General features: G+C 42.9%; 7 protein-coding genes and 1 pseudogene across 27 annotated transcripts; 5 read left to right on the top strand and 3 right to left on the bottom strand.

Moving 5' to 3' along the window:
• The first annotated feature begins 48,353 nt into the window (after positions 1–48,353).
• On the top strand, positions 48,354–75,464 carry AFG2B (AAA ATPase AFG2B). Of its 2 annotated transcripts, XM_089670308.1 has the most exons (10): positions 48,354–48,396; positions 49,770–49,835; positions 51,763–52,827; positions 53,157–53,342; positions 57,062–57,220; positions 61,466–61,675; positions 61,805–62,026; positions 66,628–66,762; positions 71,407–71,532; positions 75,268–75,464. In XM_089670308.1, exons 2-10 carry the CDS (start codon positions 49,827–49,829, stop codon positions 75,430–75,432), a joined length of 2,277 nt encoding a protein of 758 aa, XP_089526434.1. In that variant the 5' UTR covers positions 48,354–48,396; positions 49,770–49,826; the 3' UTR covers positions 75,433–75,464. The 2 variants fall into 2 exon arrangements, with proteins under 2 accessions (XP_089526434.1, XP_089526435.1); XM_089670309.1 differs by lacking the exon at positions 48,354–48,396 and having other exon boundaries at positions 48,431–49,835.
• Positions 75,465–79,120: 3,656 nt separating this feature from the next.
• SLC30A4 (solute carrier family 30 member 4) lies at positions 79,121–131,324 on the bottom strand. The gene is made up of 7 exons (XM_089670307.1): positions 130,837–131,324; positions 122,082–122,228; positions 115,174–115,327; positions 110,334–110,529; positions 99,792–99,897; positions 99,391–99,525; positions 79,121–85,901 (listed from the first exon to the last, which is right to left on the bottom strand). Exons 1-7 carry the CDS (start codon positions 131,216–131,218, stop codon positions 85,753–85,755), a joined length of 1,269 nt encoding a protein of 422 aa, XP_089526433.1. The 5' UTR covers positions 131,219–131,324; the 3' UTR covers positions 79,121–85,752.
• Positions 131,325–131,482: 158 nt separating this feature from the next.
• On the top strand, positions 131,483–217,620 carry BLOC1S6 (biogenesis of lysosomal organelles complex 1 subunit 6). 4 transcript variants are annotated; one of them, XM_089670287.1, is made up of 6 exons: positions 131,529–131,679; positions 137,088–137,169; positions 138,813–138,957; positions 142,807–142,894; positions 154,104–154,190; positions 162,495–166,466. In XM_089670287.1, exons 2-6 carry the CDS (start codon positions 137,139–137,141, stop codon positions 162,612–162,614), a joined length of 471 nt encoding a protein of 156 aa, XP_089526413.1. In that variant the 5' UTR covers positions 131,529–131,679; positions 137,088–137,138; the 3' UTR covers positions 162,615–166,466. The 4 variants fall into 4 exon arrangements, with proteins under 4 accessions (XP_089526414.1, XP_089526415.1, XP_089526412.1 ...); XM_089670288.1 differs by lacking the exons at positions 137,088–137,169; positions 162,495–166,466 and adding an exon at positions 217,500–217,620 and having other exon boundaries at positions 131,483–131,679; XM_089670289.1 differs by lacking the exons at positions 137,088–137,169; positions 162,495–166,466 and adding an exon at positions 161,810–161,949 and having other exon boundaries at positions 131,483–131,679.
• LOC149468331 (uncharacterized) lies at positions 175,774–830,705 on the bottom strand. 17 transcript variants are annotated; one of them, XM_089670290.1, is made up of 33 exons: positions 830,611–830,705; positions 824,982–825,230; positions 814,019–814,140; positions 806,676–806,727; positions 783,945–784,086; positions 754,059–754,180; positions 748,426–748,477; positions 727,639–727,780; positions 693,017–693,158; positions 672,162–672,283; positions 661,050–661,101; positions 590,471–590,612; positions 561,535–561,656; positions 545,693–545,744; positions 526,136–526,274; positions 471,687–471,808; positions 443,895–444,036; positions 421,923–422,044; positions 416,258–416,309; positions 394,864–395,005; positions 363,559–363,680; positions 337,384–337,525; positions 315,380–315,501; positions 309,729–309,780; positions 288,005–288,146; positions 263,418–263,539; positions 257,225–257,276; positions 237,290–237,431; positions 209,383–209,500; positions 205,990–206,041; positions 188,218–188,359; positions 181,276–181,384; positions 175,774–181,064 (listed from the first exon to the last, which is right to left on the bottom strand). In XM_089670290.1, the coding sequence occupies exons 31-33, from the start codon at positions 188,277–188,279 to the stop codon at positions 180,777–180,779; spliced, it is 459 nt and encodes a 152-aa protein (XP_089526416.1). In that variant the 5' UTR covers positions 188,280–188,359; positions 205,990–206,041; positions 209,383–209,500; positions 237,290–237,431; positions 257,225–257,276; positions 263,418–263,539; positions 288,005–288,146; positions 309,729–309,780; positions 315,380–315,501; positions 337,384–337,525; positions 363,559–363,680; positions 394,864–395,005; positions 416,258–416,309; positions 421,923–422,044; positions 443,895–444,036; positions 471,687–471,808; positions 526,136–526,274; positions 545,693–545,744; positions 561,535–561,656; positions 590,471–590,612; positions 661,050–661,101; positions 672,162–672,283; positions 693,017–693,158; positions 727,639–727,780; positions 748,426–748,477; positions 754,059–754,180; positions 783,945–784,086; positions 806,676–806,727; positions 814,019–814,140; positions 824,982–825,230; positions 830,611–830,705; the 3' UTR covers positions 175,774–180,776. The 17 variants fall into 17 exon arrangements, 15 of the variants coding, with proteins under 15 accessions (XP_089526416.1, XP_089526417.1, XP_089526419.1 ...); XM_089670291.1 differs by lacking the exons at positions 526,136–526,274; positions 545,693–545,744; positions 561,535–561,656; ... (2 more) ...; positions 824,982–825,230; positions 830,611–830,705 and adding an exon at positions 788,684–788,770; XM_089670293.1 differs by lacking the exons at positions 416,258–416,309; positions 421,923–422,044; positions 443,895–444,036; ... (14 more) ...; positions 824,982–825,230; positions 830,611–830,705 and adding an exon at positions 399,667–399,779.
• An 18-nt stretch (positions 830,706–830,723) lies between these two features.
• SQOR (sulfide quinone oxidoreductase) lies at positions 830,724–908,137 on the top strand. Its single transcript, XM_089670284.1, has 10 exons — positions 830,724–830,853; positions 864,023–864,275; positions 866,485–866,655; positions 876,685–876,738; positions 884,940–885,134; positions 889,130–889,339; positions 893,047–893,230; positions 899,587–899,654; positions 902,919–903,097; positions 907,792–908,137. Exons 2-10 carry the CDS (start codon positions 864,042–864,044, stop codon positions 907,847–907,849), a joined length of 1,353 nt encoding a protein of 450 aa, XP_089526410.1. The 5' UTR covers positions 830,724–830,853; positions 864,023–864,041; the 3' UTR covers positions 907,850–908,137.
• An 8,295-nt stretch (positions 908,138–916,432) lies between these two features.
• LOC149468329 (nicotinamide riboside kinase 2-like) lies at positions 916,433–938,111 on the bottom strand. The gene is made up of 8 exons (XM_089670285.1): positions 937,863–938,111; positions 926,625–926,715; positions 926,067–926,112; positions 925,746–925,929; positions 923,604–923,675; positions 917,954–918,060; positions 917,785–917,864; positions 916,433–916,599 (listed from the first exon to the last, which is right to left on the bottom strand). The coding sequence occupies exons 1-8, from the start codon at positions 937,886–937,888 to the stop codon at positions 916,594–916,596; spliced, it is 612 nt and encodes a 203-aa protein (XP_089526411.1). The 5' UTR covers positions 937,889–938,111; the 3' UTR covers positions 916,433–916,593.
• Positions 938,112–955,303: 17,192 nt separating this feature from the next.
• LOC149468328 (CDC42 small effector protein 2-B) lies at positions 955,304–980,082 on the top strand. Its single transcript, XM_089670283.1, has 5 exons — positions 955,304–955,436; positions 960,819–961,043; positions 965,314–965,412; positions 976,841–976,917; positions 978,547–980,082. Exons 2-4 carry the CDS (start codon positions 960,990–960,992, stop codon positions 976,910–976,912), a joined length of 225 nt encoding a protein of 74 aa, XP_089526409.1. The 5' UTR covers positions 955,304–955,436; positions 960,819–960,989; the 3' UTR covers positions 976,913–976,917; positions 978,547–980,082.
• A 4,214-nt stretch (positions 980,083–984,296) lies between these two features.
• Positions 984,297–985,610, top strand: LOC149468327 (uncharacterized; annotated as a pseudogene).
• Positions 985,611–993,435: the final 7,825 nt, after the last annotated feature.

Genomic DNA, 993,435 nt, shown 5'->3' with positions numbered 1-993,435 from the left:
GGATCTCTATATACAATACACCGAGATCTCTATATACAACACACAGGGATCTCTATATACAACACACCCAGATCTATATATATATATATATACAGGGATCTCTATATACAACACACCCAGATCTATATATATATATATATATATATATATATATATATATATATATATATATACACAGGGATCTCTATATACAATACACCCAGATCTCTATATATACAGGGATCTCTATATACAATACACCCAGATCTCTATACAGTATATATATATATATATACACAGGGATCTCTATATACAATACACCCAGATCTCTATATATACAGGGATCTCTATATACAATACACCCAGATCTATATATATACAGGGATCTCTATATACAATACACCCAGATCTATATATATATATACACAGGGATCTCTATATACAATACACCAAGATCTATATATATACAGGGATCTCTATATACAATACACCCAGATCTATATATAAATACAGGGATCTCTATATACAATACACACTGAGATATCTATATATACAGGGATCTCTATATACAATACACACTGAGATCTCTATATATACAGGGATCTCTATATACAATACACACTGAGATCTCTATATATACAGGGATCTCTATATACAATACACCCAGATCTATATATATATACAGGGATCTCTATATACAATACACCCAGATCTATATATATATATACACAGGGATCTCTATATACAATACACCCAGATCTATATATATATATATATATATATACAGGGATCTCTATATACAATACACACTGAGATCTCTATATATACAGGGATCTCTATATACAATACACCCAGATCTATATATATATACAGGGATCTCTATATACAATACACCCAGATCTATATATATATATACAGGGATCTCTATATACAATACACCCAGATCTATATATATATATACAGGGATCTCTATATACAATACACCCAGATCTATATATATACAGGGATCTCTATATACAATACACAGATCTATATATATACAATACACTGAGATCTATATATATACACAACACACAGGGATCTCTATATACAATACACCGAGATCTCTATATACAACACACAGGGATCTCTATATACAATACACCGAGATCTCTATATACAACACACAGGGATCTCTATATACAACACACCCAGATCTATATATATATATACAGGGATCTCTATATACAACACACCCAGATCTATATATATATATATATATATATATATATATATACACACAGGGATCTCTATATACAATACACCCAGATCTCTATATATACAGGGATCTCTATATACAATACACCCAGATCTCTATATATATATATATATATATATATATATATATATATATATATATATATATATACACAGGGATCTCTATATACAATACACCCAGATCTCTATATATACAGGGATCTCTATATACAATACACCCAGATCTATATATATACAGGGATCTCTATATACAATACACCCAGATCTATATATATATACACAGGGATCTCTATATACAATACACCAAGATCTATATATATACAGGGATCTCTATATACAATACACCCACATCTATATATATATACAGGGATCTCTATATACAATACACCCAGATCTATATATATATATACTGGGATCTCTATATACAATACACCCAGATCTCTATATATATACAGGGATCTCTATATACAATACACCCAGATCTCTCTCTCTATATATATATATATATACACAGGGATCTCTATATACAATACACCCAGATCTATATATATACACATGGATCTCTATATACACAACACACTGAGATCTCTATATACAACACACCCAGATCTATATATATACAGGGATCTCTATATACAATACACCCAGATCTATATATATACAGGGATCTCTATATACAATACACCCAGATCTCTCTCTCTCTATATATATATATATATATATACACAGGGATCTCTATATATACAGGGATCTCTATATACAATACACCCAGATCTCTATATACAATACACCCAGATCTATATATATACACAGGGATCTCTATATACAATACACCCAGATCTATATATATATATACACACAGGGATCTCTATATACAATACACTCAGATCTCTATATATACAGGGATCTCTATATACAATACACCCAGATCTATATATATATACACACAGGGATCTCTATATACAATACACTCAGATCTCTATATATACAGGGATCTCTATATACAACACACTGAGATCCATATACAATACACCCAGATCTATATACAGTCAGGTCCATAAATATTGGGACATCGACACAATTCTAACATTTTTGGCTCTATACACCACCACAATGGATTTGAAATGAAACGAACAAGATGTGCTTTAACTGCAGACTGTCAGCTTTAATTTGAGGGTATTTACATCCAAATCAGGTGAACAGTGTTGGAATTACAACACTTTGCATATGTGCCTCCCACTTCTTAAGGGACCAAAAGTAATGGAACAGAATAATAATCATAAATCAAACTTTCACTTTTTAATGCTTGGTTGCAAATCCTTTGCAGTCAATTACAGCCTGAAGTCTGGAACGCATAGACATCACCAGACGCTGGGTTTCATCCCTGGTGATGCTCTGCCAGGCATCTACTGCAACTGTCTTCAGTTCCTGCTTGTTCTTGGGGCATTTTCCCTTCAGTTTTGTCTTCAGCAAGTGAAATGCATGCTCAATCGGATTCAGGTCAGGTGATTGACTTGGCCATTGCATAACATTCCACTTCTTTCCCTTAAAAAACTCTTTGGTTGCCTTTGCAGTATGCTTTGGGTCATTGTCCATCTGCACTGTGAAGTGGTGTCCAATGAGTTCTGAAGCATTTGGCTGAATATGAGCAGATAATATTGCCCGGAACACTTCAGAATTCATCCTGCTGCTTTTGTCAGCAGTCACATCATCAATAAATACAAGAGAACCAGTTCCATTGGCAGCCATACATGCCCATGCCATGACACTACCACCACCATGCTTCACTGATGAGGTGGTATGCTTAGGATCATGAGCAGTTCCTTTCCTTCTCCATACTCTTCTCTTCCCATCACTCTGGTACAAGTTGATCTCGGTCTCATCTGTCCATAGGATGTTGTTCCAGAACTGTGAAGGCTTTTTTAGATGTCGTTTGGCAAACTCTAATCTGGCCTTCCTGTTTTTGAGGCTCACCAATGGTTTCCATCTTGTGGTGAACCCTCTGTATTCACTCTGGTGAAGTCTTCTCTTGATTGTTGACTTTGACACACATACACCTACCTCCTGGAGAGTGTTCTTGATCTGGCCAACTGTTGTGAAGGGTGTTTTCTTCACCAGGGAAAGAATTCTTCGGTCATCCACCACAGTTGTTTTGCGTGGTCTTCCGGGTCTTTTGGTGTTGCTGAGCTCACTGGTGCGTTCCTTCTTTTTAAGAATGTTCCAAACAGTTGTTTTGGCCACGCCTAATGTTTTTGCTATCTCTCTGATGGGTTTGTTTTGTTTTTTCAGCCTAATGATGGCTTGCTTCACTGATGGTGACAGCACTTTGGATCTCATCTTGAGATTTGACAGCAACAGATTCCAAATGCAAATAGCACACTTGAAATGAACTCTGGACCTTTTATCTGCTCATTGTAATTGGGATAATGAGGGAATAACACACACCTGGCCATGGAACAGCTAAGAAGCCAATTGTCCCATTACTTTTGGTCCCTTAAAAAGTGGGAGGCACATATGCAAACTGTTGTAATTCCTACACCGTTCACCTGATTTGGATGTAAATACCCTCAAATTAAAGCTGACAGTCTGCAGTTAAATTACATCTTGTTTGTTTCATTTCAAATCCATTGTGGTGGTGTATAGAGCCAAAAATGTTAGAATTGTGTCGATGTCCCAATATTTATGGACCTGACTGTATATACAGGGATCTCTATATACAACACACCGAGATCTACATATATATATATTTACAGGGATCTCTATATACAATACACCCAGATCTCTATATATACAGGGATCTCTATATACAATACACCCAGATCTATATATATATACAGGGATCTCTATATACAATACATCCAGATCTCTATATATACAGGGATCTCTATATACAACACACCCAGATCTATATATATATACAATACATCCAGATCTCTATATATACAGGGATCTCTATATGCAATACACCCAGATCTCTATATATACAGGGATCTCTATATACAATACACCCAGATCTCTATATATACAGGGATCTCTATATGCAATACACCCAGATCTCTATATATACAGGGATCTCTATATACAATACACACTGAGATATCTATATATACAGGGATCTCTATATACAATACACCCAGATCTATATATATACAGGGATTTCTATATATAACACACCGAGAGCCATATACAATACACCCAGATATATATATATATATACACAGGGATCTCTATATACAATACTCCCAGATCTCTATATATACAGGGATCTTTATATACAATACACCCAGCTCTATATACAGTCAGGTCCATAAATATTGGGACATCGACACAATTCTAACATTTTTGGCTCTATACACCACCACAATGGATTTGAAATGAAACAAACAAGATGTGCTTTAACTGCAGACTGGCAGCTTTAATTTGAGGGTATTTACATCCAAATCAGGGGAACAGTGTAGGAATTACAACAGTTTGCATAGGTGCCTCCCACTTGTTAAGGGGCCAAAAGTAATGGGACAGAATAATAATCATAAATCAAACTTTCACTTTCTAATACTTGGTTGCAAATCCTTTGCAGTCAATTACAGCCTGAAGTCTGGAACGCATAGACATCACCAGACGCTGGGTTTCATCCCTGGTGATGCTCTGCCAGGCCTCTACTGCAACTGTCTTCAGTTCCTGCTTGTTCTTGGGGCATTTTCCCTTCAGTTTTGTCTTCAGCAAGTGAAATGCATGCTCAATCGGATTCAGGTCAGGTGATTGACTTGGCCATTGCATAACATTCCACTTCTTTCCCTTAAAAAACTCTGGTTGCTTTTGCAGTATGATTTGGGTCATTGTCCATCTGCACTGTGAAGCGGCGTCCAATGAGTTCTGAAGCATTTGGCTGAATATGAGCAGATAATATTGCCCGAAACACTTCAGAATTCATCCTGCTGCTTTTGTCAGCAGTCACATCATCAATAAATACAAGAGAACCAGTTCCATTGGCAGCCATACATGCCCACGCCATGACACTACCACCACCATGCTTCACTGATGAGGTGGTATGCTTAGGATCATGAGCAGTTCCTTTCCTTCTCCATACTCTTCTCTTCCCATCACTCTGGTACAAGTTGATCTCGGTCTCACCTGTCCATAGGATGTTGTTCCAGAACTGTGAAGGATTTTTTAGATGTCGTTTGGCTAACTCTAATCTGGCCTTCCTGTTTTTGAGGCTCACCAATGGTTTACATCTTGTGGTGAACCCTCTGTATTCACTCTGGTGAAGTCTTCTCTTAATTGTTGACTTTGACACACATACACCTACCTCCTGGAGAGTGTTCTTGATCTGTTGTGAAGGGTGTTTTCTTCACCAGGGAAAGAATTCTTCGGTCATCCACCACAGTTGTTTTCCGTGGTCTTTTGGTATTGCTGAGCTCACCGATACGTTCCTTCTTTTTAAGAATGTTGCAAACAGTTGTTTTGGCCACGCCTAATGTTTTTGTTATCTGTCTGATGGGTTTGTTTTGTTTTTTCAGCCTAATGATGGCTTGCTTCACTGATAGTGACAGCTCTTTGGATCTCATCTTGAGAGTTGACAGCAACAGATTTTCAAATGCAAATAGCAGACTTGAAATGAACTCTGGACCTTTTATCTGCTCATTGTAATTGGGATAATGAGGGAATAACACACACCTGGCCGTGGAACAGCTGAGAAGCCAATTGTCCCATTACTTTTGGTCCCTTAACCAGTGGGAGGCACATATGCAAACTGTTGTAATTCCTACACCGTTCACCTGATTTGGATGTAAATACCCTCAAATTAAAGCTGACAGTTTGGAGTTAAATCACATCTTGTTCGTTTCATTTCAAATCCATTGTGGTGGTGTATAGAGCCAAAAATGTTAGAATTGTGTTGATGTCCCAATATTTATGGACCTGACTGTATATACACAGGGATCTCTATATACAATACACCCAGATCTATATATATATATACATACAGGGATCTCTATATACAATACACCCAGATCTCTATATATACAGGGATCTCTATATACAATACACCCAGATCTATATATATACAGGGATCTCTATATACAATACACAGATCTATATATATACAATACACTGAGATCTATATATATACACAACACACAGGGATCTCTATATACAATACACCGAGATCTCTATATACAACACACAGGGATCTCTATATACAATACACCGAGATCTCTATATACAACACACAGGGATCTCTATATACAATACACTGAGATCTCTATATATACAGTACACCGAGATCTCTATATATACAATACACAGGGATCTCTATATACAGTACACCGAGATCTATATATATATATATATATATATATACAGTACACAGGGATCTCTATATACAATACACTGAGATCTCCATATGTACAGTACACTGAGATCTCTACATACAATACACCGAGATCTCTATATATACAGTATACAGGGATCTCTATGTACAATACATGGAGATCTCTATATACAATACACTGAGCTCTCTATATATACAGTACACAGGGATCTATATATATATATATATATATATATATATATACAGTACACCAAAATCTCTATATACAGTACACTGAGAGCTCTATATACAATACACGGAGATCTCTATATATACACAATACACAAGATTTCTATATATACATAATACACAAGATCTCTATCTATACAATACATGGGGATCTCTATATATACAATACACAGGGATCTCTATATATACAGTAAACCAAGATTTCTATATACAATACACCGAGATCTCTATATATACAGTACACAGGGATCTCTATATACAATACGCTGGAATCTCTATATATACACAATACACCACTTCCTTTCTTCAACCCCCCCCCTTCCTTCCACCCACCCCTCCCTTCCTTCCTTCCATCTCTCTCTTCCTTCCATCTCTCCCTTTGTTCCTTCCTTCTACCCACCCCTCCCTTCCTTCCTTCCATCTCTCCCTTTGTTCCTTCCTTCCACCCACCCCTCCCCTTTCTTTCACTCCTCCTGTCCTTCCTTCCACCCCTCCCTTCCTTCCATTTCCTTTCTTTCTTCCTTCCCTCCCTTCATACTGCATAACACATTTACCATTGTCATTTCATTACATAATTTACGAGGGCATGTTTAGGGGCGGAATTAGGGGTGGAGCAGGTTAGGGGTTGGTTGGGGCAACTGATGGCCAGTAACTCTTAAGTCCTGGCTAGTAACTCAGGACTTGAAATTTTGAGCCCTGCAGTACACTAAAATCTCTATACACAACACACTTGGATCTCTATACACAACGCACTGGGATCTCTATACACAACGCACTGGGATCTCTATACACAACGCACTGGGATCTCTATGCACAACGCACTGGGATCTCTATGCACAACACACTGGGATCTCTATGCACAACGCACTGGGATCTCTATGCACAACGCACTGGGATCTCTATACACAGTAGAAGGCTGCACTTTTAAGGGGCCCTAGGCAATCCCCAACAAGAGTTTGGAAGGGGCTTTAAACCCTTTAAAAGTGTTGGAGCCTGCTCAGTGGCAGGAGTGTGGGAGAGGAGTCGGGAGGATGATAGGAGACTGAGAGAAGGAGACCTAATGAGATGGGGCCTGCCTATGAGCCTGGAGCTGGAAAGGCGGGAAGCTTGGGATTCACTGGTCCCCTTTGCGAGGACCACCTGTATGGCAGGGAAGGAGCAGCCCAGCTGATGGGCTTGGTAGCAGCAGCCAACCCACAAGCGGTACAGGAGAGGATGTGAGTGAGTACACCTACACCCCCTGGGCGGATAGGGGAAGGAGCACTCTGGTGGGAAACCAAATTAGCCCCCAACTAGTAACTGTTCACCCTGCTCAGGAAAACCTCCAGATTACTGGGTGAAGAGCAGAATTACATCTAGGGTTTGGGGTGGTACACTAAGGAGATGCTGGCTAGCTCTCTAATAGAGACTGCTACAAAAGTGAAGCTTGTGAGTAGTTGCAGGAAGTTTGTCCTCTGTTGTCGGTTCCCTTGGGCATCCTATACCACCATTACCCTATCCCTGTTCTAAATCCCCTTAATAAACAACAAAACAAAAGCTCAAGGACTGATTTCTGACTTTGAATGCAAGCTTGTGTGAAGAATGTGGATTGCCTGATTGTGCAGGACTATAGGGGGACCCAAATCAATAGCAACCCCCAAGGGGGCAGTGCTACATCTATAATACAATACAATGGGATCTATATAATATAATACACTGGGATCTCTATATTACAATACACTGGGATCTCTATATACAGTTGCAAGAAAAAGTATGTGAACCCCTTTGGATTATGTGGAGTTTTGCATGAATTGGGCATAAAATGTGCTCTGAACGTCATCTAAGTCACAACAATAGAAGAACACAGTCTGTTGAACATAATACTACACAAACATTCGATGTTGCCATGGTTTAATTGCACATAACATGTAAACATTCACAGTGCAGGGAGGAAAACGTATGTGAGGCTCTAGCTTAATGACTTCTCCCAGAGCTAATTGGAGCCAGGAGTGAGCCAACCTTGACTCCAATCAGTGTGATGATATTGGATGTGTTGCTGACGGCTGTCCTGCCCTTAAAAAACACACACCTGTTGTGGGTTTACAGGTGTCAAGAAGCACTGTCTGATGTGAACCATGCCTCGCAGAAAAGAGCTCTCAGAAGACCTACGATCAAGAATTGTTGACTTGCATGAAGCTGGAAAGGGTTACAAAAGTATCTCCAAAAGCCTTGATGTTCATGTGTCCACGGTAAGACAGACTGTCTACAAATGGAGAAAGTTTAGCACTGTTGCTACTCTCCCTAGGCATGGTCGTCCTGTAAAAATGACTGCAAGAGCACAGCGTAGAATGCTGCATGAGGTAAAGAAGAATCCCAGAGTGTCAGCTAAAGACCTACAGAAATCTCTGGCACATGCTAACATTTTTGTTGACACATCTACAATAAGGAAAACATTAAACAAGAATGGAGTACATGGGAGGACACCACGGAGGAAGCCATTGCTGTCCAAAAAGAATATTGCAGCACGTTTGAAGTTTGCAAAAGAGCACCTGGATGTTCCACAGCACTACTGGCAAAATATACTGTGGACAGATGAAACCAAGATTGAGTTGTTTGGGAAGAACACACAACACTATGTGTGGAGAAAAAAAAGGCACAGCACACCAACATCAAAACTTCATCCCCACTGTAAAACATGGCGGAGGGAGCATCATGGTTCGGGGCTGCTTTGCTGCCTCAGGGCCTGGACAGATTGTTGTCATTGATGGGAAAATGAATTCCAGAGTTTATCAAGACATTTTGCAGGAAAACGTACGAGGTTATTGCTGCCAAAGGAGGGTCAACCAGTTATTAAGTCCAAAGGTTCACATACTTTTTCCTCCCTGCACTGTGAATGTTTACATGTTATGTGCAATTAAACCATGGCAACATCTAATGTTTGTGTAGTATTATGTTTAGTAAACTGTGTTCTTCTATTGTGACTTAGATGACGTTCAGAGCACATTTTATGCCCAATTCATGCAAAACTTTTTCTTGCAACTGTACAATACAGTGTGATCTCTATAATACACTGGTATCTCTACAATACAGTGTGATCTCTATAATACACTGGGATCTCTGCAATACAGTGTGATCTCTATAATACACTGGGATCTCTATATACAATACAGTGTGGGCTCTATAGGAGACTAGACTGAAGCACACAGCTGTAACCCTTCCTCTGCTAAAGACATTTTTTTTTATTTTGGCTCACAAACTAAAATAATTAACAGTGAGGGCATGTTCTTACCTTCACAACACATTCACATTTTTGTCAAACTTTTTTTTTGGCATAGGGCAGCCCATTCACTTAAACAGGCCACAGATGATATGATTTTATTTCTGAGAACCATGGGAAATCCCTCCCTCTGAGCTATTGTGTTTTCTCGGTGGCGGGGGGCATGAGGGGCAGCCGTCCCTGCCAGGGGAACACAGTGATTATTGCCAATGGCTTCTGTAAAATCCAAAATGCTGGTTGTACCCAGGGGCGGACTGACAACTCATGGGGCCCCCGGGCAATAGGGGATCATGGGGCCCCTGTGTCCTTGCCCAAACTCAAAAGAGCCTATGAAAAAGGTACCAGAGGCATCTCATGGGGCCCCCTACTGACCTCGGGCAGTGCCCGAGATTCCAAATGGTCAGTCCGCCCCTGGCTGTACCCAAGTCATACGACATTCGAATTGGGTGCAATCAGCCTGCCCATAGATCTTTCGAATCTCAGCCCAGTCCCTGGTGAATCGACAGAAATTCGAACCAGCTATGGCCAGTTTTAGTGCCCTTTCAGGCCAGAATGCAGTGCGAAGCACATACGTTCAATGCACAATTCCCTTTAGCATACCACAAAAAAGAAGTCAAGGGGGTTAAGGTCTGAGCTTATATAGTGATATTTTCTATGTTTCCAGAATTTAGAGACACCCTGTATATAACTGGAAGCCATGGTCATTCTTGGCCACCACTGCTGACTGCACCATAGGAGATCTGATAGATCCCACCACTCCAAAGGTTCTACTCGCCCCCTCCACTGCAAGCAAGAGCTGACCAAACTCCTTTCGGATCCAACATGAAACAGCTGGATTAATTAACATAATTAGTAAGAAGCAACTTTACTAAGTCAAGCAATATATGCCACAGATCCCTGGAGACCCTACCTGTTTGACACATTTCACCTATACAGGATTGATCATACAGTGGGTGAAAAGCACTGGAGAGGGAGCAGTCTCCAGGCAGGAATCTGCGGCATGTACCGCTTGACTTAATAAATTTGGTTTTAATGAGTGATGTCATTGGTGTGCAATGACCTTAAATTATTCAGAATGACCGAGATTAAGGTTATCCTGGGCCCCCATTGCTGCATGAATGATTCCTTCACAGCAAGATGGCAATATCAACAATGTGTAGGCAACAACACATGGACAGAATGAGTTTACAAAGTGCATCTCAGCTCATATGAACATAAGTGCCTATAAGTTTGTACGCGTTGAAACGCAGTACAAACCAGTTTTTTGCTACCAGCAAGATTCAGCATGAACTTTAGGCAAGGGAAATCCAAATCAGTGCAGCAGGTGGAGGAAATAACTGAAACCGATCTTTTGTGGCTCTCGCTGGAGCAGGAGATGTCAGCTTTCAGGTGCTGCAGGGTGAGCCACAAAAGATTGGTTTTAGTTATTTCGCCCACCTGCTGCACTGATCACCTGCTCCACATGCAGGCTGCAGGAGAACTGCCCAGGGGTGTCCGTGCAACAAGATGACCCTGTCAAGAAGCTGTGGAATACTCCAGCAAGACTGTACAGCAGCCTTTCTCAACCTTTTTAGCACAGAGGAACCCTTGATATAATTTTCTGGCCTCAGGGAACCCCTGCTAAAATGAATTATATCTACAACTCATGACACATTGGTGTGATCCTCAGTGGGAACAATGCTCCTTACACTTGTGGTCATTGGAAAGAATTACCCCATTACAGATGGCTAAAAAGATCAGTGGTGTCAATGGAATCGTGTCTTAGAGGCAGAAATTGCTCAAGGAATCTCTAGCAGCCTATGGAGGAACCCTGGTTGAGAAACCCTGCTGTACAGGATCAAGAGGACATTATTCACTTTTTCAATGCTTTTTAGTTGAGCTCCTTTAGTAGCAGCTAAGGGAATGTGCCATAAGAAAAGCCCCAATTCATGCAAGCTCTTGCGCTGGTGCACAAAGGATAGTAGCAGACAGTCAATGGGATCTCATACACAGGTCTGTACTCACAATGTCCCTGGATATTTGCATGTCTACTTCCAATATGAGGCAGACATTGCTCTTGTGAACTCTCCAGACCAGATCCTCAGTGAAATCCATTAATCAGTTCTTCAGCAAGACAGCCCCCCCCCGCTCTAGCATAGCTGGGACCTCAATACGCATGTGTAGAACTACAGCTGGGCTGGCCAGAAAGCCAGCAGCCCTTCAGGCTGGGATCTTCTCCTGGACAAGAACAGAGCTGGCCCTAGCTATTTATGTACTCCCCAGCAACCTACCAGGTACCGCCCAAGGATTGGCTGTGACAGCATAAATATTCAGACTGTTGATTTGCCTTTTCCAACCCACTACATTCTAGAGCAGGGGTCTCCAAACTATGGCCCTCCAGCTGTTGAAGTACTACAAGTCCCATCATGCCTCTGGGAGTCTTGCCTGTGGTTGTCAGAATCTTGCGAGGCCTCATGGGACTTGCAGTTCCTCAACACCTGGAGGGCCATAGTTTGGAGACCGCTGTTCTAGAGTCCTCCAGAAGGCAGGGGAAGCAGTCAAACTCACAGCCTATGAAGCCTAGAGTAGCCCAAAGCAATCACAAACTGCTCCACTGATTACAGGGAAGCCAAAATAACTACATTTACCTAACCAACCTACCAACCTACCTAGGAGAGTGCTACACTAATGCCAGGCGAGCAGCGACACAGGCCTTCACACACATCCTGGGTTTGATGCACAGATCTTAATGTAGACATACTTCATTCTGATCTGTAGATGGGACCCACATGAATGTACAGCGTGGGATGTACATGGAGGTTCGTGGAGCTGCCCACCTGTCATTAATTTCAACAGGCTGCCTGCATGCCCCTACATGGAACACATGTGCATCCTGGGCAGTTGAAGATGCGCCTTTACACAGACATACAGTTCAGTATGCCATTGAAAATAAGACCCAATATGGCCATGTGCTTGGGGCCTAAACCCCAAAACATACCGGGAGCAATTCAGTAATGTACTTGCAATGCATCTCTGGTAGTGTGTGTGTTGTCAGAAGCCTTGCACCAAATTCATGAAAACTTTGCAACATTTTTATTGTAATTACTGACGTATGCAAATAATTCAAGTAGTTCTTATTTTTATTTACATTTACTGTGAAGTGCTAATGTTATGAAATTAGTATTCAGTAGTTTGTATGGCCCCCACGTGCTTGTATGCATGCTTGATAACATTGGGCATGCTCCTAATGAGACGAAGGATGGTATCCTGGGGTATTTCCTCGCAGATCAGGACCAGGGCATCACTGAGCTCCTGGACAGTGTGAGGTGCAACCTGACAACGTTGGATGGACCGAAACATGATATCCCAGAGGTGTTCTATTGGATTTAGGTCAGGTGAGCGTGGGGGACATTCAATGATGTCAATTCCTTCATCCACCAGAAACTGCCTGCATATTCTCGCCACATGAGGCCGGGCATTGTCGTGTACCAGTAGGAACCCAGAACCCATTGCACCAGCATAGAGTCTGAAAATGGGTCCAAGGATTTCATCCCCATACCTAATGGCAGTCAGGGTGCCATTGTCCAGCCTGTAGAGATCTGTGCATCCCTCCATGGATATGCCTGCCCAGACCATCACTGACTTACCACCAAAACGGTCATGCTGAATGACGTTACCGGCAGCATAACATTCTCCACGGTTTCTCCAGACCCTTTCACATCTATTACATGTGCCCAGGGTGAACCTGCTCTCATCTGTGAAAAGCACAGGGCACCAGTGACTGACCTGTTAATTCTGGTGTTCAATGGCAAATGCCAATTGAGCTCTATGTTGCTGTACAGTGAACACAGGGCCCACTAGAGGAAGTTGGGCCCTCAGGCCACCCTCATGAAGTCTGTTTCTGATTGTTTGGTCAGAGACATTCACAGCAGTGGCCTGCTGGAGGACATTTTGTGGGGCTCTGGCAGTGCTCATCCTGTTCCTTCTTACACAAAAGGAGCAGATACTGGTCCTCCTGATGGGTTAAGGACCTTCTACGGCCCTGTCCAGCTCTCCTGGAATCTCCCCCATGCTCTTGAGACTGTGCTGTGGGACACAGCAAACCTTCTGACAATGGCACGTATTGATGTGCCATCCTGAAGCCGTTGGACTGCCTGTGCAACCTCTGTAGGGTCCAAGTATCACCTCATGCTACCAGTAGTGACACTGACCCCAGCTAAATGCAAAACTAGTGAAAAACAGAAAACATGAGTAGGGAAAAAATGTCAGTGGCCTCCACCTGTAAAACCTTTCCTGTTTTGGGGACTGTCTCATTGTTGCCCATCTAGTGCACCTGTTGTTAATTTTATTAACACCAAAGCAGCTGAAACTGATTAACAACTCCCTCTGCTACTTAACTGACCAGATCAATATCCCAGGAGTTTCATTCACTTGATGCTGTACTCTGATTAAAAAGTGTTCCTTTAATTTTTTGAGCAGTGTATATGTGGGGCTAGGTGGCTTTACATTTTTTATTTTGTAATTTAATATATTTTATGTGTTTAAACACTTTTTCACCTAAGGTGGTATCTGCTGCATTCTTTTTTTTTAACTTCCTTTATTTTCACCCGGTAATTTGGCAAGGAACACATTTTCTGTCTTAAGGTGTCTCCACTCTAAATGGAAGAGCATTGAAGTCCAACATCCATCTGCAACCTGACACATCACAGGTCCCAGGAGGCAGGAGTCCATTCACAGGGTGCAGCACGACTTGTATATGCACAGTGGGAATCTGGCTTTGAAGCCATAAGAAGTTATTGCTGGCTTCCCACAGCATGCTGGCGCCTGGGACCCAAACACTGGGGAAGAACCAGCTCGGGGTGAGGACGGCGCTGGATCCCTGGACAAGTGAGTGTCTTTTAGTAAAAGTCAGACGCTACAGTTTTTGTAGCTGATGCCTGTTACTCTTTGGAAACCTGGCTGAAGCTCCTCTTTAGATTGGCCATACATGGCTCAGTGTTTTTTGTTCAGCCAAGCAGATGAACAAAAAACGAAACCGTTTACCTCTATTAGCATTCAATGTGGGTGCAGGAATCCTCTGAGACGGATCAGAGCCATTCTGATTAGTCAGCACTAGAGCACAGCATTGCTCTGATCATTTGAATGGGCTGAAATCGCACCGCACCATGCTAAAAGTAGTGCATGCACTACTTCTTTTAAATGCATGGCAACCACATGACATGGTACTCTGTGCCATGTGGTTTGGTGTGGGCCGGTGTTGGCAAACACATTATGTTTCCCACCTGCATTCGGGGTGTCTTTAACTTTAACTGACCCCCACAGCAGATCACAAGGGAATTGTTATTGGAATGCAGCGCGAGAAGCCTCACAGGAACACAGTTTTCCAACACCGCATTCTAGTGTGAATGAGCCCTCAGTCCAAATTATCATCCAAAATTACCCACGCAATGTATACCCACTGTGTGCAGTCACCTTATGTATGGTCACTTTTGCCCTCCTTAGACAGCAGTAGTTACAAAGGTGCTTGTGCTCCCTTAACAAACTGTAAAAACTATTCTCACCGCACTATCTATACATATATCATATCAAAATATATTAAATTAGAGAGTCTCTACATTCATGATGTAAAGTGAAATCAAATAAATACAAATAAATATCACAGTCTCTCCATGCCAAACATAAAGTGCTGCTTGCAGAGTTCCACCTGAAAAAAAAAATACAGACACTTACCTGTCCCTCGGACCAGCGGTGTCCTCAACACGGCTAGTTTCACCGGCCGTCTTCTTTCCCTGGCGCCGGCATCTTCAGTGTGCGCACCCGGCTGTGACAGCTTTCGGGTTCACAGCCAGATGCCCACTGAGCAGGCGCGTGACGTTCTGCGCTTCCTGAATGGCCCCGTTGTCTTCTGGGACCTGTCAAGTGTCCCAGAAGACTACGGGGAAGGAGGGGGGAGGACAACGTTCGCTTCCGATCACCCAGGCGATCGCAGTGGAAGTGGAAGCGGGTACCTGTCAAATTCGGGTACCCGCTCCCCAAAGGTGCCAATCCTTAATGGGGAGTGGGAGACAAAGGCTTAAAGTGGAACTTCCCCTTTTGAGTGGAGCTCCACTTTAAGTCTATATAACGTGTGCAGATCCACCACTTCTTCTTTTCACCTACAGGTGTGACATTCCATCCTCAAGTGCTCCCGCACTCACCAGAGAGATTTAACTCTCTGCCATGTAACTAGAAGAGTCTAACAGGCTTGTAAATAGATCACATGGACAGAAGAGGTGTTTCCCATCTTAGGTTGCTCCTAGAGGGGTTTACTGTTTTGCCAGTAGAAGCAACTAATGTTATACTATGTGCCCATGCAATTAGGCAGTCTATAGGCATTTTTTAAGCTTTTTTTAGAGGCAAGAAAAAACCCTTCTGCTTTGCATTTTTAAGAATGTTTTTCTAGCAGAAAAAAACTCTAAACACTGCTAATTGCTCCTAACGCTAGTACAAAAAAACGCTCAAAGTTTGCATTTTTTTTCTGCCAAGAGCACTTTTTTAAGCCAGTGTGCATGGAGCCTTAGGCTCTCCTCTAGTCTCCTCTGCTTCTCACTTCATTAATTTTGCACTTGCATATTCCTTCAGTCAAACTGTACCACTATGCATGGGATTCAAAGCACAGAGCATGAGAGCATGTATGGACAAAGAAGGAGATTCAGTTATAGTGTAACATTATTATTATTATAAACAATATGCAGGTTTGCTTGTACAGATCTGCAGCATGTGCTCCACGGGCCAGATGTGACGTTGCTGAAAGCAACTCCGCCCAACGTGTTTCGCCCCTCCTCTGGACTTCCTGCAGCATGGAGTCCCTCAGCATCAAGCTCAGTGCCTCGTTCTTTAGTTTCTCCCTTGCCTTCTGCTCGCCCAGCTAAAGCGAAGGCAAGGGAGACACTGAAGTACAAAGCAAATCTCTCTGTGTGGGAGCAATTGAGGGGGGCGCGTCACACCTGAAGGTGAAAAGTGGAAGTGGTGGCGTTGCACAAGTTAAATAGACTTTAGCACGCAGCACTTTATCTTTGGCGTGTGACTGTGATTTTTATTTGTATTTATTTGATTTCAGCGCTGAACATTTTATATCATGGGGGTAGAAACTCTCTAATTTCATATATTTGTAATGATTTATGTATAGATGGTGCTGTAAGAATATTTTTTATTATAGACTTTGAAAGGCTACCTGCAGCTGGACTGAACCCTGCACCAGTCCCTCTCGGGCACAATAAAGTTCTGGGTGGGATGTGCTGCTGCTGAGTGCCCCATTGTACAAAGGTCTTAACTGTCAGTGGCTGACCATCTCCTCCTATGACTGACAACCCACCTCTCCCAGCCAGCCATGGTGACTCCAAAACTTACACATTTCCCAGCTCATCTGCTTGCAATGCTTACTAGAAATGTTGTATTAGTGGTAGCTTGCACATCGGGGAACGACTTGCAAGCACAGCAGAATCCCTCGCCTTCACTGTGTAATTGTCACCAGGTTGGAGATAAGTATTCCAGATGATGTTTTAAATTAACAAAAGCAAAACCACTCAGAAAATGAACACAGAGGTTTACCTTGGACATGGTTAGTAATTATTCTGAATAGAAAAAAACGGCAGGGTTTAGATGGACCTCCAGCTGTCACTTTAACAACGAAATAAAAATGTTTGTAAAAGTTTGCCGTACACACTGCTCTGATAATAGTTGAAGCCTTTGTGTACAAGGTCTAACAGCACAGCCAAGCGGCTCTGAGCCTACCGCCACTGGAGGAATTGTTCCGTTTTACAGCACAATGCAGTCTGGCCTTGAAAATTGTTTTTCAATACGAGCTGTGCTGAACATATGTAGCTAACCTCATAGACTCATCAATAAGCAATGGGCTTCCAAGGACAGTCTGAATTATGCCAAAGAAAACCAAGCTTATCTAAGCTGTGGTAGCTCTCAGCAGCATGCTACACCTTCTCAGTGAGAAATTAGCCTTGTACTAGGATGTTCATATAATTAAAGAAAAACATAAAGTAACGTGTGGACAAAAAAGTAACTTGTGGACAGATATTGTAATTAAAAATAAAGCAAATACCTTTGTTTAAAGCAGGGGTGCTCAACCCTTCGAAGAGTGTGGGCCACGTAAGTGATTTGGTAACCGGTTGTGGGACACATTGAAATAAAATGGTTCAGAATTGTATTTATTTTGAATAGTATAGCATTTTGTCTCCTGCGACTGCTGAATACTGGCGGGAGGGAGAGGAGGAGAAGCCGGGTTTCAGCAGTTGCAGGAGGAAAATGGAGAGGAACAGTTGCTGTATCCGCCGCCTCTCCTGTCCAAGTATAAAACAATGTGACCAGGAGGTCACATGGGCCAGGACTGTGGTTGACATTTGGTAGTTTCTGCTGTGATTAATGAGGAGTAATTAATCTAAGATAGCCTAATTTTAGGATCATGTGTGACCCATTTTGTATATTGATCTATATAGTAAAGTCTGTGTTTTTTTTTTTTAATTTTAACCTGGGTCTCTTCTGCACCAGTAAAGTCTAGTTTGAATGGAAAACACGTCAAGAAAAAATGCAGAACTGTGAATCAAGATACAGCTAGACAACTACCAATTTCCTTATTTTTTCAAAGGTGTTTATTTTTAAGTTGCATAAAGTTTACATTGAGGGAGCAAACAGGCTCCACTAAACCAGGACAGACATTTACAAAAGGAAAATTGAAAATGGTCAGGGTCATGCAGTACCCGATATCAAGGGAATAGTAGGTAAATTTACCACTTGCAGTACATACTTATTCAACCATCAATTACACTTGCACTCTCCCTCCAACACCTATAACATATATCAGTTATAGGAAGCCATGTAGACCAAGGACGCCATATTTAAGATAGACAAATTTTTAATCTTGCTCTGCAGGGTACTCCCTCACAAATTCCAAATCTTAGGAAATGTATTAACAACTATCACTTTTAAAGAAGACAAGCAATGGCAATCCACACATTTCTTTCATGACAATGTACTTTAATGTAATTCACAATGTTTTTCCATAATCTGCGTTCGCGGCTGTCTGTTTAACCCTTCAGCACATACTAAAACCAACTGAGAGATGGATCACACCTTGGTAAATTTTGATACAGAGCAATGGGAGGACATAATGAAAAATATAGTAGTTGATTTTCCTGTCTGTCTTCTCACTGCAAAACCAATAAAATTCTTGTGAAAAACAAAATGGTATACTAAATGTATCCCTAAATGACACATCTATGAGGCTGTTGTCTAGGTTTCATGTAATGTCTGGCAATTTACATTAGATGCCTCTACAGCACCCTAGGTCCAAATTTGTATTGATACTGGCAACCCCCAGTGCTCCTTGTTTTGGGTTGATGAGTTCTGTTTGATAATTATGACTTTCAAGCTATGGTATCCATTTTGCAATAGTACATATAGTACATAGGCTGTTCATCAATTCATACTGTATATACTTCTGTGTGTTCTTTATTATTTAATCACATATACTGTTGTGAACATCCACATTTTCTACTGTAATCACTTATGTGTACCAGACGAAAGCTGGTATATTACACACGTATTGATTTCAGTAGGTGTAGTAGTTAATGCTGCAAAATTATTTTTTTGGGACTGGTATATTAGAAAACTAACACTACTCTATGGGGGAGATTTACTAAAACTGGAGCACTTGGAACCTGGTGCAGTTGTGCATGGTAGCCAATCAGCTTCTAACTTTAGATTACTGACTTATGTTTTGACAATAAAACGTGAAAGATGATTTCTGTATCTGTTTCTGCACACAGCTGCACCTAAATTTTGCAAGCTCCAGTTTAAATAAATCTCCCCCTAGATATATATATATATATATTTCTTTTTTTTTTCTTTTTTTTTAGTTTGGGCAAGGACACAGGGGCCCCATGATCCCCTATTGCCCTGGGGCCCCATGAGTTGTCAGTCCGCCCCTGCCCACTCATCTCCGATCTTCTCCCGCACATCTCTGATCTTCTCCCGCACACAGGGGCGGACTGACTATTTTGGAACTCGGGCACTGCCTGAGGGCCTGGAGTCAGTAGGGGGCCCCATGAGATGCCCCTGGTACCTTTAATAGGCTTTTTTGGGTGTGTTTTGAGTGTGGGCAAGGGGCCCCGTGATCCCCTATTGCCCGGGGGCCCCATGAGTTGTCAGTCCACCCCTGCATCTGGCTAACCAACATTTTTCTTTTGTTGCACCTTGCAACTGTCAGACAGGCAGAAGTGGCACTGTAGTGTTAGTATCATAGATCCCAGCTATAGAAGAAGATCAGGGGCACCTACATCAAGAGGAAAGGGGTACAGTTTGGCATCTTTGCTGGAGGACCTTATCCTCGTATTGGGTATAGGTCACACTTCAGCTAAGGTTGGAGTTATGGGTGGATGCCACAATTTCTGGAACCATTTTCTTGCTCCTCTGCTCATGTTTAACCAGTTCCCGCCTGGCCTATAGACAAATCACGGCCTAGTGGGACATGTGACTCGCGCACACCCCATGGGCCTCTTACTAAATACCTTGGACAGTCTACTTTCCCAAAAGTCATTTGGGTGATATGTGTACTGTTCTGGCATTTTGGAGCCTAAAAAAATGAAATAGGCTGTCAGTACTTCAAAATTGATCAATTTTAATATATGTATATACATATCATAGTTTGTGGACTCTATAATGTTCCTACAGACTAAATAAACATTGATTTGGGTTATTTTGTGAATGTAGAAGAAATGTAGCAGAATACATTCTGGGCTAAATTTCTGAAGAAAGATTATTTATTTTTCAAAATGTTCGGTCTCTTTTTGTTTATTTAGCAAAATATTAAAAACCCAGTGTAGATGAGGATGGACTCCACTCAAACCGAACCTCAGGAGTCAGAGAAGAACGGGATGTAATTGGATGACCTCAGCCATCACTCTGGCCATGCCCACTGATGCGTTTCACCCTGCCCATAGGGGGCTTGGTCACAGAGGCCTTTGTGACCAAGCCCCCTGTGGGTGGGGCAAAACACGTGAGAGGGTGTGGCCAGAGTGATGACTGAAGCCATCCTACTACATCCCGTTCTCTGACTTTTGGGGTTCAGTTTGAGCAGCGTCCATCCTCATCTATATCGCTAAGTGTCTGGAGTTACTTGGAACATTGCTCCCATCTTTTCTTCTTTGCCAGTGGGGTGACCTTCGTTTTCCTTTGTTTTCTTGAGCGGTGCCAGAAGCACATTCATGATTACTATTAAAAACCCAGCGGTGATTAAATGCCACCAAAAGAAAGCTCTATTTGTGTGAAAAAAATGATACAAATTTAATATCTGTACAGTGTTGCATGACCACGCAATTGTCATTCAAAGTGCGACAGCTAAAAGCTGAAAATTGGCCTGGGCAGAAAGGGGGTGAAAGTGTCTACTATTGAAGTAGTTAAATGGTGAAGAAAGCTTTCAGGTACTGTGAGTAAGAGTGAGTAGTTATAGACATACACCTGAAATTTATGATGGCTGTAAAGGTTATTTTAATGTAAACACGCTAAAGTGAACCATCATAGGAAGTAAAAATGTTTCTCAGTTTGATCAGTCTCAGAAATGCCTGATAACTGCTGTTTTTAACATTTAATGAATAAAAAAAAGCTATTTTAGAACTGTAAAGCACAGTTTGATATAAATGCCTGGTTGGATCTGCAGTCTAAAGTAACTACAAACAGGAAAAACACATCATTAGGATAAGAATAAGGATACTTTTATTGTCACTCCAAAAGTTTGTTATACTGTACATGAAAGGAACAAAATAAGGTACTCGCATCAGGCTGGGTTCACACATGTGATGCTGTACATTGCATGTGATTCGCACAGGAACCGCACCGCATTCCTGTGCAAATCACATGCGATTTGCGTGCAGTGCGATTGGAGCCATACATTTTGTATGGCTCCAATCGCACCGCACCCTCACCAAAAAGGTGCAGGACCCTTTTTTGGGTCGGCACTAGAATCGGATCACATGGGTATTCAAAGCTGTATAGGTAAAAGACACACAGTGAGCGCTCTCAAAGAAACAGCAGCTGAACATCCAGGATAAACGCATATAAAAATCCTCAATAAAACATATACATATAAAATGCAGCGCTATAAAATGATCAAATCATGCAAATCAACACAATAATAGTCCTGAAAAGGTGCTCATTAATTCCCAGTGTCAATGGAAAGAATGCAAACTAACCAGAAGCGCATTTAAAGTACGCATGTGTGTAAGAAATCCTGGAGATTCCCCTCTCTCCCTCTGGTCAGAAAATGGATATGTGCTGAAATGGATGATGATAACGCCCTCTTGTGGAAAAGTGAAATCCTGCAGGCCAGGAAGCTCCCAGGATAGGATATTCCTCTTCAATGGAACCAGGGATTGAAATCACTCTGTGGCCTCTTAAAATTAAAGGTGGCCGCCGGGCCTCCACATGGCACCGGCGGCGTAGTGTCAACGATGTCCACAGGCTTCTCTGACGTGTTTCGTGCGCACGCACTTCTTCTGAGGTAGAGCAAGGACCATGGGTATTCACACCTATGCGATCCAATTCTGCACATCGCACCGCGTTTTGTGGACCGATTTCAGGGTGTTGTTAACTTAACATACACACCCACAGCAGTTCGCATGAACGGGGTGCGATTCTGATGTGGTGCGGAATTCGCACAGAAAACGCTACAAATTCTGCACCACACCACGAAATTCACACACAAAAAGCTACGAATTCCGCACCGCATCAGTGTGAACCCAGCCTCAAGGTGAACAATAAGAAAATCAAGACAGAAAAATAAATACATACTTTATGTAAACATACGTATAAGGCCTCATTCACATGAGTGCTGGGGCCGGTAGTACATGAATGGGATATGTGTTGATGCTGCTTGAACCGTCAAGTGCTACATGATGGCAGCCCAGCTAGGTGTATGGAGACACAGTGGCTACAGGGACCTATCCGTACGTCCTAATTCAGCAGGTACAAGGGTGCACAGCCCCCCGAAAACTCAATGTCTGCATTCAGTGCCTTTCACCCGTATGCCTGTCAAACTGGAATGAGCAGCTAGGTCTGTGCAGATGGATGGTCCGTTCACGGACTATGGGCCCATGTCAATGAACCCTATAGATACATTCTGAAGATAAATAATAATAATATACTGTAGTAATTCCTATTTTTTCCATGTGAGCAATAACTACACATAAAAGCATCAGGATGCCCAATTAGATTTGAATGTTATCGAAGGTAAAGTGCAGTATTAGCTATCTTAGGCTAGGTTCACACTGTAGCCGCTCAGTGAGGTGCGTTTTGAATGGGCTGCCGTGCCCCCTGAAAATCACAGCCCATATAGAGCCTGCAAATTGAGTGTGGTTCCCAGTGCCTGAAGCGGCTGCTGCGATTTCGAGGGTGTGTGGGTGCCCTTAGCATTAAGGGCACCCATGCGCATCTCCTGAGGGGAGCTGTGTTTTTCTGTGGGGTGGTTGTGGCAGCGGGGACAGGTGCGGTCCCGCGGGGGGCAATAGCCTATCCTTAAAGTGAAACTTCACCTAAAAAGGGCAGTTTCTCCTCCTGTCTTTAATTGGAATTCCCTCATATCCTATTACTTGAGTGCTGATTGGAATGATCTTACTGCTATAGTTACATGATCAGTCGTAGTGTTGTAATAAATTATTACTTTAACAGTAAGTTAAACATGTGGGCAGTAAATGTTATTTCTGGGAAGTTCTGTATGTCAATAGTTTACAAAATACCCCCCATACAATGGAGCTATTTTGTAACTTTCTGGCAGCTTTAGAAAAACAACTGTCTTGTAACATTTTTGAATGGACAGTCTATTTTGCCATGGTTATAGATATCATGTTTGTAGATAAATTCATCATTGGGTAGAATATTAGTGACAGAAGATTTTTTTTATTTAGTTTACGCAGTGCTTTACATATTTATATTGTACATTCACATCAGAATGTGAGTTAGGGAACTTAGATTGTACACCTTAAGGGGTGTACAATCTACGTTCCCTAACTCACATTCATACATACACATACTAGGGACAGGATCCAATTAACGTACCAGCATGTCTTTGGAGTGTAGGAGGAAACCACAGTACCCAGAGGAAACCCACGCAGGCACAGGGAGAACATGCAAACTCCAGGCAGGTGGCGCCATGGTTGGGATTCGAACCACCGACCCTAGTACTGCCAAGTGGAAGTGCTAACCATTTAGCCACTGTGCATCTGACACATGTTCTACAGTAACCATGTCTTCTTTAACAAGGTTAATTATTTCTTCCAAATTCAACTGCCAATGTGTCACCTTTTTGCTACTGACAGGCTTTCCTCCTCCAACATACAGTGAAGGAAATAAGTATTTGATCCCCTGCTGATTTTGAATGTTTGCCCACTCACAAAGAAATAATCAGTCTAAAAATCGAATGGTAGGTGTACTGTAACACTGAGAGACAGAATAGCAACAAAAAAAATTCAAAAGAATGCATGTCTAACAAATTATGCACTGATTTGCATGTTCATGAGGGAAATATGTATTTGATCCCCTATCATTCAGCAGGATTTCTGGCTACCAGGTGTCTTTCATACAGGTAATAAGCTGAGATTAGAAGCAGTCTCTTAAAGGGAGTGCTGCTAATCTCATTTTGTTACCTGTATAAAAAGACACCTGTCCACAGGAGCAATCAAACAATCAGATTCCAAACTCTCCACCATGGCAAAGACCAAAGAGCTGTCCAAGGATGTCAGGGACAAGATTTCAGACCTACACAAGGCTGGACTGGGCTGCCAAACTATCACCAAGCAGCTTGGTGAGAAGGTGAAAACAGTTGGTGCAATCATTCTGTCAGGGCTCCGGGTATGACCAGAGGTGTGTGGACCAACACAGGGAAACACAGACTTCAGGTATAGCGTGTAAAACAATATAATTTATTAAGGCAACACAGACATAAACACAGTGCAACAAACCAAACCCAAAACTAACACAAATACGTACAACAAGGTGCAACAAACCCAAACCTTAACTGATATATATATATAAATATGGAGCACAATGTAGTCAGGTGGGCTGGGTCGGTAGCAAACGGGCAGACAAGGTACAAGGAGTAGGCAGAAGATTGGTCAGGAGTAGCCAAGGTCGGTGCAGGCAGAGTTCAAGCAGAGTCAGGATCAAGCAGAGTCAGGATCAGGCAGGAAGCAGACAGGATGCAGGTACAGGGGCTCATGGGAACAATACACCAAGGCCCTGATTGCAGGCCTGGCCATTCCTTAAATACACTTCCTGCAATCAGCCTCAGGTGATGGCTTGATTGCAGGAGTGAGCTTCTGGCTGCCGAGAGCACCCGCTGGCCAGCCCTGGTACTGCAGCCCACAAGGCAGGTGAGGCCCACCACCATTGGCAAGTCCATTCCTGACACATTCGCAAATGGAAGAAACACAAAAGAACTGTCAGTCTCCCTAGGTCTGGTGCACCGTGCAAGATCTCACCTCGTGGAGTATCAATGATCATAAGAACAGTGAGTAATCAGCCCAGAACTACACGTGAGGATCTTTTCAATGATCTCCAGGCAGCTGGGACCACAGTCACCAACAAAACAATTGGTAACAGACTACGCCCACAAGGACTGAAATCCTGCAGTGCCTGCAAGGTCCCTCTGCTCAAGAAAGCACATGTCCAGGCCCGTCTGAAGTTTGCCACTGAACATCTGAATGATGCAGAGGAGGACTGGTTGTGGTCAGCTGAGACCAAAATCGAGCTCTTTGGTATCAACTCAGCTCGCCATGTTAGGAGGAGCAGGAATGCTGCCTATGACCCCAAGAACACCATCCCAACTGTCAAACATGGTGGTAGAAACATTCTGCTTTGGGGGGGTTTGTCTGTTAAGGGGACAGGACAACTGCACCGCATCAAAGGGACGATGGATGGGGCAATGTACCATCAAATCTTGGGTGAGAACCTTCTTCACTCAGCCAGGGCATTGAAAATGGGTCATGGATGGGTGTTCCAGCATGACAATGACCCAAAACACAAGGCCAAAGCAACAAAGGAGTAGCTGAAGAAGAAGCACATCAAGGTCCTGGAGTGGCCTAGCCAGTCTCCAGACCTTAATCTGATTTGAAAATCTGTGGTGGGAGCTGAAAGTTCGAGTTGCCAAACATCAGCCACCAAACCTTGATGACTTCGGAGAGGATCTGCCAAGAGGAGTAGACTAAAATGTCTCCTGAGATGTGTGCAAACCTGGTGGCCAACTACAGGAAATGTCTGACCTCTGTGATTGCCAACAAGGGATTTGCCACCAAGTACTAAGTCATGTTTTGTGAAGGGGATCAAATACTTATTTCCCTCATGAACATGCAAATCAGTGCATAATTTGTTAGACATGCATTTCTTTTGAATTGTTTGTTGCTATTCTGCCTCTCAGTGTTACAATACACCTACCATTCGTTTTTAAGACTGATCATTTCTTTGTGAGTGGGCAAACATTCAAATACTTATTTCCCTCACTGTATGTCCAGGAAGCTACAGGAGGATGGTTCACCTACTCACAACATTCTTCTGAGTTTGCTATGTCATTCCTGCCAGATGTATAGTAGGTTAATTATCTTCCTCCCCAAATGGCCCTAGTGTGTGCGTACTTGAATATGTTAAAATGTACAGTATATCTTGTAAAGGTCTGTGAGATTTGTCAGCACTAAACAAATAATAAAATGTAATCTTGCAATGGTTTAAAATACATATAGTGCTTTAGAGCCACTGTATGAAACATAAAAAATAACTATTAGAGGCGCTGTATGCAAGATGGATTACATAATAATATGATGAGCTGTAATTTTCATGCATTGTTTTTTATCAGAAATGTATGGTTTTGTAAAATGTTTGAAAGAGCATTTTTTTTGGAATCTCCTGGTGCAGCACTGGCTTTGCATATCCAAGTGTTCAATTCCCAGTGTAGTGTGTGAAAAAGCTCTGTACTTGGAAATATTCATTACAAGTGCACACTGTGTATCCTGGACCCTGCCACCTGCTATCCTGAGCAGAACGAGTGGATCTGTGAGCTTGTGTTGTTGTGAATGATTGCAAGTGAAAGGGAGTGCTTTCATTCACACAACACAAGCTAACAACAGCATAAGCAAGCTACTACACTTGTTCAAGAGAGACTAATGCAGTGTGTCCTGCTGTCACCTTGAATCCAGCTGCAATAACTCGAAATAACACAAGCTGATCATTTCCAGTAACTCTGAGCCCTGAATAACCTCTGGCAGGTGGCCGGTTTGCTTCACATATAATTTACAATTATAGGAAAACAATACAAGACTGGCAGATATACATACAGCAAATGCTACCTATTTCCTAGTGAATAAGCATGAACTATGGTCTGTATACAATAGGAATACACTAAAAGTTACTTAGCTCAGGTATAGCAGTTCCACAATCTCCATAGGCAACCGGGACCCCAGGCACTACTGTGCTAGCACTGGAAGGAAAAAGAATTTGGGTGAAAGCATTATCAGGCAATGTTTCTTCTGGCACAAACCTTCCTTGGTGTTATGTCATTATAGAGTCCTCCTGTCAGCTTAGGCATCTGGCCTTTTATTTGGAAAGTTTAGGTAGACAATCTTACATGGGTGTATCACTTCTCACTACTTTCTCTGGGTATAACATTTACCAATTCAACCTCTAGATGGCATTGTTTTATCATACATGCCATTGACCAGGGGTGTCAAACTTGCGGCCCTCCAGCTGTTTCAAAACTATAAGTCCCATCATGTCTCTGCCTTTGGGAGTCATGCTTGTAACTGTCAATCTTGCAATGCCTCATGGGGCAGTTTGGCAACAGCTGGAGGGCCGCCAGTTTGACACCTGTGCCATAGACCATATATGTCAAAAGGCCAGGCTATTGTTGACCATTGGTTACCTGAATTGTTGACTTTGGTTACACAATGACAGTAGAACAATAGAAGCATCTAACTGTCAATAACATTAGCCCAACATACAACAATAGTTACCGTTACCATTCTTTTAGAGGACAGCTTGTGCAAATGTTTCCAAGGCATTTGTTTGAGAAGCCTCCACTCAAACATTAAGGCCACGTTCACACCATACATGCAGAAAAACTGATGGAAACTGATGCGCAGATTTCACTTGCAGAGACATCAGTTTTCCTGCGCTCTTCAATTAGTTTTATACATGTTGTAGATTCCTGTGCAGAAACAATCTGCATGTGATACTAGTGTTGTGAAGTGAACAGGGCACATAGAGAACAACTGATTTCATTGTGCCCTTGCAGAACGTGTGTAGAAAAACTGACATGTCTTCACCGTGGTGTGAACGAGACATAAATGAAACCTGATGTCTGCTTCTAAAGCAAACATATTTCCTATGTAAGAGGAAATCAGAAAACACACATACATACATACATACATACAGAATATACATATCCACTTCTCTCCGGGTGGATGTTATATGACACTCTGGGAAGGAAGTGGCTATACTGGGATGATTCCTATACCTGCAGACATCATCATAGTATCAACATTTACAGCTGAGGGTGGGCTTTTAAGCGGGAGTAATTCCAGTGACTGAACAGCCACTCAATCCTTTCTGTGAGTGGTTAAATGGGGTGCCTTACGTTGTTTCATCCTCTCTGTGGCACCAGAAACTAGAAGCAGCAAGGATTTTTTCACCTTTTTTTGGTTTTGGCTCTTTGTTTACCTGGTCATTAGCAGCCAATGTGTCTCTCATTTGAGGCCAAAGGAGAGATTTGGGCACTAATAGACCCCAGATCTCTTCATAAAGAGGGCCTGTCATGCTGTCACAAGGGATGTTGTTCATCCCTTGTGATAGTAATAAAGTTCATTTAAAAAGATTAAAGAGAGTGTAAAAAAATGCAAATGCATATGTAAGTCACACACCAGGGCTGTCTTAATGAAGGAGAACACCTGGACACTGCCCAGGGGCCCCTGGTACATGGGGGCCCATGATCAGGGCCAGGACAAGGGGGGGTTCACTGATGATTTGACCGCTCCTGCTACTCCTCTTTAACAGGAGTAACTGCAATGTCAAAGTTAATTGCAACGGCAAAGGAGCAGCGCCTGGCTTCTGCTGCGGAGAAGATTCAGCTTTCTTCTCCCTCCAGTAGAAGGCAGAAGAAAGCGAGCACTGAGATTGAGAACTCACCTCAGTCTCAGCGCTGGAGAGGAAGGAGAAGTTGCCTTCATCGCAAATGGGAACAACATTTGTGATGGGTGAATTGGGATGGGTGAAACTAATGTATGGGGACACTGATGGGGTCACCTGATGTAAGGGGACACTGTGATGTGGACACCTCATTCGGGCTGGTAAGGGCCCCAGTGCATTACTTTGCCCCAGGGGCCCATGATGCTATTAAGATGGCACTGCCGCACACATATGTAAAGGGTGATCACACCACACTTGTGAGGTGTCATCCCAAACGTCAGCGCTAGAGCAATAATTCTAGCACCAGACCTCCTGTGTAACTCTAAACCTGCAACCTGTAAAGGAGTTTAATGTATCACCTATGGAGATTTTTAAGTATTGTAGTCTGGTGCCGTTCCACAGTCATAAGCAATTTTAAAACGTGACATGTTAGGTATCAATTTACTCAGCGTAGCACCATCTTTTATATTTTAGCAAAAAAATGGGGTGTTATATTGTGTTTGTGTGCAATAAAATCAATTAAAGTGCATTTTTCCCAAAAAATTGCGTCTGATAAATTGCTGCATGAATACTGTGTGACATAAAAATTTGTAACACCCATCATTTTATTCTCTAGGGCCGCTGCTAAAAAATATATAATGTTTGGAGGTTCAAATAATTTTCTAGCAAAAAAAAACACTTGACGCTTAGGCATGTTTAGGCACATCAAGCACTTGCGTGTTATTTTTTTTCTGCCTCTAAATTCCTCTAAATGTGTGGGTGTATGGGCAGATAGGATAACATGCAGGGGTGTTTAGAACCCTTAGTGTGAACAGTCCCTGTAAGTGATGAGGATGCAGAGGGCTTCACAGCAGAGCTGCATGTTCTGTTTGGCAGCTTAGGGTTCCTTGGGGGATTTAAGAAGCTTTTTTTTATATTCTGGTGATACTTCTCAAGGAGAATTCCATTGTTGAATTTTCATTCTGCAGATGCAAGTTACCTAGCCTCATTCTAGCCATCTTTCTTTGGCACTGTGTGTCACTGACCTAGAACAACTATGGAAATACGTATTTCTGACTTTTGTCTGACATCCCCAATATGCAGCTAGCTCCAGATATTTGACTTAGAAAGTACTGAACTCATATTTTCTGATGGAAGCAAGCAATGGCAGCCCCCATATTGCTCTCAGGAAAGGTGTACTTTAATCCACCATTGCACTGAATGTATATGAGAAGACTTTTTTAGAACATTTTAGCCATAAGACTGTCTTAACATTTTAGAACATTTTGAGAACATCTTAACAGAAAATTTTCGCTGTGTAGCTGTTTTTTTTTATAGTGAGCAGAAGAACTACTGCAGCCAGTATGTAACTTTAACCATAAGTATATAGATGAACAACTGTATAGAAATAATACAAGCTTTATATAAGAAGAGATTAATAACAGTACATACATCCAATGTACAAACACATATTATCAGCAAAGGGCCCTACAGGAGTCCTGGTGGAACTTTGCACATATACTCAGGTATATTTCATTAATAATAGAGATACCTGTGTGGGCCTAAAGGTGGGAATACACAATTAGAAAATCGACCGATCGGTCATCCAACGACCGGGAGGCGTTCACTCGTTGGTCGAAATCATGGCCCACATTAACCAATCTAAAAAAATCGTTCATCAGGCAATACGTAGTGTTGACGTCTTCCGTACAAGTGGAAGTGATGCAGTGTGCATGTGACCTGGTAGCCACACCAGAACGAGCGATATATACAACAATTACCAGCAATGAGTATAATATAGTTTATTACATTATATACATAAATAGTGATACATGAAAATATAGTCTGCAGAATTCTGCTTTCATTACCTCATTAGGCCAATCTACTTTTAACATTTGGATTTTTCGTTCGTGTTTACAAAGATTCCTTGGACATAAATATCAGGGTCATCTTCTGTTTCCGCTCATGCGTGATAGCGCTTGCTAGATTTTTTTCGTATGACCGTCATACCACCACATAGAAAATCGGTCGTTTGCATGCAAAACGACAACATTTTTCACTGTTATTCAACCGGATTTTTTCGTTCACAGTATCGTTATCGGTTAAAACATCCTGCTCATCAACGAAGAGAAAATCGTTTGATCAGTGGTTCCGCTTTTTTATTAGGAAAGTATAGGGACTGGCAGGAACACCAGGGATTTCACACAACACAAGCAGTACGAAGGGAACAGGATATTTTTTCCATACAAGTACATGGTACAGCAGGCACATATAGGAATATGAAATGTTGTGTTTACATATTCATGTAAATTCATACAGTAGAGGGTAGCAGATCCTTATAACTGTCATAATCTGTGTATATTTGTCTTCAGGGAGCATGTAATGAACTAATCAACTCCTAGACATTAATGGGGAATTTGCTGGATATGCAGTATAGGCGGGTAAACCGGGAATCACTTTAAAATCTAATCATTTCCAAGTAATCCAAATTTTCTGTGTTTGCATAATTAAAAAGGAATCTTCTACCAAATATCCACTTTTGACAGAAGAAGACCTGTTTAGATTCTCTCTTGCACTGTTGACTTTTGTTTTCTTGGTCCATTACCAATTTGTAAGCAGGTTGAAAGTAGTTAGTTAGGTGCTGCCCCGGACAGGAGGGTAGGAATTAATGTCTTTCCCGGTCATTTGGGTTTTTAGCGGGCTCCTTGGGTTCAACCCACTTCACCTGTGATATAAAAGTGGACAGTGGGCCGAGTCAGGAGAGTTCATCAGTGTAATTGCCTGGGCTTGCTTCTTCTGGTCTTCTGTGGTCTTGCCCGTTTTTCCGGTTCCCTGAGGAGAGCTGCACCTGAGAGGAGTGAAAGGATGTCACATTCTACCACAAAGATGTAAAGTTGTCACAGCTTGGGTTTGCCCGGAAGACAACAGCTGCTGGAGAATGCCTGGGATTACATGAACTCTACCAGTGCAGGTACGCCGGGGCAGCACATAGCCCGGTTAGGAGTAGGGTTTAGGGGCTTACGAATGTTGGCTGTTTATTAAAGTTCTGCTGAACTGTTTTATCTGTTTTGAACTTTTTAGTAATGCTGCACTTTAACTCAGTAAAGCGTTGTAATTTTGCCTTTTGCCTGGTCTGAAGTCCTTGAAATGGATGCAATGCAAATAAACGGCACTATCACGCGCTTAGTCTACAGCTTGGGTCACTGTCATGTGGGATACAAAGAGTTAACATGCTAAGAGTCACCTTAATGCAAGTTATACCTGTGGTTGGTATGAACAATGGAGCATGTGCCTGTTATAGGTGGAATCGCCTCTAACCGCGAGGGAGATGTCGGTACTCCCTATGCCGCATTGTCTTCCATAGCATAGGAACTGCACTGCAGGGGTCCCCATCCTGTTCAGAGGTATGGAAGTTTAAGGGTTCAAGTCAAGTGCACATTGCACATTGGAGCTATGCACACTATGTGCACGTCAGGGTTCCATGCTGCTACCAGGACTGGCAGTGGGAAATACTGGACAGGTGGCTGTGGTCAGTGTTCGGCATGGCCCTCCTAATTGAAATCTACAATGGGAAGATGAACATTTACATGAGGACCCAAGAGTACGTGGAGAAGAGTTATTGTGCAAGTGTGTATGGTGTACACCTCTAAGAGTAGAGGCTTGCCTTATGGTCAAATATTCCCTGACATCAATCTCAGTCTTGTCTGAGGGCAGAGGTGAAAATGGCAGAGAGTAAAGGTACCCCATGTGTATGAAGTAGAGTGGCCCTACAAGGTGCCTAGAAAAACCCAGAAGGACCCACCCCAGAGGTAAGCCTCTCATGTTTCCCAGACTTGCTGCTCAGCTAGGTAATTGGAAAAAATGGAGGACATAACAACCACCACCCTACTACCCCCTGCTACAAATTTACCTTTAATGCAAGTCATATAGATTTGAAAGCTAGTGCTGAATATTTCCAAATGCTTCTGGAATTATGTAACCAATCCATTTAGCTCAGTACACATATTAGTATCCAGGGGCAGTACAGCTATCCACACATTCGGGGGAATTAACTATGCTTCCTGTGCCATCAGAAGTGGCATGCGCCACATTAACAGGTTTCAGGTCTATCTGCACCACCCATGCCATTTTGTGTTTCAGAATGAAACAGAAACTAGTGTAGGTCGGTACCTAATTAACAGAGCAAATATGGCAGTTTTCCCAATAGAAAAATGCCACAGATTCTTATATTTCAATGATTGTATGGCGGCAGCAAGATAAGGATCAGGAGATGGTGGGCTGTAGCCAAGGGTAGAAAACATTGATGGAAGCTCTTGTAGCAAGTCATGACTGCCGAGGAGTTGGCACTGGTGATAATGGTCAAATTGGTGTAAACAATATAGAATCTGAATTATTGGTAATTATTTCACATATTTCTATATTAGAACATTATGGATAGTTCACATAGCCTAATTGCAGCATTTAAAGCAAATTAATAACCCCAACTGTCCCTGTTTTGTACTCCTTTGGTGAGGGCAAGGACAGTACTGGATCCCTGGATATGCATGTTTATTAAAAGTCAGCAGCTACAATTTTTGTAGCTGCTGACTTTTATTTTTTTTAGACCAAGGAACATCTTTAAGATACAACAAGATGGGTGCAGGAATAAAGATCGAGGGGGTAAGTTGGGCGGGGGGTGTAAGCAGGGTGTAGGTTCCCTTTTAGGGTGACCCCCACACTGTTTCCTAGTTGGGTTGCACTGGGCTCCTTTCTCTTAGGTAAGGTATAAAAGTGGAAGGAAGAGTTTGGGATTAGGAAAGGAGGGGTGGAAGGGGTTGATGAGAAGACAAAGCCTTGCAGTTCTTCAACATGTGGTAATATGGTGCCCAGGGGCGGACTGACCATTTGGAAACTCGGGCACTGCCCTAGGGCCCGGGGTCAGTAGGGAGCCCCATGAGATGCCCCTGGTACCTTTTTCATAGGCTTTTTTGAGTCTGGGCAAGGACACAGGGGCCCCATGAGTTGTCAGTCTGCCCCCGATGGTGCCCAAAGAGTTTTCCCCTTGGCATGCCCTGCCTGGCTCATTATTACATTTAAGGGACAACTGAGAGTCCTACAGGTGCTTTTTTTGCAAACGCCAAGCGGGCTTTCATGTGTTGTGAGCTGAGGAGCTCCTTCTGTCTAGCCACTCTGCCACAAAGACCAGATTTCTGGAGGGCTACAGTGATGGGTCTCCTTTTGGAGTTTTGTCCCATCTCCACACAGAATCTCTGGAGCTCAGAGTGACCATCAGATTCTTGATCACCTTTCTTAATAAGGCCCTTCTGCCCCAATTGTTCAGTTTGGTCAGACATTCAGCTCTTGGAAGAGTTCTAGTTGTGCCAAACTTCTTCCATTTGAGAAACATGGGGGCCACTGTGCTCTTGGGAATGTTCAGTGCAACAGATTTTTTTTTTGTAGCCTTCCCCAGATCTGTGCCTTGCAATAATCCTGTCTCTGAGCTCTGCAGGCAGATCCTTTGACCTCATGGCTTTTGTTCTCATGCACAGGGCCAGTGCTTGCACTGGCCACTATGCAAACTAGGCAGCCACCTAGGGGCACCTGGCTGCAGCACAGGCCGGCACTCTCTCTGTGTGGGATGCCGCCAAGTCATGAATGATCCTTCAGCTGAGGGGAGGGGAACCAGAGAGGAGGAAGAAAGGACAGAGGAAGATGGGGCCAGTTTAGCAGCTGAGCTGCTGCTCCTTCCAGTGTTCCTCTCAGACTCAGTCCCTTACTGCAACTGGCTGGCGGCTGCTGATCACTGTGGCATTCCAGCCCTTCTCTTGCCATTCATCTGCAGAGGTGGAGCTGCACCTGTGGAGGAAGGTAATGTCTGACTCTGATGTCTTGTGCCTGTGTGAGTGTGACCCATCCATCATATGTACAATGTGTCAGTGAGTGATGACATCATCATGATCCCACAACCTGCTCTTCTAGTGCCTGCTGATCTGTGTCAGTGTTGTTGTTGGTGTGTTGTGTCCAATCTGTCACTGTGTGGGATTGCTCAGTTCAGTTGGTGTGTGTGTGTTGGGCTGCCTGCTGTCACAGAGATTTATCTCCCCCCATTGCCTGGGGAATTCCAGCCTGGGATCTGTAAGAGTGTGGATCCATTATCCTCCACTCACTGCAACTGTCACCCTGCCACTGCCAGACACTGACACAGTCCGTCCTTGACAATGATTTTGTCTTTAATACTGGTGCTGGTGGCATCTTATGAGCTTGTGGCACTTATTTTTGCAAATTAAAAGAAATTTTGCAGTTTTATGTTTTGCTGATTTAATATTTTCTAGGGTTTTTTTTACAACTTTTATTTATTTATTCATTCGGGGGGGGGGGGGGGGGGGGCACAAGTAGCTGGTCTTGCCTAGGATGCAAAATAGTCTAGCACTGACCCTGCTGATACAGTATGCATTGTCATTTGCGAGGCATTTTATAGAGAAGTGTGCCTTTCCAAATCATGTCCAATCAACTTAATTTACCACAGGTGGACTCCAATCAAGGTGTAGAAACATCTCAGAAATGAGAGGCACCTGAGCTAAATTTCAAGCGTTGTTGCAAAGGGTCTGACTACTTAAGTACATGTGATATTTCAGTTTTTCCTTTTTAATATATTCACAGACATTTCTAAAATCATCTTTGTCATTATGGAGTACTGAGTGTAGATTAATGAGGGAAGAAATTAATTTAAAGAACTGCAGAATCAGGCTGCAACATAAAATTGAAAAAAAAATTCAGAGGGACTAAATACTTTATAAATGCACTGTATATATACAAACCTATATTTTTAATAATATAATATTATAAAGTACAACATTTAAAACAGAGCCCAGTTTTTTTTCGTATGATTAATTGAATCAAGACTATCACAACAACACACATAGTATTTCCAAGTTGAGTAGGTTTTCTGTATAAATGTTCTGCTCCAAGTGAAATCATCACTAATCCAGGCTCATCTAAACAATATTAATAGCATTCTAGAAAACACAGTGTTTATATCGATGGATAGGCTGACCTGGAATGATCTTTTCCAAGCATTTATAGCAGCAATCTGAACTGTTCCTATGCTGAAACAGGATAGGAATATCATGTAGAACAGCTATCTTCTGCAGAAAGCAGAAAACTTAAATAATTAATATATTTTTCAAATTATTTTTCTTCTCACCTTGGGCTTGTCATCCTGTACCTGGCAAGTGTTGTACATTGTTTTGGTTTTATTTTACAGTAATACGTCCCATTTACTCCTGGCCAGCTTTAGATAACTGGGTTAAGCTTTGCAAACAAAGGATCACTATTCCATTTTTAATCCAACAAGAATGTGTTTCTGAATTTAAATTTGCATATGAAATGTGAGATTGGATTAACTGTGTATTTAATTACCTAACAGATCTGATACCATATTTCAGACTAGCAAAAGTGTGCCCTTCCAGACCAGTCAATGTTGCGGATATTACAAACAATGCTCAAGAAATGTCTGTGTGGAGGGTATGACAGCAGGCAATATGTGCAGGAGAACAGTGTGAATGAGATGGCAGTATGTGCAGGAGGGGAGTGCAGAAGGTATGACGGTGAGCTGTATGTGCAGTACAAAAGTTCAGGGGGTATGACGGAAAGCAATATATACAGCAGAGGAGTGAAAAGGGTATGACAGCGAGCAGTATGTGCATTAGAGGAGGGCAGGGGAGGAATGTGGAGAGTATGATAGTGAGCATTATGGGCAGGGGAGGAATGTGGAGAGCAGGGGCGGACTTACAACTCATAGGGCCCCCGGGCAATAGGGGATCATGGGGCCCTGTGTCCTTGCCCAAACTCAAAAAAGCCTATGAAAAAGGTACCAGGGGAATCTCATGGGGCCCCCTACTGACCCCGGGCCCTCGGGCAGCGCCCGAGTTTCCAAATGGCCAATCCACCCCTGGTGGAGAGTATGACGGAGAGCAGTATGTGCATTAGGAGTGCAGGGGAGGAATGTCGAGAGTATGACGGAGAGCAGTATGTGCATTAGAGGAGTGAAGGGGAGGAATGTGGAAAGTATGACGGCGAGCAGTATGTGCATTAGGAGTGCAGGGGAGGAATGCGGAGAGTATGACGGCAAGCAGTTTGTGCATTAGGAGTGCAGGGGAGGAATGCGGAGAGTATGACGGCGAGCAGTTTGTGCATTAGGAGTGCAGGGGAGGAATGCGGAGAGTATGACAGCGAGCAGTATGTGCATTAGGAGTGCAGGGGAGGAATGCGGAGAGTATGACGGCGAGCAGTATGTGCATTAGGAGTGCAGGGGAGGAATGCGGAGAGTATGACGGCGAGCAGTATGTGCATTAGAAAGGTGAAGGGGAGGAATGTCGAGAGTATGATGGCAAGCAGTATGTGCAGAGGAGGAATGTGGGGAGTATGCAGCTTGTGCAGGGGAATAGTACAGAGGGTATGACAGAAGACAGTATGTGCATGAGAAGGTATGATGTCAAGTAGTATATAAAGTGAATAAATGTGAAGAGTATGATGGTGGGCAGTAAGTGCAGGTAGGGAATGCAGAGGGTATGACTGTGATCAGTATGTGCAGGGGATGAGTACAGAAGGTATGATGGCAGGGAATATATCTACAGGTGATCTCAATAAATTAGAATTTCAGCAAAACTTTTATTTATTTTAGTAATTCAATTCAAAAAGTGAAACTTACATATTATATAGCTTCATTACACACAGAGTGATATATTTCAAGCATTTCTTTATTTTAATTGAATGATTATTGCTTACAGCTAGTGAAAATCCAAAATTCAGTATCTCAAAAAATTAGAACATTACATAAGACCAATAAAAAAAAGGTTGGCTTACTGAAAAGTCTGTCCATGCACAGTATAGTATGTACTCAATACTTGGTCAGGGCTCCTTTTTTCATGAATTATTGCATCAATGCGGTGTGGCATGGAGGCAATCAGCCTGTGGCACTGCTGAGGTGTTATGGAAGTCCATGTTGCTTTGATAGTGTCCTTCAGCTCGTCTACATTGTTGGGTCTGGTGTCTCCCATCCTCCTCTTGACAATACCAAACAGATTCTCTATGGGGTTTAGGTCAGGAGAGTGTGGGCAAGTGCCAAGTCCTGCTGAAAAATTAAATCCATAAACGTTGGTCAGCAGAGGGAAGCATGAAGTCCTCTACAATTTCCTGGTAGACGGTTGCACTGACTTTGGACTTGATAAAACACAGTAAACAAACACCAGCAGATGACATGGCTCCCCAAATCATCACTGACTGTGGAAACTTCACACTGGACTTCATGCAACCTGGATTCTGTGCCTCTCCACTCTTCCTCCAGACTCCAGGACCTTGATTTCCAAATAAAATGTAAAATTTACTTTCATCTGAAAAGAAGACTTTGGACCACTGAGCAACAGTCCAGTCCTCTTTCTCCTTAGCCCAGGTAAGATGCTACTGACATTGTCTCTGGTTCAAGAGTGGATTGACACAAGGAATGTGACAGTTGTAGCCCATGTCCTGGATACATCTGTGTGTGGTGCTCTTGAAGCACTAACAGCAGCCGTAGTCCACTACTTGTGAATCTCCCCAAAATTCTTGAATGGCCTTTGCTTCACAATCCTCTCAAGCCTGTGGCTATCCCTGTTCCTTCTACACTTTTTTCTACCACACTTTTTCCTTCCACTCAACTTTCTATTAATATGCCTCGATACAGCACTCTGTGAACAGCCAGCTTCTTTAGCAATGACCTTTTGTGACTTACCTTCCTTGTGGAGGGTGTCAATGACTGTCTTCTGGACAATTGTCAAGTCAGCAGTCTTCCCCATGATTGTGTAACCTACTGAACCAAACTGAGTGACCATTTAACTACTTGCCCTTCAGAGGATTTACCCCCCTTCCTGACCAGGCCATTTTTTGTGATACGGCGCTGCGTTCCTTTAACTGAAAATTGCACGGTCCTGCAACACTGCACTCCAATGAAATTTACATCCTTTTTTTTCCCCACAAATAGATCTTTCTTTCAGTGTATTTGATTGCCTGTGCATTTTTTATTTGTTTGCACTATAAACAAAAAAAGACTGACAATTTTGAAAAAAAAAAAAAAACCTATATTTTTTACTTTTTGCTATTACACATGTCCAGTATAAAAATTTAAAAAATAAAATTTCATCATAAATTTATCCCAAAATGTATTCTGCTACATGTCTTTGCTAAAAAAAATTCCAATATGTGTAAATTAATTGGTTTACGTGAACGTTATAGCATTTACCAATGGTGGTATATATACTGGAATGTTTTTTTTTTTAACTAGTAATGGTGGTGATCAGTGACTTATAGCAGGACTGCGGCAGGCATTCTGACACTGGGGGGAACTGACTTGGTGTTTGAGAAATCTCCAGTGACACCAACACAGTGATCAATGCTAATAAAAAGCACTGACACTGTACTAACAGGAAGGGGTTAACATCTGGAGTGATCAAAGGGTTAACTGTGTTCTGTGTGCTGTTTTACTATGGGGGCTGTGCATGTGCTTCACCGTAAGCAAACTGCTTTGTATGGCACTGCTATGTAGAGCCATATAAAACAGTGTGCAGGAGCTGACAGGGGAGAGGTCTGTATTGTTTACATACAGGTATCTCCCCCATCGGAAATCCTCGGAGATCGCCAGGTGCCGGTGGGAAATCACCCTCCAGGACCCAGTGATTAACAGCCGAGCCCGCGAATGGCGCCGCCCCTACCCAGAACTGCAAAACACGTATATATACACGTGATTTTGCGCACCAGTGCCACCCTGTAGCAGTATTTCTGCTATAGGGTGGTGCGGGAGCGGTTAAAGGCTTAGGAAACCTTTATAGGTGTTTTGAGTTAATTAGCTGATTAGAGTGTGACACCATGAGACTACAATATTGAACATTTTTACAGTATTCTATTTTTCTGAGATACCGTATTTTTCGCCGTATAAGACGCACCTGCCCATAAGACGCACCTAGGTTTTAGAGGCAGAAAACAGGAAAAAAAAATTCTGAACTAATGGACTGCAGACACAGTACAGGAGATGACCAGAGACTGCGGACAGCACAGGGATGACCAGAGACTGCGGACAGCACAGGGATGACCAGAGACTGCGGACAGCACAGGGATGACCAGAGACTGCGGACAGCACAGGGATGACCAGAGACTGCGGACAGCACAGGGATGACCAGAGACTGCGGAAAGCACAGATGACTGCTGACCTTTGGGGAGGTGGGGAGCGGGTACCTGAATTTGACAGGTACCCGATCTTACCTGTTCCTCGATCCAGCCGCGCGCTGTCTTCCCGGCTTCTGTAATGGCGCTCGGCATGACAGCCGGGTGCCCAGTGCGCATGAGCGAGAAGCACTTGCGCTTTGTGATTGGTCCGGCGGCTTCTGGGATCTGTCATGTGTCCCAGGTACCGCCTTACCATTCACAAAGCGCACCGCTTCTCGCGCATGCGCACTTGGCACCCGGCTGTCATGCCCAGTGCCCACACTACAGAAGTCGGGAAGACAGCACGCCGCTGGATAGAGGAACAGGTAAGGTCCCGCTGCAGAGCTGAGCGGCCGGCCCGGTATTCTGACACGGCCACGGTGGAAATACTGGACTGGCCGCTCCATATTCGCCTTATAAGACGCACTGACATTTCCCCCCCAGTTTTGGGGAAGAAAAAGTGCGTCTTATACGGCAAAAAATACGGTACTGAATTTTCGACTTTCACTGTAAGCCGTAATCACCAAAATTAAAAGAAAGAAATGCTTGAAATATATCACTCTGTGTGTAATGAAACTATATAATATACAAGATTCACTTTTTGAATTTAATTACTGAAATAAATTAACTTTTTGATGATATTCCAATTTATTGAGATGCATCTGTAGAAGATGAGTGCAGAGGGTATGACAGTGGGCAGTATGTACAGTGGAGAAGTGTTAAGGATATGATAGAGCACCATGTGCAGCAGAATAGTACTGAGGGAATGACAACTAGCAGGAAGTGCAGTGGAGGAGTGTTAAGGGTATGATGGTGGGTAATATGTTCACAGGAGGAGTGTGGAGGGTATGACAGTGGGTAGTATGTTCAGGGGATGAGTGCTGAGGGTTTGACAGCAGGCAGTATATGCAAAGGAGGAATAAGGACAGTATGATGATGGGCAGTGTGTGCAGGGAAGGAATGCAAAGAGTATGTGCAGGGGATGAGGGCAGAAGCTATGATTACAGGGAATATGTGCAAAAGATGAGTGCATAGGGACAGGGTATGAAGGCAGTATGTGCAGAGGAGGAATATGAAAGATATGATAGAGCATTATGTGCAGAAGAGGACTGCTGAGACAGCAGGCAGTAAGTGCAAGGGAGGAATGTGAACGGTATGACAATGACAGTGGGTAGTATGTTCAAGGGAGAAGTGTGAACAGTATGACAGTGACAGTGGGTAGTATATTCAAGGGAGGAGTGTGAACGATATGACGATGGGTAGTATGTTCAAGGGAGCAAGGGTGGAGTGTGAAGGTTATGACGGTGGGTAGCAGGGGCGGACTGACAACTCATGGGGCCCCCGGGCAATAGGGGATCATGGGGCCCCTGTGTCCTTGCCCAAACTCATAAAAGCCTATGAAAAAGGTACCAGCGGCATCTCATTGGGCCCCCTACTGACCCCGGGCCCTCAGGCAGTGCCCGAGTTTCCAAATGGTCAAGGGAGGAGTGTGAAGGGTATGACAGTTTAAGTGGGTAGTATGTTCAAGGGAAGAGTGTGAAGAGTATGAGAGTGGGTAGTATGTTCAAGGGAGCAGTGTGGAGGGTATGACAGTGTGTAGTATGGGGGGGAGGTACAGAAGGTATGAAAATAGGCAGTACTGTATGTTCAGGAAAGGAGTGTGGAGCATATGACAGAAGTCAGTATGTGGAAGGGAGTAGTCCAGAGGGTATGATGATGAGGAGTATGGGCAAGACTGCATAGAATATGACAGTGGACAGAAGGTGCAGAAGAGGAGTGCAGTGGGTATGACAGAGGGCACTATGTGTACAGAGAATATGCCAGTGTGCCCAGTGCTTGTTGAAGGTGGTGGGAAGAGAAAAACACAATATACAAACAAGGTGTGCAAGACATAGGGGTGAAGGAGTGGAAAGTATGGGAAGACGGCACACTTTTGCTAGTTTTTAATATGCTGTGGTGACAGGTTCTGTTTATGGGTAACTCAAGACGTAACCTCCTGTGCTCATGCCTGGTGCTTAGGGGTAGGTCGGACTCTCCTCTTAGTTAATCTTTCATTTACATCAAACAAAAGATCTTGTCTTCTAAGGACTGTGAGTACCCTTTCACAAGCTACAAAACAATAAGAGAGAGGGTGCACCGACCTAGAGCATTACCAGGGGCGGACTGACAACTCAAGGGGCCCCTGGGCAATAGGGGATCATGGGGCCCCTGTGTCCTCACCCACACTCAAAACCACGCCCAAAAAATCCTATGAAAGGTACTAGGGGCATCTCATGGGGCCCCCTACTGACCCAGGGCCCTTGGGCAGTGCCCTAGTGCCTGAATGGTCAGTCCACCCCTGTGCATTACCATAACTCAATTTTTATTAAACTATATAAAAACAAGAGGGTACTCACAAACACATGTTGTACATGAGCATATCAGAAGATACAGACGAGATCACCTCCAAGTCCACCATACATGGCTGATGGCATGGGAAGACCTCTAATTGTCCATAGATAGCTAATGTGTTTCGAGGGACAGGCCCTCTTCTTCAGCGCCCAACTCATGAAGTCTAATAAACCTTTAATCATCATCTATGACTCTTAGATAAAGAACAAAAGTGTGCACTCTTCTCTTCCATCGCTGTGTGGTCTATCTACAGTGCATGAGTCTGTGTATGGGTGTGGATGTGTGTGGATGTGGGGATACGAAAAGAAATCCTGCACACAATTACAAGTTACAAGATGTTTGGAATTCAGTGCTTTAGGGCCTTAATCATAGCTGACTAGTTGTCACTGTCACACCAAACATACTGTATATACAGTATATATACCCTGCTCCTTCCAATCACCTTAGTTAACCATATACACCTGCAAGTAAAATATAAAAATAACATGCAAAATACAATGTATGTCACATACTACGTATATAGTTTTCTTTCCATAGTATTTGTTTTCCACACCAGTATGTAAGATCTGAATAGTGCAGCAGGAATTCTAATATTTATACACATACTATAAATACTTTATATATACTCATATTAGTGAAACAATGTAACATGTGGATCCAAAAAATATAACTTGTAGAAAATCTGTGAAACCAAATATTGCCAGACCTGTTACAATGTATTACTGTACAATTTATTACTTTATTTTAAAAACAGATTCACATCCCAGCTATGATTCTGTGCCTAGTTCCTATCTATAATCTCTTATGGAGGCCACACACTCTATCTGAATTAATTCTGTCTGTTCCTGAAAACACAACAGAGGATATATCACCCTTGTGTACCTCTAAAAAAAGTGCTTAGATACATTAGATCAGGGGTCTCCAAACTATGGGGCATGGGCCACATCTGGCTTGCTACAAGATTTTATCTGGCCCAAAGTTGGCGTTTTCTCAGTGTGCACTGATTGAGGATAAAGGTCGGGAGAGCATTCCTATGGTCTCTGCTTCTACAAATGGGCACCCTGATGTAAGGGGGAACTCTGGTGGGGACCCTGATGTAAGGGGGGGGCTCTAATGGGGATCCTGATGTCAGGGGGGATTCTAATGGGGACCTTGATGTAAGGGGGGACTCTGATGGGGACCCTGATGTAAGGGGGGACTCTGATGGGGATTCTGATGTACGGGGAGACTCTGATGGGAACCCTGATGTAACAGGGACTCTGATGGGGATCCTGATGTAAGGGGGGACTCTGATAGAGATCCTGATGTAAAGAGAGACTCTGATGGGAACCTTGATGTAAGGGGGACTCTGATGGGGACCTTGATGTAAGGGGGGACTCTGTTGAGGACCTTGATGTAAGGGGGGACTCTGATAGGGATCCTGATGTACAGGGGGACTCTGATGGGGATCCTGATGTAAGCGGGGACTGTGATAGGGATCCTGATGTAAAGAGGAACTCTGATGGGAACCTTAATGTGAAGGGGGACTCTGATGAGGACCCTGATGTAAGGGGGCACTCTGTTGGGGACCCTAATATAAGGGTGTAAATAATATATATTATAATTACTTGCCAGCCACTGAGGTATGAGATTGTAATTAAATATATAGGTCAGTAGGCATCTATTCACATCCTCACATAAATGTGTTTTGTAGTAATGTACAGTAAATTGATTGCTTATTGCCGCGCCCTAAATGTGAGATATGACTACTTCCATAAATAATGAACAATCCAAGTCAACTTATTACAACTTCAAAATAAATCAATAATAGAATGTGAAAAAAGCATGAAAAAAATATATCATAATATAAGTAATTTAAATAATAAAAATGAATAGTGTCCAAAAAAAGTCTATATAAATTTGATTAAAGTTGATTAGTCAAACAAGATTGCAGATGGATTCTTGCTGGAATATAGATACTTATATGCGCTCGCCTTCCATTAAGCCCACTGCTGGGCTAACACAGCTTTATGATGTTTATCCTTGATGGATATGTTTAGAGACTCCCTTGGATACTCCTGATGATTGATAATGGATGATTGTGGGTCTGTAGGTTAGCTTTTTCTCATGGCAATAAAAATTGCTCCATCTCCTTGTATTATTCCTCGTTAGTATAGTGGGAAAGAAAAAGGTACATATTGCCTTATCGTTTTGTAAAAGAACAATTTTATTCACAACTTCTTCTTATGCACTCACAAGTATTCAGTATAAAAAGAGCTGAGTTAAAATCAGTGAAACCGCTAAATGCGTTTGTGACAGGTCTCCTGCGTGGCTGCTCACACTAGCTCATAGAGACTATCACATCACATCCCCCGGACGAAGCCACGTGTCCCTGTGGCTCAACGCGTTGGGGAGGGGCTTTGACATCACCACAGCAACCCGACTTCACGGCGAGTATAGTCTATGTGAGCTAGTGTGAGCAGCCACGCAGGAGACCTGTCACAAACGCATTTAGCGGTTTCACTGATTTTAACTCAGCGCTTTTTATACTGAATACTTGTGAGTGCATAAGAAGAAGTTGTGAATAAAATTGTTCTTTTAAAAAACGATAAGGCACTATGTACCTTTTTCTTTCCCACTATACTAATGAGGAATAATACAAGGAGATGGAGCAATTTTTATTGCCATGAGAAAAAGCTAACCTACAGACCCACAATCATCCATTATCAACCATCAGGAGTATCCAAGGGAGTCTCTAAACATATCCATCAAGGATAAACATCATAAAGCTGTGTTAGCCCAGCAGTGGGCTTAATGGAAGGCGAGCGCATATAAGTATCTATATTCCAGCAAGAATCCATCTGCAATCTTGTTTGACTAATCAACTTTAATCAAATTTATATAGACTTTTTTTGGACACTATTCATTTTTATTATTTAAATTACTTATATTATGATATATTTTTTTCACGCTTTTTTCACATTCTATTATTGATTTTTTTTAAGTTGTAATAAGTTGACTTGGATTGGTCATTATTTCTGGAAGTATTCATATCTCACATTTAGGGCGCGGCAATATGCAATCAATTTACTGTACATTACTAATGTAAGGGTGTACTCTAATGAGGACCCTGATGAAAGAGGGACTTTTATGGGAAATCTGGTGTAAGGGACCTTGATAGTGATTTTTTCAACTGGAATTATTTGTAAAATATACAATGCGGCCCTCTTACTGAAAAGTTTGGAGACCCCTGCATTAGATGCTTCATGATTTTTGTTACAACCACAAAAGTAAATGTATTTTATTGGGATTTTATGTGATAGACCAGGGGTCTCCAAACTTTTTAAACAAAGGGCCAGTTTACAAAATATCCACACCCATGTGATCCAATTCTACACATCGCACCACGTTTTGCGAACTGATTTTGGGGTGTTGTTAACTGAACATACACACCCACAGCAGTTCACATGAACGGGGTGTGATTATGATGTGGTGCGGAAATCACAGAGAAACCGCTACAAATTCCACACCGCACCGCATCAGTGTGAGCCAGGGCTTAGGCTCTGTTTGCACTAGTGCGTTTTTTAGTGCTTTTTGTAGAAACGCACTACAGTCCATTGAACATGGTTTCCTATTATTATTATTATACAGTATTTATAAAGCGCTAATAGTTCGCTCAGCGCTGTACATTACAGAGGGGGACAGAACATGTGACAGAACAATACCAATACAATGCAAAACATGAGGGGATCGAGGGCCCTGCTCTTTCGAGCTTACAATCTAGGAGGGAGGGGATAGTGGCACAGGAGGAGATCGCTGTGGGGGATGGAGTGGTAGGAAGAGTGGAGGAGGTCGGCAAGTTAGCAGGGGGTGGGGTAGGCTTCCCTGAAGAGATGGGTTTTCAGGGTGCGCCTAAAGGAGAGGAGAGTAGGTGATAATCTGATGGGTTATGGCAGGGAGTTCCAGAGGATGGGTGACACCCTGGAGAAGTCCTGGAGGCGGGCATGGGAGGAGGAGACCAGGGAACTAGAGAGAAGGAGGTCTTGTGATGAGTGGCGTGTGCGTGCTGGGCGGTACTTGGATATTAGGTCAGTGATGTAGTTCGGGGCAGTATGGTGGACAGCTTTGTACGTCAGTGTTAGGATTTTTAATTTGATCCGCTGCGCAATCGGAAGCCAGTGGAGGGATTGGCAGAGGGGGTGGCTGAGATGGAGTGGTTGGAAAGGTGAATGAGTCTGGCAGCCGTATTCAGGATGGACTGAAGCGGGATAGCCAGCGGCGAGGCAGGCCAGTGAGGAGGGAGTTGCAGAAGTCAAGTCGTGATATGATGAGGGAGTGGATGAGCTGTTTAGTGGTTGCTGGGGTTAGGAACGTGCGGATTTTGGCGATGTTGCGGAGTCTGCATGAGTTAAAGATTGGACTTTTCCTATGGGACATGTTCACATCTATGCTTTTTTGAGCTCCTGCGTTTTTAGAAAGGGTCAGGGACTATTTTAATAGCAAAAAGCAGCTACAAAGAGAGCTGAACAAAACATGGTAAAAACGCACGTAGAAAACGCACAATTAACCGCGAAAAGCACTACAAAATGGACAAAAAGCAAACTGCATCGGTGTGAACGGAGCTCAGTGTTGGGGTTGTCCACACTGCACACAGCACTGATCTGTAGCAAAAATGCTGCGACAATGCATACGTTTTTGCTGCGTGTCGGTGTTTTTTACAGCATGCAAGTGTACAATCCAAACACACACGTTCCTGCATTAAAAATGGCTGTGTGTATAAGTGGGCACTGCAGAGACTGTCGGCTGGAACTGAACAAAATCAGCAAGGGAGAATGTCACCAGCACACCGAGGATCACCGATATGGGGCCAAATTGGACCCATATTGGTGATCCTCGGTGTGCTGGTGACATTTTCCCTTAGTGTTTTTTACAGGACATGTAACTGAAAAAATGTACCAAAAGTGCAACCTGGGAGCGATTTCGCTGCATTTTCCATTCACTTCTATTGGGAGCTGCATTTTTTTTAACAGAACCAAACCTGCACCAAAAATGCAGCAAACAGGATTTTAGTAAACTCAGCGCACCCACAACGGATCAGTGTGAAGAGTTCCAGAGGAGTACATGGTCACGTGCTATGCGTCTGCCTTTTTAAACGTAAAAGCAAAAGAAAAACGGATCAGTGTGAAAGGAGCAATGTCCCCGGATGTCTATTACACGTCACCGACACGCATGGCCCAGACCACAGGGCTGTATTGGACGCTGTCAGCATGCCCCCTGCTGGCCATATGGCAGCTTTACACTCATCTTTGGAAATTCAGAAAGAATAAGTCATAGCTCCGCCCACTTTACACCCAACATCGCCGTCCTGATTGTATCTATAGAAGGTTTATCCATCTACAAGGTGACCTGACAGAGAACCCGACACCACCGGGACTGGACATGGCGTCACACTACTAGCCCCGCCCAGACATCTCATCGCTATCCTCCATTGGATGAGAAGGACGGAACTACATCTCCCGGCATGCACTGCGGTAATGGCACTTGTCACGGAACCCGGAAGTTGATGGTGGAGGCACATGTGTGGAGCAGTGTATGGAATGGGATGAGATATGGGATTAAGGGTTGGGGTTGCCACCTCATCCCTTTAAACCCGACCACATATTCATTACACAGATTATGGGGCTGATTGCAGATAAAGTACTCGGTGAGTTTAGTGACTACCTTAATCAGCCCCAGAACCTGTGTAATGAATATGTGGTCGGGTTTAAAGGGATGAGGTGCAAACCCTGTATGGGATGCTGTACAGTACAGTATGGTTATGGAATAGAATATTGGATGATATAGTATGGGGTGGTGTATAGTAGATGCTACAATATAGTATATGGGATGGTATGATACGGTACAGTATATAGGATGGTGTATAGTCAGGGGCGGACTGACCATTTGGAAAGTCGGGCACTGCCCGAGGGCCGGGGTCAGTAGGGGGCCCCATGAAATGCCCCTGGTACCTTTTTCATAGGCTTTTTTGAGTTTGGGAAGGACACAGGGGCCCCTTGATCCCCTATTGCCCGGGGGCCCCATGAGTTGTCAGTCCGCCCCTGTGTATGGTATATGGGGTGGGATGGTATATATGATATTTGATGTTCTGGCATGTAAATAGGGTGGTGTATGGTATATAATTTATATTGGATGGTATAAAATATTGGATAGGATGTATTGGATGGTGTATAGTGGGTGGTATGGTATATGATATTGGATAGGGTGGTATGATATTTTACGGTATATAGGATGGTGTATAATATAAGGGGTGGTATGGTATATAATTTATATTGGATGGTATAGTATATGGGATGGTATAGTACTTGGGGTGGTATGGTGTAGTTTAGAATATTGGATGGTCTATGATGGGGTGGTATGATATAGTACAGTATATAGGATGGTGTATAGTATATGATATTGGATGTTCTGGTATGGTATATCGGGTGATGTAAAGTATATGGGAAGGTATAGAATGGTATGATATGTTATATGGAATGATACAGAATATTGGATAGTATAGTATACGGTATATAATTTATATTGGATGGTATAGTATGGTGTATAGTAGATGGTATAATATTGGATGGTATAGTACTTGGGGTAATATTGTAGAGTGGTATGGTGTGGCATAGAATATTTGATGGAATAGTACATGGTGGTATGATATAGTATACATTCTGGTATGGTATAGTGTATAGTCTGTTACTGGATGTTCTAGTATGGTATATAGGGTGGTGTCTAGTATATGAGGAGGTATGGGATGGTCTGTAGTAGATGGTATAGTATATGGGACAATATTAAATACTGACTATTATAGGGGATATATAGTATAGTGTAGTGGTATTGTATAGTATAGGGGAAGATTAATGGAATGTTGTATAGTATATGGTATGGTATGCTCATTCTGATTAAACTCTCCTCTAGGTGTTTTAAGGGTGGAATGCGTTTATCATCATTACATTGACCTCAGCCTGATGTCCTATGGATAAGGTTAGTATTTGTTGTGGTTATTATTACATTTATGGGTTCCTTATAGCTGCAGGATGCACACAGTGGTTAGAATAGAGGCACAGAGCTTCGCAACCAAAAGCAGACATGAACTGTCAGTAAAATGGCAAATTTTAACCCCCCCCCCTCCCCCCAGGTCTTTTTGCCATAATGTGCTAGTATGCACAGAATAATTGCTCATTGTGGCATATGTACCCTGCAAAGTGATCTGTTCCAGTGTTGTGATGTCTGCATTACTTGACATGACCAGCACTTGCAGTGGTGATCTTCCAGGCAACGTAAACACAGCAGACTCTACTCTTGCTCTGGGAATGGACTCCGAAAAGGCTATGGTAACAATTCAGATGTCCTGGAATATGCACTCCTTGCTCCCCTCAATGGACCGGGGTAATCCAAAGTCACTGGCTCTGAGGAAGAGGCTGAGTCCTTGAAACGCGTTAGCCAGTTGGAAGTCCAGGGTTCCATTTTTGGAATTCTATGCAGTGTGGATTGGACACCACTGTTTAGTGTGATGTGCCTTTGTCCTGTATGTCATTTGTGAGTACGATACTTACTTTTTATCCTTTTAATAAATATTTTTTACGATAATGCACTAGGCCGGTGCGCCCTCTGTTTGTTTGTTTTCTTTGTATCCAGATCTTCCAGGTTCAGAGTCATTGGCTAGGCCAGGATGATATAACTCCCGTGTTAAAAAAAACTCAAAATAAAACCTTTTGACTAGAATTCAGCTTGCAAGATTTGTCTGGATTTTTTTTCTTTTAGGCCCCATACCCAGTGAGCATTTATCTGCAGGCGGAGGGCACAGTTGCACCCTCCAACCCCACTACAAGATGCCTATCAAACTTTGAGAAGTTGAATGCTGCTGCAACTGGACGGTGCACTTAGTGGTATGTTCGCTTTGGGTAGTATGCACCCAGGGATGAATTTCCAAAATGCAGACTTCTTGCATTCCAGGCATTATTTCCTGGGCCCTCACTGCCGTAAACCTACACACCAGTAGGTGCACCAGCCAGCCACAGCAACTGTCAGCCTCTTAGGCTGCCTGCCATGAAACACCAGAGTTCCATGCAGCGGAGCTACACACCCAGTGTGCCAGATGAACACACCGGCTGAACCCTAAAAAAACTCTTGGCAAGTTAACCTTCTAAAAATAGTATGCAAAATGTATTGAATTTGCAAACCAATAAGATGATACCTAAATAGTGTGCATAATATGGGTGATATGATGCTAGATAATATTTAAAGTTTACGTATAGCCAAAACATGTTTGTTGTTAGTTTTGGATGGAGTATTGAAAGGTTAAAAGACCTTTCAGTTCATCTTTTGCTGTGAGATTTCCACTCACTTTCAGTCCTGGAGACTCAACAGGAAGTGAGAGGAAATCAGTCTAAAGTGATATATATTCCCCTTCTAGACAGTTGTCACAGGAACAAACATCCATATTGAAAGAAATCTCTCTCTTATTCGTGCTTCAGTGATAATTGTAACGTTTTGGATTTCACATCACTTCCTGTCTCAGTGACAATGATCCCCAGTAGAGACGGGCCTAGGTTTGGTTCAAAAACGGAAGTAAGTTGTAAGTGCCGGACCAATCAGCTACAGGCAAGGCTTTCCCTGTGGCCATGTCAGGTCAATGATGAATGCTTCTCTGCAGCTGATTGGTCCAGCACTGACCGTTTATTTCCAGGTTCAGCCAAACACAGGGTTCACTCATCCCCGTTCACCAGTGCAAATAAAGGGGGGGACTCTTCCCATAGACCGCAACAGAACATAGACAGCAATAAAAGTCAGAAAGATGTTCTAACCCTTTTACCACTGTATCCCAAAAAAAAAAAAAGGTTTGGCTATACATAAACTTTTATCTCATACTGTTGTCCATTTATATGACTGCTATGCTATTTTGTTACAGATGGACACAGAGCTTAAGCTATTGCCATTAGATTATGAAGACCATGGTTCACAAAGATGTAGATTGGGTCCAAAAGCTATGTCTCTTCTGGAAGTTAAAGTAGGTTTCCCGATCCTGATATCATTACCAAGAGGCAATTGTCTTTGTACAGCTTGGTCAAGGAAGGACCTTTCTGATGGCTTTCTGCAAGTTGACTCCATGTGCTCTACAATGCCAAAACCTACAATAGACCACACAGATTCAGTTTATTTAAGTTCTTTAAAAGTCTTAAATTCCATCAAGTTAAAAAGGGTGACCGTGAAAGTGGTACTGAGGACTTTGGAAGTGAAATTGGCTTTGTCTGAATCACTGCTTCATGAGGTGGTGAAGGACTTGCTAAGAAACCTGTATGTGTTACCTCAATATGTTGTAAAAACGACCGACAACTCACCAGTTGTGATTGTGGAGGTAATAGACATGGACTGTGTAACTGGTGGTGCTGGCTTGATAACGGCAAAGACAAGCTTGGACATTAAAGAAGTCATAACACTGGAGTGGTACAAGCACATAGCTGACAGTGCTCCTCAGTACAAGGTTGCTGGAATGGAGGAAGTATGTGCTTCTCTCCGTGAGATCATCAATTTACCTTTTCACTATCAAAAGACCTTAACTAAACTAGGTTTAACATGTCCAAGAGGCCTTCTTTTAGTTGGTCCTCCTGGAGTTGGAAAAACTCTTTTAGTGAAAGCTGTCGCAAGTCAAGTTGGAGCCTGTCTAATTAGCCTGTGTGGGCCAGCAATTCATGGATCAAGGCCTGGAGAGAGTGAGGAGAACTTGAGAAAGTATTTTGAGAGCGCCAGAGACATTTCTCAAGGAGGTCCTTGCATCCTGTTTATTGATGAGATTGAGTCCATGTGTCCTAAACGTGGAGGTTCAAGTAATGCCCCAGAAAACCGCATAGTTGCTCAGCTTTTGACACTCATGGATGGGATTCACAGTGATAACAAAATGGTTATTGTTGCGGCTTCTAACTGTCCTGATGCCATAGATTCAGCGCTGAGACGACCGGGGAGATTTGACAGGGAGGTAATTACCTATAGTAGTATTCTTTTAACATTCTATTTTAGAATGAATGTAATTTCCAAAACAAAAACATATGCATACAACTGCCCATAGACACTTTGTGGTTCAGTCTGGATCCCCCTGAAAAACAGACTGATCAAGACTGAACACTCATGTGCAAGATCAGAGAATTATGCAGTGATAAATGTCTTCATAGTAAATTGGCAGTATTTCATTACCTGGAGTTGACTTTGTTACAAGGTTCGGGTTTATTCTATATTACATTGCATTCAATGAATCCTTGTAGTCTAAATTAAAAGATTTGTAAAAATAAAACTGTTTCTCTACTGTAGGTTATCATTGGAACCCCCACACTTTGCCAGAGAAGAGCCATTCTAGAAGTACTCCTATCTAATATGCCTGTCAGCAGTGATGTGGATGTTGGAGTCTTGGCTGACATGACAGTGGGCTATGTGGGGGCTGATCTCACTGCGCTGTGCCGCGAAGCTGCTATGCAAGTTGTCCTCCAGGTGCACCAGGTAAAAGATGCGTCTACAAGGACTTTTGGCTAAATATGTGTTAAAGGATTACAAGTATTACAATAAATTCTTACATTAGCCATCATATTAGTATAATTTTTATATACTCCCTGAACAATATATTAGGCGCAACTGCTTGCTCTTGCAATTTTTTGATCATGCAAACATTGTTTTTTAACCCTTGGAGCTGGCGCCTCCCGGCCCTTTAAGAGTTTCAGAAGCCTGGAGGCGGGGCAGGGTTTTAGGGTCATGTGACCGCCGTGATTCGCCGTCACGGTGGTCAAATGCTCGGGAAAGGTCCTGATCGAAAGAGATCGGGACCTTTCCGTGAGTACTGGACATGTGTGCTGGGAGTGCGCAGGGCGCGCTCGCTCTCAGCACATATGTTTTTTCTTAATTACACGCAAATGTGCAGCCTCTCGGAGTCAAGGCCCAGACGTTGGGAGGCTGCACATTTGCGTGCGGCCGGCGCCAAGAGGTTAAATAACAAACATGTCATACTTACTCTGTGCATTGATTTTGCACAGAGCAGCTCCAGTCATCCATTCCCGGGTCCTCACTGGCGCTCCTGACTCTGCCACTCGTTCTGGGGGCACTTGTGTGTGCTTGCTTCTGAGCCTCGCTCTGTGTCCATAAAACACACAGAATGGGGCTTGGCCCTATCTCCACTCCCTCCCTCACTGGCTGTGATTAATAGCAGCGGGCGCCAATGGCTCTTTAAGCCAATGAGGAGTCGGACACCAGGGAGACCAGCAGCTCTCATGCACAACACTGGATTGCGTTCAGGCTTGGGTAAGTATTAGAAGGGGCTGCGGGGGAGCTGCATACTGAAGGTGTTTTACCTTCATGCATGGAATGCATCAAAGTAAAAAACTTTCAACCTGTAGAACCACTTTAGGGCTCACAGAAAACACCACAATAGGGGAGTAAATGTGAACTCATAAATTTTGACCATGTCATGACCGATTGTGCCAGACAAGCTGGTTTGGGTATTTTTTTAAGCCATTGACCTCCTAGGGCAGGGGCATCAAACTTGGTTTCATTGTGGGCCGCAGCATCATTATGTTTGCCCTCAAAGAGACAGTCATATCTGTAAGACTAGATGTCCAGAGCAACCCACACCCCTTACACCAGTTGCCAAGAGTTCCCCCATCATCAGAAGTCAAGTGTCCCCCACCCTCCTTTACATCACAATGAACCTCCTTACCTTGTTCTGCCACCAGGAAAAAGCTGAGGGTGGAGCTGGGAAACAGTGCGGGGTCTGGAGGAGAACCAGTGGAGGGATTGAATCATCTGCCGGAGTCTGCTGAATGCTGAGACAAGGGGGGGGGGGGGGCTGCAGCTGCACAGCAAGGCACAGGATCTGTAGGACTTCTGTGCTCTCTGCTGCTGACTGTTGAAATGGGGAAGGGCAGAGTCTGGCGGAGGAGTTCGGTCCCCTTCTCTGCTGCTGACTGCTGAGACAAGGTGGGGTGCTGCAGGAGAGGTGCAAGGGTCACATGAAATTACTTGGATGGTCAGATTTGGCCTGAGGGCTTATGCAGGCCATAGACGGGTCGAAAATCGGCCGATTTTCACACCGTTTGTGGGTTAATTGGTCGGCCGTTTTTAGGGGTTTTGGCACATTTTTTTTATCGGTAAAGTTGGAAAAAAATCGTCTGATTTTGGCGATCAGCCGATTTTTCCCGGCAATTATGGGCAAATCAGCCGATCGTTTTACCGATAAAAAATCTGCGCATGAGCCATGACCTGCAAGAAGAAGAAGAAAAAGAATAAGAATTCCAGTACGCTATTATATTTTATATGAAAAGTCTTGCGGTCGCAACAATGTATCTATTTGTATCCAAATAAAAACATCTGTATCCGAAATGGATACGTTGTTGCAACCACAATCATTTTTCATGTCAAATATAATAGCAAGGGACAGAAGTAATTAAATGGCGGGTTTTTTTTGTTTTTGTTTTTTTACCGTTGGTGGTAACGTCGGCCGATCGGCCGATTTTTCCTTTTTTTTTTTTTTTAAAAAAAAAAGGCCGGTTTTCGACCCCTCTATGGCCTGCATTAGTGTTTGACACGTGTCCTAGGATTTTCCCACACAACAGTCTGTGTCTTTAACTCAGAATGTTACAAAAAACATCCAGTGAACAATGGCTGTGCAACCAGAAACCACTCGGTACAACTATGCAGCACAAAAAAAAAACATCTTGGAATGCACAACACATCGAACGTTGAGGAAGATGAGGCTACATCCGCTTGGATGGAATGTTTTGTAACATGGACAAGAATCATAAAGGAGTGTTTGTTAACACAAATAATTTAGGCTGGGCTTTCTCAGCTAGGGTTCGGTGGATCCCTAGTTTTCCTCAATTTGCTCAAGTTTCCTTGAGCTGTGAGCAATGGTGGATCTTTATCATATCTCTGAGGAAAGGGATTAGTCTCTGAAACGCGTCAGGGGGCTGACTGCACCATCAGTCAGAGATACTGCCATTCGTGTGTGGCAATCTCCATGGTCTTACAGGCTTTACATACATGCTATGAGTATGTTTTTTTTTTTGTCCTTTTTTATATTCTAAATAAACCTTGGATAATGCTCTAGGTGTTTGTGCCACTTGTATGCTTTTTTTCTAGTTGTTGAATTCCCCATCTGAGGAGAGCTGCATCTCTGGAACGATATCCATAGGCTACTCATGTTCTTGTTCCCCTGGCCGTCCCCTGGCATTGATTCTCCTGAGTCGTTGGAGAGTATATACATTTGTCTGTTTTGATCTTAATCACCCGCCTACACTGACCATCAATTTCGGGGGGCAGTTTTCCACTGGCATCCAATGTAAGGGTCACATCCATACTGCCCAACAATGTAAGAGGGCACTTTTCAATAGACTGCTAATGTGTAGAAGGGAACTTCTCCACTGGCATCCTCTAGTCTAAGGGGACACTACAATTTTCAGTTTGTTTTTTTTCCTGGCAATTCCTAATATTCATTTCTTTATACGACTATTGTTGAAAATCAATTTGTCATGTAGAGCAAGGGGGTGTTGTAAAATGATCCGCCCTTGTAGACCTCAGTAGATGCAGGCACTGTGGCGTAATTTCTACTTAGGCCCGTTTCACACAGGCCATGTCTGGTCCAATCAGCAGGGGATCTGTGAACAAGTCTTGTGCTGAATCAGAGCATAATGAAGTGGATGACACTTTTGTGACATCCATGTCCCTTCATTTTTCTATTTATTTATTTTTTTTGCAAAAGTTTAAAAATTGAGCTCTCTGGATCCATATTAAATTGGATGTAAACGGACTTGTCTGTTGTTCGAGTCTGCTTCTCTCCAGCTTTGAGCACCTGCTCTGTGCTTACATTGGATGTTTACAAGACTACAAACACACTGCTTAGGTAGCTGGGAAGCAGGCTGGGACTGACTGCTAGGAACTTTGAGGATGTATTTCTCCACAGTGTCTGCAGCTGCAGAGGCCAGTGAATGTTTGTTTTAAAACCTATTTACTGCCTATTAAGAATATTATGATACTTTAAGGTCTTTAACTTGATCACAAGTTCACTTAACAGTGGTAAATGATAAGCCCCTTGCAGCAGTTTTGTTTATGCGATTAAATGTTAGAAGCTGAGATTTTAGTCTGTAAACATTGTTTCAAAAATGGTTGCGCTGAGCATAAACTACATGATGATGATGATAAAGAAGTCATATTAACTTATGGTTTTCTTACAGGACAGTCAGGAGAATCAAGTCACTAGAGCACATTTTTATGAAGCCTTTAAAAAGATTTGTCCTTCTACCGCTCGTAGTGCTATTGGACAGGTGGAGTTTAAGCCAGTCTACTGGGAGAAAATAGGGGGCCTTGAGAATGTTAAACTCTTACTGAAACAGGTAAAATACTGTCTGATCCCTAAGTGTGCAAGATGGTGTTATGGCAATTCATTGTGTCTGCAGAAATGCCATTCTGCATCTTAAAATTATTGCAAGAATTAAAATTCAGATTTGTCTATGGCTTAGAAACAGATTTCTTTTTGTACAGTTTTCGAATTAGATATTTTTTTACAAACTCTAAATTGATAGTGTTAAAAAATCCAGACATTAAAGCCGATAATCAGGCATAAAAATACCATACAGTTATAGAAATATGTGGAATACCTAGGTAAACTGTACACAATGAAGCAAATTAAAGTGTCACTAAACCATCATAAAAACCATAGAAATACTGTATTGCATGCTGTTCATACTCATTGGGATTCGTTTTTTGTATTCTTCAAAAAAAACCTGGTAGATCCTGCTGTTCTCTGTCTCCCCTTTCTGTCCATACCATATTCCCAATGCAGTTGGGGATTTTGCAGAGCAGTGTTGGCAGCTACATGCTTTAGTTTTTAGTGTGCTTCTATTCTGAGCATTTCCCCATTCACATGTTAGCAATTTATGTGACTACAGAGTCACACACATGGGCGTTTACACAGTAGTAAATGACAGCCCACTCCCTCCCTCCGCGCTCACTAATCAGCTAAACACCATGGGGATGGGATATTGCATCTTGATTGATGGAGGCTTCAACTCCCTGCCATTCTAAGACACAGGCTGGAGAGGCGTGATACAGCCTGTGACTGGTAGAAATCTGCCCACACCATGATATTGTCAAAAAATAATAGAGATTTGATTTCAAATATATATTTGTATGATAATTTAAAACCGTTTATTGATATTAATTATTTTTACTCTGTACCCCAATGGGTGTTTTGTTTTTTTCTTTAATTGAAAATGTGACCCACAGCAGAGGACTAGAAGCTCCTCCTGCTGGGTCATGTGACAGCTTTATATCGATTAGGGAAAAAAGGTACTTCGATGTTGCGGGTTTTTTTTGTTTTTTGTTTTGTTTGTTTCTTTTTTTTTTTAAATAAAATAAATACAGTGCCATCATCCATACACATAAAAAGAAGGGATAATGTATATTAAACAATGTGTGTTTAGTATCACTTTAGGTGAGATGTAGAATCCCTGCTTCTGCATTTGTAGATTATTTACAACCTTTTTTTTGTGAAAAAGTGACAGAAAAGGAAGGACTGGTAGACAAATTATGTAAGAGAGAAAGAATTAGAGCGACGGGTAAAGGAGAATTTTCCAGTCTTTTACACTGACAATCATTTATACCCATAAGAAATTCTAAGTTCTTTCGAGATATATATCTGGTTTATTCTGATTCTCAGGACTCATCCAGGATATTAATAGCAGACTGTGGCCAGATTACCAGGGAGGAGGAAGGGGGAGATGCTATTTTCATGTTCCAGACAATGAGGCCATTAGTTGTGCTAAAGTGACTTTGCAGAGAGGACTGCTTTTCAGGATCTAAAAATACCCACAAAGGAAGCAAATAATACTCGCATGTCCCCATGCCCTACACCTAATACCAGTGGGGTTTAGCATAATGCTTTATGCACGTGGCCACAAGAGGGCATACAGGGTACACGGAGTGGAAATAGCTGGCGTAGCCTAGCCAGGGGTGCAGCATTCAGCCTCTTCTATTGAATAGCTGCACATTGCTATACCACGGTGTACACCAGCAGTTGTATCATTTTCTGCTTGGGTGTACAACTGTGGATGCAGAATAAATACCTATTAAACACCTGCGCTCAGTTAGATAGATGCCTCCTGATGACCTCTATACGACAAAACGAACGCCAAGGCGGTGTTATAGGAAGGAACGTTGGACCGTTGGAGACACCTGGCAGGAGGTTCAAGTAATTGGAGACTCTAACAGGGCTTGGGCTTGTCACAGTGAAGCCAGTGTTGTATGATAAAAATGCTGCGTAACCCAGGTTCAGGGCGGAATGCACAGCCACAGCATGATAGCTTATGGATTTTAATTTTTATATGTCGGTCGCCTTACTTTTTTTACACTGTTGGAGCCGTTTATCTTCTCCATTTTATTAAATCCCTGATTGTGGTGAGAGGAAGGGATGGTGGTGCCTTGGATGATTAACCCCCTGGGGGGAAAGTGCTGACTGACCTGCTCTAGCAAGGGGTCAGTTCTGTCCGGTGAGTTTTCGCATGTGCTGGTGGCTCACTGCTGAAGACGAACGTTGAGGGATACGTTATAATTAGCAGCATTTGGTTTGCGCAGAGCACTTTTTTTGAACTGTATTGCACAAGATAAAGGATAGCTGCACTTGAAGGACGTTAATAATTAATGGATACTTTTATTTAAAGTTGCATTACATGGGATATTCTATATTTAATAATTTAGTATTTTGCACAATTGGTGGTTTAAAGTGCTATGATTAAAGACGACATTTCGTGGATGCAGAATGCGTCCATGGTTGAACATTCATGTATGTCACGGACTATGTATAATCACCATTATTGCTAAATAAGCACACATGTATCACTTGGCACTTCTGTGACCTGCAGTGCCACATACTATTGATATTCAGAATTCTAGAGGTTTTTATGATTCTATGTGATCTGAGACGTTTTATTTGATTTATTTCACTGGAATATTGTATGAACACTTGTATTCACATAAGCACTTTATGATTGTATTTGTCACTTATGCTTTAGCGCTGCACTTACATTTGAATTGAGATGCCAGTATAAACCCTCCTGTAGCAGCATACAGCTATTCATTGCAGTGGGAAGCTGTATGCTACACCCATAGCTCTCTTATACCGGCTATTTACTTTCCATGCATGCTGTACGCCAGGGGTGCTCAACTTTGTGAAGAGCGAGGGCCCCTATAACCACTTCCAGTCCGGACACTTTCACCCCCTTCCTGTCCAGGCCAGCTTTCAGCGCTATCACACTTTGAATGACAATTGCACGGTCATGCAACACTGTACCCATATGAATTTTTTAGCATTTTTTTGAGATGGATAAAGCTTTATTTTGGTGGTATTTATTCACCATTGGGATTTTTATTTTTTTTTGCTATGTAAATGAAAAGGTCCAAAGATTTTGAAAAAAAGTGTTTTTCTTATAAAATTTTGCAAATAATATTTCATCATAAATCTTGTCCAAAATTGATTCCGTTATCTTTTTAGTAAAAATTTAAATAACCCAAATTAGTTTATAACCAAAAATTATAACTTTTAAACATTTTTTTTTTTTTACATTTTTATTTAATTTTTTTTATATGATTTGTTTTTTTTGTATGTTTTTTTACATACTGTCACCCTAGCAGTACAGTGTCATGGTGACACTGCACTACTTGTGGGGGATGATGAAGATTTTTTTTTTTTACACTGATTGCTTTAACACCCATAAAGGCTGTAAAAGCAATCATTTATCCTTCTCTCTGGCTGCATTCTTGCAGCCATTGAGAACTACTGTGTGAGCTGTGCTTGGTCACAGCTTGTCACATGGTACAAGGCTCTTGTGAATAGCCTTGTACTATGTGACCTCTGTGATCATTCACAGATTTCACACATAGTAAGCAATGATGTCACAAGTGACATATTGCTTACTACTCTGCATGTAATCACTGATTTTTCAATCAGTGATCACATAATCGGGACCTCGCATAGAGGTCCTGTCCGACAATCGGTGTTCCACTGTGTTCGGAGGACACAGTGGGCACCAGGGAGCGTGCACAATCAGGGGACGGGGAGGCCGTTTTATAAACGGCCACCCGACCCTGCACTGCCACCGTCCGGCTGTTTATATACAGCGTCCAGATGGGAAGTGGTTAAGTAGTTTGATAACCGGTTGTGGACCACAATGAAATGGTTCAAAGTTTCGATTTATTTTTTTTTTAATTTTGAATAGCATAATGAACATTTTCCTCCTGCAGCTGAATGCCAGTGGGAAAGTAGGAGAAGCCAGCTTTCAGTGGTTGCAGGAGGACATTTTCCTGTATATACTGCCTCATCACCCCTCCTGTCCAAGTGTAAAACAGAATGTGACAGGGAAGCGGCCGCACGGGCCCCCTGGAGTATGGGATGGGGAATCCACTGCAAGTTTGGCCCTTGTAGAGCAGTTTATATGTGATCTTTAATTGAGCATAAAATGATAGTGTTTAGTTCTCTTTTCCACTTTATTCAGAAAGTTGAAATGTTGGACATAAAATATATATAAAACCAAGATCTTCAACTGCCCCCATCCTTTTTTTTTTTTTTGTTTATTTTTATCTAGAGCATTGAGTGGCCTATGAAGTATCCTGAAGCTTTCCTGAGAATGGGTCTGACACTGCCAAAAGGAGTTCTGCTCTATGGGCCACCGGGATGTGCTAAAACCACGCTGGTAAAAGCTTTAGCGACGAGCTGCCATTGCGCTTTCTTCTCTGTCAGTGGTGCTGATCTCTTTTCACCATATGTGGGTGACTCAGAGAAGACATTAGCACAGGTAAATATTAATATTTTAGTTCATGTTTCTGTTTCTTGATGAGAGTTAGAGAACGAAATCCAAAATCTGACTGGTTTTCCTGTAACAACCTTGATTCAAAGTTGATTTTCTTCTCTTTTATCTTTACAGCTTTTCAGACAGGCAAGAGCCAGCACACCAGCAATCGTGTTTCTGGATGAGATTGATGCTATAGTAGGGTGCCGATCAGAGGCCAGGACAGGTTCTGGTGTACAGGAGAGAATCCTTTCCGTTCTCCTGAATGAACTGGATGGCGTTGGACTAAAGACTACAGAACGGAGAGGCAGCCACAAATTGTTGGAAGGTGATTATGAGTACTGCCACGATGAACCTGTAAGTTTTTTTTTTTTTTTTTCTTCCAACTTGACTAATAGCATGGTAGAGGGATCTTAGAAAGTTTGATTAGAGTCAAAACTTATATTGTTTTAAAATGGTTTTTCATTATTTTAAGGTACTTCTTTCGTGGGGAGATGTGATTATAAAAACAGAAGTTGCATTTTACAGTCACAGCTGTAACATTGCTTATCAAATCAATTTGTAAAAGTGCTTTTCAGCAGGCCATAAAGTGATCTTTCATGCCACTGTTGCATTTGTGGTTAGAGAGAGATCAGCGAAGACATACTGTAACATCAATAAAAGAAAAGCATTACATTTATATGCAGTAATTGTGGAAACAAGCTTGTGGACTGAAATGTACTAGTGTTCCAAAAAGGACCTAAAATACCCATAAACCTGAAAGTGGGGACAGCGTTTCTGCAGTGTGTAGCTGGAAGATAAAGTAAACCTCCCCATTAAAAAAAAAAAAAAAAAAAAGCGGTTAAAGAAAAAAAACACTGATCCATCAAAGTCCATATGAATGCTTCTTATCTATGCTGATGCGACTTCAATGAGATAACATAGAAGTCTATGGGGCTGAAATCGCACTGAAGTCGGAATATAATGTGATTTCCTTTGTCATGCAATTCTGTGAACCCAGGCTTGAGAACTTCTAAAGTCGCATCAGTAGTCACTGGAAATTGCATGAAAATCACATTAGAATAGTGGGAAGTGATAAGGGAAAAACTTTTTTTTTTTTATACAATGCTGAAAAATTGCAGCAAAAATGCAGATGCATTTTTGATGCGTTTTTCATACAGAGCAGTGTGGATGTAGCCTTAATAAACAACAACACCGTCCCAATATATTTGGAGATATCTGTGCTGTAATTTATCCATAATTCACATATACCTGTATAATTTAATTTACCTTTTTAAAAAAGTATATAAAAAAATGATCAAAAAACACACTTATAAATTACAAATATATCTAAAACCATTTTGGAAACCTTTGGTAAGTAGCTATGGTAAGCATTTGAACCTTAAATCGTTGAAATAGAAATAAAAAGCCAAAGCTTTTTTCATTTTGGATAGAATAAGTGAGGCTTATAACCCCCTTTTTTGCCATCTGTGTCCCATTGGGGAGATTTTCCTTCACTTCCTGTCCCATAGCTAAAACTGGAAGTGAGAGGAACTCCATCCAAAGTGAGAGAATCCTTGGTTGTCACCAGAACTAGTGTCCCCATTAGAAGATTTCCCCTCCTACTGCTGTTCTGGTAGTAACCCAACATTTGGGATTTTCTCCCATTTTCACATTTTTACTCTTGATAGCTGTAAACAGGGCAAAAAGGTAAATTTCCCTAAGGGGACACAGACAGTAGTAAATCTCTGACAGGTGTTCTAATTCGTTTCCACTGTATCAAAAACTAAAATAAAGGTGCACATGTATATAATCCATTAACTACTTTAAGTCCAGACACTTTTACCCCCTTCCTGTCCAGGCCAATTTTCAGCTTTCAGCGCTATCACAATTTGAATGACAATTGCGCAATCATGCAACACTGTACCCATATGAATGTTTTAGCATTTTTTTGATGCAGATAAAACTTTATTTTGATGGTATTTATTCACCATTGTAATTTTTTTTTTTTTTTGCTATATAAATGAAAAAGTCCCAAAATTTTGAAAAAAAGTGTTTTTCTTATAAAATTTTGCAAATAATCTTTCTTCATAAATCTTGGCCAACATTTATTCAGTTATCTTTTTAGTAAAAAAAAAAATAATAACCCAAATTAGTTTATAACCAAAAATATAATTTTTCTAAAAAAAATTTTTTTTACATTTTTATTTTATTTTTTTATATTATTTGTTTTTTTTTTTTACATACTGTCACCCTAGCAGTACAGTGTCACCATAGTGACATTGTACTACTTGTGGGGGGTAATGATTTTTTTTTTTGTTTACACTGATTGCTTTTACACCCATAAAGGCTATAAAAGCAATAATTTCTCCTCTCTGGCTGCATTCTTGCAGCCATTGAGAAATACTGTGTGAGCTGTGATTGGTCACAGCTTTTCACATGGTACAAGGCTGTTGTGAATAGCCTTGTACTATGTGACCTCTGTGATCATTCACTGATTTCACACATAGTAAGCAATGATGTCAGAAGTGACATCTTGCTTACTACTCTTCATTTGATCACTGATTGGCCAATCAGTGATCACATGATCGGGACCGCACACAGAGGTCCCTTACAACGATCGGTGTTCCACTGTGTCCTCCGGTGTTGCACACTCCACGCACGCACAAGTGGGGAGGCCGTTTATAAATGTTCACCTGCTCCTGCACTGCCACCTTCCGGCCGTTTATATACATGGGCCGGACGGGAAGTGTTTAAATTATTCTACTCTTTGCCAACTCTGTATGGGTTCTATATCACAGGAGTTTGCCTCTAAGCGATCACTTTATAGTATGTGTATGTACACTATATTGCCAAAAGTATTGGGCTAGCCCTCCAAATCATTGGATTCAGGTGTTCCAATCACCTCCTTGGCCACAGGTGTATGAAATCCAGCACCTAGGCATGCAGACTGCTTCTACAAACATTTGTGAAAGAATGGGTCACTCTCAGGAGATCAGTGAAGTGTGGTACTGTGATAGGTTGCAACCTGTGCAATGAGTCCATCTATGAAATTTCCTGGCTACTAAATATTCCACAGCCAACTGTTAGTGGTATCTTAACAAAGTGGAAGCAACTGAGAACAACAGCAACTCAGCCATGAAGTGGTAGGCCACGTAAAATGACAGAGAAGGGTCAGCGCATGCTGAAGTGCACAGTGCGAAGAAGTCAGCAACTGTCTGCAGAGTCAATAGCTAAAGACCTCCAAACTTGGTGTGGCCTTCAGATTAGCACAACAACAATGCATAGATAACTTCATGGAATGGGTTTCCATGGCTGAGCAGCTGCATTCAAGCCTTGCATCACCAAGTGCAATGCAAAGCGTCGGATGCAGTGGTGTAAAGTATGCCACCACTGGACTCTAGAGCAGTGGAGACGTGTTTTCTGGAGTGACGATCCAATGGATGTGTCTGGGTTTGGCGTTTGCCAGGACAATGGTACTTGCCTGACTGCATTGTGCCAAGTGTAAAGTTTGGTGGAGGGGGGATTATGATGTGGGGTTGTTTTTCAGGGGTTGGGCTTGGTCCCTTCATTCCAGTGAAGGGAACTCTTAAGGCGTCAGCATACCAAGACATTTTGGACAATTTCATGCTCCCAACTTTGTGGGAAGAGTTTTGGGGTCGGTCTCTTCCTATTCCAACATGACTGCGCAACAGAGCACAAAGCAAGGTCCATAAAGACATGGATGAGTGAGTTTGGGGTGGAGCAACTTGACTGGCCTGCACAGAGTCCTGATCACAACCCCATAGAACACCTTTAGGATGAATTATAGTGGAGACTGCGAGCCAGACCTTCTCATCCGACATCAGTGCCTGACCTCACAAATGCGCTTCTGGAAGAATGTTCACACATTCCCATAGACACACTCCTAAACCTTGTGGACGGCCTTCCCGGAAGAGTTGGAGCTGTTATAGCTGCAAAGGGCGGGCCAACTCCATATTGAACCCTGTGGACTGGGATGCCATTAAAGTTTGTGTAAAGGCAGGCGTCCCAATACTTTTGGCAATATAGTGTATGTACGAGTGAATAAATATATATTGCGTTAATGTCCTACAGCCATCATTTGTTTGTTTTTTTAACTTTACACACTCATTTTCAGGCTACCATGCCTTCTTCCCTACATAATGAATAATATGTAATCACAGAGATTTTCCTCTATGCATTCATTCATTCTTGATGGTTTGACCATTATCCATTAGTAGTGATGCATACATTTTCATTGTTCTCCTTGTATGTTGTTTATTCTCCTTGTGCTAGAATTTGTTGCCCCAACCTTTCTACTCTTACCACCTTATTGATTCACTTGACATTTTCTTCCTATAGCCTGACAGATTTGATAATACACAGAAAGTAAAAATATTAAATAAAGGGCAGAGCTTTTTTTTAACTTTCCAAAAAAGAGATTTGCTAGGAAGCAATATTTGTTGGACAATAAGTTAAATAAATTATATCTATTCTCAAAAACAAAATGTAATATGTTGCACCTAGTCACCATTAGTTTTCCTTTCCCCCCCCCCCTAAATTTCACCTGGTAATCCTGGCCCTAGGTGGCTACAAGCTCACTTCTCCACTGTATCTATAGAGGGAGCACACTGGCTGGCCTTCAGCCATGTCTGCTTTTGTTCATCTCCATTGCATGGGAGAGGGGGCATTAGTAGTTTACAGAAAGAAGATGAGATTTTTTTAAGCTTTCAGGTCAACTCACAGGAAATGGTAAGGACACTCCATTTCTGTCAGGATCAACAGGTCTTTTCAGTACTTGCTATAAATGTCTTTTAACCTTAAAAAAGAAAACTAATGCAGTCACCTCATATAATGAATAGTAAGCTGCTCTCTATGAAGTAAGTGTTCTTGGGTTTAGTTATCCTTTAAAATTGCATAAAGATTTAATTCCATTAAAAGTTCTTTACATTAAATGTGATTATTTATACTACTCCCAGGACAAGTTTCAGGAGGTGGTTAACAAATCAGTAATGATCGTAGCTGCTACAAACAGGCCGGATGTTCTGGATGATGCTTTGCTGCGACCAGGCAGACTGGATAAACTACTCTATATTCCACCACCAGATGAAAAGGTAATTGTTGGTTTCTGCATTTTGTAGCTAAATCAATACAGCTCAGCTCTGGTCCTCCAGACCCATTAGTAGGGCACATTTTTCCAGCACTGGCTTGGCGCTCCGCTTCATAAATAAGTTGTGGAAGATACTTTGACTTTATACTAGATTTTTTTCTTTAAACTAATCTAATACTGGATATTGAATTAAATTTTTTGCTACCTGCCACATACACTCTATCCATCTGTGTATATCTTACTCCATATTTGATCCAAGAAATAAGGGGGGAAAATTATACTTTTCAAAATTCATTACCGTTTTGCTTGTTAGTAAGAAAAGAGCTCAGAATGTGGACAAATTCACACGAGGAGTCTTGAGTCTGGAGAGAGATGTCCTAACTACTTAGGATGCTAATCTAAACTGAGCACAATTGGTAGTGGTGGGCTTTCAAAAGCTCATCTGGGCTGGCCTGTTGATTTTTGCCTAGTGTCCTTTTTCCTGTATGTGACAGCATTAACCCATGGTATAGACCAGTGATGGCCAACTTGAAAATTTTAGATGGTCTCAAGTGCAGCCCCTGCCACTTCCAGAGGAACACACAATAGCAGCACATTTTCGTGCAGTGTCAGTTTTGGTCCTGCTGCATTTTTTTGCAGTGTATCACACTGCACACTGAAGAAGTTGAAGTACAGTAACCCCAGCATTGGTGGCAATAATAATAACCCCCTGCATCGGTGTCAGTGAGTCTAGTAATAATAATCCCCTGCATTGGCGCCAGTGGACATAATAACAGCCCTCAACATTGGTGTCAGTGGAGCAATAATAACCCCCAGTATTGGTGTAAGTGGAGGCAATAATAACCCCCAATCTTGGTGTCCATGCATGCAATAATAACCCTCAACATTAGTGTCACTGGACATAATAATAACCGTCAACATTGGTGTTGGTGGACGTAATAATAACCCTCAACATTAGTATCGCTGGACGTAGTAATAACCCTCAACATTAGTGTCGCTGGACGTAGTAATAACCCTCAACATTAGTGTCGCTGGACGTAGTAATAACCCTCAACATTAGTGTCCCTGGACATAATAATAACCGTCAACATTGGTGTTGGTGGACGTAATAATAACCCTCAACATTAGTATCGCTGGACGTAGTAATAACCCTCAACATTAGTGTCGCTGGACGTAGTAATAACCCTCAACATTAGTGTCGCTGGACATAATAATAACCCTCAACATTAGTGTCGCTGGACGTAGTAATAACCCTCAACATTAGTGTCCCTGGACATAATAATAACTCTTGTCATTACTGTCGGTGGACGTAATAATAACCCTCATCATTGATGTTGCTGGATGTAATAATAACCCTCAACATTGGTGACGCTGGACACCGTAATAACGTTCAAAATTGCTGTCCACAAACACAGTAACAACAACCAAAATTGGAGTCATTGAAGGCAATAATATCCCCCGGTAGTGGTGTCGATAGACATAATAACCCCTAACATTGGTGTCAGTAGAGGCAATAATAGCCCCCACTATTGGTTTCAATGGACGCAGCAATAACCCTCCATGTTGGTGTCAGTGGAGTAATAATAACGCCCAGTATTGGTGTATAATAATCATATAATAATAATAATTGTGCAATAATAATCCCCAATCTTGGTGTCCATGGATGCGATAGTAACCCCCAACATTGGTGTTGCTGGACGCAATAATAACCCTCAACATTGGTGTCGCTGGACGCAGTTATAACTCACAACATTGATGTCAGCAGACACAATAATATCAACCAAAATTGAAGTCATTGGAGTCAATAATAGCCCCTGGTATTGGTGTTGATGGATGCAGTAATAACTGTGGTGGTTTATGTAAGGATATATTCTACTTATAAAGGGCGTGTCCCTTTCCCTTAGATGAAATATTACAGTGCCTCCAGCCGTTAAAATACGGCAAATATTTAGTAAACCAATAATTTGGACACCTTGATAATTTGATCACCACTTATTATTATACCTTGAATTCTTTTAGCCAATATGATTTCGTACCATACACACAAAATTTGCCTTATAATAGATAAATATAAAAATGTATTTATGTACAAAAATTATATATATATTAACACAAAACGCAAAAGACTGGTGATAAATGAATATTAATACACACAATCAAAGATATACCCTACCAATGTAATACACAATAATAAGGTTTCTAACTAATTAAATCAATATAACAATTTTTTAAATGATCTGATTATTAAATAAATTTATTAATAATTAATAATTTCGAGTATCTCAAAGGTTATATTCTCACAAACCGTGGCCATAGGATTGAAAGAAGATATTCTCTGATAAAATATACTCTAATTATTAATATTTAATAAATTATGAAATATGAAAAATTATAATATGGCACCAAACAATTTTAACAGTAGAACAGGATCTCTCTACATATATATAACTACCCAATATAGTTGTAATACACTAAGGTAATTCTATGACTCTACACAACAGAAAAATAGGCAATGCAAAATTAAATTAATAGTCTCACCACACCCGGAATTCAGACTATGAAACTCTCCCGTGGATTTAGCTGGCAATGGAACGCCTTCAAAATGATGACCACAGGGGAAAGTGAGATAGAGTTCAATAGTGTGGGAGAATGTAGGAAGTTAGAAGTACAGAGATTTAGAAATTTAGTAAAGTTTTGGAAGTTTGAAAGGATGGAAGCGGGGTTATAGATAGGTCTCTTCAGATGTCTTCAGATTCTTCTAATGAGGTCTTTCTTCAGTCAGGGTTTTCTTTTGATGAGGTTTTTCTTTTGATGAGTTTTTTCTTTTTAAAGGTGCATGGGCTTTTATAGCCACTAATCCATTGTTCTAAGATACCTTCCCACCAGGCTTCTTGATTGGCTAGTTGAGAAATGTGTGTACATAAGCTATTTCTAACCTGCCCACCAGATGGCGGTCATGTATCATAGAACAATTTGAGTATTTGAGATGACTCATACCTCGGGTGGAATTTTAAGGTAATTTCAGGGATTAAATATACGTCTTTTTCCAGATATATAAGTGATCATACCTATAATATTCCAAATAGGGACCATGGAATATAGGTGTATATTCAGTTATTCCTTCTTGAAATACCATCCTGTCTGTTTCCTGATAAGACATATAACTAATGCTAGTTTATAATACATCTTACTTTCCATCATCTCAATACTCAAGTTAGTGATATATAGTTCCCATTGCTGAATATTTGGTGGTGTGTAAAACCTATCCTTTATAACATCTCATTTATAATATGTTTTTGGTATACCTCTGTGGATGGATATATTCAATTTTTTTTTAGCTTTAAATATCCTGAATTTAACTTATGTTTCAGAACCACATTTTCTATGGGTAGGGAAAAACTCTCTGTTTGCCTGGCTCTTGTATTGGAGTCACAGTAAACAACTATTAATACTTTCACCCTTGGTGGACAATAGCATATTGTGATAGTTTGAGAGGTCTGTTGGTTTATCACACTCTGCAAGGTTTGAGTAAGCTCTCAGACAATCCGTTTGGTTCCTCTATTGTCCTGTCCAGACCTTGTATATGTTTACCTGCTATAGAAGTCTGAATAATGGTGTTTGACCACCTGTAGAACTTCAAATAGTATATTTGTCTCTAGGAGGAAAAAAAAAAATCCCTTCACCCATCGTTTACATTTTTCTAGCTAGATGGTCATTCGACTTTCCAACCAAGACAAATTAACCCTTAACATCCGGCTATGCTGACTTGATGTTATATAGGATTATGTCTTGATAAATCATGTTTTTGAGACATAATTTCAAAAGGTCCACAACATAACCCTGAACATTGGTGTCAGTAGAGGCAATAATAGCCCTCCAAATTGGTGCCAATGGGCACAATAATAGCTCCCAGCACTGGTGTCGGTACCATTAACACTCTCCCCACATTGATGGACACTGGCAGTGAAATTTAACCCCCATTCCCCTTCATTGGTGGTCAGTGGCATTGACATTTCAGGGCCCTATCCCCAATGATTAGATGACAATTCTGTACATTTGTAGCAAGTCATGGGGCGAGAGCCAGCAGCAGGGACTGCTCTATGCTACATATGTGAATAAGCCAAAACTACACTGTAAATGCTTGTGGGTCATCATCTTGATTCAGGAAGTAGACTGTGACCATGAATCATGGCTAAGCAAAGGTGGCTTGGGGCTTCTGGAGAGAAATGTAGAAAAAGGAATTGTCATGGGGGTACTGTGATCTGTAATTGGGAATAAATACGTGGGAGTGTTACTCATGATCCAGTATGCATGCACTTTACATAAAATAGTTCCGCTGATTCTCGGTGTGCTTACCAGAACATTATGATCCACTCAAATATGATGGCCAGAAGCTGATGGTAATACAGAAATCCTCTTCTGTGTTCAGCCTGGAGATATGGGATACAATGTGGAGGTGGCTTCTGACATTGATCTGTGATTGTAACTGTCTTGGGGAAAGCCAGGTATTGAATGATGAAAATAGTGAATAGGGTGGAAGTAAAAAGATACTTAGTGCTCTTGTGTGTTTTTTTTATTATATTACTTTGTCTTAGCTGTGATTTAGATTCTGGCTTGTTCATTGTTTTGCTTTCTGCTATGTTGACAGGCACGGCTATGCATCCTGAAAATCTGCACTAACAAGGTGCCATTGCATTCTGATGTGTGCCTAGAAAGGCTGGCAGCGGATACTCCATTTTACTCTGGTGCTGATCTTCACAATCTGTGTAAAGAGGTGAGAATCAGTTCAGTATTGATCATTAGGTCAGTAAATGTGGAACCCTGTTTTATGAATTCTTTATCTCACTGTTGATTGTAAAATAAACCACCTTAATACCGGACACTTTCACCCCCTGCCTGCTCAGGCCAGTTTACGACATTTTTTTTTTTTACAAATTCTCTTTTATTGAAAAGTTTGGGTTAAAAAATATTACAAAACGAAGCCTATTGGGCATACCCAGGCTTAGAACTAAAACACAACAAAAAGAGAAAAAAAAAACAAAAATGGAAAACAGAAAATAACAACTCATACACAACAACAACCCACCAACAATAGGCAACTGCACCAAAAAATTCTCAGGACATACACCCAGCAGTGATGCATCTCATTCAATGGGAGAAGACATGAAGGTAAGATGACAAAGCTAGCTGGGGACCCCTTATGGGAAGAAGGAGCAACACTGATCAGCCCTAATCTGAGGTGGGGGGGACAGAATCACCACATTCAGTTCAGATGTGCCACACTTTGGTAAATTTTGCAGCAATTTTCAGCTTTTACCGCTGTCGCACTTTAAATGTCAATTACTAAGTCATGTAACAATGTACTCAAATAAATTTTTATCATTTTTTTTAGATAGAGCTTTCTTTTGGTGGTATTAAATCAGCACTAGGTTTTTTTTGGTAAACAAGAAAACAGAAAATTTTGAAAAAAAAACTATCATTCATTTCTGTTCGATTATTTTTTTGCAAAACTTTATTTCTTCTTAAATTTAGGCCAAAACATATTCTGTTACGTTTTCTTTTGTAGAAATATCTCAAATTAGTGTTCATTATTTAGTTTGTGTGAAATTTATAGATTCTACAAACTGGGATATATATTTTAAAATGGATTAATCCTGATGTACTGAAGGTCTCATTTCTTGAGGCCCTAAAATTGCAAGACAGTACAAATACCCCCCAAATTACCCCTTTTGGGAAAGTAGACAGTCCAAGGTATTCAGTAAGTAGCATGGCGAGTTTTTTTAAGTTGTAATTTTTTTTAACAATTTTTTTGGAAAATGAAGAAATTAAATATTTTATTTCTACAGTTTTTATACATAGTCACTGGTGCAGTTCAGTGTCACCATAGGACTGGTTTGGTGGTGATCAGGGATATGGATTGGTGACAGTATGTAAAAAAAAAAAGGTTTAATTGTTTACTTTTTTTTTTTTCATACTGTGACCAGAGCAGTGCAGTGTTACCATAGTGACACTGTACTACTCTGGGGAGATGATCAGGATATTTTATCACACTATGGTGGCTTATAACAGTGATGATCACTGTTATAAGCAAACATTTTTGTGAATGGTATTTATTTATAGCCAGTATGTACTTTTGTGAGAGCTGTGATTGGCCAGTACCTCATGGTACAGATAGGCTATGTTGACCCTGTCTGTGCCATGTGATCACTGTGACCAATCAGGCGCTGCCTCTAGGCAGAAGGGACACTACGAGCACTGGGTGCGCTGTGTCTCTATCACAGGATGTGGCTATGCTAGCCGAGGGACACTGCTGTCTGTGCTGCTGCTCCTCACTCCGCTCTCTGGGAGGTCCACCCACCACTTTTATTTAAATTATCTGCTTCTCGCAGAGTGACCTTGCTGACAGATCCCCTGTACATTCAGAAAGTCCCATCTCCCTGACAGACAAATCACTGATTCTCAGGGTAATGTATAAGAAGTTAAATATCGGTAAGACCTCAGACCAGAGCTGGTATGGAGAGATCACAACGTCCTGCAACTTCCTCCCAACAAACATCTGTGTACAACGGGAGACCTGAAATTACATTTGTACAGGGACAGGCCCCTCTCCAGCTGGGCCCCTGCCAGCCAAGTTCAGGTCCCCATACAGGGAAAAAGCAAGACAGAGTAGTACAAGTTGATGGAATATTATATGTATATGTAGATTATGTGTTGTATACCTGTATATACTGTATGTGAGATATGTGCATGCCGTGTAACCCTTAATGTGCTGCAGTGAATATATATGAATTTATTTTAAAGACCTTATATATCAGGTTTTCTGCAAGCTGCTGTTTTTCACTTGTTGATAATATATGCATAAGTAGTAGATGTAGTGTACAGTGTGTATGTAGTATGGGAGGGGGGTGCTGTGGTGGAACAGGTGCTCAGGAGGGGGGTGCAGTGGTGGAACAGGTGCTCAGGAGGGGGGTGCAGTGGTGGAACAGGTGCTCAGGAGGGGGTGCTGAGGTTGGCCAGGTGCTCAGGATCGGGGGTGCAGTGGTGGAACAGGTGCTCAGGAGGGGGGTGCAGTGGTGGAACAGGTGCTTAGGAGCGGGTGCTGAGGTTGGCCATGTGCTCAGGAAGGGGGGTGCAGTGGTGGAACAGGTGCTCAGGAGGGGGGTGCAGTGGTGGAACAGGTGCTCAGGAGGGGGTGCTGAGGTTGGCCAGGTGCTCAGGAAGGGTGGTGCAGTAGTGAAACATGAAGGGTTGGATCTTAAACAAAAAGGGGTGGGAAACATTTAAATAAGGGGGCACCCAATTTTAGTCTTGCCTAGGGCAGCACAAAACCAAACTACATCACTATTTGTGATAATTAGGCATAAATCAAAAAATGAACTCGTGCATACTCTAATAACAAGTATGCCATTCATTGTGTGCATTTCGCCCGGTACACTGATCTGTCATCCAGTATGTTTGGTGGACACAGCGGATGACAGATCGAGCCACAGCACGGTGAATAGAGTGCACCAGTTGCATGCCTGGGAGGATGTCAGGATGGGAGAGCACCCGCCCGACTGTCATTGGTTTATAGGCCAGGCAGAACTAGTTAAAGAAGAATTCCAGATATGTTGTGTATGTTTACATATATTGGACCAATGTAACTCTGTACTGTGTATACACTATACCTGACCAATGCCCCTGGAAGCTGGAAATCGCTGAAGTAGACACTGTTCAGTGATCTCCACTTGCTTCCAGCTTCGTTTTCTGAATGAATGCAAGGTGTTCTGACTGGATGAGATGGAGAGGCGGGGACTTCATGCTCTCCACCTCCAATCAGAGAATGTGGAGGAAACAAGTGGAGATCACTTGAATAGCGATGTCTAACTGCATTGATATCCATCTTGCAGAGGTTTATTGCTGAACCCATATAACTACAGTATGTAAAATATACTATGCCTGGAATTACGGTAATCTTTTAAAAAAAGGTTATTAGAGGTTTGTCCTAAATATTATTTAGTGTGTTCAATCCAGTACACATTTCACAGCTTACCTAGAGAACCTAACTGCAGCCAAACCCTCTTTTTATTTTTTTTTATTCAGGATGTTATTGCTGTCTGTAACCCATTTGGGGAGATTTACCCACTTTCTGTCCTGTAGACAGACGTGTGTGTGTGTGTGTGTGTGTGTGTGTATGTATATGTATGTATGTATGTATGTATCTATGTGTGTGTGTATGTATGTATATATATAAAAAATTTGTTTATGTATGTGTATATAAAATGTGTATATATAAAACAAGGACAGGAAGTGACAGGATCTCTCTGGCCTCATCAGTTTGATTACTACCACTTCATCCAAAAAAATAAAAACCTTTTGGCTGGAGATCAGCTTTACTATATAATCTGTTTGATTTCCCCCTTGATTCTTGTGCTTTAGTAGGATGTGGTTGTATGAGATGGACAAACAAAAGCATACAATTGTAAAAATGCAGCTGTATCATTCTGATATGTGTTATCTTTGCCTGCAGGCTGCCCTGGTTGCGTTGCAGGAAACTGAACTACAGGCTACCTGTGTGAAACAAGAGCATTTCCAAAAGGCTTTGGCATCTGTACCACCATCTTTGAATGCCGGAGATCTTTTAGCGTATAAGAAGTTACATGGACCTACGGACAATGAATATCTTTTTATATAATGAATAAATGTACTTTGATCAATTTGAAGCAATCCAAGGCACGTGATAATGAATGTTGAAACAGGTGCCTCAAGCTGATGTCAAACACAATCTGCAGTTGCCCATCAACATAGGACTTTTCTTGCAGATTTGCTGTCCTTCTCTGCTACTGGCAGCTGTAATTTGCCGACGGTTATGAGGTCTGCAGTATAAGGACAATGCTGTGGATATTTAGGAACACTTGGTGCCATCTACCCTCACAGTAACTTCAAGTAGAATTCCAGCCTAAACCTAACTAGTCTTAGAAATGTCCCCTCTGTCTCCTAACACCTATGCTTGCTAACCTGCCAAAAAAAGATGTACGGGTGAAACTCAAAAAATTAGAATATCGTGCAAAAGTTTATTTATTTCAGTAATGCAACTTAAAAGGTGAAACTAATAGATGAGATAGACTCATTACATGCAAAGAAAGATAGTTCAAGCCGTGCTTTGTCGTTATTGTGATGATTATGGCTTACAGCTCATGAAAACCCCAAATCCACAATCTCAGAAAATTAGAATATTACATGCAATCAATAAAACAAGGATTGTACATAAAACAATATCAGACCTCTAAAAAGTATAAGCATGCATATGTACTCAGTACTTGGTTTGGGCCCCTTTTGCAGCAATTACTGCCTCAATGCGGCGTGGCATGGAAGCTATCAGCCTGTGGCACTGCTGAGGAGACCAGGATGCTTCAATAGCGGCCTTCAGCTCTTCTGCATTGTTCGGTCTCATGTCTCTCATCTTTCTCTTGGCAATGCCCCATAGATTCTCTATGGGGTTCAGGTCAGGCAAGTTTGCTGGCCAATCAAGCACAGTAATCCCACGGTCATTGAACCAGGTTTTGGTGCTTTTGGCATTGTGGGCAGGTGCCAAGTCCTGCTGGAAAATGAAGTCAGCATCTCCATAAAGCTCGTCTGCGGAAGGAAGCATGAAGTGCTCCAAAATCTCCTGGTAGACGGCTGCGTTGACCCTGGACTTAATGAAGCACAGTGGGCCAACACCAGCAGATGACATGGCTCCCCAAATCAACACAGACTGTGGAAACTTCACACTGGACTTCAAGCATCTTGCAGTGTGTGCCTCTCCATTCTTCCTCCATATTCTGGGTCCTTGGTTTCCAAATGAGATGCAAAAGTTGCTCTCATCAGAAAAAGAGGACTTTGGACCACTGAGCAGCAGACAAGGTCTGTATTTCTTTAGCCCAGGTAAGACACTTCTGACGTTGTTTGTTGTTCAGGAGTGGCTTGACAAGAGGAATACGACATTTGAAGCCCACGTCCAGGATCCGTCTGTGTGTGGTGGCTCTGGATGCACTGACTCCAGCCTCAGTCCACTCCTTGTGAAAGTCCCCAACACTTTTGAATGGCCTTTTCCTGACAATCCTCTCCAGGCTGCGGTCATCCCTGCTGCTTGTGCACCTTTTTCTTCCACACTTTTCCCTTCCACATAACTTTCTATTAATGTGCTTTGATACAGCACTTTGGGAACATCCAACTTCTTTTGCAATTACCTTTTGAGGCTTTCCCTCCTTATGGAGGGTGTCAATGATGGTTTTCTACACAACTGTCAGGTCAGCAGTCTTTCCCATGATTGTGATTCCTACTGAACCAGACTGAGAGACCATTTAAAGGCTCAGGAACCCTTTGCAGGTGTTCTGGCTTAATTAGCTGATTAGAGTGGGACACTTTGAGCCTAGAATATTGCACCTTTTCACAATATTCTAATTTTCTGAGATTGTGGATTTGGGGTTTTCATGAGCTGTAAGCCATAATCATCACAATTATGACAAATCATGGCTTGAACTATCTTGTTTTGCATGTAATGAGTCTATCTCATATATTAGTTTCACCCTTTAAGTTGCATTACTGAAATAAATGAACTTTTGCACGATATTCTAATTTTTCGAGTTTCACCTTTATATTCTTACCTGGTTGCAGCCCACTCCAGGAACAGGATCTATATCAGCCAGTGGATGCTGGAGGGTAAAGGCGACAGTACATCACAACACTCCTCTCCCCTGCAGCCACCACTGTCTTTCACAGGGGAGCCTGATCACATGACCAGATCAGAGCAGGCTGAAAAAGGTAAGTATATACAGGTGTATCTCAATAAATTAGAATATCATCAAAAAGTTAATTTCTTTCAGTAATTCAATTAAAAAAAACTCATATAGATTCATTACACACAGAGTGATATATTTCAGGCATTTCTTTCCTTTAATTTTGAGGATTATAGTTTACAGCTAGTAAAAACCCAAAATTCAGAATAATCATAACACCAATAAAAAAAGGATTTTTAATACAGAAATGTTGGCTTGCTGAAAAGTCTGCCTATGTACAGTATAGTATGCACTCAATACTTGGTTGGGGCTCCTTTTGCATGAATTAATGCATGGACACGTGGCATGGAATTATCTTTTTGATAGTCTAATTTGAGATGGACCTGTACATTTTTTTTTTTTTTTTTTTGCAATGGGTTAGCCAGCATATAGGTGTTAGGCGTGGGGGAAGGGAGTATTTTTTTTAAACTAGTTAGGTTTAGGCTGGAATTCTACTTTAATGCTCTTCCTAGATCTGTTAATATGTACACTTACTGGCCATTTTATTATTTATTTATTATATAGTGCACATGCATTATAAGTCCATCTAGATCCCCATGACTTCAAAGATATCACCATTCTTCTTCTAAATACAAACAGATGTGTTTTCAAGGGTCTCTCTAAACAATAAACATAAAGTGAACTGATCCCACATTCCAGGTGCTGTAACTAGAAATTCTTCATACTGTGTGCACCATCAAGGAGATTATAGGTGTGTTCTCACCTTTGACCCATAAATCAATATAGGTCAAAAGAACTTTGCCATCCCTCCCCCTCCAGATAATAAAATTGCCCTCTCTGCCAGGTATCTCTCCAGCCCACTCAGATTTTTAGGGTCACTACAGCTTTAAATCCTCCTCTGTACCCCTCCGTGTCTCTGCAAGGTTAGCTTAGAGCAAACATACACTCACTGGCCACTTTATTAGGTACACCTTGCTAGTACCGGGTTGGACCCCTTTTTGCCTTCAGAACTGCCTTAATTCTTCGTGGCAGAGATTTAACAAGGTGTTAGAAACATTCCTCAGAGATTCTGGTCTATTTTGAGATGAGTCACTGTTACCTTTTCAATCATCTCAAACCAGTCTACCCATTCTCCTCTGACATCAACCAGGCATTTTCATCCACACAACTGCCACTCACTGGATAATTTTATTTTTTTTGGACTATTCTCTGTAAACAGTAGAGATGGTTGTGTGTCTGGCACCACTGACCATGGCCATATTCAAAGTCACTTAAATTTCCTTTCTTCCCCATTCTGATGCTGTTTGAATTTCAGCAAGTCATCTTCACCACATCTAGATGCCTAATTTCATTAAGTTGTTGCCCTGTGATTGGCTGATTAGCAGTTTGTGTTACCAAGCAATTGAACAGATGTACCTAAAAAAGTGGCCGGTAAGTGTATGTAACCTGCTTTTGTACAGCAAAAACACAAGTTTAGCTCACTATGAAAGATTGTGTATGATTTATAGTCTTGGTCTGTACATGGCTCTTGGATAGAAGGTGTGTGTATAGGTGTGGCATATTTGACAGTATTGAGTTCTATAACTGGAGTCACAATTTCAGTCTGTTGCTATTTGCAAGTTTTATTGCAGTAATAAATCACTCAGTTATAATTAGCAAATAAATATTTTATTACAACTGTATTGTGCAGATTCAGTACCATCCTCTTTGCTATAGAAGTAGTATGCTAGCGATGTGGTTATTACATTTTGGAATCATTATACATATTTGAAGGCAAAAAATTAAATGTATTTAAGAAAACAATTAGATAACACACCAAACCAATTTCAACAAATTTTTCCAGTTATGTTTCCGGTTTAGGTACACATGGACAGTGCAAAGAGGGATCTGTGCTTAATATGTATATTTACAACACTTAGCCACCCATACCAATAAACGTCAGTGATATGTCCCATGACAGCTGTGGTGATATTGTCATGGTAAATTTTTTTTTTTTTTTAAGTGGTTTCAAACTCAATAGATATAAAGTAAAAGGGGGAAAAAAAAAAGTCTTTCAGTGCCCCCCTCCCTCCTTAAATACGTACCTGAGTCCTGTATTGATTCAGCACTGTGCTAGTCTGCAGGACTGCTCTCTTACAGGCTCAGCTGAGAGCAGTGGGAGTCATTGGCTCTTGCTGCTGTCAGCCAAAACCAGTGAGCAGGGGGTGGGGCCAAGCCAGACTCAGGAGTAAGTCTGCATGTGTACCACCATAGGAAGCAGCTTCCTAACCCAGAAGAGGAACAGAAAGTTGTTCCAGTGGGAGACCCCAGAAGAGGAGGTTTTGGGCCGCTCTGTGCAATATCATTGCACACAACAGTTTAGTAGCACATTTTTTTTTTTTTTTGTTTTAGCGAGAAATATAAACTTTACAATCGCTTTAACCTTTGGCTTCATGATCATTTGGAGCCATCTAATCTAAAAAGAACAAATGTTAAGGCTTAAAGTATATGTCCAGCCAAAGTGAGATTGTGTGTGTTACCCTTACTTCCTCTCCTGATGACATTGTTCCACTAGCCAGGAAGTGAAGGGAACTCATCAACAACAACACAGATGGTAATACAATGCTTATCATTAGAGTAAGGGTAGGCTAAAATCCCTGTCCACTTTAAATGCTGCCTGTGCCCATGTTGCAGGTTTTCCGTCATTTCCTGTCTAATGAAACCATTATCAGCAGGGCAGGAAGTAAGGGAAAATCTCCCTAACAGAGTCACTCAACAGGAGTTCTAATCCTTCTCCACATTATACAAACCTAGGAAAAACAATTGGCTTGATAGATCTTAAAGTGAAACTTTATGCTATAAAAATAATACTCGGCAGACAGGCAGGATTTGTAATGCAGAAGAGACATGCTTTGTCTCTTCTACATTAAAAAAGGTAGTTACCTGGCCGTCCACCCCTGTACACACAGCTCCCTGCACCATTCGGCAATGCCGAAGCTGACGGAACTCCTGCACAGAAGTGATGAGATCGCAGTCTGGCTCACAACAGGGAATATGCATTGCTGAATTGAAGGCAAGTATAGTTCCACTTCAAGTTATTTTTTTCATTAAACTAAAAAACACAAAGATTAATCTAGAGGTGTCTTCATGCGGTGGGAACCCCATGTAGGAGGCAAAAGGATAAGATCACCTTTTGGCAAAATTATAAATGCATTTTTAGGCATTATTTTGTTTTGGGAGCCTGTAAAGCATTGCACCAGCAAATAGGCAGATCCTGCAAAGTCCTGTCTGTGTATCTGCTTCCTCGTACAGGGAAGACGATACTTACTAATAGGAAGACACACTGAACACTCAGTGCCATGGTAATCCAATGACAACTACAAGCCAACCGTAGTCAAGGCTGCCGGGTCTTGTATTTATCCCATTCACAGAACACAGTGAATGAGTAGTGCAGGCAGAGCCCCACATGGCCACAGCCTTTTCTAAAACTGTGACAGCTAGTGGGGAGAGAGGATCCCCCGCTAGCTTCCACAATGGGGGATCGAAGGGGTGTGGGGGCCAGTCTGGGTGACATGTTACACTCTGAATAAGGTGAATTTATCCTTTAATCTCCTTGCTAGTTACATTTCTTGGTAGAAAAAAGCCCATCCATTCAACTAGCATCATTATATCTGAATGGCAGAGCTGGACTCCAGTATCAGGAAACATATGCAGGTAGTGGAACCTATCTTTGTTAGTACTTGAGAGGTATCAGAATCATCTCTGGGTTTTAGAGGACAATTCCATATTTCAGACAACGCCAATACTTTGAACCAAGGCAACAATATCATGGACTCTGAATACAATTCATTATTTTTGTACAGGTTTAAATAACCCACAGCACCTTAAGAAGGAAAGTAAATACACTGAGCTTTCCTTCAGAGAGTTGCAACACTAGTTTGTTCATTTTGGCAATGATCTGAAGTTTATTGTTCTGTTCAGGCTTGTGCAGTTTCCCATGGAATACATGAGATTTATAATAGGAGAGTGTAAAACTAATACTGTGCCAGCTGATTTTAATTGGATGCAGGCTACTGCTGTTTTCTGTATGAATATGGGGGAAGCTGGCATTTTATGGCAGACTATATAAAGGGAACACGGTCTACCTCCTCAGGGCCTCTGCTGTATAATAAAAAGGGAAGCAAAAGTACAGACTCACTCACTGCTTATGCCTTGCTCTCTCACAGACAGAAAGCTTATCAGTCCTAAAAAGTTCCTCACAGAGGGTTTAGGACTTGGATATTCCCACTCTACATGGGAGATGTTCTGTAAAATCTAGCGTCAGTGGATTAATCTTAGATTAATGTAATTAGAGTTTTGGCTTTAGCACAGTTGCAATCCTTGTCGGATAATGGGGAACATGGTTTTATTTGTTGCGCAGAGACCAAATACTTCCAGCAATATGAGCTGGTAAAAGGGTTGTTTAGACCCCTGCAGTTTAGCTAGAATACTGGATAGGTTTAAAAAAACAAAAAATAAAAAACACAAATCCTGGGCTCCTCACTTCTTGGAAGCTATCATTTAAGAAACATGTCATTAAAGAGTGGAAATCTGCAACCCCTCTGTCAATCAAATGTATCCATTACCCATCAAGATACCCCTACCGGTGTATTAAAAAAAAACAAAAGAAAAAAAGTGTCCATTTTTTACTGCAGCAGAATAAACATTCAGGATCCTACATCCATGCAGTAAAACTGGTAGAGTAATAAATCAGTAAGGAGGTCCAAAAGACCATGTACCACTTTTGATTTGTGGAGGATTACTTCCTAAAACAAAAAGAATCTGTTGGATCGGCACATTTAACAACATTTCAATGGATGAGCATAAGGGAAAAATAAAAAAAAGAAAAAAAGCATTAGTGCACATAAAGTGTGTGAAAACAGATGTAATAACGTAGGGTATCAATGCTACAGAACGCATGTGGCTTTGGAAGGGCCTGTTGTGGACTGAACTCAGATTTCAAGTATCTATACAATAAAAATTGGGCAAAAGTTGTGTAGCATTTACAAATGTAACGTGCACCATCTTACTTTACAGCAATTGGATTTTTCAGAAATTTGGACTTAATACACTTGTAAAGATTTAATACCAACTTCAGTTGAACTTGTTAAAGTGATAGAAAAAGCTGTTTTTAACTTGTACCTATAAGGAGACATACCCGTAGGTAGTGAGTATCTCCTAAGCGTGCACAGATTAGGAGATATTCACACTGGATGCAGCCAGTGACATGACTGACAAATGCACTCTGAAGGGACGGCATACTCATGATGACCCTTCAGAGCTCTGTGCTGTAAACTATGACTCCCATGCTCACTATGACTCCGTGTGGGAGCTACATCACCTGGAAGCCCTGTCAGTGGTGACAGCGCACTGCTGGAGGGCTTCATTCTAAGCTACGTATCTCATAATGTGCTAGTATGCAATGCACATTATTCCACTGCCTTACGGGGGATTTTTTTTTTTTTTAATGAAAGGCAGTGGTTTACTACCACTTTAAAATACAGATGTTTTTCTAAATTTACTTCTCTCTCATCACAGCTAGTGTGGAATATCTTAATATAGGATATACATTGTTTGTGTGAAATCCAACAACTAAGCCAATATAAAAGCTTAAAAAAAACACAAAAGTCTGTTTAGCTTGGGAAAAGGGGCAGTATGTAAATCACCCACAGGAGTGGTGCAGGAAATTCCAACAGGAAAAATCTCACTGCAGGATTCTGAAGAAATAGAAGAAACGACTGGACAACAGCGCAGCTGTGTCTACCTAGAACTCAATAAATCAGTTTTATATCCGCTACGTATTATAGAGCTTTCACAGTGAAAGGCATGGAATAGAACCGTTGTCAAATATATACTGTTTATCCGGGTCTTCCGTTCCTAAATTAACACTGTTCAAATTCAGCCTGACCAAATCAAGGAGGCCGTCATCATATAAAAGGACATCAAAAGCTGACCATCCCTCTATGAAAATAGGATTCATGTTCTGAAAGTATGGCTGTTTTTACCTGATAAAGATATAAATACAGGCAGAAGCTGCCATATGGTTAAGTTTCAGAAGCACAAAAAAGATGATCTGCAGGCAGCTATAAAAAGAAAAAAAAAAAAAAAAAAAAAAAAGGATTTCCCAACAACAGTTATGTGTTAATTGGAAAAAAATTTAGATAGTGTGATTACCTAAATAAGTCGTATCAGCCTCCCATAATCCCCTGACCAGCAGATCGGGAAGTGGAGGGCCAGCACGAGCAGTCAGGCTCCCTAGTAGTGCTCATGTGCTGGCTATGAACATACTGGCAGAGAGCAGGATTAGGACCTCGTCAGAGTTCTGCTGCTCTTTCATTAGTCAATCAACAGGCCAGGTGTGTTTCGACTAATTTACTTGACCGTGCTATGCTGCTGTGTTTGTGAAGGTCAAGGAAATGTCTGTAGTGTCTGGATCACAAAACCAACTTCACAGAATAAATCATTTTGCAGGCATACAATCATATGTTTTTTTTTATCTATGTATTTAGTCGTATGCCTAAAATTTATCTTCAAATGTTTAACAATATTACGTGGCCACAGATTGGCAAAGAACTAACTGATCACTTCTCCGTTATGAAAATCCCAGTTTGTCAGCACAGCAAACTGTTTAAAATGTATTCTTCAAAATAAAAATAAAGTACAACACTGGCTGAGATATGCAGGAAGATAAAGAAATCTGTGGGTTATATTTTATATACAGCATTGTAACCTTAGACTTCATTCACATGTGCAGCTACGGCGTGGTAAAACCAGGTGGCTGAGCTGCGGTTTTACTGCTCCCTAAATGCCCACCTTAAGCCTGGATATGCAGCTGCTCAAGGCTGTACACATGCTGTGGCAAAAATGAAAATAGCATGTCACATTCAGTGGGAGTTACCACCGCAGAACGCGACTAATCCAAGTCTATAAGGCCACCCAGAAACCGCATTCAATGCACCGTGGTATTTACAGGGTTAAAACAGATGGTGAGGAGACATTACACCTTCTCTACACCTGCTAAATACCCCCTGAAGAGTGATCCAACAGGATTCACACTTCAGAGGGCACTGCACATGGGAACAAGCTCTTAAACACATGAACGGACCATGTGAAAGAGCCATTTGTTTATGTGGCTGAAGCCACATGCAAGCAGCCTGTTACTCTATGAGGACACAATGGCTGTACATACAAACGCATGCCTATCTGGATGGGCATGCAGGTTCAGGTGCGTGTCCCCAAAATCACCCGCTGTTCCAAACCACGCACCCACCCCTGCACACCTGTCAAATTAGGACATGTAACATATGCTGCCTGCAGGCAGTTCCTGCCACATATGCAAGCAGCTCGTCAAGCTGTACAAACAACAGCACCCCTGCGAATGAGGCCATACTGTTTGGAAGGCAGGGCTGTCAAGGTGAATTTTAACAGCACAAAAGTCTGAAAAAACACTGTTTAAGAATATCATGAAACTTCCTAAAATGGTTAATTATAGCACAAGAATCAGGTCACGGTGTAAACCTGAGCGAACGTTTCCTTATAAGAGATCAGCTAGACAGAGAAATCATTGCAGCACAAAAACCGTATGAAGAGAGGAAGAATCTAAAACATGAAGCGTGGTCAATTGTCCCCCTGAGGCTGCATTGTAAACCTGTAGTTTGATAATGATGGTTTATGGAGACTGTGCTTCATCAGGACTGAAATATAACAACTGCTCAACCTTTGGAACAGAAAGCCAATAAAACTGGCCTGGAAGGATTTGTTTTATGGAGTATTGTAACCATTTAGCTGGTAGGAATGTGAAAGAATTGCCAGGCAATAGGTCTCTTGTCGGCCAAATGATGAATGCTGATACACCTGTTTATTAGAAACGTGTTGTGTCCTATCAAGTAAAGATTCTAAAAGACACAGTCATTAGATATGATCACCAAAACAGTGTTCTTTGGATCCTCATATCAGGGCTTCATTTCTTCACCCTAGATCCGAGGTATGTGCAAACTTGCTTAGATCTGTAAACAGCATTTTAAAATTGGTCTCTATATATTACTTCACAAAGGTGCATTGCCTTTCCTTCTTGGTGGCATCACAGGCTCCGAAACAAAGTGCGCTTCCCTGGTGCTGCAGAAGGCACCACCTCCTCTTCAGAAAGTGTTCAAGGTGAATGATTATATTGCTGTATTCTGCTGGCTCTGTGGCAAGGCAGCAGCAGTCCACAGGACTTAGGCACTGGAACAGTTGGCGCAAGCCGTGCTCTCTTCTTGTCTGTAACTTTGCATCTGAATAAAGCACTTGTACATTCCATACGTGTTGAGTAGTATATGCCTGGCTTTCCTTTGTACATCCTCCCACTTTGATGTTGATCCAGGACCTGAAAGAAAAATACAAAAATAAAAATGGAGTAAAGAGTAGGTTTACATTTTCAGGAAAAAAAAATGAAAAGATGATCACCATAAACGTGCGCTTATGGTGATGAGTTGTCAGTGCCCTCACAGTTAATGTAGCGGTCCAGCTATTCGGCATCCCTACTCTTCTTTCTGCACGGCTTCTGGGGTGGTTAAGAGTGGTGTTATGCTTTGCCAGAACGGACCAGTTAGAATCACTCCAATCCATTCTGGAAGTGGTGCAGAAAGAAAGAATAGTGGGGATTTCAAATAGCCAGACCGCTACAGCGGCTGCATGGGCAGTGACAGGTACATACAGCTGGGATGGTGGGGGATTACTGTGTTAGTTCACATTTTTTATTTTTTTCTGAAAAGGTGAACGAACTCTTTACAGATATTTAAAGCGGAGTTCCACTCACCCTATCAAAAAATAAAAGTCAGCAGCTACAAAAACTGTAGCTGCTGACTTTTAAAAAACAGCCACTTACCTGTCCCTCGGTCCCGTGGTGTGTCCCCCGCAGCCCGTTTCACCGTCTGTCCTGTATTCCAGGAGGCCGGCATCTTCAGTGTGGGCTCCCGGCTATGACAGCTTGCGGCTTCACAGCTGGGTACCCACTGCGCATGCACAAGTAGTGCTGCGCTTCATGTCCGGTAGTCTTCTGGGACCTGTCACTTGTCCCAAAAGACTACAGGGAGGGAGGACACCTTCCGTTTCCGATTGCCTAGGCGATCGGACCGGAAGTGGGAGCGGGTACCTGTCAAATTCGGGTACCCACTCCCCCCACCCCCCCCCCGCGCTCCCCAAAGAAGGTGCCAATCCTTAATGGGGAGCAGGGGAACAGTCCTTAAAGCAGAACTTCCCCTTTTTGGGTGGAGCTCCGCTTTAAGGAGACCATCTGTAATCCACACAGAAATGCTCAATAATACAGAAAACAAACAATGCAGCTGCTACATCAAATACAATAGCTGTATTATGCAGAAGAAACTCTGAAAATATTAAATCTCAACTCCACGTCGCAGATAAAAAAAATACCAAAAGCATTAGACCCACAGCGGGGAAGACAGACAGGACAGACGACGCTGTTTGGGATTTTATTTACATATTGGCAGTGTTGTCGCCAAAGGATGCAAAGTTGACACAGAATTTCTGTCAGGGTCAAAAGGTATTTTCTCTACTTCAAGAGTTTTTTTGAAAAGACATTCAGTTTCAAAAGACTTTTTCATACAGTGCCTTAAAGTATTCATACCCCTTAAATGTTCCACATTTTGTCATGTTACAACCAAAAACGTATATGTATTTTATTGGGATTTTATGTGATAGACCAACACAAAGTGGCACAAAATTGTGAAGTGGAAGAAAAATGATAAATGGTTTTAAATATTTTTTACAAATAAATATCTGAAACATGTGGCGTACATTTGTATTCAGCCCCCTTTATTCTAATACCCCTAACTAAAATCTACTGGAACCAATTGCCTTCAGAAGTCACCTAATTAGTAAATAGAGTCCACCTGGGTGTAATTTAACCGCAGTATAAATCCAGCTGATCTGTGAAGCCCTCAGAGGTTTGTTAGAGAACATTAGTGAACAAACAGCATCATGAATGCCAAGGAACACACCAGACAGGTCAGGGATTAAGTTGAGGTTTAAAGCAGGGTTAGGTTATAAAAAAAAAAAAAACAAAAAAACACCTAAGCTTTTAACATCTCACAGAGCGCTGTTCAATGGAAAGAGTGGCACAACTGCAAACCTACCAACACATGGCCAACCACCTAAACTGACAAACTGGGCAAGGAGAGCATTAAATCAGAGATACAACCAAGAGGCCCATGATAATTTTGGAGAAGCTGCAGAAATGCACAGCTCAGGTGGGAGAATCTGTCCACAGGACAACTATTAGTCATGCACTCTACAAATCTGGCCTTTATGGAAGAGTGGCAAGAAGAAAGCCATATGAAGTCCTGTTTGCAGTTTGCGAGAAGCCATGTGGGAGACACAGCAAACATGTGGAAGAAGGTGCTCTGGTCAGATGAGACCAAAATGTAACTTTTTGGCCTAAAAGCAAAAATGCTAAGTATGGTGGAAAACGAACACTGCACATCACCTTTAAAACACCATCCCCACCGTGAAACATGGTGGTGGCAGCATCATGTTGTGGAGATGCTTTTCTTCAGCAGGGACAGGGAAGCTGGTCAGAGTTGATGGGAAGATGGATGAAGCCAAACACAGGGAAATCTTAGAAGAATCTTAGAAGAAAACCTTTTATACTGGGGAGGAGGTTCACCTTCCAGCAGGACAACGAGCCTAAACATCCAGCCGGAGCTACAATGGAATGATTTAGATCAAAGCATATTCATGTGTTAGAATGGCCCAGTCAAAGTCCAGACCTAAATTCAATTGAGAATCTATGGCAAGACTTGAAAATTGCTGTTCACAAATAGAGATGAGCGAAGAAATGAAAAATTCGATTCGACTGATTCGGCGAATTCGTGGACAATATTCGATTCGAGTCGAATAAATTCGCTGTGAATTTAACTTAAAAAAGGGTGTTTCTAGGCTTCAGAGAGACTTAATATTAGTGCAGAACACTGTACCTTTAATTTAAATGCCCTTGGAGTCTGCTGGGGAAGAGAAATAATACTGTCACTCAATATGACATGCAGATGAGTGCCGTCGATCTTAGAATCACCGCACACTTCACTCATTTGGCCAGTCACGGGGCCAAAACCAGTGTTTGGAGCCACAGTGTGGCGGTGGAGGCAGCAGCAATGGGAGGCCATACAGCAACCTATGACAAAATGGAAACCAGCAGGAGTGTGAGGAGACCTGAAAGTGGCACATGGCAGAGTGGGAGCAATGGGAGGCGGTACAGGGACCCATGTCACACTGTGGACCCAGCAGCAGCGTGACCAGGCGGTACGGGGGCCCATGGCAGATTACAGGCCTGGCAGCAGCAATGGGAGGCCCGTAATCTGCCAGCACCCTATGACAAAAAATGGAACACACCAGCAGTGTGTGAGGAGACCTGAAAGTGGCACATGGCAGAGTGTGGCGATGGAGACAGCAGCAATGGGAGGCTGTACAGGGACCCATGAGAGACTGTGGACCTGGCAGCAGCATGAGGAGGCAGTATAGGGGCCCATGGCAGATTAGGGGCCTGGTAGCAGCTATAGGAGGCCCGTAATCTGGCAGCACCCTATGACAAAAAATTGAACACACCAGCAGTGTGTGAGGAGACCTGAAAGTGGCACATGGCATGAGAGACTCTGGACCTGGCAGCAGCATGAGGAGGCGGTATATAGGGGCCCATGGCAGATTAGGGGCCTGGCAGCAGCTATGGGAGGCCCGTAATCTGCCAGCACCCTATGTCAAAAAATTGAAAACACAAGCAGTGTGTGAGGAGACCTGAAAGTGGCACATGTTTGGGGCATGATTCATGGCGGATTTAGTCAGTTGTGTCAGGAACTGGTGGTTTGAAATCCAGACTAATCCACGCCCGATTCATTTTCACAAACGTGAGTCTCTCCACACTTTGGGTGGACAGTCGTGTCCTCCGCGGAGTTGCAATACCTCCTGCCGCACTAAACACGCGCTCCGATGCCACGCTACTGGCCGGGCATGACAGCCTTTCAAGGGCAAATTCAGCTAGTTGGGGCCAAAGGTCAAGTTTCGTTGCCCAGTAGTCAAGGGGATTGTCTACCTCGGTTGGCAGGGTGCTGTCCAAGTAGGCCCAAGCCTGTTGTTTGAGCTCCTGCTCCAGGTCCACCTGATGCTGCTGCTGCGGCTGGTTAGTAGTTTCCTCACTGCGCTGGTGAAGAAAGCTACTCATCATCGACTGCAGACTGAGGCAGCCGCTGCTGGTGGAGCTGCCACTGCTCCTACCACCCCACCCCTCCCCTGCTGCCATGCCAGCGGAACGCGAGCGCACAGGGCCCACAGTGTCTGAGGATGGACGTTGGCGCACAAAGGCAGAGACCAACTGACTACATAGGTGGTTTTTATAGTACGTAATTTTGGCCTCCCTCTCAGCAGGTGTGAAAAAGGCCACCATTTTGGACCGGTAGCGAGGGTCCAACAAGGTGGACAGCCAAAAGTCATCCCTCTGTCTGATGGTTATTATTCGGCTGTCGCTACGCAAGCAAGCGAGCATGCTATGGGCCATTTGTGCCAAGGAATGCGAGGGACTCCCTGCCTCCATCTCCACAGCATACTGCCACGGTGCGTCTGGGTCCTCTGTCTCCTCCTCCTCCTCCTCTACCAGATGCTCCTGCTCCTCCACTCCTGTCCGCTGAGTGGAAAAACCACCCATTTCACTCAATAATTCCTGAGCACCAATGTCCTCCTCTACCTCCTCCTCTTCTTCCTGTCCTGCCCCCACAGGGGTCATGTGGCGTTGAGATCTGTGCGCCACGTCTACCGCACCCTGACCAGCCATTGTTAACAGCATTTGTTCCAGGACGTGCAACAGAGGAATGACGTCGTTCATCCCATGGTCCTGCCGACTCACGAATAGCGTGGCCTCCTCAAAGGGCCTGAGCAAGCGGCAGGTGTCACGCATGAGCTGCCAATGGCTGACATCTAAGTTACACAGGGAGTACCTTTATAAGCTTTTAACATCAGGAAATCTGTGATGGCCTTTCGCTGTTCGTAAAGGCGGTCTAACATATGTAGGGTTGAATTCCACCTTGTTGCAACGTCACAGCATGAGGAGTCGGTACGGGGGCCCATGGCAGATTACGTGCCTGGCAGCAGCAATGGGAGGCCCGTAATCTGCCAGCACCCTATGTCAAAAAATTGAACACACCAGCAGTGTGAGGAGACCTGAAAGTGGCACATGGCAGAGTGTGGCTATGGAGACAGCAGCAATGGGAGGCCGTACAGGGACCCATGACACACTCTGGACTTGGCAGCAGCATGAGGAGGCGGTATAGGGGCCCATGGCAGATTAGGGGCCTGGCAGCAGCTATGGGAGGCCCGTAATCTGCCAGCACCCTATGACAAAAAATGTAACACACCAGCAGTGTGAGGAGACCTGAAAGTGGCACATGGCAGAGTGTGGCGATGGAGACAGCAGCAATGGGAGGCCGTACAGGGACCCATGAGAGACTCTGGACCTAGCAGCAGCATGAGGAGGCGGTATATAGGGGCCTATGGCAGATTAGGGGCCTGGCAGCAGCTATAGGAGGCCCGTAATCTGCCAGCACCCTATGTCAAAAAATTCTACACACCAGCAGTGTGTGAGGAGACCTGAAAGTGGCACATGGCAGAGTGTGGCGATGGAGACAGCAGCAATGGGAGGCCGTACAGGGACCCATGAGAGACTCTGGAACTGGCAGCAGCATGAGGAGGCGGTATATAGGGGCCCATGGCAGATTAGGGGCCTGGCAGCAGCTATAGGGGGCCCATAATCTGGCAGCACCCTATGTCAAAAAATTCAACACACCAGCAGTGTGTGAGGAGACCTGAAAGTGGCACATGGCAGAGTGTGGCGATGGAGACAGCAGCAATGGGAGGCCGTATAGGGACCCATGAGAGACTCTGGACTTGGCAGCAGCATGAGGAGGCGGTATATAGGGGCCCATGGCAGATTAGGGGCCTGGCAGCAGCTATAGGGGGCCCGTAATCTGCCAGCACCCTATGCCAAAAAATTCAACACACCAGCAGTGTGTGAGGAGACCTGAAAGTAACACATGGCAGAGTGTGGCGATGGAGACAGCAGCAATGGGAGGCCGTACAGGGACCCATGAGAGACTCTGGAACTGGCAGCAGCATGAGGAGGAGGTATATAGGGGCCCATGGCAGATTAGGGGCCTGGCAGCAGCTATAGGGGGCCCGTAATCTGCCAGCACCCTATGTCAAAAAATTCAACACACCAGCAGTGTGAGGAGACCTGAAAGTGGCACATGGCAGAGTGTGGCGATGGAGACAGCAGCAATGGGAGGCCGTACAGGGACCCATGAGAGACTCTGGAACAGGCAGCAGCATGAGGAGGCGGTATATAGGGGCCCATGGCAGATTAGGGGCCTGGCAGCAGCTATAGGGGGCCCGTAATCTGGCAGCATCCTATGTCAAAAAATTCAACACACCAGCAGTGTGTGAGGAGACCTGAAAGTGGCACATGGCAGAGTGTGGCGATGGAGACAGCAGCAATGGGAGGCCGTATAGGGACCCATGAGAGACTCTGGACTTGGCAGCAGCATGAGGAGGCGGTATATAGGGGCCCATGGCAGATTAGGGGCCTGGCAGCAGCTATGGGAGGTCCGTAATCTGCCAGCACCCTATGTCAAAAAATTCAACACACCAGCAGTGTGTGAGGAGACCTGAAAGTGGCACATGGCAGAGTGTGGCGATGGAGACAGCAGCAATGGGAGGCCGTACAGGGACCCATGAGAGTCTCTGGACTTGGCAGCAGCATGAGGAGGCGGTATATAGGGGCCTATGGCAGATTAGGGGCCTGGCAGCAGCTATAGGGGGCCCGTAATCTGCCAGCACCCTATGTCAAAAAATTCTACACACCAGCAGTGTGTGAGGAGACCTGAAAGTGGCACATGGCAGAGTGTGGCGATGGAGACAGCAGCAATGGGAGGCCGTACAGGGACCCATGAGAGACTCTGGAACTGGCAGCAGCATGCGGAGGCGGTATATAGGGGCCCATGGCAGATTAGGGGCCTGGCAGCAGCTATAGGGGGCCCGTAATCTGGCAGCACCCTATGTCAAAAAATTCAACACACCAGCAGTGTGTGAGGAGACCTGAAAGTGGCACATGGCAGAGTGTGGCGATGGAGACAGCAGCAATGGGAGGCCGTATAGGGACCCATGAGAGACTCTGGACTTGGCAGCAGCATGAGGAGGCGGTATATAGGGGCCCATGGCAGATTAGGGGCCTGGCAGCAGCTATGAGAGGTCCGTAATCTGCCAGCACCCTATGTCAAAAAATTCTACACACCAGCAGTGTGTGAGGAGACCTGAAAGTGGCACATGGCAGAGTGTGGCGATGGAGACAGCAGCAATGGGAGGCCGTACAGGGACCCATGAGAGACTCTGGACCTGGCAGCAGCATGAGGAGGCGGTATATAGGGGCCTATGGCAGATTAGGGGCCTGGCAGCAGCTATAGGGGGCCCGTAATCTGCCAGCACCCTATGTCAAAAAATTCAACACACCAGCAGTGTGTGAGGAGACCTGAAAGTGGCACATGGCAGAGTGTGGCGATGGAGACAGCAGCAATGGGAGGCCGTACAGGGACCCATGAGAGACTCTGGAACTGGCAGCAGCATGAGGAGGCGGTATATAGGGGCCCATGGCAGATTAGGGGCCTGGCAGCAGCTATGGGAGGTCCGTAATCTGCCAGCACCCTATGTCAAAAAATTCAACACACCAGCAGTGTGTGAGGAGACCTGAAAGTGGCACATGGCAGAGTGTGGCGATGGAGACAGCAGCAATGGGAGGCCGTACAGGGACCCATGAGAGACTCTGGAACTGGCAGCAGCATGAGGAGGCGGTATATAGGGGCCCATGGCAGATTAGGGGCCTGGCAGCAGCTATGGGAGGTCCGTAATCTGCCAGCACCCTATGTCACTCTCCTCGCCAGTACTTCTTCGCCTGGCTGCTGAAAAGGCCGATGTCTCCCCCCGTTCCTGACCGCCCTCTGTTAGCTCTTCCTCACTGTACAGTGGGGCTGAGCCCACAGCATGCGATACTTCGCTTGGTGAGGGAACAGCAAAGGACAGGGGCAGGTAGAGGACATGTGATTTCAGTGGGCTTGCTCCCGGGCCATGCCAACTAACGGTTGTGTCTGACGTACCCACCGACCGTTGGCTGTAGGTGTCAGAGGTGACCTGGGAAGAGGAAGACGACCGAGCCAACCAATCAATGACGGCAGGGTTGTCGGTGGAGACACGACCGCTGGATGACACCGGGAGCACTGGCCTCTGGCTGCGAATAGTGCTGCCTCGACCCCTTCCTCTGCTGCCACGTCTGCTCGCTCCTAAAAAATTGCCTCCTCTGCCACTCCTCTGCATGTTGTCTGACATACTCTTTAATTCAACGATTATGTGTCCCTGAGTAACAATTCTCTGGCACTCAGTAACAATTCTGTCTGTCCCCGAGTAAAAATTCTGTGGCCCTAAGTAAAGTTTCTGTGGCCCTGAGTAACAATTCTCTGGCACTCCGTAACAATTCTGTCTGTCCCTGAGTAACAATTCTCTGGCACTCAGTAACAATTCTGTCTGTCCCTGAGTAAAAATTCTGTGGCCCTAATTAAAGTTTCTGTGGCCCTAAGTAACAATTCTCTGGCACTCAGTAACAATTCTGTCTGTCCCTGAGTAACAATTCTCTGGCACTCCGTAACAATTCTGTCTGTCCCTGAGTATGAATTCTGTGGCCCTAACTAGCGTTTCTTTGTCCCCAAGTAACAGTTCTGTGGCCCTGAGTAACAATTCTGTGTCTGTGCGAGTAACAATTCTGTGGCCCTAAGTAAAAGTTCTGTGGCCTTCAGTAACAATTCTGTGTCTGTGCGAGTAACAATTCTGTGTCTGTGCGAGTAACAATTCTGTGGCCCTAAGTAAAGTTTCTGTGGCCCTAAGTAACAATTCTCTGGCACTCAGTAACAATTCTGTCTGTCCCTGAGTAACAATTCTCTGGCACTCAGTAACAATTCTGTCTGTCCCTGAGTAAAAATTCTGTGGCCCTAAGTAAAGTTTCTGGGGCCCTGAGTAACAATTCTCTGGCACTCAGTAACAATTCTGTCTGTCCCTGAGTAAAAATTCTGTGGCCCTAAGTAACGTTTCTGTGGCCCTGAGTAACAATTCTGTGTCTGTGCGAGTAACAATTCTGTGGCCCTAAGTAACAGTTCTGTGGCCCTCAGTAACAGTTCTGTGGCCCTCAGTAACAGTTCTGTGGCCCTCAGTAACAGTTCTGTGGCCCTCAGTAACAGTTCTGTGTCTGTGCGAGTAACAATTCTGTGGCCCTAAGTAACAGTTCTGTGGCCTTCAGTAACAATTCTGTGTCTGTGCGAGTAACAATTCTGTGGCCCTAAGTAAAGTTTCTGTGGCCTTAAGTAACAATTCTCTGGCACTCAGTAACAATTCTGTCTGTCCCTGAGTAACAATTCTCTGGCACTCCGTAACAATTCTGTCTGTCCCTGAGTAACAATTCTCTGGCACTCCGTAACAATTCTGTCTGTCCCTGAGTAACAATTCTCTGGCACTCAGTAACAATTCTGTCTGTCCCTGAGTATGAATTCTGTGGCCCTAACTAGCGTTTCTTTGTCCCTAAGTAACAGTTCTGTGGCCCTGAGTAACAATTCTGTGTCTGTGCGAGTAACAATTCTGTGGCCCTAAGTAACAGTTCTGTGGCCCTCAGTAACAGTTCTGTGTCTGTGCGAGTAACAATTCTGTGTCTGTGCGAGTAACAATTCTGTGGCCCTAAGTAACAGTTCTGTGGCCCTCAGTAACAATTCTGTGTCTGTGCGAGTAACAATTCTGTGTCTGTGCGAGTAACAATTCTGTGTCTGTGCGAGTAACAATTCTGTGTCTGTGCGAGTAACAATTCTGTGGCCCTAAGTAAAGTTTCTGTGGCCCTAAGTAACAATTCTGTCTGTCCCTGAGTAACAATTCTCTGGCACTCAGTAACAATTCTGTCTGTCCCTGAGTAAAAATTCTGTGGCCCTAAGTAAAGTTTCTGTGGCCCTAAGTAACAATTCTCTGGCACTCAGTAACAATTCTGTCTGTCCCTGAATAACAATTCTCTGGCACTGAGTAACAATTCTGTCTGTCCCTGAGTATGAATTCTGTGGCCCTAACTAGCGTTTCTTTGTCCCTAAATAACGATTCTGTGGCCCTCATTAACAAGTCTGTGTCCCTGAGTAATGGTTCTCTGTCCCTAAGTAACTTTTCTCTGTCCCCAATTATCGTTTCTGTGGCCCTAACTCTGTCCCTGTCCCTAGTACAGAGCGGTCTGCCTCTGTTCAATGACTGCAGGCAAATGAAGAATTCCAAAATGGCCGCTATTTATAGCTCGACCATTACACAGTGCTGGCTGGCTGGCTGCTGATTGGCTGATGCGATCACATGTAGTTGAGGAATGCATTATGGGTCAGCGCGCCTTGTCTGCGCGCCTTCCCAGACATCCCCGCTCCGTCGCCGCACATGTCAGCCGCCATTTTCTGAAAAATTTCGATTCGCGCGTCCGAATTAGGCTATTTTTCGGATTCGGCACGAATCGAAATTTTTCCGATATTCGACTCGAATTCCACTTCGGATACTTCGATTCGCTCATCTCTATTCACAAACGCTCTCCATCCAATATGACAGAGCTTGAGCTATTTTGCAAAGAAGAATGGGCAAAACTTTTATTGTCTAGATGTACAAAGCTGGTAAAGACATCCCCAAAAAGACTTGCAGCTGTAATTGCAGCGAAAGGTGGATCTGTAAAGTATTGACTCAGATAGACTGAATACAAATGCACACCACACTTTCCAGATATTTATCATTTTCCATCTACTTCACAAATATGTGCCACTATATGTTGGTCTATCACATAAAATCCCAATAAAATGCATTTACATTTTTGGCTGTAACATGACAATATGTGGAAAATTTCAAGAGGTATGAATACTTTTTCAAGGCACTGGATATTGAAGTGATATACTGCATTTTAATACCCAGCTTAGTATAGGGAGAACCAGTAGCAAACCCAGAATTTAGTCTGTACAATTTATTTTCTACAGATCTTAAAACTCTGCATACATTGTAGTTGTGTTTACAGGATTTCATAACATGATTACGAATGGGCTACAACAGACAGACTGAATGCAAACCACTCTTAAATAGCTGACTGATCAGATCTGCAGATGCATGTGACATACTATATACTCCATCACTTTTACATTTGAAAATTTAAAGGTTTAGTTCACCTTTGCAATAAGATTTCCAATGTATTCTAGCATCGCCAGTACATTAAATACAATGCTTGGTTTTTGAAAAGATGATTATTTTCCCAAGCCCGTCTGAAAACCTCCCGCTTCAGTCCTGCCTAGATGGCAAATAAGGATCTTCACTAGGACACCTTGGTATTGTGATAACTTAATGCGAATAAAGGACAAAATTAACAATCATCACAGTCCAACCGTTCGGGACCTTGCAGGATCTCTTTTTTAAGGCAGAGTGAAAAGGGTCCTGAAACATCGGCCTGTGATGCCTGTTACTTTATGTGAATAAAGGACACAATTATCATCATACTAAGGTGTGCTGGTGAAAATCCACATTTTTCTGTGATTGCTTGGAGACATCACCCACCAATTCACTACACAAACTGTGGGCAGGCCTGCAAGGAGTGCCACACATACAGTCAGGTCCATAAATATTGGGACATCGACACAATTCTAACATTTTTGGCTCTATACACCACCACAATGGATTTGAAATGAAACGAACAAGATGTGCTTTAACTGCAGACTGTCAGCTTTAATTTGAGGGTATTTCCATCCAAATCAGGTGAACGGTGTAGGAATTACAACAGTTTGCATATGTGCCTCCCACTTGTTAAGGGATCAAAAGTAATGGGACAATTGGCTTCTCAGCTGTTCCATGGCCAGGTGTGTGTTATTCCCTCATTATCCCAATTACAATGAGCAGATAAAAGGTCCAGAGTTCATTTCAAGTGTGCTATTTGCAGTTGGAATCTGTTGCTGTCAACTCTCAAGATGAGATCCAAAGAGCTGTCACTATCAGTGAAGCAAGCCATCATTAGGCTGAAGAAACCAAATAAACCCATCAGAGAGATAGCAAAAACATTAGGCGTGGCCAAAACAACTGTTTGGAACATTCTTTAAAAGAAGGAACGCACCGGCGAGCTTAGCAACACCAACCCGGAAGACCACGGAAAACAAATGTGGTGGATGACCGAAGAATTCTTTCCCTGGTGAAGAAAACACCCTTCACAACAGTTGGCCAGATCAAGAACACTCTCCAGGAGGTAGGTGTATGTGTGTCAAAGTCAACAATCAAGAGAAGACTTCACCAGCGTGAATACAGAGGGTTCACCACAAGACGTAAACCATTGGTGAGCCTCAAAAACAGGAAGGCCAGATTAGAGTTTGCCAAACGACATCTAAAAAAGCCTTCACAGTTCTGGAACAACATCCTATGGACAGATGGGACCAAGATCAACTTGTACCAGAGTGATGGGAAGAGAAGAGTATGGAGAAGGAAAGGAACTGCTCATGATCCTAAGCATACCACCTCATCAGTGAAGCATGGTGGTGGTAGTGTCATGGCGTGGGCATGTATGGCTGCCAATGGAACTGCTTCTCTTGTATTTATTGATGATGCGACTGCTGACAAAAGCAGCAGGATGAATTCTGAAGTGTTTCGGGCAATATTATCTGTTCATATTCAGCCAAATGCTTCAGAACTCATTGGACGCCGCTTCACAGTGCAGATGGACAATGACCCAAAGCATACTGCAAAAGCAACCAAAGAGTTTTTTAAGGGAAAGAAGTGGAATGTTATGCAATGGCCAAGTCAATCACCTGACCTGAATCCGATTGAGCATGCATTTCACTTGCTGAAGACAAAACTGAAGGGAAAATGCCCCAAGAACAAGCAGGAACTGAAGACAGTTGCAGTAGAGGCCTGGCAGAGCATCACCAGGGATGAAACCCAGCGTCTGGTGATGTCTATGCGTTCCAGACTTCAGGCTGTAATTGACTGCAAAGGATTTGCAACCAAGTATTAAAAAGTGAAAGTTTGATTTATGATTATTATTCTGTCCCATTACTTTTGGTCCCTTAACAAGTGGGAGGCACATATGCAAACTGTTGTAATTCCTACACTGTTCACCTGATTTGGATGTAAATACCCTCAAATAAAAGCTGACAGTCTGCAGTTAAAGCACATCTTGTTCGTTTCATTTCAAATCCATTGTGGTGGTGTATAGAGCCAAAAATGATAGAATTGTATCGATGTCCCAATATTTATGGACCTGACTGTACAATATATCTACTGTCTAGAGAGCAAGATTCAACAGACATTGGTTATGGGTTCACAGAAACAGGCAATCTGGCTTGTTCAATGTTTGCATGTGCGGTGCAGTCTCTCCCCATCTGTCACACAATGCTGAGCTCAGCCTCTTCATGCGACAAAGGGACAGAGCACACTGTGCATGCACGGGTTTTATTTGAACAAACCAAAGCAGTTGTTTCTGTGAATCTGGGGGCACACACTCAGCATCCGGTACATCTTGGCAAGCTGGGAGAGGGGGTCACCTACCTAGAAGTTTATTCCTAACAGGTTTAGGAGAGGCCACACCAACCTACATGTGTGACATAGAAAAGAGTAGTCATTTCCAAAACCTGAGTAGCTTTTATTTTGTATTGGAAACGCTGGAGTACATGAGAAATTTTTTGAACTAGCCCTTTAATGCTGCATTATAGAGTCTATTTTAGAATTATATTCCCTATTCAGCACCAACTTACTGAGCTGTAAATTGATTATGGCAGCAGATTTCCCTGTGGTCAGTGACCAGACATTAAGATCTTCTACAGAGTATACATCTTCTATTTTCATCAGGTCATGTTTGATTTGATCCACATTCAGGTGTCTCGGAACTCCTGGAATAAAGTAAAGAATGATTTCATAAGTTGGGACATACTTGTGTAAACATGTTCTGTATATAATGCAGGTCTAAATTTTTTATAGTTTAATCATAAACTGACACTCCCCACAGAATAATTGCACAATAGCCTTCTTGTGTAAGAGGATTACTGCAATCAATGATCCTTTATTGTCAGAGAATGTCACAACAGTCTTAATAATGTAAAACTCTGAACATGTCATATTAAAAAGAGATTGTAACTGTTTATAGGAGTCTGCTCACCTTCAAGTATTATAAGTACGGTGTCTCGTATAAGCCTCAGGGTAGTAAAGATGACAAGTACAGAAAATACGTAGGTACAGATTGGATCGGCAATCTTGTATTCTGGCTGAAAAGATAAAATTATCCATTACATGCTCTGTGATTTTGCTTTTCAGAATACATAAAATATATAATAATAAATAATTTAAAATGATACAAGGTCAGATCTAGACAAGGCCTATTATTTTTGGTCACTTTCCTAGTAGAAGGGAAGTGGAAATTAATAGTTACCCTATTCTGTAAGTCTGCAAATCTTTAACACTTTCATGACTGCAACTCAGGCAAAGGGCAACTGACTAGCCACCTGTATTGCCTGTGCTCGCCATGCAGCTGACTTTCCCACCCCCCCTCCCATTACAAACTCACTGTGCTTTGTTATGCACTATATCTTTCTGTGCAGGTAGCTGTCTTGATAAAGTCAGGGTATTGCTTCCTCAAGCCAGGCTCTCCAGCAAGGAGAACAGTGAGAAGCACTTCTGACATTAGCAGTCAGAGGCAGTAGTGCCTAAGATCTCACGCTGCACAAATACAACTATGACACTGTTAAAGAAGGAAATGACATCTACTAAGTAAGCTTTAAATATTGCCTTCCCTCTTCCTTTACTAAAGCAGCACATTGGTTCTAATAATAGGCAGTTTAAATGCTTTAAAATATGTTTCCTGGTCGTCACATCACTACTGCAAAAGCAGGGCGGGGAATTCCCAGAACAGTGATGTCACCCCATCAGTGCCAATGTTCAGGGCGTTGTTGAGGCCTCCTACTGCTCTGGGAATTCTTCATCGTGTTACTGTTATGAGAATTCTTCACCATCAGGTATTGCAGCAGCCACAAAGGACCCAAAACTGTGCTGTCATGTAACTGCAAAGATACAGATTTAAAAAAAATGTATGTATACTGCTTGTTATTAAAAACATAATGCAGCATTAGTAAAGAAAGAGGGAAGGCAACATTGAAAACTAACTTGGTAGAAAACATTTACTTCTACTTTAACACAGAAGTGCCTGGGCACCCTAACATACAAGAAGTGCACTGCTATCTTTCAGAAAATTCAAGTCACTTGAGGGCACTGCATAGGCACATATCTAGATGTTCCTAATATATCGATCTTTATTTTTTGAGTTTGGTTTCACTTCAAGGGCCTATTCACACCAGGTGTGGTGGGTGTGCACTGGACAAGTACAGCATGCAGTGACAAAGCACAACGCAACCCACCACCTTGAACTGCATCCAACAGAAATGAAAGAAAAGTCACTTTGACATTTCAAAAAAATTCACCAAAAAAAAAACAACAGTGTCATGCACTGGGACTGGTACATTAGCAATGCCTTCACCCTACCACATATCAGCGGCTGCATGCTAGCGCAGAAGCTGCTGTGAATGGGTCCTAATAAAACCCCTACTCTGTTTTTCCCTATTAAAGGCTGACAATTATTCAAGGAAAGAAAAAGAACACAATCTCTGTGTTCAAAGCAGACCTTCACCCAAAAAGGGAGGTTCCACCTGTCTGCATCCTCCCACCTCCACTGTCACATCTGGCAGTTTTTGTTGTGGTTTCTTTTTGGGGGGGGGGGGGGGTGGTAACCTGGTTTTGACATCACCATCATTGCAGCACCACAGTGGTCTGAGCCAGAAGTTTGCTCTCCCCCCCTTCCAGGAAAATTTACAGGTCCCAGAAGACAGTGGGGCCATTCAAAAAGCACAGGGCTTCACTTCTGGTTTCCCTTACTGATGCCGACACCAGCACCCAAAGCAGATTGAAAAATCAGCTCAGGTGAGGACATCACTGTATCCCCGGACAGGTAAGTGTCCTTTTCTTAAAAGTCAGCAGCTACAGAATTTGTAGCTGCTGACTTAATTTTTTTTTTGTGCCAACCTGGAGCTCAGTTTTAACAAATGAATACTGTAACCTCAGGTTGTTGGCTTATTTTGTCAATGAAGCCTGCAACATGAATGTAGCCATTTTGTCACAGCTGACACAATGATCACATGATCGGGAATTATGATTGGTTTGCAATTACTAACTGACCCTGAAGCTGTGACAACCAGGACTGAGAACCACCAGCTGCACACAGGGCACACGGTTGGCTCTCCAAGGAAGGAGGTTTATCAACGTATTCCAAGCCTGAGGCAATCTATGTAGAACTTTTATGTAGAGATTGCAGATAGGAAGGAGTTAAAAGGAAAACTGTACTTTTAAAACACATTAGCTCTCTCAATAAGGACACCCAACAACTTTCCAAATATATCCTGTCATCGCTCCCTTTTCTTTTCCTGTGCTCTGAGAGCTGTGCACACAGGCAAATACAGCTAGAAACATTTGTCTCCATTCTGCCGGTGACTAATCAACAGTACAATGCTCAGCAAATTGGTTCAAAGTGATTGTCATCATTTGCTCCCAAGAGACATATATTAAATGTTACATACAGCACTCCAAGCAAGGTGACTAAACAAAGCAAAGCCTTGGCCTGTAACCAGAGCTCTCAAAAGCACAAGTAAATGAAAGGCAAAAGGTTGTATTTTCTAAGTTGTTTGATATCCCTTTGTATATTAAAGTAGCTAATGTGTTAAGTTATCCCCGAAGTGAAAACAATCCACACTAGACACTACTGTTAGGAGACAGGTGACCTTCCTTCTCCAGGCTGATTAATGCAGAAATAAACTCAAAACATTAGTTTGCAGCTTACCAATTCTTAGATGTGATAGCTGCATTCACCACCAATAGGGGACAGATAACCGCAGGCCATTCACCACCAATAGGGGACAGATAACCGCAGGCCATTCACCACCAATAGGGGACAGATAACCGCAGGCCATTCACCACCAATAGGGGACAGATAACCGCAGGCCATTCACCACCAATAGGGGACAGATAACCGCAGGCCATTCACCACCAATAGGGGACAGATAACCGCAGGCCATTCACCACCAATAGGGGACAGATAACCGCAGGCCATTCACCGCCAATAGGGGACAGATAACCGCAGGCCATTCACCGCCAATAGGGGACAGATAACCGCAGGCCATTCACCGCCAATAGGGGACAGATAACCGCAGGCCATTCACCGCCAATAGGGAACAGATAACCGCAGGCCATTCACTACCAATAGGGGAAAGATAACCGCAGGCCATTCACCGCCAATAGGGGACAGATAACCACAGGCTATTCACTACCAATAGGGGACAGATAACCGCAGGGCATTCACCAGCAATAGGGGACAGATAACCGCAGGCCATTCAGCTACCAATAGGGGACAGATAACCGCAGGCCATTCACCACCAATAGGGGACAGATAACCGCAGGCCATTCACCACCAATAGGGGACAGATAACCGCAGGCCATTCACCACCAATAGGGGACAGATAACCGCAGGCCATTCACCACCCATAGGGGACAGATAACCGCAGGCCATTCACCACCAATAGGGGACAGATAACCGCAGGCCATTCACCACCAATAGCGGATAGCTAATCGCAGGCCATTCACCACCAATAGGGGACAGATAACCGCAGGCCATTCACCACCAATAGGGGACAGATAACCGCAGGCCATTCACCACCAATAGGGGACAGATAACCGCAGGCCATTCAGCTACCAATAGGGGACAGATAACCGCAGGCCATTCAGCTACCAATAGGGGACAGATAACCGCAGGCCATTCACCACCAATAGGGGACAGATAACCGCAGGGCATTCACCAATAGGGGACAGATAACCGCAGGGCATTCACCAATAGGGGACAGATAACCGCAGGGCATTCACCAATAGGGGACAGATAACCGCAGGGCATTCACCACCAATAGGGGATAGATAACCGCAGGGCATTCACCACCAATAGGAGACAGATAACCGCAGGGCATTCACCACCAATAGGAGACAGATAACCGCAGGGCATTCACCACCAATAGGGGACAGATAACCGCAGGCCATTCAGCTACCAATAGGGGACAGATAACCGCAGGCCATTCACCGCCAATAGGGGACAGATAACCGCAGGCCATTCACCGCCAATAGGGGACAGATAACAGCAGGCCATTCACCGCCAATAGGGGAAAGATAACCGCAGGCCATTCACCGCCAATAGGGGACAGATAACCGCAGGCCATTCACCGCCAATAGGGGACAGATAACCGCAGGCCATTCACTACCAATAGGGAACAGATAACCGCAGGCCATTCACCACCAATAGCGGATAGATAACCGCAGGCCATTCACCACCAATAGGGGACAGATAACCGCAGGCCATTCACCACCAATAGGGGACAGATAACCGCAGGCCATTCAGCTACCAATAGGGGACAGATAACCGCAGGCCATTCACTACCAATAGGGGACAGATAACCGCAGGCCATTCACTACCAATAGGGGACAGATAACCGCAGGCCATTCACCACCAATAGGGGACAGATAACCGCAGGCCATTCACCAATAGGGGACAGATAACCGCAGGGCATTCACCACCAATAGGGGATAGATAACCGCAGGCCATTCACCACCAATAGGGGACAGATAACCGCAGGCCATTCACCACCCATAGGGGACAGATAACCGCAGGCCATTCACCACCAATAGGGGACAGATAACCGCAGGGCATTCACCACCAATAGGAGACAGATAACCGCAGGGCATTCACCACCAATAGGGGACAGATAACCGCAGGCCATTCAGCTACCAATAGGGGACAGATAACCGCAGGCCATTCACCACCAATAGGGGACAGATAACCGCAGGCCATTCACCACCAATAGGGGACAGATAACCGCAGGCCATTCACCGCCAATAGGGGAAAGATAACCGCAGGCCATTCACCGCCAATAGGGGACAGATAACCACAGGCCATTCACCACCAATAGGGAACAGATAACCGCAGGCCATTCACTACCAATAGGGGACAGATAACCACAGGGCATTCACCACCAATAGGGGACAGATAACCACAGGCCATTCACCACCAATAGGGAACAGATAACCGCAGGCCATTCACTACCAATAGGGGAAAGATAACCGCAGGCCATTCACCGCCAATAGGGGACAGATAACCGCAGGCCATTCACTACCAATAGGGGACAGATAACCACAGGGCATTCACCACCAATAGGGGACAGATAACCACAGGCCATTCACCACCAATAGGGAACAGATAACCGCAGGCCATTCACTACCAATAGGGGACAGATAACCGCAGGCCATTCACCACCAATAGGGAACAGATAACCGCAGGCCATTCACTACCAATAGGGGACAGATAACCGCAGGCCATTCACCACCAATAGGGGACAGATAACCGCAGGGCATTCAGCTACCAATAGGGGACAGATAACCGCAGGGCATTCACCAGCAATAGGGGACAGATAACCGCAGGCCATTCAGCTACCAATAGAGGACAGATAACCGCAGGCCATTCACCACCAATAGGGGACAGATAACCGCAGGCCATTCAGCTACCAATAGGGGACAGATAACCGCAGGCTTCAGAAATCAAAACACGTAAAGCTATGCAGAAAAACTAGATTCGCAACATGCTGTTATATCTGAAAAATCATCTAGTCAACCTCTGTTTAAAATCTATTATAACAAACTCCTGAAACAATTTTTTCTATTGAGCATATTATATAAAATCTCTAGGTGATTGCAATGCTGTTTTATGTAATTGCAACGCAAATTCACATTGAGCCAAAATGTCAGAATGTAGGTGAAAGGTTTCATTGCAGTTCTTCCGATGCATCCTGAAGGGAGGGCTGTGTGAATGTGATCAGGAACACAATGCAATGAAAAGATGCTGTTATATATATCATGGAACGGTTATCCATGACACACTCCCTCCTTGTCAACAAATTCATCTCAGCAAAACAGATCGCAGAGTGGATACAGACCTTATATTGTCTATGCTTAACCCCTTGACGCCGACGTAACACAAATATGCGGCCTCACAGAACTGGGCTTTTTTCCGTGGGGCCGCATATTTGTGTACCTGTCTTTGTGCTGGGAGCGCTCCGCACGGCGCGCTCCCAGCACAAAGACCGCCGTGTCACTGAGAGCACCGAGTCCCATTCTAACAATCGGGACCCGGAACTCCTGATTCCGGGTCACATGATTGCTGTGATAGCCTCTGATTGGCTATCACAGTGATCAGTCACTGTACAGCCCGGCCCCCTTGTTTGCTTCTCTATGAAAGGAGGAGAGAGATACATTGTATCTCTATAACTCCTGGCATAGAGAGAAAAAAAATTTTGTAAAAAAAGATAAATATATATAAAAAAATTAATAAAAATAAAGAAAAAAATACCTAGATGAAGGTGATCTAGTTCAGTGCCAGGGTAGGTGTTTGGGTCAAGGTCAAAAGGCCGGGTCAAAGGTCAGGTGGCAGTGTGTTTTCGGTAAAAAAAAACAAAAAAAAAAAAAAACGACAAAAACAAAATGTGCACTATTGTTTCTGGGCTGTACTACGGGTACAAACAAAAAATAACATACACATATATGGTATCGCTGTGATCGCCAAGAGCTGGAGAATTTATTTTGGGTTGTTCTGTGGTGGTAGGTTATGGTAGTAACAAGAAACACACCGCTAAATAAAAAAGGTTTTTGCTATTATTTTGGGCCAGTTTTCATTTGATAATAAAAAAATAAAATCAGGCGATATCCATTACCATTTACCACCAAATGAAAGCCCAAATTTGTCCTGCAAAAAACGCGGTATAATTCACCTGGATGTACAAAGTAGTTGTGATGATATGTCCGGTTTTACCAACACATGTCAACGTTTCAAAATTGTGCTTAGGCATTATGATTTGTTTTCCCCTTAGGTGTGAAGGGGCTAAGATAACAAGAGTTTTCTGCTTTTAATAATGCATGTTAGCTTCAAAGCTATAAAAAAATGGCATATCATGTTACATAATAGCCATTTCGCCAGTAGAAAGCAAACTGAGTAATACTCTGTAGTACTGTATAGTTAAAGCCTAAGTGCAGCCAAAATTGAACATATACAAATCAGCACAAGGGACACAAATTTACTGCGCTTAAAGTGTTACTAAACCCAGGACCCTGCATTCAGTATATCTGGTCTTCCACAGTACACACTACATGGAAATGCAATTATTTCAGTAAATATAAACCAATAAATACCCTTTCACAGCAGTATATACACTGCCTTGAAAAGGTATTCATACCCCTTACATTTTCCACATTTTATCATCTTTCAACCAAAACCGTAAATGTATTTTATTGGGATTTTATGTGCTAGACCAACACAAAGTGGCACAAAATTGTGAAGTGGAAAGCAAATGAAAAATGGTTTTCAATATTTTTTAAAAATAAATATCTGGAAAGTGTGGCGTGCATTTGTATTCAGCCCCCTTTACTCTGATACCCCTAATTAAAATCTAGTGGAACCAATTGCCTTCAGAAATCACCAAATTAGTAACTAGAGTCCACCTGTGTGTAATTTAATATCAGTATAAATCCAGCTGTTCTGTGAAGCCCTCAAAGGTTTGTTAGAGAACATTTGTGAACAAATAGCATCATGAAGGCTAAGGAACACACGAGCAAGGTCAGGGATAAAATTGTGGAGAGGTTTAATGCAGGGTTATGTTATAAAAAAATATCCCAAGTTTTGAACATCTCATGAAGCACTGTTCAATCCATCATCCAAAAATGGAAAGAAAAAAAACTGCAACTGAAAACCTACCGAGACATGGCCGTCCACCTAAACTGACAGGATGGGCAAGGAGAGCATTAATCACAGAAGCAGCCAAGAGCCCCATGGTAACTCTGGAGGAGCTTCAGAGATCCATAGCTCAGCTATGAGAATCTGTCCACAGGACAACTATTAGTCATGCACTCCACAAATCTGGCCTTTATGGAAGAGAGGGAAGGGGAAAGCCATTGTTCAAAGAAAGCCATAAGAAGTCCAGTTTGCAAGAAGCCATGTGGGGGACACAGCAAACATGTGGAGGAAGGTGCTCTGGTCAGATGAGACCAAAACTGAACTTTTTGCCCTAAAAGCAAAACGCTGTGTGGTGGAAAAATAACACTGTACATCACCCTGAACACACCATCCCCACTGTGAAACATGGTGGTGGCAGCATCAAGTTGTGGGGATGCTTTTCTTCAGAAGGAACAGGGAAGCTGGTCAGAGTTGATGGGAAGATGAATGGAGCCAAATACAGGGCAATTTTAGAAGAAAACCTGTTAAGAGTCTGCAAGAGACTTGAGACTGGGGCGGAGGTTCACCTTCCAGCAGGACAACCCTAAACATACAGCCAGAGCTACAATGGAATAGATTAGATCAAAGCATATCCATGTTAGAATAGCCCAGTCAAAGCCCAGACCTAAATCCAATTGAGAATCTGTGGCAAGACTTGAAAATTTCTGTTCACGGACACTCTCCTTCCAATCTGACCGATCTTGAGCTACTCTGCAAAGAATGGCAAAAATGTCCCTCTAGATGTGCAAAGCTGGTAGAGACATCCCCAAAAAGACTTGCAACTGTAATTGCAGCAAAAAGTGGTTCTACAAAGTATTGAATAAGGAGAGCTGAATACAAATGCACCCACACTTTATTTTTTTTTAATTTTGTAAACCATTTATCATTTTCCTTCCACTTCACAATTATGTGCCACTTCGTGTTGGTTTATCACATAAAAACCCAATAAAATACATTTTTGTTTTTGGTTGCAACATAACAAAATGTGGAAAATTTCAAGGGGTATGAATTCTTTTTCAAGGCACTGTAGCAGTCTTGTGACTATCAGTGTCCGGCCAAGCACTAGTTAATCTGGTAGGAGTTTTCATTCTCCTGTGACTGTCCTATGAGGCTGCATGACCCCTGACCCTCTGTCCGGACAGCCCTGATTGGCCCTGTGCTTATCATATGCACCCTTCCCCCAAAGCAACAAACAGGAGCATGTGCAGACTTGCCACTGCTGATCTAACTATGGCAGATGGATTGGGGACAGCAGAAGAAGGGGAGGATCAAAGAAGACAGGATCAAACAGCCTTTTTGTTTTTTACACAATGCACAGGATTAACTCTTAAGATCCACAGTGAGTATAACTAGAATGCTTTTAATGCATATACAGACTGATTTTACTTTTGTGGGCTTAGTAACATTTTAAATAAATGCAATAACTACCATATTACAATAAATAAGTGCAATAAAAGTCAATCAATATATAAAGTCTCTCATAAGTGAAGTGCAGCAAGATCAATACTCCATGTAAAAGTTAAAAAAATAAATCAGGACGTGCAATATAACAAAAATAAAAGTGCACAAAAACCCACAAATTCATGCAAGTCGTAAATTAGTGATCATAAAAGTGCAATATCCAAAATGAATCTTCTGTCATAATCTCCTTAGGACTTTTTGCATAAATGTTTGTTTTGTTTTGCACTTTTATTGTTGATATTTTGCAGGTCTTGATTATTATTTAATGTGGTATTTATATTTTATAATTTTTTATTGCATTTATTTAAGCACAGTCACACTATTATACAATTTTCTCTGATGACCAGCGCATCTTCTCATTCTTCAATAAACACTAAAGGATGGAATGACTCCAAGGGGCACTAGTAACATTAAGCAATTTAAATGTAGCACATACAACCTATTTAAATGCAGTGCTAAGACTTTCAGCACTACAGTATTCATGGTAGAATAATTTAGCACTCCTACATCAACATGTAGTTTTAAGTGGAGTTTTTCTACATGTTACCCTTTTTACACCTAACAAGTGGAATGTAGTTGGCTGCAATTGGATGCATTTTGGACTGCACTTCAACTGCATAAAAAGTCCAAAATCCAGGCTATCCTATGGGCCTAGTTCACACCAGTGCAATGCAGAAAAATACAGCATGCTGCTTTTGTCTGCACCGCAAATGCACAAAAACGCATGCAAATGCACTGCAACGCATCACTTCATTGGTCACATCCCTGATGAAGGGGTCCTGTGAGACTCCAAAACGTTGCCTTGCTGTAACTATGCGATCATTCATTAAAACTTTTGAACCCATACTGGTGATCCTCGGTGTGCTGGTGACATTCTGCCTTGCTGATTCTGTTCAGTTCCAGCCGACAGTCGCTGCAGCACCCACTTATACACACAGCCATTTTTAACGCAGGAACATGTGTGTTGGGATTGTACACTTGTATCACAGCGCACACAGAAGCACAAGGAAACAGACATGACCTCAGCTCAAATGCAGACAGAAAAACGTATGTCAACTGCATGCATAGGTACAAGGAAAAATAAGCAGTTATGTGCAGTTTCTGGTGTGAATGGGCCCTAAAAAATATTTTCACGTTGCTTCATTTTTAGAAGCAGGCTAGATATGACCCACATTTTCATTGTTTTTGGATAATCTCACATACTGATATGCACCATAGATGGCTGTTAGACAAGTGGAAATATGACCAAGCCCTGCTGCCAGTCACAAGTACAAAAAGCATGCACTGTCCACATTTACATGTATGCGTATATACTGAAAGTGTCCTCACAATGGCCAATACCTTGAAACGGATGATGTATGCAGCGATCAAAACACCAATGCTTTGAGCAAGATCTCCAAGCGCATGTACAAATGCTGCTCTCACCGCCAGGCTTCCATGGCTGTGCCCATGAGGGTTGGGAGAAGAACTTGTAGGAGCGCTATGAGAATGCGAGTGGGAATGAGGATGGCCTGCCTGGTTTAACAGAAACCCCATTCTGTAAACAAAAGAAAAAAAATGTCAGTAACTGAAAATGAAAATCCATACAAAAAAAGATACTCTACAGATTTTTGCAAGTGTCACCTTGATTTAACTATGAGCAGTCAATATTGGAGTTCATTCAAAGTAAACTATGTCATGCGTACAAAGTAAATGCCAACAGCCGATTAAACAAGAGAGAATAAAGGGTTCTTTCTGAGCACACCTACATGAAAGCAGTGAAGAAACAGAAAGCACCTTTATTGTAATAAATCAAATAGCAAAGCACTTGGTTCATTTATCTGTGTATATAGAATATTGTGGTGTCAGATTGTTCGGATTTCCTGCTAGTTTTACTACAAGCGTGTCTTCCTGACTCCTGGTACAGTTTGCCAAGTGGATGGGAGGCACAAGTATCACCCATTAAATTACTATTACAGCATCTGTTTTTTTAAGCACTTACAGATGCAGATTAAATCCCTTACTGTATATTATAGTTTCTTCATCTTTTAATCCTTCCCTATGTTCCAGTTTAAGCTGAAACTATGACCGCTGCCGAAGGCTTCCTGTTTCAGGGTGGCTACCTTCTCCTGCAGCATCCAATGGAGTCACCCTTTCATGAACGGATTACAGTTGTGTCTCCCTACACTGTGTGCATCAAGAGAAACACACATCCCAGCAGCCTAGGATGACAAGGCATTCCCTGCTCCTCCCCCACCTGTCTCCAACAGACTGGCTCCAGACTGCACTATCCACTATTAACTCTTTATTGTGAAGACCAGAAGTTCACAGCACAGAGAGCAGCGAACCAACCACACTGAGGGTTGGTTCACACCAGATGCAGTCCAGTGTGTTTTTAATCTACATCATAAATGCATGCACTGTGTTTTCTATGTATTCCAATGGCTCTTGTTTACACCAGTGAAGTCCAGAAAACTAGGACCTACTGTATTTTTTCTATATGGAACACCTCAGTAAAATGCATGTAAACAAACTGAAAGGCATGTAAAAGCACTGGAATGCACATTGTCCTGAGATTTTTCAAGTGCCAAAGAGCAAAAAAAATGCACTGGAATGCAGTGAACAAGCATCAAAATATGTGTAAATATGCACAATCATCTAAAACACAGAAATTATGGTGTGAACCAGTCATGAATGCTGTAAACTGCAAGTGCTGAGATAAGAATTTTAACAGTTAAAGAGGAATTCCAGGTATGGCAAGTTTTCCATAGTTGCATCAGTCCAGCTTGGATCACTGTAAGTACATTTGTGCCATACCTATGGGATCCCAATGGAAGCTGGAAATACTTGTAGTAGGCACCACTACTTCAGTGATCGCTGCTAGCTTCCGGGTTCTCAGTCAGGGAATTGTGAACACAGGAAGCTGCTTGCTGACCACAGGTGACATTCAGGGAACACTTTACATTTTCTCAATGAATGCAAAGGAATCCCACTTACATGGCACATACATACTAAGGCCTTGTTCTCACGGGTGTACTTAAAACATACACCCATGCAAGCCCACATGAAGATGCACAGGTGTTTCATACATCCCTATGTAGGCAGTGCCATTCATGTCAATTTGGACACAGTTGCTGTGTGGGTGTGTGTCCTCGAAAGCAGACAGTATGAGTTCAAGGACACACACCTGCACCCATACGGATGTCAAACTGAGAGCAGCGGCTGTGTCCACGCAGCTGCTGCGTCCCAATTGACATGGATTGAGACTGCCTGCATGGGTATGCATGGAACAGCTGAGCATTCCTGTGTGGGCAAACAGAGCTCTTGCATGGGTTTCTGCTTGTACATGTAACAATTGCCATACCTGGAAATCAGTTTTATAAAGGGAAATGTTTATTATATTATGTTCATTGTGTTAAAGTGGTTGTAAAGGCTGAAGGTTTTTTTTTTATCTTCATGCATTCTATGCATGGAGGTAAAAAAGCCTGTGTGCGGCTCCCTCCACAGCCCCTCCCTTATACTCACCTGAGCACCCTCTCGATCCAGAAATGTGCACTGGAGCCTTGGCTGTCCCGGGTCTCTCTCTGCTCTTTGGCTGAAACAGCAACGGGAGCCATTGGATCCCACTGCTGTCAATCACAGCCAGTGAGAAGAGACCACAGGGGGTTGGGGCGGAGCCGAGCAGGGGCTCTTTGTGCATTGTGGACGCATAGACTGGAGCTTTAGAGCGAGGACGCACCGGTGCTCCCATAGCAAGCGGTTTGCTACTGGGGGCCCTGGTCAATGGGGTGGAGCCAGGAGCACCAGCGGGGGCCCCAAGAAAAGCAGGATCAGGGCTGCTCTGTGCAAAACCATTACACAGAGCAGGTGAGTATAGCATTTTTTTTGTTTCCTTTATAAACAAACCTTTAGAATCACTTTAAGCTATAAAGCGCTAAGGGTTCAATACTACTTTAAAGGGTAACTCCTCTTTCATGGAAAAATATATAGCAAATACAAAAGTTATAATCTAGTATATACAATTGCGACACAAGCCATATTGTAATGTAAGGTTATTAAAAATTACCTCTCCTTTTCAAACTGCAGCATTGTAATTTTCTGTAAAAGTCAATGCAATATGGTAACCTTGAAGCATTCTGTCCACAGTTGGTGTACACAACACCCCCAGTAATGTCATTTTCTGCAGGTACAAGTCAGGTTTTGGCATGCTCTGCCACAAAAATGTCATTTTTGGTGAGATATGCCTTATGGGTTAATCCATTTTGAGTGTTTTGATGGAAAAAGTGCCTCCGCAATCACTTTAAAAGTGCACCAGCTTATTAAAATGTTGGACAGTCCTATTCAAGATCGGTATCCAAAAGACAAAAAAACATTTTTTTTTTGCTTTCTGTAACAGTTTGTTACAATCCTTGCAATGTACATTGATCACCCTGAAGAGATTTTGGGTTTTTTTTCCCCATTAGGCTCCATGCACACTGGGCATTTTAATAACTGGTAGCATTAGCTGTGTAAAGTCACATTAAAAACGTGAGTTTTTCAGCATTTTTGCATTAGTGTTCAGCCGTGTTTTTAGCAGAAAAATCATTTTAATTTTTTGCTCACAAAAAGTCCAAAAACTCCAGTTTGCTGCATTTATCAGCGTTCGAGCATTTTTAGAGCTAAAAAACTCCTCTAGAATCCCACTAGTTATGGGGTTTTTCCCAGCCAGAAAATCACTGATTAAAGCCTATGTGTGCCTGGACACATAGGATAACATGCTGGGGAGTTTACTGGCTGTAGAAAAAAACCACCAAAGGCCAAAAACAGCCGCTGTAAAAACGTCCAGTGTGCATGAGGACTAAAAGTGGAGTGATCCTTTAGTCATTTAATAGGACTGGCTGTAAGATGGAGAAAGCAAGGGTAATATGATCATACCCTTTGCTATCACAGCAACGTATGTCATTTTACCCTGAGCAAGTACAGTCACCCAAGAACTCTACAAACATTCTAGTAGTTGGTAACAAATTCTTAGTCTTATAGCATACATACATGTGTTTTAATTGGTAGTAACGGAGAACTATATGTATTCCTAAAAATTCTGCCTCCCCCTCCTAATACCTATACTGCATAGCCTGTATAAAGAAGACCTGTGTACTTACCTTTTTTCAATCCACTCCGATGCAGTCACCTGATCCAGCAGCTCTGGTTTCTGTGTTAGGGCTCCTTCACACTTGACTGTTTTTCCAACTCTTGCCAAACGCCCCTAAGGCGTTTGCCAAGCGTTGGTCCAGCGTTTGCGGAGCGTTTTTAACGCTCCGCAAACGCCACATGCGCGGTTTAGCGGCGGTTGCTAGGCGTTTGCCAAGCGTTAAAAACGCCACACAAATGCCTATAATGAAGCTTGAATGGTGTTAACGCTCTGCAAACACCACACAACCGCGTCGCAAGCGCACCGCAAACGCCGGCCAGGCGTTTGCGGAGCAGCACCACAGACTTGAATAGGAGGCTTCAACTCCTCCTGACTCGACAAAAGGTGTCCGTTTTGCCGCGACACTAACGCTCCTGTTTGAACAGCACCATGTGCTGCAATGTGCAGAATTTTCCCAGGCATTTGGGAAACGGTAAAAACGCTTCCCAAACGCCTGTCTGCCGCTTGCTAACAAGGCTAGTGTGAACGTAGCCTAAGGGAGCGCTCAACAATGGCTCTGAATTTCCAAAACCTTGACATCACTTTCCTGCTTCCAATGCTCGTGTGTTGGTGCTTCCTCCTTCCCCTTCAACAATTCCTCACTGACTGCTCCGAAGCAGATTAAAAAAGGTATCGATAGTATTTTTTTTTTTTTAATAGACTATGCAGAATAGGTAGAAGGAGGGGGGAGGAAGCGTATTTAGGAATACTTAGTTATTGTTAGCTTCCACTTTAAGGGAGGTTGTACTTTTTTTTTTTTTTTTTTAACTTTGGTCACCGAATGTACTATAGAGAACAATTATCCATATGTAAACCTTGTGTAAATGGTTTGTAGAGGCTGGCGAGCGCACCTACGTTCATGCAGTTAATGTATGAAATAATGGTTCCAAGTTTAGGCCTGTGCTCCATCCAATTATTATAAAGTTCAATACTGATCAGAAATGTCTGACAAAAAGCTGATTTTGTCCATTTGAATCCGACTCACTCAAATAATAAGTAAATGCACACATACAGATAGCCTTTGTTGTAACTTACATGAGGTTTACAGCAACGCCAACAGCTGCAGTTATCAACATTACATCTCCATTAATAGTATAATCCATATGGATAGTCCTCTGCACTGCTTCATAGAGCAGGAAGCCTGTGAGAATGTACACCAATAATACACTAATAATGGCAGACAGGACCTCTGCAATAGGAAAAAACAAACAATAAAACAATAGGAAAAAGTAGCAGGCTCAGTAATGCATTTATCAAGAGCTCGCTGCAATGCAATGGTGTTACACAGCTGCACACATTTTTTTTTAGAGCAGATTTAAACCCAATCACTTAAACCGCACAGGCTTCAAAGTGTACCCCCACCTTTGCTGTTACATTTACGAAACCTCCACTATATGTTTGATATGAAATTTATCTCAGCATACTTAAAAATAATTTAAATATATTTCTTACTTTTCTATTTTTTTTTTTTTCGAAGCAGGATTATACATAGAACTCGAAGGGCAGCTTCTATTGTCCAGAAAAGTTTGGGGTGTGCAATTAGGAGAGCGGTTTAGAGAACGATTTGTTTAAAAGTGCATGAACATACAATCTACCAGTCAAACCTTGAGATCATTAACCCTTTGTCACAGTGGACAGAGTGTACACAACCGATATTGAGAGGTCAGCACAGTACAGACAGGGTAAAGCAGGCCATACATTATGCAATTTCCTTTCCTTCAACAACGAGTTGAAGAAAAGAAAACGGTTTGTGTTGATGGGGGAAATCGCTCCTGTAGAGCTATTGTATTCTGCCATGCTGGCGGCTATAGCCACCGGCAGCAATTAGGCGGAAAAAAAATCCTGGCAGGCTGGTTGCACTGAAGTCAATCGAGAAATCGACTTCAGTACAAACAGCCTGCCCATACATGGATCAAAATTTGGTTAGTTCCTGTTGAACCAGCTGAATTTTGATCCATCTATGACTGGCTTTAATTATAGTAAACATAGCACTCTAGCCCCCTCCTTAACATCACATAGAAGTGGAAAGCTAGGTAGGATTTTCAGGCAGGTAAAAAGTGAGTAGAATTTTTTTAAATATTTGTATATGTGAATAGGAACAAGTAATACATATAAAGTAGGCGTTATCCCACAGTATTGTACACCGAGTGTGGCACATAAACAGCGAGAGGAAATATCACCATTGTGTTGGAGGGGATGTGGGGCAATTGGGACGATGGAGCATATTTGGTGGGAATGTCCAAAAATACAGGTATTTTGGAAAGAAATAATTCAAAATATACAGGAGATTTTGGGGACTTCAATCCAGAAGGACCCGTGGATGTGCCTTTTTTACAAAACAGAGTTGAAGTAAAACAATATAAAAAAGTATACTGTATTATCTACTTTGTGCGGCAAAGAACTTGATTCCTAAATCTTGGCAGGCCCAGGAATCTCCAACAATGAAGGACTGGATAGATAGAATTGAGTATATTAATAAGATGGAAGAGTTGTGTTATATTGAGGAAGATAAAGTGGAAGTGTATAGAGAAAAATGGAGAGAATGGTGTGATTTTAAAACATCAGGAAAATGTTAAAATGAGGGGCGATTTGGTTACGAAGTTGGAGAACTGAAATGATTAAATAGACAAATAGAAGTAGGTTGGTATACAGAAAGGGAAGAGAAGATAGGAATGGACATTGGTTTCTTTTTTAAGTGGGAGGGGAGAGAGAGGATTGGGGGGGAGGGTATAGGGGAAAAGGGGATGTATTAGATGTATTTGATGTGATATTAATGTTGATATTTGTATTGTCTTTTCTCTAAAGAAAATTAATAAAATATATAAACAAAACAAAGTAGGCGTTATCCCAAAATGCATACAAAAAGGGGGGATTTGTGAAAAGAGATTCACAGAAAAGCGGCTACATAGTGAACAGAACGTGACACTCAGAAAAATTTCCAAAAATTATGCTTTATTACACATATATAAATATGACATATGGGCATTCGCCCTGGTTTACCATCACCTCAGTATGAGACAATACACACAGACCTAAAACCATATAAAATGACACCAAAACCGGTCTGAATGCATGTGCAGCAGAAAAAATGACTACAAGAGTCTAATGTCCCTGTAGCACAGACACATAGGTGAACACTTCCCAAAGGAGGTGTATCCAAAAATTATACCATAGGCATACCATAATAAGATATAATAGATTAAGCTATTACCATGATGGTAAATCCCAATCAGGGAATCCAAAAATTATACTATGGATATGAATATCACATGTATGCAATGCAGCAAGCACAATATGCGTCAAACTTCCGGTCATGCGCACTAGGTGGAACGCACGCTGACCCATAAGGAGGAAGCCATCTTCACATGCCATGAGGCAAGCTTAAGCAGCACAAGCGCCAAGAAGGGGCTGGAACCCGCGGTATATCGGCGGATGTCAGCGGTGGTTCCTTGGCCTCTTTAGCCCTGTATGGCAGTATCTATGAAGGACTTCTCTTTCATTCCTAATATCCACAGCACAGGTGGTGAGTGGACTGTTACAGGACATTAGATATATGGTCCTCTGTGATCTATATGACCTATATATCCTATATAGAGTGTAAGCTCTGTCAGTGACTTCCCACATATTGTTTGTTTCACTACAGGATGGGGACATCATGGTGCTTTATATAGGAAACAAGATATACCACGTGTATTTCAACAGGCAGAAGATCTATTGGGATGTGTCTTGTTGTTCCTACGAAAAGTGGTGTGTAGTCCACATATAGTGGTGAAGAAACCATTTCAAGCAGAGTGCTGCTTTGTGCATCTTTTCTTCCATCCTGGGAATTAATGGGGCATATTCTCATTCAAGAGCTCTAGGAAACAGCTGTTTATATTACAGATGAATGGGCCCCAACCACTTGTGCCGGCACAGGAATGTACTGCATTATATTTTTGACATTTATGTCTTCCTTCATACAGGCCTGAGGCTTGATGTTCTCTTTTTGACGCATATTGTGCTTGCTGCATTGCATACATGTGATATTCATATCCATAGTATAATTTTTGGATTCCCTGATTGGGATTTACCATCATGGTAATAGCTTAATCTATTATATCTTATTATGGTATGCCTATGGTATAATTTTTGGATACACCTCCTTTGGGAAGTGTTCACCTATGTGTCTGTGCTACAGGGACATTAGACTCTTGTAGTCATTTTTTCTGCTGCACATGCATTCAGACCGGTTTTGGTGTCATTTTATATGGTTTTAGGTCTGTGTGTATTGTCTCATACTGAGGTGATGGTAAACCAGGGCGAATGCCCATATGTCATATTTATATATGTGTAATAAAGCATAATTTTTGGAAATTTTTCTGAGTGTCACGTTCTGTTCACTATGTAGCCGCTTTTCTGTGAATCTCTTTTCACAAATCCCCCCTTTTTGTATGCCTCTTTTGGCTACTGAATGGAGACCAAATATTGGGTGACACGATAATTTATTTAACAACCTCTTAATAACTATCTTTAGCATAGTTATCCCAAAATGCACCTAAACATGTTATGTTATTTCATGAATGATTGTAAATATTTTTATAGCCACCCATGCATCCTCCTTAGGCCCCTTTCACACGACCGTTCCGTTCAGGTCTGCCTGTCAGTTTTGCAGGAGGACTTGATCAGATGGTTCATTCACTCCTATGGACTGGAGGGTGTAAACGGACTGTGTCCATTTACAGCTGCAGTTTACACCTGACTGCAAGCATCACCCTGGTATAACCACTCAAAGTCCAGTGATGTACCAGTATGTCGCTTGTCCTTGTTGGGTGTATATGCTATGTTCTCTTATTTTCATTCAGCCCACAGGCTGCATAAAAAATAAAGAAGAAATCACTGCCAGAAAACGTGTGTGGTATGCCCATCGATAGAATATACTGCCCTGCAGGATACACTTCATCCAGTTGCTTTGTAAAATTACAAAAGCGTTTTTTATATATATATATATATATATATATATATATATATATATAGCCAATTGAAATAGACACCCTTTTTGCACCAGTGTCGACCTTTCCGGGAATCTAGGTAAGGATTCATCAGGTGATTGTTGAATTCCACCCCTGCCATGTTAAGGTTATAGTCGTGGACACAGGGGTTTCTCAACAATGCCAGATACCGTGTTAATTTGGACTGTCGCGTCTGCGTGATTGGAAGACAGGATGAAAACATTCTGTTTGTCCTTCCACTTCACTGCGAGCAATTCATCATTCCTCAAGAAGGCTTACTCCCCCTAAGTTGGGTATTTACAAGCCTTTGGGGGAAGCCCCGGCGATTAGGTCGCATGGTGCCACATGAGCCAATTCAAAGATTGTACAAATGTCTAAATAGTGGCAAGCTTGTACACAAATTCTCCACGTATAAATGGTACCCTTTACAGAACAAACACGACAAGAAATCCCAAACTATCTTGCCACTGCTCCCCATGTAATCTAGGCAGTCGGGGGGGGGCTCTACTTCGCTGTCTCTTCCCTCAAACCCTAAATTTGTACGTATAGCCTATGACCCTCTCACAGAGCTTATACAATTTGACCGCATATTTGGCACGCTTGCTAGGGATGTATTGTTGGAATGCAAGGCAGCCAGTAAAGTAAATGAGGACCTCATCTACGCAGATGTTTTGCTGGGGCATATACACATCTACAAATTGCTCAGTGAGGTGGTTTATGAGGGGCCGAATTTTGTAGAGCCTGTCATGTTTAGGATCACCCCAAGGATGACAGAATGTGTGATCACTGAAATGCATGAAGCACATTATCTCATATCTATGCCTGGCCATGGTAGCAGAGAACACAGACATATGATGAATCGGGTCTGTGGACCAATATGACCGAAACACATTCGTTTTAAATTTGGAAACCGTAATGAGTTTCCATGCTAATGGTCTGGCAAGGTTTGAATTTGGGTTTTGCGGCGATATATTGTTGAGCATATAAACTGCTTTGGCCCACAATCAAATTATACAATTCTTCTGTGAAAAACAGCTCCATAAAATCAAGGGGAGGTAAATTTGCTGTTTCCACCTGAATTCCAGATTGGGCAGTGAATGGGGGGGGGGGGGGGGGGGGGGGAGTACAGGTGCTGCAGAATCTTTGGGGCTGCCAATCAGGATTTGCAAGCATGCCCGGAAGGAAACTAGGGGCTCTACAGGCCTGTATGTGAATTTTTGGTGGCTGCAGGACACTACTTGTGCTCACCACTGCACCAGGCTGTACTGCACTTATGGGACTCGCCACGTCACCAAGTGATATTGCAGTGCTGGTATGAAAAAAACAAAAACAAAAAAAAAAACAGGATATACTAGGCCACGGTGCTCGCCAGTTCACCAAAAGGTAGTGCGGCACTAGTACTGGCACTCTGCTGCATATGAGACAAGTCATGCGATCCTAGCACTTCAGCTTCATGGGGTCGAGTATGCCTGATCTTAACAGGGACCTCTTCTCCATCGTCCAAGCTACCTATCAGGGTGCCGCTGCGGTCTACAGGTTCATATTCTAAGGCTGATTGTGTCAGGGAATCTTCCCCTTTGCTCTCACCTTACATGCTCAGAATCCTGTAGGCCTCTTCACCTAGTGTACCTTTCATTGGATATGTTAGACTCTAAATTTCCAGGTGGGGGGATCATTGGGGCTAAATGCTAGTGCTGGCAGCGAACGGGGATGATCCTGCTAACACGTTTTTGGGGACACCAATACGAAAGGGACACTGGTATAGTTTTGTTCGTGAATAATATATTGATCTGTACAAACACTATACTAGTAATGATGGTGATCAGCGACCTATAGTGTGAGTGCGATAGTGCGCGGGCAATCTAATGCTAGCTGACCTTAGCTGGGAGGGACGCTGACATCGTTAGTGGCACTAATACAGTGATCAGTGAACAATACTGTACACTGACACTGTACTAATGGCACTGGCAGGGGACAAAGGGTTAAATGTGGCAATCAGGGGGTTAAAACGTCTCTAACGTGTGTGGGTGCAGTGTGCTGCTTTCACTCACATGTGATGTCTTTCTTCTCTCTCTGGAACAAAATGGTTTCAGGGAACCAGATAGATCCTGTGCCTGTATTTACCAATACAGGCACAGCTCTACTTCTCCATTTGCTGTAGGAGATCGGCAGAGTCCTGGTCAAAATCACTGGCCGAGACCTGCTGACATACACCTCCTACAACGAATGACAGTAGGGGTTAGCGGGGGTGGGGGGTGTCACGCGCAAGCGTGCTCTAAACCCAGAAAAGCAAAGCGATGTATGGGTACGTCGCTTTGCCTGCAATTACTGCCCGTCCGCAATACATTGCAGGCGGGAAGTGGTTAAAGTGACCTTGTTGCGAAACTACCTGTGCTGTCACCCCACCCATCTTCACTCGCCTGGAGAACCCTCTTCATAGGAGGGTGGAATTTTTTAAACCTAGTTTAAAAAAATGACGACAGGCTGACAGCTGCTGTCGCTGTATGCGTGTAGCTGCACATCTAACAGCTGTGGTGTACGGCTACATGCGAACAGCGATGGTTCCCATCAGCCTGTTCTTACGTTTTATAGGTTGAGCACACAGCTATTCGCATGCACCGGTCATTAAAGTGGACAGAATCCGCTGATTCTTGCCAGTGTATGTGGGTGAATGCCTGTGTGAAGGAGTCCCCTAAGAGGAAACTTCTTTCCTAGTTTTTAGTTTTGCAACAGGACATTCTGAGCATGTTTCAAAGGAGATCACTATCAGATTAGTATCTTGAGTCAGTGTATTTCAAGCTTAAATTCTGTTTTTAGGAACAATTAATAAGATCATATTCTGCAGCTGACGTTAAAACTAAAAAGGATTTGGATTGCAAATCACAAAGTTCCAGTCTCTCAATATGCAACATGAAAGGTATTTGTTTTTCAAAACTCTAAAAGATAAGAACGTACCCAAGCGATGGAATCCAAAGGTGAAACGTTTGTTGGGAGACTTTTCAGAAAGCCACAGTGCGAGCAAGGTCAAAATAATACTGCTGAGATCAGTTAGCATGTGAAGTGCATCAGTCATAATTGCAAGGCTGTTAGCAAAGTATCCACCTGTAATAAAATCATTAGAGTCAAATAACCTGTAAGGAATTCTCCATTAAAGCCGTAAATTCATAAGTCGCCTTTGAATACAACGCTGGAGGGAATGAAAGACAGTACAGACCACAATGTGGGAAACAAGCTATGCATTATGCTATAATAAATTTACAAGATGTAAAGAGCTCTATCCTAATTTCACGAGGAGACACAGAGATCAGAATTTATGATTAATAAATGAAAACGTTGCAGGAATTTTCAACGGCATCCGATTGCATTCCAACTGCTAATGCTTACTTCAGAACATTAAAGCCATCACCAGTCATTTTTTCTACTGAATGTACATAAAACCAAGACACACATTCATCTAAATGTTGGATTTTTTTTTTTTAAGGGCTTGTCTACACTGCCTGTATGCTAAACGCTCCTTTTTAAAGTGTGGGGACAAATGTTAGTTTTGCCATGCAGTGAGGGGACGAAGCGATGTGCATTTTAGTGAATCACAGTGGCTAAATAGTTAGCACTTCCACCTGGCAGTACTAGGGTTGTTCGTTCGAATCACAACCACGGCACTAACTACCTGGAGTTTGCATGTTCTCGCTGTGCCTGCGTGGGTTTCCTCCAGGTACTCCTGTTTCCTCCCACACTCCAAAGGCATGCTGGTAGGTTAATTGGATCCTGTCTAAATTGGCCCTAGTCATTATGAAAGTTAGGGACCTTAGATTGTACGCCCCTTGAGGGTTAGGGACTGGTGTGAATGTCCAATATTTGTAAAGCGCTGCGTAAATTGACGGCGCTATACAAGTATCTGAAATAAATAAAAATCACATGGTTTTCTTGTTTTTCCTAACTTTACTTGAAGTCAGCAAAGTGACTGCACAGCAGTGCGCTGCGGAAAATGCTGCACATCACGCCAGTGTTACGGTGTGAGCAGGGAACATAGAAAACAACTGTTAGGCCTCATGCATACTAGAACGTTTTCCTGCTGGCAGCAGAAAAATGCTAAACGTGTCAAAAACACATGTATTTGCAGTACGGTGTTCAGCACGAAGACATTTATTCATTTCATTGGCCTGAGTACTTGCCATTGTAATGAATAAACGCCCAAGCACTAAATGTTAGCGCTTATGTGCACTTCGATACGATTACACGTGTTTTTGCCGCTTTTAGCGGCTTTTGGTCAAAACGTTCCTCTCCTGAACGCGATTCTTCTGCATTCAGATGAGGAACATTTCACTGGCCCTAAACGCTGCTGCTGTTAAACTCTGATAAATGAGTGTGAGTTGAGTTCAGAAGCTTTGGCAAAAACCTGAAGGCATCCTGGTTGAAAAAGGCTGCATTACAGAAAATAGGTTCTTTCCACAAGAGGTTGGTATAGTTGAGATCTGGTGACTGTGCCAGGCAGTTCATCGGCGGTTTGTTTTCTCTCCAGATTTCTTTTGCATGGCTTATAATTATTGTTTGGATCTGTTTCCCTGTTGCTTGAATAAATATGTACCCATCAAGATCTGGGCACAAGGTACAGCGTGACAACTGAGTTTTAGCTTTTCTGGCTCACTTTTCCTTACACTTTGTTTAAATCCCCCACCTTGCCAGCCCCATTGCAAAACATTTCTACTGCTGCTTGACAAAAGACATTCAGCACCCCTCCAGAAGTCTCTCTTTTTCCAATAATGTGCTTTTCCATTTACTTCCCAATCTCCATCTTTGGTTTCTCTTTATTTGCCAGGTTCAGATATACAGTGAAGGAATCAAAAGAGGGCTGAGATAAGTGCACACTGCTGTTCATGAATGTTTTTGGGAAACTTCTGGGAGATTCCAAACTTTTTTAGTGCTTTTGTTGAGAGTGTCAGAGAGAGACCTGTTCTCTGAAGTTGTGAGACAAGCAGACCTCACCATGTAACCGAGAAGAGTCCCTTTACCTGGGATAACATGGACCAGTGTGTCTTTTCCCTGCAGCATCTGAGCAATGATAGAAAGATGATGAGAGACCGAGTTATGAGGATGAAGATACAGGGTACCTGTTATCTCCAGCAGTCCGGAGAATCCACCAAGTGTACCTGGTGGATTCATTTTACACTGATAAAACGGCAGTGGCCTAAAAAAAAAGAAAAAGAAAAAAAAAAAAAAGTGCTTCTGTTGTTGCCTTCATCCGTAAAACCCGAATTGTGAAGTTGAAAGTCCCCAATGTCTGTGCCGTTGAAAAAAACGTTTCAGTAAACAAGTTTGTATTTGTGCAGGCTCTATTCATACCTTACCGGTAAAATAACAGAGGGGAAGGGGATGTCAAGGGCAACAAAGATGTCATGAATGCAGAGATGGCCGGGACTAGAGGAAAAGCAGCTGAGCCCAGAGAATCTGTGGAGGAGTAGAACAGGTCTGGCAGCCTTCACCATGAAAATTGGAGATTTGCCCCAGGGAAGGCCTGAACAGAGATGGGTGATATGTTGCTGTACTGGAATAGCACTAGTGGCAGTGCTGAAGGGTGACCAGCATTGAGGTTTACTTCACAGAAGGTTTGGGAGACCCATTTGGAAAACTGCATTGTGTGGTGCCTGCAAGGGGGCATCTGGATAAAGAATCCTGCCCTGCTATACCGTCACCCTACTTGAAGTGCTTGTAAGATTACATTTTTCCCCCTAAAATACCAAACATGTTATACTTACCTGCTCTGTCAAACAGTGCTGCAGAGAGCAATTCCAAACCTCCTTTTCTGAGGTCCCCCAATGGCACTCTAGGCTACTCCTCTCCTCATTGTACCATCATAGGAAGGCACTTCCTATGAGGGCGCACCTGTGGGCTCACTCCTGAGCCAGGCTGTGTGTATCTAGTAAGTATAAGGGGGGTGAGGGGGCAATACAACTACTGGGACATTTTTACCTTAATGCAGGGAATGCATTAAAGTGGTTCTGAAGTTTCAAGGTTTTACTACATTCATGCATTATATCCACGAAGGTATAAAAAACCTTGTGTGTGGCAGCCCCCGTCCCCCACTAACACTTATCTCAGCCCCCTTTTGATCCAGTGATGTCCACGAGAATCTCAGTTCTCTGGGAACTCTCACTCTTGATTGGCTGAGGCAGCAGCAGAAGCCATTAGCTCCCGCTGGTGTCAATCACAGCCAATGAGCCAATCAGGAGGGGAGAGGCCGAACAGTAGCTCTGTGTGTGAATCGACATGCAGAGGCACAGCTCAGGAGCGAGCCTGCTCGGGTGCCTCATAAAAGCTGTTTGCTATGAGGGCACCTGACAGGAGGAAGGAGCCAGGAGCGGGGGACCCCAGTAGGAGGATCCGGACTGCTCTTTGCAAAGCCACTCCACAGAACAAGTAAGTACAACATGTTTGTTATTTAAAAAAAAAAAAAAAAAAAATGACTGATGCCAGCCATATATGGGTCGAAATTCGACCAATTTTTCGTCCATAAGATTTTCGCTGTTAGTGGGTCAATGGTACTGGCAGATTTTCATGGTTCCGCCCCTTTTCGATTATCTGGCATGTTGGAAAATTAGCGAAAAACTACTGATTTTCAACTCAACAATGGCCAAATCATACGATCGTTTTTCCGAAAAGAATATGCGCATGAGCCGCGACCTGGAAGGAACAGAAGTTTCACCTGTTATATGGGGTGAACTTTATGGCCGATTTTCAAAATCATTGATGGCACCATCGGCTTACCGAGCGAACGACGTTTTCGATTTTCGGACGAAAAATCGTTCGGAATTCAACCCATGTATGGCCTGCATTAGTATCACTTTAAGGGAAAGAGTGTCCAGGCTTTAGAATCATTTTAATCAAAGCTCTACCTCTGATATAAGCCGTTCCCCTAACCACCAGGTAACATGCATGTTACACGCACACGCAGTAGCTGGTTCCAGGAAACAAAACTATTTTACTGACTGGACCTGGAGCACTATCTGTTGAATCGTACTGTAAACCTGGTTTAGTGAAACCTGTTAGATCAGTCTATTGCTAAACATAGTATTTTAGGGTGTTTCCAATTATATCACTTTACAAGATTTTAATGAAATGCTGGGTTAGCAAAACAGGCAGAGGTTGATTTTCTCATCCTGATTAACTTACAAATGCCAAATAACAAACAATACTTTCTCTCTTTCCTGCTTTATATTATATGTCTGGTTACACAGAATACCACTTCAAGGGAAATGTGTTATCTTTGAAAATACGACATCTGCATTTAAAAAATAGTTCCCCTGAAAAACTAGGCGTTTTTCTCGCTATGCTGTAAAACAACAAACACGGCCAATAATTTCAATATAATTAAAGTGATTGTAAAGGCTAGGTTTTTAAAAAAAATTAAAAAATTGTTATACTGTAACTGCTCTGTGCAAAGGACAGAGCAGCCCTGATCCTCCTCTTCTCAGGTCTCCCAATGGCACTCCTGGCTCCTCCCACCTGCCAAGTGCTCCCCATAGCAAGCTACTTGATATGGGGACACTCAAGCATGCTTACTCCTGAGCCCTGGTCTGTAAGTCCCTCTCCCTCACTGGCTGTGACAGACAGCAGCTGGAGGCAATGGCTCCCACCGCCATATCTAAGCCAATGTGGTGGGAGACAGCAGAGCGCCTTTGCTCTTGCACGCACTGCTCAGTTTAGATCGGGCTCAGATAAGTATTTGGGGGGGGGGGGGGGGGCAGTGCATGCAGAAGGTTTTGTTACCTTACTGCATAAGAATGCAGTAAGGTGAAATAGCTTCTGCCTTTAAAACCACTTTAAAATTTTTGCTGTCAATCAGTGTTATGGAGTGTAGCACTGCCTTTCATATCCAACACATTTGATATATTATCTATTATACCAGGACATCAGTACCTATTGTACCATACGGAACAGTTGTGGTTTGATTTTCTACTTGGGAAGATGAAGAAAATTTAAAGGAGCTTTCAAAGCAAACATTTTCCAGACCAGCCTTTTTTAAACTAGGCTGCCCTGGCACCATGAGGTGCCTTCTGGGTTATAAAGCCTACCCCACCCTCACCTAACGGCCATCCTCCCTCATTCCTCCCACCACTTCATCCCCCTCAGCCACTTCATTCCCCTCAGCCACTTCCTATTGTTCCACTACCCCCTCCCTCCTAGATTGTAAGCTTGAAAGAGTAGGGCCCTCTTACCCCTCGTACGCTGTCTGTCTTTGTTGTACTGTGCCATGTATTGTCCCCCCTATTGTACAGCGCTGAGCAAACCCTTTGGCGCTATATAAACTCGATGTAATAATAATAATAATTCATGGGTGCCTGAGCAAAATGTCCAAAAATAATGTACAAGCCAATGGGTAGATCAAGTCTGCCTTTTTGTTACCCAAAGCCACAGGTTTCAAGTGCAGCATTACAAACTTGGACACTGATTGATTCAGCCACCAGCATCCAAACGACTGATGATGTCATCGAATGATAAACAGCACAAGGTGTGCCTGCACAGCACCCTTGGCTGACCCTCCGTCAGCACTAGGGTCACTTTGGCTGAGTGGGATAGATAAACACTGGAGCACGAGTCAGTACAAAGGTGTATTTGCTTTGTAAAAAGCAATCAGCTCTGATGTTGGGTGTCCTGTGTGTGTGGATGTTACTGCATTATATAAAATGATTAGTTTAGTTTTTTTACATTTTCTAATGGGGTGCCTCGAGATTGTGCAGAATTTTTAAGGGTGCTTTGACAGAAACACTGCTCTAGGCCAGTGGTGTCCAACTCAAAACACTGTCTCGGGGCTACATTTGTATCCACAAGTCAAATAGAGGGCTGCATCTAAATCTAAAAAGACTAATCTTCCCAGAAGCATGAAAGAATTTGTTTTGCTACTTGAATGTTAATTTTAGTACTGTGAACTCAACCCTATAAATACAGTGTTCAGGGACGTTCAATTTGTATCGCCCAACGCCGGGGACATGTAGTTCCGAGCACCGGGCAGGTATTTTCTTTCAATCCTTAGCCCTGATGTGGGCAAGCAGCAGGGCTCACCTGTCAGGTGGAAGCATTCGGGCGGCAGTGCTGCTGCCGATTGCTTCCACACAGCGCCCTACAGTTCCAGCCTCCTTTGCTGTCCCATCGGTAAACCGCCATGACGTCACTTCCAAATCCCCATTGAAAGCTTTTCTGCCCATCGAGGCCAGGAATGAATGTAATGCGGTGCGATGTGCACTGCATTATGTCCAGTTGAGTACAGGGGAGACATCCAGACCCTGGATGTCTAAATAAAGAGAACCTGTCACCAAAAATCATCCCATAGGGGACTTTTTGTCTCCTGATGAAAAAGAAAAAGGTTGAGGTAAAACATGTTTTTTAAATTGTAAAAAATTAGTTACACCCAAGCATCTACCCCCCACCACATATACACAGGTACAAACGTAAAAGCACATGAAGGGGCGCCTACGCATGAAAATTTGATTGCGATACGGGTTACATATTGCAGCGCACGCCAAAATAAGAGCAATAATTCTAGCACCAGACCTTCTTCGTAATACTAAACTGATAACCTATAAGGGGCTTTAAAAGTATCACCTAGAGAACATATAGGGTACTAAAGGTTGTCACCATCTCACAAGGGCACGCAAATTTAAGGGTTGATGTGTTGGATATCTATTTACTCGGTGCTGCCTCATTGGTTAAAATGCGTAATTTATTGCTTTTTTGTGCGCTAAAATTAAGTGCATTTTTTACTGCACTTATGATAATATTGTGTGACATAAAAAATTGGAGCTACCACTATTTTGTTCTCTCTCCACAGCACCATGGTAATTTATTGAGGACTACAAGCTGAAAGCTGCTAAGGCTGTTGGGACTTGTAGTTCATTTATTCACAGAACACTGGAAATGTATGACGTGAGCCTGTGGGCAGAGCCCCACAAGGCTGCACTTTTTAAAAAAAAAAAAAGAAAAAGGACAGCTTGTATGAGAAATGTCTCCCCATACTGCCGTCACAGGAAGGTAGGGGATAAGGCAGCAGCTGCAGCATTGGAAATATGTTACATGTTCCACCCTAAAATAAGGTGAACTTATCCTTTTATTCCACTTTACAAAGCTGATTGTCACACTATCCTGCTTTATGATACCAAAGCACGTCTAAATCAAGGACAGTCAGCTGGAGTTGTCAGAATAGTATATTACTAAGGACAGATGTGATCAGGGAACAGGGGGTGGACCTTGCAGGCAATGATCTTTCACCTTCATTTTCCAGCTACTACTAGTAGTAGTTTCTTTAAACTCTTGTTTTTTTGCAGAACTACAAACAGCTGTTGTGTCAGTTTTTAGCAAAGAAGACAATCTGGTATTTTTATGGCCAGAGGAAACCTGCATTACTCATACAGAGATCATTTCAATGTTAGCCTGGATGGCCAGAAGCTCTGACATCCACCTTACAAAGACAGTTAGGGACCTGTATTGGGTTGCAATGTACAGTGTGGTGCCCCCGAGAGAGGGGGGGGGGGGGTGTTGGGTTGCAATGTACGGTGTGGTGCCCCTCAGAGGTGTATTGGGTCGCAGTGTACAGTGTGGTGCCCCCGAGAGGGGGGGTGTTGGGTTGCAGTGTACAGGGCCCTGAGAGGGGGGGTGTTGGGTTGCAATGTACAGTGTGATGCCCCTGGGGGGGGGGGGGGAGGGGAGGTGTATTGGGTCGCAGTGTATGGTGTGGTGACCCTGGGGGTAGGTGTATTGGGTTGCAGTTTACAGTGTGGTGCCCCCGAGAGAGGGTGGGGGGGTGTTGGGTTGCAATGTAAGGTGTGGTGCCCCCGAGAGAGGGGGTGTTGGGTTGAAGTGTACGGTGTGGTGCCCCCGGAGGGGGGTGTTGGGTTGAAGTGTACGGTGTGGTGCCCTCGGAGGGGGGTGTTGGGTTGAAGTGTACGGTGTGGTGCCCCCGGTGGGGGGTGTTGGGTTGAAGTGTACGGTGTGGTGCCCCCGGTGGGGGGTGTTGGGTTGAAGTGTACGGTGTGGTGCCCCCGGAGGGGGGTGTTGGGTTGAAGTGTACGGTGTGGTGCCCTCGGAGGGGGGTGTTGGGTTGAAGTGTACGGTGTGGTGCCCCCGGAGGGGGGTGTTGGGTTGAAGTGTACGGTGTGGTGCCCCCGGAGGGGGGTGTTGGGTTGAAGTGTACGGTGTGGTGCCCCCGGAGGGGGGTGTTGGGTTGAAGTGTACGGTGTGGTGCCCCCGGAGGGGGGTGTTGGGTTGAAGTGTACGGTGTGGTGCCCCCGGAGGGGGGTGTTGGGTTGAAGTGTACGGTGTGGTGCCCCCGGAGGGGGTGTTGGGTTGAAGTGTACGGTGTGGTGCCCCCGGAGGGGGTGTTGGGTTGAAGTGTACGGTGTGGTGCCCCCGGAGGGGGGTGTTGGGTTGAAATGTACGGTGTGGTGGCCCCGGAGGGGGGTGTTGGGTTGAAGTGTACGGTGTGGTGCCCCCGGAGGGGGGGTGTTGGGTTGAAGTGTACTGTGTGGTGCCCCCGGAGGGGGGGTGTTGGGTTGAAGTGTACGGTGTGGTGCCCCCGGAGGGGGGTGTTGGGTTGAAGTGTACGGTGTGGTGCCCCCGGAGGGGGGTGTTGGGTTGAAGTGTACGGTGTGGTGCCCCCAAAAGGGTGGGGGGTTGGGTTGCAGGGCTCATTGTCGCCCCCCCCCCAGTCCCCGAGTCTCACCTAGCAGCTCGGCCCCCATGAAGAGAAGGTATAGCAGGGCGGCCAGGCCCAGCCTCCTCTTCACCGTCCTCTCCTTCCTCATCTCCCCCCGGTGCCGGCAGCTCTCACACGGCTCAGTCCGAACAGGAGGCTCCGGGGGTTCCCTCTCCAACAACGAGTCATCATCGGAGGATAGGGCCAGGGTCCCCCCATTGATGGCCGGCCCGTCCTCGGACACCAGCACCCTCAGCTTATTAATGGTGGGGGGCCGCTCTCCGTCCGCCACCCCCTCCGCTCCGTCCGGGTAGTCGAAGCCGGTGTCATCGCTCAGGTAGGGCGGCTGCTCGTCCCGGCGAAGTTTCAGCCGCAGAGCGCTCCACCAGGCTGGAGGCCGCCGCCACATGGCAGCCCGCACAGCTCAGAGCTCTGACAGCCGACCCGTGTCACTCTCCGCCACTTCCGGGTTCCAGCCGCTAGGCTCTAAAAACAATCGGTCACATGACCCCACGGGGGCGTGCAAAGCAAACACCGAACCACGTGCTTGCCGCGGGCTAGCACCAAGTTGTCACATGACTCTTACCACCAAGTGGGGCGAACGAGCGACCTCCAGCGGTAAAAGCGCACGTTCCGCCCTATTAAAAACTTTCTTTCATCGAGCTTTATTGACATCAGAGTTAACGCGAGCAAGCCTGTCTCCAAACAAGTAAACCAGCTATTTCCGGGTTCTCCCAGCCGGGGATCACATGCCTGGGTCAGGCTGAAATCAGCTGAGGAGGGGGACGCTGGATTTCATGGAGGAAGAGGGCAGCGGCGATGGACAGACAGTAGACAGCAGGATACCCCCGGGGGGAGATGGTGCAGCAGGTAGGTGGACACATGCCTGTCATTGGATGTGTGGTATGGAAGGTAAGTGCACTCATCTGATTGGTCAGGAGAGGAATGGGACTGCTGGCCTCCTGCTTTGTATACTGCCTGCCTGTCATGGTGATCCTCCTTCATTCAGATGTACAGGAAGGGAAATGACATCCTGATCACTGGGATCAATCTGACCACACACTGTACAATCTGATTGTACCATCTCCCTCAGCTCTACCATAGACTGTACAGTACATGGTCTGCCTGACTGGCTATTACCTAGATGGATTGTTTAGGTCTGACCTCCTATTACACGATAAATCTAAAGATTGTAAAATCAGATTGTATAGTTTATGGGTGGCCTAAGAGCCGCTTCACTTGTGTGCGCTGCGTATTCATATGGGTATAGACACATTTACAGCCGCACTACCATTGAACTCTATGGGAACGCGCATTTTGATGACTGCAAAACAAAGTTGCAGCACGCAGGACTTCGACCTGCCTTCCCATGGAGTTCAATGGTGGCTTAAAAACACAAGTCACAAAAGAACGCATCATACACCCGTGAGCCAATCCTCAGCCTAGGTTCATGTGCGGGATGGGAACACATTACTAATTGTATGCGGTCCCAAGCTGCAGGCAAAATGCACTGCTCTTACACAGACACACAGGGGAGCCATTAAAGTGGTTGTAAATCTTAATGCTTTATACCTTAGTGTGCAGGTGTCAAATGCAAGGCCCGAGGGCCAAATCTGGCCCTAAAGGCCATTTCATGTGGCCCTCAGACCTCTCCTGCAGCTGTGGCACCCCCCTCATCGCCACCTTGTCTCAGCAGTTGGCAGAAGAGAGGAGGACAGAACTCCTCTGCTAAATCCTGCGCTTCTCCATGCACCCGCAGGAGGCTCATCTCTGCAACCCCCTATCTTAGCAGTTGGCAGCAGAGAGGAGGACAGAACTCCTCCTACAGATCCTGCAGCTCTCTGTGCAGTCTCAGCACCCCCTCATCTCTAATGCAGGCCATAGACGGGTTGAAAATCGGCCATTTTTTAAAAAAAAACGAAAAATCGGCCGTTCGATCGGGCCGATGTTACCACCAACGGTAAAAAAATAGGCCGATTTTTGTCCCGTCTATGGCCGGCATTTAACCCCATAATTACTTCTGTCCCTTGCAGAGACGGGAGCACACAGGGGAGCAATACATAAGAATACTAAGAAGAAGAAGAATTCCAGTCCGCTATTATATTTTATATGAAAAAGTCTTGCGGTTGCAACAATGTATGCATTTTGGATACAGATGTTTTTATTCGGATACAAATGGATACATTTGTTGCAACCGTAAGACTTTTTCATATAAAATATAATAGCGGACTGGAATTATTTTTCTTCTTTTCTTCTTCTTGCAGGTCACGGCTCATGCGCAGATTTTTTAATTGGTAAAAACGATCGGCCGATTTGCCCATCATTGCCGGGAAAATCGGCCAATCATCAAAATCGGCCACAAATTTTCCAACATGCCCGATAAAAAAAAATGTGCAAAAAAGCCTGAGAAACGGCCGACCAATTCGGCCGATTTTCAACCCGTCTATGGACGGCATAACTTCTCTGGTCTCAGCATTCAGCTCACTCCAGCCCTCCTCTGGTCCTCCTCCAGACCCTGCACTTTTCCCTTCCCAGCTCTGGCCACAGCAGGTAAGGGGGGTGCACTGTGATGTAAGGGAGGGTGGAGTGCTCTGGACATCTAGTCTTACAGATACAACCGACCCTTGGATCGCAACCATAATGCTAATGTGACCCGCCATGAATTGAGTTTGACACCCCTGCCTTAGTGCATTCTCTGCATTAAGATAAAAGAACCAATCCGATGATGTGGCCGGTTGCAGACAGAGGCGAGGAGAGACTCTATTGTCTCTGATTGCCTCTATGATCATGGAGGACCAGAGCGACATCATGACGTCACATCCGGTCTGCAGCAGATGAAAACTATTTTTTTTTTTTTCTCTTAAAGCAAAAGCTCTAACAAACCCTCTTTATTATTTAATCTTTTGCTTCAAAGGTAAAGGAGAGAGTTGGGGTCTTTGACCCCAGATCTCTCCTTAAAGAGGACCTGTCATGTTTATTTATTTTACAAGGGATGTTTACATTCCTTGTAATAGAAATAAAAGTGATTAAAAAATAAAGGACAAGGACGGGTTAATTCGGTGAAAATGACCATCTTGCCGAAATTGTTGTATTATTTTCGCACACTCCCAGTGCGGGTTCCCTCTCATTTTCTTCGGTTGCTTCAGGCGAAGTTAATGCGTTTTATCTGGGCTGATAAGCACCCCAGAGTATCCAAAAGTACGCTTTTTGCCCATAGACTTCAGGGTGGTCTTGGGGTGCCTAATGTGACTAAGTATTATCAAGCGAGCCAGATTGCCCCGCTGTCTATGTTGCACGCCTCTTCCGACGTCCCCCTCTGGGTCCTGTTGGAACTACCTAATTGTGCCCCTATCGCACTGTCGACGCTTCTATGGCTTCCTCCTGCCCTGCGCCCTATGGCACTGAGTCCGATGTTACTTCATGGTCTACAAGTTTGGGACTCGGTACGTTACTCTGGTGGTCTGATGTCACCTTTTCTGCCTTTGCTCCCAATTATTAACAACCCTCTTTTCCCGCCGGGTTTGGATCACCCAGGGGCGTTTTCTTGGTGGGTGACTAATGGTTTTTCGCAGGTGCGACACTTTTTGATTTTTCGGTCCTTTCCCACCTGGGACTCTCTTCGGGAATCCCGGAATATCCCCCCGGCGGAATTTTTTCGATATCTTCAATTGCGACACTGGCTGCTCTCGCTGCGGGGCACTTCTGCGTTCCCGTACCAGAAATCTGCCTTTGAACAGCTCTGCCAACAGCGTCTGGGCGCTCCGGGACTTATATCCCTTCTTTATGCAGCTCTGAACAGATGCTCGTCGCATACTTCTCTTTCATATGTTGTTCAGTGGGAGCGTGACCTGGGAGTGGCTGTGGATCCGGAGGACTGGAATAAGGCCTGGTCACTCATAGCTAAATGCTCATTTAATACGACCACACTGGAGGCAGCCTATAAGGTATTGTTTCGTTGGTACTGGGTTCCGGCTCGGTTGGCCCGGGCTAACCCTGCCTGTAGTGATCAATGTTTTCGGGGTTGTGGTCATCGTGGTGATGTATTACATATCTGGTGGTCATGCCCGAGACTGTTTCGTTTTTGGTCTCATGTATTTGGCCTCCTTTTCACCTTGTTCCATCTCTCCATCCGCCGGGATGCTCGGTATGCCTTGCTTCATTGCCCCATACCGGGCCTCTTGGCTCACCAGCAGAAGTTGGCTTCCTATCTGTTTTTATCCGCCACTAGAACAATTGCTCAGGCCTGGAGGAGTCCGTTTGTCCCTCTTCAGGGGGTGCGGGATCGTATGACCACTATGATGCTCAACGAACAGATGTCGAGTATCCGCAACGACTCCCAACGCAAATTTTTGAAAATATCGGAGCCGTGGTTGCAATATGCCCTTCCCTCACTCCCCCCGGCTAGTCTGGGGATGTAATGGCGTTCAGTATTGGCGCTCTTGAATCCCTGCTCTTTGCCCCCCCCCCTTTTTTTTTTTTTCTCTTTTCTTTTTTCTCTCTCTCTCTGTTTTTGGTGTGACTGGACAGCTGCATTTAGTTGTTATAATCAGTTACATTAATGTTTTGTAACTTATGTGCCATTGATAGCCCCTGCGTGGGCGTACCTTTTGCCCTGTTGGCATTAGAGCATTGTTTTTCCCTTTTTTTTTAGCCCCTACGTGGGCGTGTTTTATTGCCTCTGTTTATACTGTTTAAAAAATTTAATAAAAACCATTGAAATAGAAAAAATAAAGGACAGTGTAAAAATTAGAAAAAAAAGAAAAAAAAATTTAAAGCGCTCCATCCCTCCGTGTTCGCATATGTAAACGGTGTTTGCAGCACACGTGAGGTATCGCCGCGAACATTAGAGCAAGAGCAATAATTCTAGCACTAGACGATCTCTGTAACTCTATACAGGTAACCTGTAAAAATTTCTAAAGTGTCACCTATGGAGATTTTTAAGTATCATAGTTTATCTCCATTCCACCAGCGTGCACAATTTGAAATCATGACATGTTAGGTATCTATTTACTCACCGTAACATCCTCTTTTATATTTTCCAAAAAAGTTGTGGTCTAAATTGTGTTTTGTTTTTTTAATTCACTAAAGTGTACCATGCACAATACCATGTGACATAAAAGTTGCAACGATCGCTATTTCATTCTCTAGGGCAGGGGTGTCAAACTGGCGGCCCTCCAGCTGTTGCGAAACTACAAGTCCCATCATGCCTCTGCCTTCGGGAGTCATGCTTGTAACTGTCAATCTTGCAATGCCTCATGGGACTTGTAGTTTGGCAACAGCTGGAGAGCCGCCAGTTTGACACCCTTGCTCTAGGGTCTTTGCTAAAAGATATATAATATTTGGGTTTTATAAATAATTGTCTAGCAAAAAATACTGATTTAAACTTGAAAACAAAATGTGCCAGAAAATGCTTGGTCTTCAGGTAAAGAGTCATGGGACTATTTTCCCACATTTCTTGCAGGTACAGCAACTCATTCAAATGAATGGGCTGCTGTGCCCACACAAACATACCCAAACAGATTCACTTAGATGTGAACCTTGACATAGCTGTTAGTGATGTGCTTGGTGTGTTCGGACTAGGAACTAAACCCACATGTGTGAGTCTGCCACGGATCTGTTACCAGTACAAGTCAATCGTGTGACCAGTGCATTCCACTCCCCACAGGTGCCTGCATACATGACCCGGCCACAGATGATTGACTTGTACAGGTAACAGATTTCTGGCAGGCTCACGCATATGGGATCAAATCCATGTCCGTAGATGCCCTAGCTTATCACGAGTAGCCATGTACACTTCAATGAATGATCTATTTCCCTTCTGATCATTCTGTTCTGATACTCAATCTATAGTGTACAACCCATTCGACTGATATTACACACACGGAAAAGAGGATTTTGATTGATATCTGAAAGTTACAATCATAACTGATTGATTACACCTCTGTTTACACCCTACAATCTCATAACCTGATCAATGCAATAGAATCAGACTCATGAAAGAAGTATCTCAGTGCCACCAATCAATGCAAGATGATCAATCATTTTTCACCCTGGCCGTTCAACTTAGTTGGATCAAATCTGATTAAAATCGAGTCTAGCGGTGGCCACACATCCATTGATTTTATTATCCGATCGATTTTATTAAAATCATTGAATCTGCAAACAATCAATTTGTCATAATGTCCCTTCTAAACGATTTAGACTCCGTTTAGATCAGATTCACTCAATTTCAATCAGCCATGGCAGGGAATGATCAGTCGTGTTTCTTCTATTGGCAGTGCCAACTCACAGGGCTCATTGAATACGTGTCCTAGACTTCAAGGAAGTAAATGTGTCCGGATCTTCGCAAGATCATTCAGAGTAATGGAATTAGGCTAAAAATAATTGAAATACAATGTGGAAATGAATATGTGATTTCACATTGTTACCATAGATACAATTTAAAGGATAAGTTCACCTTTTTGACAAAAATAATAAATGCACATTTTTTTTGCAGGTAAAAAAATGTGCATTTATTATTTTTGTCCGCAGGAGCCTGGAAAGCATTGTACCAGAGATCAGTAGATGGCTGATGCCATGCAGGTCTCCTGCAGACCTGTCAGTATATCTGCTTGCCATACGGGATGTACAAGTAAGCATATATTTTGATATGAAGCTTCAATGAACTACCACGGAGCTCCACAGCACCTTAGTAGTTCATTGAAAACTACAAGCTGACAGCCGCTAAGGCTGCCGGGACTTGTAGGCACTCATTCACAGAATTCTGAGAATGAGTGACGCAGCCGTGTGGGCTGTTTTCAAATCTGACAGATAGTTGTTTCCCCGTACTATCTGTCAGAAGAAGGGGGCAGCGGGCACAGGCGTGATTGCAGGTATGGGAACATGTTACATGTTCCACCTTAACCACTTCCAGACCGGACACTTTTACCCCCTTCCCTCCCAGGGCAATTTTCAGCTTTCAGCGCTATCACACTTTGAATGACAATTGCGCGGTCATGCAACACTGTACACAAATTAATTTTTTACCATTTTTTCAAATCAGATAAACCTTTATTTTGGTGGTATTTATTCACCGCTGGGATTTTAATTTTTTTTGCTATGTAAATGAAAAAGTTCAAAAATTTTGAAAAAGTGGTTTTTTTTATAAAATTTTGCAAATAAATAATATTTCATCATAAATCTTGGCCAAAATTTATTCCGTTATCTCTTTAGTAAAAAAAAAAATCCAAATTTGTTTATAACCAAAAATTATAATTTTTAAACTTTTTTTTTTTTACATTTTTATTTTTTTATATATTTTTTTTTTTTTTACATACTGTCACCCTAGCAGTACAGTGTCACCATGGTGACACTGTACTACTTGTGGGGGGTAATGAAGATTTTTTTTTTTACACGGATTGCTTTTACACCCATATAGGATGTAAAAGCAATCATTTCTCTTTCTCTCTGTCTGCATTCTTGCACTCATTGAGAAGTACTGAGTGAGCTGTGATTGGTCACTGCTTGTCACATGGTACAAGGCTGTTGTGAATAGCCTTGTACCATGTGACCTCTGTGATCATTCACAGATTTCACACGCAGTAAGCAATGATGTCACAAGTGACATCTTGCTTACTACTTTGCATGTGATCACTGATTGGCCATTCAGTGATCACATGATCGGGACCTCGCAGAGAGGTCTCGTCTGACGATCAATGTTTCACTGTGTCCGGAGGACACATCGGGCACCGTATCACGGTGCTGCGCACTCCCAGGGAGCGCGCACAAGCAGGGTGCGGGGAGGCCGTTTATAAACTGCCACCTGACCCTGCACTGCCACCGTCCGGCCGTTTATATGCAATGGCCGGTCGGGAAGTGGTTAAAAATGGGTGGAGCATGTAACATGTTCCCAAAGGTGAACTTATCCTTTAATTGTAAGCAAAGTAATTACCTGAGTAAGCCTCTTATGATTGATATTCTGCAAGTTATATATTCTTTTCTTCTATTACTTAAATATCCTTTAGGACCAAGTAATGACACAATCGATGAAGGTTTGCCAGAAGACCAGTTTCCTGTTGACTTAAAGGCTGTGGAGCAGCTCAGTGAAGGACTCCTAGCGCATTACTTACCCAATCTTCAGAACTCAAAGCATGCCTTACAGGAACTCACGTATGTAGAATAAATGTGCTCCTTTTGGTAACAGAGGACACACTTCTGGCCTCTTTCACACTGGGCATTTGGTTCCGGTGCAAGAGGCTCCAGTGTCGAGATGTGAGTGGAAAGCACAAGCACACCATCCACTCCTATTGCTGGCAACCTTTAAAACTTGGAGAAGTTAATAGGTGCTGTGGCTGGACGGTGCACCAAGTGGTACTAACATTCAGGACAGTATACTCCTAGGGATGAATGGCCAGAATGTAAGCAGTCTGCGTTTTCAAGCTTTCATTTCTAGGCACATACTCCCCTAAACCCTTGTACCACTAAGTGCAGCATCTGCCTGCAGCAGATGTCAGCCTTTCGTAGAGTTTAGCAACCTGCCGGCAGTGAGGCTGGACGGTGCTCCTGGGTCCTCCACTGCATCTAAATGCTGGAGTCTCATGTACCAGGGCTAAATGCCCAGTGCACCCGAGACTTTAATATTTTATTACTTTATATATAAGACCTATCTTTTACCCTTATTATGGAAATTTACCATGCATTGACTGTGGGGTAATGTTCAACTATTGCGGTTCTTTGGTGCATCTTATAAATCCTTTGTGAGGTTTGCTGCAGCTGTTATTTCATCTTTGATGGGGCTATTCATTTTTTTTCTTGTTTTTGTTTGACTGAAGTTCTGCTTTAAGTATCTATGTATGAGTATGAAGGATGAAAGGTAATAAAATATGAAATGGTGATCATTATTTCCCCTTTTCCTCATCTGCAAAATTAGTGGTTGTCCTCAAGTTCTTCTGTAACTTATATTTTCCGTTCCCTGTAAAAAGAATTAGCAGTTAGGTATTTTAAAGATTGCACTGGGACTCAATGTCCTATGATAAATCACCCAAATGTCTAAGGAAGAACAGTGCAGTAAAGTTTTGGTGTAGCAAAAGATCAAATTGAACTAAAATGTTTAATTTTTGTTCACCAGAGAAGAAGGCCCCTTACACACAGGGAGTTTAGCCCCTGTGCATGAGACTCTGGAATTTAGCAGCGGGCAGAGGTGTACCATCCAGCCCCACGGCCAGCAGCCTGTCAAACTCCATGAGAGTCTGATCACTGTTCGACTGGACTGAGCTGGATGGTTCTCCCAGCTGTATGAACGTTTAGGGTAATATGCGCCTAGCTAAACGCCAAGGTCAAATGTTCTCAAACCTCTAATGACCAGATGTTCTGCAGGTGTATCAGTTTAGCATATTGAGACCAATCATTTACCACTGACAGGGGTGCTTACAATGATTGGCTTTTATTTTATTTATGTAAAATCTTTATCCCAAAAGGAAGGAAACTATTACTGTAGCTGATTAAAACATGTGAACTGGAGTTCAGCTTCAATTTATAAGTGTATCTAAATTTAATAGTACATATACCACTCCCCTCCCCCCAGACTAACAGTGCTGCTGTCCAAAGGTGCCCCCTGTGCTCTTTCATCCAGAGTGGTGGCACTCTAATACAGGAGGTGTGTTACTGGCCAGATCACCAGATGAAAACAGAGGGGAGAAAAAGCCTAAAAAGGAAAACTAATGCAGCCACCGCATCTAATAGTTGTTAAGTTTCAATATATTACATTTTTGGTTTTGGGTTTAATACGGTAATGGTTGTGCGCATTAGGCACATGGAAGCTGTAGGCGACAGCCATCTTGCTCAGGTCTCAGCCATTTTTGTCATGAGCCCAGTGATCTTACCTCCTTCCTCCTCCTGAAATTAATGGAATTCATAGCCTTTAACTTTAACACACGTCAGAAGAGCCTGTTACCTTAACTTAGGGACAGCAGACACCAGCACACAGGCCTTGGTCACAGCTGTAAATAGCTAATAGGAGTTTTTTTTGGCAAGATGTCTGTTAGTTTCTACTGACCATAAAAAAACTCTACAGATTAATACATCCCTCTGACCTATAGTAAAAGTATGACAAAATCCTTCAGTTCTGTCACACATGGTTTGTAAGGTAATTAAAGCACTAGGAATACATAGCTTGCCATAAAACATGTACACAGAAAACAGGTATGAGGGTGACCTCTCTGAGATCTGTGCCCAATTCACAACTTAACAAAATTCATAAAATCCAAAAGGAGCAAGACACATTAACAATAAGTATATATTTGAATGGGGAATGTCATACCGAATCCAATCGAGATCATACATCACTAAGCTAGGACATATGAAAGGGAAGACAGCAGTCTTCTACCTCCTGGGTGACAGGCTCATCCGAAGAAGTACTCTGTGTTTGGTATTCCTGGACACGAATTATAATGCTGAACAATAATCTAACAATTTCCAGAATGCAGCCTGGTATATAATATATTAAGATATTAATATTAGTATAAAACTGTGTGTAAGGGAGGGCTACAATACAGTCATAAATATGGTTGAACTCTCAGCCACCACCCATTTATCTGGATGATTGGTCAGATTGTCTCTGTCAACACCCCCTTGAGGGCTAGTTCACACTAGATGCAGTTCAGTGACCTTTTTTTCTGCATCAAAAATGCATGCACAGTGTTTTCCATGTATTCCAATGGCCCTGCTTAACACCAGTGCATTCAGTTTCCGGTGCAGAAAAAAAAGTAGAGCATGCTGCATTTTTTTCTGCACAGAACCATACTGGAACATAGCAAACTGCATCAAAACTGCACCGGAACTGCGTTTGGTGTGAACTGTAAGCAAATATGTATCCAAAATGCATCCGGAGTGCATTTTTGTAGTGTGAACTGGCCCTGATACCACAGAAAAAGAGAATGTCAGGAGCTTTTGACAGCTCTTCTTTTTAATATCAACTAAGGAGCCACTGTGCTGTTTTTGCTTAATCAATTGGACTCTGCCAAAACCAACAACATTGCAAGTATTCTTCATTTTCAAATACTTTTTAATTCTTGGTTGCTTTATTGTCTCTTTATTTCCTTGCAACACACATTTTTTTTTCTGTCAATATTTTATTTGCACTATTTTGACCACTTCATTAGTAAACCCTATTTTGAAGTGTTAAAATTGTTCCTAAGGCTTTTAATGAGCACTAAAGAATCCCTGTCTTTTGAAGAGTGCTACTGTATTACAAATCTCTGAACATACCTGTCTGTGGTGACAGTGCGTGTTACAGACCTTTATTCTAAATCATAGTTGTTATTGCGAAGATTGTGAGTTTCCTCCTTCTCGATAAAAAGGCAGTGCTGGCATTTAAAGGCTTAATTGCTTAACTTGACCCAGTGACAATCGCTCTCCGGCTGCTGGCACCTAGATTGTGGTCCTGCGAGCTGGAAAATCTTTGTGCAGGGTGCAGCTGAGAGTGGCGTTGTTACGTAAGTGACAGCACGATGTGAGATTTGCCAGTCCTTTGTCACGAGTGGGAGAGAAGGGCAGGAGTCGGGCACCACATTCATCACAAATACCACTTTAACCGTGAGTATTTTCTGCACCAAAACTTTATTGTACTATTCCTTCTTGGAATTATTTATGACTTATCGTAGAACATTGAATCGCAATGAATTTAATGTTAAACTGAAAATAGATCTCTGCAAAGTAATTTTAATTAATTACAATAGAAAAACATGAAATAACTGATTGCATAAGCATTCACCCTTTTTTATACGACACACGTAAGGCACAGGTACAGCCAATCACATAATTAGATAATTGAATAAATTATTGTGGAGGAGTAATTTCATACATATTTTGGTTCCAACCACATAATTAGTTGAATGAAGATATCCCGTGTCTAGTAAGTGATTGGAGTATAAATACAGTGTACTACTACTTGAGTAATCTTGAATTGGGTATTTTTATATTTGCTACTACAATGAAGGAAAAGTATATGTTTTCTTACAGGCAGAATCAAGTGGTATTACTGGACACACTAGATCAGGAAATCTCCAAATTCAAAGAGTGTGGTTCAGTTCTGGACATCAATGCCTTGGTGAGTTATATGTAAATGCTTCTTTTGTTTATTTGAAACCCAACTCCAACATTTTTTTATTTTTTTTATTTTTTAGTAAAATGGTCCCCTAGCAGTGATATGCTCAGGTGTGTTTGGATCCAAATCTAAACCCACCTGAGACAGTACGCCAGGTGAGAGCTTTCACTGTATTGAGCCTATGATCTGTGGCCAGGTCATTCCCCACCCTGTATACAATGGGCATGTATACTTGCATCTCTGGAGTGGGGAATACCTTGGCCAAATTTGATAGACCCAATACAATGACCGCTTCCTGGTGAACTCATTTTTGTGTCTTCAGACTTGGATCCAAACACACCTGAGCTCATCCCTATTCCTCAGAAACTGTTTAAGATAAAAAAAAAAAAAAGCAGCTCAGGCTGCAATACTAAACTTCAATCCAAGGGTTTCCCCTGTAGTACTTTCTTTTTTCCTGTAGGAGATCCTTAGGCAAGCCATATACCCATACATTTCCCTATTCAAGCCCACAGGCTGAAATGGAGAAAATCAATAGATTCCTCCAACCATACTAAACAGTGTGGATGAAAGTACCTGTGAAGCCTGATTTTTCTATCAAGGCCAAGAGTAAGAGAATGCAGCATTTCTAGTTACCAGCCTGAAGAGTTTAGTATAGTAAGCAAAATGAAAATCATACTGCCAGCGGACCTCCAATGGGAAGAGGCGTGATTGAGGGGGGCAGAAGGCAAACCTTGAGTTGGGCTGTAAAGGGGAATGAAAGTTTCCCTGTAAAGTCTACAGATAGATTGAGGATGCAGCAAAACACTGATTCCTAAATGTCTGCTTTTGAATGCAGCCCCTTCAACAATAGAAAAGTCTGTACCCTGGCAATGGGCCTCTTTCACATGGGCAAATACATGTCTAGTGCCACCCCTGAAAGAGCCACTTGGTAATTTTGGGCTCCCTGTTCGCCTTGACTCCAAGAACAACCTCAGCCCCTCTGACACACCTGGTTGAATAATATCATTGCGAACACAAGTAACAACACAAGTGTAAAATACCTTTCGCCTGGCAGTGAGGTATTGCCAATAAACACATCCCCGTTTAGTGGTAAACACGCTTAATCTATTGATATGAATTAGCATAGATGGCACTTTGGCAATATATTGTGAAAACTTTTCAAAGTGTGTGTGTGTGTGTGTGTGTGTGTTAGTGGTATATCACTATACAGAATCAATACACAAATTAGTGCATCAGCAGCAAACAATACAACTGAACTTTAAATGCATTTAGAATGATAGCAGCTCCATACTGGGTTTGAGTGCACTCAGATAATCAAATGGATGGACAAGAATATGGTACCACTTTAGCTAGCAAACGGGCTAGGGCCTTGGGGCAGTTACAATGAGGGGCAGTCTTTAGTCCTAAGTCTTCTAAAGCTAAACGTTGAAGCTTGTTGGTGCGCTTTGCGGCCGTCAATAAGGCCTGCAGGCAATATTAAATCTACAGAATAGCAGGTTAGGCAGTTCCTAATGGCTCCGTTGATAGCAGTGGTAGCAAGTAATGAGTTCAAGGCCCTCTCACCAGAGCCAGCGACACGGCAGTGATCCCTCTGGCTGAAATTCTGCTCACTCTGGGTTCCCTGGGCAACTTCGGTCTGTAGTGCAGCACATCTGTACCCCGGCAGTGGCTCGGTCTCTCTCTCTATCCACAGGTCACAGCTCTGCACGGACTGACAGAGCGAGGGATGCCCCAGTGGCTTTATCTCTCTCTGTGATGGCTTCTCCTGTGGCTTAGTCTCTCTCTCTATCTCTCTCCTAGACAGCGTCTCTCTCTATCTCTCTCTCTCTCGTGGACAGCATCTCTCTCTCTCTCGTGGACAGCCAGTCTCTCTCCTGGACAGTGTGTCTCTCTCTCTCTCTCCTGGACAGTGTGGCTCTCTCTCTCTCCTGGACAGTGTGACTCTCTCTCCTGGACAGTGTGACTCTCTCTCTCCTGGACAGTGTGGCTCTCTCTCTCCTGGACAGTGTGGCTCTCTCTCTCCTGGACAGTGTGGCTCTCTCTCTCCTGGACAGTGTGGCTCTCTCTCTCCTGGACAGTGTGGCTCTCTCTCTCCTGGACAGTGTGGCTCTCTCTCTCCTGGACAGTGTGACTCTCTCTCTCCTGGACAGTGTGACTCTCTCTCTCCTGGACAGTGTGACTCTCTCTCTCCTGGACAGTGTGACTCTCTCTCTCCTGGACAGTGTGACTCTCTCTCTCCTGGACAGTGTGACTCTCTCTCTCCTGGACAGTGTGACTCTCTCTCTCCTGGACAGTGTGACTCTCTCTCTCCTGGACAGTGTGACTCTCTCTCTCCTGGACAGTGTGACTCTCTCTCTCCTGGACAGTGTGACTCTCTCTCTCCTGGACAGTGTGACTCTCTCTCTCCTGGACAGTGTGACTCTCTCTCTCCTGGACAGTGTGACTCTCTCTCTCCTGGACAGTGTGACTCTCTCTCTCCTGGACAGTGTGACTCTCTCTCTCCTGGACAGCGTATCTTTCTCTCTCTCCCCTGGACATTGTATCTTTCTCTCTCTCTCTCCCCCCTGGACATTGTATCTTTCTCTCTCTCTCTCCCCCCTGGACATTGTATCTTTCTCTCTCTCTCTCCCCCCTGGACAGCGTATCTTTCTCTCTCTCTCCCCCCCCCCCTGGACAGCGTATCTTTCTCTCTCTCTCTCCCCCCTGGACAGCGTATCTTTCTCTCTCTCTCTCTCCCCCGGACAGCGTATCTTTCTTTCTCTCTCTCTCTCCCCCGGACAGCGTATCTTTCTCTCTCTCTCTCCCCCGGACAGCGTATCTTTCTCTCTCTCTCTCCCCCGGACAGCGTATCTTTCTCTCTCTCTCTCCCCCGGACAGCGTATCTTTCTCTCTCTCCCCTGGACAGCTTCTCTCTCTCTCATAGACAGCACATCTCTTTCTCCTCTCGCTCCTGGACAGCGTGGCTCTCGCTCCTGGACAGCGTGGCTCTCGCTCCTGGACAGCGTGGCTCTCGCTCCTGGACAGCGTGGCTCTCGCTCCTGGACAGCGTGGCTCTCGCTCCTGGACAGCGTGGCTCTCGCTCCTGGACAGCGTGGCTCTCTCTCTCTCATGCTTCTGGGCAGCGTGGCTCTCTCTCTCGCGCGCGCTCCCGGGCAGCGTGGCTCTCTCGCGCGCCCCCGGGCAGCGTGGCTCTCTCGCGCGCCCCCGGGCAGCGTGGCTCTCTCGCGCGCCCCCGGGCAGCGTGGCTCTCTCGCGCGCCCCCGGGCAGCGTGGCTCTCTCGCGCGCCCCCGGGCAGCGTGGCTCTCTCGCGCGCCCCCGGGCAGCGTGGCTCTCTCGCGCGCCCCCGGGCAGCGTGGCTCTCTCGCGCGCCCCCGGGCAGCGTGGCTCTCTCGCGCGCCCCCGGGCAGCGTGGCTCTCTCTCGCGCTCCCGGACAGCGTGGCTCTCGCTCCTGGACAGCGTGGCTCTCGCTCCTGGACAGCGTGGCTCTCGCTCCTGGACAGCGTGGCTCTCGCTCCTGGACAGCGTGGCTCTCGCTCCTGGACAGCGTGGCTCTCTCTCTCTCATGCTTCTGGGCAGCGTGGCTCTCTCTCTCGCGCGCGCCCCCGGGCAGCGTGGCTCTCTCGCGCGCCCCCGGGCAGCGTGGCTCTCTCGCGCGCCCCCGGGCAGCGTGGCTCTCTCGCGCGCCCCCGGGCAGCGTGGCTCTCTCGCGCGCCCCCGGGCAGCGTGGCTCTCTCGCGCGCCCCCGGGCAGCGTGGCTCTCTCGCGCGCCCCCGGGCAGCGTGGCTCTCTCGCGCGCCCCCGGGCAGCGTGGCTCTCTCGCGCGCCCCCGGGCAGCGTGGCTCTCTCGCGCGCCCCCGGGCAGCGTGGCTCTCTCTCGCGCTCCCGGGCAGCGTGGCTCTCTCTCGCGCTCCCGGGCAGCGTGGCTCTCTCTCGCGCTCCCGGGCAGCGTGGCTCTCTCTCGCGCTCCCGGGCAGCGTGGCTCTCTCTCGCGCTCCCGGGCAGCGTGGCTCTCTCTCGCGCTCCCGGGCAGCGTGGCTCTCTCTCGCGCTCCCGGGCAGCGTGGCTCTCGCTCTCCTGGGCAGCGTGGCTCTCGCTCTCGCTCTCTCTCTCCTGGGCAGCGTGGCTCTCGCTCTCTCTCTCGCGCTCCTGGGCAGCGTGGCTCTCGCTCTCTCTCTCGCGCTCCTGGGCAGCGTGGCTCTCGCTCTCTCTCTCGCGCTCCTGGGCAGCGTGGCTCTCGCTCTCTCTCTCGCGCTCCTGGGCAGCGTGGCTCTCGCTCTCTCTCTCGCGCTCCTGGGCAGCGTGGCTCTCGCTCTCTCTCTCGCGCTCCTGGGCAGCGTGGCTCTCGCTCTCTCTCGCGCTCCTGGGCAGCGTGGCTCTCGCTCTCTCTCTCGCGCTCCTGGGCAGCGTGGCTCTCGCTCTCTCTCTCGCGCTCCTGGGCAGCGTGGCTCTCGCTCTCTCTCGCGCGCCTGGGCAGCGTGGCTCTCGCTCTCTCTCTCGCGCTCCTGGGCAGCGTGGCTCTCTCTCTCTGTTGGCAACCTCCAGCACCCTTCTCGCCTCATTCCCTGTAACCACGCCTGTACTCAGAGACCTCTGGGAAATGCAGACCAACTCTAGGAAATACAGTGTCCTGATGCTGCTCCTGGACAGCGTGGCTCTCGCTCCTGGACAGCGTGGCCCTCGCTCTCGCTCCTGGACAACGTGGCTCTCTCTCGTGCTCCTGGACAACGTGGCTCTCTCTCGTGCTCCTGGACAACGTGGCTCTCTCTCGTGCTCCTGGACAGCGTGGCTCTCGCTCTCGTGCTCCTGGTCAGCGTGGCTCTCGCTCTCTCTCGTGCTCCTGGACAGCGTGGCTCTCGCTCTCTCTCTCTCGTGCTCCTGGACAGCGTGGCTCTCGCTCTCTCTCGTGCTCCTGGACAGCGTGGCTCTCTCTCTCGTGCTCCTGGGCAGCGTGGCTCTCGCTCTCTCTCTCTCTCGTGCTCCTGGACAGCGTGGCTCTCGCTCTCTCTCTCGTGCTCCTGGACAGCGTGGCTCTCGCTCTCTCTCTCTCGTGCTCCTGGACAGCGTCGCTCTCGCTCTCTCTCTCTCGTGCTCCTGGACAGCGTCGCTCTCTCTCGCGCTCCCGGACAGCGTGGCTCTCTCTCTCTCGCGCTCCCGGGCAGCGTGGCTCTCTCTCTCTCGCGCTCCCGGGCAGCGTGGCTCTCTCTCGCGCTCCCGGGCAGCGTGGCTCTCTCTCGCGCTCCCGGGCAGCGTGGCTCTCTCTCGCGCTCCCGGGCAGCGTGGCTCTCTCTCGCGCTCCCGGGCAGCGTGGCTCTCTCTCGCGCTCCCGGGCAGCGTGGCTCTCTCTCGCGCTCCCGGGCAGCGTGGCTCTCTCTCGCGCTCCCGGGCAGCGTGGCTCTCTCTCGCGCTCCCGGGCAGCGTGGCTCTCTCTCGCGCTCCCGGGCAGCGTGGCTCTCTCTCGCGCTCCCGGGCAGCGTGGCTCTCTCTCGCGCTCCCGGGCAGCGTGGCTCTCTCTCGCGCTCCCGGGCAGCGTGGCTCTCTCTCGCGCTCCCGGGCAGCGTGGCTCTCTCTCGCGCTCCCGGGCAGCGTGGCTCTCTCTCGCGCTCCCGGGCAGCGTGGCTCTCTCTCGCGCTCCCGGGCAGCGTGGCTCTCTCTCGCGCTCCCGGGCAGCGTGGCTCTCTCTCGCGCTCCCGGGCAGCGTGGCTCTCTCTCGCGCGCGCGCTCCCGGGCAGCGTGGCTCTCTCTCGCGCGCGCGCTCCCGGGCAGCGTGGCTCTCTCTCGCGCGCGCGCTCCCGGGCAGCGTGGCTCTCTCTCGCGCGCGCGCTCCCGGGCAGCGTGGCTCTCTCTCGCGCGCGCGCTCCCGGGCAGCGTGGCTCTCTCTCGCGCGCGCGCTCCCGGGCAGCGTGGCTCTCTCTCGCGCGCGCGCTCCCGGGCAGCGTGGCTCTCTCTCGCGCGCGCGCTCCCGGGCAGCGTGGCTCTCTCGCGCGCGCGCTCCCGGGCAGCGTGGCTCTCTCTCGCGCGCGCTCCCGGGCAGCGTGGCTCTCTCGCGCGCGCTCCCGGGCAGCGTGGCTCTCTCGCGCGCGCTCCCGGGCAGCGTGGCTCTCTCGCGCGCGCTCCCGGGCAGCGTGGCTCTCTCGCGCGCGCTCCCGGGCAGCGTGGCTCTCTCGCGCGCGCTCCCGGGCAGCGTGGCTCTCTCGCGCGCGCTCCCGGGCAGCGTGGCTCGCGCGCGCGCTCCCGGGCAGCGTGGCTCGCGCGCGCGCTCCCGGGCAGCGTGGCTCTCTCTCTCGAGCGCGCTCCCGGGCAGCGTGGCTCTCTCTCGCGCGCGCGCTCCCGGGCAGCGTGGCTCTCTCTCTCGAGCGCGCTCCCGGGCAGCGTGGCTCTCTCTCGCGCGCGCGCTCCCGGACAGCGTGGCTCTCTCTCGCGCGCGCGCTCCCGGACAGCGTGGCTCTCTCTCGCGCGCGCGCGCTCCCGGGCAGCGTGGCTCTCTCTCGCGCGCGCGCTCCCGGGCAGCGTGGCTCTCTCTCGCGCGCGCGCTCCCGGGCAGCGTGGCTCTCTCTCGCGCGCGCGCTCCCGGGCAGCGTGGCTCTCTCTCTCGAGCGCGCTCCCGGGCAGCGTGGCTCTCTCTCGCGCGCGCGCTCCCGGACAGCGTGGCTCTCTCTCGCGCGCGCTCCCGGACAGCGTGGCTCTCTCTCGCGCGCGCGCGCGCTCCCGGACAGCGTGGCTCTCGCTCCCGGACAGCGTGGCTCTCTCTCTCGCGCGCTCCCGGACAGCGTGGCTCTCTCTCGCGCGCGCTCCCGGACAGCGTGGCTCTCTCTCGCGCGCGCTCCCGGACAGCGTGGCTCTCTCTCTCGCGCGCGCTCCCGGACAGCGTGGCTCTCTCTCTCGCGCGCGCTCCCGGACAGCGTGGCTCTCTCTCTCGCGCGCGCTCCCGGACAGCGTGGCTCTCTCTCTCTCTCGCGCGCGCTCCCGGACAGCGTGGCTCTCTCTCTCTCGCGCGCGCGCTCCCGGACAGCGTGGCTCTCTCTCTCGCGCGCGCGCTCCCGGACAGCGTGGCTCTCTCTCTCTCTCTCGCGCGCGCGCTCCCGGACAGCGTGGCTCTCTCTCTCTCTCTCGCGCGCGCGCTCCCGGACAGCGTGGCTCTCTCTCTCTCTCTCGCGCGCGCGCTCCCGGACAGCGTGGCTCTCTCTCTCTCTCTCGCGCGCGCGCGCTCCCGGACAGCGTGGCTCTCTCTCTCTCTCTCTCTCGCGCGCGCGCTCCCGGACAGCGTGGCTCTCTCTCTCGCGCGCGCGCTCCCGGACAGCGTGGCTCTCTCTCTCGCGCGCGCGCTCCCGGACAGCGTGGCTCTCTCTCTCTCTCGCGCGCGCGCTCCCGGACAGCGTGGCTCTCTCTCTCTCTCGCGCGCGCGCGCTCCCGGACAGCGTGGCTCTCTCTCTCGCGCGCGCTCCCGGACAGCGTGGCTCTCTCTCTCGCGCGCGCTCCCGGACAGCGTGGCTCTCTCTCTCGCGCGCGCTCCCGGACAGCGTGGCTCTCTCTCTCGCGCGCGCTCCCGGACAGCGTGGCTCTCTCTCTCGCGCGCGCGCGCTCCCGGACAGCGTGGCTCTCTCTCGCGCGCGCGCGCTCCCGGACAGCGTGGCTCTCTCTCTCGCGCGCGCGCTCCCGGACAGCGTGGCTCTCTCTCGCGCGCGCTCCCGGACAGCGTGGCTCTCTCTCTCTCGCGCGCGCGCTCCCGGACAGCGTGGCTCTCTCTCTCTCTGTTGGCGACCTCCAGCACCCTTCTCGCCTCATTCCCTGTATCCACGCCTGTACTCAGAGACCTCTGGGAAATGCAGACCAACTCTAGGAAATACAGTGTCCTGATGCTGCTGACAAACTTCACTTCCCAGTGTGCTTTGTGACTCTGAGTGTTCAGGAAGGAAAGGTCGGCATCTCCATCTTGTGGCCAAAAGGAGAAATTGCATAACTAACACACATAATCTGTGGATGTCCTGCATGACTCAATGACAGCATGCCTGTTACACAAGCATGCACTGGATTTCAGCAATCAGCAGATTCTTGCAGCTGGGCTGACAGGTATATATAAATAACAGTGGCTGCTAAAGTATTGGCAGGCTGACAGCAGCTGCCACTGTTCACATGTGTCTGCACACCAAGTGGCTACCTGTGGCTAGGGACAGATGCCTGAGCCTCCATGCTTGGGAATTTGTTCCTAACTGCCATCCGTAGCCACCGTTATTCTCATACACCTGCATCCAAGCTGCAAGAATCTGCTGATTCTTGCCACTGGAATCCAGTGTATGTGGATATTCACCCTTGCGAAGATGCCAAACACCACTAAGCTTTGTGTTAAATCAGCAGTCCATTTGCTGTGGTCCAAGATGCCCCCTGAGATGGTCAAAACTACAGATCTGAAATCACCATTGCTTCCTGATTAGCAGCATGGATGATTGCAGGGTTGAAGGTCTGATTAAGAAGGCAGTCGAACTACTGCAGATAAATCGCTTGATTTTAAATCAAAGCCTGCAGCCCAATGCTGATGGGGCTGTATTAAAAAGAAAGTGCAAGACATTTAGGGCCCTTTCATACCGATTCGCCTTTATTGACTTGCAAAGGAAGGTGAATTTTTGCTGCACTTTTGAAAAACTGCACCAAAGATGCAGCATGCAGGACCATTCATAGCACAGCACACCCGCAGTGTGAACACATAGGCTTTAACGGGGAATAGTTTTCATGCACTTTTGTCACCCTGGAGAAGCACAGCAAAAGCATACCAGTATGATGGGGGCCTTAGAAATTTGTGATTTGCTGCACCCCTAGTTTTTCTATAGACTTTGCAGGGAACCTTCATTAGATAGGGCTAAAGCCTTTTTCTTTGTTTTCTCTCCCCACGGGTGAGATTTTATTGTACTTCCTGTTCCCTGGGACACAATGGAAAGAAAGTAGAAATCTCCCCAAATTGAGAATAAACCTTACCTCTGACAACTTCCACTTGAACAAGGAGCAGAAATCAATTGGAGCCAACAGGAGTCTCCTGTATTATCAATTATGGTCTAACCATCAGAAGCTATGCTTTTCATTCTAGTAGTCCAGTAGCCATTTGCAGGCAGTTCTGGTTGCAAGGGAGCCGGAGGGGTGTGCTATCCATATGGTACAATGTTCTGCAGTCAGAAAATGATGGCAAAATGCAAGTGATCATCTTGAAAAGAAGACGCTAGCCCCTCACCTTGGCATTACAGTGACCACTGTATTTGCTAGTAGATCATGCTGTGCCTTTTAGGTAGCTGAGGACATTAGTCATGCTACACATGTACGAAAAAGTCATCAAAGTACACAAGACGTGTAATATGTCAAATCCTCCTGCCCATCTACTGCACCCCCTCCCCCAACTTGCCAGCAATGCTCGGCTTGTAAAGTGAAGTTTACATTTGCTGTGTACATACAGCAGCTCTATCGGTTGTCAAAAGAAGAACCAACATAGTGGGGTTGATTTACTAAAAGTTGAGAGTGCACAATCTGGTGCAGCTCTTCATAGAAACAAATCGGCTTCCAGCTTTTTGTTGTGTTTTTTTTTTTTTTTTTGTCAAAGCTTAGTTGAACAAGCTAAAGTTAGCTGATTGGCTACCATACAGAGCTGTACTAGATTTTGCACTCTCCAGTTTTAGTAAATCAACCCCAGTGTTTGTATCTCTCTATTTCACTGTTGATTAAGTAATTTTTATACTATTTTATCTACTTTGTTTCATTCATCTGCAGACCAAAGGATGAATTTTGATCTTCAGATGCTATCAATTAAAAGAGAAGTAGAGTCAAAGCTTTTTTGTCATACTTCACTTGTGGGTAACAGGAGTGCACTTACATGTGGTCTTCTGTGACACAGAATTAGCTGACAGTGGGTTAAAGCCCACTGTGCCTTGATGTCACAGAGCTGCTTCAGGCTGTGGAAGGATCCAGGCCATTTTGTCAGGATCCACTCAGATACCTGATTGATAGTTTGCTCCAGCTCTCAGTGCACTGCTGAGAACTGGAGCCAGCTGCACCAGACCCCTCTCCAGCCTGGAGCTCCAGTGAGCTTTGGAGGGGCAGAGCAGAGAGTGGTGACTGACAGTCACCACTCTTTGCTCAGAGCAGACCGAGAACTGAGCGATCATGTGATTGCTCAGTTCTTGGGTGTAGAGCCAGTAGGGGACAGCTGCAGTATCACACCAATCCTTTAAGGCCTCAAGTACACAGGATATTTTAAAAACACTCCTCCTCTTGGCAGCAGCATTTTAACAGAAAAGTGTCTAACGCTTTTACAAGCGTTTAGGTGGTTTACATGTGTCAAGCTCCTGAGTGTTAGTTCATTTCATTGGCCAGAATGATTATTTATTCTGGCCATTGAAATGAATTAACGCTCAAGCGCTAAACGCACCTGCGTTAACACGTGTTTAGGTGTGTTTTAGACGCATCAAGCATCTTTTCTGCCAAAACGCTGCTGCTCTTGGATGCATTGGCAGTGGGTTTTTTTACAGCTGGACACATAGGACAATATGGAGGGGCGTTTTGGAAGCTGTAAAAAAAATATGCCTGAAACCCCTAAAAGTGGCTGCAAAAACACCCTGTGTGCATGAGACCTAAAGCAGCCTGACAAATGACGAAAAAAAAAAAAAAAGTATCCATGTAACAACTATTAATCAATAATTTACCCTAATAAGTCCTAACAAACTTCTTCCCATTCTCCCTTAAACATTCCTACTGATTTTTTTTTTTTTGCGTTAGTTTTGCTACTTTTTTTGTCTAAGGATTGTGTTGTGAGGAAAATATTTTTGCAAGCGAATATCATGAAAAAAGGCTTTGTTTGTCCTTAAAAGAATATACAGTATGTATTACTTTATGTTATCTTAATGTGGAACTTTAACATAAAAAAAATGGAGATCAGACAGGATTTTTATTTGTTATCAAGGAGGTGCCCAATATATTGTTACGTTTTTAATCATTTACTAATCCAATGATATGCCACGTCCTTCATTTGAACATTGTTGTGAACTTTATGGCAATCCGAAAAAGATTTACCTTCAGCTTTAGGTTGCCCATTTCCTATGGATATGTGGTTACATGTTTGTTTGTTTTTTACGTTTTCAGGATGCCTGGACTCTTTGTCATGTCTTTAGAAAATTAATCAATGGCAACTACGTGTTTTTTTTTTTTTTGTTTATTGTTCTATGTCTTATTTGTAGTTTTCCGAAGCCAAGTATTACCATAACAAGTTAGTGAATATTAGAAAGGAAATGATGCTACTTCATGAAAAGACCTCAAAATTAAAGGTGAGCATTTTTTTTCTTTACTATGAAACTGTATATGTCATCCCTCATAGTTATTACCCCAATCTTGCAAGGAGGCTCCACCAAGCTTCACTGTTGCAAGTGTAACTGTTGCTCTTTTGGCAAGGTTTGGTCACACCAAATATTGCTTTTGATTTGGATTTCTCTTCTGTTCATTTACTTTCCATTTTATTAACTGGTAAAATAAACAATGAACACTTCTATTTCTAAAACCATTCTTTATTTACATCATTTTTTCACACCTGCCAAAGACTTTTGCACAGTACTGTAAATTTTGTATAATAATAATTCTATCTTTATATTGATATTTGACATATTTCCCATCATGCCTGAAAAGGGGCACTTGTGTTTTGCCTTTGCAGTCTCACACTTGCCTATATGATGTTAGAATAGCTCCTATATGGTGAAGTGTAACACCAGAGATGGCTCTTAGAGCCAGCAAGATGTAGAAGTGGAGGGCAGTTTTTTTTTTGCACAAAAAGTCATGGTGGGATACAGCGTAAATTATCACAATCTCTGATCTCAGGTGTATAAGGGGTTTAGAGAGCTGGGGGAGGAGAAAACAGCAGGACACTGATTTTCCCACTGAATGATTGTTGGGGGGTGGGGAGGAGGGTTGAGTGTTAGCACAAATCTGATCATTGGAGGACAGGCAGAAAACTGACCATGCTGGCATGGATGTGCTTCCATGCTTGGTGAGGTCAGGTAGAAAATGGAAAGCAAGGAGACTGGCAGGAACAACAGGTATTTCACAAAGGAGGCAATACAAAGAACAAGATACTTTGTAATACAAGTCTATGGTACAGCAGGCATATATTAGGAATATGACATTTTAGAGTAGCGATTAGGAGAAGATCATCCATGGCCATTTCACATGACCAATCCTTACATTGCCGGGCTTTTCATCCTTTCAACGATTTTGAAAATCTTGCATGAGACTGTAGTTTTACTCCAATGTGGATAGTGACCACTTGGGGGATTCTGTTTTTTCCTTTTGCTTTTCAGTCTCTCTCAGTGGATAGTTGGTGGCACCTGCCTGTGTGACTGGATCTTCTATATCAGGGATACGTTCTACATCCTTGCCTTGAGACTTAAAACAGAGGGCACAGGTGTGTGCCGTCCAGCCCCACTGCAGGCAGCCTGTCAAAAGTGCCCAGTCATACCGATGCGATCTTCAAACTAAATCGCACCTGAAATCGCATCTAATGAATGTCAGTGTCCTAAAATGTGCGATTTGCTGCAGCGCGATTTCTAAAGTAGTACTTGCGTTACTTTTTCTGCAGTTTTGTTGCTATTTCACATGCAGAGAATAATGGCAATCGCACTGCAAATTACAAGAAATCGTTGAAAATCTTCACAAGTAGCAATAAGGTCTTCAGAAATTGCACCTGAAATTGCACACATTGCACATTTTTTTAATTGCAGCAGTGTTACCGGTGACTAAGGGGCTGACCGCTGCCGTGGCTGTTCGAGGCTTGATGCTGTGCCTAGTGGCATGAGATCCTAACTAAGCCTAGGTTCACATCTGTGTGGGTGGTGCCGCTGAGGATCCGCATGAAAATCCGTGCAGCCGCACCACCCGTACAGAGAAATGCGGACCCGCGGGCGAGTGCCATTAGTTCTAATGGCACGTCGCCCGCACTAGAAAATGCAACCGTACTGGGAACAGAGATTCCCGTGCGGGCTGCGTTTTCAGAATAAGTCGTCGCATGCCAAGTCGTACCCAGTGCAACCAGGGTCTTAGTCACACCACTGCGATTTAAAATCACGCGATTTGTGTGCAATTTCAGTACGATTTCAGGTGCGATTTCTGAAATGTGAAATTGCAACAAAACTGCAGTCTATAATTATATCAAACACCCACAATGCAATTATACATAGAACGATGCTGCTCCAGGTCAGTCCACTTCTACATAGCCTCATACACACTCCTTCAATCGAGGTGCCAGCCCAGCTCACAGAGCAGCTTATGAACTGAGAAAGGAAGATCCAGACAGCTGTATTCTGGTAATAAAGCCACCTTTACCCTTTGGTCACACCGATCCCAACTTGAAGTCGCACGATTTCAAAGTCTGCTTTCATTCCAACTTGCAAGGCATCTGCCTAAATGTCTATGCACCATAAGTAGTGCATGCACTACTTTAGAAATCGGTGCGGCTCCGACAAAATCAGAACCACACCAATATGACCACTCTAATTGCGGACAATAGAGTGTGACTTGCCATGCGATTTGCAAGTCGCATGTCAAGTCGCACCCAGTGCAATTGGGGTCTTAGTCACAGTACTGCGATTTAAAATTGCGCGATTTGTGTGCGATTTCTGAAATTGCAACAAAACTGCAGAAAAAGTAATGCAAGAACTACTTTAGAAATTGCGCTGCAGCAAATCGCAAATGTTAAGACACTGACATTCACATTCATTAGATACGATTTCAGGTGCGATTTCAATTTGCAAATCGCATCGGCACTTTTGACAGGCTGCCTGCAGTGGGGCTGGATGGCACACCTGTGCCCTCTCTTCTAAGTCTTAAGGCAAGGATGCAGAACGTATCCCTCATATAGGAGATCCAGTCACACAGGCAGGTGCCACCTACAATTCACTGACAGAGACTGAAAAGCAAAAGGAAAAAACAGAATCCCCCAGTGGTCACTATCCACATTGGCGTAAAACTGTACAGTCTCATGCAAGATTTTCATAATCGCTGAAAGGATGAAAAGCCCGGCAATGTAAGGATTGGTCATGTGAAAAGGCCATGGATGATCTTCTCCTAATCGCTACTCTAAAATTTCATATTCCTGATATGTGCCTGCTGTTATAACATGTACTTGTGTTTACAGAGTATCTTGTTCTCTTTGTATTGCCTCCTTTGTGAAATACCTGCTGTTCCTGCAATTCATTGGCAAAAAAAAAAAAAAAAGCATAAAGATCACAGTGGGGGGACTGAAGGCTGACACGTTTCCCTTCTGTCTAAGTTTAATTATAACCTGCTGGATCGATCTAATATGGGAAAGCAACACTCCATTCAGCTGTACACCATGAACTGCTGACCAATCAATCCCAGATAGGCAGGTCAGCTACTTTTGTGTATCCCATAGACAGTTGTAAAACCAAAGCAAAAAAGAAATAAAATTTAATTCCACTGCTCAGAAAGCAGAACAGAAGCATAATACATCAAAGATGACAAATGGGACTATGAAATATCCTCTATAACAACTGCCTTATTCAGCTATTCCTACAGGAATAAAAAACTAAAATATTCACTATCTACAAAGCTGGAACTATATCCTGTTCTTCATTAATAAAAGTGTGTGAGATCCCACTTAAAGCTGAGGCCGTCAGGGATATGTGTCTGTAAAGGCAAATTCACACATAGGACGGTGACAGGCGGTTTACTGAATTGAGAAAACCTCGTCACTGCAAAGACACACTGAAAACTATTTGTTTTCTGTGTGTCCCATTCACACTGCAATACAGGGCGGGGCTGCGCTGCAGCATGCTGCAATTTTTTACAGTATTTGCCCTGCTGAAGCAAAGACGGCATGCTGCAATAAAATTCAGACATACAATTTATCGCAGTACACTGTAAAATGCAATGCAGTGTAATTTTGTACACAACATTTGAAAAAAAAAAAAAAGTAGGCCATGTAAGGCACTGAAATGTAAATCACACTGCCCACTACTGCAGTCATGAATGGACAGCTGCTGGAGAGCTAAAGTGCTCTGGTGGGAACTGGCTTTCAGTGAAATATCCAGTAAACTTCATGTTTACATAATAACCTGAATGAGCCACTCTCTCTTTTGGGACTCGCCCCTTTTTCTATCCCTTGGATACGGAGGGCTGAGAAATCGCCATCATGATGTTTGTTGAAGTGTTTCACCACATTCGTGGAATGTGTCTTCTGTTCACTGTATATGTGGTCATGGAGGCGGTCTCTCAGCCTCCTCGTTGTCCTCCCCAAATACTGATTGAAACAAATATTACAGGTGATTAGGTAGATCACGTCTTGTGTTACAGTTAAAAGTCTTGATGTTAAACTTCCTAAACCTCGCATTACGCGATGAACCATATATGAATCGCACTGGATCCACATGTAATTCACTATGGTGCAATTTGAGCCCATTCATTTTGAAGGTGTTTGGAGGTGACATTAAGATTGCACTGACATCTGCTGCAGATTGCAAGGACAGTGCGATTTGAATGCGGTGTGGGAAAGCGCACGGACCATGGATTCGCTGCACCATATCTAATGTAAACCTAGGCTTACTGTACCCAACGCTTTGCATTGCACTTGGTGATGTAAGGCTTGGATGCAGCTGCTCGGCCATGGAAACCCATTTCATGAAGCTCTCTATGCACTGTTGTGCTAATCTGAAGGCCACAAGAAGTTTGGAGGTCTTTAGCTATTGACTCTGCAGACAGTTGGTGACTTCTGCGCACTGTATGCTTCAGCATGCGCTGACCCTTCTCTGTCATTTTACGTGGCCTACCACTTGGTGGCTGAGTTGCTGTTCCCAGTTGCTTCCAGTTTGTTATAATACCACTAACAGTTGACCGTGGAATATTTTACTAGCAAGGAATTTTCACAGATGGATTTATTGAACAGATGGCAACCTATCACGGGACCACGCTTGAATTCACTGAGATCCTGAGAGCGACCCATTCTTTCACAAATGTTTGTGGAAGCAGTCTGCATGCTTAGGTGCTTGTTTTATATATCTGTGGCCATGAAGGTGATTGGAACACCTGAATCCAATGATTTGGAGGGCTGGCCCAATACTTTTGTGTGTGTAAAAAATCTCCTGCTGGATATCTATACTGATATGGACGGGGTAATGTGTTAGGAATGTAAGGATGCCCCATCATTTGATGAAAATTATCAACCTACCGAAGACTGAATTCAAAGACACCTCAAAAATCAAAGTGAAAAAATGATGCAGCAGGCTAGTCCATTTTGCTGAAATTGCATTGCATCAACTGAAAATGGTATTCAGTAGTTTGTATGGCCCCCACGTGCAACAGATGGTGTCCTGGGGTATTTCCTCCCAGATCTGAACCAGGGCATCACTGAGCTCCTGGACAGTCGGAGGTTCAACCTGGCAGCATCGGATGGACTGAAACAAGATATCCTAGATGTGTTCTATTGGATTTAGGTCAGGCGATTGTGGGGGGCCATTCAATGAAATCAATTCCTTCACCCTCCAGGAACTGCCTGAATATTCTCTCCACATGAGGCTGGGCATTGTCATGCACCAGGAGGAACCCAGGACCCACTGTACCAGCGTAGGGTCTGACAATGGTTCCAAAATTTCATCCTGCTACCTGATGACAGTCAGTGCCATAGTCTAGCCCAGGGGTCCTCAAACTTTTTAAACGGGGCCAGTTCACTGTCCCTCAGACCGTTGGAGGGCCGGACTATAGTTTAAAAAAAAACTATGAACAAATGCGGACACAGTACAGGAGATGACCAGAGACTGCGGACACAGTGCAGGAGATGACCGGAGACTGCGGACACAGTGCAGGAGATGAACAGAGACTGCGGACACAGCACAGGAGATGACCAGCGACTGCGGACACAGCACAGGAGATGACCAGAGACTGCGGACACAGTACAGGAGGAGCGCAGAGGGACAGGTGAGGGGCAGTGGGACAGTATCACGGCAGCTGGACAGGAGGAGCACAGAGGGACAGGTGAGGGGCAAAGGGACAGGTGAGGGGCAGATGGACAGGAGGAGCACAGTGGGACAGGTGAGGGGCAGATGGACAGGAGGAGCGCAGAGGGACAGGTGAGGGGCAGATGGTCAGGAGGAGCGCAGAGGGACAGGTGAGGGGCAGATGGACAGGAGGAGCGCAGTGAGACAGGTGAGGGGCAGAGGGACGGGTGAGGGGCAGATGGTCAGGAGGAGCGCAGAGGGACAGGAGGAGCGCAATGGGACGGGTGAGGGGCAGATGGACAGGAGGAGCGCAGAGGGACGGGTGAGGGGCAGATGGACAGGAGGAGCGCAGTGGGACAGGTGAGGGGCAGATGGACAGGAGGAGCACAGAGGGACAGGTGGGGGGCAGTGGGGACAGATGGGAGGTAGTGGGACAATGTGGGGGAAGTGGAACAGATGTGGGGGCAGTGTGATGGATGGGGGGGCAATGGGACAGGGAGGGAAGTAGAACAGGTGGGGGGCAGTGTATTAGGGGACAGTGAGACAGGACCGAGGGAGCACCAGTCCTCCAAGCATTTACCTGTCCAGCAGTGGCTCCTCCAGATGGTGTCAGGATCATTCCAGGACGGGTGCCTGTGTCCCTTCTCCCCCTCGATCTCCGGCGTCATCTGCAAAGGAGCGGGCCAGCTCTGCCCCCCTGACCTCGTCCTCTTCTGCTTCCTCCTTCTGGCCTTCACCTGGATACCGGCACACTGACAGAGGGCCCCGCCCCCCACGCGCACTCCAGGGATCTGCCCACTACTCCGCTCTCCTCTGCAGCCGGTCCCTCAGCCATGGCAGCCCTGCCCCTGTATCTTTCCCACAGAAGTATCTCTTCCGTGGGAAAAGCCCCCCCTCCCCCCTCGGCGGGCCGCATGTGGCCCACGGCCCGTAGTTTGAGGACCCCTGGTCTAGCCTGTAGAGGTCTGTGCGTCCCTCCATGGATATGCCTCCTCCGACCATCACTGACCCACCACCAAAATGGTCATGCTGAATGATGTTACAGGCAGCATAACATTCTCCACGGCTTCTCCAGACCCTTTCACATCTGTCACATGTGCTCAGGGTGAACCTGCTCTCATCTGTGAAAAGCACAGGGTGTCAGTGGTGGACCTGCCAATTCTGGTGTTTAATGGCAAATGCCAATCGAGCTCTATGGTGCCGGGCAGTGAGCACAGGGCCCACTAGAGGACGTTGGGCCCTCAGGCCACCCTCATGAAGTCTGTTTTTGATTGTTTGGTCAGAGACATTCACACCAGTGGCCTGCTGGAGGTCATTTTGTAGGGCTCTGGCAGTACTCATCCTGTTCTTCCTTGCACAAAGGAGCAGATTCCAGTCCTACTGATGGGTTAAGGACCTTCTATGGCCCTGTCCAGCTCTCCTAGAGTAACTGCCTGTCTCCTGGAATCTCCTCCATGCTCTTGAGACTGTGCTGGGAGACACAGCAAACCTTCTAGCAATGGCATGTATTGATGTGCCATCCTGGAGGAGTTGGACTGCCTGTGCAACCTCTGTAGGGTCCAGATATTGCCTCATGCTACCAGTAGTGACATTGACCCTAGCCAAATGCAAAACTAGTGACAAACAGTCAGAAAAGATGAGTAGTAAAAAAAAAATCAGTGGCCTCCACCTGTAAAACCATTCCTGTTTTGGGGATTGCTTCATTGTTGCCCATCTAGTGCACCCATTCTTAATTTTATTAACACCAAAGCAGCTGAAACTGATTAACAACCCCCTCTGCTACTTAACTGACCAGATTAATTGACTTGATGTGCTATTCTATGATTAAAATGTGTTCCTTTAATTTTTTTTTGTGTGTGTAAGTAATGTATGTAGCTGACCTCATTTGGGATTGATTTTTCAGCAGCTAATTGTGTACAGCTGAATGGAGTCTTGTCTTCCTATATTAGGTGGCTGCCGGATCGATCCAGCAGGTTATGTATAAGAGCTGAGAGGCATGAAACTCGTCAACCTGGAGTCCCCCACTGTGATCTCCATGATTTTGAGTTCTGTTACAAAGATGTACTGCAATAAAGGCGGTGTTTTTACCGGAATAAAGCCGTCCTGATCTTTTGGATTCTAGAATTGTTTTTAATTTACAGCAAGAAAGAGGTACTTTTGCCTGAGATTGCACTTCCCAAAAAAGGTTTGTTGTATTGCTTTGGGCAGCCGTGATTCCGTACACCAGTGTTCACATATAATTGCAACATCCCTTTACCCCTTGTTCACATATATGCGGCCGTGCAGGCCGCGTTTTGCACGGGCACGAGAGCCCATTCATTTGAATGGACTCCCGTGCCCGTGACACGCAGGGAAGAAGTCCCTACATTTCTTTTGAAAACACAGCCCACACGGGAACCTTGGTTCCCAGTACGGTTGCGTTTTCCAGTGCAGGTGGCGTGCCATTACAACTAATGGCACCCGCACAGATGTGAACCTAGGGTTAGACCATGGGCCCTCAACTTGGGGCCCTCCAGCTGTTGTAAAACTACAAGTCTCATGAGGCATTTCAAGGATGACAATTACAAGCATGACTTTGCGCTAGCCTTTTGATTGATGGAACAGTTACTGATGGATTTCTTGTCTTGTTTTCAGAAGCGAGCACTAAAATTGCAGCAGAAAAAACAGGAGGAAAATCTTAAGCAAGAACAGCAACGTGAGCGTGCGCTGGAGAGAGAAAAACAATTGACAGCCAAGCCGGCTAAAAGAACATGAAATGAAGGGCATGTCTGGCCCGATCATAAACTCCGCGTCCATTTAATTAAGGAAAATCGGTGCTGATACTTTTCAAGCTGAAAGCGGTTATCAAAAATTCTAGTCTGCGTTTTTTATGCTTTTAAACATCCAGTCCAGTTTTCTGCTTGCACTGACTGAGCACAAATTTCAAAAGCCTTTCAAGATAAGTGTGGGTGCAATCGTTGTGTATGATAAAGCACATGAAGAAAGTCTAAGCAAACCGTGAAGAGAATGCAGTAGCTGGAGCATGAATTCTTTTGTGTATGAAAGCACAGACTACTTTTTGTCATTACTTAGTGAGCTTAGTATGAAATCTGAGATCATAAATCTGGTATATACTGTATAGGGCCCAATCCATAGAACCCTGGAATTCTGCTGCCATCTACTGGCTGACATCAGGAAGGCAGCTTACAGTATTTGTAATCATATGTCCATGGTATTCAAGATAGGCGCTAGTCCCGCTGTCATTTAAATGAGGCAAAGATCTGCTTGCACAGTATTAGACATTTTTTACATACCTTATAAAACTCCAGGACTGGAGTTGTCTGCATATTGCTTGCTGCTGAACTTATGCTGTATGATAATCCGTATTGGTCAGTGTGAGACCCATTGCACTATTTTTGCCTGTTACATGATTGTAGACTTATGAAACGTTTTAGAGTTGCAGAAACAAAGGAGAAAATTGAGATCAATTATACATCAGAACAACCCTTAGTTTTACCCTGAGATCAATGTTTGCAGGCTATAAAAATAAAAGTAATGCCCGTTTTTGTGGTCAACCGTTATGCACATGTGAAAGAATTTTAAAACATAGTATGTGTGTGTCTGCTCTTCCTCAGCATGTCATAACTGTAAATTCTGGGAGTGGGAATACACACCATACTACTCTCAAAGATTTCCAATAAGCAGCTGTCAGTTCTGAAAACCACCTAAAGGGCCACCAACTGGTCACCAATGTCCTACTCTAAGATATGTAGTGCCCCTCTAGTTGTCGCTTTCCTTTATGACTGTACAAGGGAGAGCTGCTGTTCATTAGTCCACAATCCACCCATCTCTGGGGCAGCCAGTTGGCAGCATAATAGAGCTCATCAGTGCTCCCTATATATGGTAAGCTCTTCTGGGTGAAATGCATCAAACTGAGGCTTGGTCTGGTTGAACGTTTGGTGATCTTGTCCAGAACAATACAGTCTGTTTAAATCCCATGTCATTGTAGTGTGGCCAGCTTCTTTGTTTACTTTAATGCAAAACTTTGAGCTTTTGAATGCTTCTAATATATAGAATGGATTTCCCATAACTTCCTGTCCTGATGGGAAATGAGGGGTACTCTCCCCAATAGGGACACAGGTGGCAATGCAGATCAATAGATCAGACAGAGGCTCTAATATAAATATATGTTTAGAAAATGGTACAGCTTCACTTTAGATGTTGCTTGACTTGGGTCTTAGGTTTTATTCATCTTCTAACTATTCACAAGCAATTAAATAGTTGCTATCAGTAAACATAAAAGGTTTTATATTTGTTTTTTGAAATAATTAAGGTGTATATCTCTGTGACAGATTTGTACCTGTACATATCTTCTGGATGCATTCTTTCTTTTTTAGCCTGGGTGACACCAATCTTAGATTATTGTGGCCACCTTGTGAATTCTGAACTGAAAAACCGCTAAATGCACAGATAAATGACATAGACCTCAGCTGTTTTACCTGCCAAATGATTTTATTACTGTCCCTGCAGTCCTTACATTTACACAGCTCTTCCATACTACACAGTCCTGTCTTCCATGCCAGAGACCTAGAAACCTGATTTTTTTTTTTTTCCTACTGCAGTTAAGTAATACTTACAGGTCTTTACCCTCAGCCTGTAACTGGACCATGCAAGGAGAAGCAACACACTGATAATCTCATCTCTATATCACTCTGCAGCACAACTGATTGGATCCTTGTGCTGCTTCTCTTTCCTTCAGTTTAAGCTCTGCTGTAAAGGAAATACAATGAAGCCAAATCAAAATTCAGGAGCTTACACTGTTTTCTTTGAAAAACATATTTTCAATTAACTAATAATGAATACAAAGCTGTGTTTAATTTCTATATTTTATTTATGCCGGCAGTTCAGCTTTAATAGTAATTGGTATGGAGAAAAATTGTTACACTTTCATTGTTGGTCTCTGAAGATGTTAATATCCTGGCTGTTTCTGGCTTCACTTCTTTATTAGTCACTGACCTAGAACAAGTAAGCAGTACTGTAAGTGGAGTCAGAAATCCTGATTTACATACTTGTTCTGGGTCAGTATTCAGAAACTATCGAAGCCAATAAATTACCATGAGAGCCAGGAAACAAGTATTTTCAAAAACTGGTCAGCAATGGAAGCTTTGTATTTCTTTTTTTAAATGTTTCCATTTAAATCTCTAATCTCTCTACAGCTTGATCTTCACCTGAGCTGAACACTACTTAGCTTCACTTAACAGAAGTCAACGTGTGGGCTTATATTTGTTCTTCTGGGTAGACTGGTGGAGAAAATAATGCTACAAGTCCCATAACTGTATATACTATCATTTAAAAAATAGACTCTAGGGCCAATTATACCAGACCTATCATACTAGACCTATTGCCTGGATTTGTTATGTCCTGAGAATGATACACAGGTACATACATATAACACTTCTTCTAACAAGACACTTCTGAGTTATAAATTGATAATATCTGTTAAAATTACTAAAGGTACTCAGGGCCTAGTGAGTTGTGTGAAAAAAAGAAAGCCCAATGTGTTATATTTGCTTAAATCACGCAGGAATAAAATGATAAGCACAGTGCCCTGTAGCATTGGCGTTCTCAGTTTGTATGTCCTGCATGGAGTTTGAATATTCTTCCGCTGTTTCCTCCCACACTCCAAAGACATGCTGGTAGGTTAATCGGCTCCTGTATAAATTGGCCCTAGTATGTGTATGTGAGGGGACTTTAGATTGTAAGCTCCTTGAGGGCAGGGACTGATGTGAATGTACAGTATGTAAACATCTGTGTAAACTCTTGGCTCATTCACATGAGCAACCAAGGGATTGAAAAAACAGGTGGTTGTTTTCACGCCCGCCTAAACAAAAACAGGACCCAGGGCTGTACACAAGCCACAGCAGCCATCATGCTTTACTTTGGGAAATACCACCACCAAACACAACCCATTAAATTTAATATGGCATGTTGCTACTGCCCTGCACCTGCATTAAGACATATCACCTCCTGGCCGCCTGTCCACCATCCTCTGAAAGGCGATCAGCTACAGATTCCTTTTCAGAGGGGCAGAAAGGGCTGCCACATATGGGAACAAGCTCTAAATACCTGTAATAAACAATATGCCATTGCTTACAATATAGCAAATTTCAATGAGTCTTGTGCAGGGGTGGACTGACAACTCATGGGGCCCCTGGGCAATATGGGATCATGGGGCCCCTGTGTCCTCACCCACACTCAAACCACACCTAAAAAATCCTCTGAAAGGTACCAGGGACATCTCAAGGGGCCCCCTACTGACCCCAGGCCCTCGGGCAGTGCCTGATTTCCCCAATGGTCAGTCCCTGGTCTTGTGTATAGAATGAAAAAAACTGTGAAACTGCAAACTGGAGGGGTTACCTTTACAAATCGATTCATGTTGTAAATTGCAGAACAGATGTGACCGCTAGAATCTAGTGTCTTTACTGTCCTTGTTTTTATACAGCAACTTTCATGTCCTATTTTGTTTATGTATATAACTATCTCCAGAGCAGAGCTGATTTGCTTTTTCCAGTTTGAAGTGACTATATCAAAGAAATATGATGTACAATAAATGCCTATTTTCAATCACTTTGACTTTTGTGGTTTCTGAATGTGTGAATTCCTTATGTATTCATTTGTATGCATTTGCTGTCAGAGAAAGAAAAAATGAAAACAATAGGTTGCTAAATGGGTTCCACACTGCATGTCACCAAAACATATATCCTTTATATATTTTAATGTATTCCGCCAACAAGACCCCCAGACGATTTGCATTGGGAGTCAGTGGCAGTGAGATGAGCTCATAAGTGTCTAGTCGTAGGCTGGGGACAGGTCTAGGATGACCTAGGCTCAGAGCAAGTGGTGCTGATTCAATACTGGCTATCAGACTGAGGACATCTAGTGGTGACACTGAAGTACTGCAGAATACTGCTTTGCATTCAAGGTGCTTCTTTTTTAATGTAAAGTGTAACTTAAATCAACACTTTTTTTTTGTTTCGGATAGAGGTGGGAGGGATTTGAATATACCCATCAAGTTTTTATTGTGGTCTGTGTCCCTCTTAGGGATATCCACCCTCTCTGTTTGACTATTTTGGTGTTGGTCCTGTTGACCGAAAATGAAAGTAAAAGAAAATCCCATATTTTGAGTTCTCACCAGAACAGGAATAGAGGGGGGATGTTTCAATGGGGACACTAGTTCTGGTGATAACCAGGGATTCCCTCACTTTGTATAAATTTCTTCTTGTTTCCTGCTTTTGGCTATTGGACAGGAAGTGAACGGAGATCTTTCTAATGGGACACAGATGGGGAAAAAAAAAAACCTGACAGAGGTTATATTCCCTCCTTACTCCATCTTTTAAAAATAAATTGGTTTGCCTTCAGTTCTGCTATCATCTTTATAGGGTATTAATTTGTATATAGTTTTTTTGCCTTTAGTTCTGCTTTAAAAGCCCGTGCACACCAGAACGCAATGCGGGAAACGTATGTTCTGTGCGCGTATCCCACCATGAGTTCAAAATTCACTATCCTTGTGATCTACAGCGGGTGCCAATGCAATGCTAATGACATCCCAAACCCAGGTCGCAAATGTAGTGCAATCCAAATCACAGCACCACCTGCCTGGAGTTTGCATGTACTCCCTGTGCCTGCGTGGGTTTCCTCTGGGTTCTCTGGTTTCCTCCCACACTCCAAAGACATGCTGGTAGGTTAATTGGCTCTTGTCTAAATTGGCCATAGTATGTGTATGAATGAATGTGAGTTAGGGAACTTAGATTGTATGCTCCCTGAGCGTCACAGACTGATGTGAATATAATAAATAAATATATATATATATATATACAGTGGGGCAAAAAAGTTCTCCCACTTAAAAAGACGAGAGAGGCCTGTAATTGGCATCATAGGTAGACCTCAACTATGAGAGACAAAATGAGAAAACAAATCCAGACAATCACATTGGCTGATTTGGAAAGAATTTATTTGCAAATTATGGTGGAAAATAAGTATTTGGTCACCTACAAACAAGCAAGATTTTTGGCTCTCACAGACCTGTACCTTCTTCTTTTAGAGGCTCCTCTGTCCTGCACTCCTTACCTGTATCAATGGCACCTGTTTGAACTTGTTATCAGTATAAAAGACACCTGTCCACAACCTCAAACAGTCACACTCCAAACTCCACTATGGTGAAGACCAAAGAGCTGTCGAAGGACACTAGAACCAAAATTGTAGACCTGCACCAGGCTGGGAAGACTGAATCTGCAATAGGCAAGCAGCTTGGTGTTAACAAATCAACTGTGGGAGCAATAAATAGAAAATGGAAGACATAAATGACCACTGATAATCTCCCTCGATCTGGGGCTCCACGCAAGATCTCACCCCGTGGGGTCAAAATGATCACAAGAACAGTGAGCAAAAATCCCAGGACCACACGGGGGGACCTAGTGAATGACCTGCAGAGAGCTGGGACCAACGTAACAAAGGCTACATCAGTAACACACTACGCCGCCAGGGACTCAGATCCTGCAGTGCCAGACGTGTCCCCCTGCTTAAGCCAGTACATGTCCGGGCCGTCTGAGGTTTCCTAGAGAGCATTTGGATGATCCAGAAGAGGATTGGGAGAATGTCATATGGTCAGATGAAACCAAAATAGAACTGTTTGGTAGAAACACAACTCGTTGTGTTTGGAGGAGAGAGAATGCTGAGTTGTGTCCAAAGAACACCATACCTACTGTGAAGCATGGGGGTGGCAACATCATGCTTTGGGGCTGTTTCTCCGCAAAGGGACCAGGACGACTGATCCATGTACAGGACAGAATGAATGGGGCCATGTATCGTGAGATTTTGAGTGCAAACCTCCTTCCATCAGCAAGGGCATTGAAGATGAAATGTTGCTGGGTCTTCCAACATGACAATGATCCCAAACATACCACCCAGGCAACGAAGGAGTGGCTTCGTAAGAAGCATTTCAAGGTCCTGGAGTGGCCTAGCTAGTCTCCAGATCTCAACCCCATAGAAAACCTATGGAGGGAGTTGAAAATCCGTGTTGCCCATCGACAGCCCCAAAACATCACTGCTCTAGAGGAGATCTGCATGGAGGATGGGCCAACATACCAGCAAGTGTGTGCCAACCTTGTGAAGACTTACAGGAAACGTTTGACCTCTGTCATTGCCAACAAAGGATATATAACAAAGTATTGAGATGAACTTTTGATATTGACCAAATACTTATTTTCCACCATAATATGCAAATAAATTCTTTCCAATCTGCCAATGTGATTGTCTGGATTTTTTTTTCTCATTTTGTCTCTCATAGTTGAGGTCTACCTATGATGCCAATTACAGGCCTCTCTCATCTTTTTAAGTGGGAGAACTTGCACAATTGGTGGCTGACTAAATACTTTTTTGCTCCACTGTGTGTGTGTGTGTATATATATATATATATATATATATATATATATATACACATATACATACATACACACACTGCTTAAAAATTTAAAGGAACACTCTGAAAACACATCAGATCTCAAAGGAGAAAAATATCACGCTAGATATCTATACTGATATGGACTGGGTAATGTTAGGAACGTAATGATGCCCCATCGTTTGAATTAATTCCTCTGTAGGTTGATAATTATCATTTCCATCAAAGACACCCCGAAAATCAAAGTGAGAAAATGATGCAGCGGGTTAGTCCATTTCGCTGAAATTTCATTGCAGCAACTCAAAATGGTCCTCAGTAGTTTGTATGGCCCCCACGTGCTTGTATGCATGCCTGACAACAGCAGACAGCGTGAACCCAGGCGAAGATGAAAGAACCAGGAGCGGAGACAGAGGAGGATACTGAAGGTCTCTGCTTGGCAGAGAAGTCTGCCAGGGGGTGATTTTTAAAATTTTGTTAGGGGAGTTTACTACACAAAAAAAAACCTAAAAACTTTGACTTGCTAGGTTAGGCATCATTTATACCAACTACTGATGGTTTTGGTCCAATTTTGCCAAAACAGAGATGCAATAACCCAAGAGAAGCAGAATGTAATTTTGAAAAACCAGGAAATGAGAAGCAAACCATAGCTGTCACTGGGATATATATGTGGTACACAATTTTGATCAAAGATATTCTATATGTTTCAAGGAATATTTCACGTTACATTTCAGTTAGAAGCTCTCTGATTTATTGTGTATTTTTAACAATATGGTCGTCTAGGGGGAGCATAGTGTCTTATTCTTCGAGTATTCCAACATAAGGCCAAGGAACAGGCAGATTATGTTATGTAGTTCACCCTGGGGTCCTTTGTGTCACAGCAGGTGGAATATTTGTCAATATATATACACTGCTCAAAAACAATAAAAGAACATTTTGAAAACACATCACATCTCAATGGGGAAAAATATCATGATGGATATCTATACTGATGTGGACTGGGTACTGTGTTAGGAACATAAGGATGCCCCATCATTTGATGGAAATTAAAATTCTCAACCTACAGAATACTTAATTCAAAGACACACCAAAAATCAAAGTGAAAAAATGATGCAGCGGGTTAGTCCATTTCGCTGAAATTTCATTGCAGCAACTCAAAATGGTCCTCAGTAGTTTGTGAGGCCCCCACGTGCTTGTATGCATGCCTGACAACGTCAGGGCATGCACCTAAGGAGACGACAGATGGTGTCCTCCCAGATCAGGACCAGGGCATCACTGAGCTCCTGGACAGTCTGAGGTACAACCTGGCGGCATCAGATAGACTGAAACATGATATCCTAAAGGTGTTCTGTTGGATTTAGGTCAGGCGAGCGTGGGGGTCATGCAATGGCATCAATTACTTCATCCTCCAGGAACTGCCTGCATACTCTCGCCAGATGAGACCGGGCATTGTCATGCACCAGGTGGAACCCAGGACCCACTGTACCAGCATAGGGTCTGACAATGGTTCCAAGGATTTCATCCCGATACCTAATGGCAGAGTGCCATTGTGTAGCCTGTAGAGGTCTGTGCATCCCTTCATGGTTATGCCTCCCAAGACCATCATTGACCCACCACCAAAATGGTCATGTTGAACGATGTTACAGGCAGCATAACCTACTCCATGGCTTCTCCAGACCCTTTCACGTCTGTCACGTGCTCAGGGTGAACTTGCTTTCATCTGTGAAAAGCACAGGGTGCCAGTGGTAAATCTGCAAATTCTGGTGTTTAATGGCAAATGCCAATCGAGCTCTATGGTGCTGGGCAGTGAGAACAGGGCCCACTAGAGGACATTGGGCCCTCAGGCCACCCTCATGAAGTCTATTTGTGATTGTTTGGTCAGAGACATTCACATCAGTGGCCTGCTGGAGGTCATTTTGTAGCGCTCTGGGAGTGCTCATTCTGTTCATCCTTGCACAAAAGGAGCAGATACTGGTCCTGCTGATGGGTTAAGGAACTTCCCAGCTCTCCTAGAATAACTGCCTGTCTCCTGGAATCTCCTCCATGCTCTTGAGACTGTGCTGGCAGACACAGCAAACCTGATGACAATGGCACATATTGATGTGCCATTCTGGAGGAGTTGGACTGCCTGTGCAACCTCTGTAGGGTCCAGGTATCGCCTCATGCTACCAGTAGTAATACTGACCCTAGACAAATGCAATACTAGTGACAGTTAGAAAAAATTAGTAGGGAAAAAAATGTCAGTGGCCTCCACCTGTAAAACCATTCCTGTTTTGGGGGTCACTTCATTGTTGCCCATCTAGTGCACCCGTTGTTAATTTCATTAACACCAAAGCAGCTGAAACTGATTAACAACCTCCTCTGCTACTTGACGAAGTCTGCGGTGATTGGCGGACAAAACGCGTCAACGTGATGACATCATTACGCTCGGCGTCTCCATAGGGCGCGGTGCCTACGAGGAAGGTAGAAGCGGTTTGCTTCAGCTCCACACTGGAAAGGAAGGAGACACTCTAATTACGATGAGGACATCATCTAAAGCAGCCCGCACATGGCAACCTTGAGTCACAGCCTACTTCCACCGGTGGCAAGTTTATAGCCGTTAGGCTAAGTTTGGCTTTAGTGCTATCAATATAAACGGGTCACATACCCTTATATTTTTGAGAACCCTGTGCCTATTTACCTCATTTGGGGGAATTTTTTGAACTCCTATTGGAGGAGTATCTGTATACTATGCTTTATATGTGCTGTGGCTTGCTTTTATAGTCTCATATATATTTTTAAGGAACCGCATTACTTTCTCACTACTGAGCAATTTTTGGAAACCCAGATTTGGGTTTATATATCCATATATACATAGACTGTATCAAATAGTCTGGATTTTACATATCTACTACCTGGCTGTCCACCCCCATATTCACTTTTTCATCCAGACCTGATCTTACTTCAAGTGAGGAGGAGTCCCCTTGATCCTTTTGTATGGTACTATTCTTTAGATTTTTACCCTTATTTAGTCCCATTCAGGTTTGATGATAGTTTCATATTTATGTCTTATATCTATACACTTCCAGAATCACTTATTATTGTGGATACATTTCCATTTGAGGTGGCTATCCAGGAAGGCCATTTATCCATCCTTTCATGATGGTCAAGCTTATGAGAAGGTAACGGAATAACATATATACCTGTTATGGGGTTGTTTTGTTATTGAATATGGTTAGTGCATATATCCTATTTTTTGTTCCGTCTACTATGATCTTTTTTTCTGGTTTTCCATTTTTAGGAGGTCATTCTATTCATTGTGGTGGTCACCAAAACACTTTTTGAAGAATGTTCCCCTCATGCAGACATTATATGGAAAATATGGAAATCCTTTGATCTAGTAGTTAGGAACTTCATTGCCTTATGTGGATTCCTGACTGCCGAATATTATTAGATCTGGAGACGCCAAATGTTTTTAATTCAGTGATTTTATAAAGACTTGTTTACCATGTATCTGTCTAACCTCAATATGATCCATGTGATCGAATAAAACTTGTTTGTTAATACTTATTATATTACTCCGCTTGGATTTTCTAATAACCACTCTGTGTGAGCAGTATTGCACTTGTCATACTGCTATGTTTTATGCTCCTCTGCTACTTAACTGACCAGATCAATATCCCAGGAGTTTCATTGACGTGATGCTATACTCTCATTAAAAAGCATTCCTTTATTTTTTTGAGCAGTGTATATAGCTGGGTAAATTGACGGCGCTATATAAGTACCTGTAATAAATATTAAATAAATTACGCCAGTACGCGTCTCTCTGAAGGCAGGTTTGGGACATTTTTTATGCCCCTAAGCCCTGCTCTAAAATATTATAAATGCCACAATGTGTGTGAACACATTAGAAAATACTGACCTGTGTTTAGAGGCATAAAAAAAAGAAAAAATGCATCTAAAAGTGGCATTTTTTCTACCCCCGTGCATGTAGTTTTAGGCTACCTTGACATGGCCCTAGAAATATTACTGATCTTATTACGCATGTTTTTTTTTTTCTAGAACAAACCATCCTGCATAATGATCAGTGAATACTTGTGCAAAACTGTCCTGGTTTTTTTTTTTCGTTAACACAAGCATCTGGCAGAGATGTATACAGCCCTGGCCAAAAGTTTTGTATGACACAAGAATGACACAAATATTAATTTTCACAAAGCCCACTGCTTCAGTGTTTTTAGATCTTTTTGTCAGATGTTACTATGGTATACTGAAGTATAATTACAAGCATTTCATAAATGTTAAAGGCTTTTATTGACAATTACATGGTTTATGCAGAGTCAATATTTGCAGTGTTGACCCATCTTTTTCAAGACTTCTGCAATTTGCCCTGGCATGCTGTCAATCAACTTCTGGGCCACATCCTGATGGCAGCCCATTCTTCCATAATCAATGCTTGGAGTTTGTTAGAATTTGTGGGTTTTTTGCTCACCCGCCTCTTAAGGATTGACCACAAGTTCTCAATGGGATTAAGGTCTGGGGAATTTCCTTGCCATGCACCCAAAATTTTGATGTTTTGTTCCCCAAACCACTTAGTTATCACTTTTGCCTTATGGTAAGGTGCTCCATCATGCTGGAAAAGGCATTGTTCCTCACCAAACTGTTCTTGGATGGTTGGGAGAAGTTGTTCTTGGAGGATATTTTTGTACCATTTTTTATTCATGGCTGTGTTCTTAGGCAAAATTGTAAGCGAGCCCACTCCCTTGGCTGAGAAGCAACCCCACACATGAATGGTCTCAGGATGCTTTACTGTTGGCATGACACAGGACTGATGGGGGCGCCCACCTTTTCTTCTCCAGACAAGGTTTTTTCCGAATGCCCCAAACAATCGTAAAGGAGATCCATCAGAGAAAATGACTTTACCCCAGTCCTCAGTAGTCCAATCCCTGTACCTTTTGCAAAATATCAGTCTGCATATCAATATCAATACACATTTATTGGGATTTTTTTTTTCAATCAAAGACATGTAGCAGAGTACATTTTGGCCAAAATGTATGAAGAAATTAGATTTTTTTAAATTCTTTTATTGGACGTTGCATAGCAGAAAGTAAAAATATTGTTTTTTTTTCAAAGTTTTCAGTATTTCTTCATTTATATTGCAAAAAAAAAAAACAGTGGTTATCAAATATCACCAAAAGAAATCTCTATTTGTGTGAAATAAATATATAAATTGTGTTTGGGCACAGTATTGCATGACCGCGCAATCGGCAATTAAATAACGCAGTGCCAAACTGCAAAAAAAAAAGGTCTGCTCATAAAGGGGGTAAAATCTTCTGGAGCTCAAGTAGTCAAAAACTATGGGCTGCATTTAGATCAGTAAAAATAAGTGGCATTATTTGCTATCTGTGTGCAAGAGCTCTTAGGCTTAGTTACACATGTAGTTGGGGGGGGGGGGGTAGTAAAAAATAGGCAGCTGAGAAGCGCCCCCTTCAATTTATTGGGTCCTGTTTACCATGGTACTACCTGCTGAACACAACCTGTGGCCGTGGTAACTTGCACCTGCCCGGTCTGGGGAGAGTAAAACTGTATTGGCCCATGAAAGCCAAGGCATAAGGCTACATTCACACACACACGGGCGACTAGCCCTGGTGCAATATACAGAGGCAGGATGTGGCTGTGTCCAGCAGCAATCATTGCAGGTAATTACTGGCTGTGTGGACAGCCATTGCTAATTGCAGCTGCTGGTGCCCTGTCATTAACCCCCCGGTCACATCAAAAACGATTTTGAAATCGTGTGACTTACAGTGAAGTCGCACGATTTCAAAATCGGCTGACCTGCTGATTTCAGCTGCGATTTGCAAGACATCTGGCGCAGATGTCTATGCAAATCGCAACAAAAGTAGTGCATGGACTAGATAAAGAATAAAGAGGTGGTGCACACACCTAGTGCATTATCCAAGGTTTATTGAAAGGTATGAAAGGTAAAAACATACTCACAGACCAAGCATGTATCTAAAGAGCATTTGCATAATGACGATGGCCACAACGGCAAGCAAGGTGTTCCAACTGTCAATGCGGTCAAATGGCGGACGCACTTCGTCTGTGAGTATGTTTTTACCTTTCATACCTTTCAATAAACCTTGGATAATGCACTAGGTGTGTGCGCCACCTCTTTATTCTTTATCTAGTGGCTGATCTCCCCGTCTGAGGAGGGCTGCACCCCTGAAGCATTTCCTTTGGTTGTCGCTGTCCTAGTTCCCTTGCCTTCCCTTTTGGCTGTGCATTTCCTGAGGCCCTGGACAGTACACGCAATATCCGATTTAGTGCATGAAATCAAAACTTTAGAAATCAGTGCGGTGCAATGTGCAGAATTGGATCGCATAGGTGTGAATACCCATGCGATCCGATTCTAGTTAGGACCCAAAAAATGGTCCTGTACCTTTTTGGTGTGGGTGTGGTGCGATTGGAGCCATGCATAATGTATGGCTCCAATCGCACCACACACAAATCGCATGTGATTTGCACAGGAATGCGGTGCGGTACCTGTACGAATCACATGCGATATACCGCACCGCATATATGTGAACCCAGGCTAAGTCATTGAACATTTATAACATGTTGCAGAGTTGCATGTTGCAGAAAAATCCACATCCCCCAGAGGAAGCTACGAGTCCCTGTAGCGTAACGCGTAGGGGAGGGGCGGTGACGCGGTTATCACGCATCCACAGAGGACCAGCGAGTATATTTACTGAAAACAAACACACCAGCCAGGCTGTCTGAAGCATGATCTGGATACATTGTATGCAAAGCAATATTTACATTTACACAATGTGAGTGGGAGATCAAAGAGCAATAAATCACTTATATCCCGGATAAGACACTATGTTTCTTTTCCCTTCTCTGCATGTTCCGTATATGGAGGAATAAACAAAGCAGCCAGTGAAGAAAGCACAATTGGGAAGGCTCTGCTAAGGAGAGAGGAGAGGAGACAGGAGGGAGAGATTCAAGCTGTGAACACAGACTCATCACATTAACTAAATTGAACAACAACACCATCTCAAATTCAAAGAAAATAATTGACATTCCCATTTTTTATTAATTTTATAAATTTTATTCACATATAATTGACATTCCAATTTTTCACTAATTTTTTATTATTTGTTATAATCACATATAATTTTCTATTCACATTTATAAGTTAATTGCATATTTAAGTACCATAGATGTAAGTAATGATTGGATTATAGGTGGTATATTAAGAAATTCACACAATCAAAAAAGGTCAATCACAAAAGGTTGATAATATTGGAGCGCGGTACAGTATTAGAATGCAGAGTATATATTCATACACCTAGAGAGGGTGTAATTAGTGCCTAGCGATCTAATATTTAATAAATATTCACTTAAGCACACAATTAACACTAATAATAGAGTAAGTTAACTCCTGGTGGCTCACAAAAAATTATTCTGTTAATAATGTTGCAGAGTCCCTCCTACCAATCTTAAATAATCTTAGTGGCATAGCCAATCAAAGTGCTCTGTTATGGGGCTCTCAGGGTTGGTCGTGGGTAATGGTCGGCATCTCCAGATCTTCATGCTGTAGAGGGGCAGATGGAAGGTCCTGACGGTGCAGTCACATATGACCGAAGCACTTCTGACCATCTTTGAGCTGTCAGATCTGGGACAAGAGCATACCATCTTTCCCTAGTTCTATGGCATTGTCTACGATCTATCAGAATCAGTGCGGAGTAATAGCTAGAGACCAATTTATTATGCTCCGGTCTCAGAAGGAGTGTCTCCAGTCGCACGTGCGTTTTTGCCGTTTTTGATGCGTTTTACGTTTTACATTTTTCTTTCTAACTTTTTGCTGGGCAGATTAAAATGCATCAAAAACGCAACAAAAACACACTACATGCTTTTCTGCAGTGTCTCCACTGAAGTCTATAAAACCAAAAATGCATTTTGTATTTAAAGAAGTCCCTGACCCTCTCCAAAAATCACACCGGGTGAAAACGTGAGATGTGAACCTGTCCCCTAGGAAATCATGTTAAAGCGGAGTTCCAGCTGACAAAAAAAGAAAAAGAAAAGTCAGCAGCTACAAAAACTGTAGCTGCTGACTTTTAAAATACAGTAACTTACCTGTCCCTCGGTCCAGCGGTGTCCTCACCACCGCGGGTCTCACCGGCCGGCTTCTCTCCCTGGCACATCTTCAGTGTGGGCACCCGGCTGTGGCTTGCGGCTTCACAGCCAGGTGCCCGCTGTGCATGCGTGAGTAGCGCTGCACTTTGTGAATGGTCCCGTAGTCTTCTGGGACCTGTCACGTGTCCCAGAAGAATATGGGGAGGGAGGACAACTTCCACTTCCCACTTCCGATTGCCTAGGCGATCACAGCGGTAGTGGGAGCGGGTACCTGACAAATTTGGGTACCCTCTCCCCCATGGTGCCAATTCTTAATGGGGAGTGGGGGGGAATGACAAAGCATAAAAGCGTAACTTCCCCTTTTGGGTGAAACTCCGCTTTAAATAGATGGCTGTGCATTTCTGCAAAATGCAGTAGAAAATGCATAGGTGTGAACTTAAGACTTACATAGTTTGGTCACTCAGGAGATTGTACAATTAGATTGTTTAGTGTATGGCCAACTTTAGGGTGTGGTGTGCAAACAATAAAAATTGTCATGTGCAAAGGAAAAATTCTGTCTGCGAAAATGTAGTCCATTTACCAACTGCACATTAAGGCTCCGTTCACACTAATGTGATCTTTAGCGCTTTTTGCAGAAACGCACTATAATCCATTTAACATGGTTTCTAGAGATGAGCGAATCGAACATGACGAAGTGGAATTCGTTCCGAAGATTTGGAAAAATTCTATTCGCGACGAAGCCGAAGATTAGCAAACTTCGGATGCACGAATCGAAGTTTCCCAAAAATGGCGGCGACATGTGTGGCGACGGAGAAAATGGACAGAGAAGATGGGGCGGGGATCTCTGGGAAGGCGCGCAGACAAGGCGCGCTGACCCATAATGCATTCATGACATGTGATCGCATTAGCCAATCAGCAGCCAGCCAGCACTGTGTAATGGTGGAGCTATAAATCGCGGCCATCTTAGAATTCTCCATTAGCTTCCAGACCTGTGTGTATTAAGGGACAGAGTTAGGGCCACAGAGACTTTAGGGCCACAGAATCGTTACTCAGGGCCACAGAATCGTTACTCAGGGACACAGAATCGTTACTTAGGGCCACAGCTATCAAAGAATCGAAAATTTAAAGTGACATACACCCTTTTTTTTTTTTGGTGGCTGTCGTGCACAATTGGTGCTGCAGTTTGCCGATTGTGCAAAATAAACTGACTTTCTGCTTCACAACCACTATTGTACGTTCAAAGAGTTAAATCCATTTACACGCCGGCTGGCGGTAATATTTTTTGGGTGATTAATGCATTCCAGTGACACAAACGTACAGTTTCCAGCCAACGGCAAGCTGCAATTGACCGATTGTGTACAATAAACTGACTTTCTGCTTCACAACCACTATTGTACGTTCAAAGAGTTAGATCCATTTACACGCCAGCTGGCGGTAATATTTTTTGGGTGATTAGTGCATTCCAGTGACATAAACGTACAGTTTCCAGCCAACGGCAAGCTGCAATTGACCGATTGTGCTAAATAAACTGACTTTCTGCTTCACAACCACTATTGTACGTTCAAAGAGTTAGATCCATTTACACGCCAGCTGGCGGTAATATTTTTTGGGTGATTAGTGCATTCCAGTGACATAAACGTACAGTTTCCAGCCAACGGCAAGCTGCAATTGACCGATTGTGTACAATAAACTGACTTTCTGCTTCACAACCACTATTGTACATTCAAAGAGTTAGATCCATTTACACGCCGGGTGGCGGTAATATTTTTTGGGTGATTAGTGCATTCCAGTGACATAAACGTACAGTTTCCAGCCAACGGCAAGCTGCAATTGACCGATTGTGCAAAATAAACTGACTTTCTGCCATGTGCCACTTTCAGGTCTCCTCACACTGCTGGTGGGTTCCATTTTGTCATAGGGTGCTGTATGGCCTCCCATTGCTGCTGCCTCCACCGCCACACTGTGGCTCCACACTCTGGTTTTGGCCCCGTGACTGCCCAAATGAGTGAAGTGTGCGGTGATTCTAAGATCGACGGCACTCATCTGCATGTCATACTGACTGACAGTATTATTTCTCTTCCCCAGCAGACTCCAAGGGCATTTAAATTAAAGGTACAGTGTTCTGCACTAATATAAAGGCTCTCTGAAGCCTAGAAACACCCTTTTTATAAGTTAAATTCGCAGCGAATATATTCGGCTCGAAGCGAATTTATTCGGCGAATTCGGCGAAGCAGACAAACCGAATTTTTGAATAATTCGCTCATCTCTAATGGTTTCCTATGGAACATGTTCACATCTATGCTTTTTTGAGCTGCTGCATTTCAGAAAGTGTCACAGACTTTTTCAAAGTAAAAAGCAGCATTTTTGCTACAATAGACTTCAATGGAGAAGCTGCTGAAGCGCACAGTAGTGCATTTTTGCCGCATTTTGCATGTTTATTCTGCCCAGCAACAACAAAAATTAACTTTACCAAAAAGCTGAACAAAATGCAAAATGCGTCAAACACGCGTTGAGAAAAACGCAAAGCAAAACTGCAAAAAGCACTGGAGAAAGCATCAAATGCCAATATATATGAGAACCAAGCCTAAGCAAACAGACTGTGACTGCTGTCAGAAGCTGGCCATACACTATTTGATTTTTCCTTTTTTTTTTTTTTTTAATCCAGACAACTTTTATTGTCAATATAATAGAGAAAATGGAACAGTACTTACAGAATCCAGAATGACATTACTGCAACAGTAGGATTACACATAAAAAGAACAATGTGGATATGCAGATCCCGTAATAAACAGAATAACAGAAATGGTAGTCAAACAAAACAGAGACCACAATGATCCAACACTGTCTTGACAATATCTTGCTTTTTCCTTTTTACGTCTTATTCCTTCCTGACCAGATGTAAACAGAAATGGGGGAAAGGAACAAAGCCCAAAACATGTCTTCAAACAATTAAAAAAACCCCACATCAACAACCTCTGGTTCACCCGAGAGGTCTCATCAAAAAGAATGGGAGATGCACATGAACTCCCCCAGGGGGAGGAGTGGAGCCACACACCTGGTATAAAATGTCACACCTGCAGAAGTCGGTCCAATATCAATTGAGGAGGGGGCCAGCCAATGTCACTATTAGATTATTGAACGAACGTACATATGAACAGTCATTCCAAATTTCTCAGTACATTTGATGGTTTGATGAATGTCGTTCGAAAATTGAATTTGATTTTAACATTTGATTTTGAAACAAATGTTATTTCCCAAATGAAAACCACATACACTGTTGCAAATTTGTTCATTTGGGAAAAACTTTCCATCCAGCTCCTTTGAATTTTCTTGCCACTGTGGTCAAAAATGAACATTAGTTTGATCCACTAATGACTGGAAAATTGAACAAACATTCTTAAAGTGAAAATATCTGAATTACATTTTACTACGTATGATAAGATTGAAATGGAGTTGATCTGCCAACCCCCCCTGGATGTGTATGTTGACCTGTAATGGATTCCTAAGGGGCTCCGATCACTTGAAACCAAGCAACAGAGCACGCCGGTTTTGCAGAAACGCATCAGGAGGAGTCTTGGTGAGACGTCATCGTGCACTGGCGTGTCGGCTGACATCGTGACCGGTTTGTGTATACGAAGAAGTTTATTCCCGTTTATCTGTAAGTGCATTACATTTAACATAAAAAGATTGTTGTACTTACTGCACTATGCAGCTTCTCCCTATTTGCACTTCACATATGCCTGCTTAACCTCCCTGGCGGTAATCCCGAGTGTGGCTCGGGGTTCATTTACAGTACCAAAAGCGGTAACCCCGAGCCACACTCGGGATTACATTGTAGTGTTTCTCCTGCGATCCCCCGATCCTTACCTTGTCCTGCGATCCCACAATGTCCTCCCACTGTGTCCTCTGGCCGATGCCGCCAGCATCAATCTTCCGGGTTCCGTTCCCCACGAGCATCGGTACGCAGGAAGCGGAACTGGCAGGAGATTAAAAAAAGTAAAAATATATCACACACACAATACATTATAATCTGTTAGTATTACATTACTGTATCAAACCATTTCACCTACATTTTGTCCCTAGTGCTTTGTCTTGCGCCCTGCCTGCACTTTTACCGTTCTTTCTGCCTGGAAACTTGAGAACGTCCATGGCATCCAAAAAGCGTCCCTTTAGGGCAAAAGCGGTTTTAGACCAGCTAGAGAACAGTTATAGTGAATTAGAGCCACTTGCAGAATTGAGCAATGATGATTCATTGGGAGATTCATCATCAGACACTGAAAACAATTCTCAGCTCAGTGATGTGCGAACTTGGTGTTCTATTTCAAATTTCAGTGTTTTTAGTTTGACTACATTATTGAATTAAATGTATTATTATTATATTATTATTTTTTATAATTATTTATATTATAATTTATGATTTCGGATTTCAAACTTTATCATACCCGGGATGTTTACTAGACTTTTGTTTGGACAGATTTTAGTGAGTTATTCCTAAGAATTACAAGCCTACAATAAAAAAAAACAAAATATTTCCATGCAAAACAATGTACCACTTTGACATTCAAAAATATTGATTAGTTTGACCGCCAGGGAGGGTAATGAGTGATCAGCTTATTCCATCTCTATCATTTGAGATCCACTTTATCTGGTAAGAGGCCATTCTCTTTCCCTTTGAGGAGCACTTTTCCAGCACTGGAGCACTTTTTTGAAGTGGAGGTTTATCAACACTGAGCACTTTCTTCACTACGTGGATTCCATATAGATCACATGAACCTTTTGAGTTGCTTTTAAATGCTACAAGTGCTTTTTTCAGTTTGTCAATTTCTACTATTATTTATAATTGGTGATTTGCATACGTTTCACACAACTTTAAACGGACAGCACACTTTTTTGATTATACAACAGAGAGAAAAAGATATTGGGGGATCCAGAAGACCCCCTAAAGAAAGAGGTTTTGAAAGAGAACCAACAGCTTTATTAAATTCACAAAAATATAATAGACCTATTAGGCCAACAGATCCTCCATTCATATTAAAATGAGGTATAACGTTATCACCTTAAAATGACCCGGGCCACACACAGTAACAAATTAATCGCTATACAACTACCCTCCATCTTAAAATGTGGAAAGTTGATGAGTCATTTCCATCCAGAGTCTCATATATCGGGAACACACGTATTCAGCCACATAGGCAGGGAACTGAGCTCTGGGAAATGGACTCACCAAACAAAAAAGTCTGAAAGTGAAAGGCTTCTTTGCCCTCAAGTTAGAGAGGTGATTTTATACTTCAATATTTTTACTGAAAGATTGGTATACAACAGTATACATAGAAATAGAGACAATATGCACCAACACGGTGAGATGGAGTATATAAACATATACTTAGAACATAACAGCACATGAGAAATATAGAAAAGATATCCCTAGTCAACCACATTGTATACAAAGGACACCATCACCACCAGATGGGAAATTTTACATCTATCAATGAACATAGGCACCAAAGTGCCATAGAGATTTACCAAAAGTATCAAAGACCCATTCAGAGAAAGAAAAGAAATAAGGATTAAGACTAGAAAAGTCAGAAAAAGGCGCTTGGGAACCAGAGACCAACGAAGTAGCGTTTAATCGAGATCTTTGATAAAGAATGGGCTACATCTCGCCAAGTATCCAAGTCTAATGAGCTATTCAAATCCTGTTCCCATTGAGTCATATAAGACAATTTAGTCAACAAGGGAAGCATAGACAATGGATAAACGACCCCTCATCATCCCAGTTGCTCCACAGGAGACCTCAAACGGACTGAGTGTGCAAGGTTCTGTGATTAATTTGAGTTTAATACCAATAAATGAGATAAGTTGATAATAATGAAATAATTCCCCAGGAGGCAATTGATATTTTGTCAAGAAACAGTGGAGAGAACGGGGGCAAAGCCCATCCAGGTACGCAGCAACCCCTTATTTATCCACCATTGAAACACAGACGGTGATAAGCCAGGTATAAACTTGGGATTGCAAAAAAATGGAGCTAGTGGAGTATGTGGGGAGAATAAATGTTTGCGAGCTCACCATCTATCCCACACTGTTAATGAATAGGACAAAGTAGGACACAGAACAGGAGGACGCAAGCGACTGGGAAGCCACATAAGAGCCCCAACAGCGTAAGGATAGCAAGATAAGGCCTCAATGCCAACCCACTGGGGGACATAACTCCTGGCCGTAGTACACGATAATCGTGCTATCTGAGCCGCCTGAAAATAGGCAAAAAGATTAGGAAGTCCCAAACCGCCATGCTTCTTTAGAGAGGTGACTTTAATATGGAGTTATTGAAGAAAGAAAAGACTTGGATTTTTAAAATAAAAACTTTGGCACCCCCCGGGTTAAATAATGAAATGAGTTTAAAGGTCTTTCTAGAGCCATGATGGTCCACTATTCCCTTTAATTGAAATTTTTCCCCCCTTTTAATGTTCTTTGAATTACCACTGTCTGTGCCATTGATAATTGGGTTCTGTTCTATGAATAACTATAGAAAAAGTGGACCCCGTTTAATATATTGAATTAACATGCAATTATAGTACCACCGTGGATGTTTAAAATTGCTTTATATTGATTTCCACCGATTACTTTTAAAAGTAATGGTTTCTCTGAGACATAGAGGTGCTGTCCTTTAAACTGGGACCACCCCTGGCCATTTTAAGTGGCTGAACGGGATATCTTTCCCTTTAAAAGGCCGGGAGCACGTATGTCCCGACGTCCTGACAAAGCTCACAGTCACGTGGGCGAAACGCGTTGACGTAGGTAGCGTCAGCTAGTCCCTGGGCCACACCTACACAGGTGGTCATGTGTGGATCCGCCTCACGCTGATTCAAGCATGGCGGTAAGGTATACGCCACCCCTGCTACACTACCTAAGACTACCGCTTTGAGCCTTTACAACCAGAGGGTCATCTATTGTAACCCGGCGGGGTTTTCGGAGGCTTTCACGGTCTGCTCAATGACATTAAAACCATCATCTTATCTGCCAACCATGTGAAGATCGTTACATTGTCACTAGATGCCCATATCGTTTAGAGTGGTGAGAGCCTGCGGGCACGTTTTATGCGGCAGCTGCCGTTTCAATGCAACTAGCTCTACACCTCTTGTATGCTTTAACCACTTCCCATCCGGCTCATGTATATAAATGGCCAGACAGAAGCAGTGCAGGGGCGGGTTCCCGTTCATAAACGGCGCCCGCCACTTTTAGCCTGGGTGCGCTCCCTGGGACACAGTGGAACACCAATTGCTGTACGGGACCTCTGTTTGAGGTTCCGATCATGTGAAAACTGATTGGCCAATCAGTGATCAAATGAATAGTAGTAAGCAAGATGTCACTTCTAACATCATTGCTTACTACGTGTGAAGTCTGTGAATGATCACAGAGAGCACATGGTACAAGGCTATTCACAAAAGCCTTATATCATGTGACAAGCTGTGACCAATCACAGCTCACACAGTATTTCTCAATGGGAGCAAGAATGCAGCCAGACAGAAGGAGAAATGATTGCTTTTACAGCCTTTATGGGCGTGAAAGCAATCAGTGTAAAAAAAAAAATCTTCATCGCCCCCCACAAGTAGTGACAGTGACATGGTGTCACTGTACTGCTAGGGTGACGGTATTTAAAAAAAAAACAAAAAAAACAAATAACAATAATATAAGAAAAAAAACTAAAAATTTAAAAAAACATTTTGAAAAATTATAATTCTAGGTTATAAACTAATTTGGATTATTTTTTCAAAATTTTTGGACTTCTTCATTTATATAGCAAAAAAAAATAAAAATCCCAGTGGTGAATAAATACCACCAAAATAAAGTTTTATCTGTCTCGAAAAAATGCTAAAAAATGTATATGGGTACAGTGTTGCATGACCGCTTGCTGGTGTTGGTGCCACTGGGAGCAACGGCGCCCCATCGGTCGTGCCACTGGGAGCAACGGCGCCCCATCGGTCGTGCCACTGGGAGCAACGGCGCCCCATCGGTCGTGCCACTGGGAGCAACGGCGCCCCATCGGTCGTGCCACTGGGAGCAACGGCGCCCCATCGGTCGTGCCACTGGGAGCAACGGCGCCCCATCGGTCGTGCCACTGGGAGCAACGGCGCCCCATCGGTCGTGCCACTGGGAGCAACGGCGCCCCATCGGTCGTGCCACTGGGAGCAACGGCGCCCCATCGGTCGTGCCACTGGGAGCAACGGCGCCCCATCGGTCGTGCCACTGGGAGCAACGGCGCCCCATCGGTCGTGCCACTGGGAGCAACGGCGCCCCATCGGTCGTGCCACTGGGAGCAACGGCGCCCCATCGGTTGTGCCACTGGGAGCAACGGCGCCCCATCGGTCGTGCCACTGGGAACAACTTACATGAAAGTAAGTTGGCAGCACTGCAACAATTTTGCAGATAAAGCATTTATTGGTATGCAATACAAACATGACAGCGCCCTGAATGGACAGAGAACAGTAAATGTGTTTTGATACAGACATTACTGACTAAGTGATGACTAAGCACATGCCTGTGTGAAACGCGTTTACTGCTCTCTGTGTATTGTGGGAGCCGTCATGTTTGTATTGCATTTTTCTTGAAGATTCCAATAAAAGTTTTATCTGCAACATCATTGACGTGCGCCCAACCTACTTTCCTGTTCTTTGAGTCCTTGGAAGGAATTGTGCCCCATCGTTGGTGTCATTGGGAGAGTGTAGGGTTAACTTCTTCATGTTCTATAGTTTGAATGCCATGCCATAGATATATTAATTATCTTTGTAAAAGAGCATATTCCACGCTCTACTTTTTTTCCAATTTTTCCAGGGAAAAAAAAAACTTTTTGCCAGGCCTTCCTATCTGTAGATGTGGCAACAATTCACTGCAATATTTATATTCTTCACCTTACTAGCTTACTAATTGCATCATGATCTGAAGCTGTAAATTGCAAAACACTAAAACAGATTCCCACCTCCACTTAATGACTGGAGGGACCTGTCATTGCAAAAATGATAACTACATTCACCATAAAGAACTGGCAACTGGATGCTGGGACATGTAGTCCCAAAGAGGGTCATCTTGTGATGTGCTCAGTTTGCACTTCCTGGTCAGAGAGTTGGGGAAGCACTGCTAAACATCTGCAGCCAGCAACGGTGATAACCTCAGTGCAATAAGTGTTTCCTCATATTTGTAAATTAAATGATTTACCGAGGAGTGTTTTATTTGTGGATTTTGATATATTAAAAAGGCGAAAAAATGGTGACTTTATTACCACTTTAAAAACCAGACAAGACGCAGAGACTGGCCAACAGATTGTAATTTCTATGGTCCTAAGACCTGATGCAAGCATATCAGCAAATGGAGACCATGCAGGTTTAGCTGTACCTATACAATGTGCTGAACCAACTTCCCAATTCTCTTTCTACTAGGAGAGAGTGACCCAAGTCTGTCTATGCACACCCATCAAAATGTTACATTTATAAAAAACCACTGACAACCAAAAAGTCTACATTTCTTGTATCAGTGTGCTGGATGGCATAATGTATGTCTACAAGTGGCATGAAATGGGCAGACTTTAGCCTTCCAGAGACCACAGTGAACTGGTTTCTGAAATTATCTGGCTGTATCATACAGTACATACACCTTATGGCTAAACTCTGCCAAATGATTGAGTCCAGGTGCACAAAGGCAGGTCCATGATGACACCGTTTATGGAGTTTGGTTTGAAATAACTCACGTGGCCAACACAGAATCCTGAATTCAACCCTACTGGCAGGATCACCGCTGGGCTGAACGGAAAAAACAAACAAACTTGTGGTGTGTACCAGGCAGAACTTTCAGTTGCTGGCCTCAAAACAAAAAAGTATACATCGTCTGTGTGTTTACTATAGTAAGCAGTCACAGTCTGAGAAGAAAAGCCTGTCCCCTGACAGCATCTTGCAGAGAAGGACCCTTGCTCTTTCTGTGGAAGCAGCGGTTGTTCTGCACAGGACAGACCTATAGCTTTGGGATCAGCGACACTCATGCACCTTGCAGATTGGAGAGTTCTGTCTCTGACTCAGCAGTGGGTGTATCAGGTCTCTGAAAGGCAACCGTTGCCTCCACACAGCGAGAAAGGGTCCTTCTCAGCAGCATTGCAGATAGTGGACAAAATGTTCTTTGTTTTGTTTTTGTTGCAATACTTTTGTTTTGATGCATCTTAAATGTATTTAGCGGATTTAAACTGAAAAATGTGTTGACTTTTACATTTTCAAAAGCAGAACAGATATTGCAATCCCCTGTAATTGTCTCAGAACAGCAACTTAAAGTGATTCTAAATCCATTTCATTTTCTTTAAAATAATAAACATGTCATACATACCTGCTCTGCGCTCCCCTCAGGTCCCCCGCTGGTGGTCATGGCTCCTCCCCCTTTGCCAAGTGTTCTCATAGCAAGCCACTGGCTATGGGAGCACTCGTGCAGGTTCACTGCCAAGCCAGCTCTGAGTGTCCATTGACTCACAAAGCACAGCCTGGCCCGGCTTCCTCCTCACTGGCTGCGATTGGCAGAAGCCAATGGCTCCCGCTGCTGTCTCTGAGCCAAAGAGGATGGAGAGAACAGAGAGATGGAATATTGATTTTTGCCAAAATGTCATCTATCCTTCTAGTGTATGATCTGAAATTACTAAGAATAAAAAGGTGCTCTGGATAGGCAGTGGATTGCTGCTGACACTGTATGCTGTGTTTTGGTTATAGAACTAAACTGCCCGAGTGATGCCTGCTGTAGTACTCTAGTGATAAAACATGAAAAGGAACCATGGCTTACCTTGCTCCTATGATCACCAGGTATTCCAGTAACCTGAGAAATGGCTTTTCCTTCTGCCCCATGGTCCCAACTTCCTACTGAATCATCTCACACACTGCTCAGCTCACTGGACCATCACTGATCAAGGAGAAACCAGCAGGAACTTTAAACCAAGAGAAAAATACACAAATAGAAACAACAAAATCTATAAATACATTTCACACATAAGAGCCTTTATATAATATTAACCTCAAACATATGGCTGAAATATTTATACAGGTCTTATATGACAGAGGATTTGTATTTCTATCCCTCCAGTCCTGAGATCTACACAGCTCTGCCACAGAGCACAGTCCTGTTTGGCAGGGCAGAAACCCCATTTTTCTCTGCTGCAGTTAACACTTACAGGTCTTGCCGTTCCCCCAGCCTATGACTGTTATTGATAATAAATCAAATTTCAGCTACTGCTTGCATTTAAAAAACATAATTTAGAGATATATTAAAGGGAGCTCCACCCAAAAAGTGCAGCTCTGCTTGTCTGCCTCCTACCCCCTCCACTGACACATTTCGCACTTTTTTGGGGGGAGCGGATCCCTGGTTCTGGCAAGCCCTCCTCCTTCCCCCCTCACAGTCTTCTAGGACACTTTACAGGTCCCAGAAGACTGCCGGACCATTCGGGAGGCGCAGTATAACTTGTGCATGCGCAGTGGGCACCAGGCTGTGAAGCCACAAGGTGTCACAGCTGGGTGCCCACAGTTGAGATGCTGGCGCCAGGGGGGGAGACAAGCGGGAGAAGGGACGGCATGGGCGAGAACATCACTGATCCTGCTACGGCAGAGTTCAATATTTTAAAAGGGGTATAAAGTAGAACTATAGGCAACATTTTTTTTTCATTTTGGATAGAGGAAGGGAGGGTTATAACACCCGTCAGTTTTATTTTTTGCCATCTGTGTCCCATTGGGGAGATTACCTTCACTTCCTGTCCCATAGCCAAAACAGGAAGTGAAGATCCCTGCAAATTAAGGGAATCCTTTGGGGTCCCCCATTGGAAGATTTTCCCTCTATTACTTTTCTTGGGACAACACAAAATGTGGGATTTTCTTTGACTTTTACCTTCGATGATAATGGCAAACAGGACAAACAGAGAGGGGGAATCTCCCAGGGACACAGACAGCAATAAGAACCTGACAGGTGTTCCAATCCCTCTCCACTCTACCCAAAAAAAAAAAGTTTATCCTTAGTTATACCTTAAGGCTTTCTAATCACAAGAATGAAAATACTCCATAATACTCGCTGCCGGTATTCTCACCTTCCAAAGCCTTTTAGTTCACGGATAAGTTCACCTTTTGAAATAAAAATTGCACATTTTATATGCAGGTAATAAAATGTGAATTATTTTTTGCTGCAGATGCCTGGAAAGCATTGCACCAGCGATAGGCAGATCACCGATGCCATGCAGGTCTCCTGCAGATCTGTCAGTACATCTGCTCGCCCCATACAGGATGTACAAGCAAGCAGATATACTGACAGGAAGACTGAATGAACTACCCCAGTGCTCCACAGTGCCGTGGTAGTTCATTGAGAACTGCAAGCTGACAGCCGCTAAGTCTGCTGGGACTAGTAGTTTCTCATTCACAGAGGAGTGACGCTGCCGGGCAAATGGAGCCCCGCACGGCCACATTTTTTAAAAATTTGACAGCTATCGGGGAGAAGATCCCTCACTAGCTGACAAAGCTGGGGATGTGCAGGGAGCGGGGGCCAGTGCTTTCATAACATGTTACACTCTGAATATGGGGGTAACATGTTACAAAAGGGGAATTAACCTTTAACCACTTGCCCTCCAGAGGATTTACCCCCCTTCCTGAGCAGGCCATTGTTTTTTTTGCATTACGGCTGGTCAATGGTACGATGGTATTTGATTGCCTATGCGTTTTTTATTTATTGCACAATAAAAAAAAAAAAAGACTGACAATTTTGAGAAAAAAAAACATTATTTTTTGACTTTTTGCTATTAGACATGTCCAGTAAAAAAATTTTAAAAATCACATTTCATCATAAATTTAGGCCAAAATGTGTTCTGCTCCATGTCTTTGCTATAAAAAATCCCAATATGTGTAAATTAATTGGCTTACGTGAAATTTATAGTGTTTACAAATGGCGGTATATATACTGGGTTTTTTTTTTTTTACTAGTAATGATGGCGATCGGCAACTTATAGCAGGACTGTAGTGGCCATTCTGACACTGGGGGGGAACTGACCTGTTGTCACTGACATCCCTAAGGACACCAATATAGTGATCAGTGCTAATAAAAACCACTGACACTGCACTAATGGCAGTGGGCAGGAAGGGGTTAACATGTGGGGCGATCAAAGGGTTAACCTGTGTGCTGTGTTACTATGGGGCTGTGTATTAGTGCTATGCACAGCCATGCAAAGCAGTGTGCAGGAGCTGACAGGGAAGAGAACTGTTTTGTTTACAAACCATTCTCCCCCCCCCCACCCCCCCATCGCAGATGTTTGGCCATAACCAGGTGTGGTGACTGATAGCCGCGGCCGCTAATGATGGCGCGGGTAGGGCACACATGCGCCCACTACCTGGCAATGTAAAATCAGGTATATACAAGTGATTTTGTGCACCCGTGCCGCCTTGTAGCAGTACTTCTATATAGGGTGGACGGGAAGCGGTTAATACATTACTGATGTTTACCTTCCTGGTGACACCTCTGGCACGTGTGCATTCTAATGAATATTCTCAGTATCCTGATATGCTGAGATGTGAAGACACCTTTGCTCTAATGACATGATCACAGATCTCCAGTATAGGTTCTCACTCTCACAAGCCTTCCTCTGTTTACTTCCCTGAAACACCATGTGACAAGCAACATCACAGGGGCTGTGTCATCACTTAGGCTACTTTCACGCTGACCTGCGGCAAAAACACATACGCATATTTCACACGTTTATACCGCGGTTGCTGTGCGTTTTGTGGTGTGTGTTAAATGTGTTGCATTGCAAAGCATATTGGTGAATAGCTGGTTGTTAAGGACGTCATCAGGTACTGGCTTCTTAACCACTTGACAACCAGCCTATAGCTGAATGAAGGCTACAGCGCGGTTGTCCAGTTCTGGGAGGGCGTCATACGACATCCTCCTAGAACGCGCCCTCCCGCGTGCCCCCAGCGGCGTGCATCTGGTGATCTCCGTGATTGCTGTGTCCTATATACACAGCTGATCACGTGATGTGGTAAAAGGGCAATCATAGCAGCCTTTTACCACATGATCAACTGTGTCCAATCACACAGATCACTGGGTAAATGCAGTTGCTGATCGTCGGCTTCACTTTCCTCACGCTGTCACAGTGTGAGGAAAGTCCTGCCTATAACCGGCAATTGTCTGAAAACAGATCGGCACTGATGATCAGTGCCACCCACATGTGCCCAGCAGTGCCACTCACGTGCCCAGCAGTGCTTCCCATCTGTGCTGCCCAGCAGTGGCGCCAGTCAGTGCCCAGCAGTGCTGCCCATTAGTGTAGCATCATCAGTGCCGACTCATCAGTGACGCCTCATCAAAGCACATCAGTGAAGGAGAACAATTACCTGTTTGCAAAATTTTATAATAGAAACAAAGAAACACTTTTTTATTTAGATTTTTTGCTATTTTATTGTTTATAGAGCAAAAAATAAAACACCCGGAGGCGATTAAATACCACCAAAAGAAAATCTGCGTGAAAAAAAATGATAAAAATGTCATATGGGTACAGTGTTGCACGACCGCGCAATTGTCATTAAAACTGCGCCAGCGCTGAAAACTGTCCTGGGCAGGAAGGGGGTATAAGTCCCCGGTAGGGAAGGGGTTAAAGGATAAGTTCACCTATCATAACATGTTACACCCATAATCAGGGTGTAGCATGTATTGAATGGACCGACCCCCCCAACCCCCCTGATCTCCGTTGGGACAGCAAGTGGGGGATTTTCTCCTCCATGACGACCGATGTGAATAGAGGAATCTGTTAGGTTTTTTTTTTCGTTCAGCCCATGGGCTGAACAAAAAAAGAAGAACGTTTCATATGTGCCCACCATTAGAAGTGGGTGGATGTAGGGAGGTATTCTAATGGTGGGCATACCACACACTTTTTCTGGCAGAGATTTCTTCTTTTTTAATTCAGTACACAGGCTGCATAGAAGAAAAAAAGAACATAGCATATATACCCAACGACGTACTGGTACATCACCGGACTTTGAGTGGTTATATCAGGATCCTAATTTTCTACTAAAACATCCAAATTTTTTTCAGCTGGCGATCGGTTTTCATGTAAAAGCAATCCTAGTGGCTAATTAGCTGCAGGATTGCTTTTACAAGAGAAGATGCCTCCCCCCCCCCCCCCCCCCCCACTGTTTCTCAGGCTTTCCCGTCGTTCCATCGGGGGAACCTGAGAATGCAGCCGGAGTTTCTGCCAGCTAACCATAGATTTGACTGGAGACCGGAATGGTGCCAATCATCTCCATAGTCTAAGAAATCAGAAGCTTACCAGCATTTCATCACTTCAGTTTTGCAGGATATAAACAGCGCCATTTGTAAATTGGGAAAGCATCTGATCACACCGATCTTGGTGAGATTAGATAATGTAAGAGCAGAAGAGATATCTAGAGTCAGACCCCAGATTTCTCAAAAATGAATGTATGACAATGTCCATCGCAGTTATAGGGGATATTTGCATTCCCTGAGATAGCAGTAAAAGTGATTAAAAAAAAAATGAAAGGGACAGTGTAAAAATAATGTAAAAAATAAAAAAAAACTTTAAACTCCATGACAAAAACATTTTTTTTTTTTTTAACACAAAGTTGTCACCTAAATGATATATTGCTCACACAAGCCATGGGTATATGTGGAATTACATATACAAAATACATTCTGCTACATCTCTTGAGTATGGGGGTACCACATGTGAGAGACTTTAGCAGTCTAGCCAAGTACAGGACCCCAAAATCCAATATGCTCCTTCAGGCGTTTAAAGGGCTTTATTTACTCATTACACTTCCTGACTACCTATCACAATTTAGGAGGCCCTGAAAGGCCAGGATAGCACCAATCCCCCCCCACCCAATACCCTAAGAAATTTGATAAGAAGCATGGTTAGTATTTTTCAGATCTCATTTGTTGCCACAAGTTTTTGGAAAATGAAGAAAGAAAGCAAAAACATTTTTTTTGTTTTTTTTATATTTCAAAACCTTGTGAGAAAAAATTAGATCGGCAAAATACTCACCATGCCTCTTTTTAAATTCCTTGGGGTGTATACTTTCCAAAAAGGGTTTATTAGGGGGGGGGGGGGGGGTTGGTGCTATCCTGGCATTTCAGGACCTCTGAAACTGTGATAGGTAGTGAGGAAGTGAAATGAGGAAGTTACGCACCGTCAAGCTTTCAAAGTGGTCATTGGATTTCAGGCTCCTGTATGTGGCTAGGCTCCCAAAAGTCTCTCACATGTGGTATCCCCACACTCGGAAGAAGAAGCAGAATGTTTTTTGGGGTGTAATTCCACATGTACCCATGGCTTGTGTGAGCAATATATCATTTAAGTGGCTAGTGACTGGTATTTTAGCAACTCAAGAAATGTGATGGGCAGTCAGAAAGTAAAAGCTGTGTGAATTCCATTCTCTATACCATAGTTTGAAGATCCTATAACTTTCACACAGAGCAATCAATATTCACTTACTGGGATTTGTTTTTACCAAAAACATGTAGCAGAAAAATAGCACAAAAAAATAAAAAGCGCACAGGTGATCAAATACCACTGAAAGAAAGCTCTATTTGTATGAAAAAAAGGAATGAAATTTCGTTTGGGTACAGCTATCTTCTTTCTGTTGTAGTTAATAATTTGAAAAAAAACCCCAAAAATTAAAAAACAAAAAAAATTATACCGTTATGGTTTCTATTATTAATATTATACACTTTTTTGCTTTGAATCTAGGAGCCAGCTAAAAAGAGTTATGAGACATTTTTTTTTAGCTTAGTGTGGGTTGCCAGCATCTGGGACTTCACGCAATGGGATCTGCCATGCGGCAATCATTGCAAAACAGCACCATGTTTTTAGGCGCCATTGAAAATGGAACCTGAACCTGCGTTTTGCGATCACAGTGATTCTACTGCAATCCCAAACACCCAGATGTGAATGGAGCCACCTTAATTCACATATGCAATTCTAGATTCATTTTGAAACTCACAGATTCGCATGAAAGGCTAGATATTTTGTGTTCCTATTGAGGTGGTCCACACAGATGTGATCCACACGCACTGTGTTTTGGGTGCCATTATGAAAAGGGTCCTGTGCAAGTTTGTAGCTGTGCGTTCCAGACTCGCAAGTGATAGAGCAGACTGGCATATGGAGATAAGTGTTCACATAGGATTGCTATTGACAGAAGTTTTCCCATTGATGTCCGTGGGAGGCGTTTTCCCATAGAAGTCCACGGGAGACGTTTTTCCATTGAAGTCCACGGGAGACTTTTTTCCATTGAAGTCCACGGGATGCGATTTCCCATTAAAGTGCACGGGACACGATTTCCCATTAAAATACACAGGGCACAATTTCCCATTAAGGTGCAAGGGGCACGATTTCCCATTAAACTGCATTAAATCCGGAGTGGGGGGGGGTGAAAGAGAAGTAGTGATGTGGTCTGCATCATCGAGCAGGTGCGGCCTAATTTTACAGCGGGCGTTAAAGAGACATTGTTGGACCAATGATCTCTGTATGCTATACTGTATGTATGCTGTCCCTGCCTACCACGTAAAAATCTTCCCCAGTGAAAACTTTACAACTTTTATTCCCTAAAAAACCAACACCCATCACTCACCTATGCATCTCCTATCCACTGCTCACCTCTCCCCCATGTCCAAAGCTCTCCTCTGTACCACTGTTCAAAGCTCACGCCTGTCCACAGCTCACCCCTGTATCCCTCTCCAAAGCTCACCTCTATATCTCTGTCCAAAGCTCACCCCTGTATCCCTCTCCAAAGCTCACCTCTATATCTCTGTCCAAAGCTCACTCCTGTAACCCAGCCCACAGCTCACTTCTGTACCCTTCTCCAAAGCTTACTTCTGTACCCCTGCCCACAGCTCACCCCTATACCATGACCACAGTTCACTTCTGTACTCCGTCTCCAAAGCTCACCTCTGTACCCCTGCCAAATCTCACCCCCATACCCTGTCCACAGTTCACCTCTGTACCCTACCCACAGCTCAACTCTGTACCCCTGTCTATGGCTCACCCATGTACCCTGCCCGCAGCTCACCCTTGTACCCCTGTCCACCTCTCACCCCAGTACCCTGCTCGCAGCTCACATCTTTACCCCTGTCCACCGCTCACCCCTGTACCCTGCCTGCAGCTCACCCCAATACCCTGGCTGCAGCTCACCTCTGTACTCCTCTCCAAAGTTAACCTCTGTACCCTGCCACAGCTCACCCCTGTACCCTACCCACAGTTCACCTCTGTACCCCTTTACATCGCTCACCCCTGTACCCTGCTCGCAGCTCACATCTTTACCCCTGTCCACCGCTCACCCCTGTACCCTGCCCGCAGCTCACCCCAGGACCCCTGTCCACCTGTCACCCCAATACCCTTCCCGCAGCTCACCCCAATACCCTGGCTGCAGCTCACCTCTGTACTCCTCTCCAAAGCTCACCTCTGTACCCCTGCCACAGCTCACCCGTGTACCCTGCCCACAGTTCACCTCTGTACCCCTTTCCATCACTCACCCCTCTACCCTGCTCGCAGCTCACATCTTTACCCCTGGCAACCACTCACCTTTGTACCCTGCCCGTAGCTCACTCCTGTACCCTGCCCGTAGATCACCCCTGTACCCTACTCGCAGCTCACCCCAGCACCTTGCCCAAAGTTCACACCCTGTACTCCTCTCCAAAGCTCATTTCTGAACCCACCAGCAACAGAAGAATTTACTTTTATGCTAAAATAAATATTAATGTTAAACTTTCACTAGTGCTCATCTCTGCCCTCCACTCTTTTCTCATCAATTCTTACTTCTGCACCCCTCACCTAATCTGCCCACACATTAAAAAGATCAGAGAGCCAGAATAGAATTGCCAGGCTTAGTAGCTGATAAGCTGGAGGGTGGTAGGGCGGGATGGCTTACTAGCTGATGAGCGGGAGGGAGGGCAGAAAGTGCCAGCGCCTCGTGTGTGGACACTGCACACTCCCCATTCAGAGGTGCAGAGATAAAGAGGCTAGTTAGAGCTGAAGCTGCAAGTGCTTAAGTCACTGGAATGAATGATGTGAGTGCCGTGCATTCTTTCTGCACTGTGTGCAAGGGCAGGGAGAACTGTAGAGAGCCGCCCGCTGGGTTAGCTCAGCTGTGCTGTCACAGGGGAGCCGGGCAGTAGATAGTGGTGAGCACAGGGCTGGTGTTGGAAGTAGCGGAATGCCATTCCGCCATGTTCCAGCTGCAAAAAAAAGCCCTGAATATCTCACTTTACTAGTTTCTTCCCCGGCCAGGAACACAAGGACCAGGAAATTACATTTTACATGCCACTTCTGGCTCATTAACAGAAAGGGAAGACCCATTTACTGATCTTCCTCCCATCTACCCAGCGGCACACAGCATGCTGGTTCTGGGTTCACCCATGGGTGTAGAATCTGGAAATCCAGTGAAAGGAGGAGCTAAGATTGCTGGTGGGTGGATATCAGAAGAGAAGGTTTAGGGCCACCTTTTAGGAATAGTTCACCTTTCCACCAAATCTGTCAATGCACATGTTCACCTTTCAGAAAAAAATTTTTTTTACTCTTTTTCTATTTAACATACAAAAAAAAAAAAAAAAAAAAAAAAGGATGGTGATTGGCCGGCTGTAAGGGGTGGAGGAGGCCGGATTTTTTTTTTTTTTTTTTTTAAGCATCTTGCAAAAAAGAGAAAGTAGCGTGATTGGCCGGCTATAAGGGGAGGATGAGGAGGCAGGATTCTGTTTTGTGACACTAAATGATATCTTTATTTTTCAAAACAATCCGTACACATCTATCACTTAATGTCTGTATAATCTATTTTTCTGCCTCCATCTAACATCCTCTGTGAGCTCCAAAACATCTCCTTTTCCCTCTCACTTCTGTTTTTGAAAATAACATGTGAGGTGAGACCGGCATTTTCCGAGATATGTGGAATCGATCTGGCAGAAGTGCTTGAGTGCAACTAGTTTTTTTGTTTTTTTTACACATTTTTTACTAAACTTTCTAAACTTTTTATTTTTCTATCACATAGGGACAAAAGATCCCTATGTGATGCATTTTTGGTGACAGGTTCTCTTTAATGAGACATTAGGGTCTAAAAAATCCCTGATATCTCACCTGCGCTTCAATGAAACTAATAGAGTGCAGGCTGCACTCCACTAGTTTCTTCACCAGCCATACTGGCTGGGGAAAGTGACATTTTATATGTCGCTTCAGTGTCATTAACAGGAATGGGAGATCAGCAAGCATTCTGTAAGGACTTGGGTCTGAGACTGTGACTTCTGTGATGCCCGGCTGTGGCTCTTCTCGCTGTGCTATCCTATAGACAACCTTGCCTTGCAGCTTGTTTCTGGGGAACCTTGAACTCCTTTCTCTACCCACGGACTTCCTGATTTAAGCCATGTCCCTACACTTTCTATTAGCCAGATTATTGTGTTCTTCTCCAGCCCGTATGTTGCTCCTTTCACTACTGTTGTCTTCTGTATCTTCACTAACACTCGTTACTGACCTTGGCTTGTATATCAACTTCACTTCTGTTCAGGGGCGGACTGACCATTTGGGAACTCAGGCAGTGCCGGAGGGCCCGGTGTCAGAAGGGGGCCCCATGAGATGCCACTGGTACCTTTCATAGGCTTTTTTGGGTGTGGTTTGAGTGTGGGCGAGTACACAGGGCCCCATGATACCCTATTGCCCGGGGGCCCCATGAGTTGTCAGTCCGCCCCTGCTTCTGTTTGATCCCAAACTGAAACCATTCATTATCGACCTTTGGCTTAATGCTCGACTTCGCTTCCACTTAATCCCAACCGTAAACCACTTCTTACTGACCATTGGCTTGCTTACTGACTAGCTTTCTGCTTGATCCCTACCTGCTACATCTGCTACCACACTCCGGCTTAATCACCTCCTGGTGGGGTGGTTCTGAGGAGCACGAGCTTGCACTAGCATGCAGCAAATACTATCTCCACAATCACACCTATATTAAGATTAAGGGAAACCCTACTGGCAAATTTAAAAAACAACTTCAGAATTTAGTTATGAAAGCAAAAGATGTGGGAATCCTAGATGAGAAGGAAGCAAAATATCTTATTCCTTCCAAATGTAAAATCCCAGTGTTCTATTATCTGCCAAAAATCCATAAGAGTTTAAATTTAGAGAAAAATTAAAATAGATTTATTTTTGCAGCCTATTGTAAAACAAATGCCTGCCTATTAGAAGGATGGACAGGATATCACTGAATTGATTGAGAATATAGAGGTCACACAGAATACCATACTAGTTACTATTGATGTAAATTCATTATATACTAGCATCAGACATGAAGAGGGCATTGGAGCAGTTAAATGGGCTCTAAAGAATACACTGAGATCCATAGGAGGCAGAGGAAATTCATCATTCAATTACTAGAGATCGGCATGCTTAACAATTATTTCTGGTATGAAGGAGATTTTTGTCCAGAAAAAAAGTGTGGCAATGGGCGCAAAATTTGCACCTAGCCTAGCAAATATTTTGATGGCAAGATGGGAACATGAAGAAATTTTTGGGAAGGTATAGAAAGGGTTAAGAACATGGAAGAGATTTACAGATGATATCCTGGTGATATGGAGTCACTACAGGTTTTTTTTAAAACACAGAAAATAATCCACACGGATTCGGTTTTTCCCAGACTATAAATGTTGAATCAGTAAATTTTCTAGATTTATGTATTTTTAAAGAAAATGAGAGATTATATACAAAAACATATACTTTAACCACTTGCCCTCCTGAGGATTTACCCCCCTTCCCGACCAGGCCTCTTTTTGCTACTCGACGCTACAATAATTCAACTTATAATTCGCGGTCATGCAATGCTGCACCCAAACGAAATTTCGGTGGTATTTGATCACCTGTGCGCTTTTTATTTTTCACGCTATAAACAAAAAAAGACCAAAAATTTTGAAAAACTATATTTTTTACTTTCAGCTATAAAAAATATATAGTAAACTCAAAGTTAGTTATAAATTTAGGCCAAAATATATTCTGCTACATGTTTTTGGTAAAAAAAATCCCAATAAGTGTACATTGACTGCTTTGTGTGAAAGTTATAGCGTCTACAAACTATGATATAGATACTGCAATTTACGCCATTTTTTTGCTATACAGCACTGCGCTAGTTTAACGGACAATTGCGCGGTCATGCAATACAGTACATAAATTAAATTTACATGCTTTATTTCCCACAAATTGAGCTTTCTTTCAGTGGTATTTGATCACCTTTTTTTTTTTGCGCTATAAAAAAAAAATTCTGACAATTTTGAGAAAAAAAAAACAATATTTTGGACTTTTTGCGTTATGGCGTATACAAATGGCGGGAAAGATACTGGGATTTTTTTTTTTATTATACTAATAATGGCGGAGATCTATGACTTATGGCGGTGATCAGTGATTTATGACAGTGATCAGCGACTTATGGCGGGACTGCGGCGGAGATTTTGACACGGGGGGGGGGGGGGGGGAACTGACTTGGGGTCATTGACATCCCCAGTGACACCAATACAGTGAGCGCAAAAAAAAAAAAACCACTGACACTGTACTAATGGCACTGGTGAGGAAGGAGTTAACTTTTTTATTCAATGAAAGGGTTAACTGTGTGAGGGGAGTGTTTTACTAGGGGACGGGGGTGTGTACTGCACAGGAACACGCTGATACGGAGAGATAAACTTTTCTCTCCGGATCAGCATGTCAGGAGCTGACAGGGAACTGAGAGAAAGCAGAGGTTCAGTGTAAACACTACTACTCTCTGTCAGTGATTGCCGCTAATCGCCGGGACAGGCAGGTACTGACACCCGCGGCTGCAATCGGCAGTGCAGGTATGTCGGTGGCGCGCCTCGCACGCTCCCCCTACCTGTTTTGCAAAACTACGATTTAAAACGTGGTTTTGCGCGGCCGTGCCGCCCTGCCACCGTATTTCTACAGTGGCTGGTCGGCAAGAAGTTAAGGAGACAGATAAGAATGAATACATTCCTACCTCCAATTGTCACCATCCACAATGGATTCAGGGGATACCGAAGGGGCAGTTTAGTCGCATAAGAAGACATTGTTCGAGGCTTACGGATTAGATTGATCAAACTGAACTGATTAAACAAAGGTTTGTTCAAAAAGGGTATGATCCAGGTAGATTGGAAAAACTGAGATTTGAAATCAGTAAAGAATACATGAGGGACAGGAAGATAAAAACACTAAAAGAAATGAGACCTAAAAAAGAAGATATTAAGCTGGAATTTGCTTTTATTTCCAACCTCAGTTGCCAATATGGAGATGGAGGAGATTATGTGTAAGTATTGGCCTATATTAAAAAGGGATAACATTTTGGGCCCATTGTTACTGTCAGGGATCGTACCCTCGCCGACGCACATCTATTCGCTGGAGCCGGATCCCTGTCAGCCGTGGCGATACGCATGCGCGGGAGTGTGTGGTTATGCGCATGCACACCGGCGTGCACGTCATCGCAAAGCAGGCTATTTAAATCCCAAACACACTTTAGCCTATGCCTTCTGGTCTACAACGTCCTGTACTCCATAACCTGATTCTGTTGCCTGTATCTGATCTGACCCTGACTAAGAAAGAACTCCGCCTGCACCGACCCGGCTTATCCATGACTATCCGCTTGCCTGCTCCCTTGTACCTGATCTACCCGATTGATCCTGACTTGGCTTGTCTGATGCTGCTGCACCTACGTTCCTGTATCCGTACCTGGCCTGTATCCTGGTTACCTCCAGACCTGCTGCTGAACCTAGGTTCCTGCATCCGCACCTGGCCTGTATCCTGGTCGCCGCCATACCTACCTGCTGCTGCACCTACGTTCCTGCATCCGCACCTGGCCTGTATCCTGGTCGCCGCCATACCAACCAGCTGCTGTACCTACGTTCCTGCATCTGCACCTGGCCTGTATCCTGGTTGCCGCCATACCTACCTGCTGCTGCACTTATGCTCCTGCACCCGCACCTGGCCTGCACCCGGATCTTCTGAGTCATCACCTGCCTACAGTCATCTCAAGACCCACCAGGCAGTCGTGCCACTCCTGGCTCGGTGCCCTCTGTCCCCACTATCAGGGGCTCCGAGCGGGAGTAATAAGAGGACGCCCTCCTCTCCACGTCAGGCTCCCCAACCAGGTACGTGACAGTTACCAAATAAACCTGGGTTTATATATAGAAAGGCATCGAATCTACAGACCAAGCTGGTTAAAAATATCATTTCCCCTCCAAGGAAAAATCCAATTAAGATGTTTGATCTCAAAGGGTTTTTCTCATATAAAAAGTGTCATTTTTGTAAAACAACAGGGATGAAAACTAGGAAAATAGAGAGCTTTATGTCACAGGTTATGAAGAAAGAATTTAAGATTGATTAGTTCATAACATGCACTACCCCTTATGTGACCTATTTATTGGAAAGTTCATGTAACTTCAATATGTAGGCAGAACGACTAGGCCACTGTATAAAAGACTCAGAGAACATGTCTAATATGAAGAAGGGGAAGAAGGACCATAATTTGTCCAGGCATTTTAGAGACGTCCACAAATGTGATCCAACACAATAACGATTTTGTGGAATAGATAAAGTGGAGGGACACTGGAGAGGAAGTAACACAATTACAGAAATCTCTAAAAATGAAATGTTTTGAATTTTCCAACTGGACACTTTGAAACCTAAAGGTCTGAATGTTAATCTGGACCTTAATTGTTTTATTTCAGACACAGAAATAGTTTTATTATATATTATATTAAATAGGGATTTAAGTCTAAATTTTATAGTTGTCCACGTCCCATCTCCTATACCCAGCTCTGGGATATTAGCATACTGGTGGAGTGTAATGGTAATTACTATTTATACTCTAGATGGGCTTTTAGCTCATTACAGAGATATCGTTTGGATGATGAGTTCTATTAGTTTCTAGTCTATTTTAGTTATTTTAGAATAGATATTTAGGGGATTAGTTGCCTTTCTGCTGGATTATAGGTATTTTAGATTAACTTTTGGTATTTTAATACATGGTAATTGGGTTTTATCACAACTGTGTCTAGGTGCCTTATTTGTATTTTTAAACTCATTAATGTTTAACCAAAATTGTATAGTTTTATATAGGGGTAAAATATTCCCATTTATTTGTCCACTAATAGATTTACGAGGTATAATATGCTATGGGGATTATTTATAGGATTCATTTGCATATAGTGTTATGGATATTGTATATTAATAACAATTAATTTATTCATATTTATTTATGAGATAGTCGGGGGATTTTTTTAAAAATTGTGTATTTATTATTATTTATTTATCGAATATTAATTTGAATAGTGGATGGATAGTGCATATACAATTGATACCACTAGATGGCGTTGGGTATACTATTATGCATTGCTGCTATTGTTATTGTATGTAAGTATATATGTGCGGGTATAGAGTGTTATGTCAGTTATGCCCCCCTGATATGTATATAGAGCATTATACATACTTGCATTTATATACTGGCCCATTTGAGTTGATGGTTTTCATTTAATCAGTGGGCTAATGCCCTATTTCAAGATGGCGCAATCGGTCTGTGTTAGGGGAGGAGTGAGAGTATATAAGTGGCCGCCGATCTGACGTACACCCTTTGTGAAGAAGTCGGAAGTGACGAAATGCGTCAAGGACGTGACGTCGGACATAGACGTATACCGGAAGTTGCGGAGTGGCCATCTTGATTGAAGTTTATTCACTGATTGACGTTTTTTCTGAGGATTCATGTTCCCCACAATGGAGGATAATGTGTTTTACTACTGTTTTAATTGTAAGCATAACTTTAATAAACTAGACCCTTTTTCTAAGACTTACTACACTCTAAGGATCTTGTTCTTTGACCCATGTCATGATGCCATATGGAGATTGAACAGGGCAGGGATTATCAGATGAGGAGAGCCATTTATACTTGTGGAAGTGTTTAGTCCGGTAAGGTGCATGGTGTGTAAGGTGACGGGGAGTGGATTCACATTACACTAATGCTGTGAACAATAAGGGGAGCACTTTTTGGTTTCCAAAAGGATATTGCACAATTATATGTTTTTTGTCGGAGGTAATACCGATCGGAGAAAAGGACGGCTTGGAGCACCAGTTTTTGTGGATTATTATGAGATTGAAAGTCGTTTACAAGTTTTGATAGGGTAAGGGTGTTTAATACAGCCGCTTAGAAGTGGACACTGAGTGGCTTGACACTTTATTAGCACCGGGTGGTTATTATATTCCCTAATGTTTTGTGGGGTAATGCACTATGTAGAATTTTCTTTTTGAGGAACACATGGATATAAAGAATGCCTTTATGAAGGTGAATTAATTTTAGGAGCACAAATTCACATTGATTTAAGGATATCACGGACGTCAAGAGACTGTTTTCCTAAATACTATCTCCACCATCAGGAGCTCTGGTGAAGACGGGTTGGTACTTAGACCCTGCACCTTGGGTAAGCCTGCATCATCCATTAGGATGACCTGCCAGTGTACTTATCCTGCTGGTCTGTGGGAACCTCTCTACTGCTATACCTACTGGTCTTCGGGCCTGACCCCAGGCCAAGACCTATTCACTGATCTACCTCCCCTCTACCCAGCAGCATCAATCATTCTGGTCCTGAGTTTCAGATGGGCACAAAAAGTCCGGAAAAAAGTACGGGTGCATGGGGTTAACAGGCATTCTTGGGGGCATGTGGAAGAAATCCAGCAGAAGTGCTTGGGTATAACTTTAATTTTTTACACAATTTTTTCTAAGTCTTTTTTTCCCCATCACATAGGGGACATAAAGTCCCTCATGTGATGCATTTTTGGTGACGGACTCTTGATGTCTCACCTGCTCTGCAATGAAACTAATAGAGTGCAGTTCTCGTGCTGGCTGGGAAAAGGGACACCGCCACCCAGAAGTAACTCTTATATGTCCCTTTTGAGTCATTAACGGGAAGGGGAGATCAACAAATGGACATTCACAGATCTCCCTAACATCTAGAGAAAGTTTGGGTCCACTATAATTTAATAAATAATCATAAAAAATAATAATATAATAATAATAGATTTAATTCAATAATATAATCAAACCAAAAACACTGAAATTTGAAGTACAGAGGCAAATTCGCACATCGCTGAGCCAAGTCGCAAAATCGTTTTCAGTGTCTGATGACGAATTTCCCCACGAATCATTATCACTCAATTCTGCAAGTGGTTCTGATTTACTATCGCTGTTCTAAAACCGCTTTTGACGTAAAGGGACGCTTCTTGGACGCCATGGACTTTTCTAAGTTTCCAGGCAGAAAGAACAGTCAAAATGCAGGCAGGGCACAGGACAAAGCAGTAGGGACAAAATATATGTGAAATGCATTGAAACAGCAATGACAGCAAAAATGAAATTTTTAAAAAATTTCAAATTTCCCGCCCGTACGTCCCGATGTCACAGGGACCGGAACACGGAACACGGATGCCGGCATCGGCCGGAGGAGATGGCCGGGGACGCTGCAGGGGACACATCGCGGGAGCGAAGGACAAGGTAAGTGCTGCAGGGACCCCCTTAGCAACTCCGCATGGTAAGCCCGAGAGTAGCTCAGGGTAACCGCTCTTGGTATTGAAATTTTACCCCGAGCTACACTCGGGAAAACCGCTAAGGAGGTTAAGCATCTTGCAAAAAAGAGAAAGGAGCGTGATTAGCTGGCTATCAGGGGAGGAGACCAGATTTTTTTTTTTTTAAGCATCTTGCAAAAAAGAGATTGACTGGATAGCTATAAGGGAAGGAGGAGGCCTGATTTTTTTTTTCTAAAACAGGTCTGGTTCTAAAATGCAATTCAACAGACATGTTATGAACAAGCCTTTATTTAGAATTACTGCTCCGGATGGTGCTAATGTGAGACCCCTTCTATATAATGTAATGACCACCCAGCCCAGAGAATGAGTATATGCAACTTTCTGAAAACAGAACTAAACTTCCATTGCCATAATCAGTGAGCAGGCAGGCTTTTTATTGCTAAAGAGACATGCAGTGTTTCTGCAGTAAAATACAGCTGCCCGCCTGCCTGCTGTCTTCTCTGGCTATGTAAACTGAGCTGCACATGCGTATGGTCACTGTGTGCTGGGATGATGACCTCCTGAGCATGTGCAGAAATGACTTCATCCTGCACCAGCCAACGAAGATGGCTGATAGCTAACACTGCCAGGGGAATCATATGCAGGGTCGTGTGTGAAGATATGCGCATGTGTATAATACCACTCTCAAAAACAAGAACTGGACGTGCCCTAACTCATGCACATGCGTAAGCACATTAACATGGTCAACACACTCACGCACATGAGCTTGAGCGAGCATGGGTGTTTGGCACCCACTTGGCTGGTTGCGGTGACATTCAGATGGTAGGGTTAGAATTTGGCGTAAAAAACATGAAAGCATGAATCCATCCTGCCTTGTATCCTACGGTTCAGGCGGGTGGTGGTGGTATAATACACACACATCAATTCAGGGAAGTCAAACCTCTTGCTCTATATGTTGAATTTATTCCAGATAACAACTGCACAACAATGGTTGAGCTTACCTGCACCTGGTGAAGAGAGGGGACACTTGAAACGGTCGTGCAACTGTTAAACCTGAAATGAATTAAACATATTGAGTGAGACATTTTGGAATGCAACGACTTTCCTGGATTGATAGGTCCCTGTGACAGTTTGGAGCCTCTGGCTGTATGTTTAGGGTCGTAGTCCTGCTGGAAGGTGAACCTCCACCCCAGTCTCAAGTCTTCTGAAGACTTTAACAGGTTTTCTTTTAACCACTTCAAGTCCGGACACTTTCACCCCCTTCCTGTCCAGGCCAATTTTCAGCTTTCAGCGCTATCACACTTTGAATGACAATTATGCAGTCATGCAAGACTGTACCCATATGAATTTTTTAGCATTTTTTTGAGACAGATAAAGCTTTATTTTGGTGGTATTTATTCACCATTGGGATTTTTATTTTTTTGCTATATAAATGAAAAAGTCCAAATATTTTGAAAAAAGTGTTTTTCTTTTAACATTTTGCAAATACATAATATTTCATCATAAATCTTGGCCAACACTTATTCAGTTATCTTTTTAGTAAAAAAAATAACCCAAATTAGTGTATAACCAAAAATTATAATTTAAAAAAATTTAAATTTTAATATTATTTATTTTACATACTGTCACCCTAGCAATACAGTGTCACCATGGTGACAATATACTACTTATACCCATAAAGGCTGTAAAAGCAATAATTTCTCCTTCTCTCTGGCTGCATTCTTGCAGCCATTGACAAATACTGTGTGAGCTGTGATTGGTCACAGCTTGTCAAATGGTACAAGTGTGTTGTGAATAGCCTTCTACCATGTGACCTCTGTGATCATTCACAGATGTCACACGTAGTAAGCAATGATGTCAGAAGTGACATCTTGCTTACTACTCTGCATGTGATCACTGATTGGCTAATCAGTGATCACATGATCGGGACCTCACACGACGATCGGTGTTCCACTGGGTCCGGAGGACACTCCTAGGGAGCGCGCACACCCAGGGAGAGGGCCACCCGCCCATGCGCTGCCACCGTCCGGCCCTTTATATACAACGGCCGGACGGCAGGTGGTTAAGATTGCCCTGTATTTGGCTCCATCCATCTTCCCATCAACTCTGACCAGCTTCCCTGTTCTTGCTGAAGAAAAGCATACCCACAACATGATGCTGCCACCACCATGTTTTACGGTGGGGATGGTGTGTTCAGGGTGATGTGATTTGCAATGTTAGTTTTCTACCACACATAGCGTTTTGCTTTTAGGACAAAAAGTTCAATTTTGGTCTCATCTGACCAGAGCAATTTCTTCCACGTGTTTGCGGTGTTCCCCACATGTCTTCTCTCAAACTGCAAACTGGACTTCTTATGGCTTTCTTTCAACAATGGCTTTCTTCTTGCCACTCTTTCATAAAGGCCAGATTTGTGGAGTGCACAACTAATAGTTCTCCTGTGGACAGATTCTCACACCTGAGCTATGGATCTCTGCAGCTCCTCCACAGTTGCCCCTTGGCTGCTTCTCTGATTAATGCTCTCCTTCCCCTGCCTGTCTGTTTAGGTGGACGGCCATGTCTCGGTAGGTTTGCAGCTGTGCCACTCTTTCCATTTTCGAATGATGGATTGAACAGTGCTCCGTAAGATGTTCAAAGCTTGGGATGCTTTTTTATAACATAACCCTGCATTAAAACTCTCCACAATTTTATCCCTGACCTGTCTCGTGTGTTCCATAGCCTTCATGATGCTGTTTGTTCACTAATGTTCTCTAACAAACCTTTGAGGGCTTCAAAGAACAGCTGTATTTATACTCATATTAAATTATACATAGATGGACTGATTAGATGATTTCTGAAGGCAGTTGGTTCCACTACATTTTACTTAGGGGTATCTGAATACAAATGCACGCCCCACTTTTTGAAAACCATTTCTCATTTTCCTTCCACTTCACAATTATGTGCCACTTTGCGTTGGTCTATCACATAAAATCCCAATAAAATATATTTACGTTTTTGGTTGTAACATGACAAAATGTAGACAATTTCAAGGGGTATGAATACTTTTTCAAGGCACTGTATATACCATAGTTTGTGGATTCTATAACTTTCCTACAGACTAAATAATAAACACTGATTTGAGTTATTTTCACCAAAGAAATGTAGCAGAATACATGTTGGCCTAAATTTAGGAAGAACAATTATTTGTTTGCAAAATTTTATAACAGAAACGAAGCAAAATGTGTTTCTTTTTTCAAAAATGTTTTTTTTTTTTAATTTAGCAAAAAATAAAAAACTGAGTGGTGATTGGTGGTATTTAACTGCTTCCCGTTTGCCCTATAGCAGAAATACTGCTATAGGTCGGCACGGGTGCGCAAAATCACATATATATATATATATATATATATACACATATACACATGCGAGTTTGCATTTATAGGTAGGGGGCGCGCGCTCCTTACCTGCGCCATCATTCGCGGCTGCGGCCATCAATCACCAAGTTCCAGCCGGTGATTACTTGCCGTGCTCGGTGATTGCCGACCATCTCCAAAAACAGTTCTCCTCCCTGTCAGCTCCTGCACACTGCTTTGCATGGCTGTGCAGCGAAGCACAAACACACAGCCACTAGTGAAACAGTACACAGCTAATCCTTTGATTGCCCCACATGTTAACCCCTTCCTGTCCAGTGCCATTAGTACAGTGTCAGTGGTTTTTACTAGGGATATCAGTGACACCAAGTCAGTTTACCCAGTGTTTGAATGCCCACTGCAGTCCTGCTAAAAGTCACTGATCGCCGACATTACTAGTAAAAAAAAAAAAAAGCCACTATATATACCGCCATTTGTAAACGCTATAATGTTTACATAAATCAATTAATTTACACGTATTGGGATTTTTTTTAGCAAAGACATGTCGCAGAATACATTTTGGCCTAAATTTATGACGAAATTAGATTTTTAAAATTCTTTTACTGGACATGTTTAATAGCAAAAAGTCAAAAATATTGTTTTTTTTCTCAAAATGGTCGATCTTATTTTTTTTTTTATAGCGCAAAAAATAAAAAACACACAGGTGATCAAATACCACTGAAATAAAGCTCAATTTGTGGGGAACAAAAGGACATAAATGGGTGCAGCATTGTGTGACCGCACAATTGTCAGTTAAAGTAACGCAGCACCGCAATGCCAACAAATGGCATGTTCAGGAAGGGGGGGTAAATCCTCAGGAGGGCAAGTGGTTAAAGTCAAGATCTTTCCTGGACCGGCTGAGTAATGTCAGCTGACAGGGGGTTTTAGAAAACGGGTCACAGGAGTGCTGGACGAACTGCACTACTGTGATTCCCAGAAGTAGAGCCAAACGAGCTTTGGCTTTACTCCTCCTTTAATGAACCCTTAAAAAGAAAAAACTATGGCACTCACCTCAGTGAGTAGACCAAATAGGGGAGAGCTTTGTTCACTTTGGCGTTCTGTCTCTTTCCATTTTCTCCTTCACTGATTGTACCTCAAGTGCGACTCACAAAACCTTGCTCTTCATCATCTGAAACGCAATCAAATAATTCATTACTTTGATAACTCAGTAAAACATGTCATCTGTACAACAGAAGACCCCATTTGTGTGCGGAAGAGGGATAAAAATTAAATTATATCTGCAGCCTATTGGTCCTTTCCCCCTTGCATTGGTGGTCAAAGTAGTGAAAGTTACCCCCCTGCATTGGGGATCACCTACCTGATTACAAGACTTTATTTACATCGTTACATAGTTAGTCTGGCTGAAAAAAAACAAAATTACATCCAGTTAACCATTAATAAAAAAAAAAAAAGTTAAAATCCTATACCCACAGCAAAGCATGATCCAATTTTCTCCTGCAGGGAAAAAAAATCCTTGCTGATCCCCCGAAAAGGAAGTCGGATATTCCCTGGATCAACTTTATCTATAAATGTTAGTATCCGGTTCTATTCTGTGTATCTAAGAAAGAATCCAGGACTTTTTGAGGGAGTCTATTCCACAACTCTTGAGGGAGTCTATTCCACATTTTCACAGCTCTCACTGTGAAGAAATCTTGCCATGTCTGGAGATTAAATTTCTTTTCCTCCAGACGTAAAGAGTGCCCCCTTGTCCTCTGTGATGACCTCAGGGTGAATAGCTCTACACCGAGTTCACTATATGAACCACTGATGTATTTATACATGTTGATCATATCCCCCCTTAATCTCCTCAAGAGAGAATAAATTCAGTTCCTATAATCTTTCCTCATAGCTGAGCTCCTCCATGCCTCATATCAATTTGGTTGCCCTTCTCTGTATTTTCTCCAGTTCCCCAATGTTCTTTTTGTGAATTGGTGCACAAAACTGAACTGCATATTCCAGATGAGGTCTTATTAATGATTTGTACAGCGGTAAAATGATATCTCTCTCTCTGGAGTCTATACCACTTTTAATACAAGAGAGGATTTTGCTCGCTTTATAAACCGCAGCCATTACTAAGCTTGTAATCTACCAGAACCCCCAGATCCTTCTCCACCATTGATTCCCCGAGTTGTACCCCCCCCCCAGTATGTATGATGCATGCATATTCTCAACCCCCAAGTGCATCAGCTTACATTTATCAACATTAAACCTCATTTGCCACATAGTTGCCCAAATAAACAGTGCATTGAGGTCGGCTTGTAAATTGAAGACATCCTGTAAGGACGTTATTCCACTGCACAGCTTGGTGTCATCTGCAAAGACTGAAATGGGATTTTTAATCCCAGAACCTATATTGTTTATAAATATATTAAAAAGTAAGGGTCTCAGCACTGAACCGTGGGGTACACCACTGATGACCTGATCAGCGGCTACATCCAACTGACTGAAGGGGCTGTTCACCTGATAGTTTTCCACCGAGCTCCTTTAACAAAAGTCAATTGAACATTCAATTTTTGTCAAGCTGGAAGATGTGGACAGGGGCAGCATGAATCAGCTGAAACTCAAGCCATACATAGCAGCAAAAAACACCAATTATCCTGATAGAGTAAGGAAGGCTAAAAAACTATATAAAAAACAACTTTTGGCTATACAAATACTTCAAATGGACGACTGTCTATTTCATAATTGTCTAAACTCCCTGCACCATAATTTTCTGATTTCCGAGTGATGAGTGAAAAGCAGCTGACAAAGACAATTAGAAAACACCAACAAAAATAGGGATCCTCACATATGTACAATAAAGACTGCCGTCAAGAGACAACTTGCAGGGGTTTCCTCGGCCTGCTCACACAGGGAAAAAAACAAAACAAAAAAAAGAATATTAGCAGCTAGTTAAAATAAACTACTAAATAAAAAACCTTTTGTTTCCCTTCACACGGGTGAGCCAATCAGGTCCCCCTGTCAGTTTTTCAGCTGGAATTAAACCAGAAATTCTATACAAGTCTATGGGCACTATGGTTGCCACCTCATCCCCTTAAACCTGAACACATTAGTTACACAGGTTCTGTGGCTGATTAAGGTGGTCATTAAACTCACCTAGTGCCTTATCTGTATTAACTCAGCCTCAGAACCTGGGTATATTAATATGTGTTCGGTTTTAAAGGGATGAGGTGGCAACCCTAATGGGCACATGAATGTAAATAGTCGGGTGTCCGTTTACATTCGCTTACTTCTGAGTCCAACCATTTCTGGGGGGAAAAAATCTAAAAGTCTGAGCCTTTTTCCATTTTTTCCAACAGGACGGAACAGAGGACATCTAAAGTATATGGCTGATAACAGATCTAATATGGATCCTGAAAACTCATTTTTTTTAATGGAGCTAAACACTGAACAAAAACGTAGCATCCATCCTGTTCTGCTCAATGCAGTGGGGGGTCTATTTAAGGTGCCCGTGTGAAAAGGGCCTTGGGCTGTATGTATATTGTACGGTGATTTTTTTTTAGGCTTTCCAAATGCCCTTATTACTCATTGAGCCTGGATTCACACCTACAGTTGTGGCCAAAATTATTCAACCCCCACTGAAATTGAGTGTTTTGGCCAGTTTGACATTGCTTTTGATCATTCAGTCATCTTGCTTACATTTACATTAAAGAGGCACTTGTAGGTCAGACAAATATAACATAACAGTTATAATGAAATAACCACAAATGTCTTTTCTGTGCTCACAGCATTATCAGTTTTATTCAACCCCCAAGTGACATTCAATCTTAGTACTTAGTACAGCATCCTTTTACAGTTATAACAGCTTTTAAACGTGAAGCATAGCTTGACACAAGTGTCTTGCAGCGATCTACGGGTATCTTCGCCCATTCTTCATGGGCAAAGGCCTCCAGTTCAGTCACATTCTTAGGCTTGCGCACTGCAACTGCTTTCTTTAAGTCCCACCAGAGGTTCTCAATCGGATTTAAGTCTGGTGACTGCGATGGCCACTCCAAAATGTTCCAGCCTTTCCTCTGCAACCATGCTCTAGTGGACTTGGAGGTATGCTTGGGATCATTGTCCTGTTGAAAGGTCCAACGTCTCCCAAGCCTCAGGTGTGTGACGGACTGCATCACGTTTCCATCCAATATCTCCTGGTACTGAAGAGAATTCATGGTACCTTGCACACGCTGAAGCTTCCCTGTACCTGCAGAAGCAAAACAGCCCCAAAGCATGATTGACCCTCCACCATGCTTCACAGTAGGCAAGGTGTTCTTTTCATCATAGGCCTTGTTCTTCCTCCTCCAAACATAGCGTTGATCCATGGGCCCAAACAGTTCTAATTTTGTTTCATCAGTCCACAGAACACTATCCCACAACTTTTGTGGTTTGTCCACATGGCTTTTGGCATACTGCAGTCGACTCTTCTTATTCTTTGGAGACAGCAAGGGGGTACGCCTGGGAGTTCTGGCACGGAGGCCTTCATTACGCAGTGTGCGTCTTATTGTCTGGGCTGAAACTTCTGTACCCACATCTGACAAATCTTTTCTCAGTTCCTCAGCAGTCACACGGGGACTTCTCTCCACTCTACGCTTCAGGTAGCGCACAGCAGTCGAAGTCAGCATCTTCTTTCTGCCACGACCAGGTAGCGTTTCAACAGTGCCCTTTGCCTTGAATTTGCGAATGATGCTTCCTAAGGTGTCTCTTGGTATGTTTAACATCTTTGCAATCTTCTTATAGCCATTGCCCTTCCTGTGAAGAGAAATCACCTCTTCTCTTGTCTTCCTGGACCATTCTCTTGCCTTCACCATGTTTGTAACCACACCAGTAAATGTCTAGAAGGAGCTGAGTATCACAGTCATTTTAAAGCTGCCTAATTGGTGCTTATTATGCTTGATTGCTGCTCGGTGACATCCACAGGTGTTTTCAATACCTGATGGAAAGCACCTGTATGAACCTCTGTTCTTCAGAGTGGTAGTCTTTAAGGGGTTGAATAATTGTGGCAATGAAGAAACCACATAAGAACCATTTACTACTGTATTACATAAACAATTGATGTCATTTTAGTTGCATTTGGGTAGTTACAACGTCCTTGTAGGATTTGATTCTGAATACAATTCCAAATGTACACTATAGTCCCTAAACCCCTTTACAGCATTGGGGGTTGAATAATTTTGGCCACAACTGTACATGATTTACCACACATGAATTTCCACTGAAATAGAAGATCAGCATAGAACTTCAGCTGCTATAACTCTGTATCGGCAAATCTTGACAAAGGTATCCTCTCTGCTTCTTTTTTTCCTCATCGCATGCTCAGAGTGAATTGTCCAGGTTTGTAAAAGTTTTCCATTAGCGCAACAAATTAGGCACAGAATTTCATTCAACTAAAGGGAAGTATGTGCAGTAACGTCTACTGATTACAAGACTGCTGTTTACACAGCCATCAGAGAAGAGGAACACATCAGACTGGAGAGAAGAGGGACATCCCAACACAGCCTGGGAAACGGTTTAAATGAGCAAAATAATATGTCAGAAAAGTGTATGTAAGAAAAAAAGAAAAATACATTTCTTCAGTATATATCGTCAATACATACACACCTCCCCGTGGTTTATCCCTATTGTTTTCCATGTGCCCTGGTCACAGCAGATCGCTGGTGTGATGTACACTGAGGAAATATACAGACATGCTGCATTTTCATACAGTGGAACAAATAGGAACTGCATGTCCCCACACAGCACTGCAGTGCAGAGATATGGATGAAGTGGGACTATGTGACACTTCACCAGGGGTGTTGACATTTTTGAAAAAACTACTTGTCCAGGGACTAAATTGGGGCCCCAATCTACTTGTCCCTCATGACAATCTACTTGTCCAGATAAAAAAACAAAAAACAAAACTTAACCAAAACCATATTTAAATCTGAGGTGATTTTAGGAATCTCTGGGGATTTTAAAATCAAGAGGCTTTATGGCGACTTAAACGTGTAATATTTTTAACATTGTGCTGTATATCTCCTCCTCCCCTCCCTGCCTGTCTTCAGCACCACACCCGGGGACTAGCAAGGAGGAGAGACACCTTGCAGTGTGATGGACAACGATTGGCTGCTCATCAGGAAGGGGGGGGGGGGGGAATCAGGGCTTATACTTTATCCCTTTCGCTGCCAGAGCCGTTTTTGAGTTTTTTGCACATTTCAAAAATCATTTTAGGCCGGAAGATTACATAAAACCACCAAACATTATATATTTTCTGAAAGCAGAGACCCTAGAGAATACAATAGTGGTAGTTCCAATTTTTTATGTTGCAGGATTTTACCGCAAAATTTTAGTACAAAAAACAAGTTAATTTTAGGGCACAAAAAAGCAATAAATTACCCTATTTTGTTTTGTAAAATATAAAAGATGATGATGAAGTGAGTAAATAAATATCCAACTTGTCAAACCTTTTGTGTGCGCTCGTGAAATGGCGATGAACTTCAGTACCCTATATTTTCTATAGGTCAACACTTTTAAAGCTCCTTATAAGTCATCAATTTAGCGTTACAAAGGAGGTCTGGTGCTAAAATTATTGCTCTCATTTTGGTTTTATTTTCAATCACATAGGGGACAAAGTGATGATTTTTGGTGACAGGTTCTCTTTGAGACATCCAAGACCCTGGATGTCTCCCCTCTGCCCCACTGAATGTAACGCAGTGCACATCGCACCGCATTACATTTTTTCTGGGGATTGCATTACAATCTCTCAGCAGGGACCCGGGTCAGCGCAAGAAGGGGAGGGGAGTGGACTCGTCTGCTATTCTACCTCCCCTCTAGCAAACGGCGAGCCGGGCCAGCAGATGGGTAAGCGGAGCCCAGGAGACCTCACACGGGAAGGGGGGGGATTGAAGGTGCGCAGAGAGGCTTTCACTATGTGGAAGCAATCGGCCCTAATGCTTCCACCTGATAGGTGAGCCGCGCAATTGTCATTCAAAGTGTGACAGTGTTGAAAGCTGAAAATTGGCCTGGGCAGGAAGGGGGTGAAAGTGTCCGGACTTGAAGTGGTTAAAGCTTTACTTCTACTCTAATGACATTCACAACTATTACACTGGCTCTGGATGCCATTACTCCCTATGCATCTGTGACTAAGCTGGGCCAGTCCTTTCTTGGCTGTATTGGCTAATCAGCCTCCAATCCTCATCACCATTAAGCTGTGAGCTTTTCATACAAACTGAACATTAATGACACTGACAACTATTGAACTGGCTTCGGATGCCATTATTCTCCATGTATCTGTGATTAAGAAGATCCCTTCTAGATTGTAAGCTTGAAAGAGCAGGGCCCTCGAACCCCTCATGTATTGTATTGTATTGGTATTGTTCTGTCACATGTTCTGTCCCCCTTTGTAATGTACAGCGCTGAGCAAACTACTGGCGCTTTATAAATACTGTATAATGATAATAAAATAATAATTAAGCTGGGCCAGTCCTTTCTTGGCTGTATTGGTTAATCAGCCTCCAATCCTTATCCCTATTAAGCTGCGTGCTTTTCAAAACCGCCTATATTGAAGTATCTTTATTGTGAATAACAGGGATTTATTTCCATATTGGCACCGATCTGGACGTGTATAGCCCTCTATTCATAATGGGGTTTCATTTGAGTTCCCTGTCATATATCTATGCCACTTAACCTCCCTAGTGGTCTGATTATGTCAGTATTTCTGTGCTCAAAGCGGTACATTTTTTTGCATGGAAATATGTTGTTTTTTTATTGTAGGCCTGTAATTCCAAGGAATAATTCACTGAAATCTGTCCAAACAAGAGTCTAGTAAATCCCAGAGCAACGCTTTAGGGTAATCCCGAGTGTAGCTCAGGGTTACCGCTTTTGGTACTGAAAGTTAACCCCGAGCTACACTCGGGAATACCACCAAGGAGGTTAATGTGCTGTTAGTTTTATGAAGGCCTTGGTCTGTTTGGTGAGTCCATTTCCCAGAGCTCAGTTACCTGCCTATGTGGCTGAATACGTGTGTTCCCGATATATGATTCTCTGGATAAATGACTCATCAACTTTGCTCATTTAAGACGGAGGGTAGTTGTTTAGCGATTAATTTGTTACTGTGTGTGGCCCGGGTCATTTTAAGGTGATAACGTTATCATACCTCATTTTAATGTGAATGGAGGATCTGTTGGCCTAATAGGTCTAATATATTTTTGTGAATTTAATAAAGCTGTTGGTTTTATTTATACCGCTGTTGGTTCTCTTTCAAAACTTCTTTCTTTAGGGGGTCTTCTGGATCCCCCAATATCTTTTTCTATCTGTTGTATAATCAAAAAAGTGCGCTGTCCCTTTAAAGTTGTGTGAAACGTATGCAAATCACCAAACGTGAATAATAGTATAAATTGACAAACTGAACAAATATAAAATTCCTATTAACGAGCAGGAAGCACAGGGCCCACTAAAGGACGTTGGGCCCTCAGGCCATCCTCATGAAGATTGTTTCTGATTGTTTGGTCAGAGACATTAACACCAGTGGCCTGCTGGAGGTCATTTTGTAGGGCTCTGGCAGTGCTCATCCTGTTCCTCCTTGTACAAAGGAGCAGATGCCGGTCCTGCTGATGGGTTAAGGACCTTCTACGGCCCTGTCCAGCTCTCCTAGAGTAACTGCCTGTCTCCTGGAATTTCCTCCATGCTCTTGAAACTGTGCTAGGAGACACAGCAAACCTGGCAATGGCACCTATTGATGTGCCATCCTGGAGGAGTTGGACTGCCTGTGCAACCTCTGTAAGGTCCAGGTATTGCCTCATGCTACCAGTAGTGACATTGACCCTAGCCAAATGCAAAACTAGTGACAGTCAGAAAAGATGAGTAGGGTAAATGTCAGTGGCCTCCACCTGTAAAACCATTCCTGTTTTGGGGTTCGTCTCATTGTTGCCCATCTAGTGCACCCGTTGTTAATTTTATTAACACCAAAGCAGCTGAAACTGATTAACAACCCCCTCTGCTACTTAACTGACCAGATTAATTGACTTGATGTGCTATTCTATGATTAAAATGTGTTTCTTAAAATTTTTTTTGTGTGTGTGTAAGTAATGTATGTAGCTGACCTCATCTGGGATTGATTTTTCAGCAGCTAATTGTGTACAGCTGAATGGAGTCTTGTCTTCCTATATTAGGTGGCTGCAGGATCGGTCCAGCAGGTTATGTATAAGAGCTGAGAGAGGCATGAAACTCGTCAACCTGGAGTCCCCCACTGTGATCTCTATGCTTTTGAGTTCTGTGTTACATAGATGTACTGCAATAAAGGCGGTGTTTTTACCGGAATAAAGCCATTCTGATCTTCTTTTGGATTCTAGAACTGTTTTTAATTTATAGCAAGAAAGAGGTACTTTTGCCTGAGAGTGCACTTCCCAAAAAAGGTTTGTTGTATTGCTTTGGGCAGCCTGTGATTCCGTACACCAGTGTTCACATATAATTGCAGCATCCCTTTACCCCTTGTTCACATATATGTGGCCGTGCAGGCACAGGCACGAGAGCCTATTCATTTGAATGGACTCCCGTGCCAAGCCGGGAAGAAGTCCCTACACTTCTTTGGAAAACACAGCCCGCACAGGAACCTAGGTTCCCAGTACGATTGCATTTTCCAGTGCAGGTGGTGTGACATTAGAACTAATGGCACCCGCCTGCAGGTCCGCATTTCTCTGTGCGGGTTCGCAGTGGCACCACCCGCACAGATGTGAACCTAGGGTTAGACCATGGGCCCTCAACTTGTGGCCCTACAGCTGTTGTAAAACTACATGTCTCAAGAGGCATTTCAAGGCTGACAATTACAAGCATGACTTTGTGCTAGCCTTTTCATTGATGGAACAGTTACTGATGGATTTCTTGTCTTGTTTTCAGAAGCGAGCACTTAAATTGCAGCAGAAAAAACAGGAGGAAAATTTTAAGCAAGAACAGCAACGTGAGCGTGCGCTGGGGAGAGAAAAACAATTAACAGCCAAGCCGGCTAAAAGAACATGAAATGAAGGGCATGTCTGGCCCGATCATAAACTCTGCATCCATTTAATTAAGGAAAATCGGTGCTGATACTGTTCAAGCTGAAAGCGGTTATCAAAAATTCTAGTCTGCGTTTTTTATGCTTTTAAACATCCAGTCCAGTTTTCTGCTTGCACTGACTGAGCACAAATTTCAAAAGCCTTTCAAGATAAGTGTGGGTGCAATCGTTGTGTATGATAAAGCACATGAAGAAAGTCTAAGCAAACCGTGAAGAGAATGTAGTAGCTGGAGCATGAATTCTTTTCTTTGTGTATGAAAGCACAGACTACTTTTTGTCATTACTTAGTGAGCTTAGTATGAAATCTGAGATCATAAATCTGGTATATACTGTATAGGGCCCAATCCATAAAACCCTGGAATTCTGCTGCCATCTACTGGCTGACATCAGGAAGGCAGCTTACAGTATTTGTAATCATATGTCCATGGTATTCAAGATAGGCGCTAGTCCCGCTGTCATTTAAATGAGGCAAAGATCTGCTTGCACAGTATTAGACATTTTTTACATACCTTATAAAACTCCAGGACTGGAGTTGTCTGCATATTGCTTGCTGCTGAACTTATGCTGTATGATAATCCGTATTGGTCAGTGTGAGACCCATTGCACTATTTTTGCCTGTTACATGATTGTAGACTTATGAAACGTTTTAGAGTTGCAGAAACAAAGGAGAAAATTGAGATCAATTATACATCAGAACAACCCTTAGTTTTACCCTGAGATCAATGTTTGCAGGCTATAAAAATAAAAGTAATGCCCGTTTCTGTGGTCAACAGTCATGCACATGTGAAAAAATTAAAAAAAAAATAGTGTGTGTGTGTGTGTCTGCTCTTCCTCAGCATGTCATAACTGTAAATTCTGGGAGTGGGAATACACACCATACTACTCTCAAAGATTTCCAATAAGCAGCTGTCAGTTCTAAAAACCACCTAAAGGACCACCAACTGGTCACCAATGTCCTACTCTAAGATATGTAGTGCCCCTCTAGTTGTCGCTTTCCTTTATGACTGTACAAGGGAGAGCTGCTGTTCATTAGTCCACAATCCAGCCATCTCTGGGGCAGCCAGTTGGCAGCATAATAGAGCTCATCAGTGCTCCCTATATATGGTAAGCTCTTCTGGGTGAAATGCATCAAACTGAGGCTTGGCCTGGTTGAACGTTTGGTGATCTTGTCCAGAACAATACAGTCTGTTTAAATCCCATGTCATTGTAGTGGGGCCAGCTTCTTTGTTTACTTTAATGCAAAAAGTTTAGCTTTTGAATCCTTCTAATATATAGAATGGATTTCCCATAACTTCCTGTCCTGATGGGAAATGAGGGGTACTCTCCCCAATAGGGACACAGGTGGCAATGCAGATCAATAGATCAGACAGAGGCTCTAATATAAATATATATTTAGAAAATGGTACAGCTTCACATTAGATGTTGCTTGACTTGGGTCTTAGGTTTTATTCATCTTCTAACTATTCACAAGCAATTAAATAGTTGCTATCAGTAAACATAAAAGGTTTTATATTTGTTTTTTGAAATAATTAAGGTGTATATCTCTGTGACAGATTTGTACCTGTACATATCTTCTGGATGCATTCTTTCTTTTTTAGCCTGGGTGACACCAATCTTAGATTATTGTGGCCACCTTGTGAATTCTGAACTGAAAAAACGCTAAATGCACAGATAAATGACATAGACCTCAGCTGTTTTACCTGCCAAATGATTTTATTACTGTCCCTGCAGTCCTTACATTTACACAGCTCTTCCATACCACACAGTCCTGTCTTTTTTTTTTCGTCAGATGGACCGAAACATGATATCCCAGAGGTGTTCTATTGGATTTAAGTCAGGCGAGCGTGGGGGTCATTCAATGGCATCAATTACTTCATCCTCCAGGAACTGCCTGCATACGCTCGCTACATGAGACTGGGCATTGTCATGCACCAGGAGGAACCCAGGACCCACTGTACCAGCATAGGGTCTGATAAAGGGTCCAAGGATTTCATCCCGATACCTAATGGCAGTCAGGGTGCCATTGTGTAGCCTGTAGAGGTCTGTGCGTCCCTCCATGGATATGCCTCCACAGACCATCACTGACCCACCAACAAAACGGTCATGCTGAATGATGTTACAGGCAGCATAACATTCTCCATGGCTTCTCCAGACCCTTTCACATCTATTACATGTGCTCAGGGTGAACCTGCTCTCATCTGTGAAAAGCACAGGGTGTCAGTGGTGGACCTGCCAATTCTGGTGTTCAATGGCAAATGCCAATCGAGCTCTATGGTGCCGGGCAGTGAGCACAGGGCCCACTAGAGGACGTTGGGCCCTCAGGCCACCCTCATGAAGTCTATTTCTGATTGTTTGGTCAGAGACATTCACATCAGTGGCCTGCTGGAGGTCATTTTGTAGGGCTCTGGCAGTGCACATCCTGTTCATCCTTGCACAAAGGAGCAGACACCAGTCCTGCTGAGGGGTTAAGGACCTTCTACGGCCCTGTCCAGCTCTCCTAGAGTAACTGCCTGTCTCCTGGAATCTCCTCCATGTTCTTGAGACTGTGCTGGGAGACACAGCAAACCTTCTGACAATGGCACGTATTGCTGTGCCATCCTGGAGGAGTTGGACTGCCTGTGCAAACTCTGTAGGGTCCAGGTATCGCCTCATGCTACCAGTAGTAACGCTGACCCTATCTAAAAGCAATACTAGTGACAAACAGTCAGAAAAAAGGAGTAGGGAAAAAAATGTCAGTGGCCTCCACCTGTAAAACAATTACTGTTTTGGGGGTCGCTTCATTGTTGCCCATCTAGTGCACCCGTTGTTAATTTCATTAACACCAAAACCCGTATCCCCACGTATGCCGTAGTGGGGAGAGGGCAGAAGTGAAGGGGCAATGTAGAGCTGTTTTGGGGGGGTGGGCGGGTAGAGGGAGGCGATTTTTGGGATGGAGGAGAGGAAAACGAGGAGGAGAAGTGCAGGTGGCATGCTGGGGTGAGTGCAGTGCTGTTCGGGACAGGGGAGGTGAAGGGATACGGGTCAGGGCGAGGTGATGTGGAGAGTCTATATCACCGTGGAGGAGTCCACTAGAGTCCTTCTGTAGGGGGAGAGTGGGAGTAGAGTCCAGCAGCTGGCTGGCTGCAATCTGTGGGTGCAGTATGCTGGCGTCCGAGGGGGCATCAGTGGGTCTGGTGGATCGGCGAGTGGAGGGGACTTGGGTGCGATGTTGGGGGGCGTTGGCAGGCAAGGTGTCTGGTGATGCTGGCGGCTCGGTGACTGGAGATTCGCTGGGTGGTCCGGGTCTGGGAGATTCGCTGGGCGACGTCTCGATTCGCTGGGCGACGTCTCGATTCGCTGGGCGACGTCTCGATTCGCTGGGTGGTCCGGGTGTTGGGTGACCAGAGGTGGTAGCTGGGTGCCCGGTAGCTGGGTGTCCAGGGGTGGTAGCTGGGTACCCGGTAGCTGGGTGCTGGGTGTCCAGGGGTGTTAGCTGGGAGCTTAGACTTCGAGTTGCCAAGCAAAGGCCAAGAGATGGGAAGTACGGGAGAATCCTCATCAACAATGCATTGCAATATCTGGAACGGCATTAAAGACCCATGGTTTTACGGAATCCCCTCGATGCAGGTAGCGGAGGTGCGGCGTTGTCCTGGAAAGGTTCCTGGTCTGGGGCTGGCTGGTGCAGGGTGGCCCGCAGGGTGCTGGGAGGCCTGAAGCAGTTCCCAGGCAGGGTCGCCGGGTGCGAGCAGCTGGGTGCCCCGAGGTGGCGGCTGGGTGCCGGGTGGTCTGGGGTGGTCCCAGAGCTAGGGAGGGCTCCAGGGAGACCGTGAGGCTGTGCCGGTTCCTGGTGGTCCAGGGTGATCAGCGAGGACCCAGGGCTGATGGGGAGGGCCCTGGGCAGGCAGGCAGGTCGGCGGGACCCGGTGGGCAGAGCGGTGACGGTCCGGGTAGATGTCCGGCGATCCGGTCCGATCGCGGCTCGGCTGCGGCCAAAATCGAGGCCGCGGCTTCGGGTGCGCGGGTAGGCCGCGATTTCCGGGGCTCCGGGAAAAGGTCCAGAAGTGGTCCCTGGTGGTCAGGCTGGGCCGGGAGTGTCTTAGGGGCCCCGCTGGGTTCCGCTGCGGCCCGGATGGCAGCGGATTGGGGCTAGGAGCGCAGGAGCTCCTAAAGCGTGTCTGCTCCCGCCGTCATCTTGTCTTTGCCCTGAGCGTCATTCTGGACTCAAACCTTTCCTTCCAACCTCATGTCAAATCACTCACAAATACATGCAGGCTCCACCTTCGCAACATCGCCAAAATACGCTCCTTCCTTACCCCAGACACCACTAAACTACTCGTTCACTCCCTGATTATCTCACGCCTTGACTACTGCAACTCCCTCCTCATCGGCCTACCCCAGTGCAAACTCTCCCCGCTTCAGACCATCCTGAACTCAGCTGCCAGACTCATCCACCTCACCAGCCGCTCCACCTCTGCCACCCCCCTCTGCCTCTCCCTCCACTGGCTCCCCATTGCCCAACGCATTAAATTCAAACTACTCACTCTGACCTATAAAGCCATTCACAACACTGCCCCTAACTACCTCACCGACCTGATTCCCAAGTACCACCCTACCCGTACCCTTCGCTCTTCACAGGACCTCCTTCTATCTTGCTCCCTGGTCTCCTCCTCCCACGCACGACTGCAAGACTTCTCCAGGTCCTCCCCCATCCTCTGGAACTCACTACCCCAATCCATCAGACTGTCACCTTCCCTCCTCACCTTCAGGCGCTCCCTGAAAACCCACCTCTTCAGGGAAGCCTACCCCACCCTCACCTAACAGCCGCTGCCCTTCCCTCCTCCTACTACTCCATCCCCCACAGCCGTTTCCTCCTGTACCTCTACCCCCTCCCTCCTAGATTGTAAGCTCGAAAGAGTAGGGCCCTCTTACCCCTTGTGTGCTGTTTGATGTTACTGTACTGTTTCATGTATTGTCCCCCCTCTATTGTACAGCGCTGAGCAAACCCTTTGGCGCTATATAAACTCGATAAATAAATAAATAAATAAATAAAACAGCTGAAACTGATTAACAACCCCCTCTGCTACTTAACTGACCAGATCAATATCCCAGGAGTTTCATTGACGTGATGCTATACTCTGATTAAAAAGCATTCCTTTATTTTTTTCAGCAGTGTATATAGCTGCGTAAATTGACGGCGCTATACAAGTACCTGTAATAAATATTAAATAAATTACGCCAGTACGCGTCTCTCTGAAGGCAGGTTTGGGACATTTTTTATGCCCCTAAACCCTGTTCTAAAATATTATAAATGCCACAATGTGTGTGAACACATTGGAAAATACTGACCTGTGTTTAGAGGCATAAAAAAAAAAGAAAAATGCATCTAAAAGTGGCATTTTTTCTACCCGCGTGCATGTAGTTTTAGGCTACCTTGACATGGCCCTAGAAATATTACTGATCTTATTACACATGTTTTTTTTTTCTACAACAAACCATCCTGCATAATGATCAGTGAATACTTGTGCAAAACTGTCCAGGTTTTTTTTTTTTTCGTTAACACAAGCATCTGGCAAAGGTGTATACAGCCCTATTCCTCACCAAACTGTTCTTGGATGGTTGGGAGAAGTTGTTCTTGGAGGATATTTTTGTACCTTTTTTTATACGTGGCTGTGTTTCTTAAGCATAATTGTAAGTGAGCCCACTCCCTTGGCTGAGAAGCAACCCCACACATGAATGGTCTCAGGATGCTTTACTGTTGGCATGACACAGGACTGATGGGGGCCCCCACCTTTTCTTCTCCAGACAAGGTTTTTTCCGAATGCCCCAAACAATCGTAAAGGGGATTCATCAGAGAAAATGACTTTACCCCAGTCCTCAGCAGTCCAATCCCTGTTCCTTTTGAAGAATATCAGTCTGCATATCAATATCAAGACACATTTATTGGGATTTTTTTTTAATCAAAGACATGTAGCAGAGTACATTTTGGCCAAAATGTATGAAGAAATTTGATTTTTTTTTTTTTTTATTCTTTTATTGGACATGTTTTATAGCAGAAAGTAAAAAAAAGTTTTGCTTTTTTTTTTTAATTTTCAGTCTTTTTTAATTTATATTGCAAAAAATAAAAAAACCCCAGTGGTTATCAAATACCACCAAAAGAAAGCTCTATTTGTGTGAAAAAAATATATTGCATGACAGCGCAATCACCAATTAATTAATGCAGTGCCGAACTGCAAAAAAAAAAATGGTATGGTCATGAAGGGGGTAAAATCTTCTGGCGCTCAAGTGGTCAAAAAATATGGGCTGCATTTAGATCAGTAAAAATAAGTGACAGTTTTTGCTATCTGTGAGAAAGAGCCCTAAGGCTTAGTTTACACAAGCAGTTGGGGGGGTAGTAAAAAATAGGAAGCCGAGGAGCGCCCCCTTCAATTTATTGGGTCCTGTTTACCATGGTACTACCTGCTGAACACAACCTGTGGCCGTGGTAACTTGCACCTGCCCGGTCTGGGGAGAGTAAAACTGAATTGGCCCATGAAAGCCAAGGCATAAGGCTACATTCACACGGGCGACTAGTCCTGGTGCAATATACAGAGGCAGGATGTGGCTGTGTCCAGCAGCAATCATTGCAGGTAATTACTGGCTGTGTGGGCAGCCATTGCTAATTGCAGCTGCTGGTGACCTGTCATTTACCCCACGGTCACGTCAAAGCAGATTTTGAAATTATGCAACTTACAGTGAAGCTGATTTCAGCAGCGATTTGCAAGACATCTGGCGCAGATATCTATGCAAATCGCAACAAAAGTAGTGCATGGACTAGATAAAGAATAAAGAGGTGGTGCACACACCTAGTGCATTATCCAAGGTTTATTGAAAGGTATGAAAGGTAAAAACATACTCACAGACCAAGCATGTATCTAAAGAGCATTTGCATAATGACGATGGCCACAACGGCAAGCAAGGTGATCCAACTGTCAGTGCGGTCAAATGGTTGACGCGTTTCGGGGACGAGACCCTTTCCTCAGAGCTACTGAGCAGCCTCTGGTGCAGATGTGTATGGATGATGGGAGCCTTGCTGGTGATGGGCATCACTTTAGAAATCAGTGCGGCTCCGACCAATTCGGAACTGCACACATATATCCGCTCTAATAGCAGACAATAGGGTGCAACTTGGCATACGATTTGCAAGTCGCCTGGCATCCAAATCGCAGCCAAATCGCACCCAATGTGATCGGAGTGTAAGGCTACTTTCACACTAATGCATAGCAAAAATGCATATGCATTTTTTGGTGTGTTTTTACTGCGTTTGCAGTGCATTTTTTACAGAACATATGACTCAAAAACAGCAACAAAAATGCAACGAGGGTACATTTTTGATGCATTTTTGCCACGTTTGCCAGTTATTTCAATGGGGAGGTGCATTATTGGTGAATTTTTTCCTGCACCAAACCTACAACACAAATGCAGCAGACCTGCAACAGATCAGTGTGAAGACTTCCATAAGATTAAGTTTACACGTATTTCTTCCACTTTTTTAAGGCAAAAGTGGAAGAAAAACGGATCAGTGTGAAAGAAGCCTTTACCCCAGGTTCACACCTAAGCATTTTCTGCAGCGTTTTGCATTTTGCAGAAATGCAGTACAGTCCATTTAACATGATTTCCTATTGGACATGTTCACATCTGTGCGTTTTCAGGGACTTTTTTTTAAAGCAAAAAGTTGTGCTTTTAGTTTTATAGACTTCAATGGAAACGCTGCAGAAAAGGATGCGCTGCGTTTTTGATGCGTTTTTGATACATTTTGCATTTTAAATCTGCCTAGCAACAATAATTTTTTATTTTTTTTTTAAAACAAGCAAAACGCATCAAAAACGTGGCAAAAACGCAACGCAAAAGACAATGCAAAAATGGCTCAAACACAACCTGCATAGGTGTGAAGCTAGCCTAAGTGTACAGGGCTTTGTGGCTGCAGCCAGCTGCTCACAGGTGGCAGAAACCGCTGCAGAAATTGGTGGATGTTGGCCTCTGTCATTTGTACCGTTGTTTTAGGAGTCTTAGGAGCTTCCTTTTCCACCAGCTGCGCCCCCTACTGTATGATATGGGAACTACAGGCCAGTGATAAGATGACACAAGGCTGGATTCCAGGCATTGATGAGTGGCCATCTGTGCTTTGCCACTCAATATGATCGTCAGGAAATGAGGACACAGGATAAAGGTTTCCTAATTGATGCAATACACATTGTGCAATAAAGGAAGTTAATCCCTATTAAAGTTCGGTGTTACACTCGAAATACGAGTTATAGGCCTGCACTGGGTCACATTCATTGTCCTAGGTCTGCCTTGGCTGCCTGTACTCCTCAGGATCCAGTTCAAACTACTGATACGATCACCTAAACCTGCTGGTTGCCATTTTAAGAATCTTTTGTATCAAATGTTTAATACAAAAAACACATAAAACAGTGAAACAGAGTCCTAAACTAACCATCCACCATGCAATCTGATTGTAGGCTTTCCTTTAGATCTACCATCAATTCTAGAGCAAGGACCTGATTAATTGATACTAATTAAATGGATTGTTTAGCTTTGTCCTCCTATCAGGCCTGGTTCACACCTATGCAGTTTCCCTTTGATCTGTTTCTGCAGTGCATTTTGCGATGCGTTTTGCATTTTTGTACATGTGTTTGTTTTTTTTTGGTTTTTTTCGATTGTTTTATTGCCATCTGCACAAATATATACAGCATAACAGGTCTGTATAAAAACAATTTCTGGTACAAAACCTTTGAAGAAACATACAGAAAAGAACAAAAGTGAGTCCGTAAATATTATGCAGTTCTTCCAAGACATTGCACAATGTAACACAACCAAATGGCTAATCAAATGTTGTCTGCAAAGCCAATACAGTAAATATAATAAGACGGCTACCACAAGTACATAGAGCAGTTTCACATGTATTATTCTGTGTGCAGCAGTAAGATGTTGCTTCTTAGTAATAGAGATAGTTAAGAAAAAGACAAATCGTCAGGAAAAGAAAAGGAACACAGAAAGATTGGAATCAGATTTGAAACCAAACTTTGTGGTGTGAACTCCCACACTTCCTCAACCTTTCAACATACTGGGAACACCACAGTGTCATGTACCAGTGCATCCAATAATCAAAGACAACAATGGATCATACTCTATACAGTAATTATACCCCTCCAGGACTGTTGTCTACTGTATCCGATGATTCTATCCATCTACACTAAATTCAAAGACATTTTTTAGGCCATCCTCTTGCTTCATATGTCATTTCATATAGTGGGACATTATAATTCACTCTTTTTTTCCAGGCTGCCAAACCGAGGACATCCGTTTGTGTCCAATGTAACACGATCAATTTACACACATCAAAAAATAATCATCTCAAGAAGGTTTGCGTGGCATTATTTATAATATCGTCCTCAATTACCCCCAGGAGGAAAATAAGTGGGATACAAATATTTGGTAAATCAAACACATCTGCTATAAATTGGGTGACGTGAGCACATTGGTCAGACCATAGCACACTCCCAGACCATATGCAGGAATGTTCCCTCAGCCCTGGTTCACACTGATGCAGTGCGGAATTCGCAGCATTTTCTGTGTGAATTCCGCACCGCATCAGAATCGCACCCCGTTCATGCGAACTGCTGCTGGTGTGTAGGTTACGTTAACAACACCCCAAAAGCGGTCCAAAAAACGCGGTGCAATGTGCAGAATTGGATCACATAGGTGTGAATACCCATCCGATTCTAGTGAGGACCCAAAAAATGGTCCTGTACCTTTTTGGTGCGGGTGTGGTGCGATTGGAGCCATGCATAATGTATGGCTCCAATCGCATCACACACAAATCGCATGTGATTTGCACAGGAATGCGGTGCGGTACCTGTACGAATCACATGCGATATACCGCACCACATATATGTGAACCCAGGCTAAGTCACTGAACATTTATAACATGTTGCAGAGTCCCTCCTACATATCTTAAATAATCTTAGTGGCATAGCCAATCAAAGTGCTCTGTTATGGGGCTCTCAGGGTTGGTCGTGGGTAATAGTCGGCATCTCCAGATCTTCATGCTGTAGAGGGGCAGATGGAAGGTCCTGACGGTACAGTCACATATGACCGAAGCACTTCTGACCATCTTTGAGCTGTCAGATCTGGGACAAGAGCATACCATCTTTCCCTAGTTCTATGGCATTGTCTACGATCTATCAGAATCAGTGCGGAGTAATAGCTAGAGACCAATTTATTATGCTCCGGTCTCAGAAAGAGTGTCTGCAGTCGCACGTGCGTTTTTGATACGCTTTACGTTTTTTATTTTTCTTTCTAACTTTTTGCTGGGCAGATTAAAATGCATCAAAAACGCAACAAAAACACACTACATGCTTTTCTGCAGTGTCTCCATTGAATTCTATAAAACCAAAAATGCATTTTGCATTTAAAAAAGTTCCTGACCCTCTCCAAAAATCACACCGGGTGAAAACGTGAGATGTGAACCTGTCTCCTAGGAAATCATGTTAAAGTGGAGGTCCAGCTGACAAAAAAAGAAAAAGAAAAGTCAGCAGCTACAAAAACTGTAGATGCTGACTTTTAAAATACAGTAACTTACCTGTCCCTCGGTCCAGCGGTGTCCTCACCACCGCTGGTCTCACCGGCCGCCTTCTCTCCCTGGCGCATCTTCAGTGTCCCAGAAGAATATGGGGAGGGAGGACAACTTCCACTTCCGATTGCCTAGGCGATCACGGCGGTAGTGGGAGCGGGTACCTGACAAATTTGGGTACCCTCTCCCCCATGGTGCCAATCCTTAATGCGGAGGAGCGGGGGGGGGGGGGGGGGAGGGGGTGGAACGACAAAGCATAAAAGCGTAACTTCCCCTTTTGGGTGACACTCCGCTTTAAATAGATGGCTGTGCATTTCTGCAAAATGCAGTAGAAAATGCATAGGTGTGAACTTAGACTTACATAGTTTTGGTCACTCAGGAGATTGTACAATTAGATTGTTTAGTGTATGGCCAAATTTAGGGTATGGTGTGCAAACAATAAAAATTGTCATGTGCAAAGGAAAAAATCTGTCTGGGAAAATGTAGTCCATTTACCAACTGCAGATTAAGGCTCCGTTCACTCTAATGTTTTCTTTAGCGCTTTTTGCAGAAACGCACTATAATCCATTTAACATGGTTTCCTATGGAACATGTTCACATTTATGCTTTTTTGCTGCTGCATTTCGGAAAGTGTCACGGACTTTTTCAAAGCAAAAAGCAGCATTTTTGCTACAATAGACTTCAATGGAGAAGCTGCTGAAGTGCACAGTAGTGCATTTTTGTCGCATTTTGCATGTTTATTCTGCCCAGCAACAACAAAAATTTACTTTAACAAAAAGCTGAACAAAATGCAAAATGCGTCAAACACGCGCTGAGAAAAACGCAAAGCAAGCTGCAAAAAGCACTGGAGAAAGCATCAAATGCCAATATATATGTGAACCAAGCCTAAGCAAACAGACTGTGACTGCTGTCAGAAGCTGGCCATACACTATTTGATTTGTTTTTTTCCTTTTTTTTTTTTAATCCAAACAACGTTTATTGTCAATATAATAGAGAAAATGGAACAGTACTTACAGAATCCAGAATGACATTACTGCAACAGTAGGATTACACACAAAAAGAACAATGTGGATATGCAGATCCCGTAATAAACAGAATAACAGAAATGGTAGTCAAACAAAACAGAAACCACAATGATCCAAAACTGTCTTGACAATATCTTGCTTTTTTCTTTTTACGTCTTATTCCTTCCTGACCAGATGTAAACAGAAATGGGGGAAAGGAACAAAGCCCAAAACGTGTCTTCAAACAATTAAAAAAAACCCGACATCAACAACCTCTGGTTCACCCGAGACGTCTCATCAAAAAGAATGGGAGATGCACATGAACTCCCCCAGGGGGAGGAGTGGAGCCACACACCTGGTATAAAATGTCACACCTGCAGAAGTCGGTCCAATATCAATTGAGGAGGGGGCCAGCCAATGTCACTATTAGATTTTTGAACGAATGTTCATATGAACAGTCATTCCAAATTTTTCAGTACATTTGATGGTTTGATGATTGTCGTTCGAAAATTGAATTTGATTTTAACATTTGATTTTGAAACAAATGTTATTTCCCAAATGAAAACCACATACACTGTTGCAAATTTGTTCATTTGGGAAAAACTTTCCATCCAGCTCCTTCGAATTTTCTTGCCACTGTGGTCAAAAATGAACATTAGTTTGATCCACTAATGACTGGAAAATTGAACAAACATTCTTAAAGTGAAAATGTCTGAATTACATTTTACTACGTATGATAAGATTGAAATGGAGTTGATCTGCCAACCCCCCTGGATGTGTATGTTGACCTGTAATGGATTCCTAAGGAGCTCTGATCACTTGAAACCAAGCAGCAGAGCAGGCCGGTTTTGCAGAAACGCATCAGGCGGAGTCTTGGTGAGACGTCATCGTGCACTGGCGTTTTTAGCGGTTTTAGACCAGCTAGAGAACAGTTATAGTGAATTAGAACCACTTGCAGAATTGAGCAATAATGATTCGTTGGGAGATTCATCATCAGACACTGAAAACAATTCTGCGACTGAGCTCAGTGATGTGCGAACTTGGTGTTCTATTGCAAATTTCAGTGTTTTTAGTTTGACTACATTATTGAATTAAATGTATTATTATTATTTTATTATTTTTTATAATTATTTATATTATAATTTATGATTTCGGGTTTCAAACTTTATCATACCCGGGAGGTTTACTAGACTTTTGTTTGGACAGATTTAAGTGAGTTGTTCCTAAGAATTACAGGCCTACAATAAAAAACCAAAATATTTCCATGCAAAACAATGTACCGTTTTGACATTCAAAAATATTGATTAGTTTGACCGCCAGGGAGGTTAATGAGTGATCAGCTTATTCCATCTCTATCATCTGAGATCCACTTTATCTGGTAAGAGGCCATTCTCTTTCCCTTTGAGGAGCACTTTTCCAGCACTGGAGCACTTTTTTGAAGTGGAGGTTTATCAACACTGAGCACTTTCTTCACTACGTGGATTCCATATGGATCACATGAACCTTTTGAGTTGCTTTTAAATGCTACAAATGTTACATTTTATATTTTTTCAGTTTGTCAATTTATACTATTATTCATAATTGGTGATTTGCATACGTTTCACACAACTTTAAAGGGACAGCACACTTTTTTGATTATACAACAGAGAGAAAAAGATATTGGGGGATCCAGAAGACCCCCTAAAGAAAGAGGTTTTGAAAGAGAACCAACAGCTTTATTAAATTCACAAAAATATAATAGACCTATTAGGCCAACAGATCCTCCATTCACATTAAAATGAGGTATGATAACGTTATCACCTTAAAATGACCCGGGCCACACACAGTAACAAATTAATCGCTATACAACTACCCTCCGTCTTAAATGAGTCAATTCTATCCAGAGTCTCATATATCGGGAACACACGTATTCAGCCACATAGGCAGGGAACTGAGCTCTGGAAAATGGAATCACCAAACAAAAAAGTCTGAAAGTGAAAGGCTTTTTTGCCCTCAAGTTAGAGAGGTGATTTTATACTTCAATATTTTTACTGAAAGATTGGTATACAACAGTATACATAGAACTAGAGACAATATGCACCAACACGGTGAGATGAAGTATATAAACATATACTTAGAACATAACAGCACATGAGAAATATAGAAAAGATATCCCTAGTCAACCACATTGTATACAAAGGACACAATCACCACCAGATGGGAAATGTTATATCTATCATTGAACATAGGCACCAAAGTGCCATAGAGATTTACCAAAAGTATCAAAGACCAATTCAGAGAAAGAAAAGAAATAAGGATTAAGACTAGAAAAGTCAGAAAAAGGCACTTGGGAACCAGAGACCAACAAAGTAGCGTTTAATCGAGATCTTTGATAAAGAATGGGCTACATCTCGCCAAGTATCCAAGTCTAATGAGCTATTCAAATCCCGTTCCCATTGAGTCATATAAGATAATTTAGTCAACAAGGGAAGCATAGACAATGGATAAACGACCCCTCATCATCCCAGTTGCTCCACAGGAGACCTCCAACGGACTGAGTGTGCAAGATTCTGTGATTAATTTGAGTTTAATACCGATAAATGAGATAAGTTGATAATAATGAAATAATTCCCCAGGAGGCAATTGATATTTTGTCAAGAAACAGTGGAGAGAACGGGGGCGAATCCCATCCATGTACGCAGCAACCCCTTATTTATCCACCATTGAAACACCGACGGTGATAAGCCAGGTATAAACTCGGGATTGCAAAAAAATGGAGCTAGTGGAGTATGTGGGGAGAATAAATGTTTGCGAGCTCACCATCTATCCCACACCGTTAATGAATAGGACAACATAGGACACAGAACAGGAGGACGCAAGCGACTGGGAAGCCACATAAGAGCCCCAACAGCTTAAGGATAGCAAGATAAGGTTCAATGCCAACCCACTGGGGGACATAACTCCTGGCCGTAGTACACGATAATTGTGCTATCTGAGCCGCCTGAAAATAGGCAAAAAGATTAGGAAGTCCCAAACCGCCATGCTTCTTTAGAGAGGTGACTTTAATATGGAGTTATTGAAGAAAGAAAAGACTTGGATTTTTAAAATAAAAACTTTGGCATCCCTCGGGTTAAATAATGAAATGAGTTTAAAGGTCTTTCTAGAGCCATGATGGTCACTATTCCCTTTAATTGAAATTTTTCCCCCCTTTTAATGTTCTTTGAATTACCACTGTCTGTGCCATTGATAATTGGGTTCTGTTCTATGAATAACTATAGAAAAAGTGGACCCCGTTTAATATATTGAATTAACATGCAATTATAGTACCACCGTGGATGTTTAAAATTGCTTTATATTGATTTCCTCCTATTACTTTTAAAAGTAATGGTTTGTCTGAGACATAGAGGTGCTGTCCTTTAAACTGGGACCACCCCTGGCCATTTTAAGTGGCTGAACGGGATGCTACACTACCTAAGACTACCACTTTGAGCCTTTACAACCAGAGGGTCATCTATTGTGACCCGGCGGGGTTTTCGGAGGCTGTCACGGTCTGCTCACTTGGATGACATTAAAACCATCATTTTATCTGCCAACCATGTGAAGATCGTTACATTGTCACTAGATGCCCATATCGTTTAGAGTGGTGAGAGCCTGCGGGCACGTTTTATGCGGCAGCTGCCGTTTCAATGCAACTAGCTCTACACCTCTTGTATGGTTTAACCACTTCGCATCCGGCTCATGTATATAAATGGCCAGACAGAAGCAGTGCAGGGGCGGGTTACCGTTCATAAACGGCGCCCGCCACTTTCAGCCTGGGTGCGCTCCCTGGGACACAGTGGAACACCGATTGCTGTACGGGACCTCTGTGTGAGGTTCTGATCATGTGATCACTGACTGGCCAATCAGTGATCAAATGAATAGTAGTAGGCAAGATGTTACTTCTAACATCATTGCATACTACGTGTGAAATCTGTGAATGATCACAGAGAGCGCAAAAGCCTTATATCATGTGACAAGCTGTGACCAATCACAGCTCACACAGTATTTCTCAATGGCAGCAAGAATGCAGCCAGAGAGAAGGAGAAATGATTGCTTTTACAGCCTTTATGGGTGTAAAAGCAATCAGTGTAAAAAAAAAAAATCTTCATCACCCCCCACAAGAAGTACAGTATCACTATGGTGACGGTATGTTTAAAAAAAAACCAAAACATAAATGATAATATAATTTACTAAAAAGATAACTGAATAAATTGTGGCCAAGATTATTTATTTGCAAACGGTTATAAGAAAAGCACATTTTTAAAAAATGTTGGGACTTTCATTTATATAGCAAAAAAAATAAAAATCCCAGTGGTACAGTGTTGCATGACCGCGCAATTGTCATTCAAAGTGTCATTGAAAAATGATTGCTTTTACAGCCTTTATGGGTGTAAAAGCAATCAGTGTAAAAAAAAAAATCTTCATCACCCCCCACAAGTAGTGACAGTGACATGGTGACACTGTACTGCTAGGGTGACGGTATGTTAAAAAAAACAAAAAAAAAACAAACAAATGATAATAATAATATAAAAAAATAAACAAAAAATGTAAAACATTTTGAAAAATTATAATTCTTGGTTATAAACTAATTTGGATTATTTTTTCAAAATTTTTCATCTTTCATTTTTATAGCAAAAAAAAAAATCCTCCCCATCGTTCCTGTCACTGGGAGCAACAGCGCCCCATCGTTCCTGTCACTGGGAGCAACGGCGCCCCATCGTTCCTGTCACTGGGAGCAACGGCGCCCCATCGTTCATGTCACTGGGAAGGAGGAAACGAAAATTGTAGAAAATGTGGAGGACCAATCTAGACGAGTGCATGAACACACAGCCCCTCCACACATCAATTGGTGCCGGCCCAATCCGTGATTGTAGCACTGGAGGAACATGAAAGTAAGTTGGCAGCACTTCAATGATTTTGCAGATAAAGCATTTATTGGTATGCAATACAAACATGACAGCGCCCTGAATGGACAGAGAACAGTAAATGTGTTTTGATACAGACATTACTGACTAAGTGATGACTAAGCACATGCCTGTGTGAAACGCGTTTACTGCTCTCTGTGTATTGTGGGAGCCGTCATGTTTGTATTGCATTTTTCTTGAAGATTCCAATAAACGTTTTATCTGCAACATCATTGACGTGCGCCCAACCTACTTTCCTGTTCTTAGAGTCCTTGGAAGGAATTGTGCCCCATCGTTGGTGTCATTGGGAGAGTGTAGGGTTAACTTCTTCATGTTCTATAGTTTGAATGTCATGCCATAGATATATTATCTTTGTAAAAGAGCATATTCCACGCTCATTTTTTTCCAATTTTTCCAGGAAAAAAAAAAACTTTTTGCCAGGCCTTCCCATCTCTAGATGTGGCAACAATTCACTGCAATATTTATATTCTTTACCTTACTAGCTTACTAATTGCATCATGATCAGAAGCTGTAAATTGCAAAACACTAAACAAGATTCCCTCCTCCACTTAATGACTGGAGGGACCTGTCATTGCAAAAATGATAACTACATTCACCATAAAGAACTGGCAACTGGATGCTGGGACATGTAGTCCCAAAGAGGGTGATCTTGTGATGTGCTCAGTTTGCACTTCCTGGTCAGAGAGTTGGGGAAGCACTGCTAAACATCTGCAGCCAGTAACAGTGATAACCTCAGTGCAATAAGTGTTTCCTCATATTTGTAAATAAAATGATTTACCGAGGAGTGTTTTATTTGTGGATTTTGATATATTAAAAAGGCAAAAAAAATGGAGACTTTATTACCACTTTAAAAACCAGACAAGACGCAGAGACTGGCCAACAGATTGGAATTTCTATGGTCCTAAGACCTGATGCAAGCATATCAGCAAATGGAGACCATGCAGGTTTAGCTGTACCTATACAATGTGCTGAACCAACTTCCCAATTCTCTTCTACTAGGAGAGAGTGACCCAAGTCTGTCTATGCACACCCATCAAAATGTTACATTTATAAAAAACCACTGACAACCAAAAAGTGAACATTTCTTGTATCAGTGTGCTGGATGGCATAATGTATGTCTACAAGTGGCATGAAATGGGCAGACTTTAGCCTTCCAGAGACCACAGTGAACTGGTTTCTGAAATTATCTGGCTGTATCATACAGTACATACACCTTATGGCTAAACTCTGCCAAATGATTGAGTCCAGGTGCACAAAGGCAGGTCCATGATGACACCGTTTATGGAGTTTGGTTTGAAATAACTCACGTGGCCAACACAGAATCCTGAATTCAACCCTACTGGCAGGATCACCGCTGGGCTGAACGGAAAAAACAAACAAACTTGTAGTGTGTACCAGGCACAACTTTCAGTTGCTGGCTTCAAAACAAAAAAGTATACATCGTCTGTGTGTTTACTATAGTAAGCAGTCACAGTCTGAGAAGAAAAGCCTGTCCCCTGACAGCATCTTGCAGAGAAGGACCCTTGCTCTTTCTGTGGAAGCAGCGGTTGTTCTGCACAGGACAGACCTATAGCTTTGGGATCAGCGACACTCATGCACCTTGCAGATTGGAGAGTTCTGTCTCTGACTCAGCAGTGGGTGTATCAGGTCTCTGAAAGGCAACCGTTGCCTCCACACAGCGAGAAAGGGTCCTTCTCAGCAGCATTGCAGATAGTGGACAAAATGTTCTTTGTTTTGTTTTTGTTACAATACTTTTGTTTTGATGCATCTTAAATGTATTTAGCGGATTTAAACTGAAAAATGTGTTGACTTTTACATTTTCAAAAGCAGAACAGATATTGCAATCCCCTGTAATTGTCTCAGAACTGCAACTTAAAGTGATTCTAAACCCATTTAATTTTCTTTAAAATAATAAACATGTCATACATACCTGCTCTGCACTCCCCTCAGGTCCCCCGATAGTGGTCCTGGCTCCTCCCCCTTTGCCAAGTGTCCTCATAGCAAGCCACTGGCTATGGGAGCACTCGTGCAGGTTCACTGCCAAGCCAGCTCTGAGTGTCCATTGACTCACAAAGCACAGCCTGGCCCAGCTTCCTCCTCACTGGCTGCGATTGGCAGAAGCCAATGGCTCCCGCTGCTGTCTCTGAGCCAAAGAGGAGGGAGAGAACAGAGAGATGGAATATTGATTTTTGCCAAAATGTCATCTATCCTTCTAGTGTATGATCTGAAATTACTAAGAATAAAAAGGTGCTCTGGATAGGCAGTGGATTGCTGCTGACAATGTATGCTGTGTTTTGGTTATAGAACTAAACTGCCCGAGTGATGCCTGCTGTAGTACTCCAGTGATAAAACATGAAAAGGAACCATGGCTTACCTTGCTCCTATGATCACCAGGTATTCCAGTAACCTGAGAAATGGCTTTTTCTTCTGCCCCATGGTCCCAACTTCCTACTGAATCATCTCACACACTGCTCAGCTCACTGGACCATCACTGATCAAGGAGAAACCAGCAGGAACTTTAAACCGAGAGAAAAATACACAAAAAGAAACAACAAAATCTATAAATACATTTCACACATACCAGCCTTTATATAATATTAACCTCAAACATATGGCTGAAATATTTATACAGGTCTTATATGACAGAGGATTTGTATTTCTATCCCTCCAGTCCTGAGATCTACACAGCTCTGCCACAGAGCACAGTCCTGTTTGGCAGGGCAGGAACCCCATTTTTCTCTGCTGCAGTTAACACTTACAGGTCTTGCCGTTCCCCCAGCCTATGACTGTCATTGATAATAAATCACATTTCAGCTACTGCTTGCATTTAAAAAACATAATTTATAGATATATTAAAGGGAGCTCCACCCAAAAGGGGCAGCTCTGCTTGTCTGCCTCCTACCCCCTCCACTGCCACATTTCGCACTTTTTTGGGGGGGAGCTGATTCCTGGTTCTGGCATTCCCTCCTCCTTCCCCCCCTCCCCCCTCACAGTCTTCTAGGAAACTTTACAGATCCCTGAAGACTGCCGGACAATTTGGGAGGCGCAGTATAAATCGTGCATGCGCAGTGGGCACCAGGCTGTGAAGCCACAAGGTGTCACAGCTGGGTGCCCACAGTTGAGATGCTGGCGCCAGGGGGGGAGACAAGCGGGAGAAGGGACGGCCTGGGCGAGAACATCACTGATCCTGCTACGGCAGAGTTCAATATTTTAAAAGGGGTATACAGTAGAACTATAGGCAACAATTTTTTTTCATTTTGGATAGAGGAAGGGAGGGTTATAACACCCGTCAGTTTTATTTTTTGCCATCTGTGTCCCATTGGGGAGATTTACCTTCACTTCCTGTCCCATAGCCAAAACAGGAAGTGAAGAAGATCCCTGCAAATTAAGGGAATCCTTTGGGGTCCCCCATTGGAAGATTTTCCCTCTATTACTTTTCTTGGGACAACATAAAATTTGGGATTTTCTTTGACCTTTACCTTCGATGATAATGGCAAACAGGACAAACAGAGAGGGGAAATCTCCCAGGGACACAGACAGCAATAAGAACCTGACAGGTGTTCCAATCCCTCTCCACTCTACCCAAAAAAAAAAGTTTTTTCTTTAGTTATACCTTAAGGCTTTCTAATCACAAGAATGAAAATACTTCATAATACTCGCTGCCGGTATTCTCACCTTCCAAAGCCTTTTAGTTCACGGATAAGTTCACCTTTTGATAAAAAAAAATTAAAAAATGCACATTTTATTTGCAGGTAAAAAAATGTACATTATTTTTTGCTGCAGAAGCCTGGAAAGCATTGCACCAGCGATAGGCAGATCACCGATGCCATGCAGGTCTCCTGCAGATCTGTCAGTACATCTGCTCGCCCCATACAGGATGTACAAGCAAGCAGATATACTGACAGGAAGACTGAATGAACTACCCCAGTGCTCCACAGTGCCGTGGTAGTTCATTGAGAACTACAAGCTGACAGCCGCTAAGTCTGTCGGGACTAGTAGTTTCTCATTCACAGAGGAGCCCCGCACGGCCACATTTTTAAAAAATTTGACAGCCATCGGGGAGAAGATCCCTCACTAGCTGAAAAAGCTGGGGATCTGCAGGGAGCGGGGGCCAGTGCTTTCATAACATGTTACACTCTGAATATGGGGGTAACATGTTACAAAAGGGGAATTAACCTTTAACCACTTGCCCTCCAGAGGATTTACCCCCCTTCCTGAGCAGGCCATTTTTTTGCATTACGGCTGGTCAATGGTACGATGGTATTTGATTGCCTATGCGTTTTTTATTTATTGCACAATAAAAAATAAAAAAAACTGACAATTTTGAAAAAAAAAACATTATCTTTTGACTTTTTGCTATTAGACATGTCCAGTAAAAAAATTTTAAAAATCACATTTCATCATAAATTTAAGCCAAAATGTGTTCTGCTCCATGTCTTTGCTATAAAAAATCCCAATATGTGTAAAATAATTGGCTTACGTGAAATTTATAGTGTTTACAAATGGCGGTATATATACTGGGTTTTTTTTTTTTACTAGTAATGACGGCGATCGGCAACTTATAGCAGGACTGTGGTGGCCATTCTGACACTGGGGGGAAACTGACCTGTTGTCACTGACATCCCTAGGGACACCAATATAGTGATCAGTGCTAATAAAAACCACTGACACTGCACTAATGGCAGCTGGGAGGAAGGGGTTAACATGTGGGGCGATCAAAGGGTTAACCTGTGTGCTGTGTTACTATGGGGCTGTGTGTTAGTACTATGCACAGCCATGCAAAGCAGTGTGCAGGAGCTGACAGGGAAGAGAACTGTTTTGTTTACAAACCATTCTGCCCCCCCACCCCCCCATCGCAGATGTTTGGCCATAACCAGGTGTGGTGACTGATAGCCGCGGCCGCTAATGATGGCGCGGGGGGTAGGGCACACATGCGCCCACTACCTGGCAATGTAAAATCAAGTATATACACGTGATTTTGTGCACCCGTGCCGCCTTGTAGCAGTACTTCTATATAGGGTGGACGGGAAGCGGTTAATACATTACTGATGTTTACCTTCCTGGTGACACCTCTGGCACGTGTGCATTCTAATGAATATTCTCAGTATCCTGATATGCTGAGATGTGAAGACACCTTTGCTCTAATGACATGATCACAGATCTCCAGTATAGGTTCTCACTCTCACAAGCCTTCCTCTGTTTACTTCCCTGAAACACCATGTGACAAGGAACATCACAGGGGCTGTGTCATCACTTAGGCTACTTTCACGCTGACCTGCGGCAAAAACACATATGCATATTTCACACGTTTATACCGCGGTTGCTGTGCGTTTTGTGGTGTGTGTTAAATGTGTTGCATTGCAAAGCATATTGGTGAATAGCTGGTTGTTAAGGACGTCATCAGGTACTGGCTTCTTAACCACTTGACAACCAGCCTATAGCTGAATGAAGGCTACAGCGCGGTTGTCCAGTTCTGGGAAGGCGTCATACGACATCCTCCTAGAACGCGCCCTCCCGCGTGCCCCCAGCGGCGCGCATCTGGTGATCTCCGTGATTGCTGTGTCCTATATACACAGCTGATCACGTGATGTGGTAAAAGGGCAATCATAGCAGCCTTTTACCACATGATCAGCTGTGTCCAATCACACAGATCACTGGGTAAATGCAGTTGCTGGTCGTCGGCTTCACTCTCCTCACGCTGTCACAGTGTGAGGAAAGTCCTGCCGATAACCGGCAATTGTCTGAAAACAGATTGGCACTGATGATCAGTGCCACCCACATGTGCCCAGCAGTGCTTCCCATCTGTGCTGCCCAGCAGTGGCGCCAGTCAGTGCCCAGCAGTGCTGCCCATTAGTGTAGCATCATCAGTGCCGACTCATCAGTGACGCCTCATCAAAGCACATCAGTGAAGGAGAACAATTACCTGTTTGCAAAATTTTATAATAGAAACAAAGAAACACTTTTTTATTTAGATTTTTTGCTATTTTTTTGTTTATAGAGCAAAAAATAAAACACCCAGAGGGGATTAAATACCACCAAAAGAAAATCTGTGTGAAAAAAAATGATAAAAATGTCATATGGGTACAGTGTTGCATGACCGCGCAATTGTCATTCAAACTGCGCCAGCGCTGAAAACTGTCCTGGGCAGGAAGGGGGTATAAGTCCCCGGTAGGGAAGGGGTTAAAGGCTAAGTTCACCTATCATAACATGTTACACCCATAATCAGGGTGTAGCATGTATTGAATGGACCGACCCCCCCAACCCCCCTGATCTCCGTTGGGACAGCAAGTGGGGGATTTTCTCCTCCATGACGCCGAAGGGGCGGGGGGGGGGGGAATGACGCCGAATGGGCGGGGTGGGGGGTGACGCTGAAGGGGCGGGGGGGGGCGGAATGACACCGAAATGGCGCGGGGGGGGGGGGCTGGCGCTGAAATGGCAGGGGGGGGGGAATGACGCTGAAATGGCAGGGGGGGGGGAGAATGACGCTGAAATGGCAGGGGGGGGGGATGACGCTGAAATGGCAGGGGGGGTGACGCTGAAATGGCAGGGGGGGGGATGACGCTGAAATGGCAGGGGGGGGGGGTTGCGCTGAAATGGCAGGGGGGGGGGGGGTGACGCTGAAATGGCAGGGGGGGGGGGGGGGTGACGCTGAAATGGCAGGGGGGGGGTTAAGACGCTGAAATGGCAGGGGGGGGGGAATGACGCTGAAATGGCAGGGGGGAATGATGCTGAAATGGCAGGGGGGGGGGAATGACGCTGAAATTGCAGGGGGTGGGGGAAATAACGCTGAGGGGGCAGGTGGAAAGGGGAGACGCTGAGAGGGCAGGTGGAGGGGAAACGATGTGGGGGCAGGTGGGGGGGGGCGCTGAGGGGGCAGATGGGAGGGGGACGTTGGGGGGGCACTGATGGGGCAGGTGGGGGGGGAACACTGGGGGGGGCCCTGAGGGGGCAGGTGAACGCTGAGGGGGCAGATGTGAGGGGGACATTGGGGGGGGGCACTGATGTGGGGGGGGGGCACTGGGGGGGCAGCCCCAGCTATGTGTGTCCCTATTACCCCCCCCCATCTCCAGACATGACCTCCTATCAGCCTTTCTATACAGACAATCCCCCCTACCTTCTCCACAAAGCCCCCCGACCTCCTCTATGCGCCCCCCGGCCTCCTCCATCCACCTCCCCGACTCTCCTGCCCTCTGTCCTCCTCACCTGCTCAGCTCCCCCCCCGGAGGCCATCATCCCCGCCCCGGCCGTTCCTTTCCTGTTCCCCTCTCAGCAGCTCCTCTCCTCCGCCTCCCATAGACTTTACATAGCTAAAGATGGCCGCCGTTTTCTCTGTATGGAGCCGACTGGGAAGGGAGACATCTATGGCGAGGAGCGGTATTACACCTGAGACTGCCATCTTCTGGCAGAACTCTATAATAACCATTAAATGGCCCCAATCCTGTGTAATTCTCTGTAAAATCTATAAAATGATAGAACATGGATTTGGTTGTAGTGTTACATGAGCGCCATATTGCCAGGCAGAGTGACAAGGCCGGAAAAGTGACAGTTGGTGACAGTTGGTGCTGAGTCAGCCTGAGGCCTGTGCTGGTAGCTGTGGCGATTGCATCCTCAGACTGTGCCTCCTGCGACTGACTGCGACTCTTCTCATATTTATTACAATACATTGCGATTTCCTTACTAGTGTTCTTCATATTAGATATATTTAAGCTGTTTTCAGGTACTCCGGCATCAATTACTACCAGGATGCCGCGATCTTCACGACGTCCATCTCGTGGAAGGCCATCACGTCTGGAGGGCGGAGACTCTCCCATAGCCCATCGGACGAGGTCCAGAGTGCAACAACGGCAGAGACGGGAGGACCCCGCCATCAGACGGAGCCGATCTCCAAGAGACCGCAACAGGGCTGCTGAGCACCACCCAGAGCCACAGGGAGCACCGGCCATGGAGCCACAGAGAGCACCGGCCATGGAGCCACAGGGAGCACCCGCCATGGAGCCACGCGGCGAGGACCAGGTAATCTGTACCATTTGTTTAGCAGATTGTGAAGATGGAGACGAAAATACTACCCTACCCTGCGCTCACCAATTCCACGATCGCTGCATCCAACAATGGGTTCAACAGAGTGCTACCTGTCCCATCTGCCGGGAGGACGTTCCTAACCCACCAGAGGACCAGGATTTCAACAATCTGAGAGAGCAACTAGATGACATGGGAATCGACTACGTCATCGATTATGAGAATGGCATTGTACACTATTATTTATAATATTATCAGCTTAGATGTATTTATGATATTATATATTTTAAGAGTTTTTCTGTCTTGTAGAAGTTATAGTATTTAATGCTTTGAAAAAAAAAACAAAAAAAAACAAAAAAATAAAAAAACAAAAAAAAACAAAAAAAATATATAGTTATTGAATATTATTATTAGTATTATATATTTTAAAATATGTTCTTTATTGTAGTAGTCTAATAGTTTATGCTTAAAAATTACTTGTATTATTATATTTTTATTGTTATTATTATTATTATATATTTTAAGATATTTTCTGCTCATAGTAGTTAATGATTAAAAAAAAAAAAAATCCAAAAAAATATTGTTATTGTATATTAATATTATTATGATGATATATTTTAAGATGTGTTCTGACTTGAAGTTGTTATAATAGTTTATGCTTTAAAAAAAATAATATTATATATATATAGTTATTGAATATTATTATTAGTATTATATATTTTAAAATATGTTCTTTATTGTAGTAGTCTACTAGTTTATGCTTAAAATTACTTTTATTGTTATATTTAATATTGTTATTATTAATATTACAAATTTTAAGATATTTTCTGCTCATAGTTAATGATTTACAAAAAATACAAAAAAAATTGTTATTGTATATTAATATTATTAGGATGATATATTTTAAGATGTGTGCTGGCTTGAAGTAGTTAGAATAGTTTATGCTTTAAAAAAAAAAAAAAAATTATATATATATATATATATAATATATAACATTTTTGGGGACATATTTGATTTAAAAATTGTTTTATTGAGTTACTGTTTTATTGTTAACCAATGCCGTTTTCTTTGCAGGAATGCCATTTAGCTGCAGCACTGACCTGTATATTCTGACAGCAACAGGAACTTGCTCTGAGAATATACATACGTCAGTGTGGGCAGCGCTGTTGGATGAGATTTTTCATTCGCAGTTAAAAAAGAGCATATATGCCGAAGCATAGGGGCCTGGGGTGGCCAGTGGGTGGATGGCCCCTATGCTTCGGTATATATTTTTAAAACAAATTGTTGGCAGAGATTCCTTCATCCACATCGACCGATGTGAATAGAGGAATCTGTTAGTTTTTTTTTTTTTTCGTTCAGCCCATGGGCTGAACAAAAAAAGAAGAACGTTTCATATGTGCCCACCATTAGAAGTGGGTGGATGTAGGGAGGTATTCTAATGGTGGGCATACCACACACTTTTTCTGGCAGAGATTTCTTCTTTTTTAATTCAGTACACAGGCTGCATAGAAGAAAAAAAGAACATAGCATATATACCCAACGACGTACTGGTACATCACCGGACTTTGAGTGGTTAGATCAGGATCCTAATTTTCTACTAAAAAATCCAAATTTTTTTCAGCTGGCGATCGGTTTTCATGTAAAAGCAATCCTAGTGGCTAATTAGCTGCAGGATTGTTTTTACAAGAGAAGATGCCTCCCCCCCTCCCCCACTGTTCTCAGGCTTTCCCGTCGTTCCATCGGGGGAACCTGAGAATGCAGCCGGAGTTTCTGCCAGCTAACCATAGATTTGACTGGAGACCGGAATGGTGCCAATCATCTCCATAGTCTAAGAAATCAGAAGCTTACCAGCATTTCATCACTTCAGTTTTGCAGGATATAAACAGCGCCATTTGTAAATTGGGGAAAGCATCTGATCACACCGATCTTGGTGAGATTAGATAATGTAAGAGCAGAAGAGATATCTAGAGTCAGACCCCAGATTTCTCAAAAATGAATGTATGACAATGTGCATCGCAGTTATAGGGGATATTTGCATTCCCTGAGATAGCAGTAAAAGTGATTAAAAAAAAAATGAAAGGGACAGTGTAAAAATAATGTAAAAAATAAAAAAAAACTTTAAACTCCATGACAAAAACATTTTTTTTTTTTTTTTTTACACAAAGTTGTCACCTAAATGATATATTGCTCACACAAGCCATGGGTATATGTGGAATTACATATACAAAATACATTCTGCTACATCTCTTGAGTATGGGGGTACCACATGTGAGAGACTTTAGCAGTCCAGCCAAGTATAGGACCCCAAAATCCAATATGCTCCTTCAGGCGTTTAAAGGGCTTTATTTACTCATTACACTTCCTGACTACCTATCACAATTTAGGAGGCCCTGAAATGCCAGGATAGCACCAATCCCCCCCCCAATGATCCCTTTATGGAAAGTAGATACCCTAAGAAATTTGATAAGAAGCATGGTAAGTATTTTTCAGATCTCATTTGTTGCCACAAGTTTTTGGAAAATGAAGAAAGAAAGCAAAAACATTTTTTTTTTTTTTCTTATATTTTAAAACCTTGTGAGAAAAAATTAGATTGGCAAAATACTCACCATGCCTCTTTTTAAATTCCTTGGGGTGTCTACTTTCCAAAAAGGGTTTATTGAGGGGGGAGGGGGGTTAGTGCTATCCTGGCATTTCAGGACCTCTGAAACTGTGATAGGTAGTGAGGAAGTGAAATGAGGAAGTTACGCACCGTCAAGCTTTCAAAGTGGTCATTGGATTTCAGGCTCCTGTATGTGGCTAGGCTCCCAAAAAGTCTCTCACATGTGGTACCCCCACACTCGGAAGAAGTAGCAGAATGTATTTTGGGGTGTAATTCCACATGTACCCATGGCTTGTGTGAGCAATATATCATTTAAATGACTAGTGACTGGTATTTTAGCAACTCAAGAAATGTGATGGGCAGTCAGAAAGTAAAAGCTGTGTGAATTCCATTCTCTATACCATAGTTTGAAGATCCTATAACTTTCACACAGAGCAATCAATATTCACTTACTGGGATTTGTTTTTACCAAAAACATGTAGCAGAAAAATAGCACAAAAAAATAAATCAAATACCACTGAAAGAAAGCTCTATTTGTGTGAAAAAAGGAATGAAATTTTGTTTGGGTACAGCTATTTTCTTTCTGTTGTAGTTAATAATTTGAAAAAAAAAAACAAAAATTAAAAAACAAAAACAATTATACCGTTATGGTTTCTATTATTGATATTATACACTTTTTTGCTTTGAATCTAGGAGCCAGCTAAAAAGAGTTATGAGACATTTTTTTTTAGCTTAGTGTAGGTTGACAGCATCTGGGACTTCACGCAATGGGATCTGCCATGCGGCAATCATTGCAAAACAGCACCATGTTTTTAGGCGCCATTGAAAATGGAACCTGAACCTGCGTTTTGCGATCACAGTGATTCTACTGCAATCCCAAACACCCAGATGTGAATGGAGCCACCTTAATTCACATATGCAATTCTAGATTCATTTTGAAACTCACAGATTCGCATGAAAGGCTAGATATTTTGTGTTCCTATTGAGGTGGTCCACACAGATGTGATCCACACACACTGTGTTTTGGGTGCCATTATGAAAAGGGTCCTGTGCACGTTTGTAGCTATGCGTTCCAGACTCGCAAGTGATAGAGCAGACTGGCATATGGAGATAAGTGTTCACATAGGATTGCTATTGACAGAAGTTTTCCCATTGATGTCCATGGGAGACGTTTTCCCATAGAAGTCCACGGGAGACGTTTTTCCATTGAAGTCCACGGGAGACTTTTTTCCATTGAAGTCCACGGGATGCGATTTCCCATTAAAGTGCACGGGACACGATTTACTATTAAAATGCACAGGGCACAATTTCCCATTAAATTGCAAAGGGCACAATTTCCCATTAAGGTGCAAGGGGCACGATTTCCCATTAAACTGCATTAAATCAGGAGTGGGGGGGTGAAAGAGAAGTAGTGATGTGGTCTGCATCATCGAGCAGGTGCGGCCTAATTTTACAGCGGGCGTTAAAGAGACATTGTTGCACCAATGATCTCTGTATGCTATACTGTATGTATGCTGTCCCTGCCTACCACGTAAAAATCTTCCCCAGTGAAAACTTTACAACTTTTATTCCCTAAAAAACCAACACCCATCACTCACCTATGCACCTCCTATCCACTGCTCACCTCTCCCCCATGTCCAAAGCTCTCCTCTGTACCACTGTTCAAAGCTCACGCCTGTCCACAGCTCACCCATGTATCCCTCTCCAAAGCTCACCTCTATATCTCTGTCCAAAGCTCACCCCTGTATCCCTCTCCAAAGCTCACCTCTATATCTCTGTCCAAAGCTCACTCCTGTACCCCAGCCCACAGCTCACTTCTGTACCCTTCTCCAAAGCTTACTTCTGTACCCCTGCCCACAGCTCACCCCTATACCATGACCACAGTTCACTTCTGTACTCCGTCTCCAAAGCTCACCTCTGTACCCCTGCCAAATCTCACCCCCATACCCTGTCCACAGTTCACCTCTGTACCCCTGTCTATGGCTCACCCATGTACCCTGCCCGCAGCTCACCCTTGTACCCCTGTCCACCTCTCACCCCAGTACCCTGCTCGCAGCTCACATCTTTACCCCTGTCCACCGCTCACCCCTGTACCCTGCCTGCAGCTCACCCCAATACCCTGGCTGCAGCTCACCTCTGTACTCCTCTCCAAAGTTAACCTCTGTACCCTGCCACAGCTCACCCCTGTACCCTACCCACAGTTCACCTCTGTACCCCTTTACACCGCTCACCCCTGTACCCTGCTTGCAGCTCACATCTTTACCCCTGTCAACCGCTCACCCCTGTACCCTGCCCGCAGCTCACCCCAGGACCTTGCCCGCAGCTCACCCCAGTACCCCTGTCCACCTGTCACCCCAATACCCGTCCCGCAGCTCAACCCAATACCCTGGCTGCAGCTCACCTCTGTACTCCTCTCTAAAGCTCACCTCTGTATCCCTGCCACAGCTCACCCGTGTACCCTGCCCACAGTTCACCTCTGTACCCCTTTCCATCACTCACCCCTCTACCCTGCTCGCAGCTCACATCTTTACCCCTGGCAACCGCTCACCTTTGTACCCTGCCCGCAGCTCACTCCTGTACCCTGCCCGTAGATCACCCCTGTACCCTACTCGCAGCTCACCCCAGCACCTTGCCCAAAGTTCACACCCTGTACTCCTCTCCAAAGCTCATTTCTGCACCCACCAGCAACAGAAGAATTTACTTTTATGCTAAAATAAATATTAACGTTAAACTTTCACCAGTGCTCATCTCTGCCCTCCACGCTTTTCTCATCAATTCTTACTTCTGCACCCCTCACCTAATCTGCCCACAGATTAAAAAGATCAGAGAGCCAGAATAGAATTGCCAGGCTTAGTAGCTGATAAGCTGGAGGGTGGTAGGGCGGGATGGCTTACTAGCTGATGAGCGGGAGGGAGGGCAGAAAGTGCCAGCGCCTCGTGTGTGGACACTGCACACTCCCCATTCAGAGGTGCAGAGATAAAGAGGCTAGTTAGAGCTGAAGCTGCAAGTGCTTAAGTCACTGGAATGAATGATGTGAGTGCCGTGCATTCTTTCTGCACTGTGTGCAAGGGCAGGGAGAGCTGTAGAGAGCCGCCCGCTGGGTTAGCTCAGCTGTGCTGTCACAGGGGAGCCGGGCAGTAGATAGTGCTGAGCACAGGGCTGGTGTTGGAAGTAGCGGAATGCCATTCCGCCATGTTCCAGATGCAAAAAAAAGCCCTGAATATCTCACTTTACTAGTTTCTTCCCCGGCCAGGAACACAAGGACCAGGAAATTACATTTTACATGCCACTTCTGGCTCATTAACAGAAAGGGAAGATCCATTTACTGATCTTCCTCCCATCTACCCAGCGGCACACAGCATGCTGGTTCTGGGTTCGCCCATGGGTGTAGAATCTGGAAATCCAGTGAAAGGAGGAGCTAAGATTGCTGGTGGGTGGATATCAGAAGAGAAGGTTTAGGGCCACCTTTTAGGAATAGTTCACCTTTCCACCAAATCTGTCAATGCACATGTTAACCTTTCAGAAAAAAATTTTTTTTATTCTTTTTCTATTTAACATACAAAAAAAAAAAAAAAAAAAAAAAAAAGGATGGTGATTGGCCGGCTGTAAGGGGTGGAGGAGGCCGGATTTTTTTTTTTTTTTTTTTTTAAGCATCTTGCAAAAAAGAAAAAGTAGCGTGATTGGCTGGCTATAAGGGGAGGATGAGGAGGCAGGATTCTGTTTTGTGACACTAAATGATATCTTTATTTTTCAAAACAATCCGTACACATCTATCACTTAATGTCTGTATAATCTATTTCTCTGCCTCCATCTAACATCCTCTGTGAGCTCCAAAACATCTCCTTTTCCCTCTCACTTCTGTTTTTGAAAATAACATGTGAGGTGAGATCGGCATTTTCCGAGATATGTGGAATCGATCTGGCAGAAGTGCTTGAGTGTAACTAGTTTTTTTTTTTTTTTACACATTTTTTACTAAACTTTCTAAACTTTTTATTTTTCTATCACATAGGGACAAAAGATCCCTATGTGATGCATTTTTGGTGACAGGTTCTCTTTAATGAGACATTAGGGTCTAAAAAATCCCTGATATCTCACCTGCGCTTCAATGAAACTAATAGAGTGCAGACTGCACTCCACTAGTTTCTTCACCAGCCATACTGGCTGGGGAAAGTGACATTTTATATGTCGCTTCCGTGTCATTAACAGAAATGGGAGATCAGCAAGCATTCTGTAAGGACTTGGGTCTGAGACTGTGACTTCTGTGATGCCCGGCTGTGGCTCTTCTCGCTGTGCTATCCTATGGACAACCTTGCCTTGCAGCTTGTTTCTGGGGAACCTTGAACTCCTTTCTCTACCCACGGACTTCCCGATTTAAGCCATGTCCCTACACTTTCTATTAGCCAGATTATTGTGTTCTTCTCCAGCCCGTATGTTGCTCCTTTCACTACTGTTGTCTTCTGTATCTTCACTAACGCTCGTTACTGACCTTGGCTTGTACTGTATATCAACTTCACTTCTGTTCAGGGGCGGACTGACCATTTGGGAACTCGGGCAGTGCCGGAGGGCCCGATGTCAGAAGAGGGCCCCATGAGATGCCACTGGTACCTTTCATAGGCTTTTTTGGGTGTGGTTTGAGTGTGGGCGAGTACACAGGGGCCCCATGATAACCTATTGCCCGGGGGCCCCATGAGTTGTCAGTCCGCCCCTGCTTCTGTTTGATCCCAAACTGAAACCATTCATTATCAACCTTTGGCTTAATGCTCGACTTCGCTTCCACTTAATCCCAACCGTAAACCACTTCTTACTGACCATTGGCTTGCTTACTGACTAGCTTTCTGCTTGATCCCTACCTGCTACATCTGCTACCACACTCCGGCTTAATCACCTCCTGGTGGGGTGATTCTGAGGAGCACGAGCTTGCACTAGCATGCAGCAAATACTATCTCCACAATCACACCTATATTAAGATTAAGGGAAACCCTACTGGCAAATTTAAAAAACAACTTCAGAATTTAGTTATGAACGCAAAAGATGTGGGAATCCTAGATGAGAAGGAAACAAAATATCTTATTCCTTCCAAATGTAAAATCCCAGTGTTCTATTATCTGCCAAAAATCCATAAGAGTTTAAATTTAGAGAAAAATTAAAATAGATTTATTTTTGCAGCCTATTGTAAAACAAATGCCTGCCTATTAGAAGGATGGACAGGATATCACTGAATTGATTGAGAATATAGAGGTCACACAGAATACCATACTAGTTACTATTGATGTAAATTCATTATATACTAGCATCAGACATGAAGAGGGTATTGGAGCAGTTAAATGGGCTCTAAAGAATACACTGAGATCCATCGGAGGCAGAGGAAATTCATCATTCAATTACTAGAGATCGGCATGCTTAACAATGATTTCTGGTATGAAGGAGATTTTTGTCCAGAAAAAAAGTGTGGCAATGGGTGCAAAATTTGCACCTAGCCTAGCAAATATGTTCATGGCGAGATGGGAACATGAAGAAAGTTTTGGGAAGGTATGGAAAGGGTTAAGAACATGGAAGAGATTTACAGATGATATCCTGGTGATATGGAGTCACTACAGGTTTTTTTTAAAACACAGAAAATAATCCACGGTTTTTCCCAGACTATAAATGTTGAATCAGTAAATTTTCTAGATTTATGTATTTTTAAAGATAATGAGAGATTATATACAAAAACATACTTTAACCACTTGCCCTCCTGAGGATTTACCCCCCTTCCCAACCAGGACTCTTTTTGCTACTCGGCGCTACACTAATTCAACTTATAATTGCGCGGTCATGCAATGCTGCACCCAAACGAAATTTCGGTGGTATTTGATCACCTGTGCGCTTTTTATTTTTCACGCTATAAAGAAAAAAAAATAAAAAAATTTTGAAAAACGATATTTTTTACTTTCAGCTATAAAAAATATATAGTAAACTCAAAGTTAGTTATAAATTTAGGCCAAAATATATTCTGCTACATGTTTTTGGTAAAAAAAAATCCCAATAAATGTATATTGATTGCTTTGTGTGCAAGTTATAGCGTCTAAAAACTATGATATAGATACTGCAATTTACGCCATTTTTTTGCTATACAGCACTGCGCTAGTTTAACGGACAATTGGCCGGTCATGCAATACAGTACATAAATGAAATTTACATCCTTTTTTTTTTTCACAAATTGAGCTTTTTTTTGCTATAAAACATGTCCACTAAAAAAAATTTGGACTTTTTGCTATAAGACATGTCCACTAAAAACATGTAAAAATCAAATTTAGTCATAAATTTCTACCAAAATGTATTCTGCGACATGTGTTTGCTTAAAAAAAATCCCAATACATGTAAATTAATTGGTTTACGTGAAAGTTATGGTGTCTACAAATGGCGGGAAAGATACTGGGATTTTTTTTTTATTATACTAATAATGGCGGCGATCTATGACTTATGGCGGTGATCAGTGATTTATGACAGTGATCAGCGACTTATGGTGGGACTGCGGCGGACATTTTGACACAGGGGGGGAACTGACTTGGGGTCATTGACATCCCCAGTGACACCAATACAGTGAGCGCAAAAAAAAAAACCACTGACACTGTACTAATGGCACTGGGGAGGAAGGATTTAACTTTTTTATTCAATGAAAGAGTGCGGGGGTGTGTACTGCACGGGAACACGCTGATCCGGAGAGATAAACTCTTCTCTCTACAACGTCCTGTACTCCATAACCTGATTCTGTTGCCTGTATCTGATCTGACCCTGACTAAGAAAGAACTCCGCCTGCACCAACCCGGCTTGTCCCTGACTATCCGCTTGCCTGCTCCCTTGTACCTGATCTACCCGATTGATCCTGACTCGGCTTGTCTGATGCTGCTGCACCTACGTTCCTGTATCCGCACCTGGCCTGTATCCTGGTTACCGCCATACCTGCTGCTGAAACTACGTTCCTGTATCGTACCTGGCCTGTATCCTGGTTGCCGCCATACCTGCTGCTGAAACTAGGTTCCTGCATCCGCACCTGGCCTGTATCCTGGTTGCCGCCATACCTACCTGCTGCTGCACCTATGTTCCTGCATCTGCACCTGGCCTGTATCCTGGTTGCCGCCATACCTACCTGCTGCTGCACTTACACTCCTGCACCCGCACCTGGCCTGCACCCGGATCTTCTGAGTCATCACCTGCCTACAGTCATCTCAAGACCCACCAGGCACTCGTGCCACTCCTGGCTCGGTGCCCTCTGACCCCACTATCAGGGGCTCCGAGCGGGAGTAGAAAGAGGACGCCCTCCTCTCCACGTCAGGCTCCCCAACCAGGTACGTGACAGTTACCAAATAAACCTGGGTTTATATATAGAAAGGCATCGAATCTATGGACCAAGCTGGTTCAAAATATAATTTCCCCTCCAAGGAAAAATCCAATTAAGATGTTTGATCTCAAAGGGTTTTTCCCATGTAAAAAGTGTCATATTTGTAAAACAACAGGGATGAAAACTAGGAAAATAGAGAGCTTTATGTCACAGGTTATGAAGAAAGAATTTAAGATTGATTAGTTCATAACATGCACTACCCCTTATGTGACCTATTTATTGGAAAGTTCATGTAAACTTCAATATGTAGGCAGAACGACTAGGCCACTGTATAAAAGACTCAGAGAACATGTCTAATATGAAGAAGGGGAAGAAGGACCATAATTTGTCCAGGCATTTTAGAGACGTCCACAAATGTGATCCAACACAATAACGATTTTGTGGAATAGATAAAGTGGAGGGACACTGGAGAGGAAGTAACAAAATTATAGAAATCTCTAAAAATGAAATGTTTTGAATTTTCCAACTGGACACTTTGAAACCTAAAGGTCTGAATGTTGATCTGGACATTAATTGTTTTATTTCAGACACAGAAATAGTTTTATTACAGTATATATTATATTAAATAGGGATTTAAGTCTAAATCTCCTATACCCAGCTCTGGGATATTAGCATACTGGTGGAGTGTAATGGTAATTACTATTTATATTCTAGCTGGGCTTTTAGCTCATTAAAGAGATATCGTTTGGATGACGAGTTCTATTAGTTTCTATTAGTTTCTAGTCTATTTTAGTTATTTTAGAATAGATATTTAGGGGATTAGGAGTAGTTGCCTTTCTGCTGGATTATAGGTATTTTAGATTAACTATTGGTATTTTAATACATGGTAATTGGGTTTTATCATAACTGTGTCTAGGTGCCTTATTTGTATTTTTAAACTCATAAATGTTTAACCAAAATTGTATAGTTTTATATATGGGTAAAATATTCCCATTTATTTGTCCACTAATAGATTTATGAGGTATAATATGCTATGGGGATTATTTATAGGATTCATTTGCATATAGTGTTATGGATATTGTATATTAATAACAATTAATTTATTCATATTTATTTATGAGATAGCCGGGGGATTTTTTTAAAAATTGTGTATTTATTATTATTATTTATTTATCTAATATTTATTTGAATAGTGGATGGATAGTGCATATACAATTGATACCACTAGATGGCGTTGGGTATACTATTATGCATTGCTGCTATTGTTATTGTATGTAAGTATATATGTGCGGGTATAGAGTGTTATGTCAGTTATGCCCCCCTGATATGTATATAGAGCATTATACATACTTGCATTTATATACTGGCCCATTTGAGTTGATGGTTTTCATTTATTTTATCAGTGGGCTAATGCCCTATTTCAAGATGGAGCAATCGGTCTGTGTTAAGGGGAGGAGTGAGAGTATATAAGTGGCCGCCGATCTGACGTACACACCCTTTGTAAAGAAGTCGGAAGTGACGAAACGCGTCAAGGACGTGACGTCGGACATAGACGTAGACCGGAAGTTGCGGAGTGGCCATCTTGATTGAAGTTTATTCACTGATTGACGTTTTTTCTGAGGATTCATGTTCCCCGCAATGGAGGATAATGTGTTTTACTACTGTTTTAATTGTAAGCATAACTTTAATAAACTAGACCCTTTTTCTAAGACTTACTACACTCTAAGGATCTTGTTCTTTGACCCATGTCATGATGCCATATGGAGACTGAGCAGGGCAGGGATTATCAGATGAGGAGAGCCATTTATACTTGTGGAAGTGTTTAGTCCGGTAAGGTGCATGGTGTGTAAGGTGACGGGGAGTGGATTCACATTACACTAATGCTGTGAAAAATAAGGGGAGCACTTTTTGGTATCCCAAAGGATATTGCACTATTGCATGTTTTTGTCGGAGGTAATACTGATGGGAGAAAAGGACGGCTTGGAGCACCAGTTTTTGTGTATTATTATGAGATTGAAAGTCATTTACAAGTTTTCATAGGGTAAGGGTGTTTAATACAGCCGCTTAGAAGTGGACACTGAGTGGCTTGACACTTTATTAGCACCGGGTGGTTATTATATTCCCTAATGTTTTGTGGGGTAATGCACTATGCAGAATTTTCTTTTTGAGGAACACATGGATATAAAGAAAGCCTTTTTTATTATTATTATTATTATTATTATTATACTGTATTTATAAAGCGCCAATAGTTCGCTCAGCGCTGTACATTACTTTATGAAGGTGAATTAATTTTAGGAGCACAAATTCACATTGATTTGAGGATATCACAGACGTCAAGAGACTGTTTTCCTAAATACTATCTCCACCATCAGGAGCTCTGGTGAAGACCGGTTGGTACTTAGACCCTGCACCTCGGGTAACCCTGCATCATCCATTAGGATGACCTGCCAATGTACTTATCCTGCTGGTCTGTGGGAACCTCTCTACTGCTACAGCTACTGGTCTTCGGGCCTGACCCCAGGCCAAGACCTATTCACTGATCTACCTCCCCTCTACCTAGCAGCATCAATCATTCTGGTCCTGAGTTTCAGATGGGGACAAAAAGTCCGGAAAAAATAATGAGGGTGCATGGGGTTAACAGGCATTCTTGGGGGCATGTGGAAGAAATCCAGCAGAAGTGCTTGGGTATAACTTAAATTTTTTACACAATTTTTTCTAAGTCTTTTTTTCCCCATCACATAGGGGACATAAAGTCCCTCATGTGATGCATTTTTGGTGATTGACTCTTGATGTCTCACCTGCTCTGGAATGAAACTAATAGAGTGCAGTTCTCGTACTGGCTGGGAAAAGGGACACCACCACCCAGAAGTAACTCTTATATGTCCCTTCTGAGTCATTAACGGGAAGGGGAGATCAGCAAATGGACATTTACAGATCTCCCTAACAACTACATGGTGGTATCTGCCATGCTCGTCCCAGGATAACTGGGATCAGGCACGGAGCCTGGAAATCTGGTGGAGGAGGAACCAAGATTGCCAGTGGGGGACACCAGAAGAGGACGTTTGGGTCCACTCTGTGCAATACCATTACACAGAGAAGGAAAGAATGACATGTTTGTTATTTTACTTTAAAAAAAAAAAAAAACCAGAATTTGCAACCGCTTTAACAGGAAAGGGAGAGCTCCCTCCCTTCTACCCGCTATGCTGGGGCTGGGTTTGCTAAGCGCAGTGCCTGGAAATACAGGTGTAATATGGTGGAAAAGGAACTTAGACTTTAGAGGGTCAGTTCACCTTTCCCTAACATTTGCCAATACATTTTAAGTGCCTTGCAAAGAAGAGAAAGGAGTGTGATTGGCCGGCTATAAGGGGAGGAGGCAGGATTTTTTTTTTTTTAAGCATCTTGCAAAAAAAAAAACAGAAAGGCGCATGATTGGTTGGCTATAAAGGGAGGAGGAGGCTGCAATTTTCTTTTTTTTAAGCATCTTGCAAAAAAGAGAAAGGACCGTGATTAGCTGGCTATCAGGGGAGGAGACCGGATTTTTTTTAAGCATCTTGCAAAAAAGAGATTGACTGGATAGCTATAAGGGAAGGAGGAGGCCTGATTTTTTTTTTCTAAAACAGGTCTGGTTCTAAAGTGCAATTCAACAGACATGTTATGAACAAGCCTTTATTTAGAATTACTGCTCCGGATGGTGCTAATGTGAGACCCCTTCAATATAATGTAATGACCACCCAGCCCAGAGAATGAGTATATGCAACTTTCTGAAAACAGAACTAAACTTCCATTGCCATAATCAGTGAGCAGGCAGGCTTTTTATTGCTAAAGAGACATGCAGTGTTTCTGCAGTAAAATACAGCTGCCCGCTGTCTTCTCTGGCTATGTAAACTGAGCTGCACATGCGTATGGTCACTGTGTGCTGGGATGATGACCTCCTGAGCATGTGCAGAAATGACTTCATCCTGCACCAGCCAACGAAGATGGCTGATAGCTAACACTGCCAGGGGAATCATATGCATGGTCGTGTGTGAAGATATGCGCATGTGTATAATACAACTCTCAAAAACAAGAACTGGACGTGCCCCAACTCATGCACATGTGTAAGCACATTAGCATGGTCAGCACACTCACGCACATGAGCTTGAGCGAGCATGGGTGTTTGGCACTCACTTGCCTGGTTGCGGTGATATTCAGATGGTAGGGTTAGAATTTGGCGTAAAAAACATGAAAGCATGAATCCATCCTGCCTTGTATCCTACGGTTCAGGCGGGTGGTGGTGGTATAATACACACACATCAATTCAGGGAAGTCAAACCTCTTGCTCTATATGTTGAATTTATTCCAGGTAACAACTGCACAACAATGGTTGAGCTTACCTGCACCTGGTGAAGAGTGGGGACACTTGAAACGGTTGTGCAACTGTTAAACCTGAAATGAATTAAACATATTGAGTGAGACATTTTGGAATGCAACGACTTTCCTGGATTGATAGGTCTCTGTGACAGTTTGGAGCCTGTCAGTTACCGGCTATATTTATATATACTGTATCTCTAATCTTACAAATGTATCGGGCTACATTGGATCCAATCAAGCTCTGTATATATATCTCCAAGGGCCAATTATACATGACAGAAGCAGAGCACACTGGAGAGTGCAGATAAAACCACTTTAATAAAGAAAACATTTACATTGTACCTGCATACAAGTGAGTTGATCAGTGCCTATCACCAGAATCTGCTCATCCAGAGGTATACCATATTCCAGTTAACTATGGAAACCATCCCCCAAATGTTTGGGATTTTTATAGGCAGAAATACTCAAACAGGTATAAAAGTAAACTTTTTTTGTAGATTCACAATAAATAAAACAATACTTATAAAATACAGTCATGGCAAAAATTACTAGCACCCCTACATTTCTGTCAGACAATGCACCACTTCGCCCCAGAAAATTGTTGCAATTATAAATGTTTAGGCATTCTCATATTTATTTCTTTTGTTTGTTTTGGTATGAGACATAAAAGTGGAGGAACAAAAAGCCAAATCTGACACATTCAATGCAAAATGCCAAAAATGGAATGGACAAAATTATTGGTACCTTCAACCCACCAGTTACAGTACATAGGGAAAACTTGAAATGTACAATTTGTCATGCAAGACCCCAAGCGTTTCAGAGTCATAATGCTCCTTCTTAAGTGATATTTCTGCATGAAAGATAGTGTGATCTATGGAACAGAAATTGCAATTTTTGAATACATACACTATCAATATACAGATATATGTAAGTATGCAATACTCACACTAGAGTGAATCAAAAGTTCAAACATCAGCCGTAGCATAAAAACAAACCACATGGCCACCACTTCCCCACTTGCGTCCCCTTATGGTTCCAGCTATCTGTGGCTCATCAAACAGTCACTGGGGCCGTCTAAGTGATAGGTACATAAGGTAGGCTGCATTGATGTCAGTCAATACAATCAAAAAAAGATGTAAAAAGGAAGTAACTGCCAAACACCCACCAACTGCTGTTTATGATAGATGTCTGCACAGATAAGGGCAAAAAGCATCCATCTAAGATGACAGTTAGTATTGGATGTTGGAACAGAAGACAGTTTTCTACAAGAGAAACAAAATGTATAAATATATATATATATATATCAAAACATTCATTTAGAAGTATATTAAAGTAGAGGCAAATATTTCAGTGGAGAAGCATTAAACAGAGGCTCCCAAGTCACCAAAACAAACATATCCACCAAGTCAATATACTCACCAAATTGTAATCGATCTTATTTATTTTGGTGATTTGGGTGCCTCTGTTTAATGCCCCCAGTGAAATATATGCCTCTACTTTAATATACTTTCAAAAGAAAATCTTTGATTGAGATATATATATATTATACATATTATATATACAGTATATATATATATATATATATACATACATACATACATACATACACACACACACACACACACATACATACATACAGTGCTCAGTATATATATATATATATATATATATATATATATATATACACACATATATATATACACATACATACAGGTATATAACTTGTATATAATTCTCTTCTGTTCCACCATCCCAATACTATTTATCATCTTATATGGATGCTTTTGAAATTATCTGTAGACATCTATCATGAATAGCAATTGGTGGGGTGTTTTGCAGTTTCTTCCCTTTTCACATCTTTTTTGATTGTATTGACTGATACTAATGCAGCCTTCTTTACTTACCATATCACTTAGGCAGCCCCAGTGGCTGTTTTTAACTTTTCACTCACTATAGTGTGAACAGGGGCAGACTGACCATTTGGAAACTCAGGCACTGCTCGAGGACCCGTGGTCAGTAGGGGGCCCCATGAGATGCCCCTGGTACCTTTTTCATCGGCTTTTTTGAGTTTGGGCAAGGACACAGGGGCCCCATGATCCCCTATTGCCCGGGGCCCCATGAGTTGTCAGTTCGCCCCTGAGTGTGAGTATTGCATTCTTATATAGATATATTGATTTTGATGCATCGTATATATAATGATATTCTATACATTCTAAAATTGCAATTTCAGTTCCATAGATTACCCCACTCTCTATTCAGAAATACCCCGAAGAAGGAGCTTTATGACTCTGAAACACTCGGGATCTTGTATGACAAATTCTACATTTCAAGTTTTCAAAGTGGCACATAATTGTGAAGTGGAAGGAATGAGAAATGGTTTTCAACATTTTTTATAAATAAATATGTGAAAAGTGTGCCGTGCATTTGTATCCAGCCCCCCGGAGTCAATACTTTGTAGAACCACCTTTCACTGCAAATACAGCTGCAAGTCTTTTTGGGGATGTCTCTACCAGCTTTGCACATCTAGAGAGTGAAATTTTTGCCCATTCATCTGTGCAAAATAGCTCAAGATCTGTCAGACTGGATGGAGAGTGTCTGTGAACAGCAATTTTCAAGTCTTGCCACACATTCTCAATTGGATTTAGGTCTGGGCTTTGACTGGGCCATTCTAACACATGAATATGCTTTGATCTAAACCATTCCATTGTAGCTCTGGCTGTATGTTTAGGGTCGTAGTCCTGCTGGAAGGTAAACCTCCACCCCGGTCTCAAGTCTTCTGAAGACTTTAACAGGGTTTCTTTTAACCACTTCAAGTCCGGACACTTTCACCCCCTTCCAGGCCAATTCAGCTTTCAGCGCTATCACACTTTGAATGACAATTGTGCAGTTATGCAAGACTGTACCCATATGAATTTTTTAGCATTTGTTTTGAGACAGATAAAGCTTTATTTTGGTGCTATTTATTCACCATTGTGATTTTTATTTTTTTGCTATATAAATGAAAAAGTCCAAAAATTTAGAAAAAAAAGTGTTTTTCTTATAACATTTTGCAAATACATAATATTTCAACATAAATCTTGACCAACATTTATTCAGTTATCTTTTTAGTAAAAACAAATAACCCGAATTAGTTTATAATCAAAAATTATAATAAAAAAATATATATATGTATTTTGATTTTATTTTTTTATATTATAATTTATTTTTTTTTTTTTTACATACTGTCACCCTAGCAGTACAGTGTCACCATGGTGACAATATACTACTTGTGGGGGTGATGAAGATTTTTTTTTTTTCTTTTACACTGATTGCCTTTACACCCATAAAGGCTGTAAAAGCAATAATTTCTCCTTCTCTCTGGCTGCATTCTTGCAGCCATTGAGAAATACTGTGTGAGCTGTGATTGGTCACAGCTTGTCAAATGGTACAAGGGTGTTATGAATAGCCTTGTACCATGTGACCTCTGTGATCATTCACAGATGTCACACGTAGTAAGCAATGATGTCAGAAAAGACATCTTGCTTACTACTCTGCAAGTGATCACTGATTGGCTAATCAGTGATCACATGAATGGGACCTCACACGACGATCGGTGTTCCACTGTGTCCGGAGGACACTCCCAGGGAGCGCGCACACGCAGGGAGAGGGCCACCCGCTCATGCACTGCCACCGTCCAGGCGTTTATATATAACAGCCAGATGGCAGGTGGTTAAGATTGCCCTGTATTTAGCTCCATCCATCTTCCCATGAACTCTGACCAGCTTCCCTGTTCTTGCTGAAGAAAAGCATACCCACAACATGATGCTGCCACCACCATGTTTTACGGTGGGGATGGTGTGTTCAGGGTGATGTGATTTGCAATGTTAGTTTTCTACCACACATATCGTTTTGCTTTTAATACAAAAAGTTCAATTTTGGTCTCATCTGACCAGAGCAATTTCTTCCACGTGTTTGCGGTGTTCCCCACATGTCTTCTCTCAAACTGCAAACTGGACTTCTTATGGCTTTCTTTCAACAATGGCTTTCTTCTTGCCACTCTTTCATAAAGGCCAGATTTGTGGAGTGCACAACTAATAGTTCTCCTGTGGACAGATTCTCACACCTGAGCTATGGATCACTGCAGCTCCTCCACAGTTACCATGAGCCCCTTGGCTGCTTCTCTGATTAATGCTCTCCTTCCCCTGCCTGTCAGTTTAGGTGGACGGCCATGTCTCGGTAGGTTTGCAGTTGTGCCACTCTTTCCATTTTCGAATGATGGATTGAACAGTGCTCCGTGAGATGTTCAAAGCTTGGGATGCTTTTTTATAACATAACCCTGCATTAAACCTCTCCACAATTTTATCCCTGACCTGTCTCGTGTGTTCCTTAGCCTTCATGATGCTGTTTGTTCACTAATGTTCTCTAACAAACCTCTGAGGGCTTCACAGAACAGCTGGATTTATACTGATATTAAATTATACATAGATGGACTGATTAGATGATTTCTGAAGGCAGTTGGTTCCACTAGATTTTACTTAGGGGTATCTGAATACAAATGCACGCCCCACTTTTTGAAAACCATTTCTCATTTTCCTTCCACTTCACAATTATGTGCCACTTTGTGTTGGTCTATCACATAAAATCCCAATAAAAATATATTTACGTTTTTGGTTGTAACATGACAAAATGTGGACAATTTCAAGGGGTATGAATACTTTTTCAAGGCACTGTATACACCATAGTTTGTGGTCTATAACTTTCCTACAGACTAAATAATAAACACTGATTTGAGTTATTTTCACCAAAGAAATGTAGCAGAATACATCTCGGCCTAAATTTAGGAAGAACAATTATTTATTTGCAAAATTTTATAACAGAAACAAAGAAAAATGTGTTTCTTTTTTCAAAAATGTTTTTTTTTTTAAATTTAGCAAAAAATAAAAAACTGAGTGGTGATTAACCCCTCACCTACAGGGCACTTTCACCCCCTTCCTGCCCAGGCCAATTTTCAGCTGTTAGTGCTGTCGCACTTTCAACAACAATTGCACAGTCATGCAGCACTGTACCCATATGAATTTTTTATACGTTTATTTCACACAAATACAGCTTTCTTTTGGTGGTATTTAACTGCTTCCCGTTTGCCCTAAAGCAAAAATACTGCTATAGATCGGCACGGGTGCACAAAATCACATATATATATATATATATACATGCGAGTTTGCATTTATAGGTAGGGGGCGCGCGCTCCCTACCTGCGCCGTCATTCGCGGCCATCAATCACCGAGTTCCAGCCGGTGATTACTCGTGATTACTTGCCGTGCCCGGTGATTGCCGACCATCTCCAAAAACAGTTCTCCTCCCTGTCAGCTCCTGCACACTGCTTTGCATGGCTGTGCAGCGAAGCACAAACACACAGCCCCTAGTGAAACAGCACACAGCTAATCCTTTGATTGCCCCACATGTTAACCCCTTCCTGTCCAGTGCCATTAGTACAGTGTCAGTGGTTTTTACTAGGGATATCAGTGACACCAAGTCAGTTTCCCCAGTGTCTGAATGCCCATTGCAGTCCCGCAGTCCTGCTAAAAGTCACTGATCGCCGACATTACTAGTAAAAAAAAAAAATCCACTATATATACCGCCATTTGTAAACGCTATAACTTTTACGTAAACCAATTAATTTACACGTATTGGGATTTTTTTTTAGCAAAGACATGTCGCAGAATATATTTTGGCCTAAATTTATGACAAAATTCGATTTTTAAAATTCTTTTACTGGACATGTTTAATATCAAAAAGTCAAAAATATTGTTTTTTTTTCTCAAAATTGTCGATCTTATTTTTTTTTTTATAGCACAAAAAATAAAAAACGCACAGGTGATCAAATACCACTGAAATAAAGCTCAATTCATGGGGAACAAAAGGACATAAATTCCATTCGGGTGCAGCGTTGTGTAACCGCGCAATTGTCAGTTAAAAAGTACCACAGCACCCGCAATGCCAAAAAATGGCATGGTCAGGAAGGGGCGGGGGGGGGGGGGGGGGATAAATTCTCAGGAGGGCAAGTGGTCTTTCCTGGACCGGCTGAGTGATGTAGGCTGACAGGGGGTTTTAGAAAACGGGTCACGTGAGTGCTGAATGAACTGCACTACGGTGATTCCCAGGAGAAGTAGAGCCAACGAGCTTTGGCTTTACTCCTCCTTTAACGAACCCTTAAAAAGAAAAAACTATGGCACTCACCTCAGTGACAATGTAGACCAAATAGGGGAGAGCTTTGTTCACTTTGGCATTCTGTCTCTTTCCATTTTCTCCTTCACTGATTATACCTCAAGCGCGACACACAAATAGTTGCTCTTCATCTTCTGAAACGCAATCAAATAATTCATTACTTGGATACCTCAGTAAAACATGTCATCTGTACAACAGAAGACCCCATTTCTGTGTGGAAGAGGGATAAAAATTAAATTATATCTGCAGCCTGTTGGTTCCTTTCCCCCCTGCATTGGTGGTCAAAGTAGTGAAAGTTACCCCCCTGCATTGGGGATCACCTACCTGATTACAAAACTTTATTTACATAGTTACATAGTTAGTCTGGCTGAAATAAGACAAAAGTCCATCCAGTTAACCATTAATAAAAAAAAAAAAAAGTTAAAGTCCTATACCCACAGTTGATCCAGAGGAAGGCAAAAAAAAACCAGCAAAGCATGATCCAATTTTCTCCTGCAGGGAAAAAAAATCCTTCCTTATCCCCCGAAAGGCAATCGGATATTTCCTGGATCAACTTTATCTATAAATGTTAGTATCCAGTTATATTCTGTGTATCCAAGAAAGAATACAGGCCTTTTTTTTAAAGCAATCCACTAAGCTGGCCAGAACCAACTCTTGAGGGAGTCTATTCCACATTTTCACAGCTCTCACTGTGAAGAAATCTTGCCATGTCGAGATTAAATTTCTTTTCCTCCAGACGTAAAGAGTGCCCCCTTGTCCTCTGTGATGACCTCAGGGTGAATAACTCTACACCGAGTTCACTACATGAACCACGGATGTATTTATACATGTTGATCATATCCCCCCTAAATCTCCTCTTCTCAAGAGAAAATAAATTCAGTTCTTATAATCTTTCCTCATAGCTGAGCTCCTCCATGCCTCGTATCAGTTTGGTTGCCCTTCTCTGTACTTTCTCCAGTTCCCCAATGTTCTTTTTGTGAATTGGTGCACAAAACTGAACTGCATATTCCAGATGAGGTCTTACTAATGATTTGTACAGGGGTAAAATGATATCTCTCTCTCTGGAGTCTATACCACTTTTAATACAAGAGAGGATTTTGCTCGCTTTAGAAACCGCAGCCATTATTAAGCTTGTGATCTACCAGAACCCCCAGATCCTTCTCCACCATTGATTCCCCCAGTTGTACCCCCCCCAGTATGTATGATGCATGCATATTCTCAACCCCCAAGTGCATCAGCTTACATTTATCAACATTAAACTTCATTTGCCACATAGTTGCCCAAATAAACAGTGCATTGAGCTCGGCTTGTAAATTGAAGACATCCTGTAAGGACGTTATTCCACTGCACAGCTTGGTGTCATCTGCAAAGACTGAAATGGGATTTTTAATTCCAGACCCTATATCACTTATAAATATATTAAAAAGTAAGGGTCCCAACACTGAACCTTGGGGTACACCACTGATGACCTCAGACCATTCAGAGTATGAATCATTAACAATTACTCAAACTTACATTAACAAAATGTAAACAATGTCTTGGTTACCATGGTAAGCAAATGTAAACAATGTCTTGGTTACCATGCTAACTAAATGTAAACAATGGCTTGCTTAAAGTGCATGTTATGGCAAAACTAGCTATTACTGATTTCTGATTGTTGTCTGTGTCTTCAATGGGGAGATTCAACATCTATCACCAAGACAAAATCAAACATTTATGAACAAATCGACTAAGGGGGCTGTTCAGCTGATAGTTTTCCACCGAGCTCCTTTAACAAAAGTCAATTGAACAATCAATTTTTGTCAAGCTGGAAGATGTGGACAGGGGCAGCATGAATCAACTGAAACTCAAGCCATGCATAGCAGCAAAAAAACACCAATTATCCTGATAGAGTAAGGAAGGCTAAAAAACTATATAAAAAACAACAACTTTTGGCTATACAAATACTTCAAATGAACGACTATCTACTTCATATTTGTCTAAACTCCCTTAAACATCATTTTCTGATTTCCGAGTGATGAGTGAAAAGCAGCTGACAAAAACAATTAGAAAACACCCACAAAAATAGGGATCCTCACATATGTACAATAAAGACTGCCGTCAAGAGACAACTTGCAGGGGTTTCCTCGGCCTGCTCACACAGGGAAAAAAACAAAAAAAATGATTAGGAGCTAGGTAAAATAAACTACTAAAAACCTTTTGTTTCCCTTCACACGGGTGAGCCAATCAGGTCCCCCTGTCAGTTTTTCAGCTGGAACTAAAACAGAAATTCTATACAAGTCTATGGGCACTAGGGTTGCACCTCATCCCCTTAAACCTGAACACATATTAATTACACAGGTTCTGTGGCTGATTAAGGTGGTCATTAAACTCACCTGGTGCCTTATCTGTATTAACTCAGCCTCAGAACCTGGGTATATAAATATGTGTTCGGTTTTAAAGGGATGAGGTGGCAACCCTAATGGGCACATGAATGTAAATAGTCGTGTGTCCATTTACATTCGCTTACTTCTGAGTCCAACCATTTCTGGGGGGAAAAAATGAAAAAGTCTGAGCCTTTTTCCATTTTTTCCAACAGGACGGAACAGAGGACATCTAAAGTATATGGCTGATAACAGATCTAATATGGATCCTGAAAACTCAGTTTTTTTAATGGAGCTAAACACTGAACAAAAACGTAGCATCCATCCTGTTCTGCTCAATTCAGTGGGGGATCTATTTAAGGTGCCCGTGTGAAAGGGGCCTTGGGCTGTATGTATATTGTACGGTGATTTTTTTTTCTTAGGCTTCTCAAATGCCCTTATTACTCATTAAGCCTGGATTCACACCTACATGATTTACCACACATGAATTTCCACTGAAATAGAAGATCAGCATAGAACTTCAGCTGCTATAACTCTGTATCGGCAAATCTTGCCAAAGGTATCCTCTCTGCTTATGCTTTTTTCCTCATCGCATGCTCAGATTGAATTGTCCAGGTTTGTAAAAGTTTTCCATTAGCGCAACAAATTAGGCATTGAACGCACTGTATTTTAGGAGCTGCACCTTAAAGTTGAGCTCAAGACCCATCAATTGGAGTAGTTTTCTATACATAAAGAAAAAAAATCATTACATTTACCAAGCTTAAGAACTAGAGTGTCAGGATAAAAAAAAATATCACCGAGAGCATCACTGACCTTCATAAAATATTTAAGTAAAACAGAATTTCATTCAGCTAAAGGGAAGTATGTGCAGTAACGTCTATTGATTACAAGACTGCTGTTTACACAGCCATCAGAGAAGAGGAACACATCAGACTGCAGAGAAGAGGGACATCCCAACACAGCCTGGGAAACGGTTTAAATGAGCAAAATAAGATGTCAGAAAAGTGTATGTAAGAAAACAAGAAAAATACATTTCTTCAGTATATATCGTCAATAAATACACACCTCCCCGTGGTTTATCCCTATTGTTTTCCATGTGCCCTGGTCACACCAGATCGCTGGTGTGATGTACAGTGAGGAAATATACAGACATGCTGCATTTTCATACAGTGGAACAAATAGGAACTGCATGTCCCCACACAGCACTGCAGTGCAGAGATATGGATGAAGTGGGACTATGTGACACTTCACCAGGGGTGTTGACATTTTTGAAAAAACTACTTTTCCAGGGACTAAATCGGGGCCCCAATCTACTTGTCCCTCATGACAATCTACTTGTCCAGATAAAAAAAAAAAACAACTTAACCAAAACCATATTTAAATCTGAGGTGATTTTAGGAATCTCTGGGGATTTTAAAATCAAGAGGCTTTATGGCGACTTAAACGTGTAATATTTTTAACATTGTGCTGTATATCTCCTCCTCCCCTCCCTGCCTGTCTTCAGCACCACACCCGGGGACTAGCAAGGAGGAGAGACACCTTGCAGTGTGATGAACAACGATTGGCTGCTCATCAGGAAGGGGGGGGGGGAATCAGGGCTTATACTTTATCCCTTTCGCTGCCAGAGCCGTTTTTGAGTTTTTTGCACATTTCAAAAATCATTTTAGGCCAGAAGATTACATAAAACCACCAAACATTATATATTTTCTGAAAGCAGAGACCCTAGAGAATACAATAGTGGTAGTTCCAATTTTTTATGTTGCATGATTTTACCGCAAAATTTTAGTACAAAAAACAAGTTAATTTTAGGGCACAAAAAAGCAATAAATTACCCTATTTTGTTTTGTAAAATATAAAAGATGATGTTGAAGTGAGTAAATAAATATCCAACTTGTCAAACCTTTTGTGTGCGCTCGTGAAATGGCGATGAACTTCAGTACCCTATATTTTCTATCGGTCAACACTTTTAAAGCTCCTTATAAGTCATCAATTTAGCGATACAAAGGAGGTCTGGTGCTAAAATTATTGCTCTCATTTTGGTTTTATTTTCAATCACATAGGGGACAAAGTGATGATTTTTGGTGACAGGTTCTGTTTGAGACATCCAAGACCCTGGATGTCTCCCCTCTGCCCCACTAAATGTAATGCATTACATTTTTTCTGGGGATTGCATTACAATCTCTCAGCAGGGACCCGGGTCAGCGCAAGAAGGGGAGGGGAGTGGACTCGTCTGCTATTCTCCCTCCCCTCTAGCAAACGGCGAGCCGGGCCAGCAGATGGGTAAGCGGAGCCCAGGAGACCTCACACGGGAAGGGGGGGGATTGAAGGTGCGCAGAGAGGCTGGCACTATGTGGAAGCAATCGGCCCTAATGATTCCACCTGATAGGTGAGCCGCGCAATTGTCATTCAAAGTGTGACAGTGTTGAAAGCTGAAAATTGGCCTGGGCAGGAAGGGGGTGAAAGTGTCCGGACTTGAAGTGGTTAAAGCTTTACTTCTACTCTAATGACATTCACAACTATTACACTGGCTCTGGATGCCATTACTCCCTATGCATCTGTGACTAAGCTGGGCCAGTCCTTTCTTGGCTGTATTGGCTAATCAGCCTCCAATCCTCATCACCATTAAGCTGTGAGCTTTTCATACAAACTGAACATTAATGACACTGACAACTATTGAACTGGCTTCGGATGCCTTTATTCTCCATGTATCTGTGATTAAGAAGATCCCTTCTAGATTGTAAGCTTGAAAGAGCAGGGCCCTCGAACCCCTCATGTATTGTATTGTATTGGTATTGTTCTGTCACATGTTCTGTCCCCCTTTGTAATGTACAGCGCTGAGCAAACTACTGGCGCTTTATAAATACTGTATAATGATAATAAAATAATAATTAAGCTGGGCCAGTCCTTTCTTGGCTGTATTGGTTAACCAGCCTCCAATCCTTATCCCTACTAAGCTGTGTGCTTTTCAAAACCGCCTATATTGAAGTATCTTTATTGTGAAAAACAGGGATTTATTTCCATATTGGCACCGATCTGGACGTGTATAGACCTCTATTCATAATGGGGTTTCATTCGAGTTCCCTGTCATATCTATGCCACTTAACCTCCCTAGTGGTCTGATTATGTCAGTATTTCTGTGCTCAAAGCGGTACATTTTTTTGCATGGAAATATGTTGTTTTTTTATTGTAGGCCTATAATTCCTAGGAATAATTCACTGAAATCTGTCCAAACAAGAGTCTAGTAAATCCCAGAGCAACGCTTCAGGATAATACCGAGTGTAGCTCAGGGTTACCGCTTTTGGTACTGAAAGTTAACTCCGAGCTACACTCGGGAATACCACCAAGGAGGTTAATGTGCTGTTAGTTTAATGAAGGCCTTGGTCTGTTTGGTGAGTCCATTTCCCAGAGCTCAGTTACCTGCCTATGTGGCTGAATACGTGTGTTCCCGATGTATGAGACTCTGGATGGAATTGACTCATCAACTTTGCTCATTTAAGACGGAGGGTAGTTGTTTAGCGATTAATTTGTTACTGTGTGTGGCCCGGGTCATTTTAAGGTGATAACGTTATCATACCTCATTTTAATGTGAATGGAGGATCTGTTGGCCTAATAGGTCTATTACCTTTTTGTGAATTTAATAAAGCTGTTGGTTTTATTTATACCGCTGTTGGTTCTCTTTCAAAACTTCTTTCTTTAGGGGGTCTTCTGGATCCCCCAATATCTTTTTCTATCTGTTGTATAATCAAAAAAGTGCGCTGTCCCTTTAAAGTTGTGTGAAACGTATGCAAATCACCAAACGTGAATAATAGTATAAATTGACAAACTGAACAAATATAAAATTCCTATTAACGAGCAGGGAGCACAGGGCCCACTAAAGGACGTTGGGCCCTCAGGCCATCCTCATGAAGATTGTTTCTGATTGTTTGGTCAGAGACATTAACACCAGTGGCCTGCTGGAGGTCATTTTGTAGGGCTCTGGCAGTGCTCATCCTGTTCCTCCTTGTACAAAGGAGCAGATACCGGTCCTGCTGATGAGTTAAGGACCTTCTACGGCCCTGTCCAGCTCTCCTAGAGTAACTGCCTGTCTCCTGGAATTTCCTCCATGCTCTTGAAACTGTGCTGGGAGACACAGCAAACCTGGCAATGGCACCTATTGATGTGCCATCCTGGAGGAGTTGGACTGCCTGTGCAACCTCTGTAAGGTCCAGGTATCGCCTCATGCTACCAGTAGTGACATTGACCCTAGCCAAATGCAAAACTAGTGACAAACAGTCAGAAAAGATGAGTAGGGTAAATGTCAGTGGCCTCCACCTGTAAAACCATTCCTGTTTTGGGGTTCGTCTCATTGTTGCCCATCTAGTGCACCCGTTGTTAATTTTATTAACACCAAAGCAGCTGAAACTGATTAACAACCTCCTTTGCTACTTAACTGACCAGATTAATTGACTTGATGTGCTATTCTATGATTAAAATGTGTTTCTTAAAAAAATTTTTGTGTGTGTGTAAGTAATGTATGTAGCTGACCTCATCTGGGATTGATTTTTCAGCAGCTAATTGTGTACAGCTGAATGGAGTCTTGTCTTCCTATATTAGGTGACTGCAGGATCGGTCCAGCAGGTTATGTATAAGAGCTGAGAGAGGCATGAAACTCGTCAACCTGGAGTCCCCCAATGTGATCTCTATGCTTTTGAATTCTGTGTTACAAAGATGTACTGCAATAAAGGCGGTGTTTTTACCGGAATAAAGCCGTCCTGATCTTCTTTTGGATTCTAGAACTGTTTTTAATTTATAGCAAGAAAGAGGTACTTTTGCCTGAGAGTGCACTTCCCAAAAAAGGTTTGTTGTATTGCTTTGGGCAGCCGTGATTCCGTACACCAGTGTTCACATATAATTGCAGCATCCCTTTACCCCTGGTTCACATATATGTGGCCGTGCAGGCCGCGTTTTGTACAGGCACGATAGCCCATTCATTTGAATGGACTCCCGTGCCAAGCCGGGAAGAAGTCCCTACACTTCTTTGGAAAACACAGCCCGCACAGGAACCTCGGTTCCCAGTACGGTTGCATTTTCCAGTAAAGGTGGCGTGCCATTAGAACTAATGGCACCTGCCTGCAGGTCCGCATTTCTCTGTGCGGGTTCGCAGTGGCACCACCCGCACAGATGTGAACCTAGGGTTAGACCATGGGCCCTCAACTTGTGGCCCTCCAGCTGTTGTAAAACTACAACTCTCAAGAGGCATTTCAAGGCTGACAATTACAAGCATAACTTTGTGCTAGCCTTTTCATTGATGGAACAGTTACTGATGGATTTCTTGTCTTGTTTTCAGAAGCGAGCACTTAAATTGCAGCAGAAAAAACAGGAGGAAAATTTTAAGCAAGAACAGCAACGTGAGCGTGCGCCGGGGAGAGAAAAACAATTGACAGCCAAGCCGGCTAAAAGAACATGAAATGAAGGGCATGTCTGGCCCGATCATAAACTCTGCGTCCATTTAATTAAGGAAAATCGGTGCTGATACTGTTCAAGCTGAAAGCGCTTATCAAAAATTCTAGTCTGCATTTTTTATGATTTTAAACATCCAGTCCAGTTTTCTGCTTGCACTGACTGAGCACAAATTTCAAAAGCCTTTCAAGATAAGTGTGGGTGCAATCGTTGTGTATGATAAAGCACATGAAGAAAGTCTAAGCACACCGTGAAGAGAATGCAGTAGCTGGAGCATGAATTCTTTTCTTTGTGTATGAAAGCACAGACTACTTTTTGTCATTACTTAGTGAGCTTAGTATGAAATCTGAGATCATAAATCTGGTATATACTGTATAGGGCCCAATCCATAGAACCCTGGAATTCTGCTGCCATCTACTGGCTGACATCAGGAAGGCAGCTTACAGTATTTGTAATCATATGTCCATGGTATTCAAGATAGGCGCTAGTCCCGCTGTCATGTAAATGAGGCAAAGATCTGCTTGCACAGTATTAGACATTTTTTACATACCTTATAAAACTCCAGGACTGGAGTTGTCTGCATATTGCTTGCTGCTGAACTTATGCTGTATGATAATCCGTATTGGTCAGTGTGAGACCCATTGCACTATTTTTGCCTGTTACATGATTGTAGACTTATGAAACGTTTTAGAGTTGCAGAAACAAAGGAGAAAATTCAGATCAATTATACATCAGAACAACCCTTAGTTTTACCCTGAGATCAATGTTTGCAGGCTATAAAAATAAAAGTAATGCCCGTTTTTGTGGTCAACAGTCATGCACATGTGAAAGAATTAAAAAAAAAAAATAGTATGTGTGTGTCTGCTCTTCCTCAGCATGTCATAACTGTAAATTTTGGGAGTGGGAATAGACACCATACTACTCTCAAAGATTTCCAATAAGCAGCTGTCAGTTCTAAAAACCGCCTAAAGGGCCACCAACTGGTCACCAATGTCCTACTCTAAGATATGTAGTGCCCCTCTAGTTGTCGCTTTCCTTTATGACTGTACAAGGGAGAGCTGCTGTTCATTAGTCCACAATCCACCCATCTCTGCGGCAGCCAGTTGGCAGCATAATAGAGCTCATCAGTGCTCCCTATATATGTTAAGCTCTTCTGGGTGAAATGCATCAAACTGAGGCTTGGTCTGGTTGAACGTTTGGTGATCTTGTCCAGAACAATACAGTCTGTTTAAATCCCATGTCATTGTAGTGGGGCCAGCTTCTTTGTTTACTTTAATGCAAAACGTTGAGCTTTTGAATCCTTCTAATATATAGAATGGATTTCCCATAACTTCCTGTCCTGATGGGAAATGAGGGGTACTCTCCCCAATAGGGACACAGGTGGCAATGCAGATCAATAGATCAGACAGAGGCTCTGATATAAATATATGTTTAGAAAATGGTACAGCTTCACTTTAGATGTTGCTTGACTTGGGTCTTAGGTTTTATTCATTTTCTAACTATTCACAAGCAATTAAATAGTTGCTATCAGTAAACATAAAAGGTTTTATATTTGTTTTTTGAAATAATTAAGGTGTATATCTCTGTGACAGATTTGTACCTGTACATATCTTCTGGATGCATTCTTTCTTTTTTAGCCTGGGTGACACCAATCTTAGATTATTGTGGCCAGCTTGTGAATTCTGAACTGAAAAACCGCTAAATGCACAGATAAATGACATAGACCTCAGCTGTTTTACCTGTCAAATGATTTTATTACTGTCCCTGCAGTCCTTACATTTACATTTACATTTAGCTCTTCCATACCACACAGTCCTGTCTTTTTTTTTCCGTCAGATGGACCAAAACATGATATCCCAGAGGTGTTCTATTGGATTTAGGTCAGGCGAGCGTGGGGGTCATTCAATGGCATCAATTACTTCATCCTCCAGGAACTGCCTGCAAACGCTCGCTAGATGAGACCGGGCATTGTCATGCACCAGGAGGAACCCAGGACCCACTGTACCAGCATAGGGTCTGATAATGGGTCCAAGGATTTCATCCCAATACCTAATGGCAGTCAGAGTGTCATTGTGTAGCCTGTAGAGGTCTGTGCGTCCCTCCATGGATATGCCTCCACAGACCATCAATGACCCACCAACAAAACGGTCATGCTGAATGATGTTACAGGCAGCATAACATTCTCCACGGCTTCTCCAGACCCTTTCACATCTATTACATGTGCTCAGGGTGAACCTGCTCTCATCTGTGAAAAGCACAGGGTGTCAGTGGTGGACCTGCCAATTCTGGTGTTCAATGGCAAATGCCAATCGAGCTCTATGGTGCCGGGCAGTGAGCACAGGGCCCACTAGAGGACGTTGGGCCCTCAGGCCACCCTCATGAAGTCTATTTCTGATTGTTTGGTTAGAGACATTCACACCAGTGGCCTGCTGGAGGTCATTTTGTAGGGCTCTGGCAGTGCTCATCCTGTTCCTCCTTGCACAAAGGAGCAGACACCGGTCCTGCTGATGGGTTAAGGACCTTCTACGGCCCTGTCCAGCTCTCCTAGAGTAACTGCCTGTCTCCTGGAATCTCCTCCATGTTCTTGAGACTGTGCTGGGAGACACAGCAAACCTTCTGACAATGGCATGTATTGCTGTGCCACCCAGGAGGAGTTGGACTGCCTATGCAAACTCTGTAGGGTCCAGGTATCGCCTCATGCTACCAGTAGTAACACTGACCCTATCTAAAAGCAATACTAGTGACAAACAGTCAGAAAAAAGGAGTAGGGAAAAAAATGTCAGTGGCCTCCACCTGTAAAACCATTCCTGTTTTGGGGGTCGCTTCATTGTTGCCCATCTAGTGCACCCGTCGTTAATTTCATTAACACCAAAACAGCTGAAACTGATTAACAACCCCCTCTGCTACTTAACTGACCAGATCAATATCCCAGGAGTTTCATTGACGTGATGCTATACTCTCATTAATAAGCATTCCTTTATTTTTTTGAGCAGTGTATATAGCTGCGTAAATTGACAGCGCTATATAAGTACCTGTAATAAATATTAAATAAATTACGCCAGTACGCTTCTCTCCGAAGGCAGGTTTGGGACATTTTTTATGCCCCTAAACCCTGTTCTAAAATATTATAAATGCCACAATGTGTGTGAACACATTGGAAAATAATGACCTGTGTTTAGAGGCATAAAAAAAAAAAGAAAAATGCATCTAAAAGTGGCATTTTTTCTACCCCCGTGCATGTAGTTTTAGGCTACCTTGACATGGCCCTAGAAATATTACTGATCTTATTACGCATGTTTTTTTTTTTCTAGAACAAACCATCCTGCATAATGATCAGTGAATACTTGTGCAAAACTGTCCAGGTTTTTTTTTTTTTCGTTAACACAAGCATCTGGCAAAGGTGTATACAGCCCTATTCCTCACCAAACTGTTCTTGGATGGTTGGTTGTTCTTGGAGGATATTTTTGTACCTTTTTTTATACATGGCTGTGTTTCTTAAGCAAAATTGTAAGTGAGCCCACTCCCTTGGCTGAGAAGCAACCCCACACATGAATGGTCTCAGGATGCTTTACTGTTGGCATGACACAGGACTGATGGGGGCCCCCACCTTTTCTTCTCCAGACAAGGTTTTTTCCGAATGCCCCAAACAATCGTAAAGGGGATGCATCAGAGAAAATGACTTTACCCCAGTCCTCAGCAGTCCAATCCCTGTACGTTTTGAAGAATATCAGTCTGCATATCAAGACGCATTTATTGGGATTTTTTTTTAAGCAAAGACATGTAGCAGAGTACATTTTGGCCAAAATGTATGAAGAAATTTGATTTTTTTTTTTTTTTATTCTTTTATTGGACATGTTTTATAGCAGAAAGTAAAAAAAAGTTTTGCTTTTTTTTTTAATTTTCAGTCTTTTTTAATTTATATTGCAAAAAATAAAAAAACCCCAGTGGTTATCAAATACCACCAAAAGAAAGCTCTATTTGTGTGAAAAAAATATATTGCATGACAGCGCAATCACCAATTAATTAACGCAGTGCCGAACTGCAAAAAAAAATGGTCTGGTCATGAAGGGGGTAAAATCTTCTGGCGCTCAAGTGGTCAAAAAATATGGGCTGCATTTAGATCAGTAAAAATAAGTGACAGTTTTTGCTATCTGTGTGCAAGAGCCCTAAGGCTTAGTTTACACAAGCAGTTGGGGGGGTAGTAAAAAATAGGCAGCTGAGGAGCGCCCCCTTCAATTTATTGGGTCCTGTTTACCATGGTACTACCTGCTGAACACAACCTGTGGCCGTGGTAACTTGCACCTGCCCGGTCTGGGGAGAGTAAAACTGAATTGGCCCATGAAAGCCAAGGCATAAGGCTACATTCACACGGGCGACTAGCCCTGGTGCAATATACAGAGGCAGGATGTGGCTGTGTCCAGCAGCAATCATTGCAGGTAATTACTGGCTGTGTGGGCAGCCATTGCTAATTGCAGCTGCTGGTGACCTGTCATTTACCCCCCGGTCACATCAAAGCAGATTTTGAAATTATGCAACTTACAGTGAAGCTGATTTCAGCTGCGATTTGCAAGACATCTGGCGCAGATATCTATGCAAATCGCAACAAAAGTAGTGCATGGACTAGATAAAGAATAAAGAGGTGGTGCACACACCTAGTGCATTATCCAAGGTTTATTGAAAGGTATGAAAGGTAAAAACATACTCACAGACCAAGCATGTATCTAAAGAGCATTTGCATAATGACGATGGCCACAACGGCAAGCAAGGTGATCCAACTGTCAGTGCGGTCAAATGGTTGACGCGTTTCGGGGACGAGACCCTTTCCTCAGAGCTACTGAGCAGCCTCTGGTGCAGATGTGTATGGATGATGGGAGCCTTGCTGGTGATGGGCATCACTTTAGAAATCAGTGCGGCTCCGACCAATTCGGAACTGCACACATATATCCGCTCTAATAGCAGACAATAGGGTGCAACTTGGCATACGATTTGCAAGTCGCCTGGCATCCAAATCGCAGCCAAATCGAACCCAATGTGATCGGAGTGTAAGGCTACTTTCACACTAATGCATAGCAAAAATGCATATGCATTTATTGGTGTGTTTTTACTGCGTTTGCAGTGCATTTTTTACAGAACATATGACTCAAAAACAGCAACAAAAATGCAACGAGGGTACATTTTTGATGCATTTTTGCCACGTTTGCCATTTATTTCAATGGAGAGGTGCATTATTGGTGAATTTTTTCCTGCACCAAACCTGCACCACAAATGCAGCAGACCTGCAACAGATCAGTGTGAAGACTTCCATAGGATTAAGTTTACACGTATTTCTTCCACTTTTTTAAGGCAAAAGTGGAAGAAAAACGGATCAGTGTGAAAGAAGCCTTTACCCCAGGTTCACACCTAAGCATTTTCTGCAGCGTTTTGCATTTTGCAGAAATGCAGTACAGTCCATTTAACATGATTTCCTATTGGACATGTTCACATCTGTGCGTTTTCAGGGACTTTTTTTTAACGCAAAAAGTTGTGCTTTTAGTTTTATAGACTTCAATGGAAACGCTGCAGAAAAGCATGCGCTGCGTTTTTGATGCGTTTTTGATACATTTTGCATTTTAAATCTGCCTAGCAACAATAATTTTTTATTTTTTTTAAAAACAAGCAAAACGCATCAAAAACGTGGCAAAAACGCAACGCAAAAGACAATGCAAAAATGGCTCAAACACAACCTGCATAGGTGTGAAGCTAGCCTAAGTGTACAGGGCTTTGTGGCTGCAGCCAGCTGCTCACAGGTGGCAGAAACCGCTGCAGAAATCGGTGGATGTTGGCCTCTGTCATTTGTACCGCTGTTTTAGGAGTCTTAGGAGCTTCCTTTTCCACCAGCTGCGCCCCCTACTGTATGATATGGGAACTACAGGCCAGTGATAAGATGACACAAGGCTGGATTCCAGGCATTGATGTGTGGCCATCTGTGCTTTGCCACTCAATATGATCGTCAGGAAATGAGGACACAGGATAAAGGTTTCCTAATTGATGCAATACACATTGTGCAATAAAGGAAGTTAATCCCTATTAAAGTTCGGTGTTACACTCGAAATACGAGTTATAGGCCTGCACTGGGTCACATTCATTGTCCTAGGTCTGCCTTGGCTGCCTGTACTCCTCAGGATCCAGTCCAAAGTACTGATACGATCACCTAAACCTGCTGGTTGCCATTTTAAGAATCTTTTGTATCAAATGTTTAATACAAAAAACACATAAAACAGTGAAACAGAGTCCTAAACTAACCATCCACCATGCAATCTGATTGTAGGCTTTCCTTTAGATCTACCATCAATTCTAGAGCAAGGACCTGATTAATTGATACTAATTAAATGGATTGTTTAGCTTTGTCCTCCTATCAGGCCTGGTTCACACCTATGCAGTTTCCCTTTGATCTGTTTCTGCAGTGCTTTTTGCGATGCGTTTTGCATTTTTGTACATGTGTTTGTTTTTTTTCGATTGTTTTATTGCCATCTGCACAAATATATACAGCATAACAGGTCTGTATAAAAACAATTTCTGGTACAAAACCTTTGAAGAAATATACAGAAAAGAACAAAAGTGAGTCCGTAAATATTATCCAGTTCTTCCAAGACATTGCACAATGTAACACAACCAAATGGCTAATCAAATGTTGTCTGCAAAGCCATACAGTAAATATAATAAGACGGATACCACAAGTACATAGAGCAGTTTCACATGTATTATTCTGTGTGCAGCAGTAAGATGTTGCTTCTTAGTAATAGAGATAGTTAAGAAAAATTGTCAGGAAAAGAAAAGGAACACAGAAAGATTGGAATCAGATTTGAAACCAAACTTTGTGGTGTGAACTCCCACACTTCCTCAACCTTTCAACATACTGGGAACACCACAGTGTCATGTACCAGTGCATCCAATAATCAAAGACAACAATGGATCATACTCTATACAGTAATTATACCCCTCCAGGACTGTTGTCTACTGTATCCGATGATTCTATCCATCTACACTAAATTCAAAGACATTTTTTAGGCCATCCTCTTGCTTCATATGTCATTTCATATAGTGGGACATTATAATTCACTCTTTTTTCCCAGGCTGCCAAACCGAGGACATCCGTTTGTGTCCAATGTAACACGATCAATTTACACACATAAAAAAATAATCATCTCAAGAAGGTTTGCGTGGCATTATCTATAATATCGTCCTCAATTACCCCCAGGAGGCAAGTAAGTGGGCTACAAATATTTGGTAAATCAAACACATCTGCTATAAATTGGGTGACGTGAGCACATTGGTCAGACCATAGCACACTCCCAGACCATATGCAGGAATGTTCCCTCAGCCCTGGTTCACACTAATGCAGTGCGGAATTCGCAGCATTTTCTGTGCAAATTCCGCACCGCATCAGAATCGCACCCCGTTCATGCGAACTGCTGCTGGTGTGTAGGTTACGTTAACAACACCCCAAAAGCGGTCCAAAAAACGCGGTGCAATGTGCAGAATTGGATCACATAGGTGTGAATACCCATCCAATTCTAGTGAGGACCCAAAAAAATGGTCCTGTACCTTTTTGGTGCGGGTGTGGTGCGATTGGAGCCATGCATAATGTATGGCTCCAATCGCACCACACACAAATCGCATGTGATTTGCACAGGAATGCGGTGCGGTACCTGTACGAATCACATGCGATATACCGCACCACATATATGTGAACCCAGGCTAAGTCACTGAACATTTATAACATGTTGCAGAGTCCCTCCTACCCATCTTAAATAATCTTAGTGGCATAGCCAATCAAAGTGCTCTGTTACGGGGCTCTCAGGGTTGGTCGTGGGTAATGGTCGGCATCTCCAGATCTTCATACTGTAGAGGGGCAGATGGAAGGTCCTGACGGTGCAGTCACATATGACCGAAGCACTTCTGACCATCTTTGAGCTGTCAGATCTGGGACAAGAGCATACCATCTTTCCCTAGTTGTATGGCATTGTCTACGATCTATCAGAATCAGTGCGGAGTAATAGCTAGAGACCAATTTATTATGCTCCGGTCTCAGAAAGAGTGTCTGCAGTCGCACGTGCGTTTTTGATGCGTTTTACGGTTTTTATTTTTCTTTCTAACTTTTTGCTGGGCAGATTAAAATGCATTAAGAACGCAACAAAAACACACTACATGCTTTTCTGCAGTGTCTCCATTGAAGTCTATAAAACCAAAAATGGACCAAAAGTGGACTTCCAGCTGACAAAAAAAAAAAAAAAGAAGAGTCAGCAGCTACAAAAACTGCAGCTGCTGACTTTTAAAATACAGTAACTTACCTGTCCCTCGGTCCAGCGGTGTCCTCACCACCGCTGGTCTCACCGGCCGCCTTCTCTCTCCCTGGCGCATCTGTGGCTCGAGGCTTCACAGCCAGGTGCCCACTGTGCATGTGTGAGTAGCGCTGCACTTTGTGAATGGTCCCGTAGTCTTCTGGCACCTGTCACGTGTCCCAGAAGAATATGGGGAGGGAGGACAACTTCCACTTCCCACTTCCGATTGCCTAGGCGATCACAGCGGTAGTGGGAGCGGGTACCTGACAAATTTGGGTACCCTCTCCCCCATGGTGCCAATCCTTAATGGGGAGCGGGGGGGGGGGGACGACAAAGCAAAAAAGCGTAACTTCCCCTTTTGGGTGAAACTCCGCTTTAAATAGATGGCTGTGCATTTCTGCAAAATGCAGTAGAAAATGCATAGGTGTGAACTTAGACTTACATAGTTTTGGTCACTCAGGAGATTGTACAATTAGATTGTTTAGTGTATGGCCAACTTTAGGGTGTGGTGTGCAAACAATACAAATTGTCATGTGCAAAGGAAAAATTCTGTCTGGGAAAATGTAGTCCATTTACCAACTGCAGATTAAGGCTCCGTTCACACTAATGTGTTCTTTAGCGCTTTTTGCAGAAACGCACTATAATCCATTTAACATGGTTTCCTAAGGAACATGTTCACATCTATGCTTTTTTGAGCTGCTGCATTTCGGAAAGGGTCAGGGACTTTTTTCAAAGCAAAAAGCAGCATTTTTGCTACAATAGACTTCAATGGAGAAGCTGCTGAAGTGCACAGTAGTGCATTTTTGCCGCATTTTCCATGTTTATTCTGCCCAGCAACAACAAAAATTAACTTTACCAAAAAGCTGAACAAAATGCAAAATGCGTCAAACACGCGTTGAGAAAAACGCAAAGCAAGCTGAAAAAAGCACTGGAGAAAGCATCAAATGCCAATATATATGTGAACCAAGCCTAAGCAAACAGACTGTGACTGCTGTCAGAAGCTGGCCATACACTATTTGATTTTTTTTTTCCCTTTTTTTTTTTTTTAATCCAAACAACTTTTATTGTCAATATAATAGAGAAAATGGAACAGTACTTAGAGAATCCAGAATGACATTACTGCAACAGTAGGATTACAAACAAAAAGAACAATGTGGATATGCAGATCCCGTAATAAACAGAATAACAGAAATGGTAATCAAACAAAACAGAGACCACAATGATCCAAAACTGTCTTGACAATATCTTGCTTTTTCCTTTTTACGTCTTATTCCTTCCTGACCAGATGTAAACAGAAATGGGGGAAAGGAACAAAGCCCAAAACGTGTCTTCAAACAATTAAAATAAACCCACATCAACAAACTCTGGTTCACCCGAGACGTCTCATCAAAAAGAATGGGAGATGCACATGAACTCCCCCAGGGGGAGGAGTGGAGCCACAAGTGGTATAAAATGTCACACCTGCAGAAGTCGGTCCAATATCAATTGAGGAGGGGGCCAGCCCATGTCACTATTAGATTTTTGAACGAATGTTCATATGAACAGTCATTCCAAATTTTTCAATACATTTGATGGTTTGATGAATGTCGTTCGAAAATTGAATTTGATTTTAACATTTGATTTTGAAACAAATGTTATTTCCCAAATGAAAACCACATACACTGTTGCAAATTTGTTCATTTGGGAAAAACTTTCCATCCAGCTCCTTCGAATTTTCTTGCCACTGTGGTCAAAAATGAACATTAGTTTGATCCACTAATGACTGGAATATTGAACAAACATTCTTAAAGTGAAAATGTCTGAATTACATTTTACTACGTATGATAAGATTGAAATGGAGTTGATCTGCCAACCCCCCTGGATGTGTATGTTGACCTGTAATGGATTCCTAAGGAGCTCTGATCACTTGAAACCAAGCAACAGAGCACGCCGGTTTTGCAGAAACGCATCAGGCGGAGTCTTGGTGAGACGTCATCGTGCACTGGCGTTTTTAGCGGTCTTAGGCAAGCTAGAGAACAGTTATAGTGAATTAGAACCACTTGCAGAATTGAGCAATAATGATTCGTTGGGAGATTCATCATCAGACACTGAAAACAATTCTGCGACTGAGCTCAGTGATGTGCAAACTTGGTGTTCTATTTCAAACTTCAGTGTTTTTAGTTTGACTACATTATTGAATTAAATGTATTATTATTATTATATTATTATTTTTTATAATTATTTATTATATTATAATTTATGATTTCGGGTTTCAAACTTTATCATACCCGGGATGTTTACTAGACTTTTGTTTGGACAGATTTAAGTGAGTTGTTCCTAAGAATTACAGGCCTACAATAAAAAACCAAAATATTTCCATGCAAACAATGTACCGCTTTGACATTCAAAAATATTGATTAGTTTGACCGCCAGGGAGGTTAATGAGTGATCAGCTTATTCCATCTCTATCATTTGAGATCCACTTTATCTGGTAAGAGGCCATTCTCTTTCCCTTTGAGGAGCACTTTTCCAGCACTGGAGCACTTTTGTGAAGTGGAGGTTTATCAACACTGAGCACTTTCTTCACTACGTGGATTCCATATGGATCACATGAACCTTTTGAGTTGCTTTTAAATGCTACAAATGTTACATTTTATATTTTTTCAGTTTGTCAATTTATACTATTATTTATAATTGGTGATTTGCATACGTTTCACATAACTTTAAAGGGACAGCACACTTTTTTGATTATACAACAGAGAGAAAAAGATATTGGGGGATCCAGAAGACCCCCTAAAGAAAGAGGTTTTGAAAGAGAACCAACAGCTTTATTAAATTCACAAAAATATAATAGACCTATTAGGCCAACAGATCCTCCATTCACATTAAAATGAGGTATGATAACGTTATCACCTTAAAATGACCCGGGCCACACACAGTAACAAATTAATCGCTATACAACTACCCTCCGTCTTAAAGGAGTCAATTCTATCCAGAGTCTCATATATCGGGAACACACGTATTCAGCCACATAGGCAGGGAACTGAGCTCTGGAAAATGGACTCACCAAACAAAAAAGTCTGAAAGTGAAAGGCTTCTTTGCCCTCAAGTTAGAGAGGTGATTTTATACTTCAATATTTTTACTGAAAGATTGGTATACAACAGTATACATAGAAATAGAGACAATATGCACCAACACGGTGAGATGAAGTATATAAACATATACTTAGAACATAACAGCACATGAGAAATATAGAAAAGATATCCCTAGTCAACCACATTGTATACAAAGGACACCATCACCACCAGATGGGAAATTTTACATCTATCAATGAACATAGGCACCAAAGTGCCATAGAGATTTACCAAAAGTATCAAAGACCAATTCAGAGAAAGAAAAGAAATAAGGATTAAGACTAGAAAAGTCAGAAAAAGGCGCTTGGGAACCAGAGACCAACGAAGTAGCGTTTAATCGGGATCTTTGATAAAGAATGGGCTACATCTCGCCAAGTATCCAAGTCTAATGAGCTATTCAAATCCCGTTCCCATTGAGTCATATAAAATAATTTAGTGAGTGGATCAACAAGGAAAGCACAGACAATGGATAAACGACCCCTCATCATCCCAGTTGCTCCACAGGAGACCTCCAACGGACTGAGTGTGCAAGGTTCTGTAATTAATTTGAGTTTAATACCGATAAATGAGATAAGTTGATAATAATGAAATAATTCCCCAGGAGGCAAATGATATTTTGTCAAGAAACAGTGGAGAGAACGGGGGCGAAGCCCATCCAGGTACGCAGCAACCCCTTATTTATCCACCATTGAAACACCGACGGTGATAAGCCAGGTATAAACTCGGGATTGCAAAAAAATGGAGCTAGTGGGGTATGTGGGGAGAATAAATGTTTGCGAGCTCACCATCTATCCCACACCGTTAATGAATAGGATAACATAGGACACAGAACAGGAGGACGCAAGCGACTGGGAAGCCACATAAGAGCCCCAACAGCGTAAGGATAGCAAGATAAGGCCTCAATGCCAACCCACTGGGGGACATAACTCCTGGCCGTAGTACACGATAATTGTGCTATCTGAGCCGCCTGAAAATAGGCAAAAAGATTAGGAAGTCCCAAACCGCCATGCTTCTTTAGAGAGGTGACTTTAATATGGAGTTATTGAAGAAAGAAAAGACTTGGATTTTTAAAATAAAAACTTTGGCACCCCTCGGGTTAAATAATGAAATGAGTTTAAAGGTCTTTCTAGAGCCATGATGGTCACTATTCCCTTTAATTGAAATTTTTCCCCCCTTTTAATGTTCTTTGAATTACCACTGTCTGTGCCATTGATAATTGGGTTCTGTTCTATGAATAACTATAGAAAAAGTGGGCCCCGTTTAATATATTGAATTAACATGCAATTATAGTACCACCGTGGATGTTTAAAATTGCTTTATATTGATTTTAACCTATTACTTTTAAAAGTAATGGTTTGTCTGAGACATAGAGGTGCTGTCCTTTAAACTGGGACCACCCCTGGCCATTTTAAGTGGCTGAACGGGATGTCTTTCTCATTAAAAGGCCAAGAGCACGTATGTCCCGACGTCCTGACAAAGCCCACGGTCACGTGGGCGAAACGCGTTGACGTAGGCAGCGTCAGCTAGTCCCTGGGCCACACCTACACAGGTGGTAATGTGTGGATCCGCCTCACACTGATTCAAGCATGGCAGTAATGTATACGCCACCCCTGCTACACTACCTAAGACTACAGCTTTGAGCCTTTACAACCAGATGGTCATCTATTGTAACCCGGCGGGGTTTTCGGAGGCTGTCACGGTCTGCTCACTTGGATGACATTAAAACCATCATCTTATCTGCCAACCATGTGAAGATCGTTACATTGTCACTAGATGCCCATATCGTTTAGAGTGGTGAGAGCCTGCGGGCACGTTTTATGTGGCAGCTGCCGTTTCAATGCAACTAGCTCTACACCTCTTGTATGGTTTAACCACTTCCCATCCGGCTCATGTATATAAATGGGCAGACAGAAGCAGTGCAGGGGCGGGTTGCCGTTCATAAACGGCGCCCGCCACTTTCAGCCTGGGTGCGCTCCCTGGGACACAGTGGAAAACCGATTGCTGTACGGGACCTCTGTGCGCGGTTCCGATCATGTGATCGCTGATTGGCCAATCAGTGATCAAATGAATAGTAGTAAGCAAGATGTCATTATAACATCATTGCTTACTACGTGTGAAATCTGTGAATGATCACAGAGAGCACATGGTACAAGGCTATTCACAAAAGCCTTATATCATGTGACAAGCTGTGACCAATCACAGCTCACACAGTATTTCTCAATGGCAGAAGGAGAAATGATTGCTTTTACAGCCTTTATGGGTGTAAAAGCAATCAGTGTAAAAAAAAAAAAAAAAAAAATCTTCATCACCCCCCACAAGTAGTGACAGTGACATGGTGACACTGTACTGCTAGGGTGACGGTATGTTAACAAAAAAAAACAAATGATAATATAAAAAAATTAACTAAAAATTTAAAAAAACATTTTGAAAAATAATAATTCTTGGTTATAAACTAATTTGGATTATTTTTTCAAAATTTTTGGACTTTTTCATTTATATAGCAAAAAAAATAAAAATCCCAGTGGTGAATAAATACCACCAAAATAAAGTTTTATCTGTCTCGAAAAAATGCTAAAAAATGTATATGGGTACAGTGTTGCATGACCGCCTGCTGGTGTTGGTGCCACTGGGAGCAATGGCGCCCCATCGTTCGTGCCACTGGGAGCAACGGCGCCCCATTGTTCATGCCACTGGGAGCAACGGCGCCCCATCGGTCGTGCCTCCGGGAGCAACGGCGCCCCATCGGTTGTGCCACCGGGAGCAACGGTGCCCCATCGTTCCTGTCACTGGGAGCAACGGCGCCCCATCGTTCCTGTCACTGGGAAGGAGGAAACCAAAATTGTAGAAAATGTGGAGGACCAATCTAGGCGAGTGCATGAACACACAGCCCCTCCACACATCAATTGGTGCTGGCCCAATCCGTGATTGTAGCACTGGAGGAACATGAAAGTAAGTTGGCAGCACTTCAACGATTTTGCAGATAAAGCATTTATTGGTATGCAATACAAACATGACAGCGCCCTGAATGGACAGAGAACAGTAAATGTGTATTGATACAGACATTACTGACTAAGTGATGACTAAGCACATGCCTGTGTGAAACGCGTTTACTGCTCTCTGTGTATTGTGGGAGCCGTCATGTTTGTATTGCATTTTTCTTGAAGATTCCAATAAAAGTTTTATCTGCAACATCATTGACGTGCGCCCAACCTACTTTCCTGTTCTTCGAGTCCTTGGAAGGAATTGTGCCCCATCGTTGGTGTCATTGGGAGAGTTTAGGGTTAACTTCTTCATGTTCTATAGTTTGAATGCCATGCCATAGATATATTAATTATCTTTGTAAAAGAGCATATTCCACGCTCTACTTTTTTTCAAATTTTTCCAGGAAAAAAAAAAACTTTTTGCCAGGCCTTCCCATCTCTAGATGTGGCAACAATTCACTGCAATATTTATATTCTTCACCTTACTAGCTTACTAATTGCATCATGATCAGAAGCTGTAAATTGCAAAACACTAAAACAGATTCCCTCCTCCACTTAATGACTGGAGGGACCTGTCATTGCAAAAATGATAACTACATTCACCATAAAGAACTGGCAACTGGATGCTGGGTCATGTAGTCCCAAAGAGGGTCATCTTGTGATGTGCTCAGTTTTAACTTCCTGGTCAGAGAGTTGGGGAAGCACTGCTAAACATCTGCAGCCAGTAACAGTGATAACCTCAGTGCAATAAGTGTTTCCTCATATTTGTAAATTAAATGATTTACCGAGGAGTGTTTTATTTGTGGATTTTGATATATTAAAAAGGAAAAAAAAATGGAGACTTTATTACCACTTTAAAAACCAGACAAGACGCAGAGACTGGCCAAAAGATTGGAATTTCTATGGTCCTAAGACCTGATGCAAGCATATCAGCAAATGGAGACCATGCAGGTTTAGCTGTACCTATACAATGTGCTGAACCAACTTCCCAAATCTCTACTACTAGGAGAGAGTGACCCAAGTCTGTCTATGCACACCCATCAAAATGTTACATTTATAAAAAACCACTGACAACCAAAAAGTGAACATTTCTTGTATCAGTGTGCTGGATGGCATAATGTATGTCTACAAGTGGCATGAAATGGGCAGACTTTAGCCTTCCAGAGACCACAGTGAACTGGTTTCTGAAATTAGCTGGCTGTATCATACAGTACATACACTTTATGGCTAAACTCTGCCAAATGATTGAGTCCAGGTGCACAAAGGCAGGTCCATGATGACACCGTTTATGGAGTTTGGTTTGAAATAACTCACGTGGCCAACACAGAATCCTGAATTCAACCCTACTGGCAGGATCACCGCTGGGCTGAACGGAAAAAACAAACAAACTTGTAGTGTGTACCAGGCACAACTTTCAGTTGCTGGCTTCAAAACAAAAAAGTATACATCGTCTGTGTGTTTACTATAGTAAGCAGTCACAGTCTGAGAAGAAAAGCCTGTCCCCTGACAGCATCTTGCAGAGAAGGACCCTTGCTCTTTCTGTGGAAGCAGCGGTTGTTCTGCACAGGACAGACCTATAGCTTTGGGATCAGCGACACTCATGCACCTTGCAGATTGGAGAGTTCTGTCTCTGACTCAGCAGTGGGTGTATCAGGTCTCTGAAAGGCAACCGTTGCCTCCACACAGCGAGAAAGGGTCCTTCTCAGCAGCATTGCAGATAGTGGACAAAATGTTCTTTGCTTTGTTTTTGTTACAATACTTTTGTTTTGATGCATCTTAAATGTATTTAGCGGATTTAAACTGAAAAATGTGTTGACTTTTACATTTTCAAAAGCAGAACAGATATTGCAATCCCCTGTAATTGTATCAGAACAGCAACTTAAAGTGATTCTAAACCCATTTCATTTTCTTTAAAATAATAAACATGTCATACATACCTGCACTGCGCTCCCCTCAGGTCCCCCGATAGTGGTCCTGGCTCCTCCCCCTTTGCCAAGTGTCCTCATAGCAAGCCACTGGCTATGGGAGCACTCGTGCAGGTTCACTGCCGAGCCAGCTCTGAGTGTCCATTGACTCACAAAGCACAGCCAGGCCCAGCTTCCTCCTCACTGGCTGCGATTGGCAGAAGCCAATGGCTCCCGCTGCTGTCTCTGAGCCAAAGAGGAGGGAGAGAACAGAGAGATGGAATATTGATTTTTGCCAAAATGTCATCTATCCTTCTAGTGTATGATCTGAAATTACTAAGAATAAAAAGGTGCTCTGGATAGGCAGTGGATTGCTGCTGACACTGTATGCTGTGTTTTGGTTATAGAACTAAACTGCCCGAGTGATGCCTGCTGTAGTACTCCAGTGATAAAACATGAAAAGGAACCATGGCTTACCTTGCTCCTATGATCACCAGGTATTCCAGTAACCTGAGAAATGGCTTTTTCTTCTGCCCCATGGTCCCAACTTCCTACTGAATCATCTCACACACTGCTCAGCTCACTGGACCATCACTGATCAAGGAGAAACCAGCAGGAACTTTAAACCAAGAGAAAAATACACAAAAAGAAACAACAAAATATATAAATACATTTCACACATACCAGCCTTTATATAATATTAACATCAAACATATGGCTGAAATATTTATACAGGTCTTATATGACAGAGGATTTGTATTTCTATCCCTCCAGTCCTGAGATCTACACAGCTCTGCCACAGAGCACAGTCCTGTTTGGCAGGGCAGGAACCCCATTTTTCTCTGCTGCAGTTAACACTTACAGGTCTTGCCGTTCCCCCAGCCTATGACTGTTATTGATAATAAATCACATTTCAGCTACTGCTTGCATTTAAAAAAACATAATTTAGAGATATATTAAAGGGAGCTCCACCCAAAAGGGGCAGCTCTGCTTGTCTGCCTCCTATCCCCTCCACTGCCACATTTCGCACTTTTTTGGGGGGAGGGGGGAGCGGATCCCTGGTTCTGGCAAGCCCTCCTCCTTCCCCCCCTCACAGTCTTCTAGGACACTTTACAGGTCCCAGAAGACTGCCGGACCATTCGGGAGGCGCAGTACAATGCGTCCATGCGCAGTGGGCACCAGGCTGTGAAGCCACAAGGTGTCACAGCAGGGTGCCCACTGTTGAGATGCTGGCGCCAGAGGGGGAGACAAGCGGGAGAAGGGACGGCATGGGCGAGAACATCACTGATCCTGCTACGGCAGAGTTCAATATTTTAAAAGGGGTATAAAGTAGAACTATAGGCAACATTTTTTTTTCATTTTGGATAGAGTAAGGGAGGGTTATAACACCCGTCAGTTTTATTTTTTGCCATCTGTGTCCCATTGGGGAGATTTACCTTCACTTCCTGTCCCATAGCCAAAACAGGAAGTGAAGAAGATCCCTGCAAATTAAGGGAATCCTTTGGGGTCCCCCATTGGAAGATTTTCCCTCTATTACTTTTCTTGGGACAACATAAAATTTGGGATTTTCTTTGACTTTTACCTTCGATGATAATGGCAAACAGGACAAACAGAGAGGGGGAATCTCCCAGGGACACAGACAGCAATAAGAACCTGACAGGTGTTCCAATCCCTCTCCACTCTACCCAAAAAAAAAAAAAGTTTATCCTTAGTTATACCTTAAGGCTTTCTAATCACAAGAATGAAAATACTCCATAATACTCGCTGCCGGTATTCTCACCTTCCAAAGCCTTTTAGTTCACGGATAAGTTCACCTTTTGAAATAAAAATTGCACATTTTATATGCAGGTAATAAAATGTGCATTATTTTTTGCTGCAGATGCCTGGAAAGCATTGCACCAGCGATAGGCAGATCACCGATGCCATGCAGGTCTCCTGCAGATCTGTCAGTACATCTGCTCACCCATACAGGATGTACAAGCAAGCAGATATACTGACAGGAAGACTGAATGAACTACCCCAGTGCTCCACAGTGCCGTGGTAGTTCATTGAGAACTACAAGCTGACAGCCGCTAAGTCTGTCGGGACTAGTAGTTTCTCATTCACAGAGGAGTGACGCTGCGGAGCAAATGGAGCCCCGCACGGCCACATTTTTTAAAAATTTGACAGCTATCGGGGAGAAGATCCCTCACTAGCTGACAAAGCTGGGGATCTGCAGGGAGCGGGGGCCAGTGCTTTCATAACATGTTACACTCTGAATATGGGGGTAACATGTTACAAAACGGGAATTAACCTTTAACCACTTGCCCTCCAGAGGATTTACCCCCCTTCCTGAGCAGGCCATTGTTTTGCATTACGGCTGGTCAATGGTACGATGGTATTTGATTGCCTATGCGTTTTTTATTTATTGCACAATAAAAATAAAAAAAAGACTGACAATTTTGAGAAAAAAAACATTATTTTTTGACTTTTTGCTATTAGACATGTCCAGTAAAAAAATTTTAAAAATCACATTTCATCATAAATTTAAGCCAAAATGTGTTCTGCTCCATGTCGTTGCTATAAAAAATCCCAATATGTGTAAATTAATTGGCTTACGTGAAATTTATAGTGTTTACAAATGGCGGTATATATACTGGGTTTTTTTTTTTTACTAGTAAGGACGGCGATCGGCAACTTATAGCAGGACTGTGGTGGCCATTCTGACACTGGGAGGGAACTGACCTGTTGTCACTGACATCCCTAAGGACACCAATATAGTGATCAGTGCTAATAAAAACCACTGACACTGCACTAATGGCAGCTGGGAGGAAGGGGTTAACATGTGGGGCGATCAAAGGGTTAACCTGTGTGCTGTGTTACTATGGGGCTGTGTGTTAGTACTATGCACAGCCATGCAAAGCAGTGTGCAGGAGCTGACAGGGAGGAGAACTGTTTTGTTTACAAACCATTCTCCCCCCCCCCACCCCCCCATCGCAGATGTTTGGCCATAACCAGGTGTGGTGACTGATAGCCGCGGCCGCTAATGATGGCGCGGGTAGGGCACACATGCGCCCACTACCTGGCAATGTAAAATCAGGTATATACAAGTGATTTTGTGCACCCGTGCCGCCTTGTAGCAGTACTTCTATATAGGGTGGACGGGAAGCGGTTAATACATTACTGATGTTTACCTTCCTGGTGACACCTCTGGCACGTGTGCATTCTAATGAACATTCTCAGTATCCTGATATGCTGCGATGTGAAGACACCTTTGCTCTAATGACATGATCACTGATCTCCAGTATAGGTTCTCACTCTCACAAGCCTTCCTCTGTTTACTTCCCTGAAACACCATGTGACAAGCAACATCACAGGGGCTGTGTCATCACTTAGGCTACTTTCACGCTGACCTGCGGCAAAAACACATATGCATATTTCACACGTTTATACCGCGGTTGCTGTGCGTTTTGTGGTGTGTGTTAAATGTGTTGCATTGCAAAGCATATTGGTGAATAGCTGGTTGTTAAGGACGTCATCAGGTACTGGCTTCTTAACCACTTGACAACCAGCCTATAGCTGAATGAAGGCTACAGCGCGGTTGTCCAGTTCTGGGAGGGCGTCATACGACATCCTCCTAGAACGCGCCCTCCCGCGTGCCCCCAGCGGCGCGCATCTGGTGATCTCCGTGATTGCTGTGTCCTATATACACAGCTGATCACGTGATGTGGTAAAAGGGCAATCATAGCAGCCTTTTACCACATGATCAGCTGTGTCCAATCACACAGATCACTGGGTAAATGCAGTTGATGGTCGTCGGCTTCACTTTCCTCACGCTGTCACAGTGTGAGGAAAGTCCTGCCTATAACCGGCAATTGTCTGAAAACAGATCGGCACTGATGATCAGTGCCACCCACATGTGCCCAGCAGTGCCACTCACGTGCCCAGCAGTGCTTCCCATCCGTGCTGCCCAGCAGTGGCGCCAGTCAGTGCCCAGCAGTGCTGCCCATTAGTGTAGCATCATCAGTGCCGACTCATCAGTGACGCCTCATCAAAGCACATCAGTGAAGGAGAACAATTACCTGTTTGCAAAATTTTATAATAGAAACAGAGAAACACTTTTTTATTTAGATTTTTTGCTATTTTTTTGTTTATAGAGCAAAAAATAAAACACCCAGAGGGGATTAAATACCACCAAAAGAAAATCTGTGTGGAAAAAAAATGATAAAAATGTCATATGGGTACAGTGTTGCATGACCGCGCAATTGTCATTCAAACTGCGCCAGCGCTGAAAACTGTCCTGGGCAGGAAGGGGGTATAAGTCCCCGGTAGGGAAGGGGTTAAAGGATAAGTTCACCTATCATAACATGTTACACCCATAATCAGGGTGTAGCATGTATTGAATGGACCGACCCCCCCAACCCCCCTGATCTCCGTTGGGACAGCAAGTGGGGGATTTTCTCCTCCATGACGCCGAAGGGGCGGGGAAGGGGGAATGACGCCGAAGGGGCGGGAATGACGCTGAAGGGGTGGGGGGGGGGGGGCGGAATGACACCGAAATGGCGGGGGTGCTGGCGCTGAAATGGCAGGGGGGGGGAAATGACGCTGAAATGGCGGGGGGGGGGGGGGGATGACGCTGAAATGGCAGGGGGGGGGTGACGCTGAAATGGCGGGGGGGGGAATGACGCTGAAATGGCAGGGGGGGGGAAGTGACGCTGAAATGGCAGGGGGGGGGATGACGCTGAAATGGCAGGGGGGGGGGGATGACGCTGAAATGGCAGGGGGGGGGGGGATGACGCTGAAATGGCAGGGGGGGGGGGAGAAAATAACGCTGAGGGGGCAGGTGGGGGAGACGCTGAGAGGGCAGGTGGAGGGGGGAGACGCTGAGGGGGCAGGTGGAGGGGAAACGCTGTGGGGGCAGGTGGGGGGGGGGCGCTGAGGGGGCAGGTGGGGGGGGGGCGCTGAGGGGGCAGATGGGAGGGGGACGTTGGGGGGGCAGATGGGGGGGCACTGATGGGGCAGGTGGGGGGGGGCCCTGAGGGGGCAGGTGAACGCTGAGGGGGCAGATGTGAGGGGGACATTGTGGGGGGGGGGGCGCTGATGTGGGGGGGGGCACTGGGGGGGCAGCCCCAGCTATGTGTGTCCCTATTACCCCCCCCCCCCATCTCCACACATGACCTCCTATCAGCCTTTCTATACAGACAATCCCCCCTACCTTCTCCACAAAGCCCCCCGACCTCCTCTATGCGCCCCCCGGCCTCCTCCATCCACCTCCCCGACTCTCCTGCCCTCTGTCCTCCTCACCTGCTCAGCTCAGCTCCCCCCCGGAGGCCATCATCCCCGCCCCGGCCGTTCCTTTCCTGTTCCCCTCTCAGCAGCTCCTCTCCTCCGCCTCCCATAGACTTTACATAGCTAAAGATGGCCGCCGTTTTCTCTGTATGGAGCCGACTGGGAAGGGAGACATCTATGGCGAGGAGCGGTATTACACCTGAGACTGCCATCTTCTGGCAGAACTCTATAATAACCATTAAATAGCCCCAATTCTGTGTAATTCTCTGTAAAATCTATAAAATGATAGAACATGGATTTGGTTGTAGTGTTACATGAGCGCCATATTGCCAGGCAGAGTGACAAGGCCGGAAAAGTGACAGTTGGTGACAGTTGGTGCTGAGTCAGCCTGAGGCCTGTGCTGGTAGCTGTGGCGATTGCATCCTCAGACTGTGCCTCCTGCGACTGACTGCGACTCTTCTCATCTTTATTACAATACATTGCGATTTGCTTACTAGTGTTCTTCATATTAGATATATTTAAGCTGTTTTCAGGTACTCCGGCATCAATTACTACCAGGATGCCGCGATCTTCACGCCGTCCATCTCGTGGAAGGCCATCACGTCAGGAGGGCGGAGAGTCTCCCATAGCCCATCGGACGAGGTCCAGAGTGCAACAACGGCAGAGACGGGAGGACCCCGCCATCAGACGGAGCCGATCTCCAAGAGACCGCAACAGGGCTGCTGAGCACCACCCAGAGCCACAGGGAGCACCGGCCATGGAGCCACAGAGAGCACCGGCCATGGAGCCACGCGGCGAGGACCAGGTAATTTGTACCATTTGTTTGGCAGATTGTGAAGATGGAGACGAAAATACTACCCTACCCTGCGCTCACCAATTCCACGATCGCTGCATCCAACAATGGGTTCAACAGAGTGCTACCTGTCCCATCTGCCGGGAGGACGTTCCTAACCCACCAGAGGACCAGGATTTCAACAATCTGAGAGAGCAACTAGATGACATGGGAATCGACTACGTCATCGATTATGAGAACGGCATTGTACACTATTATTTATAATATTATCAGCTTAGATGTATTTATGATATTATATATTTTAAGAGTTTTTCTGTCTTGTAGAAGGTATAGTATTTAATGCTTTGAAAAAAAAAAACAAAAAAAACAAAAAAATAAAAAAACCAAAAAAAACCAAAAAAAATATATAGTTATTGAATATTATTATTAGTATTATATATTTTAAAATATGTTCTTTATTGTAGTAGTCTAATAGTTTATGCTTAAAAATTACTTGTATTATTATATTTTTATTGTTATTATTATTATTATATATTTTAAGATATTTTCTGCTCATAGTAGTTAATGATTTAAAAAAAAAAAAATCCAAAAAAATATTGTTATTGTATATTAATATTATTATGATGATATATTTTAAGATGTGTTCTGACTTGAAGTTGTTATAATAGTTTATGCTTTAAAAAAATAAAATAAAATATATATATATATATATATAGTTATTGAATATTATTATTAGTATTATATATTTTAAAATATGTTCTTTATTGTAGTAGTCTACTAGTTTATGCTTAAAATTACTTTTATTGTTATTATATTTAATATTGTTATTATTATTATTAATATTACAAATTTTAAGATATTTTCTGCTCATAGTTAATGATTTACAAAAAATACAAAAAAAATTGTTATTGTATATTAATATTATTAGGATGATATATTTTAAGATGTGTGCTGGCTTGAAGTAGTTAGAATAGTTTATGCTTTAAAAAAAAAAAATATATATATATACATACATACATATATATATATATATATATATAATAACATTTTTGGGGACATATTTGATTTAAAAATTGTTTTATTGAGTTACTGTTTTATTGTTAACCAATGCCGTTTTCTTTGCAGGAATGCCATTTAGCTGCAGCACCGACCTGTTTATTCTGACAGCAACAGGAACTTGCTCTGAGAATATACATACGTCAATGTGGGCAGCGCTGTTGGATGAGATTTTTCATCCGCAGTTAAAAAAAGAGCATATATGCCGAAGCATAGGGGCCTGGGGTGGCCAGTGGGTGGATGGCCCCTATGCTTCGGTATATATTTTTAAAACAAATTGTTGGCAGAGATTCCTTCATCCACATCGACCGATGTGAATAGAGGAATCTGCTAGTTTTTTTTTTTCGTTCAGCCCATGGGCTGAACAAAAAAAGAAGAACGTTTCATATGTGCCCACCATTAGAAGTGGGTGGATGTAGGGAGGTATTCTAATGGTGGGCATACCACACACTTTTTCTGGCAGAGATTTCTTCTTTTTTAATTCAGTACACAGGCTGCATAGAAGAAAAAAAGAACATAGCATATATACCCAACGACGTACTGGTACATCACCGGACTTTGAGTGGTTATATCAGGATCCTGGTATAATTTTTTTCAGCTGGCGATCGGTTTTCATGTAAAAGCAATCCTAGTGGCTAATTAGCTGCAGGATTGCTTTTACAAGAGAAGATGCCCCCCCCCCCACTGTTTCTCAGGCTTTCCCGTCGTTCCATCGGGGGAACCTGAGAATGCAGCCGGAGTTTCTGCCAGCTAACCATAGATTTGACTGGAGACCGGAATGGTGCCAATCATCTCCATAGTCTAAGAAATCAGAAGCTTACCAGCATTTCATCACTTCAGTTTTGCAGGATATAAACAGCACCATTTGTAAATTGGGAAAGCATCTGATCACACCGATCTTGGTGAGGTTAGATAATGTAAGAGCAGTCAGAGTCAGACCCCAGATTTCTCAAAAATGAATGTATGACAATGTCCATCGCAGTTATAGGGGATATTTGCATTCCCTGAGATAGCAGTAAAAGTGATTAAAAAAAAATGAAAGGGACAGTGTAAAAATAATGTAAAAAATAAAAAAAAAACTTTAAACTCCATGACAAAAACATTTTTTTTTTTTTTTACACAAAGTTGTCCCCTAAATTATATATTGCTCACACAAGCCATGGGTATATGTGGAATTACATATACAAAATACATTCTGCTACATCTCTTGAGTATGAGGGTACCACATGTGAGAGACTTTAGCAGTCCAGCCAAGTACAGGACCCCAAAATCCAATATGCTCCTTCAGGCGTTTAAAGGGCTTTATTTACTCATTACACTTCCTGACTACCTATCACAATTTAGGAGGCCCTGAAATGCCAGGATAGCACCAATTCCCCCCCCCAATGATCCCTTTATGGAAAGTAGATACCCTAAGAAATTTGATAAGAAGCATGGTAAGTATTTTTCAGATCTCATTTGTTGCCACAAGTTTTTGGAAAATGAAGAAAGAAAGCAAAAACATATTTTTTTTGGTTTTTTTTATATTTCAAAACCTTGTGAGAAAAAATTAGATTGGCAAAATACTCACCATGCCTCTTTTTAAATTCCTTGGGGTGTCTACTTTCCAAAAAGGGTTTATTGAGGGGGGGAAGGGGGGTTAGTGCTATCCTGGCATTTCAGGACCTCTGAAACTGTGATAGGTAGTGAGGAAGTGAAATGAGGAAGTTACGCACCGTCAAGCTTTCAAAGTGGTCATTGGATTTCAGGCTCCTGTATGTGGCTAGGCTCCCAAAAAGTCTCACACATGTGGTACCCCCACACTCGGAAGAAGAAGCAGAATGTATTTTGGGGTGTAATTCCACATGTACCCATGGCTTGTGTGAGCAATATATCATTTAAGTGACTAGTGACTGGTATTTTAGCAACTCAAGAAATGTGATGGGCAGTCAGAAAGTAAAAGCTGTGTGAATTCCATTCTCTATACCATAGTTTGAAGATCCTATAACTTTCACACAGAGCAATCAATATTCACTTACTGGGATTTTTTTTTACCAAAAACATGTAGCAGAAAAATAGCACAAAAAAATAAAAAGCGCACAGGTGATCAAATACCACTGAAAGAAAGCTCTATTTGTGTGAAAAAAAGGAAGGAAATTTCGTTTGGGTACAGCTATTTTCTTTCTGTTGTAGTTAATAATTTGAAAAAAAAAACCAAAAATTAAAAAACAATAACAATTATACCGTTATGGTTTCTATTATTAATATTATACACTTTCTTGCTTTGAATCTAGGAGCCAGCTAAAAAGAGTTATGAGACATTTTTTTTTAGCTTAGTGTAGGTTGCCAGCATCTGGAACTTCACGCAATAGGATCTGCCATGCGGCAATCATTGCAAAACAGCACCATGTTTTTAGGCGCCATTGAAAATGGAACCTGAACCTGCGTTTTGCGATCACAGTGATTCTACTGCAATCCCAAACACCCAGATGTGAATGGAGCCACCTTAATTCACATATGCAATTCTAGATTCATTTTTAAACTCACAGATTCGCATGAAAGGCTAGATATTTTGTGTTCCTATTGAGGTGGTCCACACAGATGTGATCCACACGCACTGTGTTTTGGGTGCCATTATGAAAAGGGTCCTGTGCAAGTTTGTAGCTGTGCGTTCCAGACTCGCAAGTGATAGAGCAGACTGGCATATGGAGATAAGTGTTCACATAGGATTGCTATTGACAGAAGTTTTCCCATTGATGTCCGTGGGAGGCGTTTTCCCATAGAAGTCCACGGGAGACGTTTTTCCATTGAAGTCCACGGGAGACTTTTTTCCATTGAAGTCCACGGGATGCGATTTCCCATTAAAGTGCACGGGACACGATTTCCCATTAAAATGCACAGGGCACGATTTCCCATTAAATTGCAAAGGGCACAATTTCCCATTAAGCTGCAAGGGGCACGATTTCCCATTAAACTGCATTAAATCCGGAGTGGGGTGGGGTGAAAGAGAAGTAGTGATGTGGTCTGCATCATCGAGCAGGTGCGGCCTAATTTTACAGCGGGCGTTAAAGAGACATTGTTGCACCAATGATCTCTGTATGCTATACTGTATGTATGCTGTCCCTGCCTACCACGTAAAAATCTTCCCCAGTGAAAACTTTACAACTTTTATTCCCTAAAAAACCAACACCCATCACTCACCTATGCACCTCCTATCCACTGCTCACCTCTCCCCCATGTCCAAAGCTCTCCTCTGTACCACTGTTCAAAGCTCACGCCTGTCCACAGCTCACCCCTGTATCCCTCTCCAAAGATCACCTCCATATCTCTGTCCAAAGCTCACTCCTGTAACCCAGCCCACAGCTCACTTCTGTACCCTTCTCCAAAGCTTACTTCTGTACCCCTGCCCACAGCTCACCCCTATACCATGACCACAGTTCACTTCTGTACTCCCTCTCCAAAGCTCACCTCTGTACCCCTGCCAAATCTCACCCCCATACCCTGTCCACAGTTCACCTCTGTACCCTACCCACAGCTCAACTCTGTACCCCTGTCTATGGCTCACCCATGTACCCTGCCCGCAGCTCACCCTTGTACCCCTGTCCACCTCTCACCCCAGTACCCTGCTCGCAGCTCACATCTTTACCCCTGTCCACCGCTCACCCCTGTACCCTGCCTGCAGCTCACCCCAATACCCTGGCTGCAGCTCACCTCTGTACTCCTCTCCAAAGTTAACCTCTGTACCCTACCCACAGTTCACCTCTGTACCCCTTTACATCGCTCACCCCTGTACCCTGCTCGCAGCTCACATCTTTACCCCTGTCCACCTCTCACCCCTGTACCCTGCCCGCAGCTCACCCCAGGACCCTGCCCGCAGCTCAACCCAGGACCCCTGTCCACCTGTCACCCCAATACCCTTCCCGCAGCTCACCCCAATACCCTGGCTGCAGCTCACCTCTGTACTCCTCTCCAAAGCTCACCTCTGTACCCCTGCCACAGCTCACCCGTGTACCCTGCCCACAGTTCATCTCTGTACCCCTTTCCATCACTCACCCCTCTACCCTGCTCGCAGCTCACATCTTTACCCCTGGCAACCACTCACCTTTGTACCCTGCCCGCAGCTCACTCCTGTACCCTGCCCGCAGATCACTCCTGTACCCTACTCGCAGCTCACCCCAGCACCTTGCCCAAAGTTCACACCCTGTACTCCTCTCCAAAGCTCATTTCTGAACCCACCAGCAACAGAAGAATTTACTTTTATGCTAAAATAAATATTAATGTTAAACTTTCACCAGTGCTCATCTCTGTCCTCCACTCTTTTCTCATCAATTCTTACTTCTGCACCCCTCACCTTATCTGCCCACACATTAAAAAGATCAGAGAGCCAGAATAGAATTGCCAGGCTTAGTAGCTGATAAGCTGGAGGGTGGTAGGGCGGGATGGCTTACTAGCTGATGAGCGGGAGGGAGGGCAGAAAGTGCCAGCGCCTCGTGTGTGGACACTGCACACTCCCCATTCAGAGGTGCAGAGATAAAGAGGCTAGTTAGAGCTGAAGCTGCAAGTGCTTAAGTCACTGGAATGAATGATGTGAGTGCTGTGCATTATTTCTGCACTGTGTGCAAGGGCAGGGAGAGCTGTAGAGAGCCGCCCGCTGGGTTAGCTCAGCTGTGCTGTCACAGGGGAGCCGGGCAGTAGATAGTGGTGAGCACAGGGCTGGTGTTGGAAGTAGCAGAATGTCATTCCGCCATGTTCCAGCTGCAAAAAAACGCCCTGAATATCTCACTTTACTAGTTTCTTCCCCGGCCAGGAACACAAGGACCAGGAAATTACATTTTACATGCCACTTCTGGCTCATTAACAGAAAGGGAAGATCCATTTACTGATCTTCCTCCCATCTACCCAGCGGCACACAGCATGCTGGTTCTCGGTTCGCCCATGGGTGTAGAATCTGGAAATCCAGGGAAAGGAGGAGCTAAGATTGCTGGTGGGTGGATATCAGAAGAGAAGGTTTAGGGCCACCTTTTAGGAATAGTTCACCTTTCCACCAAATCTGTCAATGCACATGTTCACCTTTCAGAAAAAAATGTTTTTTTACTCTATTTCTATTTTACAAAAAAAAAAAAAAAAAAAAAAAAAAGGATGGTGATTGGCCGGCTGTAAGGGGTGGAGGAGGCCGGATTTTTTTTTTTTTTTTAAGCATCTTGCAAAAAAGAGAAAGTAGCGTGATTGGCCGGCTATAAGGGGAGGATGAGGAGGCAGGATTCTGTTTTGTGACACTAAATGATATCTTTATTTTTCAAAACAATCCGTACACATCTATCACTTAATGTCTGTATAATCTATTTTTCTGCCTCCATCTAACATCCTCTGTGAGCTCCAAAACATCTCCTTTTCCCTCTCACTTCTGTTTTTGAAAATAACATGCGAGGTGAGACCGGCATTTTCCGAGATATGTGGAATCAATCTGGCAGAAGTGCTTGAGTGCAACTAGTTGTTTTTTTTTTTTACACATTTTTTACTAAACTTTCTAAACTTTTTATTTTTCTATCACATAGGGACAAAAGATCCCTATGTGATGTATTTTTGGTGACAGGTTCTCTTTAATGAGACATTAGGGTCTAAAAAATCCCTGATATCTCACCTGCGCTTCAATGAAACTAATAGAGTGCAGACTGCACTCCACTAGTTTCTTCACCAGCCATACTGGCTGGGGAAAGTGACATTTTATATGTCGCTTCCGTGTCATTAACAGAAATGGGAGATCAGCAAGCATTCTGTAAGGACTTGGGTCTGAGACTGTGACTCTTCTCGCTGTGCTATCCTATGGACAACCTTGCCTTGCAGCTTGTTTCTGGGGAACCTTGAACTCCTTTCTCTACCCACGGACTTCCTGATTTAAGCCATGTCCCTACACTTTCTATTAGCCAGATTATTTTGTTCTTCTCCAGCCCGTATGTTGCTCCTTTCACTACTGTTGTCTTCTGTATCTTCACTAACGCTCGTTACTGACCTTGGCTTGTACTGTATATCAACTTCACTTCTGTTCAGGGGCGGACTGACCATTTGGGAACTCGGGCAGTGCCGGAGGGCCCAGTGTCAGAAGGGGGCCCCATGAGATGCCACTGGTACCTTTCATAGGCTTTTTTGGGTGTGGTTTGAGTGTGGGCGAGTACACAGGGGCCCCATGATCCCCTATTGCCCGGGGGCCCCATGAGTTGTCAGTCCGCCCCTGCTTCTGTTTGATCCCAAACTGAAACCATTCATTATCAACCTTTGGCTTAATGCTCGACTTCGCTTCCACTTAATCCCAACCGTAAACCACTTCTTACTGACCATTGGCTTGCTTACTGACTAGCTTTCTGCTTGATCCCTACCTGCTACATCTGCTACCACACTCCGGCTTAATCACCTCCTGGTGGGGTAATTCTGAGGAGCACGAGCTTGCACTAGCATGCAGCAAATACTATCTCCACAATCACACCTATATTAAGATTAAGGGAAACCCTACTGGCAAATTTAAAAAACAACTTCAGAATTTAGTTATGAAAGCAAAAGATGTGGGAATCCTAGATGAGAAGGAAGCAAAATATCTTATTCCTTTCCAAATGTAAAATCCCAGTGTTCTATTATCTGCCAAAAATCCATAAGAGTTTAAATTTAGAGAAAAATTAAAATAGATTTATTTTTGCAGCCTATTGTAAAACAAATGCCTGCCTATTAGAAGGATGGACAGGATATCACTGAATTGATTGAGAATATAGAGGTCACACAGAATACCATACTAGTTACTATTGATGTAAATTCATTATATACTAGCATCAGACATGAAGAGGGTATTGGAGCAGTTAAATGGGCTCTAAAGAATACACTGAGATCCATAGGAGGCAGAGGAAATTCATCATTCAATTACTAGAGATCGGCATGCTTAACAATGATTTCTGGTATGAAGGAGATTTTTGTCCAGAAAAAAAGCGTGGCAATGGGCGCAAAATTTGCACCTAGCCTAGCAAATATGTTCATGGCGAGATGGGAACATGAAGAAATTTTTGGGAAGGTATGGAAAGGGTTAAGAACATGGAAGATATTTACAGATGATATCCTGGTGATATGGAGTCAATACAGGTTTTTTTTAAAACACAGAAAATAATCCACACGGAATCGGTGTTTCCCAGACTATAATTGTTGAATCAGTAAATTTTCTAGATTTATGTATTTTTAAAGATAATGAGAGATTATATACAAAAACATATACTTTAACCACTTGCCCTCCTGAGGATTTACCCCCCTTCCCGACCAGGCCTCTTTTTGCTACTCGGCGCTACAATAATTCAACTTATAATTGCGCGGTCATGCAATGCTGCACCCAAACGAAATTTCGGTGGTATTTGATCACCTGTGCGCTTTTTATTTTTCACGCTATAAACAAAAAAAAACAAAAAATTTTGAAAAACGATATTTTTTACTTTCAGCTATAAAAAATATACAGTAAACTCAAAGTTAGTTATAAATTTAGGCCAAAATATATTCTGCTACATGTTTTTGGTAAAAAAAATCCCAATAAGTGTACATTGACTGCTTTGTGTGAAAGTTATAGCGTCTACAAACTATGATATAGATACTGCAATTTACGCCATTTTTTTGCTATACAGCGCTGCACTAGTTTAACGGACAATTGCGCGGTCATGCAATACAGTGCATAAATTAAATTTACATGCTTTATTTCCCACAAATTGAGCTTTCTTTCGGTGGTATTTGATCACCTTTTTTTTTTGCGCTATAAAAAAAAAAATTCTGACAATTTTGAGAAAAAAAAACAATATTTTGGACTTTTTGCGTTATGGCGTATACAAATGGCGGGAAAGATACTGGGATTTTTTTTTTTTATTATACTAATAATGGCGGAGATCTATGACTTATGGCGGTGATCAGTGATTTATGACAGTGATCAGCGACTTATGGCGGGACTGCGGCGGACATTTTGACACGGGGGGGGGAACTGACTTGGGGTCATTGACATCCCCAGTGACACCAATACAGTGAGCGCAAAAAAAAAAACCACGGAAACTGTACTAATGGCACTGGTGAGGAAGGAGTTAACTTTTTTTATTCAGTGAAAGGGTTAACTGTGTGAGGGGAGTGTTTTACTAGGGGACGGGGGTGTGTACTGCACAGGAACACGTTGATACGGAGAGATAAACTCTTCTCTCCGGATCAGCATGCCAGGAGCTGACAGGGAACTGACAGAAAGCAGAGGTTCAGTGTAAACACTACAGCCGTGCTCTCTGTCAGTGATTGCCGCTAATCGCCGGGAAAGGCAGGTACTGACACCCGCGGCTGCAATCGGTGGTGCAGGTATGTCGGTGGCGCGCCTCGCACGCACCCCCTACCTGCTTTGCAAAACCACGTTTTAAAAAGTGGTTTTGCGCAGCCGTGCCGCCCTGCCACCGTATTTCTACAGTGGCTGGTCGGCAAGAAGTTAAGGAGACAGATAAGAATGAATACATTCCTACCTCCAATTGTCACCATCCACAATGGATTCAGGGGATACCGAAGGGGCAGTTTAGTCGCATAAGAAGAAATTGTTCGAGGCTTACGGATTAGATTGATCAAACTGAACTGATTAAACAAAGGTTTGTTCAAAAAGGGTATGATCCAGGTAGATTGGAAAAACTGAGATTTGAAATCAGTAAAGAATACATGAGGGACAGGAAGATAAAAACACTAAAAGAAAGGAGACCTAAAAAAGAAGATATTAAGCTGGAATTTGCTTTTATTTCCAACTTCAGTTGCCAATATGGAGATGGAGGAGATTATGTGTAAGTATTGGCCTATATTAAAAAGGGATAACATTTTGGGCCCATTGTTACTGTCAGGGATCGTACCCTCGCCGACGCACATCTATTCGCTGGAGCCGGATCCCTGTCAGCCGTGGCGATACGCATGCGCGGGAGTGTGTGGTTATGCGCATGCACACCGGCGTGCACGTCATCGCAAAGCAGGCTATTTAAATCCCAAACACACTTTAGCCTATGCCTTCTGGTCTACAATGTGATGTACTCCATAACCTGATTCTGTTGCCTGTATCTGATCTGACCCTGACTAAGAAAGAACTCCGCCTGCACCGACCCGGCTTATCCATGACTATCCTCTTGCCTGCTCCCTTGTACCTGATCTACCCGATTGATCCTGACTTGGCTTGTCTGATGCTGCTGCACCTACGTTCCTGTATCCGTACCTGGCCTGTATCCTGGTTACCGCCATACCTACCTGCTACTGAAACTACGTTCCTGTATCGTACCTGGCCTGTATCCTGGTTACCGCCATACCTACCTGCTACTGAAACTACGTTCCTGTATCGTACCTGGCCTGTATCCTGGTTACCGCCAGACCTACCTGCTGCTGAAACTACGTTCCTGTATCGTACCTGGCCTGTATCCTGGTTACCGCCATACCTACCTGCTGCTGAAACTACGTTCCTGTATCGTACCTGGCCTGTATCCTGGTTACCGCCAGACCTACCTGCTGCTGAAACTACGTTCCTGTATCGTACCTGGCCTGTATCCTGGTTACCGCCAGACCTGCTGCTGAAGCTAGGTTCCTGCATCCGCACCTGGCCTGTATCCTGTTCGCCGCCATACCTACCTGCTGCTGCACCTACGTTCCTGCATCCGCACCTGGCCTGTATCCTGGTCGCCGCCATACCTACCTGCTGCTGCACCTACGTTCCTGCATCTGCACCTGGCCTGTATCCTGGTTGCCGCCATACCTACCTGCTGCTGCACTTACACTCCTGCACCCGCACCTGGCCTGCACCCGGATCTTCTGAGTCATCACCTGCCTACAGTCATTTCAAGACCCACCAGGCACTCGTGCCACTCCTGGCTTGGTGCCCTCTGACCCCACTATCAGGGGCTCCGAGCGGGAGTAGAAAGAGGACGCCCTCCTCTCCACGTCAGGCTCCCCAACCAGGTACATGACAGTTACCAAATAAACCTGGGTTTATATATAGAAAGGCATCGAATCTACAGACCAAGCTGGTTAAAAATATCATTTCCCCTCCAAGGAAAAATCCAATTAAGATGTTTGATCTCAAAGGGTTTTTCCCATATAAAAAGTGTCATTTTTGTAAAACAACAGGGATGAAAACTAGGAAAATAGAGAGCTTTATGTCACAGGTTATGAAGAAAGAATTTAAGATTGATTAGTTCATAACATGCACTACCCCTTATGTGACCTACTTATTGGAAAGTTCATGTAACTTCAATATGTAGGCAGAACGACTAGGCCACTGTATAAAAGACTCAGAGAACATGTCTAATATGAAGAAGGGGAAGAAGGACCATAATTTGTCCAGGCATTTTAGAGACGTTCACAAATGTGATCCAACACAATAACGATTTTGTGGAATAGATAAAGTGGAGGGACACTGGAGAGGAAGTAACACAATTACAGAAATCTCTAAAAATGAAATGTTTTGAATTTTCCAACTGGACACTTTGAAACCTAAAGGTCTGAATGTTGATCTGGACCTTAATTGTTTTATTTCAGACACAGAAATAGTTTTATTATATATTATATTAAATAGGGATTTAAGTCTAAATTTTATAGTTGTCCACGTCCCATCTCCTATACCCAGCTCTGGGATATTAGCATACTGGTGGAGTGTAATGGTAATTACTATTTATATTCTAGATGGGCTTTTAGCTCATTACAGAGATATCGTTTGGATGACGAGTTCTATTAGTTTCTAGTCTATTTTAGTTATTTTAGAATAGATATTTAGGGGATTAGGAGTAGTTGCCTTTCTGCTGGATTATAGGTATTTTAGATTAACTATTGGTATTTTAATACATGGTAATTGGGTTTTATCATAACTGTGTCTAGGTGCCTTATTTGTATTTTTAAACTCATTAATGTTTAACCAAAATTGTATAGTTTTATATAGGGGTTAAATATTCTCATTTATTTGTCCACTAATAGATTTACGAGGTAATATGCCATGGGGATTATTTATAGGATTCATTTGCATATAGTGTTATGGATATTGTATATTAATAACAATTAATTTATTCATATTTATTTATGAGATAGTCGGGGGATTTTTTTTAAAATTGTGTATTTATTATTATTTATTTATCTAATATTTATTTGAATAGTGGATGGATAGTGCATATACAATTGATACCACTAGATGGCGTTGGGTATACTATTATGCATTGCTGCTCTTGTAATTGTATGTAAGTATATATGTGCGGGTATAGAGTGTTATGTCAGTTATGCCCCCCTGATATGTATATAGAGCATTATACATACTTGCATTTATATACTGGCCCATTTGAGTTGATGGTTTTCATTTATTTTATCAGTGGGCTAATGCCCTATTTCAAGACGGCGCAATTGGTCTGTGTTAAGGGGAGGAGTGAGAGTATATAAGTGGCCGCCGATCTGACGTACACACCCTTTGTGAAGAAGTCGGAAGTGACGAAACGCGTCAAGGACGTAACGTCGGACATAGACGTAGACCGGAAGTTGCGGAGTGGCCATCTTGATTGAAGTTAATTCACTGATTGACGTTTTTTCTGAGGATTCATGTTCCCCGCAATGGAGGATAATGTGTTTTACTATTGTTTTAATTGTAAGCATAACTTTAATAAACTAGACCCTTTTTCTAAGACTTACTACACTCTAAGGATCTTGTTCTTTGACCCATGTCATGATGCCATATGGAGATTGAACAGGGCAGGGATTATCAGATGAGGAGAGCCATTTATACTTGTGGAAGTGTTTAGTCCGGTAAGGTGCATGGTGTGTAAGGTGACGGGGAGTGGATTCACATTACACTAATGCTGTGAAAAATAAGGGGAGCACTTTTTGGTTTCCCAAAGGATATTGCACAATTATATGTTTTTTGTCGGAGGTAATACCGATGGGAGAAAAGGACGGCTTGGAGCACCAGTTTTTGTGGATTATTATGAGAATAAAAGTAATTTACAAGTTTTGATAGGGTAAGGGTGTTTAATACAGCCGCTTAGATGTGGACACTGAGTGGCTTGACACTTTAATAGCACCGGGTGGTTATTATATTCCCTAATGTTTTGTGGGGTAATGCAGTATGTAGAATTTTCTTTTTGAGGAACACATGGATTGTCAGGGATCCCCTCGATCCCTGCCGCGATGGTCCCGGCGCAGGCGCACTGCTCCGCCCTGTACACGGGCACTAGGTCCGGGCCGGCTGCGGCGTTCGAGTTCGCGCATGCGCAGTAGAAGCCGCGGCCGCCCGCTGGGCACCAATGGCAGCGCAGGGCAGGATATTTAAATGTCCCTGAGCTGTCATTTCGTTGCCTTCTGGTCTTACCTGCTTCCTGTGATTCTGAACCTGTGCCTTGTAAGTTTATTGACCCGGATTGTTCTTGACCTGCTGATTTCTCCTGCCCAGACCCTTGCTTTGCCTGACCTCTCTCCCTGGATGCCCCTCATTAGATCTGACCTACTGTTGCTGACCTGGCGTGTGACCCGACGATTCTCTGCCTGCTCCCTTGTACCTTACCGTCCTCTACGTTACCAACTCGGCCTGTCTGACTTCGCACTTGCTCAGCCATCCATCCATCCATCCCATCGGGGTCACCCGACCTCCTCACATCTGGCTCTCCCTGGTTGGAGCCCCTGGCGAACACCCCTACCACTGACAGGTGTGCTCAGTAGTGGCGACCTGGTCTCGGGGTACTACAAGTCCATCCCCACCATCAGGGGCCCTGGTGAACAAGTACCCTGGGGCTTAGACTCCGCGCTCTGGGCACGCCTGACCAGTGGAGTGCTAGTGGTGCCTCTCGGCGGTCCCTCACATGGATATAAAGAATGCCTTTATGAAGGTGAATTAATTTTAGGAGCACAAATTCACATTGATTTAAGGATATCACGGACGTCAAGAGACTGTTTTCCTAAATACTATCTCCACCATCAGGAGCTCTGGTGAAGACCGGTTGGTACTTAGACCCTGCACCTCGGGTAAGCCTACATCATCCATTAGGATGACCTGCCAATGTAATTATCCTGCTGGTCTGTGGGAACCTCTCTACTGCTATACCTACTGGTCTTCGGGCCTGACCCCAGGCCAAGACCTATTCACTGATCTACCTCCCCTCTACCCAGCAGCATCAATCATTCTGGTCCTGAGTTTCAGATGGGCACAAAAAGTCCGGAAAAAAGTACGGGTGCATGGGGTTAACAGGCATTCTTGGGGGCATGTGGAAGAAATCCAGCAGAAGTGCTTGGGTATAACTTTAATTTTTTACACAATTTTTTCTAAGTCTTTTTTTCCCCATCACATAGGGGACATAAAGTCCCTCATGTGATGCATTTTTGGTGACGGACTCTTGATGTCTCACCTGCTCTGCAATGAAACTAATAGAGTGCAGTTCTCGTGCTGGCTGGGAAAAGGGACACCACCACCTAGAAGTAACTCTTATATGTCCCTTCTGAGTCATTAACGGGAAGGGGAGATCAACAAATGGACATTCACAGATCTCCCTAACATCTAGAGAAAGTTTGGGTCCACTATAATTTAATAAATAATCATAAAAAATAATAATATAATAATAATAAATTTAATTCAATAATATAATCAAACCAAAAACACTGAAATTTGAAGTACAGAGGCAAATTCGCACATCGCTGAGCCAAGTCGCAAAATCGTTTTCAGTGTCTGATGACGAATTTCCCCACGAATCATTATCACTCAATTCTGCAAGTGGTTCTGATTTACTATCGCTGTTCTAAAACCGCTTTTGACGTAAAGGGACGCTTCTTGGACGCCATGGACTTTTCTAAGTTTCAAGGCAGAAAGAACAGTCAAAATGCAGGCAGGGCGCAGGACAAAGCAGTAGGGACAAAATATATGTGAAATGCATTGAAACAGCAATGACAGCAAAAATGACATTTTTAAAAAATTTCAAATTTCCCGCCCGTACGTCCCGATGTCACAGGGACCGGAACACGGAAGACGGATGCCGGCATCGGCCGGAGGAGATGGCCGGGGACGCTGCAGGGGACACATCGCGGGAGCGAAGGACAAGGTAAGTGCTGCAGGGACCCCCTTAGCAACTCCGCATGGTAAGCCCGAGAGTAGCTTGGGGTAACCGCTCTTGGTATTGAAATTTTACCCCGAGCTACACTCGGGAAAACCGCTAAGGAGGTTATGCATCTTGCAAAAAAGAGAAAGGAGCGTGATTAGCTGGCTATCAGGGGAGGAGACCAGATTTTTTTTTTTTTAAGCATCTTGCAAAAAAGAGATTGACTGGATAGCTATAAGGGAAGGAGGAGGCCTGATTTTTTTTTTCTAAAACAGGTCTGGTTCTAAAATGCAACTCAACAGACATGTTATGAACAAGCCTTTATTTAGAATTACTGCTCTGGATGGTGCTAATGTGAGACCCCTTCAATATAATGTAATGACCACCCAGCCCAGAGAATGAGTATATGCAACTTTCTGAAAACAGAACTAAACTTCCATTGCCATAATCAGTGAGCAGGCAGGCTTTTTATTGCTAAAGAGACATGCAGTGTTTCTGCAGTAAAATATAGCTGCCCGCCTGCCCGCTGTCTTCTCTGGCTATGTAAACTGAGCTGCACATGCGTATGGTCACTGTGTGCTGGGATGATGACCTCCTGAGCATGTGCAGAAATGACTTCATCCTGCACCAGCCAACGAAGATGGCTGATAGCTAACACTGCCAGGGGAATCATATGCACGGTCGTGTGTGAAGATATGCGCATGTGTATAATACAACTCTCAAAAACAAGAACTGGACTTGCCCTAACTCATGCACATGCGTAAGCACATTAACATGGTCAGCACACTCACGCACATGAGCTTGAGCGAGCATGGGTGTTTGGCACCCACTTGCCTGGTTGCGGTGACATTCAGATGGTAGGGTTAGAATTTGGCGTAAAAAACATGAAAGCATGAATCCATCCTGCCTTGTATCCTACGGTTCAGGCGGGTGGTGGTGGTATAATACACACACATCAATTCAGGGAAGTCAAACCTCTTGCTCTATATGTTGAATTTATTCCAGGTAACAACTGCACAACAATGGTTGAGCTTACCTGCACCTGGTGAAGAGTGGGGACACTTGAAACGGTCGTGCAACTGTTAAACCTGAAATGAATTAAACATATTGAGTGAGACATTTTGGAATGCAACGACTTTCCTGGATTGATAGGTCTCTGTGACAGTTTGGAGCCTGTCAGTTACCGGCTATATTTATATATACTGTATCTCTAATCTTACAAATGTATCGGGCTACATTGGATCCAGTCAAGCTCTGTATATATATCTCCAAGGGCCAATTATACATGACAGAAGCAGAGCACACTGGAGAGTGCAGATAAAACCACTTTAATAAAGAAAACATTTACATTTTACCTGCATATAAGTGAGTTGATCAGTGCCTATCACCAGAATCTGCTCATCCTGAGGTATACCATATTCCAGTTAACTATGGAAACTTTCCCCCAATTGTTTGGGATTTTTACAGGCAGAAATACTCAAATATGAATAAAAGTAAAACAATTTTTTGTAGTTTCACAATAAATAAAACAATACTTATAAAATACAGTTATAGCAAAAATTACTAGCACCCCTACATTTCTGTCAGACAATGCACCACTTCGCCCCAGAACATTGTTGCAATTATAAATGTTTAGGCATTCTCATATTTATTTCTTTTGTTTGTATTGGTATGAGACATAAAAGTGCAGGAACAAAAAGCCAAATCTGACACATTAAATGCAAAATGCCAAAAATGGAATGGACAAAATTATTGGTACCTTCAACCCACCAGTTACAGTACATAGGGAAAACTTGAAATGTACAATTTGTCATGCAAGACCCCAAGCGTTTCAGAGTCATAATGCTCCTTCTTAAGTGATATTTCTGCATGAAAGATAGTGTGATCTATGGAACAGAAATTGCAATTGCTCTTTATGATAGATGTCTGCACAGATAAGGGCAAAAAGCATCCATCTAAGATGATAATTAGTATTGGATGTTGGAACAGAAGACAATTTTCTACAAGAGAAACAAAATGTATAAATATATATATCAAAACATTCCTTTAGAAGTATATTAAAGTAGAGGCAAATATTTCAGTGGGGGGGCATTAAACAGAGGCTCCCAAGTCACCAAAACAAACATATCCACCAAGTCAATATACTCACCAAAATGTAATCGATCTTATTTATTTTGGTGATTTGGGTGCCTCTATTTATTGCCCCCACTGAAATATATGCCTCTACTTCAATATACTTTCAAAAGAAAATCTTTGATTGAGATATATATATATTATACATATTATATATATATATACACAGTATATATATATATATATATATATATATATATATATATATACACACACACACACATACATACAGGTATATAACTTGTATAGAATTCTCTTCTGTTCCACCATCCCAATACTATTTATCATCTTATATGGATGCTTTTGCAATTATCTGTGTAGACATCTATCATGAATAGCAATTGGTGGGGTGTTTTGCAATTACGTCGCTTTTCACATTTTTTTTATTGTATTGACTGATACTAATGCAGCCTTCTTTACTTACCATATCACTTAGGCGGCCCCAGTGACTGTTTTTAACTTTTCACTCACTATAGTGTGAGCAGGAGCGGACTGACCATTTGGAAACTTGGGCACTGCTCGAGGGCCCGTGGTCAGTAGGGGGCCCCATGAGATGCCCCTGGTACCTTTTTCATCAGCTTTTTTGAGTTTGGGCAAGGACACAGGGGCCCCATGATCCCCTATTGCCCGGGGGCCCCATGAGTTGTCAGTCCGCCCCTGAGTGTGAGTATTGCATTCTTATATAGATATATTGATTTTGATGCATCGTATATATAATGATATTCTATACATTCTAAAATTGCAATTTCAGTTCCATAGATTACCCCACTCTCTATTCAGAAATACCCCGAAGAAGGAGCTTTATGACTCTGAAACACTCGGGATCTTGTATGACAAATTCTACATTTCAAGTTTTCAAAGTGGCACATAATTGTGAAGTGGAAGGAAAATGAGAAATGGTTTTCAAAATTTTTTATAAATAAATATGTGAAAAGTGTGGCGTGCATTTGTATCCAGCCCCCCGGAGTCAATACTTTGTAGAACCCCTTTAACTGCAACTACAGCTGCAAGTCTTTTTGGGGATGTCTCTACCAGCTTTGCACATCTAGAGAGTGAAATTTTTGCCCATTCTTCTGTGCAAAATAGCTCAAGATCTGTCAGACTGGATGGAGAGTGTCTGTGAACAGCAATTTTCAAGTCTTGCCACACATTCTCAATTGGATTTAGGTCTGGAATTTGACTGGGCCATTCGAACACGTGAATATGCTTTGATCTAAACCATTCCATTGTAGCTCTGGCTGTATGTTTAGGGTCGTAGTCCTGCTGGAAGGTGAACCTCCACCCCAGTCTCAATTCTTCTGAAGACTTTAACAGGGTTTCTTTTAACCACTTCAAGTCCGGACACTTTCACCCCCTTCCTGTCCAGGCCAATTTTCAGCTTTCAGCGCTATCACACTTTGAATGACAATTATGCAGTCATGCAAGACTGTACCCATATGAATTTTTTAGCATTTTTTTGAGACAGATAAAGCTTTATTTTGGTGGTATTTATTCACCATTGGGATTTTTATTTTTAAGCTATATAAATGAAAAAGTCCAAATATTTTGAAAAAAAGTGTTTTTCTTTTAACGTTTTGCAAATACATAATATTTCATCATAAATCTTGGCCAACACTTATTCAGTTATCTTTTTAGTAAAAACAAATAACCCGAATTAGTTTATAACCAAAAATTATAATTTAAAAAAAAATTATATTTTAATATTATTTATTTATTTTACATACTGTCACCCTAGCAGTACAGTGTCACCATGGTGACAATATACTACTTGTGGGGGTGATGAAGATTTTTTTTTTTTTTACACTGATTGCCTTTACACCCATAAAGGCTGTAAAAGCAATAATTTCTCCTTCTCTCTGGCTGCATTCTTGCAGCCATTGAGAAATACTGTGTGAGCTGTGATTGGTCACAGCTTGTCAAATGGTACAAGTGTGTTGTGAATAGCCTTCTACCATGTGACCTCTGTGATCATTCACAGATGTCACACGTAGTAAGCAATGATGTCAGAAGTAACATCTTGCTTACTACTCTGCATGTGATCACTGATTGGCTAATCAGTGATCACATGATCGGGACCTCACACGACGATCGGTGTTCCACTGGGTCCGGAGGACACTCCCAGGGAGCGCGCACACCCAGGGAGAGGGCCACCCGCCCATGGGCTGCCACCGTCCGGCCCTTTATATACAACGGCCGGACGGCAGGTGGTTAAGATTGCCCTGTATTTGGCTCCATCCATCTTCCCATCAACTCTGACCAGCTTCCCTGTTCTTGCTGAAGAAAAGCATACCCACAACATGATGCTGCTACCACCATGTTTCACGGTGGGGATGGTGTGTTCAGGGTGATGTGATTTGCAATGTTAGTTTTCTACCACACATAGCATTTTGCTTTTAGGACAAAAAGTTCAATTTTGGTCTCATCTGACCAGAGCAATTTCTTCCACGTGTTTGCGGTGTTCCCCACATGTCTTCTCTCAAACTGCAAACTGGACTTCTTATGGCTTTCTTTCAACAATGGCTTTCTTCTTGCCACTCTTTCATAAAGGCCAGATTTGTGGAGTGCACAACTAATAGTTCTCCTGTGGACAGATTCTCACACCTGAGCTATGGATCTCTGCAGCTCCTCCACAGTTACCATGAGCCCCTTGGCTGCTTCTCTGATTAATGCTCTCCTTCCCCTGCCTGTCAGTTTAGGTGGACGGCCATGTCTCGGTAGGTTTGCAGCTGTGCCACTCTTTCCATTTTCGAATGATGGATTGAACAGTGCTCCGTGAGATGTTCAAAGCTTGGGATGCTTTTTTATAACATAACCCTGCATTAAAACTCTCCACAATTTTATCCCTGACCTGTCTCGTGTGTTCCATAGCCTTCATGATGCTGTTTGTTCACTAATGTTCTCTAACAAACCTTTGAGGGCTTCAAAGAACAGCTGGATTTATACTGATATTAAATTATACATAGATGGACTGATTAGATGATTTCTGAAGGCAGTTGGTTCCACTAGATTTTACTTAGGGGTATCTGAATACAAATGCACGCCCCACTTTTTGAAAACCATTTCTCATTTTCCTTCCACTTCACAATTATGTGCCACTTTGTGTTGGTCTATCACATAAAATCCCAATAAAATATATTTACGTTTTTGGTTGTAACATGACAAAATGTGGACAATTTCAAGGGGTATGAATACTTTTTCTAGGCAGTGTATATACCATAGTTTGTGGATTCTATAACTTTCCTACAGACTAAATAATAAACACTGATTTGAGTTATTTTCACCAAAGAAATGTAGCAGAATACATGTTGGCCTAAATTTAGGAAGAACAATTATTTGTTTGCAAAATTTTATAACAGAAACGAAGAAAAATGTGTTTCTTTTTTCAAAAATGTTTTTTTTTTTTAATTTAGCAAAAAATAAAAAACTGAGTGGTGATTGGTGGTATTTAACTGCTTCCCGTTTGCCCTATAGCAGAAATACTGCTATAGGTCGGCACGGGTGCACAAAATCACATATATATATATATATATATATATATATACACATGCGAGTTTGCATTTATAGGTAGGGGGCGCGCACTCCTTACCTGCGCCATCATTCGCGGCTGCGGCCATCAATCACCAAGTTCCAGCCGGTGATTACTCGTGATTACTTGCCGTGCCCGGTGATTGCCGACCATCTCCAAAAACAGTTCTCCTCCCTGTCAGCTCCTGCACACTGCTTTGCATGGCTGTGCAGCGAAGCACAAACACACAGCCCCTAGTGAAACAGCACACAGCTAATCCTTTGATTGCCCCACATGTTAACCCCTTCCTGTCCAGTGCCATTAGTACAGTGTCAGTGGTTTTTACTAGGGATATCAGTGACACCAAGTCAGTTTCCCCAGTGTCTGAATGCCCACTGCAGTCCCGCAGTCCTGCTAAAAGTCACTGATCGCCGACATTACTAGTAAAAAAAAAAGCCACTATATATACCGCCATTTGTAAACGCTATAATGTTTACATAAATCAATTAATTTACACGTATTGGGATTTTTTTTAGCAAAGACATGTTGCAGAATACATTTTGGCCTAAATTTATGAAGAAATTAGATTTTTAAAATTCTTTTACTGGACATGTTTAATAGCAAAAAGTCAAAAATATTGTTTTTTTTCTCAAAATGGTCGATCTTATTTTTTTTTTATAGCGCAAAAAATAAAAAACACACAGGTGATCAAATACCACTGAAATAAAGCTTAATTCGTGGGGAACAAAAGGACATAAATGGGTGCAGCGTTGTGTGACCGCACAATTGTCAGTTAAAGTAACGCAGCACCGCAATGCCAACAAATGGCATGGTCAGGAAGGGGGGGTAAATCCTCAGGAGGGCAAGTGGTTAAAGTCAAGATCTTTCCTGGACCGGCTGAGTAATGTCAGCTGACGGGGTTTTAGAAAACGTGTCACAGGAGTGCTGGACGAACTGCACTACTGTGATTCCCAGAAGTAGAGCCAAACGAGCTTTGGCTTTACTCCTCCTTTAATGAACCCTTAAAAAAAAAAAACTATGGCACTCACCTCAGTGACAATGTAGACCAAATAGGGGAGAGCTTTGTTCACTTTGGCGTTCTGTCTCTTTCCATTTTCTCCTTCACTGATTGTACCTCAAGTGCGACTCACAAATCCTTGCTCTTCATCATCTGAAACGCAATCAAATAATTCATTACTTGGATAACTCAGTAAAACATGTCATCTGTACAACAGAAGACTCCATTTCTGTGTGGAAGAGGGATAAAAATTAAATTATATCTGCAGCCTATTGGTCCTTTCCCCCTTGCATTGGTGGTCAAAGTAGTGAAAGTTACCCCCCTGCATTGGGGATCACCTACCTGATTACAAGACTTTATTTACATAGTTACATAGTTAGTCTGGCTGAAAAAAAACAAAAGTACATCCAGATAACCATTAATAAAAAAAAAAAAAGTTAAAATCCTATACCCACAGCAAAGCATGATCCAATTTTCTCCTGCAGGAAAAAAAATCCTTGCTGATCCCCCTGAAAAGGAAATCAGATATTCCCTGGATCAACTTTATCTATAAATGTTAGTATCCGGTTATATTCTGTGTATCTAAGAAAGAATCCAGGACTTTTTTTTAAAGCAATCCACTGAGCTGGCCAGAACCAACTCTTGAGGGAGTCTATTCCACATTTTCACAGCTCTCACTGTGAAGAAATCTTGCCATGTCTGGAGATTACATTTCTTTTCCTCCAGACGTAAAGAGTGCCCCCTTGTCCTCTGTGATGACCTCAGGGTGAATAACTCTACACCGAGTTCACTATATGAACCACGGATGTATTTATACATGTTGATCATATCCCCCCTAATCTCCTCTTCTCAAGAGAGAATAAATTCAGTTCCTCTAACCTTTCCTCATAGCTGAGCTCCTCCATGCCTCGTATCAGTTTGGTTGCCCTTCTCTGTACTTTCTCCAGTTCCCCAATGTTCTTTTTGTGAATTGGTGCCCAATACTGAACTGCATATTCCAGATGAGGTGTTACTAATGATTTGTACCGGGGTAATATGATATCTCTCTCTCTGGAGTCTATACCACTTTTAATACAAGAGAGGATTTTGCTCGCTTTAGAAACCGCAGCCATTACTACGCTTGTGATCGACCAGAACCCCCAGATCCTTCTCCACCATTGATTCCCCCAGTTGTACCCCCCCTAGTATGTATAATGCATGCATATTCTCAACCCCCAAGTGCATCAGCTTACATTTATCAACATTAAACCTCATTTGCCACATAGTTGCCCAAATAAACAGTGCATTGAGGTCGGCTTGTAAATTGAAGACATCCTGTATGGACGTTATTCCACTGCACAGCTTGGTGTCATCTGCAAAGACTGAAATGGGATTTTTAATCCCAGAACCTATATCATTTATAAATATATTAAAAAGTAAGGGTCTCAGCACTGAACCTTGGGGTACACCACTGATGACCTCAGACCATTCAGAGTATGAATCATTAACAATTACTCAAAATTACATTAACAAAATGTAAACAATGTCTTGGTTACCATGGTAAGCAAATGTAAACAATGTCTTGGTTACCATGCTAACTAAATGTAAACAATGTCTTGGTTAAAATGCATGTTATGGCAAAACTAGCTATTATTGATTTCTTATTGTTGTCTGTGTCTTCAATGGGGAGATTCAACATCTATCACTGTCAGGGCAGGGGCCGAGGAACGGACAGGCAGGCCTAACAACGTAACGCACTGGCTGACGACAACCACCACCCACAGACCGAAGTCCCTCAGGGCGCGGAGTCTAGGTCCCAGGCTGCCCTTCACCAAGGCCCCTGATGGTGGGGATGGACTTGACGCAGCCAGGAACCAGGTCGCGGCCTCCGAGACACCTCAGCTGCGGTAATGGCCGCCGCCAATGGCGTGTAGCTGGTGGAAGAGACAAAAGAGTAGTCAGACAAGCTGGAGTCAACAACAACAGGACAAAACAGTACAGGACAGCAGACGAGAATCACAGGTCACAAGCCGGGTTCAGCAACAGAGGGTCAGATCAAAGGAGAATACAAAGAATAGTCAAGACAAGCCGAATCAGATACCAGGAGAGTCAAGAGAGTCAGAACAGAGTAATAGCAACACAAAGACACAAGACACAAGAGCAAAGAGCATGTGCGGGCCACAGGCTTATATGTCATCAGCCACGCCCCTCTGGGGGGTGGACCTCAGAGACCTGAAGGCATAAAAAGGACTCCCATCATGCACAGCAGAATCCAAGATGGACGCCAGCACATGGAGTAACACAACCTCAGTGAAAAGGTAGGACCTTGACAATCACCAAGACAAAATCAAACATTTATGAACAAATCTTCACTGCCAGCTATAGTATCCTGACAGCCAGCTCCAGCAACTGTCAGAATACCTTATCAGCGGCTACATCCAATTGACTAAGGGGATTGTTCAGCTGATAGTTTTCCACCGAGCTCCTTTAACAAAAGTCAATTGAACAATCAATTTTTGTCAAGCTGGAAGATGTGGACAGGAGCAGCATGAATCAGCTGAAACTCAAGCCATGCATAGCAGCAAAAAACACCAATTATCCTGATAGAGTAAGGAAGGCTAAAAAACTATATAAAAAACAACTTTTGGCTATACAAATACTTCAAATGGACGACTGTCTATTTCATAATTGTCTAAACTCCCTGCACCATAATTTTCTGATTTCCGAGTGATGAGTGAAAAGCAGCTGACAAAGACAATTAGAAAATACCAACAAAAATAGGGATCCTCACATATGTACAATAAAGACTGCCGTCAAGAGACAACTTGCAGGGGTTTCCTCGGCCTGCTCACACAGGGAAAAAAACAAAACAAAAAAAAGAATATTAGCAGCTAGTTAAAATAAACTACTAAATAAAAAACCTTTTGTTTCCCTTCACACGGGTGAGCCAATCAGGTCCCCCTGTCAGTTTTTCAGCTGGAACTAAACCAGAAATTCTATACAAGTCTATGGGCACTAGGGTTGCCACCTCATCCCCTTAAACCTGAACACATATTAATTACACAGGTTCTGTGGCTGATTAAGGTGGTCATTAAACTCACCTAGTGCCTTATCTGTATTAACTCAGCCTCAGAACCTGGGTATATTAATATGTGTTCGGTTATAAAGGGATGAAGTGGCAACCCTAATGGGCACATGAATGTAAATGATCGGGTGTCCGTTTACATTCGCTTACTTCTGAGTCCAACCATTTCTGGGGGGAAAAAATGGAAAAGTCTGAGCCTTTTTCCATTTTTTCCAACAGGACGGAACAGAGGACATCTAAAGTATATGGCTGATAACAGATCTAATATGGATCCTAAAAACTCATTTTTTTTAATGGAGCTAAACACTGAACAAAAACGTAGCATCCATCCTGTTCTGCTCAATTCAGTGGGGGATCTATTTAAGGTGCCCGTGTGAAAGGGGCCTTGGGCTGCACGTATATTGTACGGTGATTTTTTTTAGGCTTCCCAAATGCCCTTATTACTCATTAAGCCTGGATTCACACCTACATGATTTACCACACATGAATTTCCACTGAAATAGAAGCTCAGCAAAGAACTTCAGCTGCTATAACTCTGTATCGGCTAATCTTGACAAAGGTATCCTCTCTGCTTATGCTTTTTTTCCTCATCGCATGCTCAGATTGAATTGTCCAGGTTTGTAAAAGTTTTCCATTAGCGCAACAAATTAGGCATTGAACGCACTGTATTTTAGGAGCTGCACCTTAAAGTTGAGCTCAAGACCCATCAATTGGAGTAGTTTTCTATACATAAAGAAAAAAAATCATTACATTTACCAAGCTTAAGAACTAGAGTGTCAGGATAAAAAAAAAAAAAAACGAGAGCATCACCGACCTTCATAAAATATTTAAGTAAAACAGAATTTCATTCAGCTAAAGGGAAGTATGTGCAGTAACGTCTACTGATTACAAGACTGCTGTTTACACAGCCATCAGAGAAGAGGAACACATCAGACTGGAGAGAAGAGGGACATCCCAACACAGCCTGGGAAACGGTTTAAATGAGCAAAATAAGATGTCAGAAAAGTGTATGTAAGAAAACAAGAAAAATACATTTCTTCAGTATATATCGTCAATAAATACACACCTCCCCGTGGTTTATCCCTATTGTTTTCCATGTGCCCTGGTCACACCAGATCGCTGGTGTGATGTACAGTGAGGAAATATACAGACATGCTGCATTTTCATACAATGGAACAAATAGGAACTGCATGTCCCCACACAGCACTGCAGTGCAGAGATATGGATGAAGTGGGACTATGTGACACTTCACCAGGGGTGTTGACATTTTTGAAAAAACTACATTTCCAGGGACTAAATCGGGGCCCCAATCTACTTGTCCCTCATGACAATCTACTTGTCCAGATAAAAAAAAAAAAAAAACTTAACCAAAACCATATTTAAATCTGAGGTGATTTTAGGAATCTCTGGGGATTTTAAAATCAAGAGGCTTTATGGCGACTTAAACGTGTAATATTTTTAACATTGTGCTGTATATCTCCTCCTCCCCTCCCTGCCTGTCTTCAGCACCACACCCGGGGACTAGCAAGGAGGAGAGACACCTTGCAGTGTGATGGACAACGATTGGCTGCTCATCAGGAAGGGGGGGGGGGGGAATCAGGGCTTATACTTTATCCCTTTCGCTGCCAGAGCCGTTTTTGAGTTTTTTGCACATTTCAAAAATCATTTTAGGCCTGAAGATTACATAAAACCACCAAACATTATATATTTTCTGAAAGCAGAGACCCTAGAGAATACAATAGTGGTAGTTCCAATTTTTTATGTTGCATGATTTTACCGCAAAATTTTAGTACAAAAAACAAGTTAATTTTAGGGCACAAAAAAGCAATAAATTACCCTATTTTGTTTTGTAAAATATAAAAGATGATGTTGCAGCGAGTAAATAAATATCCAACTTGTCAAACCTTTTGTGTGCGCTCGTGAAATGGCGATGAACTTCAGTACCCTATATTTTCTATCGGTCAACACTTTTAAAGCTCCTTATAAGTCATCAATTTAGCGATACAAAGGAGGTCTGGTGCTAAAATTATTGCTCTCATTTTGGTTTTATTTTCAATCACATAGGGGACAAAGTGATGATTTTTGGTGACAGGTTCTCTTTGAGACATCCAAGACCCTGGATGTCTCCCCTCTGCCCCACTGAATGTAACGCAGTGCACATTGCACCACATTACATTTTTTCTTGGGATTGCATTACAATCTCTCAGCAGGGACCCGGGTCAGCGCAAGAAGGGGAGGGGAGTGGACTCATCTGCTATTCTCCCTCCCCTCTAGCAAACGGCAAGCCGGGCCAGCAGATGGGTAAGCGGAGCACAGGAGACCTCACACGGGAAGGGGGGGGATTGAAGGTGCGCAGAGAGGCTGGCACTATGTGGAAGCAATCGGCCCTAATGATTCCACCTGATAGGTGAGCCGCGCAATTGTCATTCAAAGTGTGACAGTGTTGAAAGCTGAAAATTGGCCTGGGCAGGAAGGGGGTGAAAGTGTCCGGACTTGAAGTGGTTAAAGCTTTACTTTTACTCTAATGACATTCACAACTATTACACTGGCTCTGGATGCCATTACTCCCTATGCATCTGTGACTAAGCTGGGACGGTCTTATTTTGCTGTATTGGCTAATCAGCCTCCAATCCTCATCACCATTAAGCTGTGAGCTTTTCATACAAACTGAACATTAATGACACTGACAACTATTGAACTGGCTTCGGATGCCATTATTCTCCATGTATCTGTGATTAAGAAGATCCCTTCTAGATTGTAAGCTTGAAAGAGCAGGGCCCTCGAACCCCTCATGTATTGTATTGTATTGGTATTGTTCTGTCACATGTTCTGTCCCCCTTTGTAATGTACAGCGCTGAGCAAACTACTGGCGCTTTATAAATACTGTATAATGATAATAAAATAATAATTAAGCTGGGCCAGTCCTTTCTTGGCTGTATTGGTTAATCAGCCTCCAATCCTTATCCCTATTAAGCTGCGTGCTTTTCAAAACCGCCTATATTGAAGTATCTTTATTGTGAATAACAGGGATTTATTTCCATATTGGCACCGATCTGGACGTGTATAGCCCTCTATTCATAATGGGGTTTCATTTGAGTTCCCTGTCATATATATATGCCACTTAACCTCCCTAGTGGTCTGATTATGTCAGTATTTCTGTGCCCAAAGCGGTACATTTTTTTGCATGGAAATATGTTGTTTTTTTATTGTAGGCCTGTAATTCCTAGGAATAATTCACTGAAATCTGTCCAAACAAGAGTCTAGTAAATCCCAGAGCAACGCTTTAGGGTAATCCCAAGTGTAGCTCAGGGTTACCGCTTTTGGTACTGAAAGTTAACCCCGAGCTACACTCGGGAATACCACCAAGGAGGTTAATGTGCTGTTAGTTTTATGAAGGCCTTGGTCTGTTTGGTGAGTCCATTTCCCAGAGCTCAGTTCCCTGCCTATGTGGCTGAATACGTGTGTTCCCGATATATGAGACTCTGGATAAATGACTCATCAACTTTGCTCATTTAAGATGGAAGGTAGTTGTTTAGCGATTAATTTGTTACTGTGTGTGGCCCGGGTCATTTTAAGGTGATAACGTTATCATACCTCATTTTAATGTGAATGGAGGATCTGTTGGCCTAATAGGTCTATTACCTTTTTGTGAATTTAATAAAGCTGTTGGTTTTATTTATACCGCTGTTGGTTCTCTTTCAAAACTTCTTTCTTTAGGGGGTCTTCTGGATCCCCCAATATCTTTTTCTATCTGTTGTATAATCAAAAAAGTGCGCTGTCCCTTTAAAGTTATGTGAAACGTATGCAAATCACCAAACGTGAATAATAGTATAAATTGACAAACTAAACAAATATAAAATTCCTATTAACGAGCAGGGAGCACAGGGCCCACTAAAGGACGTTGGGCCCTCAGGCCATCCTCATGAAGATTGTTTCTGATTGTTTGGTCAGAGACATTAACACCAGTGGCCTGCTGGAGGTCATTTTGTAGGGCTCTGGCAGTGCTCATCCTGTTCCTCCTTGTACAAAGGAGCAGATGCCGGTCCTGCTGATGGGTTAAGGACCTTCTACGGCCCTGTCCAGCTCTCCTAGAGTAACTGCTTGTCTCCTGGAATCTCCTCCATGTTCTTGAGACTGTGCTGGGAGACACAGCAAAACTTCTGACAATGGCACGTATTGATGTGCCATCCTGGAGGAGTTGGACTGCCTGTGCAAACTCTGTAGGGTCCAGGTATCGCCTCATGCTACCAGTAGTGACATTGACCCTATCTAAAAGCAATACTAGTGACAAACAGTCAGAAAAAAGGAGTAGGGAAAAAAATGTCAGTGGCCTTCACCTGTAAAACCATTACTGTTTTGGGGGTCGCTTCATTGTTGCCCATCTAGTGCACCCGTTGTTAATTTCATTAACACCAAAACAGCTGAAACTGATTAACAACCCCCTCTGCTACTTAACTGACCAGATCAATATCCCAGGAGTTTCAATGACGTGATGCTATACTCTCATTAAAAAGCATTCCTTTATTTTTTTGAGCAGTGTATATAGCTGCGTAAATTGACGGCGCTATATAAGTACCTGTAATAAATATTAAATAAATTACGCCAGTACGCTTCTCTCTGAAGGCAGGTTTGGGACATTTTTTATGCCCCTAAACCCTGTTCTAAAATATTATAAATGCCACAATGTGAGTGAACACATTAGAAAATACTGACCTGTGTTTAGAGGCATAAAAAAAAAGAAAAATGCACCTAAAAGTGGCATTTTTTCTACCCCCGTGCATGTAGTTTTAGGCTACCTTGACATGGCCCTAGAAATATTACTGATCTTATTACGCATGTTTTTTTTTTTCTAGAACAAACCATCCTGCATAATGATCAGAGAATACTTGTGCAAAACTGTCCTGGTTTTTTTTTTTTTCGTTAACACAAGCATCTGGCAGAGGTGTATACAGCCCTATTCCTCACCAAACTGTTCTTGGATGGTTGGTTGTTCTTGGAGGATATTTTTGTACCTTTTTTTATACGTGGCTGTGTTTCTTAAGCAAAATTGTAAGTGAGCCCACTCCCTTGGCTGAGAAGCAACCCCACACACGAGTGGTCTCAGGATGCTTTACTGTTGGCATGACACAGGACTGATGGGGGCCCCCACCTTTTCTTCTCCAGACAAGGTTTTTTCCGAATGCCCCAAACAATCGTAAAGGGGATTCATCAGAGAAAATGACTTTACCCCAGTCCTCAGCAGTCCAATCCCTGTACGTTTTGAAGAATATCAGTCTGCATATCAATATCAAGACACATTTATTGGGATTTTTTTTTAATCAAAGACATGTAGCAGAGTACATTGTGGCCAAAATGTATGAAGAAATTTGATTTTTTTTTTTTTATTCTTTTATTGGACATGTTTTATAGCAGAAAGTAAAAAAAAAGTTTTGCTTTTTTTTTTTTTAATTTTCAGTCTTTTTTAATTTATATTGCAAAAAATAAAAAAAACCCAGTGGTTATCAAATACCACCAAAAGAAAGCTCTATTTGTGTGAAAAAAATATATTGCATGACAGCGCAATCGCCAATTAATTAACACAGTGCCGAACTGCAAAAAAAAAATGGTCTGGTCATGAAGGGGGTAAAATCTTCTGGCGCTCAAGTGGTCAAAAACTATGGGCTGCATTTAGATCAGTAAAAATAAGTGGCATTTTTTGCTATCTGTGTGCAAGAGCCCTAAGGCTTAGTTTACACAAGCAGTTGGGGGGGGTAGTAAAAAATAGGCAGCTGAGGAGCGCCCCCTTCAATTTATTGGGTCCTGTTTACCATGGTACTACCTGCTGAACACAACCTGTGGCCGTGGTAACTTGCACCTGCCCAGTCTGGGGACAGTAAAACTGAATTGGCCCATGAAAGCCAAGGCATAAGGCTACATTCACACGGGCGACTAGCCCTGGTGCAATATACAGAGGCAGGATGTGGCTGTGTCCAGCAGCAATCATTGCAGGTAATTACTGGCTGTGTGGACAACCATTGCTAATTGCAGCTGCTGGTGACCTGTCATTAACCACCCCGGTCACATCAAAGCAGATTTTGAAATTATGCAACTTACAGTGAAGCTGATTTCAGCTGCGATTTGCAAGACATCTGGCGCAGATGTCTATGCAAATCGCAACAAAAGAAGTGCATGGACTAGATAAAGAATAAAGAGGTGACGCACACACCTAGTGCATTATCCAAGGTTTATTGAAAGGTATGAAAGGTAAAAACATACCCACAGACCAAGCATGTATCTAAAGAGCATTTGCATAATGACGATGGCCACAACGGCAAGCAAGGTGATCCAACTGTCAGTGCGGTCAAATGGTTGACGCGTTTCGGGGACGAGACCCTTTCCTCAGAGCTACTGAGCAGCCTCTGGTGCAGATGTGTATGGATGATGGGAGCCTTGCTGGTGATGGGCATCACTTTAGAAATCAGTGCGGCTCCGACCAATTCGGAACTGCACACATATATCTGCTCTAATAGCAGACAATAGGGTGCAACTTGGCATACGATTTGCAAGTCGCCTGGCATCCAAATCGCACCCAATGTGATCGGAGTGTAAGGCTACTTTCACACTAATGCATAGCAAAAATGCATATGCATTTTTTGGTGTGTTTTTACTGCGTTTGCAGTGCATTTTTTACAGAACATATGACTCAAAAACAGCAACAAAAATGCAACGAGGGTACATTTTTGATGCATTTTTGCCACGTTTGCCATTTATTTCAATGGAGAGGTGCATTATTGGTGAATTTTTTCCTGCACCAAACCTACACCACAAATGCAGCGGACCTGCAACAGATCAGTGTGAAGACTTCCATAGGATTATAAGTTTACACGTATTTCTTCCACTTTTTTAAGGCAAAAGTGGAAAAAAAACGGATCAGTGTGAAAGAAGCCTTTACCCCAGGTTCACACCTAAGCATTTTCTGCAGCGTTTTGCATTTTGCAGAAATGCAGTACAGTCCATTTAACATGATTTCCTATTGGACATGTTCACATCTGTGCGTTTTCAGGGACTTTTTTTTTAACGCAAAAAGTTGTGCTTTTAGTTTTATAGACTTCAATGGAAACGCTGCAGAAAAGCATGCGGTGCGTTTTTGATGCATTTTTGATACATTTTGCATTTTAAATCTGCCTAGCAACAATAATTTTTTATTTTTTTTAAAAACAAGCAAAACGCATCAAAAACGCAACGCAAAAGACAATGCAAAAATGGCTCAAACACAACCTGCATAGGTGTGAAGCTAGCCTAAGTGTACAGGGCTTTGTGGCTGCAGCCAGCTGCTCACAGGTGGCAGAAACCGCTGCAGAAATCGGTGGATGTTGGCCTCTGTCATTTGTACCGCTGTTTTAGGAGTCTTAGGAGCTTCCTTTTCCACCAGCTGCGCCCCCTACTGTATGATATGGGAACTACAGGCCAGTGATAAGATGACACAAGGCTGGATTCCAGGCATTGATGTGTGGCCATCTGTGCTTTGCCACTCAATATGATCGTCAGGAAATGAGGACACAGGATAAAGGTTTCCTAATTGATGCAATACACATTGTGCAATAAAGGAAGTTAATCCCTATTAAAGTTCGGTGTTACACTCGAAATACGAGTTATAGGCCTGCACTGGGTCACATTCATTGTCCTAGGTCTGCCTTGGCTGCCTGTACTCCTCAGGATCCAGTCCAAAGTACTGATACGATCACCTAAACCTGCTGGTTGCCATTTTAAGAATCTTTTGTATCAAATGTTTAATACAAAAAACACATAAAACAGTGAAACAGAGTCCTAAACTAACCATCCACCATGCAATCTGATTGTAGGCTTTCCTTTAGATCTACCATCAATTCTAGAGCAAGGACCTGATTAATTGATACTAATTAAATGGATTGTTTAGCTTTGTCCTCCTATCAGGCCTGGTTCACACCTATGCAGTTTGCCTTTGATCTGTTTCTGCAGTGCTTTTTGCGATGCGTTTTGCATTTTTGTACATGTGTTTGTTTTTTTTCTATTGTTTTATTGCCATCTGCACAAATATATACAGCATAACAGGTCTGTATAAAAACAATTTCTGGTACAAAACCTTTGAAGAAACATACAGAAAAGAACAAAAGTGAGTCCGTAAATATTATCCAGTTCTTCCAAGACATTGCACAATGTAACACAACCAAATGGCTAATCAAATGTTGTCTGCAAAGCCAATACAGTAAATATAATAAGACGGATACCACAAGTACATAGAGCAGTTTCACATGTATTATTCTGTGTGCAGCAGTAAGATGTTGCTTCTTAGTAATAGAGATAGTTAAGAAAAATTGTCAGGAAAAGAAAAGGAACACAGAAAGATTGGAATCAGATTTGAAACCAAACTTTGTGGTGTGAACTCCCACACTTCCTCAACCTTTCAACATACTAGGAACACCACAGTGTCATGTACCAGTGCATCCAATAATCAAAGACAACAATGGATCATACTCTATACAGTAATTATACCCCTCCAGGACTGTTGTCTACTGTATCCAATGATTCTATCCATCTACACTAAATTCAAAGACATTTTTTAGGCCATCCTCTTGCTTCATATGTCATTTCATATAGTGGGACATTATAATTCACTCTTTTTTCCCAGGCTGCCAAACCGAGGACATCCGTTTGTGTCCAATGTAACACGATCAATTTACACACAAAAAAATAATCATCTCAAGGAGGTTTGCGTGGCATTATTTATAATATCGTCCTCAATTACCCCCAGGAGGAAAATAAGTGGGCTACAAATATTTGGTAAATCAAACACATCTGCTATAAACTGGGTGACGTGAGCACATTGGTCAGACCATAGCACACTCCCAGACCATATGCAGGAATGTTCCCTCAGCCCTGGTTCACACTGATGCAGTGCGGAATTCGCAGCATTTTCTGTGCGAATTTCGCACCGCATCAGAATCGCACCCCGTTCATGCGAACTGCTGCTGGTGTGTAGGTTACGTTAACAACACCCCAAAAGCGGTCCAAAAAACGCGGTGCAATGTGCAGAATTGGATCACATAGGTGTGAATACCCATCCGATTCTAGTGAGGACCCAAAAAAATGGTCCTGTACCTTTTTGGTGCGGGTGTGGTGCGATTGGAGCCATGCATAATGTATGGCTCCAATCGCACCACACACAAATCGCATGTGATTTGCACAGGAATGCGGTGCGGTTCCTGTACGAATCACATGCGATATACCGCACCACATATATGTGAACCCAGGCTAAGTCACTGAACATTTATAACATGTTGCAGAGTCCCTCCTACCCACCTTAAATAATCTTAGTGGCATAACCAATCAAAGTGCTCTGTTATGGGGCTCTCAGGGTTGGTCGTGGGTAATGGTCGGCATCTCCAGATCTTCATGCTGTAGAGGGGCAGATGGAAGGTCCTGACGGTGCAGTCACATATGACCGAAGCACTTCTGACCATCTTTGAGCTGTCAGATCTGGGACAAGAGCATACCATCTTTCCCTAGTTCTATGGCATTGTCTACGATCTATCAGAATCAGTGCGGAGTAATAGCTAGAGACCAATTTACTATGCTCCGGTCTCAGAAGGAGTGTCTGCAGTCGCACGTGCGTTTTTGATGCGCTTTACGTTTTTAATTTTTCTTTCTAACTTTTTGCTGGGCAGATTAAAATGCATCAAAAACGCAACAAAAACACACTACATGCTTTTCTGCAGTGTCTCCATTGAAGTCTATAAAACCAAAAATGCATTTTGCATTGAAAAAAGTCCCTGACCCTCTCCAAAAATCACACCGGGTGAAAACGTGAGATGTGAACCTGTCCCCTAGGAAATCATGTTAAAGTGGAGGTCCAGCTGACAAAAAAAGAAAAAGAAAAGTCAGCAGCTACAAAAACTGTAGCTGCTGACTTTTAAAATACAGTAACTTACCTGTCCCTCGGTCCAGCGGTGTCCTCACCACCGCTGGTCTCACCGGCCGCCTTCTCTCCCTGGCGCATCTTCAGTGTGGGCACCCGGCTGTGGCTTGTGGCTTCACAGCCGAGTGCCCACTGTGCATGTGTGAGTAACGCTGCACTTTGTGAATGGTCCCGTAGTCTTCTGGGACCTGTCACGTGTCCCAGAAGAATATGGGGAGGGAGGACAACTTCCACTTCCCACTTCTGATTGCCTAGGCGATCACGGCAGTAGTGGGAGCGGGTACCTGACAAATTTGGGTACCCTCTCCACCCATGGTGCCAATCCTTAATGCGGCGCGGGGGGGGTAGGGGGTGGAACGACAAAGCATAAAAGCGTAACTTCCCCTTTTGGGTGAAACTCCGCTTTAAATAGATGGCTGTGCATTTCTGCAAAATGCAGTAGAAAACGCATAGGTGTGAACTTAGACTTACATAGTTTTGGTCACTCAGGAGATTGTACAATTAGATTGTTTAGTGTATGGCCAAATTTAGGGTATGGTGTGCAAACAATACAAATTGTCATGTGCAAAGGAAAAATTCTGTCTGGGAAAATGTAGTCCATTTACCAACTGCAGATTAAGGCTCCGTTCACACTAATGTGTTCTTTAGCGCTTTTTGCAGAAACGCATTATAATCCATTTAACATGGTTTCCTATGGAACATGTTCACATCTATGCTTTTTTGAGCTGCTGCATTTCGGAAAGTGTCACGGACTTTTTCAAAGCAAAAAGCAGCATTTTTGCTACAATAGACTTCAATGGAGAAGCTGCTGAAGTGCACAGTAGTGCATTTTTGTCGCATTTTCCATGTTTATTCTGCCCAGCAACAACAAAAATTTACTTTAACAAAAAGCTGAACAAAATGCAAAATGCGTCAAACACGCGCTGAGAAAAACGCAAAGCAAGCTGCAAAAAGCACTGGAGAAAGCATCAAATGCCAATATATATGTGAACCAAGCCTAAGCAAACAGACTGGCACTGCTGTCAGAAGCTGGCCATACACTATTTGATTTTTTTTTTCCTTTTTTTTTTTTTTAATCCAAACGTTTATTGTCAATATAATAGAGAAAATGGAACAGTACTTAGAGAATTCAGAATGACATTACTGCAACAGTAGGATTACACATAAAAAGAAGAATGTGGATATGCAGATCCCGTAATAAACAGAATAACAGAAATGGTAATCAAACAAAACAGAGACCACAATGATCCAAAACTGTCTTGACAATATCTTGCTTTTTCCTTTTAAGTCTTATTCCTTCCTGACCAGATGTAAACAGAAATGGGGGAAAGGAACAAAGCCCAAAACATGTCTTCAAACAATTAAAAAAAACCCGACATCAACAACCTCTGGTTCACCCGAGACGTCTCATCAAAAAGAATGGGAGATGCACATGAACTCCCCCAGGGGGAGGAGTGGAGCCACACACCTGGTATAAAATGTCACACCTGCAGAAGTCGGTCCAATATCAATTGAGGAGGGGGCCAGCCCATGTCACTATTAGATTTTTAAACGAATGTTCATATGAACAGTCATTCCAAATTTTTCAGTACATTTGATGGTTTGATGGTTGTCGTTCGAAAATTGAATTTGATTTTAACATTTGATTTTGAAACAAATGTTATTTCCCAAATGAAAACCACATACACTGTTGCAAATTTGTTCATTTGGAAAAAACTTTCCATCCAGCTCCTTCGAATTTTCTTGCCACTGTGGTCAAAAATGAACATTAGTTTGATCCACTAATGACTGGAAAATTGAACAAACATTCTTAAAGTGAAAATATCTGAATTACATTTTACTACGTATGATAAGATTGAAATGGAGTTGATCTGCCAACCCCCCTGGATGTGTATGTTGACCTGTAATGGATTCCTAAGGGGCTCTGATCACTTGAAACCAAGCAACAGAGCACGCCGGTTTTGCAGAAACGCATCAGGCGGAGTCTTGGTGAGACGTCATCGTGCACTGGCGTTTTTAGCGGTTTTAGACCAGCTAGAGAACAGTTATAGTGAATTAGAACCACTTGCAGAATTGAGCAATAATGATTCGTTGGGAGATTCATCATCAGACACTGAAAACAATTCTGCGACTGAGCTCAGTGATGTGCGAACTTGGTGCTCTATATCAAATATCAGTGTTTTTAGTTTGACTACATTATTGAATTAAATGTATTATTGTATTATTATTTTTTATAATTATTTATTATATTATAATTTATGATTTCGGGTTTCAAACTTTATCATACCCGGGATGTTTACTAGACTTTTGTTTGGACAGATTTCAGTGAGTTGTTCCTAAGAATTACAGGCCTACAATAAAAAAACAAAATATTTCCATGCAAACAATGTACCGCTTTGACATTCAAAAATATTGATTAGTTTGACCGCCAGGGAGGTTAATGAGTGATCAGCTTATTCCATCTCTATCATCTGAGATCCACTTTATCTGGTAAGAGTCCATTATCTTTCCCTTTGAGGAGCACTTTTCCAGCACTGGAGCACTTTTTTGAAGTGGAGGTTTATCAACACTGAGCACTTTCTTCACTACGTGGATTCCATATGGATCACATGAACCTTTTGAGTTGCTTTTAAATGCTACAAATGTTACATTTTATATTTTTTCAGTTTGTCAATTTATACTATTATTTATAATTGGTGATTTGCATACGTTTCACACAACTTTAAAGGGACAGCACACTTTTTTGATTATACAACAGAGAGAAAAAGATATTGGGGGATCCAGAAGACCCCCTAAAGAAAGAGGTTTTGAAAGAGAACCAACAGCTTTATTAAATTCACAAAAATATAATAGACCTATTAGGCCAACAGATCCTCCATTCACATTAAAATGAGGTATGATAACGTTATCACCTTAAAATGACCCGGGCCACACACAGTAACAAATTAATCGCTATACAACTACCCTCCGTCTTAAAGGAGTCAATTCTATCCAGAGTCTCATATATCGGGAACACACGTATTCAGCCACATAGGCAGGGAACTGAGCTCTGGAAAATGGACTCGCCAAACAAAAAAGTCTGAAAGTGAAAGGCTTCTTTGCCCTCAAGTTAGAGAGGTGATTTTATACTTCAATATTTTTACTGAAAGATTGGTATACAACAGTATACATAGAAATAGAGACAATATGCACCAACACGGTGAGATGAAGTATATAAACATATACTTAGAACATAACAGCACATGAGAAATATAGAAAAGATATCCCTAGTCAACCACATTGTATACAAAGGACACAATCACCACCAGATGGGAAATTTTACATCTATCATTGAACATAGGCACCAAAGTGCCATAGAGATTTACCAAAAGTATCAAAGACCAATTCAGAGAAAGAAAAGAAATAAGGATTAAGACTAGAAAAGTCAGAAAAAGGCGCTTGGGAACCAGAGACCAACAAAGTAGCGTTTAATCGAGATCTTTGATAAAGAATGGGCTACATCTCGCCAAGTATCCAAGTCTAATGAGCTATTCAAATCCCGTTCCCATTGAGTCATATAAGATAATTTAGTCAACAAGGGAAGCATAGACAATGGATAAACGACCCCTCATCATCCCAGTTGCTCCACAGGAGACCTCCAACGGACTGAGTGTGCAAGGTTCTGTGATTAATTTGAGTTTAATACCGATAAATGAGATAAGTTGATAATAATGAAATAATTCCCCAGGAGGAAAATTATATTTTGTCAAGAAACATTGGAGAGAAGGGGGGCGAAGCCCATCCAGGTACGCAGCAACCCCTTATTTATCCACCATTGAAACACCGACGGTGATAAGCCAGGTATAAACTCGGGATTGCAAAAAAATGGAGCTAGTGGAATATGTGGGGAGAATAAATGTTTGCGAGCTCACCATCTATCCCACACTGTTAATGAATAGGACAACGTAGGACACAGAACAGGAGGACGCAAGCGACTGGGAAGCCACATAAGAGCCCCAACAGCGTAAGGATAGCAAGATAAGGCCTCAATGCCAACCCACTGGGGGACATAACTCCTGGCCGTAGTACACGATAATTGTGCTATCTGAGCCGCCTGAAAATAGGCAAAAAGATTAGGAAGTCCCAAACCGCCATGCTTCTTTAGAGAGGTGACTTTAATATGGAGTTATTGAAGAAAGAAAAGACTTGGATTTTTAAAATAAAAACTTTGGCACCCCTCGGGTTAAATAATGAAATGAGTTTAAAGGTCTTTCTAGAGCCATGATGGTCACTATTCCCTTTAATTGAAATGTTTCCCCCATTTTAATGTTCTTTGAATTACCACTGTCTGTGCCATTGATAATTGGGTTCTGTTCTATGAATAACTATAGAAAAAGTGGACCCCGTTTAATATATTGAATTAACATGCAATTATAGTACCACCGTGGATGTTTAAAATTGCTTTATTGATTTCCACCTATTACTTTTAAAAGTAATGGTTTGTCTGAGACATAGAGGTGCTGTCCTTTAAACTGGGACCACCCCTGGCCATTTTAAGTGGCTGAACGGGATGTCTTTCCCTTTAAAAGGCCGGGAGCACATATGTCCCGACGTCCTGACAAAGCTCACGGTCACGTGGGCGAAACGCGTTGACGTAGGCAGCGTCAGCTAGTCCCTGGGCCACACCTACACAGGTGGTCATGTGTGGATCCGCCTCACGCTGATTCAAGCATGGCGGTAACGTATACGCCACCCCTGCTACACTAAGACTACCGCTTTGAGCCTTTACAACCAGAGGGTCATCTATTGTAACCCGGCGGGGTTTTCGGAGGCTGTCACGGTCTGCTCACTCGGATGACATTAAAACCATCATCTTAACTGCCAACCATGTGAAGATCGTTACATTGTCACTAGATGCCCATATCGTTTAGTGTGGTGAGAGCCTGCGGGCACGTTTTATGCGGCAGCTGCCGTTTCAATGCAACTAGCTCTACACCTCTTGTATGGTTTAACCACTTCCCATCCGGCTCATGTATATAAATGGCCAGACAGAAGCAGTGCAGGGGCGGGTTACCGTTCATAAACGGCGCCCGCCACTTTCAGCCTGGGTGCGCTCCCTGGGACACAGTGGAACACCGATTGCTGTACGGGACCTCTGTGTGAGGTTCCGATTATGTGATCACTGATTGGCCAATCAGTGATCAAATGAATAGTAGTAAGCAAGATGTCACTTCTAACATCATTGCTTACTACGTGTGAAATCTGTGAATGATCACAGAGAGCACATGGTACAAGGCTATTCACAAAAGCCTTATATCATGTGACAAGCTGTGACCAATCACAGCTCACACAGTATTTCTCAATGGCAGCAAGAATGCAGCCAGACAGAAGGAGAAATGATTGCTTTTACAGCCTTCATGGGTTTAAAAGCAATCAGTGTAAAAAAATAAATAAATAAAAAAAAAAAAATCTTCATCACCCCCCAAAAGAAGTACAGTATCACTATGGTGACGGTATGTTAAAAAAAAAACCCATAAATGATAATAATATAATTTACTAAAAAGATAACTGAATACATTTTGGCCAAGATTATTTATTTGAAACTGTTAGAAGAAAAAAACGCTTAAAAATTTTTGGACTTTTTCATTTATGTAGCAAAAAAATCCCAGTGGTAAAATAGCAATAAAAATCCCAGTGGTACAGTGTTGCATGACCGCGCAATTGTCATTCAAAGTGTCATTGAAAAATGATTGCTTTTACAGCCTTTATGGGTGTAAAAGCAATAGGTGTAAAAAAAAAAATCTTCATCACCCCCCACAAGTAGTGACAGTGACATGGTGACACTGTACTGCTAGGGTGACGGTATATTAAAAAAACCAAAAAAAACCCGATAATATAAAAAAAAACTAAAAATTTAAAAAAACATTTTGAAAAATTATTATTCTTGGTTATAAACTAATTTGGATTATTTTTTCAAAATTTTTGGACTTTTTCATTTATATAGCAAAAAAAAATAAAAATCCCAGTGGTGAATAAATACCACCAAAATAAAGTTTTATCTGTCTCGAAAAAATGCTAAAAAATGTATATGGGTACAGTGTTGCATGACCGCTTGCTGGTGTTGGTGCCACTGGGAGCAACGGCGCCCCATCGTTCGTGCCACTGGGAGCAACGGCGCCCCATCGGTCGTGCCACTGGGAGCAACGGCGCCCCATCGGTCGTGCCACTGGGAGCAACGGCGCCCCATCGGTCGTGCCACTGGGAGCAACGGCGCCCCATCGCTCGTGCCACTGGGAGCAACGGCGCCCCATCGCTCGTGCCACTGGGAGCAACGGCGCCCCATCGCTCGTGCCACTGGGAGCAACGGCGCCCCATCGCTCGTGCCACTGGGAGCAACGGCGCCCCATGGGTCGTGCCACTGGGAGCAACGGCGCCCAATCGGTCGTGTCACTGGGAGCAACGGTGCCCCATCGGTCGTGCCACTGGGAGCAACGGCGCCCCATCGTTCCTGTCACTGGGAAGGAGGAAACCAAAATTGTAGAAAATGTGGAGGACCAATCTAGGCGAGTGCATGAACGCACAGCCCCTCCACACATCAATTGGTGCCGGCCCAATCCGTGATTGTAGCACTGGAGGAACATGAAAGTAAGTTGGCAGCACTTCAACGATTTTGCAGATAAAGCATTTATTGGTATGCAATACAAACATGACAGCGCCCTGAATGGACAGAGAACAGTAAATGTGTTTTGATACAGACATTACTGACTAAGTGATGACTAAGCACATGCCTGTGTGAAACGCGTTTACTGCTCTCTGTGTATTGTGGGAGCCGTCATGTTTGTATTGCATTTTTCTTGAAGATTCCAATAAAAGTTTTATCTGCAACATCATTGACGTGCGCCCAACCTACTTTCCTGTTCTTCAAGTCCTTGGAAGGAATTGTGCCCCATCGTTGGTGTCATTGGGAGAGTGTAGGGTTAACTTCTTCATGTTCTATAGTTTGAATGCCATGCCATAGATATATTAATTATCTTTGTAAAAGAGCATATTCCACGCTCTCCTTTTTTTCCAATTTTTCCAGGAAAAAAAAAAAATTTTTGCCAGGCCTTCCCATCTCTAGATGTGGCAACAATTCAATGCAATATTTATATTCTTCACCTTACTAGCTTACTAATTGCATCATGATCAGAAGCTGTAAATTGCAAAACACTAAAACAGATTCCCTCCTCCACTTAATGACTGGAGGGACCTGTCATTGCAAAAATGATAACTACATTCACCATAAAGAACTGGCAACTGGATGCTGGGACATGTAGTCCCAAAGAGGGTCATCTTGTGATGTGCTCAGTTTGCACTTCCTGGTCAGAGAGTTGGGGAAGCACTGCTAAACATCTGCAGCCAGCAACGGTGATAACCTCAGTGCAATAAGTGTTTCCTCATATTTGTAAATAAAATGATTTACCGAGGAGTGTTTTATTTGTGGATTTTGATATATTAAAAAGGCAAAAAAAATGGAGACTTTATTACCACTTTAAAAACCAGACAAGACGCAGAGACTGGCCAACAGATTGGAATTTCTATGGTCCTAAGACCTGATGCAAGCATATCAGCAAATGGAGACCATGCAGGTTTAGCTGTACCTATACAATGTGCTGAACCAACTTCCCAATTCTCTTCTACTAGGAGAGAGTGACCCAAGTCTGTCTATGCACACCCATCAAAATGTTACATTTATAAAAAACCACTGACAACCAAAAAGTGAACATTTCTTGTATCAGTGTGCTGGATGGCATAATGTATGTCTACAAGTGGCATGAAATGGGCAGACTTTAGCCTTCAAGAGACCACAGTGAACTGGTTTCTGAAATTATCTGGCTGTATCATACAGTACATACACTTTATGGCTAAACTCTGCCAAATGATTGAGTCCAGGTGCACAAAGGCAGGTCCATGATGACACCGTTTATGGAGTTTGGTTTGAAATAACTCACGTGGCCAACACAGAATCCTGAATTCAACCCTACTGGCAGGATCACCGCTGGGCTGAACGGAAAAAACAAACAAACTTGTAGTGTGTACCAGGCACAACTTTCAGTTGCTGGCTTCAAAACAAAAAAGTATACATCGTCTGTGTGTTTACTATAGTAAGCAGTCACAGTCTGAGAAGAAAAGCCTGTCCCCTGACAGCAAATTGCAGAGAAGGACCCTTGCTCTTTCTGTGGAAGCAGCGGTTGTTCTGCAGAGGACAGACCTATAGCTTTGGGATCAGCGACACTCATGCACCTTGCAGATTGGAGAGTTCTGTCTCTGACTCAGCAGTGGGTGTATCAGGTCTCTGAAAGGCAACCGTTGCCTCCACACAGCGAGAAAGGGTCCTTCTCAGCAGCATTGCAGATAGTGGACAAAATGTTCTTTGGTTTGTTTTTGTTACAATACTTTTGTTTTGATGCATCTTAAATGTATTTAGTTGATTTAAACTGAAAAATGTGTTGACTTTTACATTTTCAAAAGCAGAACAGATATTGCAATCCCCTGTAATTGTCTCAGAACTGCAACTTAAAGTGATTCTAAACCCATTTCATTTTCTTTAAAATAATAAACATGTCATACATACCTGCTCTGCGCTCCCCTCAGGTCCCCCGATAGTGGTGCTGGCTCCTCCCACTTTGCCAAGTGTCCTCATAGCAAGCCACTGGCTATGGGAGCACTCGTGCAGGTTCACTGCCGAGCCAGCTCTGAGTGTCCATTGACTCACAAAGCACAGCCTGGCCCGGCTTCCTCCTCACTGGCTGCGATTGGCAGAAGCCAATGGCTCCCGCTGCTGTCTCTGAGCCAAAGAGGAGGGAGAGAACAGAGAGATGGAATATTGATTTTTGCCAAAATGTCATCTATCCTTCTAGTGTATGATCTGAAATTACTAAGAATAAAAAGGTGCTCTGGATAGGCAGTGGATTGCTGCTGACAATGTATGCTGTGTTTTGGTTATAGAACTAAACAGCCCGAGTGATGCCTGCTGTAGTACTCCAGTGATAAAACATGAAAAGGAACCATGGCTTACCTTGCTCCTATGATCACCAGGTATTCCAGTAACCTGAGAAATGGCTTTTTCTTCTGCCCCATGGTCCCAACTTCCTACTGAATCATCTCACACACTGCTCAGCTCACTGGACCATCACTGATAAGGAGAAACCAGCAGGAACCTTAAACCAGGAGAAAAATACACAAAAGAAACAACAAAATCTATAAATACATTTCACACATACCAGCCTTTATATAATATTAACCTCAAACATATGGCTGAAATATTTATACAGGTCTTATATGACAGAGGATTTGTATTTCTATCCCTCCAGTCCTGAGATCTACACAGCTCTGCCACAGAGCACAGTCCTGTTTGGCAGGGCAGGAACCCCATTTTTCTCTGCTGCAGTTAACACTTACAGGTCTTGCCGTTCCCCCAGCCTATGACTGTTATTGATAATAAATCACATTTCAGCTACTGCTTGCATTTAAAAAACATAATTTATAGATATATTAAAGGGAGCTCCACCCAAAAGGGGCAGCTCTGCTTGTCTGCCTCCTACCCCCTCCACTGCCACATTTCGCACTTTTTTGGGGGGGAGCTGATTCCTGGTTCTGGCATTCCCTCCTCCTTCCCCCCCCCCCCCCTCACAGTCTTCTAGGACACTTTACAGATCCCTGAAGACTGCCGGACAATTTGGGAGGCGCAGTATAAATCGTGCATGCGCAGTGGGCACCAGGCTGTGAAGCCACAAGGTGTCACAGCTGGGTGCCCACAGTTGAGATGCTGGCGCCAGGGGGGGAGACAAGCGGGAGAAGGGACGGCATGGGCGAGAACATCACTGATCCTGCTACGGCAGAGTTCAATATTTTAAAAGGGGTATACAGTAGAACTATAGGCAACATTTTTTTTTCATTTTGGATAGAGGAAGGGAGGGTTATAACACCCGTCAGTTTTATTTTTTGCCATCTGTGTCCCATTGGGGAGATTTACCTTCACTTCCTGTCCCATAGCCAAAACAGGATGTGAAGAAGATCCCTGCAAATTAAGGGAATCCTTTGGGGTCCCCCATTGGAAGATTTTCCCTCTATTACTTTTCTTGGGACAACATAAAATTTGGGATTTTCTTTGACCTTTACCTTCGATGATAATGGCAAACAGGACAAACAGAGAGGGGAAATCTCCCAGGGACACAGACAGCAATAAGAACCTGACAGGTGTTCCAATCCCTCTCCACTCTACCCAAAAAAAAAAGTTTTTTCTTTAGTTATACCTTAAGGCTTTCTAATCACAAGAATGAAAATACTTCATAATACTCGCTGCCGGTATTCTCACCTTCCAAAGCCTTTTAGTTCACGGATAAGTTCACCTTTTGATAAAAAAAAATTAAAAAATGCACATTTTATTTGCAGGTAAAAAAATGTACATTATTTTTTGCTGCAGAAGCCTGGAAAGCATTGCACCAGCGATAGGCAGATCACCGATGCCATGCAGGTCTCCTGCAGATCTGTCAGTACATCTGCTCGCCCCATACAGGATGTACAAGCAAGCAGATATACTGACAGGAAGACTGAATGAACTACCCCAGTGCTCCACAGTGCCGTGGTAGTTCATTGAGAACTACAAGCTGACAGCCGCTAAGTCTGTCGGGACTAGTAGTTTCTCATTCACAGAGGAGCCCCGCACGGCCACATTTTTAAAAAATTTGACAGCCATCGGGGAGAAGATCCCTCACTAGCTGAAAAAGCTGGGGATCTGCAGGGAGCGGGGGCCAGTGCTTTCATAACATGTTACACTCTGAATATGGGGGTAACATGTTACAAAAGGGGAATTAACCTTTAACCACTTGCCCTCCAGAGGATTTACCCCCCTTCCTGAGCAGGCCATTTTTTTGCATTACGGCTGGTCAATGGTACGATGGTATTTGATTGCCTATGCGTTTTTTATTTATTGCACAATAAAAAATAAAAAAAACTGACAATTTTGAAAAAAAAAACATTATCTTTTGACTTTTTGCTATTAGACATGTCCAGTAAAAAAATTTTAAAAATCACATTTCATCATAAATTTAAGCCAAAATGTGTTCTGCTCCATGTCTTTGCTATAAAAAATCCCAATATGTGTAAAATAATTGGCTTACGTGAAATTTATAGTGTTTACAAATGGCGGTATATATACTGGGTTTTTTTTTTTTTACTAGTAATGACGGCGATCGGCAACTTATAGCAGGACTGTGGTGGCCATTCTGACACTGGGGGGAAACTGACCTGTTGTCACTGACATCCCTAAGGACACCAATATAGTGATCAGTGCTAATAAAAACCACTGACACTGCACTAATGGCAGCTGGGAGGAAGGGGTTAACATGTGGGGCGATCAAAGGGTTAACCTGTGTGCTGTGTTACTATGGGGCTGTGTGTTAGTACTATGCACAGCCATGCAAAGCAGTGTGCAGGAGCTGACAGGGAAGAGAACTGTTTTGTTTACAAACCATTCTGCCCCCCCACCCCCCCATCGCAGATGTTTGGCCATAACCAGGTGTGGTGACTGATAGCCGCGGCCGCTAATGATGGCGCGGGGGGTAGGGCACACATGCGCCCACTACCTGGCAATGTAAAATCAGGTATATACACGTGATTTTGTGCACCCGTGCCGCCTTGTAGCAGTACTTCTATATAGGGTGGACGGGAAGCGGTTAATACATTACTGATGTTTACCTTCCTGGTGACACCTCTGGCACGTGTGCATTCTAATGAATATTCTCAGTATCCTGATATGCTGCGATGTGAAGACACCTTTGCTCTAATGACATGATCACAGATCTCCAGTATAGGTTCTCACTCTCACAAGCCTTCCTCTGTTTACTTCCCTGAAACACCATGTGACAAGCAACATCACAGGGGCTGTGTCATCACTTAGGCTACTTTCACGCTGACCTGCGGCAAAAACACATATGCATATTTCACACGTTTATACCGCGGTTGCTGTGCGTTTTGTGGTGTGTGTTAAATGTGTTGCATTGCAAAGCATATTGGTGAATAGCTGGTTGTTAAGGACGTCATCAGGTACTGGCTTCTTAACCACTTGACAACCAGCCTATAGCTGAATGAAGGCTACAGCGCGGTTGTCCAGTTCTGGGAAGGCGTCATACGACATCCTCCTAGAACGCGCCCTCCCGCGTGCCCCCAGCGGCGCGCATCTGGTGATCTCCGTGATTGCTGTGTCCTATATACACAGCTGATCACGTGATGTGGTAAAAGGGCAATCATAGCAGCCTTTTACCACATGATCAGCTGTGTCCAATCACACAGATCACTGGGTAAATGCAGTTGCTGGTCGTCGGCTTCACTCTCCTCACGCTGTCACAGTGTGAGGAAAGTCCTGCCGATAACCGGCAATTGTCTGAAAACAGATTGGCACTGATGATCAGTGCCACCCACATGTGCCCAGCAGTGCCACTCACGTGCCCAGCAGTGCTTCCCATCTGTGCTGCCCAGCAGTGGCGCCAGTCAGTGCCCAGCAGTGCTGCCCATTAGTGTAGCATCATCAGTGCCGACTCATCAGTGACGCCTCATCAAAGCACATCAGTGAAGGAGAACAATTACCTGTTTGCAAAATTTTATAATAGAAACAAAGAAACACTTTTTTATTTAGATTTTTTGCTATTTTTTTGTTTATAGAGCAAAAAATAAAACACCCAGAGGGGATTAAATACCACCAAAAGAAAATCTGTGTGAAAAAAAATGATAAAAATGTCATATGGGTACAGTGTTGCACGACCGCGCAATTGTCATTAAAACTGCGCCAGCGCTGAAAACTGTCCTGGGCAGGAAGGGGGTATAAGTCCCCGGTAGGGAAGGGGTTAAAGGCTAAGTTCACCTATCATAACATGTTACACCCATAATCAGGGTGTAGCATGTATTGAATGGACCGACCCCCCCAACCCCCCTGATCTCCGTTGGGACAGCAAGTGGGGGATTTTCTCCTCCATGACGCCGAAGGGGCGGGGGGGGGGAATGACGCCGAAGGGGCGGGGTGGGGGGTGACGCTAAAGGGGCGGGGGGGGGCGGAATGACACCGAAATGGCGCGGGGGGGGGGGCTGGCGCTGAAATGGCAGGGGGGGGGGAATGACGCTGAAATGGCAGGGGGGGGGGGGGGAGAGAGACGCTGAAATGGCAGGGGGGGGGGAGAATGACGCTGAAATGGCAGGGGGGGGGGATGACGCTGAAATGGCAGGGGGGGTGACGCTGAAATGGCAGGGGGGGGGATGACGCTGAAATGGCAGGGGGGGGGGGTTGCGCTGAAATGGCAGGGGGGGGGGGGTGACGCTGAAATGGCAGGGGGGGGTTAAGACGCTGAAATGGCAGGGGGGGGGGGAATGACGCTGAAATGGCAGGGGGGGAATGATGCTGAAATGGCAGGGGGGGGGAATGACGCTGAAATTGCAGGGGGTGGGGGAAATAACGCTGAGGGGGCAGGTGGAAAGGGGAGACGCTGAGAGGGCAGGTGGAGGGGAAACGATGTGGGGGCAGGTGGGGGGGGGGCGCTGAGGGGGCAGATGGGAGGGGGACGTTGGGGGGGCACTGATGGGGCAGGTGGGGGGGGAACACTGGGGGGGGCCCTGAGGGGGCAGGTGAACGCTGAGGGGGCAGATGTGAGGGGGACATTGGGGGGGGGCACTGATGTGGGGGGGGGGCACTGGGGGGGCAGCCCCAGCTATGTGTGTCCCTATTACCCCCACCCCATCTCCAGACATGACCTCCTATCAGCCTTTCTATACAGACAATCCCCCCTACCTTCTCCACAAAGCCCCCCGACCTCCTCTATGCGCCCCCCGGCCTCCTCCATCCACCTCCCCGACTCTCCTGCCCTCTGTCCTCCTCACCTGCTCAGCTCAGCTCCCCCCCCGGAGGCCATCATCCCCGCCCCGGCCGTTCCTTTCCTGTTCCCCTCTCAGCAGCTCCTCTCCTCCGCCTCCCATAGACTTTACATAGCTAAAGATGGCCGCCGTTTTCTCTGTATGGAGCCGACTGGGAAGGGAGACATCTATGGCGAGGAGCGGTATTACACCTGAGACTGCCATCTTCTGGCAGAACTCTATAATAACCATTAAATGGCCCCAATCCTGTGTAATTCTCTGTAAAATCTATAAAATGATAGAACATGGATTTGGTTGTAGTGTTACATGAGCGCCATATTGCCAGGCAGAGTGACAAGGCCGGAAAAGTGACAGTTGGTGACAGTTGGTGCTGAGTCAGCCTGAGGCCTGTGCTGGTAGCTGTGGCGATTGCATCCTCAGACTGTGCCTCCTGCGACTGACTGCGACTCTTCTCATATTTATTACAATACATTGCGATTTCCTTACTAGTGTTCTTCATATTAGATATATTTAAGCTGTTTTCAGGTACTCCGGCATCAATTACTACCAGGATGCCGCGATCTTCACGACGTCCATCTCGTGGAAGGCCATCACGTCTGGAGGGCGGAGACTCTCCCATAGCCCATCGGACGAGGTCCAGAGTGCAACAACGGCAGAGACGGGAGGACCCCGCCATCAGACGGAGCCGATCTCCAAGAGACCGCAACAGGGCTGCTGAGCACCACCCAGAGCCACAGGGAGCACCGGCCATGGAGCCACAGGGAGCACCGGCCATGGAGCCACAGGGAGCACCCGCCATGGAGCCACGCGGCGAGGACCAGGTAATCTGTACCATTTGTTTAGCAGATTGTGAAGATGGAGACGAAAATACTACCCTACCCTGCGCTCACCAATTCCACGATCGCTGCATCCAACAATGGGTTCAACAGAGTGCTACCTGTCCCATCTGCCGGGAGGACGTTCCTAACCCACCAGAGGACCAGGATTTCAACAATCTGAGAGAGCAACTAGATGACATGGGAATCGACTACGTCATCGATTATGAGAATGGCATTGTACACTATTATTTATAATATTATCAGCTTAGATGTATTTATGATATTATATATTTTAAGAGTTTTTCTGTCTTGTAGAAGTTATAGTATTTAATGCTTTGAAAAAAAAAACAAAAAAAAACAAAAAAATAAAAAAACAAAAAAAAACAAAAAAAATATATAGTTATTGAATATTATTATTAGTATTATATATTTTAAAATATGTTCTTTATTGTAGTAGTCTAATAGTTTATGCTTAAAAATTACTTGTATTATTATATTTTTATTGTTATTATTATTATTATATATTTTAAGATATTTTCTGCTCATAGTAGTTAATGATTAAAAAAAAAAAAATCCAAAAAAATATTGTTATTGTATATTAATATTATTATGATGATATATTTTAAGATGTGTTCTGACTTGAAGTTGTTATAATAGTTTATGCTTTAAAAAAAATAATATTATATATATATAGTTATTGAATATTATTATTAGTATTATATATTTTAAAATATGTTCTTTATTGTAGTAGTCTACTAGTTTATGCTTAAAATTACTTTTATTGTTATATTTAATATTGTTATTATTAATATTACAAATTTTAAGATATTTTCTGCTCATAGTTAATGATTTACAAAAAATACAAAAAAAATTGTTATTGTATATTAATATTATTAGGATGATATATTTTAAGATGTGTGCTGGCTTGAAGTAGTTAGAATAGTTTATGCTTTAAAAAAAAAAAAAAATTATATATATATATATATATATAATATATAACATTTTTGGGGACATATTTGATTTAAAAATTGTTTTATTGAGTTACTGTTTTATTGTTAACCAATGCCGTTTTCTTTGCAGGAATGCCATTTAGCTGCAGCACTGACCTGTATATTCTGACAGCAACAGGAACTTGCTCTGAGAATATACATACGTCAGTGTGGGCAGCGCTGTTGGATGAGATTTTTCATTCGCAGTTAAAAAAGAGCATATATGCCGAAGCATAGGGGCCTGGGGTGGCCAGTGGGTGGATGGCCCCTATGCTTCGGTATATATTTTTAAAACAAATTGTTGGCAGAGATTCCTTCATCCACATCGACCGATGTGAATAGAGGAATCTGTTAGTTTTTTTTTTTTCGTTCAGCCCATGGGCTGAACAAAAAAAGAAGAACGTTTCATATGTGCCCACCATTAGAAGTGGGTGGATGTAGGGAGGTATTCTAATGGTGGGCATACCACACACTTTTTCTGGCAGAGATTTCTTCTTTTTTAATTCAGTACACAGGCTGCATAGAAGAAAAAAAGAACATAGCATATATACCCAACGACGTACTGGTACATCACCGGACTTTGAGTGGTTAGATCAGGATCCTAATTTTCTACTAAAAAATCCAAATTTTTTTCAGCTGGCGATCGGTTTTCATGTAAAAGCAATCCTAGTGGCTAATTAGCTGCAGGATTGTTTTTACAAGAGAAGATGCCTCCCCCCCTCCCCCACTGTTCTCAGGCTTTCCCGTCGTTCCATCGGGGGAACCTGAGAATGCAGCCGGAGTTTCTGCCAGCTAACCATAGATTTGACTGGAGACCGGAATGGTGCCAATCATCTCCATAGTCTAAGAAATCAGAAGCTTACCAGCATTTCATCACTTCAGTTTTGCAGGATATAAACAGCGCCATTTGTAAATTGGGAAAGCATCTGATCACACCGATCTTGGTGAGATTAGATAATGTAAGAGCAGAAGAGATATCTAGAGTCAGACCCCAGATTTCTCAAAAATGAATGTATGACAATGTCCATCGCAGTTATAGGGGATATTTGCATTCCCTGAGATAGCAGTAAAAGTGATTAAAAAAAAAATGAAAGGGACAGTGTAAAAATAATGTAAAAAATAAAAAAAAACTTTAAACTCCATGACAAAAACATTTTTTTTTTTTTTTTTTACACAAAGTTGTCACCTAAATGATATATTGCTCACACAAGCCATGGGTATATGTGGAATTACATATACAAAATACATTCTGCTACATCTCTTGAGTATGGGGGTACCACATGTGAGAGACTTTAGCAGTCCAGCCAAGTATAGGACCCCAAAATCCAATATGCTCCTTCAGGCGTTTAAAGGGCTTTATTTACTCATTACACTTCCTGACTACCTATCACAATTTAGGAGGCCCTGAAATGCCAGGATAGCACCAATCCCCCCCCCCAATGATCCCTTTATGGAAAGTAGATACCCTAAGAAATTTGATAAGAAGCATGGTAAGTATTTTTCAGATCTCATTTGTTGCCACAAGTTTTTGGAAAATGAAGAAAGAAAGCAAAAACATTTTTTTTTTTTTTCTTATATTTTAAAACCTTGTGAGAAAAAATTAGATTGGCAAAATACTCACCATGCCTCTTTTTAAATTCCTTGGGGTGTCTACTTTCCAAAAAGGGTTTATTGAGGGGGGAGGGGGGTTAGTGCTATCCTGGCATTTCAGGACCTCTGAAACTGTGATAGGTAGTGAGGAAGTGAAATGAGGAAGTTACGCACCGTCAAGCTTTCAAAGTGGTCATTGGATTTCAGGCTCCTGTATGTGGCTAGGCTCCCAAAAAGTCTCTCACATGTGGTACCCCCACACTCGGAAGAAGTAGCAGAATGTATTTTGGGGTGTAATTCCACATGTACCCATGGCTTGTGTGAGCAATATATCATTTAAATGACTAGTGACTGGTATTTTAGCAACTCAAGAAATGTGATGGGCAGTCAGAAAGTAAAAGCTGTGTGAATTCCATTCTCTATACCATAGTTTGAAGATCCTATAACTTTCACACAGAGCAATCAATATTCACTTACTGGGATTTGTTTTTACCAAAAACATGTAGCAGAAAAATAGCACAAAAAAATAAATCAAATACCACTGAAAGAAAGCTCTATTTGTGTGAAAAAAGGAATGAAATTTTGTTTGGGTACAGCTATTTTCTTTCTGTTGTAGTTAATAATTTGAAAAAAAAAAACAAAAATTAAAAAACAAAAACAATTATACCGTTATGGTTTCTATTATTGATATTATACACTTTTTTGCTTTGAATCTAGGAGCCAGCTAAAAAGAGTTATGAGACATTTTTTTTTAGCTTAGTGTAGGTTGACAGCATCTGGGACTTCACGCAATGGGATCTGCCATGCGGCAATCATTGCAAAACAGCACCATGTTTTTAGGCGCCATTGAAAATGGAACCTGAACCTGCGTTTTGCGATCACAGTGATTCTACTGCAATCCCAAACACCCAGATGTGAATGGAGCCACCTTAATTCACATATGCAATTCTAGATTCATTTTGAAACTCACAGATTCGCATGAAAGGCTAGATATTTTGTGTTCCTATTGAGGTGGTCCACACAGATGTGATCCACACACACTGTGTTTTGGGTGCCATTATGAAAAGGGTCCTGTGCACGTTTGTAGCTATGCGTTCCAGACTCGCAAGTGATAGAGCAGACTGGCATATGGAGATAAGTGTTCACATAGGATTGCTATTGACAGAAGTTTTCCCATTGATGTCCATGGGAGACGTTTTCCCATAGAAGTCCACGGGAGACGTTTTTCCATTGAAGTCCACGGGAGACTTTTTTCCATTGAAGTCCACGGGATGCGATTTCCCATTAAAGTGCACGGGACACGATTTACTATTAAAATGCACAGGGCACAATTTCCCATTAAATTGCAAAGGGCACAATTTCCCATTAAGGTGCAAGGGGCACGATTTCCCATTAAACTGCATTAAATCAGGAGTGGGGGGGTGAAAGAGAAGTAGTGATGTGGTCTGCATCATCGAGCAGGTGCGGCCTAATTTTACAGCGGGCGTTAAAGAGACATTGTTGCACCAATGATCTCTGTATGCTATACTGTATGTATGCTGTCCCTGCCTACCACGTAAAAATCTTCCCCAGTGAAAACTTTACAACTTTTATTCCCTAAAAAACCAACACCCATCACTCACCTATGCACCTCCTATCCACTGCTCACCTCTCCCCCATGTCCAAAGCTCTCCTCTGTACCACTGTTCAAAGCTCACGCCTGTCCACAGCTCACCCATGTATCCCTCTCCAAAGCTCACCTCTATATCTCTGTCCAAAGCTCACCCCTGTATCCCTCTCCAAAGCTCACCTCTATATCTCTGTCCAAAGCTCACTCCTGTACCCCAGCCCACAGCTCACTTCTGTACCCTTCTCCAAAGCTTACTTCTGTACCCCTGCCCACAGCTCACCCCTATACCATGACCACAGTTCACTTCTGTACTCCGTCTCCAAAGCTCACCTCTGTACCCCTGCCAAATCTCACCCCCATACCCTGTCCACAGTTCACCTCTGTACCCCTGTCTATGGCTCACCCATGTACCCTGCCCGCAGCTCACCCTTGTACCCCTGTCCACCTCTCACCCCAGTACCCTGCTCGCAGCTCACATCTTTACCCCTGTCCACCGCTCACCCCTGTACCCTGCCTGCAGCTCACCCCAATACCCTGGCTGCAGCTCACCTCTGTACTCCTCTCCAAAGTTAACCTCTGTACCCTGCCACAGCTCACCCCTGTACCCTACCCACAGTTCACCTCTGTACCCCTTTACACCGCTCACCCCTGTACCCTGCTTGCAGCTCACATCTTTACCCCTGTCAACCGCTCACCCCTGTACCCTGCCCGCAGCTCACCCCAGGACCTTGCCCGCAGCTCACCCCAGTACCCCTGTCCACCTGTCACCCCAATACCCGTCCCGCAGCTCAACCCAATACCCTGGCTGCAGCTCACCTCTGTACTCCTCTCTAAAGCTCACCTCTGTATCCCTGCCACAGCTCACCCGTGTACCCTGCCCACAGTTCACCTCTGTACCCCTTTCCATCACTCACCCCTCTACCCTGCTCGCAGCTCACATCTTTACCCCTGGCAACCGCTCACCTTTGTACCCTGCCCGCAGCTCACTCCTGTACCCTGCCCGTAGATCACCCCTGTACCCTACTCGCAGCTCACCCCAGCACCTTGCCCAAAGTTCACACCCTGTACTCCTCTCCAAAGCTCATTTCTGCACCCACCAGCAACAGAAGAATTTACTTTTATGCTAAAATAAATATTAACGTTAAACTTTCACCAGTGCTCATCTCTGCCCTCCACGCTTTTCTCATCAATTCTTACTTCTGCACCCCTCACCCAATCTGCCCACAGATTAAAAAGATCAGAGAGCCAGAATAGAATTGCCAGGCTTAGTAGCTGATAAGCTGGAGGGTGGTAGGGCGGGATGGCTTACTAGCTGATGAGCGGGAGGGAGGGCAGAAAGTGCCAGCGCCTCGTGTGTGGACACTGCACACTCCCCATTCAGAGGTGCAGAGATAAAGAGGCTAGTTAGAGCTGAAGCTGCAAGTGCTTAAGTCACTGGAATGAATGATGTGAGTGCCGTGCATTCTTTCTGCACTGTGTGCAAGGGCAGGGAGAGCTGTAGAGAGCCGCCCGCTGGGTTAGCTCAGCTGTGCTGTCACAGGGGAGCCGGGCAGTAGATAGTGCTGAGCACAGGGCTGGTGTTGGAAGTAGCGGAATGCCATTCCGCCATGTTCCAGATGCAAAAAAAAGCCCTGAATATCTCACTTTACTAGTTTCTTCCCCGGCCAGGAACACAAGGACCAGGAAATTACATTTTACATGCCACTTCTGGCTCATTAACAGAAAGGGAAGATCCATTTACTGATCTTCCTCCCATCTACCCAGCGGCACACAGCATGCTGGTTCTGGGTTCGCCCATGGGTGTAGAATCTGGAAATCCAGTGAAAGGAGGAGCTAAGATTGCTGGTGGGTGGATATCAGAAGAGAAGGTTTAGGGCCACCTTTTAGGAATAGTTCACCTTTCCACCAAATCTGTCAATGCACATGTTAACCTTTCAGAAAAAAATTTTTTTTATTCTTTTTCTATTTAACATACAAAAAAAAAAAAAAAAAAAAAAAAAGGATGGTGATTGGCCGGCTGTAAGGGGTGGAGGAGGCCGGATTTTTTTTTTTTTTTTTTAAGCATCTTGCAAAAAAGAAAAAGTAGCGTGATTGGCTGGCTATAAGGGGAGGATGAGGAGGCAGGATTCTGTTTTGTGACACTAAATGATATCTTTATTTTTCAAAACAATCCGTACACATCTATTACTTAATGTCTGTATAATCTATTTCTCTGCCTCCATCTAACATCCTCTGTGAGCTCCAAAACATCTCCTTTTCCCTCTCACTTCTGTTTTTGAAAATAACATGTGAGGTGAGATCGGCATTTTCCGAGATATGTGGAATCGATCTGGCAGAAGTGCTTGAGTGTAACTAGTTTTTTTTTTTTTTTACACATTTTTTACTAAACTTTCTAAACTTTTTATTTTTCTATCACATAGGGACAAAAGATCCCTATGTGATGCATTTTTGGTGACAGGTTCTCTTTAATGAGACATTAGGGTCTAAAAAATCCCTGATATCTCACCTGCGCTTCAATGAAACTAATAGAGTGCAGACTGCACTCCACTAGTTTCTTCACCAGCCATACTGGCTGGGGAAAGTGACATTTTATATGTCGCTTCCGTGTCATTAACAGAAATGGGAGATCAGCAAGCATTCTGTAAGGACTTGGGTCTGAGACTGTGACTTCTGTGATGCCCGGCTGTGGCTCTTCTCGCTGTGCTATCCTATGGACAACCTTGCCTTGCAGCTTGTTTCTGGGGAACCTTGAACTCCTTTCTCTACCCACGGACTTCCCGATTTAAGCCATGTCCCTACACTTTCTATTAGCCAGATTATTGTGTTCTTCTCCAGCCCGTATGTTGCTCCTTTCACTACTGTTGTCTTCTGTATCTTCACTAACGCTCGTTACTGACCTTGGCTTGTACTGTATATCAACTTCACTTCTGTTCAGGGGCGGACTGACCATTTGGGAACTCGGTCAGTGCCGGAGGGCCCGATGTCAGAAGAGGGCCCCATGAGATGCCACTGGTACCTTTCATAGGCTTTTTTGGGTGTGGTTTGAGTGTGGGCGAGTACACAGGGGCCCCATGATAACCTATTGCCCGGGGGCCCCATGAGTTGTCAGTCCGCCCCTGCTTCTGTTTGATCCCAAACTGAAACCATTCATTATCAACCTTTGGCTTAATGCTCGACTTCGCTTCCACTTAATCCCAACCGTAAACCACTTCTTACTGACCATTGGCTTGCTTACTGACTAGCTTTCTGCTTGATCCCTACCTGCTACATCTGCTACCACACTCCGGCTTAATCACCTCCTGGTGGGGTGATTCTGAGGAGCACGAGCTTGCACTAGCATGCAGCAAATACTATCTCCACAATCACACCTATATTAAGATTAAGGGAAACCCTACTGGCAAATTTAAAAAACAACTTCAGAATTTAGTTATGAACGCAAAAGATGTGGGAATCCTAGATGAGAAGGAAACAAAATATCTTATTCCTTCCAAATGTAAAATCCCAGTGTTCTATTATCTGCCAAAAATCCATAAGAGTTTAAATTTAGAGAAAAATTAAAATAGATTTATTTTTGCAGCCTATTGTAAAACAAATGCCTGCCTATTAGAAGGATGGACAGGATATCACTGAATTGATTGAGAATATAGAGGTCACACAGAATACCATACTAGTTACTATTGATGTAAATTCATTATATACTAGCATCAGACATGAAGAGGGTATTGGAGCAGTTAAATGGGCTCTAAAGAATACACTGAGATCCATCGGAGGCAGAGGAAATTCATCATTCAATTACTAGAGATCGGCATGCTTAACAATGATTTCTGGTATGAAGGAGATTTTTGTCCAGAAAAAAAGTGTGGCAATGGGTGCAAAATTTGCACCTAGCCTAGCAAATATGTTCATGGCGAGATGGGAACATGAAGAAAGTTTTGGGAAGGTATGGAAAGGGTTAAGAACATGGAAGAGATTTACAGATGATATCCTGGTGATATGGAGTCACTACAGGTTTTTTTTAAAACACAGAAAATAATCCACGGTTTTTCCCAGACTATAAATGTTGAATCAGTAAATTTTCTAGATTTATGTATTTTTAAAGATAATGAGAGATTATATACAAAAACATACTTTAACCACTTGCCCTCCTGAGGATTTACCCCCCTTCCCAACCAGGACTCTTTTTGCTACTCGGCGCTACACTAATTCAACTTATAATTGCGCGGTCATGCAATGCTGCACCCAAACGAAATTTCGGTGGTATTTGATCACCTGTGCGCTTTTTATTTTTCACGCTATAAAGAAAAAAAAATAAAAAAATTTTGAAAAACGATATTTTTTACTTTCAGCTATAAAAAATATATAGTAAACTCAAAGTTAGTTATAAATTTAGGCCAAAATATATTCTGCTACATGTTTTTGGTAAAAAAAAATCCCAATAAATGTATATTGATTGCTTTGTGTGCAAGTTATAGCGTCTAAAAACTATGATATAGATACTGCAATTTACGCCATTTTTTTGCTATACAGCACTGCGCTAGTTTAACGGACAATTGGCCGGTCATGCAATACAGTACATAAATGAAATTTACATCCTTTTTTTTTTTCACAAATTGAGCTTTTTTTTGCTATAAAACATGTCCACTAAAAAAAATTTGGACTTTTTGCTATAAGACATGTCCACTAAAAACATGTAAAAATCAAATTTAGTCATAAATTTCTACCAAAATGTATTCTGCGACATGTGTTTGCTTAAAAAAAATCCCAATACATGTAAATTAATTGGTTTACGTGAAAGTTATGGTGTCTACAAATGGCGGGAAAGATACTGGGATTTTTTTTTTATTATACTAATAATGGCGGCGATCTATGACTTATGGCGGTGATCAGTGATTTATGACAGTGATCAGCGACTTATGGTGGGACTGCGGCGGACATTTTGACACAGGGGGGGAACTGACTTGGGGTCATTGACATCCCCAGTGACACCAATACAGTGAGCGCAAAAAAAAAAAACACTGACACTGTACTAATGGCACTGGGGAGGAAGGATTTAACTTTTTTATTCAATGAAAGAGTGCGGGGGTGTGTACTGCACGGGAACACGCTGATCCGGAGAGATAAACTCTTCTCTCTACAACGTCCTGTACTCCATAACCTGATTCTGTTGCCTGTATCTGATCTGACCCTGACTAAGAAAGAACTCCGCCTGCACCAACCCGGCTTGTCCCTGACTATCCGCTTGCCTGCTCCCTTGTACCTGATCTACCCGATTGATCCTGACTCGGCTTGTCTGATGCTGCTGCACCTACGTTCCTGTATCCGCACCTGGCCTGTATCCTGGTTACCGCCATACCTGCTGCTGAAACTACGTTCCTGTATCGTACCTGGCCTGTATCCTGGTTGCCGCCATACCTGCTGCTGAAACTAGGTTCCTGCATCCGCACCTGGCCTGTATCCTGGTTGCCGCCATACCTACCTGCTGCTGCACCTATGTTCCTGCATCTGCACCTGGCCTGTATCCTGGTTGCCGCCATACCTACCTGCTGCTGCACTTACACTCCTGCACCCGCACCTGGCCTGCACCCGGATCTTCTGAGTCATCACCTGCCTACAGTCATCTCAAGACCCACCAGGCACTCGTGCCACTCCTGGCTCGGTGCCCTCTGACCCCACTATCAGGGGCTCCGAGCGGGAGTAGAAAGAGGACGCCCTCCTCTCCACGTCAGGCTCCCCAACCAGGTACGTGACAGTTACCAAATAAACCTGGGTTTATATATAGAAAGGCATCGAATCTATGGACCAAGCTGGTTCAAAATATAATTTCCCCTCCAAGGAAAAATCCAATTAAGATGTTTGATCTCAAAGGGTTTTTCCCATGTAAAAAGTGTCATATTTGTAAAACAACAGGGATGAAAACTAGGAAAATAGAGAGCTTTATGTCACAGGTTATGAAGAAAGAATTTAAGATTGATTAGTTCATAACATGCACTACCCCTTATGTGACCTATTTATTGGAAAGTTCATGTAAACTTCAATATGTAGGCAGAACGACTAGGCCACTGTATAAAAGACTCAGAGAACATGTCCAATATGAAGAAGGGGAAGAAGGACCATAATTTGTCCAGGCATTTTAGAGACGTCCACAAATGTGATCCAACACAATAACGATTTTGTGGAATAGATAAAGTGGAGGGACACTGGAGAGGAAGTAACAAAATTATAGAAATCTCTAAAAATGAAATGTTTTGAATTTTCCAACTGGACACTTTGAAACCTAAAGGTCTGAATGTTGATCTGGACCTTAATTGTTTTATTTCAGACACAGAAATAGTTTTATTATATATTATATTAAATAGGGATTTAAGTCTAAATCTCCTATACCCAGCTCTGGGATATTAGCATACTGGTGGAGTGTAATGGTAATTACTATTTATATTCTAGCTGGGCTTTTAGCTCATTAAAGAGATATCGTTTGGATGACGAGTTCTATTAGTTTCTATTAGTTTCTAGTCTATTTTAGTTATTTTAGAATAGATATTTAGGGGATTAGGAGTAGTTGCCTTTCTGCTGGATTATAGGTATTTTAGATTAACTATTGGTATTTTAATACATGGTAATTGGGTTTTATCATAACTGTGTCTAGGTGCCTTATTTGTATTTTTAAACTCATAAATGTTTAACCAAAATTGTATAGTTTTATATAGGGTAAAATATTCCCATTTATTTGTCCACTAATAGATTTATGAGGTATAATATGCTATGGGGATTATTTATAGGATTCATTTGCATATAGTGTTATGGATATTGTATATTAATAACAATTAATTTATTCATATTTATTTATGAGATAGCCGGGGGATTTTTTTAAAAATTGTGTATTTATTATTATTATTTATTTATCTAATATTTATTTGAATAGTGGATGGATAGTGCATATACAATTGATACCACTAGATGGCGTTGGGTATACTATTATGCATTGCTGCTATTGTTATTGTATGTAAGTATATATGTGCGGGTATAGAGTGTTATGTCAGTTATGCCCCCCTGATATGTATATAGAGCATTATACATACTTGCATTTATATACTGGCCCATTTGAGTTGATGGTTTTCATTTATTTTATCAGTGGGCTAATGCCCTATTTCAAGATGGAGCAATCGGTCTGTGTTAAGGGGAGGAGTGAGAGTATATAAGTGGCCGCCGATCTGACGTACACACCCTTTGTGAAGAAGTCGGAAGTGACGAAACGCGTCAAGGACGTGACGTCGGACATAGACGTAGACCGGAAGTTGCGGAGTGGCCATCTTGATTGAAGTTTATTCACTGATTGACGTTTTTTCTGAGGATTCATGTTCCCCGCAATGGAGGATAATGTGTTTTACTACTGTTTTAATTGTAAGCATAACTTTAATAAACTAGACCCTTTTTCTAAGACTTACTACACTCTAAGGATCTTGTTCTTTGACCCATGTCATGATGCCATATGGAGACTGAGCAGGGCAGGGATTATCAGATGAGGAGAGCCATTTATACTTGTGGAAGTGTTTAGTCCGGTAAGGTGCATGGTGTGTAAGGTGACGGGGAGTGGATTCACATTACACTAATGCTGTGAAAAATAAGGGGAGCACTTTTTGGTATCCCAAAGGATATTGCACTATTGCATGTTTTTGTCGGAGGTAATACTGATGGGAGAAAAGGACGGCTTGGAGCACCAGTTTTTGTGTATTATTATGAGATTGAAAGTCATTTACAAGTTTTCATAGGGTAAGGGTGTTTAATACAGCCGCTTAGAAGTGGACACTGAGTGGCTTGACACTTTATTAGCACCGGGTGGTTATTATATTCCCTAATGTTTTGTGGGGTAATGCACTATGCAGAATTTTCTTTTTGAGGAACACATGGATATAAAGAAAGCCTTTTTTATTATTATTATTATTATTATTATTATTATACTGTATTTATAAAGCGCCAATAGTTCGCTCAGCGCTGTACATTACTTTATGAAGGTGAATTAATTTTAGGAGCACAAATTCACATTGATTTGAGGATATCACAGACGTCAAGAGACTGTTTTCCTAAATACTATCTCCACCATCAGGAGCTCTGGTGAAGACCGGTTGGTACTTAGACCCTGCACCTCGGGTAACCCTGCATCATCCATTAGGATGACCTGCCAATGTACTTATCCTGCTGGTCTGTGGGAACCTCTCTACTGCTACAGCTACTGGTCTTCGGGCCTGACCCCAGGCCAAGACCTATTCACTGATCTACCTCCCCTCTACCTAGCAGCATCAATCATTCTGGTCCTGAGTTTCAGATGGGGACAAAAAGTCCGGAAAAAATAATGAGGGTGCATGGGGTTAACAGGCATTCTTGGGGGCATGTGGAAGAAATCCAGCAGAAGTGCTTGGGTATAACTTAAATTTTTTACACAATTTTTTCTAAGTCTTTTTTTCCCCATCACATAGGGGACATAAAGTCCCTCATGTGATGCATTTTTGGTGATTGACTCTTGATGTCTCACCTGCTCTGGAATGAAACTAATAGAGTGCAGTTCTCGTACTGGCTGGGAAAAGGGACACCACCACCCAGAAGTAACTCTTATATGTCCCTTCTGAGTCATTAACGGGAAGGGGAGATCAGCAAATGGACATTTACAGATCTCCCTAACAACTACATGGTGGTATCTGCCATGCTCGTCCCAGGATAACTGGGATCAGGCACGGAGCCTGGAAATCTGGTGGAGGAGGAACCAAGATTGCCAGTGGGGGACACCAGAAGAGGACGTTTGGGTCCACTCTGTGCAATACCATTACACAGAGAAGGAAAGAATGACATGTTTGTTATTTTACTTTAAAAAAAAAAAAAAACAGAATTTGCAACCGCTTTAACAGGAAAGGGAGAGCTCCCTCCCTTCTACCCGCTATGCTGGGGCTGGGTTTGCTAAGCGCAGTGCCTGGAAATACAGGTGTAATATGGTGGAAAAGGAACTTAGACTTTAGAGGGTCAGTTCACCTTTCCCTAACATTTGCCAATACATTTTAAGTGCCTTGCAAAGAAGAGAAAGGAGTGTGATTGGCCGGCTATAAGGGGAGGAGGCAGGATTTTTTTTTTTTTAAGCATCTTGCAAAAAAAAAAACAGAAAGGCGCATGATTGGTTGGCTATAAAGGGAGGAGGAGGCTGCAATTTTCTTTTTTTTAAGCATCTTGCAAAAAAGAGAAAGGACCGTGATTAGCTGGCTATCAGGGGAGGAGACCGGATTTTTTTTAAGCATCTTGCAAAAAAGAGATTGACTGGATAGCTATAAGGGAAGGAGGAGGCCTGATTTTTTTTTTCTAAAACAGGTCTGGTTCTAAAGTGCAATTCAACAGACATGTTATGAACAAGCCTTTATTTAGAATTACTGCTCCGGATGGTGCTAATGTGAGACCCCTTCAATATAATGTAATGACCACCCAGCCCAGAGAATGAGTATATGCAACTTTCTGAAAACAGAACTAAACTTCCATTGCCATAATCAGTGAGCAGGCAGGCTTTTTATTGCTAAAGAGACATGCAGTGTTTCTGCAGTAAAATATAGCTGCCCGCCTGCCCGCTGTCTTCTCTGGCTATGTAAACTGAGCTGCACATGCGTATGGTCACTGTGTGCTGGGATGATGACCTCCTGAGCATGTGCAGAAATGACTTCATCCTGCACCAGCCAACGAAGATGGCTGATAGCTAACACTGCCAGGGGAATCATATGCACGGTCGTGTGTGAAGATATGCGCATGTGTATAATACAACTCTCAAAAACAAGAACTGGACGTGCCCCAACTCATGCACATGTGTAAGCACATTAGCATGGTCAGCACACTCACGCACATGAGCTTGAGCGAGCATGGGTGTTTGGCACTCACTTGCCTGGTTGCGGTGATATTCAGATGGTAGGGTTAGAATTTGGCGTAAAAAACATGAAAGCATGAATCCATCCTGCCTTGTATCCTACGGTTCAGGCGGGTGGTGGTGGTATAATACACACACACATCAATTCAGGGAAGTCAAACCTCTTGCTCTATATGTTGAATTTATTCCAGGTAACAACTGCACAACAATGGTTGAGCTTACCTGCACCTGGTGAAGAGTGGGGACACTTGAAACGGTTGTGCAACTGTTAAACCTGAAATGAATTAAACATATTGAGTGAGACATTTTGGAATGCAACGACTTTCCTGGATTGATAGGTCTCTGTGACAGTTTGGAGCCTGTCAGTTACCGGCTATATTTATATATACTGTATCTCTAATCTTACAAATGTATCGGGCTACATTGGATCCAGTCAAGCTCTGTATATATATCTCCAAGGGCCAATTATACATGACAGAAGCAGAGCACACTGGAGAGTGCAGATAAAACCACTTTAATAAAGAAAACATTTACATTGTACCTGCATACAAGTGAGTTGATCAGTGCCTATCACCAGAATCTGCTCATCCAGAGGTATACCATATTCCAGTTAACTATGGAAACCATCCCCCAAATGTTTGGGATTTTTATAGGCAGAAATACTCAAACAGGTATAAAAGTAAACTTTTTTTGTAGATTCACAATAAATAAAACAATACTTATAAAATACAGTCATGGCAAAAATTACTAGCACCCCTACATTTCTGTCAGACAATGCACCACTTCGCCCCAGAAAATTGTTGCAATTATAAATGTTTAGGCATTCTCATATTTATTTCTTTTGTTTGTTTTGGTATGAGACATAAAAGTGGAGGAACAAAAAGCCAAATCTGACACATTCAATGCAAAATGCCAAAAATGGAATGGACAAAATTATTGGTACCTTCAACCCACCAGTTACAGTACATAGGGAAAACTTGAAATGTACAATTTGTCATGCAAGACCCCAAGCGTTTCAGAGTCATAATGCTCCTTCTTAAGTGATATTTCTGCATGAAAGATAGTGTGATCTATGGAACAGAAATTGCAATTTTTGAATACATACACTATCAATATACAGATATATGTAAGTATGCAATACTCACACTAGAGTGAATCAAAAGTTCAAACATCAGCCGTAGCATAAAAACAAACCACATGGCCACCACTTCCCCACTTGCGTCCCCTTATGGTTCCAGCTATCTGTGGCTCATCAAACAGTCACTGGGGCCGTCTAAGTGATAGGTACATAAGGTAGGCTGCATTGATGTCAGTCAATACAATCAAAAAAAGATGTAAAAAGGAAGTAACTGCCAAACACCCACCAACTGCTGTTTATGATAGATGTCTGCACAGATAAGGGCAAAAAGCATCCATCTAAGATGACAGTTAGTATTGGATGTTGGAACAGAAGACAGTTTTCTACAAGAGAAACAAAATGTATAAATATATATATATATCAAAACATTCATTTAGAAGTATATTAAAGTAGAGGCAAATATTTCAGTGGAGAAGCATTAAACAGAGGCTCCCAAGTCACCAAAACAAACATATCCACCAAGTCAATATACTCACCAAATTGTAATCGATCTTATTTATTTTGGTGATTTGGGTGCCTCTGTTTAATGCCCCCAGTGAAATATATGCCTCTACTTTAATATACTTTCAAAAGAAAATCTTTGATTGAGATATATATATATTATACATATTATATATACAGTATATATATATATATATATATATACATACATACATACATACATACATACACACACACACACACACATACATACATACAGTGCTCAGTATATATATATATATATATATATATATATATATATATATATATATATATATATATATATATACACACATATATATATACACATACATACAGGTATATAACTTGTATATAATTCTCTTCTGTTCCACCATCCCAATACTATTTATCATCTTATATGGATGCTTTTGAAATTATCTGTAGACATCTATCATGAATAGCAATTGGTGGGGTGTTTTGCAGTTTCTTCCCTTTTCACATCTTTTTTGATTGTATTGACTGATACTAATGCAGCCTTCTTTACTTACCATATCACTTAGGCAGCCCCAGTGGCTGTTTTTAACTTTTCACTCACTATAGTGTGAACAGGGGCAGACTGACCATTTGGAAACTCAGGCACTGCTCGAGGACCCGTGGTCAGTAGGGGGCCCCATGAGATGCCCCTGGTACCTTTTTCATCGGCTTTTTTGAGTTTGGGCAAGGACACAGGGGCCCCATGATCCCCTATTGCCCGGGGCCCCATGAGTTGTCAGTTCGCCCCTGAGTGTGAGTATTGCATTCTTATATAGATATATTGATTTTGATGCATCGTATATATAATGATATTCTATACATTCTAAAATTGCAATTTCAGTTCCATAGATTACCCCACTCTCTATTCAGAAATACCCCGAAGAAGGAGCTTTATGACTCTGAAACACTCGGGATCTTGTATGACAAATTCTACATTTCAAGTTTTCAAAGTGGCACATAATTGTGAAGTGGAAGGAATGAGAAATGGTTTTCAACATTTTTTATAAATAAATATGTGAAAAGTGTGCCGTGCATTTGTATCCAGCCCCCCGGAGTCAATACTTTGTAGAACCACCTTTCACTGCAAATACAGCTGCAAGTCTTTTTGGGGATGTCTCTACCAGCTTTGCACATCTAGAGAGTGAAATTTTTGCCCATTCATCTGTGCAAAATAGCTCAAGATCTGTCAGACTGGATGGAGAGTGTCTGTGAACAGCAATTTTCAAGTCTTGCCACACATTCTCAATTGGATTTAGGTCTGGGCTTTGACTGGGCCATTCTAACACATGAATATGCTTTGATCTAAACCATTCCATTGTAGCTCTGGCTGTATGTTTAGGGTCGTAGTCCTGCTGGAAGGTAAACCTCCACCCCGGTCTCAAGTCTTCTGAAGACTTTAACAGGGTTTCTTTTAACCACTTCAAGTCCGGACACTTTCACCCCCTTCCAGGCCAATTCAGCTTTCAGCGCTATCACACTTTGAATGACAATTGTGCAGTTATGCAAGACTGTACCCATATGAATTTTTTAGCATTTGTTTTGAGACAGATAAAGCTTTATTTTGGTGCTATTTATTCACCATTGTGATTTTTATTTTTTTGCTATATAAATGAAAAAGTCCAAAAATTTAGAAAAAAAAGTGTTTTTCTTATAACATTTTGCAAATACATAATATTTCAACATAAATCTTGACCAACATTTATTCAGTTATCTTTTTAGTAAAAACAAATAACCCGAATTAGTTTATAATCAAAAATTATAATAAAAAAATATATATATGTATTTTGATTTTATTTTTTTATATTATAATTTATTTTTTTTTTTTTTACATACTGTCACCCTAGCAGTACAGTGTCACCATGGTGACAATATACTACTTGTGGGGGTGATGAAGATTTTTTTTTTTTCTTTTACACTGATTGCCTTTACACCCATAAAGGCTGTAAAAGCAATAATTTCTCCTTCTCTCTGGCTGCATTCTTGCAGCCATTGAGAAATACTGTGTGAGCTGTGATTGGTCACAGCTTGTCAAATGGTACAAGGGTGTTATGAATAGCCTTGTACCATGTGACCTCTGTGATCATTCACAGATGTCACACGTAGTAAGCAATGATGTCAGAAAAGACATCTTGCTTACTACTCTGCAAGTGATCACTGATTGGCTAATCAGTGATCACATGAATGGGACCTCACACGACGATCGGTGTTCCACTGTGTCCGGAGGACACTCCCAGGGAGCGCGCACACGCAGGGAGAGGGCCACCCGCTCATGCACTGCCACCGTCCAGGCGTTTATATATAACAGCCAGATGGCAGGTGGTTAAGATTGCCCTGTATTTAGCTCCATCCATCTTCCCATGAACTCTGACCAGCTTCCCTGTTCTTGCTGAAGAAAAGCATACCCACAACATGATGCTGCCACCACCATGTTTTACGGTGGGGATGGTGTGTTCAGGGTGATGTGATTTGCAATGTTAGTTTTCTACCACACATATCGTTTTGCTTTTAATACAAAAAGTTCAATTTTGGTCTCATCTGACCAGAGCAATTTCTTCCACGTGTTTGCGGTGTTCCCCACATGTCTTCTCTCAAACTGCAAACTGGACTTCTTATGGCTTTCTTTCAACAATGGCTTTCTTCTTGCCACTCTTTCATAAAGGCCAGATTTGTGGAGTGCACAACTAATAGTTCTCCTGTGGACAGATTCTCACACCTGAGCTATGGATCACTGCAGCTCCTCCACAGTTACCATGAGCCCCTTGGCTGCTTCTCTGATTAATGCTCTCCTTCCCCTGCCTGTCAGTTTAGGTGGACGGCCATGTCTCGGTAGGTTTGCAGTTGTGCCACTCTTTCCATTTTCGAATGATGGATTGAACAGTGCTCCGTGAGATGTTCAAAGCTTGGGATGCTTTTTTATAACATAACCCTGCATTAAACCTCTCCACAATTTTATCCCTGACCTGTCTCGTGTGTTCCTTAGCCTTCATGATGCTGTTTGTTCACTAATGTTCTCTAACAAACCTCTGAGGGCTTCACAGAACAGCTGGATTTATACTGATATTAAATTATACATAGATGGACTGATTAGATGATTTCTGAAGGCAGTTGGTTCCACTAGATTTTACTTAGGGGTATCTGAATACAAATGCACGCCCCACTTTTTGAAAACCATTTCTCATTTTCCTTCCACTTCACAATTATGTGCCACTTTGTGTTGGTCTATCACATAAAATCCCAATAAAAATATATTTACGTTTTTGGTTGTAACATGACAAAATGTGGACAATTTCAAGGGGTATGAATACTTTTTCAAGGCACTGTATACACCATAGTTTGTGGTCTATAACTTTCCTACAGACTAAATAATAAACACTGATTTGAGTTATTTTCACCAAAGAAATGTAGCAGAATACATCTCGGCCTAAATTTAGGAAGAACAATTATTTATTTGCAAAATTTTATAACAGAAACAAAGAAAAATGTGTTTCTTTTTTCAAAAATGTTTTTTTTTTTAAATTTAGCAAAAAATAAAAAACTGAGTGGTGATTAACCCCTCACCTACAGGGCACTTTCACCCCCTTCCTGCCCAGGCCAATTTTCAGCTGTTAGTGCTGTCGCACTTTCAACAACAATTGCACAGTCATGCAGCACTGTACCCATATGAATTTTTTATACGTTTATTTCACACAAATACAGCTTTCTTTTGGTGGTATTTAACTGCTTCCCGTTTGCCCTAAAGCAAAAATACTGCTATAGATCGGCACGGGTGCACAAAATCACATATATATATATATATATACATGCGAGTTTGCATTTATAGGTAGGGGGCGCGCGCTCCCTACCTGCGCCGTCATTCGCGGCCATCAATCACCGAGTTCCAGCCGGTGATTACTCGTGATTACTTGCCGTGCCCGGTGATTGCCGACCATCTCCAAAAACAGTTCTCCTCCCTGTCAGCTCCTGCACACTGCTTTGCATGGCTGTGCAGCGAAGCACAAACACACAGCCCCTAGTGAAACAGCACACAGCTAATCCTTTGATTGCCCCACATGTTAACCCCTTCCTGTCCAGTGCCATTAGTACAGTGTCAGTGGTTTTTACTAGGGATATCAGTGACACCAAGTCAGTTTCCCCAGTGTCTGAATGCCCATTGCAGTCCCGCAGTCCTGCTAAAAGTCACTGATCGCCGACATTACTAGTAAAAAAAAAAAATCCACTATATATACCGCCATTTGTAAACGCTATAACTTTTACGTAAACCAATTAATTTACACGTATTGGGATTTTTTTTTAGCAAAGACATGTCGCAGAATATATTTTGGCCTAAATTTATGACAAAATTCGATTTTTAAAATTCTTTTACTGGACATGTTTAATATCAAAAAGTCAAAAATATTGTTTTTTTTTCTCAAAATTGTCGATCTTATTTTTTTTTTTATAGCACAAAAAATAAAAAACGCACAGGTGATCAAATACCACTGAAATAAAGCTCAATTCATGGGGAACAAAAGGACATAAATTCCATTCGGGTGCAGCGTTGTGTAACCGCGCAATTGTCAGTTAAAAAGTACCACAGCACCCGCAATGCCAAAAAATGGCATGGTCAGGAAGGGGCGGGGGGGGGGGGGGGTAAATTCTCAGGAGGGCAAGTGGTCTTTCCTGGACCGGCTGAGTGATGTAGGCTGACAGGGGGTTTTAGAAAACGGGTCACGTGAGTGCTGAATGAACTGCACTACGGTGATTCCCAGGAGAAGTAGAGCCAACGAGCTTTGGCTTTACTCCTCCTTTAACGAACCCTTAAAAAGAAAAAACTATGGCACTCACCTCAGTGACAATGTAGACCAAATAGGGGAGAGCTTTGTTCACTTTGGCATTCTGTCTCTTTCCATTTTCTCCTTCACTGATTATACCTCAAGCGCGACACACAAATAGTTGCTCTTCATCTTCTGAAACGCAATCAAATAATTCATTACTTGGATACCTCAGTAAAACATGTCATCTGTACAACAGAAGACCCCATTTCTGTGTGGAAGAGGGATAAAAATTAAATTATATCTGCAGCCTGTTGGTTCCTTTCCCCCCTGCATTGGTGGTCAAAGTAGTGAAAGTTACCCCCCTGCATTGGGGATCACCTACCTGATTACAAAACTTTATTTACATAGTTACATAGTTAGTCTGGCTGAAATAAGACAAAAGTCCATCCAGTTAACCATTAATAAAAAAAAAAAAAAGTTAAAGTCCTATACCCACAGTTGATCCAGAGGAAGGCAAAAAAAAACCAGCAAAGCATGATCCAATTTTCTCCTGCAGGGAAAAAAAATCCTTCCTTATCCCCCGAAAGGCAATCGGATATTTCCTGGATCAACTTTATCTATAAATGTTAGTATCCAGTTATATTCTGTGTATCCAAGAAAGAATACAGGCCTTTTTTTTAAAGCAATCCACTAAGCTGGCCAGAACCAACTCTTGAGGGAGTCTATTCCACATTTTCACAGCTCTCACTGTGAAGAAATCTTGCCATGTCGAGATTAAATTTCTTTTCCTCCAGACGTAAAGAGTGCCCCCTTGTCCTCTGTGATGACCTCAGGGTGAATAACTCTACACCGAGTTCACTACATGAACCACGGATGTATTTATACATGTTGATCATATCCCCCCTAAATCTCCTCTTCTCAAGAGAAAATAAATTCAGTTCTTATAATCTTTCCTCATAGCTGAGCTCCTCCATGCCTCGTATCAGTTTGGTTGCCCTTCTCTGTACTTTCTCCAGTTCCCCAATGTTCTTTTTGTGAATTGGTGCACAAAACTGAACTGCATATTCCAGATGAGGTCTTACTAATGATTTGTACAGGGGTAAAATGATATCTCTCTCTCTGGAGTCTATACCACTTTTAATACAAGAGAGGATTTTGCTCGCTTTAGAAACCGCAGCCATTATTAAGCTTGTGATCTACCAGAACCCCCAGATCCTTCTCCACCATTGATTCCCCCAGTTGTACCCCCCCCAGTATGTATGATGCATGCATATTCTCAACCCCCAAGTGCATCAGCTTACATTTATCAACATTAAACTTCATTTGCCACATAGTTGCCCAAATAAACAGTGCATTGAGCTCGGCTTGTAAATTGAAGACATCCTGTAAGGACGTTATTCCACTGCACAGCTTGGTGTCATCTGCAAAGACTGAAATGGGATTTTTAATTCCAGACCCTATATCACTTATAAATATATTAAAAAGTAAGGGTCCCAACACTGAACCTTGGGGTACACCACTGATGACCTCAGGCCATTCAGAGTATGAATCATTAACAATTACTCAAACTTACATTAACAAAATGTAAACAATGTCTTGGTTACCATGGTAAGCAAATGTAAACAATGTCTTGGTTACCATGCTAACTAAATGTAAACAATGGCTTGCTTAAAGTGCATGTTATGGCAAAACTAGCTATTACTGATTTCTGATTGTTGTCTGTGTCTTCAATGGGGAGATTCAACATCTATCACCAAGACAAAATCAAACATTTATGAACAAATCGACTAAGGGGGCTGTTCAGCTGATAGTTTTCCACCGAGCTCCTTTAACAAAAGTCAATTGAACAATCAATTTTTGTCAAGCTGGAAGATGTGGACAGGGGCAGCATGAATCAACTGAAACTCAAGCCATGCATAGCAGCAAAAAAACACCAATTATCCTGATAGAGTAAGGAAGGCTAAAAAACTATATAAAAAACAACAACTTTTGGCTATACAAATACTTCAAATGAACGACTATCTACTTCATATTTGTCTAAACTCCCTTAAACATCATTTTCTGATTTCCGAGTGATGAGTGAAAAGCAGCTGACAAAAACAATTAGAAAACACCCACAAAAATAGGGATCCTCACATATGTACAATACAGACTGCCGTCAAGAGACAACTTGCAGGGGTTTCCTCGGCCTGCTCACACAGGGAAAAAAACAAAAAAAATGATTAGGAGCTAGGTAAAATAAACTACTAAAAACCTTTTGTTTCCCTTCACACGGGTGAGCCAATCAGGTCCCCCTGTCAGTTTTTCAGCTGGAACTAAAACAGAAATTCTATACAAGTCTATGGGCACTAGGGTTGCACCTCATCCCCTTAAACCTGAACACATATTAATTACACAGGTTCTGTGGCTGATTAAGGTGGTCATTAAACTCACCTGGTGCCTTATCTGTATTAACTCAGCCTCAGAACCTGGGTATTTAAATATGTGTTCGGTTTTAAAGGGATGAGGTGGCAACCCTAATGGGCACATGAATGTAAATAGTCGTGTGTCCATTTACATTCGCTTACTTCTGAGTCCAACCATTTCTGGGGGGAAAAAATGAAAAAGTCTGAGCCTTTTTCCATTTTTTCCAACAGGACGGAACAGAGGACATCTAAAGTATATGGCTGATAACAGATCTAATATGGATCCTGAAAACTCAGTTTTTTTAATGGAGCTAAACACTGAACAAAAACGTAGCATCCATCCTGTTCTGCTCAATTCAGTGGGGGATCTATTTAAGGTGCCCGTGTGAAAGGGGCCTTGGGCTGTATGTATATTGTACGGTGATTTTTTTTTCTTAGGCTTCTCAAATGCCCTTATTACTCATTAAGCCTGGATTCACACCTACATGATTTACCGCACATGAATTTCCACTGAAATAGAAGATCAGCATAGAACTTCAGCTGCTATAACTCTGTATCGGCAAATCTTGCCAAAGGTATCCTCTCTGCTTATGCTTTTTTCCTCATCGCATGCTCAGATTGAATTGTCCAGGTTTGTAAAAGTTTTCCATTAGCGCAACAAATTAGGCATTGAACGCACTGTATTTTAGGAGCTGCACCTTAAAGTTGAGCTCAAGACCCATCAATTGGAGTAGTTTTCTATACATAAAGAAAAAAAATCATTACATTTACCAAGCTTAAGAACTAGAGTGTCAGGATAAAAAAAAATATCACCGAGAGCATCACTGACCTTCATAAAATATTTAAGTAAAACAGAATTTCATTCAGCTAAAGGGAAGTATGTGCAGTAACGTCTACTGATTACAAGACTGCTGTTTACACAGCCATCAGAGAAGAGGAACACATCAGACTGCAGAGAAGAGGGACATCCCAACACAGCCTGGGAAACGGTTTAAATGAGCAAAATAAGATGTCAGAAAAGTGTATGTAAGAAAACAAGAAAAATACATTTCTTCAGTATATATCGTCAATAAATACACACCTCCCCGTGGTTTATCCCTATTGTTTTCCATGTGCCCTGGTCACACCAGATCGCTGGTGTGATGTACAGTGAGGAAATATACAGACATGCTGCATTTTCATACAGTGGAACAAATAGGAACTGCATGTCCCCACACAGCACTGCAGTGCAGAGATATGGATGAAGTGGGACTATGTGACACTTCACCAGGGGTGTTGACATTTTTGAAAAAACTACTTTTCCAGGGACTAAATCGGGGCCCCAATCTACTTGTCCCTCATGACAATCTACTTGTCCAGATAAAAAAAAAAAACAACTTAACCAAAACCATATTTAAATCTGAGGTGATTTTAGGAATCTATGGGGATTTTAAAATCAAGAGGCTTTATGGCGACTTAAACGTGTAATATTTTTAACATTGTGCTGTATATCTCCTCCTCCCCTCCCTGCCTGTCTTCAGCACCACACCCAGGGACTAGCAAGGAGGAGAGACACCTTGCAGTGTGATGAACAACGATTGGCTGCTCATCAGGAAGGGGGGGGGGGGGGAAATCAGGGCTTATACTTTATCCCTTTCGCTGCCAGAGCCGTTTTTGAGTTTTTTGCACATTTCAAAAATCATTTTAGGCCAGAAGATTACATAAAACCACCAAACATTATATATTTTCTGAAAGCAGAGACCCTAGAGAATACAATAGTGGTAGTTCCAATTTTTTATGTTGCATGATTTTACCGCAAAATTTTAGTACAAAAAACAAGTTAATTTTAGGGCACAAAAAAGCAATAAATTACCCTATTTTGTTTTGTAAAATATAAAAGATGATGTTGAAGTGAGTAAATAAATATCCAACTTGTCAAACCTTTTGTGTGCGCTCGTGAAATGGCGATGAACTTCAGTACCCTATATTTTCTATCGGTCAACACTTTTAAAGCTCCTTATAAGTCATCAATTTAGCGATACAAAGGAGGTCTGGTGCTAAAATTATTGCTCTCATTTTGGTTTTATTTTCAATCACATAGGGGACAAAGTGATGATTTTTGGTGACAGGTTCTGTTTGAGACATCCAAGACCCTGGATGTCTCCCCTCTGCCCCACTAAATGTAATGCATTACATTTTTTCTGGGGATTGCATTACAATCTCTCAGCAGGGACCCGGGTCAGCGCAAGAAGGGGAGGGGAGTGGACTCGTCTGCTATTCTCCCTCCCCTCTAGCAAACGGCGAGCCGGGCCAGCAGATGGGTAAGCGGAGCCCAGGAGACCTCACACGGGAAGGGGGGGGATTGAAGGTGCGCAGAGAGGCTGGCACTATGTGGAAGCAATCGGCCCTAATGATTCCACCTGATAGGTGAGCCGCGCAATTGTCATTCAAAGTGTGACAGTGTTGAAAGCTGAAAATTGGCCTGGGCAGGAAGGGGGTGAAAGTGTCCGGACTTGAAGTGGTTAAAGCTTTACTTCTACTCTAATGACATTCACAACTATTACACTGGCTCTGGATGCCATTACTCCCTATGCATCTGTGACTAAGCTGGGCCAGTCCTTTCTTGGCTGTATTGGCTAATCAGCCTCCAATCCTCATCACCATTAAGCTGTGAGCTTTTCATACAAACTGAACATTAATGACACTGACAACTATTGAACTGGCTTCGGATGCCATTATTCTCCATGTATCTGTGATTAAGAAGATCCCTTCTAGATTGTAAGCTTGAAAGAGCAGGGCCCTCGAACCCCTCATGTATTGTATTGTATTGGTATTGTTCTGTCACATGTTCTGTCCCCCTTTGTAATGTACAGCGCTGAGCAAACTACTGGCGCTTTATAAATACTGTATAATGATAATAAAATAATAATTAAGCTGGGCCAGTCCTTTCTTGGCTGTATTGGTTAACCAGCCTCCAATCCTTATCCCTACTAAGCTGCGTGCTTTTCAAAACCGCCTATATTGAAGTATCTTTATTGTGAAAAACAGGGATTTATTTCCATATTGGCACCGATCTGGACGTGTATAGACCTCTATTCATAATGGGGTTTCATTCGAGTTCCCTGTCATATCTATGCCACTTAACCTCCCTAGTGGTCTGATTATGTCAGTATTTCTGTGCTCAAAGCGGTACATTTTTTTGCATGGAAATATGTTGTTTTTTTATTGTAGGCCTATAATTCCTAGGAATAATTCACTGAAATCTGTCCAAACAAGAGTCTAGTAAATCCCAGAGCAACGCTTCAGGATAATACCGAGTGTAGCTCAGGGTTACCGCTTTTGGTACTGAAAGTTAACTCCGAGCTACACTCGGGAATACCACCAAGGAGGTTAATGTGCTGTTAGTTTTATGAAGGCCTTGGTCTGTTTGGTGAGTCCATTTCCCAGAGCTCAGTTACCTGCCTATGTGGCTGAATACGTGTGTTCCCGATGTATGAGACTCTGGATGGAATTGACTCATCAACTTTGCTCATTTAAGACGGAGGGTAGTTGTTTAGCGATTAATTTGTTACTGTGTGTGGCCCGGGTCATTTTAAGGTGATAACGTTATCATACCTCATTTTAATGTGAATGGAGGATCTGTTGGCCTAATAGGTCTATTACCTTTTTGTGAATTTAATAAAGCTGTTGGTTTTATTTATACCGCTGTTGGTTCTCTTTCAAAACTTCTTTCTTTAGGGGGTCTTCTGGATCCCCCAATATCTTTTTCTATCTGTTGTATAATCAAAAAAGTGCGCTGTCCCTTTAAAGTTGTGTGAAACGTATGCAAATCACCAAACGTGAATAATAGTATAAATTGACAAACTGAACAAATATAAAATTCCTATTAACGAGCAGGGAGCACAGGGCCCACTAAAGGACGTTGGGCCCTCAGGCCATCCTCATGAAGATTGTTTCTGATTGTTTGGTCAGAGACATTAACACCAGTGGCCTGCTGGAGGTCATTTTGTAGGGCTCTGGCAGTGCTCATCCTGTTCCTCCTTGTACAAAGGAGCAGATACCGGTCCTGCTGATGGGTTAAGGACCTTCTACGGCCCTGTCCAGCTCTCCTAGAGTAACTGCCTGTCTCCTGGAATTTCCTCCATGCTCTTGAAACTGTGCTGGGAGACACAGCAAACCTGGCAATGGCACCTATTGATGTGCCATCCTGGAGGAGTTGGACTGCCTGTGCAACCTCTGTAAGGTCCAGGTATCGCCTCATGCTACCAGTAGTGACATTGACCCTAGCCAAATGCAAAACTAGTGACAAACAGTCAGAAAAGATGAGTAGGGTAAATGTCAGTGGCCTCCACCTGTAAAACCATTCCTGTTTTGGGGTTCGTCTCATTGTTGCCCATCTAGTGCACCCGTTGTTAATTTTATTAACACCAAAGCAGCTGAAACTGATTAACAACCTCCTTTGCTACTTAACTGACCAGATTAATTGACTTGATGTGCTATTCTATGATTAAAATGTGTTTCTTAAAAAAATTTTTGTGTGTGTGTAAGTAATGTATGTAGCTGACCTCATCTGGGATTGATTTTTCAGCAGCTAATTGTGTACAGCTGAATGGAGTCTTGTCTTCCTATATTAGGTGACTGCAGGATCGGTCCAGCAGGTTATGTATAAGAGCTGAGAGAGGCATGAAACTCGTCAACCTGGAGTCCCCCAATGTGATCTCTATGCTTTTGAATTCTGTGTTACAAAGATGTACTGCAATAAAGGCGGTGTTTTTACCGGAATAAAGCCGTCCTGATCTTCTTTTGGATTCTAGAACTGTTTTTAATTTATAGCAAGAAAGAGGTACTTTTGCCTGAGAGTGCACTTCCCAAAAAAGGTTTGTTGTATTGCTTTGGGCAGCCGTGATTCCGTACACCAGTGTTCACATATAATTGCAGCATCCCTTTACCCCTGGTTCACATATATGTGGCCGTGCAGGCCGCGTTTTGTACAGGCACGATAGCCCATTCATTTGAATGGACTCCCGTGCCAAGCCGGGAAGAAGTCCCTACACTTCTTTGGAAAACACAGCCCGCACAGGAACCTCGGTTCCCAGTACGGTTGCATTTTCCAGTAAAGGTGGCGTGCCATTAGAACTAATGGCACCTGCCTGCAGGTCCGCATTTCTCTGTGCGGGTTCGCAGTGGCACCACCCGCACAGATGTGAACCTAGGGTTAGACCATGGGCCCTCAACTTGTGGCCCTCCAGCTGTTGTAAAACTACAACTCTCAAGAGGCATTTCAAGGCTGACAATTACAAGCATAACTTTGTGCTAGCCTTTTCATTGATGGAACAGTTACTGATGGATTTCTTGTCTTGTTTTCAGAAGCGAGCACTTAAATTGCAGCAGAAAAAACAGGAGGAAAATTTTAAGCAAGAACAGCAACGTGAGCGTGCGCCGGGGAGAGAAAAACAAATGACAGCCAAGCCGGCTAAAAGAACATGAAATGAAGGGCATGTCTGGCCCGATCATAAACTCTGCGTCCATTTAATTAAGGAAAATCGGTGCTGATACTGTTCAAGCTGAAAGCGCTTATCAAAAATTCTAGTCTGCATTTTTTATGATTTTAAACATCCAGTCCAGTTTTCTGCTTGCACTGACTGAGCACAAATTTCAAAAGCCTTTCAAGATAAGTGTGGGTGCAATCGTTGTGTATGATAAAGCACATGAAGAAAGTCTAAGCAAACCGTGAAGAGAATGTAGTAGCTGGAGCATGAATTCTTTTCTTTGTGTATGAAAGCACAGACTACTTTTTGTCATTACTTAGTGAGCTTAGTATGAAATCTGAGATCATAAATCTGGTATATACTGTATAGGGCCCAATCCATAGAACCCTGGAATTCTGCTGCCATCTACTGGCTGACATCAGGAAGGCAGCTTACAGTATTTGTAATCATATGTCCATGGTATTCAAGATAGGCGCTAGTCCCGCTGTCATGTAAATGAGGCAAAGATCTGCTTGCACAGTATTAGACATTTTTTACATACCTTATAAAACTCCAGGACTGGAGTTGTCTGCATATTGCTTGCTGCTGAACTTATGCTGTATGATAATCCGTATTGGTCAGTGTGAGACCCATTGCACTATTTTTGCCTGTTACATGATTGTAGACTTATGAAACGTTTTAGAGTTGCAGAAACAAAGGAGAAAATTCAGATCAATTATACATCAGAACAACCCTTAGTTTTACCCTGAGATCAATGTTTGCAGGCTATAAAAATAAAAGTAATGCCCGTTTTTGTGGTCAACAGTCATGCACATGTGAAAGAATTAAAAAAAAAAAATAGTATGTGTGTGTCTGCTCTTCCTCAGCATGTCATAACTGTAAATTTTGGGAGTGGGAATACACACCATACTACTCTCAAAGATTTCCAATAAGCAGCTGTCAGTTCTAAAAACCGCCTAAAGGGCCACCAACTGGTCACCAATGTCCTACTCTAAGATATGTAGTGCCCCTCTAGTTGTCGCTTTCCTTTATGACTGTACAAGGGAGAGCTGCTGTTCATTAGTCCACAATCCACCCATCTCTGCGGCAGCCAGTTGGCAGCATAATAGAGCTCATCAGTGCTCCCTATATATGGTAAGCTCTTCTGGGTGAAATGCATCAAACTGAGGCTTGGTCTGGTTGAACGTTTGGTGATCTTGTCCAGAACAATACAGTCTGTTTAAATACCATGTCATTGTAGTGGGGCCAGCTTCTTTGTTTACTTTAATGCAAAACGTTGAGCTTTTGAATCCTTCTAATATATAGAATGGATTTCCCATAACTTCCTGTCCTGATGGGAAATGAGGGGTACTCTCCCCAATAGGGACACAGGTGGCAATGCAGATCAATAGATCAGACAGAGGCTCTGATATAAATATATGTTTAGAAAATGGTACAGCTTTACTTTAGATGTTGCTTGACTTGGGTCTTAGGTTTTATTCATTTTCTAACTATTCACAAGCAATTAAATAGTTGCTATCAGTAAACATAAAAGGTTTTATATTTGTTTTTTGAAATAATTAAGGTGTATATCTCTGTGACAGATTTGTACCTGTACATATCTTCTGGATGCATTCTTTCTTTTTTAGCCTGGGTGACACCAATCTTAGATTATTGTGGCCAGCTTGTGAATTCTGAACTGAAAAACCGCTAAATGCACAGATAAATGACATAGACCTCAGCTGTTTTACCTGTCAAATGATTTTATTACTGTCCCTGCAGTCCTTACATTTACACAGCTCTTCCATACCACACAGTCCTGTCTTTTTTTTTCCGTCAGATGGACCAAAACATGATATCCCAGAGGTGTTCTATTGGATTTAGGTCAGGCGAGCGTGGGGGTCATTCAATGGCATCAATTACTTCATCCTCCAGGAACTGCCTGCAAACGCTCGCTAGATGAGACCGGGCATTGTCATGCACCAGGAGGAACCCAGGACCCACTGTACCAGCATAGGGTCTGATAATGGGTCCAAGGATTTCATCCCAATACCTAATGGCAGTCAGAGTGTCATTGTGTAGCCTGTAGAGGTCTGTGCGTCCCTCCATGGATATGCCTCCCCAGACCATCACTGACCCACCAACAAAACGGTCATGCTGAATGATGTTACAGGCAGCATAACATTCTCCACGGCTTCTCCAGACCCTTTCACATCTATTACATGTGCTCAGGGTGAACCTGCTCTCATCTGTGAAAAGCACAGGGTGTCAGTGGTGGACCTGCCAATTCTGGTGTTCAATGGCAAATGCCAATCGAGCTCTATGGTGCCGGGCAGTGAGCACAGGGCCCACTAGAGGACGTTGGGCCCTCAGGCCACCCTCATGAAGTCTATTTCTGATTGTTTGGTTAGAGACATTCACACCAGTGGCCTGCTGGAGGTCATTTTGTAGGGCTCTGGCAGTGCTCATCCTGTTCCTCCTTGCACAAAGGAGCAGACACCGGTCCTGCTGATGGGTTAAGGACCTTCTACGGCCCTGTCCAGCTCTCCTAGAGTAACTGCCTGTCTCCTGGAATCTCCTCCATGTTCTTGAGACTGTGCTGGGAGACACAGCAAACCTTCTGACAATGGCATGTATTGCTGTGCCACCCTGGAGGAGTTGGACTGCCTATGCAAACTCTGTAGGGTCCAGGTATCGCCTCATGCTACCAGTAGTAACACTGACCCTATCTAAAAGCAATACTAGTGACAAACAGTCAGAAAAAAGGAGTAGGGAAAAAAATGTCAGTGGCCTCCACCTGTAAAACCATTCCTGTTTTGGGGGTCGCTTCATTGTTGCCCATCTAGTGCACCCGTCGTTAATTTCATTAACACCAAAACAGCTGAAACTGATTAACAACCCCCTCTGCTACTTAACTGACCAGATCAATATCCCAGGAGTTTCATTGACGTGATGCTATACTCTCATTAATAAGCATTCCTTTATTTTTTTGAGCAGTGTATATAGCTGCGTAAATTGACAGCGCTATATAAGTACCTGTAATAAATATTAAATAAATTACGCCAGTACGCTTCTCTCCGAAGGCAGGTTTGGGACATTTTTTATGCCCCTAAACCCTGTTCTAAAATATTATAAATGCCACAATGTGTGTGAACACATTGGAAAATACTGACCTGTGTTTAGAGGCATAAAAAAAAAAAGAAAAATGCATCTAAAAGTGGCATTTTTTCTACCCCCGTGCATGTAGTTTTAGGCTACCTTGACATGGCCCTAGAAATATTACTGATCTTATTACGCATGTTTTTTTTTTTCTAGAACAAACCATCCTGCATAATGATCAGTGAATACTTGTGCAAAACTGTCCAGGTTTTTTTTTTTTTCGTTAACACAAGCATCTGGCAAAGGTGTATACAGCCCTATTCCTCACCAAACTGTTCTTGGATGGTTGGTTGTTCTTGGAGGATATTTTTGTACCTTTTTTTATACATGGCTGTGTTTCTTAAGCAAAATTGTAAGTGAGCCCACTCCCTTGGCTGAGAAGCAACCCCACACATGAATGGTCTCAGGATGCTTTACTGTTGGCATGACACAGGACTGATGGGGGCCCCCACCTTTTCTTCTCCAGACAAGGTTTTTTCCGAATGCCCCAAACAATCGTAAAGGGGATGCATCAGAGAAAATGACTTTACCCCAGTCCTCAGCAGTCCAATCCCTGTACGTTTTGAAGAATATCAGTCTGCATATCAAGACGCATTTATTGGGATTTTTTTTTAAGCAAAGACATGTAGCAGAGTACATTTTGGCCAAAATGTATGAAGAAATTTGATTTTTTTTTTTTTTTATTCTTTTATTGGACATGTTTTATAGCAGAAAGTAAAAAAAAGTTTTGCTTTTTTTTTTAATTTTCAGTCTTTTTTAATTTATATTGCAAAAAATAAAAAAACCCAGTGGTTATCAAATACCACCAAAAGAAAGCTCTATTTGTGTGAAAAAAATATATTGCATGACAGCGCAATCACCAATTAATTAACGCAGTGCCGAACTGCAAAAAAAAATGGTCTGGTCATGAAGGGGGTAAAATCTTCTGGCGCTCAAGTGGTCAAAAAATATGGGCTGCATTTAGATCAGTAAAAATAAGTGACAGTTTTTGCTATCTGTGTGCAAGAGCCCTAAGGCTTAGTTTACACAAGCAGTTGGGGGGGTAGTAAAAAATAGGCAGCTGAGGAGCGCCCCCTTCAATTTATTGGGTCCTGTTTACCATGGTACTACCTGCTGAACACAACCTGTGGCTGTGGTAACTTGCACCTGCCCGGTCTGGGGAGAGTAAAACTGAATTGGCCCATGAAAGCCAAGGCATAAGGCTACATTCACACGGGCGACTAGCCCTGGTGCAATATACAGAGGCAGGATGTGGCTGTGTCCAGCAGCAATCATTGCAGGTAATTACTGGCTGTGTGGGCAGCCATTGCTAATTGCAGCTGCTGGTGACCTGTCATTTACCCCCCGGTCACATCAAAGCAGATTTTGAAATTATGCAACTTACAGTGAAGCTGATTTCAGCTGCGATTTGCAAGACATCTGGCGCAGATATCTATGCAAATCGCAACAAAAGTAGTGCATTGACTAGATAAAGAATAAAGAGGTGGTGCACACACCTAGTGCATTATCCAAGGTTTATTGAAAGGTATGAAAGGTAAAATCATACTCACAGACCAAGCATGTATCTAAAGAGCATTTGCATAATGACGATGGCCACAACGGCAAGCAAGGTGATCCAACTGTCAGTGCGGTCAAATGGTTGACGCGTTTCGGGGACGAGACCCTTTCCTCAGAGCTACTGAGCAGCCTCTGGTGCAGATGTGTATGGATGATGGGAGCCTTGCTGGTGATGGGCATCACTTTAGAAATCAGTGCGGCTCCGACCAATTCGGAACTGCACACATATATCCGCTCTAATAGCAGACAATAGGGTGCAACTTGGCATACGATTTGCAAGTCGCCTGGCATCCAAATCGCAGCCAAATCGAACCCAATGTGATCGGAGTGTAAGGCTACTTTCACACTAATGCATAGCAAAAATGCATATGCATTTATTGGTGTGTTTTTACTGCGTTTGCAGTGCATTTTTTACAGAACATATGACTCAAAAACAGCAACAAAAATGCAACGAGGGTACATTTTTGATGCATTTTTGCCACGTTTGCCATTTATTTCAATGGAGAGGTGCATTATTGGTGAATTTTTTCCTGCACCAAACCTGCACCACAAATGCAGCAGACCTGCAACAGATCAGTGTGAAGACTTCCATAGGATTAAGTTTACACGTATTTCTTCCACTTTTTTAAGGCAAAAGTGGAAGAAAAACGGATCAGTGTGAAAGAAGCCTTTACCCCAGGTTCACACCTAAGCATTTTCTGCAGCGTTTTGCATTTTGCAGAAATGCAGTACAGTCCATTTAACATGATTTCCTATTGGACATGTTCACATCTGTGCGTTTTCAGGGACTTTTTTTTAACGCAAAAAGTTGTGCTTTTAGTTTTATAGACTTCAATGGAAACGCTGCAGAAAAGCATGCGATGCGTTTTTGATACATTTTGCATTTTAAATCTGCCTAGCAACAATAATTTTTTATTTTTTTTAAAAACAAGCAAAACGCATCAAAAACGTGGCAAAAACGCAACGCAAAAGACAATGCAAAAATGGCTCAAACACAACCTGCATAGGTGTGAAGCTAGCCTAAGTGTACAGGGCTTTGTGGCTGCAGCCAGCTGCTCACAGGTGGCAGAAACCGCTGCAGAAATCGGTGGATGTTGGCCTCTGTCATTTGTACCGCTGTTTTAGGAGTCTTAGGAGCTTCCTTTTCCACCAGCTGCGCCCCCTACTGTATGATATGGGAACTACAGGCCAGTGATAAGATGACACAAGGCTGGATTCCAGGCATTGATGTGTGGCCATCTGTGCTTTGCCACTCAATATGATCGTCAGGAAATGAGGACACAGTGTTCTGTCCCCACATGAAGGCGAATGAAGGTATAACTGATAATGGCTGTGTAACTTCCTACCTTCGTATCCAAGCAGTGGAGCAGACCGGACCGGCAGATGTTCAGGTTAGACAGATCCAAACGTATACACAGGAATGAAATCAGCGTGGGTTTATTTGGTCCAAAATACAGCGACAAACAGTGATACAATACTGTAAGGTAGTAGAGGTATTGATGCTGTCCTGTTATAATCTTTCCTGAGGCTAACTGCTGGTCAAAAACTGATGCCTTCACAAGCCCAGGGTATTGAATGTCCTGTCACACAGCTATACAGCAGATAAAATGGCTGCAGGAAGTGACCAGAACCAAGGCTTGCCTAAAACCACGCCCAGCAGAGAAAACACTTACTAGCTATAACAAAGGCATGCAGCATGCAAATTCTGGCCAGCAGATGGCAGCAACAGATCAAGACATAGAAACAAACATGGTGAAATAAGAATTGGTAATACAATGCACAGTTAAATAACAAATATGAGGAGAACAGCACACTCCCCGTCTGAAATTCCATAAGGGATTTCACTATGACGAATGTCCATAAAATATAAAACAACCTGTAACAAAGAACATGTTAGAATGCAATAAACATAACAATATAGTAGATTCCGAGTTGGAATAGAGAAGATCCACAAAGTTCAAGTTCAGGAGAGTTCACCCAGCAGGAATGTTCTCGATGGGTAGTATCAAAATGAGTTCGTTAATTGGCCTTGCAAACATTTTTAGCTCACCCTTTCTGAAGATCTTCAACTCCACTTTACGGACCTTGCCATCCTTGCTAGGAAGAACTTTTGTAATTAGTCCCATAGGCCAGTCAAACCGTACGGTATGTTGCTCCTTCATTAACACGAGGTCGCCTTCTTTTAGGTTTGGTTTGTGGTGTTGCCACTTTCTTCTTCCTTGAAGAATCTTGAGATACTCCTTTCGCCACCAGTTCCAGAAGTAATCAGCTAGGTATTGTACACGTTTCCAGTGTTTTTGGTAGATATTCGCATGAGTAAATTCTCCACTAGGTAATAGCGTAATCTCAGTTTTTTGGGTAAGTAGGATAGCTGGAGTCAGTACAGCTGGTGTTTCAGGATCCATAGATACTGGCACGAGGGGTCTAGAATTGATGATAGCTGAAACTTCAGCGAGAAGGGTGACTAGAGTCTCATGTGTGAGTCTTGAAGAGTTTACATCCATCAACATAGAATTCAAGATGTTGCGTGAGATGCCGATCATTCTCTCCCAGGAGCCCCCCATGTGGGAACTATGAGGAGGATTGAAAATCCAGGTGCAACCCTTTTCCGCCAAGTGATCTTGAATGGATTTGGTGTCTATGTTCAGTTCTCTACAGGCTCCAATGAAGTTGCTTCCACGGTCAGACCTCAACTGTTTCACTGGTCCTCTGATTGCGAAGAACCGTCTTAAGGCATTAATAAGGCTGGATGTGTCCATGGATTCTATGACCTCTAAGTGAACGGCTCGCACACTCATGCAAGTAAATAGTACAGCCCAACGCTTACTGTTTGCGTGACCGCCACGAGTCCTGCGTGCGGACACCATCCATGGCCCGAAGACGTCTAGGCCAACGTAGGTGAAAGGCGGCTCTGTACATAGTCTGTCCGCAGGCAAATCAGCCATTTGTTGGTGTAGTTGTTTTCCTCTAGCTTTGCGACAGTGAACACAGTCATGCAGTACTTGGGCCACACGTCTTTTCATACCTATAATCCAAAGGCCAGCAGACCGTAATTTGCCCTCAGTGATTTGCCTGCCCTGGTGTTCAGTCTTTTTGTGGTAGTGTCGGATCAGCAAGACGGTGATATGGTGTTTGCTGGGAATGATGAGAGGATTTTGTTCTGCAACTCTTAGGTGGGCTTGATTCAAACGACCACCAACTCTGAGCAAGCCAAAACTGTCAATAACTGGATTTAAGTTGGCAAGAGGGCTTTTTATTGGAATCTGCTGTTTGTTGTATAAGCACTTCCATTCTACATTGAATTCCTCTTGTTGGACGTGACGTATTATGAGGGACTCACTATGAGAGATGTTCTCCGCAGAGAAGGGTTTATGGCAGACGTGCCAACCATGACAATCCTTATCTTTGTGAGTATTGTGATAACATTTTGCAATGTGCACTAACCTTGCGATAGTCCTGACGAGTCTCATCCAACTGGAGAAATGTTCAAAGCGTTGGCTACCGAGGCTGGAGATTTGCTTTGTTCCAGTGACCAATACACTAACTTCAGCGCGGATTTCTGGATCATTATCCGGATCCTGGATGCTGAAAACTTCCTGTACACATTCGTCCGCCTGTCTTAGCAGAAACTCCTGACCTGTAAGCCAAGTAGAGTTAGTAAAGGAACCTACAGACATAGGTCTAGTGGCATGATATACTCCGAATGAAGGCAAGTAGCAGCACTTGTCGTTCTTCCTTAAGGATGGAGCTGGTTCTGCATGATTGTTACGGAATATTTTATCCATAAAGGCAACGATGTGTTCTCTCATTTCAGGCTTGCTGTTCATGGTACGCTGAAGAGAGTTAAATCTAGACAGAGCTTGTTCCCGGTTGTTCGGGAGTCTTACCCTGGTAGCTCGGAAGGGTAATGGAGAAACCCAGTGATTGGTTTCGTCTTTAAAGAACTCACTGTCCATTATCTTGACAAATTCTCTGTCCTCTACTGACAAGGCTACTTTATCGTCGTCCTTGGTTGTATGAAAGACTGATCTCCCCAAGTTGTCGGCAAAGAGGGGATTAATGACGTCAGGTAGATGTACGAGGCTTGGAGACTTCTCTCTCACCTCATAGTGATGAGGACACGGCTTAATGCAAGTTGTGCGTCCATCTGCACGCACGTACGTTTTGAAGGAGTTGATTTTTGGTTGATCTAAGCATACATTTCCTATGATTACCCATCCCAAGTCCAGTCTCTGGGCGTATGGTGCATAGTCAGGACCATTACACTGTTGACGCACTTTGTGTACCCTTAGATTGTCTCTGCCGAGCAGGAGTAGAATCTCGGCGTTGATGTCCATAGGTGGGATAACGTTGGCTAGGTGCCTTAGGTGAGGTTGGTGAAATGCAGCTTCTGGGGTAGGAATCTCATCCCTATGGTTGGGTATTTGATCGCATTCGATCAGCGTCGGTAAGGGTATTTCCATATCCCCACTGACAGGAGAGGCGATGAATCCTTGTGCCCTTCTGCCGCTAGTCTCTATGCGGCCTGAGCAGGTGTTTAAGGTATAGGGTTCAGATGGTCCCTTTATTCCAAAGGCTTCAAAGAATTTAGGACCTGCTAGGGACCGGTTGCTTTGGTCGTCAATGATGGCATACATTTTTACTGCCTTTTCTGGTAGTCCCTCTGGGTAGACCTTGATTAGGCATATTCGGGCACAACATTTCTCACACTGGCCCTCCCCACATACATCCAAGCATGAGCAGGAAACAGCGGTGGCTGCGTTAGCGTAATTCTGGGGCTCCCCGCCATGACTTGGAGCAGGAATGGTTGTGACGGCAGTGGGTGAATCTCCGGAGAGTGGGATTGGGTGCATAGCTGAGGCATGTCTTTCACTATGACACTCCTCACACTTGATGACAGATTTACAGTCCTTAGCCATGTGCTCCAATGAAGCGCAGCATCTGAAACATACCCCAAGCTCGGTGAGGATTTTCTTGCGCTCCTGTATGGTTTTGGATCTAAACCCTCTACATTTGTTCAGAGAGTGTGGTTTTTTATGAATGGGACATTCACGATTGAAAGTCTTATCTCCTGATGAGGTGGTGTACTGTTTACCCGTGGGTACTGCAGGAGATGGTAGGTTAGTCTTTCTAACACTCACGCTGCTCTTGAAGTCTCTGTGTTTATGCGTGATGCTTTCATACCTTGATGATGATGTTGCTGAAGCTGTAGTGTTGAACTCCAGGAAGTCGAGGCTGGGGTCATTCCTCATCTGGGACTGTTCATCGATAAACCTACAGAAGTGAATAAATGGGGGGAAGGTGATGTCATGCTCTCTTTTGTACCTTGAGACTGATGCCGCCCACTTTTCTTGCAGACTGTATGGTAGCTTCACGACAATTGGGTTCACTCCATGAGCTGTATCCAGGTAACAAAGCCCAGACAGACGAGGGTCACCCTTGGCAAGCTCCAGTTCCATGAGCAGATCACTTAAATCCTGAAGCTTCTGGACATCCTTGAGATTGATCCTTGGAACGTTCTGCAGTCTCTTGAATAGGGCCTTCTCTATTGCTTCTGCACTGCCGAAGGTACGTTCGAGTCTCTGCCAGGCGACAGCAAGACCTGCTTCTGCTTGTCCCACATAAACAGTTCTGAGGCTCTTGACACGATTTGTGGAGCCTGGGCCCAGCCATTTGATCAAGAGGTCAAACTCCTGCTCTGCGGTTAGGTTGAGGTTAGCGATGGCGGCCTTGAAGGTTGCCTTCCAAGCTCTGTAGCTCTCTGCACGGTCATCAAATTTTGAGAGACTGGTGTTGATTAGCTCTCTGCTCACCATAAACCTGGCAAACTCAGACATATCTGATTTCTCACTGCTTGTTGCCATGACGACTTGTGATGCCCCTGGGGCGTATTGGCTGCCTGGCGTGAAGGGGTGAGATGCTTCCGGGTAGAACGATGTAGCTGCAGGGTTAAGCTTTCGTTTAGCCTCTGTATATTGTGATGACTGCTGCTTGAGCTGTGGAGGTAGGCCAGAAAACGCCTGATAGCGATCTTTCTGTAACAACCGTCCTTGAGAGGGCACTTCCGGGTAACGGTTATTAGGTTGCTCGGGTGCTGTGGGTGGCAGTGGTACCGCAGGTAGAGCTGACTTGGAGGTTTCAGTGTTGTCGGCTTGGACGGTACTGCAAACTGGGGGTGGCGCAGATAACTGATTCAGTACATAGTCACTGGTGCGATCAACTGGATCATCTATCTCCTGTGGTAGCGAGCAGACTGGATCAAGACCTTGGCTCAATGCTTGCTCAAGTAGTCTTACTTTAGCTAATGCAATTTCCTCCTGCATCTCTGATTCGAAAATCTTTATTCGAGCCTCTGCTTCTGCCCTCTTGGCCTCTGCTTCTGCCTCTGCCCTCTTGGCCTCTGCTTCTGCTTCTGCCCTCTTGGCCTCTGCCCTTGCAAGAGCTTCTTTTTCAGTGAAGGAGCGTCTCGCTTTGGATTGCTCTGCGTTTATGCGGGCCTCTAGTAATCTGTCGCTCAAGGCTGAGCTTCTTGAGCACGATGATCTGTATGACCGAGAGGAATGTTTAGATGAATTTGATCTGTGTGATTTAGTTTCTTGCAAATGCGAGATACGGAGTTCCGCTTTACCTTTAACATCCAGCACCATGACGTCTCTTTGTCTGGCTATTGATTCTGCCTTGCTTAGTTCTGATAGGGCTTCATCGATATTAGAGTCTTTTAGAAAGGTTATATACCTTGTGGACAGTCTATTGTATCTTTCTTGAGCTGTGTCCAGCCGCCCGATGGCAACTTGTAAGCTTGTGGCATCACCTGAGGAGGATTTAAGTCCGGACATGAGGGAGGAAACTCGTTCCCATTGCTCCTCCAGGTTATCACATAGCTCATCTTTCGTGGTGTGATAATTTTCAATGACTTTTACTGTCGGTTTGAGAGAGCGTCTTGGTCGTATGACTTGTTCTGCTGGAAGTGTGGATTCTGTTCCCTGCCCTTCATAATGATCAGTATCAGGTTGTATTTGCTTTAGTTCATCACTGGGGAACTGTGCAAAGTCCTTTTCGGCCATTTTGACTTAAGGTGCGCTGTCCCTTTAAGAAAATGAAGTTTTGAATTGGGCGCTGAAAATCGCAGCACAGCTCCGATAGGGCACCTTGACAAAATTTCTAAGATATTTAGAATGAATTGCGGGGTTTTGCGGCGGCCACGGCAGTGTAAGGAACGTGCATAAACAGTACTTCTGTTATGCGAGGAAAAGTTAATATAGGACTTTAGGAATGGCTTGGCGAGTTGTGGAGGACTTCCAGGCGAGACTATAGATACTGCGTATGTGCAGTGCTTCCGCATAGGCTTGTGGAAACATGCACTGTAACCGGGCAGATTTGCTGCAAGTGGGCCTGTTGCTAGGGAGATTCCTGAGTGTGGTACTGGACTCTGAGGAAATCTGTAGCGGGGTATGGACTTTAAGGCAGTTTTTGACTGTTCTGTCCCCACATGAAGGCGAATGAAGGTATAACTGATAATGGCTGTGTAACTTCCTACCTTCGTATCCAAGCAGTGGAGCAGACCGGACCGGCAGATGTTCAGGTTAGACAGATCCAAACGTATACACAGGAATGAAATCAGCGTGGGTTTATTTGGTCCAAAATACAGCGACAAACAGTGATACAATACTGTAAGGTAGTAGAGGTATTGATGCTGTCCTGTTATAATCTTTCCTGAGGCTAACTGCTGGTCAAAAACTGATGCCTTCACAAGCCCAGGGTATTGAATGTCCTGTCACACAGCTATACAGCAGATAAAATGGCTGCAGGAAGTGACCAGAACCAAGGCTTGCCTAAAACCACGCCCAGCAGAGAAAACACTTACTAGCTATAACAAAGGCATGCAGCATGCAAATTCTGGCCAGCAGATGGCAGCAACAGATCAAGACATAGAAACAAACATGGTGAAATAAGAATTGGTAATACAATGCACAGTTAAATAACAAATATGAGGAGAACAGCACACACAGGATAAAGGTTTCCTAATTGATGCAATACACATTGTGCAATAAAGGAAGTTAATCCCTATTAAAGTTCGGTGTTACACTCGAAATACGAGTTATAGGCCTGCACTGGGTCACATTCATTGTCCTAGGTCTGCCTTGGCTGCCTGTACTCCTCAGAATCCAGTTCAAAGTACTGATACGATCACCTAAACCTGCTGGTTGCCATTTTAAGAATCTTTTGTATCAAATGTTTAATACAAAAAACACATAAAACAGTGAAACAGAGTCCTAAACTAACCATCCACCATGCAATCTGATTGTAGGCTTTCCTTTAGATCTACCATCAATTCTAGAGCAAGGACCTGATTAATTGATACTAATTAAATGGATTGTTTAGCTTTGTCCTCCTATCAGGCCTGGTTCACACCTATGCAGTTTCCCTTTGATCTGTTTCTGCAGTGCTTTTTGCGATGCGTTTTGCATTTTTGTACATGTGTTTGTTTTTTTTCGATTGTTTTATTGCCATCTGCACAAATATATACAGCATAACAGGTCTGTATAAAAACAATTTCTGGTACAAAACCTTTGAAGAAATATACAGAAAAGAACAAAAGTGAGTCCGTAAATATTATCCAGTTCTTCCAAGACATTGCACAATGTAACACAACCAAATGGCTAATCAAATGTTGTCTGCAAAGCCATACAGTAAATATAATAAGACGGATACCACAAGTACATAGAGCAGTTTCACATGTATTATTCTGTGTGCAGCAGTAAGATGTTGCTTCTTAGTAATAGAGATAGTTAAGAAAAATTGTCAGGAAAAGAAAAGGAACACAGAAAGATTGGAATCAGATTTGAAACCAAACTTTGTGGTGTGAACTCCCACACTTCCTCAACCTTTCAACATACTGGGAACACCACAGTGTCATGTACCAGTGCATCCAATAATCAAAGACAACAATGGATCATACTCTATACAGTAATTATACCCCTCCAGGACTGTTGTCTACTGTATCCGATGATTCTATCCATCTACACTAAATTCAAAGACATTTTTTAGGCCATCCTCTTGCTTCATATGTCATTTCATATAGTGGGACATTATAATTCACTCTTTTTTCCCAGGCTGCCAAACCGAGGACATCCGTTTGTGTCCAATGTAACACGATCAATTTACACACATAAAAAAATAATCATCTCAAGAAGGTTTGCGTGGCATTATCTATAATATCGTCCTCAATTACCCCCAGGAGGCAAGTAAGTGGGCTACAAATATTTGGTAAATCAAACACATCTGCTATAAATTGGGTGACGTGAGCACATTGGTCAGACCATAGCACACTCCCAGACCATATGCAGGAATGTTCCCTCAGCCCTGGTTCACACTAATGCAGTGCGGAATTCGCAGCATTTTCTGTGCGAATTCCGCACCGCATCAGAATCGCACCCCGTTCATGCGAACTGCTGCTGGTGTGTAGGTTACGTTAACAACACCCCAAAAGCGGTCCAAAAAACGCGGTGCAATGTGCAGAATTGGATCACATAGGTGTGAATACCCATCCAATTCTAGTGAGGACCCAAAAAAATGGTCCTGTACCTTTTTGGTGCGGGTGTGGTGCGATTGGAGCCATGCATAATGTATGGCTCCAATCGCACCACACACAAATCGCATGTGATTTGCACAGGAATGCGGTGCGGTACCTGTACGAATCACATGCGATATACCGCACCACATATATGTGAACCCAGGCTAAGTCACTGAACATTTATAACATGTTGCAGAGTCCCTCCTACCCATCTTAAATAATCTTAGTGGAATAGCCAATCAAAGTGCTCTGTTATGGGGCTCTCAGGGTTGGTCGTGGGTAATAGTCAGCATCTCCAGATCTTCATGCTGTAGAGGGGCAGATGGAAGGTCCTGACGGTGCAGTCACATATGACCGAAGCACTTCTGACCATCTTTGAGCTGTCAGATCTGGGACAAGAGCATACCATCTTTCCCTAGTTGTATGGCATTGTCTACGATCTATCAGAATCAGTGCGGAGTAATAGCTAGAGACCAATTTATTATGCTCCGGTCTCAGAAAGAGTGTCTGCAGTCGCACGTGCGTTTTTGATGCGTTTTACGGTTTTTATTTTTCTTTCTAACTTTTTGCTGGGCAGATTAAAATGCATTAAGAACGCAACAAAAACACACTACATGCTTTTCTGCAGTGTCTCCATTGAAGTCTATAAAACCAAAAATGGACCAAAAGTGGACTTCCAGCTGACAAAAAAAAAAAAAAAAGAAGAGTCAGCAGCTACAAAAACTGCAGCTGCTGACTTTTAAAATACAGTAACTTACCTGTCCCTCGGTCCAGCGGTGTCCTCACCACCGCTGGTCTCACCGGCCGCCTTCTCTCTCCCTGGCGCATCTGTGGCTCGAGGCTTCACAGCCAGGTGCCCACTGTGCATGTGTGAGTAGCGCTGCACTTTGTGAATGGTCCCGTAGTCTTCTGGCACCTGTCACGTGTCCCAGAAGAATATGGGGAGGGAGGACAACTTCCACTTCCCACTTCCGATTGCCTAGGCGATCACAGCGGTAGTGGGAGCGGGTACCTGACAAATTTGGGTACCCTCTCCCCCATGGTGCCAATCCTTAATGGGGAGCGGGGGGGGGGGGGGGGGACGACAAAGCAAAAAAGCGTAACTTCCCCTTTTGGGTGAAACTCCGCTTTAAATAGATGGCTGTGCATTTCTGCAAAATGCAGTAGAAAATGCATAGGTGTGAACTTAGACTTACATAGTTGTGGTCACTCAGGAGATTGTACAATTAGATTGTTTAGTGTATGGCCAACTTTAGGGTGTGGTGTGCAAACAATACAAATTGTCATGTGCAAAGGAAAAATTCTGTCTGGGAAAATGTAGTCCATTTACCAACTGCAGATTAAGGCTCCGTTCACACTAATGTGTTCTTTAGCGCTTTTTGCAGAAACGCACTATAATCCATTTAACATGGTTTCCTAAGGAACATGTTCACATCTATGCTTTTTTGAGCTGCTGCATTTCGGAAAGGGTCAGGGACTTTTTTCAAAGCAAAAAGCAGCATTTTTGCTACAATAGACTTCAATGGAGAAGCTGCTGAAGTGCACAGTAGTGCATTTTTGCCGCATTTTCCATGTTTATTCTGCCCAGCAACAACAAAAATTAACTTTACCAAAAAGCTGAACAAAATGCAAAATGCGTCAAACACGCGTTGAGAAAAACGCAAAGCAAGCTGAAAAAAGCACTGGAGAAAGCATCAAATGCCAATATATATGTGAACCAAGCCTAAGCAAACAGACTGTGACTGCTGTCAGAAGCTGGCCATACACTATTTGATTTTTTTTTTTCCCTTTTTTTTTTTTTTAATCCAAACAACTTTTATTGTCAATATAATAGAGAAAATGGAACAGTACTTAGAGAATCCAGAATGACATTACTGCAACAGTAGGATTACAAACAAAAAGAACAATGTGGATATGCAGATCCCGTAATAAACAGAATAACAGAAATGGTAATCAAACAAAACAGAGACCACAATGATCCAAAACTGTCTTGACAATATCTTGCTTTTTCCTTTTTACGTCTTATTCCTTCCTGACCAGATGTAAACAGAAATGGGGGAAAGGAACAAAGCCCAAAACATGTCTTCAAACAATTAAAATAAACCCACATCAACAAACTCTGGTTCACCCGAGACGTCTCATCAAAAAGAATGGGAGATGCACATGAACTCCCCCAGGGGGAGGAGTGGAGCCACAAGTGGTATAAAATGTCACACCTGCAGAAGTCGGTCCAATATCAATTGAGGAGGGGGCCAGCCCATGTCACTATTAGATTTTTGAACGAATGTTCATATGAACAGTCATTCCAAATTTTTCAATACATTTGATGGTTTGATGAATGTCGTTCGAAAATTGAATTTGATTTTAACATTTGATTTTGAAACAAATGTTATTTCCCAAATGAAAACCACATACACTGTTGCAAATTTGTTCATTTGGGAAAAACTTTCCATCCAGCTCCTTCGAATTTTCTTGCCACTGTGGTCAAAAATGAACATTAGTTTGATCCACTAATGACTGGAATATTGAACAAACATTCTTAAAGTGAAAATGTCTGAATTACATTTTACTACGTATGATAAGATTGAAATGGAGTTGATCTGCCAACCCCCCTGGATGTGTATGTTGACCTGTAATGGATTCCTAAGGAGCTCTGATCACTTGAAACCAAGCAACAGAGCACGCCGGTTTTGCAGAAACGCATCAGGCGGAGTCTTGGTGAGACGTCATCGTGCACTGGCGTTTTTAGCGGTCTTAGGCAAGCTAGAGAACAGTTATAGTGAATTAGAACCACTTGCAGAATTGAGCAATAATGATTCGTTGGGAGATTCATCATCAGACACTGAAAACAATTCTGCGACTGAGCTCAGTGATGTGCAAACTTGGTGTTCTATTTCAAACTTCAGTGTTTTTAGTTTGACTACATTATTGAATTAAATGTATTATTATTATTATATTATTATTTTTTATAATTATTTATTATATTATAATTTATGATTTCGGGTTTCAAACTTTATCATACCCGGGATGTTTACTAGACTTTTGTTTGGACAGATTTAAGTGAGTTGTTCCTAAGAATTACAGGCCTACAATAAAAAACCAAAATATTTCCATGCAAACAATGTACCGCTTTGACATTCAAAAATATTGATTAGTTTGACCGCCAGGGAGGTTAATGAGTGATCAGCTTATTCCATCTCTATCATTTGAGATCCACTTTATCTGGTAAGAGGCCATTCTCTTTCCCTTTGAGGAGCACTTTTCCAGCACTGGAGCACTTTTGTGAAGTGGAGGTTTATCAACACTGAGCACTTTCTTCACTACGTGGATTCCATATAGATCACATGAACCTTTTGAGTTGCTTTTAAATGCTACAAATGTTACATTTTATATTTTTTCAGTTTGTCAATTTATACTATTATTTATAATTGGTGATTTGCATACGTTTCACATAACTTTAAAGGGACAGCACACTTTTTTGATTATACAACAGAGAGAAAAAGATATTGGGGGATCCAGAAGACCCCCTAAAGAAAGAGGTTTTGAAAGAGAACCAACAGCTTTATTAAATTCACAAAAATATAATAGACCTATTAGGCCAACAGATCCTCCATTCACATTAAAATGAGGTATGATAACGTTATCACCTTAAAATGACCCGGGCCACACACAGTAACAAATTAATCGCTATACAACTACCCTCCGTCTTAAAGGAGTCAATTCTATCCAGAGTCTCATATATCGGGAACACACGTATTCAGCCACATAGGCAGGGAACTGAGCTCTGGAAAATGGACTCACCAAACAAAAAAGTCTGAAAGTGAAAGGCTTCTTTGCCCTCAAGTTAGAGAGGTGATTTTATACTTCAATATTTTTACTGAAAGATTGGTATACAACAGTATACATAGAAATAGAGACAATATGCACCGACACGGTGAGATGAAGTATATAAACATATACTTAGAACATAACAGCACATGAGAAATATAGAAAAGATATCCCTAGTCAACCACATTGTATACAAAGGACACCATCACCACCAGATGGGAAATTTTACATCTATCAATGAACATAGGCACCAAAGTGCCATAGAGATTTACCAAAAGTATCAAAGACCAATTCAGAGAAAGAAAAGAAATAAGGATTAAGACAAGAAAAGTCAGAAAAAGGCGCTTGGGAACCAGAGACCAACGAAGTAGCGTTTAATCGGGATCTTTGATAAAGAATGGGCTACATCTCGCCAAGTATCCAAGTCTAATGAGCTATTCAAATCCCGTTCCCATTGAGTCATATAAAATAATTTAGTGAGTGGATCAACAAGGAAAGCACAGACAATGGATAAACGACCCCTCATCATCCCAGTTGCTCCACAGGAGACCTCCAACGGACTGAGTGTGCAAGGTTCTGTAATTAATTTGAGTTTAATACCGATAAATGAGATAAGTTGATAATAATGAAATAATTCCCCAGGAGGCAAATGATATTTTGTCAAGAAACAGTGGAGAGAACGGGGGCGAAGCCCATCCAGGTACGCAGCAACCCCTTATTTATCCACCATTGAAACACCGACGGTGATAAGCCAGGTATAAACTCGGGATTGCAAAAAAATGGAGCTAGTGGGGTATGTGGGGAGAATAAATGTTTGCGAGCTCACCATCTATCCCACACCGTTAATGAATAGGATAACATAGGACACAGAACAGGAGGACGCAAGCGACTGGGAAGCCACATAAGAGCCCCAACAGCGTAAGGATAGCAAGATAAGGCCTCAATGCCAACCCACTGGGGGACATAACTCCTGGCCGTAGTACACGATAATTGTGCTATCTGAGCCGCCTGAAAATAGGCAAAAAGATTAGGAAGTCCCAAACCGCCATGCTTCTTTAGAGAGGTGACTTTAATATGGAGTTATTGAAGAAAGAAAAGACTTGGATTTTTAAAATAAAAACTTTGGCACCCCTCGGGTTAAATAATGAAATGAGTTTAAAGGTCTTTCTAGAGCCATGATGGTCACTATTCCCTTTAATTGAAATTTTTCCCCCCTTTTAATGTTCTTTGAATTACCACTGTCTGTGCCATTGATAATTGGGTTCTGTTCTATGAATAACTATAGAAAAAGTGGGCCCCGTTTAATATATTGAATTAACATGCAATTATAGTACCACCGTGGATGTTTAAAATTGCTTTATATTGATTTTAACCTATTACTTTTAAAAGTAATGGTTTGTCTGAGACATAGAGGTGCTGTCCTTTAAACTGGGACCACCCCTGGCCATTTTAAGTGGCTGAACGGGATGTCTTTCTCATTAAAAGGCCGGGAGCACGTATGTCTAGACGTCCTGACAAAGCCCACGGTCACGTGGGCGAAACGCGTTGACGTAGGCAGCGTCAGCTAGTCCCTGGGCCACACCTACACAGGTGGTAATGTGTGGATCCGCCTCACACTGATTCAAGCATGGCAGTAACGTATACGCCACCCCTGCTACACTACCTAAGACTACAGCTTTGAGCCTTTACAACCAGAGGGTCATCTATTGTAACCCGGCGGGGTTTTCGGAGGCTGTCACGGTCTGCTCACTTGGATGACATTAAAACCATCATCTTATCTGCCAACCATGTGAAGATCGTTACATTGTCACTAGATGCCCATATCGTTTAGAGTGGTGAGAGCCTGCGGGCACGTTTTATGTGGCAGCTGCCGTTTCAATGCAACTAGCTCTACACCTCTTGTATGGTTTAACCACTTCCCATCCGGCTCATGTATATAAATGGGCAGACAGAAGCAGTGCAGGGGCGGGTTGCCGTTCATAAACGGCGCCCGCCACTTTCAGCCTGGGTGCGCTCCCTGGGACACAGTGGAAAACCGATTGCTGTACGGGACCTCTGTGTGCGGTTCCGATCATGTGATCGCTGATTGGCCAATCAGTGATCAAATGAATAGTAGTAAGCAAGATGTCATTATAACATCATTGCTTACTACGTGTGAAATCTGTGAATGATCACAGAGAGCACATGGTACAAGGCTATTCACAAAAGCCTTATATCATGTGACAAGCTGTGACCAATCACAGCTCACACAGTATTTCTCAATGGCAGAAGGAGAAATGATTGCTTTTACAGCCTTTATGGGTGTAAAAGCAATCAGTGTAAAAAAAAAAAAAAAAAAAAAAATCTTCATCACCCCCCACAAGTAGTGACAGTGACATGGTGACACTGTACTGCTAGGGTGACGGTATGTTAACAAAAAAAAACAAATGATAATATAAAAAAATTAACTAAAAATTTAAAAAAACATTTTGAAAAATAATAATTCTTGGTTATAAACTAATTTGGATTATTTTTTCAAAATTTTTGGACTTTTTCATTTATATAGCAAAAAAAATAAAAATCCCAGTGGTGAATAAATACCACCAAAATAAAGTTTTATCTGTCTCGAAAAAATGCTAAAAAATGTATATGGGTACAGTGTTGCATGACCGCCTGCTGGTGTTGGTGCCACTGGGAGCAATGGCGCCCCATCGTTCGTGCCACTGGGAGCAACGGCGCCCCATTGTTCATGCCACTGGGAGCAACGGCGCCCCATCGGTCGTGCCTCCGGGAGCAACGGCGCCCCATCGGTTGTGCCACCGGGAGCAACGGTGCCCCATCGTTCCTGTCACTGGGAGCAACGGCGCCCCATCGTTCCTGTCACTGGGAAGGAGGAAACCAAAATTGTAGAAAATGTGGAGGACCAATCTAGGCGAGTGCATGAACACACAGCCCCTCCACACATCAATTGGTGCTGGCCCAATCCGTGATTGTAGCACTGGAGGAACATGAAAGTAAGTTGGCAGCACTTCAACGATTTTGCAGATAAAGCATTTATTGGTATGCAATACAAACATGACAGCGCCCTGAATGGACAGAGAACAGTAAATGTGTATTGATACAGACATTACTGACTAAGTGATGACTAAGCACATGCCTGTGTGAAACGCGTTTACTGCTCTCTGTGTATTGTGGGAGCCGTCATGTTTGTATTGCATTTTTCTTGAAGATTCCAATAAAAGTTTTATCTGCAACATCATTGACGTGCGCCCAACCTACTTTCCTGTTCTTCGAGTCCTTGGAAGGAATTGTGCCCCATCGTTGGTGTCATTGGGAGAGTTTAGGGTTAACTTCTTCATGTTCTATAGTTTGAATGCCATGCCATAGATATATTAATTATCTTTGTAAAAGAGCATATTCCACGCTCTACTTTTTTTCAAATTTTTCCAGGAAAAAAAAAACTTTTTGCCAGGCCTTCCCATCTCTAGATGTGGCAACAATTCACTGCAATATTTATATTCTTCACCTTACTAGCTTACTAATTGCATCATGATCAGAAGCTGTAAATTGCAAAACACTAAAACAGATTCCCTCCTCCACTTAATGACTGGAGGGACCTGTCATTGCAAAAATGATAACTACATTCACCATAAAGAACTGGCAACTGGATGCTGGGTCATGTAGTCCCAAAGAGGGTCATCTTGTGATGTGCTCAGTTTGCACTTCCTGGTCAGAGAGTTGGGGAAGCACTGCTAAACATCTGCAGCCAGTAACAGTGATAACCTCAGTGCAATAAGTGTTTCCTCATATTTGTAAATTAAATGATTTACCGAGGAGTGTTTTATTTGTGGATTTTGATATATTAAAAAGGAAAAAAAAATGGAGACTTTATTACCACTTTAAAAACCAGACAAGACGCAGAGACTGGCCAAAAGATTGGAATTTCTATGGTCCTAAGACCTGATGCAAGCATATCAGCAAATGGAGACCATGCAGGTTTAGCTGTACCTATACAATGTGCTGAACCAACTTCCCAAATCTCTACTACTAGGAGAGAGTGACCCAAGTCTGTCTATGCACACCCATCAAAATGTTACATTTATAAAAAACCACTGACAACCAAAAAGTGAACATTTCTTGTATCAGTGTGCTGGATGGCATAATGTATGTCTACAAGTGGCATGAAATGGGCAGACTTTAGCCTTCCAGAGACCACAGTGAACTGGTTTCTGAAATTAGCTGGCTGTATCATACAGTACATACACTTTATGGCTAAACTCTGCCAAATGATTGAGTCCAGGTGCACAAAGGCAGGTCCATGATGACACCGTTTATGGAGTTTGGTTTGAAATAACTCACGTGGCCAACACAGAATCCTGAATTCAACCCTACTGGCAGGATCACCGCTGGGCTGAACGGAAAAAACAAACAAACTTGTAGTGTGTACCAGGCACAACTTTCAGTTGCTGGCTTCAAAACAAAAAAGTATACATCGTCTGTGTGTTTACTATAGTAAGCAGTCACAGTCTGAGAAGAAAAGCCTGTCCCCTGACAGCATCTTGCAGAGAAGAACCCTTGCTCTTTCTGTGGAAGCAGCGGTTGTTCTGCACAGGACAGACCTATAGCTTTGGGATCAGCGACACTCATGCACCTTGCAGATTGGAGAGTTCTGTCTCTGACTCAGCAGTGGGTGTATCAGGTCTCTGAAAGGCAACCGTTGCCTCCACACAGCGAGAAAGGGTCCTTCTCAGCAGCATTGCAGATAGTGGACAAAATGTTCTTTGCTTTGTTTTTGTTACAATACTTTTGTTTTGATGCATCTTAAATGTATTTAGCGGATTTAAACTGAAAAATGTGTTGACTTTTACATTTTCAAAAGCAGAACAGATATTGCAATCCCCTGTAATTGTATCAGAACAGCAACTTAAAGTGATTCTAAACCCATTTCATTTTCTTTAAAATAATAAACATGTCATACATACCTGCACTGCGCTCCCCTCAGGTCCCCCGATAGTGGTCCTGGCTCCTCCCCCTTTGCCAAGTGTCCTCATAGCAAGCCACTGGCTATGGGAGCACTCGTGCAGGTTCACTGCCGAGCCAGCTCTGAGTGTCCATTGACTCACAAAGCACAGCCAGGCCCAGCTTCCTCCTCACTGGCTGCGATTGGCAGAAGCCAATGGCTCCCGCTGCTGTCTCTGAGCCAAAGAGGAGGGAGAGAACAGAGAGATGGAATATTGATTTTTGCCAAAATGTCATCTATCCTTCTAGTGTATGATCTGAAATTACTAAGAATAAAAAGGTGCTCTGGATAGGCAGTGGATTGCTGCTGACACTGTATGCTGTGTTTTGGTTATAGAACTAAACTGCCCGAGTGATGCCTGCTGTAGTACTCCAGTGATAAAACATGAAAAGGAACCATGGCTTACCTTGCTCCTATGATCACCAGGTATTCCAGTAACCTGAGAAATGGCTTTTTCTTCTGCCCCATGGTCCCAACTTCCTACTGAATCATCTCACACACTGCTCAGCTCACTGGACCATCACTGATCAAGGAGAAACCAGCAGGAACTTTAAACCAAGAGAAAAATACACAAAAAGAAACAACAAAATATATAAATACATTTCACACATACCAGCCTTTATATAATATTAACCTCAAACATATGGCTGAAATATTTATACAGGTCTTATATGACAGAGGATTTGTATTTCTATCCCTCCAGTCCTGAGATCTACACAGCTCTGCCACAGAGCACATTCCTGTTTGGCAGGGCAGGAACCCCATTTTTCTCTGCTGCAGTTAACACTTACAGGTCTTGCCGTTCCCCCAGCCTATGACTGTTATTGATAATAAATCACATTTCAGCTACTGCTTGCATTTAAAAAAAACATAATTTAGAGATATATTAAAGGGAGCTCCACCCAAAAGGGGCAGCTCTGCTTGTCTGCCTCCTACCCCCTCCACTGCCACATTTCGCACTTTTTTGGGGGGAGGGGGGAGCGGATCCCTGGTTCTGGCAAGCCCTCCTCCTTCCCCCCCCTCACAGTCTTCTAGGACACTTTACAGGTCCCAGAAGACTGCCGGACCATTCGGGAGGCGCAGTACAATGCGTCCATGCGCAGTGGGCACCAGGCTGTGAAGCCACAAGGTGTCACAGCTGGGTGCCCACTGTTGAGATGCTGGCGCCAGAGGGGGAGACAAGCGGGAGAAGGGACGGCATGGGCGAGAACATCACTGATCCTGCTACGGCAGAGTTCAATATTTTAAAAGGGGTATAAAGTAGAACTATAGGCAACATTTTTTTTTCATTTTGGATAGAGTAAGGGAGGGTTATAACACCCGTCAGTTTTATTTTTTGCCATCTGTGTCCCATTGGGGAGATTTACCTTCACTTCCTGTCCCATAGCCAAAACAGGAAGTGAAGAAGATCCCTGCAAATTAAGGGAATCCTTTGGGGTCCCCCATTGGAAGATTTTCCCTCTATTACTTTTCTTGGGACAACATAAAATTTGGGATTTTCTTTGACTTTTACCTTCGATGATAATGGCAAACAGGACAAACAGAGAGGGGGAATCTCCCAGGGACACAGACAGCAATAAGAACCTGACAGGTGTTCCAATCCCTCTCCACTCTACCCAAAAAAAAAAAAAGTTTATCCTTAGTTATACCTTAAGGCTTTCTAATCACAAGAATGAAAATACTCCATAATACTCGCTGCCGGTATTCTCACCTTCCAAAGCCTTTTAGTTCACGGATAAGTTCACCTTTTGAAATAAAAATTGCACATTTTATATGCAGGTAATAAAATGTGCATTATTTTTTGCTGCAGATGCCTGGAAAGCATTGCACCAGCGATAGGCAGATCACCGATGCCATGCAGGTCTCCTGCAGATCTGTCAGTACATCTGCTCACCCATACAGGATGTACAAGCAAGCAGATATACTGACAGGAAGACTGAATGAACTACCCCAGTGCTCCACAGTGCCGTGGTAGTTCATTGAGAACTACAAGCTGACAGCCGCTAAGTCTGTCGGGACTAGTAGTTTCTCATTCACAGAGGAGTGACGCTGCGGAGCAAATGGAGCCCCGCACGGCCACATTTTTTAAAAATTTGACAGCTATCGGGGAGAAGATCCCTCACTAGCTGACAAAGCTGGGGATCTGCAGGGAGCGGGGGCCAGTGCTTTCATAACATGTTACACTCTGAATATGGGGGTAACATGTTACAAAAGGGGAATTAACCTTTAACCACTTGCCCTCCAGAGGATTTACCCCCCTTCCTGAGCAGGCCATTGTTTTGCATTACGGCTGGTCAATGGTACGATGGTATTTGATTGCCTATGCGTTTTTTATTTATTGCACAATAAAAATAAAAAAAAGACTGACAATTTTGAGAAAAAAAACATTATTTTTTGACTTTTTGCTATTAGACATGTCCAGTAAAAAAATTTTAAAAATCACATTTCATCATAAATTTAAGCCAAAATGTGTTCTGCTCCATGTCTTTGCTATAAAAAATCCCAATATGTGTAAATTAATTGGCTGACGTGAAATTTATAGTGTTTACAAATGGCGGTATATATACTGGGTTTTTTTTTTTTACTAGTAAGGACGGCGATCGGCAACTTATAGCAGGACTGTGGTGGCCATTCTGACACTGGGAGGGAACTGACCTGTTGTCACTGACATCCCTAAGGACACCAATATAGTGATCAGTGCTAATAAAAACCACTGACACTGCACTAATGGCAGCTGGGAGGAAGGGGTTAACATGTGGGGCGATCAAAGGGTTAACCTGTGTGCTGTGTTACTATGGGGCTGTGTGTTAGTACTATGCACAGCCATGCAAAGCAGTGTGCAGGAGCTGACAGGGAGGAGAACTGTTTTGTTTACAAACCATTCTCCCCCCCCCACCCCCCCATCGCAGATGTTTGGCCATAACCAGGTGTGGTGACTGATAGCCGCGGCCGCTAATGATGGCGCGGGTAGGGCACACATGCGCCCACTACCTGGCAATGTAAAATCAGGTATATACAAGTGATTTTGTGCACCCGTGCCGCCTTGTAGCAGTACTTCTATATAGGGTGGACGGGAAGCGGTTAATACATTACTGATGTTTACCTTCCTGGTGACACCTCTGGCACGTGTGCATTCTAATGAATATTCTCAGTATCCTGATATGCTGCGATGTGAAGACACCTTTGCTCTAATGACATGATCACAGATCTCCAGTATAGGTTCTCACTCTCACAAGCCTTCCTCTGTTTACTTCCCTGAAACACCATGTGACAAGCAACATCACAGGGGCTGTGTCATCACTTAGGCTACTTTCACGCTGACCTGCGGCAAAAACACATATGCATATTTCACACGTTTATACCGCGGTTGCTGTGCGTTTTGTGGTGTGTGTTAAATGTGTTGCATTGCAAAGCATATTGGTGAATAGCTGGTTGTTAAGGACGTCATCAGGTACTGGCTTCTTAACCACTTGACAACCAGCCTATAGCTGAATGAAGGCTACAGCGCGGTTGTCCAGTTCTGGGAGGGCGTCATACGACATCCTCCTAGAACGCGCCCTCCCGCGTGCCCCCAGCGGCGCGCATCTGGTGATCTCCGTGATTGCTGTGTCCTATATACACAGCTGATCACGTGATGTGGTAAAAGGGCAATCATAGCAGCCTTTTACCACATGATCAGCTGTGTCCAATCACACAGATCACTGGGTAAATGCAGTTGATGGTCGTCGGCTTCACTTTCCTCACGCTGTCACAGTGTGAGGAAAGTCCTGCCTATAACCGGCAATTGTCTGAAAACAGATCGGCACTGATGATCAGTGCCACCCACATGTGCCCAGCAGTGCCACTCACGTGCCCAGCAGTGCTTCCCATCCGTGCTGCCCAGCAGTGGCGCCAGTCAGTGCCCAGCAGTGCTGCCCATTAGTGTAGCATCATCAGTGCCGACTCATCAGTGACGCCTCATCAAAGCACATCAGTGAAGGAGAACAATTACCTGTTTGCAAAATTTTATAATAGAAACAGAGAAACACTTTTTTATTTATATTTTTTGCTATTTTTTTGTTTATAGAGCAAAAAATAAAACACCCAGAGGGGATTAAATACCACCAAAAGAAAATCTGTGTGGAAAAAAAATGATAAAAATGTCATATGGGTACAGTGTTGCATGACCGCGCAATTGTCATTCAAACTGCGCCAGCGCTGAAAACTGTCCTGGGCAGGAAGGGGGTATAAGTCCCCGGTAGGGAAGGGGTTAAAGGATAAGTTCACCTATCATAACATGTTACACCCATAATCAGGGTGTAGCATGTATTGAATGGACCGACCCCCCCAACCCCCCTGATCTCCGTTGGGACAGCAAGTGGGGGATTTTCTCCTCCATGACGCCGAAGGGGCGGGGAAGGGGGAATGACGCCGAAGGGGCGGGAATGATGCTGAAGGGGTGGGGGGGGGGGGGCGGAATGACACCGAAATGGCGGGGGTGCTGGCGCTGAAATGGCAGGGGGGGGGAAATGACGCTGAAATGGCGGGGGGGGGGGGGGATGACGCTGAAATGGCAGGGGGGGGTGACGCTGAAATGGCGGGGGGGGGAATGACGCTGAAATGGCAGGGGGGGGGAAGTGACGCTGAAATGGCAGGGGGGGGGGAAGACGCTGAAATGGCAGGGGGGGGGGGATGACGCTGAAATGGCAGGGGGGGGGGGATGACGCTGAAATGGCAGGGGGGGGGGGAGAAAATAACGCTGAGGGGGCAGGTGGGGGAGACGCTGAGAGGGCAGGTGGAGGGGGGAGACGCTGAGGGGGCAGGTGGAGGGGAAACGCTGTGGGGGCAGGTGGGGGGGGGGGCGCTGAGGGGGCAGGTGGGGGGGGGGGGGCGCTGAGGGGGCAGATGGGAGGGGGACGTTGGGGGGGCAGATGGGGGGGCACTGATGGGGCAGGTGGGGGGGGGGCCCTGAGGGGGCAGGTGAACGCTGAGGGGGCAGATGTGAGGGGGACATTGTGGGGGGGGGGGGGGCGCTGATGTGGGGGGGGGGCAGCCCCAGCTATGTGTGTCCCTATTACCCCCCCCCCCCATCTCCACACATGACCTCCTATCAGCCTTTCTATACAGACAATCCCCCCTACCTTCTCCACAAAGCCCCCCGACCTCCTCTATGCGCCCCCCGGCCTCCTCCATCCACCTCCCCGACTCTCCTGCCCTCTGTCCTCCTCACCTGCTCAGCTCAGCTCCCCCCCCGGAGGCCATCATCCCCGCCCCGGCCGTTCCTTTCCTGTTCCCCTCTCAGCAGCTCCTCTCCTCCGCCTCCCATAGACTTTACATAGCTAAAGATGGCCGCCGTTTTCTCTGTATGGAGCCGACTGGGAAGGGAGACATCTATGGCGAGGAGCGGTATTACACCTGAGACTGCCATCTTCTGGCAGAACTCTATAATAACCATTAAATAGCCCCAATTCTGTGTAATTCTCTGTAAAATCTATAAAATGATAGAACATGGATTTGGTTGTAGTGTTACATGAGCGCCATATTGCCAGGCAGAGTGACAAGGCCGGAAAAGTGACAGTTGGTGACAGTTGGTGCTGAGTCAGCCTGAGGCCTGTGCTGGTAGCTGTGGCGATTGCATCCTCAGACTGTGCCTCCTGCGACTGACTGCGACTCTTCTCATCTTTATTACAATACATTGCGATTTCCTTACTAGTGTTCTTCATATTAGATATATTTAAGCTGTTTTCAGGTACTCCGGCATCAATTACTACCAGGATGCCGCGATCTTCACGCCGTCCATCTCGTGGAAGGCCATCACGTCAGGAGGGCGGAGAGTCTCCCATAGCCCATCGGACGAGGTCCAGAGTGCAACAACGGCAGAGACGGGAGGACCCCGCCATCAGACGGAGCCGATCTCCAAGAGACCGCAACAGGGCTGCTGAGCACCACCCAGAGCCACAGGGAGCACCGGCCATGGAGCCACAGAGAGCACCGGCCATGGAGCCACGCGGCGAGGACCAGGTAATTTGTACCATTTGTTTGGCAGATTGTGAAGATGGAGACGAAAATACTACCCTACCCTGCGCTCACCAATTCCACGATCGCTGCATCCAACAATGGGTTCAACAGAGTGCTACCTGTCCCATCTGCCGGGAGGACGTTCCTAACCCACCAGAGGACCAGGATTTCAACAATCTGAGAGAGCAACTAGATGACATGGGAATCGACTACGTCATCGATTATGAGAACGGCATTGTACACTATTATTTATAATATTATCAGCTTAGATGTATTTATGATATTATATATTTTAAGAGTTTTTCTGTCTTGTAGAAGGTATAGTATTTAATGCTTTGAAAAAAAAAAACAAAAAAAACAAAAAAATAAAAAAACAAAAAAAAACCAAAAAAAATATATAGTTATTGAATATTATTATTAGTATTATATATTTTAAAATATGTTCTTTATTGTAGTAGTCTAATAGTTTATGCTTAAAAATTACTTGTATTATTATATTTTTATTGTTATTATTATTATTATATATTTTAAGATATTTTCTGCTCATAGTAGTTAATGATTTAAAAAAAAAAATCCAAAAAAATATTGTTATTGTATATTAATATTATTATGATGATATATTTTAAGATGTGTTCTGACTTGAAGTTGTTATAATAGTTTATGCTTTAAAAAAATAAAATAAAATATATATATATATATATATAGTTATTGAATATTATTATTAGTATTATATATTTTAAAATATGTTCTTTATTGTAGTAGTCTACTAGTTTATGCTTAAAATTACTTTTATTGTTATTATATTTAATATTGTTATTATTATTATTAATATTACAAATTTTAAGATATTTTCTGCTCATAGTTAATGATTTACAAAAAATACAAAAAAAATTGTTATTGTATATTAATATTATTAGGATGATATATTTTAAGATGTGTGCTGGCTTGAAGTAGTTAGAATAGTTTATGCTTTAAAAAAAAAAAATATATATATATACATACATATATATATATATATATATATATATATATATAATAACATTTTTGGGGACATATTTGATTTAAAAATTGTTTTATTGAGTTACTGTTTTATTGTTAACCAATGCCGTTTTCTTTGCAGGAATGCCATTTAGCTGCAGCACCGACCTGTTTATTCTGACAGCAACAGGAACTTGCTCTGAGAATATACATACGTCAATGTGGGCAGCGCTGCTGGATGAGATTTTTCATCCGCAGTTAAAAAAAGAGCATATATGCCGAAGCATAGGGGCCTGGGGTGGCCAGTGGGTGGATGGCCCCTATGCTTCGGTATATATTTTTAAAACAAATTGTTGGCAGAGATTCCTTCATCCACATCGACCGATGTGAATAGAGGAATCTGCTAGTTTTTTTTTTTCGTTCAGCCCATGGGCTGAACAAAAAAAGAAGAACGTTTCATATGTGCCCACCATTAGAAGTGGGTGGATGTAGGGAGGTATTCTAATGGTGGGCATACCACACACTTTTTCTGGCAGAGATTTCTTCTTTTTTAATTCAGTACACAGGCTGCATAGAAGAAAAAAAGAACATAGCATATATACCCAACGACGTACTGGTACATCACCGGACTTTGAGTGGTTATATCAGGATCCTGGTATAATTTTTTTCAGCTGGCGATCGGTTTTCATGTAAAAGCAATCCTAGTGGCTAATTAGCTGCAGGATTGCTTTTACAAGAGAAGATGCCCCCCCCCCACTGTTTCTCAGGCTTTCCCGTCGTTCCATCGGGGGAACCTGAGAATGCAGCCGGAGTTTCTGCCAGCTAACCATAGATTTGACTGGAGACCGGAATGGTGCCAATCATCTCCATAGTCTAAGAAATCAGAAGCTTACCAGCATTTCATCACTTCAGTTTTGCAGGATATAAACAGCACCATTTGTAAATTGGGAAAGCATCTGATCACACCGATCTTGGTGAGGTTAGATAATGTAAGAGCAGTCAGAGTCAGACCCCAGATTTCTCAAAAATGAATGTATGACAATGTCCATCGCAGTTATAGGGGATATTTGCATTCCCTGAGATAGCAGTAAAAGTGATTAAAAAAAAATGAAAGGGACAGTGTAAAAATAATGTAAAAAATAAAAAAAAAACTTTAAACTCCATGACAAAAACATTTTTTTTTTTTTTTACACAAAGTTGTCACCTAAATTATATATTGCTCACACAAGCCATGGGTATATGTGGAATTACATATACAAAATACATTCTGCTACATCTCTTGAGTATGAGGGTACCACATGTGAGAGACTTTAGCAGTCCAGCCAAGTACAGGACCCCAAAATCCAATATGCTCCTTCAGGCGTTTAAAGGGCTTTATTTACTCATTACACTTCCTGACTACCTATCACAATTTAGGAGGCCCTGAAATGCCAGGATAGCACCAATTCCCCCCCCAATGATCCCTTTATGGAAAGTAGATACCCTAAGAAATTTGATAAGAAGCATGGTAAGTATTTTTCAGATCTCATTTGTTGCCACAAGTTTTTGGAAAATGAAGAAAGAAAGCAAAAACATATTTTTTTTGGTTTTTTTTATATTTCAAAACCTTGTGAGAAAAAAATTAGATTGGCAAAATACTCACCATGCCTCTTTTTAAATTCCTTGGGGTGTCTACTTTCCAAAAAGGGTTTATTGAGGGGGGGGGAGGGGGGTTAGTGCTATCCTGGCATTTCAGGACCTCTGAAACTGTGATAGGTAGTGAGGAAGTGAAATGAGGAAGTTACGCACCGTCAAGCTTTCAAAGTGGTCATTGGATTTCAGGCTCCTGTATGTGGCTAGGCTCCCAAAAAGTCTCACACATGTGGTACCCCCACACTCGGAAGAAGAAGCAGAATGTATTTTGGGGTGTAATTCCACATGTACCCATGGCTTGTGTGAGCAATATATCATTTAAGTGACTAGTGACTGGTATTTTAGCAACTCAAGAAATGTGATGGGCAGTCAGAAAGTAAAAGCTGTGTGAATTCCATTCTCTATACCATAGTTTGAAGATCCTATAACTTTCACACAGAGCAATCAATATTCACTTACTGGGATTTTTTTTTACCAAAAACATGTAGCAGAAAAATAGCACAAAAAAATAAAAAGCGCACAGGTGATCAAATACCACTGAAAGAAAGCTCTATTTGTGTGAAAAAAAGGAAGGAAATTTCGTTTGGGTACAGCTATTTTCTTTCTGTTGTAGTTAATAATTTGAAAAAAAAAACCAAAAATTAAAAAACAAAAACAATTATACCGTTATGGTTTCTATTATTAATATTATACACTTTCTTGCTTTGAATCTAGGAGCCAGCTAAAAAGAGTTATGAGACATTTTTTTTTAGCTTAGTGTAGGTTGCCAGCATCTGGAACTTCACGCAATAGGATCTGCCATGCGGCAATCATTGCAAAACAGCACCATGTTTTTAGGCGCCATTGAAAATGGAACCTGAACCTGCGTTTTGCGATCACAGTGATTCTACTGCAATCCCAAACACCCAGATGTGAATGGAGCCACCTTAATTCACATATGCAATTCTAGATTCATTTTTAAACTCACAGATTCGCATGAAAGGCTAGATATTTTGTGTTCCTATTGAGGTGGTCCACACAGATGTGATCCACACGCACTGTGTTTTGGGTGCCATTATGAAAAGGGTCCTGTGCAAGTTTGTAGCTGTGCGTTCCAGACTCGCAAGTGATAGAGCAGACTGGCATATGGAGATAAGTGTTCACATAGGATTGCTATTGACAGAAGTTTTCCCATTGATGTCCGTGGGAGGCGTTTTCCCATAGAAGTCCACGGGAGACGTTTTTCCATTGAAGTCCACGGGAGACTTTTTTCCATTGAAGTCCACGGGATGCGATTTCCCATTAAAGTGCACGGGACACGATTTCCCATTAAAATGCACAGGGCACGATTTCCCATTAAATTGCAAAGGGCACAATTTCCCATTAAGCTGCAAGGGGCACGATTTCCCATTAAACTGCATTAAATCAGGAGTGGGGGGGTGAAAGAGAAGTAGTGATGTGGTCTGCATCATCGAGCAGGTGCGGCCTAATTTTACAGCGGGCGTTAAAGAGACATTGTTGCACCAATGATCTCTGTATGCTATACTGTATGTATGCTGTCCCTGCCTACCACGTAAAAATCTTCCCCAGTGAAAACTTTACAACTTTTATTCCCTAAAAAACCAACACCCATCACTCACCTATGCACCTCCTATCCACTGCTCACCTCTCCCCCATGTCCAAAGCTCTCCTCTGTACCACTGTTCAAAGCTCACGCCTGTCCACAGCTCACCCCTGTATCCCTCTCCAAAGATCACCTCCATATCTCTGTCCAAAGCTCACTCCTGTAACCCAGCCCACAGCTCACTTCTGTACCCTTCTCCAAAGCTTACTTCTGTACCCCTGCCCACAGCTCACCCCTATACCATGACCACAGTTCACTTCTGTACTCCCTCTCCAAAGCTCACCTCTGTACCCCTGCCAAATCTCACCCCCATACCCTGTCCACAGTTCACCTCTGTACCCTACCCACAGCTCAACTCTGTACCCCTGTCTATGGCTCACCCATGTACCCTGCCCGCAGCTCACCCTTGTACCCCTGTCCACCTCTCACCCCAGTACCCTGCTCGCAGCTCACATCTTTACCCCTGTCCACCGCTCACCCCTGTACCCTGCCTGCAGCTCACCCCAATACCCTGGCTGCAGCTCACCTCTGTACTCCTCTCCAAAGTTAACCTCTGTACCCTACCCACAGTTCACCTCTGTACCCCTTTACATCGCTCACCCCTGTACCCTGCTCGCAGCTCACATCTTTACCCCTGTCCACCTCTCACCCCTGTACCCTGCCCGCAGCTCACCCCAGGACCCTGCCCGCAGCTCAACCCAGGACCCCTGTCCACCTGTCACCCCAATACCCTTCCCGCAGCTCACCCCAATACCCTGGCTGCAGCTCACCTCTGTACTCCTCTCCAAAGCTCACCTCTGTACCCCTGCCACAGCTCACCCGTGTACCCTGCCCACAGTTCATCTCTGTACCCCTTTCCATCACTCACCCCTCTACCCTGCTCGCAGCTCACATCTTTACCCCTGGCAACCACTCACCTTTGTACCCTGCCCGCAGCTCACTCCTGTACCCTGCCCGCAGATCACTCCTGTACCCTACTCGCAGCTCACCCCAGCACCTTGCCCAAAGTTCACACCCTGTACTCCTCTCCAAAGCTCATTTCTGAACCCACCAGCAACAGAAGAATTTACTTTTATGCTAAAATAAATATTAATGTTAAACTTTCACCAGTGCTCATCTCTGTCCTCCACTCTTTTCTCATCAATTCTTACTTCTGCACCCCTCACCTTATCTGCCCACACATTAAAAAGATCAGAGAGCCAGAATAGAATTGCCAGGCTTAGTAGCTGATAAGCTGGAGGGTGGTAGGGCGGGATGGCTTACTAGCTGATGAGCGGGAGGGAGGGCAGAAAGTGCCAGCGCCTCGTGTGTGGACACTGCACACTCCCCATTCAGAGGTGCAGAGATAAAGAGGCTAGTTAGAGCTGAAGCTGCAAGTGCTTAAGTCACTGGAATGAATGATGTGAGTGCCGTGCATTCTTTCTGCACTGTGTGCAAGGGCAGGGAGAGCTGTAGAGAGCCGCCCGCTGGGTTAGCTCAGCTGTGCTGTCACAGGGGAGCCGGGCAGTAGATAGTGGTGAGCACAGGGCTAGTGTTGGAAGTAGCAGAATGCCATTCCGCCATGTTCCAGCTGCAAAAAAAAGCCCTGAATATCTCACTTTACTAGTTTCTTCCCCGGCCAGGAACACAAGGACCAGGAAATTACATTTTACATGCCACTTCTGGCTCATTAACAGAAAGGGAAGATCCATTTACTGATCTTCCTCCCATCTACCCAGCGGCACACAGCATGCTGGTTCTCGGTTCGCCCATGGGTGTAGAATCTGGAAATCCAGGGAAAGGAGGAGCTAAGATTGCTGGTGGGTGGATATCAGAAGAGAAGGTTTAGGGCCACCTTTTAGGAATAGTTCACCTTTCCACCAAATCTGTCAATGCACATGTTCACCTTTCAGAAAAAAATGTTTTTTTACTCTATTTCTATTTTACAAAAAAAAAAAAAAAAAAAAAAAAAAAGGATGGTGATTGGCCGGCTGTAAGGGGTGGAGGAGGCCGGATTTTTTTTTTTTTTTTTTTTTTTTTAAGCATCTTGCAAAAAAGAGAAAGTAGCGTGATTGGCCGGCTATAAGGGGAGGATGAGGAGGCAGGATTCTGTTTTGTGACACTAAATGATATCTTTATTTTTCAAAACAATCCGTACACATCTATCACTTAATGTCTGTATAATCTATTTTTCTGCCTCCATCTAACATCCTCTGTGAGCTCCAAAACATCTCCTTTTCCCTCTCACTTCTGTTTTTGAAAATAACATGCGAGGTGAGACCGGCATTTTCCGAGATATGTGGAATCAATCTGGCAGAAGTGCTTGAGTGCAACTAGTTGTTTTTTTTTTTTACACATTTTTTACTAAACTTTCTAAACTTTTTATTTTTCTATCACATAGGGACAAAAGATCCCTATGTGATGTATTTTTGGTGACAGGTTCTCTTTAATGAGACATTAGGGTCTAAAAAATCCCTGATATCTCACCTGCGCTTCAATGAAACTAATAGAGTGCAGACTGCACTCCACTAGTTTCTTCACCAGCCATACTGGCTGGGGAAAGTGACATTTTATATGTCGCTTCCGTGTCATTAACAGAAATGGGAGATCAGCAAGCATTCTGTAAGGACTTGGGTCTGAGACTGTGACTTCTGTGATGCCCGGCTGTGGCTCTTCTCGCTGTGCTATCCTATGGACAACCTTGCCTTGCAGCTTGTTTCTGGGGAACCTTGAACTCCTTTCTCTACCCACGGACTTCCTGATTTAAGCCATGTCCCTACACTTTCTATTAGCCAGATTATTTTGTTCTTCTCCAGCCCGTATGTTGCTCCTTTCACTACTGTTGTCTTCTGTATCTTCACTAACGCTCGTTACTGACCTTGGCTTGTACTGTATATCAACTTCACTTCTGTTCAGGGGCGGACTGACCATTTGGGAACTCGGGCAGTGCCGGAGGGCCCAGTGTCAGAAGGGGGCCCCATGAGATGCCACTGGTACCTTTCATAGGCTTTTTTGGGTGTGGTTTGAGTGTGGGCGAGTACACAGGGGCCCCATGATCCCCTATTGCCCGGGGGCCCCATGAGTTGTCAGTCCGCCCCTGCTTCTGTTTGATCCCAAACTGAAACCATTCATTATCAACCTTTGGCTTAATGCTCGACTTCGCTTCCACTTAATCCCAACCGTAAACCACTTCTTACTGACCATTGGCTTGCTTACTGACTAGCTTTCTGCTTGATCCCTACCTGCTACATCTGCTACCACACTCCGGCTTAATCACCTCCTGGTGGGGTAATTCTGAGGAGCACGAGCTTGCACTAGCATGCAGCAAATACTATCTCCACAATCACACCTATATTAAGATTAAGGGAAACCCATAGGGAGATCCATAGGAGGCAGAGGAAATTCATCATTCAATTACTAGAGATCGGCATGCTTAACAATGATTTCTGGTATGAAGGAGATTTTTGTCCAGAAAAAAAGCGTGGCAATGGGCGCAAAATTTGCACCTAGCCTAGCAAATATGTTCATGGCGAGATGGGAACATGAAGAAATTTTTGGGAAGGTATGGAAAGGGTTAAGAACATGGAAGATATTTACAGATGATATCCTGGTGATATGGAGTCACTACAGGTTTTTTTTAAAACACAGAAAATAATCCACACGGAATCGGTGTTTCCCAGACTATAATTGTTGAATCAGTAAATTTTCTAGATTTATGTATTTTTAAAGATAATGAGAGATTATATACAAAAACATATACTTTAACCACTTGCCCTCCTGAGGATTTACCCCCCTTCCCGACCAGGCCTCTTTTTGCTACTCGGCGCTACAATAATTCAACTTATAATTGCGCGGTCATGCAATGCTGCACCCAAACGAAATTTCGGTGGTATTTGATCACCTGTGCGCTTTTTATTTTTCACGCTATAAACAAAAAAAAACAAAAAATTTTGAAAAACGATATTTTTTACTTTCAGCTATAAAAAATATACAGTAAACTCAAAGTTAGTTATAAATTTAGGCCAAAATATATTCTGCTACATGTTTTTGGTAAAAAAAATCCCAATAAGTGTACATTGACTGCTTTGTGTGAAAGTTATAGCGTCTACAAACTATGATATAGATACTGCAATTTACGCCATTTTTTTGCTATACAGCACTGCACTAGTTTAACGGACAATTGCGCGGTCATGCAATACAGTGCATAAATTAAATTTACATGCTTTATTTCCCACAAATTGAGCTTTCTTTCGGTGGTATTTGATCACCTTTTTTTTTGCGCTATAAAAAAAAAAATTCTGACAATTTTGAGAAAAAAAAACAATATTTTGGACTTTTTGCGTTATGGCGTATACAAATGGCGGGAAAGATACTGGGATTTTTTTTTTTTATTATACTAATAATGGCGGAGATCTATGACTTATGGCGGTGATCAGTGATTTATGACAGTGATCAGCGACTTATGGCGGGACTGCGGCGGACATTTTGACACGGGGGGGGGAACTGACTTGGGGTCATTGACATCCCCAGTGACACCAATACAGTGAGCGCAAAAAAAAAAACCACGGAAACTGTACTAATGGCACTGGTGAGGAAGGAGTTAACTTTTTTTATTCAGTGAAAGGGTTAACTGTGTGAGGGGAGTGTTTTACTAGGGGACGGGGGTGTGTACTGCACAGGAACACGTTGATACGGAGAGATAAACTCTTCTCTCCGGATCAGCATGCCAGGAGCTGACAGGGAACTGACAGAAAGCAGAGGTTCAGTGTAAACACTACAGCCGTGCTCTCTGTCAGTGATTGCCGCTAATCGCCGGGAAAGGCAGGTACTGACACCCGCGGCTGCAATCGGTGGTGCAGGTATGTCGGTGGCGCGCCTCGCACGCACCCCCTACCTGCTTTGCAAAACCACGTTTTAAAAAGTGGTTTTGCGCAGCCGTGCCGCCCTGCCACCGTATTTCTACAGTGGCTGGTCGGCAAGAAGTTAAGGAGACAGATAAGAATGAATACATTCCTACCTCCAATTGTCACCATCCACAATGGATTCAGGGGATACCGAAGGGGCAGTTTAGTCGCATAAGAAGAAATTGTTCGAGGCTTACGGATTAGATTGATCAAACTGAACTGATTAAACAAAGGTTTGTTCAAAAAGGGTATGATCCAGGTAGATTGGAAAAACTGAGATTTGAAATCAGTAAAGAATACATGAGGGACAGGAAGATAAAAACACTAAAAGAAAGGAGACCTAAAAAAGAAGATATTAAGCTGGAATTTGCTTTTATTTCCAACTTCAGTTGCCAATATGGAGATGGAGGAGATTATGTGCAAGTATTGGCCTATATTAAAAAGGGATAACATTTTGGGCCCATTGTTACTGTCAGGGATCGTACCCTCGCCGACGCACATCTATTCGCTGGAGCCGGATCCCTGTCAGCCGTGGCGATACGCATGCGCGGGAGTGTGTGGTTATGCGCATGCACACCGGCGTGCACGTCATCGCAAAGCAGGCTATTTAAATCCCAAACACACTTTAGCCTATGCCTTCTGGTCTACAATGTGATGTACTCCATAACCTGATTCTGTTGCCTGTATCTGATCTGACCCTGACTAAGAAAGAACTCCGCCTGCACCGACCCGGCTTATCCATGACTATCCTCTTGCCTGCTCCCTTGTACCTGATCTACCCGATTGATCCTGACTTGGCTTGTCTGATGCTGCTGCACCTACGTTCCTGTATCCGTACCTGGCCTGTATCCTGGTTACCGCCATACCTACCTGCTACTGAAACTACGTTCCTGTATCGTACCTGGCCTGTATCCTGGTTACCGCCATACCTACCTGCTACTGAAACTACGTTCCTGTATCGTACCTGGCCTGTATCCTGGTTACCGCCAGACCTACCTGCTGCTGAAACTACGTTCCTGTATCGTACCTGGCCTGTATCCTGGTTACCGCCATACCTACCTGCTGCTGAAACTACGTTCCTGTATCGTACCTGGCCTGTATCCTGGTTACCGCCAGACCTACCTGCTGCTGAAACTACGTTCCTGTATCGTACCTGGCCTGTATCCTGGTTACCGCCAGACCTGCTGCTGAAGCTAGGTTCCTGCATCCGCACCTGGCCTGTATCCTGTTCGCCGCCATACCTACCTGCTGCTGCACCTACGTTCCTGCATCCGCACCTGGCCTGTATCCTGGTCGCCGCCATACCTACCTGCTGCTGCACCTACGTTCCTGCATCTGCACCTGGCCTGTATCCTGGTTGCCGCCATACCTACCTGCTGCTGCACTTACACTCCTGCACCCGCACCTGGCCTGCACCCGGATCTTCTGAGTCATCACCTGCCTACAGTCATTTCAAGACCCACCAGGCACTCGTGCCACTCCTGGCTTGGTGCCCTCTGACCCCACTATCAGGGGCTCCGAGCGGGAGTAGAAAGAGGACGCCCTCCTCTCCACGTCAGGCTCCCCAACCAGGTACATGACAGTTACCAAATAAACCTGGGTTTATATATAGAAAGGCATCGAATCTACAGACCAAGCTGGTTAAAAATATCATTTCCCCTCCAAGGAAAAATCCAATTAAGATGTTTGATCTCAAAGGGTTTTTCCCATATAAAAAGTGTCATTTTTGTAAAACAACAGGGATGAAAACTAGGAAAATAGAGAGCTTTATTTCACAGGTTATGAAGAAAGAATTTAAGATTGATTAGTTCATAACATGCACTACCCCTTATGTGACCTACTTATTGGAAAGTTCATGTAACTTCAATATGTAGGCAGAACGACTAGGCCACTGTATAAAAGACTCAGAGAACATGTCTAATATGAAGAAGGGGAAGAAGGACCATAATTTGTCCAGGCATTTTAGAGACGTTCACAAATGTGATCCAACACAATAACGATTTTGTGGAATAGATAAAGTGGAGGGACACTGGAGAGGAAGTAACACAATTACAGAAATCTCTAAAAATGAAATGTTTTGAATTTTCCAACTGGACACTTTGAAACCTAAAGGTCTGAATGTTGATCTGGACCTTAATTGTTTTATTTCAGACACAGAAATAGTTTTATTATATATTATATTAAATAGGGATTTAAGTCTAAATTTTATAGTTGTCCACGTCCCATCTCCTATACCCAGCTCTGGGATATTAGCATACTGGTGGAGTGTAATGGTAATTACTATTTATATTCTAGATGGGCTTTTAGCTCATTACAGAGATATCGTTTGGATGACGAGTTCTATTAGTTTCTAGTCTATTTTAGTTATTTTAGAATAGATATTTAGGGGATTAGGAGTAGTTGCCTTTCTGCTGGATTATAGGTATTTTAGATTAACTATTGGTATTTTAATACATGGTAATTGGGTTTTATCATAACTGTGTCTAGGTGCCTTATTTGTATTTTTAAACTCATTAATGTTTAACCAAAATTGTATAGTTTTATATAGGGGTTAAATATTCTCATTTATTTGTCCACTAATAGATTTACGAGGTAATATGCCATGGGGATTATTTATAGGATTCATTTGCATATAGTGTTATGGATATTGTATATTAATAACAATTAATTTATTCATATTTATTTATGAGATAGTCGGGGGATTTTTTTTAAAATTGTGTATTTATTATTATTTATTTATCTAATATTTATTTGAATAGTGGATGGATAGTGCATATACAATTGATACCACTAGATGGCGTTGGGTATACTATTATGCATTGCTGCTCTTGTAATTGTATGTAAGTATATATGTGCGGGTATAGAGTGTTATGTCAGTTATGCCCCCCTGATATGTATATAGAGCATTATACATACTTGCATTTATATACTGGCCCATTTGAGTTGATGGTTTTCATTTATTTTATCAGTGGGCTAATGCCCTATTTCAAGACGGCGCAATTGGTCTGTGTTAAGGGGAGGAGTGAGAGTATATAAGTGGCCGCCGATCTGACGTACACACCCTTTGTGAAGAAGTCGGAAGTGACGAAACGCGTCAAGGACGTAACGTCGGACATAGACGTAGACCGGAAGTTGCGGAGTGGCCATCTTGATTGAAGTTAATTCACTGATTGACGTTTTTTCTGAGGATTCATGTTCCCCGCAATGGAGGATAATGTGTTTTACTATTGTTTTAATTGTAAGCATAACTTTAATAAACTAGACCCTTTTTCTAAGACTTACTACACTCTAAGGATCTTGTTCTTTGACCCATGTCATGATGCCATATGGAGATTGAACAGGGCAGGGATTATCAGATGAGGAGAGCCATTTATACTTGTGGAAGTGTTTAGTCCGGTAAGGTGCATGGTGTGTAAGGTGACGGGGAGTGGATTCACATTACACTAATGCTGTGAAAAATAAGGGGAGCACTTTTTGGTTTCCCAAAGGATATTGCACAATTATATGTTTTTTGTCGGAGGTAATACCGATGGGAGAAAAGGACGGCTTGGAGCACCAGTTTTTGTGGATTATTATGAGAATAAAAGTAATTTACAAGTTTTGATAGGGTAAGGGTGTTTAATACAGCCGCTTAGATGTGGACACTGAGTGGCTTGACACTTTAATAGCACCGGGTGGTTATTATATTCCCTAATGTTTTGTGGGGTAATGCAGTATGTAGAATTTTCTTTTTGAGGAACACATGGATTGTCAGGGATCCCCTCGATCCCTGCCGCGATGGTCCCGGCGCAGGCGCACTGCTCCGCCCTGTACACGGGCACTAGGTCCGGGCCGGCTGCGGCGTTCGAGTTCGCGCATGCGCAGTAGAAGCCGCGGCCGCCCGCTGGGCACCAATGGCAGCGCAGGGCAGGATATTTAAATGTCCCTGAGCTGTCATTTCGTTGCCTTCTGGTCTTACCTGCTTCCTGTGATTCTGAACCTGTGCCTTGTAAGTTTATTGACCCGGATTGTTCTTGACCTGCTGATTTCTCCTGCCCAGACCCTTGCTTTGCCTGACCTCTCTCCCTGGATGCCCCTCATTAGATCTGACCTACTGTTGCTGACCTGGCGTGTGACCCGACGATTCTCTGCCTGCTCCCTTGTACCTTACCGTCCTCTACGTTACCAACTCGGCCTGTCTGACTTCGCACTTGCTCAGCCATCCATCCATCCATCCCATCGGGGTCACCCGACCTCCTCACATCTGGCTCTCCCTGGTTGGAGCCCCTGGCGAACACCCCTACCACTGACAGGTGTGCTCAGTAGTGGCGACCTGGTCTCGGGGTACTACAAGTCCATCCCCACCATCAGGGGCCCTGGTGAACAAGTACCCTGGGGCTTAGACTCCGCGCTCTGGGCACGCCTGACCAGTGGAGTGCTAGTGGTGCCTCTCGGCGGTCCCTCACATGGATATAAAAATGCCTTTATGAAGGTGAATTAATTTTAGGAGCACAAATTCACATTGATTTAAGGATATCACGGACGTCAAGAGACTGTTTTCCTAAATACTATCTCCACCATCAGGAGCTCTGGTGAAGACCGGTTGGTACTTAGACCCTGCACCTCGGGTAAGCCTACATCATCCATTAGGATGACCTGCCAATGTAATTATCCTGCTGGTCTGTGGGAACCTCTCTACTGCTATACCTACTGGTCTTCGGGCCTGACCCCAGGCCAAGACCTATTCACTGATCTACCTCCCCTCTACCCAGCAGCATCAATCATTCTGGTCCTGAGTTTCAGATGGGCACAAAAAGTCCGGAAAAAAGTACGGGTGCATGGGGTTAACAGGCATTCTTGGGGGCATGTGGAAGAAATCCAGCAGAAGTGCTTAGGTATAACTTTAATTTTTTACACAATTTTTTCTAAGTCTTTTTTTCCCCATCACATAGGGGACATAAAGTCCCTCATGTGATGCATTTTTGGTGACGGACTCTTGATGTCTCACCTGCTCTGCAATGAAACTAATAGAGTGCAGTTCTCGTGCTGGCTGGGAAAAGGGACACCACCACCTAGAAGTAACTCTTATATGTCCCTTCTGAGTCATTAACGGGAAGGGGAGATCAACAAATGGACATTCACAGATCTCCCTAACATCTAGAGAAAGTTTGGGTCCACTATAATTTAATAAATAATCATAAAAAATAATAATATAATAATAATAAATTTAATTCAATAATATAATCAAACCAAAAACACTGAAATTTGAAGTACAGAGGCAAATTCGCACATCGCTGAGCCAAGTCGCAAAATCGTTTTCAGTGTCTGATGACGAATTTCCCCACGAATCATTATCACTCAATTCTGCAAGTGGTTCTGATTTACTATCGCTGTTCTAAAACCGCTTTTGACGTAAAGGGACGCTTCTTGGACGCCATGGACTTTTCTAAGTTTCAAGGCAGAAAGAACAGTCAAAATGCAGGCAGGGCGCAGGACAAAGCAGTAGGGACAAAATATATGTGAAATGCATTGAAACAGCAATGACAGCAAAAATGACATTTTTAAAAAATTTCAAATTTCCCGCCCGTACGTCCCGATGTCACAGGGACCGGAACACGGAAGACGGATGCCGGCATCGGCCGGAGGAGATGGCCGGGGACGCTGCAGGGGACACATCGCGGGAGCGAAGGACAAGGTAAGTGCTGCAGGGACCCCCTTAGCAACTCCGCATGGTAAGCCCGAGAGTAGCTTGGGGTAACCGCTCTTGGTATTGAAATTTTACCCCGAGCTACACTCGGGAAAACCGCTAAGGAGGTTATGCATCTTGCAAAAAAGAGAAAGGAGCGTGATTAGCTGGCTATCAGGGGAGGAGACCAGATTTTTTTTTTTTTAAGCATCTTGCAAAAAAGAGATTGACTGGATAGCTATAAGGGAAGGAGGAGGCCTGATTTTTTTTTTCTAAAACAGGTCTGGTTCTAAAATGCAACTCAACAGACATGTTATGAACAAGCCTTTATTTAGAATTACTGCTCTGGATGGTGCTAATGTGAGACCCCTTCAATATAATGTAATGACCACCCAGCCCAGAGAATGAGTATATGCAACTTTCTGAAAACAGAACTAAACTTCCATTGCCATAATCAGTGAGCAGGCAGGCTTTTTATTGCTAAAGAGACATGCAGTGTTTCTGCAGTAAAATATAGCTGCCCGCCTGCCCGCTGTCTTCTCTGGCTATGTAAACTGAGCTGCACATGCGTATGGTCACTGTGTGCTGGGATGATGACCTCCTGAGCATGTGCAGAAATGACTTCATCCTGCACCAGCCAACGAAGATGGCTGATAGCTAACACTGCCAGGGGAATCATATGCACGGTCGTGTGTGAAGATATGCGCATGTGTATAATACAACTCTCAAAAACAAGAACTGGACTTGCCCTAACTCATGCACATGCGTAAGCACATTAACATGGTCAGCACACTCACGCACATGAGCTTGAGCGAGCATGGGTGTTTGGCACCCACTTGCCTGGTTGCGGTGACATTCAGATGGTAGGGTTAGAATTTGGCGTAAAAAACATGAAAGCATGAATCCATCCTGCCTTGTATCCTACGGTTCAGGCGGGTGGTGGTGGTATAATACACACACATCAATTCAGGGAAGTCAAACCTCTTGCTCTATATGTTGAATTTATTCCAGGTAACAACTGCACAACAATGGTTGAGCTTACCTGCACCTGGTGAAGAGTGGGGACACTTGAAACGGTCGTGCAACTGTTAAACCTGAAATGAATTAAACATATTGAGTGAGACATTTTGGAATGCAACGACTTTCCTGGATTGATAGGTCTCTGTGACAGTTTGGAGCCTGTCAGTTACCGGCTATATTTATATATACTGTATCTCTAATCTTACAAATGTATCGGGCTACATTGGATCCAGTCAAGCTCTGTATATATATCTCCAAGGGCCAATTATACATGACAGAAGCAGAGCACACTGGAGAGTGCAGATAAAACCACTTTAATAAAGAAAACATTTACATTTTACCTGCATATAAGTGAGTTGATCAGTGCCTATCACCAGAATCTGCTCATCCTGAGGTATACCATATTCCAGTTAACTATGGAAACTTTCCCCCAATTGTTTGGGATTTTTACAGGCAGAAATACTCAAATATGAATAAAAGTAAAACAATTTTTTGTAGTTTCACAATAAATAAAACAATACTTATAAAATACAGTTATAGCAAAAATTACTAGCACCCCTACATTTCTGTCAGACAATGCACCACTTCGCCCCAGAACATTGTTGCAATTATAAATGTTTAGGCATTCTCATATTTATTTCTTTTGTTTGTATTGGTATGAGACATAAAAGTGCAGGAACAAAAAGCCAAATCTGACACATTAAATGCAAAATGCCAAAAATGGAATGGACAAAATTATTGGTACCTTCAACCCACCAGTTACAGTACATAGGGAAAACTTGAAATGTACAATTTGTCATGCAAGACCCCAAGCGTTTCAGAGTCATAATGCTCCTTCTTAAGTGATATTTCTGCATGAAAGATAGTGTGATCTATGGAACAGAAATTGCAATTGCTCTTTATGATAGATGTCTGCACAGATAAGGGCAAAAAGCATCCATCTAAGATGATAATTAGTATTGGATGTTGGAACAGAAGACAATTTTCTACAAGAGAAACAAAATGTATAAATATATATATCAAAACATTCCTTTAGAAGTATATTAAAGTAGAGGCAAATATTTCAGTGGGGGGGCATTAAACAGAGGCTCCCAAGTCACCAAAACAAACATATCCACCAAGTCAATATACTCACCAAAATGTAATCGATCTTATTTATTTTGGTGATTTGGGTGCCTCTATTTATTGCCCCCACTGAAATATATGCCTCTACTTCAATATACTTTCAAAAGAAAATCTTTGATTGAGATATATATATATTATACATATTATATATATATATACACAGTATATATATATATATATATATATATATATATATATATATATACACACACACACACATACATACAGGTATATAACTTGTATAGAATTCTCTTCTGTTCCACCATCCCAATACTATTTATCATCTTATATGGATGCTTTTGCAATTATCTGTGTAGACATCTATCATGAATAGCAATTGGTGGGGTGTTTTGCAATTACGTCGCTTTTCACATTTTTTTTATTGTATTGACTGATACTAATGCAGCCTTCTTTACTTACCATATCACTTAGGCGGCCCCAGTGACTGTTTTTAACTTTTCACTCACTATAGTGTGAGCAGGAGCGGACTGACCATTTGGAAACTTGGGCACTGCTCGAGGGCCCGTGGTCAGTAGGGGGCCCCATGAGATGCCCCTGGTACCTTTTTCATCAGCTTTTTTGAGTTTGGGCAAGGACACAGGGGCCCCATGATCCCCTATTGCCCGGGGGCCCCATGAGTTGTCAGTCCGCCCCTGAGTGTGAGTATTGCATTCTTATATAGATATATTGATTTTGATGCATCGTATATATAATGATATTCTATACATTCTAAAATTGCAATTTCAGTTCCATAGATTACCCCACTCTCTATTCAGAAATACCCCGAAGAAGGAGCTTTATGACTCTGAAACACTCGGGATCTTGTATGACAAATTCTACATTTCAAGTTTTCAAAGTGGCACATAATTGTGAAGTGGAAGGAAAATGAGAAATGGTTTTCAAAATTTTTTATAAATAAATATGTGAAAAGTGTGGCGTGCATTTGTATCCAGCCCCCCGGAGTCAATACTTTGTAGAACCCCTTTAACTGCAACTACAGCTGCAAGTCTTTTTGGGGATGTCTCTACCAGCTTTGCACATCTAGAGAGTGAAATTTTTGCCCATTCTTCTGTGCAAAATAGCTCAAGATCTGTCAGACTGGATGGAGAGTGTCTGTGAACAGCAATTTTCAAGTCTTGCCACACATTCTCAATTGGATTTAGGTCTGGAATTTGACTGGGCCATTCGAACACGTGAATATGCTTTGATCTAAACCATTCCATTGTAGCTCTGGCTGTATGTTTAGGGTCGTAGTCCTGCTGGAAGGTGAACCTCCACCCCAGTCTCAATTCTTCTGAAGACTTTAACAGGGTTTCTTTTAACCACTTCAAGTCCGGACACTTTCACCCCCTTCCTGTCCAGGCCAATTTTCAGCTTTCAGCGCTATCACACTTTGAATGACAATTATGCAGTCATGCAAGACTGTACCCATATGAATTTTTTAGCATTTTTTTGAGACAGATAAAGCTTTATTTTGGTGGTATTTATTCACCATTGGGATTTTTATTTTTAAGCTATATAAATGAAAAAGTCCAAATATTTTGAAAAAAAGTGTTTTTCTTTTAACGTTTTGCAAATACATAATATTTCATCATAAATCTTGGCCAACACTTATTCAGTTATCTTTTTAGTAAAAACAAATAACCCGAATTAGTTTATAACCAAAAATTATAATTTAAAAAAAAATTATATTTTAATATTATTTATTTATTTTACATACTGTCACCCTAGCAGTACAGTGTCACCATGGTGACAATATACTACTTGTGGGGGTGATGAAGATTTTTTTTTTTTTTACACTGATTGCCTTTACACCCATAAAGGCTGTAAAAGCAATAATTTCTCCTTCTCTCTGGCTGCATTCTTGCAGCCATTGAGAAATACTGTGTGAGCTGTGATTGGTCACAGCTTGTCAAATGGTACAAGTGTGTTGTGAATAGCCTTCTACCATGTGACCTCTGTGATCATTCACAGATGTCACACGTAGTAAGCAATGATGTCAGAAGTAACATCTTGCTTACTACTCTGCATGTGATCACTGATTGGCTAATCAGTGATCACATGATCGGGACCTCACACGACGATCGGTGTTCCACTGGGTCCGGAGGACACTCCCAGGGAGCGCGCACACCCAGGGAGAGGGCCACCCGCCCATGGGCTGCCACCGTCCGGCCCTTTATATACAACGGCCGGACGGCAGGTGGTTAAGATTGCCCTGTATTTGGCTCCATCCATCTTCCCATCAACTCTGACCAGCTTCCCTGTTCTTGCTGAAGAAAAGCATACCCACAACATGATGCTGCTACCACCATGTTTCACGGTGGGGATGGTGTGTTCAGGGTGATGTGATTTGCAATGTTAGTTTTCTACCACACATAGCATTTTGCTTTTAGGACAAAAAGTTCAATTTTGGTCTCATCTGACCAGAGCAATTTCTTCCACGTGTTTGCGGTGTTCCCCACATGTCTTCTCTCAAACTGCAAACTGGACTTCTTATGGCTTTCTTTCAACAATGGCTTTCTTCTTGCCACTCTTTCATAAAGGCCAGATTTGTGGAGTGCACAACTAATAGTTCTCCTGTGGACAGATTCTCACACCTGAGCTATGGATCTCTGCAGCTCCTCCACAGTTACCATGAGCCCCTTGGCTGCTTCTCTGATTAATGCTCTCCTTCCCCTGCCTGTCAGTTTAGGTGGACGGCCATGTCTCGGTAGGTTTGCAGCTGTGCCACTCTTTCCATTTTCGAATGATGGATTGAACAGTGCTCCGTGAGATGTTCAAAGCTTGGGATGCTTTTTTATAACATAACCCTGCATTAAAACTCTCCACAATTTTATCCCTGACCTGTCTCGTGTGTTCCATAGCCTTCATGATGCTGTTTGTTCACTAATGTTCTCTAACAAACCTTTGAGGGCTTCAAAGAACAGCTGGATTTATACTGATATTAAATTATACATAGATGGACTGATTAGATGATTTCTGAAGGCAGTTGGTTCCACTAGATTTTACTTAGGGGTATCTGAATACAAATGCACGCCCCACTTTTTGAAAACCATTTCTCATTTTCCTTCCACTTCACAATTATGTGCCACTTTGTGTTGGTCTATCACATAAAATCCCAATAAAATATATTTACGTTTTTGGTTGTAACATGACAAAATGTGGACAATTTCAAGGGGTATGAATACTTTTTCTAGGCAGTGTATATACCATAGTTTGTGGATTCTATAACTTTCCTACAGACTAAATAATAAACACTGATTTGAGTTATTTTCACCAAAGAAATGTAGCAGAATACATGTTGGCCTAAATTTAGGAAGAACAATTATTTGTTTGCAAAATTTTATAACAGAAACGAAGAAAAATGTGTTTCTTTTTTCAAAAATGTTTTTTTTTTTTAATTTAGCAAAAAATAAAAAACTGAGTGGTGATTGGTGGTATTTAACTGCTTCCCGTTTGCCCTATAGCAGAAATACTGCTATAGGTCGGCACGGGTGCACAAAATCACATATATATATATATATATATATATATATATATATACACATGCGAGTTTGCATTTATAGGTAGGGGGCGCGCACTCCTTACCTGCGCCATCATTCGCGGCTGCGGCCATCAATCACCAAGTTCCAGCCGGTGATTACTCGTGATTACTTGCCGTGCCCGGTGATTGCCGACCATCTCCAAAAACAGTTCTCCTCCCTGTCAGCTCCTGCACACTGCTTTGCATGGCTGTGCAGCGAAGCACAAACACACAGCCCCTAGTGAAACAGCACACAGCTAATCCTTTGATTGCCCCACATGTTAACCCCTTCCTGTCCAGTGCCATTAGTACAGTGTCAGTGGTTTTTACTAGGGATATCAGTGACACCAAGTCAGTTTCCCCAGTGTCTGAATGCCCACTGCAGTCCCGCAGTCCTGCTAAAAGTCACTGATCGCCGACATTACTAGTAAAAAAAAAAAAAAAAGCCACTATATATACCGCCATTTGTAAACGCTATAATGTTTACATAAATCAATTAATTTACACGTATTGGGATTTTTTTTAGCAAAGACATGTTGCAGAATACATTTTGGCCTAAATTTATGAAGAAATTAGATTTTTAAAATTCTTTTACTGGACATGTTTAATAGCAAAAAGTCAAAAATATTGTTTTTTTTCTCAAAATGGTCGATCTTATTTTTTTTTTATAGCGCAAAAAATAAAAAACACACAGGTGATCAAATACCACTGAAATAAAGCTTAATTCGTGGGGAACAAAAGGACATAAATGGGTGCAGCGTTGTGTGACCGCACAATTGTCAGTTAAAGTAACGCAGCACCGCAATGCCAACAAATGGCATGGTCAGGAAGGGGGGGTAAATCCTCAGGAGGGCAAGTGGTTAAAGTCAAGATCTTTCCTGGACCGGCTGAGTAATGTCAGCTGACGGGGTTTTAGAAAACGTGTCACAGGAGTGCTGGACGAACTGCACTACTGTGATTCCCAGAAGTAGAGCCAAACGAGCTTTGGCTTTACTCCTCCTTTAATGAACCCTTAAAAAAAAAAAACTATGGCACTCACCTCAGTGACAATGTAGACCAAATAGGGGAGAGCTTTGTTCACTTTGGCGTTCTGTCTCTTTCCATTTTCTCCTTCACTGATTGTACCTCAAGTGCGACTCACAAATCCTTGCTCTTCATCATCTGAAACGCAATCAAATAATTCATTACTTGGATAACTCAGTAAAACATGTCATCTGTACAACAGAAGACCCCATTTGTGTGTGGAAGAGGGATAAAAATTAAATTATATCTGCAGCCTATTGGTCCTTTCCCCCTTGCATTGGTGGTCAAAGTAGTGAAAGTTACCCCCCTGCATTGGGGATCACCTACCTGATTACAAGACTTTATTTACATAGTTACATAGTTAGTCTGGCTGAAAAAAAACAAAAGTACATCCAGATAACCATTAATAAAAAAAAAAAAAGTTAAAATCCTATACCCACAGCAAAGCATGATCCAATTTTCTCCTGCAGGAAAAAAAATCCTTGCTGATCCCCCTGAAAAGGAAATCAGATATTCCCTGGATCAACTTTATCTATAAATGTTAGTATCCGGTTATATTCTGTGTATCTAAGAAAGAATCCAGGACTTTTTTTTAAAGCAATCCACTGAGCTGGCCAGAACCAACTCTTGAGGGAGTCTATTCCACATTTTCACAGCTCTCACTGTGAAGAAATCTTGCCATGTCTGGAGATTACATTTCTTTTCCTCCAGACGTAAAGAGTGCCCCCTTGTCCTCTGTGATGACCTCAGGGTGAATAACTCTACACCGAGTTCACTATATGAACCACGGATGTATTTATACATGTTGATCATATCCCCCCTAATCTCCTCTTCTCAAGAGAGAATAAATTCAGTTCCTCTAACCTTTCCTCATAGCTGAGCTCCTCCATGCCTCGTATCAGTTTGGTTGCCCTTCTCTGTACTTTCTCCAGTTCCCCAATGTTCTTTTTGTGAATTGGTGCCCAATACTGAACTGCATATTCCAGATGAGGTGTTACTAATGATTTGTACCGGGGTAATATGATATCTCTCTCTCTGGAGTCTATACCACTTTTAATACAAGAGAGGATTTTGCTCGCTTTAGAAACCGCAGCCATTACTACGCTTGTGATCGACCAGAATCCCCAGATCCTTCTCCACCATTGATTCCCCCAGTTGTACCCCCCCTAGTATGTATAATGCATGCATATTCTCAACCCCCAAGTGCATCAGCTTACATTTATCAACATTAAACCTCATTTGCCACATAGTTGCCCAAATAAACAGTGCATTGAGGTCGGCTTGTAAATTGAAGACATCCTGTATGGACGTTATTCCACTGCACAGCTTGGTGTCATCTGCAAAGACTGAAATGGGATTTTTAATCCCAGAACCTATATCATTTATAAATATATTAAAAAGTAAGGGTCTCAGCACTGAACCTTGGGGTACACCACTGATGACCTCAGACCATTCAGAGTATGAATCATTAACAATTACTCAAAATTACATTAACAAAATGTAAACAATGTCTTGGTTACCATGGTAAGCAAATGTAAACAATGTCTTGGTTACCATGCTAACTAAATGTAAACAATGGCTTGGTTAAAATGCATGTTATGGCAAAACTAGCTATTATTGATTTCTTATTGTTGTCTGTGTCTTCAATGGGGAGATTCAACATCTATCACTGTCAGGGCAGGGGCCGAGGAACGGACAGGCAGGCCTAACAACGTAACGCACTGGCTGACGACAACCACCACCCACAGACCGAAGTCCCTCAGGGCGCGGAGTCTAGGTCCCAGGCTGCCCTTCACCAAGGCCCCTGATGGTGGGGATGGACTTGACGCAGCCAGGAACCAGGTCGCGGCCCCCGAGACACCTCAGCTGCGGTAATGGCCGCCGCCAATGGCGTGTAGCTGGTGGAAGAGACAAAAGAGTAGTCAGACAAGCCGGAGTCAACAACAACAGGACAAAACAGTACAGGACAGCAGACGAGAATCACAGGTCACAAGCCGGGTTCAGCAACAGAGGGTCAGATCAAAGGAGAATACAAAGAATAGTCAAGACAAGCCGAATCAGATACCAGGAGAGTCAAGAGAGTCAGAACAGAGTAATAGCAACACAAAGACACAAGACACAAGAGCAAAGAGCATGTGCGGGCCACAGGCTTATATGTCATCAGCCACGCCCCTCTGGGGGGTGGACCTCAGAGACCTGAAGGCATAAAAAGGACTCCCATCATGCACAGCAGAATCCAAGATGGACGCCAGCACATGGAGTAACACAACCTCAGGGAAAAGGTAGGACCTTGACAATCACCAAGACAAAATCAAACATTTATGAACAAATCTTCACTGCCAGCTATAGTATCCTGACAGCCAGCTCCAGCAACTGTCAGAATACCTTATCAGCGGCTACATCCAATTGACTAAGGGGATTGTTCAGCTGATAGTTTTCCACCGAGCTCCTTTAACAAAAGTCAATTGAACAATCAATTTTTGTCAAGCTGGAAGATGTGGACAGGAGCAGCATGAATCAGCTGAAACTCAAGCCATGCATAGCAGCAAAAAACACCAATTATCCTGATAGAGTAAGGAAGGCTAAAAAACTATATAAAAAACAACTTTTGGCTATACAAATACTTCAAATGGACGACTGTCTATTTCATAATTGTCTAAACTCCCTGCACCATAATTTTCTGATTTCCGAGTGATGAGTGAAAAGCAGCTGACAAAGACAATTAGAAAATACCAACAAAAATAGGGATCCTCACATATGTACAATAAAGACTGCCGTCAAGAGACAACTTGCAGGGGTTTCCTCGGCCTGCTCACACAGGGAAAAAAACAAAACAAAAAAAAGAATATTAGCAGCTAGTTAAAATAAACTACTAAATAAAAAACCTTTTGTTTCCCTTCACACGGGTGAGCCAATCAGGTCCCCCTGTCAGTTTTTCAGCTGGAACTAAACCAGAAATTCTATACAAGTCTATGGGCACTAGGGTTGCCACCTCATCCCCTTAAACCTGAACACATATTAATTACACAGGTTCTGTGGCTGATTAAGGTGGTCATTAAACTCACCTAGTGCCTTATCTGTATTAACTCAGCCTCAGAACCTGGGTATATTAATATGTGTTCGGTTATAAAGGGATGAAGTGGCAACCCTAATGGGCACATGAATGTAAATGATCGGGTGTCCGTTTACATTCGCTTACTTCTGAGTCCAACCATTTCTGGGGGGAAAAAATGGAAAAGTCTGAGCCTTTTTCCATTTTTTCCAACAGGACGGAACAGAGGACATCTAAAGTATATGGCTGATAACAGATCTAATATGGATCCTGAAAACTCATTTTTTTTAATGGAGCTAAACACTGAACAAAAACGTAGCATCCATCCTGTTCTGCTCAATTCAGTGGGGGATCTATTTAAGGTGCCCGTGTGAAAGGGGCCTTGGGCTGCACGTATATTGTACGGTGATTTTTTTTAGGCTTCCCAAATGCCCTTATTACTCATTAAACCTGGATTCACACCTACATGATTTACCACACATGAATTTCCACTGAAATAGAAGCTCAGCAAAGAACTTCAGCTGCTATAACTCTGTATTGGCTAATCTTGACAAAGGTATCCTCTCTGCTTATGCTTTTTTTCCTCATTGCATGCTCAGATTGAATTGTCCAGGTTTGTAAAAGTTTTCCATTAGCGCAACAAATTAGGCATTGAACGCACTGTATTTTAGGAGCTGCACCTTAAAGTTGAGCTCAAGACCCATCAATTGGAGTAGTTTTCTATACATAAAGAAAAAAAATCATTACATTTACCAAGCTTAAGAACTAGAGTGTCAGGATAAAAAAAAAAAAAACGAGAGCATCACCGACCTTCATAAAATATTTAAGTAAAACAGAATTTCATTCAGCTAAAGGGAAGTATGTGCAGTAACGTCTACTGATTACAAGACTGCTGTTTACACAGCCATCAGAGAAGAGGAACACATCAGACTGGAGAGAAGAGGGACATCCCAACACAGCCTGGGAAACGGTTTAAATGAGCAAAATAAGATGTCAGAAAAGTGTATGTAAGAAAACAAGAAAAATACATTTCTTCAGTATATATCGTCAATAAATACACACCTCCCCGTGGTTTATCCCTATTGTTTTCCATGTGCCCTGGTCACACCAGATCGCTGGTGTGATGTACAGTGAGGAAATATACAGACATGCTGCATTTTCATACAGTGGAACAAATAGGAACTGCATGTCCCCACACAGCACTGCAGTGCAGAGATATGGATGAAGTGGGACTATGTGACACTTCACCAGGGGTGTTGACATTTTTGAAAAAACTACATTTCCAGGGACTAAATCGGGGCCCCAATCTACTTGTCCCTCATGACAATCTACTTGTCCAGATAAAAAAAAAAAAAAAACTTAACCAAAACCATATTTAAATCTGAGGTGATTTTAGGAATCTATGGGGATTTTAAAATCAAGAGGCTTTATGGCGACTTAAACGTGTAATATTTTTAACATTGTGCTGTATATCTCCTCCTCCCCTCCCTGCCTGTCTTCAGCACCACACCCGGGGACTAGCAAGGAGGAGAGACACCTTGCAGTGTGATGGACAACGATTGGCTGCTCATCAGGAAGGGGGGGGGGGGGGAATCAGGGCTTATACTTTATCCCTTTCGCTGCCAGAGCCGTTTTTGAGTTTTTTGCACATTTCAAAAATCATTTTAGGCCGGAAGATTACATAAAACCACCAAACATTATATATTTTCTGAAAGCAGAGACCCTAGAGAATACAATAGTGGTAGTTCCAATTTTTTATGTTGCATGATTTTACCGCAAAATTTTAGTACAAAAAACAAGTTAATTTTAGGGCACAAAAAAGCAATAAATTACCCTATTTTGTTTTGTAAAATATAAAAGATGATGTTGCAGCGAGTAAATAAATATCCAACTTGTCAAACCTTTTGTGTGCGCTCGTGAAATGGCGATGAACTTCAGTACCCTATATTTTCTATCGGTCAACACTTTTAAAGCTCCTTATAAGTCATCAATTTAGCGATACAAAGGAGGTCTGGTGCTAAAATTATTGCTCTCATTTTGGTTTTATTTTCAATCACATAGGGGACAAAGTGATGATTTTTGGTGACAGGTTCTCTTTGAGACATCCAAGACCCTGGATGTCTCCCCTCTGCCCCACTGAATGTAACGCAGTGCACATTGCACCACATTACATTTTTTCTTGGGATTGCATTACAATCTCTCAGCAGGGACCCGGGTCAGCGCAAGAAGGGGAGGGGAGTGGACTCATCTGCTATTCTCCCTCCCCTCTAGCAAACGGCAAGCCGGGCCAGCAGATGGGTAAGCGGAGCACAGGAGACCTCACACGGGAAGGGGGGGGATTGAAGGTGCGCAGAGAGGCTGGCACTATGTGGAAGCAATCGGCCCTAATGATTCCACCTGATAGGTGAGCCGCGCAATTGTCATTCAAAGTGTGACAGTGTTGAAAGCTGAAAATTGGCCTGGGCAGGAAGGGGGTGAAAGTGTCCGGACTTGAAGTGGTTAAAGCTTTACTTTTACTCTAATGACATTCACAACTATTACACTGGCTCTGGATGCCATTACTCCCTATGCATCTGTGACTAAGCTGGGACGGTCTTATTTTGCTGTATTGGCTAATCAGCCTCCAATCCTCATCACCATTAAGCTGTGAGCTTTTCATACAAACTGAACATTAATGACACTGACAACTATTGAACTGGCTTCGGATGCCATTATTCTCCATGTATCTGTGATTAAGAAGATCCCTTCTAGATTGTAAGCTTGAAAGAGCAGGGCCCTCGAACCCCTCATGTATTGTATTGTATTGGTATTGTTCTGTCACATGTTCTGTCCCCCTTTGTAATGTACAGCGCTGAGCAAACTACTGGCGCTTTATAAATACTGTATAATGATAATAAAATAATAATTAAGCTGGGCCAGTCCTTTCTTGGCTGTATTGGTTAATCAGCCTCCAATCCTTATCCCTATTAAGCTGCGTGCTTTTCAAAACCGCCTATATTGAAGTATCTTTATTGTGAATAACAGGGATTTATTTCCATATTGGCACCGATCTGGACGTGTATAGCCCTCTATTCATAATGGGGTTTCATTCGAGTTCCCTGTCATATATATATGCCACTTAACCTCCCTAGTGGTCTGATTATGTCAGTATTTCTGTGCCCAAAGCGGTACATTTTTTTGCATGGAAATATGTTGTTTTTTTATTGTAGGCCTGTAATTCCTAGGAATAATTCACTGAAATCTGTCCAAACAAGAGTCTAGTAAATCCCAGAGCAACGCTTTAGGGTAATCCCAAGTGTAGCTCAGGGTTACCGCTTTTGGTACTGAAAGTTAACCCCGAGCTACACTCGGGAATACCACCAAGGAGGTTAATGTGCTGTTAGTTTTATGAAGGCCTTGGTCTGTTTGGTGAGTCCATTTCCCAGAGCTCAGTTACCTGCCTATGTGGCTGAATACGTGTGTTCCCGATATATGAGACTCTGGATAAATGACTCATCAACTTTGCTCATTTAAGATGGAAGGTAGTTGTTTAGCGATTAATTTGTTACTGTGTGTGGCCCGGGTCATTTTAAGGTGATAACGTTATCATACCTCATTTTAATGTGAATGGAGGATCTGTTGGCCTAATAGGTCTATTACCTTTTTGTGAATTTAATAAAGCTGTTGGTTTTATTTATACCGCTGTTGGTTCTCTTTCAAAACTTCTTTCTTTAGGGGGTCTTCTGGATCCCCCAATATCTTTTTCTATCTGTTGTATAATCAAAAAAGTGCGCTGTCCCTTTAAAGTTATGTGAAACGTATGCAAATCACCAAACGTGAATAATAGTATAAATTGACAAACTAAACAAATATAAAATTCCTATTAACGAGCAGGGAGCACAGGGCCCACTAAAGGACGTTGGGCCCTCAGGCCATCCTCATGAAGATTGTTTCTGATTGTTTGGTCAGAGACATTAACACCAGTGGCCTGCTGGAGGTCATTTTGTAGGGCTCTGGCAGTGCTCATCCTGTTCCTCCTTGTACAAAGGAGCAGATGCCGGTCCTGCTGATGGGTTAAGGACCTTCTACGGCCCTGTCCAGCTCTCCTAGAGTAACTGCTTGTCTCCTGGAATCTCCTCCATGTTCTTGAGACTGTGCTGGGAGACACAGCAAACCTTCTGACAATGGCACGTATTGATGTGCCATCCTGGAGGAGTTGGACTGCCTGTGCAAACTCTGTAGGGTCCAGGTATCGCCTCATGCTACCAGTAGTGACATTGACCCTATCTAAAAGCAATACTAGTGACAAACAGTCAGAAAAAAGGAGTAGGGAAAAAAATGTCAGTGGCCTTCACCTGTAAAACCATTACTGTTTTGGGGGTCGCTTCATTGTTGCCCATCTAGTGCACCCGTTGTTAATTTCATTAACACCAAAACAGCTGAAACTGATTAACAACCCCCTCTGCTACTTAACTGACCAGATCAATATCCCAGGAGTTTCAATGACGTGATGCTATACTCTCATTAATAAGCATTCCTTTATTTTTTTGAGCAGTGTATATAGCTGCGTAAATTGACAGCGCTATATAAGTACCTGTAATAAATATTAAATAAATTACGCCAGTACGCTTCTCTCTGAAGGCAGGTTTGGGACATTTTTTATGCCCCTAAACCCTGTTCTAAAATATTATAAATGCCACAATGTGAGTGAACACATTAGAAAATACTGACCTGTGTTTAGAGTCATAAAAAAAAAGAAAAATGCACCTAAAAGTGGCATTTTTTCTACCCCCGTGCATGTAGTTTTAGGCTACCTTGACATGGCCCTAGAAATATTACTGATCTTATTACGCATGTTTTTTTTTTTCTAGAACAAACCATCCTGCATAATGATCAGAGAATACTTGTGCAAAACTGTCCTGGTTTTTTTTTTTTTCGTTAACACAAGCATCTGGCAAAGGTGTATACAGCCCTATTACTCACCAAACTGTTCTTGGATGGTTGGTTGTTCTTGGAGGATATTTTTGTACCTTTTTTTATACGTGGCTGTGTTTCTTAAGCAAAATTGTAAGTGAGCCCACTCCCTTGGCTGAGAAGCAACCCCACACACGAGTGGTCTCAGGATGCTTTACTGTTGGCATGACACAGGACTGATGGGGGCCCCCACCTTTTCTTCTCCAGACAAGGTTTTTTCCGAATGCCCCAAACAATCGTAAAGGGGATTCATCAGAGAAAATGACTTTACCCCAGTCCTCAGCAGTCCAATCCCTGTACGTTTTGAAGAATATCAGTCTGCATATCAATATCAAGACACATTTATTGGGATTTTTTTTTAATCAAAGACATGTAGCAGAGTACATTGTGGCCAAAATGTATGAAGAAATTTGATTTTTTTTTTTTTATTCTTTTATTGGACATGTTTTATAGCAGAAAGTAAAAAAAAAGTTTTGCTTTTTTTTTTTTAATTTTCAGTCTTTTTTAATTTATATTGCAAAAAATAAAAAAAACCCAGTGGTTATCAAATACCACCAAAAGAAAGCTCTATTTGTGTGAAAAAAATATATTGCATGACAGCGCAATCGCCAATTAATTAACACAGTGCCGAACTGCAAAAAAAAAATGGTCTGGTCATGAAGGGGGTAAAATCTTCTGGCGCTCAAGTGGTCAAAAACTATGGGCTGCATTTAGATCAGTAAAAATAAGTGGCATTTTTTGCTATCTGTGTGCAAGAGCCCTAAGGCTTAGTTTACACAAGCAGTTGGGGGGGGTAGTAAAAAATAGGCAGCTGAGGAGCGCCCCCTTCAATTTATTGGGTCCTGTTTACCATGGTACTACCTGCTGAACACAACCTGTGGCCGTGGTAACTTGCACCTGCCCAGTCTGGGGACAGTAAAACTGAATTGGCCCATGAAAGCCAAGGCATAAGGCTACATTCACACGGGCGACTAGCCCTGGTGCAATATACAGAGGCAGGATGTGGCTGTGTCCAGCAGCAATCATTGCAGGTAATTACTGGCTGTGTGGACAACCATTGCTAATTGCAGCTGCTGGTGACCTGTCATTAACCCCCCCGGTCACATCAAAGCAGATTTTGAAATTATGCAACTTACAGTGAAGCTGATTTCAGCTGCGATTTGCAAGACATCTGGCGCAGATGTCTATGCAAATCGCAACAAAAGAAGTGCATGGACTAGATAAAGAATAAAGAGGTGACGCACACACCTAGTGCATTATCCAAGGTTTATTGAAAGGTATGAAAGGTAAAAACATACTCACAGACCAAGCATGTATCTAAAGAGCATTTGCATAATGACGATGGCCACAACGGCAAGCAAGGTGATCCAACTGTCAGTGCGGTCAAATGGTTGACGCGTTTCGGGGACGAGACCCTTTCCTCAGAGCTACTGAGCAGCCTCTGGTGCAGATGTGTATGGATGATGGGAGCCTTGCTGGTGATGGGCATCACTTTAGAAATCAGTGCGGCTCCGACCAATTCGGAACTGCACACATATATCTGCTCTAATAGCAGACAATAGGGTGCAACTTGGCATACGATTTGCAAGTCGCCTGGCATCCAAATCGCACCCAATGTGATCGGAGTGTAAGGCTACTTTCACACTAATGCATAGCAAAAATGCATATGCATTTTTTGGTGTGTTTTTACTGCGTTTGCAGTGCATTTTTTACAGAACATATGACTCAAAAACAGCAACAAAAATGCAACGAGGGTACATTTTTGATGCATTTTTGCCACGTTTGCCATTTATTTCAATGGAGAGGTGCATTATTGGTGAATTTTTTCCTGCACCAAACCTACACCACAAATGCAGCGGACCTGCAACAGATCAGTGTGAAGACTTCCATAGGATTATAAGTTTACACGTATTTCTTCCACTTTTTTAAGGCAAAAGTGGAAAAAAAACGGATCAGTGTGAAAGAAGCCTTTACCCCAGGTTCACACCTAAGCATTTTCTGCAGCGTTTTGCATTTTGCAGAAATGCAGTACAGTCCATTTAACATGATTTCCTATTGGACATGTTCACATCTGTGCGTTTTCAGGGACTTTTTTTTTAACGCAAAAAGTTGTGCTTTTAGTTTTATAGACTTCAATGGAAACGCTGCAGAAAAGCATGCGGTGCGTTTTTGATGCATTTTTGATACATTTTGCATTTTAAATCTGCCTAGCAACAATAATTTTTTATTTTTTTTAAAAACAAGCAAAACGCATCAAAAACGCAACGCAAAAGACAATGCAAAAATGGCTCAAACACAACCTGCATAGGTGTGAAGCTAGCCTAAGTGTACAGGGCTTTGTGGCTGCAGCCAGCTGCTCACAGGTGGCAGAAACCGCTGCAGAAATCGGTGGATGTTGGCCTCTGTCATTTGTACCGCTGTTTTAGGAGTCTTAGGAGCTTCCTTTTCCACCAGCTGCGCCCCCTACTGTATGATATGGGAACTACAGGCCAGTGATAAGATGACACAAGGCTGGATTCCAGGCATTGATGTGTGGCCATCTGTGCTTTGCCACTCAATATGATCGTCAGGAAATGAGGACACAGGATAAAGGTTTCCTAATTGATGCAATACACATTGTGCAATAAAGGAAGTTAATCCCTATTAAAGTTCGGTGTTACACTCGAAATACGAGTTATAGGCCTGCACTGGGTCACATTCATTGTCCTAGGTCTGCCTTGGCTGCCTGTACTCCTCAGGATCCAGTCCAAAGTACTGATACGATCACCTAAACCTGCTGGTTGCCATTTTAAGAATCTTTTGTATCAAATGTTTAATACAAAAAACACATAAAACAGTGAAACAGAGTCCTAAACTAACCATCCACCATGCAATCTGATTGTAGGCTTTCCTTTAGATCTACCATCAATTCTAGAGCAAGGACCTGATTAATTGATACTAATTAAATGGATTGTTTAGCTTTGTCCTCCTATCAGGCCTGGTTCACACCTATGCAGTTTGCCTTTGATCTGTTTCTGCAGTGCTTTTTGCGATGCGTTTTGCATTTTTGTACATGTGTTTGTTTTTTTTCTATTGTTTTATTGCCATCTGCACAAATATATACAGCATAACAGGTCTGTATAAAAACAATTTCTGGTACAAAACCTTTGAAGAAACATACAGAAAAGAACAAAAGTGAGTCCGTAAATATTATCCAGTTCTTCCAAGACATTGCACAATGTAACACAACCAAATGGCTAATCAAATGTTGTCTGCAAAGCCAATACAGTAAATATAATAAGACGGATACCACAAGTACATAGAGCAGTTTCACATGTATTATTCTGTGTGCAGCAGTAAGATGTTGCTTCTTAGTAATAGAGATAGTTAAGAAAAATTGTCAGGAAAAGAAAAGGAACACAGAAAGATTGGAATCAGATTTGAAACCAAACTTTGTGGTGTGAACTCCCACACTTCCTCAACCTTTCAACATACTAGGAACACCACAGTGTCATGTACCAGTGCAACCAATAATCAAAGACAACAATGGATCATACTCTATACAGTAATTATACCCCTCCAGGACTGTTGTCTACTGTATCCAATGATTCTATCCATCTACACTAAATTCAAAGACATTTTTTAGGCCATCCTCTTGCTTCATATGTCATTTCATATAGTGGGACATTATAATTCACTCTTTTTTCCCAGGCTGCCAAACCGAGGACATCCGTTTGTGTCCAATGTAACACGATCAATTTACACACAAAAAAATAATCATCTCAAGGAGGTTTGGGTGGCATTATCTATAATATCGTCCTCAATTACCCCCAGGAGGAAAATAAGTGGGCTACAAATATTTGGTAAATCAAACACATCTGCTATAAACTGGGTGACGTGAGCACATTGGTCAGACCATAGCACACTCCCAGACCATATGCAGGAATGTTCCCTCAGCCCTGGTTCACACTGATGCAGTGCGGAATTCGCAGCATTTTCTGTGCGAATTTCGCACCGCATCAGAATCGCACCCCGTTCATGCGAACTGCTGCTGGTGTGTAGGTTACGTTAACAACACCCCAAAAGCGGTCCAAAAAACGCGGTGCAATGTGCAGAATTGGATCACATAGGTGTGAATACCCATCCGATTCTAGTGAGGACCCAAAAAAATGGTCCTGTACCTTTTTGGTGCGGGTGTGGTGCGATTGGAGCCATGCATAATGTATGGCTCCAATCGCACCACACACAAATCGCATGTGATTTGCACAGGAATGCGGTGCGGTACCTGTACGAATCACATGCGATATACCGCACCACATATATGTGAACCCAGGCTAAGTCACTGAACATTTATAACATGTTGCAGAGTCCCTCCTACCCACCTTAAATAATCTTAGTGGCATAACCAATCAAAGTGCTCTGTTATGGGGCTCTCAGGGTTGGTCGTGGGTAATGGTCGGCATCTCCAGATCTTCATGCTGTAGAGGGGCAGATGGAAGGTCCTGACGGTGCAGTCACATATGACCGAAGCACTTCTGACCATCTTTGAGCTGTCAGATCTGGGACAAGAGCATACCATCTTTCCCTAGTTCTATGGCATTGTCTACGATCTATCAGAATCAGTGCGGAGTAATAGCTAGAGACCAATTTACTATGCTCCGGTCTCAGAAGGAGTGTCTGCAGTCGCACGTGCGTTTTTGATGCGCTTTACGTTTTTAATTTTTCTTTCTAACTTTTTGCTGGGCAGATTAAAATGCATCAAAAACGCAACAAAAACACACTACATGCTTTTCTGCAGTGTCTCCATTGAAGTCTATAAAACCAAAAATGCATTTTGCATTGAAAAAAGTCCCTGACCCTCTCCAAAAATCACACCGGGTGAAAACGTGAGATGTGAACCTGTCCCCTAGGAAATCATGTTAAAGTGGAGGTCCAGCTGACAAAAAAAGAAAAAGAAAAGTCAGCAGCTACAAAAACTGTAGCTGCTGACTTTTAAAATACAGTAACTTACCTGTCCCTCGGTCCAGCGGTGTCCTCACCACCGCTGGTCTCACCGGCCGCCTTCTCTCCCTGGCGCATCTTCAGTGTGGGCACCCGGCTGTGGCTTGTGGCTTCACAGCCGAGTGCCCACTGTGCATGTGTGAGTAACGCTGCACTTTGTGAATGGTCCCGTAGTCTTCTGGGACCTGTCACGTGTCCCAGAAGAATATGGGGAGGGAGGACAACTTCCACTTCCCACTTCTGATTGCCTAGGCGATCACGGCAGTAGTGGGAGCGGGTACCTGACAAATTTGGGTACCCTCTCCACCCATGGTGCCAATCCTTAATGCGGCGCGGGGGGGGTAGGGGGTGGAACGACAAAGCATAAAAGCGTAACTTCCCCTTTTGGGTGAAACTCCGCTTTAAATAGATGGCTGTGCATTTCTGCAAAATGCAGTAGAAAACGCATAGGTGTGAACTTAGACTTACATAGTTTTGGTCACTCAGGAGATTGTACAATTAGATTGTTTAGTGTATGGCCAAATTTAGGGTATGGTGTGCAAACAATACAAATTGTCATGTGCAAAGGAAAAATTCTGTCTGGGAAAATGTAGTCCATTTACCAACTGCAGATTAAGGCTCCGTTCACACTAATGTGTTCTTTAGCGCTTTTTGCAGAAACGCATTATAATCCATTTAACATGGTTTCCTATGGAACATGTTCACATCTATGCTTTTTTGAGCTGCTGCATTTCGGAAAGTGTCACGGACTTTTTCAAAGCAAAAAGCAGCATTTTTGCTACAATAGACTTCAATGGAGAAGCTGCTGAAGTGCACAGTAGTGCATTTTTGTCGCATTTTCCATGTTTATTCTGCCCAGCAACAACAAAAATTTACTTTAACAAAAAGCTGAACAAAATGCAAAATGCGTCAAACACGCGCTGAGAAAAACGCAAAGCAAGCTGCAAAAAGCACTGGAGAAAGCATCAAATGCCAATATATATGTGAACCAAGCCTAAGCAAACAGACTGGCACTGCTGTCAGAAGCTGGCCATACACTATTTGATTTGTTTTTTTCCTTTTTTTTTTTTTTAATCCAAACGTTTATTGTCAATATAATAGAGAAAATGGAACAGTACTTAGAGAATTCAGAATGACATTACTGCAACAGTAGGATTACACATAAAAAGAAGAATGTGGATATGCAGATCCCGTAATAAACAGAATAACAGAAATGGTAATCAAACAAAACAGAGACCACAATGATCCAAAACTGTCTTGACAATATCTTGCTTTTTCCTTTTAAGTCTTATTCCTTCCTGACCAGATGTAAACAGAAATGGGGGAAAGGAACAAAGCCCAAAACATGTCTTCAAACAATTAAAAAAAACCCGACATCAACAACCTCTGGTTCACCCGAGACGTCTCATCAAAAAGAATGGGAGATGCACATGAACTCCCCCAGGGGGAGGAGTGGAGCCACACACCTGGTATAAAATGTCACACCTGCAGAAGTCGGTCCAATATCAATTGAGGAGGGGGCCAGCCCATGTCACTATTAGATTTTTAAACGAATGTTCATATGAACAGTCATTCCAAATTTTTCAGTACATTTGATGGTTTGATGGTTGTCGTTCGAAAATTGAATTTGATTTTAACATTTGATTTTGAAACAAATGTTATTTCCCAAATGAAAACCACATACACTGTTGCAAATTTGTTCATTTGGAAAAAACTTTCCATCCAGCTCCTTCGAATTTTCTTGCCACTGTGGTCAAAAATGAACATTAGTTTGATCCACTAATGACTGGAAAATTGAACAAACATTCTTAAAGTGAAAATATCTGAATTACATTTTACTACGTATGATAAGATTGAAATGGAGTTGATCTGCCAACCCCCCTGGATGTGTATGTTGACCTGTAATGGATTCCTAAGGGGCTCTGATCACTTGAAACCAAGCAACAGAGCACGCCGGTTTTGCAGAAACGCATCAGGCGGAGTCTTGGTGAGACGTCATCGTGCACTGGCGTTTTTAGCGGTTTTAGACCAGCTAGAGAACAGTTATAGTGAATTAGAACCACTTGCAGAATTGAGCAATAATGATTCGTTGGGAGATTCATCATCAGACACTGAAAACAATTCTGCGACTGAGCTCAGTGATGTGCGAACTTGGTGCTCTATATCAAATATCAGTGTTTTTAGTTTGACTACATTATTGAATTAAATGTATTATTGTATTATTATTTTTTATAATTATTTATTATATTATAATTTATGATTTCGGGTTTCAAACTTTATCATACCCGGGATGTTTACTAGACTTTTGTTTGGACAGATTTCAGTGAGTTGTTCCTAAGAATTACAGGCCTACAATAAAAAAACAAAATATTTCCATGCAAACAATGTACCGCTTTGACATTCAAAAATATTGATTAGTTTGACCGCCAGGGAGGTTAATGAGTGATCAGCTTATTCCATCTCTATCATCTGAGATCCACTTTATCTGGTAAGAGTCCATTATCTTTCCCTTTGAGGAGCACTTTTCCAGCACTGGAGCACTTTTTTGAAGTGGAGGTTTATCAACACTGAGCACTTTCTTCACTACGTGGATTCCATATGGATCACATGAACCTTTTGAGTTGCTTTTAAATGCTACAAATGTTACATTTTATATTTTTTCAGTTTGTCAATTTATACTATTATTTATAATTGGTGATTTGCATACGTTTCACACAACTTTAAAGGGACAGCACACTTTTTTGATTATACAACAGAGAGAAAAAGATATTGGGGGATCCAGAAGACCCCCTAAAGAAAGAGGTTTTGAAAGAGAACCAACAGCTTTATTAAATTCACAAAAATATAATAGACCTATTAGGCCAACAGATCCTCCATTCACATTAAAATGAGGTATGATAACGTTATCACCTTAAAATGACCCGGGCCACACACAGTAACAAATTAATCGCTATACAACTACCCTCCGTCTTAAAGGAGTCAATTCTATCCAGAGTCTCATATATCGGGAACACACGTATTCAGCCACATAGGCAGGGAACTGAGCTCTGGAAAATGGACTCGCCAAACAAAAAAGTCTGAAAGTGAAAGGCTTCTTTGCCCTCAAGTTAGAGAGGTGATTTTATACTTCAATATTTTTACTGAAAGATTGGTATACAACAGTATACATAGAAATAGAGACAATATGCACCAACACGGTGAGATGAAGTATATAAACATATACTTAGAACATAACAGCACATGAGAAATATAGAAAAGATATCCCTAGTCAACCACATTGTATACAAAGGACACAATCACCACCAGATGGGAAATTTTACATCTATCATTGAACATAGGCACCAAAGTGCCATAGAGATTTACCAAAAGTATCAAAGACCAATTCAGAGAAAGAAAAGAAATAAGGATTAAGACTAGAAAAGTCAGAAAAAGGCGCTTGGGAACCAGAGACCAACAAAGTAGCGTTTAATCGAGATCTTTGATAAAGAATGGGCTACATCTCGCCAAGTATCCAAGTCTAATGAGCTATTCAAATCCCGTTCCCATTGAGTCATATAAGATAATTTAGTCAACAAGGGAAGCATAGACAATGGATAAACGACCCCTCATCATCCCAGTTGCTCCACAGGAGACCTCCAACGGACTGAGTGTGCAAGGTTCTGTGATTAATTTGAGTTTAATACCGATAAATGAGATAAGTTGATAATAATGAAATAATTCCCCAGGAGGAAAATTATATTTTGTCAAGAAACATTGGAGAGAAGGGGGGCGAAGCCCATCCAGGTACGCAGCAACCCCTTATTTATCCACCATTGAAACACCGACGGTGATAAGCCAGGTATAAACTCGGGATTGCAAAAAAATGGAGCTAGTGGAATATGTGGGGAGAATAAATGTTTGCGAGCTCACCATCTATCCCACACTGTTAATGAATAGGACAACGTAGGACACAGAACAGGAGGACGCAAGCGACTGGGAAGCCACATAAGAGCCCCAACAGCGTAAGGATAGCAAGATAAGGCCTCAATGCCAACCCACTGGGGGACATAACTCCTGGCCGTAGTACACGATAATTGTGCTATCTGAGCCGCCTGAAAATAGGCAAAAAGATTAGGAAGTCCCAAACCGCCATGCTTCTTTAGAGAGGTGACTTTAATATGGAGTTATTGAAGAAAGAAAAGACTTGGATTTTTAAAATAAAAACTTTGGCACCCCTCGGGTTAAATAATGAAATGAGTTTAAAGGTCTTTCTAGAGCCATGATGGTCACTATTCCCTTTAATTGAAATGTTTCCCCCATTTTAATGTTCTTTGAATTACCACTGTCTGTGCCATTGATAATTGGGTTCTGTTCTATGAATAACTATAGAAAAAGTGGACCCCGTTTAATATATTGAATTAACATGCAATTATAGTACCACCGTGGATGTTTAAAATTGCTTTATTGATTTCCACCTATTACTTTTAAAAGTAATGGTTTGTCTGAGACATAGAGGTGCTGTCCTTTAAACTGGGACCACCCCTGGCCATTTTAAGTGGCTGAACGGGATGTCTTTCCCTTTAAAAGGCCGGGAGCACATATGTCCCGACGTCCTGACAAAGCTCACGGTCACGTGGGCGAAACGCGTTGACGTAGGCAGCGTCAGCTAGTCCCTGGGCCACACCTACACAGGTGGTCATGTGTGGATCCGCCTCACGCTGATTCAAGCATGGCGGTAACGTATACGCCACCCCTGCTACACTAAGACTACCGCTTTGAGCCTTTACAACCAGAGGGTCATCTATTGTAACCCGGCGGGGTTTTCGGAGGCTGTCACGGTCTGCTCACTCGGATGACATTAAAACCATCATCTTAACTGCCAACCATGTGAAGATCGTTACATTGTCACTAGATGCCCATATCGTTTAGTGTGGTGAGAGCCTGCGGGCACGTTTTATGTGGCAGCTGCCGTTTCAATGCAACTAGCTCTACACCTCTTGTATGCTTTAACCACTTCCCATCCGGCTCATGTATATAAATGGCCAGACAGAAGCAGTGCAGGGGCGGGTTACCGTTCATAAACGGCGCCCGCCACTTTCAGCCTGGGTGCGCTCCCTGGGACACAGTGGAACACCGATTGCTGTACGGGACCTCTGTGTGAGGTTCCGATTATGTGATCACTGATTGGCCAATCAGTGATCAAATGAATAGTAGTAAGCAAGATGTCACTTCTAACATCATTGCTTACTACGTGTGAAATCTGTGAATGATCACAGAGAGCACATGGTACAAGGCTATTCACAAAAGCCTTATATCATGTGACAAGCTGTGACCAATCACAGCTCACACAGTATTTCTCAATGGCAGCAAGAATGCAGCCAGACAGAAGGAGAAATGATTGCTTTTACAGCCTTCATGGGTTTAAAAGCAATCAGTGTAAAAAAATAAATAAATAAAAAAAAAAAAATCTTCATCACCCCCCAAAAGAAGTACAGTATCACTATGGTGACGGTATGTTAAAAAAAAAACCCATAAATGATAATAATATAATTTACTAAAAAGATAACTGAATACATTTTGGCCAAGATTATTTATTTGAAACTGTTAGAAGAAAAAAACGCTTAAAAATTTTTGGACTTTTTCATTTATGTAGCAAAAAAATCCCAGTGGTAAAATAGCAATAAAAATCCCAGTGGTACAGTGTTGCATGACCGCGCAATTGTCATTCAAAGTGTCATTGAAAAATGATTGCTTTTACAGCCTTTATGGGTGTAAAAGCAATAGGTGTAAAAAAAAAAATCTTCATCACCCCCCACAAGTAGTGACAGTGACATGGTGACACTGTACTGCTAGGGTGACGGTATATTAAAAAAACCAAAAAAAACCCGATAATATAAAAAAAAACTAAAAATTTAAAAAAACATTTTGAAAAATTATTATTCTTGGTTATAAACTAATTTGGATTATTTTTTCAAAATTTTTGGACTTTTTCATTTATATAGCAAAAAAAAATAAAAATCCCAGTGGTGAATAAATACCACCAAAATAAAGTTTTATCTGTCTCGAAAAAATGCTAAAAAATGTATATGGGTACAGTGTTGCATGACCGCTTGCTGGTGTTGGTGCCACTGGGAGCAACGGCGCCCCATCGTTCGTGCCACTGGGAGCAACGGCGCCCCATCGGTCGTGCCACTGGGAGCAACGGCGCCCCATCGGTCGTGCCACTGGGAGCAACGGCGCCCCATCGGTCGTGCCACTGGGAGCAACGGCGCCCCATCGCTCGTGCCACTGGGAGCAACGGCGCCCCATCGCTTGTGCCACTGGGAGCAACGGCGCCCCATCGCTCGTGCCACTGGGAGCAACGGCGCCCCATGGGTCGTGCCACTGGGAGCAACGGCGCCCAATCGGTCGTGTCACTGGGAGCAACGGTGCCCCATCGGTCGTGCCACTGGGAGCAACGGCGCCCCATCGTTCCTGTCACTGGGAAGGAGGAAACCAAAATTGTAGAAAATGTGGAGGACCAATCTAGGCGAGTGCATGAACGCACAGCCCCTCCACACATCAATTGGTGCCGGCCCAATCCGTGATTGTAGCACTGGAGGAACATGAAAGTAAGTTGGCAGCACTTCAACGATTTTGCAGATAAAGCATTTATTGGTATGCAATACAAACATGACAGCGCCCTGAATGGACAGAGAACAGTAAATGTGTTTTGATACAGACATTACTGACTAAGTGATGACTAAGCACATGCCTGTGTGAAACGCGTTTACTGCTCTCTGTGTATTGTGGGAGCCGTCATGTTTGTATTGCATTTTTCTTGAAGATTCCAATAAAAGTTTTATCTGCAACATCATTGACGTGCGCCCAACCTACTTTCCTGTTCTTCAAGTCCTTGGAAGGAATTGTGCCCCATCGTTGGTGTCATTGGGAGAGTGTAGGGTTAACTTCTTCATGTTCTATAGTTTGAATGCCATGCCATAGATATATTAATTATCTTTGTAAAAGAGCATATTCCACGCTCTCCTTTTTTTCCAATTTTTCCAGGAAAAAAAAAAAATTTTTGCCAGGCCTTCCCATCTCTAGATGTGGCAACAATTCAATGCAATATTTATATTCTTCACCTTACTAGCTTACTAATTGCATCATGATCAGAAGCTGTAAACTGCAAAACACTAAAACAGATTCCCTCCTCCACTTAATGACTGGAGGGACCTGTCATTGCAAAAATGATAACTACATTCACCATAAAGAACTGGCAACTGGATGCTGGGACATGTAGTCCCAAAGAGGGTCATCTTGTGATGTGCTCAGTTTGCACTTCCTGGTCAGAGAGTTGGGGAAGCACTGCTAAACATCTGCAGCCAGCAACGGTGATAATCTCAGTGCAATAAGTGTTTCCTCATATTTGTAAATAAAATGATTTACCGAGGAGTGTTTTATTTGTGGATTTTGATATATTAAAAAGGCAAAAAAAATGGAGACTTTATTACCACTTTAAAAACCAGACAAGACGCAGAGACTGGCCAACAGATTGGAATTTCTATGGTCCTAAGACCTGATGCAAGCATATCAGCAAATGGAGACCATGCAGGTTTAGCTGTACCTATACAATGTGCTGAACCAACTTCCCAATTCTCTTCTACTAGGAGAGAGTGACCCAAGTCTGTCTATGCACACCCATCAAAATGTTACATTTATAAAAAACCACTGACAACCAAAAAGTGAACATTTCTTGTATCAGTGTGCTGGGTGGCATAATGTATGTCTACAAGTGGCATGAAATGGGCAGACTTTAGCCTTCAAGAGACCACAGTGAACTGGTTTCTGAAATTAGCTGGCTGTATCATACAGTACATACACTTTATGGCTAAACTCTGCCAAATGATGGAGTCCAGGTGCACAAAGGCAGGTCCATGATGACACCGTTTATGGAGTTTGGTTTGAAATAACTCACGTGGCCAACACAGAATCCTGAATTCAACCCTACTGGCAGGATCACCGCTGGGCTGAACGGAAAAAACAAACAAACTTGTAGTGTGTACCAGGCACAACTTTCAGTTGCTGGCTTCAAAACAAAAAAGTATACATCGTCTGTGTGTTTACTATAGTAAGCAGTCACAGTCTGAGAAGAAAAGCCTGTCCCCTGACAGCATCTTGCAGAGAAGGACCCTTGCTCTTTCTGTGGAAGCAGCGGTTGTTCTGCACAGGACAGACCTATAGCTTTGGGATCAGCGACACTCATGCACCTTGCAGATTGGAGAGTTCTGTCTCTGACTCAGCAGTGGGTGTATCAGGTCTCTGAAAGGCAACCGTTGCCTCCACACAGCGAGAAAGGGTCCTTCTCAGCAGCATTGCAGATAGTGGACAAAATGTTCTTTGGTTTGTTTTTGTTACAATACTTTTGTTTTGATGCATCTTAAATGTATTTAGTTGATTTAAACTGAAAAATGTGTTGACTTTTACATTTTCAAAAGCAGAACAGATATTGCAATCCCCTGTAATTGTCTCAGAACTGCAACTTAAAGTGATTCTAAACCCATTTCATTTTCTTTAAAATAATAAACATGTCATACATACCTGCTCTGCGCTCCCCTCAGGTCCCCCGATAGTGGTGCTGGCTCCTCCCACTTTGCCAAGTGTCCTCATAGCAAGCCACTGGCTATGGGAGCACTCGTGCAGGTTCACTGCCGAGCCAGCTCTGAGTGTCCATTGACTCACAAAGCACAGCCTGGCCCGGCTTCCTCCTCACTGGCTGCGATTGGCAGAAGCCAATGGCTCCCGCTGCTGTCTCTGAGCCAAAGAGGAGGGAGAGAACAGAGAGATGGAATATTGATTTTTGCCAAAATGTCATCTATCCTTCTAGTGTATGATCTGAAATTACTAAGAATAAAAAGGTGCTCTGGATAGGCAGTGGATTGCTGCTGACAATGTATGCTGTGTTTTGGTTATAGAACTAAACAGCCCGAGTGATGCCTGCTGTAGTACTCCAGTGATAAAACATGAAAAGGAACCATGGCTTACCTTGCTCCTATGATCACCAGGTATTCCAGTAACCTGAGAAATGGCTTTTTCTTCTGCCCCATGGTCCCAACTTCCTACTGAATCATCTCACACACTGCTCAGCTCACTGGACCATCACTGATAAGGAGAAACCAGCAGGAACCTTAAACCAGGAGAAAAATACACAAAAGAAACAACAAAATCTATAAATACATTTCACACATACCAGCCTTTATATAATATTAACCTCAAACATATGGCTGAAATATTTATACAGGTCTTATATGACAGAGGATTTGTATTTCTATCCCTCCAGTCCTGAGATCTACACAGCTCTGCCACAGAGCACAGTCCTGTTTGGCAGGGCAGGAACCCCATTTTTCTCTGCTGCAGTTAACACTTACAGGTCTTGCCGTTCCCCCAGCCTATGACTGTTATTGATAATAAATCACATTTCAGCTACTGCTTGCATTTAAAAAACATAATTTATAGATATATTAAAGGGAGCTCCACCCAAAAGGGGCAGCTCTGCTTGTCTGCCTCCTACCCCCTCCACTGCCACATTTCGCACTTTTTTGGGGGGGAGCTGATTCCTGGTTCTGGCATTCCCTCCTCCTTCCCCCCCCCCCCCCCCCCCTCACAGTCTTCTAGGACACTTTACAGATCCCTGAAGACTGCCGGACAATTTGGGAGGCGCAGTATAAATCGTGCATGCGCAGTGGGCACCAGGCTGTGAAGCCACAAGGTGTCACAGCTGGGTGCCCACAGTTGAGATGCTGGCGCCAGGGGGGGAGACAAGCGGGAGAAGGGACGGCATGGGCGAGAACATCACTGATCCTGCTACGGCAGAGTTCAATATTTTAAAAGGGGTATACAGTAGAACTATAGGCAACATTTTTTTTTCATTTTGGATAGAGGAAGGGAGGGTTATAACACCCGTCAGTTTTATTTTTTGCCATCTGTGTCCCATTGGGGAGATTTACCTTCACTTCCTGTCCCATAGCCAAAACAGGATGTGAAGAAGATCCCTGCAAATTAAGGGAATCCTTTGGGGTCCCCCATTGGAAGATTTTCCCTCTATTACTTTTCTTGGGACAACATAAAATTTGGGATTTTCTTTGACCTTTACCTTCGATGATAATGGCAAACAGGACAAACAGAGAGGGGAAATCTCCCAGGGACACAGACAGCAATAAGAACCTGACAGGTGTTCCAATCCCTCTCCACTCTACCCAAAAAAAAAAGTTTTTTCTTTAGTTATACCTTAAGGCTTTCTAATCACAAGAATGAAAATACTTCATAATACTCGCTGCCGGTATTCTCACCTTCCAAAGCCTTTTAGTTCACGGATAAGTTCACCTTTTGATAAAAAAAAATTAAAAAATGCACATTTTATTTGCAGGTAAAAAAATGTACATTATTTTTTGCTGCAGAAGCCTGGAAAGCATTGCACCAGCGATAGGCAGATCACCGATGCCATGCAGGTCTCCTGCAGATCTGTCAGTACATCTGCTCGCCCCATACAGGATGTACAAGCAAGCAGATATACTGACAGGAAGACTGAATGAACTACCCCAGTGCTCCACAGTGCCGTGGTAGTTCATTGAGAACTACAAGCTGACAGCCGCTAAGTCTGTCGGGACTAGTAGTTTCTCATTCACAGAGGAGCCCCGCACGGCCACATTTTTAAAAAATTTGACAGCCATCGGGGAGAAGATCCCTCACTAGCTGAAAAAGCTGGGGATCTGCAGGGAGCGGGGGCCAGTGCTTTCATAACATGTTACACTCTGAATATGGGGGTAACATGTTACAAAAGGGGAATTAACCTTTAACCACTTGCCCTCCAGAGGATTTACCCCCCTTCCTGAGCAGGCCATTTTTTTGCATTACGGCTGGTCAATGGTACGATGGTATTTGATTGCCTATGCGTTTTTTATTTATTGCACAATAAAAAATAAAAAAACTGACAATTTTGAAAAAAAAAACATTATCTTTTGACTTTTTGCTATTAGACATGTCCAGTAAAAAAATTTTAAAAATCACATTTCATCATAAATTTAAGCCAAAATGTGTTCTGCTCCATGTCTTTGCTATAAAAAATCCCAATATGTGTAAAATAATTGGCTTACGTGAAATTTATAGTGTTTACAAATGGCGGTATATATACTGGGTTTTTTTTTTTTACTAGTAATGACGGCGATCGGCAACTTATAGCAGGACTGTGGTGGCCATTCTGACACTGGGGGGAAACTGACCTGTTGTCACTGACATCCCTAAGGACACCAATATAGTGATCAGTGCTAATAAAAACCACTGACACTGCACTAATGGCAGCTGGGAGGAAGGGGTTAACATGTGGGGCGATCAAAGGGTTAACCTGTGTGCTGTGTTACTATGGGGCTGTGTGTTAGTACTATGCACAGCCATGCAAAGCAGTGTGCAGGAGCTGACAGGGAAGAGAACTGTTTTGTTTACAAACCATTCTGCCCCCCCACCCCCCCATCGCAGATGTTTGGCCATAACCAGGTGTGGTGACTGATAGCCGCGGCCGCTAATGATGGCGCGGGGGGTAGGGCACACATGCGCCCACTACCTGGCAATGTAAAATCAGGTATATACACGTGATTTTGTGCACCCGTGCCGCCTTGTAGCAGTACTTCTATATAGGGTGGACGGGAAGCGGTTAATACATTACTGATGTTTACCTTCCTGGTGACACCTCTGGCACGTGTGCATTCTAATGAATATTCTCAGTATCCTGATATGCTGAGATGTGAAGACACCTTTGCTCTAATGACATGATCACAGATCTCCAGTATAGGTTCTCACTCTCACAAGCCTTCCTCTGTTTACTTCCCTGAAACACCATGTGACAAGCAACATCACAGGGGCTGTGTCATCACTTAGGCTACTTTCACGCTGACCTGCGGCAAAAACACATATGCATATTTCACACGTTTATACCGCGGTTGCTGTGCGTTTTGTGGTGTGTGTTAAATGTGTTGCATTGCAAAGCATATTGGTGAATAGCTGGTTGTTAAGGACGTCATCAGGTACTGGCTTCTTAACCACTTGACAACCAGCCTATAGCTGAATGAAGGCTACAGCGCGGTTGTCCAGTTCTGGGAAGGCGTCATACGACATCCTCCTAGAACGCGCCCTCCCGCGTGCCCCCAGCGGCGCGCATCTGGTGATCTCCGTGATTGCTGTGTCCTATATACACAGCTGATCACGTGATGTGGTAAAAGGGCAATCATAGCAGCCTTTTACCACATGATCAGCTGTGTCCAATCACACAGATCACTGGGTAAATGCAGTTGCTGGTCGTCGGCTTCACTCTCCTCACGCTGTCACAGTGTGAGGAAAGTCCTGCCGATAACCGGCAATTGTCTGAAAACAGATTGGCACTGATGATCAGTGCCACCCACATGTGCCCAGCAGTGCCACTCACGTGCCCAGCAGTGCTTCCCATCTGTGCTGCCCAGCAGTGGCGCCAGTCAGTGCCCAGCAGTGCTGCCCATTAGTGTAGCATCATCAGTGCCGACTCATCAGTGACGCCTCATCAAAGCACATCAGTGAAGGAGAACAATTACCTGTTTGCAAAATTTTATAATAGAAACAAAGAAACACTTTTTTATTTAGATTTTTTGCTATTTTTTTGTTTATAGAGCAAAAAATAAAACACCCAGAGGGGATTAAATACCACCAAAAGAAAATCTGTGTGAAAAAAAATGATAAAAATGTCATATGGGTACAGTGTTGCATGACCGCGCAATTGTCATTCAAACTGCGCCAGCGCTGAAAACTGTCCTGGGCAGGAAGGGGGTATAAGTCCCCGGTAGGGAAGGGGTTAAAGGCTAAGTTCACCTATCATAACATGTTACACCCATAATCAGGGTGTAGCATGTATTGAATGGACCGACCCCCCCAACCCCCCTGATCTCCGTTGGGACAGCAAGTGGGGGATTTTCTCCTCCATGACGCCGAAGGGGCGGGGGGGGGGAATGACGCCGAAGGGGCGGGGTGGGGGGTGACGCTGAAGGGGCGGGGGGGGGCGGAATGACACCGAAATGGCGCGGGGGGGGGGGGGGCTGGCGCTGAAATGGCAGGGGGGGGGGAATGACGCTGAAATGGCAGGGGGGGGGGGGGGAGAGAGACGCTGAAATGGCAGGGGGGGGGGAGAATGACGCTGAAATGGCAGGGGGGGGGGATGACGCTGAAATGGCAGGGGGGGTGACGCTGAAATGGCAGGGGGGGGGATGACGCTGAAATGGCAGGGGGGGGGGGTTGCGCTGAAATGGCAGGGGGGGGGGGGTGACGCTGAAATGGCAGGGGGGGGGTTAAGACGCTGAAATGGCAGGGGGGGGGGGGAATGACGCTGAAATGGCAGGGGGGGAATGATGCTGAAATGGCAGGGGGGGGGAATGACGCTGAAATTGCAGGGGGTGGGGGAAATAACGCTGAGGGGGCAGGTGGAAAGGGGAGACGCTGAGAGGGCAGGTGGAGGGGAAACGATGTGGGGGCAGGTGGGGGGGGGCGCTGAGGGGGCAGATGGGAGGGGGACGTTGGGGGGGCACTGATGGGGCAGGTGGGGGGGGAACACTGGGGGGGGCCCTGAGGGGGCAGGTGAACGCTGAGGGGGCAGATGTGAGGGGGACATTGGGGGGGGGCACTGATGTGGGGGGGGGGCACTGGGGGGGCAGCCCCAGCTATGTGTGTCCCTATTACCCCCCCCCCATCTCCAGACATGACCTCCTATCAGCCTTTCTATACAGACAATCCCCCCTACCTTCTCCACAAAGCCCCCCGACCTCCTCTATGCGCCCCCCGGCCTCCTCCATCCACCTCCCCGACTCTCCTGCCCTCTGTCCTCCTCACCTGCTCAGCTCAGCTCCCCCCCCGGAGGCCATCATCCCCGCCCCGGCCGTTCCTTTCCTTTCCTGTTCCCCTCTCAGCAGCTCCTCTCCTCCGCCTCCCATAGACTTTACATAGCTAAAGATGGCCGCCGTTTTCTCTGTATGGAGCCGACTGGGAAGGGAGACATCTATGGCGAGGAGCGGTATTACACCTGAGACTGCCATCTTCTGGCAGAACTCTATAATAACCATTAAATGGCCCCAATCCTGTGTAATTCTCTGTAAAATCTATAAAATGATAGAACATGGATTTGGTTGTAGTGTTACATGAGCGCCATATTGCCAGGCAGAGTGACAAGGCCGGAAAAGTGACAGTTGGTGACAGTTGGTGCTGAGTCAGCCTGAGGCCTGTGCTGGTAGCTGTGGCGATTGCATCCTCAGACTGTGCCTCCTGCGACTGACTGCGACTCTTCTCATATTTATTACAATACATTGCGATTTCCTTACTAGTGTTCTTCATATTAGATATATTTAAGCTGTTTTCAGGTACTCCGGCATCAATTACTACCAGGATGCCGCGATCTTCACGACGTCCATCTCGTGGAAGGCCATCACGTCTGGAGGGCGGAGACTCTCCCATAGCCCATCGGACGAGGTCCAGAGTGCAACAACGGCAGAGACGGGAGGACCCCGCCATCAGACGGAGCCGATCTCCAAGAGACCGCAACAGGGCTGCTGAGCACCACCCAGAGCCACAGGGAGCACCGGCCATGGAGCCACAGAGAGCACCGGCCATGGAGCCACAGGGAGCACCCGCCATGGAGCCACGCGGCGAGGACCAGGTAATCTGTACCATTTGTTTAGCAGATTGTGAAGATGGAGACGAAAATACTACCCTACCCTGCGCTCACCAATTCCACGATCGCTGCATCCAACAATGGGTTCAACAGAGTGCTACCTGTCCCATCTGCCGGGAGGACGTTCCTAACCCACCAGAGGACCAGGATTTCAACAATCTGAGAGAGCAACTAGATGACATGGGAATCGACTACGTCATCGATTATGAGAATGGCATTGTACACTATTATTTATAATATTATCAGCTTAGATGTATTTATGATATTATATATTTTAAGAGTTTTTCTGTCTTGTAGAAGTTATAGTATTTAATGCTTTGAAAAAAAAAACAAAAAAAAACAAAAAAATAAAAAAACAAAAAAAAAACAAAAAAAATATATAGTTATTGAATATTATTATTAGTATTATATATTTTAAAATATGTTCTTTATTGTAGTAGTCTAATAGTTTATGCTTAAAAATTACTTGTATTATTATATTTTTATTGTTATTATTATTATTATATATTTTAAGATATTTTCTGCTCATAGTAGTTAATGATTAAAAAAAAAAAAATCCAAAAAAATACTGTTATTGTATATTAATATTATTATGATGATATATTTTAAGATGTGATCTGACTTGAAGTTGTTATAATAGTTTATGCTTTAAAAATAAAAAATAATATATATATATATATATATATATATATATATATATATAGTTATTGAATATTATTAGTATTATATATTTTAAAATATGTTCTTTATTGTAGTAGTCTACTAGTTTATGCTTAAAATTACTTTTATTGTTATTATATTTAATATTGTTATTATTATTATTATTATTATTATTATTATTATTAATATTAAAAATTTTAAGATATTTTCTGCTCATAGTTAATGATTTACAAAAAATACAAAAAAAAATTGTTATTGTATATTAATATTATTAGGATGATATATTTTAAGATGTGTGTTGGCTTGAAGTAGTTTGAATAGTTTATGCTTTAAAAAAAAAAAAAATTATATACACACATATATATATATATATATATATATATATATATTATAACATTTTTGGGGACATATTTGATTTAAAAATTGTTTTATTGAGTTACTGTTTTATTGTTAACCAATGCCGTTTTCTTTGCAGGAATGCCATTTAGCTGCAGCACTGACCTGTTTATTTTGACAGCAACAGGAACTTGCTCTGAGAATATACATACGTCAGTGTGGGCAGCACTGTTGGATGAGATTTTTCATCCGCAGTTAAAAAAAGAGCATATATGCCGAAGCATAGGGGCCTGGGGTGGCCAGTGGGTGGATGGCCCCTATGCTTCGGTATATATTTTTAAAACAAATTGTTGGCAGAGATTCCTTCATCCACATCGACCGATGTGAATAGAGGAATCTGTTAGTTTTTTTTTTTTTCGTTCAGCCCATGGGCTGAACAAAAAAAGAAGAACGTTTCATATGTGCCCACCATTAGAAGTGGGTGGATGTAGGGAGGTATTCTAATGGTGGGCATACCACACACTTTTTCTGGCAGAGATTTCTTCTTTTTTAATTCAGTACACAGGCTGCATAGAAGAAAAAAAGAACATAGCATATACAGTTGCAAGAAAAAGTATGTGAACCCCTTGGGATTACATGGAGTTTTGCATGAATTGGGCATAAAATGTGCTCTGAACATCATCTAAGTCACAACAATAGAAGAACACAGTCTGCTGAACATAATACTACACAAACATTAGATGTTGCCGTGGTTTAATTGCACATAACATGTAAACATTCACAGTGCAGGGAGGAAAAAGTATGTGAACCTTTGGACTTAATAACTGGTTGACCCTCCTTTGGCAGCAATAACCTCAACCAAACGTTTCCTGTAGTTGCAGATCAGACCTGCACAACGATCTGGAGTCATTTTGGACCACTCCTCTTCACAAAACTGTTTCAGTGTAGCAATATTCTTGGGATGTCTGGTGTGAATCGCTCTCTTAAGGTCATGCCACAGCATTTCAATCGGGTTGAGGTCGGGACTCTGACTGGGCCACTCCAGAAGGCGTATTCTGAGCTGTTGCAGCCATTGTTTTGTTGAATTACTTGTATGCTTTGGGTCATTGTCCTGTTGCATCACCCATCCTCTGCGGAGCTTCAGTTGGCGGACAGATGGTCGTACGTTTTCCTGCAAAATGTCTTGATAAACTCTGGAATTCATTTTCCCATCAATGACAGCAATCTGTCCAGGCCATGAGGCAGCAAAGCAGCCCCAAACCATGATGCTCCCTCCGCCATGTTTTACAGTGGGGATGAGGTTTTGATGTTGGTGTGCTGTGCCTTTTTTTCTCCACACATAGTGTTGTGTGTTCTTCCCAAACAACTCAATCTTGCTTTCATCTGTCCACAGTATATTTTGCCAGTAGTGCTGTGGAACATCCAGGTGCTCTTTTGCAAACTTCAAACGTGCTGCAATCTTCTTTTTGGACAGCAATGGCTTCCTCCGTGGTGTCCTCCCATGTACTCCATTCTTGTTTAATGTTTTCCTTATTGTAGATGTGTCAACAAAAATGTTAGCATGTGCCAGAGATTTCTGTAGGTCTTTAGCTGACACTCTGGGATTCTTCTTTACCTCATGCAGCATTCTGCGCTGTGCTCTTGCAGTCATTTTTACAGGACGACCACGCCTAGGGAGAGTAGCAACAGTGCTAAACTTTCTCCAGTCTGTCTTACCGTGGACACATGAACATCAAGGCTTTTGGAGATACTTTTGTAACCCTTTCCAGCTTCATGCAAGTCAACAATTCTTGATCGTAGGTCTTCTGAGAGCTCTTTTCTGCGAGGCATGGTTCACATCAGACAGTGCTTCTTGAAACCAGTAAACCCGAAACAGGTGTGTGTTTTTTAAGGGCAGGACAGCTGTCAGCAACACATCCAATATCATCACACTGATTGGAGTCAAGGTTGGCTGACTCCTGGCTCCAATTAGCTCTGGGAGAAGTCATTAAGCTAGGGCTTCACATACTTTTTCCTCCCTGCACTGTGAATGTTTACATGTTATGTGCAATTAAACCATGGCAACATCTAATGTTTGTGTAGTATTATGTTCAGCAGACTGTGTTCTTCTATTGTTGTGACTTAGATGACGTTCAGAGCACATTTTATGCCCAATTCATGCAAAACTCCACGTAATCCCAAGGGGTTCACATACTTTTTCTTGCAACTGTATACCCAACGACGTACTGGTACATCACCGGACTTTGAGTGGTTAGATCAGGATCCTGGTATAATTTTTTTCAGCTGGCGATCGGTTTTCATGTAAAAGCAATCCTAGTGGCTAATTAGCTGCAGGATTGCTTTTACAAGAGAAGATGCCCCCCCCCCCCCCCCACTGTTTCTCAGGCTTTCCCGTCGTTCCATCGGGGGAACCTGAGAATGCAGCCGGAGTTTCTGCCAGCTAACCATAGATTTGACTGGAGACCGGAATGGTGCCAATCATCTCCATAGTCTAAGAAATCAGAAGCTTACCAGCATTTCATCACTTCAGTTTTGCAGGATATAAACAGCACCATTTGTAAATTGGGAAAGCATCTGATCACACCAATCTTGGTGAGATTAGATAATGTAAGAGCAGAAGAGATATCTAGAGTCAGACCCCAGATTTCTCAAAAATGAATGTATGACAATGTCCATCGCAGTTATAGGGGATATTTGCATTTTCTGAGATAGCAGTAAAAGTGATTAAAAAAAAATGAAAGGGACAGTGTAAAAATAATGTAAAAAATAAAAAAAAACTTTAAACTCCATGACAAAAACATTTTTTTTTTTTTTACACAAAGTTGTCACCTAAATGATATATTGCTCACACAAGCCATGGGTATATGTGGAATTACATATACAAAATACATTCTGTTACATCTCTTGAGTATGGGGGTACCACATGTGAGAGACTTTAGCAGTCCAGCCAAGTACAGGACCCCAAAATCCAATATGCTCCTTCAGGCGTTTAAAGGGCTTTATTTACTCATTACACTTCCTGACTACCTATCACAATTTAGGAGGCCCTGAAAGGCCAGGATAGCACCAATTCCCCCCCACCCAATGATCCCTTTATGGAAAGTAGATACCCTAAGAAATTTGATAAGAAGCATGGTTAGTATTTTTCAGATCTCATTGGTTGCCACAAGTTTTTGGAAAATGAAGAAAGAAAGCAAAAACATTTTTTTTTTGTTTTTTTTTATATTTCAAAACCTTGTGAGAAAAAATTAGATTGGCAAAATACTCACCATGCCTCTTTTTAAATTCCTTGGGGTGTCTACTTTCCAAAAAGGGTTTATTGAGGGGGGGGGGGGGGGGGGTTAGTGCTATCCTGGCATTTCAGGACCTCTGAAACTGTGATAGGTAGTGAGGAAGTGAAATGAGGAAGTTACGCACCGTCAAGCTTTCAAAGTGGTCATTGGATTTCAGGCTCCTGTATGTGGCTAGGCTCCCAAAAAGTCTCTCACATGTGGTACCCCCACACTCGGAAGAAGTAGCAGAATGTATTTTGGGGTGTAATTCCACATGTACCCATGGCTTGTGTGAGCAATATATCATTTAAGTGACTAGTGACTGGTATTTTAGCAACTCAAGAAATGTGATGGGCAGTCAGAAAGTAAAAGCTGTGTGAATTCCATTCTCTATACCATAGTTTGAAGATCCTATAACTTTCACACAGAGCAATCAATATTCACTTACTGGGATTTTTTTTTACCAAAAACATGTAGCAGAAAAATAGCACAAAAAAATAAAAAGCGCACAGGTGATCAAATACCACTGAAAGAAAGCTCTATTTGTGTGAAAAAAAGGAAGGAAATTTCGTTTGGGTACAGCTATTTTCTTTCTGTTGTAGTTAATAATTTGAAAAAAAACCCCAAAAATTAAAAAACAAAAAAAATTATACCGTTATGGTTTCTATTATTAATATTATACACTTTTTTGCTTTGAATCTAGGAGCCAGCTAAAAAGAGTTATGAGACATTTTTTTTTAGCTTAGTGTGGGTTGCCAGCATCTGGGACTTCACGCAATGGGAATTGTCATGCGGCAATCATTGCAAAACAGCACCATGTTTTTAGGCGCCATTGAAAATGGAACCTGAACCTGCGTTTTGCGATCACAGTGATTCTACTGCAATCCCAAACACCCAGATGTGAATGGAGCCACCTTAATTCACATATGCAATTCTAGATTCATTTTGAAACTCACAGATTCGCATGAAAGGCTAGATATTTTGTGTTCCTATTGAGGTGGTCCACACAGATGTGATCCACACGCACTGTGTTTTGGGTGCCATTATGAAAAGGGTCCTGTGCAAGTTTGTAGCTGTGCGTTCCAGACTCGCAAGTGATAGAGCAGACTGGCATATGGAGATAAGTGTTCACATAGGATTGCTATTGACAGAAGTTTTCCCATTGATGTCCGTGGGAGGCGTTTTCCCATAGAAGTCCACGGGAGACGTTTTTCCATTGAAGTCCACGGGAGACTTTTTTCCATTGAAGTCCACGGGATGCGATTTCCCATTAAAGTGCACGGGACACGATTTCCCATTAAAATACACAGGGCACGATTTCACATTAAATTGCAAAGGGCACAATTTCCCATCTAGGTGCAAGGGGCACAATTTCCCATTAAACTGCATTAAATCCGGAGTGGGGGGGGTGAAAGAGGAGTAGTGATGTGGTCTGCATCATCGAGCAGGTGCGGCCTAATTTTACAGCGGGCGTTAAAGAGACATTGTTGGACCAATGATCTCTGTATGCTATACTGTATGTATGCTGTCCCTGCCTACCACGTAAAAATCTTCCCCAGTGAAAACTTTACAACTTTTATTCCCTAAAAAACCAACACCCATCACTCACCTATGCACCTCCTATCCACTGCTCACCTCTCCCCCATGTCCAAAGCTCTCCTCTGTACCACTGTTCAAAGCTCACGCCTGTCCACAGCTCACCCCTGTATCCCTCTCCAAAGCTCACCTCTATATCTCTGTCCAAAGCTCACCCCTGTATCCCTCTCCAAAGCTCACCTCTATATCTCTGTCCAAAGCTCACTCCTGTACCCCAGCCCACAGCTCACTTCTGTACCCTTCTCCAAAGCTTACTTCTGTACCCTACCCACAGCTCACCCCTATACCATGACCACAGTTCACTTCTGTACCCCCTCTCCAAAGCTCACCTCTGTACCCCTGCCAAATCTCACCCCCATACCCTGTCCACAGTTCACCTCTGTACCCTACCCACAGCTCAACTCTGTACCCCTGTCTATGGCTCACCCATGTACCCTGCCCGCAGCTCACCTCTGTACCCCTTTACATCGCTCACCCCTGTACCCTGCTCGCAGCTCACATCTTTACCCCTGTCCACCGCTCACCCCTGTACCCTGCCCGCAGCTCACCCCAGGACCCTGCCCGCAGCTCACCCCAGTACCCCTGTCCACCTGTCACCCCAATACCCTTCCCGCAGCTCACCCCAATACCCTGGCTGCAGCTCACCTCTGTACTCCTCTCCAAAGCTCACCTCTGTACCCCTGCCACAGCTCACCCGTGTACCCTGCCCACAGTTCACCTCTGTACCCCTTTCCATCACTCACCCCTCTACCCTGCTCGCAGCTCACATCTGTACCCCTGGCAACAACTCACCTTTGTACCCTGCCCGCAGCTCACTCCTGTACCCTGCCCGCAGATCACCCCTGTACCCTACTCGCAGCTCACCCCAGCACCTTGCCCAAAGTTCACACCCTGTACTCCTCTCCAAAGCTCATTTCTGAACCCACCAGCAACAGAAGAATTTACTTTTATGCTAAAATAAATATTAATGTTAAACTTTCACCAGTGCTCATCTCTACCCTCCACTCTTTTCTCATCAATTCTTACTTCTACACCCCTCACCTCATCTGCCCACACATTAAAAAGATGAGAGAGCCAGAATAGAATTGCCAGGCTTAGTAGCTGATAAGCTGGAGGGTGGTAGGGCGGGATGGCTTACTAGCTGATGAGCGGGAGGGAGGGCAGAAAGTGCCAGCGCCTCGTGTGTGGACACTGCACCCTCCCCATTCAGAGGTGCAGAGATAAAGAGGCTAGTTAGAGCTGAAGCTGCAAGTGCTTAAGTCACTGGAATGAATGATGTGAGTGCTGTGCATTCTTTCTGCACTGTGTGCAAGGGCAGGGAGAGCTGTAGAGAACCGCCCGCTGGGTTAGCTCAGCTGTGCTGTCACAGGGGAGCCGGGCAGTAGATAGTGGTGAGCACAGGGCTGGTGTTGGAAGTAGCGGAATGCCATTCCTCCATGTTCCAGCTGCAAAAAAAAGCCCTGAATATCTCACTTTACTAGTTTCTTCCCCAGCCAGGAACACAAGGACCAGGAAATTACATTTTACATACCACTTCTGGCTCATTAACAGAAAGGGAAGATCCATTTACTGATCTTCCTCGCATCTACCCAGCGGCACACAGCATGCTGGTTCTGGGTTCGCCCATGGGTGTAGAATCTGGAAATCCAGTGAAAGGAGGAGCTAAGATTGCTGGTGGGTGGATATCAGAAGAGAAGGTTTAGGGCCACCTTTTAGGAATAGTTCACCTTTCCACCAAATCTGTCAATGCACATGTTCACCTTTCACAAAAAATTTTTTTTTACTCTTTTTCTATTTAACATACAAAAAAAAAAAAAAAAAAGGATGGTGATTGGCTGGCTGTAAGGGGTGGAGGAGGCCGGATTTTTTTTTTTTTTTTTTAAGCATCTTGCAAAAAAAAGAAAGTAGCGTGATTGGCCGGCTATAAGGGGAGGATAAGGAGGCAGGATTCTGTTTTGTGACACTAAATGATATCTTTATTTTTCAAAACAATCCGTACACATCTATCACTTAATGTCTGTATAATCTATTTTTCTGCCTCCATCTAACATCCTCTGTGAGCTCCAAAACATCTCCTTTTCCCTCTCACTTCTGTTTTTGAAAATAATATGTGAGGTGAGACCGGCATTTTCCGAGATATGTGGAATCGATCTGGCAGAAGTGCTTGAGTGCAACTAGTTTTTTTTTTTTTTTAACACATTTTTTACTAAACTTTCTAAACTTTTTATTTTTCTATCACATAGGGACAAAAGATCCCTATGTGATGCATTTTTGGTGACAGGTTCTCTTTAATGAGACATTAGGGTCTAAAAAATCCCTGATATCTCACCTGCGCTTCAATGAAACTAATAGACTGCACTCTACTAGTTTCTTCACCAGCCATACTGGCTGGGGAAAGTGACATTTTATATGTCGCTTCCGTGTCATTAACAGGAATGGGAGATCAGCAAGCATTCTGTAAGGACTTGGGTCTGAGACTGTGACTTCTGTGATGCCCGGCTGTGGCTCTTCTCGCTGTGCTATCCTATGGACAACCTTGCCTTGCAGCTTGTTTCTGGGGAACCTTGAACTCCTTTCTCTACCCACGGACTTCCTGATTTAAGCCATGTCCCTACATTTTCTATTAGCCAGATTATTGTGTTCTTCTCCAGCCCGTATGTTGCTCCTTTCACTACTGTTGTCTTCTGCAGCTTCACTAACGCTCGTTACTGACCTTGGCTTGTACTGTATATCAACTTCACTTCTGTTCAGGGGCGGACTGACCATTTGGGAACTCGGGCAGTGCCGGAGGCCCGGTGTCAGAAGGGGGCCCCATGAGATGTCACTGGTACCTTTCATAGGCTTTTTTGGGTGTGGTTTGAGTGTGGGCGAGTACACAGGGGCCCCATGATCCCCTATTGCCCGGGAGCCCCATGAGTTGTCAGTCCGCCCCTGCTTCTGTTTGATCCCAAACTGAAACCATTCATTATCAACCTTTGGCTTAATGCTCGACTTCGCTTCCACTTAATCCCAACCGTAAACCACTTCTTACTGACCATTGGCTTGCTTACTGACTAGCTTTCTGCTTGATCCCTACCTGCTACATCTGCTACCACACTCCGGCTTAATCACCTCCTGGTGGGGTGATTCTGAGGAGCACGAGCTTGCACTAGCATGCAGCAAATACTATCTCCACAATCACACCTATATTAAGATTAAGGGAAACCCTACTGGCAAATTTAAAAAACAACTTCAGAATTTAGTTATGAAAGCAAAAGATGTGGGAATCCTAGATGAGAAGGAAGCAAAATATCTTATTCCTTTCCAAATGTAAAATCCCAGTGTTCTATTATCTGCCAAAAATCCATAAGAGTTTAAATTTAGAGAAAAATTAAAATAGATTTATTTTTGCAGCCTATTGTAAAACAAATGCCTGCCTATTAGAAGGATGGACAGGATATCACTGAATTGATTGAGAATATAGAGGTCACACAGAATACCATACTAGTTACTATTGATGTAAATTCATTATATACTAGCATCAGACATGAAGAGGGTATTGGAGCAGTTAAATGGGCTCTAAAGAATACACTGAGATCCATAGGAGGCAGAGGAAATTCATCATTCAATTACTAGAGATCGGCATGCTTAACAATGATTTCTGGTATGAAGGAGATTTTTGTCCAGAAAAAAAGTGTGGCAATGGGCGCAAAATTTGCACCTAGCCTAGCAAATATGTTCATGGTGAGATGGGAACATGAAGAAATTTTTGGGAAGGTATGGAAAGGGTTAAGAACATGGAAGAGATTTACAGATGATATCCTGGTGATATGGAGTCACTACAGGTTTTTTTTAAAACACAGAAAATAATCCACGGTTTTTCCCAGACTATAAATGTTGAATCAGTAAATTTTCTAGATTTATGTATTTTTAAAGATAATGAGAGATTATATACAAAAACATACTTTAACCACTTGCCCTCCTGAGGATTTACCCCCCTTCCCGACCAGGCCTCTTTTTGCTACTCAGCGCTACACTAATTCAACTTATAATTGCGCGGTCATGCAATGCTGCACGCAAACGAAATTTCGGTGGTATTTGATCACCTGTGCGCTTTTTATTTTTCACGCTATAAAGAAAAAAAAAAAAAAAAATTTTGAAAAACGATATTTTTTTACTTTCAGCTATAAAAAATATATAGTAAACTCAAAGTTAGTTATAAATTTACGCCAAAATATATTCTGCTACATGTTTTTGGTAAAAAAAAAATCCCAATAAGTGTATATTGATTGCTTTGTGTGCAAGTTATAGCGTCTAAAAACTATGATATAGATACTGCAATTTACGCCACTTTCTTGCTATACAGCACTGCGCTAGTTTAACGGACAATTGGCCGGTCACGCAATACAGTACATAAATGAAATTTACATCCTTTTTTTTTTCACAAATTGAGCTTTCTTTTGCTATAAAACATGTCCACTAAAAAAAATTTGGACTTTTTGCTATAAAACATGTCCACTAAAAAAAATGTAAAAATCAAATTTAGTCATAAATTTCTGCCAAAATGTATTCTGCGACGTGTTTGCTTAAAAAAAATCCCAATACATGTAAATTAATTGGTTTACGTGAAAGTTATGGTGTCTACAAATGGCGGGAAAGATACTGGGATTTTTTTTTTTTATTATACTAATAATGGTGGCGATCTATGACTTATGGCGGTGATCAGTGATTTATGACAGTGATCAGCGACTTATGGCGGGACTGCGGCGGACATTTTGACACGGGGGGGAACTGACTTGGGGTCATTGACATCCCCAGTGACACCAATACAGTGAGCGCAAAAAAAAAAAAAACACTGACACTGCACTAATGGCACTGGGGAGGAAGGAGTTAACTTTTTTATTCAATGAAAGGGTGTGAGGGGAGTGTTTTAATAGGGGGCGGGGGTGTGTACTGCACGGGAACACGCTGATCCGGAGAGATAAACTCTTCTCTCTACAACGTCCTGTACTCCATAACCTGATTCTCTTGCCTGTATCTGATCTGACCCTGACTAAGAAAGAACTCCGCCTGCACCAACCCGGCTTGTCCCTGACTATCCGCTTGCCTGCTCCCTTGTACCTGATCTACCTGATTGATCCTGACTCGGCTTGTCTGATGCTGCTGCACCTACGTTCCTGTATCCGTACCTGGCCTGTATCCTGGTGACCGCCATACCTACCTGCTGCTGAAACTACGTTCCTGTATCGTACCTGGCCTGTATCCTGGTTACCGCCATACCTGCTGCTGAAACTATGTTCCTGTATCGTACCTGGCCTGTATCCTGGTTACCGCCATACCTACCTGCTGCTGAAACTACATTCCTGTATCGTACCTGGCCTGTATCCTGGTTACCGCCATACCTGCTGCTGAAACTAGCTCCCTGCATCCGCACCTGGCCTGTATCCTGGTTGCCGCCATACCTACCTGCTGCTGCACCTACGTTCCTGCATCTGCACCTGGCCTGTATCCTGGTTGCCGCCATACCTACCTGCTGCTGCACTTACGCTCCTGCATCTGCACCTGGCCTGTATCCTGGTTGCCGCCATACCTACCTGCTGCTGCACTTACGCTCCTGCACCCGCACCTGGTCTGCACCCGGATCTTCTGAGTCATCATCTGCCTACAGTCATCTCAAGACCCACCAGGCACTCGTGCCACTCCTGGCTCGGTGCCCTCTGACCCCACTATCAGGGGCTCTGAGCGGGAGTAGAAAGAGGACGCCCTCCTCTCCACGTCAGGCTCCCCAACCAGGTACGTGACAGTTACCAAATAAACCTGGGTTTATATGTAGAAAGGCATCGAATCTATGGACCAAGCTGGTTAAAAATATAATTTCCCTTCCAAGGAAAAATCCAATTAAGATGTTTGATCTCAAAGGGTTTTTCCCATGTAAAAAGTGTCATATTTGTAAAACAACAGGGATGAAAACTAGGAAAATAGAGAGCTTTACGTCACAGGTTATGAAGAAAGAATTTAAGATTGATTAGTTCATAACATGCACTACCCCTTATGTGACCTATTTATTGGAAAGTTCATGTAAACTTCAATATGTAGGCAGAACGACTAGGCCACTGTATAAAAGACTCAGAGAACATGTCTAATATGAAGAAGGGGAAGAAGGACCATAATTTGTCCAGGCATTTTAGAGACGTCCACAAATGTGATCCAACACAATAACGATTTTGTGGAATAGATAAAGTGGAGGGATACTGGAGAGGAAGTAACAAAATTATAGAAATCTCTAAAAATGAAATGTTTTGAATTTTCCAACTGGACACTTTGAAACCTAAAGGTCTGAATGTTGATCTGGACCTTAATTGTTTTATTTCAGACACAGAAATAGTTTTATTATTTATTATATTAAATAGGGATTTAAGTCTAAATTTTATAGTTGTCCACGTCCCATCTCCTATACCCAGCTCTGGGATATTAGCATACTGGTGGAGTGTAATGGTAATTACTATTTATATTCTAGATGGGCTTTTAGCTCATTACAGAGATACCGTTTGGATGACGAGTTCTATTAGTTTCTAGTCTATTTTAGTTATTTTAGAATAGATATTTAGGGGATTAGGAGTAGTTGCCTTTCTGCTGGATTATAGGTATTTTAGATTAACTATTGGTATTTTAATACATGGTAATTGGGTTTTATCATAACTGTGTCTAGGTGCCTTATTTGTATTTTTAAAATCATTAATGTTTAACCAGAATTGTATAGTTTTATATAGGGGTAAAATATTCCCATTTATTTGTCCACTAATAGATTTACGAGGTATAATATGCTATGGGGATTATTTATAGGATTCATTTGCATATAGTGTTATGGATATTGTATATTAATAACAATTAATTTATTCATATTTATTCATGAGATAGTCTGGGGATTTTTTTAAAAATTGTGTATTTATTATTATTATTTATTTATCTAATATTTATTTGAATAGTGGATGGATAGTGCATATACAATTGATACCACTAGATGGCGTTGGGTATACTATTATGCATTGCTGCTATTGTAATTGTATGTAAGTATATATGTGCGGGTATAGAGTGTTATGCCAGTTATGCCCCCCTGATATATATATAGAGCATTATACATACTTGCATTTATATACTGGCCCATTTGAGTTGATGGTTTTCATTTATTTTATCAGTGGGCTAATGCCCTATTTCAAGATGGCACAATCGGTCTGTGTTAAGGGGAGGAGTGAGAGTATATAATTGGCCGCCGATCTGACGTACGCACCCTTTGTGAAGAAGTCGGAAGTGACGAAACGTGTCAAGGACGTGACGTCGGACATAGACGTAGAACGGAAGTTGCGGAGTGGCCATCTTGATTGAAGTTTATTCACTGATTGACGTTTTTCTGAGGATTCATGTTCCCAACAATGGAGGATAATGTGTTTTACTATTGTTTTAATTGTAAGCATAACTTTAATAAACTAGACCCTTTTTCTAAGACTTACTACACTCTAAGGATCTTGTTCTTTGACCCATGTCATGATGCCATATGGAGATTGAACAGGGCATGGATTATCAGATGAGGAGAGCCATTTATACTTGTGGAAGTGTTTAGTCCGGTAAGGTGCATGGTGTGTAAGGTGACGGGGAGTGGATTCACATTACACTAATGCTGTGAACAATAAGGGGAGCACTTTTTGGTATCCCAAAGGATATTGCACTATTATATGTTTTTTGTCGGAGGTAATACTGATGGGAGAAAAGGACGGCTTGGAGCACCAGTTTTTGTGGATTATTATGAGATTAAAAGTCATTTACAAGTTTTCATAGGGTAAGGGTGTTTAATACAGCCGCTTAGAAGTGGACACTGAGTGGCTTGACACTTTATTAGCACCGGGTGGTTATTATATTCCCTAATGTTTTGTGGGGTAATGCACTATGTAGAATTTTCTTTTTGAAAAACACATGGATATAAAGAAAGCCTTTATTATTATTATTATTATACAGTATTTATAAAGCGCCAAAAGTTCGCTCAGCGCTGTACATTACTTTATGAAGGTAAATTAATTTTAGGAGCACAAATTCACATTGATTTGAGGATATCACAGACGTCAAGAGACTGTTTTCCTAAATACTATCTCCACCATCAGGAGCTCTGGTGAAGACCGGTTGGTACTTAGACCCTGCACCTCGGGTAAGCCTGCATCATCCATTAGGATGACCTGCCAGTGTACTTATCTTGCTGGTCTGTGGGAACCTCTCTACTGCTACAGCTACTGGTCTTCGGGCCTGACCCCAGGCCAAGACCTATTCACTGATCTACCTCCCCTCTACTAGCAGCATCAATCATTCTGGTCCTGAGTTTCAGATGGGCACAAAAAGTCCGGAAAAAATATTGAGGGTGCATGGGGTTAACAGGCATTCTTCGAGGCATGTGGAAGAAATCCAGCAGAAGTGCTTGGGTATAACTTTAATTTTTTACACAATTTATTCTAAGTCTTATTTTCCCCATCACATAGGGGACATAAAGTGCCTCATGTGATGCATTTTTGGTGACTGACTCTTAATGTCTCACCTGCTCTGCAATGAAACTAATAGAGTGCAGTTCTCGTACTGGCTGGGAAAAGGGACACCACCACCCTGAAGTAACTCTTATATGTCCCTTCTGAGTCATTAACGGGAAGGGGAGATCAGCAAATGGACATTCACAGATCTCCCTAACATCTACATGGTGGCATCTGCCATGCTCGTCCCAGGATAACTGGCATCAGGCACGGAGCCTGGAAATCTGGTGGAGGAGGAACCAAGATTGCCAGTGGGGGACACCAGAAGAGGACGTTTGGGTCCACTCTGTGCAATATCATTACACAGAGAAGGAAAGAATGACATGTTTGTTATTTTAATTTAAAAAAAAAAAAAAAAAAAAACAGAATTTGCAACCGCTTTAACAGGAAAGGGAGAGCTCCCTCCCTTCTACCCGCTATGCTGGGGCTGGGTTTGCTAAGCGCAGTGCCTGGAAATACAGGTGTAATATGGTGGAAAAGGAACTTAGACTTTAGAGGGTCAGTTCACCTTTCCCTAACATTTGCCAATACATTTTAAGTGCCTTGCAAAGAAGAGAAAGGAGTGTGATTGGCCGGCTATAAGGGGAGGAGGCAGGATTTTTTTTTTTTTTTAAGCATCTTGCAAAAAAAAACCAGAAAGGCGCATGATTGGTTGGCTATAAAGGGAGGAGGAGGCTGCAATTTTCTTTTTTTTAAGCATCTTGCAAAAAAGAGAAAGGAGCGTGATTAGCTGGCTATAAGGGGAGGAGACCGGATTTTTTTTTTAAGCATCTTGCAAAAAAGAGATTGACTGGATAGCTATAAGGGAAGGAGGAGGCCTGATTTTTTTTTTCTAAAACAGGTCTGGTTCTAAAATGCAATTCAACAGACATGTTATGAACAAGCCTTTATTTAGAATTACTGCTCTGGATGGTGTTAATGTGAGACCCCTTCGATATAATGTAATGACCACCCAGCCCAAAGAATGAGTATATGCAACTTTCTGAAAACAGAACTAAACTTCCATTGCCATAATCAGTGAGCAGGCAGGCTTTTTATCGCTAAAGAGACATGCAGTGTTTCTGCAGTAAAATACAGCTGCCCGCCTGCCCGCTGTCTTCTCTGGCTATGTAAACTGAGCTGCACATGCGTATGGTCACTGTATGCTGGGATGATGACCTCCTGAGCATGTGCAGAAATGACTTCATCCTGCACCAGCCAACGAAAATGGCTGATAGCTAACACTGCCAGGGGAATCATATGCACGGTCGTGTGTGAAGATATGCGCATGTGTATAATACCACTCTCAAAAATAAGAACTGGACGTGCCCTAACTCATGCACATGCGTAAGCACATTAGCATGGTCAGCACACTCACGCACATGAGATTGAGCAAGCATCGGTGTTTGGCACCCACTTGCCTGGTTGCGGTGATATTCAGATGGTAGGGTTAGAATTTGGCGTAAAAAACATGAAAACATGAATCCATCCTGCCTTGTATCCTACGGTTCAGGCGGGTGGTGGTGGTATAATACACATACACACATCAATTCAGGGAAGTCAAACCTCTTGCTCTATATGTTGAATTTATTCCAGGTAACAACTGCACAACAATGGTTGAGCTTACCTGCACCTGGTGAAGAGTGGGGACACTTGAAACGGTTGTGCAACTGTTAAACCTGAAATGAATTAAACATATTGAGTGAGACATTTTGGAATGCAACGACTTTCCTGGATTGATAGGTCTCTGTGACAGTTTGGAGCCTGTCAGTTACCGGCTATATTTATATATACTGTATCTCTAATCTTACAAATGTATCGGGCTACATTGGATCCAGTCAAGCTCTGTATATAGATCTCCAAGGGCCAATTATACGTGACAGAAGCAGAGCACACTGGAGAGTGCAGATAAAACCACTTTAATAAAGAAAACATTTACATTGTACCTGCATACAAGTGAGTTGATCAGTGCCTATCACCAGAATCTGCTCATCCAGAGGTATACCATATTCCAGTTAACTATGGAAACCATCCCCCAATTGTTTGGGATTTTTATAGGCAGAAATACTCAAATAGGTATAAAAGTAAACTTTTTTTGTAGTTTCACAATAAATAAAACAATACTTATAAAATACAGTCATGGCAAAAATTACTAGCACCCCTACATTTCTGTCAGACAATGCACCACTTCGCCCCAGAAAATTGTTGCAATTATAAATGTTTAGGTATTCTCATATTTATTTCTTTTGTTTGTTTTGGTATGAGACATAAAAGTGGAGGAACAAAAAGCCAAATCTGACACATTCAATGCAAAATTCCAAAAATGGAATGGACAAAATTATTGGTACCTTCAACCCACCAGTTACAGTACATAGGGAAAACTTGAAATGTACAATTTGTCATGCAAGACCCCAAGCGTTTCAGAGTCATAATGCTCCTTCTTAAGTGATATTTCTGCATGAAAGATAGTGTGATCTATGGAACAGAAATTGCAATTTTTGAATACATACACTATCAATATACAGATATATTTAAGTATGCAATACTCACACTAGAGTGAATCAAAAGTTCAAACATCAGCCGTAGCATAAAAACAAACCACATGGCCACCACTTCCCCACTTGCGTCTCCTTAGGGTCCCAGCTACCTGTGGCTCATCAAACAGTCACTGGGGCCGTCTAAGTGATAGGTACGTAAGGTAGGCTGCATTGATGTCAGTCAATACAATCAAAAAAAGATGTAAAAAGGAAGTAACTGCCAAACACCCACCAATTGCTCTTTATGATAGATGTCTGCACAGATAAGGGCCAAAAGCATCCATCTAAGATGATAATTAGTATTGGATGTTGGAACAGAAGACAATTTTCTACAAGAGAAACAAAATGTATAAATATATATATGTATCAAAACATTCATTTAGAAGTATATTAAAGTAGAGGTAAATATTTCAGTGGGGGGGCATTAAACAGAGGCTCCCAAGTCACCAAAACAAACATATCCACCAAGTCAATATACTCACCAAATTGTAATCGATCTTATTTATTTTGGTGATTTGGGTGCCTCTATTTATTGCCCCCACTGAAATATATGCCTCTACTTTAATATACTTTCAAAAGAAAATCTTTGATTGAGATATATATATATTATAGATATTATATATATATATATATATATATATATATATATATATACACACACATACATACAAGTATATAACTTGTATAGAATTCTCTTCTGTTCCACCATCCCAATACTATTTATCATCTTATATGGATGCTTTTGAAATTATCTGCAGACATCTATCATGAATAGCAATTGGTGGGGTGTTTTGCAGTTCCTTCCCTTTTCACATCTTTTTTGATTGTATTGACTGATACTAATGCAGCCTTCTTTACTTACCATATCACTTAGGCAGCCCCAGTGGCTGTTTTTAACTTTTCACTCACTATAGTGTGAACAGGGGCAGACTGACCATTTGGAAACTCAGGCACTGCTCGAGGACCCGTGGTCAGTAGGGGGCCCCATTAGATGCCCCTGGTACCTTTTTCATCGTTTGTTTTGAGTTTGGGCAAGGACACAGGGGCCCCATGATCCCCTATTGCCCGGGGGCCCCATGAGTTGTCAGTCCGCCCCTGAGTGTGAGTATTGCATTCTTATATAGATATATTGATTTTGATGCATCGTATATATAATGATATAATATACATTCTAATATTGCAATTTCAGTTCCATAGATTACCCCACTCTCTATTCAGAAATACCCCGAAGAAGGAGCTTTATGACTCTGAAACACTCGGGATCTTGTATGACAAATTCTACATTTCAAGTTTTCAAAGTGGCACATAATTGTGAAATGGAAGGAAAATGAGAAATGGTTTTCAACATTTTTTATAAATAAATATGTGAAAAGTGTGGCATGCATTTGTATCCAGCCCCCCGGAGTCAATACTTTGTAGAACCCCTTTAACTGCAACTACAGCTGCAAGTCGTTTTGGGGATGCCTCTACCAGCTTTGCACATCTAGAGAGTGAAATTTTTGCCCATTCATCTGTGCAAAATAGCCCAAGATCTGTCAGATTGGATGGAGAGTGTCTGTGAACAGCAATTCTCAAGTCTTGCCACACATTCTCAATTGGATTTAGGTCTGGACTTTGACTGGGCTATTCTAACACATGAATATGCTTTGATCTAAACCATTCCATTGTAGCTCTGGCTGTATGTTTAGGGTCGTAGTCCTGCTGGAAGGTAAACCTCCACCCCAGTCTCAAGTCTTCTGAAGACTTTAACAGGGTTTCTTTTAACCACTTCAAGTCCGGACACTTTCACCCCCTTCCAGGCCAATTTTCAGCTTTCAGCGCTATCACACTTTGAATGACAATTGTGCAGTTATGCAAGACTGTACCCATATGAATTCTTTAGCATTTTTTTTGAGACAGATAAAGCTTTATTTTGGTGCTATTTATTCACCATTGTGATTTTTATTTTTTTGCTATATAAATGAAAAAGTCCAAAAATTTAGAAAAAAAGTGTTTTTCTTATAACATTTTGCAAATACATAATATTTCAACATAAATCTTGACCAACACTTATTCAGTTATCTTTTTAGTAAAAACAAATAACCCGAATTAGTTTATAACCAAAAATTATAATAAAAAAATATATATATGTATTTTGATTTTATTTTTTTATATTATTATTTATTTTATTTTTTTTTTTACATACTGTCACCCTAGCAGTACAGTGTCACCATGGTGACAATATACTACTTGTGGAGGTGATGAAGATTTTTTTTTTTTCTTTTACACTGATTGCCTTTACACCCATAAAGGCTGTAAAAGCAATAATTTCTCCTTCTTTCTGGCTGCATTCTTGCAGCCATTGAGAAATACTGTGTGAGCTGTGATTGGTCACAGCTTGTCAAATGGTACAAAGGTGTTATGAATAGCCTTGTACCATGTGACCTCTGTGATCATTCACAGATGTCACACGTAGTAAGCAATGATGTCAGAAAAGACATCTTGCTTACTACTCTGCATGTGATCACTGTTTGGCTAATCAGTGATCACATGATTGGGACCTCACACGACGATCGGTGTTCCACTGTGTCCGGAGGACACTCCCAGGGAGCGCGCACACCCAGGAGAGGGCCACCCGCCCATCCGCTGCCACCGTCCGGCTGTATATATAACGGCCGGACGGCAGGTGGGAAGATGGATGGAGCTAAATACAGGGCAATCTTAACCATCAACTCTGACCAGCTTCCCTGTTCTTGCTGAAAAAAAGCATACCCACAACATGATGCTGCCACCACCATGTTTTACGGTGGAGATGGTGTGTTCAGGGTTATGTGATTTGCAATGTTAGTTTTCTACCACACATAGCGTTTTGCTTTTAATACAAAAAGTTCAATTTTGGTCTCATCTGACCAGAGCAATTTCTTCCACGTGTTTGCGGTGTTCCCTACTTGTCTTCTCTCAAACTGCAAACTGGACTTCTTATGGCTTTCTTTCAACAATGGCTTTCTTCTTGCCACTCTTTCATAAAGGCCAGATTTGTGGAGTGCACAACTAATAGTTCTCCTGTGGACAGATTCTCACACCTGAGCTATGGATCACTGCAGCTCCTCCACAGTTACCATGAGCCCCTTGGCTGCTTCTCTGATTAATGCTCTCCTTCCCCTGCCTGTCAGTTTAGGTGGACGGCCATGTCTCGGTAGGTTTGCAGTTGTGCCACTCTTTTCATTTTCGAATGATGGATTGAACAGTGCTACATGAGATGGTCAGAGCTTGGGATGCTTTTTTATAACATAACCCTGCATTAAACCTCTCCACAATTTTATCCCTGACCTGTCTCGTGTGTTCCTTAGCCTTCATGATGCTGTTTGTTCACTAATGTTCTCTAACAAACCTTTGAGGGCTTCACAGAACAGCTGTATTTATACTGATATTAAATTATACATAGATGGACTGATTAGATGATTTCTGAAGGCAGTTGGTTCCATTAGATTTTACTTAGGGGTATCTGAATACAAATGCACGTCCCACTTTTTGAAAACCATTTCTCATTTTCCTTCCACTTCACAATTATGTGCCACTTTGTGTTGGTCTATCACATAAAATCCCAATAAAATATATTTACGTTTTTGGTTGTAACATGACAAAATGTGGACAATTTCAAGGGGTATGAATACTTTTTCAAGGCACTGTATACACCATAGTTTGTGGTCTATAACTTTCTTACAGACTAAATAATAAACACTGATTTGAGTTATTTTCACCAAAGAAATGTAGCAGAATAAATGTTGGCCTAAATTTAGTAAGAACAATTATTTATTTGCAAAATTTTATAATAGAAACGAAGAAAAATGTGTTTCTTTTTTTCAAAAATGTTTTTGTTTTTAAATTCAGCAAAAAATAAAAAACTGAGTGGTGATTAACCACTTGCCTACTGGGCACTTTCACCCCCTTCCTGCCCAGGCCAATTTTCAGCTGTTAGTGCTGTCGCACTTTCAACAACAATTGCACGGTCATGCAGCACTGTACCCATATGAAATTTTTATACGTTTATTTCACACAAATACAGCTTTCTTTTGGTGGTATTTAACTGCTTCCCGTTTGCCCTATAGCAGAAATACTGCTATAGATCGGCACGGGTGCACAAAATCACATATATATATATATATACATGCGAGTTTGCATTTATAGGTAGGGGGCACGCGCTCCCTACCTGCGCCGTCATTCGCGGCTGCGGCCATCAATCACCGAGTTCCAGCCAGTGATTACTCGTGATTACTTGCCGTGCCCGGTGATTGCCGACCATCTCCAAAAACAGTTCTCCTCCCTGTGAGCTCCTGCACACTGCTTTGCATGGCTGTGCAGCGAAGCACAAACACACAGCCCCTAGTGAAACAGCACACAGCTAATCCTTTGATTGCCCCACATGTTAACCCCTTCCTGTCCAGTGCCATTAGTACAGTGTCAGTGGTTTTTACTAGGGATATCAGTGACACCAAGTCAGTTTCCCCAGTGTCTGAATGCCCATTGCAGTCCCGCAGTCCTGCTAAAAGTCACTGATTGCCGACATTACTAGTAAAAAAAAAAATCCACTATATATACCGCCATTTGTAAACGCTATAACTTTTACGTAAACCAATTAATTTACACGTATTGGGATTTTTTTTTTAGCAAAGACATGTCGCAGAATACATTTTCGCCTAAATTTATGACAAAATTAGATTTTTAAAATTCTTTTACTGGACATGTTTAATATCAAAAAGTCAAAAATATTGTTTTTTTTCTCAAAATTGTCGATCTTATTTTTTTTTTTTATAGCGCAAAAAATAAAAAATGCACAGGTGATCAAATACGACTGAAATAAAGCTCAATTCATGGGGAACAAAAGGACATAAATTCCATTTGGGTGCAGCGTTGTGTAACCGCGCAATTGTTAGTTAAAAAGTACCACAGCACCGCAATGCCAAAAAATGGCATGGTCAGGAAGGGGCGGGGGGGGGGGGGTAAATCCTCAGGAGGGCAAGTGGTCTTTCCTGGACCGGCTGAGTGATGTCAGCTGACAGGGGGTTTTAGAAAACGGGTCACATGAGTGCTGAATGAACTGCACTACGGTGATTCCCAGGAGAAGTAGAGCCAACGAGCTTTGGCTTTACTCCTCCTTTAACGAACCCTTAAAAAGAAAAAACTATGGCACTCACCTCAGTGACAATGTAGACCAAATAGGGGAGAGCTTTGTTCACTTTGGCATTCTGTCTCTTTCCATTTTCTCCTTCACTGATTGTACCTCAAGTGCGACTCACAAATCGTTGCTCTTCATCTTCTGAAACGCAATCAAATAATTCATTACTTGGATACCTCAGTAAAACATGTCATCTGTACAACAGAAGACCCCATTTCTGTGTGGAAGAGGGATAAAAATTAAATTATATCTGCAGCCTATTGGTTCCTTTCCCCCCTGCATTGGTGGTCAAAGTAGTGAAAGTTACCCCCCTGCATTGGGGATCACCTACCTGATTACAAAACTTTATTTACATAGTTACATAGTTAGTCTGGCTGAAAAAAAGACAAAAGTCCATCCAGTTAACCATTAATAAAAAAAAAAAGTTAAAATCCTATACCCACAGTTGATCCAGAGGAAGGCAAAAAAAAAACAGCAAAGCATGATCCAATTTTCTCCTGCAGGGAAAAAAAATCCTTCCTGATCCCCCGAAAGGCAATCGGATATTTCCTGGATCAACTTTATCTATAAATGTTAGTATCCAGTTATATTCTGTGTATCTAGGAAAGAATCCAGGACTTTTTTTTAAAGCAATCCACTGAGCTGGCCAGAATCAACTCTTGAGGGAGTCTATTCCACATTTTCACAGCTCTCACTGTGAAGAAATCTTGCCATGTCTGGAGATTAAATTTCTTTTCCTCCAGACGTAAAGAGTGCCCCCTTGTCCTCTGTGATGACCTCAGGGTGAATAACTCTACACCGAGTTCACTACATGAACCACTGATGTATTTATACATGTTGATCATATCCCCCCTAAATCTCCTCTTCTCAAGAGAAAATAAATTCAGTTCTTATAATCTTTCCTCATAGCTGAGCTCCTCCATGCCTTGTATCAGTTTGGTTGCCCTTCTCTGTACTTTCTCCAGTTCCCCAATGTTCTTTTTGTGAATTGGTGCACAAAACTGAACTGCATATTCCAGATGAGGTCTTACTAATGATTTATACAGGGGTAAAATGATATCTCTCTCTCTGGAGTCTATACCACTTTTAATACAAGAGAGGATTTTGCTCGCTTTAGAAACCACAGCCATTACTAAGCTTGTGATCTACCAGAACCCCCAGATCCTTCTCCACCATTGATTCCCCCAGTTGTACCCCCCCCCCCCAGTATGTATGATGCATGCATATTCTCAACCCCCAAGTGCATCAGCTTACATTTATCAACATTAAACCTCATTTGCCACATAGTTGCCCAAATAAACAGTGCATTGAGCTCGGCTTGTAAATTGAAGACATCCTGTAAGGACGTTATTCCACTGCACAGCTTGGTGTCATCTGCAAAGACTGAAATGGGATTTTTAATCCCAGACCCTATATCGCTTATAAATATATTAAAAAGTAAGGGTCCCAACACTGAACCTTGGGGTACACCACTGATGACCTCAGACCATTCAGAGTATGAATCATTAACAATTACTCAAACTTACATTAACAAAATGTAAACAATGTCTTGGTTACCATGGTAAGCAAATGTAAACAATGTCTTGGTTACCATGCTAACCAAATGTAAACAATGGCTTGCTTAAAGTGCATGTTATGGCAAAACTAGCTATTACTGATTTCTGATTGTTGTCTGTGTCTTCAATGGGGAGATTCAACATCTATCACCAAGACAAAATCAAACATTTATGGACAAATCTTCACTGCCAGCTATTGTATCCTGACAGCCAACTCCAGCAACTGTCAGAATACCTGATCAGCGGCTACATCCAATTGACTAAGGGGGCTGTTCAGCTGATAGTTTTCAACCGAGCTCCTTTAACAAAAGTCAATTGAACAATCAATTTTTGTCAAGCTGGAAGATGTGGACAGGGGCAGCATGAATCAGCTGAAACTCAAGCCATGCATAGCAGCAAAAAAACACCAATTATCCTGATAGAGTAAGGAAGGCTAAAAAACTGTATAAAAAACAACAACTTTTGGCTATACAAATACTTCAAATGAACGACTATCTACTTCATATTTGTCTAAACTCCCTTAAACATCATTTTCTGATTTCCGAGTGATGAGTGAAAAGCAGCTGACAAAGACAATTAGAAAACACCAACAAAAATAGGGATCCTCACATATGTACAATAAAGACTGCCGTCAAGAGACAACTTGCAGGGGTTTCCTCGGCCTGCTCACACAGGGAAAAAAAAAAAAATGATTAGCAGCTAGTTAAAATAAACTACTAAATAAAAAACCTTTTGTTTCCCTTCACACGGGTGAGCCAATCCGGTCCCCCTGTCAGTTTTTCAGCTGGAACTAAACCAGAAATTCCATACAAGTCTATGGGCACTAGGGTTGCACCTCATCCCCTTAAACCTGAACACATTAAATACACAGGTTCTGTGGCTGATTAAGGTGGTCATTAAACTCACCTGGTGCCTTATCTGTATTAACTCAGCCTCAGAACCTGGGTATATTAATATGTGTTCGGTTTTAAAGGGATGAGGTGGCAACCCTAATGGGCACATGAATGTAAATAGTCGTGTGTTCATTTACATTCGCTTACTTCTGAGTCCAACCATTTCTGGGGGGAAAAAATGGAAAAGTCTGAGTCTTTTTCCATTTTTTCCAACAGGACGGAACAGAGGACATCTAAAGTATATGGCTGATAACAGATCTAATATCGATCCTGAAAACTCAGTTTTTTAAATGGAGCTAAACACTGAACAAAAATGTAGCATCCATCCTGTTCTGCTCAATTCAGTGGGGGGTCTATTTAAGGTGCCCGTGTGAAAGGGGCCTTGGGCTGTACGTATATTGTACGGTGATTTTTTTTAGGCTTCTCAAATGCCCTTATTACTCATTAAGCCTGGATTCACACCTACATGATTTACCACACATGAATTTCCACTGAAATAGAAGATCAGCAAAGAACTTCAGCTGCTATAACTCTGTATCGGCAAATCTTGACAAAGGTATCCTCTCTGCTTATGCTTTTTTTTCCTCATCGCATGCTCACATTGCATTGTCCAGGTTTGTAAAAGTTTTCCATTAGCGCAACAAATTAGGCATTGAACGCACTGTATTTTAGGAGCTGCACCTTAAAGTTGAGCTCAAGACCCATCAATTGGAGTAGTTTTCTATACATAAAGAAAAAAAATCATTACATTTACCAAGCTTAAGAACTAGAGTGTCAGGATAAAAAAAAATATCACCGAGAGCATCACTGACCTTCATAAAATATTTAAGTAAAACAGAATTTCATTCAGCTAAAGGGAAGTATGTGCAGTAACGTCTACTGATTACAAGACTGCTGTTTACACAGCCATCAGAGAAGAGGAACACATCAGACTGGAGAGAAGAGGGACATCCCAACACAGCCTGGGAAACGGTTTAAATGAGCAAAACAAGATGTCAGAAAAGCGTATGTAAGAAAACAAGAAAAATAAATTTCTTCAGTATATATCGTCAATACATACACACCTCCCCGTGGTTTATCCCTATTGTTTTCCATGTGCCCTGGTCACAGCAGATCGCTGGTGTGATGTACAGTGAGGAAATATACAGACATGCTGCATTTTCATACAATGGAACAAATAGGAACTGCATGTCCCCACACAGCACTGCAGTGCAGAGATATGGATGAAGTGGGACTATGTGACACTTCACCAGGGGTGTTGACATTTTTGAAAAAACTACTTGTCCAGGGACTAAATCGGGGCCCCAATCTACTTGTCCCTCATGACAATCTACTTGTCCAGATAAGAAAACAAAAAACAAAACTTAACCAAAACCATATTTAAATCTGAGGTGATTTTAGGAATCTCTGGGGATTTTAAATTCAAAAGAGGCTTTATGGCGACTTAAACGTGTAATATTTTTAACATTGTGCTGTATATCTCCTCCTCCCCTCCCTGCCTGTCTTCAGCACCACACTCGGGGACTACCAAGGAGGAGAGACACCTTGCAGTGTGATGAACAACGATTGGCTGTTCGTCAAGAAGGGGGGGGGGGGGAATCAGGGCTTATACTTTATCCCTTTCGCCGCCAGGGCCGTTTTTGAGTTTTATGCATATTTCAAAAATCATTTTAGGCCTGAAGATTACATAAAACCACCAAACATTATATATTTTCTGAAAGCAGAGACCCTAGAGAATACAATAGTGGTAGGTCCAATTTTTTATGTTGCATGATTTTACCGCAAAATTTTTGTACAAAAAACAAGTTAATTTTAGGGCACAAAAAAGCAATAAATTTCCCTATTGTTTTTTTTGTAAAATATAAAAGATGATGTTGCAGCGAGTAAATAAATATCCAACTTAAACCTTTTGTGTGCGCTCGTGAAATGGCGACGAACTTCAGTACCCTATATTTTCTATAAGTCAACACTTTTAAAGCTCCTTATAGGTCATCAATTTAGTGATACAAAGGAGGTCTGGTGCTAAAATTATTGCTCTCATTTTGGTTTTATTTTCAATCACATAGGGGACTAAGTGATGATTTTTGGTGACAGGTTCTCTTTGAGACATCCAAGACCCTGGATGTCTCCCCTCTGCCCCACAGAATGTAATGCAGTGCACATCGCACCGCATTACATTTTTTCTGGGGATTGCATTACAATCTCTCAGCAGGGACCTGGGTCAGCGCAAGAAGGGGAGGGGAGCGGACTCGTCCGCTCTTCTCCCTCCCCTCTAGCCAACGGCGAGCCGGGCCCGCAGATGGGCAAGCAGAGCCCAGGAGACCTCACACGGGAAGGGGGGGGATTGAAGGTGCGCAGAGAGGCTGGCACTATGTGGAAGCAATCGGCCCTAATGCTTCCACCTGATAGGTGAGCCGCGCAATTGTCATTCAAAGTGTGACAGTGTTGAAAGCTGAAAATTGACTTGAAGTGGTTAAAGCTTTACTTCTACTCTAATGACATTCACAACTATTACCCTGGCTCTGGATGCCATTACTCCCTATGCATCTGTGACTAAGCTGGGCCGGTCTTATTTGGCTGTATTGGCTAATCAGCCTCCAATCCTCATCACCATTAAGCTGTGAGCTTTTCATACAAACTGAACATTAATGACACTGACAACTATTGAACTGGCTTTGGATGCCATTATTCTCCATGTATCTGTGACTAAGCTGGGCCAGTCCTTTCTTGGCTGTATTGGTTAATCAGCCTCCAATCCAATCCTTATCCCTATTAAGCTGTGTGCTTTTCAAAACCACCTATATTGAAGTATCTTTATTGTGAATAACAGGGATTTATTTCCATAGTGGCACCGATCTGGACATGTATAGCCCTCTATTCATAATGGATTTTCATTTGAGTTCCCTGTCATATACAGTGGGGTAAAAAAGTATTTAGTCAGCCACCAATTGTGCAAGTTCTCCCACTTAAAAAGATGAGAGAGGCCTGTAATTGGCATCATAGGTAGACCTCAACTATGAGAGACAAAATGAGAAAAAAAATCCAGAAAATCACATTGGCTGATTTGGAAAGAATTTATTTGCAAGTAAGGGTGGAAAATAAGTATTTGGTCACCTACAAACAAGCAAGATTTCTGGCTCTCACAGACCTGTACCTTCTTCTTTAAGAGGCTCCTCTGTCCTGCACTCATTACCTGTATCAATGGCACCTGTTTGAACTTGTTATCAGTATAAAAGACACCTGTCCACAACCTCAAACAGTCACACTCCAAACTCGACTATGGTGAAGATCAAAGAGCTGTTGAAGGACAGCAGAAACAAAATTGTAGACCTGCACCAGGCTGGGAAGACTGAATCTGCAATAGGCAAGCAGCTTGGTGTGAACAAATCAACTATGGGAGCAATAATTAGAAAATGGAAGACATACAAGACCACTGATAATCTCCCTCGATCTGGGGCTCCACGCAAGATCTCACCCCGTGGGATCAAAATGATCACAAGAACGGTGAGCAAAAATCCCAGGACCACACGGGGGGACCTAGGGAATGACCTGCAGAGAGCTGGGACCAACGTAACAAAAGCTACAATCAGTAACACACTACGCCGCCAGGGGCTCAGATCCTGCAGTGCCAGACGTGTCCCCCTGCTTAAGCCAGTACATGTCCGGGCCCGTCTGAAGTTTGCTAGAGAGCATTTGGATGATCCAGAAGAGGATTGGGAGAATGTCATATGGTCAGATGAAACCAAAATAGAATTGTTTGATAGAAACACAACTCGTCGTGTTTGGAGGAGAGAGAATGCTGAGTTGCATCCAAAGAACACCATACCTACTGTGAAGCATGGGGGTGGCAACATCATGCTTTGGGGCTGTTTCTCCGCAAAGGGACCAGGACGACTGATCCATGTACAGGACAGAATGAATGGGGCCATGTATCGTGAGATTTTGAGTGCAAATCTCCTTCCATCAGCAAGGGCATTGTGGATGAAACGTGGCTGGGTCTTCAACATGACAATGATCCCAAACATACCGCCCGGGCAACGAAGGAGTGGCTTCGTAAGAAGCATTTCAAGGTCCTGGAGTGGCCTAGCCAGTCTCCAGATCTCAACCCCATAGAAAACCTTTGGAGGGAGTTGAAAGTCCGTGTTGCACAGCGACAGCCCCAAAACATCACTGCTCTAGAGGAGATCTGCATGGAGGAATGGGCCAACATACCAGCAACAGTGTATGGAAATATGTTGTTTTTTTTATTGTAGGCCTGCAATTCCTAGGAATAACTCACTGAAATCTGTCCGAACAAGAGTCTAGTAAATCCCAGAGCAACGCTTTAGGGTAATCCCAAGTGTAGCTCAGGATTACCGCTTTTGGTACTGAAAGTTAACCCCGAGCTACACTCGGGAATACCACCAAGGAGGTTAATGTGCTGTTAGTTTTATGAAGGCCTTGGTCTGTTTGGTGAGTCCATTTCCCAGAGCTCAGTTCCCTGCCTATGTGGCTGAATACGTGTGTTCCCGATATATGAGACTCTGGATAAATGACTCATCAACTTTGCTCATTTAAGATGGAAGGTAGTTGTTTAGCGATTAATTTGTTACTGTGTGTGGCCCGGGTCATTTTAAGGTGATAACGTTATCATACCTCAATTTAATGTGAATGGAGGATCTGTTGGCCTAATAGGTCTATTACCTTTTTGTGAATTTAATAAAGCTGTTGGTTTTATTTATACCGCTGTTGGTTCTCTTTCAAAACTTCTTTCTTTAGGGGGTCTTTTGGATCCCCCAATATCTTTTTCCGTCTGTTGTATAATCAAAAAAGTGTGCTGTCCCTTTAAATTTATGCAAATCACCAAATGTGAATAGTAGTATAAATGGACAAACTGAACCAATATAAAATTCCTATTTACGAGCAGGGAGCACAGGGCCCACTAAAGGACGTTGGACCCTCAGGCCATCCTCATGAAGATTGTTTGGTCAGAGACATTAACACCAGTGGCCTGCTGGAGGTCGTTTTGTAGGGCTCTGGCAGTGCTCATCCTGTTCCTCTTTGTACAAAGGAGCAGATGCCAGTCCTGCTGATGAGTTAAGGACCTTCTACGGCCCTGTCCAGCTCTCCTAGAGTAACTGCCTGTCTTCTGGAATCGCCTCCATGCTCTTGAAACTGTGCTGGGAGACACAGCAAACCTGGCAATGGCATGTATTGCTGTGCCATCCTGGAGGAGTTGGACTGCCTGTGCAACCTCTGTAAGGTCCAGGTATCGCCTCATGCTACCAGTAGTGACATTGACCCTAGCCAAATGCAAAACTAGCGACAAACAGTCAGAAAAGATGAGTAGGGAAAATGTCAGTGGCCTCCACCTGTAAAACCATTCCTGTTTTGGGGTTTGTCTCATTGTTGCCCATCTAGTGCACCCGTTGTTATATTTATTAACACCAAAGCAGCTGAAACTGATTAACAACCCCCTCTGCTACTTAACTGACCAGATTAATTGACTTGATGTGCTTTACTCTGATTAAAATGTGTTCCTTTAATTTTTTTTTGTGTGTGTGTAAGTAATGTATGTAGCTGACCTCATCTGGGATTTTTCAGCAGCTAATTGTGTACAGCTGAATGGAGTCTTGTCTTCCTATATTAGGTGGCTGCAGGATCGGTCCAGTAGGTTATGTATAAGAGCTGAGAGAGGCATGAAACTCGTCAACCTGGAGTCCCCCACTGTGATCTCTATGCTTTTGAGTTCTGTGTTACAAAGATGTACTGCAATAAAGGCCGTGTTTTTACCGGAATAAAGCCGTCCTGATCTTCTTTTGGATTTTAGAACTGTTTTTAATTTACAGCAAGAAAGAGGTACTTTTGCCTGAGATTGCACTTCCCAAAAAAGGTTTGTTGTATTGCTTTGGGCAGCCGTGATTCCGTACACCAGTGTTCACATATAATTGCAGCATCCCTTTACCCCTGGTTCACATATATGTGGCTGCGCAGGCCACGTTTTGCACGGGCATGAGACCCCATTCATTTGAATGGACTCCCGTGCCCGTGACACGCCGGGAAGAAGTCCCTACACTTCTTTGGAAAACACAGCCCACACGGGAACCTCGGTTCCCAGTACGGTTGCATTTTCCAGTGCAGGTGGCGTGCCATTAGAACTAATGGCACCCGCCTGCGGGTCCGCAGCACCACCCGCACAGATGTGAACCTAGGGTTAAGACCATAGGCCCTCAACTTGGGGCCCTCCAGCTGTTGTAAAAATACAAGTCTCATGAGGCATTTCAAGCCTGACAATTACAAGCATGACTTTGTGCTAGCCTTTTCATTGATGGAACAGTTAGGCTACGTTCACACTAGCGCTGTGTGCAGGCGGCAGAGAGGCGTTTGTGAAGCGTTTTTACCGCTTCCCAAACGCCTCTGCCAATTCTGCACATTACAGCACATGGTGCTGTTCTAACGGGAGTGTTTGCGTCGCGGCGCGGCAAAACGGATGCCTCCGGATGAGTCAGGAGGCGTTGAAGCCTCCTATTCTCATCTATGGTGCCGCTCCGCAAACGCCCGGCCGGCGTTTGCGACGCGGTTGCGGAGCGGTAACACCACTCAAACTGCATTATAGGCGTTTGTGGGGCATTATTAACGCTCGGCAAACGCCTAGCAACCGCCGCTAAACAGCGCATGCGGCGTTTGCCGAGCATTAAAAAACGCTCCGCAAACGCCAGATGAACGCTTGACAAATGTTATAGGGGCGTTTGGCAAGCGTTGGCAAAACAGCCAAGTGTGTACGAGCCCTAACTGATGGATTTCTTGTCTTGTTTTCAGAAGCAAGCACTAAAATTGCAACAGAAAAATTTTAAGCAAGAACAGCAACGTGAGCGTGCGCTGGAGAGAGAAAAACAATTAACAGCCAAGCCGGCTAAAAGAACATGAAATGAAGGGCATGTCTGGCCCGATCATAAACTCCGCGTCCATTTAATTAAGGAAAATCGGTGCTGATACTGTTCAAGCTGAAAGCGGTTATCAAAAATTCTAGTCTGCACTTTTTATGATTTTAAACATCCAGTCCAGTTTTCTGCTTGCACTGACTGAGCACAAATTTCAAAAGCCTTTCAAGATAAGTGTGGGTGCAACCGTTGTGTATGATAAAGCACATGAAGAAAGTCTAAGAAAACCGTGAAGAGAATGTAGTAGCTGGAGCATGAATTCTTCTCTTTGTGTATGAAAGCACAAACTACTTTTTGTCATTACTTAGTGAGCTTAGTATGAAATCTGAGATCATAAATCTGGTATATACTGTATAGGGCCCAATCCATAGAACCCTGGAATTCTGCTGCCATCTACTGGCTGACATCAGGAAGGCAGCTTACAGTATTTATAATCATATGTCCATGGTATTCAAGATAGGCGCTAGTCCCGCTGTCATTTAAATGAGGCAAAGATCTGCTTGCACAGTATTAGACATTTTTTACATACCTTATAAAACTCCAGGACTGGAGTTGTCTGCATATTGCTTGCTGCTGAACTTATGCTGTATGATAATGCGTATTGGTCAGTGTGAGACCCATTGCACTATTTTTGCCTGTTACATGATTGTAGACTTATGAAACGTTTTAGAGTTGCAGAAACAAAGGAGAAAATTGAGATCAATTATACATCAGAACAACCCTTAGTTTTACCCTGAGATCAATGTTTGCAGGCTATAAAAATAAAAGTAATGCCCGTTTCTGTGGTCAACAGTCATGCACATGTGAAAAAATTAAAAAAAAAAAATAGTATGTGTGTGTGTGTCTGCTCTTCCTCAGCATGTCATAACTGTAAATTCTGGGAGTGGGAATACACACCATACTACTCTCAAAGATTTCCAATAAGCAGCTGTCAGTTCTAAAAACCACCTAAAGGGCCACCAACTGGTCACCAATGTCCTACTCTAAGATATGTAGTGCCCCTCTAGTTGTCGCTTTCCTTTAGGACTGTACAAGGGAGAGCTGCTGTTCATTAGTCCACAATCCACCCATCTCTGGGGCAGCCAGTTGGCAGCATAATAGAGCTCATCAGTGCTCCCTATATATGGTAAGTGAAAGGATCTAGATAACTTCCATTTTGTATTATGTACGCCATTTTAAGTATTAAGTTAGTTTTTGTAGAGATATTAAAAGTTTAATGAAACTGTTTTTGGTTGTTCAAGGATGTATCAACAGAAGCTAACACGACCCTGACAATGTCTTTGTCTGGCTGTTTTCCCAGAAAGTTAGCCAAAATAATTTGTACCAAGAAATGTATATGTTATGTTTCATGTAGTTAGCTCATGATGGAAAGTTACAAGTTACAGTTTTGAAACTCGCTCCCCCCCCTCCCTTATTATTATCTGTAGTCGATATAATCTTATTAATGTCTAATAAACTTTGAACATCTCTGAACATAAGCTGTCGTGATTTCCGTGTTCAAGGGGTGTTCCCAGAATTCTGCTGATAAACCAGGAATCTCTCCACAGACCGGGGGTCTCTGAGGGGAAAAGAAAATCATTCCTTTCAGCTGGGGGCTCGTCCGGGATGACCACCCACCTCACTTGGTAAGTAAACCTTTTGTCTTTTTATGACTAAAAGCTCTTTCTTGCCCTGTGTTGAGGGAAGGTCTTGAATCATTCTGTATTGTCTATATAGACCCGTGATAACCTGTAGCTGCTTTTGGTAAAGCAGACTTAACTCTTTGGTAAGAGTTACAAAATAGTGCACTATAATATAAAAAAAGGTGTTTTGGTAAACACAGTTCTCTGGAAGAACACACTGTTTTTGGTAAAACAGTGAAGAGATAACTTTTGGGAAGTTATCAAGAGGTTAATAAGTCTGTGGAGCAGATTCTGGTTTATCTGTCTTTTGCTTTTTCTTTCTGTTGCGTAGAAGTACAAGATAATTTGTTGTGTAGAACAAAATAAGATTTTAAGCTAAAATTGTTTTATACACTGTCTAAATATGGGTCAAGGAGGTAGTTACCCACCAGGTCCCTCAGAAAAGGGAGAAAATTGTAAGGATTATGTTGCTAGAGTTTGTGGGACGGACTATTATTTAATAAATCCCTGGGTGGATTGTATGGCAGGCTGGACAGAAGCTATGGGGAGTACAGACCCATTCCCAAGAAAGGGGGAGAAAACTGGTTAAAATGGTCACCGTATTGGGTTGATAATAGCAAGGGAAAGTTCAATTTGATTTTCTCTTTAAAACAAAAGAGGAAGTTGAAATTGGATACATTAAAAATATGCCAGGAAAAGCATCAATCTGAAAAGACATGCAGACCCAAGATTGGACTGAAAACAGTTCAGACACCAACCCCACCCCCTCCGTATAATATATATCCTTCATTAAGTGGTTTTAAAAATGCTGCTGATGATGATTTTTTGATTAGTTTGGGGATGATTACTCCCCAGCCTAATGCCCCTCCAGCCCCTGCTCCTGTCTCTGCAGCTCCAGCTCCTGCCCCTCCAGTCCCTGCCCCTGTCCCTGCGCCACTTCCCGTCCCGGATCTACAACCAATACAGCCAGGCCCCTCCACTAGACCCAAACAGATTATTAGTATAAAATCACCAGAGGAGGGTAGCCAAGTTCAAGGCATCCTTACAGAGAATAATGACAACGAAGGAGAGTTGGAATACGAAGAACAGGGACAGGTAAATATAATAAAATTACAGAAAAAGGATGGTCAATGGAGAAGAAGTGACACCAGTCATAGAAAGGGCAGAGAGGTGGAGGAATTTAGAATGCAGCTTAGATCCATGGATAAGAAACTAGAGGGAAAAAGAGAAGATGAGGGGGCCGTAGGAGGAAAGGAGTTGGCTATATTGACACTACCTTTTCTCACAGCAGGAGAATTAATTCTAAAAAAAAACCAATAGAATTAGAAGATATTAATAGGATTGTTAAACATTGTCCCAAGCCTACAGTATCTCCTGGAGGTACACTTGCTTATTTAAAAAAGGCATGTTTAGGAAGAAATTACACGCAGGAAGATATGAGATTGATCATTGATGGTATTCTGGGAAATAATCCAGCTTGGGATTGGATAAATGTAAAAATCATTAGTCACATAGAACCAAGTAATACACAGGCTACTGCCTATAAACTGAACACCACAGAAGGTAGAAGAAACTGTTTCTCCTTACAACACACCTATCAATCCTGTTAAGAAGCCGGATGGCTCTTACAGGTTTGTACAAGATTTGAGGGCCATAAATAATTTGGTAGTTCCATTAGCCCCAATAGTGCCTGACGTGCCATCACTCCTCACCTCCATTCCGTCCGATGCAGAATACTTTACAGTGATTGATTTAACAAATGCATTTTTTTCGGTTCCTGTGGACCACCAGACAAGGGCACTATTTGTATTTATATTCTGAAAATTGCCAGATGACCTGGTGTAGAATGCCTAGGGCTATGTAGATTTGTTTGCAGTCTACTCACTTGCCCTCCAGACCACACTGAGGTCCTGGACCCCTCCCAATGGTTCGGTCCTCATTATATATGTGGATGACCTATTGATTTGTAGTTCAAGTCAGGAGGCCAGTCAGGAGGATAGTTGGTCTCTGTTAGAATGGTTGTCAGGGAATGGTCACAAAGCATCTAAAAAGAAATTGCAATGGTGTCAAAAACAGGTTGAATACCTTGGTTTTATTCTAAGTCATGGTGAGAGGAATGTCAGTCACAAAAGAGCTGCGGCTCTCGTGGGTCTGCCCCGCCCACAAACAAAAAAGGACATGCTAACTTTTCTTGGTATGATTGGTTACTGCCGCCAATGGATACCTGATTGTTCATTCTATGATCACACTCTGAGGTCTGCCACACTTTCAGAAACACCTGACATTCTCACATGGTCAAATGAAATGGTTGATGCCTTTGTGTACCTAAAGAATGCTATGGTAACGGCCCCTGGTCTTGGACTACCTGACTATAAGAAAATGTTTCATCTGTATGCTAGGGAAAATTGTACAACCATAGCGGGGGTCCTGGCTCAGGAACATGGAGGCAAGCTCCGCCCTGTAGCTTTTTTTTCCAAAGTAGTGCCAACTCAGGTTCAGGGCATGCCTGCTTGTCTGAGAGCTGTTGCATCGTGCGCAATTCTGGTGGAGATGGCTATTTCTTTCACATTGGGACATGAAACTACCCTACACACCACACACCAAGTGTCCTTACTACTGAAAAACATACACACTCAACACATGTCAGCACAAAGGTTGAGCGGATATGAAGTGATTCTTCTATCTGATCCCAACTTGATTATTAAATATTCTTCAGCAAATTCAGGTCCTGCTCCAATTTTGAATGCCCTACTGGGGCTAAAGGGGGAACAGGATGAAGTGGCACCAGAACACAATTGTATAACCCACATACAGCAAGACACTTCCCCTAGGTCCGACATGTCAGCTGTGGCTCTTGATGGGGCCCCAGATGTGTTTGTTGATGGCTCATGTTCTAGGCCAAATGATAGTATTTACCATGCAGGATACGGCATTGTGCAACTTCCTGACAAAATACTCGAGGCAAAGCCAATTCCATATCAGTCAGCCCAAGCAGCCGAACTGATTGCCCTTACAAGAGCATGTCAATTATTTGCAGGACAGGATGTCAACATTTACACAGACTCCAAGTACGCCCATGGTGCTGTACATGATTTTGGGGTCATTTGGGAGAGAAGAGGATTCATTGCTGCTGATGGCAAAACCATATCTCACTCTTCTTTGATATCTGATCTACTCAAAGCCATACAGTTACCAAAAACATTTGCCATTCTACATTGAAGGGCACATACAAATCGCAGAGATCATATTGCCAAAGGAAATGCATTAGCAGATAAGGTAGCAAAGGAAGCCGCATTACAACAGGTGGCCAGTGAGCAGATGCCTTTGCTCACTTCAGGCGCCACAACTACCCCACATGACCAGATGTATGCAGATTTACAAAAATTTGCTACGAAAATCGATTTAGCAGACTGGGATGGTTCTGGAGCACAACTAGATCCAGCTTCTGGTCTAGTGTGCTTAGAGGGGAAACCATGCATTCCCATGTCAAGTGCCCCATTGTTCATTGCACAGTACCACGGTCTAGGACATAGAGGATGGAAAACAACATGTGAAACATTATTGCAGGATTTTTACATTACAGGTTTATCTAGGTTGGTGAAAGAATATGTTTCTAGGTGCATTACATGTATAAGGAACAATCCACAGAACCCAAAGAAATCACAACACCAGCATCTAGTGTACCCAACTACACCTTTCACCCATTTACAAATAGATTTTACCCACATGCCAAAAACAGGACAGAGGCAAGAGTTTTTGTTGGTAATGGTGGATATGTTCAGCAGATGGGTGGAAGCATTTGTCACTAATAAAGAAGATGCACAGACTGTAGTCAGAATTCTCACACAGGAGATAATACCCAGATGGGGATGTCCGCTGCAGATAAATTCTGATAACGGACCAGCCTTTGTGGCCAAGGTATGTCAAGATTTGGTAAAAGTACTTAAGATAGATTGGAAGTTTCATATTCCCTATCATCCTCAAAGTTGGAGTATAGTAGAAAGGATGAACAGGACGATTAAGGATAAGTTGAGGAAGGCCACTGGAGGAACCTATACCCACTGGAAGAAGATGTTACCTGCAATTCTAGCAGAGGTAAGAATGACACCTAATAAGACTACAGGGTTATCTCCTTTTGAAATATTAATGGGAAGACCGTTCCCCACTCCTTGGGCTAGACAGCCACTTATGTTAGAAAGAGGGGACCTTGACCTGGTACAACAAGAACATGTGAGAAAATTGATTCAAACTTTAGATCAGATTGAAAGAAATGTTGCTCGCACCTCTCCTTTATCTTTTCAGGAACCAACCCACCTTTTCCAAGTGGGAGATGTCGTAGTGGTCCGCCAACTCGCTAAAGACAAGAAGCAAGGCTACCCCTTTGGACCACCTACTACGGTGATAGCGGTTACCAGAACGGCTGTTCTGGTGGAGAATTCCCAGTCCTGGATCCATGCTAGTCGAGTGAAGAAGGTGAACCAAACACCTGAGAAACATGAGATGGAAAAAGGAGGTGAAGTATGAGAGAAAAATCCTCGAAGAGTGGGTGAAGTAAGTGAAAAAGGCCCTGAAGATGAAATTTTTTACTGCCCCTCATGGTGCTTTGAAACTCTGGGTCCTATTGGGCACACTGACTGTGCTCTTTTTCCTGCCAGTATGGATCCTAACTAACTGTATTTATCACCCTGAGGACTTGGGCCTAATAAAAGGTATCTGTGGTCAAGGACTAGTTTTAAATGAGACCCAGATAACCAAAAGTGAAAGAAAGTCAAAAAGAAAGTTTTGAAGAGAACAATCCTTTTTCAGGAAAAATGTTGATGATGCAGTTTAAATCTGCTTATGCTCAAAAGTCAGGTTCTGATAAATGTTGGATATGTAGTAAGTTACATCCTAGCACATATGAAATTCCTCTTCTGGCCGCTCCAGTCAAAATATTTTTGTTAATAAAAGGGAATGTAAGTATTGGTTTGACCAATATTACTTCTAATGCCACCATATCTTTTCCAACTCTGGGAGTCACTCAACTCCCCGATTGGTGTTTTAGACTGGGGAATACTTCTCACAAGGGAAAGGGAATGTGCTCTCAGTCCATATTAAACATATCTGATCCTGGAAGGAGGGATGGAACTTCTTCTGTGAAACTCTGGCAAGTAAATGGTAAAACCCTGAATGAAAGTTTAGAAGGGATACAAGATAATGTGGGGAAAACTATGTTTGGAAAAGTTTTTATTTTACACTTGTTGTCACCCCTGAATTTCATTCTGCAATACAAAAATTGCCGATCTCCTTGGGAAACAATACCTATATCTGTTGTGGTAAGATCTGTTACCCTTGGATACCGAGTAATGTCCAGGGCTGGTGCTATGTAGCCCAATTAGTGCCAATTATGGCAGCTATAGACCAAAAGGAACACCAGGTAAAAGTCAGTACATACCCAAAATACCAACTAACTCTGAGACAGAGAAGGGAAACCAAACAAGAAAAGGTAGATCTATTCTCTACAGGGGATAAGGTTTGGTCATGGTTTCCTACTTACACTGGATGGGGAATAACACTCATGAACAAAATAAATAATTACACAAACATTATTGATGACATACTGGAGAGGAACTCTAAGGACATAGGGTTGCTAAATACTGAGACCAGAGCTATTAGAAAACAGCTGGAGATGCAAGAATTAGCTATTGAAAGTATGAGTGCTGCTCTAACAGGTTTGTGTGAGATGACAGAGGATTATGAATGTTGTACTTGGATATATAATACCACAATGACTGTTCCAGATTATTACGAAATAATAAAGCAACACAGGGAACAGGTAGATGGTTTGATGGAAGAAGCTAGAGCTATAGGAAAAGATGGATGGACTCCTTTTGATTGGTTAGGATCAGGATTTGGTTCCATCTTTTCATGGATGAAAGGTATCGCTGTAAGCATAGTCATGATATTGTTTTTTGTTTTATCTTTATATCTATGTTTTAAATGTTCATTATATTGCATTGCTAGAGCTACCAAGCCGCAGAATACAAATGAAGGTTATCTAGCTATGTACAAAAAGATGAAGTAAAGAATTGAGATCATGTTCATGATCTTAGAGGGGATTGAAAGGATCTAGATAACTTCCATTTTGTATTATGTACGCCATTTTAAGTATTAAGTTAGTTTTTGTAGAGATATTAAAAGTTTAATGAAACTGTTTTTGGTTGTTCAAGGATGTATCAACAGAAGCTAACACGACCCTGACAATGTCTTTGTCTGGCTGTTTTCCCAGAAAGTTAGCCAAAATAATTTGTACCAAGAAATGTATATGTTATGTTTCATGTAGTTAGCTCATGATGGAAAGTTACAAGTTACAGTTTTGAAACTCGCTCCCCCCCCTCCCTTATTATTATCTGTAGTCTATATAATCTTATTAATGTCTAATAAACTTTGAACATCTCTGAACATAAGCTGTCGTGATTTCCGTGTTCAAGGGGTGTTCCCAGAATTCTAATAATAAGAATAAACCAGGAATCTCTCCACAGACCGGGGGTCTCTGAGGGGAAAAGAAAATCATTCCTTTCAGTAAGCACTTCTGGGTGAAATGCATCAAACTGAGGCTTGGCCTGGTTGAACGTTTGGTGATCTTGTCCAGAAAAATACAGTCTGTTTAAATCCCATGTCGTAGTGTGGCCAGCTTCTTTGTTTACTTTAATGCAAAAAGTTTAGCTTTTGAATCCTTTTAATATATAGAATGGATTTCCCATAACTTCCTGTCCTGATGGGAAATGAGGGGTACTCTCCCCAATAGGGACACAGGTGGCAATGCAGATCAATAGATCAGACAGAGGCTCTAATATAAATATATGTTTAGAAAATGGTACAGCTTCACATTAGGTGTTGCTTGACTTGGGTCTTAGGTTTTATTCATCTTCTAACTATTCACAAGCAATTAAATAGTTGCTATCAGTAAACATAAAAGGTTTTATATTTGTTTTTTGAAATAATTAAGGTGTATATTTCTGTGACAGATTTGTACCTGTACATATCTTCTGGATGCATTCTTTCTTTTTTAGCCTGGGTGACACCAATCTTAGATTATTGTGGCCACCTTGTGAATTCTGAACTGAAAAACCGCTAAATGCACAGATAAATGACATAGACCTCAGCTGTTTTACCTGCCAAATGATTTTATTACTGTCCCTGCAGTCCTTACATTTACACAGCTCTTCCATACCACACAGTCCTGTCTTTTTTTTTTCGTCAGATGGACCGAAACATGATATCCCAGAGGTGTTCTATTGGATTTAGGTCAGGCGAGCGTGGGGGTCATTCAATGGCATCAATTACTTCATCCTCCAGGAACTGCCTGCATACGCTCGCTAGGTGAGACTGGGCATTGTCATGCACCAGGAGGAACCCAGGACCCACTGTACCAGCATAGGGTCTGACAATGGCTCCAAGGATTTCATCCCAATACCTAATGGCAGTCAGAGTGCCATTGTGTAGCCTGTAGAGGTTTGTGCGTCCCTCCGTGGATATGCCTCCACAGACCATCATTGACCCACCAACTAAACGGTCATGCTGAATGATGTTACAGGCAGCATAACATTCTCCACGGCTTCTCCAGACCCTTTCACATCTATTACATGTGCCCAGGGTGAACCTGCTCTCATCTGTGAAAAGCACAGGGTGTCAGTGGTGGACCTGCCAATTCTGGTGTTCAATGGCAAATGCCAATCGAGCTCTATGGTGCCAGGCAGTGAGCACAGGGCCCACTAGAGGACGTTGGGCCCTCAGGCCACCCTTATAAAGTCTATTTATTATTGTTTGGTCAGAGACATTCACACCAGTGGTCTGCTGGAGCTCATTTTGTAGGGCTCTGGCAGTGCTCATCCTGTTCATCCTTGCACAAAGGAGCAGACACCGGTCCTGCTGATGGGTTAAGGACCTTCTACGGCCCTGTCCAGCTCTCCTAGAGTAACTGCCTGTCTCCTAGAATCTCCTCCATGCTCTTGAGACTGTGCTGGGAGACACAGCAAACCTTCTGACAATGGCACGTATTGATGTGCCATCCTGGAGGAGTTGGACTGCCTGTGCAACCTCTGTAGGGTCCAAGTATCGCCTCATGCTACCAGTAGTAACACTGACCCTATCTAAAAGCAATACTAGTGACAAACAGTCAGAAAAAGAGGAGTAGGGAAAAAAATGTCAGTGGCCTCCACCTGTAGAACCATTACTGTTTTGGGGGTCGCTTCATTGTTGCCCATCTAGTGCAGCCGTTGTTAATTTCATTAACACCAAAACAGCTGAAACTGATTAACAACCCCCTCTGCTACTTAACTGACCAGATCAATATCCCAGGAGTTTCATTGACGTGATGCTATACTCTCATTAAAAAGCATTCCTTTATTTTTTTGAGCAGTGCATATAGCTGCGTAAATTGACGGCGCTATATAAGTACCTGTAATAAATATTCAATAAATTACGCCAGTACGCTTCTCTCTGAAGGCAGGTTTGGGACATTTTTTATGCCCCTAAACCCTGTTCTAAAATATTATAAATGCCACAATGTGTGTGAACACATTGGAAAATACTGACCTGTGTTTAGAGGCATAAAAAAAAAAAGAAAAATGCATCTAAAAGTGGCATTTTTTCTACCCGCGTGCATGTAGTTTTAGGCTACCTTGACATGGCCCTAGAAATATTACTGATCTCATTAAACATGTTTTTTTTTTCTAGAACAAAACATCCTGCATAATGATCAGTAAGTACTTGTGCAAAACTGTCCTGTTTTTTTTTTTTTTCGTTAACACAAGCATCTGGCAAAGGTGTATACAGCCCTGGCCAAAAGTTTTGAGAATGACACAAATATTAATTTTCACAAAGTCCACTGCTTCAGTGTTTTTAGATCTTTTTGTCACATGTTACTATGGTATACTGAAGTATAATTACAAGCATTTCATTAGTGTCAAAGGCTTTTATTGACAATTACATGAAGTTTATGCAGAGTCAATATTTGCAGTGTTGACCCATCTTTTTCAAGACTTCTGCAATTTGCCCTGGCATGCTGTCAATCAACTTCTGGGCCACACCCTGACTGATGGCAGCCCATTCTTCCATAATCAATGCTTGGAGTTGAAAGGATCTAGATAACTTCCATTTTGTATTATGTACGCCATTTTAAGTATTAAGTTAGCTTTTTGCAGAAATATTAAAAGTTTAATGAAACTGTTTTTGGTTGTTCAAGGATGTATCAACAGAAGCTAACATGACCCTGACAATGTCTTTGTCTGGCTGTTTTTCCAGAAAGTTAGCAAAAACAATTTGTACCAAGAAATGTATATGTCATGTTTCATGTAGTTAGCTCATGATGGAAAGTTACAAGTTACAGTTTTGAAACTCGCCCCCCCCCCTTATTATTATCTGCAGTCTATATAATCTTATTAATGTCTAATAAACTTTGAACATCTCTGAACATAAGCTGCCGTTATTTCCATGTTCAAGGGGTGTTCCCAGAATTCTGCTGATAAACCAGGAATCTCTCCACAGACCGGGGGTCTCTGAGGGGAAAAGAAAATCATTCCTTTCAGCTGGGGGCTCGTCCGGGATGACCACCCACCTCACTTGGTAAGTAAACCTTTTGTCTTTTTATGACTAAAAGCTCCTTCTTGCCCTGTGTTGAGGGAAGGTCTTGAATCATTCTGTATTGTCTATATAGACCCGTGATAACCTGTAGCTGCTTTTGGTAAAGCAGACTTAACTCTTTGGTAGCGTTACAAAATAGTGCATTATAAAAATATAAAAAAGGTGTTTTTGGTAAACACAGTTCTTTGGTAAAACAGTGAAGAGATAACTTTTGGGAAGTTATCAAGAGGTTAATAAGTCTGTGGAGCAGATTCTGGTTTATCTGTCTTTTGCTTTTTCTTTCTGTTGCGTAGAAGTATAAGATAATTTGTTGTGTACAACAAAATAAAATTTTAAGCCAAAATTGTTTTATACACTGTCTAAATATGGGTCAAGGAGGTAGTTACCCACCAGGTCCCCTAGAAAAGGGAGAGAATTGTAAGGATTATGTTGCTAGAGGTTGTGGAACGGACTATTATTTAATAAATCCCTGGGTGGATTGTATGGCAGGCTGGACAGAAGCTATGGGGAGTACAGACCCATTCCCAAGAAAGGGGGAGAAAACTGGTTAAAATGGTCACCGTATTGGGTTGATAATAGCAAGGGAAAGTTCAATTTGATTTTCTCTTTAAAACAAAAGAGGAAGTTGAAATTAGATACATTAAAAATATGCCAGGAAAAGCATCAATCTGAAAAGACATGCAGACCCAAGATTGGACTGAAAACAGTTCAGACACCAATCCCACCCCCTCCGTATAATATATATCCTTCATTAAGTTGTTTTAAAAATGCTGCTGATGATGATTTTTTGATTAGTTTGGGGATGATTACTCCCCAGCCTAATGCCCCTCCAGCCCCTGCTCCTGTCTCTGCAGCTCCAGCTCCTGCCCCTCCAGTCCCTGCCCCTGTCCCTGCGCCACTTCCCGTCCCGGATCTACAACCAATACAGCCAGGCCCCTCCACTAGACCCAAACAGATAATTAGTATAAAATCACCAGAGGAGGGTAGCCAAGTTCAAGGCATCCTTACAGAGAATAATGACAACGAAGGAGAGTTGGAATACGAAGAACAGGGACAGGTAAATATAATAAAATTACAGAAAAAGGATGGTCAATGGAGAAGAAGTGACACCAGTCATAGAAAGGGCAGAGAGGTGGAGGAATTTAGAATGCAGCTTAGATCCATGGATAAGAAACTAGAGGGAAAAAGAGAAGATGAGGGGGCCGTAGGAGGAAAGGAGTTGGCTATATTGACACTACCTTTTCTCACAGCAGGAGAACTAATTCTAAAAAAACCCATAGAATTAGAAGATATTAATAAGATTGTTAAACATTGTCCCAAGCCTACAGTATCTCCTGGAGGTACACTTGCTTATTTAAAAAAGGCATGTTTAGGAAGAAATTACACGCAGGAAGATATGAGATTGATCATTGATGGTATTCTGGGAAATAATCCAGCTTGGGATTGGATAAATGTAAAAAGCATTAGTCACATAGAACCAAGTAATACACAGGCTGCTGCCTATAAACTGAACACCACAGAAGGGAGAGAAACTATGTGGGGGGAGCTTGACACAGAATTAAAAAGGGTTTTCAAGAATAAGGCTTCCCTCCCTATTGCTACAGCATGTAAACAGAAGGTAGAAGAAACGGTTTCTCCTTACAACACACCTATCAATCCTGTTAAGAAGCCGGATGGCTCTTACAGGTTTGTACAAGATTTGAGGGCCATAAATAATTTGGTGGTTCCATTAGCCCCAATAGTGCCTGATGTGCCATCACTCCTCACCTCCATTCCGTCCAATGCAGAATATTTTACAGTGATTGATTTAACAAATGCATTTTTTTCGGTTCCTGTGGACCACCAGACAAGGGCGCTATTTGTATTTATATTCTGAAAATTGCCAGTTGACCTGGTGTAGAATTCCTAGGGCTATGTAGATTTGTTTGCAGTCTACTCACTTGCCCTCCAGACCACACTGAGGTCCTGGACCCCTCCCAATGGTTCGGTCCTCATTATATATGTGGATGACCTATTGATTTGTAGTTCAAGTCAGGAGGCCAGTCAGGAGGATAGTTGGTCTCTGTTAGAATGGTTGTCAGGGAATGGTCACAAAGCATCTAAAAAGAAATTGCAATGGTGCCAAAAACAGGTTGAATACCTTGGTTTTATTCTAAGTCATGGTGAGAGGAATGTCAGTCACAAAAGAGCTGCGGCTCTCGTGGGTCTGCCCCGCCCACAAACAAAAAAAGGACATGCTAACTTTTCTTGGTATGATTGGTTACTGCCGCCAATGGATACCTGATTGTTCATTCTATGATCACACTCTGAGGTCTGCCACACTTTCAGAATCACCTGACATTCTCACATGGTCAAATGAAATGGTTGATGCCTTTGTGTACCTGAAGAATGCTATGGTAACGGCCCCTGGTCTTGGACTACCTGACTATAAGAAAATGTTTCATCTGTATGCTAGGGAAAATTGTACAACCATGGCGGGGGTCCTGGCTCAGGAACATGGAGGCAAGCTCCGCCCCGTAGCTTTTTTTTCCAAAGTAGTGCCAACTCAGGTTCAGGGCATGCCTGCTTGTCTGAGAGATTTTGCATTCTGCGTAATGGTGGTGGGAATGGCTATTTCTTTCACATTGGGACATGAAACTACCCTACACACCACACACCAAGTGTCCTTACTACTGAAAAACATACACACTCAACACATTTCAGCACAAAGGTTGAGCGGATATGAAGTGATTCTTCTATCTGATCCCAACTTGATTATTAAATATTCTTCAGCAAATTCAGGTCCTACTCCAATTTTGAATGCCCTACTGGGGCTAAAGGGGGAACAGGATGAAGTGGCACCAGAACACAATTGTATAACCCACATACAGCAAGACACTTCCCCTAGGTCCGACATGTCAGCTGTGGCTCTTGATGGGGCCCCAGATGTGTTTGTAGATGGCACTTACCATGCAGGAGATGCCATTGTGCAACTTCCTGACAAAATACTCGAGGCAAAGCCAATCCCATATCAGTCAGCCCAAGCAGCCGAACTGATTGCCCTTACAAGAGCATGTCAATTATTTGCAGGACAGGATGTCAACATTTACACAGACTCCAAGTACGCCCATGGTGCTGTACATGATTTTGGGGTCATTTGGGAGAGAAGAGGATTCATTGCTGCTGATGGCAAAACCATATCTCACTCTTCCTTGATATCTGATCTACTCAAAGCCAGACAGTTACCAAAAACATTAGCCATTCTTCATTGCAGGGCACATACAAATCGCAGAGATCATATTGCCAAAGGAAATGCATTAGCAGATAAGGTAGCAAAGGAAGCCGCATTACAACAGGTGGCCAGTGAGCAGATGCCTATGTCCACTTCAGGCGTCACAACCACCCCACATGACCAGATGTATGCAGATTTACAAACATTTGCTACAAAAGTCGATTTAGCAGACTGGGATGGTTCTGGAGCACAACTAGATCCAGCTTCTGGTCTAGTGTGCTTAGAGGGGAAACCATGCATTCCCATGTCAAGTGCCCCATTGTTCATTGCACAGTACCACGGTCTAGGACATAGAGGATGGAAAACGACATGTGAAACATTATTGCAGGATTTTTACATTACAGGCTTATCTAGGTTGGTGAAAGAATATGTTTCCAGGTGCATTACATGTATAAGGAACAATCCACAGAACCCAAAGAAATCACAACACCAGCATCTAGTGTACCCAACTACACCTTTCACCCATTTACAAATAGATTTTACCCACATGCCAAAAACAGGACAATCAAGGATAAGTTGAGGAAGGCCACTGGAGGAACCTATACCCACTGGAAGAAGATGTTACCTGCAATTCTAGCAGAGGTAAGAATGACACCTAATAAGACTACAGGGTTATCTCCTTTTGAAATATTAATGGGAAGACCGTTCCCCACTCCTTGGGCTAGACAGCCACTTATGTTAGAAAGAGGGGACCTTGACCTGGTACAACAAGAATATGTGAGAAAATTGATTCAGAGTTTAGATAAGGTTGAAAGAAATGTTGCTCGCACCTCTCCTTTATCTTTTCAGGAACCAACACACCTTTTCCAAGTGGGAGATGTCGTAGTGGTCCGCCAACTCGCTAAAGACAAGAAGCAAGGCTACCCCTTTGGACCACCTACTACGGTGATAGCGGTTACCAGAACAGCTGTTCTGGTGGAGAATTCCCAGTCCTAGATCCATGCTAGTCGAGTGAAGAAGGTGAACCAAACACCTGAGAAACATGAGATGGAAAAAGGAGGTGAAGTATGAGAGAAAAATCCTCGAAGAGTGGGTGAAGTAAGTGAAAAAGGCCCTGAAGATGAAATTTTTTACTGCCCCTCATGGTGCTTTGAAACTCTGGGTCCTATTGGGCACACTGACAGCTCTTTTTCTGCCAGTATGGATCCTAACTAACTGTATTTATCACCCTGAGGACTTGGGCCTAATAAAAGGTATCTGTGGTCAAGGACTAGTTTTAAATGAGACCCAGATAACCAAAAGTGAAAGAAAGTCAAAAAGAAGTTTTGAAGAGAACAATCCTTTTTCAGGGAAAATGTTGATGATGCAGTTTAAATCTGCTTATGCTCAAAAGTCAGGTTCTGATAAATGTTGGATCTGTAGTAAGTTACATCCTAGCACATATGAAATTCCTCTTCTGGCCGCTCCAGTCAAAATATTTTTGTTAATAAAAGGGAATGTAAGTATTGGTTTGACCAATATTACTTCTAATGCCACCATATCTTTTCCAACTCTGGGAGTCACTCAACTCCCCGATTGGTGTTTTAGACTGGGGAATACTTCTCACAAGGGAAGGGGAATGTGCTCTCAGTCCATATTAAACATATCTGATCCTGGAAGGAGGGATGGAACTTCTTCTGTGAAACTCTGGCAAGTAAATGGTAAAACCCTGAATGAAAGTTTAGAAGGGATACAAGATAATGTGGGGAAAACTATGTTTGGAAAACTTCTTTTTTATTTTACACTTGTTGTCACCCCTGAATTTCATTCTGCAATACAAAAATTGCCGATCTCCTAGGGAAACAATACCTATATCTGTTGTGGTAAGCTCTGTTACCCTTGGATACCGAGTAATGTCCAGGGCTGGTGCTATGTAGCCCAATTAGTGCCAATTATGGCAGCTATAGACCAAAATGAACACCAGGTAAAAGCCAGTACATACCCAAAACACCAACTAACTCTGAGACAGAGAAGGGAAACCAAACAAGAAAAGGTAGATCTATTCTCTACAGGGGATAAGGTTTGGTCATGGTTCCCTACCTACACGGGATGGGGAATAACACTCATGAACAAAATAAATAATTACACAAACATTATTGATGATATACTGGAGAGGAACTCTAAGGACAAAGGGTTGCTAAATACTGAGACCAGAGCTATTAGAAAACAGCTGGAGATGCAAGAATTAGCTACTGAAAGCATGAGTGCTGCTCTGACAGGTCTGTGTGAGATGACAGAGGATTCTGAATGTTGTATTTGGATATATAATACCACAATGACTGTTCCAGATTATTATGAAATAATAAAGCAACACAGGGAACAGGTAGATGGTTTGATGGAAGAAGCTAGAGCTATAGCAAAAGATGGATGGACTCCTTTTGATTGGTTAGGATCAGGATTTGGTTCCATCTTTTCATGGATGAAAGGTATCGCTGTAAGCATAGTCATGATATTGCTTTTTGTTTTATCTTTATATCTATGTTTTAAATGCTCATTATATTGCATTGCTAGAGCTACCAAGCCGCAAAATACAAATGAAGGTTATCTGGCTATGTAAAGAATTGAGATCATGTTCATGATCTCAGAGGGGATTGAAAGGATCTAGATAACTTCCATTTTGTATTATGTACGCCATTTTAAGTATTAAGTTAGCTTTTTGCAGAAATATTAAAAGTTTAATGAAACTGTTTTTGGTTGTTCAAGGATGTATCAACAGAAGCTAACATGACCCTGACAATGTCTTTGTCTGGCTGTTTTTCCAGAAAGTTAGCCAAAACAATTTGTACCAAGAAATGTATATGTCATGTTTCATGTAGTTAGCTCATGATGGAAAGTTACAAGTTACAGTTTTGAAACTCGCTCCCCCCTCCCCCTTATTATTATCTGTAGTCTATATAATCTTATTAATGTCTAATAAACTTTGAACATCTCTGAACACAAGCTGCCGTTATTTCCATGTTCAAGGGGTGTTCCCAGAATTCTGCTGATAAACCAGGAATCTCTCCACAGACCGGGGGTCTCTGAGGGGAAAAGAAAACCATTCCTTTCAGGAGTTTGTCAGAATTTGTGGGTTTTTTGCTCACTCGCTTTTTGAAGATTGACCACAAGTTCTCCATGGGTGTCAGGGATCCCGACCACTCAGCGGTGCGCGCATGCGCAGATCGCTGACTCGTCCGAGCTGGCGAGCACAGAGTTCTCGGCGATCCCGGCGCCGGCCGCGCATGCGCACTAGCGATCGCAGCCACACCAATGAGAGCACGGGTCACCCTATTTAAACCTGCCCTGTGCATCTCAAAATTGCCTGATGGTCTTGTTCCCTGTACCTGTGTTCCTGCTGATCCTGTGTTCCTGGTTTCCTGTTGCTGACCCAGCCTGCTCCTGATACTGCTGTCTTCTCCTGCCCTGACCCCTGGCTCGTCCTGACTATTCTCTGTCTGATCCGGATTGCCTGACCTCCTGTTACTGAACCCGGCTTGCGACCCGTTATTCTTCTGCCTATTGCTCAGTAATGTTTGCTCCGCTGTTGCCAACCCGGCCTGTTTGACTACGCATACCTCTTCACATCTGGCTCTCACCTGCACCACGCCATTGGCACCTGCCTCTACCACAGCTGGTGTTTCTCAGGGGTCGCGACCTGGTCTCAGGCTGCTTCAAGTCCATCCCCACCATCAGGGGCTCTGGTGAAACAGCAGACTGAGGCTTATACTCCGCGCCCTGGGGAATCAAGGCCAGTGGGCCAATAGAGGCTTCAGCCAGTCGGCTACTGACAGAACCATCAGGCCATGACGGAGCCAGGAAGAGGCCCTTCACCTCTGGATGAAATATGCCAACACCTGGCGGCACTTACTCAGGCAGTGAAGACACTTCAAGAGGGGTACACGCACCTGGGGGGGCATATCCAGGCTCTAACCGCACCAGCAGCCATGCCATCCACCACGGCAGATGCACCCGCGGCCCAGGGCCCCGCGGAATCCTCGGCCAGAGCAGTATTGACCATCCCTCCACCTGAACCTCGAGTACCTGCGCCCGAGCGTTTCAATGGGGACCGGAAAAAATTCAGGGCTTTCCAGAACTCTTGCTTGCTTTACTTTAATCTCCAACCCCGAACCTTTGTCTCTGAATCAGTTAAGGTGGGGATTGTTATATCGCTGTTACAGGGGGAACCTCAAGGCTGGGCCCATCGGCTGATGGAGGATTGGCATTCCCACCTAGTTTCAGTGTCATCCTTTTTTAAAGCAATGTCACAATTGTATGACGAACCTCAGCGAGTCGCTTTGGCCGAAGCGACGCTACATACACTGCAACAAGGCCACCGAGCGGCGGAGGATTATGTGGCTGAATTCAGGCACTGGAGTGCGGACACAGAGTGGAACGACGCAGCTTTGCGCCATCAATTTCGGCTAGGCTTATCTGAACCACTTAAGGAGGAATTGGCCAGAGTTGGCATACCCGACACCCTGGAGGAGTTAATTCGAGTGGCCATTCAAATTGACCGCAGGCTGCGGGAACGTCGGCAAGAAAAGGCCACTTCACATCTCAGGCCAACATGGGTGTTACCCCGGGTTCCGCTCCAACCTGCTTCCCCAAGCAGGATTCAAGATCAGGAAATGGCTGAGGAAGCTGAACCAATGCAGATCGGAGTAATGCGGCCCTCACTTACATTTGAAGAGCGCCAGAGGCACAACTTATGCTTATATTGCGGAGCAGCTGGCCATATAGTCCGTTCCTGTCCAGAGAAGATGCGCAAGTGTGCTTCAGTTGTTTCTACGGTGTCTTCTCCCTGCCTCAACAACGCCACTCACTTAGCTATACACATCTCTTTCAAACTTCCCGGAAGGCTCGTACCGGTGACGGCCATCATTGATTCAGGAGCCTGTAGCTGCTTCGTTGACCTTGGCTTCGCAGCTCACCATCAAATTCCGTTGCAGACCAAGGAGCAGGGTCTGACACATATTTCTGGCAGACGGGTCCCAGATTAAGTCCGGAGTAGTAGATCGAGAAACCCCGCAGCTCCACACGACGATAGCCGGATGTCACCAGGAGTTCCTCTGATTGGACGCCATCGCATCCCCCGTTTCCAGTAATCCTGGGACTTCCTTGGCTATGAGCCCATGACCCTCACATTGACTGGAAAATGGGTACAATACAGTTTACGTCTCAGTATTGTCAGGAGCACTGTTGCCTCGAGACCCCCGGGGCCATGACATCTCTGCGCTGTGTAGCCACTGAGGAAGAATTAGCCCAGGCTATTCCTTCGGCCTACCACTCCTATCTGGATGTGTTCAGCCCACGGGGAGCAGACATCCTTCCCCCACATTGGGCATATGATTGCCCCATCGACCTCCTACCGGGTTCTGAAATTCCTTTTGGCCGAATATTTCCTCTTTCCGAACGGGAGTTAGGAGCCTTGAAAGAGTACATCGAGGAGAGCCTCAAAAAGGGATTTATCCGTCCATCCACATCTCCCGCAGGTGCAGGAATTTTCTTTGCTGAAAAGAAAGATCAGTCGCTGAGACCCTGTGTGGACTACCGAGATTTAAATAAAATTACGGTTAAAAACCGCTATCCGCTTCCCTTGGTCCCCGAATTATTCCAGAGACTGAAGACAGCCTCCATTTTTACGAAGCTAGATCTCAGGGGCGCCTATAATCTGGTCCGTAACCGGGAAGGGGACGAGTGGAAGACAGCTTTCCGCACCCGATTTGGGCACTATGAGTACCTAGTGATGCCTTTAGGGCTGTGCAATGCCCCAGCCACCATTCAACATTTTGGCAATGACATTTTCAGAGATTATCTGGACATCTTCATGATCGTCTACCTTGACGACATCCTAATCTTTTCATCATCCCTGGAAGCACATCGTGGTCACGTTAAGAATGTACTGGAGCAACTTCGCCAGCACAGACTATTTGCCAAAGCAGAGAAATGTTGTTTCGAGCAAGACAGTATTCAATTCTTGGGGCTAATCATCTCCACCTCAGGAATCGCAATGGATCCCCAGAAAGTTTCAGCAATCTTGGAATGGCCAGTCCCAGCAGATAAGAAAGGCGTGCAACGCTTTATCGGCTTTGCGAATTTTTATAGGAAATTCATTAAGAATTTCTCAGGCCTGGTCGCACCTATCACACAACTTACCAAAGCAGGGAAACGTTTTCAGTGGACACCGGAAGCACAGGCGGCCTTCGAGACCCTGAAAAAGTTATTCACAGCTGCACCCATCCTAAGTCACCCGGATGCATCCTGGCCCTACATCCTGGAGATGGATGCATCCGAAAATGCAGTGGGGGCGATTCTGTTGCAAAGGGGAGGCGTAAAAGACCTCATGCACCCAGTAGCTTTCTTCTCCAGAAGACTGACGCCGGCCGAGAGGAATTATGATATTGGGGATCGAGAGCTTCTGGCGATTAAAGTCGCACTGGAAGAGTGGAGGTACCTCCTGGAAGGAGCCCTGCATCCAGTCCTGGTCTACACCAACCACAAAAATTTAGAGTATCTCAGAACAGCTAAACGCCTTAGACCACGACAAGCTAGATGGGCGCTGTTTTTCTCGAGGTTTTCATTTCACATTACTTACCGGCCTGGCTCCAAGAACTCTAAACCCGACGCTCTGTCACGAATGTTTGAAGACCCCAAGGAGGTCCCTAAACCTGATACCATCCTATCAGCTGGTAACTTCCTGCTATTACAGTCAGAGCTCCTGTCCAAGCTACAAGCCGCTTCCATTGGGGCCCCTAACCCACCTGGAATCTCAGTGCAAAACAAGGAAGGGTTGTTATGGAAGGGGGAACAAATCGTGGTACCCGAAGAAGCTCGAACCTTGGTCTTAGGCTACTGTCACGACCACACTTTGGCCGGACACTTTGGAATAAGCAAGACATTAGAACTAACACAGCGCACATTCTGGTGGCCGAGTATGGCCAAGGACTGTGAGGTCTCCGTCAAAACCTGTGCCATATGCAACAGAAATAAGCCTACACGGAGCAAAGCTTGGGGCCTTCTACGACCTTTACCAGTGCCTGACAGGCCATGGAATATGGTGTCCATGGACTTTATTGTAGACCTGCCACCTTCTCAAAACCACACTGCCATATTTGTGGTGGTTGACCGCCTATCCAAGATGGCCCATTTTTTGCCACTCAAGGACACGCCCTCCGCTCCCGAGACCGCTCAGCTCTTCATCAAAGAAGTAGTGAGGCTCCATGGATTTCCTAGGAACATTGTATCAGACCGAGGAGTCCAATTTACGTCAAGGTTTTGGAGAGCCTTGTGCGAACTGCTAGAGATCAAGTTGTCATTCTCCTCAGCGTACCACCCACAGACGAATGGTCAGACGGAGCAAACCAACCAGACGTTGGAGCAGTACCTCAGGTGCTATACCTCTTTTCTGCAGGACAATTGGTTGGCTCTCTTACCGTTAGCGGAGTTTGCATATAATAACTCAAAACATTCCGCCACCAACCAATCACCATTTTTCGCCAACTATGGGTTCCACCCCACTTTCCTTCCGAATCTGATTCCAGAAAACCCAGTGCCAGCAGCTTGGGATGCGGTAAGCTTTTTCACGTTTAATAACAAATTACTGCAAGAAGCAATAACACGGGCTCAAGAAGATAACAAAAGAGCATTCGATAAAAGGAGAAGAGGGGAATTGACCTTACGCCCAGGAGATCAGGTATGGTTAGCAACAACAAACCTGAGAATGGCCTGTCCATCAAAGAAGCTGGCACCCAAATTCATAGGCCCGTTTCCGGTAAAACGGAAGATCAAAAAGGTAGCTTTCGAACTGGCACTACCTGAATCCTGCCGTATACACCCAGTTTTCCATGTATCTCTGTTAAAACCTGCAACTCCTGATCCATTCCCGGATCGCAGATCAAGCCCTCCAGTAGCCTTGGACATTGACGGGGAAGAAGAGTTCGAGGTAGAGGCAATCTTGGATTGCAGGAGGAGAGGAGGTCAGATTTAATACCTGATCAAATGGAAAGGCTACGGGCCAGACGAGAATTCATGGGAACCAGCTCAGAATGTCCACTCTCCCAGATTAATCCATGAGTTTCAGCGCAACCATCCACAAAGGAGATGTCGCTTGGGCATCCGGAGGCTGCCCGTAGGGGGGGGGGGGGGCAATGTCAGGGATCCCGGCCGCTCAGCGGTGCGCGCATGCGCAGATCGCTGACTCGTCCGAGCTGGCGAGCACAGAGTTCTCGGCGATCGCGGAGCCGGCCGCGCATGCGCACTAGCGATCGCAGCCGCACCAATGAGAGCACAGGGCGCCCTATATAAACCTGCCCTGTGCATCTCAAAATTGCCTGATGGGCTTGTTCCCTGTACCTGAGTTCCTGCTGATCCTGTGTTCCTGGTTTCCTTGTTGCTGACCCAGCCTGCTCCTGATACTGCTGTCTTCTCCTGCCCTGACCCCTGGCTCGTCCTGACTATTCTCTGTCTGACCCTGATTGCCTGACCTCCTGTTACTGAACCCGGCTCGTGACCAGTTATTCTTCTGCCTATTGCTCAGTACTGTTTGCTCTGCTGTTGCCAACCTGGCATGTTTGACTACGCATACCTCTTCACATCTGGCTCTCACCTGCACCACGCCATTTGCACCTGCCTCTACCACAGCTGGAGTTTCTCAGGGGTCGCGACCTGGTCTCAGGCTGCTTCAAGTCCATCCCCACCATCAGGGGCTCTGGTGAAACAGCAGACTGAGGCTTAGACTCCGCGCCCTGGGGAACCCCGGCCAGTGGGCCGCTAGAGGCTACAGCCAGTCGGCTACTGACAATGGGATTAAGGTCTGGGGAGTTTCTTTACCATGCACCCAAAATTTCGATGTTTTGCTCCCCAAGCCACTTAGTTATCACTTTTGCCTTATGGCAAGGTGCTCCATCATGCTGGAAAAGGCATTGTTCCTCACCAAACTGTTCTTTGATGGTTGGGAGAAGTTGTTCTTGGAGGATATTTTTGTACCTTTTTTTATACGTGGCTGTGTTTCTTAAGCAAAATTGTAAGTGAGCCCACTCCGTTGGCTGAGAAGCAACCCCACACATGAATGGTCTCAGGATGCTTTACTGTTGGCATGACACAGGACTGATGGGGGCCCCCACCTTTTCTTCTCCAGACAAGGTTTTTTCCGAATGCCCCAAACAATCGTAAAGGGGATTCATCAGAGAAAATGACTTTACCCCAGTCCTCAGCAGTCCAATCCCTGTTCCTTTTGAAGAATATCAGTCTGCATATCAATATCAAGACACATTTATTGCAATTTTTTTTAATCAAAGACATGTAGCAGAGTACATTTTGGCCAAAATGTATGAAGAAATTTGATTTTTTTTTTAATTCTTTTATTGGACATGTTTTATAGCAGAAAGTGAAAAAAAAGTTTTTGTTTTCTTTTTTAATTTTCAGTCTTTTTTAATTTATATTGCAAAAAAATAAAAAAAACTTAGTGGTTATCAAATACCACCAAAATAAAGCTCTATTTGTGTGAAAAAAATATATTGCATGATAGCGCAATCGCCAATTAATTAACGCAGTGCCGAACTGCAAAAAAAAAAAAATGGTCTGGTCATGAAGGGGGTAAAATCTTCAGGAGCTCAAGTGGTCAAAAACTATGGGCTGCATTTAGATCAGTAAAAATAAGTGACATTTTTTGCTAACTGTGTGCAAGAGCCCTAAGGCTTAGTTTACACATGCAGTTGGGGGGGTAGTAAAAAAATAGGCAGTTGAGTGAAAGGATCTAGATAACTTCCATTTTGTATTATGTACGCCATTTTAAGTGTTAAGTATTAAGTTAGTTTTTGTAGAGATATTAGAAGTTTAATGAAACTGTTTTTGGTTGTTCAAGGATGTATCAACAGAAGCTAACACGACCCTGACAATGTCTTTGTCTGTCTGTTTTCTCTAAAAGTTAGCAAAAACAATTTGTACCAAGAAATGTATATGTCATGTTTCATGTAGTTAGCTCATGATGGAAAGTTACAAGTTACAGTTTTGAAACTCGCTCCCCCCCCTCCCTTATTATTATCTGCAGTCTATATAATCTTATTAATGTCTAATAAACTTTGAACATCTCTGAACATAAGCTGTCGTGATTTCCGTGTTCAAGGGGTGTTCCCAGAATTCTGCTGATAAACCAGGAATCTCTCCACAGACCGGGGGTCTCTGAGGGGAAAAGAAAATCATTCCTTTCAGCTGGGGGCTCGTCCGGGATGACCACCCACCTCACTTGGTAAGTAAACCTTTTGTCTTTTTATGACTAAAAGCTCTTTCTTGCCCTGTGTTGAGGGAAGGTCTTGAATCATTCTGTATTGTCTATATAGACCCGTGATAACCTGTAGCTGCTTTTGGTAAAGCAGACTTAACTCTTTGGTAAGAGTTACAAAATAGTGCACTATAATATAAAAAAAGGTGTTTTGGTAAACACAGTTCTCTGAAAGAACACACAGTTTTTGGTAAAACAGTGAAGAGATAACTTTTGGGAAGTTATCAAGAGGTTAATAAGTCTGTGGAGCAGATTCTGGTTTATCTGTCTTTTGCTTTTTCTTTCTGTTGCGTAGAAGTATAAGATAATTTGTTGTGTGGAACAAAATAAGATTTTAAGCTAAAATTGTTTTATCCACTGTCTAAATATGGGTCAAGGAGGTAGTTACCCACCAGGTCACCAAGAAAAGGGAGAAAATTGTAAGGATTATGTTGCTAGAGTTTGTGGATCGGACTATTATTTAATAAATCCCTGGGTGGATTGTATGGCAGGCTGGACAGAAGCTATGGGGAGTACAGACCCATTCCCAAGAAAGGGGGCAAATGATCCTTTTCATACAGACATGATTAAGGGATTATGTTTGGGGGACAAACAAGCCTTTCCTTGGTATGAGGGGGACCCACAATGGGACCAAGCTTATATGAAGAAAGGGGGAGAAAACTGGTTAAAATGGTCACCGTATTGGGTTGATAATAGCAAGGGAAAGTTCAATTTGATTTTCTCTTTAAAACAAAAGAGGAAAATGAAATTGGATACATTAAAAATATGCCAGGAAAAGCATCAATCTGAAAAGACATGCAGACCCAAGATTGGACTGAAAACAGTTCAGACACCAACCCCACCCCCTCCGTATAATATATATCCTTCATTAAGTGGTTTTAAAAATGCTGCTGATGATGATTTTTTGATTAGTTTGGGGATGATTACTCCCCAGCCTAATGCCCCTCCAGCCCCTGCTCCTGTCTCTGCAGCTCCAGCTCCTGCCCCTGCCCCTGTCCCTGCGCCACTTCCCGTCCCGGATCTACAACCAATACAGCCAGGCCCCTCCACTAGACCCAAACAGATCATTAGTATAAAATCACCAGAGGAGGGTAGCCAAGTTCAAGGCATCCTTACAGAGAATAATGACAACGAAGGAGAGTTGGAATACGAAGAACAGGGACAGGTAAATATAATAAAATTACAGAAAAAGGATGGTCAATGGAGAAGAAGTGACACCAGTCATAGAAAGGGCAGAGAGGTGGAGGAATTTAGAATGCAGCTTAGATCCATGGATAAGAAACAAGAGGGAAAAAGAGAAGATGAGGGGGCCGTAGGAGGAAAGGAGTTGGCTATATTGACACTACCTTTTCTCACAGCAGGAGAACTAATTCTAAAAAAACCCATAGAATTAGAAGATATTAATAAGATTGTTAAACATTGTCCCAAGCCTACAGTATCTCCTGGAGGTACACTTGCTTATTTAAAAAAGGCATGTTTAGGAAGAAATTACACGCAGGAAGATATGAGATTGATCATTGATGGTATTCTGGGAAATAATCCAGCTTGGGATTGGATAAATGTAAAAAGCATTAGTCACATAGAACCAAGTAATACACAGGCTACTGCCTATAAACTGAAATACCACAGAAGACAGAGAAGTGGGAGGAGCTTGACACAGAATTAAAAAGGGTTTTCAAGAATAAGGCTTCCCTCCCTATTGCTACAGCATGTAAACAGAAGGTAGAAGAAACGGTTTCTCCTTACAACACACCTATCAATTCTGTTAAGAAGCCGGATGGCTCTTACAGGTTTGTACAAGATTTGAGGGCCATAAATAATTTGGTGGTTCCATTAGCCCCAATAGTGCCTGACGTGCCATCACTCCTCACCTCCATTCCGTCCAATGCAGAATACTTTACAGTGATTGATTTAACAAATGCATTTTTTTTGGTTCCTGTGGACCACCAGACAAGGGCACTATTTGTATTTATATTCTGAAAATTGCCAGATGAGCTGGTGTAGAATTCCTAGGGCTATGTAGATTTGTTTGCAGTCTACTCACTTGCCCTCCAGACCACACTGAGGTCCTGGACCCCTCCCAATGGTTCGGTCCTCATTATATATGTGGATGACCTATTGATTTGTAGTTCAAGTCAGGAGGCCAGTCAGGAGGATAGTTGGTCTTTGTTAGAATGGTTGTCAGGGAATTGTCACAAAGCATCTAAAAAGAAATTGCAATGGTGCCAAAAACAGGTTGAATACCTTGGTTTTATTCTAAGTCATGGTGAGAGGAATGTCAGTCACAAAAGAGCTGCGGCTCTCGTGGGTCTGCCCCGCCCACAAACAAAAAAGGACATGCTAACTTTTCTTGGTATGATTGGTTACTGCCGCCAATGGATACCTGATTGTTCATTCTATGATCACACTCTGAGGTCTGCCACACTTTCAGAATCACCTGACATTCTCACATGGTCAAATGACATGGTTGATGCCTTTGTGTACTTGAAGAATGCTATGGTAACGGCCCCTGGTCTTGGATTACCTGACTATAAGAAAATGTTTCATCTGTATGCTAGGGAAAATTGTACAACCATAGCGGGGGTCCTGGCTCAGGAACATGGAGGCAAGCTCCGCCCTGTAGTTTTTTTTTCCAAAGTAGTGCCAACTCAGGTTCAGGGCATGCCTGCTTGTCTGAGAGTTTTTGCATTCTGCGTAATGGTGGTAGAAATGGTTATTTCTTTCACATTGGGATATGAAACTACCCTACACACCACACACCAAGTGTCCTTACTACTGAAAAACATACACACTCAACACATGTCAGCACAAAGGTTGAGCGGATATGAAGTGATTCTTCTATCTGATCCCAACTTGATTATTAAATATTCTTCAGCAAATTCAGGTCCTACTCCAATTTTGAATGCCCTACTGGGGCTAAAGGGGGAACAGGATGAAGTGGCACCAGAACACAATTGTATAACCCACATACAGCAAGACACTTCCCCTAGGTCCGACATGTCAGCTGTGGCTTTTGATGGGGCCCCAAATGTGTTTGTTGATGGTTCATGTTCTAGGCCAAATGATAGTACTTACCATGCAGGATACGGCATTGTGCAACTTCCTGACAAAATACTCGAGGCAAAGCCAATTCCATATCAGTCAGCCCAAGCAGCCGAACTGATTGCCCTTACAAGAGCATGTCAATTATTTGCAGGACAGGATGTCAACATTTACACAGACTCCAAGTACGCCCATGGTGCTGTACATGATTTTGGGGTCATTTGGGAGAGAAGAGGATTCATTGCTGCTGATGGCAAAACCATATCTCACTCTTCTTTGATATCTGATCTACTCAAAGCCATACAGTTACCAAAAACATTAGCCATTCTACATTGCAGGGCACATACAAATCACAGAGATCATATTGCCAAAGGAAATGCATTAGCAGATAAGGTAGCAAAAGAAGCCGCATTACAACAGGTGGCCAGTGAGCAGATGCCTTTGCTCACTTCAGGCATCACAACCACCCCACATGACCAGATGTATGCAGATTTACAAAAATTTGCTACAAAAGTCGATTTAGCAGACTGGGATGGTTCTGGAGCACAACTAGATCCAGCTTCTGGTCTAGTGTGCTTAGAGGGGAAACCATGCATTCCCATGTCAAGTGCCCCATTGTTCATTGCACAGTACCACGGTCTAGGACATAGAGGATGGAAAACAACATGTGAAACATTATTGCAGGATTTTTACATTACAGGTTTATCTAGGTTGGTGAAAGAATATGTTTCTAGGTGCATTACATGTATAAGGAACAATCCACAGAACCCAAAGAAATCACAACACCAGCATCTAGTGTACCCAACTACACCTTTCACCCATTTACAAATAGATTTTACCCATATGCCAAAAACAGGACAGAGGCAAGAGTTTTTGTTGGTAATGGTGGATATGTTCAGCAGATGGGTGGAAGCATTTGTCACTAATAAAGAAGATGCGCAAACTGTAGTCAGAATTCTCACACAGGAGATAATACCCAGATGGGGATGTCCGCTGCAGATAAATTCTGATAACGGACCAGCCTTTGTGGCCAAGGTATGTCAAGATTTGGTAAAGGTACTTAAGATAGATTGGAAGTTTCATATTCCCTATCATCCTCAAAGTTCGGGTATAGTAGAAAGGATGAACAGGACGATTAAGGATAAGTTGAGGAAGGCCACTGGAGGAACCTATACCCACTGGAAGAAGATTTTACCTGCAATTCTAGCAGAGGTAAGAATGACACCTAATAAGACTACAGGGTTATCTCCTTTTGAAATATTAATGGGAAGACCGTTCCCCACTCCTTGGGCTAGACAGCCACTTATGTTAGAAAGAGGGGACCTTGACCTGGTACAACAAGAATATGTGAAAAAATTGATTCAAACTTTAGATCAGATTGAAAGAAATGTTGCTCGCACCTCTCCTTTATCTTTTCAGGAAGCAACACACCCTTTCCAAGTGGGAGATGTCGTAGTGGTCCGCCAACTCGCTAAAGACAAGAAGCAAGGCTACCCCTTTGGACCACCTACTACGGTGATAGCGGTTACCAGAACGGCTGTTCTGGTGGAGAATTCCCAGTCCTGGATCCATGCTAGTCGAGTGAAGAAGGTGAACCAAACACCTGAGAAATACGAAACGGAAAAAGGAGGTGAAGGACAAGTAGAAAATCTTCGAAGAGCGGGTGAAGTCGGTGAAAAAGACCCTGAAGATGACATTCCTTACTGCCCCTCATGGTGCTTTGAAACTCTGGGTCCTATTGGGCACACTGACTGTGCTCTTTTTCCTGCCAGTATGGATCCTAACTAACTGTATTTATCACCCTGAGGACTTGGGCCTAATAAAAGGTATCTGTGGTCAAGGACTAGTTTTAAATGAGACCCAGATAGCCAAAAGGGAAAGAAAGTCAAAAAGAAGTTTTGAAGAGAACAATCCTTTTTCAGGAAAAATGTTGATGATGCAGTTTAAATATGCTTATGCTCAAAAGTCAGGTTATGATAAATGTTGGATATGTAGTAAGTTACATCCTAGCACATATGAAATTCCTCTTCTGGCCGCTCCAGTCAAAATATTGGTTTGACCAATATTACTTCTAATGCCACCATATCTTTTCCAACTCTGGGAGTCACTCAACTCCCCGATTGGTGTTTTAGACTGGGGAATACTTCTCACAAGGGAAGGGGAATGTGCTCTCAGTCCATATTAAACATATCTGATCCTGGAAGGAGGGATGGAACTTCTTCGGTGAAACTCTGGCAAGTAAATGGTAAAACCCTGAATGAAAGTTTAGAAGGGATACAAGATAATGTGGGGAAAACTATGTTTGGAAAACTTCTTTTTTATTTCACACTTGTTGTCACCCCTGAATTTCATTCTGCAATACAAAAATTGCCGATCTCCTTGGGAAACAATACCTATATCTGTTGTGGTAAGATCTGTTACCCTTGGATACCGAGTAATGTCCAGGGCTGGTGCTATGTAGCCCAATTAGTGCCAATTATGGCAGCTATAGACCAAAAGGAACACCAGGTAAAAGCCAGTACATATCCAAAACACCAACTAACTCTGAGACAGAGAAGGGAAACCAAACAAGAAAAGGTAAATCTATTCTCTACAGGGGATAAGGTTTGGTCATGGTTTCCTACTTACACTGGATGGGGAATAACACTCATGAACAAAATAAATAATTACACAAACATTATTGATGACATACTGGAGAGGAACTCTAAGGACATAGGGTTGCTAAATACTGAGACCAGAGCTATTAGAAAACAGCTGGAGATGCAAGAATTAGCTATTGAAAGTATGAGTGCTGCTCTGACAGGTTTGTGTGAGATGACAGAGGATTATGAATGTTGTACTTGGATATATAATACCACAATGACTGTTCCAGATTATTATGAAATAATAAAGCAACACAGGGAACAGGTAGATGGTTTGATGGAAGAAGCTAGAGCTATAGGAAAAGATGGATGGACTCCTTTTGATTGGTTAGGATCAGGATTTGGTTCCATCTTTTCATGGATGAAAGGTATCGCTGTAAGCATAGTCATGATATTGTTTTTTGTTTTATCTTTATATCTATGTTTTAAATGCTCATTATATTGCATTGCTAGAGCTACCAAGCCGCAGAATACAAATGAAGGTTATCTAGCTATGTACAAAAAGATGAATGAAGTAAAGAATTGAGATCATGTTCATGATCTTAGAGGGGATTGAAAGGATCTAGATAACTTCCATTTTGTATTATGTACGCCATTTTAAGTGTTAAGTATTAAGTTAGTTTTTGTAGAGATATTAGAAGTTTAATGAAACTGTTTTTGGTTGTTCAAGGATGTATCAACAGAAGCTAACACGACCCTGACAATGTCTTTGTCTGTCTGTTTTCTCTAAAAGTTAGCCAAAACAATTTGTACCAAGAAATGTATATGTCATGTTTCATGTAGTTAGCTCATGATGGAAAGTTACAAGTTACAGTTTTGAAACTCGCTCCCCCCCCTCCCTTATTATTATCTGCAGTCTATATAATCTTATTAATGTCTAATAAACTTTGAACATCTCTGAACATAAGCTGTCGTGATTTCCGTGTTCAAGGGGTGTTCCCAGAATTCTGCTGATAAACCAGGAATCTCTCCACAGACCGGGGGTCTCTGAGGGGAAAAGAAAATCATTCCTTTCAGCGAGGAGCGCCCCCTTCAATTTATTGGGTCCTGTTTACCATGGTACTACCTGCTGAACACAACCTGTGGCTGTGGTAACTTGCACCTGCCCGGTCTGGGGAGAGTAAAACTGAATTGGCCCATGAAAGCCAAGGCATAAGGCTACATTCACACGGGCGACTAGCCCTGGTGCAATATACAGAGGCAGGATGTGGCTGTGTCCAGCAGCAATCATTGCAGGTAATTACTGGCTGTGTGGACAGCCATTGCTAATTGCAGCTGCTGGTGCCCTGTCATTAACCCCCCGGTCACATCAAAGCCGATTTTGAAATCGTGAGTCCCTTTCCTCAGAGCTACTGAGCAGCCTCTGGTGCAGATGTGTATGGATGATGGGAGCCTTGCTGGTGATGGGCTCAGTAGCTCTGAGGAGAGGGACTCGTCCCCGAAGCGCGTCAACCATTTGACCGCACTGACAGTTGGATCACCTTGCTTGCAGTTCTGGCCATCGTCATTATGCAAATGCTCTTTAGATACATGCTTGGTCTGTGGGTATGTTTTTACCTTTCATACCTTTCAATAAACCTTGGATAATGCACTAGGTGTGTGCGCCACCTCTTTATTCTTTATCTAGTGGCTGATCTCCCCGTCTGAGGAGGGCTGCACCCCTGAAGCATTTCCTTTGGTTGTCGCTGTACTGGTTCCCTTGGCTTCCCGTTAGGCTGTGCATTTCCTGAGGCCCTGGAGAGTACACGCGATATCCGATTTAGTGCATGGACTACTTTAGAAATCAGTGTGGCTCTGACCAATTCGGAACTGCACCGATATGACCGCTCTAACAGCAGACAATAGGGTGCAACTTGGCATATGATTTGCAAGTCGCCTGGCATCCAAATCGCACCCAATGTGATCGGGGTGTAAGGCTAATTTCACACTAATGCATAGCAAAAATGCATATGCATTTTTGGTGTGTTTTTACTGCATTTGCAGTGCATTTTTTACAGAACATATGACTCAAAAACAGCAACAAAAATACAACAAGGGTGCATTTTTGATGCGTTTTTGCAACGTTTGCCATTCATTTCAATGGGGAGGTGCATTATTGGTGCATTTTTTCCTGCACCAAACCTGCACCACAAATGCAGCGGACCTGCAACAGATCAGTGTGAAGACTTCCATAGGATTATAAGTTTACACGTTTTTCTTCCACTTTTTTAACGCAAAAGTGGAAGAAAAACGGATCAGTGTGAAAGAAGCCTTTACCCCAGGTTCACACCTAAGCATTTTCTGCAGCGTTTTGCAGAAATGCAGTACAGTACATTTAACATGATTTCCTATTGGACATGTTCACATCTGTGCGTTTTCAGGGACATTTTTTAACGCAAAAAGTTGTGTTTTTGGTTTTATAGACTTCAATGGAAATGCTGCAGAAAAGCATGCGCTGCGTTTTTGATACATTTTGCGTTTTAAATCTGCCTAGCAACAATAATTTTTTTTTTAAAAAAACAAGCAAAACACAACACAAAACACAATGCAAAAATGGCTCAAACACAACCTGCATAGGTGTGAAGCTAGCCTAAGTGTACAGGGCTTTGTGGCTGCAGCTAGCTGCTCACAGGTGGCAGAAATCGCTGCAGAAATCGGTGGATGTTGGCCTCTGTCAATTGTACCGCTGTTTTAGGAGTCTTAGGAGCTTCCTTTTCCACCAGCTGCGCCCCCTACTGTATGATATGGGAACTACAGGCCAGTGATAAGATGACACAAGGCTGGATTCCAGGCATTGATGTGTGGCCATCTGTGCTTTGCCACTCAATATGATCGTCAGGAAATGAGGACACAGGATAAAGGTTTCCTAATTGATGCAATACACATTGTGCAATAAAGGAAGTTAATCCCTATTAAAATTCGGTGTTACACTCGAAATACGAGTTATAGGCCTGCACTGGGTCACATTCATTGTCCTAGGTCTGCCTTGGCTGCCTGTACTCCTCAGAATCCAGTTCAAAGTACTGATACGATCACCTAAACCTGCTGGTTGCCATTTTAAGAATCTTTTGTATCAAATGTTTAATACAAAAAAACACATAACACTGTGAAACAGAGTCCTAAACTAACCATCCACCATGCAATCTGATTGTAGGCTTTCCTTTAGATCTACCATCAATTCTAGAGCAAGGACCTGATTAATTGATACTAATTAAATGGATTGTTTAGCTTTGTCCTCCTATCAGGCCTGGTTCACACCTATGCAGTTTCCCTTTGATCTGTTTCTGCAGTGCTTTTTGCAATGCGTTTTGCATTTTTGTACATGTGTTTGTATTTTTTTTCTATTCTTTTATTGCCATCTGCACGAATATATACAGCATAACAGGTCTGTATAAAAACAATTTCTGGTGCAAAACCTTTGAAGAAATATACAGAAAAGAACAAAAGTGAGTCCGTAAATATTATCCAGTTCTTCCAAGACATTGCACAATGTAACACAACCAAATGGCTAATCAAATGTTGTCTGCAAAGCCATACAGTAAATATAATAAGACGGCTACCACAAGTACATAGAGCAGTTTCACATGTATTATTCTGTGTGCAGCAGTAAGATGTTGCTTCTTAGTAATAGAGATAGTTAAGAAAAAGAAAAATCGTCAGGAAAAGAAAAGGAACACAGAAAGATTGGAATCAGATTTGAAACCAAACTTTGTGGTGTGAACTCCCACACTTCCTCAACCTTTCAACATACTAGGAACACCACAGTATCATGTACCAGTGCATCCAATAATCAAAGACAACAATGGATCATACTCTATACAGTAATTATACCCCTCCAGGACTGTTGTCTACTGTATCCGATGATTCTATCCATCTACACTAAATTCAAAGACATTTTTTAGGCCATCCTCTTGCTTCATATGTCATTTCATATAGTGGGACATTATAATTCACTCTTTTTTCCCAGGCTGCCAAACCGAGGACATCCGTTTGTGTCCAATGTAACACGATCAATTTACACACATCAAAAAATAATCATCTCAAGAAGGTTTGCGTGGCATTATCTATAATATCGTCCTCAATTACCCCCAGGAGGCAAGTAAGTGGGCTACAAATATTTGGTAAATCAAACACATCTGCTATAAATTGGGTGACGTGAGCACATTGGTCAGACCATAGCACACTCCCAGACCATATGCAGGAATGATCCCCCAGCCCTGGTTCACACTGATGCAGTGCGGAATTCGCAGCATTTTCTGTGCGAATTCCGCACCGCATCAGAATCGCACCCCGTTCATGCGAACTGCTGCTGGTGTGTATGTTACGTTAACAACACCCCAAAAGCGGTCCAAAAAACGCGGTGCAATGTGCAGAATTGGATCACATAGGTGTGATTACCCATCCGATTCTAGTGAGGACCCAAAAAAATGGTCCTGTACCTTTTTGGTGCGGGTGTGGTGCGATTGGAGCCATGCATAATGTATGGCTCCAATCGCACCACACACAAATCGCATGTGATTTGCACAGGAATGCGGTGCGGTACCTGTACGAATCACATGCGATATACACCACATATATGTGAACCCAGGCTAAGTCACTGAACATTTATAACATGTTGCAGAGTCCCTCCTACCCATCTTAAATAATCTTAGTGGCATAGCCAATCAAAGTGCTCTGTTATGGGGCTCTCAGGGTTGGTCGTGGGTAATGGTCGGCATCTCCAGATCTTCATGCTGTAGAGGGGCAGATGGAAGGTCCTGACGGTGCAGTCACATATGACCGAAGCACTTCTGACCATCTTTGAGCTGTCAGATCTGGGACAAGAGCATACCATCTTTCCCTAGTTCTATGGCATTGTCTACGATCTATCAGAATCAGTGCGGAGTAATAGCTAGAGACCAATTTATTATGCTCCGGTCTCAGAAGGAGTGTCTCCAGTCACATGTGCGTTTTTGATGCGTTTTACGGTTTTTATTTTTCTTTCTAACTTTTTGCTGGGCAGATTAAGATGCATCAAAAACGCAACAAAAACACACTACATGCTTTTCTGCAGTGTCTCCATTGAAGTCTATAAAACCAAAAATGCATTTTGCATTTAAAAAAGTCTCTGACCCTCTCCAAAAATCACACCGGGTGAAAACATGAGATGTGAACCTGTCCCCTAGGAAATCATGTTAAAGTGGAGGTCCAGCTGACAAAAAAAGAAAAGTCAGCAGCTACAAAAACTGTAGCTGCTGACTTTTAAAATACAGTAACTTACCTGTCCCTCGGTCCAGCGGTGTCCTCACCACCGCGGGTGTCACCGGCCGCCTTCTCTCCCTGGCGCATCTTCAGTGTGGGCACCCGGCTGTGGCTTGCGGCTTCACAGCCAGGTGCCCACTGTGCATGCGTGAGTAGCGCTGCACTTTGTGAATGGTCCCGTAGTCTTCTGGGACCTGTCACGTGTTCCAGAAGAATATGGGGAGGGAGGACAACTTCCACTTCCCACTTCTGATTGCCAAGGCGATCACGGCGGTAGTGGGAGCGGGTACCTGACAAATTTGGGTACCCGCTCCCCATGGTGCCAATCCTTAATGGGGAGCGGGGGGACGACGACAAAGCATTAAAGCGTAACTTCCCCTTTTGGGTGAAACTCCGCTTTAAATAGATGGCTGTGCATTTCTGCAAAATGCAGTAGAAAATGCATAGGTGTGAACTTAGACTTACATAGTTTTGGTCACTCAGGAGATTGTACAATTAGATTGTTTAGTGTATGGCCAACTTTAGGGTGTGGTGTGCAAACAATAAAAACTGTCATGTGCCAAGGAAAAATTCTGTCTGGGAAAATGTAGTCCATTTACCAACTGCAGATTAAGGCTCCGTTCACACTAATGTGTTCTTTAGCGCTTTTTGCAGAAACGCACTATAATCCATTTAACATGGTTTCCTATGGAACATGTTTACAGCTATGTTTTTTTGAGCTGCTGCATTTCGGAAAGCGTCACAGACTTTTTCAAAGCAAAAAGCAGCATTTTTGCTACAATAGACTTCAATGGAGAAGCTGCTGAAGTGCACAGTAGTGCATTTTTGCCGCATTTTCCATGTTTATTCTGCCCAGCAACAACAAAAATTAACTTTAACAAAAAGCTGAACAAAATGCAAAATGCGTCAAACACGCGTTGAGAAAAATGCAAACCAAAACTGCAAAAAGCACTGGAGAAAGCATCAAATGCCAATATATATGTGAACCAAGCCTAAGCAAACAGACTGTGACTGCTGTCAGAAGCTGGCCATACACTATTTGATTTTTCCTTTTTTTTTTTTTAATCCAGACAACTTTTATTGTCAATATAATAGAGAAAATGGAACAGTACTTACAGAATCCAGAATGACATTACTGCAACAGTAGGATTACACATAAAAAGAACAATGTGGATATGCAGATCCCGTAATAAACAGAATAACAGAAATGGTAGTCAAACAAAACAGAGACCACAATGATCCAAAACGGTCTTGACAATATCTTGCTTTTTTCTTTTTACGTCTTATTCCTTCCTGACCAGATGTAAACAGAAATTGGGAAAAAGAACAAAGCCCAAAACGTGTCTTCAAACAATTAAAAAAAACCCCACATCAACAACCTCTGGTTCACCCAAGACGTCTCATCAAAAAGAATGGGAGATGCACATGAATTCCCCCAGGGGGAGGAGTGGAGCCACACACCTGGTATAAAATGTCACACCTGCAGAAGTCGGTCCAATATCAATTGAGGAGGGGGCCAGCCCATGTCACTATTAGATTTTTGAAAGAATGTTCATATAAACAGTCATTCCAAATTTTTCAGTACATTTGATGGTTTGATGAATGTCGTTCGAAAATTGAATTTGATTTTAACATTTGATTTTGAAACATATGTTATTTCCCAAATGAAGACCACATACACTGTTGCAAATTTGTTCATTTGGGAAAAACTTTCCATCCAGCTCCTTCGAATTTTCTTGCCACTGTGGTCAAAAATGAACATTAGTTTGATCCACTAATGACTGGAAAATTGAACAAACATTCTTAAAGTGAAAATGTCTGAATTACATTTTACTACGTATGATAAGATTGAAATGGAGTTGATCTGCCAACCCCCCTGGATGTGTATGTTGACCTGTATTGGATTCCTAAGGGGCTCTGATCACTTGAAACCAAGCAACAGAGCACGCCGGTTTTGCAGAAACGCATCAGGCGGAGTCTTGGTGAGACGTCATCGTGCACTGGCGTGCCGGATGACATCGTGACCGGTTTGTGTACACAAAGAAGTTTATTCCCCTTTATCTGTAAGTGCATTACTTTTAACATAAAAAGATTGTTGTACTTACTGCACTATGAAGCTTCTCCCTATTTGCACTTCACATATGCCTGCTTAACCTCCCTGGCGGTAATCCCGAGTGTGGCTCGGGGTTAATTTACAGTAACCCCGAGCCAAACTCGGGATTAAACTGTAGTGCTTCTCCTGCGATCCCCCGATCCTTACCTTATCCTGCGATCCCACAATGTCCTCCCACTGTGTCCTTTGGCCGATGCCGCCAGCATCCATCTTCCGGGTTCCGTTCCCCGCAAGCGTCGATACGCAGGAAGCGGAACTGGCAGGAGATTAAAAAAAGTAAAAATATGTACACACAATACATTATAATCTGTTAGTATTACATTACTGTATCAAACCATTTCACCTACATTTTGTCCCTAGTGCTTTGTCCTGCGCCCTTCCTGCACTTTTACCGTTCTTTCTGCCTGGAAACTAGAGAACGTCCATGGCATCCAAAAAGCGTCCCTTTAGGGCAAAAGCGGTTTTAGACCAGCTAGAGAACAGCGATAGTGAATTAGAACCACTTGCAGAATTGAGCAATAATGATTCGTTGGGAGTTTCATCATCAGACACTGAAAACAATTCTGCGACTGAGCTCAGTGATGTGCGAACTTGGTGCTCTATATCAAATATCAGTGTTTTTAGTTTGACTACATTATTGAATTAAATGTATTATTATTATTATATTATTTTTTATAATTATTTATTATATTATAATTTATGATTTCGGGTTTCAAACTTTATCATACCCGGGATGTTTAGTAGACTTTTGTTTGGACAGATTTAAGTGAGTTATTCCTAAGAATTACAGGCCTACAATAAAAAAAAACAAGATATTTCCATGTAAAACAATGTACCGCTTTGACATTCAAAAATATTGATTAGTTTAACCGCCAGGGAGGTTAATGAGTGATCAGCTTATTCCATCTCTATCATTTGAGATCCACTTTATCTGGTAAGAGGCCATTCTCTTTCCCTTTGAGGAGCACTTTTCCAGCACTGGAGCACTTTTTTGAAGTGGAGGTTTATCAACACTGAGCACTTTCTTCACTACGTGGATTCCATATGGATCACATGAACCTTTTGAGTTGCTTTTAAATGCTACAAATGTTACATTTTATATTTTTTCAGTGTGTCAATTTATACTATTATTCATAATTGGTGATTTGCATACGTTTCACACAACTTTAAAGGGACAGCACACTTTTTTGATTATACAACAGAGAGAAAAAGATATTGGGGGATCCAGAAGACCCCCTAAAGAAAGAGGTTTTGAAAGAGAACCAACAGCTTTATTAAATTCACAAAAATATAATAGACCTATTAGGCCAACAGATCCTCCATTTACATTAAAATGAGGTATGATAACGTTATCACCTTAAAATGACCCGGGCCACACACAGTAACAAATTAATCGCTAAACAACTACCCTCCGTCTTAAATGAGCAAAGTTGATGAGTCAATTCTATCCAGAGTCTCATATATCGGGAACACACGTATTCAGCCACATAGGCAGGGAACTGAGCTCTGGGAAATGGACTCACCAAACAAAAAAGTCTGAAAGTGAAAGGCTTCTTTGCCCTCAAGTTAGAGAGGTGATTTTATACTTCAATATTTTTACTGAAAGATTGGTATACAACAGTATACATAGAACTAGAGACAATATGCACCGACACGGTGAGATGAAGTATATAAACATATACTTAGAACATAACAGCACATGAGAAATATAGAAAAGATATCCCTAGTCAACCACATTGTATACAAAGGACACCATCACCACCAGATGGGAAATTTTACATCTATCATTGAACATAGGCACCAAAGTGCCATAAAGATTTACCAAAAGTATCAAAGACCAATTCAGAGAAAGAAAAGAAATAAGGATTAAGACTAGAAAAGTCAGAAAAAGGCGCTTGGGAACCAGATACCAACGAAGTAGCATTTAATCGAGATCTTTGATAAAGAATGGGCTACATCTCGCCAAGTATCCAAGTCTAATGAGCTATTCAAATCCCGTTCCCATTGAGTCATATAAGATAATTTAGTCAACAAGGGAAGCACAGACAATGGATAAACGACCCCTCATCATCCCAGTTGCTCCACAGGAGACCTCCAACGGACTGAGTGTGCAAGGTTCTGTGATTAATTTGAGTTTAATACCGATAAATGAGATAAGTTGATAATAATGAAATAATTCCCCAGGAGGTAATTGATATTTTGTCAAGAAACATTGGAGAGAACGGGGGCGAAGCCCATCCAGGTACGCAGCAACCCCTTATTTATCCACCATTGAAACACCGACGGTGATAAGCCAGGTATAAACTCGGGATTTGAAAAAAATGGAGCTAGTGGAGTATGTTGGGAGAATAAATGTTTACGAGCTCACCATCTATCCCACACCGTTAATGAATAGGACAACGTAGGACACAGAACAGGAGGACGCAAGCGACTGGGAAGCCACATAAGAGCCCCAACAGCGTAAGGATAGCAAGATAAGGCCTCAATGCCAACCCACTGGGGGACATAACTCCTGGCCGTAGTACACGATAATTGTGCTATCTGAGCCGCCTGAAAATAGGCAAAAAGATTAGGAAGTCCCAAACCGCCATGCTTCTTTAGAGAGGTGACTTTAATATGGAGTTATTGAAGAAAGAAAAGACTTGGATTTTTAAAATAAAAACTTTGGCACCCCTCGGGTTAAATAATGAAATGAGTTTAAAGGTCTTTCTAGAGCCATGATGGTCACTATTCCCTTTAATTGAAATTTTTCCCCCCTTTTAATGTTCTTTGAATTACCACTGTCTGTGCCATTGATAATTGGGTTCTGTTCTATGAATAACTATAGAAAAAGTGGACCCCGTTTAATATATTGAATTAACATGCAATTATAGTACCACCGTGGATGTTTAAAATTGCTTTATATTGATTTCCACCTATTACTTTTAAAAGTAATGGTTTGTCTGAGACATAGAGGTGCTGTCCTTTAAACTGGGACCACCCCTGGCCATTTTAAGTGGCTGAACGGGATGTCTTTCCCTTTAAAAGGCCGGGAGCACGTTTGTCCCGACGTCCTGACAAAGCTCAGGGTCACGTGGGCGAAACGCGTTGACGTAGGCAGCGTCAGCTAGTCCCTGGGCCACACCTACACAGGTGGTCATGTGTGGATCCGCCTCATGCTGATTCAAGCATGGCGGTAACGTATACGCCACCTCCGCTACACTACCTAAGACTACAGCTTTGAGCCTTTACAACCAGAGGGTCATCTATTGTAACCCGGCGGGGTTTTCGGAGGCTGTCACGGTCTGCTCACTCGGATGACATTAAAACCATCATTTAATCTGCCAACCATGTGAAGATCGTTACATTGTCACTAGATGCCCATATCGTTTAGAGTGGTGAGAGCCTGCGGGCACGTTTTATGCGGCAGCTGCCGTTTCAATGCAACTAGCTCTACACCTCTTGTATGCTTTAACCACTTCCCATCCGGCTCATGTATATAAATGGCCAGACAGAAGCAGTGCAGGGGTGGGTTGCCGTTCATAAACGGAGCCCGCCACTTTCAGCCTGGGTGCGCTCCCTGGGACACAGTGAAACACCGATTGCTGTACAGGACCTCTGTGTGAGGTTCCGATCATGTGATCACTGATTGGCCAATCAGTGATCAAATGAATAGTAGTAAGCAAGATGTCACTTCTAACATCATTGCTTACTACGTGTGAAGTCTGTGAATGATCACAGAGATCACATGGTACAAGGCTATTCACAAAAGCCTTATATCATGTGACAAGCTGCGACCAATTACAGATCACACAGTATTTCTCAATGGCACAAGAAATGCAGCCAGACAGAAGGAGAAATGATTGCTTTTACAGCCTTTATGAGTGTAAAAGCAATCAGTGTAATGAAAAAGAAAAAAAAAAAAAAAAAAAAAATCTTCATCCCCCCCCAAAAGTACAGTATCACTATGGTGACGGTATGTTAAAAAAAAAAAAAACATAAATGATAATAATATAATTTACTAAAAAGATAACTGAATAAATTTTGCCCAAGATTATTTATTTGCAAAAGGTTATAACAAAAACACATTTAAAAAATTTTTGGGACTTTTTCATTTATATAGCAAAAAAAAAAAAAATCCCAGTGGTACAGTGTTGCATGACCGTGCAATTGTCATTCAAAGTGTTATTGAAAAATGATTGCTTTTACAGCCTTTATGGGTGTAAAAGCAATCAATGTAAAAAAAAAAATCTTCATCACCCCCCACAAGTAGTGACAGTGACATGGTGACACTGTACTGCTAGGGTGACCGTATGTTAAAAAAACAAAAAAAAAAACAAATGATAATATAAAAAAATAAACTAAAAATTTAAAAAACATTTTGAAAAATTATAATTCTTGGTTATAAACTAATTTGGATTATTTTTTCAAAATTTTTGGACTTTTTCATTTATATAGCAAAAAAAAATAAAAATCCCAGTGGTGAATAAATACCACCAAAATAAAGTTTTATCTGTCTCGAAAAAATGCTAAAAAATGTATATGGGTACAGTGTTGCACGACCGCTTGCTGGTGTTGGTACCACTGGGAGCAAAGGCGCTCCATCGTTCGTGCCATTGGGAGCAACGGCGCCCCATCGGTCGTGCCTCCGGGAGCAACGGTGCCCCATCGGTCGTGCCTCCAGGAGCAACGGTGCCCCATCGGTTATGTCACTGGGAGCAACGGCGCCCCATCGGTTGTGTCACTGGGAGCAACGGCGCCCCATTGTTCCTGTCACTGGGAGCAACGGCGCCCCATCGTTCCTGTCACTGGGAAGGAGGAAACCAAAATTGTAGAAAATGTGGAGGACCAATCTAGGCGAGTGCATGAACGCACAGTCCCTCCACACATCAATTGGTGCCGGCCACATTCCGTGATTGTAGCACTGGAGGAACATGAAAGTAAGTTGGCAGCACTTCAATGATTTTGCAGATAAAGCATTTATTGGTATGCAATACAAACATGACAGCGCCCTGAATGGACAGAGAACAGTAAATGTGTTTTGATACAGACATTACTGACTAAGTGATGACTAAGCACATGCCTGTGTGAAACGCGTTTACTGCTCTCTGTGTATTGTGGGAGCCGTCATGTTTGTATTGCATTTTTCTTGAAGATTCCAATAAAAGTTTTATCTGCAACATCATTGACGTGCGCCCAACCTACTTTCCTGTTCTTCAAGTCCTTGGAAGGAATTGTGCCCCATCGTTGGTGTCATTGGGAGAGTGTAGGGTTAACTTCTTCATGTTCTATAGTTTGAATGCCATGCCATAGATATATTAATTATCTTTGTAAAAGAGCATATTCCACGCTCTCCTTTTTTTCCAATTTTTCCAGGAAAAAAAAAAACTTTTTCCAGGCCTTCTCATCTCTAGATGTGGCAACAATTCACTGCAATATTTATATTCTTCACCTTACTAGCTTACTAATTGCATCATGATCAGAAGCTGTAAATTGCAAAACACTAAAACAGATTCCCTCCTCCACTTAATGACTGGAGGGACCTGTCATTGCAAAAATGATAACTACATTCACCATAAAGAACTGGCAACTGGATGCTGGGACATGTAGTCCCAAAGAGGGTCATCTTGTGATGTGCTCAGTTTGCACTTCCTGGTCAGAGAGTTGGGGAAGCACTGCTAAACATCTGCAGCCAGCAACGGTGATAACCTCAGTGCAATAAGTGTTTCCTCGTATTTGTAAATTAAATGATTTACCGAGGAGTGTTTTATTTGTGGATTTTAATATATTAAAAAGGCAAAAAAATGGAGACTTTATTACCACTTTAAAAACCAGACAAGACGCAGAGACTGGCCAACAGATTGGAATTTCTATGGTCCTAAGACCTAATGCAAGCATATCAGCAAATGGAGACCATGCAGGTTTAGCTGTACCTATACAATGTGCTGAACCAACTTCCCAATTCTCTTCTACTAGGAGAGAGTGACCCAAGTCTGTCTATGCACACCCATCAAAATGTTACATTTATAAAAAACCACTGACAACCAAAAAGTGAACATTTCTTGTATCAGTGTGCTGGATGGCATAATGTATGTCTACAAGTGGCATGAAATGGGGACTTTAGCCTTCCAGAGACCACAGTGAACTGGTTGCTGAAATTAGCTGGCTGTATCATACAGTACATACACTATATGGCTAAACTCTGCCAAATGATTGAGTCCAGGTGCACAAAGGCAGGTCCATGATGACACCGTTTATGGAGTTTGGTTTGAAATAACTCACGTGGCCAACACAGAATCCTGAATTCAACCCTACTGGCAGGATCACCGCTGGGCTGAACGGAAAAAACAAACAAACTTGTAGTGTGTACCAGGCAGAACTTTCAGTTGCTGGCTTCAAAACAAAAAAGTATACATCGTCTGGGTGTTTACTATAGTAAGCAGTCACAGTCTGAGAAGAAAATCCTGTCCCCTGCCCATATCTTGCAGAGAAGGACCCTTGCTCTTTCTGTGGAAGCAGCGGTTGTTCTGCAGAGGACAGACCTATAGCTTTGGGATTAGCGACACTCATGCACCTTGCAGATTGGAGAGTTCTGTCTCTGACTCAGCAGTGGGTGTATCAGGTCTCTGAAAGGCAACCGTTGCCTCCACACAGCGAGAAAGGGTCCTTCTCAGCAGCATTGCAGATAGTGGACAAAATGTTCTTTGTTTTGTTTTTGTTACAATACTTTTGTTTTGATGCATCTTAAATGTATTTAGCGGATTTAAACTGAAAAATGTGTTGACTTTTACATTTTCAAAAGCAGAACAGATATTGCAATCCCCTGTAATTGTCTCAGAACAGCAACTTAAAGTGATTCTAAATCCATTTCATTTTCTTTAAAATAATAAACATGTCATACATACCTGCTCTGCGCTCCCCTCAGGTCCCCCGCTGGTGGTCCTGGCTCCTCCCCCTTTGCCAAGTGTCCTAATAGCAAGCCACTGGCTATGGGAGCACTCGTGCAGGTTCACTGCCGAGCCAGCTCTGAGTGTCCATTGACTCACAAAGCACAGCCTGGCCCGGCTTCCTCCTCACTGGCTGCGATTGGCAGAAGCCAATGGCTCCCGCTGCTGTCTCTGAGCCAAAGAGGAGGGAGAGAACAGAGAGATGGAATATTGATTTTTGCCAAAATGTCATCTATCCTTCTAGTGTATGATCTGAAATTACTAAGAATAAAAAGGTGCTCTGGATAGGCAGTGGATTGCTGCTGACAATGTATGCTGTGTTTTGGTTATAGAACTAAACAGCCCGAGTGATGCCTGCTGTAGTACTCCAGTGATAAAACATGAAAAGGAACCATGGCTTACCTTGCTATGATCACCAGGTATTCAAGTAACCTGAGAAATGTCTTTTTCTTCTGCCCCATGGTCCCAACTTCCTACTGAATCATCTCACACACTGCTCAGCTCACTGGACCATCACTGATCAAGGAGAAACCAGCAGGAACTTTAAACCGAGAGAAAAATACACAAAAAGAAACAACAAAATCTATAAATACATTTCACACATACCAGCCTTTATATAATATTAACCTCAAACATATGGCTGAAATATTTATACAGGTCTTATATGACAGAGGATTTGTATTTCTATCCCTCCAGTCCTGAGATCTACACAGCTCTGCCACAGAGCACAGTCCTGTTTGGCAGGGCAGGAACCCCATTTTTCTCTGCTGCAGTTAACACTTACAGGTCTTGCCGTTCCCCCAGCCTATGACTGTTATTGATAATAAATCAAATTTCAACTACTGCTTGCATTTAAAAAAACATAATTTAGAGATATATTAAAGGGAGCTCCACCCAAAACGGGCAGCTCTGCTTGTCTGCCTCCTACCCCCTCCACTGCCACATTTCGCACTTTTTTGGGGGGGAGCGGATCCCTGGTTCTGGCAAGCCCTCCTCCTTCCCCCCTCACAGTCTTCTAGGACACTTTACAGAAGATTGACGGACCATTCGGGAGGTGCAGTACAACTCGTGCATGCGCAGTGGGCACAAGGCTCTGAAGCCACAAGGTGTCACAGCTGGGTGCCCACAGTTGAGATGCTGGCGCCAGGGGGGGAGACAAGCGGGAGAAGGGACGGCATGGGCGAGAACATCACTGATCCTGCTACGGCAGAGTTCAATATTTTAAAAGGGGTATAAAGTAGAACTATAGGCAACATTTTTTTTTCATTTTGGATAGAGGAAGGGAGGGTTATAACCCCCGTCAGTTTTATTTTTTGCCATCTGTGTCCCATTGGGGAGATTTACCTTCACTTCCTGTCCCATAGCCAAAACAGGAAGTGAAGAAGATCCCTGCAAATTAAGGGAATCCTTTGGGGTCCCCCATTGGAAGATTTTCCCTCTATTACTTTTCTGGGGACAACACAAAATTTGGGATTTTCTTTGACTTTTACCTTCGATGATAATGGCAAACAGGACAAACAGAGAGGGGGAATCTCCCAGGGACACAGACAGCAATAAAAACCTGACAGGTGTTCCAATCCCTCTCCACTCTACCCAAAAAAAAAAGTTTATCCTTAGTTATACCTTAAGGCTTTCTAATCACAAGAATGAAAATACTCCATAATACTCGCTGCCGGTATTCTCACCTTCCAAAGCCTTTTAGTTCACGGATAAGTTCACCTTTTGATATAAAAAATTAAAAATGCACATTTTATTTGCAGGTAAAAAAATGTGCATTATTTTTTGCTGCAGATGCCTGGAAAGCATTGCACCAGCGATAGGCAGATCACCGATGCCATGCAGGTCTCCTGCAGATCTGTCAGTACATCTGCTCACCCCATACAGGATGTACAAGCAAGCAGATATACTGACAGGAAGACTGAATGAACTACCCCAGTGCTCCACCGTGCCGTGGTAGTTCATTGACAACTACAAGCTGACAGCCGCTAAGTCTGTCGGGACTAGTAGTTTCTCATTCACAGAGGAGTGACGCGGCCGGGCAAATGGAGCCCCGCACGGCCACATTTTTAAAAAATTTGACAGCTATCGGGGAGAAGATCCCTCACTAGCTGACAAAGCTGGGGATCTGCAGGGAGCGGGGGCCAGTGCTTTCATAACATGTTACACTCTGAATATGGGGGTAACATGTTACAAAAGGTGAATTAACCTTTAACCACTTGCCCCCCAGAGGATTTACCCCCCTTCCTGAGCAGGCCATTTTTTTGCATTATGGCTGCTCAATGGTACGATGGTATTTGATTGCCTATGCGTTTTTTATTTATTGCACAATAAAAAAAAAAAAAAAAAGACTGACAATTTTGAGAAAAAAAACAATATTTTTGACCTTTTGCTATTAGACATGTCAAGTAAAAAATTTTTAAAAATCACATTTTCTCATAAATTTAAGCCAAAATGTAATCCGCTCCATGTCTTTGCTATAAAAAATCCCAATATGTGTATATTAATTGGCTTACGTGAAATTTATAGTGTTTACAAATGGCAGTATATATACTGGGTTTTATTTTTTATTTTTTTTTACTAGTAATGATGGCGATCGGCAACGTATAGCAGGACTGTGGTGGCCATTTTGACACTGGGAGGGAACTGACCTGTTATCACTGACATCCCTAGGGACACCAATATAGTGATCAGTGCTAATAAAAACCACTGACACTGCACTAATGGCAGCTGGGAGGAAGGGGTTAACATGTGGGGCGATCAAAGGGTTAACCTGTGTGCTGTGTTACTATGGGGCTGTGTGTTAGTGCTATGCACAGCCATGCAAAGCAGTGTGCAGGAGCTGACAGGGAAGAGAACTGTTTTGTTTACAAACCATTCTCCCCCCCCCACCCCCCTTTACAGATGTTTGGCCATAACCAGGTGTGGTGACTGATAGCCGCGGCCGCTAATGATGGCACGGGTAGGGCACACATGCGCCCACTACCTGGCAATGCAAAATCAAGTATATACAAGTGATTTTGTGCACCCGTGCCGCCTTGTAGCAGTACTTCTATATAATACATTACTGATGTTTACCTTCCTGGTGACACCTCTGGCACGTGTGCATTCTAACCAATATTCTCAGTATCCTGAAATGCTGCGATGTGAAGACACCTTTGCTCTAATGACATGATCACTGATCTCCAGTATAGGTTCTCACTCTCACAAGCCTTCCTCTGTTTACTTCCCTGAAACACCATGTGACAAGCAACATCACAGGGGCTGTGTCATCACTTAGGCTACTTTCACGCTGACCTGCGGCAAAAACACATATGCATATTTCACACGTTTATACCGCGGTTGCTGTGCGTTTTGTGGTGTGTGTTAAATGTGTTGCATTGCAAAGCATATTGGTGAATAGCTGGTTGTTAAGGACGTCATCAGGTACTGGCTTCTTAACCACTTGACAACCAGCCTATAGCTGAATGAAGGCTACAGCGCAGTTGTCCAGTTCTGGGAGGGCGTCATACGACATCCTCCTAGAACGCGCCCTCCCGCATGCCCCCAGCGGCGCACATCTGGTGATCTCCGTGATTGCTGTGTCCTATATACACAGCTGATCACGTGATGTGGTAAAAGGGCAATCATAATGGCCTTTTACCACATGATCAGCTGTGTCCAATCACACAGATCACTGGGTAAATGCAGTTGCTGGTCGTCGGCTTCACTTTCCTCACGCTGTCACAGTGTGAGGAAAGTCCTGCCTATAACCGGCAATTGTCTGAAAACAGATCGGCACTGATGATCAGTGCCACCCACATGTGCCCAGCAGTGCCACTCACGTGCCCAGCAGTGCTTCCCATCTGTGCTGCCCAGCAGTGGCGCCAGTCAGTGCCCAGCTGTGCTGCCCATTAGTGTAGCATCATCAGTGCCGACTCATCAGTGACGCCTCATCAAAGCACATCAGTGAAGGAGAACAATTACCTGTTTGCAAAATTTTATAATAGAAACAAAGAAACACTTTTTTATTTAGACTGTTTGCTATTTTTTTGTTTATAGCGTAAAAAATAAAACACCCAGAGGCGATTAAATACCACCAAAAGAATATCTGTGTGAAAAAAAATGATAAAAATGTCATATGGGTACAGTGTTGCACGACCGCGCAATTGTCATTAAAACTGCGCCAGCGCTGAAAACTGTCCTGGGCAGGAAGGGGTATAAGTCCCCGGTAGGGAAGGGGTTAAAGGATAAGTTCACCTATCATAACATGTTACACCCATAATCAGAGTGTAGCATGTATTGAATGGACCGACCCCCGCAACCCCCCTGATCTCCGTTGGGACAGCAAGTGGGGGATTTTCTCCTCCCTGCTGACACAATTTAAGAAAAAAAAGACGTGGCCGTGCAGGGGTTCCGCCCGCGTCACTCAATCACAGTGTTCTGTGAATGGGACAACTACAAGTTCCTGCAGCCTTTGTGGAGGTCAGCTTGGAGTTTTCAATGAATGACCGCGGCGCAACGCAGGGCTGTGGTAGTTCATCGAGCCTTCCTGTCAGTAGTATACTGACCGGTCAGTGGGCGGTGGGGGGGGGGGGAATAATGCTGAGGGGGTGGGGGGGAATAACGCTGAGGGGGCGGGGGGGGGGAATAACGCTGAGGGGGCGGGGGGGGGGAATAACGCTGAGGGGGCGGGGGGGGGGAAATAACGCTGAGGGGGCGGAGGGGGGGGAATAACGCTGAGGGGGCAGGGGGGGAATAATGCTGAGGGGGCAGGGGGGAGGGGGAATGACGCAGAAGGGGCGGGTGGGAATGACGCTGAAGGGGCGGCGGGGGGTTATGACGCTGAAGGGGCGGGGGGGCTATGACGCTGAAGGGGCGGGGGGGGTTATGACGCTGAATGGGCGGGGGGGGTTATGACGCTGAAGGGGCAGGGGGTTATGACGCTGAAGGGGCAGGGGGGGATGGCGCTGAAAGGGCAGGCGGGGAATGACGCTGAAAGTGAGGGGGGGGGGAATGACGCTGAAAGTGTGGGGGGGGGGGAGAGACGTTGAAGGGGCAGAGGGGGGGAATGATGCTGAAAGAGCAGGGGGGGAATAACGCTGCGGGGGTGGGGGTAAAGATAATGCTGAGGGGGCAGGTGGGGGGGACACTGTGGGGGCAGGTGGGGGGGGGCCCTGAGGGGGCAAGTGAACGCTGAGGGGGCAGATGTGAGGGGGACGTTGGGGGGGGTGCTGATGTGGGGGGGGGGAACACTGGGGGGGCAGGTGGGGGAGCCCTAGCTATGTCTGTCCCTATTAACCCCCCCCCCATCTCCAGACATGACCTCCTATCAGCCTTTCTATACAGACAACCCCCCCTACCTTCTCCACAAAGCTCCCCCACCTCCTCTATGCGCCCCCCGGCCTCCTCCATCCACCTCCCCGACTCTCCTGCCCTCTGTCCTCCTCACCTGCTCAGCTCAGCTCCCAAGGAGGCCATCATCCCCGCCCCGGCCGTTCCTTTCCTGTTCCCCTCTCAGCAGCTCCTCTCCTCCGCCGCTTGTACACTATTATTTATAATATTATCAGCTTAGATGTATTTATTGTATTATATATTTTAAAAGTTTTTCTGTCTTGTAGAAGTTATAGTATTTAATGCTTTGACAAAAAAACAAAAAAAACAAAAAAATAAAAAAACAAAAAATAACCAAAAAAATATATAGTTATTGAATATTATTATTAGTATTATATATTTTAAAATATGTTCTTTATTGTAGTAGTCTAATAGTTTATGCTTAAAAATTATTTGTATTATTATATTTTTATTGTTATTATTATTATTATTATTAATATTACAAATTTTAAAATATTTTCTGCTCATAGTTAATGATTTACAAAAAATACAAAAAAAATTGTTATTGTATATTAATATTATTATGATGATATATTTTAAGATGTGTGTTGGCTTGAAGTAGTTTTAATAGTTTATGCTTTAAAAAAAAAAAAAAAAATATATATATATATATATATATATATATATATACATATATAATAACATTTTTGGGGACATATTTCATTTAAAAATTGTTTTATTGAGTTACTGTTTTATTGTTAACCAATGTCGTTTTCTTTGCAGGAATGCCATTTAGCTGCAGCACTGACCTGTTTATTCTGACAGCAACAGGAACTTGCTCTGAGAATATACATACGTCAGTGTGGGCAGCGCTGTTGGATGAGATTTTTCATCCGCAGTTAAAAAAGAGCATATATGCCGAAGCATGGGGGCCTGGGGTGGCCAGTGGGTGGATGGCCCCTATGCTTCGGTATATATTTTAAAAAAAAATTGTTGGCAGAGATTCCTTCATCCACATCGACCGATGTGAATAGAGGAATCTGTTAGTTTTTTTTTTTCGTTCAGCCCATGGGCTAAAGAAAAAAAGAAGAACGTTTCATATGTGCCCACCATTAGAAGTGGGTGGATGTAGGGAGGTATTCTAATGGTGGGCATACCACACACTTTTTCTGGCAGAGATTTCTTCTTTTTTAATTCAGTACACAGGCTGCAAAGAAGAAAAAAAGAACATAGCATATATACCCAACGACGTACTGGTACATCACCGGACTTTGAGTGGTTATATCAGGATCTTGGTATAATTTTTTTCAGCTGGCGATCGGTTTTCATGTAAAAGCAATCCTAGTGGCTAATTAGCTGCAGGATTGCTTTTACAAGAGAAGATGCCTCCCCCACCCCCCCCCCCCCCCAACGGTTTCTCAGGCTTTCCCATCATTCCATCGGGGGAACCTGAGAATGCAGCCGGAGATTCTGCCAGCTAACCATAGATTTGACTGGAGACCGGAATGGTGCCAATCATCTCCATAGTCTAAGAAATCGGAAGCTTACCAGCATTTCATCACTTCAGTTTTGCAGGATATAAACCATTTGTAAATTGGGAAAGCATCTGATCACACCGATCTTGGTGAGATTAGATAATGTAAGAGCAGAAGAGATATCTAGAGTCAGACCCCAGATTTCTCAAAAATGAATGTATGACAATGTCCATCGCAGTTATAGGGGATATTTGCATTCCCTGAGATAGCAGTAAAAGTGATTAAAAAAAATGAAAGGGACAGTGTAAAAATAATGTAAAAATTAAAAAAAAACTTTAAACTCCATTAAAGATTTTTTTTTTCTCCACATATTTTTGGAAAAAGACAAAAACATTTTTTTTTTTTACACAAAGTTGTCACTTAAATGATATATTGCTCACACAAGCCATGGGTATATGTGGAATTACATATACAAAATACATTCTGCTACATCTCTTGAGTATGGGGGTACCACATGTGAGAGACTTTAGCAGTCCAGCCAAGTACAGGACCCCAAAATCCAATATGCTCCTTCAGGCGTTTAAAGGGCTTTATTTACTCATTACACTTCCTGACTACCTATCACAATTTAGGAGGCCCTGAAATGCCAGGATAGCACCAATTCCCCCCCCCAATGATCCCTTTTTGGAAAGTAGATACCCTAAGAAATTTGATAAGAAGCATGGTTAGTATTTTGCAGATCTCATTTGTTGCCACAAGTTTTTGGAAAATGAAGAAAGAAAGCAAAAACATTTTTTTTGTTTTTTTTATATTTCAAAACCTTGAGAGAAAAAATTATATCGGCAAAATACTCACCATGCCTCTTTTTAAATTCCTTGGGGTGTATACTTTCCAAAAAGGGTTTATTGGGGGGGGGGGGGTGCTATCCTGGCATTTCAGGACCTCTGAAACTGCGATAGGTAGTGAGGAAGTGAAATGAGGAAGTTACGCACCGTCAAGCTTTCAAAGTGGTCATTGGATTTCAGGCTCCTGTATGTGGCTAGGCTCCCAAAAAGTCTCTCACATGTGGTACCCCCACACTCGGAAGAAGTAGCAGAATGTATTTTGGGGTGTAATTCCACATGTACCCATGGCTTGTGTGAGCAATATATCATTTAAATGACTAGTGACTGGTATTTTAGCAACTCAAGAAATGTGATGGGCAGTCAGAAAGTAAAAGCTGTGTGAATTCCATTCTCTATACCATAGTTTGAAGATCCTATAACTTTCACACAGAGCAATCAATATTCACTTACTGGGATTTTTTTTACCAAAAACATGTAGCAGAAAAATAGCACAAAAAAATAAAAAGCGCACAGGTGATCAAATGCCACTGAAAGAAAGCACTATTTGTGTGAAAAAAAGGAAGGAAATTTTGTTTGGGTACAGCTATTTTCTTTCTGTTGTAGTTAATAATTTGAAAAAAACCCCCAAAAATTAAAAAACAAAAACAATTATACCGTTATGGTTTCTATTATTAATATTATAAACGTTCTTGCTTTGAATCTAGTAGCCAGCTAAAAAAAACTTATGAGACATTTTTTTTAGCTTAGTGTGGGTTGCCAGCATCTGGGACTTCACGCAATGGGATCTGCCATCCGGCAATCATTGCAAAACAGCACCATGTTTTTAGGAACCATTGAAAATGGAACCTGAACCTACGTTTTGCGATCACAGTGATTCTACTGCAATCCCAAACACCCAGATGTGAATGGAGCCACCTTAATTCACATATGCAATTCTAGATTCATTTTGAAACTCACAGATTCGCATGAAAGGCTAGATATTTTGAGTTCCTATTGAGGTGGTCCACACAGATGTGATCCACACGCACTGTGTTTTGGGTGCCATTATGAAAAGGGTCCTGTGCAAGTTTGAAGCTGTGCGTTCCAGACTCGCAAGTGATAGAGCAGACTGGCATATGGAGATAAGTGTTCACACATGATTGCTATTGACAGAAGTTTTCCCATTGATGTCCATGGGAGGCGTTTTTCCATAGAGGTCCACGGGAGACGTTTTTCCATTGAAGTCCACGGGAGGCTTTTGTCCATTAAAGTCCACGGGATGCGATTTCCCATTAAAGTGCACGGGACACGATTTCCCATTAAACTGCACGGGGTGTGATCTCCCATTGAAGTCATTGATTTACCACTGAAGTCTATGAGGTGCAATTTCCCATCGAAGTCTACGGGGTGTGATTTCCCTCTGAAGTCTACGAGACGGGATTTCCCATTGAAGTCAATGCAAAGCAGTGTGTGAACCCAGGTTCCAGGAAGCTATTTGGAATCCTGGGCCTGGGATTTGTTGAGCCCTGTGCAAATTTAAATCTTATATCTCCAGGGCTTTTTTTTCTCAGAGAATAGGTGCAGGAACTCAAATCCGGAGTGGGGGGGTGAAAGAGAAGTAGTGATGTGGTCTGCATCATCGAGCAGGTGCGGCCTAATTTTACAGCGGGCGTTAAAGAGACATTGTTGCACCAATGATCTCTGTATGCTATACTGTATGTATGCTGTCCCTGCCTACCACGTAAAAATCTTCCCCAGTGAAAACTTTACAACTTTTATTCCCTAAAAAACCAACACCCATCACTCACCTATGCACCTCCTATCCACTGCTCACCTCTCCCCCATGTCCAAAGCTCTCCTCTGTACCACTGTTCAAAGCTCACGCCTGTCCACAGCTCACCCCTGTATCCCTCTCCAAAGCTCACCTCTATATCTCTGTCCAAAGCTCACTCCTGTACCCCAGCCCACAGCTCACTTCTGTACCCTTCTCCAAAGCTTACTTCTGTACCCTACCCACAGCTCAACTCTGTACCCCTGTCTATGGCTCACCCATGTACCCTGCGCGCAGCTCACCCTTGTACCCCTGTCCACCTCTCACCCCAGTACCCTGCTCGCAGCTCACATCTTTACCCCTGTCCACCGCTCACCCCTGTACCCTGCCTGCAGCTCACCCCAGAACCCTGCCCGCAGCTCACCCCAATACCCCTGTCCACCTCCCACCCCAATACCCTTCCCGCAGCTCACCCCAATACCCTGGCTGCAGCTCACCTCTGTACTCCTCTCCAAAGCTCACCTCTGTACCCCTGCCACAGCTCACCCGTGTACCCTGCCCACAGTTCACCTCTGTACCCCTTTCCATCACTCACCCCTCTACCCTGCTCGCAGCTCACATCTTTACCCCTGGCAACCGCTTACCTTTGTACCCTACCCGCAGTTCACTCCTGTACCCTGCCCGCAGCTCACTCCTATACCCTGCCCGTAGATCACCCCTGTACCCTACTCGCAGCTCACCCCAGCACCTTGCCCAAAGTTCACACCCTGTACTCCTCTCCAAAGCTCATTTCTGAACCCACCAGCAACAGAAGAATTTACTTTTATGCTAAAATAAATATTAACGTTAAACTTTCACCAGTGCTCATCTCTACCCTCCACTCTTTTCTCATCAATTCTTCCTTCTGCACCCCTCACCTAATCTGCCCACACACTAAAAAGATGAGAGAGCCAGAATAGAATTGCCAGGCTTAGTAGCTGATCAGCTGGAGGGTGGTAGGGCGGGATGGCTTACTAGCTGATGAGCGGGAGGGAGGGCAGAAAGTGCCAGCGCCTCGTGTGTGGACTCTGCGCACTCCCCATTCAGAGGTGCAGAGATAAAGAGGCTAGTTAGAGCTGAAGCTGCAAGTGCTTAAGTCACTGGAATGAATGATGTGAGTGCTGTGCATTCTTTCTGCACTGTGTGCAAGGGCAGGGAGAGCTGTAGAGAGCCGCCCGCTGGGTTAGCTCAGCTGTGCTGTCACAGGGGAGCCGGGCAGTAGATAGTGGTGAGCACAGGGCTAGTGTTGGAAGTAGCGGAATGCCATTCCTCCATGTTCCAGCTGCAAAAAAAAGCCCTGAATATCTCACTTTACTAGTTTCTTCCCCGGCCAGGAACACAAGGACCAGGAAATTACATTTTACATGCCACTTCTGGGTCATTAACAGAAAGGGAAGATCCATTTACTGATCTTCCTCCCATCTACCCAGCGGCACACAGCATGCTGGTTCTCGGTTTGCCCATGGGTGTAGAATCTGGAAATCCAGTGAAAGGAGGAGCTAAGATTGCTGGTGGGGGGATATCAGAAGAGAAGGTTTAGGGCCACCTTTTAGGAATAGTTCACCTTTCCGCCAAATCTGTCAATGCACATGTTCACCTTTCACAAAAAAATAAATAATATATATGCATATACTTTTTAATACGTTTCTATGGCTTTCATTTTTTTTTATTCTTTTTCTATTTAACATACAAAAAAAAAACAACAAAAAAAACAAGGATGGTGATTGGCCGGCTGTAAGGGGAGGAGGAGGCCGGATTTTTTTTTTTTTTTTTTTTTCAAGCATCTTGCAAAAAAGAGAAAGTAGCGTGATTGGCCGGCTATAAGGGGAGGATGAGGAGGCAGGATTCTGTTTTGTGACACTAAATGATATCTTTATTTTTCAAAACAATCCGTACACATCTATTACTTAATGTCTGTATAATCTATTTTTCTGCCTCCATCTAACATCCTCTGTGAGCTCCAAAACATCTCCTTTTCCCTCTCACTTCTGTTTTTGAAAATAACATGTGAGGTGAGACCGGCATTTTCCGAGATATGTGGAATCAATCTGGCAGAAGTGCTTGAGTGTAACTAGTTTTTTTTTTTTACACATTTTTTACTAAACTTTCTAAACTTTTTATTTTTCTATCACATAGGGACAAAAGATCCCTATGTGATGCATGTTTGGTGACAGGTTTTCTTTAATGAGACATTAGGGTCTAAAAAATCCCTGATATCTCTGCGCTTCAATGAAACTAATAGAGTGCAGGCTGCACTCCACTAGTTTCTTCACCAGCCATACTGGCTGGGAAAAGTGACATTTTATATGTCGCTTCCATGTCATTAACAGGAATGGGAGATCAGCAAGCATTCTGTAAGGACTTGGGTCTGAGACTGTGACTTCTGTGATGCCCGGCTGTGGTTCTTCTTGCTGTGCTATCCTATGGACAACCTTGCCTTGCAGCTTGTTTCTGGGGAACCTTGAACTCCTTTCTCTACCCACGGACTTCCTGATTTAAGCCATGTCCCTACACTTTCTATTAGCCAGATTATTGTGTTCTTCTCCAGCCCGTATGTTGCTCCTTTCACTACTGTTGTCTTCTGTATCTTCACTAACACTCGTTACTGACCTTGGCTTGTATATCAACTTCACTTCTGTTCAGGGGCGGACTGACCATTTGGGAACTCGGGCAGTGCCGGAGGGCCCGGTGTCAGAAGGGGGCCCCATGAGATGCCACTGGTACCTTTCATAGGCTTTTTTGAGTGTGGTTTGAGTGAGGGCGAGTACACAGGGGCCCCATGATCCCCTATTGCCCGGGGGCCCCATGAGTTGTCAGTCCGCCCCTGCTTCTGTTTGATCCCAAACTGAAACCATTCATTATCAACCTTTGGCTTAATGCTCGACTTCGCTTCCACTTAATCCCAACCGTAAACCACTTCTTACTGACCATTGGCTTGCTTACTGACTAGCTTTCTGCTTGATCCCTACCTGCTACATCTGCTACCACACTCCGGCTTAATCACCTCCTGGTGGGGTGATTCTGAGGAGCACGAGCTTGCACTAGCATGCAGCAAATACTATCTCCACAATCACACCTATATTAAGATTAAGGGAAACCCTACTGGCAAATTTAAAAAACAACTTCAGAATTTAGTTATGAAAGCAAAAGATGTGGGAATCCTAGATGAGAAGGAAGCAAAATATCTTATTCCTTCCAAATGTAAAATCCCAGTGTTCTATTATCTGCCAAAAATCCATAAGAGTTTAAATTTAGAGAAAAATTAAAATAGATTTATTTTTGCAGCCTATTGTAAAACAAATGCCTGCCTATTAGAAGGATGGACAGGATATCACTGAATTGATTGAGAATATAGAGGTCACACAGAATACCATACTAGTTACTATTGATGTAAATTCATTATATACTAGCATCAGACATGAAGAGGGTATTGGAGCAGTTAAATGGGCTCTAAAGAATACACTGAGATCCATAGGAGGCAGAGGAAATTCATCATTCATTACTAGAGATCGGCATGCTTAACAATGATTTCTGGTATGAAGGAGATTTTTGTCCAGAAAAAAAGCGTGGCAATTGGTGCAAAATTTGCACCTAGCCTAGCAAATATGTTCATGGCGAGATGGGAACATGAAGAAAGTTTTGGGAAGGTATGGAAAGGGTTAAGAACATGGAAGAGATTTACAGATGATATCCTGGTGATATGGAGTCACTACAGGTTTTTTTTAAAACACAGAAAATAATCCACACGGAATCGGTTTTTCCCAGACTATAAATGCTGAATCAGTAAATTTTCTAGATTTATGTATTTTTAAAGATAATGAGAGATTATATACAAAAACATACTTTAACCACTTGCCCTCCTGAGGATTTACCCCCCTTCCCGACCAGGCCTCTTTTTGCTACTCGGCGCTACAATAATTCAACTTATAATTGCGCGGTCATGCAATGCTGCACCCAAACGAAATTTTGGTGGTATTTGATCACCTGTGCGCTTTTTATTTTTCACGCTATAAACAAAAAAAGACCAAAAATTTTGAAAAACGATATTTTTTACTTTCAGCTATAAAAAATATATAGTAAACTCAAAGTTATTTATAAATTTAGGCCAAAATGTATTCTGCTACATGTTTTTGGTAAAAAAAATCCCAATAAGTGTACATTGACTGCTTTGTGTGAAAGTTATAGAGTCTAAAAACTATGATATAGATACTGCAATTTACGCCATTTTTTTGCTATACAGCGCTGCACTAGTTTAATGGACAATTGCGCGATCATGCAATACAGTACATAAATTAAATTTACATGCTTTATTTCCCACAAATTGAGCTTTCTTTCGGTGGTATTTGATCACCTTTTTTTTTTGCGCTATAAAAAAAAAAATTCTGACAATTTTGAGAAAAAAAAACAATATTTTGGACTTTTTGCGTTATGGCGTATACAAATGGCGGGAAAGATACTGGGATTTTTTTTTTTTATTATACTAATAATGGCGGAGATCTATGACTTATGGCGGTGATCAGTGATTTATGACAGTGATCAGCGACTTATGGCGGGACTGCGGCGGACATTTTGACACGGGGGGGGGGGGGGGGGGAACTGACTTGGGGTCATTGACATCCCCAGTGACACCAATACAGTGAGTGCAAAAAAAAAAACACTGACACTGTACTAATGGCACTGGTGAGGAAGGAGTTAACTTTTTTATTCAATGAAAGGGTTAACTGTGTGAGGGGAGTGTTTTACTAGGGGACGGGGTGTGTACTGCACAGGAACACGCTGATACGGAGAGATAAACTCTTCTCTCCGGATCAGCATGCCAGGAGCTGACAGGGAACTGACAGAAAGCAGAGGTTCAGTGTAAACACTACAGCCGTGCTCTCTGTCAGTGATTGCCACTAATCGCCGGGAAAGGCAGGTACTGACACCCGCGGCTGCAATCGGTGGTGCAGGTATGTCGGTGGCGCGCCTCGCACGCACCCCCTACCTGCTTTGCAAAACCACGTTTTAAAACGTGGTTTTGCGCAGCCGTGCCGCCCTGCCACCGTATTTCTACAGTGGCTGGTCGGCAAGAAGTTAAGGAGACAGATAAGAATGAATACATTCCTACCTCCAATTGTCACCATCCACAATGGATTCAGGGGATACCGAAGGGGCAGTTTAGTCGCATAAGAAGAAATTGTTCGAGGCTTACGGATTAGATTGATCAAACTGAACTGATTAAACAAAGGTTTGTTCAAAAAGGGTATGATCCAGGTAGATTGGAAAAACTGAGATTTGAAATCAGTAAAGAATACATGAGGGACAGGAAGATAAAAACACTAAGAGAAAGGAGACCTAAAAAAGAAGATATTAAGCTGGAATTTGCTTTTATTTCCAACTTCAGTTGCCAATATGGAGATGGAGGAGATTATGTGTAAGTATTGGCCTATATTAAAAAGGGATAACATTTTGGGCCCATTGTTACTGTCAGGGATCGTACCCTCGCCGACGCACATCTATTCGCTGGAGCCGGATCCCTGTCAGCCGTGGCGATACGCATGCGCGGGAGTGTGTGGTTATGCGCATGCACACCGGCGTGCACGTCATCGCAAAGCAGGCTATTTAAATCCCAAACACACTTTAGCCTATGCCTTCTGGTCTACAATGTCCTGTACTCCATAACCTGATTCTGTTGCCTGTATCTGATCTGACCCTGACTAAGAAAGAACTCCGCCTGCACCGACCCGGCTTATCCATGACTATCCTCTTGCCTGCTCCCTTGTACCTGATCTACCCGATTGATCCTGACTTGGCTTGTCTGATGCTGCTGCACCTACGTTCCTGTATCCGTACCTGGCCTGTATCCTGGTTACCGCCATACCTACCTGCTACTGAAACTACGTTCCTGTATCGTACCTGGCCTGTATCCTGGTTACCGCCATACCTACCTGCTACTGAAACTACGTTCCTGTATCGTACCTGGCCTGTATCCTGGTTACCGCCAGACCTACCTGCTGCTGAAAATACGTTCCTGTATCGTACCTGGCCTGTATCCTGGTTACCGCCATACCTACCTGCTGCTGAAACTACGTTCCTGTATTGTACTTGGCCTGTATCCTGGTTACCGCCAGACCTGCTGCTGAACCTAGGTTCCTGCATCCGCACCTGGCCTGTATCCTGGTCGCCGCCATACCTACCTGCTGCTGCACCTACGTTCCTGCATCCGCACCTGGCCTGTATCCTGGTCGCCGCCATACCTACCTGCTGCTGCACCTACGTTCCTGCATCTGCACCTGGCCTGTATCCTGGTTGCCGCCATACCTACCTGCTGCTGCACTTACACTCCTGCACCCGCACCTGGCCTGCACCCGGATCTTCTGAGTCATCACCTGCCTACAGTCATTTCAAGACCCACCAGGCACTCGTGCCACTCCTGGCTCGGTGCCCTCTGACCCCACTATCAGGGGCTCCGAGCGGGAGTAGAAAGAGGACGCCCTCCTCTCCACGTCAGGCTCCCCAACCAGGTACGTGACAGTTACCAAATAAACCTGGGTTTATATATAGAAAGGCATCGAATCTATGGACCAAGCTGGTTCAAAATATAATTTCCCCTCCAAGGAAAAATCCAATTAAGATGTTTGATCTCAAAGGGTTTTTCCCATGTAAAAAGTGTCATATTTGTAAAACAACAGGGATGAAAACTAGGAGAATAGAGAGCTTTATGTCAAAGGTCTGAATGTTGATCTGGACCTTAATTGTTTTATTTCAGACACAGAAATAGTTTTATTATATATTATATTAAATAGGGATTTAAGTCTAAATTTTATAGTTGTCCACGTCCCATCTCCTATACCCAGCTCTGGGATATTAGCATACTGGTGGAGTGTAATGGTAATTACTATTTATATTCTAGCTGGGCTTTTAGCTCATTAAAGAGATATCGTTTGGATGACGAGTTCTATTAGTTTCTAGTCTATTTTAGTTATTTTAGAATAGATATTTAGGGGATTAGGAGTAGTTGCCTTTCTGCTGGATTATAGGTATTTTAGATTAACTATTGGTATTTTAATACATGGTAATTGGGTTTTATCATAACTGTGTCTAGGTGCCTTATTTGTATTTTTAAACTCATTAATGTTTAACCAAAATTGTATAGTTTTATATAGGGGTAAAATATTCCCATTTATTTGTCCACTAATAGATTTATGAGGTATAATATGCTATGGGGATTATTTATAGGATTCATTTGCATATAGTGTTATGGATATTGTATATTAATAACAATTAATTTATTCATATTTATTTATGAGATAGCCGGGGGATTTTTTTAAAAATTGTGTATTTATTATTATTTATCTAATATTTATTTGAATAGTGGATGGATAGTGCATATACAATTGATACCACTAGATGGCGTTGGGTATACTATTATGCATTGCTGCTATTGTTATTGTATGTAAGTATATATGTGCGGGTATAGAGTGTTATGCCAGTTATGCCCCCCTGATATGTATATAGAGCATTATACATACTTGCATTTATATACTGGCCCATTTGAGTTGATGGTTTTCATTTATTTTATCAGTGGGCTAATGCCCTATTTCAAGATGGAGCAATCGGTCTGTGTTAAGGGGAGGAGTGAGAGTATATAAGTGGCCGCCGATCTGACGTACACACCCTTTGTAAAGAAGTCGGAAGTGACGAAACGCGTCAAGGACGTGACGTCGGACATAGACGTAGACCGGAAGTTGCGGAGTGGCCATCTTGATTGAAGTTTATTCACTGATTGACGTTTTTTCTGAGGATTCATGTTCCCCGCAATGGAGGATAATGTGTTTTACTATTGTTTTAATTGTAAGCATAACTTTAATAAACTAGACCCTTTTTCTAAGACTTACTACACTCTAAGGATCTTGTTCTTTGACCCATGTCATGATGCCATATGGAGATTGAACAGGGCAGGGATTATCAGATGAGGAGAGCCATTTATACTTGTGGAAGTGTTTAGTCCGGTAAGGTGCATGGTGTGTAAGGTGACGGGGAGTGGATTCACATTACACTAATGCTGTGAACAATAAGGGGAGCACTTTTTGGTATCCCAAAGGATATTGCACTATTGCATGTTTTTTGTCGGAGGTAATACTGATGGGAGAAAAGGACGGCTTGGAGCACCAGTTTTTGTGTATTATTATGAGATTGAAAGTCATTTACAAGTTTTGATAGGGTAAGGGTGTTTAATACAGCCGCTTAGAAGTGGACACTGAGTGGCTTGACACTTTATTAGCACCGGGTGGTTATTATATTCCCTAATGTTTTGTGGGGTAATGCACTATGCAGAATTTTCTTTTTGAGGAACACATGGATATAAAGAAAGCCTTTATTATTATTATTATACAGTATTTATAAAGCGCCAATAGTTCGCTCAGCGCTGTACATTACTTTATGAAGGTGAATTAATTTTAGGAGCACAAATTCACATTGATTTGAGGATATCACAGACGTCAAGAGACTGTTTTCCTAAATACTATCTCCACCATCAGGAGCTCTGGTGAAGACCGGTTGGTACTTAGACCCTGCACCTCGGGTAAGCCTGCATCATCCATTAGGATGACCTGCCAATATACTTATCCTGCTGGTCTGTGGGAACCTCTCTACTGCTACAGCTACTGGTCTTCGGGCCTGACCCCAGGCCAAGACCTATTCACTGATCTACCTCCCCTCTACCTAGCAGCATCAATTATTCTGGTCCTGAGTTTCAGATGGGGACAAAAAGTCCGGAAAAAATAATGAGGGTGCATGGGGTTAACAGGCATTCTTGGGGGCATGTGGAAGAAATCCAGCAGAAGTGCTTGGGTATAACTTAAATTTTTTACACAATTTTTTCTAAGTCTTTTTTTCCCCATCACATAGGGGACATAAAGTCCCTCATGTGATGCATTTTTGGTGACTGACTCTTGATGTCTCACCTGCTCTGGAATGAAACTAATAGAGTGCAGTTCTCGTACTGGCTGGGAAAAGGGACACCACCACCCTGAAGTAACTCTTATATGTCCCTTCTGAGTCATTAACGGGAAGGGGAGATCAGCAAATGGACATTTACAGATCTCCCTAACAACTACATGGTGGTATCTGCCATGCTCGTCCCAGGATAACTGGGATCAGGCACGGAGCCTGGAAATCTGGTGGAGGAGGAACCAAGATTGCCAGTGGGGGACACCAAAAGAGGATGTTTGGGTCCACTCTGTGCAATACCATTACACAGAGAAGGAAAGAATGACATGTTTGTTATTTTACTTTAAAAAAAAAAAAAAAAACAGAATTTGCAACCGCTTTAACAGGAAAGGGAGAGCTCCCTCCCTTCTACCCGCTATGCTGGGGCTGGGTTTGCTAAGCGCAGTGCCTGGAAATACAGGTGTAATATGGTGGAAAAGGAACTTAGACTTTAGAGGGTCAGTTCACCTTTCCCTAACATTTGCCAATACATTTTAAGTGCCTTGCAAAGAAGAGAAAGGAGTGTGATTGGCGGCTATAAGGGGAGGAGGCAGGATTTTTTTTTTTTTTTTAAGCATCTTGCAAAAAAAAAAACAGAAAGGCGCATGATTGGTTGGCTATAAAGGGAGGAGGAGGCTGCAATTTTCTTTTTTTTAAGCATCTTGCAAAAAAGAGAAAGGAGCGTGATTAGCTGGCTATAAGGGGAGGAGACCGGATTTTTTTTTTAAGCATCTTGCAAAAAAGAGATTGACTGGATAGCTATAAGGGAAGGAGGAGGCCTGATTTTTTTTTTTCTAAAACAGGTCTGGTTCTAAAATGCAATTCAACAGACATGTTATGAACAAGCCTTTATTTAGAATTACTGCTCCGGATGGTGCTAATGTGAGACCCCTTCGATATAATGTAATGACCACCCAGCCCAGAGAATGAGTATATGCAACTTTCTGAAAACAGAAATAAACTTCCATTGCCATAATCAGTGAGCAGGCAGGCTTTTTATTGCTAAAGAGACATGCAGTGTTTCTGCAGTAAAATACAGCTGCCCGCCTGCCCGCTGTCTTCTCTGGCTATGTAAACTGAGCTGCACATGCGTATGGTCACTGTGTGCTGGGATGATGACCTCCTGAGCATGTGCAGAAATGACTTCATCCTGCACCAGCCAACGAAGATGGCTGATAGCTAACACTGCCAGGGGAATCATATGCACGGTCGTGTGTGAAGATATGCGCATGTGTATAATACAACTCTCAAAAATAAGAACTGGACGTGCCCTAACTCATGCACATGTGTAAGCACATTAGCATGGTCAGCACACTCACGCACATGAGCTTGAGCGAGCATGGGTGTTTGGCACCCACTTGCCTGGTTGCGGTGATATTCAGATGGTAGGGTTAGAATTTGGCATAAAAAACATGAAAGCATGAATCCATCCTGCCTTGTATCCTACGGTTCAGGCGGGTGGTGGTGGTATAATACACACACACACACATCAATTCAGGGAAATCAAACCTCTTGCTCTATATGTTGAATTTATTCCAGGTAACAACTGCACAACAATGGTTGAGCTTACCTGCACCTGGTGAAGAGTGGGGACACTTGAAACGGTTGTGCAACTGTTAAACCTGAAATGAATTAAACATATTGAGTGAGACATTTTGGAATGCAACGACTTTCCTGGATTGATAGGTCTCTGTGACAGTTTGGAGCCTGTCAGTTACCGGCTATATTTATATATACTGTATCTCTAATCTTACAAATGTATTGGGCTACATTGGATCCAGTCAAGCTCTGTATATATATCTCCAAGGGCCAATTATACGTGACAGAAGCAGAGCACACTGGAGAGTGCAGATAAAACCACTTTAATAAAGAAAACTTTTACATTGTACCTGCATACAAGTGAGTTGATCAGTGCCTATCACCACAATCTGCTCATCCAGAGGTATACCATATTCCAGTTAACTATGGAAACCATCCCCCAATTGTTTGGGATTTTTATAGGCAGAAATACTCAAATAGGTATAAAAGTAAACTTTTTTTGTAGTTTCACAATAACTAAAACAATACTTATAAAATACAGTCATGGCAAAAATTACTAGCACCCCTACATTTCTGTCAGACAATGCACCACTTCGCCCCAGAAAATTGTTGCAATTATAAAGGTTTAGGCATTCTCATATTTCTTTCTTTTGTTTGTTTTGGTATGAGACATAAAAGTGGAGGAACAAAAAGCCAAATCTGACACATTCAATGCAAAATGCCAAAAATGGAATGGACAAAATTATTGGTACCTTCAACCCACCAGTTACAGTACATAGGGGAAACTTGAAATGTACAATTTGTCATGCAAGACCCCAAGCGTTTCAGAGTCATAATGCTCCTTCTTAAGTGATATTCCTGCATGAAATATAGTGTGATCTATGGAACAGAAATTGCAATTTTTGAATACATACACTATCAATATACAGATATATGTAAGTATGCAATACTCACACTAGAGTGAATCAAAAGTTCAAGCATCAGCCGTAGCATAAAAACAAACCACATGGCCACCACTTCCCCACTTGCGTCTCCTTATGGTTCCAGCTACCTGTGGCTCATCAAACAGTCACTGGGGCCGTCTAAGTGATAGGTACGTAAGGTAGGCTGCATTGATGTCAGTCAATACAATCAAAAAAAGATGTAAAAAGGAAGTAACTGCCAAACACCCACCAATTGCTCTTTATGATAGATGTCTGCACAGATAAGGGCCAAAAGCATCCATCTAAGATGACAGTTAGTATTGGATGTTGGAACAGAAGACAATTTTCTACAAGAGAAACAAAATGTATAAATATATATATGTATCAAAACATTCCTTTAGAAGTATATTAAAGTAGAGGCAAATATTTCAGTGGGGAAGCATTAAACAGAGGCTCCCAAGTCACCAAAACAAACATATCCACCAAGTCAATATACTCACCAAATTGTAATCGATCTTATTTATTTTGGTGATTTGGGTGCCTCTATTTAATGCCCCCACTGAAATATATGCCTCTACTTTAATATACTTTCAAAAGAAAATCTTTGATTGAGATATATATATATTATACATATTATATATATACAGTATATATATATATATATATATATATATACACATATATACATACAGTGCTCAGTATAGATATATATATATATACACACACACATACATACAGGTATATCACTTGTATAGAATTCTCTTCTGTTCCACCATCCCAATACTATTTATCATCTTATATGGATGCTTTTGAAATTATCTGCAGACATCTATCATGAATAGCAATTGGTGGGGTGTTTTGCAGTTTCTTCCCTTTTCACATCTATTTTGATTGTATTGACTGATACTAATGCAGCCTTCTTTACTTACCATATCACTTAGGCAGCCCCAGTGGCTGTTTTTAACTTTTCACTCACTATAGTGTGAACAGGGGCAGACTGACCATTTGGAAACTCAGGCACTGCTCGAGGGCCCGTGGTCAGTAGGGGGCCCCATGAGATGCATTGAATGAAGGTAGTTTTTTAGAGGTTGCAAAATAAATAAATTACCGTATCACCCAGTAGATGGCTTCCATTCAGTAGCCCAAAAAGGCATGCAGAAACAAAGGGTTTGTGAAAAGGAATTCACAGAAAAGCGGCTACATTATGAACAGAATGTGATACTCAGAAAAATTTCCAAAAATTATACTTTATTACATATAAATATTAGACATATGGGCAATCGCCCTGGTTTACCATCACCTCAGTATGAGACAATACACACAGACCTAAAACCATATAAAATGACACCAAGATCGGTCTGGATAAATATGCAACAAAGACAATGACCACTATAGTCTAAAGTCCTTGAAGCACTGGCACATAGGTTAACACTTCCTATAGGAGGTGTATACAAAAATTATACCATAGGTATACAATGTCACATGCTATATATATATATATATATATATATAGAGACATATGTCATAACCATGTAGGTTATATCCCATATAGGGAAATTTCCAAAAATTACACCAAGGGTATATAATATCACATGCATGCAGTACGGCGAGCACAGTATGCGTCAAAAGAGAGGCATAACCATAAGCCTATATTAGGCAATAGATGGATATCACATAAAAAAATGCAGTACAATCCTATGCCGGCACATGTGGTTGGGGCCCATTTATCCGTAATAGAAGTGACTGGTTATTAGGACTCTTAAATGAAAAAAGCCCCGATTGTTGCCTGGATGGAGAAATAGATGCAAATTGCAGAACACTGCTATAAATGGTTTCTTCACCACGACATATGGACTGCAAACCACTTTTTGTTAGAAACAAGATAAGGCCCAATGGATCTTCCGCCTGTTGAAATAAACGTGGTATGCCTTGTTTATGTGAAGCACCATAATGTCCCCATCCTGTAGTAAGACAAACAATATAAGGGTATTCACTGTAGGAGCTTTCACTCTATGGTAGACGTTGTTGTCATACAGATCGCATGGGAACTTTTATCTAATGTCCTGTAACAGTCCACTCACCACCTGTGCAATGGGTAATAGGAAAGGAGAAGATGTCCTTCATAATTACTGCCGTGTGGAGCCAGGGAACCACCGCTTACATCAGCCGACATGCCGCGGGTTCCGACCTCTCCATGGCACCTGTGCTGCCTTTGCATGACTCATGGCATGTGAAAATGGCTACCTCCTTGTAGGTCAGCGTGCGTTCCACCTAGTGCGCATGACCGGAAGTGACGTATCTGACGTATGACGTCAACGCGTTTCGCCGATGGGCGTATCTCACTCAGCTTCGTCAGGACCAATGAGATTCCTGCATTTCAGCTTCCTATTTATAGTGGGTTAAGACCCACCCACTTATGCAAAAAATTAACTTGCAGTTGTTCTCAATGGAAGAAAAAAAGGGCTAAATATTTAGCACAGCCGCTGGTCATTATTAAATTAAAAAGACAGGCGACTGGATATATGAAAGAGAGGAAAGGCTTGACAATTCCAACAATGCACAAAGAAATAAAAAATAATAAATAAAAAATATATTCAAATAAAGAGTTACCACATATTCACCAGAAGATGGCAATGTTAATGAAAGAATCTCCAAACCTATTCATTAAGTCAAAGGTATCTAAGAACACAATAATAATTACCGCAAAACCGCCACAAGATGGCAATATTAATTAACGAGTCCCTCTATAGGTTATTTTGCCAAAGATACCTAAACTTCAAAGTAACCACTTATTAGTATACAATTATTCTCAAAGGAGAGGAGAATAGCCAGCTCAACAGTTAGTCCTTTCTCCACTTCTAAATTTATATTCAAATATGTACCATCAGGCCATTAAATACCTCCCTAAATAAAGAAGGTTAACCTTAATAATTTAACATATTGTCTAGCCATTGACAGAGATGAAGAATTACCACAGGTTGGCCATAACATGGCAATATAAGAATACATATCCATAGAGACCTATTTATCCAAAAATACTTGGAGATCACATTCCACATTTAACCCCTTTGGGTACAATGTATCAAGTTTAAATATCCAATATTTCTCCTTTTTTAGCAATTCCCTATCAAAATCACCTCTCCTTTGAGGAAAGTGCAGTGCATAGAAACCTTTTTTAAGGTGGCTGGAATATATTGATTGGAAAGGCTTGTTTTCATGGCATTTATACCAGGAGAAGAGGTTGAGTTGGAAATGCATAAAGCCTTTGCAGCAGAAGGCCCGGGTCTGCCTACTGAGGATGAGGATATTAAAATAAAGTTTCGGGAACATAAAAAGCTGGTTATTAAACGTCTCAACCGGAAATGGGATGTATGCTTCTTGGAAGCCTACATTAGACAGAGTATTATCCCACGCGGTTTGAGAAGTAAGGTAGTCCCGGCTGAACATCTACATAATGAAAGGTTTCTAGAGAAATGGAAAGTGCTATGCATAGAACATGGGATTAATGGCATGAAACTCATAGTTGAGGAAGAAAAACTGCAACTTGAAGAATTAGATCTGGCCATCAGTAAAAGTGTATCAGGATTAGACCCTTTTAAGAATCAGGAGAATTTTGAAAAATATAATGAACAACTTAAAAAGGAAGTTGAAAAAGTTCAAAAAAATCTTAGAACTACTAAACAAACTAAATTTAGACGTGACCTAAAAGATTGGGAAACAGGAGAGATTTTTGATCTCACTACAAAAAGAGGTAGAAGTCGATCTAAACGAAGAGTATTTCGTTCACATTCTAGATCAATGGGGGAAACTGTGTCTAGTGAAAGTGATTCTGAAAATCTCGGGAAATCTGTATCTTTTTTAGACCAACAGGATGGAGAACCTCCCCGAATCAATCAACTGCAGATGGGAAGAGGATCCAAAAAGAAAATAGAGGAATCCTTAAAAAGCAAACATCAGGAGGACAAGGGCAGAACAAGAAGTAAGAGGAGGTAGTAGATGAGACTACCCATGATAAGAAGGTAATCAACTTGGCTAATTTTCCACTCAGAAGGGAACATATTTCTTTATTAAATAAGGGTATGTCCTTTTCACCAGTGACCCCCATGGATGAGTTCGAAGTATTCAAAGATGTTAATTTATTTCTAAGAAAAGTTTTTTTAAGAATGATACATGGTAATCCCAATATGTTGGAAGATATGGCTTCTGACTCTTCCATGGAGGACCGCAAGATGCTCGATATGTTGATATCTCTCATGGAGGAAAATGAGGATGGCGATGAGAATGGAGTAGATCTGGATAATCACAATGATGTGATTAGAAAAGTCGATCTAAATATTAGATCGACAAAAATGCTGAAAATACGTTCCAAAATGAGGATATCGACATTTCTAGATTTTGTTGCTGATGATCTAAAAAATCTTGAGTGGAGAATGCCAATTGGTGACAATCTTACAAAGAAAGAAAGAAAAGCCCTCAAAGAATTGAAAGAGACCAAAAATATTGTAATTAAGAGAAGCGATAAGGGGGGTAATGTAGTTATTTTAAATGAACAAAACTATGTTAAAGAGGTGAAGCGCCTATTGGGAGATTCATCTACGTATAGGAAAGTAGCCACTAATCCCTTTCATGTGGTGGCAAAGAAACTAAATTCCATCTTAGCATTGGGAAAAGAGGTGGGTCTTCTAACTAAAAAAGAGTATGAATATTTGAGAACTGAAGAATTTAATCACCCTACCTCTTACATTATCCCTAAAATACATAAAAATCAAGAAAACCCTCCAGGGAGACCCATTGTTTCTGCCATCAATGGCCCCCTAGACAAAACAGGGAAATATATTGATCTGTTCCTCAAAGATATGGTTCCTAATCTTTCCTCCTATGTAAGAGATACTAAAGATGTGTTGGCTAAAATTGAAAATTTAATTATCAATGAAAACTCCATTCTAGTGGGAATAGATGTGGAATCACTTTACACATCGATCCCACATGAATGTGGTTTGAGATCGGCTTTTTACTTCCTTGACAAAACATACCCTAATTTAGGAGGACAGAATGAATTTATTAGTGAGTTGCTGGACTTTGCATTACGACATAATTTTTTCCAATTTATTAACACCTTTTATCAACAGATTAGAGGTACTAGTATGGGAGCACCGTGGGCTCCGGCCTATGCATGTCTGCATTTAGGTTTTTGGGAGGAGCAGGTCGTCTTCAGGTCAATAAGGTTTCTTGTAAATGTCCAGATTTGGTTAAGATATATAGATGATGTGTTCCTTGTATGGAGAGGAACACCAGAGGAATTAAAACTCTTCATGGAGGAGTTAAATCAAAACTCCTTTAATATTGGACTTACATATGTGTTTGATGAAAGGTGTATTTCCTTTCTGGATTTGGAAATTAGACTTGAGAACGGTAGACTCCTCACAAAAACGTATAGGAAACCTACTGCTGCTAATACCCTATTAGAGGCCAGAAGCTATCATCCACGTTCACTGATTTCGGGAATTCCAGTGGGACAGTTCCTGAGATGTCGGAGAAATTGTTCGAATATTAATGATTTTAGGATGGAAGCACAGGACCTTTATAGAAGATTTAGGGAACGGGGGTATTCTCATTCTCAAATCAGAAAAGCTCGGAGACGGGCATATCAAACTGACCGTAAGGATCTATTATCTCCCAAAAAGGATGAGAAGGTCAAATTAAGTGAGCAACCTGTTAGAATGATAACCCAATTTGGAGCCCAATGGCAAGCTGTGAAACAAATATTAGAAAAACATTGGAAGATTTTAACTCAATGTCCCAAATTGAGTAAAATTGTAGGTGAGCGCCCCCAAATGGTAGCAAGAAGAGCACCAAATCTTGGTGACCTCCTCATCCATTCTGACTATCAACCGTTAAAACAGACAACATGGTTAAAATCACGTACGAAAGGGATGTTTAAATGTGGAAAATGTCAAATTTGTAAATATGTGGATCGTACAGATTCCTTCTATGATTCAAGAAATAGCACTCATTATAAAATTCAAAGTCTTATAAATTGTTCCACAGTGAGAGTATTATACATTTTGACTTGTCCCTGTAAAAAGATGTATATCGGTAAGACCAAAAGACAACTTAAAGTACGAATAGGTGAACATTTTAGAGATATTAGATCTAATGATCCTGAAAGTAATCTTGCCCAACACTATGCTAAATATCATGGAGGTAAACTGGATGGCACTAAAGTGAAAGGTTTCTATGCACTGCACTTTCCTCAAAGGAGAGGTGATTTTGATAGGGAATTGCTAAAAAAGGAGAAATATTGGATATATAAACTTGATACATTGTATCTAGAGATGAGCGAAGTATTCACAAATTCGATTCGGCTGATTCGGCGAATTTCAGGAAGAAATTCGATACGATGCGAATTTATTCGCTACGAAGTTAACTTATAAAAAGGGTTTCTAGGCTTCAGAGAGCCTTTAAATTAGTGCAGAACACTGTACCTTTAATTTAAATGCCCTTGGAGATGAGGAAGGAGAAGGAGAAGGATGAGAAGAAGGAGGAGAAGGATGAGAAGAAGGAGAAGGATGAGAAGAAGGAGAAGGATGAGAAGAAGGAGAAGGATGAGAAGAAGGAGAAGGAGAAGGAGAAGGATGAGAAGAAGGAGAAGGAGAAGGATGAGAAGATGGAGAAGGAGAAGGATGAGAAGATGGAGAAGGAGAAGGATGAGAAGGAGAAGGAGAAGGATGAGAAGAAGGAGAAGGATGAGAAGAAGGAGAAGGATGAGAAGAAGGAGAAGGAGAAGGATGAGAAGAAGGAGAAGGATGAGAAGAAGGAGAAGGATGAGAAGAAGGATGAGAAGAAGGATGAGAAGAAGGAGAAGGATGAGAAGAAGGATGAGAAGAAGGAGAAGGATGAGAAGAATGATGAGAAGAAGGAGAAGGATGAGAAGAAAGAGAAGGATGAGAAGAAGGATGAGAAGAAGGATGAGAAGAAGGAGAAGGATGAGGAGAAGAAGGATGAGAAGAAGGAGAAGGATGAGAAGAAGGAGAAGGATAAGGATGAGAAGAAGGAGAAGGAGAAGGATGAGAAGAAGGAGAAGGATGAGAAGAAGGAGAAGGATGAGAAGAAGGAGAAGGATGAGAAGAAGGAGAAGGAGAAGGATGAGAAGAAGGAGAAGGATGAGAAGAAGGAGAAGGATGAGAAGGATGAGAAGAAGGATGAGAAGAAGGATGAGAAGAAGGATGAGAAGAAGGAGAAGGATGAGAAGAAGGATGAGAAGAAGGAGAAGGATGAGAAGAAGGATGAGAAGAAGGAGAAGGATGAGAAGAAGGAGAAGGAGAAGGATGAGAAGAAGGAGAAGGATGAGAAGAAGGATGAGAAGAAGGATGAGAAGAAGGAGAAGGATGAGAAGAAGGATGAGAAGAAGGAGAAGGATGAGAAGAAGGATGAGAAGAAGGATGAGAAGAAGGAGAAGGATGAGAAGAAGGAGAAGGATGAGAAGAAGGATGAGAAGAAGGAGAAGGATGAGAAGAAGGATGAGAAGAAGGAGAAGGATGAGAAGAAGGAGAAGGAGAAGGATGAGAAGAAGGAGAAGGATGAGAAGAAGGAGAAGGATGAGAAGAAGGAGAAGGATGAGAAGAAGGAGAAGGATGAGAAGAAGGATGAGAAGAAGAAGGATGAGAAGAAGGATGAGAAGAAGGAGAAGGATGAGAAGAAGGATGAGAAGAAGGAGAAGGATGAGAAGAAGGATGAGAAGAAGGAGAAGGATGAGAAGAAGGATAAGGAGGAGAAGGATGAGAAGAAGGATGAGAAGAAGGAGAAGGATGAGAAGAAGGACAGTTCTGTGACAGTTTCTGTCTATTTCTGACAGTTCTGTGACATTCACTCCATACAGCGGTTGAAACATTGTATCTATTTGTTTCCATAAATGACATTCTGCAGATACACTTAGAGGAGCTCTGCAGATACACTTTTTGCCGACTTGGAATTATTCTTATTTTCATCCTACTTCTTCTTCTTCTTCTTCTTCTTCATCCTCAGAAGAAGAAGAGGAGGATGAGGATGAAGAGGAAGAAGAAGAAGAAGTAGGATGAAAATAAGATTAATTCCAAGCCGGCAAAAAGTGTATCTGCAGAGCTCCTCTATTCTGCAGATACACTTAGAGGAGCTCTGCAGATACACTTTTTGCCGGATTGGAATTATTCTTATTTTCATCCTACTTCTTCTTCTTCTTCTTCTTCCTCTTCATCCTCATCCTCCTCTTCTTCTTCTGAGGATGAGGATGAAGAAGAAGAAGAAGAAGTAGGATGAAAATAAGAATAATTCCAAGCCGGCAAAAAGTGTATGTGCAGAGTTCCTCTATTCTGCAGATACACTTAGAGGAGCTCTGCAGATACACTTTTTGCCGGCTTGGAATTATTCTTATTTTCATCCTACTTCTTCTTCTTCATCCTCATCCTCTTCTTCTTCTGAGGATGAGGATGAAGAAGAAGAAGAAGAAGTAGGATGAAAATAAGAATTCCAAACCGGCAAAAAGTGTATCTGCAGAGTTCCTCTATTTCTGACAGTTCTCTGACAGCTCCTTCACATGTACAGCGGTTGAAACATCTGTATCCTAAATGGAAACTAATAGATACAATGTTTCAACCGCTGTACATGTGAAGGAACTGTCAGAGAAATGTCAGAAATAGCGGAGCTCTCTGCAGGGACACTTTTGCCGGCTGATCGGGAAAAATCCGATTCGCGCACCCGAAGTAGGCAAATATTCGGATTCGCCGCGAATCGAATTTTTCCTGAAATTCGTATCGAATTCCGGTTCGCCTGGTTCGATTCGCTCATCTCTAATTGTATCCAAAGGGGTTAAATGTGGAATGTGATCTCCAAGTATTTTTGGATAAATAGGTCTCTATGGATATGTATTCTTATATTGCCATGTTATGGCCAACCTGTGGTAATTCTTCATCTCTGTCAATGGCTAGACAATATGTTAAATTATTAAGGTTAACCTTCTTTATTTAGGGAGGTATTTAATGGCCTGATGGTACATATTTGAATATAAATTTAGAAGTGGAGAAAGGACTAACTGTTGAGCTGGCTATTCTCCTCTCCTTTGAGAATAATTGTATACTAATAAGTGGTTACTTTGAAGTTTAGGTATCTTTGGCAAAATAACCTATAGAGGGACTCGTTAATTAATATTGCCATCTTGTGGCGGTTTTGCGGTAATTATTATTGTGTTCTTAGATACCTTTGACTTAATGAATAGGTTTGGAGATTCTTTCATTAACATTGCCATCTTCTGGTGAATATGTGGTAACTCTTTATTTGAATATATTTTTTATTTATTATTTTTTATTTCTTTGTGCATTGTTGGAATTGTCAAGCCTTTCCTCTCTTTCATATATCCAGTCGCCTGTCTTTTTAATTTAATAATGACCAGCGGCTGTGCTAAATATTTAGCCCTTTTTTTCTTCCATTGAGAACAACTGCAAGTTAATTTTTTGCATAAGTGGGTGGGTCTTAACCCACTATAAATAGGAAGCTGAAATGCAGGAATCTCATTGGTCCTGACGAAGCTGAGTGAGATACGCCCATCGGCGAAACGCGTTGACGTCATACGTCAGATACGTCACTTCAGGTCATGCGCACTAGGTGGAACGCACGCTGACCTACAAGGAGGTAGCCATTTTCACATGCCATGAGTCATGCAAAGGCAGCACAGGCGCCATGGAGAGGTCGGAACCCGCGGCATGTCGGCTGATGTAAGCGGTGGTTCCCTGGCTCCACACGGCAGTAATTATGAAGGACATCTTCTCCTTTCCTATTACCCATTGCACAGGTGGTGAGTGGACTGTTACAGGACATTAGATAAAAGGTCCCATGCGATCTGTATGACAACAACGTCTACCATAGAGTGAAAGCTCCTACAGTGAATACCCTTATATTGTTTGTCTTACTACAGGATGGGGACATTATGGTGCTTCACATAAACAAGGCATACCACGTTTATTTCAACAGGCGGAAGATCCATTGGGCCTTATCTTGTTTCCAACAAAAAGTGGTTTGCAGTCCATATGTCGTGGTGAAGAAACCATTTATAGCAGTGTTCTGCAATTTGCATCTATTTCTCCATCCAGGCAACAATCGGGGCTTTTTTCATTTAAGAGTCCTAATAACCAGTCACTTCTATTACGGATAAATGGGCCCCAACCACATGTGCCAGCATAGGATTGTACTGCATTTTTTATGTGATATCCATCTATTGCCTAATATAGGCTTATGGTTATGCCTCTCTTTTGACGCATACTGTGTTCGCCGTACTGCATGCATGTGATATTATATACCCTTGGTGTAATTTTTGGAAATTTCCCTATATGGGATATAACCTACATGGTTATGACATATGTCTCTATATATATATATATATATATAGCATGTGACATTGTATACCTATGGTATAATTTTTGTATACACCTCCTATAGGAAGTGTTAACCTATGTGCCAGTGCTGCAAGGACTTTAGACTATAGTGGTCATTGTCTTTGTTGCATATTTATCCAGACCGGTCTTGGTGTCATTTTATATGGTTTTAGGTCTGTGTGTATTGTCTCATACTGAGGTGATGGTAAACCAGGGCGATTGCCCATATGTCTAATATTTATATGTAATAAAGTATAATTTTTGGAAATTTTTCTGAGTATCACATTCTGTTCATAATGTAGCCGCTTTTCTGTGAATTCCTTTTCACAAACCCTTTGTTTCTGCAGGCCCCATGAGATGCCCCTGGTACCTTCTTCATCGGCTTTTTTGAGTTTGGGCAAGGACACAGGGGCCCCATGATTCCCTATTGCCCGGGGGCCCCATGAGTTGTCAGTCCGCCCCTGAGTGTGAGTATTGCATTCTTATACAGATATATTGATTTTGATGCATCGTATATATAATGATATTCTATACATTCTAAAATTGCAATTTCAGTTCCATAGATTACCCCACTCTCTATTCAGAAATACCCCGAAGAAGGAGCTTTATGACTCTGAAACACTCGGGATCTTGTATGACAAATTCTACATTTCAAGTTGTCAAAGTGGCACATAATTGTGAAGTGGAAGGAAAATGAGAAATGGTTTTCAACATTTTTTATAAATAAATATGTGAAAAGTGTGGCATGCATTTGTATCCAGCCCCCCGGAGTCAATACTTTGTAGAACCCCTTTAACTGCAACTACAGCTGCAAGTCTTTTTGGGGATGTCTCTACCAGCTTTGCACATCTAGAGAGTGAAATGTTTGCCCATTCATCTGTGCAAAATAGCTCAAGATCTGTCAGACTGGATGGAGAGTGTCTGTGAACAGCAATTTTCAAGTCTTGCCACACATTCTCAATTGGATTTAGGTCTGGACTTTGACTGGGCCATTCTAACACATGAATATGCTTTGATCTAAACCATTCCATTGTAGCTCTGGCTGTATGTTTAGGGTCATTGTCCTGCTGGAAGGTAAACCTCCACCCCGGTCTCAAGTCTTCTGAAGACTTTAACAGGGTTTCTTTTAAACACTTCAAGTCCGGACACTTTCACCCCCTTCCTGTCCAGGCCAATTTTCAGCTTTCAGCGCTATCACACTTTGAATGACAATTGTGCAGTTATGCAAGACTGTACCCATATGAATTTTTTAGCATTTTTTTTGAGACAGATAAAGCTTTATTTTGGTGCTATTTATTCACCATTGTGATTTTTATTTTTTTGCTATATAAATGAAAAAGTCCAAAAATTTAGAAAAAAAGTGTTTTTCTTATAACATTTTGCAAATACATAATATTTCAACATAAATCTTGACCAACATTTATTCAGTTATCTTTTTAGTAAAAACAAATAACCCAAATTAGTTTATAACCAAAAATTATAATAAAAAAATATATATATGTATTTTGATTTTATTTTTTTATATTATTTATTATTATTTTTTTTTACATACTGTCACCCTAGCAGTACAGTGTCACCATGGTGACAATATACTACTTGTGGGGGTGATGAAGATTTTTTTTTTTTTCTTTTACACTGATTGCCTTTACACCCATAAAGGCTGTAAAAGCAATAATTTCTCCTTCTTTCTGGCTGCATTCTTGCAGCCATTGAGAAATACTGTGTGAGCTGTGATTGGTCACAGCTTGTCAAATGGTACAAGGGTGTGGTGAATAGCCTTGTACCATGTGACCTCTGTGATCATTCACAGATGTCACACGTAGTAAGCAATGATGTCAGAAAAGACATCTTGCTTACTACTCTGCATGTGATACTGTTTGGCTAATCAGTGATCACATGATTGGGACCTCACACGACGATCGGTGTTCCACTGTGTCTGGAGGACACTCCCAGGGAGTGTGCACACCCAGGAGAGGGCCACCCGCCCATGCGCTGCCACTGTCCGGCTGTATATATAACGGCCGGACGGCAGGTGGGAAGATGGATGGAGCTAAATACAGGGCAATCTTAACCATCAACTCTGACCAGCTTCCCTGTTCTTGCTGAAGAAAAGCATACCCACAACATGATGCTGCCACCACCATGTTTTACGGTGGAGATGGTGTGTTCAGGGTGATGTGATTTGCAATGTTAGTTTTCTACCACACATAGCGTTTTGCTTTTAATACAAAAAGTTTAATTTTGGTCTCATCTGACCAGAGCAATTTCTTCCACATGTTTGCGGTGTTCCCCACATGTCTTCTCTCAAACTGCAAACTGGACTTCTTATGGCTTTCTTTCAACAATGGCTTTCTTCTTGCCACTCTTTCATAAAGGCCAGATTTGTGGAGTGCACAACTAATAGTTCTCCTGTGGACAGATTATCACACCTGAGCTATGGATCACTGCAGCTCCTCCACAGTTACCATGGGCCCCTTGGCTGCTTCTCTGATTAATGCTCTCCTTCCCCTGCCTGTCTGTTTAGGTGGACGGCCATGTCTCGGTAGGTTTGCAGTTGTGCCACTCTTTCCATTTTCGAATGATGGATTGAACAGTGCTCCGTGAGATGTTCAAAGCTTGGGATGCTTTTTTATAACATAACCCTGCATTAAACCTCTCCACAATTTTATCCCTGACCTGTCTCGTGTGTTCCTTAGCCTTCATGATGCTGTTTGTTCACTAATGTTCTCTAACAAACCTTTGAGGGCTTCACAGAACAGCTGGATTTATACTGATATTAAATTATACATAGATGGACTGATTAGATGATTTCTGAAGGCAGTTGGTTCCACTAGATTTTACTTAGGGGTATCTGAATACAAATGCACGTCCCACTTTTTGAAAACCATTTCTCATTTTCCTTCCACTTCACAATTATGTGCCACTTTGTGTTGGTCTATCACATAAAATCCCAATAAAATATATTTACGTTTTTGGTTGTAACATGACAAAATGTGGACAATTTCAAGGGGTATGAATACTTTTTCAAGGCACTGTATACACCATAGTTTGTGGTCTATAACTTTCCTACAGACTAAATAATAAACACTGATTTGAGTTATTTTCACCAAAGAAATGTAGCAGAATACATGTTGGCCTAAATTTAGTAAGAACAATTATTTATTTGCAAAATTTTATAATAGAAACGAAGAAAAATGTGTTTCTTTTTTCAAAAATGTTTTTGTTTTTAAATTCAGCAAAAAATAAAAAACTGAGTGGTGATTAACCACTTGCCTACTGGGCACTTTCACCCCCTTCCTGCCCAGGCCAATTTTCATCTGTTAGTGCTGTCGCACTTTCAACAACAATTGCACGGTCATGCAGCACTGTACCCATATGAAATTTTTATACGTTTATTTCACACAAATACAGCTTTCTTTTGGTGGTATTTAACTGCTTCCCGTTTGCCCTATAGCAGAAATACTGCTATAGATCGGCACGGGTGCACAAAATCACATATATATATATATATATATACATGCGAGTTTGCATTTATAGGTAGGGGGCGCGCGCTCCCTACCTGCGCCGTCATTCGCGGCTGCGGCCATCAATCACCGAGTTCCAGCCAGTGATTACTCGTGATTACTTGCCGTGCCCGGTGATTGCCGACCATCTCCAAAAACAGTTCTCCTCCCTGTCAGCTCCTGCACACTGCTTTGCATGGCTGTGCAGTGAAGCACAAACACACAGCCCCTAGTGAAACAGCACACAGCTAATCCTTTGATTGCCCCACATGTTAACCCCTTCCTGTCCAGTGCCATTAGTACAGTGTCAGTGGTTTTTACTAGGGATATCAGTGACACCAAGTCAGTTTCCCCAGTGTCTGAATGCCCACTGCAGTCCCGCAGTCCTGCTAAAAGTCACTGATCGCCGACATTACTAGTAAAAAAAAAATCCACTATATATACCGCCATTTGTAAACGCTATAACTTTTACGTAAACCAATTAATTTACACGTATTGGGATTATTTTTTAGCAAAGACATGTCGCAGAATACATTTTGGCCTAAATTTAGGACAAAATTCGATTTTTAAAATTCTTTTACTGGACATGTTTAATATCAAACAGTCAAAAATATTGTTTTTTTTCTCAAAATTGTCGATCTTATTTTTTTTTTTATAGCGCAAAAAATAAAAAACGCACAGGTGATCAAATACCACTGAAATAAAGCTCAATTCATGGGGAACAAAAGGACATAAATTCCATTCGGGTGCAGCGTTGTGTAACCGCGCAATTGTCAGTTAAAAAGTACCACAGCACCGCAATGCCAAAAAAATGGCATGGTCAGGAAGGGGCGGGGGGGGGGGGGGTAAATCCTCAGGAGGGCAAGTGGTTTTTCCTGGACCGGCTGAGTGGTGATGTCAGCTGACAGGGGGTTTTAGAAAACGGGTCACATGAGTGCTGAATGAACTGCACTACGGTGATTCCCAGGAGAAGTAGAGCCAACGAGCTTTGGCTTTACTCCTCCTTTAACGAACCCATAAAAAGAAAAAAACTATGGCACTCACCTCAGTGACAATGTAGACCAAATAGGGGAGAGCTTTGTTCACTTTGGCATTCTGTCTCTTTCCATTTTCTCCTTCACTGATTGTACCTCAAGTGCGACTCACAAATCCTTGCTCTTCATCTTCTGAAACGCAATCAAATAATTCATTACTTGGATACCTCAGTAAAACATGTCATCTGTACAACAGAAGACCCCATTTCTGTGTGGAAGAGGGATAAAAATTAAATTATATCTGCAGCCTATTGGTTCCTTTCCCCCCTGCATTGGTGGTCAAAGTAGTGAAAGTTACCCCCCTGCATTGGGGATCACCTACCTGATTACAAAACTTTATTTACATAGTTACATAGTTAGTCTGGCTGAAAAAAGACAAAAGTCCATCCAGTTAACCATTAATAAAAAAAAAAGAAGTTAAAATCCTATACCCACAGTTGATCCAGAGGAAGGCAAAAAAAAACAGCAAAGCATGATCCAATTTTCTACTGCAGGGAAAAAAAATCCTTCCTGATCCCCCGAAAGGCAATCGGATATTTCCTGGATCAACTTTATCTATAAATGTTAGTATCCAGTTATATTCTGTGTATCCAAGAAAGAATCCAGGACTTTTTTTTAAAACAATCCACTGAGCTGGCCAGAACCAACTCTTCAGGGAGTCTATTCCACATTTTCACAGCTCTCACTGTGAAGAAATCTTGCCATGTCTGGAGATTACATTTCTTTTCCTCCAGACGTAAAGAGTGCCCCCTTGTCCTCTGTGATGACCTCAGGGTGAATAACTCTACACCGAGTTCACTATATGAACCACTGATGTATTTATACATGTTGATCATATCCCCCCTAAATCTCCTCTTCTCCAGAGAAAATAAATTCAGTTCTTATAATCTTTCCTCATAGCTGAGCTCCTCCATGCTTCGTATCAGTTTGGTTGCCCTTCTCTGTACTTTCTCCAGTTCCCCAATGTTCTTTTTGTGAATTGGTGCACAAAACTGAACTGCATAATCCAGATGAGGTTTTACTAATGATTTGTACCGGGGTAATATGATATCTCTCTCTCTGGAGTCTATACCTCTTTTAATACAAGAGAGGATTTTGCTCGCTTTAGAAACCGCAGCCATTATTAAGCTTGTGATCTACCAGAACCCCCAGATCCTTCTCCACCATTGATTCCCCAGTTGTACCCCCCCCCCCAGTATGTATGATGCATGCATATTCTAAACCCCCAAGTGCATCAGCTTACATTTATCAACATTAAACCTCATTTGCCACATAGTTGCCCAAATAAACAGTGCATTGAGCTCGGCTTGTAAAATGAAGACATCCTGTATGGACGTTATTCCACTGCACAGCTTGGTGTCATCTGCAAAGACTGAAATGGGATTTTTAATCCCAGACCCTATATCATTTATAAATATATTAAAAAGTAAGGGTCCCAACACTGAACGTTGGGGTACACCACTGATGACCTCAGACCATTCAGAGTATGAATCATTAACAATTACTCAAACTTACATTAACAAAATGTAAACAATGTCTTGGTTACCATGGTAAGCAAATGTAAACAATGGCTTGCTTAAAGTGCATGTTATGGCAAAACTAGCTATTACTGATTTCTGATTGTTGTCTGTGTCTTCAATGGGGAGATTCAACATCTATCACCAAGACAAAATCAAACATTTATGGACAAATCTTCACTGCCAGCTATTGTATCCTGACAGCCAGCTCCAGCAACTGTCAGAATACCTGATCAGCGGCTACATCCAATTGACTAAGGGGGCTGTTCAGCTGATAGTTTTCCACCGAGCTCCTTTAACAAAAGTCAATTGAACAATCAATTTTTGTCAAGCTGGAAGATGTGGACAGGGGCAGCATGAATCAGCTGAAACTCAAGCCATACATAGCAGCAAAAAAAACACCAATTATCCTGATAGAGTAAGGAAGGCTAAGAAACTATATAAAAAACAACAACTTTTGGCTATACAAATACTTCAAATGAATGACTATCTACTTCATATTTGTCAAAACTCCCTTAAACATCATTTTCTGATTTCCGAGTGATGAGTGAAAAGCAGCTGACAAAAACAATCAGAAAACACCAACAAAAATAGGGATCCACACATATGTACAATAAAGACTGCCGTCAAGAGACAACTTGCAGGGGTTTCCTCGGCCTGCTCACACAGGGAAAAAAACAAAAAAAATGATTAGCAGCTAGTTAAAATAAACTACTAAATAAAAAACCTTTTGTTTCCCTTCACACGGGTGAGCCAATCCGGTCCCCCTGTCAGTTTTTCAGCTGGAACTAAACCAGATATTCTATACAAGTCTATGGGCACTAGGGTTGCACCTCATCCCCTTAAACCTGAACACATTAATTACACAGGTTCTGTGGCTGATTAAGGTGGTCATTAAACTCACCTGGTGCCTTATCTGTATTAACTCAGCCTCAGAACCTGGGTATATTAATATGTGTTCGGTTTTAAAGGGATGAGGTGGCAACCCTAATGGGCACATGAATGTAAATAGTCGTCCATTTACATTCGCTTACTTCTGAGTCCAACCATTTCTGGGGGGAAAAAATGGAAAAGTCTGAGCCTTTTTCCATTTTTTCCAACAGGACGGAACAGAGGACATCTAAAGTATATGGCTGATAACAGATCTAATATGGATCCTGAAAACTCAGTTTTTTTAATGGAGCTAAACACTGAACAAAAATGTAGCATCCATCCTGTTCTGCTCAATTCAGTGGGGGGTCTATTTATGGTGCCCGTGTGAAAGGGGCCTTGGGCTGTATGTATATTGTATGGTGATTTTTTTTTTTTAGGCTTCTCAAATGCCCTTATTACTCATTAAGCCTGGATTCACACCTACATGATTTACCACACATGAATTTCCACTGAAATAGAAGATCAGCATAGAACTTCAGCTGCTATAACTCTGTATCGGCAAATCTTGACAAAGGTATCCTCTCTACTTATGCTTTTTTTCCTCATCGCATGCTCAGATTGAATTGTCCAGGTTTGTAAAAGTTTTCCATTAGCGCAACAAATTAGGTATTGAACGCACTGTATTTTAGGAGCTGTACCTTAAAGTTGAGCTCAAGACCCATCAATTGGAGTAGTTTTCTATACATAAAGAAAAAAAATCATTACATTTACCAAGTTTAAGAACTAGAGTGTCAGGATGAAAAAAAATATCACCGAGAGCATCACTGACCTTCATAAAATATTTAAGTAAAACAGAATTTCATTCAGCTAAAGGGAAGTATGTGCAGTAATGTCTACTGATTATAAGACTGCTATTTACACAGCCATCAGAGAAGAGGAACACATCAGACTGCAGAGAAGAGGGACATCCCAACACAGCCTGGGAAACGGTTTAAATGAGCAAAATAAGATGTCAGAAAAGTGTATGTAAGAAAACAAGAAAAATACATTTCTTCAGTATATATCGTCAATACATACACACCTCCCCGTGGTTTATCCCTGTTTTCCATGTGCCCTGGTCACAGCAGATCGCTGGTGTGATGTACAGTGAGGAAATATACAGACGTGCTGCATTTTCATACAGTGGAACAAATAGGAACTGCATGTCCCCACACAGCACTGCAGTGCAGAGATATGGATGAAGTGGGACTATGTGACACTTCACCAGGGGTGTTGACATTTTTGAAAAAACTACTTGTCCAGGGACTAAATCGGGGCCCCAATCTACTTGTCCCTCATGACAATCTACTTGTCCAGATAAAAAAAAAAAAAAAACGTAACCAAAACCATATTTAAATCAGAGGTGATTTTAGGAATCTCTGGGGATTTTAAAATCAAAAGAGGCTTTATGGCGACTTAAACGTGTAATATTTTTAACATTGTGCTGTATATCTCCTCCTCCCCTCCCTGCCTGTCTTCAGCACCACACCCAGGGACTAGCAAGGAGGAGAGACACCTTGCAGTGTGATGAACAACGATTGGCTGCTCGTCAGGAAGGGGGATGGGCGGGGAATCAGGGCTTATACTTTATCCCTTTCGCCGCCAGGGCCGTTTTTGAGTTTTTTGCACATTTCAAAAATCATTTTAGGCCTGAAGATTACATAAAACCACCAAACATTATATATTTTCTGAAAGCAGAGACCCTAGAGAATACAATAGTGGTAGTTCCAATTTTTTATGTTGCATGATTTTACCGCAAAATTTTAGTACAAAAAACAAGTTAATTTTAGGGCACAAAAAAGCAATAAATTACAATATTTTGTTTTGTAAAATATAAAAGATGATGTTGCAGTGAGTAAATAAATATCCAACTTGTCAAACCTTTTGTGTGCGCTCGTGAAATGACGACGAACTTCAGTACCCTATATTTTCTATAGGTCAACACTTTTAAAGCTCCATATAGGTCATCAATTAAGTGTTACAAAGGAGGTCTGGTGCTAAAATTATTGTTCTCATTTTGGTTTTATTTTCAATCACATAGGGGACAAAGTGATGATTTTTGGTGACAGGTTCTCTTTGAGACATCCAAGGCCCTGGATGTCTCCCCTCTGACCCACTGAATGCACATCGCACCGCATTACATTTTTTCTGGGGATTGCATTACAATCTCTCAGCAGGGAACCGGGTAAGCGCAAGAAGGGGAGGGGAGCGGACTCGTCTGCTATTCTCCCTCCCCTCTAGCAAACGGCGGGAAGGGCCAGCAGATGGGCAAGCGGAGCCCGGGAGACCTCACACGGGAAGGGGGAGGGATTGAAGGTGCGCAGAGAGGCTTGCACTATGTGGAAGCAATCGGCCCTAATGCTTCCACCTGATAGGCGAGCCGCGCAATTGTCATTCAAAGTGTGACAGTGTTGAAAGCTGAAAATTGGCCTGGGCAGGAAGGGGGTGAAAGTGTCCAGACTTAAAGTGGTTAAAGCTTTACTTCTACTCTAATGACATTCACAACTATTACACTGGCTCTGGATGCCATTACTCCCTATGCATCTGTGACTAAGCTGGGCCGGTCTTATTTTGCTGTATTGGCTAATCAGCCTCCAATCCTCATCACCATTAAGCTGTGAGCTTTTCAAAACCGCCTATATCGAACTATCTTTATTGTGAATAACAGGGATTTATTTCCATAGTGGCACCGATCTGGACATGTATAGCCCTCTATTCATACTGGATTTTCATTCGAGTTCCCTGTCATATACAGTGGGGCAAAAAAGTATTTAGTCAGCCACCAATTGTGCACGTTCTCCCACTTAAAAAGATGAGAGAGGCCTGTAATTGGCATCATAGGTAGACCTCAACTATGAGAGACAATATGAGAAAAAAAATCCAGACAATCACATTGGCTGATTGGAAAGAATTTATTTGCAAATTATGGTGGAAAATAAGTATTTAGTCACCTACAAAAAAGCAAGATTTCTGGCTCTCACAGACCTGTACCTTCTTCTTTTAGAGGCTCCTCTGTCCTGCACTCATTACCTGTATCAATGGAACCTGTTTGAACTTGTTATCAGTATAAAAGACACCTGTCCACAACCTCAAACAGTCACACTCCAAACTCCACTATGGTGAAGATCAAAGAGCTGTCGAAGGACACCAGAAACAAAATTGTAGACCTGCACCAGGCTGGGAAGACTGAATCTGCAATAGGCAAGCAGCTTGGTGTGAACAAATCAACTGTGGGAGCAATAATTAGAAAACATACAAGACCACTGATAATCTCCCTCGATCTGGGGCTCCATGCAAGATCTCACCCCGTGGGGTCAAAATGATCACAAGAACGGTGAGCAAAAATCCCAGGACCACACGGGGGGACCTAGGGAATGACCTGCAGAAAGCTGGGACCAACGTAACAAAGGCTACTATCAGTAACACACTACGCTGCCAGGGGCTCAGATCCTGCAGTGCCAGACGTGTCCCCCTGCTTAAGCCAGTACATGTCCGGGCCCGTCTGAAGTTTGCTGGACAGCATTTGGATGATCCAGAAGAGGATTGGGAGAATGTCATATGGTCAGATGAAACCAAAATAGAACTGTTTGGTAGAAACACAACTCGTCGTGTTCGGAGGAGAGAGAATGCTGAGTTGTGTCCAAAGAACACCATACCTACTGTGCAGCATGGGGGTGGCAACATCATGCTTTGGGGCTGTTTCTCCACAAAGGGACCAGGACGACTGATCCATGTACAGGACAGAATGAATGGGGCCATGTATCGTGAGATTTTGAGTGCAAACCTCCTTCCATCAGCAAGGGCATTGTGGATGAAACGTGGCTGGGTCTTCCAACATGACAATGATCCAAAACATACCGCCCGGGCAACGAAGGATTGGCTTCATAAGAAGCATTTCAAGGTCCTGGAGTGGCCTAGCCAGTCTCCAGATCTCAACCCCATAGAAAACCTTTGGAGGGAGTTGAAAGTCCGTGTTGCCCAGCGACAGCCCCAAAACATCACTGCTCTAGAGGAGATCTGCATGGAGGAATGGGCCAACATACCAGCAACAGTGTGTGCCAACCTTGTGAAGACTTACAGGAAACGTTTGACCTCTGTCATTGCCAACAAAGGATATATAACAAAGTATTGAGATGAACTTTTGATATTGACCAAATACATATTTTCCACCATAATTTGCAAATAAATTCCTTCCAAATCAGCCAATGTGATTGTCTGCATTTTTTTTCTCATTTTGTCGCTCATAGTTGAGGTCTACCTATGATGCCAATTACAGGCCTCTCTCATCTTTTTAAGTGGCAGAACTTGCACAATTGGTGGCTGACTAAATACTTTTTTGCCCCATTGTATATATGCAACTTAACCTCCCTAGTGGTCTGATTATGTCAGTATTTCTCTGCTCAAAGCGGTACGGAAAATAAGTATTTGGTCACCTACAAACAAGCAAGATTTCTGGCTCTCACAGACCTCTACCTTCTTCTTTAAGAGGCTTCTCTGTCCTGCACTCATTACCTGTATCAATGGCACCTGTTTGAACTTGTTATCAGTATAAAAGACACCTGTCCACAACCTCAAACAGTCACACTCCAAAAACCACTATGGTGAAGATCAAAGAGCTGTCGAAGGACACCAGAAACAAAATTGTAGACCTGCACCAGGCTGGGAAGACTGAATCTGCAATAGGCAAGCAGCTTGGTGTTAACAAATCAACTGTGGGAGCAATAATTAGAAAATGGAAGACATACAAGACCACTGATAATCTCCCTCGATCTGGGGCTCCACGCAAGATCTCACCCCGTGGGGACAAAATGATCACAAGAACGGTGAGCAAAAATCCCAGGACCACACGGGGGGACCTAGGGAATGACCTGCAGAGAGCTGGGACCAACGTAACAAAGGCTACCATCAGTAACACACTAAGCCGCCACTACGCCAGTGGGAGAACTTGCACAATTGGTGGCTGTCTAAATACTTTTTTGCCCCACTGTATATATGCAACTTAACCTCCCTAGTGGTCTGATTATGTCAGTATTTCTGTGCTGAAAGCGGTACATTTTTTTGCATGGAAATATGTTGTTTTTTTATTGTAGGCCTGTAATTCCAAGGAATAACTCACTGAAATCTGTCCGAACAAGAGTCTAGTAAATCCCAGAGCAACGCTTCAGGGTAATCCCAAGTGTAGCTCAGGGTTACCGCTTTTGGTACTGAAAGTTAACCCCGAGCTACACTTGGGAATACCACCAAGGAGGTTAATGTGCTGTTAGTTTTATGAAGGCCTTGGTCTGTTTGGTGAGTTCATTTCCCAGAGCTCAGTTACCTGCCTATGTGGCTGAATAAGTGTGTTCCCGATATATGAGACTCTGGATAGAAATGACTCATCAACTTTGCTCATTTAAGACGGAGGGTAGTTGTTTAGCGATTAATTTGTTACTGTGTGTGGCCCGGGTCATTTTAAGGTGATAACGTTATCATACCTCATTTTAATGTGAATGGAGGATCTGTTGGCCTAATAGGTCTATTACCTTTTTGTGAATTTAATAAAGCTGTTGGTTTTATTTATACTGCTGTTGGTTCTTTCAAAACTTCTTTCTTTAAGGGGTCTTCTGGATCCCTCAATATCTTTTTCTGTCTGTTGTATAATCAAAAAAGTGCGCTGTCCCTTTAAAGTTATATGAAACGTATGCAAATCAACAAATGTGAATAATAGTATAAATTGACAAACTGAACAAATATAAAATTCCTATTTACGAGCAGGCCATCCTCATGAAGATTGTTTGGTCAGAGACATTAACACCAGTGGCCTGCTGGAGGTCGTTTTGTAGGGCTCTGGCAGTGCTCATCCTGTTCCTCCTTGTACAAAGGAGCAGATGCCGGTCCTGCTGATGGGTTAAGGACCTTCTACGGCCCTGTCCAGCGCTCCTAGAGTAACTGCCTGTCTCCTGGAATCTCCTCCATGCTCTTGAAACTGTGCTGGGAGACACAGCAAACCTGGCAATGGCACCTATTGATGTGCCATCCTGGAGGAGTTGGACTGCCTGTGCAACCTCTGTAAGGTCCAGGTATCGCCTCATGCTACCAGTAGTGACACTGACCCTAGCCAAATGCAAAACTAGTGACAAACAGTCAGAAAAGATGAGTAGGGAAAATGTCAGTGGCCTCCACCTGTAAAACCATTCCTGTTTTGGGGTTCGTCTCATTGTTGCCCATCTAGTGCACCCGTTGTTAATTTTATTAACACCAAAGCAGCTGAAACTGATTAACAACCCCCTCTGCTACTTAACTGACCAGATTAATTGACTTGATGTGCTATACTCTGATTAAAATGTGTTCCTTTAATTTTTTTTTGTGTGTGTGTAAGTAATGTATGTAGCTGACCTCATCTGGGATTTTTCAGCAGCTAATTGTGTACAGCTGAATGGAGTCTTGTCTTCCTATATTAGGTGGCTGCCGGATCGATCCAGCAGGTTATGTATAAGAGCTGAGAGAGGCATGAAACTCGTCAACCTGGAGTCCCCCACTGTGATCTCTATGCTTTTGAGTTCTGTGTTACAAAGATGTACTGCAATAAAGGCGGTGTTTTTACCGGAATAAAGCCGTCCTGATCTTCTTTTGGATTCTAGAATTGTTTTTAATTTACAGCAAGACAAAGGTACTTTTGCCTGAGATTGCACTTCCCAAAAAAGGTTTGTTGTATTGCTTTGGGCAGCCATGATTCCGTACACCAGTGTTCACATATAATTGCAGCATCCCTTTACCCCTGGTTCACATATATGCGGCCATGTTTTGCACGGGCACGAGAGCCCATTCATTTGAATGGACTCCCGTGCCCGTGACACGCCGGGAAGAAGTCCCTACGCTTCTTTGGAAAACACAGCCCACACGGGAACCTCGGTTCCCAGTACGGTTGCATTTTCCAGTGCAGGTGGCGTGCCATTAGAACTAATGGCACCCGCCTGCGGGTCCGCAGCACCACCCGCACAGATGTGAACCTAGGATTAGACCATGGGCCCTCAACTTGGGGCCCTCCAGCTGTTGTAAAACTACAAGTCTCATGAGGCATTTCAAGGCTGACAATTACAAGCATGACTTTGTGCTAGCCTTTTCATTGATGGAACAGTTACTGATGGATTTCTTGTCTTGTTTTCAGAAGCGAGCACTAAAATTGCAGCAGAAAAAACAGGAGGAAAATTTTAAGCAAGAACAGCAACGTGAGCGTGCGCTGGGGAGAGAAAAACAATTAACAGCCAAGCCGGCTAAAAGAACATGAAATGAAGGGCATGTCTGGCCCAATCATAAACTCCGCATCCATTTAATTAAGGAAAATCGGTGCTGATACTGTTCAAGCTGAAAGCGGTTATCAAAAATTCTAGTCTGCGTTTTTTATGCTTTTAAACATCCAGTCCAGTTTTCTGCTTGCACTGACTGAGCACAAATTTCAAAAGCCTTTCAAGATAAGTGTGGGTGCAATCGTTGTGTATGATAAAGCACATGAAGAAAGTCTAAGCAAACCGTGAAGAGAATGTAGTAGCTGGAGCATGAATTCTTTTCTTAGTGTATGAAAGCACAGACTACTTTTTGTCATTACTTAGTGAGCTTAGTATGAAATCTGAGATCATAAATCTGGTATATACTGTATAGGGCCCAATCCATAAAACCCTGGAATTCTGCTGCCATCTACTGGCTGACATCAGGAAGGCAGCTTACAGTATTTGTAATCATATGTCCATGGTATTCAAGATAGGCGCTAGTCCCGCTGTCATTTAAATGAGGCAAAGATCTGCTTGCACAGTATTAGACATTTTTTACATACCTTATAAAACTCCAGGACTGGAGTTGTCTGCATATTGCTTGCTGCTGAACTTATGCTGTATGATAATCCGTATTGGTCAGTGTGAGACCCATTGCACTATTTTTGCCTGTTACATGATTGTAGACTTATGAAACGTTTTAGAGTTGCAGAAACAAAGGAGAAAATTGAGATCAATTATACATCAGAACAACCCTTAGTTTTACCCTGAGATCAATGTTTGCAGGCTATAAAAATAAAAGTACCGTATATACTCGAGTATAAGCCGAGTTTTTCAGCACATTTTTTGTGCTGAAAAACGGCCCCCTCGGCTTATACTCGAGTCAACGTCTGCAGGGGGCTGCTGTCTCTTACCTGGCTCCGGTCCCACTACGATCCGATCCAGGAAGCGGCTGCTCCTTCATTCGGTTCGTCCACTGGATGTTCGCGCGGCTGCTCGGCTCCGCCTTCTCACCGGTGATTGGCCGCCAGAACTGTAGCTCAGGAAAGGCACACAGGCGGCCAATCACCGGCGAGGATGCGGAGCTGAGCGGCCCCGTGAAAATCGAGTGAAGGAGATGCAGGTAAGTGTGCCGTGCTTAGGTGCTGCTGCAACCACATATGCTGGCTGCAGCAGCACCATACTGGAACAGGGGTCAGCAAGTGTCAGTGGGAGGAATAGTGCCCCATCATTGGTGTCACTGATACCAATGATGGGGCATTATTCCTCCCACTGACACCAACGATTGGGCACTATTCCCCCCCCCCACTGACACCAAAGATGGGGCACTATTCCACCCCCCACTGACACCAATCATGGAGCACTATTCCTCCCCCACTGACACCAATCATGGGATACTATTCCTCCCCCCCCACTGACACCAACGATGGGGCACTTTTCCTCCCCCCCACTGACACCAACGATGGGGCACTATTCCTCCACCCCCCCACTGACACCAATGATGGGATACTATTCCTCCCACTGACACCAATGTTGGGACACTATTCCTCCCACTGACACCAATGATGGGACACTATTCCTCCCACTGACACCAAAGATGGGGCACTATTCCACTGACACCAATAATGGGGTGCTATTCCCCCCACTGATACTAATGATGGGGCACTATTCCTGCCACTGATACCAATGATGGGGCGCTATTCCTCCCACTGACACCAATGATGGGGCGCTATTCCTCCCACTGATACCAATGATGGGGCACTATTCCTCCCACTGACACCAATGATGGGGCACTATTCCTCCCACTGACACCAATGATGGGGCACTATTCCTCCCACTGACACCAATGATGGGGTACTATTACCCCCCACTGACACCAATGATGGGGCACTATTCCTCCCACTGACATCAATGATGGGACACTATTTCTCCCACTGATACCAATGATGGGGCACTATTCCTCCCACTGACACCAATGATGGGGCACTATTCCCCCCACTGACACCAATGATGGGGCACTATTCCTCCCACTGACACCAATGATGGGGCACTATTCCTCCCACTGACACCAATGATGGGACACTATTCCCCCCCACTGACACCAATGATGGGACACTATTCCTCCCACTGACATCAATGATGGGACACTATTCCTCCCACTGATACCAATGATGGGGCACTATTCCTCCCACTGACACCAATGATGGGGCACTATTCCCCCCACTGACACCAATGATGGGGCACTATTCCTCCCACTGACATCAATGATGGGGCACTATTCCTCCCACTGATACCAATGATGGGGCACTATTCCTCCCACAGACACCAATGATGGAGCACTATTCCTCCCACTGACACCAATGATGGGGCACTATTCCTCCCACTGATACCAATGATGGGGCACTATTCCTCCCACTGACACCAATGATGGGGCACTATTCCTCCCACTGACACCAATGATGAGGAACGATTCTTCCCACTGGTGTTCCCACCCTCGGCTTATACTCGAGTCAATAGTTTTTCCCAGTTTTTTGAGGTAAAATTAGGTACCTCGGCTTATATTCGGGTCGGCTTATACTCGAGTATATACGGTAATGCCCGTTTTTGTGGTCAACAGTCATGCACGTGAAAGAATTTAAAAAAAAAAAATAGTATGTGTGTCTGCTCTTCCTCAGCATGTCATAATTGTAAATTTTGGGAGTGGGAATACACACCATACTACTCTCAAAGATTTCCAATAAGCAGCTGTCAGTTCTGAAAACCACCTAAAGGGCCACCAACTGGTCACCAATGTCCTACTCTAAGATATGTAGTGCCCCTCTAGTTGTCGCTTTCCTTTAGGACTGTACAAGGGAGAGCTGCTGTTCATTAGTCCACAATCCACCCATCTCTGGGGCAGCCAGTTGGCAGCATAATAGAGCTCATCAGTGCTCCCTATATATGTTAAGCTCTTCTGGGTGAAATGCATCAAACTGAGGCTTGGCCTGGTTGAACGTTTGGTGATCTTGTCCAGAACAATACAGTCTGTTTAAATCCCATGTCATTGTAGTGTGGCCAGCTTCTTTGTTTACTTTAATGCAAAAAGTTTAGCTTTTGAATCCTTCTAATATATAGAATGGATTTCCCATAACTTCCTGTCCTGATGGGAAATGAGGGGTACTCTCCCCAATAGGGACACAGGTGGCAATGCAGATCAATAGATCAGACAGAGGCTCTAATATAAATATATGTTTAGAAAATGGTACAGCTTCACATTAGATGTTGCTTGACTTGGGTCTTAGGTTCTATTCATCTTCTAACTATTCACAAGCAATTAAACAGTTGCTATCAGTAAACATAAAAGGTTTTATATTTGTTTTTTGAAATAATTAAGGTGTATATCTCTGTGACAGATTTGTACCTGTACATATCTTCTGGATGCATTCTTTCTTTTTTAGCCTGGGTGACACCAATCTTAGATTATTGTGGCCACCTTGTGAATTCTGAACTGAAAAACCGCTAAATGCACAGATAAATGACATAGACCTCAGCTGTTTTACCTGCCAAATGATTTTATTACTGTCCCTGCAGTCCTTACATTTACACAGCTCTTCCATACCACACAGTCCTGTCTTTTTTTTTCGTCAGATGGACCGAAACATGATATCCCAGAGGTGTTCTATTGGATTTAGGTCAGGCGAGCGTGGGGGTCATTCAATGGCATCAATTACTTCATCCTCCAGGAACTGCCTGCATACGCTCGCTAGATGAGACCGGGCATTGTCATGCACCAGGAGGAACCCAGGACCCACTGTACCAGCATAGGGTCTGACAATGGCTCCAAGGATTTCATCCCAATACCTAATGGCAGTCAGAGTGCCATTGTGTAGCCTGTAGAGGTCTGTGCGTCCCTCCATGGATATGCCTCCCCAGACCATCACTGACCCACCAACAAAACAGTCATGCTGAATGATGTTACAGGCAGCATAACATTCTCCACGGCTTCTCCAGACCCTTTCACATCTATTACATGTGCTCAGGGTGAACCTGCTCTCATCTGTGAAAAGCACAGGGTGTCAGTGGTGGACCTGCCAATTCTGATGTTCAATGGCAAATGCCAATCGAGCTCTATGGTGCCGGGCAGTGAGCACAGGGCCCACTAGTGGACGTTGGGCCCTCAGGCCACCCTCATGAAGTCTATTTCTGATTGTTTTCTCAGAGACATTCACATCAGTGGCCTGCTGGAGGTCATTTTGTAGGGCTCTGGCAGTGCTCATCCTTGCACAAAGGAGCAGACACCGGTCCTGCTGATGGGTTAAGGACCTTCTACGGCCCTGTCCAGCTCTCCTAGAATAACTGCCTGTCTCCTGGAATCTCCTCCATGCTCTTGAGACTGTGCTGGGAGACACAGCAAACCTTCTGACAATGGCACGTATTGATGTACCATCCTGAAGGAGTTGGACTGCCTATGCAAACTCTGTAGGGTCCAGGTATCGCCTCATGCTACCAGTAGTAACACTGACCCTATCTAAAAGCAATACTAGTGACAAACAGTCAGAAAAAAGGAGTAGGGAAAAAAATGTCAGTGGCCTTCACCTGTAAAACCATTACTGTTTTGGGGGTCGCTTCATTGTTGCCCATCTAGTGCACCCGTTGTTAATTTCATTAACCCCAAAACAGCTGAAACTGATTAACAACCCCCTCTGCTACCTAACTGACCAGATTAATATCCCAGGAGTTTCAATGACGTGATGCTATACTCTCATTAAAAAGCATTCCTTTATTTTTTTGAGCAGTGTATATAGCTGCGTAAATTGACGGCGCTATATAAGTACCTGTAATAAATATTAAATAAATTACGCCAGTACGCTTCTCTCGGAAGGCAGGTTTGGGACACAGCCCATTCTTCCGTAATCAATGCATGGAGTTTGTCAGAATTTGTGGGTTTTTTGCTCACCCGCCTTTTGAAGATTGACCTCAAGTTCTCCATGGGATTAAGGTCTGGGGAGTTTCCTTACCATGCACCCAAAATTTCGATGTTTTGCTCCCCAAGCCACTTAGTTATCACTTTGGCCTTATGGCAAGGTGCTCCATCATGCTGGAAAAGGCATTGTTCCTCACCAAACTGTTCTTGGATGGTTGGGAGAAGTTGTTCTTGGAGGATATTTTTGTACCTTTTTTTATACGTGGCTGTGTTTCTTAAGGAAAATTGTAAGTGAGCCCACTCCCTTGGCTGAGAAGCAACCCCACACATGAGTGGTCTCAGGATGCTTTACTGTAGGCATGACACAGGACTGATGGGGGGCCCCACCTTTTCTTCTCCAGACAAGGTTTTTTCCGAATGCCCCAAACAATCGTAAAGGGGAGTCATCAGAGAAAATGACTTTACCCCAGTCCTCAGCAGTCCAATCCCTGTTCCTTTTGAAGAATATCAGTCTGCATATCAATATCAAGACACATTTATTGCAATTTTTTTTTAATCAAAGACATGTAGCAGAGTACATTTTGGCCAAAATGTATGAAGAAATTTGATTTTTTTTTTAATTCTTTTATTGGACATGTTTTATAGCAGAAAGTAAAAAAAAGTGTTTTTTTTTTTTTTTTTTAATTTTCAGTCTTTTTTAATTTATATTGCAAAAAATAAAAAAACCCAGTGGTTATCAAATACCACCAAAAGAAAGCTCTATTTGTGTGAAAAAAATATATTGCATGACAGCGCAATCGCCAATTAATTAACGCAGTGCCGAACTGCAAAAAAAAAAATGGTCTGGTCATGAAGGGGGTAAAATCTTCAGGAGCTCAAGAGTCAAAAACTATGGGCTGCATTTAGATCAGTAAAAATAAGTGGCATTTTTTGCTGTGTGCAAGAGCCCTAAGGCTTAGTTTACACATGCAGTTGGGGGGGTAGTAAAAAATAGGCAGCTGAGGAGCGCCCCCTTCAATTTATTGGGTCCTGTTTACCATGGTACTACCTGCTGAACACAACCTGTGGCTGTGGTAACTTGCACCTGCCCGGTCTGGGGACAGTAAAACTGAATTGGCCCATGAAAGCCAAGGCATAAGGCTACATTCACACGGGCGACTACCCCTGGTGCAATATACAGAGGCAGGATGTGGCTGTGTCCAGCAGCAATCATTGCAGGTAATTACTGGCTGTGTGGACAGCCATTGCTAATTGCAGCTGCTGGTGCCCTGTCATTAACCCCCCGGTCACATCAAAGCAGATTTTGAAATCGTGAGTCCCTTTCCTCAGAGCTACTGAGCAGCCTCTGGTGCAGATGTGTATGGATGATGGGAGCCTTGCTGGTGATGGGCTCAGTAGCTCTGAGGAGAGGGACTCGTCCCGAAACGCGTCAACCATTTGACCGCACTGACAGTTGGATCACCTTGCTTGCCGTTCTGGCCATCGTCATTATGCAAATGCTCTTTAGATACATGCTTGGTCTGTGGGTATGTTTTTACCTTTCAATAAACCTTGGATAATGCACTAGATGTGTGCGCCACCTGTTTATTCTTTATCTAGTGGCTGATCTCCCCGTCTGAGGAGGGCTGCACCCCTGAAGCATTTCCTTTGGTTGTCGCTGTCCTGGTTCCCTTGGCTTCCTGTTTGGCTGTGCATTTCCTGAGGCCCTGGAGAGTACACGCGATATCCGATTTAGTGCATGGACTACTTTAGAAATCAGTGCGGCTCCGACCAATTCGGAACTGCACCGATATGACCGCTCTAACAGCAGACAATAGGGTGCAACTTGGCATACGATTTGCAAGTCGCCTGGCATCCAAATCGCACCCAATGTGATCGGGGTGTAAGGCTAATTTCACACTAATGCATAGCAAAAATTACTGCTGTTTTTACTGCATTTGCAGTGCATTTTTTACAGAACATATGACTCAAAAACAGCAACAAAAATGCAACAAGGGTGCATTTTTGATGCGTTTTTGCAACGTTTGCCATTCATTTCAATGGGGAGGTGCATTATTGGTGCATTTTTTCCTGCACCACAAATGCAGCGGAACTGCAACAGATCAGTGTGAAGACTTCCATAGGATTATAAGTTTACACATTTTTTTTCCACTTTTTTAACGCAAAAGTGGAAGAAAAACGGATCAGTGTGAAAGAAGCCTTTACCCCAGGTTCACACCTAAGCATTTTCTGCTGCGGTTTGCAGAAATGCAGTACAGTCCATTTAACATGATTTCCTATTGGACATGTTCACATCTGTGAGTTTTCAGGGACTTTTTTTAACGCAAAAAGTTGTGTTTTTGGTTTTATAGACTTCAATGGAAACGCTGCAGAAAAGCATGCGCTGCGTTTTTGATACATTTTGCGTTTTAAATCTGCCTAGCAACAATAATTTTTTTTTTTTTAAAAAAAAGCAAAACACAACGCAAAAGACAATGCAAAAATGGCTCAAACACAACCTGCATAGGTGTGAAGCTAGCCTAAGTGTACAGGGCTTTGTGGCTGCAGCTAGCTGCTCACAGGTGGCAGAAACCGCTGCAGAAATCGGTGGATGTTGGCCTCTGTCATTTGTACCGCTGTTTTAGGAGTCTTAGGAGCTTCCTTTTCCACCAGCTGCGCCCCCTACTGTATGATATGGGAACTACAGGCCAGTGATAAGATGACACAAGGCTGGATTCCAGGCATTGATGTGTGGCCATCTGTGCTTTGCCACTCAATATGATCGTCAGGAAATGAGGACACAGTATAAAGGTTTCCTAATTGATGCAATACACATTGTGCAATAAAGGAAGTTAATCCCTATTAAAGTTCGGTGTTACACTCGAAATACGAGTTATAGGCCTGCACTGGGTCACATTCATTGTCCTAGGTCTGCCTTGGCTGCCTGTACTCCTCAGAATCCAGTTCAAAGTACTGATACGATCACCTAAACCTGCTGGTTGCCATTTTAAGAATCTTTTGTATCAAATGTTTAATACAAAAAACACATAAAACAGTGAAACAGAGTCCTAAACTAACCATCCACCATGCAATCTGATTGTAGGCTTTCCTTTAGATCTACCATCAATTCTAGAGCAAGGACCTGCTTTAATTGATACTAATTAAATGGATTGTTTAGCTTTGTCCTCCTATCAGGCCTGGTTCACACCTATGCAGTTTCCCTTTGATCTGTTTCTGCAGTGCTTTTTGCGATGCGTTTTGCATTTTTTGTACATGTGTTTGTTTTTTTTCGATTGTTTTATTGCCATCTGCACAAATATATACAGCATAACAGGTCTGCATAAAAACAATTTCTGGTACAAAACCTTTGAAGAAAAATACAGAAAAGAACAAAAGTGAGTCCGTAAATATTATCCAGTTCTTCCAAGACATTGCACAATGTAACACAACCAAATGGCTAATCAAATGTTGTCTGCAAAGCCATACAGTAAATATAATAAGACGGATACCACAAGTACATAGAGCAGTTTCACATGTATTATTCTGTGTGCAGCAGTAAGATGTTGCTTCTTAGTAATAGAGATAGTTAAGACAAATTGTCAGGAAAAGAAAAGGAACACAGAAAGATTGGAATCAGATTTGAAACCAAACTTTGTGGTGTGAACTCCCACACTTCCTCAACCTTTCAACATACTGGGAACACCACAGTGTCATGTACCAGTGCATCCAATAATCAAAGACAACAATGGATCATACTCTATACAGTAATTATACCCCTCCAGGACTGTTGTCTACTGTATCCGATGATTCTATCCATCTACACTAAATTCAAAGACATTTTTTAGGCCATCCTCTTGCTTCATATGTCATTTCATATAGTGGGACATTATAATTCACTCTTTTTTCCCAGGCTGCCAAACCGAGGACATCCGTTTGTGTCCAATGTAACACGATCAATTTACACACATAAAAAAATAATCATCTCAAGAAGGTTTGCGTGACATTATTTATAATATCGTCCTCAATTACCCCCAGGAGGAAAATAAGTGGGCTACAAATATTTGGTAAATCAAAGACATCTGCTATAAATTGGGTGACGTGAGCACATTGGTCAGACCATAGCACACTCCCAGACCATATGCAGGAATGTTCCCTCAGCCCTGGTTCACACTGATGCAGTGCGGAATTCGCAGCATTTTCTGTGCAAATTCCGCACCGCATCAGAATCGCACCCCGTTCATGCGAACTGCTGCTGGTGTGTATGTTACGTTAACAACACCCCAAAAGCGGTCCAAAAAACGCGGTGCAATGTGCAGAATTGGATCACATAGGTGTGAATACCCATCCGATTCTAGTGAGGACCCAAAAAAATGGTCCTGTACCTTTTTGGTGCGGGTGTGGTGCGATTGGAGCCTTGCATAATGTATGGCTCCAATCGCACCACACACAAATCGCATCTGATTTGCACAGGAATGCGGTGAGGTTCCTGTACGAATCACATGCGATATACCGCACCACATATATGTGAACCCAGGCTAAGTCACTGAACATTTATAACATGTTGCAGAGTCCCTCCTACCCATCTTAAATAATCTTAGTGGCATAGCCAATCAAAGTGCTCTGTTATGGGGCTCTCAGGGTTGGTTGTGGGTAATGGTCGGCATCTCCAGATCTTCATGCTGTAGAGGGGCAGATGGAAGGTCCTGACGGTGCAGTCACATATGACCGAAGCACTTCTGACCATCTTTGAGCTGTCAGATCTGGGACAAGAGCATACCATCTTTCCCTAGTTCTATGGCATTGTCTACGATCTATCAGAATCAGTGCGGAGTAATAGCTAGAGACCAATTTATTATGCTCCGGTCTCAGAAGGAGTGTCTCCAGTCGCACGTGCGTTTTTGATTCGTTTTACGTTTTTTATTTTTCTTTCTAACTTTTTGCTGGGCAGATTAAAATGCATCAAAAATGCAACAAAAACACACTACATACTTTTCTGCAGTGTCTCCATTGAAGTCTATAAAACCAAAAATGCATTTTAAAAAGTCCCTCTCCAAAAATCACACCTGGTGAAAATGTGAGATATGAACCTGTCCTTTAGGAAATCATGTTAAAGTGGAGGTCCAGCTGACAAAAAAAAGAAAAAGAAGAGTCAGCAGCTACAAAAACTGCAGCTGCTGACTTTTAAAATACAGTAACTTACCTGTCCCTCGGTCCAGCGGTGTCCTCACCACCGCTGGTCTCACCGGCCGCCTTCTCTCCCTGGCGCATCTTCAGTGTGGGCACCCGGCTGTGGCTTGCGGCTTCACAGCCAGGTGCCCGCTGTGCATGTGTGAGTAGCGCTGCACTTTGTGAATGGTCCCGTAGTCTTCTGGGACCTGTCACGTGTCCCAGAAGAATATGGGGAGGGAGGACAACTTCCACTTCCCACTTCCGATTGCCTAGGCGATCACAGCGGTAGTGGGAGCGGGTACCTGACAAATTTGGGCACCCTCTCCCCCATGGTGCCAATCCTTAATGGGGAGCGGGGGAGGGGGGGGGGGGACAAAGCAAAAAAGCGTAACTTCCCCTTTTGGGTGAAACTCCGCTTTAAATAGATGGCTGTGCATTTCTGCAAAATGCAGTAGAAAATGCATAGGTTTGAACTTAGACTTACATAGTTTTGGTCACTCAGGAGATTGTACAATTAGATTGTTTAGTGTATGGCCAACTTTAGGGTGTGGTGTGCAAACAATAAAAATTGTCATGTGCAAAGGAAAAATTCTGTCTGGGAAAATGTAGTCCATTTACCAACTGCAGATTAAGGCTCCGTTCACACTAATGTGTTCTTTAGCGTTTTTTTGCAGAAACGCACTATAATCCATTTAACATGGTTTCCTATGGAACATGTTCACATTTATGCTTTTTTGAGCTGCTGCATTTCGGAAAGGGTCAGGGACTTTTTTCAAAGCAAAAAGCAGCATTTTTGCTACAATAGACTTCAATGGAGAAGCTGCTGAAGTGCACAGTAGTGCATTTTTGCCGCATTTTGCATGTTTATTCTGCCCAGCAACAACAAAAATTAACTTTACCAAAAACCTGAACAAAATGCAAAATGCGTCAAACACGCGTTGAGAAAAACGCAAAGCAAGCTGAAAAAAGCACTGGAGAAAGCATCAAATGCCAATATATATGTGAACCAAGCCTAAGCAAACAGACTGTGACTGCTGTCAGAAGCTGGCCATACACTATTTGATTTTTTTTTTCCCTTTTTTTTTTTTAATCCAAACAACTTTTATTGTCAATATAATAGAGAAAATGGAACAGTACTTACAGAATCCAGAATGACATTACTGCAACAGTAGGATTACACACAAAAAGAACAATGTGGATATGCAGATCCCGTAATAAACAGAATAACAGAAATGGTAATCAAAAAAAACAGAGACCACAATGATCCAAAACTGTCTTGACAATATCTTGCTTTTTTCTTTTTACGTCTTATTCCTTCCTGACCAGATGTAAACAGAAATGGGGGAAAGGAACAAAGCCCAAAACGTGTCTTCAAACAATTAAAAAAAACCCACATCAACAACCTCTGGTTCTCCCGAGACGTCTCATCAAAAAGAATGGGAGATGCACATGAACTCCCCCAGGGGGAGGAGTGGAGCCACACACCTGGTATAAAATGTCACACCTGCAGAAGTCGGTCCAATATCAATTGAGGAGGGGGCCAGCCAATGTCACTATTAGATTTTTGAACGAATGTTCATATGAACAGTCATTCCAAATTTTTCAGTACATTTGATGGTTTGATGAATGTCGTTCGAAAATTGAATTTGATATTAACATTTGATTTTGAAACAAATGTTATTTCCCAAATGAAAACCACATACACTGTTGCAGATTTGTTCATTTGGGAAAAACTTTCCATCCAGCTCCTTCGAATTTTCTTGCCACTGTGGTCAAAAATGAACATTAGTTTGATCCACTAATGACTGGAATATTGAACAAACATTCTTAAAGTGAAAATATCTGAATTACATTTTACTACGTATGATAAGATTGAAATGGAGTTGATCTGCCAACCCCCCTGGATGTGTATGTTGACCTGTAATGGATTCCTAAGGGGCTCTGATCACTTGAAACCAAGCAACAGAGCACGCCGGTTTTGCAGAAACGCATCAGGCGGAGTCTTGGTGAGACGTCATCGTGCACTGGCGTGTCGGCTGACATCGTGACCGGTTTGTGTATACGAAGAAGTTTATTCCCGTTTATCTGTAAGTGCATTACTTTTAACATAAAAAGATTGTTCTACTTACTGCACTATGAAGCTTCTCCCTATTTGCACTTCACATATGCCTGCTTAACCTCCCTGGCGGTAATCCCGAGTGTGGCTCGGGGTTAATTTACAGTAACAAAAGCGGTAACCCCGAGCCACACTCGGGATTACATTGTAGTGCTTCTCCTACATTTTGTCCCTAGTGCTTTGTCCTGCGCCCTGCCTGCACTTTTACCGTTCTTTTTGCCTGGAAACTTGAGAACGTCCATGGCATCCAAAAAGCGTCCCTTTGAGGCAAAAGCGGTTTTAGACCAGCTAGAGAACAGCGATAGTGAATTAGAACCACTTGCAGAATTGAGCAATAATGATTCGTTGGGAGATTCATCATCAGACACTGAAAACAATTCTGCGACTGAGCTCAGTGATGTGCGAACTTGGTGTTCTATTTCAAATTTCAGTGTTTTTAGTTTGACTACATTATTGAATTAAATGTATTATTATTTTTTATAATTATTTATTATATTATAATTTATGATTTCGGGTTTCAAACTTTATCATACCCGGGATGTTTACTAGACTTTTGTTTGGACAGATTTAAGTGAGTTATTCCTAAGAATTACAGGCCTACAATAAAAAAAAACAAGATATTTCCATGCAAAACAATGTACCACTTTGACATTCAAAAATATTGATTAGTTTGACCGCCAGGGAGGTTAATGAGTGATCAGCTTATTCCATCTCTATCATTTGAGATCCACTTTATCTGGTAAGAGGCCATTCTCTTTCCCTTTGAGGAGCACTTTTCCAGCACTGGAGCACTTTTTTGAAGTGGAGGTTTATCAACACTGAGCACTTTCTTCACTACGTGGATTCCATATAGATCACATGAACCTTTTGAGTTGCTTTTAAATGCTACAAATGTTACATTTTATATTTTTTCAGTTTGTCAATTTATACTATTATTCATAATTGGTGATTTGCATACGTTTTACACAACTTTAAAGCGACAGCACACTTTTTTGATTATACAACAGAGAGAAAAAGATATTGGGGGATCCAGAAGACCCCCTAAAGAAAGAGGTTTTGAAAGAGAACCAACAGCTTTATTAAATTCACAAAAATATAATAGACCTATTAGGCCAACAGATCCTCCATTCACATTAAAATGAGGTATGATAACGTTATCACCTTAAAATGACCCGGGCCACACACAGTAACAAATTAATCGCTAAACAACTACCCTCCGTCTTAAATGAGCAAAGTTGATGAGTCAATTCTATCCAGAGTCTCATATATCGGGAACACATTCAGCCACATAGGCAGGGAACTGAGCTCTGGAAAATGGACTCACCAAACAAAAAAGTCTGAAAGTGAAAGGCTTCTTTGCCCTCAAGTTAGAGAGGTGATTTTATACTTCAATATTTTTACTGAAAGATTGGTATACAACAGTATACATAGAAATAGAGACAATATGCACCAACACGGTGAGATGAAGTATATAAACATATACTTAGAACATAACAGCACATGAGAAATATAGAAAAGATATCCCTAGTCAACCACATTGTATACAAAGGACACCACCAGATGGGAAATTTTACATCTATCATTGAACATAGGCACCAAAGTGCCATAGAGATTTACCAAAAGTATCAAAGACCAATTCAGAGAAAGAAAAGAAATAAGGATTAAGACTAGAAAAGTCAGAAAAAGGCGCTTGGGAACCAGAGACCAACGAAGTAGCGTTTAATCGAGATCTTTGATAAAGAATGGGCCACATCTCGCCAAGTATCCAAGTCTAATGAGCTATTCAAATCCCGTTCCCATTCAGTCATATAAGATAATTTAGTCAACAAGGGAAGCATAGACAATGGATAAACGACCCCTCATCATCCCAGTTGCTCCACAGGAGACCTCCAACGGACTGAGTGTGCAAGGTTCTGTGATTAATTTGAGTTTAATACCGATAAATGAGATAAGTTGATAATAATGAAATAATTCCCCAGGAGGCAATTGATATTTTGTCATGAAACATTGGAGAGAACTGGGGCAAAGCCCATCCAGGTACGCAGCAACCCCTTATTTATCCACCATTGAAACACCGACGGTGATAAGCCAGGTATAAACTCGGGATTGCAAAAAAATGGAGCTAGTGGAATATGTTGGGAGAATAAATGTTTGCGAGCTCACCATCTATCCCACACCGTTAATGAATAGGACAACGTAGGACACAGAACAGGAGGACGCAAGCGACTGGGAAGCCACATAAGAGCCCCAACAGCGTAAGGAGAGCAAGATAAGGTTCAATGCCAACCCACTGGGGGACATAACTCCTGGCCGTAGTACACGATAATCGTGCTATCTGAGCCGCCTGAAAATAGGCAAAAAGATTAGGAAGTCCCAAACCGCCATGCTTCTTTAGAGAGGTGACTTTAATATGGAGTTATTGAAGAAAGAAAAGACTTGGATTTTTAAAATAAAAACTTTGGCACCCCTCGGGTTAAATAATGAAATGAGTTTAAAGGTCTTTCTAGAGCCATGATGGTCACTATTCCCTTTAATTGAAATGTTTCCCCCCTTTTAATGTTCTTTGAATTACCACTGTCTGTGCCATTGATAATTGGGTTCTGTTCTATGAATAACTATAGAAAAAGTGGACCCCGTTTAATATATTGAATTAACATGCAATTATAGTACCACCGTGGATGTTTAAAATTGCTTTATATTGATTTCCACCTATAACTTTTAAAAGTAATGGTTTGTCTGAGACATAGAGGTGCTGTCCCTTAAACTGGGACCACCCCTGGCCATTTTAAGTGGCTGAACGGGATGTCTTTCCTATTAAAAGGCCGGGAGCACGTATGTCCCGACGTCCTGACAAAGCTCACGGTCACGTGGGCGAAACGTGTTGACGTAGGCAGCGTCAGCTAGTCCCTGGGCCACACCTACACAGGTGGTCATGTGTGGATCCGCCTCACGCTGATTCAAGCATGGCAGTAATGTATACGCCACCTCCGCTACACTACCTAAGACTACCGCTTTGAGCCTTTACAACCAGAGGGTCATCTATTGTAACCCGGCGGGGTTTTCAGAGGCTGTCACGGTCTGCTCACTCGGATGACATTAAAACCATCATCTTATCTGCCAACCATGTGAAGATCGTTACATTGTCACTAGATGCCCATATCGTTTAGAGTGGTGAGAGCCTGCGGGCACGTTTTATGTGGCAGCTGCCGTTTCAATGCAACTAGCTCTACACCTCTTGTATGCTTTAACCACTTCCCATCCGGCTCATGTATATAAATGGCCAGACAGAAGCAGTGCAGGGGCGGGTTGCCGTTCATAAACGGAGCCCGCCACTTTCAGCCTGGGTACGCTCCCTGGGACACAGTGAAACACCGATTGCTGTACGGGACCTCTGTGTGAGGTTCCGATCATGTGATCACTGATTGGCCAATCAGTGATCAAATGAATAGTAGTAAGCAAGATGTCACTTCTAACATCATTGCTTACTACGTGTGAAGTCTGTGAATGATCACAGAGAGCACATGGTACAAGGCTATTCACAAAAGCCTTATATCATGTGACAAGCTGCGACCAATCACAGATCACACAGTATTTCTCAATGGCACAAAAAATGCAGCCAGACAGAAGGAAAAATGATTGCTTTTACAGCCTTTATGGGTGTAAAAGCAATCAGTGTAATGAAAAAGAAAAAAAAAAAAAAAAATCTTCATCCCCCCCACAAGTACAGTATCAATATGGTGACGGTATGTTAAATAAAATAAAAAAAACATAAATGATAATATAATTTACTAAAAAGATAACTGAATAAATTTTGGCCAAGATTATTTATTTGCAAACGGTTATAACAAAAACACATTTAAAAAATTTTTTGGACTTTTTCATTTATATAGCAAAAAAAAAAAAAAAATCCCAGTGGTACAGTGTTGCATGACCGCGCAATTGTCATTCAAAGTGTCATTGAAAAATGATTGCTTTTACAGCCTTTATGGGTGTAAAAGCAATCAATGTAAAAAAAAAAATCTTCATCACCCCCCACAAGTAGTGACAGTGACATGGTGACACTGTACTGCTAGGGTGACCGTATGTTAAAAAAAAAAAAAACAAAAACAAATGATAATATAAAAAAATAAACTAAAAATTTAAAAAACATTTTGAAAAATTATAATTCTTGGTTATAAACTAATTTGGATTATTTTTTCAAAATTTTTGTACTTTTTCATTTATATAGCAAAAAAAAATAAAAATCCCAGTGGTGAATAAATACCACCAAAATAAAGTTTTATCTGTCTCGAAAAAATGCTAAAAAATGTATATGGGTACAGTGTTGCATGACCGCTTGCTGGTGTTGGTACCACTGGGAGCAACGGCACCCCATCGTTCGCGTCACTGGGAGCAACGGCGCCCCATCGTTCGTGCCACTGGGAGCAACGGCGCCCCATCGGTCGTGCCTCCGGGAGAAACGGTGCCCCATTGGTCGTGTCACTGGGAGCAACGGCGCCCCATTGGTTGTGTCACTGGGAGCAACGGCGCCCCATTGTTCCTGTCACTGGAAGCAACGGCGCCCCATCGTTCCTGTCACTGGGAAGGAGGAAACCAAAATGTAGAAAATGTGGAGGACCAATCTAGGCGAGTGCCCTCCACACATCAATTGGTGCCGGCCCAATCCATGATTGTAGCACTGGAGGAACATGAAAGTAAGTTGGCAGCACTTCAATGATTTTGCAGATAAAGCATTTATTGGTATGCAATACAAACATGACAGCGCCCTGAATGGACAGAGAACAGTAAATGTGTTTTGATACAGACATTACTGACTAAGTGATGACTAAGCACATGCCTGTGTGAAACGCGTTTACTGCTCTCTGTGTATTGTGGGAGCCGTCATGTTTGTATTGCATTTTTCTTGAAGATTCCAATAAAAGTTTTATCTGCAACATCATTGACGTGCGCCCAACCTACTTTCCTGTTCTTCGAGTCCTTGGAAGGAATTGTGCCCCATCGTTGGTGTCATTGGGAGAGTGTAGGGTTAACTTCTTCATGTTCTATAGTTTGAATGCCATGCCATAGATATATTAATTATTTTTGTAAAAGAGCATATTCCACGCTCTACTTTTTTTCAAATTTTTCCAGAGAAAAAAAAAAAAACTTTTTGCCAGGCCTTCCCATCTCTAGATGTGGCAAAAATTCAATGCAATATTTATATTCTTCACCTTACTAGCTTACTAATTGCATCATGATCTGAAGCTGTAAATTGCAAAACACTAAAACAGATTCCCTCCTCCACTTAATGACTGGAGGGACCTGTCATTGCAAAAATGATAACTACATTCACCATAAAGAACTGGCAACTGGATGCTGGGACATGTAGTCCCAAAGAGGGTCATCTTGTGATGTGCTCAGTTTGCACTTTCTGGTCAATGAGTTGGGGAAGCACTGCTAAACATCTGCAGCCAGCAACGTTGATAACCTCAGTGCAATAAGTGTTTCCTCGTATTTGTAAATAAAATGATTTACCGAGGAGTGTTTTATTTGTGGATTTTAATATATTAAAAAGGCAAAAAAATGGAGACTTTATTACCACTTTAAAAACCAGACAAGACGCAGAGACTGGCCAAAAGATTGGAATTTCTATGGTCCTAAGACCTGATGCAAGCATATCAGCAAATGGAGACCATGCAGGTTTAGCTGTACCTATACAATGTGCTGAACCAACTTCCCAAATCTCTACTACTAGGAGAGAGTGACCCAAGTCTGTCTATGCACACCCATCAAAATGTTACATTTATAAAAAACCACTGACAACCAAAAAGTGAACATTTCTTGTATCAGTGTGCTGGATGGCATAATGTATGTCTACAAGTGGCATGAAATGGGCAGACTTTAGCCTTCCAGAGACCACAGTGAACTGGTTGCTGAAATTAGCTGGCTGTATCATACAGTACATACACTTTATGGCTAAACTCTGCCAAATGATTGAGTCCAGGTGCACAAAGGCAGGTCCATGATGACACCGTTTATGGAGTTTGGTTTGAAATAACTCACGTGGCCACCACAGAATCCTGAATTCAACCCTACTGGCAGGATCACCGCTGGGCTGAAAAAACAAACAAACTTGTAGTGTGTACCAGGCACAACTTTCAGTTGCTGGCTTCAAAGCAAAAAAGTATACATAGTCTGTGTGTCTACTATAGTAAGCAGTCACAGTCTGAGAAGAAAAGCCTGTCCCCTGACAGCAAATTGCAGAGAAGGACCCTTGCTCTTTCTGTGGAAGCAGCGTTTGTTCTGCACAGGACAGACCTATAGCTTTGGGATCAGCGACACTCATGCACCTTGCAGATTGGAGAGTTCTGTCTCTGACTCAGCAGTGGGTGTATCAGGTCTCTGAAAGGCAACCGTTGCCTCCACACAGCGAGAAAGGGTCCTTCTCAGCAGCATTGCAGATAGTGGACAAAATGTTCTTCGCTTTGTTTTTGTTACAATACTTTTGTTTTGATGCATCTTAAATGTATTTAGCGGATTTAAACTGAAAAATGTGTTGACTTTTACATTTTCAAAAGCAGAACAGATATTGCAATCCCCTGTAATTGTCTCAGAACTGCAACTTAAAGTGATTCTAAACCCATTTCATTTTCTTTAAAATAATAAACATGTCATACATACCTGCTCTGCACTCCCCTCAGGTCCCCCGCTGGTGGTCCTGGCTCCTCCCCCTTTGCCAAGTGTCCTCATAGCAAGCCACTGGCTATGGGAGCACTCGTGCAGGTTCACTGCCGAGCCAGTTCTGAGTGTCCATTGACTCACAAAGCACAGCCTGGCCCGGCTTCCTCCTCACTGGCTGCGATTGGCAGAAGCCAATGGCTCCCGCTGCTGTCTCTGAGCCAAAGAGGAGGGAGAGAACAGAGAGATGGAATATTGATTTTTGCCAAAATGTCATCTATCCTTCTAGTGTATGATCTGAAATTACTAAGAATAAAAAGGAGCTCTGGATAGGCAGTGGATTGCTGCTGACACTATATGTGTGTTTTGGTTATAGAACTAAACTGCCCGAGTGATGCCTGCTGTAGTACTCCAGTGATAAAACATGAAAAGGAACCATGGCTTACCTTGCTCCTATGATCACCAGGTAATCCAGTAACCTGAGAAATGGCTTTTTCTTCTGCCCCATGGTCCCAACTTCCTACTGAATCATCTCACACACTGCTCAGCTCACTGGACCATCACTGATCAAGGAGAAACCAGCAGGAACTTTAAACCGAGAGAAAAATACACAAAAAGAAACAACAAAATCTATAAATACATTTCACACATACCAGCCTTTATATAATATTAACCTCAAACATATGGCTGAAATATTTATACAGGTCTTATATGACAGAGGATTTGTATTTCTATCCCTCCAGTCCTGAGATCTACACAGCTCTGCCACAGAGCACAGTCCTGTTTGGCAGGGCAGGAACCCCATTTTTCTCTGCTGCAGTTAACACTTACAGGTCTTGCCGTTCCCCCAGCCTATGACTGTTATGTTTATAGATATATTAAAGGGAGCTCCACCCAAAACGGGCAGCTCTGCTTGTCTACCTCCTACCCCCTCCACTGACACATTTCGCACATTTTTGGGGGGGGAGGGGGGAGCGGATCCCTGGTTCTGGCAAGCCCTCCTCCTTCCCCCCTCACAGTCTTCTAGGACACTTTACAGAAGATTGACGGACCATTCAGGAGGTGCAGTACAACGCGTCCATGCGCAGTGGGCACAAGGCTCTGAAGCCACAAGGTGTCACAGCTGGGTGCCCACAGTTGAGATGCTGGCGCCAGGGGGGGAGACAAGCGGGAGAAGGGACGGCATGGGCGAGAACATCACTGATCCTGCTAAGGCAGAGTTCAATATTTTAATAGGGGTATAAAGTAGAACTATAAGCAACATTTTTTTTTCATTTTGGATAGAGGAAGGGAGGGTTATAACCCCCGTAAGTTTTTTTTTTTGCCATCTGTGTCCCATTGGGGAGATTTACCTTCACCTCCTGTCCCATAGCCAAAACAGGAAGTGAAGAAGATCCCTGCAAATTAAGGGAATCCTTTGGGGTCCCCCATTGGAAGATTTTCCCTCTATTACTTTTCTTGGGACAACATAAAATTTGGGATTTTCTTTGACTTTTACCTTCGATGATAATGGCAAACAGGACAAACAGAGAGGGGGAATCTCCCAGGGACACAGACAGCAATAAAAACCTGACAGGTGTTCCAATCCCTCTCCACTCTACCCAAAAAAAAAAAGTTTATCCTTCGTTATACCTTAAGGCTTTCTAATCACAAGAATGAAAATACTCCATAATACTCGCTGCCGGTATTCTCACCTTCCAAAGCCTTTTAGTTCACGGATAAGTTCACCTTTTGATAAAAAAAATTTAAAAATGCACATTTTATTTGCAGGTAAAAAAATGTGCATTATTTTTTGCTGCAGAAGCCTGGAAAGCATTGCACCAGCGATAGGCAGATCACTGATACCATGCAGGTCTCCTGCAGATCTGTCAGTACATCTGCTCACCCCATACAGGATGTACAAGCAAGCAGATATACTGACAGGAAGACTGAATGAACTACCCCAGTGCTCCACAGTGCCGTGGTAGTTCATTGAGAACTACAAGCTGACAGCCGCTAAGTCTGTCGGGACTAGTAGTTTCTCATTCACAGAGGAGTGACGCGGCCGGGCAAATGGAGCCCCGCACGGCCACATTTTTAAAAAATTTGACAGCTATCGGGGAGAAGATCCCTCACTAGCTGACAAAGCTGGGGATCTGCAGGGAGCGGGGGCCAGTGCTTTCATAACATGTTACACTCTGAATATGGGGGTAACATGTTACAAAAGGGGAATTAACCTTTAACCACTTGCCCTCCAGAGGATTTACCCCCCTTCCTGAGCAGGCCATTTTTTTGCATTATGGCTGCTCAATGGTACGATGGTATTTGATTGCCTATGCGTTTTTTATTTATTGCACAATAAAAAATAAAAAAAAGACTGACAATTTTGAGAAAAAAACAATATTTTTGACCTTTTGCTATTACACATGTCAAGTAAAAAATTTTTAAAAATCACATTTCATCATAAATTTAAGCCAAAATGTGTTCTGCTCCATGTCTTTGCTATAAAAAATCCCAATATGTGTAAATTAATTGGCTTACGTGAAATTTATAGTGTTTACAAATGGCGGTATATATACTGGGTTTTATTTATTTTTTTTTTTTACTAGTAATGATGGCGATCCGCAACGTATAGCAGGACTGTGGTGGCCATTCTGACACTGGGGGGGAACTGACCTGTTGTCACTGACATCCCTAAGGACACCAATATAGTGATCAGTGCTAATAAAAACCACTGACACTGCACTAATGGCAGTGGGCAGGAAGGGGTTAACATGTGGGGCGATCAAAGGGTTAACCTGTGTGCTGTGTTACTATGGGGCTGTGTGTTAGTGCTATGCACAGCCATGCAAAGCAGTGTGCAGGAGCTGACAGGGAAGAGAACTGTTTTGTTTACAAACCATTCTCCCCCCCACCCCCCTTTACAGATGTTTGGCCATAACCAGGTGTGGTGACTGATAGCCGCAGCCGCTAATGATGGCGCGGGGGGTAGGGCACACATGCGCCCACTACCTGGCAATGTAAAATCAGGTATATACACGTGATTTTGTGCACCCCTGCCGCCTTGTAGCAGTACTTCTATATAGGGTGGACGGGAAGCGGTTAATACATTACTGATGTTTACCTTCCTGGTGACACCTCTGGCACGTGTGCATTCTAATGAATATTCTCAGTATCCTGAAATGCTGCGATGTGAAGACACCTTTGCTCTAATGACATGATCACAGATCTCCAGTATAGGTTCTCACTCTCACAAGCCTTCCTCTATTTACTTCCCGAAACACCATGTGACAAGGAACATCACAGGGGCTGTGTCATCACTTAGGCTACTTTCACGCTGACCTGCGGCAAAAACACATATGCATATTTCACACGTTTATACCGCGGTTGCTGTGCGTTTTGTGGTGTGTGTTACATGTGTTGCATTGCAAAGCATATTGGTGAATAGCTGGTTGTTAAGGACGTCATCAGGTACTGGCTTCTTAACCACTTGACAACCAGCCTATAGCTGAATGAAGGCTACAGCGCGGTTGTCCAGTTCTGGGAAGGCGTCATACGACATCCTCCTAGAACGCGCCCTCCCGCGTGCCCCCAGCGGCGCACATCTGGTGATCTCCGTGATTGCTGTGTCCTATGTACACAGCTGATCACGTGATGTGGTAAAAGGGCAATCATAGCAGCCTTTTACCACATGATCAGCTGTGTCCAATCACACAGATCACTGGGTAAATGCAGTTGCTGGTCGTCGGCTTCACTTTCCTCACGCTGTCACAGTGTGAGGAAAGTCCTGCCGATAACCGGCAATTGTCTGAAAACAGATTGGCACTGATGATCAGTGCCACCCACATGTGCTCAGCAGTGCCACTCACGTGCCCAGCAGTGCTTCCCATCTGTGCTGCCCAGCAGTGGCGCCAGTCAGTGCCCATCAGTGCTGCCCATTAGTGTAGCATCATCAGTGCCGACTCATCAGTGACGCCTCATCAAAGCACATCAGTGAAGGAGAACAATTACCTGTTTGCAAAATTTTATAATAGAAACAAAGAAACACTTTTTTATTTAGATTGTTTGCTATTTTTTTGGTTATAGCGCAAAAAATAAAACACCCAAAGGGGATTAAATACCACCAAAAGAAAATCTGTGTGAAAAAAATGATAAAAATGTCATATGAGTACAGTGTACAGTGTTGCATGACCGCGCAATTGTCATTAAAACTGCGCCAGCGCTGAAAACTGTCCTGGGCAGGAAGGGGTATAAGTCCCCGTTAGGGAAGGGGTTAAAGGATAAGTTCACCTATCATAACATGTTACACCCATAATCAGGGTGTAGCATGTATTGAATGGACCGACCCCCCCAATCCCCCTGATCTCCGTTGGGACAGCAAGTGGGGGATTTTCTCCTCCCTGCTGACACAATTTAAGAAAAAAAAGACGTGGCCGTGCAGGGGTTCCGCCCGCGTCACTCAATCACAGTGTTCTGTGAATGGGACAACTACAAGTTCCTGCAGCCTTTGAGGAGGTCAGCTTGGAGTTTTCAATGAATGACCGCGGCGCAACGCAGGGCTGTGGTAGTTCATCGAGCCTTCCTGTCAGTAGTTTACTGACCAGTCAGTAGGCGGGTGGGGGGGAATAACGCTGAGGGGGCGGGGGGGGGGAATAACGCTGAGGGGGCGGGGGGGGGGGAATAACGCTGAGGGGGCGGGGGGGGGAATAACGCTGAGGGGGCGGGGGGGGGGAATAACGCTGAGGGGGCAGGGGGGGGGGAATAACGCTGAGGGGGCGGGGGGGGGGAATAACGCTGAGGGGGCGGGGGGGGGGAATAACGCTGAGGGGGCGGGGGGGGGGAATAACGCTGAGGGGGCAGGGGGGAGGGGGAATGACGCTGAAGGGGCGGGGGGGTTATGACGCTGAAGGGGCGGCGGGGGGTTATGACGCTGAAGGGGCGGAGGGGTTATGACACTGAAGGGGCGGGGGGGGTTATGACGCTGAAGGGGCGGGGGGGGTTATGACGCTGAAGGGGCGGGGGGGGTTATGACGCTGAAGGGGCGGGGGGGGGGGGTTATGACGCTAAAAGTGTGGGGGGGGGGGAGAGAGACGTTGAAGGGGCAGGGGGGGGGGAATGATGCTGAAAGAGCAGGGGGGAATAACGCTAAGGGGGTGGGGGTAAAGATAATGCTGAGGGGGCAGGTGGGGGGGGCCCTGAGGGGGCAGGTGAACGCTGAGGGGGCAGATGTGAGGGGGACGTTGGGGGGGGTGCTGGTGGGGGGGGGGGACACTGGGGGGGCAGGTGGGGGAGCCCTAGCTATGTCTGTCCCTATTAACCCCCCCCCCCCATCTCCAGACATGACCTCCTATCAGCCTTTCTATACAGACAATCCCCCCAACCTTCTCCACAAAGCCCCCCCACCTCCTCTATGCGCCCCCCGACCTCCTCCATCCACCTCACCGGCTCTCCTGCCCTCTGTCCTCCTCACCTGCTCAGCTCAGCTCCCCCCCCCCCGGAGGCCATCATCCCCGCCCCGGCCGTTCCTTTCCTGTTCCCCTCTCAGCAGCTCCTCTCCTCCGCCTCCCATAGACTTTACATAGCTAAAGATGGCCGCCGTTTTCTCTGTATGGAGCCGACTGGGAAGGGAGACAACAGGGCTGCTGAGCACCACCCAGAGCCACAGGGAGCACCGGCCATGGAGCCACAGGGAGCACCGGCCATGGAGCCACAGGGAGCACCGGCCATGGAGCCACGCGGCGAGGAGCAGGTAATCTGTACCATTTGTTTGGCAGATTGTGAAGATGGAGACGAAAATAATACCCTACCCTGCGCTCACCAATTCCACGCCTGCTGCATCCAACAATGGGTTCAAGAGAGTGCTACCTGTCCCATCTGCCGGGAGGACGTTCCTAACCCACCAGAGGACCAGGATTTCAACAATCTGAGAGAGCAACTAGATGACATTGGAATCGACTACGTGATCGATTATGAGAATGGCATTGTACACTATTATTTATAATATTATCAGCTGAGATGTATTTATTGTATTATATATTTTAAGAGTTTTTCTGTCTTGTAGAAGTTATAGTATTTAATGCTTTGACAAAAAAACAAAAAAAACAAAAAAAACAAAAACAAAAAAAAAAAACAAAAAAATATATAGTTATTGAATATTATTATTAGTATTATATATTTTAAAATATGTTCTTTATTGTAGTAGTCTAATAGTTTATGCTTAAAAATTACTTTTATTATTATATTTTTATTGTTATTATTATTATATATTTTAAGATATTTTCTGCTTATGGTAGTTAATGATTTAAAAAAAAAATCCCAAAAAATATTGTTATTGTATATTAATATTATTATGATGATATATTTTAAGATGTGTTCTGGCTTGAAGTTGTTATAATAGTTTATGCTTTAAAAACAAAAACAAAAAAAAAAAATATATATATATATATATATATATATATATAGTTATTGAATATTATAATTAGTATTATATATTTTAAAATATGTTCTTTATTGTAGTAGTCTACTAGTTTATGCTTAAAATTACTTTTATTGTTATTATATTTAATATTGTTATTATTATTATTATTATTATTATTATTAATATTACAAATTTTAAAATATTTTCTGCTCATAGTTAATGATTTACAAAAAATACAAAAAAAATTGTTATCGTATATTAATATTATTAGGATGATATATTTTAAGATGTGTGTTGGCTTGAAGTAGTTTTAATAGTTTATGCTTTAAAAAAAAAAAAAAAAAAATAAATATATATATATATATATATATATATATATATACATATATAATAACATTTTTGGGGACATATTTCATTTAAAAATTGTTTTATTGAGTTACTGTTTTATTGTTAACCAATGCCGTTTTCTTTGCAGGAATGCCATTTAGCTGCAGCACTGACCTGTTTATTCTGACAGCAACAGGAACTTGCTCTGAGAATATACATACGTCAGTGTGGGCAGCACTGTTGGATGAGATTTTTCATCCGCAGTTAAAAAAGAGCATATATGCCGAAGCATGGGGGCCTGGGGTGGCCAGTGGGTGGATGGCCCCTATGCTTCGGTATATATTTTAAAAAAAAATTGTTGGCAGAGATTCCTTCATCCACATCGACCGATGTGAATAGAGGAATCTGTTAGTTTTTTTTTTTCATTCAGCCCATGGGCTGAACAAAAAAAGAAGAACGTTTGATATGTGCCCACCATTAGAAGTGGGTGGATGTAGGGAGGTATTCTAATGGTGGGCATACCACACACTTTTTCTGGCAGAGATTTCTTCTTTTTTAATTCAGTACACAGGCTGCATAGAAGAAAAAAAGAACATGGCATATATACCCAACGACGTACTGGTACATCACCGGACTTTAAGTGGTTATATCAGGATCCTGGTATAATTGTTTTCAGCTGGCGATCGGTTTTCATGTAAAAGCAATCCTAGTGGCTAATTAGCTGAAGGATTGCTTTTAGAAGAGAAGATGCCTCCCCCCCCCCACGGTTTCTCAGGCTTTCCCGTCATTCCATCGGGGGAACCTGAGAATGCAGCCGGTGTTTCTGCCAGCTAACCATAGATTTGACTGGAGACCGGAATGGTGCCAATCATCTCCATAGTCTAAGAAATCGGAAGCTTACCAGCATTTCATCACTTCAGTTTTGCAGGATATAAACAGCGCCATTTGTAAATTGGGAAAGCATCTGATCACACCGATCTTGGTGAGATTAGATAATGTAAGAGCAGAAGAGATATCTAGAGTCTGAGAGACCCCAGATTTCTCAAAAATGAATGTATGACAATGTCCATCGCAGTTATAGGGGATATTTGCATTCCCTGAGATAGCAGTAAAAGTGATTAAAAAAAATGAAAGGGACAGTGTAAAAATAATGTAAAAAATAAAAAAAAACTTTAAACTCCATTAAAGATTTTTTTTTTCTCCACAAATTTTTGGAAAAAGACAAAAACATTTTTTTTTTTTTACACAAAGTTGTCACTTAAATGATATATTGCTCACACAAGCCATGGGTATATGTGGAATTACATATACAAAATACATTCTGCTACATCTCTTGAGTATGGGAGTACCACATGTGAGAGACTTTAGCAGTCCAGCCAAGTACAGGACCCCAAAATTCAACATGCTCCTTCAGGCGTTTAAAGGGCTTTATTTACTCATTACACTTCCTGACTACCTATCACAATTTAGGAGGCCCTGAAATGCCAGGATAGCACCAATCCCCCCCCCCAATGATCCCTTTTTGGAAAGTAGACATCCTAAGAAATTTGATAAGAAGCATGGTTAGTATTTTGCAGATCTCATTTGTTGCCACAAGTTTTTGGAAAATGAAAAAAGAAAGCAAAAACATTTCTTTTGTTTTTTTTATATTTCAAAACCTTGTGAGAAAAAATTAGATCGGCAAAATACTCACCATGCCTCTTTTTAAATTCCTTGGGGTGTCTACTTTCCAAAAAGGGTTTATTGGGGGGGGGTTGGTGCTATCCTGGCATTTCAGGACCTCTGAAACTGTGATAGGTAGTGAAGAAGTGAAATGAGGAAGTTACGCACCGTCAAGCTTTCAAAGTGGTCATTGGATTTCAGGCTCCTGTATGTGGCTAGGCTCCCAAAAAGTCTCTCACATGTGGTACCCCCACACTCGGAAGAAGTAGCAGAATGTATTTTGGGGTGTAATTCCACATGTACCCATGGCTTGTGTGAGCAATATATCATTTAAGTGACTAGTGACTGGTATTTTAGCAACTCAAGAAATGTGATGGGCAGTCAGAAAGTAAAAGCTGTGCGAATTCCATTCTCTATACCATAGTTTGAAGATCCTATAACTTTCACACAGAGCAATCAATATTCACTTACTGGGATTTGTTTTTACCAAAAACATGTAGCAGAAAAATAGCACAAAAAAATAAAAAGCGCACAGGTGATCAAATACCACTGAAAGAAAGCTCTATTTGTGTGAAAAAAAGGAAGGAAAATTTCGTTTGGGTACAGCTATTTTCTTTCTGTTGTAGTTAATAATTTGAAAAAAAAACCCCAAAAATTAAAAAACAAAAAAATTATACTGTTATGGTTTCTATTATTAATATTATAAACTTTCTTGCTTTGAATCTAGGAGCCAGCTAAAAAAACTTATGAGACATTTTTTTTAGCTTAGTGTGGGTTGCCAGCATCTGGGACTTCACGCAATGGGATTTGCCATCCGGCAATCATTGCAAAACAGCACCATGTTTTTAGGAACCATTGAAAATGGAACCTGAACCTACGTTTTGCGATCACAGTGATTCTACTGCAATCCCAAACACCCAGATGTGAATGGAGCCACCTTAATTCACATATGCAATTCTAGATTCATTTTGAAACTCACAGATTCGCATGAAAGGCTAGATATTTTGTGTTCCTATTGAGGTGGTCCACACAGATGTGATCCACACGCACTGTGTTTTGGGTGCCATTATGAAAAGGGTCCTGTGCACGTTTGTAGCTGTGCGTTCCAGACTCGCAAGTGATAGAGCAGACTGGCATATGGAGATAAGTGTTCACACATGATTGCTATTGACAGAAGTTTTCCCATTGATGTCCACAGGAGACGTTTTTCCATTGAAGTCCACGGGAGGCTTTTGTCCATTAAAGTCCATGGGATGCGATTTCCCATTAAAGTGCACGGGACACGATTTCCCGTTAAACTGCACGGGGTGTGATCTCCCATTGAAGTGCACGGGTCATTGATTTACCACTGAAGTCTATGAGGTGCAATTTCCCATCGAAGTCTACGGTGTGTGATTTCCCTCTGAAGTCTACGAGACGGGATTTCCCATTGAAGTCAATGCAAAGCAGTGTGTGAACCCAGGTTCCAGGAAGCTACTTCGAATCCTGGGCCTGGGATTTGTTGAGCCCTGTGCAAATGTAAATCTTATATCTCCAGGGCTTTTATTTCTCAGAGAATAGGTGCAGGAACTCAAATCCGGAGTGGGGAGGTGAAAGAGAAGTAGTGATGCGGTCTGCATCATCGAGCAGGTGCGGCCTAATTTTACAGCGGGCGTTAAAGAGACATTGTTGCACCAATGATCTCTGTATGCTATACTGTATGTATGCTGTCCCTGCCTACCACATAAAAATCTTCCCCAGTGAAAACTTTACAACTTTTATTCCCTAAAAAACCAACACCCATCACTCACCTATGCACCTCCTATCCACTGCTCACCTCTCCCCCATGTCCAAAGCTCTCCTCTGTACCACTGTTCAAAGCTCACGCCTGTCCACAGCTCACCCCTGTATCCCTCTCCAAAGCTCACCTCTATATCTCTGTCCAAAGCTCACCCCTGTATCCCTCTCCAAAGCTCACCTCTATATCTCTGTCCAAAGCTCACTCCTGTACCCCAGCCCACAGCTCACTTCTGTACCCTTCTCCAAAGCTTACTTCTGTACCCTACCCACAGCTCAACTCTGTACCCCTGTCTATGGCTCACCCATGTACAATGCCCGCAGCTCACCCTTGTACCCCTGTCCACCTCTCACCCCAGTACCCTGCTCGCAGCTCACATCTTTACCCCTGTCCACCGCTCACCCCTGTACCCTGCCCGCAGCTCACCCCAGGACCCTGCCCGCAGCTCACCCCAGGACCCCTGTCCACCTCCCACCCCAATACCCTTCCCGCAGCTCACCCCAATACCCTGGCTGCAGCTCACCTCTGTACCCCTGCCACAGCTCACCCGTGTACCCTGCCCACAGTTCACCTCTGTACCCCTTTCCATCACTCACCCCTCTACCCTGCTCGCAGCTCACATCTTTACCCCTGGCAACCACTCACCTTTGTACCCTGCCCGCAGCTCACTCCTGTACCCTGCCCGTAGATCACTCCTGTACCCTACTCGCAGCTCACCCCAGCACCTTGCCCAAAGTTCACACCCTGTACTCCTCTCCAAAGCTCATTTCTGAACCCACCAGCAACAGAAGAATTTACTTTTATGCTAAAATAAATATTAACGTTAAACTTTCACCAGTGCTCATCTCTGCCCTCCACTCTTTTCTCATCAATTCTTACTTCTGCACCCCTCACCTTATCTGCCCACACATTAAAAAGATCAGAGAGCCAGAATAGAATTGCCAGGCTTAGTAGCTGATAAGCTGGAGGGTGGTAGGGCGGGATGGCTTACTAGCTGATGAGCGGGAGGGAGGGCAGAAAGTGCCAGCGCCTCGTGTGTGGACACTGCACACTCCCCATTCAGAGGTGCAGAGATAAAGAGGCTAGTTAGAGCTGAAGCTGCAAGTGCTTAAGTGACTGGAATGAATGATGTGAGTGCTGTGCATTCTTTCTGCACTGTGTGCAAGGGCAGGGAGAGCTGTAGAGAGCCGCCCGCTGGGTTAGCTCAGCTGTGCTGTCACAGGGGAGCCGGGCAGTAGATAGTGGTGAGCACAGGGCTAGTGTTGGAAGTAGCGGAATGCCATTCCGCCATGTTCCAGATGCAAAAAAAAGCCCTGAATATCTCACTTTACTAGTTTCTTCCCCGGCCAGGAACACAAGGACCAGGAAATTACATTTTACATGCCACTTCTGGCTCATTAACAGAAAGGGAAGATCCATTTACTGATCTTCCTCCCATCTACCCAGCGGCACACAGCATGCTGGTTCTGGGTTCGCCCATGGGTGTAGAATCTGAAAATCCAGTGAAAGGAGGAGCTAAGATTGCTGGTGGGTGGATATCAGAAGAGAAGGTTTAGGGCCACCTTTTAGGAATAGTTCACCTTTCCACCAAATCTGTCAATGCACATGTTCACCTTTCAGAAAAAAATTTTTTTTACTCTTTTTCTATTTTACAAAAAAAAAAAAAAAAAAAAAAGATGGTGATTGGCCGGCTGTAAGTGGAGGAGGAGGCCGGATTTTTTTTTTTTTTTTAAGCATCTTGCAAAAAAGAGAAAGTAGCATGATTGGCTGGCTATAAGGGGAGGATGAGGAGGCAGGATTCTGTTTTGTGACACTAAATGATATCTTTATTTTTCAAAACAATCCGTACACATCTATCACTTAATGTCTGTATAATCTATTTTTCTGCCTCCATCTAACATCCTCTGTGAGCTCCAAAACATCTCCTTTTCCCCTCTCATTTCTGTTTTTGAAAATAACATGTGAGGTGGGACCGGCATTTTCCGAGATATGTGGAATCGATCTGGCAGAAGTGCTTGAGTGTAACTAGTTTTTTTTTTTTTTTTACACATTTTTTACTAAACTTTCTAAACTTTTTATTTTTCTATCACATAGGGACAAAAGATCCCTATGTGATGCATTTTTGGTGACAGGTTCTCTTTAATGAGACATTAGGGTCTAAAAAATCCCTGATATCTCACCTGCGCTTCAATGAAACTAATAGAGTGCAGACTGCACTCCACTAGTTTCTTCACCAGCCATACTGGCTGGGGAAAGTGACATTTTATATGTCGCTTCCGTGTCATTAACAGGAATGGGAGATCAGCAAGCATTCTGTAAGGACTTGGGTCTGAGACTGTGACTTCTGTGATGCCCGGCTGTGGCTCTTCTCGTTGTGCTATCCTATAGACAACCTTGCCTTGCAGCTTGTTTCTGGGGAACCTTGAACTCCTTTCTCTACCCACGGACTTCCTGATTTAAGCCATGTCCCTACACTTTCTATTAGCCAGATTATTGTGTTCTTCTCCAGCCCGTATGTTGCTCCTTTCACTACTGTTGTCTTCTGTAGCTTCACTAGCGCTCGTTACAGACCTTGGCTTGTACTGTATATCAACTTCACTTCTGTTCAGGGGCGGACTGACCATTTGGGAACTCGGGCAGTGCCGGAGGGCCCAGTGTCAGAAGGGGGCCCCATGAGATGCCACTGGTACCTTTCATAGGCTTTTTTGGGTGTGGTTTGAGTGTGGGCGAGTACACAGGGCCCCATGATCCCCTATTGCCCGGGGGCCCCATGAGTTGTCAGTCCGCCCCTGCTTCTGTTTGATCCCAAACTGAAACCATTCATTATCAACCTTTGGCTTAATGCTCCACTTCGCTTCCACTTAATCCCAACCGTAAACCACTTCTTACTGACCATTGGCTTGCTTACTGACTAGCTTTCTGCTTGATCCCTACCTGCTACATCTGCTACCAGACTCCGGCTTAATCACCTCCTGGTGGGGTGATTCTGAGGAGCACGAGCTTGCACTAGCATGCAGCAAATACTATCTCCACAATCACACCTATATTAAGATTAAGGGAAACCCTACTGGCAAATTTAAAAAACAACTTCAGAATTTAGTTATGAAAGCAAAAGATGTGGGAATCCTAGATGAGAAGGAAGCAAAATATCTTATTCCTTCCAAATGTAAAATCCCAGTGTTCTATTATCTGCCAAAAATCCATAAGAGTTTAAATTTAGATAAAAATTAAAATAGATTTATTTTTGCAGCCTATTGTAAAACAAATGCCTGCCTATTTGAAGGATGGACAGGATATCACTGAATTGATTGAGAATATAGAGGTCACACAGAATACCATACTAGTTACTATTGATGTAAATTCATTATATACTAGCATCAGACATGAAGAGGGTATTGGAGCAGTTAAATGGGCTCTAAAGAATACACTGAGATCCATAGGAGGCAGAGGAAATTCATCATTCATTACTAGAGATCGGCATGCTTAACAATTATTTCTGATATAAAGGAGATTTTTGTCCAGAAAAAAAGCGTGGCAATGGGCGCAAAATTTGCACCTAGCCTAGCAAATATGTTCATGGCGAGATGGGAACATGAAGAAAGTTTTGGGAAGGTATGGAAAGGGTTAAGAACATGGAAGAGATTTACAGATGATATCCTGGTGATATGGAGTCACTACAGGTTTTTTTTAAAACACAGAAAATAATCCACACGGATTCGGTTTTTCCCAGACTATAAATGCTGAATCAGTAAATTTTTAGATTTATGTATTTTTAAAGATAATGAGAGATTATATACATACTTTAACCACTTGCCCTCCTGAGGATTTACCCCCCTTCCCGACCAGGCCTCTTTTTGCTACTCGGCGCTACACTAATTCAACTTATAATTGCGCGGTCATGCAATGCTGAACCCAAACAAAATTTCGGTGGTATTTGATCACCTGTGCGCTTTTTATTTTTCACGCTATAAACAAAAAAAGACCAAAAATTTTGAAAAACGATATTTTTTACTTTCAGCTATAACAAATATATAGTAAACTCAAAGTTAGTTATAAATTTAGGCCAAAATATATTCTGCTACATGTTTTTGGTAAAAAAAATCCCAATAAGTGTATATTGATTGCTTTGTGTGAAAGGTATAGAGTCTAAAAACTATGATATATATACTGCAATTTACGCCATTTTTTTGCTATACAGCGCTGCACTAGTTTAATGGACAATTGCGCGGTCATGCAATACAGTACATAAATTAAATTTACATGCTTTTTCTCCCACAAATTGAGCTTTCTTTCGGTGGTGTCAGGGCTCCCAGGGTATGACCAGAGGTGTGTGACTGACGCAGGGAAACGCAGACTTCAGATATGTTATAAACAATGTAATTTATTAACACTAACAATACAAACATAAACGCAGTGCAATACTAAAACATAACACAGTGCAAACAAACCAAACCAACCACCCACAGATGACAGTACATACAATGCAAGCGTCGTCAGGCAGGCCGGGTCAATATCAATCGGGCAGGTAGGTACAGGGGGAGCAAGCGGAGAATGGTCGGGGTCACAGGCCAGGTTCAGCAGGTAGCGGGCAGCGTGGTACAGAGGGATGGTCAGGGTCACAAGCCAGGGATCAGAACAGGAGAAGTCAGCAGAGGTCAGAATCAAGCAGGGTCAGCAACAAGACAGGAACAGGAACGCAGGTTTACAAGATACAGGGCCCAGGAAAACACAACACCAAGGCAGAGTCTGCAGGTCTGAATGTCCCTTAAATACACCAGTATAATTAGTTCCAGGTGTTTGACTGGCTGCAAGGTTGAGTCTCTGATTGCTGGGAGCACCCGCTGGCCAGCACTGGTACTGCAGCTCATAAGGCAGGTGAGTCCCACTATTGCTGGCCAGTCCATTCCTGACAGGTGGTATTTGATCGCCTTTTTTTTTTTTTTTTGCGCTATAAAAAAAAAAATTCTGACAATTTTGAGAAAAAAAAACAATATTTTGGACTTTTTGCGTTATGGCGTATACAAATGGCGTGAAAGATACTGGGATTTTTTTTTTTATTATACTAATAATGGCAGAGATCTATGACTTATGGCGGTGATCAGTGATTTATGACAGTGATCAGCGACTTATGGCGGGACTGCGGCGGACATTTTGACACGGGGGGGGGAACTGACTTGGAGTCATTGACATCCCCAGTGACACCAATACAGTGAGCGCAAAAAAAAAAAAACACTGACACTGTACTAATGGCACTGGGGAGGAAGGAGTTAACTTTTTTATTCAATGAAAGGGTTAACTGTGTGAGGGGAGTGTTTTACTAGGGGGCGGAGGTGTGTACTGCACGGGAACACGCTGATACGGAGAGATAAACTCTTCTCTCCGGATCAGCATGTCAGGAGCTGACAGGGAACTGACAGAAAGCAGAGGTTCAGTGTAAACACTACAGCCGTGCTCTCTGTCAGTGATTGCCGCTAATCGCCGGGACAGGCAGGTACTGACACCCACGGCTGCAATCGGCGGTGCAGGTATGTCGGTGGCGCGCCTCGCACGCACCCCCTAACTGTTTTGCAAAACCACGTTTTAAAACGCAGTTTTGCGCAGCCGTGCCGCCCTGCCACCGTATTTCTACAGTGGCTGGTCGGCAAGAAGTTAAGGAGACAGATAAGAATGAATACATTCCTACCTCCAATTGTCACCATCCACAATGGATTCAGGGGATACCGAAGGGGCAGTTTAGTCGCATAAGAAGAAATTGTTCGAGGCTTACGGATTAGATTAATCAAACTGAACTGATTAAACAAACGTTTGTTCAAAAAGGGTATGATCCAGGTAGATTGGAAAAACTGAGATTTGAAATCAGTAAAGAATACATGAGGGACAGGAAGATAAAAACACTAAAAGAAAGGAGACCTAAAAAAGAAGATATTAAGCTGGAATTTGCTTTTATTTACAACTTCAGTTGCCAATATGGAGATGGAGGAGATTATGTGTAAGTATTGGCCTATATTAAAAAGGGATAACATTTTGGGCCCATTGTTACTGTCAGGGATCGTACCCTCGCCGACGCACATCTATTCGCTGGAGCCGGATCCCTGTCAGCCGTGGCGATACGCATGCGCGGGAGTGTGTGGTTATGCGCATGCACACCGGCGTGCACGTCATCGCAAAGCAGGCTATTTAAATCCCAAACACACTTTAGCCTATGCCTTCTGGTCTACAACGTCCTGTACTCCATAACCTGGTTCTGTTGCCTGTATCTGATCTGACCCTGACTAAGAAAGAACTCCGCCTGCACCGACCCGGCTTATCCATGACTATCCTCTTGCCTGCTCCCTTGTACCTGATCTACCCGATTGATCCTGATTTGGCTTGTCTGATGCTGCTGCACCTACGTTCCTGTATCCGTACCTGGCCTGTATCCTGGTTACCGCCATACCTACCTGCTGCTGAAACTATTTTCCTGTATCCGCACCTGGCCTGTATCCTGGTTACCGCCAGACCTGCTGCTGAACCTAGGTTCCTGCATCCGCACCTGGCCTGTATCCTGGTCGCCGCCATACCTACCTGCTGCTGCACCTACGTTCCTGCATCCGCACCTGGCCTGTATCCTGGTCGCCGCCATACCTACCTGCTGCTGCACCTACGTTCCTGCATCTGCACCTGGCCTGTATCCTGGTTGCCGCCATACCTACCTGCTGCTGCACTTACACTCCTGCACCCGCACCTGGCCTGCACCCGGATCTTCTGAGTCATCACCTGCCTACAGTCATCTCAAGACCCACCAGGCACTCGTGCCACTCCTGGCTCGGTGCCCTCTGTCCCCACTATCAGGAGCTCCGAGCGGGAGTAATAAGAGGACGCCCTCCTCTCCACGTCAGGCTCCCCAACCAGGTACGTGACAGTTACCAAATAAACCTGGGTTTATATATAGAAAGGCATCGAATCTACAGACCAAGCTGGTTAAAAATATCATTTCCCCTCCAAGGAAAAATCCAATTAAGATGTTTGATCTCAAAGGGTTTTTCCCATGTAAAAAGTGTCATATTTGTAAAACAACAGGGATGAAAACTAGGAAAATAGAGAGCTTTATGTCACAGGTTATGAAGAAAGAATTTAAGATTGATTAGTTCATAACATGCACTACCCCTTATGTGACCTATTTATTGGAAAGTTCATGTAAACTTCAACATGTAGGCAGAACGACTAGGCCACTGTATAAAAGACTCAGAGAACATGTCTAATATGAAGAAGGGGAAGAAGGACCATAATTTGTCCAGGCATTTTAGAGACGTCCACAAATGTGATCCAACACAATAACGATTTTGTGGAATAGATAAAGTGGAGGGACACTGGAGAGGAAGTAACAAAATTATAGAAATCTCTAAAAATGAAATGTTTTGAATTTTCCAACTGGACACTTTGAAACCTAAAGGTCTGAATGTTGATCTGGACCTTAATTGTTTTATTTCAGACACAGAAATAGTTTTATTATATATTATATTAAATAGGGATTTAAGTCTAAATTTTATAGTTGTCCACGTCCCATCTCCTATACCCAGCTCTGGGATATTAGCATACTGGTGGAGTGTAATGGTAATTACTATTTATATTCTAGATGGGCTTTTAGCTCATTACAGAGATATCGTTTGGATGACGAGTTCTATTAGTTTCTAGTCTATTTTAGTTATTTTAGAATAGATATTTAGGGGATTAGGAGTAGTTGCCTTTCTGCTGGATTATAGGTATTTTAGATTAACTATTGGTATTTTAATACATGGTAATTGGGTTTTATCATAACTGTGTCTAGGTGCCTTATTTGTATTTTTAAACTCATTAATGTTTAACCAAAATTGTATAGTTTTATATAGGGGTAAAATATTCCCATTTATTTGTCCACTAATAGATTTACGAGGTATAATATGCTATGGGGATTATTTATAGGATTCATTTGCATATAGTGTTATGGATATTGTATATTAATAACAATTAATTTATTCATATTTATTTATGAGATAGCCGGGGGATTTTTTTAAAAATTGTGTATTTATTATTATTTATCTAATATTTATTTGAATAGTGGATGGATAGTGCATATACAATTGATACCACTAGATGGCGTTGGGTATACTATTATGCATTGCTGCTATTGTTATTGTATGTAAGTATATATGTGCGGGTATAGAGTGTTATGCCAGTTATGCCCCCCTGATATATATATAGAGCATTATACATACTTGCATTTATATACTGGCCCATTTGAGTTGATGGTTTTCATTTATTTTATCAGTGGGCTAATGCCCTATTTCAAGATGGCGCAATCGGTCTGTGTTAAGGGGAGGAGTGAGAGTATATAAGTGGCCGCCGATCTGACGTACGCACCCTTTGTGAAGAAGTCGGAAGTGACGAAACGTGTCAAGGACGTGACGTCGGACATAGACGTAGACCGGAAGTTGCGGAGTGGCCATCTTGATTGAAGTTTATTCACTGATTGACGTTTTTTCTGAGGATTCATGTTCCCCACAATAGAGGATAATGTGTTTTACTATTGTTTTAATTGTAAGCATAACTTTAATAACCTAGACCCTTTTTCTAAGACTTACTACACTCTAAGGATCTTGTTCTTTGACCCATGTCATGATGCCATATGGAGATTGAACAGGGCAGGGATTATCAGATGAGGAGAGCCATTTATACTTGTGGAAGTGTTTAGTCCGGTAAGGTGCATGGTGTGTAAGGTGACGGGGAGTGGATTCACATTACACTAATGCTGTGAACAATAAGGGGAGCACTTTTTGGTATCCCAAAGGATATTGCACTATTATATGTTTTTTGTCGGAGGTAATACCGATGGGAGAAAAGGACGGCTTGGAGCACCAGTTTTTGTGTATTATTATGAGATTGAAAGTCATTTACAAGTTTTCATAGGGTAAGGGTGTTTAATACAGCCGCTTAGAAGTGGACACTGAGTGGTTTGACACTTTATTAGCACCGGGTGGTTATTATATTCCCTAATGTTTTGTGGGGTAATGCACTATGTAGAATTTTCTTTTTGAGGAACACATGGATATAAAGAAAGCCTTTATTATTATTATTATTATTATTATTATTATTATACAGTATTTATAAAGCGCCAATAGTTCGCTCAGCGCTGTACATTACTTTATGAAGGTAAATTAATTTTAGGAGCACAAATTCACATTGATTTGAGGATATCACAGACGTCAAGAGACTGTTTTCCTAAATACTATCTCCACCATCAGGAGCTCTGGTGAAGACCGGTTGGTACTTAGACCCTGCACCTCGGGTAAGCCTGCATCATCCATTAGGATGACCTGCCAATGTACTTATCCTGCTGGTCTGTGGGAACCTCTCTACTGCTACAGCTACTGGTCTTCGGGCCTGACCCCAGGCCAAGACCTATTCACTGATCTACATCCCCTCTACCCAGCAGCATCAATCATTCTGGTCCTGAGTTTCAGATGGGGACAAAAAGGCCGGAAAAAATATTGAGGGTGCATGGGGTTAACAGGCATTCTTGGGGGCATGTGGAAGAAATCCAGCAGAAGTGCTTGGGTAGAACTTTAATTTTTTACACAATTTTTTCTAAGTCTTTTTTTCCCCATCACAAAGGGGACATAAAGTCCCTCATGTGATGCATTTTTGGTGACTGACTCTTAATGTCTCAGCTGCTCTGCAATGAAACTAATAGAGTGCAGTTCTCGTACTGGCTGGGAAAAGGGACACCACCACCCAGAAGTAACTCTTATATGTCCCTTCTGAGTCATTAACGGGAAGGGGAGATCAGCAAATGGACATTCAAAGATCTCCCTAACATCTACATGGTGGCATCTGCCATGCTCGTCCCAGGATAACTGGGATCAGGCACGGAGCCTGGAAATCTGGTGGAGGAGGAACCAAGATTGCCAGTGGGGGACACCAGAAGAGGACGTTTGGGTCCACTCTGTGCAATACCATTACACAGAGAAGGAAAGAATGACATGTTTGTTATTTTACTTTAAAAAAAAAAAAAAAAAAACAGAATTTGCAACCGCTTTAACAGGAAAGGGAGAGCTCCCTCCCTTCTACCCGCTATGCTGGGGCTGGGTTTGCTAAGCGCAGTGCCTGGAAATACAGGTGTAATATGGTGGAAAAGGAACTTAGACTTTAGAGGGTCAGTTCACCTTTCCCTAACATTTGCCAATACATTTTAAGTGCCTTGCAAAGAAGAGAAAGGAGTGTGATTGGCCGGCTATAAGGGGAGGAGGCAGGATTTTTTTTTTTTTTTTAAGCATCTTGCAAAAAAAAAAACAGAAAGGCGCATGAGTGGTTGGCTATAAAGGGAGGAGGAGGCTGCAATTTTCTTTTTTTTAAGCATCTTGCAAAAAAGAGAAAGGACCGTGATTAGCTGGCTATAAGGGGAGGAGACCGGATTTTTTTTAAGCATCTTGCAAAAAAGAGATTGACTGGATAGCTATAAGGGAAGGAGGAGGCCTGATTTTTTTTTTCTAAAACAGGTCTGGTTCTAAAATGCAATTCAACAGACATGTTATGAACAAGCCTTTATTTAGAATTACTGCTCCGGATGGTGCTAATGTGAGACCCCTTCAATATAATGTAATGACCACCCAGCCCAGAGAATGATTATATGCAACTTTCTGAAAACAGAACTAAACTTCCATTGCCATAATCAGTGAGCAGGCAGGCTTTTTATTGCTAAAGAGACATGCAGTGTTTCTGCAGTAAAATATAGCTGCCCGCCTGCCCGCTGTCTTCTCTGGCTATGTAAACTGAGCTGCACATGCGTATGGTCACTGTGTGCTGGGATGATGACCTCCTGAGCATGTGCAGAAATGACTTCATCCTGCACCAGCCAACGAAGATGGCTGATAGCTAACACTGCCAGGGGAATCATATGCATGGTCGTGTGTGAAGATATGCGCATGTGTATAATACAACTCTCAAAAACAAGAACTGGACGTGCCCCAACTCATGCACATGTGTAAGCACATTAGCATGGTCAGCACACTCACGCACATGAGCTTGAGCGAGCATGGGTGTTTGGCACTCACTTGCCTGGTTGCGGTGATATTCAGATGGTAGGGTTAGAATTTGGCGTAAAAAACATGAAAGCATGAATCCATCCTGCCTTGTATCCTACGGTTCAGGCGGGTGGTGGTGGTATAATACACACACACATCAATTCAGGGAAGTCAAACCTCTTGCTCTATATGTTGAATTTATTCCAGGTAACAACTGCAGAACAATGGTTGAGCTTACCTGCACCTGGTGAAGAGAGGGGACACTTGAAACGGTTGTGCAACTGTTAAACCTGAAATGAATTAAACATATTGAGTGAGACATTTTGGAATGCAACGACTTTCCTGGATTGATAGGTCTCTGTGACAGTTTGGAGCCTGTCAGTTACCGGCTATATTTATATATACTGTATCTCTAATCTTACAAATGTATCAGGCTACATTGGATCCAATCAAGCTCTGTATATATATCTCCAAGGGCCAATTATACATGACAGAAGCAGAGCACACTGGAGAGTGCAGATAAAACCACTTTAATAAAGAAAACATTTACATTGTACCTGCATACAAGTGAGTTGATCAGTGCCTATCACCAGAATCTGCTCATCCAGAGGTATACCATATTCCAGTTAACTATGGAAACCATCCCCCAAATGTTTGGGATTTTTATAGGCAGAAATACTCAAACAGGTATAAAAGTAAACTTTTTTTGTAGATTCACAATAAATAAAACAATACTTATAAAATACAGTCATGGCAAAAATTACTAGCACCCCTACATTTCTGTCAGACAATGCACCACTTCGCCCCAGAAAATTGTTGCAATTATAAATGTTTAGGCATTCTCATATTTATTTCTTTTGTTTGTTTTGGTATGAGACATAAAAGTGGAGGAACAAAAAGCCAAATCTGACACATTCAATGCAAAATGCCAAAAATGGAATGGACAAAATTATTGGTACCTTCAACCCACCAGTTACAGTACATAGGGAAAACTTGAAATGTACAATTTGTCATGCAAGACCCCAAGCGTTTCAGAGTCATAATGCTCCTTCTTAAGTGATATTTCTGCATGAAAGATAGTGTGATCTATGGAACAGAAATTGCAATTTTTGAATACATACACTATCAATATACAGATATATGTAAGTATGCAATACTCACACTAGAGTGAATCAAAAGTTCAAACATCAGCCGTAGCATAAAAACAAACCACATGGCCACCACTTCCCCACTTGCGTCCCCTTATGGTTCCAGCTATCTGTGGCTCATCAAACAGTCAGTGGGGCCGTCTAAGTGATAGGTACATAAGGTAGGCTGCATTGATATCAGTCAATACAATCAAAAAAAGATGTAAAAAGGAAGTAACTGCCAAACACCCACCAACTTCTGTTTATGATAGATGTCTGCACAGATAAGGGCAAAAAGCATCCATCTAAGATGACAGTTAGTATTGGATGTTGGAACAGAAGACAGTTTTCTACAAGAGAAACAAAATGTATAAATATATATATATATCAAAACATTCATTTAGAAGTATATTAAAGTAGAGGCAAATATTTCAGTGGAGAAGCATTAAACAGAGGCTCCCAAGTCACCAAAACAAACATATCCACCAAGTCAATATACTCACCAAATTGTAATCGATCTTATTTATTTTGGTGATTTGGGTGCCTCTGTTTAATGCCCCCAGTGAAATATATGCCTCTACTTTAATATACTTTCAAAAGAAAATCTTTGATTGAGATATATATATATTATACATATTATATATACAGTATATATATATATATATATATATATATATATATATATATATATACATACATACATACACACACACACACACACACATACATACATACAGTGCTCAGTATATATATATATATATATATATATATATATATACACACATATATATATACACATACATACAGGTATATAACTTGTATATAATTCTCTTCTGTTCCACCATCCCAATACTATTTATCATCTTATATGGATGCTTTTGAAATTATCTGCAGACATCTATCATGAATAGCAATTGGTGGGGTGTTTTGCAGTTCCTTCCCTTTTCACATCTTTTTTGATTGTATTGACTGATACTAATGCAGCCTTCTTTACTTACCATATCACTTAGGCAGCCCCAGTGGCTGTTTTTAACTTTTCACTCACTATAGTGTGAACAGGGGCAGACTGACCATTTGGAAACTCAGGCACTGCTCGAGGACCCGTGGTCAGTAGGGGGCCCCATGAGATGCCCCTGGTACCTTTTTCATCGGCTTTTTTGAGTTTGGGCAAGGACACAGGGGCCCCATGATCCCCTATTGCCCGGGGCCCCATGAGTTGTCAGTTCGCCCCTGAGTGTGAGTATTGCATTCTTATATAGATATATTGATTTTGATGCATCGTATATATAATGATATTCTATACATTCTAAAATTGCAATTTCAGTTCCATAGATTACCCCACTCTCTATTCAGAAATACCCCGAAGAAGGAGCTTTATGACTCTGAAACACTCGGGATCTTGTATGACAAATTCTACATTTCAAGTTTTCAAAGTGGCACATAATTGTGAAGTGGAAGGAATGAGAAATGGTTTTCAACATTTTTTATAAATAAATATGTGAAAAGTGTGCCGTGCATTTGTATCCAGCCCCCCGGAGTCAATACTTTGTAGAACCCCTTTCACTGCAAATACAGCTGCAAGTCTTTTTGGGGATGTCTCTACCAGCTTTGCACATCTAGAGAGTGAAATTTTTGCCCATTCATCTGTGCAAAATAGCTCAAGATCTGTCAGACTGGATGGAGAGTGTCTGTGAACAGCAATTTTCAAGTCTTGCCACACATTCTCAATTGGATTTAGGTCTGGGCTTTGACTGGGCCATTCTAACACATGAATATGCTTTGATCTAAACCATTCCATTGTAGCTCTGGCTGTATGTTTAGGGTCGTAGTCCTGCTGGAAGGTAAACCTCCACCCCGGTCTCAAGTCTTCTGAAGACTTTAACAGGGTTTCTTTTAACCACTTCAAGTCCGGACACTTTCACCCCCTTCCAGGCCAATTCAGCTTTCAGCGCTATCACACTTTGAATGACAATTGTGCAGTTATGCAAGACTGTACCCATATGAATTTTTTAGCATTTGTTTTGAGACAGATAAAGCTTTATTTTGGTGCTATTTATTCACCATTGTGATTTTTATTTTTTTGCTATATAAATGAAAAAGTCCAAAAATTTAGAAAAAAAAGTGTTTTTCTTATAACATTTTGCAAATACATAATATTTCAACATAAATCTTGACCAACATTTATTCAGTTATCTTTTTAGTAAAAACAAATAACCCGAATTAGTTTATAATCAAAAATTATAATAAAAAAATATATATATGTATTTTGATTTTATTTTTTTATATTATAATTTATTTTTTTTTTTTTTACATACTGTCACCCTAGCAGTACAGTGTCACCATGGTGACAATATACTACTTGTGGGGGTGATGAAGATTTTTTTTTTTTCTTTTACACTGATTGCCTTTACACCCATAAAGGCTGTAAAAGCAATAATTTCTCCTTCTCTCTGGCTGCATTCTTGCAGCCATTGAGAAATACTGTGTGAGCTGTGATTGGTCACAGCTTGTCAAATGGTACAAGGGTGTTATGAATAGCCTTGTACCATGTGACCTCTGTGATCATTCACAGATGTCACACGTAGTAAGCAATGATGTCAGAAAAGACATCTTGCTTACTACTCTGCAAGTGATCACTGATTGGCTAATCAGTGATCACATGAATGGGACCTCACACGACGATCGGTGTTCCACTGTGTCCGGAGGACACTCCCAGGGAGCGCGCACACGCAGGGAGAGGGCCACCCGCCCATGCGCTGCCACCGTCCAGGCGTTTATATATAACAGCCAGATGGCAGGTGGTTAAGATTGCCCTGTATTTAGCTCCATCCATCTTCCCATCAACTCTGACCAGCTTCCCTGTTCTTGCTGAAGAAAAGCATACCCACAACATGATGCTGCCACCACCATGTTTTACGGTGGGGATGGTGTGTTCAGGGTGATGTGATTTGCAATGTTAGTTTTCTACCACACATATCGTTTTGCTTTTAATACAAAAAGTTCAATTTTGGTCTCATCTGACCAGAGCAATTTCTTCCACGTGTTTGCGGTGTTCCCCACATGTCTTCTCTCAAACTGCAAACTGGACTTCTTATGGCTTTCTTTCAACAATGGCTTTCTTCTTGCCACTCTTTCATAAAGGCCAGATTTGTGGAGTGCACAACTAATAGTTCTCCTGTGGACAGATTCTCACACCTGAGCTATGGATCACTGCAGCTCCTCCACAGTTACCATGAGCCCCTTGGCTGCTTCTCTGATTAATGCTCTCCTTCCCCTGCCTGTCAGTTTAGGTGGACGGCCATGTCTCGGTAGGTTTGCAGTTGTGCCACTCTTTCCATTTTCGAATGATGGATTGAACAGTGCTCCGTGAGATGTTCAAAGCTTGGGATGCTTTTTTATAACATAACCCTGCATTAAACCTCTCCACAATTTTATCCCTGACCTGCCTAGTGTGTTCCTTAGCCTTCATGATGCTGTTTGTTCACTAATGTTCTCTAACAAACCTCTGAGGGCTTCACAGAACAGCTGGATTTATACTGATATTAAATTATACATAGATGGACTGATTAGATGATTTCTGAAGGCAGTTGGTTCCATTAGATTTTACTTAAGGGTATCTGAATACAAATGCATGCCCCACTTTTTGAAAACCATTTCTCATTTTCCTTCCACTTCACAATTATGTGCCACTTTGTGTTGGTCTATCACATAAAATCCCAATAAAAATATATTTACGTTTTTGGTTGTAACATGACAAAATGTGGACAATTTCAAGGGGTATGAATACTTTTTCAAGGCACTGTATACACCATAGTTTGTGGTCTATAACTTTCCTACAGACTAAATAATAAACACTGATTTGAGTTATTTTCACCAAAGAAATGTAGCAGAATACATCTCGGCCTAAATTTAGGAAGAACAATTATTTATTTGCAAAATTTTATAACAGAAACAAAGAAAAATGTGTTTCTTTTTTCAAAAATGTTTTTTTTTTTAAATTTAGCAAAAAATAAAAAACTGAGTGGTGATTAACCCCTCGCCTACAGGGCACTTTCACCCCCTTCCTGCCCAGGCCAATTTTCAGCTGTTAGTGCTGTCGCACTTTCAACAACAATTGCACAGTCATGCAGCACTGTACCCATATGAATTTTTTATACGTTTATTTCACACAAATACAGCTTTCTTTTGGTGGTATTTAACTGCTTCCCGTTTGCCCTAAAGCAAAAATACTGCTATAGATCGGCACGGGTGCACAAAATCACATATATATATATATATATATATACATGCGAGTTTGCATTTATAGGTAGGGGGCGCGCGCTCCCTACCTGCGCCGTCATTCGCGGCCATCAATCACCGAGTTCCAGCCGGTGATTACTCGTGATTACTTGCCGTGCCCGGTGACTGCCGACCATCTCCAAAAACAGTTCTCCTCCCTGTCAGCTCCTGCACACTGCTTTGCATGGCTGTGCAGCGAAGCACAAACACACAGCCCCTAGTGAAACAGCACACAGCTAATCCTTTGATTGCCCCACATGTTAACCCCTTCCTGTCCAGTGCCATTAGTACAGTGTCAGTGGTTTTTACTAGGGATATCAGTGACACCAAGTCAGTTTCCCCAGTGTCTGAATGCCCATTGCAGTCCCGCAGTCCTGCTAAAAGTCACTGATTGCCGACATTACTAGTAAAAAAAAAAAATCCACTATATATACCGCCATTTGTAAACGCTATAACTTTTACGTAAACCAATTAATTTACACGTATTGGGATTTTTTTTTAGCAAAGACATGTCGCAGAATATATTTTGGCCTAAATTTATGACAAAATTCGATTTTTAAAATTCTTTTACTGGACATGTTTAATATCAAAAAGTCAAAAATATTGTTTTTTTTCTCAAAATTGTCGATCTTATTTTTTTTTTTATAGCACAAAAAATAAAAAACGCACAGGTGATCAAATACCACTGAAATAAAGCTCAATTCATGGGGAACAAAAGGACATAAATTCCATTCGGGTGCAGCGTTGTGTAACCGCGCAATTGTCAGTTAAAAAGTACCACAGCACCCGCAATGCCAAAAAATGGCATGGTCAGGAAGGGGCGGGGGGGGGGGGGTAAATTCTCAGGAGGGCAAGTGGTCTTTCCTGGACCGGCTGAGTGATGTAGGCTGACAGGGGGTTTTAGAAAACGGGTCACATGAGTGCTGAATGAACTGCACTACGGTGATTCCCAGGAGAAGTAGAGCCAACGAGCTTTGGCTTTACTCCTCCTTTAACGAACCCTTAAAAAGAAAAAACTATGGCACTCACCTCAGTGACAATGTAGACCAAATAGGGGAGAGCTTTGTTCACTTTGGCATTCTGTCTCTTTCCATTTTCTCCTTCACTGATTATACCTCAAGCGCGACACACAAATAGTTGCTCTTCATCTTCTGAAACGCAATCAAATAATTCATTACTTGGATACCTCAGTAAAACATGTCATCTGTACAACAGAAGACCCCATTTCTGTGTGGAAGAGGGATAAAAATTAAATTATATCTGCAGCCTGTTGGTTCCTTTCCCCCCTGCATTGGTGGTCAAAGTAGTGAAAGTTACCCCCCTGCATTGGGGATCACCTACCTGATTACAAAACTTTATTTACATAGTTACATAGTTAGTCTGGCTGAAATAAGACAAAAGTCCATCCAGTTAACCATTAATAAAAAAAAAAAAAAGTTAAAATCCTATACCCACAGTTGATCCAGAGGAAGGCAAAAAAAAAACCAGCAAAGCATGATCCAATTTTCTCCTGCAGGGAAAAAAAATCCTTCCTTATCCCCCGAAAGGCAATCGGATATTTCCTGGATCAACTTTATCTATAAATGTTAGTATCCAGTTATATTCTGTGTATCCAAGAAAGAATACAGGCCTTTTTTTTAAAGCAATCCACTAAGCTGGCCAGAACCAACTCTTGAGGGAGTCTATTCCACATTTTCACAGCTCTCACTGTGAAGAAATCTTGCCATGTCGAGATTACATTTCTTTTCCTCCAGACGTAAAGAGTGCCCCCTTGTCCTCTGTGATGACCTCAGGGTGAATAACTCTACACCGAGTTCACTACATGAACCACGGATGTATTTATACATGTTGATCATATCCCCCCTAAATCTCCTCTTCTCAAGAGAAAATAAATTCAGTTCTTATAATCTTTCCTCATAGCTGAGCTCCTCCATGCCTCGTATCAGTTTGGTTGCCCTTCTCTGTACTTTCTCCAGTTCCCCAATGTTCTTTTTGTGAATTGGTGCACAAAACTGAACTGCATATTCCAGATGAGGTCTTACTAATGATTTGTACAGGGGTAAAATGATATCTCTCTCTCTGGAGTCTATACCACTTTTAATACAAGAGAGGATTTTGCTCGCTTTAGAAACCGCAGCCATTATTAAGCTTGTGATCTACCAGAACCCCCAGATCCTTCTCCACCATTGATTCCCCCAGTTGTACCCCCCCCAGTATGTATGATGCATGCATATTCTCAACCCCCAAGTGCATCAGCTTACATTTATCAACATTAAACTTCATTTGCCACATAGTTGCCCAAATAAACAGTGCATTGAGCTCGGCTTGTAAATTGAAGACATCCTGTAAGGACGTTATTCCACTGCACAGCTTGGTGTCATCTGCAAAGACTGAAATGGGATTTTTAATTCCAGACCCTATATCACTTATAAATATATTAAAAAGTAAGGGTCCCAACACTGAACCTTGGGGTACACCACTGATGACCTCAGACCATTCAGAGTATGAATCATTAACAATTACTCAAACTTACATTAACAAAATGTAAACAATGTCTTGGTTACCATGGTAAGCAAATGTAAACAATGTCTTGGTTACCATGCTAACTAAATGTAAACAATGGCTTGCTTAAAGTGCATGTTATGGCAAAACTAGCTATTACTGATTTCTGATTGTTGTCTGTGTCTTCAATGGGGAGATTCAACATCTATCACCAAGACAAAATCAAACATTTATGAACAAATCGACTAAGGGGGCTGTTCAGCTGATAGTTTTCCACCGAGCTCCTTTAACAAAAGTCAATTGAACAATCAATTTTTGTCAAGCTGGAAGATGTGGACAGGGGCAGCATGAATCAACTGAAACTCAAGCCATGCATAGCAGCAAAAAAACACCAATTATCCTGATAGAGTAAGGAAGGCTAAAAAACTATATAAAAAACAACAAATTTTGGCTATACAAATACTTCAAATGAACGACTATCTACTTCATATTTGTCTAAACTCCCTTAAACATCATTTTCTGATTTCCGAGTGATGAGTGAAAAGCAGCTGACAAAAACAATTAGAAAACACCCACAAAAATAGGGATCCTCACATATGTACAATAAAGACTGCCGTCAAGAGACAACTTGCAGGGGTTTCCTCGGCCTGCTCACACAGGGAAAAAAACAAAAAAAATGATTAGGAGCTAGGTAAAATAAACTACTAAAAACCTTTTGTTTCCCTTCACACGGGTGAGCCAATCAGGTCCCCCTGTCAGTTTTTCAGCTGGAACTAAACCAGAAATTCTATACAAGTCTATGGGCACTAGGGTTGCACCTCATCCCCTTAAACCTGAAAACATACTAATTACACAGGTTCTGTGGCTGATTAAGGTGGTCATTAAACTCACCTAGTGCCTTATCTGTATTAACTCAGCCTCAGAACCTGGGTATATTAATATGTGTTCGGTTTTAAAGGGATGAGGTGGCAACCCTAATAGGCACATGAATGTAAATAGTCGTGTGTCCATTTACATTCGCTTACTTCTGAGTCCAACCATTTCTGGGGGGAAAAAATGGAAAAGTCTGAGCCTTTTTCCATTTTTTCCAACAGGACGGAACAGAGGACATCTAAAGTATATGGCTGATAACAGATCTAATATGGATCCTGAAAACTCAGTTTTTTTAATGGAGCTAAACACTGAACAAAAACGTAGCATCCATCCTGTTCTGCTCAATTCAGTGGGGGATCTATTTAAGGTGCCCGTGTGAAAGGGGCCTTGGGCTGTATGTATATTGTACGGTGATTTTTTTTTCTTAGGCTTCTCAAATGCCCTTATTACTCATTAAGCCTGGATTCACACCTACATGATTTACCGCACATGAATTTCCACTGAAATAGAAGATCAGCATAGAACTTCAGCTGCTATAACTCTGTATCGGCAAATCTTGCCAAAGGTATCCTCTCTGCTTATGCTTTTTTTTCCTCATCGCATGCTCAGATTGAATTGTCCAGGTTTGTAAAAGTTTTCCATTAGCGCAACAAATTAGGCATTGAACGCACTGTATTTTAGGAGCTGCACCTTAAAGTTGAGCTCAAGACCCATCAATTGGAGTAGTTTTCTATACATAAAGAAAAAAAATCATTACATTTACCAAGCTTAAGAACTAGAGTGTCAGGATAAAAAAAAATATCACCGAGAGCATCACTGACCTTCATAAAATATTTAAGTAAAACAGAATTTCATTCAGCTAAAGGGAAGTATGTGCAGTAACGTCTACTGATTACAAGACTGCTGTTTACACAGCCATCAGAGAAGAGGAACACATCAGACTGCAGAGAAGAGGGACATCCCAACACAGCCTGGGAAACGGTTTAAATGAGCAAAATAAGATGTCAGAAAAGTGTATGTAAGAAAACAAGAAAAATACATTTCTTCAGTATATATCGTCAATAAATACACACCTCCCCGTGGTTTATCCCTATTGTTTTCCATGTGCCCTGGTCACAGCAGATCGCTGGTGTGATGTACAGTGAGGAAATATACAGACATGCTGCATTTTCATACAGTGGAACAAATAGGAACTGCATGTCCCCACACAGCACTGCAGTGCAGAGATATGGATGAAGTGGGACTATGTGACACTTCACCAGGGGTGTTGACATTTTTGAAAAAACTACTTTTCCAGGGACTAAATCGGGGCCACAATCTACTTGTCCAGATAAAAAAAAAAAACAACTTAACCAAAACCATATTTAAATCTGAGGTGATTTTAGGAATCTCTGGGGATTTTAAAATCAAGAGGCTTTATGGCGACTTAAACGTGTAATATTTTTAACATTGTGCTGTATATCTCCTCCTCCCCTCCCTGCCTGTCTTCAGCACCACACCCAGGGACTAGCAAGGAGGAGAGACACCTTGCAGTGTGATGAACAACGATTGGCTGCTCATCAGGAAGGGGGGGGGGGGGGAATCAGGGCTTATACTTTATCCCTTTCGCTGCCAGAGCCGTTTTTGAGTTTTTTGCACATTTCAAAAATCATTTTAGGCCGGAAGATTACATAAAACCACCAAACATTATATATTTTCTGAAAGCAGAGACCCTAGAGAATACAATAGTGGTAGTTCCAATTTTTTATGTTGCATGATTTTACCGCAAAATTTTAGTACAAAAAACAAGTTAATTTTAGGGCACAAAAAAGCAATAAATTACCCTATTTTGTTTTGTAAAATATAAAAGATGATGTTGAAGTGAGTAAATAAATATCCAACTTGTCAAACCTTTTGTGTGCGCTCGTGAAATGGCGATGAACTTCAGTACCCTATATTTTCTATCGGTCAACACTTTTAAAGCTCCTTATAAGTCATCAATTTAGCGATACAAAGGAGGTCTGGTGCTAAAATTATTGCTCTCATTTTGGTTTTATTTTCAATCACATAGGGGACAAAGTGATGATTTTTGGTGACAGGTTCTGTTTGAGACATCCAAGACCCTGGATGTCTCCCCTCTGCCCCACTAAATGTAATGCATTACATTTTTTCTGGGGATTGCATTACAATCTCTCAGCAGGGACCCGGGTCAGCGCAAGAAGGGGAGGGGAGTGGACTCGTCTGCTATTCTCCCTCCCCTCTAGCAAACGGCGAGCCGGGCCAGCAGATGGGTAAGCGGAGCCCAGGAGACCTCACACGGGAAGGGGGAAGATTGAAGGTGCGCAGAGAGGCTGGCACTATGTGGAAGCAATCGGCCCTAATGATTCCACCTGATAGGTGAGCCGCGCAATTGTCATTCAAAGTGTGACAGTGTTGAAAGCTGAAAATTGGCCTGAGCAGGAAGGGGGTGAAAGTGTCCGGACTTGAAGTGGTTAAAGCTTTACTTCTACTCTAATGACATTCACAACTATTACACTGGCTCTGGATGCCATTACTCCCTATGCATCTGTGACTAAGCTGGGCCGGTCCTTTCTTGGCTGTATTGGCTAATCAGCCTCCAATCCTCATCACCATTAAGCTGTGAGCTTTTCATACAAACTGAACATTAATGACACTGACAACTATTGAACTGGCTTCGGATGCCATTATTCTCCATGTATCTGTGATTAAGAAGATCCCTTCTAGATTGTAAGCTTGAAAGAGCAGGGCCCTCGAACCCCTCATGTATTGTATTGTATTGGTATTGTTCTGTCACATGTTCTGTCCCCCTTTGTAATGTACAGCGCTGAGCAAACTACTGGCGCTTTATAAATACTGTATAATGATAATAAAATAATAATTAAGCTGGGCCGGTCCTTTCTTGGCTGTATTGGTTAACCAGCCTCCAATCCTTATCCCTACTAAGCTGTGTGCTTTTCAAAACCGCCTATATTGAAGTATCTTTATTGTGAAAAACAGGGATTTATTTCCATATTGGCACCGATCTGGACGTGTATAGACCTCTATTCATAATGGGGTTTCATTCGAGTTCCCTGTCATATATCTATGCCACTTAACCTCCCTAGTGGTCTGATTATGTCAGTATTTCTGTGCTCAAAGCGGTACATTTTTTTGCATGGAAATATGTTGTTTTTTTATTGTAGGCCTATAATTCCTAGGAATAATTCACTGAAATCTGTCCAAACAAGAGTCTAGTAAATCCCAGAGCAACGCTTCAGGATAATACCGAGTGTAGCTCAGGGTTACCGCTTTTGGTACTGAAAGTTAACTCCGAGCTACACTCGGGAATACCACCGAGGAGGTTAATGTGCTGTTAGTTTAATGAAGGCCTTGGTCTGTTTGGTGAGTCCATTTCCCAGAGCTCAGTTACCTGCCTATGTGGCTGAATACGTGTGTTCCCGATGTATGAGACTCTGGATGGAATTGACTCATCAACTTTGCTCATTTAAGACGGAGGGTAGTTGTTTAGCGATTAATTTGTTACTGTGTGTGGCCCGGGTCATTTTAAGGTGATAACGTTATCATATCTCATTTTAATGTGAATGGAGGATCTGTTGGCCTAATAGGTCTATTACCTTTTTGTGAATTTAATAAAGCTGTTGGTTTTATTTATACCGCTGTTGGTTCTCTTTTAAAACTTCTTTCTTTAGGGGGTCTTCTGGATCCCCCAATATCTTTTTCTATCTGTTGTATAATCAAAAAAGTGCGCTGTCCCTTTAAAGTTGTGTGAAACGTATGCAAATCACCAAACGTGAATAATAGTATAAATTGACAAACTGAACAAATAAAAATTCCTATTAACGAGCAGGGAGCACAGGGCCCACTAAAGGACGTTGGGCCCTCAGGCCATCCTCATGAAGATTGTTTCTGATTGTTTGGTCAGAGACATTAACACCAGTGGCCTGCTGGAGGTCATTTTGTAGGGCTCTGGCAGTGCTCATCCTGTTCCTCCTTGTACAAAGGAGCAGATACCAGTCCTGCTGATGGGTTAAGGACCTTCTACGGCCCTGTCCAGCTCTCCTAGAGTAACTGCCTGTCTCCTGGAATTTCCTCCATGCTCTTGAAACTGTGCTGGGAGACACAGCAAAACCGGCAATGGCACCTATTGATGTGCCATCCTGGAGGAGTTGGACTGCCTGTGCAACCTCTGTAAGGTCCAGGTATCGCCTCATGCTACCAGTAGTGACATTGACCCTAGCCAAATGCAAAACTAGTGACAAACAGTCAGAAAAGATGAGTAGGGTAAATGTCAGTGGCCTCCACCTGTAAAACCATTCCTGTTTTGGGGTTCGTCTCATTGTTGCCCATCTAGTGCACCCGTTGTTAATTTTATTAACACCAAAGCAGCTGAAACTGATTAACAACCTCCTTTGCTACTTAACTGACCAGATTAATTGACTTGATGTGCTATTTTATGATTAAAATGTGTTTCTTAAAAAAAATTTTGTGTGTGTGTAAGTAATGTATGTAGCTGACCTCATCTGGGATTGATTTTTCAGCAGCTAATTGTGTACAGCTGAATGGAGTCTTGTCTTCCTATACTAGGTGACTGCAGGATCGGTCCAGCAGGTTATGTATAAGAGCTGAGAGAGGCATGAAACTCGTCAACCTGGAGTCCCCCAATGTGATCTCTATGCTTTTGAGTTCTGTGTTACAAAGATGTACTGCAATAAAGGCGGTGTTTTTACCGGAATAAAGCCGTCCTGATCTTCTTTTGGATTCTAGAACTGTTTTTAATTTATAGCAAGAAAGAGGTACTTTTGCCTGAGAGTGCACTTCCCAAAAAAGGTTTGTTGTATTGCTTTGGGCAGCCGTGATTCCGTACACCAGTGTTCACATATAATTGCAGCATCCCTTTACCCCTGGTTCACATATATGTGGCCGTGCAGGCCGCGTTTTGTACAGGCACGATAGCCCATTCATTTGAATGGACTCCCGTGCCAAGCCGGGAAGAAGTCCCTACACTTCTTTGGAAAACACAGCCCGCACAGGAACCTCGGTTCCCAGTACGGTTGCATTTTCCAGTACAGGTGGCGTGCCATTAGAACTAATGGCACCTGCCTGCAGGTCCGCATTTCTCTGTGCGGGTTCGCAGTGGCACCACCCGCACAGATGTGAACCTAGGGTTAGACCATGGGCCCTCAACTTGTGGCACTCCAGCTGTTGTAAAACTACAACTCTCAAGAGGCATTTCAAGGCTGACAATTACAAGCATAACTTTGTGCTAGCCTTTTCATTGATGGAACAGTTACTGATGGATTTCTTGTCTTGTTTTCAGAAGCGAGCACTTAAATTGCAGCAGAAAAAACAGGAGGAAAATTTTAAGCAAGAACAGCAACGTGAGCGTGCGCCGGGGAGAGAAAAACAATTGACAGCCAAGCCGGCTAAAAGAACATGAAATGAAGGGCATGTCTGGCCCGATCATAAACTCTGCGTCCATTTAATTAAGGAAAATCGGTGCTGATACTGTTCAAGCTGAAAGCGGTTATCAAAAATTCTAGTCTGCATTTTTTATGATTTTAAACATCCAGTCCAGTTTTCTGCTTGCACTGACTGAGCACAAATTTCAAAAGCCTTTCAAGATAAGTGTGGGTGCAATCGTTGTGTATGATAAAGCACATGAAGAAAGTCTAAGCACACCGTGAAGAGAATGCAGTAGCTGGAGCATGAATTCTTTTCTTTGTGTATGAAAGCACAGACTACTTTTTGTCATTACTTAGTGAGCTTAGTATGAAATCTGAGATCATAAATCTGGTATATACTGTATAGGGCCCAATCCATAGAACCCTGGAATTCTGCTGCCATCTACTGGCTGACATCAGGAAGGCAGCTTACAGTATTTGTAATCATATGTCCATGGTATTCAAGATAGGCGCTAGTCCCGCTGTCATGTAAATGAGGCAAAGATCTGCTTGCACAGTATTAGACATTTTTTACATACCTTATAAAACTCCAGGACTGGAGTTGTCTGCATATTGCTTGCTGCTGAACTTATGCTGTATGATAATCCGTATTGGTCAGTGTGAGACCCATTGCACTATTTTTGCCTGTTACATGATTGTAGACTTATGAAACGTTTTAGAGTTGCAGAAACAAAGGAGAAAATTCAGATCAATTATACATCAGAACAACCCTTAGTTTTACCCTGAGATCAATGTTTGCAGGCTATAAAAATAAAAGTAATGCCCGTTTTTGTGGTCAACAGTCATGCACATGTGAAAGAATTAAAAAAAAAAAATAGTATGTGTGTCTGCTCTTCCTCAGCATGTCATAACTGTAAATTTTGGGAGTGGGAATAGACACCATACTACTCTCAAAGATTTCCAATAAGCAGCTGTCAGTTCTAAAAACCACCTAAAGGGCCACCAACTGGTCACCAATGTCCTACTCTAAGATATGTAGTGCCCCTCTAGTTGTCGCTTTCCTTTATGACTGTACAAGGGAGAGCTGCTGTTCATTAGTCCACAATCCACCCATCTCTGCGGCAGCCAGTTGGCAGCATAATAGAGCTCATCAGTGCTCCCTATATATGTTAAGCTCTTCTGGGTGAAATGCATCAAACTGAGGCTTGGTCTGGTTGAACGTTTGGTGATCTTGTCCAGAACAATACAGTCTGTTTAAATCCCATGTCATTGTAGTGTGGCCAGCTTCTTTGTTTACTTTAATGCAAAACGTTGAGCTTTTGAATCCTTCTAATATATAGAATGGATTTCCCATAACTTCCTGTCCTGATGGGAAATGAGGGGTACTCTCCCCAATAGGGACACAGGTGGCAATGCAGATCAATAGATCAGACAGAGGCTCTGATATAAATATATGTTTAGAAGATGGTACAGCTTCACTTTAGATGTTGCTTGACTTGGGTCTTAGGTTTTATTCATCTTCTAACTATTCACAAGCAATTAAATAGTTGCTATCAGTAAACATAAAAGGTTTTATATTTGTTTTTTGAAATAATTAAGGTGTATATCTCTGTGACAGATTTGTACCTGTACATATCTTCTGGATGCATTCTTTCTTTTTTAGCCTGGGTGACACCAATCTTAGATTATTGTGGCCACCTTGTGAATTCTGAACTGAAAAACCGCTAAATGCACAGATAAATGACATAGACCTCAGCTGTTTTACCTGTCAAATGATTTTATTACTGTCCCTGCAGTCCTTACATTTACACAGCTCTTCCATACCACACAGTCCTGTCTTTTTTTTTTCGTCAGATGGACCAAAACATGATATCCCAGAGGTGTTCTATTGGATTTAGGTCAGGCGAGCGTGGGGGTCATTCAATGGCATCAATTACTTCATCCTCCAGGAACTGCCTGCAAACGCTCGCTAGATGAGACCGGGCATTGTCATGCACCAGGAGGAACCCAGGACCCACTGTACCAGCATAGGGTCTGATAATGGGTCCAAGGATTTCATCCCAATACCTAATGGCAGTCAGAGTGTCATTGTGTAGCCTGTAGAGGTCTGTGCGTCCCTCCATGGATATGCCTCCACAGACCATCATTGACCCACCAACAAAACGGTCATGCTGAATGATGTTACAGGCAGCATAACATTCTCCACGGCTTCTCCAGACCCTTTCACATCTATTACATGTGCTCAGGGTGAACCTGCTCTCATCTGTGAAAAGCACAGGGTGTCAGTGGTGGACCTGCCAATTCTGGTGTTCAATGGCAAATGCCAATCGAGCTCTATGGTGCCGGGCAGTGAGCACAGGGCCCACTAGAGGACGTTGGGCCCTCAGGCCACCCTCATGAAGTCTATTTCTGATTGTTTGGTTAGAGACATTCACACCAGTGGCCTGCTGGAGGTCATTTTGTAGGGCTCTGGCAGTGCACATCCTGTTCCTCCTTGCACAAAGGAGCAGACACCGGTCCTGCTGATGGGTTAAGGACCTTCTACGGCCCTGTCCAGCTCTCCTAGAGTAACTGCCTGTCTCCTGGAATCTCCTCCATGTTCTTGAGACTGTGCTGGGAGACACAGCAAACCTTCTGACAATGGCATGTATTGCTGTGCCACCCTGGAGGAGTTGGACTGCCTATGCAAACTCTGTAGGGTCCAGGTATCGCCTCATGCTACCAGTAGTAACACTGACCCTATCTAAAAGCAATACTAGTGACAAACAGTCAGAAAAAAGGAGTAGGGAAAAAAATGTCAGTGGCCTCCACCTGTAAAACCATTCCTGTTTTGGGGGTCGCTTCATTGTTGCCTATCTAGTGCACCCGTCGTTAATTTCATTAACACCAAAACAGCTGAAACTGATTAACAACCCCCTCTGCTACTTAACTGACCAGATCAATATCCCAGGAGTTTCAATGACGTGATGCTATACTCTCATTAATAAGCATTCCTTTATTTTTTTGAGCAGTGTATATAGCTGCGTAAATTGACGGCGCTATATAAGTACCTGTAATAAATATTAAATAAATTACGCCAGTACGCTTCTCTCCGAAGGCAGGTTTGGGACATTTTTTATGCCCCTAAACCCTGTTCTAAAATATTATAAATGCCACAATGTGTGTGAACACATTGGAAAATACTGACCTGTGTTTAGAGGCATAAAAAAAAAAAGAAAATAGCATCTAAAAGTGGCATTTTTTCTACCCGCGTGCATGTAGTTTTAGGCTACCTTGACATGGCCCTAGAAATATTACTGATCTTATTACACATGTTTTTTTTTTCTAGAACAAACCATCCTGCATAATGATCAGTGAATACTTGTGCAAAACTGTCCAGGTTTTTTTTTTTTTCGTTAACACAAGCATCTGGCAAAGGTGAATACAGCCCTATTCCTCACCAAACTGTTCTTGGATGGTTGGTTGTTCTTGGAGGATATTTTTGTACCTTTTTTTATACGTGGCTGTGTTTCTTAAGCAAAATTGTAAGTGAGCCCACTCCCTTGGCTGAGAAGCAACCCCACACATGAATGGTCTCAGGATGCTTTACTGTTGGCATGACACAGGACTGATGGGGGCCCCCACCTTTTCTTCTCCAGACAAGGTTTTTTCCGAATGCCCCAAACAATCGTAAAGGGGATGCATCAGAGAAAATGACTTTACCCCAGTCCTCAGCAGTCCAATCCCTGTACGTTTTGAAGAATATCAGTCTGCATATCAATATCAAGACGCATTTATTGGGATTTTTTTTTAAGCAAAGACATGTAGCAGAGTACATTGTGGCCAAAATGTATGAAGAAATTTGATTTTTTTTTTTTTATATTCTTTTATTGGACATGTTTTATAGCAGAAAGTAAAAAAAAGTTTTGCTTTTTTTTTTAATTTTCAGTCTTTTTTAATTTATATTGCAAAAAATAAAAAAACCCCAGTGGTTATCAAATACCACCAAAATAAAGCTCTATTTGTGTGAAAAAAATATATTGCATGACAGCGCAATCACCAATTAATTAACGCAGTGCCGAACTGCAAAAAAAAAATGGTCTGGTCATGAAGGGGGTAAAATCTTCTGGCGCTCAAGTGGTCAAAAAATATGGGCTGCATTTAGATCAGTAAAAATAAGTGACAGTTTTTGCTATCTGTGTGCAAGAGCCCTAAGGCTTAGTTTACACAAGCAGTTGGGGGGGTAGTAAAAAATAGGAAGCTGAGGAGCGCCCCCTTCAATTTATTGGGTCCTGTTTACCATGGTACTACCTGCTGAACACAACCTGTGGCCGTGGTAACTTGCACCTGCCCGGTCTGGGGACAGTAAAACTGAATTGGCCCATGAAAGCCAAGGCATAAGGCTACATTCACACGGGCGACTAGCCCTGGTGCAATATACAGAGGCAGGATGTGGCTGTGTCCAGCAGCAATCATTGCAGGTAATTACTGGCTGTGGGGACAACCATTGCTAATTGCAGCTGCTGGTGACCTGTCATTTACCCCCCGGTCACATCAAAGCAGATTTTGAAATTATGCAACTTACAGTGAAGCTGATTTCAGCTGCGATTTGCAAGACATCTGGCGCAGATATCTATGCAAATCGCAACAAAAGTAGTGCATGGACTAGATAAAGAATAAAGAGGTGGTGCACACACCTAGTGCATTATCCAAGGTTTATTGAAAGGTATGAAAGGTAAAAACATACCCACAGACCAAGCATGTATCTAAAGAGCATTTGCATAATGACGATGGCCACAATGGCAAGCAAGGTGATCCAACTGTCAGTGCGGTCAAATGGTTGACGCGTTTCGGGGACGAGACCCTTTCCTCAGAGCTACTGAGCAGCCTCTGGTGCAGATGTGTATGGATGATGGGAGCCTTGCTGGTGATGGGCATCACTTTAGAAATCAGTGCGGCTCCGACCAATTCGGAACTGCACACATATATCCGCTCTAATAGCAGACAATAGGGTGCAACTTGGCATACGATTTGCAAGTCGCCTGGCATCCAAATCACAGCCAAATCGAACCCAATGTGATCGGAGTGTAAGGCTACTTTCACACTAATGCATAGCAAAAATGCATATGCATTTATTGGTGTGTTTTTACTGCGTTTGCAGTGCATTTTTTACAGAACATATGACTCAAAAACAGCAACAAAAATGCAACGAGGGTACATTTTTGATGCATTTTTGCCACGTTTGCCATTTATTTCAATGGAGAGGTGCATTATTGGTGAATTTTTTCCTGCACCAAACCTACACCACAAATGCAGCGGACCTGCAACAGATCAGTCTGAAGACTTCCATAGGATTAAGTTTACACGTATTTCTTCCACTTTTTTAAGGCAAAAGTGGAAGAAAAACGGATCAGTGTGAAAGAAGCCTTTACCCCAGGTTCACACCTAAGCATTTTCTGCAGCGTTTTGCATTTTGCAGAAATGCAGTACAGTCCATTTAACATGATTTCCTATTGGACATGTTCACATCTGTGCGTTTTCAGGGACTTTTTTTTAACGCAAAAAGTTGTGCTTTTAGTTTTATAGACTTCAATGGAAACGCTGCAGAAAAGCATGCGCTGCGTTTTTGATGCGTTTTTGATACATTTTGCATTTTAAATCTGCCTAGCAACAATAATTTTTTATTTTTTTTAAAAACAAGCAAAACGCATCAAAAACGTGGTAAAAACGCAACGCAAAAGACAATGCAAAAATGGCTCAAACACAACCTGCATAGGTGTGAAGCTAGCCTAAGTGTACAGGGCTTTGTGGCTGCAGCCAGCTGCTCACAGGTGGCAGAAACCGCTGCAGAAATCGGTGGATGTTGGCCTCTGTCATTTGTACCGCTGTTTTAGGAGTCTTAGGAGCTTCCTTTTCCACCAGCTGCGCCCCCTACTGTATGATATGGGAACTACAGGCCAGTGATAAGATGACACAAGGCTGGATTCCAGGCATTGATGTGTGGCCATCTGTGCTTTGCCACTCAATATGATCGTCAGGAAATGAGGACACAGGATAAAGGTTTCCTAATTGATGCAATACACATTGTGCAATAAAGGAAGTTAATCCCTATTAAAGTTCAGTGTTACACTCGAAATACGAGTTATAGGCCTGCACTGGGTCACATTCATTGTCCTAGGTCTGCCTTGGCTGCCTGTACTCCTCAGGATCCAGTTCAAAGTACTGATACGATCACCTAAACCTGTTGGTTGCCATTTTAAGAATCTTTTGTATCAAATGTTTAATACAAAAAAACACATAAAACAGTGAAACAGTGTCCTAAACTAACCATCCACCATGCAATCTGATTGTAGGCTTTCCTTTAGATCTACCATCAATTCTAGAGCAAGGACCTGATTAATTGATACTAATTAAATGGATTGTTTAGCTTTGTCCTCCTATCAGGCCTGGTTCACACCTATGCAGTTTCCCTTTGATCTGTTTCTGCAGTGCTTTTTGCGATGCGTTTTGCATTTTTGTACATGTGTTTGTTTTTTTTCGATTGTTTTATTGCCATCTGCACAAATATATACAGCATAACAGGTCTGTATAAAAACAATTTCTGGTACAAAACCTTTGAAGAAATATACAGAAAAGAACAAAAGTGAGTCCGTAAATATTATCCAGTTCTTCCAAGACATTGCACAATGTAACACAACCAAATGGCTAATCAAATGTTGTCTGCAAAGCCATACAGTAAATATAATAAGACGGATACCACAAGCACATAGAGCAGTTTCACATGTATTATTCTGTGTGCAGCAGTAAGATGTTGCTTCTTAGTAATAGAGATAGTTAAGAAAAATTGTCAGGAAAAGAAAAGGAACACAGAAAGATTGGAATCAGATTTGAAACCAAACTTTGTGGTGTGAACTCCCACACTTCCTCAACCTTTCAACATACTAGGAACACCACAGTATCATGTACCAGTGCATCCAATAATCAAAGACAACAATGGATCATACTCTATACAGTAATTATACCCCTCCAGGACTGTTGTCTACTGTATCCGATGATTCTATCCATCTACACTAAATTCAAAGACATTTTTTAGGCCATCCTCTTGCTTCATATGTCATTTCATATAGTGGGACATTATAATTCACTCTTTTTTCCCAGGCTGCCAAACCGAGGACATCCGTTTGTGTCCAATGTAACACGATCAATTTACACACATAAAAAAATAATCATCTCAAGAAGGTTTGCGTGGCATTATCTATAATATCGTCTTCAATTACCCCCAGGAGGAAAATAAGTGGGCTACAAATATTTGGTAAATCAAACACATCTGCTATAAATTGGGTGACGTGAGCACATTGGTCAGACCATAGCACACTCCCAGACCATATGCAGGAATGTTCCCTCAGCCCTGGTTCACACTAATGCAGTGCGGAATTCGCAGCATTTTCTGTGCAAATTCCGCACCGCATCAGAATCGCACCCCGTTCATGCGAACTGCTGCTGGTGTGTAGGTTACGTTAACAACACCCCAAAAGCGGTCCAAAAAACGCGGTGCAATGTGCAGAATTGGATCACATAGGTGTGAATACCCATCCAATTCTAGTGAGGACCCAAAAAAATGGTCCTGTACCTTTTTGGTGCGGGTGTGGTGCGATTGGAGCCATGCATAATGTATGGCTCCAATCGCACCACACACAAATCGCATGTGATTTGCACAGGAATGCGGTGCGGTACCTGTACGAATCACATGCGATATACCGCACCACATATATGTGAACCCAGGCTAAGTCACTGAACATTTATAACATGTTGCAGAGTCCCTCCTACCCATCTTAAATAATCTTAGTGGCATAGCCAATCAAAGTGCTCTGTTATGGGGCTCTCAGGGTTGGTCGTGGGTAATAGTCGGCATCTCCAGATCTTCATACTGTAGAGGGGCAGATGGAAGGTCCTGACGGTGCAGTCACATATGACCGAAGCACTTCTGACCATCTTTGAGCTGTCAGATCTGGGACAAGAGCATACCATCTTTCCCTAGTTCTATGGCATTGTCTACGATCTATCAGAATCAGTGCGGAGTAATAGCTAGAGACCAATTTATTATGCTCCGGTCTCAGAAAGAGTGTCTGCAGTCGCACGTGCGTTTTTGATGCGTTTTACGGTTTTTATTTTTCTTTCTAACTTTTTGCTGGGCAGATTAAAATGCATTAAGAACGCAACAAAAACACACTACATGCTTTTCTGCAGTGTCTCCATTGAAGTCTATAAAACCAAAAATGGACCAAAAGTGGACTTCCAGCTGACAAAAAAAAAAAAAAAGAAGAGTCAGCAGCTACAAAAACTGCAGCTGCTGACTTTTAAAATACAGTAACTTACCTGTCCCTTGGTCCAGCGGTGTCCTCACCACCGCTGGTCTCACCGGCCGCCTTCTCTCTCCCTGGCGCATCTTCAGTGTGGGCACCCGGCTGTGGCTTGAGGCTTCACAGCCAGGTGCCCACTGTGCATGTGTGAGAAGCGCTGCACTTTGTGAATGGTCCCGTAGTCTTCTGGCACCTGTCACGTGTCCCAGAAGAATATGGGGAGGGAGGACAACTTCCACTTCCCACTTCCGATTGCCTAGGCGATCACAGCGGTAGTGGGAGCGGGTACCTGACAAATTTGGGTACCCTCTCCCCCATGGTGCCAATCCTTAATGGGGAGCGGGGGGGGGGGGGACGACAAAGCAAAAAAGCGTAACTTCCCCTTTTGGGTGAAACTCCGCTTTAAATAGATGGCTGTGCATTTCTGCAAAATGCAGTAGAAAATGCATAGGTGTGAACTTAGACTTACATAGTTGTGGTCACTCAGGAGATTGCACAATTAGATTGTTTAGTGTATGGCCAACTTTAGGGTGTGGTGTGCAAACAATAAAAATTGTCATGTGCAAAGGAAAAATTCTGTCTGGGAAAATGTAGTCCATTTACCAACTACAGATTAAGGCTCCGTTCACACTAATGTGTTCTTTAGCGCTTTTTGCAGAAACGCATTATAATCCATTTAACATGGTTTCCTATGGAACATGTTCACATTTATGCTTTTTTTCTGCTGCATTTCGGAAAGTGTCACGGACTTTTTCAAAGCAAAAAGCAGCATTTTTGCTACAATAGACTTCAATGGAGAAGCTGCTGAAGTGCACAGTAGTGCATTTTTGCCGCATTTTCCATGTTTATTCTGCCCAGCAACAACAAAAATTAACTTTACCAAAAAGCTGAACAAAATGCAAAATGCGTCAAACACGCGTTGAGAAAAACGCAAAGCAAGCTGAAAAAAGCACTGGAGAAAGCATCAAATGCCAATATATATGTGAACCAAGCCTAAGCAAACAGACTGTGACTGCTGTCAGAAGCTGGCCATACACTATTTAATTTTTTTTTTTTCCTTTTTTTTTTTTTTAATCCAAACAACTTTTATTGTCAATATAATAGAGAAAATGGAACAGTACTTAGAGAATCTAGAATGACATTACTGCAACAGTAGGATTACAAACAAAAAGAACAATGTGGATATGCAGATCCCGTAATAAACAGAATAACAGAAATGGTAATCAAACAAAACAGAGACCACAATGATCCAAAACTGCAGAATTGAGCAATAATGATTCGTTGGGAGATTCATCATCAGACACTGAAAACAATTCTGCGACTGAGCTCAGTGATGTGCAAACTTGGTGTTCTATTTCAAACTTCAGTGTTTTTAGTTTGACTACATTATTGAATTAAATGTATTATTATTATTATATTATTTTTTATAATTATTTATTATATTATAATTTATGATTTCGGGTTTCAAACTTTATCATACCCGGGATGTTTACTAGACTTTTGTTTGGACAGATTTCAGTGAGTTGTTCCTAAGAATTACAGGCCTACAATAAAAAACCAAAATATTTCCATGCAAACAATGTACCGCTTTGACATTCAAAAATATTGATTAGTTTGACCGCCAGGGAGGTTAATGAGTGATCAGCTTATTCCATCTCTATCATTTGAGATCCACTTTATCTGGTAAGAGGCCATTCTCTTTCCCTTTGAGGAGCAGTTTTCCAGCACTGGAGCACTTTTGTGAAGTGGAGGTTTATCAACACTGAGCACTTTCTTCACTACGTGGATTCCATATAGATCACATGAACCTTTTGAGTTGCTTTTAAATGCTACAAATGTTACATTTTATATTTTTTCAGTTTGTCAATTTATACTATTATTTATAATTGGTGATTTGCATACGTTTCACATAACTTTAAAGGGACAGCACACTTTTTTGATTATACAACAGAGAGAAAAAGATATTGGGGGATCCAGAAGACCCCCTAAAGAAAGAGGTTTTGAAAGAGAACCAACAGCTTTATTAAATTCACAAAAATATAATAGACCTATTAGGCCAACAGATCCTCCATTCACATTAAAATGAGGTATGATAACGTTATCACCTTAAAATGACCCGGGCCACACACAGTAACAAATTAATCGCTAAACAACTACCCTCCGTCTTAAAGGAGTCAATTCTATCCAGAGTCTCATATATCGGGAACACACGTATTCAGCCACATAGGCAGGGAACTGAGCTCTGGAAAATGGACTCACCAAACAAAAAAGTCTGAAAGTGAAAGGCTTCTTTGCCCTCAAGTTAGAGAGGTGATTTTATACTTCAATATTTTTACTGAAAGATTGGTATACAACAGTATACATAGAAATAGAGACAATATGCACCAACACGGTGAGATGAAGTATATAAACATATACTTAGAACATAACAGCACATGAGAAATATAGAAAAGATATCCCTAGTCAACCACATTGTATACAAAGGACACCATCACCACCAGATGGGAAATTTTACATCTATCAATGAACATAGGCACCAAAGTGCCATAGAGATTTACCAAAAGTATCAAAGACCAATTCAGAGAAAGAAAAGAAATAAGGATTAAGACAAGAAAAGTCAGAAAAAGGCGCTTGGGAACCAGAGACCAACGAAGTAGCGTTTAATCGGGATCTTTGATAAAGAATGAGCTACATCTCGCCAAGTATCCAAGTCTAATGAGCTATTCAAATCCCGTTCCCATTGAGTCATATAAAATAATTTAGTGAGTGGATCAACAAGGAAAGCATAGACAATGGATAAACGACCCCTCATCATCCCAGTTGCTCCACAGGAGACCTCCAACGGACTGAGTGTGCAAGGTTCTGTAATTAATTTGAGTTTAATACCGATAAATGAGATAAGTTGATAATAATGAAATAATTCCCCAGGAGGCAAATGATATTTTGTCAAGAAACAGTGGAGAGAACGGGGGCGAAGCCCATCCAGGTACGCAGCAACCCCTTATTTATCCACCATTGAAACACCGACGGTGATAAGCCAGGTATAAACTCGGGATTGCAAAAAAATGGAGCTAGTGGGGTATGTGGGGAGAATAAATGTTTGCGAGCTCACCATCTATCCCACACCGTTAATGAATAGGATAACATAGGACACAGAACAGGAGGACGCAAGCGACTGGGAAGCCACATAAGAGCCCAAACAGCGTAAGGATAGCAAGATAAGGCCTCAATGCCAACCCACTGGGGGACATAACTCCTGGCCGTAGTACACGATAATTGTGCTATCTGAGCCGCCTGAAAATAGGCAAAAAGATTAGGAAGTCCCAAACCGCCATGCTTCTTTAGAGAGATGACTTTAATATGGAGTTATTGAAGAAAGAAAAGACTTGGATTTTTAAAATAAAAACTTTGGCACCCCTCGGGTTAAATAATGAAATGAGTTTAAAGGTCTTTCTAGAGCCATGATGGTCACTATTCCCTTTAATTGAAATTTTTCCCCCCTTTTAATGTTCTTTGAATTACCACTGTCTGTGCCATTGATAACTGGGTTCTGTTCTATGAATAACTATAGAAAAAGTGGGCCCCGTTTAATATATTGAATTAACATGCAATTATAGTACCACCGTGGATGTTTAAAATTGCTTTATATTGATTTTAACCTATTACTTTTAAAAGTAATGGTTTGTCTGAGACATAGAGGTGCAGTCCTTTAAACTGGGACCACCCCTGGCCATTTTGAGTGGCTGAACGGGATGTCTTTCTCATTAAAAGGCCGGGAGCACGTATGTCCCGACGTCCTGACAAAGCCCACGGTCACGTGGGCGAAACGCGTTGACGTAGGCAGCGTCAGCTAGTCCCTGGGCCACACCTACACAGGTGGTCATGTGTGGATCCGCCTCACACTGATTCAAGCATGGCAGTAATGTATACGCCACCCCTGCTACACTACCTAAGACTACAGCTTTGAGCCTTTACAACCAGAGGGTCATCTATTGTAACCCGGCGGGGTTTTCGGAGGCTGTCACGGTCTGCTCACTTGGATGACATTAAAACCATCATCTTATCTGCCAACCATGTGAAGATCGTTACATTGTCACTAGATGCCCATATCGTTTAGAGTGGTGAGAGCCTGCGGGCACGTTTTATGTGGCAGCTGCCGTTTCAATGCAACTAGCTCTACACCTCTTGTATGGTTTAACCACTTCCCATCCGGCTCATGTATATAAATGGGCAGACAGAAGCAGTGCAGGGGCGGGTTGCCGTTCATAAACGGCGCCCGCCACTTTCAGCCTGGGTGCGCTCCCTGGGACACAGTGGAAAACCGATTGCTGTACGGGACCTCTGTGTGCGGTTCCGATCATGTGATCGCTGATTGGCCAATCAGTGATCAAATGAATAGTAGTAAGCAAGATGTCATTATAACATCATTGCTTACTACGTGTGAAATCTGTGAATGATCACAGAGAGCACATGGTACAAGGCTATTCACAAAAGCCTTATATCATGTGACAAGCTGTGACCAATCACAGCTCACACAGTATTTCTCAATGGCAGAAGGAGAAATGATTGCTTTTACAGCCTTTATGGGTGTAAAAGCAATCAGTGTAAAAAAAAAAAAAAAAAAAAAAAAAAATCTTCATCACCCCCCACAAGTAGTGACAGTGACATGGTGACACTGTACTGCTAGGGTGACGGTATGTTAACAAAAAAAAACAAATGATAATATAAAAAAATTAACTAAAAATTTAAAAAAACATTTTGAAAAATAATAATTCTTGGTTATAAACTAATTTGGATTATTTTTTCAAAATTTTTGAACTTTTTCATTTATATAGCAAAAAAAATAAAAATCCCAGTGGTGAATAAATACCACCAAAATAAAGTTTTATCTGTCTCGAAAAAATGCTAAAAAATGTATATGGGTACAGTGTTGCATGACCGCCTGCTGGTGTTGGTGCCACTGGGAGCAATGGCGCCCCATCGTTCGTGCCACTGGGAGCAACGGCGCCCCATTGTTCATGCCACTGGGAGCAACGGCGCCCCATCGGTCGTGCCTCCGGGAGCAACGGTGCCCCATCGTTCCTGTCACTGGGAGCAACGGCGCCCCATCGTTCCTGTCACTGGGAAGGAGGAAACCAAAATTGTAGAAAATGTGGAGGACCAATCTAGGCGAGTGCATGAACACACAGCCCCTCCACACATCAATTGGTGCCGGCCCAATCCGTGATTGTAGCACTGGAGGAACATGAAAGTAAGTTGGCAGCACTTCAACGATTTTGCAGATAAAGCATTTATTGGTATGCAATACAAACATGACAGCGCCCTGAATGGACAGAGAACAGTAAATGTGTTTTGATACAGACATTACTGACTAAGTGATGACTAAGCACATGCCTGTGTGAAACGCGTTTACTGCTCTCTGTGTATTGTGGGAGCCGTCATGTTTGTATTGCATTTTTCTTGAAGATTCCAATAAAAGTTTTATCTGCAACATCATTGACGTGCGCCCAACCTACTTTCCTGTTCTTCGAGTCCTTGGAAGGAATTGTGCCCCATCGTTGGTGTCATTGGGAGAGTTTAGGGTTAACTTCTTCATGTTCTATAGTTTGAATGCCATGCCATAGATATATTAATTATCTTTGTAAAAGAGCATATTCCACGCTCTACTTTTTTTCAAATTTTTCCAGGAAAAAAAAAAACTTTTTGCCAGGCCTTCCCATCTCTAGATGTGGCAACAATTCACTGCAATATTTATATTCTTCACCTTACTAGCTTACTAATTGCATCATGATCAGAAGCTGTAAATTGCAAAACACTAAAACAGATTCCCTCCTCCACTTAATGACTGGAGGGACCTGTCATTGCAAAAATGATAACTACATTCACCATAAAGAACTGGCAACTGGATGCTGGGTCATGTAGTCCCAAAGAGGGTCATCTTGTGATGTGCTCAGTTTTAACTTCCTGGTCAGAGAGTTGGGGAAGCACTGCTAAACATCTGCAGCCAGTAACAGTGATAACCTCAGTGCAATAAGTGTTTCCTCATATTAGTAAATTAAATGATTTACCGAGGAGTGTTTTATTTGTGGATTTTGATATATTAAAAAGGAAAAAAAAATGGAGACTTTATTACCACTTTAAAAACCAGACAAGACGCAGAGACTGGCCAAAAGATTGGAATTTCTATGGTCCTAAGACCTGATGCAAGCATATCAGCAAATGGAGACCATGCAGGTTTAGCTGTACCTATACAATGTGCTGAACCAACTTCCCAAATCTCTACTACTAGGAGAGAGTGACCCAAGTCTGTCTATGCACACCCATCAAAATGTTACATTTATAAAAAACCACTGACAACCAAAAAGTGAACATTTCTTGTATCAGTGTGCTGGATGGCATAATGTATGTCTACAAGTGGCATGAAATGGGCAGACTTTAGCCTTCCAGAGACCACAGTGAACTGGTTTCTGAAATTAGCTGGCTGTATCATACAGTACATACACTTTATGGCTAAACTCTGCCAAATGATTGAGTCCAGGTGCACAAAGGCAGGTCCATGATGACACCGTTTATGGAGTTTGGTTTGAAATAACTCACGTGGCCAACACAGAATCCTGAATTCAACCCTACTGGCAGGATCACCGCTGGGCTGAACGGAAAAAACAAACAAACTTGTAGTGTGTACCAGGCACAACTTTCAGTTGCTGGCTTCAAAACAAAAAAGTATACATCGTCTGTGTGTTTACTATAGTAAGCAGTCACAGTCTGAGAAGAAAAGCCTGTCCCCTGACAGCAAATTGCAGAGAAGAACCCTTGCTCTTTCTGTGGAAGCAGCGGTTGTTCTGCACAGGACAGACCTATAGCTTTGGGATCAGCGACACTCATGCACCTTGCAGATTGGAGAGTTCTGTCTCTGACTCAGCAGTGGGTGTATCAGGTCTCTGAAAGGCAACCGTTGCCTCCACACAGCGAGAAAGGGTCCTTCTCAGCAGCATTGCAGATAGTGGACAAAATGTTCTTTGTTTTGTTTTTGTTGCAATACTTTTGTTTTGATGCATCTTAAATGTATTTAGCGGATTTAAACTGAAAAATGTGTTGACTTTTACATTTTCAAAAGCAGAACAGATATTGCAATCCCCTGTAATTGTCTCAGAACAGCAACTTAAAGTGATTCTAAACCCATTTCATTTTCTTTAAAATAATAAACATGTCATACATACCTGCACTGCGCTCCCCTCAGGTCCCCCGATAGTGGTCCTGGCTCCTCCCCCTTTGCCAAGTGTCCTCATAGCAAGCCACTGGCTATGGGAGCACTCGTGCAGGTTCACTGCCGAGCCAGCTCTGAGTGTCCATTGACTCACGAAGCACAGCCAGGCCCAGCTTCCTCCTCACTGGCTGCGATTGGCAGAAGCCAATGGCTCCCGCTGCTGTCTCTGAGCCAAAGAGGAGGGAGAGAACAGAGAGATGGAATATTGATTTTTGCCAAAATGTCATCTATCCTTCTAGTGTATGATCTGAAATTACTAAGAATAAAAAGGTGCTCTGGATAGGCAGTGGATTGCTGCTGACACTGTATGCTGTGTTTTGGTTATAGAACTAAACTGCCCGAGTGATGCCTGCTGTAGTACTCCAGTGATAAAACATGAAAAGGAACCATGGCTTACCTTGCTCCTATGATCACCAGGTATTCCAGTAACCTGAGAAATGGCTTTTTCTTCTGCCCCATGGTCCCAACTTCCTACTGAATCATCTCACACACTGCTCAGCTCGCTGGACCATCACTGATAAGGAGAAACCAGCAGGAACTTTAAACCAAGAGAAAAATACACAAAAAGAAACAACAAAATATATAAATACATTTCACACATACCAGCCTTTATATAATATTAACCTCAAACATATGGCTGAAATATTTATACAGGTCTTATATGACAGAGGATTTGTATTTCTATCCCTCCAGTCCTGAGATCTACACAGCTCTGCCACAGAGCACAGTCCTGTTTGGCAGGGCAGGAACCCCATTTTTCTCTGCTGCAGTTAACACTTACAGGTCTTGCCGTTCCCCCAGCCTATGACTGTTATTGATAATAAATCACATTTCAGCTACTGCTTGCATTTAAAAAAACATAATTTAGAGATATATTAAAGGGAGCTCCACCCAAAAGGGGCAGCTCTGCTTGTCTGCCTCCTACCCCCTCCACTGACACATTTCGCACTTTTTTGGGGGGAGGGGGGAGCGGATCCCTGGTTCTGGCAAGCCCTCCTCCTTCCCCCCCTCACAGACTTCTAGGACACTTTACAGGTCCCAGAAGACTGCCGGACCATTCGGGAGGCGCAGTACAATGCGTCCATGCGCAGTGGGCACCAGGCTGTGAAGCCACAAGGTGTCACAGCAGGGTGCCCACTGTTGAGATGCTGGCGCCAGAGGGGGAGACAAGCGGGAGAAGGGACAGCATGGGCGAGAACATCACTGATCCTGCTACGGCAGAGTTCAATATTTTAAAAGGGGTATAAAGTAGAACTATAGGCAACATTTTTTTTTCATTTTGGATAGAGGAAGGGAGGGTTATAACACCCGTCAGTTTTATTTTTTGCCATCTGTGTCACATTGGGGAGATTTACCTTCACTTCCTGTCCCATAGCCAAAACAGGAAGTGAAGAAGATCCCTGCAAATTAAGGGAATCCTTTGGGGTCCCCCATTGGAAGATTTTCCCTCTATTACTTTTCTTGGGACAACATAAAATTTGGGATTTTCTTTGACTTTTACCTTCGATGATAATGGCAAACAGGACAAACAGAGAGGGGGAATCTCCCAGGGACACAGACAGCAATAAGAACCTGACAGGTGTTCCAATCCCTCTCCACTCTACCCAAAAAAAAAAAAAGTTTATCCTTAGTTATACCTTAAGGCTTTCTAATCACAAGAATGAAAATACTCCATAATACTCGCTGCCGGTATTCTCACCTTCCAAAGCCTTTTAGTTCACGGATAAGTTCACCTTTTGAAATAAAAATTGCACATTTTATATGCAGGTAATAAAATGTGAATTATTTTTTGCTGCAGATGCCTGGAAAGCATTGCACCAGCGATAGGCAGATCACCGATGCCATGCAGGTCTCCTGCAGATCTGTCAGTACATCTGCTCACCCATACAGGATGTACAAGCAAGCAGATATACTGACAGAAAGACTGAATGAACTACCCCAGTGCTCCACAGTGCCGTGGTAGTTCATTGAGAACTACAAGCTGACAGCCGCTAAGTCTGTCGGGACTAGTAGTTTCTCATTCACAGAGGAGTGACGCTGCCGGGCAAATGGAGCCCCGCACGGCCACATTTTTTAAAAATTTGACAGCTATCGGGGAGAAGATCCCTCACTAGCTGACAAAGCTGGGGATCTGCAGGGAGCGGGGGCCAGTGCTGTCATAACATGTTACACTCTGAATATGGGGGTAACATGTTACAAAAGGGGAATTAACCTTTAACCACTTGCCCTCCAGAGGATTTACCCCCCTTCCTGAGCAGGCCATTGTTTTGCATTACGGCTGGTCAATGGTACAATGGTATTTGATTGCCTATGCGTTTTTTATTTATTGCACAATAAAAAAAAAAAAAAGACTGACAATTTTGAGAAAAAAAACATTATTTTTTGACTTTTTGCTATTAGACATGTCCAGTAAAAAAATTTTAAAAATCACATTTCATCATAAATTTAAGCCAAAATGTGTTCTGCTCCATGTCTTTGCTATAAAAAATCCCAATATGTGTAAATTAATTGGCTGACGTGAAATTTATAGTGTTTACAAATGGCGGTATATATACTGGGTTTTTTTTTTTTACTAGTAAGGACGGCGATCGGCAACTTATAGCAGGACTGTGGTGGCCATTCTGACACTGGGAGGGAACTGACCTGTTGTCACTGACATCCCTAAGGACACCAATATAGTGATCAGTGCTAATAAAAACCACTGACACTGCACTAATGGCAGCTGGGAGGAAGGGGTTAACATGTGGGGCGATCAAAGGGTTAACCTGTGTGCTGTGTTACTATGGGGCTGTGTGTTAGTACTATGCACAGCCATGCAAAGCAGTGTGCAGGAGCTGACAGGGAGGAGAACTGTTTTGTTTACAAACCATTCTCCCCCCCCCACCCCCCCATCGCAGATGTTTGGCCATAACCAGGTGTGGTGACTGATAGCCGCGGCCGCTAATGATGGCGCGGGTAGGGCACACATGCGCCCACTACCTGGCAATGTAAAATCAGGTATATACAAGTGATTTTGTGCACCCGTGCCGCCTTGTAGCAGTACTTCTATATAGGGTGGACGGGAAGCGGTTAATACATTACTGATGTTTACCTTCCTGGTGACACCTCTGGCACGTGTGCATTCTAATGAATATTCTCAGTATCCTGATATGCTGCGATGTGAAGACACCTTTGCTCTAATGACATGATCACAGATCTCCAGTATAGGTTCTCACTCTCACAAGCCTTCCTCTGTTTACTTCCCTGAAACACCATGTGACAAGGAACATCACAGGGGCTGTGTCATCACTTAGGCTACTTTCACGCTGACCTGCGGCAAAAACACATATGCATATTTCACACGTTTATACCGCGGTTGCTGTGCGTTTTGTGGTGTGTGTTAAATGTGTTGCATTGCAAAGCATATTGGTGAATAGCTGGTTGTTAAGGACGTCATCAGGTACTGGCTTCTTAACCACTTGACAACCAGCCTATAGCTGAATGAAGGCTACAGCGCGGTTGTCCAGTTCTGGGAGGGCGTCATACGACATCCTCCTAGAATGCGCCCTCCCGCGTGCCCCCAGCGGCGCGCATCTGGTGATCTCCGTGATTGCTGTGTCCTATATACACAGCTGATCACGTGATGTGGTAAAAGGGCAATCATAGCAGCCTTTTACCACATGATCAGCTGTGTCCAATCACACAGATCACTGGGTAAATGCAGTTGATGGTCGTCGGCTTCACTCTCCTCACGCTGTCACAGTGTGAGGAAAGTCCTGCCTATAACCGGCAATTGTCTGAAAACAGATCGGCACTGATGATCAGTGCCACCCACATGTGCCCAGCAGTGCCACTCACATGCCCAGCAGTGCTTCCCATCTGTGCTGCCCAGCAGTGGCGCCAGTCAGTGCCCAGCTGTGCTGCCCATTAGTGTAGCATCATCAGTGCCGACTCATCAGTGACGCCTCATCAAAGCACATCAGTGAAGGAGAACAATTACCTGTTTGCAAAATTTTATAATAGAAACAAAGAAACACTTTTTTATTTAGACTGTTTGCTAGTTTTTTGTTTATAGCGCAAAAAATAAAACACCCAGAGGGGATTAAATACCACCAAAAGAATATCTGTGTGAAAAAAAATGATAAAAATGTCATATGGGTACAGTGTTGCACGACCGCGCAATTGTCATTAAAACTGCGCCAGCGCTGAAAACTGTCGTGGGCAGGAAGGGGTATAAGTCCCCGGTAGGGAAGGGGTTAAAGGATAAGTTCACCTATCATAACATGTTACACCCATAATCAGGGTGTAGCATGTATTGAATGGACCGACCCCCGCAACCCCCCTGATCTCCGTTGGGACAGCAAGTGGGGGATTTTCTCCTCCCTGCTGACACAATTTAAGAAAAAAAAGACGTGGCCGTGCAGGGGTTCCGCCCACGTCACTCAATCACAGTGTTCTGTGAATGGGACAACTACAAGTTCCTGCAGCCTTTGTGGAGGTCAGCTTGGAGTTTCAATGAATGACCGCGGCGCAACGCAGGGCTGTGGTAGTTCATCGAGCCTTCCTGTCAGTAGTATACTGACCGGTCAGTGGGCGGTGGGGGGGGGGGGGAATAATGCTGAGGGGGTGGGGGGAATAACGCTGAGGGTCGGGAATAACGCTGAGGGGGCGGGGGGGGGGGAATAACGCTGAGGGGGCGGGGGGGGGGGGAAATAACGCTGAGGGGGCGGGGGGGAATAACGCTGAGGGGGCGGGGGGGGAATAACGCTGAGGGGGCAGGGGGGGAATAACGCTGAGGGGCAGGGGGGAGGGGGAATGACGCAGAAGGGGCGGGTGGGAATGACGCTGAAGGGGCGGCGGGGGGTTATGACGCTGAAGGGGCGGGGGGGCTATGACGCTGAAGGGGCGGGGTTATGACGCTGAAGGGGCGGGGGGGGTTATGACGCTGAAGGGGCGGGGGGGGGGTTTATGACGCTGATGGGCGGGGGGGGTTATGACGCTGAAGGGGCAGGGGTTATGACGCTGAAGGGGCAGGGGGGGATGGCGCTGAAAGGGCAGGCGGGGAATGACGCTGAAAGTGAGGGGGGGGGGGGAATGACGCTGAAAGTGTGGGGGGGGGGGGGAGGAGACGTTGAAGGGGCAGAGGGGGGAATGATGCTGAAAGAGCAGGGGGGGAATAACGCTGCGGGGGTGGGGGTAAAGATAATGCTGAGGGGGCAGGTGGGGGGGACGCTGTGGGGCAGGTGGGGGGGGGGGGCCCTGAGGGGGCAAGTGAACGCTGAGGGGGCAGATGTGAGGGGGACGTTGGGGGGGGGGTGCTGATGTGGGGGGGGGGGGAACACTGGGGGGCAGGTGGGGGAGCCCTAGGCTATGTCTGTCCCTATTAACCCCCCCCCCCCCATCTCCAGACATGACCTCCTATCAGCCTTTCTATACAGACAACCCCCCCAACCTTCTCCACAAAGCTCCCCCACCTCCTCTATGCGCCCCCCGGCCTCCTCCATCCACCTCCCCGACTCTCCTGCCCTCTGTCCTCCTCACCTGCTCAGCTCAGCTCCCAAGGAGGCCATCATCCCCGCCCCGGGCCGTTCCTTTCCTGTTCCCCTCTCAGCAGCTCCTCTCCTCCGCCGCTTGTACACTATTATTTATAATATTATCAGCTTAGATGTATTTATTGTATTATATATTTTAAAAGTTTTTCTGTCTTGTAGAAGTTATAGTATTTAATGCTTTGACAAAAAAACAAAAAAAACAAAAAAATAAAAAAACAAAAAATAACCAAAAAAATATATAGTTATTGAATATTATTATTAGTATTATATATTTTAAAATATGTTCTTTATTGTAGTAGTCTAATAGTTTATGCTTAAAAATTATTTGTATTATTATATTTTTATTGTTATTATTATTATTATTATTATTATTAATATTACAAATTTTAAAATATTTTCTGTTCATAGTTAATGATTTACAAAAAATACAAAAAAAATTGTTATTGTATATTAATATTATTATGATGATATATTTTAAGATGTGTGTTGGCTTGAAGTAGTTTTAATAGTTTATGCTTTAAAAAAAAAAAAAATATATATATATATATATATATATAATAACATTTTTGGGGACATATTTCATTTAAAAATTGTTTTATTGAGTTACTGTTTTATTGTTAACCAATGTCGTTTTCTTTGCAGGAATGCCATTTAGCTGCAGCACTGACCCGTTTATTCTGACAGCAACAGGAACTTGCTCTGAGAATATACATACGTCAGTGTGGGCAGCGCTGTTGGATGAGATTTTTCATCCGCAGTTAAAAAAGAGCATATATGCCGAAGCATGGGGGCCTGGGGTGGCCAGTGGGTGGATGGCCCCTATGCTTCGGTATATATTTTAAAAAAAAATTGTTGGCAGAGATTCCTTCATCCACATCGACCGATGTGAATAGAGGAATCTGTTAGTTTTTTTTTTTCGTTCAGCCCATGGGCTAAAGAAAAAAAGAAGAACGTTTCATATGTGCCCACCATTAGAAGTGGGTGGATGTAGGGAGGTATTCTAATGGTGGGCATACCACACACGTTTTCTGGCAGAGATTTCTTCTTTTTTAATTCAGTACACAGGCTGCAAAGAAGAAAAAAAGAACATAGCATATATACCCAACGACGTACTGGTACATCACCGGACTTTGAGTGGTTATATCAGGATCTTGGTATAATTTTTTTCAGCTGGCGATCGGTTTTCATGTAAAAGCAATCCTAGTGGCTAATTAGCTGCAGGATTGCTTTTACAAGAGAAGATGCCTATCCCACCCCCCCCCACGGTTTCTCAGGCTTTCCCATCATTCCATCGGGGGAACCTGAGAATGCAGCCGGAGATTCTGCCAGCTAACCATAGATTTGACTGGAGACCGGAATGGTGCCAATCATCTCCATAGTCTAAGAAATCGGAAGCTTACCAGCATTTCATCACTTCAGTTTTGCAGGATATAAACCATTTGTAAATTGGGAAAGCATCTGATCACACCGATCTTGGTGAGATTAGATAATGTAAGAGCAGAAGAGATATCTAGAGTCAGACCCCAGATTTCTCAAAAATGAATGTATGACAATGTCCATCGCAGTTATAGGGGATATTTGCATTCCCTGAGATAGCAGTAAAAGTGATTAAAAAAAATGAAAGGGACAGTGTAAAAATAATGTAAAAATTAAAAAAAAACTTTAAACTCCATTAAAGATTTTTTTTTTCTCCACAAATTTTTGGAAAAAGACAAAAACATTTTTTTTTTTTACACAAAGTTGTCACTTAAATGATATATTGCTCACACAAGCCATGGGTATATGTGGAATTACATATACAAAATACATTCTGCTACATCTCTTGAGTATGGGGGTACCACATGTGAGAGACTTTAGCAGTCCAGCCAAGTACAGGACCCCAAAATCCAATATGCTCCTTCAGGCGTTTAAAGGGCTTTATTTACTCATTACACTTCCTGACTACCTATCACAATTTAGGAGGCCCTGAAATGCCAGGATAGCACCAATTCCCCCCCCAATGATCCCTTTTTGGAAAGTAGATACCCTAAGAAATTTGATAAGAAGCATGGTTAGTATTTTGCAGATCTCATTTGTTGCCACAAGTTTTTGGAAAATGAAGAAAGAAAGCAAAAACATTTTTTTTGTTTTTTTTATATTTCAAAACCTTGAGAGAAAAAATTATATCGGCAAAATACTCACCATGCCTCTTTTTAAATTCCTTGGGGTGTATACTTTCCAAAAAGGGTTTATTGGGGGGGGGGGGTGCTATCCTGGCATTTCAGAACCTCTGAAACTGTGATAGGTAGTGAGGAAGTGAAATGAGGAAGTTACGCACCGTCAAGCTTTCAAAGTGGTCATTGGATTTCAGGCTCCTGTATGTGGCTAGGCTCCCAAAAAGTCTCTCACATGTGGTACCCCCACACTCGGAAGAAGTAGCAGAATGTATTTTGGGGTGTAATTCCACATGTACCCATGGCTTGTGTGAGCAATATATCATTTAAATGACTAGTGACTGGTATTTTAGCAACTCAAGAAATGTGATGGGCAGTCAGAAAGTAAAAGCTGTGTGAATTCCATTCTCTATACCATAGTTTGAAGATCCTATAACTTTCACACAGAGCAATCAATATTCACTTACTGGGATTTTTTTTACCAAAAACATGTAGCAGAAAAATAGCACAAAAAAATAAAAAGCGCACAGGTGATCAAATGCCACTGAAAGAAAGCACTATTTGTGTGAAAAAAAGGAAGGAAATTTTGTTTGGGTACAGCTATTTTCTTTCTGTTGTAGTTAATAATTTGAAAAAAAACCCCAAAAATTAAAAAACAAAAACAATTATACCGTTATGGTTTCTATTATTAATATTATAAACTTTCTTGCTTTGAATCTAGGAGCCAGCTAAAAAAACTTAAGAGACATTTTTTTTAGCTTAGTGTGGGTTGCCAGCATCTGGGACTTCACGCAATGGGATCTGCCATGCGGCAATCATTGCAAAACAGCACCATGTTTTTAGGAACCATTGAAAATGGAACCTGAACCTATGTTTTGCGATCACAGTGATTCTACTGCAATCCCAAACACCCAGATGTGAATGGAGCCACCTTAATTCACACATGCAATTCTAGATTCATTTTGAAACTCACAGATTCGCATGAAAGGCTAGATATTTTGTGTTCCTATTGAGGTGGTCCACACAGATGTGATCCACACGCACTGTGTTTTGGGTGCCATTATGAAAAGGGTCCTGTGCAAGTTTGTAGCTGTGCGTTCCAGACTCGCAAGTGATAGAGCAGACTGGCATATGGAGATAAGTGTTCACACATGATTGCTATTGACAGAAGTTTTCCCATTGATGTCCATGGGAGGCGTTTTTCCATAGAGGTCCACAGGAGACGTTTTTCCATTGAAGTCCACGGGAGGCTTTTTTCCATTAAAGTCCACGGGATGCGATTTCCCATTAAAGTGCACGGGACACGATTTCCCATTAAACTGCACGGGGTGTAATCTCCTATTGAAGTGCACGGGTCATTGATTTACCACTGAAGTCTATGAGGTGCAATTTCCCATCGAAGTCTACGGGGTGTGATTTCCCTCTGAAGTCTACGAGACGGGATTTCCCATTGAAGTCAGTGCAAAGCAGTGTGTGAACCCAGGTTTCAGGAAGCAATTTCGAATCCTGGGCCTGGGATTTGTTGAGCCCTGTGCAAATGTAAATCTTATATCTCCAGGGCTTTTTTTTCTCAGAGAATAGGTGCAGGAACTCAAATCCGGAGTGGGGGGGTGAAAGAAGTAGTGATGTGGTCTGCATCATCGAGCAGATGCGGCCTAATTTTACAGCGGGCGTTAAAGAGACATTGTTGCACCAATGATCTCTGTATGCTATACTGTATGTATGCTGTCCCTGCCTACCACATAAAAATCTTCCCCAGTGAAAACTTTACAACTTTTATTCCCTAAAAAACCAACACCCATCACTCACCTATGCACCTCCTATCCACTGCTCACCTCTCCCCCATGTCCAAAGCTCTCCTCTGTACCACTGTTCAAAGCTCACGCCTGTCCACAGCTCACCCCTGTATCCCTCTCCAAAGCTCACCTCTATATCTCTGTCCAAAGCTCACTCCTGTACCCCAGCCCACAGCTCACTTCTGTACCCTTCTCCAAAGCTTACTTCTGTACCCTACCCACAGCTCAACTCTGTACCCCTGTCTATGGCTCACCCATATACCCTGCCCGCAGCTCACCCTTGTACCCCTGTCCACCTCTCACCCCAGTACCCTGCTCGCAGCTCACATCTTTACCCCTGACCACCACTCACCCCTGTACCCTGCCCGCAGCTCACCCCAGGACCCTGCCCACAGCTCACCCCAGTACCCCTGTCCACCTCCCACCCCAATACCCTTCCCGCAGCTCACCCCAATACCCTGGCTGCAGCTCACCTCTGTACTCCTCTCCAAAGCTCACCTCTGTACCCCTGCCACAGCTCACCCGTGTACCCTGCCCACAGTTCACCTCTGTACCCCTTTCCATCACTCACCCCTCTACCCTGCTCGCAACTCACATCTTTACCCCTGGCAACCGCTTACCTTTGTACCCTACCCGCAGCTCACTCCTGTACCCTGCCCGCAGCTCACTCCTGTACCCTGCCCGTAGATCACCCCTGTACCCTACTCGCAGCTCACCCCAGCACCTTGCCCAAAGTTCACACCCTGTACTCCTCTCCAAAGCTCATTTCTGAACCCACCAGCAAAAGAAGAATTTACTTTTATGCTAAAATAAATATTAACGTTAAACTTTCACCAGTGCTCATCTCTGCCCTCCACTCTTTTCTCATCAATTCTTACTTCTGGACCCCTCACCTTATCTGCCCACACATTACAAAGATGAGAGAGCCAGAATAGAATTGCCAGGATTAGTAGCTGATAAGCTGGAGGGTGGTAGGGCGGGATGGCTTACTAGCTGATGAGCGGGAGGGAGGGCAGAAAGTGCCAGCGCCTCGTGTGTGGACACTGCACACTCCCCATTCAGAGGTGCAGAGATAAAGAGGCTAGTTAGAGCTGAAGCTGCAAGTGCTTAAGTCACTGGAATGAATGATGTGAGTGCCGTGCATTCTTTCTGCTCTGTGTGCAAGGGCAGGGAGAGCTGTAGAGAGCCGCCCGCTGGGTTAGCTCAGCTGTGCTGTCACAGGGGAGCCGGGCAGTAGATAGTGGTGAGCACAGGGCTAGTGTTGGAAGTAGCGGAATGCCATTCCTCCATGTTCCAGCTGCAAAAAAAAGCCCTGAAAATCTCACTTTACTAGTTTCTTCCCCGGCCAGGAACACAAGGACCAGGAAATTACATTTTACATGCCACTTCTGGCTCATTAACAGAAAGGGAAGATCCATTTACTGATCTTCCTCCCATCTACCCAGCGGCACACAGCATGCTGGTTCTCGGTTCGCCCATGGGTGTAGAATCTGGAAATCCAGTGAAAGGAGGAGCTAAGATTGCTGGTGGGTGGATATCAGAAGAGAAGGTTTAGGGCCACCTTTTAGGAATAGTTCACCTTTCCACCAAATCTGTCAATGCACATGTTCACCTTTCAGAAAAAAATTTTTTTTACTCTTTTTCTATTTAACATACAAAAAAAAAAAAAAAAAAAAAAAAAAGGATGGTGATTGGCCGGCTGTAAGGGGTGGAGGAGGCCGGATTTTTTTTTTTTTTTAAGCATCTTGCAAAAAAGAGAAAGTAGCATGATTGGCCGGCTATAAGGGGAGGATGAGGAGGCAGGATTCTGTTTTGTGACACTATATGATATCTTTATTTTTCAAAACAATCCGTACACATCTATTACTTCATGTCTGTATAATCTATTTTTCTGCCTCCATCTAACATCCTCTGTGAGCTCCAAAACAACTCCTTTTCCCTCTCACTTCTGTTTTTGAAAATAACATGTGAGGTGAGACCGGCATTTTCCGAGATATGTGGAATCGATCTGGCAGAAGTGCTTGAGTGTAACTAGTTTTTTTTTTTTTACACATTTTTTACTAAACTTTCTAAACTTTTTATTTTTCTATCACATAGGGACAAAAGATCCCTATGTGATGCATTTTTGGTGACAGGTTCTCTTTAATGAGACATTAGGGTCTATAAAATCCCTGATATCTCACCTGCGCTTCAATGAAACTAATAGAGTGCAGGCTGCACTCCACTAGTTTCTTCACCAGCCATACTGGCTGGGGAAAGTGACATTTTATATGTCGCTTCAGTGTCATTAACAGGAATGGGAGATCAGCAAGCATTCTGTAAGGACTTGGGTCTGAGACTGTGACTTCTGTGATGCCCGGCTGTGGCTCTTCTCGCTGTGCTATCCTATGGACAACCTTGCCTTGCAGCTTGTTTCTGGGGAACCTTGAACTCCTTTCTCTACCCACGGACTTCCTGATTTAAGCCATGTCCCTACACTTTCTATTAGCCAGATTATTGTGCTCTTCTCCAGCCCGTATGTTGCTCCTTTCACTACTGTTGTCTTCTGTAGCTTCACTAACGCTCGTTACTGACCTTGGCTTGTATATCAACTTCACTTCTGTTCAGGGGCGGACTGACCATTTGGGAACTCAGGCAGTGCCGGAGGGCCCGGTGTCAGAAGGGGGCCCCATGAGATGCCACTGGTACCTTTCATAGGCTTTTTTGGGTGTGGTTTGAGTGTGGGCGAGTACACAGGGCCCCATGATCCCCTATTGCCCGGGGGCCCCATGAGTTGTCAGTCTGCCCCTGCTTCTGTTTGATCCCAAACTGAAACCATTCATTATCAACCTTTGGCTTAATGCTCGACTTCGCTTCCACTTAATCCCAACCGTAAACCACTTCTTACTGACCATTGGCTTGCTTACTGACTAGCTTTCTGCTTGATCCCTACCTGCTACATCTGCTACCACACTCCGGCTTAATCACCTCCTGGTGGGGTGATTCTGAGGAGCACGAGCTTGCACTAGCATGCAGCAAATACTATCTCCACAATCACACCTATATTAAGATTAAGGGAAACCCTACTGGCAAATTTAAAAAACAAATAGATTAAAATAGATTTATTTTTGCAGCCTATTGTAAAACAAATGCCTGCCTATTAGAAGGATGGGCAGGATATCACTGAATTGATTGAGAATATAGAGGTCACACAGAATACCATACTAGTTACTATTGATGTAAATTCATTATATACTAGCATCAGACATGAAGAGGGTATTGGAGCAGTTAAATGGGCTCTAAAGAATACACTGAGATCCATAGGAGGCAGAGGAAATTCATCATTCAATTACTAGAGATCGGCATGCTTAACAATGATTTCTGGTATGAAGGAGATTTTTGTCCAGAAAAAAAGTGTGGCAATGGGCGCAAAATTTGCACCTAGCCTAGCAAATATGTTCATGGCGAGATGGGAACATGAAGAAAGTTTTGGGAAGGTATGGAAAGGGTTAAGAACATGGAAGAGATTTACAGATGATATCCTGGTGATATGGAGTCACTACAGGTTTTTTTTAAAACACAGAAAATAATCCACGGTTTTTCCCAGACTATAAATGTTGAATCAGTAAATTTTCTAGATTTATGTATTTTTAAAGATAATGAGAGATTATATACAAAAACATACTTTAACCACTTGCCCTCCTGAGGATTTACCCCCCTTCCCGACCAGGCCTCTTTTTGCTACTCGGCGCTACACTAATTCAACTTATAATTGCGCGGTCATGCAATGCTGCACCCAAACGAAATTTCGGTGGTATTTGATCACCTGTGCGCTTTTTATTTTTCACGCTATAAACAAAAAAAGACCAAAAATTTTGAAAAACTATATTTTTTACTTTCAGCTATAAAAAATATATAGTAAACTCAAAGTTAGTTATAAATTTAGGACAAAATGTATTCTGCTACATGTTTTTGGTAAAAAAAATCCCAATAAGTGTACATTGATTGCTTTGTGTGAAAGTTATAGCGTCTACAAACTATATTATAGATACTGCAATTTACGCCATTTTTTTGCTATTCAGCACTGCGCTAGTTTAACGGACAATTGCGCGGTCATGCAATACAGTACATAAATTAAATTTACATGCTTTATTTCCCACAAATTGAGCTTTCTTTCGGTGGTATTTGATCACCTTTTTTTTTTGCGCTATAAAAAAAAAAATTCTGACAATTTTGAGAAAAAAAAACAATATTTTGGACTTTTTGCGTTATGGCGTATACAAATGGCGGGAAAGATACTGGGATTTTTTTTTTTTATTATACTAATAATGGCGGAGATCTATGACTTATGGCGGTGATCAGTGATTTATGACAGTGATCAGCGACTTATGGCAGGACTGCGGCGGACATTATGACACGGGGGGGGGGAACTGACTTGGGGTCATTGACATCCCCAGTGACACCAATACAGTGAGTGCAAAAAAAAAAAAAAAACACTGACACTGTACTAATGGCACTGGGGAGGAAGGAGTTAACTTTTTTATTCAATGAAAGGGTTAACTGTGTGAGGGGAGTGTTTTACTAGGGGACGGGGTGTGTACTGCACAGGAACACGCTGATACGGAGAGATAAACTCTTCTCTCCGGATCAGCATGTCAGGAGCTGACAGGAAACTGACAGAAAGCAGAGGTTCAGTGTAAACACTACAGCCGTGCTCTCTGTCAGTGATTGCCGCTAATCGCCGGTACAGGCAGGTACTGACACCCGCGGCTGCAATCGGCGGTGCAGGTATGTCGGTGGCGCGCCTCGCACGCACCCCCTACCTGTTTTGCAAATCCACGTTTTAAAACGTGGTTTTGCGCAGCCGTGCCGCCCTGCCACCGTATTTCTAGAGTCGCTGGTCGGCAAGAAGTTAAGGAGACAGATAAGAATGAATACATTCCTACCTCCAATTGTCACCATCCACAATGGATTCAGGGGATACCGAAGGGGCAGTTTAGTCGCATAAGAAGAAATTGTTCGAGGCTTACGGATTAGATTGATCAAACTGAACTGATTAAACAAAGGTTTGTTCAAAAAGGGTATGATCCAGGTAGATTGGAAAAACTGAGATTTGAAATCAGTAAAGAATACATGAGGGACAGGAAGATAAAAACACTAAAAGAAATGAGACCTAAAAAAGAAGATATTAAGCTGGAATTTGCTTTTATTTCCAACTTCAGTTGCCAATATGGAGATGGAGGAGATTATGTGTAAGTATTGGCCTATATTAAAAAGGGATAACATTTTGGGCCCATTGTTACTGTCAGGGATCGTACCCTCGCCGACGCACATCTATTCGCTGGAGCCGGATCCCTGTCAGCCGTGGCGATACGCATTCGCGGGAGTGTGTGGTTATGCGCATGCACACCGGCGTGCACGTCATCGCAAAGCAGGCTATTTAAATCCCAAACACACTTTAGCCTATGCCTTCTGGTCTACAACGTCCTGTACTCCATAACCTGATTCTGTTGCCTGTATCTGATCTGACCCTGACTAAGAAAGAACTCCGCCTGCACCGACCCGGCTTATCCATGACTATTCGCTTGCCTGCTCCCTTGTACCTGATCTACCCGATTGATCCTGACTTGGCTTGTCTGATGCTGCTGCACCTACGTTCCTGTATCCATACCTGGCCTGCTTCCTGGTTACCGCCATACCTACCTGCTGCTGAAACTACGTTCCTGTATCGTACCTGGCCTGTATCCTGGTTACCGCCAGACCTGCTGCTGAACCTAGGTTCCAGCATCCGCACCTGGCCTGTATCCTGGTCGCCGCCATACCTACCTGCTGCTGCACCTACGTTCCTGCATCCGCACCTGGCCTGTATCCTGGTCGCCGCCATACCTACCTGCTGCTGCACCTACGTTCCTGCATCTGCACCTGGCCTGTATCCTGGTTGCAACCATACCTACCTGCTGCTGCACTTATGCTCCTGCACCCGCACCTGGCCTGCACCCGGATCTTCTGAGTCATCACCTGCCTACAGTCATCTCAAGACCCACCAGGCAGTCGTGCCACTCCTGGCTCGGTGCCCTCTGACCCCACTATCAGGGGCTCCGAGCGGGAGTAGAAAGAGGACGCCCTCCTCTCCACGTCAGGCTCCCCAACCAGGTACGTGACAGTTACCAAATAAACCTGGGTTTATATATAGAAAGGCATCGAATCTACAGACCAAGCTGGTTAAAAATATCATTTCCCCTCCAAGGAAAAATCCAATTAAGATGTTTGATCTCAAAGGGTTTTTCCCATGTAAAAAGTGTCATATTTGTAAAACAACAGGGATGAAAACTAGGAAAATAGAGAGCTTTACGTCACAGGTTATGAAGAAAGAATTTAAGATTGATTAGTTCATTACATGCACTACCCCTTATGTGACCTATTTATTGGAAAGTTCATGTAAACTTCAATATGTAGGCAGAACGACTAGGCCACTGTATAAAAGACTCAGAGAACATCTCCAATATGAAGAAGGGGAAGAAGGACCATAATTTGTCCAGGCATTTTAGAGACGTCCACAAATGTGATCCAACACAATAACGATTTTGTGGAATAGATAAAGTGGAGGGACACTGGAGAGGAAGTAACACAATTACAGAAATCTCTAAAAATGAAATGTTTTGAATTTTCCAACTGGACACTTTGAAACCTAAAGGTCTGAATGTTGATCTGGACCTTAATTGTTTTATTTCAGACACAGAAATAGTTTTATTATATATTAAATAGGGATTTAAGTCTAAATTTTATAGTTGTCCACGTCCCATCTCCTATACCCAGCTCTGGGATATTAGCATACTGGTGGAGTGTAATGGTAATTACTATTTATATTCTAGCTGGGCTTTTAGCTCATTACAGAGATATCATTTGGATGACGAGTTCTATTAGTTTCTAGTCTATTTGTTATTTTAGAATATTTAGGGGATTAGGAGTAGTTGCCTTTCTGCTGGATTATAGGTATTTTAGATTAACTATTGGTATTTTAATACATGGTAATTGGGTTTTATCATAACTGTGTCTAGGTGCCTTATTTGTATTTTTAAACTCATTAATGTTTAACCAAAATTGTATAGTTTTATATAGGGGTAAAATATTCCCATTTATTTGTCCACTAATAGATTTACGAGGTATAATATGCTATGGGGATTATTTATAGGATTCATTTGCATATAGTGTTATGGATATTGTATATTAATAACAATTAATTTATTCATATTTATTTATGAGATAGCCGGGGGATTTTTTTAAAAATTGTGAATTTATTATTATTTATTTATCTAATATTTATTTGAATAGTGGATGGATAGTGCATATACAATTGATACCACTAGATGGCGTTGGGTATACTATTATGCATTGCTGCTATTGTTATTGTATGTAAGTATATATGTGCGGGTATAGCGTGTTATGCCAGTTATGCCCCCCTGATATGTATATAGAGCATTATACATACTTGCATTTATATACTGGCCCATTTGAGTTGATGGTTTTCATTTATTTTATCAGTGGGCTAATGCCCTATTTCAAGATGGCGCAATCGGTCTGTGTTAAGGGGAGGAGTGAGAGTATATAAGTGGCCGCCGATCTGACGTACACACCCTTTGCGAAGAAGTCGGAAGTGACGAAACGCGTCAAGGACGTGACGTCGGACATAGACCGGAAGTTGCGGAGTGGCCATCTTGATTGAAGTTTATTCACTGATTGACGTTTTTTCTGAGGATTCATGTTCCCCGCAATGGAGGATAATGTGTTTTACTATTGTTTTAATTGTAAGCATAACTTTAATAAACTAGACCCTTTTTCTAAGACTTACTACACTCTAAGGATCTTGTTCTTTGACCCATGTCATGATGCCATATGGAGATTGAACAGGGCAGGGATTATCAGATGAGGAGAACCATTTATACTTGTGGAAGTGTTTAGTCCGGTAAGGTGCATGGTGTGTAAGGTGACGGGGAGTGGATTCACATTACACTAATGCTGTGAAAAATAAGGGGAGCACTTTTTGGTTTCCCAAAGGATATTGCACAATTATATGTTTTTTGTCTGAGGAAATACCGATGGGAGAAAAGGACGGCTCGGAGCACCAGTTTTTGTGGATTATTATGAGATTAAAAGTCATTTACAAGTTTTCATAGGGTAAGGATGTTTAATACAGCCGCTTAGAAGTGGACACTGAGTGGCTTGACACTTTATTAGCACCGGGTGGTTATTATATTCCCTAATGTTTTGTGGGGTAATGCACTATGTAGAATTTTCTTTTTGAGGAACACATGGATATAAAGAATGCCTTTATGAAGGTGAATTAATTTTAGGAGCACAAATTCACATTGATTTAAGGATATCACGGACGTCAAGAGACTGTTTTCCTAAATACTATCTCCACCATCAGGAGCTCTGGTGAAGACCGGTTGGTACTTAGACCCTGCACCTCGGGTAAGCCTGCATCATCCATTAGGATGACCTGCCAGTGTACTTATCCTGCTGGTCTGTGGGAACCTCTCTACTGCTATACCTACTGGTCTTCGGGCCTGACCCCAGGCCAAGACCTATTCACTGATCTACCTCCCCTCTACCCAGCAGCATCAATCATTCTGGTCATGAGTTTCAGATGGGGACAAAAAGTCCGGAAAAAATAATGAGGGTGCATGGGGTTAAAAGGCATTCTTGGGGGCATGTGGAAGAAATCCAGCAGAAGTGCTTGGGTAGAACTTTAATTTTTTACACAATTTTTTCTAAGTCTTTTTTTCCCCATCACATAGGGGACATAAAGTCCCTCATGTGATGCATTTTTGGTGACTGACTCTTGATGTCTCACCTGCTCTGCAATGAAACTAATAGAGTGCAGTTCTCGTACTGGCTGGGAAAAGGGACACCGCCACCCAGAAGTAATTCTTATATGTCCCTTCTGAGTCATTAACGGGAAGGGGAGATCAACAAATGGACATTCACAGATCTCCCTAACATCTAGAGAAAGTTTGGGTCCACCATAATTTAATAAATAATCATAAAAAATAATAATATAATAATAATAGATTTAATTCAATAATATAATCAAACCAAAAACACTGAAATTTGAAATACAGAGGCAAATTCGCACATCGCTGAGCCAAGTCGCAAAATCGTTTTCAGTGTCTGATGACGAATTTCCCCACGAATCATTATCACTCAATTCTGCAAGTGGTTCTGATTTACTATCGCTGTTCTAAAACCGCTTTTGACGTAAAGGGACGCTTCTTGGACGCCATGGACTTTTCTAAGTTTCCAGGCAGAAAGAACAGTCAAAATGCAGGCAGGGCGCAGGACAAAGCAGTAGGGACAAAATATATGTGAAATGCATTGAAACAGCAATGACAGCAAAAATGACATTTTTAAAAAATTTCAAATTTCCCGCCCGTACGTCCCGATGTCACAGGGACCGGAACACGGAACACGGATGCCGGCATCGGCCGGAGGAGATGGCCGGGGACGCTGCAGGGGACACATCGCGGGAGCGAAGGACAAGGTAAGTGCTGCAGGGACCCCCTTAGCAACTCCGCATGATAAGCCCGAGAGTAGCTCGGGGTAACCGCTCTTGGTAGTGAAATTTTACCCCGAGCTACACTCGGGAAAACCGCTAAGGAGGTTAAGCATCTTGCAAAAAAGAGAAAGGAGCGTGATTAGCTGGCTATCAGGGGAGCAGACCAGATTTTTTTTTTTTTTTAAGAGTCTTGCAAAAAAGAGATTAACTGGATAGCTATAAGGGAAGGAGGAGGCCTGATTTTTTTTTTCTAAAACAGGTCTGGTTCTAAAATGCAACTCAACAGACATGTTATGAACAAGCCTTTATTTAGAATTACTGCTCTGGATGGTGCTAATGTGAGACCCCTTCAATATAATGTAATGACCACCCAGCCCAGAGAATGAGTATATGCAACTTTCTGAAAACAGAACTAAACTTCCATTGCCATAATCAGTGAGCAGGCAGGCTTTTTATTGCTAAAGAGACATGCAGTGTTTCTGCAGTAAAATACAGCTGCCCGCCTGCCCGCTGTCTTCTCTGGCTATGTAAACTGAGCTGCACATGCGTATGGTCACTGTGTGCTGGGATGATGACCTCCTGAGCATGTGCAGAAATGACTTCATCCTGCACCAGCCAACGAAGATGGCTGATAGCTAACACTGCCAGGGGAATCATATGCACGGTCGTGTGTGAAGATATGCGCATGTGTATAATACAACTCTCAAAAACAAGAACTATACGTGCCCTAACTCATGCACATGCGTAAGCACATTAACATGGTCAGCACACTCACGCACATGAGCTTGAGCGAGCATGGGTGTTTGGCACCCACTTGCCTGGTTGCGGTGACATTCAGATGGTAGGGTTAGAATTTGGCGTAAAAAACATGAAAGCATGAATCCATCCTGCCTTGTATCCTACGGTTCAGGTGGCTGGTGGTGGTATAATACACACACATCAATTCAGGGAAGTCAAACCTCTTGCTCTATATGTTGAATTTATTCCAGGTAACAACTGCACAACAATGGTTGAGCTTACCTGCACCTGGTGAAGAGAGGGGACACTTGAAACGGTCGTGCAACTGTTAAACCTGAAATGAATTAAACATATTGAGTGAGACATTTTGGAATGCAACGACTTTCCTGGATTGATAGGTCTCTGTGACAGTTTGGAGCCTGTCAGTTACCGGCTATATTTATATATACTGTATCTCTAATCTTACAAATGTATCGGGCTACATTGGATCCAGTCAAGCTCTGTATATATATCTCCAAAGGCCAATTATACATGACAGAAGCAGAGCACACTGGAGAGTGCAGATAAAACCACTTTAATAAAGAAAACATTTACATTTTACCTGCATATAAGTGAGTTGATCAGTGCCTATCACCAGAATCTGCTCATCCTGAGGTATACCATATTCCAGTTAACTATGGAAACTTTCCCCCAATTGTTTGGGATTTTTACAGGCAGAAATACTCAAATATGAATAAAAGTAAAACAATTTTTTGTAGTTTCACAATAAATAAAACAATACTTATAAAATACAGTCATGGCAAAAATTACTAGCACCCCTACATTTCTGTCAGACAATGCACCAGTTCGCCCCAGAAAATTGTTGCAATTATAAATGTTTAGGCATTCTCATATTTATTTCTTTTGTTTGTATTGGTATGAGACAAAAGTGCAGGAACAAAAAGCCAAATCTGACACATTAAATGCAAAATGCCAAAAATGGACTGGACAAAATTATTGGTACCTTCAACCCACCAGTTACAGTACATAGGAAAACTTGAAATGTACAATTTGTCATGCAAGACCCCAAGCGTTTCAGAGTCATAATGCTCCTTCTTAAGTGATATTTCTGCATGAAAGATAGTGTGATCTATGGAACAGAAATTGCAATTGCTCTTTATGATAGATGTCTGCACAGATAAGGGCAAAAAGCATCCATCTAAGATGATAATTAGTATTGGATGTTGGAACAGAAGACAATTTTCTACAAGAGAAACAAAATGTATAAATATATATATGTATCAAAACATTCCTTTAGAAGTATATTAAAGTAGAGGCAAATATTTCAGTGGGGGGGCATTAAACAGAGGCTCCCAAGTCACCAAAACAAACATATCCACCAAGTCAATATACTCACCAAATTGTAATCGATCTTATTTATTTTGGTGATTTGGGTGCCTCTAGTTATTGCCCCCACTGAAATATATGCCTCTACTTCAATATACTTTCAAAAGAAAATCTTTGATTGAGATATATATAACACTAACACTAACACACACACACACACACACACACACACACACACACACACACACACACACACACACACACACACACACACACACACACACACACACACACACACACACACACACACACACACACACACACACCTCAGTATATGTATGTATATATATATTGTGGGATTAGCTCAGGTGGGGGATCTCCTTCCCTGGGACAAAGGTAGACCGCACAGCAGGCTTTTGTCAAAATCTGACTGGTTGTCAGCTTTATTTAAAAGGTTTGCAGAAAAATAAACAAAACATGAAAATAAATCCTTGCCATCCAGGCACTAACTAAACAAAAGGCTTTTCCTCTCTCAGAGGTGAAGGGCTTCTCCCTGTCACCAAAATAAAACAAAAGCAAACCTTTTCTTGTAGGTATAGTCCATACACACAGCTCTCTCAGAACACCTCTCTGAGTCCCAGGCCACGAGCAACTCCTTGCTCCAGCCCTGCCTTATTTATACCACCTGTTGGTGGGTATCAGTGGAGCCCAAACTCTGGTCCGGATCCACCTGCTTAACTGTGGCCCCGAAAACCCGGAGTCGACTCCACCTAAACGGTCAGGTATGAGCATATGCGAGGTGACACATAGCGTCCCTCTATCACCTCGCCGTTCATCCTGTCACATATCCCCCCCCTCTGCTCAAGCCCCTGCGGCTGAGCAACTGTCCCAACCAGACAATGGACCCGGGAGAGGGCATCTACATTACTTTGCAGTTTCCCCGCTCTGTGTTCCACTGTGAATTTGAACACTTGTAGCGCGAGAAACCACCTTGTCACTCGACTGTTTTTCTCCTTATTATCACACATCCATTTGAGCGGGGCATGATCAGTAACCAACTTGAACGGTCTTCCTAACAGGTAATATTTCAGGGCCTCCAAGGCCCATTTGATGGCCAAGCATTCCTTCTCCACAATGGCATAGTTTCTCTCATGTTTGTTGAGCTTTCTACTTAGGAAGACCACAGGGTGCTCCTCCCCATCTCTGATTTGGGACAGTACCGCACCTAGTCCCACGTCAGAGGCATCAGTTTGTACCACAAACTCTGTTGTGAAATCTGGAGTCACAAGCACAGGTTGAGCACAGAGAGCTTGTTTCAGCCTTTGAAATGCGGTCTCCGCCTCAGGGTTCCACTTAATCATGACTGACCCCCTACCTTTTGTCAGATCTGTCAGTGGGGCTGCAATGGTGGCAAAATTGGGGATAAACCGCCTGTAGTATCCCGTGATTCCAAGAAATGCCCGGACTTGTTTTTTATTTACAGGTTGGGGCCACTTTTGAATTGCCTCAATTTTATTGATCTGAGGCCTAATGAGACCTCGACCAATGATGTAGCCAAGATATTTGGCCTCCTCTAAGCCAATGGCACACTTTCTGGGGTTGGCGGTAAGACCTGCTTCCCGCAGCGAATCTACGACCGCTTGCAAGAGGGACAAATGAGATTCCCAGTCGGGACTGTGGACGACGACATCGTCCAAATAGGCAGCTGCATATTGGCGATGTGGTCTCAACGTCTTGTCCATCATCCTTTGGAATGATGCAGGAGCCCCATGCAAACCAAACGGCATCCGCTTATACTGAAAGGACCCCTCGGGGGTGGAGAATGCTGTCTTTTCTTTTGCAGCTTCCGTTAAAGGAATCTGCCAATAGCCTTTGGTCAGATCTAAGGTGGTTATGTACCGAGCCGTTCCCAACCTGTCAATGAGCTCATCCACCCGAGGCATCGGGTACGCATCAAACTTAAGACACACTGTTCAGTTTCCTGAAATCATTACAGAAACGAATTGTTCCATCTGGTTTTGGGACCAACACTATGGGACTCGACCACTCACTGTGAGATTCCTCAATCACTCCCAACTCTAACATGTCCTTTATTTCCTTTGCCACCGCTTCCCGCCTGGCCTCGGGAATTCTATAGGGCTTGACATTTACGCGGACCCCGGGCTGGGTAACTATGTCATGCTGTATGACAGTCGTCAGTCCAGGTAGGTGGGAGAAGAAATCTCCATTTTTCCTCACAAACTCCTTAACATCATCTTGTTGGGCTACTGACAAGGTTTCCGTTATAGGTACCTGAGGGGCCACGGGAACCACGTCCTTTTGGGGTCTTGGTACTGCCAACAAACTTTCCCTGTCTTTCCAAGGTTTTAAGAGATTCACATGATAGATTTGTTCGGGTTTCCTTTTTCCTGGCTGGTAAACTTTATAATTTACTTCCCCCACTTTCTCCCTAATTTCAAAGGGACCTTGCCACTTTGCGAGGAATTTACTTTCCACGGTGGGGACTAGCACCAGCACTCTATCCCCAGGGTTGAAGGTACGGATCCTGGCACCCCGGTTATAAACCCTTCTCTGGACCTCCTGGGCTTGCTCCATGTATTCCCGAACAAGTGGCATGACAGCTGCGATTCTATCCTGCATCTGTGAGATATGCTCGATGACACTTCTATAGGGCGTGGGCTCTCCCTCCCAGGTTTCTTTTGCGACATCTAGCAATCCCCTGGGATGTGTACCATACAGTAATTCAAAAGGTGAATATCCTGTAGATGCCTGAGGTACTTCTCGTATAGCAAACATGAGATATGGTAGCAAAAAATCCCAATTTCTCCCATCTTTGTCCACCACCTTTTTTAACATATTCTTAAGGGTCTTGTTAAACCTTTCCACAAGCCCATCGGTTTGGGGGTGGTAGACCGAAGTACTGAGATAGGGAGATTTTGAACAATTTGCATAACTCTTTCATAACTCTAGACATAAATGGCGTGCCCTGATCCGTTAATATCTCCTTTGGAATACCTACACGACTAAACACCCGGACAAGCTCTTTGGCGATATTTTTAGCTGAGGTATTACGCAAGGGGATGGCTTCAGGATACTGGGTGGCATAGTCAAGTATAACCAGTATGTGCTGATGGCCCTGGGCAGACTTTACTACTGGACCCACTAGGTCCATGCCCACTCTTTCAAACGGTACTTCAATTATGGGTAGAGGTACTAGCGGACTGCGAAAATGGGGTGAGGGCGCAGAAAATTGACATTCCGGACATGACTCACAATGCGCTTTGACGTCTCCATGTAAGCCTGGCCTGGGTTATTCTCTCCTTTGTTTTCTCTACACCCAGGTGTCCACCCATTATATGCCCATGGGCTAAATCCAGTACCATCCGGCGAAAGGGTTTGGGGACCACTAACTGTTCTACCACCTCCTCCCCTTGCTTTACCACTTGATACAGCAAGTTATTGTTAAGAGCCATGTAGGGAAAAGACACCGCTACATCATTTTCCACTGGTTCCCCATCAATCATTTTAATGTTTTCACGGGCTCTATTAAGTGTGGAATCTTTCAGTTGTTCCGTACAAAAATCCTCTTTTCTGACCTCTAGGTCAGGCACCACATTCTGTCCACTCTCACTAGAGCCAGCGATCATCTCTTGTTCTATATCCTCAGTGTCTGGGGTTGTATCCAACTCCTCCTGCTCCCCAGCCATTACAGAGAAAGGAAAAAGGTCTAAACCTTCCTTGGACACACCAACAGTTTCCCCTTCCACCTTGCCGTCAAAGGGGTCAGGAGTGAGTTCAGGATTTTTCAGTGTTTCCCCAGCAGGGGGAGCTCGGTCCTCCTGACTCCCCTCCTTATCCCATAACTTCCAGAAATAGGGAAAATCTCTCCCCACTATGGCTTCATGAAGCAGAGAGGGCACCACCCCCACAGAATGGGTCACAGGGCCCAGGGAGTACCAATCTCCACCAGAGCAGTCTGGTAATTACGTGTATCACCATGAATACAAATAACTCCAATAGTGCTAGGGTGTAAGCTTGCAGGGTTTACCAAATCACTCTTAGCTAAGGTCACCACACTACCCGAGTCTAGCAGAGCAGTTACTGGCTTTCCATCAATGGCAATCACACACATTTGCTTTTCCATGCGTTTCTGACATGCTGCAGTACATACCACCTGTGCAAAAAGAGACATGCGTTTTCCTAGATAAGCATTTTCACATTGCATAGGTTCATCATTTAACGGACAGTTTGCAGCAATATGACCTAATGCATGACAACGATAACATATTATATGTTCAGTGCTTAGACCTCTAAACGGCTTTGGGGACCTTCCTGACCTATTTGGCCAGTCTCTAGGTCCTAAGCCTACAGTCTCATTATCTGACACAATAGTCTTATCATTTTTTCCTGAGCCTTTGGCCCATGGAACAGTCTTACCGGATCTTCCGGATAGTTTTCCACCCCTAGTGACATTGGGGTACGGCCCAGGTGAATGAAAAAAGTCCTCAGCGGCTGCATATCTCTCCACCAGGTCCACTAGCTCGTTTGCAGATTTAGGGTCTCCACGGCCGACCCACTTCCTCAAAGTGGCAGGGAGTGCACGCAAATATTGGTCCATGACCAAACGCTCCACAATCTGAGGGCCTGACAATACCTCTGGCTGGAGCCACTTTTTGGAGAGATGTATCAAATCAAACATCTGAGATCTGGGTGGTTTGTCAGCCCTGTAATGCCATTGATGCACCCGCTGAACCCGGACTGCAATGGTGACGCCCAGGCGTGCAAGGACCTCAGCCTTCAGTTTCTCATAGTCCTGGGCATCCCCTGGTTCCAGGTCATAATAGCCTTTTTGGGATTCACCTGTCAAAAATGGTGCAAGCAGTCCTGCCCATTGCTCCTTTTTCCATCCTTCCCGAACAGCAACCCTTTCAAAAGTTGTGAGGTAGGCCTCCACATCATCCGCAGGTGTCATCTTCTGCAAAACATAGCTGGCCCGCGCCATTTTCTGCTCTACTGGCAGTGGATCTGCCGATTCCTTCTTTAATTCTAATAGGTGTTGGGCCACCTGCTTAAGGAGCTCTCGGTCTGCTTCCTGGGCCTCCGCAAACTGGCGATTTGTCTCCCGTTGTGCTGCATTGGCCTGCAGCAAGGCTCTTATTATTTCCTCCATCTTCCCACTTGCTCAGGAAGTTGCCCGCATCCTCCACCATATGTGGGGTTAGCTCAGGTGGGGGATCTCCTTCCCTGGGACAAAGGTAGACCGCACAGCAGGCTTTTGTCAAAATCTGACTGGTTGTCAGCTTTATTTAAAAGGTTTGCAGAAAAATAAACAAAACATGAAAATAAATCCTTGCCATCCAGGCACTAACTAAACAAAAGGCTTTTCCTCTCTCAGAGGTGAAGGGCTTCTCCCTGTCACCAAAATAAAACAAAAGCAAACCTTTTCTTGTAGGTATAGTCCATACACACAGCTCTCTCAGAACACCTCTCTGAGTCCCAGGCCACGAGCAACTCCTTGCTCCAGCCCTGCCTTATTTATACCACCTGTTGGTGGGTATCAGTGGAGCCCAAACTCTGGTCCGGATCCACCTGCTTAACTGTGGCCCCGAAAACCCGGAGTGGACTCCACCTAAACGGTCAGGTATGAGCATATGCGAGGTGACACATAGCGTCCCTCTATCACCTCGCCGTTCATCCTGTCACAATATATACACACACACACACACACACATACATACAGGTATATAACTTGTATATAATTCTCTTCTGTTCCACCATCCCAATACTATTTATCATCTTATATGGATGCTTTTGCAATTATCTGTGTAGACATCTATCATAAATAGCAATTGGTGGGGAGTGTTTTGCAGTTACTTCCCTTTTCACACTTTTTTTATTGTATTGACTGATACTAATGCAGCCTTCTTTACTTACCATATCACTTAGGCAGCCCCAGTGACTGTTTTTAACTTTTCACTCACTATAGTGTGAGCAGGAGCGGACTGACCATTTGGAAACTTGGGCACTGCCCGAGGGCCAAGGGTCAGTAGGGGGCCCCATGAGATGCCCCTGGTACCTTTTTCATAGGCATTTTTGAGTTTGGGCAAGGACACAGGGGCCCCATGATCCCCTATTGCCCGGGGCCCCATGAGTTGTCAGTTCGCCCCTGAGTGTGAGTATTGCATTCTTATATAGATATATTGATTTTGATGCATCGTATATATAATGATATTCTATACATTCTAAAATTGCAATTTCAGTTCCATAGATTACCCCACTCTCTATTCAGAAATACCCCGAAGAAAGAGCTTTATGACTTTGAAACACTCGGGATCTTGTATGACAAATTCTACATTTCAAGTTTTCAAAGTGGCACATAATTGTGAAGTGGAAGGAAAATGAGAAATGGTTTTCAAAATTTTTTATAAATAAATATGTGAAAAGTGTGGCGTGCATTTGTATCCAGCCCCCCGGAGTCAATACTTTGTAGAACCCCTTTAACTGCAACTACAGCTGCAAGTCTTTTTGGGGATGTCTCTACCAGCTTTGCACATCTAGAGAGTGAAATTTTTGCCCATTCTTCTGTGCAAAATAGCTCAAGATCTGTCAGACTGGATGGAGAGTGTCTGTGAACAGCAATTTTCAAGTCTTGCCACACATTCTCAATTGGATTTAGGTCTGGACTTTGACTGGGCCATTCTAACACATGAATATGCTTTGATCTAAACCATTCCATTGTAGCTCTGGCTGTATTTTTAGGGTCGTAGTCCTGCTGGAAGATAAACCTCCACCCCAGTCTCAAGTCTTCTGAACACTTTAACAGGTTTTCTTTTAACCACTTCAAGTCCGGATACTTTCACCCCCTTCCAGGCCAATTTTCAGCTTTCAGCGCTATCACACTTTGAATGACAATTGTGCAGTCATGCAAGACTGTACCCATATGAATTTTTTAGCATTTTTTTGAGACTGATAAAGCTTTATTTTGGTGGTATTTATTCACCATTGGGATTTTTATTTTTTTGCTATATAAATGAAAAAGTCCAAATATTTTGAAAAAAAGTGTTTTTCTTTTAACATTTTGCAAATACATAATATTTCATCATAAATCTTGGCCAACACTTATTCAGTTATCTTTTTAGTAAAAAAAATAACCCAAATTAGTGAATAACCAAAAATTATAATTTAAAAAAAAATTATATTTTAATATTATTTATTTATTTATTTTACATACTGTCACCCTAGCAGTACAGTGTCACCATGGTGACAATATACTACTTGTGGGGGTGATGAAGATTTTTTTTTTTTTACACTGATTGCCTTTACACCCATAAAAGCTGTAAAAGCAATAATTTCTCCTTCTCTCTGGCTGCATTCTTGCAGCCATTGACAAATACTGTGTGAGCTGTGATTGGTCACAGCTTGTCAAATGGTACAAGTGTGTTGTGAATAGCCTTCTACCATGTGACCTCTGTGATCATTCACAGATGTCACACGTAGTAAGCAATGATGTCAGAAGTGACATCTTGCTTACTACTCTGCATGTGATCACTGATTGGCTAATCAGTGATCACATGATCGGGACCTCACACGACGATCGGTGTTCCACTGGGTCCGAAGGACACTCCCAGGGAGCGAGCACACCCAGGGAGAGGGCCACTCGCCCATGCGCTGCCACCGTCCAGCCCTTTATATACAACGGCCGGACGGCAGGTGGTTAAGATTGCCCTGTATTTGGCTCCATCCATCTTCCCATCAACTCTGACCAGCTTCCCTGTTCTTGCTGAAGAAAAGCATACCCACAACATGATGCTGCTACCACCAGGTTTCACGGTGGGGATGGTGTGTTCAGGGTGATGTGATTTGCAATGTTAGTTTTCTACCACACATAGCGTTTTGCTTTTAGGACAAAACGTTCAATTTTGGTCTCATCTGACCAGAGCAATTTCTTCCACGTGTTTGCGGTGTTCCCCACATGTCTTCTCTCAAACTGCAAACTGGACTTCTTATGGCTTTCTTTCAACAATGGCTTTCTTCTTGCCACTCTTTCATAAAGGCCAGATTTGTGGAGTGCACAACTAATAGTTCTCCTGTGGACAGATTCTCACACCTGAGCTATGGATCTCTGCAGCTCCTCCACAGTTACCATGAGCCCCTTGGCTGCTTCTCTGATTAATGCTGTCCTTCCCCTGCCTGTCAGTTTAGGTGGACGGCCATGTCTCGATAGGTTTGCAGCTGTGCCACTCTTTCCATTTTCGAATGATGGATTGAACAGTGCTCCGTGAGATGTTCAAAGCTTGGGATGCTTTTTTATAACATAACCCTGCATTAAAACTCTCCACAATTTTATCCCTGACCTGTCTCGTGTGTTCCATAGCCTTCATGATGCTGTTTGTTCACTAATGTTCTCTAACAAACCTTTGAGGGCTTCAAAGAACAGCTGTATTTATACTGATATTAAATTATACATAGATGGAATGATTAGATGATTTCTGAAGGCAGTTGGTTCCACTAGATTTTACTTGGGGTATCTGAATACAAATGCACGCCCCGCTTTTTGAAAACCATTTCTCATTTTCCTTCCACTTCACAATTATGTGCCACTTTGTGTTGGTCTATCACATAAAATCCCAATAAAATATATTTACGTTTTTGGTTGTAACATGACAAAATGTAGACAATTTCAAGGGGTATGAATACTTTTTCAAGGCACTGTATATACCATAGTTTGTGGTCTATAACTTTCCTACAGACTAAATAATAAACACTGATTTGAGATATTTTCACCAAAGAAATGTAGCAGAATACATGTTGGCCAAATTTAGGAAGAACAATTATTTGTTTGCAAAATTGTATAACAGAAACGAAGAAAAATGTGTTTCTTTTTTCAAAAATGTTTTTTTTTTTTAATTTAGCAAAAAATAAAAAACTGAGTGGTGATTGGTGGTATTTAACTGCTTCCCGTTTGCCCTATAGCAGAAATACTGTTATAGGTCGGCACGGGTGCACAAAATCACATATATATATATATATATATATATATACACATACATATACACATGCGAGTTTGCATTTATAGGTAGGGGGCACGCGCTCCTTACCTGCGCCATCATTCGCGGCTGCGGCCATCAATCACCAAGTTCCAGCCGGTGATTACTCGTGATTACTTGCCGTGCACGGTGATTGCCAACCATCTCCAAAAACAGTTCTCCTCCCTGTCAGCTCCTGCACACTGCTTTGCATGGCTGTGCAGCGAAGCACAAACACACAGCCCCTAGTGAAACAGCACACAGCTAATCCTTTGATTGCCCCACATGTTAACCCCTTCCTGTCCAGTGCCATTAGTACAGTGTCAGTGGTTTTTGCTAGGGATATCAGTGACACCAAGTCAGTTTACCCAGTGTCTGAATGCCCACTGCAGTCCCGCAGTCCTGCTAAAAGTCACTGATCACCGACATTACTAGTAAAAAAAAAAGCCACTATATATACCGCCATTTGTAAACGCTATAATGTTTACATAAATCAATTAATTTACACGTATTGGGATTTTTTTTAGCAAAGACATGTCGCAGAATACATTTTGGCCTAAATTTATGACGAAATTAGATTTTTAAAATTCTTTTACTGGACATGTTTAATAGCAAAAAGTCAAAAATATTGTTTTTTTTATCAAAATGGTCGATCTTATTTTTTTTTTTATAGCGCAAAAAATAAAAAACACACAGGTGATCAAATACCACTGAAATAAAGCTCAATTCGTGGGGAACAAAAGGACATAAATGGGTGCAGCGTTGTGTGACCGCACAATTGTCAGTTAAAGTAACGCAGCGCCACAATGCCAACAAATGGCATGGTCAGGAAGGGGGGGGTAAATCCTCAGGAGGGCAAGTGGTTAAAGTCAAGATCTTTCCTGGACGGGCTGAGTAATGTCAGCTGACGAGGTTTTAGAAAACGGGTCACAGGAGTGCTGGACGAACTGCACTACTGTGATTCCCAGAAGTAGAGCCAAACGAGCTTTGGCTTTACTCCTCCTTTAACGAACCCTTAAAAAGAAAAAACTATGGCACTCACCTCAGTGACAATGTAGACCAAATAGGGGAGAGCTTTGTTCACTTTGGCGTTCTGTCTCTTTCCATTTTCTCCTTCACTGATTGTACCTCAAGTGCGACTCACAAATCCTTGCTCTTCATCTTCTGAAACGCAATCAAATAATTCATTACTTGGATAACTCAGTAAAACATGTCATCTGTACAACAGAAGACCCCATTTCTGTGTGGAAGAGGGATAAAAATTAAATTATATCTGCAGCCTATTGGTCCTTTCCCCCCTGCATTGGTGGTCAAAGTAGTGAAAGTTACCCCCCTGCATTGGGGATCACCTACCTGATTACAAGACTTTATTTACATAGTTACATAGTTAGTCTGGCTGAAAAAAAACAAAAGTACATCCAGTTAACCATTAATAATAAAAAAAAAAGTTAAAATCCTATACCCACAGCAAAGCATGATCCAATTTTCTCCTGCAGGGAAAAAAATCCTTGCTGATCCCCCGAAAAGAAAATCGGATATTCCCTGGATCAACTTTATCTATAAATGTTAGTATCCGGTTATATTCTGTGTATCTAAGAAAGAATCCAGGACTTTTTTTTAAAGCAATCCACTGAGCTGGCCAGAACCAACTCTTGAGGGAGTCTATTCCACATTTTCACAGCTCTCACTGTGAAGAAATCTTGCCATGTCTGGAGATTAAATTTCTTTTCCTCCTGATGTAAAGAGTGCCCCCTTGTCCTCTTTTCCTCCTGATGTAAAGAGTGCCCCCTTGTCCTCTGTGATGACCTCAGGGTGAATAACTCTACACCGAGTTCACTATATGAACCACTGATGTATTTATACATGTTGATCATATCCCCCTTTAATCTCCTCTTCTCAAGAGAAAATAAAATCAGTTCTTATAATCTTTCCTCATAGCTGAGCTCCTCCATGCCTCGTATCAGTTTGGTTGCCCTTCTCTGTACTTTCTCCAGTTCCCCAATGTTCTTTTTGTGAATTGGTACCCAAAACTGAACTGCATATTCCAGATGAGGTCTTACTAATGATTTGTACCGGGGTAAAATGATATCTCTCTCTCTGGGGTCTATACCACTTTTAATACAAGAGAGGATTTTGCTTGCTTTAGAAACCGCAGCCATTACTCAGCTTGTGATCTACCAGAACCCCCAGATCCTTCTCCACCATTGATTCCCTGAGTTGTACCCCCCCAGTATGTATGATGCATGCATATTCTCAACCCCCAAGTGCATCAGCTTACATTTATCAACATTAAACCTCATTTGCCACATAGTTACCCAAATAAACAGTGCATTGAGGTCGGCTTGTAAATTGAAGACATCCTGTATGGACGTTATTCCACTGCACAGCTTGGTGTCATCTGCAAAGACTGAAATGGGATTTTTAATCCCAGAACCTATATCATTTATAAATATATTAAAAAGTAAGGGTCTCAGCACTGAACCTCGGGGTACACCACTGATGACCTCAGACCATTCAGAGTATGAATCATTAACAATTACTCAAAATTACATTAACAAAATGTAAACAATGTCTTGGTTACCATGGTAAGCAAATGTAAACAATGTCTTGGTTACCATGCTAACTAAATGTAAACAATGGCTTGCTTAAAGTGCATGTTATGGCAAAACTAGCTATTATTGATTTCTTATTGTTGTCTGTGTCTTCAATGGGGAGATTCAACATCTATCACCAAGACAAAATCAAACATTTATGAACAAATCTTCACTGCCAGCTATTGTATCCTGACAGCCAGATCCAGCAACTGTCAGAATACCTGATCAGCGGCTACATCCAACTGACTGAAGGGGCTGTTCAGCTGATAGTTTTCCACAAAGCTCCTTTAACAAAAGTCAATTGAACAATCAATTTTTGTCAAGCTGGAAGATGTGGACAGGGGCAGCATGAATCAGCTGAAACTCAAACCATACATAGCAGCAAAAAACACCAATTATCCTGATAGAGTAAGGAAGGCTAAAAAACTATATAAAAAACAACTTTTGGCTATACAAATACTTCAAATGGACGACTGTCTATTTCATAATTGTCTAAACTCCCTGCACCATCATTTTCTGATTTCCGAGTGATGAGTGAAAAGCAGCTGACAAAGACAATTAGAAAACACCAACAAAAATAGGGATCCTCACATATGTACAATAAAGACTGCCGTCAAGAGACAACTTGCAGGGGTTTCCTCGGCCTGCTCACACAGGGAAAAAAACAAAACAAAAAAAAGAATATTAGCAGCTAGTTAAAATAAACTACTAAATAAAAAACCTTTTGTTTCCCTTCACACGGGTGAGCCAATCAGGTCCCCCTGTCAGTTTTTCAGCTGGAACTAAACCAGAAATTCTATACAAGTCTATGGGCACTAGGGTTGCACCTCATCCCCTTAAACCTGAACACATTAATTACACAGGTTCTGTGGCTGATTAAGGTGGTCATTAAACTCACCTAGTGCCTTATCTGTATTAACTCAGCCTCAGAACCTGGGTATATTAATATGTGTTCGGTTATAAAGGGATGAGGTGGCAACCCTAATGGGCACATGAATGTAAATGATCGGGTGTCCGTTTACATTCGCTTACTTCTGAGTCCAACCATTTCTGGGGGGAAAAAATGGAAAAGTCTGAGCCTTTTTCCATTTTTTCCAACAGGACGGAACAGAGGACATCTAAAGTATAAGGCTGATAACAGATCTAATATGGATCCTGAAAACTCAGTTTTTTTAATGGAGCTAAACACTGAACAAAAATGTAGCATCCATCCTGTTCTGCTCAATGCAGTGGGGGGTCTATTTAAGGTGCCCGTGTGAAAGGGGCCTTGGGCTGTACATATATTGTACGGTAATTTTTTTTTAGGCTTCCCAAATGCCCTTCATACTCATTGAGCCTGGAATCACACCTACATGATTTACCACACATGAATTTCCACTGAAATAGAAGCTCAGCAAAGAACTTCAGCTGCTATAACTCTGTATCGGCAAATCTTGACAAAGGTATCCTCTCTGCTTATGCTTTTTTTTCCTCATCGCATGCTCAGATTGAATTGTCCAGGTTTGTAAAAGTTTTCCATTAGCGCAACAAATTAGGCATTGAACGCACTGTATTTTAGGAGCTGTACCTTAAAGTTGAGCTCAAGACCCATCAATTGGAGTAGTTTTCTATACATAAAGAAAAAAAATCATTACATTTACCAAGCTTAAGAACTAGAGTGTCAGGATAAAAAAAAATATCACCGAGAGCATCACTGACCTTCATAAAATATTTAAGTAAAACAGAATTTCATTCAGCTAAAGGGAAGTATGTGCAGTAATGTCTACTGATTACAAGACTGCTGTTTACACAGCCATCAGAGAAGAGGAACACATCAGACTGCAGAGAAGAGGGACATCCCAACACAGCCTGGGAAACGGTTTAAATGAGCAAAATAATATGTCAGAAAAGTGTATGTAAGAAAACAAGAAAAATAAATTTCTTCAGTATATATCGTCAATACATACACACCTCCCCGTGGTTTATCCCTGTTTTCCATGTGCCCTGGTCACAGCAGATCGCTGGTGTGATGTACAGTGAGGAAATATACAGACATGCTGCATTTTCATACAGTGGAACAAATAGGAACTGCATGTCCCCACACAGCACTGCAGTGCAGAGATATGGATGAAGTGGGACTATGTGACACTTCACCAGGGGTGTTGACATTTTTGAAAAAACTACATTTCCAGGGACTAAATCGGGGCCCCAATCTACTTGTCCCTCATGACAATCTACTTGTCCAGATAAAAAAAAAAAAAAAACTTAACCAAAACCATATTTAAATCTGAGGTGATTTTAGGAATCTCTGGGGATTTTAAAATCAAGAGGCTTTATGGCGACTTAAACGTGTAATATTTTTAACATTGTGCTGTATATCTCCTCCTCCCCTCCCTGCCTGTCTTCAGCACCACACCCGGGGACTAGCAAGGAGGAGAGACACCTTGCAGTGTGATGGACAACGATTGGCTGCTCATCAGGAAGGGGGGGGGGGAATCAGGGCTTATACTTTATCCCTTTCGCTGCCAGAGCCGTTTTTGAGTTTTTTGCACATTTCAAAAATCATTTTAGGCCTGAAGATTACATAAAACCACCAAACATTATATATTTTCTGAAAGCAGAGACCCTAGAGAATACAATAGTGGTAGTTCCAATTTTTTATGTTGCATGATTTTACCGCAAAATTTTAGTACAAAAAACAAGTTAATTTTAGGGCACAAAAATGCAATAAATTACCCTATTTTGTTTTGTAAAATATAAAAGATGATGTTGCAGCGAGTAAATAAATATCCAACTTGTCAAACCTTTTGTGTGCGCTCATGAAATGGCGATGAACTTCAGTACCCTATATTTTCTATAGGTCAACACTTTTAAAGCTCCTTATAAGTCATCAATTTAGCGATACAAAGGAGGTCTGGTGCTAAAATTATTGCTCTCATTTTGGTTTTATTTTCAATCACATAGGGGACAAAGTGATGATTTTTGGTGACAGGTTCTCTTTGAGACATCCAAGACCCTGGATGTCTCCCCTCTGCCCCACTGAATGTAATGCAGTGCACATTGCACCACATTACATTTTTTCTTGGGATTGCATTACAATCTCTCAGCAGGGACCCGGGTCAGCGCAAGAAGGGGAGGGGAGTGGACTCGTCTGCTATTCTCCCTCCCCTCTAGCAAACGGCAAGCCGGGCCAGCAGATGGGTAAGCGAAACCCAGGAGACCTCACACGGGAAGGGGGAAGATTGAAGGTGCGCAGAGAGGCTGGCACTATGTGGAAGCAATCGGCCCTAATGATTCCACCTGATAGGTGAGCCGCGCAATTGTCATTCAAAGTGTGACAGTGTTGAAAGCTGAAAATTGGCCTGGGCAGGAAGGGGGTGAAAGTGTCCGGACTTGAAGTGGTTAAAGCTTTACTTCTACTCTAATGACATTCACAACTATTACACTGGCTCTGGATGCCATTACTCCCTATGCATCTGTGACTAAGCTGGGACGGTCTTATTTGGCTGTATTGGCTAATCAGCCTCCAATCCTCATCACCATTAAGCTGTGAGCTTTTCATACAAACTGAACATTAATGACACTGACAACTATTGAACTGGCTTCGGATGCCATTATTCTCCATGTATCTGTGATTAAGAAGATCCCTTCTAGATTGTAAGCTTGAAAGAGCAGGGCCCTCGAACCCCTCATGTATTGTATTGTATTGTATTGTTCTGTCACATGTTCTGTCCCCCTTTGTAATGTACAGCGCTGAGCAAACTACTGGCGCTTTATAAATACTGTATAATGATAATAAAATAATAATTAAGCTGGGCCAGTCCTTTCTTGGCTGTATTGGTTAATCAGCCTCCAATCCTTATCCCTATTAAGCTGTGTGCTTTTCAAAACCGCCTATATTGAAGTATCTTTATTGTGAATAACAGGGATTTATTTCCATATTGGCACCGATCTGGACGTGTATAGCCCTCTATTCATAATGGGGTTTCATTTGAGTTCCCTGTCATATATATATGCCACTTAACCTCCCTAGTGGTCTGATTATGTCAGTATTTCTGTGCTCAAAGCGGTACATTTTTTTGCATGTAAATATGTTGTTTTTTTATTGTAGGCCTGTAATTCCTAGGAATAATTCACTGAAATCTGTCCAAACAAGAGTCTAGTAAATCCCAGAGCAACGCTTTAGGGTAATCCCAAGTGTAGCTCAGGGTTACCGCTTTTGGTACTGAAAGTTAACCCCGAGCTACACTCGGGAATACCACCGAGGAGGTTAATGTGCTGTTAGTTTTATGAAGGCCTTGGTCTGTTTGGTGAGTCCATTTCCCAGAGCTCAGTTCCCTGCCTATGTGGCTGAATACGTGTGTTCCCGATATATGAGACTCTGGATAAATGACTCATCAACTTTGCTCATTTAAGATGGAAGGTAGTTGTTTAGCGATTAATTTGTTACTGTGTGTGGCCCGGGTCATTTTAAGGTGATAACGTTATCATACCTCATTTTAATGTGAATGGAGGATCTGTTGGCCTAATAGGTCTATTACCTTTTTGTGAATTTAATAAAGCTGTTGGTTTTATTTATACCGCTGTTGGTTCTCTTTCAAAACTTCTTTCTTTAGGGGGTCTTCTGGATCCCCCAATATCTTTTTCTATCTGTTGTATAATCCAAAAAGTGCGCTGTCCCTTTAAAGTTGTGTGAAACGTATGCAAATCACCAAACGTGAATAATAGTATAAATTGACAAACTAAACAAATATAAAATTCCTATTAACGAGCAGGGAGCACAGGGCCCACTAAAGGACGTTGGGCCCTCAGGCCATCCTCATGAAGATTGTTTCTGATTGTTTGGTCAGAGACATTAACACCAGTGGCCTGCTGGAGGTCATTTTGTAGGGCTCTGGCAGTGCTCATCCTGTTCCTCCTTGTACAAAGGAGCAGATGCCGGTCCTGCTGATGGGTTAAGGACCTTCTACGGCCCTGTCCAGCTCTCCTAGAGTAACTGCTTGTCTCCTGGAATCTCCTCCATGTTCTTGAGACTGTGCTGGGAGACACAGCAAACCTTCTGACAATGGCACGTATTGATGTGCCATCCTGGAGGAGTTGGACTGCCTGTGCAAACTCTGTAGGGTCCAGGTATCGCCTCATGCTACCAGTAGTAACACTGACCCTATCTAAAAGCAATACTAGTGACAAACAGTCAGAAAAAAGGAGTAGGGAAAAAAATGTCAGTGGCCTCCACCTGTAAAACCATTACTGTTTTGGGGGTCGCTTCATTGTTGCCCATCTAGTGCACCCGTTGTTAATTTCATTAACACCAAAACAGCTGAAACTGATTAACAACCCCCTCTGCTACTTAACTGACCAGATTAATATCCCAGGAGTTTCATTGACGTGATGCTATACTCTCATTAAAAAGCATTCCTTTATTTTTTTCAGCAGTGTATATAGCTGCGTAAATTGACGGCGCTATACAAGTACCTGTAATAAATATTAAATAAATTACGCCAGTACGCTTCTCTCTGAAGGCAGGTTTGGGACATTTTTTATGCCCCTAAACCCTGTTCTAAAATATTATAAATGCCACAATGTGAGTGAACACATTAGAAAATACTGACCTGTGTTTAGAGGCATAAAAAAAAAGAAAAATGCACCTAAAAGTGGCATTTTTTCTACCCCCGTGCATGTAGTTTTAGGCTACCTTGACATGGCCCTAGAAATATTACTGATCTTATTACGCATGTTTTTTTTTTTCTAGAACAAACCATCCTGCATAATGATCAGAGAATACTTGTGCAAAACTGTCCAGGTTTTTTTTTTTTTCGTTAACACAAGCATCTGGCAAAGGTGTATACAGCCCTATTCCTCACCAAACTGTTCTTGGATGGTTGGTTGTTCTTGGAGGATATTTTTGTACCTTTTTTTATACGTGGCTGTGTTTCTTAAGCAAAATTGTAAGTGAGCCCACTCCCTTGGCTGAGAAGCAACCCCACACACGAGTGGTCTCAGGATGCTTTACTGTTGGCATGACACAGGACTGATGGGGGCCCCCACCTTTTCTTCTCCAGACAAGGTTTTTTCCGAATGCCCCAAACAATCGTAAAGGGGATTCATCAGAGAAAATGACTTTACCCCAGTCCTCAGCAGTCCAATCCCTGTACGTTTTGAAGAATATCAGTCTGCATATCAATATCAAGACACATTTATTGGGATTTTTTTTTAATCAAAGACATGTAGCAGAGTACATTGTGGCCAAAATGTATGAAGAAATTTGATTTTTTTTTTTTTTATTCTTTTATTGGACATGTTTTATAGCAGAAAGTAAAAAAAAAGTTTTGCTTTTTTTTTTTTTAATTTTCAGTCTTTTTTAATTTATATTGCAAAAAATAAAAAAAAACCCAGTGGTTATCAAATACCACCAAAAGAAAGCTCTATTTGTGTGAAAAAAATATATTGCATGACAGCGCAATCGCCAATTAATTAACACAGTGCCGAACTGCAAAAAAAAAATGGTCTGGTCATGAAGGGGGTAAAATCTTCTGGCGCTCAAGTGGTCAAAAACTATGGGCTGCATTTAGATCAGTAAAAATAAGTGGCATTTTTTGCTGTGTGCAAGAGCCCTAAGGCTTAGTTTACACAAGCAGTTGGGGGGGGTAGTAAAAAATAGGCAGCTGAGGAGCGCCCCCTTCAATTTATTGGGTCCTGTTTACCATGGTACTACCTGCTGAACACAACCTGTGGCCGTGGTAACTTGCACCTGCCCGGTCTGGGGACAGTAAAACTGAATTGGCCCATGAAAGCCAAGGCATAAGGCTACATTCACACGGGCGACTAGCCCTGGTGCAATATACAGAGGCAGGATGTGGCTGAGTCCAGCAGCAATCATTGCAGGTAATTACTGGCTGTGTGGACAAGCATTGCTAATTGCAGCTGCTGGTGCCCTGTCATTAACCCCCCCGGTCACATCAAAGCAGATTTTGAAATTATGCAACTTACAGTGAAGCTGATTTCAGCTGCGATTTGCAAGACATCTGGCGCAGATGTCTATGCAAATGGCAACAAAAGTAGTGCATGGACTAGATAAAGAATAAAGAGGTGACGCACACACCTAGTGCATTATCCAAGGTTTATTGAAAGGTAAGAAAGGTAAAAACATACTCACAGACCAAGCATGTATCTAAAGAGCATTTGCATAATGACGATGGCCACAACGGCAAGCAAGGTGATCCAACTGTCAGTGCGGTCAAATGGTTGACGCGTTTCGGGGACGAGACCCTTTCCTCAGAGCTACTGAGCAGCCTCTGGTGCAGATGTGTATGGATGATGGGAGCCTTGCTGGTGATGGGCATCACTTTAGAAATCAGTGCGGCTCCGACCAATTCGGAACTGCACACATATATCCGCTCTAATAGCAGACAATAGGGTGCAACTTGGCATACGATTTGCAAGTCGCCTGGCATCCAAATCGCACCCAATGTGATCGGAGTGTAAGGCTACTTTCACACTAATGCATAGCAAAAATGCATATGCATTTTTTGGTGTGTTTTTACTGCGTTTGCAGTGCATTTTTTACAGAACATATGACTCAAAAACAGCAACAAAAATGCAACGAGGGTACATTTTTGATGCATTTTTGCCACGTTTGCCATTTATTTCAATGGAGAGGTGCATTATTGGTGAATTTTTTCCTGCACCAAACCTACACCACAAATGCAGCGGACCTGCAACAGATCAGTGTGAAGACTTCCATAGGATTATAAGTTTACACGTATTTCTTCCACTTTTTTAAGGCAAAAGTGGAAAAAAAACGGATCAGTGTGAAAGAAGCCTTTACCCCAGGTTCACACCTAAGCATTTTCTGCAGCGTTTTGCATTTTGCAGAAATGCAGTACAGTCCATTTAACATGATTTCCTATTGGACATGTTCACATCTGTGCGTTTTCAGGGACTTTTTTTTAACGCAAAAAGTTGTGCTTTTAGTTTTATAGACTTCAATGGAAACGCTGCAGAAAAGCATGCGGTGCGTTTTTGATGCATTTTTGATACATTTTGCATTTTAAATCTGCCTAGCAACAATAATTTTTTATTTTTTTTAAAAACAAGCAAAACGCATCAAAAACGTGGCAAAAACGCAACGCAAAAGACAATGCAAAAATGGCTCAAACACAACCTGCATAGGTGTGAAGCTAGCCTAAGTGTACAGGGCTTTGTGGCTGCAGCCAGCTGCTCACAGGTGGCAGAAACCGCTGCAGAAATCGGTGGATGTTGGCCTCTGTCATTTGTACCGCTGTTTTAGGAGTCTTAGGAGCTTCCTTTTCCACCAGCTGCGCCCCCTACTGTATGATATGGGAACTACAGGCCAGTGATAAGATGACACAAGGCTGGATTCCAGGCATTGATGTGTGGCCATCTGTGCTTTGCCACTCAATATGATCGTCAGGAAATGAGGACACAGGATAAAGGTTTCCTAATTGATGCAATACACATTGTGCAATAAAGGAAGTTAATCCCTATTAAAGTTCGGTGTTACACTCGAAATACGAGTTATAGGCCTGCACTGGGTCACATTCATTGTCCTAGGTCTGCCTTGGCTGCCTGTACTCCTCAGGATCCAGTCCAAAGTACTGATACGATCACCTAAACCTGCTGGTTGCCATTTTAAGAATCTTTTGTATCAAATGTTTAATACAAAAAACACATAAAACAGTGAAACAGAGTCCTAAACTAACCATCCACCATGCAATCTGATTGTAGGCTTTCCTTTAGATCTACCATCAATTCTAGAGCAAGGACCTGATTAATTGATACTAATTAAATGGATTGTTTAGCTTTGTCCTCCTATCAGGCCTGGTTCACACCTATGCAGTTTCCCTTTGATCTGTTTCTGCAGTGCTTTTTGCGATGCGTTTTGCATTTTTGTACATGTGTTTGTTTTTTTTCTATTGTTTTATTGGCATTCTGCACAAATATTTACAGCATAACAGGTCTGTATAAAAACAATTTCTGGTACAAAACCTTTGAAGAAACATACAGAAAAGAACAAAAGTGAGTCCGTAAATATTATCCAGTTCTTCCAAGACATTGCACAATGTAACACAACCAAATGGCTAATCAAATGTTGTCTGCAAAGCCATACAGTAAATATAATAAGACGGATACCAAAAGTACATAGAGCAGTTTCACATGTATTATTCTGTGTGCAGCAGTAAGATGTTGCTTCTTAGTAATAGAGATAGTTAAGAAAAATTGTCAGGAAAAGAAAAGGAACACAGAAAGATTGGAATCAGATTTGAAACCAAACTTTGTGGTGTGAACTCCCACACTTCCTCAACCTTTCAACATACTGGGAACACCACAGTGTCATGTACCAGTGCATCCAATAATCAAAGACAACAATGGATCATACTCTATACAGTAATTATACCCCTCCAGGACTGTTGTCTACTGTATCCGATGATTCTATCCATCTACACTAAATTCAAAGACATTTTTTAGGCCATCCTCTTGCTTCATATGTCATTTCATATAGTGGGACATTATAATTCACTCTTTTTTCCCAGGCTGCCAAACCGAGGACATCCGTTTGTGTCCAATGTAACACGATCAATTTACACACATAAAAAAATAATCATCTCAAGAAGGTTTGCGTGGCATTATCTATAATATCGTCCTCAATTACCACCAGGAGGAAAATAAGTGGGCTACAAATATTTGGTAAATCAAACACATCTGCTATAAACTGGGTGACGTGAGCACATTGGTCAGACCATAGCACACTCCCAGACCATATGCAGGAATGTTCCCTCAGCCCTGGTTCACACTGATGCAGTGCGGAATTCGCAGCATTTTCTGTGCGAATTTCGCACCGCATCAGAATCGCACCCCGTTCATGCGAACTGCTGCTGGTGTGTAGGTTACGTTAACAACACCCCAAAAGCGGTCCAAAAAACGCGGTGCAATGTGCAGAATTGGATCACATAGGTGTGAATACCCATCTGATTCTAGTGAGGACCCAAAAAAATGGTCCTGTACCTTTTTGGTGCGGGTGTGGTGCGATTGGAGCCATGCATAATGTATGCCTCCAATCGCACCACACACAAATCGCATGTGATTTGCACAGGAATGCGGTGCGGTACCTGTACGAATCACATGCGATATTCCGCACCACATATATGTGAACCCAGGCTAAGTCACTGAACATTTATAACATGTTGCAGAGTCCCTCCTACCCACCTTAAATAATCTTAGTGGCATAACCAATCAAAGTGCTCTGTTATGGGGCTCTCAGGGTTGGTCGTGGGTAATGGTCGGCATCTCCAGATCTTCATGCTGTAGAGGGGCAGATGGAAGGTCCTGACGGTGCAGTCACATATGACCGAAGCACTTCTGACCATCTTTGAGCTGTCAGATCTGGGACAAGAGCATACCATCTTTCCCTAGTTCTATGGCATTGTCTACGATCTATCAGAATCAGTGCGGAGTAATAGCTAGAGACCAATTTATTATGCTCCGGTCTCAGAAGGAGTGTCTGCAGTCGCACGTGCATTTTTGATGCGCTTTACGTTTTTAATTTTTCTTTCTAACTTTTTGCTGGGCAGATTAAAATGCATCAAAAACGCAACAAAAACACACTACATGCTTTTCTGCAGTGTCTCCATTGAAGTCTATAAAACCAAAAATGCATTTTGCATTGAAAAAAGTCCCTGACCCTCTCCAAAAATCACACCGGGTGAAAACGTGAGATGTGAACCTGTCCCCTAGGAAATCATGTTAAAGTGGAGGTCCAGCTGACAAAAAAAGAAAAGTCAGCAGCTACAAAAACTGTGGCTGCTGACTTTTAAAATACAGTAACTTACCTGTCCCTCGGTCCAGCGGTGTCCTCACCACCGCTGGTCTCACTGGCCGCCTTCTCTCCCTGGCGCATCTTCAGTGTGGGCACCCGGCTGTGGCTTGTGGCTTCACAGCCGAGTGCCCACTGTGCATGTGTGAGTAACGCTGCACTTTGTGAATGGTCCCGTAGCCTTCTGGGACCTGTCACGTGTCCTAGAAGAATATGGGGAGGGAGGACAACTTCCACTTCCCACTTCTGATTGCCTAGGCGATCACGGCAGTAGTGGGAGCGGGTACCTGACAAATTTGGGTACCCTCTCCCCCATGGTGCCAATCCTTAATGCGGCGCGGGGGGGGTAGGGGGTGGAACGACAAAGCATAAAAGCGTAACTTCCCCTTTTGGGTGAAACTCCGCTTTAAATAGATGGCTGTGTATTTCTGCAAAATGCAGTAGAAAATGCATAGGTGTGAACTTAGACTTACATAGTTTTGGTCACTCAGGAGATTGTACAATTAGATTGTTTAGTGTATGGCCAACTTTAGGGTGTGGTGTGCAAACAATACAAATTGTCATGTGCAAAGGAAAAATTCTGTCTGGGAAAATGTAGTCCATTTACCAACTGCAGATTAAGGCTCCGTTCACACTAATGTGTTCTTTAGCGCTTTTTGCAGAAACGCATTATAATCCATTTAACATGGTTTCCTATGGAACATGTTCACATCTATGCTTTTTTGAGCTGCTGCATTTCGGAAAGTGTCACGGACTTTTTCAAAGCAAAAAGCAGCATTTTTGCTACAATAGACTTCAATGGAGAAGCTGCTGAAGTGCACAGTAGTGCATTTTTGCCGCATTTTGCTTGCTTATTCTGCCCAGCAACAACAAAAATTTACTTTAACAAAAAGCTGAACAAAATGCAAAATGCGTCAAACACGCGCTGAGAAAAACGCAAAGCAAGCTGCAAAAAGCACTGGAGAAAGCATCAAATGCCAATATATATGTGAACCAAGCCTAAGCAAACAGACTGTGACTGCTGTCAGAAGCTGGCCATACACTATTTGATTTGTTTTTTTCCTTTTTTTTTTTTTTAATCCAAACGTTTATTGTCAATATAATAGAGAAAATGGAACAGTACTTAGAGAATTCAGAATGACATTACTGCAACAGTAGGATTACACATAAAAAGAACAATGTGGATATGCAGATCCCGTAATAAACAGAATAACAGAAATGGTAGTCAAACAAAACAGAGACCACAATGATCCAAAACTGTCTTGACAATATCTTGCTTTTTCCTTTTTACGTCTTATTCCTTCCTGACCAGATGTAAACAGAAATGGGGGAAAGGAACAAAGCCCAAAACATGTCTTCAAACAATTAAAAAAAACCCACATCAACAACCTCTGGTTCACCCGAGACGTCTCATCAAAAAGAATGGGAGATGCACATGAACTCCCCCAGGGGGAGGAGTGGAGCCACACACCTGGTATAAAATGTCACACCTGCAGAAGTCGGTCCAATATCAATTGAGGAGGGGGCCAGCCCATGTCACTATTAGATTTTTAAACGAATGTTCATATGAACAGTCATTCCAAATTTTTCAGTACATTTGATGGTTTGATGGTTGTCGTTCGAAAATTGAATTTGATTTTAACATTTGATTTTGAAACAAATGTTATTTCCCAAATGAAAACCACATACACTGTTGCAAATTTGTTCATTTGGAAAAAACTTTCCATCCAGCTCCTTCGAATTTTCTTGCCACTGTGGTCAAAAATGAACATTAGTTTGATCCACTAATGACTGGAATATTGAACAAACATTCTTAAAGTGAAAATGTCTGAATTACATTTTACTACGTATGATAAGATTGAAATGGAGTTGATCTGCCAACCCCCCTGGATGTGTATGTTGACCTGTAATGGATTCCTAAGGGGCTCTGATCACTTGAAACCAAGCAACAGAGCACGCCGGTTTTGCAGAAACGCATCAGGCGGAGTCCTGGTGAGACGTCATCGTGCACTGGCGTTTTTAGCGGTTTTAGACCAGCTAGAGAACAGTTATAGTGAATTAGAACCACTTGCAGAATTGAGCAATAATGATTCGTTGGGAGATTCATCATCAGACACTGAAAACAATTCTGCGACTGAGCTCAGTGATGTGCGAACTTGGTGCTCTATATCAAATATCAGTGTTTTTAGTTTGACTACATTATTGAATTAAATGTATTATTGTATTATTATTTTTTATAATTATTTATTATATTATAATTTATGATTTCGGGTTTCAAACTTTATCATACCCGGGATGTTTACTAGACTTTTGTTTGGACAGATTTCAGTGAGTTGTTCCTAAGAATTACAGGCCTACAATAAAAAAACAAAATATTTCCATGCAAACAATGTACCGCTTTGACATTCAAAAATATTGATTAGTTTGACCGCCAGGGAGGTTAATGAGTGATCAGCTTATTCCATCTCTATCATCTGAGATCCACTTTATCTGGTAAGAGGCCATTCTCTTTCCCTTTGAGGAGCACTTTTCCAGCACTGGAGCACTTTTTTGAAGTGGAGGTTTATCAACACTGAGCACTTTTTTCACTACGTGGATTCAATATGGATCACATGAACCTTTTGAGTTGCTTTTAAATGCTACAAATGTTACATTTTATATTTTTTCAGTTTGTCAATTTATACTATTATTTATAATTGGTGATTTGCATACGTTTCACACAACTTTAAACGGACAGCACACTTTTTTGATTATACAACAGAGAGAAAAAGATATTGGGGGATCCAGAAGACCCCCTAAAGAAAGAGGTTTTGAAAGAGAACCAACAGCTTTATTAAATTCACAAAAATATAATAGACCTATTAGGCCAACAGATCCTCCATTCACATTAAAATGAGGTATGATAACGTTATCACCTTAAAATGACCCGGGCCACACACAGTAACAAATTAATCGCTATACAACTACCCTCCGTCTTAAAGGAGTCAATTCTATCCAGAGTCTCATATATCGGGAACACACGTATTCAGCCACATAGGCAGGGAACTGAGCTCTGGAAAATGGACTCACCAAACAAAAAAGTCTGAAAGTGAAAGGCTTCTTTGCCCTCAAGTTAGAGAGGTGATTTTATACTTCAATATTTTTCCTGAAAGATTGGTATACAACAGTATACATAGAAATAGAGACAATATGCACCAACACGGTGAGATGAAGTATATAAACATATACTTAGAACATAACAGCACATGAGAAATATAGAAAAGATATCCCTAGTCAACCACATTGTATACAAAGGACACAATCACCACCAGATGGGAAATTTTACATCTATCAATGAACATAGGCACCAAAGTGCCATAGAGATTTACCAAAAGTATCAAAGACCAATTCAGAGAAAGAAAAGAAATAAGGATTAAGACTAGAAAAGTCAGAAAAAGGCGCTTGGGAACCAGAGACCAACGAAGTAGCGTTTAATCGAGATCTTTGATAAAGAATGGGCTACATCTCGCCAAGTATCCAAGTCTAATGAGCTATTCAAATCCCGTTCCCATTGAGTCATATAAGATAATTTAGTCAACAAGGGAAGCACAGACAATGGATAAACGACCCCTCATCATCCCAGTTGCTCCAGAGGAGACCTCCAACGGACTGAGTGTGCAAGGTTCTGTGATTAATTTGAGTTTAATACCGATAAATGAGATAAATTGATAATAATGAAATATTTCCCCAGGAGGAAAATTATATTTTGTCAAGAAACATTGGAGAGAAGGGGGGCGAAGCCCATCCAGGTACGCAGCAACCCCTTATTTATCCACCATTGAAACACCGACGGTGATAAGCCAGGTATAAACTCGGGATTGCAAAAAAATGGAGCTAGTGGAGTATGTGGGGAGAATAAATGTTTGCGAGCTCACCATCTATCCCACACTGTTAATGAATAGGACAACGTAGGACACAGAACAGGAGGACGCAAGCGACTGGGAAGCCACATAAGAGCCCCAACAGCGTAAGGATAGCAAGATAAGGCCTCAATGCCAACCCACTGGGGGACATAACTCCTGGCCGTAGTACACGATAATTGTGCTATCTGAGCCGCCTGAAAATAGGCAAAAAGATTAGGAAGTCCCAAACCACCATGCTTCTTTAGAGAGGTGACTTTAATATGGAGTTATTGAAGAAAGAAAAGACTTGGATTATTAAAATAAAAACTTTGGCACCCCTCGGGTTAAATAATGAAATGAATTTAAAGGTCTTTCTAGAGCCATGATGGTCACTATTCCCTTTAATTGAAATGTTTCCCCCATTTTAATGTTCTTTGAATTACCACTGTCTGTGCCATTGATAATTGGGTTCTGTTCTATGAATAACTATAGAAAAAGTGGACCCCGTTTAATATATTGAATTAACATGCAATTATAGTACCACCATGGATGTTTAAAATTTCTTTATTGATTTCCACCTATTACTTTTAAAAGTAATGGTTTGTCTGAGACATAGAGGTGCTGTCCTTTAAACTGGGACCACCCCTGGCCATTTTAAGTGGCTGAACGGGATGTCTTTCCCTTTAAAAGGCCGGGAGCAAGTATGTCCCGACGTCCTGACAAAGCTCACGGTCACGTGGGCGAAACGCGTTGACGTAGGCAGCGTCAGCTAGTCCCTGGGCCACACCTACACAGGTGGTCATGTGTGGATCCGCCTCACGCTGATTCAAGCATGGCGGTAACGTATACGCCACCCCTGCTACACTACCTAAGACTACCGCTTTGAGCCTTTACAACCAGAGGGTCATCTATTGTAACCCGGCGGGGTTTTCGGAGGCTGTCACGGTCTGCTCACTTGGATGACATTAAAACCATCATCTTATCTGCCAACCATGTGAAGATCGTTACATTGTCACTAGATGCCCATATCGTTTAGAGTGGTGAGAGCCTGCGGGCACGTTTTATGTGGCAGCTGCCGTTTCAATGCAACTAGCTCTACACCTCTTGTATGGTTTAACCACTTCCCATCCGGCTCATGTATATAAATGGGCAGACAGAAGCAGTGCAGGGGCGGGTTGCCGTTCATAAACGGCGCCCGCCACTTTCAGCCTGGGTGCGCTCCCTGGGACACAGTGGAAAACCGATTGCTGTACGGGACCTCTGTGTGCGGTTCCGATCATGTGATCGCTGATTGGCCAATCAGTGATCAAATGAATAGTAGTAAGCAAGATGTCATTATAACATCATTGCTTACTACGTGTGAAATCTGTGAATGATCAAAGAGAGCACATGGTACAAGGCTATTCACAAAAGCCTTATATCATGTGACAAGCTGTGACCAATCACAGCTCACACAGTATTTCTCAATGGCAGAAGGAGAAATGATTGCTTTTACAGCCTTTATGGGTGTAAAAGCAATCAGTGTAAAAAAAAAAAAAAAAAAAAATCTTCATCACCCCCCACAAGTAGTGACAGTGACATGGTGACACTGTACTGCTAGGGTGACGGTATGTTAACAAAAAAAAACAAATGATAATATAAAAAAATTAACTAAAAATTTAAAAAAACATTTTGAAAAATAATAATTCTTGGTTATAAACTAATTTGGATTATTTTTTCAAAATTTTTGGACTTTTTCATTTATATAGCAAAAAAAATAAAAATCCCAGTGGTGAATAAATACCACCAAAATAAAGTTTTATCTGTCTCGAAAAAATGCTAAAAAATGTATATGGGTACAGTGTTGCATGACCGCCTGCTGGTGTTGGTGCCACTGGGAGCAATGGCGCCCCATCGTTCGTGCCACTGGGAGCAACGGCGCCCCATTGTTCATGCCACTGGGAGCAACGGCGCCCCATCGGTCGTGCCTCCGGGAGCAACGGCGCCCTATCGGTTGTGCCACCGGGAGCAACGGTGCCCCATCGTTCCTGTCACTGGGAGCAACGGCGCCCCATCGTTCCTGTCACTGGGAAGGAGGAAACCAAAATTGTAGAAAATGTGGAGGACCAATCTAGGCGAGTGCATGAACACACAGCCCCTCCACACATCAATTGGTGCCGGCCCAATCCGTGATTGTAGCACTGGAGGAACATGAAAGTAAGTTGGCAGCACTTCAATGATTTTGCAGAAAAAGCATTTATTGGTATGCAATACAAACATGACAGCGCCCTGAATGGACAGAGAACAGTAAATGTGTATTGATACAGACATTACTGACTAAGTGATGACTAAGCACATGCCTGTGTGAAACGCGTTTACTGCTCTCTGTGTATTGTGGGAGCCGTCATGTTTGTATTGCATTTTTCTTGAAGATTCCAATAAAAGTTTTATCTGCAACATCATTGACGTGCGCCCAACCTACTTTCCTGTTCTTCGAGTCCTTGGAAGGAATTGTGCCCCATCGTTGGTGTCATTAGGAGAGTTTAGGGTTAACTTCTTCATGTTCTATAGTTTGAATGCCATGCCATAGATATATTAATTATCTTTGTAAAAGAGCATATTCCACGCTCTACTTTTTTTCAAATTTTTCCAGGAAAAAAAAAAACTTTTTGCCAGGCCTTCCCATCTCTAGATGTGGCAACAATTCACTGCAATATTTATATTCTTCACCTTACTAGCTTACTAATTGCATCGTGATCAGAAGCTGTAAATTGCAAAACACTAAAACAGATTCCCTCCTCCACTTAATGACTGGAGGGACCTGTCATTGCAAAAATGATAACTACATTCACCATAAAGAACTGGCAACTGGATGCTGGGTCATGTAGTCCCAAAGAGGGTCATCTTGTGATGTGCTCAGTTTTAACTTCCTGGTCAGAGAGTTGGGGAAGCACTGCTAAACATCTGCAGCCAGCAACGGTGATAACCTCAGTGCAATAAGTGTTTCCTCATATTTGTAAATTAAATGATTTACCGAGGAGTGTTTTATTTGTGGATTTTGATATATTAAAAAGGAAAAAAAAATGGAGACTTTATTACCACTTTAAAAACCAGACAAGACGCAGAGACTGGCCAAAAGATTGGAAATTATATGGTCCTAAGACCTGATGCAAGCATATCAGCAAATGGAGACCATGCAGGTTTAGCTGTACCTATACAATGTGCTGAACCAACTTCCCAATTCTCTTCTACTAGGAGAGAGTGACCCAAGTCTGTCTATGCACACCCATCAAAATGTTACATTTATAAAAAACCACTGACAACCAAAAAGTGAACATTTCTTGTATCAGTGTGCTGGATGGCATAATGTATGTCTACAAGTGGCATGAAATGGGCAGACTTTAGCCTTCCAGAGACCACAGTGAACTGGTTGCTGAAATTAGCTGGCTGTATCATACAGTACATACACTTTATGGCTAAACTCTGCCAAATGATTGAGTCCAGGTGCACAAAGGCAGGTCCATGATGACACCGTTTATGGAGTTTGGTTTGAAATAACTCACGTGGCCAACACAGAATCCTGAATTCAACCCTACTGGCAGGATCACCGCTGGGCTGAACGGAAAAAACAAACAAACTTGTAGTGTGTACCAGGCACAACTTTCAGTTGCTGGCTTCAAAACAAAAAAGTATACATCGTCTGTGTGTTTACTATAGTAAGCAGTCACAGTCTGAGAAGAAAAGCCTGTCCCCTGACAGCATCTTGCAGAGAAGAACCCTTGCTCTTTCTGTGGAAGCAGCGGTTGTTCTGCACAGGACAGACCTATAGCTTTGGGATCAGCGACACTCATGCACCTTGCAGACTGGAGAGTTCTGTCTCTAACTCAGCAGTGGGTGTATCAGGTCTCTGAAAGGCAACCGTTGCCTCCACACAGCGAGAAAGGGTCCTTCTCAGCAGCATTGCAGATAGTGGACAAAATGTTCTTTGCTTTGTTTTTGTTACAATACTTTTGTTTTGATGCATCTTAAATGTATTTAGCGGATTTAAACTGAAAAATGTGTTGACTTTTACATTTTCAAAAGCAGAACAGATATTGCAATCCCCTGTAATTGTCTCAGAACAGCAACTTAAAGTGATTCTAAACCCATTTCATTTTCTTTAAAATAATAAACATGTCATACATACCTGCACTGCGCTCCCCTCAGGTCCCCCGATAGTGGTCCTGGCTCCTCCCCCTTTGCCAAGTGTCCTCATAGCAAGCCACTGGCTATGGGAGCACTCGTGCAGGTTCACTGCCGAGCCAGCTCTGAGTGTCCATTGACTCACAAAGCACAGCCAGGCCCAGCTTCCTCCTCACTGGCTGCGATTGGCAGAAGCCAATGGCTCCCGCTGCTGTCTCTGAGCCAAAGAGGAGGGAGAGAACAGAGAGATGGAATATTGATTTTTGCCAAAATGTCATCTATCCTTCTAGTGTATGATCTGAAATTACTAAGAATAAAAAGGTGCTCTGGATAGGCAGTGGATTGCTGCTGACAATGTATGCTGTGTTTTGGTTATAGAACTAAACTGCCCGAGTGATGCCTGCTGTAGTACTCCAGTGATAAAACATGAAAAGGAACCATGGCTTACCTTGCTCCTATGATCACCAGGTATTCCAGTAACCTGAGAAATGGCTTTTTCTTCTGCCCCATGGTCCCAACTTCCTACTGAATCATCTCACACACTGCTCAGCTCACTGGACCATCACTGATCAAGGAGAAACCAGCAGGAACTTTAAACCGAGAGAAAAATACACAAAAAGAAACAACAAAATCTATAAATACATTTCACACATACCAGCCATTATATAATATTAACCTCAAACATATGGCTGAAATATTTATACAGGTCTTATATGACAGAGGATTTGTATCTCTATCCCTCCAGTCCTGAGATCTACACAGCTCTGCCACAGAGCACAGTCCTGTTTGGCAGGGCAGGAACCCCATTTTTCTCTGCTGCAGTTAACACTTACAGGTCTTGCCGTTCCCCCAGCCTATGACTGTTATTGATAATAAATCAAATTTCAGCTACTGCTTGCATTTAAAAAAACATAATTTAGAGATATATTAAAGGGAGCTCCACCCAAAAGGGGCAGCTCTGCTTGTCTGCCTCCTACCCCCTCCACTGACACATTTCGCACTTTTTTGGGGGGAGGGGGGAGCGGATCCCTGGTTCTGGCAAGCCCTCCTCCTTCCCCCCTCACAGTCTTCTAGGACACTTTACAGGTCCCAGAAGACTGCCGGACCATTCGGGAGGCGCAGTACAACGCGTCCATGCGCAGTGGGCACCAGGCTGTGAAGCCACAAGGTGTCACAGCTGGGTGCCCACAGTTGAGATGCTGGCGCCAGGGGGGGAGACAAGCGGGAGAAGGGACGGCATGGGCGAGAACATCACTGATCCTGCTACGGCAGAGTTCAATATTTTAAAAGGGGTATAAAGTAGAACTATAGGCAACATTTTTTTTTCATTTTGGATAGAGGAAGGGAGGGTTATAACCCCCGTCAGTTTTATTTTTTGCCATCTGTGTCCCATTGGGGAGATTTACCTTCACTTCCTGTCCCATAGCCAAAACAGGAAGTGAAGAAGATCCCTGCAAATTAAGGGAATCCTTTGGGGTCCCCCATTGGAAGATTTTCCCTCTATTACTTTTCTTGGGACAACATAAAATTTGGGATTTTCTTTGACCTTTACCTTCGATGATAATGGCAAACAGGACAAACAGAGAGGGGGAATCTCCCAGGGACACAGACAGCAATAAGAACCTGACAGGTGTTCTAATCCCTCTCCACTCTACCCAAAAAAAAAAAAGTTTATCCTTCGTTATACCTTAAGGCTTTCTAATCACAAGAATGAAAATACTCCATAATACTTGCTGCCGGTATTCTCACCTTCCAAAGCCTTTTAGTTCACGGATAAGTTCACCTTTTGAAATAAAAATTGCACATTTTATATGCAGGTAATAAAATGTGCATTATTTTTTGCTGCAGAAGCCTGGAAAGCATTGCACCAGCGATAGGCAGATCACCGATGCCATGCAGGTCTCCTGCAGATCTGTCAGTACATCTGCTCACCCCATACAGGATGTACAAGCAAGCAGATATACTGACAGGAAGACTGAATGAACTATCCCAGTGCTCCACAGTGCCGTGGTAGTTCATTGAGAACTACAAACTGAAAGCCGCTAAGTCTGCTGGGACTAGTAGTTTCTCATTCACAGAGGAGTGACGCGGCCGAGCAAATGGAGCCCCGCACGGCCACATTTTTTAAAAATTTGACAGCTATCGGGGAGAAGATCCCTCACTAGCTGACAAAGCTGGGGATCTGCAGGGAGCGGGGGCCAGTGCTTTCATAACATGTTACACTCTGAATATGGGGGTAACATGTTACAAAAGGTGAATTAACCTTTAACCACTTGCCCTCCAGAGGATTTACCCCCCTTCCTGAGCAGGCCATTTTTTTTTGCATTATGGCTGGTCAATGGTACGATGGTATTTGATTGCCTATGCATTTTTTATTTATTGCACAATAAAAAAAAAAAAAAAAAAAGACTGACAATTTTGAGAAAAAAAACATTATTTTTTGACTTTTTGCTATTAGACATGTCCAGTAAAAAGATTTTAAAAATCACATTTCATCATAAATTTAAGCCAAAATGTGTTCTGCTCCATGTCTTTGCTATAAAAAATCCCAATATGTGTAAATTAATTGGCTTACGTGAAATTTATAGTGTTTACAAATGGCGGTATATATACTGGGTTTTTTTTTTTTACTAGTAATGACGGCGATCGGCAACTTATAGCGGGACTGTGGTGGCCATTCTGACACTGGGGGGAAACTGACCTGTTGTCACTGACATCCCTAAGGACACCAATATAGTGATCAGTGCTAATAAAAACCACTGACACTGCACTAATGGCAGCTGGGAGGAAGGGGTTAACATGTGGGGCGATCAAAGGGTTAACCTGTGTGCTGTGTTACTATGGGGCTGTGTGTTAGTGCTATGCACAGCCATGCAAAGCAGTGTGCAGGAGCTGACAGGGAAGAGAACTGTTTTGTTTACAAACCATTCTCCCCCCCCATCGCAGATGTTTGGCCATAACCAGGTGTGGTGACTGATAGCCGCGGCCGCTAATGATGGCGCGGGTAGGGCACACATGCGCCCACTACCTGGCAATGTAAAATCAGGTATATACAAGTGATTTTGTGCACCCGTGCCGCCTTGTAGCAGTACTTCTATATAGGGTGGACGGGAAGCGGTTAATACATTACTGATGTTTACCTTCCTGGTGACACCTCTGGCACGTGTGCATTCTAACCAATATTCTCAGTATCCTAAAATGCTGCGATGTGAAGACACCTTTGCTCTAATGACATGATCACAGATCTCCAGTATAGGTTCTCACTCTCACAAGCCTTCCTCTGTTTACTTCCCTGAAACACCATGTGACAAGCAACATCACAGGGGCTGTGTCATCACTTAGGCTACTTTCACGCTGACCTGCGGCAAAAACACATATGCATATTTCACACGTTTATACCGCGGTTGCTGTGCGTTTTGTGGTGTGTGTTAAATGTGTTGCATTGCAAAGCATATTGGTGAATAGCTGGTTGTTAAGGACGTCATCAGGTACTGGCTTCTTAACCACTTGACAACCAGCCTATAGCTGAATGAAGGCTACAGCGCAGTTGTCCAGTTCTGGGAAGGCGTCATACGACATCCTCCTAGAACGCGCCCTCCCGCGTGCCCCCAGCGGCGCGCATCTGGTGATCTCCGTGATTGCTGTGTCCTATATACACAGCTGATCACGTGATGTGGTAAAAGGGCAATCATAGCAGCCTTTTACCACATGATCAACTGTGTCCAATCACACAGATCACTGGGTAAATGCAGTTGCTGATCATCGGCTTCACTTTCCTCACGCTGTCACAGTGTGAGGAAAGTCCTGCCTATAACCGGCAATTGTCTGAAAACAGATTGGCACTGATGATCAGTGCCACCCACATGTGCCCAGCAGTGCCACTCACATGCCCAGCAGTGCTTCCCATCTGTGCTGCCCAGCAGTGGCGCCAGTCAGTGCCCAGCAGTGCTGCCCATTAGTGTAGCATCATCAGTGCCGACTCATCAGTGACGCCTCATCAAAGCACATCAGTGAAGGAGAACAATTACCTGTTTGCAAAATTTTATAATAGAAACAAAGAAACACTTTTTTATTTAGATTTTTTGCTATTTTTTTGTTTATAGAGCAAAAAATAAAACACCCAGAGGGGATTAAATACCACCAAAAGAAAATCTGTGTGAAAAAAAATGATAAAAATGTCATATGGGTACAGTGTTGCACGACCGCGCAATTGTCATTAAAACTGCGCCAGCGCTGAAAACTGTCCTGGGCAGGAAGGGGGTATAAGTCCCCGGTAGGGAAGGGGTTAAAGGATAAGTTCACCTATCATAACATGTTACACCCATAATCAGGGTGTAGCATGTATTGAATGGACCGACCCCCCCAACCCCCCTGATCTCCGTTGGGACAGCAAGTGGGGGATTTTCTCCTCCATGATGCCGAAGGGGCGGGGGAGGGGGAATGACGCCGAAGGGGCAGGGCGGGAATGACGCTGAAGGGGCAGGGGGCGGAATGACACCGAAATGGCGGGGGGGCTGGCGCTGAAATGGCAGGGGGGGGGGGGGGATGATGCTGAAATGGCAGGGGGGGGATGACGCTGAAATGGCAGGGGGGGGGGGGTTAACGCTGAAATGGCGGGGGGAGAAGACGCTGAAATGGCGGGGGGGGGGGGGGTGACGCTGAAATGGCAGGGGGGGGGGGGGGTGACGCTGAAATGGCAGGGGGGGGGAATGATGCTGAAATGGCAGGGGGGGGGATGACGCTAAAATGGCAGGGGGGGGGATGACGCTGAAATGGCAGGGGGGGGGAAATAACGCTGAGGGGGCAGGTGGGGGAGACGCTGAGGGGGCAGGTGGGGGGGGCGCTGAGGGGGCAGATGGGAGGGGGACGTTGGGGGGGTAGATGGGGGGGCACTGATGGGGCAGGTGGGGGGGGGAACACTGGGGGGGGCCCTGAGGGGGCAGGTGAACGCTGAGGGGGCAGATGTGAGGGGGACATTGGGGGGGGGGGGCGCTGATGTGGGGGGGGGGCACCCCCAGCTATGTGTGTCCCTATTACCCCCCCCATCTCCAGACATGACCTCCTATCAGCCTTTCTATACAGACAATCCCCCCTACTTTCTGCACAAAGCCCCCCGGCCTCCTCCATCCACCTCCCCGACTCTCCTGCCCTCTGTCCTCCTCACCTGCTCAGCTCCCCCCCGGAGGCCATCATCCCCGCCCCGGCCGTTCCTTTCCTGTTCCCCTCTCAGCAGCTCCTCTCCTCCGCCTCCCATAGACTTTACATAGCTAAAGATGGCCGCCGTTTTCTCTGTATGGAGCCGACTGGGAAGGGAGACATCTATGGCGAGGAGCGGTATTACACCTGAGACTGCCATCTTCTGGCAGAACTCTATAATAACCATTAAATAGCCCCAATTCTGTGTAATTCTCTGTAAAATCTATAAAATGATAGAACATGGATTTGGTAGTAGTGTTACATGAGCGCCATATTGCCAGGCAGAGTGACAAGGCCGGAAAAGTGACAGTTGGTGCTGAGTCAGCCTGAGGCCTGTGCTGGTAGCTGTGGCGATTGCATCCTCAGACTGTGCCTCCTGCAACTGACTGCGACTCTTCTCATATTTATTACAATACATTGCGATTTCCTTACTAGTGTTCTTCATATTAGATATATTTAAGCTGTTTTCAGGTACTCCGGCATCAATTACTACCAGGATGCCGCGATCTTCACGACGTCCATCTCGTGGAAGGCCATCACGTCAGGAGGGCGGAGACTCTCCCATAGCACATCGGACGAGGTCCAGAGTGCAACAACGGCAGAGACGGGAGGACCCCGCCATCAGACGGAGCCGATCTCCAAGAGACCGCAACAGGGCTGCTGAGCACCACCCAGAGCCACAGGGAGCACCGGCCATGGAGCCACGCGGCGAGGACCAGGTAATCTGTACCATTTGTTTAGCAGATTGTGAAGATGGAGACGAAAATACTACCCTACCCTGCGCTCACCAATTCCACGATCGCTGCATCCAACAATGGGTTCAACAGAGTGCTACCTGTCCCATCTGCCGGGAGGACGTTCCTAACCCACCAGAGGACCAGGATTTCAACAATCTGAGAGAGCAACTAGATGACATGGGAATCGACTACGTCATCGATTATGAGAATGGCATTGTACACTATTATTTATAATATTATCAGCTTAGATGTATTTATTGTATTATATATTTTAAGGGTTTTTTTGTCTTGTAGAAGTTATAGTATTTAATGCTTTGAAAAAAACACAAAAAAAAAAAAAAAATAAAAAAACAAAAAAAAAAAAAAAAAATATATAGTTATTGAATATTATTATTAGTATTATATATTTTAAAATATGTTCTTTATTGTAGTAGTCTAATAGTTTATGCTTAAAAATTACTTGTATTATTATATTTTTATTGTTATTATTATTATTATATATTTTAAGATATTTTCTGCTCATAGCAGTTAATGATTTAAAAAAAAAAATCCAAAAAAATACTGTTATTGTATATTAATATTATTATGATGATATATTTTAAGATGTGATCTGACTTGAAGTTGTTATAATAGTTTATGCTTTAAAAATAAAAAATAATATATATATATATATATATATATATATATATATATAGTTATTGAATATTATTATTAGTATTATATATTTTAAAATATGTTCTTTATTGTAGTAGTCTACTAGTTTATGCTTAAAATTACTTTTATTGTTATTATATTTAATATTGTTATTATTATTATTATTATTATTATTATTATTAATATTAAAAATTTAAAAAATTTAAAAAATACAAAAAAAAATTGTTATTGTATATTAATATTATTAGGATGATATATTTTAAGATGTGTGTTGGCTTGAAGTAGTTTGAATAGTTTATGCTTTAAAAAAAAAAAAAATTATATACACACATATATATATATATATATATATATATATATATATATTATAACATTTTTGGGGACATATTTGATTTAAAAATTGTTTTATTGAGTTACTGTTTTATTGTTAACCAATGCCGTTTTCTTTGCAGGAATGCCATTTAGCTGCAGCACTGACCTGTTTATTTTGACAGCAACAGGAACTTGCTCTGAGAATATACATACGTCAGTGTGGGCAGCACTGTTGGATGAGATTTTTCATCCGCAGTTAAAAAAAGAGCATATATGCCGAAGCATAGGGGCCTGGGGTGGCCAGTGGGTGGATGGCCCCTATGCTTCGGTATATATTTTTAAAACAAATTGTTGGCAGAGATTCCTTCATCCACATCGACCGATGTGAATAGAGGAATCTGTTAGTTTTTTTTTTTTCGTTCAGCCCATGGGCTGAACAAAAAAAGAAGAACGTTTCATATGTGCCCACCATTAGAAGTGGGTGGATGTAGGGAGGTATTCTAATGGTGGGCATACCACACACTTTTTCTGGCAGAGATTTCTTCTTTTTTAATTCAGTACACAGGCTGCATAGAAGAAAAAAAGAACATAGCATATATACCCAACGACGTACTGGTACATCACCGGACTTTGAGTGGTTATATCAGGATCCTGGTATAATTTTTTTCAGCTGGCGATCGGTTTTCATGTAAAAGCAATCCTAGTGGCTAATTAGCTGCAGGATTGCTTTTACAAGAGAAGATGCCCCCCCCCCACTGTTTCTCAGGCTTTCCCGTTGTTCCATCGGGGCAACCTGAGAATGCAGCCGGAGTTTCTGCCAGCTAACCATAGATTTGACTGAAGACCGGAATGGTGCCAATCATCTCCATAGTCTAAGAAATCAGAAGCTTACCAGCATTTCATCACTTCAGTTTTGCAGGATATAAACAGCACCATTTGTAAATTGGGAAAGCATCTGATCACACCAATCTTGGTGAGATTAGATAATGTAAGAGCAGAAGAGATATCTAGAGTCAGACCCCAGATTTCTCAAAAATGAATGTATGACAATGTGCATCGCAGTTATAGGGGATATTTGCATTTTCTGAGATAGCAGTAAAAGTGATTAAAAAAAAATGAAAGGGACAGTGTAAAAATAATGTAAAAAATAAAAAAAAAACTTTAAACTCCATGACAAAAACATTTTTTTTTTTTTTTACACAAAGTTGTCACCTAAATGATATATTGCTCACACAAGCCATGGGTATATGTGGAATTACATATACAAAATACATTCTGCTACATCTCTTGAGTATGGGGGTACCACATGTGAGAGACTTTAGCAGTCCAGCCAAGTACAGGACCCCAAAATCCAATATGCTCCTTCAGGCGTTTAAAGGGCTTTATTTACTCATTACACTTCCTGACTACCTATCACAATTTAGGAGGCCCTGAAAGGCCAGGATAGCACCAATTCCCCCCCACCCAACGATCCCTTTATGGAAAGTAGATACCCTAAGAAATTTGATAAGAAGCATGGTTAGTATTTTTCAGATCTCATTGGTTGCCACAAGTTTTTGGAAAATGAAGAAAGAAAGCAAAAACATTTTTTTTTTGTTTTTTTTTATATTTCAAAACCTTCTGAGAAAAAATTAGATTGGCAAAATACTCACCATGCCTCTTTTTAAATTCCTTGGGGTGTCTACTTTCCAAAAAGGGTTTATTGAGGGGGGGGGGGGGGGTTAGTGCTATCCTGGCATTTCAGGACCTCTGAAACTGTGATAGGTAGTGAGGAAGTGAAATGAGGAAGTTACGCACCGTCAAGCTTTCAAAGTGGTCATTGGATTTCAGGCTCCTGTATGTGGCTAGGCTCCCAAAAAGTCTCTCACATGTGGTACCCCCACACTCGGAAGAAGTAGCAGAATGTATTTTGGGGTGTAATTCCACATGTACCCATGGCTTGTGTGAGCAATATATCATTTAAGTGACTAGTGACTGGTATTTTAGCAACTCAAGAAATGTGATGGGCAGTCAGAAAGTAAAAGCTGTGTGAATTCCATTCTCTATACCATAGTTTGAAGATCCTATAACTTTCACACAGAGCAATCAATATTCACTTACTGGGATTTTTTTTTACCAAAAACATGTAGCAGAAAAATAGCACAAAAAAATAAAAAGCGCACAGGTGATCAAATACCACTGAAAGAAAGCTCTATTTGTGTGAAAAAAAGGAAGGAAATTTCGTTTGGGTACAGCTATTTTCTTTCTGTTGTAGTTAATAATTTGAAAAAAAACCCCAAAAATTAAAAAACAAAAAAAATTATACCATTATGGTTTCTATTATTAATATTATACACTTTTTTGCTTTGAATCTAGGAGCCAGCTAAAAAGAGTTATGAGACATTTTTTTTTAGCTTAGTGTGGGTTGCCAGCATCTGGGACTTCACGCAATGGGATTTGTCATGCGGCAATCATTGCAAAACAGCACCATGTTTTTAGGCGCCATTGAAAATGGAACCTGAACCTGCGTTTTGCGATCACAGTGATTCTACTGCAATCCCAAACACCCAGATGTGAATGGAGCCACCTTAATTCACATATGCAATTCTAGATTCATTTTGAAACTCACAGATTCGCATGAAAGGCTAGATATTTTGTGTTCCTATTGAGGTGGTCCACACAGATGTGATCCACACGCACTGTGTTTTGGGTGCCATTATGAAAAGGGTCCTGTGCAAGTTTGTAGCTGTGCGTTCCAGACTCGCAAGTGATAGAGCAGACTGGCATATGGAGATAAGTGTTCACATAGGATTGCTATTGACAGAAGTTTTCCCATTGATGTCCGTGGGAGGCGTTTTCCCATAGAAGTCCACGGGAGACGTTTTTCCATTGAAGTCCACGGGAGACTTTTTTCCATTGAAGTCCACGGGATGCGATTTCCCATTAAAGTGCACGGGACACGATTTCCCATTAAAATACACAGGGCACGATTTCACATTAAATTGCAAAGGGCACAATTTCCCATTTAGGTGCAAGGGGCACAATTTCCCATTAAACTGCATTAAATCCGGAGTGGGGGGGGGTGAAAGAGGAGTAGTGATGTGGTCTGCATCATCGAGCAGGTGCGGCCTAATTTTACAGCGGGCGTTAAAGAGACATTGTTGGACCAATGATCTCTGTATGCTATACTGTATGTATGCTGTCCCTGCCTACCACGTAAAAATCTTCCCCAGTGAAAACTTTACAACTTTTATTCCCTAAAAAACCAACACCCATCACTCACCTATGCACCTCCTATCCACTGCTCACCTCTCCCCCATGTCCAAAGCTCTCCTCTGTACCACTGTTCAAAGCTCACGCCTGTCCACAGCTCACCCCTGTATCCCTCTCCAAAGCTCACCTCTATATCTCTGTCCAAAGCTCACCCCTGTATCCCTCTCCAAAGCTCACCTCTATATCTCTGTCCAAAGCTCACTCCTGTACCCCAGCCCACAGCTCACTTCTGTACCCTTCTCCAAAGCTTACTTCTGTACCCTACCCACAGCTCACCCCTATACCATGACCACAGTTCACTTCTGTACCCCCTCTCCAAAGCTCACCTCTGTACCCCTGCCAAATCTCACCCCGATACCCTGTCCACAGTTCACCTCTGTACCCTACCCACAGCTCAACTCTGTACCCCTGTCTATGGCTCACCCATGTACCCTGCCCGCAGCTCACCTCTGTACCCCTTTACATCGCTCACCCCTGTACCCTGCTCGCAGCTCACATCTTTACCCCTGTCCACCGCTCACCCCTGTACCCTGCCCGCAGCTCACCCCAGGACCCTGCCCGCAGCTCACCCCAGTACCCCTGTCCACCTGTCACCCCAATACCCTTCCCGCAGCTCACCCCAATACCCTGGCTGCAGCTCACCTCTGTACTCCTCTCCAAAGCTCACCTCTGTACCCCTGCCACAGCTCACCCGTGTACCCTGCCCACAGTTCACCTCTGTACCCCTTTCCATCACTCACCCCTCTACCCTGCTCGCAGCTCACATCTTTACCCCTGGCAACCGCTCACCTTTGTACCCTGCCCGCAGCTCACTCCTGTACCCTGCCCGCAGATCACCCCTGTACCCTACTCGCAGCTCACCCCAGCACCTTGCCCAAAGTTCACACCCTGTACTCCTCTCCAAAGCTCATTTCTGAACCCACCAGCAACAGAAGAATTTACTTTTATGCTAAAATAAATATTAATGTTAAACTTTCACCAGTGCTCATCTCTACCCTCCACTCTTTTCTCATCAATTCTTACTTCTACACCCCTCACCTCATCTGCCCACACATTAAAAAGATGAGAGAGCCAGAATAGAATTGCCAGGCTTAGTAGCTGATAAGCTGGAGGGTGGTAGGGCGGGATGGCTTACTAGATGATGAGCGGGAGCGAGGGCAGAAAGTGCCAGCGCCTCGTGTGTGGACACTGCACACTCCCCATTCAGAGGTGCAGAGATAAAGAGGCTAGTTAGAGCTGAAGCTGCAAGTGCTTAAGTCACTGGAATGAATGATGTGAGTGCCGTGCATTCTTTCTGCACTGTGTGCAAGGACAGGGAGAGCTGTAGAGAGCCGCCCGCTGGGTTAGCTCAGCTGTGCTGTCACAGGGGAGCCGGGCAGTAGATAGTGGTGAGCACAGGGCTGGTGTTGGAAGTAGCGGAATGCCATTCCTCCATGTTCCAGCTGCAAAAAAAAGCCCTGAATATCTCACTTTACTAGTTTCTTCCCCAGCCAGGAACACAAGGACCAGGAAATTACATTTTACATGCCACTTCTGGCTCATTAACAGAAAGGGAAGATCCATTTACTGATCTTCCTCCCATCTACCCAGCGGCACACAGCATGCTGGTTCTGGGTTCGCCCATGGGTGTAGAATCTGGAAATCCAGTGAAAGGAGGAGCTAAGATTGCTGGTGGGTGGATATCAGAAGAGAAGGTTTAGGGCCACCTTTTAGGAATAGTTCACCTTTCCACCAAATCTGTCAATGCACATGTTCACCTTTCACAAAAAAATTTTTTTTACTCTTTTTCTATTTAACATACAAAAAAAAAAAAAAAAAAAAAAAAAAAAAGGATGGTGATTGGCCGGCTGTAAGGGGTGGAGGAGGCCGGATTTTTTTTTTTTTTTTTTTTAAGCATCTTGCAAAAAAAAGAAAGTAGCGTGATTGGCCGGCTATAAAGGGAGGATGAGGAGGCAGGATTCTGTTTTGTGACACTAAATGATATCTTTATTTTTCAAAACAATCCGTACACATCTATCACTTAATGTCTGTATAATCTATTTTTCTGCCTCCATCTAACATCCTCTGTGAGCTCCAAAACATCTCATTTTCCCTCTCACTTCTGTTTTTGAAAATAATATGTGAGGTGAGACCGGCATTTTCCGAGATATGTGGAATCGATCTGGCAGAAGTGCTTGAGTGCAACTAGTTTTTTTTTTTTTTTAACACATTTTTTACTAAACTTTCTAAACTTTTTATTTTTCTATCACATAGGGACAAAAGATCCCTATGTGATGCATTTTTGGTGACAGGTTCTCTTTAATGAGACATTAGGGTCTAAAAAATCCCTGATATCTCACCTGCGCTTCAATGAAACTAATAGACTGCACTCTACTAGTTTCTTCACCAGCCATACTGGCTGGGAAAGTGACATTTTATATGTCGCTTCCGTGTCATTAACAGGAATGGGAGATCAGCAAGCATTCTGTAAGGACTTGGGTCTGAGACTGTGACTTCTGTGATGCCCGGCTGTGGCTCTTCTCGCTGTGCTATCCTATGGACAACCTTGCCTTGCAGCTTGTTTCTGGGGAACCTTGAACTCCTTTCTCTACCCACGGACTTCCTGATTTAAGCCATGTCCCTACACTTTCTATTAGCCAGATTATTTTGTTCTTCTCCAGCCCGTATGTTGCTCCTTTCACTACTGTTGTCTTCTGCAGCTTCACTAACGCTCGTTACTGACCTTGGCTTGTACTGTATATCAACTTCACTTCTGTTCAGGGGCGGACTGACCATTTGGGAACTCGGGCAGTGCCGGAGGCCCGGTGTCAGAAGGGGGCCCCATGAGATGTCACTGGTACCTTTCATAGGCTTTTTTGGGTGTGGTTTGAGTGTGGGCGAGTACACAGGGGCCCCATGATCCCCTATTGCCCGGGAGCCCCATGAGTTGTCAGTCCGCCCCTGCTTCTGTTTGATCCCAAACTGAAAGCATTCATTATCGACCTTTGGCTTAATGCTCGACTTCGCTTCCACTTAATCCCAACCGTAAACCACTTCTTACTGACCATTGGCTTGCTTACTGACTAGCTTTCTGCTTGATCCCTACCTGCTACATCTGCTACCACACTCCGGCTTAATCACCTCCTGGTGGGGTGATTCTGAGGAGCACGAGCTTGCACTAGCATGCAGCAAATACTATCTCCACAATCACACCTATATTAAGATTAAGGGAAACCCTACTGGCAAATTTAAAAAACAACTTCAGAATTTAGTTATGAAAGCAAAAGATGTGGGAATCCTAGATGAGAAGGAAGCAAAATATCTTATTCCTTCCAAATGTAAAATCCCAGTGTTCTATTATCTGCCAAAAATCCATAAGAGTTTAAATTTAGAGAAAAATTAAAATAGATTTATTTTTGCAGCCTATTGTAAAACAAATGCCTGCCTATTTGAAGGATGGACAGGATATCACTGAATTGATTGAGAATATAGAGGTCACACAGAATACCATACTAGTTACTATTGATGTAAATTCATTATATACTAGCATCAGACATGAAGAGGGTATTGGAGCAGTTAAATGGGCTCTAAAGAATACACTGAGATCCATAGGAGGCAGAGGAAATTCATCATTCAATTACTAGAGATCGGCATGCTTAACAATGATTTCTGGTATGAAGGAGATTTTTGTCCAGAAAAAAAGCGTGGCAATGGGCGCAAAATTTGCACCTAGCCTAGCAAATATGTTCATGGCGAGATGGGAACATGAAGAAAGTTTTGGGAAGGTATGGAAAGGGTTAAGAACATGGAAGAGATTTACAGATGATATGCTGGTGATATGGAGTCACTACAGGTTTTTTTTAAAACACAGAAAATAATCCACACGGAATCGGTTTTTCCCAGACTATAAATGCTGAATCAGTAAATTTTCTAGATTTATGTATTTTTAAAGATAATGAGAGATTATATACAAAAACATACTTTAACCACTTGCCCTCCTGAGGATTTACCCCCCTTCCCGACCAGGCCTCTTTTTGCTACTCGGCGCTACAATAATTCAACTTATAATTGCGCGGTCATGCAATGCTGCACCCAAACGAAATTTCGGTGGTATTTGATCACCTGTGCGCTTTTTATTTTTCACGCTATAAACAAAAAAAGACCAAAAATTTTGAAAAACGATATTTTTTACTTTCAGCTATAAAAAATATATAGTAAACTCAAAGTTAGTTATAAATTTAGGCCAAAATGTATTCTGCTACATGTTTATGGTAAAAAAAATCCCAATAAGTGTACATTGACTGCTTTGTGTGAAAGTTATAGCATCTACAAACTATGATATAGATACTGCAATTTACGCCATTTTTTTGCTATACAGCACTGTACTAGTTTAATGGACAATTGCGCGGTCATGCAATACAGTACATAAATTAAATTTACATGCTTTATTTCCCACAAATTGAGCTTTCTTTCGGTGGTATTTGATCACCTTTTTTTTTTGCGCTATAAAAAAAAAAATTCTGACAATTTTGAGAAAAAAAAACAATATTTTGGACTTTTTGCGTTATGGCGTATACAAATGGCGGGAAAGATACTGGGATTTTTTTTTTTTATTATACTAATAATGGCGGAGATCTATGACTTATGGCGGTGATCAGTGATTTATGACAGTGATCAGCGACTTATGGCGGGACTGCGGCGGACATTTTGACACGGGGGGGGGGGGGAACTGACTTGGGGTCATTGACATCCCCAGTGACACCAATACAGTGAGCGCAAAAAAAAAAACCACTGACACTGTACTAATGGCACTGGTGAGGAAGGAGTTAACTTTTTTATTCAATGAAAGGGTTAACTGTGTGAGGGGAGTGTTTTACTAGGGGACGGGGGTGTGTACTGCACAGGAACACGCTGATACGGAGAGATAAACTCTTCTCTCCGGATCAGCATGCCAGGAGCTGACAGGGAACTGACAGAAAGCAGAGGTTCAGTGTAAACACTACAGCCGTGCTCTCTGTCAGTGATTGCCACTAATCGCCGGGAAAGGCAGGTACTGACACCCGCGGCTGCAATCGGTGGTGCAGGTATGTCGGTGGCGCGCCTCGCACGCACCCCCTACCTGCTTTGCAAAACCACGTTTTAAAACGAGGTTTTGCGCAGCCGTGCCGCCCTGCAACCGTATTTCTACAGTGGCTGGTCGGCAAGAAGTTAAGGAGACAGATAAGAATGAATACATTCCTACCTCCAATTGTCACCATCCACAATGGATTCAGGGGATACCGAAGGGGCAGTTTAGTCGCATAAGAAGAAATTGTTCGAGGCTTACGGATTAGATTGATCAAACTGAACTGATTAAACAAAGGTTTGTTCAAAAAGGGTATGATCCAGGTAGATTGGAAAAACTGAGATTTGAAATCAGTAAAGAATACATGAGGGACAGGAAGATAAAAACACTAAGAGAAAGGAGACCTAAAAAAGAAGATATTAAGCTGGAATTTGCTTTTATTTCCAACTTCAGTTGCCAATATGGAGATGGAGGAGATTATGTGTAAGTATTGGCCTATATTAAAAAGGGATAACATTTTGGGCCCATTGTTACTGTCAGGGATCGTACCCTCGCCGACGCACATCTATTCGCTGGAGCCGGATCCCTGTCAGCCGTGGCGATACGCATGCGCGGGAGTGTGTGGTTATGCGCATGCACACCGGCGTGCACGTCATCGCAAAGCAGGCTATTTAAATCCCAAACACACTTTAGCCTATGCCTTCTGGTCTACAATGTCCTGTACTCCATAACCTGATTCTGATGCCTGTATCTGATCTGACCCTGACTAAGAAAGAACTCCGCCTGCACCGACCCGGCTTATCCATGACTATCCTCTTGCCTGCTCCCTTGTACCTGATCTACCCGATTGATCCTGACTTGGCTTGTCTGATGCTGCTGCACCTACGTTCCTGTATCCGTACCTGGCCTGTATCCTGGTTACCGCCATACCTACCTGCTACTGAAACTACGTTCCTGTATCGTACCTGGCCTGTATCCTGGTTACCGCCATACCTACCTGCTACTGAAACTACGTTCCTGTATCGTACCTGGCCTGTATCCTGGTTACCGCCAGACCTACCTGCTGCTGAAAATACGTTCCTGTATCGTACCTGGCCTGTATCCTGGTTACCGCCATACCTACCTGCTGCTGAAACTACGTTCCTGTATCGTACCTGGCCTGTATCCTGGTTACCGCCAGACCTGCTGCTGAACCTAGGTTCCTGCATCCGCACCTGGCCTGTATCCTGGTCGCCGCCATACCTACCTGCTGCTGCACCTACGTTCCTGCATCCGCACCTGGCCTGTATCCTGGTCGCCGCCATACCTACCTGCTGCTGCACCTACGTTCCTGCATCTGCACCTGGCCTGTATCCTGGTTGCCGCCATACCTACCTGCTGCTGCACTTACACTCCTGCACCCGCACCTGGCCTGCACCCGGATCTTCTGAGTCATCACCTGCCTACAGTCATTTCAAGACCCACCAGGCACTCGTGCCACTTCTGGCTTGGTGCCCTCTGACCCCACTATCAGGGGCTCCGAGCAGGAGTAGAAAGAGGACGCCCTCCTCTCCACGTCAGGCTCCCCAACCAGGTACATGACAGTTACCAAATAAACCTGGGTTTATATATAGAAAGGCATCGAATCTACAGACCAAGCTGGTTAAAAATATCATTTCCCCTCCAAGGAAAAATCCAATTAAGATGTTTGATCTCAAAGGGTTTTTCCCATATAAAAAGTGTCATTTTTGTAAAACAACAGGGATGAAAACTAGGAAAATAGAGAGCTTTATGTCACAGGTTATGAAGAAAGAATTTAAGATTGATTAGTTCATAACATGCACTACCCCTTATGTGACCTACTTATTGGAAAGTTCATGTAACTTCAATATGTAGGCAGAACGACTAGGCCACTGTATAAAAGACTCAGAGAACATGTCTAATATGAAGAAGGGGAAGAAGGACCATAATTTGTCCAGGCATTTTAGAGACGTCCACAAATGTGATCCAACACAATAACGATTTTGTGGAATAGATAAAGTGGAGGGACACTGGAGAGGAAGTAACAAAATTATAGAAATCTCTAAAAATGAAATGTTTTGAATTTTCCAACTGGACACTTTGAAACCTAAAGGTCTGAATGTTGATCTGGACCTTAATTGTTTTATTTCAGACACAGAAATAGTTTTATTATATATTATATTAAATAGGGATTTAAGTCTAAATTTTATAGTTGTCCACGTCCCATCTCCTATACCCAGCTCTGGGATATTAGCATACTGGTGGAGTGTAATGGTAATTACTATTTATATTCTAGATGGGCTTTTAGCTCATTACAGAGATATCGTTTGGATGACGAGTTCTATTAGTTTCTAGTCTATTTTAGTTATTTTAGAATAGATATTTAGGGGATTAGGAGTAGTTGCCTTTCTGCTGGATTATAGGTATTTTAGATTAACTATTGGTATTTTAATACATGGTAATTGGGTTTTATCATAACTGTGTCTAGGTGCCTTATTTGTATTTTTAAACTCATTAATGTTTAACCAAAATTGTATAGTTTTATATAGGGTTAAATATTCCCATTTATTTGTCCACTAATAGATTTATGAGGTATAATATGCTATGGGGATTATTTATAGGATTCATTTGCATATAGTGTTATGGATATTGTATATTAATAACAATTAATTTATTCATATTTATTTATGAGATAGTCGGGGGATTTTTTTAAAAATTGTGTATTTATTATTATTTATTTATCTAATATTTATTTGAATAGTGGATGGATAGTGCATATACAATTGATACCACTAGATGGCGTTGGGTATACTATTATGCATTGCTGCTATTGTTATTGTATGTAAGTATATATGTGTGGGTATAGAGTGTTATGCCAGTTATGCCCCCCTGATATGTATATAGAGCATTATACATACTTGCATTTATATACTGGCCCATTTGAGTTGATGGTTTTCATTTATTTTATCAGTGGGCTAATGCCCTATTTCAAGACGGCGCAATTGGTCTGTGTTAAGGGGAGGAGTGAGAGTATATAATTGGCCGCCGATCTGACGTACACACCCTTTGTGAAGAAGTCGGAAGTGACGAAACGCGTCAAGGACGTGACGTCGGACATAGACGTAGACCGGAAGTTGCGGAGTGGCCATCTTGATTGAAGTTAATTCACTGATTGACGTTTTTTCTGAGGATTCATGTTCCCCGCAATGGAGGATAATGTGTTTTACTATTGTTTTAATTGTAAGCATAACTTTAATAAACTAGACCCTTTTTCTAAGACTTACTACACTCTAAGGATCTTGTTCTTTGACCCATGTCATGATGCCATATGGAGATTGAACAGGGCAGGGATTATCAGATGAGGAGAGCCATTTATACTTGTGGAAGTGTTTAGTCCGGTAAGGTGCATGGTGTGTAAGGTGACGGGGAGTGGATTCACATTACACTAATGCTGTGAAAAATAAGGGGAGCACTTTTTGGTTTCCCAAAGGATATTGCACAATTATATGTTTTTTGTCGGAGGTAATACCGATGGGAGAAAAGGACGGCTCGGAGCACCAGTTTTTGTGGATTATTATGAGAATAAAAGTAATTTACAAGTTTTGATAGGGTAAGGGTGTTTAATACAGCCGCTTAGATGTGGACACTGAGTGGCTTGACACTTTATTAGCACCGGGTGGTTATTATATTCCCTAATGTTTTGTGGGGTAATGCAGTATGTAGAATTTTCTTTTTGAGGAACACATGGATTGTCAGGGATCCCCTCGATCCCTGCCGCGATGGTCCCGGCGCAGGCGCACTGCTCCGCCCTGTACACGGGCACTAGGTCCGGGCCGGCTGCGGCGTTCGAGTTCGCGCATGCGCAGTAGAAGCCGCGGCCGCCCGCTGGGCACCAATGGCAGCGCAGGGCGGGATATTTAAATGTCCCTGAGCTGTCATTTCGTTGCCTTCTGGTCTTACCTGCTTCCTGTGATTCTGAACCTGTGCCTTGTAAGTTTATTGACCCGGATTGTTCTTGACCTGCTGATTTCTCCTGCCCAGACCCTTGCTTTGCCTGACCTCTCTCCCTGGATGCCCCTCATTAGATCTGACCTACTGTTGCTGACCTGGCGTGTGACCCGACGATTCTCTGCCTGCTCCCTTGTACCTTAAGGTCCTCTAAGTTACCAACTCGGCCTGTCTGACTTCGCACTTGCTCAGCCATCCATCCATCCATCCCATCGGGGTCACCCGACCTCCTCACATCTGGCTCTCCCTGGTTGGAGCCCCTGGCGAACACCCCTACCACTGACAGGTGTGCTCAGTAGTGGCGACCTGGTCTCGGGGTACTACAAGTCCATCCCCACCATCAGGGGCCCTGGTGAACAAGTACCCTGGGGCTTAGACTCCGCGCTCTGGGCACGCCTGACCAGTGGAGTGCTAGTGGTGCCGCTCGGCGGGCCCTCACAGTACCACAAGGCCACGACTGAGCCTCGAGGAGGACCCTCCCCGATGGAGGAGGTTTGCAGGCACCTGGCTACCCTGACGCAAGCAGTAAACTCTTTGCAGGACAGATGTTTGCAGATTGAGAATCGGTTTCAGGCCTGCACCATATCTGCTCCTGTTTCACAGGCCCCGGCTCCTGCACCTCCGGTCGCAGAAGCCCACGAGCCGGCTCCTGGGCCTTCCGCATCACTCCCTATGGCGGAACCCCGAGTACCCTTACCCGAGCGCTTCCACGGGGATCGCACACGCTTTCGGTCATTCCGTGACTCCTGTCTGCTCTACTTTGAACTGCAACCACGGACCTTTTTGACAGAATTGGTGAAAGTGGGGTTTGTTATCTCCCTGTTGCAGGGTGAACCCCAAGACTGGGCCCACCGACTAAGGGGAAATAATGATCCCCATCTGGTTACGGTTGACAACTTCTTTAACGCTATGGCCATCTTATACGCTGACCCACAACGGGCGGCCTCGGCCGAGGCCACATTATACGCACTCCGACAAGGTCGGCGAGCGGCTGAGGAATACGCCTCTCACTTTAGGCGCTGGATGGGAGACACTCGCTGGAACGAGTTTGCACTTTTGCACCAGTTCCGTATGGGCCTATCTGAGGCTCTGAAAGACGAGCTCGCCCGGGTGGAGGTGCCCGAGACATTAGAGGACTTGATTGCACTCACCATTAAAACTGACCGTAGGCTACGGGAGCACAGATTGGAGAGGTCTGGTCAGGGTCGCGGAAATACCTGGGGGTCATTCCAAGGATCCAGTCAACATACTAGGCCAAACATGCAGAACCTGCCGTCTGAAGATGCTCCCGAACCCATGCAGCTAGGCCTGGCACGGCCTAAACTACCGCCAGAGGAACGCCAGCGCAGACGCTCCCAGAATCTGTGTCTCTACTGCGGTGAAGCTGGTCACATGGTACGTTCCTGCCCGCAGAAACTGAGTAAGTTCACCTCATCTTCTTTATCTATTGGCAATATGAATCCGTCCCAATACTTAGTTGTCCCCCTCTCCTTTCAGCTTTCAGAAAGGACCGTAGAGGTGACGGCCATAGTTGATTCGGGGGCATGCAGCTGTTTTGTGGATATCAATTTTGCTCACCAGCAGGGTATCCCCCTCCGTCCAAAGGAGAAGGGGTTTCACATCTTTTTGGCTGATGGGTCCCGGATAAAGTCAGGGGTGGTTAACCAGGAGACCCCTTCCATTGTGACTTCCATTGCCGGTCAGCACCGGGAACTCCTCCGCCTGGATGCTATTGCATCACCCCTGTTCCCAGTCATTCTGGGGCTCCCATGGTTGCGGGCCCATAACCCCCAAATTGACTGGGAAACTGGGGTTGTCTCGTTCCCTTCCCACTACTGTCGGAAACTGTGCCGAACTTCGGGCCCGGAGGTCCCCCAGGTCCTCCTGTGCTCTGAAGGGGATGCCAGCCTAAAACAAGTGATTCCTGCAGCCTATCATAAGTTTCTTGATGTGTTCAGTGAACGGGGAGCAGATACTCTACCCCCTCACCGCCCATATGACTGTCCTATTGATCTGTTACCCGGTTCTGAAATTCCCTTCGGGCAAATTTTTCCCCTTTCTGAGCTAGAATTAGGGGCCCTGAAGGATTATATTGAGGACAGCCTCCGGAAGGGATTCATCCATCCCTCCACTTCCCCAGCAGGTGCAGGGATCTTCTTTGTAGAAAAGAAAGACAAGACTTTGAGGCCATGTATTGCCTATCGGGAGCTGAATAGGGTCACAATCAAAAATCGTTACCCGTTACCACTGGTACCAGAATTATTCCAGAGCTTAAAAGCTGCAGTAGTATTTACCAAGCTGGACTTAAGGGGAGCCTACAACTTGGTTCGCATAACGGAGGGGGATGAGTGGAAAACGGCCTTCCGCACCCGTTTCGGCCATTTCGAATACCTGGTCATGCCTTTCGGGTTGTGCAATGCGCCGGCCACCTTCCAGCACTTTGTAAACGACATCTTTAGGGACTTCCTGGACATCTTTGTCATCGTCTACTTAGACGACATTTTGATTTTCTCATCCTCCCAGGGGGACAAACAGTCAGAAAAAAGGAGTAGGGAAAAAAATGTCAGTGGCCTCCACCTGTAAAACCATTCCTGTTTTGGGGGTCGCTTCATTGTTGCCCATCTAGTGCACCTGTTGTTAATCTCATTAACCCCAAAACAGCTGAAACTGATTAACAACCCCCTCTGCTACTTAACTGACCAGATTAATATCCCAGGAGTTTCATTGACGTGATGCTATACTCTGATTAAAAAGCATTCCTTTATTTTTTTCAGCAGTGTATATAGCTGCGTAAATTGACGGCGCAATACAAGTACCTGTAATAAATATTAAATAAATTACGCCAGTACGCGTCTCTCTCGGAAGGCAGGTTTTGGACATTTTTTATGCCCCTAAACCCTGTTCTAAAATATTCTAAATGCCACAATGTGTGTGAACACATTGGAAAATACTGACCTGTGTTTAGAGGCATAAAAAAAAAAAAGAAAAATGCATCTAAAAGTGGCATTTTTTTTTATAGCAGAAAGTAAAAAAAAGTTTTGCTTTTTTTTTTTTAATTTTCAGTCTTTTTTAATTTATATTGCAAAAAATAAAAAAAACCCAGTGGTTATCAAATACCACCAAAAGAAAGCTCTATTTGTGTGAAAAAAATATATTGCATGACAGCGCAATCGCCAATTAATTAACGCAGTGCCGACCTGCAAAAAAAAAATGGTCTGGTCATGAAGGGGGTAAAATCTTCTGGCGCTCAAGTGGTCAAAAAATATGGGCTGCATTTAGATCAGTAAAAATAAGTGACAGTTTTTGCTAACTGTGTGCAAGAGCCCTAAGGCTTAGTTTACACAAGCAGTTGGGGGGGGGTAGTAAAAGATAGGCAGCTGAGGAGCGCCCCCTTCAATTTATTGGGTCCTGTTTACCATGGTACTACCTGCTGAACACAACCTGTGGCCGTGGTAACTTGCACCTGCCCGGTCTGGGGAGAGTAAAACTGAATTGGCCCATGAAAGCCAAGGCATAAGGCTACATTCACACGAGCGACTAGCCCTGGTGCAATATACAGAGGCAGGATGTGGCTGAGTCCAGCAGCAATCATTGCAGGTAATTACTGGCTGTGTGGGCAGCCATTGCTAATTGCAGCTGCTGGTGACCTGTCATTAACCCCCCCGGTCACATCAAAAACGATTTTGAAATTGTGCGACTTACAGTGAAGCTGATTTCAGCTGCGATTTGCAAGACATCTGGCGCAGATGTCTATGCAAATCGCAACAAAAGAAGTGCATGGACTAGATAAAGAATAAAGAGGTGGTGCACACACCTAGTGCATTATCCAAGGTTTATTGAAAGGTATGAAAGGTAAAAACATACTCACAGACCAAGCATGTATCTAAAGAGCATTTGCATAATGACGATGGCCACAACGGCAAGCAAGGTGATCCAACTGTCAGTGCGGTCAAATGGTTGACGCGTTTCGGGGACGAGACCCTTTCCTCAGAGCTACTGAGCAGCCTCTGGTGCAGATGTGTATGGATGATGGGAGCCTTGCTGGTGATGGGCATCACTTTAGAAATCAGTGCGGCTCCGACCAATTTGGAACTGCACACATATATCCGCTCTAATAGCAGACAATAGGGTGCAACTTGGCATACGATTTGCAAATCGCCTGGCACCCAAATCGCAGCCAAATCGCACCCAATGTGATCGGAGTGTAAGGCTACTTTCACACTAATGCATAGCAAAAATGCATATCCATTTTTTGGTGGGTTTTTACTGCGTTTGCAGTGCATTTTTTACAGAACATATGACTCAAAAACAGCAACAAAAATGCAACGAGGGTACATTTTTGATGCATTTTTGCCACATTTGCCATTTATTTCAATGGAGAGGTGCATTATTGGTGAATTTTTTCCTGCACCAAACCTGCACCACAAATGCAGCGGACCTGCAACAGATCAGTGTGAAGACTTCCATAGGATTAAGTTTACACGTATTTCTTCCACTTTTTTAAGGCAAAAGTGGAAGAAAAACGGATCAGTATGAAAGAAGCCTTTACCCCAGATTCACACCTAAGCATTTTCTGCAGCGTTTTGTATTTTGCAGAAATGCAGTACAGTCCATTTAACATGATTTCCTATTGGACATGTTCACATCTCTGCGTTTTCAGGGACTTTTTTTTAACGCAAAAAGTTGTGCTTTTAGTTTTATAGACTTCAATGGAAACGCTGCAGAAAAGCATGCGCTGCGTTTTTGATGCGTTTTTGATACATTTTGCATTTTAAATCTGCCTAGCAACAATAATTTTTTATTTTTTTAAAAACAAGCAAAACGCATCAAAAACGTGGCAAAAACGCGACGCAAAAGACAATGCAAAAATGGCTCAAACACAACCTGCATAGGTGTGAAGCTAGCCTAAGTGTACAGGGCTTTGTGGCTGCAGCTAGCTGCTCACAGGTGGCAGAAACCGCTGCAGAAATCGGTGGATGTTGGCCTCTGTCATTTGTACCGCTGTTTTAGGAGTCTTAGGAGCTTCCTTTTCCACCAGCTGCGCCCCCTACTGTATGATATGGGAACTACAGGCCAGTGATAAGATGACACAAGGCTGGATTCCAGGCATTGATGTGTGGCCATCTGTGCTTTGCCACTCAATATGATCGTCAGGAAATGAGGACACAGGATAAAGGTTTCCTAATTGATGCAATACACATTGTGCAATAAAGGAAGTTAATCCCTATTAAGTTCGGTGTTACACTCGAAATATGAGTTATAGGCCTGCACTGGGTCACATTCATTGTCCTAGGTCTGCCTTGGCTGCCTGTACTCCTCAGGATCCAGTTCAAAGTACTGATACGATCACCTAAACCTGCTGGTTGCCATTTTAAGAATCTTTTGTATCAAATGTTTAATACAAAAAACACATAAAACAGTGAAACAGAGTCCTAAACTAACCATCCACCATACAATCTGATTGTAGGCTTTCCTTTAGATCTACCATCAATTCTAGAGCAAGGACCTGATTAATTGATACTAATTAAATGGATTGTTTAGCTTTGTCCTCCTATCAGGCCTGGTTCACACCTATGCAGTTTGCCTTTGATCTGTTTCTGCAGTGCTTTTTGCGATGCGTTATGCATTTTTGTACATGTGTTTGTTTTTTTTCGATTGTTTTATTGCCATCTGCACAAATATATACAGCATAACAGGTCTGTATAAAAACAATTTCTGGTACAAAACCTTTGAAGAAATATACAGAAAAGAACAAAAGTGAGTCCGTAAATATTATCCAGTTCTTCCAAGACATTGCACAATGTAACACAACCAAATGGCTAATCAAATGTTGTCTGCAAAGCCAATACAGTAAATATAATAAGACGGCTACCACAAGTACATAGAGCAGTTTCACATGTATTATTCTGTGTGCAGTAGTAAGATGTTGCTTCTTAGTAATAGAGATAGTTAAGAAAAAGACAAATCGTCAGGAAAAGAAAAGGAACACAGAAAGATTGGAATCAAATTTGAAACCAAACTTTGTGGTGTGAACTCCCACACTTCCTCAACCTTTCAACATACTGGGAACACCACAGTGTCATGTACCAGTGCATCCAATAATCAAAGACAACAATGGATCATATTCTATACAGTAATTATACCCCTCCAGGACTGTTGTCTACTGTATCCGATGATTCTATCCATCTACACTAAATTCAAAGACATTTTTTAGGCCATCCTCTTGCTTCATATGTCATTTCATATAGTGGGACATTATAATTCACTCTTTTTTTCCAGGCTGCCAAACCGAGGACATCCGTTTGTGTCCAATGTAACACGATCAATTTACACACATAAAAAAATAATCATCTCAAGAAGGTTTGCGTGACATTATCTATAATATCGTCCTCAATTACCCCCAGGAGGAAAATAAGTGGGCTACAAATATTTGGTAAATCAAACACATCTGCTATAAATTGGGTGACGTGAGCACATTGGTCAGACCATAGCACACTCCCAGACCATATGCAGGAATGTTCCCTCAGCCCTGGTTCACACTGATGCAGTGCGGAATTCGCAGCATTTTCTGTGCGAATTCCGCACCGCATCAGAATCGCACCCCGTTCATGCGAACTGCTGCTGGTGTGTAGGTTACGTTAACAACACCCCAAAAGCGGTCCAAAAAAGACGGTGCAATGTGCAGAATTGGATCACATAGGTGGTGAATACCCATCCGATTCTAGTGAGGACCCAAAAAATGGTCCTGTACCTTTTTGGTGCGGGTGTGGTGCGATTGGAGCCATGCATAATGTATGGCTCCAATCGCATCACACACAAATCGCATGTGATTTGCACAGGAATGCGGTGCGGTACCTGTACGAATCACATGCGATATACACCACATATATGTGAACCCAGGCTAAGTCACTGAACATTTATAACATGTTGCAGAGTCCCTCCTACCCATCTTAAATAATCTTAGCGGCATAGCCAATCAAAGTGCTCTGTTATGGGGCTCTCAGGGTTGGTCGTGGGTAATAGTCAGCATCTCCAGATCTTCATGCTGTAGAGGGGCAGATGGAAGGTCCTGACGGTACAGTCACATATGACCGAAGCACTTCTGACCATCTTTGAGCTGTCAGATCTGGGACAAGAGCATACCATCTTTCCCTAGTTCTATGGCATTGTCTACGATCTATCAGAATCAGTGCGGAGTAATAGCTAGAGACCAATTTATTATGCTCCGGTCTCAGAAAGAGTGTCTGCAGTCGCACGTGCGTTTTTGATACGCTTTACGTTTTTTATTTTTCTTTCTAACTTTTTGCTGGGCAGATTAAAATGCATCAAAAACGCAACAAAAACACACTACATGCTTTTCTGCAGTGTCTCCATTGAATTCTATAAAACCAAAAATGCATTTTGCATTTAAAAAAGTTCCTGACCCTCTCCAAAAATTACACCGGGTGAAAACGTGAGATGTGAACCTGTCTCCTAGGAAATCATGTTAAAGTGGAGGTCCAGCTGACAAAAAAAGAAAAAGAAAAGTCAGCAGCTACAAAAACTGTAGATGCTGACTTTTAAAATACAGTAACTTACCTGTCCCTCGGTCCAGCGGTGTCCTCACCACCGCTGGTCTCACCGGCCGCCTTCTCTCCCTGGCGCATCTTCAGTGTCCCAGAAGAATATGGGGAGGGAGGACAACTTCCACTTCCCACTTCCGATTGCCTAGGCGATCACGGCGGTAGTGGGAGCGGGTACCTGACAAATTTGGGTACCCTCTCCCCCATGGTGCCAATCCTTAATGCGGAGGAGCGGGGGGGGGGGGTAGGGGGTGGAACGACAAAGCATAAAAGCGTAACTTCCCCTCTTGGGTGAAACTCCGCTTTAAATAGATGGCTGTGCATTTCTGCAAAATGCAGTAGAAAACGCATAGGTGTGAACTTAGACTTACATAGTTTTGGTCACTCAGGAGATTGTACAATTACATTGTTTAGTGTATGGCCAACTTTAGGGTGTGGTGTGCAAACAATAAAAATTGTCATGTGCAAAGGAAAACATCTGTCTGGGAAAATGTAGTCCATTTACCAACTGCAGATTAAGGCTCCGTTCACTCTAATGTTTTCTTTAGCGCTTTTTGCAGAAACGCACTATAATCCATTTAACATGGTTTCCTATGGAACATGTTCACATCTATGCTTTTTTGCTGCTGCATTTCGGAAAGTGTCACGGACTTTTTCAAAGCAAAAAGCAGCATTTTTGCTACAATAGACTTCAATGGAGAAGCTGCTGAAGTGCACAGTAGTGCATTTTTGTCGCATTTTGCATGTTTATTCTGCCTAGCAACAACAAAAATTTACTTTAACAAAAAGCTGAACAAAATGCAAAATGCGTCAAACACGCGCTGAGAAAAACGCAAAGCAAGCTGCAAAAAGCTCTGGAGAAAGCATCAAATGCCAATATATATGTGAACCAAGCCTAAGCAAACAGACTGTGACTGCTGTCAGAAGCTGGCCATACACTATTTGATTTGTTTTTTTCCTTTTTTTTTTTTTAATCCAAACAACGTTTATTGTCAATATAATAGAGAAAATGGAACAGTACTTACAGAATCCAGAATGACATTACTGCAACAGTAGGATTACACACAAAAAGAACAATGTGGATATGCAGATCCCGTAATAAACAGAATAACAGAAATGGTAGTCAAACAAAACAGAGACCACAATGATCCAAAACTGTCTTGACAATATCTTGCTTTTTCCATTTTACGTCTTATTCCTTCCTGACCAGATGTAAACAGAAATGGGGGAAAGGAACAAAGCCCAAAACGTGTCTTCAAACAATTAAAAAAAACCCGACATCAACAACCTCTGGTTCACCCGAGACGTCTCATCAAAAAGAATGGAAGATGCACATGAACTCCCCCAGGGGGAGGAGTGGAGCCACACACCTGGTATAAAATGTCACACCTGCAGAAGTCGGTCCAATATCAATTGAGGAGGGGGCCAGCCAATGTCACTATTAGATTTTTGAACGAATGTTCATATGAACAGTCATTCCAAATTTTTCAGTACATTTGATGGTTTGATGATTGTCGTTCGAAAATTGAATTTGATTTTAACATTTGATTTTGAAACAAATGTTATTTCCCAAATGAAAACCACATACACTGTTGCAAATTTGTTCATTTGGGAAAAACTTTCCATCCAGCTCCTTCGAATTTTCTTGCCACTGTGGTCAAAAATGAACATTAGTTTGATCCACTAATGACTGGAAAATTGAACAAACATTCTTAAAGTGAAAATGTCTGAATTACATTTTACTACGTATGATAAGATTGAAATGGAGTTGATCTGCCAACCCCCCTGGATGTGTATGTTGACCTGTAATGGATTCCTAAGGAGCTCTGATCACTTGAAACCAAGCAACAGAGCATGCCGGTTTTGCAGAAACGCATCAGGCGGAGTCTTGGTGAGACGTCATCGTGCACTGGCGTTTTTAGCGGTTTTAGACCAGCTAGAGAACAGTTATAGTGAATTAGAACCACTTGCAGAATTGAGCAATAATGATTCGTTGGGAGATTCATCATCAGACACTGAAAACAATTCTGCGACTGAGCTCAGTGATGTGCGAACTTGGTGTTCTATTGCAAATTTCAGTGTTTTTAGTTTGACTACATTATTGAATTAAATGTATTATTATTATTTTATTATTTTTTATAATTATTTATATTATAATTTATGATTTCGGGTTTCAAACTTTATCATACCCGGGATGTTTACTAGACTTTTGTTTGGACAGATTTAAGTGAGTTGTTCCTAAGAATTACAGGCCTACAATAAAAAACCAAAATATTTCCATGCAAAACAATGTACCGTTTTGACATTCAAAAATATTGATTAGTTTGACCGCCAGGGAGGTTAATGAGTGATCAGCTTATTCCATCTCTATCATCTGAGATCCACTTTATCTGGTAAGAGGCCATTCTCTTTCCCTTTGAGGAGCACTTTTCCAGCACTGGAGCACTTTTTTGAAGTGGAGGTTTATCAACACTGAGCACTTTCTTCACTACGTGGATTCCATATAGATCACATGAACCTTTTGAGTTGCTTTTAAATGCTACAAATGTTACATTTTATATTTTTTCAGTTTGTCAATTTATACTATTATTTGGTGATTTGCATACGTTTCACACAACTTTAAAGGGACAGCACACTTTTTTGATTATACAACAGAGAGAAAAAAATATTGGGGGATCCAGAAGACCCCCCAAAGAAAGAGGTTTTGAAAGAGAACCAACAGCTTTATTAAATTCACAAAAATATAATAGACCTATTAGGCCAACAGATCCTCCATTCACATTAAAATGAGGTATGATAACGTTATCACCTTAAAATGACCCGGGCCACACACAGTAACAAATTAATCGCTAAACAACTACCCTCCGTCTTAAATGAGCAAAGTTGATGAGTCATTTCCATCCAGAGTCTCATATATCGGGAACACACGTATTCAGCCACATAGGCAGGGAACTGAGCTCTGGAAAATGGAATCACCAAACAAAAAAGTCTGAAAGTGAAAGGCTTCTTTGCCCTCAAGTTAGAGAGGTGATTTTATACTTCAATATTTTTACTGAAAGATTGGTATACAACAGTATACATAGAAATAGAGACAATATGCACCGACACGGTGAGATGGAGTATATAAACATATACTTAGAACATAACAGCACATGAGAAATATAGAAAAGATATCCCTAGTCAACCACATTATATACAAAGGACACCATCACCACCAGATGGGAAATTTTACATCTATCATTGAACATAGGCACCAAAGTGCCATAGAGATTTACCAAAAGTATCAAAGACCAATTCAGAGAAAGAAAAGAAATAAGGATTAAGACTAGAAAAGTCAGAAAAAGGCGCTTGGGAACCAGAGACCAACGAAGTAGCGTTTAATCGAGATCTTTGATAAAGAATGGGCTACATCTCGCCAAGTATCCAAGTCTAATGAGCTATTCAAATCCCGTTCCCATTGAGTCATATAAGATAATTTAGTCAACAAGGGAAGCATAGACAATGGATAAACGACCCCTCATCATCCCAGTTGCTCCACAGGAGACCTCCAACGGACTGAGTGTGCAAGGTTCTGTGATTAATATGAGTTTAATACCGATAAATGAGATAAGTTGATAATAATGAAATAATTCCCCAGGAGGCAATTGATATTTTGTCAAGAAACAGTGGAGAGAACGGGGGCGAAGCCCATCCAGGTACGCAGCAACCCCTTATTTATCCACCATTGAAACACCGACGGTGATAAGCCAGGTATAAACTCGGGATTGCAAAAAAATGGAGCTAGTGGAGTATGTGGGGAGAATAAATGTTTGCGAGCTCACCATCTATCCCACACCGTTAATGAATAGGACAACGTAGGACACAGAACAGGAGGACGCAAGCGACTGGGAAGCCACATAAGAGCCCCAACAGCTTACGGATAGCAAGATAAGGCCTCAATGCCAACCCACTGGGGGACATAACTCCTGGCCGTAGTACACGATAATTGTGCTATCTGAGCCGCCTGAAAATAGGCAAAAAGATTAGGAAGTCCCAAACCACCATGCTTCTTTAGAGAGGTGACTTTAATATGGAGTTATTGAAGAAAGAAAAGACTTGGATTATTAAAATAAAAACTTTGGCACCCCCCGGGTTAAATAATGAAATGAATTTAAAGGTCTTTCTAGAGCCATGATGGTCACTATTCCCTTTAATTGAAATTTTTCCCCCATTTTAATGTTCTTTGAATTACCACTGTCTGTGCCATTGATAATTGGGTTCTGTTCTATGAATAACTATAGAAAAAGTGGACCCCGTTTAATATATTGAATTAACATGCAATTATAGTACCACCGTGGATGTTTAAAATTGCTTTATATTGATTTCCACCTATTACTTTTAAAAGTAATGGTTTGTCTGAGACATAGAGGTGCTGTCCTTTAAACTGGGACCACCCCTGGCCATTTTAAGTGGCTGAACGGGATGCTACACTACCTAAGACTACTACTTTGAGCCTTTACAACCAGAGGGTCATCTATTGTAACCCGGCGGGGTTTTCGGAGGCTGTCACGGTCTGCTCACTTGGATGACATTAAAACCATCATCTTATCTGCCAACCATGTGACGATCGTTACATTGTCACTAGATGCCCATATCGTTTAGAGTGGTGAGAGCCTGCGGGCACGTTTTATGCGGCAGCTGCCGTTTCAATGCAACTAGCTCTACACCTCTTGTATGGTTTAACCACTTCCCATCCGGCTCATGTATATAAATGGCCAGACAGAAGCAGTGCAGGGGCGGGTTACCGTTCATAAACGGCGCCGGCCACTTTCAGCCTGGGTGCGCTCCCTGGGACACAGTGAAACACCGATTGCTGTACGGGACCTCTGTGTGAGGTTCTGATCATGTGATCACTGATTGGCCAATCAGTGATCAAATGAATAGTAGTAGGCAAGATGTTACTTCTAACATCATTGCATACTACGTGTGAAATCTGTGAATGATCACAGAGAGCACAAAAGCCTTATATCATGTGACAAGCTGTGACCAATCACAGCTCACACAGTATTTCTCAATGGCAGCAAGAATGCAGCCAGAGAGAAGGAGAAATGATTGCTTTTACAGCCTTTATGGGTGTAAAAGCAATCAGTGTAAAAAAAAAAAATCTTCATCACCCCCCACAAGAAGTACAGTATCACTATGGTGACGGTATGTTTAAAAAAAAACCAAAACATAAATGATAATATAATTTACTAAAAAGATAACTGAATAAATTGTGGCCAAGATTATTTATTTGCAAACGGTTATAAGAAAAGCACATTTTTAAAAAATGTTGGGACTTTCACTTATATAGCAAAAAAAATAAAAATCCCAGTGGTACAGTGTTGCATGACCGCGCAATTGTCATTCAAAGTGTCATTGAAAAATGATTGCTTTTACAGCCTTTATGGGTGTAAAAGCAATCAGTGTAAAAAAAAAAATCTTCATCACCCCCCACAAGTAGTGACAGTGACATGGTGACACTGTACTGCTAGGGTGACGGTATGTTAAAAAAAAAACAAAAAAAAACAAATGATAATAATAATATAAAAAAATAAACAAAAAATGTAAAACATTTTGAAAAATTATAATTCTTGGTTATAAACTAATTTGGATTATTTTTTCAAAATTTTTCATCTTTCATTTTTATAGCAAAAAAAAAAAATCCTCCCCATCGTTCCTGTCACTGGGAGCAACGGCGCCCCATCGTTCCTGTCACTGGGAGCAACGGCGCCCCATCGTTCCTGTCACTGGGAAGGAGGAAACGAAAATTGTAGAAAATGTGGAGGACCAATCTAGACGAGTGCATGAACGCACAGCCCCTCCACACATCAATTGGTGCCGACCCAATCCGTGATTGTAGCACTGAAGGAACATGAAAGTAAGTTGGCAGCACTTCAATGATTTTGCAGATAAAGCATTTATTGGTATGCAATACAAACATGACAGCGCCCTGAATGGACAGAGAACAGTAAATGTGTATTGATACAGACATTACTGACTAAGTGATGACTAAGCACATGCCTGTGTGAAACGCGTTTACTGCTCTCTGTGTATTGTGGGAGCCGTCATGTTTGTATTGCATTTTTCTTGAAGATTCCAATAAACGTTTTATCTGCAACATCGTTGACGTGCGCCCAACCTACTTTCCTGTTCTTAGAGTCCTTGGAAGGAATTGTGCCCCATCGTTGGTGTCATTGGGAGAGTGTAGGGTTAACTTCTTCATGTTCTATAGTTTGAATGCCATGCCATAGATATATTATCTTTGTAAAAGAGCATATTCCACGCTCTCATTTTTTTCCAATTTTTCCAGGAAAAAAAAAAACTTTTTGCCAGGCCTTCCCATCTCTAGATGTGGAACGATTCACTGCAATATTTATATTCTTCACCTTACTAGCTTACTAATTGCATCGTGATCAGAAGCTGTAAATTGCAAAACACTAAACAAGATTCCCTCCTCCACTTAATGACTGGAGGGACCTGTCATTGCAAAAATGATAACTACATTCACCATAAAGAACTGGCAACTGGATGCTGGGACATGTAGTCCCAAAGAGGGTCATCTTGTGATGTGCTCAGTTTGCACTTCCTGGTCAGAGAGTTGGGGAAGCACTGCTAAACATCTGCAGCCAGCAACGGTGATAACCTCAGTGCAATAAGTGTTTCCTCATATTTGTAAATAAAATGATTTACCGAGGAGTGTTTTATTTGTGGATTTTGATATATTAAAAAGGCAAAAAAAATGGAGACTTTATTACCACTTTAAAAACCAGACAAGACGCAGAGACTGGCCAACAGATTGGAATTTCTATGGTCCTAAGACCTGATGCAAGCATATCAGCAAATGGAGACCATGCAGGTTTAGCTGTACCTATACAATGTGCTGAACCAACTTCCCAATTCTCTTCTACTAGGAGAGAGTGACCCAAGTCTGTCTATGCACACCCATCAAAATGTTACATTTATAAAAAACCACTGACAACCAAAAAGTGAACATTTCTTGTATCAGTGTGCTGGATGGCATAATGTATGTCTACAAGTGGCATGAAATGGGGACTTTAGCCTTCCAGAGACCACAGTGAACTGGTTTCTGAAATTAGCTGGCTGTATCATACAGTACATACACTTTATGGCTAAACTCTGCCAAATGATTGAGTCCAGGTGCACAAAGGCAGGTCCATGATGACACCGTTTATGGAGTTTGGTTTGAAATAACTCACGTGGCCACCACAGAATCCTGAATTCAACCCTACTGGCAGGATCACCGCTGGGCTGAACGGAAAAAACAAACAAACTTGTAGTGTGTATCAGGCAGAACTTTCAGTTGCTGGCTTCAAAACAAAAAAGTATACATCGTCTGTGTGTTTACTATAGTAAGCAGTCACAGTCTGAGAAGAAAAGACTGTCCCCTGACAGCATCTTGCAGAGAAGGACCCTTGCTCTTTCTGTGGAAGCAGCGATTGTTCTGCAGAGGACAGACCTATAGCTTTGGGATCAGCGACACTCATGCACCTTGCAGATTGGAGAGTTCTGTCTCTGACTCAGCAGTGGGTGTATCAGGTCTCTGAAAGGCAACCGTTGCCTCCACACAGCGAGAAAGGGTCCTTCTCAGCAGCATTGCAGATAGTGGACAAAATGTTCTTTGTTTTGTTTTTGTTACAATACTTTTGTTTTGATGCATCTTAAATGTATTTAGCGGATTTAAACTGAAAAATGTGTTGACTTTTACATTTTCAAAAGCAGAACAGATATTGCAATCCCCTGTAATTGTCTCAGAACAGCAACTTAAAGTGATTCTAAATCCATTTCATTTTCTTTAAAATAATAAACATGTCATACATACCTGCTCTGCGCTCCCCTCAGGTCCCTCGCTGGTGGTCCTGGCTCCTCCCCCTTTGCCAAGTGTCCTCATAGCAAGCCACTGGCTATGGGAGCACTCGTGCAGGTTCACTGCCGAGCCAGCTCTGAGTGTCCATTGACTCACAAAGCATAGCCTGGCTCAGCTTCCTCCTCACTGGCTGCTATTGGCAGAAGCCAATGGCTCCCGCTGCTGTCTCTGAGCCAAAGAGGAGGGAGAGAACAGAGAGATGGAATATTGATTTTTGCCAAAATGTCATCTATCCTTCTAGTGTATGATCTGAAATTACTAAGAATAAAAAGGTGCTCTGGATAGGCAGTGGATTGCTGCTGACAATGTATGCTGTGTTTTGGTTATAGAACTAAACTGCCCGAGTGATGCCTGCTGTAGTACTCCAGTGATAAAACATGAAAAGGAACCATGGCTTACCTTGCTCCTATGATCACCAGGTATTCCAGTAACCTGAGAAATGGCTTTTTCTTCTGCCCCATGGTCCCAACTTCCTACTGAATCATCTCACACACTGCTCAGCTCACTGGACCATCACTGATCAAGGAGAAACCAGCAGGAACTTTAAACCGAGAGAAAAATACACAAAAAGAAACAACAAAATCTATAAATACATTTCACACATACCAGCCTTTATATAATATTAACCTCAAACATATGGCTGAAATATTTATACAGGTCTTATATGACAGAGGATTTGTATTTCTATCCCTCCAGTCCTGAGATCTACACAGCTCTGCCACAGAGCACAGTCCTGTTTGGCAGGGAAGGAACCCCATTTTTCTCTGCTGCAGTTAACACTTACAGGTCTTGCCGTTCCCCCAGCCTATGACTGTTATTGATAATAAATCAAACTTCAGCTACTGCTTGCATTTAAAAAAACATAATTTAGAGATATATTAAAGGGAGCTCCACCCAAAACGGGCAGCTCTGCTTGTCTGCCTCCTACCCCCTCCACTGCCACATTTCGCACTTTTTTGGGGGGGAGCGGATCCCTGGTTCTGGCAAGCCCTCCTCCTTCCCCCCTCACAGTCTTCTAGGACACTTTACAGAAGATTGACGGACCATTCGGGAGGTGCAGTACAACTCGTGCATGCGCAGTGGGCACAAGGCTCTGAAGCCACAAGGTGTCACAGCTGGGTGCCCACAGTTGAGATGCTGGCGCCAGGGGGGGAGACAAGCGGGAGAAGGGACGGCATGGGCGAGAACATCACTGATCCTGCTACGGCAGAGTTCAATATTTTAAAAGGGGTATAAAGTAGAACTATAGGCAACATTTTTTTTTCATTTTGGATAGAGGAAGGGAGGGTTATAACCCCCGTCAGTTTTATTTTTTGCCATCTGTGTCCCATTGGGGAGATTTACCTTCACTTCCTGTCCCATAGCCAAAACAGGAAGTGAAGAAGATCCCTGCAAATTAAGGGAATCCTTTGGGGTCCCCCATTGGAAGATTTTCCCTCTATTACTTTTCTGGGGACAACACAAAATTTGGGATTTTCTTTGACTTTTACCTTCGATGATAATGGCAAACAGGACAAACAGAGAGGGGGAATCTCCCAGGGACACAGACAGCAATAAGAACCTGACAGGTGTTCCAATCCCTGTCCACTCTACCCAAAAAAAAAAAGTTTATCCTTAGTTATACCTTAAGGCTTTCTAATCACAAGAATGAAAATACTCCATAATACTCGCTGCCGGTATTCTCACCTTCCAAAGCCTTTTAGTTCACGGATAAGTTCACCTTTTGATATAAAAAATTAAAAATGCACATTTTATTTGCAGGTAAAAAAATGTGCATTATTTTTTGCTGCAGATGCCTGGAAAGCATTGCACCAGCGATAGGCAGATCACCGATGCCATGCAGGTCTCCTGCAGATCTGTCAGTACATCTGCTCACCCCATACAGAATATACAAGCAAGCAGATATACTGACAGGAAGACTGAATGAACTACCCCAGTGCTCCACAGTGCCGTGGTAGTTCATTGAGAACTACAAGCTGACAGCCGCTAAGTCTGTCGGGACTAGTAGTTTCTCATTCACAGAGGAGTGACGCGGCCGGGCAAATGGAGCCCCGCACGGCCACATTTTTAAAAAATTTGACAGCTATCGGGGAGAAGATCCCTCACTAGCTGACAAAGCTGGGGATCTGCAGGGAGCGGGGGCCAGTGCTTTCATAACATGTTACACTCTGAATATGGGGGTAACATGTTACAAAAGGGGAATTAACCTTTAACCACTTGCCCTCCAGAGGATTTACCCCCCTTCCTGAGCAGGCCATTTTTTTGCATTATGGCTGCTCAATGGTACGATGGTATTTGATTGCCTATGCGTTTTTTATTTATTGCACAATAAAAAAAAAAAAAAAAAAGACTTGACAATTTTGAGAAAAAAAACAATATTTTTGACCTTTTGCTATTAGACATGTCAAGTAAAAAATTTTTAAAAATCACATTTTCTCATAAATTTAAGCCAAAATGTAATCCGCTCCATGTCTTTGCTATAAAAAATCCCAATATGTGTATATTAATTGGCTTACGTGAAATTTATAGTGTTTACAAATGGCAGTATATATACTGGGTTTTATTTTTTATTTTTTTTTACTAGTAATGATGGCGATCGGCAACGTATAGCAGGACTGTGGTGGCCATTTTGACACTGGGAGGGAACTGACATCCCTAGGGACACCAATATAGTGATCAGTGCTAATAAAAACCACTGACACTGCACTAATGGCAGCTGGGAGGAAGGGGTTAACATGTGGGGCGATCAAAGGGTTAACCTGTGTGCTGTGTTACTATGGGGCTGTGTGTTAGTGCTATGCACAGCCATGCAAAGCAGTGTGCAGGAGCCGACAGGGAAGAGAACTGTTTTGTTTACAAACCATTCTCCCCCCCCACCCCCCTTTACAGATGTTTGGCCATAACCAGGTGTGGTGACTGATAGCCGCGGCCGCTAATGATGGCACGGGTAGGGCACACATGCGCCCACTACCTGGCAATGCAAAATCAAGTATATACAAGTGATTTTGTGCACCCGTGCCGCCTTGTAGCAGTACTTCTATATAGGGTGGACGGGAAGCGGTTAATACATTACTGATGTTTACCTTCCTGGTGACACCTCTGGCACGTGTGCATTCTAATGAATATTCTCAGTATCCTGAAATGCTGCGATGTGAAGACACCTTTGCTGTAATGACATGATCACAGATCTCCAGTATAGGTTCTCACTCTCACAAGCCTTCCTCTGTTTACTTCCCTGAAACACCATGTGACAAGCAACATCACAGGGGCTGTGTCATCACTTAGGCTACTTTCACGCTGACCTGCGGCAAAAACACATATGCATATTTCACACATTTATACCGCGGTTGCTGTGCGTTTTGTGGTGTGTGTTAAATGTGTTGCATTGCAAAGCATATTGGTGAATAGCTGGTTGTTAAGGACGTCATCAGGTACTGGCTTCTTAACCACTTTACAAATAGCCTATAGCTGAATGAAGGCTACAGCGCGGTTGTCCAGTTCTGGGAAGGCGTCATACGACATCCTCCTAGAACGCGCCCTCCCGCGTGCCCCCAGCGGCGCGCATCTGGTGATCTCCGTGATTGCTGTGTCCTATATACACAGCTGATCACGTGATGTGGTAAAAGGGCAATCATAATGGCCTTTTACCACATGATCAGCTGTGTCCAATCACACAGATCACTGGGTAAATGCAGTTGCTGGTCGTCGGCTTCACTTTCCTCACGCTGTCACAGTGTGAGGAAAGTCCTGCCTATAACCGGCAATTGTCTGAAAACAGATCGGCACTGATGATCAGTGCCACCCACATGTGCCCAGCAGTGCCACTCACGTGCCCAGCAGTGCTTCCCATCTGTGCTGCCCAGCAGTGGCGCCAGTCAGTGCCCAGCAGTGCTGCCCATTAGTGTAGCATCATCAGTGCCGACTCATCAGTGACGCCTCATCAAAGCACATCAGTGAAGGAGAACAATTACCTGTTTGCAAAATTTTATAATAGAAACAAAGAAACACTTTTTTATTTAGACTGTTTGCTATTTTTTTGTTTATAGCGCAAAAAATAAAACACCCAGAGGGGATTAAATACCACCAAAAGAAAATCTGTGTGAAAAAAAATGATAAAAATGTCATATGGGTACAGTGTTGCACGACCGCGCAATTGTCATTAAAACTGCGCCAGCGCTGAAAACTGTCCTGGGCAGGAAGGGGTATAAGTCCCCGGTAGGGAAGGGGTTAAAGGATAAGTTCACCTATCATAACATGTTACACCCATAATCAGGGTGTAGCATGTATTGAATGGACCGACCCCCACAACCCCCCTGATCTCCGTTGGGACAGCAAGTGGGGGATTTTCTCCTCCCTGCTGACACAATTTAAGAAAAAAAAGACGTGGCCGTGCAGGGGTTCCGCCCACGTCACTCAATCACAGTGTTCTGTGAATGGGACAACTACAAGTTCCTGCAGCCTTTGTGGAGGTCAGCTTGGAGTTTTCAATGAATGACCGCGGCGCAACGCAGGGCTGTGGTAGTTCATCGAGCCTTCCTGTCAGTAGTATACTGACCGGTCAGTGGGCGGTGGGGGGGAATAATGCTGAGGGGGTGGGGGGGAATAACGCTGAGGGGGCGGGGGGGGGGGGGAATAACGCTGAGGGGGCGGGGGGGGGGAATAACGCTGAGGGGGCGGGGGGGGGAATAACGCTGAGGGGGCGGGGGGGGATAACGCTGAGGGGGCAGGGGGGAGGGGGAATGACGCAGAAGGGGCGGGTGGGAATGACGCTGAAGGGGCGGCGGGGGGTTATGACGCTGAAGGGGCGGGGGGGTTATGACGCTGAAGGGGCGGGGTTATGACGCTGAAGGGGCGGGGGGTTATGACGCTGAATGGGCGGGGGGGGGTTATGACGCTGAATGGGCGGGGGGGGGGGTTATGACGCTGAATGGGCGGGGGGGGGGGTTATGACGCTGAATGGGCGGGGGGGGGTTATGACGCTGAAGGGGCAGGGGGTTATGACGCTGAAGGGGCAGGGGGGGGTGGCGCTGAAAGGGCAGGGGGGGAATGACGCTGAAAGTGAGGGGGGGGGAGGGAATGACGCTGAAAGTGTGTGGGGGGGGGGGGGGGGAGACGTTGAAGGGGCAGAGGGGGGGAATGATGCTGAAAGAGCAGGGGGGGGAATAACGCTGAGGGGGTGGGGGTAAAGATAATGCTGAGGGGGCAGGTGGGGGGGACGCTGTGGGGGCAGGTGGGGGGGGGCCCTGAGGGGGCAAGTGAACGCTGAGGGGGCAGATGTGAGGGGGACGCTGGGGGGGGTGCTGATGTGGGGGGGGGAACACTGGGGGGGCAGGTGGGGGAGCCCTAGCTATGTCTGTCCCTATTAACACCCCCCCCCATCTCCAGACATGACCTCCTATCAGCCTTTCTATACAGACAACCCCCCCAACCTTCTCCACAAAGCCCCCCCCACCTCCTCTATGCGCCCCCCGGCCTCCTCCATCCACCTCCCCGACTCTCCTGCCCTCTGTCCTCCTCACCTGCTCAGCTCAGCTCCCAAGGAGGCCATCATCCCCGCCCCGGCCGTTCCTTTCCTGTTCCCCTCTCAGCAGCTCCTCTCCTCCGCCGCTTGTACACTATTATTTATAATATTATCAGCTTAGATGTATTTATTGTATTATATATTTTAAAAGTTTTTCTGTCTTGTAGAAGTTATAGTATTTAATGCTTTGACAAAAAAACAAAATAACCAAAAAAATATATAGTTATTGAATATTATTATTAGTATTATATATTTTAAAATATGTTCTTTATTGTAGTAGTCTAATAGTTTATGCTTAAAAATTATTTGTATTATTATATTTTTATTGTTATTATTATTATTATTATTATTATTAATATTACAAATTTTAAAATATTTTCTGCTCATAGTTAATGATTTACAAAAAATACAAAAAAAAATGTTATTGTATATTAATATTATTATGATGATATATTTTAAGATGTGTGTTGGCTTGAAGTAGTTTTAATATGCTTATGCTTTAAAAAAAAAATAAAAAAAAATATATATATATATATATATATATATATATATATATATACATATATAATAACATTTTTGGGGACATATTTCATTTAAAAATTGTTTTATTGAGTTACTGTTTTATTGTTAACCAATGTCGTTTTCTTTGCAGGAATGCCATTTAGCTGCAGCACTGACCTGTTTATTCTGACAGCAACAGGAACTTGCTCTGAGAATATACATACGTCAGTGTGGGCAGCGCTGTTGGATGAGATTTTTCATCCGCAGTTAAAAAAGAGCATATATGCCGAAGCATGGGGGCCTGGGGTGGCCAGTGGGTGGATGGCCCCTATGCTTCGGTATATATTTAAAAAAAAAATTGTTGGCAGAGATTCCTTCATCCACATCGACCGATGTGAATAGAGGAATCTGTTAGTTTTTTTTTTTTCGTTCAGCCCATGGGCTAAAGAAAAAAAGAAGAACGTTTCATATGTGCCCACCATTAGAAGTGGGTGGATGTAGGGAGGTATTCTAATGGTGGGCATACCACACACTTTTTCTGGCAGAGATTTCTTCTTTTTTAATTCAGTACACAGGCTGCATAGAAGAAAAAAAGAACATAGCATACATACCCAACGACGTACTGGTACATCACCGGACTTTGAGTGGTTATATCAGGATCTTGGTATAATTTTTTTCAGCTGGCGATCGGTTTTCATGTAAAAGCAATCCTAGTGGCTAATTAGCTGCAGGATTGCTTTTACAAGAGAAGATGCCTCCCCCCCTCCCCCACTGTTTCTCAGGCTTTCCCATCATTCCATCGGGGGAACCTGAGAATGCAGCCGGTGTTTCTGCCAGCTAACCATAGATTTGACTGGAGACCGGAATGGTGCCAATCATCTCCATAGTCTAAGAAATCGGAAGCTTACCAGCATTTCATCACTTCAGTTTTGCAGGATATAAACCATTTGTAAATTGGGAAAGCATCTGATCACACCGATCTTGGTGAGATTAGATAATGTAAGAGCAGAAGAGATATCTAGAGTCAGACCCCAGATTTCTCAAAAATGAATGTATGACAATGTCCATCGCAGTTATAGGGGATATTTGCATTCCCTGAGATAGCAGTAAAAGTGATTAAAAAAAATGAAAGGGACAGTGTAAAAATAATGTAAAAATTAAAAAAAAACTTTAAACTCCATTAAAGATTTTTTTTTTCTCCACAAATTTTTGGAAAAAGACAAAAACATTTTTTTTTTTTACACAAAGTTGTCATTTAAATGATATATTGCTCACACAAGCCATGGGTATATGTGGAATTACATATACAAAATACATTCTGCTACATCTCTTGAGTATGGGGGTACCACATGTGAGAGACTTTAGCAGTCCAGCCAAGTACAGGACCCCAAAATCCAATATGCTCCTTCAGGCGTTTAAAGGGCTTTATTTACTCATTACACTTCCTGACTACCTATCACAATTTAGGAGGCCCTGAAATGCCAGGATAGCACCAATTCCCCCCCCAATGATCCCTTTTTGGAAAGTAGATACCCTAAGAAATTTGATAAGAAGCATGGTTAGTATTTTGCAGATCTCATTTGTTATCATAAGTTTTTGGAAAATGAAGAAAGAAAGCAAAAACATTTTTTTTGTTTTTTTTATATTTCAAAACCTTGTGAGAAAAAATTATATCGGCAAAATACTCACCATGCCTCTTTTTAAATTCCTTGGGGTGTATACTTTCCAAAAAGGGTTTATTGGGGGGGGGTGCTATCCTGGCATTTCAGGACCTCTGAAACTGTGATAGGTAGTGAGGAAGTGAAATGAGGAAGTTACGCACCGTCAAGCTTTCAAAGTGGTCATTGGATTTCAGGCTCCTGTATGTGGCTAGGCTCCCAAAAAGTCTCTCACATGTGGTACCCCCACACTCGGAAGAAGTAGCAGAATGTATTTTGGGGTGTAATTCCACATGTACCCATGGCTTGTGTGAGCAATATATCATTTAAGTGACTAGTGACTGGTATTTTAGCAACTCAAGAAATGTGATGGGCAGTCAGAAAGTAAAAGCTGTGTGAATTCCATTCTCTATACCATAGTTTGAAGATCCTATAACTTTCACACAGAGCAATCAATATTCACTTACTGGGATTTTTTTTTACCAAAAACATGTAGCAGAAAAATAGCACAAAAAAATAAAAAGCGCACAGGTGATCAAATACCACTGAAAGAAAGCTCTATTTGTGTGAAAAAAAGGAAGGAAATTTTGTTTGGGTACAGCTATTTTCTTTCTGTTGTAGTTAATAATTTGAAAAAAAAACCCAAAAATTAAAAAACAAAAACAATTATACTGTTATGGTTTCTATTATTAATATTATAAACTTTCTTGCTTTGAATCTAGTAGCCAGCTAAAAAAAACTTATGAGACATTTTTTTTTAGCTTAGTGTGGGTTGCCAGCATCTGGGACTTCACGCAATGGGATTTGCCATCCGGCAATCATTGCAAAACAGCACCATGTTTTTAGGCGCCATTGAAAATGGAACCTGAACCTACGTTTTGCGATCACAGTGATTCTACTGCAATCCCAAACACCCAGATGTGAATGGAGCCACCTTAATTCACATATGCAATTCTAGATTCATTTTGAAACTCACAGATTCGCATGAAAGGCTAGATATTTTGTGTTCCTATTGAGGTGGTCCACACAGATGTGATCCACACGCACTGTGTTTTGGGTGCCATTATGAAAAGGGTCCTGTGCAAGTTTGAAGCTGTGCGTTCCAGACTCGCAAGTGATAGAGCAGACTGGCATATGGAGATAAGTGTTCACACATGATTGCTATTGACAGAAGTTTTCCCATTGATGTCCATGGGAGGCGTTTTTCCATAGAGGTCCACGGGAGACGTTTTTCCATTGAAGTCCACGGGAGGCTTTTGTCCATTAAAGTCCACGGGATGCGATTTCCCATTAAAGTGCACGGGACACGATTTCCCATTAAACTGCACGGGGTGTGATCTCCCATTGAAGTGCACGGGTCATTGATTTACCACTGAAGTCTATGAGGTGCAATTTCCCATCGAAGTCTACGGGGTGTGATTTCCCTCTGAAGTCTACGAGACGGGATTTCCCATTGAAGTCAATGCAAAGCAGTGTGTGAACCCAGGTTCCAGGAAGCTATTTGGAATCCTGGGCCTGGGATTTGTTGAGCCCTGTGCAAATTTAAAACTTATATCTCCAGGGCTTTTTTTTCTCAGAGAATAGGTGCAGGAACTCAAATCCGGAGTGGGGGGGTGAAAGAGAAGTAGTGATGTGGTCTGCATCATCGAGCAGGTGCGGCCTAATTTTACAGCGGGCGTTAAAGAGACATTGTTGCACCAATGATCTCTGTATGCTATACTGTATGTATGCTGTCCCTGCCTACCACGTAAAAATCTTCCCCAGTGAAAACTTTACAACTTTTATTCCCTAAAAAACCAACACCCATCACTCACCTATGCACCTCCTATCCACTGCTCACCTCTCCCCCATGTCCAAAGCTCTCCTCTGTACCACTGTTCAAAGCTCACGCCTGTCCACAGCTCACCCCTGTATCCCTCTCCAAAGCTCACCTCTATATCTCTGTCCAAAGCTCACTCCTGTACCCCAGCCCACAGCTCACTTCTGTACCCTTCTCCAAAGCTTACTTCTGTACCCTACCCACAGCTCAACTCTGTACCCCTGTCTATGGCTCACCCATGTACCCTGCCCGCAGCTCACCCTTGTACCCCTGTCCACCTCTCACCCCAGTACCCTGCTCGCAGCTCACATCTTTACCCCTGTCCACCGCTCACCCCTGTACCCTGCCTGCAGCTCACCCCAGAACCCTGCCCGCAGCTCACCCCAATACCCGTCCACCTCCCACCCCAATACCCTTCCCGCAGCTCACCCCAATACCCTGGCTGCAGCTCACCTCTGTACTCCTCTCCAAAGCTCACCTCTGTACCCCTGCCACAGCTCACCCGTGTACCCTGCCCACAGTTCACCTCTGTACCCCTTTCCATCACTCACCCCTCTACCCTGCTAGCAGCTCACATTTTTACCCCTGGCAACCGCTTACCTTTGTACCCTACCCGCAGTTCACTCCTGTACCCTGCCCGCAGCTCACTCCTATACCCTGCCCGTAGATCACCCCTGTACCCTACTCGCAGCTCACCCCAGCACCTTGCCCAAAGTTCACACCCTGTACTCCTCTCCAAAGCTCATTTCTGAACCCACCAGCAACAGAAGAATTTACTTTTATGCTAAAATAAATATTAACGTTAAACTTTCACCAGTGCTCATCTCTGCCCTCCACTCTTTTCTCATCAATTCTTCCTTCTGCACCCCTCACCTAATCTGCCCACACACTAAAAAGATGAGAGAGCCAGAATAGAATTGCCAGGCTTAGTAGCTGATCAGCTGGAGGGTGGTAGGGCGGGATGGCTTACTAGCTGATGAGCGGGAGGGAGGGCAGAAAGTGCCAGCGCCTCGTGTGTGGACTCTGCGCACTCCCCCATTCAGAGGTGCAGAGATAAAGAGGCTAGTTAGAGCTGAAGCTGCAAGTGCTTAAGTCAATGGAATGAATGATGTGAGTGCTGTGCATTCTTTCTGCACTGTGTGCAAGGACAGGGAGAGCTGTAGAGAGCCGCCCGCTGGGTTAGCTCAGCTGTGCTGTCACAGGGGAGCCGGGCAGTAGATAGTGGTGAGCACAGGGCTAGTGTTGGAAGTAGCAGAATGCCATTCCGCCATGTTCCAGATGCAAAAAAAGCCCTGAATATCTCACTTTACTAGTTTCTTCCCCGGCCAGGAACACAAGGACCAGGAAATTACATTTTACATACCACTTCTGGGTCATTAACAGAAAGGGAAGATCCATTTACTGATCTTCCTCCCATCTACCCAGCGGCACACAGCATGCTGGTTCTCGGTTCGCCCATGGGTGTAGAACCTGGAAATCCAGTGAAAGGAGGAGCTAAGATTGCTGGTGGGGGGATATCAGAAGAGAAGGTTTAGGGCCACCTTTTAGGAATAGTTCACCTTTCCGCCAAATCTGTCAATGCACATGTTCACCTTTCAGAAAAAAATAAATAATATATATGCATATATTTTTTAATACGTTTCTATGGCTTTCATTTTTTTAAATTCTTTTTCTATTTAACATACAAAAAAAAAACAAAAAAAAAACAAGGATGGTGATTGGCCGGCTGTAAGGGGAGGAGGAGGCCGGATTTTTTTTTTTTTTTTTAAGCATCTTGCAAAAAAGAGAAAGTAGCGTGATTGGCCGGCTATAAGGGGAGGATGAGGAGGCAGGATTCTGTTTTGTGACACTAAATGATATCTTTATTTTTCAAAACAATCCGTACACATCTATTATTTAATGTCTGTATAATCTATTTTTCTGCCTCCATCTAACATCCTCTGTGAGCTCCAAAACATCTCCTTTTCCCTCTCACTTCTGTTTTTGAAAATAACATGTGAGGTGAGACCGGCATTTTCCGAGATATGTGGAATCAATCTGGCAGAAGTGCTTGAGTGTAACTAGTTTTTATTTTTTACACATTTTTTACTAAACTTTCTAAACTTTTTATTTTTCTATCACATAGGGACAAAAGATCCCTATGTGATGCATGTTTGGTGACAGGTTCTCTTTAATGAGACATTAGGGTCTAAAAAATCCCTGATATCTCTGCGCTTCAATGAAACTAATAGAGTGCAGGCTGCACTCCACTAGTTTCTTCACCAGCCATACTGGCTGGGAAAAGTGACATTTTATATGTCGCTTCCATGTCATTAACAGGAATGGGAGATCAGCAAGCATTCTGTAAGGACTTGGGTCTGAGACTGTGACTTCTGTGATGCCCGGCTGTGGCTCTTCTCGCTGTGCTATCCTATGGACAACCTTGCCTTGCAGCTTGTTTCTGGGGAACCTTGAACTCCTTTCTCTACCCACGGACTTCCTGATTTAAGCCATGTCCCTACACTTTCTATTAGCCAGATTATTTTGTTCTTCTCCAGCCCGTATGTTGCTCCTTTCACTACTGTTGTCTTCTGTATCTTCACTAACGCTCGTTACTGACCTTGGCTTGTACTGTATATCAACTTCACTTCTGTTCAGGGGCGGACTGACCATTTGGGAACTCAGGCAGTGCCGGAGGGCCCGTTGTCAGAAGGGGGCCCCATGAGATGCCACTGGTACCTTTCATAGGCTTTTTTGAGTGTGGTTTGAGTGTGGGCGAGTACACAGGGGCCCCATGATCCCCTATTGCCCGGGGGCCCCATGAGTTGTCAGTCCGCCCCTGCTTCTGTTTGATCCCAAACTGAAACCATTCATTATCAACCTTTGGCTTAATGCTCGACTTCGCTTCCACTTAATCCCAACCGTAAACCACTTCTTACTGACCATTGGCTTGCTTACTGACTAGCTTTCTGCTTGATCCCTACCTGCTACATCTGCTACCACACTCCGGCTTAATCACCTCCTGGTGGGGTGGTTCTGAGGAGCACGAGCTTGCACTAGCATGCAGCAAATACTATCTCCACAATCACACCTATATTAAGATTAAGGGAAACCCTACTGGCAAATTTAAAAAACAACTTCAGAATTTAGTTATGAAAGCAAAAGATGTGGGAATCCTAGATGAGAAGGAAACAAAATATCTTATTCCTTCCAAATGTAAAATCCCAGTGTTCTATTATCTGCCAAAAATCCATAAGAGTTTAAATTTAGAGAAAAATTAAAATAGATTTATTTTTGCAGCCTATTGTAAAACAAATGCCTGCCTATTAGAAGGATGGACAGGATATCACTGAATTGATTGAGAATATAGAGGTCACACAGAATACCATACTAGTTACTATTGATGTAAATTCATTATATACTAGCATCAGACATGAAGAGGGTATTGGAGCAGTTAAATGGGCTCTAAAGAATACACTGAGATCCATCGGAGGCAGAGGAAATTCATCATTCAATTACTAGAGATCGGCATGCTTAACAATTATTTCTGGTATGAAGGAGATTTTTGTCCAGAAAAAAAGCGTGGCAATTGGTGCAAAATTTGCACCTAGCCTAGCAAATATGTTCATGGCGAGATGGGAACATGAAGAAAGTTTTGGGAAGGTATGGAAAGGGTTAAGAACATGGAAGAGATTTACAGATGATATGCTGGTGATATGGAGTCACTACAGGTTTTTTTTTAAAACACAGAAAATAATCCACACGGATTCGGTTTTTCCCAGACTATAAATGCTGAATCAGTAAATTTTCTAGATTTATGTATTTTTAAAGATAATGAGAGATTATATACAAAAACATATACTTTAACCACTTGCCCTCCTGAGGATTTACCCCCCTTCCCGACCAGGCCTCTTTTTGCTACTCGGCGCTACAATAATTCAACTTATAATTGCGCGGTCATGCAATGCTGCACCCAAACGAAATTTCGGTGGTATTTGATCACCTGTGCGCTTTTTATTTTTCACGCTATAAACAAAAAAAGACCAAAAATTTTGAAAAACGATATTTTTTACTTTCAGCTATAAAAAATATATAGTAAACTCAAAGTTAGTTATAAATTTAGGCCAAAATGTATTCTGCTACATGTTTTTGGTAAAAAAAATCCCAATAAGTGTACATTGATTGCTTTGTGTGAAAGTTATAGCGTCTACAAACTATGATATAGATACTGCAATTTACGCCATTTTTTTGCTATACAGCGCTGCACTAGTTTAACGGACAATTGCGCGGTCATGCAATACAGTGCATAAATTAAATTTACATGCTTTATTTCCCACAAATTGAGCTTTCTTTCGTTGGTATTTGATCACCTTTTTTTTTTGCGCTATAAAAAAAAAAATTCTGACAATTTTGAGAAAAAAAAACAATATTTTGGACTTTTTGCGTTATGGCGTATACAAATGGCGGGAAAGATACTGGGATTTTTTTTTTTTATTATACTAATAATGGCGGAGATCTATGACTTATGGCGGTGATCAGTGATTTATGACAGTGATCAGCGACTTATGGCGGGACTGCGGCGGACATTTTGACACGGGGGGGGGGAACTGACTTGGGGTCATTGACATCCCCAGTGACACCAATACAGTGAGCGCAAAAAAAAAAAACACTGACACTGTACTAATGGCACTGGTGAGGAAGGAGTTAACTTTTTTATTCAGTGAAAGGGTTAACTGTGTGAGGGGAGTGTTTTACTAGGGGACGGGGGTGTGTACTGCACAGGAACACGTTGATACGGAGAGATAAACTCTTCTCTCCGGATCAGCATGCCAGGAGCTGACAGGGAACTGACAGAAAGCAGAGGTTCAGTGTAAACACTACAGCCGTGCTCTCTGTCAGTGATTGCCGCTAATCGCCGGGAAAGGCAGGTACTGACACCCGCGGCTGCAATCGGTGGTGCAGGTATGTCGGTGGCGCGCCTCGCACGCACCCCCTACCTGCTTTGCAAAACCACGTTTTAAAAAGTGGTTTTGCGCAGCCGTGCCGCCCTGCCACCGTATTTCTACAGTGGCTGGTCGGCAAGAAGTTAAGGAGACAGATAAGAATGAATACATTCCTACCTCCAATTGTCACCATCCACAATGGATTCAGGGGATACCGAAGGGGCAGTTTAGTCGCATAAGAAGAAATTGTTCGAGGCTTACGGATTAGATTGATCAAACTGAACTGATTAAACAAAGGTTTGTTCAAAAAGGGTATGATCCAGGTAGATTGGAAAAACTGAGATTTGAAATCAGTAAAGAATACATGAGGGACAGGAAGATAAAAACACTAAAAGAAAGGAGACCTAAAAAAGAAGATATTAAGCTGGAATTTGCTTTTATTTCCAACTTCAGTTGCCAATATGGAGATGGAGGAGATTATGTGTAAGTATTGGCCTATATTAAAAAGGGATAACATTTTGGGCCCATTGTTACTGTCAGGGATCGTACCCTCGCCGACGCACATCTATTCGCTGGAGCCGGATCCCTGTCAGCCGTGGCGATACGCATGCGCGGGAGTGTGTGGTTATGCGCATGCACACCGGCGTGCACGTCATCGCAAAGCAGGCTATTTAAATCCCAAACACACTTTAGCCTATGCCTTCTGGTCTACAATGTGATGTACTCCATAACCGGATTCTGTTGCCTGTATCTGATCTGACCCTGACTAAGAAAGAACTCCGCCTGCACCGACCCGGCTTATCCATGACTATCCTCTTGCCTGCTCCCTTGTACCTGATCTACCCGATTGATCCTGACTTGGCTTGTCTGATGCTGCTGCACCTACGTTCCTGTATCCGTACCTGGCCTGTATCCTGGTTACCGCCATACCTACCTGCTACTGAAACTACGTTCCTGTATCGTACCTGGCCTGTATCCTGGTTACCGCCATACCTACCTGCTACTGAAACTACGTTCCTGTATCGTACCTGGCCTGTATCCTGGTTACCGCCAGACCTACCTGCTGCTGAAACTACGTTCCTGTATCGTACCTGGCCTGTATCCTGGTTACCGCCATACCTACCTGCTGCTGAAACTACGTTCCTGTATCGTACCTGGCCTGTATCCTGGTTACCGCCATACCTACCTGCTGCTGAAACTACGTTCCTGTATCGTACCTGGCCTGTATCCTGGTTACCGCCAGACCTGCTGCTGAACCTAGGTTCCTGCATCCGCACCTGGCCTGTATCCTGGTCGCCGCCATACCTACCTGCTGCTGCACCTACGTTCCTGCATCCGCACCTGGCCTGTATCCTGGTCGCCGCCATACCTACCTGCTGCTGCACCTACGTTCCTGCATCTGCACCTGGCCTGTATCCTGGTTGCCGCCATACCTACCTGCTGCTGCACTTACACTCCTGCACCCGCACCTGGCCTGCACCCGGATCTTCTGAGTCATCACCTGCCTACAGTCATTTCAAGACCCACCAGGCACTCGTGCCACTCCTGGCTCGGTGCCCTCTGACCCCACTATCAGGGGCTCCGAGCGGGAGTAGAAAGAGGACGCCCTCCTCTCCACGTCAGGCTCCCCAACCAGGTACATGACAGTTACCAAATAAACCTGGGTTTATATATAGAAAGGCATCGAATCTACAGACCAAGCTGGTTAAAAATATCATTTCCCCTCCAAGGAAAAATCCAATTAAGATGTTTGATCTCAAAGGGTTTTTCCCATATAAAAAGTGTCATTTTTGTAAAACAACAGGGATGAAAACTAGGAAAATAGAGAGCTTTATGTCACAGGTTATGAAGAAAGAATTTAAGATTGATTAGTTCATAACATGCACTACCCCTTATGTGACCTACTTATTGGAAAGTTCATGTAACTTCAATATGTAGGCAGAACGACTAGGCCACTGTATAAAAGACTCAGAGAACATGTCTAATATGAAGAAGGGGAAGAAGGACCATAATTTGTCCAGGCATTTTAGAGACGTTCAAAAATGTGATCCAACACAATAACGATTTTGTGGAATAGATAAAGTGGAGGGACACTGGAGAGGAAGTAACACAATTACAGAAATCTCTAAAAATGAAATGTTTTGAATTTTCCAACTGGACACTTTGAAACCTAAAGGTCTGAATGTTGATCTGGACCTTAATTGTTTTATTTCAGACACAGAAATAGTTTTATTATATATTATATTAAATAGGGATTTAAGTCTAAATTTTATAGTTGTCCACGTCCCATCTCCTATACCCAGCTCTGGGATATTAGCATACTGGTGGAGTGTAATGGTAATTACTATTTATATTCTAGATGGGCTTTTAGCTCATTACAGAGATACCGTTTGGATGACGAGTTCTATTAGTTTCTAGTCTATTTTAGTTATTTTAGAATAGATATTTAGGGGATTAGGAGTAGTTGCCTTTCTGCTGGATTATAGGTATTTTAGATTAACTATTGGTATTTTAATACATGGTAATTGGGTTTTATCATAACTGTGTCTAGGTGCCTTATTTGTATTTTTAAACTCATTAATGTTTAACCAAAATTGTATAGTTTTATATAGGGGTTAAATATTCCCATTTATTTGTCCACTAATAGATTTACGAGGTAATATGCCATGGGGATTATTTATAGGATTCATTTGCATATAGTGTTATGGATATTGTATATTAATAACAATTAATTTATTCATATTTATTTATGAGATAGTCGGGGGATTTTTTTAAAAATTGTGTATTTATTATTATTTATTTATCTAATATTTATTTGAATAGTGGATGGATAGTGCATATACAATTGATACCACTAGATGGCGTTGGGTATACTATTATGCATTGCTGCTATTGTAATTGTATGTAAGTATATATGTGCGGGTATAGAGTGTTATGCCAGTTATGCCCCCCTGATATGTATATAGAGCATTATACATACTTGCATTTATATACTGGCCCATTTGAGTTGATGGTTTTCATTTATTTTATCAGTGGGCTAATGCCCTATTTCAAGACGGCGCAATTGGTCTGTGTTAAGGGGAGGAGTGAGAGTATATAAGTGGCCGCCGATCTGACGTACACACCCTTTGTGAAGAAGTCGGAAGTGACGAAACGCGTCAAGGACGTAACGTCGGACATAGACGTAGACCGGAAGTTGCGGAGTGGCCATCTTGATTGAAGTTAATTCACTGATTGACGTTTTTTCTGAGGATTCATGTTCCCCGCAATGGAGGATAATGTGTTTTACTATTGTTTTAATTGTAAGCATAACTTTAATAAACTAGACCCTTTTTCTAAGACTTACTACACTCTAAGGATCTTGTTCTTTGACCCATGTCATGATGCCATATGGAGATTGAACAGGGCAGGGATTATCAGATGAGGAGAGACATTTATACTTGTGGAAGTGTTTAGTCCGGTAAGGTGCATGGTGTGTAAGGTGATGGGGAGTGGATTCACATTACACTAATGCTGTGAAAAATAAGGGGAGCACTTTTTGGTTTCCCAAAGGATATTGCACAATTATATGTTTTTTGTCGGAGGTAATACCGATGGGAGAAAAGGACGGCTCGGAGCACCAGTTTTTGTGGATTATTATGAGAATAAAAGTAATTTACAAGTTTTGATAGGGTAAGGGTGTTTAATACAGCCGCTTAGATGTGGACACTGAGTGGCTTGACACTTTAATAGCACCGGGTGGTTATTATATTCCCTAATGTTTTGTGGGGTAATGCAGTATGTAGAATTTTCTTTTTGAGGAACACATGGATTGTCAGGGATCCCCTCGATCCCTGCCGCGATGGTCCCGGCGCAGGCGCACTGCTCCGCCCTGTACACGGGCACTAGGTCCGGGTCGGCTGCGGCGTTCGAGTTCGCGCATGCGCAGTAGAAGCCGCGGCCGCCCGCTGGGCACCAATGGCAGCGCAGGGCGGGATATTTAAATGTCCCTGAGCTGTCATTTCGTTGCCTTCTGGTCTTACCTGCTTCCTGTGATTCTGAACCTGTGCCTTGTAAGTTTATTGACCCGGATTGTTCTTGACCTGCTGATTTCTCCTGCCCAGACCCTTGCTTTGCCTGACCTCTCTCCCTGGATGCCCCTCATTAGATCTGACCTACTGTTGCTGACCTGGCGTGTGACCCGACGATTCTCTGCCTGCTCCCTTGTACCTTACCGTCCTCTACGTTACCAACTCGGCCTGTCTGACTTCGCACTTGCTCAGCCATCCATCCCATCGGGGTCACCCGACCTCCTCACATCTGGCTCTCCCTGGTTGGAGCCCCTGGCGAACACCCCTACCACTGACAGGTGTGCTCAGTAGTGGCGACCTGGTCTCGGGGTACTACAAGTCCATCCCCACCATCAGGGGCCCTGGTGAACAAGTACCCTGGGGCTTAGACTCCGCGCTCTGGGCACGCCTGACCAGTGGAGTGCTAGTGGTGCCTCTCGGCGGTCCCTCACATGGATATAAAGAATGCCTTTATGAAGGTGAATTAATTTTAGGAGCACAAATTCACATTGATTTAAGGATATCACGGACGTCAAGAGACTGTTTTCCTAAATACTATCTCCACCATCAGGAGCTCTGGTGAAGACCGGTTGGTACTTAGACCCTGCACCTCGGGTAAGCCTACATCATCCATTAGGATGACCTGCCAATGTAATTATCCTGCTGGTCTGCGGGAACCTCTCTACTGCTATACCTACTGGTCTTCGGGCCTGACCCCAGGCCAAGACCTATTCACTGCTCTACCTCCCCTCTACCCAGCAGCATCAATCATTCTGGTCCTGAGTTTCAGATGGGCACAAAAAGTCCGGAAAAAAGTACGGGTGCATGGGGTTAACAGGCATTCTTGGGGGCATGTGGAAGAAATCCAGCAGAAGTGCTTGGGTATAACTTTAATTTTTTACACAATTTTTTCTAAGTCTTTTTTTCCCCATCACATAGGGGACATAAAGTCCCTCATGTGATGCATTTTTGGTGACGGACTCTTGATGTCTCACCTGCTCTGCAATGAAACTAATAGAGTGCAGTTCTCGTGCTGGCTGGGAAAAGGGACACCACCACCTAGAAGTAACTCTTATATGTCCCTTCTGAGTCATTAACGGGAAGGGGAGATCAACAAATGGACATTCACAGATCTCCCTAACATCTAGAGAAAGTTTGGGTCCACTATAATTTAATAAATAATCATAAAAAATAATAATATAATAATAATAAATTTAATTCAATAATATAATCAAACCAAAAACACTGAAATTTGAAGTACAGAGGCAAATTCGCACATCGCTGAGCCAAGTCGCAAAATCGTTTTCAGTGTCTGATGACGAATTTCCCCACGAATCATTATCACTCAATTCTGCAAGTGGTTCTGATTTACTATCGCTGTTCTAAAACCGCTTTTGACGTAAAGGGACGCTTCTTGGACGCCATGGACTTTTCTAAGTTTCAAGGCAGAAAGAACAGTCAAAATGCAGGCAGGGCGCAGGACAAAGCAGTAGGGACAAAATATATGTGAAATGCATTGAAACAGCAATGACAGCAAAAATGACATTTTTAAAAAATTTCAAATTTCCCGCCCGTACGTCCCGATGTCACAGGGACCGGAACACGGAAGACGGATGCCGGCATCGGCCGGAGGAGATGGCCGGGGACGCTGCAGGGGACACATCGCGGGAGCAAAGGACAAGGTAAGTGCTGCAGGGACCCCCTTAGCAACTCCGCATGGTAAGCCCGAGAGTAGCTTGGGGTAACCGCTCTTGGTATTGAAATTTTACCCCGAGCTACACTCGGGAAAACCGCTAAGGAGGTTATACATCTTGCAAAAAAGAGAAAGGAGCGTGATTAGCTGGCTATCAGGGGAGGAGACAAGATTTTTTTTTTTTTTTAAGCATCTTGCAAAAAAGAGATTGACTGGATAGCTATAAGGGAAGGAGGAGGCCTGATTTTTTTTTCTAAAACAGGTCTGGTTCTAAAATGCAACTCAACAGACATGTTATGAACAAGCCTTTATTTAGAATTACTGCTCTGGATGGTGCTAATGTGAGACCCCTTCAATATAATGTAATGACCACCCAGCCCAGAGAATGAGTATATGCAACTTTCTGAAAACAGAACTAAACTTCCATTGCCATAATCAGTGAGCAGGCAGGCTTTTTATTGCTAAAGAGACATGCAGTGTTTCTGCAGTAAAATACAGCTGCCCGCCTGCCCGCTGTCTTCTCTGGCTATGTAAACTGAGCTGCACATGCGTATGGTCACTGTGTGCTGGGATGATGACCTCCTGAGCATGTGCAGAAATGACTTCATCCTGCACCAGCCAACGAAGATGGCTGATAGCTAACACTGCCAGGGGAATCATATGCACGGTCGTGTGTGAAGATATGCGCATGTGTATAATACAACTCTCAAAAACAAGAACTGGACTTGCCCTAACTCATGCACATGCGTAAGCACATTAACATGGTCAGCACACTCACGCACATGAGCTTGAGCGAGCATGGGTGTTTGGCACCCACTTGCCTGGTTGCGGTGACATTCAGATGGTAGGGTTAGAATTTGGCGTAAAAAACATGAAAGCATGAATCCATCCTGCCTTGTATCCTACGGTTCAGGCGGGTGGTGGTGGTATAATACACACACATCAATTCAGGGAAGTCAAACCTCTTGCTCTATATGTTGAATTTATTCCAGGTAACAACTGCACAACAATGGTTGAGCTTACCTGCACCTGGTGAAGAGAGGGGACACTTGAAACGGTCGTGCAACTGTTAAACCTGAAATGAATTAAACATATTGAGTGAGACATTTTGGAATGCAACGACTTTCCTGGATTGATAGGTCTCTGTGACAGTTTGGAGCCTGTCAGTTACCGGCTATATTTATATATACTGTATCTCTAATCTTACAAATGTATCGGGCTACATTGGATCCAGTCAAGCTCTGTATATATATCTCCAAAGGCCAATTATACATGACAGAAGCAGAGCACACTGGAGAGTGCAGATAAAACCACTTTAATAAAGAAAACATTTACATTTTACCTGCATATAAGTGAGTTGATCAGTGCCTATCACCAGAATCTGCTCATCCTGAGGTATACCATATTCCAGTTAACTATGGAAACTTTCCCCCAATTGTTTGGGATTTTTACAGGCAGAAATACTCAAATATGAATAAAAGTAAAACAATTTTTTGTAGTTTCACAATAAATAAAACAATACTTATAAAATACAGTTATAGCAAAAATTACTAGCACCCCTACATTTCTGTCAGACAATGCACCACTTCGCCCCAGAACATTGTTGCAATTATAAATGTTTAGGCATTCTCATATTTATTTCTTTTGTTTGTATTGGTATGAGACATAAAAGTGCAGGAACAAAAAGCCAAATCTGACACATTAAATGCAAAATGCCAAAAATGGAATGGACAAAATTATTGGTACCTTCAACCCACCAGTTACAGTACATAGGGAAAACTTGAAATGTACAATTTGTCATGCAAGACCCCAAGCGTTTCAGAGTCATAATGCTCCTTCTTAAGTGATATTTCTGCATGAAAGATAGTGTGATCTATGGAACAGAAATTGCAATTGCTCTTTATGATAGATGTCTGCACAGATAAGGGCAAAAAGCATCCATCTAAGATGATAATTAGTATTGGATGTTGGAACAGAAGACAATTTTCTACAAGAGAAACAAAATGTATAAATATATATATCAAAACATTCCTTTAGAAGTATATTAAAGTAGAGGCAAATATTTCAGTGGGGGGGCATTAAACAGAGGCTCCCAAGTCACCAAAACAAACATATCCACCAAGTCAATATACTCACCAAATTGTAATCGATCTTATTTATTTTGGTGATTTGGGTGCCTCTATTTATTGCCCCCACTGAAATATATGCCTCTACTTCAATATACTTTCAAAAGAAAAACTTTGATTGAGATATATATATATTATACATATTATATATATATATATACACAGTATATGTATATATATATATATATATATATATATATATACACACACACACATACATACAGGTATATAACTTGTATAGAATTCTCTCCTGTTCCACCATCCCAATACTATTTATCATCTTATATGGATGCTTTTGCAATTATCTGTGTAGACATCTATCATGAATAGCAATTGGTGGGGTGTTTTGCAATTACTTCCCTTTTCACATTATTTTTATTGTATTGACTGATACTAATGCAGCCTTCTTTACTTACCATATCACTTAGGCGGCCCCAGTGACTGTTTTTAACTTTTCACTCACTATAGTGTGAGCAGGAGCGGACTGACCATTTGGAAACTTGGGCACTGCTCGAGGGCCCGTGGTCAGTAGGGGGCCCCATGAGATGCCCCTGGTACCTTTTTCATCGGCTTTTTTGAGTTTGGGCAAGGACACAGGGGCCCCATGATCCCCTATTGCCCGGGGGCCCCATGAGTTGTCAGTCCGCCCCTGAGTGTGAGTATTGCATTCTTATATAGATATATTGATTTTGATGCATCGTATATATAATGATATTCTATACATTCTAAAATTGAAATTTCAGTTCCATAGATTACCCCACTCTCTATTCAGAAATACCCCGAAGAAAGAGCTTTATGACTCTGAAACACTCGGGATCTTGTATGACAAATTCTACATTTCAAGATTTCAAAGTGGCACATAATTGTGAAGTGGAAGGAAAATGAGAAATGGTTTTCAAAATTTTTTATAAATAAATATGTGAAAAGTGTGGCATGCATTTGTATCCAGCCCCCCGGAGTCAATACTTTGTAGAACCCCTTTAACTGCAACTACAGCTGCAAGTCTTTTTGGGGATGTCTCTACCAGCTTTGCACATCTAGAGAGTGAAATTTTTGCCCATTCTTCTGTGCAAAATAGCTCAAGATCTGTCAGACTGGATGGAGAGTGTCTGTGAACAGCAATTTTCAAGTCTTGCCACACATTCTCAATTGGATTTAGGTCTGGAATTTGACTGGGCCATTCGAACACGTGAATATGCTTTGATCTAAACCATTCCATTGTAGCTCTGGCTGTATGTTTAGGGTCGTAGTCCTGCTGGAAGGTAAACCTCCACCCCAGTCTCAATTCTTCTGAAGACTTTAACAGGGTTTCTTTTAACCACTTCAAGTCCGGACACTTTCACCCCCTTCCAGGCCAATTTTCAGCTTTCAGCGCTATCACACTTTGAATGACAATTATGCAGTCATGCAAGACTGTACCCATATGAATTTTTTAGCATTTTTTTGAGACAGATAAAGCTTTATTTTGGTGGTATTTATTCACCATTGGGATTTTTATTTTTAAGCTATATAAATGAAAAAGTCCAAATATTTTGAAAAAAAGTGTTTTTCTTTTAACGTTTTGCAAATACATAATATTTCATCATAAATCTTGGCCAACACTTATTCAGTTATCTTTTTAGTAAAAACAAATAACCCGAATTAGTTTATAACCAAAAATTATAATTTAAAAAAAAATTATATTTTAATATTATTTATTTATTTTACATACTGTCACCCTAGCAGTACAGTGTCACCATGGTGACAATATACTACTTGTGGGGGTGATGAAGATTTTTTTTTTTTTTACACTGATTGCCTTTACACCCATAAAGGCTGTAAAAGCAATAATTTCTCCTTCTCTCTGGCTGCATTCTTGCAGCCATTGAGAAATACTGTGTGAGCTGTGATTGGTCACAGCTTGTCAAATGGTACAAGTGTGTTGTGAATAGCCTTCTACCATGTGACCTCTGTGATCATTCACAGATGTCACACGTAGTAAGCAATGATGTCAGAAGTAACATCTTGCTTACTGCTCTGCATGTGATCACTGATTGGCTAATCAGTGATCACATGATCGGGACCTCACACGACGATCGGTGTTCCACTGGGTCCGGAGGACACTCCCAGGGAGCGCGCACACCCAGGGAGAGGGCCACCCGCCCATGGGCTGCCACCGTCCGGCCCTTTATATACAACGGCCGGACGGCAGGTGGTTAAGATTGCCCTGTATTTGGCTCCATCCATCTTCCCATCAACTCTGACCAGCTTCCCTGTTCTTGCTGAAGAAAAGCATACCCACAACATGATGCTGCTACCACCATGTTTCACGGTGGGGATGGTGTGTTCAGGGTGATGTGATTTGCAATGTTAGTTTTCTACCACACATAGCGTTTTGCTTTTAGGACAAAAAGTTCAATTTTGGTCTCATCTGACCAGAGCAATTTCTTCCACGTGTTTGCGGTGTTCCCCACATGTCTTCTCTCAAACTGCAAACTGGACTTCTTATGGCTTTCTTTCAACAATGGCTTTCTTCTTGCCACTCTTTCATAAAGGCCAGATTTGTGGAGTGCACAACTAATAGTTCTCCTGTGGACAGATTCTCACACCTGAGCTATGGATCTCTGCAGCTCCTCCACAGTTACCATGAGCCCCTTGGCTGCTTCTCTGATTAATGCTCTCCTTCCCCTGCCTGTCAGTTTAGGTGGACGGCCATGTCTCGGTAGGTTTGCAGCTGTGCCACTCTTTCCATTTTCGAATGATGGATTGAACAGTGCTCCGTGAGATGTTCAAAGCTTGGGATGCTTTTTTATAACATAACCCTGCATTAAAACTCTCCACAATTTTATCCCTGTCTCGTGTGTTCCATAGCCTTCATGATGCTGTTTGTTCACTAATGTTCTCTAACAAACCTTTGAGGGCTTCAAAGAACAGCTGGATTTATACTGATATTAAATTATACATAGATGGACTGATTAGATGATTTCTGAAGGCAGTTGGTTCCACTAGATTTTACTTAGGGGTATCTGAATACAAATGCACGCCCCACTTTTTGAAAACCATTTCTCATTTTCCTTCCACTTCACAATTATGTGCCACTTTGTGTTGGTCTATCACATAAAATCCCAATAAAATATATTTACGTTTTTGGTTGTAACATGACAAAATGTGGACAATTTCAAGGGGTATGAATACTTTTTCTAGGCACTGTATATACCATAGTTTGTGGATTCTATAACTTTCCTACAGACTAAATAATAAACACTGATTTGAGTTATTTTCACCAAAGAAATGTAGCAGAATACATGTTGGCCTAAATTTAGGAAGAACAATTATTTGTTTGCAAAATTTTATAACAGAAACGAAGAAAAATGTGTTTCTTTTTTCAAAAATGTTTTTTTTTTTTTAATTTAGCAAAAAATAAAAAACTGAGTGGTGATTGGTGGTATTTAACTGCTTCCCCTTTGCCCTATAGCAGAAATACTGCTATAGGTCGGCACGGGTGCACAAAATCACATATATATATATATACACATGCGAGTTTGCATTTATAGGTAGGGGGCGCGCACTCCTTACCTGCGCCATCATTCGCGGCTGCGGCCATCAATCACCAAGTTCCAGCCGGTGATTACTCGTGATTACTTGCCGTGCCCGGTGATTGCCAACCATCTCCAAAAACAGTTCTCCTCCCTGTCAGCTCCTGCACACTGCATTGCATGGCTGTGCAGCGAAGCACAAACACACAGCCCCTAGTGAAACAGCACACAGCTAATCCTTTGATTGCCCCACATGTTAACCCCTTCCTGTCCAGTGCCATTAGTACAGTGTCAGTGGTTTTTACTAGGGATATCAGTGACACCAAGTCAGTTTCCCCAGTGTCTGAATGCCCACTGCAGTCCCGCAGTCCTGCTAAAAGTCACTGATCGCCGACATTACTAGTAAAAAAAAAAAAAAAAGCCACTATATATACCGCCATTTGTAAACGCTATAATGTTTACATAAATCAATTAATTTACACGTATTGGGATTTTTTTTAGCAAAGACATGTTGCAGAATACATTTTGGCCTAAATTTATGAAGAAATTAGATTTTTAAAATTCTTTTACTGGACATGTTTAATAGCAAAAAGTCAAAAATATTGTTTTTTTTCTCAAAATGGTCGATCTTATTTTTTTTTTATAGCGCAAAAAATAAAAAACACACAGGTGATCAAATACCACTGAAATAAAGCTTAATTCGTGGGGAACAAAAGGACATAAATGGGTGCAGCGTTGTGTGACCGCACAATTGTCAGTTAAAGTAACGCAGCACCGCAATGCCAACAAATGGCATGGTCAGGAAGGGGGGGGTAAATCCTCAGGAGGGCAAGTGGTTAAAGTCAAGATCTTTCCTGGACCGGCTGAGTAATGTCAGCTGACGGGGTTTTAGAAAACGGGTCACAGGAGTGCTGGACGAACTGCACTACTGTGATTCCCAGAAGTAGAGCCAAACGAGCTTTGGCTTTACTCCTCCTTTAATGAACCCTTAAAAAAAAAAAACTATGGCACTCACCTCAGTGACAATGTAGACCAAATAGGGGAGAGCTTTGTTCACTTTGGCGTTCTGTCTCTTTCCATTTTCTCCTTCACTGATTGTACCTCAAGTGCGACTCACAAATCCTTGCTCTTCATCATCTGAAACGCAATCAAATAATTCATTACTTGGATAACTCAGTAAAACATGTCATCTGTACAACAGAAGACCCCATTTGTGTGTGGAAGAGGGATAAAAATTAAATTATATCTGCAGCCTATTGGTCCTTTCCCCCTTGCATTGGTGGTCAAAGTAGTGAAAGTTACCCCCCTGCATTGGGGATCACCTACCTGATTACAAGACTTTATTTACATAGTTACATAGTTAGTCTGGCTGAAAAAAAACAAAAGTACATCCAGATAACCATTAATAAAAAAAAAAAAAGTTAAAATCCTATACCCACAGCAAAGCATGATCCAATTTTCTCCTGCAGGGAAAAAAAATCCTTGCTGATCCCCCGAAAAGGAAATCAGATATTCCCTGGATCAACTTTATCTATAAATGTTAGTATCCGGTTATATTCTGTGTATCTAAGAAAGAATCCAGGACTTTTTTTTAAAGCAATCCACTGAGCTGGCCAGAACCAACTCTTGAGGGAGTCTATTCCACATTTTCACAGCTCTCACTGTGAAGAAATCTTGCCATGTCTGGAGATTACATTTCTTTTCCTCCAGACGTAAAGAGTGCCCCCTTGTCCTCTGTGATGACCTCAGGGTGAATAACTCTACACCGAGTTCACTAAATGAACCACGGATGTATTTATACATGTTGACCATATCCCCCCTTAATCTCCTCTTCTCAAGAGAGAATAAATTCAGTTCCTCTAACCTTTCCTCATAGCTGAGCTCCTCCATGCCTCATATCAGTTTGGTTGCCCTTCTCTGTACTTTCTCCAGTTCCCCAATGTTCTTTTTGTGAATTGGTGCCCAATACTGAACTGCATATTCCAGATGAGGTGTTACTAATGATTTGTACCGGGGTAATATGATATCTCTCTCTCTGGAGTCTATACCACTTTTAATACAAGAGAGGATTTTGCTCGCTTTAGAAACCGCAGCCATTACTACGCTTGTGATCGACCAGAACCCCCAGATCCTTCTCCACCATTGATTCCCCCAGTTGTACCCCCCCTAGTATGTATGATGCATGCATATTCTCAACCCCCAAGTGCATCAGCTTACATTTATCAACATTAAACCTCATTTGCCACATAGTTGCCCAAATAAACAGTGCATTGAGGTCGGCTTGTAAATTGAAGACATCCTGTATGGACGTTATTCCACTGCAAAGCTTGGTGTCATCTGCAAAGACTGAAATGGGATTTTTAATCCCAGAACCTATATCATTTATAAATATATTAAAAAGTAAGGGTCTCAGCACTGAACCTTGGGGTACACCACTGATGACCTCAGACCATTCAGAGTATGAATCATTAACAATTACTCAAAATTACATTAACAAAATGTAAACAATGTCTTGGTTACCATGGTAAGCAAATGTAAACAATGTCTTGGTTACCATGCTAACTAAATGTAAACAATGTCTTGGTTAAAATGCATGTTATGGCAAAACTAGCTATTATTGATTTCTTATTGTTGTCTGTGTCTTCAATGGGGAGATTCAACATCTATCACTGTCAGGGCAGGGGCCGAGGAACGGACAGGCAGGCCTAACAACGTAACGCACTGGCTGACGACAACCACCACCCACAGACCGAAGTCCCTCAGGGCGCGGAGTCTAGGTCCCTTCACCAAGGCCCCTGATGGTGGGGATGGACTTGACGCAGCCAGGAACCAGGTCGCGGCCCCCGAGACACCTCAGCTGCGGTAATGGCCGCCGCCAATGGCGTGTAGCTGGTGGAAGAGACAAAAGAGTAGTCATACAAGCCGGAGTCAACAACAACAGGACAAAACAGTACAGGACAGCAGACGAGAATCACAGGTCACAAGCCGGGTTCAGCAACAGAGGGTCAGATCAAAGGAGAATACAAAGAATAGTCAAGACAAGCCGAATCAGATACCAGGAGAGTCAAGAGAGTCAGAACAGAGTAATAGCAACACAAAGACACAAGACACAAGAGCAAAGAGCATGTGCGGGCCACAGGCTTATATGTCATCAGCCACGCCCCTCTGGGGGGTGGACCTCAGAGACCTGAAGGCATAAAAAGGACTCCCATCATGCACAGCAGAATCCAAGATGGACGCCAGCACATGGAGTAACACAACCTCAGGGAAAAGGTAGGACCTTGACAATCACCAAGACAAAATCAAACATTTATGAACAAATCTTCACTGCCAGCTATAGTATCCTGACAGCCAGCTCCAGCAACTGTCAGAATACCTTATCAGCGGCTACATCCAATTGACTAAGGGGATTGTTCAGCTGATAGTTTTCCACCGAGCTCCTTTAACAAAAGTCAATTGAACAATCAATTTTTGTCAAGCTGGAAGATGTGGACAGGGGCAGCATGAATCAGCTGAAACTCAAGCCATGCATAGCAGCAAAAAACACCAATTATCCTGATAGAGTAAGGAAGGCTAAAAAACTATATAAAAAACAACAACTTTTGGCTATACAAATACTTCAAATGGACGACTGTCTATTTCATAATTGTCTAAACTCCCTGCACCATAATTTTCTGATTTCCGAGTAATGAGTGAAAAGCAGCTGACAAAGACAATTAGAAAATACCAACAAAAATAGGGATCCTCACATATGTACAATAAAGACTGCCGTCAAGAGACAACTTGCAGGGGTTTCCTCGGCCTGCTCACACAGGGAAAAAAACAAAACAAAAAAAAGAATATTAGCAGCTAGTTAAAATAAACTACTAAATAAAAAACCTTTTGTTTCCCTTCACACGGGTGAGCCAATCAGGTCCCCCTGTCAGTTTTTCAGCTGGAACTAAACCAGAAATTCTATACAAGTCTATGGGCACTAGGGTTGCCACCTCATCCCCTTAAACCTGAACACATATTAATTACACAGGTTCTGTGGCTGATTAAGGTGGTCATTAAACTCACCTAGTGCCTTATCTGTATTAACTCAGCCTCAGAACCTGGGTATATTAATATGTGTTCGGTTATAAAGGGATGAAGTGGCAACCCTAATGGGCACATGAATGTAAATGATCGGGTGTCCGTTTACATTCGCTTACTTCTGAGTCCAACCATTTCTGGGGGGAAAAAATGGAAAAGTCTGAGCCTTTTTCCATTTTTTCCAACAGGACGGAACAGAGGACATCTAAAGTATATGGCTGATAACAGATCTAATATGGATCCTGAAAACTCAGTTTTTTTAATGGAGCTAAACACTGAACAAAAACGTAGCATCCATCCTGTTCTGCTCAATTCAGTGGGGGATCTATTTAAGGTGCCCGTGTGAAAGGGGCCTTGGGCTGCACGTATATTGTACGGTGATTTTTTTTAGGCTTCCCAAATGCCCTTATTACTCATTAAGCCTGGATTCACACCTACATGATTTACCGCACATGAATTTCCACTGAAATAGAAGCTCAGCAAAGAACTTCAGCTCCTAAAACTCTGTATCGGCTAATCTTGACAAAGGTATCCTCTCTGCTTATGCTTTTTTTCCTCATCGCATGCTCAGATTGAATTGTCCAGGTTTGTAAAAGTTTTCCATTAGCGCAACAAATTAGGCATTGAACGCACTGTATTTTAGGAGCTGCACCTTAAAGTTGAGCTCAAGACCCATCAATTGGAGTAGTTTTCTATACATAAAGAAAAAAAATCATTACATTTACCAAGCTTAAGAACTAGAGTGTCAGGATAAAAAAAAAAAAAAACAAGAGCATCACCGACCTTCATAAAATATTTAAGTAAAACAGAATTTCATTCAGCTAAAGGGAAGTATGTGCAGTAACGTCTACTGATTACAAGACTGCTGTTTACACAGCCATCAGAGAAGAGGAACACATCAGACTGCAGAGAAGAGGGACATCCCAACACAGCCTGGGAAACGGTTTAAATGAGCAAAATAAGATGTCAGAAAAGTGTATGTAAGAAAACAAGAAAAATACATTTCTTCAGTATATATCGTCAATAAATACACACCTCCCCGTGGTTTATCCCTATTGTTTTCCATGTGCCCTGGTCACAGCAGATCGCTGGTGTGATGTACAGTGAGGAAATATACAGACATGCTGCATTTTCATACAGTGGAACAAATAGGAACTGCATGTCCCCACACAGCACTGCAGTGCAGAGATATGGATGAAGTGGGACTATGTGACACTTCACCAGGGGTGTTGACATTTTTGAAAAAACTACTTTTCCAGGGACTAAATTGGGGCCCCAATCTACTTGTCCCTCATGACAATCTACTTGTCCAGATAAAAAAAAAAAACAACTTAACCAAAACCATATTTAAATCTGAGGTGATTTTAGGAATCTCTGGGGATTTTAAAATCAAGAGGCTTTATGGCGACTTAAACGTGTAATATTTTTAACATTGTGCTGTATATCTCCTCCTCCCCTCCCTGCCTGTCTTCAGCACCACACCCAGGGACTAGCAAGGAGGAGAGACACCTTGCAGTGTGATGAACAACGATTGGCTGCTCATCAGGAAGGGGGGGGGGGGGAATCAGGGCTTATACTTTATCCCTTTCGCTGCCAGAGCCGTTTTTGAGTTTTTTGCACATTTCAAAAATCATTTTAGGCCGGAAGATTACATAAAACCACCAAACATTATATATTTTCTGAAAGCAGAGACCCTAGAGAATACAATAGTGGTAGTTCCAATTTTTTATGTTGCAGGATTTTACCGCAAAATTTTAGTACAAAAAACAAGTTAATTTTAGGGCACAAAAAAGCAATAAAATTACCCTATTTTGTTTTGTAAAATATAAAAGATGATGTTGAAGTGAGTAAATAAATATCCAACTTGTCAAACCTTTTGTGTGCGCTCGTGAAATGGCGACGAACTTCAGTACCCTATATTTTCTATAGGTCAACACTTTTAAAGCTCCTTATAAGTCATCAATTTAGCGATACAAAAAAGATCTGGTGCTAAAATTATTGCTCTCATTTTGGTTTTATTTTCAATCACATAGGGGACAAAGTGATGATTTTTGGTGACAGGTTCTCTTTGAGACATCCAAGACCCTGGATGTCTCCCCTCTGCCCCACTGAATGTAATGCAGTGCACATTGCACCGCATTACATTTTTTCTGGGGATTGCATTACAATCTCTCAGCAGGGACCCGGGTCAGCGCAAGAAGGGGAGGGGAGTGGACTCGTCTGCTATTCTCCCTCCCCTCTAGCAAACGGCGAGCCAGGCCAGCAGATGGGTAAGCGGAGCCCAGGAGACCTCACACGGGAAGGGGGGGGGGATTGAAGGTGTGCAGAGAGGCTGGCACTATGTGGAAGTAATCGGCCCTAATGATTCCACCTGATAGGTGAGCCGCGCAATTGTCATTCAAAGTGTGACAGTGTTGAAAGCTGAAAATTGGCCTGGGCAGGAAGGGGGTGAAAGTGTCCGGACTTGAAGTGGTTAAAGCTTTACTTCTACTCTAATGACATTCACAACTATTACACTGGCTCTGGATGCCATTACTCCCTATGCATCTGTGACTAAGCTGGGCCAGTCCTTTCTTGGCTGTATTGGCTAATCAGCCTCCAATCCTCATCACCATTAAGCTGTGAGCTTTTCATACAAACTGAACATTAATGACACTGACAACTATTGAACTGGCTTCGGATGCCATTATTCTCCATGTATCTGTGATTAAGAAGATCCCTTCTAGATTGTAAGCTTGAAAGAGCAGGGCCCTCGAACCCCTCATGTATTGAATTGTATTGGTATTGTTCTGTCACATGTTCTGTCCCCCTTTGTAATGTACAGCGCTGAGCAAACTACTGGCGCTTTATAAATACTGTATAATGATAATAAAATAATAATTAAGCTGGGCCAGTCCTTTCTTGGCTGTATTGGTTAATCAGCCTCCAATCCTTATCCCTATTAAGCTGTGTGCTTTTCAAAACCGCCTATATTGAAGTATCTTTATTGTGAATAACAGGGATTTATTTCCATATTGGCACCGATCTGGACGTGTATAGCCCTCTATTCATAATGGGGTTTCATTTGAGTTCCCTGTCATATCTATGCCACTTAACCTCCCTAGTGGTCTGATTATGTCAGTATTTCTGTGCTCAAAGCGGTACATTTTTTTGCATGGAAATATGTTGTTTTTTTATTGTAGGCCTGTAATTCCTAGGAATAATTCACTGAAATCAGTCCAAACAAGAGTCTAGTAAATCACAGAGCAACGCTTCAGGATAATACCGAGTGTAGCTCAGGGTTACCGCTTTTGGTACTGAAAGTTAACCCCGAGCTACACTTGGGAATACCACCAAGGAGGTTAATGTGCTGTTAGTTTTATGAAGGCCTTGGTCTGTTTGGTGAGTCCATTTCCCAGAGCTCAGTTCCCTGCCTATGTGGCTGAATACGTGTGTTCCCGATATATGAGACTCTGGATAGAATTGACTCATCAACTTTGCTCATTTAAGATGGAAGGTAGTTGTTTAGCGATTAATTTGTTACTGTGTGTGGCCCGGGTCATTTTAAGGTGATAACGTTATCATACCTCATTTTAATGTGAATGGAGGATCTGTTGGCCTAATAGGTCTATTACCTTTTTGTGAATTTAATAAAGCTGTTGGTTTTATTTATACCGCTGTTGGTTCTCTTTCAAAACTTCTTTCTTTAGGGGGTCTTCTGGATCCCCCAATATCTTTTTCTATCTGTTGTATAATCAAAAAAGTGCGCTGTCCCTTTAAAGTTGTGTGAAACGTATGCAAATCACCAAACGTGAATAATAGTATAAATTGACAAACTGAACAAATATAAAATTCCTATTAACGAGCAGGAAGCACAGGGCCCACTAAAGGACGTTGGGCCCTCAGGCCATCCTCATGAACATTGTTTCTGATTGTTTGGTCAGAGACATTAACACCAGTGGCCTGCTGGAGGTCATTTTGTAGGGCTCTGGCAGTGCTCATCCTGTTCCTCCTTGTACAAAGGAGCAGATGCCGGTCCTGCTGATGGGTTAAGGACCTTCTACGGCCCTGTCCAGCTCTCCTAGAGTAACTGCCTGTCTCCTGGAATTTCCTCCATGCTCTTGAAACTGTGCTGGGAGACACAGCAAACCTGGCAATGGCACCTATTGATGTGCCATCCTGGAGGAGTTGGACTGCCTGTGCAACCTCTGTAAGGTCCAGGTATTGCCTCATGCTACCAGTAGTGACATTGACCCTAGCCAAATGCAAAACTAGTGACAGTCAGAAAAGATGAGTAGGGTAAATGTCAGTGGCCTCCACCTGTAAAACCATTCCTGTTTTGGGGTTCGTCTCATTGTTGCCCATCTAGTGCACCCGTTGTTCATTTTATTAACACCAAAGCAGCTGAAACTGATTAACAACCTCCTCTGCTACTTAACTGACCAGATTAATTAACTTGCTGTGCTATTCTATGATTAAAATGTGTTTCTTAAAATTTTTTTTGTGTGTGTGTAAGTAATGTATGTAGCTGACCTCATCTGGGATTGATTTTTCAGCAGCTAATTGTGTACAGCTGAATGGAGTCTTGTCTTCCTATACTAGGTGACTGCAGGATCAGTCCAGCAGGTTATGTATAAGAGCTGAGAGAGGCATGAAACTCGTCAACCTGGAGTCCCCCACTGTGATCTCTATGCTTTTGAGTTCTGTGTTACAAAGATGTACTGCAATAAAGGCCGTGTTTTTACCGGAATAAAGCCGTCCTGATCTTCTTTTGGATTCTAGAACTGTTTTTAATTTATAGCAAGAAAGAGGTACTTTTGCCTGAGAGTGCACTTCCCAAAAAAGGTTTGTTGTATTGCTTTGGGCAGCCGTGATTCCGTACACCAGTGGTCACATATAATTGCAGCATCCCTTTACCCCTGGTTCACATATATGTGGCTGCGCAGGCCGCGTTTTGTACAGGCACGATAGCCCATTCATTTGAATGGACTCCCGTGCCAAGCCGGGAAGAAGTCCCTACACTTCTTTGGAAAACACAGCCCGCACAGGAACCTCGGTTCCCAGTACGGTTGCATTTTCCAGTACAGGTGGCGTGCCATTAGAACTAATGGCACCCGCCTGCAGGTCCGCATTTCTCTGTGTGGGTTCGCAGTGGCACCACCCGCACAGATGTGAACCTAGGGTTAGACCATGGGCCCTCAACTTGTGGCCCTCCAGCTGTTGTAAAAATTACAAGCATAACTTTGTGCTAGCCTTTTCATTGATGGAACAGTTACTGATGGATTTCTTGTCTTGTTTTCAGAAGCGAGCACTTAAATTGCAGCAGAAAAAACAGGAGGAAAATCTTAAGCAAGAACAGCAACGTGAGCGTGCGCTGGGGAGAGAAAAACAATTGACAGCCAAGCCGGCTAAAAGAACATGATATGAAGGGCATGTCTGGCCCGATCATAAACTCCGCGTCCATTTAATTAAGGAAAATCGGTGCTGATACTGTTCAAGCTGAAAGCGGTTATCAAAAATTCTAGTCTGTGTTTTTATGCTTTTAAACATCCAGTCCAGTTTTCTGCTTGCACTGACTGAGCACAAATTTCAAAAGCCTTTCAAGATAAGTGTGGGTGCAATCGTTGTGTATGATAAAGCACATGAAGAAAGTCTAAGCACACCGTGAAGAGAATGTAGTAGCTGGAGCATGAATTCTTTTCTTTGTGTATGAAAGCACAGACTACTTTTTGTCATTACTTAGTGAGCTTAGTATGAAATCTGAGATCATAAATCTGGTATATACTGTATAGGGCCCAATCCATAGAACCCTGGAATTCTGCTGCCATCTACTGGCTGACATCAGGAAGGCAGCTTACAGTATTTGTAATCATATGTCCATGGTATTCAAGATAGGCGCTAGTCCCGCTGTCATTTAAATGAGGCAAAGATCTGCTTGCACAGTATTAGACATTTTTTACATACCTTATAAAACTCCAGGACTGGAGTTGTCTGCATATTGCTTGCTGCTGAACTTATGCTGTATGATAATCCGTATTGGTCAGTGTGAGACCCATTGCACTATTTTTGCCTGTTACATGATTGTAGACTTATGAAACATTTTAGAGTTGCAGAAACAAAGGAGAAAATTGAGATCAATTATACATCAGAACAACCCTTAGTTTTACCCTGAGATCAATGTTTGCAGGCTGTAAAAATAAAAGTAATGCCCGTTTTTGTGGTCAACAGTCATGCACATGTGAAAGAATTTAAAAAAAAAAATAGTATGTGTGTGTGTCTGCTCTTCCTCAGCATGTCATAACTGTAAATTTTGGGAGTGGGAATACACACCATACTACTCTCAAAGATTTCCAATAAGCAGCTGTCAGTTCTAAAAACCACCTAAAGGGCCACCAACTGGTCACCAATGTCCTACTCTAAGATATGTAGTGCCCCTCTAGTTGTCGCTTTCCTTTATGACTGTACAAGGGAGAGCTGCTGTTCATTAGTCCACAATCCACCCATCTCTGGGGCAGCCAGTTGGCAGCATAATAGAGCTCATCAGTGCTCCCTATATATGGTAAGCTCTTCTGGGTGAAATGCATCAAACTGAGGCTTGGTCTGGTTGAACGTTTGGTGATCTTGTCCAGAACAATACAGTCTGTTTAAATCCCATGTCATTGTAGTGTGGCCAGCTTCTTTGTTTACTTTAATGCAAAACGTTGAGCTTTTGAATCCTTCTAATATATAGAATGGATTTCCCATAACTTCCTGTCCTGATGGGAAATGAGGGGTACTCTCCCCAATAGGGACACAGGTGGCAATGCAGATCAATAGATCAGACAGAGGCTCTGATATGAATATATGTTTAGAAAATGGTACAGCTTCACATTAGATGTTGCTTGACTTGGGTCTTAGGTTTTATTCATCTTCTAACTATTCACAAGCAATTAAATAGTTGCTATCAGTAAACATAAAAGGTTTTATATTTGTTTTTTTGAAATAATTAAGGTGTATATCTCTGTGACAGATTTGTACCTGTACATATCTGCTGGATGCATTCTTTCTTTTTTAGCCTGGGTGACACCAATCTTAGATTATTGTGGCCTCCTTGTGAATTCTGAACTGAAAAACCGCTAAATGCACAGATAAATGACATAGACCTCAGCTGTTTTACCTGCCAAATGATTTTATTACTGTCCCTGCAGTCCTTACATTTACACAGCTCTTCCATACCACACAGTCCTGTCTTTTTTTTTTCGTCAGATGGACCAAAACATGATATCCCAGAGGTGTTCTATTGGATTTAGGTCAGGCGAGCGTGGGGGTCATTCAATGGCATCAATTACTTCATCCTCCAGGAACTGCCTGCAAACGCTCGCTAGATGAAACCGGGCATTGTCATGCACCAGGATGAACCCAGGACCCACTGTACCAGCATAGGGTCTGATAATGGGTCCAAGGATTTCATCCCAATACCTATTGGCAGTCAGAGTGCCATTGTGTAGCCTGTAGAGGTCTGTGCATCCCTCCATGGATATGCCTCCGCAGACCATCATTGACCCACCAACAAAACGGTCATGCTGAATGATGTTACAGGCAGCATAACGTTCTCCACGGCTTCTCCAGACCCTTTCACATCTATAACATGTGCCCAGGGTGAACCTGCTCTCATCTGTGAAAAGCACAGGGTGTCAGTGGTGGACCTGCCAATTCTGGTGTTCAATGGCAAATGCCAATCGAGCTCTATGGTGCCGGGCAGTGAGCACAGGGCCCACTAGAGGACGTTGGGCCCTCAGGCCACCCTCATGAAGTCTATTTCTGATTGTTTAGTTAGAGACATTCACACCAGTGGCCTGCTGGAGGTCATTTTGTAGGGCTCTGGCAGTGTTCATCCTGTTCATCCTTGCACAAAGGAGCAGATACTGGTCCTGCTGATGGGTTAAGGACCTTCTACGGCCCTGTCCAGCTCTCCTAGAGTAACTGCCTGTCTCCTGGAATCTCCTCCATGTTCTTGAGACTGTGCTGGGAGACACAGCAAACCTTCTGACAATGGCACGTATTGCTGTGCCATCCTGGAGGAGTTGGACTGCCTGTGCAAACTCTGTAGGGTCCAGGTATCGCCTCATGCTACCAGTAGTGACATTGACCCTTTCTAAAAGCAATACTAGTGACAAACAGTCAGAAAAAAGGAGTAGGGAAAAAAATGTCAGTGGCCTCCACCTGTAAAACCATTCCTGTTTTGGGGGTCGCTTCATTGTTGCCCATCTAGTGCACCTGTTGTTAATCTCATTAACCCCAAAACAGCTGAAACTGATTAACAACCCCCTCTGCTACTTAACTGACCAGATCAATATCCCAGGAGTTTCATTGACGTGATGCTATACTCTCATTAAAAAGCATTCCTTTATTTTTTTTGAGCAGTGTATATAGCTGCGTAAATTGACGGCGCAATACAAGTACCTGTAATAAATATTAAATAAATTACGCCAGTACGCGTCTCTCTCGGAAGGCAGGTTTTGGACATTTTTTATGCCCCTAAACCCTGTTCTAAAATATTCTAAATGCCACAATGTGTGTGAACACATTGGAAAATACTGACCTGTGTTTAGAGGCATAAAAAAAAAAAAAGAAAAATGCATCTAAAAGTGGCATTTTTTTTTATAGCAGAAAGTAAAAAAAAGTTTTGCTTTTTTTTTTTTAATTTTCAGTCTTTTTTAATTTATATTGCAAAAAATAAAAAAAACCCAGTGGTTATCAAATACCACCAAAAGAAAGCTCTATTTGTGTGAAAAAAATATATTGCATGACAGCGCAATCGCCAATTAACGCAGTGCCGACCTGCAAAAAAAAAATGGTCTGGTCATGAAGGGGGTAAAATCTTCTGGCGCTCAAGTGGTCAAAAACTATGGGCTGCATTTAGATCAGTAAAAATAAGTGACAGTTTTTGCTAACTGTGTGCAAGAGCCCTAAGGCTTTGTTTACACAAGCAGTTGGGGGGGGTAGTAAAAGATAGGCAGCTGAGGAGCGCCCCCTTCAATTTATTGGGTCCTGTTTACCATGGTACTACCTGCTGAACACAACCTGTGGCCGTGGTAACTTGCACCTGCCCGGTCTGGGGACAGTAAAACTGAATTGGCCCATGAAAGCCAAGGCATAAGGCTACATTCACACGAGCGACTAGCCCTGGTGCAATATACAGAGGCAGGATGTGGCTGTGTCCAGCAGCAATCATTGCAGGTAATTACTGGCTGTGTGGACAGCCATTGCTAATTGCAGCTGCTGGTGACCTGTCATTTACCCCCCCGGTCACATCAAAGCAGATTTTGAAATTATGCAACTTACAGTGAAGCTGATTTCAGCAGCGATTTGCAAGACATCTGGCGCAGATATCTATGCAAATCGCAACAAAAGTAGTGCATGGACTAGATAAAGAATAAAGAGGTGGCGCACACACCTAGTGCATTATCCAAGGTTTATTGAAAGGTATGAAAGGTAAAAACATACCCACAGACCAAGCATGTATCTAAAGAGCATTTGCATAATGACGATGGCCACAACGGCAAGCAAGGTGATCCAACTGTCAGTGCGGTCAAATGGTTGACGCGTTTCGGGGACGAGACCCTTTCCTCAGAGCTACTGAGCAGCCTCTGGTGCAGATGTGTATGGATGATGGGAACCTTGCTGGTGATGGGCATCACTTTAGAAATCAGTGCGGCTCCGACCAATTCGGAACTGCACACATATATCCGCTCTAATAGCAGACAATAGGGTGCAACTTGGCATACGATTTGCAAGTCGCCTGGCACCCAAATCGCAGCCAAATCGCACCCAATGTGATCGGAGTGTAAGGCTACTTTCACATTAATGCATAGCAAAAATGCATATGCATTAATGTGCATATTAAAATGCATATGCATTAATGCATTTTTTGGTGGGTTTTTACTGCGTTTGCAGTGCATTTTTTACAGAACATACAGTTGTGACCAAAATTATTCAACCCCCAATGCTGTAAAGGGGTTTAGGGACTATAGTGTACATTTGGAATTGTATTCAGAATCAAATCCTACAAGGACGTTGTAACTACCCAAATGCAACTAAAATGACATCAATTGTTTATGTAATACAGTAGTAAATGGTTCTTATGTGGTTTCTTCATTGCCACAATTATTCAACCCCTTAAAGACTACCACTCTGAAGAACAGAGGTTCATACAGGTGCTTTCCATCAGGTATTGAAAACACCTGTGGATGTCACCGAGCAGCAATCAAGCATAATAAGCACCAATTAGGCAGCTTTAAAATGACTGTGATACTCAGCTCCTTCTAGACATTTACTGGTGTGGTTACAAACATGGTGAAGGCAAGAGAATGGTCCAGGAAGACAAGAGAAGAGGTGATTTCTCTTCACAGGAAGGGCAATGGCTATAAGAAGATTGCAAAGATGTTAAACATACCAAGAGACACCTTAGGAAGCATCATTCGCAAATTCAAGGCAAAGGGCACTGTTGAAACGCTACCTGGTCGTGGCAGAAAGAAGATGCTGACTTCGACTGCTGTGCGCTACCTGAAGCGTAGAGTGGAGAGAAGTCCCCGTGTGACTGCTGAGGAACTGAGAAAAGATTTGTCAGATGTGGGTACAGAAGTTTCAGCCCAGACAATAAGACGCACACTGCGTAATGAAGGCCTCCGTGCCAGAACTCCCAGGCGTACCCCCTTGCTGTCTCCAAAGAATAAGAAGAGTCGACTGCAGTATGCCAAAAGCCATGTGGACAAACCACAAAAGTTGTGGGATAGTGTTCTGTGGACTGATGAAACAAAATTAGAACTGTTTGGGCCCATGGATCAACGCTATGTTTGGAGGAGGAAGAACAAGGCCTATGATGAAAAGAACACCTTGCCTACTGTGAAGCATGGTGGAGGGTCAATCATGCTTTGGGGCTGTTTTGCTTCTGCAGGTACAGGGAAGCTTCAGCGTGTGCAAGGTACCATGAATTCTCTTCAGTACCAGGAGATATTGGATGGAAACGTGATGCAGTCCGTCACACACCTGAGGCTTGGGAGACGTTGGACCTTTCAACAGGACAATGATCCCAAGCATACCTCCAAGTCCACTAGAGCATGGTTGCAGAGGAAAGGCTGGAACATTTTGGAGTGGCCATCGCAGTCACCAGACTTAAATCCGATTGAGAACCTCTGGTGGGACTTAAAGAAAGCAGTTGCAGTGCGCAAGCCTAAGAATGTGACTGAACTGGAGGCCTTTGCCCATGAAGAATGGGCGAAGATACCCGTAGATCGCTGCAAGACACTTGTGTCAAGCTATGCTTCACGTTTAAAAGCTGTTATAACTGTAAAAGGATGCTGTACTAAGTACTAAGATTGAATGTCACTTGGGGGTTGAATAAAACTGATAATGCTGTGAGCACAGAAAAGACATTTGTGGTTATTTCATTATAACTGTTATGTTATATTTGTCTGACCTACAAGTGCCTCTTTAATGTAAATGTAAGCAAGATGACTGAATGATCAAAAGCAATGTCAAACTGGCCAAAACACTCAATTTCAGTGGGGGTTGAATAATTTTGGTCACAACTGTATGACTCAAAAACAGCAACAAAAATGCAACGAGGGTACATTTTTGATGCATTTTTGCCACGTTTGCCATTTATTTCAATGGAGAGGTGCATTATTGGTGAATTTTTTCCTGCACCAAACCTACACCACAAATGCAGCAGACCTGCAACAGATCAGTGTGAAGACTTCCATAGGATTAAGTTTACACGTATTTCTTCCACTTTTTTAAGGCAAAAGTGGAAGAAAAACGGATCAGTGTGAAAGAAGCCTTTACCCCAGATTCACACCTAAGCATTTTCTGCAGCGTTTTGCATTTTGCAGAAATGCAGTACAGTCCATTTAACATGATTTCCTATTGGACATGTTCACATCTGTGCGTTTTCAGGGACTTTTTTTTAACGCAAAAAGTTGTGCTTTTAGTTTTATAGGCTTCAATGGAAACGCTGCAGAAAAGCATGCGCTGCGTTTTTGATGCGTTTTTGATACATTTTGCATTTTAAATCTGCCTAGCAACAATAATTTTTTATTTTTTTAAAAACAAGCAAAACGCATCAAAAACGTGGCAAAAACGCAACGCAAAAGACAATGCAAAAATGGCTCAAACACAACCTGCATAGGTGTGAAGCTAGCCTAAGTGTACAGGGCTTTGTGGCTGCAGCCAGCTGCTCACAGGTGGCAGAAACCGCTGCAGAAATCGGTGGATGTTGGCCTCTATCATCAGTTAAACACAGCAGTTGAACTAAAGCAGGAGAAAGACACAACAACAGCAAGAAACTCTACTGCATGCTGGACAGACTGCAAGCAAACACCCTGGGAAACATCTCTTACATGCCTGAGTCCCACTCTGTGTACCTTTATATAATACACTCCTCTTCATACGACTATCCTCTGTTCCCAAGATCTCACTTCTTTACCCCTCTGCTCCACCCCAAAACTTGCACATCTCCCCCTCATTGCTTTCATCTCCCTACTACTGCCCTCATCACCCCCAAAATATATTGTGTCCTCACTGCTTCCTTCGCCCCTCTATGGCACCCACCACCTCCTCCTATTATTCCACTCTCCCACTGACCCGAACACCTCCACTAGGAGTTTCTCACGCTCCTGCACATCCCGCTCCCATGCCACCTTTCTCACCCTTCTCCTCCTCCTAGCCGCGGGAGACATCTCCCCAAATCCTGGCCCTCCACCACCTCCCTCACCCGCACAACACCCTCCCGCCTCCATGTCCTACCGCAACCTAGTATCTGTCCCCCTGCTCCCTAAAATCTCCCCCCCGTTTTCATGTGCACTCCTGAACGCCCGATCGGTGTGCAACAAGCTTACCGCCATCCACGACCTCTTTGTTTCCCGCTCCCTCAACCTCCTGGCGATCACGGAAACCTGGATCCAGCCCACTGACTCTACCTCCCCTGCTGCACTCTCCTATGGAGGTCTCACCTGGACCCACTCACCCAGACCTAACGGTCGTAAAGGTGGTGGGGTTGGTCTGCTCCTGTCACCGCAGAGCACCTTCCGAATCCTCCCAAACCCCCCCTCCCTATCCTTCTCCTCCTTCGAGGCCCACTGCGTCCGACTATTCTCCCCAACCCCCCTGAAGATTGCTGTGATATACCGGCCTCCTGGATCCATACCCCGCTTCCTGGAAGACTTCTCCTCCTGGCTACCCTTCTTCCTCTCCTCTGAGCTACCCACCATCATTCTTGGGGATTTCAACATCCCTGTCAACCTTGACAACCCAGACACAGCCCGTCTCCTCCACTTAACCTCCTCCTTTGCACTTGCACAGTGCATACAATCCACCACCCACTCCGACGGTAATATCCTTGATCTTGTCTTCTCCAACCGCTGCGCTCCCCACAACCTCACTAACACCCCCTTCCCTCTCTCTGACCACAACCTGATCACCTTCTCCATCTCCTCGTCCTCCAACACCTACCCCTCCAAATGTCACACTACTACCAGCCGTATTCCTCCGCAACCTTAACCCTGCCCCCCTCCACTCTGCAGCTGATCAACTCCACGACCGCATTCTCCCCCTGTCCTGCCCGAACTTGGCTATGATTGCCTACAACAACGCGCTGTCAGCAGCCCTTGACTCACTAGCGCCTTTAACCACACGCAACATCAGACTCCGACCGCTCCAGCCCTGGCAGACTGATCACACCAAAACCCTCAAACGACGCAGTCGTGCCCTGGAGCGACTATGGCGCAAAACAAAATCCCAACAAGCTTTCACCTGCTACAAATCTGCCTTCCGCACCTACACCTCCTCCCTCCACGCAGCCAAACAAGCCTACTTCCTGACCCTCATCAAGGCCCTCTCCTCCAATCCTCGCCGACTCTTCTCCACCTTCAACTCTCTACTCTCTCCACCCCCACCTCCACCCAGCACCTCACTCACCGCCCTTGATATTGCCAATCACTTCAAAAACAAGATTGACACAATTCGCAAGGACATTGCCGCAACTCACACGCCCTCTCAACCCGTCCCCTCTCACACAGCTACCCCATCATCCCCCCTCCCCCTCGACATTACCCGCAGGGACTTCGTCGCTGCTCAAACTCCCTCCAACCCCCTTCCCCCTCACTTAGCTACCCCCTCTTCACCCCTCTCCCACGGCCTCACCACTGCTCTGACCTCCTCTCCCACCCCACCCTACATTCCTCATACTGAAGCTCCCCCAACACTCCGCACCTTTGACCTTACTACCATCGAGGAAGTCTCCAAGATCCTCTCTGATGCCCGCCTCACCACCTGCACCCTCGACCCTATCCCCTCACAATTCCTACGACCTCCCTCCCCCTCCATCCTACGCTCCATCACCCACATCTTTAATCTCTCCCTCTCCTCCGGCACTTTCCCCTCCCCACTGAAGCATGCACACATCACCCCCATACTTAAAAAGCCCTCCCTGGACCCCAATGTCCCGAACAACCTCAGACCCATCTCCCTGCTCCCACTTACATCTAAACTCCTCGAGCGCCTCGTCTACACCCGCCTATGCTCTCACCTCAACGACAACAACCTCCTCGATCCCCTACAGTCTGGCTTCCGCCCCCTACACTCCACCGAAACCGCCTTACTCAAACTCTCCAACGACCTTCTAACCGCCAAAGCTAATGGCCACTATTCAGTGCTCCTACTCCTTGACCTCTCTGCGGCCTTCGACACAGTTGACCGCTCTTTCAGCGTTACCTATAATGCTACCACCTCCCCCTCACTCCCCCTCTCTGCTGGGGTCCCTCAAGGCTCTGTCCTTGGGCCCCTTCTCTTCTCCATCTACACCTCCTCCCTTGGCCAACTCATACACTCTCACGGCTTCAACTACCACCTCTATGCCGACGACACACAAATCTATCTCTCAACCCCCCACCTCACCCCCTTGGTCTCTGCCCAAATCACACACCTACTGAGCGACATATCAGAATGGATGTCGCTCCACTTCCTTAAACTGAATCTCTCCAAAACCGAGCTCCTTGTCTTCCCCCCAGCCCGAACCCCACCCCCCATTGACTTCTACATCACATCCAACAACGCCAATATCAAACCCGCTCTGCAGGCCAGAGTACTTGGTGTCATTCTGGACTCCAACCTATCCTTCCAGCCCCAAGTCCAATCTTTAACAAACTCGTGCAGACTCCACCTCCGCAACATCGCTAAAATCCGCACGTTCCTAACCCCAGAAACCACTAAACAGCTCATCCACTCCCTCATCATATCACGACTCGACTACTGCAACTCCCTCCTCACTGGCCTGCCTCGCCGCTGGCTATCCCCGCTTCAGTCGATCCTGAATACGGCTGCCAGACTCATTCACCTTTCCAAACGCTCAGTTTCCGCCACCCCCCTCTGCCAATCCCTCCACTGGCTTCCGATTGCGCAACGGATCAAATTTAAAATCCTAACACTGACGTACAAAGCTGTCCACCATACTGCCCCGAACTACATCACTGACCTAATATCCAAGTACCACCCAGCACGCACACTCCGCTCCTCACAAGACCTCCTTCTCTCTAGCTCCCTGGTCTCCTCCTCCCATGCCCGCCTCCAGGACTTCTCCAGGGTGTCACCCATCCTCTGGAACTCCCTGCCCCAACCCATCAGATTATCACCTACTCTCCTCTCCTTTAGGCGCACCCTGAAAACCCATCTCTTCAGGGAAGCCTACCTCACCCCCTGCTAACTTGCTGACCTCCTCCACTCTTCCTACCACTCCATCCCCCACAGCTATCTCCGCCTGTACCACTATCCCATCCCTTCTAGATTGTAAGCTCGAAAGAGCAGGGCCCTCGATCCCCTCATGTTTTGCATTGTATTGGTATTGTTCTGTCACATGTTCTGTCCCCCTTTGTAATGTACAGCGCTGAGTGAACTATTGGCGCTTTATAAATACTGTATAATAATAATAAAATAATAATAATTTGTACCACTGTTTTAGGAGCTTCCTTTTCCACCAGCTGCGCCCCCTACTGTATGATATAGGAACTACAGGCCAGTGATAAGATGACACAAGGCTGGATTCCAGGCATTGATGTGTGGCCATCTGTGCTTTGCCACTCAATATGATCGTCAGGAAATGAGGACACAGGATAAAGGTTTTATAATTGATGCAATACACATTGTGCAATAAAGGAAGTTAATCCCTATTAAAGTTCAGTGTTACACTCGAAATACGAGTTATAGGCCTGCACTGGGTCACATTCATTGTCCTAGGTCTGCCTTGGCTGCCTGTACTCCTCAGGATCCAGTCCAAAGTACTGATACGATCACCTAAACCTGCTGGTTGCCATTTTAAGAATCTTTTGTATCAAATGTTTAATACAAAAAACACATAAAACAGTGAAACAGAGTCCTAAACTAACCATCCACCATACAATCTGATTGTAGGCTTTCCTTTAGATCTACCATCAATTCTAGAGGAAGGACCTGATTAATTGATACTAATTAAATGGATTGTTTAGCTTTGTCCTCCTATCAGGCCTGGTTCACACCTATGCAGTTTCCCTTTGATCTGTTTCTGCAGTGCTTTTTGCGATGCGTTTTGCATTTTTGTACATGTGTTTGTTTTTTTTTGGTTTTTTTCGATTGTTTTATTGCCATCTGCACAAATATATATAGAGCATAACAGGTCTGTATAAAAACAATTTCTGGTACAAAACCTTTGAAGAAATATACAGAAAAGAACAAAAGTGAGTCCGTAAATATTATCCAGCTCTTCCAAGACATTGCACAATGTAACACAACCAAATGGCTAATCAAATGTTGTCTGCAAAGCCATACAGTAAATATAATAAGACGGCTACCACAAGTACATAGAGCAGTTTCACATGTATTATTCTGTGTGCAGCAGTAAGATGTTGCTTCTTAGTAATAGAGATAGTTAAGAAAAAGACAAATCGTCAGGAAAAGAAAAGGAACACAGAAAGATTGGAATCAAATTTGAAACCAAACTTTGTGGTGTGAACTCCCACACTTCCTCAACCTTTCAACATACTGGGAACACCACAGTGTCATGTACCAGTGCATCCAATAATCAAAGACAACAATGGATCATACTCTATACAGTAATTATACCCCTCCAGGACTGTTGTCTACTGTATCCGATGATTCTATCCATCTACACTAAATTCAAAGACATTTTTTAGGCCATCCTCTTGCTTCATATGTCATTTCATATAGTGGGACATTATAATTCACTCTTTTTTTCCAGGCTGCCAAACCGAGGACATCCGTTTGTGTCCAATGTAACACGATCAATTTACACACATAAAAAAATAATCATCTCAAGAAGGTTTGCGTGGCATTATTTATAATATCGTCCTCAATTACCCCCAGGAGGAAAATAAGTGGGTTACAAATATTTGGTAAATCAAACACATCTGCTATAAATTGGGTGACGTGAGCACATTGGTCAGACCATAGCACACTCCCAGACCATATGCAGGAATGTTCCCTCAGCCCTGGTTCACACTGATGCAGTGCGGAATTCGCAGCATTTTCTGTGAGAATTCCGCACCGCATCAGAATCGCACCCCGTTCATGCGAACTGCTGCTGGTGTGTAGGTTACGTTAACAACACCCCAAAAGCGGTCCAAAAAACACGGTGCAATGTGCAGAATTGGATCACATAGGTGTGAATACCCATCCGATTCTAGTGAGGACCCAAAAAATGGTCCTGTACCTTTTTGGTGCGGGTGTGGTGCGATTGGAGCCATGCATAATGTATGGCTCCAATCGCATCACACACAAATCGCATGTGATTTGCACAGGAATGCGGTGCGGTACCTGTACGAATCACATGCGATATACACCACATATATGTGAACCCAGGCTAAGTCACTGAACATTTATAACATGTTGCAGAGTCCCTCCTACCCATCTTAAATAATCTTAGCGGCATAGCCAATCAAAGTGCTCTGTTATGGGGCTCTCAGGGTTGGTCGTGGGTAATAGTCAGCATCTCCAGATCTTCATGCTGTAGAGGGGCAGATGGAAGCTCCTGACGGTGCAGTCACATATGACTGAAGCACTTCTGACCATCTTTGAGCTGTCAGATCTGGGACAAGAGCATACCATCTTTCCCTAGTTCTATGGCATTGTCTACGATCTATCAGAATCAGTGCGGAGTAATAGCTAGAGACCAATTTATTATGCTCCGGTCTCAGAAAGAGTGTCTGCAGTCGCACGTGCGTTTTTGATACGCTTTACGTTTTTTATTTTTCTTTCTAACTTTTTGCTGGGCAGATTAAAATGCATCAAAAACGCAACAAAAACACACTACATGCTTTTCTGCAGTGTCTCCATTGAATTCTATAAAACCAAAAATGCATTTTGCATTTAAAAAAGTTCCTGACCCTCTCCAAAAATTACACCGGGTGAAAACGTGAGATGTGAACCTGTCTCCTAGGAAATCATGTTAAAGTGGAGGTCCAGCTGACAAAAAAAGAAAAAGAAAAGTCAGCAGCTACAAAAACTGTAGATGCTGACTTTTAAAATACAGTAACTTACCTGTCCCTCGGTCCAGCGGTGTCCTCACCACTGCTGGTCTCACCGGCCGCCTTCTCTCCCTGGCGCATCTTCAGTGTCCCAGAAGAATATGGGGAGGGAGGACAACTTCCACTTCCCACTTCCGATTGCCTAGGCGATCACGGCGGTAGTGGGAGCGGGTACCTGACAAATTTGGGTACCCTCTCCCCCATGGTGCCAATCCTTAATGCGGAGGAGCGGGGGGGGGGGGGGGGGGGGGTAGGGGGTGGAACGACAAAGCATAAAAGCGTAACTTCCCCTTTTGGGTGAAACTCCGCTTTAAATACATGGCTGTGTATTTCTGCAAAATGCAGTAGAAAACGCATAGGTGTGAACTTAGACTTACATAGTTTTGGTCACTCAGGAGATTGTACAATTAGATTGTTTAGTGTATGGCCAACTTTAGGGTGTGGTGTGCAAACAATAAAAATTGTCATGTGCAAAGGAAAACATCTGTCTGGGAAAATGTAGTCCATTTACCAACTGCAGATTAAGGCTCCGTTCACTCTAATGTTTTCTTTAGCGCTTTTTGCAGAAACGCATTATAATCCATTTAACATGGTTTCCTATGGAACATGTTCACATTTATGCTTTTTTGCTGCTGCATTTCGGAAAGTGTCACGGACTTTTTCAAAGCAAAAAGCAGCATTTTTGCTACAATAGACTTCAATGGAGAAGCTGCTGAAGTGCACAGTAGTGCATTTTTGTCACATTTTGCATGTTTATTCTGCCCAGCAACAACAAAAATTTACTTTAACAAAAAGCTGAACAAAATGCAAAATGCGTCAAACACGCGCTGAGAAAAACGCAAAGCAAGCTGCAAAAAGCTCTGGAGAAAGCATCAAATGCCAATATATATGTGAACCAAGCCTAAGCAAACAGACTGTGACTGCTGTCAGAAGCTGGCCATACACTATTTGATTTGTTTTTTTCCTTTTTTTTTTTTTAATCCAAACAACGTTTACTGTCAATATAATAGAGAAAATGGAACAGTACTTACAGAATCCAGAATGACATTACTGCAACAGTAGGATTACACACAAAAAGAACAATGTGGATATGCAGATCCCGTAATAAACAGAATAACAGAAATGGTAGTCAAACAAAACAGAGACCACAATGATCCAAAACTGTCTTGACAATATCTTGCTTTTTCCTTTTTACGTCTTATTCCTTCCTGACCAGATGTAAACAGAAATGGGGGAAAGGAACAAAGCCCAAAACGTGTCTTCAAACAATTAAAAAAAACCCGACATCAACAACCTCTGGTTCACACGAGACGTCTCATCAAAAAGAATGGGAGATGCACATGAACTCCCCCAGGGGGAGGAGTGGAGCCACACACCTGGTATAAAATGTCACACCTGCAGAAGTCGGTCCAATATCAATTGAGGAGGGGGCCAGCCAATGTCACTATTAGATTTTTGAACAAATGTTCATATGAACAGTCATTCCAAATTTTTCAGTACATTTGATGGTTTGATGATTGTCGTTCGAAAATTGAATTTGATTTTAACATTTGATTTTGAAACAAATGTTATTTCCCAAATGAAAACCACATACACTGTTGCAAATTTGTTCATTTGGGAAAAACTTTCCATCCAGCTCCTTCGAATTTTCTTGCCACTGTGGTCAAAAATGAACATTAGTTTGATCCACTAATGACTGGAAAATTGAACAAACATTCTTAAAGTGAAAATGTCTGAATTACATTTTACTACGTATGATAAGATTGAAATGGAGTTGATCTGCCAACCCCCCTGGATGTGTATGTTGACCTGTAATGGATTCCTAAGGAGCTCTGATCACTTGAAACCAAGCAACAGAGCACGCCGGTTTTGCAGAAACGCATCAGGCGGAGTCTTGGTGAGACGTCATCGTGCACTGGCATTTTTAGCGGTTTTAGACCAGCTAGAGAACAGTTATAGTGAATTAGAACCACTTGCAGAATTGAGCAATAATGATTCGTTGGGAGATTCATCATCAGACACTGAAAACAATTCTGCGACTGAGCTCAGTGATGTGCGAACTTGGTGTTCTATTTCAAATTTCAGTGTTTTTAGTTTGACTACATTATTGAATTAAATGTATTATTATTATTTTATTATTTTTTATAATTATTTATATTATAATTTATGATTTCGGGTTTCAAACTTTATCATACCCGGGATGTTTACTAGACTTTTGTTTGGACAGATTTAAGTGAGTTGTTCCTAAGAATTACAGGCCTACAATAAAAAACCAAAATATTTCCATGCAAAACAATGTACCGTTTTGACATTCAAAAATATTGATTAGTTTGACCGCCAGGGAGGTTAATGAGCGATCAGCTTATTCCATCTCTATCATTTGAGATCCACTTTATCTGGTAAGAGGCCATTCTCTTTCCCTTTGAGGAGCACTTTTCCAGCACTGGAGCACTTTTTTGAAGTGGAGGTTTATCAACACTGAGCACTTTCTTCACTACGTGGATTCCATATAGATCACATGAACCTTTTGAGTTGCTTTTAAATGCTACAAATGTTACATTTTATATTTTTTCAGTTTGTCAATTTATACTATTATTTGGTGATTTGCATACGTTTCACACAACTTTAAAGGGACAGCACACTTTTTTGATTATACAACAGAGAGAAAAAGATATTGGGGGATCCAGAAGACCCCCTAAAGAAAGAGGTTTTGAAAGAGAACCAACAGCTTTATTAAATTCACAAAAATATAATAGACCTATTAGGCCAACAGATCCTCCATTCACATTAAAATGAGGTATGATAACGTTATCACCTTAAAATGACCCGGGCCACACACAGTAACAAATTAATCGCTAAACAACTACCCTCCGTCTTAAAGGAGTCAATTCTATCCAGAGTCTCATATATCGGGAACACACGTATTCAGCCACATAGGCAGGGAACTGAGCTCTGGAAAATGGAATCACCAAACAAAAAAGTCTGAAAGTGAAAGGCTTCTTTGCCCTCAAGTTAGAGAGGTGATTTTATACTTCAATATTTTTACTGAAAGATTGGTATACAACAGTATACATAGAAATAGAGACAATATGCACCAACACGGTGAGATGGAGTATATAAACATATACTTAGAACATAACAGCACATGAGAAATATAGAAAAGATATCCCTAGTCAACCACATTGTATACAAAGGACACCATCACCACCAGATGGGAAATTTTACATCTATCATTGAACATAGGCACCAAAGTGCCATAGAGATTTACCAAAAGTATCAAAGACCAATTCAGAGAAAGAAAAGAAATAAGGATTAAGACTAGAAAAGTCAGAAAAAGGCGCTTGGGAACCAGAGACCAACGAAGTAGCGTTTAATCGAGATCTTTGATAAAGAATGGGCTACATCTCGCCAAGTATCCAAGTCTAATGAGCTATTCAAATCCCGTTCCCATTGAGTCATATAAGATAATTTAGTCAACAAGGGAAGCATAGACAATGGATAAACGACCCCTCATCATCCCAGTTGCTCCACAGGAGACCTCCAACGGACTGAGTGTGCAAGGTTCTGTGATTAATTTGAGTTTAATACCGATAAATGAGATAAGTTGATAATAATGAAATAATTCCCCAGGAGGCAATTGATATTTTGTCAAGAAACAGTGGAGAGAACGGGGGCGAAGCCCATCCAGGTACGCAGCAACCCCTTATTTATCCACCATTGAAACACCGACGGTGATAAGCCAGGTATAAACTCGGGATTGAAAAAAAATGGAGCTAGTGGAGTATGTGGGGAGAATAAATGTTTGCGAGCTCACCATCTATCCCACACCGTTAATGAATAGGACAACGTAGGATACAGAACAGGAGGACGCAAGCGACTGGGAAGCCACATAAGAGCCCCAACAGCTTAAGGATAGCAAGATAAGGCCTCAATGCCAACCCACTGGGGGACATAACTCCTGGCCGTAGTACACGATAATTGTGCTATCTGAGCCGCCTGAAAATAGGCAAAAAGATTAGGAAGTCCCAAACCACCATGCTTCTTTAGAGAGGTGACTTTAATATGGAGATATTGAAGAAAGAAAAGACTTGGATTATTAAAATAAAAACTTTGGCACCCCTCGGGTTAAATAATGAAATGAATTTAAAGGTCTTTCTAGAGCCATGATGGTCACTATTCCCTTTAATTGAAATTTTTCCCCCATTTTAATGTTCTTTGAATTACCACTGTCTGTGCCATTGATAATTGGGATCTGTTCTATGAATAACTATAGAAAAAGTGGACCCCGTTTAAATATTGAATTAACATGCAATTATAGTACCACCGTGGATGTTTAAAATTGCTTTATATTGATTTCCACCTATTACTTTTAAAAGTAATGGTTTGTCTGAGACATAGAGGTGCTGTCCTTTAAACTGGGACCACCCCTGGCCATTTTAAGTGGCTGAACGGGATGCTACACTACCTAAGACTACCACTTTGAGCCTTTACAACCAGAGGGTCATCTATTGTAACCCGGCGGGGTTTTCGGAGGCTGTCACGGTCTGCTCACTTGGATGACATTAAAACCATCATTTTATCTGCCAACCATGTGAAGATCGTTACATTGTCACTAGATGCCCATATCGTTTAGAGTGGTGAGAGCCTGAGGGCACGTTTTATGCGGCAGCTGCCGTTTCAATGCAACTAGCTCTACACCTCTTGTATGGTTTAACCACTTCGCATCCGGCTCATGTATATAAATGGCCAGACAGAAGCAGTGCAGGGGCGGGTTACCGTTCATAAACGGAGCCGGCCACTTTCAGCCTGGGTGCGCTCCCTGGGACACAGTGAAACACCGATTGCTGTACGGGACCTCTGTGTGAGGTTCTGATCATGTGATCACTGATTGGCCAATCAGTGATCAAATGAATAGTAGTAGGCAAGATGTTACTTCTAACATCATTGCATACTACGTGTGAAATCTGTGAATGATCACAGAGAGCACAAAAGCCTTATATCATGTGACAAGCTGTGACCAATCACAGCTCACACAGTATTTCTCAATGGCAGCAAGAATGCAGCCAGAGAGAAGGAGAAATGATTGCTTTTACAGCCTTTATGGGTGTAAAAGCAATCAGTGTAAAAAAAAAAAATCTTCATCACCCCCCACAAGAAGTACAGTATCACTATGGTGACGGTATGTTTAAAAAAAAACCAAAACATAAATGATAATATAATTTACTAAAAAGATAACTGAATAAATTGTGGCCAAGATTATTTATTTGCAAACGGTTATAAGAAAAGCACATTTTTAAAAAATGTTGGGACTTTCATTTATATAGCAAAAAAAATAAAAATCCCAGTGGTACAGTGTTGCATGACCGCGCAATTGTCATTCAAAGTGTCATTGAAAAATGATTGCTTTTACAGCCTTTATGGGTGTAAAAGCAATCAGTGTAAAAAAAAAAATCTTCATCACCCCCCACAAGTAGTGACAGTGACATGGTGACACTGTACTGCTAGGGTGACGGCATGTTAAAAAAAAAAAAAAAAAACCATATGATAATAATAATATAAAAAAATAAACAAAAAATGTAAAACATTTTGAAAAATTATAATTCTTGGTTATAAAATAATTTGGATTATTTTTTCAAAATTTTTCATCTTTCATTTTTATAGCAAAAAAAAAAAATCCTCCCCATCGTTCCTGTCACTGGGAGCAACGGCGCCCCATCGTTCCTGTCACTGGGAGCAACGGCGCCCCATCGTTCCTGTCACTGGGAAGGAGGAAACCAAAATTGTAGAAAATGTGGAGGACCAATCTAGACGAGTGCATGAACGCACAGCCCCTCCACACATCAATTGGTGCCGACCCAATCCGTGATTGTAGCACTGGAGGAACATGAAAGTAAGTTGGCAGCACTTCAATGATTTTGCAGATAAAGCATTTATTGGTATGCAATACAAACATGACAGCGCCCTGAATGGACAGAGAACAGTAAATGTGTTTTGATACAGACATTACTGACTAAGTGATGACTAAGCACATGCCTGTGTGAAACGCGTTTACTGCTCTCTGTGTATTGTGGGAGCCGTCATGTTTGTATTGCATTTTTCTTGAAGATTCCAATAAAAGTTTTATCTGCAACATCACTGACGTGCGCCCAACCTACTTTCCTGTTCTTCGAGTCCTTGGAAGGAATTGTGCCCCATCGTTGGTGTCATTGGGAGAGTGTAGGGTTAACTTCTTCATGTTCTATAGTTTGAATGCCATGCCATAGATATATTATCTTTGTAAAAGAGCATATTCCACGCTCTCATTTTTTTCCAATTTTTCCAGGAAAAAAAAAAACTTTTTGCCAGGCCTTCCCATCTCTAGATGTGGAACGATTCACTGCAATATTTATATTCTTCACCTTACTAGCTTACTAATTGCATCGTGATCAGAAGCTGTAAATTGCAAAACACTAAACAAGATTCCCTCCTCCACTTAATGACTGGAGGGACCTGTCATTGCAAAAATGATAACTACATTCACCATAAAGAACTGGCAACTGGATGCTGGGACATGTAGTCCCAAAGAGGGTGATCTTGTGATGTGCTCAGTTTGCACTTCCTGGTCAGAGAGTTGGGGAAGCACTGCTAAACATCTGCAGCCAGTAACAGTGATAACCTCAGTGCAATAAGTGTTTCCTCATATTTGTAAATTAAATGATTTACCGAGGAGTGTTTTATTTGTGGATTTTGATATATTAAAAAGGAAAAAAAAATGGAGACTTTATTACCACTTTAAAAACCAGACAAGACGCAGAGACTGGCCAACAGATTGGAATTTCTATGGTCCTAAGACCTAATGCAAGCATATCAGCAAATGGAGACCATGCAGGTTTAGCTGTACCTATACAATGTGCTGAACCAACTTCCCAATTCTCTTCTACTAGGAGAGAGTGACCCAAGTCTGTCTATGCACACCCATCAAAATGTTACATTTATAAAAAACCACTGACAACCAAAAAGTGAACATTTTTGTATCAGTGTGCTGGATGGCATAATGTATGTCTACAAGTGGCATGAAATGGGCAGACTTTAGCCTTCCAGAGACCACAGTGAACTGGTTTCTGAAATTAGCTGGCTGTATCATACAGTACATACACCTTATGGCTAAACTCTGCCAAATGATTGAGTCCAGGTGCACAAAGGCAGGTCCATGATGACACCGTTTATGGAGTTTGGTTTGAAATAACTCACGTGGCCACCACAGAATCCTGAATTCAACCCTACTGGCAGGATCACCGCTGGGCTGAACGGAAAAAACAAATAAACTTGTAGTGTGTATCAGGCAGAACTTTCAGTTGCTGGCTTCAAAGCAAAAAAGTATACATCGTCTGTGTGTTTACTATAGTAAGCAGTCACAGTCTGAGAAGAAAAGCCTGTCCCCTGACAGCATCTTGCAGAGAAGGACCCTTGCTCTTTCTGTGGAAGCAGCGGTTGTTCTGCACAGGACAGACCTATAGCTTTGGGATCAGCGACACTCATGCACCTTGCAGATTGGAGAGTTCTGTCTCTGACTCAGCAGTGGGTGTATCAGGTCTCTGAAAGGCAACCGTTGCCTCCACACAGCGAGAAAGGGTCCTTCTCAGCAGCATTGCAGATAGTGGACAAAATGTTCTTTGTTTTGTTTTTGTTGCAATACTTTTGTTTTGATGCATCTTAAATGTATTTAGCGGATTTAAACTGAAAAATGTGTTGACTTTTACATTTTCAAAAGCAGAACAGATATTGCAATCCCCTGTAATTGTATCAGAACAGCAACTTAAAGTGATTCTAAACCCATTTCATTTTCTTTAAAATAATAAACATGTCATACATACCTGCTCTGCGCTCCCCTCAGGTCCCCCGCTGGTGGTCCTGGCTCCTCCCCCTTTGCCAAGTGTCCTCATAGCAAGCCACTGGCTATGGGAGCACACGTGCAGGGTCACTGCCGAGCCAGCTCTGAGTGTCCATTGACTCACAAAGCACAGCCTGGCCCAGCTTCCTCCTCACTGGCTGCGATTGGCAGAAGCCAATGGCTCCCGCTGCTGTCTCTGAGCCAAAGAGGAGGGAGAGAACAGAGAGATGGAATATTGATTTTTGCCAAAATGTCATCTATCCTTCTAGTGTATGATCTGAAATTACTAAGAATAAAAAGGTGCTCTGGATAGGCAGTGGATTGCTGCTGACAATGTATGCTGTGTTTTGGTTATAGAACTAAACTGCCCGAGTGATGCCTGCTGTAGTACTCCAGTGATAAAACATGAAAAGGAACCATGGCTTACCTTGCTCCTATGATCACCAGGTATTCCAGTAACCTGAGAAATGGCTTTTTCTTCTGCCCCATGGTCCCAACTTCCTACTGAATCATCTCACACACTGCTCAGCTCACTGGACCATCACTGATCAAGGAGAAACCAGCAGGAACTTTAAACCGAGAGAAAAATACACAAAAAGAAACAACAAAATCTATAAATACATTTCACACATACCAGCCTTTATATAATATTAACCTCAAACATATGGCTGAAATATTTATACAGGTCTTATATGACAGAGGATTTGTATTTCTATCCCTCCAGTCCTGAGATCTACACAGCTCTGCCACAGAGCACAGTCCTGTTTGGCAGGGCAGGAACCCCATTTTTCTCTGCTGCAGTTAACACTTACAGGTCTTGCCGTTCCCCCAGCCTATGACTGTTATTGATAATAAATCACATTTCAGCTACTGCTTGCATTTAAAAAAACATAATTTAGAGATATATTAAAGGGAGCTCCACCCAAAAGGGGCAGCTCTGCTTGTCTGCCTCCTACCCCCTCCACTAACACATTTCGCACTTTTTTGGGGGGAGGGGGGAGCGGATCCCTGGTTCTGGCAAGCCCTCCTCCTTCCCCTCTCACAGTCTTCTAGGACACTTTACAGGTCCCAGAAGACTGCCGGACCATTCGGGAGGTGCAGTACAACTCGTGCATGCGCAGTGGGCACCAGGCTGTGAAGCCACAAGGTGTCACAGCTGGGTGCCCACAGTTGAGATGCTGACGCCAGGGGGGGAGACAAGCGGGAGAAGGGATGGCATGGGCGAGAACATCACTGATCCTGCTAAGGCAGAGTTCAATATTTTAAAAGGGGTATAAATAGAACTATAGGCAACATTTTTTTTTCATTTTGGATAGAGGAAGGGAGGGTTATAACCCCCGTCAGTTTTATTTTTTGCCATCTGTGTCCCATTGGGGAGATTTACCTTCACTTCCTGTCCCATAGCCAAAACAGGAAGTGAAGAAGATCCCTGCAAATTAAGGGAATCCTTTGGGGTCCCCCATTGGAAGATTTTCCCTCTATTACTTTTCTTGGGACAACATAAAATTTGGGATTTTCTTTGACTTTTACCTTCGATGATAATGGCAAACAGGACAAACAGAGAGGGGGAATCTCCCAGGGACACAGACAGCAATAAGAACCTGACAGGTGTTCCAATCCCTCTCCACTCTACCCAAAAAAAAAAAGTTTATCCTTCATTATACATTAAGGCTTTCTAATCACAAGAATGAAAATACTCCATAATACTCGCTGCCGGTATTCTCACCTTCCAAAGCCTTTTAGTTCACGGATAAGTTCACCTTTTGATAAAAAAAATTTAAAAATGCACATTTTATTTGCAGGTAAAAAAATGTGCATTATTTTTTGCTGCAGAAGCCTGGAAAGCATTGCACCAGCGATAGGCAGATCACTGATACCATGCAGGTCTCCTGCAGATCTGTCAGTACATCTGCTCACCCCATACAGAATATACAAGCAAGCAGATATACTGAAAGGAAGACTGAATGAACTACCCCAGTGCTCCACAGTGCCGTGGTAGTTCATTGAGAACTACAAGCTGACAGCCGCTAAGTCTGTCGGGACTAGTAGTTTCTCATTCACAGAGGAGTGACGCGGCCGGGCAAATGGAGCCCCGCACGGCCACATTTTTTAAAAATTTGACAGCTATCGGGGAGAAGATCCCTCACTAGCTGACAAAGCTGGGGATCTGCAGGGAGCGGGGGCCAGTGCTTTCATAACATGTTACACTCTGAATATGGGGGTAACATGTTACAAAAGGGGAATTAACCTTTAACCACTTGCCCTCCAGAGAATTTACCCCCCTTCCTGAGCAGGCCATTGTTTTGCATTACGGCTGGTCAATGGTACGATGGTATTTGATTGCCTATGCGTTTTTTATTTATTGCACAATAAAAAAAAAAAAAAGACTGACAATTTTGAGAAAAAAAACATTATCTTTTGACTTTTTGCTATTAGACATGTCCAGTAAAAAAATTTTAAAAATCACATTTCATCATAAATTTAAGCCAAAATGTGTTCTGCTCCATGTCTTTGCTATAAAAAATCCCAATATAAGTAAAATAATTGGCTGACGTGAAATTTATAGTGTTTACAAATGGCGGTATATATACTGGGTTTTTTTTTTTTACTAGTAATGACGGCGATCGGCAACTTATAGCAGGACTGTAGTGGCCATTCTGACACTGGGGGGGAACTGACCTGTTGTCACTGACATCCCTAAGGACACCAATATAGTGATCAGTGCTAATAAAAACCACTGACACTGCACTAATGGCAGCTGGGAGGAAGGGGTTAACATGTGGGGCGATCAAAGGGTTAACCTGTGTGCTGTGTTACTATGGGGCTGTGTGTTAGTGCTATGCACAGCCATGCAAAGCAGTGTGCAGGAGCTGACAGGGAAGAGAACTGTTTTGTTTACAAACCATTCTCCCCCCCCATCGCAGATGTTTGGCCATAACCAGGTGTGGTGACTGATAGCCGCGGCCGCTAATGATGGCGCGGGGGGTAGGGCACACATGCGCCCACTACCTGGCAATGTAAAATCAGGTATATACAAGTGATTTTGTGCACCCGTGCCGCCTTGTAGCAGTACTTCTATATAGGGTGGACGGGAAGCGGTTAATACATTACTGATGTTTACCTTCCTGGTGACACCTCTGGCACGTGTGCATTCTAATGAATATTCTCAGTATCCTGATATGCTGGGATGTGAAGACACCTTTGCTCTAATGACATGATCACAGATCTCCAGTATAGGTTCTCACTCTCACAAGCCTTCCTCTGTTTACTTCCCTGAAACACCATGTGACAAGGAACATCACAGGGGCTGTGTCATCACTTAGGCTACTTTCACGCTGACCTGCGGCAAAAACACATATGCATATTTCACACATTTATACCGCGGTTGCTGTGCGTTTTGTGGTGTGTGTTAAATGTGTTGCATTGCAAAGCATATTGGTGAATAGCTGGTTGTTAAGGACGTCATCAGGTACTGGCTTCTTAACCACTTGACAACCAGCCTATAGCTGAATGAAGGCTACAGCGCGGTTGTCCAGTTCTGGGAGGGCGTCATACGACATCCTCCTAGAACGCGCCCTCCCGCGTGCCCCCAGCGGCGCGCATCTGGTGATCTCCGTGATTGCTGTGTCCTATATACACAGCTGATCACGTGATGTGGTAAAAGGGCAATCATAGCAGCCTTTTACCACATGATCAGCTGTGTCCAATCACACAGATCACTGGGTAAATGCAGTTGATGGTCGTCGGCTTCACTCTCCTCACGCTGTCACAGTGTGAGGAAAGTCCTGCCTATAACCGGCAATTGTCTGAAAACAGATCGGCACTGATGATCAGTGCCACCCACATGTGCCCAGCAGTGCCACTCACGTGCCCAGCAGTGCTTCCCATCTGTGCTGCCCAGCAGTGGCGCCAGTCAGTGCCCAGCAGTGCTGCCCATTAGTGTAGCATCATCAGTGCCGACTCATCAGTGACGCCTCATCAAAGCACATCAGTGAAGGAGAACAATTACCTGTTTGCAAAATTTTATAATAGAAACAAAGAAACACTTTTTTATTTAGATTTTTTGCTATTTTTTTGTTTATAGAGCAAAAAATAAAACACCCAGAGGGGATTAAATACCACCAAAAGAAAATCTGTGTGAAAAAAAATGATAAAAATGTCATATGGGTACAGTGTTGCACGACCGCGCAATTGTCATTCAAACTGCGCCAGCGCTGAAAACTGTCCTGGGCAGGAAGGGGTATAAGTCCCCGGTAGGGAAGGGGTTAAAGGATAAGTTCACCTATCATAACATGTTACACCCATAATCAGGGTGTAGCATGTATTGAATGGACCGACCCCCCCAACCCCCCTGATCTCCGTTGGGACAGCAAGTGGGGGATTTTCTCCTCCATGACGCCGAAGGGGCGGGGAAGGGGGAATGACGCCGAAGGGGCGGGAATGACGCTGAAGGGGCGGGGGGGGCGGAATGACACCGAAATGGCGGGGGTGCTGGCGCTGAAATGGCAGGGGGGGGGGAAATGACGCTGAAATGGCAGGGGGGGGGGGATGACGCTGAAATGGCAGGGGGGGGTGACGCTGAAATGGCGGGGGGGGGATGATGCTGAAATGGCAGGGGGGGGGGAAATGACGCTGAAATGGCTGGGGGGGGGAATGACGCTGAAAAGGCTGGGGGGGGGAATGATGCTGAAATGGCAGGGGGGGGGGGAGAAAATAACGCTGAGGGGGCAGGTGGGGGAGACGCTGAGGGGGCAGGTGGAGGGGGGAGACGCTGAGGGGGCAGGTGGAGGGGAAACGCTGTGGGGGCAGGTGGGGGGGGGGGCGCTGAGGGGGCAGATGGGAGGGGGACGTTGGGGGGGCAGGTGGGGGGGCACTGATGGGGCAGGTGTGGGGGGGGAACACTGGGGGGGGGCCCTGAGGGGGCAGGTGAATGCTGAGGGGGCAGATGTGAGGGGGACATTGGGGGGGGGGCACTGGGGGGGCAGCCCCAGATATGTGTGTCCCTATTACCCCCCCCCCCCCCCCATCTCCACACATGACCTCCTATCAGCCTTTCTATACAGACAATCCCCCCTACCTTCTCCAAAAAGCCCCCCGACCTCCTCTATGCGCCCCCCGGCCTCCTCCATCCACCTCCCCGACTCTCCTGCCCTCTGTCCTCCTCACCTGCTCAGCTCAGCTCCCCCCCGGAGGCCATCATCCCCGCCCCGGCCGTTCCTTTCCTGATCCCCTCTCAGCAGCTCCTCTCCTCCGCCTCCCATAGACTTTACATAGCTAAAGATGGCCGCCGTTTTCTCTGTATGGAGCCGACTGGGAAGGGAGACATCTATGGCGAGGAGCGGTATTACACCTGAGACTGCCATCTTCTGGCAGAACTCTATAATAACCAATAAATGGCCCCAATCCTGTGTAATTCTCTGTAAAATCTATAAAATGACAGAACATGGATTTGGTTGTAGTGTTACATGAGCGCCATATTGCCAGGCAGAGTGACAAGGCCGGAAAAGTGACAGTTGGTGACAGTTGGTGCTGAGTCAGCCTGAGGCCTGTGCTGGTAGCTGTGGCGATTGCATCCTCAGACTGTGCCTCCTGCGACTGACTGCGACTCTTCTCATCTTTATTACAATACATTGCGATTTCCTTACTAGTGTTCTTCATATTAGATATATTTAAGCTGTTTTCAGGTACTCCGGCATCAATTACTACCAGGATGCCGCGATCTTCACGACGTCCATCTCGTGGAAGGCCATCACGTCAGGAGGGCGGAGACTCTCCCATAGCACATCGGACAAGGTCCAGAGCGCAACAACGGCAGAGACGGGAGGACCCCGCCATCAGACGGAGCCGATCTCCAAGAGACCGCAACAGGGCTGCTGAGCACCACCCAGAGCCACAGGGAGCACCGGCCATGGAGCCACAGAGAGCACCGGCCATGGAGCCACGCGGCGAGGACCAGGTAATTTGTACCATTTGTTTGGCAGATTGTGAAGATGGAGACGAAAATACTACCCTACCCTGCGCTCACCAATTCCACGATCGCTGCATCCAACAATGGGTTCAACAGAGTGCTACCTGTCCCATCTGCCGGGAGGACGTTCCTAACCCACCAGAGGACCAGGATTTCAACAATCTGAGAGAGCAACTAGATGACATGGGAATCGACTACGTCATCGATTATGAGAACGGCATTGTACACTATTATTTATAATATTATCAGCTTAGATGTATTTATTGTATTATATATTTTAAGAGTTTTTTTGTCTTGTAGAAGTTATAGTATTTAATGCTTTGAAAAAAAACCAAAAAAAACAAAAAAATAAAAAAACAAAAAAAAACAAAAAAAATATATAGTTATTGAATATTATTATTAGTATTATATATTTTAAAATATGTTCTTTATTGTAGTAGTCTAATAGTTTATGCTTAAAAATTACTTGTATTATTATATTTTTATTGTTATTATTATTATTAATATATATTTTAAGATATTTTCTGCTCATAGTAGTTAATGATTTAAAAAAAAAAATCCCCAAAAATATTGTTATTGTATATTAATATTATTATGATGATATATTTTAAGATGTGTTCTGACTTGAAGTTGTTATAATAGTTAATGCTTTAAAAAAAAAAAAATAATATATATATATATATATATATATATATATATATATATAGTTATTGAATATTATTATTAGTATTATATATTTTAAAATATGTTCTTTATTGTAGTAGTCTACTAGTTTATGCTTAAAATTACTTTTATTGTTATTATATTTAATATTGTTATTATTATTATTATTATTATTATTATTACAAATTTTAAGATATTTTCTGCTCATAGTTAATGATTTACAAAAAATACAAAAAAAATTGTTATTGTATATTAATATTATTAGGATGATATATTTTAAGATGTGTGCTGGCTTGAAGTAGTTAGAATAGTTTATGCTTTAAAAAAAAAAAAATTATATACATATATATATATAAATATATATATATATATTATAACATTTTTGGGGACATATTTGATTTAAAAATTGTTTTATTGAGTTACTGTTTTATTGTTAACCAATGCCGTTTTCTTTGCAGGAATGCCATTTAGCTGCAGCACTGACCTGTTTATTCTGACAGCAACAGGAACTTGCTCTGAGAATATACATACGTCAGTGTGGGCAGCGCTGTTGGATGAGATTTTTCATCCGCAGTTAAAAAAAGAGCATATATGCCGAAGCATAGGGGCCTGGGGTGGCCAGTGGGTGGATGGCCCCTATGCTTCGGTATATATTTTTAAAACAAATTGTTGGCAGAGATTCCTTCATCCACATCGACCGATGTGAATAGAGGAATCTGTTAGTTTTTTTTTTTCGTTCAGCCCATGGGCTGAACAAAAAAAGAAGAACGTTTCATATGTGCCCACAATTAGAAGTGGGTGGATGTAGGGAGGTATTCTAATGGTGGGCATACCACACACTTTTTCTGGCAGAGATTTCTTCTTTTTTAATTCAGTACACAGGCTGCATAGAAGAAAAAAAGAACATAGCATATATACCCAACGACGTACTGGTACATCACCGGACTTTGAGTGGTTATATCAGGATCCTGGTATAATTTTTTTCAGCTGGCGATCGGTTTTCATGTAAAAGCAATCCTAGTGGCTAATTAGCTGCAGGATTGCTTTTACAAGAGAAGATGCCCCCCCCCCCCCCACTGTTTCTCAGGCTTTCCCGTCGTTCCATCGGGGCAACCTGAGAATGCAGCCGGAGTTTCTGCCAGCTAACCATAGATTTGACTGGAGACCGGAATGGTGCCAATCATCTCCATAGTCTAAGAAATCAGAAGCTTACCAGCATTTCATCACTTCAGTTTTGCAGGATATAAACAGCACCATTTGTAAATTGGGAAAGCATCTGATCACACCGATCTTGGTGAGATTAGATAATGTAAGAGCAGAAGAGATATCTAGAGTCAGACCCCAGATTTCTCAAAAATGAATGTATGACAATGTGCATCGCAGTTATAGGGGATATTTGCATTTTCTGAGATAGCAGTAAAAGTGATTAAAAAAAAAATGAAAGGGACAGTGTAAAAATAATGTAAAAAATAAAAAAAAAACTTTAAACTCCATGACAAAAACATTTTTTTTTTTTTTACACAAAGTTGTCACCTAAATGATATATTGCTCACACAAGCCATGTGTATATGTGGAATTACATATACAAAATACATTCTGCTACATCTCTTGAGTATGGGGGTACCACATGTGAGAGACTTTAGCAGTCTAGCCAAGTACAGGACCCCAAAATCCAATATGCTCCTTCAGGCGTTTAAAGGGCTTTATTTACTCATTACACTTCCTGACTACCTATCACAATTTAGGAGGCCCTGAAAGGCCAGGATAGCACCAATTCCCCCCCACCCAATGATCCCTTTATGGAAAGTAGATACCCTAAGAAATTTGATAAGAAGCATGGTTAGTATTTTTCAGATCTCATTGGTTGCCACAAGTTTTTGGAAAATGAAGAAAGAAAGCAAAAACATATTTTTTTTGTTTTTTTTTATATTTCAAAACCTTGTGAGAAAAAATTAGATTGGCAAAATACTCACCATGCCTCTTTTTAAATTCCTTGGGGTGTCTACTTTCCAAAAAGGGTTTATTGAGGGGGGGGGGTTAGTGCTATCCTGGCATTTCAGGACCTCTGAAACTGTGATAGGTAGTGAGGAAGTGAAATGAGGAAGTTACGCACCGTCAAGCTTTCAAAGTGGTCATTGGATTTCAGGCTCCTGTATGTGGCTAAGCTCCCAAAAAGTCTCTCACATGTGGTACCCCCACATTTGGAAGAAGTAGCAGAATGTATTTTGGGGTGTAATTCCACATGTACCCATGGCTTGTGTGAGCAATATATCATTTAAGTGACTAGTGACTGGTATTTTAGCAACTCAAGAAATGTGATGGGCAGTCAGAAAGTAAAAGCTGTGTGAATTCCATTCTCTATACCATAGTTTGAAGATCCTATAACTTTCACACAGAGCAATCAATATTCACTTACTGGGATTTTTTTTTACCAAAAACATGTAGCAGAAAAATAGCACAAAAAAATAAAAAGCGCACAGGTGATCAAATACCACTGAAAGAAAGCTCTATTTGTGTGAAAAAAAGGAAGGAAATTTCGTTTGGGTACAGCTATTTTCTTTCTGTTGTAGTTAATAATTTGAAAAAAAAAAACAAAAATTAAAAAACAAAAACAATTATACTGTTATGGTTTCTATTATTAATATTATACACTTTCTTGCTTTGAATCTAGGAGCCAGCTAAAAAGAGTTATGAGACATTTTTTTTTAGCTTAGTGTAGGTTGCCAGCATCTGGGACTTCACGCAATGGGATCTGCCATGCGGCAATCATTGCAAAACAGCACCATGTTTTTAGGCGCCATTGAAAATGGAACCTGAACCTGCGTTTTGCGATCACAGTGATTCTACTGCAATCCCAAACACCCAGATGTGAATGGAGCCACCTTAATTCACATATGCAATTCTAGACTCATTTTGAAACTCACAGATTCGCATGAAAGGCTAGATATTTTGTGTTCCTATTGAGGTGGTCCACACAGATGTGATCCACACACTCTGTGTTTTGGGTGCCATTATGAAAAGGGTCCTATGCAAGTTTGTAGCTGTGCGTTCCAAACTCGCAAGTGATAGAGCAGACTGGCATATGGAGATAAGTGTTCACATAGGATTGATATTGACAGAAGTTTTCCCATTGATGTCCGTGGGAGGCGTTTTCCCATAGAAGTCCACGGGAGACGTTTTTCCATTGAAGTCCACGGGAGACTTTTTTCCATTGAAGTCCACGGGATGCGATTTCCCATTAAAGTGCACAGGGCACGATTTCCCATTAAATTGCAAAGGGCACAATTTCCCATTAAGGTGCAAGGGGCACAATTTCCCATTAAACTGCATTAAATCCGGAGTGGGGGGGGTGAAAGAGAAGTAGTGATGTGGTCTGCATCATCGAGCAGGTGCGGCCTAATTTTACAGCGGGCGTTAAAGAGACATTGTTGGACCAATGATCTCTGTATGCTATACTGTATGTATGCTGTCCCTGCCTACCACGTAAAAATCTTCCCCAGTGAAAACTTTACAACTTTTATTCCCTAAAAAACCAACACCCATCACTCACCTATGCACCTCCTATCCACTGCTCACCTCTCCCCCATGTCCAAAGCTCTCCTCTGTACCACTGTTCAAAGCTCACGCCTGTCCACAGCTCACCCCTGTATCCCTCTCCAAAGCTCACCTCTATATCTCTGTCCAAAGCTCACCCCTGTATCCCTCTCCAAAGCTCACCCCTGTATTCCTCTCCAAAGCTCACCTCTATATCTCTGTCCAAAGCTCACTCATGTACCCCATCCCACAGCTCACTTCTGTACCCTTCTCCAAAGCTTACTTCTGTACCCCTGCCCACAGCTCACCCCTATACCATGACCACAGTTCACTTCTGTACTCCCTCTCCAAAGCTCACCTCTGTACCCCTGCCAAATCTCACCCCCATACCATGTCCACAGTTCACCTCTGTACCCTACCCACAGCTCAACTCTGTACCCCTGTCTATGGCTCACCCATGTACCCTGCCCGCAGCTCACCTCTGTACCCCTTTACATCGCTCACCCCTGTACCCTGCTCGCAGCTCACATCTTTACCCCTGTCAACCGCTCACCCCTGTACCCTGCCCGCAGCTCACCCCAGGACCCTGCCCGCAGCTCACCCCAGTACCCCTGTCACCCCAATACCCTTCCCGCAGCTCACCCCAATACCCTGGCTGCAGCTCACCTCTGTACCCCTGCCACAGCTCACCCGTGTATCCTGCCCACAGTTCACCTCTGTACCCCTTTCCATCACTCACCCCTCTACCCTGCTCGCAGCTCACATCTTTACCCCTGGCAACCACTCACCTTTGTACCCTGCCCGCAGCTCACTCCTGTACCCTGCCCGTAGATCACCCCTGTACCCTACTCGCAGCTCACCCCAGCACCTTGCCCAAAGTTCACAGCCTGTACTCCTCTCCAAAGCTCATTTCTGAACCCACCAGCAACAGAAGAATTTACTTTTATGCTAAAATAAATATTAATGTTAAACTTTCATCAGTGCTCATCTCTGCCCTCCACTCTTTTCTCATCAATTCTTACTTCTGCACCCCTCACCTAATCTGCCCACACATTAAAAAGATGAGAGAGCCAGAATAGAATTGCCAGGCTTAGTAGCTGATAAGCTGGAGGGTGGTAGGGCGGGATGGCTTACTAGCTGATGAGCGGGAGGGAGGGCAGAAAGTGCCAGCGCCTCGTGTGTGGACACTGCACACTCCCCATTCAGAGGTGCAGAGATAAAGAGGCTAGTTAGAGCTGAAGCTGCAAGTGCTTAAGTCACTGGAATGAATGATGTGAGTGCCGTGCATTCTTTCTGCTCTGTGTGCAAGGGCAGAGAGAGCTGTAGAGAGCCGCCCGCTGGGTTAGCTCAGCTGTGCTGTCACAGGGGAGACGGGCAGTAGATAGTGGTGAGCACAGGGCTAGTGTTGGAAGTAGCGGAATGCCATTCCTCCATGTTCCAGCTGCAAAAAAAAGCCCTGAATATCTCACTTTACTAGTTTCTTCCCCGGCCAGGAACACAAGGACCAGGAAATTACATTTTACATACCACTTCTGGCTCATTAACAGAAAGGGAAGATCCATTTACTGATCTTCCTCCCATCTACCCAGCGGCACACAGCATGCTGGTTCTGGGTTCGCCCATGGGTGTAGAATCTGGAAATCCAGTGAAAGGAGGAGCTAAGATTGCTGGTGGGTGGATATCAGAAGAGAAGGTTTAGGGCCACCTTTTAGGAATAGTTCACCTTTCCACCAAATCTGTCAATGCACATGTTCACCTTTCAGAAAAAAAAATTTTTTACTCTTTTTCTATTTAACATACAAAAAAAAAAAAAAAAAAAAAAAGGATGGTGATTGGCCGGCTGTAAGGGGTGGAGGAGGCCGGATTTTTTTTTTTTTTAAGCATCTTGCAAAAAAGAGAAAGTAGCGTGATTGGCCGGCTATAAGGGGAGGATGAGGAGGCAGGATTCTGTTTTGTGACACTAAATGATATCTTTATTTTTCAAAACAATCCGTACACATCTATCACTTAATGTCTGTATAATCTATTATTCTGCCTCCATCTAACATCCTCTGTGAGCTCCAAAACATCTCCTTTTCCCTCTCACTTCTGTTTTTGAAAATAACATGTGAGGTGAGACCGGCATTTTCCGAGATATGTGGAATCGATCTGGCAGAAGTGCTTGAGTGCAACTAGTTTTTTTTTTTTTTACACATTTTTTACTAAACTTTCTAAACTTTTTATTTTTCTATCACATAGGGACAAAAGATCCCTATGTGATGCATTCTTGGTGACAAGTTCTCTTAATGAGACATTAGGGTCTAAAAAATCCCTGATATCTCGCCTGCGCTTCAATGAAACTAATAGAGTGCAGACTGCACTCTACTAGTTTCTTCACCAGCCATACTGGCTGGGGAAAGTGACATTTTATATGTTGCTTCCGTGTCATTAACAGAAATGGGAGATCAGCAAGCATTCTGTAAGGACTTGGGTCTGAGACTGTGACTTCTGTGATGCCCGGCTGTGGCTCTTCTCGCTGTGCTATCCTATGGACAACCTTACCTTGCAGCTTGTTTCTGGGGAACCTTGAACTCCTTTCTCTACCCACGGACTACCTGATTTAAGCCATGTCCCTACACTTTCTATTAGCCAGATTATTGTGTTCGTCTCCAGCCCATATGTTGCTCCTTTCACTACTGCTGTCTTCTGTAGCTTCACTAAAGACCGTGTACTGTATATCAACTTCACTTCTGTTCAGGGGCGGACTGACCATTTGGGAACTCGGGCAGTGCCGGAGGGCCCGATGTCAGAAGAGGGCCCCATGAGATGCAACTGGTACCTTTCATAGGCTTTTTTGGGTGTGGTTTGAGTGTGGGCGAGTACACAGGGGCCCCATGATCCCCTATTGCCCGGGGGCCCCATGAGTTGTCAGTCCGCCCCTGCTTCTGTTTGATCCCAAACTGAAACCATTCATTATCAACCTTTGGCTTAATGCTCGACTTCGCTTCCACTTAATCCCAACCGTAAACCACTTCTTACTGACCATCGGCTTGCTTACTGACTAGATTTCTGCTTGATCCCTACCTGCTACATCTGCTACCACACTCCGGCTTAATCACCTCCTGGTGGGGTGATTCTGAGGAGCACGAGCTTGCACTAGCATGCAGCAAATACTATCTCCACAATCACACCTATATTAAGATTAAGGGAAACCCTACTGGCAAATTTAAAAAACAACTTCAGAATTTAGTTATGAAAGCAAAAGATGTGGGAATCCTAGATGAGAAGGAAACAAAATATCTTATTCCTTCCAAATGTAAAATCCCAGTGTTCTATTATCTGCCAAAAATCCATAAGAGTTTAAATTTAGAGAAAAATTAAAATAGATTTATTTTTGCAGCCTATTGTAAAACAAATGCCTGCCTATTTGAAGGATGGACAGGATATCACTGAATTGATTGAGAATATAGAGGTCACACAGAATACCATACTAGTTACTATTGATGTAAATTCATTATATACTAGCATCAGACATGAAGAGGGTATTGGAGCAGTTAAATGGGCTCTAAAGAATACACTGAGATCCATAGGAGGCAGAGGAAATTCATCATTCATTACTAGAGATCGGCATGCTTAACAATGATTTCTGGTATGAAGGAGATTTTTGTCCAGAAAAAAAGTGTGGCAATGGGCGCATAATTTGCACCTAGCCTAGCAAATATGTTCATGGTGAGATGGGAACATGAAAAAATTTTTGGGAAGGTATGGAAAGGGTTAAGAACATGGAAGATATTTACAGATGATATCCTGGTGATATGGAGTCACTACAGGTTTTTTTTAAAACACAGAAAATAATCCACGGTTTTTCCCAGACTATAAATGTTGAATCAGTAAATTTTCTAGATTTATGTATTTTTAAAGATAATGAGAGATTATATACAAAAACATACTTTAACCACTTGCCCTCCTGAGGATTTACCCCCCTTCCCGACCAGGCCTCTTTTTGCTACTCGGCGCTACACTAATTCAACTTATAATTGCGCGGTCATGCAATGCTGCACCCAAACGAAATTTCGGTGGTATTTGATCACCTGTGCGCTTTTTATTTTTCACGCTATAAAGAAAAAAAAAACAAAAATTTTGAAAAACGATATTTTTTACTTTCAGCTAAAAAAAATATATAGTAAACTCAAAGTTAGTTATAAATTTAGGCCAAAATATATTCTGCTACATGTTTTTGGTAAAACAAAATCCCAATAAGTGTATATTGATTGCTTTGTGTGCAAGTTATAGCGTCTACAAACTATGATATAGATACTGCAATTTATGCCATTTTTTTGCTATACAGCACTGCGCTAGTTTAACGGACAATTGGCCGGTCACGCAATACAGTACATAAATGAAATTTACATCCTTTTTTTTTCACAAATTGAGCTTTCTTTTGCTATAAAACATGTCCGCTAAAAAAAATTTGGACTTTTTGCTATAAGACATGTCCACTAAAAACATGTAAAAATCAAATTTAGTCATAAATTTCTGCCAAAATGTATTCTGCGACATGTGTTTGCTTAAAAAAAATCCCAATACATGTAAATTAATTGGTTTACGTGAAAGTTATGGTGTCTACAAATGGCGGGAAAGATACTGGGATTTTTTTTTTTTATTATACTAATAATGGCGGCGATCTATGACTTATGGCGGTGATCAGTGATTTATGGCAGTGATCAGCGACTTATGGCGGGACTGCGGCGGACATTTTGACACAGGGGGGAACTGACTTGGGGTCATTGACATCCCCAGTGACACCAATACAGTGAGCGCAAAAAAAAAAACCACTGACACTGTACTAATGGCACTGGGGAGGAAGGATTTAACTTTTTTATTCAATGAAAGGGTGTGAGGGGAGTGTTTTACTAGGGGGTGGGGGTGTGTACTGCAGGGGAACACGCTGATCCGGAGAGATAAACTCTTCTCTCTATAACGTCCTATACTCCATAACCTGATTCTGTTGCCTGTATCTGATCTGACCCTGACTAAGAAAGAACTCCGCCTGCACCAACCCGGCTTGTCCCTGACTATCCGCTTCCTGCTCCCTTGTACCTGATCTACCCGATTGATCCTGACTCAGCTTGTCTGATGCTGCTGCACCTACGTTCCTGTATCCGTACCTGGCCTGTATCCTGGTTACCGCCATACCTGCTGCTGAAACCTGGTTCCTGCATCCGCACCTGGCCTGTATCCTGGTTGCCGCCATACCTACCTGCTGCTGCACTTACGCTCCTGCATCTGCACCTGGCCTGTATCCTGGTTGCCGCCATACCTACCTGCTGCTGCACTTACACTCCTGCACCCGCACCTGGCCTGCACCCGGATCTTCTGAGTCATCACCTGCCTACAGTCATCTCAAGACCCACCAGGCAGTCGTGCCACTCCTGGCTCGGTGCCCTCTGACCCCACTATCAGGGGCTCCGAGCGGGAGTAGAAAGAGGACGCCCTCCTCTCCACGTCAGGCTCCCCAACCAGGTACGTGACAGTTACCAAATAAACCTGGGTTTATATATAGAAAGGCATCGAATCTATGGACCAAGCTGGTTAAAAATATAATTTCCCCTCCAAGGAAAAATCCAATTAAGATGTTTGATCTCAAAGGGTTTTTCCCATGTAAAAAGTGTCATATTTGTAAAACAACAGGGATGAAAACTAGGAAAATAGAGAGCTTTATGTCACAGGTTATGAAGAAAGAATTTAAGATTGATTAGTTCATAACATGCACTACCCCTTATGTGACCTACTTATTGGAAAGTTCATGTAACTTCAATATGTAGGCAGAACGACTAGGCCACTGTATAAAAGACTCAGAGAACATGTCTAATATGAAGAAGGGGAAGAAGGACCATAATTTGTCCAGGCATTTTAGAGACGTCCACAAATGTGATCCAACACAATAACGATTTTGTGGAATAGATAAAGTGGAGGGACACTGGAGAGGAAGTAACAAAATTATAGAAATCTCTAAAAATGAAATGTTTTGAATTTTCCAACTGGACACTTTGAAACCTAAAGGTCTGAATGTTGATCTGGACCTTAATTGTTTTATTTCAGACACAGAAATAGTTTTATTATATATTATATTAAATAGGGATTTAAGTCTAAATTTTATAGTTGTCCACGTCCCATCTCCTATACCCAGCTCTGGGATATTAGCATACTGGTGGAGTGTAATGGTAATTACTATTTATATTCTAGATGGGCTTTTAGCTCATTACAGAGATATCGTTTGGATGACGAGTTCTATTAGTTTCTAGTCTATTTTAGTTATTTTAGAATAGATATTTAGGGGATTAGGAGTAGTTGCCTTTCTGCTGGATTATAGGTATTTTTGATTAACTATTGGTATTTTAATACATGGCAATTGGGTTTTATCATAACTGTGTCTAGGTGCCTTATTTGTATTTTTAAACTCATTAATGTTTAACCAAAATTGTATAGTTTTATATAGGGGTAAAATATTCCCATTTATTTGTCCACTAATAGATTTACGAGGTATAATATGCTATGGGGATTATTTATAGGATTCATTTGCATATAGTGTTATGGATATTGTATATTAATAACAATTAATTTATTCATATTTATTTATGAGATAGCCGGGGGATTTTTTTAAAAATTGTGTATTTATTATTATTTATTTATCTAATATTTATTTGAATAGTGGATGGATAGTGCATATACAATTGATACCACTAGATGGCGTTGGGTATACTATTATGCATTGCTGCTATTGTAATTGTATGTAAGTATATATGTGCGGGTATAGAGTGTTATGCCAGTTATGCCCCCCTGATATGTATATAGAGCATTATACATACTTGCATTTATATACTGGCCCATTTGAGTTGATGGTTTTCATTTATTTTATCAGTGGGCTAATGCCCTATTTCAAGACGGCGCAATTGGTCTGTGTTAAGGGGAGGAGTGAGAGTATATAAGTGGCCGCCGATCTGACGTACACACCCTTTGTGAAGAAGTCGGAAGTGACGAAACGCGTCAAGGACGTAACGTCGGACATAGACGTAGACCGGAAGTTGCGGAGTGGCCATCTTGATTGAAGTTAATTCACTGATTGACGTTTTTTCTGAGGATTCATGTTCCCCGCAATGGAGGATAATGTGTTTTACTATTGTTTTAATTGTAAGCATAACTTTAATAAACTAGACCCTTTTTCTAAGACTTACTACACTCTAAGGATCTTGTTCTTTGACCCATGTCATGATGCCATATGGAGATTGAACAGGGCAGGGATTATCAGATGAGGAGAGCCATTTATACTTGTGGAAGTGTTTAGTCCGGTAAGGTGCATGGTGTGTAAGGTGATGGGGAGTGGATTCACATTACACTAATGCTGTGAAAAATAAGGGGAGCACTTTTTGGTTTCCCAAAGGATATTGCACAATTATATGTTTTTTGTCGGAGGTAATACCGATGGGAGAAAAGGACGGCTCGGAGCACCAGTTTTTGTGGATTATTATGAGAATAAAAGTAATTTACAAGTTTTGATAGGGTAAGGGTGTTTAATACAGCCGCTTAGATGTGGACACTGAGTGGCTTGACACTTTAATAGCACCGGGTGGTTATTATATTCCCTAATGTTTTGTGGGGTAATGCAGTATGTAGAATTTTCTTTTTGAGGAACACATGGATTGTCAGGGATCCCCTCGATCCCTGCCGCGATGGTCCCGGCGCAGGCGCACTGCTCCGCCCTGTACACGGGCACTAGGTCCGGGCCGGCTGCGGCGTTCGAGTTCGCGCATGCGCAGTAGAAGCCGCGGCCGCCCGCTGGGCACCAATGGCAGCGCAGGGCGGGATATTTAAATGTCCCTGAGCTGTCATTTCGTTGCCTTCTGGTCTTACCTGCTTCCTGTGATTCTGAACCTGTGCCTTGTAAGTTTATTGACCCGGATTGTTCTTGACCTGCTGATTTCTCCTGCCCAGACCCTTGCTTTGCCTGACCTCTCTCCCTGGATGCCCCTCATTAGATCTGACCTACTGTTGCTGACCTGGCGTGTGACCCGACGATTCTCTGCCTGCTCCCTTGTACCTTACCGTCCTCTACGTTACCAACTCGGCCTGTCTGACTTCGCACTTGCTCAGCCATCCATCCATCCATCCCATCGGGGTCACCCGACCTCCTCACATCTGGCTCTCCCTGGTTGGAGCCCCTGGCGAACACCCCTACCACTGACAGGTGTGCTCAGTAGTGGCGACCTGGTCTCGGGGTACTACAAGTCCATCCCCACCATCAGGGGCCCTGGTGAACAAGTACCCTGGGGCTTAGACTCCGCGCTCTGGGCACGCCTGACCAGTGGAGTGCTAGTGGTGCCTCTCGGCGGTCCCTCACATGGATATAAAGAATGCCTTTATGAAGGTGAATTAATTTTAGGAGCACAAATTCACATTGATTTAAGGATATCACGGACGTCAAGAGACTGTTTTCCTAAATACTATCTCCACCATCAGGAGCTCTGGTGAAGACCGGTTGGTACTTAGACCCTGCACCTCGGGTAAGCCTACATCATCCATTAGGATGACCTGCCAGTGTACTTATCCTGCTGGTCTGTGGGAACCTCTCTACTGCTATACCTACTGGTCTTCGGGCCTGACCCCAGGCCAAGACCTATTCACTGATCTACCTCCCCTCTACCCAGCAGCATCAATCATTCTGGTCCTGAGTTTCAGATGGGCACAAAAAGTCCGGAAAAAAGTACGGGTGCATGGGGTTAACAGGCATTCTTGGGGGCATGTGGAAGAAATCCAGCAGAAGTGCTTGCGTATAACTTTAATTTTTTACACAATTTTTTCTAAGTCTTTTTTTCCCCATCACATAGGGGACATAAAGTCCCTCATGTGATGCATTTTTGGTGACGGACTCTTGATGTCTCACCTGCTCTGCAATGAAACTAATAGAGTGCAGTTCTCGTGCTGGCTGGGAAAAGGGACACCACCACCTAGAAGTAACTCTTATATGTCCCTTCTGAGTCATTAACGGGAAGGGGAGATCAACAAATGGACATTCACAGATCTCCCTAACATCTAGAGAAAGTTTGGGTCCACTATAATTTAATAAATAATCATAAAAAATAATAATATAATAATAATAAATTTAATTCAATAATATAATCAAACCAAAAACACTGAAATTTGAAGTACAGAGGCAAATTCGCACATCGCTGAGCCAAGTCGCAAAATCGTTTTCAGTGTCTGATGACGAATTTCCCCACGAATCATTATCACTCAATTCTGCAAGTGGTTCTGATTTACTATCGCTGTTCTAAAACCGCTTTTGACGTAAAGGGACGCTTCTTGGACGCCATGGACTTTTCTAAGTTTCAAGGCAGAAAGAACAGTCAAAATGCAGGCAGGGCGCAGGACAAAGCAGTAGGGACAAAATATATGTGAAATGCATTGAAACAGCAATGACAGCAAAAATGACATTTTTAAAAAATTTCAAATTTCCTGCCCGTACGTCCCGATGTCACAGGGACCGGAAGACGGATGCCGGCATCGGCCGGAGGAGATGGCCGGGGACGCTGCAGGGGACACATCGCGGGAGCGAAGGACAAGGTAAGTGCTGCAGGGACCCCCTTAGCAACTCCGCATGGTAAGCCGGAGAGTAGCTTGGGGTAACCGCTCTTGGTATTGAAATTTTACCCCGAGCTACACTCGGGAAAACCGCTAAGGAGGTTATGCATCTTGCAAAAAAGAGAAAGGAGCGTGATTAGCTGGCTATCAGGGGAGGAGACCAGATTTTTTTTTTTTAAGCATCTTGCAAAAAAGAGATTGACTGGATAGCTATAAGGGAAGGAGGAGGCCTGATTTTTTTTTTCTAAAACAGGTCTGGTTCTAAAATGCAACTCAACAGACATGTTATGAACAAGCCTTTATTTAGAATTACTGCTCTGGATGGTGCTAATGTGAGACCCCTTCAATATAATGTAATGACCACCCAGCCCAGAGAATGAGTATATGCAACTTTCTGAAAACAGAACTAAACTTCCATTGCCATAATCAGTGAGCAGGCAGGCTTTTTATTGCTAAAGAGACATGCAGTGTTTCTGCAGTAAAATATAGCTGCCCGCCTGCCCGCTGTCTTCTCTGGCTATGTAAACTGAGCTGCACATGCGTATGGTCACTGTGTGCTGGGATGATGACCTCCTGAGCATGTGCAGAAATGACTTCATCCTGCACCAGCCAACGAAGATGGCTGATAGCTAACACTGCCAGGGGAATCATATGCACGGTCGTGTGTGAAGATATGCGCATGTGTATAATACAACTCTCAAAAATAAGAACTGGACTTACCCTAACTCATGCACATGCGTAAGCACATTAACATGGTCAACACACTCACGCACATGAGCTTGAGCGAGCATGGGTGTTTGGCACCCACTTGCCTGGTTGCGGTGACATTCAGATGGTAGGGTTAGAATTTGGCGTAAAAAACATGAAAGCATGAATCCATCCTGCCTTGTATCCTACGGTTCAGGCGGGTGGTGGAGGTATAATACACACACATCAATTCAGGGAAGTCAAACCTCTTGCTCTATATCAGTGGTTCTCAACCTTTCTAGCGCCGCGACCCCTTAATACAGTTCCTCATGTTGTGGTGACCCCCAACCATAAAATTATTTTCGTTGCTACTTCATAACTGTAATTTTGCAGTAGGAGGAATAGTGCCACGTCATTGGTATCAGTGGGAGGAATAGTGCCCCGTCATTGGTGTCAGTGGGAGGAATAGTGCCCCCTTCATTGGTGTCAGTGGGAGGAATAGTGCCCCGTCATTGGTGTCAGTGGGAGGAATAGTGCCCCGTCATTGGTGTCAGTGGGAGGAATAGTGCCCCGTCATTGGTGTCAGTGGGAGGAATAGTGCCCCGTCATTGGTGTCAGTGGGAGGAATAGTGCCCCGTCATTGGTGTCAGTGGGAGGAATAGTGCCCCGTCATTGGTATCAGTGGTAGGAATAGTGCCCCGTCATTGGTGTCAGTGGGAGGAATAGTGCCTCGTCATTGGTGTCAGTGGGAGGAATAGTGCCCCGTCATTGGTATCAGTGGGAGGAATAGTGCCCCATCATTGGTGTCAGTGTGAGGAATAGTGTCCCATCATTGGTGTCAGTGGGAGGAATAGTGCCCCATCATTGGTATCAGTGGGAGGAATAGTGCCTCATCATTGGTATCAGTGGGAGGAATAGTGCCCCATCATTGGTGTCAGTGGGGGGGAATAGTGCCCCATCATTGGTATCAGTGGGAGGAATAGTGTCCCATCATTGGTATCAGTGGGAGGAATAGTGCCCGATCATTGGTGTCAGTGGGAGGAATAGTGCCCCATCATTGGTATCAGTGGGAGGAATAGTGCCCCGTCATTGGTATCAGTGGGAGGAATAGTGCCCCGTCATTGGTGTCAGTGGGAGGAATAGTGCCTCGTCATCGGTGTCAGTGGGAGGAATAGTGCCTCGTCATCGGTATCAGTGGGAGGAATAGTGCCCCATCATCGGTGTCAGTGGGAGGAATAGTGCCCCATCATCGGTGTCAGTGGGAGGAATAGTGCCCCATCATCGGTATCAGTGGGAGGAATAGTGCCCCATCATCGGTATCAGTGGGAGGAATAGTGCCCCATCATAGGTGTCAGTGGGAGGAATAGTGCCTCATCATTGGTATCAGTGGGAGGAATAGTGCCCCATCATCGGTGTCAGTGGGAGGAATAGTGCCCCATCATTGGTATCAGTGGGAGGAATAGTGCCCCATCATTGGTGTCAGTGGGAGGAGGAATAGTGCCCCATCATTGGTGTCAGTGGGAGGAGGAATAGTGCCCCATCATTGGTGTCAGTGGGAGGAGGAATAGTGCCCCATCATTGGTGTCAGTGGGGGGAGGAATAGTGCCCCATCATAGGTGTCAGTGGGGGGAATAGTGCCCCATCATTGGTGTCAGTGGGGGGAATAGTGCCCCATCATAGGTGTCAGTGGGGGGAATAGTGCCCCATCATAGGTGTCAGTGGGGGGAGGAATAGTGCCCCATCCTTGGTGTCAGTGGGGGGAGGAATAGTGCCCCATCCTTGGTGTCAGTGGGGGGAGGAATAGTGCCCCATCCTTGGTGTCAGTGGGGGGAGGAATAGTGCCCCATCCTTGGTGTCAGTGGGGGGAGGAATAGTGCCCCATCCTTGGTGTCAGTGGGGGGAGGAATAGTGCCCCATCCTTGGTGTCAGTGGGGGGAGGAATAGTGCCCCATCCTTGGTGTCAGTGGGGGGAGGAATTGTGCCCCATCGTTGGTGTCAGTGGGGGGAGGAATCGTGCCCCATCCTTGGTGTCAGTGGGGGAGGAATAGTGCCCCATCGTTGGTGTCATTTGGGGGAGGAATAGTGCCCCATCGTTGGTGTCAGTGGGAGGAATAGTGCCCCATCATTGGTGTCAGTGGGAGGAATAGTGCCCCATCATTGGTATTAGTGACACCAATGATGGGGCACTATTCCCACTGACACCAATGATACTTACCTTGCAGACCCCTGCTCCAGCCTGGGCTCGCTCGCTCCCTCCCTCTCCCAATGGTACCGACACTTACCTGTCAGATGTCTTCCTTCTCCGGCCGCTCTCCTCCTCTTCACTCGCTCGATCTTCGCGTTGCCGCTCGGCTCCTCCTCTCCAAGCTCCACCTCCTTGCCGGTGATTGGCCGCCTGTGTGCCTCTCCTGAGCTACAGTGCCGGCGGCCAATCACAGGCGAGGATTGATCTCGAGGTGTGTCCAGATGACAGGGGCGGCATGTCATCCCACCCACACCTGGAGACGGCGGTGGCGGCGGCGGCGGCGAGGAGCGGTGTCTCGGTTCCTAAGACCATCGGAAATATGTGTTTTCCGATGGACTTAGGCGACCCCTGTGGAAGCGTCGTTCGACCCCCAGGTTGAGAACCGCTGCTCTATATGTTGAATTTATTCCAGGTAACAACTGCACAACAATGGTTGAGCTTACCTGCACCTGGTGAAGAGAGGGGACACTTGAAACGGTCGTGCAACTGTTAAACCTGAAATGAATTAAACATATTGAGTGAGACATTTTGGAATGCAACGACTTTCCTGGATTGATAGGTCTCTGTGACAGTTTGGAGCCTGTCAGTTACCGGCTATATTTATATATACTGTATCTCTAATCTTACAAATGTATCGGGCTACATTGGATCCAGTCAAGCTCTGTATATATATCTCCAAGGGCCAATTATACGTGACAGAAGCAGAGCACACTGGAGAGTGCAGATAAAACCACTTTAATAAAGAAAACATTTACATTTTACCTGCATATAAGTGAGTTGATCAGTGCCTATCACCAGAATCTGCTCATCCAGAGGTATACCAGTATTCCAGTTAACTATGGAAACTTTCCCCCAATTGTTTGGGATTTTTACAGGCAGAAATACTCAAATATGAATAAAAGTAAAACAATTTTTTGTAGTTTCACAATAAATAAAACAATACTTATAAAATACAGTTATAGCAAAAATTACTAGCACCCCTACATTTCTGTCAGACAATGCACCACTTCGCCCCAGAACATTGTTGCAATTATAAATGTTTAGGCATTCTCATATTTATTTCTTTTGTTTGTATTGGTATGAGACATAAAAGTGCAGGAACAAAAAGCCAAATCTGACACATTAAATGCAAAATGCCAAAAATGGAATGGACAAAATTATTGGTACCTTCAACCCACCAGTTACAGTACATAGGGAAAACTTGAAATATACAATTTGTCATGCAAGACCCCAAGCGTTTCAGTCATAATGCTCCTTCTTAAGTGATATTTCTGCATGAAAGATAGTGTGATCTATGGAACAGAAATTGCAATTTTTGAATACATACACTATCAATATACAGATATATGTAAGCATGCAATACTCACACTAGAGTGAATCAAAAGTTCAAACATCAGCCGTAGCATAAAAACAAACCACATGGCCACCACTTCCCCACTTGCGTCCCCTTATGGTTCCAGCTACCTGTGGCTCATCAAACAGTCAGTGGGGCCGTCTAAGTGATAGGTACGTAAGGTAGGCTGCATTGATGTCAGTCAATACAATCAAAAAAAGATGTAAAAAGGAAGTAACTGCCAAACACCCACCAACTGCTGTTTATGATAGATGTCTGCACAGATAAGGGCCAAAAGCATCCATCTAAGATGATAATTAGTATTGGATGTTGGAACAGAAGACAGTTTTCTACAAGAGAAACAAAATGTATAAATATGTATATGTATCAAAACATTCATTTAGAAGTATATTAAAGTAGAGGCAAATATTTCAGTGGGGGGGCATTAAACAGAGGCTCCCAAGTCACCAAAACAAGCATATCCACCAAGTCAATATACTCACCAAATTGTAATCGATCTTATTTATTTTGGTGATTTGGGTGCCTCTATTTATTGCCCCCACTGAAATATATGCCTCTACTTTAATATACTTTCAAAAGAAAATCTTTGATTGAGATATATATATATTATATATATACAGTGTATATATATATATATATATATATATATATATATACACACACACACACACACATACATACAGGTATATAACTTGTATAGAATTCTCTTCTGTTCCACCATCCCAATACTATTCATCATCTTATATGGATGCTTTTGAAATTATCTGCAGACATCTATCATGAATAGCAATTGGTGGGGTGTTTTGCAGTTTCTTCCCTTTTCACATCTTTTTTGATTGTATTGACTGATACTAATGCAGCCTTCTTTACTTACCATATCACTTAGGCAGCCCCAGTGGCTGTTTTTAACTTTTCACTCACTATAGTGTGAACAGGGGCAGACTGACCATTTGGAAACTCAGGCACTGCTCGAGGGCCCGTGGTCAGTAGGGGGCCCCATGAGATGCCCCTGGTACCTTTTTCATCGGCTTTTTTGAGTTTGGGCAAGGACACAGGGGCCCCATGATCCCCTATTGCCCGGGGGCCCCATGAGTTGTCAGTCCGCCCCTGAGTGTGAGTATTGCATTCTTATATACCGTATTTGCCGGCGTATAAGACGACTTTTTACCCCTTAAAAATCTTCTCAAAAGTCGGGGGTCGTCTTATACGCCGGTATAACATGACATGACACTTTTTAGGGGGGCGGCGCGGTGCCACCGCCGCCCCCCCCCTTCCCCTAACGGAAGGGACACTAAGTACAGGGGTGGGCAGGGGCTATTTCTTACCTGGTTCCGGTCCCACGACGATCCGGTCCAGGAAGCGCGGCTGCGCCTTCAGTTCGGCCACTGGATGTTCGCGCGGCTGCTCGGCTCCGCCTCCTCACCAGCGATTGGCCGCCAGAACTGTAGCTCAGGAAAGGCACACAGGCGGCCAATCACCGGCGAGAGGGTGGAGCCGAGCGGCCGCGCGAAAATCGAGTGCAGGACCAGCAGGTAAGTGGTCAGTGTAGAGGTGCTGCTGCAACCACATATGCTGGCTGCAGCAGCACCATACGAGAACAGAGTCAGCAAGTGTCAGTGGGAGGAATAGTGCCCCATCATTGGTGTCACTGATACCAATGATGGGGCACTATTCCTCCCACTGATACCAATGATGGGGCACTATTCCTCCCGCTGATACCTATGATGGGGCACTATTCCTCCCACTGACACCAACGATGGGGCACTATTCCTCCCCCCCACTGACACCAATGATGGGGCACTATTCCACCCCCCACTGACACAAACGATGGAGCACTATTCCACCCCCCACTGACACCAACGATGGGGCACTATTCCACCCCCACTGACACCAATGATGGGGCACTATTCCACCCCCCACTGACACCAACGATGGGGCACTATTCCACCCCCCACTGACACCAATGATGGGACACCATTCCTCCCACTGACACCAATGTTGGGACACTATTCCTCTTACTGACACCAATGATGGGGCACCATTCCCCCCACTGATACTAATGATGGGACACTATTCCCCCCACTGATACCAATGATGGGGCACTATTCCCCCCACTGATACCAATGATGGGGCACTATTCCTCCCACTGACACCGATGATGGGGCACTATTCCTCCCACTGGTGTGCACTGGAAGAGGGGTAGTCTTATACGGCGAGTATAGCCCAAACACTACATTTTAGCAGGAAAAGTAGGGGGTCGTCTTATACGCCCAGTCGTCTTATACGCCGGCAAATACGGTAGATATATTGATTTTGATGCATCGTATATATAATGATATTCTATACATTCTAAAATTGCAATTTCAGTTCCATAGATTACCCCACTCTCTATTCAGAAATACCCCGAAGAAGGAGCTTTATGACTCTGAAACACTCGGGATCTTGTATGACAAATTCTACATTTCAAGTTTTCAAAGTGGCACATAATTGTGAAGTGGAAGGAAAATGAGAAATGGTTTTCAACATTTTTTACAAATAAATATGTGAAAAGTGTGGTGTGCATTTGTATCCAGCCCCCCGGAGTCAATACTTTGTAGAACCTCTTTAACTGCAACTACAGCTGCAAGTCTTTTTGGGGATGTCTCTACCAGCTTTGCACATCTAGAGAGTGAAATTTTTGCCCATTCTTCTGTGCAAAATAGCTCAAGATCTATCAGATTGGATGGAGAGTGTCTGTGAACAGCAATTCTCAAGTCTTGCCACACATTCTCAATTGGATTTAGGTCTGGACTTTGACTGGGCTATTCTAACACATGAATATGCTTTGATCTAAACCATTCCATTGTAGCTCTGGCTGTATGTTTAGGGTCGTAGTCCTGCTGGAAGGTAAACCTCCACCCCAGTCTCAAGTCTTCTGAAGACTTTAACAGGGTTTCTTTTAACCACTTCAAGTCCGGACACTTTCACCCCCTTCCAGGCCAATTTTCAGCTTTCAGCGCTATCACACTTTGAATGACAATTGTGCAGTTATGCAAGACTGTACCCATATGAATTTTTTAGTATTTTTTTTGAGACAGATAAAGCTTTATTTTGGTGCTATTTATTCACCATTGTGATTTTTATTTTTTTGCTATATAAATGAAAAAGTCCAAAAACTTAGAAAAAAAGTGTTTTTCTTATAACATTTTGCAAATACATAATATTTCAACATAAATCTTGACCAACATTTATTCAGTTATCTTTTTAGTAAAAACAAATAACCCGAATTAGTTTATAACCAAAAATTATAATAAAAAAAATATATATATGTATTTTGATTTTATTTTTTTATATTATTATTTTTTTTTTTTTTTACATACTGTCACCCTAGCAGTACAGTGTCACCATGGTGACAATATACTACTTGTGGGGGTGATGAAGATTTTTTTTTTTCTTTTACACTGATTGCCTTTACACCCATAAAGGCTGTAAAAGCAATAATTTCTCCTTCTCTCTGGCTGCATTCTTGCAGCCATTGAGAAATACTGTGTGAGCTGTGATTGGTCACAGCTTGTCAAATGGTACAAGGGTGTTATGAATAGCCTTGTACCATGTGACCTCTGTGATCATTCACAGATGTCACACGTAGTAAGCAATGATGTCAGAAAAGACATCTTGCTTACTACTCTGCATGTGATCACTGATTGGCTAATCAGTGATCACATGAATGGGACCTCACACGACGATCAGTGTTCCACTGTGTCCGGAGGACACTCCCACCTTGCCATCTGCCATCTGGCTGTTATATATAAACGCCTGGACGGTGGCAGCGCATGGGCGGGTGGCCCTCTCCCACACGCAGGGAGAGGGCCACCCGCCCATGCGCTGCCACCGTCCAGGCGTTTATATATAACAGCCAGATGGCAGGTGGTTAAGATTGCCCTGTATTTAGCTCCATCCATCTTCCCATCAACTCTGACCAGCTTCCCTGTTCTTGCTGAAGAAAAGCATCCCCACAACATGATGCTGCCACCACCATGTTTTACGGTGGGGATGGTGTGTTCAGGGTTATGTGATTTGCAATGTTAGTTTTCTACCACACATAGCGTTTTGCTTTTAATACAAAAAGTTCAATTTTGGTCTATTCTGACCAGAGCAATTTCTTCCACGTGTTTGCGGTGTTCCCCACATGTCTTCTCTCAAACTGCAAACTGGACTTCTTATGGCTTTCTTTCAACAATGGCTTTCTTCTTGCCACTCTTTCATAAAGGCCAGATTTGTGGAGCGCACAACTAATAGTTCTCCTGTGGACAGATTCTCACACCTGAGCTATGGATCACTGCAGCTCCTCCACAGTTACCATGAGCCCCTTGGCTGCTTCTCTGATTAATGCTCTCCTTCCCCTGCCTGTCAGTTTAGGTGGACGGCCATGTCTCAGTAGGTTTGCAGTTGTGCCACTCTTTCCATTTTCGAATGATGGATTGAACAGTGCTCCGTGAGATGTTCAAAGCTTGGGATGCTTTTTTATAACATAACCCTGCATTAAACCTCTCCACAATTTTATCCCTGACCTGTCTCATGTGTTCCTTAGCCTTCATGATGCTGTTTGTTCACTAATGTTCTCTAACAAACCTCTGAGGGCTTCACAGAACAGCTGGATTTATACTGATATTAAATTATACATAGATGGACTGATTAGATGATTTCTGAAGGCAGTTGGTTCCACTAGATTTTACTTAGGGGTATCTGAATACAAATGCATGCCCCACTTTTTGAAAACCATTTCTCATTTTCCTTCCACTTCACAATTATGTGCCACTTTGTGTTGGTCTATCACATAAAATCCCAATAAAAATATATTTACGTTTTTGGTTGTAACATGACAAAATGTGGACAATTTCAAGGGGTATGAATACTTTTTCAAGGCACTGTATACACCATAGTTTGTGGTCTATAACTTTCCTACAGACTAAATAATAAAGACTGATTTGAGTTATTTTCACCAAAGAAATGTAGCAGAATACATGTTGGCCTAAATTTAGGAAGAACAATTATTTATTTGCAAAATTTTATAACAGAAACAAAGAAAAATGTGTTTCCTTTTTCAAAAATGTTTTTTTTTTTAAATTTAGCAAAAAATAAAAAACTGAGTGGTGATTAACCCCTCGCCTACTGGGCACTTTCACCCCCTTCCTGCCCAGGCCAATTTTTAGCTGTTAGTGCTGTCGCACTTTCAACAACAATTGCACGGTCATGCAGCACTGTACCTATATGAAATTTTTATTAGTTTTTTTTTACACAAATACAGCTTTCTTTTGGTGGTATTTAACTGCTTCCTATTTGCCCTATAGCAGAAATACTGCTATAGATCGGCACGGGTGCACAAAATCACATATATATATATATATATAAATATATACACACACATGCGAATTTGCATTTATAGGTAGGGGGCGCGCGCTCCCTACCTGCACCGTCATTCGCGGCTGCGGCCATCAATCACCAAGTTCCAGCCAGTGATTACTCGTGATTACTTGTCGTGCCCGGTGATTGCCGACCATCTCCAAAAACAGTTCTCCTCCCTGTCAGCTCCTGCACACTGCTTTGCATGGCTGTGCAGCAAAGCACAAACACACAGCCCCTAGTGAAACAGCACACAGCTAATCCTTTGATTGCCCCACATGTTAACCCCTTCCTGTCCAGTGCCATTAGTACAGTGTCAGTGGTTTTTACTGGGGATATCAGTGACACCAAGTCAGTTTCCCCAGTGTCTGAATGCCCATTGCAGTCCCGCAGTCCTGCTAAAAGTCACTGATCGCCGACATTAATAGTAAACAAAAAAAATCCACTATATATACCGCCATTTGTAAACGCTATAACTTTTACGTAAACCAATTAATTTACATGTATTGGGATTTTTTTTTAGCAAAGACATGTCGCAGAATACATTTTGGCCTAAATTTAGGACAAAATTTGATTTTTAAAATTCTTTTACTGGACATGTTTAATAGCAAAAAGTCAAAAATATTGTTTTTTTTCTCAAAATTGTCGATCTTATTTTTTTTTTATAGCGCAAAAAATAAAAAAAGCACAGGTGATCAAATACCACTGAAATAAAGCTCAATTCGTGGGGAACAAAAAGACATAAATTCCATTTGGGTGCAGCGTTGTGTGACCGCGCAACTGTCAGTTAAAGTAATGCAGCACCGCAATGCCAAAAAATGGCATGGTCAGGAAGGGGGGGGGGTAAATCCTCAGGAGGGCAAGTGGTTAAAGTCAAGATCTTTCCTGGACCGGCTGAGTGATGTCAGCTGACAGGGGGTTTTAGAAAACGGGTCACATGAGTGCTGAATGAACTGCACTACGGTGATTCCCAGGAGAAGTAGAGCCAACGAGTTTTGGCTTTACTCCTCCTTTAACGAACCCTTAAAAAGAAAAAACTATGGCACTCACCTCAGTGACAATGTAGACCAAATAGGGGAGAGCTTTGTTCACTTTGGTGTTCTGTCTCTTTCCATTTTCTCCTTCACTGATTGTACCTCAAGTGCGACTCACAAATCGTTGCTCTTCATCTTCTGAAACGCAATCAAATAATTCATTACTTGGATAACTCAGTAAAACATGTCATCTGTACAACAGAAGACTCCATTTCTGTGTGGAAGAGGGATAAAAATTAAATTATATCTGCAGCCTATTGGTTCCTTTCCCCCCTGCATTGGTGGTCAAAGTAGTGAAAGTTACCCCCCTGCATTGGGGATCACCTACCTGATTACAAGACTTTATTTACATAGTTACATAGTTAGTCTGGCTGAAAAAAGACAAAAGTCCATCCAGTAAACCATTAATAAAAAAAAAAAAGTTAAAATCCTATACCCACAGTTGATCCAGAGGAAGGCAAAAAAACCCAGCAAAGCATGATCCAATTTTCTCCTGCAGGAAAAAAAATCCTTCCTGATCCCCCGAAAAGCAGTCAGATATTCCCTGGATAAACTTTATCTATAAATGTTAGTATCCAGTTAAATTCTGTGTATCTAAGAAAGAATCCAGGACTTTTTTTTTAAAGCAATCCACTGAGCTGGCCAGAACCAACTCTTGAGGGAGTCTATTCCACATTTTCACAGCTCTCACTGTGAAGAAATCTTGCCATGTCTGGAGATTACATTTCTTTTCCTCCAGACGTAAAGAGTGCCCCCTTGTCCTCTGTGATGACCTCAGGGTGAATAAATCTACACCGAGTTCACTATATGAACCACTGATGTATTTATACATGTTGATCATATCCCCACTTAATCTCCTCTTCTCCAGAGAAAATAAATTCAGTTCTTATAATCTTTCCTCATAGCTGAGCTCCTCCATGCCTCGTATCAGTTTGGTTGCCCTTCTCTGTACTTTCTCCAGTTCCCCAATGTTCTTTTTGTGAATTGGTGCCCAAAACTGAACTGCATATTCCAGATGAGGTCTTACTAATGATTTGTATCGGGGTAATATGATATCTCTCTCTCTGGAGTCTATACCTATTTTACTACAAGAGAGGATTTTGCTCGCTTTAGAAACTGCAGCCATTATTAAGCTTGTGATCTACCAGAACCCCCAGATCCTTCTCCCCCATTGATTCCCCCAGTTGTACCCCCCCCCCCCCCAGTATGTATGGTGCATGCATATTCTCAACCCCCAAGTGCATCAGCTTACATTTATCAACATTAAACCTCATTTGCCACATAGTTGCCCAAATAAACAGTGCATTGCGGTCGGCTTGTAAATTGAAGACATCCTGTAAGGACGTTATTCCACTGCACATCTTGGTGTCATCTGCAAAGACTGAAATGGGATTTTTAATCCCAGACCCTATATCACTTATAAATATATTAAAAAGTAAGGATCCCAACACTGAACCTTGGGGTACACCACTGATGACCTCAGACCATTCAGAGTATGAATCATTAACAATTACTCAAAATTACGTTAACAAAATGTAAACAATGTATTGGTTACCATGCTAACCAAATGTAAACAATGGCTTGGTTAAAGTGCATGTTATGGCAAAACTAGCTATTACTGATTTCTTATTGTTGTCTGTGTCTTCAATGGGGAGATTCAACATCTATCACCAAGACAAAATCAAACATTTATGGACAAATCTTCACTGCCAGCTATTGTATCCTGACAGCCAGCTCCAGCAACTGTCAGAATACCTGATCAGCGGCTACATCCAATTGACTAAGGGGATTGTTCAGCTGATAGTTTTCCACCGAGCTCCTTTAACAAAAGTCAATTTAACAATCAATTTTTGTCAAGCTGGAAGATGTGGACAGGGGCAGCATGAATCAGCTGAAACTCAAGCCATGCATAGCAGCAAAAAAACACCAATTATCCTGATAGAGTAAGGAAGGCTAAAAAACTATATAAAAAACAACAACTTTTGGCTATACAAATACTTCAAATGAACGACTGTCTATTTCATATTTGTCAAAACTCCCTGCACCATCATTTTCTGATTTCCGAGTGATGAGTGAAAAGCAGCTGACAAAGACAATTAGAAAACACCAACAAAAATAGGGATCCTCACATATGTACAATAAAGACTGCCGTCAAAAGACAACTTGAAGGGGTTTCCTCGGCCTCCTCACACAGGGAAAAAAACAAAACAAAATGAATATTAGCAGCTAGTTAAAATAAACTACTAAATAAAAAACCTTTTGTTTCCCTTCACACGGGTGAGCCAATCAGGCCCCCCTGTCAGTTTTTCAGCTGGAACTAAACCAGAAATTCTATACAAGTCTATGGGCACTAGGGTTGCACCTCATCCCCTTAAACCTGAACACATTAATTACACAGGTTCTGTGGCTGATTAAGGTGGTCATTAAACTCACCTAGTGCCTTATCTGTATTAACTCAGCCTCAGAACCTGGGTATATTAATATGTGTTCGGTTTTAAAGGGATGAGGTGGCAACCCTATTGGGCACATGAATGTAAATGGTCGTGTGTCCATTTACATTCGCTTACTTCTGAGTCCAACCATTTCTGGGGGGAAAAAATGGAAAAGTCTGAGCCTTTTTCCATTTTTTCCAACAGGACGGAACAGAGGACATCTAAAGTACCGTATTTTTCGCTACATAAGACGCACCTGATCACAAGACGCACCTAGGTTTTAAAGGAGAAAAACAAGAATAAAAATATTCTGAACCAATGGACTGCAGACATAGCACAGGAGATGGACCAGAGACTGCGGACACAGCACAGGGGATGACCAGAGACTGCGGACACAGCACAGGGGATGACCAGAGACTGCGGACACAGCACAGGGGATGACCAGAGACTGCGGACACAGTACAGGAGATGACCAGAGACTGCGGACACAGCACAGGGGATGACCAGAGACTGCGGACACAGCACAGGGGATGACCAGAGACTGCGGACACAGCACAGGGGATGACCAGAGACTGCGGACACAGCACAGGGGATGACCAGAGACTGCGGACACAGCACAGGGGATGACCAGAGACTGCGGACACAGCACAGGGGATGACCAGAGACTGCGGACACAGCACAGGGGATGACCAGAGACTGCGGACACAGCACAGGGGATGACCAGAGACTGCGGACACAGCACAGGGGATGACCAGAGACTGAGGACACAGCACAGGGGATGACCAGAGACTGCGGACACAGCACAGGGGATGACCAGAGACTGCGGACACAGCACAGGGGATGACCAGAGACTGCGGACACAGCACAGGGGATGACCAGAGACTGCGGACACAGCACAGGGGATGACCAGAGACTGCGGACACAGCACAGGGGATGACCAGAGACTGCAGACAGTACAGGGGATGACCAGAGACTGCAGACAGTACAGGGGATGACCAGAGACTGCAGACAGTACAGGGGATGACCAGAGACTGCAGACAGTACAGGGAATGACCAGAGACTGCAGACAGTACAGGGGATGACCAGAGACCGCAGACAGTACAGGGGATGACCAGAGACCGCAGACTGTACAGGGCATGATCAGACACTGCGGACCTTTAGGGAGGGAGGGGGAGCGGGTACCTGACTTTGAAACTTCCACAGAGCTCTCCTTCCCATACTATGGGTGCCGGGTGCCCACTGCGCCTGCTCGAGAAGCGCTGCACTTTGTGAATGGCCCCGTCGTCTCCTGGGACCTGTCATGTGTCTCAGAAGGCGCCGGACTATTCACAAAGAGCAACGCTTCTCGTGCATGCGCAGTGTGCACCCAGCTGTCACAGATGCCGGGGCGGGAAGAAGCCAGCACGGGAAGACTACAGCGCTGGACCAAGGAACAGGTGAGTTCCTGCCGTAGAGAACAGCTGAGCGGCCGGCCCGGTATTCTGACATGGTGGCGGCGGAAATACCGGACCGGCTTCTTTATATTCGCTCCATAAGACGCACTGACATTTTACCCCCCTTTTTGGGGGGAAAAAAGTGCGTCTTATGGAGCGAAAAATACGGTATATGGCTGATAACAGATCTAATATGGATCCTGAAAACTCAGTTTTTTTAAATGGAGCTAAACACTGAACAAAAACGTAGCATCCATCCTGTTCTGCTCAATTCAGTGGGGGGTCTATTTAAGGTGCCCGTGTAAAAGGGGCCTTGGGCTGCACATATATTGTATGGCGATTTTTTTTTAGGCTTCCCAAATGCCCTTATTACTCATTAAGCCTGGATTCACACCTACATGATTTACCACACATGAATTTTCACTGAAATAGAAGATCAGCATAGAACTTCAGCTGCTATAACTCTGTATCGGCAAATCTTGACAAAGGTATCCTCTCTTCTTATGCTTTATTTCCTCATTGCATGCTCAGATTGAATTGTCCAGGTTTGTAAAAGTTTTCCATTAGCGCAACAAATTAGGCATTGAACGCACTGTATTTTAGGAGCTGCACCTTAAAGTTGAGCTCAAGACCCATCAATTGGAGTAGTTTTCTATACATAAAGAAAAAAAATCATTACATTTACCAAGCTTAAGAACTAGAGTGTCAGGATAAAAAAAAATATCACCGAGAGCATCACTGACCTTCATAAAATATTTAAGTAAAACAGAATTTCATTCAGCTAAAGGGAAGTATGTGCAGTAACATCTACTGATTACAAGACTGCTGTTTACACAGCCATCAGAGAAGAGGAACACATCAGACTGGAGAGAAGAGGGACATCCCAACACAGCCTGGGAAACGGTTTAAATTAGCAAAATAATATGTCAGAAAAGTGTATGTAAGAAAACAAGAAAAATACATTTCTTCAGTATATATCGTCAATACATACACACCTCCCCGTGGTTTATCCCTATTGTTTTCCATGTGCCCTGGTCACACCAGATCGCTGGTGTGATGTACAGTGAGGAAATATACAGACGTGCTGCATTTTCATACAATGGAACAAATAGGAACTGCATGTCCCCACACAGCACTGCAGTGCAGAGATATGGATGAAGTGGGACTATGTGACACTTCACCAGGGGTGTTGACATTTTTGAAAAAACTACTTGTCCAGGGACTAAATCGGGGCCCCAATCTACTTGTCCCTCGTGACAATCTACTTGTCCAGATAAAAAAAAAAAAAAACAACTTAACCAAAACCATATTTAAATCTGAGGTGATTTTAGGAATCTCTGGGGATTTTAAAATCAAAAGAGGCTTTATGGCGACTTAAACGTGTAATATTTTTAACATTGTGCTGTATATCTCCTCCTCCCCTCCCTGCCTGTCTTCAGCACCACACCTGGGGACTAGCAAGGAGGAGAGATACCCTATTTTTTTTTGTAAAATATAAAAGATGATGTTGCAGCGAGTAAATAAATATCCAACTTGTCAAACCTTTTGTGTGCGCTCGTGAAATAGCGACGAACTTCAGTACCCTATATTTTCTATAAGTCAACACTTTTAAAGCTCCTTATAGGTCATCAATTTAGCGTTACAAAGGAGGTCTGGTGCTAAAATTATTGCTCTCATTTTGGTTTTATTTTCAATCACATAGGGGACAAAGTGATAATTTTTGGTGACAGGTGCTCTTTGAGACATCCAAGACCCTGGATGTCTCCCCTCTGCCCCACTGAATGTAATGCAGTGCACATCGCACCACATTACATTTTTTCTGGGGATTGCATTACAATCTCTCAGCAGGGTCCCGGGTCAGCGCAAGAAGGGGAGGGGAGCGGACTCGTCCGCTCTTCTCCCTCCCCTCTAGCCAACGGCGAGCCGGGCCCACAGATGGGCAAGCGGAGCCTGGGAGACCTCACACGGGAAGGGGGGGGATTGAAGGTGCGCAGAGAGGCTGGCACTATGTGGAAGCAATCGGCCCTAATTCTTCCACCTGATAGGTGAGCCGCGCAATTGTCATTCAAAGTGTGACAGTGTTGAAAGCTGAAAATTGGCCTGGGCAGGAAGGGGGTGAAAGTGTCCGGACTTGAAGTGGTTAAAGCTTTACTTCTACTCTAATGACATTCACAACTATTACCCTGGCTCTGGATGCCATTACTCCCTATGCATCTGTGACTAAGCTGGGCCGGTCTTATTTGGCTGTATTGGCTAATCAGCCTCCAATCCTCATCACCATTAAGCTGTGAGCTTTTCATACAAACTGAACATTAATGACACTGACAACTATTGAACTGGCTTCGGATGCCATTATTCTCCATGTATCTGTGACTAAGCTGGGCCAGTCCTTTCTTGGCTGTATTGGTTAATCAGCCTCCAATCCTTATCCCTACTAAGCTGTGTGCTTTTCAAAACCGCCTATATTGAAGTATCTTTATTGTGAATAACAGGGATTTATTTCCATAGTGGCACCGATCTGGACATGTATAGCCCTCTGTAGCAAACTGGAGTTGGAGTTGGACGCGGAGTTCCCCTTTTCTATTGGAAGTATTCCTCAATCCTTCCTTCTCTACCCCCTCCCTTCCTGAGAGGCACCGGGACAGATGTGTGTTAAAAGTTGCTGGCAGGCTGGAGCCGCAGGGGGGCCCAGCGCTACAAAGCCCCCATGAGCAGCAGACGCTCAGTCTCAAGGTCTGGGAAAGCTCACCCCTCCTAATCAAGATAAGGCATCTTTTCCCGGACTTGAAAGAAGTCGGAACCTCATAAAACCTACCAGCCAGGTGACAGAAGTTAATTGAACATTCCTCAGGTCAGCTGTCACCTATGTTTCATATCATGGATTATGAAGCTGTTAGTTTTAATGAAGAGCCCATCTGAGGATCCCTCCCAAAACAGGTTATTGGCCAGTATGCAGAGCCACCCCCACCCCTCTTGCAAGGGGATTTTAAAAAGACAGGCTGACAAGCCTAGAGGTTTAAGCTAAACACATCTCCTGATCTTAACATCGTTACAGAGGAGATCAATGACCCTTTGCAACGTGGATCTGCTTACAAACCAAGGCGTATTGGCAAGTAACTTAACCCTGTAGCTTCCTTCCTATTATCTCTTTGCTGTATCTTTATCTATATATAAATATATATCTTAGTTACATCTCTCTGTAAATATTTTATTGCACCTGTTTGACTCTTTTAGTAATAAATCTTTCTTTCTGAAAGTGTTAAACTGTTTTTAAACGCTTACTTGCAATTCACGAATTCCTGCCTTTGAAAAGACGCTACTGTTTGTTATAATCTCTGTAGAACAGGCCTGCGGACCGTGTTATATAGATCAATATTTCAATCATTATAGTGTAAATTTGATAATGGGAGTTTCCCAGTCTCCAACAAAAGTGGTGGTGGCAGTAGAGGGTTAGTTGCGTAATTAACCTGACCCAGTAACAAGCGCATTCAGGCTGCAGGCACCGATTGTAGCCCATTAGCTGGACAATCGCTGTGCAGGGTGCAGCTGGGTGTGGCCTTGTTACATGCGTCACACCACGGTTTTAGATCGGCCGGTCCTTTGAATAGGTAAACAGGGAAATACTGCATTATGGCCACTAAATGGGGATGACGGTCATATTAAATAAGAATTTATGGGCACCACAGTAAGTGACTAAATGGTTAGCACTTGAGCCTGGCAGTACTAGGGTTGTTGGTTCAAATCCCATCCACAGTACCACCTGCCGGCAGTTTGCATGTTCTCCCTGTGCTTGCGTGGGTTTCCTCCAGGTACTCCAGTTCCTCACACACTCCTAAGACATGCTGGGAGGTGAATTGGACCCTGTCTAAATTGGCCCTAGTATGTGTATGTATGAATGTAAGTTAGGGACCTTAGATTGTACGCCCCTTGAGGGTTAGGTACTGATGTGAATGTACAATATATCAGTAAAGTGCTGCATAAATTGACGGCACTATATAAGTAACTATAATAAATAAATATTCATTTAATCATCAGCACCATCTAGTGGCCTTAATGCAGTATTTCCCTGATTCACGCTGCTCATTATGAATGAATAACATTCGACCTGGAGAGAGAAAGTCTCATAACATTCAATTTTTCCTGTATTCACACAGAACGAATGTGCATAACAGTTTTATCAGAGAAATAGCCCAGTCATTTTCTTACAAATATACCCTCATGTACCTACCAAAAATGTTAGACCATTCTAAACTTCTCATACAACCCCTAAATTAATGAGTAATTTTGTGTGGGTTTAACTATTTTTTGCATGTATTTGGAGGGAGGGGGTATCTAGTGCCTATATACTGTGTGCTGAAAGTGTCCCTCTTTAGGCAAAAAAATGTGTGCAGTATGAAATCCGCAGGGTTACGTTTGTGGTTATCTATACTTCATACCTTGGATTTTTTCTTCTCACAGAATCGGTGCTGGAATTCCCCCTTTCTGAGTCCCTTCTTGACTTCACCCCCTACCCACCTCCGGGCACCGTCCCTTGGTTCCACCCTTCCCAGGACCCCTTTTAGAGAATACAGAACCAATGATCCGTTTGTGATGCTAAATAATTTGTATGGAATTGTTAATGAAAACAAGAAAAGCAGTAAAATACATCCCCCACAGCTAGGAACAATAGACCCCCCACATCATCAATGGACTCCCGCAACAAAATACCAGCCCAGCAACAATAGACCCATAGCAGCAACAACAGATCTCCCAGCAGTCAACAACAATAGACTCCTTCCTCAACAGTAGATCCCTCTCAGCAACAAATAACTCCAGAAACAAATTATCCCCCACCAGCAACAGTAGACCTCCCCAGCAACAATAGACTGCCATGCAAAAATAGATCCCCCAGCAGCCAGCATCAATAGACTCTCCAGCACACCCCTTGCCATTACATACATTCAATGCTGGCGGTGGCGGAACTGCATTCCCGCTGAAAAAAATCCCTGCTTCATACATTGCTTAAAGTGGTTGTAAAGGCTCAAGGTTTTTACCTTCATACATTCTATGCAGAAAGGTAAAAACCCCTCTCTGTGTAGCAGCCCCCCCAATACTCACCTAAGTCCCCTCTCTATCCAGCAATGTGTACTGGAGTCTTGGCCATCCATTGGCTCCCACTGCTGTCAATCACAGCCAGTGAGCCAATGAGAAGAGAGAGGGGGTATGGCTGAGCCGCGGCTCTGTGTGTGAATGGACATACGGCACAGTGGCTGGACAGTGTGCATGCTCGGGTGCTCCTATAGCAAGCTGCTTGCTGTGGGGGCATTTGACAGAAGGGAGGGGCCAGGAGCACCAGCGGGGGGACCTGAGAAGAGGAGGATCTGGGCTGCTCTGTGCAAAACCACTAGACAGAGCAGGTAAATATAGACATGTTTGTTATTTTATTTTTTTTAATTGCAAGCAATACTAAAGGTTAATTTTTCTTTTTTGTAAAATAACAAACATGTCATACTTACCCGCTCTGTCTAGTGGTTTTGCACAGAGCAGCCCAGATCCTCCTCTTCTCGGGTCCCCTGCTGGCGCACCTGGCCCCTCCTTTTTATTAGGTGTCCCCATAGCAAGCAGCTTGCTATGGGAACACAAAAGGAGGTGTGTTCCCAAGCCACTGCTCCATGTGTCCATTCACACATGGAGCCACAGCTTGCCCCGCCCCTCTTTCTCCTCATTAGCTGTCTGGCTGTGATTGACAGCAGCTTGCTCTCTCAGCCAATGAGGAGGCAGAGACCCAGGACAGCTGAGGCTGTCGTGCACATCGCTGGATCTTGATGGGGCTCAGGTAAGTATTGGGGGGGGGCTGGGGGCACACAGAAGGTTTTAGAATGCATAGAATGCACAAATGTAAAAAAACGTTGAGTCTTTACATCCACTGTAAGCCTTTAGAATCACTTTAGAGCTCCATGCACATTAGCGTTTTGGTTTTATTTTTACGCTCAAAAAACACTGGTAAAAAATGCTTGTAATAGCGTTTTAGTAGCGTTCAAAAGAGTTTGAGAGCATTAGCATTTTATCAGCGTTTTTACAGTACATGTAGAGGAAAAAAAAGCTTGAAAAAACTGTTAGGAGCGTTTTAATAGCGTTTAGGGGCATTTAGTGTTTTTTCTACAAAAAAAAATGCTCCAAAAACTCTACAAAAAATGCTACTAGCCTAAAGCACTGTGCATGGACACATCGGAGAACACTAGCTTCTAGGATCAGAAAAAATGCTGATAACAGCTTCTGGCTCCATGCACACTAGCATTTTCAAGAATAGTCCCTGCACCAATTGGTTGCAGCGCTGATCAATGAGTTCTGACAGTGGAGGAATCCTGCTGTCAGAATACAGTGGCGCAGTGGGGAGGATTCCCCTCTCCACCTCACTTGTGTGGATGGGGGAATCTGTTCAGGTGTCCAAGTTGAGTCATCTATGGTGAGCTTAACCTGAGCAACCTGCCCTGTTCTACCATTGGGGTCAGGTGGCAGCATTCCCTCCATCCACTCTGATCCACTGGAACGGCTTTCCTGTCCCTAATGAGGTCATTCGGTTGTTGGTGACAGGCCAGTCTTTGGTCGCCCATAAACATTCAGACCGATTTACATCTATGGGTCCCCACCCAATGCTTTTTCAAATGAAATATTGAAATACATCAAAATGCATGTCAATGTGTTTTCAATGCGTGTTGCAATGCACTTTGAATGTCAACATACATCATAGCTTTTGTGTTATAAAAAGCAGAAGAAAAATGTGTGACCATATAATTCTATGGAACGCTTCACACAGATCCGTTGCAGTCTGCTGCGTTTAGTAAAATGCTGCTTGCTGCATTTTTGTGCAGGTATGTACCAAAAATGTACCTCCCCATTGAAATGCATGAAAAACATGTCAAAAACGCATCACAAATGTACTTGCATTGCATTTTTGATGCAGTGTTTGAGTCACATGTCATGTGTAAAATGCACAGCAAACGCAGCATAAAAGCATATGCATTTTTAGTGCATTTTTGCTACGGATCAGTGTGAAAGTAGCCATAAAGTGTTAGTAAACCCACAACAGAAACATCATTCTGTATATGCAATAAAGCATGCTTGTTATACTCACTGTGGAACCTCAGGGGTTAATCCTCTTCATTGTGTAAATAGGCTGTTTGATCCTGTCTTCACTGATCCTCCCCTTGTTTAAACAACCACCTCTTATCTCCTGATAACGCAGACTGAACCGTAGGCATTTTGCACATGCTCAGTGTGGAGTGTGTTGCTGGAAAGTTTTTTTTTTTCTTGGGAGAGTTCATGTGATCAGCACAGGGCCAATCAGCACTGTCCAGACAGAGGTCAGGGGTTCTGCATCCTCCTAGAGCAGAAAGAAAACTACAAGCTTTAACTAGTGCTCTACTGAACACTGATAGAAGTCACAAGACTGCTCTAACTTCTGATGAGAAAAGGTATTTAGCAGTTTCTATTTACTAAAATAATTGCATTTCCATGTTGTGTGTACTGTGGGAGACCAGATACAGTGAATGCCAGGTCCGGGGAGACCAGATATAGTGAATGCAGGGTCCTGGGAGACCAGATATAGTGAATGCAGGGTCCGGGGAGACCAGATATAGTGAATGCAGGGTCCGGGGAGACCAGATATAGTGAATGCAGGCTCCTGGGAGACCGGATATAGTGAATGCAGGGTCCGGGGAGACCAGATATAGTGAATGCAGGGTCCGGGGAGACCGGATATAGTAAATGCAGGGTCCTGGGAGACCAGATATAGTGAATGCAGGGTCCTGGGAGACCGGATATAGTGAATGCAGGCTCCTGGGAGACCGGATATAGTGAATGCAGGGTCTGGGGAGACCGGATATAGTGAATGCAGGGTCCGGGGAGACCAGATATAGTCAATGCAGGGTCCGGGGAGACCAGATATAGTGAATGCAGGGTTCGGGGAGACCAGATATAGTGAATGCAGGGTCCTGGGTTTAGTAATACTGTAAGGCCAGGTTCACACTTATGCAGTTTGTGTTTGATCAGTTTCTGCAGTGCTTTTTGTGGTGCATTTTTTATGTGCTTTGCTTTTTTTTTTTCTTGTTGCTAGGCAGATCAAAATGCATTAAAAAAAGCTTAAAAAACGCTGCAAAAACTTGTACTAGATGCTTTTCTGCAGCATTTCCATTGAAGTCTATAGAACCAAAAATGGAACTTTTTGTGTTTAAAAATGTCCCTGACCCTTTCCAAAAAAGTGCACCAGGTGAAAACGCAGAGACGTGAACTTGTCCCATAGGAAATCATGATAAATGGACTGTACTGTGTTTCTGTAAAAAGCTGCGGAAAACGCTTAAGTGTGAACACATGCATTGAGATGCATTTTGATTTTCATTTCCATGGAAAATGTACCACACAAAAACGCAAAGATGTGAATCCTAGAGGTTGGTAAGATGTGTGAGTATGATCTGACCCCCCTCAGTACACTAATTAATGCTGCAGAGCAGTACCAGGACAGGTCCATCCAGCACCATGGACAAGAATGCCGAACTGTGCCCCCCTCCCCCACTAATGCATGTTGTAGAATGGGTGTACAGCCCTATGTTCATTCTCTGCCCCCCTTGCTTTGCTGCGCTCAGGGCAGCTGCCCCTGCTGCCCAACCCTTGTCCCAGCCCTGCTGCAGAGTGCTTCATAAATTTAGGCAGCCCATAGACAGATCAAAAGTCAGTGGGTTCAGCAGGGGCCGGACAAATTTGCAAACCATCTTTGGCCATGCCTGCTGGACAGGAGTGGATTATTAAATCCAGCCATTTTCTGGGACCACTGGAAAGGTTTTGTTGATCAGCCAATCAGCTACAGCCGCTGATCGGTGTATTCAGAGGAGTCCTGCTGTCAGAATAATACAGTTTCAAAGTGGGGAGTATTCCTCCATTTACAGCACCTCGCATGTGTGGATCAAGGAATCCGTGTGGACTTTTCCCATCAGCCCACTGGGGGATCAAAGAGAAAAGAGCCATCCTTACATGGTGAGCTCTGCCAGGTGTATGTGAGGGGGGCTGCATAGCTGCCAGAATGACGTATATTGAGTACACTGCATTGTACATGAGGACAACAGGGACCCGCCTGCATGCCAGGGAAGAAGAATAGAAAAGCCCTAGCTGGCGAGGGGGGGGGGGGAAGAGAAGGGAAGGGAAAAATGTCCCTGCGTTGACGGTGTCACTGGAAGGGAAAAATGTCTGTGTCGGTGGTGTCACTAGAAGGGAAAAATGTCCTTGCGTCTGCGGTGTCACTGGAAGGGAAAAATGTCCCTGCGTCGGTGGTGTCACTAGAAGGGAAAAATGTCCCTGCGTCGGTGGTGTCACTAGAAGGGAAAAATGTCCCTGCGTCTGTGGTGTCACTAGAAGGGAAAAATGTCTCTGTGTCGGTGGTGTCACTAGAAGGAAAAAATGTCCCTGCATCGGTGGTGTCACTAGAAGGGAAAAATGTCCCTGCATCGGTGGTGTCACTAGAAGGGAAAAATGTCCCTGCGTCTGCAGTGTCACTGGAAGGAAAAAATTAGCCAGCCTCTGTGATGTCACTGGAAGGAAAAAATATCCCTGCACCTGTGGTGTCACTGGAAGGGAAAAATTTCCCTGCATCATTGGTGTCATAATAAAGGAAAAAATGCCCAAATGATGATGTCACTTAAAGGACAAACTATTCCTGCATCTCTGCGTCAGTGGCATTACTTGAAGAAAAAAGTCCCTGTGTTAGTGGTGTCACTAACAGGAAAAATGGTGCTGTATTGCTGGTGTCAGTCAGAGGAGGACTGATTGGTGTCCATGTTAGTGGAATGAAGGAGGGGAGGGGGTGCATAGAACTAAAGTGATCTAGGGGGTCTCTGAGGATGGAAGAGAGCTGCAAGGCTCATTCAGATGTGTGGCTGTCATTGTTGCCCCCCAGAAAAGTGATCTGCTGTGGATTGATTTTCAGGGGACATTTGACAGGTGTTAAGGTGGCCTCCCCACTGCCTGTTTAATTCTGAACTTGCCGACCCACTGTGCTGCTGACACATGTATTGCAGCATGGTCCCATTCACTTGAATGACGTCACTTGGTGACAGTACTGCTTGCAGAGTGCAACATTCTATTCAAATTTTCCCATCAGCCGTGAAGAAAATCATCACAGTCACGCCATGTGTACAGCCCAGAGTGGCTGCATCTTCTAGTTCCGGGGGCCTGTCAGGGGACATGAATCCCTGCTTTTACCATTCGCCTCCCTCCCTCCACTCCCTTAGTTACACTTGCCGCTGGGGGTGGTAAGAGCAGGCAGCTGAGCCATGTTTTTGCTGCCCCCAATTCCACAGCAAATAAATTGGCGACTTTAGTCACAGAAGCACCAGATGAGCGGCACCGACAATTTGCCCTCTTTGAAGCTCAGTAATCTCTGACATGACTCCGTATTACTAACAGCGCACACAGTGAATGACCAAAGTGAACCTTCCCACCTGTTAGCTAGGTGTCTCATCACACAGCGGAAACAACAGAATGTTACATCACTTTCAATGGGAAACATGTTGTCAGTTTCACACCTGCAAACCATGTAGTGTTTCCATAGTTTACATCCAGCCCCCTGTAGTCCATTGATACTTCCTCCAGCCCTGTAACTGAAAGTGGCCGACCTTCACCCCAAAAACATTATTTGCATCTGTCTCCATCTCCCACCACTAGACTTTTTTTTAACCACTTAACTACCCTGCTATAGCTGAATGATGGCTGCAGCTGAATGACGGCTACAGCGTGGTGGTCCAGTTCTGGACGGTGTCATATGATGTCCTCCCAGAACACGCCTCCTGGCGCTTTCTGTGATCAGCTGTGTCCTTTGGACACAGCTGATCACATGACACGGTAAAAGGCCAATCACAGCGTCCATTGCCACATGATCAGCTGTGTCCAATCACAGCTGACCACCATGTAAATACAGTTGTCGGTTATCGGCAGCACTTTCCTCATGTTGTCACAGTGTGAGTATAGTGCTGGTAATTGGCAACTGTCAAAGCATACATCTGCACTGATAATCAGGGCCTATCAGTGCCCTGATTATCAGTGCAGCCCCAAAAGTGCTTAACAGTGCGGCCCATCAGTGCCCAACAGTGCCGCTCATCAGTGCCCAACAATGCAGCCCATAAGTGCCCAACAGTGCTGCTCATCAGTGCCCAACAGTGCTGCTCATCAGTGCCCAACAGTGCGGCCCATCAGTTCCCAACAGTGCCCAACAGTGCAGTCCATCAGTTCCCAACAGTGCAGCTTATCAGTGCCCAACAGTGCAGCCCATAAGTTCCCAACAGTGCTGCTCATCAGTGCCCAACAGTGTGGCCCATCAGTTCCCAACAGTGCTGCTCATCAGTGCCCAACAGTGCAGCCCATCAGTACCAAACAGTGCTGCTCATCAGTGCCCAACAGTGCAGCCCATCAGTGCCCAACAGTGCTGCTCATCAGTGCCCAACAGTGCTGCTCATCAGTGCCCAACAGTGCAGCCCATCAGTGCCCAACAGTGCTGCTCATCAGTGCCCAACAGTGCAGCCCATCAGTGCCCAACAGTGCCTCCTCATCGATGGCCATCAATGCCGCCTATCAGTGCAGCCTCCTCAATGCACATCAGTGAAGGTGAAAAATTACCTGTTTGCAAAATTTTATAATAAAAATAAAGAATTTTTTTTTCAAAATGTTCGCTTTTTTTTGTTTATAGCGCAAAAAATAAAACCCCCAGGGATTGTATACCACCAAAAGAAAGCTCTACGTGTGTGAAAAAAAGATAAAAATGTCATGTATATAGTGTTGCATGACCGCGCAATTGTCATTCAAAGTGCAACAGCGCTGAAAGCACTCAGCCCCGTACATTGCACGCCATTGTGGGAGTTTGCGGCGCGTCCCCATTCACTTGAGCAGATCCCGGTACAGGCAGGAAGGAGGTGGTAAAGCTGCGATGGCAGCAATGAAGGGGGGGGGAGGCGTCATCCAATATATATCAGGATCTGTTCAAGCGAATGGGAACGCGCCGCAAACTCCCACAACGGCATGCAATGTACGGGGCTGAGCGCATTTATTCAGCAAAAATGGGGTTAAAACAGGTGGGGAGCTGAAGTCACATCATCCCTCTACTGCCGGTCATGTCTTGGAAAAGTGATCTGAAGGCAGGTCGTTTTTCAGAGGGGAGCTGATTTTAGAAGGATGTCTGATAATGACCGTGCGATGCTCATTGAATTTCCATTACAGGATAAATGTGTGTGTACAGGACGTCTGACCAGGGGCGGACTGACCATTTGGAAACTCGGGCACTGCCCGAGGGCCCGGGGTCAGAAAGGGGCCCATGAGTTGTCAGTCCGCCCCTGCGTCCGACTGAGCCCTCATACACACGGGGTGTTTTCATAACGCTGGTAACGTTAGCTGTGTAGTCACGTTAAAAACTTTGAGTTTTCCAGCTTTTTATTTTTTTAGCATTCTTGCATTAGTGTTTAGCGGCTTTTTCCAGCATTTGTTTTTTTTTTACCAAAACACAATTTTGTTTCTTGCTCAAAAAAAGTCCCAAAACGCCAGTTTGCGGCAGAGGTATTTTACAGCTAACCCCCCCCCCCAGAAACCCACTAGTTGTTTTTTTTTTTCTAGCCAAAAAGCGCCTTTTGCAGCCTGTGTGCATGGATACATAGGATAACATGCTGGGGGGTTACTAGCTGTAAAAAAAAAACCGCCAAAACCAGCCGCTGTAAAAACGTCCCGTGTACCTGGGGGCTGATAAAGGGGGAGAACAATCGCTGGTCGGTCGCGTCCGGTCGCAGGACATCGCCGCAGGACCGATCTCTCGGTGTGTTGACAGTGCAATGGATGGAGTCAGAAGGCCCGCCCCCCGCAGCAGCCAATCAGCACGGAAGCAGGCAGTGGAGGCACGTCCGGTATTGGTGGGCAGAGCTCCCTCTGGAACATAAGCTGGTGACTCGTGATCGTCAGCGATCTCCGGACCGGGAGAGGTAAGGAGGACACCGAGCTCTAGGCACTGCTGTGCTGTCTGATCGGCCGAGGTGTGTGTATGGGGGGAGGGGCTGGCTGTGCTCTCTCCGATGACACATCTGCAGATCTCTGACAGTTGCACATTCTGCTGATCTCCCTGGTGTCAGGTGGGGATTGTGTTACATTGTATCATTTGTGGCCGATTTGTACACTTTGGGATTAAACTGTGGATGGCAGATAAACACCAAATCAGTTCAGTTACATCAGCCATACACTAATGTTGCCTCAATCAACAATTGATTTTTTTTCTTTCCAATCGATAGATTCTTCCTATTGGAAGCAATCTATAGTCAATATCTGATCAATCTTTTCCAATAGTAATAATCAGTCTATAGTCAAAAACCCATTCAATCGATACGCCACACACAGGGAAGTGGATTTTGATTGCTATGATATGATCCTGACTTACGATTGGAAGTTATCAATCACTTGTATATTTCCACCGTGTACTCTGATCGTATTCACGAACGGCGGCTGTACATGGAGTGATTTTATATAGGATCAGATTGCTGATGGATTTCATGTCCAAAAGGAAAACATTGATGTTCCATACAGTAATCGTGCTTCAATGATTGATTTATTTTCCGATTGATCCCCGTAAAGTTGATAACCTGTATGGCCTTCCAATAGGAGTAATCGATCTATAGTCAACAACCCATACTGTCAATATCTGATCAATCTCTTCCAATAGGAGTAATCGATCTATAGTCAACAACCCATACTGTCAATATCTGATCAATCTCTTCCAATAGGAATAATCTATAGCCAACATCCCATACTGTCAATATCTGATCAATCTCTTCCAATAGGAAAAATTGATCTATAGCCAACAACCCATACAGTCAATATGCCATCCATGGGGAAGTGAATTTCGATCGATCAGTAAGATACGATTCTAATTTACGATAAGTTATCAATCACTTTCCACCATGTAATCTCATAATCTGATCATTTAAAATATAAAAGTATTCATGGACAAAGTATATCAGTGTAGCAGATCCGTGCAAAACAATCGATAATATTCCACCCTGGTTGATCGACTCAGTTTTATCAAATCTAATCTAGATCAATCAGAAGGGAAGATATGGCTATTGGATTGTTTGCAGATTCGAGCATTTTGCTCAAATTGCACATCGATCAGGTAATAAAATCGTAGTGTGGACGGCCCACTAGACCCTCCAATACTCCTCCCCCTTCCCATTTTTCTCTTGCTGTGGGGGTGTTTGGCCATATTGATTGGCCGGTGCACTTGCAGCACAGTACTGAGAAGAGTCCCGTAGGATTTAAAAGGATTGGTGGTCGGGGGGAAGAATGCCCCTTACATTGGTGGTCGGGGGGAAGAATGCCCCTTACATTGGAGGTCGGGGGGAAGAATGCCCCTTACATTGGAGGTCGGGGGGAAGAATGCCCCTTACATTGGAGGTCGGGGGGAAGAATGCCCCTTACATTGGAGGTCGGGGGGAAGAATGCCCCTTACATTGGAGGTCGGGGGGAAGAATGCCCCTTACATTGGAGGTCGGGGGGAAGAATGCCCCTTACATTGGAGGTCGGGGGGAAGAATGCCCCTTACATTGGAGGTCGGGGGGAAGAATGCCCCTTACATTGGAGGTCGGGGGGAAGAATGCCCCTTACATTGGAGGTCGGGGGGAAGAATGCCCCTTACATTGGAGGTCGGGGGGAAGAATGCCCCTTACATTGGAGGTCGGGGGGAAGAATGCCCCTTACATTGGAGGTCGGGGGGAAGAATGCCCCTTACATTGGAGGTCGGGGGGAAGAATGCCCCTTACATTGGAGGTCGGGGGGAAGAATGCCCCTTACATTGGAGGTCAGGGGGAAGAATGCCCCTTACATTGGAGGTCAGGGGGAAGAATGCCCCTTACATTGGAGGTCAGGGGGAAGAATGCCCCTTACATTGGAGGTCAGGGGGAAGAATGCCCCTTACATTGGAGGTTGGTGGGGGAAGAATGCCCCTTACATTGGAGGTCGGGGGGAAGAATGCCCCTTACATTGGAGGTCGGGGGGAAGAATGCCCCTTACATTGGAGGTTGGTGGGGGAAGAATGCCCCTTGCATTGGAGGTTGGTGGGGGAAGAATGCCCCTTGCATTGGAGGTTGGTGGGGGAAGAATGCCCCTTGCATTGGAGGTTGGTGGGGGAAGAAAGAATGCCCCTTGCATTGGAGGTTGGTGGGGGAAGAAAGAATGCCCCTTGCATTGGAGGTTGGTGGGGGAAGAATGCCCCTTGCATTGGAGGTTGGTGGGGGAAGAATGCCCCTTGCATTGGAGGTTGGTGGGGGAAGAATGCCCCTTGCATTGGAGGTTGGTGGGGGAAGAATGCCCCTTGCATTGGAGGTTGGTGGGGGAAGAATGCCCCTTGCATTGGAGGTTGGTGGGGGAAGAATGCCCCTTGCATTGGAGGTTGGTGGGGGAAGAATGCCCCTTGCATTGGAGGTTGGTGGGGGAAGAATGCCCCTTGCATTGGAGGTTGGTGGGGGAAGAATGCCCCTTGCATTGGAGGTTGGTGGGGGAAGAATGCCCCTTGCATTAATGGTCGGTGGGGGAGAGTGCCCCTTACATTGGAGGTCGGTGGGGGAGAGTGCCCCTTACATTGGAGGTCGGTGGGGGAGAGTGCCCCTTACATTGGAGGTCGGTGGGGGAGAGTGCCCCTTACATTGGAGGTCGGTGGGGGAGAGTGCCCCTTACATTGGAGATCGGGTGGGAAAATTCCCCTTACATTGGTGGTCGGGGGGGGGGGGGTGCCCTTTACATTGGTTGTCGGTGGGTAGAAAAGGGACATGCTTGATTTTTCATCCTCCGCACAATGCACTGCATTGATCTGAACAGCCTCATTGAATAATATTGCTGTTGTATGTTCTGTTGATATAGAGGAATACACCGCCACCTGTACTCCCCGCTCTGACATGTACAGGTGATGGAATGTCACGCATTGTCCATGTTCAGTAAAGCCGTAGTCCGGGGATCAGTAGCAGGCCACAGGTATTGTCTGTAGATGAGGACGGACACGGGAGCAGCAATGCCGGACCTCATACACAGAATGATTGGTGTCGTTCCAGCTCGTGGAAACCATTGTATGTAATATGTGATGAAAGGAGGGAAGCGCAGACCACTGAGGAATAAAATGACGGGAAGTAATAGACATGGGCATATTGGGGTGTGTGAGAAGGACGCATGGGAAAAGGGTCCCTGGTCTATAAGACGAGGGGCTGGGGGAAGGGAAAACATGTAAACCTTTCTAGTATTGCTTCTTATTACAACACATGCAGTAAAGCGAGAAGGCGTGAACTGGGAAGAGGAAATGCACAGCATGCTGGAAGGGTGGTCGTCCTTGTATAGCTCCATGTATGTCTGCATTTTCTATTCTGTGTACTCCTATCAAAGGGAAGAAGCGGATGTAACTTTGAGGTTCCAAAATGCTACAACTTACATTCTATAGTATAAAACTCAATCATTTATGAAAGAATTACTAAACCCACAACAGTCAAATCAGTCTGTATATGCAGTAAAGCATGCTTGTTATACTCACTGTGGATCCTAAGGGGTTAATCCTCTGCATTGTGTAAAAAGGCTGTTTGATCCTGTCTCCTCTGATCCTCCCCTTCTTCCAGTGTTCCCTTCTTATCTCTTGATAAGACATATGGTGTGGAGACACTCTGCACATGCCCAGATTGGTGTGTGTCGCTAGAGAGAGGTTTTTTTTTGTTGGGAGAGTGCATGTGATCAGCACAGGGTCAATCAGCAATGTGTTACATGATTCTGTCCAAACGCTCCTCCGCTGAATGTGATTTTGGTGCATTCAGATTTTTGCCCCTAAATAAACTATAAAAGCCTATGTGTGCATGGACACAGACTAAAGCCAACCATAGACGGTTTGAATCTCCCTGCAGTCCCTGCTGAACCAGCCAAGATTTGAACCATCTATGGGAAGGCTGATTGTACCCAATTTGATTGTTCAACTTGGGTACAACCATCCCATCGCATTTCTCATGAGATTTATGCCAGTGGCATCAGCCACTAGCAATAATCATTACTGTGCTGTTCTGGCTGTGAGCCAATCAGGAGAGAGAGAGAGGGGGGCGGGGATGAGCCACAGCTCTGTGTGTGAATGGACACGCAGAGACACGGCTCGGGAGCACTCCTGCTTGGGTGCCCCATAGAAAACTGCTTGTTGTGGGGGCAGCCGACAGGAGGGAGGGGCCAGGAGAGCCTGTGGGAGACATGAGAAGAGGAGGATCCGGGCTGCTCTGTGCACAACCACTGCACAGAGCATGTAAGTATAGACATGTTTGGTATTTAACCTCTTGGTGTTGGCCAAACGCAAATGCGCGGCCTCCTGGCGTCTGGGCCTAGACGCTGAGCGGCCGCACATTTGCGTTCTATTAAAAAAAAAAAAATGCTGAGTGCGCTCAGCACACATGTTCTGTACTCAAGGAAAGGTCCTGATCTCCTCTTTCGATCGGGACCTTTCCCAATCATGTGACCTCCGTGATGGCGTGTCACAGTGGTCACATCACCCTAAACCTCGCCCCACCTCCTGAAACCCTTAAAGGGCTGGGAGGCGCCGGCGCCAAGGGGTTAAAAACAAAAAAACAGGACTTTAGTATAAGGTTGGCCATCGATGAATCATTTTGTTCGGCCAAACTAAAGAAAACAAATGGATTCCTCCATCCATACAATACAGGTGAATGGAGGAATCCTCCCCACTGAGACATCGTATTCGGACAGTGGGACTCTCTACTTTCCAACAAGCCCCATCGACAAAAGTCGACCATTAGTTTGATCTCTGCCGAGCAGAAGCAGCCATACATGAGTCAATACTCCATCCACGAATGGCCAGCTTTAGCGACATCCTTATTCCCCGTACACATCTACTACTTATTGGCCTTGTATTCTGTTTTTCACAAAATCATCTCTTATCTCGGGTTCACACTGATGCGGTGCGGCACATCACATGTGGGTCACACAGGAACTGCATCGCATTCCTGTGCAAATCACATGCGATTTCTGTGCAGGGCAGTTTGAACCATACATTTTGTATGACTGAAATTGCACCACATCCGCACCAAAAGTGCAGGGCTCCTTTTTTTTTTTTTTTTTTTTTTTTTTTTTTTTTTTAGTCTGCACCGGAATTGGATCGAATGGGATCCGATTCTGCACATCTCAGCTCATTTTGTGAACTGATCTAACTAAAAATACACACCCGCAGTGGTTCGTATGAACGGGGTGCGATTATGATGCAGTATGGAAATCGCACAGAAACCGGTGCAAATTTTGCACCGCATCAGTGTGAACCCAGGCTTACTGGGTTTTTCGGTCTGTCCTCTATTGGCTCCCAAATCTCTCCTTTTCCCACACACTTCCATTTGATTTGTTTTTTTTTTAAGTTTGCAGTCATGTACACTGCTCTATGCACACTACACATCCCATAGTCTATAGTCCATCTTGGGGGCGAGCAAGAGAGGGTGGCTACGTACCTACGTACAGTGGGCCTATGGATGGTGAACGTAGCCACCCTCTAACAGGGAGTCACATCCCAGCAGCAAAAAGAGGGATTTGTAGGAGGCTGGAAGCGACTTTTTTTGATTTCGGAATACATTCCTGAATATAATTTTTGCGTCCCCTTAATTATAGCTGATTGTTTTGTGAACACATTCGTCCTCATAGCTCAGATATAATTTAAGATGGAGGGAGGGGAGAAGGAGACGCACACTAGCAGTACTCTGGTGTAAATAGAGAGGGATCCCGGGGCCCCACTGACGGCTGTGGAAGGAGGAGAGAAAAACAAAGAACAAGAGAAGGGGCGAGGCGCGTATTTCAGTCTACAGCCATCAACGTGTACTGGTGTCAGTGTACATCATGGAGCTGCCTCTGTGTCTCCAGTGATAGAATGACATTGTGACCTTTATGTGGTATCATTACCCCACTACAAAGCTACAAGGCGGCAGGGCTGGAAATGAAGTCCTTTAATAAATCACTTTAACAGAAATTCGCCATCAGTGAGACTGTGGGGGGGATTTACTAAAACTGGAGGGTGCAAAATTTGGTGCAGCTCTGCATAGGAACCAATCAGCTTCCAGGTTTTATTGTCAAATCTTAACTGAACAAGCTGAAGTTAGAATCTGATTGGCTACTATGCACAGCTGCATCGGATTCTGCACTCTCCAGTTTTAGTAAACCTCCCCCTGTCTATCTTTTGAGTGTTGCATGCGGTTTTTAGACGTTCATGAGAAAACTAAAAGGGGTGATTTTGTGTACAGTCACCTCACAGTAAAGCATTGTAAAGTCCAAAATTGTGAAAAATAAAATGTGTAAATAGATCAATAAAAGCCTTATAGAGCAGACCTTTACTCCAAAAATTCCAGCCTCTTCCCTTCAATCTGATTTTATTTTTCGTGTGTTTACAGTTTTTTTTTGTTTTGTGTGTTTTTTTTTTTTTTTTTTTCCTTTTTTAACACCAGTCCACCCCCCTTTCCCTATTCTCACCTAGACAAAAATGTTCATGTCCCTGCTTCTGCAACCTCCTAGGATATGACAAGGCAATTGTTTCCAAACTGCGGACCGAGGGCCAAATGTGGCCCTTTGCTAGCCTTTATCGGGCCTTAGGGGCACTATTCTTCCCACTGACACTAACAATGGGGCACTATTTATTGAACTGATAACAATGATGGGTTACTATTCCCTCACTAATATCATTGATGGGCCAGTACTCCTCTTACTGACCACCAACCCTGAGGGCATGTTTATTCATTTTCTACCCTCACTGGCCACAATCCAACCCCCTAAAGTCTGATAGACAGTAGACCAGCCCTTTGTTAGTTTAGTTTAGAGACCCTTGGACTAAGGGCTCGTTCATACTAGTGGTGGGGGTGGTAAAACCATGCTTTTACCAGACCCCAGCCTCTACTCCCTTTAGCTGCATAGGCAGTGGCCGGAGGTGTATACATGCTGCAGGCACAATGCTTTTTTTTTTCACAGCTGCAACAGGAATTATAGCACCCACTGAAAACAACCCATTCAAGTGAATAGGGTTCCTCACAACTGCATGCATTGGAGCTCACAAGTACGACAATCAGGGTTCAAAGGACACCTTTCCTTAGATATTACACCCATATTCAGTGGGGGCTCGACAAGTGCCAGGTCGCCATGGTGACTAGAAATTACGTTCTGGCACCTGGGTTCACACACTGCCTGCCATTGATTTCAATGGGAACTTGCGCCCCCTAGACTTCAATGGGAACTTGCGCCCCCTAGACTTCAATGGGAACTTGCGCCCCCTAGGCTTCAATGGGAACTTGCGCCCCCTAGGCTTCAATGGGAACTTGCGCCCCCTAGGCTTCAATGGGAACTTGCGCCCCCTAGGCTTCAATGGGAAATCGCGCCCCCCTAGGCTTCAATGGGAAATCGCGCCCCCTAGGCTTCAATGGGAACTCGCGCCCCCTAGGCTTCAATGGGAACTCGCGCCCCCTAGGCTTCAATGGGAACTCGCGCCCCCTAGGCTTCAATGGGAACTCGCGCCCCCTAGGCTTCAATGGGAACTCGCGCCCCCTAGGCTTCAATGGGAACTCGCGCCCCCTAGGCTTCAATGGGAACTCGCGCCCCCCCCAGGCTTCAATGGGAAATCGCCCCCCCCCCCCAGACTTCAGTGGGAACTTGCGCCCCCCCCAGACTTCAGTGGGAACTTGCGCCCCCCCCCCCAGACTTCAGTGGGAACTTGCGCCCCCCCCCCCCAGACTTCAGTGGGAACTTGCGCCCCCCCCCCAGACTTCAGTGGGAACTTGCGCCCCCCCCCCCAGACTTCAGTGGGAACTTGCGCCCCCCCCCCAGACTTCAGTGGGAACTTGCGCCCCCCCCCCAGACTTCAGTGGGAACTTGCGCCCCCCCCCCCCCCCAGACTTCAGTGGGAACTTGCGCCCCCCCCCCCCCAGACTTCAGTGGGAACTTGCGCCCCCCCTAGACTTCAATGAGAAATTGCACCCCCTAGACTTCATTGGGAAAACACCCTTCAATAGCAATCCTGTGTGAACACTTATCTCCATATGCCACTCTACTCTATCACATGCAAGTCTGGAGCGCACCGTTACAAACTCGCACAGGACCCTTTTCATAATGGCACCCAAAACACAGTGCGTGTGCATCGCATCTGTGTGAACCACCTCAATAGGAACACAAAATATCCAGCCTGTCATGTGAATCTGTGAGTTTCAAACCAATCTAAAATTGTATATGTGTGACCCAGGGCATTTTGGGATCGCAGCAGAATCCTTGTGATTGCAAAACTCCAGTTCAGGTGCCATTATTTTCAATGTTACCTAAAACATGGTGCAGTTTGTCTTGATTGTCGCACGGGAAATCACATCCCATGAGGACCCAGGCGCTGACAACCTACACTGTGCTCAAAAAACCTGCTACTTAACTTTTTTGACTGCCTCTTAGATTCAAAGCAAATTGTCAAGCCCTGCATATTCAGGGTGTAACATGTTACAAAAGGACCGGCCCGTAATCTCCTGTTGTGACAGTTAGCGGGGGATCTTCTCCCCAGAGATCGAAGTTTGTGTGAACGAGCTCTAACTGTCACTGCTGCTTGGTGAAGAAGCTTCCAGTGACCTGAAAACATCACTTCTTTCTTTTGGGGATGTTAAAGCGACCCATTTTGTGTATCTAAATATGGCGTGCTGGTGAATGGATTGGACACTGCAACTTTCTAGCAATATCAACTAGATTTTAATCACAGAAGGTTCAGCATTTTGAAACAAACTATTGGTGGTAGCTTGCCTAAATCTGATTGGCTTTTTTTTTTTTTTTTTAACCAAAACCCGCTTGCTTCAAATTTCTAAAACGAAGCCATGTTTATATCCGAAATTAAGACAGGCTCCCTGAGGGCTTCCTGGAGGATTATTCCCCATAGAGGCCAAAAGAAACTGGATTAGGTCATCACATTTCTGTGCACAAATTCTTCATTCATGCACTTTTCTTTGCTTGAATTGTCCTTTCCAAATCCACCCACCTCTGTTCAATGGAATTCAGATCAGGGCTTTGACTAGCCCAGACTAACCCTCCGTTTTCTTGTTTTTGAGCCATTCCTCGGTGAACTTGCTAGAGCGCCTTGAATCATGATCATATTTTGAAAATTTAGCTTTAATTTTCAAACAGATGGCCTCACATTCTTATCAAGAATACTATGATGTAGGCAGAATTCATAGTTGACTTGATGACTAACTTATCAGGCCTTGGTACAGCAAAGCACCCTATACTATAACATTTTCACCACCATGCTTCACAATTGGAATGGTGTCCATTGTTTTAAACATTGTATTTGGTTTGTGCCAAACATGTCTAACCCATTCAGCAGGTTTTTGTGGCCAGTCGCAGCTAGTCACAATAGTACGCACAGAATGAATGGATTTCATTCAGAAAAAGTGGTTGCTTATAACAGTTATTTTTCACTGATATAAGCAATCATAATACAAAATTTTTTTTGCTCAGTGTGTGTTTTTTTTTTTTTTTTTTTTTTCATACCATACTGTGGTTAGACAACTCCTTCTATAATTTGTTAGTTCATGGAACATTGTTCCTGAAGGCCTGATCTTTTGTCTATAGGTTCAGTGGAAATCGTAGTCTAATGTTCTTTTTTGGACAACAAAGAATTTTTCTTTGCAAACCTTCCATATTAGTTAAATCTCATTCCTGGCAAAATGTAACTCTTCCTCTTATTAACCCATTCAGCAAGGTTTTTTTTTTGTTTTTTTTTTATCTTGTGGAGTGTTTTATTCTCACCTAAGTCTGCTTTCTGGGTCCTTTGATGGCATTGTTTTCATGTGCGGGGGACTGGTATTCCAACACTGCAGATATCATTGCACACTCTTCTGGATCCTGCAAGAACAACATTGTTAGACAGCCAATAATAAATGTGCACGTCAGGACACCAGAAGAAGGGCCACCTCCCCTGCTGTAAACAGAAGAAGAAAGAAGACCCGGGAAAAAAAGCATACTAAACATAGAGTGACAGCAGAAAATATAGCAGGTGGTCCATCAAGTCTGCCCATCTCTTTTTTGTTTATTTCCGATTCTCGCCCGGACTATAGACAAATGACGGCCAGGGGCGGGAGCTTTCCCTTTCTGGATGGACCTGTGCTGTGGCACAATCTGTCACCTGGTGTGTCTACCGGACACAGTGGATGACAAATTAGTGTACTGGCCCACTGCTGGTACCATGTGATCGTTGTGACCAACCACAGCAGATCACATGACAATTGTACACAATGGATGGCTTCCATTCATGCTATACATTGTGCACTATTGTGTTGATCTCTGTGATTGGTCACAGTGATCACATGGTACATACAGGGCTAATCACAGCCCATCTGTACCATGCGATTAGCTGTGGCTAATCACAATAGTACACACAGAATGAATGGATTTCATTCAGAAAAAGTGGTTGTTTAGAACAGTGATTTTCACTGATATAAGCGATCATAATCCATAATTTTTTTTTTTGCTCTGTGTGTGTGTTTTTTGTTTTTTTTTTATAACATACTGTCACCAGTCAGTTTCCCTGATCACCGCCACACCAGTTATATGATGACACTGTACTGCACTGGTGACTGTATGTTTAAAAAAAAAGGTTTTAATTTCTCCTTTTTTCAAAAAAAAAAAAAGAGAGAGAATGAATATTGATCTATGTTTGTCCCAAGCATGTTTTGATTCCACTTATTGTTGACTAATACAACCTCTCTGCTGGAAGTCTGCTCCAATAAAGTAATACTTTCCAAGTTTAGTTTCAAACTTTCCTGCTGCTAGTTTACAGTCATGTGTCGCGTGTTCTGATCTTGGTTTCATGTTGAAAATGCTGCCCTCCTGAACCTTATCCATGATGTATTTAACAGTTTCAATCTTGTCCTGTTGTTGTGTTCCTGACGTTGCTCCTGATATGTTTTATCTTCCAGACCTTTCACCATTTTTGTTGTCTATCTCTGAATTCATTCTGTTTTATGAACATCTTTTTGTAAATGAGTTTTACGAAAGATCTATAGAAGAATCAGGACCTCCTTCTTCCTGCTGGTGGAGGGAAACCCAGAGTTATGACCCCTTTCACAGGGCACTTTGCTCAGCAGGGGATCTGTCCACTGTTTCCTTGCTGGTCAGAGCGGAGCGGGTGAATGGCAGGTCAGTTTATTCAGAGTAGACACGGACACAACCAACTCAGCTCTATAGGTGGTCAAGTGTACATGAACTCTGCTGTCTGTTTACACCCTACTGCCTTCCAATCCAGTCCACCTAGACCAGGGGTGTCAAACTCCAATTCATTGCAGGCCATATCAGCATTATGGTTGCCCTCAAAGGGCTAGTTGTATCTGTAAGACTAGATGTCCAGAGCACCCCACCCCCATTACATCAGATGTCAAGAATCCCACACCCTCCCTAACATCACTGTGCACCCCCCTTTGGGGGCAGAGCTGGAAAGCAGAAAGTGCAGGGTCTGGAGGAGGTCCAGAGGAGGAGTGGAGTCAGTTACTAGAGTCTGCTGAATGCTGAGACCAGGGGAGACAGAGATAAGTGGGTGCTGCAGGATTTGGCAGAGGAGTTCTATTCTCCTCTCTGCTGCTGACTGCTGAGACAAAGTGGGGGTACCTGCAGGAGAGGTGCAAGTGCCACATGAAATGACCTGGGGCGCCAGATTTGGCCCACGCGCCTTGTGTTTGACACCTGTGACCTAGACAGAGGAGTACGGATCCCCTTCTGTTTGTTTTTTTTCTTGTTTGTTTTTTTTGGCCATTTTAGCAGATCAAGTTGGATTGGAGGTAGATGGCTGTAAATGGAAACAAGTCCAACGAGCAGGATCCGCTGATTCCTTTTCTACCAAATTGTATTGTAACTGTAATGTCTGCCTTCATTTTGTACAGCGCTGCGCAAACTGTTGGCGCTGTATAAATCCTGTGTTATAATAATAATAATCGCCCACCATCAGGCCATAGGAATACATGGACCATATGATCAGGTCTACCTAAATAAACTGACAGGCGGACCGGATTGGATCATCCGTGTAAAACGGGCTTTCATTTAGTGGAATATTGTTCTGATTGTAGATGCATACACTTTGTCACAAACTGTTGTGAGATTTAACTATAGATTCCTTGGAGGCTTTTTCTTTTTAACGATTAATAAGCGTACGTTGCATCAACAACCATTTTGCATGGCATCCCAATGCACTAAAGCAGTGCGCATGCGTTGCAACGTGCCAACAATGTACGGCAAAGCATCATAGTGTGTTGAATTACAAATTTTTCAGCGCATCTGATTTTCAGAAAGTTTAGTGTGCCAGCTGCCTTTTCATTTCAGCGGGCTGTCCATTAACCTGTGAGGCCTTAAGGGTCATTTATTGACTGCTTTCTGTAGTATTATATGTTCAGGTCTCCTAGAAATTATCACATATGTCAGAAATAACCTTGTATATAACCTTGGGCAAGGACTGACAGGTTCCGCACAGAATGCACATGTCACGCTTACAGTGTTTAAAAAGTGAATTGTTCAGACCCTCCACTGATCCGTACTTCTGGCCACATGCCTCTGCTTGTATTTATACAACTGGCTCTCCAGGAATTTTGTCTAGTCATTGTGGGCTAGCTAAAATGTACTCTGCACAACATAAATCTGCAAAAGAAATACTTCTGTATTGAGCAATATGTAAGACTGTACTGTACTTGCATTTGTTTAAAAAACAAAACAAAAACAAACTGTATTAATATATAAAACATTACACAGAAGCATGCACACTACCATGTATCCATGCTGCCTTTCCATCTTGTGGATCCTAAGGCTCCGTTCACACCAGTGCGTGTTTTAGTGCTTTTTGCAGAAACCCACTACAGTCTATTAAACATGGTTTCCTATGGAACATGTTCACATCTATGCTTTTTTTGAGCTGCTGCGTTTTTGGAAAGGGTCAGTGACTTTTTTAAAAGCAAAAAGCAGCTACAATAGAGTTCCATGGAGAATCTGCTGAAATGCATGGTAGTGGTTTTGCATTTTTATTCTTCCCAGCAAAAAAAAAAAAAAAAATCCAATTTTAAAAGAAAAAAAAAAGCTGAACAAAATGCAAAACTCAGTAAAAACGCGTGTAGAAAAAAACGTATTCTGCCCAGCACATAAAAAAAAAAATTCCACTTTAAAAGAAAGGAAAAAAGAGCTGAATAAAATGTAAAACTCGGTAAAAACGCATGTAGAAAAAAACTTATTCTGCCCAGCAAAAAAAAAATCCACTTTAAAAGAAAGAAAACAGAGCTGAATAAAATGCAAAACTCAGTAAAAACACATGTAGAAAAACTCAAAACGAACTGCGAAAAGCACAGCAAAAAGCAACTTACTTAGGTGTGAACGGAGCGTTATTCTGGCCGCCCTGTGGAGCCGGAGTAACTGCTCCCCCATCTTTAGAAACTGTCGTCTTGCGCATGCACAAGAAACATTCATTTTTTTTCCTTCACAAACATTTATTGGGCAAACTTCTAGCAGCTAACGTGACATTGAAGGGTAAGGCAGGCCATAGATGAGTCAAAAACTGAACATTCTGTCGATCAAAAAATGAAAATGGCGCTTATGATTGTACCATCATTTTGTTTCATTTTTGAAAACCACATCCAGCATGTTAGATTAGGCACTTTCGATTGCAACACAAAAATCGCATGTTGCAGCTGGCACACTAATGATGCAAAAAACAATCGACTGGTCTATGGCCCCCTTAACAAAACTCGGCATTACATAATTACTAGTACATTACGCTATTGCTTTGCAGGGGATTTTTTTTAATGTCACGGTACTACTGCTTTAGAGCCCAGTCATACTGGTATGATTTCAGGCGCGATTCGCAAATTGAAATCGCATCTAATGATTGTGAATGTCAGTGTTTTAACACGTGCGAGTTGCTGCAGCGCCGATTTCTAAAGCAGTTCTTGCATCACTTTTTCTGCAGTTTTGCAATTTCACATACATAGAATATAACGGAAATCACACTGCAAATTGCAAGAAATCACTAAAAATTTTCAAGTAGCAATAAAGTCTTCAGAAATCGCATCTGAAATTGCACACAAATCGTGCGATTTTAAATCACAGTGGTGTGACAGGTGACTAAGGCAGTATTAAACCTAAATCATCAGCAGCTTACCAATCATCAGATGTAGTGATTGCATTAGTTTCCTTTTCTTAGGCTTTTTTCTTTCTGTTTTCACCTGGTGATCTGACCAGTAACACACCTCCTGTATTACAGTGCCCCCACTCTGGATGAAGGGGCACAGGGGGTACCTTTGGACAGCAGTATTGTCAATATGGGGGCAAGGGAGTGTTAGATGTACTAGCAGATTTAGATACATTAACACATTGAAGCTGAACTCCAGTTCACAGTTTATAAACAGTTACTGTAATAGTTTTTTGTTCCTTTTTGGATTAAAGATTTTACATAAATAAATAAAAGTAGATCATATTAGGCACCACTGTCGTAGTTAAATGGTCTTTATCATCCCTGTAATTGCAAAAGAGCTTGTTCTGTTAAAAAATGACAGACTTACTGGCTGGATCACCAGATGAAAATAGGAGGAAAGCTTAGCCTAAAAAAAATTCTGGCATCACATCTAAGAATTGGTAACATGCAATATAATACATCTTTGCTTTTGGGTTTAATATTGCTTCAAGCAGGCCATAGATAGATCTTTTTTTTTTTATATATATATATGCTAGCCAGCAGATTTAAAGACAAAACTAAACTGATTCCCCCATTCACACATTCAAGGTGGATGAGGGAATCCACCCCTCTGCGATATTGTATTCTGACAGCGGGGACTCCCTGCCATAAGTGTTTACTGATCACCGCTGCAGGCAATCGTCTGCAATGCTGATCGGAGCAAAGTTTTACAACAAGCCTGTTCAACAGCAATCAGCCCTTTAAATGACTGCTGTGGCCATGGATGAATCAAAGTTTGGGGGGGGTTTCCTCTGAATTGTCTGAATTTTGATCCATCCATGGCCAACTTTACCCTTTAAAGTTGTGTTGCTGGCCAGCCTTATCAGCCCTTGGTTTTTTTTTTTTTGTTAATTAATTTGATTATGGGATCTTGGCCCTGGTGTAGATTTTCCCAGACAGACTGTGCAGACAGGTGTATCTTGTGCTAAATCTGTTTCACACCACTAATAGCATTTATATAGCTCACGTCACGTCCCTTTTTATTGATGAGAACGTGCGGGAAGACACAGGAGAAAAATTCATTACAGAGGTGGGGTGACCTGGAGAGCGAAGGAGTTACTAGAATCTTGTATGTCACTGCTATACAGTATGCTCTCAATCAGAGTTGATGGGAATAGAGGATGCTGAATAACCCCAGGTTCACACCTAAGCATTTTCCGCAGCGATTTGAAGAAACAGTGCAGTCCATTTAACATGATTTCCTATGGGGCACTTTCACATCTCTGCATTTTCACCCGGTGAATTTTTAGAAAGGGTCAATGACTTTTTTGAAAGCAATACGTTGCGTTTTTGGTTCTATAGACTTCAATGGGAATGCTGCAGAAAAGCATGTATTGCGTTTTTGATGTGTTTTGCATCTAAAATCTGCCTAGCAACAAGAAAAATTTAAAAGAAAATCGCTGAAAAAACCCAATGCAGAAACGGGTCAAACGCAACCCACATTATTATTTATTTCAGGTACTTATAAAGCGCCGTCAATTTACACAGCGCTTTACTTATATGTTGTACATTCACATCAGTCCCTAACCCTCAAGGGGGTGTACAATCTAAGGTCCCTAACTCACATTCATTCATACACATACTGGGGCCAATTTAGACAGGAGCCAATTAACCTACCAGCATGTCTTTGGAGTGTGGGAGGAGACTGGAGTACCCGGAGGAAACCCACGCAGGCACAGGGAGAACAGGCAAACTCCAGGCAGGAGGTGCCGTGGCTGGGAATCGAACCAACAACCCTAGTACTGTCAGGTGGAAGTGCTAACCATTTAGCCACTGTGTTGCCCATAGGCGTGAACCTAGCCTACTGCTAAGTTCACACCTATGCAGGTTGCATTTGACCTGTTTCTGCATAGTGTTTTGCATTGCATTTTTGTGGTTTTGCACTTGCATTTTTGCTGCGTTTTTAATGCGTTTTTTTTTTTTTTGTTCTTGTTGCTAGGCAGATGTAAAACTCATCAAAAGCGTGGCAAAAATGCCACAAAAATTTACTACATGCTTTTCTACAGCATTTACATTGAAGTCTATAGAAGCAAAAATGCAACTTTTTGCATTTAAAAAAAGTCCCTTACCATTTGCAAAGAACGCACCGGGTGAAAACGCGGAGATGTGAACCTGTCCCAAATCATGTTAAATGGACTGTACTGTGTTTCTGCAAAATGCTGCAGAAAATGCTTAGGTGTGAACCTAGGGTTAGGCTGCTTTAACACTGATCCATTTTTCTTCCACTTTTGCATAAAAAAAAACGTGTGACCATGTATTCCTATGGAACCTTTAACACTGATCCGTTGCGGGTCTGCTGCGTTTAGTAAAATCCTGCTGGCTGCATTGTTGGTGTGGTAAAAAAATCTGCACCTCTCAATTGAAATGCATTGAACAGAAAATGCATCAAAGGACATTGTATTGGTTTTTGAGTTGCATGTGCTGTGTAAAAAGCACCACAAACATGGTAAAAATGTGGCAAAAATGCATATACGTTTTTGCTGCAGATCGCTGTGAAAGTAGCCTTAGTGAATAATGGAAACTGCGTTCACGGTGAATCACCAATCATGTGCTAGGGGAAAAAATAACAAACCAAAACTGGATTTTGCCTTGCACAAGATCGGATGGATGCAGCAAACACGGCTTCAGTGTACTCACTAAAATAAGTGAACATGATATACTTGTTTATGAAATCAGTCTCCAGATCTAATGCACAGTGAATCTGGCCATAGATGGATCCAAAATCGGCCGGTGCAGCAGGGACTGGCTGGATTTCAATCTATCTATGGCCAATCCTGTTTGAAAGAAATGGATCTAAGGATCAGCTTCTCTCAAAGCTTCTTTTTTTCTGGCTGATCCAAACAAAGAAAAAAGAATGTCTGTCTATGGCCAGCTTAACACCCCGGTCGTACTGGGTGTGACTTTGCTTGTGATTTGCATGCCATGCGACTTGCAAATCGTATGCCAAGTCGCACTCTGTTGTCCGCAATTACAGCGGTCAAATTGGTGCGGTTCCAACCTATTCAGAGCCGCACCGATTTCTGAAGTAGTACATGTACTACTTTTCCTGCGATTTGCAAAGACACCTGTGTCAGATGTCTTGCAAATCGCACCTGATTTTGGCATGTCCCCTGACTTTGAAATCGTGCGACTTCACTGTAAGTCACACATATAAATAAATATCCTCCTGCGCTTATGGAAGTGGCCTACAGATTAGCAGCCAACACTTAAAACTGATTGCTTAACAGTGTGTAACGATAATTCCAAAAATTAGTGCAGCGCTCTTACCCTACAATAATCTTCCCAAAAATAATAAATATAATCAACCAACCTATATAAAAAAGTGCATAAAGTGCTCAGACAAACAAGTGACCTGTAGTCACCCCTGTGCCTTACAACCAGTGTATTGACTCAATGTCATAAATATTTACATAAGTGACAGTAATTCATAATTATTGCACATAAACTAAACAGGACCCCTATAACAGGGGATATATTAAACATGATGGGTGGCAAAATGTGATCACACGAAAAACACTTTTAAAACTCCAAATACATAAAATTGTCCATCAACAAGTGGTTTCAACAACACAAAAACACATGCAACGTGACAGTAGTGATGGTATCGGTGGAAGTGTCAGCACACTTTTAATCCTCAACAGCTAGATTGCCTCCTCACCTCCCTTAGGCGACCCAACGGGCCACTTCACATTCAGGATCTCCATTGGATCCTACTCCAACCGTGGCAGATGATTGTGTGACCTGTAGTCCCTCTCCCACCTATTCCATAGGATATTCCAGGCCTCTCAGGAAGGATATGTCTGTCAAACCTGTCTCTCACCACATGGGGTGAGAGAGAAAAGATCCTCCATAGTGTAGTATTTAAAAGTATTCTCCTTTATTTATATAATAACAAATGCCAACTCAATTTATGGCCAGAGAAAACAGCCAGATCCTCATGCTTGGGTGTACTGCATGGGTGGGGGTTTTTCTGGGTGTACCAAAATGGCATCCGATGCCGGAAGTGGGTCACCGCACACCGGAAGCTGCGTCATGGCGTACCTACGCGTTACGTCACCAAAACTGATGACTTCCTTGGGTTCACGAGTTTCGGTGACGTAACGCGTAGGTAAGCCGTGACTCACTTCCGGCGTCAGGAATTGGGGTTGACAGCTGTGAGTGGATATCCCCCCATAGTCAGTGATCACTGCCTGTAGGATCTACCAGCTCACAGCTGTCAAAATCAGTAGATTTCTGCTGCTGGGATTTATACCATCGCTAAACACCCTTGTGAGTGCAGCCTAATGCAAGACATACATGGGTTGAGTTCCGAACGTATTTTCTTTAGAAAATCGGAAATTTTGTAACCCGATGGTGCCACCTTTGATTTCAAAATTCGACCAACCAAGCCTTTAATTTCACCTCATGTTGCTACAGAAAAAGATTTTCTTGGCCAAGAATTTTCTTTTCTTTCTTGGTCACAGCTCATGCTCCTTTCTTTTTCAATTACATTTCTTCCATTATTGATTAGAAATTAGTTTTGTTGTTCAAAAAATTTCCAACATGCCCAATCACTCAAATTCGATGGTCGCTTGAAAATTGGCCGTTGCTGTAACCCATTAATGGTGCGAAATTCGAACACAAATTCTTAGAAAAGATTTTCAAAAGATTTTGGAATTTGACCCGTGTATGGCCGGCTTAAGGCCTCATGTACACTGGACGTTTTTTTTCAAATGCTCCTAGGGGCATCTGGCATTTTTTTTTCCTGCCTCTAAATTCCCCTGAATATTATGCAGGCCATACATGGGTTGAATTCCGAACTAATTTTCTTTAGAAATTTGGAAATTTTGTGCATTTTGTAATCCAATGGTGCCACCGTTGATTTTGAAATTCGACCAACAAAGCCTTTAATTTCACCTCATGTTGCTACAGAAAAGATTTTTTTGTGGTCAAGAATTTTCTTTTCCTTCCAGGTCACAGCTCATGCTCATCTCTTTTTCAATTACATTTCTCGCACGATTCTCCCATCGATTAGAAATTCGTTAATTTTTTAAAAAATGTATGCCAGATCACTCAAATTTGATGGTCGCTCAAAAAATCGTCTGTTGCTGTAACACACTAATGGTGCGAAATTCGAACGAAAATTCTTAGAGAAGATTTTCGAAAGAACATTCTTTTGGAATTCAACCCATGTATGGCCAGCTTAAGTCTGTGTACATAGGGGGAGATTCACTAAAACTGGAGCACTGGGAATCTGGTGCAGTTGTGCATGGTATCCGCTTTTAAAGCCGGCCATACACAGGTCAAATTATGAAAAATTTTCCTTTCAAAAATTCTTTCTAAGATTTTTTTGTTCAAATTTTGCACCATTAGTGGGTCATAGAAAAGGCCGATTTTCGAGCGACCGTCGAATCTGAGTGATCAGGCATGTTGTAAATTTTTTGAAAAAACAGAACGACTTTCTAATCAGTGATGGGAGAATCATGTGAGAAATGTAATTTAAAAAGAAATGAGCATGAGCTATGACCTGGAAAGAAAAGAAAATTCTTGGCCACAAAATTTCTGAAATGAAAGGCTTGGTTGGTCAAATTTCCAACTCAATGGTGGCACCATTGGATTACAAAATGCACGAAATTTCCAATTTTCTAAAGAACATTTGCTTGGAATTTGGCCCATATATGGCCTGCATTACTTCAGCTTGTTCAATTAAGCTTTGACAAAAAAAACCTGGAAGCTGATTGGTTTCTATGCACCAGATTTTTCTCTCTCCAGTTTTAGTAAGACGACCCCTGTAGGCCTTTACCCTAGGTTCACATCTGTGTGGGTGGTACTGCTGTGGATCCACACGAAAATCCGTGAAGCCGTACCACCCACACATAGAAATGTGGACCCGTGGGCTGGTGCCATTAGTTCTAATGGCATGCCGCCCGCACTGGAAAACGCAACTGTACTGGGAACCGAGGTTCCCGTGCGGGCTGCATTTTCCCAAGAAGATGTCTTCCCTGTGTGTCCCAGGGCACAGGAGTCCATTCAAATGAATGGGCTCTAGTGCCCGTGCAAAACGCAGCCCGCACGGCCGCATGTATGTGAACCGGAATTTAGCAGCACAGAAAAAAAACATTGGTACATCCAGGAGCAGCGGCATTTTTGCAGAAAAAAAAGTTTGCCATGTCTAAAAGGCTGTTTAGTACCTAAAAGTTAATTCATTCCAGTGGCCACAATAAATTATTTTGCTTGATGTGGCAAATCATGGTACACACTTTTACAAGCGTCAAGCGTTTTTTTCTGCCAGGAGGAAAGCCGTCTAGGAGAGATAGAAAATCGTCCAGTGAGCATGAGGCCTAGGGCTAGGTTCATACCTATGCAGTTTGCTTTTGATGCATTTATGCAGTACTTTTTATGGTGCGTTTTGAATATGCAATTTTGCCACGTTTTTGATGCATTTTGCATTTTTTTTTCAACTTGTTGCTGGGCAGAATAAAATACAAAACGCGTCAAACGTATCAAAAAAGCACTACATGCTTTTCTGCAGCGTTTCCATTCAAGTCTATAGAACCAAAAACGCAACGTTTTTTGCGTTTTTAAAAAAGTCCCCGACCCTTTGCAAAAAACGCACTGGGTGACAACATGGAAATGTGAACGTGTCCCATAGGGAATCATGTTAAATGGACTTCTGCGTGATTCTGCAAGACGCAGCAGAAACCGCATAGGTGGAGAAGCGCTGCACGTCTCCCACTTGCTCTGCTGAGTCGGCGTGAAGTGAAGAGTGATCTCCCCGGCCCATCACATGAGCGGGGGGGAGGACTTTCCAATAACAGGGCAGGCTGGAAGATTCGTATCGTTTCCCTTCAGTGCTGAGCTCATGTTACACGGCAGGAGAGAGACGCACACGGCATTTCCTTGTGAAGGAGAACTTGGCTTCACCAGCGCCCACAGGCCCACCTACAAGTAGATATGGTGTCACTCACATGAGCACACCATGGCGTGGCCTTCATTGCAGCGTGGCATTTCTACATGCCCCTTGACACCTCCTGTCAAACTCTGCCATGTAAGCGCTTGTTCGCACTAGCGTTGCTTTCTGAAGAGTTGCATGCAGTTGTAGGGTGGTCTCATTCATGTGAACGAGTTGTTTTCAGTGGGTGGTAGTGCCCGCCAAAAGTGACCGGGGGGGGGGAATAACTCTGGCAGCAGCCGCAAAAGATCACATCCATGTACACCCCTGGCTGCTGCCTCCTCAGCTATAGGGGGTAGTGGTCTGGGGGCAGTAAAAACATGGCTCCACTGGTTCCCCCCCCCCCCCCCCCCCGTCTATAAGTCCTGAGGGCTAATTCACACTATTTGTGGTGACAAACATGTTAGTGCCCTGTAATCTGTCACTGCAGGGACACAGGAAACAATGTCTTTAGTGTGTCCTATTCACGCTGCATGTTATCGCAGCACACCGCGCCGAATCACACTGTAAGGCAGCGCAGTGTATCATTTATAAAGAGGATCCTCCTGCACTGAAATGGAGTCCTAACCCTAAAGCTGCTGACACTAACCTTATACCCAATAAGTGTATGAAACAATAAATACCACAGTGTAGCGCTAACAGAAAACACAGAAAACTAAACGATAGCTGGTGAATAATAAATACAAAATTAGCACACAATAACCGATCCCCCTGACATCCACATCAGAGGGATCTACATATAAATAAATATAATAATGATTGATATAAAATAAAGTAAAGTGAGCGCTCATTAAATGTCAATGAGAAAATAAGCAGCTAGTGGCACAAGAGGGGATCACAACCTCCTCTGACTGTATAAATAAATAAAGTGCAGCGCTAAAGCATATTAAAAAAGTTCGTTCTTAGAAATTCGTTGTCAGAAGTTCATGAGATATCTCGATCAATACAATGGTATACACAGCTAGAAGGATCCAGTGGAAATGACAGAAATGCGCACTCACCGACCGCGCATAGGAAATGCGCATTTGTGTGTTAAAATCACAGATGTCGAACTCCCTCAGGACGAGGTGTCATCAGGCGGTGATCTGCTAGGCTCACAGGACCTCCTTAGGATCAGGATTAAAACGGCCAGGTGAGGGCTCCCTCCTCCAGATGTAGCTGTGTCTGCCAGTCTGATAACCCCTCAATAAGGGGTAAAAAAAGGGGAAAATGCCCATAGTGTAGTATTTCAAAAGTTTATTGTATAACAAATATAACAGGACAGGTCAGTGTTAAAACTGGCAAACAGCCAGAAAGATGGCCATGGAGGTCAGCCTCCCCTCTGAAGATGTGCCTTAGCACGAAAGGCCTCAGGAGGAACTGACAGCTTGTGACGCCTCATCGCCGCCCAGACCACGAGGAGGTCTGGCAGCCATTTTACTGTAGGTCAGTATTAATCATTCACCTTGCACTTTCTGGCATTTTGCCAGTTTTCAACACTGACCTGTCCTGTTATATTTGTTATTAAATAAACTTTGGAAATACTACACTATGGGTATCTTCCCATTTTTTACCCCTTACTGAGGGGTTATCAGACTGGCAGACACAGCTACATCTGGAGGAGGGAGCCCTCACCTGGCCATTTTAATCCTGATCCTAAGGAGGTCCTGTGAGCCTAGCAGATCACTGCCTGATGACACCTCGTCCTGAGGGAGTTCGACATCTGTGATTTTAACACACAAATGCGCATTTCCTATGCGCGGTCGGTGAGTGCACATTTCTGTCATTTCCACTGGATCCTTCTAGCTGTGTATACCATTGTATTGATCGAGATATCTCATGAACTTCTGACAACGAATTTCTAAGAACGAACTTTTTTAATATGCTTTAGCGCTGCACTTTATTTATTTAATAATGATTGATAGATTATGTGTAACACATGAATTCCCTCTCATTGGGAATATACTGTGCACATAGTAAAGTGTTATCCGTACACACAAAAAATGTGAAATCCCACTATAAATGTGCAAAACCAACTGCAAACAAAAATGCTGTAAAAAGTCCTAAAAACAACACATTTGGTGGTGCTCCAACTTCACTCTCATGCAGTTGTAGTGATGTGTAGGTGATCAACACGTGATGATCCTCCAGTGGCCAGAATACCCCCTCACCTCCTTACTTAGACCCCAAAGGGCCAGCTCGCTTTGGGGATCAACAGATCCTACAAGGACAGACTCCTCCTAGGCTTCCCCTCAATAATGGCATGTGTCTCCAGCCTCCAACCAGCTAACAGCAAGCTTCTCCCAGGATCATAGTAAAACACAAACAGAGACCCTCCATAGTGTAACCTGTTTATGCCAGCATAAAATTCAAATAAAAATATGGGTACGCGGGGAGGAGCTTCTGGGAACGTGGTGACATCACTTCTGGCGTGGAGGCCATATTGGAACACCTTTTCAGATACCCATGCAGTACACCCATAGCATGTGGTAGACGAGCTGAGATGTGAAGAAAACAATGTGCGTGGGCATTTTTTATTTGAATTTTATGCTGGAATAAACAGGTTACACTATGGAGGATCTCTGTTTGTGTTTTACTATGATCCTGGGAGAAGCTTGCTGTTAGCTGGTTGGAGGCTGGAGACACATGCCATTATTGAGGGGAAGCCTAGGAGGAGTCTGTCCTTGTAGGATCTGTTGATCCCCAAAGCGAGTTGGCCCTTTGGGGTCTAAGTAAGGAGGTGAGGGGGTATTCTGGCCACTGGAGGATTATCACGTGTTGATCACCTACACATCACTACAACTGCATGAGAGTGAAGTTGGAGCACCACCAAATGTGTTGTTGTTTTTGGGACTTTTTACAGCATTTTTGTTTGCAGTTGGTTTTGAACATTTATGGTGGCATTTCACATTTTTTGTGTGTACGGATAACACTTCACTATGTGCACAGTATATTCCCAATGAGAGGGAATTCACGTGTTACATATAATCTATCAATCATTATTATATTTATTTATATGTGGATCCCTCTGATGTGGATGTCAGGGGGATCGGTTATTGTGCACTAATTTTTGTATTTATTATCACGATTTATTATTCACCAGCTATCATTTAGTTTTCTGTTAGCGCTACACTGCGGTATTTACAGTGTATCATTGCAGTGAATGAAGTGTACGTTTTGTACAATTCAAACAAAGTTTATTAAAAAAAAATAGTTAGCTGAGCGATGTGCTGCCCCGTAGCGCAGTCAGCAATGCAGAGCTGCGGGAGCGGTGCATCTCTCCAGCAGCTCTGCGTTGTGTGAATTCGCCCTAAGAGGATGGGGTTGTGCCAATACCGTGAGCCAAAATCGTGTGCCAAAGCCATGAGCCAAATGCTGAAAAACAAACAAAAACGGCATCAGGATATGGCAGCGTCGCCTCCTGAATGCCCACAAACCTCTATTCACTGTTCTCTGAAAAGCGATCCACCGAAGGGTGTGAAATGAGCCTTAGGATATCAACAAATGGGATGATGGCTGCCAGTAATGGTTTGCATTTTAGGCATGGCTTACTTTTATTCGGGGGGGTCTCGGATTCTGAATTTGGCCTTTGGCAGTCAGACGCTTTTTATCACATTGGGAAGTTTTCCAATCTGCTATAAAGTAGGAGGAAGGATCAAAGGTCTGTGTACGCACCATTGTCAACCTGTGCAAGGAGAGCAGCTACTTCTCCAACCTTCTTCCTCCTGGAGATATCTGCCCGGCTATGGCCAGAATTATCCCCTCATTTATTTATACACTGCAGACAATTTCCATAGAACTTTACATACTGTGCAGCACAGTGGCTAAATGGTTAGCACTTCCGCCTGGCAGTATTAGGATCATCGGTTTGAATCCCAACCACAGCACCACCTGCCTGGATTTTGCATGTTCTCCCTGTGCCTGCGTGGGTTTCCTCCAGGTACTCCAGTTTCCTCCTACACTCCAAAGACCTGCTGGTAGGTTAATTGGCTCCTGTCTAAATTGGCCCTAGTATGTGTATGTATGAATGGGAGTTAGGGACCTTAGATTGTACACCCCTTGAGGGTTAGGGACCAATGTGAATGTACAATATATATGCAAACTGACAGCGATATACAAGTACCTGTGGTAATAGTAATACTGTACATTTATATTAGTCTTTGCTGTCAAGGGTCGTACAATCTAAGGTCCCTAACTTACATTCATACATACACATACTAGGGCCAATTTAGACAGGAGCCAATTAACCTACCAGAATGTCTTTGGAGTGTAGGAGGAAACTGGAGTACCCGGAGGAAACTCACGCAAGCACAGGGAGAACATGCAAACTTTAAATTAGTGTTATTTAAAGTGTGGAATGGCAGACCATTCTCTAGGGGTCCATTCACACGGGTGTTCTGTTTTGTCCGTTTTTGATCCATCCATTGATGGATGAAAAACCGACATCAATGCATCTCTATGGAAAAACGTTTACATCCGCATCCGTCAACATCCGTTTTTTTTGAACGGATCAAAGCCTTATTTTTGTTCCATTATAAAATGGAACGGATGTAAACGGACAAATGAGTCATTTTTGTATTGGTAGTGGATATAAAAAGCGTCACTGAACTAATTTTAAAAAAAAAAGACCGGCCATGTGAAGGGACCCTTACTTGCTCATTTTGGTCCGTTAAATATGCCATTGAACGCTCTTTTTGTTAAATCTGTTTGAAAATTGCAAAAAACAACAATTTTCGATCCTGCCAATAGCCTTTTGAGTTCCTAACTTCCAGGGATGTCTGTCTCTGCTTTTGTCATTTTGTTCTGAGTTGTCTTTGTGTGCTACAAAACACCTACCCCCCCCCCCCCCCCCATGTAAAAGAATAAGGCTGCTTTCACACTGATTTTGTTTTTCTTCCACTTTTGCAGAAGAAAAATGTGTGACTGTGGAACTCTGGAGGTCTTCAGAGTGATCCGTTGCAGGTCTGGTGTGTTTTTCAAAGTTTTGCTGCATTTTTGATGCGGTTTAAAAAAAAAAACACCAAATAGAAATTGATGGGAAACATGGCAAAAACGCACCTGTGTTGCGTTTTTGGTGCATTTTTTTGAGTTATGCATCCCCTAAAAAAAGTGCTGCAAATGCGATAAAAACGTGGCAAAAACACATATATGCATTTTTGCCACGGATCAGTGTAAAAGTAGCCTAAAGGAAATGGGGATGTTTGTAGTACTAACATGTTTACTGGCCTAGGGAGTCCACTCCTCCTAAGATGCAGTACAGTGAATGAGCGTTGTCACCCCAGGACAGGAAGTGTGTTACTGACACCATCACCAGGTGAACATACCTTTTGGGTGTTCAGTTTAGACAGGATAGACAGAATAAAATAAACTGATCAGTGAGCGCTTAATGATAGTATAGCAGCTAATAGCACAAAAGGCAATCAGAATAAAATCTCATAAAAATACTTGGAAAAAGTGCAGCGCTAAAACACATACAAATTAATATTATCAATCCATGAAACAAGCTGAACAAATTATGAATAAATGAATCCCAATATTCTAAAATAGATATATAAAAATGGTGATAGTCTGTGACAGGTGATGGTTACAGGAGATGTTAGTGACTTTACATTCCAGGTGGCAAGGTGATAAAATGGTAAAATACGCACTCACCAGATGCGTATCTTTATATACGCATATAATAGATAACCAAAGGTCCCCCTCATGGGATGGGATGGATGAGCTGAACCGATTGTAACGGACTCTCCCCCTCTTGGCATTGGTCTGGTCTGGTCAGTGGTCGTCTCTCTTGTGGTAACCCTGAACGCCACCTTAGAGCCTCTCAGGTATATGGCCTGGATGGATCATGCTGGACCTGGCGTATTCCTCTAATCGTGGTAGGCTGATGTCTGCAGTATGGAAAAACCTCCTTTGTCATGAAGTGTGGGCTCTGGGGATGAATTGTTGGCTCACAGGGGAGTCAACACAAAAAATGGCCCATAGTGTAGTATTTAAATAAATGTATTAATCCACATGGGTACATAAGAAAAAGTGATCAAATCAAGGTTGGTATAAGAAAAAAAAGTACACTGACCGTACATAAAATATAAAGGAGGCCACCGGACCTGTATCAGGGACTGGTGGCTTGATGTCATGACGTTATGGCCCCTTGGACGCGTTTCATGCAATTGCACTTCCTCAGCAAGGGAGAAAATAACTATGGGCTATTTTTTGTGTTGACTCCACTGTGAGCCAACAATTCATCCCCAGAGCTCACACTTCATGACAGGAGGTTTTTCCATACTGCTGACATCAGCCTACCACCATTAGAGGAATATGTCAGGTCCAGCACGATCCATCCATTTTTATATATTTTAGAATGTTGGGATTAATTTATTCATAATGATTTGTTCAGCTGTTTTTACGGATTGATAATATTAATTTGTATGTGTTTTAGCACTGCACTTTCTTTTCAAGTATTTAGACAGGATAGGATGGTGTCACTTCCTCTGCCTACCCTGAAGTCGGTGATTGCACTCCAAGGAAGTGAAGGGGGTGGACAAATACAGTACATTACACAACATACACCACTTGTACAGAGCAGAGAACACTGTATATATATATATATATATATATATATATATATATATATATATATATATATATATATAGCATACAAGGCACAGATTATTATACAGTGTACACATACAGCATCCAGAACACGTGCTGTGTGCACCGTACAGAAAACCCCTTTTCTAGTTTGGCTCTCTAGCTCCCTTGTCTCCTCCTCCCATGCTCGTCTCCAGTACTTCTCCAGAGCCTCCCCCATCCTCTGGAACTCTCTACCCCAATCTGTTCAACTATCACCTACTCTGTCCACTTTTAGGTGATATCTGAAAACCTATCTCTTCGGGGAAGCCTATCCTGCCTTCAGCTAATAACCAAATTTTCTGTTTCTCCCATCATTTCATCTCTACAGTTATTACCTTTTTGTTCCACCAGCCCTTCCCTCTTAGATTGTAAGCTCCTAGCAGCAGGGCCCTCCTAACCCTCATTTTTTATTGAATGGAGGAGCTCAGCTATGAGGAAAGATTAGAGGAACTGAATGTATTCTCTCTTGAGAAGAGGAGATTAAGGGGGATATGATCAACATGTATAAATACATCCGTGGTTCATATAGTGAACTCGGTGTAGAGCTATTCACCCTTAGGTAATCACAGAGGACAAGGGGGCACTCTTTACGTCTGGAGGAAAAGAAATGTAATCTCCAGACATGGAAAGGTTTCTAAACGATAAGAGCTGTGAAAATATGGAATAGACTCCCTCAAGAGTTGGTTCTGGCCAGCTCAGTGGATTGCTTTAAAAAAGGCCTGGATTATTTCTTAGATACACAGAATATAACTGGATACTAACATTTATAGGTAAAGTTGATCCAGGGAATATCCGATTGCCTCTCGGGGGATCAGGAAGGAATTTTTTCCCCTGCAGAGGAAATTGGATCATGCTTTGCTGGGTTTTTTCCCTTCCTCTGGATCAACTGTGGGTAAAGGGTGATAACTTTTTTTTTTTTTTTTTTTTAAATGGTTGAACTGGATGGACTTTTGTCTTTTTTTCAGCCAGACTAACTACCGGTATGTAACTATGAACTGTATTGTCTCCCATTATATTGTAAAGTGTTGAGCAAACTGTTGGCGCTATAAACAACTTGTATAATAATAACAGAAGGCCACTGAAATGGTCACCTAAGACCCCATTTATACTTTTTTTTATGTTCTGGAAACGTAGGCAGAAAGTTGTGTCTGCCCGCGGTCCCAGAAATGTGCAGAAAACGCAGCAAGACATACGCGCGGTGCCATTATTTCTTTATGGCACCCCAAATGCAGTTGGCAGTTGCGCATTTTGTCATGTGACAAACTGCGCATTACAAAAATGTGCTTGGATCACTGCAAAAAAAAAAAAAAAAAGTGCAGGTACCGTGGTATGTTTGTCATGCATTCGGCAGCCCATTCACTTGACTGCTCTCGCGTGACACAGATGCATGGGAGAAAAATGACGCATCACGCAGGTGTGAATGCTGCCTCAGTCTAGGTTCACACCTAAGCGTTTTTCTTTTTGCAGAAACGCACAGCAGTCCATTTAACATATAGTAAATAAAAGTGTAGCGCTAAAACTAGAATAAAACGAATAAATGAATAAAAATTTGTTTAAAAGTTTGTCCAATGAATCAAATCTCATAAATGGCACAAATAATATTATCCACAGCAGCAGATATCTCTTAGAAGCTTGTGACGAGAGAATGGCAGAAATGTGCACTCACCGATTGCGCATAGGAAATGTGCATGTAAATAACCATCAGATGGAGTGTAAAACAGCAGGTGGATGGTGAGGCTTCCCTCAGGAGAAATTGGTCATTAAGCTTGGGTGAAGTAATGGTCTGCTGGACTCAGAAGACTCCTTTAAGGATGTGTGGGTGAACAGCCTGGATACAGGGCTCCCTCCTCTGGATGCTGGATTTAATGGAAGTAGTGCTGTGGATCTAATAGCTCCTCCATAGGGAGCCAAAAAGAGAGGGAGGTGCGCAGTCGGTGAGTACGCATTTCTGTCATTCTCTCTTGTCACAAGCTTCTAAGAGATCTGCTACTGTGGATAATATTATTGGTGCTATTTATGAGATTTGATTAATTGGACGAACTTTTAAACAAATTTGTATTCGTTTTATTCTAGTTTTAGCACTGCACTTTATTTATTTACTCTTAGTTTATGAGGTTATTGTGATTGCCTCTAGTGTCCTAGCTGCTATTCTTTTTATAGAGCGCTATGTATAGGGGCATATTTATCAATGGTGGTGAATCAATCCCTGTCATTTCAAGTACAGAATAAATGCACTTTCACCCAGAAAGAAGCAGTGTGACTACAACCACACCTTGTGTAAATGAGAGACTTTTGCCTGTAAACAGCTTCATAACTGGAAATGTCTACAGACACTTCAAGAAGAATTCCTTTGAGTCATGCTACATGGATAATTTGCTGGCTTAAGCCGACCATAGATGGTTCAAATTCATCGATCAACCTGGGTACAACTAGTCGGTTTTTTTTGCAAGCGATTTGTTGCCAGCGGCTATGGCTGCTACCAATAATTATTGTGTTCTCCTGACGGGGATGGCGGCTTCCCAGCTTCTGCCCCCCCTTGCTGGGAGAACACAATAGCTCTGCGAGAGGGATGCAGGAACACAGTGTTGGTGGGGGAATGAAGACTTTTTTTCTTTTTCTTTTTCTTTCCTGCTGCAGGAAGGAAAATCATATCAACTATGGCCTGCCTCAGTTGTATTCATAAAACTGATAGTAATTAAATGTTAAGAAAAACCATTGCGTGTGTGTGTGTTAAGAAGTTTCCCTGTCCTTACACACTATTGTATATAAATATATATTTTACATACACTATATTGCCAAAAGTATTGGGGCGCCTGCCTTTACACGCACATGAACTTTAATGGCATCCCAGTCTTAGTCCATAGGGTTCAATATTGGGTTGGCACACCCTTTGCAGCTATAAAAGCTTCAACTCTTCTGGGAAGGCTGTCCACAAGGTTTAGCAGTGTGTCTATGGGAATGTTTGACCATTCTTCCCAAAGTGCATTTGTGAGGTCAGACACTGATGTCGGAGGAGAAGGTCTGGCTCACAGTTTCCACTCTTATTCATCCCAAAGGTGTTCTATCGGGTTGAGGTCAGGACTCTGTGCAGGCCAGTCAAGTTCCTCCACCCCAAATTCGCTCATCCATGTCTTTATGGACTTTGCTTTGTGCAATGGTGCGCAGTCATGTTGGAACAGGAAGGGGCCATCCCCAAACTGTTCCCACAAAGTTGGGAGCATGAAATTGTCCAAAATGTCTTGGTATGCTGACGCATTAAGAGTTCCCTTTACTGGAACTAAGGGGCCAAGCCCAACCCCTGAAAGACAACCCCACACCATAATGCTCCCTCCACCAAACTTTACACTTGGCACAATGCAGTCAGGCAGGTACCATTTTCCTGGCAACCGCCAAACCCAGACATGTCTATCGGATTGCTAGACAGAGAAGTGTGATTTATCACTCCAGAGAACACGTCTCTACTGCTCGAGTCCAGTGGTGGCGTGCTTTACACCACTGCATCCAGCGCTTTGCATTGCACTTGGTGATGTAAGGATTGGTTGCAGCTGCTCGGCCATGGAAACCCATTCCATGAAGCTCTCCACACACTGTTGTGCTAATCTGAAGGCCACACGAAGTTTGGAGGTCTTTAGCTATTGACTCTGCAGACAGTTGGTGACTTCTGCGCACTGTGCTCTTTAGCATGCGCTGACCCTTGTCTGTCATTTTACGTGGCCTACCACTTCATGCCTGAGTTTCTGTTGTTCCCAGTTGCTTCCACTTTGTTATACCACTAACCAAAATTTCACGGATGGACTTATTGCACAGGTGGCAACCTATCACGGTACCACGTTTGCATGAGAACAACCCATTCTTTCACAAATGTTTGTAGAAGCAGTCTTTATGCCTAGGTGCTTGATTTTATACACCTGTGGCCATGGAGGTGATTGGAACACCTGAATCCAATGATTTGGAGGGCTGGCCCAATACTTTTGGCAATATAGTGTGTTATAATACATATTATAGCACTTTAAAAAAATCCTTAGTCACCTCGGTAGCAATAGACCTTATGGAGGAATGTATTCTCAAAATTCAAGACCGCGATACTGACATTAAAGCTGATTTTTTTTTTTTCTAACTTTCTATGAAGAGCGGAATCTTGGTAGCCTTCCAGCCCTCTAATGTAAGGACACAGCTGGGTTCACACCTTAGCGTGTTGTGAACATATGCAAAAGTGGTGCGATTCATTGTTAATGGCACCCCAAATGCAGCAAGTAGATACTTGTTTTTGCATGTGCCAAAATGTCTAGAACTCAATTCTCAAAAAGGTGCATGAGCTGCTTTGGTGTGTTTGTTGCATGTAGGGTAGCTTATTCATATAGCCCAAAAAACACATGCATTCACGAAACGCTAGGTGTGAACCGAAGCAGACTAGCTGATTTTTTTGGGGGATCTTTGAGAAGGAATTACTTCACAGTACACGCTCATACAGAGATCAGGCAAAGATGGTTTGTTTTAAAAGTTATTTTACAGCTTGTTAAAAATACTGAAGTACCTTTTTTAAAGTGGTATTAACCACTTGCCTACCACTTTTAACCCCCCCCCCCCCCCTCGTGCCCAGGTCAATTTTCAGCTTTCAGTGCATTAGCACTTGGAATGACAATTGCACGGTCATGCAACACTGTACCCATATGAAATTTTTATTTTTTTCACACGAATAGCGTTTTCTTATAGTGGTACTTAATCGCCACTGGGGGGGAGGGGGTTATTTTTTGCACTATAGACAAAAATAGAGCAAAAAATTTGAAAAAAAAAAGTTTTTCTTTGTTTGTTTCTATTATAAAATCTTGCAAACAGGTCGTTTTTTCTCCTTCACTGATGTGCGTTGATGAGGTGGCACTGATAGGCTGCACTGATGAGGAAGCAAAGGTGGGCATTGATGAGGAGGCACTGATGCTGCTGCACTGATATGCAGCAATGATGGCCAGACTGGTGGTACTGCTGGGGATTGGGTGGCACTGCTGGGCACTGATTGGCGACACTGATCATCAGTGCCCTGATCAGTGTGGGTATCTTCTGTGATATTTGCTGGTTATCCAAAGGTGCCCCCTGTGCTCCTTCATCCAGAGTAGTGTCTCTCTAATACAGGAAGGGTGTTACTAGCCAGAACACCAGGTGAAATCAGATGGGAAAAATCCTCAAAAGAAAACGAATGCAACCACCACGTCTAATGATTGATAAACTGCAATATATTACATTTTTGGGTTTAATACCGCTTTAATGTGCATAGTCTGGGCCGAGTTGCTCTTTAAGCTATTAATTCATAAAAGATATATTTCCCTTTCAAAGTGTGATATTTTGTTCCCAGGTTGTAATCTCATCCAGCGATGGCCTTCTTTGGAATAGCGCCCTGCGGCGGCCATGTCCACCAGTGTGCTCATTTATTAAGGGCTGGTGTGAGCGTTGGCACCAACCGCAGTTTACATGTGACCAGTAGATTTGCTGCCAAGGAGTATTACGATGTGGTGGTTGTCGGAGGCGGTGCTGGAGGAATTAGCATGAGCGCCCGGATGAAGAGGAAAGTTGGAGCCGGGAAAGTTGCCATCATAGAGCCAAGTGAGGTAAAGTGTCTCATTTTCTGTGTCTATCCTCTTATCTGGTATGTACATATACAAGGTTGTAAGTTTGAGTCACAAATTGGCCCTGATGGTAAAATGCATTTAGTTGTAATTACACCACAATCTGCCATATATAGATTATGTAACATAACTTCTTGGACTGTGTGGCTTTATAATTATAGTCACAATATTTGTAATTTACATTTACATTTCAAATTCTCCATCTCTACATTTTTAAGCTATATTAGTTTTACAGAATCGGTTAAAATTTTAAAGTAGAACCAAAACCAAAAACGTAGAGTTTAGTCTTCAGTTATACTTTAAAGATAAACTATGATCGTTTTGGTTGGTTGGTTTACAAAATACCCCAATACAAAGAAGAGTGTTTATATATATTTTTTTTTTTTTCTAGGTTTTTGTGCGGGTTTTGAAAAAACAAACATTCCTACTCACCTATGTGGATGCAGCATTGATCCAACGCTGCAATAGTCCTCTGCCACCTCTACACCGTGATCTGAGCGATCAAACACCGCATCGTTCAGTTCTTGGTTATCACTGAGCTGAAAGAGGTGACTGTCACCGGCTCCCCCTCCTGCAGTCTGGCCCCCTCCTGCAGTCACTGGAGCACTGGGCTATGGAGGGGGTGAGAGCGGCTGACTCAGGATCTCAGCGACAGCTGAGTCAACTGCTGGTCAGGGATCTGGGTGGATTCCGACATTTTAAGTCTGGATCTATACAGAGTCTGGACCAGCTGAATGGTGTCAGCTGATAGCGGGCTTTAGCCAGCTGTCAGATGAATACTGCTCACAGGAGTGCAGAATAAAATGCACTCGTGATCTCAAGGAGAAGTAGCAAAAGAGTGTTGGCCCTACTTCTGTAAATCATCGTTGGCTTCAAATTCAAATAGGTTTCAGATTCAAATACATTTAAAAACAAAAGATGAGATACCCTTTAATACAGGGTGCTTTGATGGAGGTTGCATAGCCTTCCAGACTTTCTAATAAGACCGTGCAGCAGTGAAGGCTTTAAGGCCTCTTTTAACACGAAGGGTCTGATCAGGTCCACCTGTGAGTTTTTAAGGTGGACCTGATGAAAGCCTCCATTTACCCCTATGGACCGGCTGTATGTTTGGTTTACACCCTTCTACATCCAATCGAATCCAGAGCAGAACACACTGATCAGCGCTCGCAGCCATTGGCTTCAAGCTGCTGATCAGATGCTGGTTTTCTAGCATGCCCCTTTGATAAAATATGGCCTTAAGCCAAAGACAGGTAGTGAGAACAAGTTATTCAGCTGTGTGTTTTCCTAATGGAGATGACCAGCAGGGGAATAAAGTTAGACTCTATTTATGGCACAAGTAATGATAATGTAATATTTAAAGTATAATCCAAGCCAAACTAAACTTGAAGTGATTGTAAATCCTCACGCAATCAGTTCAAAATAGAAATGAAAGACAAAATATTTGTGCGTTGATATATAAAAAATATATATACTTTTTTTTTTTTTTTTTTTAAAGTGACCACAAACCCTCTGTTCTCAGCTGCATAAGAGTTGGGAGAGGATAAACAGCAGCACACTGAACTTCCCAGTGAATGGAGGTGTCAGGACAAGTCTGATCATTGGAGGAGAGCAGGCTGAATTCCCAGCACAGCTAGACAACTAACCACACTGTGTTCTCCTGCCTACTGTGGTCAGTTTTTAATAGGAAAGCAGAGGGCCTCCCATGAACACCTGGGATTTCACACAATACAAAGCGAATAGGATACTTTTTCATACAAGTACATAGTTCAGCAGGAACATGTAAGGAATATGGAATGTTGGGTTTACATATTCATTAATACTGCTTCCACCTCCATTCTAAGCCTATTCTAACTACCCTGTTAAAGGAAAGAAGTCTATACTTACTTTTTCTGAAGTCACTTTGATCTGTTCAGATGATCGTGTCCCAGCGCCGGCTTCAGTGTAGAGGAGGGACAGTCGACAACAGATGCCCCATAGAAAGCCTATGGGTGAAATTCTTGCCTAAGTTCTACAGCCGTTGTCGCTTCCTGTCCTCCTACACTGAAGTCATTTCGGGGACCAGATCATGTGAAAATGTCATCTTTCGTTATGCAAATTATAAATAAAGAAAATATGTTTAGAACACTGTAATATACCTTTGACTTGCCAGTTGACGAGTGCTAATGGAAATATATTGCCATATTTTCTGTAGACACATTACTATCAGCCCATGTGGACTCTGGTTGGTGGAGGTGCCAAGAAGCTGGCAAGTTCTGCTCGTCCTACAGCTAGTGTGATCCCTTCAGGAGTCAAATGGATCAAATCAGAAGTAAAAAGCTTTGATCCAGACAAAAACTCCATCCGGATAGGTGATGACAAAGAGGTAACTTTATTTGGGCAAGCAGTTTTTTTTCAAATGGTGTTCCTCAGAACTTTACATGTTTATCACAATGATTATTTCATATATGAGCTATACACACTTGAACACTAAAAATAAATTTGAATATATGTGTTTTTAAAACCTGTAATATTGCCATTTTTAACAATTTGGTCCGAAAACAAAAATGTGTGTAAATATTAGATTATCACAGGCCCTGGTTGTGCAATCTGCTCTGGGTGTCAGTAGATTCCTAAAGACCCCCCCCCCCCCCCCCCAAACAGATCGCAAACACAGTGCACTTGCCTGAACTGGATAATGTGAATTGGTGCAGTGCACTTTTTTAAATTGATGCATGCAGTAGGTTTTGTGTAATCTAGTGTGATTTCAGCCCATTTAAATGAAAATTGTACTGCACATCTGAAACAATATATGATGTGCTTATTTTCATGTACTTTTGTGTTTTAGAATACCTTCTTTTAAATTTAATAAACATATTTGTAAAGGTAATGCACAAGGCCGGTGCGCCCTCTGTTTTGTTTTTCTCTATGTGAACTGGTCCTCACAGGGCAACATGAATGAAACAAATACATAACATTTATATTATTACAAAAATACATTGGAAATCCTTTATCCTGGTGTCTGTTCTTTATTCTCTACCCACAGTATGACTTCATAAATTCACAGAGCAAGATCACTGATAAAATTCACAAAATAGGAATAAATCCAAGTCAATGTTTAACCCTTTAGGTTGTATAGTCTCCAACTCGGCTATCCATTTAAAGTGATTGGAAAGGCATACATTTAATTAAAAAAATATATATACTTATCCGCTATGTGCAATTGTTTTGCACAGAGCAGCCCCAATCCTCCTCTTCTCGGGTCCCCCGCTGTTGCTCCTGACCCCTCCTCACTGCTGAGTGACCCCCATAGCAAGCCTCTTGCATATTGCTCTCATGCACGTTGCTGGATCCAGATCGAGTTCAGATAAGTATTAGGGGGGGAAGCTGCATACAGAAGATTTTTTACCATAATGCAGAGAATGCATTAAGGTAAAAAAAAACCTTCTGCCTTTTTAGGACCACCTTAACCTCCCTTCATCTCACTTGTTCTTCACTGTTTCCACCCCATTCAGGATTTAGGAATCAGACACTCAATATCACAACTCAGATTTCTGTTTTTCTTATCAATGTGCAGCAAAATGTTTGGCAACAGGGAACTCCAACCAACCAATCCATCTTGAGTGAGGACTTTTGTGCTGTGATCCTTCATTCTCTGTGTTGTTTCCCCAATGTAGTATAAACCACAGGGGCATGTTAACCAATAAACTACAAACGAGCTCTGACGTGTACTAACCTTTTATTGTCTATTCTCCTGCCTGTGTGAGGGTGTGTGAAAAACGAACCCTTTATCATGACAGAGCAATGCACACAGGACAGACCTAGAAAATATCTGTGTTTAGGACCCAGAAATGTCTGAGACTGCGTTTTGGAAGAACTAAATCCTCTCTGACTATACTGCCCTGTACAGACTTGCCGTTTCTAGAAGGCTTCAAGGGTGGATCTTGGAATTCTTCAATTTCAGGATAATTATGTTCTAACAATTTCTAGGTTTTTTTTTAATTTTGGGACATTATGGAGGGGATTTACTACAACTGGTGCACCAAGAATCTGGTACAACTGTGCATGGTAACCAATCCGCTTCTAGGTTTAAGTACTGGTTCACAGCAATACAATTTCCAGTGGGGTTTTTTTTTGTTTTGTTTTTTTGGACATTATGGAGATTTACTAAAACTAGTGCACCCAGAATCTGGTACAACAGTGCATGGTAACCAATCAGCTTCTAGGTTTAAGCCCTGGTTCACACCAGTGCAATTTGTCATGCGATTTGACAGTTCAAAATGACAAGTCACACCCTATTTGCGGTAATAGAACTGTTCAAATCATTGGATTGAAAAGGTTCCTGTACTATTTTTCTGTGATTTCATTGCAACGTGCATTGACTTCTGTTAAGTGAAGTTGCAAGCCGCAGTTAAATCAAACATCCAAATCGCACTGATCTGCGGCTTTGAAATCGCGTTGAAGTAGCACAATTTCAAAGCTGCACTGGTGTGAACCAGGATTATTTGTAAAGCTGAAATTCGTATTATTATACAGGATTTATATAGCGCCAACAGTTTGCGCAGCGCTTCACAAAATTAAGGGAGACATTAAAGTTACAGTACAATTTGGTACAAGAGGAAACAGAGGGCCCTACTTGTTAGAGCTTACAATCTAGGAATTAGAAGTTGATTGGTTACTAGTAAATCTTCCTCCCATATAACCTGTCTGAGAAATGGTGAAATTGTGACATAATCCTTCTTTTTTTTTTTTTATCTCAGTCAAATAGTAACTCATATCACCCAACATCTGTGTCCTCTCCAAGAGACGCTGTTCTCTAGGCATCTGACTCCGAGGGATAGAGCACAACGCTGTATGAGGATGAAAACTTGAATATAATAACAGCTGGTTGTTCAGCCCATTCACCGCAACTAGTTGTTATATTCATGTTTTCATCCTCATACATTGTTCTGCTGTATCCCTCAGAGTCAGATGGCTAGAGAACAGCATCTCTTTGAGACGACACAGACATTTAATAATAGGGGTTACCCTTTGACTGAGGTGAATGAGGAAAAATAGAGGATTTTGAATAAAAGCAGAACTGCTCTGTTGAAGGGTAAAATGACACATAAGGATGCTGCATGCATACCTTTTTCAATTTCACCAAAGGCAGAGGGTAAAGCTCCTTTTGGACTGGAGGTGAGAACCCCCTTCATTCCAAAATAAATAAATAAATTATATTAGTAATTTCCCTATCCGTGTATAACATTTGGTCTTCTGCAATCACAGTTCACCACATGAACACAGAGTATGACTACACTAAACTAATTAAGAGTTGAAATTTAAGTACCACCCTTACTGAAACTAATTTATTTTTTTTAACTTACTATGCTATGCCCCTCTATTTGCTGTATTTAGAGCAGGTAACACGAAAAAGACAGACAGAAACAATGGAGCAAGAAAGCAGAATGCAAAGAGTGCAGGGAGTTAAAAGAGGAAATCGCAAAATAGGTGAGACTTGGCAAAGAGAAAACGAGGTGATTGCCCAAAAGAGAACCTTGCTATACATTTAGTGTCAACTCTATTCGAAATACTTGCTTGTTAAAGAAGTCTCACAATGGCTCCATTCACACCTATGCAGTTTGCTTTTTTGTCCATTTTTGTACTGCTTTTCACAGTTCATTCTGCGTTTTTTCTACATGTGTTTTTACCACGTTTTTAGATTTTGTTCAGCTTTTTTTTTTTTTTTTTGTTAACCACTTAAGAGCTGCCCCATAGCAGATACCCTACCCACGCCACTATTAGCTGCTGGATATGTCATTCACAGGGTCCCGGCTGAGAATCAGTGATCATCAGCAGGGCTGAGAGGGGAGAGATTTGTGTGTAAACAACACAGATCTCTCTCCTGTCAGCATGGACATGTAGCATGTCTCCCAAGTAAAACACACACAACACACTGTAAACCCTTTGATTGCCCCAGATGTTAAGCCCTTCCTGCCCAGTGTCAGTACAGCGTCAGTGCTTTTTATTAGCACTGATCACTCTATTAGTGTCACTGGGGATGTCAGTGGCAGTTAGTTCCCACCCAGTGTCAGAATGCCCGCCGCAGACCCGCTGATCACAGCCATTACTAGTATAATAAAAATTCCAATATGTATACTGCCATTTTGTAGACGCTATATTTTCACTTAAACCAATTCATATACAACTATTGAGATTTTTTTTTTTAGCAAAAACATGTAGCAGACAAACACTAGCAAAGTCAAAAATATTGTTGTTTTTTTCTTCTAAATTGTTGGTCTTTGTTTATAGCACAAATAATAAAAACTGCAGAGGTGACCTCACCTCTAATGTTGGGTTTCCTACATGTGTGGATTACCACCAAAAGAAAACTCCTATTTGTGGGGGGAAAAAAAAGGACATAAATTTCACTGGGGTGCAGCATTGCATGACCGCACAATTATTAACAATTTTTGTTCCTTGGCAGAATAAAAATGCAAAATGTGCATTATCATGCATTTCAGCAGCTTCTTCATTGAACTCTATTTTAGCAAAAACACTGCTTTTTTGCTTTTTAAAAAGTCCCTGGCCCTTTATGGAAAGCAGCAGCTCAAAACATCATAGATATGAACATGTTTCATAGGAAACCATGTTAAATAGACTGTAGTGCTTTTCAGCAAAAAGTACTAAAAAACATATTGGTGTGAACAGAGCCTGTAAGTTAAAAAGGCTTGTTAAATCTCCCAGCGGACCCAGCGTGCATAGGACTTGTTCCTGTAAAAATCTGTTCTGTGGTTCTGAGCTGTGTGGTCGGATAGCTTGCCTCTCCCCTATCTTCACCACTGTTCAACCATGGCAAAATCAAGGACACGGACTACTGACAGCGCAGTACAGACACAGAGCCCACTCCGCCTCGACCTCCACTGAACACTGTCAGAATGAATATCTGCAGCCCTCCCTGCCAGAAGTCTCCTCCGCTCTTAGTACTGGTAAAAGACTGAGCCTACAACCTCCCACAGTTGCTAGGTAGTTGTGAGGAGTTTTCCGTAGCTGGCAGTATCTGTGTTGTGAATGACCGCACTGAAAAGGAGCATTGTCAGTCACAAAAACAAGCGCACAGCACAAGCCAGCTACTATGATGTCCATTTGTCCAAGAGAGACTAGTGTAGTGGCTGCACATGTGTCATTGTGGGCTTGTGTTTTTTTGTGAATGAAGGCACTCCTTTCGAGATGACATCATTAACAGCACAAGCCATCAGCTACTACTGTAATCCTCTCCTCTGAGCTAGTTGGTGGCTGCAGGAGGTTGTGGGCTCAATCTTTTATTAGTATAAAGGGACCAGAAGTCCTAGAGCTACAGCCATCTTTGCCAGAAATAAAAATGACAGGACATTTTTTTAATATAATCTTTATTTCTGCTTCATAGAAAGTACAGCCACCAATACTGTGATAACAGTAACCAGGCATTGTTGTAGAGTACAGTTGACTTGCAAAATATATACATAGTGAAGAACAATTTTCCATATATAAAGATAAACAAGGATTCAGGGATGGGAAGGGAAAGAGTAGGGAGAAGGTAGAGAGGACAACAAAAGAAAGGAGGAAAGGGGAGCAAGTGCAGATGAGCATGCCAAGTGATTTGTATGAAGTGTGATGAAACCGCTCCCATAGTTCAGACATTATGAAGGCATGCACAAGTAAAGAGTATGCAACCTTCCCATTACTGAGGTTGATCTAAACTACAAGAAGAGAAAAAGGGGGAAAAACAATGGAACCACAGCAACTCAAGGTCTGTAACAAGAGAACTGAACAATAAAAAGAGAGGGAGGACTTCAGTATGATAATGTTGTCCAGATGTTATGTACCTGAGTTTTTTATTCACCAAGTATAGGTGATTAGGTGGCCGCTGAGATCTTTTGAGGTGGATTTTACTTTGGTGGTGTGTCTAGATCCCATAAAATGTATTATATTTATGCTTCTGGAAGAAGCACCAACTCTCAGCCCCAGTGATGGTATTGAACTTTTTGGTCCAGTCAGTAATGGTTGAGGTTTCTTCCAAAAGACCTTAATGGGCCTTTGGCTGTATTAGTTAGATGTGGTGAAACATTCCTCTTGTAAGACTTTATTGGGTGGGATGTATTATGGTGTAAATCAGCCTTTCTCAACCAAGGTACCCAGGCACCCTGGGGTGCCTTGATGTTTCTTCAGGGGTGCCTTGGCAAAATGTCTAAAAATTGCCTAAAACTTGTATACAAGCCCCCGGGTGGAACAAGGCTGCCTTGTAGTTACACAAAGCCACAGGTTTTCATTGTGCGCCATCACAGCCTTCTATCCGCCAGCGTCCTGACAAGCAATGACATCATCAATTGATAAGGAGGACATCAGCTGCCTGCACAGAATCATAGTTTGACCCTCCCTTGCCCTTCTCTGTCAGTGCTGTGGTCACATTAGCTCAGTGATGGAGAAAAGCTGAGGGAGAAAAGAAACATTGGAATACCAGTCAGTACCAGTGGGCAAAAGTGTATTTGCTTTGCAAGAATAAATCACCTCTAATGTTGGGTGTCCTACATGTGTGGATGTTGCTGTTAGAATAGTTTTTCACATTTTAGAATGGGGTGCCTCAGGACTGTCCATAATTTTAAAGGGTGCCTCAGGACTGTCCATAAGTTTAAAGGGTGCCTTGACTGAAAAAAGGTTGAGAAACACTGCTGTAAATAACGAAAATGGTCTGGAGGGTGGGCATCAAAGACTTGAGATGTGTGCCACCCATTCCAAAACTAGAGACCACAGCCCTCTAAACACAACCTCTCCAACAGAGGTCTGATGTTTGAGCCTATATCTTTTTGAGTTTAACAGGGACTGTGTATCATTGGGTCATCAATTTTGTAACAGAATTCTTGATTTTTTGTGTTAAGTGAAGGCATGGGAGAGTTGGAAAATCTTATATATTTGGTGGGAAGAAAATGTTCATTCAATACCGCACAGATTTTAATGGGAACAAGTGCCATGTGCACTGGGATCCCCTGAGTGATATAACAAGCTTTTTATCTTCTGGTTAAAGTTCTTTAAGTTAAATTTCCCAAACAGTGAATCCTGTGGCTTTCATTTAGTATTTACAGCATAAAGACCTGATGAGGAGGAAGTTCAGTTGTTGTTCAACCAGTTTGTCTGAAAGATCCATGACTAAGCAACTAGTATGACCGTTGGCGCCAGAAATAGTGTCTGCAAAACCTCAGAAAATAGGATCTGCCCTCGACGCTGCTGGAGTCTATTTTATTGCTGCAATTTACACCATAGCAGGCAAAAACTTGTAAAACCAAAGTCAATGATTTTATTACCACATTCAATACAAGCTGTAAAATGTATTTTAGCTCTGTTCCTTCCTACCTATTAAACCCTCATGATCGTCTAATGCAGTGGTCTCCAAACTGCAGCCTAGGAGCCAGATATGGCCCTTTGCTTGCCCTTATCTGGCCCTTGGGGTGCTATTACACCAATGATGGAGCACCAGTTCCCCTACTGATGCCATCACTTTCTTCTCCCACTGGCCACAGTCTGTCCCCCCCCTAAAGCCTGAAGGACAGTAAACTGGCCCTTTGCTTAGAAAGTTTGGAGACCCCTGGTCTAATGTGCTAGGTGGCCTCACTGACCAGTAGGGAGATAGGAGTGGGATGGGGGACAAAAGATGAGATTTGCATATAATTTTAGTCCGCAACTCCCTCATCATAATCCCTCCCACACTGGTTCCCAACCTCTCCTGGCCCACCTGGGGAGCCTGGGACCACAGTAAGTGATCAGGATGGGGCTTTCCATAGAGGAAAGAGAGGAACATTCATCTCCCAATCTTCTCTGTGCCAAATGATCCCAGAAGTGACAAAGATGTTTGATGGTTTAAGAGCCCTGGCTGTAACAGCAATCTGTGCTGACTGACTTCTCAATAAAGAATACCTGTCACCTGACCGAGGCTTGTTAGCCCCCTTGTAATAACAATTAAGTTAAATGGAAAAAAAACCATAAACTTTTTTTTACATAAAAATAAGTACGAAAAAAATTAAAAGCATCTCCATCCCTTTGCTCAAACAAGCAAATGCATACATGCATGTAGGTCTGGCACACCTATATAAGCAGCAATTGCACCACATGTTTGAAATCTCTCACAAACGTTAGAGTGAGAGCAGTAATTCTAGGACCATCATTTGTGATGAAAGGATAAGTTCACCTTTCATAACATGTTACATCCATATTCAGGGTGTAACATGTTATAAAATGACAGTCCCCCATTTTTTACAGCTAGCGGGGAAACTTCTCATCCTGCTAGCAGAACTACTGCTACAGAGCGGCAAGGTTGCACAAAATCATGTGTATATACGTGATTTTGTATACCCGGGTAGGGGGCACGCACGTGCCCTACCCACGCCACCATTGGCGGCTTCAGCTGTCCATCACTGGGTCCCGGCTGGTAATTCCCCGCCGGCACCCGGTGATCGCCAAGTATCACTGACGGGGGGGAGGTCTGTATGTAAACAATACGGATCTTTCCCCTGTCAGCTCCAGCATCCTGCTCTGTGTGGCTCTGCATAGCACTGTATTGGTGTCACTGGGATGTGTGACAGTTAGCCAGTTCCCCCCCAGTGTCCTGCTATAAGTCGCTGATCGCCGCCTAGTATAAAAAAATAAATAAATAAAAATCTCTATATATACCGCCATTTGTAGATGCTAAAACTTTCACGTAAACGAATTAATTTACACATATTGGGATTTTTTTTTTTAGCAAATACATGTAGCAGAATACATTTTGGCCTAAATTTATGACGAAAAATTGATTTTGTAAATTTTTTTACTGGACATGTTTTATAGCAAAAAATCAAAAATATTGTTTTTTGTTTTTTTTTCATAATTGTTGGTCTATTTTTGTTTATAGCACAAAAAATAAAAACCACAGATGCGATCAAATACCACCAAAAGAGAGCTCCATTTGTGGGGAAAAACCACCATAAATTTAATTTGGGTGCAGCGTGGCATGACAGTGCAATTGTCAGTTAAAATAATGCAGCACTGTATTGCAAAAAATGGCCTGGTCAGCAAGGGGGGTAAATCCTCTGGAGGGCAAGTGGTTAAAAAAAAAATGTGCATTGTTTAATTTTCTGTTGAAACGGGATGTTTGGAAAACACTTCTGAATGATGGAAACTGACTGCTGGAAAACGTAGGTTAAAAAATGTCTGTTTAGCTGCGTTTGCATAACGAGTTTATGTGCGTTTTATCAGCTTTTGCGTTTAGAAGCGTTTTTTTAAAGATCACCTCAGGAGACCTTCCAGAATGCACTGAAAAACAGTAAAAAATTTAACTTTTTCAGACATTTTGAGAGAAATAGAGCAGAAGTAGAGAGAGCAGTATTTGTTGAGATTAGCTGTTTTTTTTTTTGTTTGTTTTGTTTTTTTTGTGGTGTTTGGATGTGTTCCAGCTCATTTCTGTGCAGAAATTATTGCAGCAATGTCTATCATATTTTCTTTCATGCGAAACCTCATAGTATGGTGTACCAGGTCCATTTGAGTACCGGAAAATGCTTTGTATGCATTTTTCATGATGAAAAAAGGCTCTGCACAGCATCTGGAAATGGAAGAGTTAAAAAAAAAAATCCAAACGCTTATAAACGTGGTTAGCCGCGTTTACAAGTGTTTGGAGTTGAAACGCTGATAAAATATACTCCTGAATGCAAGTTTGTTGTGTTCAAAAAAACGACTGTAAACTCAACTGCCTGTAACTGACTGTAAACGACGATGTGTACATGGACACATAGGAAAACATTAGGGAGGGTTCAGGGGCTGCTGAAAAAAACTCTGAACAGCTCCTAAATGTGAGTTTATCAGCTGCAGTGTACATGGAGCCTTAGGTCTAAACTGATAATCTGTAAAGGCTTTTAATGCGCCACCTATGGAAGATTTTAGGTACTGTAGTTTGTCACCATTTTACTGGCACAATTTGAAATCTTCACTTGTTTGGTATTTATTTACTGGTCAGACCATCCTCTGTTTTATAATTTACCAAAATTAAAAAATTTTTTTTTTTTTTGTGTGCACTAAAATTCATTTTAGTGTATTTTTTCCTAAAAAATTGTGTTTGATAAACAGCTGCACTAATGTGTAGCATAAAAAATGGCAATGACCACTATTTTATTCTCCAGCACCTCTGCTTTCAGAAAATATACGATGTTTGTTGATTGTAAGAAATTTTATAACAATTTTTTCACAGCTCTGGTACTTTGTGATTGGCCACTCAGAGTCTGTTGCTGTGACATGGGGATTGGGAGAGCATCTTAAATCCCCTGTAAGCTCCAGGTTACAACAGAGTTTACATGGGATCGAGGATCAGAGCTGTTTATATCATGTTACATGATTATTAGTTACATCACTAATCCTGTTCTCTTTTTATTTGCAGATAGGTTACCAATATTTAATCATCGCTCTGGGCATCAAACTCCAATTTGAAAAGGTACGGCATGCATAACAAATCTATATAAGTAGAGACTTGTATTACACCATATGGAAATGTGTGTTGCTAATTTCAATAACTGTCATATATTGTTCTGTAGCTAGGGTGAGGGGAGTAAAATGTGTCTAAGTTATTGAAGGAAAACATACCAGGATGAATTTAGTCAGAACCCTTCTAATTATTAATTGTGTTTTCACATTATGGTGTTTCTAGGTATAGGATATTGTAACATGATATTGGTCAATGGAATATGAGAAACATTAAAATGAATGAGAACAGCAATGCAAGATAAACTGTAAGCTAAAGGCTGCTGGCATAATCAGTCAGAATGTGTATATACCATATACACTCACCAGCACGCCTTGCTAGTACCGGGTTGGACCCCCTTCTGCCTTCAGAACCGCCTTAATTCTTCATGGCATAGATTCATCAAGGTGTTGGAAACATTCCTCAGAGAGTTTGGTCCATATTGACATGATGGCAACACACAGTTGCTGCACATTTGTCAGCTGTACATCCATGATGCGAATCTCCCGTTCAACCACATCCCAAAGGTGCTCTATTGGGTTGAGATCTGGTGACTGTGGAAGCCATTGGAGTACAGTGAACTCATTGTCATGTTCAAGAAATCAGTGTGAGATGATCTGATCTTTGTGACATGGTGCATTATCCTGCTGGAAGGAGCAATCAGAAAAATGGGTACACTGTAGTCCTAAAGGGGTCGTCATGGTCAGCAACAATACTCAGGTAGGACGTGGGGTTTAAACAATGCTCAGTTGGTACTAAGGGGCCCAAAGTGGGCCAAGAAAATATCCCCCACACCATTACACCACCACCACCAGCCTTGACCATTGATACAAGGCAGGATGGATCCACGCTTTCATGTTGTTTACGCCAAATTCTGACCCTACCATCTGAATGTCGCAGCTGAAATCAAGACTTTTCAGACCAGGCAACGTTTTTTTCAATCTTCTGTTGTCCAATTTTGGTGATCCTGTGCAAATTGTAGCCTCCATTTCCTGTTCTTAGCTGACAGGAGTGGCACCTGGTGTGGTTTTCTGCTGCTGTAGCCCATCTGCTTTAAGGTTTGACATGTTGTGCATTCAGAGATGGAATTCTGCATACCTTGGTTGCAACAAGTGGTTATTTGAGTTACCGTTGCCTTTCTGTCATCTCGAACCAGTCTGCCCATTCTCCTCTGACATCAACCAGGCATTTTCATCCACACAACTGCCACTCACTGGATATTTACTCTTTTTCAGACCCTTCTCTGTAAACCCTAGAGATGGTTGTGCGTGAAAATCCCAGTAGATCAGCAGTTTTTTAAATACTCAGACCAGCCTGCCTGGCACCAACAACCATGTCACATTCAAAGTCACTTAAATCCCCTTTCTTCCACATTCTGTTTCTCGGTTTGAACTTTAGCAAGTCGTTTTCACCACGTCTAGATGCCTAAATGCATTGAGTTGCTGCCACATGATTGGCTGATTACCAAATTGTGTTGCCAAACAATTGAACAGGTGTACCTAATAAAGTGGCTGGTGAGTGTATGTATCTAATGTGTTGTCAGAACTACAGGGGGATGTGTTGATCAGTTTACAAGAGGAGGAGAAGAGATCCTCAACTTTCTGACGATGCCTTTCACAGTTAATTGAATAAACAGGTGACATGCAAAACTGGTGCGCTGTAAAAGTAAATGGTAGCATCCTCATCCTGGTTATGCAATATGGCAGAGGTAAGGGAGCCACAACCCTGGTTTATCAGAATCTGAGGAATTTTGCAGAAGAAAAATAAATTTTACATTATACTCCTCAATAACCACAAAGAATATAATTTATTCTGGATGTGTACCAAATGCCTTTGCAAACCCAGATATTAAAATGTAAACGTAGCTATGACATCACTGTGCTGTGCATAGACAGTGCAGATAGCAGAGCTGTAGGAGGAGTTCAACAGCTCCACCCACTACAGGCTGCTAACAGAAAGCTACAGCAGAGGGTGGAGACGAGAACAGTCTCCCTGCACATGGAGAGAGAGCAGCAGTGACCAGTCTTTAACCACTTGCCGTCCAATGACTTACCCGTACGTAATGGACATCCAGCAGTTATGCCCCATAAAGAGTACCTGTTACATGCCTATCACTGTCACAAGGATGCTTCATTCCTTATGACAGCAATAAAAGTGGTAAAAAAGAAAAGAAATTAAAGCAACAATGTAAAAATTTTAAAAAAGAAAAATGTTACTAATTAAAACTCCGTGCTCGCACGCAAAGGCAAATGTGCATGTTGGTCCTTCACACATGAAAACAGCGATCGTCCCACACATGTGAGGTATCACTGTGAACGTCAGATCATGGGCAGTAAAAATAGCATTAGGCCTCCTCTGTGGATCTAAAATGGCAAACTGTAAAGGCTTAAAGCGTCGCCTATGGATAGTAAGTAACATTTACATTGGTCACCATTGCACAGGCGTGTGCAATCTCAAGGCATGACATGTTTGGTGTCTACTCACTTGGCATAACATCATCTTTTATATTTTACAAAAAAAATGGGTAATGTATTGTGTTTTTTTTGCATTGAGATTCAATAAAGTGTATTTATACAAAAAAAAATGAAAAACCTCTGCGCAAATACCGTGTGACATAAAAAAAATTAGCAAAAGACACCATTTTATTCTCTAGGGCTTCTTCTTTAAAAAAAAAAAAAATAGGATTTAACGGCATGCAATGCCAAGCTGCGGTTTCTAAAGCAAGCAAAATCCTCTCTTTTATTAAAAGAGGTATAGACTCCAGAGAGAGAGATATCATATTACCCCGGTACAAATCATTAGTAAGACCTCATCTGGAATATGCGGTTCAGTTTTGGGCACCAATTCACAAAAAGAACATTGGGGAACTGGAGAAAGTACAGAGAAGGGCAACCAAACTGATAAGAGGCATGGAGGAGCTCAGCTATGAGGAAAGATTAGAGGAACTGAATTTATTCTCTCTTGAGAAGAGGAGATTAAGGGGGGATATGATCAATTGGGGATAGTCACCGTGATTTTGGTAGAAGGGAATAAGGTCACTGTGGTTTTAGTGGAAGGGTTAAGGTCATCGTGATTTTAGTAGAAGGAGATTAAGTCAGCACAGTTTCAGTAGTACAATTATCACCATGGTAAAAGGAGATAAAGTCGATGTGCTTTCAGTATCACCATAGCCTCAGTACAAAGGTATAAAGTCACTGTGTACTTTTTGTAGTAGAGGATAAAACCACAGTGCTTTCAGTGGAAAGGGATAAAGTCACTGTGGTTTCAGGAGCCATTAGGATGATCAGCAGATCTTTAGAACAGATGCAGTTTTTTGGTCTTATACTTTTTGTGTTGTTTTGTTGGATGATATTGCCCTAATGAGAAAAAATTAGATGCAGCTTCCTGCAAGTGGATCATTAGAGAGAATAATGAGTACTTTGTATTCAGGCTTTAGCTGGAAGCTTTCCATATCAAATCACCTACAGTACATGACGCATTTCACGTTATCAGTTATCTGCTTTGTAAAACAAATATGTATAAAAAAAATGGCCCTTTTTTACAAGAGAACATAACCGTTGTAATAGCAGTATATGTGAATTATTGATTAGAGTCTGATTCCCAATAATACAATCGCTGTACGTATGTGCCCTTTTACCATTAGGAGTAGAAAAGACTTTACTTGGATAGCTAGGAATTTTAAATGTTGTGCCTCATGGTGTACTTGTGTCCAGATAAACTGGCCCCTTCTGTGTTTGTTTTTGTTTTTTTTACCTTTTTTTTAATACCCGTTGAAGCGATATTTTACTCCTCTAAAGTGAGCCATACACTACAACCCCTGGCAAAAAGTATGGAATCCCCACTCTTGGGAAAATATTCATTCAATTGTTTAATTGTGTAGGAAAAAAAACAATCACAGACATGCATAAAAACAATTTTCGTTTACCATTCCAACCTTCTGGCTTTAAGGAACACTTAAAAAAAAAAAAAAAATGGAAGACCACTGTAGTCAATTGCAACTGTTTTTGCAGATCAAGCAGAGCAAAAAAAATATGGAATCACTCAATTCTGAGGAAAATATTATGGAATCCCAATGTACTTTGAAGTTCTAAAACAAACATCTTCATCAGATTACATCTGCTAATTAGTCTGCAGGTAAAGAAGAGTGCTTGCACACCTTGGTGAGCTGTTGCACCAAGCTGATTGCCATGAATCATGGCTCCAACACCAGAGATGTCAGTTGAAACAAAGGAGAAGATTATAAAAGGTAAATCATCGTTTTGTTGCAAAATGTTGTTGGTTGTTCCCAGTCAGCTGTGTCTAAAATCTGGACCAAGTACAAATCAAATGGGAAGGTTGTAAAAGGGAAACGTATTGGAGACCAAGGAAGACATCAAAGCATCAAGATAGAAAACTTAAAGCAATATGCCTTGAAAATAGAAGATGCACAACAAAAGAAAAGAGGAACAAATGGGCAGAAACTGGAGTCCATGTCTGTGCCTGAATTATAAGACATTGCTTAAAGGAAATGGGATTTACATACAGAAAAGCCAAACGAAAACCATCAATAACACCTAAACAGAAAAAAAATAAGGTTACAATGGGCTAAAGAAAAGCAATCATGGACTGTGGATGACTGGATGAAAGTGATATGCAGTGATGAATCATGAACCTGCATTGCGTAAGGTGATGATGCTGGAACTTTTGTTTGGAGCCGTTCCAATGAAATGTTTAAAGACAACTGGCTGAAGAAAACCTGCAACATTCCACAACCATTGATGATATGGGTTGCATATCTGGTAAAGGTATGAGGGAGATGTAATTAAATCTTCAATAAATGTTTTGTATATGTGTGTGTGTGTGTGTGTGTGTGTGTGTATATGTATATATATATATATATATATATATATATATATATATATATATATAAAAGTTTATATTGAGATTTTGGACAATTTTTTCTTATTCCATCAATTGAAAGGATGTTTGGTGATGATGACATCATTTTTCAGGATGATAATCCATCTTGCCATAGGGCAAAAGCTGTGAAAACTTTCCCTCAAGAAAGTCATATGTCAATGGCATGGCCTACATATAGTCTGGACCCCAATCCAATTTAAAATCTCTGGTGGAAATGAAAGAAAATGGTCCATGACAAGGCTCCAGCCTGACAACCTGATCTGGCAACTGCAATAAGAGAAAATTGGAGCTGGATTGTTAAAGAATACTGTTTGTCCATGCCTCAGACAATTCAAGCTGTTATAAAAGCCAGAGGTGGTGCAACAAAGTACTAGTGGTGTACAGTAGTGTTTTTGTTCATGATTCCATAATATTTTCCTCAGAATTGAGTGATTCCATATTTTTTTTCCTTTGCTTGAACTGCAAAAACAGCTGCAACTGACTACAGTTTTTTTCTTTTATTAAGTGTTTCTTAAAGCCAGACGGTTCGAATGTTAAATGAAAATAGTTTTGAGGCATGTCTGTGATTATTTACACAATTAAGCAATTGAATGAACGTTTTCCAAGAGTGGTGATTCCATACTTTTTGCCAGGGGTTGTAGTAGAATTCTAATTTAAATTTTGCGTTAACGTCAAAGAGATTATTATTATACAGGATTTATATAGCACCAACAGTTTGGCAGTGCTGTACAATATAATGGGAGACAATACAGTAACAGTACAGCTCAATACAAGAGGGATTTGAGGGCCCTGCTCCTTGGAGCTTACAATCTAGGAGATTGGTGCCATTTAAACAGATTCTCATAAGAACTTGTGTCAAATGGTTTTCTTGTTAAACACCCCATATTGCAATACCGATAGGTTCTTTTATGTTTTGCCCTCAGCACCATGGCATTATATAGTGAAAAAAGCTACTTGAACAGTTGCTGAAATATCAATTCACAGCCAGTTCTCCATAGCACAGTCCACTTGGAAATAAAACCAAAGTACATTAATATATGGGTCCACTAGGTGTCAGTATTCTCCAATCATACTTCCTGCAAATGTTCATGCATGACAGGTTTTCCTCCTTGTAGTATTCCTGCCTTTTAAGAGGGCAGTTATGGGAGATTTATAGGGTTGCTATGAACTAAAACCCAAAACAAGAATGTAATATAATACAGTTTACCTGTTCTTAGATGTAGTAGCTGCCTTAGTTTCCTTTTTTCAGCTTTTAATTTTTCACCTGGGGATCCTGCCAGAAAGTTCTTTTTAAAGAGACCAAGCTGTCCAGCAAAAGTGGCAGTTAGAGGCTTAAGACAAAGCATTAACACTGGCAGTGGGGGTGCTTACAATGGTCAGCTTTTATTAGTTTATCCAAAACTTTTATCCTTTTTATCCCAAAAGTAAAAAAACTTTTGTTTTACAGCTTAAAAAGTGTTTGCTGAAATGTGGCTTTCATTTATTAGTCCATCTAAATCTGCTAGTACATCCAACACTCCCGTCTCACTAGATTGACAATGCTGCTGTCCAAAGGTGTCTCCGTTGCTCCTCCATCCATAGTGGAGACCCCTTAAAGATGGCCATAGATAAATCGAGTCTCAGCCAGTTTAGCAGGGACCAGCCAAGATTCAATCCATCTATGGGCAGGCTGATTTACCCAAGTCAATCCATCGATTGACTTTGGTACAATGAGCCTGTTGAATTTTTAACTTGTGATTACTGCTCACAGCTATAGCCACTAGCAATAATCATTGTGTTCTCCCAGCAGAGACAAGTGTACAATCCAAACGCACACATTCCTGCGTTAAAAAATGGCTGTGTGTATAAGTGGGTACTGCAGCGAATGTCGGCTGGAACCAAACAGAATCCGCAAGGGAGAATGTCACCAGCACACCGAGGATCACCAATATGGGTCCAAAGGTTTTAATGAACTATCACATAGGTACAGCAAATGCCTTGCTTTTGGACCAATGGTGATCCTTGGTGTGCTGGTGACATTCTTCCCTCCCAGCAGAGCTGGCTACCCACAGGGAGAACACAATAGCTCTGTGGGAGGGATTCCCCCATCAACACAGTCAGAGTTGATGGGGGAGTCGAGCATTTCTTTCCTGCAAACCATGGTGAAAGGAAAGAAAATCGCATATTCTATGGCATTCCTAAGACCGGAAGTGTTACTGGCCAGAACACAGGTAAAATAAAGGAAAAAAAAAACGAATGCAGCCAGCACATTTAAGGATTGGTTAATATAAATATAAATATATATATATATATATCACACACACACACAGAGGGTAATGGTGTTTATTACAGCCATTTAGATGTGGACATGAAGTGGGGTGACACGTCGGTAACCACAGGGTGATTTATAGGATATTTTGTTTATTTGTGTGGGATAATGCACTATATTGAGTTTTTTCTTTTTTTGAGGATTTCACAGATTTAAAGAGTACCTTCATGAAGGTGGATTAAATCTGGGAGCATGTGTGTGTGTGTGTATATAAAAGGTTTTTGAGGATGTCACAGATGCTGAATGATGATTATATGAATATATATACAGTATAATTTTTTGCTTTGGGGTTTAATACCACTTTGAGTGGGTGTTTCTCAAACCTGTTCTTGAGTGCCCAGAGTCTCAGAAATACACTTTTGGTACCTATGTGAACATCCACAAGACTTGAGCTGATGGTAGGACTTGAGGAGAGATTTTGGAAACCCTGTGTTAAATAATACTGTACAAATGCCAGTAAAATAAAAGCATTTCTTAGGATAAGTTTGGAAATTGAATGATGTTCTTTCATTTTTTATATTCCATGGCCAATTTGTCACTCTACCTATCTACATTAAACATCCATTGTCCGTCCATTAAGACTGCATGTAAATCCATTTTGTAAATTTGGAAAATACAGCATTGTGGCCACCAGATGGCTCTGACTATCATATGAAATAACTCTGCTCCTTGGTACCATCTAGTGGCCATAATGTGGTATTTTCCACATTCACACATTTGAGTTGAAGAGATTATAGCCAGAGAACAATCAATTATGCACAGAACAAATTTAAAGCTGCAGTTTCCATGAACAAACAGCTGTGTAAATTTCTAATAAATACACCCCTTAGTTATATGCAGTGTCTGTTTGGGTATGCTGTAATATTGTTGAGCTTGTTGTACAGGTTGAATTATTACTTCATGTTTTTAGCTTCAAAGCCCACATTTGGATGAAATTGTGTTGACCTCACCTGTTTTTGCATGATAGGTTAAAGGACTGCCTGAAGCATTTAACTACCCCAAAATCGGCTCCAACTACTCTGTAAAAACAGTGGAGAAGACCTGGAAGGCTCTGCAGGACTTTAAAAAGGGAAATGCTATTTTCACCTTCCCCAACACTCCAGTGAAATGTGCGGGCGCTCCACAGAAAATCATGTATTTGTCGGATGCATATCTTAGGAAAGTATGTTGCTGTACACATACCTTTTTTTTGCCTACTTTTTCTGTGCTACACCAAACCAAGAAGAAATGGCCCAGAAAGGTGTTGCCAGTGATTATTAATAAAAAGTCATTGCACTCATATAATATGATTAAAAGCCAAAATTCAGTACTGTCAGAATTACCAGCAAATGCTTTGAGTTTTTTTAAATCTTTTTCATTTCATATATGTAGTTTTATGACATGGGTAGTTCATATTTTTGTAAATGTAACCTATTATTTTTTTATTTTTTTTTAGCAACATTATAGTATATAAGTTTTTGGAATATACACTTTTGCTACCATATTGGTTAATGTATTTGTACTCATTTATTGTAGTTTAATAATTACTTTTTATCTTTTTATCATTCAAACTAGATATGACTATACATAATATGTTCCCAGCTTTTATTTATTTATTTTTTACCCGTTTTTTCCTTGTATTTTTCTTAAAGTGGAACTGAACTTAACACTTCCAAAATTCCCCTATAACACAGCAGATCTACATGTTTTAATTGTACTTAAGCAGTACCTTGAAAAAGATACCTTTTGGTCTGATAAATCTGTGCACTTCCTGGTATGACAGCGTGCCTTGACACCTCTGCCTATAGCCTAATATCTTGCTATCTGCAGTGTGAGATCTAAGGCACTGTGGCTCTGACTGCCTGTCTCCAGAAAATTAGAGTGAGATTTGGTGGTGTCACTACTGTGCTGCTCACTGTTCTCCTTACTGGAGGCTCTGACATGAGGAAGGAAAGCCTTGATTTACCCAGATAGCCCCCTCCACACAGAGACACAGTGCAGAACAAGGCATGGTAAGTTAGTAATGAGGGAAAGATCAGCTGCAGAAAGACCACAGGCAATACTGGTGACTAGTAGTCCTTTGCCTTATTTTGGGCACAGCTTCCAAAGTTTAGTTCCTTATTTAAAGCAGAGCTTCATCCAAAAGGGGAAGTTCCGCTTTCCTTTCACCCCCCCCCCCCCCCGCCTTATTTTCCATGTCTTTTTTGGGGGGGGGAGTGGGTACCTGATTTTGATTGGAGTGGAAGTTTGCCCCACCCCTTTCCCCACAGCCTCTAGGGACACGTCACAAGTCCCAGGAGACTGTGGGACCATTTACTGGGTGCGGCTCATGCATGCGCAGTGGGCTGCCGGCTGGGAAGCTGCAAGGAGTCACAGGCAGCTGCCCACATTTAAGATGCCAGCACCGGGAACCTGAACGTGCTGACTCGGTGAAGAACCGCTTTAAGTCCTTAGTTTTGCTACATCCTTCAGAAAAGTCAGAGTGATTACTAAAGGTTCACTTTTTTTGGTATACTTACCTGCTGTGTACTAGGCATTCCTACCCCCCCCCCCACACACACACACACACACACACGCACACACTGAGTGCCCCGAGAGCAAGCTGTTTGCTTTGAGGGCACTTTTGTGTTCTCGCTCCCAAGCCGCCTTTGTGTCGGCCCCGCTCCCTCCTCAGAACCTTGTCTTGGACAGCAGTGGGAGCCAAAGCAGTCCCAGCCATCCATGGTGACATCCATTTCTCACTCTTGTTCCTCTTCTAAGGTTCCTTTTTATATGGGTAGTTTATGAAGAAATTGTTTTGCCCACTTTCACAGAAACACAAATGGGGACCCACGCAGGTGTTGTTCTTCATCTCTGTCTGCCATAAGCAAATACTTCAGCCTCCTGGCTGTTACTCTGCAGCAGTGCTGTTCTAGCGGTCAGACCTTGGTTCTTTCAGACAGAACTCAAACGTGTGTACCCATGCATCATCCTTAGCCACTCCTGGGAAGAGTGCAGCCCTGAGCCACAGTCACTCCCAAACTACACATCTCTACAATCAGTGTGATGTTTTGTGACAAAACCTGGACCCAGGATTGGAGACTTCATCCCTGCTAAGGTCTCATGCACACAGGGCATTTTTGTAGCCACTTTTAGGTGCATCTATTATTAATTCATTTCAATAGCCAGTATAAATTATTATTGTGGCCAATTAAATGAATTAACACCCAATAGCTTGACACTTGTAAATGCACCTAAACACTTGTAAACGCGTTAGACACTTTGACAAGCATCAGGCGTTTTTTTGCCAAAACGCTGTTGCCAGGAAGAGGAGCGTTTTTTAAAACGTCCTTTGTGCATGAGGCCTAAGTTTCTATAAAGCCTCTGGACTCCAGGAACTAGACCAGGACTTACTAATCACAGAGGACACTCAATAATCCATTTCCTCTCTACCAAACATGCATCCTCTCAACCCTCTATAGGTGAGAGCCCTAGGTGCCACGTAACCCTTCTTACACCATGACATATATAGGAGCACCTACTGTATAATAATTTACATGTTCCAGCTTTAATGGTTTCATTTTCCCATTTTTGAGCCTGTTATTTAAATTTTTTTTGGATTGTACTCATTTGCTTATTCTCTTTACTTTGGTGGTTTTTATTACTTTGAGCCTTTCTTATTATGTACTGTGTAATTGTATGGTATAATTATGTAAAGTGGAGGCTCAGCCAAAATCTAACTAAGGCTAAACCTATGCCCACCCCCATTCTAAGCCTATTATTATCTAGCCTGTAAAGACAATCTCTCTATACTTGCCTATTCTGAAGACTATCAAGTCCCAGGATGTAGTAGCGGCCTCAGTTTAGAGGAGGGGCAGCCAACAACGGATGCCCCATAGTAAGCCTATGGGTAGTATAATTTCCCTGGCATTTGCAGCCATTGTCAGCGATCTCTACACAGAAGTCACCACTGGAGAGATAAAGTGACTAAACCGGAGCGTCTTCAGAATAGGTAGGTATATTATTAAATTTATTATTATTATACAGTATTTATAAAGCGCCAATAGTTTGCTCAGCGCTGTACATTACAAAGGGGGACAGAACATGTGACAGAACAATACCAATACAATGCAAAACATGAGGGGATTGAGGGCCCTGTTCTTTCGAGCTTACAATCTAGGAGGGAGGGGATGGTGGCACAGGAGGAGATAGCTGCGGGGGACGGAGTGGTAGGAAAAGTGGAGGAGGTCAGCAAGTTAGCAGGGGGTGGGGTAGGCTTCCCTGAAGAGATGGGTTTTCAGGGTGCGCCTAAAGGAGAGGAGAGTAGGTGATAATCTGATGGGTTGGGGCAGGGAGTTCCAGAGGATGGGTGACACCCTGGATAAGTCCTGGAGGCGGGCATGGGAGGAGGAGACCAGGGAACTAGAGAGAAGGAGGTCTTGTGAGGAGCGGAGTGTGCGTGCTGGGCGGTACTTGGATATTAGGTCAGTGATGTAGTTCGGGGCAGTATGATGGACAGGTATATACTGTAGATCTTTTCTTTACAGGGCTAGATAGAATCTGCTTAGAAAGGGCGTAGGAGTAGATTTAGCCTCAGATTTGACCTGATCTTCCTATTTAACTATGTACAATAGTAATGCTATTCCAATTTTTGAAGCTGTAAAATGGGTGTATAAGTGTGAACTGACGAATGGGTGTGCCTTGCCAAAAGGTACTGCAGTTAAAATAAGACGTTACTTGAACACACCAAAAAACCTTTTCCAGATTATCTTTAGGCAGTACAGTGGCTAATTGGTTACCTCTTCTGCCTGGAAGCACTAGGGTCGTTGGTATGAATCCCAACCATGGCACCACCTGCCTGGAGTTTGCATGTTCTCCCTGTGCTTGTGTGGGTTTCCTCTGGGTGCTCTGGTTTCCTCCCACGCTCTAAAGACATTATGGAAGGTTAATTGGATCCTGTCTAAATTGTCCCTAGTATGTGTATGTATGAATGTAGGTTAGGGACTTTAGATTGTACACCCCTTGAGGGTTAGGGACTGATGTGAATGTACAATATATATGGAAAGTGCTGCTTAAATTGACAGCGCTATATATAAGTATCTGTAGTAATAATAATTTTCATCCCACGTTTGTTGCTGCTCTTGTATAGTGTATGTAATATGGCATATTTTTTTTTTTTTTCTTCATTTGCACCCACAGAATGGAAGACGATCTGATGCTAACTTCTTCTTCAACACATCTTTGGGAGTCATTTTTGGGGTAAAGAAGTATGCAGATGCCCTGCTGGAGATCACCAAGGAGCGGGACATCACTGTGAATTATAAACATAATCTCATTGAGGTCCGACCTGAAAAGCAAGAAGCCGTATTTGAGAACCTTGATAAACCAGGAGAAACCAAAGTTTTCCAGGTAAATAGGAAGCTCCAATCAGATAGTCTGATGTTTGCCAGCCAGTGAACTAAAGGGAAGTCTCGTTATTAAATGAGCCTCTTAATTTACCATATTTGATTGGTCACATATTCGGTGATGGAAGGACAAGCTTTTTGTGACCTTACCATACCTACCATACAGTGATGGATTTCCTGCGATTATTCAGGCATACTGGTGGACAGTGAACATTCTCACAGTGGTATTTGTTTATCTTTGGACAAACTTAACCGTTTTTCATATAGCAGATATATGTATATAATGTGATTTTGCATCTCTGGGTAGAGGGCACGTACTGATCTGCGACAAAAATGTGTATGTGTTTTTTGTCACGTTTTTTCCGTGTTTTTAACATGACATGTGACTCAAACGCACCGCAATTTTTTTTTTTCGTTGTTTTTGTATTTTTACTGCACGAAATCTGCAACAAAATGCAGCAAGCAGGATTTTTAAAAATGCATCTGACCCGCACTGGATCGGTGTGAAAAGTTCCATAGGCTACATGTTCCTGTGTTTTTCTTCCACTTTTTCATTTAACGCAAAAGCAGAAGAACAGATCCGTTGTGAAAGCAGCCTTTTCCTTCGGATAAAAATCACAATCAAGCTTTCCTGTATTTCAGGTTGTATTTAGGACACAGATAAAAATGTGTGATCTGCAGTTATTGGCTGCAACTTTGTATTTGTGGAGCAGCGTGTTTCAGCAATGCGGGGAGCAATCTGTTAGAGTCATCAGGCAGGTGCTACTGGGAGCTGCTTCTGTTTACAGACTGACTGTGACTGTCAAAGTGTCCCAGTAAGAGTGCAGATGGACTCATATGAAGTGAATATATTTTTATCATCAGAGGTCCTCAAGGTGGTAAATATAGACCAGCAGTGGAAGTTATTCACATATCCAACTTGAGGTGCATAATTGGCCATAACAGGTGTCCAGCTTCTGAAATGCTACTTAAAAGCTGAAATGTAGGTATGCATTTTATAGCAGCATTTCATTGGTTCAAGCATGGCAAGTATACATACATGCCCCATAACTGTTGGATCCCTGTGGAAGTCACAAATCATTGTAGTAGATGCCGCTTCTCCAGTGATGATTGCTGCCTTCCAGGTCCCATGCTGAGTGGCTTTCCTGCTGCATAGTGAACACAGGAGGTTGCTCACTCGGCACGGGTTACTATTTACAGAACGTTTTGTATTTTTCTCAATGAATGAAGGCGTCCTCTAATTGGAGGTAGAGAGGCAAGGAGGTGCAAGCTATTCTGTGAATGGCACCTATGCCAAGCGAGTGACCCCCATGTTCACCGTGCAGCAAGGCAGTCGCTCGGCACAGGACCTGTAAAGCAGCGGCAATCACCAGAGTAGCGGTGCCTCCACAGGAATGCTACAGGTATGACACCTACATAGAACCAGCAAACACAAATGCTCCTGCGCTTGGGGATGGACTCGATGCAGGCTGCAACCACATTAAGAATGTCCTGGAACATGCACACCTTTCTGCCCTCAATAGACCGGGGAAATCCAAATATACTGAATGAGGAAAGAACAAACAGAGGGCGCACAGGCCTAGTGCATTGCCATAAAAAATGTTTAATAAGGAATAAAGTAGGTGTTGTACTCACAAACAACAATAAAGTCAAGGCACATCATAAAGAACAGCTGGGTCAACACCGCAATAGGGAGTGTAGACATCCAATATCCAGACGCGTTTCGAGTACTTGCCTCTTCCTCAGGGCTCTAAATAAGCAAGTCCTCGAAACGCATCAACCTATTGGATATCTACACTCCCTATTGCGGACTGTTACTCAGCGCGGTGTTGACCCAGCTGCTCTTTTATGACGTGCCTTGTCTTTATTGTCGTTTGTGAGTACAACACCTACTTTATTTCTTATTAAACATTTTTTATGGTAATGCACTAGGCCTGTGCGCCCTCTGTTTATGACACATACATACTTTGGTCCAAAGTGCACCAGTGTAACTATGCTATAAAATGCATTTCTAAACCTCAGGTTTTCCCTAGGTTCACACCTAAGCGTTTGACAGCGTTTTGCAAAAATCAGTCTATTTATCATGATCAAAAATAAATGCAAAACGTGTCGCGCTCCACTAATATACGTGAAATATACTCAATGGACTTATTCATAAACAATATAAAATTCAAAGTATTTTCAATAAATTATAAATAACATATGTGAGTCCAGCTTTTAGTGTGCATTCCTTCTGAAACTGCGTGCTTATTTTAAACACAATCTGTGCTTGTTTAGGTGTCTTCCTCTAGTGAAATATAAAAAAAGTCCACAAAAACTTTTACTTATGTGCTCCTTCACCAGTGTGCACTCACCTGATTTACATGACCAAACCGTTTAAGTGAGGTCAAAAACAGCTTGTGTCCCTTTAAATGGCAATGAATTGATTTATATAGCCCTATCCTGGATGGATGGATAGATTAAGTCCAATTAACATGATTTCCTATGGGACGGATTCACATCTTTGCGTTTTAACCCGGTGCGTTTTTTGGAAAGGGTCAGGGACTTTTTTTAAATGCAAAAAGTTGTGATTTTGGTTCTATAGACTTCAATGGAAACGCTGCAGAAAAGCATGTAATGTGTTTTTTGCCACGTTTTTGATGCCTTTTAAATCTGCCAAGCAACAAGAAAAAGAAAGATTAAAAAAAAACCTCAAAAGGCATCAAAAACGCACTTCAGAAACGGATCAAACGCAAACTGCATAGCTGTGAACTTAGCTTTAATGTGTTTCATGCAGGAAATAAAATTGGGTTCAAAGAAACATGGATATATAATCTGTTGTAAGAAATATTCTAATGCTGTATATTTGTACATGCACTTTCATATCTACAGTATTTATTGAGAAAAACTCTTTCTAGTATAAGAATATAAAGTGATTCACTGACTTGGCAATATAAATCCATCGGCCCCATTCACACTTGGCCACTCTGAAAATGCAGGCAGGCGTGTTTCTGTCTGCGGTTTCAGACGCGCTTGTATGACTGCAGAGCAGTTATTTCTTAATGGTACCGCTAATCTGGGGAGATTTGACCACGTTTGTTGTGTGAAAAAAAAAAAACCCTGCAAATTGCAGCAAAACAAGCACTGAAAAAAATCGCACAACCCTATATTCCCTAAAAGGTTTTGGACCTTCTTTGGTGTGTTTGTTGCGCATAGGGCAGCCCATTCAGGCCTCATTCACATTTTGGCTGATCTGAAAACATGGGCAGAATCTTGCGTTTCTTTCTGTGTTTTCAGGAATGTAGCAAAGCTCATGATGCTCTTGCGGTGCTATTTCTTAGTGGCACCAAAAATGCGGTGCAATTTTGCCACATTCGTTGTGTGACAAAATGTGCAGCAATTGCGGCAAAACACGCGCTGAAAAAAACATGCAAAGCTCTATGTCCAATGGTTTATGAGCTTTTTTTGGTGCATTTGTCACACATAAGGCAGCCCATTCAAATGATTGGGCTGCCCTATACATGATCCACAGAAACGTGAAAAATGCAGGGATGAGCGGGAACACATATACCTGCTACGCGAAGTGTGAATGTGGCCTTAATGTACTAGGTTTTTTTTATACAGCTGCTATGTAAAAAATATAATTTGAATATTTAGCACTTCTCTTTTATATTTGCACTACTATCATAGCCTACAGCTACCTTGCATTCACCTGTTTCTTCTGTCTCACAGTATGAAATGCTTCATGTGACCCCTCCGATGGGACCACAAGATGTACTAGTCAACAGCCCCGTATCAGATGCAGGTGGCTGGGTGGATGTGGACAAGGAGACCCTCCAACATAAGAAGTACCCCAATGTTTTTGGCATAGGGGACTGCACTAATCTTCCAACTTCAAAAACAGCAGCTGCTATAGGTGAGTTTTTGTTCAAAATGTCTTTTATTTCCAAGGGATTTTTTTTTTCTTCTCCAGGGTACAATTTACAGCTTATCTTGGATGATGAAGCAAACCGGACTCTTCATGAGTGTGAGTGTTTATGATGTCACCTTGTAGAAATTAAAGTGACTCTAAACTAGAGAAAATATTCTATTCAAGTATGCATTTGTACTGCAGAAAAATCCCTTCTATTGCTCTCGGCCTCCTCCCAAATTTCTTTTTTACTCTAAAAACAGATAAAACGTGTTACGTTTTATCGAACGACACGTTTTATCTGTTTTTTTTTTATTATAGTGACACACGTGTATGAGTGTGTATGGTGTAGGCGACCCACTTTTTTTGATTTTCATATATATATATATTTTTTTTTTCACAGACACACACGCACACACAAGTATATTTATTTAGTACACATCTTTATAGTAGTGGTGTTTTCAATTATATTTATTGTATTTTTATGTCATTCACTCACCTCACAAAGACATGAATGCATAAAATACACCATAGTAGCTCACAAGAATCACGCTTTTACATTCCTTTTTTATTCTGCTGCGATCTGAGTACATATTAGAGCACATATGTCAAACACACAAGGCCCGCGGGACAATTCCAGCCCTCCAGGCCTTGTCATGTGGATTTTGAATCCAGTTTTGCAGCCAGAACATGGCAGAATGCCACTCCGCCACCTCCAGATCTCGCCCTTTACTTCCCCTCCCTGCTCTCACTTGTAAACACAGAAGAACTGTGCACAGCGCACTCCTGAACCCTTCACTGTGTACGCAGCCCACCCTGAACTCTGCACTCTGTACATAGCGCACTCCTGAATCCTGCATTCTGTACACAGCACTCCTGAACTCTGCACTCTGTACATAGCGCACTCCTGAACTCTGCACTCCTGAACCCTGCACTGTGCACATAGCGCACTCCTGAACTCTGTGCATAGGGCAGCCATGGAACTGCACTCTGTACATAGCACATCCTTGAACCCTGCACTCTGTGCGTAAATACTCTAGAACCCTGAATTTTGTACATAACGCACACCTTAACCCTTTGAGGGAAACTCCTGGTCCTTTGAGGTCAGCCATACTGCTGAAATTGAGTTTGACACCCCTGTGATAGAATGTGGCCACATTTGTTCTCCATGGTATGTAGGAACGTAGCCATCCTCTCTTGCTCACTCCTGAGATGGACTATCGACTGTGAGATCTTGACATCAACTGGCTTGTTTTCTTTCATGTACAGTATCCTCTTTTTAAATCTTCATAGGCTTGTTTCTACTGCAGTATACCCTTTTTGTCCTTCCAATAAGATGTTATGATGATAATCCTTAATGATAGTAATTTGCAGCATTTGCCTGTAGGCAAGGGATTAACCATTTTATGCAACACAATTATTAATTTTTTAATTAGTTTTGTAATGTTTGGTGTTTGACAGGGTACAATTACCAAAAGTTAAGTTCAAAGTGTATGACAAGTCACAAGTTTTCCTTTTTGTTTTGGATAGAATGGGGGGGGGGGGGGGGGGGGGTTTGCCTGGTTAAACAGTATCACCAGACAGTAAGTGAGGGAAACCTAAAACAGCAACAAAAAACAGCAAGTTCTAGCATCTCCCTACTCTGCTGGAAAAAATATTTTTATTCTGTTTTGTGTTGCTGTTGGAGTTTTTGTTTTTTTTTTTTTTTACTACCTACACTCACCAGCCACTTTATTAGGTCCACGTTGCTAGTGCCAAGAAAATCTCCCCCACACCATTACACCCCCACCACCAGTCTGAACCATTGATACAAGGCAGGATGGATCCACGCTTTCATGTTGCTTACTCTAAAATTCTGCCCCTACCATCTGAATGTTGCAGCTGAAATTGAGACTCATTAGACCAGGCAACGTTTTTTCAATCTTCTATCGTCCAATTTTGGTGAGCCTGTGCGAACTGTAGCCTCCGTTTCCTGTTCTTAGCTGACAGGAGTGGTACTCGGTGTGGTCTTCTGCTGCTGTAGCCCATCTGCTTCAAGGTTTGCCGTTGTTTGTTCTGAGATGGTATTCTGCATACCTTGGTTGTAATGAGTAGTTATTTGAGTTACTGTTGCCTTTCTATCATCTCGAACCAATCTGACCATTCTTCTCTGACCACATCAAGGTATTTTCGTCCATTCAACTGTCGCTCACTGGATATTTTCTCTCTTTCGGACCATTCTCTGTAAACCCTAGAAAAAATCCCAGTAGAGCAGCCCATATGACACCCAACAACCATGCCACATTCAAAGTCATTTAAATCTTTTTTTCTTCCTCATTCTAATACTTGGTTTGAACTTCAGCAAGTCGTCTTCACCATGTCTAGATGCCTAAATGCATTGAGTTGCTGCCATGTGATTGGCTGATTAGCAATTTGTGGTACCAAGCAATTGAAAATGCGTACCTAATAAAGTGGCTGAATAGTGTATATTATAAAACCAAGACATTAGGTGGGGGGATATCTCTCTAAGGCTTGAGCCACATTTTAACCTCTCCCCCCAACTGCTCACCGTAAGCTGCAAAGGCAGTCGTACAGGAGTATACATGATTCCCCCACCCATTTTCATTTAGACCGTTCTAGTGAATGGGGCACACTGCAACCATGTGTTGTGCGATGTTTGTGTCATGATGGTGCGGGCTGTTAGGATTTAAAACAGAAGGCCTTGTGAAAACCGATTCATTGCGGATTGCTCTTCATTAGGATGTACACCATTGCTGCCTTCTGAAGTCCTGGATATCAGTGAAAACCTGACAAGGTGGTTTAATAATTTCTTACATCAGCTGTACATGGCTTAATACTGAGTGGTTGTGCTTAAATGTCCTAAAGGTCTTATGTCTGAGTAACAAGGACACACACTGATCACTGATCTGTTCAGATAATACTGTGCTTTTATGGAATACAACATTTAATTATTTTACAACATCTAGAGCTGGAATGATGTATTATGTAACTCTCTCATTAGATTGCATTAAAGGGTGATTTCTAAAACCACAAACCTGCACAATGTCCTCCTTATCTGCATGCTGCATGCAACTGTCACATGACTGATAAGACCGCTTCACTTGTATTACTTTGTGCCTAGTATGTACTAGAGAGGCAGTACAATGTGTCTCGGCTAGTCTTGGAAGCCTCTAAAGCAGCTGACAAATCATAATCACCCTTCAGTGAAATACGTTCACAGCATTTGAATAAAACCCATATTGGCTTTATTTTGGCTTCACTAGGTTAGGAATATCTACAATAATATCAACTTAGTGTGATAAAAGCTGTCCACATGTCTTATCGGGATGTACTTCTATGTAAAACGGGCTGTTCTTGAATAAAGTCCTAACATTTCTGGATGATCTCTATTAAGAGGAGAAGTCTATGTCACATCGAGATTTGAAGAAGTCATCTAAGGACATTTTTTGGTGACCTTGCTTGACCATGAAATGTCCCCTACAATTGCTCCCTCTCTGATGGATAAGATGTGTAAAGTCATAGTCACCTGGTTTATGAGGACAAATGCAGTCTTAATGAAGAATATAATCTGTGCAGGTTTACTCGGATTTTATGAACTCCTTGATCCAGCAGATTGGTGGGTCCTTGCACTTCAACTAAGGGATCTGACCACTTGTTTAAGAATGCTTTGCTTTGCTTTGGAGAACATTCGACCTTCATTCACTTCATGGAAGAGTGGGAGCACTTTTAACACCTTAACACTTCATACAAGACCTATCCGATATAAAGATCTCATACTCAGAATATCCAGACCATTATAAACATTTGATGTTAGAGTTTCAAGGTCCAAAACCGTATGTTTTCTTCCTGATCTAATTGGCCTATATACTGTATGTATAGTGTATATATAAAAGAAATATTATGAGTGAAATGTGTCCTATGGAATTCATGCATCAGATGGTTAATGGGATTTCCTGAAATAGATATTGTGTATCTGTATGTTTACATGCTCTAATCTTTAGAAACACTGAATCGTAAAGAAAAACCTTTTTATTCTCATACATTCAATAATCTAAACACAAAAGGTGTGCTGCGTTTTTTGGGGGTTTTTTTTGCCTTCATGCTTCCTTTGCATTAAGGTACAAAAACATTCACTAGCTGTTCTTCCACACCCCACAAAAACGTCCATACATAGATCATTGTTCAGCAGGGAGCGGATGAATTTCGATCCATGTATAGGCACAGAGGTCGATCTAGCAATTGACTTCTGTACAACTACCTTGTTGGATTTTCTCTGCTCGATCTGCTCTGCAGGCTATAGCTGCCAGCACTGATCAGTGTATTCTGTCTGTGGGGAAGTCTCCCTGCTGTCATAATACAGTAGGTCAGCAGGGAGGATTCCCTCATCCACATCAAATGTGTGGATGGGGGGGAATCACACGAGTTTTGTTTTTTTGTTTTTTCAGTCAACCGACTGACCTTTCTCAATCCAGCGCTGTGCTCATCTGCAGCAGTGCTGGTCTCTCTCCCTCTTCTCACAGGGACTCAAACAGCAGCGGGAGCCAATGGCTTCTGCTGCCATCAGTCAAATCCTATGAGAAGGGAGCGGACGCTGGTCCAAGCCTCACTGTGTTCGTCTATGGATTCACACATCCCAGCTCAGAAGCATACCCCCACATATGCCCCATAGTGTACAGTATGGATAGTTGACTGGCTCCAGTGATGTCTGTATAATGTCCCCTCTACATGGGTAGAAGCATGCATGTTTGCTCATTGTGCCTATAAAATGTTTCCAAAAAGCTTTTACCATAAAGTAATTTGGCAGCCAGATAAAGAGCAAGCCATCTATGAAAACCCATGTAAAGGCAAATACAGTGTTCCATACAGTGTTGGGGTTTATTTTTTTAGATACAATTTCCAGTAAAAATATCAATGGCCATTGGTATCGTAGTAAAACCATGAAACAAGATGCATATAATAGGAATAACACCTTTCAGGGAGATCAGTCCTCAGGGGCCCTTTTTCTAACTGTATACTGCCAATGTATACCCTTTTACACCAGCCTGTATGGAAGCAATGTGCTGCCACAAATATGGCCATACAAGGAGAAGTTGCATTGAGCTCAGAGCAGAGCTATCAATAATAAACCTACACTTGATTGGTGTCAGTGACAGCAATAATAACCTTCAGCATTGGTGTCCGTGGCAGCAATAATAATCTTCTGTACTGTTGTCAGTGGCAGCAATAATAACCTTCAGTACTAGTGTCAGAGCTGCCACTGACATCAATGCTGAAGATTATTATTGCTGCCACTGACTTCATTGCTGAAGGTTATTATTGCTGCCACTAATAACCTTCAGCATTGGTGTCAGTGGCAGCAATAATAACCTTCAGCATTGGTATCAGTGGCAGCAATAATAACCTTCAGCATTGGTGTCCGTGGCAGCAATAATAATCTTCTGTACTGGTGTCAGAGCTGCCACTGACATCAATGCTGAAGGTTATTATTGCTGCCACTGACACCAGTACAGAAGATTATTATTGCTGCCACGGACACCAATGCTGAAGGATATTATTGCTGCCACTGACACCAGTACTGAAGATTATTATTGCTGCCACTGACATCATTGCTGAAGGTTATTATTGCTGCCACTAATAACCTTCAGCATTGGTGTCATTGGCAGCTCTAATAACCTTCAGCATTGGTGTCAGTGGCAGCTCTACTAACCTTCAGCATTGGTGTCAGTGGCAGCTCTACTAACCGTCAGCATTGGTGTCAGTGGCAGCTCTACTAACCGTCCGCATTGGTGTCAGTGTCAGCAATAATAACCTTCAGCATTGGTGTCAGTGTCAGCAATAATAACCTTCAGCATTGGTGTCAGTGGCAGCAATAACAAACCTCTCATTAATCGGTGTTCATTTGTAGCAAACCCACACTACCCCTACATTGGTGATCAGTGGTTACTTACCTGAGCACTCTCCTGTGCTGCTTTCTCTCTTCCCAATGATGTTGGACTGGTTCTGTACTCCATAGTGAGATAGATCATTCCAGCCAACAGGTAGTGCCAGTGTCATTCATGTGCCTATTGCTGGAACACAGAAGGCATTTTGACACTCTGCACCTCCTGCAAATCTTCATAGGTTGTAGCTGGGACATTGCAGGCGTCAAGAGGGCCCCTCTGAGTGGACATCCCTAGTCTGTGGCATTTATTAAAAAAATTAGGGCAAAGGAAATCATTTTTAATATTTTTACATCTATAACAGAAAATAAGAGCAAACCAGAATCATTGCACAGGAGCTTCTATTATTTTGTTGGTTATAAGGTATCTTGTACTGAATCTATGAGAAGGTTCTAATTACATTTGTGTTGTGTTTGGATTTAGCTGCCCAGACAGCGGTGCTGGCCAGAACGATTTCCTTGGTTATGAAAAATCAAAAGTCCTCTGCCAAAGTAAGTAATATACATATATGTGACATCCATTTAAAGGGCTGCATTCAAAAATCCCCATTGAAAAGTGGCTCATCTCCTTCCCCCGTAGGCTCAAACAGGCTCAGGTTTTGAGAGTCTGGGGGTAAAGAAGGATAGGGACTAGTAGAGGAAGAGGCGGGATAGTGGGGTTGGGACCTAAATCTCCTACTGGACAGTTTGACTTGTGTAAAGAAACTAAAACAAAAAAAAACATATACTGGTAGAATCAACTGGAAATAAAACTGTTATGGGGGGCACAGATAAACAAAAACTGCTGTGCTAATGAAGACAGACTGCATCAATCATATGTAATTGTTTTTATTTTACACATAGTTACTTGTTTAAAGTCTGTTCTAAACCTATCCAAGCTAAACCTGCTCCCACCTCATTCTAAGCCCTATGCTAACTACCCTGTAAAGGAATGATGTGTATACTTATCTATTCTGAGGGCGCTCCAGTCTGGTCACATGATCTCCCCAGCTCGGGTTAGGGGAGAGGAGAGATTCGTGACAACGGCTGCAGAGCCTGGGCAGTGACGTCACCAAAAGACTTACTTTCTATTGGTGACTGTCTCTTCTCTCCCTTGAAGTGGGTGCTGGAAGCCAATCATGTGCCTGGATCAGAGCGCCCTTAGATTAGGTAAAAATAAGCATCTTTCCTTTACAGGGTAGTTAGTATAGGTATTCGAAGGTGGGGTGACAGCAGGTTTAAGCTCAGACCAGACTTCTACTTTAAGTCTGATTTTAATAGATCACTAACCTGGTCTCACAATATCAACCAAACCACTCTCTTCGATCCTCCCAAGACCTTCTGCTCTCTAGTTCCCATGTCATCTCCTCCCATGCTCGCCTCAAGGACTTCTCCTGAGCTTCTCCCATCCTATGGAACTCCCTACCCCAATATGTCCGCCTGTCTCCTAATCTATAAAGAGAAAGGTTTTCAGGGATTGTCTAAAGGTGGATAGAAGTCTATCCTGCTTCTACATAGTAAACCACCATTTTATTTCCTCCATGAGCTCATCCCCCCTCACAGCTATTACCTTTTGTATCGCTCAACCCTTCCTCCTAGATTGTAAGCTCTGATGAGCAGGGCCTCTGTTTCCTCTTGTTCCAAATTGTATTGTAACTGTAACGTCTACCTTCATTTTGTAAAGCGCTGCGCAAACTGTTGGCGCTATATAAATCCTGTATAACAATATATAACAAAATATGGAAGCAGGGGATAACTGGTAATGCATGAAAGTGATATTCATTGTCTCTAAAGACAAAGTTGGTAAAAATAAATTTTCCAACATGGGAGCATGCATTGGAAAAGTACATTAGCCAGGAGTCAACCCATAATCTTAGTGGACTTTTTTTTTCTATTCTTTTGGATATATTTTGCATAGAAAAGTACAAAACATTGTACCTGAACTGCCCAGCAGAGCTTGGCCTTAAAACAGAGGAAAAGAAAAATAGCCCGCACATGAAAAATTCAGCCATACAAGTTAAAGCCAAAACCCTAAAAATAATACAAAAATAATATAAAAATCAGAGACTTAGAACCCCGAGTTTCCTTCAACCCCCTAGTGTATGTTTCTTTGAAGGACTAGAAGATCAAGCACATTTGGTATGTGCCTGCTAGATCTTCTAGTCCTTCAAAGAAACATACACTAGGGGGTTGAAGGGAACTTGGGGTGACTAGGATGGCGATACAAGGAGCTAATTTTCTGCTGAAATCCAAAGAACTGGATGAAATTCACTCCATGGATGGCCCTATCTGCATTCCCCTTCTGACATCTTTTTTTCTTTAGCATGGTTCCTTTAATCTTTAGCATTAGACATTAGTAGGTGACTTGTTGGTATATCATGGTATAACGCTTCAGGGACATCATTATTGTACTCCCTGGTGCCAGTAGGGTGATTAGTAAAGGTGCTTGGATTTTTTTTGCTGATTTTAAAATGTGCTGACCTGACCTATAAACTTTTTTTTTTTTTTTTTTTCTTTTTTTCAGTATGACAAAGTATATCCTAAACTAACATAAAAAAAGTTTAGCCTTTTAGTTAGAGAGAAGAGGGTTTAGAACAGGGGTGGGCAAACTTTTTGACTTGAGGGCCGCAATGGGTTCATATATTGGACCCGGGGGCCGGACCAAGAGTAGATGAATGATGTGTATGTGTCATCCATAGTAAGTATAGTAATATTCCCCCATATAGTAATTCATCCCCCATATAGTAATTCATCCCCCCTATAGTAATTCATCCCCCCTATAGTAATTCATCCCCCATATAGTAATTCATCCCCCATAGTAATTCATTCCCCATAGTAATTCATCCCCCATAGTAATTCATCCCCCCTATAGTAATTCATTCCCCATATTGTGTCAATTCACTTACCTTTGCTCCGCGCGTTCCTCTCACCGTGTTCCCGCGCCTTTCCGGTCTTCAAGGCGGACTGTGAGAGGAGCCTAGCTCCCCTGCTGCCCCGCCTCACGCTGCCCCGCCTACACACATCCTGACAGGCAATGTTTGCCACGCTCCGCGGGCCGGATTAAAAGGTCCGCCGGGCCGTATACGGCCCGCGGGCCGTAGTTTGCCCATTGCTGGTTTAGAGCAACTACTTGGTTTTTACTGTTCTCGTTGAAAGTTAAAGAAAATCCCAAATTTTGGGTTGTCCCCAGAAAAGTAAAAGAAGGGAAATCTTCCAATGGGGACACTAGCTCTAGTGACATGGGAGGACCCAAAGAATCCCCCTAATTTGCAGGGATTTTCTCTCATTTCCTGTTTTGGCTCTGGGACAGGAAGTGAAGGAAACGCTCCCTTATGGGACACAGATGGCGCAAAGGGATTATAATCTTCCCATACTCTATTCAAAATGGGGAAAAAGAAGTTTTTGCTTTTAGTGCATCTTTACAGACTGAACATTTAAACCATTCTTATTACATGTGTAATTTTATTTGTATTACTTTAGAAAAAAAAGAACATTTAGCTGAATGCAGAGTTTTTTACTTTCTAAACCTAAGGTCTAAGTCTGCTGTACCTTCATGAAGAAAAGAAAATTACAGTAATTGGGGATGTTTAGATTTAAAAAAAACCCAGCTAGGCCAAAAATGGTAGTATGGAGAATTTTCAGTGTTTGATGGATATATTGAAATGATTATATTGGAAACCGTGATGCTTCCTTCAACCATGAACTAAAACAAATCTCTACATAGATGAGGAGTATATTTCATGTTTAATGAATCCTAATTTTCTTCATTGTTTGCAGTATGATGGGTACACTTCATGTCCCCTGGTGACAGGCTACAACAAAGTGATCCTGGCAGAGTTTGACTACAACCAGCAACCACTAGAGACCTTCCCCATCGACCAGGGCAAAGAGAGATGGTCCATGTACCGTATGAAAGCAGACATGATGCCATTCCTGTACTGGAATTTACTTCTTACGTAAGTTCTATTCAAGATTCGGATGTCTTTATAGGACCGTTTTTTTTTCATGTGCAATTTATTTGTCAAACAGCTTGAAGAAAACCATAAGAAATTATCTGCAGGTACTGCGCACCTCTTATTAGGTAAAGTGATAATAAAATCACCTGTACCTACATAGTTATATAATTAGTCTGGCTGAAAAAAGACAAAAGTCCATCCAGTTCAACCATTAAAAAAAAAAGTTATCATCCTATACCCACAGTTGATCCAGAGGAAGGCAAAAAAAAAAAAAACCCAGCAAAGCATGATCCAATTTGCTCCTGCAGGAAAAAAAAATCCTTCCTGATCCCCGGAGAGGTAATCGGATATTCCCTGGATCAACTTTACCTATAAATGTTAGTATCCAGTTATGTTCTGTGTATCTAGAAAAGAATCCAGGCCTTTTTTTAAAGCAATCCACTGAGCTGGCCAGAACCAATTCTTGAGGGAGTCTATTCTACATTTTCACAGCTCTCACTGTGAAGAATCCTTTCTGTGTTTGGAGATTAAATTTCTTTTCCTCCAGACGTTAAGAGTGCTCCCTTGTCCTCTGTGATGACCTCAGGGTGAATAACTCTACACCGAGTTCACTATATGAACCACTGATGTATTTATACATGTTGATCATATCCCCCCTTAATCTCCTCTTCTCAAGAGAAAATAAATTCAGTTCCTCTAATCTTTTCTCATAGCTGAGCTCCTCCATGCCTCTTATCAGTTTGGTTGCCCTTCTCTGTACTTTCTCCAGTTCCCCAATGTTCTTTTTGTGAATTGGTGCCCAAAACTGAACTGCATATTCCAGATGAGGTCTTACTAATGATTTGTACCGGGGTAATATGATATCTCTCTCTCTGGAGTCTATATCTCTTTTAATACAAGAGAGGATTTTGCTCGCTTTAAAAACCGCAGCTTGGCATTGCATGCCATTATTAAGCTTGTGATCTATCAGAACCCCCAGATCCTTCTCCACCATTGATTCCCCCAGTTGTACCCCCCCCTAGTATGTATGATGCATGCATATTCTTAGCCCCCAAGTGCATCACCTTACATTTATCAACATTAAACCCCATTTGCCACATAGTTGCCCAATTAAACAGTGCATTGAGGTCGGCTTGTTCTAAGGCTTACCTATAGGTACAGTGAATGTTTCTTACACCAGCACCAGAGAAATTCACATCAGCAGTAGCCGATTATGTCACTGCGCACGTGCAGCGTGCTCTGTATTTAGGGCACAGTGAGAGTGCCGTCAATGCAGAGAGAGAGCCATGCTGCAATTGTGACTTCTGTGCACATATGGGAATGACATAATTGTCACCCAGCCCTTTAAACAGCAGACAGCGTGAACCCAGGCGAAGATGAAAGAACCAGGAGCGGAGACAGAGGAGGATACTGAAGGTCTCTGCTTGGCAGAGAAGTCTGCCAGGGGGTGATTTTTAAAAATTTTGTTAGGGGAGTTTACTACACAAAAAAAAAAAACTAAAAACTTTGACTTGCTAGGTTAGGCATCATTTATACCAACTACTGATGGTTTGGGTCCAATTTTGCCAAAACAGAGATCCAATAACCCAAGAGAAGCAGAATGTAATTTTGAAAAACCAGGAAATGAGAAGCAAACCATAGCTGTCATGGGGATATATATGTGGTACACACCTTTGATCAAGGAATATTTCACGTTACATTTCAGTTTGAAGCTCTCTGATTTATTGTGTATTTTTAACAATATGGTCGTCTAGGGGGAGCATAGTGTCTTATTCTTCGAGTATTCCAACATAAGGCCAAGGAACAGGCAGATTATGTTATGTAGTTCACCCTGGGGTCCTTTGTGTCACAGCAGGTGGAATATTTGTCAATATATATACACTGCTCAAAAACATTAAAAGAACATTTTGAAAACACATCACATCTCAATGGGGAAAAATATCATGATGGATATCTATACTGATGTGGACTGGGTAATGTGTTAGGAACATAAGGATGCCCCATCATTTGATGGAAATGAAAATTCTCAACCTACAGAAGAATGAATTCAAAGACACACCAAAAATCAAAGTGAAAAAATGATGCAGCAGACTAGTCCACTTTGCTGAAATTTCATTGCAGCAACTCAAAATGGTACTCAGTAGTTTGTATGGCCCCCACGTGCTTGTATGCATGTCTGAAAATGTCGGGGCATGCTCTTAATGAGATGATGGATGGTGTTCTGGGGTATCTACTCCCAGATCTGGACCAGGGCATTACTGAGCTCCTGGACAGTCTGAGGAGCAACCTGGTAGCGTCGGATGGACGGAAATATGATATCCCAGAGGTGCTCTATTGGATTTAGGTCAGGCGAGCTGCCATTGTGTAGCCTGTAGAGGTCTGTGCGTCCCTCCATGGATATGCCTCCCCAGACAATCACTGACCCACCAACAAAATGGTCATGCTGAATGATGTTACAGGCAGCATAACATTCTCCACGGCTTCTCCAGACCCTTTCATGTGCTCAGGGTGAACCTGCTCTCATCTGTGAAAAGCACAGGGTCCTCAGTGGCGGACCTGCCAATTCTGGTGTTCAATGGCAAATGCCAATCAAGCTTTATGGTGCCGAGCAGTGAGCACAGGGCCCACTAGAGGATGTCGGACCCTCAGGTCACCCTCATGAAGTCTGTTTCTGATTGTTTGTTCAGAGACATTCACACCAGTGGCCTGCTGGAGGTCATTTTGTAGGGCTCTGGAAGTGCTCATTCTGTTCCTCCTTGCACAAAGGAGCAGACACCGGTCCTGCTGATGGATTAAGGACCTTCTACGGCCCTGTCCAGCTCTCCTAGAGTAACTGCCTGTCTCCTGGAATCTCCTCCATGTTCTTGAGACTGTGCTGGGAGACACAGCAAACCTTCTGGCAATGTCACGTATTGATGTGCCATCCTGGAGGAGTTGGACTGCCTGTGCAACCTCTGTAGGGTTCAGGTATCGCCTCATGCTACCAGTAATGACATTGACCCTAGCCAAATGCAATACTAGTGATAGACCATCAGAAAAGATGAGTAGGGAAAAATGTCAGTTGCCTCCACCTGTAAAACCATTTCTGTTTTGGGGATTCTCATTGTTGCCTATCTAGTATACCTGGTAATTTCATTAACACCAAAGCAGCTGAAACTGATTAACAACCTCCTCTGCTACTTAACTGACCAGATCAATATCCCAGGAGTTTCATTGACTTGATGCTATAGTATGATTTAAAAAGTGTTCTTTTAATTTTTTTGAGCAGTGCAAATATCATCTTTCAGGGCTAAGTGAATGATTAATGTCTGCTCTTGAATTAATACGGCTTTAAATATATTGCAGTTTACCAATTCCTAGATGTGATGGCTGCAGTAGTTTTTTTTTATTTATTTTCACCTGGTGATTTGGCCAATAGGTTTATTTTGTTTTTCAACAGAACAAGCTGTTTTGCAGATGTTGCAGTTATAGCGTTGAGACAAACCATTTACAACAGACAAGGGTGCTTACAATGATGAGCTTTTATTCATTTATGTAAAACCTTTATCCCAAAAGGAAAAAAACAATTGCTGTAACTGCTTCCAAAGTGTTAGCTGGAATTCACGTTTAATTTGTTAGTGCATCAAAATCTGCTAGCACATCCAACATTACCCCCATCCCCAATTAATGCGACTGTCCAAAGGTGCCCCCTATGCTCCTTCATCCAGAGTGAGGACACTCCAGTAACGCACCTCTTGTATTAGACAGATCACCAGGTGAAAATAGAGGGAAGATAGTCTAAAACGAAAGTTAATTCACCTACCACTTTTGATTGGTAAGCTACAATATATTAAATTTTTGGTTTTATGTTTAATACCACCTTAACCTCTGTGGAACAGGAATATCCGTTTAATTGGGATACTGTTTTGTGGGGCCACTGATGGGGGCTACAGGCAGTCCCGCTTTACTAGAACTAAGCCCCAGCAGAGGAGACCGGGCCTGGGCCCCACAAGGGCTGTCTTTAGGTGCAGCGTCAGGTAGGCTGTACGAGAAGGCACTGTACTAGCTAACATTTGCAATATTTATACCCATTGGCCACCTAAGAACACTGCAAACTAATCCCTAGCCACTTGGGCAACAAGCTTGCCAATCACCGTACATTGGGGGTGTGGCATACAATGCCTGTCATCGCTGCCGTTTCCCAAACCTTCGCTTTCAGTGACTGGCTAGAGGAGTGTGTCTGTCTGTGGCAGGATACACAGGAATCAGACCGTACCGGGAGTGCAGAATGCTGTATTGCCTTACAGAGCATTGGATTGGAGGGGTACATAGGAGACACAGGTGCCATAGAGGTGAGTAAGCTGGGGCTGATTTTACAATAAACTGTACATTTCCACTTCAATTTTGTGCTGATGAGATGAGTAAACAATACTTTGTAAGGGTAGTTTTGAACTTTCCTCCTGTTATCTTATTTTACTAAGAGTAATTGATGCTTGGAACAGACTTCCAGCAGAGGTAGTGAGTCCGTCAACAGTAAGTGGATTCAAACATGCTTGGGACAAACATAGCTCTATACTCGGACAAACTTTTTTTAAAAATCATATATAACTCAAACAATGGGGCAGACATGATGGGCTACTTGGTCTTTTTTTTTCCTGTCACTTTTCTGTTTCTGTTTTTATGACCTATAAAATATGTCTCTGGTCTCTTTACAGGGGATACTGGGGAGGTCCAGCCCCCTTCAGGAAGATAATGCATCTTGGGATGAAATAATGTGAACAATACAATCACTGTCACATCATAAGCCATACAATCTACTAAAATGCTTGCTGGTGTAAGAAAAGACCGTCTACTAAAAGTTTACAGGAGTTTGGATTAATTCATGTGTAAACACACCATGCTGTTCAGATTTGCATCACATCCAGAAACATTCATGTCAGCGGACTCATGCTTTGACAAAACAAACTGCCATTCTCTATTTGAGATATGTCATCAATCTACAGATAAATTGTGTATTTTTGTTACAGAAATCTTTCTACATTGATAAAGGCCTTAAATATAGTGTTGTTATTGATTGCTTGTGTCATATATAGAAAACTGATTATCTTATTTGCCAGAACATTAGGGACAGAGTTGTATGTCCTGTTTTTGTGCTAGGGACCTCACAAAAGAAAGTGATTTAATCATTGGTCCAATGTTCTCGTGTTTGTGGTATAATTGGGGGAGGGGGGATTTACTAAGGGCAAAGAGACTGCATTCATTTTCTCTAGAGCTTAGTTAATATGTTGAAGCTTCACTTTGTAAGGAATATTCAGTCATGTGCAAGGAAAATAAAAAATCTGCATTTTTGCTTGCACACGATTGTCAATGGAAATCTGTATAACTTCACATGAACTAAGCTCTGGGGAAGAGGAGTTGAACTGCACTTGCAATGTGCCTTTGCCTATTTGCCTTTATTAAATCCACCCCTGTGATCTCTTAGGTTAGTTGCTGACATACCTAAAGTGGCCTCACGCTGCATTGGCTCCCGTTGCTGTCAATCACATCCAGTGAGTCAATGAGGAGAGAGAGGGGGGGGACGGACTGCAGCTGTCTGTGAATGGATATGGAGAGCAGTGACTTGGGAGCGAGCCTGCTTGTTCTGGGGGCACGCGGCAGGGGCAAGGAACACCAGCGGGGGACCTGAGATAAGGAGGATTGGGGCTGCTCTCTGCAAAACAGAGCAGGTAAGTACAACATGTTTGTTATTAAAAAAAAAAAACATTGCCTTATATCACTTTACTGCATTCAGTGCATTAAGGTAAAAAACCTGCGTGCAGCTTCCCCCTCAGCCTCCCTAATACCTACATGAGCCCCATCTTGCTCCAGCGATGCGCATAAGAGCCAAAGTTCTCTCTCTCTCCTCATTGGTTCACACAGCATTGAGAGCCATCGGCTCCTGCTGCTGTCAATCACAGCTAGTGAACCAATGGGGGGGGCGATGGACAATGTGCATTTACAGGAGCGCAGCTCGGGAGTGAGTCTGCTTGAGTGCCCCCATAGCAAGAAGAGGCTTGCTATTGGGTACACTCGGCAGGGGGGAGGAGCCAGGACCACCGATGGTTTTAATTGAATTTAATTCAAGTATCATAGTTATGTGGCTCAATATACCCGTGTGAATGATATGCCAGTTACATATTTTTTTTAATTTATCACCACTCCTCCCGGCTTCCTCCTCGGTCCAATGCCAGCATTCCTTTTCAAGCAGATAAACCATCATATTATTCTGGCCATTTTTATATATTATGCCATTTGCATAGATGTTTGGTTTAAGTACTGTAGCTGGGGTAGGTTTAGACTTTCGGAATCATACCAGAATATGCTAGTGGCAGACATGGCAGGAAGTAAAAGCATGACTGGAGTTCTAACCCTTCCACAAAGGTCTCTTCATTGCTGTCTGCATTACCATAGTTACGGTTTGTCCTGACCTCCCATCTCCAACATAAACATGGACAAAGGCAACAGTAAAAACTTTGCTGATGTCACAGTCATTCCCTACTGTACTAACCGCTGTTACCCATGGACATATTTGCTCTCACTTCCTATCCTGGTAACTTGCATCAGGATAAAAGTTAGGGGAAATCTTAACCCTAATAGTAACACAAACAGCACTACAAAGACTTGGGTCCTGTTGAGCAAAAGGGATAGGAAGTGTCTGAAATATCAATGAACTTTCTAACCTTTCCCTAAGGAGAAATTTCATCCTATGTTCAACGTCATGCTGAAGGATTTTCTGATTGTAGTCCTATCATTAAACCCTCATGGTAATAAAACATGCTGCACACAAACACAATGGATTCCTAGCATAGCTTCCACAGCTTGTCCCAGAATTAGATGGATCCCAGCACAAGTATAGTTTATGGCTGCTGGGGGAATTGAGCCAAAACACAACTTCTATCTCCATAACTGGGACACAAGACGTAAAGCTGAATGCCAGATTGTCACAAAAGATTTCCATACAATGTAACTATGTATTGATTAACCAGTTTCAGGACCTAGGGTGGACCTTTTACGATAGAGTCCTTCCTCAGGGAAAGAAACACCTATCAGTGTAGCTGCTGGGACCTTTCTCAACCTGTGTCAGCTCTTTCTACACCAGTTAGGCCTAGTTCACCCCATGGTGTGGAGACATGAATTTTTCTGCATGCGTTCTGCAAGAGCACAAAGAAAACAATTGTTCTTGTGCCGTGTTCACACCACCATAGTATCATCTGACTGTTTATGTGTGTAGAAGCACCTACTGTGTAATGTAGGGGCTGTGTAGAAGCACCTACATTATGCTGCTGCCTACAGTAGGTTGGGACACTGGCAAACAGAACAATTGAAAACCGGCCCCTCTAAAACCTTCTCTACCCAGCATGCCCCAGTTTTTTCTTTCCTCAGGAGTTGGGATGTCATTTATGCTGAAAATCAGCCTGTTTTTGTTCTAGCCCTCTTCTCATGGAATTTTGTTCCTTGGATGACGTCAGCAGAGATTTGTTACTACATAACTGGTTTCAGCATAGCAGTTATCCAGAATTGGAATTTTTTCACCACTGGCTTTGGAGGCTGTAGCCAGACCTTGCAATGGTTATTGTGAAATGTGACCTCGGACAGTGAGTTCTGCATTGTGGTATTTTACAGACCTTAGTGCGCTGTTGGGTTAGCTATGGAGTGCTCTTCAGGTCCACACCTATGGCTCTGCCTCATTTGTGACCCTGTCTCTGAAGACTCTGAAGTGAGTCGGGTCTGTAGGTTGAAGCAGCTCACTGTTTGCACCACTGGACGGAAAAGATTGAGGCACTGGGTGGAGTGTTCCACATATGCACAGCTTCTTTCCTGACATGCCCTCATCAGTACCAGCTGCCTGGATTGTGAGTACATGAGGCCTTGCCTCACAGTATGCCCGATTGCATTTCTGCTCATGCAGATGGAACATGGCTTTGCTAAAATACACAAAGGACAGTCTGCTGCCACAAGTGACATCAGCCCATACTCCCCTAGTGGTTCTGGGTGTAGTTACTTGGTATGCCCTGAAGGAACATATTCCTGTAATACAGAACTTGGGCCCCCTATTGTCATAGGGTTATCATCAGAGTCTTCATCTTCTCCATCCGGTAAGGCCAAGCTCTCCCTCATGCCCAGAGGGACCTCTAATATAACACTAGACTTCCAAGTTGCTTGTGCTCAGATGGTAAGGCATTCTGCCCACAGACTCCCTTCAAAGTCTGTGTCTGATGCTCCTGAGCCCTTATATAAAACTGTGATATTACCATCACTGATTCAGAGTCCCAATAGGCCCTCTCTGGGGAAGGTGTTTTTTATAAACCAGTTGCCTGCTGTTGATTTAGATTTGCAAGTTTGTTTCAAACCTTGTCAATGTTGTTTATGGTAACCTGCATCTAGAAAATCAGCCTTCCAGCCCTTGAGTCTTTTAGGGCTCTAACAGCTGCCAACACTTTTCCCCTACACCCACTATGTGGGCCATTCATCGAAGAGGAAAGGAACCATTTAAAGATATTAGGCCTTACCAGATAGTGTGTTGGAACTTTCCCCATGACGAGAATTCATAAATAGGTGTTCTGTTCCTACTGTAGGTGCACCAGTGATCCACCAGAACAGGAACACCACTAAGCATGTTGAAGGCATGTTCATCTTTCAGGGTTTCACTGACAGAATCCCTCCTACAATTTTAGTTTGGTTCTCCATCCTGTGTTGGAGGTAATTTTCACTCGTCAAACGGTCTGAATACATAGATTCCCTGAAGCAGGATCCCTCAACCACTGGCTCCGAGAGCATCAGCTTTTAAGACTCCTGCTGCCAAACCCTTCTGATTGGCCAAACACCTGCAAGCTTTGACAAGATTTCACAACTATATAGCAATGGTAATGTGAGGCTGTTCTCCTTAAAGATGTTTTACTTCCCATAGGTCATTGATCCCTTCCTTACCCATCAGTGAATTTTCCCTTACTTTACCTTTTAGGACTTGTAGGGTTTTGAGGGAATAGCTTCCTAACAGTCTTTTCTTTGCTTGTTGACTTTGTGTTTCCCTCTGTTTGAAGGCTTAGAATCAGACATCCAGATGGTGAATGAGGTGGTTTATACCCACCCCCACTTGCAGGACTACATTTGCTGGGATGGGGCTTCAGTCTGGTTTCCTAGAACAGACAGTCAGGAGATCCCACTGATGCCAGTCTATTTCCTAATCTTATTGCAGTTGGACATCACTTAGGTATTGCAAGACCTTCAGCTACAGGAAGATTTGAAAGTTCTCCCTATGACACAAGTAGCCTTGGCCTGGTTATTCTACTTCTGATTGCACTGTCTTTAGAGACAATGCATCACCATCTGGATCAGCTAGTACTCTCCACACTAAAGAGGGAGAGTTTGGCGCCTGGGTGCTCGTCTCTTGTATGACAGAAAGCATCCATTGTTGGATGGCTCCGTGCTGGCAGCACACACTGGGATCCTGCTGCAAGTGTGCCCTGGGATGTTAACATGAATGGGTTCCTGCTTGTCCTGCTAGTGTTCACTTGTACCAGCCTGGTGTATCAGTATAACCTCATCCCTGTCTACCTTTTGCTCACCCTTCTCTCTTCCTCAGGCAGGTTAGACTTCAGGCTCTTGTGTTTTCTACCCATCTCAGAGGTCATTTAGCTATCACTTTGGGATATTTAAGCAGTATGGCTCTCACACCCCATGAGTATGTTGTGGTATTTTTGGCATTGAAGCCCCTTTCCCAGCACCTCAAGAGTAAGGTATTACCAGTCAGGCCTCCTGTCAACTGCCTAGTCCTCCCTTATGGATGTTTTATTTGTACAAGGCTTCTTTCTATTTTGCCCATGTTATGCATGGTGGACTATACCAACGCTCTCAGGTAAGTATGTTTAATGTGTGTTGGTGGATTGTAGGTTCTTACAGCCTCTTGCTGGTTGAGGCTTACTGTTCTTTGTAGAGAGTCATTCCTCTTGGTGGTGAGCTCTTCTGTCCTGGAGCACTAGGTTAATCCTGTGGTCATGGTAGTTCCTTCACTTACCGATTCAGGTATTGGTCCTGCAGGAAATTCTGAACTGATGAGAGTTTCCAATTTCTTATTTCTGTCTGTAGCTGTTGTGCTTTTAGACACAATTGTTTCTAAAGTTTTGTATGCTTCAAAAGGATGGAGAGGGAAATACAAGTTTTGTACTGACTACATTTTTTTTATTCCCCTTAGAGTACATTAGAAGACACAGGTTCAACGCCCTTTAATTTGCTGGCCCTTGGTATTGCTTTCTTTCAAAACTGAGCAATGCTAGGTAGACTTACTGGCTGGAGCACAAGATGAAAATAGGAGAAAGCATAAAAGAAAAAACTAATGCAGCCATCACCTCCAAGAAATGGAAAAAAACTGCACTACAATAAATGATTGCTTTAGGGTTTAATACGGCTTAGTGGGTCATTTCTGCATATGCAAGCAGATTTAAACCACTCTCTACCCCGAACTGCATTACTCTGTTCATTCTGAGGCTGCAGCCACAGGATTATGGTAAATATGCAAACATACAGGTTGAGGGTGGGGTAGATTAGGTCACAGGAGAGGTGGGGGGAGGCTAAGTAAATGCCTTCTTTAAAGATTTGAGAATAGAACTAAAGGCATTAATTTAAAAAAATATATATTTTAGAGTGGTAAAAGGTTAAAACCTGTCAGATTTTTTTTTTCTTGCTTATCTACACATTAGGGAGATTAATTCCCTGTAATTCTCCTGATCATCAATTGCACTGGGAATGAATGCAAGCATAAATCCAGACTTTTGAGCTACAAAAGTTCAAATGGGGACATTCCTTGAAATGTTTATCTAAGGGCCATTTCACACAGGCTTTCCAATCAGCAGAAGATCTACATTGGCAGATGAGAGGCTTGTAGCTGCTCAATTTAGAGAGCAGACATGGACAGACCCCACTGTCCATTTACATCTGACTGTCAAGTTTTGTTGTTTTTTTTTTTTAAGCAGGCCTGATCAGATCCAGGAGGTAGGCAGGTGAAATAGACAAGTCCTTTTACACCTGCCAGTCCATAGGAATGAAGGACCTTCCAATCAGGTCTGCTGGAAAAACTGACAGGTAATCCTGATCGGATTTGCCTGCGCAACAGAGCCCAAAGAGCCTTTCCTTCACTCTGGAAAGAAATGCTCAATTCCTGGTAAATCTACAAGACAGCAAGTGAAGAAAACTCTACCAAATGAAAACCGGATGGCAAAAACCGACAAGTTTTAATCCTCCCCTACTCTGTATAAAATAAAAAAAATAAGCATTGTACACACTTTATCTGGCTCTAACTTCTAGAGAATGTTAGTACCCAAGATTTAGAGCTTACGATTATGCCTTTTATCTAGTCATGGCACATAAAACTTCCACCTTTGAACAACATTAGATGGATACATGCAATCCGTTGAGGGATTTTTGATATTCACAGTTGTTTACTTTAATACACATCACACAATGCACATGCATAAATAATAAAATAAGATAGATTCACAAAAGAAATTAAAAAACCAGTATGGCCATGCAAGTTTCTTATAAATTACAAAAAGCAAGATTGATATTCAACATGCCTTTGCTAGTGTAAAAATAAATTAAAAAAGGCCAATAAAAATAAAACTATAATAATGTAACATCTTACTGTTTTTCTACAACAAATAAATGGGCATTTAAAGTGAACCTGCAATCCATTCTAAACTTGGCAAGATTGTTCTTAGGTAGGACTTTTAGAGTACAACTATTACCTGTAGAAAAGTCAGAAAAAACACACTTTTGTGCCCTTCTTTGATTTAAAGATCCAGCCACTGACCAGTGGACCTGTCAGTTGCCAGAGTTTGTTCATGAAGTCAAGAAAAGTAAAAAACTACACAGGGCCACAAGAGAAGCTCATCTGACTAAGAGCAGAAACCACATGGCGAGTTTTATAAAAGCCTAGCTCCAGTTAATATTTTCTTCTTAAGAAATGGATGGAGCAGGAAAAGCTAAGAGCTACTGTCAGGTCCCGTCAAGGAGATATCTTTATGGTCTGCTGCTCATGCAACATGTTGAGAGAAAGTTTGAGGAAAGTCCCCATAGAGACACAGAAAGAAGATCCCCTTCATAGTGGTCCACTTTAACTTCCACTTTTCAGTATCCAGTGGACAAGCCAATTTCCACACCTCAAGCATAAGGCACAAGGAGAGCACCATAAGCCAGTAGGGGAGATTTATATATTTGGACAGTGTGGCACTTAAGCAGTAAGATTACTTGCTATAAAACCATCTTGTTTAACCTGAAACCCCCTTTGTGGCTCAAATGCAGTATTCTGCCAACATAAAAATGGCACCTAGACCATTTAAAGTGCACTGAAGATGAAAAAAATAAAAATTAAAAAAAAAGGACAGGACTATATTGCAGCTGACCAGTCCTTAAATGTGGTGGCTGCATTAGTTTTCTTTTCCCTTTATGGTCACCTTGTAATGCTGCAAATACCACTTCCTGGTACTTTGTCTACACATCAAATTTTTTTCTTTGAAAGGAAACCCATAGTGAGAAGTGCAACTGTGTTCTGAATAATTAACTGGCTGTCATACTTATCCAAAAGATTTGGGGGTATAGTTACAAAGCAATGAATGTGACATTCAAACATTTAAAATCCATGCACCAGGAAGAATCACCTGCAGTGAATGTCAAATTTCCTGCTATCCAAGTCTCCCTAGGAGTTCTGACTTCCACAATTTGCATACACATACCAGGTCAGCATCTCATGGTTTGAAATTGTAGCCCAGGATAGCCAGAAGACTAGCATTTTCAGGTGGACTGCAATGGAAGCCCTTATATTTCTCAACAGTACCAAATTTCTTTTAGTAGAATATCTGTTACAAAACTATAAAGCAAATCTGTCACCTAACTTTGCAAAACCCTTGCAAGTGACTGCCCAAGATTGTAGCATCTGTGTATACACAACAGTTGGAAATCCTTTTACTGAAGGAGAGGAAGCCAAATATGTACCACTTAAGTGCCAGGTCTGGTCAAAAATGTGCTTGATAAAGCTCCCCTGCCACAGTTACTCTGATCAAACGTATAAATAAATTAGAGCTGCCATTGTACTGAAGTCTTTCATCAAATGACAAAAGCAAGGTTCACACACCAAGAATAATGGCGTAGAGCGGATAACACAAACGCATATAGTTTCTCTTTGGTTAGTTTGGCCGGGCCTGTTTCATTACTAGGTAATAATGAATCTTTAGAACACATGCAGCTTTACCAGGAAGCACTGGAATCCCAGAAAAATAATAAAAACTTTCTTAAAAAGATGTGGAAGGTAATTAAAAACAACCATTTTTAAAATGGAAGTGTTTATTCTGGTGGAGTGCTGTTTGAAAAACGTATTCCTAAAATGGTTCTCAATAAAAAAGACAAAACCCTGATTGAGGGAGTGTAACACAAATAAATTAAAATCCGTAATGCATCTCCGGTGTAAGGCCACTTCTTATTGCAGTTTAGCTCTGTAAACAAAAAGATGGCAGAAATTAGAACATGAATCCGGACATCAGGTAACTGAACAGATTTGAAGTAGAATCACAGGAAGCAATATGGCTTTTTGTACAGATCAACAAATACAGAAAAAATTGGTAAAAGCAACTTAAGGCTCCATGCACACTGGGCATTTAAGAACGCTGGTAACATTAGCTGTGTAAAGTCATGTTAAAAACGTGAATTAAGCATTTCGGTCCAAAACCGCTGGTTAGCGATGACTTACAGCATTAGAGCGTTTTTACAGCTAAAAAAAACTCCTCTGGAAACCCACTAGATCTGGGGGTTTTTTCACAACCAAAAAAAAAAAAAAAAAGAGGATTACAGTCTATGTGCGCATGGACACATAGGATAACATGCTGGGGGCGTTTACTGGCCGTAGAAGAAAAAAAAAAAAAAAAAAAAAGGAGCAACTGTAAAAAACATCCAGTGTGCATGAGGACTAAAACCTCAGCTTTTGGGTTTAAAACAAACTGACTTAAAAAAACAAAACCCATGGAACCCTAAAAAAAACAAAACCAAAAAAACGAAAAAACAGACACCTGGTGTTTTCTCCCTCCTAATGTTTTGCTATAAAAAACGCTTCTAAAAATGCCCTCTGAGCATATACTCTAGGTTGGGCAGCCAATATAATTTTTAAAAATATTTCTGCAAAATGTTCACAGGTTGCCATAGGTAAAATTAGTTGTACAGATTAGCAGGACTGATAAACTGATATATAGATCGAGAAATAGATATACATCTCTCTCGCTCTCATCCACACAGGTCAATTAGGTGCTCTAGGTCCTAGGGTATAACCACACAAACAGTAGGAAAATGAATTGTGCTTGGACTCCCAATCATTGAAGTTCAGCACAAATTCTCAATACACTAGGTTTACGCCTACGAGTATGTAACAGCATGATTCCAGAATAAAAAGTATAAAGAAACATTTCATAGGATGTAGAAAATTCATTTAAACCTGCCAAAACAATTGGTTTTCAATCTAAGACTGGAATCAAGACCCCAGTGTATGCTCTACATACACATCTGGTTGTTTTTTCGGATTGGAGGGCTATAAATGCATACTGGATTATAAGACTTTAAAAGATATGAATCTAAAATTAATAAAAATACCAAGAAAAAAAAAAAAAAAAAAAAAAAACACAGCCACTTACGTTGCAATTTATCAGGTTTAGCACATCTCCATATACTCTGTTAAATAATTCTTCCCGTGTGTTTGTTCCATCAAGTTTTTCTATTAAAAAAAAAAAAAGCAATATTTATATTACATGAACTGCAAAAGGTGCTTGTATGGACTCATGTACAGCACAGAACAACACTTACCCACACCAACATTCAAGTCTTCCATAACCTTCTTGTGTTTCACATACATTGGCCAGACATGGCCATCAAAAAGGCCTGGTGGATCTGGAACGGTGTAATTTCTGGAGCTGTTGACACAATATTGAACAGACAGGCAAATATAGTGAGGGTAAAGTTACCATAATAAACAAAGAGCAGACCTGAAAGCGTTGCTATTTTGGACACTTGCTGGTTAAGAGAAGGCAGTTTGTATTTTTTTTTTCCAAAACACATTAACAGATTACACAGGAGTGAAGTCATTTGTCAAATGTAATTTTCCATTAGAGATACTTCCTCTGCAGGTTCTTGGTCAGACATGCACTACCTCCAGTTTTGTGCGAAAATAAATAAATTATATATATAAAAAAATTTTTTAATTTTTTTTTTTTTTTTACACACATTTATTTTTGTTTCTTCTATCATTTCTACAACGTGCCCCCAGAGCAGGTGGCTTTGTCCAGGGGTACTCAGCAAGGAGAGGTTGGGTTGGAGCCAGGAGCACCTAGAAGAGTAGGATGGAGCTCGCAATTGTTGAAAATACCAGTACTCTGCCTATGATGCTGATCTTGACTAGGAATATGTATGCCAATGAGGAATGTCCAGACTCCTAGTCTGCATACTCATAGGTTCCAGGTCTCAACAAAAAGTACTGGTGCTGAAACCAAGAAACTGATATTTACAGAAAAAGGTGGCAGCCTTGATACCAGTAAAGGTTTCTACTAAGTTCATCCCAGCATAACAAAACCACAACCCTGAAAAGATTCATTACACAACTCTGCATTTTTGCGTCGGTGAATGCCAGACAAATGTACAGAGAGGTGAGCGCACTGACGTCAGTGGCAGGGGCTGCTCTGTAAGATATAGGAGCTTTGTGAATCCTGGCTTGCCCTTTGACAGCAGACACTTTAACTGTTCCTATAGCGATAAGGAGAAACATGAGTTCTACTCCAACTCTAACACACAATGTCTGGAGATAGGCACTCAGCCATACTGTATTCATTATCACAAGAAATGACTTAGCAAGAATAAAGATAATTTGTTCAAAGATCTAGCTGTTGTACACTGCGTACAGAGAACATCTGTAAAACCAGAAAAGTGAAAAGACAGCAGAAACAAAAAAACAAAAAACACTTTCTCCCGCCATATAAATGTATTGCTCTCTAACACATACATTGGCCATGGAATCATGTTTGCCCTTCCCCTAGGAACAGTGGGGAAAATTTCCCTACTTGAAAAAAAAGACAAAAAAAAATTCATACTCCTGTGCAAATGTTAACCACTTTATTAATTTGTTCACTACAAATGCTACCAGCCGCCCCCTTGCAGGACCTGACAGCATGAAGGGGCAAGAAAAAAAAAAAAAAAAAAAAAGGCCCCCCCCCCCTTCCAACCACAGATTCTTACATCAATTCCCCTGCAGCATTGCAAGGGTTAAATTATGATTGGGGGTGGTGGGTTGGTAGAAGCATAAGATATACCTTATACATTAAAAAAATGTTTAATGAACAAATAGCACCCGAGGCATAAAGGCCAATTACAGAGTTTTGTATAAGAGGCATGCAATGCAGCCTCAACGTGATACTACATCTATTTCAGAAATCAGTTCCTAAAAACAAAAAAAAAATGCCAAAAGGTTTTTATTAAAATGTCTTCCTTTGAAATTGTCCCTCAGACATGCTGCCACACTACTGTTATATTTGTGCCCCTGCAACCTATGGAGACCCTCCCTCTCATGCTGCCAGTGTGCGGTGCTCTGAGCGAATGCATGTACAGTCACAGCTGGAAGCAAAAGTGCATACATAGACTCCTACAGAGTCCATAGGTCCCAGCAGCACAAACAAGTGGCACTGCAGTCTGGTGGGGAAGGTTTCAAAGGGAAGCTCAGGAGAAGGAAATTTATGTGAAAATAAAAATGCATGCAGGTTATGCTATTCATATCCAATGAAATAAAGTCTTAAAAAGTGGTTCTAACATGAAAAGGATTCTTCAACCTTAATGCATTCTATGCATCAAGGTAAAATCTTCCAGTTGCTGTCTCCCCCCCCCCCCCCCCATACTTATTCAAGTCCTGAATTGATCTAGCACCGTGTCCATCTGCACATCTCTCCACTCTCTCTGCTCTCAAGTTTGGCCGAGAAGCAGTGGGAGCCACTGGATCCTGCCAGTCAGTCAAACCCAGTGAGGGGGGAGCATGGGGCGGGTCTGAGCCGCACTGTGTCTATAGACACAGCCTGAGGAGTGTGCCTGCACATGTGCCCCCATAGAAAGCAGCTTCCTATGGTGGTGCACACAAAGGCAGAATGGAGAGCACCAGGGGGGACCCCAGAAGAGGTGGTTTGGGGCTGCTCTATGCAATAAGATTTTTTTTGTTTTAGTAACAGACTTTACAAGGGCTATCACAAGTGTGTATACCTCTGATTATATGAATGCAAAAAGCTCAACTCTACTTGAATACATTAGATATCTATACACCAGTCATTGGTGAAGAGCCGATATGTTCTTTATCAAAATATTCAGCATTACAATCCTGCAGAGGTGACTAGTAGCACAGTATGCAGAGCTGGGGTTATAAACTGCTGACAGATCAGGGCCTCGCCCTCCTGTCACTGCGAACAACTGTCTCCTGTGATAGAACACAACGCCGCTTGCTGCCATTAACACTTCAGCTGCCAAAGCCATGAATCACTGTGCTATTTCCACAGAATCCCAGATCAGTACTGTTGCCAGGTTTACTTTACCATAACAACTCCCTGTACAAATAGAACTAAAACACATTCTAAAAACGGCCACTTCAAGGAAAGTTACAGGCGGCCAGAATCTCTATCAGAAAATGCCAGATTTGTGGTTATCCTGCCAATGTAATAGATTCATTAGTTTGATGTACCAACATAGGACAATCAAACTGCAGATTCAGATTTTAGAGGATCATTGCCATGCAAATAGGTATTACAAAATTAAGTATGCATTGGTGGCCTCCAGATACCTGTCCGTTAATGTTTACATCTGAACAGGTTTAGAACACCACAAGCATGTATTTATGGAATACCAAATGAGAAGTAATGGACACGTTCTAATATTTGCAACTCCATATATAAAACAAAACCACCCTATAAATCAGTATAAAATGGAAAAAATTATGTTTCAGTATAACACTTTGTAATAGTTAATGAACAGGACAAAAGTCTTCCATCCTCCTCATTGAACACCTACACAGCTGCGGTCACTAAGCTTCAGCAGACATCAAGCAGTAAGATGGTATAGATGTTCACCTTAATGTGGGACAACAAGAGTGACGGTGCAGTACAAGTTTTGTTTCCGCCTCTGTAAATATAACCTTTTAACTATTTGTTTTTGCAAATTAAAATTGTATTTGGTAGTATGATTGATGTATTTTAATAAGGAATAAAAACATTGGCAATAAATTGGTTTGTTATGGTTACCCAACCCAAAACAGTATAAAAACTGTTCCACCTTTGAATTGCCTATCCGGAAAAGAAGAAGCTGTATATCAATTTGTCAAGCTTCCCAGAGACTATAGTGTGCAGGAAACAGAATTTGCTAGCAGGCAGGCTTTTATTACAGAACAGACTGTATATCTCTGCTGCAATGAAGGCATCTCAGCTACCTGCTAAATATTTTTTTTAACAGTACGCCAGGCCAAGCATGAGAACATATGCAGCTCAGTGTACAATCTTGTAATTTTTTGGGTGCCGGAGTGAAATAACTACCAGGCAGACTGACAGTAGTTATGTTATCCCAGGCCAGCAAATCAAGATGACCATGGTTGCCTAACCAGTAAAGCTGGGCAAAAATGGTAGCAGACAGCAAGGCAGGGTGTAGATGTTGCATTGGTGGAAAGGTAGTTTTGGCAGGTATAGCAGATTGTAGCTCCACTATAAGTACTTAACCACTCGCCCTCCAGAGCATTTCCACCCCTTCCTGACCAGGCCATTTTTTGCAATATGAGAGGTGTTACTTTAACTGATAATTGCACAGTCATGCAATGCTGTACATAAATGAAATTTATCATTTTATCCCCCCCACAAATGGTGCTTTTTATGGTATTTGATCACCTCTGCGGGTTTTTTTTTTTTTTTAATACGTGTAACTGAATTGGTTTACGTGAAAGTTATAGCGTCTACAAATGGCAGTATATATACACTGGAATTTTATTTTTTTTTATACTAGTAATGGCGGCAATCAGTAACTTATAGCGGGACTGAGGCGGGGATTCTGACACCGACATCCCCAGTGACACTAATACAGTGATCAGTGCTAATAAAAAAGCACCAACACTGTACTAATGATACCGAGCAGAAAGGGGTTAACATCTGGGGTGATCAAAGGGTTAACTGCGCTGTGTGTTTTACTAGGGAGGCATGCTGTTTTGTATCTCTCTGCTGTGTCCATGCTTACAGGAGAGAGACCTGTGTTTAAACAGGTGTCTCTCCAATCAGCTTTCCCTGACGATCGGTGAGTGCTGGCTGGGAATCGCCTACTGGGACCCAGTGAATGACATCCCTAGCTGCCAATAGCAGCGCGGCCAAGGCGGCGCACACACCTCCTACCCGGAGATGCAACTCGCTTGTATATACGCGTGCGATTTTGCGCAGCCCTGCCGCTCTGTAGAAGTACTTCTACTATGGGGTGGCAGGAAAGTGGTAAAAACTTCTGGCTGCTACTTAGTTTTTTGTATGCCCCTGTAGTAAAGATTAAAAACACAAAAAAAAAATCAGTTTTAAACTATATTCATTTTGAAATTTGCAACAGAAGAGGTGTCACTGGGGCAAGCAACCCCATTGGATGATTCATCATCCTATCCTGTTTTGCTGACAACTCAAAAGGTTATTATCCCTTCACCCTAGGTGAGAACAAATCACCAGGACAAAATGGTGCAAAGTAAATCTCCCTAATAAGGACATGAAAAAATAAAATTTCTGACAGAGGTTATAACCCCTCACTGCGAAACTTTAAAACTAAGCACAGCTTGCCAAGGATGTTGGCAAATAGGAAAGAAAACACTGAGCTCCTTGCTATGGAACTTGCTCCCTTGTATTTGATGTCCTCAATGTTAGCATTCTAAGTGTAGACAGAAGATGACTTTGAAGTGTACTTTTAAAACACCACAATTAGGCAAGAGCAGGGGCGGACTGACCATTTGGAAACTTTGGCACTGCCCGAGGGCCCGGGGTCAGTAGGGGGCCCCATGAGATGCCCGATACCTTTTTCATAGGCTTTTTTGAGTTTGGGCAAGGACAAAAAGGGCCCTATGGTGCCCCTGTTGTCCGGGGGCCCCATGAGTTGTCAGCCTGCCCCTGGGCAAGAGTGATGGTTGTTTAATCTTTAAAGGATTTTATAAAAAAGGTCATTATCCCAACAGTTCTGCCCAAATCCTAGCCTGGTTATTGCTGACAGCTATAAATAAGGGCCACATGGTCCCATCTATGGCCTTTCTGCAACCCCAACATTGCCTCTGGACTGGACAATTAAATGTGTACTAAACATCCTGCTCAATTCCTTCACATCGATCCTGACACAGGAGGGAATGACTAGTCTTCAGGAGATACAGATCTCCTGATAAAATGAATATCTGCAAATAAATGCACATTTTAAAGAAAATAAATCTACATACCTCCTTCTCTTCTTGCATTCATCATAGGGTATTGTAATAAAATAGCGATGGGTGAGCATTTCTATTAGAGATCTGAAATAAAAATATATAGGTTTGTACAGTCAACTAAGCAATTCATGCTGCAAAAACACACAGACTAGTATTCATGCTGGTCAAATAGTAAGATTTAAATGAGCATTTATCAAATATCACCTCTGACCAGTAAGGGCATCCCATGATCTAGACCAGCCCTCTCTCAACCAGGGTTCCACAAGTTTCTGGGGGTTCTTTAATGAGCAATATCCACAGGTCAGATAACTTCTCACCAACACCAGAAAGCTTATCCAAAATGTAAAAAAGGGATTCTTCCCACGGACCTCAACTCTAAGGAGCATTCTTTCTAAAGACCATCCTGTACTGACAGCTGTAGATCTAATTAGTCAGGGTTCCCCAAGACAAGAACATTAGTTCAGGTGTTGGTTGTTAAAAAGGCCGATCTAGATCAAGAGCTAAAAATTACAAAAACTACATGGTAGAATAAAAAAAAAAAATACAAAACCCACACATTGCAATTAAACAGAAATGTAATATTGGAAATGTTGGAATCTATGTGCACTCAATGAAAGTCTGCAGTTTTTTTTATTCATAAAAACTACATACTATTGCCACTAAAATATTTTTTCTCCTTTTCAAAGAGCCTCTCAAACCTTTGATATTCTTTAGTCAGTGACATAGCAACAGATGTGTCGGGGTCAAAGCTGGCCTGAGGGTACTCACACCTTTCATTACAATAACCGGAGCTTCATTGTGTGGCTTGGTTATTGGAAAACTTCTACAAGAGGCATTTGTGATATGGAAGGTGTTACTGGTAGCAAAAAAAATGTTGTGGGTACACATTTAGCTTTGGATGAAAGTTTATACATGGCCATGCCAAGTTAAATTTATCCCAAAATTGGTTGGCTATAAAATTGCTACCTTTTCTCCTGAAATTTTCTTTTGCACAAAATGTCCTTCTTGAATTTTATTGTCCACTTCATGCCAGCCGTACATGTGGCCTCTCAGTGGGTGGGCCTCAATGCCAAGAGCCCGCTCCCTGAATGGTAACTGGTGAGGATCAGTAAGCTCCCGGTGCATACCTGCCATCAGGAGCTCTCCGATTATGTGATCACTGATAGCCAATCACAGCGGTCACATGGCCCAAATTCCCAACTCTCAGCATTTAGAAGCTCTTAAAGAGCCGGGAGGAGTTGGTGCAAAAGAGTTAACTGCCCATTACTGGCCTACCAAAATACACTGACCAGCCACTGTATTAGGTACACCTTGCTAGTACCGGGTTGGACCTCCTTTTGCCTTCAGAACTGCCTTAAATCTTCATGGCATAGATTCAACAAGGTGTTGAAAACATTCCTCAGAGATTTTGGTCCATATTGACACAACAGCATCATGCACTTCAGATTCAACTCCTTGAACATGACAGAATTCATGGTCATGTTCAAGAAACCAGTTTCAGATGATTGGAGCTTTGTGACATGGTGCATTATCCTGCTGGAAGTGGCCATCAGAAGATGGGCATACTGGAACCCCATGTGGTCTTCTGCTGCTGTAGCTCATCTGCTTCAAGGTTTGACGTGTTGTGCGTTCAGAGATGGTATTCCGCATACCTTGGTTGTAACAAGTGGTTATTTTAGTTACTGTTGCCTTTCTATCATCCTGAACCAGTCTGCCCATTCTCCTCTGACATAAACAAGGCATTTTCGTCCACACGACTGCCGCTCACAGGGATATTTTCTCTTTTTCAGACCACTCTTTGTAAACCCTAGAGATGGTTGTGCATGAAAATCCCCGTAGAGCACCAGTTTTTAAAATACTTAAACCAGCCCGTCCGGCACCAACAACCATATCACATTCAAAGCCACTTAAATCCCATTTCTTCCCCATTCTGATGCTCGGTTTGAACTTCAGCAAGTCGCCTTTACCACGTCTAGATGCCTAAATGCATTGAATTGCTGCCATGTGATTGGCGGATTAGCAATTTGTGTTACCAAGCAACTGAACATGCGTGCCTAATTAAGTGGCCAGTGAGTGTAAGGGACTATGGTTGTATATGGCTCATTTAATTCATCACTACTTCAACAACATTCTTGTACAGGAAGAAACACTTACTCATGGGTGTATAAAAGAAATCCTTCTACGATCAGGATGTGACATTTTTCTTGCTCCTCATTCTCTTGGCACGGCTCATTATCCATAGTGTTGTTTATACCATGAGATCTCTCAAACTTCACAGGGTCTTTTTTCCATGCGCTAATAGTTTCAATCATAGCATCTATATCCAAAGCATCGATCACTATAAAAATACAATCACATTTATGCTGCAGTTAGAAAAAAAGAACACAGTTACCTCATAAACGTTTTGATTGCTTGTTGAATTGCCCTCCACCTTCACCAGTTATCTGAATGAGGCAGAGAACATCACTGTCTTACCATCATACTGTTTAAATCCATCTTCAACTTTGATCTGGTCCTGGGGCTGAAACAGTGACCACAAAGAAAGATGTAGAAGGGTCATGTCTATAAAAGTATGCAGACAGTCCTGTAACTTAAGTTGATAGGCCACCTATCTACCAGTAATGATAGTTATTACGCATATGCTACCTGAGGTGTGTTTACACCTTACCTCAAATGGCAAATCACACAATGAGGGCCAGTGTTGACAGGCAAGTGCAACTTTCCATACCAGTTTGAGACACTTCTGAGATCATACAGAAATCATTGCATTTCACCTGCTTCAGCTACTTTTGCATTCCCATGGACATGCATGGGAACAAAAGACCTGTCAAAACTGATACTAAAACTGTTAATATATAAATTGTGAAAAATCTAGCATGTAAGCAGTACTGGAAGACATGAGCGTGACAGATGGGTACAAAAAAACAAAAAAAAACAAAAAGGGTAAAGAGGTTTATATTATCTCATGACATACTGTCTTGTTATAATCCATCTCAAAGCAATTAACAGTATAAAAAAAAAAAACCCACTTACCTTAAAAAAGTCATCCTGATGTACGACACAACAGCTGGGAAGGGATTTTATCAATCTGTTTGTCAGAGTGGTCTTGCCACCGTTGGTAATACTAAAATCAAGCAGAGAGTTCACCAATTAAAAGACAATACTACAAATATTTTTTGGAGAAGCAGAGTACTACATTTAGGTACATGGATATGGACATTTAGAAGCTCAAAGGTTCTCAAGGTTAAAACTCCAGGCATTTTCCAGCTACTAGAGCCACAGGTTGCACAGTCAGGCATATACAAGTGAATGGCTATACATTGCCATACCCATGTTAATGCCAATGCTGCGAGTATGTGGCAAATTCCTCTAAATACTAAACTACCTCATTTGGCAAACACCAATATTTTTAACATTGCACTATCTCCACCTCCCCTCCCTGTCTCCAGCACCGCATCCGGGGACTAGCAGGGAGGGGAGGGACCTTTCAGTATAAGGAGAACAGATTGGGTGCTCATCAGGAAAGGAGAGTGTCAGGCTTATCCTCTATCCCTTTCGCTGCCAAAGCCGTTTTTGCACACATTTAAAAAATAATTTTTGGTCTGACGATTACACAAAACCCCCAAATCCAGAAAGCAGACACCCTACAGAATAAAATGGTGGTAGTTGCAATTTTTTTATGTGGCATAATATTACTGCAAAATTTTATTAAAAAATACAATCAAGTTAATGTTAAGGCACAAAAAAAAAAAAAAAAAAAAAGCAATAAATTACCCTATTTTTTTGTAAAATATAAAAGACGAGGCTGCACCAAGTAAAATAGATCTCCAACATGTCAAACCTTAAATTTGTGCACACTTGTGAAATGGTGACGGACCTCAGTACCCTATATTTTCTATAGGTGACACATTTAAAGCTCCTTATAGGTCCTCAGTTTAGCGTTAGGAGTTCTGCTGCTAGAATTATTGCTCTCATTCTGTGTACCGTAATCGACGGTTTCATGTGTAGGAGCCCCAGCGTAAGCTTTTACGTTTGTACGTGAATATATGTGGGGGTGGGCCTAAAAAAATTTTTTTTGGGGAGGGGGGGGGGTGTTAGTAAGAATTTTTTTTTCCTTATTGAAAAGAATAAGCACACTCTTTCTTTCATCAGAGGACAAAAGACCCCTATGTGATTATTTTTGGTGACAGGTTCTCTGAGACATCCAGGGTCTAAAAGACCCTGATGTCTCCCCTGAAAGTAATGCAGTGCACATTGCGCCACATTACATTCTTTCCCAGCGAATCTCTCAATGGGGACCCTGAAGTGACACAATGTCACCTCCGGGTCAGGACAAGGAGAGTGGACGTGTCCACGGGGAGAGGCTGGCAGTGTGTGGAAGAAATCCGCAGCACCGCTGCCGCCTGAATGCTTACACTTGACAGGTGAGCCCTGCAGCAGGGCTAAAGGTAAAAAAATAAAAATAATATACCTACCCAACGTCCAGAACTACATATCCCAGGTGCCTGGCAATATGAATTCAACATCACTGTATATATCGTTATGGAAGCACAAGAATGGTAATTGGCATCGGAAGCCTAATCCAAAACAGTTTGAGGCCCTGGAGCCCAACCTGCAGGCTTTTGGCACTTAGTGCAGCCCTTAGGGCCCACTGATCTCTGTTACCCTGTTATAGTAGTGAATCCTATCAGCCTCAAGTGATGTGTTCCCAGCCTCCAACTAGCCTGCTCAGTCTGATAGTCTCCTGCAGCTTGTCTACAGTCTTGGATCATGTCTGTATCTGACCATATTCTGTATTATGTTCGTAGTCTGATCATCACTTGTATTATGTCTACAGTATCTGACCATCTCTCATCATACCCAGAGTAGGACTATCTTTTTGTGTGGCTGCTGTCTCAGATAATGACTATTCACTGAATTTTATGTGCAGACCTTTGGTTATGTCAAGGACCACACTTGAGACCCCATATCAAGAAAGTTGACCACCAATGGTTTATGGTATACCAGTCAGGAATAGGCATTTTCTGAATCTTCACTATAAAGCCGGCCATAGACAGAGTGATTGTCTGTCCTGCAACCGGAAAAAGGAATGAGGGGAAGGAAAAAAAAAAAAAAAAAAAAAAAACACACTTGATTCCCCCCATCAATATTCACTGTTGATTGGGGGAATCCCTCCTGCGGAGCCATTGTGTTCTCTCAGCAGGGAATGCCGTCCCACCAGGAGAACACAGCGATTACTGCTGGCGGCTATAATAGTCGCTAGCAATAAATCACATGTAAAATCTGACAGGCTGGTTGATCAATCAACTTGGGTACATTTAGCCTGCCCAAACATGGTTCGAATCTCGGACAGTCCCTGCTGAACTAGCCAAAATTTGAACAGTCTATAGCCAGCTTAAATTGGGTATACATGGGTTGAACAAAAAAACCAGACAGATCCCCACATCAACACAAGTGATGATCTCTTCTGCTGTTCCTTTGTATTCTGATAGCAGGTACTTCCCCCAATTCCAAAATACACAGAACAGTGCTTGCAGCCATTAGATCCAGTCTAAAATATATGAAGCCAATGGCTGCCAGCACTGATCAAAGGCTGATTTTCCAGCATGACCATTCGACTGGCTTCTGTTGAACATTTATAAAGCAAACAGCGGAGCCATGACCATTCTGAAAAGTGGTAAGCAAGCATCTGTGGAGAAGGGTGGGTTAGGCAAGTTCAGGAAAGGGTGTAAAAAAAAGTTACATAAACTTTGTTTTAAAGTGCACTTACCCTTTAATCCCCAGAAGCATAAATCTTTCTGCACTAAACAGCCACAGCAGCCAATGAGCTCCATATGCAGCACTGGTCTAATCAGTACTGTTACACAGGGAGTCCCTGTCCTTATGTAAGCAAGGATTCTAGCAGCTTGTACTTCGGGCTTTTGTTTCTCTCCTGGGGGCTAATTGGCATGGGCTGAAGAAAATTGTAGCACAGCTGGGGTGGTGCGCACACCTCCTACCCGGAAGGGCTGGATCACGTACATGTATGTGATTCAGCGCAGTGGGGCTGCTCTGCCGCAGTAAAGTGAATGGGACTGTTGGTGAGTGAACATCGGGTCAGGAGGAGGAGTTGCTGCGGGACAGATTACAGTTGCTCTTTAAAAATGATTTAAATCGAGCTTTTCATTAGTGATTTAAATCAAATCCACCCCCAAAAAAAAAAAAATTTAACCAAAACTTAAATTTGAGGTGCTTTTAGGAATGCCTAGGGCTTTTAAAAACAAAAACGGGCTTTATAGAAACTTAAACAGCGCAATTTTAACAACATTAAATATTTATCTCCTCACCGCCTGTCCCCAGCACCGCACCCAGGGACTAGCAAGGAGGGGAGAGTCCTTGCAGTGTGATGCGCCCCACTCCCTCCTCACTGGCTGTGATTGACAGCAGTGGGAGCCAAATGGTTCTCATGCACATTGCTGGATCGAGATCAGCTCAGAAACGTATGAGGGGGTGGGGGTGTATTCTGCGACATAGAGTTTTTACTGTAATGCAGAGAGTGAATTAAGGTAAAAATCCTTAAGCCTTTAGAACCCTTTAAACTAAGGTTCATGCTTCAATATAGTACACAGCAACATGCATACTTCAAAAATGCCCTTGTGCATGTAAACCAATTCTGCCATCTGTCTAGCAATAGATCAGACACATCAATCTGTTGACCCTTCAGGAATCTGTCAAGCCCAGCTTTCACCAACAGTAACCTAAGCAACTTTTACCAAACATATTACTTTATACCTCCAAGAATAAAACTTCAGAATTTGGACAAAATTTTAAAAGATAACATTGCAATTTAAACCACGGAAGTGGGAATTCAAAATTTTTAAAGATCTCATTACATTTCATAAAAAATGTTCAGTTCACAGCCCTGCTGCCTACCAGTTAATCCCAAAGACATGAAACTATTCAGTGAGGTTACCATTGTGGCAAGTCCAGTTTGAACCATGGTTCACCATGCCAAACAAGGCTTTTCCAATCAGAGTCTAGTGTCCTTACTTTCTAGGGAACATTAAAAAGGAGACGTATAGACCAAGCTCTTTTGGCTGTGCTTCTCCTGTGGATCACAGACGTGCAGTTGGTTCTGCATTCCTGTGGCCCGTATTCAGCTGACAATGGGCTGAAGCATGCCGTCGGCTGAGGTTGCTAAGCTAGTCCAGACTGGAGAAAGATCCCGACTTTAACCACTTGCCTACCGGGAACTTATTCCCCCTTCCTGTCCAGGCCAATTTTTAGCTTCCAGTGCTGTCACACTTTGAATGACAATTACACGGTCATGCAACACTGCACATATGAAATTTTTATCATTTTTGTCACACAAATAGAGCTTTCTTTTGGTGGTATTTATTTTTTGTGCTATAATCAAAAAAAAGAGCAAAAAATTTGAAGAAAAAAAATAAAGTTTTGTATATTATAAAATTTTGCAAACAGGTAATTTTTCTCCTTCACGGATGTGTGTTGATGAGGCTGCACTGATGGGCAGCACTGCAGGGCACAGGTGGGTGGCACTGATCAGGGCCGATCCCTCTGTTGCCAGTCGGTTCTCGGCAGTACTTTCCTCACGCTGTGACAGCGTGAGGAAAGTGCAGCTGATAACCGGCAACTGTAATTACCCGGTGATCTCTGGGTCATTGGTGGTAAAAAGCCGCCATGATTGGCCGTTTACCGTACCACGTGATCAGCTGTGTCCACAGGGCACAGCCATCACTGGCGGGGCCGGGTGTGCACCACTGGTGGGGAGTGTCCTGGAATGACATTCATGGACGTCGTCCCAGGATTACACAACTGCGCAGTAGCTGTCCTTCAGCTATAGCGCAATTGGAAACCAGTTAAGGTCAAAATCCACCCCAGTCTGGAGCAGCACATGGCTCAGCCTCTCAACAATCTGCTGACAGCTGAGCCAGCCGCTTCCTCCCCTCCACAGCCAAGCACTCCAGTAAGTGTGAGCGGGTGGGTGGCGCAGAGCAGACAGCGATGACTACTGACAGTCACTGCTCCCAGCGGCAGTGAGAATCAGAGTTCTCACACTTCGATCACGCGAAGGACAGATGCAGCATCAGACCAATACTGCATCCACATAGGCAAGTAAGATTTGAAGGAACAAAAACAAAAAAAAAACACCATCCCATACTTGTCTTTTAAGGTTCCGGTCACATCGGTGTGATTCTGCCTGCAAGATCAAAACGCTCTGCTAAAATGACAAATCACACATTGTGAATTTCAGACGCCATTCATTTTAATAGAATCTAAACGAACAGTGTGGCTCTCCCTTGATTGTCATGCTGAAATCACGGCAAACTGCATCAAATGAGCTTGTTGCCCAAAAAGGAGCGGGAGCTTCTTGTGGGTGACAAGCTTCATGCGCTGCCATTTGCCACGATTCAAAATCATCTGAACAGAGCTTAAAAGAAGTAGGGCCAAGGCCATTTTGGTCATACTTCTGGGTCACTGGGAGTGTATTTATTTTTACTCTCTAGTGACCCAGAATCAGCAGTCAATTGCCATCCTTTGACCCAACAGTGCAGCAGAATTTTTTGTAGCATTTCCCAGATCTGTGCCTTGCAATAATCCTGTATCTGAGCTCTGCAAGCAGCTCCTTTGACCTCATAGCTTTTGCTCTGATACATCGTCCACTGTGAGGCTTTATTTTGTTTTTATAGAGGTGTGTGCCTTTCCAAATCATGTCCAATCGACTTAATGTAAGACAGGTAGACTCCAATCAAGGAGTAGAAACATCTCAGCAATGACCAACAAATGGGAGGTACCTGAGCTAAATGTCAAGTGTTGTTACAAAGTTTGAATACTTATGCCAATTTAATTTCAGTTTCTCCCTTTTTCATAAATTTGCAAATGTTTCTAAAATTATGGCATTATGGGTTACTGAGTGTAGATAAAGGGAAAAAAAAAAAACAAAACTGTAGAATCGGGCTATAACATAGGATTGAAAAAAGTGAAGGGGGGGGGGGGCTGAAATTGCCTGTTGCTAAAATACAGCACGCTTCATCACCTCCCTATTATAATTTACATAGCCATATACAATAGCCAACTGACAAACTAGAAAGCTGCTGAATAGAAATACATTTTCCTACACAATCGCTGACTTGCGACGAAGCAATTCCAGTAAAGAACATTGTCGGAAGCCTCTGGTAAACCTATTTAGCTTAAAATGTCTGCCAACACATGGATTCTGATTTACAGTAAGCCAAGCAGATGCTCTCAATGCCAAGTAGCAGCTGCAAAAGGAAATCCACGATATAAAAAAAGTGATCCAAGTACAGTACTGCCCCCTGTATTCATCACAGCTTACAGCATTGCAATGGGAGAATCAAAGAAGGTTCTAAGGTAGGAAACTAGATTAATAATAGAAGGCATGGGTGGTTTTACAGATAATAAAAAGCTAACAACACTAGGGCTCTATGCACACAAATGTTTGAGGGTGCAGGAGGGAAACCCCAGTAATTCCCTATGGCTGTGCAGGTGGTTCATAGAAGCACCCACAGTGAGGAATGGATGCATGTGCGTGGACTTTTGTACTGGCATTTACTCATACATGCCCATATGACATGCCCCAAATGTGGACATTTCCTGCTTGGGGAATAGGTCATACTTGCATGCACAGGTAAACCCTGATGCCACCATCCAGGCTAAGCGTTGTGGATGGAAGAATCTCCTCTGCCGGCTATTGTATTCAAGCAGCCTCAACACCACATCCCAACAGTAGTCTGCAGCCACCTTTTGGAAGATAATTTTCCACCCAACTCAGTCAGTTTTTAACTAGACTTGTCAGGCTGGTGGGGTGAACAAGCCCACCCAGAACTCAAATTTCAGCTGATTCACCAGGAATCTGAGTTATTGGTGAGCTTTAGAGGGGATTAGAATAAAAGGTGTATACAAATATGTAGGGTCCAACTTCGTACTTGGCACACAAGCTCAAGGATTGTGCAAAGAAATCCGGGACACCAGCTGCACATGGAGGAAAGAATTTACAAAAGGCATAGGCAGGGGTTCATCATTGCTAGGGATCAAATGTATGTTTTCATACAGCTTTCACCCAAAATACACATACTTTCCTAATCAGATTCAACTGCAAATAAATGTGTGAATCCTGAGTGAAAACATTAGGCAGACTGTTTTGAATAGCTAAAGTGGCACTTCCTATAGGGCAGTGTTTCTCAACTCCAGTCCTCATGGACCCCCAACAGGTCATGTTTTCAGGATTTCCATTATTTTGCACAGGTGATTTGATCAGTTTCACTGCCTTAGTAATTACCACAGCTGTTTCATCTGAGGGAAATCCTGAAAACATGACCTGTTGGGGGTCCATGAGGACTGGAGTTGAGAAACACTGCTATAGGGGAAAGTTCCTCTGTATGCCCTCCTCTTCTACTTTTGGCACTTTTTTGGGGGGTGAGGGTATCAGGTTTTGACAAGCACCCACTACCACTTTACCACTTCTGGTTGCATTGCCATGGTGAGTCCACCAAAGTCAACCCCCACCCCACAACCTCCTGGGGAGTCATAGGTCCCGAAGGCTGTGGGTCCGTTCCATTAAGTGCAGCACGGCACACGCATGCACAGTGGGAAGCCGGATGTGACGCTGCAAGGAATCACAGCTGGCTTACCATAGTAAACATGCAGGTGCCAGGGACCTAAAGACCAGTGCAGAACTGTCCCGGGTGAGGATGGTGCTGGATCCCTGGACAGTAAGTGGCCTTTTAATAAAAAGTCAGCAGCTACAGTATTTGTATCTGCTGACTTCATTTTTTTTTTCTGCACAACAGACTGAAGCTCTGCTGTAAGTTGTGGAATGCCCTGCCACATGAGGTGGTCCTAAGAAAAATCAATATTAAAAACAAGACACGATAGTCACAACTCTAAATTTAATCGTAATAGAATTTTAAAAAAAATGGTAATATTTTAATTCCGGTTGTTTCACAACTCACTTGCCCACAGTTCCTGGTGGAAGGTGGTGGTGGGGGGCATTGGTTTGCTTTCGCCCCGATTGATACTTGTGCGGTTTTGGAGTTATACGACTTCAAAGCTGACTATCAGTGTGATTTCATATGCGGCTTGCTGACATCTGTGCAACGTCATTAAACCGATGCCAATGCAGCAAGGCACAATGAAGTCGCACAGAAATAGTGCAGGAACCTTCAAGGATGCATTCAAACTTTAGTGACTTGTAGCTCGAAGCTCCAAAAACGCTCAAAACGTGATCAGGTGTGATATGCACCAGACTACTACGGATTCTTATAAGTTTGAGCATTTTTTGGAGCTACAAATCGCTCAAAAGTGAATGCAGCCTCAGAGTGTCCGCAATTTGAACAGTTCCATTGCCACAAATATGGGGAGACTTTGAACTGTCAAGTTGCATGACAAAGTACACTAGTGTGAACCAGGGATACAGAATGTGAAAATTGTTCAGGAGGGCAGTATTTTATTACGAAGCCAAGATCAGGAACATGGGGACATGACCCCAAACTAACAGGAGGAAAGCGCAAAACTAACCTTAGAAAGTAATAATTTACTGAAAACGCTATAGATACTTGGAATAGACTTCCTGCAGAGTAATGAGCAGTACTGAGGCTCCATTCAAACTTATGCGACCCCAAAACGCATGGCATTGGAGTGCTTTGATGAAACTTTGGATTGATGTGACTTGAATGTTACTTTCCCTCTGCAAACTTGGACCCACTGTTGCATGTAAAACATTCAGATAGGACTTTCATGCAATTTTTGAGCATTGACATTGAAGTCTATGGCCCTCAAGTTGCATGAAAGTCAGACCAAAGTAGTGCAGAACTACTCTGAAGTCACTGTAAGTTGCATATATATGAATGACTATCATTGGAAAAACATGGGGTACGACTGATGTCCAGAGTTGCACAAGCATGAATGCGGTCTGTTCACACCTATGCAGGTACTGCAGTAGTGTACACGTGTATTTTTACAACATTTCATGCTTCCCATATAAAGCAGCCCATTCATTACAAAGGGATGCCCTATGTGAAGAAAAAAAAAAAAATTATATATATATATATATATATATATATATATATATATATATATATATATATATATATATATATATATATATATATATATATATATATTTTTTTTTTTTTTTTTTTTATAAATATATAAATAATAATGCACACAAAAGTGCATTTTTTAAAATCACGACAACAAAAACACAGCACTTTGTTACCATATGTTTTGCGCCTGCAAAAAGGAATGGACTGTTGTGTGTTGCAGAAATAAGCACAGTTGAGCGCACTTTCCTACATCGCACAAATGTGAACCTAGTCTAACGCCCCGGTCACACCGATCCAGACTTTGAAATCGTGCGACTTAAATTGAAGCCGCACGATTTCAAAGTTGGGTGACATGCTGATTTGAGGTGTGATTTATATAGACATCTGACACAAATCGCACCATAAGTAGTGAATGCACTACTTCAGAAACCGGTGCGGCTCCGACCAAGTCAGAACTGCACTGATAGGACCGATGTAATTGCGGACAATAACATGTGACTTGCCATGCGATCTGCAAGTTGTATGGCATGCAAATCACATGCCAAGTCGCACCCGTTGTGGGTGTACTACCTATACAAATACCTGAAGACTTACGCTGGATCTTTCCAATCATACGAACGTTCTGTTTGAGTTTTCTAGTGGTGAGACCGATGCATTTAAAACATAAAAAAGCCAAAGAGGCAAAAGAACAGCGTCATACAATAGTAGCAGTCATCACCACGGTGGCGGTCTGGTTCTACTCAGGGGTAGAACACAAATTCAGAATCAAAAGCCAAAAAGAAACCCCTCTGAGTAACTTAGTTACAATGTCAATATTGTGATCGCTTCCCCCACAGACCTCAGCATCCTGTCCTACACTATTTTGGTAACAGAAATGAAATGTGTACCCAGGTGACTGACCTTGTACAATGTACTAAACATATCATCACTTGTATATTACACTCCCCGACCCCCTATTCCCTGGGGCAGCGATACAATGATATGAGGAAATGGCTCTGCTCACAAACGTTTCAAACATAAAAATGGAGGGAAGCCCCAAGAAATGGAGGGAATACAGAAACTTGAATAGTATGTGACAAGAGACACACCTACTTGGCCAGAAAATTAATCCCCACTGAATAGGTTTATGTATATGTGAGAGAGTGAGAGAGAGTGAGAGTGAAGAGTGAAGAGTGAAGAGAGAGAGTGAGAGACTAAAATCTACAGTTTTTTGAAAATAAAAAATTATGCTAATTAAAATCTATTTCTTTTAAATAATGTAAATATACTTCTACTTCTGATTTAATGCAATTTAATATAATATTTTAAAATATTTAAAAAATATATAATTTTTATTTTAACAAAATATCTGATAAGTTATTTGTAACAATAGTAAAACATAAAAGTATATACAATGTTTTTATTTGCAAAACATTTTGCCATTATTACAGAAAATATATTTTTACTTGCAACATATAATATATTCTGCAAGCAGGAAATAAAATGATTTTTATCAAATATTTTGCAAACAAAAAACACAAGCAGTTGTATTATTACTATTTCCAAATTTTGTATTTTTTTTTTTTAATTAAACACACACCAAAAACCATTGATTATTACTATTACATGTATTACTACCATTATTACTACTGAAAATATATTTTGATTTGCAAGATATTTATTTCAAAAATGCTTCAATCAATATTACAGCTACAAAATATATTTTTGTAAGACGATGATAAATACATTTTATTAAAATAAAAATTTTGCAGATTTTGTATAATTTTTTAAAAAATATTTTAGCACCAATATATTTAAGTAGTCGGCGCCGACCGTGACCCCCCCCCTCTTGATGTAGGGAGAAGTCAGCCCCGCACTTGACCCCCACCTTGATGTAGGGAGAAGTCGGCCCCGTGCTTGACCCCCACCTTGATGTAGGGAGAAGTCAGCCCCGCACTTGACCCCCACCTTGATGTAGGGAGAAGTCGGCCCTGACCGTGACCCCCCCTTGTTGTAGGACAGCCCTGTCTACCTCTCCCCTGGATGGACTGAGCAGTGTGAAGCAGCGCTGTGATTGGCTGCGGGGTGACACATGGCGGAGGGCACATGTCTGTGTCAGGATTCCGCTGATGTGGCTCTCACCCTATACTTAGCCCCCCATACACCCCTTCGTCCTCCTCCCCCGGCCCGCTGAGCCCTGTAGTCCGCCCACGTGAAGGTCTCTTACCCGCCAATGCCCACAATGATCTTCATGATGAGTCCAGCCCAAGGTGTCCGAGTAAAAATCAATGGAGGAGGTCCGCTGGCGGGACTGCGGGGTGGAATGGAGGCCTAGGAGCAGGCGGAGAGCAGAAGGAGAGGAACTAAACGTCAACTAGCGGAGGAAGATTCCATGGTCCGGGAGAGCGGCACAGCTCAGTCTATCACTGGGAATGGAGAGCGGGAACAAGAGATGGCCAGAGCCGTGCAGGGGCGCGTCAGGTGTCTGTCTTCCTCTCATTGGACGAGGGAAGGGGCGGGAGAAGTGTGTCCTCACCTGATTGGAGAGAAAGAGTGACGGGGCGGTCGGGGTGACGTCAATGAGCCCGGTGAAGGATGCGGGAGAGCTGTCCTTGGACGAGGGGAGGAGGCGGGGGTGACACCCAGCGACCTCACATTGTGACTCTCATCACGTTCATTGTCACCCCGTACCGGATCTCTCACGTGTCTACACACCGCCCCCTGCCGCCTCATTCCTGACACTGCCCCCCTTCCGCCCACCGTCACTACAATCAGCTGACACCTCTCCCTGTACGTGTTCTGATCTCCACTGACCCCCCCATACACAGTCACGGCCCACCAATGATCGTCTCTTCACCATGTGCGGTGTCCGGGCCGACAGAACGTTCCATAAAGTGACACATGACCTGTGTGTGAAAAAAGTCACTTCTGCTGGAAGCTGACACATCATCCTGACATGGGCACAGCTAATGGGGCCGCCTGGGTAATAATAGTCTGTGAGTGTAACCTCTATGTATGTCAAATCGCAACAAAACGGCAGGAAAAGTCGTGCAAGAACCGCTTGAGAAATGGCACTGCAGCAAGACACTTCATTCACTGGACGTGAGCGTAATTTGCAAATCGCACCTGAAATCACAGCGGTACAACTGGGCACGCCGTTCACATCAAGCCTGACCAGGGGCCGACTGACCATTCGGGAACTCGGTCACTGGCCAAGGGCCCCGGGTCAGTAGGGGGCCCCATGAGATGTCCCTGGTACCTTTCATAGGCTTTTTTGGATGTGGTTTGAGTGTGAACGAGGACACAGGGGGCCCCATGGTCCCTTATTGCCTGGGGGTCCCATGAGTTGTCAGTCCGCCCCTGAGCCCGACTTTGAAATTGTGCGACTTACAGTGAAGTCGGGGGACCCGCTGATTTCAGGTGCGATTTGCAAGACATCTGATTCAGATCATCGCACCAAAAGTAGTGCATGTACTACTTTGGAAATCGGTGTGGCTCCGACATGACTGCTCCAATTGCAGACAATAGGGTACGACTTGGCATGCGATTTTCAAGTCGCAGGGCATGCAAATCACATGCCAAGTCGCATCCAGTGTGAACCAGGGCTTAGCCCCCAGTCACAATGCCGCGATTTGGGAATTGAAATCGGATCTAATGAATGTGAGTGTCTTAACATACACAATTTGCTGCAGTGCGATTTCAAAAGTAGTTCTTGTATTACTTTTTCTGCAGTTGCAATTTCACATAGACTACAATAGAAATCGCACTGCAAAACGCAATGGAAAACACAAGAAATCGCTGGGAAATCTTCAGAAAATGCGGCAAACAAAACTCGCGATTTTAAATCGCCTCCAGTGTGACCAGTGGCTTAAGGCTGGTTCACACTGCTGCGATTTCAGGTGCGATTTGGGAATTGAAATCATACCTGAAATTGGATCTGGTGAATGTGAGTGTCTTAACTTACGTAATTTGCTGCAGCACGATTTCAAAAGTAGTTCTTGTATTACTTTTTCTGCAGTTTGTTGCAATTTCACATACATAGACTACAATAGAAATCGCACTGCAAAAGCAATGGAAAACACAAGAAATCGTAGGGAAATCAACACAAGTTGCAAACAAATTTCAGAAAACAGTGAAATCGCATATAAAGTACGCGATTTTAAAGCGCATCCAGTGTGAACCAAGCCTAAGCCCCCGGTCAATCAAGCCCGACTTTGAAATTGTGTGACTTCAAAGTCGGTTGAACCGCCTATTTCAGGCGAGATTTGCAAGACATCTGACACTGGGCACAATTCACAAAGCGGTATCTTATCGCAGCCGAGTATGCAGTAGGATACCGCGTAGCATTTAAAAAAAAAAAAGTTTGAATTCACTAAAAAAGGTTACTAAAACCACATGCGTTATTTTATCAAGTCATGCGACATTGAAAATCATGCAGCGTTCATGTTGCAGCTGTCAGCGGAGTTCCCCACTGACAACTGAGTGTAAAAAAGAATTGCCGGCAATTAAAAAATAATAAAAACCAGCGTGGGGTCCCCCCTCCCATCCATACCAAGCCCTTCAGATCTGGTTTGGATTTTGAGGGGTGCCCCCTCCTGAACCATGCCACCTGGCCACATGCCCTCAAGATGGAGGGGGGTGATTTGGGGCAGGGGGGGGCTCCCCGCCTAAAGTACCTTGTCCCCATGTTGATGTGGACAAGTGCCTCTTCCCCACAACCCTGGCCAGTGGTTGTGGGGGTCTGCGGCAGGGGCCCCCAGATCCCTCCCCTCCCCCCATGTGAATAAGTATGGGGTACATGGTCCTGCTACCCATTCACAGAAAAAGCTGTAGTGTGAAAAAAGACAGGAGACAGCCTTTGATAAGTCCTTTGATAAAAGAAGGAAAGTAAAAGAATGTCCCCCAAAGTAGATCCAACGTCAATCATGATGTCCACCTCCGCCACCCGAAAAAAAAAAAGGCTCCGCTCCCGACTCTGGCTCCCGGCCATCTGACTGCTCTGCTGGGGTGACAGTTCTTAAATATGTAATCACGTATGTGACCCCGCCCTCGTGTGACATAATTGACTCAGCATGCCCGGTTGATGATGTCACATGAGGGCGGGGTCACAGAATACAGATGTCTATGCAAATCGCACCAAAAATAGTGCATGTACTATGTTAGAAATCAGTGTGGCTCTGACCAAGCCAGAACCGCACCGATATGAACACTAACTAGCGGACTATAGGGTGCGACTTGGCATGCGATTTGCAAGTCGCCTGGCATGCAAAACGCATGCCAAGTTGCATGGATGTGACACCCTATTGTCCGCAATTACAGCAATCATATTGGTGCGATTCTAACTTGGCCAGAGCCGCACCGATTTTTAAAGTAGTGCATGCACTACTTTAGGTGCCACTTGCATAGACATCTGTGTCTTGAAAAAGAGCAAACAGCTGGCGCAAACACCTAGGGCATTATCCAAGGTTTTATTTAAAGGTCAAAAAGATGAAAACATACAGACATAGCATGTTGTAAAGCTTAAAATGAGAACCGAGATGGCCACAGCAGTGGGCAGGGTGTTCTGACTGTCAGTGTGGTCAGCTTTCTGACGCATTTCGGGGACAAGTCCCTTTCCTCAGAGCTGATGACCAACCTGTATGTGAGTTTGCTATAAATAGCTATAACTAAAATCATTAAGAGTGGCCCTCCTCCCCTTAGAGTCGTTGAAAGGGGGAGGGGTCCAGGGGAGCTGGGGGGGGGGTTAGTAACAATGCTTACAATCAACAGGAAGAATCGTGTTACATTAAAATACAAATATATATATATGTACGAATACTTGTAAAAATGCAACTTGATGACTGTATGAATGAAATAAAATCCATTGAATAAAATATATATTATATTGTAATACAATGACCCTGGGCATATGAAGGGTGCACTCCTCTATGCCTGCAATACCTTAAGATCGGACAGGACGAGATTTCTCTGAAAGATCCGTGTTGCTGTGGATTTCTGATATGAGTGAAACAACTCCATGGGGAGTGATGAGATTCCAAATATGGCCGCTGGAACGCACGCCAATGTGCATGCATCCATGTTCCCTCTTTCTCTGAGTGGGATAGGAACATAAATGATCTAACAGTTGATTTTGAGGCTACCTTCATCAGTTCCAAGTCCAATAAGTTTGAAAGAGACAGAGAGGATTTCTCACAAGGTCGAGAACATGGGTGGAAAAAGCTCAGACCAATGAGTAGCAGCAGGCCCCACCACACACAAAGGTACACTTGTCAAGACAAAGGTAGGAGCTTCAATTGACAACACAAGCCCATCCCCAACCGTGACAGTACATCACACAACACATTTGCAGCCCACACTCAAGGCTCAAGGGTCCCACCCGCCAGACCACATCCAGGCCATACAGCACCTTCTCCATACAATAATAAAGGTTATGAAAATAACCGGACAACCACTCATAGTCCTCAAAGGGCCACACATGGAAGGCAATACAAGAATAGAAATTTCTATAAGACCTTCAGATATCCTTCAGATATCAACCAGGATAGTGGTAGCAATAAAAAGAAGTCATCAACACTGTTTTACTCTAAGTCATCTACAGCCACCAATCCAAATGGTGATCCACACACCAACCACTTACCTCGTGCAGAGGCCTTACCCACAGCAGCCAGCTTGGCACAACAATTACCGACACTGTCACCTCATATGGACACCCATCCCACATCATCTTCTCTCTCGCCCCCTCATTTTTTAGAGGAAGGTCTACCCCTAGGGGGGACAAACAGGAGAAAACAAATAGAAAAACCAGAAGAGGAAAGTGAGGAGGTGAGAAACATAAAAAGAGGAAAAATACTAGAGGACATTGTGATACCATCAAAATCTTCAACCTTACGTACTAACATTTGGTGAGGACGAACTTTCCCTTTTAAGAAGAGGACTAAATTTTGCCCCTCCAAATCCTCCCAATTTATTCGACATCTTTGTTGACCTTAATAGATTCACACACCTCCTCACGTTAAAGCGATACTACTCCATGAAGGACAATTATTATTATTATACAGTATTTATATTCCAAACAAATTGATCAAGATGTCACAATAGACATTCCAGAGCCATCAGGAGTAGGGGATACTGCCATTCTGTACACGTCAGAAGATTTGTGGGAAGAAGGTTTTTGTGACCCTAATAATCCTGAACCCTTATCTCTAGAAGAAACACATGCATATCTCAGCATGGCTGAAATATTCCATACACATTTCAAACCGAAATCAATTTTTTATCCCCATTAGGCTAAGGGCAATTTCATTCCTTCGTTTTACGAAGTTGTCTATTCAGAACTCCATAAACTATGTGTCACCACCAAACTGTCACATTGGATTATAAAGCCTAGCCCAGGAGAAGAGTCAGGGACCCCAGGGGCTCACTACTGCTCCATATGCATATCATGCAGGAGGCGGGGAGCCTGACACCAGCCAAAGGATGCGTCTGTGACTAGCGCACTTTGACCAGTTGGATCAGTGGTCTCAACCTCAGAAATCATGGCATCAGAGGTTATGTGTGGCTTCATCTTTACATTCCTGCTCCCAGTCATAGCTTGTCTTCTTGTGGGTGATCTTCCCACCCACCTCATTTACACCAATTATGGGACTTCTTTTACTGACTCCAGTGATGGAACCTATATTATCTCACTATAATGATGGGACTTTTTTATTTCTAATGTATCCCCGGGTTCCCTTGACCTCACGCTTCGCACACTTCATTTTCCTTCTCAAGCCCTTTGAGATGTCTCTCCTAATTATTTTCAGTTGTTTGAAACTATGCTCATAGCTTGTCTTCTTGTGGGTGACCCCCAGCTCTCAGTTCTTTCCCCGCTTTGTTTATCCCTTTGCACTCTCTTTGTTCCCCCCTCCACTCTCTCTAATTATGGGACTTTTATATTCCCATTAATACAACAATGGGACTAACACCAATGATGGAATTCATTGTATTACAACTGACACTAGTGATGGGATTTATTATTTTGCTACTGACATCAATGGGGAAGTGTACTTTATCCCACTGACATCAATGATTGCATTTATTTTAATACCACTGACACGATTTATTGGAATTTTATTCTCATTGATACCAATGATAGGACTTATTTCACTGACACCAATGATGTGACTTATTTTATTCCCATTGACACAACAATGGGACTTATCCCACTGACACTAGTGATGAGATTTATTCTTTTTCCACTGATATTAATGGTGGAGTGTACTTTACCCCACTGACATCTATGATTGAATTTATTGTAATATCACTGACACTTATGATGGGACTTATTTTATTCCATTGATGCCAATGATGGGACTTATTTTATTCTCATTGACACCAGTGATGGGACTTGTTTTATTGTCATTGACATCAATGATGGGACTTATTTCAGGGTTGCCAACCATCCATAAATTTATGCACAGTTCATAAATTTTAACACATTTATGGACTGTTCATACATATCCGTTATGGCAGCCATCTTTATAAAACATGGACAGCTAGGCTCTGATGTGCTCAAGTGGGATTGGCGGTCAGAACGTTGCTGCTGGGGATACCATGCCATGTAATAATATACACATTTGTAGGCACGCTGGTGATGTGGCTGGCAATTTTAAATAACAGTGAAGAAAGATAAAAGGACCAGGCTGGGTGACGTCACCACATATGCGGCACCATTCACCCGCTCCCTGGCTCTGTCTGATGGTGCCTGCTTGGTGCCTTTTTCTAAGAAGAGACAGACAAGAGAGCCATGTGTTGGTCCCTGTAGGATGAGGAAGGGGCTTTAGACATCCAGCTGTGGGCACAGGCTGGAATACATCCTCAAAATGTTTTTTCTACCTGCCTTGGCCATATTCACTGCCAACAGCACCTTTGCTGATCAAGGTAAGAACTTGTCAGGTGGGGGGGGGGGGGCGCTGAGATGAGGGGACCGGGGATGATTATGGGATGAAGGCTTCCATTGGAGGACCAGACCTTATCATTAATGTGTGACCCCTCCTCCTGTCTATGTCCCCTCTTCTCCATCCACCCCCTCCACCTGGATGCATTCCACTTCACTTTTGTCCACCTGGCTCCATCCTCCTCTCCTCCTGGCTCTGTCCCACCTTCTCCATCCACCCCCTCCTGGCTGCTTCCCTCCTCTCCTGTGTCCACCTGGCTCCATCCTCCCTTCCACCTAGCTGCATCCCCCTTTACCTCTGTTCACCTGGCTCTGTCCGTCCTCCACCTGGCTGCATCCCCCCTCTCTTACATCTACCTGGCTCCATCCCCTCTCCTCCTGGGTCTGTCCCCCCTTCTCAATCCAACCCCTACACCTAGCTGTATCACCCCCCTCTCTTCTGTCCACCTGGCTCCATCCACCCCTCCACCTTGGTCCATCTCCCCTCTCTTATCTCCACCTGGCTTTGTCCTTCCCTTCTTCCAGCTCGGTCCTTTTCTCCTCCATCCACCCCCTCCATCTGTCTGCAACCCCCTCTCTTCTGCCCACCTGGCTCCATCCCCCCTCCATCTGGCTCTATTCCCCCCCCCCTCCCCTTCTGTTCACCAGGTTCCATCCCCCCCTCTCATGTACACAACCTCTAACCATCTATCTTGTCCTCAGCCCCTAACCATCTCCTGTATCATGTCTGCAGTCTCTGACCATCTGTTGTATCATGTTTGCAGTCTCTGACCACCTCTTGTATTATGTCTGCAGTCTCTGACCATCTCTTGTATCATGTCTGCCATCTCTGACCATCTCTTGTATCATGTCTGCAGTCTCTGACCACCTCTTTTATTATGTCTGCAGTCTCTGACCATCTCTTGTATCATGTCTGCCATCTCTGACCATCTCTTGTATCATGTCTGCAGTCTCTGACCATCTCTTGTATCATGTCTGCAGTCTCTGACCATCTCCTGTACCATGTCTGCAGTCTCTAACCATCTCTTGTATCATGTCTTCAGACTCGGGGAGCCTGGAGAGGAATCCAGAACAGGAGCACCTCTGGAACGGGGGTCAAATGTGTGTGGATGGTGGAGAGGAGAATATAGAATGAAACTTGAGCTGCCAAACTGCAGCCTGGAGACGACCGTCTGAGTCCTGCACAGTGCACCTGAGAGGAGGTCAGTGACAGTGCCGGTAGGCCAGTCTGAAGGGGGCTCACTGATGTAAGAGGGGAGTGAATACAACAAGGTAAGGGAGGGACTGGTATAAAAGTTTCCCTTCTATCAGTATCCCCCCTTACTTTAGTGTATTCACTCTGTGGAAGGTAGTCTGTGGTCACCAGAGTTCCCTCCACATTAGAGTTCCCGGCGTTTCCCTTTGAATCAGTGTTCTCAGAGTTCCCCTTTACATCATTCTGCAGGGTTCCCCTTTAGAGTGCAAGGGGGAACACTGCAAACCCAAATGTAAAGGGGAACTGTGATGTAAAGGGCAACGCTGCCGACGCTGGCGTAAGTGGGAACTCTGATGTAAAGGGAAAATGCTATGGACTCTGATGTAACGCGGGGCTCTAGCGACCAGTTATCACCTTATATCAGAGTTCCCCTTTACACCAAAGTGTGCAGCATTCCCCCTTACATCATGATCCTGCAGACTCTGATGTAAGGGGGAACTCTATGCTGGGTTATATTAACCTGACCTTCAAGTAAATGGAGAAATATGTTTTGTGACTTTTCATATAACTTGTAGCTAGTGCTATTAGAAATGTGTTTATGTTTATAACTTAATATTGATATGTGCACTGTTTTGCATTTAAAACTGAAAGATGGGTTTGTGCTAGAAGTTGGGAGTGGATTTGTGTTGGGGGGGGGGGGGGGGTGTTGAAGAGGGATTTTTGCTGGAAGAAGGGATTTGGGGGCACAAGAGCATTTGCGCTTGAACAATTGTGGGGGCAAGGCGATTGGGCTAGAAGCGGGGAGAGGATTTGTGCTGGGAGGGGAAATTTTGGAAAATTGGCCACTGCTATAATGGGGAGATAAGTTTTTTCCTTGGAGCAGTTATGTACTCCTGACCCTTGCACACACCTCACTATATTATAATACATACTCCTGCTTTCTATATACTGTATTGTACAACCTCAATTCCAAAAATGTTGGGGTGCTGTGTAAAATACACATAAAAACAGAATGCAATGATATGCGAAACTCCTGAAGTCATATTTTATTCATAATAGAAAAAAGAAAAGCATGACAGATGTTTAAACTGAGAAAATGTGCCATTTAATACTGGTGCCAACAACAAGTCTAAAACAATGTTGGAACAGGGCCATGTTTACCACGGTGTAGCATCCCCTCTTCTTTTAACCACACTCTGGGAAATGAGCAGACCAGCTGCTGGAGTTTTGGGAGAAGAATGTTGTGCCATTCTTGTCTGAGCATATGCCGCTCTAAAACATGGATATATCTTTCAGCATTGAAGGTGCCTTTCCAGATGTGCAAGTTGCCCATTCCATACACACCAACACACCCCCATACCATTAGAGATGCAATAATTGAAACTGAGCATTAATAACAAGTCAAAAGCTCCCTCTCCTCTTTAGCCCAGAGGATGCGGTGCCCATGGTTGCTGAGAGAAAATGTCAAATTTTGATTCATTTGACCACAGAAAAGTTTTCCACTTTCCGACAGACCATTTTAAATGAGCTTTGGGCTAGAGGAGACGGCGGCATTTCAGGATGCTACCTTTGCCCACCTTTACTTCTTAGACACGCTGACTCTCTAAGATGCTCTTTACTGACCTATAGTTAATTAACCCAATTTGCTGCAAAATGTTCTTTCAACTCTTCCTTGTTAGTACCACTTACTTTGCCAGCTTTTTGTTGCCCTGTCCTAACTATTTTGAAACATGGTTTTCGTTTTTTCTTACTGATTGTGCTGAAGTTTGCACATATCCTTGAGACTCTTATTTGCACAGCTCTACACCAAGTTCACTATATGACTGATGTATTTGTATATTTTGATCAGGGGCGGACTGACAACTCATGGGGCCCCTGGGCAATATGGGATCATGGGGCCCCTGTGTCCTTGCCCACACTCAAAGCACACCCAAAAAAGCCTATAAAATGTACCAGGGGCATTTCATGGGGCCCCCTACTGACCCCGGGCCCTCGGGCAGTGCCCGAGTGTCGAATGGTCAGTCCGCCCCTGATGTTGATCATATCCCCCCTTAACCTCCTCTTCTCAAGAGAGAATAAATTCAGTTCCTCTAATCTTTCCTCATAGCTGAGCTCCTCCATGGCTCTTATCTGTTTAGTTGCCCTTATTCTGTCTCTCCAATCTAAGCATTGATAGTGTGATCTCTGTAACTTACAGTTGTGATGAGATAGCGATAACTTCAACCTCAGTTGGATACCACAGTCAGTGACTCAATGAGAATGACATCTTGTGAAGTTTATTCCATAAACTGTGAGAATCTTACAACGATGAACATTCTATAGGTCAAAAGATCAAACTGTTTCTTGCTTCATGCATGAGGCTTTCTGCAATGCATCTCTGGGAAACAGAGAGGGCTATCTATACAACATTAACTAAACCAAAGGAAAAGGAGGAGCAGAGACAAAATATTGAAAACATTTAAAGGCATATGACAGTCAATATGACAGTCATGTGAAACATGACAGTCATTGTATAGTCAGGATATATAGATAACCTATTGGTAGGGGTGGGTGAAATGTTGGAGTGGATACAGAAAGATTAACCAGTTTGATTTTGTATCCAAACTCTTATGGGAATGAAATTGTTGATGCAATTAGTGGAAAAGGTAGACATTCCTTCACCAGGGGCAAAGACTCAGTTCAGTGCTCCCTCGAAGAGGATGGTTTCAGTAAGGCAGAGGTTGGTGTCAGTAGGACAGTGGATGGTGTTCTTAGTTTTTTATTTTTATTATTTTTTACAATTGTATTATTTTTTTTTAAATATAATTATTATTATTATACAGGATTTATATAGCGCCAACAGTTTGCTCAGCGCTTTACAATAAAACGACAATACAATACAGCAACAATACAGTTCAATACAAGAGGGATAAGAGGGTCCTGCTCCTTGGAGCTTACAATATTATTAAACAGGGGTCTCTGTAGCCTGCACTGGATAGTGGATGTATAGGAAGAGCTCTGTGCTGAGCGGCTTCCTGTTCATTCACAAACTGGAGCATAGGAAAAACAATTTACTATGATTCAGTTTTGAATGAGCACAGTGAGTGATCGGTACTGATTGCTCACTGTGTTCATTCTGGAAAGGAAGGGGTCAGTAAATAGGACATATTTACCAACTCCTCTGCTCTCCACCCTGAAACTGATCTCCTATGTGCTTTCAGCAGCTGCAGTTGGGAGAGGAGAGGAGGGAAGCTGGAAATGCTGTGGGGGTAAGGGACACTTGGGGGATGGGGCCAGATAGCAAGGGGATGGGGGAGCAGATACTTCATTGGATCACCCTGCAGCTCAGCCAGAGGTAGGGAAGGAAGAGAAACCAGTAGCACTGCAGTGGGAACATCAAGAGAAGCAATAAGACCAGGTTCACACCTATGCGTTTTTCAGTGCGTTTTCAGTTTTGCAGGTCCTTATGGGTCACAGTGCATATTTTGGGAAGCAGGTAGCATTTTTGGTTGTAGAGACCTTAATGGAAACACAACAAAATTATATAAAAATGCAGTGCTTGTGTTTTTGATGCATTTCTGCTGCTTTTTTCTGGTTTCTCCCAACTGACACTTCCCAAAAATGCCAAAAACAAATGCATTAAAAACGCGTTAGAAAACGCACATGGAGAAGGCATCAACCACAACCTGCATAAGTGTGAACCAGGCCTAAGGCAGTGCAGCCATCCCTCCTGCTGGGCAGGTGCCCTTGCCCTCCTTTTAAATTGACAGGGCCTGGGCTCAGTACAGGAGGGCCAGCTGTACTGGCTTATCAGCGACCCTGCATACACACACCCCAGGGGCTCTGCTAATACTTTTTCAGAGACTCCCCCACCCTGTATACGCATGTATGAGATCAGTTGTATCCCGAGGTGTCTACTTCACACATCCAAGGAGGCAGTTGGCAATATCTTGCACAGGGCAGGCTGCACAGTGTCTGCCATAGACCTGTAGTGTACATGAGTAGAGGCCTGTGAGGCCATCCTTGCCAAATCATAAAAATATTTTTTACATTTTTTTTTTCCTAAATAATTTGTATTAGAATTTTGCAATTTTACAAAACTCCAAAAAGAAAAGGAAAGGACACAAACATTAAACAGAGTGTGATGTACATTAGCAAGCTCACATTTGTCCAGTACCAGTACACAATTCATCTAGGACTGTATTCAGGTAATAGGTAGGACCAGGGCCATCTTAATAGCATCATGGGCTCCGACCAGCCTGCCTAAATTTACGCATCTACGCTTAAGAATTAACCGCTTCCCGACTGCCCTATAGCAGAACTACTGCTACAGGGCGGCAGGGCTGCGCAAAATATATACATGATTTTGTATTTCCATGTAGGGGGCGCACGTGCGCCCTACTTGCGCCGCCATTGGTGGCTACAGCTGTCGATCACCGGGTCCCAGCTGGAGATTGCCCAAAGGCACCCGGCAATCACTGAGGAACACTGACAGGGGAGAGGTCCGTATGTAAACAATACAGATCTCTACCCTGTAAGCTCCAGCAGAGCAATACAAAGCAACGTGCTTACACAGTAAAGCACAGCACACAGTAAAACAGCACATAGTTAACCCTTTGATCGCCCCAGATATTAACCCCTTCCTTTTTATTAGCACTGATCACTGTATTAATGTCACTGGGGATATCAGTGACCGTTAGTCAGTTCCCCCCCAGTGTCAGAATGCCCACTGTAAGTCACTGATCGCCGCCATTACTAGCATAAAATAAAAATAAATTCCAGTATACATACCGCCATTTGTAGACACTATAATTTTCACATAAACCAATTAATTTACACATATTGGGATTTTTTTTTTTTAGCAAAGTCATGTATCAGAATACATTTTGGCCTAAGTTTATGATGAAATTTGATTTTTTTAATTTTTTTTACTGGACATGTTTTATAGCAGAAAGTAAAAAATAGAGGTTTTTTTTTTCAAAATTGTCGGTCTTTTTTTGTTCATAGTGCAAAAAATAAAAAACCACAGAGGTGATCACATACCACTGAAAGAAAGCTCCAATTGTGGGAAAAAAGGATTTACCCAGGAAGGGGGGTAAATCCTCTGGAGGGCAAGTGGTTAAAGTATAAATAGTCAATAGAATTAAACATTAAATTCTTTAGTATATTCAATAAAATTGATTTTCTGTTTTAAAATGTTTATTCATTTTGGTTCAGCAAAATAAAAGTGAACAAGGTAAAACATGCTCACAAGTTGCCCATGCAGGGTTACAGAAACCAATGCAGAAATATACATATGTAGTAGCCATCACTAGGCAAGTTTGAGCCATAGAACTGGTACATGGTAACAACCAGTAAAAAGTAACGGTGACCCAAAGGCAGGGTCATCATGATATAGAGGGGGTCCCCCCTCAAGAGGGTTACCCCCAACACACCAGCAAAAATTCAAGAACATAAATAGAGAAGAACAGCAGAGAGAAAAGGAAAGTAGAAGAGGCCAGGAGATGAAGACAGTAGGGTGAGGAAGAGGAAGAACTCGGAGGCACCGCAGATAGCAATCAAAGGCCAAAACAGGCCGGGTGCAGTGAGGGGAACGTATAGGATGTCCAAGACTCACAGAGTTTAAGCATTTTGGAGTGTGAGTCAGGAGGGCATAGTACAGGGGGAGTTGGAGTGCACAATACTGGGATCAGGAAGGCACAATACAGGGGGAGTCAGAAGGGCACAATAATGGGATCAGGAGGGCACAGTACAGGGGGAATCAGGAGGACATAGTACAGGGGGGAGTCAGGAGGGCACAATACTGGGATCAGGAGGGCACAGTACAGGGGGAGTCAGGAGGGCACAATACTGGGATCAGGAAGGCACGGTACAGGGGGGAGTCAGGAGGGCACAGTACAGGGGGAATCAGGAGGGCACAATACTGGGATCAGGAGGGCACAATATTGGGATCAGGGGGGCACAATACAGGGGGAGTCAGGAGGGCACAATACTGGGATCAGGAGGACACAATACTGGGGGAGTCAGGAGGTCACAATACTGGGATCAGGAGGACACAATACAATGGGAGTCAGGGGGGCACAGTACTGGGATCAGGAGGGAACAGTACAGGTGGAGTCAGGAGGGCACAGTACAGGGAGAGTCAGGAGGGCACAGTACAGGGGGAGTCAGGAGGGCACAATACTGGGATCAGGAGGGCACAATACAGGGAGAGTCAGGAGGGCACAGTACAGGGGTAGTCAGGAGGGCACAGTACAGGGAAAGTCAGGAGGGCACAATACAGGGGGAGTCAGGAGCAGGGACGGACTGACCATTTGGAAACTCCGGCACTGCCTGAGGGCCCGGGGTCAGTAGGGGGGCCCCATGAGATGCCCCTGGTACCTTTTTCATAGGCTATTTTGAGTTTGGGCAAGGACACAGGGGCCCCATGATCCCCTATTGCCTGGGGGCCCCATGAGTTGTCAGTCTGCCCCTGGTCAGGAGGGCACAGTACAGGGAGAGTCAGGAGGGCACAGTACTGGGATCAGGGGGGCACAATCCAGGCAAATCCTGGACAGTTGACAAGTATGAGGTAATGCAAAATTATCATGGGGCTTCCATACACCTGGGGCCCCTGGGCAGTGCCCAGGTGTGCCCATGCATTAAGGACCAGTTCACACTACATGCATTTCAGTGGGCTTCTTTTTCTGCATCCAAAATGCACAGAAAGTAGGTTATATGGTTGTCAATGTCATAGTTCACATCAGTGCTTACAGTTCCAGTGTGTTCCGGTTGCAGGAAAAAAAGTAGAACATGCTGCATTTTTTCCTGCACAGAACTGTACTGGAATTTGGTAAAACGCACCAAAAGTGCCTGGGTTCACACTGATTCACACATGTCCCTATTTAAATTGAAGAAAAAGAGAGGGGGGAAAATTGAACCGAAACACGCCAAAAACCAACCCTAAGACAGCCCTGGGTAGGACAAAAGAAAACAAAAGTCGGTGTAACATACAACGTAGGGAGACCATTGTCACAGCCTAAAATCTTTTGTGGTGTCACTGAAAGATTTCTATGTGTATAAACGCACAACAGCATAGAAAATACTACACATTGTACTGCTAGAAAGAAACTAAAAATTAGTAACCCTGCTATGTCCTATGCTACGTGTCAGCACAACTCTCATAGATGACTCCGACCCATCATGTGCCAATGGCACGCCTTTTCACTCATAACCCACGGTTGTTGTTACTTTTTAAATATTTCTGTAAATGTGTAAAGCTGGCCATACACTATACAGTTTGATTGTACAATCTCCTTTGGATTTTCAAAAACTGTGTAATAGCAGGACACATCTACACAAGCAGGGGCAGACTGACAACTCATGGGGCCCCCGGGCAATAAGGGATCATGGGGCCCCTGTGTCCTTGCCCAAACTCAAAAAAGCCTATGAAAAAGGTACCAGGGGCACCTCATGGGGCCCCCTACTGACCCCGGGCCCACGGGCAGTGCCCGAGTTTCCAAATGGTCAGTCCGCCCCTGTACACAAGCCATTCTAAGGTATCAGATCAGGCAGGCCCTTGTACTACATAGTAGATCTGCAGAAGATTGTACAATCAGATTGCATCGTGTATGGTCACCTTATCCCTAGGTTCACACCTAAGTGTTTTCTGCAGCGTTTTGCAGAAATGCAATACAGTCCATTTAACATTATTCCCTATGGGACATGTTCACATCTGCGCGTTTTCACCCGCTGCGTTTATTGGAAAGAGTCAGGGACTTTTTTGAATGCAAAAAGTTGTGGTTTTGGTTCTCTGCCTAGCAACAAGAGAAAGAAAAAAAGAAAAAAAAATTGCAAAATGCATCAAAATCGCTGGTGCAAAAACGCAAAACGGCTAGGTTCACACCTATGCAGGTTGCATTTGAGCCGTTTCTGCATTGTGTTGCATTTTTGCACCTGCATTTTTTTACATGTTTGTGATGCATTTTGTTTTTTGTTTTAAATTTTTCTTGTTGCTAGGCAGATTTAAAATGCAAAGTGCATCACAAACGCATCAATAATGCAGCAAAAACGCAATACATGCTTTTCTGCAGCGTTTCCATTGACGTCTATAGAAAGAAAAACTCAACTTTTTGAGTTCCAAAAAGTGCCCAGGTTCACACTGATGCGATGCGGCACATCACATGTGATTCACACAGGAACCGCACCCCTGTACAAATCACATGCGATTTGTGTGCGGTGTGATTTGAGTCATACATTTTGTGTGGCTCAAATCGAAACCGCATCCGCACCAAAAAAGTGCGGGACCCTTTTTTTGCCCGCACCAGAAACGTATCGCATGTGTTCACACCTATGCAATGTTTCTGCACAGCACACCGCGTTTTGCAAACTGATTGCGGGGTGTCATTGACCAGGGGTGGACTAACAACTCATGGGGCCCCTGGGCAATAGGGGATCATGGAGCCCCTATGTCCTCGCCCCCACACTCAAATCACACCCAAAAAAGCCTATGAAAGGTACCAGGGACATCTCATAGGGCCCCCTACTGACCCCGGGCCCTCGGGCAGTGCCCGAGTTCCCCAATGGTCAGTCCGCCCCTGTCGTTTACTTAAAATACAGACCCGCTAGGTTCACATCTGTGCGGGTGGTGCCGCTGCGGATCCGCACGAAAATCTGTACAGCTGCACCACTCGCACAGAGAAATGCAGACCCGCGGGTGGGTGCCATTAATTCTAATGGCACGCCGTCTGCACTGGAAGATGCAAACGTACTGGGAACCGAGGTTCTGCTGCGTTTTTAGTGCAGAGACTTCTTCCCTGCGTGTCACAGGAGTCCATTCACATGAATGGGCTCTCGTGCCCGTGCAAAACGCAGCCCGCACGGCCGCATAGATGTGAACCGGGGGTCAGTGTGAACCCAGGCTGACCCCAGGGGCGGACTGACCATTTGGAAACTCGGGCACTGCCTGAGGGCTCGGGGTCGGTAGGGGGCCCCATGAGATGCCCCTGGTACCTTTTTCATAGGCTTTTTTGAGTTTGGGCAAGGACACAGGGGCCCCATGATCCCCTATTGCCCGGGGGGCCCCATGAGTTGTCAGCCCGCCCCTGGCTCACCCTTTCCAAAAAACGCACCAGGTGAAAATTCGCAGATGTGAACATGTCCCATAGGAAATCATGTTAAATGGACTTTAGTGCGTTTCTGCAAAACGCCGCGGAAAACGCTTAGATGTGAACACGGGGTTAGATGGAGGGGGGGTCCAGAGTGTACATCATTGGCAGAGCGGTGTTCGGGAGATCTGAGGGTGAACCGACTCTTTATTATATAGACAGTATTTCTGTATTGAACTATATTACCTATTTATGATGTGCCGACACTGTCACAGACCCCTCCCCCCCGTCACTGTCAGACGCTTCCAGTGTGCCCGATCACTGCATCCCCGCCCAGACTCCGCCCACTACCTATGCCTACTCCAAATACCTACTCTAACAAGACACAGGGGCGGAGCTTATGTCTGCCTCCATCAGACGTGGGGGGCGGAGCTTGTTCCTCTCCTCGTTGTTGGCCCTCCTAGGCAGCGGATTGCTGAACAGTGACAGCGGTAGGCCGGGCACATTGGCGGCCCCGCCCCGGGGGCGGAGTTTATGGAGATTGCTGCAGAAGCTGGGCTGTGTGTGCACTGCAGTGTGGTGTGATGATCGGAGTGCGGGCTGCAGGTGAGAGGTGTGCTGGGGGTGGTGGCATGGCTGCGATTTATTTGCTGCTTCTTACACGTGTGGGGGAGTCCTGGTCCTGCCTGTGTCCTTGTTGGAGGATCTATTTCTTCCTTTACTATTCCAATGGATGACTTCATCCCACCGACTCCACCAAACTTTGGTGTCATTAGAACTCCTCCTGGGGCTGTGCTGTGTGCCCCCTGAGCTGTCACTATTGATGGGGGGACGTGTTCTGTATCCATTCTATAGCCATGGATGGATTTGTGTGTTTTTCATCCAAGCGATGTAACCTAGATCACATGGTGTGGAATCGTGCCTGGATCTGAAGACCTTATGTCAGTGCACGGGCGGTTTGAGGCATGTCTGCTAAATTGGCGCCATATTTCTGCGCCCGAGAGCGTACAGTCATAACCGTCATCCATACAGCCATAGCAATGAGCAGTTGTCCATGGGAACACACCGCGCCCCCGTGAACCCCAAACCTGTGCACAAGTCTACACCAGCACAGTAGATCCACTTCCTGACCAGGACATTTTAGTTGCTATTCGGCACTGCGCCACTTTAGCTGGTGATTGCGTGGTCATGCAATGCTCTACCCAAATAGAACCTTCTTAAGGTGGTATTTGATTACCACTGGGTTTTTATTTGTTGCGATATAAACATAAAAAGACAAAATTTAAAAAAAAAATTTTTTTTTACTTTGTTATAAAACCTCCAATAAACAAATTTTGAAAAAACAAATTTCTTTATAAATTTTGGCCAAAAATGTATTCTGCTACATGTCTGGTAAAAAAAACCAAATCCCAATACATCTATACTGATTGGTTTGTATCTACAAATGATGATATATATCAGCCATCAGTAAATGACGGACCGAGCAGCACTCCTGTCCGGACCGTTGGCCCGCCAGACGAAAGTGCCTGATCGGCAGTCATTGGTTGCTGGGACCACGGGCATCCCAGCAACCAATGATGTCATGTGTGCGCCCTATGTTAAGCGCCGCTCTGATGGGCACATTTTATGTTAAAGGAGAATGACAGTCAAAGATCTTTTGGCTGTACTTCTATGGATCACAAGAGTGCAGTAAGTTCTGTGGCTGAAGCCCACTGTCGGCTGACATCACAGAGCCGGTCCAAGCTGGGGAAGGATCCCGACCATATGGTCGGGATCCCCCTCAGAGTCTGGAGTGGCAGCTGACTCAGCCTGTCTGCAAACCACTGAGCCAGCCACTCCCTCCCCTCAACAACACAGCACCCCAGTGAGCGCTGGAGGGGTTTGGGGCAGACAGTTGTGACTGACAGTTCGTGAGAACTCAGCGATTAACAGTTATGTGATCACTGAGGTGTTACCCATAGAGCCGGCGGGGGACAGATGCTGCATCAGACCGATGCTACCTTCACCTAGGTAAGTATAATTCTTAAAAACAAAAATCCTATACTTCTCTTTTAATTGAGGCCTAAGGCTAGGTTCACTCCTATGCAGGTTACGTTTCAGCCGTTTCTGCATTGCGTTTTGCACCTGCGTTTTTTGTGTTTTTTTTTTCTTGTTGCTAGGCAGATTTAAAACGCAAGATGCGGCAAAAACGCAGCAAAAACACAAAACATGCTTTTCTGCAGCATTTCCATTGAAGTCTATAGAACCAAAAACACAACTTTTGCGTTTAAAAAAAATAGTCCCTGACCCTTTCCAAAATATGCACGGGTGAAAACGCGGAGATGTGAACGTGCCCCATAGGAAGTCATGTTAAAAGGACTGTACTGCGTTTCTGCAAAAAGCTGCAGAAATTGCTTAGGTGTGAACCTAGGGTTAAGTCAGCCATTCACGGTACGAATTCTGAAAGAGATTTTTCTTTCGAAAATCCTTTCTAAGAATTTTTGTTCGAATTTTGCACCGTTTGTGGGTCACAGAAACGGCCGATTTTTGTGTGACCATCGAATCTGAGTGATTGGCATGTTGGAAATTTTTCGAAAAACGAACAAATTTCAAATCAATGATGGGAGAATCGTGCAAGAAATATAAAGCTGTGACCTGGAAAGGAAAGAAAATTCTTGGTCACGAAAATTCTTTTCTGTTGCAACATGAAGAGAAATTGAAGGCTTTGTTGGTCGAATTTCGAAATAAATGGTCGCACCATCGCATTACAAAACGCACAAAATTTCCGATTTTCTAATGAAAATTTGGTCGCAATTCGACCCATGTGTGGCCTGCATTGGATGGACTTGACTAACAAATTGAAGCTGAACTCCAGTTAATACTTTACAAGCAATTACAGCAGTTTTTTCCTCCTTTTAGGATTAAAGTTTTACAGTCGTAAATGGTTTGTTTCAACCCTCTAACTGCCACGTTGTATGGATAGCTTGGTCTTTTAAAGGAAGCTGGAAAAAAAGAAACAAATTTGGGCTCCATGCATACGAGTAGTTTTTTATTATTAAGCTCAAAAAATTCTGAATTAAAAATACTGGTAGTAGCATTCTTACAGTACAGTTACACATCATTTATTGGGCAGCACAGTGGCTAAATGGTTAGCACTTCTGCCTGGCAGTACTAGGGTCGCTGGTTCAAATCCCAACCACGGCATCACCTGCCTGGAGTTTGCATGTTCTCCCTGTGCCTGCGTGGGTTTCCTCCGGGTACTCCGGTTTCCTCCCACACTCCAAAGACATGCTGGTAGGTTAATTGGCTCCTGTCTAAATTGGCCCTAGTATGTGTATGTATGAATGTGAGTTAGGGACCTTCCATTGTACGCCCCTTGAGGGTTAGGGACTGATATGAATGTACAATATATATGTAAAGTGCTGCATAAATTGATGGCGCTATATAAGTACCTGAAATAAAGTAAAAAATACAGTACATGTAGGGGGGAAAAATGCTAGAAAAAAGCTGATAGTAGTGTTGATCATTTTTTTCTGCTGGAAAACTCTACAAAAACATTTTTTTTTCTGTTCCTAAACGCTGAAACTTGAAAAATGCTACTAGTCTAAAACAGTGTGTATGGACTCGTAGGATAACACTATTTAGCTTCTAGGAGCAGAAAGAAATGCTGATAACAGCTTCTAAGCTCTTAAAAATCACTAGTGTGCATGGAGACTTAGGCTCCATGTACACGGGACACTTCTGAACGATGGAAACATTGACTGCTGGAAAACGTAGGTTAAAAAATGTCTGTTTAGCCGCGTTTGCATACCGCGTTTATGTGTGTTTGCATTTAGAAGTGTTTTTTAAAGATAACCTCAGGAGACCTTCCAAAATGCCCAGAATGCACTGAAAACAGTAAAATATTAACTATTTCAGACATTTTGAGAGAAATAGAGAGCAGAAGCAGAGAGAGCAGTATTTGTTGAGATTAGCTGTCTTTTTTTTTTTTTTGTGGTGTTTGGATGATTTCCATCTCGTTTCTGTGCAGGAGTTATTGCAGCAATGTCTAACATATTTTCTTTAATGCGAAACCTCATAGTATGGTGTACCGGGTCCATTTGAGTACCGGGAAAATGCTTTGCATGCATTTTTCATGATGAAAAAAGGCTCTGGACAGCATCTGGAAATGGAAGAGTTAAAAAAATGTTCCAAACGCTTATAAATGCCATTAGCTGCGTTTACAGGTGTTTACAGGCTGATAAAATCTACTCTAGTTTGGTGCATTCAAAAAAACGACAGTAAACTCAACTGCCTGTAAATGACAGTAAATGACGATGTGTACATGGACACATAGGAAAACATTAGGGAGAGTTCAGTGGCTGCTGAAAAAAATGCTGAAAAGCTTCTGAACGTGAGTTTATCAGCTGCAGTGTACATGGAGCCTTATTGCTTGGATAACCACGTGAAAAGAAAGGGAAAAATCCTTAAAAGAGAAAACAAATGCAGCCATCTAATCTACGAATTGGCAAGTTGCAGTTGAATACATTTTTGTTTTTGGGTTTACTACTGCTTTAGGAATATCTGGGCCTAGGTGCACCTTAACCTCCCTGGCGGTATTCCCGGGTGTAGCTCGGGGTAAAGTTTCAGTACCACAAGCGGTAACCCCGAACTACACTCGGGAATACCATGCGGCGCTGCTCCGGGATCCCTACTTCACTTACCTTGTCCTTCACTCCCGCGATGTCCCTCCTGCAGTGTCCCTGGCCATCTCCTCCGGCGGATGCCAGCATCTGTCTTCTGGGTTCTGTCCCCTGCGACGTCGGGACATACGAGGGACGGAACGGCGGGAAATTTAAAAATGTCAAAAAGTGACATTCACTAAATACACTAAAATCACATAGTAAAACATTACTGTATCAAACCATTTCACATACATCTTGTCCCGAGTGCTTTGTCCTGCGCCCTGCCTGCATTTTTACTGTTCTTTCTGCCTGGAAACTGAGAAACGTCCATGGCGTCCAAAAAGCGTCCCTTTATGTCAAAAGCGGTTTTAGACCAGCTAGAGAACAGTGATAGTAAATTAGGACCACTTGCAGAATTGAGTGATAATGATTCGTGGGGAAATTTGTCATCAGACACTGAAAACGATTTTGCGACTTTGCTCAGTGACACCAATGATGGGGCACTATTCCTCCCACTGACACCAATGACACTTGCTGACCCCTGTTCCAGTATGGTGCTGCTGCAGCCAGCATATATAGTTGCAGCAGCACCTCTGCACGGCACACTTACCGGCCGCTCCTTCACTCGATTTTTGCTGGGCCACTCGGCTCCGCCTCCTCGCTGGTGATTGGCCGCCTGTGTGCCTTTCCTGAGCTACAGTTCTGGTGGCCAATCACCGGTGAGGAGGTGGAGCCGAGCGGCCGCGCGAACATTGAGCTGCAGAACTGAATGAAGGAGCAGCCGCACTTCCTGGACTGGGACCGGAGCCAGGTAAGAAACAGCAGCCCCCTGCCCACCCCTGTACTTAGTGTCCCTTCCGTTGGAAGGGGGGGCGGCGGCGGCGGCACTGCGCCCCCCTAAAAAGTGCCGCCCTCACACCAAGTGTCAGCATGCTGTATGCCGGCGTATAAGACGACCCCCGACTTTTGAGAAGATTTTCAAAGGTTAAAAAGTCGTCTTATATGCCGGAAAATACGGTAAATTATAATTTATGATTTCGTGTTTCAAATTGTAACATACGTGGGATGTTTACTAGATTCTTGTTCAGACAGATTTCAGTGAGTTATTCCTAAAAATTACAGGCCTACAATAAAAAAACGACATATTTCCATGCAACAATGTACCGCTTTGAGCACAGAAATACTGACATAATCAGACCACTAGGGAGGCCACGCATAGCTGTCACTGTCTTGGATGAGTCTACAGCGGAAATTGATTATAATAAGATGAAGGAAAACCAATTCTCTTTTGTCTGTTTAGATTGCTGATGTTGTAACTTTTTTTGTTTGATCGTTCCTTTTAAAGGGTGACCAACATCTTCATTGATTCACTTTCCGGCGTGCGTCTTCCGGATAGGTTTGTGGTGGCAACATCAGTGGTTGGGAGGAAGAAAACACTTCTTTTTTTTTTTTTTCTTTTTTTTTTTTTAAATTTGTTCTCTTGCAAGAGACCAGCTTCAATTTAACTCTTAAGAAAATGACAGAATTTCTCTTCTGCTTCAGTTGCTGCATTGGAGAGCAGCCGCAGCCGGTAAGTTTACTACTTAATAATCTGTTGATATTTAAAATGGTAAACTGATATGTAAAGATGTAATATATAAATGTATGATGTAGAACTGGATGTGTGAATTGCTAATCTCCAAATACTCGCCTACATACTCTTGGGGTGCACTCACACTAGCACTTATAACCAGTCCCAAGCGCGGTTCAGCCCCCTTGGGTTGGTTAATTAGTGTGTTCTGATGGCTCCTAACCGTGCCCAGGACCGGTGAATCAAACCGCATCCGGGAACACTTGGAACAAGTGGTCCTAGGTGCAGTTCACTTGCAATCCAGGACAGTTTGCTGCAGTGTGAGTGCAAACCATGCCGGAGCACAGCTCTGTCCATAGAGAACTGTAGCTAAATGAGGGTTGCTGGTTTGGTTAGCAGGGGAGTGTGCCCGGGATCACTTTCTTAAAAACCAGGGTAAGTGCAAACCAGCGGGGGTGTGGGGGATCGAACTTGGGTACGGTTCACTTAAACCCCCTCGAGTGCGAGTACAGCCTTACAGAATCACACAACTGTAGTCAGCACTTTTGTGGCTGTGTTGAAAATGCCGTCCATTGCTGGGTTTAGAGAAGGTGCACATGTGAATGGTGATACCTCTTTGTAAAGGTTTTTTTTCTACTAAAGATCTTCTGTGAATAAATTGCTTTCATGAAGGAATAATGTGGTGCTTCTATTATATATTCGAGGAAGAAACACAAACCCTCTTATGTTGTGGTTGTGCACTGTTTTAGTTGTTTGGTACAGTATATTTGAGCAGAACTATCGTCTGCAATAATTGCCTGAACTTCAGGTTTGAGAATAAACAGGAAAAGTAGTGTACTTATAAAAGGTGAAGTAGCTGCTAATATCCTGAACCTAACTTTTAAGCTGGCCCTACCCTTGTCCAAAAGTGGAGTTCAAGCCTAACTCTACCTATTCTTAAAATGTTCCCTCCTACCTATTCTGCCTACCCTGTGTAAATAGAAAAAAGCCTATGCTTACCTTGTGGGGTTTTTTTTTTATGTTTTATCATCCGCTTCGGTCCTGTCAGGTGATCCTGCAGCTCTGCTGTGTCAGTGATCGCTGCTGCAGGGGAGAAGAGGAAACTCTGACAATGGCTGGGCTAAGGGAGCCTATGGGTAACATCATGGCTCCTAGAATTCTCAGCCATTGTTGACAGAGGGGAGCCTGAACTGTGGGATCGGATGACTAGACTAAAAAATGTGTGTGTGTGCACAGTATATACTGTATATGTATGTGTATGTATAATATATATATATCTCAATGTAAAGTAGTGAGTGTACAGCTTGTATAACAGTGTAAATTTGCTGTCCCTTCAAAATAACTCAACACACAGCCATTAATGTCTAAACTGCTGGCAACAAAAGTGAGTACACCCCTAAGTGAAAATGTCCAAATTGTCAATATTTTGTGTGGCCGCCATTATTTTCCAGCACTGCCTTAATCCTCTTGGGCATGGAGTTCACCAGAGCTTCACAGGTTGCCACTGGAGTCCTCTTCCACTCCTCCATGATGACATCACGGAGCTGGTGAATGTTAGAGACCTTTTGCTCCTCAACTTTCCATTTGAGGATGCCCCACAGATGCTCAATAGGGTTTAGGTCTGGAGACATGCTTGGCCAGTCCATCACCTTTACCCTCGGCTTCTTTAGCAAGGCAGTGGTCGTCTTGGAGGTGTGTTTGGGGTCGTTATGTTGGAATACTGCCCTGAAGCCCAGTCTCCGAAGGGAGGGGATCATGCTCTGCTTCAGTATGTCACAATACATGTTGGCATTCATGGTTCCTTCCATGAACTGTAGCTCCCCAGTGCCGGCAGCAATCATGCAGCCCCAGACCATGACACTCCCACCACCATGCTTGACTGTAGGCAAGACACACTTGTCTTTGTACTCCTCACCTGGTAGCCACCACAAACGCTTGACACCATCTGAACCAAATAAGTTTATCTTGGTGTCATCAGACTACAGGATATGGTTCCAGTAAATCATGTCCCTAGTCTGCTTGTCTTCAGCAGAAGAGGCTTCCTTTTGGGACGACAGCCATGCAGACTAATTTGATGCAGTGGCGGCGTTTGGTCTGAACACTGACAGGCTGACCCCCCCACCCCTTCAACCTCTGCAGCAATGCTGGCAGCACTCATACGTCTATTTCCCAAAGACAACCTCTGGATATGACACTGAGCATATGCACTCAACTCCTTTGGTCAACCATGGCGAGACCTGTTCTGAGTGGGACCTGTCCTGTTAAACCGCTGTATGGTCTTGGCCACCGTGCTGCAGCTCAGTTTCAGGGTCTTGGCAATCTTCATATAGCCTAGGCCATCTTTATGTAGAGCAACAATTCTATCTTTCAGATCCTCAGAGAGTTCTTTGCCATGAGGTGCCATGTTGAACTTCCAGTGACCAGTATGAGAGAGTGAGAGCGATAACACCAAATTTAACACACCTGCCCCCCCTTCACACCTGAGACCTTGTAACACTAATGAGTCACATGACAGCGGGGAGGGAAAATGGCTAATTGGGCCCAATTTGGACATTTTAGCTTTGGGGTGTACTCACTCTTGTTGCCAGCAGTTTAGACAGTGTGGTGAGTTATTTTGAGGGGACAGCAAATTTACACTGATATACAAGCTATACACTTAATACTGTATATTGTAGCAAAGTGTCATTTCTTCAGTGTTGTCACATAAAAAGACAGAATAAAATATTTACAAAAATGTGAGGGGTGTACTGACTTGCTATTCACCCTGAGGTCATCAGAGGACAAGGGGGCACTCTTTATATCTGGAGGAAAAGAAATTTAATCTCCAAACATGGAAAGGTTTCTTCACAGTAAGAGCTGTGAAAATGTGGAATAGACTCCCTCAAGAGTTGGTTCTGGACAGCTCAGTGGATTGCTTCAAAAAAGGCCTGGATTCTTTCTTGGATACACAGAATCAGACTGACAACTCATGGGGCCCCCGGGCAATAGGGGATCATGGGGCCCCTGTGTCCTTACCCAAACTCAAAAAAGCCTATGAAAAAGGTACTAGGGGCATCTCGTAGGGCCCCCTACTGACCCCGGGCCCTTGGCAGTGCCTGAGTTTCCAAATGGTCAGTCCGCCCCTGTACACAAGCCATTCTAAGGTATCAGATCAGGCAGGCCCTTGTACTACATAGTAGATCTGTAGAAGATTATACAATCAGATTGCATCGTGTATGGTCACCTTATCCCTGGTCTGCCCCTGCACAGAATATAACTGGATACTAACATTTATAGGTAAAGTTGATCCAGGGAATATCCGATTGCCTCTCGGGGGATCAGGAAGGCATTTTTTCCCTGCTGAAGCAAATTGGACCATACTTTTTTCTGGGTTTTTTGCCTTCCTCTGGATCAACTGTGGGTATAGGATTATAACTTTTTTTTTTTTTTTTTTTTTTTTTTTTTTTAATGGTAGAACTGCATGCACTTTTGTCTTTTCTCAGCCAGACTAACTATATGTGTGTGTGTGTGTATATATGTGTATATATATATATATATATATATATATATATATATATATATATATATATATATATATAATTATTATTATTATATATTTTTTATTTTTTTTTGAATATAGTAGGGGAAGTCTAGAACCACTGTAAGATTGGTGGTATTTGTCTGTGTCCCTGTAGCCAGTCCCCCCTACCTCCATCTACTCAATTCTTTTCTGGTAATGCAGCAAATGAGAGGAAGAGCCAACATGGGTTCTAATCTTCTTTCACTTTATCTAAAACAAAAAAAAAATTTGGGGGCTTTCCCTAAACTTTTTAAGGAGACTCTGTTGGCAATTTCGCAAAACAGCAAAAGAAAGTCCCTGGGATGCACTAGTGCCATAGTGGCCAGCAGTTGGAACCAGATTGCGCAGTGGAGGATGCAGACATCTGACACACCTGGATATGTCAAATTCTCAAGATCTACTGACCTGTGAAGCTCTGCAAAGAAGATTGTTGGTGGTACAGATAAATGACATTCATTTTGCAGGTTGTCACCAAAATAAAAAAAACCTGTAAAGACCATAACTCCTATTCCTAATAATTTAACTGTGAAAAAAGATTATGATGAAAAGACTTCCAGCATGATAAAAACAAGTTTTCTTGTAACAAAAAAATACATCTGCAAAAATAATGGTGGAATACTGATCTATGTATGTGGTTTTATCTGTTAGACTGTAAATATTTGGCATGCAATTCTCCATGATTTTACAGTGTTTGCTATTATGATTTCAAAGAGGCGAAGACGGATTGACAGAAGCATGATTGGAGAGCCAATGAATTTTGTCCATACTGCTCACGTAGGATCAGGGGATGCCAACGCTGGGTTTGCAACGGTAAGCAAAATACTGCAGCTGCTTGTTTGTGTGCTCGCTTGGTTTTGATAGTCCATAGGAGCAAGGACATGGCTCTGTATAGTCTGGCCTTACTCAGAAATCCAAACATTGGATGGGGCGGCCATTATCAATTATGATTATCGTTTTTTAGGAATAGTAGCCCTTAAAGTGGGCCTGCATTTAAAAAGGGAAGATAACTATGCTATAGGGAACATTCAGAGATGTTAATTTTGTTTAAATAATATTCTTCAAATGTACCCTTTTGACTTGTATTCCTCCTGAAAATTAGCAGTGCACTTCCTGGTATGTGAGGGTGCCTAGGCACTTCTGTATCTGTAGCCTAGCTGTATATATACTGTATGAAATCAAAGGCTCTGCTACATCTGACTGCTCCACTCTCTGTGGATAGGGAATTATATTATATAACCTATATAACATATTTATTTTGGTGTCCACAAGTAGTGATGCAGTTAGTTTAGTTATAAGCCTAACTCAATGTTTAATGTCCCTTTTTAAAGTATAACTAAAGGCAAAAGGTTTTTTTTTTTTGTAGATTTTGACCAAATGGAGAGGGATTAGAACACCTATTAGGTTTTTATTGTGGTCTGTGCCCCCATAAGGGGGATTCACCATCTCTATTTGTCCTGTTTACCATTATTGTCGAAAGTGAAAGTAAATAAAACCCCACATTTTGGGTTGTCCCCAGAAAAGCAATAGTGGGTAAATTTTTGAATGTGGACACTAGTTCTGGTTGCCTGGCGGTCCCCAAGGAATTCCCTTAATTTGTGGGGATTCTCTCACTTTCTATTTTGGCTATGGGACAGGAAGTGAAGGCAAGTCCCCCCAATGAGACACAGATGGCAAAAAATAAACTGATAGTGGCTATAGCCCTCACTTACTCTATCCAAAATGAAAAAATAGTTTTGCCTGTAGTTCTACTTTTAAATATTTTGTGTGGGCCAAGCTGGCCCAAAGAATTGTTCACTTACTGGGTATGCTGTATTAACTGTATGTAGCCTCAAGTACATACAGTATATGGTGCTGTGTTATGGCACTGAGATGGGAACTTCCTGTTCCACACCAAGAACAAAGCGCTCAGTCATTCACATGAAGCATTGTATTCTCTGAATACAATGCTTCCTCTGATTGGCTGAGGCAGAGTTTGTGACCTAATTCCCCAGCTTCTCCATCTCAGCCAGTCAGAAGAAGCTTTTGTATTTATTCAGAGAATACAAAGCTTCCCATGAATGGCTGAGCAGTGCCATCCCTGGAGTGGGATGGGAAGTTCTTGTCCTACTGCTGTCACACAGCATGTAGCAATGACTATGTGCAGTTTTACTGTAGCCCTGCAAGCACACCTGTTAGTACAGTTCGTTTGGGCCAGCTTGGCCGGTATATGGTATAGCAACATTAAACATGAAGTTAGGCTTTAAACTTGTTGTAAAAGCTCAAGGTTTTTTTATCTTAATGCATTCTGTGCATGAAGGTAAAAAACCTTCTGTGTGCAGCAGTGCCCCTAGCCTCCTCAATACTTACCTGGGCCCCATCGCGATCCAGCAATGTGCACGACAGCCTCGGCCATCCCGGGTTTCTGTCTCCTCAGTGGCTAAGGCAGCAAGTGGGAGCTATTGGCTCCCGTTGCTATCAATTACAGCTAGTCAACCAATGAGGAGGAAGGGGGGGGCAAGCCATGGCTCTTGATAGAAAGGAGGAGCCAGGAGAGCCTGTGGGGGACCCAAGAAGAGGAGGGTCTGGTCTGCACTGTGCAAAACCACTGCACACAACAGGTAAGTGTAACAAGTTTTGTTATTTTCCAAAAAAAGAATATGAACCTTCTAGTATTGCTTTAAGTATGTCAAGGAATTTACCTTACCACAAAAATGACAGGTGCCTCATCTGTCATCTGTTCCCTGTGGACTGCTACCCCTTTCTCCCTTTCAACCTGTGTATAATTCTTTGGCCAACCTGGCACAAGTTGCATATCATTGGGACCTGACCAAAGTCTGGGGCTTGTGGTTGTTTCTCTGTACCCCTGGGTAGGGAGTCTGTATCCTTCTTTTTACTGTTGATTAGATATGATGGGAGTGATTTTAGTGAAATTGATTTCACCATAGAATTAAAATTAATTCTTTAAGTTACATAAACAAAATTGTTGCAATTAATTGAATTATTTGTTGAAGTAATCTAATTGTTGCAACTAGCAGATTTGCAAAACAAAACCTTCCGCTATGATGACCCTCCAAGCCATTCCTAGCAACCAAGCTGGAGGCTAATTATGCATATTCAAGTAAAATCGATTTGGCTACTCCGATCATCCCTACTGTTGATGGATTGGGTTTCTGCTATGAATCCCCTTTCATTTTCATAATTGTTTGTGAATTCTCGTAGGAAAAAAGTTGTACTTTTTGTGTGTAGTACACGATTACACCCTTTTGGAAAATGTAAATGTAAAAAAAATCAGGTGTTCAATCAAGGCTATCATCTGCATTAATATTCCTCTAAGTTGGCTATTCTAAGACCTTTAATATCTGAGAAAATCTGAGCCAGAATCCTTAGCAGCTCAAAAGGCAATGAAAACCAAAACTCTGTGACACGTTCAGAAATCTGAAATTTCTCAGTACACTTGCCAGCTAGCCTGAAAAAAAACAATTTGACCCTGTCTAATGATACACGTTAAAAACAAAAGGTTTAGTTGCACACATTTGCAAATATATGAATCCGCAGTGCCTCACCAAAACTCCTCTGCATAGTGCAGCCCTAACTCTGTAATTTGACAGTCTCCACGTTGAAGCATATGTAACAATGGATACATTAAAAGAAGGTATGCCCACCCCTCCTTAAAGGTGCAAGGACACACTAGAAGCTCAGCAAGAACACAGTGGTGCCTGGAGGCATCCAATGACTGTCTTACTGCTTGTGGATGAATTTGGTGTTGAAGTGGCTAATTAGTTTACCTGTTACTAAACCCAGGACCCTGCATTCACTATATCCAGTCTTCCACAGTACACAGAACATGGAAATGCACTTATTTTTAGTAAATGTAAACTGTTAAATATCTTTTCTTGTCAGCAGTATACAGCAGTCTTGTGACTTTTATCAGTGTCCAGCAGAGCACTGGTTAATCTTGTAGGAGGGGTTTTCATTCTCCTCTGATTGTCCTCAGAGGCTGTATAACCCCTAACCCTCTGTCTGGACAGCGCCCTCCTCCAGAAAAAACTCTCTAGCAGTACACACCAAACAGAGCATGTGCAGACTGCTGCTGTAGCTATGGCAGATGGATTGGGGACTGTGGAAGAAGGGGAGGATCATAGAAGACGGGAACAAACAGCCTTTTCACACAGTGCAGAGGATTAACCCCTCTGGAATATTAATGCAGATGATAGCCTTGATTGAACACCTGATTTTGTTTCTACATTTACATTTTCCAAAAGGGTGTAATCGTGTACTACATACAAAAAGTACAACTTTGTTCCTACGAGACCATGGTGACACTGTACTACTTGTGGGGGGTGATGATTTTTTTTTTTTTTACACTGTTTGCTTTTACACCCATAAAGGATGTAAAAGCAATCATTTCTCCTTCTCTCTAGCTGCATTCTTGCAGCCATTGAGAACTACTGAGTGAGCTGTGATTGGTCACAGCTTGTCACATGGTACAAGGCTGTTGTGAATAGCCTTGTACCATGTGACCTCTGTGATCATTCACAGATTTCACACGTAGTAAGCAACGACGTCACAAGTGACATCATGCTTACTACTCTGCATGTGATCACTGATTGGTCAATCAGTGATCACATGATCGGGACCTCGTACAGAGGTCCCGTCCGACGATCGGTGTTCCACTGTGTGGAGGACACACCGGTCACCGAATCGCGGTGCTGCGCACTCCCAAGGAGCACGCAGAAGCAGGGTGCAGGGAGGCCGTTTATAAACGGCTACCGGACCCTGCACTGCCACCGTCCGGCCGTTTATATACAAAGGCTGGACGGGAGGTGGTTAAAAGCTCAGATTTTTTTTTATTTGCTCTATTGCACCGTTAAATGCATAAGGATAAAAAAGATGAAAATTAGATAATGCGATATTTTAAGTATACTATAGTGAAGGAAATAAGTATTTGATAAGATTTGAAGAGATGCATGTCTAACAAATTATGCACTGATTTGCTTGTTCATGAGGGGAAATAAGTATTTGATCCCATATCATTCAGCAGGATTTCTGGCTACCAGGTGTCTTTCATACAGGTAATAAGCTGAGATTAGAAGCAGTCTCTTAAAAGACTGTATAAAAGACACCTGTCCACAGGAGCAATCAAACAATCAGATTCCAAACTCTCCACCATGGCAAAGACCAAAGAGCTGTCCAAGGATGTCAGGGACAAGATTGTAGACCTACACAAGGCTGGACTGGGCTACCAAACTATCGCCAAGCAGCTTGGTGAGAAGGTGACAACAGTTGGTGCAAATGGAAGAAACACAAAACAACTATCAGTCTCCCTAGGTCTGGTGCACCATGCAAGATCTCACCTCGTGGAGTGTCAATGATCATGAGAACAGTGAGGAATCATCCCAGAACTAAACATAAGGATCTTGTCAATGATCTCCAGCCAGCTGGGACCACAGTCACCAAGAAAACAATTGGTAACACACTACGCCGACCAGGATTGAAATCCTGCAGTGCCCGCAAGGTCCCTCTGCTCAAGAAAACACATGTCCAGGCCTGTCTGAGGTTTGCCACTGAACATCTAATTCAGTGGTTCTCAACCTTTCTAATGCCGCGACCCCTTAATACAGTTCCTCATGTTGTGGTGACCCCCAACCATAAAATTATTTTCGTTGCTACTTCATAACTGTAATATTGCAGTGGGAGGACTAGCGCCCCATCACTGATGTCAGTGGGATGAATAGTGTCCCATCGTTGGTATCAGTGGGGGGGAATAGTGCCCCATCGTTGGTGTCAGTGGGAGGAATAGTGCCCCATCACTGATGTCAGTGGGAGGAATAGTGTCCCATCGTTGGTATCAGTGGGAGGAATAGTGCCCCATCATTGGCATTAGTGGGAGGAATAGTGTCCCATCATTGGTATCAGTGGAAGGAATAGTGCCCCATCATTGGTATCAGTGGGGGGAATAGTGCCCCATCATTGGCATTAGTGGGAGGAATAGTGTCCCATCATTGGTATCAGTGGGAGGAATAGTGCCCCATCATTGGTATCAGTGGGAGGAATAGTGCCCCATCATTGGTATCAGTGGGAGGAATAGTGCCCCATCATTGGTATCAGTGGGAGGAATAGTGCCCCATCATTGGTGTCAGTGGAAGGAATAGTGCCCCATCATTGGTATCAGTGGGATGAATAGTGCCCCATCATTGGTGTCAGTGGAAGGAATAGTGCCCCATCATTGGTATCAGTGGGATGAATAGTGCCCCATCATTGGCATTAGTGGGAGGAATAGTGTCCCATCATTGGTATCAGTGGAAGGAATAGTGCCCCATCATTGGTGTCAGTGGAAGGAATAGTGCCCCATCATTGGTGTCAGTGGAAGGAATAGTGCCCCATCATTGGTGTCAGTGGAAGGAATAGTGCCCCATCATTGGTGTCAGTGGGAGGAATAGTGCCCCATCATTGGTGTCAGTGGGAGGAATAGTGCCCCATCATTGGTGTCAGTGGGAGGAATAGTGCCCCATCATTGGTGTCAGTGGGGGGAATAGTGCCCCATCATTGGCATCAGTGGGAGGAATAGTGCACAATCATTGGCATCAGTGGGAGGAATAGTGCCCAATCATTGGCGTCAGTGGGAGGAATAGTGCCCCATCATTGGCGTCAGTGGGAGGAATAGTGCTCCATCATTGGCGTCAGTGGGAGGAATAGTGCTCCATCATTGGCGTCAGTGGGAGGAATAGTGCCCCATCATTGGTGTCAGTGGGAGGAATAGTGCCCCATCATTGGTGTCAGTGGGAGGAATAGTGCCCCATCGTGGGTGTCAGTGGGAGGAATAGTGCCCCATCGTGGGTGTCAGTGGGAGGAATAGTGCCCCATTTTGGGTGTCAGTGGGAGGAATAGTGCCCCATTTTGGGTGTCAGTGGGAGGAATAGTGCCCCATTGTGGGTGTCAGTGGGAGGAATAGTGCCCCATTGTGGGTGTCAGTGGGAGGAATAGTGCCCCATCATTGGTGTCAGTGGGAGGAATAGTGCCCCATCATTGGTGTAAGTGGGGGGAGGAATAGTGCCCCATCGTTGGTGTCAGTGGGGGGAGGAATAGTGCCCCATCGTTGGTGTCAGTGGGGGGAGGAATAGTTCCCCATCGTTGGTATTAGTGACACAAATGATGGGGCACTATCCCTTCCACTGACACCAATGATACTTACCTTGCTGACTCCTGCTCCAGCCTGGGCTCGCTCTCTCCCTCTCCCATCTACAGCCTGCATACCTGGCTGCAGCAGCAAAATTTGCACTTACCTGTCAGCTGTCTTCCTTCTCTGGCCTCTCTCTTCACTCGCTCCTGCAGCTCCCTCGATCTTCTTCGATCTCCGCGCGCTGCCGCTCGGCTCCTCCTCTCCAAGCTCCACCTCCTCGCCGGTGATTGGCCGCCTGTGTGCCTCTCCTGAGCTACAGTTCCGGTGGCCAATCAGCGGCGAGGAGGCGGAGCTGTTGAGTGATCCCGGAGGTGTGGCCAGGTTACAGGGGCAGCATATCATCCAGCCCACAGATCGCCTGAGACAGGAGTGGTGTCTCGGTTCCTAAGACCATCGGAAATATGTGTTTTCCGATGGTCTTAGGCGACCCCTGTGAAATGGTCGTTCGACCCCCAAAGGGGTCGCGACCCCCAGGTTGAGAACCGCTGATCTAATTGATGCAGAGGAGGACTGGTTGAAAGTGTTGTGGTCAGATGGGACCAAAATCAAGCTCTTTGACATCAACTCAACTCTTCGTGTAGGAGGAGCAATGTTGCCTATGACCCCAAGAACACCATCCCAACTGTCAAACATGGTGGTGGAAACATTCTGCTTTGGGGGTGTTTTTCTGCTAAGGGAACAGGATAACTGCACCGCATCAAAGGGACAAAGGACGAGGCAATGTACTGTCAAATCTTGGGTGAGAACCTTCTTCCCTCAGCCAGGGCATTTGAAAATGGGTCATGGATGGGTGTTCCAGCATGACAATGACCCAAAACACACGGCCAAGGCAACAAAGGAGTGGCTCAAGAAGAAGCACATTAAGGTCCTGGAGTGGCCTAGCCAGTCTCCAGAACTTAATCCAATTGAAAATCTGTGGAGGGAGCTGAAAGTTTGAGTTGCCAAACGTCAGCCACCAAACCTTAATGACTTGGAGAAGATCTGCCAAGAGGAGTGGGCCAAAATCCCTCCTGAGATGTGTGCAAACCTGGTGGCCAACTACAGGAAATGTCTGACCTCTACGATTGCCAACAAGGGATTTGCCACCAAGTACTAAGTCATGTTTTGTGAAGGGGATCAAATACTTATTTCCCTCATGAACATGCAAATCAGTGCATCATTTGTTAGACATGCATTTCTTTTGACTTTTTTGTTGCTATTCTGTCTCTCAGCGTTACAATACACCTACCATTCAATTTTCAGATTGATCATTTCTTTGTGAGTGGGCAAACATTCAAAATCAGCAGGGGATCAAATACTTATTTCCTTCACTGTAGTTTGGATTGTGGTCCCGATAAGAGGGTGGTGTTGCATAGCCAGTGAAATAGCATTGTCTGGGAGACATGGAAGAACTGCTAAGGAAAGGCCAACGGTTACCTGCTCTAAGTACACCCTAGGTTTTTTTGTCACGTTGAGTGGATCAAATACTAGACCTTTTTAATGCCATATCTCCTTAAGATATGCCACCAATATGGGTTAAGAAGAATGATCTTAAAAAAGATTCAGTAACTATGTAACTAGGACCTTTTAAAATGGGTTGTAGTTTGGGGCAAGGTTACTCCCTTTTGGTTTTCATTGGCTTTTGAGCCTTTAAGGAGTCTGACTCAGATTTTCCTGAATATTGAAGGTCTTAGCTTAGCCAATTTAGCAGAATACATATGCAGATGATGCCTTGATTTTTTTTTTTTCTCCTGGCAAATCAGAAGCTGTCCCTGTACACTTTACTATAAATGTATAAAAACACTTTGGAACACTCTCAGACTTCGAGTTGAACTGGAAGCAATAAGGCATGTTCAGTATAGATCAGGAAGCATATTTGTGATTTGAACTCCACTGTACACTGCTGGTTATAAATACATAGCAATGAGGCCATGCCTTGCTTCTAGACCTAATGTAAGAGAAATGCCCTTTTAGACAGTTGTCAGCAGATCACATGTCTCAATTGTAAGTTTTCCCTTTATTTCGTTTTCAATGACCGTGCAAAATATGACAATATCCCTCGCTCTCAGTTCGGGCGATGGGGCCCTTTGAATAAATAGAGTGAGCAAATCTCCCTGTGCAGGTCTTGGTTCTCAGCAGATTAGCCTATAGTCCTACCTCTAAAGTGAACTTTTTACTTTTGTATATATTGTAGACAAGTTATAGGTTCATTTTTAAAAAGGGCTTTAATTCAATTTATTTTACTATTATACACAAAATATTTAACAATATTAAATATGGGAAAATCCAGCTAAACTACGGAACTTTGGCTCAACCAGTGGCTTTTGGAAGTCTCAAAATACATGGAGGATCCAGCTTTGTGATCCTAAAAGTGTTTTGACCCCTGCGGGTCGAAGCAAGGAGGTTAGCGGCTAATTCAGCTACTTACGGATACCTTTCTGTGGTTACCCACATTCACCATCCATGGGCACGAGTGTCATTTTTGGATTTCGTGGTGTTAGCACCAGTTTGGACTTTTTCACATATATTTTGTGTTGTGTCATGCGTTTATAATGCATGTTCATTATCACATAAAGTCACACGAACATTTTCATTTTTGCATTTATCCATTCATCATTTTTTTGTTCATCTGATATATATTTGATTTATTTACTTTTTGTATGGAAACACTATTTAGGGGTGGATTATTTTTTCTTGTTATGTAGTGTTTATGCACATTTGGTTTTGCAGAGATATTCACTTGCATGTTTATGCGTTTTTCCTTGATTTGAGTCCTAATTTCTGGACAAATCACTTATTAGTCCCAGTGTGGACTAGTTTATTTTTTTAATTTACTATCTACCATCGCTCTAGATCCCACTTAGGATCTATTCACATCTGTTCCATACTTCTTGTAAGTATTGGCTCACATGTTTCTGTTATTACTATCAATGTGGGGGTTTACCATTCACTTTGCCCACTTCTGGATCCGTTGAGGATCAGGTCACGGTCAGACAATTGAAGATCCCATGTGGATCAGGTCACATTTATGTTATTTGCACTTTGTGTCACGTTATATATGGTTTTCACATTTATTTATATTATGCTTTATATTAGTTCATGATATGTGATTTATTGCTTTTGAGTAGCGCTACATCATTTTTTTTTTTTTTTTTTTTTTTCCATCTTATTTCATTTGATCATTAGGTATGTGATTTGGATGTTAGCAGCTTCTCTCTGTTATTTGCACTTACTATAGATAGAAGCGCAGGAGGTTCACACCATTATTTCTAAGAGTGTGGCAAAACAGCAATTCAGTATAATGATCTGCCGCTACTGGAGGTGATGGAGGAGAACCTACACAGCATGTTAATATAGTCGCATATCAGTGCTGCCATCTGCTGACAAGATGTGAAAACGCAAGCATTTCGTTTCTCCTGACCTTGTGTGCAAAACTGACTGAAGGTTACCTTAAAATAAAAATAAAAAAGTGCCAAAGGTGATTTTGCCAAGTATTGACTTGGGTGGAGGGTTGTCTCCTTTTTTTTCCTTTTTGATTATCTTTTGTGCCACAGTTTAAAATAAAAAAGTAGAATCTTTCCTCACATAAAGGAAAAAAATGTGCTTCAACAAGTGGCATGTTATTTATTTATTACAGGTACTTATATAGCACCATCAATTTATGCAGCGCATTGCATATATATTGTACATTCACATCAGTCCCTATCCCTCAAGGGGCTTACCATCTAAGGTCCTTAACTTACATTCATACATACACATACTAGGGCCAATTTAGACAGGATCCAATTCACCTACCAGCATGTCTTTAGAGCGTGGGAGGAAACAAGAGTACCCGGAGGAAACCCATGCAGGCACAGGGAGAACTCCAGGCAGGTGGTGCCATGGTTGGGATTCGAACCAATGCCCCTAGTGCTTCCAGGCAGAAGTGTTAACCATTTAGCCACTGTGCTGCCCTTGTGTTAGTCTCACAAACGTCTGTTGAAACGTCCGGTAAAGTTCACCTAATGCACCTTCTGTAATGGTCTGTGTGGCAACTACTGTACTGCTCCTGAATTTGTTGTTAATATTGTGTAGGCTTTGCCTGCTTGCCCTGCAGTGGGATAAAAACATTTTTGCAGTGGGCAGTGTTATCACCATTGTCGCTCCTGATTCCTCTTGGCTAGTCAATTGGCACATGGCTATATCTAGTCCTGCCAACAGGTTTCCCAGATTGACAGCACTGTCTCTGTTGCTGAAACCCTCACTGTGAGCTGCAGTGCCTTGGAGGGAACCATGTGAGACACAAATTAAGAAGACTTTGGCTATGTCAGGGAAGGTTAAGGACTTTTTTGTTTACCTGGTGGCTTGTGCATCACATAGTAACTGGATTTCAGACATGTTTCTTAATGGAGCCTTTAAAGAGAGATTAAACCCTACTTTAAAACTATTTCATATCTCGATGGTAGGACTTACATTTTCTGTTACTTATTTTTACTCTTCTGCTTGTGTATCTTCCCCTGTTACCCTGGCCTCCTGTTTGCTGGTCTTGATTTCCATTGTAAGGGGGACTTGGTTTGCGAGGTCCAATGGTGCCCTACTGAACCCATTCATGCATGGTCCTATGAGACTTCAGGCTGGGTAAGGACACTACCTATGCCTACAGGCACAGGCAACCCAAAAGCAATAGACACACTAAGACATGCCTCTGCCAAGTAATTGAAAGCACCTTGGTCGTGCACCAACCTGGTGTCTGTATGAATTATGAGACATGCAGTCACAAGAAGGAAGATCAGCTTTTTTCGTGCACACTCCCCAAGTGTTCAGAGAATTGGTGCACAGGGACCGGGAAGCTGTACCGGTAACAATGTTTCTGGACATTTTTTTGAGCAGTAATTTGTGTTGTGCTGAATTTGTCTACACAGGTGTAATTTTTAAAAAACAAAACATTAAAAAAACAGAGCCTTTAACACTACTCGGTACATGCTAATTTGGGGCTGTAACGCTACAAAATGTGGAAAAATCAAAGAGGACAATTTTATCTAGAGAAATGTGCATATGGGACTGGTGTTAATGAGCTAGTTTTGTAAATGTTTATTATTGTTTCTTTCTTTCCCCCCAAAGGGTGGTTCATTCCAGGATCAGATGAAATCAAAAGGAGGCTATGGACCTGGAATTTCAGAAGTGACACTTTAGCAGTTGTACGTATATTAAACATTTTGTGATATATGTGTGTGTGTGATTGTGAGAGATATCCCAGCTGGACAGAGTTGTACACAGGCTGCAAAGCTTGCCTTTGCTGCTGCTGCACAAATTATACCCCAAGTCACATTCGTTTGGCAGTATCATTATAGAGCGTGACCCATTGAAGTGATTGGGGCTGTGCCACAACAGCGAACTCTCAGTATTCCCATCTAAAGTTCTTGTTTGGCTGCCAAAAAAAGCATTCTGGGGCCAACAGTATTACCTCCTAGATGCTTGACAGTCACTCCTTTTACCAGGCTCTGAAAAGCGATCCACTACAGACCACTTCACAGAGGGGCGGCAGGGGCTGCCACCCATGTGAACAAGCCCTTAGAACTTGTACTTGGTCTAAATTAGATGTTGTAACATTCTTCCATTTTCTAGCAGGTAGTGTATCCAAAATCTAAACGGGTTTTGGGGGCATCCAGCAGCAGAGGGGATATGGGAGGGTAAGTATAGGATTCTCACACTGCCAGCTATAAAGTTAACCTGTTGCTATACCTGCTATGGACATTGTGGATCCACCTTTATAGTGTAATGTGTAGTATAGAAAAATAGGATCTGCTGGTTCTAATTTGGTCTTGCTATTACCAGCTCTGGGGCCTTATCTTCATACTCATTCTTATCTTTCTTGTACTAATTTGTGAGTGACTGACTGCAGAGCAAACTTGCAACTAGAAAAATGTTAGCACACCTGATATGTACATGCTTGCTTCTGAACAGTAACTTGCCTGCACGGTCATGTCACTTGTTCACAGTATTCTGTGAATGGGGAAACTACAAGTTCCAACAGCCTTTGCAGCTGTTAGCTTGTAGTTTTCAGTGAACTACCACAGCACTCCAGCGTGGTAGTCCATTCAGCCTTCCTGCCAGTAAGTATCTGCTTGTCTGTACGTTGATGTGTGAGCAAGCAGATATAATGACAGGTCAGGGGGAGACCTGCATGGCATCTGCTGATTGCTGGTGCAATGCTTTAGAGGCTCCAGAAACCAAAAATAATAAATGCACATTTTATTTTTTTTTTACCTGCAAAAAAATGTTTATTTTTTGTTAAAAGGTGAACTTATCCTTTTAAAAGAGAAGTTCAGGAGTACAAAAAATAAACAGTCTACTCATCTAGGTGGATACTCCCTGCCACCTCTAAGTCGGAGTGATCAGACACCGCCGGTCGCTCATTTCTCAGTCTTCAGTGAGCAGAGGGCCGGTGACTATTCGTCTACTCTGCCCCTTCAGTGCTCATTGGAGCTCCAGGCTGTGTTGAGGGGGCAGGAGCGGCTGGCTCAGGCTCTCAGCAGCACACTGAGAGGCTGGGCCAGCTGCTGGCCTGGCTTTCGAGGCAAATCCCAACATTGTCAGGATCTTTCCAGAGCCTGGACCAGCTCAGTGACGTCAGCTGACACCGGGCTTTAGGCCATTGTTGGCTAAAAACGGATCACAGGAGTGCAGAAATATGTGCAAACAAGCGTTGCTCGTCAACAATGGTACCTTCCAGGAATTTCGATCCTGGCAGGATCTCTTGTAATTGTATATAGTTTGCTTGGCCCGACCAGTTATTAAACAATCTTTCTTATTTAAATGTTTTTCAGAGATGACATGGCAGTACTGATTGTACAACAGTTTTGTTCACTGGAGATCTATTTGTGTGATACAAAAATGAAGACAAGCAGAGGATAAAGCTCCTCTTGGAAACAAATGGGCTTCCTACAAGGAAATGTACAAATGAAAATGATGGGTTCCTTCTCGCGTTGCCTGCCTTTAATTTAAATTCTAGAACCAATGATTATGCATAGCACTTTCTGCATGTTGTTTTTTCCTCTTCTTACTACCATGTTAAGAATCATGGTTGTGTGTTTTTTTTTTCTTTCCTTCATTTTTTCATTGTGTAATGTTGGATGGTAATGTGTTTCTAGAGCATTTGTTTAAATACACAAGCATCTATATATTTTTCCCTCTACGTGGCTACAGCCTTGCATTTGATGTAGAGAAGAATTGTTTGCCAACAGCACTAGGTCTAAAATAAGGAAAGAGATGTTTTGTCCATAGTAAGTAACCATTTTTCTACTTTTTTTTTTTTTCTGCTTTTATCCCCTGGGTTTGAAAGTTTGAAAATTAAAAATGAGAATTGACTTCTGTGGTCAAAACTTAATTTCCTTTGCTGTACTTTCTCTATATATGAGGCAGTCTTTATATGTTAAGTAGTGGTGGGATGAATAACAGAAGCCCAGATGATCATGTTTCTGTACATGAGGAAGGTGTTTTTGTTTTGTGCTACATCTGAATGGGATTGAAATATTCCCATAAGAATGCACTTCTTTTTTTTTTTTGTAAACTTCCCTCAATTTATTCACAATTATATATTTATACAGAATAATTCCTTCTAGCCAAATTTGATTATATTACACTTTCAGATGTGGTCAGACAGAAATGTTAATGTCTTTGGTTGATCATGTTATAGATGCACACGAACATATTTTTGCTTTAGTTCAATGAACTGTTGTCTCCCATATCTGTATTATTGTATACAATGTAAAGGTTTGTAATGTATGTTTCACATATTGATGTTTTTGTCTCATTCAGTAAAGCTTAATGCTGAACTCCAGGCACAATGCTTAATAAATGTAGGTGAAGCGCTTATCGGAGAAAAGATTTGTCATTCCAATCAGCCCATCTTTTGATCTGGACACTGACCGCATTCTCAGGTCAGTGATCCCACCAATCTTACAGCATGGTCACCAACCTGCACCTAGGATTGATTCCTGGACAATGAAGAAGCATTGCCACACCAATTGGCGAATCGAATTGTTTGCGCCGTGTTCCTTCACGATCCTTCGTATTAGACAGACAACACTGTGCAGGATCTTTATTCTCAAATTTTTGGCCTCCTTCTGAGTCCTGAATTGCAGGAGGTTACAGGAACCTAATATAAAGTAAGGTTCTTGTACGTACAGAATTGAATTAAATCCTTGTCTGCTGGAATTCAGCTATAAGCATATCTTTGCTTGCTTTCATTTAGTTTTTGTTCTTCATGTGTACACTGTGTGTACATTTAATGAAAGAGGTCATCATTGACTTTTAATGCAATGTATATATTGGTAGAAAATAAATACTATTTTACTGAACAACGCTTCTGTCATGTTGCATGTAGTAAGAAGGTGAACAACATTGCTATCTATGTAAAAGATCTGTAGCACACAATGTGCACAAAAGTGGCAACCACCCCCAATCTATAAACAGCATTTGCCGTAAGGTGCTTTTGCAGGGCATGCGTGCATCCTTGTGCCTGGGAAATTTGTGTTTGTTACAGATGTGCGTTGCTCTTCCATGTGCACCTTATTGTAGAGGCTGGTTATAGGTTGGGGTGGTTGCCACTTTTTTGTATAGTTGGTTGAACTGGTTGCAGGGACATACTGGATGCCTTCATCTGCCATTGTGCTTTTGCTGGCTGTCCAGTGCATCCCTGTGCTTTTAAGGAAGGGTGGGCTTCCTCCAGGCAGACTTGCCCTCAATCTAACCACTGCTATATATGCTCCAACTTGGGAAACTCTGAAAACGATAGAGTTAGGACTGCAGTACACATAGGTGCCTTGACATAGCCACTACGGCTTCCTCATATATTTGCAAATGTGTGCAAACAATACCCTCTGTTTTTAATATGAATTGTTAGACTGAGTCTATTTTTATTTATTTTTTTGCAAGCTGGTTGGTAAATGTGAATATGAATATACTAATACCAATATTCCCAAAAGTATATATCACACAAATATATAAAAAAAAAGTCCAAAAATAGACAAAATTTAAATAAATATAATTATTGTAAAAATAAATATAATATTATAAAAAGTCACTCTGTGCCAACTTCAGTCATCAATCTTCATATTCAGCCTTTCAATGGCTCACAAAGAAACCTCAACATAAAAAGAAAAATCACACAGTGCATTATCTTAAGTAAAATATATATAAACAAATGTGATAAACGCAAACAACCATGAGTGATCACAAATAGTGAGAAAAGTGAAAGTGTCAAAACAGTGCCAGTGAATCAATCCAGTGAAAAATATGCATCCAAAAACAGCATGTGAAACACTGTGTCCACATCTATGGTGTACGGAGTGAATACCCTTACCAAAAATATGTAAATAATATGCCTTTACACCTCCCGGCGAGGGTATTATCACAAATTCTGCTTCAACCAAAGGATCATCACAGTTTCATGGATCAGATCAAGATGTCATCCAGATATAGCAGCTTTCAAGTATAACCATCAATCTTCACCAATCCACCGATGCCCACCATATTTAGAATAAATCATAGTGTAAACCTGCATATACAATTTAAAATACTTTATCGAATATGCTTATATCATGATTCCTCTTTAAAATAGCCTTTATCAGAATAAGAATATCCATACCTCTCCTGGTTGGTAAGTGTGTACCACAAAGTAAATACATTAGCCTGTTTCACCAACGCTCTTATAATCTGGACTAGGCCACTGATTGCATTGGCAATGCTCTTTGAGCTGTTTTGGTCTTTGAATTCCATCCAGATACTTTATTTGATGTGGTGGGCTAAGTGTAGACAGTTGATCCCTATTTTACCATGACACCCCCCCCCCCCTTAGGCAGATGGACACCCCCTTCCATATGCTGCGGCTGTGATGGTTTGCTTTGCAGCGCTGCAAAAATGATCAATCCCCCCACTTTGCACTTGGCGGGTAGTACCGGAGCTGGATGCAACATATTCAATTGAATGGGGCTGCACCACAACTGGAAGCCAAATGCTAGGCTCACAGTTGTGTTGTGGTATTCCCACTCAATAAGCCTGTTTGAAGAAAAACAGGTGTTCAGGAGGGGACAGTATTGCCTACTGAATGTCTGTGGCTCAAAATATACCTGAATATGCTAGTTATCTGGCTGTTATGAGGTCCCACTGACTTAAGTGCCTTGAATTTCCTGATCCACACACAAAGTTACAGGTTTGTGTATAACAGGGTGGTTGGGGTTTGGGGAGAGGAGTAGTTGGCATGACATCAAGGCAGCTAGTATTCCCAGAAGGGGATCCCTCTCCACATTTTCTTTCTTGATAGAATGAAGGATGAAAGAGGCAAATACAAATTACTTCCTAGCAGTTGATCAGCAAATATCCATAAATGTATGAAAGAACAAGCATTTAAACTTTTAAAAATCACATAAAAACCCCAGAGTAACTAAAATATGACCTCACTATGCTTTTACATTTAAATTGTAATTCACTTTGATTTTTTTAAATTAATTTTTTAGTCTGTGCATTGTGACTTTATTTACTAGTTCAGTTTTCTATTATACAATAACTGATGTGTCATTAGATAATTATGTTAATGCAATAAAAGATTACATACAGTTACTGTATACAGTGGGGATCGAAAGTTTGGGCACCCCAGCTAAAAATTTGTATTAATGTGCATAAAGAAGGCAAGGAAAGATGGAAAAATCTCCAAAAGGCATCAAATTACAGATTAGACATTCTTATAATATGTCAACAAAAGTTAGATTTTATTTCCATCATTTACACTTTCAAAATAACAGAAAACAAAAAAATGGCGTCTGCAAAAGTTTGGGCACCCTGCAGAGTTAATATCTTGTACTGCCCCCTTTGGCAAGCATCACAGCTTGTAAACGCTTTTTGTAGCCAGCCAAGAGTCTTTCAATTCTTGTTTGAGGTATCTTTGCCCATTCTTCCTTACAAAAGTCTTCCAGTTCTTTGAGATTTCTGGGCTGTCTGTCACGCACTGCTCTTTTAAGGTCTATCTACAGATTTTCAATTATGTTGAGGTCGGGAGATTGTGAAGGCCATGGCAAAACCTTCAGTTTTGAGGTGTGTTTAGGATCATTATCCATTTGTAGAAGCCATCCTCTCTTTAACTTCAGCTTTTTCACAGATGGCATCAAGTTACCATCCAAAATTTGCTGAAATTTTATTGAATCCATTTTTCCTTCTACTCGTGAGATGTTCCCTGTGCCACTGGCTGCAACACAACCCCAAAGCATGATTGATCCAACCCCATGCTTAACAGTTGGACAGGGGTTCTTTTCATTAAATTCTGTGCCCCTTCTTCTTTAAACGTATCTTTGCTCATTCCGGCCAAAAAGTTCAATTTTAACCTCATCGGTCCACAGAACTTGTTTCCAAAATGCATCAGGCTTGTCTACATGTTCATTTGCAAAGTTCAAACGATGATTTTTGTGGTGAGGATGTAGAAGAGGTTTTATTCTGATGACTCTTCCATGAAGACCATATTTGTACAAGTATCTCTTTATAGTGGAATAGTGTACCACAACTCCAGTGTCTGCCAGATCTTTCTGGAGGGATCGTGAAGTCAAACGTGGGTTTTGAATTGTTTTTCTCACAATCCTGCGAGCTGTTCTGTCTGATATTTTTCTTGGTCTTCCAGATCTTGCTTTAACTTCCACTCTTCCTGATGACTGCCATTTCTTAATTACATTCCGAACAGAGGATATTGACATCTGAAAACGCTTTGCTATCTTCTTATAGCCTTCTCCAACTTTGTGAGCATCAACTATTTTTCAGTTTCAGTTTTCTAGACAACTGCTTAGAAGAACCCATGGTGCTGATTGTTGGGGCAAGGTCAGATGAGTCTGGGCATTTAAAACCTTTGAGATTGACATAGCCTGGTCTTCCCAGACGATGATTGAGAACAATCCATGACACTGGCAGGTCTCAGCTTGGCAAAGGGGGACAGTACAAGATATTAACTCTGCAGGGTGCCCAAACTTTTGCAGACGCCATTTTTTTGTTTTCTGTTATTTTGAAAGTGTAAATGATGGAAATAAAATCTAACTTTTGTTGACATATTATAAGAATGTCTAATCTGTAATTTGATGCCTTTTGGAGATTTTTCCATCTTTCCTTGCCTTCTTTATGCACATTAATACAAATTTTTAGCTGGGGTGCCCAAACTTTCGATCCCCACTGTATACTACGCTGGAGATCCAGGAGGAGAATGTCCAGCTGTCAGTCCACGATAAAATGTACCAAGGCCTGGGACAAGCTAAACATAGAGTCTTCCCGGTCCATTGGGTTTTATCAGACTCCGTAAAGAAAGAATGGAAGGATCTAGAAAGGGGCCCTTTTTTTTCTCCAAATCCTTAAGAAGCTTTCCCTTTGAGGAAGACGAGTCCCTGGTCTGGAATAAGAAACTGAGGTTGGATGCGGCCTTCTCGCAGATTTCAAGATGCACGGACCTGGCTTTTGAGGACACATTCTGAAGCATGCAATGGTTAAGAGAGCAGACTCGCTCCTTAAAGTGTGTGACTCTTCCCTGACCAATTTCAAGCCGGCTATGGCCTCCAAGGTGGTGGCGAGAAATTTGGAGTGCTCGTTAGAACAGCCGAGGGATCATGTCGAGGCATGGACCTCCAGGAGGGAGCTTTTGGAGTCCTTCCCGGTCCTGCTAAAAGCCGTGAAGTATATGGCTGACACATCGGCTGAATCTATCAGAATGATGGCCAGGTCTTCAGCGTTGGTCAACTCGGCTAGAACCATCTGGCTCAAGACCTGGTCGGGAGACTCCGCTTCCAAGGTGAAGTTATGCGGAATCCCCCTTTCTGGGGACCTGCTCTTCAGCCCGGATATGGAGTCGGTGGATAGAACGGCGGATAAGAAAAAGGCTTTCCCGTCGAAAAGTAAGAAGCAACCGGTCAGAAAGAATTTTCGTCCTTTTTTTCTCTCAAACCTAAAGAAATAAGGAACAGACCCAGAAAAGAAGTTGGAGTTTCCAGAGAATCGGGGGAAAAGGAGGGGTACTCTTCAGACCCCCAGAGCGGCCATCCAAGAGCCAATGACATCTCTCTTTTGGTGGGAGGGAGGCTTTGGGCCTTCTCACTGTGGGAAGAAGCAATATCAAGTGCCTCCATCAGAAATATTGTGTCCCAGGGGTATGGCCTGGAGTTCTCTCGGACCTCACCAACCAGATTTTGTGTGACCAGTCTCCCAAGGTGTCAGGAGATGGTCTCAGCAATGACATCCCTTTTGAAGTAACTGATGCAGCAGGAGGTCATCATTCAGGTGCCAAGGGAAAAAGAAGGTCGGGAGTTCTATTCACACATCTTCTTAGTCCAAAAGCCTTCAGGGATGTCCCGTCCAATCTTGAATCTAAAGCCACTGAACAGGTCCATTCGGTGCAAGCACTTCCGCATTGATACAATGTTTTCAGTAAGGAAGCTGCTATCCCTGGGTTGCTTCATGGTGACTATTTATCTTGCGGGATGCTTATCTTCATATTCCGATTGCTCAATCTTCTCAGAAGTTTCTCCGACTGGCTGTCAATCTGGAATCGTCCATCTGGCACCTGCAGTTCAGAGCTCTACCCTTCAGCCTGTCATCTTCTCTAAGGGTGTTCGCCAAAGTCATGGAAGAAGCACTAGAACCTCTGAGGTTGAGAGGGATTTTGGTGGTGCCATACTTAGCCAATCTACTCATGTTTGCAGAAACCAAGACACAGCTGCTGTTGGATCGTCCGACAACTCAGGCTCATCTGAGAAGCTTTGGATGGCTGATAAGTTTGGAAAAGTCCAACCTGGTTCCAGCCCAGGGAATAAGGTTCCTGGGTTATATCATAGATTCCGTTCAACAGCGGATATTCCTTCCGGAATAAAATAGAAAGGATCCAGTCGGCCTTGAAGCAGGTGTAGTGCAACCTGTTGGTGTCGGTCAGAGCGGCCATGTCAGTCCTGGGGCTGCTTACCGCCGCCACCCCAGCAGTTCAGTGGGACAGATTCAATTCCTGCCCCCTGCAGGGGGACATCCTGCGAAAGTGGACATATCAGGATCCGCTGGACATGCTTCTAAAGATCACTCCAAAGGTAAAGAGGGCACTTGGTGAAGGCGAGATCTGTCCAATTTAGAGAGGGGCCTGCCATGGTAATTTCCAAAGGCCAAACGATTGGCGAGAGACACGAGTGCATGGGGGTGGGGAGCCCACTTTGGAGATCAGGACACAGGGCCCATGGTCCAAAGCGGAGGCCAGGAAATCCTCCAACTGGAGGGAATTGAAAGCCATCCAGCTGAGTCTTCTTTCCTTTCATCAGTCGGTGAAAGGGCAGCAAATTCAGGTCCTATCGGACAATACATCAGCAGCAGCTTACATTTCAAGGCAGGGGGCACAAGGAGCAGAGGTCTCCCGGAGTTGGCTCTAGAGATCCTGTCTTGGGCAGAAAGGAATTTGGCCTTCTTCTCGGCCATTCACTTGAAAGGCTCGCAGAATTGGCTGGCAAATTTCCTCAGCAGAAGAAAAGTAGTCGAATCTGAGTGGGGATTGAATCAGGGAGTGTTCCAGCTGATCACGGAAGCTTGGGGTGTTCCTCAGGTCGACCTATTTTCAAGCCCCCTAAACACATAGGCATCAGTGTTTTTCTCCCTTCACAGGGAAGACAAGGCTCTGGACCTTCAGAACCTGTCCTCCAGACCCCCTTGGACACTGCCAGTCAGAAAGGGTTTGCTGATCCAGGGGCCAGTGCTGCATCCAGAAGTGGACTGCTAGGAGGGAGATTTTGGAGCAGGAAAGAAGTGACTAGAGCAATTTTATCTGAAAGTATGGAGAAGGTATAATTCCAGGTGTTCAGAGAAGGGTTTCCAGGTGAACAGAGTTGTCAGTCCTGGAATTTCTCCATGAAGGAATGGAGATGGGCCTAGCTGCAAGCACCCTTAAATCTCAAGTAGCAGCTTTATCTGCTTTAATGGAGAAGAGGTTATCCCAGGAGGCGCTAATTATTAAGTTTTTTTTTTTTTAAAGCTTTGGCCAGGACCAGGCCAGTTTCAGTTAGTTTTTCCAAAATAGGATCTGTCTTTAGTTTTACAGGGTCTCACAAAGAAAGATCCAGGCGCTGTCAATTTTCAAACCTTTTTTAGTTCTTTTTCCAGACCGGGTGGTCCTTAGAACGGATTCGGGCTTCCTCCCAAAGATCTCCTCATCCTGTCATCATACTCAGGAAATAGTATTGCCTACCTTCTGCACACCTACAGCTACTCTGGGGGAAGAGGCGTTCCACACGCTAGACGTGAGAAGATGTCTGTTGAGATTTTTGAAAGTGTCAAAAGGGTTTAGAAAGTTGAACTCCTTATTTACACTCTTTACGGGAAACTGCAAGGGAGAGCCTCCAACAGTACTCTGGGCAGATGGCTCAGACAGGCCATCAAAGAAGCCTATGGGGCACTAGACAAAGTACCTCGGGTGGAGGTTGCATTACACTCTACAAGATCGGTGGCGGCCTCTTGGGCTGAAAAGGCTGGTATATTTCCGGAACAGATTTGCAAAGTGGCTACGTGGTCCAGTTTCTCCATATTTATACTCCATTATAGAGTGGATTTGTTGGCTGCGACAGACCAGTCTTTTAGCAGGAAGGTCCTGCAAGCGGTGGTCCCACCCTAAGGGTAAGTTACTTGGTTATCTTCTCCAGGTGCTGTCCTGAAGGGTGAGGGGAGAAATGCTTAGTTAGACTTACCAGTGACAGTATTTCTAGGAGCCCTTCAGGACTGCAGCCTCTAACCCTCCTTTTTTGTTATGTCTGTAATTCTGTGGTTGGCATGGTATCTGTTTTTTCTGTTTTCCAGCATGTCAGAGGTTACTCAGCTATAACTGAGGGCATGGTGAAAGAGGTGGACTTTTAAGCTGCGGTGTTTCCTGTGTTATGGGTGGAGCTGCCTCTCTCCAGGTGCTGTCCTGAAGGGATCCTAGAAATAGTCACCGGTAAGTCTAAGGATGTTTTTTTTTTAAGTGCTTGTCATAGGATGTTTAAGTAGGGGTAGCTGGGAATTGCCTGACCTATCCAGGGGAGGCCTGAGAGTGGTACCAGGGAGCAGTCCTCTTCCAAGGATATCCATAGTTTGAAGGCTCCATGCTTAAACCAATCTATGACTCAGGTCATGTGTGTGGCTGTATATGAACCATAGTTTCTTGGGTTCCCTGTTCCCATTGCTGATGACTTTCTGAGCAGCACCACACTCATCGACCCACCCAGGCTGAACAGTGAATGATTATTGTACCAATACACAATTCAACAGCTAAAAATTTACTATGGCATTAATCACTACAACAAGCAAGTGAAACAGTTGCAAAATATTGCATACACTTTGTAATAAACAGATCAGTGAATAACCCCTTATCAGTATATTTTGGGAGGTCCTGTCTAAGGGGCAATACAAGAACAATGGTCTGGCACACTCTGGCAAATCCTCCCCTGCTGGTCTGAGTGTTAGGGCCCAAATCTGACATAAGGCTCTTCAAACCCGGGTATACATGTGACAACCAAAAATGTAAATGTATTTTATTGGGATTTTTTGTGATAGACCAACACAAAGTGGAAAGAAAATGATAAATGGTTTTCAACATTTTTTACAAATATCTGAAAAGTGTGATATGCATTTGTATTCAGCCCCCTTTACTCTGATACCCCTAACTAAAATCTAGTGGAACCAATTGCCTTCAGAAGTCACCTAATTAGAGTACACCTGTGTGTAATTTAATCTCAGTATAAATACAGCTGTTCTGTGAAGCTCTCAGAAGTTTGTTAGAGAACATTAGTGAAAAAACAGCATCATGAAGGCCAAGGAACACACCAGACAAGTCAGGGATAAATTTGTGAAGAAGTCTAAAGCGGGGTTAGGTTGTAAAAAAAAAAATATATCCCAAACTTTGAACATCTCACGGAGCACTGTTCAATCCAAGAGTATGGCACAACTGCAAACCTACCAAGATATGGCCATTCACCTAAACTGACAGGCTGAGCAAAGAGAGCATTAATCAGAGAAGCAGCCAAGAGGCCCATGGTAACTCTGGAGGAGCTGCAGAGATCCACAGCTCAGGTGGGAGAATCTGTCCACAGGACAACTATTAGTCATTCAGTCCACAAATCTGACCTTTATGGAAGAGTGGCAAGAAGAAAGCCTTTGTTGAAAGAAAGTCATAAGTCCCATTTGCAGTTTCTGAGAAGCCATGTGGGGGACACAGCAAACGTGGAAGAAGGTGCTCTGGTCAGATGAGACCAAAATTTAACTTTTTGGCCTAAAAGCAAAACGCTATGTGTGTCGGAAAAACTAGCTGGTCAGAGTTGATAGGTAGATGGAGCCAAATATAGGGCGATCTTAGAAGAAAACCTGCTAGAGTTTGCAAAAGACCTGAGACTGGGGCGGAGGTTCACCTTCCAGCAGGACAACGACCCTAACCATACAGCCAGAGCTACAATGGAATGGTTTAAATCAAAGAATATACATGTGTTAGAATGATCCAGTCAAAGTCCAGGCCTAAATCCAATTGAGAATCTGTGGCAAGACTTGGAAAATTGGTGTTCAGATGCTTTTCCCCCAGTGACTTAGGAAGTAATGAGCCACCAAAGCTCTTCTACTTGGAGATGGATCCCAGCACCATCTGAAGTCTAAGAAAGGGTTTTAGTAGCTACTTTCACACTGAACCACCAATAAAAAGTAAAGTATATTGACACATTTGCCACTTCAGCCATGATCAATTGCCGACCCACAACCTCTACAAGCACAACCTGTGGAATCTTCACTAGGCAAATAGCATTATGTTTAGATAAAGTATAATGGGGTCATGCTCTGCTTTTATACAAATATTCAGATGCTCTCTACATAACACTAGACACCTAAGCCGCTTAAGTGCACCATAAAATGTAGAATAAAGACAATGCTGTTGTCAGTTTCATCTATAACAAGTCATTCCTAAAATAATAATTCCAAACATCAGTGAAACAATTAAAATATAACTAAAGGGAAAACTTTTTTTTTTTTTGTTTTGGATAGATTGGAGAGGGATTGGGATTGGAATTGTTTACCATTATCATCGAGAATGAAAGTAAAATCCCAAATTTTGAGTTGTCCTCAGAAAAGTAGTAGAGGGGAAATCTTTCAATGGGAGCACTAGTTCTGGTGACTGGAGGGGATGGCAAGGAAATCCCTTAATTTACTGGGATTTCCTTTCATCTTCTATTTGGGTTATAGGACAGTAAGTGAAGGTAAATCTTTCTAATGGGACAAAGATGGCCAAAAAAAACCCCGATGGGTTATAACCCTCCTTTACTCTATCCAAAATGAAAAAAAAATAAAGTTTTACGTATAGATCAGCTTTAACCACTTGCCGACCAGCCACTGTAGAAAAACGGCTACAGTGTGACACCGCTGCCCCGCCGATCGCGGCCGCGGGTGTCAATCGCCGGATCCCAGATTGTTTACAATGCAGCTCTGCTCCCTGTTAGTTCCTAACACACTGTTCCTGAGAGCGCAGTTTAGCTCTCTGGATCAGTGTGTTCCTGTGAAGTACACCCCCCGCCCACTAGTAAAACACTCCCATCACACACTTAACCCTTTGAATAAAAATGTTAACCCCTTCCTCCTCAGTGCCATTAGTACAGTGTCCCTTTTTTTTTTTTTTTGTTTTGCACTGATCACTGTATTGGTGTCACTGGGGATGTCAGTGACCCCAAGTCAGTTCCCCCCCAGTGTCAAAATGTCCGCCTCAGTCCTGTCATAAGTCGCTGATCGCTGCCATTATTAGTATTAAAAAAAAAATCCCAGTATCTTTCCCGCCATTTGTAGACGCTATAACTTTCACGTAAACCAATTAATTTACACATATTGAGATTTTTTTTTTTAGCAAAGACATGTCGCAGAATACATTTTGGCCGAAATTTATGACGAAATTTGATTTTTACATTTTTTTTTACTGGACATGTTTCATGGCAAAAAGTTATTGTTTTTTCCCTCAAAATTGTCAGCTTTTTTTTTTTTTTTTTTATAGCGCAAAAAATAAAAAATTTAATTTGGGGGCAGTGTTGCATGACCGCGCAATTGTCAGTTAAAGTAACGCAGCACCGTAACACAAACCGCTTCTGTAACCGCTTCCTGACTGCCCTATAGCAGAAATACTGCTACAGGGCGGCATGGGTGCGCAAAATCACATATATATGATTTGCGCTCCCGTGGTTTTGATGCCCCTCCCAGATAGCGTCAGATTGCCCGTCAATACACCAGTCATCACATTTAACCCCTTGACTGCCAGGAAGACGCTCATACACAATAAACCTCCATTGCTAGTATAGTGTCTGAACAGATCAATATCTTTGATCAGGTCAGCACTATACCAAGGTTCACAAGGCAGCAAGTGCAGTGTTAGTAGGTCACTGTCACTTGATACATTGCACACAAAACTGCAGTGTTGGTAGAATCAGGCCTGATCTCTGTTAGCACTTGCTGGTAAATTTTGATGACTCTCATATGCAGCAGAGTGCTAGTACTAGTGCCGCGCTACCTTTTGGTAAACTGGCGAGCACCAGCGGTCTAGTACATCTTGGTCTTTCACATACCTCTTAGATTGTAAGCTCCCAGGATCAGGGCCCTCCTAACCCTCTTGTATTGAACTGTATTGTAGCTGTATTTTCTCCTGTTATACTGTAAAGCACTCAGCAAACTGTTGGCGCTATATAAATCCTGTATAATAATAATAATACCAGCACTGCAGTATGACTTGGTAACGTGGTGAGTCCCATAAGTCCAGTACAAGCCGGTGCGGTGGCGAGCACAAGTATTGTCCCGCAGCCACCAAGAATTTGCACACAGGCCCATAGAGCTCCCAGTATCCTTCCGGATATGCTTGCAAATCCTGATTGACAGCCCACAAATTCTGCAGCACCCGTACTTCCCCCATTCACTGTCCAAACCGGAGTTCAGGTGGAAATTGCAAATTTAACTACTCCCCTTGATTTTTGGAGCTGTTTTTCAGGGAAGATCTGTATGCGTTGATTGTGGATCAAAGCAATTTATATGCACAACAATTTATCGCCGCCAACCCAAATGCAAACCTTGCCAGAGCAGTCGCATGGAAACTCATTACGGTTTCCGAATTCACATTTTTTGGGGGCCTAACCCTCAACATGGGCATTACTAAAAGAAATGAATTGCGGTTGTATTGGTCCGCAGACCCGATTCATCATATGCCGTGTTCTTAGCTGCCATCGCCAGGCATAGATATGAGAGTATAATGTGTTTTATGCATTTCAACGACAATACACTCTGTCATCCTTGGGGTGACCCTGAATTTGATCGGCTACACAAAATTCAGCCCCTTGCAAATCACCTTAACCAAAAATTTGCAGATGTCTATACTCCCCAGCAAAAAATCTGCGTTGATGAGTCCCTGACTAATTTTTCTGGCCCCCTTGCATTCAAACAATTTCTCCCCAGCAAGCGTGCCAGATATGGGGTCAAGATGTAGAAGACCTATGAGAGGACAACAGGCTATACATATAAGTTTCGGATTTACGAGGGAAAAGATAGTCATGTGGAGCCCCTCAGATGCCCAGACTACATGGGGAGTAGTGACAAGATAGTTTGGGACTTGGTGTCATCCTTTTTCCACATGAGGTACCACTTATACGTGGACAATTTTTATTCAAGCGTGCCACTATTTAGACAATATGTACAATCTTGGAACTGGCGCATGTGGGAAAGTGTGATCTAATGTGTGCCCACCATTAGAAGTGGGTGGATGCAGGGCGGTATATTCTGATGGTGGGCATACCACACACTTTTTCTGGCAGAGATTTCTTCTCTTTTTTTCGTTCAGTCCACAGGCTGCATACAAAAAAAAAAAAGAACATAGTATATATACCCAACAAGGTACTGGTACATCACTGGACTTTGGTTATACCAGGATGATGCCTACGGCTGCAGGCATCATCCTGGTATCATTTTTTTCAGCCGGCGATCGGCTTTCATGTAAAAGCAATCCTAGTAGCTAATTAGCTGCAGGATTGCTTTTACAAGCAGTGGGATATGATGCCCCCCTCCCCCGCTGCCTTTCACGGCCTTCTCGGGCAGTCTCGTGCCATCGGGGGAACCTGAGAATGCAGCTGGTGTTTCTGTCAGCTGACCATAGAGCTGATTGGAGACCAGAGTGGTGCCAATCATCTCTATAGTGTAAGAAGAAAGAAGCTACGAGCATTTCATCACTTCAGTGTCGCAGGATATAAACAGCGCCATTTGTAAATTGGGAAAGCATCTGATCACACCAATCTTGGTTTGATTAGATAATGTAAGGGCAGAGGAGATATCTAGAGTCTCATAGACCCCAGATTTCTCAAAAAAGAATATATGACAATTCCCATTGAAGTTATAGGGGATATTTGCATTCCTTGTGATAGCATTAAAAGTGATCAAAAAAAAAATTAATGGTACAGTGTAAAAATAATTAAAAAAAATCAAAATCACTTAAAAAAAAACAAAAAAAACCACCCCTCCCATGTGCACACACCTGTGTGCACAAGCCTTGACCCTGTGCCGGTATGTAAACAGCGGTTGCACCATACATGTGAGGTATCACCGTGAACGTCAGATCAAGGACAGTAATTCTAACACTAGACCTCCTCTGTAAATCTAAAATGTTAGCTTTTAAAGCTTTGCCTATGGATATT

This window comes from Staurois parvus, unplaced genomic scaffold (genome assembly GCF_062004578.1).
Source record: "Staurois parvus isolate SC_StPar_1 unplaced genomic scaffold, SC_StPar_1.0 ptg000089l, whole genome shotgun sequence".
NCBI lineage: Eukaryota > Metazoa > Chordata > Amphibia > Anura > Ranidae > Staurois > Staurois parvus.
Note: the sequence above shows the minus strand (reverse complement) of the source record. Positions and strands in the feature narration are given on the sequence as shown.

Bases quoted from the DNA above. Each gene is read 5' to 3' on its own strand.
- SLC30A4 (XM_089670307.1), bottom strand. From the start codon at position 131,218: ATGTGGCGGCGGCCTCCAGCCTGGTGGAGCGCTCTGCGGCTGAAACTT. The intron at 99,526-99,791 runs GTGAGCAGACTC...ACTTTATTCCAG, and splicing joins CGTACTTATAATACTTGAAG to GAGTTCCGAGACACCTGAAT. The intron at 85,902-99,390 runs GTAAGTTGGTGC...TTTTTCTTTCAG, and splicing joins CATAATCAATTTACAGCTCA to GTCCTGGATCAACATCAAAG.
- BLOC1S6 (XM_089670286.1), top strand. From the start codon at position 131,607: ATGGAGGAAGAGGGCAGCGGCGATGGACAGACAGTAGACAGCAGGATA. The intron at 142,895-154,103 runs GTGAGTTATATG...TCTTATTTGTAG, and splicing joins TTCTGGACATCAATGCCTTG to TTTTCCGAAGCCAAGTATTA. The intron at 154,191-162,494 runs GTGAGCATTTTT...TCTTGTTTTCAG, and splicing joins AAAAGACCTCAAAATTAAAG to AAGCGAGCACTAAAATTGCA.
- SQOR (XM_089670284.1), top strand. From the start codon at position 864,042: ATGGCCTTCTTTGGAATAGCGCCCTGCGGCGGCCATGTCCACCAGTGT. The intron at 864,276-866,484 runs GTAAAGTGTCTC...TATTTTCTGTAG, and splicing joins CCATCATAGAGCCAAGTGAG to ACACATTACTATCAGCCCAT. The intron at 885,135-889,129 runs GTATGTTGCTGT...TTGCACCCACAG, and splicing joins CGGATGCATATCTTAGGAAA to AATGGAAGACGATCTGATGC.
- AFG2B (XM_089670308.1), top strand. The intron at 57,221-61,465 runs GTAAAATACTGT...ATTTTTATCTAG, and splicing joins TTAAACTCTTACTGAAACAG to AGCATTGAGTGGCCTATGAA. The intron at 61,676-61,804 runs GTAAATATTAAT...TTATCTTTACAG, and splicing joins CAGAGAAGACATTAGCACAG to CTTTTCAGACAGGCAAGAGC.
- LOC149468331 (XM_089670290.1), bottom strand. From the start codon at position 188,279: ATGGGGCAGAAGGAAAAGCCATTTCTCAGGTTACTGGAATACCTGGTG. The intron at 181,385-188,217 runs GTAAGCCATGGT...ATCTCCTGCCAG, and splicing joins CTGGTGATCATAGGAGCAAG to TTCCGCTTCCTGCGTACCGA. The intron at 181,065-181,275 runs GTAAGGATCGGG...ATGCACTTACAG, and splicing joins TTGTGGGATCGCAGGACAAG to ATAAACGGGAATAAACTTCT.
- LOC149468328 (XM_089670283.1), top strand. From the start codon at position 960,990: ATGACAGAATTTCTCTTCTGCTTCAGTTGCTGCATTGGAGAGCAGCCG. The intron at 961,044-965,313 runs GTAAGTTTACTA...ATGATTTCAAAG, and splicing joins TTGGAGAGCAGCCGCAGCCG to AGGCGAAGACGGATTGACAG. The intron at 965,413-976,840 runs GTAAGCAAAATA...TTCCCCCCAAAG, and splicing joins CCAACGCTGGGTTTGCAACG to GGTGGTTCATTCCAGGATCA.
- LOC149468329 (XM_089670285.1), bottom strand. From the start codon at position 937,888: ATGAAGATCATTGTGGGCATTGGCGG. The intron at 926,716-937,862 runs GTAAGAGACCTT...GCTTGATTTTAG, and splicing joins ATCATTGTGGGCATTGGCGG to TATTACCAACGGTGGCAAGA. The intron at 925,930-926,066 runs GTAAGACAGTGA...GTATTTTTATAG, and splicing joins TGGATTTAAACAGTATGATG to TGATCGATGCTTTGGATATA.